The following is a 1,153,433-nucleotide window of genomic DNA, read 5'->3' as shown; positions in this document are numbered from 1 at the left end:
CAAAAAAAAAAAGATAAGAGTGTGCTCCATCCTAAGACAGCCCAAACCATTTTTAATGGCTTACAATTTATGCCATATATTGCTAAGTAATGTACAAATCAGACAGCATGTAGATAAGGTGGCTGTTAAAGAATGGCTGTTTGTCCCAAGGTGATTTTACCACAGCTGTCATTCACATTATTTCTGCAGTGCAGCAGGTGTTATGCACAGTAAGCTTGTGTCTTGTAACAGCTAACTTTGATTGTAAAAAAAAAAAGTGTTTCATTGTTTGTTTTTCTTTTCTGTTAGAAACACAGCTCTCTTCAGTAACTTAATCTGTGACTTAGTTTTTAGATTTGTTATGTTCATATCTCTACTAACCTTAACAATGAACTTTAGTAATAGGAACTCCACTGAACAGTAAGCTCAATGAAATAGGAAATCAGGCTTCATTAGTTCTAAGGTTCACAAAGCTATTCAATGTGTAGTGCCTCAGGTTAGATCAGAATTTCTCAGAGCTTTTCCTAAAATGGTAGCACAAACTGAAAGCCTCAGCAGAACTCTAATGGTGGAAGGGTAGTGTATAGTTAATGAATATAAAGATGTCATAATTATGAAATAATCAACAAAGTTTGGCAAAGCAGATTTTAATAACAAAAAGAAAATAGATAGAAAGCTTACCCATATCCTGAGCTCTCTGCAAAAGTCCAGAGGAGGAATCTCCAGAAGACATCCTTCCCCAGTGGCAGTCAGCTCTTAAATGGGTCTAGGAGAGGTGCAGCCAGGCTCCACCCCTTCCTGCAGCACAGGAGAATTGCCTTCACCTGTGCTCCCATGGCTGACTCATTGCTTGCCTCAGGTGATCAATCTGAGGTTCAGGCTGTGATTCAGCAGTTCCCATACAGGTGGTCATAGAGACATGTGATGTGTGAAATCCAAGGCATTCAGGGGAAGATTTGGGGAGCTTTTATTATATCATCACAACACTACTTAAGCCACTGGAAGGAACTGGAAGACTTCTCGATTTTCACAAAGTAAAGAACTGTCAGAAGAAGGCATCAACAACTCTTGTACTAGCTTACCATGTAATAAACATGATTATTTTTTTGGTTAGCTAGGAAGAAACTAAACTTCCAAATAAGTCCATACTTGTTGACAAAAACTAGTGCAACAGCTGTCAATCCAGTGGGACATAACAAACTTTCAAACTTCAGCGTGTCACTTCCAATGTTCCAGCTGAGAGCACATAGACAGCATTACTTTTAATTTTGTGTGCTTGATGGTGAGAAGAATATTCAGCATGCCTGCAGGGCTTGTATAACACTTACCAGAGCTTGCATAGCATCTATCAAGTGGCCACTAGCACTGCAGGATCAGAAAACATTTATTTGTCTCTCCAGTGGGGAGCTTCAATGCAAATTCCAAGTATCAGACCCATTAGATAAAGTGAACGGGTTGGTTAGAAAAGAGGCAGCTAACCATAACAATCCTGTAGGAAACCATTTCATGTGCTCAGAAAATGTTTCATTCTTTAACAACTACCTGGGAAAGGAGTTGATAGCAGGGTATGATCAGTGGATAGATCTTCCATTCACAGTCCAGGAATGAGATTGTTTAATTCATAGAGACAAAAAGGCTGCAAAGTGCTATGTGAACCCTCTAATTACAGAGAGATTTCTCTTGTATGGGAAGATATTACTTTTTGTATTTTAAAGATATATGCATCCAGCAATCTCACAGCTATTTGTCTCACTTTTCCCTTTTTCCCCTCCACTCTCCATCCCAGTCACTTCATTTTTGTTTTCATGGTCAGAAGCTATTCAAATATCTAAATCCATCAAAGACCATATGTTGCTCTTTCCTTTGACATATAGCCAATATCCTGATTATTTTGGACATAGTCATTCATACCATTATTGCTTCTGACAAAATAAATGATAATCACTGCTCATTTGCCTCCCACTACTGAAGCTGTGTAAATTGGATGATGGCACTGTTCAAGTGAAAAACAAATTTTGTCAGTTCCTGATTATTATCATTTACACAGTGACTTCTCATCAGAAAATGGTGTCCACATGTTGATGAAAAGTGAACCTAAACTTGGATTTTTTTAGTGTGTACGTATGAATGCTAATGTCATTGCCAAGGGCTATTGGGAAGGTATTAATTCTCCAACCATTATCTTTTAATACTTTTTATTTATAGCAAGCAAGCTTTGAATCAGATTCTATTCTCAGTGATAATTTGAAACGAGCTGTTTTGGCACACCTGAACTTTCAACAGTAATCAAACAGAAATTCACGCTTTAATTAAGCCTGCACTTCAAGACTGATTCATAAAAGGGTCTGGCTAGTGCAGTAACACTTAAGCTTCCTAGTAGGGTAGTCAGTCAGAGACCCAACTTCTTATCTGCACTGCAATAAATTGTTAAACTGGTAAATGTTTTAGACAAAATAACAGTTTTTTTTGTTTGTTTGTTTGTTTTTAAGGGGGAATCAGAATCTATTGAAGGATTTTCTATAACTCAGTGAGAGGTTCTTGAAAGATAGAAGGAACCAAGGTTCAAGTCTCCATTTTCAGTCAAGAAGAGGGACTTTTAATTGCCCTTTCCTATGTAATTTGAAATCCCTCCATAGCTTCTATAGAGTAACCTTTAATACAACAATCTGTTCAGTATAAGTAAAGAACATGCATCAGTCCCACACTTTGTCTTTATTAATCTTTTCCATCTGATCTCTACTCATAACTTCTTCTTTCAGTAAGCACCACATCTCCCTTCTTTCCTTCAAGCAAAACAGTAAGCATATAAATACTATTTTAAGAGTAGCTTTGTCTATACATTTTCCTGGTCCATTAACATTTTTTTGCCTTTCTTACAAAACAAACAAAACCCTTGTGAAATTGCTTATCTAATGTTTTCAAAACTAGATTTCCTAGGTTTCAAAACCCAGGACAATTTTGTTGGGGGGAAAAGATAGGGCAAGTGATACTTGCTTCCTCATGTTTCACTAATTCCTACAAATGTTGCAGATTTTTTCTCTGTGCTGTTTTATGCAGCGCTTAAAGCACTCACCTAAAATTATTTCAGAAATAATCATTCTTTGTGTGTAAAGTAATTGACATGCCAGTGTCATGATCAGTATCATGAGTCAGAGTTCTCTGTTACTACCAGAATAGTGGGAGCATGAAGGCATAAGGCAATTTGCCATTTATTAAAACTGGCAAACATTCTCATCCAAATTGATTTAAATGGGTTACACCAAGCCCCAAACCAACCATCTCTCCAGTATGTATCTCTTTTTGCAGAAGCCAACAACAGAATACTAAAAATTTTGCTAGGCACCATTTGAACTTCAGCTAGTCATGATTTCTCACACTTAATGAATGTTCCAGGTGGAGAAAATTCCAGAACACTGTTGAAGCTGATAAATCACATGTGCATTTTTGTGTTTAGAGCTAAAATTGAGCCACATCTGAAACAATATGCAGCAGCACTTTGCTGCTCAGCATTAGATGCAAAGATACAAATGAAACAAAATAATTAGGTAAAAATCAGGTAAAATTTGTTACATCAAATGAATTTATATGACTTTGAGCCTCTAATCAAAGGGGATAATAAACTTGCATTTTTCAAAACTGACAATGGCTTTAGAAGACACTTTGGGAGTAACTTAAAAGCAGTCAGAATCCTTCATGTATGTATTATCAAAGAGCTCTATTGCCTACATCATCATGTTTCTCTGCTATTTTCTGCAATTCTCAAGCCTGTCTTGATGTAAGGAGCACTCTAATAGTTCTGCATCACCACAATTACCCAAATCCCAAGCATGCATTGATGAAGGATGTTAATTCTGTTGTAGAGAGTAAATGCAGATAGTTGCAAATGGTAAATCACAGATTACTAAATAAGCAATGCTTGAATGGTCTTTCAAATGAAGACTTTCCCATACTACAAAAAATAATCTGTTTTTACCATTTTTATTGCTACATTAAACTAAAAAGCAATTAATGCAAAGCTACAATTTCAGGGAAAGAAAATTTACTCTTTTGGATTTAGCTAGATATAAACAATCAAAGCACTAGAGATCTTATCCATAGTTCTTGCGTTAAGCCACATAAAAATTGATGTCAAGTCTTACTTGTTTACTAATTTAAAAAAAATAAAATTATAAAGCTTACTTATCATCAAGAATTTTGCAGCACTTGCATTCTGTAAGGACTTGTCAATTTGTGATTAGTCTATAGATAAGTAAGACCTTTAATTGGACTTGCCATGATATACTATGCTGTGTAGATACGACCATAATTTTCATCAACATTGCTTTTTAAATCTACTTGATATTTTAAACCAGGATACTTGTCTGGCTGATCTTGGTTATAAGATGCAATCAAAAGATCTATGTTTTAAGTTTTAATACACTTTGAGACATTTTTCTTCTAAACTGTTCTCAATAAAATATTTGCAATGTATTTTCTGAGGTAAGTTCCTTTACTCTAATGATGTAGAAGGCACAGCACCACTGAACTTCACAGGCAGAAACTTCCAGCCAAGCCAACAATCTCAAACAATGCTCTCTGAATTTTGTATAGGAAAGGACATGAAGTTGCATTATGAGAGCTGTCCACCTCCTTTTTTAACTAAATAAAGGACAGGGAGAAAAGTGTACATTGAAGTTCTTGTCTTCTCTGTTTTTGCTAATGTTATGCATCAGTGAAGAGCTTTTAAAGAAGACAAAACATAAATGCAGAGCACATTACAGGTGAGGGACACCATTACAGTGAGTAGCAGCCACACTCACTAATGTTGTCATCCTGCCTTTAGAAATTGTTTTTTGTTCTTCAGAGCCCCAACAGACTTCAAGGAATCTTTGCCAAGCTACAAAAGCTTGACAATTAAAGTCTGTGTGGAAATATTATGAAGAAAGGGACAATTTTCGTAATGAGAGATAGATGTACTGTACCTAAAAGATTGCATTTTACTTCTTTGAGGGTAATTACAAAAGCTGTTGGGAAATTATCACACCCCTAGTCAAGCCAGCCAGGAAGATAGGATGCAGCTGAACAAATGTCAGTGTTCATTATGAAATGCAGTGGAAGATGAACTGGGGACGCTGGAAAAAGATGTAACTTTCTGTAATGTAATCTTTGTGATGTAACTGCTTGAAGGTGAATGGACAGGTTGGTGGAAATGTGTAGTCATCACAGGGGCTGGCTGCTGAAGAAACAGTCAAGTGGTAGTACAGGGGCTTGTCCTGAACTTGGTTGGTATTTGGCTTTATTGTCTCCTGTTATATACTTAGGCACAGCACTAAGGAGTAGCGTGGACACTTTACTTGCCAGCCATCCCTACTAATGTGAGTACCTCTTTATAAAACCAGTGAATATTAACCAGCCCCTGTGTGCTTTTTTGGGGATCAGTAAATCATGCACAGAATCAGTAGCACTTTTGCATAAGAAGCATGGTCTTGTAGAGCTAAAAATAGACAGACATCTACAGCTACTGAATCACCAATGTCTCAGATTGTACTATACCTTTCACCTGGAGATGTTAAAGTTCTGCATATACAATTAAATAAACTTTGCCATAGGTCAGCTTTAGAATGGTATTTATTTTTACTGGTGAAGGCAAAATGCTTAACCACCCTTGTTTGTTTGCCAGAGGTGTTGTAAATCCTCACTCCGAAGAGTAGTGGTCAACTCTATTTTATAATTTTGTCCCTAAACTCACAGTACTTGTGTCACCTCTATCTTCACCGTAGTAGTAAGCAGATCTTTCTATGAATGGCAGAGTGAAATAATTTCAGAATGATGCCTGTTTTTATTTTTCATGATATAGTGGTATTAAACCAGAGTTCTGACTTCTCTGCAGTTGTCTTTTTGTATTTTGAGACCACAATGTAACAGATCTCACTTCTAACAAGTTAAGGCATAAGTCCTTTTTTTCTCCTTTGCTTCTGGGAGGTGCTTACAATGTTTTGCTTATGCTTGTCTGTATTATGAGTTTTTTTTTTAAAGCCCTGGTATGGAACCTTGATTAATGTCTAGTGCTTGCAGCTTGCTGGAAAGGCGGAAAACATGAGTGAAGATTATTTCATGCTTGATACGAAGTCAAGCTTTTATGGCTTTCCAGCTAAAGGGAAAGAAGCTGCACATAAAAATTGCCAGAAGTTCACTTTGGTAGAAAAAAAAAAAAAATGTAGGGGATTTTTGTGTTGTTATTGTTGAAAAGTTGAGAGTCTCAGATTTTTCATAGAAATTGGGCAAATTCAATACTGATCTGTTGGTAGATTCAGTTCATGATATGCAGTGAAGAAAAAAATACTCTTGAAATCTCTTTTCCAACTGGAAGTGTTACCACTGAGCTGTGTTGAATCCTTAAAAATAAGTAATAATAATAAGAGAGCAAGTGCTTTGCGGTTTCAGGCTGAGCAGTTTTGGGAAGGGGAAGATGACCGGATGAGGACTTTGAGGTATTCTTTCTCAACAATCACACAAAGGTTGAAAACAAAAAGAGCAGAGAGGATTTTAAAATGAAAGGAGGGGAGGGCAGAAGGAGAGTGTCTGGGTCTGTTTTGGTAAATAGTTACACTCTAAAACAGAGACGGCAAAAAATGGAGAGGATGGCATTCATCTGCATGTCACTTTTCATTGGCAGTGTGATGCTAGTATGGTCCTGGCTTTAGCGTTGACATGGAGGGCTGGATATTCTCGCAACCTGGCTATGACAATTTAACTTACCAGCTGCTTTCCCTGGACTCTCTCCGTAGTCAGTAGAAAGAAAATACTTCTCTGGAGAGAAGTTAGAAAAGGAGCCAAATTTGGTTCTGCAGAATTGGTTTCTGGAGAAGTCCCACTTCTCTCCATTGACTGTAGAGGATATTTGAATTTGGTCTTAATGATAAGCGGGGTGAGTACTTCCTTTTCTTCCCCAGCTTCCTGCTTTGATTTAAAAGGCCCAGATCATACTGTGCTTCTTCTCAAAATGCACACAAGAGAATGCATTTTAGAGGCCAGACTTGAAATGCCTGAATGCTTAATTTAATGGATTTACAAGACATAGGATCAAAAATCTCTATTAACCAGCAAGTAATGAACCACAAAGAGTATTTAAACAGGCTACAAAGAGAAGTGCACAATTGCTCTTGAGGGTTGCTCTTCTATATGGGGTAGAAAGTGGGGAAAAATGACACATAACATTATAGACAAGTATTCAGTATATGACCTGAATTTTGGAAATAAAAATCCAACTTTATTTGGGTTTATATAGGTGACAAATTATTTGTAGAACACAACAAAATGGTGCTTCCAAGGAAATGATGCTTCAACAAAAATGATGCCTCTGTTAACCAGTATTTAGCCTCACATTTTTTGTCTTTTGCCCAGGGTATGCAGTTTTGTGGTATGAATAGGATTTTTCTCTGGGCTAGTGTCAGTCTGGACCTGGGAATTGGAGCATCAGCAGGGTTGGCTGCATTTAGTTCTCTGCTGGAACATCTTCTGATTTCTGTGATGCATGCCGAGACAGTGGCACAACGTGAATTGATGGGCAGTAATTAGTGGAGATTGAGAGATGTACCTCAAAAGTGCTTTCCTGATCCAAATCAAAACACTACAGCACACTGCCCCAAATACAGCTTAAAGGGACAGACATTTCTTATAAGGTCCCTGGATGCCCTTCACACTGCTGAATAGACCTGCTTGAATTTTTTTGTCCATTGAAAAGAAGTAATTTCCTTTAGAATTCTTCTTCCCTTTCTCTATAGGAAAAAAAAAACAACAAACAACTTGTCTGTAAACTCCTGTCGGAGCTCACCTTTGCCTGTTCTTAAGAACATTAGAGCCCAGCACTTCACCACCTTAGATCCCAATGCCTGGTTACTACAGCTCACCAGAGCTGAGACATGTTGCGCCTCTGATTTAGAGTAGTTTGTATTTTCATTGAGCAGGAACAAGGAAGTACCCAGAGCTGTAAGACATTTGGGTGACACACATTTGTCTTTCACAGGGCAAGGAAAGGAAGAAAAGTAACAACTATTTTAGTAAAGGATCAAGCTTTCTGTACTTTGACTCTTATCACTGGCATGTAGAGTTACTGTTTCGATAACGGTTGCTGAGCTTCTGTGAGTACTGAGGTATTTTGTGAACTCTGAAATAAAATCTCAATTAATGCATTAGTTATCTAGAAAAGATACCAATAGGCAGTGTTTACCTTTTTCTTTCCAGCGAATCGATTTTCAATTTTTGTTATTATTTATATACTTAATATATATATTTTTTTCCTTAAACTTCCATTTAGGTTTGTGCATAGCACAAAACAAACACTACCCTACACTCCAGACAGTATGCCATATCAAGATAAGTGGCATATGCACAAATTCTTTAAGAACTTGGCCACATTTTTGAGTGTGGGTAGTGTTAGATCTGCCAGCTCTGTCTGTGACACAACTGCAACAGCTTTCTCGTACTGTTTCCCTGACAGACTGTTTCTCTGTTAGCTTTGGGGGAATAATCACCAGCAAATTCCATTCTAGCATTTGCTCTTTTCCAGAGGTTCACAGGAGCTGGAGAGTTGCATGTGTTTGTACCCTTTAATGCGTAAGCAGGAACCATGTGCCAACCCTGAGGATTTGAAAGACAGTGAATACAGCTTGGTAGCAACTGGAGCAGGAACAACCTCGAGGTGAATGTGTACAAACTGGGAATTTCATTTAGAGAGATTGTGCTCAGGTATGATGTATTTGTTTCAGAACTTGGAAACTGTACAAATCAAAACTTGAATGGGAAAGGAAAAGACATTATTGGCCTCTCCTAAAATCCAGAGGTAGCAAGCCACTTACTGGAAGAGCAGACTCTCCCTTTACACTTTTTTTTAGCACACACTTGACATTTATTAATATTGCAGCAGAGAAAAATACAAATGTAATAATGAAATTTCAATAACAGGTCTATACACAGTTCATCAATTCTGTGTTTCTACACTTGTAGAATGCTACAGCTGAGGAAGATGTACTGAAAATATAAATATTTCTAATGGTTTACGTATTACTCTCGATTGCCTGGAAGAACAAGACAGCTACAAAATTCACTGATCCTGGTAATCCCTGATACTAAAACTACTGCAGAATACATGAAGAAACGTAGTTCACACAACAAGAAAAAATTGCCCAATGAATCTGAGTTTTGAAAACAGTGTGTAAACACTGAATTTTTAGCTCTTAATTATGCAAATAGGTTTTCATGTACCACAAAGACAGATCCATTAGAAGGAACTCATTTTCCTGTGTCTTTTGAACATCTAGTACATATGAACATATTTCTGTTGGTTGTCCAAAATACTCAGCTATCTTCTTCTTTTATCAATTCAGTTTCTGTAGCAATATATATCAAAATGCCATATGATGTATAGTCAACCACAAGACCCAAGGTAGCAGTTTTCGTATAATAGAGCTTCAAAAATGGATGTGAAGTGAGGCATTCAGGTGTAGGAAGAGGAACCTTAACACTTCATGAATCTGAGTCTGATAAATACAATGGTTCTTGATGTTTTGGGGGATAGCAATGTTGGCAGCTTGAGGTACTTTTTCTGGTCTTAAATTCTCTTGTTCCAAAATTCGGAATGCTGTGATGCTGTGAAAGTAGACCATCATCAAATTTCCTCTGGTCTAACAGCCCACTGATCTTCTTTTCTTATTTCACTTATTGTAACAACAATCAAGACGACAAGAGTAGGAATGAGAATCAGAACTGTACTGCTGAAGGCCTTTAATTTTGGCTAGAAAATTAGGAAAGTTGTATTGACTCAGGATGTGGGGAGAGGGCTGTGATGGCAATGTAGAGAGTGGACTTTTTTACGCTTCTACCCACATTTAATTTTAAATAAATTACATTTTAAAATATAACTGCAATAAATGCAACCATTTATATTTAGCAGTAATGACCTGTCTGATATTGGAGCCTCCATGGGGAAATCTACCCCCTGATTTTTCTTTAAGCTCTGTGCTATTTTGTGTCATCTCACAAAATCAGACCAAGCCAACTTTAGATCCAAGCACAGTGTGCTTGCTAGGCATGCTGTATGCATTCCCTCTTTACATGGATTCCCTTAGCTGCATGAAGCAAACCTTCCTACCTTCAGAATGAACCATATGTGAAACTTACTAAGCAAACCTTAAACAAGCATGTAGAAGAAAGGAATCTCATATGGGTTATGTGATCCAGTAGTAATATTTAAAATTTAGCAGTAGGTGCTCTTTTGTTAGATGGAATTTTGAAAAATGCTGTCTTTACAAACCAAACTTGAAAAATTCTGGAATCAGTGGAAATTGAATGCCATCTGAACAGAAGCAGTTCTTGCTCTGTATCTAAAGTTCAGTCATGTTCTCTAGGTGCTTGCCAAAATGCAGTATGCAGTAAATCAGAATATGGATTGATTGCCAAGCTGCGGTAACCACAAAAGCACAGTTCACTAAGAAAGTATTTTCCCTCTATTTTTTAATGATGAGTATGTGCTATAGCTTGCAAAGCTTCAAGCTTTTCCTTGAATACAGGCAGCTTCCTTGGCTTTGGGGGTTGCTATTTCCACCTTCAGTGCTGGAGCACTGCCTCACTACTGATTGCTGTTGGGGCTGCTGAAGAGACAACATAGTGTTGCTAAAAGTTTTTGTAGTGCCTCTGCCCTTGCTTTGGTCTTATCAAGGTGGAACACAGCTGCTGTAATGAACAGCAGAATCCACAAATTAAAAGACTGAGTCTGATTCCATGTTGCCAGTTCATGGAGCAACTTCAGTTTGGCAAGGACTTAACTGCATAGGACAACAGGGCAGGATCCTCTACTGGCAGGCCAGGTATATATGAAAAGGCTATGACGTTTGTCATGCTCAGTGGCAAGAAAGACTCTTTCCTGGACATAAAGTGTAACCACTGCCACAGGTAGGAATTTGGGCTTAGCTCTTTATTTCTTTCATAGAATAATAGAATCATTAAGGTTGGAAAAGACCACTAAGATCAAGTAGCCTTTAACCCATCAGCACCATGCCCACTGAACCACATCCCTCAGAGCCGCATCTACTATTTTCTTGAACAGCTCCAGGGATGGTGACTCCACCATTTCCCTGGACAGCTTGTTCCAATTCCTTACCACTTTCTGAGAATAAATTTTTCCTACTATCCAATCTATTTACATTATTTGTCATTGAAATATGGAAAATTAATGGAAGTTGAGAGTACTCCTTGAGAGTAGCCCTACTTAGAAGGACTTAGGGGACATGGTTGATGAAAAACTTAACATGAGCCAGCAGTGTGTGCTTGCAGCCTGGAAGGCCAATGATGTCCTGAGTTCCATAAGAAGGAGGGTGGCTAAAAGGGCATGGGAGGTGATTGTTCCCTTCTATTCTTTGTGAGGCCCCAGTTGGAGTATTGTGTTCAAGTCTGGGGCCCCCAACACAGGAAGAAACTTTTGGAGAGGGTCCAGAAGAGAGCCTTGAAGATGACCAGAGTGCTGGAGTACCTCTTCTATGAAGATAAGCTGAAGGAACTGGGCTTGTTCAACCTGGAAAAGGCTGTGGGAAGACATCACTGTGGCCTTCCAGTTTTTAAGGGAGTTTACAAACATGAGGGAAATCAACTTTTTACAAGGGTAGATACTGATAGGACAAGGGGAAATGGTTTTAAACTAAAGGAGGAGAGATTTAGATTAAATGTCAGGAGATAAATTAGATGATGGGGAAGTTTTTTACTGAGAGAGTGGTGAGATGATGGAACAGATTGCACAGAGATGCTGTGAATGCTCTATCCCTGGATGTGTTTAAGGCCAAGTTGGATAGGGCCCTGGGCAATCTGATCTAGTACTTGATCTAGCTATTGGCAACTGTATGGGGCTGCTGAATCACGGCCTGAACCTCTGATTGATCACCTGAGGCGAGCAGTGAGTCAGCCACAGGAGCACAGGTGAAGGCAATTCACCTGTGCTGCAGGAAGGGGTGGAGCCTGGCTCCACCTCTCCTAGACCCATTTAAGAGCTGACTGCCACGGGGGAAGAATCTCTCTGGAGATGCGCTCCATCAGTTCATCTCATGAGCCCAGGACAGGGTGAGTGACTTTCTCTTATTTCTCCAATATAAATTATATTAGCCAAGCTCCTGGATATATATCTGTATATCCATTGATTAAACAGCAACCCTGCCTGTGATGGGGGTTTGGAACTTGATGATCCTTGAGATCCACTAAAACCTAAGCCATCCCTTATTCTGTGAGAAACAGGGTGGGGAGACAAGAGTGGCTTAGGTTTTTTTGTTTTTTGAAGAGACATCTGGTTATATGTTTTAAGCTTTTGAAATTATTGGTGGGTTAAATTTGTAGTTCTTTTTCATTGATGACGTGAAAATTTTATGATTTAAAAAATAACACTTTAAATGTGATTTTAATTAGAATTATTAAAATAAAACTTCAAAGCTCTTGTTAAAGTGAATAATTCCTGCCTCAATTTTTACTAGCACTGATGCACTTTTACTAGTATTCACATAGCCACTGCGAAGGGACAGAAAAGGCAAGGAATTCACAGCTGGAGGGTATTTCTCTAAGTCTTTACTGTTAATGTCAAAAACAAACACACACACACACACACAAAAAAAAAATTCTTTAAGAACAGAAATAATATGACAAATACATCCCAAGTTCCCACTCTCCATTTTCCAGGTCACAAACTTTTGGTCTCTAACTTTTGTGTGTTGTTCTGGTAGCTGACATTTTCAGATGAGAAATACCAATACCATTTGTGAGGAAGAAGGGTAGTAGGGAATGGAGATGGGGAAGGCAAAAGTACTGCAGGCCCCAAGAAATATGGAAGGTGAGCAGTGGCAGAAGAAGAGCAAAGAATTGTGAAGTGATCAAATTATTTTGATCAAATTTGATCAAGTTAGTTTGTTTTCCAAACATTAATATTCATAGGATGCATGGCATGTGTGCATGTAAGTAGGATAAAATCATATAAAATAGTCTGCCACATCCCGAGGCTGTATTACTCATGCCTAAACATTTTCAGGGAAAGAACTTGTTCTTTAAAACACATGGTGATTAAGGACCTCTACTCTTGTTTGGCAGCATATTATATTGCTTAACCGTCATTATTTGTTTTCCTAATAGTTAGTATAAATCTCACTTGAGGCAGTTTAAATCCACCCTTTGTTCTATTCACTGTGGAAAAAGAGAAGCAAGCTATGCTTCTTCTCTTTGCAGCAGGCTGCTACACATTTGAAGTTTCAGTGCTAACACTTAACTGCTCCTTTCTCCAAAATTTATAACCCTTGCTTATTCAGATATATTTACTATCTGCTGTCATGCCCAACAGTGTCAATCTTAAATAATCTACTCAAAACTGCCCACAGAACTCCACTTGAGACCACTACAGCATCAGAATACTACGAAAACAGAATCAAAGAATCGTGGAATATCTTAAGTTGGAAGAGACCTTAAAGACCAGCTAGTTTCAAATCCACTGCAATTGGCAGGACGCCCAACCCAGGCTGTCCAGGGCTCCATCCAACCTAGCCTGCAGGGATGGGGCCCCCACAACTTCTCCGGGCAGCCTGTTCCAGTGTCTTAGCACCCTCTGAGTAAAGAATTCCTTCCTAACATCTAGCCTAAATTTCTCCTCTTTTAGTTTAAAGCCGTTCCCCTTTGTCCTATCACTACTTGACCATGTAAAAAGTTGGTTCTCCTCCTGCTTATAAGCTCCCTTCAAATACTGGAGAGCCTCAGTGGAGTTTCCCCAGAGCCTTATCTTCCCAAGGATGAACAAGCTCAACTCCTTCAAACTTTCTTCACAGGAGAAGTGCTTCAGCCCATAGATCATCTTTGTGGGCCTCCTCTGGACCTCCTCCGACAGCTCTGCATCCTTCCTGTGTTGGGAGCCTCAGGAACAGTTTTAAGGGAAGTGACATTTGTGTCTACAGCAAATATTGTTTTGTAGAGAGAGCTGACCTTGGTAGTTTATCTTGCTTTTGCAAGAGCTTGTTTTGAAAGCAGGTGTTTTACTTGGGTTTTGTATCACGCATTGGCCGCAGGGGTACAGTGTGCAAGTGGAAAAATCCCTGCAGACCCTGGGGAGAATAAAGCATGAAAGAAGCTGCGGTGAGGAAGAGAGGGAAAGTGCACTTTGAAGCAAGGGATGCCCTGCTGGCACTATCTATCGAATCCACTGCTGGCATGTTCGTTCTTTCCCCTTTTCAGCGGTTTGTTGTCTCTCAAGGATCAGTAAGTAATAGTGTGCTTGCTTTTGTAATTTTTGCTTGCTGCTTACTGGGATTATCTAAAATGAACGCCTGTGTGTGAGTGTGTATGCCAAATAAAACTCATAATCCTCTGTGCTGCTCTGAATGCAGTGTTTGCTTACCTGTGCTCCTGAGACATCCTGTCTCTCAGATCCAAACATACCCTGAAACATCTGGTGAGCATCAGGCCCAATAATGCTCTACCTGTAGTTGGTCTGTTCAATAACTGGACCAAGAAGTTATATCATTGTACTCTAGGAATCTCCTGGATTGGTTGCAGCTGACCATGCTGTTTTCCCAGCAGATATCTATGCTTGAAATCCCCCATCAGGCTGAGATCCTGTGAGCATGATGGCTCTTCTAGCTGAAGCAAGAAGGCTTTGTCAGCAGACTCCCCTTGATCAGGCTGCCTATAGCAGACACCAACTACTGGATGTCCTTTACTGGTCTGATTCCTAATTCTGACTCACAAACTTGGTTCAGGCAGAATTTTTCATCTACATTTTTTCCACACGCTTGTGTTTTTAAAACATGAAAATCCTAGCGCCAAGCACAGAAGCCTTGCAGAAATCAGTACTCAAGAAATTATACTTTTGTTTTGAGTTTGCATAGATTTATGTTATTGCACAAGTCATCAAATACTACTTTGAATAGAAATGTATAACTGTAGATTCTGAATTGTATTTTAAGTGAAATTTAGTTGAAGTCTGTATTTTGTTCTATTCTCCTTGTGAAGTTTTTTCATGCTAGTTCATTATCAGATTTGTTAAAACTTCAAATGGTGTTTAATGAACTATTCTAATTTTATCCTTTTTCATGAAGTGAGATATAGGACTGAATTCTTTCTATATTTCTGCAAGGCTATAGCAGAGATAAATTTATCCAATATGCATTCATAGTTCTCCTAAATACGTTGCATTAGCTATCCTGTGATATTGCATAGAAGAGCCAAAAATAACTTGTTTTTCCAATGTCCTCATCTACTTCCATGACAAATATAGTTGGTGAATGTAAATTAATGGCTATTACATTGTTTGCTCTGCATTTCACTTATTTTTCTAGTGAATGGCTGACCTGACTTTTTATTTTGCTATTGCATTATTAACACACCTGCTGAAGCCTGCTATATTACTACTCTAGGGAAAAACAGTTGATTAAATTTCTACTTATTAAAAATAGATCTTTAGATTTAGTATCATCTTCCATAAGGCTCTTTGAATATCTTATCAAAGCTTTCTAATGCAATAAAATTCTCGACCCTCCTTACTGCCCACCAAAAAACGTCTGCCAAAATAAACTAACTGGGGAGTGAACTCTGTCTTAGTAAGATATTTAATATGTAGAATGACAAACATTCCTGCAGCTACAGTCTTAACGATTACATTAATAACGACTTGTTTTCATGTACAAAAACAACACTTTGGAGGAGGATGAACACAGAGTGAACTATAAGTGTTAAATATAGTTCAGAAATTAGAGTGCAGTCTTAGAGAAACAGAGAAAACCACAGGTATAGTTATGGGCAGAAACAGTTTCTCTTCCCTTTAGGAAGGAATGGGAAAAGATAACCAATGGCTAAAATGCTGTGCTCACGTAAGTTTCGGAGTACAAACTTTTCACACGCATTCAACAAAGAGGCACTAAGTATACTGTTAACTTGCTAATAGATGCATTGCCAACAGGCTGGCAAGGGAAAGTGCTGTTAGCAGCAGCTGGTAGGTGATCTGTAACAGGGACAGGACTCCTCGCATCCTACTAGGGAAGAGATGGGGTGGGGTTGGGGGGGAAAAGAAGGAAGGGGGGGGGGGGGAAAGTCAAAGCCTTGACCATTTTTTTTTGTTTGCCTTGACAATAGCAGTTTTGCTTTATGAATGACATGGAAGGATCTGGTTAATGTGCCTTTTAGTTACCAGTTAAAAGAAAAAGAAACACATGTTAATGACATGAGAGTCCTGGAGAGATGTGGCAAATGAGAAGCAGTATTCATCAGGCACCCACAGTAGGAACAGCTGCTTGATATTGCCCATGAAAGGAAATAGAAAGAAGAGAAAATAAAACAATACAAAAGAAACAACCAGGCCTGAAGTAAGAGAAAGAAAAGAACAAGAGGAAAATTAAGTAGAAATTAGGAAAGCAAAGCCGAAGTCAGCTTTTATTGGCAGGTGTTACAATTACCATTGGAACCATTAACAAAACCCACAGCACTAACCATAAAACCCTTTGCCATTTGTCAGGTTCGTGAGGACATCTCTCTCCTCCTCTTCTCAGTGTTGCAGTACATACTGTAGTGTCGAGTTCCTGTCACAGTTCACATCCTACCATCCTAGGTGAATTAGGAGCCTTGCTTCTTGCCTCCACCCACACAGGAGGCAGGATGTACATCTTGTGTAAGAGTCTGGTTTTGAAATCCAAATTCAATTGCATGAACTTTATGTCCTTATGGCTTCAGGCAACTGCTCCTCCCAGCTAAACTAATTGTGTCACATAATTCATCTTAGAGTAACAGGCCCCCAAAACATCTTAGGTTCTTTAGAAAAAAAATGAGAAATAATAATAATTAAAAAAATGAAAAGCAAAACAAAACAAAAAACAAAAAAAAACACACAAAAAAAAACACAAAAAAACCCTGCTCCAAAACAAAAAAAAAAAACAAAGAGAAACATACAAAAAAAACCAGTCAAAATAAAAACCCAGACCTCACAATTTTTTCAGTGTCTGAAATATCCAACTTGCATTGCAGTATGTCCTCCAATGGCCACATCCTGTAGTGTTTACTTGTGCAATGTGCAGTTTGCATTTATTTCTGTTATTATTAATGATAGCGTAAGTCGAAATTCATTTTCTCAAAGTATGTAAAATTACATGGCTATAAGGACAAAGTAAATAAAGAGACATAGGAATGAGTCTGAAAGCTTGATTTCACAGTCAGGCTAGTTTAAAACTAGCCATGCTTTACTATCTTCAATTCATATTCATGCACAATTCCCTCTTCAAATAAAATCACCTCAGATACAAGCCTGTATCTTAAGCTGTAAATAGTTCAAGTTGGGACTGTGAGATTTATACAGTTCCAGAATAACCTATCTGCTGCTTTCATAAACTACCACAACAGAAATGAATCCTACAAGGAAAAAGAGCTAAACAGGAAAGAAGAATTGACTGCATATGGATGAGAGAGAAAAAATTTTTAAAAAGTAAGGAGCATAGGTATTGGGCAACTAACAAGAAGGCTGAAGATTCTTCAGGGATAGAATCTTACCATTTCCCTGTAATATCTGTGTAATGTGGAAGCTAGTGCAATATCTCTTAAGAGACTTGAGAGCTTTACAGTAGTGCAGATAAGAACAGCTTCTAGTTAGGGGCTTCAGGCATTTAGGACAATTTCTCTTCAGGGCAAATAGACCTCTGACAGTGGGTGTGATGTTAAATTTTCACAGCAAAATTACGAAAAATAGTTTTTTCAGATTAAGGGAAGGATTTATTAGATGTGTAAAATGGAATTGGACTGTAAAATACAGACCAGAGATATAGGAAAACAAAACAAAACATTTTGATTCTTCTTGAAAGTTAGCATACTGCATTATAAAATATTTGAACCATGACTAAAATAAGACGCAACAAATGCCTAGCAACAAGAAACTATAGGAAATGGAACAGTTACTTGCCACCATGAATGTTTTTCAAAAATTTGTTCCTCACTTGTCCAGAGCAGAGAACTCGTTTTATCAGGGCAGCAATGCTGAAAATCCACCTCTCTTTTGGAGTGTGAGTGGGGATTTCACCATATGTTGTCAATAGAATGTTTCTGAGGTTGTTGCCTGAGGGAAAAATAGCACTTTCAGAAGAGAAAATCTACAAAGAGGAAAAACCTAGCATTCACTTTTTGGATGATGAGGATGAATTAAAACACCCACTCAAATGCTGTAGTTTAAAGAAAGTTCATTGAATGAGCAATAATCATAAACAATGCAGTTGGAAGAGAATATGCTAGGTTATGAAAGAGGCTAACATATAGCAGAATCAGAAATAAACTCAGTCTGCTCTCCAGGGGACTAATGGCTACTGTTTTGCTTTGTTTCCATTCAGACATCTGTTAAATGGATATAATTATTCTTTTACACTTCACAGTAATGCTTTGTGACTTAATTACTGCTTATAAAGTGACCGCAGATTATAGGGTATTTTGTCCTAGAAAGGCACATCCTATAACTGATAATTTAACATACAGCTCTCTTCATCTCTGTTCTGTCCATGTCTTGCACTTCTACAAAACACTGTATTATTACCACCAGTATCTGAAAGCTGTAGCTCAAGTTTTTTCTTTCACCTACAGGTTAGATCTTCTACCTGGGGTATTGCATCCATGCACCATGGTAAGTCAACAAGAAGTGACACTCTTGCCTTTGGCAGGAGACTCAATTTGGAATTTCAAAAAGAGGGCAGACCTTGGTAAGCATCCATTTGTACTTCCTGACTTAGGGTAGGCAAATGCTGTATTTGTTCTTTCAAAAAAAAAAGAGAAATCAAAATATCCTCCCTATGCCACACTTGTACTATAACACAAAAAAGTTTGAGTGTGTGCATCTGCATTTTATATATGTATGCATGTAAACAGATAGATATATAAATGCAGAAAATTTTGACCGAGAATATAGTTAAGACAGTCATTATCATGACATTAGATATGGCAATTGAGCAATACCTCTTATAAGGTGTAACAATGCCAGACAGCAGATTCTGCTGCTAGACTCATATAGCAGTCTTCCACCCTAGAGCTTGGGCTAACTCCTTTACATCAGCTTCATTAAGATCATACAGAAGCCACCTTTACAGAGAAAAATAGAAATCACTAATGAGTTACACAGAAAAACTCTCATCCACCTAGCTAGGGAATGCATTAAGACCTCTTCCCTTCTCTGATACTCCAGGAACATAACAGAATTTGAAATTATGCTAAAGCCAAGTTCTATGCAGGATTCAGTACAGATTGTCTTGCAGTAGCTGAACTGTGTGACTTCTGGTAGCACTTTCTCAGGAGCTCTCCTTGACTAATGCAATGAAACAACTTAAAGGGTGTGATTTCCATGGGTGGAATTGGTTAAATATGTGCCCAACAACTTTCTTCATTTTACCTCAGGGGATAGCTTCCTTGGTCATCATAAAGCAGTTGAGTTGCATGTTTCTGAAACAGTAGTGCAGTGTAAGAACAATAATTACACATAAATGGATTTTTCATGTCTTTACCTTTACTGAGGTTCTAATTCTCAATGCCCCAGTTGGTACCTGTGGTTAAAGAGCCTAAATTCCACTTGCTAACAAACACAACGCTTAAGTTGTAAACTTTGTATGCCTAAGGAATTATAAGATGTTAAGAGTAATCAAGTGCTCAGGAATCTACTAATTTTAAACATACTGAGTTGTCGTGGTTTTATGATTTGTTACCGGTATTCCATGTCATATCATGATGCAGGTAGTTGGAGTTAATACTGCAGCTCTGGTCTCAGAAGAGAAGATTCTACTACAGGTCACAGAAGACTTCAATATTATGTTTTCATTTTCTGTTTTGAGGGAAAGATAGAAAACTGACTGGGAGTCATGAGACCAAGCTCTTTCTTTCTGCACATCTCCCTAGCCGTCTCACCTACAGCATTAGAGTAAGACCTTTGATATTGTACACACTCTCTCTCTCATTTATTTGATTTATTAGCTTCAGTTCCAATTATTGTATTATGTTGTGCTATCTCACATTCCACCACCATATTTAGTAAATTAGTTTTCTTCCCTAGCTTGTTGCTGCTGTTATTTTTTTTTTTCTGACTAGGCCTACTTCCCTACCTTTTCCTTCTCCCTGAGATGTGGGTCCTGGGCCTTTCTGCCCCATTAGTCACAAATGTAAGCCGAGCCATGCCAGAACTGTGATATGAGTAAAAACAAAATTCAAGTAAAAGCTACTTGATTAGCTCTCAATTAAAGTGATTTAAATGTCTAACACTGGACAATCAGATTGAGCCACAGCCTCAGGCACACTAAGAGGAGCAGTCAAAATAGCAGAAGTGCAACTGGACTGTAGCGAGGGCAAGAGCAAGTCAACCATGTACTCATGGTGCTTTGCTGGAGAAGAGGCTGTTGTGGTATTGCAGGTTGGGGCTGCATCCAATGAAACAGAACTGTAGTGCTCCATTCCACCATGGCTTAATCAAGAGACTTGAGTCTGTTAGTTCCAAATGAGGACAAAGTGTGAAGCCACTGCTGCAAAAGAAGCTGGTTGCTGTTTGGAAGTACATAAACAGTAGCATTACCAAGGAAGGAATCGAGGGAGTAATATGAGTGCTGTTTTATATCAGCACTGAGAGGCCAGATTTGCAGCTGTGCACACCGCTCTAGTGCTGTTGGTGCCTCTCTTCTGTTAGGCTGAGATTTATTCTATACATGACGTTGGTGCTGGTGGAAAAGTTCTAGCTGTTACCCAAAATATAAAATAAATCAGAAGGGCTTTAATGAGGGCAACTACAGTGATAAAAGCCTGAGGAAATATGTTTAATGCAAACAGTTAGGAAAACTGAGTGTGCAACAGGCCAATCTGATAGCCCACCCAGGATTAACTGTGGCAGCACATTATTTTCAGTCTTGAATATGAACACAAGAAAAGAAAAATCAAACTAGGTTTGAACACTGGAAGCAGTAACATCTGTTTTCTATGGATAAGTTCCTATGTGTATTCTTTGTCAGTACATAAGACACAATTACCTCAGTTTTCCTTACCCATCTCTTCTCAACACAAAATATACAGGGACTTAATATTTTTAAGGGGTCTACACATCTAAAAGAAAAAGAAAGAAAAAACTAAATGAAATCAGAAAATAGTATAAAAAATGTTACTGAAGAAATAAAAGTTAACAGAAAACCAGCCTACTGAACACAAGTTTAGCAATAGAAGTGTTTGACTAAATACCATGAAGCTTTCTTCAGAAGTTAAACACTCTTGTATTATCTATCTAAAATATATCAGGATAATAAATGGATGACAGATACGGACATCTCCTTATGTCATCCTTGTATTATAACAGGAGAAACATCCATAGAAAAAATTAAAATGGGTCTGTTAGCTCTCTTTGCTTCTATTTCTAGATCTCTTTGACACTTGACAAGAAAGTTACTGAGGAATGCAAACAGGCTGCCAACCTCAAGTTAAAAAACCCAGACTTTTCAACACATCTGACATTGAGTGGGAAGTTCAAAATATAAAAGCATGCTGCCTGAATTTTGAAAAAGATATTAGTGGTTGGCTTAAAACACAGAATCTTAATGATGCATAACAAGCCACAGAGCTACACAGAATCACAGAATGGCCCAGGTTGGACCTCCTCCAAGAGCTATGCATCTTTCCTGTTCTGGGAGCCTCAGGCCTCCAGATGAGTACTCCAGATGAGGCCTTAGAAGGACAGAGTAGAGAGGGACAATCACCTCCCTTGCCCTGATAGTGTTGCCTCTTTTGATGCAGCCTATGATACAGTTGGCCTTCTGGACTGCAAGTGCACACTGCTGGCTCATGTCCAGCTTTCATCCATCAGAACCCTAAAGTCCCTCTCTGCAAAGCTGCTCTGAAGGAGCTCTCAAAGACTATAAACATATATCTTGTATTGCCCTGACCAAAGTGCAACATCCTTCACTTGTCCCTGCTGAATCTGACTGGATTCTCATGCACCCACTTTTTGAGCCTCCCTGTGTCCCTCCAATTTATTTATTTATTTATTTATTTAAAACTGCTGAAAACTGCTGGGAAAAACTGAAAACTCGGAAAATAATTGCAAGATCATAACAATATTCTGATTAAGTTAAGTTTAATCATGGTCTTTCCTTTGTATTTGGGCAATTAGACATTTTCTTAAATTCAGAGAAAGTCTTTGGAGATTGCAGGAATATCAGAGAGAACAAGAAATGGCCAATAGTGATTTAGATTTAGAAGACAAAAATGCAGTGTTTAACAATGGAAATCACAATCCTTGTCAAAGCAATTACATTTTTTTCAAGTTGGACATAAGTTACTGTCTTCTTTTGACAGTAGTAATATTGGCAATAGCTGTGATATTCCAATGGTATAAAGAAGCAAAGATTGAAAGAAGAAGGCAGAGATTTAGAAAAATAATTGGAAGACAGACAGAATCGCAGGCGCAAAGTGCCTTTCTCTGGGTCTGAAGTGTAAGTAGCAAAGTTCAAAGTTAAATTCAAACTAAAAAAAGCTCCTTTAACTGGGCCATATCTTTCAGATTAGGGCACTGTGCCTATGGAGCAGAGAAATATAGACAAGCTTGTCTCTGTGGGGCAGAAGCAGAAAGATGGTCTTTCTGGAATACAGAAGAGGCCTCAGAAATAGGTAAAACTAAGAAGTGCCATAAAACTGGTATCACTAATATATCCATATTCTTAATGCCTAACAGATGATTCCGGAGTTTTTGATTTGTGCTCATCTTTAGAAGGTGTTTTGCATGACAAATTTTTGAACTCTTATTGTAGCAAACAATTAAAAGATTTGCAGTAAAAGAAATGCACTTTCAATCTAAGGAGAGGTTAATTTCTCCAGAAAAAGAAATAATTGTATTCAACTCTGTAATACTGTTTCCAGGTAATAAATTTTGTAGGCAAAGAAAGGACTTGCTGCAGTAAGGTGAATAACAGTGATACCAATGAAAATGCTAGCACTAGAGACTGGTCTTTGGTACCAAATTTAAGAAGTAGCTTTAGCTCCCACTAGAGAAGGTAAAGCAGCAACTTACACAAATAGCTGTACTGTTGAACATCAAGTAGCCAAGAAAAGAACCTAGGAATCAGTTCCATGTCATGCATCTGAATTGCTAGGCAGTGCTGCTTCCTTTTGTGCCAGTAACAGGTTAATCTCACTCAATTCAAATGTTCGCAAGCAAACTTTGAGTGGAAGCTTTTATAAGTAGTCCTTTTTATAAATTACCAATCCAGTTTTTCAAGAACCATCAGTCAGATTTTACCCTTTCTGTCCTCTTGAAATTATAGCTGTCAATGACCGTAAATTAGAACAATAGAAGAAACTGAAGTTATTAAGTAGATAATCTCTTTTCTTGTAATGCTAAATGTGAATCACTATTTGCACCGAGGACAGTCTACATATAACAGGTATCATGGAAACATACCAACAAAATTTAGATAAAATTACAGTGTTTGATTAAGTGTTCAAAGAGAAATGATTGAATATCTTCAAAGCTGGCACTGAGAGCTATGGGGTGATTTATCTGATAGATTTGAAACTTTTGATCAAATGAAGATTCAAAGGTTCACCAAACTCAGTTGTGTTTATGGAATTACTACACTAAAGGAAATATTGCTTTGGAGGTGGAGATCAATAGCAGTTTGTGAAAAGCCAAAGTTAGAACCATTTTAAGCTAAGACAAGCATTCAATATAGAGTTCATCATTATAGATTTTACGTTGTCTGGTATAAAAAGACAGACTGACGTTTGACCTTCACCAATTCCTGTGTGAGGGAGAGAAAATATATTTTCAGAAAAAAAGAAGAAAGAAAGGAAAAAAAGGATGACACAAAGCCCTAGAACTGGGGTGGGAAACTAGGCACATTAGTTAAAGGCAATTTATGGACATTTCCAAGCAGGCCTTGACAAGGCAGCACAAAGGCTAATGCTCACTTAGTAGTAATTTGCAAACATCTGACTGAACCAGCCTTTCTCCCAGCACCATGATCCTGTAGTCAGATAGCAAATATATGTTGCATATGTCGTGTACTAAGTAAATTACAAATCTATGTGTAGGTATAGATTTTTAATGAAATTACAGATTTAGGACTTCATCTGAGCAATGAAAAGGCTGACAAGGATTCTCAGCCACTGTCCATGGGATGAGACCTTAGCCTGAATTGTTCCCATCTCAGGGAAAATTTATTCATTAATCTCAGTGAGGAAAGGATTCCACCCACAGTGACTAGCTTTTAATGACAGGCTCAGTCATGTATGAAAAATTCTTCTTTAATATATCTTTAACTGTTCCCTTCTATGAAATGAGGCTGACACTGATTATTTTGCTCTCTTGTTTAATTTTAAACTATTAGCTTCTGGAAAAAGGACTGTAACTCCTACTAAAGAGAATAAGCCAGAGGACAGTTTTCAGAACACTGAAGTGATACAGGAATCTGAAGTTTAGTGGGCTTCAGTGAGATTTGAAAATAGAAATTAGCACTTTGAAAAAAAAATGTGTACAGTGTTTGATCCACTGAATTCTCATTCTTATAAAAAAAACCAAAAAACTGAAGTATAGTATTACAAAAAGTAGTAAATCAAGAACTAGGTAAGGAGCTGTCTGAAGCAAGCAGATAGGGAGACAAATGGCAGCACAGTCAGGGAAGGATGTTATGCAAATTTCTGAACCAGCATCAAATGTATCACCTGAAGTGCTTCCATCAGAGAATGAAGAATAACTACAGTCCACTGAGAGAGAGGGGAAGGGAGAGAGAGAGAGAGGGAAGGATGGAGGGAACCAGGTGGTTTTCAGAGTGGGTAAAAAGCTCGATCAGCAAGATGGCGGTGGTGATTCATGGAAGATGCAGCACTGTCTGCTTTATTTCCTTGTTAAGAAACCCCTTAAGAAGCCAGGCTGCAGAGGTTCCTTGGGCAGATGCTGAGCAGTGTCACTGGCTCCTGCTCCCTTCTTGTGACGGTTAATTAGAAGAATTGTAGTCCAGCCTGATTCTCGGGGGAAGGAGAACTATAGCCAGTGGGTTTGACTTGTAATATTCTGTCTGGTTTTCCTCCTTGTGATTTGACTTTAATTTATCCTGCTTCTTGAACAAGAGCACTTCTGTCTGATAGGTGAAACAGATTCTGCTCTCCTTGAAGGATTAATTCAACCTACAAACTTATCATCCTACCTGCAGGGTTATCTTTGTTTTCACTCTGAAGGGTGCAAAATTGGCTTTCCAACTCTGGCTGGCAGAGCAGTACAAAGAATTAATAGTGAATTGTATCTATTTGCTTGTATTGCTTTGGCTAGAGATTATAGCATCCATTGTTAGCTGCCATCCCAACATAGTGTGAGAAAGAACACCTCTTTGCAGTTCATCAGAAAATGTATGATCAAGAAACGAGTATTTTGTAAAGAAAGGCTGAAGCATAGCGTTTACAAATACAGTACAACACTGAGCACAGATAATCCAGCTTGAATGACTTCCCTTCTCAGTTAGGTTTTAATATTCTGGATTTTCAAATAAATAGCAACCCTCTTCTTGATTAACTTGGTTAACATTTCCAAAGCATTGCAAGATCTCTGGTAGTTAAATTTACTCACGAAAGGTAAGGAAGGAATTTTGTGCCCAATCCTGAGACCTCTCATCTCCACTCTAAAACAAATTGGCTGGTCTACAACTAATTAAACACAGAGGGGATTGAACACTGATGTCAAGATCTTCTAAATAACAACAGTCATAAGAAAGTTAATAATAACAATAACAATGTAAATTCATGGGACAAACTATCTTCATCACTTCTAATAATGTTTGAAATATTTTCTGAGGGCCACTATGAATCCTGGAGATTTTAAAGTATCTTATGCACTTGCCACAATTTCACCTCAAATACTGGAAGATAAGTAAAATGAGTCTGTGTCACAAAAGTTTGAACTCCTTGCTCTTTAGGAAGTTCTCTGCTCACAATTGACTTTAACAACTAGCAGGAACTACTTGGCTACAGACTTCCTTTGCCTTTTAAAATATCTCAATAGAAGGGAGAGGTGCATATAGCAGGAAGAAGAGGGGATGGACCTTGGATAGAAGAGTACGATGGCAGTTGATGACCAGTTTTTTCGCCCTTCTCTGGACTTGCTCCAGTTGCCTCAATGTCTTTCTTCTAGTGAGAGGTCCAAAACTGAACAAAATACTTAAGGTGCAGCCTCACCAGGACTGAGTACAAAGGGACAATCACTTCCTGCTCCTCCTGGCAACACTAGTTCTGATACAAGCCAGGATGTCATTGGCCTTCTTGGCCACCTGGGCACACTGCTGGCTCATGTTCAGCTGAGAGTTAACAAGTATCCCCAGGTCTATTTCCTCTACAGTTTTCCAGCCACTCTGTCTGCAGGATTGCTTGGGATTGCTGTGGCCGAAGTGCAAGACCTGGTACTTGGTCTTGCTGAACTTCATCCCATTGGCCTCAGCCCAGCTATCCAGCCTGTCCAGTTCGCTTTGTTGGGCCTTCCTGTTGCCAGGCAGTTTGACCCTTCTAGCCAACTTGGCATCATCTGCAAACTTACTGAAGATGCACTCAGTGCCCTCATCCAGGCCATCAATAAAGATATTGAACAAGACAGGCCCCAGTACTGACTCCTGGGAAACATCACTTGTGATTGGTTGCCAGTTGGATTTAACCCCATTCACCACCACTCTCTGCGCCCAGCCCTCCAGCCAGTTCTTTATTCAGCAGAGCGTGTATCTGTCCAAGTCATGGACTGCAAGCTCCCTCAGGATAATGCTGTGGATTAGGTAGAGTTCATCAACAGCCTTTCCCTCATCCACCAGCTGGGTCACTCGATTGTAGAAAGAGATCAGCTGGTCACCTGTCTTTTGTGAACCCATGCTGGCTAGGCCCGATCCTTCAGTTGTCCTGCACATGCAGTGTGATCTCCCTTACTTTCTGATACTTCTTAATTTCTCTACCTCCTCCTTGAGTTTCGCCACCATACTGAGCAGATCATCCACCTGCTCACACCTCGAACAGATGGAATCTCTGCTTCCCTTAACTGGCAGCAACAGGCTCGGGCGCTCGCTGCAGCCTGTTAAACTTAGACTTAAACCACCACTTTTTTAGCCAGGCACTCCATGTGAGTCTCTACATTCTTTCTTGCCAGAGCTTTCTGGCTAATGAAGACCATGGCTAGATTTGTTGCTTGGGAGGCAGCCTATAGATAAGCAAGTCTCCTGAGTGAACAGAGGTACTATGTCCTTCTTGCCCTCCCTGTTCACCTGGCCTGTGTGAACTGCTCGTTCAAACTGCCACGCCACACCCTTCTGTCGGGCTACGTCTTGTTTGCTTGTCCTATTTGCTCTGCCCCTGTGTCACTGCACTCCTTATTTTAAGATTTTATACACACAGGGTGATCCCTTTACTGATCCTGGCTCCACCCCCACAACATCAGAATGGTGCTGCCAAGCAGAGGACAATGGCACCCCTCAACCAGCAGAGGAAATTTCCTGCTTCGGCACAGAATACATCCTCCCCAAAGCCAATGCATATACTGATGGCACATACAAACGACACTACATCATGTCAGCGCCATAGTTGAGCCATCTTATTTGGTAATAAGACAAGACACAACAGAAAAATGCACCCTTCAGGAGTACCAATCAGTTACCCATTTTACTGGAAAAAATAAGAAAGTAACATCACATTCAGAAACAGAGACTTAATTTAAGTTACATAAATGTATGCATTATCAAAAGAGAAAATACTGTTAAAGAAGACAGCACTAAAATAAAAATGAGATTTTTCCGTGAATTTAACTCATACATTTCACAGATTCATTACAAAACATTCAAATTTTATGGGTCTAAGAGATAATAGTGGATGGACTTTTTGAAAAGCTCTTATTACTCCATCTCTGCAAGAAAATTCTTTCTATTCAGTCACTTTGGAACTGATGGAGCTAATTTGACTTTGTCCTAAAATCTTCTGGATGGTTTAACTCAATACACTTATTGTTTTGCTGCATATAAAATTCTCTGAAGATTTCTGACAATAAATACAGCCTAAGTATTTAGGATTACTAAACATTAACTACAGTTGGCCAAACTATTCTCCACACATACTGTGTAGTAGATATGGTAGAAGTTATACAGTTCTACATCTGGTTCCATAAGCTAAATATGCTGATTTGGGTTTGCACTTTACAGAAAGTTTGTAATATTTCTGGATTCCATGGCATATACATATGTATTTTGTATTTTAAATATATCCTAAATAATATACTGTAGCTCTACAAATTGAGGAATGCATCTATACTGAATAAGTTATTCCAGACTTGGAACCCTTTCATCAGGAAGTTTTTGAAGTAAACTGTCATCCTGTCATGTAATGAATGAAAAAATTCCTTGGCACTTAACACCATCCTGTTCATAGTATTTACAGTACAGAGCATTAGTTGCCAGAGCAAAGATTTACGTGGCGCATCATCTAAATAGCTAGATTAGATGCATCTGAAAACAACTTGCCATCCCATTCCTAGTTGTCATTACCATTTTGTTTATTACTCCATGACAGTGTTCACCAGCTCAGTCACTCATAGTACAATGTTCGCCTGCTTTGGGAAAAATCAGTGGCTGGGTAGAGGAGAGAGTCCCAAAACAGAACATACTTGATGGGCAGGCTGCAGCATGAGTGTGGAGCTATGTCTGCTAGCTGGCACAGGTTGCACTATGCAATGATATAGGCTGGGGGTACTGTTTGGGAGCAACCGTAGTAGTCAAGTGAGCTGCATGTCCTGGTGGGCAGCAGCAGCCTGGCTCTGCTCATAGTAATGTAGACAGAAGAAATGAATTTCTATCTTTACTCAGGACTTTTTAGAACACATCTCACCCAGTCTTGGACCTCCTGAGACAAGAAAGATGTTAGCGTACTGCAGAGTTTATGACAGGGCACCAGGGATGTCAAGGATAGAGCACTTGTCCTGTGAGGAGTAGCTGCAGGACCAGGGCTGATCTACCTTTAGTGGGAGCTGGCAGCAGTCATCCTGCCTGCGTGTTGTCAATACAAGATTTGTTTGACTAGATAGTGCCAAGCTCCTCAAAATGGTGCAGGGCAGGAGCACAAAGGTCAGCATATATATGAGAGATTCAGAGTAGATGTATGTTGTGGTTTTGTGATTTTTTGTTGTCAGTATTCCACATCAGAACATCCTGTGGACCAGTGGGAGCTAATGACTTTATGTTCTGGTTCCGCTTACTGTTTTTTATGGGTATTTTGAGTATCCTGATGGGTGGGGAGGTGGCAGCATCTCCGGAGGACCTGGGAGGAAGAGAAAAGGAGGTGAAGCTCCGGACAAGACCCAAGCATCTGCCTCTCTCCCTCTGGCCCTGGCTCAGCCACCTCATCTCGCCACGGAGAAAGCACGTGCTTTCCCTCACACTATCGTGGTTTGACTTGCACTTTGGGTACTCTTGTCTCTCTCATTTTTTTGATTTAGTTAAATTCAGTAAATTACCATTCCTCCGTAGATCGCTGCCATTGTGTTTTCTCTTGGTTAAAACTATTGGCTAGCTCTCTGCCCTTCACCCTCTCCCGGAGTGCACGCGGCCCGCGGCTGGCCAGCTCGTGGCAAACCGTTTGGATCCCTTCCTTTTTTTTTTCTTTTTTCTGGGGCCTGTGCCCCCTTGTCACGGACTTATATCTAAGGATAACCCCGTGACAATGTAACAGAAAGTTTTTTCCATTTGGGGGTAGCCAGGTAAGGCAGCAGGTTGCCTAGAGAGGCTGTGCAATCTCAATCCTTTGAGGTTTTCAAGACCAGCAGGAGAAAGTCCAGAACACCCTGATTTAATTATGTAGTTAACATCAATTTGAGCAGAAGGTTGGACTAGAGACTTTCTGAGATGCCTCCTAATCCAGATTCTCCTATAACCTAGTCAGTCAGCAGTGGCTGAGAACACTTATAACGTCTCACCAGCTAACAGAGGGCAGAGTGTTAAAGAAGCTTGAGATGAAAATATGACATTATTATGATGGTGTTTTATCTGTACAATATAGGACGTAAAATCCAGCGAAAACCAGACTTCAGTAGTTTTGATGTCCTCCCCAGACTGCATTTATTTTATATTCCCACAGACAAAGTTGTCTTAATCTATTTCAGACTTAGAAATAATGGGATGTGTTGATAGTAAAGCTTGTAACTTATGAAAAAAGTGCACTAACTCTCACTAGTGCACTAACTTTTATGTAAGAAGTGATGGAAAAAACAGCAATAATCTGATGTTATCTGATGAACTTTTTTTCTTAAATACTTCAAAGAGACTTGATTTGGAACAGTGCACAATCTGAAATGATGAGTTCCTTGACAGTCACCCATGGCATCAGATCCACTACTGAAAAGCTAATTATATGTGAGCTCTCTTTTGTGCAGGAAATATATATGTTATAATTGCTCACCCTAATGGCTGCTCAGAGTGCTGAATTATACACAACCTATTCAAGGCATGATATCCATTTGGCTCTTCCTTTGGCAAGCAGTATCTAACAAGCCTGCTACCAGGTACAGAAAAAGAACTGGTGATCAAGAAGTCTTGGACACATATCTCATTATTTATTAAGTTTAGGCTCTGATGATTCTCCAAAATACGTAGGAGAGGCAAAGTTAAGAATATGGTCAGCAGGGACAGTTCCTATACTCAGCATAGACGAAATCTGTGGCACTTTCTCCAATGAACAGAGAAAGTAACTTAGTCAACACCGACCTAGCAGAAAACTCAAGTTCATTTGCCTAGATAGGCTGATGTGGGCCATAGTTTACAGAAAAGTCAATAGGGCTGCTTTTCTTTGTTTCATCTGAAACACACCACACAGCAAACAGCACGCAATTCAGTTTAACTGCTTTAGCATGGCAAAGGGCTGAGTCAACTCCACTGGATAGCTTCATCACTGCTTCTGCCTAGGATATATCCTGACGAGGTGGTCTCTGCTCTCTGCAATTTAGCATTAGATAGATTCCCTCTTATGATAAAATATATTTATCTGCTACTGAATTTAACTGACCTATGACACCAATTCAAAAAACTTAGAGTCACTTCAAATGCAAACAAATAGTGAATAATGACTTTTTTATCTTTTTTTTCATATTGACAGGGCTTTTGCTAATGATTTTTTTATCTTTGTTTTCCCAAAACAGCACAGCATTTACTGAGCAATGAATTACTCATTCCATATTAAGAAAACAGTGCAAAATATGCTCAATTATTTCTTCATTCATAGATGATATTTAACCCTTTTCACACTGTAACAATCATTTTCAGACAATGGTATTTCCAGCCAGCCTGTCAGAGCACTCCTTAGTGGATTATCATAGAATCATGGAATCGTAGAATCATAGAATGGTTTGGATTGGAAGGGACCTTTGAGACTGTATAGTTCCATCCCCTGTGCTATAGGCAGGGATACTTCCCCCTAGACCAGGTTGCTCAAAGCCCCATCCAGCCTGGCCGTGAGTACTTCCAGGGAGGAGGCATTCACCACCTCACTGGGCAACCTGTTCCAGTGTTTTACCACTCTCACAGTAAAGAGTTTCTTCTTGATATCTAGTCTAAATCTACACTCTTCCCCTTGTCCTGTCACTGCCTGTCCTTATAATAAGTTCCTCCCCTTCTTTTCTGTAGGTCCCTTTCAGGTACTGGAAAGCTGCTAAATGGTCTTAGAGACTTCTCTTCTACAGGCTGTACAGCCCCAACTCTCTCAGCCTGCCCTCGTAGGGAAGGTTCTCCAGCTCTCTGATCATCTTTGTGGCCCTCCTCTAGACCAACAACTACATGTTATGCTTGTATTGGAGGCTCCAGAACTGGACGGAGTACTCCAGGTGGAGTCTCACAAGAGCAGAGTAGAGGGGCAGAACCACCTCCCTTGACCTGCTGGCCATGCTTCCCTTGATGCAACCCAGGATATGGTTGGCCTTCTGGGCTGCAAGCACATATTGATAGCTCATTTTGAGTCTTTCATAAACCAACACCCCCTAAATACTTCTGTTGAGGGCTGCTCTCAAGCCATTCTCTGCCCAGCATGTATTTGTACTTGGGATTGCCCTGACCCAGGTGCAGGACCTTGTACTTGGTCTTGCTGAACTTCATGATGTTGGCTTGGGCCCACCTCTCAAGCCTGTCCAGGTTCCTCTGGATGGCATCTCTTGCCTCTGATGTGTCAACTACATCACTCAGCTTGGTGTTCTCTGTAAACTTGCTGAGGGTGCACTGTCAAAGTTCTCTCATATATCTTGATGACCAAACAAGTACTATTGTAAATAGCATGGATGCACTCAGTTCTTCAAAGATAGCAGATTATCTGAATCTTATCTCCTATATTCTGGCTCATTTTTAGTAGCAGACCATACATGAATCTTAATTCCTTTAGGCTGTCTGTTAGTGTATAATTTAATAGCTTTTAAAGAGAAATCTAATATGAGTCCCAGCTCTATATACTTGTATATCCATACACAGCAAAGGTGTCTAATGTTTTGCCTTGCTTGGCCCACATTCATTGAAAAGGAATTGTCTTGAGTTGCATATAATATATATAATACAGTTCATGCATATAGGTAACAGAATTTTTATTTTTTTATTATTATTATTATTATTATTATTATTATTTAAATTAAAACCTAGAAAAAGAGAGCAATAAAAACATAAAATTGGATGGTGGGATATTTGACCTTGTTTGTATGAAATGTTCCAATGACTTTGACAGTGAGACTTTTCTAGAAAGGCTCTCTGTGTCCAGAATGCAACAGTCCCTTTGCCTCCACCTCCTCAGCCCTCCATTGTATACTTTCTTATCATCCAATACTCCATATGGTGGTCATTTCTATTTGTTTCTTCTTAAGAAAGACAATTGCCTCCATTTTTCAGATCAGTTAAAAAAAAAAAAAAAAAGAGAGAGAGAGGTGCTCTTGGGTTTGGCAGTGAAGTTTGTAAGTAAATTTAAAAGTTAATTGATCAGAGTTGATATGGATGAAGGAAGTAAGTTTGGTTACTTTTGGTACAAAACATTGTAAAAAAGGCAGGAACTAATTAAAATAAATTAAACTATTAGAGCAAAAAGTAGGAAACAAAACCTAAAGGGATACCTAAATTGTTTGTTAAAGAACTATTCAGAACTTGACTGTCCTCCCAGGTTCCTCCACCTACCACATGTCTTTTAAAAAGAAACCAAAGACAAACAACAGGTCCAAGCTTTTAAATGTTATTGTTTTGGTTTTTTAGGTTTTTTTTTTTTTTTTTTAGAAAAAAAAAAAGGAAGAAAAAAGTGTCTGACCAATGTCCAACTTTTTCCTGTTTCATAATAGATACATATAGAAAGATATCTTAGTTTCATCTGGAGCAGAATTACAATGTCTTCACAGTGTCTTATGTGATGCTATGTTTTGATTCTAGAAGAAAAACAATGTTGCTAACACACAATGCTTACAGTTGCCTACTAAGCAGTATTAGTATTAGTATTATTCATCAATGACCTTGATGAGGGGATAGTGGCCACCCTCAGCAAGTTTGCTGATGATACGAAGTTGGGAGGATTGGCTGACACGCCTGAAGGCTGTGCTGCCATTCAGCGAGACCTGGACAGGCTGGAGAGCTGGGCAGTAAGAAACCGGATGAGGTTCAACAAAAGCAAGTGTAGGGTCTTACACCTAGGGAGGAATAATTGCATGCGCCAATACAGGCTGGGGGATGAGCTGCTGGAGAGGAGCTCTGCAGAGAGGGACCTGGGCGTCCTGGTGGATGACAGGTTGGCCATGAGCCAGCAGTGTGCCCTCGTGGCCAAAAAGGCCAATGGCATTCTGGGGTGCATTAAAAAGAGCGTGTCCAGCAGGTCGAGAGAGGTGATCCTCCCCCTCTACTCTGCCCTGGTAAGGCCTCATCTGGAGTACTGTGTCCAGTTCTGGGCTCCCCAGTACAAAAAAGACAGGGATCTCTTGGAAAGAGTCCAGCAGAGGGCCACAAAGATGGGGAAGGGCCTGGAGCATCTCCCCTATGAAGGAAGGCTGAGTGAACTGGGTCTGTTTAGCCTTGAGAAAAGAAGACTGAGAGGGGACCTGATCCGGGTTTATAAATATCTGAGGTGTGGCGGCCATAGTGGTGAGGCCAGTCTCTTTTCAGTGGTACGTGGAGACAGGACGAGGGGAAACGGACATAAGCTGCAGCACAGGAAGTTTCGCACGAATGTGCGTAAGAACTTCTTGACGGTGAGGGTGACGGAGCACTGGAACAGGCTGCCCAGGGAGGTTGTGGAGTCTCCTTCTCTGGAGATATTCAAGTCTCGCCTGGACGCCTACCTGTGCGACCTGGTGTAGGGAACCTGCTTTGGCAGGGGGGTTGGTCTCGATGATCTCTAGAGGTCCCTTCCAACCCCTACAATTCTGTGATTCTGTGATTATATAGAGTCGAGACCATTCACAGCAAAGGGCTCAAGGGAGGGAACAGAATGAGGACAGCTGACATAAACTCATCAAAGGGATATTCCATACCTTATGACATCAAGTAGAAGGAGTTGTGAGTGGGAGAAGTTCATCTTTCACTCTTCCCCTGAACAAAGAGTTAACTTGGCATCAGTCAGAGGATGGTAAGCAATTCTTTGTGCATTGCTTGTTATATACATATATGTTTAAAAGCACACACACACACATATACATGCATCCTTTTCCTTTTATCTATCTTAGTAAATAGTTTTATCTCAACCCACAGGTTCTTCTTTGTTGTTTTTTTTTTTTTTCAGTTCTCACCCCCAGCCCTCTGGGAAGGGGGGGAGTAAGCAAACAACTGTGCTGAGCCACTTGCCGGACTAAACCACAACAAATGACTGCTGAAATACATAGGTTGCTCTGAAAGAAATGTCTCCTATTTACGTCCATGAAAAATATAATATAAAGAGCAAAAATAATGCTATTTTATAGCACAAATTGTCCACTACAAAACACTTTGTTTCAATGTTGTTGCCATCTTTGAATGGCTACAAGCTGTTCAGAAGGGATAAACAAGGAAGGAAGGGTGGTGGTGTAGCTCTTTATATTAAAGAGTGTTTTGATGTTGAAGAGCTTGGGGTTGGGAATGATAAAGTTGAGTGTCTATGGATAAGGATCAGAGGGAAGGCTTGTAGGGGCAACATCTTGGAGCCCATCTTGTTTAATATCTTTATTGATGACCTAGATGAAGGGCTTGAGTGTACCCCCATTAAGTTTGCAGATGACACCAAGCTGGGAGGGCCAATGCCATCCTGGCTTGCATTAGAAATAGTGTGGCCAGCAGGAGCAGGGAGGTAATTATCTCCCTGTTCTCAGTACTGATTAGGCCATACCTTGAATACTTTGTTCAGTTTTGGGCCCCTCACTACAAGAAAGACATTGAGGCCCTGGAATGTGTCCAGAGAAGGGCAATGAAACTGGTGAGGAGTCTGGAGCACAAGTCTTATGAGGAACAGCTGAGGGAGCTGGGATTGTTTAGTCTGGAGGAGGCTCAGGGGGGACCTCACTGCACTCTACAACTTCTGAAGGGAAGTTGTGATGAGGAGGGATTTGGCCTCTTCTCCCAGGCACCAAACAGGATCCAAGGAAATGGATGCAAGTTGTACTAGAGGAGATTTAAAGGAAAAACTTTTTCTCTCAGAGAGTGGTCAGGTGCTGGAATGGCTGCCCAGGGAGGTGGTGGAGTTGCTGTCCCTGACAATGTTCAAGAGCCATCTGGATGAGGAGTTACGAGATATGGTTTAGTGCTTGTGGTAGTAATGGTAATCGGAGGACAGCTGGACTGAATGATCTTGTAGGCCCTTTCCAACCTTGTGATTCTATGATTCTATGATTCTATGTATTTTTACCAGTGATGAATAAAAGCCTGCATGCTATACTCACAAAAATCTATATGGCACATCACTATCACCATCACTACTGCTGAAATGCAACACCCACCTGTTCTGCTCACGTCTACTGTTTCCATAACCATTCAGCAAGTGTCAATTAATGTCAATTGATTCATTTTTTTCTGCATGGAGGAATTCAATTCCACATCTTTGCTTCTTATGCACTTCCATGTCAGACACTGTTTCGTCAGACTGCTGCCATGAGTCCCATGGCAATTAGTTTAATGAACTATGAATGCTGTTGGGAAGGTTCAGCCTCTACTACCATACCACTAAGATCTGTCTCTAATGTTATAGGCCAACATAATAAGATAGGAGGATTATCTTCAGAACAGCCCTCATATATTTTTTAAATAATTTAAAAAATTATTCCCATTGATCTCTTATCCCAATGAATTACAAACACTGCATAATAATGTGTGTAAACACTTTTTTTTTAGTGTAACTTCCTTCATCATTAACTATGTATAACTTTAAAGAAGCGTTAAAAAAATCAATTATCCACAGGCCTGAGCTCTGTTTGCTCTTTATAAGAATGATCTATTGGACATCGGTATTAACTGTTTCATCCTTGCAGTCCAGTGACATCACTTCAAAAGAACTATAATGTATGGATTTTACATGTGGAATTTCTTTTGGGAGAGTTAATGAAAGTCTTGCAAGACTTCAAAAAAAGCAAAGGATACACACATTTCTTTCATTCTGACTTATTCAAGAGGATAGGAAGCATCCATTTCCAGTGGGTACCAGAGAACTTCTGCATGATGATTACTTTGTTCACAGTTAAAGAGAGCACATTAAATCATGCTTAGAAACCAGATTATAAAAGAGAAAATTGGTACACTTGAACTAATAATAGGGAACTGGTGACAAGGACAAAGATAGAAGATTTATAGCAATTTTGTTTCAAACCTTCAGATGACAGAGAGGTAACTTTATTTTAAAGTCACAGGACATGCACTAAAGGACTGGAAAACTGGAAACCTACAACCACTACTGAATAGAAAAAAGATGAAAAAGAAAGCCTACAAACAAATTATAGCCTGGTTAAGGGAGAAACAGGACAGGTGAAAAAATGTTTTGAAGGACATATTATGGAAGACCTTGATGTGAATAATTTGATTCTAAATACCCAATGTGTAGTCATAAGTCTTGCTTAGCCTAACGCACTTTCATTCTTCAGAGATATTGCTGCTGCAGCAGGAGGAAGGGACTGGCAGGATTTTATAGTCTTTTCAAAGATAAAATGACAATGAAGATAATTGAATAAAGCACAGAATTATGACATATAGATCAAAATAATAGTTTCAGGACCAAAAAATACCTCAAAAATAGGCAACAGTGTAGAGGCAATAAGTGGTGGGAAAGAAGAGAGTTTACTAGTGAGGTACCTCAGAGGTCAGATAGCTTTTAACTAAAGCATACAAAAAATTACGTTAGAGGAAATTTCATCTTTTCTGTCTCTGCTGCACAAAATATACAATGGAAAACGAAGAGGTATTGTTGAAAGTTGAAGGTTTGTCTGAGTTTATTAATGAAATAAAAACAGGAGAGACCACACAATCTTCATTATACATAGGTATGCAGGGATGCCGTATGTTTCCAGAAAACCAGGAACACGCATTAGCCGATAGCAGAGGCAGCGTGGTCAGTAAACAGTAGCAAATAAAGTCCTGTGCTGATATATTCAAGGTAATTTATTACAGCTCTGATACAAGAAAAATCTGCTGGTTTTCTCTTCAGTAGATAGACACGAGCAGCCATAATTTCAGGTCATAGCCATGGTCCTCAGAGCTTAGACTGAATTTGGAGGGAGAGAATAGACAGTGAGCTACAGATGGAATTCCCTGGGAAGTGAAGTGGTGTTTACATTAGGTATACCCACAGCAAAGATAGAATAAAGGCTGGATTACCCACTTCTCCCCAGCTTTATAATATCTTCAAAAGACTACTGATAGTTCTGCTCAGTAAACAAAACAAAACAAAGGAAAAACCTCTTTACTTTCCCGTTTAAGCAAATTCAGATGCAAAAATCTTAGAAAAACAAAAAAAGTCCAGTAACCTGTTGATGTAAAGTCAATATCAAACTTTCTCCATAGGCAGTATGGGACCCAAGATGTGGAGAGTGTGAGAAAGGAGACATTGCTGCACTTTAAAAGTTTATAATAGAAGCTTCAGGTGTGTCAAGCACTTCACATTATGTTGGTTTCCCCTCCCCTCCCCTCCCCTCCCCCTCCCCTCCCCTCCCCTCCTCCCTCTTTGTCTAAGTTCTACCTGAAATAGTTAGCTCTTCCTCTGCTGCTGACCACTGTTCATGAGTACCACACACTGAGATTTCACAGGCAGCTAACATTCTCCTCTGAAAGATTAAAGATTAAGTCACTCCTCTTTTAGTTTTGAAGCAACATTGGTTGCACATTCAGCTATAACTCAAATGTAGAACTGAATTAAGTAGCTTGCAGCCCAAAAAGCCACTCTCTTTTTCATTACACTAACTTGTTAGTTCAAAGAAGGAGCCTCAGGATTTCCTTAATCAGAGCACAGAAAAATCTGAAGTCCACTAAGCCCTTTTCCAAATGGAGAGCTCAGTGTCTCAGCAGCATGGATTTTGATGCTTATACAAGGGCAAGGCTCCTGATCTGCATCAGAATAAATGGAGGCAAGGAAAATGACTTTAGTGTATACATGAAACTGACAGCTGTGTAAGCAAATATTTTACTGCTGAAATTTGCTCTTCGATACTAAAATGGGTGCCTTGTGATTTGCACAAGTAGGGACAATTACAGAAGAGAGATGAAATACAGTGGTTCATTAGAGAAATATTTGTACCTTCTGTTTGCTCCCTCACCAGTGTAGGCCTCCAAAAGCCATCTGTTCTTCTAACTAGTGATACATATGAAGTATATTTACATTCCATTTCAGAATATCTCAGTGTATATATTAAAGCACGTATTCAACAAACAGACACAACCAGTTTTTGTGGAAGCTTGATCTTCATGAAACCAAGGAATTCCCTCTGTCTTTGGACTATTGTATGAAGTAGTTAAAAAGATATGTTATTATTCATTCAGTCTGTGTCAAAATTCAGTAAATTAATGTAACCTTCTTTGCTAATAGTGTTTTCTATTAAAACAAAGTTATAGGCAATTATTTCCCAATGTGACAGGTAAGATTTTATTTTACATATATATATGTATAATGTGTTTATATGTAGATATGGATGTATATAGCTTTGCTGAATAGCCACAAAATAACATTTCTGATTTTCAAGCATTATGGATTCAAACTAATCTTCAAACTGATCATAAAATGTTGTTATGTTGTTTTACATTCAGCATTTGTTCTAACCAATTTTTAGAAGAGGATTTAAAAATAATTATTACAATTAGGCAAATTTTGAAAGGAATTATATGTCAAAGTGACAAAAACAGCAGCAGTTTCATAGCACTGTGGGATTAAACAAGATAAATAAAAATATAATATTAACAATTCTGCTGTAACTTCTTATGTTAGAAACAGCTTAGTGGAGAGAAAACATATTTTACAAATTCTATTGATGGACATGATTTTTAGTATATACATGTATGAATCAAAGAATGGTAGGTGTGTTATATATTCACTGGATAAGTTAGGGTTGAGTTTGAATTGTAGAGATCTGTAATGGAAACATTAAAATTGATGTGAATGAAATCTGAATGGCAGTACATGTGTTTATAAGCTCTAGAAGAAATATGACAAGAGTTAAAAGAATAGCTTGTTTTTATGAAAATATAATTCCCAAGATACTGCTCTCAGGAAGAAGATAATTACCCCAATCTAGAGACTTCATGGTCTTCTTTTATAATTCTTCTTTTATAAGAACTCATTCTGAATTTCACTGCACAAATTTCTTAGTGTCTTTAGACTTAGTTTTAGCCAAAATCTCTATATATCATATAGGATAAAATGACTGGAATTAGTTATAAGAGTGAAATAATGAGGAGTTTTGGTTTGGAGCAGAGGTTTTTGTAAAGTGTTGGATCCTGTTGAAGAATGTGTTTTTATTCTGGAGGATGTATAGGTTTATTGGAATAGCAAGGAAATGTGTCAGTCTTCTGATTCTAATTCATATGGGAATATTCTGATTCCACCTCACAAACTCAGCATACAGTGGACTTATATTTGGACACACGGAAAGACCTTGCCAGCCTGGCTCTTCACTGGAACTTTAGTATATTTTATCCAGTATCATTTCTAAGCACTGAAAGATGAATGGCAATACAGGTGAGAAATAATCTGGATAGCAAAATATTCCTATAAGAATATCAAAGTTATTGAAGCAGGATTTAAAGACACTGCAAGCTGAAAAATTCCTATGTGTTAAATGGAAACAGGCAGAGAAAGTAGTCAATGTAAAACCACCATAATTCAAATGTAACTATGTAATAGTTTTATGATTTTTGGTATGGGTATTCCACATCATAACACCATGTACTGCACTGGGAGTTAAAAAGTTAGAGCTCCAGTTCCAGGTACCTGGTTCTCGGAAGAGAAGAACTACATACTATGTACCCCAGAGGACTTTGTGTTATCTGTGTTTCTGTTTTCCATTCAAAGGGAAAAGATAAAAATGGTCCACAAATCACTTTCCCTCCCCTTTTCAATTGTCTGACTCATATTTGCTCCCAGTTGTATCACATCAGCATTAGAGTAGGGCCTTCGGTTTTTGGACACTCTCATTTTATTTGATTTATTAGCTCCAATTCTAATTATATTATATTATAGTATATTATAGTATGTTATCTTGCATTCCGATATCTTATTTAGTAAATTAGTTTGTTTCTCCTCAGATTGTTGCTGCTGCTTTTGTTTCTTACGTCCATCTCTCTACCTTTTTTCCCCTTTTTGCCTTTTTCCCTTTCCTAGAGTGTGGGTCCATGGGTTTCCCCTCCCTGCTAGTCACGGAACTGGGCCGAACCAGCCTGTAAACTGTTAACAAAAGAGATCTCTGTTATTCTCAGAAGCAAGTTTGTTTCTATTTATTTACCCTTCACCATCCTTCTTTTTATTACTGTCTAAACTTATATTTATAAGATGCAACCAAATGAAGAACTTGTAGGAGTAGGAAGCATAGCTACAAAGCCTGTAAGTGCCAATTTTCACATATTTAAAAATGACTTCAGAAAAGATTGCACACTTCTCAATAGCAGTAAGTATCAGTCCATGCTATACTCTAAATAGCATAAATGACATTATATGCAATTAGGTCTGCCAGAAAATTATATGAAATTCCACTTTATTAGACTCTTTCATTTAGAAAGTGCAGAATCTTCACTCTAACTTGCAATGACCAATTCCTCACAGCATTAAGACTGTTTGCACGAGGAGCCTGTTAAAAACAGTCTTAGACCTAGCTAAGTTGATCAGTGTTGAAGAAAATACCCTTAAATGGTGATATTAAGATCTACCTGTGAACCTCCTTTACATAAACTGTCAGGCAGCCTCTTACGCAATCTCTAGATCCTTAATCTCAATCTAAACTTTAGGAACAGCAACTGAGTTATTTATAGGGCATCATATGTGTTGTAGATAGTATCAGGTTTCAATGGCCTGTGAGGACACATTACAGATCCTACTGCATGTATTACCAACATGCAGAATAGCTGCTTTACTCACACTGAATTAGGGTTTCTATTTGAATCTACTTCCAGGAATAGTCTGGCTACACACAGGCATTTTTGCCTTCTCCTCCTTTGAACTTTATAGATTAGTTTGTACAGGAACAGAAAAAGAGGCATCAGAAAATTCACATGAACTGTGTTCAAAGCTGTGAATAGAAGTGTCAGCACAGCCCAGCACTCTGTAAAGACGCTTGAACTAACTCTGAAGGACTGTCATGTCACTGGAGCTCTACTCTTACAGAGTAATACTTCCAACTTGCATTGCTTTCCAAGACTAGAAAGCTCTTTCAAAATATTCCAGGGTTGTCTTCAATCATTCTTATTTCATGCCTGTAGTACAGAAAACTAACTTAATTACTCTAGGCTTTAAAGTAAGATGCCACAACTAAATAAGGAATTAAAAAAAGGGTCAAAACTGCAAAATCTGAACATGACTAAAGCATACTGCAAGTATGTAAGTCACTCCAAAAGTAATGCCTTCAATTTATTTCCATAGAAATTAAACAGATACAAAGAGAATAATAGCATTATTTGATAGTGAAAATTCTCAGCTACAAAACACTTTTTCAACATAGTCACCATCATTAGCTATGCATTTTTGCCTGCAATGAACAAGAGCCTGCATATCATGCTTTTAAAAAATCTGCATCAGCAAAAGTGATCCACTGTTTCACAGCTACTTTGATGGTGTCATTTCTATGAAAATATTGCCCAGGCAATCCATCAATCATTGGCCTGAACAGATGAAAGACAGAAGGTGCCAAATCCAGATAATATGGTGTGTGTGGTAGGACAGTCCAGCTAAGACTGGCAATGTGCTCCATGGTCTTCAAACTGGTATGGGGCCTAGTGATATTGTGATGCAAGATGAAGGTTATCTTCTCTGGTCTGACTCTGGAAGTTCAAGCCTAAGGCTTAGTCAGCATTGCAATATCATTTTCAGAGTGGATGATTTGTCCGAGTTTCAGGAAATCCTGTAGGATCAACTCTTTCCTATCCTAAAAGACAGTGAACAACACTTTGTCTGCTGTGGGCTTCATCTTGAGATTTTTCTTCAATGAGGAAGTCATGTCACCAATCTGTGGACAGCCGTTTTGGCTCTGGGTCATAGTGGTGACACATATCTCATTACTGATAATGATGTGATTAACAAAACTGTCATCTTCAGCCTCGAATTGGTTTAATAGGTCCTGATATGTGTGTTCTTTCTGCTCCTGTGCAACCATTTGTGGGACTCATGTGGTGCAAACTTTGTGATATTGCAACATTGCTGCCATCATTTCCAATGCACTGAAGCCAATACTTGCTCTGAATATAGTTTCCTGGTCATAATTTGCTGATTCACATGGATAAACTGATTGAGATGCTTTTTGCAGTGTGGTATGACTTGTCTTTCATGTTGCTTATCTTTCATATCAATGTTCTCACTGCTGAAATGCACAATCCACTGCTTCATTGTGTGTATATGTTAGGTCTAAATGTTCAGTAGGCTTTGATGAATGTCAAATGGGTGCTTTTTTTCCCACATTTCACGTGCACTTCCACGTCAGATGTTATTTGTTGTTGTTGTGCCATCTGTTGCAAGACAACAAAATGTAACAGAATATTGTGAGGAAGATTCAATCCCTAACGCCATATCACCAACATCTGCTACAGACATTGCAGGTGAACATAATGAAATAGGAGGCATTATTTTTGGAACAGCCCTTGTAATCCAAAGAAAAAAAAAGCCAACATCAACAAACAATGCTGTCTATAACTATTTGGAATAGTATTAGGCTCTACCCCTTTATTTTTTGCTCTCTTATTGAAAGAATGAATCTGCTGCAAGAAAATATTTTGCACATACAAAAATAGACTTTCTAAAACACCAGAAATTGAGCTTTCTGTGTTTTATACTACAGGAGAGTCTGGCCAAGAAGGCCAACGGTATCTTGGGTTGAATTAAAATGAATGTGGCCAGAGGGTTAAGAGAGTCAATCCTCCTCCTTTACTCTGCCCTAGTGAGGCTTCACCTGGAGTATTGTGTCCAGTTCTGGGTTCTCTAGCACAAAAAGAAGACAGGGAAAGAGTCCAGCAGAGGGCCACAAAGATGATAAAGGGCCTGGAGTATTTCTTGTACAAGGAAAAGCTGAGTGACCTGGGCCTGTTCAGCTTTGAGAAAAGAAAGCTGAGAGGGGATCTAATCAATGTCTATAAATATCTAAGGTGGGAGGCAAAGGGATGAGGCCAGACTCTTTTCAGTGATGTGTGGTGACAAGACAAGAGGAAATGGCCACAAACTGAAGCACAGGAAGATGTATATAAGAACTTCTTCGTAATAAGGGTGACGTAGCACTGGAACAGGCTGCCCAGGGGGGTTGTGGTGTCTCCTTTTCTGGAGATATTCAAAACCTGACTGGATGTCAAGCTGTGCAACCTGGTCTGGGGAGCCTGCTTTGGCAGGGGGATTGAACTAGAGGTCCCTTCCAGCCCCTACAATTCTGTAATACTGTGATTAGTTCTGAGTTCCACCATTGTTTTTTATCCATTTCTGCATTGGACAAAGATAAATTATCTGATTAGCTTGATGATGATAGAGTTGCTTTATTGTTTATTTGTGATGCCTGCACTCAGATTTAAGTAGAGAATGGTTTTATTACTAAGCACTCTGTGTAATGTCTTTGAATAGTTAGGAAGATTACTGTAATCTAAAAGTTTTAAATAGCTGATCTAACTTTTATGAAGCATCCGCAATTTGTGGATACCAGAGGGCCCAGAAATGAAAAAAGTGACTTGGAATACAGTTGTTCTGATCAGCAAAAATGTGAAAAAAGTACTAATGAGAACTAATGTCTGGAACCTGTGGTAGGCCCCACACTCCATAGAACTTTAACTCATTTTAGAATTCTAGCAGATGTTAGAAGTTTTATAGAAATTTTATCAGAAATAAATCCTTCACATGGGAAGTTTGCAAGTTCTGCAAACTTCATGCTGAATTTATAAACTTTGCATAGACTCATGTAGAGTTTTCTGCACATAAGCAAGGGATCATAGGAGATTTGTGGCCAAACTGTGTTGATACTGAGAATAACTGACAACTCAGAAATCTTGCTCGTTGTCAAGATGAGACTGTACAGAAGTTTATAATGTACTACTGTTCTATAGTTAGAGAAAGTACATCCTTTTCAAAATCTGTGGTCAATTACCATATCACAAGAAAATGGGGGCCAATTTTTAATATGTACTTTACACTAGGTTAGAAAAGTTCAGTGAATAGTTATGGAAGTTACTAAGCTTGAGGCTGTAGGCTTGAAGAATTTTCAGACTGCCACAAATGTATAAATGAGTTTCCTGCAAGCTAGATTATTTTTCTAACAATCCTCACATGGAACTAGGTTAAGGTATTAATTTAAAAACAAGGAGGAAAAAAACATTTTTATAGAAAGAATTAAAAACACAGAGAAAACAAATATGGTGTTGGAGGTTAACCCTGGTAGATGGGTAATCACCACGTATAAACTTACTCATTACAGGTGAGGGATGGGAAAAAAAACAAGAGCTAAAGCAAAAAAAAATGAGAGTCAAAATAAAAAATAGCTAACTAAGTAAGAGAGAAATGAAAGAAAGATAATAAAATAGATGAAAACTCAATCACTTATCCCCTCTCACACTCAGACAGATTCAAAGATAGTATCCAAGTATTAGATGGCTAACAATGTATCTTCTTCATCTTGCTGTAGAGCACAATATTGTATGGTATTGAACATCTTTGGTTAGTTCAGGTCATCTGTTTGCTGTATTCTCTTCCTGCCTACTTCCAGACTATTCCCTGGAGGAGCAGAGCAAGATGAAAAGAAGGCCTTGATGCTATGCCAAATTGCTACACATTAATAGAAGCTACTGGATTTCATCAGAGTAGGCAAGGCTCCCTCTGTTAGGTAGAACAGCAATTCAGCATGATTACTTCTCCATTCAGGTGTAAAATCCCACAAGATGGCTAGGCATCCACTCAAATCCTTCCACATATGCAACAACCTCAGAGCATGTTTCATTATCACCTCACCAATAAGTCTTATGACTTCAGGAGCCTGTGCAACAAAGTTGTCCACATCAATTGCAGAGCTCTTCACAGAACAGCTCCCCTCGCACAACAAAGTTAATGTTAGGTCAAAGTATATAGCCAATGTTTGTATCAAAGTATTACTAGACAAAGAGAAGTAAGAGACTAAGCTGTGTAGCAAGAAAAACCCGTTATCTACACAATAGCTTGACAATTAGCAACTGCTATAGCCATAGCACACTCATTTAAAACTGCTGTTGTCTTGAGCCCCATAAGTTGGGGTTCAAAAAGAACTAATAGGTTAGCCTTAGCTGGCAAAAAAAAAAAAAAAAAAAAAAAAAAAAAAAAAAAAAAAAAAGGTCATAATTGTCAGATTTGTATGTGAAGTTAACTTTGATGGTAATCAACTCGGATGACTATGGATTTATAGATCACTGAATCTTTAGAGTGTTATGGTCCAAATTTACAAACTAGTGATTTTGCTAAATAGTCTAATGCACCTTTAAGAATGAATAGATATTTACAGGTTGCAAATTTATCATAATCCTAGGTTCATTTGTTTATTTTTAATTAAATATATATATTCCAGGTGCTTTTGTGGGTGTTGACACTGATGACATTGATGAACTATTCTTTAAGGAACTAAGAGAAATAGCTAGATCAACTGCCCTTGTCCTTATGGGGGACAGATGTTACAGAACTGTTAATCAGACATTAAGTGGAAACTCCAGAAAGCTGATACAAAGAGGTTCAGGAGATTCCTAAAATGCTTTGATGACAGCTTCCTGGTCTAGATTCTAAGGGAGCTGATGAAGAAAGGCGCCCTCCTAGATCTATTGCTTATGAACAGAGGAGGTCTCATGAGTGAAATGGCACTTGGTAGCTATCTTGGCCATGAGCAACCATGAATAGGTCAAATTTAAAATCTTTGCTGATAGAAAGGAAAACTGCCACCGATACCTCAACTCTGGAAATTGGGAGAGCAGATTTTAGACTGCTCAAGAAGGTTGTAAAGTCTCTTGGGAAACTGTTTTTGAAGGTATGGGGTCCATCAGTACTGATCATTTTTTAAGTACCACCTCATAAGAGCATAGGAACAGGTAATTCCAAAATGTTTGAACTCATGCTGGTGAGCAGAAGGCCACCTTGACTAGATAGGGATCTTCTATTACAGGTGAGGTGGAAAAAGAAAGTGTATAGCCACTGAAAGTGAGCGTAGGTAACATGGAAAGACTACGGGCATGCTCTTTGACTTTGTAGGGAGAAAATTCATGGTGATAAAAAGCTCAGTTGGAGTTGAAGCTTACCAATATTGTAGGGGACAATAAAAAACGTGTTTTTTAAAAATATGTTAACAACAGAAGAAGGACCAGATAGAATATTAGTTCATTACTTAATGATAATGGTTGTCTTACAAAGAGAGACTCAGACAAAGCATCTGTTTAATGCTTTCTTGGCCTCTGTCTTCTGTACTGTTGATGGGCTCTGGCACCCCAGGTGGACTGAGCTGTAGGTTTGTAACTGTGGTATTAATCAATTCCCAGCCAACCCAAACTTGTGCAGGATTTGCTTCTCCCAGACTACTTGGAGAGCTAGCCAATGCCATTGTGAGACATCTCTCAATTATTTTTCAGTGATCTTGGGAACCCAGAGAGGTTCCAGTCAACAGAAAGCTGACAAACATTGTTCCAATTTTTAAGAAGGGTAAGAAAGAAAACCCTGGTAATTACAGGGTTATTACCTGATAAGTTTCACTTTAGTGCACAGTAAATTTATAAAAAAAAAACAAACTATGCTAGGATTTACTGAAAAACACCTGAAGGAAAATGTGGTCTCATTAATCATAACCAACACGGGTTTATGAGGAGAAGATCTTGTTTAACTTTTTCCTTTTGTGGCAAGGTTACCCATCTATTTGACCAAGAAATACCAATTGATGTTACCTCTTGGAACTTTGGTAAAGATTTAATATTTTTCTCACAGTGCCCTTCTAGACAAAATGTCCAGCATACAGCTAGACAAAAACATAATGTGATGAGTGAGCAATTGATTGATGAATTGGGCCCAAAAGGTTACAGTAAGTGGTACTGAATCATTCTAATGCCAGTCACTAGTGGTGTTCCCCAGGACTCCATTCTAAGGCCAGTTCTCTTTAATGTTTTCATAAATGACTTGAATGTAGGTCTAGACAATGTTTTGAGTAAGTTTGCTGATGATACTAATTGGAAGGAGCTGTTGACTCTTGTCAATAGCAGAGAAATCTAAACAAATTAGAGAGCTGGGCAATCACCAACAGTCTGAAGTTTAATAAAAGCAAATGCTGGATTTTGCACCTGGGAAGAGGTAACCCTGGCTACACATACAGACTGGGGGATGAGACACTGGAGGGCAGCCCTGCTGAAAGAGATTTGGAGGTCTTGCTTGACAGCAAGTTGAATTTGAGTGAACAATTTGCTGAGGAAGCCAGGAAGGCCAACTGTATCCTGGGGTGCATCAGACAGCATTGATATTTGTTCAAGGGAAATGGTTGTCCAGCTCTGCATTGCACTGGTGCGGCCTAACTTTGAGTACTGTGTGCAGTTTTGAGTGCCACAGTACAAAAAGGGCATAAAACTAGTAAAGCATCCAAAGGAGGCCTACGGAGATAGTGTGGGGTGTAGAGGGGAAGACATATGATGAGTGACTGAACTCCCTTGGTTTATTCAGCCTAGAGAAGAGGAGGCTGAGGGGAGATCTCATCATGGACTGTGGCTTCCTCATGAGGGTGAGTGGAGGGATAGGTGCCGAGCTCCTGTTTCTGGAGAATGGTGATAGAACCTGAAGGAACAGCATGAAACTGCTACAGGAGAGGTTCAGACTGGATATTAGGAAAAGGTTCTTCTCTGAGAGGATAGTCAGGCACTGTCTCCTCTGGGAAGCAGTCATGGCACCAAGCTTGCCAAAGTTCAAGAAGCATCTGGAAAATGCTCTTGCACATGTGGTCTGATTTTTGGATGTTCTGTGTGGAGCCAGGAGTTACACTCAATGATTCTTACTGGATCCATTCCAAATGAGAATATTCTTTGATTCTATGAATTTCTTCTTTTATAAATACTAATCTAATATTCTGTTATTTTTCAACTGAGGCAGAAGGGCAGTTGTGATTTCCCACCTTATAAGGTGTCCAGATAATTTCTTTCTCTGTGCAGCCCCAAACTTGGCTAGTTTTTAGGGAATAATCTCACTTTAGGCTGCTGTTGACCATATTCTGAATTATCAGTATAACAATATTTCAGATGAATATCAACTGAGAACAATCATCTATATCTCATACAAGTAGTGGAGGGGAAGTTATCACTATGGGAAATTCTGGAACAGTCTGAAGAACAGAAGAAAAACTCCCTTTATTCAAGAACAGATGGACAAGGCAGATCAGGTATGTGTAAAACTAAGAAGCATTTTTCACTTATTTCCAAACTCAAGGTAGTAACAGTTTTCTCAACTTCAGATCTTGATCTTCCCACTTGTTAAATCTGTCTTTTGCCAATCAGCTATGTATCAAAAGCAGAAATACACGACTTCAATCGGCAACAGGGAACTGCTGATTGACAGTTAGTGCTGATCTACGTTGTTACTATTAAGACTGAAGATGTCTTAGCCACCTGAAGTAGATCATCACATACTTGTAGCATGCACTGAAGTTTGCTTTATTTGTTCTCTAAAGAGGCTGAAATTATTTCATTTACACAGTTAATTTAAAACTCATCCTCAGTTAGTTAAAAGCCTCATCCTGAGAAACTGCTGAGCAATTTCTGAAATAAAGTCGTTTTGATTACTTTTTATTCTTTTTGTCCATACAGCGACTTCTCCTAGATCAGAGATTTATATTTATTATATCATTACTTATTGTGATAATGAGAAATACAAAATGGTCATTGAACAAAATTAATTTCTTTTAGGAATATTTTTAAAAGTATATGGAAACTACTTCATGGTTTAGCTTTCAAATTATAAGCAGACTAAATTTAATCTATAAAGTCATTATTTACAGCAGTGACAGATTACAGTGAGAAGAACAAATTCTGCACAGATGAAATTAACCAACGTGCATAATAAATCAAACTGAATGCCGCCTTATTTTGTGTTCTTTTTGAATGTTGTGTTCTTTTTGAAGTTTCCACTATGGTTTATAGAATCCCTTTTGGATATAGGCTTAAAGGATTATTGGGCATTCTTACACAGATTATCTGAACTCCATAGACAGGTCCAAGACACAAAATTAATATCTGGAAGTGTATCTAATTTTGCCATATCTTAGAATATTGTTATCTGGGCTTTGTCCTCCCGGGTACACATTCCAAAGCTATAAGGAAGTGTTTGCCATTCCACTGGGAATCATAGAATAGTTTGAGTTTGAAAGGACCCTTAAAGGCCTTGTCCAGCCTGACGTTGAGTATCTCCAGGGATGTGGCGTCTGCCATATTTCTGGGCAGCCCTTCCAGTGCTTCACCAAGCACTGGAACAAGCTCCATGCCATTCCCTCAGCTTCTGTCACTATCACCATAGGAAGAAACCAGTGCCTTCCCTTCCAATCCCCTTCTGAAGAGGCTGTAGGCCACCATGACGCCTCTCCTCAATCTCCTCTTCTCTGGGCTGAGCAAATCAGGAGACCTCAGCCACTCCTCATACATCTTGCCCTCTAGATCTTGATTATCTAAAGGCCATGGGGACCCAAGTGATCTCTTTCTCATCAGTCAGAGGCGGGAGTGAGGGCAGAAGCTGATGCAGTTTAACATTTGGGTATGTGGCTAGTGTCATTGCCAGGGCTTTGGCTTCTACAGTCATGGAACTTATTTTGATAAAAATTGGGAGAGATGAGAGATGAGATCCTCCTGTTTGGGAAAAGAAGAATATTTTCTGTTATTTTAGCTGACTTAGTGGATCAAGCTTTAAACTAATGAACTTGGGTAGTTAGGTGCTGAGATGATGCTCATGGTCACACATGACAGGGTAGAAAAATGCACCACCAAAATAGTGAGGAATAGTCCCCTCAACCCTCTACTAGCATATGTAACATAAGTCACAAACAGGTGGCTGCTGTCCAGCTGAAAATCTATGATCTGATTTCTATCACTGAAACTTGGTGGGATGAATCACATGACTTATAGCACCACAATCTGTGGTTATACACTGCTCAGAAGGAACGGGCTGCAAAGGAAGTTTAGCGTGGTTTTACTCTACACAGAGATCAGCACTGATTACACAGAGCTGTCTCTGAAAGAGAACAGTGCAAAGGCTGAGAGTTTATGGGTGAAAGAGACTAACCAACACTTGCTACTTGGTCTAGGGGAGAATGTTGATGATGAGTTTTTTTTTCCCAACTTACTTCTGGAAGCATTATTCTTGCAGGCCATGGTACTGTTAGGAGACTTCAGCTACACTGATGTCTGCTGGAAAAGCAGTAATGTAAGCTGCAAGCAGTCTGGGAGACTCCTGGAGCATGATGAAGATAACTTCCTACTCCAGATGATAGAACGCCCAACTAGAGGAGATGCATTCCTGAACTTGTTTCTCAGCAATGCAGAGAAACTTACTGGAGAGGTAAGTAGTGGAGGAAGCCTGGGTTGCAGTGATCATACTCTATTAGAATTCATGATCTTGAGGGATTGTGGAGCAGACAAAATGCATAATCATGACCCTAAATCACTGGAAGGCAAACTTTCAACTTCTTAAGGGATTAGTTGTTAGGACCCCTGGGAAAATGCCCTCAGATATAAGGGAGTAGAAGAGAGCTGGGAGATATTGAAAGGTATTTTTCTCAGGTCTCAATCCCAACATGCAAGAAATTGGGCAAAGAAAGCAAGAGATAGGAATGGCTGAATAATTATCTCCTGTCCAAACAAAAACACATGCACACGCACGCAGACGGGGAAAGCAAGAACAGATATCCTTAGAAGATTATAAGGTTACAGCTCAGGAGTGTAGGGATTAAAAATAAAACAAAGCACAACTACAGCTAAACTTGGCTAGGGATGTGAAGAATAACAGGAAAGGTTTCTACAAGTTTGTAAGACAGCAAAGGACAACAAAAGCAACTGTATTCACCTAATGAGTGAGACAGGGGACCTGGCTACAACTATTAATAAGAAGGTGGAGGTACTCAGGCTTTTTGTCTTAGCGTTCACTGCCAATTACTCTTGCCACACCTCCTAACTCAAACAAGGCAGACACTGAGAGAATGAACTCCCACTCATCTTAGAAGACAGTCAAGTTCAAGTCCATCCAAGTAAACTGAACATCCACAGGAATAGGGTGGTCTTCAAGCACAAGCTGACGCTACAAGTACCATAAAAGACAGTCTATTGTCTTGTCAGAATTTGGGATGTTATTTCAATTAAATGGGAAAGAATTCATGATCCTTGAGGTCCCTTCCAATCCTGGCCATTCTGTGATTCTGTGATTTGGTTCCAAGTTAGGATGGTATCAGTGGGAACAATAGAGCAACTCACTGCAGCTGAGAGTTTGCCTGTACAAAGAATGCAACTCTGAGGAAGAACATTTGTTATGCTTGGCAAGATCCTACTATCAGGCATCCTGAATCATCTCTCTACTGTTTGACGTACTGCTTAATGTCAGAAAAGCTCATTACAACAAAGAATCATTCTGTCAAGGAAAGTTACAGTCATTACATATGCATCATAGTCTAGACATGGGAAGAAGAGAGATGGGCAAGGACAGATAAACACCAAGGCCATCAGAATTGCAGTTGTCTGTTTCATCTCAGGAGCACGGGTGAAGAATTACTGAAATCCCCAAAGACAATATAAGTAAAAAGGATATCCTCAATGCATTGAATAGAAACCATTACATGGGTTGATGCTACTACTCAGATCAATCTTTAAGCCTTCATTACTCTTCAACTTTATGGATGGAAAACTAGAAACATGAAAATTGGTAAATAAAGGAAGAATAAAGGAACTGGAGAAAGCAAAGTCTAAACCCCTAAGATTTCTTGGGCAGAGTGCTGAGATCCTACAGTGCATTGCCAAGTATTTGGCAGAGCTCAGAGAGCTCTGGACAGACTGGATGGAGATGAACTTGAGTTTCAAAAAAAGGCAAGTGTAGGGTCCTGCACTTAGGGAGGAATAACCATATGCAAATTAGGGGATGATCTGCTGGAAAGGAGCTCTGCAGAGGACTTATGGGTCTTGATGAACAGCAGGTTGGCCATGAACCAGCCCTTGTGGCCAAAAAGACCAGTGGTATCCTGGGCTGCATTAAAAAGAGCATAGGGGAAAAAAAGAGCAGGTCAAAGGAGCTTATCCTCTCCTTCTACTCTGTCCTGGTGAGACCACATCTGAAATACCATGTCCAATTCTGGGTTCCTCAATTTAAAAAAAAAAAAAAAAAAAAAAAAAAGACGACATGAATCTTCTAGAGACAGTCTGGTAAAGGGGCACAAAGATGAGTAGAGGCCCGGAGCACCTCCCTTACAAGGAAAGGCTGAGATACCTTGGACCTAGAAGAATGAGAGGGGATCACATCACTATTTACGAATATTTAAAGTACTGCAGTCAGATGGATGTGATGGGCTTTTTTCAGTGGTGTGCAATGACAGGACAAGGGGTGACAAGCACGAACTGCAATACAGGAAGTTCCATACAAACCTAAGGAAAAAAAATTCTTTACTGTGAGGGTGACAGAGCCCTGGAACAAGCTGCCTGAGGGCTTGTGGAGTCTCCTTCTCTGGAGATATTCAAGACCTGCCTGGAAACTTCCCTGTGCAACCTACCCTAGGGAGCCTACTTTGTCAGGGGTTTTGGACTTGATTATTCCTAAAGGTCCTTTCCAGTCCATACGATTCTGTGATTTTCCAGAGTCTGTCTTAAGAAGGTAGTGAAATAGGACATCTCACACACGTCTAGTGTCAGAAAAGCTCATGACAACAAAGCAACATTCATACAAGGCAAATTACAGTCATTACATATGCATCATAGTCTAGCATTTAATTAGAGCAGAGATCCTGTATGTTTGATGGGAGTTCATCAAATCTTTCACTTCATATTTATTTTGAAATAGTTTCCCCCTAGATGTGCCAGCAAAAAAAGTCACAGAAAGGACTCTGAATTGCTTTTATTATCAGTTACACAGCAGTGGTGAGTGCTCCACGCTACCGTATTAAGAGCAGGCTGCTGTGGCTGCTCAGTGTTGACATTAATTACATCAAGGGGACAAAAAGGTAGCATGGAGTTAACACCAGAAATTACCTGCATGAAGAAGCAGCTGAGGGAAAAGATGGTGTGGCAAGTGGAGGTGCAGCAACAACTGAACTCCCAGGGGACAGACATTGTTCCGGAAAGCCATCCCCCTTCTTGCCTTTCTCTGCACAGGAAGGAAATCCAGTGTAGAGATGCAGGGTCGCACACTGTCTTCCAGAAGAGCTTCCAAAGGCAGACATGACAAGCTAGCTGGCAATCAGCTGCAGAAAACCACAAAATTACACAGACTATAGCTTTTCAGATGTCATCTGTACAGTTTTAATTCTACACGAACTGGAGGCACACCTTCCCAAATACAAGCTTAGTCTCACTGTTTCTTCCCACATTTGAGTTAGAGAAGCTGGAGGAGGATAAAGATTTTTAAACCAACTTTGAATATCATCACTGTAGAGAAAATGCAAAGTCATGGCCTGAAATAGTGATTGAGTACCTGGAGGGAAGGCAGAGCCAACCCATTGGAGCTCAAGTGCATGCAATGCACCTGAGTGACCAGAAGGGGTGGAACCAGGATCTGCCCTTTCTCAGACCTTGCTTAAGGGTTAGGTATCTTACAAGAGCTCCTTGCCTCCCAGAATCCTTATGACAATAAGCAGTTTTTCTTCCTTTGCTTCTGCATTCCTAGGATTGTATCGCCCTGCTACTATGTCATCACATTATAGCATTACAGTCATGTTTTGTGTTTTCTGAAAGATTAACTCTGCTATTGCACTTTTGTTTATTGCAATTAAAGGACAATATTTAACTTAAAGAGTAACTTCAAGTCTCTGGTACTCTTTCAGTGCTCTCAGACTTTAAACTGCTATATGTAGAGTTTAGAGTTAAAGACTTAAAAGCAAAGCAACAACAAAAACCCTAACTTAAACCCCAAAACAATAAAGAACTTCCAGCTATTTTACTGTACAAATCCTAAGGATTAAGAAGTACCCATACTTACATACACTTACCAAGGGGTAGTGTATCTCCCTATCCAGAGCTCTGCAGTCTATTTCCCTGCAGAGCATCCTAGGAAGCATAAAGGCAAGACAGACATCTAAGTGCAAAACAATTTTTTTCTCCTTGAATGCCTGGCACAGCTCCACATCTTCCATCTTCAGTTTAGCTTATCTTTCATACAGAGAGGTCAATCTGAGGACCAAATGAGACAGCTAACAACTACTAATGGCCAGCTGACCATATCAGCAGTGTCAAGCCAAGATGACCTCCTATATTAAGCTCAGATCCAGGTGCAGTCCCAGCATTATAGTTCACATTTTGGTTATTCTAGAAGCCCAGGAGGATTTACCCCAATCAAGAGTTGCAAAGGTTACCTCAATACTTACATTTGGGATCATTAACTGGGCAGAGGATCAACGCAGATGAAGGGTGGATGAACCCAGAGCTATGGCTGATCACTACAGAAACAACACACCAACAAGGTCATAGTCCTACAGCCCATGAGCCAAAGCTCAATCAGCAGTCTCAGACAAAGTAAACAGATAAATCAGGACAGGGGCCATGGAGAGAGCCTAGTCCAATTAAGGAAAAAGAAGGGGCTAGAGACACAGCTGCAACACTGGTCCAGCATTCCTCAATACAAACAAAATTATCTGCATTGTAGGCTCATCCAGAGTATTCAGACAGGAAGCTAGAACAACAGACAAGTCCATACACAAGTGTTCTTGCAGTAAGGCCTGAATATGCAGATATAGAGACTGCAAGGCCAAAAAGAAGGTATAAGTAGAGGTCCCATGTGAAAAGTAGTAAGGAAAATTAAGGCTTTCTGTTGACCTCAGGGCCCAGATTTTCCAGGTCTTTTCATTCTGGTGAGCTTCATAGTAAAGACAAAATGGATTTGCAGAGAAATTGATGATTGAGAACCTGGTGGAGCAGTGTGAGTGGCCTAGGGAGCACAGGCAAATAGCAGCTGCTTCCTTAGAAGATGTGCTATGGCTAGTCCCTTCACCAGTTGTGTGAATTGAGCTCTTCTTTCAGTATATTACTATTGGCCTATCTGTATGGGAAATATTGAATCACAGCCTGAAACTCTGATTGATCACCTGAGGAAAGCAATGAGTCAGCTGCAAGAGCACAGGTGAAGGCAATTCACCTGTGTGACTGGAAGGGATGGAGCCTGGCTCCACCTCTCCTAGACCCATTTAAAGGTGACTGCCACTAGGGAAGGTTTTCTCTCTGGAGATTGTTCCTCTTGTAGTTTTTTTTCTGTGAGCCCAGGACATGGGTAAGATTTTCCATTCAGTTCTGATTAGCCCTTTCCATCATGATAATCTTTCTAGCTATATGCTCTCTAAAGGCTAGCCTAACTTCTCTGTATACTTGTCAATTATGCATCTGTATAATTGTTGATTATACACTAGGCAAGCCAGCAGGTTAAATATACTAAAATATATAATGCCTTTTCTCTGGAATTTCTATAAATGGGTCAGGGTGGATAACATTACCCCCCTAGACAAAATGATTCTGGGACGAATCCCGGGATTTCTGGGATCTCCCTATTATGAACTAGCAACCAATATTGAAAAATGGGGTCCCCTATGTGTTATGAGAAATATCTTCCCATATTATATGGCTGACTATTTTCAGTGGCTAAGAAAGATATATTAATTACAAAAGAACGGCAGTTAGCTGCCTCTACAGTGGCATGGCCACTGTTAAATGCTTTAAACCAGGCTGAAATAAGGGCCAATACTTTAGAAAATGAAGACCAGTTGTTGAAAGTCCACATTGAAAGGTTAAAACAAGAACTTGGTATATTGATAGGGAAAAAAAAAAACTTTGCATTTTCCAATAGGACAGGTTCATAATATTTCAATAGACAATGACCAGATTTCTGAATCAATGGAGCTGGTGGATCAGGCAAATAAAAATTCTAAATTAGATCTTGAGTCTCTGCTTGCAACAGATCCCCTAGAGGCTGCCTCCTGATCAGTGGCCCCCTGCCCAGACTCACTTGCATGTAACAGCCCGGCCATACACAGCAACAGAGTTAATGGACCTGGTACAATGGTTCCAGCAAAAGTGTAGAGAAAGAATACCAACTTAGCTACTGAGACTATGGGACTCAGGGGCAGAAATTGGCCATCATGACTGTGCACCCTGCCCTTAGGCAGTGATTATATGCAGGTGTCCAGTATGTTAATGAAAAATAAGATCTGCACATAGCCCATATAATTTTCCCATATGGCCAGTGTGCAAGTCGGATGGAACATGGAGAATGACAGAGGACTATAGAGAATTAAGTAAGGTCACGCTGCCTATTGCTGCGATACCCAACACTGCCTTCCTAATGGACATATTGAGTAGAGAGATAAAAACGTACCATTGTGTTCTAGACTTGGCAGATCTGTTCTTCAGTATCCCAATTGCTGAAGAGTTGCAAGATCAGTTTGCATTTACATGGGGAGGTAGGCAGTGAACCTTTCAGGTCCTGCCACAGGGGTATGTGCATTCACTGACATACTGTCATAATCTAGTGGTGCGTGACCTGGCTAATTGGAAGAAACCTGATAATGTCAACTTGTATCATTATATCGATGATCTCCTGTTGATATCCAACTCATTGGAGGTGGTAGGTCAAGCAGCAGCTTTGTTAACTACCTATCTGCAGGAAAGAGGATGAGCTATAAATCCTCGGAAGGTGCAAGGTCCAGGCCTGTGAGTAAAATTCCTGGGGATGGTTTGGTCAGGAAAGACCAAAGTACTACCCATTGCTGTCATAGATAAGGTTCAGGCATTCCCAGTCCCTACAACACCAAAGCAGCTGCAGCAGTTTTTAGGTATATTGGGATACTGCCACTCCTTCATGCCTCATTCAGTGCAGCTGCTGAGGCTGTTTGTACAGACTCATGAAAAAGGGTCAGCTATGGGACTGGGGGAAAATGGAACAAGACACTTTCCAACAGACGAAACAGACAGTCGAACAAGCCCAGACATTGGGTGTATTCGATCCTACCCTCCCAACTGAACTGGACATTTGTGTCACTCATGATGGCTTTGGCTGGGGCCTGTGGCAACACCAGAGTTCTGTTTGGATTCCCCTCATTGGATTCTGGTCTCGGGTCTGGCACAAAGCAGAAGAAATATATAGTATGATTGAAAAACAGTTATTGGCTGAATTACCACTGAATTACAGGTGGTAGAACCAAATGGCTGAAATCTTAGTTAAAACCACTCAGCTGATTAAGGGGTTAGTGAGAGATCTGACCCACCTTCCTAAGACAGGGGTGGCCCAGGCACAAACAGTGGCACGACGGGTTGCCTACCTCAGCCAAAAGAGTAGCCTGTCTTCATCACCTTAAAAGAAGAACTTCAGAAGATCCTAGGCTCAGTGATGTATCACTGTGATGCACCAAAAGGAATATTGGTCTCTTCACCAGAGAAGAGTCCTGTTCAGGAGGGAAAATATCCTATCCCTGAAGATGCCTGGTACACAGATGGGTCCAGCAAGGGCAACCCGAGCAAGTGGAGAGCAATAGCATGCATCTTTCCACTGAGACAGTCTGGTTTGACGAGGGGGATGGTCAGAGCAGCCTGAGCCGTGTGGATGTTCATAACCAAGGAACCTGGTGATGGTATTCTGACTATCTGTACAGATAGTTGGGCTGTGTACCAGGGGCTCACTCTTTGGATTGCACAGTGGGCTACCCAGGAATGCACTATCCATGCCCGGCTGATTTGGGGCAAAGACATGTGATTAGATGTATGGAATGCAGTCAGACACAGGACTGTATGTGTCTACCACATCTCCATCTCTGGTCACCAACCCCTACAGTCACCAGGAAATGATGAAGTTGATGCACTGGCACTAGTTTGATGGATTGAGAATTCACTGTCTGAGAACATCACCCTTTGGTTACACCAAAAATTACAGCATACATGACAAAAGACAATGTGGGCAGCTGCTAAAGCATGGGGGCTGCCCATACAGCTATCTGACATCACCCAGGCATGCCAGGATTGTGACACTTGCTCTAAGGTGAGACTGAGATCTTTGCCCAAAACAACAGCCCATTTTTGCTAGAGGACACAATTTTCTCCAGCAATGGCAGGTTGATTACATTGGACCCCTCCCTCAGTCTGAGGGGGCGAGATATGCCCTGACTTTTGTCAGTACTGCAAGTGGGCTACTGCAGGCCTATTCAGTACCGAAAGTAAACCAGGCATATACCATCAAGGCACTCACTGCCTATGGGACACCTCAAGTCATCAAGAGCAACCAAGGGACCCATTTTACTGGTGCAATGATACAACGCTGGGCAAAAGAAAATAACATCAAATGGCGATTCCACCTGCCATATAATCCAATGGGGGCAGGCCTCCTTGAATGTTATAATGGTATTCTTAAGGCTGCCCTCTAGTCAGACTCCCAGTCCCTGCAAGGGTGGACAAAGAGACTCATTGAAACCTTGCGGTACCCGAATGAAAGACCTCAAGACAGCAGACCCAATGCCCTGAAAATGCTACAGACAACATGTGCCTCCCTGCTTAGGATCCAAATTACGGGCACTGATAATCAGGTAAGACCCCAGATCGGTAATGAAAATAACCTTCTGCTCCCTGCCCCTGAGAATTTAGATCTGGGTACCCATAGAATAAAATGGCCTTGGAAGGGGCAGGTAGGACCCAAGTGGTGTGGCCTACTTGCACCTTGGAAAAGATTATTGGAGGTGGAAGGCTCAGTAATCCCTCCAGTAATAAGTACATGGCCTACTGATGTTGTGGTCAACCTCCAATCGTCATTGCTAAAGGGACCCTCATCATGTCCGTATGGCAGATCAGGACACCCCCTTTGGTGCCTGATATAGTTACGCAGCCGCAGACATCTGGCCAGAAAGTGTGGTACAGGTGGCCAGGACATGCCCCAGTACAAGTGGAAGTATTGACCCATGATAGTCAGGCAATCTTGTGAGACAGAACTGAACAGAAGATACCATAACCCAGGCAGGTCTTCTTAGACTTGTTGGAAATTTCCAAATAATTTTCTAGGATGGTTTCTCTGATAAAGCAGATTTTATTCGCGATTGCAATAGCAGGCCTCCTGCAAGCAGGAGCACACCAAGAAAACAGTGCTACATCTTTTATCCCTGATTGCCTGACACTTATCTCTTTCAGCCCTGGTTCCTCGTTGGCTGAGTACTGCAGATTCACACTCTTTTGTGATGCTCCACTAGTCATACAAATACCAAGTAAGCACAAATCTTTGCCACCCAGACACAAATATCTTAATTGATTAATTGCCTTCTAACAATTGCTTTCTTAACAAACATTTGGTCATAACTTTTCGATGTCTGTTTTACAGCAAAAACATAAACATAGCCTCTTAATCGTTTAATAATCCCCCCTAACACTTGTGCCCCTTTACACTGGGTCATTGTTCTGGTCATTTATCTGTCCTTGCATAGAGACAAGCTTGAAAGGAGGATAGAGGGGAGTATCTTGGAGCCTGCACATGACATCCTCACATTCCCACAGAGTGGGACAGCTCTGCTTTGTGTAAAGGTCCTGACTCCTTGAAGGTTTGTTAAATATATTTCACTTTTGCCGGTCGAATGAACAACCTTTCAGTATGTTTCCTAGTTCAGAACACTATACCCACATTGTTTAGAACATTTAAAATCAATTGCATCTTTGTGAGAAAGTATTTTTTAGGTAATTCGGAAACTATGTTTCTATGCTACTATGTCCTACCATATTCTACTAATATGTATATGGTTTTCTTACCTTCCACATCAGCTAATTCTAAAGATATGTTACAGCTTAATTCTTTAGATCAGTTGCCCTTTTCAATGATCAATGCAGAAACAACACTTTCACTTTCCACAAATTCCCCCCTCTTTTTCTTTTACAATGTTGATTTCTGCAATTCCTTTCTAAGGTACAATTGTAAAGACTACTTCTTCACTTTCTTCGTTCTCCCTTCCTTCTAATATCCTGAGAGACAATAGTGAGGAAGACAATCCAAATATATAGTTCTTAAGAAACATATCTTTAGTTTCAAACTGCAGTGCCTCATTTTTCCTTCCTAGATATGGTATCTCAATTAACATTTCACATGGAGAAACCCCCATGTCCTTTCTCAGTGCTGTATGGATTCGGAGAAATGCCAGAGGCAAACGTTTAGTCCAAGGTACAGACCAGTTTAGCCATGGTATTGAAGGGTGACCCATCTTTCAGTAATCTTTGTATCATGGGTTTAAGCCCAGTATGTCCCTCAAAAGGAATTGGATATTGTTTCTGTCTTATGGTCTCATATTTTTCCTGCAGCTTTATTTTTAAAGGGGTTATTTTCAACCCCCCCGTTCCTTTCCTTTGCCCAGACCATGGGATCTATATCTTTCTCATCTGTCTCAGTTAACACATTCATTGATACTGTAATTCCCTCCTGATAGGTTATTATTTGTATTCCCAATTTCATTATAAGATCTCTCTACAATAAATTAGTCCCTGCATCAGGTACATACAATAATTGTCCTGTTATTGTCTTACTCCCTAATCTCAATTCAGTGTTTTCAAAAAGTGGTACTGTCATCCCCTTTCCCTCTACCCCACTTGTATCCTGTTTCTGGTACTAGGATTATGTTTTATTATGTTCCCTTAGAACCAAATTCTATAAAATACTGAAGGGCACAACAATGTGTATGTCTGGGTATACACCCATCTGTCAGCTTGCTCTTTTCCCTTCTAAATCATTAATTAGATTCCTATTCTCTTTCGAATATCTCATAGGTTCTGTCTAAGATTCAGATATTTTAAGTTTACCGTCTGGAATTAAAGCCAGTTCACCTATTTCTTTCCCTTCTGCTGCCTGTTTTGCCCCTGATCCACCATCACATTCCCAGTTTCCTGTACAGTGTCACTGTTCTGATGTCCTTCACAATGTATAACAGCCATGCTGCTCTTTGGTAGATTTACATCATGCTGAATTTGTTTTTCTTGTGTGCAAGCAATCCTCGCTCTTTCCAGATGGTACCATGAGTGGGTACCACCCCAAAGCATGTTTAGCATCTGTCCATATATTTCAGGTTCTTGTCAAGGCAGTTATTTTAGCCTTCTGAGCGGAAGTCCCTACAGGTAATGGTTTTGTGTCATTTACCTTGTCAGTAGCGGTTACTGCATATCCTGCCTTACAGTTTCCTTGTCTCACAAAACTGCTTCCGACGATGAATCCAGGAATCCTCAGCATCATCAAACGGTTCCTCCTGTAGGTCTGACCAGCTGGCACAGACAGTCTCCATGCAGTCGCACACTGCTGGTTTGGAGGTAGCTCTCTGTTGGTGTTCTGAGTGTTCAGCAAATTGCTTCCTTCTCCTTGATCAGTTACGCTTTCTGTTGAGAAACTTGATAGCCATTTAAATCAAGAAATTCAACAAACTCACATCCGTTGTACACAGTCCTCTTTTGTTACTGAGGCATCCACATGCTGCAGTGAAGTTTCACCATGGGATAGAGGAACCCAAATCTCAGGCTCACAAGCTGACCTGTTCTCAAAAATCATTGGGCTATTCTCACAACCCTGGGTAACACTGTCCAGGTTAACTGAATTTTATTTTATTTATTTATTTGGTTTTTTTTTTTTTTTCTTCTCCCCATATTGGAGTTTTCTTCTGCAAAGGCAAATAATTTTAGACTTTCTTTGGCGAAACCAGGCAGAAAAAAAAAAAGTGTACTTCAAATCCAGGACGGCAAACCCCACTTACTTATTCCTTAACTTTTTTTTTAATAAAGTGCATGGATTTACACCATGGATTGCGTATCTTCAACATTTCTATTAATTGCCCTCAAACCTTGTACCAAACTATAGCTCTTGCCATCCAATTGTTCATTTGCAAGATTGAGGTGTTGTATTTCAATTTCTATGCAATTAATAACACAAAATCCAAAAAGTTATTTATTATTTCTTTTATTCTCCTACAATCTCGTATCCTCAAAGGGCATTGCTTTACCATGGCTGGGCTGACTCTCATCTATAACTTAACTTTTATTGGGTTGCATTTTTGGCTCTGCCAGGCATTCCTGATGCCTGCAATCCTGTGTATACCTGATTTACGATTTATGTAACTTCTGGGGGTACAATATTGCTTTTCCCAGTTTATGTTAAAGCCAGACTTATAATTTTCAGTCTAAAATTTTCTCTACTGAATTTAATCTCTACATTCAACTGTTCTAATACGTCATGCCCAAGTAATGGTTTTGGAGAACCTGGCATGTACAAGAATTTATATATTCCTACTTGTTCTCCTAGCCTGTATTTAATTGGTCACCAAAAAAGTAAACTTCTCTTGCCAGTAGCTCCTACAACTATAAAAAAATCATCTACGGGTAATAATTCTTGATGCAGCACAGATAAGAGGCACCCCGAATCATAAAATAATCCTCTTTACCCTGCTTCCCCAGCTGCTTTCAGTCCAGTGGGGGTGGAACTCTCCCTGAGCCCTTCCAGACTCCCCCTTACCTCTTCTTCTAGGTAAGGACATCCCTGTTACACCTTGCTCAACTTTGCCTTCCTCAGCCTGTGTTTTTCCCAAATCCTTTTCACTTTCCAGACTTTCGTCATTACTGAAATACAATTTTAGTAATTTCAGTTTCACCCCCTCCTCTCCCCAGCATTCCGGTGCTTACACTGGATATCGGTTTCCGGAGCTCTGCTGATGACGGCTATTGTCGCTTTCAACGTTCCGTCCCATCCCCATTCACAGCAATGCAGCCTTTGCAGTTACAGCGGGAGGCTCTGGCCCCCAGCTTTTCTCTCACTCCGAGTTGTTCTTACAAGGGGGGTGGTATGGGGATGTGTTCTCGTTCCCACCCAAACTCTAATATCCCAAACTCACTGTTTTCCTTAACCTTTTTGCCGTTGTTGTTTTTTTTTTCCCCCACAATTCCACCATTTGTACCCTCAATTACATTTCCATGTACCATTAACAAATGCACTTCCATACAGCATCAAGACAGTTTCTCCCACTGCCTTCAAAATCCACAAATAAAACAACACAGTTCTTCAACTTCCACAAACATCCAGCACTTGGTCTCATCATTAGGGTACTCAATTATAAAACTGGTCCATTACTCCATTTATGTTCCTGGTTTCTTATTCAGTATCCCCCTGGCTGACCAGCAATGTTTCTCCAGTGAGCCAAAATACAAACTAGGGTTCTATTTGGTATCACTTTAGACACTCTCTGTTCCATAACAGCCTCGTACACGACATAACGCTTTCACAACATAAACATTTAACAATCACAAAGACAGTGACAATAATCAGTACAATTTATCTTCAGGATCCTTCCTCTCTCTGCCTCCCTCCAGGGCCCAACCTTCCCTCTGTATTAATTTCCCACACTTGCACAGCTGACCACCTCCTTCTCCAATAAGCAACATATCAGTGATAAACATTATTTCCATCCATAAGTAGAAATTAGGCCCTAGAAATTGATCTAATTTTTCTGCTACACTTACAGAATCCTCAATTAAGGAACTCTTTTTGAAACTGCTAACTTTTTTTCTAGTAAAAACAGCAGGCATTAACATACCCTATTTCCCTTTGACCTAAGGAGACTGCCCTAAGAGGATAAAGTGAAGTATTGTAAGGTTAATGTTAGAGAAAGGAAAACCTCTCCAGGTCCCATTCACACTGCTCCAACTCCCTCAGCAGTCGAGAGCGCATCCTTTCTCCAGGACCTGCACAGGATCAGCAGCACGGGCAGCACAGAATGAATTGTTTCTGTGGTAAGCAAAGAGGAAATCTCATTTCGTATAAATATTGCAAAAAACTGTTAAAACCTCCATGAACATCTTTCATATATAAACTTTAACATGGAGTATGAGGTATAGAGTTTCTTTTCATATACAAGGTTTATAGCAGAGGTTCAAGTACATATTAATATAGAAGTTATAATGTACTCTGAATTAAACTGTCAGAATCTAGGGCTTCTCATATCACTTTTGAAGAGTGTCACAGAAAAAGAAGCATCTGTACTGGATTACCATGAAGGTTTCTACTACGTTGCAATAAATACGGCAATCTGTTTTATTTTTATATATTTTTTATGAAGAAGCAAAAGTGCATCTTCTACAGTTGCCTTTCAAAAATCACTTATCTATATGGAACACCTATAAATAATTGAAGCTAAACATTATTTATGGATACATTACTGTAACGATCAGAAAGGTCATCACAGTGAATGGAAAATACAGGAGTGCAGTAACAAAGGGACTAGCGAGAATGGAATGGTGTTACAAAACTCCTATACTTCATAGAAGGGTGTTCCATTCCTTGGATGATTTTTGTGGCCCTCCTCTGGACACATTCCAACATATCTATGTCTCTCTTGTACTGAGGATTCCACATCTGGACGCAGTACTGCAGGTGAGGCCTCACCAGTGCAGAGCAGGGGGGTAGGATCACCTCCCTTGACCTGATGATCACACTTCTTTTGATGCAGTCAAGTACACGATTGTATTTCTGGGCTGTGAGGACACATTGCTGGCTCACATTCAGCTTCCCATCTACCAATACCTCAGGTCCTTTTCAGCAGGGCTGCGCTCAATCCTTTCCTCCCACAGCTTGTATTGGCAGTGAGGGTTGTCTCAATCCTCACAAGATCTTGCATTTGTATTTGTTGAACCTCATGAGGTCTCCTGGCTCCACTGCTCAAGCCTGTCTAGGTCCCTCTGGATGGTGTCCTGTCCCTCTTGTGATCAACCACACCCCCCAGCTTGGTGTCATCAGCTACTCATACCACTGTCAATGTCACTGATGAAGATATTACAGTCTATTGGTCCCAGGAGCATTGATTTTTCTGAGCACGAAGCTGTTGCATGTACATTCCAGGAAAATAAGAGAAAAGGTTCACTGTCCTATTTAGCTTTGCTTCCTAAGTTTATTTTTCTTCCTCTAAGTTGATTATGTCAATTTTGCTCCTTTTGTATTTTCCTTATCCTAGAGCCTCTAATAAGAACTGCAATTTTGCAGAATTCGGAGTAATGTCTGCCCCTCACTGTGCAGCTATGAAAACCAGCTGTTATTTAACTGTAAAAACTTTGGAGTGCAGAAAACTGGAAATGTCAAAGCATGAACCTAAGAAATGGTTGTAGCTGCTTGCCTCTACTTGGGGCCTCATAGAGGCTGGTAAGACATTGAAGAGGCTAAGATCAGTTTAAGAAGTAATATGAGGAAGAGATCAGATTATAGCCTTCAAGTTAGATTTAGTCGGCACGGAACTTGTCAACATGCAATGCTTGATATCAGTGTCTTAGATTACATGTTGGCACAGAGAAGTGCAGACAGCCGCAGGACACACCAGCATTGCACCTGAAGAATAGTAGGGAAGAAATACAGGCACATTAGTGGAATATTCTGTCTGGGCAAATCTGGGCTGTCAAGAATTCTGGCCCTGATTTTTATTTGCATCAGATTTTTATTTGTAGTTAAGCTGCAGGATTAGTGTTGGGATTGACTAAGGGCTTGACTGTCTCTGAAACTCTCCTCTGATCTGATTAAATGATCTCTTCAGGTCAACATGACAGTGACAAAGGAGCAAAGAGGCTGTACTGCAGCTACATCTTGTGACAATTTTACATGGAGGAACTGAAGTCAGTCTGATTGCTGACAGTGCAGTCAGATCCCAGAGTAATAGAAACTCATTCTGTATTCTAGTATACCCAGCAGATGCAGGTAAGAAGACACTTAAAGGTTTTCATCAGTTCGTAAAAAGAAAAAGCCCAAGGGAAGAAGAAATAGTAGTGACTTCCAGTTACGCATCTATCCCAGAGCATCAGACTGCTTGGAGGCACCTTTTCAGGATGGCTTGAGGCATACCCTTGCAGAACTAATAAGACTAGAAAAGTAACAAAGGTTTTTTACAATAAATAATTCCGAGGTTCAGGGTGCCAGGAGCAATCTCGTCAGATCGAGGCCCACATTTTATTGCTAAAGTGGTCCAGCAAATTAGCACATTACTGGGAATTGATTGGCAATTGCACACGCCTTATAGGCCGCAGTCAAGTGGCCAGGTGGAAAAGATGAATCATCTGATCAAGATACAAATAATAAAACTCAGCCAAGAGGCTGGGATTCCATGGCTGCAGGTGCTGCCTCTGGCACTTCTAAGAATTCGGACTAAACCTAGTACCAAGGAAGGGTTAAGCCCATATGAGATTCTTTATGGGTGACCTTATACTGTACTAAAGGGAATTTCTATGCAGGTGGGGGATGAAGTGTTGAGTAAATATTTGATTAACCTAACAAAGCAATTAAGGAAAATTGAAAGAATGGTATTTGGTACCAGAGCACAAGCCCTGGACAGACCAGTGCATGATATATTGCATGGCGATTATGTCTATGTTAAATCCCTCTCAGATTCACCTTTGGAACCAAGGTGGGAAGGGCCCTATCAAGCACTTTTGACCACTCATACAGCAGCTAAGGTGGAAGGACTGATCCCGTGAATATAACATATCCGCCTGAAGAAGATCGCCCAACCACGGTGGACTGTTGAAGAGAAGGAACCTCTTAAGCTTAAACTTAAGAAGACAACATGAAGATATTATTTCTTGTAAATAGTGTTTGTATAGAACTTATTTTGGCTTGGTGGAATAATGCTTTTATACAAATGACAGGAAATCTCACTTGGGTCCTGAATATTTCAAATTGTTGGGTGTGTACAGCCTTCCAAGAGATGGAGGGATGGAACTTGAACTCTCTCAATATGGGATTCCATCTGCCAATTGGACACTATGGAATGGGGCAGGAGGTAGACATAGTGTCTAAGTGAAAATATGAGCATAGAAATAAAGGGACCTAAATTCAATTTACAACTTTGGGCAGATAGTAATATTTCATTACTTAGGAGAAATGGTACAGGTAGGCAAACAGATACAGGGGAATTTAATTTATCTCCTCATGATGGAGTACAGTTTTGTAATCTTGAGGGTCCAAGGAAGGGTGGAATAAATGACGCTTTAATATTGTGTTCTGTAAAGGAGAGTGCCCCTTGGGCCCAGGGTTGTAGTGGCTCTGTAGTGATGGACAGGCAAGGAAGACCCTACCAAAGAACTGGAAAGGACATTGTGTAGGGGGATATTTAGTGCCTCAGAATTCCTTTTTCAATGGGACAGTTCTTCCTTCCAGGTTACTGAGAACTCATTGGAAGAGGGTGAAACATGTAAGTAATTGCCTTATAGAAAAACTGACCGGCTTCCATAGCTTTGCTAGATGATTTATCCCGTTCCTGGGAGGAAGTGAATTAGAAAAAACAATAGTTAATATTTCAGCTACTTTGGAGATAATAGAAAATGCAACAGTGGACACAATAAGAGCATTATAAATAGAAGTTTCAACATTAAGTAAAGTAGTGCTGCAGAATAGGATTGCGCTAGATCTATGAACAGAAAAGAGGGGAGAGTTTGTGTAGTTACTACTAGCTGTTGTGCGTACATAGCTGAAACTCAAGGGATAGAAACCAATCTGTAAACTATAGGGGAACGCCCTGAGTATGCACAGCGCTGATTGAAAACATACCTGCTTTTATAACTACTTTGTGGTTATAGAGTCTGATTCTGCAAGTCATATCCCAAAGGACTGTTCTGTTTCCATTTTCCATTCAGAGGGAAAGATGAAACTGTTCACAGGTCATGAGACATCCCCCTTCTTTTTCACTTTCTGCTCATCTCTGCAGTGTGTGGTCCCTAGCCATCTCACCTTCAGCATTAGAGTAAGGTCTTTGGTTTTTGGACACTCTCTCTCTCATTTTATTTGATTTATTAGCTTCAATTCCAATTGTATTATATTGTTTTATCTTGTGTTCCACTATCATATTTAGTAAATTAGTTTTCCTCCTCAGATCATTGCCAATGTTTTGTTTTTAAGCCTATCTCCCTACTGTTTCCCCTTTTCCCCCTTCCCCCTTTCCTGGGATGTGGGTCCTCCCACCCCACTTGACCTAACCAGCTAATAGATCATTGACAGCATCTTCTGTGGGCTTTTATGTATCTTGGTGCTGCTCAGTATATGCAGCGTCTGATGCACGGACTCAGATGTGAATGATCCAAATAATTTATTACAAGTTCTCACATCACTTATATACCTTCACAAGTTTTCTTTTTCTAGCTTTCCCATCCATCCCTACAACTTTCCCATCCACCTTTACATGTCAACAGAGCGTTCTACAAAACACTCTTCAACCGTTCACACAGGCGCTTATCCAATCAGAGCCGTGAGACGTTCTTTCTTCTTCTAGAGGTGTCCTTGGTTCTCATGCTGTTTATCTTGCTCCACAGCTTCTGCTCCGAACAGTTTTTCTTGTATTCCCACAAGTATATAACTGCCAAAAATGACAAAGGGCTTTCCCAGTGACTTGTGCCATCCCACTCTGTTGCCTTGCAAAGGTTTTCAGAGTTGCCTATGGTCGCTTTGCTTAGAGATGTGTTCTCTTGGTGAGTCCATCCCCTCCTGCTGTGAGTCATCACGAAAGTTTTATTCAGAATATAAATGGTCTCTATGGGAGGACCTCTCTTTCACAGCAGCTACAAGCCTGAAAAAAGAGAATCCATCTGCAGCAGTTCTTTTCCCATAAGTAACGCAGAGTGAGTTGAGTTTTCCTGTATTAGAAATACTGGTTACCTTTTTCAAGGTGACTTTTTTGTATCACTATGCATTTAGTTCTGATAGATCCATCTATTAACTAAATAATATCAAAATATTCTTCAACTTCTTGGAGAATTTTCTGATTAATGATGATATAAAATAGTTACAATTCTATGAACTCACAATCCTTTTTGACAATTTATTCACACACTTTAGGTGAATACTGGATTTTATGTCTGGATCTATCTTAGATTGAGGAAGTGAGAATATAAGCAAGGCAAGTTCAGTGCAATATCATGATTGTTTTGGAAATATTTTATATTATGATGTGACTGAAAAAGGAACATCCTCAAGCAACTAATCGACCAATCCATTAAAAAAAAATCTCAATACAACTTTGCACTCCTGATTTGCCTTTTCATCATAATAAGATTTACCAAAACCAACAGTCCCATATTTTAAATGTATGACCATGATTTTCAAGTATCTCAAATTTTGGGTGCCTGTATCACAATTAGAACAATATAACACGACAAAAAAAAAAAAAAAAAAGGTTTTATGAAAACATAATTCTAGGTGGAAGCATGAGGATTTAAGTTCAGTTCCATGAGCCAAGATGATCAACTGCAGGATGTACTCAGTTAGGTGGAGAAGAGTGGATCACTAGACAAAAAGGCTTTGTGATCCCAAACATCCATGACTAGAATAATATTTGTGATGAATAAAATCAAGATTAAACCAATACATTTTGTATCTGAGCCTACAATACCCAAAGTTACGTCAGCTACCTAGTTAATATCTTGTGTTCTCTGGCTTTTCACAAAAACTTTGAATGATCCTGGCTTGATCCCATTTGAAAAATGAAATTAAAAAAAAAAAAAAATCTCTTGTAACTGTCAGAGAACAGAAAAAAAAGTTCACCTGCATATCTAGTTTTTTCTGGTTTTGGTGAAGTGAAACGGAAAGTACTTGAAGCCAAGGAAAAAAAAAAAAAAAAGAACAAACTCTCTTTAGATTTGGATTGGTATCCTAACAGAAAGAGCTCCTGCATTATCATTTAATTATTTTAACTTAGGTGAGAGCACTTTTTTTCTGTTTTCATTTAAATCTTGTTTGGAATTACAAATATAGGCATAAGTCGCAACAATCAGTTGATAAATACTGAGATATTTATTTGAAAGTCTGTATCTTCTCCCACTGATAGCAGCAATAAAGTTTTCAGCAGTGTAAGAGTCTAGAAAAATATTATGTGAAACTATGGCTAAATGCATCTATTTTTCAATCAAACTGTATGCCATATGCGGGCCATAAACTGCTACAGGTTCATATTTAACAGAGGAACTGTGCTAAATAAAACAAGAACACTCCAACTTTTTTTGTCCAGCAATACGAATCTTAGTGATTTGAAAACATAGCTGATTTTGCTTAATACAGAAATAAATCACTTACTTTGGTGTTTTCTGAATGTAGCTGGAGGCAAAAAGGGATCTTATAAAACCTGTTTGCTCTTGTACTGCTTCTGACAAAAGCTAAAACTCCAGCAAAAACGGAATTTTAAAAAGATACTTTTTTATTTTCCAGAGATCTATAAAGAAGAAATAGATATTGTGACTTCCAAAATTCCCAAATACATAGTACAGAAGGACACAAAGAAAACAAATTAATCAAAAAATGTTAAATTTTAGGTAGAATCTGTTAATATTTATTGACAAATTCTCGTTGCTGTTGCAGAGCATCTGGATGGACTTGGTGCTTGTGTCACTAAGATGTGTATTATTTTTTCCATATGTTTTCTGTCCGTGAATGACAAATGCCTTCTGGAAAAGATTTCTTAGTGTTTGTGCTTATTTCTGTTACTGCTTGTGTTTGGATAAAAGAAATAAAATACTCTCTGATTTTGTGTTAATTTTTATTGTTTCATTTGTCACAGACAGATTTACTATTAAAAATAAATTTAAAAAAAGTGTATTTGTTCCAAGACCAAGAAAAAGACTTCCAAAGTGTCTTAAAAAATTGCATTTTAAACATCATTTATCTAATTTTACTGAATAGGTCTTTTCAAAGCCTATGGTACAAAGAGACATTTTAATGCAAGTTTTAGAAAGCATAAAATTCTGGAGACTCAATTTTCTACATATTTACACATCTATCATGGCCATCACTATTTAGTTAAACTGACCTTCAAAGCAACAAATTCTAGTGCTGGCCAGTCTATTCTGAAACATCTCTGGCAAATTCTTGTTTTCTTACTGCTTTGATTTTTACACTTTTCACTAAAAACTGTTAAAAAAATCAAAGATATTCAAAACCTTGTTCTTTTTTAGAAACCAAAATGACCCTGCCCCTTCACAGTGCTCCTAAAATAGCCCCAAAATCTTACAAAACATGGAAAGCTCTTCAAACTTTATTGCCTAGTAATGGAGATTGCTGTTACCGCATCATGTTTCTTGCTTTTGGGAACATGAGGTTTAAAGGTTTATTATAATCTTTACACAGTTCTAGTATCAGTGTCATCATGGCTTGAGTGCCAGTGTTTCTGTGCAGTCTGGTATTTAAACAGACATTAAAATGTATGAAGAGCAGTGCAATAATTTGTTTTTTTTTTTTTTAATAGAATTATCCAAAACCACTTTCTCATCATCCATAGATGAAGATCCCAATAAGAGATGTAATTTCCTTGCAGAAGAATTCAAGAACCACTTAAACAAATTGCTGCTGTAATGTGGATGAAGAAGAGAAAAAAAAGATAACATTTATAGATGATGCTTTTTTTTGAGGCTATACTGGATTTTTGCAGGCAAAGAACATAGTTTAGTTCCAATCTTGGACTAGTCCTATTCCTAGACCAATGACTGGACTAAATTAGGGCATGTTGGGTAATTGTTACAGAAGAAAAATTGAGAAATAGAACGGTGATTGTAGGATGGGTTAGGAAGTAAAAGGAGATGATAGACTGGGTTGATAGATAAGGAAGTTTCAAACTAGAGGCAAGCTGTTAGGAGAATATCCTGAATTTTGGCTGTAGGACATGCTATATTCAATTCGATGATATTAATGTAAGAAAAAGACTTGTAACACTACTAACAAAACATGGAGCTAAGGCAGGCCTGGAAGACATCACCAGGAACAAGAGCTGGATTATCATGTACAGTTAATCAAATGATCTTAAGGAATGGATTGAGAAATGAGAGAAAATGTGGCAGTATTAACATTATATTGTAGTGGAAATTTACAGTTTATAATATAACAATTAAACATTTAAACATTTAAATATAAACAAATGTTAATTATAAACAATACTCATAATAATTTATATAACATTATATTATAATAGCAATTAACAAGTATTAAGCAGTAATACTACACAGTGCTACCAGAGAAAAACTTCTTATGTGACAGGATATGATAGGACAGCTGGAATTTATGCAGAAGAAAGAAAATGTCCTTGCAGCTAGTCCACTTGGAAGAACTGCAATCTAATTGGTCATTAGAAAGACAGCTAATATTTATCAGACAAAGTACGTCCAGAATAGAGACTGTTAATGCTTCTCCATAAAGCTCTACTAAGTGTTTATTTAGAACTTAACATACAATTCTAATTGCAAAATTTCAAGAGAGACAAATTCTGAAAGGAAGAGCTGCACAGCATGGCTAAGAGAATGGCTAAGGAAATGTAGTGTCTCTCCTGTAGAATGAAACAGACATGTCTGGCACTGAAATCTCACAGAATCTGTATTCAGAAAAAAATGGTTTAGGTAACTGCGTTTTGAAAGTTTTGGATGCTCACTGTTTTGGTGAGCATCATTGCCTTTTTTCTTCTGATGAAATCCTTTTATACTTCTTTAAAAAATTGCCAACCCATCTCTATGATTTTGTGTAGCACAAACCAAAACATTGTCTTTCCTAGCCATTACTTCAAGAACTATTTCAATAAGATTGATCTGTAAAGCCTTATTTATGTGTTCACATAAATTAGTGTTCACAGTGAAGAATCTCATAATATAGACTCCCAATGAGTATATTAGAAAAATACTGAGAAATATTTCATGTGCTCCTTAACAATGTTTTTCCTTCCTATTCAAATCCAAGCAATTATCACTTTCTTTTAAATTGCAGTCTAATACTGTTGTGACACAAATTCTCATTAATTGATTCTTTTTTACAGTAGAAATATCTTGAAGTCTTCATTCATTTAGTTCTTAAAGTTGAGAGAAGTAACATTTCTTTTAATGCTCATCAATGCTTTCTGATTCCTAACATTTCTGAGTTCTGTTCAGTGAAAACAGTTATTTTCTGTTGTTAGAATCCAACCACTCTGACACAATATAGTTAATAAAATTTAACTTCATTTTCTGTAATGTTTAATCAAAAATGCATCACAAAACCAAAGCCAAACGCTGTTTCAATTTCTCAATTTAAAAAAAGTTCTATGTCTAAAGGTGGAATCTATACTACTGGTGTTCGAATACAACAGTACTTTTTCAAATGAATACTTCCTTCATCTTCTGTTCTATTTTCTCACCTTCATTTCATTTCTTGTCTTTAATCTTGAAAAGAAATTATACAAAAAGAACAAAGAATTGTCTTCGTAATAAAATTTATTAATTATGGATTAACGGAAACGGAGGGAGAGTAGTATAAGCCATAAATTCCAGCTTTGCTTTGGAAAAAATCAATTAAATAAATACACCTGCTTCCAAAACAACTCAATACATCATATTACCTTCTGACAGCATGCAAAAAAATTTTCATCTCCCAGTCTCGAATTTCCTTAGTGAGTTAATGAAGAACACTGTTGAATGAGATCCTATTATACAAGCTAAAGACCTAAAATGATTGGTTTTTAAATGATTCACTATCTATCGTCTTACTGTTCAAAACTCAGCCTTAGAAAATCTCATTGTCACCATCCTTCAAAATAGAAAATTCTCAGTACTGACCTTACACTCGTACACAAAATGATTTAGAAACTAACTGGATGCTCAATTCTCCATTCCTTTTGCTTAATTTATCCCTCACAATGTATATTCCTAAAATGCGGGGGAAGATCAAATGACCTTTTTTGGACTTAGTTTTAGATCAGTGGGGTCTGTGACCAACAGAAGCCCCATTGCAGATTTACATGTAACATTTCTGCTTTGAGTATTTGATTTTGCTTCAGTTTTGTATGCTCATAAAGGTTTTAAGATTTACTTATCCAATGCACTAACATTTATTTTTCCCCCAATCAACACATATGGTTTGTTTGATGGTCTTCTTTAGCAGGTCCAGTCTGCATTTGAGGGTTTTTTTGTTTGTTTGTTTGTTTGTTTTTAATGCAGTTCACCTGAAAATAATACCTCCTATTTATTTCCATGGAAACAAAGAGCACAATAACAATGTTAGATAGTACAACTTCTAAGCTACAGAATGCTATATTGCAACATAGTCACCATCATTAGCTATGCATTTTTTGCCAGTGATGAACAAGATCCTGCATGCCGTGCTTGTAAAACTCATCACGGATATCCAGAATATGGAATCTCATTCACCTCTTTGTTGCCACTACTGAAACGCACCAACCACCACCTCACTGAGCTAACATAAACATTCAGTGAGCATTGATGAATATCAGTGAGTGCAAGTTTTTCTGCATTGAGGAATTCAATTCTACACCTTTGCTTCATATACACTTCCATGTCATATACTATTTTGTTAAATACCTATTTGTCAGACTGCCTTTTGTTGCCATCTGTCACATGGAAAAAAAAATTGAATGGAATATTTTTGGGAAGGTTCATTTTCTGCTGCCATGCCACCAACATCTTCCTCTGTGGGCCAAAGCAATAAAATAAGAGGCACTACTTTTGGAGCTTGTAGGAAAAAATTTCTGGGGCATCTAGTCTCTGTTATAATTTGACTTCTCATTACAAATTAGATTAGGCAATAGGAAGAAATTCTTTACTGTGAGGACGGTGAGACACTGGAAGAGGCTGCCCAGAGAGACTATCAATACCCCATCCCTGAGGTGTTCAGGGCCAGGCTGGATGGGGCTTTGAGCAAACTGGTCTAGTGAGTGGTGTCCCTGCCTATAGCCAGGGGGTTTGGAACTAGATGGTCTTAAAAGTCCCTCCCAACCCAAACCATTTTATGATTCTGTGGTTCTAGAAATCGAATAAGCACACTGTTCTAGCTTGTTTTACATAAATTTCAAATGTGAGGATGCACAAAAAAACTAATCTTTTTCCTTGTTTCATCAATCGAATACATTGCACTCAGAAGTTCAATTATTTCTTATAATGATACATGCTTTAGTTTTTCTTTTAGCAAAGAAAAAAGCCTGCTAACTGTCAGGAGAAAAAGAACAGACTCTGACACTTTATGGAAGTGATAACAGACAGTTTATTGGAAAAAATACAACTCTTATATAATTCATAACTCTTATATAATACAAAGTGTACTTCTGATTGGATGCAGGCATGAATCACACGTAATGCCTTCATAATCAACTGGTTAATATGTGAATGGCATGAAGCAATCACGTACCTAAGTTTCTTCTCTGATTCGCTGGCTTGTTACAACTTCTTGTCTCATCCTAAATTGTAACTTATTTCTCTTTTGCTAATGCAGATCTTTTTCTGCTTAAGCATCTCCCTTTTCTTGCTGACTTTGTCAAGGACTGTGACTGACCAGAGTCAGTTTCACATACATTATAGCACATAGGCCTTAGCCTAGGCTCACATAGTCATGTCCTCCACTAACCAAGTATGTCTCTATAACTAACTTCTCTGTTCCTCTTATCATTTCAAGATATCTGTTGTCTTCCTGGACAGCCCCTGTTAATCTGGCGACTTGACTGTTTTCCATGCCACTACATTTCCATTACTTTTCAGTTTGAATAGCACAATTTTTTATTTTGGAGTCAAAGAGAATGTAAGGTACAAAATTCCATAAATACGAGGTATACATACAACATAAATGTGAGACTGAATAATTTGTAATGCAAGTTTGCATGAGATCCCAGAGTACTGCTCTGAGGCACCCAAGACCACCATGGACCTGCTGGAGGGCCAAGGGGATAATTTGGCCAAGGACTGGATTACCTTTCTTATGAAGGCCTGAGGGAGCTGGCCTTATTCAGTCTGGAGAAAAAAAGGCTCCATGGAGACCTTACAGAAGAATTCCAGTACCTAAAGGGAATCTACAAGAAACCTGAAGAAATCTTAATCAGGAATGCAGTAATAGGATAAAGGTTAATGGCTTTAAATTAAGAGATAGTAGATTTAGATTAGTTATTAGAAACTCTTTATGATGAAGGTGATGAGACACTGGAACAGACTGCCTGAGGAAGTTGTGGATGCTTCATCCCTGGAACTAGATGATCTTTTGGTGCCTTCCAACCCAAATGATTTTACGATTCTATTATTACAGATGAATAAAAATATTGTGAGGAATTAAGCCACTTCTAGCAGCAATTCTAGTTTGGTTTCTGTATATGTTACTCAGTTTGAAATGGCCTATTGAAGAGTCAAGATAATAAAAGAAAGCAACAACAGAAACCACACAGTGGGTATTAAATTTATTGTAGCATTAATAAACTGCAATTTCATGAAATTTTAATAGGATTTTATCACAATTAGTCTGCCCTTTCAGCAATTTACTTTTAAACCAAGCAACTAAAATATTACACAGAAAAGATACCCTCTGAGAAAGAATGAGTTTTTGTTGCAATGAAAAAAATCAAGGTAATTTTGTTTAAAATCATTAAGTACTAGTCACCAAATTTTAAATATTTTTAAATTGAGACCTTCAGAAAGTTCACACCTTTATATATGTTTTCAGAGATCCACTGAATACTAGCTATGAGATGGCCTCCATTTATCAGCAGAGTTAAAATCAGCAACTAAAAGAAAAGGTTGGACTAATAGTGTTGGAACAAGCAAATCTAAAAGCCTAGTATATGTTTTCTGGAAGGCTGTTTCTAGAGGATTTTTCCCAGGGTCTCAATTTCTACTTCAATTTTTTTTTTGTTTTCAATCAACCTGCAGTCATAATTTGAAAAGATAGAAAATAATACAGGTCAGATTGTCAGCTGTATATTTCATTCATCTAAAACTTTGCATTCTGAACTGCTACACCCAGCAGGAGTCTCTGATTTGCAGTAAGTAAGTGGATTTTTTTTTCTCCTGAAAGTAATTTAGCTGAAAATTAATAGTCTTCATATTACCTCTTCCTTTCCTGCCTGAGATCTCCCTCCTCTCTGCACCTCCTATTCTCCTAAGTTTTTGAGTAGAACAGAATCTGGATCTTAGCCTGTGATCCAGATGTGAATGTTGTTTTGTTTTTTATCTTTCTGTTCAAGATGAATCAAGCTCCATTTAAATTGCTTACTGAAACAATCTAGGCCCATGAAGGTCACAGGCCGGAGTGCAGGATTAAATCCAAAGTAACATCTAGAGTTGGAGCACAGATACAAATTGTACAAATGTATTAAAATGCTTCAAACACACAACATGGAAATAACTCTGAGGAAGGTGATTAATGGTACTGACTCTCATTTGGCCTTACCTAACAATAGTATTTTCCCCAGTTGGGTACTGTTTACTTAACAGTTTTATTAGGTTTAAATCCCACATGCCAGCATCAGGCTTTAGGATGAAACTTCCACAAAATTTTGATTGTGTGATTTAGATTCATCTGTTTTTCTGAGATAAATCTGTTTGCTTTTAAATCAGTTGCTCCTAAAAATGCCCATTAAAATAATGATTAAGCTTTCTTTGTCATATACATATCTTTAAACGTTTATTTTTACTTCTACTCATCTACCAGAGAACTCCTCCAGGGATAGCTCTAAATTAATTAACTTGTTGATTCCTCCTGGGCTATACATACTTTTTTACTACTGAAAATTTTCAAAAGCATTGGACAAATTTTGTTTCACTTGGGTCACATTAAGACACAGTATTCTGTAATATGATTGTGGTAATTGAGGTGATGGAGATGATAGAGGTGTGAAGTATTAGAGTGAGTGGGGACCTAGCAGTCTAAGTTTTGAAAACATCATTCTTCCACTTTCTTCATCAAACATTGGCTACATTTTTCACATTCTGTATTCTGTCTATCTGACAGCTGTTCCAGTCCATGCTTTTAGACAGCAGGCCTAGGCTGTCACTTCTTATGGCAACAACAATAAACATAAGAAAGTACAATGACATTTTCATAAAAGTGTTACAAACCTTTCTTCCCTCTAGTTCTTCCAAATATCAGTCTGACCAAGGAGCTCATAGGAGGCATAGCTTCCACTCTAGGCTAACATATTTGTTTTTAAATAAACTGTTAGACATGTATAATGTTCACAAAATGGCAGAACAAATATTTTGTTTTTTTTTTTCCTGTAAAATGTTTCTATTTTAGAATGACATCAACCAACGTAAACGTATTCTAAACAGCATTTCCATTATTTTTATGATTGTTTTTTAATGGAGTTGAGGTGTTTTTCTATTCTATTTTAAATCACAACAGAAACACAAATTGTATTTTTTTTTTGCACAGATTTTGACCCTAGACGCATACAGTTTCGCACTGGAAGCTGCAACTGATATAGCACCTGCGTAACAAAAATTTATTTCAAACCTAATTTTTAATGTACCACAGGGCAAAAACAATAATCACACTGTAGTTGGGAACCATGGAGAGTTCACTAAGGAAGGAGCAACAAGTAAATCTTGAAGTATTACAGATAGTTTTAAAGTTTCAGAATCAGCCTGTATCTACTTCAGCATTAGCTACTTTTCTTAAATGGATAAGCAAAAAATATCCTTGAATTTCTAAAAAGTTGGATTTCTCTTGATGGAGAGCTTTGGGACAAAATTGGCACAAAACTCTGGGAGGCTTCTATTACTAAAGACAGAATGGCTGCTAAAACTTTTACCTGTTTGGCGCCAAATAATGGAAGGGCTTAAACAAATTTGACAAGGAAGAATCTCTACCGACTGTTCCCCAACCTCCCCCCAACCCTGCCACTGCCCCTCAGTGAGAAGCAGCGTCAGCCTGGATTCGATTCGTGGCTCTGACCCCACCCCTGGCTGGGGAAAGAAAAATCGCAACCACCCTGCTGTGCTCACGCCCTCCGCCCTGCCCACGTCGCTTACTCCTGAGACTGCCACCTGCATGTGATTTGGTTAAAGACAAGGACAGACCAGAACCAGAGGATCTTTTTGATCCTGGTCCAGTAGATCTGGAGGACGAAGAGAACCTTCTCTCTCTTGATGATAATTTGAAGGGAGCAGGAAGGAAACATTTTTCTACAGTGTACTACAGTGCTTTAGAGCAGTGCAGAAAAGAAGTAATATCACGGGGTGATGCTGTTATGTTGCAAGCCTTTCCTGTGATGTGTCATCCAAATCAGCCCCCCCAGTGGGAATCTCTGCATTATGAGGAAGTAAAGGAGCTAAGGAAGCCAGTGAGAGATTATGGAATTTAATTTACCTTTGCATATAATCTTCTGGTTGCAATTGGCGACAGTTTTGCTTGACCCCCATAATTGGAAAATTTTGTTACAAACAATCCTGTCTCCCATGCAATATACTGTATTTATGACTGAATACTGCAAACAGGCTACCATCCAGGCTATGAACAATTTGAATAACTTAAATCATATTGGCATGGAGGAACTCAAGGGGGAAGGGTTCTGGGCAACACCTCAGCCCAGGCACAGATGGATAGGCAATGCCTTGAACAAGTTAAGACTGGTGTTACATGCTAACAGTTGGATACCTGATACTAATTTGTCTAATGCCTTGTTTACATCAATTAAACAGAGGGCTGCCAAGCCTTACATTAAATTTCTTGACCATTTACAAAATATGTTAGAGAGACAAGTAGAAAATCAAGCCGCCCAGGATGCTTTGCTTCAGCAATTAGCGGTAGAAAATGCAAATACGAACTGTGGAAAGGTTTTACAATCCTTCTACAAGAATCTACAAGAACGCAGATTCTTCAATTACTGACATGATTAAAGCCTATCAAGATGTAGGCAAGGAAAGTCATAAAATGGCCTTGCTAGCAGACACACAGGCAGCCCAACTTGATACAGGGATAGCTCAAAGAATGAAGTGTTACAATTGCAGGCAACTCAATCATGTACAAACGGATTGTAAAAAGCCTAAGCAAACAAATAAAAATGTTTGTGCTATTCCAACTCGACCCTCTTCTCGGTACAGGAATGGGCTACACTGGGTGAGAGAATACCGATTTAAATTTCCTGTTGCTGCATGGCCCTGCAATCTGCCAGGAAACGGGAGGAAGAGTGCAAGACCGCACACCATGACAACCAATATGGTCCTGAACCAATCGCCACTGCCTGGCCAGCTCACTCAGACCAGGCACCGCTGGCAGTGCAGGAGTGGATTTGGCCACCGCCCCGTCAGTGACACTGACTGACAGCACCGTGAGTCTCATTCCAACAGGTGTAACAGGCCTCCTAGGGGACGGGCATAGCGCCCTCTCGTTAGGACGTTCTTCTATTACACAGATGGGACTTTTTGTTTTACCGGGAGTTATTGATGCTGACCACATTGGGGAAATTAAGACAATGGCATGCACGTCCTCCCTGCTTTATTCCTAAGGGCCAAACAATAGCACAATTAATCCCTTTTCATTCTATGGCTGAGTGTGGCATCAGGGACCAAAGTTGTGAATTTGGGAACACAAACAAACCTGCCGCACTATGGACTACACAAGTGTCGAAAGACAAACCATTATTACCATGCTTACTAAATGGCCAATGGTTATTAGGCCTAGTGGATACCAGAGCTGATGTTACCATTATTAAGACCAGTGAATGGCCCTCTGAATGGCCGCTAAAAGACCCTAATTCTGCTATTGTAGGAGTTGGGAGCTTGCAGCAGCCCAAGCAAAGTGCCTGAATTTTATCTTTTGAAGGGACTGATGGTTGCATTGCTCACGCTGCTTCTTACATCTTGCCAGTTCCCTATGCTTTGTGGCGTTGTGATCTTTTAAGTCAATGGGGCATGATTTTGCAGACAAATTTTCAATAAGAGACACTGATTGGCAGCAACCTACATCCCTAGCTTGGAAAACAGAACAGCATATTTGGGTAGATGAGTGGTCCTTAACAGAGGAACAGTTGCTGCATTTACAAGAGCTAGTTCGAGTACAGCTAGCTGCCTGTCACATAGTGCCTACTACCTGCCCTTGGAATACTTCAGTCTTCGTTATTCTCAAGAGGAGTGTAGGCTTTTACAGCATCTGCACACTGTCAATGCAGTAATTGAGCCCATGAAGGCATTGCAGCCTTGTCTTCCTCTGCCTTCAGTGTTACCTTCAAATTGGCCTATAGAAGTCATTGATTTAAAAGTCTGTCTTTTTACCATTTGACTTAATCCAAAAGACGCACCACGATTCACTTTCTCAGTGCCCTGCATCAACCAACAAAGCCCTGCTCAGCGGTATCATTGGACACCGTTATCACAAGGAATGCTTAATAGTCCAACAACATGTCAATTGACTGTAGCAAATGCTTTACAACTGGTACAAAAGGTAGAACTCATGTCCTTATTTATCATTACATGGACGATATATTAATAGCAGCAGAACAAGAAGAGGGTCTAAGGGACGCTTTACTGCTCATTTGGCAGGCAGTCCGATCTGTCAGTTTACAAATAGCTGAAGAAAAGGTGCAACTCAGTTCTCTTTGGAAATATTTAAGATGGAAAATTACATCTCACACCATTCAGCCACAAATCCTCAAAATAGTACCTCACGTACAGATGTTAAATGATCTGCAAAAATTATTTGGTTGTGACCTCTTTGGGGTATTACTAGTCAAGAGCCGCGCCCTCTGTTACGGCTACTCAAAGGAGACCCAGATCTAACCTCTAGAAGACAATTCACACCAGAAATGCTAAAATGCTTAGACTCTGTAATAACATCATTGCAACATCGATATAGCCATTGTGTTTCTTTATCACTTCCAGTATCTCTTATAATAATAACAAACTCCGATCAGCCATATGCCTTGTTATGTCAATGGGATACCTCAAGAAAAGATCCTCTCATTATCCTCAAATGCATATTCTTACCACATACATTTTCAAAAACAATTACATCACGAGTGGAGATGTTTGCAATGCTAATGCAGTGAGGTCGACATGGTCTACGAGCTCTTGACCCTGATTTCATTTTCATACCTGTTACTAAAAACGATTTATATTGGATGCTTGCGCAGTCACTCGCTTTACAAACTGCTATGGCAGACCATACCAGACAAATCTCCACCCATCCCCCCAAACATCATATTTTACATACATAATTTGAGTGATCTGTCCCTTATTACTAATATTTTACTTTCACATGTTCTAATACTTAATGCTGTTACCGTGTTTACAGATGGCTCTGGCAGGACACACCAAGCAGTGGTTCTCTGGCGTGTGACTGCTACATGATGGCAGTCAGACCTACATATTGTTGATGGATCACCTCAAATTGTAGAACTTGCTGCTCGAGCCTTTCAAATTTTTCTCAGAACAAAAGCTTGATATAATAACCGACTCTTTGTATGCTACAGGTATCATTCAGAAGATTGAAGAATCTTTTCTTAAGGAAGTTAACAACCGCCTTGTTTGCACAGCTCAAGTGAGTTTTGCATTATGTCTCTCACTGTTCTCTTCCTTATTTCATTATGCATATTCAATCACACACTGCATTGCCTCGTCCTTTAACTGAGAGCAACCGCAAGGATGATCAAGCCAGAGTCACCTTTCCTACCTCTCAGTTATTTCAGCAGAGCGTGACTTTCCCATCAGTTTTTCCATCAGAATAGGAGAGCCTTCCAACTGACAGTGGATCAAGCCCGTAACATTATTCTAACATGCCCAGCCTGCCAGGCAATTGCCCCTTTGCCTCAAACTGGGACAAATCCCCGTGGCACAGCACCTCTTCAATTATGGCAGACAGATGTTACTCATGTTCCTGAATTTGGCCGTCTAAAATATGTGCACATAACAATAAATACTCATTTTTCTTATATATTTGCCATAGCACATATAGGTGAACGCAATCGCGATGCCCGTAAACATGGCTTATGCTGCCATGGGGATTCCACATACTGTAAAAACAGATAATGTATCTGCTTATACTTCTAAAGCCACTCAAACTTTCCTCCAAAAATGGGGAGTTAGATATATTACAGGCATTCCTCATTCTCCCAGTGGACGAGCTATCATTGAGAGTACTCATCTAACATTGAAATCTATTCTTAATAAACAAAAAAGGAGGAATACGGGAGACACACCACAAGAAAGATTATGTAAAGCTTTGCTTGTGCTGAATTTTTTGAATCGCGATCATACAGATACAACTTGTGTGGACCATCATTTTGGGGCTTCCCCAATGCTCAAGGGATGGCCAAAGGTTAACATTCAGAATATGGCCACAAGGCATTGGGAAAGTCCCTTACCACTGATAATCTGGGGTCGTGTCGTGGATATGCTTGTGTTTCCAGAGGGACTGGCCCTATGTGGGTTCCAGCATGATATATTCGGCCTCATTTCAAGAGGGAAAATAGCATCCAACCCTTATAATGACTGGGATTGTGTTTTTTCTTACTTATTGGTATTGTTTTGTAATTTGTTGTATTGTAAATAACAACATTAGTAATGGTATGACAAAGTGGGTGACTTTCCTGAGTTACCAATGCAGTCTCAAGAATTAGAATTATTAGGCATTATCTAGGTTGCGGTGTGCTTCTTCTATTTCAGTTGTAGGTTCCACAACTAAATCATGAGGTTCCACAGAGCAAAGATGCAAGATCTTGCACCTGGGTTGAGGCAACACCTCACTACCAATGCAAGCTGTGGGAAGAAAGGAGTGAGCACAGACCTGGTGAAAAGGACCTAGTGATATCAGTGGATGGGAAGCTGGACATGAGCCAGCAATGTGTGCTCACAGCCCAGAAATACAACTGTATACTCAGTTGCATCAAAAGAAGCATGGCCAGCAGGTTGAGGGAGGTGATCCTGACTCTATTCTCTGCTCTGGTGAAGCCTCACCTGCAGTACTGCATCCAGATGTGGAGTCCTCTGTATGGGAGCGACATGGACCTGTTGGAATGTGTCCAGAGGAGGGCCACAAAAATTATCCAAAGGATGGAACACCTCTCCTATGAGGACAGGCTGAAAGAGCTGAGGCTATTCTTCTCAATCTTGAGAAGAGAAGGTCTTGAGGTGACACGATGGTGACCTTTTAATATTTAAAGGGGAGCTACAGTAAAGAAGGGGCAGACTCTTTATCAGGGTCCGTGGTGATAGAACAAGAGGAAATGGCTTCAAGCTTAAAGAGGGTAATTTTGTTTGAGATAAGGAAAAAGTCTTTCACACTGAGGGTGGTGATGCACTGGAACAGGTTGCCTGGAGATGCGGTGGGTGCCCTATCCCTGGAGACTTTCAAGCTGAAGCTGGATCAGATCCTGGCCAACCTGATCTAGCTGTGGATGTTTCTGACCATTGCAGGAGAGCTGGAGTAGATGATCTTTAAAAGTCCCTTCCAACCGTAAGGTTTCTAAGATTCTATGAATCTGGAAGTTGGCCTAAGTACTAGATTACTTTTTCTGGACTCCTGATGCATGGGGGGTAAAGGGAGTTCTGTTAAGTGCATTAGCAGCACTGATGTTTTTATCTTGTTTGCTCCATTGCTTTATCCTACTAATCTGAAGTGCTGAATGTCTGACCACTGTATAAACCAGATTTAGAATTTGTACATGTATCTTTCCCTTTTCTCCTCATTCCTCTCAGTGCTTTTCTCCTTAGTACCACCATGGGACAGTGTTAACAAACTGAGGCACGGGGTGTTACAAGAATCTGGAACTTTTTGGCTCAAAACTTTTGTCAGTTTCATCCATTTGATACATAACCTGGTTGGCAAGCTTTTGGGTTTAATGGTTACCATGATTTCAATGGTAAGAGAAACATATGCAGCTGGGCTACCAGGAGAAACACTTTTTGGCTGTTGCTTCTTTTAGGCACTCAAGTTGATTTACTGGGGTTGTCTTGCTGACACGGATCACGATACAGTCAATATGCATACATAGCAACCCACCATCTGACAATTGTATGATGAACTGCTGATTACCCAATGGGAGGGGCATGTACTACAGACATACTGCTGCACCTAACAAATAGAACATAAATACCCCTGACAACTAAAGGAAGCCCCAGTGAGCCAAACAGAAGTGCCCTTGACAACAAACTGCTGCTACTGGCAACAAAAATATTCTATGAAGAACATAAAAATCCAAGGAGACCCAAGGTAGAATGAGTGCCCCTCCTCTGAACTGCAGCTCTGCAGGTCAACAAGACATCACTGAATGACTTGTAGCCCCCTATGGACCAACAAGTTGTCACTGGATCCATGGTGGTAACTATCCCTGCTTTATAAACTGTTGTCTAGGATTTCTGTCTTTACTATCACTAACTTTACCATCTTCTCCTCATTCCTTAGCTGCTTAGAGTTTGTAATAAATCAGTTGGACAGCATTTGGCCTCATTTGCTGCCATAGTCTCACTTCAGGTATATATAAATTGAACTATGTTCTCCAATAATAGGAACACGACATCAAATAATAATGAAACTCTACATGACCCTCTGTAAATTGTACTTGCTCACCTGATGTCTGCAACAGTTCCAAAACATTAAAAACATTAGTATTACTAACAGCTATCTGAAATATTCAGTGTCATAGGCCACCAAAAAGGGATGAAACAATCAAGAAAAAAAAGGAAGAAATAAATAGAAATAAATTTCCTTCCCAGACTGCACAGATTGTCTCAGGTTTTTTTTTTTTTTTTTTTTTTTAATGCTACTTCTATAAAATGCATGATATTTTACTGACAAGCTACAGAAAACGTTTTATCCATAGCCTACTTACAAGCCTAATGTAACCCAAACGAAACAAAAGTAAACCAAAAAAGAATATCTGTCCTTACCAGCACCAGTTGTTGAAAATATCCAAATAATTTATCAGGACGGTATCTCTGATAAAGCAGATTTTATTCGCAATTGCGGGCCTCCTGCAGGCAGGAGAGTACACAGAAAACAGCATTACATCCTTTATGCCCTATTAGTAGATGCTTATCTCTTTTTCCCCTGGTTCCTCATTGGCTGAGTACTTCAGGTTCACAATCTTCCCAACGCTCAACTAAACATACGGATACCGGATAAATTGTTGCTTGCTAAGCATATATCACTACTTACTTAACTTCTCACACTTGCTCACTCAACACTCAGTCATTGTTTCTGGACATCTGCTCACCCTTGCATAGAGATCAGCTTGGAAGGAGGATAGGGGGGAGTATCTTGATGCCTGCCTGTTGCATCCCAACCTACCCACAGACCCAGGCAGTCTAGCCTTATAGGCCCTGCCTGCTTTGATGTTTAAGTCTGTTTTTCTTTTGCTGAGGGTCTCTTATCCAAACAGAATAGCCTTACAATATGCTTTCTATCCATAACGCTATACCTATACTATTTGGAAAATTTAAAAACCATTGCAGTTTTGCAAGCAAGAATTAATCACATAATTCAGCAACCATATTTCTAAAGTGTGTTAGTAACGTATATGGTATTTCTACTTTTTCACATCAGCCATTTCTAAGGACAAGTTACAAATACACTGCGCTCTACTTCTTCAGATCAATTCCCCCTTTTCAATATCTAATGCAGAAACACATTCCATTCCGACACAGTTCCAGTTGCTGAATGACTAAACATGAGGAATAGGCTCTCTAGAGAGAGCAAGTTAAATTAAGAAAGAGAAGCACAGGTCCTTCTTAGTAGGGGAGGAAAAGTTTACAGTAGTGTAGGAAGGTAATGTTAAATTTAGTTTCCAAAGAAAGAACATTTCCAGATGGTGAATGACTCTTAATTGTAGCGAGATGCCTTGAGGAAATAAAAATGTTTTGGTTAAAATTCTTTCCTGAAGAGAATTGTTTACCCTCAGCAATTAAAAATCAGATAGACAGTTATTCCTGTAATAACTTTGGATGATTTTATAACACATGCTGGTGGAGGGCTTCGATAAAAAGTATAAAGTATAGAGGTGTTCAGTAACTGTGTTGTGGCATCTCTGTTACTGTAACTTCAGAATAAGAGTTATAAGAGCCTTTCTATTTTAATTTTTAATTCTTGTAGCTAAATAAATTGCTTTGCAATTGCATGTGCTGAAAAACCAAAGGGAAGCTTTCTTCCTCAGAACACTATGGGACAAAATGTTTTGAGATTTAGATAAGAACTGGATAAAACCCACTCATTATCTGAATCAGAACACCACAAACTAGTCTCAGCAATCTCTTCTGTGGTTTAAATAGTCTGCCAGTGAAAAAAATGGATATAGCATAATGTAAGAATAGTAACCATTTTATTAAATTACTAGACACATATTTCTATCCAGTTTGTCCCACTCTGTAGCAGCAGATGCAAGAAGTGGCAGCGCTGCTGAAAACCATTTGCAGTAATTTGAAGATTAAATGTTTGTTAACTTATATTTTGATTCACATTGCAAAATAATTTGCTGGCTTATTTAAACTAAAAGAGTGAAGATACAGACTCTTAACTCATTCTCTGTGAGCCACTGTTTTGTATTGTTCGAGAAGTTACTTCCTTTGCTGTGAGGAATCACCTCACTGTGAGGGGCCAGCAAGCAGAGCATGAGCCTGCATAAGCTCTTTCATTTTCCTAGCATCTAACACATCTTCAAGCTGCCCTGTGACTTGCAGAGTCTGAGGCATGGACATATTTCCTACTCTGACTGCTCTTGAATGTTTGGAATAGGGAAGAACAAGAGCAGGGCAGGTGGGTAGATGCTGTGGGACAAAGAAAGTTATTATGAACAAAAGACCTAGCAAATGAGTAAACAAGCTCAACAGTTACTTGCCCCAGACATAAACACGAGGTGCCTGGCTCCTACATGTGACCAAGGAGTTGTGTGTCTATAGAAGGTTGTAAGCACGTACAATAAACATCTTCGTTCTGCACCAGCAAGGAAGCCCGTGCCTCTCTTGCCACAACTGTTACCCCAACAGGGACACAAAAAGCAGACTGGTCTGGAGAGGGCTGAAAGAAGCCCTATTGAGAGAGGGCTGAGAGAAGCCTTACCGAGAGGGTATTGAGAGAAACGCAAAACTTGGAGAAGCCATAGAGTGAGCATTGAGAGAAACGTGAGGCTTGACATAGAAGTGTGAATGGGGGGAGCTTTGCATTGCACAGCAAGAACTTCTGCAGGACAGAGGTGAGCAACGGGGAACAATGGCAACACTTATAACAAAGGTGCAGAAGGCGGTTTGCAAAATAACGAGAATGATTTTGCAAAAGCACCACACTAAAGAGGAAAGCTTCAATTTAAGCTCTAGTAATGTAGAAGTAGATGGGACTACAATCTAAGATGCGAAAACGTGGGCCAAAGCGGGAGCAAGGCTGTGGGATGCAGCTACGTGCTCTGATCCTGTGGCTAAAGACCTCTTGGTTTCTTGGAGACTGGTTTTTGAATCACTAAAAAGACATGTGGAATTCACTGTCCCAGTAGAGCCCACCACTCCTCCTGTGGTGGGGGCTGCTGTAAACCACTGTGATGATAAGGACAGTAGCCCTTTATACCCCAGACTAGTGACCTTGGGGACGGAACCTGACTTGAAACCGCTCAGTCCACATGAAGTTTGGCAAGTGATCTACAAAGAAAGGGAGCAGGAGCTCTGACATCTTTCAGACACTGCATTTGTCTCTTGCCTGCCCTATGATCTTTTGAACTGATGCTCGGCTCCCCCTATACCAGTAATCTGTTGAGCTCTGTTATGAAAAGTTACTCTTTGTCTTCGTTATTGCAAGACCTTGGCACAATTGACAAGTACTCAATATGGGCTTTTGGAGAGAATCAGTGCAGCAAAAAGCACTAGAGTAGAAGCTATGAGAGCTGCAGCAGAGCAGACCCTGAGCCTATGGCTTATTCACTCGGTGGTCATGGTCAGTGTGTGGGAGCAGGAGCTGTGAAAATCTGCTTCTGAGACTTCATGCTTTGTATGATCTCTCACTCATTCCAGCTGCTGGCGTTGTTGCAGTGTATTCTTCTGAATCTTTTAGCTGTTGTAGCAGTTGCTTTTCCTTACAAGAAAGGGAATCTCTCTTATAAACAGATTCCTTTTTCTTTCTGTTAAAAGAAAACATTATGGGGTACTTGGGGGAATCCAAAGACTCTCTTTTTTAGAAAAAGGACAAGAGATTGACTAAAAGCAAATATTCAAGGTGAATGCATTAGAAAACCCTATTTACTATAAAATGACGTGTGCTCATGTGCAGTAGACTGGCAATGCAGGAAGTTCTCTCATCTTTGGTTGTATAATCCAACTTGACTGGATGAATATCTTCTGGTGTAAATATACACATTACATTCTTAAACAACAGTATATCTTACCTGTACCTGCCTGGCTTTCATAATTCTGGTTCTGAATATGTAATTTCAGTGATTTAAAAAATAATAATAGATTTCCCTATTAAAAAAAGTGCAAATATGACCCCTCAGGAAAAAATAGCTAAAGCATGCTATGTTCTTAATTTTCTAAATCATTGGACAACAGAGGGCCCCCAAGTTTACAAGCACTTTGGTCATAATGCTTTAACTCCTGCCAAGGAAAGAGCACAGGTTATTGTAAAAAATATCCAAACTCTAACCAATGGGAAGGGGCCTATTTATTGATAAATGTGGAGTCGAGGCCATGCTTGTGTTTCAACAGAGACAGGTCCAAGTTGGGTATCAGCACAATGGGTAAGGCCATGTGTCTCATCATCTGCTGTAACGTGATCACCGTGCTTTCATGGATTCTCGCCTACAAGACAGGACACACTTTGCTTGTAAACTGTGTCACTAGGGAACCACAAGAATTGGAATTATTGGGATCGGTTAAAATGGACTATTGTTTGTAGTTTAACTATAGTGGAAAGAGTTCAGTTTATTAATTTTTGTTTAGCTGCTAATAGGAATGTTTCTGATCTGCGCCTTTTTATTAATAGAGAAGGGGGAGATGTGGGAGGGAGAAAGACGTTATGAACAAAAGACCTAGCAAATGAGTAAATAAGCTCAGCAACTACTTGTGCCAGATGTAAACACATACGAGGTGCCTGGCTCCTACTTGTGACCAAGGAGTTGTTGCATGGGTATAAAAGGTTGTAAGCATGTACAACAAACGTCTTAGTTCTGCATCAGCAAGGGAGCCTGTGCCTCTCTTGCCACAGATACCTGTACACTTGTCTTCTGCAACACCCAAAGTAAAGAGGCAGTAAACAAACAAAGAAAACAACCAACCCTAATAACACAACATCATGCTTGCTTTTTTTATGGGTGGCTTTAGATCTATTATTATTATTATTTAGGATGAGAAATAATCTCATCCTAAGAGAGAGGCCTTCCCTTGCTTGCAAGAAGTGATCAACCTTTCCCTAGCAGCTGCACCTCTCAAGCAAAGGAAAACTGCTGCCTTTACATATAGTGAGTTCCAGCTCCATCATCTTAAAAGTTCCTGAAACTGACATGCAACACTACTGTGTCACAGACAGCAGAAAACCAAGGTGGCTAAATTTTAGATCCAACTTCCTAGTAATGTGCAGTGTAAGGAAACAAAAACAAAAAACCTTCCAAAACCTAAAACCTATAAGTTCTTCATCAGACAGGATGCTCTGAAGAACATGAAGGGAATTTGTTACAAACAGATCCAATACCCTAGTAAATAAAGCCTGCCATTGCATAATTTTTCACTTGTTTCTTCTTCTTTTTTTTTCTTTCCTTGCACAGATATCAGAAAACATTTGATCTTTCTGATAAGCTTGGATTACTATGCCAGGCGAGTCATGTAGACTTGTCTCAGTCTTTCTTCTTTATTGGTATTCAGACTTGTTACTTTAGGCTAAAGCTTTGTAGGATGTTTTTGCATGGTCTATACTAATGGATCACCCAAGTCTGTGTATAGAACCTTTATTTAGGAAAAAAAAGTAGACTATAGTTACTTAAGAAATTAAAATGCACAGCCCTGACATCAACAGTTGTGGTGCAACAGCATGACACTAGCAAAATAGTAGAAGAGCACATTTTTCTTATAAAATTCTAAGCCAAATTGTGGTTTGCAGCAAGGTATCAAACTCCATTTTGTCTTTACAAGTCTAACTCTGAAACAGATATCAAATTAAGCTACCATTTGCATTTCCAGCAAGAAATAGATGTCTTTAAGCATCTACAGATTATGTTCCACAGCATTTATGTTCTCTTTGTTTCTTTCCTTTTCCTTCTCTAATCACATGATCCCAGACAACAGTGGATGCAACAGCTTTGGCTGTTTCTAAACTTGTAAGTTTCCAATCATAATGCATTCAGGATTGGATGGTGTATAATTAATGAATGCACTGATGCTATAATTATGAAATTGTGTAATCAATGAATATTAAGATGTTATAATTATGAAATAAACAAGAGAGTTAGGCAAAGCAGATTATAATAACAAAAAGAGAATAGATAGAAAGCTTACCCATATCCTGGGCTCACTTACAAAATTCCAGCAGAGTGGATCTCTAGAACAGATCCTTTCCCACTGGCAGTCAGCTCTTAAATGGGTCTAGGAGAGATGCAGCCAAGCTCCACCCCTTCCTGCAGCACAAGTGAATTGCCTTCACCTGTGCTCCCATGGCTGACTCATCACTTGCCTTGGGTGATCAATCAGAGCTTCAAGCCGTGGTTCAGCAGTTCCCATACAGATGGTCCATTGCACTTTTTATTCTTATTAATAAAAGTGATTGTTTTCTGAACAAATTTTGTCTGTCTGTAAAGGATAAAGCTCTGCTTTCCATTACTCTTATCTCTATGGACAAGTATGATTAGAAATCTCATGTTTCTTTGCCATGTCTGTGGAAATACAAATATTATTCATATGCAAGGGCATGGCAAAATCCTCTCTAGATATCAGAGCTTGCAGGTTTCTCTGTTCTCACTTCTGGCAGCAAGACTATCGTTGTACAACTGGGCAGACAGACAGGTATCTGCCTTGATTCTGTTCATGATCAGTTTCCAGAAACCAGGCCTCTGATGTTGGACTTCTGTAGGATGGGATTGCCTATGACTTCAGTGAACAAGCAAGTGTGGAAATGTAATCATTCTCCTGTTCAGATAACCTGACTTCAGCTGGTATGTAATAAGAGAAAGAAGAAGGTTTTTCCATATGGTGATCTTGAGCTCTGAGCTGCTGTGAGAGTGGGTGGAGCTAGCTGAGGACTAGCATGCTTGTCTGGCATCTTCACTGCATATCTAGTGTTACGAATTATAAGTACTCCTTGAGTCTGTGCAGACACTGGATTGCTACTTCTCCATCACTAGACCGAGGCCCAGCACCACCTACCAGTTTGCCCAGCAAATATGCTCCAACATGAACTTATATCTGTGCTCAGAGCAGCAGCATTTCAGTAGCTGGTGGAGACAAGTGTTTCATACTGACCACTGAGAGAGACTCTGCCAGGGCAAAGATGCAAGTTTAGGTGAATATAACCAAGGAATTCCACATTTGAAACAGATTTCTAAGTTCTTCCCTTTTCATTATAGACTTAACAAATGACTTGATCCCTACAGCAAGGAGACAATTCCAAGATCTGAAACAGAAAAATGAAGTGATAGATTTTCAGATCAGCTTTCTCATTTTCTCCCAGCCACTGCTGTGTTGTCTGTAGTTTCTGAATTTTGAATGTTTTTTCTTCCCAGAGATGTGCCCAAAAAGTAAAAGATAAATGCATATCACTTTTATGTTTATTTTTTGTGATTTTTTACCCAGACGAAATATCTCTTTGCTACCTAGCATTCTGTGTTTCTGAATATTAAAAGTTTTGCTCCAGCCTCTCAGCTTTGGCAGCTGAAAATAAAAACTCACAGGAAACTGATTGAACGGGCAGATGCAGTAACAAAAAATGCAACTTCCTCTCCTGCCAGTGTTTTATTTCTTCACAATTTTTGGATTCTTTTCAACTTCTCTGTGCAATATCCTTTACATATCTACATAATTACATGATTTCTTCCTGTAATTCCCAGGCTTCTAAGGATATTTATCTAATGTGGAACCCAACAGTACCAGCTCTGCTAGAGATGTATGGGAGCAAGTCCCTCATTGCTAAGTCCATTACTTTCAGATGAAGTTCCACTCTCAAATTATTCTTTGCTTCTGTCAAAGCTCCTTCAAGGGCACACACTGAACCAGACTAATTTTAAACTCTTTCCAGCTGTAATGCAGAAGGAAATTTCCCCAATTAAAAATAAGAACAACAACAAAACCCATTAAAATTACAAACATCATCACCACCACCAAAACTCTAGCTTGTCCCTCCTTAATTCGGAGTAACAGGGAAAATAAGGTATTTTAAATGTAAAGTGTTGCTGACCCCAAAGCTTTTCTGCAAACTACTCTCAGTCAGAAATGTCCATATCAATCAAGAAAAAGAAGAGGTCAAAATCAAGTGATCCTCTTCACTTTAGTCTATCAGTCGCCACTCTTGAAGCAGTAACAGTGTTGAATTAGTATTTCTGGAAAGTTTTCAGAATGTCTGAAAATAGTGTAGAAATTTCACTGTCAAATTCTTGTTCTCAAGCCTTGTTCATCAAGCCTCTGAAAACTACAGCTTCAACATTAATCTGTCAAGCTAAGGAAGGCTGAGTGCTACCAGAAGATTTATCTGCTGATAAACAAAGAAAGCCTTTGAACATCTGAGAGGTTAAACATGTGCTAACTGCCACGTAAAGAACTTTTGCCACTTAAAGAATTTTAGCCTCATACAAAGTAATATGCATGAAATGGTTGGAATATTATTCAAAGCCTGAAAGCAAGGTGGAAGATGACCCACAGGATCTGTCAGTTGTTGCGGATTGGGCTACAGTGTAGCAGGGACACTTGAGGTTTGTCTGTCAGGAAGAAACAAAATAGAAATAAATTACTAGCAGAAAAAGCCAAGAAAACAAGGAGAAAATTAAAAATGTACTGGTACCACGGTGCTGAGGAGACAGAAAAAAAGAGCCAGATTGGAACACTGGTACAGGAAATTACCTCTTATTTATTTTGTTTTTGTTTTGAGGAAAACAAAACATTGCACACTTTGTCCTCAAATCAGAGGAATTACATGCAGGAGATGGTTGACTGCATAATGAGTTTCTCTTTTTAACAGAAAAAATCAGCAAGACCCTGAATATTGAGTAATCATTCATGATAACATGTTTGGGATAAATTAATGAAGAAAATACTTATTGTGTTACATTGTGTTACGTTGTGTTTTCCATTTTTTCTTAAATTTGTAATTGTTTCCAGTGAAAACATTGATAATGAAATTAAGATTACCAGTAATATGCCTATTCTGTGGTGTTTACAAGCCCTTGAAGATATCCATGAGACTTCCAAAACATCTGTGATTGAGAGACGAAAATAAACAAGCAGCTTATGACCAGCTGCTGTCAAACAACTTTCCTTTTACATTTAAGTAATAGGTAACTTCTTAATTCATAAGCAGAGTGACAAAGCTAGCCTTGCCTGATATTTCCATTACATATATATGTATGTTTGCATTTTAATACAGCACTTCTTTTTTATGACATTTCAGAAATTTCTTAGGCCACTCTTGTCCTGCATATCAGAAACAACACATCAGAAAATATGTGAAGTTTACGTCACGTGGTTCAGAAAAGTTACCATCATTGCATCCTTGCAAAAGTAAAGACAACAAATGTTAATTATATTTATCTCTGGCTTTGACCTAGAAATTTCTCAGAACATTGCAGAGACTACAATTTGAAGGAGCATTTTGCCTTTCACTGAAATTCATTCACCTCCGTATCATCTCTATACATTGCAATACTCCCATTACAATTATTAATGGACCAGTAAAACATTCCTTGGTATATCTTGATAATGCAGAACATTTCTTCGTAAGTCAGTTCCCACTTGAGGGAAAAGATCAATCTTGCTATTTTTTTTAATATGTTTCAAGATTTTTAATTTTTGACACATTTCAGCATAACCTGAATATCTTAGGGAACATATCTTAGGGAGATATCTCAGCCTATGATATATGTTACTTTATTTCTTTCATTCTATAAAATACTCAGGTCACTAACAATGGTGCATCCCAATGAACACATAGCAAATGCTTTCTTATGAAGAATTTTTCTTAGAATACTTGGGAAATAACATTGAAATTACTCCATTATTTTGCTACAGAATCTCTTTAATCAGACCAAGAAACATTTAACATATTGAGTCAATGCTCTCAGAAAGGTATGAAGTCATGGTGATTTTGTCTTTTCGTATGATGTATGTATTTTAACTCTAAGGAGATGGACCATCTCCTAAGTCAAAGAGCTGATTTGTTTAATTTTCAGCACATTTTAACAGTGTCTGTTCAGACTTTCCTGTCATTTTCCCTGTCATTTTTTTCTCCTGCTGTAGTATTATAAAATAACTAGAGAGTAGCTCTTCGTACTGAGGTTGATTCTGCTGCCCTTGTACACTTTGAACAACACTTTTGATGGTGAGTGTATGGGGCTGCTGAATCACAGCCTGATTAATCACCTGAGGTGAGCAATGAGTCAGCCATGGGAGCACAGGTGAAGGCAATTCACTTGTGCTGCAGGGAGGGGTGGAGCCTGGCTGCACCTCTCCTAGACCCATTTAAGAGCTGACTGCCAGTGGGGAAGGATCTCTTCTAGAGATCTGCTCTACTGGAGTCTGTCACATGAGCCCAGGATAGGGTGAGTGTCCTTCTTTCCTACTCCAGTATAATAATTACATCAGCCAAACTTCTGGATATACTATATCATCTATATATTCAGTGATTGTACAGTGAGGAATTCACAGAACTCATTGAAGTCAAATGGCAATCAACTCTCTACTTCTAATAGTCATTTCCAAAACCTTCAATTGCTGAAAAACATAAAATCTTGCAACTTTCATAGGTATGTGAACCAGTGTTCTTGTGAGTGAAATTTTGTGTGACGCAGTATGGAAGTATAAACATGACCTATTAAGTTTAATATTTTTAAACAATGTACTGAACAAAAACTGAATGTACAAAGAAAATCTAGAATAAATCTCTTTACTTCCAACTTATGTCAATTCTTACGCGACTCACAGGTTTCCATGTTTCTTCATCTTTGTTTGGCACAAGTTGGATCTCCTTTACTGCCCTAGTGACTTTAATTTAGTCTTTTACCTACAGTATTTGTTGCTTGTCCCTTATTTCACTTCAATTGTCTTCTCATAGAATGTCAACTGATAATCAGCATAGCTCTCTTGATCACAAAATGTTTTTACTAGAATACTGATGTCTCTTAAGAAGCTATAGACCATATATACTTACATGTTTATCTGGGAAAGCAGTGCAGAATTCAGAGTTTGCTCATGATAATTTGGCTTGCTGAAGGTTCCCTGTAACCACTGTGAGTACAATACAGTATCTCTGATACTGTCTTTCTGTACAGGGAATCCAAAGAGTACTATACTCCAAATAAAAATGAGATATTAGCTGTGAATGAGGAGGGTGGGCTGCTTCTGAAGTAATCAGTATTGAATAATCAGTACTGAAATGCAGCTCCATCAGCACATCTATCACTACCAGTGATAAACTGGATGTTTAAAGGGAAGGTTCCCTCCACCCATCGTTGCTACTGATGCCACTTGGAGTAAGTCAATTGTGTTTATTATGCAATGAACTTGGATCTGGAACCTCAGCCATCCAGGAATATTAGAATCATGGACTGGACTGGCCTGAAAGTAAAAAAAAAGTTTGGAACATCACCAGAAGATGATGTATTGTGTGCTAAAGAGGCCCTACGTACAATGAACTACCAGAAAATGAAAAGAAATATGCCCTGTTCACAGATGGATCATGCTGCATTGTGGGGAAGCATTGTAGAAGGAAATCTGCTGTGGAGCCTAACATGACAAGTTGCAGAGGCCACTGAAGAAAAAGGAGAATCAAGCCAATTTGCCCAGGTAAACACTGTCCAGCTGGCCTTAGATGCTGCTGAAAGGGAGAGGTGGCCAATGCTTTATCATTACACTGACTCATGGATGGTGGCAAATGCCTTATGGGGGTGCTTACAGCATTGGGAACAAAACAACTGGAAGTGAAGGGGTAAACCTATTTAGGCTGCTGAACTGCGGAAAGACACTGCTGCCCAAATAAAGAAGATGGTTGTAAAGGTACATCATGTAGATGCTCATGTGCCCAAGAGTTGGGGTACTGAAGAACAACAACATAGCTGATAGATGGATTGGTCTGCCAAAATTAAAATGGCTCAAGTAGTTCTGGACTGGCAATACAAGTGTGAATTATTTCTAGCTTGGTGATCCCATGAGACTTCGGGCCATCAAGGAAGAGATGCAACATATAAGCGTTCTGGAGACTGAGTGGTGGACTTAATTATTGCATAGATTATTTATGAATCTATGTGAAACATGCACCACAATTAAACAAGCCAAGAGGATAAAACCTCTCTGGGGGGAAGCCAATGGCAAAAGTATAAATATGGGAAGGCACAGCAGTTTGATCATTTGACCTTGCCACGAATACGTGATGGTAAGAGTTATGTGCTTACCATGGTGGAGGCCACCACTGGGTGGCTTGAAACATATGCAGTACCCCATGCTACCACCCAAAATACCATGTTAGGCCTTTAGAATCAAGTCCTGTGGCAACATGGCACTCCAAAAAGAATTGAGTCAGAGAATGGCGCTCATTTCAAAAATTCTCTGAAGAACTCTAGGGCCAAAAATCATGGCATTGAGCAGATTTATCATGTCCCCTATCATGCATCAGCTTCTGGTAAATTGGAATTATACTGTGGGCTGTTAACAATTATGTTGAAGGCAATGGGTGGCAGAACGTTTAAGCACTGGGGGAAGCGTTTAGCTTCTTGGTTGGTCAGTACTCAAGGATGTATCGATCATGATCGTCCTGCCCAATCCAGCTCCCTACATACTGTACAGTAAGATAAGGTCCCTGAGGTTCATGTAAAGAGTATGCTGGGAAAAGCGGTTTGTGTTCTTCCAGCTTCTGAAAAGGGCAAGCCTCTCTGTGGAACTGTTTTTGCTCGAGGGCTTGGGTCCATTTGGTGGGTGATGCAAAAAAAAAAAAAAAAAAAAAAAAAAAAAATGGGGATGTTCAATGTGTACCACAAGGGAATTTGATGTTGGGGGAGTGCAGTCAGTAATTTCATGTATATATGCATGTGTGTGTTTAATGCATGTTAATTACTGTTTGTATATATGATGTATAAAGCATAATGTAGGATGTGGAATAAGGGGTGCAATTTCATAGTTTTGATTTTTTTTTTTTGTTATTGGTATCCCATACAATAAAATCATGTGGTGTACTGGGAGTTAGTGTTAATGCTCCAGTTCTGTGGATTGTCAATATTTCCAGGTACCTGGCTGTCAGAAGAGAAAAACATCAAATCCCAGAAGACTTTCACCGTTCTTTTTCCATTTTCCGTTTAGAGGGAAAGATAAAACTGCTGGCAAGTCAAGAGACTGCCCCCATCCTTATTGCTCATCTCTGCAGTGTATGCTCCCTAGCTGCCTCACCTTCAGCTTTAGGGTAAGGCCTTTGGCTTTGGACACTATCTCTCTCATTGTATTTGATATACTAGCTTCAATTCTGATTGTATTGTTTTATATTGTGTTATCTCACTTTATGCTATCATATTCGGTAAATTAGTTTTCTACCTCATTGCCACTGTTTTTGTTTTCAGGCCCATCTTCCTACCCTTTTCCTTCCTTTCCTTCCCCTTATCCCAAACCATGGGTCAGGGAGTCTTTCTGCCCCATTAGTCATGAAATTGGACCAAATAGGTCCAAAAATCATTGACACCTTCAACCCCCTACTGTACATCTGCCCACTTTCACTCAAATCTGTAACTTTGCTATAATTTCTTCTTCAGCTTTGTCGTGTATTCGCAGGATCTTGCTGTACTCTGCTAACATTTATTCTCTTTCCTGGTATTTACATAGCAACCTTAGTGTGTCAACTGAAAGCTATACTCTCAGTAGTATCCAACATCTGCAGTACTGAAATCAATAACATTGCTCATGGATTAAGACTGTACCCATTGTAAAGAAAGAGAATGTAATCTGGACCAGAACCAACTCTTGCTACTACCCAGATAGGCACCTAAAATGTCTCAATTTGCTCTGCATAATTTGTTTGCCTTATGTGAGACATACATTGATACATGACATCAATTGTTGATGGGATTAGTTGTTCCCTAGGTTAGGAGTAATACAGCAAATCACCACTTTTATTCTGCCTGCATCATTGTGCTGGTGCCTTACACAGATGAAGCACAGGTTTCCAAACGCTGCAAAGAACTAACTACATGGAAAGTGACATGCAGATCTGGCACTTACAGGCCTCGTGGTATCTTCATCAGAGAAAATTTACTTCAGTCAGACTAGACAGCTCATCTTGTCTGACACAATAGATCCACCACCATAGATTCTTTCCCTCTCTGTTTCCCACCCTGTTTTCTGTCCCCAATTCACACATGCTGGACCCCAGGACCTCTCCAGTCTTTGCGGTAACAGCGAGCCTGGCTGGCTCACTCATTTTTTACCCTGCTGGCTTGGATTTCTGCTATGCTAATGATTATGGCCTGAAGCTGCGCTTTCATTGGATGTTTGCCAGGGAAACTCTGCTGTCTTGGGCATTTCCTTCTGCTAGATTGTGTATGGGAACTGCTGAATCATGGCCTTGAACCTCTGATTGATCACCTGAGGCAAGCAATGAGTCAGCCCTGGAAGCATGTTTGAAAGCCCAGATATGGTAAAGTTTTCGGCAGGTATAAGAGATTTAATCTTACAGCAGGCCTTTTCTCTGGGACCTTAGTTTCCATATTAAACCCCTGGTGGCCTCGAGGCTGTGATTCAACAGGCTGCGCAATCAGTAGCTGATTTGGGAGAGACAGAAAGTCTGCAAACTAGGCACAATATTCGAGTAGTAGAAGAAGCAGAGGTGCTTCCAGTAGTTAAAACCAAGAGGCCACCTGTACAGAATCCTCAGTTGGGGCCTGTAAAGGTCTCACGAAAACAAATGTTATTTATTTGGGATGGGGTCCAATTTGTGATAATCGACCTCCAGCCCAGTCACATCTTCCTTCACATCTTCCTTCAGCTGTGGGACTGTGGAGACAGCTGAAGGATAATCAGAGATTACAAAATTACCCTCAGAAACCAAGGGTAAGAGTTACAGTAAGAGTACCAATGATGGCATGGAACCTAGAGTATTTCATTGTTCCCAATAGAAAAAAGAAGCTCCCTCAGGTGGCTCGGGCACCTGAAACAAAAGGCTTAACTTTGGCTCAGTTCATGTCGTGACAAGAGATGTTAGTCCCCGTAGGGCCTCCAGAAGGGACTGGAGGCCCTATGTAGAATTGACAATATTCTGGTCCCGGAAAAATGTCCAGGGAGTTATGGCACTTGTCGATACTGGAGCAGAAACATGAATTATCTACGGAGATCTGACCAAATTTGATGGAGACAGAGTGATGATTGGTGGTTTTGGGGGACAGACTAATCCTATTGCCAAACATGCTTGAAACTGGGGGATTGGGCATCTCCCACTCCAGGAGTATAAGGTGTCTATTGCCCCAGCCTAGGAATACATCCTGGGTATAGATATTCTATGGGGTCTGGCTCTCCAGACAACTGTGGGAGAGTTCAGACTCTGACAATGGTGTACTAGTGTCCAGGCGATTCAGGCAATATTAAGAGGCCATGTGAAACATGGGCCAATTTGCCTGCCAAAACAGTGCCGGCTTACCGATGTAAGACAGCATAGACTCCTGGGTGGGCAGGATGAAATATCAAGAATGGTGCAGGAATTAGAAAAAGTGGACATTATAAGACCTGCACACAGCCCATATAATTCCCCCATATGGCCAATGCGAAAGTTGGATGGCACATGGAGAATGATGGTAGATTACAGGGAGTTAAATAAGATCACGCCGCCTATTTATGTGGCTGTACCCAATATTGCCTCCCTAATGGACACACTGAGTAGGGAGATAAAAACCTATCATTGTGTCCTTGATTTAGCAAATGTGTTCTTCAGTATCCCAATTGCTGAGGAATTGCTGGATCAGTTTGTGTTTACGTGGGGAGGCAGGCAGTGGACCTTTCAGGTCCTGCCACAGGGGTATGTACATTCACCAATGTATTGTCACAATCTAGTGGCGCGCGACCTGGCTGATTGGAAGAAACCTGATGATGTTTTCTTGTATCATTATATTGATGATCTCCTGTTGACATCCGACTCAATGGAGGCGGTAGGTAAGGCAGGCTGCAGATTCATTAACCTCCTATTTACAACAGAGGGGATGGGCTATAAATCCCCAAAAGGTGCAAGGTCTGGGCCTGTCTGTAAAATTCCTGGGGGTGGTTTGGTCAGGAAAGACCAAAGTACTACCCAGTGTTGTCAAAGATAAGATTCAGGCGTTCCCAGACCCTACAACATCAAAGCAGCTGCAAGAATTTCTAGGTATATTGGGTTATTGGCGTTCCTTTATACCTCACCTAGTGCAGCTGCTAAGGCCACTGTACAGACTCTCAAAAAAAGGGCAGCTATGGGATTGGGGGAAAACAGAACAGGATGCTTTTCAACAGGTGAAACTGGCAGTTAAACAAGCCCAGGCATTGGGTATATTTGATCCTATCCTCCCAGCCGAGTTGGACATTCACGTTACTCAAGACGGCTTTGGTTGAGGCCTGTGGCAATGCCAGAGTTCTGTTCGGACCCCCATTGGTTTCTGGTCTCTGGTCTGGCATGGAGCAAAAGAAAGATACAGTATGATTGAAAAACAGTTATTGGCTTCCTATTTGGCATTACAGGCAGTAGAGGTGATAACTCAAACGGCTGAAGTTATAGTTAAGACCAGTCTGCCGATTCAGGGGTAGGTGAAAGATCTGACCCACCTTCCTAGAACAGGGGTGGCCCAGGCATAAACAGTGGCACGACGGGTTGCCTACCTCAGCCAAAGGAGTAGTCTGTCTTCATCCCCCTTGAAAGAAGAACTCCAGAAGAACCTAGGTCCAGTGATGTATCTCTGTGATGCACCAAAAGGAATATTGGTCTCTTCGCCAGAGAAGAGTCCTGTTCAGGAGGGAAAATATCCTATCCCTGAAGATGCCTGGTACACAGATGGGTCCAGCAAGGGCAACCCGAGCAAGTGGAGAGCGATAGCATGCATCTTTCCACTGATACAGTCTGGTTTGACGACGGGGATGGTCAGAGCAGCCAATGGGCAGAACTGAGAGCTGTGTGGATGTTCATAACCAAGGAACCTGGTGATGGTACCCTGACTATCTGTACGGATAGTTGGGCTGTGTACCAGGGGCTCACTCTTTGGATTGCACAGTGGGCCACCCAGGAATGGACTATCCACGCCTGACCAATCTGGAGCAAAGATGTGGTTAGATATATGGAATATGGTCAAACACAGGACTGTACGTGTCTACCATGTCTCTAGTCATCAGCCCTTACAGTCACCGGGCCAACACGCTGGCCCAAGTTCTATGGATTGAGAATTCACCATCCAGGAACATTGCCTGTTGGTTACATCAGAAGCTACAGCATACATGACAAAAGACAATGTGGGCAGCTGCTAAAGCTTGGGGACTGCCCATACAGCTACCTGACATTGTCCAGGCATGCCAGGATTGTGACGCTTGCTCTAAGATGAGACTGAGACTGTTGCCCGAAACAACAGCCCATCTTACTAGAGGACAAAATCCTCTCCAGCGATGACAGGTCAATTACATTGGGCCCCTTCCTCGGTTTAAGGAGCGAGATATGCCCTGACCTTGCACCTTCGGGGAGATTGTTGGAGGTGGGAGGCTCAGTAGTTCCTCCAGTAATAGGTACATGGTCTACTGATGTTGTGGTCAACACTCCAATCTTCATTGCTAAAGGGACCCCCATCATGTCCCTGTGGCAGTTCAGGCCACCCCCTTTGGTGCTTGATATTATTATGTAGTTGCAGACATCTGGCCAGAAAGTGTGGTACATGCGGCCAGGACATGCTCCAGTAGAAGCAGAAGTGTTGACCCAGGATAGAAATACCGCCTGTATCTTGCCCTGGAGAGCAGACCTTCCCCTTCTGGTACCTCTGAAACATCTGTATTTCTCCCTGTGAGTCTCTGAGCCTTCAGGATCACTGGAAGGAACAAAATGCCATCACAGCATTCCAGTGTTACTGTCAGATCACGTGCAACACCCAGTTTACGTGGGACTGATGGAACAGAGGACGGACCTGCACCTCTCAACCTCATGCCCCCTGTAACACCATCAAGCACTGACCCATAAAAGAATATGAACGTTCACCAATTATCACACATCTTGAATTGTACCAACATGCGTTGCGATGGAAATTGTATCAGCTTTGTAGTCTACTGGATCTCTGTATTAGGAAAAGCTCACCCTTTAGTCAACCTAATCATTGGTTCATGCTGTGAAGGGGTGAAGTGTATGGGAACTGCTGAATCATGGCCTGAAACTCTGATTGATCACCTGAGGTGAGAAATGAGTCAGCCACGGGAGCACAGGTAAAGGCAATTCACTTGTGCTGCAGGAAGGGGTGGAGCCTGGCTTTACCTCTCCTAGACCCATTTAAGAGCTGACTGCCAGTGGGGAAGGATCTTTTTCTAGTGATGCCTCCTTTGGAGTTTTACATCAAGCTGCAGATGTGGGTAAGTACTCTAACTATTTTCTTTTGGTATAATAACTTGCTTAGTTAAGCTTTCTAGTATATTTCATAATTATAACATCTGTATATTCATTGGCTATATATACAGTTAGTTATTGTACTCCTGTGTCATGCACAGTACTGCATGTTGCAGTACTGGTAGTACTCCTTATGGGGCATTACAAGGAAATGACTAAGTGTTAAAGGTAAAAAAAAAAAAAAAACCAACAAAAAACAAACAAAAAAAACCAAACCTCCCTTTTCATTTATTTTATTCAGATCACATCATGCTCTTACTTCTCACACAGGCAGTTCTTCAACCAACTCAACCATGAGAATAATTAGGGCACATATCTGAGATCAATAAGGAATCTGTTGACTCAGACAACTAGAGAACAACACAGAGTAGAGTCTAAATGAGTCAAATACTCAAACTGGAAGCAGTAAGACTTATTTACACTCACTGTGGAGGCAGTGATAAGCTCTTTGTCTTTACTTTCTTCAATGGACCGCATCTTTTTTCTCTTATGGATGAAAAGCATCAGTTAAGGAAAAAAACTGTGGTGATCCAAACTGAGTGCCTACATAAATATGTGTCTGTGTGATTGTCTGGCTTCAGGGAATGTCTAAGCCTGGCTTACTTGTGGGGGGGTTAGCAGAGGTACCACCAGTGTGTAATGTGAGCAAGTGGATGATCTACTCTATTTGGTGGAACAGCTAAAGGAGGAGGTAGAAAGATTTAGAAGCATCAGGGATTGTGAAAAGGAGATCAACTGGTGAAGCCAGTACCTGACATCTCTGCAAGAGAGGCACCAGGAGAACACTCTGCAAGTAGGGGTGGATCCCCTATCCTCTCTCAGCCAGTTAGAAGGAGGGTATCTGGGTGGCAAGGAGGAATAGAAACAGGTTTCTGCTTGGGGTCGTTGGTGATGCCTCTCCCATCTAAGCACATTTTTCCAGCAGCCCTTGCATGACAAGTATGGGGCCCTGGGACACAAATAATAATTTAGTGAGAACATCGAAGAAAGTCCATCCAGAAAGCAGTCTAGAGTGAGGCAATGAACATCATTCCTCGACAGCCTCTGCCAAGAACAAAAGGGTGATTGTCAAGAGTAAGAGTCACTGTAAGATTAAAATAGTTCATTAACTGATACAGAAAACTGAAGGAGAAAATTTTTGGCTTACAGCTTCATCAAAATATATTGTCGAGATATTTCCAATTAGATTGTTTACTGAATTTCGCTAATCTTAGAAGACAGATGACTGCTCCAGAGTTTACCTTACAGTTCAAAGTTTTCTTATAATATGACTTGGTTGAATTTCTCAATACTAATAAAAAGTGACTGAGGATGTGGGTTTTAGGAGTACTAACATGCTTCTTCCTCTTCTCTTTCCAGCAGACATTCTTTCCTAAACATAATGAAAACAAAATTGGCAGAATCACAGAATCACACAATGGCCCAGGTTGGAATGAACCTCAAGGATCATGAATCTCCAACCCCCTGCCACAGGCAGGGCCACCAACCTCCACATTTAATACTAGATCAGGGTGCCCAGGGCCCCATCCAATCTGGCACTGAACACTTCCAGGTGTTTCCCAGTAACTGTGGGACAAAGAAAGTCATTAAATTGCTAATGAGTAAGCAAGAACATTAGAAACTTGAGCTAGACATAAACACACACAAGGCATCTGGCTCCTACATGTGACCTGTTGTTGCTGCATGGGTATAAAAGCTCGTAAGCACCTACAATAAGCTTTCTTTGTTCTGTACTAGCAAAGGAGTCCAACCTCTTTTACTACACCTACAAGGGAGCAAGGAGCCTCTTGCCTCACATAATGTCCCCCCACTTGTGTAACAATATTTCCAGCATTATATATGTTTCTAATTTTTTGTTAATAACTATGTCCTTGAATACTAAGTATAGGAGTATTCTAAACTAATAGTTAAAAACTTGTACCTTCATATTCCTTATGAGTCATTCATCATAATTCAGTGTTACGGTTAATCAAAATCTATGCAAGGGCATAATTCACAGAATGCAAGTAGCCTTAAATAAAGGCTCTTTTTTTTGTTGTTTCTTTAAATTGAATAGAAAAAGTACAAAAATAATCACTTCAGTGAAGTTTAATTAAGGTTCACATGAAGCTAAGTGCGAATATAATCTCTGAGATTAAAATTTCTGCATCTCTGCACAGGATGGGTACCAAGTGCCTTGTTTAAAATACAGACTACTAAGTCTTCCATTAGGAATCAAATTTGGCATCCAATTTGAACTTCTGCAATTAACATTAACAAAATGGGTTTGCACCCTAGTTTTGTTGGTATAAGTGAAGTCAAATCTGAATCCTACCCTCCATATGTATCAAATGTTCTCTTTGGATGGGACCAAAGCTAGAAGTCTAATTGTCAGTGCAACTGGGATATTTAACTTTCTTGTAAATGAGAGAGGTTTCTGAAGAGGGTTAATATGTCTTGAATTCTGCTTCTGCAGTTATGTCAGAGGAGAATAAAATTATTTGTAATGGTGAAAATGAGGAGAAGGAAAGACAATGGCTTACCATTCTGACTTACCAGGGTCTGAGTGTAGTTTTTAAATCTTTAAGCACAGAATTAATTAGAGCCCACCTGTGCAGAAAACTACAGGGGGGAGACCATATCTTCAGTGGAGATGCTGGGAGTGGGCTGGGTGTGAGCCAGCCCTGGTGTTGGAGTCTATAGCAGTGTGACTGTGGTGCTATCACCAGAGCTGCTGGGACTGTCTGGTCCACAGCAAGGCCATGCCTCTGTGCAGATATTCCCTTTCTCCTCTTAGAAGGAAAGCTGCAACTTGATCTGGCAGGTTCACCAGCTCCTCCTGAACTGCTCTTTGCAGCTGGGACTGGGAATAAGGCCAGTCTGTAGCCCTTCTGACATCACACCAGTCAGAAAAAAAAAATCTTGTGCAGTGTTCAGGGGCCTAAAGACTATACGAAATCTCAACAAAGTAGATTAAAATCACCCCTCTGCAATAGAAATTGATTCTCCAGGAAAAACAGTGCACGAAGAAGACCTCCAAAAAATTATTCCCAAATTAAAACTGTAGTTAACAAAATTAATAATATGAATATGAAAAGATATTATTCTTCCAAACTCTCACCTTGTTTGTTCTTTTATAGTGTTTTAATTTTTCATAATAAAATGAAAAGAAAGATTATTGTTTTGTGAGTGTTAGGATCAGCAGTGACATTAGAACCAGTCATTACAAACTGTTTTTAGTTGTTGGCCATTAAACACAACATTGTTAGTTGTGTTTAAACATAAGAATTATCAGTCCTGTACTAAACAGAACAGTAAATAGTAGTCTTTTGAGATTTAGTACCTAATCACAGACTATTAAAGAAGGCGGTAGCTGTGTGAAAGAATCTTGTTCCAATTGCTTAGCAATCCATTACACAAATCCTCAAATAGAGATCTCATGCCCAACAAAATGAGGTTCTTGTTTCTGTGGAAGATGTATTTTTAATAGCAAAATTATTATTAATTTTAATAATTAGCCAGTTGACATGAAAGGCTTTACATGGAAACTACTCAGTGCTATGCGTGAAATCATTTCTAAATGGAGAGCTTTATTTACTGGAGTGTTCAGAGCAAAAAGCTAGAGACTTTGTATTTTTTATTGCAGTTTGCATATTTAATGAAATGGCTTGACTTTTTTTCTGTTGCTTATCTTCCCTTACATCAGAAAGACCTATATTTCTCTGAGACAATTTCATCTGCTGACATTGATGCATTTACACCACAGATGAATGAGGCTGTTTTTGTCTTGTCCTGGTAATGACAGCAGCTGCTAGGCTTGATTGTGAGCTCAAGAGTCCCATCATCTGTCACCGTCTTTATTTCCCCAACAAGATTTTTGTAAAAAGAATTGTGATGATGTAGACAGCAGACCTCAGCCTTCTGCTTGAATCCAGCACAAAGGTGCACAGCTTTGTATTTCATTTTCTTGCCACAGGTCCTACAGTTCAAGAGAAAAAAAAAAAACAAAAAAACAAAAACACACACACACACACAAAACAAAAAAAAAAACAAAAAAAACCATGCTCATTGTAAAGAAAGCAACTTCAAAAGAAATCTTTGATTTTGTTAGAGGGGGCAAAAGGTGATTACTTCAGAGTAAAAATGAACACAGACCCTGGGCGGGGTAAAGTATAGATTGAATAACACTGTTCATGTACATCTGTGTCTGTATATATGTCTATACACATCAATGAAATAAATTGCTCCAGTGTGCTTTTTTTTTTTTTTTAAACTCCTTTGCAATACTTCTTTTTCAGTTTTTCCCCTGCTTTCTTCCCGATAATTCCTTTTGTCCTGTGTTATCTAGCACTATAGGCTGTAGGCTAAGAAAAAAAGTCAAGAGGCAGCATATTAAACATGCTGTGCATTTGCAGTGACTACACTGGAAGCATGTAGAATAGTGAGGTAGGGAGGAACAGGAGAAATGCAATTTTGCATTACCACTTCTGTAGGTACATTGAGCACTCTCATTGCTCATTTTTATGTGCTATATCAGGATTCTAAACACATTCAGCATACTGCGAAGGATGACACACACAACTGATTTCAATAAGAACTTTTCCTTCATCTTTTTCTACGTAATAATAATTTTCTCTTGCTCAGGTATAAATCAACTGAAAATATATCTGAAGGAAAATATTCTAACCTAATTTATAGGAAAATTTTGGAGGCATATTATGGACAAAGAATTTTTTATGATAACCCGAATTTGGATCTTTAAATGCATTTGTTTCGTTGAAACAATGAATGAGATGTGAGTCAAATGCTTCAAATGCCATTGTTTTCCAATTGGACTATAAGTCTGCCACTTCTTACTGGGCGTTTACTTAGATATGATTAAACAACTTAGTTCTTGAAATATTTCAGTTACACTTTTTACCCCAAGATTTAAAAAGTCGTTGCTAACTGCTACAGTTGCACTGAAAGTAATGTCTCCAATTTATTTCCATGGAAACTACAACAGTTACAAAGAGCACAATAATATTATTTGACAGAGCAAATTCCCAACTACAAAACATTATTTTTCAGTATAGTCACCACCATTAGCTATGCATTTTTGCCAGTGATGAACAAGAGCATGCATGGTAGACTCATAAAAATCTGTACTCGTAGAGATGACCCACATTTTTACAGCTGCTATTACATTGTTTCTGAAACATACCACACACTATCACTGTGATAACATCCCCTGTTTTGACCTCTACAAATTTTCAGCAAGTTTCAATGAATGTCAATGGGCAATTTTTTCTGCGTGGAGGAATTCACTGACATTCTTTTGCTTCATATGCAACTTCCATGTCAGACACTATTTTGTCAGCCTGCCCCTCTTCTGCAATCTGTAACATGGCAGCGAAATATAATGCAATATTGTTGGGAAGGTTTAACCCCTACTGTCATACTACCAACATTCATGTCTGATGTCATGATTCAACATAATAAAATAGGAGAGATTACTTGCAGATTGAAGTATTCAACAAATTTTGGTCTCACTCTTCACTGGCAGCTACTCTACATATAAATGGATGGTTCTGTAGGTGAGTACTGGTGGAACAATTCCCTCCCACTGTAGGCAAAGATCAGGTTCATGATCACCTGATGAATGTGAACATCCATAATTATATGGGTCTTGATGACACACATCCCAGAATCCCAAGGGAATTGACTGATGTAGTCATTAAGCCACTTTAGGTTATATAAGTAATGGTAATCAGCTGAAGTATCTGGTGACTGGAAAAGGCAACACTGCACCCATTTTTAAGAAGGCTAGAAGGGCAGATTCAGGGAAGTACTTATCTGTCAGCCTCATCTCTCTGCCAAAGAAGGTAATGAAACAGATCCTCCTGGCAGCTATTCTAAGGCATTCACAAGAGAGAGAGGTGATGGGGGGCAACCAGCTCACCTTCACCAAGGGCAGATCCTGCTTGACCAACCCAGTGACCTTCTATGATGATGTAACTGGACAAGGCAAAAGTCACTGCTGTCATCTATGAACACTTGGCCTTGTGGCATCAGTCACTACCAATTATTATTATTATTGTTTTTTAATATCAGAATGCCCTACATGTTGCTGGATTGCAGGCATGAAATGATTTTCCCTTCTCAAAACAGGAAGAGGGTACTTGCAGCAAAGCTAATAAGGTTCATGCTCATTGGCTGGGATTTAAACAAGGTTTGAAGTGGGCAGGGGTTACTAGTGAGACTGCTCATGATAAGGTGTGGTGCAACGTAACTAGAGTGGAATAGCGAGGTACTAAGGGGTGCCCTCAACTTGCTATCCTGAGATGTGCTGACAATAGTGCAGCACACTTGGGATCTTACATCAATGAGCCAGAAACCACTGAGACAATAGGAGAAGGCAACAGGGAAACTCTAGTGAAATACTTCAAAGGAATTAAGGAGTTATCCTCTAAGAAGATAGTATAATTGTCTGTGCAACTTAAGTGCCTGTGCACCAACACACAGAGCCTTGGAAACAGTGTTGGAAGTCACTGTGCTAGCAGAAAACCATTACACAGTTGCCATCACTGAAACATGGTAAGATGATTACTAGAATTGGAGTGATACCTATAGACAGCTATGAGCTGTTCAGAAGGGATAGGCAAAGAAGGAGAAGAGGAGGTATTGCTCCCTACATCAAGAAAAGAAGAGAGTGTGATGAGCTGCCCTGAAGAATGGCCAAGAGCAAGTAGAAAGCTTATGGGTGAGAGTTAGAGACTGAGGCAACAAAGGGAGCATTCTGGTTAGTGTCTTTTACAGGCTGAATGATCAAGCAGAGCCTTCTGATAAAGCCTTCTTCTAGCTACAATAGGTGTTGTGATAATAGGCTCTCATCTCATTGAGGATTTCAACCACCCTGACAGCTACTGGAAAAGTTGCACAGTGAGCTGGAGGCAATTCAGGAGGCCCCTGGAATGCATCAAGGATAACTTCCTGAGTCAAATAATAGACAGTTCCAACAGGGAGTTGGAATTGTCATTCACCAATACAATTGAACTGATTGTTGAAATCAAGATCGGAGGCTTCCGTGGCTGTATTGACCATGCAATTTGTGTTCTATATCCACTGAAGGATATATAGGATAAACAAAAAGTAAAATTAGAATACTTTATTTTAGGAAAGCCAAGTTCCAGCTTTTCAGGGAGTTAGTCAACTAAAACACCGGGGAAATTGCCCTCAAGGACAAGGGAGTGGAGCAGAACAGCAGGTCCTTAAGAAAGCTTTTCATAGGGCACGAGAGCTCACTGTCCTCAGGTATAGCAAATCAGGAAAGGAAAGCAAGAGACCAGCATGGCTGAACAGAGACCTGCTGGTCAAACTGGAGAAGAGGAAAATGTTTAGGCAGTGGAGACAGGGGTAGCTACCCTGGAAAGAGTAGTGGGTATTTTGCTAGGCTATGTAGGGTTGGTGTCAGGATGACCTTGAGAAGGGGTGTAAAAAAGAACAAAAAAGGTTTCTACAGGTATGTAAGTCAGAAAAGGAAGTATCCCCCATAGCGAGCAATATAGACTGATAACAACAGACAAGGAAAAAGCAATATTTTTGCCACAGTCTTTACTGGCAACTACTCTGCACACTCCTTGAGTGGATCGCCAGTTCACAACCACCTGGGAAATTTCAACATCTGTACGTCTACAGATCAAATGAGATGCATGCCAGAGTCCTGAGGGAACCGGCAGATGTAGTTACCAAGTCACTCTTGATGATATTTGTAAAGTCATGGCAATCAGCTGAAGGTGCTGATGATTTTATAAAAGGCAACTTCACACCCATTTTTAAGAAGGATAGAAAGGATGACACAGGGAGTTACCTACGTGTCATCTCATCTCTGTGCCAGGAAAGATCATAGGACATATCTTCCTGGAATTTATGCTAAGGGACATAGAATAGAGGGAGGTAGTATGGCATAACCAGTATGGCTTCACGAAGGGCAGATCCTTCTTGACCAATCTAGCGGCCTTCTATGATGATGTAACTGCACAAATGGACAAGGGAAGAGCCACTGATGTCATCTATCTGGACTTCAGTAAGGCTTTTGACATGGTACCCCATAACATCCTTCTTTCTAAATTGGAAACATGGATTTGATGGGTGATCTCTTTGATGGATGAGGAGCTGGTTCCAAGATCATACTCAGAGGGTGGTGGTCAATGACTTGATGAGATGGTGGAGCTGAGTGACAAATGATGACCCTCAGAGGTCTGTACTGGGACTGCTCCTCATTAGTATCTTCATCAATGACATTAACAGTGCATCTGAGTAGACCCTCAGTAAGCTTGTGGATGACACCAAACTATGTGGTGTGGTTGACATGCCTGAGGGACAGGATGCCGTGCAGAGAGACCTAAACAGGCTTGAGCATTGAGCCTAGGAGACCCTCATGAGGTCCCACAAATCCAATTACAAGGACTTATACCCAGGCCAAGGCAACCCCCACTATCAAAACAAGGTGAGGAACAAAAGGATTGTGCACAACGCTGCTTAGAAGGACTTGGGGTACTGGTGGATGGCATGCTGGGCATGAGCCAGCAGTGTGCCCTCACAGCCCAGAAAGCCAATTCTATCCTAGGCTTCATAAAAAAAACAAAAACAAAACCAAAACCAAACCAAACCAAAACAAAAAACCATGGCCAGCATGTTGAGGGAGGTGACACTACTGTTCTACTCTGTTCTAGTGAGACCTCATCTAGAGTACCGCAGACTCTCTAACAGGAGAGACACGGACCTGTTAGAGTGCATCCAGAGGAGGGCCACACAAATGGCCCAAAGGATGGAATATCTTCTCAGAGAAGATAATCAGAGAGAGCTGAAATTGTTCAATTTGAAGAAAAGAAGTTTCCAGGAAGACATGATAGCAGCCTTGCAGCATCTAAGGAATCATGGAATAGTTAGGGTTGGAAAGTACCTTTAAGATCATCTAGTTCCAACATTCCTGCAGGGACACCTCTGTCTAGACCAGGTTGCTCGAAGTCCCATCCAGCCTGGCCTCAAATGCTTCCAAGGAGGGAGCATTCACAACCTCACTAGACAACGTATTCCAGTATCTCACCATCCTCACAGTAAATAATTTCTTCCTAATATCTAGTCTAAATCAACACTCTTCCAGCTTAAAACCATTCTCACTTGTCCTGTTGCTACTGACCCTTCTAAAAAGTAACAGCATCACAGAATGGCCAGGGTTGGAAGGGACCCCAAGGATCATGGATCTCCAACCCCTCTGCCACATGCAGGGTCACCAACCTCCACATTTAATACTAGATCAGGGTGCCCAAGGCCATCCAACTTGGCCTTGAACACCTCCAGGGATGGGGCATCCACAACCGCTCTGGGCAGCCTATTCCAGCACCTCACCACTCTCATAGTAAAGAACTTCCCCCTGACATCTAAACTAAATTTTTCCTCCTTCAACTTAAAACCATTTCCCTTTGTCCTGCTGCTATCTACCCTTTCAAAGAGTTGACTCCCCTCCTGTTTGTAGGCTCCCTTTAGGTTCTGGAAGTTCGTAATTAGCTTATCCCACAGCATTCTTTTCTCCAGGCTGAACAAGCCCTGCTCCCTCAGCTTGTTTTCTTGTAGGGCAGGTGCTCCTGCCCCCTGATCATCTTTGTGGCCCTCCTCAGGACTCTCCAACTTTTCTGTAGGCCCCTTTCAAGTACTGGAAGGCTGCTACAAAATCTCCTCGGAGCCTTCTCTTCTCCAGGCTGTAGAATCCCAGCTCTCTCAGCCAGTCCTTGTAGGGAGTGCTATAAGAAAGAAGGGGACAGTCTTTAGTAGGGTCTGTTGTAATGGTACAAGGGGAAATGGTTTCAAACATATAGAGGGGAGATACAGATTGGGTAAGAGAAAGAGGTTTTTTACTATCAGTGATGAGGCTCTGGAACAGGTTTCCCAAAGATGTGGTGGATGCTCTGTTCCCAGAGACATTTGAAGTGAGGATGGGCTAGGTTCTGAGCAACCTGATCTAGCTATAGATGTCCCTGTTCATCACAGCGGAGCTGGATGAAATCATCTTTAAGGGTCCCTTTAAACTCAAAGAATTCAATGGTTTTGAAAAATGTATTTTTCTGTTCATTATGATTTCTAATATTTACGTTACCTAAAATGATACAGTAATATTTGAATTGGTTCTGCTCATACACTTTAGAGTTAAAAAAGCTTTTCATATATATGAGGCAATGACACATGCTGCATACTTCATCCGTGGAGGCAGCTATTAAGGAGAACAGATTTGTAGGAAAGTAGGATCCAGGAAGAGGGGCAAATAAACTTTCAGAAAATGGCAGGCATCAAGAATGATACTCAGGAATAAGCAACAGGAGCTGCATGGCAGAGTAGATGCTTATCCTGGATCAGCAGGCACAGAAAGCCAGCACCATGCCTACTTTATAGTTCTTTAGAGAACTATAAAAAAAAGCCATGCTGTTTAGTCCTGTACTCTCCCCCAAAAAATGAATGCAATGTGCTTGTCTTACCAGCTGCTTATAAAATATTGCTCCTATAAAGTCATGATCAGATTTAACACATGAAAAATTTGAGTGCTCTTACTGCTTTAAAGTGAGACTGCAGATCTCATGTTCTGACTCTGATGACAGTGTAAAGCTGGTTAAAAAATAACAGCAATTCATCTTCTTTCTACCTCCTTTCTCCCTGAAAGAAGGACAAAACTCTTAACCCCACCATTTCATATTTTCTTCCTAATGTCTTTACGTGGTTTTCTTTTCAGAAAACTTTCTGCCCTCCTTGTATTTGTGCCACAGAAGAATTTCAACAACCCATTCTTTTTCGTGTCAGAGGTGAATGGATCTAGCCTGCAGGAACATATACCAGTACTTTGATGCTCTGAAGGTTAATGCAGAATTTTGATGGGTGAATCTTGTGTATAGCAATAAGGGAAAAGGGAAAGCAATCTCTGCTCTCGTGTCACAGGCGATGAAAGAGCCTCATCTGAAGGGAATAAAGTTATCTTCTGTTTTTAAAATACGTCTACATCACCCTAAACCAGCAATGATTACCCCTAGCCCTATGAGCATTCTATACAAGCTGCACTTGAAGGTTAAAGTCTACTCCTGTTTGCAGGAATGGGGACAATATATGTTGTTTTTTTGTTGTTGTTGTTTTTTGTTTGCTTTTTATAGCTCCTTTAAAAAGTAGGGATAGCATTTATATTTGGAACGTATTCCCTCCACCTCATTTTTACTGTGGTAAATTCTAACATTTTCAGGACAGCAAGGTCAAGCTTACCTCAGCCTCTCTTTGACAATCCTAAAACTTCCAGTGTTTTTTAATGTGGCATTATGAAGTTAAACTGACATAATTTCAACAAGGACATTTGGGTTTCAAATTTTAACAAGAGCCAATTTTCTGAACAGTAAAATGAAAAAGCTTGTTGAAGTTAAAAAGAACAACCCAGAGCATGCTACTCTATCAGCATTTGGCATTTTCACATCTCTCCTGAAATTATCTAGAGGAGATTGACAAATGAATACAGTTCTGCATGCATTTGATGCACTTCATCATTCATGGTAGGGTAGGAAAGATATAGCCCAGGACAATTTAAGGCAAATTAAAAAAAAAAAAAAAATCAAATGCTTGAGATTATCTGAGGATCTTCTTAGCCTAACTAATGGCTATTTAGATGACATACAGCAAGTGAGATAGAAAATTCTGACTTTAGTTAGAAGAGCCTTATTTCCTATGGTCTTTTTCTTCAAGCACTAACAGAACTGGAATTGCACCAACAGCAACAGCAATAAGTCTAAAGATAGGATGAGAAGTTTGCTGAATTTTTCACTATTAAATGGACATTGTTGTGTTCTCATTAAAATAACACCCAGAATCTAAATTAATTTTAGTATTCTCCCAGTTATCTAACACTACTTGTAACAGATAGTGAAAAAATTCTGAATAAGAAGTGGTCCTTGAATTCAACTCTTCAATTCAGAAAAGTAGTGAGTCAGCACCACAAGAAAAACATTGCTGAAAATGCCTTTAACATTTGATTAAAAAAATTAAGGAGAAAACTTTTCTTATTTTCTTTTAAGTATGTTCTCCCTGTCCAGCCAAAATTATAATAGCAGAATCACAGAATCACAGAATCATAGGGGTTGGAAGGGACCTCCAGAGATCATTGGAGATCAACCTGCCAAAGCAGGTTCCCTACACCAGGTCGCACAAGTAGTTGTCCAGGCGGGTCTTGAATATCTCCAGAGAAGGAGACTCCACAACCTCCCTGGGCAGCCTATATCTATTTTCTGTTGTTCACGGTGGGATTACTCCTTGAGAAATGTCCATGGATTAATGTAGCTCTAATGTGGCTCTCCTAAGGTCTATATAATTCTCGCCTTTGTTTTCTCTACATTTCAGTGAGCCAGGCAGCCAAATATCTTTAAAAGTATTCAATTATAAGCCTCCTAAAATAGTTACCATGGCATTTCTGAACAATGTCACGGTATGAGGAAAGACTAGCCCTTTGAGTAAAGTTTTTCCAGGGTACATCCCAGGATTCCCAGGATCCCCACATAATTGGATTGCTTCTATTTTTGAATAATGGGCCCCTTGAGGGATGGAGGAAATGTCCAGGAGTCCCCACCCTGCCTGGCTGAGTCTTAGCAAAAATGTACTCACTTCTTGACAACAACAGTTAGCTGCCTCCATGCTGGCCTGGCCACTGCTGATGGCCTTGAACCGGCTCTCACTGATCAAAATCAACTATTGTGTGATTGTGTTGAAGAACTGGAAAGGCAGGTCATAATTTTGACAGGGAAAAAACCTAATCCCATCATTCCCCTACAGAAGATCTGGAATATCTCTCCAGAAATTACTGGGGACCCTGTACAAGAGAATCCACATAAACTGCACTAAGAGTCAGATTTTGAGGCTCCACAAGAGCTAGAACTCTTTGCAATCTGACCAGTTGTAACTCAAAAAAAGAAAAGAATGCAGAATAGGCTAGCAGAGTTGCCCCCTGACCAGTGACCCCTTGCCCAGACCGCACTACATGTAACAGCTTGCCCATACATGGCAGATGAATTAATGGATCCAGTACAGCTGTTTAGACAAAAACCGAAAAAGAGTGTGCCAGCATGGCTGATCTGATTATATGGCATGGGGGCAGAAAGTGTTGTGGTGAATGGACTGGAAGTTTCAAAACTGGCATCCATTACCACTTACCTGCCCTCAGGCAAGAACCATACACAACAGTTCACCAAGATGAAAAAAATCATTCATTGATGAAATGGTTAATGGCTGCATGCCATATAACGTGGCCAAATAAGAGTGACATAGTGTTAAATACTGGCCTATGGTCCTCTATGGAGGACTTGCAAAACTACATTCGAGAATTAGGCATGAAAGAGGCAATCTATGAGGAGGATTTTGAGAGCCTGGGCTTGATGAAATTTTCAGCAGGAATGAGGGATCTCATCCTGCAGCAAGCTCCACCACATCATTGTGGTACTTTGGTATCCAAACTGAATCCCCTGGTGACCCCAGAGGCCATAATACAACAGGCCTCCCAATTGGTGGCAGATCAGGGGGTGCCTACAGGCCAGACACAATGTTTGAATGGTGGTGGAAAAGTCAGAGTTCCATCCACCACCATCACCTAGGAGACCTGCCCTAAGGTCATTCAATCTGGACCCATCAGCGTCCCAAGAAAACGAATGTTCAATGACCTGATTAGAGTGGGACTTCAATTTCAAAAGATCAGTGGACAGCCTAATCAGCTCTTATTACAACTATGAAAACCACTACCAGACAGGCAGAGATTCCTCCCCTAAAAGGGAAGGAGTTAGATTCGTAGACTGGATTCCACAAAACACATGGAATCTAGAAAACTTCATAGTCCCGTCAAAAAAACATAAACCTCCCCAGGTGGCCTGGGTAGCCAGTCAAGCCATAAGAGGAAAAGTACTTAGAGACTGCAGAGCTGATGGCGTGACAGAGAAGCAAAATTCCCCAAGACTAGGATCTCTATTGGGGACCAGAGACCCTACATTGAAATAATGATTCACTGGTCCCGAAAAAATGTGCAATGGGTTATGGCACTAATAGATATTGGGGCAGAAGCATCAATCATATATGGGGACCCAATCCAGTTTTCAGTCAAAAAGGCAATGATAAGTGGGTTCAGGGGGCAGATGATCCCCGTAACCCAAACGTGATTGAAACTGGGAGTTAGGTGTCTACCACCCTGAGAATACAAGGTGTCTATCGCCCCAGTTCCAGAGTACATATTGGGGATAGTCATCCTGTCGGGTCTGACTCTCCAAACCACTGTGGGAGAGTTCAGATTAAGGGAAAGATGTATCAGTAACCAGGTGGTACAGGCAATTATAAGGGGTCATGTGAAAATGGAGCCTTTTTTTTGCCACAACCACTCCAAATTGCAAATACAAAGCAGCATGAACTCCCGGGTGGGCAAGAGGAAATTACCAAGACTGTGCAGGGGCTGGAGAGAGTAGGGATCATTAGACCTGCACACAGCCCATACAACTCCCTCATATGGCCAGTCAGGAAGTCAGGTGGTACGTGGTGAATGACTGTAGACTACAGAGAACTAAATAAAGTCACACCGCCGATCTCTGTGGCTGTACCCAAAATCACCTCCCTCATGAATAAGTAGAGAAATAGAAACAGATCACTGCATTCTGGATCTGGCAAATGCACTTTTCAGCATTCCATTTACTAAGGAATCACAAGACTAGTTCACATTCACATGGGAGAACAGGCAGTGGACTTTTCAAGTCCTGCCTTGGGGCACATGCATTCGCCTACCTTTTGTCATAAGGTGGTGAGTGACTTGGCAAGTTGAAACAAACTTCAAAATGTACCACTACATCAAGGAACTTATATTAACTAAATGGAGGTATTAGAGAAGACAGTAACTTCACTAACTGCCTATTTATAGGAAAAACGGTGGGCTATAAACCCAAACAAAGTATAAAGACCAGGGCAATCTGTTATATTCCTGGGTCTTGTTTGCACAGGTAGGACTAAGGTATTACCCAGAGCAATCGTAGACAAGATTCAAGCATTCCTGGTTCCCATCAAACCAAAGCAGTTGCAGGAATTCTTGGGTATTTTAGGATACTGGCGATCCTGTATGCCCCACTTAGCACAGCTACTAAAACCTCTGTATCGATTAACAAAAAAAGGCTAAGTATGGGATTGGGATAGAACAGAATAAGAAGCCCTGCAGCAAGCAAAAATATCTGCTAAACAGGCTCAGGCACTGGGTATATTTGATTCAACCCTTCCATCTGAACTAGATGTGCGTTTAACTCAAGAAAGGTTTGGCTGGGGTGTGCGGGCAGCACCAGAGTTCCATTCAAATCCCAATTGGATTCTGGCCACAGGTTTGGCATGGGGCAGAAGAGAGATATAGCATGGTTGAAAAGCAGTTATGGGCTACCTATTCTGCACAGCAGGCGGTAGAACCAAAAACTCAGGCTGCAGAGGTTATTGTTAAAACAATTTTGCTAATCCAGGAGTGGGTAAAAGACCTAAGCCACATTCCTTAGTCCAGGATGGCCCAACCACAAACAGTAGCATGCTTGGTCACCTACCTTAGTCAGAGAAGCTGCCTGTCATCATCTCCACTGAAGGAAGAACTGTAAAAGATACTTGGGCCAGTAACATCACAGTGAGACACCTGAGGAAATACTGGTTACTTGCCCAGAGAAGAGTCCTGTACAGGAGTGGAAATACCCTATTCCAGAAGGTGCCTGGTACACAGATGGATCCAACAGAGGGAACCCAAGTAGGCGGCAAGCTGCTGCATACCATCCCTCAATTGAAACAATATGGTTCAAAGAGGGGAATGGATAAACGAGCCAGTGGGCTGAGCTACAAGCAGTATGGATGGTGATAACTCAAGAGCCTGGCAACAGCACGCTGAACATCTGCACAGATAGCTGGGCAGTCTACCAAGGGCTCAAGCTCTGGGTCACTCAGGATTGGATGATCCGTGCTTGACCTATCTGGGGCAAAGATATGTGGGTTGATATATGGAACATGGTTAGGCACAGGACTGTATGAACATACCAAGTTCCTGGACACTGACCTTTGCTGGGCAATGATGAAGCTGACACACTGGCTCAAGTTAGATGGCTGGAAAATACATCAGCAGAAGACATAGCCCACTGGATGCATCAGAAACTATGACAGGCAGGACATACGAGCAGTGGCCAAAGCATGTGGGCTGCCCATAGAGTATTGGATATTGTCCAAGAACATCAGGACTGTGACGCTTGCAAATGAGACCAAGACTTCTGCTGGAAACAATAGCCCATCTTGCTAGAGGGCACAACCCATTACAGTAATGGCAGATTGACTATATAGGTTTCCTTCCTTGATCCAAGGGCGCAAGATATGCCCTATCATATCTTGATACAATGAGTGGACTGATTCAAGCTGATCCTTGTACCAAAGAAAAACCAAACCTATGCCATTACAGCACTAACTAGGTTGATGGTGTCATACAGGACTCCTCAGGTCATCAAGAGTAACCAAGCTACACATTTGATGGATGCAACTGTGCAGAAGAGGGCCGAAGACCACAGCATCAAATGGTGGTATGGTGGTTTCACTTGCCCTATAATCCAATGGGAGAAGGCCTAATAGGTAAAACGGGATCCTGAAGGCCACTCTGAAAGCAGATTCATAATCCTTGTAGGTCTGGACTTGCAGGGGTGAAACCTGGCAGGATTTGAAGGAGAGACCAGGAGATGGCAGACCCAGTACTTCAAGAATGTTGCAGACCACTTGGGCCTCCTCACTTAGGATACAAATTACAGGCAATGACACCTCACTCAAGCCACAAGTTGGCACCATAAATCATCTTGTGCTTCCTTCCCCTGAGGACCTAGAGCCCAGAAAACACAAGGTAAAATGGCCTTGGAAGGTGCAAGTTGGTCCAAAATTGTGTGGTCTCCTTGCACCTTGGGGGAGATTGTTAGAGGCTCCAGTAATCAGTGCATTGCAAGCAGAAGTAGTAGTTGACACCTCTGTTTTCACTGCAACGGGGACATTAATCATATCCATGTGGCAAATTAGAACCCTTCTTTTGATAATTTACATGGTGATTCAGCCACAGATATCAGGCCAAAGGGTGTGGTATTGTAAACCAGGACGTGTTCCGATACAGGTAGAGGTGTTGACTCAAGACCAAAATACAGCCTCTATTCTATCATGGAGGGCAGAGCTACCCTCCTCCTCCTCGTAACTATTAAACATCTATTTTATACTCTTTGATGTTATAAGTTCAAAGGACAGCCAGCAGGAGCAGCATCACTCCAGCACACTCCAGTGGCCATGAGGTAACATCGTGACACCCTGTGGCACACTGCTGAACTTTTGGGAACTGGCAAGCATGAATCAGAACTGCTACTGGTCCTTGAAGATGATATGCCTCGAGAAAGAACATCAAGTACTGGCCCAACAGAACTGCAGAAAAGACTGCCAATAAATGCCTCTATTGTCTTAACATTCTACAATGCGGCAGGTATTGTACATGCGTGGCAATGTATTTTGAGTTCTGGAAAGCCAGCTGAGGCTTTGAAGAGTCCAAGATGGCAGAGTACTTTCAGCACTTTATTTAGGGTGAAACTCATGTTCCAGCCACTCCAAATGTAGTATATTTCTTTGTGCTTGACAGCATATTTGTTATATCAGAATAGTCCCCAGAGAAATGGTGATAATACAGACATCCATGAAGAGTAAAAACTGAAATCTACCCCATCTATTTTACAAATATGAATAGGCTTTTCTCTCTCATTCATACTGAATGCAGGATATTGGCTATTTACCAGCTCCATATGAAACTTAGCAAAATTATTAAGAAATTATCATTTATCTGCAGTGTACAAACGTTACAAGATGATAGCTTTTGACAGGCTGGCTAAACAATGACATTCTAGGTCTCCATATTCAATTCCTGGCATTATGTGTAATCACCTGCACCTGAAGGTTACCAGGCTATCAAGGCCCTCTTTGCATCAGTGAGAAAGCAACAGATACTTAGTTTTACTTCTTTGGTTACCCTGAGTGTTTTCAGAAAAAAAACATGAGGCATAAAACATACAGTGATTACCTTCAGCTGGGATTTAGACATATGCAAAAAATAAACATTATAGTCATATTGTTGAAGTGTAAAAATTCACAAAAAAATAATTTGAAAATGAGCCCTCATTACCATTCATAAGCAGGAGTTTATCATGTGTTCCATTGATAGTCTATCACCTCTTTTTTAACTGCATGTCCTAGCAAGTATCAGCACTTGCTATTTAGTAGCCCTTTATGTATTGCATTACTTTTACTGCTCAGACAAGACACATCTCTGATCAAAATTTGGTAATAAGTGATTTTTGCATAGCAGCAAGAGATAATTTATTGCTGACTTGAAAAAATATTTTCAGTGAGCTTGAATCATAAAAGAAAAAAAGGAACCATAGCTTTCCTGCCTTTTTGCAAAAAAATTTTGATAAGGACTTTTATTTGTTTAATGGTATTTATTCCACCGTGATCAATATTTTTTTCTTCTTTTGTTTGATTATGTTTAAAAACAGCTGAATTGGGAAAACATCTGTCTTCCATAAGTTGTGTAGAAATACTTAGTAGTATAAATATTTTAGCAGTTTTCTCAATCATGCTATGCACTATTCTGGGGGACACGGATGATTTCACAGCATGTAATAAAATATCTGTATTTTTTATTATCAGCAAGAGGGTCTAATCCACAGGTGTCCAACCTTTTGGCTTGCCACGGGCCACACTGAGTGAACAGGAATCATTTTTGGGCCACATACACAAAAAATCACTCTGAAAGCAATTCTTCCTATATTTTCATGGATCTACAACTAATACAAAGAGCACAGTAATACTATTTGATAGAGAAAATACTCAGCTACTCTCTTTTTCAACATATTAGCTACCATTAGTTATTCATTTTCACCACTGTTGAACAAGAGCCTGCATGCCACTCATTAAAATCTGCACCAGTGGATGTGTCCCACTGTGACTGTTGTCACTTCTGAATTTCACCACCCACCACCTCACTGTGCTCACATCTACTGAATGGTCTCCGTAAACTTTCACAAATTTCAATGAATGTCAACGGATGCCATTTTTTTTCTGCATGGAGGGATTCAATTACAAACCTTTGTTTCATCTGAGCTTCCCCATCAGACAACATTCTGTCAGACTGCCCCTCTTTTGCAGTCTGTAATATGGCAATAAAATGTAACAGAATATTGTCAGAAAGGTTCAACCTCTACTGCCATATTATCAACATCCACCTCTGACTTCATGAGCCACCATAATAAAATAAGAGGTGCTACCTTTGGAGCAGTTGTCATAAAATAAAAAATGTAGTTCATGTTAATAAATAGCAAAACTTATTTTAATCTTACTGTTTTCTATTAAAGCAAACAAACAGATAACAACAAAAACAAAGAATTTGTGGGATATTTGTCTTATTTTTGTGAAGCCAGTGTACCAGTCTGGTTCAGTTGCTGTAACTCTCAGTGAGTTCTCAAAGTATTCATCAGATATTTTTGATGAAATTTTACTCCTGTATTTCATCCTTGAAAATAATTGTTCACAAATGCCAAAAAGTGGTGACATAAATAAGAGTGATTGTGAAGGGAGGAATGTTTTTCACTGGTAAGATAGTGGTTATAAAAGTAAGGCAACATGGTCAGATTTTTGAGTTGAATTCTGATTCCAACTCTATACACTCCATTTGAAAATTCCCAGGTAATGTATCCATGTCTACTGAAGATGAAGTTACAAATATACTAAAAAAATGAGGATTTTTTTTAGGCAATCTTGATACTTGTTCTCAAATTCCTTTATCAAAATGGAAAGCATAGCTGAATATTTTTTACTGTTCAGAGTGGTTTAGATAATGTATCAAAATGCATACCCTTATTTGCAATATCTAGATCTGGAATAACACTGTCCTCCCTGTGCCCTGGTTTCAGCTCAGACAGTGCTAATAGAGCACTGACATTTGGCTGTTCTTGAGCGATGGGTGCATTCTCAGGGCAGGGTATAGATACTTGGTGGGGCAGAGCCACAGTGTCAGCAGGAGGCAGATGGTATGGGACAGGGGCAAGGCTACACTGCCAGTTGTGCTGGGCCACATGAGGCCCACAGCCCATGTGTTGCCATGACCTCTTAAATACATGGAAGAGTTCAGGTAGGAAAAGACCGTAGGAGTTGAACTTACTGAAGCTGCTACTTGAGTACAGCTTGTAACAGCTACAGTTGAATAAAACCAGGCTACTAAAGACTTAAAAAAGAATGCTGGCACCACTCATTTTTCCAAGTCCCTGACTAAATTTTGACCTGAATTCCTTTGTCACCTCAGATACCTAATTGGAACAAATTAGAACTTATACAAGCCTAATTTGTTCTCCATTTCTCTGCTGAAATACCGGTCCCTTTATGGAAATAGTCACTGTGGAAAGTAAGGATGGTAAAGAAATGTATTTCAAGCTCTGCTGCAACAATTTTTAGGCCAAGCTCCTCCTTCTCCCTGCACAGCATTCCTCTGGCTTAATATCATGGATGCTGTATGCTCTGGGAACTTCTCAAATGTTATGAGGTAAATTAATAAAGCGAGAGTACTTGCATTTCTCTATACCTTGGTATGGCTGATCAAGCCTCAGGTATCCAGCTCCAGCAATGAAAGAACTGTCAACATACCTTTTCTAAGCTTTCCTAGTGCCTAGTACCAATGAGACTAGACTAGAAAAAAACACTGTTTTCTGTTCCAAATTCATAAATCTGGCTTAAATTGGAAGGCTTATTCAGGGATTAATTCTACCTAAGTGCTTGCATAGGATCAAATACAGCAGTGGTCAAGATGAGGTGCTGGGCTTTATTTAAATGTAACAGTAAATAAATAAAAAGGCAAGACTTGTCATTCTGCAAAGATTGTTATCAGTAAATAGTATGAATCCTGGTGGCTCTACTGTAATGTGCAATGTGAAAAAACCCAATAATCAATGTCTGTGTACTGTCAGAGAGCTGTAGACTTTTCCGTCTCTAGGCTTTGCCAAATCTACATGTGAAATGCAGCCCTTTTGCTCAGCAGAAGTAGTCACACAAACTTTCCAAGCCTTCAAATCAATGCTGCCTTCACCTTAGTAGGTAAGAAGGTGAGTATGTCACCAACTGTGTCACTGATACCAGCAATTATTGTTTCTCATAAACAGCATCAGCCAGATGTGACCTATAAGACACTACTTGGGATTCAGATTCAAAAAGCTTTTGAGGTTCTTTTGATGCTTAAGACAGAAATTGAAGATATTAATTGCACTGCTTATAGCTTCAGCCTCTCCATCTGAATGAGATGCTTTGTGATTTCTATAAACCCCAGAAGTATGATGCTTGAAGATGAAATATATTTCCTGACAGATTGGCAAATAGGGCAGATTTTTTCCTTATTATATCTATTGGAATTGCAAACATTACCACTTAGAAGTGCCATAAAAACCTATATTTATACATAATGGTATTGTTTCCAGAAATGCTTTGAAAGACTTTCTCCATTTATATTTATCCTTCTTGTCTCACACAGGGAAGTTCTTTTTTGATTATATATAGTATAACCAGTGTCATTCTAGAAAACACTGAGAAAGATTGTATAATAAAAAAAGCTTCATTCTGCCATTGTACAATCTGGAGATAAAAGAAGTTTTACTATTACTGTGGAGACTGACAGGATAGTGATCAAAATTGCAGACAGATGATTTTTTCCCCCCAAAATGTGCTTGGAGATAATGACACTACTGTATTTTTGTTATACACAAATGAATTATGATAGAATCATATGCCATATGTTCATGCTAATTATATTAAATAAATCTGAGATAAAATCTAAATCATACTTTATTTGTTTTGCTTCTGAAAATCAGACCATTCCTATAGATGATTTATTAATTTGATTATAATTTCATTAACAGTTTATTTATTTTGAGACCATCTAAAGAACCTGAAGGTGCACAGGTCCATGGGGCCCCGATGACGTCGATCCATGAGTTCTGAAGGAAGTGGCAGATGAAAATGCCAAGCTGCTATCCATCATATTTTTGAAAGGTCATGGCAGTCTGGTGAAGTTCCCACCAACTGAAAAAGGGGAAACATAGCCTCATTTTCAAGAAGGGAAAAAAAAGAAGATTCAGAGAACTAGAGGCCAGTCAGTCTCACCTCTGTGCTTAGCAAGATCATGGAGCAGATCTTCCTGAAGGCTCTATTAAAGCACATGGAAAATAAAGACAAGGTGGCTGGTGGTAATCAACATAGCTTCACCAAGGGTAAGTCATGCCTGACAAACCTGGTGGCCTTTTATGGTGGAGTTACAGCATCAGTGGATAAAGGAAAAGTAAATGACATCATCTACCTGGACTTGTGCAAAGCACTTGACACTGTCCCACACAGCATCCTGGTCATCAAATTGGAAGAAAATAGATTGGATGGATGGACTGCTCGCTGAATAAGGAATTGGCTGGATGGTAGCACTCAGAAAGTTGCGGTCAATGGCTCAATTTACAAGTGGAGATTGGTGATGAGTGGCGGTCCTCAGGGATTGGTGTTGGGACTGGTGTTATTTAATATCTTTGTAGGCAACATGGACAGTGAGGCCAAGTGCAACCTCAACAAGTTTGCAGGTGACAATGAGCTGAGTTGTGCAGTTGACATGCTAGAGGGAAGGGATGCTATCCAGAGGGACCTGGATAGGCTTTAGAGGTGGGTCCATTCCAACCTCATGAAGTTCAATAAGGTCAACATATGAAGTCCTACACCTGTGTTGGAGCAATCTCAAGCACAGACACAGGTTGGGCGGAAAATGGTTTGAAAGCAACCCCTAGGAGAAGGATTTGAGGGAGCGATTGATGAAAGATTCAACAAGAGCTGGCAATGTGCAATTGCAGCCCAGAAGTCCAACCGTATCCTGGGCTGCATAAAGAAAAGTGTGACCAGCAGGTCAAAGGAGGAGATTCTGTCCCTCTACTCTGTGGACAGACCTCACCTGGAGTATTGCATCTAGTTCTGGAGCCCCCAGCACAAGAAGGACATGGAGTTGTTTGAGTAGGTCCAGAGGAGGGCCACAAAGATGATCAGAAGGCTGGAGCACCTCCTCTATTAGGACAGGCTAAGAGAGCTGGGACTCTTCAGCCTGGAGAAGGGAAGGCTCCGAGGAGATCTTATAGTGGCCTTCCAGTACTTGAAAGGGAACTACAGGAAAGCTGGGGAGGGCCTTTTTAGATGGGCAACAAGTAGCAACAGGACAAGTGAAATGGTTTTAAGCTGGAAGAGTCTAGATTTAGACTAGATTTTAGGAAGAAATTATTTACTGTGAGGGTGGTGAGATGCTGGAACAGATTGTCCAGTGAGGCCGTGAATGTCCTCTCCTTGGAAGCATTCAAGGTCAGGCTGAATGGGACTCTGAGCAACCTGGTCCAGACAGAGTTGTCCCTACATATAGCAGGCTTGTTGGAACTAGATGATACTAAAGGTCCCTTCCAACCCAAATTATTCTATGATTCTATGATTAAAGCCTCTGAATTTTAAACTGGAATTTGGAATCCTGCCATGAAATAATCTTAAACAAGATGGTATGCTATTTGTTGAATAAATGGAGTTTTAATGTCAGCAACATTCTTCTTGTGAACTATCTATGCTATTGTGTAACTTCAGTTGCTCTGAGCAGAAGTCAGTTCAACCTGAAATTCAAATGGGAGGAAGCAAGCATGAACCTTTGTAAAACAAAAGCAGAAAAGAGCATTCTTGTGCATCTCTTGATGATTTATCGTCAATTACCAGTGGTTTTATATAAATTAGTGTGTGAATCGTTGTGTCAGTACAAATATCACAAAGATGAAAGCCAGCAGTTCTCCCTCATGCTTTTTGTGAAATAATTTGTGACCCTGAATCTCTCTTCCCAGAGGTGTGATCTATTTCTCTTGTCGCTGCAAGGCAGATTGTCAGTGACATTTTTCTAGAGACAGAAGAGGTTCCATGCACAGTCAGTGTAAATGGCAGTGGAAAGGATCCCCCATGTAACAGTGTAAACTTGTCAGGAAGAAAAGAAGTGGATACAGGTAACTTAACACCTGAATTTTGAGCAATGACTTGCGTATCCAAAGTGTCTTTGTAGCCCTTTCTATGCAATTTCAAGGTGCTTAAGGATGCCCTTGGAACTGTCAATCTTCGTGTGAAATGACTACAGGCTATGAAGCCTCATTTCAGGGTTTTTTTACAGTGTTTTATTAATGCAGTGGGCTGAATTAAATTCCAGCATCAATAAACTAAATAGATAGAACAAAATGTGTGGTTTGTAATGTAAGGGAAAGCAAGTACTTCTGCGATTTATGAGATATAGCAGGTATATTTAAGCATTTTGATTTTAAACATTCAATCTTTCATTGGCTAGCTTGAAAAGAGGTTACAGAACTTATTATTTCTGTCAGTGATGGAAGAAAAGCACTTGGGTACAGACCTAATCCAGTGAATAGGAAGGACTGTATATTATGGATCAGAAGATAAGATTCTGTTTCTAGCTTTGCTATCTGCCTTTTATTTTTTCTGTCTTCACAGTGGAGATAATACTTAACTGCAGAAAGAAAATATTTTGTGATCTATAGCTGAAACCACGATGTAAGTCTAAGTATTATTTCAGTACCTTCTTTCTCCCCCCTCAAGAAAGTAAAACGTGAGTGTTATTGAAAGTAATAAGATAATTATTATACAGAGACTAAGTTTAGAAGTTGAAAGCATGTTATAGCTTATTATATGTAATCCTTCTCAAATACTATGCCAGTAAGCTTGGTTTGAAAACATAGTAGAAAATATTCTTAGCAGGATAAGGTAGCCATAAATAGAGTAGCACAACTGCAGTTTTCTTGCATGAGCAACATAGCAACATACATAGATGTCACAATGGATGTCATAGGTGTTTGGCTGCACAGCTTCACAGCATTCTTCACCCTCTGATTACAGTGCAACAACGGATGCAGTTACTCTCCAGACGAGACTGAGTGATGCAGTGCATTTACGGGGGAAGTGACAAAGTGCAGTATATAAGGATTTTGGATCCTCTTACTGTTATTAGGATGTCAACCTGTTAAGTTATTAGGATGTCAACCAGTTAAATAACACTTTTCTCAGGCTTTAAAACCATCCTCTAATTTTATTTATTTATTTATTTATTTATTTATTTATTTATTAAGATGCCTTATAATGCAATTAGAGAGCTCCTGGTGGCACTAATTGGATCGTAAAGTGCCTTCTTCCTGTTCCAGATGAGGAGAGAGGAAAAAAGGATCACTTCATGTCCTATTTGTGCCTGCTAAGATGTTTGTTAGACACTCTACAATTAAATCATAAGAACCAAGAGGAAAATTTAAATTATATACTGTAGAGCTTGAACCTTGGGTGCATATGGCAGAATCCACAAACTCAGATTACAGAAGCCTAATATTCAACTCTTGACACATTTTTATCTCCTGGAGTAGAAAAGGAAAAAGACCTTTGTTTTTTAGTACCCTGAGTTCTTTGTATTATCTCTCAAAATTGTGGACTAGATATACCCTAGGCTAAGTGCAATTTTTCACTGTACATGTAATGTTTTTTTGACACTGGCTCAGGGGGGAACCTAACACCAGGTATAAAAAGTAAAGGTCTTATAATTACTAACAACTCGTGGGCAATGATTTCTGAAATGGTGCAGCCCAGCAAACATAAAGAGGTAAGGACTGTGAAAGTTTTATTCCCTCTGGAAGCTGATATAAAGAAATGAGAAAATTATGGTTCTAAAAACAGAAATTGTATGACAACAGTTTAGGCTACAGTAACCCCTACGCAGTGTGAGGCAGAGTTGTTGTGCTGCACTCTCAAGTATTCTGCTTACTATGGAGTAAGTATTGGTCTCCTTCTCATGCGTTTACCAACATTAAATAAGTTGTCCACAGTCTGGTGAAGAGGTTTTTGATCATATTTCTGACTCCTGTATTAACTAGCATCAAATCTGATACAAATACACAGAAACGTTGCCTAGTCAAATAACATATACCAAAAAGTCCAAGTGTGTAGAGAGCAATGTATCATTTACTAACAAGTCAGTCTGTGAGAGGTTCAATAACTATAAATACATGAGTACTTTCTCCTACAACTAGAATTAAAGTGGAACTTCTTCATACCTTGGGCTATTTTGAAATTTCTCTGCATAGATTGTTCCTGATTAGAATATAGCTTTGACTTTAATTTGTAGAGACACTTAGGATTCATCTAAATGCCTTTATGAATTAGAGTCCTATTGAAATCCACCATATGTAGGCTTCTAAGTGTATATGTGAACCCAGATATTTGCTTTTTTTGAGTAAATCCTGGACTTCTCTGTAGAGACTTTCAACAGGTTTTTCTTCCTTGTACAATCATTTTGCCATGAAAATCTATATAAAATGAGAGAGTAGAGCCCACAGTGTTAAGAGGTAAGAATGATTCTGTGAGCTGCCTCACAGCTGTGAATCCTACTAAAATGCCAAAGAAAGTTGTAAGCATTTAGTCTGACAGTATTCTGGTACCTTTCTTTATCAAAATTTATATCAGCATAAGCTCACTGGAGCAATAAACCATTTCATAATTCTATACTGGAAGCACACTGTATCTGGTCTGAATTGAGACATAACGCTCCAAAGTGTTGCTATGAAATTTTATCATTGTAAGAATGCCAAAATTATTTAAGGAGAACACTTTGTAGCAGTTTTCAAAGCAATCAGAAGGAAAACATAAAATCCTGATCCATTTTCATACCTTTTTCCTATACTACTGTTTATACAATAAAGATCTTTCTTTAGCTTCCACATTCAAGAGATTGCAAATGACCTGTGAAATAAAATGGAACAGTATGAGGCACATGGCAATAGCCATTAAATTTCTCCAGTATGCTGTAATGATAAAAACAGTAAGTACTGGGGAAATACAATCATCAAGGTATTCAAATAATTTTAGAGCTCTGCTAGAAGTAATTATTGCTTAACAGGGTTTTTAAATTTTTAGAAAAGCATTTATGGAAAAAATCTTTGCCCACCCACTTTTTTCAGCTTGTCAGTCAAAATATATAAATGCTAGGACATTAATAAAGAAAATAGAATCTATTTTGGATCAGCTGTAGAAGAAAAATGAATATTACTAATTAAACATTATGGAGCTACTGACATTTTACAGAACCAACATTAGCTTGTGAAAAGGAAAGAGAAATAAGAAGCAAGTTGATAATGTTAGTGTCTCTAAATCTCTAAAATGCTATGTGACTGTATTAGGAATGTCATGGTTCAGCCTGGCTCAGCCTACTTCTGTGATGGAGGTGAAGGGATCCAAGCCCCAGGAAAGAGGGAAGGGGGGAATGGAAAAAGGTGGGGAGATGGGCCTAGATGGGGAATACAGCAGAAACGGGCTAATAGAAAAGGCTTAATTTACTAAATATAATAGTGGAGTGTAAGATAATACAATATAATACAATATGATTGGAATTGAAGCTAATAAATCAAATAAAATGAGAGAGTTTCCAAAACTGAAGTCCTTACTTTAATGCTGTAGGCAAGATGGCCAGGGAGAACAGAGAGCAAAGAGCAAAGAGGCAGTTTTGTGACTCCCAGTGACTTTTTCTTTCCATCTGAACAGAAAATATAAATGGTACAGTGAAGTCTTCTGGGAGTTGTAGTTCATTCTTCTCTTCTAAGACCAAGAGACAGGAAATATCTACAGTCCATGCAACTATAGCATTAGCTTTTTAACTCCCAGTACACTACATGATGTTATGATGTGGAATGCTGATAAAAAATCATACAATGATGACATTCCACCCCTTATTCCACATCACTACCTCATGCTTTATATATCATAGAACATTATGTACAAACAAACAATAATTAACATGCTTTACATGCCCACACATACACATGTTTGTACATGGAATTGACTGCACTCTCTCAACATCAAATTCCCTTGTGGTACTGAACATCACCATTTTTCTGCATTACCCACCAAATGGACCCAGGTCCCTGAGTAAAAACAGTTCCACTGAGAAGTTTGCCCTTGCCTGAAGCTGGGAAAACCTAAACCACTTTTCCCAGCATGCTCTTTACATGTACTAATGACCTTTTCTCCCTCTCTAGGGAGCTAAATAGGAGAGAAACATCTCAGTTGATAAATCCTCAGATACTGACCAACCACATCATCACTACATGATGTTATGATGTAGAATACCAATCAAAAGTCATAAAATCATGACGAAGAGGAAGATATGTACTAGAAAAAAGTATCTAAGACTACTGTAACCTTTGATGCTGTGTCAGACATGATGATACACGTTTTGGCCCTCACATTCCTTACTAATGATCATACTTACCAGAAATCGTTATTCCTCACTGGAAACCAGCATCCATATCAATGATCATTAACCAGTTCTGTATAGGCTGTTTTGCCTAGGTGGAGAAGGCTACAGCATGATTTGGAGAGATCAGAAGAATATATCTGTCAGGGGCAATGACACTGCACAACCTTTTGATTTATATCCCACTCATTCTTCCCTAGAGATATTTAGATAAACAAAGCCAACAAAAATTGATACAGAATAACCACTGCTTTACTGGCTTTACCTAAATAATTGCTGCTTTTAGCTGCTTCAGCAATAGTTTATAGATAAATATTTTCTTTGTGCTTTGTTGTTTTTTTTTTCTTCTTTTCTTAAAGAATAATAAACCTCTGAATTGTTTGTCCTTTCCTAGAGTTGGAAGGAGTCTCTCTGGTGGATAAAGGTATGCCTTGTCACTCTATAAATTTCAGATATTGTTTAGCTCAAGTATATTACTTTGATTTTGGATCACAGATAGTGGAGGCAAGAGACCAGTGATTGAAGGAGGTAGGTGAGATTAGAGAACAAAAATCAATAAAAGTATAAACAAAAAGAGGTTTTCAGACTTCAATCAGGTGATTTATTACACAACTTTGTATCTTTTTTGGAATTAAAGATGTTAATATAATTCTACTAATTACAACTAACTTGGGCGCACTTTGCTTTGTCTTCAGGAATATCTGGTGCAAGAAGTGTAGTATAAATGTGTAACATATGAGTTGAAATAATATTAGTGCGAAAGAAAAGAGAAAAATAGAGAATAGAGGAACTTGATTACAAGAGATGAATGCAGTATCACAAAACTGATTGCATATTCACAGAACAATTCCTTTCCGGCTGACTAGGGAGAGGTTTGAACTGTGGATAAAACTTGGAGAAAAAAACCACTATCAACCAAAACCAACCAGTAAACCAAACTAAAGAACCCACACCCACATTTTTCTGCTTGAAATCTTCTGCAGTCTGTTTGCAAAATTACATGAATGAAAGGCAGTAGAAGAGGCTACCCTTTGTCAAATCACTGTTTTCTATTTAGCTAGATATGGGAAAGTTTATAAGCAGGCCTGTGCTGCTACTGAGTCTTTGCATGAGAAAACCTTAAACAACACTGGCTGTGATGGTCTTTAGTACCTGCCTGGTTGATGTAATTTCTGACTCAGAATTGATATGAAGATGACAGTCTAGGCTGAATCCCTGTGTGCTGACTGCATGCTCTTTCTCATAGAGTTTTCTGCATGTTATCACGTGGAATGGGAATGGTTCCTTATGTTGCCTGGAAAACTCATAATTAGACACATATCTTTTTGTAGCTAAGATATGCCATGTTGCATCTTATCTCTGGATGAATTTCTTGTAGATTTACCCTACATCTAGCTGGATGCAAAACAGTTTGAATGATGTGAGGAATCTTCCTCATACATGATCTTTATTTTTGCTTATGATATTTTCTTGAGATGCCAGGTCCAGGTGATCCTTGTAAAATATTCTCATTCATTCACCTTGTCTTCTTTTTTGAGGTGTTTGAGGACCAGAGTAGAGGTTCCATGAGCATTTAGCAATATTATATTAGAGTGAGACTTATAATAATTGTCTTCTGAAAGTCTCAGAGGCTGAGTGTGTACCTGGATTGAGGCAATGTAAGCAGTCCAGTACTCTGAGATCTTTACACCCCCTACATTGTCCAGCATCCACTATTAAACTTTTTAGATCATCAAGAGCTGGGATTATAGCTTTCAAACTTCCTTGTTGCAAGTTCAAACAAAACTTATAAATCCTTTACATATAAAGGTAAAGCATATACTTTCAGTCAAGTTAATTGACTTTTTAGTTCAATGAAAACTCAGAAGATGTGTTAACCATACACAGTAAGTATGGTTCTGCAGATCTCAATGGAAAATGAATCTGTCCATCCAGGTAGAAAGGTACAAAGAATGAAAAGGGCCTCTCAGTTCAGCCATTATTAACTAGCATCTTCTCTCACCTTAGTAATCCAGAGCTTCAAGATTTCTTCATAGCTATGTCACTAAAAATCTGTGCAGCTTCTGACCTTCATGCCCTTTTACAACTCTAATAGAGAAACCTAAAAAAAGCAAAAAAGGTGATTTCATTCAGATTGGCTTTACAGATTACCTTTCGCTGAAGTTTGAATATGGATGATGCCTCAAGAAAAACATGTTAGTCACAGAAAAGCTTAACTTTCTTTTTGAAAGGAAAGTCATGTTAATGGGGTTTTTATGCAAAAAAGCAAACTTTGCCAATTAATATATAATTAATTATTTAATAGGATATATGGAAATTTTAGAAAGCAAAACAAAATAATGTCATTTAAGTTCAGGTTAATTCATTCCATTTTGTGTTTCAGTTACAATAGATAAGGAAAATAAGTGTCAGTATTCATTGGCAAAGTTCTTGCAAAGGCTATCAAGATTGCTTGGCTTTGAACAGACCATCCCCCAACAGCAGAATTTCATCAGCATAAAATTTGCACACCTGAGTGAAAAGTCAAGCATGTGGTATTACAGATCCAAGGTCCAGAACCAGAATGTGCTGGAAAAGGTTACAAAACAGATGATCTCGGTAGCCATCATAGACAAATTAAAGATCAACCATAGGATCAGGCCCAGTCAGCACAGGTTTATGAATGGTAGATTCTGTCCGAAAAACCTGATTTCGTTCTATGACAAGGTGACCTGCTTAGTGGATGAAAGTTGTGGCTGTTGATGTGGTTTACCTGGACTTCAGTAAAGCCTTTGACACTGTCCTCCACTGCATCCTCGTGGAGAAGCTGGCTGCCCATGATCTGGATGGGCGTATGCTCCGCTGGGTGAAACAGTGGCTAGATGGCCGGGCCCAAGAGTTGTGGTCAGTGGAGTTAGATCCAGTTGATGGCCAGTCACAAGCAGTGTCCCCCAGGGCTTGGTACTGGGGCCGCTTCTATTTAACATCTTTATTAACTATCTTGATGAGGGATTGAGTGCACCCTCATTAAGTTTGCAGACAACACCAAGCTGGGAGAGAGTGTTGATCTGCCTGAGGGGAGAAAGGCATTACAAAGGGACCTAGGTAGACTGGATCAATGGGCCAAGGTTAACTGCATGAGTTTCAATAGGGCCAAGTGTTGGGTCCTGCATTTTGGTCACAGCAACCCCAGGCAACCCTACAGGCTTGGGGAGGAGTGGCTGGAAAGCTGCCTGATGGAAAGGGACCTTGGTGTACTGATGGACAGTTGGCTGAACGTGAGCCAGCAGTGTGCCCAGGTGGCCAAGAAGGCCAATGGCATCCTGGCTTGTATCAGGAATGGTGTGGTGAGCAGGACTACTGTACTCAGCACTGGTGAGTCCTCACCTCAAGTACTGTGTTCAGTTTTGGGCACCTCAATACAGAAAGGACACTGAGGTGCTAGAGCAGGTCCAAAGAAGGGCCACAAGGCTTGTGAAAGGCTTGGAGAATATGTCCGACTGAAGGAACTGGGGCTGTTCAGTCTGGGGAAGAGGAGGCTGAGAGGAGACCTTATTGCTCTCTTCCAATAACTGAAAGGTGCTTACAGTGAGAACGGGGCTAGTCTCTTCTCACTGTTGATATGACAAGGGGAAATGGCCTCAGGGGTAATTTTAGGCTGGATATCAGGAAACACTTCCTTAAGGAAAAGGTTGTTAAGTACTACAATTGGCTCCCCAGGGAGGTGGTTGAGTCACCATCCCTGAATGTGTTTAAAAACTGTCTGGATGTGGTTCTCAGGGACGTGATTTATTGGATGATTGTTAGAGTTAGGGTTGTATGTTAGGTCGTGGTTGGACTTGATGACCTTCAAGGTCTTTTCCAACCTGAGCAGTTCTATGATTCTATGATTCTATGATAAAAAGATCTTTCTAATGGAACAAAAAATATTGACTCGCTTCTACACCAGATCCAGATGACATCAGCAAACATTTTCCATGCAAAGATATAGAGTACAAGCAGTCAACGATCAAACAAGACAAATAACAAACACCTTAAAAAAACAGTACTTTAGTTCTCCTATAAAGATCCTAAGGAATTGATTTAAAAGTGTTAGTATGCCATTTTTTTTTGTGCTTCCAGCTAATATGAAGGCATAAAGTGACACAAAAAACAACTCTAAAGACATTAAAAGTTGAAGCCAAATAGTCTTTCAGCTGAGTTATTCTTAAATTAAGATTTTTATTCTAGTTTTTCAGAGGCCGAGATATCCGAGAGCTTTTCTGAATCTATTCGACTTGACAACTCAATGTCATGGATTTCGGTATCTGGCAGAAGTAGTTCCCATCCTTCCAGACATTTTAAGATCTGTCACAGCCATGAGTCATCTTAAATCCTAAATCTGAAAGTCAGAATTGGTAAGTCTGTTGACAAGTGTTAAGATTATTTTCCAATTGTTGCCCAGTGTGAGCTACAATAGATCACCTTTTTCTCAAGTCTTCTCTAGTTACTCTCATGCTTTCCTGCATAGCGTCTTGAAATGATATTCTATTTCTTGGCTGAGATTTCCTTTTCCAAGGTCTTCGAGTTTTGAATATACATTGGCTTACTTTGTTTTCAAACCTGATATTGGATGTTTGAATAATGTACCATTATATGGCAGCTTAATCCGTCTGTTTGACTAGATGAGTCAAGGTTTAATAGATAAAAAGATGAAACAATGAGTATGATAAAAAAAGGAAAGTAATTTTACCTCCAGTATGACAAGGATGTAACAATTGTAGATAAAAACTTTTCTTTTTTGTTATAATGAAAAACTGATGAATAAAATAAATCTTACAAGCACAGAGAACAAACAAACACTAAGGATGACAAGAATTGAGGTAGTTTCTGGAGCTATATGGTAACAGATTAAAACTAAAATTAATAGTTACCAATCTATTCATTCTTCTAGTCCTCTCCCCTCAAAAATAGCCTCATGTTTTCACAGTTTTTTCTGCTTGATCTTTCACCTCTGATTGTCCTAGTATGTTGTCACAAAGCAACATACTCATCATTGTGAAGTAAGGGGAGAAAAGGTGCCTTTTCTGTAAAGTACCTTAACAAAATGAGATAGCTGCCAGTGACAAACAGACAGGGAAACTGTTCAACATGATGAGACTTTCAGTTCTGCTACTAGTTGAAGCTTTGCCTTTACATTTCCCATACCTATTCATGGAAGTGAGTGTTCAGTAAAGATACTAAATTCGTCACAGATAAAGAAAAATAAAAAGAAAGAAAGGAAAAAAGTCTGTGAAAAGGTGAGTAGCCAGCAGAGATCTATGAATAATTTAAAAGGCACCTTTCTCTTCTCATATGGGCAACTTCAAAGTGATCTTGCTTGGCAGATATATTTCAACTGTCAGAGCAAAATGGAGTGCATCAAAATCTTGCAGAAATTTGAAGTTTAATATTCCTCAAAGATGCTTCAACAGAAACTTTATTGCTATACAAAAGTGATTTAGAATAGACTGTGCATACATTTACTGATGGCAGTTATCTTGCAAGGAATGCGTAAGTAGTAGACTCTTCATTTAGGCAGAGAATCTTTAACATCAAATTACACATTTTCACTTAAAGTTTAGATAGTAGTTCAGCCACAGTTTGAGTTCACATAGTTGGAATTCAGGCAGTGACCCCAGAATGAATTCTATGAACTATGTTATGCAGGAAGCTGAGTGAGATGATCATAATGATCCCTATTAGGTTAAAAATAAAAATATTTTGCCAAGAGAGTCTGCCTTACTATCAAGAAGAGTAAACACTGTGACCTGAGCCAAATTAAAGCATTTGTTCTAATATTATGATCTTTTTCCTATTTAGTTGGAAAAAGAAAATACCCCAAATCCAAATCTTACAAAATAGTGCTGTTAAGCAAGGAAGTTAGTGATGCAGTTGTGATAAAGTAGTGGTAGCAGTATTCGGTGTGAACACCTGCTTTTCTGCAGAATCATTCATTATAAATTGCTTATTCTTCCTACGTGTTGTGAAAGGAAATTTTATCAACTTTGAAACTTCCTTTATGCAGATGAACCATAGCAAAGAGTAAGGTTATAACAGGTGCATGAACACCTGGATAACTTTTTTCTTTTTAGAATTATATTCTAAATGTGAGAGCTAATTGCTTATTACAGTATGAAGTAATGTAGCAAGTATTATAGAACCACAGTATGAGTTGAATTGGAAGGGAATTAAAGATCATCTATTCCAGTCTCTTCCTGGAAGGTACCCCTGCCCATAGAAGATTTAATGGATAATAATGAATAAACTAATTAAAATCGACATCTTGTAATTCTGCTATGCATTTCACCCTCCCTTTTATTTTTCATTTTGCAGCAGGAAGAAACTGTCGTAAGAAATTTTGATCTTAACAGATAGATGTATGTTTCTTGAAAACAGAAGAATCCAGAAAACAGACTAGATTAATATGAAGAGGTTAAAACATTCATAAAGAGAACTAAAATTATTTTTTACTTATTTTTAAAGCAAACGCCATTATTGAACTTCCAATTTTTCACATTAAAAATGAGAATAAAGTAAAAATCAATTATGCTTCAAAAAACTGATACATTGTGTAGACAAATACAGAATTAGAGAAATAAAACTGTCCAAGTTTTGGCTGGGATGCAATTAATTTTCTTCATACTAGCTGCTATGGTGCTCTGTTTTGGATTTTTATGAAATAGCAGCACACTGCTGTTTTAGATTTTGTTAGCAGTGCTTATAAAATTTATTCTGCTGCTCTGCCAGAGAAAGCTAGGGGTGTACAAGAAGCTGGAAAGGGACAGAAACAGAACAGCTGATCCAAGCTGACTAAAGGAATATTCCAGTCTATACAATATGATGTCATGCTGAACAATAAAATTGGGGTTAAGGAGGAAGGGGATAATTTGTCCTCCCAAGAAATAGCTACATGTGATGAGCCCTGCTTTCCTGGAAATCTACCAGCGAGAACTCATGAATGAATTCCTTGTTTTGCTTTGCTTCCATGTGCAGCTTCTGCTTTACCTATTAAAGTGCCTTTAACTCATCCTCAGACTTTCACTTTTCCGATTCCCAATCTCACACCATTAAGGCTGAGCAAACATTACAGAGCTTCCTGCCAGATATAAACCATAACATCAGTCAAAAATCATAATCAGAATAAACTTGCACAGAGAATTGGATTCTGCCAGGTTGTGCACACGTATAAAAATGCTTACACATTTTACACTTTTTCTTATATCATTTGGAATTGATAACTGTTGGTACTGTATCTTCACAAAGGTAATTTTCCTTAATATTTCTGCAAATTCTCAAGCATAATCAATAAACTCAGTTTTATGCCATTAATTATTTTAAAATGCTTGACACTATAAGAAAACTAAAAAGATATTTAGTATATTCACCATAAATATTCCATTTTAGGAGATGCAGCTCATTTTATATATTATCAAAGTATATTTTTGCTTAGTAATACACAGATATTATCTAAGAACTTCATAGAAACAATGTAGAGACAAGGTAGAGTTTTTAAAAATATTGGTAGTATTTTATTACATTTCAAGATAAATAAAATTAATAAAACTTGTGATTTCTTAATTCTGCATTTATTTATGCAGAATGTACCTGTGGCTTGGATGATTAGGCTCAGTAGTCATATAATGAAAGACAATAATACATCTTCTGAATTGTAATATTATGAAGAAAAGCAAATCTCATGTAAAAAAGCAAGCAACTCAAAATGAAAACACATGAAAACTATTATTTTTCCAAATAATTTAACAATGAAGTCAGAAATAATTTGATACTACTTTTGAATTAAACATTACTGCTGAAAGTACCTGCATACAATCGAAGTTATTTACTTATTTGCTAATTGCTCCACGTTTTCTAGAAATACTGGAAATCCCAGATTTTTTTTTGAAAGTAAATGTATGTATATGTAGATGTGTATGTAAATCTTGTACAATGCAGTAATAGAAAAAATGGAAAAGAAGCAGTATTTTTTCATTTCTTCCCCCTGCTCCAACATTCAATTTCTTTGATGTGGTCCTGATATGAACATCCAGACCAGTGGATCTTCTTTCAGTTTCCTTCTTTTTACTCCAGGTTAATATAATTACTGCACAAAATGGCTATTGCCTTATTCAACTGAAACCTAGGCTTTGCTTTCTGATACTGTCTTCAGAAGAACTGTCTTTAGTTGCAGATACAAATGTTTGTCTATGGTTATTAAAGCATTTAATTTCTGCTCACAAAGAAAATTATTCTGTTGATTTCTGTTGATTTAAGAAAAATCTTCAATTTCCAGAAGGAAAAAGAATAATATGCTATACAAATTTATGTAGTTGAAATATATGACATTCAGTAATTGTGTCAATGCTATTATGATATTATGAAAATTGTATTTTTTATGACTATGGCAACATATCTAAATTTGTTGGAAAAGAAAAACAGAACATTTAGTACCACACTGCAAGCCTATGGACAGTGCATCTGCAGATATTCTTACTGGATAGCTGGGAAATTACCAGACAGGCCAGGCATCTTGAATGAACCTACTTTCTATCTTTGTAGCATGTTTTCTTTGTAGGTTGTCTGAAAGGTCTTTCCTGCCTACTTCCCTCTCTCCTTTTAATTTCGAAGCTGCCTCCAACAGAGTGTTCTGACACATGCAGACAAATCATTTCTTAGCACTAGAGTGTTACCCTATATTTGTCAGTCTAATTCTGCGTTGTTTCAATGCTCTGTGCAAGTACAACACATAGTTTACATCGTTACTATAAGATAATTAGATATTGCCATTCCCACTCTTGCTTTGTAATGTCTTTAGTAAGTCATACTTGATAGTTAACTGTAATCTGGCAGTAGCCATCAGTTTCTCTTTTTTTATTTCTGGAAGGATCACTGAGAAAAGTGCAAAAATGTATATTTGTTGTTTTATGTATTTATCTAACTCAAATAACAGCATCAGTTACAACCAAGGTGACTGTTGAAGGGAATTACAGCACCATTGAAAGCACAGTTTCTGAAGTGATCATTTCCTGGAAGCCATTCATTGGAGACAAACAGCACAAAAGTCATTTGAGTATGGATAGCTTTTCAAGTAAGTGAATTTTAATTCTACAGATTTTAGGTACATTCTTTCCCCTAAGCTCTAGGTCACTCACATTTTGAACAAACAAATGTCTGTCAGATCTTTTTTTTTTAAATATTTAAGCTTGATTGGAGATACATTTCACATGCTCAACTCCAATTGGTCTGATCCATGGAATGGATCAGAATTATGCCTTAGTCTTGCTCTTTAGAGCACAGCAGAAAATTTATGCATTGAAAAGACTATTAAAACACAGTTGTGTAAACATGACATTGCCTAAGCATATTGAAATGCATCTTCCTGGAGAAACATTGTCTTTTAACTGTGCACTCTTTGCATAACCAAAACCTCTACTATACAATACAAACCTCTACTATACAACACTATACCAGACTATTTCAGGACTCAAAAGGCAGGTGCTAATTATCAAAATTCAAAGCCTTGGAAATTCCACTATTTTACTCCACAAGAACTGATTCTCGAGTTTGCATACCACTTTCTTCTTTTAGTTTTGTCGTTAAGAATTATGGAGGAGTATTGCATGGTATGTCAATTTGATGTGGTATGTCAACACGACAGGGTAAGGGACAGGCAAACAACTGCTTGCTTTGGATTGTTCTTCTGCCAGTATACTAGATTTTTCTGTGAGTGGGAAGGGCTTCTATTTTACTGTTTACAGGGCTCTCTCACCATCCTCAGGAGGATGCAGCCATAGTTGATACATCATTATTGATGGGTAAGTTAACTTGCCAGGATGGGAAAGGAAAAAAGGAGCTCTTTTTTTCCATGGGTGGGATGGGAAGAGGCAATGAAGTCTTGGAGAGTTTGTATAATGTATAGTTTACTTTTTTTTGGCCTGCAGCATCCTGTAGGAGTGCAAAAACATTCTTTCAAGGGAAATGGTAGCTCTTAGAACAAAAGATGTAGAGAATTATGACTTGATGAAAAATCATAATGTAATTTGAAACCATGTGATTTGCCTTTCTGTGTTTTCTGCAAACTACATTACTTAGTACATCACAGCAAAACTTAGAAAACTGTAAGTCATTCAGGACTTAAAGGAGTTATTTGTGTTTCTGATTTCTTTCTAAGCATTTCAGCAGAGCTACCTTAACACTTCTAATAGATGTGACAAATTTCTTTAGTTGATGCAGTGTATTTCCAAATGATATCATGGACAATAAGGTACATTGTAAAAGCTATTAATTCATTTCCTATTTCTTGACAATTTCTAGAGTGTTTTTCAACTTATTTTTTTTATATTGGCTATTTTCAGAAATACAGCAATATAGGCACTAGTTTTGCAGTTTTACTTCTCTTGAAACAGTAATGTCTATCTACTGACAGATCTGGTCAAGTAAAAGCTCTAGTAACGTAATTTAAAACATGGATAGTACTATGCTTGTTTTGCTTCTGTATTTTGGAACCTATTACTATTCAATTTAATACTCTAAACAAATTCATACTATATCCCATTATTCAGGAAAATAACCACCTGCCTCCCCCACCTGTTGATTTTAGTTTTAAATACTTCTATTAGAAAATCTTGAAACTCATCACAGTGACTGTGCTTTCAGCACACATTCTGACACTCAGAACAAAAATAAGGGAAAGCACTGTTTAAATTAGTAAATTATTTCCAAACAAACTCTAATTTCACTATCCACTTCTTTTTAGCTCCTATGTAGCTTTCCAACTTTTTTTGATGATGCTACAAATACTATGTGTGGGTTTTCAAAAGTGCCTCGGGGGTCTTTATTATCTCTACGTACTATTCTTCAACTATTCTGCCCAAGGTGGACAACTGAAATATCATACAAGTTAGATTGCATCATTCAAAACTGAGTCATAACTTGGAGAGATCCAGAGGCATCTTGTGACAAAACTACAAAATATTCAGAACTCAAAATGCAGTTTATAATATTATATCCAACACTAGACAGGAGAAATATGCTTCCTTATTTTCAGTGTTGTAGAAGCCATTAATGTATTCTCCACTGTAAGACAATATCTGACTCTTTTTTGTGACAGGACACACTCATTGAAACAAATATTTAAATGGTCTTGATACAAAAGGAGGCACAGCTGGGTTTTCCATACTGCAGGCTAAATCTCAGGAGGTGTGATGGAAATTTGTTTTGAACACGATACATGCCCTCACTTTGAGTATAGTTTGTACACTTCATTTGTAGACTTCTGCACAATTTTCATTACTCTGGTTCAAGAACTTTGAGGCTTCTCAGAAAACTATTGTCTCTCACTTCCCCAGTTAACAAAGGTAGTATTTTTACTTTGCAGGTAAGTTATGAGGATAAGGATACCTGCCATTACATGGAAAGACGTAAATAATGCCATGTTTCACAGTTTCCCAAACACTCAGTAGAAAGGAACTTTTCAGTTAAGTCTGATAGGAAATCAAGTTCTCTAGACTAAAAATTTGAGACTCCAGAGATCTAAAAACAAATGTATGCTCATTAATTATGTCATGACACAGTCTACTGCTCATATTGGAGGAGCAGACATTAAATGGAAAAACCTATTAGGCCTGCATTATTCTGTGAGGAAGGCCAGAAGGTTAGGGATCTCTACTTCAGGAGTAGTTTGATAACCAAGTACCCTCACAGGGGCACAAAGTCAGTTGAGAGTTTGTACCTCTAAGTAAGGAACACTGTAAAAAACAAAGGGCTATTACTCTACCTAAAGAAAGCAGATCACCCTGCATCTGTTTTATATTTAGCCTGTATTAAAGGTCTGGAAAACTTTTTTTTTTTTGCCTACTGCTTGGAGCAACTTAAGCAGAGAGTTGTTCCTCCTGATAAAACCAGGATATTCAGATCCATCCCTTCTCATTTGCAGAGGCAGGAGATTAAAGTCTGGCTCAGCAGACATTTTCCCACAGGTCTCCATCCCAGTCATGAACTTTCTCCATTGTTTAACTCTATCTGTGGCAGGAGAAGCCAGCCCTTGTTCCTTTCTCTTTCTGACACTATAGAAAGTCTTGAAATAACTTTGACAGTGATTATGGCAAATTGACAGCTATCTAGTCTCAGGGAAATTAGCATGACACGGGATGTATTTAACAACTATGGAGCCTACAGGTAACAATAGCTCTCTGGATGTTTTGTAGTTTCTCTAAAAATGAAAGCAAAGAAGCTGACAGGGATTGACACCAGTACATTGAAGCAATATTGGTTCTAGAAGCAGGATACTAAACATTGCCTGTCAAATCTTCTGCAAAATCAAAGAACAATTTGAATTCATAGAAAGTGTCATCTAAGGAGAATACATTTCCACGACTATTAGTGAAAAACATGAAGGGACAAAGGAAGAGTGTACTACTGAACTGCTTCCAATTTCTTAGAATGATCAAACCTGAAAAAGATTAAATAATTTCTATAGAGCCACTGATACAGTTGGAAAGATTAGTGCAGTGATACAAGAGCAAAACGGCAAAAGGACAAAGAAAGAAAGAATTCTTACCCACCTCCAAGGATCTAGATTTGCAGGGAAAGACTCCACAAGGGCAGGATCTCCAAACAGAAACCCTTCCACAGTGGCAGTCATCTCTTAAATAGGGTCTAGGAGAGGTGCAGCCAGGCTCCACCCCTTCTGATCACAGAGGTGAATTGCCTTCACCTTTCCTCCCAGAGCTGCCTGGGTCTTTTCCCCAGGTTCAGGCCATGACTCAACAGTTCCCATATAGCTGATACATCTTGGATTTTTTCCTTCTTGAAACGGGAGGTTATAGAGGACTATTAAGGTTACACTTTTCCAGTCAGTGGAAACTTCACCAGACGGTCATGACCTTTCAAATAGGATGGATAGTGGATGTGCCTGTTCCCTCAGATCCCATGGATGGATCACATTGGGTCCCGAGTACTTGTGCACCTTCATGTTCTTAGATGGTCTCAAACTTGATCCTCACTTACAGGGGACAGATCTTCCTACTCCCAATTCTTACGTTTTCTTTTTGCGGTGCAGCTAGAGCCTTTGCTGGTGAAGACTAAGGAAAAGAAATCATTGAGCACCTTAGCTTTCCACGCATCCCTTGTGACAAGGTCTCCAGTTTCCTCCCAGAGAAGGCCCACATCTGCCTTAGCCTTCCTTTTATCACTGATATAACTGTAGAAATTCTTCTTGTTCCCCTTTATGTCTCTGGCTAGATTTAATTCTATCTGGCTTAGGTTTCCTAACCTCATTCCTGGCTGCTTGGCCAACTTCTTTGTAGTCCTTTCAGATAATCCATTCCTGCTTCTGCTCCCTATGGATTTTCTTATTGTGCTTATTGATCCAGAGAGGCCTCCTTCCTCTTTCTTGGGATGCACTGCTTCAGGGCATGGAGGAGATGGTCTTTGAGTACTTACCATCTTTCTTGGCCCCCTCTTCCCTCCAGGGCTTTATCTTATATCAGCCTGCCAAGTACTTTCCTGAAGAGGTCAAAGTCTGCTCTCCTGAAGATCAGAGTAGCAAACTTGCTGTGCACCTTCTTTGACACTCTAAGGATTTTGAACTCCACCACTTCATGCCACTGCAGCCAAGGCTGCCCTTGAGCTTCATGTTACTTCCTAGCCCCTCCTTATTGATGAGGACAATGTTCAGCATAGCATCTTCTCTTGTGGATTCCTATACCACTTGGAAGAGGAAGTCATCATCAGTGTATTCCAGGAAACTCTTTGGTTGCTTGTGCCCAACACTGTTCTCCACCCAACAAATATCAGGGTGGTTGAAGTCCCTCATGAGGACCATAGTTTTTGAACACAAAGCTGCTTCTATCTGTTCAGAGTGGGCCTCATCTACTCAATCTTCTTGATCAGATGGCCTGTAGCAGACCCCCACTACGATGTCTCCTTCCCCACCTTCTCTTTAACTCTAACCCATAAGCTCTGTCAGCTCCTCATCCATCCCCAGGAGGAGTTGTAGGGATTCCATTTGGTCACTGATATAGAGGGCAATACCTTCTCCCTTTCAACCCTGCCTGTCTTTCCTAAAGAGTTTATAACCATCTATTCCTATGAGAGCCATCTCACTACGTCTCAGTGATGTCAATTACATCATAGCCCTGCCAGCACATGCATGCCTGTAACATTTCTTGCTTGTTCCCCCTGCTCCATAAGTACATAAATGTACAGGCATTTGAGTTGGGTTTCATTGAGGCTGATTTACCAATTGGAGTTCCATTATCCTGCACTTTAGGTGCTGTCTTACTGGTCTGTGATCCAGCTCCAGGCCCAGGGCATCCATTACCATCATCAGCCTCAAAGTGAGATGGATAAAGGATTACCTTCCCCAGTGACTCTAGTTTAAAGCTTTCCTGACTAAAATGGAAGACTTGTTGCCAAAGATGGTCTTCCCCTTCTCTGAAATAAGAACCCCATTCACTCCCAGAAGACCATATTTCTCAAAGCTGGTTCCATGGCATAAATAGCCAAAACCTGCTCATGACACCACATCCTTCAAAATTTATTGATTTTCTTAATTCTATCAGACCTTTCCCTCCCCATCCCTTTAATTGGGAGGATTGAGGAAAAGACTACTTGTCCTTCTAAGGCCTTCACTGCTCTACCCAGCTCCTTGTAGTTCCTCCTGGTATTCTTCAGGTTGCTCATAGCTGTGTCACTGATGCCTAAGTGAAAAAGCGCAGCAGGTAGTAATCAGACTGTCATGAGACAGTAGTGAGACTGTCATGATTTTATGATTTTTGCTGTTGGTATTCCACATCATAACATCATACAATGCGCTGGTAGTTAAAGAGTTAATGCTCCAGTTCTCTGGGTTGTCAATAGTTCCAGGTATACATCTCTCAGAAGAGAAGAAGAACTACATACCCCAGAGGATTGCTTATTATTCTGTTTCCATTTCCTGTTCAGAGGGAAAGATAAAACTGTTCACAGGTCATGAGACAGCCCTTTTCCCTTTGTGCCCGTCTGAGCCGTGCATGCTCCCTAGCTCATGTCTCACCTTCAGCATTAGAGTAAGGCCTTCATATTTTAGACACACTCTCATTTTATTTGTTTTATTAACTTCAATTTCAATGATACTGTATTATATAGAGTTATCTTGCATTCTGATATCTTATTTAGTAAATTAACTTTCCTCCTCAGATCATTGCCAGTGTTTTGGCTCCCTATAATTTTCCCTTCCCCCCTTCCCCAAAGCATGGGTCCATGGGTCCCTCCACCACGTTAATCATGGAACTAGACCAAATCAGCCCATGAAGCACTGACACACGATTTCTGGCAGCCTCACTGTCACATTCTTGATGTGAGCCCCTGGCAAGTAGCAGACCTCTGTAATTAATGTATCAGGATGACAAACAGGTGTCCCTGTACCCCTCAGAAGAGAATCACCCACCACTATCACCCATCATTTTTTCTTAGTTGCATTAGTTGTTAGTAAAAACTGGCAGAAGCAGCATATAGTGACTGGCCCAGGGGCTCCATGCATACTCGGTGTAGATTAACTCAGAAGGGAGCATTTCAAGGATCCCAAGGAGTATTGATGGGCTTTTGGAATAGCTGCTGTACATACAGACAACATTAAACAGCTGTCTGTTTTGCCTGACCTCTCAGAAGATCCGTCTGTTGTGGAGTTACTATAGGTAAAAGAGAAGCAGGTACCGATCACTACAAAAGTGGTGCACAGAGGGCAGTACCGCACCAACAGGGATTCCCTGCTTACCATTCATAAGTTAATTTGTCAATTAGAGAGTCAAGGAGTGATCAGCAAAACTCACTCATCTTTTAACAGCCCCATATGGACAGTGCGTAAAGCCAATGGAGAATGGAGGTTGACAGTATCACAGAATCACAGAATGGCCTGGGTTGGAAGAAACCTCAAGGATCATGAATCTCCAACTCCCCTGCCACATGCAGGACAACCAACCCGCACATTTAATACTAGATTAGGGTGTCCAGCGCTCCATCCAACCTGGCCTTGAACACCTCCAGGAATGGGGCATCCACAACCTCTCTGGGCAGCCTATTCCAGCACCTCACCACTCTCGTAGTAAAGAACTTCCCCCTGACATCCAATCTAAATCTTCCCTCCTTCAATTTAAAACCCCTTGTCCTGCTGTTATCTACCCTTTCAAAGAGTTGATTCCCCTCCTGTTTGTAGACTCCCTTTAGGTACTGGAAGGCTGCAATGAGGTCACCCTCATTCAGAGTTATGGGACTCTTTTCTCCAGACTGAACAAGCCCTGCTCCCTCAGCCTGTTTTTGTATGGGAGGTGCTCCAGTCTCCTGATCATCTTTGTGGCTCTCTTCTGGACCCTCTCCAATAGCTCTCTGTCTTTCTCGTACTGGGAGCTCCAGACTTGGACACAATACTTCAGACGGAGCCTCTTGAGAGTAGAGTAGAGAGGGACAATCACCTCCCTGTCCCTGCTGGCCACTCCTCTTCTGATGGAGCCCAGGATACATTTGCTTTCCCAGCTGCAAGAGTGCACTGTTGGCTCATGTTAAATTTTTCGTTCACCAGGACCCCGAGGTCCTTCTCCACAGGGCTCCTCTCAAGGACTGCTCCTTCCAGTCTGTATAGATGGCTGGGATTCCTCCGGCCCAAGTGCAAAACCTTGCACTTTGCTGCATTGAACCTCATTAGGTTCACCTGGGCCTGCCTTTCAAGTCTGTTGAGGTCCCTCTGAATGGCATCCCTTCCTTCCACTGTGTCAGCTGCACCACTCAGGTTGATGTCATCAGCAAACTTGCCTAGGGTGCACTCAATTTCATCATCAATGTCACTGATAAAGATGTTAAAGAGCACTGATCCCAAGACAGACCCCTGGGGGATACCACTTGTTACCAGCCTCCACCTGGACATAGAACCATTAATCACCACCCTTCATCTGCGGCCTTTCAACCAATTCCTTATCTATCGGGGGGTCCACTCACCAAATCCGATTTGGAGATAAGGATGTGGTGGGGAACCATGTCAAAGGCCTTGCTCAAGTCCAGGTAAATGACATTGGTCACCTTTTCCTTGTCCACCAATGCTGTCACTCCATCATAGAAGGCAGCAGATTGGTTAAGCATGACCTTCCCCTGGTGAAGCCATGCTGCTGTCTCGGATCACACACTCATTCCTCATCTGATGAAGCATGTCGTCCAGGAGGATCTGACACTGCTAATGCATTCTTTTCCGTTCCATTGGCCATAGAATGCAGGTCACAGTTTGCTTTCACCTGGACAGGTGTTCAATATACCTGGAACTGTTTGCCCCATGAGTGGAATCACAGCCCATGGGTTGATCCAAGCTGTGTTGGAACAGGGCGGTGCTCCTGACTACCTGCAGTATATTGATATTGTTTTGTGGAGTGATACAGCCGAGGAAGTTTTTGAGAAAGGGAAGTAAATAATCCAAATCTTCTGCAAGCCAGTTCCGCTATTAAGAAAAACAAAGTGAAAAGACCTGCCCAGGAAATTCAGTTCCTAGGAGTAAAATGGCAAGATGGGCATCATCGCATCCCAGCACATGTTATCGACAAAATCACTGCTATGTCTCCACCTCCAGCAAGAAGGAGACACAATCTTTTCTGGGTGTAGTGGGCATTTGGAGAATGCACATTCCAAACTATAGCCTCATTGTAAGCCACCTTTATCAGGTGACATAGAAGAAGAAAAATTTACATAGGGCCCTGAGCAGGCTTTTGAGGAAATTAAACAGGAGATAGCCCATACCATGGCCCTGGGGCCTGCAGAGACGGGACAGGATGTAAAGAGTATCCTCTATGCTGCTGCTGGAGAGAGAGGCCCCACTTGGAGTCATTGGCTAAGACACTCAGGAGAGACTCGAGTCCAACACCTTGGATTCTGGAGTTGAGCTTACAGGGAGTCTGAGGAGTACTATACTCCAAATGAAAAGGAGATATTAGCCATGTGTGAGAGGATTTGAGATGCTTCTGAAGTAATCGATACTGAAATACAACTCCTTCTAGCACCTTGACTGCCAGTGTTAAATTGGATATTTAAAGAAAGCATTCCCTCCACCCATGCTACTGATGGCACTTGGAGTAAGTGGATTGTGTTGCTTACGCAGTGAGCTCAGATGGGGAACCAGTCATCCAGGAATCACAGAGGTGATCATGAACTGGCCTGAAGGCAAAAAGTTCAGCACATCACCAGCGGAAGAGGTGTCATGTCCTAAAGAGGCCCCACCATACAATGAACTACGAGAAAATGAAAATAAATATACCCTGTTCACACATGGATCATGTCGCATTACGGGGAAGCATTGTAGATGGAAATCTGCTGTGTGGAACCCCACATGACAAGTTGCAGAGACTACTGAAGGAAAAGGAGAATCAAGCCAATTTGCAGAGGCTGTAAAACTGGCCTTAGATGCTGCTGAAGTGGAGAGCTGGCCAATGCTTCATCTTTATACAGACTCATGGATGGTGGCAAATGCCTTATGGGGGTGGTTACCGCACTGAGAAAAAAACAACTGGCAATGAAGGGGTAAACCTATTTGGGCTGCTGAACTGTGGAAAGACAGTTCTGCCCAAATAAAGAAGATGGTTGAAAAGGTGTGTCATGTAGATGCTTATGTGCTCAAGAGTTGGGCTGCTGAAGAAAAACAAAATAACCGACAAGCAGACTGGGCTGCCAAAATTAAAAGGTTCAAATCGATTTGGACTGGCAATACAAGTGTGAATTATTTCTAATTCAGTGTGCCCATGAGACCTCAGGCCATCAAGGAAGAGATGCAACATATAAGCGGGCTAAATACTGAGTGGTGGATTAAACTCTGGATGCTATTGCACAAGGTATTCATGACTGTGAAACATGCACCGCAATTAAACAAGCGAAGAGGATGAAATCTCTCTGGGCAGAAGGCTTACGGCAAAAGTAAAAATAAGGGGAGGCACAGCAGTTTGATCATGTGACCTTGCCACGAATACACAATGGAAAGCATTATGTCTTCAAAAAAGGTCGGAAAGGTGATTCTGGTAGCTACAGACCTGTCAGTCTCACCTCGGTACCTGGGAAGATTATGGAACGGATAATCTTGGGTGCCATCATGGACCAATTAAAGATCAACCATAGGATCAGGCCCAGTCAGCACAGGTTTATGAATGGTAGATTCTGTCCGAAAAACCTGATTTCGTTCTATGACAAGGTGACCTGCTTAGTGGATGAAAGTAAGGCTGTTGATATGGTTTACCTGGACTTCAGTAAAGCCTTTGACACTGTCCTCCACTGCATCCTCGTGGAGAAGCTGGCTGCCCATGATCTGGATGGGCGTATGCTCCGCTGGGTGAAACAGTGGCTAGATGGCCGGGCCCAAGAGTTGTGGTCAGTGGAGTTAGATCCAGTTGATGGCCAGTCACAAGCAGTGTCCCCCAGGGCTTGGTACTGGGGCCGCTTCTATTTAACATCTTTATTAACTATCTTGATGAGGGATTGAGTGCACCCTCATTAAGTTTGCAGACAACACCAAGCTGGGAGAGAGTGTTGATCTGCCTGAGGGGAGAAAGGCATTACAAAGGGACCTAGGTAGACTGGATCAATGGGCCAAGGTTAACTGCATGAATTTCAATAGGGCCAAGTGTTGGGTCCTGCATTTTGGTCACAGCAACCCCAGGCAACTCTACAGGCTTAGGGAGGAGTAGCTGGAAAGCTGCCTGATGGAAAGGGACCTTGGTGTACTGATGGACAGTTGGCTGAACGTGAGCCAGCAGTGTGCCCAGGTGGCCAAGAAGGCCAATGGCATCCTGGCTTGGATCAGGAATGGTGTGGTGAGCAGGACTAGGGAAGTCATCCTGTCCTTGTACTCAGCACTGGTGAGTCCTCACCTCAAGTACTGTGTTCAGTTTTGGGCACCTCAATACAGAAAGGACACTGAGGTGCTAGAGCAGGTCCAAAGAAGGGCCACAAGGCTTGTGAAAGGCTTGGAGAATATGTCCTATGAGGAGTGACTGAAGGAACTGGGGCTGTTCAGTCTGGGGAAGAGGAGGCTGAGAGGAGACCTTATTGCTCTCTTCCAATAACTGAAAGGTGCTTACAGTGAGAACGGGGCTAGTCTCTTCTCACTGTTGATATGACAAGGGGAAATGGCCTCAGGGGTAATTTTAGGCTGGATATCAGGAAACACTTCCTTAAGGAAAGGGTTGTTAAGTACTGCAATTGGCTCCCCAGGGAGGTGGTTGAGTCACCATCCCTGAATGTGTTTAAAAACTGTCTGGATGTGGTTCTCAGGGATGTGATTTATTGGATGATTGTTAGAGTTAGGGTTGTATGTTAGGTCGTGGTTGGACTTGATGACCTTCAAGGTCTTTTCCAACCTGAGCAGTTCTATGATTCTATGATTCTATGACTTTATGATTCTATGATTCTATGATTCTATGATTCTATGTGCTTACCACGGTGGAGGCCACCACTGGGTGGCTTGAAACATATGCATGGTACCCCATGCTACCACCCAAAATACCATATTAGGCCTTTAGAATCAAGTCCTGTGGCAACATGACACTCCAAAAAGAATTGAGTCAGAGAATGGCTCTCATTTCAAAAATTCTCTGAAGAACTCTAGGGCCAAAAATCATGGCATTGAGCAGATTTATCATGTCCCCTATCACGCATCAGCTTCTGGTAAATTGGAATTATACTTTGGGCTGTTAACAATTATGTTGAAGGCAATATGTGGCGGAACGTTTAAGCACTGGGGGAAGCGTTTAGCTTCTTGGTTGGTCAGTACTCAAGGATGTATCGATCATGATCGTCCTGCCCAATCCAGCTCCCTACATACTGTACAGTAAGATAAGGTCCCTGTGGTTCATGTAAAGAGTATGCTGGGAAAAGCGGTTTGTGTTCTTCCAGCTTCTGAAAAGGGCAAGCCTCTCTGTGGAACTGTTTTTGCTTGAGGGCTTGTGTCCATTTGGTGGGTGATGCAAAAAAAAATGGGGATGTTCAATGTGTACCACAAGGGAATTTGATGTTGGAGGAGTGCAGTCAGTAATTCCATGTATATATGCGTGTGTGTGTTTAATGCATGTTAACTACTGTTTGTTTGTTAAAGAGTTATTGTTCCAGTTCCATGGATTGTCGATAGTTCTGGATTTCCGGTTCTCAGAATAGAAAGAATGAACTACAGATCCCAGAAAACTTAATTGTTCCATTTCCATTTGCTGTTTAGATGGAAAGATAAAATTGTTTGGGAGTCATGATACTATCCCTTCTTTCTGCTCATTTCTGCTGCGTGTCCTCCCAAGCCATCTCACCTTCAGCACTGAAGTAAGGCCTTCTGTTTTTATTTGTTTTATTATCTTCAATTCCATTTATATTGTACTACATTGTTTTATCTTATACTCTGCTCTCATATTTAGTAAATTAACTTTCTCTCTTAGCTTGTTGCCGCTCTTTTGTTCTTAGACCCATCTTGGGGTGTGTGTCCATGAGTCCCCCCGCCCCATTTAGCTACAGAAACAGGCCGAACTGGGCCAAATCTGCTGACAACAATATATCAAAATGCATAAAATTATCTACCATCATTTGAGTCAGCACTGCACAGCACTGCCATCCCTGTGCCCTGGTTTCAGTCAATACAGAGTTAAAAACACACTGATGGTTTGGTTGTGTCTGAGTGATGGGTGCATTCCCAGGGCCGCTTCTGGAGAGCAGATGACATCTTTATAGTGCGGGACAGGGAGTGGATTGCATTGCGAGCCATGCCGGCATGATCATGGCCCAAAGGCTGCTGGTTGGGCTTGCCTGCCCTACAGGATCCTCAATCTGTGCATAATCAAATTGTCCTTCCTCTAAGCAAAGAATATGAAGTCATTATGATCAATCGCACTTATAAAAGTTCTAATTCTAATTCATCATTTAGTTTTTGCCAAATTTAAACTCTCCAATAGAAATAAATGTGCAATGACAACTGATCTTGACCTAATTTTGAATTGAAATTATGAGAGTGTATCATACATTCTCACAGGAAATTTAGAGGAAAAGCTTGGGAAGAAGATGAGTAGCATAGTTCCTGAATGAATGTGCTTTGCAAGTCTACCAAAAACCAGTGTTTTGTGTGACTTCAGAATGGAAACATCATTCCAGTTAAAAATTATGTACGTTAGATTTTGATTTATAATTAGATTTAGATTTATAATAAACCTTACTACAAACTTAGTTGAGTTTAAGTATGAATTTAATGATGAAATGACACAACTTTCTGCAACTGCAAATTCATCTTACAATTAGTTTTCTCTGCTTTTTGCAGTAGTTCAGGTTGTTTGGTTTCCTACTGATTAAATATAGTGTGAATGGAAATGGCTTATATAACATTTTAAAAGTTAATAATACATATTACAAACATTAAATCAAAGGCTTTTTAAATAAAAATGGAATAACAGTGGAAGCTTAAGTGCAGTTATTCACTGATCTGTTTTTCTTGTCGCTTTAATAAAATACTTGCTCATGTCAACTAGATCATCAGAATCACCTTCTAAGCAAATAAAAAAATTGTTACTGTAGTTACTAGTTACTATGAATATGGAGTGAAATCTTTGTTGGCTTCAGGAGAACAAAGTTTTAACTAGAGATTCCTATTAAGCTAAAAATGAAAAATTAAAAAACACTGCAATTCAGATTTCACAGAATGTCATATGATTTTCATTTTATGCCTATTATTGTCCTATTACAGTAATAGTACTTTTTTCATTTAAAGTAGTCTGGTGAACTGAAAATTTTCCATCCTTATGTTTTAATACAATTTTAATTGTTAGACTCCACAGAGCTAATCTAGATGTTGAAACACAAAGCACCTTGTCCTTTAATTTCAAATAAACTACTCTTTGAGTAAAGTTTTGCACCAGTATAGTTCATCAAGGAGACCCTAATAAATAAATTCCATCCTATAAATGCTGCATCCTGTACTGTACTGTTGGAAATCAAAAAGCTCTGTGACACATGCTGTTTATGAGATGACTAGCTGTCTAAGAGGAGCAATGTAAAAGTACTTGTAAATTGTGATCTACCCTTGAGAAAGCTGTTTCTTGTTTAAAGTGTTTGTTCACAAACATATTTTGCAGCAAAAGAGCTGCGTGAGTGTTTTTCCTTGCAATATTCTGGTTCCTACCTTGGGATAAACTGCTCAGCAGAACCATCTTATGGCCTCATAAAACAGAGCAGCAGTGCTATTATCGCTTAACTGCACTTGAATTCAGGCAGAACTGCTTTGTTCAAAAAGTAGTAAACACTTTGACTATGTTGTAAAGTCAAGTCATCTAAGCAAAAACATAAATAGTAGACACACAGAACACTTTCATGAAGTAGATTGAAGGATACAGTGACAAGAAAGGATGCAAGTAGAATGAACTGAGCTCAAGAAAGACATTTCTCAATGTTATTACTACAAATTATCCTTTTGTAGAGAGCGAGTACAAGGCCTCAGTGGCACTTTCACCTTATATGGCCCTATGTGAATTAAGCAGGATATATGAGCAGCAAATTTTAGCCTTGATAAAGAAGACTTTGATTAGTTTAATAACCAGCAGAAACACAGTATTTAGTCCTGTGTACATTTAGAACAAGTAGCTCCTTGAAAAATGAGTCTACACTTAATTATTTTCTTAACACAGTCTGTTTGCATTTCTTTCATTTCACTAGTTCTCAACTGGAGTTGAGTGCCAATTCTACCCAGGTCAGAACTTCCTTTGTTAAAAGCAACTTATCCTACACTACATACAGAAATACTGGAAATTTCTACCGCAAAAACACAATCTACTTTTCACATGAGGGAATTTGGTGCTGGGGGAGTGCAGTCAGTAAGAGCATGTGTATATATGCATATGGATATATATGTTAATTACTGTTAGTTTGTATATAAATACATGTTAAGCATGATGTAGAGATGTAGAATAAGCAGTGCAATGTCGTGGTTTTGTGATTTTTTGTTGCTGGTATTCCGCATCATAACATCATGTAAAGCAGTGGGAGTTAAAGAGTTAATGTTCTGGTTCTGTGGACTGCCTCTTTTGGACATTTTTCTTCTCAGAGGGGAGGGGAAGAACAGCATTCCCCTGAGGACTTTTCACCCAGAGGAAGAAAGGTGGAGCTCCTGAAAGACACCAGCCCCTCTCCCTCTGGCTCATTCATTCAGTTCACCGTGGAGAAAAGCATGTGGTTCCCCTGCAGTGTACAGAGTAAGGCCTCGGCTTTGGATACTCTCTCATTTTGTTTGATTTTGTTGGATTTAGCAATTTCGTTGGACTGGTGTAAATGGTTAACTCCTTTTCTTTTCTCTTCTCCCCTTTGTTTTTTTTTTTCCCTCTTAGGGCCTGTACCTCCTGTCACGGACACAGACCTAGAGATAACTCTGTGATGTCATCTCGTCCCACTCCACTGCAATGAACAGGGATATCTACAGCCAGATCATGTTGCTTAGAGTCCCATCCAGCCTCACCTTGAATGTCTACAGGGACAGAGCACCCACCACATCTCTGAGAAACCTGTTCCAGTGCCTCACCACTATTACTATAAAAAATATCTTCTTTTTTAATTCAGCTTAAATCTTCCCTTTTTTAGTTTGAAATCATTTCCTCTTGTCCTTTCAGAACAAACCCTACTAAGGATTCTGTTCCCTTTTTTCATATAGATCTTCTTCAGATACTGAAAGGCTGCTATCAGCTTTCCCTGAAGTCTTCTCCAGGCTGAACAGAACTAGCTCTTTCAGCCTGTCCTCATAGGAGAGGTATTCCATCCCTTCTATAATTTCTGTGGCCCTTTTCTGAATGCACTCCAACAAGTCTGTCTCTCCTGTACTGAGATCTCCACATCTGGATGCAGTACTCCAGGTGAGGTCTTACCAGTGCAGAATAGAGGGACAATGTCACCTCTCTTGATCTGCTGGCCATGCTTCTTTTAATACAGCCCAGGATAAAAATGGCTTTCCAGACTTTGAGGACACATTGCTTGCTCAAGTCCAGCTTGCCATCCACCATTACCCCCGAGTTTTTAAGTGAATTGGCAAGTGAATATGAATTCAGAAGAAGTACATACAGAGGGGTTAATACTCTTTGATGTTGTATCCACTGTAGATGCTGTTACCATATAGTTAAGATACTGAAAAAGAATATATGTTATATTTGCCTTCTGTCTCTCACTGTTTTTTATTTTTTATTATTATTTTTTTTACCTCATTCTAAGACACATTTGTGTGCATATTATTAAGTTATAAAGTTATATTCACTAAACACTTGCAACATGTTTCTTCAGTAGTGTACTTTAACCTCAATAAGAAGAACAATCATTATGCCTAGTATTGTTCAATACAGACATCCCTAGATCACTGCAAGTAGAGGACCTGATGCTTCTGAAATAGATCTCTTTTGCAGTAACTCATCCTTGTCTCCTTTCAGAGACAGAATCCTAGAATCCCAGAATAGCCTGGGTTGAAATGAATATCAAATGTCATCTAGTTTCAACCCCCTGGCTGTGGGCAAGGTCGCCAACAGCTAGACTAGGCTGCCCAGAGACACATCCAGCCTTGCATTTAATGCCTCCAGGGATGGGACATCCGTAGCCTCTCTGGGAAACTTGTTCCAGTGCATCACTACCTTCTGAGTGAAAAACTTCCCCCCTAATATCTAACCTAAATCTCCCCTGTCTTAGTTTAAAACCAATCTCCCTTGTCCTATCACTATCTATCCATGTAAGCAGTCATTCCCCCTCCTGTTTATACGCTTCCTTCAAGTACTGGAAGGCCTCAATGAGGTCTCCCTGGAGCCTTCTCTTCTCCAAGTTAAACAAGTCCAGTTCACAGAATCACAGAATCACAGAATCATAGAATCACAGAATCACAGAATGGCCTGGGTTGGAAGGGACTTCAAGGATCATGAATCTCCAACTCCCCTGCTACATGCAGGGTCACCAACCTCCATATCTAATACTAGACCAGGCTGCCCAGGGCCCCTTCCAACCTGGCCTTGAACACCTCCAGGAATGGGACATCCACACTTCTCTGGGCAGCCTGTTCCAGCACCTCACCACTCCCTCTGTGAAGAACTTCCCCCTGATATCCAACCTAAATCTTCTCTTCCTCAGCTTAAAACCATTTCCCCTTCTCCTACTGTTATCTACCCTTTCAAAGAGTTGATTCCCCTCCTGTTTGTAGGCTCCCTTTAGGTACTAGAAGTTTGTAATTAGCTCATCCCACAGCATTCTTTTCTCCAGACTGAACAAGCCCTGCTCCCTCAGCCTGTTTTTGTGTGGGAGGTGCTCCAGTCTCCTGATCATCTTTGTGGCTCTCTTCTGGACCCTCTCCAATAGCTCTCTGTCTTTCTCGTACTGGGAGCTCCAGACCTGAACACAGTACTCCAGATGGGGCCTCTTGAGAGCAGAGTAGAGTGGGACAATCACCTCCCTGTCCCTGCTGGCCACTCCTCTTCTGATGGAGCCCAGGATACCATTTGTTTTCTCATTGCTGGCTCATGTTAAGTTTTTTATTCACCAGAACCCTGAGGTCCCTCTCCACAGGGCTGCTCTCAAGGACTGCTCCTTCCAGTCTGTATAGATGGCTGGGATTCCTCCGGCCCAAGTGCAAAACCTTGCACTTTGCTGTGTTGAATCCATTAGGTTCACCTGGGCCTGCCTTTCAAGTCTGTTGAGGTCCCTCTGAATGGCATTCCTTCCTTTTGTTGCGTCAATCACACCAGCTTGATGTCATCAGCAAACTTGCAGAGGGTGCACTCGATTCCGTCACAGATGTCATTGATAAAGATGTTAAAGAGCACCGGTCTCAAGACAGACCCCTGGGGGACACCACTCATTACCAGCCTCCACCTGGACATAGAACCATTAATCACCACCCTTCATCTGTGGCCTTTCAACCAATTCCTTATGGATTGACTGGTCCACCCATCAAATCCACATCCCTCCAAGCAGGAGAGGGTGACGATTGCTGCCTTCTACTCTCTTCTCGTGAGGCCCCATCTGGAATACTGCTTCCAAGCCTGGGGCCTCCAGCACAAAATAGATGCAGAGCTTTTGGAACAGGCCACCAGGATGATCTAAGATGTTTTTTATTTTAATCTGTTCTGTTTGTTGTTTTGTGTTGTTTTTTTTTTTCTTGCTTTTTATTCCAAACTTTTAATAGGCCATCTATAAAGGTGTTTGTAACCTACCACTTTATCTGTTTCTCAGATCCATAGCAGCACACACTCTTCAGTGCATGCTTTATCACCACAGTTGCTCCCCTGTCATGTTCCAATAATTTTTATAACACCCTACATCATATTCTGCTTGATAGTTCATGCCTTTCCATTTTGTTTCTCAGTTTTTATCAGATAAACCTAGCCACTGCCTAGCCCTGCAACATTCACACTTCTTAAACAGTAATCACAAGAAGGAAACAAACAAACAAACAAACCAGAAAATAGGCAACTCATATGAAAAAAAAAGTAAGAAATAAGGCACTACTCTTTCAAACAAGGCCAAAATAAGATGGAAAACAATTTCAGTCCTCCATGATTTTCTGGTACTATAGACACTAACATCTCCAAACTGTAGGGAACTAACCTCTCTGAGGGATCACACAAAATAGGAGAGCTTGTTTGCAGAATTGCCAGACCACGAAGACCAAGACCAGACAGTAGTTCTCTGAATTAAGAAGAGGAATAAGCAGGGTCTTTTCCTTACAGGAGCTGATAATGCAGAACTTGGTCATGTTAGTTCCTGTACCTAAGTCTCATAACTCTACCTGCTTATTCTAGCAGCTCACAGTTCCATGTTCATTCACAAACTATGGTGTATGATAAAGAGAAGAGAAGCTCTGAATCTATAGAACAAAGTAAGACTCTAAGCCATACAACACTAGGAAAACAGATAGAAAATATACGCACAATTGTATATGACCATACTAGAGCAAAAAGATGTGAGGATTTAGGCTTATGAATAATAAATAGAGTTTAAAAGCTTACCTAGTATACTCTTCTCATATTGCTGGTTAACTTGTTTGTACTTATGCAGAACTATCCAAAGTAAAGAGATATTGTACTTTTCTAGAAAGAACCAGTTTTGTTGAAGTATGAATTGTATGTTTTAAGTAATATTTTATTAAAACTTTTCAGAGGAACATACATATCGCAATATGAAAATATATTTCCTTTGCATGAATAAGTTTAAAGTTTTATTAAAAATCATAGTATCTCATATAGTGAAATATTAATTTCATATCTTGTGACTGAGCTTATGAATATTCCCTAAAAAACAATACAATGCAAAATACAAAGAAAATACCACAGCTAAGTTTTAATAATGTAGAGACTTAAGATAGTGTCACAATTTTATGGTCTTTGTTATTGGTATTTCACATCATAACGTCATGTAGAACACTGGGAGTTAAAAAGTTAATGTTCCAGTTCTGTGGACTGCCGATTTTCTGGGTACCTCGTTCTCAGAAGAAGAGCTACATATTCCAGAAGTCTTTTTGTTTGTTGAAGGAAAGATAAAGCTGCTCATAAGTCACGAGACTACTCTCTTTTACTGCTTGTCTCAGCAATATATGCTCCCTAGCTGTCACACTTTTAGCTGTAAAGTAAGGTCTTTATTTTTTTCCCCTCTAATTTAATATTATTGCTTTTCCTCTTTGTTCTCTTCTCTCTCAACGTCCCTTACCCCCCTGCCTTTTCAGGCTGATGACCCTGTGGGCCTGCTGTCTCTCTGTCACAGACATAGATAGATATAGAGATAACTCCATGACAGATAGTAAAACCATTTTTTTTCTTTTACAAAAGGTAGCTTGAGGCAACTGTGATCACATGTCCCATGACTTATTTTACAAATCTTTTGGTCAATCCTTGATGAGTTTTCTTTCTTTTTCTACTGGATGAAATTTTTCACTGAATAAAGGACTGCTCAGAAGTCTTAAATCTTGATCTAGAAGTATAAACGATTTAGTCTTTCAGTTGTACATTTCTTTGGCTTTTTGTTTAATAGTTGTTGTGGTTTTGTGATTCTTTTTTTGTCAATATTCCACATCAGTCTTCCACATTAGAACATCATGTGGACCAGTGAGAATTAAAAGAGTTAACGTTCTGGTCGCGTTTATTGCCTTTTATGGGCACTTTGAGTATCCTGATGGGAAGGGAGGGGAGGGACAGCATCCCCGGAGAACCTGGGGTGAAGGGGAAGAGAGGTGGAGCTCGGAAGGACTCCAGCCTCTTCTTCTGTCCCCGTGCTCAGCCATCTCAGCTTGGCGCGGAGAAAGCATGTGCTTCCCTCGCACTATCGTGGTTTGACTCAGACTTTGGGTACTCTTGTCTCTCTCGTTTTGTTTGATTTAGTTAAATTCAGTAAATTACCGTTCCTCCTCAGATCATTGCCATTGTGTTTTTTCTTTCTTAAACTATCTGCTAGCTCTCTGCTCTTCCCCTCTCCTGAAGCAGGTGGCCCACAGCCGGCCGGGTCGTGTGGCAAACCGCTAGTACCCCTTTACTTACTTACTTATTTATTTATTTATTTATTTATTTATTTATTTATTTATTTTCTTTCTTTCTTTTTCCCGGGGCCTGTACCCCTCTGACATAGACTTGTATCTAGGGATAACTCTGTGATAATAGTTCTTCTAATGACACTACGCAGAATCCAAATGAAGTTCTCATAGAGGCCTTAGATATCTCATATATTTGCAATTCAGTTCTTTATGCCCACTGGAATATAGAATCTAGTTTTTGAACTATGCCAACTGCTCAAGTGATGGGAGTAGCTAACACAGAAAGGTAATCTTAAAATCCACTCAATTCAGACAAAAGAAGCAAGAAGCAAATGCATAGGTCTGCTGTTATGTAGAGCATGAGCACCTACGTTTGTGTACTTTGCCATGCATATACCTCACTTCCCCTTTCAGAAAGGGGGGAACCTTTCTTCAGACTACACATCTATATGCAAACATAAAAAAACTGAGCTTATCATTTTCTTTAAATTCAACCAGTGAAGACAGAAGAGTAGTAACGAAGAAAAGTATCTTACAGGGAGAAAGTAACTCACAGGTTATCAGGTTATAGAACACATCCAGCCCATAAATTTTCTTACGAATTTAACACAAAGTATTGCACCAAGGAAAAAAAGTCAATAGCAAATGGCTAGTTAGTGTATTTTCATTGCTGTAGCTGGCTATGGAGTGAATGCTGATGCTCATTGTTCCATGAATATATCTTCAGTAGTGCAATTCAAAGCTAGTGTCATTTCTCTTGTGAAGATACAGAACACCAAAAATCTGCATTTTTTGCAGTCATCAGCAAAGAAGCACAAGGTAATATCCAGGAATCAAAAACAGCAGACAAGAAATGATAGTTCATGTGATAAGGTGAAAGGAATTATGGAAATCTGAGATAATCCTGACTCCCTCTGCTAATTCCTCCAATCCAGATGATTTGATTTTCTTCCACTATATTTCCCATAGCACTCTGATCCTGTTACACACATGGATTATCAGTCATGCTGATGAGACACTTTCCCATGAAGTATGCTTTGTCAAAGAGCACTTTCTCATCATCGTGGAAAATTTTTTGGACTGTAGTAGGAGACAAGTAGCTGTGTGGATGCTGTCCTTGCTTATGGACCAGCAAAAGCCTGGTATGTTTTCCGTGTGGAACTGATAGTTCTCGCAAGACATTGAGATCTAAGGTAAGCAATAGATCACTAAACATTTCTGTTTGCACATTCTTTTTTTTTTTTTTTTCCAATAAATACCTGTGCAAAAAGCTTAGCAGGATCTATAGCTCTGTTGAGACCATTGGGATTTGTAGGAATCACTTTTTTTTTTTTAATCTACAACAACGAGTTTCTATTTGATTAGTTGATATCTTTATCAAAAAGAAAGTGTACCTACTTACCATTAAGTCCTTCAAGTCTCTACCTTCAAACATACTTTTCATTCCCATCTATTTCAAGGAGTAGGGGAAAACTGCTTTCCTGCTTTGTTCCCCATATCTACCTGTTTATAGCTTACTAATAGTGATAGATACTAAAACTGTCTCTGTGTGATATCTGAGAAGTGAAGAAAGAGGATGAATTTATCTTAAGGGAAGAAAAAAAAAAGACATCATACATGAAATAAGATATCAGGCTTGCTTCAAGTATTGTATTTTGAGACCATATCTTTCTAATGAAGGATCCTAGCAGAGACTGCAGGAATACAAGAAAGACTATTCAGAGTAGCAGCTGTTTCATCTGCAGGAGAGGGATTGGGTTCTTTTTCTGGGTCCACGGGCCTGGGATCTAATGGGTTGTCTGACCCGTCCTGATGCTTATTTAAGGTTGTACATAACAATGAAGGTGCCACAGATTCTGTTGAGCCTGCTGAACCCTTATGTTTCTTTAAAGTCTCAAAAACAGCTCTCCATGGCCCTAAAAGGCTTTGCGCTACAGTACCTGAGCAAGTATGGCATTGGTGGACAAAGGGAAGGTGACTGATGTCGTTTACATGGACTTGAGCAAGGCCTTTGACATGGTCCCCCACCACATCCTTACCTCCAAATTGGAGGGATGTGGATTTGGTGAGTAAACCACCTGATGGATAAGAAATTGGCTGAAAGGCTGCAAGCAGAGGATGTTTATCAATGGCTCTATGTCCAGGTGGAGGCCAATTATGAGCAGCGTCCCCCAGGGCTCTGTCTTTAACATCTTTATCAGTGACACGATGTCACACAGAATTGAGTGCACCCTAGGCAAGTTTGCTGATGACACCAAGCTGAGTGGTGCGGTTGACACGGTGGAAGGAAGGGATGCCACGCTAGACAGCAGCCCTATGGAGAAGAACCTGGGGGTCCTGATGGATGAAAAGCTTAGCATGAGCCAGCAGTATGCCCTTGCAGCTCAGAAAGCAAATGGTATCCTGGTTTCCATCCATTTTTTGTCCCTCCTTCATATCCTAAACACACAAGCTTCCTTTCCCTTTTTGAAGTGCTGAATTTAACTGTAGTACAAATGCAAATAATATGTAGAATGGTGACCATGAAGGTATTTTAAACAGATCAGTGTGAGTTGCAACTTGTATAATGGATAAGAAGATCTAGTACATACTCTGTATCTGTAATTGAAAATATAGCAAAGTCATATCAACAACTCTGACGGAATCACATTGATTGGCATGCAAATGTGGAACAAAAACAGCATTTGTGACAAGAATGGGAGAATACACATGCCACAGGAATATTCAGAGATAAATCCATTGTAAAAGTGAAGAAAAAAATTTGCTATGAAAAATGTATTGAATCAAATACAGACACCATACAGTGCAGAGGGTGTTTCCATGGAAGCAGTTTCCCACATGACAGTAACATCAATAACTGGTGTTACAGAAAGAAGTCACCATGTTAAGCCTAAATATCACAGTGGTTTGTAAAATGATGTGCATCAGAACTTAAGCTGACTGTATGTAGGAGGAATGCAGAAAATTCTGTGTTGAATAAATATTAATAAAAAGTGTGAATGCTTTGTCTTAGGCATGTTTTAGTAACTAGATTGAGAAGTGATTTTTAATCATCCTTGTTCCATTTCCACTGAATCTTCTAAGATATAATCTATTAAATAAAAAAATAAAATAAAATAAAATAAAAAAGCATTTTATGTCTAGAAGCAGCTTCTTAGAGGGATCTAAGATTAAAGTGGGTTCCACTATCAATCTTGGTACACACAGTGCATAAAATAACTAATTCAGGAAGAAAAATAAAAGAAAAAAAAAAACATTTAACCTGTAGTACATCAAATTATTCAGACTATGTACATATTAAGTGAAAGTCTAGAAATCATGACTTATGTGATTGATACTGCCTAGATCTAGATGTAAGAGTAATGAAAAACATTATTGAAAACATATGATGAGCCACCTGGTGAACTAGCAAGACAATTAGATGACATTTTAGTTTTCAACAGTCTTGACCGCAGGACAGTTATGTGAGAAAGGCTCTGTGCTATGCAGATCAAAGGAAGATATTCATGCAACCAAGGTGTTTCAAAGATTTTTAAATACCAGTCTCTCACATTCACAGAAATAAACCATAGGATGTGCACAACTGTTTGGGTGAGAATGTCATACATGTATGAAAGGTATTTCTGTCAGCTGTGACAAGCCTTCATTACCACAGAAAACAAAGAGTTCTACATGCTTCTTTTGCATTTTTTTTGTCTCTTTTTGTCCCTTTCTCTTTTATTTTTATTTATGCTAAAGAAAAAAAGACAGGATTAGCCTTAGGTGTATATAATGTTCTGGTTATGCAGACAAGGGTTGAGATAGGAAATTGACAATGAATAGCTGTGCAGTTGAAACTGTGTATAAAAACAAAAAAATTATCCTACTTTTGACTGACGCTCCCAACAAATTGACCTCTACAGTAAGAGTTATCACACTGTGAGTCTAGACAAATCCAGACATTCAGATTTGTGTTAAAAATTTAGTACTTCCTTCCCACCATATTGTTTTTTTGCAGGGATAATTTTAAGTTGCTGTAGTTGAAATTTACAGCACACATTGAGTAGACGCTCAACAGATTAGTAGTAAAGAATTTCAAGGCATTTTCTTACTTCCGTATAGAAAATGATTGTGTTGCTTTTTTTTTTTTTTTTTTTTTTTAAACTGATTGTGAAGATGAGATTTACATAATTTAAGGAGTCCAGATAGAATTAGAGAATCTTCAGGGTTGGAAAAGACCTCCAAGATCATCTAGTCTAACTGTGCACCTACCATCATATTGCCTTCTGAACCACGTTCCTTAGTATCACAGCTACATATTTCTTGAATGCTTCCAGGGATGATGACTCTACCTCCTTCCTTGACACCCTGTTCCAGTGTCTGACCACTCTTTTGGAGAAGTTTTTCCTAATATGCAGTCTGAACCTCTCCTGTCAATGTAGTCATTTCCTCTCATCCTATTGTTAGTCACCTGGGAGAAGAGGCCAGCACTCACCACAACCTCCTTTTGGATTGTTGTAGAGAGCTATAAGGACTCCCCTGAGCCTCATTTTCTCCAAATTAAAATAATAATAATAATAAAAAAAATAAATCTCTGTTTCCTCAGCAGCTCCTCATAAGAGGAGCTTTCCTGAACTGTTTACTGTTAGAATTCCCAACTTTGAAAAAGATTTTTGAACCAAACAGTCTTTCTACAAAGATGACAATGTTTTCTTGGTCAGAAAAAGGAACTCTGAAGAAAGCCATGTCTATGTAATGACCTACAAAAAAAAACTATCAGGTTACATTGACCAAAACACAGTTTGGAGACTAATGTCAATACTCCTAAAATAGGGCTTTGGAAGAATAATTTCAACAGTAAAACGAGGCAGCAATGTTGTACCAGCATAGACAGACCTTAACAGGACTTCTTGAATATTCAGATACTGCTATTAGCTAAGTTTTGTACGTATCACAGGAAGCTGAATCAGTAAAGTAGAGTCTAGTGTTGAAAAGTTTGTGCAAAGTTTTTTAATCACATAATAAATAATTAGGCTTGTATTTAGTGAGAAGTAAGGCTAATGTGGCTTCAGGGCTTCCTGTCTCCTATATAAAAATTGGAGATGATGTCCTTCTCCTTGTTAACACTCCTTAATATAAAGCATTGGCTCAAACATCCAGGAGTGCATCTAGATGCTGTTGCCCATTCAAAAAGCTTAGTGAAACTTACTGCACAAAATGCAGATAGGGCATCTGCTGCATACAGAACGTGTTGGACATAATACTCTACATTTGTATACGTATTTCCTTGTGCACCTATTTAATTATGCAAAATAAAACATGCACTGTATTCTTTTAGAGATTGTTATTTTCTTACTTTTACTTTTTTTACATTGTGCTTTTTTTTTTTTTTTTTTTTTTTTTTTTTTTTTTTTTGTAACACCAGATTAAAATTTATGTGAGTATTTACAGATCTTTACTATTTCTGAATCTGGTAGGATAGTTAAGATTGATGTTTGGCAAAAATACATGCTAGGTGCCTATAATTATCAGTCATTTATTAGTGAATTCCCATCATGCTTGACACTGCTGCACCCAGAACACTAAAGGCTTGTAAGATGCAGTTCATCACTTCACAGTTACAGATATTATTCCACTTTGCCATCATGACCAAATTGATTAAGTGCTTACACTAAAAAAAATACAAAATACTAAGTACCACACAGGTATATTACCCTAAATACAATTGGAAGTTCAAGGGTTAAATGTCAAACTGTTCAGTCCTTACCTATGTAGGATTCTGAGGAAAAGAATGACTCATATTCTAGTCTATGCTATATTGGAATAATAGTTTATAACTTACCCACAAACTTACCATTTATATTTAACCTTTTGAAGCAAAACAATATTCATTCTGATCAATAAAATATAAACTTCTAAGAGAACTAATTTTTTCAATTCTTTTGTCCGTTGGCTTCCAGAAATTTTCAAATACACAAATATCATCATAAATAAATAATAATACCAGAAGTATATTTATTGAGTGTATTTAGCTAACATTTTGACAGTTACCTGCTTTTTTTTTTTTTTTTTCCTTTTTCCCAGGATTATTTTTATGATTTTTAAGGACCAAATAACATCTATAACAATTAATTTTCCATAGATTATTTCTTCTTTTTTCATAATTTTGTGTTCCCTTACTTTCTGGTTCTGAACTTCACTTCTACAATGCAAAGGGATTCCAGCCACCACATGCATACAACCAAGACAGTTTAATGTGAATTACATACTCAGGCATACACAACCTGTAACCCGCATGCTGCATGTATCCCAACTCAACTTGCACTGCAGCTTGTACCCCCCACAGCCGTATCTATCATGGCAGCAGCTCTACCCTGATGAGTGTCCAGGCCTAGCCCAGAGTCATAGCAAGGTTTGCAGAGTAGCATTGAAAATAATACAGCACTATGCTTAATTTGCAAGGAAATTGTTTCAGTTTTCAAAAAATTTCAGTTTGAAACAGTATATGAGAAGTATGCTGCTAAGTTCAACACATATCAAGGAATGCCTTGTAAAGACAAAACAGCAGAACTGAGAAAAGGCTGTCACCTTAAGAAAATATTTTAAACAAAGTTGCATGGCAAAAGAATGTAATGACAGTGCTTTCTAATGGAATACAAGCACCATAGCAGGTAACCATACAAGACCATACAACCACATCTAGCAGGTAACCATACATAACCTACAAGAACCATAGCAGGTAATGAAGAAAAATTAGCTCACCCCTCCCAAAAACTAGTGACAACTCAAAAGAAGAGCAAACTCTACACAGAGAGATACTGCTCCCTCTGCTGCTAAAAAATAAAAGTGAGAAGGGACTTTACCTCTTCCAATCACTCATTGCTTGCATCTGAGCTCCCTGGGATAGCCTCACCCTTTCAACTGGTGTTCAACCATTGGTTCAGGCTGTGAAGGGATAGAGTGCAGCAGAGTTGCCAGGTCACAGCCTGAACCAAAGATTGAGCAGGTCAGGGATAAGCTCCTGCTGTTTTGGAAACACAAAGCACAACATACATCATGATGCAGGTACAGTACCTGTCATGACATAGACTGTCAAGACACTGAAGGCAATTGTTGACAGTCTTTTTATGGGACAGTACTTAATGTTCCTTCTAGAGGCTTATCTTCTTCAAGAACCTGTTCAGGTTTGTGTTCACTGGTTTCCAGAAGTTCAGCACTCCACCGCCTGGTGTCATGACATATCCTCATAGACACTGAAGCATGCTGAAGTAGTCCTGTGAACTTAACAGTCTCAAGCGGAGTAGTACAGATGTTTAAAAGGTACGAGGAGAGGTGGGTCTGCCCCTACTGGTAGGATACAGGCTGTGTTTCTGTCTTGAGTCAACACTTCCACTTGCACTGGGCCATATCCTGGCCTTTGGTACCACATCCTTTGGCCTGATATCTGGGTCTGGATCACTATATCAGGTACTACAGGGGAGGGGCTCTAATTTGCCATGTAGACATGTTTAATGTTAATTTTGTGATGAAAACTGGAGTGTCAGCCACTATCTTTACTGGCTATGTACTGATAGCCATAGGGTTTACCAATTCCCCAACCTCTAACGAATTCCCCCAAGTAGGGGGGTGCAAGTAGATGACACCATTTCAGTCCTACTTGCACCTTCCAAAGCCATTTTACCTTGTGTTTCCTAGGTTCTAGGTCCTTAGGGGAAAGGAGCACAAGATGATCCATGGTGCCAACTTGTGGCTTGAGTAAGGTGTCCTTGCCTATAATTTGTATCCTAAGTAGGGAGGCCCAAGTGGTCTGCAACATTCTTGAAGCACTGGGTCCATCTCTTGGTCTCTCCTTCAAGTCCTCCAAGGTTTCACCCCTGCAAGTCCAGATCTGCAAGGACTATGAATCTGCTTTCAGATTGGCCTTCAGGATCCCATTTTATCTATTAGGCCTGCTCCCATTGGATTATAGGGCAGGTGAAACCACCATTTGATGCTGTGGTCTTCGGACGTGGTATGTTTGTACAGTCCTGTGCCTAACTGTGTTCCAAATATGAACATACATATCTTTGTTCCAGATAGGTCCAATCCTGAGTGGCCCACTGAACTATCCAGAGCATGAGCCATTGGTGGACTGCCCAGCTTTCTGTGCAGATGTTCAATGTGGTCTTCCCTGGCTCTTGAGTTATCACCATCCACATGGCTTGTAGCTCAGCCCAATGGTTACTCCATCCATCCCCCTCTTCAAACCATATTATTTTGGTTGAAGGATGGTATGTGATGGCTCGTCACCTACTTGGGTTCCCTCTGCTGGATCCACCTGTGTACCAAGTGTCATTTGGAATAAGATATTTCTCCTCCTGTGTCCTGATGGGACTCTTCTCCGGGCGAGTGACCATCATTTCCTTGGGTGTCTCACTGTGATACATTACCAGACTGAGTATCTTCTGCAGTGAGGATGATGACAATCTTGGCTATTTCTCTTTTTTTCCCATCTGAGAGTCTACACTGTTTCATATTCGTGATCCAGCATGGTTGTGGCAAAAAAAGAAAAAGTTTTTGCACGGCTCCTTAAAATTGCCTGTACCATCTGGTTGGTAATACATCTTTCTCTTGAAAAAAAGTCTGAACTCTCCCAAATTTGTTTGTAGAGTCAGATACCACAGAATGTCTATCCTCAATATGTACTCTGGAAGTGGGGTGATAGACACCATGTACTCCTGGGATGGGAAACACCCAAACCCCAATTTCAACCACATTTGGTTTACTGGGATCATCTATCCCCTGAACCCACCTATCATTGCCCATTTTCAGTTGACATCAATACAATATTTGCAAATTTTCTTGTGGAATGTATGGAGTTGCAGTCAGACATTTAACTGAAAGAAAAATTTGGTCATATCTCTTTAACAGACTTTCATAAGCCCTATCTTTCCAGAGAAAAATATATTTCTGTGCACAGTTACACCATATTCATGTTGTAATTCATATCCCTTTCTGGTTGTAAGTACATTTGTGAAAAATTATTGTCAAGCGTGAAGCACAGGAAGAGTAATATTTCATCAAAAATCTCTGATGAACACCTTGAGAACTCACTAGGAATGGCAACCACTGCCATTGAACCAGCCTGATGCATCAGTTTCACAAAAGCAAGGCTTAACATCCCACTAGTTTGGGTTTTGTTGCTCCTTGTTTTTCATGTTTTTATAAAAATATGTAAAACATGCATTTTATTCTTTATATATATTAAATTTATTATAGATTTTATATGCAGCCCATGGCAATTTCTGTTACTCAATGCAGCCCTGCTAAGCCAAAATGTTGGATGACCATGTTCTAGATTAATAAAGGACAATGAGAAAACCCTGATCTTAGAATGATCAAATATTCTTGTAAACTCTCAAAACTGTACATACATTTTTTTTACATATACTGTAAAAAACAGTTTACAGTGTGTATCTAATTCTGGCCAAATGGAATAGAACCTCATATATACCATGTGGGAACCTATCTAAAACATGAAAAAAACTTCCCAAAGGATAAACTAGTGAAAAAAATATATATATCTTTTGCAAAGGGAAAAAAGCATGATGAAAAGTCTCTGTCCTACATACAGTAAATGTGCTGCCCACCTACGTCACAGTTTTTGCACATAAAGCAACCCCTAGCTTTAATTTTGAATCCTGTGTATTCTGAACTACAGTCAAAGTCTCAACCAGTTGCAGAGCAAATGAAGGCAATGACAGAGCCTTTATTTGAGAAATAGGTGCTATAGGAAAAGATATCCAAGAGGAATTAACTCACCCCTCCCAGTAACAGTTTGGAGAAAAGGACGAGCAGAGGAATATGACCCTCCCTCATTCCTACCGTCCGGCTGCAGCAGAGAAGGGTCGGGGGAGAGGGGGACCTGCACAGACTTAGATGGCATGGGAAGTATCATGGAGACAGAAGGGGTGGCTCTAAACCCCCGCTCCCTCCCCCCCCCAGCTGAGACCTTGGAATTCCAGTACAACAGTGGAATATGAAAACACTGGCAGCCTTCTTGAACAGAAAAATTACAAAGATTTCTTTATTTAATTTCAGTACAGGAACTGTTCTTATAGTCCAAAGGCATGATCCTTTGTCATTTGCTTGTGGCAGAACAGAACTCTTGGGAGAACCAACTCAACAGTGAGATGCAGATCAGATAAGGGAGAATCAATGACAAGCACCACTGGTCCTGTAAATTCCATTTTATTAAGAGAAAGGAAAATTGGCTGTGACAAAATAAAAACAACAAGATTTCCAAGGAAAAGAAAATTTGTAAAAATACAGATACAGATCTCTTTGATTGGAACTGGATGTCAACATACTGTAAACAATTACAAGACAAGTCATGCTGATTATCTCAAAATGTAAAGGGAGGTTGAATGATTATAGAATTATCCTCCATTGATCAGTTCTAACATAAAGTTAGAAGGGCTTTGAAAATATGGTGTGATTAAAGCCTACTTCCTGTCTCAGAATCCATACCAGTGCACCAGAAATTTCAGTACTATTCCAATAACTGTAGAATTGTAGAATGACTTCCTCTTACAGAACATAACTGTCTGTGCATAAATGATTCTGTGACCTGAGCCACTTCTTTTTAGCACTCCTCCATGGCTAGAACAGTGTTTGCTGTTTTTTATATAGTGTTGAATTAAATTGAAACTCTTAAGTTGCAACTCCATTTTTCTTGCTACTTTTTTTTGCAGATTGATGTTTCTGATCAGTAAGAGTTACTTGCATATTGTAATTAAGTCATTGGAACTTATCTCTTACATTTGAAACAGAAAAAAACGAAATGCTAAGAACCATATGCCTGAAACAAAGCTATTTCTACTCTTGGATTTTAAACACTTGTAATTTGCATGAGTCCATTTTGGAAGTCATATAGTGGTAAAAGGGGCTAATTTAGCACTGTGATCCTATCCAGGCACTTCCAGCTCAGATAATGAGACCTTCCTCCAGTTCTTCTATTTTTTTGATAAAATAAATACACACTTTGTTACATTGTTTGACATAGGAGCCTGGGAAGATATTGAAAAAGTTGAAGTGACTTTGGAGATTACATTTAAATTTTGAAAGTTCCTTTAACTTCTTTCCTGTTACATTTATCAATTTTTCAGAGATTGTGGGTAGTATTTGTGAAAATCATTCAAAATAAAATGAAGTCCGGAAATAAATTCAGAGGTATTATTTAGTGAAATGCAAGTTAACTTTAAATTAACATCTATATATCTTTCTACCTTTATCGTCATTCCACTGGTATTTGTTCATAATATAGTACCCTTGTCTCCCTAATACGGGAGGCAGAGAAGGTTCTTTTAATATATGTATACCTGATAGCGAAATTAAGGCATGATGGGTCAAATGTTAGCCCAACCAGATTACTACAAATCCTCGTTGCTTAAGGAGATGGGGAAGGGAAGGAGGGCGATAGAGACAGGAAATAAAACAAAGGAGTCTTTGTAGAAAGCAAGAGAGAGATGGTCACCACCATGTGTGGTTCGTAGTTCAGACACTGATCTTCAGTACTGATGGGTTGTCAAGGATTGTTGTTCGGTTGATGATGACAACAATGACAACAGTACCAACTTATAAATAAGTCTGAAGTGATCGAATCAGCTCTCTTTGGAGTGGCAGCTTCTGGCTTTGGGATCTTAGCAGAAACTCCTTTGTTCCCATCTTCCAAATAAAAGGGAGTTGGGAGGTGCTCACCTGCATCCTGTTTTTCACAGTATATGATGGTATGATTCCCCAATCTCCCACACAAAGTTGGAGTTATTTGCTCACAGGCCAGATCTTTTTCTAGTAAAAGCTCCTGAGCACTCTCTTTCAGAGGCAAACAGTTCCAAAGGAAATGCTTTCAAATGTCCACAAAGATATGTTGATTGTCTCACGGTGACGATCACCAGTCACCTCCTTGATAAGTCTTATCACAAAAAAAACACTCAGAAAGCAAGTTTTGAGCCAAGAAAAAAAAAAAAAAAAAGGGTTCAGACACTTGTATATTGCCATACTTAACGTGAATACTCCTACATAATTGCCAGTCACTGATAGCATTCCTGTTTTATGTACTAATTAGATAACAGAAAACTCTTACATAGAAATAATACTATTAAATTGCAAAGTCAGACACATAAATATTTGCAAATGCTAGATTTAATATTTCCCAATGAAGTGTTATTCTTGTGCTATTGAGGATCCATTATTGTATAGCCTTGAATTACATGATCACTTGCTATTTTTTGTCAAGTCTTCATCTTAGGTACAGAATGTAAGTCGCTTACTTAGTCAGCAACTTTTCAGTATTTTAATTTTTTCTGTTCTGTAAATGGTCCCATACCTTATTTACCGCATAGTATTCAAACTGTGCTTTGAAAACACAACAGTTAATTACTTTCCAGGCTTTTCCATAATATTCATCACTGTGTGAATGCTTCACAAACTCTCATCAATTCAGTATTACAACACTGTTTTGTTATAAAAGAATTATCTCATCTTTCCAAGTAAGAAATGGAGGCATGTAGAAACTGAGGTAAAAATAACACCAAAATTCTTATTTATAACCACTATTACCTATTATAACTGCAAAACAATTTAAAACAACGAAGCCTCTATTTTTCAATTGCCTGTGATTGTATTCTTTTACATTTTCAAAACATATTTTTGCTTGCTGCTGTATGTACAGTCTTTGTGCACCAGATGCAGAAATCTCAAAGACAAATTCCCCCCAAATTATGTATGCTTAGTGTCTACCTGAGAAGTGTTACTAGCTACTAGCTATCAGTTACACTGGATTTCTGAGTGAGACACAGAGAGGCGATTCTGTTTCTTAAGCAAAGTACCGATTCTAAGATTCTCCTTTATCTTAATCATGCTTCTTTTAGCCCATATCTTCCTAGTAATAAGTAATCTGCTTTTTTTGTTTTAACCCAACTCGGATCAATTATTAAATGTATGTTCACCCTGTTCAATGAATATTACCAGTGTCCTGTCTATATATAGATAAATAATAATTGATAACATAATTCTAGAATGTAACAGAAAATTCATGTAATAGGCCATTAATCAAGTTTGCAAGTAACTTCTTAGTTCTGAAACTTGCTAACATTTGAATGCTTGATTTGATAGTAATAAGAGTCTTACGGTAGATATTTTATATAACTTCTACATTTTCTAAAAACAAAAATTGAAATTAAGACTCTTTGACTGTCTTGCACTTTGATAGACTTAAACTTAGTCAGTAGTTTTCAACCATTAGAAACTATTATTTGTCCCTCTTTGTCTTGATCATCCATGCAAGTTTTGAGCAGGACTGAGTACAAGAACAGAAGAGTAGGATTTAGAAACAGTGATTTCCATTTGGGTCTGGAAAGTATTCTTACTTTCTAGGAGTTGGAATAGAGGCTTCTTGTTCCCTGTGCACTTGACCTTTTTGTTCTACTGTTTCTTTTGTTCTGTTCCTTTCCCTACCTTTGTATATATTACTTCCTTGATGATGCTCTTCACTTATTCTCACGCTGTGTACTCCACGTTACCAAGCAGTATTTCAAAAGCAGGCATAATCAGAATGTGCTTTACATCTAACATTTTCTGCATTCCCCAAATTGGCGGCCTATCAATTTTGTATTATCTTTTGTTAGTGAATCAAGTTTTTTTTAAGCGGGAACTATGTTCGTTTGTCTGAACATCAGTCACAGTATGATGATTAGAGGCACAACACATGTTATACCAAAGGACCTGAACAAGTCCCATCAGAGAGAGAAATCCAAATAGTTCAGGTGTAAAACACATTTGAGTTTCAGAACTGGCTTTGGAGCTAAATCTAAAAGACTACTAAGCTATAGGAAGCCTGAGATTTTGAGTCCCACACTTTCATTCCAATCCTGCTACAGGATGAAATCAGATTGATATCAACATTGTCAGTATCACACCATTTCTATTCACCAGCGTCAAATAAACTGTCTTACTCTCTTTGCTCTGCAGCTTTTGCTATTTTCCATCATAATTTCTGGCTCCTACTGCTCCATCAACTTTAACTCATATTCTTCTTTTCCAACTTCTCCTTCAGCTTCTGTCTGATCACAAGGTCCACTAAGACACTCAGATATTCACTGCTTTTCAATGTTTTACCAGTCCAGTTAGCTCTGGAACTCCCTCTTTTCCAGTCATTTTTACCTCAAACTACTTGTTTTTCTCATTTCTTCTTACTCCTATCATCTGCTCTCGGTCCAGGTAGTTTTGCAATTTGTAAGGTTGCATGCAGTGGTTGCAGTGAGAGCTAAAGATGATGACTTTGATACTCTTGGTTGTGACGTCTGCGTCATGGGCCACAGACAACTATTATTAAAATTACAGAGTAATTTCTTGCTATTCCAGCACAGAAAGAATTCAATGATAGCAGAATCTTGAAGAATATAGATACAGAGACCTTGATGCTTTCTAGAGAGCAGGTGCAAAATGATTTTTCAAAAACTCTTACCCTGAATAAATTTGGGCAAATTTTCTAAGTAAGAACGCATATTACTGAGCTAATACCATTCATTTACCTTCTTCAAAACATGGGAATGCTAGGACTTAACAAAGAAAAGATCATTTTTTACATAGATGAAGTAGGAAAATAGTGCTTAAAGCGAACCAAACCGTGAGTAGATGCTATCTATCCATCTCACTAAGAAATTTTTGGTTCAGAATAGTGTTCGGAAAAGCAAAAGATTGCAAATAATTGAATATAATTTTATAATATCTGTGGTAGTTTTTGTAGTAAAACAGAAGGTAGTGATTCTGGAAGTCTTAAAATTAATGCGAGACAGAAAATACAAAACTCAGTTACTTTCAATCTTGATTAAGATAATTCCAACAACAGTGATTTGCTGCAACCCCTTACCTAATTGCCAACAATAAACAATCTTGTTTTTAATGTTTCTGTGATACAGCCTGTAGTACCATGCTGCTGAATTTAATGAGACTCATTTCAAGGCTCATCTGCTAATACATAAAAATTAGCTAGCAGATGTGGAGAGTATCCAAGAATCATTGAATGTCTGGGATTGGAAAGAAAATCAAAGGTCACCAAGTTTCAACTCCCCTGTCATGGGCAAGGTTGTCAAGCACTAAATCAGACACTAGGTCAGGCTGCTCAGGGCCCCATACTGTCTGGCCTTGAGCACCATCAGGGACAGGACATCCACAACTTCTCTAGGCAGCCTGTTCCAGCACCTCACCACTCTCTCAATAAAATAGTTCCTTGACATCTAATCTAAATCTCCCCTCTTATAGTTTATAACAGTTCCCCATTCACTGTTTATCCATGTAAAATTTGAATTCCACTCCTGCTAATAAGCTCCGTTTAAGTATTGGAAGGCCACAATGAAGTCTCCCATCAGCCTTTTCTTCTCCAGGTTGAACAAGCCAAGCTCCCTCAGCCTTTCTTTGTAGGAGTGGTGCTCCATCCCTCTGATTGCCTTCATGGCCCTCCTCTGGACCCATTCCAAAAGCTCTACATCTTCTCTGAGTGGAAGGTCTCAGGCCTGGACACAGTACTCCAGATGGGAGCTCACAAGGACAAAATAGGGGGTAACAATCACCTCCCTTGCACTGCTGGCCACCTCTCTTTTGATGCAGCCCAGGATACTGTTGGCCTTGCAGGTTGTAAGTACGAATTGCTGGCTCACGTTAACTTTTCCATCCATCAGGATCCCTAAATCCTTCTCAGTAGGGCTGCTCTCAAGGAGTTCTTCTCCCAGTCTGTACATGTGTCTGGGACTGCAACAGCCCAAGTGCAACACTTTGCACTTGATCTTGCTGAACATCATTACTTTCTGGTGGGAACAATTTTCAAGCCTGTTCAAATCCTTCTGGATGGCGTCCCTTTCTTCTGTTATATCACCTGTACCACTTAACTTGATGTTGTCTGCAAACTTGCTGAGGGTGCACTTGATCCCATCATCTATGTCATTAATGAATTTGTTAAAGAGCACTACTCCCAAGAGATACTACTGGAAGACGCTACTCCTCACCAGCCTCCAGCTGGACGTAGAGCTGTTGACCACAACCCACAGGCTGTGACTTTTGTATCAATTCTTTATCCACCAAATAGTTCACCTTCTGAATCTGTAACTCTCCAATGTAGAGATAAGGATGTGAAATGAGACCATATCAACAGCCTTGCAGATGTTCAGATCAGACAACCCTTCACTGACAAGTTTGAACTCAATCGTTTTATCACTTCATACTGTGTATTGCTACATTGTTGAAAAAAGGGACTAATTACTAAGGAATGTAGCAAAATATTCCAGCACTTAAAGTATGAGACTGCACCAAGCACTAAAAACTGGGGTGTGTAATTCTCTGGTTCATCCAATTCACATCTGTAGGAGAGATTTTGGTTTTGCTAACTTGCATGAATAAGGGAAAATGTTACTCCATACACAATTTTATGTTATCATAGAATCACAGAATCACAAAGGTTGGAAAAGATCTACAAGACCATTTAGTCCAACCATCCACCTATCATCAATAGTTCTCACTAAAACACATCCCTCAACGCAACATTTAAATGTTCCTTGAACAACTTCAGGGTCAGTGACTCCACCACCTCCCTGGGAAACCCATTCCAGTGCCTGACCACTCTTTCAGATAAGTAGTATTTCCTAATGTCCAGCCTGAATCTCCCCTCGTGCAGCTTGAAGCCATTCCCTCTAGTCCTATCACCAGTTACACGAGAGAAGCAGTTGATCCACAGCTCACTACAACCTCCCTTCAGGTAGTTACAGAGAGCTATAAGATCTCCCCTGAGCCTCCTCTTCTCTAGACTGAACAATCCCAGCTCCTTCAGCTGCTTCTCATAAGGCCTGTGCTCCAGACCCCTCATCAGCTTTGTTGCCCTTCTCTGGACATGCTCCAGGGCCTTGATGTCTTTCTTGCAGTGAGGGACCCAAAACTGAACACAGTACTCAATTTACATTTATGATTTAAATGAATTTAAAAGCATTATGAAATCATTAATAGTATGCCAGTGGAATCTCATATACAGAGAGATTTATAATATATTTTATTTTAATGAAAGGAAGATATAAATCTAGATTCGTCTGCCTAGTTAACAATATCTGAATCTGGAAACAATATCTGAATCTGGGAACACTAAACACAGAGCCTAAATATCAATCTGTAGCTGTTGAAGTACATAGACAGTGCTATAACACAACTAGAAGACAATAAATGCCTCAATCATGTATTATGAAAGAAAGTCAGGGAAAGCTAATTCATTAAGGATATTTGAGCTTTAACTAAGCTATCAGCTAAAGACAAAATGGAAAGGGAGAACAAAATTAATACATTTTTGTTCTGTGCTGTAATGTCATCCTGCTGAGGAAAAATAAACTGCACAGCAAAGTAAGAACAAGATGTAAAAAAGGAAATGAAACCTGAAGAGATTGATAGTTGTCAGGTAATTTAGGAAAAAGCAGTTACTGAGTGTGAGAAAGTTAAATAAGCCTGTGCTCAGGAGAAATGAGAGAGCCAAGAGAACAGCTCAGCTTTTTGCCAAGACATGAACTTGTCAAAACATAGATTTATACTATGAATCATAGTCAAAGAATCATCCAGGTTGGAAAAGACCTTCAAGATAATCGAGTCCAACAATTAACCCAACCTGCCATGTCCCACAGCTAAACCATGTCCTTCGGTACCACATTCACACCTCTTAAATACCTCCAGGGATGGGGATTCCACCACTGCCCTGAGCGCTCCTTTATTTTATATCAAGCATACCTGTAAAGCTCCCTTTGCAAAGCCTTCCTACCTTCATACACATTAAGTCAGAGCTGAAATCAGAGCAGTACTGCAGAGGTATTGAAGCCAGGTCTGATGTCTCAGATGGACGAAGCTGTGAGCATAGAAGACTGCAAAGAAATACGCATTGGCAAGTGAAATAATGAAGCTAGAAATGGCTGATCTCCAACAAAGTGCTTGGGAAACAGGTATACTCTACACAGAGTGAGTGGAAATGTACATATTTTTTTGTGTTATTCTCCTGATCAAAATTATAGGTAGATCTGAAGAGGTCTGAGCCAGAAGAGTAGTGATGAATGGAGCTAAACACAGCTGATGACCTGTCATGAGGGGTCAATATTGGAGCCTGTCCTGCTTAATATCTTTATTGATGACTTAGATGAGGTTATTGAATGCACTCTTGGTAAGTTAGCAGATGACATCAAGTCGGGAGGAAGCATCAATCTTCGTGGAGGTAGGAATGCCCTTCAGAAGGATCTGGACAGGCTGGATCGCTGGGCTGAGGCCAATGAATGAAGTTCAGGATGAAGTTCGGGATGAAGTTCAGGAAGACCAAGTGCTGGGTCCTGCACTTCGGCCACAACAATCCCAGGCAATGCTATAGGCTTGAGGCAGAGTGTCTGGAAGACTATGAAGTGGAAAAGGACCTGGGGTTGTTCATTGACACTCAACTGAACATGAGCCACCAGTCTGCTTAGGTAATCAAGAAGGCCAATGACATTCTGGCTGTATCAGAAATAGTGTAGCCAGCAGGAAGAGAGAGGTGATTGTTCCCTTGTATTCAGCTTTGCTGAGGCTGCATCTTGATTTGTGTTCAGTTTTGAGCCTTTCATTACAAGAAAGACACTGAGATCCTGGAGTGTGTCCAGAGAAGGGGCAACAAAGCTGGTGAGGTGGCTGGAATACAAGTTTTATGAGGAGCAACTGAGAGAACTGTGGTAGGACTCGATGATCTTTAAGGTCTTTTCCAACCTATGGAATTCTATGATTCTATGAAGTGTGGAGAAGAGGAGGCTCAGGAGAAATCTCATTGCCTGTTACAACAACCTGAAAGGAGGTTTTGGTTAGGTGAAGGCTGGCCTCATACTTCAGGTAACTAGCTGTAGGACTAGAGGGAATGTCCTCAAGCAGTGCCAGGGGAGGTTCAACATGAATACTAGGAAACTCTTCTCTGAAAGGCACTGGAACGGGCTGTCCAGGAAGGTGGTTGAGTCACTGTCCCTGAAGGTGTTCAAAAAACATGTAGGTGTGGTACTAGGGAACATTGTTTAGTGGGCAATATTGGTGGTAGGTGGACAGTTGGATTAGATGATCTCTGTGGGGAAAAAATGTCATTTTTGCTAAACAATAAGATGTTGTGACTCCAAATAGGTCCAAAGAGATGCCATGGAGCTCTGATACAAGATAAATTCTTGTTTGCAGAGTAGAAGACCTGCATTTTTGAGTAACATCAGGAGATGTTCAGGAGATGTTCAAATGATAGCCAGAGGAGAAGGTTAACTATGAGATTATCCCAGCATATCATAATTGGTAAAAACTGAACAAGAATAGGAGAACAGAGAGTGGTTAACTGAGCAGTAAACAGAGGCAGGACATACACTAAGAGAATTAGAAGTGTTGGATAGGCTGTAAAGTGTAAACTCAATCAATGAGGAAATGAGCGAGAATTTGTGCCAGGAAGTAGGTAATATAAACAGCTGTTTCCCTCCAATTCAATGCGCCTGTTCTTCAGGTTGCCACTATTGTAAAAGTATGCAGTAAATTGCGATTCATGGTGAATTTCATCTGAGCTTGGACTATTGAACACAAGCATTTTTCACATCTTGGAGTTCTTTTCCAACCTTAATCATTCTATGATTCTATAAATACATGGACCCCAGTGAGATGCATACATGTGTGTTGAGGGAGCTGGCAGATGTGATAGTTGAACTACTCTGTCATCTTTGAAAAGTGATGGAGAAAAGGAAAGATCCTAGAAGACTGGAGGATAACCAGTGTCACCCCAGTTTTCAAAAAGGGCAAGAAGGACTATTCAGGAAACTTCAGGCCAGTCAGCCTTAGTTACATCCCTGGAAAGACACTGGAACAACTTGTTCTGGTTGCCATCTCCAAGCAGCTGGAAGAGAGGAAGATTATCAGGACTAGTCAACATGGATTCACCAAGAGGGAACCATGCTCGACCAAACTGGTAGCATTATATGATGCCATCACTGGCTGGGTAAATGAGAGGAGAACAGTGGATGCTGTGTATTTTGATTTCAGAAAGGCTTTTGACATTGTCTCCCACAGCATCCTTGCAATGAAGCTTAGAAAATGTGAAAAGTATCTAATAACTAGCCTATAAGTAGTGGTGTTTCCCAACAGTCAATACTGGGTGTGGTCTTGTTCAACATCTTCATCACAGTTTTGGATGATGGGATAGTGTCCACCTTCATGAAGTTTGCTGTTGATACTAAGCTGGAAGGCATGGCTAACACACCAGAAGGCTGTGCTGCCATTCAACAAGACCTGAGTTGGGTGAAGAGAAAGCTGATGATGTTCAGCAAGAGCAAGTGTAGTGTCTTGCACATGGAGAGGAATTACCACATACATCAGGTCAGATTAGGAGTTGACCTGTTGAAGATGAGATCTCTAGAGAAGGAACTAGGTTTCCTGGTGGACAACAGGACAAGCTGTGGGTCAAGATTTATTTTCATGTAATCCAGTTCTCAGTAAACATTATCAGAAATGAATAGGGTATAGTATATTTTGAGATAATCTAAAGTTTAGAACAAATATTTAAAATTGGCCCCATTAAAATTTATAATTATTTTTGAAAGCAATATATCAACAATGGTACTGGGAACAGAAATTTATCAGCTATTAATATGTATTTATTGAAAACACAAATATTACAAAATTAATGTATTTGTATGTACTATTGCTAGCTAGTAATAAATTGTATATACATGAGGCTAGAATTTAAAAACGCTCTCCAATTTGCCTTTTCCTACTCAAACAAATTACTTTTCTTTTGTCTACGACAATTAAAAATCATAGATAGAATGTCTGGGGTTGGAAGGGATCTCTAAAATCAGCTAGTTCCAACCCCCCTTGCTATAGGCAGGGACACCTCCTACCAGACCACCTACCAGATGTGGCTCAAAGCCCCATCCAGCCTCGACTTGAACACCTCCAGGGAAGGGATATCCACAACTTCTCTATGCAGCCTGTTCCACTGTCTCACCACCCTCACAGTAAACAACTTCTTCCTAATATCTAGTCTAATCTACCCTCTTCTAGTTTCAAGCCATTTCCCCTCAACCTGTCACTACATGCCCTTATAAAAATTCCCTCCCTAGCTTTCTCCCTTTCAGGTACAGGCTCTCTTCAGGTACTGAAAGGCTACTATAAGTGATCCCTGGAGCCTTCTTTTCTCCAAGCTGAAGAGCCGCAACTCTCACCCTGTCTCTGTTGGGAGTTGCTCTTGCCTTCTGATCATCTTTGTGGCCCTCCACTGGACTTGCTCCAACAGCTTGATCACCTTCTTGTGCTCGGGGCCACAGAACTGGACACAGTGCTCCAGGTAGGTTCTCACAAGAGCAGATTAGAGGGGCAAAATCACGTCCCTCAACCTGCTTATCAGGCTTCTAATGATGCAACCCAGAACACAGTTGGCCTTCTGGGCTACAAGTGCATATTTCTGGTTCATGTTGAATATTTCATCAACCAACGCCCTGAAATCCTCCTCAGGGGTCATTCTCAAACCATTCTCTGCCCTTTATTTGTGCTTGGGATTGTATTGACCCAGGTGCAGAACCTTTTGCTTGACCTTGTTGAACTTCATGTAGTTGATATGGGACTACCTCCCAAGCCTGTCCAGGTCACTCTGGATGGCATCTTTTCCCTCTAGCAATTGAATTGCACCACTCAGCTTTGGATCATCTGCAAATTTGCTGAGGGTGCACTCCATACCTCTGTTCATGTTGCCTACAAAGATGTTGAACAGCACCAGTCCCAGCACTGATCCCTGAGAAATGTGACTCATCGCTGGTCTCCACTTGGACTTTGAGCCATTCACTGCAACTCTCAGAGTGCAACCATCCAGCCAATTCCTTATCCAGTGAGTGGTCCACTTAGCAAATCCATTTTTCTCCAAGTTGGTGACCTGGATGTCATGTGGGATAGTGTCAAATGCTTTGCACAAGTATAGGTAGATGACATCAGTTGTAGTTACAGCATCAGTTATCCACTGACATTGTAACTCCATCATAAAAGGCCACCAAGTTAGGTATAATTTGCCTGTGGTGAGGCCATGTTTATTACCACCAATCACCTCATCGTTGTTTTCCATGTGCTTTAGTATGGCCTTCAGGAGGATCTGCTACATAATCTTACCAGGCACAGACATGAGACTGACTGGCCCGTTGTTTCCTGGATCTTCTTTTCTTCGCATCTTGAAAATGGGGGATATGTTTTCCCTTCTCTGGTCAGTGGCAACTTCACCAGACTGCCATAACCTTCCAAATATGATGGCTTGGCAACTTCATCCTCAAGTTCCCTCAGAACCAGTGGATGGATCTCATTGGGTCCCATGGACTTGTGCACCTTCATGTTCTTTAGATGGTGTCAAACCTGATCCTCACAGTCGACAGATATTCCTTCTCCTAGTTCTTAAATTTTCTTTCTGCAGGTTGGGCGGTGCAGCTAGAGCCCTTGTTGGTGAAGACTGAGGCAAAGAAGTCATTGAGCACCTTAGCTTTCCCTGTATCCCATGTGACCAGGTCTTCAGTTTCCTTCCAGACAAGGCCCACATCTGCCTTAGCCTTCCTTTTATCATTGATATAACTGTAGGAACTGTCTTGTTCCCCTTTATGTCTCTGGCTAGATTTAATTCTATCTGGCTTTTAGCTTTCTTAACTGATCAGTGGCTGTTTGGACAACTTCTTTGTAGTCTGAACAGGTAAACTGTTCCTGCTTACACTTCCTATAGGTTTTCTTTTTGTGCTGAATTAAGTCCAAGAGCACCTTACTGATCGAAGGAGACCTCCTGGCATTCTTGTCCACCTTCCTCTTTCTTGGGGTGGACTGGTTCCATGAGGAGATGGTCCTTGTGTACTTAGCAGCTTTCTTGGCCCCCTCTTCCCTCCAGGGCTTTATCCCATGTCAGCCTGTCAAGCAGCTTCCTTTAGAGATTCAAAGTCTCCTCTCCTGAAAATCAGAGGAGCAAATGTGTTGTGCACAGTGTTTGATGCTCTAAGGATTTTGAACTCCATCATTTAATGGTTACTGCAGCTGAGGCTGCCCTTGAGCTTCACGTTACTCACCAGCCCCTCCTTGTTAATGAGAACAAGGTCCAGCATAACACCTATTCCTATGGGTTCCTGTACCTCTTGTACCTTGAGATCAGTTGCTCCGGTTCTGGCCAGGCTGGCTCCAAAGCAGCTACTCCTGACAATTCTGTCTTTTTTTAGTAACTGTTTTAACTTAATTGCCTATCACTAGTTTTTCAAAGTCAAAATCCAGTTGGGTACTGATGAAATGAGAAAATTCTCTCTATTCAACTACTTTGAAAAATTGTCTCTATATCAAACTTTCAATAACTAATCTGATTAGTGGATTAATTCACTCTTGCACTTCCCATTTTTATGCTATATCTATATTATATGATTGATCCTGATTTCTTCTGAGATGAGATGCATGAGCGTTTGCCTACCTTCTAAGAATATATTATTGGCAGAGTTAAACTTACTAGTTAGTTTGATTTTTTTTTTTTTAAGGGAAAGAAATTTAACATATTTTCTGCTCTATGCAAGTGTACAGAGAACATAATAGTGGTCCTACAGATATAAATTATCTATTTTTCTAGTTTTTGATAAGATAGCCAGTAAGAGAGATTTCTTATAACAACACCCTTGTACTAGAAGACACTATTCTTATAAAATATTTATTAATTAATTGCAGAAGTTATAAATGGTTATACATGGTATTACAACTTGGAACAAGGTTTTCAGGTCCTAAGAATAAAACTAGATTCATACTAGATTCATCAGGTGTTTACCACAACTAATCAAAATGAAGAATAATATGAAGTATTCTCCAAAGATGTATGCATAATCTTTGGAAATTTTGTTCTCTATATAATGATTTTTTGTTTTGTTTTGTTTTGTTTTTTGTTGTTTTAATGATTATGGAGATTACAGTTAATGGCTAAGTGAGGAGATTTGTAGGTAAGAAACAAAATTAAGCTTAGTTATTGAACTAAGCTTAGTTACTGAAGTACTGAACTATTTGCTTCACTGAATACTAAATTCAAGGACTAGATAAGGTTTTCTGATGAACGAATAATACACATTTTACATTACAGAATGTCAGAATGGGAAATTATTTATTATAAATTGAACAGGTGATTAATTTGCTACTGAATCTTTTTCTCAGAAAACATATTTTCTTTTCACTTAGATGAAATCATTTCTTATACATTTGAGCAAGTAACGGATTCATATATTTTAAATCTGATAAAAATCCTGTAGTCAGGTAGGTCAATCTTTTGTACCACATAGGCCATAAAAAATACCCTCATAGGATATTCTTTTTGTCAGTGGGTATGTATCTTCAAGGGAAAAGTCTGATTTGTTTAGGAATGAAGAACCTATAAGGAAACATTAGCTGGTTTTGTCACTAATTAACTTCTAACAACTAATCAGATGCACCTTGACTCTAATTTGAATTTTTCCAGCATCTCTTTCAGCCCTTGAATCTCATTACAACTTTTCTCTTCCAGGCTTGAATGATTTTCTATTCCAAGGAAGAAACAAGTATCTCAGAATCACAGAATCACAGTATCAAAGGACCTCTGTAGATCATCTAGTCTAACTTCCCTTGATAAAGCAGGATCCCCAGAGTCTGTCACACAGGAAAGTGTTTGGGCGGGTTTTGAATATCTCCTGGGGAGACTCCACAACCTCACTGGTCTGCTTGTTCCAGTGCCCTATCATCCTCATAGTAAAGAAGTTTTTTCCTTGTGTCTGTATGGAACTTTCTGAGCATGCATTCTCTCTCTTTATCTGGGTTACTGATGAAGATGTTAAACAAGACCAGACCCAGTACAATCCAGTAAGTTATGATCAGGTCACCATTAACTTTTGCTATTAAGCTATATAAATTTTAGTCTTACAGCTCTAGCTGATCATGGTAAGTCATGGTTCTAATCCTTTGATTCTCAGTATCAAATGTAAGAGTAATATAAATTTCCAAATCCTCTATGAATCCTACATGAATTCTATATGAATCCATAGAAAACAAAGGACTAAACTAGCATATTCCACAACGCTGTTGTGGTAAGGGTGAATATTTAGCTATGCATATAGAGAGACTCCCAAGTCCCATTATTTTCCAAGATTACTTTCATGTTATCCATCTTTTGTAATGGATATGTTTCCTGAAAATATTCATTATATGTCAATCTAAATAGTCTATTTGCAGCAGCATTATATTTTGAATAGTGAAATTTGATTTGCCAATAATAAGTCAGTCTGATTGCTCACTTCTACAGTAATCAGGTAAATTTTAAATTTCTTTCCTTTCCTGGAATGAATTTGAGATTTGATTGTATATCAATAAAAGCCTTTGTTCACACAGAAATTGTGACATTCCTGTACTTAGAAACTGTGGCTAAACTGATGCCTAAATATATATCACATGACTCTACACCAGTGGCTGACTGAAGATTGCAGGTTAGGAATAGTTTTCTTTTTCAGTCACCTAGGAGAAATAACTTTCATCAAAGACTATTTTGCTTATTTAACTGATGAGTTGCATCACAGAATTCCTTATTTCTTATTTACCTGCATTCCCAATATTCAAAATTATTAATTGGTATTAACAAGAATATCTGTACTGCCAAAGTAATTCCTTTCAACTGGCGACCTGCCTATTTCTTATCAAAAATCATATTACATTACTGACTGTTGTAAACTGAATTTTACTCATCTGAATTAAAAAAATATTCTCAGATCAGTTTGATATTTTTAAGTTTTCACTGAATTGAAAGCATTATTTTTATTAAAAATCCCATTTGATGATTGCATTGTTAAAAGTCCATGCGACTAGGGAAAAGTAATAGACAATACCATTTGTGATATGAATTGACATACTTGAATAAAACAGGCATAAATTTTAGGATGTTTCTGAACCAGAGAGAGAATTTATTTATTTATTTTCCTTTTTCACTAGGTGAGAGCTCTCATGCTCCAAAAGATACACATTAGAGTTTCTGAGTTTTATGTATGAATCAAGTTAATAATTTTACAGTTTAGGTTCTTGCAGTTTAGGTTCTTTCTATAGGTCTCCTTTGAGACTCTGAATTAACAGGCTAAATAAAAGGTTTTCCTTAATGAAATATATTAATACCTTACAAGCAGGTATTTCAATTCTTTCACAGTTCCCTGAATGAATACATTCGGGTACACAGTCATTGTTCTTTTTTTTTTTCTGGATTATAGGAGAAAATGTACCACACAATGGGATGTGCTTGTGGAGAATACATGACTAGAATGAGTGGTAGTGAATGGAGCAAAATTCAGCTGGTGACTGGTCATGAGTGGTGCTCTCCAGGGATTGGTGCTGGGGCCTGTCCTCTTCAATATCTTTATTGATGACCGGAATGAGGGCATTGAGTGCACCCTCAATAGATTTGTGGATGACACCAAGTTAGCTGGAAGTGTTGATCTGCCTGGGGGTAGCAAGGCCGTACAGAGGGATCTGGATAGGCTGGATAGCTGGGCTGAAGCCAGTGGGATGAGGTTCAACAAGGCCAAATGCCAGAGTCACTGACCCTAGAGGTGCTCAAGGAACAATTGGATTTCGTGTTGAGGGATGTGGTTTAGTGAGTACTATTGGTGATAGGTGGACGGATGGACTGGATGATCTTGTAGGTCTTTTCCAACCTTGGTGATTCTGTGATTCTGTGATTCCTGCACTTTGGCCACAACAACCCCAGGCAATGCTACAGGCCTGGGGAGGAGTGGCTGGAAGACTGCGTAGAGAAAATGGATCTGGGGGTATTGATGCTTGCTTGGCTGAACATGAGCCAGCAGTGTGCCCAGGTGGTCAAGAAGGCCAATGGCATCCTGGCTTGTGTGTTGCCAGCAGGAACAGGCAAGTAATTGTCCCCTGTACTCAACTCTGGTGAGGCTGCACCTTGAATACTGTGTTCAGTTTTGGGCCCCTCACTGCAAGAAAGACATCAAGGCCCTGGAGCATGTCCAGAGAAGGGCAACAAAGCTGATGAGGGGTCTGGAGCACAGGCCTTATGAGAAGCAGCTGAAGGAGCTGGGATTGCTCAGTCTGGAGGAGCTCAGGGAAGACCTCATTGGTCTCTATAACTACCTGAAGGGAGGTTGTAGTGAGCTGGGGGTCGGACGCTTCTCTCGTGTAACTAGTGATAGAATGGAGCTAATGGCTTCAAGTTGCATCAGGGGAGATTTAGGACGTTAGGAAATACTACTTATCTGAAAGAGTGGTCAAGCACTGGAATGCCCTGCCCAGTGAGGTGCTGGAGTCGCTGACCCTGGAGGTGTTCAAGGAATGTTTGGATTTTGTGTTGAGGGACATGGTTTAGTGAGAACTATTGGTGATAGTTGGATGGTTGGACTGGGTGATCTTGTAGGTATTTTCCAACCTTGCTGTTTGTGTGATTCTGTGATTCTGTGAAAACAGAGGAGGAGCAGGATTTACTGATGTTAGATTTGAATTTGCAGCTCACCTTCTTTGTACTGGTTATTTGGTGTTTCCAGACCTGCTTAAATTTGAATGCAGTTATGTCTTTATTTTCCAGGTGGTTTCTTTATATTTATTTATTTATTTATTTATTTTTCCTGTGGCATGGTCATCTTTTCAGTGTAGTTTGTAGTTTGTTGTGTGACATTTAACTTTACTCTATTCTTAAATCCTCATCACTACATTATTGTTAATAGAATGCTAACTACAGTCTTTTTCACTGAAAGAAAAGCTCTGGATTTTAGTTCTCCTAAAAGAATCTCCATTTTCTCCTTTTTTTTTTTTTTTTTTTAAATGTGTATGATAGCCTATCCAGAAAGCTGCTAAATCTAAGAACCTGCTGCATAAAAATTCTGACTTCTATTTTATTTAAAGTCAGATGCTTGCAGTTGTGATTGAGAATAAAAAATTGAAATCTCTTTCAGAATAGACAATTTTAGGAAATAAAACAAAACACCCCCTCTCAGGTCATATCAAAAATCTGCAATTTAGTAAATTTTGATTTAGAACTTGTGTCCTAAATTCAAAGCTTTCAAAATTTTAATTTTTTACAGATCTTGTATACACATGAGAACATTCCAATTGTGTCAATCCAGCACTGTAAATTAAAAACTTACTTCTAATAACAGTCACCCAGATCTATGAGAGATGCTCTGAAAGTAATGCTGTCTATTTTATGTTGGCCTAAGATGTCAAAGATGGATGTTGGAATTTCAGCAGTAAAAGTTAAACCTTCCCACCAATATTCCATTACATTTTGATGTGCAATAGATGATAGCAGAGGAGCTACCTGTCAAAATGACATAGAAGTGCAGATGAAGAAAAGATGTGGAATGTAATTTGTCCATGCAGAAAAATTAGTACCCATTGATATTCATCGATGATTGCTGAAAATTTTGGAGACCAAATAACGGACATAAGAACAGTGAGATGGTGGGTGATATATTTCAGCAATGATACCATTTTAGCAGATGTGAACAGTGGATCACTGCCCCTGGTGCAAGACATGCACTCTAAAGATGGGCCTGGGTGGACCTGATGAGGTTCAACACAGCAAAGTGCAAGGTTTTGCACTTGGGCCGGAGGAATCCCAGCCATCTATACAGACTGGAAGGAGCAGTCCTTGAGAGCAGCCCTGTGGAGAAGGACCTCAGGGTTCTGGTGAATAAAAAACTTGACATGAGCCAACAGTGCACTCTTGCAGCTGGGAAAGCAAATGGTATCCTGGGCTCCATCAGAAGAGGGGTGGCCAGCAGGGACAGGGAGGTGATTGTCCCTCTCTACTCAACTCTCAAGAGGCTCCATCTGAAGTATTGTATCCAGGTCTGGAGCCCCCAGTACAAGAAAGACAGCTGTTGGAGAGGGTCCAGAGGAGGGCCACAAAGATGATCAGGAGACTGGAGCACCTCCTATACGAAAACAGGCTGAGGGAGCTGGGCTTGTTCAGTCTGGAGAAAAGAATGCTGTGGGATGACCTGATTGCAGCTTTTCAGTACCTAAAGGGAGCCTACAAACAGGAGGGGAATCAACTCTTTGAAAGGGTAATAACAGCAGGACAAGGGGTTTTAAATTGAAGGAGGGAAGATTTAGGTTGGATGTCAGGGGGAAGTTCTTTACTATGAACGTGGTGAGGTGCTGGAATAGGCTGCCCAGAGAGGTTGTGGATGCCCCATTCCTGGAGGTGTTCAAGGCCAGGTTGGATGGGGCGCTGGGCACCCTAATCTAGTATTAAATGTGCGGATTGGTTGTCCTGCATGTGGCAGGGGGGTTGGAGTTTCATGATCCTTGAGGTTTCTTCCAACCCAGGCCATTCTGTGATTCTGTGATTCTATGATACTGTCAACCTCCATTCTCCATTGGCTTTACGCACTGTCCATATGGGACTGTTAAAAGATGAGTGAGTTTTGCTGATCACTCCCTGACTCTCTAGTTGACAAATTAACTTATGAATGGTAAGCAAGGAATCCCTGTTGGTGCGGTACTGCCCTCTGTGCACCGCTTTTGTAGTGATCGGTACCTGCTTCTCTTTTACCTATAGTAACTCCACAACAGACGGATCTTCTGAGAGGTCAGGCAAAACAGACAGCTGTTTAATGTTGTCTGTATGTACAGCAGCTATTCCAAAAGCCCATCAATACTCCTTGGGATCCTTGAAATGCCCCCTTCTGAGTTAGTACGAAAAAATCATACTGAACAATAGATAACATGCTTATATTGTCGTTTGGGGAAACTGATAGATCCTATGCCTTTTCACACGTATTGTTTTCATTAATTCTTACAACTTTGGAAAAAAATATATAGAAGCCTTGTAATGACAATGTATTCTCACGGCAACTGGGCTTATTAGCATCTTAGTGGATAGTGGATATTCTTTTTCATGTTCTTTATTATTTTATTTGCCTGAAGTATGCCAGCCATTTGTATCTCAGAGGCCTTGCATTAACCTACAGCTACCATCTAAACTATCACAAACCATTGTACTAAATATTGATTTTTCAACAATATTAAGCTCAATGAGCAGATCAATGCAAAGTATAGATTATTTTTATTATAGTTAATTATGTCAAAATGTTATATCTAGCATTCACTATGCATTGCTGTAACTTTCTGAAGTATTATCTGTAACATTGTAGTTATTTATAGTGACTTTGGATTCTTATTACTTATAGTGAGTAAATATTATCATGAAAATTCCCAAATATCTCTTCTGCATTCATCTGTCGTGCTTTTACTTGCTATCAAAAAATCACATGGAATGTTTATAAAGGTTCTTGTGTGCTGAAGGCCTATAAAATTATTTCCTTCCCTGTAACACACATGCACACTGACAATTGATTCCTGTGAAAACTATTGGCAATAAAATAAGTATTTCACTGAAATAAAACCCAATGCATATTCAAGGTTTATAGACTCATTCTGTTAGATATAATTCCATATAAAAAATGAATTCACACTGTTAAATTTTCAGATGCAGTTAAAATATAACTAAATGTATGTGGAGATTTTAACTGGTAGCAGAATACAGGTATAAGCCCAAAAATTACTTAATAAGCAATTCCACATTATCTTCAAATCCCTTACAATCTTTCACTCTTGTTTTTTAAAAAACAAGTAGTACATTTTTCAGTCAAATTAACTTAATTGGTTAGATATTGTTAAACACATATTCAGTGCATTGAAGTATTACAGTCTGCAATAACTTAAAACAGAACACTATTTTAAATGAATATAAATGACATTATGGTAAGAAAAAAAATTTAGTCAAATTGTTGCTCCACCATCAGGGTTTAGGTAATAACACATGACTACTTATAATAATAATAATAATAAAAAATCTACAATCTGCACTACTTCTGGGCTATGAAGGCAATCTCTGTATCTAGTACAAGAATTTAGGATCAGTCTATTTTTATACCATGATTTATACTACTGTCATTCAAGTCCTGAACAAAATAAAACTTAACTTCTTACTTTGGCCTCTACCATCTGAAGAAATTATTTTGCTCTCAGTTCATACACACAAACAGAAATAGCTTATAGTGCATCTTAGACGTAATGGCAGCATAACACCAGCAAGGACTGAACTTGTGATACCTAACAAAATCATTCATTTAAATTAAAATATTTATCTCTTTTACCCACGGCTAGAGCGGACAATACCATATGAATTATACAGTTAGTATTAGTGCTGTAAAAATACTACACTGGAAATGATCCTTGTGTAGATATATTTCTATAGCACTTTGGTTTACAACCTCATTCATGTAAGACTACGACATTATGCTGCTGTTACAGAAAATAGATTCATTGTTCACAAAGAGCTACTGCTGAGGAATGTTAAAGTCACCTTTAAATCAGTACTATTAGCGAAATGTAAATTAAAATCTTGTGGCAAAAGTTATTCCAGGTAATCATAATAAAATAAATTAGTTATCAATCCCAAATAATGTGTTCTATTTTTTCACTAGTAAAACATTTTTCATTGCTTACACACTGAATAGAAATAAAATATCATCCTTTAAAAAAAAAACAACAATCTTTCAAATAATGACTTAGTTCAAGGAAAAGGAGAAGCAAAGAAAGCTGGACAGTGCTCTGAAAGGTGGACACTCAGAACTCCTCTGTGCCAGATGGATTGCACCCTGGAGTGCTAAGGGAGTTGCCGGATATGGTTGCCAAGCCACGCTCCATCATCCTGTGACAGTCCTGGCTAACTGGGAATGTCCAGGTGGTCTGGAGACTGGCAAATATGAGGACTATCTTCAAAAAGTGTTAGAAAGATGATTCTGGTAGCTACAGACCTATCGGTCTCCCCTTGGTGCCAGGGAAGGTAATGAAACGGATAATCTTGGGAGTTATCACGGATCAATTAAAGGTCAACCACATGATCAGGCCCAGACAGCATGGGTCTATGAATGGAAGATCCTGTCTGAAAAACCTGATTTCGTTCTATGACAAGGTGACCTGCTTAGTGGATGAAAGTAAGGCTGTCAGTGTGGACTTCAGTAAAGCCTTTGACACTGTCCCCCACAGCACCCTCGTGGAGAAGCTGGCTGCCCATGGTTTGGATGGGCATACGCTCTGCTGGATGAAACACTGGCTGGATAGCCAAACTCAAAGGGTTGTGGTCAGTGGAGTTAGATCCAGTTGATGGCCAGTCACAAGCAGTGTCCCCCAGGGCTTGGTACTGGGGCCGCTTCTATTTAACATCTTTATTAACTATCTTGATGAGGGATTGAGTGCACCCTCATTAAGTTTGCAGACAACACCAAGCTGGGAGAGAGTGTTGATCTGCCTGAGGGGAGAAAGGCATTACAAAGGGACCTAGGTAGACTGGATCGATGGGCCAAGGTTAACTGCATGAGTTTCAATAGGGCCAAGTGTTGGGTCCTGCATTTTGGTCACAGCAACCCCAGGCAACCCTACAGGCTTGGGGAGGAGTGGCTGGAAAGCTGCCTGATGGAAAGGGACCTTGGTGTACTGATGGACAGTTGGCTGAACGTGAGCCAGCAGTGTGCCCAGGTGGCCAAGAAGGCCAATGGCATCCTGGCTTGTATCAGGAATGGTGTGGTGAGCAGGACTAGGGAAGTCATCCTGTCCTTGTACTCAGCACTGCTGAGTCCTCACCTCAAGTACTGTGTTCAGTTTTGGGCACCTCAATACAGAAAGGACACTGAGGTGCTGGAGCAGGTCCAAAGAAGGGCCACAAGGCTTGTGAAAGGCTTGGAGAATATGTCCTATGAGGAGTGACTGAAGGAACTGGGGCTGTTCAGTCTGGGGAAGAGGAGGCTGAGAGGAGACCTTATTGCTCTCTTCAAATACCTGAAAGGTGATTGCAGCAAGAATGGGACTGGTCTCTTTTCACTGCTGACAAGTGACAGGATGAGGGGAAATGGCCTCAAGTTGTGCCAAGGTAAGCTTAGATTGGATATCAGGAAACACTTCTTTACAGAAAGGGTGGTTAAGCACTGGAAAGGTTCCCCAGGGAGGTGGTTGAGTCACCATCCTTGGATATGTTTAAAAACTGTTTGGTGGCACTCACGGACATGATTTAGTGGAAGGTTGGTAGAGTTAGGATTATAGGATAATAGGTTGCGTTTGGACTTGATGATCTTTAAGATATTTTCCAACCTGAGCAACTCTATGATTCTATGATTTACACTCCTTTTCAAAGCATAAATACAGTGAAAGCATGGAATTCTTACATGCTATGAAAGCTGCTTTCAGCTAATTTGCTCTGTGAAACAGTGTTATTGTACTCCTTCTATCTGTTGTAGTTTCCATGGAAGTAAATAGGAAGCATTACTTTTGAAGCAAAACCATGCACAAACTCCATTTTGTCTCTATCTAGGCCCTCTTTCATACACTAATTTTTCACAAGGCTTTGTAGTAATTCATAATGACCATCCTTACAGACTCTTGAAGCTACTTCAGCCTTTGACTTTTTAAAAAATTTTGCAGGAATACTGGGGAGAAGATCATTTCCCCTTGCTTATGCCAGGTATCCTAGCATATCATGTAGTATAATACACTTTGCTAGATCTGATTTGTTCACCTGTTTGTGAATATTGTGAATGGGAATATTTTAAATGAAAGAAAAGGAAAATCCTATGGAGGAAAGGACTAGTTGTCACAGCTCATTACTGCTTCTTGATAGAAAGAGCATTTGAAATCTATAAGTAAACCAGGAGACGATTAGACAAGCTGTCTGGAATTTGAGGACAATCAGTTACTGATAAACCATGATGATAGATAGCCAACAATGCTTTCAAAAAATCAGAGTGTGCTTTTAGAATTGTTTTCAGGCACGATATTTCTGAAGAGCTATTCTTATGTTTCTTATCTGTCACACTGGTACTTGTAAAATGCTATTGAGATTGTGGTTTGCAGCCTTTAACATATCAGCTAACAGTACATAATTTCGTACTATATAACTAATACGCATTTAATTTCTGGTTAATGCCTTTGAATTACAGTAATAGCACTGAGGACCATTACTGCTTATAGGCACAGAGGCCGGACACATGGACAGAATGAGAGAAATATAATAGATATATGGGCATACTTACCTACTGTCAAGTGCAGAGAAACTACATCAAACTTTACATGAGTATCAACCTAATTTTTTAGTCCATGTTATTGTAAATACTATAAAGTAGGTTATGTAGAAGATCTGTGCTTCAGCATTTTCACATTTCTCTAGGTGCATGGATAATTAGACTTCATACAGGTTGAACATTGGATGGTAGAATGATCTTGGTAGAACTTAAGTGGCCATTTGTCCCCTGAATAATCGAAGTAGGCTTTTAAAACAGTTAAGTGAAAGGTATGAACTCATATTTTTTACATCCACTAATACAACATAATAGACAACTTTTTTATTGTTTTGTTTTTAAATTTCTGTGTTACAAAATGTGCCTCAAAGTAGAATTAGTAAATCTTCAGTCAGGCTTGGAGAAATTTAATCATATATAATACACAATACATACAAGACAACACAACATCTTGTGAAGTGTTAAAACTGGATTTTGACTTCCATTCATTATACTACTGTTCAAAGAAACATTAAAAAACGATGAAAGAGTGACAGTAAATGTGAAAATGAAGGAATGATTTCAGGAATGTAAACAAGAATCTTTTCTAATCACAGCTAGATAATTCTGATGACTTCTTCATGCTCTCTTTCTTCATGTTACCTCAGTTCTGTTTAAGCTAGCTAAATACCATGTAATCATTGAATCTGAGCAAGCTCTACTAATTCAAGTGAAGAATTATACTATTGTATATTGTACTGTTGTACCTGTTACACTGAGTAATGCATTCTTACATTTCATTATATGGAAAGTTTCTGTGAAAAAGAAAACAAATTCAGCACTTTTATTAAATAGCTCAAATTCCCAGAGAAGACTCAGTATAAAAACATTTGCATATACATTTACCATCCCTTTAAACAGAGAAAATTAATATGAATATTAGGAAAATGATTTTCTCAACCTCCCTTTATTTCATCTTAAGAAAACTAACACTAACTCTTTCTGTTATCGTAACTCCAACTCACATATTTCACAGAATCACAGAATTGTAGGGTCTGGAAGGAATCTCTAGAGATCATCTAGTCCAACCTCCCTACCAAAGCAGGCTCCCTAGACCAGGTTGTACAAGTAGGCATCAAGGTGTGTCTTGAACATCTCCAGAGAAGGAGACTCCACAGCCCCTCTGGGCAGCCTGAGCTCCATTACCCTTACTGTGAAGAAGTTCTTATACATATTTGTGAGGAACATCCTGTGCTTCAGTTTGTGGCCATTTCCCCTTGTTTTATCACCAGGCACTGCTGAAAAGAGCTTAGACTTGTCCCTTTGCTTCCCTCACCTTAGACATTTATAGACATTGATCAGATCCCCTCTGAGTCTTTTTTTCTCAAGGCTGAAAAGCCCTAGGTTGCTCATAAGAAATGTGCTTCAGGCCCTTTATCATCTTTGTGGCGTTCCGCTGGACTCTTTCCAGAAGATCCCTGTCTTATTTATCTGTTTCACTTTATGTCTTTGCTAAAACAAACAACCTAATAATTATAATAACAATTACAACAACAGTAATAATAATAACAATAATAAATCAACATAGAAAATGTTGCACTTACCATATGTAAGGCCTGGATGCAGTTCTGCATATATTGGAAATCTCACTTGCATCTTGCCTTCACAAGATTTCCAGAATTTTAGAATAAGTATGGCAGCATAAACTCAGTTGAAGGATTCAGGAGGAATCTCTGATGCTACAGTAATATTCCCACAAGACAGTCAGGATATCATCATTATTTTGATGAATATTCATATTGAACTTCCAGCTCATAAAAGATGTAAACTTAGACAAAGTTCCAAAAATCTTTTTTTTCCCCTTTGTAATCATATATACTTGTTTATTTGCTAAAAATCTGACAGTGGATTTTTTTTTTTTTTTTCCAGTGAGTGACATAATAGTATTGTTTCTTCTTTGGCTTTGAACTACTATTCAGAATTGTAGTCAGTGTCAATAGCTCCTCTAACTTCAGGTCAGAGATTTCTTATTCTCTGGTCATCACTTACAGCTATCATTTGAAATTACTTCCCTGTCCTTCCTTGAGTCCTTTAAAAGCGCTTCAGGTAAATGCAGTAAAGGAAGACAGTGTTAGTACAGTTCAACTGTAAATAGTTTTTTATTCTTGTAATACACTTGGGATGAGAGAGGAGAAGATGGTAGTGACCCATGTAGCAATCACTAACTAGCATTAATTTACAGAAGAAAAATAATAATAATAAAAGAAAGAGAGAGATGAATATGGGAGTTTAACCAGAAAGGTATCTTATGCAGACCTTTGAAGTTAGACATGAATAAATAACAAGAAACCCAGTAACTTGAGAGTAGAAAGAGAGTAGCAGGGATGGTGGTGATACAACTGGATATTTTATATTGTGATGAAAGCTGAGCCTCGGGAAAATCTAATATAACTCTTTGTTTTATCCATGGGACTTCAGATTGATTTCAGTGATAACACAATGGATATAAAAGGCAGCAAGACTAAGATTCCATCAGGAACAATAAATCTTGTATGTACTGCTTTTCAAGTTCAACTTGAATTATCTTCAATTAGTAGAGTGTAAGGAGATGAGAGTCAGTTAATTCATTTTTATGTCATTAAATCTATTGTCCCGAAAAAACACCTGAAAATAGTGTGTAAGCAGCCTTACCTTCATTATGTCTTCAGATTATAGAGACCAGATTCAGTAACTAAGACAAGGAACATTTGTATGACCTCTAATGCTTCTGCTTAGGTCAGTGTAGGATAGATTTGTGCAGGCAGGTTCTGTCCTTCCATCTGCAATATAAAGGAGTTCATTCTTCTCTCAAACAAATTCCATTATATGTACGTTGATGAAGCAGGTAAAAAAAAAAAAATTGTCTATTTTTTCTTCCAGGTAGTGTATTAAAAGGTATTGCCTCTCCTCACAGATACTGAATCAATTACATGGATTTCTCTGGTTTTGCTGCTGAGAGATTACAGATCAGTAGCATTATGCTGTTCACTGATGCCAGAGTATCAAACCCTCGTTTCATCAGTTTTTTCTGACTATACAGCGTTAGTATACAGCTCCCAGAAAGCTGAAATAACTTTGACTGCTCAGTAAAGCAACACACATGCTTGTGTTTCCCAAGTCAAAGAAATAATGTGTGCACCTTAAAGCCAAACAGAAGCTTAGTTTTTCTTGGGACAAATCAAATTTCAGTTATTTTAGCACACTTAATAGAAATGTTTCATGTATATATATGTTTCATGCATATTTTCATGTTTCTGCAGAATAATTTGGCTATAATTGCTATGTCTGGAGTGTTTGCTGATTTTATCATGAAATATCTTGCATTTTACACAATGTTTTTACCTCTTACTCCTGTTAATATGCAACATCATCTAGTAACGTTTATGTAGATAAGTGATTTCATTATAGATTAAACAACCATTGGATAAAAAGATATCAGACATTCCCATTACTGTGTGATCAAAATACTTTGTGAATAACTGAAAATTCATGAAGGAAAAAAAATGGCTGGTGGCTGAAAAAGGTTAAAGATACGTGGTGCTATATATCCCCTAATGGCACTGCAAATTGAATACAAAGAAAGATACTGAGCAGGTCCCCACCTAGTATCTTCACAGTAAGCTACACAGTAAATAGCCAATCAACATCTTAATGCCACTGTTTGATAAGGATAATAACCTCCAAAACAACTTAATTGAAAATCTTTTAACTTTCACTAAGATAAACATTTTATTAAACTGTTTTGAGAGAAAATTTGTGTGCTCATCCACTAGGATGAGAAAAGTGGCTCTTTGCATAAGAGGCTTCTCAAATAAAGCTTATGTATCGTTCAATGAGTGCTTTGAAAATTTTGCACGTTCATTTTCATTACTAAAATCACATCAAAAATGCATAGATAATGGTAGTGACTATGTTATAGTATTTTGTAGCTGAGTTTTCTCTATCAAATAATGTTATCGTTGTATGGGAACTGTTGATCACAGCCTGAACCTCTGATTGACCACATGAGGCAAACAATGAATCAGCCATGGGAGCACAGATGAAGGCAATTCACCTGTGCTGCTGGAAGGGTGCCTGGCTCCACCTCTTCTAGGCCCATTTAAGAGCTGACTGCCAGTGGGGAAGGATCTCATTCTGGAGACTGTTTCTTGTGGTGTTTACTGTGAGCCTATGAAACTGGTGAGCATTTCCATTTATTTTGATTATCTTTCCATTGCAATAATCTTACTAAGCCTAATGATTGTACACGTGTTGATTGTACACGTGTTGATTGTACACGTGTTGATTGTACACGTGTTGATTGTACACGTGTTGATTGTACACGTGTTGATTGTACACGTGTTGATTGTACACGTGTTGATTGTACACGTGTTGTTGTACACGTGTTGATTGTACACGTGTTGATTGTACACGTGTTGATTGTACACGTGGTCATCTGCATGGAAATAAATAGGAGACCTTATGGGGTGACCAATGAATTTTTTTTTTTTAGTCTTATCTGTTGGCAGCAGTAGTTCCAAAACTTATGTGGTGTTATCTTTTAAAGTTTTCTTAAAGCATTCACTTAAGAAATGCTTAATGAGATTAAATTAGTGAGATTAAAATATGTAACAAGACAACCTCCCTTCTTCAAATAAATTAAAAATTTTCAGAATATGGCTGAATCTTCAGATTATCATCTCACAGTGGCCACTCAAATGTGTCACTCACCATACTTAATAGAACTTTGAGACAGCAGAAGGTGCAACATTCTAAGAACAATGCATACACTACTATTTATAAATAACCTTTTCTATTGTAGGTGCAAAGTACTGTTCTCAGACCTCTGGGGGGAAAAAAAATTAAACACCTTATCTGCTGACACATTTAAGATGAGGTATGTGTTCTTAAAAATGGGAAAATAAATCAGAAATTAAGTTCAGATACTAAAAAAGGCAGATGTAACCAGGCATGTCTATGCAAAACGGCTTGGGTCAAGTATTTTTGAACTGAGGCTCAGTCTCCCAAACTTTTGTTAGACAACAGAGACTTACTTTAGGGGTTTCCAAGCATAGCAAAAATTCAAGGAAGAGAGAAAGTAATAGCCATTCTGCAAAACTGTATCAAAATTTTAGGGAAAAATGAATGAACTTTTCCAATCTTTATATATACTCTGAAATTGTGTAGATGTTATTTTACTTTAGAGTAATGAAAAATGATATCGTTTCCTTTTGTTCTAACTTATGTCCATTGTGTAACAAAAATATCTTAATCTAGGAGACAAAAAGGGCATTTTCTTGAGCAGAGACAATGATATAACATTCGTTGGGGTGCTTTGTTACTTTTTTGAGTCAGACAGCAGACTGATTTAAAGACAATTTTAGGTAAATCAATTACTATGGAGTTAAGATATGACTTCCCCAGTTACTACTTATTTTTTAGACATTTTTCCATGCAAAACTGAAATAATTTGAGTACTTTTAGCTCAGTTCATTTGGAAGGCAAATACATTAAATTACATTAATCTCCTCATAAAACTGAATGTATATAGGTCCATGGAGTGAGATGATATCCATACTAGGGTTTTGAGAAAGATGGCTGATGTGGTTGCTGAGCTGGTCTCCATGATATCAGAAAAAATGTGGCTGCCTGGTGAAGTCCCTGGTGATTGGAAAAAGGGAAATATTATTCCCGTTTGTCATGGTTTCATGAATTTTTGTTATCAGTATTCTATATCATAACATCATGTAATGCATTGGGGATTTGACTGCTATGCTCAAGTTCCAGGTGCCTGTCCAGAGGAGAAGAGCTACGTTTCCCCAGGGAGCTTTGCGGTCAGCGAGGAGATATAACTCCCGGCAAGGTCACCTGATGTTCTCTTCTCTGCCTGCGCTTCTTCATTGGCTCAACTGGACTGCACTTCTCATCTCAGCGTTGTGGTGAGGCTGATCCACCTTCAATTTCACTCTCTCTCTCTCTCTCTCTCTCTCTCTCTCTCTCTCTCTCTCTCTCTCTCTCTCTCTCTCTCTCTCTCTCTCTCTCTCTCTCTCTCTCTCTCTCTCTCTCCTTATAAAATTCTGCTGATACCATATTTAGTAAATTAGTTTGTTTCACCTCAGATTGTTGCCGCTGTTTTCAATTATTTCAGGGTCCCCTATTTTCCTTTTCTGGGGGCATGGATCCGCGGATCCCTCCGCCCTTCTAGTCATGGAACTGGGCCGAGCCAGCCCGTAAACCGTTGACACCGTTCTTAAGAAAGGGAGAAAGGATGACCCAGGGAGCCACAGGCCAGTGAGCCTCACCTCTGTGCCTGGGAAGATCATGGAGCAGATCCTCTTAGAAGCTTTGCTAAGGCACATATGAGACAACGAGGTGATCTGAGACACAGCACAGCATCACCAAGAGCAGATCTTGCCTGACCAATCTGGTGGCCTTCTATGATGGAGTGATAGCATCAGTGGGTAGGGGAAGAGTGATGGATGTCATCTTCCTGGATTTCTGCAAAGCCTTTGACATGGTCCCTCACCATATCCTTCTCTCTAAATTGGAGAGGTATGGATTTGAAGGATGGACTGTTTGATGGATTAGGAATTGGTTGGCTGGTCACACCCAAAGGGTTCCGATCGATGATTCTTTGTCAGGGTGGAGGCTGGTCACAAGCAATGTACCTCGGGTTGGTTGTGGGACCAGTGGTCTTCAACATCTTTAACAATGACATTCTATGATTTTGTGCCCAAAGAAATTGTTTATTAAAACATGAAATGAGCAAAATTGGTATACATCAAATTGCTCATTGAATATTAGTAATCTTATATTCTCTTAAGGCAGATTGTTGAAAAGGAACTAGTCTTGGAAATACTTAACTATATGAAAGATTTTTTTTAATCAGAAGCTCTTCTTTATTTACAAAATTCTTAGAAATCCCAGAAAGAATTTTGACAAAGATTTTTTTTATGAAATCTTCCAACTGTGATGCTTTTACTAAATGTATTACAAAAATAAGAAAATGTTACTTGAGATTATACACCTCATTTTTTTTATTCAGGATTTACTGACTATATAAGTGAAACTTAACTACAACATATTCATTAAAATATGAATGTCAAAATATATTTCAGTGCCTTCAAATATTAAAAATATAATACTACTTCTGTGTTTTGGTGTGGTTTTTTTTTTTTTTTGAGTTTGCAATCTTTATGTAATTCAAAACTGAGCAGATCCTGGGTGGATTTGATTATATGTTTTAGCATATCAAGCATATCCTAGGTTAGAATGCCTATGTCAAGGTCAGGTGTTTTGGTGTTTTTTTTTTTTTTTGGCATTCTCCTTTTTCTTTATAGTTCTAGTTTAAAGATTAATAAAAGGAGGAAATATTATATAGAAAGCTAAATAGTTCAACAATGTTTGTTAAGAAAAAAATATTCTTCATTTAAGTAATCTATTTATAGAAATAAACTGAAACAAATTTTCTCCGGAGCTATTGTGAAGGGCTTTTTGAAGATGAGATGGGAAATGCAGAAGCTTCAAGGAGACTGAAAGAGATTGTTCTATGCCAAGTTATTTCTTGTGTTGGGTTAAGTTTATAAGGGGACAGAGTAAATAGCCATAAAAAACTGGTTAAACTTTTTAATGTTAATGTTAAGCTAGATATTACTGCACTTGATTCTGTTCTAATTTCATTTCACAAGAATGTATGGGAACTGCTGAATCATGGTCTGAACCTCTGATTGACCACCTGAGGTGAGCAATGAGTTAGCCTTGGGAGTGCAGGTGAAGACAATTCTCCTCCCCTACTGGAAGGGGTGGAGCCTGGCTCCACCTCTCCTTGACCCGATTTAAGAGCTGACTACCAGTGGGGAAGGTTCTCTTCTTGAGATTGCTCCTCTTGGAGTCTTCTCAGTAAGCCCAGGACAATGGTAAGCTTTCCATTCATTCTTCTTTAGTGTGATAACATTTTTAGCCTAAATCCTATATATTTCTTAATTATAACATCTGTATATTCATTGATTACATAAAGAAAAATAGTTTAATTCGTCTTCCAAAACTGTTAATGCAAGATAATATTGGAATATTCAGCCATCCTAGTTGGCTCACACAATTCCATAATTTTTAGATTGAATTTTAAACATTAGTTTTTATGCTTAGATATAAGTTAACTTTAATTTTTATTTGGTGATTCATTAGGGCTCCTAAACAATTGAGACCTGAAATCCAACCTTTAAAATAATCATTTTGGACAAGATAAAAAAAATGTCTCAGAAAAGTTCCTTCTATGTTCAGAATTACCTCTTTAGAAAGGTTAAGAGATACTATACTTTTCTAACTCATTCTACCCATTGAATAATATGAATATTGAGCTGGAGTCTAATCTGGCGGACAAATCATAGAATGGTTTGGGTTGGAAGGGATCTTTAAAATCAGCTAGTTCCAGCCCTCCTGCTATAGGCAGAGACACCTCCCACTAGACCACATGGCTCAAAGCCCCATCCAGTCTGGACTAGAATACCTCTAGGGAGGAGGCATCCACAACTTCTCTATGCAAACTGTTCCACTGTCTCACCACTCTCACTAATACCTGGTTAACCTCCTAACATCTAGTCTACCCTCTTCCAGTTTCAAGCCATTTCCTGTCAACCTGTCACTACATGCCCTTATAAAAATTCCCTCTCCAGCTTCTCCCCTTTCAGGTAAAGGCTCCGTTCAGGTACTGAAAGGCCACTATAAGTGTTCCCTGGAGCCTTCTTTTCTCCAAGCTGAAGAGCCCCAACTTTCTCAGCCTGTCTCAGCATCAATCCCTGAGGAATGGCACTCATCAGTGCAAGAATCATCATGTTTTAATTGTGGACTTCAAATGAACTCATTTTTCCAATATTTTAGTCTCGCATTTTTTCTTGTAGGATATTGATGGAAACAGTAGAAGCAGCATAGCCAAAGCCCCATCTGAAGTATAGGAAGGCAACATGAAGAAAATGAAAGCACACTGTAACCATAGTCAAAGTAGTTGTAAGGGAGAAGTCTCATGTATGGTCAACTTTGCAATGGTGAAGAAATCTCTGAATACTATTATCCCAACAAGGCAGTGGTATTTTTTCATTCTTTTCCTCCAGTTTTTCATTTTTTTTTCCTCTCCTTTTTCTTCCTCTTTCATTTTCTTTATCTTTTATTTGTAGTCTGTGTGTACTAAGTTAAAAAAGAGCAAAAAATTAAACAAAAGATCAAAAAGTATCAATGAAGACCAAGAACTAAGTTCTAGAGTCATTGATCAAATGACTGCAGAGAAATTAGTTCAATTTCCACTTACTAATTCAGAACCAGGAGCATAGCAATTACTTTTTGATTGTGTATATTTATTAGTTTGATCACCAAAACGGAAAATTAAGGAAATTTTGATTAGCTCATGAGCTTACTGTTTTTAACTTTGCATATAAACATACTTGTAAGATATGTCATCTGGGTAGCATAAGAAATTGATGAGCTTTGCATCCGTAGTGCATCCGTAGTAAATGTTTTTAAACATTAAGGTGATCAATTTTTTATACATGCTTGCTGCAAAAATGAACATTACTAATGTTCAAGCTTTTCAAGCTTTAGCAGAGCTTGTTTGCAATTACAGCTCAGAAAAAGACAACGCAACAATTGTGTGCAAGCCAATGGTCACAGGATATACTGAGCACATCATTGATTACAACTCTGGTTGCACACAGAATTAGTAAAACAAAACAAAAAAAAGCTCCATGTCCAAGTAGTGTTTGAAGAAACTTCTTAAACTCTGGCAAGGTTGGTGCCATTACCCCTGCCCTTGAGAGCCTGATCTAGTGCCAGTGATGCTATACAGTATTTCTTGCTAGATGCCCTAAGAGACTGAAAGTTCAATAACCTAGATTTTAATATAGTATTAAGCAGTTTGACAATCTTATAATTTGTACTTATTTCCAAAAATCATAGTTCTAATCAACCTATGTGCCCATTTGCTCCACAGACTCAACTTCTCAGATAGGTACCTTAGGCTTTAAGTGTATGCAGATGGAAAGTTCCTGTGCTAGCCTGAACAAAGTTAGTGTGCCTAATTTATTTTTCTTTAAACTTTTATTTATTCCAGTTCTATTCATGGCATCAGCATTTGTTTGTTGCATTTCACATCTACAGAAGGTTATGAATTTATGAATGTCAAGAATGTAGCAGCATTTTGGAGGTCAGTGCCTGACAGATTAGGTGGCTTTATTAGTGCTAATTACACACATAATCTGAGCACACCCTTAGAAACAGGAACAGTAGGATTCAGGGACATTGCCTATGCTCATTACAGACTTGCTGGTTACTATTAAGCCACTGCTAGAGGTGGATATTTGGGGTAGGAGAAATTTTTTGTACTTGTGCATTATTCCTACTCTATTACCAGCTATTTAGCTACAATAAGATATAAGGAAACATTCAAAGATAAGTGTTTGGAGACCACAGCTCTAAAGCAGGTTAGTCTGCCTCTGTATTCAAATTGAAAAACACAAAAAAATTAGAAGCTTCACATCACTGTTCAATTATTTCTGAATATCTGTTTCCTTACATTATCACATTACATACATACCTAATCGCTGTTTTTGGTCACATGATAGGTAAGATATGAGGGATGATTAATGTTTTTTTTTTTTAAAAAAAAAAAGGAAAATGAGTTATGAGAATTTTGTGAAAGAATATAGCAGATGGTGTGTGCTGGATGAGTTCATACAGGAAGAATCTTGAAGCATCTTTGAGGAAGAGGATGGCAAGATTGTGGTGTATATCAGGTGATTTTTTTTCTAATAAGATTACTGCCATCTATATCATGAAATGCCTGATTTAGTTCAATATCCATTTATAGCAAATGCTTTTATCTCTTCACAGAAGTTTTGTTATTGCCACAGCTAGTTCATGCAGATGATAAATGGGTGCACATACCTTGCCTTTCAAGCTTAATTAGTGAATTAGCATACCAATAACAAGAACAAAAATTGCATGCACCAATGAGACACACAAAAGCACGAAGAAAGTAAATTGTGAAAGGAAGCTGAATAATCTTCCTGCATGGTTAGCTTTTGACTATAATGACACAGGTTTGATAATTAGGACTGCATGCATGTCAGGCAGAGATTTCTCTCAGCATCTTTCTCCTCTTAGTGCTCTGGATAACTTGAAATGGGCCTGTGTATGCTTTTGAAAGAGATGCTAAAATATTGTATTCTGTAGTACCAATTACAAAGGAAAGACTATATTTCATGTATATTCTTTTCTCTACTTTTATTTCAATAAATCTCTAGACAAAGTGGTGATTTCCACAATCTGATAAAGTAGAAAAGACTCAAATGTATATCTGAACTCAGTTTTCATGTAAAGCGGCTGAAATACATATTACTTGCTTTTTTTGTATCCTTTCATCTATGTAACATGGGGTTTTACATATACTGTAGTGAATTCCAGCCTATTTAGAGAAATATATGCAAAAAGTGATCAAGTAGTTCACAGCACAACTGGCTTGACCAAAACAGTCCTCTTTTTAGCTCATTTTATCACACTCTTTTTACATTTTCTTGTTTTCACAGAATATCAAGGATTAGAAAGAACCTCAAAAGACCATCTATTTCAGCCCTCCACCCAGAGCAGGAACACTTGATTAGGTCACACATTCATTCCCATGTAATTTAATTCAGTTAAAACTGGATCCAAGTGAATTCTGCTTGCCATTTCAGGACAGAATCCCCAAGGTTGGAAAAGACCCACAGGATCACCCAGTCCAGTCATCCACCTATCACAAATAGTTCTCACTAAACCATGATCCTCAAAACAAAATCCAAAGGTGTTCCTTGAACACCTCCAGGGTCAGTGACTCCAGCACCTACCTGGGTAGCCCATTCCAGTGCCTGACTAGTCACATAAGAGAAGATGCTGACCCCCAGCTCACTACAGCCTCCCTTCAGGTAGTTACAGAGAGCAATAAGGTCTCCCCTGAGCCTCCTCCAGACTGAACAATCCCAGCTCCTTCAGCCGCTCCTCATAAGGCCTGTGCTCCAGACCCCTTAACAGCTTTGTTGCCCTTCTTAGAACCCACTCCAGGGCCTCAATGTCTTTCTTGCAGTGAGGGGCCCAAAAATGGACACAGTATTCAAGGTGTGGCCTCACCAGAGCTGAGTACAGGGGGACAATTACTTGCCTGTTCCTGTTGGCGACACCGTTTCTGATATAAGCCAGGATGCCTTTGGCCTTCTTAACCACCTGGGAACACTGCTGGCTCATGTTCAGCCGAGCATCCATCAAAACCCCCAGATCCATTTCCTCTACGCAGTCCTCCAGCCACTCCACCCGAAGCCTGCAGTGTTGCCTGGGATTGTTGTGGCCAAAGTGCAGGAACTGGCATTTGATCTTGTTGAACCTCATCCCATTGGCTTCAGCCCAGCTCTCCAGCCTGTCCAGATCCCTCTGTACGGCCTTGCTACCCCCAGGCAGATTGACACTTCCAGCCAACTTGGTGTCATCTGCAAACTTACTGAGGGTGCACTCAAAGCCCTCATCTAGGTCATCAATAAAGATATTGAAGAGGACAGACCACAGCACCAACACCTGGAGAACACCACTTGTGACCGGTTGCCAGCTGGATTTAACTCCATTTACCACCACTCTCTGAGCCCCGCCCTCCATCCAGTTGCTTTACCCAGCCTAGAGTGCACCAGTCCAAGCCACGGGCTGGCAGCTTCTGCAGGAGAATACTGTGGGAGACAGTGTCAAAGGTTTTGCTGAAGTCTAGGTAGACTACATCAACAGCCTTTCCCTCATCTACCAGACAGGTCACTAGATCATAGAATGAGATCAGGTTGGTCAAACCTGCTGTCTAGGCCTGATGCTCCGGTTGTCCTGCACATGCCATGTGATCTCCTTCAAAACAATCTGCTCCATAACCTTCCCTGGCACCGAGGTCAGGCTAACAGACCTTCTGATAATTTAGGTGTTGTTGGTCCCCTTCAGAACAAAGTCAAATGGATTTGTTTTACCTGTGGCTAAAATTAATTTTTACCATACTTATATATGTATGCTTTATTTTATAAACTGAGTAGTTCTACTGACCTGAATAAGCATTTCTGAGATAGTAAATTACTGAGATACAGAACTCCTTTACATTTATCACATTTTTCTTCTTTTATTGCATTAAAGTTTTTCTTAAATAATTCAAGTATTACAACTTCTTAGATTAAAGATAATTATGCTGATATCCACAGAAGGGGAGAACTCTGTGAGAATATAGTCCCAGTACAAATATAAACGGACAAGTATTTTGTCAGAGGAGCATACATACTACATCAGGTGACAGTATCAGGAAGCTACAATACTGACAGTCTCCTTCACTAAATCCATGTCTGAATGACATCATCATAATGTTTATTTTCCTTTTTCTTCCTTTTGTTTATTGAGCTTAATCATGTCAATACACAAGATACATCTTGTCCTTGTTGCAGAATCACCAAGTCTGGAAGAGTCTTCTAAGATCATCCAGTCCATCCATCCAACGTATCATCAATATTTCCCAACAAACGATGTCACTCAGTGCAACATCTAAACGTTTCTTGAACACCTCCAGAGTCCATGACATAACCACCTCCTTGGGCAGCCCATTCCAGAACCAGACCACTTTTTCAGAGAAGTATTTCCTAATGTCCAATCTGAATCCTCCCTGGTGCAACATCAGGCTATTTCCTCTAGTCCTATTGCTAGTTACATGGGAGAAGAGGCTGGCCCCCACCTCATCACAACCTCCCTCCAGGTAGCTGTTGAGAGCAATCTCTACCTAAATGTTTCATATCTGGGAGTCTTGACAGACAGCAAGTTGAACATGAGTCAACAGTGTGTCCAGGAAGCCAGGAAGGCCAACTGTATTCTCAGATGCAGCAAGTGCAGCACTGCTAGCTGGTCAATGGAAGTGATTGTGCCATTATACACTACACTGGTTCAGCTTTACCATGAGTACTGACACTGAGCTTATGGAGTTCAAGAAGTCTAAACAATGCTCTCAGATATGTGTATCTGATGTTTTTTGAACGGTCCTGTGTGGAGCCAGGAGTTGGACTCAGTGATCTATATGGATTCCTTACAACTTCTATGATATTTTCCTTAATTACCAATTACAATAATACATGAAAAAGGCAACTTTTGTTAAAAAAGAAATGTAAAATAAGATAAATCCATGTTTTCAACCCCTCTTTTCTCCCAAAGAGAAAAAGAATGTAATTTTGAAGTGATTCTAGAAAGTATAATTTTAAAAAGGTAACATAAATACTACAAAATGCCATTGGTAGTTTTTAGATGATGAGTTGTTCTGATGCTTATTTTCGAGCTTCTGAGTAAGCCAGTATGTCCAGTTAGGAAACTGAGTATGAAGACTACCACTAGTTTTCCGTAAATATACCAGTCCAAAAGTAATGTCTCCTATTTCTTTCCATGGAAAATACAACAAATATGAATAATACAATAACACTATTTAATAGAGCAAATTCTCAGCTACACGTCACTTTTCTTCAGCGTAGTCACCACTGCTGGCTGTGCATTTTCATCAGTGAAGAACAAGAGCCTTCATGCCCTACTGGAGGGGAGATGATTCACTGTTCACAGCTGTTACAATGGTATCATTGCTGAAATGCACCCCACACTTTACTCTGTTCATATCCTCAGCTTGGTCTCCATAAACATTCAGCAAGCATTGATGAATGTCAATAGGTGCCATTTTTTTCTGCATGGAAGAATTCAGTGACACACCTTTGCTTCATATACACTTGCATATCAAATGCCATTTTGTCAGACTGCCCCTTTGCTGTCCTCTGTTGCGTGGCAACAAAATGGAATATTGTTGAGAAGGTTCAACCTGTCCTGCCATACCACCATTTGCCTCTGATGTCATGGGCAATGTAATAAAATAGGAGGGATTGCTTTTAGAGTAGCATTCATATTTCATACCTTCTTCCAATTTTACTTTTCATTCCTCCTGCTATTCTTTCTGATAATCCCAATTCCCAGCTCTGTTTAGTTCTCATCCTGATTTCATTGGCAAATCCTTCAGATTTATCCTACTGAATTCAAAGCTATTTTCAGTCTCTTGCTACGCTCATAAAACATTCCCATTATGTGACCCCCATGTTACGGGACACAAAACGATGGAACATTTCACAAAGTCCTGCTCTGGGAGAATAACAACACCAGGTCATGTTGGGGTTCATCCACACAGAAAGCAGCTCTGCAGAAAAGGACCCGTGAGTTCCAGTAGAGACCAAATCAACCATGAGCAGGGAGCGTGCCCTTGCTACTAGGAAACACTTCTGTACTTTGTAGGTGACATAGCTCTGGCAGAGATGCCCAGAGAGGCTGCAGAATCTCTTCCTTGGAAATCTTACAGATGCCACCTGGACATGGTTCTGGGCACCCTGCTCTGTGTCTCCCTGCTTGAGCAAGGATTGGAGCATTTGGTCCCAGAGGACCCTGCCAACCCCAGCCATTACGTGATTCTGTGATAAATAACAGTAAAGTAATTTTTTAAAGTTATTTATGCATATTTCTTTTCAAGGGGTGGAGTGAATCATGACTGTTCCTTTTACTTTTTAACAACAATATTTTCACCTGTCTAGATTGATTTGGTTATAAATATTTTATCACAGTCTATCATAAAGAGAGGAGGAAACAGTAAAATAAAGAATCTACTACAGGTTAAGTTGGTACTTTACTGTGACTTTTTAGAGTGAACATCTGTATTTGTTTAAAATATCCTTATTGGATTCATGCTAAGGTCAGACAAGCTTTTATGCAGCAGAAGTATTGTTTTTCATTAACATAAAGCTGAAATCTACATTTCCACGAAGATATTATTTCATGCTCTATGGGAATGTTGAATCACAGCCTGAACCACTGATTGAGTACCTGGGGAAAGGACCCAGTCAGCCCTGGAAGCACAGACAAAGGCTACATGCCACTGTGATACATAATGATGAAAGTCATTATCTAATTCAATGGTGGCGTGTAGAATCACATGGCCCAATAAAAATGGTGCTCTGACTAATACTGATCTATGGACTTCAGTGGAGGAAATTTAAAATTATATTGGAGAATCAGGAATGAATGAGGCAATATATGACAATGTCTTTGAGAGTCCAGACTTGGCTAAATTTTTGGTAGGGATAGGGGACCTCATATTACAACAAGCTCCTCCCCACCAGTATGGGGCACTAGTGTCCATACTGAACCCCTTAGTCACCTGAGGCCATTATCCAAAAGGCTGCCCAGTTGGTGGCTGTGGTCTAGGGAAGACAGAGCACCTTCAGACCAGGTACAATATCCAAATGTTGAAAGGGGCAGAGGTCCTCCTTGTAACGAAAACCAGGAAACCCCTCCCACAGACTCCTCAAGTGGGACCTATACAGGTATCCCAAAAACAAATGAATCTATGTGAATTAGAACTTTGTATATCAATAATTGGGAAGCAAATTATACTTCTCTATTCTCCTGTTTGGTTTATCTTAATTTTCTTCTGCTATGTTGTCCTTTACTTGTAAACCTAGGCAAGTACTTTTTGTTCTGTAGAATTCAGCATATGCTGGCAGTTATTGAAAAAAAGAAGAAATTTTTGCAACAGCGGCATTTGCTCTCTGTGTTTGTATATGTGGTGAAAGCGAAGTTATTCTGATTTTGCCTCACCTGCTGTTTGTTTTGCGGATAAGTTCCATTTTAATCTAATAACAAAGTTATCTCTTTCAAAGTTCATTAGCAGTGATAAATGGTTGTCATATGTACTGCATTGTTTTTCTATCTTATTCCTTGATAAGTGTTTACTGTTTTGAAAAACATTTTGATAGAAGAATTCACTCCTGTGAAAACACTGTTGAAGTGCCTGCAAGACTAAAGAAAAAGTTTCCCAACATATGTTATGGAAGACTGCAGATGACCCTTTAATTCTTAGGATAAGCTATTTCATGGTCTTGAACTATCTCCCCAGGAAATATCTTGTCCTGTACAGATGAGCTTTATCCTCATCGTGGAAGGTTCTGCTGCAGAAAGTTTATGACTGCAAACTTTACCTTTGAACTTCAGGTCTTCTATTGCTGGGCTGCATCTATGTCATGAAGCACTTTAAGAACAAAGAATACAGGTTAAGTCCAGGTCATTTCAGCTATTTGATCACATTATTCTTACCTCAAAAATAAGAGAAATTTTAACATAGACTTTTCACTTTGATTTGACAACACCTGACAGAAATGCTTCAGTACTGTATGCTAACTTAAATTTGGGAAGGATAAAAAGTGGGAAATGATAAATATAAAAATCTTAACATCTCTGGTATAGCTGATACCTGAGAGTAGTCAAGAGTGTGCATGCAAATGATGTGTAATAGACATACATATAAATATACTATCATATGAAATCTTTTAAAATAACTGCCTTTTCTAGAATACACCCGTTTCTGTTACACTTTGCCAGTATTACAGATAAAGTAAGTATTTTACAGGTTTTTCATATCTGGACTGTCTGCTGAAGCAGTATATAGGGGAGATTTTTTTTTCAGAATAAGTATTCAGGATTAATTAATAAATCCTATTGCTATCTGTACTGCTTTCTTTAGTCTTTATTTTCTTCTCAGGTTCTTGCTGCAAGGTGGATAGATTTCTATATTCCAGCCTTGTAAGCTGCATGGGCAGATGTTTTTTTCCTCCCAAAGGAAGCTAGGGATCAAGTTAAGGAACTGAAAGGAAGCAACACCTTCACACTGACATTTTGATTTGTACTGGATCTTAAGATACTAATTTTCTTGATTACGTTATTATTACTGATCAGACAAAGAACAAATACTGCAGTGGAATTATTGCCTATCACCTCTGATAAATAGTTACTTTGAAAAAGGTTTGTCACTCTGAAGGAGAAAAAAAAAGGGATCAGTCTGTTGTTTTTGTGCTGCATTTGAACAGACTGTGGTTCTGTGATGAAGTCAATCCAGTTTTAGTTCTTTCTCCAGATTAAATCAGTTGAAATAAGGGATTTCAACAGCTGATCAGTGTAAAATAAGTGTTGGATCAATGGGACAAAAAGAAATAAACAGTGATGACTGACATACTTCAAATTCTTTATTTTTTGCAGAATCAGGTATTATCTAGTAGGATCATTTTAAATTGATTGTGGAAAAAAATGTTACCTATTCTCACACTATTAGCATGAAGCTGGCACAAAATATGCCAGAATGGGTTCCTTAGTAGGTACACTGGATAATTCAACAGAATTGCAATGACATATTTGTGTCTGAGCTAGACTAAACGTGCAGTCAATGATTCATAGTTCAAATACTAGTAAGCAGGTCCACAGCTTGTAAAGGATTATCCTAAGGACAAAAATATGGTCTAACTGCAGTAATCTCAGTATAATTATGTGACTGTTTCTCAAAGCCACTTTCAAAGAGTACTGTAAAAATAATTGTAGTGCTATTTCTCTTACCACTCCATTCATACTCCAACATAACTTTTGGGAATCTTAACCTTGAAGTTTAAGGAAGAGGGGAAAAAAAAAACAAATTTTTACAGCCATTTCCTTTCCATTCTCTGAGAAAAATAAAGTTACTATGACAGAGAACAGAGGGCAAAGTTTCTATTTTACCTCTAGGAACAACTATCAATTTCAGAACCTGAATTGCCATTCTCTTGCAGAGACAACAAACACCAAGAATTGTTGGATGAAAAGTAAGAAATAGAATAGTTTGAATAGGTAACAGGGAAAAAAAAATGCTAGAAAATTAGCAATAATATTCTCAATTGCAATAACTCATTGCAAGAGAACATCCAGGAGGTTGAAACCAGAAGGGCAGAGCAAACATACTTAAGCCAAAAACTGTTTAATCCTAAAACACAATATATTAAGAGTAAGTTAAATAACTATCACTTTCAAAGAAGTGCTGATTGGTGGCATTCTGTTGCTTCATCTTCAGTCTCTTAATTAGATAAAACTTTTGCATATATTTCACACATTCTGTAGTAAAGGCAAATGCATTCTGGAAGTAAAATCAAAGAGGGTGAAGGAGGAACTAAAAAGAATTTCTAAAAAAGAATGTACTTTCCAATGCAACTCAGCTGATAGACTTTAGGGCTGACATAGCAGATCTTTGTATTTTGCAAAGCATATTGTTTTTCTTCTTTACTGAACCTCAGAAGTGCTAAAGTAAATAAAAATTTCTAACATCTACACAATTGTACAATTAATGAATATACAAATAGTATAGTATAACCAGGAGCTTGGTTGATATAATTGTTATATTGGAGTAGGAAAAGAAAAACACTCACCCTATCCTGAGCTCACAAAATAGACTCCAGTGGAGCAGATCTCCAGAAGAGATCCTTCCCCACTGGCAGTCAGCTCTTAAATGGGTCTAGGAGAGGTGGAGCCAGGCTCCACCCCTTCCTGCAACACAGGTGAATTGCTTTTACCTGTGCTCCCATGGCTGACTCATTGCTCGCCTCAGGTGATTAATCAGAGGTTCAGGCCGTTCAGCAGCTCCATACAACAATATTTGCCTATGTAAAGATGTATTAAAAACAAGTCTTTTCAATCTTTTTTCTTGCATTTTTATTTTATACTCCTATAGCGTCAGTGGAAATTTATAGTTTGACTAACAAATCTTTCTTCCTTAGCCTGTGCATTTGTACTTAAAAAAGAACCATCTCCAAATAGAAGTAGAGAATTAAGAAGCAAATACTTCCAAAGCTCTTTGTCTTTTTTTTCTCCCAGTTCTTCTGTCTTAAAGAATTGAATGGTGTTAAGATGTTCAACACTTTGATAAAACTTAAATGGACCTCTAGTTCTATGTTCGTTATGAACTTAATATATTTCCACAAAGGATATTGTACTGGATTCTATCAGTAGAGATAGTTTGCCTGAGTGGGCTGTGTACGTAATGATCTTGGTTCTATCAGCAATAAATGGATGTCACCCCATAGTTAAATGTCAGCACACAGCCAGGTTATGTTTGTTTTCACTGTTCCATATGTCAATTTATCCCTCAGCCATATCCAGCATTTTTCACTGTGCTTCTTCCTGGAACTGCACTATTATTGGAGCAGTAGTTTGTCAGTAGAACCTTACGTCTCAGCTCCTTTCAGCTGTACAGCAAAATCCTCAGTGAACAGAAATTAGGCTCCTTTGACTGCTTATTGTCTAAAGACTGCGTTGTTGCTGCAGTTCTCCAGCCTGTGAACTTCACAGTACATTTCTAAGAGGAATATGAAAGGGAAAAAAATCTGACAGTATCTTTCTACTTAAAACTTTTAAAACATATATATTTAGTTCATTCCTTTCCAACAAGCTACAGTTTGTACCTTGTGTTCAAGAACTGTGCTGCATGGTTTTTCCAAGATTCTTTTCAGTCTTACATGGTGCCTATTTTTCTTCTTCCTTTCTGGTATTTTTAGAATCAGTTGCCGGAAGTGAAGGTAAGTTCTGACTGAAGCTACTACTGCAGAAAATCTTGGCCAAACTGTAAGATCTTCATGGTTGAAACATATCAGATATGTGTAGCCAAGGGACCCACACATGACTTACAGTATGGAGCACAATAATGGCTGGTTGTTTCTGCCCTGATATCTCACTGTGTGCCGTAAAAAAAACCTAATGCGCATATTTTCCAGTAGGAGCATACCTTGGTCAAACATCTGCTCTACATGCCACGAGACAATGTCTCATTATGAACAAAAACCTACCTATCTGAATATAGTTTCAATATGCTAAATAATTCATAGTAGTTATATCAAAAACACCACGTCAAAATTAATCTGTTTGCATGTCACTTCAGTGAAGCTTTCCATTTTCCAAGGTTTTGTTACAGAAAAGCAGATAATCTCTCAAGTTGACATACATAAGTAGTTAAAGACACGCTACTAACTCTTCAGAGGTCCTGGAAAACAAGTATCAAAGGCCCAGTCACTTCAGAAACCTGGTAGTTCAAATAAATGTCACCTTATGATTCAACCACATACCTCAAACATCCCTTAAAGAAAAACGTACAATCATAGAATCATAGAATCATAGAATGGCCTGTGTTGAAAAGAACCTCAAAGATTATCTACTTTCAACCCCACTGCTGTGGGTAGGGTTGCCAGCCACTAGACCAGGCTGCCCAGAGCCACATCCAGCCATGCCTTGAAGGACAAGGGGGAATGCTTCTAAACTGAGACAGAGGAGGTTTAGGTTAGATATTAGGAGGAAGTTCTTCACACAGATGGTGGTGACACACTGTAACAGGTTGCCTGGGGAGGTTGTGGATGTCCCATTCCTGAAGGCACTCAAGGCCAGGCTGGATATGGCTCTGGGCAGCCTGGTCTGGTGGTTGGTGACCCTGAACATAGCAGGGGGCTGTAACTCGATTATCATTGTGGTCCTTTTCAACCCAGCCCATTCTATGATTCTACGATTCCCCCTCCTGTTTATAAGCTTCCCTCAAGTACTGGAAGGCCACAATGAGGTCTCCTGCAGCCTTCTCTTCTCCAAGTTAAACAAGCCCAGTTCCCTCAACCTTTATTTGTAGGAGAGGAGCTCCAGCCTTCTGATCATCTTGGTGGCCCTCCTCTGGACCCGCTCCAAGAGCTCCGCGTCCTTCCTGGATGCATCCCCAGGCCTGGATGCATTATTCCAGATGGGGCCTCACAAGAGCTGAGTAGAGGGAGACAATTACCTCCCTCCCCCTTCTGCTGGGAGATGGAGAGCTTTTGCCCTCCCAGAAGGGTGTACTTAAAGAGCTACCAGCTCTGTTCTGTACCTATGCCCTTAAGGACCGTTTCCTAGGGAATCAAATCCAGCAGTTCTTTGAGCAGCTGGAATTCTGTTCTCCTGAGTTTCAGAGTCCTGACTTTGCTTTTTGCCAGACCTGTATTCCTCAAGATCACAAACACTACAGCCCAGGCTGCATCCAGTCTTAACCTCTCTAATGCTCTTTTCTGCATGATGAGCACCAAGTCTAGTAAGGCTTCACTTTAGGTCGGCCTGTCTAATACCTGCACAAGGAAGATATCCTCACTAGACTTCAGGAATATCCTGGATTGTCTGCCACTCTCTGTGCCACTATTCCAGCAGATATCCAGGTGGCTGAAATCTCCCATGAGGACAAGAGCCTTCAAGCATGACACTTCTTGCAACTGAAGCAAGAAGACTTCCTCGTCAGGCTCCCCTGGTCCGGTGGCTTGTAGTAGTCCCCAACCACTAGATATCCTTTACTGGACCAATCCCTGACTTTAACCTATAAGCTCTGAATCATGGCCATTATTCAGACACAGCTCTTCACAATCTATCTACTTCCTAACATAGAGGGTGACTCCACCTCCCCTTCTACCCTGTCTATCCCTTCTGAAGAACCTATACCCTCAATCATAGTACTCCAGTCATGAGAGTTGTCCCACCACATTTCTGTGATAACAACCAGATCAGAATTTTCCAAGCACATCATAGTTCCCGACTCCTCCTGCTTATTTCTCATGCTGCATGCAATAGTGTAAAGGCACTTCAGCTGGGCTTCCTGGCACACTACCTTTCTAGAGTAGCACGCCCTCAAACTTCCAAAAGAAATCTGAAGTTTTCCTCCACTGCTTCCTAGAGGGACATGAGAAGGTTTCAGACAGGGTGTTGGCAACATTAACTCCTTTGAAGAGGTCCCAGAAGATCCTACAGGACAGTTTGGAGATTTTTCCCCACCGTATGCTGGTGTGATGGCAACCCCAAGCCTTGCTCTATCCTAGCAAGCCTCATTGCATCCCCTTTCCCCTTCCTACCTAGTTTAAAGCCCTGCTAGCTCTTGGGCTAGGATCCATTTCCATCTAAGAGACAAGTGACAACCATCTGCAGCCATTAGATGAGGTACCGAGTAAATTGCCCCATGGTTGAAAAACCCAAGATCCACTGGCAGCACCAGCCTCTCAGCCACTTATTCATTACCTGGGTTTTTCTGTCTCACTCCATGTCCTTCGCCACCCCAAAAGGGATAGAATATCACTTGTGCTTCCAAGTGCACAAGTGCAACCAATCACTCTAAAACCCTGAAGTCTGTTTTGATCGTTCACAGGCCTCTCTGAGCTACTTCATTGCTGCCTGCCTGAACTATCAGTAATGGGTAGTAATCAGAGGGGTGAATCAGATCTGGGAGTCTTCTAGTTATGTCCTTGACACGGCCCTCAGGGAGGCAGCACATCTCCATACGAGTTGGATCTGGTCTGCATACTGGGGACCCTTTTCCCATGAGGAGGGAATCACCTACAACAATAACTCTTCTGTCTTCCTTAGTAGAGGCATTTTGGAGACACAGAGTTGACCACCTTGCCCTTGGCAATGTCTTAGGCAAACCTTCCCATGCCTCCTCACTCACCTCCCCTTCAATTTCCAGTTCCTCAAATCTATTACTTAAGGGCACCTGGGAAAATGAAGTTGGCAGGGAAGAGGTTAACCCATGATGCCAAGCTGGGTTTGTGTTCTAATTCTCCATGTCTCTAAAGTCCCTCCTCTCTGCCAGACAGTGGCAGGGCAGGGGGGTCCATCAGTTTCTGGTGGGTATCTCCTTAGCTCCTTTCTCTCTGGCATGCCAGAGAGTTACTCCACCAGCCAATCTCCTTTTCACACTCCCTGATGGTCCTTAACCTCTCCACCTCCTCCTTCAGCTCTGCCACCACATTGAGCAGATCTTCCACCTTCTCACACCTCATGCAGATGGAGTTCCTCCTCAGTATGCTGAGGAGCATGGCTCTCATCCAATCCTTACTTACATTTTCATGCTGCATCATTGGAGGAGATTGTAAATCCATCAGATCTTGCACTTTCTTTCCAGTCCTGATAAGGCTTTGGAGCATAGTAACATTTGAACTCTGCCCTTTTCTCTACATCTATAACTATCCATTAATCCAACAATCATTTCTCTTTGCAGGTAATAACACCCAAGTCATGACCAAAGCACTGTTCTCACCTTGTCAGGCAAACAGAATAATATTCAACTCATCTGATTTTGATATTTATAACGTAGAATCTTATCTCTCAGTTACCTTTGAGTTACTTCTCAGTGTGACTCATTTACTTTATTTTAGAAACCTACATTTGGATGAATCGCTCTGTAGGAGTGCTTTTCCCTTTCCATTTACTATAAAGGTAGCTTAACATGCCACATCCTTTGGTCAGCAAATCCGTAACGACTTTTCCCATGGCTGGTCAAGACTCCAGCAACATACCTGTTACAGCTGCACAGAGCATAAAACTATTTCCTTCAAGTCTGGGAGAAGTTTAGTTCCAAAGCATTTTATACATGGGCCTCATAGTCCATATCCTGAACATGTTAATCCTAATTGGCTGAATTAAAGATCAAATCATTAAACAACTTGGTGTTTAACAGAAAACAGACATAGTAGTGATCTACACTACTATCAGATTCCCTGCTGATAAACAGCAGGCATTTCAATATCATCTTTGCTTCAGTTATTCAGTGCTTTTTTTATAGCTACAATCTTTTATACCTTTTCTTAAAGTAAAGGCAGCACGTTTTCTTCTGTTTTTGGTCTTTAGATTTGCACTTAGGATTGTTTTACAAAAAGAATCTGTGCCTTTTGTGTAGTACCTTCAGCAGATTAATTATTATAAAGTAAATTGCAGTTGCAGCTGTTATCTATGTCATGTTTATAATTATGAAAAGTTTTATTTAGAAACAGTAACAGAGAGATATGAAGAGAAAATATCAGAATATGAGAATATAGCACACTGAAAGCAGTGAACTTTCTAAATTTTGGAAATAACATCCTCATCTTATCTTGATGAAAATTATTGGGGAAAAAAAGGATGGCTTTTCTTTGCAGTGGGAGGGAATTAGAGTATAGCTGAAAACAACTTTCTCAGATCATGTCTTTCAGCTTGTCTTGGGAATTTCAAGAATATCCTCACCTTCATATTTCCCTGAGAATAGGCGAATCTTTCCTCTGACTTATATACCATGTGAAAGTATTTTATATGAAATAAAGTTTCAAAACAAGTTTAAAGGGACTAAGTAAAATGTAAAGTCTGTTAAGAAAAGAGAATAAAATCATTCTAGATCTAAAAATAAATAAATAAAAGCCTTACAGGTACACAAAAGTTATAATTGAGGCATTGAATTTTAGCAAGGAAAATATCTGATTTAGGAACTGGCTTCCAAATTTAGACTTATAAACATTCTTATATCTGAAGTCTGTAATTCAAGACTGAATTCTGTAAGATACGTGATCATCAGACATGAGATCTCAGATTCAAATTATCAGATAACTAAATGAATGTTATTGTTTTTCTTATATAGAAGAATAGAGTAAATGGTCAAATGAGTCTTTATGACTTGAAAATCTTTAAATTTATAACTCTTGTTCACCTGGCAAAGCATAATGTACATCCTAAACATAACACCATTTCAACATCATGACTCTAAAACCAGCAGTTCAAATTAGGATCACTAATAAAACTGCTTATTTATTTACCTCCATTATTGAAATCAGGAAACATAGAAAAGAGTTCTGTAACTCTGTCATGCTTTTCTAAGCAAGATTTATTGCTCACATGGAGCAAAGGGTTTCTTTCAGATGTCTGACAGCAAGTACTTGTGAGCATTACACTCGGTTTCCAGCAATAGCAAAATGCTGCCAAATGACTATTTGTGTCTCTATTCTTCAGCTCATAAATAAAAGCAGTGGGAATCCTCAGTTCATCAGAAAATGAAAAATACTGAAAGAACAGCAAAATCCTACCACCTAATCTTCAGTCTACTCTGAACCAAGCTACAGCTTGTCTCACTCCAGTTTATAGAAGGGAAAGGAGGTTCTTTTAATATGTGTATACCCAATGGTGAAATTAAGACACAATGGCTGAAATGTTAGCCCAATCAGTTTCTTACATATCCTAGTCATTTAGAGAGATGGGAAAGGGAAGACGGGTAATAGAAAAGATAGGAATTAAAAGCAAAGATTCTTAGAAGGAAGCAAGAGAGAAATAGTCACAACTATGGGTCCAGTGTGGTTAATAGTTTAGTTGCTGATCTTCAGTAATGATGTGTTGGTGGGGGCTGTTGTTTGGTTGACAATCATGTCTCTTTCCAATGGCAAACTTAATAACTCAAAAGTGGTTGAGTCAGATCCTTTTGTATCTCAGCAGGAACTCCTTTTGTTCCCATCTTTTGGGACTTCTCAGCAGATAAGAGGGAGCATGGAGGTGCCAACTTGTATCTTGCCTTCACAGAATACAATGACATCATTCCTCAGTTCTCCTATAGCAAGCTGAAGTTATTTGTTCACAGGCCAGATCTTCCACCAGTAGAAAGTCCTGATGTACAGTCCTATCCTGGGTCAACACTTTGGTTTGCACCTTCCAAGGCCATTTTATCCTATGGGTACCCGGATCTAAATTCTCAGGAGCAGGGAGCAGAAGGTTATTTTCAGTGCCAATCTGGGGTCTTACTCGATTATCAGTGCCCATAATTTGGATCCTAAGCGGGGAGGCCCATGTTGTCAATAGCATTTTCAGGGCATGGGGTCTGCCATCTCGGGGTCTTTCATTTGGGTCCCGCAGAGTTTCACTGAGTCTCTTTGCCTACCCCTGCAGGGACTGGGAGTCTGTCTTCAGGTCAGCCTTAAGAATACCATTATAACTTTCAAGGAGGCCTGCCCCCGTTGGATTATATGGCAGGTGGAATTGCCATTCGGTGGTGTTTCTTTCTGTCCAGCGTTGTATCATTGCACCAGTAAAATGAGTCCCTTTTTCGCTCTCGATGACTTGAGGTGTCCCATAGGCAGACATCAGCTTGGGAAATGCCTTGATAGTATATGCCTGGTTTGCTTTTGGTACTGGATAGGCTTGCAGTAACCCACTTGCAGTATCGACACAGGTCAGGGCATATCTCGCCCCCTTCAGACCGAGGGAGGGCCCCAATGTAATCAACTTGCCATTGCTGGAGAGGATTGTGTCCTCTAGCAAGGTGGGCTGTTGTTACAGGCAACTATCTCAGCCTCATCTTAGAGCAAGTGTCACAGTCTTGGCATGCCTGGACGATGTCAAGTAGCTGTATGGGCAGTCCCCACACTTTAGCAGCTGCCCACATTGTCTTTTGCCCTGCATGCCACAGTTTCTGGTGTAACCAGTGGGCAATGTGCTCAGATGGTGAATTCTCAATCCATCAAACTCAGGCCAGTGTGTCGGCTTTGTCATTTCCTGGTGACTGCAAGGGCTGGTGACCAGAGACATGGTAGACACGTGCAGTCCTGTGTTTGACTGCACTCCATATGTCTAACCGCATGTCTCTGCCCTAGATTGGTCAGGTGTGAATAGGGTGGCACACATTCCTGGGTGGCTCACTGTGCAATCCAAAGAGCGAGTCCCTGGTACACAGCCCAACTATCTGTACAGATGTTCAGGATCCTGAAATCTTCTGGAGTTCTGCTTTCAGCAGTGATAAAGACAGACTACTCGTCTGGCTGAGATAAGTGACCCATCATGCCACTGTTTGTGCTTGGGCCACCCGGTCTTAGGAAGGTGGGTCAGATCTTTCACACATCCCTGAATTGGCAAAGTGGTCTTTTAATTTTTTTTAATTCTTTTTAATTTAATTTTTAATTCTTTTTAATTTTTCATTTCAGAATATTGTGTTATGAGAATGTAAGTGATAATATTTTTAACATAGTTTGTACTGTAATTCTCTCAGATTGTAAAAAATGTTTTGTTTTCCAGCAAATATAGAGATGTACATCAACAAGATAAAAAAATCTGAAAACAGCAGTTATTAGATGCTTTATTTGAAAGATAGTCTCACCTTGTAAATGTGCACAGACTTATTCTTTGTTGTACAGAAGTAAGAATTAGCTGAAAATTGACTAATTTGAGATCATGGTTCTCTCTTTTGTAAGAACTGAAAAAGCTAATTAAGATATCTACACATATATTTTCATTTCTGTGATATTTGTTTTAAATGAATTAATTCAAAAAATCGAATTTTTACTGATGTATTTCCTTAGACAACCTGGTATTACTGCGTTTCTAATTGGTAGTGTATAGAGACTAACACATTTGGAATTGATTATTTTGGAGGAAAGTATAGCAGATACTGGACTTTAAAGTGTCACTGAGATTATAGGAACATTTCACTACTTTACTCTTTTTTTTTTTTTTTTTAGCAAAACTGCTTTTGCTTCTGTTGAGCAAACAAAGGCGATGACAGAGCCTTTATTTGAGAAATCGGTGCTATAGGAAAAGGTATCAAAGAGAAATTAACTCACTCCTCCCAGTAACAATCTGGGGAAAGTGGCAAGCTGAGGAACACAGCCAGCATACATACTCAGCTGGAGGAGAAGGCGGGGAGGGAGGGGGACCGGCGCAGACTCAGCTTTCATGCATGCTCCCAGGAGCATTGCTGAGACAGAAAGGGTGCAAGGATGCTCCCCCACGCTCCAGGCAGTTACGTGCTCATGTAGTGGCTCAGACTGTGACCTTGGAATTTGCTATGGCTTCTCTCTTTTTGCGTATGCATTGTGTAAGTGTCTTACCTACCAGTTTAAGGTATAAGGCTAGCAATGAGAGAGGTGCTTTCAGCATCAATTGTCTGGCTGCTTTTCCAGGTTCCCGGTTTATTTTCTTAAAAGTAGTAGTGATTTTCTAACGTAATAGTTCTGTAGGTAGATGATCTGTGATCCTGTGCTAACCAGGAGGGCAAAGATGTGACACTGAATTCCTCCATGCAGAAAAAATGGCACTATTGACATTCATCAATGTTTGCTGAATGTTTATGGAGACCAAACAGTGGATGTGAGCACAGTGAGGCATTTCAGCAGTGGTAACAACAACAGTGAGTAACCTTCACTGGTACAAATTTTTATGAGTTCAACATGCAGGCTCTCATTCTTCACTGGTGAAAATGGACTGCTAATTGCAGTGGCTATGCTGAAGAAGAACGTTTTGTAGCTGAGAATGTTCTCTAACAAATACTGCTGTTGTGCTCTTTGTGTCTGTTTTAGTTTCTATGGAAATAGAAGGCATTACTTTTGGACTGACCTTTGTACTTAGCAATAATGTATTTTCTTACGTATAACTGTATGTTTTGTCTGGTGCCAAAGCTAGCTTACAGCTATAAATCTGAAAAAAAAAAAATTAAGACTATAAGTTTCTTTTACGTTTAGAAAATCTAATATTATAGTGCCATGTGTATCTATGGAATATGAATTCTGTGGGAACATATGAAAATTACTTGGGTATTTTCTTGAACTACATAGAAATAAACGTTTATTGATATTTCAATAAACAAGTAACTTCTGTTTTAAAATTCGACTGTTCTTAATAACTGTTGTGGTTTTCTTATTGTAGAGTATCAGTAATGTTGCTGAATCAGTATTATAAAATTTAAGGGCCCTGAGGAGATGTTCAAAACCTACAAGCACCTAAAGTCTAAATAAGGTTGAAAATTAGGACCCGCAAATATTTATGTCATTTCAAGATTCTCTTTTGAACAAGCCTTTTTACCTTCAGGAACATACTAAACTATTTATCTCTATGTTATACTGCAGAAATGGATTCTAATAATTAATTATTAAAAAACCTACTGTCTTCTGCATAAATACAGACATTAACATTAATGGAACAACAGAAAAATATAATTTATCTTCCCTTTGTATTTCCATCATTTTTAGTTCTAACTCAACTTCCTGCAGTTCCCCTCACAGTATATTTGCATGTTGGAAAGAGTAGAGATTCATTTATTTTAAGAAAAAGGAGAGCTCAAGATTTCTTGAGAAAACTTGGTTCCCTCTGAAATCAGGAGTCTACAGAAAGCAGGAGTTCAGAATTACTTTGTCTTGTAGTTCTAGTGAGGTGGGATTGTTGTAAGCCTAGAGGAGACATTTCCTACAGGCATGGCTTTTGTTCATAAGACAGCAGGACATCCTCACTTGTAGTAAAGGAAAGAACACGTTCAACAGCCATGAAGGGTAACAGGTTTTGGATCACAGCAACCGCTAATGAAATCTGATCTCAGATTGGGCTACTTCCATACAGACATTATTAGCATTGAGAAAGGAAAAACGATAACAACCATGTGTCTTGTAAGCAGGGTTACAAGTGAATTTAGGTAATCAGTGTGGTTCTCAGTAGGAGTTGTTTTTGACCCCTTGTTTTTGACTCAAAGCTTGCATTCCAAAGCATTTTTTGCCCTAGGACTCTGAATTATCTAGGAGATGAGAGGTGGGTGTTGCCATGTGGCAATCAGCATCACTGTGTGGACAATTTTACACTTGAAAGTATTTATTTGGAGCTGTTTGCCTCTGAAAGAGAGTGCTCAGGTGTATAGGAACTGTTGATCATGGCCTGAACCTCTGATTGACCACCTAAGGCAAGCAATGAGTCAACCACGGGAGCACAGGTGAAGACAATTTGCCTGCCCTACCAGGAAGGGGTGGAGCCTGCCTCCACCTCTCCTAGATCCCATTTAAGGGTGACTACCACTGAGGAAGAATCTCTTTCTGGAGATCGCTGTGAGCCTACAGCACTGGTGAGCATTTTCATTTATTTTGGTTATTGTTCCACTGTGGTAATCTTACCAAGCTTAACCTTTGTAATAACTATTGACTGTACAGTTGGCGAGCCAGGCAGGCTAACTAGGCTGAAATAGATATAGTATCTTTTCTTTGGAACACCTATAAATGGGTTGGGGAGAGAACATCACTCCCCCTAGATAAAATGATCCCTGGGCAGATCTCGGGGTTTCTGGGATCTCCTTATTATCAATTGGCAACTGTAATTGAAAAATGGGGTCCCCTGCGTGTTTTGGGGAATATTTCTCCATTCCGCATGGTGGAATATTTTCAAGGTTTAGATAAAGACATCCTAATTACAGAAGAACAGCAGTTAGTTGCTTCTACAGTGGCATGGCCGCTGTTAAATGCCTTAAACCAAGCTGAAATAAGAGCTGATGCTTTAGGAAGCAAAAAACAGTTATTAAAAGATCGCACTGAAAAGTTGGAACAGAAACTTAGTATATGAACGGGAGAAAGACCATCTTTGCATCTCCCAATAGGCCAGGTCCGTAATATTTCAATAGGTAATAACCACACCTTTGAAACAACGGACTTGGTTGAACAGGAAAATAAAAACTCTAAATCACATCTAGAGGTTCCACTAACAACGGATTCCATGAACTCTGTCCTATTATAACGCAAAGACAAAGAAAGTACATGATAGCCAGCAAGAGTGTCCCCTGAGCAATGGCCCCCTGCCCAAACATATTTACATATAACGGCTAGGCCGTACACACCAACAGAACTAAGGGATATGGTACAACGATTCTGGCAGAAGCTGAAAGAAAGTATACCAGCCGAGTTACTTAAATTATGGGATTCATGGGCAGAAGGCGTCATGGTTAATGGACCAGAAATATCAAAATTGGCCACTATGACAGTGTACCCGGCCCTTAGGCAAAGACTATATGCTGCCACTCAATATACCAATGAAACCATTTGGTAATAGACTGGTTAATGGCAGCATGCTGCATGGTTTGCCCAAACAAATCAGATATACCATTAATCACAGGATTGTGGTTCTCCACGGAAGACCTTCAAAATTATATTTGTGAGCTGGGCATAAGAGAAGTGATATATGGGGACTCATCTGAAAGCCCAGATATGGTAAGGTTTTTGGCAGGTATGTGAGATTTAATCTCATAGCAGCCCCCTTCCCATCTATACGGGACCTTAGTTTCTATACTAAGCCCCATGGGGGCCTTGGAGTCTGTGGTCCAACAGGCTGCCCAATTAGTGGCCGATTTGGGGGAAACAGAGCATCTGCGCACCAGGCGCAATATTCAAGTAGTAGAGGAAGCAGAGGTGCTTCCAGTAATTAAAACCAAGAAGCCACTGGTATGGAATCCTCAATCGGGGCCCATAAGGGTCTCACAAAAGCAAATGTTCAACAATCTTGTCCGGGCTGGTGTCCAATTCACAAAAATTGATTGTCAGCCCAATCACATCCTCCCTCAGCTGTGGAGAGAGCTGTGGAGACAGCTAAAGGATAATCAGAAATTCCAAAATTACCCTAAGAAACTGAGGGTAAGAGTTACAGAAAGACTACCAACGACAGTGTGGAACCTCGAGGATTTCATTATTCCTAATAGAAAAAAGAAGCCTCCTCAACTGTCTTGGGCCACAATGCTCGAGCCACGTGGAACAAAAGACTTGACTTTAGCTCAATTCATGGTGTGACAAGGGATGTTGGTCCCCTTGGGACCTCCAGAAGGGACTGTAGGCCTTATATGGAATTGACAATGTTCTGGTCCTGAAAAAACATTCAAAGAGTTACGGCACTCATCAATACAGGGGCAGAGGCATCAATAATTTATGGAGATCCAACCAGATTTAATGGTGATAGAGAGATGATTGGAGGTTTTAGGGGACAGACCATTCCAGTCACCCAGAACTGGTTGAAATTAGGGGTTGGGCGTCTCCCACCCTGGGAGTATAAGGTATCTATTGCCCCTGTCCAAGAATATATTCTGGGCATAGATATAGATCCTATGGAGTCTGGCTCTCCAGATGACTGTGGGAGAGTTCCGACTCTGACAAAGGTGTACTAGTGTCCGGGCAATTAAGGCAATATTAAGAGGCCATGTGAAGCGTGAACCTATTTGCCTGCCAAATCCCCGCCAGGTTACTAATGTAAGACGGTATAAACTCGCGGGTGGGCAAGATGAAATTATCAAGAACGGTGCAGGGATTAGAAAAAGTAGGCATTGTAAGACCTGCACCTTGCCCGTACAACTCCCTCATCTGGCCAGTGCAGAAGTCAAATGGAACATGGAGAATTACAATGGACTACAGAGAGCTAAACAATGCTGCCTATTCATGCAGCAGTACCCAATATAGCCTCCCTAATGGACATATTGAGATAAAAACATACCATTGTGTCCCAGATTTAGCAAATGCATTTTTCAGTATTCTAATTGCTGAAGAGTCACAAGATCAGTTTACATGGGGAGGCAGGCAGTGAACCTTTCAGATCCTGCCATAAGGGTACGTGCGTTCACCAACATACTGTCATAATCTCGTGGCGTGTGACCTGGCTAATTGGAAGAAACTTGATAATGTCAACATGTATCATTATACTGATGATCTCCCGTTCACATCCGACTCATTGGAGGCTGTAGGACAAGCAACAGGTTTGTTAACTACCTATCTGCAGGAAAGAGGAGGGGCTATAAATCCTTGAAAGGTGCAAGGTCTGGGACTGTCTGTAAAGTTCTTGGGGTTGTTTGGCTAGGAAAGACCAAAGTACTACCCAATGCTGTAATAGATAAGGTTCAGGCATTCCCAATCCCTACAACACCAAAGCAGCTGCAGGAGTTTCTAGGTACTGGAGTACTCGTGCTCCTTTACACCTCACCTAGCGCAGCTGCTAAGGCTTTTGTATAGACTCACAAAAAAAGGGGCAGCTATGGGACTGGGGGAGAATGGAACAGGGTGCTTTCCAACAGGCAAAACTGGGAGTCAAACAAGCCCAGGCATTGAAAATATTCGATCCTACCCTCCCTGCCAAATTGGACATTCATGTCACTCAGGATGGCTTTGGTTGGGGCCTTTGGCAACACCAGAGTTCTGTTCAGACTCCCATTGATTTTTGGTCTCAGTGTTAGAAATATATCGTATGATTGAAAAACAGTTATTGGCTGCCTACTCTGCATTATAGGCAGTAGAGATGATAATTCAAATGGTTGAAATCTTAGCGAAGACCACTCTGCCAATTCAGGGGTGGGTGAAAGATCTGACCCACCTTCCCAAGATGGGGTGGTCCAAGCACAAACAGTGGCATGATGGGTCGCTTATCTCAGCCACAGGAGTAGTCTGTCTTCATCACTGCTGAAAGTAGAACTCCAGAAGATTTTAGGCCCAGTGACATATCACAGTGATGCACCAAAAGGAACATTGGTATCTTCACCAGGGAAGAGTCCTGTTCAGGAGGAAAAATATCCTATCTCTGAAGATGCCTGGTACACAGATGGGTTCAGAAAGGGCAATCCAAGCAAGTGGAGAGCGATAGCATGCCATCCTTCCACCGATAAAACCTGGTTTGATGAGGGAGAGGGTCAGAGTAGCCAATGGGCAGAACTGTGACCCGTGTGGATGGTTATAACCAATGAACACAGTGATATCCTGAACATCTGCACAGATAGTTGGGCTGTGTACCAGGGACTCGCTCTTTGGATTGCACAGTGAGCCACCCAGGAATGTGTGCCACCCTATTCACACCTGACCAATCTAGGGCAGAGACATGCGGTTAGACATATGGAGTGCAGTCAAACACAGGACTGCACGTGTCTACCATGTCTCTGGTCACCAGCCCTTGCAGTCACCAGGAAATGACAAAGCCGACACACTGGCCTGAGTTTGATGGATTGAGAATTCACCATCTGAGCACATTGCCCACTGGTTACACCAGAAACTGTGGCATGCAGGGCAAAAGACAATGTGGGCAGCTGCTAAAGTGTGGGGACTGCCCATACAGCTACCTGACATCGTCCAGGCATGCCAAGACTGTGACACTTGCTCTAAGATGAGGCTGAGATAGTTGCCTGTAACAACAGCCCACCTTGCTAGAGGACACAATCCTCTCCAGCAATGGCAAGTTGATTACATTGGGGCCCTCCCTCGGTCTGAAGGGGGCGAGATATGCCCTGACCTGTGTCGATACTGCAAGTGGGTTACTGCAAGCCTATCCAGTACCAAAAGCAAACCAGGCATATACTATCAAGGCATTTCCCAAGCTGATGTCTGCCTATGGGACACCTCAAGTCATCGAGAGCGAAAAAGGGACTCATTTTACTGGTGCAATGATACAACGCTGGACAGAAAGAAACACCACCGAATGGCAATTCCACCTGCCATATAATCCAACGGGGGCAGGCCTCCTTGAAAGTTATAATGGTATTCTTAAGGCTGACCTGAAGACAGACTCCCAGTCTCTGCAGACTACAGGCAACATAGGCCTCCCCGCTTAGGATCCAAATTATGGGCACTGATAATCGAGTAAGACCCCAGATTGGCAATGAAAATAACCTTCTGTTCCCTGCTCCTGAGAATTTAGATCCAAGTATCCATAGGATAAAAATGCCTTCGAAGGTGCAGGTCGGACCGAAGTGGTGTGGCCTACTTGCACCTTGGGGGTGATTGTCGGAGGTGGGAGGCTTGATAGTCCCTCCGGTTATCGGTATGTGGCCTACTGATATTGTTCTCAACATTCCAATCTTTATTGCTAAAGGGACCCCCATCATGTCACTTTGGCAGATCAGGACAACTCTTTTGGTGCCATATATAGTTAAACAGCTGCAGATATCTGGCCAAAAGGTACAGACGACCAGGGCATACCCAGTACAAGCTGAAGTGTTGACCCGGGATTGAAATACGGCCTGTATCTTGCCCTGGAGGGCAGACCTTCCCCTCCTGACATCTTTGAAACATCTGTATTACTCCCTGTGAATCTTTGAGCCTCTAGGACCACCAGAAGGAACAAAATATCCTCCTGGCAGCATCCCAGTGTTGCTGCCAGATCATGTGTGACACCCAGTGATGACCTACGGTAGGACTGATGAAACATAGATGGACTTGCTCCTCATGATTACATGCCCCTTGTAACACCATCAAGTACTGGCCCGTGGAAGAACCTGAACTTTCACCAATCATCGTTCGCCTTAAATTGTGTCAACATACATCATGATGGGAAACTGTATGGGAGTTGCGATGTGTCAGGTCTCTGATAGGGAAAGCTCACCCTTTAGTTAACCCAATCATTGGTTCATGCCGTGAAGGGGTGGAGTGTACGGGAACTATTGATCACAGCCTGAACCTCTGATTGGCCACCTGAGGCAAGCAATGAGTCAGCCATGGGAACACAGATGAAGGCAATTCACCTGTGCTACTAGGAAGGAGGAGAGTCTGGCTCTCCCTCTCCTAGATCCCATTTAAGAGCTGACTACCAATGAGGAAGGATCTCTTTCTGGCGACTGTTTCTTATGGTGTTTACTGTGAGCCTATGATACTGGTGAGCATTTCCATTTATTTTGATTATCTTTCCATTGCGATAATCTTACGAAGCCTAACCTTTGTACACCTATTGATTATAGAGGCCCATAACCTGCATTATTACCGTAGTAGTATGAGTGTTACAGTTTTCTGAGAAAGTAATAAAAAGGAGTAAAGAAATTTATCTTGTTTTGAGAAACATTGATTTCTCCAAGCTTTTTGAAGAAACATTAGACTAGAGAAGCTGTGATTACGCTGTATAATCATTCTTAATGCTTCTTATCTGCAACATCAACATTTTTTTTTTTTTCCACCTATTTTTATAATGAATACATGTCAGAATACCGTACCCATGAGTAGATAACTTTTTTCTTGAAAGGGTAACTTTTGACATTCTTGACATCAATACCTGAAATGCAGTTTGTGAGTCTTGGAAAAGGGAGGCAGAGGAAAAAAGGCAATATTTAGTCTGGATTTGATTAACATTACTCTGTTGTTTTCAGGTTGTTGCATAACTTATCTTCTAGAATGACGTGCAGTGCAGATCATAAAAAGGCCTTGGCAGAAGTTTTTAGTTATTACAGACTGGGAGAATTTTGTCTGCCTTTAAAATAATGTTCAGATACGAGTGTGTTAGAGATTTTGGCCACGTGAACAGACATGACCATTGTGGTAGAAATGCTAAGTCAGGGCTTGAAACAGCAACTGAGCACCTGGTAGTAAGGCAGGGCCAAGTAAGGGGAGCTCAAGTGCATGCAGTGCACATGAATGACCAGTACGAGTAGAGCCAGGATCTACCCCTTCCCAGATCTCATTTAAGGGTTGGCAGTGGAGGTGAGGATATCTCATCTGGAGATTCCTGCATAGCTGAGGCTTTCCAAGGATAACTAGCTTTTTTTTCCTTATTTCTGTGCCCATTACTGTTCTGTTTAGCAAGTTCTCACTCACTGCAGCTGGGATCTTGCTGCTTTGCTATCACTGTCGTGCTTTTCATTGTGTTACAACCACTAATTAAAGTGGCTTGCTAAAACTTACAGGACAAGGACAATGTTTAAGTGAGCCAGGATATATTGTATTTAATCTTTTTCTTCTTTCTTCTTTATTCTGTAGAAGCTGATTCAGGAAAACTTAATCTGTAACATTCCAAGGGGAAATCTCTCTGAAGTTATGACTACAAGCAGGCCAACAAAAACTGAATCTAATGTAGAAGTTTAGGACCATATCAAAAGACAGTTAAGTTAGTGAACTGGACTACCTGCATGAGTGAGCTCACTGGAATTCAACAAAATCCTCAAAATCTCAATTTTAATTCCATACAAATTTTCATTTCTTGTTGCATTTTTCAAAATGTTTAATACTACGTATACTTTATACTATATATACTTATAATAGTTTAATCCATCTGTAAGAGATAAATTATGGTTAGAGTTCACAATATTTTTAGAAGATATGTGCAGGTTATTTGACAAATTCAAGGGGAACTTACAGCGCTTTACTTGTTAGTTGTTATTGGAACAGATGGATGTGTTTCGCCCATTCATCTTGCTCCATGTCCTTCTGAATTATTAGTAAATATATCAGACAAACAAGATGGTGAGACTAATTTTTTATTGTATTTAAAGATGATGTTTATGCAATATAGTATACTTTGCATCTATTATCTGAACATTTGTATTAATAATATCAGTATGGCTCATAATTTCAGGAAATTGATCAGTCTCATCCGTGAAAACAATTCTGTGAAAATTCATTTATCATAAATATTACATTTCGAAATAGTGTGCAGACAGTACAGTGGATATTATTTTTTATTAGTATTATAATACAGTTATGTAGTCAAAAAAGTTAGTTACAAAAAAGTAGGCAAAATATCAAGGAGAATTTTTTTTTCTTCTTAAATTATATTTGAGTGTCCGCTGAAGTGAAACGGGATTTCTTTCAACTTTTATTGTTTTTGGATTAAGGTTCTGCAAAAAGAAGCTTGTTAGCTAAGCAGAATGTGTGATGTGAATTCAAGTGTACATACTGATTCAGGTAGGTTCTATAAAACTATTACAGAATTGCTCTTAATAGAACAGAGTGAAAGTTATGATTCCGTTTTAACTTTGATTAAGGACGTGTGTACCTTGGAATTAGCTACTTATTGGTGTCTGCAAAGATGAAAACATCTCTGTATGTTTATAAAGAACAAACACTTCTTTTTTTTTTTTTTTTTTTTTTTTAGAAAGCGAAAGTGTATGACAACTAGAGAGATGAAGATATTAAAAAAACAAACATTTATCTCTGACTCTAATTATAGGTATATATCCCTAAATTTATACATCTTTAAGAACTGTGACCAATGTTTCAAGGAGCCTAAACTCTAGAAATATTTCAGTAAACTTCTGTTAGCTCAGTGTTTACTGATTCATGCTAAAATTAAATGCAAGAAATAAATATCTTTACTGGGTAACTTATTTGACTTGAGTTTAGTGTTATCATAAAATTATGGAATCTCTTGAGTTAGAAAGTCATCTAGTCCAACTCCCTTGAAATGAATATGAACAGGTTGCTCAGGTCCAGTCTGACCTTGAATGTCTCCAAGGATGGGTAATCCATCCACCACCTCTCTGGGTGATCTGTTTCAGTGCCTCACCACCTTCATAGTAAAAACTTCTTTATATCCGATGTGAATTTATCCTTTTATATTTTAAAACCATTTACAGTTGTCCTATCACAACAAACCTTGCTGAAGAGTCTGTCCTCTTCCTCCTTATTGCCCTCCTTTAGATACTGAAAGGCTACTATCACATCTCCCCAGAGCCTTCTCTTTTCCAGGCTGAACAGTCCCAGGTTTTTCAGCCTGTCCTCACAGGGGAGGTGTTCCATTTCTGCTCATGCTCTAACAGATCCATGCCTCTCCTGTACTTGAGAACTCCACATCAGGATGGAGTACTCCAGATGTGGTCTCACCAGTGCAGAGCAGAGGGGCAGGATCATCTATCTTGACCTGCTGACCACAATTCTTTTGGTGCAGTCCAGGACAGGAGTGGCTTTCTGTCCTGTGAGGGTACACTGCTGGTTCGTGTCCAGCTTGCTATCTACGGGTACTTTTATGCCCATTTTGGCAGGGCTGTGCTCTGTCCTTATGTCTTTCGACTTGTACTGATAGCAGGGTTGGTTGCCATTATCCATGTGCAATACTTTGCACTTAGATTTTTTTGAACCTCATGAGGTTCTCTTTGTCCCACTGCTAAAGGCTAAGTCTTTCTGCATGACATGACATCCCTCGGTCATGTTGATCTTATCACATAGCTTGTCGTCATACACAAACTTGATGAGAATGTACTTGATCCCAATGTCAGTGTCATTGCTGAAGATATTAAGGAGCATTGGTCCCTGAGGAACACCACTTGTTACCACCTCTATCCAGCCATTGAGCCACTGACTACCGCTCTCCAGGTATGACTCACAAACTTTGTTCGTTAGTCACCTTTCAAATCCACGCATTTTCTATTTGAAAAGAAGGATACTGTGGGGACTATGTCAAAGCCTTTACTGATCTTCAGATAGATGACATCAAGGATTTTCCTCATCCACTGGTATAGTTATGCCATCATGAAAGCCACTAATTATCTTTTCAAAATTAGTTCTTATTTGTAACATTGAACTATGCATTATAATTTGTATTTTCTTTACATAGCAGTATCTAATAGCTTTTACCTGAAATGAGCTTGTTTCTGAAGAAACAAAAATTTGATTCACTACTTTTGAACATTTTAAATTTTTTCTTTGTCAAATCCTAACCATTTTAAATGTGTGGGTTTTCTTCAGTTTTATTTATTTTGGGGTGTAATTTTATAAATTAACGCATATTTTGTAAAGCAAACAAGTGTCTGGCAGTTAGTATATAGCATGATAACAGAATTGCTCTTTGATTTGCATAGTAGTGTTCCTGTTACAAATTCTGCTTGCCAGTCTTGAGATTAAACTCTTTTATAGCTAATGAGTGTGTTAAGTTAAATTATGTGAATCTGCCTAAAGCACTTTCTTCTTGTATCAAGCAGTCTCGGAATTCTATAGTAATCCTTCCTTCTTAAAACTTTGGAATTGTTTTTTAGACACAGTCTTCGTTTCTGTATTTACTTGTTACAATATCAGTATGTTTTATGTACTTTGATATATTCAATGAAGTGTACTAGCACAGTAAAATATCGTGGCTCAGTATTAACTGATTCATAGCAAAGAAATATATTTCCAAGAATAAATAAGAATTTTTTTTTTCTTTTCATTCCATATTATTAATTTCTTCTTCTAAAATTCAAGATTTGAAATGTAACAGTCCACGACTTTTTTCAGGGAATAATTCTTCCAGAAATTTAGAAAACAAAAGTTTATGGAGCCAAAACAATACATCTGAGACAAGGACCACAGTACTCAAAAATCTTCTTTCTGGTCAGTTCAAAAATCAGTTCAACATAATCTTTCTTGTTCTTCTTTGTATTTAAGTTCTGAAATGCTTTGGCTTATGACATGGTTGTCCAGCTTCTTGGCTTGCCTGCGCCATATCTGCCCATGACAATTTCTGTCTGCTCATATAAAATATACGATAGTCTTAATGCATAGAAGTAACAAAATTTATCTTTGTGTTTTTATAAAAACATAAAGAACATGAAGCAACAAAATCATAAAACTAGTTTGACGTTGTTTTGGTGAAACTAATGCATCAAGCTGATTTGATGACAGTGGTTCCTAGTCAGTTCTCAAGGTGTTCATCAGATTTTTGATGAAGTATTACTTTTCCTGTGTTTCACCGTTGGTAATAATTACTCACAAATGTATGTACTGCCAAGAAGTGATGACATGAATAAGGTGCAACTGTGAAGAGAGGGATATTTTTCTCTGGTAAGATAGGGCTTATGAAAGAAGGTAAAGAGACATGACTAATTTTTTTTCGTTGAGTTGAATGTCTGATTACATCTCTATATATTCCATTTGAAAATTTGCAAGTAATGTATTTATGTTGATTGAAAATGGAGTCACAAGTATATAAAAAATTATGATTTTTTGGAAGTCTTGAATCCTATTTTCATATTTCTTTCTCAAAATGGAAAGAGCAGCTGCTTATTTTTCACTGTTCACAGAACTGTGTTTAGCCACTGTATCAAAATGCATGAAATTACTTGCCATAACTTGAGCTTGTTATTGTTTGAAATGCTACTATTGTCTGACACATAACACAAATAAGGTGATTTTTCATCTTGGGGATGCATGTCTCTCTCATTGAAATGAGCGGTCAAATCCAACGGAAATGCTAAATCTGTTAACCATTTTTAATCTTCTCATTCCGGCACCATTTTTTCCTTTGATTGTGCAAAGGATTTGATCTGACGTTGTAAAATCTTTTTAGTGTTATACCCCAACTTAGCCATCTTCCTTCTTCTGAAGGAAGTATAATCAGCATCCACACTTTTAAGGAGCTCCTAGAATTGGCAGTGATTCAATCCCTTGAACTTTATGAAATTCTTAGCTTTGAAGTTTTTCATTACATTATCCATTTTTAAAGCTTTTACACATAAATTTCTTGGCCTACATTGCAGCAGTGTTTCATCAAATGAGTTACCAGATGTAATTGCATCATCTTCTATTAATTTTCTACGTTTTTTTTTTTTTTTTTTTTACCAATTGTCACTGGAGCACTATCAGTAGATATACCAGATATATTGACAAAGGTTAAAGAAAATTGTTCTGATGTTTTTTGTGGTTCTTTTTTTTTTCTGCTTCACATAAATCAGGATAATTATTTGTTTTTCATTGTCACCAAAGGAGCCACTTCTTCAGTGGTATTATATTCATTATGAATGCCTCTAACAAAAATGATTAGTTGAGCCATGTATGTAACACGAGCATTTTCACTTACTGCCAAAACATAAAATTTGAAATTAGCAGTCTAACTCTCCAAATTTTTTTCAAAAGACTTTCATATTTCTTCAGTTTAGCTGGCTACAGTCTTGTGAGTCAAACTCACCATCAGAAAATGGTTTTGATTTTTTTTTTTTTGCAATCAGATTTGCTGCCACATTATCGAATTTTATTAAGGATTCCCTTTGAGTTTTAACTTGGTTCAAAATAATTTGTTAAGGGAATTGTAATAATTTGTAGGGAACCTGCTTTGGCAGGGGGGTTGGACTTGATGATCTCTGGAGGTCCCTTCCAACTCCTATGATTCTGTGATTCCATCCCAGGATCGTTCTTCTGTTGGGTCTTTAGGCCCTTTCCAAATTCATATCTTTTCAAATTGTAATATTTGAAAGCTGAACTATTTTCTTGCAAATTAAGCCGTGCTATTTGTCTGCACTGCGCTACACCCTCCCTGTGTCTCTTGGCCAGGCTGGGCTGCTCGAGGAGGCAGATGACGTAACAGGGTGAGGAAGTGTGAACTGAGCTGAACCACGTGTGTCCTGTGGATTTCAGGTAGGACATGCCTAAATCTTAGTAGAATTGGTTTTTAGCCTTACCAAGTAAAAAACAAAAGAAAAAAAAACAACTTATTATATTACATAGTTGTTATAAAAAGTTAAAAGCCTTGTGATATATAAATGCACAGCATACTGTGAACAGAAAAAAGAATGAGATACAGATAAGGGTATTAAAATAGCAGAAATAATGGAAGAAATCACCTCCTTTCCTATCTTCCTCTATAGAAAAATCAGACTGCTTTGAGGAAATTACAAAACAGATAATCTTGCTCTTTACAACTTTTAGTAACAAATAGTGCAATTTGCAGTTGCCTTTTCGTACTTCTCCAATTTACATGTGACCCTAGCAAACTGCTGACTGTCATGCCCTGTTTTGTATAATCAGAAAAATGTTACTATTACCAGGAAGCCATGTATTACCTTTCATTAACCCTTACATTTCCTAGATGATTGTGTTTTTTTTCTCCTTTTGTGACATCCATTCGTCGCACTCTCAGTTGTAGGACTGATAAGATTGAGATCTTACTTCTTTAGAAGTTTAAAGCAACTATTTCTTCTTCCTGGTGATTACAGTGATAGTGAATTTTTCAGCTAGAAGGTAAAACTCAAGGGCACTATAGAATAAATAGGGTGGATATACAAAGACATTTTTAAGTGACAACAATTTTCAGGAAGAGAGGGTAAAGTTAAGAAATGAAGGAAGTCAGTAATCTGAGCAAAAGTGAAAAAAAAATCAATGAAGCAGAAAAATGAATAGATAGGGCATGCACAAATCAATAGCAGGATTGTCATTTAACTCAAAAAGAGGCAAGTTTTGTTCCCTAAAGAAGGACAATTTTTGCAATGACCCTCATTGTCCACCTTCCATCATATCTCTTTGAAATTCTAGGCCCCTTTCTGGCAAATTTGATAGAGAGGAAAGAGTTTTTAAAATGTTATTTTTTATTTATTTATTTATTGAAGATGATAATGATCCAATTGTAGCAATAACACATTTCTGTTTGAAAAGTGAGTAATAGTGGTATTCCCCAAGATCTATTTTTCAGCGTTTTTCAGACTTCACTTACAGTGCTACCAGATCAGTGACAGGTGAACACAGCTCACAGATAGCTGATCTTTGTTAACGTTAAAGTGCACACAAGGCACGTGATTCTGAAATTCAAAGGAGATTTCAAATGGTTGTATTTCAATATGCTTAAATAATGTTCTACCTATTCTGCATTTAGAAAAATCTGAAATATATTTTTCAGTAATTATCTTTTTTTCCTTTAAGAAGACATTCCAATAATTCATGAACTTTACCTTAATTATCTCATGTTCATTTTTGTAGTTCCTCATTGCAGAAAACTGACATGGCCCAATTTAGCTAGCCATGATAACAGAGAGCAGACTCATTAGTGCTAATAGACACGACCACAAAGGGGTGCAGAGTTCAATTGACAGCTACATACTAGCACAATAATGGTTATCAGGAGACTGTAGGAAGAAAATAGTTATCTCAGAATTGTACAAGGTATCAGCACTTTTTCCTAACTTTCAAAGCCTCTGCCTACCTCTGTTTACATTGGCTGACCTCTGTGAATTTGACAACTACTGCCAACGCACACACCAAAAAATGGATAATCAGATGGCTGTACTAGGCTTGTGAGATTTCTAATAATGTCTCTTACCCATTCTCCAGGGAAACAAAAGACTTCCCTATGTGTTGGATCTGGTTTACATATCAGGCCCTCTTTTCACCTCAGAAGGTTGTCACCTAGAACAACAGCCCTTCTTTTTTGTCTTGGTGGAGGAGATCACAATATAGGAGACAGGTTGACTACCTAAGGTGACTCTCCAGCCTCTTTTTCTTCCTTTGATATCTGAGAAAAAATATGTAATTTATATTTGCATTAAAAGACAATCTTTCATTCTTTCAATAATCTGTAGTACTGGGACTTAGCATTACCTTTTGGGCTTTTGATGACCTATAGTATAAAGATATCTTTCCTTAAAGTATTTCTAATGTATAGTAAACTCAAAAATTTTCTTTTTAAATGTTTTAAAAGAGTTTGGTAACATTTAGTGTTTTTTGCTACTAAATCTAGTTCTTTTTCGAGCTTCCTCCAACATTACATAATTCTGTTTATAAGTTGTTCTGTTTAAGTGGAAAGAACTGCCTTGTGCATAAGACATCTGATTCACTAACCGATCTTGCATACATGCAACTTCTCCAAAGGTGATAAAGGATTATGTATTTTGTATGGATATTTTCTATGAAAATTCTTTTTTTGCCTTCAAATATACAAAATCTGAACATCCATGCTGCTTGTGACTTTATGCTCCTTCTTCTGAAAATTCTTGCTTTTCTCCAGAGAAGAAAATATATATTTGTGTGATCCATGTTTTATTATCTTTAGATAAAGTGATGACCATTAGTCTTCTCAGTAAGACTGACATTCACTACCTAATTTTTCCGAAAGAGTGCAATAGTTAATATTAGCGAGGCTGCAAATGATGGAAGCCACGCAGAACACAGTCACTACTTTAAAGGTATCATTTTAAATCCTTTCTATTGAAAGTGAAAATGCCTAGTCATTTTTGAAAGCTAGTTGAACTTATTTTGGTAGCATATGTTTAAAGCATTGATCTGAATGATCTTTTGTAAAATCTGGTGATATTCAGAAGGTGAGCTGAAAGTATCTGGAAGACAGCTTGAAGTCTATAGAATATTATTCTAGGTTACTGCTATAACTGCTATAACTAGGTTATTCTGCTATAACCTAGTTATAGCAGTTACCAATCCACGTTCACTTATGTTACTCATTCTTTTAACTGAAGTTTGGTTTTCATTATATTATTGAACTTAAGGGAAATGAAGTAAAATTGATTTTCAAATGGATTCTAAAATTTCATTTGTGTTTTTAATCCCTCTTTATAGGAAGACATCATGTCAAGTTATGGTCAAGTTACGCAGTTTTACACGGTAGATTGAGGCCATGACGTTGGCTTTCTAAACAAATACAGCAACAGCGGTAGTGAAAATCCATGATTTTATTTTTCTGCAGCTTGAATGGTCATTTTTTATTTTTATTTAATTATTATTACTATTTATTTTTATCATTTTTTTAAAGTTTTATTTAAATTTATGCAAGTTCAGAAAATAATCAACTGGTTTTCCTTGGACAAAACAAAACACCGTGAGGTTTCCATGAATGTGGCCATGGCCTCTTGTTTGTTTGTTACTAGTAGTAGCTTCTTCTCTACTAATCAGTTTGTAAATGAACTGTTGAAGAATGAGATTTTCTTAGTTGAGTGAACTATTGGAATATCAGTGAAAAGGAGTCTGTAGCAAATATTTTTCATGTTTGCATTAAAGGTCATAATAAGAACACAGATAAGTTACACAGAAGTAACTTGGAAGAGGACAGAAAAGCAGAACAGCCAAACTAAAACAACCAACTCAACTCTCACAACCCTCAACCCCACCTCCCCCCCCCAAAAAAAAAAACCCCGACAAACAAAAACTAAAACAACAACCAGACTGACAGACAGACACACACACACACACACACACACACACACACAAAAGGAAAAAAGAAACGAAGAACAAGAAAAAAAAAAACAATGGCAAATATGAAAAAGACAGAGATACAGAGATGATGGGGAAGAAAATTCCCCAGCAATACCTGTAGACAGTATCTTCTAGAACTAACAATGCAAAGGCAGATATACATATGCAATAATAACACCAAAAACAACTGCAAGATCATTAACCATCATTATTGTATTATAATTAATAAGATACTCTCTTCTATGAGGCAGTTCTTTTGTTTATTATATAAGCCTAGAATGCAATAATATAATACGTATCAACTAGTAACAATGTTACCCTATCTCCAGCTTTAAAATTAGACTCCTTATCTGGCTTGGACTAATGGGCTTACAGCAGATTAGAAAAAGACTTGTGTAAATATTAAGGACAAAGAACTTTCTAAAAAGTAAGCAGCTAATCGACAGTATTTAATCTATATGAAAAAAAACTGCTGTTTTGACTAATTATAGAAAAAGTTAAAAGGCCTGCTCCATACAGAATTCAGAGATTTACAGTGCAAGGTAGTAAGAATCCCAAATGAATTTTTGTCTTTTTCTTAGAGCTGAAGTTAGAAAAGCACTGGAATAGGCTCCTCAGGGAGGTAGTTGAGTCACCATCCCTGGATGTGTTTAAAATCTGTTTGGATGTGGTGCTCAGGGACATGATTTAGCAGAGGGTTGTTATAGTAAGAGTAGTATGGTTAGGTCATGGTTGGACTTGATGATTTTTAAGGTCTTTTCCAACCTGAGTGATTCTATGACTCTAAATGAGAAATTTACCTGCTGGAAATCACAAAACATACATAGAAATTGTCTGTAGCTCTGTTGAGGGTTGAAGCCTAGCAAGAAACCTTTTGAATGTCTTTGAACTATTTCTGAAAACTTTCTGAATTCTGCCTCTTCTCCATCCTTTCCATCGCTACAATCTATTAGCCAATTATAATTATCTCAAATTTCTTTTTGTACTGTTTTTAATTGCTACAGTTTTCCTAAGCACATTGTATATAACACCTAACTATATAATCCTGACTGTGAGGGGCTATTAGCCCTTTCCATTTTGATTGGAGAAGGTAAAGCCATGGATATATTTTATTTAATTTATGATTATCAGTTTATGATCAGATATGATACAAACTACAGAACAATTATAAAGCTTTGCTTTCTGTGCTTTGATTGTTTCGGCATTTGCCAAAACTCTCTGTCCTTATTACTCTAGTTGTTTAACTATAAAATATAAAAAGGATATGATACTGTAGGAGTAGAAATTATCACACAAACAAAAACAAGCACAAACTTCAAGTGTAATTTCTTGCTCAAACCAGAAAGGCCAACGAATTGGTAAAGAGCTTGACATTATCAACACTTTTAGAGAATGCAAGTAACAAAAAGTTTTTCTTGTTGTTTTTGTTTTGTTTTTAACAGAAGAACAAAAATAAAAACAAAAAGGGGAAGGTCATGCTTAACCGGTCTGGTGGCCTTCTACAATGGAGTGACTGCATCGGTGTACAACGGAAAGGCGACCAATGTCATTTACCTGGACTTGAGCAAGGCCTTTGACATGGTCCCCCACCACATCCTTATCTCCAATTTGGAGGGATGTGGATTTGATGGGCAGGCCACCTGACGGTTAAGGAATTGGTTGAAAGGCTGCAGACAAAGGGTGGTGATTAATGATTCTATGTCCAGGTGGAGGCTAGTAATAAATGATGTCTGCTGGGCGCCTGTCTTGGGGCCCAGTGCTCTTTAACATCTTTATAATGACATCAGTGATGGAATTGAGTGCACCCTCAGCAAGTTTGCTGTTGAAACCAAGCTGAGTGGTGCAGCTGACATGGTGGAAGGAAGGGATGCCATTCAGAGGGACCTCAACAGACTTGAAAGGTGGGCCCGAGTGAACCTAATGAGGTTCAACACAGCAAAGTGCAGAGTTTTGCTCTTGGGCCGGAGGAATCCCAGGCATTTATACAGACTGGAAGGAGCAGTCCTTGAGAGCAGATCTGCAGAGAAGGACCTGGGGGGTCCTGATGGATGAAAAACTTAACATGAGCCAGCAGTGTTCTCTTGCAGCTCGGAAAGCAAATGGTGTCCTGGGCTCCATCAGAAGAGGGATGGCCAGCAGGGATGTGGAAGTGATTGTACCTCTCTACTCTGCCCTCATGAGGCCCCATCTGGAGTACTGCATCCAGGTCTGGGGCCCATAATGCAAGAAAGACAGAGAGCCGTTGGAGAGGGTCCAGAGGAGGGCCTCAAAGTTATCAGAAGTCTGGAGTACCTCCCCTACAAAGATAGGCCTAAAAAGCTGGTCTTGTTCAGCCTAGAGAAGAAAAGGCTGCATTACAGCCTTTCAGTACCTAGAGAGAACCTATAAACAGGAGGGGAGTCAACTCTTTACAAGGGTAGATTATGTCAGGACAAGTGGAAGTGGTTTTAAGTTGAGGGAGGGAAGATTGAGGTTGGATGTCAAGGGGAAGAGAGAGAGTGGTGAGGGGCTGGAACAGCTACCCAGAGAGGTTGTGGATGCCCCATACCTGGAGGTGTCCAAGGCCAGATTGGATGAGGCCTTGGGCAGTCTGAACTAGATATGGAGGTTGTCAGCTCTGCCTGTGGCAGGGGGCTTGGAGATTCATGATCCCTTCCAACCCGAGCCATTCTGTGGTTCTGTGAAAAGCATGTGGGTTACTCTGTATAATTATAGATGTTCATTTGACCCCAAACCAACAAGAAAGGTTAAGTGTCTTGCAAAAGCAGAACTGTACACATTTACAGTATTGCTACCCTAATACTATGTCTTACATGCCACCTGGTGGACAATTTTTCTATTTTAGTATTATCTTATACTACTCCTGGGAAGTAATTGATATGATTGCTCAGACGTGGGAGAAACGTCTCTGATTTTCCTTTTTTGGACTATATACACGAGTTCTTTCTTGTTTTAATAGCCTTAGAGAAAAAAGGTGCTATAAAGGGTTGAGAGCATGTCAAACATTTTGATTCAATAGTGCCACAGTACCTTTGATGTAGTGATGAGTTTCCTACATAACTGTAGCTGTATATGTCCACTTAATAAGTGCCAATGTTTATCCTGTCAGAACAGCTCTCATTACTACCGTGTGCAGAAATAGCGACAAAGGGAGAATTTAATTTGAAAATCTGTACATTTCATTAGCTGCATATCTTTATTTTCAACAAAACTTCTTAATAAATAAAGATCTATTTTCTTATTTTATTTTATTTTTTTCTAAGAGTAAAACTAATAGTGAGTCACATGCTATGACTGTTGAGATCCAATGACAGCATTCTTATTGAAAGCCTGCCCCATCTCCAAGAACTAACCAAAGTGAGCAGTGCTTCTTGAAGGTGGGCACTATGCATTACACATAGGACTGGGTAAAAAAAGTCTGTTATCATTTTAATACTACTAAAGAAGAAAATGTTTTCCAGCAGTCTTGTGTTCAGAATACTGCGGGCTACAAAACAGTGGCAAGCAAAAGGAATGTATGTGTTTTTAAAATAATGCACAATAAAAATAACAGTAACATTTGAGTCTTCTCTTACTCGTATTACCAAAGAGAAAATTGACTGAGAGCAGTAGAATGTCACTAGGAATCAGCAAAATCAATATTTCACCAGAATTTACCAAAATCTGGTTTTGTATGTATTTTTATTCACTTTTTTTTTCCTGATTTTTGTCAATAAATACTTATGTAATTATGAATGGCTAGAGCAGAATTAAGTGTGTTATGGAAGTCATCATTTTTTAGATTTTAGTGATCCACTAAGTTGAACTTTGCTTTTGTCAAACAAAGCAAATTTCAAGATAATGGTCATAGCTTATTTTGATATAATAATTTAGGACCAAAAAAGGAAGTTTTTAATGTTCTCAGTCATTACGTACAGAGACTTGTTCACAGATAGTATGTCGTTGTCTGATGAGATCTGTTGTTAGGCTATGAAAATAGTTGCACTGAAAATGTTCACTGGTGTCTGAAGGATGCAGTCTTTCTAGCAATTTTTTTACTTCCACTTAGGGAATCAATAGGTTTTGATGAGTAGTAAATTAGGGGGAAATATGTATTTATTTAACACTGGAGAAAAGAAAAACTGTTGATAAGTTTCCAATTCCATTTTTAGAGCACACATAGGCTTTTAGGATAAATCCAGTCCAACTTCTCAGTTATCTCAGTTTCCTCTGTTTTTATCTTATGATGACTAAATCTTTAATCATGAGTTGCTGTTGGAATAGGACACTTAATCTATTACAACAATTTCAGTGGAGATGTTTTTTGTTTTGTTTTGGTTGGTTGGTGGGCTAATATCACATGAACAGGTGACAAGGAGTCCTAGAAGTGTTTTCTCCCTTGCTTCCAACACTATGTGTTAGTACATGGACTAACGAATCTCTCAGAAGAAGGAAAGTTAAATCTCTTGTGGAGTTTTTTTTTGTTTTGGGTTTTTTTTTTTTTCATCTAACACTTCAGAAAAACAAACTTCTGGTTCCCAGAAGTCTGATACAATTCTTCCTTTAAATAGTCACAGAAATGTAAATTGTATACCTTGACAAAGTTATCCAAAATGTTTATGAAAGCATGTGTGTTGGAATGTTGCTGAACAGGAAGCTTGCACAGTTCTCATGTGAAATACACCACTGAAACCTCATCCTTTTGAGCAAAATATTTTACACAAAAGGAAATGTTCCAGAAAGTGTCAGTTTCTGATTAAAATGATTAAAACATGTGACTAGTTAAACCAGCTTCTCTTAATTCCTAAAAGGATGAGAAGAGCTTTCTGTAAAAGGGTGCTTCTACCTTTCTGCAAGTGTTCAACCTGCTGTATCTCCTGAACTGAAACTCCTATTTACAGTGGCTGATATCACTGAGTAAAAAGAAAAAAAAAAAACACAAAAAAAACAAAACCCTTCCTATTTTTTCCATAATGTTTCTGGTGGGGGGCCTGTGACTATATCATTATAAATATGTGAGCAATTATTAAATAGAAAAATGAATTTTTTTTCTAGAAAATTTCTGTGTTTTTCTAGTGTTCCATATTTAGCCTTGTTTTTAATATGACTATAACTCAATCATAATTTCATGATAAGGGGCAATGTTGGTACATAGGCAAATAGACATAAGCCAACACCAAATACATTTTGTCTGGAAGTTTAAAAAGATTATTGACCAATAAAATATTCTTATTCTGGAATAGTCTTCAAGAAGAGGGAGAAGGAAGAGAAGGATAAAGGGAAAAGTATAAGAATTTAACAAATTTTATGGTGGAATTCTTGAAATCACGAAGGTTTGAATTTGACAGATCTGGAAATCTGTTCTGATTTTTTATTCCACTCAAGAAATATTTCTCCTACACACCATTTTTAGTATTTTTACATCATCAGTCAACCCATTTTTTTTCTGGCTGTTGTGTCTCAAGAAGTGTGCAAGGTTTTTTCAGTGCAAGTGAGAGACAGATCCATAGATTTCCTTTGTAGATTGATCTGTCCAACTCATCTGCCTGTTTGAGCACACTGTGCAATTATATTAAGAGTTTAGAGCTCAAAGACTGCTTGCTGACAGACTGGGATAACAAACTGACTGTTGGTGACTTTAGGCTCTGGATCAAATAAGTCAAGTTTAAAGTTCACTGTCTTGGGGAAAGGTCATCTCAAAATGTTATGATACATTTTACTCCCTCCACTGTGGCTCTAAATCCCTTTACTAGAAACCAGCATGTGAACTTGTCATCTCTTACCTTTCCAACGCTTGATTTCTGCCTGTGCTTAGAGAAATAAATATTTTTTTTGCCTCTGTCCAAATAATAATAAAAAAAAAAGTGACATCTTACCTGAAAGTTTTTTAAGATAAGGGGAACAGAAGATTCTTCTATTGTAGACTATGAATCAAAACCTCCAGTTTCAGTAAGCCAATTGTAGAGTCTTAGAATGGCTTAGGTTGAGAAGAACAAAAACGATTATGTATTCTAACCCCCTTGCCATGGGCAGTGTTGTCAACCTCTGGATCAGACTGCTCAGAACCTGTTCAACCTAGCCTCCATAGATGCGGCATCTACAACATCTCTATGCAACCTGTTCTAGCACCTTACTACCCTCTGAGTAAGAAATTTCTTCCTAGTACCTAATGTAAATTTCCCCTTTTTTCATTTAAAGCTGTTCCCTCTTGTCCTATTTCTATCAGATCATGTCAGTCAGTCCTCCTTCTGCTTGTAAGCTCCCTTCAAGCACTGGAATGTTGCAGTAAGGTCTCCCCAGAGCCTCCTCCAAGATAAACAAGCCTGACTTCTTCAACCTTTTTTCATAAGAGAGGTGCTCCTGTTCCCTGAACATCTTCATGGCTTTCCTTGAACCTGCTCCAACAGCTCTTCATCCTTCTTGTGCTGAGGGCCCCATGCTAAGACACAGTACTCTAGATGGGTCTTCTCAAGGGCAGAATAGAGAAAAACAATCATCTCTCTCTCCTTGCTGACTATCCCTCCTTTGAGGTAGACCAGGATTATGCTGGCTTTTCAGGCTGCAAGAGCATACTCAAGTCCAGATTTTCATCCTTTGGTATCCCCAAGTTCTTCTCCATAATGCTGTTGTCATGCACTCTTCTCCCAGTCTGTACTTAAACCAAATGCAACACTTTGCACTTGACTTTGTTAAACTTCATTAGATTCTTGTGTGACCACTTTTCAAGTATGTCCAGATCCCTCTGGATGGTGTCCCTCCCTTTTATTGTCAAATAAAACAGCTTAGTGTACTCAGTAAACTTGCTGAGTATTCAATCAATCTCATTATCTAAGTCACTGATAAAGATGTTGAATAGTACTATTACCAAGATGGATGCCAGGATAGAGTCCACCAACCATCACTGGCCTACACCTGGACCTAGAGCCACTGACACCAACCCTCTGGCTATGACCATCCAGCCAATTCTTTATCCACCTAACAGTCAGCCTTCAGATCCATATCTCTCCAATTTAGAGATAAGGATGTGGTGTGGGACCCTATTGAATGCCTTGCAGAAGTTCAGGTAGATGATATCAGTTGCCCTTCCTTTACCAGTGCCATCACTCCAACACAAAAGGCCAGACTGGTGAGCCACAGTCTGCCCTTAGTGACGCTGTCCTGGCTGTCTTGGGTCACCTCCACATCTCACATGTGCCTTAACATTGCTTCCAGGAGGACCCACTCTGTGACCTTCCTAAGCACAGACATGAGGCTTACTGGTTTGTAATTCCCTGAGTCTTCCTTTCTCCATTTCTTGAATATGAGAGCGATGTTTCACTTTTTCCAATCACTGAGGACTTCACCTGACAGCTACAACTTTTCAAATATGATGGAGAGTGTCTTGGCAACTGTATCAGCCAGTTCCTTCAGAAACCTGGGATGCCTGTCAACTAACTCCATAGACTATCGTAGAATCATAGAATGACCTGAGTTGAAAAGGACCTCAAGGATCATCTAGTTTCAATGCCCCTGTTGTGGCCAGGGTCACCAGCCACTAGACCAGGCTGCCCAGAGCCAAATCCAGCCTGGCCTTGAATACATCCAGGGATGGGACATCCACAACCTCCTTGGGCAACTTGTTCCAGTGGTTTCAAGGTGTGGGAATCAAATGTTGTTTCTGCATTAGAATTGGATAATATATATATTTTTATTTCATTATCTCCACTGTCATAGTTCTTTCTGGGAGTCTTTCTGCTTAACTTGGGGAAGATCTCTGATAGTTTACGTCACTTATCGTCTAGATAACCTTTCCCAGGGACGCACGCTCTGTATATAGGTGTATATAGGTGTATATATGTATATTTTGTCATACACACTGCAAGAATATCCTGCACCAGATCAAACCATAGAACAAGTCGTGGCATGCCCGAAGAAGCGCCTGAAGAGACATCGGAAGGCCTGGCATCATCCCCCGCCCCGGTGATCCTTGTTTAACGAAGACTTGGAAGCAAATCACCATATCAATACGACAAGAAGAGCACTGAGACATCTTGGAAACGACAGGATGGCGACTGACTGACACCAGATAACAAACAAATTAACAAGTAAATAACAAATGTAAATCCTCTGATAAGATTGTGAACCTGGAGTACCCAGCCAGTGGGGAAACAGGGGAGAGGGGGGAGGCAAGGGGGAGAAAACAGGGTATAAAGGCTGTCATGTTGTGTCCATAGGTGCGCTCCTGCTTGCGGGACGCCCGCCATTGCAATCGCGAATAAAATCTGCTATTATCAGAGATACCGTCCTGACAAAATTATTTGGATATTTCCAACAAAGGGAGTTGAATGTTTTTCTGTCTCCTGAGTTACACCTCCCCTATTCAGCAAAGGTTGCTGCCGCAATGGAGTCATCCAAGACTCAGAGGAATATTACTAATCAAATTCAGAGCTTTCTAACCCCAACTCGTGGGAATCAAATGTTGTTTCTGCATTAGAATTGGACAGTATTTTTTTATTTCATGGTCTCTGCTGTCATAGTTCTTTTTGGGAGTCTTTCTACTTTATTTGGGGGGGGTCTCTGATAGTTTGCATCATTTATCCTCTAGACGAACGAACCTGGGAATACATGCTCAGTATATAAGTATATATATTTTATCACGCACATTGCGAGAATATCTTGCACAAGATTGATCAAACCAGAGAACAAGTCATGGCATGCCCAAGGAAGTGCCTGAAGAGACCTCAGGAAGGCCTGTCATCCCCCCTTCCCCTCCCCGGTTCTCCCCGGACTTTGAAGAAAATCACCATATCAATACGACAAGAAGAGCACTGAGACATCTTGGAAACAACAGGATGGCTACTGACTGGCACCAGATAACACACCAATTAGCAAATGTAAACTTCGATAAGATTGTGAACCTGGAGTACCCAGCCAATGGGGAAACAGAGGAGGGGAATAGGGGAAACAAGGTACAAAAAGCTGTCAGTGTGTCCTTAAGGATATACTCCTGTTTGCGGGACGCCCGCCATCGCAAACGCGAATCAAATCTGCTTTCATCAGAGATACCGTCCTGACAAAATTATTTGGATATTTCCAACAATTTGGGGGCTTGTCGGGGATTATTATCGCCTCTTTGGGTGTCCCCCTACTGTCCTGGACAGGATAGGTGCACCTTGCCGGTTTCAGTTGGGTAGTGACTCCTTAGGACGGCCGATAAGAAACCAAGACTGTTAGATAAAGGACGGGCTCTGTGAAAGCCGAGGGGCAGGTAGACACGTGTATTGACCCCCTGCAGACCCGATAACTTTGTGCACGGACAGGTAAGGGAATTTAATTCTTGCCTTGGGGGTCGGCGGAGACTCGAGTGAGTCTCGGGAGGGAGCTGTTGATGTGCGGTACCCTGTGCACTTGACAAAGTGCCCACCTGAATCCGAGAATTAGAGTGAGGTACCCTTAGATAACTTTCCCCCCTTCAATTTTTAGAGCAACACAACTGGCAGTGACCTCTCCAGAGAAGGAGAGTGGATGCGCTGCTGATCCCATGCAGGGTCCTGGAGAGAGAATGCACTCTCGATTACTGAGGGAATTGGAGCAATGTGAATGGGACCTGGAGAGGTTTTCCTTTCTCTAACACTAACCTTACAATACTTCACTTTATCCACTTAGGGCAGTCTCCTTAGGTCAAAGGGAAATAGGGTATGCTAATGCCTGCTGTTTTTACTAGCAGAAAAGTTAGGAGTTTCAAGAAGGAAATAAATTCTTTAATTGAGGATCCTATAAGTGTAGGAGAACAATTAGATCAATTTCTAGGGCCTAATTTCTACTCATGAATGAAAATGATGTTTATCATTGATATGTTGTTTATTGGAGAAGAAGGAGGTGGGCAGGTATGCAAGTGTGGGAAAGGAATACAGAGGGAAGGTTGGGCCCTGGAGGGAGGCAGAGAGAGGAAGGATCCTGAAGATAAATTGTACTGATTATTGTCACTGTCTTTGTGATTGTTAAATGTTTATGTGAAAGTGTTACCTACAAGGCTGTTATGGAACAAGGGGTGTCAAAAGTGATACCGAGAAGATTCCCTGGGTTGTATTTTGGTTCACTGGAGAAACATTGCTGGTGAACCAGGGAGAATATTGAATAAAAAACCAGGAACATAAATGGAATAATGGGACCAGTTTTATAATTGAGTACTCTAATCAAGAGACCAAGTGCTGGGTGTTTGTGGAAGTTGAAGAACTGTACTGTTTGATTTGTGGATTTTGAAGGGAGTGGGAGAAACTGTCTTGGTCGTATATGGAAATGCAATTGAGCCATGAGCCAGCAGTGTGCCCTCGTGGCCAAAAAGGCCAATGGCATTCTGGGGTGCATTAAGAAGAGCGTGTCCAGCAGGTCGAGGGAGGTGATCCTCCCCCTCTACTCTGCCCTGGTAAGGCCTCATCTGGAGTACTGTGTCCAGTTCTGGGCTCCCCAGTACAAAAAAGACAGGGATCTCTTGGAAAGAGTCCAGCGGAGGGCCACAAAGATGGTGAAGGGCCTGGAGCATCTCCCCTATGAAGAAAGGCTGAGTGAACTGGGTCTATTTAGCCTTGAGAAAAGATGACTGAGAGGGGACCTGATCCAGGTTTATAAATATCTGAGGTGTGGCGGCCATAGCGGTGAGGCCAGACTTTTTCCAGCAGTGTGTGGAGACAGGACAAGGGGAAACGGCCAGAAACTGCAGCATAGGAAGTTTCGCACAAATGTGTGCAAGAACTTCTTTACGATGAGGGAGCACTGGAACAGGCTGCCCAGGGAGGTTGTGGAGTCTCCTTCTCTGGAGATATTCAAGACCCGTCTGGACACCTGCCTGTACGACCTGGTGTAGGGAACCTGCTTTGGCAGGGGGGTTGGGACGGGACATCGAAAGTGAGAATAGCTGTCATCTGCAGAGATCTAAGGAAACCCGATATCCCAGTGTTAAGCACTGGAAGCCTGGGGAGGGGGTGAAACTGAAATTTAACGTTAGTAATTTCTGCAATGATGAAAGTCTGGAGAGTGAAAAAGGTTTGGGAAAAAAACACAGGCTGAGGAAGGCAAAGTTGAGCAAGGTGTAACAAGTTTATTTTTTGGGGACCAATTAAAAACAGGCTAGGAGAACAAGTAGGAATACATACATTCTTGTACACACCAGGTTCTCCAAAACCATTACCTGGGCATGACGTATTAGAACAGTTGAATGTAGAGATTAAATTCAGTAAAGAATATTAGAGCTAAGTGTCAAGCAAGACCAATTGACTGAAAATTTTAAGTCTGGCTTTAACACGAACTGGGAAAAGCAATGTTGTACCCTCAGAAGTTACGTAAATCCTAAATCAGGTATACACAGGATTGCAGGCATTAGGAATACCTGGCAGAGCCAAAAACACAGCCCAATAGAAGTTAAGTTAAAGATGGGAGTCAGTCAGCCCAATCAGGGTAAAGCAATGCCCTTTGAGGATATGAGATTGTAGGAGGATAAAAAAAATAATAAATAACTTTTTGGATTTTGGATTATTAATTGGCTATGTGGGAATCAAATGTTGTTTCTGCATTAGAATTGGATAATATATATATTTTTATTTCATGATCTCCGCTGTCATAGTTCTTTTTGGGAGACTTTCTGCTTAACTTGGGGAAGATCTCTGATAGTTTACGTCACTTATCGTCTAGATAACCCTTCTCAGGGACGCACGCTCTGTTTATAGGTGTATATAGGTGTATATATGTATATTTTGTCATACACACTGCAAGAATATCCTGCACCAGATCAAACCAGAGAACAAGTGATGGCATGCCCGAGAAAGCGCCTGAAGAGACATCGGCATCATCCCCCGCCCCGGTGCTCCTTGTTTAACGAAGACTTGGAAGCAAATCACCATATCAATACGACAAGAAGAGCACTGAGACATCTTGGAAACAACAGGATGGCGACTGACTGACACCAGATAACAAAACAAATTAACAAGTAAATAACAAATGTAAATCCTCTGATAGGATTGTGAACCTGGAGTACCCAGCCATTGGGGAAACAAGGGGGAGAAAACAGGGTATAAAGGCTGTCATGTTGTGTCCATAGGTGCGCTCCTGCTTGCGGGACGCCCGCCATTGCAATCGCGAATGAAATCTGCTATTATCAGAGATGCCATCCTGACAAAATTATTTGGATATTCCCAACAGATAGAAATCCAAATATAACACCCCAATCTTGCCAGAGAAAAATTGGATGGCAAGAGCTATAGTTTGGTACAAGGCTTGAGGTCAATTAATAAAAACGTTGAAGATATACAACCCGTGGTGGTAAATCCATACACTTTATTAACCAAGTTAAGGAATGAGTAGGTGGGTGTTACCATTGTGGATTTGGACACCTTTTTCTGCCTGGTTTTGAAAAAAAAAAAAAAAAAAATCTAAAATTATTTGCCTTTGAATAGGAAAACCCTAATACAGGGAGAGGGAAAAATAAATAAATAAATAAAAAATCAGTTATCCCAGACAGTGTTACCCAGGGTTGTGAGAACAGCCCAATGATTTTTGAGAACTGGTCAGCTCAGGAGCCTGACCTGGATTTCTCCGTCCCACAGTGGAACTTTACTGCAGTATGTGGATGCCACAGTAACAAAGGAAGACTGTATACAATGGACTGTGAGTTTGTTGAATTTCTTGATTTAAATGGCTATCAAGTTTCTCAACAGAAAGCACAACTGATCAAAGAGAAGGAAGCAATTTGCTGAACACCCAGAACACCAATGCAGAGCTACCTCCAAGCCAGCAGTTTGCAACTGCATGGAGACTGTCTGTGCCAGTTGGTCAGACCTACAGGAGGAACTGTTGGACGATGCTGAGGATTCCTGGATTCATCAACGGAAGCAGTTTTGTGAGACAAGGAAACTGTAAGGCAGGATATGCAGTAACCGCTACTGACAAGGTAATTGAAGTAAAACCATTACCTGTGGGGACTTCCACTCAGAAGGCTGAAATAATTGCCTTCACAAGAACCTGAAATATATGGACAGATGCTAAATATGCTTTTGGGGCGGTACCCACTCATGGTACCATCTGGAAAGGGCGAAATTGCTTTCACACAAGAAAAACAAATTCAGTATGATGTAAATCTACCAAAGAACAGCATGGCTGTTATACATTGTAAAGGACATCAGAAGAGTGACACTGTACAGGAAACTGGAAATATGATGGTGGATCAGGTGGTAAAACAAGTAGCTGAAGTAAAAGGCATTGGTGAACTGGCTTTAATTCCAGAAGGTAAACCTAAATGTCTGAACCTTAGTCAGAACCTATAAGGTATTCTAGGGAGGATAGGAATCTAATTAATAATTCAGAATGGAAGAGAGCAAGCTGACAGATGGGTGCATATCCAGACATACACATTGTTGTGCACTTTAGTATTTTATGGAATTTTTTTCTAAGGGAACATAATAAAATATATGGGGGGTACAGACACCAGAAAGTAACTGTACAATCCCAGTACCAGGAACACAGTACAAGTGAGGCTTGTTGGGAAAGGGAACCTTACAGGGCAAAAATGGCAAATTGATTTTTTTCAGGACTGCCAGGAAAAAGGAGGGTTTTGGTTTGTGCTAGTTCTAATCAACACCCTTTCATGTTGGCCAGAAGCATTCCCTTGCAGGACCAATAAAGCCAAAGAAATAACCAAGGTATTGTTGCAGGAAATTATCCCAAGGTTTGGGTGTCCTGCAACAATACCTTTCAACCAGGGAACTCAGTTTATTGCAGAGACTGTCCAACAGGTCAGGAAACATTGGGAATAAATTGGCAATTGCACATACCACACAGACCACAGGGAAGTGGTCAGGTGGAAATGATAAATCAACTAATTAAATCACAGGCTGTAAAACTGGGCCCTGAACCTGGACTATCCTGGCCACAGTTGTGGCCTTTGGCTTTCCTTAGGACCAGAACAAAACCTAGAGCCAAAGAGGGGTTAAGTCCTTTCAAAATACTGTACAAAAGGCCTTATGTTGTACAAACAGGGATTTCTATCCAGGTCTGAGTATGCGATAAGTCTACAGGAATAGCTTTGGGAAATAGAGAAACTGGTTCTGGGAACTAGAACCCAAGGCCTTGACGGCTTAATACATGTATTATATACACACACACACATTATTTATATGTGTATATGTGTATATATATATACATACACACACACACACACATATATATATAATCTCCTGGTAAAATATTATATGTAATATACATATAATATATATATATATATATATATATATATATATATATACACACACACCAGAACTCTTTCAGATTCACCCCTTTAATCAAGGTGGGTAGGTCTGTTCCAGGTGCTGCTAACAACAGTAAAAATTAAAGAACAAGCATTGTGGATACATCACACTAGAGTTAAGAAGGTCCCTCAAACACAATGGGAATTGAAGCCAGCTGGACCCTTAAAATTGTGAATCCAAAGACAGCAATATGGGCTCTTGTAATTGTTAGAAATGTTAATTTGATAAGTGCAGAGTTTGATGTAAATGCTTATGTATCTCTTGTGAAAAACATCATTGCAAAGCATACTAATATCAGTAATTGTTTGGTATGTGGGCAAGCTAAGGATTTAAACTTTTCAGTTCTTATTGTCCGTGATGATTTTAAGGTGAGAAATCAAATTGTTGCAGGGTTTGAATCACTGTTCTGGTGAGTGATGATCAACAAGAATGTAGACTGGATTAACTACATTTGTTATAATCAATGAAGACTTACAAATTATACAACGAGTGCAATAAAGGGAATTGCAGAACAGTTAGATGCCACAAGTAGGATGATCTGGGAAAATAGGATCTCCTGAAATGTGATACAAGCTGAAAAAAAGTGGTGTATATATATAATACTGAGTACCCATTTTTGCACCTTCACCCCAATAACACAGCTCTGGATGACATAAGGCTTACCACTCTTGCCAATGAACTGACAGAAAAATCAGGAATAGATACTTCTATCACTGGATATTTCCGACAAACTCATACTTGGAGGTAAAATTGGCTAATTTGTTAATTATGATTAATATGTGTTATAGATAAGACAATAATAGGCAACAGCTATTATGAGGAGTGAAAGAGTAAAAGAAGGTGAAAAGAAAATACAGAAAACAGGGAAAAAGAGGCAGACAGATAAGCAGACACATCCAAGCAAAGAGGTTCACCACTCCTTGATCCCGAGATGTCTTGATGTCAGGTGATGATCTTTGGTAGTGGTGGGTCATCCAAGGCTGTGGTGGTCAGTTGATGACTTACACGACAGTACATACTCTTACTTGTAGTCCAGAGTGATCAAGCCTGCTTTTTCAGAGTGACAGCTTTTGGCTTTGTGAATCTCAGTAGGAACTCTTTATTCCTGTCTTCCAGGCCTTACAAATTTAAATTAGCAGAGATAAGAGGAAGTAGGGAGATGCCAGCTTTTATCTTGCCTTCACAGGATACAATGGTATCTTCTCCCAGTCTCCTGCATCAAACTGGAATGCTTGCTGCTAGGCCAAGTCTTCAGCCAGAAAAGAAGCCCTCCCATTTGAAGGCAAACAAATCCAAAGAAATGCTTTCAAATGTAAAACTGTCCATGAAGTGATGTTGATTGCCTTCATTTGAGACATTCCTTACCAGTCTCAGAGACATCTATGAACGAAAAAAAAAAACAGTTGTTCTGACTTGAAAGGATCAGTACAACAGAAATAGGATGACTTTAGGATATTGTTAAGAAAGCAAAATGCTACATATCTTGTTCTTCAACAGTCACTCAAAGATCCAGTATATCTTCTTTTATATTTTACTTTGAGATTGATGATCTCTAAAATAAATGGAGAAACTGGAAGATTCCATAGGGAAACATAAATGTGTAACCTGGCATATAGCTTAGTGTAGAATAAATTCCAGATTTCTGAAAGAAATTGTGGAGACAAAGGAATTTTCCTTTATTTCAATTTCAGAAGGAAAATAAAATTAAACTTTTCACACAAAGTTACAGCAGAGCCCTCAGAATCTCAACAAGATTTTTCTTAAAGACAGTTTTGTTTAATTAATTTGTTTAAATTAATTTGTTTAAAGCTAATTAGTTATTAAATTTTGATAATTTGCATGCTGTTAGTACAGTGAAAAATCTTCAATTGTAGTTAAATGCTTTCTTTTCCATGCAGCATTTGCATTAATTTGAAGGGAAGCACAATACTTCGATCGTTCTATATTGCAGTTACTGTGAGTAGACTCAAAAAGTAATCCCACATCTTTTATAAGAGGAAAAAAAAAAAGAGAGAGAAACGGAATAATAATAATAATAATAAAAAAATCAAACATAAGAAAGTAACAAATTGCCTCCTACTTTTATTTTGTTGTATGAGCTGCAAAACTGTATATTGCTTACATGTGCTGCTAAATGCAATCTTCTCCTTGATTCGATTCATGAACACATTATTTCTTTTTGTTATATTTTATTGTTCTAATTGTTGTGGTTTCTTGTTAACAGTAAAAGTTTCAGCTTGCTGTTAATTAGTGAACTTGAAATCCATACTATACTTGCAAGAAAAAGGAACTTTAAGTATCTTGTACAGCAGTTCCATAGTTCCCAATGTATTATTCTTCTGTCTGCAGTATGAGTGAACCAGCACTGCCTGCACGAATAGACATGGAATTGAAGCAGATGCAGTGGGGAACAGCAAAATCTCTATTCTGTGTCAGATTTCATCTCACTCACATTTATCTTTTCACAGCTGTGTTAGACACTTGAAGATCTTCTCATAGTTAATTGAGAGAAACACACCCTTTTGTGGTGCTTCACTTGTCTGATCATGGGTGAATGGATGAACTACATGAACTTAGTGACTTTTTCCAGTCTTAATGATTTTATTACTATTTTGGTGTAACATGCATCTTATCACAAGTGACATTGAAGTGCTGACCAGTGCTCTGTCAACTGTAAAGGGAGGATTGTGAGAAGTTCAAAGTTAGATGCCCATATTCAGATGGAGTCTTACCTGGTTTGTTAGGGAGAAAGATGCAATTGTTTTGTTTTACCAGACATTTACTTGCTGTAACCCATAGACTGCTGGCTGAGCAGCAAGGTTGATGTTACAACAATCAAAGTTTGAAATGAAGTCATTGTCAACTGAAGCTGAAGGCTAATGAATAAGAGAAGTTTTTTTTCTATGAGGAATACATTTTTTCAATCTGAGTTGTCAAACCAACCCTGTGATTATGTCTATAAAAGCCATAGGTGTTTATTCACCTGCATCATCTGACCTGCTATCATTTCAAATAACCAGTTTGCAAGGAGTGTGGCTGCCCTGGAGCTGACAACATCTTCTATATTCATGCATGCCATCCTTGCATGGGTAAATATTTATCCTGAAAATTTCTCTGCCAGCATGTGTACTGCCTACTTAAAAGTTACCATATGGATGGTAAGCACCTAGAAAGCAGGTTATGTTGTATGTTTTATTTACAGCCTCTCTAGAGGAGGCTTTTCCAGAACAGTATCACACAGCCTAGAACTCTTATATGGAGGTAGTCTTCCCTAGAGGTAGAAGTGATGAATAAAGAATGTTCTTTCAGTTTTTCGTTTGCATCTAATAATCTCCCACATTTTCAGGCATGTCTGTGGGTAGAACAATGAAGGCCTAGTTTATAATGAAGTTGGAAACAGAATAGGACTGAGTGCTTTTGTCACAGCAGTACTTATAATTAGATTCTTTCTTTCTGTTTCTCAAGGAGATGCATACTTTTCTTACATTCTTACTTTTACTTCTCAACATTTACCAGAGAGATTTAAGGTCTTTTAAGAGTGATAATAAAATAGCATGCTCTTTTTAATTTTGCATAGGCACAAGTGAATAGAGCCATATGGACTACAATATATTTCAAGGTTTTTCACCGAGGTGCTGAACATCTGACACCATTCAGAAGTGATAGGTGATGATATTAAATACCTCACTGCACTCAACAATGTTTTAAGAAGCTGAGAAAGTTTTATGAGATTACAATGCATCACTTTTGAATGATGTAAAAAAAGTGGACAGTCTGTAAATTATGAATATTTTTCATGCTAGTTTAATCTATTTCACCTATAGAACTATCATGTTTTATATGCTGCTATACTCTGCTAATATTTTCCTGAGAGATTATCAGACTGATTACAATGGTACTACTCTGCACATAGAGTAAGCCAGTCATCACTTTTATAGCATGTAACTACAACAGCATAGAATTTATATCAATACAACAACAAAATATATTGTGGGTTTTCAGAGCACCGTACCAGAAAGTTTTCACCCACTTCAGATCACCAAAAGCTTACTGTCTACTTTTCAGTTTTAATTAGTAGGAGCGTAAGTGGCTCTAATGAAAGTCTCCAACTGGTGAATGGAAACATTCTTAAAGGCATGTGATACAGTAACAATATTATTAGCCTCAGGCACTGCTCAGAAACTCCCCCAAAGCCCACTCAGTCATTTTGCCTTCATATCTATGGCAAGTAACTTCTGAAAGTTATCAGAAAGCTCATTTGAGACTTTTACTTTTAAAAATCTTACCAGGCTTCCAGTCTTTAAATAGTTGATATTCCTGAAGTTTGTTTATATTTGCCAGAACTCAGAATCTTAGCAGAAACAGGACAAAATAGGAAATACAAGAAATGAATAGAAAATTATCTGACAGGTTCAATGTGCAGACAAGAAAAAAGAAAAAAAACAGTATGTATTTCTCTTTTAAGTGTACATATTCAAGTAGTACACAGATATATAATCAATGAATATACAAGTGTTACAATAAAGAAATAAACAAGAGAGTTTGACTAAGCAGGTTATTACACCAAAAAGAATAGATAGAGAGCTTATCCTTGTTCTGGGCTTGCAGGAAAACTCCAAAAGGAGAGATCTCCAGAAAAGATCCTTCCTCACTGGTAGTCAGCTCTTAAATGGGGTCTAGAAGAGGTGCAGCCAGGCTCCACCCCTTCTGGCAACATAGCTGAATTACCTTCACCTGTGCTCCTGTGACTGACTCATTGCTCACCTCAGGTGATCAATCAGAGGTTCAGGCCGTGATTCAGTCGTTCCCATACAGAAGAAGACTCAGTCATGTCTGACATCTACAGTGATTTGTACTAGGTACATTGTAGATGTTTAATAAAAGGCAGTCCTGGAGTCATAACGTAAAATTATTGGATCTTCAGATCTAACTGTAACACAAAATACCTAACCACAATCAATTTTATGAAAGAATTTATAGCGTGGCACAAGAGAACTCCGGATGTTCCTAATATTATAAGACAGAGTAAATTGTAGTACACTGAAGTTCTTTTATTGTCATATGTCTATACACTGTATGCAATAGGAGATGAAGATAACTGTGGTTTATTAGTGTGGTAATTGGGATTGAATGATGCAGGCAGTATAACAGGGAAGCAAATATATATTTGCTCAGAATGCTTCAATGCTTCAGTAGCTGTAGTAAATTACCATGCTAACCTCATATGATCTGTTAAATATGTCTTGAGTAGATAATGAGGCTGTATCCTCAGTGCCACGATTTATTTAATGTAAAACTCTAGTTTACAGCTACTGGTTGGGAATTATTTCTATAATGTCTACCAAACAAGTTCCCAAGATATGGACCAGAGTTCACTGTCAGTTTAAAGACAACAAGCTTTCTGGAATATGCTGTTTTTTTCCCTTGAATCCTGCTCATAATTTGAATTAAAATATAGCTAAAAATGCATCAGTGCTTTCTTAATATTATTTTACCATGGAATTATTTACTGCATTCACTCAATTGTGCCTGTCTTGCAAAAGTCACCTGGCATCTCCTTATCCAGATACAAATGACAGTACAAGAAAATCTGATAGTCTTTTCTCCAGGATTTGCCTTGCAGCCTATATATTAATAAAAGAATAGGATTTCTCTTCCCACATACAGCAGGAAGAAGTGTTCCAGATGGATTTAAATTTCCCCTTTAAAGATTACTAGAAGTATTTCCAACATAACTGTAATAGTTTTTTTCTATTACTCTAATTCAATGCCTATATAATGTTTTGATTTTTTTTAATGTATTTTTCCCCTGCATCCATGAATTGCTTCCAAAACATGTACTAAACTGAGCAAAAGACTATTTCAGTGCATAACTTTAAATGTATATTTTAAATGTATATTTTAGATAAATTGCTCTAGTAAAGTTTGTTGGATGGTTTAATACTTCAACTCACTTCATGTTTAACATTGATCTTGGAAAATGATTAACATCTTCAGTGTTATTTTATACACTTAGGAAATGCATGCTCCCTATCTCTTTGTGGAGACAGGACTTCCTCAGATGTTACATAAATATAAGGGATAGAACCGCACTGTCATCTGATTCCATAACAAAACTCTCTTTGGTTTCAGTAGGACACTTTTTTTGTCCAGTGCATACAAGATCCAAATAGGTTGTAGAGATATCATTTAATGTATTTGTCAGTTAGCAGAAATCTAAATAATGTTTCAAATTATGAAGTCAAGTTGAAATATTATTGCTATTGATAGTAGCAGTATATAACATTACTAAAAAAGAAAGCAGCTAGATAATCCACAAAAGCAAGAAAGAAATTGATAAAAAGGAAACTTTTAATATAAATGAGTTATAACTCTGCTCTTTGTTCCAGAAAGAAAAAGAAATAGATTTTTCCAGCTGTCAGTTTTTCAATAACTTAATGTGTTATGAAAATTATCTAAATATACTTCAGTATAATATTTTCTGATGAATTTGCTGAAATGCTCCAAGAACCACTGCATTCAGATGGTTATTACTGACCCCATCCTGTACTTCTTACTCAAAGAAAATTGTATACTGCATGTGTTATGTATGTAACATACATGATCTGATTGAGCTTCCAGTTTGGCTGATTATATGAATTTTGCCAAATAATTTCCTGAAACAATCTGTTTGTAAAAAAATGTATGCCCATGGAAGAACAGAATAACAAAATAGTCTGCATGTTAGTCAGTTTCTAGAAAGTGATTCTCAAATATTCTTTCCATTTTTCATTAATAGACTTGTAAGATTGAAAGAATGCAAAATTATTTTCCAATATGAAAACCATCAAAAAATTTCGCAAGTAGTGCTTAAATATGAGGATGGAAACATTTGATGCAGTTTTCTAAGACAAACTCAGAAGAAAAATAATAAGAAAATTAGAGTGTAGATGAATACTGTAACTTGGAGGAGACGATGATTTTGTATTGTTCAGGTATATTTGTAAATAGATTTGTCTATTTCTTCAAAGACTCTTACACTGGAAATGACCTCAAAATAAGAGTGGTGATTAGTATAAAAGAGCTGAATTTCTGTTAGGTAACCACTACATCTTTTTACTTGTTTTGATCATAATGCAGAATATGAATGTAATCAGATGAGAAAGTTTAATTGGAAGAATCCTTGAAAGGTCATCTTATCCAACTGCCTGACCCTTTCAAGGCTAACCAAAAGTTAAAGAATGCTATTGAAGGCATTGTCTAAATGTCTCTTGAACACTGATAGGCGTGTGCCAACAACAACTTCTCCTCTGATAATCCTCAAAATAAATTGTTCTTGATATCCAGTCTTAACATCCCCTGGCGCAGCTTGTTGCCATTCCCACTCATCCTACCATCAGTTTCCCGGCAGACGAGATCATTGGCTTCCTCAACACTTCCTCTGTTCAGGAAGTTGTTGAGTCAGAATTTAGTTTAGTTGTTTGCTTGTTTATTTTTCTCTATTTTAACTTTTATAAAATGCAAATTCTGTTGTAGTATAGGACTGAGATATATTGAATGATTTTTTTTTCTGTTGCCGAACGTTTTCACTCTGCAGTATAGATTGATATTCATCAAGATATTCCAAAATATAGTTGTTGTCTTGAGCACATGTTTAGACTACAGAAAATGTGGAATGAATCTGAAAACTTTTGTGCAAGACATATTTTGTCATTTCCATTTCTTTAATTTGCTTCTTTGTTTTAATTCAACTACACCAACAAAACAATGATGGACAATCAAAAATGTTTGCATTGCAAATCATAATGCCGTATTTTTAGCTTCATGAACCTGGAAGAAGCGAAAGGCTCATTTCTGCTAATGCATGCTCATCTTCATTTGCAGATATATTAGGGAGGTTAGGAAAATTCTAAGCTTCTAGAAAACAAATACTGTTTTTAGGTCTTAGAAAATTCTCACAGTTGATTGCAGTATTCATGTGCCCTCCTTCTCCCTCAGAGGAATCCCACTATACAAATCCATGTTATTATTAATAAACTCATGTGGTCCCTTAGTGATAGAGCTGCCTATTTTATGGTTTTTAATTCAATAAATATTATAATTAAGTCTTGTTTGGTCATAATTTGAAAAACATTACATTTATCTTTCCTCTATGAAGACCTCATATCTGCCATCCTTGAGACTTGGACAGAAATTCCACTATGGATAATTTTTAGAGCTCTGACATTCAAGTGATCTTCAGCAACTAAAAATATAAAATGGCAAAAAAAAAAAAAAAAAAAAAAGCACATTAAAATGGTAATTTTTAGGAATAAATGGCTGTTCCAAAATGAATTCAAAAGTTTCAGATTCAGTTTAGCTTACTTTCTTCTGCAGTCCCAGCTGATCACTTTATTGAATGTCATTTGATCCCCCTGAGTCTGAAATTCTTAATTATATTTTCAAGCTTTCTGACATTGTGTTTTTCTTCTTGACATTCACATAGTATAAATTTGGCCTCTTAGCAGGATTAATTCCATTTAGCAGACAATTCCTGACAGCCCTAGTAAATTCAGAATGATCGATTCATTCATCAATATGTGTGTGTAATTTCCATTAAGCTTAATAAAATTTGAGTACAGATGGAGTAACTGTAATAACTTTTAAAACTTCAGTGCCTTCCTGTTTGCCAGGAAGTGTTCAACTGTAGACTGGGATGTCTCTTGTGTGTTTGATTTTTATGTGGGAGTGTTGATCTGAAAAAAAAGGAAAGATTAATTTTTTGCCGGAATAGCTATGCTGAAGTCCCTCCTTCAGCAGGTCTTTTGTGTCTGTACCAGTCTTTGAAGACACTTCTGTAACCTATGTTGTGCAGGGCGATGGAACATGTTCCTGTTCACAAAAATTGTAGGAATTTGCCTGTTGCAGAACAGTTCAGATGTGCTGAATCTTGCCTCTGCCCAGATCAACCTGGAGGGAAGGAGAGTCTCACAGCTTGCTTAGAAACATTCTCACATTTACTCTCTGCAAATGGAAGGTTAAGAGGAAGAGTAGAAGAGAGAAGTATCTAATATCTTCATATTTTGCCCTAACAGAATTTGATCATGTTTTCAGTTCAGAGGTTAATGTATTCAACTTGGATTTCTTGAATTAGGGAGGACTGAGGAGAAAAATATAAATAAAATGCATATATACATTGGATAACATATTTTATAGGACTAAAAAAATGCCTGAGGTATTTGTAATAATTTTTGTGTGACAGAGTCAAAGTTAATGATTTTGTAGACCCCAGTTCTGATTCTACTAAAAAAAATTACATGAAGCTTGTACAACCAATTTATGTTGTTACTGAATTTAAATATTTTATGCAGTTTTTAAGAACTGATCTTATTCTGAGGTGGAGAAAAATGCAGTAATCTGTGCCATTTCTTCTACCTCAAGCCACAAGGAATCTTTGTACCATTTTTCAATCTTTCACTTTTCAATCAATCTTTTTACCAATTCTGAGATACTCATCAATAGACCTGCTGAATCTTCCAGTTTTATGTTAATTCTCTTATTCTTTATAACATCTTTCAAAACTGTGTTCCTACTTAGGAACAATTTGAGAATGATTTTGAAACACCAAATTAACAAATGCAGAAGTGTAAGTGTGAACAATTCAAATCAATTTTTTGTCCAGTGGAAGACTTAATTGTATGGGTGATGAGCAAATATTAAAAAAATAAAGTAAAAAAAAAATTGTTTTTTGTTGTGCTTTATGAAAGCACCTTGAAAAAATAAATATAGTTTGCAAATTGATCAGATGCTTACTTGGTGAATTTCTTAATCATTTACTCAGGTGAATAATAAAGGCCAGTGAACACCAAAAGTATTGCAGAACCTCAGGATAAAAGTGATTTGATGTTTTTCATATCAAAGACAGAAGCTTTTCTTTTTTTCCATGAATATATTGTCTGTTTCTGATCATAAAATACCTCTATGCTTCTGAACAGAAAATATAGGTGTACAAATTTGGGAATTTGTAAGATACAAGGCAGGAGGATAATAGAAGAGAGGTAAAAAGTAGTTGTGAAAAGAGGTAAGTTTGAGCTAGTTCAATGGCATTAGTTAATATTTGATTCTTAGTTCCTCAAAAACTTGCCTATCCTAATGATTTCTGAACATCAAAAAGTGTCTGCATGTAAAGAATGGGAAAGAGAAGATGAAGATTGAGGATGACAGAGAAAAGAGATAAATCTCTATAAGAATATTTATTCTTTCAAAAACAGAACTAAAGATAAGGACACTTAGCATTCACTGTGAACTTTTTCTTCCATACTTGCTACAGACATGTTGTTATTACTGCTCTGAAAGTACAAAATATAAATGTGTTAAAACTCTATGTTGATGTGGATAATGGAAGGGAAGATCCAACGAGAAAATGTTGCAGCATTTGGACAGGATTACAGGGACAGTTTCCCCCAGGATAAAAACTATGTCCTATACCTTAAACCTCTAGGCTACAGCTCTCCTGACATATCAAGTATTATGTATAGATAATTATTCAAAGTAACCTAAAAGGTAGGCAGTGTACTCCCTCTGAAAGACTATGGGTTTGAGTGTCCTAATATCCTGAAGCACTTCTGAAGATCTCATCTTTTAAACAGTCTTAACCACCTCATCATACTCACTAAATAACTGCAGATACTTATTAATAGTGTGTGTATTATTAATTAAAATAATTTGTGTTTGCTTTGGGGCACCTGTAAAGAAACTGTGTCTCTCAGTTTCTCACCTTTCTCTATATAACACCAGATAAATATATGTTTTCATGTTTCTCATTGACTGATTGTAATAATCCATGAATAGCTCCCTACCCTCATTATTCTACTGTATCTGGTGATAACTACTAGGTCAGTCTGTTTAAAGACAGTGGCGGGATGGATGTGGAGGGATGGAAAAGAGAAGTCAGTTTAGTAAAACCCCTAAACCATCAGGCTAGAATATGGCCACATTGGCTCAGTTATGTCACGGTGAAAACCATGGTCATACTTTAATGTAGCATGCTTCCTAGCTCGTTCTCAGAATGAGAATAAATTATGGAATGAACACATTGTATCAGAGGCTCTGCACCCCAACTCTCTGCAGTCAGGATGGTGCTCAGCCTCCTAAACTAGGACTGCTCGGAGGACTTGCCTGCTCCCGCCTGGCTCGGATCGCTTAGGCTTGTGCTTAGGGAGCTGCGACCACCTCGGTGCGCGAGAGAGCGGCAGCGAGGAAGGTAGCCAGTAGCCGATCGCGGGGTTGTCACTGCGCCCCGGGGCCGAGACGGGGGCCGTCTCTTTCAGCACTGCGGACAGCGTCACCGGAGCGCCAGCGGTTCCTGGCTTCCTGCTCCAAAGCAACCGCGGAAGACAGGGAGGATCCTGGAGGCCGGAGGGGCGCAGAGGAAGAGGGAGGAGCAGAAGGAAGCAGAAAAAAAAGGGAGGGCAGCGCTAGGGAGAGGATTTTCCCTTCGGATCTGTTTTCGGGCTGGCGGGTGGAGGCTGCTGCGGCTGGCGGTCACGTTTCCTCCTGATAGAAGATGGTGAATACGTGAGGATAGAGGCTTTTGGCCTGCTTCGCTGCTGCGGGAGTGCCTTTCCTTCCTCTCTCTTCCTCTCCCTTTCCCTGTTCCTGCGTCTGTGTGTTTGGCTCCCCGGCTGCCTGTGCATGCACATCTTGTACATATATCTGAGCAGGGATCTTCTCTCGGCAGCACAGCTCTGCACAGGAAGAAGGGCTCAGCTGCAGCAGCAGCATCAACAGCAGCATCAGCACCAGCAGCGCCACCAGCTCCGTAATTCTCTCTCCTTTCCCTTCCTCTCCATCTCCCTTCCCCCCCCCCCCTTTCCCCCCCACCCCCCGCATCTTCCCGGAGCTATTCAGAAATTGCATTTTCTCTTCTACGATATTCGTGGCTTCCCTCTCCACCCCCCACCCCCTTCATCAGAGAAGGCACACATACACACACAAACACAGAGAAACAAGAGGAAGACAAGTACTGCGACCTTCTCCCTCTGCTGCAAACACTGAAAGCAAACAGAGACGGGATTTGGCTTCTACCCCAAGGTAAAGCCCTGCCTCTTTTACTTACTCGCCACCTCCTCTGAGAAAGAGAAGCAAAGAGAGGATCTAAAGTGGAGAAAAGCAGGTATTCTACGTCTGGCATTTGGAGCACAGGGAGCCAGGAAGTGAAAGATGGTTGTGGTTGCCCGCGCTGGCTGCAGGGCAGCTGTCTTCCTCTGGATTTTCAGCAGCTTCAGTTGCAGAGCCAGGACTTCTCTGCCTGCTCGTAAGTACTCTTCTCTAAGAAGCATTCAAAATTTCATCTCCTCAATAAGGCAGGGGGGAATTCTCACAGTTCTGGGAGGTTGTTTATTTTATCTCTGATTGTGAATCTTGTGTTTGATTTTCTGTGTATTTGCCTGTGTATGTGCAACACCATGGTTTGATACTGTTCTCAGTGGTCACATTAGACCTTCCTTTTAATGATTTTAATGGTAGCTTGTGTGGAATGTTGAAAGAGCTGCTCTGTGATACAGTCTTCATTCTGCAATGAAGTCAGAGGGGAAAAAGAATTGAATGTAATCTGTTCAAAGTTTGGGGCTGTTTTTGCTTGTTTGCTTTTGTTGTTGTTTGTTTTGTTTTGTTTGTTTATTTGTTTTCCCACCTTCTTCAGAAGGTATGTAATTTGCATTTGGAAGTAATTCATTTCCACAGTTTTGTGAGGGAAAAGAGGAGACGTGAGCAGTTTCCATAACTAGTGTTTTATTAAGGGCCAGTGAGAGAGGATTTATCTCATTTGAAGAGGAAAGAATGATGTTAAGTAGATGAGAAGGAGCTGAGCCTGGGCCACTTTTTTCGTGAATGCCGTTTTGCTTTCCATAATAATATGAGGAGAGATATTTTAGAGGAGAGAGAAACTGCCCTCCTAGGGAGGCAGAAGTAGAAGAAAAATGTTCTAATGTTTGCTGAAATGCTGAACTTTAGACTGGCAGGATGCAAAACATCTGAACAGGACCCAATTCTGCTATCGGTATGAAAAATATCAGTGGATTCTTTGATTTCAATGTGTATTAGATAAACCCTTTAACACTGCATTGATGTGTAGTTTCCAGCAAGATATTTGCAGGTAGATGTCAGTGTTTTTAGTTTATTTGTTTGTTTGTTTGTTTGTTTGTTTTTCTTCAAAACAGGTAAAACGTTCATCATTTGCCAAGTATTTTTGAGATACATACTGAAGTATTACATTTTTGTAGATTCATCAAAAACAGACAACACTCTTTACTTCCTTCACTGTTTATAGAGGAAAGAAATGTACTGAAATGTTACAGATGGATGTGTAGGGATTGTGTACGTGTGAATGTAGGCTGATTCTACTGTTCAATTAGGGAACTGCCTGAGAATGTAACGTATACTGCATAGGTATAAGGCATATACATCCCTTTGCAGGATCATTTAATTTATTTGTTTTCGAGGGGGGCGGATGGGAGAAATGTAATAATTAGTAGCACTGCTACTTTCTCAGTATGTTCTTATCTGTTATTGTCTGGTATATATTAAAAAAATAAAACACGGTTATTGCTCCAGAATTTCCTGTACTTAAGTAATTACTTACATTTTAACAGAAAATGTACAGCACTGCCTGCATTGTTTCTTGGTCTGAGATACTATGGGGATGTTCTTTTTTTTTTTTTTTTTCTTTTTTTTTTTTACCTTCACTTTGGGAAATATTTATTATCCCTAAGGTTTACTGCTTAGTCTTGATAGCTATCTAATTTTTCTTCTGTATATTATTTCTTCACAATGTGAAGAAGGTCTGCATAATGGGATTGCACACATACACACAAAAATATGATTTAACTTGTCAAAAATGGCCTGGTCACTGATTTTCTCCATACTGTTTTCCTATAACAGGATTTTGATATTACTTATTTTTGTGTCTATTTATATCATCCAGTAGCTAATTACTGTAGTTTAATTTGAAAATGACCTACAGGAGGTTATCTGATTATCCAACAAAAACATTAACATTTCAAAGAAAGTAGCTGAGAATTTAATATTAATAGCTACATTACTGAAACAAAAAAAAATCAATTAATAATATTTAATATATATATATATAATGCTAATTAAAATGTACATATATACATTTCCATGTTTAAGATATTTTTGGCAGATGTTCAGAGAGTCCTTCATATTAATTCATCTTCCAAAGCTCATACAATACCCTCCTTATGTAGTCTATAGCATTAATTTCTGACTCCTGAAAGAGAAATGGAACTAGATTTCTTTAATGGAAACACAAACATATCTTGAAGTAAATGTCAACCTCAACATTTCAGAAAAGAGAATGCAAATACTTGGAATTTTTTTTTTTTTTTTTAAAGATACAGCAATGCTAGGGTAGTGGTACTACAGTAGGAACTAATGTGCTATGTCACAGTGTTTTGGTGCACCACTTAACTGGTTATTCTGTTGCACACTTTGATACACAAACTGATTACTATACTGCATATTCTTCTGCTGTTTGTGACTTGCATGAAATTGATCATGAATTACTGCTTTCTTTTATTATTATTTTTTCCTTGCTTAAGCAATGCTCAAAGGTGTTTTTTTTTTTGTATTATATCTTCTGTTTGTTTGTTTATTCTTTTGTTTCCAGTTGATTTTGAACATCATATTGATAATTCTTCTGAAAGACTTAAAAATAGTGTATAATGTAACTGCCGTACAGCTTATTTCTTGTATTGCAATTTATTTTTTTGAGTTTGTAGTAATTTAGCAAAGGAAGTTCATTATTTACAGTGTATATGAGAACATATATAAGTTTCAAGGTATAAATGAAATACTAATCTCTAGATATGACTTATAGCTCGTGATTTTCTTACAGTCTATTTGTGCTGACAGAGAAAATGCTGGTTTTCAGAAAGAATAGAATTTGACATATGCATCTCAAATTTTTCTCGAATTTACAATGTCAGCAAGTCTATAACTGTTGTTAAAATGATGTCTCTGACTACTTTTCTCTCTTGGCTGAGAATGTGAAAATTTTGTAAGCTCTGCATATCATTTAGTTTTTTAAGACAAAGTGAATGTTGGAAGTCCATTTTTAAGTCCAATCGACATACATTACAATATCACACATACTTTATTTAAAGAATCTTACTTTAGATTTCATTGTTACGATTTTCATGCTTCAGCAATAATTTCTGCTTTTTTGTTCTTGCTTGTTTTTGGAATAAGCATAGAGGAATCTCATGACTTCTGAAACCAAGGATAATGAACAGCTCAACCAGGAGAGGTCATCACAAGATAAAAAGGAGTACTGAAAATAAATTTTGTAGACTTTTATATGGTTTAAACCAGAAAGGATAACAGTAAGGCAATGGGTAGACTGACTTCCACTTGTACCCTTCTATTCTTAAAGAACATGTCAAAGAGATTCAACACTGGATTCCCTCACTACCTATGAAAATATAAAAAAATATTTCTTTCACAGCTAAGTTTTTTGGTTGTTTCTTTTGTTTTGTTTTCCTTGTGTGTGTGTGTGTGTGTGTATGTGTGCGTGCGTCTGTTTATGTTCAATGTAGAACTAATCAACACAGAACAACTAAAACTTACGTACAGTTCTGATACTTCAGTGCATTTGCAGTAGGTCCCAAATCAGTATTGGAGTTCAACATCACCTAACAGTAATTGATGTAGAAATTGAATGATGGACAAGTATATTGAATCATTAAGATTCGTGGAAAAGCAAAAATATGCATATTTTAGCTTTGAATTCGTGTCACTCAGATTTTCCTTATTTAGTAATTGATTGGGTAATTAGGAGAAGTACTCATTGTGATGTGACGTCCCTTCTGGAAGACCAGTGTATAGCACTGGAACAGTGGTTTAGAAATCCTGAAATATTTAGAATTAGTTGCAGTTCATGATGTTCAAATGAATGGAGAAAGTGTGGGTAGGGGCCAAATATTTAGGTATAGTTTTTTTTTCTAGATAATTTTTAAGTCATTATGTGAAATAATGTGAAATCTAGTGAATTCCAGCTGAGTTTTTGTTATATCTGAATAAGACGTTTTACTTTAGGTCCTTTCCTGGGGATATTACATCAAGGATCCCACAGACTAGTTTCAAATGCACAAAAACATTTTTCTTTAGGTTAAAGGTTTAATCATCTTTTGTATCCCTGGGTCTTAAAATACAAATAAACTGAGCTTTCAACTGAGAGCTTAAGTTTATTCTAAGACCATACCGTTTCTTAACATTAATGATGTGCTCACTTTTAGAACATTTTAGTTACAAACTAGATTAAAATTTTCATGAGTTATTATTTCATAGTAGTGTTGATGTAATATATAATAAAGCAAACAATCAAAAGGGAAATGAGATTGTGTTTATTACTTATTAAGTGACGTGGAACTGAGTTACAGTGTTTAGGGTGACTTTTAAAATGAATATACTTTTACTAGAATTTTGTATGTAAATAAAATATTCATAAATATTCTGTTGTCATCTCCAAATCAGCGACAGCAGCTAGGACCAACACTGGGGTGAAAAGCCAAACTTTCAAAGAGTTCTCAGTTTACATCTGTGCAACACTGCACACAGCCTGATTGCACACATTCATCTATATACAGAAAGTCAGATTCAAAGTTTGATCCATCCTTTGAGCACTGAATCAATTATAAATGTCATTGAAGTAATGTATTAAAAGCTGTTCCTTGCTTGGGTTTTTTGGCTCTGCTTGTAGTCTTAATTTTTTTTTTTTTTTTTTTTTAACTCAGATGCATTAATATGGACCAGGATACAAAAAGTACTTTAGTAAGTGGTCTGGTCAGAAAGAAAGTTTGTAAGCGTAGTTAAAGACCAGGAACAGAAAACTTGTCTCTCTGAAAAATGGCTTTTTCTTATACAGGGAAATAAGAAATATTTTCTGATTCACCATCATATTTTTACAAAAGAAATTTTATCACATTTGAAAATTTTTACTTCATGCAGTTGTGATAATATATTCTTTACTTATTACACATTAATCAGATATTATAAGCTGTAGAACTACTTGGATAACTCACCTCACTATGGAGCTGTGATATGCCATAGATCTTCCTGTAAGAGTTCTTTAGTTATTGCAACTAGGATCTTTAAATGCTATAAAGCAGCAGATGTCATAGCCAATGTTGATTAATTATAACAATATTTAATGCCTTGTAAGAATCTTAACATAATTAAGAGCTATGCACAAACTATAGCTTTTTTCCTACTTTTTAATAAATATATATGCAGAAGTTGGTTCACCTCAGCAACTTGACCAACAGATAATGCAAAAGATAACTGGTTAAATCTTGAGGTATGTCACTGCCCATGCCTGTATTTCCTAAATGTTAAGCATGCTAAGTCTTATGAAAGTACACAGAGTTGCAAGTTTCTGCATGATTTCAGTCACTTCACATAGAGAATGATGGAGAAGAAACAACAGTCTCCTCCATCAGGTGAAACTCTCAGTAAATTTTTACTTTTGTAAATCTTCAAAATTTTAGAAAACTATAGCAATACTTGGAAAAAGGTAATTTGATCAGGACACGATTTCCAGAATTTATTCTTTCCATAATTTCATCTTTGGAACAAATAATGCAGTTTTTCATCTTCACTGTTTTCTCACTGAAGTAAACAGAAACTGTGCCACTGATTTTAAGAAATGAGTGGTTATGACTTCTGTCAATGAAAAGTTCACCATTCAGTCCATAATACATTAGAAATGTTTAAAAGATTTTTCTCTGAACCAGTATGGATTTTACTTTTATCACACTTACTTTGTTCAGCTACTTTTTGGCATTATGTCGGTAACTATTCTGAGGCCACCAGCTAATTACAGAACACGTTGATTCTCTAAACGTGATAGGAGTTGGAAATCCTAGTAATCAGTAAACGATACTTTTGAGTCATTTTCTCAAGATATGAATTTATCATAGATTGAAAGGTATTCTCAAGACCATGATTGATATTTAGAAAAATCTTGTGCACATTCATATTTTGACAGTTCTGCAATTTTACAGTTATCTTTACAAAGCTGAGGCCTTTTCAGCATGTTGCTGTTGTAGTAGCAAATAATCATATTTGTTCCATAAGCCCAAAGAATTGATAAGTCAGAGCAAAAAAGTATACTGACTTTGACTATTGTCTCCTTCTTCTCCAAAATTTGATTGATATTTGGGTTTACAATCCCCTATGAAGTTTGTTCATTCGGACATTTAACTTAGGTAATCATGCTAAGCTTGCTGAGGGACTGAAATACTTATTTAAATTTGATGTTAATATTCATCAGTATTTTGTGTTTGTGTGTGTGTTTAAAATAAATAAATAATAAAGTAAGATCCATTCAACATAGCTAGAATCTTCGTTACTTGCTTTGCATTTATATCACTAAAAGCTCAGGTTAGGTTAAAACTTAAAATAAATAAAAAAAAAAATAGCAGCTAAAATTACTTTCTAGATGCCATAGAGTGTCTATACATATTTAGCCAAATTATTTCCCATGCCACAAATAAATGTGGTATATTAGGATGAACATCTATTATTTGCTTATTTAGAATATTTGAACACTCATTTTAAAGGGGAAGTATTATTTTATTGTAGAAATATTATATCTGTCTAAATATAATATTAACATAACATTTTGTTTGATTTTGTAAAACTGCTATGTTACTGAATATTTTGTAATCTCTGCTCATGGATGTCAACTTGTATACATGTTACATTTTACCTGTCTATAAACATTTTTACTTCAAGTCTAAAGGTGTAGCAATGTCCTTTTTTTATCAATTAAATTATGATGAATCTTTGAATTGCCTTTGCTCAATAGTCTTATATACTTACACTGATATTTACCATGGTGACAATCAAACCCGGAATTTAGAGGGAAGAGATATAGCAGATGAGTAGCTGGACCTAAAATAAGTAGACTGTAAGGGTCCAAATACTAATTTACACCCCTCTAATCAAGGTTTCAAACACTAGACTCTGCCCTAATTGTCTCTGAGATATAATGAGGGCTTGTAAAAATTCTTTTCTTTTACCTGTATGCAGATAAAAGATCAAATATATTTAAAAAGATGAAGAAAAATGAAAATTAAGAAAAATCAATTATTAGAAAGCAGAATCAACAATTAATACTAATCATTTCTCTAAAAAATGACTGTTTTAAATCATGAAAAAGAGTAGTTGCATCTCAAACAGTGAAAGTAAAATAATTTCTTTACACTGATGGATAGAGTGAGAGGGAGTAGTCCTGCCAGACAACAGCAGTTACAGTGAATTAGAAGACAAATTTATTTCTTGAGAAATTGAGTCAGAAGCATATTCTGCAGGGTGCAGTCTCTGCTGGCTACATGCTTCCAGGGTTCAGAAAGGTGTACACTAATGCTTTCCTTCAGTTATACATCAAGAAATGTTATGCTACCCGACAATCTCAGTTGTATGATGAATGTCTTACCTGCTTCTTACTCAGTATGGCCAGGATGTTAGAAATGATAGGTGAGCTGCCTGTAAGCATGGGATGGTATCCAATTGAGTTTCAGTCTTCTTCTGAAAACAAATACCTCCACAAACTTTTGCTTGTGCTCTGTAATCTCTTTGCCATTGATCACATAACTCCTTTCTTATTTTGTTAATCATTTTATTCTCTGCCCTTGCTCTACCCTTCTCACCCGAAGAGAGTGACTCTATGTTCAGTAATATTTTTATTGATTCATCACCACATCAAGTAATTTGCTGAACTTGAAGCTAGGAGAGATTGTCTTCATTGATTCCTGATTAATTCATCCGTATTTGAAAGCTGGGTACACAAGTAATAATTCAATTGAAATTCCTTCACTGCTTAATTGCTCTGCCCTAAACCTAGCATGTTGAATCAGATAATCAGGCATTATGAGTGGCATTAAGATATCTTTTTTTTTTCTTCCCAAAAAACAGTTATTAGAATATCATTATAAGGAATACTTTTATTAATATTTATTCGTAATTATACAAACAAAAAGAATATACATCCTTTCAAACTTTCAGTCAGTGTTGTGTATTGTACATATGGGAAAGTCTGCTTCAAAAGAATGCCATGAGAGAATCATGATCCCAAACCTGCATACTCGTAGCTTAAAAGGACAATAAGAATAGCTGATCTCAGCTACAATTATGTGGGTTTTTTTGTTTCACCTGCTTTACATGTGAAACTTTTGCTCCATTTCATTCCAGCATTGAATCTCTCTGAAACTATTCTACCTTCATGATTATATTCATGACCTCACTGAAATATGTAACGTTTCCTTACACCAACTGACCTACATGCCAAAAGCTTGAGACACATGAAAACTTAAAGTCATCCTTAGCTTCAAAGAGTGTGTATTTTACTGCAGGTCAATAATAAAGATATTTAACAGTGAAGGGCTGAAAAATAGAATTCCAATGCTTCTCACTAGAAAACACTCATATCCTTTGCTGTAGTTTCTCTGAGATATTTTGCATGTCACATTCATAAGAATTAGCAATGTTTGTTAAAATTATGTACACTGCCATTCAAGCACCTTAAGAGTTAAAAATGCATACTCTTACAATACACGTGGGAATAGACACAGATGCTTATACATGTACATTTGATGTCTTCTAAATTTGTCATCAGAAAAAAAAAAAATCCCTTCAAAATATTAAAGTGATTCAAAAAGATCTTTTTTCTATAAATGTTGATTTCTACTAAACTATATTTATTTCCTTTGAATTCTTATTCAATGCCAGTTGATACAACCTATAATTACACAATTCATCTTCTTCATTATTGACAATACATGCTTTCTTTCAATCTTCTGAAACATCTTCACCTTTTCCAGGATGACTGAAAATCAGCAGTAGCAGTGCTCAGAAGCCTTCTCTGTTACAAGTTGTCCTGCTGGTTTAAAACTGTCTGTCCTTGTTAGCTGCTATTTAACATCTTCCTCAGTTGCTATTGGAATGGAAATCAATTTGTTGTCACTCTGTGATGTGGCTATGAAGTATTGTTTCTTTTCCTAACACTGTATGCTTTTGGTGTTTCCTACAACTAACAATTTAGCCACTTGAGTGTAGTCGTATTTTGGTAGGGATCCTTTTATTTCTTATTGCCTCTCTCACTTTTTATCATTTTTCTTTTTTTTTCTTTCAAAAAACTTGGTGGTTGTTTTCTTTTTTTGTTGTTGTTATTTTGTTTCTTTTCTCTATGATTATTGTTATGATTTCTGTTTATAGATAAATTAAGCCTGGTATCCTTTTGATTTTATTTGTCCTGTATTTCTTAGACTCTGATTTATAGAATCAAAACACAGAATGGTTGAGGTCAGAAATGAGCTCTGGAGGCCATTTGCTTCAACCTGTACTCAAGTAGGGCCACTTACAGCAGGTATCTCAGGTCCGTATCCAGAAAGCTTTTTAATTATCTCTGAACACAGAGACTTCACCACCTCCCTTGACAGCCTGTTCCAGTCACCTTCAGAATAAAAAAATGTTGCCTGACAGTCAGATAGCACCTCCTGTGTTTCATTTTGAGCCCATAGCCAGACAGGTTTCTGTGGGCCCATTTCTCTTGCCTGTTGAGTTCCTTCTGGATGGTGGCACAACCCCCTGAAATAACCCTCAACCACACCTGCTGTTTTGTGTCATCACCAAACTTGCTGAGAGTGCATTTTGCTCTATTATGCAGTCCATCAACAAAGATATCAAATAGGACTGGATCACACTCTTGGCCAGACTCTGTAGCCAGTTTTCAGTTCACTTGTTGGACTGACCATCCAGCCCATGGCTATTTATATGACAGACAATGAATGTTTACTGAAGTCTACATAGTCAATATGTTCTGTTCTTATCTACCAGGCCAGTCACTTCATCATTTAAGTTTGCCAAGTTGGTATGACGAGTCAGCCATGCTGACTACTTCTCATGACTTCCTTGTGCTCTGTACCTCGAAATGATTTACAACATTAGTTAGCATCTTTCCAGTGACTGAAGTGAGGCTGACCAGCCTGTAATTTCCTCAGTCTTCTTTCTTGCACTTCTCTGAAGATTGGAGTGGCTATTTCTTTTCCCCAGCCATCAGCCAGCTCCTCAAATCTCCAAGCATATATTTAACGATTTTCAAATTATTCTTAAAAAATCAGAAGTCTTAAATTCTGAAGAGGTCTAGCTAATACTCATTCTACTGGATTTATATCACTATCAAAGAAGAACCAAAATATATCATTAATATTTGAAACACATGCAGAAAATATATGTATTTGGAGAAAGATCTACAAGACTAACAAGAACCACACTCAAGGCCACAATCAGTAGGCCATATGTATTCAAATAAACATCTAAAAATGTGTTTAAATAAAACTGAATAATAAGTCCCTGAAGTCATCTAAATATTCCTGATTTTTTTATAATTATAGAGATTTTATTAAATTCTTTGTTGAAATGAGGCAACTATATACATAAACACATACTAGAATCAATATAATATAAGTGACTATTCAGATATTATAATTGAATAATAATATGAGTATAGAAGTGTCTGTTAGCTATATTGTTGATGATAATGACCCTATTTTATAATATAAATTTATCATTTGATTAAAATATATGTATATTATTATGTGATAAAATATTTTCAAATAATTGTTTGTGATAGAATAGGAATAGCTGCATCCAATTAAAAAAAATAAACTACTCTATTTGAAGTAAACTTTCTGAAATGAGATTTTTTTTTCCCATGTATATGCACATATAGACAATAACATTATCTGAGGGATCTGACATATTTTGTTGGTAGTATATAATGAAGTTGCCTTGAGGTTCCTTTTGAATAGAGGGCCGTATCTTAAAGGAATTCTGTCTAAGTTTAGCTAATTCTTGAGGCTGTCTGTGTGATTCCATCTGTGGCAGGGGAAATTGCTCAGGCAGGGACAAATTATTTAATAAGTTTCTTAAGATGTAATTAGGCAAAATGGAAATCAGAAAATGAATAAAAGCAATGTGACACATTTCTCACCTAGCAATGAATTTGGAATGTAGTTTGATATTTATTATATTTTTAAAGACTCTATGTTAACTGAATGAATAGAGTATATATTCTTTCCCTGTGTTACAAATGCAGATGTTCATGGGGGAATGCTGGTATCTTGCAAGTTCTTCCACTGAGTCTGGTCTCCTGGCTCATAATGCTACACTGCCAAACCTTCAGATCAAAGGTAATTCTGTCCATAGTGTACACTTGATAATGTTAAATTTAAGCACTTTTAAGAGTCAGTCTGGCATGTGGGAAACAAGGTCTTCTGTCTTGGAATCTACTTAGTATAAGACAAAGAAAATAAACCTAGAATATATTTTCTCTAAGCAAAACATATTTGGTGACTTTGGAGTTACAAAAAAGCTATGTGAAGATGCAGCATCCTGGCAATAGTTTTAGGAATGGTAGTGGTAAGATCTAAGGCAGTGTTCTTTCACAGTTGAAAGGCATAAGGTACCCTAAGCTCTTTCTAGACAATCTGAACTTTCAATATTTAACCATACCAATGCAATGAATGACATTGCTTGGGACTTTACAATAGGATATATTGCAAATATTTTGAAATATTTTAGTACCCCAAGTGTATCAGTCACCTTCTATTTTAGAATTGACTTTGATCACAATGTTACATTCTATTTATCTTGTGTAAATAAACAGATAACATAGTTTTGCTACTGACACTTAAGTTCTGTACATTTCATTCTGTTTATCTTCAGAAAACTTCGTTGTGCAGGCTGAGAGTTTCACATATATCTACCATATTTGACTGAAATTCAGATATGTAAATTATAGAAAATGATAAGAAGAGCATGAAGGCACTGGACTGTGGTCCCTTCATGAATAGAATTTTCATGAATAGACCTTTTCTTTTAGTAAATGGTAATCAAACTGGGATGGAAATGATGACAAGTTTTTGACATCAGTGCTAAGACTGTCATGAGTAGACTTGTATAGACAGTAAACTACAGTTCTTTTTAAAGTAGTATATTAAAAGCACAATGCATATTAGCAAAATATAAAGGCTTGCTTTTATTTCACAGTGGAATACATTGACAAAGCCTGCCACTGGCCACTTTAAAATACATCCAAACAAAACAGAGTCTTAAAATATATAACTCCTTTATTCTTCTCCTTTAAAAAACTGCATCAAAGGAAACTGATTCAGTAACTACCAACCAAATATTTGCTTTCTTGAGTGCCTCACGGAAACTGGCTTTCTTTTGCTGGCCTACTTTTTTGATCGAAAATATGATTACTTTTATCTAATAAAGTTAGAGGGTGTGGAAGGAAGATGTTAAATTATCAATTTAATCCGTGAATTCCATCATTTTCATTTTTAAGTGACACTGTTAAGCAGCAGATTTAATTAGGCAACCTGCTGCTCTCACTTCAGTAAAATAGAGAGTGGTTAACATGCCAAAAGTTGAGTATGAAGATCTTTTTTTATTATCACCCTTGGTAATTCACTCTATTGTTCTTTCTTTTGCATGTTTTCTTTTTTTCCCTCTATCTGAATTTGGACTTCAAGTGGGTCAGTGGCACTTGGAAAGGAAAATGACACCCTGTATTATTCTTACTGAAGAATGATCCCAGATATTTTTAAATACAATTTTATTCTGCAAAGAAATGTCTGTCTATTCCAGAAGCAGACCAGTGCTTATTCATTGTTGGTCAGAACAATGTTTTGGTATCACCTAGCTCCAGTCATATGAGCTATAGTTCATAGCTGTTCCACTCATAATCCACTTTGTATTGTAATGCAAAAGGGATTCAGGTTTTGCCGTCCTTATTCATATGTTATGTACTGTGACATTAGCTCCACTGCTCTCATGGGGTACTAGTCAGCAGAATTCATGATGGCAAGATCTACTAATACTTTCTACATACTGTCCTCAGCACTTATCTGAGAACATAGCCCACAACTCATTATCAATGATTAAAAAAAAAAAAAAACAAGAAAAAAATTGAAAAACAAAATCTTACATTTAGTTCTGTTGTATCAACCCGAATAAAAGTAAGAGTTCCTGTTTGCCTTAAATTATTTTTTATTGGAAAGGAGAAGAATCATAGAATCAAAATAGCTAGGGATGGCAGGGACCATAAAGATCGTCTAGTTTCAATTCCCATGCTGTGGATCAGGTTGCCAACCACTAGATCAGGCCCCTCAGAGCCCCATTCAGCTTGGCTTTGAATGCCTCCAGGAAAGACGCATCTGCAGTTTCTCTTGGTAACATCTTTCTGTGCCTCACCATAGAAAAGAATTTGTTCCTAACATCTAACCTAAATTTCTTTTTTCATTTTAATTTAAAGCCATTCGCCTTTGTCTTATTACTTATAAGACTGTTTACAAAGTCAGTCTCCCTCCTGCTTGTAAGCTTTCTTCAAGTACTGGAAGGCCTCAATTATGTCTGTTTGGAGCCACCTCTCTCCCAAGGTTAACAAGCCCAGTACCCTCAAACTTTCTTCATAGGAGAAGTGCTCTGGTCCTGTGATCATCTTCATGGCCCTTCTCTGAATGTGCTCCAACAACTCCATGTCATTCCTGTGCTGGGGCTCCAAGGCCTGGACACAGTATTCCAGATGAGGCCTCCTAAGGGCAATGTAGAGGGGGACAATCACCTCCTTCTCCCTACTGGTCAATTCTCTTTTGATGCAGCCCAGGATACCATTGGTCTTCCAGGCTGCAAGTGCAACACTATTGATTCATGCCCCGCTTTTCGCAAACCAGGACTTCGGAGTTCTTTTGCACAGGGCTGCTCTCAATGACTTCTTCTCCCAGTCTGTACACATACCTAGGATAAGTACAGAGAGATATAGGGAAATGCCAAGTGTGCAGTGTTGTGATAATCTGATGCAAGCTGGGCAGTTCTCCAAGCTAACAAGAACTCCAGGGAGACTTTTCCTCTCAGATTCCTGAATTATCTATTCCAAAGCAAGCTCTTGAAGTTAAATGGAGGCATGTGCTCCTGTAATTTAGGTAATACTTTTAAGATGCTACAGAGTTTTCCTATAGCCCATTATCAAGCCACAATCTTCAAAGGAGTGAATTGGAGCAGTATTTGTTGAGCACCTTGAATTTCACATTCACAAAAGTTTGGGTTGTGCAAAATAAATTAGCTACAGAATGAATGTTAAGATCATAGAAACAACTGAACAAAGTTGAAATTTGTTTCATTTACATATGACTTTGAATGGAAAAAGAAGTAGGAATATCTTTTTTTTTGTTTTCATAATGGAACTCTTGTATATTTTGCTAAACAAGAAAAAAAGGTCTTTGATTTAAAACATTTTATATTTATTTTATATTTATTTTATAGGATTTCTGAATAAATATTTGAAATCCAAAATGAAAAAAAAAAATTCCAACTCAATTTTGTCCTTATTTTGGATATGTTTTTCTGTTTTGTTTGTTGTTGTTGTTGTTGTTGTTTTAACTGGAATATATCTCTTTCTTCCTAAATAAATAAAACCAGAACTTCCAGAATCTCCATTCCTGTATTGTTCTGACAGCAATTTTGCCTTTTCCCTTTTATATTCCCTATTACACAAAGTTATTCTATTTTCAAAATCTTATATTCTTGGAGGTGAACTGAACAGTCTTTTTGCATGTTGCCCTCTCGTATCTGAAGAGTGAATTTTCCTGCTCTTCTCCAGCATGACAGATGTGGAGCTTTTCCTTCAGTTTTGCTTTCTTGCCTGTTTGTCAATGGGTCATTGAATAAACAGAAACTGAAACAACATCAAACAGATAAAAGAATCAAAGCTGTGCTCAGAAAAAATCAATTATCTATAGAATAAAAGTCTACTCACTGAAGCTGAGAAATAAGTAAAAATAAAATCTTATTTTCATTATATATCCTTTATATCCTTAAGAAAGCTTCTTTTTTGAACATTAAATTGCTCTTTTAATAATTTCTGAATTATAAAAGATTCCCCCCCCCAACGCTGCATCCTCTCCTCTGCTTACTGCAGAGGTTACTCTGGCTCCCTGCTGTCAATGTAAGTCAGTATAGACAGTATGGCAGATCACTCAGAGCAGTGCACAAGTTACACAGACTAAGAATTATCAAAATACCTGTGCTGGTGCTTATTTCTGCAAGAGATGAAGAAAATTTATGATTGGTACACAGATGCAATTAAGCGTGTTGACACACACAAAATTTTGGAGCCAGACAGAATATGGCAAAAGGTGTTTGGATAACATCTTTCATACTACAGAAAAGTAACAGAACCCTGATTTCCCTGAGTCCTCCATTTTTATTATTATCTTAATGATATCGTGGAGCTTACAGCCATTTCTCTTCGGCAACTTCCTGTTTCTACTGACTCCAAAACGTACCTGTTACTGCCGTGAAGAGTTCCAAGAAAGGTTTTTTATGGACTTACAGAAGATATTATTTGCTTATATCTGCATGAATCACATCTTTTTTGACCTTATGTCTTCTTTCAGTACAAAATTGATGAACTTTATTAATGTTGCTCTTCCATTGAATAAGCTGTTAGTTTTAAATGGGTACTGCTGATTAATAATATTGTATATGGTTCTTTCTAATTGAAATAGCACATGTTTTTCTTGTCATCAAATTTTAATTGATAAGTCTATCAATTATATAAGTAGGATACTAGTACAAAGAAATAGAGAAAAACTGATAAGAAATGAAACAGTTCAAGTGGTAGGAAGTGTTAAAGGTAGATATTAATTTTCTTCCTCTGATAATTAGGTGAAATTTGATTAATGTTTCTCTGAATGTAATAAATTAAGCATGCTAATTTTCCTTTTTATTTGAAGTTATTTTCTAGTGTTGTCATGGAGTTATCTCTAGATCTATCTGTGTATGTGACAGGGGAACAGCAAGGCCACAGGCCCACTGGCACAAAAAAAGGGGAAGGGGGTGGTGGTGTATGGGCCAGTTCAGCCTGGTTCTGTGAATAATGGGGCAGGAGGACCCATGGATCCATACCCCAGGAAAAGGGAATGGGAAAAAGGGGGAAGGGTAGGGAGATTGGAGATGGGCCTAAAAACACAACAGCAGCAAGGCTCTGAGGAGGAAAATTAATTTACTAAATATGACATCGGAATGCAAGATAACTGTCTCACTCCAATTTATAGGAGGGAGAGAAGCTTCTTTGATATATGCATACCCAATGCAAGATTAAGAAACAAAATTCAAATGTTGGTCTGACCAGTTTATTACAAATCTTAATCAGGGAGATGGGCAAGGGGAGGCTGGCGGCTATTAAGAATTAGGGTGATGGGAAAGGGAAAGATAGGAAATAAAAAGCAAGGAGTTGTTGTGGAGAGCAAGAGGGAGATAGTCGCCACCACAGGTCGAACGTGGTTCATCTTCAGTAATGATGGGTCATTGGGGGCTGTTGTTCAGTTCACGATGGTGACTACGGTTACACTTTCCAATGGCAGTACAAACGTAGTTATAAGTGGTTTAGTCAGCTCCTTTTGGAGTGACAGCTTCTGGCTTTTGGATCTCAGCAGGAAGTCCTTTTGTTCCCATCTTCTGGGCCTTGCCAGCAGATAAGAGGGAACATGGGGGCATCAACTTGTATCTTGCCTTCACAGAATACAATGGTATCATCCCCCAATCTCTCATAGCAAGCTGTAGTTATTTGGTCACAGGCCAGATCTTCCACCAGTAAATAGTCCTGAGAACTCTCTTCCAGGGGCAAACAGCTCCAAAGAAATGCTTTCAAATGTAAAATTGTTCACACAATGATGTTGATTGCCACATGGCAACGCCCACCTCTCATCCCCTAAATAAGTCAGAGTCTTAGTGCAAGAAATGGCTCAGAAAGCAAGCTTTGAGCCAAAAAACAAAGGATTCATACAATAACACCATATAATACAATATAGTTGGAATCGAGGCTAATAAATCAAATAAAAATAAGAGTGTCTGAAACCAAAGGCCTTACCCTAAACTGAAATGGCTGGGGAACACCGACACTGCTGGGCAGTGAGAAAGGACTTGCAAGTTTTATCTTTCCCTCTGAATGCAAAGTCCTTTGGGGTATATAGTTCTCCTCTTCTGAGAGAAAAAAAAATGGCACTCCATGGAACTGGAGCATTAACTCTTTAATTCCCAGTGCTCTATATGATGTTATGTTGTGGAATACTGATAACAAAAATCATAAAACCATGGCAAGTGTTTTTGTAAATTCCTAGAAATCATTAGTGCACTGTACTGTCAATTAAAGAATAAGCTTTTGTTGTAGCTTTGTTAACCTATTTGCTCCCCTCCCTTTTGTTTTCTCCTTTTCCTCTGTGCAAGTGCCGTCTGTTTCATATCAACCATTTATGTAGTTCTCACTGCCATGTAAACAGATAGGAATTGGAGGCTGACCTACTGGAAAGCAGCTCTGCAGGGAAGTACCTGGGAGTCCTGGTGGACAACAGGCTGACCACGAGCCAGCAGTGTACTCATGTGGACAAGAAGTTATCCTAGGCTGTATTACGGAGTGTACAACCAGCAAGACAAGGGAGATGATCCTCCCCCCCCACTTAACCCCGCTGAGGCCACATCTGGAGTACTATGTGCAGTTCTGGGCTCCCCAGTACAAAAAAATTATGAAGCTCCTAAGCAATCCCACTGGAAGGCTACAAAGATGATTAAGAGGCTGAAGCGTCTCTCCAGTGAGGAAAGACTGAGAGAGTTGGGCCAGTTTAGCCTGGAGATGAGAAGACTGAGAGGGGATCTAATTAATGTGTACAAATATAGTAAAAGAGGGTATCAACAGGGTGAGGGCAGGCTGTCTTGTGTGATGGTTGGCAAGAAGACAATAGGTAACAGCCTCAAACTGAAACACAGTAAGTTCTATCTGCATATGAGGAAAAACTTCACTGTGAGGATGGCTGAGGACTGGAGCAGAGTGCCCAGAGAGCCTGTGGTGTCTCCTTCAATGGAGATATTCAAAACCTGCCTGGATGCAATCCTGGGCAATGTGTTCTAGGTGATCCTGCTTGAAGATCAGACTAGGTGATCTCAAGTGATTCCTTCCAATCTAAACCATCCAATGATTCCGTGATTGTGAGAAAAGCTGTGAACTTTAAAATGTGACTAATAGATAGTATCCTGATTCTCCTCTTCCTTTTTCTTCTTTGCTCCCCATTCTACCACTAAATCATGGAACATTTTCCCCCTTCCTCTTTTAATCTGCTTGCTGTTAATGTTAACCCACCAACTAACTTCCTTTACTTCTGGTTCAAAAGGAAGGTTAGACAGCAGCTGAAAACATGTCCTTGAGTAGGATAGAGAATTATGGTTGTTTTCAAGGTTTAAGAAAGTAATATCTTTTCCAACTAGTTCTGGCCTGGTTACTTCTATTGCTTCAAACCTAAAAGGAAGATTAAGTTGGACTTTAGGGATGATGGTCATATTCAATTTTTAAACATAATTGTCATATCACTCAAGTCCCACAGAAATGGACTTTCCAGTCTTTACTCTTTTCTTTCTCTCTGCTTCTAAAGTGCGTTTACTTCAGAATTCTGTTAGTCATAGAGAATGATTATAACTTGAATTGAAAAATCACTCTTTTTTTTGTTGCAAAACATTTACCTTTCATGAAATACCAGCATTATTTCTATAGTAGACCATGATCGGTGCTGGGAGTTGATTTGATATTTCTTCCCAGTAGGGAAGGACATTCCTTCCGGTTTTTTATTAAATCTGGAATGTGGCAGCTCAAATGATGCAGTTTCCATCACATTGTGATGCCATGTGTGAATATCATGAGTATTTTCGTAAAGGACACAGAAATGAGGATGATCTCACAAAGCAAATTCTGCCGTAGTATCAGACATTCTTTCTGATGAAAACCCTGAAATATTATATTGGCCATTTATATGAATTGTATAAGTTACATTGATCTTGCAGACAAGAAATTATTTTTCAGAAAGTAAGTTAATTTGGCATTTCTTTAACTTTCTGTCTCTTGAACGTAAGTTGATATTAAAAGAACGAAAAATCTTTTATTCATTCATCCATCCACTTGTTCATTCAAGACTATATTTTGCTCTTAGAAAAGGCAGCAATTGTGTCTATCTTGAAGAATATTGTCAAATGAAAGACTGAAAACTTTATGCACAACAGTGATTAGAGAGCCCTTTTGCTAGATTTTTCAAGGGTGTAGATCTTAGATGTTAACTTAAAAATATAGTAGATGATTCACTATACTATCTACCTCATTATTTGTAATTCTGTCTTCTAAATCAAGATCTAACCTAAACTCTCTGTGAAGACAAAATTTCAAAATTTCAGACCAAGGGAGGGCCCCAGTGTAATCAACTTGCCATCGCTGGAGAGGATTGTGTCCTCTAGCAAGGTGGGCTGTTGTTACAGGCAACTATCTCAGCCTCATCTTAGAGCAAGTGTCACAGTCTTGGCATGCCTGGACGATGTCAGGTAGCTGTATGGGCAGTCCCCACACTTTAGCAGCTGCCCACATTGTCTTTTGCCCTGCATGCCACAGTTTCTGGTGTAACCAGCGGGCAATGTGCTCAGATGGTGAATTCTCAATCCATCAAACTCAGGCCAGTGTGTCGGCTTTGTCATTTCCTGGTGACTGCAAGGGCTGGTGACCAGAGACATGGTAGACACGTGCAGTCCTGTGTTTGACTGCACTCCATATGTCTAACCGCATGTCTCTGCCCTAGATTGGTCAGGTGTGAATAGTCCATTCCTGGGTGGCTCACTGTGCAATCCAAAGAGCGAGCCCCTGGTACACAACCCAACTATCTGTGTAGATGTTCAGGATGTCACTGTGTTCATTGATTATAACCATCCATACAGGTCACAGTTCTGCCCATTGGCTACTCTGACCCTCTCCCTCATCAAATCAGATTTTATCGGTGGAAGGATGGCATGCTATCGCTCTCCACTTGCTTGGATTGCCCTTTCTGAACCCATCTGTGTACCAGGCATCTTCAGGGATAGGATATTTTTCCTCCTGAACAGGACTCTTCCCTGGTGAAGAGACCAATGTTCCTTTTGGTGCATCACTGTGATATGTCACTGGGCCTAAAATCTTCTGGAGTTCTACTTTCAGCAGTGATGAAGACAGACTACTCCTGTGGCTGAGATAATGAGATAAGCGACCCATCATGCCACTGTTTGTGCTTGGGCCACCCCATCTTGGGAAGGTGGGTCAGATCTTTCACCCACCCCTGAATTGGCAGAGTGGTCTTCGCTAAGATTTCAACCATTTGAATTATCATCTCTACTGCCTATAATGCAGAGTAGGCAGCCAATAACTGTTTTTCAATCATACTATATATTTCTTCTGCTCCGTGCCAACACTAAGACCAGAATCCAATGGAGATCCAAACAGATATCTGGCGTTGTCACAGGCCCCAACCAAAGCCATCCTGAGTGACATGAATGTCCAATTTGGCAGGGAGGGTAGGATTGAATATATTCAATGCCTGGGCTTGTTTGACTGCCAGTTTCGCCTGTTGGAAAGCATCCTGTTCCATTCTCCCCCAGTTCCATAGCTGTCCCTTTTTTGTGAAGCTGTACAATGGCCTCAGCAGCTGCGCTAGGTGAGGTGTAAAGGAGCACGAGTACTCCAAAATACCTAGAAACTCCTGCAGCTGCTTTGGTGTTGTAGGGAATGCCTGAACCTTATCTATTACAGCATTGGGTAGTACTTTGGTCTTTCCTAACCAAACAACCCCAAGAACTTTACAGACAATCCCAGACCTTGCACCTTTTGAGGATTTATAGCCCCTCCTCTTTCCTGCAGATAGGTAGTTAGCAATCCTGCTGCTTGTCCTACTGCCTCCAATGAGTCAGATGTGAACGGGAGATCATCAGTATAATGATACATGTTGACATTATCAGGTTTCTTCCAATTAGCCAGGTCACACACCACGAGATTATGACAGTATGTTGGTGAACGCACATACCCCTGTGGCAAGACCTGGAAGGTCCACTGCCTGCCTCCCCACATAAACTCAAACTGATCTTGTGATTCCTCAGCAATTGGGATACTGAAGAACACATTTGCTAAATCTAGGACACAATGATAGGTTTTTATCTCCCTACTCAATGTGTTCATTAGGGAGGCAATATTGGGTACAGCCGCATGAATAGGCAGTGTGACCTTATTTAATTCTCTGTAATGCACTGTCATTCTCCATGTGCCATCCAACTTTCACACTGGCCATATGGGGGAGTTATATGGGCTGTGTGCAGGTCTTATAATGCTCACTTTTTCTAATTCCTGCACCATTCTCAATATTTCATCCTGCCCAACCAGGAGTCTATACTGTCTTACGTTAGTAATCCGGCGCAGTCTCGGCAGGCAAATAGGCCCATGTTTCACATGGCCTCCTAATATTGCCTGCATCACCTGGACACTAGTACACCTTTGTCAGAGTCTGAACTCTCCCATGGTTGTCTGGAGAGCCAGACCGCATAGAATATCTATGCCCAAGATGTATTCCTGGACTGGGGCAATAGACTCCTTATACTCCCGGAGTGGGAGATGCCCAAACCCCAGTTTCAACCATATTTGGGTGACAGGAAGAGTCTGCCCCAAAACCACCAAGTTTGGTTCAATCTCTGTAGATAATTTATGTTTCTGTTCCAGTATTGACAAGTGCCATAATTCTCAGAATTTTTTTTCGGGACCAATAAATAATTAATTCTACATAGGGTCTCCGGTCCCAACTGGAGGCCCTAGGGGACCAACATCCCTCGTCACACCATGAATTGTGCTAGGGCCAGTTCTTTCGCTTCTGGTGGCTCAGGCATCGTGGCCCGAGGCACCTGAGGTGGCTTTTTATTTTCCTATTAGGAACAATGAAATTTTCTAGGTTCATGTTTTTGTTGATATTCTCTCTATAACCTTTACCCTTGGTTTCTTAGGGTAGTTCTGAAATTTTTGATTGTCTTTTAGTTGTCTCCAAAGCTGGAGAAGGACATGGTTGGGCTAGCAGTCAATCTTAGCAAATTGGACCCCAAATTAAATCATTAAACATTTGTTTTCTGGAGACCCTTATGGGCCCTGTTTGAGGAGCTCGAGTAGCCGGTGTCTTGGTTTTAGTCACCGGCAGGACCTCAGCTTCTTCTAACGTCCGAATGTTGCGCCTAGTTTGCAGGTGTTCTGTTTCTCCTAGGTCGGCCACTAACTGGACAGTCTGCTGGGCTACTGCTTCTGAGGCCACCAGGGGATTTAATATAGAGACCAAAGTACCATACAAATGAGAGGGGGCTTGTTGTAGAATTAAGTCTCTCATCCCTGCTGAGAATTTGACCACACCAGGGCCATCAAAGGTGTCTTCATAAATTGCTTTCCTTATGCCTAGTTCACAGATATAATTTTGAAGGTCCTCCATGGAGGATCACATCCCTGTATGTAGAGGTACATCAGATTTATTCAGCCATACCATTAACCATTCTATTATGGAATGGTTTTCATTAAGATATTGATTACCCACATATAACCTCTGCCTGAGAGCAGGATGGACAGTCATGGTGGCCAACTTGGCTATTTCTGGGCCATTCACCAAAACACTTTCTGCCCCAGAATCCCGCAGTCTTAATAACCAGGCTGGCACACTTTCTCTAGGCTTCTGCCGAAATCGTTATAGTCAATCCATCAATTCTGCTGCCATGTATGGCTGGGCTGTTATATACCCATGCAAGTGGGTCTGGGCAGGGGGCCAATGATCAGGCAGCACCCCTGCTGGTCTACCCTGTACTTTTTTTGTTTTCGGAGTTATAACAGGATGGACCTCTAGTGGATCTGTCAAAATTGGAGATTTGAGATCTAATTCAGAATTTTTATTTTCCTGATCAGCTAAGCCTGTTGATTCAAGAGTCTGGTCATTGTCTACTGAAATATTACAAACTTGACCTATTGGAAGATGCAGAATTGGTTTCTTCCTTTTTAATATGCCAAGTTCTTGTTCTAGCCTTTTGATACAGTCTTTCAAAAGTTGGTTTTCATTTTCTAAAGTACGTTCCTCATTTCAGCATGATTTAAAGCATTTAATAGTGGCCGTGCTATTGTGGAGGCAGCTAATTCCCTTTCTTTCATGATCAGTATATCTTTGCTAAGTCCCTGAAAGTAATCTGCCATGCGATACGGGGAGATACTTCTTATAACCTATAGGGGACCCCATTTTTCAATGATACCTGTGAGTTCATAATAGGGAGATCCCACAAATCCCAGGATCTGCCCTGGAATTGTTTTATCTAAGGGGGTAGCATTCTCCCCCCGACCCATTTACAGGAATTCCATAGAAAGGACATGATGTAAATTTTAGTATATTTGGCCTGCCTGGCTCACCAAGTGTATAATCAATGAATGTACGGATGTCATAATTACAAAATAAACCATTGAGTTTGGCTAAGCAGACTATTATATCAAAAGTGGATAGATAGAGTGCTTATCCTTTTCCTGGACTCACTGCAAAACTCCAGAGGAGGAATCTCCAGAGAGATCCTTCCCCACTGGCAGTCAGCTCTTAAATGGGTCTAGGAGAGGTGCAGCCAGGCTCCACCCCTTCCTGCAGCACAAGTGAATTGCCTTCACCTGTGCTCCTGTGGCTGACTCATTGCTCGCCTCAGGTGATCAATCAGAGGTTCAGGCCATGATTCAGCAGTTCCCATACAATGAGAAGCAAAACTTTCATATGTGTATACAGATTTGATTAAAATATGTTAAAAAAAAAGGAGTAAAAAACTCTGAAAATAATTGGTTATTTGACTTTGTTTTGTGAAACTGATGCATGAGTCTCATTGAATGGATGTGGTTGCAATTCTTAGTGAGTTCTTAAAGGTATGATTATGAAGCAAGGCATACTTTTATCTGATAAGATAAATATTATAGAAGTCTAGTAAATAGCCATGATCAGAATTTTGAGTACCTGATTGTAGCTCTACATATTCTGTTTGAAAATTCACAGGTAATGTAATTTTGTTGACTGAAAACTTAGTTGCAAATATGCTGAAAAAAAACAATTTTTTGTTATTATTCTCAATTTCCTTTATCAAAGCAGAAAACTAGACTGCCTGTTTACAGGAATGTTCTTTGCCAGTGTATCAAAACACACAAAATTAAAATTAAAACACATAAAACAGGCCTCCTACAGCAGGCTGCACAGGTAGGTGTTCAGACGGGTCTTGAATATCTCCAGAGAAGTGAATCCGCACCTTCCCCGACCAGCCTGTTCCAGTGCTCTGTCACCCTTACCTTGGAGAATTTCCTTTGCATATTAATGTGGAACTCCCCATGCTCGTAAGTTAATGGCCATTCCCCCTTGTCCTGTCCCCACAGACTGCTGAAGAGGTTGCCCATCTCTCTTTGCCTTTCACATTTAAGATATTTATAAACATTAATAAGATCACCTCTGAGTCTTCTCTTCTCAAGGCTGAACAGGTCCAGGTCACTCAGCCTTTCCTCATAAAGAGGGACCTGGATAGACTGGATTGGTGGGCCAAGGTAAACTGCATGAGTTTCAATAGGGCCAAATGTCAGGTCCTGCATTTTGCTCACAACAACCCCAGGCAATCCTACAGACTTGGGGAGGAGTGGCTGGAAAGCTGCCTGACAGAAAGGGACCTTGGTGTACTGATGGACAGTTGGCTGAATATGAGCCAGCAGTGTGCCCAGGTGGCCAAGAAGGCCAGTGGCATTCTGGCTTGTATCAGGAATGGTGTGGTGAGCAGAACTAGAGAAGTCATCCTGCCCTTGTACTCAGCACTGATGAGGCCTCACCTCAAGTACTGTGTTCAGTTTTGGACACCTCAATACAGAAAGGACACTGAGGTGCTAGAGCAGGTCCAAAGAAGGGCCATAAGGCTTGTGAAGATCTTGGAGAATATTGGATCTTATTGGTCTTTGAAGGTCTTGGAAAATAACACTATTGATTAACGTCAAACTAACCTTAGTCCTAGCTAGCTTAAATAATTTCATTTCTTCAGATATAAAAATTATACTTTAAATCCATAGAGAGTTTCTAATAATACAAAATGTCAACGTTTTACCTGCTCAATATGGATTTCTAATAAAACACTGAAATGGGCAATTAAAAGAAATATGATTCAGACCTATATTTATTGCAATGAAATTTTAATTTGGTTTTGTAAAATTAATCTTTTCTTATGTACTCTTATGCATATAGTATTCATTTTCATATAGGGGCTCCCCTTAAAAAATAATTTAGGAAATTGATTCAGTACTTGTCAGAAGGCCAGCCTTTTCTAAGTCTGTATGATTCACAGGAGAGTTTATTCCTTTACACCACTGCCAGAATCAGTCTGATGGAATTGTCCGCTAAAGAACTTTCTGGGATGCTATTGCTGTGAAGTCAGTCCCTGAGTAGCCACCACCTGGAGCTATTACATCTCATGTTTAACAGCCTCAATGTAGTGGCGATTTAGTGACACGTTAGCAAACGTTTATGTGAACTTAATAGTTTATTTAATAGTCTTTTTATCTGTTTGCACACTGAGTTCCATAACTCAGACTGAAGTTAGGACGTTTTTCTAAATATTCAGTGGCGGGTTTTTTCATTATTATTTATTTATTTTTATTTATTATTTTCTTTCTAGGTTTATTCTTGTCTTAAATATTTTTTGTTCCAGTGATTTTTCTTTTCCCCTTGAAAATTCTCACAAAGGAATTCTGTGTGTCAATGGATGGAGAGTGTCTGAGCCATCACTTTTTGCAATCTTTAATTATGCTTCTTCTAATAATGTAATGTGAAGAGTCTTGCACATTTGTGTCTAATCTGTCCAGGAAGATGAAGAACTACATTCTTCATTACGAATTAAATAGATGGGCATAATTACCATTTAAGTATTTATGTCATGTTGTTGTTGATTATACTTTTCAAGACACTGGTTGTATCTTAAGGAACCTTTTATATCTCTATACATCTTCCTTTCAAGACTGTTCAGTGGTGCAATCTAGAAGAGCTGACTACAATGCAGATTTCAGCACAACATAGGGATATCTGAACTAGCTATAACTGAGAGAATTTAGATCCTGAAATATAGTAATTAAATACTCAATGTATTTACCTTTTTGATAATAAATGGGTCTATATCTTTATATCAGAAAGCAAAGTGAAGAATTAGTCTGCTCACTTTGGACACTGTCATGGTTTCATGGTTTTTCATCAGCATTCCACACCATAACATCAAACAGTGCTCTAGAGATTAAAGAATTAATGCATGAGTTCCAGTCTACTCCTCCAGAAGAGAAAAATGAACTAAAACTCCCAGAAGACTTCCTTTCTCCTTTTCCATTTTCCAATTGGATGGAGAGAGAAAATGAACTGGAAGTCAGGAGACTTCTCTTTTTTGCTCCTTGATTCCTTTGCTTAAAGCATTAAAGTAAGGACTTAGGTTTCAGAAACTCTCTCTCTTTTGCATTTTGTATGATTTATTATCTTCCATTTCTATCATATTGAATTGTATTGTATTATCTCACAGTCAGCTATTATATTTAGGAAGATGAGTTTTTGTCCCTTTGACTCATTGCTGTTGTTTCCCTTATCCAGGCCCATCTCCCTGCCTTTTCCCATCTTCTCCTCATCTTCCCTTTCCTGGAACATGGATATGTGTGTCCCTTCACTCCATTGTCACAGAAACCTAGCCAAACAATGACAGTTCTGGTGCATTGGATGGGAAATGAAGTTTTAAAACAAAACTCTCTGAACTCTAAAACTACAGAGGGCTTTGTTAGAGATCTTAGCTGTATCTTGCAGGCTTTGATTTCTGGGAGTCCTGCCAACTTTCTGGGTGCTGCACCAATTTTTTTTTTTCTCTTCTTTCTGTCATCATGCCAACTAGCAACTTCTTTAAAGGCAAAAATGGTGTATTCTGCATTTAGAAGATTTTCTAAGATTATCTATAAAGTTGTTTACCAGACAGTGTTCCTCAGAACTCACTTTGTTTTGTCGTTTTTGTTTTTTGTTTTTGTTGGTTTATTTGTTTTGTTTTTAAACCAGGAGACCATTGTGTGCTACATGACTGAAGGTATATTCGGACATTTATGGTCTCTAGGGAGTACTCTTAGGTGGTACTTGGTTGTTAATAATTCTACAGAATGTATGATGATACATGACACACTTCTTGGGTGTTCTGCAAGTTTGTGGCATGTTCAAACAGTGAGAGTTGCCATGGATGTTCTTCTTTGCATTGGTATTATGGTTTGTTTTTTTTTGTTTTTATGTTTTTTGTTTATTTATAGAATCTGGAGAAAGTCTTCCCCACTCCTAGAGCCAGAAAGTGCTGAGTAGCAAGGGGAATGGGGAGGCTTAGGAGGGGTCCTAGTGAATTGGATGCCCTTGATGTCATAGAGTTTTACTCCTGAATACCTGCAAATTCCTGAGAATCTAAGCAGTTATTTAAAATGGACATGTTGCAGCTCAGCTAGATCTCCTCAGCTAGAGGAGGCACAAATTATTTGGGGTCTGTCTTATTTCTGCTAAGCCCTGTATAATACTGTTTTGTAAAAGGAGAGAATTTTCGAAACTGAGTAAGACAGAATCACAGAATCACAGAATGACCTGAGTTGGAAGGGACCTCAAGGATAATTAATCTCCAACCCCACTGCCACATGCAGGGCCACCAATCTCCCCATTTAATACTAGACCAGGCAAGCCTCTGAGCCTGATATAGTCTTCAAAGCAAAAAAAAAATAGCCTCTGAATCAAGCTAGAGAGAAAGAGCTTCAAAACTGCACAAGCTGAGTAATCACAGAAGACATGAATATTAATATTAGTTGCCTCTGTGGAAGGAGAGAAATAGGAAGTTATCATCTCATTTAGAACAGAAAGAAGATGAGGAGGAAGAAGAGGAAGACCCTGAGAAGGGGCCCACAACAAGACCACTATCACCAAGAAAGACAACAGCAAAAATTAAAAGACAAGAAGAGGAGAGTGAGGAAGACACTGTCACCACTACTACTATTTGACCTCTGAAAATGGCTGAAATTCAAGGTCTGAGAAAAGATTTTCTACAGCATCTGAATGTGAGGCCATTGTCAGCTGGTTATGTTGACGTTGAGTTGGGTTGTCACAGAAATCAGGCCAAACTATGAAAGACATCCACATATGGGTGTCCAGTCTAAGATATCTTAAAAGAGATTGAGATAAAGAAAACACTGCCTTTTACATCTGGGCTACCCTTAGCGTACTTTGAGTTGGTCTTCAGAAATCAGTAGCCACCCTTGAAGACTTCAACTTCAGTATCTACCAAAGTTGTTCTTTCTTCTCTTCCTCTCAATTTTTATGAAGCTCAGTTTAATTTGAGAGTAAAATTGCTAGATTAGTGTAATTTGTTTTTTGCTTGCTGTATGAGACCATTTATTGTATAGGGGACTTTCTGATAACATTGACTTCAGTTTTGTCAGCAAAATTTTATAGTTTCGGAGAAACTATATTCCAAGTTAATAACTTGGAATCATTGATATCTACAGTAAGCGAGAAGAAAGAAAGATGGCAATTTATTTAATTTTCTTTGAAACTGAGGATGTTAAGATTCTGAAATGTAGCACTGAACGCTGAATAGTTGATGAGAATAATCATGAAGTTAACACTTAATATTTATTCATCTATGGAAGTAGGAATCCATTTCTTCTGCATATTTTTTCATATAATTCTTTACTTCTCCATATACTTTTTATTTACAGAAATTTAAACTTTTTACAGTGTTTGGATTAAAAAAAAGCATTCAATTCTATACATTATCTAAATACGACTTTTAAAAACTGATACTCTGAGGTTTCATTGAATTCATTTGAGTTGACGTGATCAAAAGGGCAACAAAAAACAAAGTCTTATAAACTATGATTTGAATTCTCACTGCTAAGATCATTCAAAATTATGCTGAGCTGCATCTTCTCATCATTTCTGTAGTGTATCATTTTCTGCTTTACACTTAAATAAATAATTTAAATTATTTTTTTCCTTAGGTTTGATTTGAACCTATTTAACAGAAATATTTTTTTCACAGAGAATTCACAAACTACCACTTGGATTCTTGGTTCAGATTCAATGTACAATTAATCTGTGTGGATGTAATCAATATATTTTATATAACTTCAATTACTCTTATTCTTCACCTGAATTTGAATTGCTGTTTTTTTTTTCCAGGTAGGAGAATCTAATGGTCTGTTAGGCTGCTTCTATGATATTTCTTTGCAATTCTATAAAAAACTTATGCTTTGTTAAGCAAATAGGAAAGTAAACATATGTGTGTGTTTCCTTTTTACCATTTGTTGACCCTTACATTTGTTCATGACGCTATACTCTTCAAGTCATCCTTGTACTCAAATTAAAGTGAAGATACTTTCGATGTTTCAAATGTCTTCTTCTGGACAGATACAATCTTTTCCTGAAATCTCAGCTAAACAAAAATAGTCAAACTTGCTCATAGACAAACTCATCTCATTAATCATCATATTACATTAAGTGCATACCGAAACATTCTAATAATGAAAAAAAATCTTCTCATATTATGAGATTGAAGCCCATTGTGGGTTTGCAGATATGGAAGTTCCCTTTAGTCTGCAAGGAGAGAAAGAGGAGAAATACCTGCATACACTGTTCCGTCAAGTTCTCTGACACAGAATAGCACAGAACATTCCAGTTTGTCTTGTCCCTTGTGTGTACAATTCACAGTCATGAGGATGAAAATTATATGAACATAGGACGCCTTAGATGTAAGATATGCTACCTTCCTGAGAGCAATGAAATTGTGTTTTTTTAAACTGAGAAATGTAACTGATAGCAAGAAATCAATAAAACATGCATGAAAAAATATATTGCCCAACTAATTTCAAAATTTGAAAGAAGAAATTGCATGCTAAAATTGTTGCGTGCATACAACCACAATCTCCAACACATGTTTATGGATACAGTATAGATACATTAACTAGATAATTTTTAGACCTATTAGGCCTATATATACTTATTTACATACTTATATAAATATTCAAGAATGCTTATATTTAATGAGGCTGTTTGCCTATATCAACTGAACTCAAGGACATGTAAATGCCTAATGAAAACTAAACATCTACATCCCTTCTCACATTATGAGATTGAAAGTCATTGTGGGTTTGCAGATGTGGAAGTTCCCTTTAGTCTGCAAGGAGAGGAAGAGGAGAAATACCTGCATACAGTGTTCTGTCAAGTTCTCCAGCCTGGTTTTTTCAGCTCTGCAGCACCATTAAAGTTGGACTCAGAGAACGCACTAGAACAAAGTCTATGATTCTCAATTGCTGTCGTTAAACAGTAGTAACATTTGCCATGAAATCCACGTTGTATCTTGTTTGTTTGTTTGTTTTTAATTAGTGCATAGTGTTACAACAGACTTAAGAGCATTACCCTGAAGAGGAGCAAAACAGTTTATTTTTTCCAGAACACTGGAGACAGTAGTATAGCATGGAATGAACTGGTAATGATCTACCTACCAGCATGATGGGGTTATATTCCATTAGAGAAGGAGAACTTACAAATACAAACCTATACATTGGTAATGCTAGATGCCATAAAGTTGGCTGACTCGTATATTAAATTGGGACATATAGATATGAGTGGGACAATAGATATGAGTAGCAATGGAGGGGAAGTCTTCAATGTAGAAATACAACATTCTTCATTGTGATTATCTAAACTTCAGTCAGAAGCTGTATATTAGAGATCATATTTAAAAGTAGAACTTTGGATAAACCTTAGTTTTAAAATGTTAAAAGAAGAGAGACAAAGTTTTTAAACTGCAATATTTTTCTCCTGCATTTTGCATTTGTGAATGATTTTCTTATGATTTTATTTCTAGATAAATACAAGTAATGAATTTCAAAGTATTTAGGTTATTCAAGATTCACTTCGGAAATGTGACTGACCTTATAGCTAAAAGAAGCTATAAGAAAGAAGCATCTTCTTTCCTAATTCAAATTAAAAGGATTAAAGTGTTCTCATCTTAGAACATTTTGGCGAGATTTAAGAGGTCAGTGTTTCTATTTTCTTAACATATATTCAAAGACAACTCCGGCAGACACTAGTGTCTTCTTAAATAGAGCTTTGCAGAGGACTACTTGGAGAAATTATGAAAGGAGATTTAAATGCTTTGAGGAAATAGTTAAAAAAAAAAAACAAAAACAAAACACTACTGTCTTCCAAATGCAAAGATCTTTGCAAAAATAAGCATTCTCATTAGTTATAAATAGATGTTATCACATTTTACCTAATATCTGAGCACAGGAAAATTTTTCTGTGCAGCCTGCAAGTTCCATTTGAACTGATTGCTAAACTGGAAAACACACACTGGTCCATCTTTCAGCCACACATTTGACACATTTTTTTGGTGGAAGGATATCTCTATTTTAACATCCTCATACTTGCCCTTTAAAGTAAAAACATACATATTTTTTCTTAATATTTATAACAGGAAGAATACGACATATTACACAGTTTAATGAATATATATTACTAGTTGGGTTGGAGCAAACTTGTGTTTGAGCACACTTGTTTTCCTTGACTTAAGTTATTTGTAATGAATATATTACATTGTATTACTTTGAAGTAGGTGTATCTCAGAGATCTACCTCAACAGTAAAGAAAAACACTATCAATTTGAGTAGATTCCTTTTTTACTATCATAATATAACGTAAAATTTTACTTAAATGTTAACTTCATATCATCAGCTGACTTGGATAGGTGACATTTGGCACTTGAAGTGTCTATGTCCCTCGTGTCCTTCTATTCGTGTCCTTCAGCCACATTGTCTGCTTCCCAAACTAGCCTCACTGTCACTTGAAGTTATGAAGTTTTTCCTATATATGTATTAACTTTCTTCATAATTAGGTTTGTCTTATTACCTATTACCTTGTCTTGTTTTAACTTACAGTCTCTTGTGTAAAAATTGTCACCTAAATATATAGCATGAGATATGTTCATGGTGAAAAAGTTGAGAGAGAATCATGCGATGGTTCAAATAGTAATGATAATTCCAGCATAACTGAGCAAAATTCCTTGAGAGATGCTGTTTTCTGAATATCTTAGGAGCTCAACCTGACTGGCTCACCCAGTCCCATCTTTCTGTTCTTTTATCATTGGGAGCTGGAGGTAAAGGCATTGGCTCATATGGATATGCTTCTGTGCTCCTGAAAGCCTCTCTCAAGAGACTCAAAAAAAAAAAAAAAAAAAAAAAAAAAAAAAAAAAAGTATTCTCTAAGCTCTCTCTTACTCCTGAAGAATTCAGTGTAAGCTAACTTAGGATCTTCTGCTCTCTCAACTCTCTTCTGCATCTTGAAAGAAACAGAGCACATGCTAGCTCTGTACATGGAAGTAGTTACAGTGAATGCAAACAGCCTTTTCAGCATAAGTAGCTGTTTTTAAAAATAACATAAAAATAGGGCTCTGTTAAAAAAAGTAAAAGCTTTCACAATTACTTGAAGTTACTGCAAAAGCTTCAGTGTGAGAATCAAAGTGAGATTAAACTTGGTAGAATGTACAGTCATTATAATCTAATCATATTCATTCCTACTGTAAACACTGTAAAGTATTTTCATTTTAAGAAGAAAATGAACAATTTACTATTTATATATTTTTACAGACATATTTTAAGAAAATGGCAATGACATAAATATCCCTGAAAATATTAGCTCTAAGTACAAAAATTCAACACATTTTTCTCTGTCAGTGAGTCAGGTTCCTTTGAGGAAAAACAACAATAACAACAGCAACAACAACAACAACAAAAACAACAACAACAACAACAAAACACTCACACACACACACACAAAAAAAAAAACAACAAACCCACAACCATCATTTTTAAGTATAATTATTTAGAGTTCTTGTGGAATATCATATTTTATAGCCTTTTATATAAGAACTACTCATACAAGATGCTATCGGTGAACAAAATAACAAAAATAACCACATATTTATATATGATGATCAACTTTACCTTTTAGTCAGTTTTCAGAACATAGAGGAATCTTAGCCAAAGAGAATTTCAATCAGATTATCAGTAAATAAATTAGCAGTACATCAACATTTTACATAACCTGCATCAAATGCACATACTTTTATCAGAAAGGAGTGCTTTGAGTAAACTGGTGCTTAGAGAGCTGAAGAAAATATACTGAGCCATTTATCATACCATAACACTTGATCTTCCATGTACAGTTCAAAATATTTTGAATATGTACATATATCAGCCTACTTTCATTTATGAAAATCTCAATCTTTCAGCATATAAAAACATTAAATGTAACCAATGAATTAGTTTTACAACTAGATAACTAAATATAGCTCGTATGTTAGATCAAGGAAAGATTTACTTACATAAATTGCATTTGGTAGTACCAATAGTAGAGTTGTGTTTTGCTTTTCCAAGGTTTTTCTGGCATCATTATTATTTATTCAGCTATAATTGGTAGGGGATCAACCTGATGTGGAATACAATGCCACTCATATTTACTATTTTTATCAAGCTAATCAGAGTACTTATTGAACAAGAATTTTTAAAAAAGAAAAGAAAAAAGAAAAAAGAGAAAGCAAGAAGAAGAGCAGTCCTTCAAATATCACAAAAACAAAACAAAACACAGCAGCAAGCCATTAAGCTTATTACCTCTAAATTACACATAGAAAATATTTTTACATTACTAAATATCAAACAATAGAGTATTAAGCACTGACAAAGACTAGACTCTGAGCTTTTATTTCTTAGAAATATACAATCGTAGATAATAAATTACACAAAAATGACCAGTCATTTTTGCAGATTAACATAATACTTTGAATGCTTCCTATGAAAGCAAAGCACAGAAAGATATATTATGAGGTTTACTTACACACAATTTAGTTGTACTTTATAGTGCATTCTACCATAAACATGCAGATTTATTGTATTCATAAAATGTAATATTTCTTCCAGTGTACTTTTGGATCAGTTCTCTTTAGAGTAGGACTTAAAATATGTTAATGTATAGCTAAAGTATATTTGAAAAACATATTTTAAAGCTTTTAAAATAGGGTTATCTTCACACTAAATAATTTTCACATTAAGTTAATGTTTTCTACAACTAAGATCTGTATCTTTACAATGTCATAAAGCTGTAAAATGAGCAACATAGGTTTTCTTATCACACAAACACTAAAGTAAAAATAAGTTTCAGTCAACCTACACGTTTCTTTTATTTATAGTAATATAAAATAAAATTGCTAATATTTTTCAAATAGTAGTAGAACAAAACACTATGTGTCTCTGTAGAAGCCTATGTGGAAAAAAATCTCAGGCACATTGTTAACTCTTGTGTTATTTGCCTTTAAGATAGATGAAGCTGGTGAACCTTATTAGAGAATTAAAGGGATAGGGTAGTTGTTTTTTACTGGTGGGGGAAGAGGGCAGGAAGTCATATAGTCAGAAAAGCTGGAGGAAGTATTCTGGGAATGTGGAAAGATGTTGACAAATGAAATAAAATTAAGCTGAAAGTAGGGGCATATCTGTGAGAACCTAGCAGGCAGAGAAGCAGTTGCTTATAGCATCTTTATTTGTTTGAAAATTACCAGATAATTACAATGCTGTCAGTATGTCTAAAATCCATTTCTTGTTTCTGATATGCTACCTATGGTTATAATATGTATTTTCTTCTTTGTGTAAATTGAGGAATGGTGGCCTTAAAAAGTTAGAATATTCTTAATCTCCCTGTTGCAGGTACCGATGCAGTTTTCTATGGAAGTATGGGTAGACTCATTTCTTAGAAATCATTTTACTTATCATTCATTCTAAACCTGCTGCTCAGCATATTGTCAAGGAGGCAAAATAATATTATTTGAAGATTTTCTGAAATATACGAGCTAACTGTACCACTGTGAAAATGCACTGGAGCAAATCAAGGTTAGACTGAATACAGCCAGACAGAAAAGTCTTGGTTTCATGTTCATGTATAGCTGTTGCTTTACATCCTATTATCAGCAAAGGTACTTGACATTCTTGTATCTTGACTTAAACTAGTTTGCAAGACTGTAAAACTAGTTATCTCACTGAAAATTAGGTGCTGTAATTGAATGGAATCTTTCTGTGGTGATACCTTGCAAAAATAAGACACAATTAGCAATGGCATGGGAATAATTTTGCTCAATATGCTGTTGATGAATGATGCAAGGATGATAAACATATACTAAATTCTCATTTTATATTCTGTTTACTTAGTAAGTTAATAAGTCAGATGTGCCAGCTAGACCACCGTATTCACCTTTGCAACTGTTGTGCTTTATCATAAATTCCATTTATGGCATTAATGCCATTATGCTCTATACTGTTTCATTTTTCATTGCCAGACTTTTAGCAGTGGTATCATCCAGAAAAAAGAGTCAATTAAATAATGAAGAAAACCTTGGAATTAGTAGTGGTAGAATGAATATAGAGTAAATAACTTACTGGTATTTCTACGATGTAGATACAATGACTTCTATGTTTTCAGTAATTTAATTATTCCCCTATGTATACTTTTTATATTTCTATTTTCTGGTGAAGTGGAAGTTGAATGGAAAAGGTGGATTGTGAGGAAAAAGTGTTTTGGATTTCAGTCTTGTCTTTAAGTAATATTCTCAGCTCTTCCTTTTGTCATCTTAATCTCAGATGCTAGAAAGGGGGAAAAAAAACAAAAAACTGTCTTCTTTTCATTTCCAGCTTATATTAGTATTTTCACTGACAATGCCAAATATTGTATATGAAGTTCTGTTGCTCATATTTAACTACAGGCTTTTGAATTAGACTATCTATAAATGGGGAATTAACTGTCAGGAACAGTAAATATTTTTCTAAGAGGGATAAAGAGGCTTTTGATGACAGATTTTTATAAGGTAAAGTTTTTGACTGTGAATAGCTCATTATAATCATACATGGTCCAAGATTTGTACTTTTTAGTCTTTTTTCTTTTTTTTCTCTTTCATTCCTACAAAAAAAAAAAAAAAAGAAAAAAGCTTATTTAATATGGATAGTAAGCATTCTATGTCATCAGTTACATAGAACTACAGAATCATAGAATGGCCTGGTTGAAAAGAACCACAGTGATCATCTAGTTTCAACCTCTTTGCTATGTGCAGGGTTGCTGACCACTAAACCAGGCTGCCCAGAGCCTCATCCAGCCTGGCCTTGAATGCTTCCAAGGATGGGGCATCCAAAACCTCCTTGGGCAACCTGTTCCAGTGTGTCACCATCCTCTGTGTGAAGAACTTCCTCCTAATATCTAACCTAAACCTCCCCTGTCTCAATTTAAGACCATTCCTCCTTGTCCTATCACTACCACCCTCATAAACAACTGTTCCTCCTCCTGTTTATACGCTCTCTTCAAGTACTGGAAGGCCACAAGGAGGTCTCCCCAGAGCCTTCTCTTCTCCAAACTAAACAATCCCAGTTTCCTCAATCTTTCCTCATCAGAGAGGTGCTCCAGCCCTCTGATCAAATAGCTGTTAATGATTCTTTATAAAGTATAGTAATAGACTAAGCATAACTGCTCTCAGGGACTTATGAGCTCTGTCACAATTATTAAAAAACTGCTGGTATGATAGGTCCTATTTGTGTAAAGCTTTTACTCAGAATTAATCTGATGAAATTGTTACCAACTTCACACTGCTCTTGAAAAGCACTTAAGCCTAATTTCAAGTGTGTAAATAGTCCTAATGGTGCTCAGTGAACTTAAGGGGACACAGGTAGACGTGCATCTGTGACTTTAGCTGGTAAAAGGCAAAACCATTCTTAGCTGCCCCAGAAGTAGTGAATCCTATAAGTGACTTGGTATGAATATTAAACGGATCTGGGGAGAGGCAGAAGTGAATGCAATTTTTTTGTGTGAGACCAGCATTTAGATATTTTTCTTTTATGCTGGTGACATATCATTTTCCATTAGGAGCTAAGTATTCTTGAGTCTGGTGGAACTTCTGAAAAAAGGGACAGGCTACTTGGAGAGACTACAAGGAAGTTGCTAAGGTATGCAGGGAGGAAGTTAGAAAGGCAACAGCCCAACTTGAACTCAGATTGGCCACTGCAGTAAAAGAGAACAAGGTATATACTTTACAAATATATTAACAGTAAGAGAAAAACCAAGGAGAATTTCCATCCTTTACTTGATGCAGCAGAGAATGTGACCACTGGAGATAAGGAGAAAGCTGAGGTCCTCAGTGTGTTCTTTACATCTGCCTTTAACAGTCAGATCAAGTATCTTAGGGGTGCTTTATGCCCTGATCTGAAAGTCTGGGATGGTATGCAGAATACACCCCTGGTGATTCAGGTGGAGACAGAAAGCTCCTCCTCTATTTGGACTGTCGTAAGTCCATGGGACCAGACAGTCTCCACCCTAGGATGTTGAGGGAGCTGAGAGGTGATAACCAGGAGTGCTGATAGATGGCAGAAAGTGCGTCCACTTTCTGCCATCTATCAGCACTCCTGGTTATCTGGAGAGGTCCTAGAGTATTGAAGGCTTGCCGATGTGACTCCTATCTACAAGAAGGGCTGTAAGGAGGATATGGGGAACTACAGGCCTGTCAGCCTGACCTCGGTACCAGGGAAAGTTGTGGAGCAAATAATCTTGCACATGGCATCCAAGGGATCAGGCCAGCATGGGTTCATGAAAGGCAAGTCATGTTTGACCAACCTCATTTCCTTCTATGACTGGGTAACAGACTGGTAGACAAAGAAAAGGCTGCTGATGTAGTCTACCTAGACTTCAGCAAAGCCTTTGACACTGTCTCCCACAGTAGTCTCCTGGGGAAACTGGCTGCCCGTGGCCTGGACAGGTATACCCTTCTTTGGGTAAGGAACTGGCTAGAGGGCCATACCCAACAGGTAGTTATTAATGGAGTTAAGCTCAGCTGGCAACCTGTTATGAGTGGTGTCCCTCAGCGGTCGGTACTGGGGCCCATCTTGTTTAATATCATTACTGATAACCTAGATGAGGGGATTGAGTGTACCCTCAGTAAGTTTGCAGATGACAGCAAGTTGGAGGTAGTGTTGATCTGCCTGTGGGTAGGGAGGCCCTTCAGAAGGATCTAGATAAGCTGGATCATTGGGCTGAGGTGAATGAGATGAGGTTCAACAAGGTGAAGTGCTGGGTCCTGCACTTTGGCCACAATAACTCCAAGCAGTGCTATAGGCTTGGGGGTGAGTGGCTAGATAATTGTGAAGAGGAAAGGGACCTGGGGGTGTTGGTTGATGCTCAGCTGAACATGAGCTGGCAGTGTGCCCAGGTGGCCAATCCTGGTCTGCATTAGAAATAGTGTGGCCAGCAGGAGCAGGGAGGTAATCATCCCCCTGTACTCAGCACTGTTGAAGCCACACCTTGATTACTGCGCCCAGTTTTGGGCCCCTCACTACAAGAAAGATGTTGAGGCCCTGGAACATGTCCAGAGAAGGGCAATGAAACTGGTGAGGGGTCTGGAGCACAAGAAGTGGCTGAGGGAGCTGGAATTACTTAGTCTGGCTCAAGGGAGATCTCACTGCACTGTACAGCTTCCTGAATGGAGGTTGTGATGAAGAGGGGTTTGGCCTCTTCTCCCAGGCAACAAACAGGACCTGAGGAAATGGCCACAAGTTGTATCAGTGGATATTTAGATTAGACATAAGGAAAAACTTTTTCTCTCAGAGAGTGATTAGATGCTGGAATGGCCTGCCGAGGGAGGTGGTGGAGTCACCATCCCTGGCAGAGTTCAAGAGGCATCTGGATGAGGTGCTACGAGATACAATTTAGTAGCTTGTGGTAGTAGTGGTGATGGCAGGATGGCTGGTCTAGATGATGTTATAGGTCCTTTCTAACCTTGTGATTCTGTGATTCTTTGATTCTTTTCTGTCCCTTCCGAACACTTCTTTCTTGAAGAAATTTCCTCAAAGATCTTATATGCATTAATTTTATTGCCCTCCTTTAATGGAGGGAATATTGGAGAAATGGGAAAGAAAAATAATAAAAGAAACCAAGGGAAAAGTAAAATTACAAAACTTGCAAGCTGATGTTTATGCAAGCATCCTATGTACTCTGTTCTACACCTCTCTGAAATATACTACTCTAGAAACCATTTGAATTCTTAGTATTATGACTTTCAAATGTTTGTGATAGCTTTATATAATGGAAATACAATTTCACAGAGGAACAGTAGGGATGTGAGACTGGGATAGGTCATTTTGAAAGATCTTCCAACATACTCAGTTTTGGAATTAGACATTTAAGCTACAAGTGCATAAAGAGCAGAGCAGTACTTGGTATTGTAATAGGCTGCTACTGCTTCTGAAGAAGCTCTTCCTGAGCTTATTCAGACTTAACTAACTCAAAAGATGTATCATGTTCAAAAGTTGCCATAATGTATTTGTTGAAAAAATTAATTAGGAAAGCACTGTTGATAACATCCTTTATTATACAAATAATTCTTGTGCTTTCCTTATTCAGAAACATTTGTGGGGTTGTTGTGATGTGACTTTACTTAATTTTTTATTACTTTAATGCATTTTTATATGATTTTTTTTTTTTTTTTTTGCATAACTCAGTTGGTATCTATATTTTATTTTATTCAAAGTATTTCTCTGAGCTGTTTAACTGCAGTATCAGGAAGAAGTAGACAATGGACGATATCTGTTAAGTCCAACCCACCAATCTCATGCAGTACTGCAGGGCTTATGCAGGCAGAGCTCATTCTACAGCCCACAGAGTCATGGCCCAGCTTGGCCACCTTCTCAGCATGGCAAGGCAAAGTTAGTGCTAATTGAATTATAGCAAATAATTTTATATGTTTTGGTACACTGGCTAAGCACAGTTCTGTAAAAAGTGTAAAGCAACCAGTCGTGCTCGATATAGGAAATTGAGAATAATTTTCAAGATTAACAAGAAGTTGAGGTTTTTTTTCAGCATATTTGCAATTCAATTTTCAGTCAACAAAAATACATTACCTGTGAATTTTCAAATGGAAAATCAGGTATTCAACTCAATTCTGATAATGGCTCTTCTATAAGAATTATCTTATCAGATAAAAGATCCCTTGCTTCATAATCATGCCTTATTTGTGATGTTTTTTTGACAGTAAGTACATCTATGAACAAATGTTTCCAAGGATGAGGCACAGGAAAAGTAATACTTCATCAAGAATATCCAGCACATTGAGAACTCATGAAGAATTGCAACCATTTCCACTGAATACCAATGCATTAGTTTTACAAAAGCAAGGTCAAATATCCCTCTAGTTTTGTTTGTTTGTTGTTCTCTTTTTTATATTTTAATAAAATGCATAACATAATATAATAATCTTATATACAAGAGTTTCATTCCTTATATACATTAACTATATAATACTTTTTATATGTGGCTCAAGACAATTCCTTTTCACTCATTGCAGCCCATGCAATCCATGAGATTACAGCCATGGACTAGATGCATTTGAATGTGTATCGAGAAAATATCCTGCTAAAGAGAAGTGGATACAGATTTTCATTTTTTCAGTAACATCATATAAGATTGTTACCTTTCTTGTTAAGATCTTGTTAAGATGGTTACCTTTCTTTCCTATAAGTTCCTTCAGTCTTTCCATCTTTTTGTTTGTGGTCCTTTAGGGCACATAGGATACAAAAGTTGAGCCATATGAAATATTTTACTGTTTTTCCTTAGCATGATTTTACTTTTCTGGATTGACAATCTCTTAGTCTTCTTAAAAGGAAAAAAATATATATCAAAACAAACAAACAACAACAACAAAAAACATGTTTGCATACCAAAAACATTGCTAATCTACTGCAGTAATAAAAAAAAATAAATAACATTGATAAATTTGACTAGCACACTATAGCACATTCTGAGATGTGTTATTGGAAGTATGTCTAGCTATGTTCTTTGGTTTTATAAAAGCAATTCAGCACTAATAGTTCACAATACGATGTTAAACCAGCTTAATAAATTATTCCAACACTTTCTTTTTGTGAATGAGCATGTCTCTATATAGTACCTAATGAACGTTGCTCTTAAAGAAGAAATGAAACAGTACCCTTAAACTTGCTAAACAGGAAGGTGCTACTGCACTGAGCACTGTGAATCATCAGTAAGGCCAGAAGTCTGAATTTAGATTGCCTTTCATCAGTAGGTAGAATATTGAAGTAAGTCCTACTCCTTACTTTAGAACTGAGTCACATTTTCTGGCATATTTTTACAAAATTTATTTTTGTTACTACAGTCCTTGAACTACTGTTCCAAATAAACCAACTATATCAATGCCAAATATTTCCTACTTATTTCAAAAATAGTTCTTCTTCTTTTTTTTTTTTTTTAATCTCATCCACCTTTTCTGCTCTGAATAGGCGTATGTCAAGACACTCCTACAGCCTAAAACATGAAGAATATTGTCTCTTCATATTTGAATAAAGAGCCACTTCACACAAGTACTTTCTACATGCCAGATGACAGCAGTTTTTTATAAATCTCCTCTTGACTTGGTCCCTTATTTATAAAAGAGAGATCATAATACTGTCCTTTGCCCAGAGTAGTTGAGAACATCCCATCCCTTTAAGTGTTCAAAGCTGGGATGGGGCTTTGAGTAACTTAACCTAGTGGAAGGTGTTCCTGTCCTTTGTCAGGAATTTGAACTACATAAATTTTAAGGTTCCTTCCAGCCCGGACCATTTTGTGGTTCTACCCACAGAACAATTATTTCCAAGTAGGGACTGCCCTCAAACTTAATCAAAATGTTTGGACTGCAACATATAATGAGCTGATTTCAATAGCAATACTCAAAGAGCATTATGTTTTTCTTCTTAATTCTTTCAGCTCAATGAGCTATAAGCATTCTGATGTCTGAAGGAATTTGGAACTCTCTGTCTTTCTGTTGAAAAAAAAAAAAAAAAAAAAAAAGAGCTATCCTTTGTTGTGTTGTGGTTTTAATATGCATCAGATAAAGAGTTAAGCTTCCAGACTGGAGGTATGATTCTTTGGGTTCATATTTAAGTTTGAATGTAAGCAGGGTACTTTTAAATTTTTCCTGTTTCTTTCCAATAATGGTATTTAATATAGATGTTAATACTGGATATGGAAAAGAACTGTTTTTTGAACATGAGCAAGATGTAGTTTGCTTAGATATAAGGAAAGTGTTTGACTCTGTCTCCCACAGTATTCTCCAGTAGACGCTAACAGCCTATGGCTTGGGAAGTGTACTCTTTGCTCAGTAAAAAGCTGCCTGAACTGCTGGGCCAAAGGAGTAGTGGTAAATGGAGTTAAATCCAGCTGATGACTGGTCATGAGTGGTGTTCCACTAGTGAACGTCAGGATTTGGTACTGGGACCAGTCCTGTTTAATATCCTTATCATGATCTGGATGCGGGAAGTGCACCCTCAGTAAGTTTGCAGATGACTCCAAGTTGATAGGCAGTGTTGATCTTCTAGGGAGCTGGAGGGCCCTACAGAGGTTTCTGGACAGCTTGGATCAATGGGCTTAGGCCAGTTATATGAGTGTTAACAAGTTCACAACCGCCTCGTAGAACACTACGAGCTTGGGAAAGAGTGGCTGGAAAGATGCACAGAGGAAAAGGATCTGAAGTTATTAGTTGACAGCCAGTTGAACATGAGAACATTGTGCTCAGGTGACCAAGGTCAATATCACCCTGGCTCGTATCAAAAGTAGTGTAGTTAGCAAGACTAGGGAGTTGATCATCCTTCTGTACTTGGCACTGGTGCACCTCGAGTACTATCCTCAGTTTTGAACCCCTCACGGCAAGAAAGACATTGAGGTCCTGGTAGATGTCCAAAGAAGGGCAATGAAGCTTGTGAAGAGTCTAGAGCACAAGTCTTAAGAGGAGTGGCTGGAGGAACTATGGTTGTTTATTCAGGAGAAGAGGAGGCTCAGGAAGACCTTATCACTGTCTACAACTATCTGAAAGGAATAATGTTTTCTAGCGATAGGTTGAGAGGTAATGGCTTTAATCTGTGCCAGGAGAGGTTCAGGTTGGATATTAAGAAAAATTTCTTCTCAGAAAGGATGCTAAACATGGAATCACCGACGTTGGAAAGGACCTCCAAGATCATCTAGTCCAACTGTCCACCTACCACCAGTAAACCTGGTGTCCCATAATACAACATTAAAATTTTCTTAAACTCCTCCAGGGACTGTGATTCAACCACCTTCATGAGTGGCCCATTCTAGTGCCTGACCAATCTTTTGGAGGAGGAATTTTTCCTAATACCCAACCTGAACCTCCCTTGGGAAGGTAATGCATCAGAACAGGCTGCCAAGCAAAGAAAGTGGTGGACTCACCTTCATCCTTGGAGGTTTTCATGAGAAGGGTAGATGTGGCATTTATGGACAGGGTCTAATGGTCATGGTGATGATGGGTCAATAGTTGGACTAGATGATCTTAGTGACCTTTTCCAACATTAAAGATTTTAGGATTCTATGAAGGGTTACACAGCACTTCTATTGTTTTTGTTTAACAGTTTCTAATTATTCCACAGAATGTTACTTGACATCTTTCACAGCAACTGATTTAAAGCTTGAGCCCATATTCAGACCTGTTTATTGACAATACGTAGTAACTCCCTCATTTAAATAGAACATTTTATTTTATTATGCTATTGTGATAAGCTGTAACTTACTGAGTGCTTACTTAATTGCTATTAATTGCCCATCTGTGTCAAGAAGTAGAGCAGAACATGGATCAAGAAGAGTTCAAATGTAAGTGTAGATTTTTCTTTACTTTTTTTTTTTTTTTAAAGGCAACTTGTAAACAACACGTCAATATTACCCACGATGAATGTAATTTACCTACAGTATCTCAATCACTTACCAACTCATTAAACTATACAACTGGAAACTTGTGTGGCTTGTAAGAACTAGAGCAACTTTTAGCACTAGATCGCAATTCCTTTGATTTACAAGTTCTTCTTTCCTAAATTATGTGGCACATAATCACAACTTAGTACAATTCTCTGATAGATGTCACTTAGGAAAATAAGTATTATTACTCATTTAGGAGGGGATTTTTGGGAAACTTGTTTTAGTACTTCTGTTTTTACATGATTCCTCATGAGGAGGGTGGAGGGGCATGAGCAGATCTGTCTGACGACAGTGACACAACCCAAGAGAATGGCATGGAGCTGTGTCAAGAGAGTGTCAGATTGGGAGTTAAGAGAAGATTTTTCACCACAGGATGGTGGGGCACTGGAATAAGCTTCCCAGGGTCATGGCACCAAAACTTCTGGAGTTCAAGAAGCATTTGGACAATGCTCTCAGGCATATGGTCTTGTGTAGAGCCAGGAGTTGGCCTTAATGATTCTTGTGAATCCCTCCCAACTCAGGGTATTCTATGATTCCATGATTTTCATTATTGAATAACATGAAGAATCCACATCTCCAGTCAATCTTCTCTTTTGAATAAGCCCTATAAAATTGGAATAGAATAAAAACTGTACTGTGCAGCCAGCTGCAGTAATGTTGGATACTTTTTTTTTAGTTTGTCTAAGGAAGCACTGTTTTTTGTTGATTGTCAAAGCAGATAAGTTCAAGATTCCTGCAGTTGCAGTTTTCCCAGAAAAGAATAAGGCTTCACTAAGCAAAAGCGCTTCCAGATACCCCCTTATGGAGGATGAAAGCTTAACCCACTGGCACGCTCATAGAAGGAGGAAAGCCATCTATGACATTACTGTAAATAGGAAAATGTTTTTGGATAACTTCTGGGTCCGAGAATCTAACCTACTTTTTTTTTTTTTTTTTTTAAACTTTGTTTCAACATTTAAATATGGCTTCTTCTGTGAGGTCTCTGAGAATGCACATTTAGCTTGCTCTTCATCCCAGCCCTTGAATAATGCTTGAACAATGCAATGACCGGTTTCATAGGATAGGGAGGGCAGAAAAGGAGAGAAAGAGGAAGGGAAGTAAGCCAAGCTGACTGCAAATGAATAACAACAATTAAACCGTTATATTTCTGGAGCCATCTGCTTAATTCTATGAGTGAGTTGGCTTCTAGTGATATTAAACTTTATTTTAACACCATACTCTACCTAATGCAGAGAAGTTTATTCTGTAAAAGGCCTTGTAAATATTTTCTTCTGCCTGATAAATGCTGGCAGTGTCATGTAGCATATCTCTGCTCACCAAGAGTTAAGTTGAAGGATTTACTATCTCATGAAATTATAATACACATTAGATTCCGTTCTATTAATGTTTCATTCTTTGCCAAAGAAGGGTGGTCTTACGTTTCTCACATTGAAAAATCTTTTGTTAATTTTAAGTTCCACTGATAAGATGAGCAGTCAGTATGAATATAAATGGTTTGTCAGAAAGCATGAATAGCCTTATTGGTTTGGGAATAATAAATCCTATGGGCTCTTATCTTGCTTTAATACAACACAACATATGTTAAATTCTTGCTATAGAAAAGTTCAATGACATGGAAAGAAAGCTTCAGATTTTTTCAGTGAAATCATTCTTGCAGATTTATTAACAGTTTACAATGACTTTCAGCTTGCAGAACAAATGTCTCCCTGCATGATGGTTCTTGTACCGTTTTGTACTGTGGTTCTCTGCGTAGAGGAAGAGGTGTGGCTCAAAGAACAGGTAATCATAAGTCTCCACCACCTTCTTTTAAAAAATGGGTCTGCTCCTAAAGCTAACAACACATGAAATGCATCCAATTCTGCATGGGTATGGGATGAATCATAGAATCATAGAAATGCTCAGGTTGAAAAACACCTCAAAGATCAAGTCCAAACACAACCTAACCATACTATCCTAACTCTAACAACCCTCCACTAAATCATGTCTCTGAGCACCACATCCAAACAATTTCTAAACACATTTAAGCATGGTGACTCAACCACATCCCTGGGGAACCTATTCCAGTGCTTAACCACCCTTTCTGTAAAGAAGTTCTTCCTGATATTGAACCTAATCCTCCTCTGGCACAACTTGAGGCCATTTCCACTCAACCAGTCACCAGCGAGAAGAGACCAGCCCCACTCTCTCTGCAATCACCTTTCAGGTATTTGAAGAGACCAACAAGGTTTCCTCTCAGCCTCCTCATCCCCAGACTGAACAGCTCCAGTTTCCTTCAGTCTCTCCTCATAGGACATATTCTCCAAGCCCTTCACAAGCCTTATGGCCCTTCTTTGGACCTGCTCTAGCACCTCAGTGTCCTTTCTGTATTGAGGTGCCCAAAACTGAACACAGTACTTGAGGTGAGGCCTCACCAGTGCAGAGTACAAGGGCAGGATGACTTCCCTAGTCCTGCTCACCACACCATTCCTGATACAAGCCAGGATGCCACTGGCCTTCTTGGCCACCTGGGCACACTGCTGGCTCATATTCAGCCAACTGTCCATCAGTACACCAAGGTCCCTTTCTGTCAGGCAGCTTTCCAGCCACTCCTCCCCAAGCCTGTAGGATTGCCTGGGATTGTTGTGAGCAAAATGCAGGACCCGACATTTGTCCCTATTGAAACTCATGCAGTTTACCTTGGCTTATCAATCCCAGTCTACCTAGGTCCCTTTGTAATATCTTTCTCCCCTCAGGCAGATCAGCACTCCCTACCAACTTGGTGCTGTCTGTGAATTTACTGAGGGTGCACTCAATCCCCTCATCAAGATAGTTAATAAAAATGTTAAATAGAACAGCCCCAGTACTGAGCCAATAAAAATGTTAAATAGAACAGCCCCAGTACTGAGCCAATAAAAATGTTAAATAGAACAGCCCCAGTACTGAGCCCTTGGGGACACCACTCATGACTGGCTACCAACTGGGTTTAACTCCATTGACTACAACTCTTTGGGCCCAGCTATCCAACCAGTGTTTCATGCAGCAGAATATGCACCCATCCAAACCACGGGCAGCCAGCTTCTCCACGAGGGTGCTGTGGGGGACAGTGTCAAAGACTTTACTGAAGTCCAGGTAGATCACATTGATAGCCTTACCTTCATCCACTAAGCGGGTCACCTTGTCATAGAATGAAATCAAGTTTGTCAAACGGGATCTACCATTCATTAACTGTGCTGACTGGGCCTGATCCCCTGATTGACCTTTAATTGATCCATAATGGCTCCCGAGATTATCTATTCCATCATCTTCACTGACATTGAGGTGAGACTGATTGGTGTGTAGCTACCTGGATTATCTTTCTGGCCCTTTTTGAAGATGGTCATCGTATTTGCCAGTCTTCAGTCGACCCAGACATTCCCAGTTACCCAGGACTGTAAAAGGATGATGGAGAGTTGCTTGGCAACTACATTCACCAACTCCCTCAGCACTCTAGGGTGCAATCCATCTGGCTCCATGAACATGTGAATGTCCAGCAGGGCAGAAAGGCTTACTTACATAATCCACCAAAAAAATATCAAGTAATGATTAAGAATATTTTAAGATCCTTTTGAAATTAAGCCCAATATATTGCTAGTAAAACATTATCAGTAGATTTTCTACAAAAATTTATTTGGTCTACAACATTTTACAATAATTTCCTTTCCTTTTTTTAAGATACATTAGTACATTTTTCACCCTGTAGGACTCTAAAAGCCATTCAAGCAGAGACCTCAGAAAAATTCTAGTGCATCAGTACTGTCTGTTTTAGGCCTTTTATGTAGAAATCAGTGGTCCTCCAATACTAGTTATACAAAGTTATTTTCAGCAAGAGAACTCTAATGATTCAAGAGATACAATCATCTAAAAATAAATCAGCCTTTTCCAAAGTGCCCACAGCAGCACATCGTAATCAAAGTTGATTGCATTCACACTCTACATGAAATAGATGTATGAAATGGATGTACATCAAATCATAGACACATCAAATCACAGTAAACATCTGGCAGATACCTATTTGACATTTCACAGTAGTATTATAAGTGTTTCTGAGGTATGAGATTCACTATACTAGGCTCTACCATTCTTTATTACAGAACCATCTCAGTTAGTGCACATGATCATGTTCATTGAATTCTTTTAACATAACAGAAATTTTTCAACCTTAGTTCATCATAGAATTTTTGCCCCAATCTACTTTATGTAGAATGTTTTCCTCTGTAGCAAGATATTAGTATAACTTATTATCTTTCAAATTTTCTGTAACTTCTTGACTGGAATGATCTATTTTCCTGTTGCTCAACTTCATAGACTGAGAAACAGCTTAAACTCAATTTTTTTTCTGTCTATACATATGCACAGAAGACCATAAGAAGAGACAAGGCAAACATAACATAATGACAAGAAATACTGTTGAACCCGTTAAGAAAAGAACAAACACCTGTCATGGCCCAGGTTCTCGCAATTTGAAAAAGAATCCCTGAGGGTCTCATTCTGTATGTACCAGTAACTGATTAGAGAGAATCTTGAACTTTTGTATACTCTGATATATTGATTTTGAATAATCACTATAATTCATACAACACATGCTCTTAAAATCCTCATAAACATGCCATTGGGTTAATAATAGAAAATCAGCTGCATGATTTTATAAAGTTGCATGTAGGATAGGATCAATATCAGTGGGAAAGCCTCACAGAATATCACTAGTGGTATTTCTTTCCTTAGCCAGCTAACATCCTAACTTGGTGAGTGTGGCTGAAGTTTGAGCGGTGCTGTTTCAGAGTACATTTGGATCTGAGAGACAGGATGTCTCAGGAGCAAGCAGCCTATGCACTCAGAGCAGCACAGAGGCTTACGAGTTTTAGCCAACACACACACACAGGCATCCATTTTAGATAATCCCATCAGTGGGAAGCAAAAACTCCCTAAGCTAGTATATTATTTGTTTTGACATCTGAGAGACCGCAAACCACCAGAAAGGAGAGAGAAGGAAAATGCTGGCAGTGAATGCAATAGGTAGTGCCAACAGTGCATTGCCTGCTACAAGGTGCACTCTTCCTCTCACACCCATCACAGACTTTCTCCTGTTATTATTCTTCTCAGGGTCTCCAGGGTTTTTCCATTTGCACACTGCATCCACATGGCCAGCGTGTCATACAGAGCCCGAGTGGAACATCTGCTTGCAAAACAAGTATTTGCAAAAACAAGATAAACTTCCAAGGTCAGCTCTCTCTAAGAAACAAAATATTTGTAACTATAGCCAAAAATATCCAGCCTGAATCTCCCCTGGAGCAACTTATTCCATTCCCTCTAGTCCTATCCCTAGTTACACAAGAGAAGAGGCCAGCCCCCAGCTCACTACAACCTCCCTTCAGATAGTTGTAGAGAGCAATGAAATCTTCCCTGAGCCTCCTCTTTTCCAGACTGAGTAATCCCATGTCCTTCAGCCACTCCTCATAAGACCTGTGCTCCAAACCCCTCACTAACTAGTTGCCCTTCTCTGGACATGCTCCAAGGCCTTGATGTCTTTCTTGTGGTGAGGGGCCCAAAGTTGAACACAGTACTCAAGGAGCAGCCTCACCAGTGCTGAATACAGATGGAAAATTTCTTCCTTACTTCTGCTGGCAATACTATCCCTGATACAAGCTAGGATGCCACTGGCCTTCTTGGCCACCTGGGCACACTGATGGCTCATATTCAGCTGAGCATTGACAAATACCCCAGATCCATTTCCTCTACGCAGTCTTCCAGCCACTCCTCCCCAAGTCTGTAGTGTTGCTTGGGGTTGTTGTGGCCAAGGTGCAGGACCCGGCACCTGGTCTTGCTGAACTCCATCCCATTGGATGCTATCCAGCTATCAGCCTGTCCAGATCTCTCTGTAGGGCCGTGCTACCTCCAGTCAGATTGACACTTCCAGCCAACTTGGTGTCAACTGCAAACTTACTGAGAGTGCTCTAAGTGCCCTCATCCAGGTCATCAATAAAGGAATTTAAGAGGACAGTCCCCAGCACTGGCCTTTGGGAACACTACTTGTGACCAGTCACCAGCTGGATTTAATTCCATTCACCAACACTCTCTGGTCCCGGCCCTCCAGCCAGCTTCTTAGCCAGCAAAGAGTATACCTGTCCAAGCCATGGGCTGCCAGCTATTCCAGTAGAATACTGTGGGAGACAATGTCAAAGACTTTGCTGAGGTCTAGATAGACCACATCAATAGCCTTTCCCTCATCCACTAGGCAGATCACTAGGTTTGCCCTTCCTGAACCCATGTTGGCTAGGCCTGATCCCCCAGTTGTCATACCAATGGTTTTGTCATACCATTACCAGTGCTGTTATTGTGATGCCATACAGTGGGTAATCCAGCCATTTTTCGCCACTCACTACGGCACGCATAAGTTATCTGCAGTACAACAAATTGAAAAACAATATCAGTAAGTAAGAAACACAATTTCAGTAATTATGAGGGCTGGATGTTTTTTTCTGCCTTGAGATGAGGCCAAATGTATTGGACTGGAACCTAGGGCCAGTCCCTGTGGAAACACAAGCATATCCATGACCCCAAATTATCAGTGACATGGGACCTTTCCAATGCCCTATGGCCACGTTCCAAATATTAGTCATTGGCTTTTCCTTGAGCATCCGGGAGGCCCCAAAATGACAGTCTACTCAAGTTGTATCTGTATGATCGTGATTCAAAAATTCAGCACAAGCAAAGCTTTACATAATCTTTCTTGTGGTGTGCCTCTAGTATTCCCCCTTTTTTATTTGTTAAGAATACATTTCAATGTTTGATGAGCACATTCAGTGATAGCTTGTTCAGTGGGAGAATGAGGAATGCTGTAGCGTGTCTAACCCTCTATTCTCAGAGGAAAATTTGAGTGGTCTTACAAATATATGCAGGTACATTATCTGTTTTTATAGTGTGTTGGATCCCTAAAGCAGCATAAGCAGATAATCAGTGTTTACAGGCATTGTGACTGCGTTCACCCATATATGCTGCGGCAAACATGTAAAAAGAATAAGTATCTATTGTTACATGCACATATTTTAAACAGCCAGATTCATGAACATGAGTGACATCTGTTTGCCAGTGTTAAAGAGGTGCTGTACCATGGGAATTTGTCCCTGTCTGAAACAAAGGGGCAATCATCTGATAGTCCCCAGACATGTTAGAATAATGTTATGGGCTTGATCCACTCTCATTTGGAATTGGTTTTGTAAGGCTCTTTTATTCTCATGGAAAAACTGATGGGAGAGTTGAGCTTGTTGAAATACTTGAGGCGTAGCAAAAGTGACTTGATCAGCCTTACGGTTGCCCTCAGTTAACAGACCAGGCAATGTAGTATGCGACTGAATATGCATAATAAAATAAGGAAGAGTATGGTGAGAGACATAATGCAAAACTCGCTTGAGCTATGCAAACAAAGCAGGGTTGTTAACTTCCTTAATCCTTCCTTCAATCTGCTGAATAATACCTGTAACATACAAAGAGTGATTTGTTATATTAAGCTTTTGTTCTGCAAAAATTTGAAAAGCTCAAGCTACTGCAGGAAGTTCTACAACTTGAGGTGACCTATCAGTAATATGCACATCTGACTGCCATCACATAGCAGCTGCACACCAGAGAACCACCATTTGATATGTCTTGCCAGAGCCACCTGTAAATACAATATCAGCATTAGGTATTGGAACATGTGAAAGTAAAACATCTATAGTACCGGAAGGCCTTTAGAAGGTCTCTTCAGAGTCTTCTGTTCTCTAAGCTGAAAAACCCGAGAGCTATCAGTCTGTCCTTGTAAAGGAGGTTCTCCAACCTTCCGATCATCTTTGTGGCCCTCTTCTGGACAAGCTCCAGCAACTCCATGTCCTTCTTGTGCTGGGGGGTCCAGATGCTGCTTTTATTTTTGCTTTTATTTCGCCTGTTTGTACTCAGAGATTGAAGAAAGCATGACATTTTTTCAGGGGAGGCTTTTTGAAGGTACACGATTTACAATTGGCCCTGTTTCATTGAGTTTCTGTCATCATTGTTAAACATGTGATCCTCTACATGTTGGAATGAAGAATGAAAAAAAAAAAAACAAAAAAAACAAAACAGAAAACAAATAGAGGGAAATAGACATATGGAGTTTACTTCTATTTACTTCTATTTTTAATATTGTTGTGTTGATAACATTTCTTAAGGACTACACAAATATTAAGCACATCTCTGGATGTTTCTGGATTAACATATTTAATATTAGACGTTGCTTGGGAATTTCTTTTCTGTTGAAAATTCCTCAAAGAATGTTCTTGAATAAACAAAATATATCAGGATTATAGAATATAATCTCTCAGTAAATTCTAGCATTGAAGTTAAATATTTATTCACTGAAATGTGAAAAATACCATTTGTTGAAAAATTTAATTTAACTTGATTTCCAGATGACTTTTTTTTTTTTTTTTTTTGGTCGCAGTAGAACAAAGTGAGTGTACTGTTGTAATAGTGTACTGTTGAAAAAATTTCAAACAAGCCAGCAATTTTGTCTGTGACTGGAAACATGATCAATTTTGCTTTTCATAGTTGAATATTATATATATATTTTTTAAAAAAGGAAAATTATACTTCCTGAAAAAAATTATTAATGCTTTCTTTCACTGAACCAAATAAAGTTCGAAAGTTCTATTGTGTTTAATGAGCAACAAAGAATCTAAGGGTTAACTATTACGATACAAGACTGGATTGAGAAACAAGATTTTAGAAATGAGTGATGTGAGATGAAAAGCTGTACCCAGACCCACACAAAATACATACTTGATCTTCTCTCATCCTGTGTGACAGCACTGACCAGTATCATAAACATCAAGTTATACAAAAGAAAGGAAGGCTCAACTTTCAGTCTGAAAAACACTTGTTTTTTTTGTTTGTGGGTATTATTATTTTTTAATTACTAATGTGGTTAAATACTTAAATGGTTTTCAGTTCTACAAGGAATAGAGTTATTTGACTTCGAGCATTTTTATTGGAAACAATCATGACACATATTTTTTCCATCAGAAATGACTTAGAAACTTGCAGCCCATCTTTGTGACACTACAGGGTGTTTGACCACAATGTTATAATGTATGAAGTAGTACTATGAAAGATTAATTATGACATTGTTCATCTTCTGTAAAAATATTACGTCTTATTGCATTAGTGACAGTTGTATTACAGAGCCTCAGTTATTGACATAATTTTATATTGTTCATGCATTTGGAATTTTTTAGGCTAAATTTGGGAGTGGCTTTTAGTCTCCAGCTTGATTCTGGTGCAATTGCCATAGGAAGTACAAAAACTTATACAAAAAAAGAGGGAGGCTGGTAGAGAGTAGCTGTGGCATAGAATCACAGCTGCTCTGTGATTTATGACAGCCTTGTAGCACAGTGATAGCTGAAGTAAATTGAAATTATTTAATATTGCCTACAGGAGAAACTTATAGCCGTATGGACCTCAGTATGGATTTCTTCAAACTTCTGGATGAGACAAACTAACTACAAGTTAGCTTAAGTTTTCTTTTCAGTATGTTACTGCATGCAATATGATCATCTGAGACTAAAGATTCTATTTTGTGGACAATGTGTCTGGCGTTGCTTTATGAAGAAAAGCCTTGATTTGCTGAAGCTGAGAATTACATGCTTAATTTTCTAACAAACCAGTTTGGAAGGAGGAATTGTAAAGAAGTTCAGTGTTTACTAGTTTTGTATGAATTCATCCATACTGCTTCATCAGTAAAATAATTTTATTTAGTGGTAAATCACATAAGCTGCAGAAACAAATTGATATTTTGGTAAGAAATCCCAAATAAAACGAAACAAACAAAAAGCCCCCAAAACAACAACAACAACCACCACCCTCTTAGAAACTAGCAATGTATCCTATATGTTTGTAATATTAATCCTTTTTTTTTAGTGAAAGAAAAATTACATTTTTTTTCCCCCTCCGTGTGCCTGGAACTCACTCTCTCTTCAAAATAATCAACCAGAAAAGGGAAACAACACATTTCAAGTGTGGTATTAAAGAATCCTCAACTGACAGCAAACAACTTCTTAAAAAGCTGCCTACAGTCTTCCTGGCATTATACAAATAAACAGTAATTAATAAGTCACAAATATTTTTTAATACTTTTTCTGAAATTGTGTTTAGTCTACACAAGTAGAAGTCCAAAATACTGCAAAAATACTACTAGTGACGAGATGAGCAAATTTGGCACAAGGACCCAGTGAAGAAATCACACCATTCAGCATTTGAATGTTAACCTAACCTAGTTACTCACACAGTTGTAAGATTTTTGTTCCTTGAAGATCAAGGCTAAATAATTTCCTGTTTTGAGGAAATAACTAACTTCCAGATAATGTCATATTCATTACTTACACTTCAGATACATTATTCAGAAGCTTCTTGCTAGAGCCTAAGTCAAATCTCTCAGGTCATTGGAAAGATGACCTCATTCTCTCTAATGGTAAACAGATTGTTTTGACCACTAATGAAATATATCTACTACACACACCTTCACTATATAAAGAAGTTAATGACAAACAGAACTTCTGATTATTTACATACTTGGATTGATAAATGCAGCATGTCATCTTTATGCCCTTTGGACATATTCTTTGGGTATGTTTCTCTCTACAAAAAATTTAGAGGTCTTAAGTTTTCTAAACTATCAATAACATTCGTTCATGTGCAAATTGGCACCAATACAGAGAAATAGCTAAAGAAATGTTAATTGGAAAGGAAAACCTCAGATCTCTTCTAGTAGTGGTGACAAGGGCATTCCTACCTCTGAAGGAATAACCTGTTAAATTTCCTGTTTGTGTTCTCAGTTAAAACTTCAACAAAGCAAAATTAATTTAGGGATCAACTGTCTGAAAAAAAAGAATAATGCTTTACATATTAGCAATGGGAAGCCTCTGCTGTTAACATCTTCCAAAGTAGTTGACAGGTACTATGGGACATTAAATATTTCCAATTCTAGTTATTGAATGAGGGAGCTGAGCAAAGAAGCTGGGCAGAAAGCATATTTTCGCCCCATGTCAAACAAATGAAGCTATACAAAGGTGTATGGAAGAAAGAGAGGTGTTATGGGATAATCAGCATGGCTTCACTGAGGGCAGGTCCTGTCTGACCAGTGTTTTTCACAATGACATAATTGCATCAGTGGACAAGGGAAATCACTGATATATCATCCATCTGAACTTCAATAAGGCCATGATCCCCCCCCGTAAGAAGGATGTAAATCCTTCTTACCAAATTGGAAAGATACAGATTTGATGGGTGGATGTTCAATGGACAAGGAACAAGCTGCGAGATCAAACTCAGGGAGTGATGGTCAATGTCTCAGTGTGCAGATGGAGATCAGTGACAAGCGATGTCCCTCAAGGATCAGTACTGGGACCTTTAATACTGGAATCTTTAATATATTCATAAATGACTTAACAGTGCACCCTCTGCAAGTTTGCAGATAACTCCAAGCTGCATGGTGCAGTTGACTCACCTGAGTTCTCAACATCTATGTCCAGACAAGGAATACTCAAAATAGGAGAGACTTAAACCTGATACAGTGCATCCAGAGGAAGGCCATAAAAATGATTGGTCCAATGGTTAGAACGCCTCCAACTATGAATACAGGCTGAAAGAGCTGGGGCTGTTCAGCCTGGAGAAGTCTCCAGGGAGACGTGAGCATAGCATTTCACTATATGAATAGGACTATAAGAAAGACAGAGACAGACTCTGTAGCAGGGTCTATTGTGATAAGACAAGCCGAAATGATTTTGAACTAAAAGAGGAGAGACTTAGATTAGATATAGGGAAGAAGTTTTGTTTTTTCCCACAGTAAAAGTGATGAGGCACTGGAACAGGTTACCCAGAGATGTGATGGAAACCGTGTCCTTGGGGACATTCAAGATCAAGCTGAATGAGGCTGTGAGCAACCTGATTTTGCTGTAAATGTCCCTGTTTGTTGCAAGGGAGTTGGACTAAATGACCTTTAAGGGTCTCTTTCAATTAAAAAATTCTATTATTCTATGAAGCTTAGCTTACTTAATACTTCAAAAGTTGCTGAGAATTTGAAACATTTTTATGAAATACTGAATGCCAATTTTGGAAAAAAAGAATTCTTGATTTTTAGATAGAGAACAGACATTATTTTTTTTTTTTACAGAATTTGAGTAGACTTCCATTCTTATATTTTCTGAGAAGTTATGGAATCATAAAATCATTTGTGTAGAAAGAGACTTCTAAGGGTCATCTAGTCCAGCTCCCCCACAACAAACTAGAATATCTATGCTCAGAGTAACCTGACCTTGAATGTTTCCAGGAATGGGAGACATACTACCATTAAACTGAATTTCTGACTTCTACAGCAGTCAACATTCTTACTCTAAAAAAAAAAAAAAAAAAAAAGAAAAAAAAGAAAAATGTTTTTCATGTTCTTTCCACATTTTACAGCAAGAAAACAAATGCTGTTTTTCAATATATCAGAAAAGCTGTACTTTGACCGTCTCTCATTTTCAAAAGTATTAAGAGAATATAGTATTTGTTAGTATTGCAAAATATTAAACTCTGAAGTAAACCAATATAAATGCACAGTTGAGGAAAAAATCACATAGCAAAACAGAAAATAGCTCAGTATATTGATCAGTTGAAAGCTGATTAGATTCACAGAATTTAGGATTTGTAAAGACAGAACATTCATCAGTGGCTGAAATAGTGAAATAAAATAAAGAAATGCATTTGAAATTTTGTAAAACTAAAAATACGAAGTGCACTGCTTTTATTTCCATATCATATATCATGGATAACCAAGAAAAATAAATTACTCCATTTAAAATTCCCTAGAAAGATTCTTTACATGGATGAACTTCTTTTTTTTAAAGAGAAAGAGTCCTGTGAAGAATATCATCTTTAGAAAACAAGAAAGGAAGAAACTGAGATAGATATCACAACCCTCAGTAAAATACAGACACATAGAAGAGCCTTAATTTGTATATAGATAAGGGACTGTTTGGTCTTCATTGTTTTTTAATGATGCAAACCAAAAGTAAAATGCAACTTATTTCTGTGTTAGATATGACAGTCTCAGTACAAGAATGAAACATAGCTAGTCATTAATACAGTGGAAAATCTTTTGATTTCAGCAGGTTCAGAATATTACTCAGGATGTATTTTCCCCAGCACGTGATAATTTTCAAGAAAGTAAAAGGCTTCCCTATAGAAAATAGTAATATTCAATTTTAGTATATTCTTTGAAACCACAGAACCAGGAGAACAATGTATTCACATGGGATGTTAACTAAGGTGTTATAAAAATACAAGAAAATGAGTTTCATTATGCTGTATTGAAGTGTCAAAGTGCTTCACAGGAAAAAATAGCAGAATTAGATACAGCAGTGGATAATAGCATATATGAGTAGCAATGTACTAAGGTGTTAAGAAAACTAAATTCAGTGATTCAAAAGGTTAAATTCAGTGTGTTAAAAGAACAACGCTAAAACTCAGTGGTTCAAACATTATTGCTCTCTTGGCTATATTATGAAAGATGAACAGAAAAATAGTAATCATAGATGAATTATAAACACTTTGAGTTGAGGTTTAGAAAAAAAAATTGGTCTAGAACTACCAGATTAGTAAGTAGAGGTATGACATTACAGCCATTTATAGAACGTCAGAATATACCATCACTGCATATAAAAAACTGAGCTGAAATTTTGATCATAAAATTGCAAAAAATATACAAAATTTAGGTTGGAAGGATCTCAGAATACTATCTCTTTCAAACTCCTGCTCATAGCAAAATCAGCTTCAAAGTTGTAGCGGATTGCTCAGTGTCCATCCAGTTGAATTTCCATAGAAAGAGAGAAAATAAAGACACAAATACCCTGTATTTCTGAGCAAACTATGCATTCTTTTAGCGAAACATCCTTTTTGCTACATCAAGGCAGAATTTCTCATACTGGAATGCATCACTATTGCCTCTTGTCCTCTGAGACTTTTATGTATGAACACGTACGTAAAAAAAAGTAGAAAAATATTTGATCAGCAGTGAAATCTGCTCTTACTTCCATCAAGACAACACAGATAATTCTCTGGGTTCTAGTCTCACCCAGAACATAATTCATTTTCTTCATAGTCTCTGATATGATTGGCTTTAGGAGAAAAACAGTGTTGATAGCATACTGATGTTTTATTTGTTGCTGAGCAGTGCTGTACAGAGCCATGGACATTTTAGTTTTTCATCTTCTCTGTGAGGGGGGCTGAGGGGCACAAGGAGCTGGGATGGGACAGAACTATGACAGCTGACCTAAACCAGCTAACAGGATATTTCAAACCATCATGCAAAAGCAGTAAAACTGGAGGAAGTTGGTCAGAGTGAGTGCCACTGACTGGGGGCTGAACAGGCATAGGCCTTAGGAAGGCAAAGCGACTGCTTTGCACATAATTTGTTTTGTAAATATTTATAGAAATATATAGATATAATTACTATTATTTCTATTTTCCTTTTCTGTCTTTGTAAAGTTTTAGTCTCAGCTCTACTCTATTTCTGACTCTGTTCTCAGTCCCACTGAGAAGGGGGGAGTGAACAAACTGCAGTGTGGTCCTTAGCTGCCCAGTGGGTTAAAACACAAAATGCAAGGAAAAAAAGGAAATGTATTGAAATGAGTACTTTTTTTTTGCATAAAATATCAACATGTCATACAAGTTATGAATTCTGAAGCCTTGTCTGCAGTGTAGTTAACCTCACAGGGACTCCAGAAGAGAGCCTTTTACCCATCAATGAACATTTCATTTAGTGCCATTTGTTTACAGGAGGAGAATTAAAAAAACAAAACAAAACTGCTTTTCAATTTCTATTTTAAACTAAAATGTTATCTGCAGTAAATAGTTCAGCCTGCTTGAGTGTTAGACTGTTACAATAAGAAAGATTAACACAGTAGAAGGGTGATACAGGAGTGTGTAACAGCAAAGGGACCAACACAGACAGGATGGCATTTCTGTAATAACTAGATTTTCGGGATGTGCTATAGGTTTGATTATCTGGTTGGCAATTTGCCTCTGCATGTGTGTCACAGATGAGGGCAATAGATTCCTTGATTATTTTCTAACCCAGTGTCTCTGTTGTTTTATACTACTCTCTTTATTGCTAATATGTCTTTTATTCTTACCAGCACTGTCACAGTAGAAGCTGTTTGCTACAAACTGACAAGAAGCACGACAGTTTATTTTATTGCCTCTTCATTATTTAGAATCCATTTATTTTTACTAAAAGGCATGATGAACTTCATCTTAGCGAGGGGAGACAATCAAAGAATTAAAAATACTTATTTGTGATGTGGTAATTCAGAGGCCTTGAGTTTAAACACTTGAGTGGAAAACTCTGTATGCAGTTCAGAAATACAAACTTTTAAGGTTTGAGTTACTGGGAACAACATGTAAAATAGAAGAGGATGAGGTGAACATTTTCAGATTGACTAAAATAAGTGCTTATACTTTATCAATCTTGGAAAACTCCTTTTTCTTTTAGTGAAAATAACAAGTTTATGTGCTATTTATCACCAGACTATGAGAGACTATTATTTCTACACAATCCTTAGCCTCTTTTATGTTTTATTGATAACATTCAGCGCAGATCAACTGGCTTTTATTTAATGCATTCTCTTTACAAAGAATGTGAAGGAAGTACACAGTATGAACTGAAAAACATTGTCATACATAGATGTATCCCATTAAAGAAAATAATAAATGTTGGGAACTCAGAAGATAGCCAGATATTTATCTTTCAAGCTTTGATTTAAGTATATTTTCAAGTAATCAAAAAACTAAATCAAATTGCAGAAGTCCCTGCAGAAATGCTATGAGATTTTTTATATAGTTATTTAAAAGAGCATTTTTCTTTTAACGTGACCATTAGTTCTGCCTAGATTTTCAGTATTCACCTATTGAAAGACATTTGTTTTCTCCTATTCTTGTAATTGAGAAGATACTTTAAAAAGTTGGGTTTATGCCTAATTCAACATTATTTAGCTCAGATGTTGATCTGGATATGTATACAAACTATATATAAATCAGCAACTATACAAATGTATAATCAACAAGTATTCAGAGAAGTTAGGCTGGTCTTTAGAGAGTGCATAGCTGGAAAGGTGTAATCAGAAATAAACAGAAAAACACACCTGTGTCTTGAGCTTACAGAAAAAAACTCCCAGAGGAGTAACCTCAAGAGAAAGATTCCTCTTTAGTGGCAGTCAGCCCTTAAATGGGGTCTAGGAGAGGTGGAGCCTGGCTCCACTCCTTCTGGTCACACAGGTTTGCCTTCACCTGTGCTCCTGCAGCTGACTCATTGCTTGCCTCAGGTGACCAATCAGAGGTTCAGGCCGTGATTCAATAGATCCCATACAGACCATCATGAAAATAAAGGTATTCTTTTAAGGAATGTAACATGAGGGCTTCATGAGATTTAGTTGTATTTTAATGGAATTTTCTTTGCTAAGATTTTAAGGAAATGACTGGATCTACTTCTGTTGAAAAATACTTTCAATGTTAATTTACATTAGAAATAGCAAGCAGTAAACAGAGTTAAAGTAATAAAAACACTGTCATTTTAACTGGCAGTTAATTTGAACATTCTCATGAAACTAGCATCTTGAAATAAGACTTATTGAGTTATTATCAGCTGGTAAGTACAGACATAAAATACTGATTTTCTCTTTAAAGGGTATCAGTCATTTTTATTGAATTTCAGACAACTATCTCTGCAGTAACAATTTAAAACTTGATGTGATTTCTTCTTTGAGATGCTTGTAGTAAGTAGAAGAAAAGATAGAGGATGAAGGGAAAGCCAGATGAGACCACTGGTACTGTTTATCAGGTACTTGTAATAAATAAATAAAAATCATATCAATTTATTTCCAGATCTAGAAGAAAATTACACCAGACTCCATAATTTAATCTTTGTCACGTTTGTTCTTGGAGCCATATTCTAAAGGGATGTGGGAGCACAACCAATTAGTGCCCAAATATTGACAACTGAATGAGTTCATCTGGCGTATAAAGCATAATCAATTTCAGAGGAATGAGCATGTATGTTTTTTTTCCTAATGTAAAACACATCTGATGTTCATGTACTGACTTGTTTTTCATACACAGAAACATAATAAGGAATACTATTAGAAGACTCACATTTTCTGTCTGTTGTGGAGTAGTGTGGAAAGTTGTGTATGAAATCTGATTAATTTTCTATGGTCTCATTTGGCTTATTTTTCATGTTTTCCATTTTTCTCCTTTGTTTATTGAATATAGTAGAAAAAGTAGAAAAATAATTTTATTTGCTTTTTTTTTTAAGGAAGGGAAATCAGGAAAAAATATTTTTAGGAATCTGTACTGCAAGTTCATTGTTAGACTTATCTTCATTCTTTGAAAAGAGTTGGTTATAAAATATGAGTTATTATAATAATAAAAATAATAAAACAACCCATCTAAAGTCTGTTGATGTTTGCTTTTTGGCACAGTTCAATTTAACTTCTCTTTTTCCCCATTGTTCTACTTATAATAATAGTGAATGCTGTCATTTTATTGTCTTTAGTCTATGTGAAGATGTTGGACAATCTACTTTCTTTAAATGAGTATGGTTCACATTTAACACACAGTCTATTTATTGTCCTAAACCATCTTGAATTGAGTAATTCAGCAGTACTATCTAAAGATAGCCTGTTTTTCTTTATTTACAAGTGATGCACTGTCAAATAGTGTTACTGTGCTCTTCATATCCATGATAGTTATTGAGTTACCAGAGAGCTAATTTAGTGATCAAGTAACTTCATGAAGAAAGTTAGAGAGAAATTACATTTTTATTACTGGAAAACATTTACTGTGTGTTGTACATGAGCACCTCTAGAATAAAAGTACTTCTTCCATAGAAACAACCTTTCAAAAAGAACTCCAGTGATGATGTTTTTTCTCCTTGTACACTCCAGTTCTACTTTTTCTTTTCATTTATGTTTCAATGATGTTGCACTTTTGCAAAAAAGTAAGATTCAAAAATCACAATTCTTCCTCCTAATAAAAGTGCACAACCTGGATTTGGATTTTCTTTTCACATGGATCTACAGTTTGAACTTTCAATCAATTCCTTCTTGCAGCCCAGAAGGCCAACTGTATCCTGGGTTGCATCAGGAGAAGTGTGATCAGCAGGTCGAGGGAGGTGATTCTGCTCCACTACTCTGCTCTTGTGAAACCTCACTTGGATTACTGCGTCCAGTTCTGGAGCCCCCAGCACAAGAGCCATGAAGATGATCAGAGTGCTAGAGCACCTTCTCTATGAGGACAGGCTGAGAGAGCTGGCCTTTCAGCCTGGAGAAGAGAAGGCTCCGAAGAGACCTTACAGTAGCCTTCCAGTACTGAAACTTCTTTCTGCAGGAAAGCGAGGGAAGGTCATTTTAGAAGGGCATATAACAACAGGATGAGGGAAGTGGCTTTAAACTGGAAGACAGTACATTTATTAGATACATTAGGAAGACATTCTTTACTGTGAGGGTGGTGAGAGACTGGAACAGATTTCCTAGCAAGGTTGTACATGCCCCCTCCCTGGAAGTTTTCAAAACTGGGTTGGATGGGACTTTGAGAAACCTGGTCTAGTGGGAAGTGCCCCTGTTCATAGCAGGGGGGTTAGAACTAGATGATATTAAATGTCTCCTCCAACCAAAACTATTCTATGATTTGTTTATCTGCTCAAAGAAGGATTTGTTCTTTAAAATGTATACTTAATTTTAATAACATTTCTTTTTAATCATAATTAGCTCAATAGACAGTAAAACTGACCCTGGTAATTGTTGCTTGCATCTTCTCCTTTCACAGTAAAATAAATGCACATGGCCCTGTGTTATCGTCCAGTTTTTCCAAAGCTGGAGGTCAGAAAAACAACTTTAGCATATGTAAACTTTTCCAGGAATGAGAGAATGCCATTCTCAGAGAATGACGAGGAAAAATGTTTTAGATCTTTTATCTCATGCAGGTATTATAGCCTTGCTAATTTCTCCTTTGTTTGATGGGAAAAGTGTGAGAGAAGAACAGGTGCAAATGCTCTCCAGTTAATTTTAATGTTCTTATCACAGTCTGCCTTTTATTGCATACTAACAGGAAGCCATATACAATATGTTTCATATATGTGCCATATATTATCTAAGCTAGGTCTCAGTTATCAGTGTGCAGGTGTAGTTGAAACTTGAATGGAAACGAGAGAGGAACTGAATGTAATACACGCACACACAAAACAAACAAACAAAACAAAAAAACAACACCACAACTTATTTAATTTTAGCTGTTTCTAGACTATTTTGTAATTGTTCCTTTATGCAGTAATTGCATAGGAGTAATGGCTCTGGACTGTAAGATTTTAATCACTTGACCAATATGGTCTTTCTGTTCACTGTCTCCACCTGTCTAATTAGCCTCATATTAAAAGAAATGCAAAAGCAATAGTGACAGTTTTCCTTGGAGAAAGGCTTTCTTTTTTTGCATTCTCCTATCCAGTTTAGTTTCTCCTTTTGTAAAAAGCAGTTTGCTTTCACTATTACGTGCGCTCACCTGAACCAAGGGCATAAGAACTCCCAGTCTTGATGATGGACTGCATCTGCAAAAAACTGCAAAAAAGAACCACGGGATTGTAGGTTTGGGATTCATTCTCCTTTGTCCAAAGACCTGTGCCTTTCTTAACTTACAAAATAAAACAATAACACAAAATACATATATAAGAGGTACAGACTCACACAACTCCAACTGCTGCAAATGCTGTGTATTACTCAACTTGAATTTGAATTCTTCTAAAATAACCCACACTACTGTATCCACAAGGTATGTCTTTGTCATATCAATTTTAATTTTACTAGTAAACTTATAACTGGTGGTGTTTGTTTTCTTTTTCTTTTCCATGAAAGTCAGGAAGAAGTGATAAAATTGTTAATGTTTCTAATATTATTGTTAGTCACGTGCACTTGAAGAAGAAAAAACCCACCTCTCTTGTCTTTAAGTCAGTAACAAGTTCAAGGTACAATTATACTAATTAATCTCTTAAAATTACTCCATGTTTAATGCAACTGTATAAGAGCTGGACCTTTCTAGTACTTCAGAGCTTTAGGATTTCAGAATTCAGGTGCAATTCCTTAGTTATGCTGGCTGATATCTTGATGCCTTCTTTAACTTTATTTCTCTCCATTTTGCTAACACAATAAACAACTGCCCTACTCCCTCTAAGAAAAAAAGAGAGTAGTCAAAATTATACATAATGTGTATATGTAAATTTAGGAGATTATTTTCTTTCATTGAAAGTCTGAAAAATACAATTACAAAGGAGACTATAAGGGATGACACTACAAATGAGACAACTGGAGCCCTCAAATAAATTATTCCTAAAAGAAGTGTGATGCTACAATTGGGAGATAAATGCATTTCTGAACACTTATTTTATATTTGCCCATTTAAACATAGACCTAGGTAACAGAGCAGTACATTTTACATCCACAGTAATTGCTTAGTTGTGAAAATACCAAAGCAGTGAAAATAAGAGTTCTTTGCAGAATGAAACAGTTTAACAGTCTGATTCTTTGCGGAGACAGTCTGTAGATAACATGTTCACTGACGATAGATTTATACTTGAAATCAACAAGTTTTCAAAGAGACTGTGTGGTACCATTACTAATTGGATTAATTACTGTCATCTTGGTTTTCTTTCATGTTTAATAGGCAGGACTACAAATAAGAAAAGTGATTTGACCAAACCTTAATTTCCAGAAACTATATGAAGTTAATGCAAGTTACTGATGTTACTCTCATATTACTCTTAACATCCTTTTGAGTGACGTTTATGATTAATTTGGACGTACGTATAATAAATAAAATACTGTGAAGAATTTATTTTTAAATTTAAACATTTTATGTTGTATACATTTCATATTAGACAGAACATAGTACTGCGCTACTCTTAACTGGGAGAAAGAATCCTGACGTTACTTCTGTTCTTCTTCTGTTCAGTTCTTATGTTTTTGTGTTTTTTTTTTTTTTTTTTTTTTCCTCCAGCTAATTATTCATGAGTTGGGATGCTGGATATTTTTGGATGCATAATTTTTTTTTCTTGCTTCCTTTATAAGCTTGTGTAATATATCTGAGTAGCTAGCAGAAACTGATGGTTTCTCAGTAGTATTGCAAACATTTATGTAAGAATTTATAACCTTGGAAAGCACTAACAGTCCCAAGGATTCTAAACAGGCTTCTGTTGTAGACAATACTGTAAAAGGTACTCATTCACTTCATTTTTCTAGATGAGAGTACTCCATTTGGTTTTACAGTATTTTTTGCTTTTACAGACTTTCAGTCAGATCATCTATTACCCGCACCTTCTCAGAAGCATTTCTACAAAGCAGTCTCATCACTCTTTTCTAGTGAGGATTTGTGCCTGGTATTCACTTGAGCATGTAGCTATGCAAAATACAATGTAAATGCCTTTTTTTTTTTTTTTTTTTTTTTTCCTATTTCCACCCATGCATATCTGCAGTTAAATAAGTATGCAGAAAGCATAATACCAATTATACCAAATATACCAAACTAGGTAGGAAGAAATGGTGAAAACATAGCATGTGTAAGCAGGACACAACCACTAAGTACACACAATGCTAAAACATTTTAATTTCATAATATTTAACAAGTTTGGTGTTAATTACTAATGCTTGTATCTATTGCCTATATTGAAAAGTAATTTGGAAGTTTGATTTAGAATAGTCATCTTCTGTACTGATTTAGGATGTTCATATTGTAGTTGATGAAAGGCAATATTCAGTTTCCAGATTGTGCTGTTGTTAGGAGATATTACTCATTTAATGCTTTCTTTACTAATAACACCTCTTAAGATCTAACAAATAAATTATTTGACTATCTCTAGCCATCCTTGGTTATTTAAATTAAGGATTCTATAATCTTCTCAGTGTTTGAAAGTAGACAAAACTACTCATATTAGCATCCCACTCTATGAAGGTTATTAGATTACTAAGATATTTTCTTGAATTGTTACAAATGTCTTAGGTATTCCTTCAAGACTTAAAAAATAAAAGGAAATATCTTCTGAATACTAGTAGGTTTTGTTTACAGTTTCTTGAGGAATTAACTATGGCTTTTATAAACAAACACAAAATCACAAAGACTCTCTTTTCTGTGATTTAAATCCCCTGAGTTATGTATATCAACTGCATTAGCATAGCTGAGTGTTTCACAGTATTGATTATTCTCATTTTCCCATGTCACAGTTTGGTTGATGTTATCACGAGCAATGAGGGGGCCCTCTGGCATCTTTTACCCTCTTTCTCCCTTTTCAAGGAGAAGATAAAAAATGGAGACAGCGCTATTAAAATAAGGAGAGAGAACTAGTTTGCTACAAATGGTAAAAGAACTTAAGGTAATGATACAAAATGGGAATTACGGGTAAAAAAAAAACAACAAACAAACGGGAGAGAAAGTATTTCTCCATTAACCATGCCTCTATCTATGCTGCCCAGGAATAGAGTTCTCACTCACCACTTGGAATTGGAAATCACATGAGAAGTACTGGAGACTTCTGAAAACTGTAGCCCATCTTTTCTCAGCATACCTTCCTCTTGGAGAGTCAGAACCCATGTGAGAATAGCTGAGACTGCTAAGAGCTAGGACCCAGAAAATGCAACTCCCTGGCACTGTGTGCCAGTACTAAACAGCTTTCCACATGATGGAATACTGATAAAACCAGAACATCTCAACACTTCTTTCCAGCAGAAAGAATTTTTGAGAAATGTTACATAGCAGTACCATGGAGAGACTATCAAGCTTGTTTATTTACTGGAAATACTAACCTCAGTCTGTAAAGAGAATGGGTGGATGTCCAGGCTAAGGAGATTTTATCACTCTTGTTTTTTTACAATATCTTAGAGTCTAAATCTTTCCAGAAGTCTTGTGTTAGATCACATAGCAATTTTCAGACAAATGAAGTTGATCAGACATATGGCATTCAGGGTACTCATTGTCTTCTATTTGATAGTTTGACTAAAATCTCTGTAAAATACATTGTCTGGTTGGCAGTTGTTGTCACTGGTAATTAACACAATAGGATCTTTACTGGAATTTGCAGTTATAATTAAAAGTAATAAAGCAACCTGGGGTCATCTAGATCTATCTGTGTCCATGACAGGAGGGCATCAAGCCCACAGGCCCACCAGCCCAAAAAGGGGAGGGGAGGGGAGAGAGCGTGTTTATGGGCTGGTTTGGCTTGGTTCTGTGATTAATGGGGTAGGGGACCCACAGATCCACACCCTGGGAAAGGAGAAAGGGAAAAGGAGATAAGCCTAAAAACCGAACAGCAGCAACGATCTGAGGAGGAAAGTTAATTGACTAAGTATGATATAGGAATGCAAGATAGCAGAATGTAATACAATATATAATTGGAATTGAGGCTAATAAATCAAATGAAATGAGAGTGTGTCCAAAACTGAAGGCATTACTCTGAACTGAAGGCAAAATGGCTGGGGAGCACATCCACTGTATGGGAACTGCTGAGTCATGGCCTGAACCTCTGATTGATCACCTGAGGCGAGCAATGAGTCAGCCACAGGAGCACAGGTGAAGGCAATTGCCTGAATTGCCTCTCCTAGACCCATTTAAGAGCTGGCTACCAGTGGGGAAGGATCTCTTCTGATCCACTCTGCTAGAGTTTTGCAAGTGAGCCTAGGATATGGGTAAGCTTTCTATTTATTCTCTTTTTGTTACTATAATCTGCTTTGCCTAACTCTCTTGTCTGTTTCTTTATTGTAACACCTGTTACAATATATATATTATATATAATATATATTCATTGATTATACACCCATACACTGCTAGGCAACAAGAAAGAGAGTCCTGTGACTTGCTAGCACCTTTATCTTCCCATTTGAATGCAATGTTCTCTAGGGTATGTAGTTCTCTTCTGAGAGCCAGGTATTCAGAAAATCTGTGATCTCTGGAAGTGGGGCATTAACTCTTCAATTTCCAGTGTTTTACATGGTGTTATGATGTGGAATACAAATAACAAAAATCATAAAACTATGACAGCAGCAAAAAAAAAAAAAATCAGAACTAGCATTTATGAGGTGTACATATTAAGCACGATCTTTGCAGTTCCTTTTTGAAAGTATTTATATAATACTATGAAATCCAAAAGTTGCATCTTGTAGTAAGTAATGAGATTATTTGGTAACTAACAGTTCTGAGCTCATGCTCTTCCATATTACACTACTGTCCTCAAGTGCATGAATGAAGCCATCATTTGCATGTTTCTCAGCTATAAATTTTTATATTTCTTTCAGGTGATACTGACGGGTAAGACTGCTCAATATGTGTTAGAGTGTGCATAAAATTGATGTGAAATGTAAATAACTCTAATAAGCAATTTATTAATGCTTTAAAAGATGGATTAAACAGTCTCCTATTATGTTTCCTATTATTTAATGAGTTCCAGTTAATTAAATAAATAAAAATTAGAAACTAGAAATGAGTTAACATTTCAAGTTAAAATGTGATTTTAGGTTATCCCAAATATCTATGTTTATATATGTATTCATACTATATTTAATATCACTTTCAAAAAAGCAGTGTAAAGAACATTCAAACAGCTGAAATTCTGTGGAGGTTTTACTAAAATCTTGACATTTCAAAGCTTTTTTGTGTCTTTAGACTGAAAATTTCTAAATCAAAGTATTATGAATGCTAAGTGTGATATAATGGCTAAGGTTAACAGCTGATGTATTGTGTCTGATTCTGTGAAATGCTGGTAAATAACTGTAGAAACTTTGTATTCAAATTTTATTCATTCTTTGAGGAATGTAAATGCTTTTGGACCTCATTCTGAAATGTCAGCAGTACTAAAAGGATGGTGTTCTTTGTGGCAGAGGCCAGCAGAGTCTCTAGAACTTAATTATGCTAGCTGATTTCTATCTGAAGTTTGAGTTTTCTGCTGGTCCTCTACTCTGGGTGAGTTTTATATGAAAACATACAAGCAGACAAACCATTGCATGATCACTGGAGTGATTTCCTACTACAGAGAAGAATGGGAATGAAGGGTGTTCATTTTTTCTTTAAAAAAAAAAAAAAAAAGAAATAGCAGCATTATCAGCATTAGCATTTCCAAAGCTTGTCTGTTACCTCTTTCAGAAACTGATAGAACTGTTTTATCCTGTTACAACTTTTAAAGAGAAGTCTGCATACTATTAGAAAGGGATTTCACAACAGCAAATGTTGCTTGTTATGACACTCCAGCTGGACGTAGAGCCATGAACCACAACCCTCTGGCTTTGTCATACCAATCAATTTCTTATCTTCTAAATATTCACCCTTGTAATCCATTTATCTTGAATTTAGAGATAAGGGGGACCATATGAAACGCCTTGCAGAAGTCCAGGTAGGTGACATCAGTTGTTTCCCCAGTTCAGTTCCCATCAATTGCCATTACAGAACAGAACAAGGAACAAAGACAGCATGAGATAAAAGTTGTACAGAAGTACTTCAGAAGGTTTTGAAGGAAAAAGATTTCTTATTGCTTCATTCAGTTTACATTGCCACTGGATTCTTCTACATCTTGCTCTCATTTTTCCTGTTTTTCATCCTCTGTAATCTCTGTGTATTAATATCTGAAAGAAGAAGATGGCCAAAAGAATGACTGGTATACCGCTCTGGCAGCATCTATAGTTTAAAGTACTTGGAGTGCAAAGAACCATTTCCCTGGAAATGTTTAGTGGAAACCAAGATTGAAGATTCAGATTGACTCTGTAGAGTGGATTGCACAGCTAATCTGAAGTTTGTTCTTCTCACAAATCTTTATTGGGATGTTATTTTTCTGGCTCATTGATTTTTATCATGTGGAGTACAGATGAGGTTTTTCTTCCTCACCTTTCTCATAAAAGTATAAGTAGGGCAGCTAAAATTTTAGTGAATGGAGATATAGATAGAATTCCTTCAGGGGTATCAATGATACCCAAGTGTATATCTCTACCTTCTTCTAACAGCAGAGTTAAAGTAAACTCGTATTTTGGAAAGCAGTGGGTCTGTATTACACAATGTTGATAACACTATCCTCTGTGAGAAGACTTGACCTTGTGGTTTATAATGGCAAAATAGGTCAGCACTAATCAGTCAGCATGTACAATATTGTGTATGAAAATAGAATATTTAAAATCAGCATTCAGCTGCTCAGCAACTTTCTTCCTATATTTTCCCTAACGTGAAATAAAATAAATTAATTTTCATACTGACATATAATGATAGTTACACAGAAGCTATTATTTGTTTTGATAATATTCTAGTATCTTATTAGACTAAATTTGTCTTCGCATAAGTATGTTAGCATAACTTTAATTATTTCTTTCTCTACTACTCAACAGGTAGCAAGTGGAAGATGCATTGCTAAATACTTATAGAAAATACATTTCATTTTTCTTGGAAAAAGCAGGGATAGTGTTCAGGCAGTTATATTTTTCCCTGTTCTTCATCAGTATTTTCTACCGTGAATTCTAATAAGGCTGTCATCACAGCAGTTAGCAGGATGGTTTCAGGACTCTCAACAATATAACTTTTATCATGCTAGATAATATTAATTCCCTGTGCACCAGAGAAAAAGATCATCTTTACTTAAGCAAGACTTTTGTGCATTAACATCTTTGTTCCCAGAGGGAAAGAAGGGTTGTGGAGCAAATCGCCTTGAGTGTGATCACATGGTATGTGATTGCACAACCAGGGGTCAGGCTTAGCTAGCACTAATCTGTGAAAGGCAAGTCCTGCTTGACCAACCCGACTAGGTGACCCACCTAATGAGTGAGGGAAAGACTATAGACTTTAGTAAAACCTTTGACTTTGCCTCCCACAGTAGAATGTATAAGCTGGCAGCCTATGGCTTGGGTGGGTATGCTCTTCACAGGGAAAAAAATACCTGGACAGCTGGGCCCAGAGAGCAGTGGTGAATCTACCTGGCAACTGGTCACAAGTAGTTCTCCTTAGGGGCAGTATTTGGGCCAGCCCTGTTTAATACTTTTATTGAAATACTTTTATTGATGATCTGTAAGAGTGGATTGAGTGCACTCCCAGTAAGATTGCAGTTGACACCAATTGTTGATCTGCCTGAGGTTGGAAGGCTGTACAGAAGCATCTGGACAGGCTGGATCAGTGGTTTGAGACCATCTACATGAGCTTTAAGAAGATTAAGTGATGGGTCCTAAACTTTGTCCAAAACAACCTGATATGTGGCTGCAGGCTTGGGGCAGAATGGCTGGAAAGTTGTGTGGGGAAAAAGAAGAATCTGGAGATGTTAGCTGACTGAGAGTTCTTCTCCTAGGTAATCAGTGATAGGATGAGATGGAATGGCTTTAAGTTGTGCCAGAGAAGGCTCAGGTTGGGTATTATAAAAAATGAAAGCATGGTTAAATATTGGAATATGCTGTCAAAGGAAGTAATGCAGTCACTGCCCCCAGAGGTGCTCAAGAAAAGAGATGTGGTACTAAAGGACATGGTTTAGTGGTTGTGGTGTTGATGGCTTGACGGTTGTACTAGATGGTCTTTTCCAAGCTTAATGATTTTATGATGCTGAGACTGATACTGCAAGATCTTTTATCATATTAAATCCAGATGGCCTTGTTGACAGTGTGTATGTATACAGTCATGTTATGTAAAGCATTCTCTTAGCATCATGTTTTCTTGACTGACTGCAAACATTTTAAATAAGAAAAGTTGTGGGTAAATCCAAAGGTATTTTATAAAGGAAGGTGTGAAATAGTCAAAACCTGATATATCTCAATGAATAGGGACACAATTCTACTAACTCAAAAATGTATGTACTATGATTATTTTTGCTATTAGTGCAATAAGCCATTAGCTTAGGATTTTTTTACATTTTTTCTTCATAGTCACTCTTCATTTAGATCCTCTAGAGAAGTCAAGTGATCAGTGAACCTTCTGCTTGTTCTTGGATGATATGAATTGATAGCAAATTCTTTCAAACTGTTTTCAAGCCATCTAAAAATATCCATTAAAAAAAAAAATGCAGCATGCCCTTCTAGTGCTTTTCTGTTTATTACTAATGGATGGCGTTCATTGTCTAATAAACAGTTCATAGTGTTTTGCATGTTCCCTTGACAGAACATATCTGATACAGGAATTTTTACAGAATCATATACTTACAAATAAAATTTTTGTAGCAGGGGCTGAATCTATAAAAATAAAAGTGATCAAGAATGAAATAGCAATGTTACTTGGCCACACTCCATCTCACTGAAACTGCCTAAGTCCAGAAAATAATCAGATGAATTTCTAACTTGCCAGCTGCAAAATTTATTTTTTTTTCCTTTGGGAGAATTTACTACCACATGGTCTATTCTGTAAAATCCAGAGGGAAATCTACACAGCATATGCCATTTAATATATGAGCATGCATACAATAAAATGAAATACAGTATGCCAAATTTAAAGCACTTAATGTGATTTAGTTGCATATGACTGAGACTTTTTATTAGCCTTGAAGTCTCAAATGATGTATCTGCAGAGTATGTATCTGCAGTTCAGTATGAATCAAGTGTTCTTGATTTTTGCTTCAAAAGGATCTTTCGATCCTGTTTTGTATTTGACAAACTGAGAGTGAAATATTAAAGTATTGGCTCTGTGTAGATATTTGCTAAAATTGCAAAAGGATGGTATCTGTTACAAATTAATTATCTCTGTTGTGGCAACATCCAATAGAAGGTGGGATAAGATGCTGGATAAACTAATGCTAAACTAACACTAATAATTATTTGACATCTTCATTTTAGGATGAGTTGGTTGGTAAGCTCGTGGTAGAAAAGTATGCACCTTTTCACAAATTTCTTGAGCTATCTCTGTAGATTTAATATGTAACTTATTTGTATGCACAGTGAAAGTGCCTGGAGTTGTGAAGTGTAACTAGATAACATACATTTTTTTTAACATACATTTAACTCTTAAGCAATAAAGAAACACTGCTCCAAATGTAATGCCTTCATTTTTGTTATGGTGGCCCACAAGTTCTGCTAGTGGTATGGCAATAGAGATGAATTTTCTTGCCAACTTTCCATTTAATTTTGTTATGTGACAGGTAGCAGTGGAGAGACAGTTTGACAAAATGGTGTCTGACACAGAAGTACATATGAAACAAAGATATGTAATTGAATTCCTTTGTGCAGAAAAAAATTGCACTTATTGACATTCTTGGACACTTGCTGAATGTTTACAGAGACCAAAGAGTGGAGGCTGTGAATTCCCTCTCCCTGGAAACATTCAAGGAAGGCTGGATGGGGCTTTGAGCAGCCTTGTCTAGATGGAGGTGTTCCTGGCTATAGCAGAGGGGTTGGAACTACATGGTCTTAAGGGTCCCTTCCAACCCAAACCATTCTATGATTCTGTGATTCTCAGTGTAGTGAGGCAGTAGGTGATGTATTTCAGCAGTGGCAAAAGCAATGTGAAAAACAAGCTGCGCTCTGAAAGGCCATGCAGACATTTATGAGCATAACATGCAGGCTCTCATTCACTGCTGGCAAAAATTCATAGATAATGGTGGTGGCTAAGTTTAAAAGCAATGTTTGTTAGCTGAGAACTTGGTCTATGGGATAGTGTTCTTCTGTTCTTTGTATCTGTTATAGTTTCCATGGAAGCAGATTGGATGAGTTACTTCCAGAGCAACCTGCATGATTAGCACTAGTTGTGGAAGTGGGAGCAAATATTTTTCCAGAGTCATAATAATGAGAATTATCTTGCCTAAGTCCTTCCTTATATTATCTTTGTAATAATTTACCTATATGGTAAATTTAAAACTTCACCTAAGAAAAGAAAGAAAAAGCGCCACAAACCACTCATATCTGTACATAATATATAAATATATAAATATAGTCCACCTAATATTTCATCTATTCACAGAGGTATACAATATTACTTACCAATTTGAACAGAAAAAACTACTATTCAACTTACTTACCATTACTCAGCATTATTTACCAAATAATGAAGAGAGTGTAAGCAGACTTTGATATTAATGGTCAGTATTTATGCTTTCATAAACACTGATGTCTACATTTCACATGTCTGTTGTGGTGTGGATAAGTCGTTTCCCAGTTTGTTAGCTAGAGGTGAATGTATATGTCCTTAGTTCTGAGTGAACCTGTTGTGATTAATGATGTAGTTGCATGTTTTTTGTGTGTTTTTCTTATCTCCTCCATGCATCTCCTCCTGCAAAATCTTCCAGAACTTTCTAAGCCTTTTCTGTACTTGAAATTCTTTTTTTTTTTTCTACGAGATTACAAGATAAACTTGTTGGGTTTGTTTGTTTTTCTTTTTTTTTTCTTCACAATATGATTATGGATAATCTTAGTTAAAAAAAAAAAACTACTAGCAAAGATTTCATTTGTGTGTTCTACAAATCAGTGGTTGGTGGTACAGGATAAAATCCTAGAGAATTTCAGGAAATGTTTTTTATAGTGAATGAAGTAAAGTTTGGTGTTGTTCTTTTAAATTCATAATAAAATAGCATCATTAAAGAAAAAAATAAAGCTATTTACAAAACCAAATCATTTTATAATCTACTGTATTATTAGTGGCTATACCAGCTACTTTTTATGTTGATTAAAAACAAATTTCAAAAGATAGGTGGAATTGGATAACCTTTTGTTTTAACAAACTCTTTTACCCATGAATCCCCCAGAATACAAAAGAATGATCTTTTAAATAGAAATCTGTATTTCTGGAAGGCAAACCAAAGGAAGAGATAGTAAGGAAGAATAATATCAATGATTTTACATAATGTGTATAATGTGAATAATATTTATTTCCTGAAGGACAATTTGGCAATGTGAATGCAGCTCAGGAAATAAAGGTAAAGAACATAAATATTAGCTATTAACTGAAACTGAAAAAAACTGAGAAGTTTTCTCATCACAAGTCTCTATTCCTAGTATATTAAATTACAAGAGATATTTAGTCTGGAGAGATGCTTAAACAGTGATGGCTCTTAAGTTATACGCCATTCTTTCCTTTCCCTCAAGGTACTTCCTTCACTTGCTGTTTAGATCATTGTAATTTTCTTTAGTAGACTTGCTTTGTCACATGAGGAGTTGAGCAATTCTCACTGATCACCTTGTGAGAGCTTTTATGAAGTGAATTTTTTTTAAAAAAATCCTTGAATGTTTGGACTTTTTTACTCCCAAAGAAAGCTGTCATGATGGAATATGATTGTGCATATATCTATATTTGTATATTCTGTGAATGAATTTGAGGGTTTTCTGTAAGTGTAACACGTGATTTCCCCCAAGAAGATATACATCTAAAAAGTGGTGATAAAGTGATCTTGTACAAGAGAGTTCAGCTAAAATGTAGGTACGACAAGCATCAGACTCTAGAGTAAGTGGAGTTTAAGGCAGGAATATAAACTGTGCTTAAGCAAGAAAAACCCTTACAGTGTATGAAAGGTTCGCAGTTTGTTGACAGTGAAGTACAAATGGGTTGGAGAAGGTGTCAATGCAGTACTATAGCCTTCCTCCTTTAAAAAGAAATGTGGAACTTGATGTGCTTTTTGTGCTTTTTTAATAAAATGGAGAAAAATTATAGAAATTGCATGAAGTTTTATTTCAGCTGGTTTTAAATCACAGTGCCATTGTAGTGTCCATTAAAGAAAAGTAGCGGGTCCAGACTGATTTGAGAACAGTATTGTGCTTTGCCTTCTCTTTTCAAGAAACATAGGAAGTGGATGTTAATACTATAACTAAACTTTTTTTTTTTAACAGTTTTGTTACAAATTCTTTCAAAAGCCCATGAAGATTAAGTAACAAATTTATAAGAAAAAAGCCTAAGTGTCTTGGAATTGTATATTTTTTTTAAATATAGGCAAACTTCAACATATTGCTTATTTAAGTAAGCAAATCTCTTTAGCACATGGGTTATGGCATATTTCTTGTAGTTCTTTTGTCTCCTTACCATGAAAAGCATGAATGGATCACACTGTTACTATAGCCAAAAAATATGAAATAAGACCTTATGAATCTGTCTCATTAATCTGAAACTTCTGCATATGCATTCACTTTGCTTGCAGAAATTTTTAATCAAAAATAAGAGACTGCTGATAACTTGTTTTTCATAAAAATAAAGATGTAATTCTAAATGAAATGTATTTCCTGTATTAGTGATAATGAACAGATTAACCACTTTGTATCTTTTTAAATGTAAACGTGATTGTGGCATAAAAATACATAAGAACGTCTGGAAATGCATGAACTTATACTAGTCTGCATGGTTGTAAGGAAGGCAACTATCAAGCAGGCTGAAGAAAACAAGGATCTTAGTGAAGAATGGATTCCCTTTATCTTTCGATATTTCTGAATTTAAGCATGCTGAATCATTTTTTGTGTAAACTACACTTGAAATAGCTAAAAAGAGAACCTATGTTGTTGTGAAAGAATATGAAAGAAACAGTTGATAAGTAGATATGGATGTATAAAGTTATGGAAGAGGAAAAAAGTGGTTTAGATCTGGCTAAGGGATTTCTGCTTCGTTCATGTTTATTGATTTATTTCTCTGACTTGGTTCTGCATTGGTATAACTCAGGGTTAATACAAAAAGAAGAGTAAAATGAAATTGTTATTTTAACTTGTATACACCAGTGTGGATACTTTCAAATTCAACAAAGCAGAATTTGACTGTAGACTCATGCTTGATAAGTGCATGAAATATGGAAATGAAATTCATATTAAATTAGAAGTGTATTCTTCAATACCACTGATGAAATTGAGAAAGTAACACAGAGCATATAAATCTATGTTGGAAGACATTCTTCCTGAGCCAGCAGTACAGTATCCAAAAGCAATAATCAGTAAGTTTTCTTACTGAATATAAGCTATGTTATTTAAAAATATTTTTTACAGTGTAAAAAAGATAAAATATTTAAAGTTCTGTGTCAAAAAAAAAAATTGTGCGGTACTTCAAAAACAGGCTAAACTCTGGGCTAATTTAACAAAACCATCTTGTTTTCCCACAGAAACTGTGGATAGTATCTTTTCCCAAAATATTATTTAAGTTTTTTTTTTAAATGAATTGAGCAAATAATTTTTAATTTTTCAGGTTTAAATGAAATATGTCCTTGAAGTTCTTGGTCTAATTATTTACACTTGAAATGGTTATTTTTTTTCCCTTCCATAAAGCTGAGTAAATAGAAAAATAAAAGGAACTATACATGTTGGTCAGGGTTCTTTTTATCTGCAAAGTTTTCTATGATCATTAAAACAAACAACAAACAAACAAAAAAACCATGTATCTATTATACAAATAGCAAAATAAAAGCAAAAGCAAAAACACTCATACTAAAGAGATTTCTTCAGTAATTAAGACCTTCTAGAAGCAAATTTAATAATATTTTTTGAAAAGAATGTTTTCTTTCCTCCAAGTCTGCCATTATCTTTTAACTGAAATTTGCTTATGCTACTAGTCTTTCTAAATTTTTTTTGTTTCAGTAAGACAAATAACGACAAAGATTGAATGACGTGAAGAAATTTTAGCTGAATATTTCAGGAATAGTATCTTTCTGAATTCTTGATTTCAATAGATTATTTTGGAAAAATAATAATAAGATAAAAAACTTACAGTGATAATGCAATATGATAAAAGAAAATTATCCCCATGCAAATGACAATATAGTTGTTCCAGATTAAAATTATGAAGATTATATCTCTGATTATATCTCTGGCTTCTTTAGAACACCACTTAGGAGACCCAATCTGCAGTATGAATGACCAAGAAAATGAAGTTTCAATGTTGTGTGGAATAAAGAAATAAATGACGGGGTTTTTTTGTTTGTTTGTTTTTGTGATTGTTTTCTGTAGCTTTTAACAACAGAAAAACATAGGTATTGCCAAAGTAAGTGCTTCTTTACAGAGAATTTACTCATTTTCCCTAGTTCTTTAAATAACATTACATACCATGTTTTGAAATTGGAGAATCACACTTAAGAGCCCTTTCTTGGTAGGAGCTTAATTAAGTTGGTGCAGTAATTGGAGAGTGCTCCTACAACATTGTACTTCAAAGGGGATTAACTTGTGGTTGCACTGTACTGTTTTATTACATATTTCTAGCTGCTAGACATTATTAAAAGATGCTGAAATCCAATTAAATCCAGCCTTTCACGAATTACCTAAGCACGCTGTTGTAACAGCTCCCACGAATATATGACTTAATTGCATATAGAAGAATATGAGGTATAGACAATATCTTCAATTATATTAATTTGTAATATATTAATTGAGCGAGCCGAACAGTGGATCACAACAGGCTGAAATTAGTCTGTGCTATTTGCGTTTCTTTGTGGGACATATTGAAGACTCAGAGTAAAATGACATAAAAATATGTATAAATAATAAAACAACCCCAAATTGACTTTTTTTTCTACATAGTTTTTAATGTACTCTTTGCTGGACAACGCTAACCAACAGTTAATCCTAAAAACGAAGTTCTTGTGTGTGTAGCTCTGATTGTCTGTTTTCTGTCAGCATCATGTCTTCCTCTTCAAGAGAAGGAGGAGCAGGGGAAACAAGGACTGATTGTTTCACGCATGCATAGTCATTTTGAATAGTTCAATAGATAAATTTTATCTGGAAATCTGAAACTTGAGTGAACATATAGGAAAATCAAAATCAGGTCTACCATCCCCATTAAAGAGAAAGGATAGAAACTAATGAAACTAATGTTGCGTGATCAACTAATTTATGTTATTTTATATTTAGTTCAGCTTTTCCATACCTTTGAAAGTAAGTGTCCTTAGCAAAACAAGACAGAAGAATACACTGCTGCCATGTCCTTAGCCTTAGATTTATGTTTATTTGGGATGTAAAAAAAATATGGATTTTAAAAGCTATGCTTGCCTGCTTTAGGAACACGCTCAAAACGCTGCTCCAGTTTGTATTAAGAGGCAAATGAGTCATCTACAGGAAATTCACACATGGAAAAGTTTTCTGCTGATGTTGCATTTTAAATATATATATATATTACTTCAAGGAAGAATGAAATTTTTCTCTCAATTTTTGTGATTGAAATTGTAAGTATGCAAAATAAATCTTTCATTTCTATCCTCCCTCTTTCTTTTCCTCTAAAGAACTCTGATACATGAGCATTTAAAAAAGATGTAAATTCATTTTCTGCTACAGGTTACCAGTGTAAGTCATTTTTGGAAAGATATGCAGAATAACATTTTATAAATATTGACTCAGACCGAAACCAAAATGTTGTGTTGAATTTCTTTGTTTGTCAAAACTCTTTGCTCAACTGGTTATGAGATTACTAGTAATTTTATCTGTCCAAATTTGTACAAATATCTGTCCTAAAGGGAAAATAAAAAACAAATGAAAACCTCTATCTGCTCTGAGCAAAAAAAGCTCATCGAAAATAGCTCAGTAAATCACAGGCCACTCCACAGAATAAAAGAACAAAATGCTAATAAAGATAGTACCTCAGGATTATTAACTAAAACTGATATAGTAATCCTCAACAACAAAATAATATAGCTTAAAATCTTTGCTACCTGAAATGCCTAGATCGTTCTTAACTGTTAGTGCATATAGAATTTCCTTTTCTGTAATCACAGTTTGTAGACAGAGATATTCTTTCTGATGAGAAATACAACATTGCATTCGTCTTCTAAATTAGATTGTCTCTTATTTTTATTGAGCTAACAATCCAACTGGATATGTTTTACTTAAGCTCTAGTGAAGTATCAGTAATTAAAATTGATGCAGTGATATATCCCTGTGGCCAGAGGCTGAAGAGCCTGACATCCCAGAATTTGGCTTGATAGTGATTATCCGATTATTATTTAAACACCTGGTGCTGAGAGTTCTACAGTTTTACCTACATTCACTGGCAAGATATTCTGGACAGCAATATTACTCCAGATTTAGTTCAACAGTAAATTATGTTCAGTTAAACAGTAGCTATTAGTACCTCACAAGTTTACCTAGTATTTGTGGGGAAAGTAAGCCATATCTGTACTTTTTTTGGTTTCTTTGGCTTTTGGCAAATTCATCTTCCTTCCAAGTTACTTATAAGAAATAAAAGATAAAAACAAACCTCTTCCCCAGATTACTTGGCTTTGACTTCTGGACCATTTCCTTATTAATAAGGAAATCTATTTTGTTCAGTGTGCAAGGCTGAAGCAACTAAACAACTAAGGAATCTGGGGAAGATGGGGAACTTAGTAATAATAAAGAGAGAAATCCCAGTGAATGGTTTACAAAACAGGGATAGTCATCACCAGGGATCCAGCAACATCTCATTGGTCCATAGGGAGGCAGCAATGAGTTAATCAGTGATGTCTTGTTGACCTGCATGGCTGTAGTTCAGTGGGGGGGGGGGGGGAGGGGAGGGGGAGGAGGAGAAGGAGAGGGGAGTGGTGCCTGTTCTTCCTCAGAACTCCTCAGATTTTTATTCTTTCCATAGTGTTCTCTTGGTTGACAGGGGCTGCAGCTGGTTATCAGGGGCATTAATGTATTGTTTGTCAGGGGCAATGGAAGTTGCCAAAGGTACTTCTGTTTTGTCCGTTAGGGGCAACAGCACATCCATAGCACATACCCCTTGAATTGGGTAATTAGCTATTGATCACATGGTTGTCACATGCTGAGCTGCTAAGTATGCACACTGACTGAACGGTGGTTCTCTCCTTCGAGACGACCCCCATAAGTCAGCTTGAATGCCCAAAAGAAGCAACAGCCAAAAAGGTTTTTCCTGGTCTTTCAGACATGTATGTTTCTCTTACTGTTGTGCTCATGGTAACCATTAACCACAAAAGATTGTTGAGCAGGTTATGTCTTGGATGGGTGCTGCTGAGCAAGTTTTAAGCCAAAAATTGTTCCAGCTTCTTACATACAGTACCAAGAACTGACATTCTACTCTTTCTTTCTTACATTAAGGATCAGGTTATAAAAAATCATACATATTTTGTCTGTGTTCCTTTCAACTTTTCATCACCAATGAATTATTCCTTTTCCATGAGATCTTGTATATGTTACCTTGATAGATCCCACCCTGATATGCAAAGAGTGTGAACAGAAAAAAAAAAAAGAGAGAAAAAAAAAAAAAAAAAAGTTGGGAAACTATTGAGAACCTTGATCTAATTTATCTAAGCAATCAATCAAAACAACACCCACCTCCAGAAACTATTGTAGGTCAAACCATTTTACCAAAGTAGAAAAAGAAAAAAATGCTGATTTTAGCTATGCTCTCTGCTTCCATACTATCTTTTGTGCATCACATATTGTGGCAGCATACGAATGCTCTCAGTACCTGTGTGCAGTTGCAGGGAAAGAGCCCAGGGTCTAGATGATGAGGTAGGAGAGTTGAGAACAAGGTCTGGAACAGCTTACTGATAGATGGACATTAACACATGCAGACATGCATCTATTGAAGGCACAATTAGGACATTTATAGAATATATACTTAGGTATGTACTTGCTACAATTTTCTGAGCCTTTGGGATTTAAAACAGTTAAAAACAGTTGCAGAAGCTGTTTGTAGGGCTGTTATCTATTGCTTCAGTTCAGGCAAAGCCATCTGATAACCACAGATATGCTCAGCCTACCACATTGTATTGAGTATAGCAAAAAATAGACTAGTAAGTGAAAGCATTCATAGGATTTCTAGTGGGAAAAGATGTCTTCAGTAACAAAGATAGGCCTCAAAATTAAAAAAAAAAAAAAAGAAAAAGTAGCTGTGAATTTTGAAAAAAATAGAGAGAAGTCCTTTGATTTCTAGTAGAGATATAGAATAAATATTACAAGCTGAAGAGGCTTATTCTTTGTTATACTGATCCTAATCCTTGCAAATTAAGAATGGAGTCAATGTGTTGACTGAGCAAGAGTGTTTATTTATTAAAGACAAGACATCAAGAGAGGAAGAAGAGAAGAAAAGGAGGGAGAGAGAAAAAAAAAAAAAGGAAGAGAGAGAAAAGTAAGTCACCACTGTGGTTCCTGTGATGTCCTAAGGATCCATCCTCCTTCTTCTTCTTCTAGGGTGGTTGAGGATGTGCTGGGGTATGTGCCACTGGCTGTGGGGTTGGAAATGCCTTTTATGCCATATGATGGCATCTTTCAATTGGACCGGGAGTTGTTGCCATGCACAGAGCATTCAGTATCATTACTGTCCATATGTCACAGTAGCTGCACTTCTCCCTTTGCATGGTGGTCATGGAGGGTTGGGAGAGCAGGAGGGAGACAAGACTACCTTAAGCAAGACAGCTAACTCTTGGCTTCTCCATTGGGTTTGGCACAACAAGTGTTTATACTGCAATTTTCAAGAGTATTATGGTACCGGGGTTTTTTTTGTTTGTTTGTTGTTGTTTTTTTTCCTGCAGCCTTCTCATTGGTAAGTTTTGTTTTGCTAGTAACAAGTGACCAACAAGTCCATCTCTTAACCGATCAGAAAGAGAGCAAGAATTCAAAGTGTTACAGTTCTATATAGTGCTGTCACACTCTGAGGCAGAAAGAAATGCCACTTTACTGCCATATTCCACCCTGTGTCTCAGACTTTGCTTGACTTTGTGCTCATTGTCAACACAGCCACTGGTGTCATCCACAGCAGTGATGTATACTGAGTATACAGAAGGAGCAAAGAAATAAGAGACACACTTCACTAGGCCAATGCCTAGTATTAGAAAGATAATCCACCCACTATTGTTGTATGGATTTGTATCAAACAGGCTCCCCACCCTGTCAATCTCAGCGACCAGAGGAAGCTGGGAAGCCAACTATCATCATCTTGTTTGAGTCCATTCATCAATGATTTAAGGTCCTCAATTCTCCGTTCTAGTAGCTGGAATTTTCCAGAGATTTTGAATCTCTGTTCCTCACATCCATGATTATGGCATAGCAGCAAATAATCAATTGTGGCGTGATTCTGCAATATGGCAGCATGGATTTGTTCTATTTTTTGGGTTGTAACTTGCAAAGTAGCGTTAACTGTTTTGGCAGGCACACAGGCCAAAGTATTTAGCTGGTTGTTGTTATGGACAGTTATTACAGGTACAACTATTAGTGAGGCTATGAATTGCATATTAGTGTTACTGAAGTTATGCTGTGATGCAGTGCAATTTACTACTTCAAAACATTCCTCCACTGAAGTAATGTTTGCCAATCTAGAAGTGAAAATTGCTGGGGTTATCTGTCTGTCTTTTTGTCTCTTTACAACTTCTCTCTCTCCCTCTTTTTTATTTTTCTTTTCTTTTTCTTTTTTTTTCTTTTTTTTTTTTTCAGTATTGTCACTCACATCAGATTCAGCTAACAGTTTAAGATAATTTGATATGCTTAAGTGATTAGGCGACCACATTATCCAAAGTAGAAATAATTATCTGTCAAAATGCAGTGTATCATTAACAATGATAAGTAACCACCTGTCCTTGCTGTGTATATCTGACTGGATGTGTATCACAGGAAGCATCACTATCAAGATGCTGATGGGAACTAGTTGAGGGCACAAGTACTGCCATGTGATTGCCCATGTTGTTTAATCACCAGCATAGTCATAGGCAGTTTGGGTTAAGGCTGTCTAGTATTCCCAACAAGCTGACTGACTGCCACCAAAGTATGAGGGTGGTGTATTTAGGATGTGTAGACACCAGCTGTGCTATGCAGTGGCTTCATTGTGAGAGTAGTCCCTGGCCAATTTTCTTTGACAGTGTATGCATGGTCCAAACTCATTGTTAAGAGAAGGAGGAATACCCCTCCTACGTACTAATGTTGATATTTTGAGTTGCCTTTCAGTGCAAAAAAAGTAAATATTGTAAGAGAAAAAACATAGGTCCAATGATAAGAATGATGACAGAGTGAACTTGCAGGTGATACTGACATCTGGAGAGACCTAATAGTGGGCTTTCAGTATCTAAAGGGAGGCTATAAGAAAGAAGGAGACAGACTCCTTAGCAGTGTGTTTTGTGATAGAATAAGGGGAAATGGTTTCAAACTGAAAGAGGGGAGATTTAGACTGAACATAAGGAAAAAAGGTTTTTGCGGTAACTTTGGCGAAACATTGGAGCAGGTTACCCAGAGATGTGGTTGATGCCTTGTCCCTGGAATCGTCTAAGTAGGCTGGACTGGGCTCTGAGCAAACTGATCTAGCTGCAGATGTCCCTGTTCATTGCGGAGAAGTTGGATTAGTTGATCTTTAAAGATCCCTTACAGCTCAAAAAATTCTATGATTCTATGATTCTATGGTTGTAAAAATACATCAGAGAATAGTTGAGCTCTCTTTTGAGGGAAAAAAGGAAAAAGAAAGAAAAAGCGCTATTTGAAACTAAAAGAGAGAATGGATCAAAAGCAATCACTGCAGTGAGACTGCTCAACAGCATGAAAAGTAATACTTTAGCCTAACAATGTTAGATTAAAGTACATTATTATTTTAAGAAACTCTTAAGTACAGATAAAATTGGAAGAACTTTGGGATCTGAATGGTCTAATAAGCCTATGGAGAATTTCATATTTCCTAGAGACTAATTCTTTTCCTTTGCATTGTGGGCATAGTGTATGTCCAGTCCAGTTAAAAAAGTTTAAAAACTAAAATTAATTAGTAGTATCTATAAGCTATTTAACTAAAAATTTTATAGAGTGAATAAAACAATAGAGATTCATGCTTATGAAAGATCCCAACTTACATACAACTTGGGCAGATAATGAGGTTTTAAAAATTTAAACCTAAGTAAAAGTTGTAGAATATACTTTGATATCTCATTTTTACATTTTTCTTAAGAAAATAAATTTTTCACTTATTGGTGCATCATATTAGATGTTACAAAGTAACACTATGATCTATCTGCCATCTTAAACAAGGAAGAATGAATTAAGATTCAGATGTTACTGAGTATGAATATGAAAGTGAATCCTCCTTTTTTATTGTGTTGTTCTAAGACATCAGAGGTGGATGTTGGTGGTATGAAAGTAGAGGCTGAACCATCCAGCCAATATTGAATTTAATTTTGATGCCATGTGACAGATAGCAGCAGAGGGGCAATTTGACAAAATGGCATCTCGCATAGAAGTGCATTACAAGCAAAGGTGTATAATTGAATTCCTCCATGCAGAAAAAAATTGCACCCACTGACATTTATTGACACTACTGAATGTTCATTGAGACTAAATAACAGATGTTAGCTCAGTGAGGCAGAAGGTGGTGAGTTTCAAGAGTGACAGCAGCAATAGTATGTCACCTCTGCTGGTGCAAATATTTACAAAGGAAGCATGCAGTCTTGTTCATCACTAGCAAAGATAATGGTGGTGACTATGTTGTAAAATAGTGTTCTGTAGATGAGACCTTGCTCTTTCAAATAGTGTTATTTCTCTTTGTGTATGTTGTATTTTCCATCTGAATAAATAGGAAATAATACTTTTGAAGCATCCTATATTATCATAGAATCATATAAGCATAGAGTAATGGAATGTCCTGAGTTGGAAGGGACCTTGAAGATGATATCATTCCAATCCACTTGCCATGGCAGAACCCCAAGTGAATACAGTACAGGTTACAACAGTACTACGCATGCCTATGTTCACTTGCCATACCAGACTAAACTTTGAGCATGAGGACCCTAGGATCTTCCTTGGAATAGAATAGAATCATAGAATTGCTCAGATTGGAAAAGACCTCAAGGATCATCAAGTCCAAACACAACCTAACCATACTATCCTAACTCTAACAACCCTCTGCTAAATCATGTCCCTGAGCACCACATCCAAATGATTTTTAAACACATTTGGGGATGTGGATTCAACCACATCCCTGGGGAGCCTATTCCAATGCTTAACAATCTTTTCTGTAAAGAAGATTTTCCTAACATCCAACCTAAGCTTACCGTGGCACGACTTGAGGCCATTTCCACTCAACCAGTCACCTGTCACCAGTGAGAAGAGACCGACTCCACTCTTGCTGCAATCACCTTTCAGGTATTTGAAGAGTCCAATAAGGTCTCCCCTGAGCCTCCTCTTCCCCACACTAAACAGCCCCTTCAGTCTCTCCTCATAGGGCATATTCTCCAAGCCCTTCACCAGCCCTATTGCCTTTCTTTGGACCTGCTCTAGCACCTCAGTGTCCTTTCTGTATTGAGGTGCCCAAAACTGAACACAGTACTTGAAGGTGAGGCCTCACCAGTGCAGAGTACAAGGGCAGGATGACTTCCCTAGTCCTGCTCACCACACCATTCCTGATACAAGCCAGGATGCCACTGGCCTTCTTGGCCACCTGGGCACACTGCTGGCTTATATTCAGCCAACTGTCCATCAGTACACCAAGGTCCCTTTCTGTTAGGCAGCTTTCCAGCCACTCCTCCCCAAGCCTGTAGGGTTGCCTGGGGTTGTTGTGAGCAAAATGCAGGACCTGGCATTTGTCCCTATTGAAACTCATACAGTTTACCTTGGCTTATCAATCCCAGTCTACTTAGGTCCCTCTGTAATATGTTTCTCCCCTCAGGCAGATCAGCACTCCCTACCAACTTGGTGCTGTCTGTGAATTTACTGAGGGTGCACTCAATCCCCTCATCAAGATAGTTAATAAAGATGTTAAATAGAAGCGGCCCCAGTACTGAGCCCTGACTGGCCACCAGCTGGATTTAAGTCCACTGACCACAACTCTTTGGGAGCAGTCATCCAACCAGCGTTTCACCCCATGGAGCATATACCCATCCAAACCGTGGGCTGCCAGCTTCTCCAGGAGGATGCTGTGGGCTTTACTGAAGTCCAGGTAGATCGCATTGACAGCCTTACCTTCATCGACTAAGCGGATCACCTTGTCATAGAATGAAATCAGGTTTGTCAAACGGGATCTACCATTCATTAACTGTGCTGACTGGGCCTGATCCCCTGGCTGACCTTAACTGGTCCTGATGCTCCCAAGTTTATCCATTCCATGACCTTCCCTGGCACTAAGGTGAGACCGATAGGTCTGGAGCTACCAGGATCATATTTCCAGCCCTTTTTGGAGATGGGAATCTCATTTGCCAGTCATCTTGATTCTTTGAATCTGCTTGCACTGAACTGAACACATCTGGCAGCTAGGAAATGAGCATTTTAGTGGGATTATTAGATCAAGTTTTGAATCTCAAACAGCTTCTAATTAATCAAGAGCGTGAACCTTTAACATGACAGTGTTCTCTATAAAGTGAGATCCTGGTATTTCTTCTTATTGTCTGGAGGGGAGCACAAATGATTTAGACCTCCTGGGAAGAAATCTCTGATTCACTGCAATGTATATTTGAATTGATGACTGCCATTCGTTTTCTGTGAAGATCTCAGTAGATGATATTGAAGATAGAAGAGTCTTTCCAAGGCAGATTGGAATATTCTATTAAAACTAGTAATTGTACTGAATGTTCTAAGTATGATTGCTTTGGAGAATTTTGATTGCTTCTTAAAAATTATAGAAAAAAGATAATTGTCCAGAAACTCTTTCATTATTTTTGTAAAATATGCTGTTTCTGTAGAATAGAACCTCCACCTGATTTCCCAGTTGTAACCTTAGGAACATTCAAACATGAAACACAGAACATTGAAAATCCATAGAACAGACATATTTTTCTAGGGACAAACTCTAAGTAATGACCTTGTTTTCAAATTTAATCATAAGAAGACACCATCTGATGTGAGAATGCTTCTCAGAATTCAAAGTTCCTATGCCAACTAAATTTTGCTGTAGTTTGGTTGAGTTATGATGATAAAAGTTTCAGGGTGATGCAACATTTTTTTTTTTTTTTTGTATTTCTGAGCTGTTAAGTAGTATTTAGGAGCAGATTCACAACAATGTAAAAAAAGCAAAGCCAAACAAAATTGGAGGCTTTTCAATGACCCTGTTAATTCAATGCTAGGAAAGGAGAACAGGTTGTAAGTTAGAACTGCTGTGTTAGGCCATGAGTCAAAAATGCAGATGCCTGAGCACAGTGAATCGCTAACTCACTTGCTGGAACTTGAATCATTCATGTTTCATCTTCCTAATGAATTCCTCTGTGCAAAAGAGACTGTGTCTCTAAAAGTGCAAATTAAAGTGCAGTGGCTTTAGGTGATTCTTGTGAAACAAGAGCATTTTTTGCAGGTACCTGGAGAAGTGCAAAAGACAGACTCTTTTTCCTCATGGAGAAAACCTAACCCTGTGAACAATAATGAAAGTTAATACTGAGCACCAGGTATGAAGCTTTAAAAATGAATGTTCTGGGCATTATGCAAAATAACAAACATGTCTGTAGGCATGAGGAAAGTTAATTTGCATATTCGGATGTTATAAGTAACCACAGCTGTTTGAGATATTTAATATATTACCAGCAGATAGCAGGTCTATATAAATTTGCTCTTTGTTCTCTGAAACAGCTGTCAGATTAATGCACTTATGGCCTTTCAATATTTGAAAGGAGAGTATAAAACAGGAGGGAGAATGAGTGTTTACGAGGATGGATAGTGATAGGGGGAATGGTTTTAAACTGAGACAGGGGAGGTTCAGGCTAGATATTAGGAGGTTTTTCATGCAAAGGGTGGTGAGGCACTGGAACAGTTTGCCCAGGCAAGTTGTGGATGCCCCATCCCTGGAGGCATTCAAGGCGAGGCTGGATGTGTCTCTGGGCAGCCTGGTCTAGTTGCTGGTGACCCTGCACATAGCAGGGAGGTTGAAACTAGATGATCATTGTGGTCCTTTTCAATCCAGGGCATTCTATAATTCTATGATTCTATGATTCCATGATTCTATTATTTTGGTGGGTGTTCATCCTAGGCTTAATCTCACAATAACTCAAGATGCAAATAGTTTGAAATACTAAAATGCTATAATTTTCTTTAAGTTATGATTTAGTGAAATACATATCTCTAAGAGATCTTCTAAGATATGGACAATAGCAGTTTTTACACAAGTCTGTGAGGAAATTTGTTTTTTCAGCCAAGTATAAATGAAAGAGGAATGTCACAGAAATGGTGTGAGTAGAGAATATAATTTACGACAGCATAAGAATTTAGTTCAAATATCTCTTCCTCTTTACATTCCCATCAATGTTAATTTACACGTTCGTTTTACAACCACGGTTTCTTCTTTCTTGTAAAAATTCATGTTTTCAACCATTGTTTCTTCTTTCTCACTAAAAATTCATGTTTTTGATAATTGCGGTCTTTCACAAAGTTGATATTTATTTTCTGACTTTGGGATTTTGTGCCTAACTCCTATTTTTGACCAATTCATGATAAGATACTGAATTTAGCTCAGAGATTTTAATGGAAATTATTTCTCTGCCCATATCCCTTGCTTAATCCCTCTTATCCCTTGATCTCCAAGAATGCTGAAAATGTGACTGTGCTTTTGTGAGAACATCCTTAGACTTAAGATTTAAAGATGGGGAAAAAAGTGCTTCCTTTGGGTAATCTTAATTACATTTGTAAAGTATGTAAAGTACATTAATTTAGATACAGGAAAGAAATTGAAAAACAATCAAGGGGGATGCAACAAATACATATAGAAACCTTAGAATGATGTCTGAGCTTTTTATCATTTTTACCAAATCTTTGTTTTCGAAGTAAGCAGAAGTGTGTGTAAATTGATCAAGGTCAATGAAAGTTAGAGTATGTCTAACTCTAACACTCTACTGACTTAATAAAACACTATAAAAACTAAATAAAAAAAAAACCCTATATTAAAAGAATTATTCATGAATTAAACATCATTGCAAGCAAATTATTTTAAATTCAAATATATAATATTTAATATTATTACTGAAACCAATGAAATCTGTAAAAGATGAAGCTAAGGTGAGGAATTAGTCTTTAACATACTCTGTATGCAGGTAGAGTAGAGCTTACAGAAATGTGACGCTACTATCTTCTAGGATAACAGAAAATTCCTAATGCAGCAGGAAGATGTCTCCAGACTGCAGATGCAGTTCTTTCTGTGAGGCTTCTGGCATACAGATATATTCCTTGCAGCAAGCCTGCAAACTCGTTTTGGAGTCTTCCATTCTTCTATTGAGTATCGCCATAGGGAGGATAGCTATAAGGATAACATTTTTCTTATAGGTAGAAATATTTAAAGAACAGTGGAGAAAATGTAATGAATGAGGCTGGGTAGGTGTGAGGTAGGTTCAAGCAGTAGGCACTTTACTGTTCAGAGGAATGGACTACTTGGATAGTTTGGGTCTTTATTAAAAATGAAAATAGGCAATAGGCATAGCGATTTTCCATATATACATAGTTTTTATTCATACATGCTTCTTAAGCAATTGGGGAAATCTTTGAGCCTCTTCTCTTTCCCCAGAATAAGAGAACTTATTTTGGGGAAATTGAGAAGTTCATTTTCTGCTCCAGAAATGAAATGCAATAGGTAGCATATTGATTTTATAAAGAGATTTCATATTTACAATTATTAAATTATTAAACATAATTGAAAATACACAAAAGAAGAAAGCCAATACCTGGACAAAGTTGTATTAATTTAACAGCAAAACTCAGAGTAGAAATCCTCTAGTTTCAGATTACATTGTATTCAAATAAACAAACTTTATGTAAAAATTCATGCTTCCACTCACACTGGATAATTACAGTTCCGAAGTAGAGTTAGAGTAACACAACAAATACACTTTTTAATACTTAATAAATCTGACACACAAATTATATTGAATTATATTGAGTCTACATAATGGAGCCACTTCTGATACCTAAGTGCAACTGTTCATTCTTAATCTTGTTTTTTGTTTGTTTTTTTTTTCCTTATTCTGCTTCTTTTGGATATGTTTCATCTAAGTTATGCAACATTAGTACTTACTCATAACTCCTGCAACTATTCTGTAACTCCTTCAACATATATTCTGTAAGACTAAAGAATCATGCATGGGAAGGAGTGAGAACAGAGCAATATTGTAATGGACAAAACGAAAACAAGAAAGCTAATCTGGCTAGAATACCTAAACAAAAATTCAGTTTCAAATTCCATATAGGATATGAAAGGAATAAAAAAATACGTCTTCTTTAGCTATCAGTTTCACAATTCTTGTAGTATAAAAATATTAATTTGCATAACCCTTTTGAAGTTCATACTAAATTATTTGCATAGTTTATGCACAAACAGTGTTGTAAGGTTTAATGGCATCCTTTTCTTCAGGCTAAAATAAATCCAAATTTTATTTTGTGCTACAAACCTGAGACCTGGGTAGTGTGCTTAAATAGCAATGCATTGCTCTATATCACCAACTGCAGAAGGATTTCTGGTGCAGACAAAACTCACAGGGAATATGACTTGTAGAAGATCCGGGTGGTTTGGGACAAGCAGCTGGAGATAAGATACTTGAGAAGGTAATAGGGCAACTGATTTCCCAAATTCGGTCTTAACAAAAATTGTTACATAAGCAGAATTACTTAAAACATGATGGCTGCTTAGTCTTGTCCTTATTAAAATGTGTGTCCTTAGATTCTTATGAAGTGTTGAACTGTCACAAAGATTTTATGATTTAAGAATGAGTGTATACCTTTCCAAATCAAGCTACTATTAATATAAACAGCCTTTAAAATTTAAATTTGGTACTTAAAAGTCTACTTCCAGCTGTTTTTTATGCTAGATGACAATAATACATGGCAATTATTTGTCTGTTTCCTGCTAAAAATAACATCAAGACTGCATACAATTATTTAATATCATTGTTATTTTAGTTCAGTTCATGCATATCCCAATACATTTTTGTAAAACTGGATTTTCATCTATACAGTATGAGAGTTATCCACATGTTAAGGCCAAGGCAAATATTCAAACTGAAATGTCAAGCATCAATTTTCAAAATGTGGTTTTAAATATGGAAACAAAACTGTGTTCATAATAAGAAGCAAATTACTATGAGCAGCGGTTGTAAGACAGCCTGTTGTCTGCAAAATGACTACTAGATCTATCAGATATTTTTGAAGTATTATTATTATCTATAAATTTCAGTATTGCTTACTTTTCAATCATATCAGTCATCTTCTTAGCAACTGGGGTTGTTTACCATGTTGGTATTTCTTTTCTAAGGGACTGTTGTGTAAATCTTGTTTTCCTAAGTATAACTACTACAGGGATTGAAATCATACTGCTTAAAGGTATTCCCCAGAGACTAGCTTACCTTCATATCTGAAGAATCAATGCATTTAGGCCAATCTGAAGACTTTCCGGGATGATCAATTTGCTTTCCTAGACTACCTGAAAAACAACACTTATGGAAGGAAGAATAACCTTACATAAGAACTTGCAAGCATAAAGTTGACATCAGATTAAATGATCAGTATATAATTTAGTAATGAATCCCTTTTATAATGATAGCCTCCTTTACATTAGCCTGCAAGCAACAAAAAAAAACAAGTGAGCCACTCACATGAGTGTAATGTCCTTTACAGAGAAGATTTTGAGCTCAGAAACTTGGGACGTTATACTTCAAGGTGCTTACAGTGAGAGCGGGGTAGGTCTCTTCTCACTGGTGACAGGAGACAAGACGAGGGGAAATGGCCTCAAGTTGCGCCAAGGTAAGTTTAGGTTGGACATTAGGAAACACTTCTTTACAGAAAGGGTGGTTAAACATTGGAATAGGCTCCCCAGGGAGGTGGTTGAATCACCATCCCTGGATGAGTTTGAGAGCCGTTTGGATGTGGTGCTCAGAGATATGATTTAGCAGAGGGTTGTTAGAGTTAGGGTACTATGGTTAGGCTGTGGTTGGACTTGATGATCCTTGAGGTCTTTTCCAACCTGTGTAATTCTATGATTCTATGATTCTTTGCTCAGAGATGCTTGAAAGTCCTTTGGTCAGCCAGCTCTGAGATGGAAAGATATAGAGGCTTCATTAGAGTTTATTTGATTCCTATTTTTATTTGTCCTACTGGAAAAGTGGACTAATTGAGATGGACTGGTTAAAAGCTTAGAAAGCATGTCATCTTTCTGCTCTTTCCTTGAGAGAAAAAACTATGTCACAATATTTCTCCTCTCTGTTTCTTGTGATGAGAGACCTATCAGATGGCTGAAGTTGCAAGTAGAAAAGGCAGGAGTGTGAGAATTTGCAAAGGGAAGGCTCTTCTTCCAAAGGCTTCTCACTGTTGCCTAGCTGAAAGGTCAGTCAAGTTTCCCAACTTTTTTCTTGATCTGCCTTCCTCAACAGATTAAGCATTTGGCTAAGCATCTTGACTCTACCAGTTTCTTTGATTTCCAGACCTCTTTACTTATTTGTCATGTGCTAACAACATGTTTAAATACACTAAGCTCACCAGTGGTGAACTTGAGGATCAGACAAGGTCTCTCTGGGTCTCTCTCTGGGATCAGTTAGCAGTCCATCCTGGTTTTTGGATTTGAAGACAAGTAAGTGTGTTTGGATGGAGGACTGTAAAGAAATCATGTTTATGGTTTAAGAAATAATTAGTCTGGTCTAGCATGTAAAAGTCTATCGGACCTGCTTCTAGAAGGAGCAGAATCTATGAAACAATAGACAACAGATTATTCTCAGAAGATAAATGCAGAATTTTAGAATAATAGAAAAATTAGGGTTGGTAGTGACCTTTGGAGGCCATGTAGTCCTACCTCCCACTTATCACAGGAATAAATTTGGAGTTAGAGTAGGTTGCTTGATTTGCTTGTCCCACTGAGGTTTGAAAATTGCCAAGGATGGAGTTTCTACAGCGTCTATAATAAAATTATTTCAGTGTTGCACATTTGTCATTATTACTATTTCTTCTTATTTCCAAGGAGAATTTTCCCTGCTGTATCATGTGACTGTTATTTCTAATCCTCATACGGTATACCACTGAGAAAAATCTGTCTCCTTCTTCTCTGTAGCCACTCTTTAGGTAGCTAAGGCCACACTTACATTTATTCCAGTCTTTTCTGTGCTGAAAGCAAGTCATTTTAAAGAACTTGAGGTATTAAGATTCTGGTATTCATAGCAGTTGGATTTTTAACTCTGGGGTAGCAGGAATACAGAATATACTGAATAGTTTGAATAAGGACATACAACATCAAGACTGCCACCAAATTCCCATGTTCAAGCTGCATTTAAAAATACTGAGTATATTTAAGTAAGATTCAGCAAGGAGCTTTTCAAGTGTTCCTCATCAAAGTCAAAATTCTATAGCACAGTTGAATGACAAAGGGTTTTTTTCTGTGATTTGAAAATCCTTTAGAATGCAGAGAGAAACCTTGAAATTGAGATCTGTTTTCTTGGCCATCACTGTCTTTTAGTTACTTAGCTTGTTCTTTTCCATTGACAGATATTTGTGTTACATAAAAATGCTTTGCATAAAAAAAAAATGCTCTGCATAAAAATGCTTTGGCTTGTGAAAAATATGTCAAATTGTTTAATGGAGTAAGAACCATTCTGTCATTTTATAAATGCCATCAATATGTCATACTCTTCCACTTACAAAGTGGATCACAACAAAGAACAAAATCTATTTAACTGCTAATGCTTAGAATAAATAATATTTCTTTCTTTTCCCTGATGTATTGTAAAGTTTAATGATAGCCCCTTGCAAGTTATGTTTTATGTAGAAAGTACAGTTCTTTTCTTTGTTGTGACACTAATGTATCAGTTCCTTTGATCACACAGTAGACTAGTAATCACTTGATTAGATCTCCCAAAAATACACAAGACCAAATTCAGGGGAGTCTTAATCAAAAATTTAATTGGCTGCAAGTTGCAGAGCTAATCAAGAGAGAGAGAGATTCCTGTGCACAAGAGATTTAAGTACAGAAAATATCAGGTTTTAATTCCAAAATTATCCTGACATTATTTCCTTTTCACTTTAAACTCATGACTTGTAATATTTAAGTTTTGCATCTAAATCTGGTTTTCAGTTATGTATAGTTCAGTCTACATACTAAAGAACTAAGACAGAGTTAGCTTTTAATTTTAGTTATATTGAAATGTAATGATCAGTTGCATGCAATGGGCAGAGAAAAATAGTGATTACAGTACTCCATATGTTATACTCCATTAATTTCTATACCTACATAAAAGTGAATGAATGCACTGCAGAGACCAGGCAGCCAAAGCACTGTATAAACAAATAAACATCTGAGGAGCAAAAACTAGACTCAAGGCTGAAAAAAATGTAAATTCTCACTCTGTGTCATGAAAGAAACCCACCTATTTTCTCATGCCACATGTTTGTTTGTTTGTTTGTTTGTTTGATGCCAGCATCTTGTACTAGATTATTTGTCAGTCTCACTCATGGAACTGTCCCATGTAACATACTGCTGCTACCTCCCTGCTGTCCTGCCAGGTCCTTAGAATTTTGAAAGAAGCAAACATATTTCTGGAAAGCACTGCAGTTCCAGCAACTGATTTGCATAATGGTGAAATTGCAATAAGCATCCCAATATTTATTCCGCATCTTAAAGAGTTCTGTATTTTTCCCACCCTTTATTAGCTTTTTTGCAAAATGAGAGAATAAGATCAATAAATATCCCTGTAAAGTAAATCTCCCTCATTATTCATTTCTCTCAGATCAACACTTCCAGTAGAAGAAGGTTGAATGAGTATATTTACTGAAGAAAAACACATGGCCATATGCTTTACTTTGACTAGAGGTGAATAACCTGACTTTCCTATTAAAAAAAAAAAAAAAAAAAAAAAAAAAAAGTGTATTAATTAACTTCCTTTAATAAACATTTGGAAAACAGTACTTGTGTCTCTGAGCTTTTTAATACCAGGAAAATGATATCTGGAGCAGTAACAGCAAATTATTTCAAAGGATGATCAAAATAACATGTTGACTACATAATTTCTTTAATATTGTCTATGAAGTTGTTCTTCAGTGGTTTACACTATGATGTCCTTAAACCAAATATTCTTAATATGGATGCTTGCAAAATGTAGCTAGGAAAGAGTTAACCACATAAAACACTACAACTATTAGAGAAGAAACAACAGTTAGTCGAGAAGAGAAAGAAGCAGTAAGAATTGTGATTGTCTTGATGTTTCGAGCAATTTACTGGTCTCACCACTGAAAGCATAACAAAAGTAGCAAATGCAGGAAACTTCTAGTAATTTGTTCTTTAAAAAAAAAGAGGACTAGGAAAGAATTAAAAACTCATCAATACAGTGTCAACAGCAAATCAGAATACATAACAGGAGTCTCAAATTGGCATAAAAATATGTCAAATAATCACGTAAGCTTAGTGACTGACAATTAAAAGTCATAGGACTTTGGATGAAGCTGCTTTCTCTGTGAAGAAAATAAAAAGAAAAACAGGAAATCCTGAATATATCTGTATAAACAGAAAGAACATTTCAGTACAGAATAGTTCACAGATAGCATCTTTTTTTTTTTTTTTTTTAATAAAACTAGTGCAATTCACTGTTGGATAATAAATTAAACTCTAGTTCTTTTTTAGAAAAAGAACTCAAACGAGTACTTCTATATTTCTACCTTAGGTGAAAACTGTAGTGTGAAAGTAATTCTATAGTTACTTTCTAAAAAAAAAAAAAGGATACTGCCAAGAGCTAGGTTTCTCAATTTCTTCTTTAGACATGCTTACTAAAAGATACCAGATCTGATAGTCTCCTTGCCTACAAATTTTTACATTATGTAGAAAATGTATGTATTTAGGCTATTAAGGCAAAATTCACCACTGTAGTTGCACGTTACCTAAGATACGTACACAAAGCGGTTAGAAAGTTTTCTTAGCAACTTACTTTCATCATAGAATCACAGAAATATAGAATGGTTTGGGTTGGAAGGGACCTTAAAGATCATTTACTCCTCTGCCATGGATATCTCAGTACATAAATCTGCCCAAAATCACATCCACCTTAACCTCTAATACTTCCTATAATTGGGCATCCACCACTTCTCCAGGCAACATATCCAAGTGTCTCACCACCTCTGAGTTAAGAATTTCTTCTTAATATCTAATCTAAATACATACTCTTTTAGTTTAAAACAATCACGCATTGTTCTATCCCTATACTCACTTGTTTAGGGTCCTTTTTTTTTTTTTTTTTTTTTTTTTTTTTTTTTTTTTTTGTAGGCCTCCTTTAGATACTGGAAGGCTGCTGTAATGCCTCTCCAGGACTTTTTCTTCTCTAGTTTAAACACCTCAAGCTCTGGAGAGGTATTCCAATCCTCTGATCATCCTCATGGCTCTCCTCTGGACCCAATCTAGGTGCTCCATGTCTTTCTTATGATGGGAGCCCTAGAGATGAATGAAATAATTTGGGCTCACAGGAGCAAAGGGGAGAATCACCTCCCTCAACCCGCTAGCTACACTTCTTTTGATGTATCTTAGCATACAAATAGCTTTCTGGACTGCAAGCTCACTTTATCATCTTATTTGTATATTCAGTTTTTCATTCATCACAAGTCCTTCTCTACACAGTTGCTCTTAATCAATTCATGACCAAGGGTGTACTTGGGGATTGATATTGGGGATTGCCTCAGCCCATGTACACAACTTTGCACCTGACCCTGTTGAACTACGTGATATTCACATGAGCCCTATAGTATCCCTTAGAATGCCACTCATCACTGATCTCCATTTAGACATCAAATCATTGACCACAATATTTCAAAGCCAATTTCTTATCTACCCTGTGGTCCATCTAACAAATACATGTCTCTCTTAGAGAGAACAATGTTGTGTGGGGCAGTATGAAATGCACAGCTTGAAGTAGATGATGTCTGTTATCCACCCAGTTATTTTAACCCTGTCATAAAAGGGCACCAAGTTTGTCAGGTATGATTTGTCTTTAATAAAGCTGTGTTGGCTGTCACACATCACCTCTGTTTTCAATGTATCTTAGTGCAATTTTGAGTTCTATGATCTTCTGGGCACAGATTCACTGGCCTGTAACTCCCGAGGTTGTCCCTGTTTCCCTTTTTAAAATGAGGGTAATGTTACCCCTTTTCCAGTCAATAATTATGTTTCATTACAAGGGACTTTGAAAATTATAAGCAATACAGATTCTATACACAATAGTGATTTTTTTTTTTTTTTTTAATCAAGGATGAGTAAAGAGTAATGAGAGTTACCAGCAATTTTGTTTTGGGGTTAAAGGATTATTCTGTTCAACTTTTATTGTTAATAAAATAGTTATTAACAATAACTATTGATAGTTATTTCTGATAGTTATGAGTTAATTGCAATTTTCAAGAGTATAATTTTTTATTACATATATCAATCAGCAGTGGTTACTTGATGTTGGGGTAAAGACTGCGAGAATTCTCAGTTTTGGTTTTGGTCACAGCTGGCATATTTACAATCCACTCTTAATGCAGTTTAGATGAGAATGTGTGCTATAGTAATCCAATCAGTTAAAACAAACAAGATTGTAAATATAATCTAGAATTGTAACTTTCCAAATGTCCTAGAGGAAGAACTACACCCTGAACTGCCTATGTTCCTTTATTACAATTCTGTATCTCTCCCTCACACAACCCTTTTTATTGTGAAGGAATGTGTGAAAAAAATAATGTCAAAACATAAATATATGATAGAATACAGTATCAAATACAGGTGAAATTAATTGCAAAGGAGTTCTTTACTCTTCCCTGTTTTGTATCAATGCTGCTTCTTTACTTTTTTGCATGTATCTTTACACTGTTGGCAAAAACAATCAGTCACTCAAAAAGGATGACCTCTCAGATACATTATATTCACACAAGATTTAGATGACTCGTTTCCTTTCCTCCACCTCAATCCTTCATTTCCATATTATAGAGTCAGGGAAAGCATAGAAATATCTTGCAATAGATTATAATTAGATCAAGGTATCACTTCCTGCGGTAGGGTTTATTCTTTGTATTGTCTGGATTTAATTTGACAAGCACTGATCTACAGACATTGCTAAAATGACTGATGTGGCCATTTCAAAGCAATTACAAATTCTGCTTCTCTTCATTTGTGTCAAAATGGTACTTTCAAAAAATTATGTTAAGTTCAAAATATTCACAGTTATTTATACATTCATATAGTTCTGAACATATGCAAATTTGAAAACAGAATAAAAGGCATGGGAACGCATTCCTATTCTTGATGAAATGCCTGTTAATCTCTTAAATGCTAGTATTCTCCTCTCTCAAGAGAGACTCCTAACAAACTGTGTCACCTACAGTCTTTCTTCTTTCTGGACTACGAGGCATTCCAGCTCTGCCATGCTATACTCTTTCCTCCCTTTTGGAAATACATGCACTGTTAGTTTTACTGCAAAGTAATTTATTCTGCCTAGAAAACCTCCAAGTTCTACTTGTGAAATAGCTTTGAAATATGTTCAATTTCAGAGTCTTACAGTTTATGAGTGCTTCCTGGCTGCAGTCTGATACATGCAATTTTATGGTAGCACTCATTTCTTCATCATGGATTCATTATATAATACGTGCACAACCTATTGTTAATGGCGTGGAAATATGTTTTTGCAACTTCCTCTTTTAAGTACATCTGCTTCTACATTATTTTTCCAAAAGCATCTGTTAGGCCTCCTGTAAGTCACTCTCTATTAAATCACACTTTAATTTAGACTACAAATTACACAGTGAATAGAAATAATTCATATTGCTCAGTTTTTCCTTATCCTTTTCCAACTTTTGGGTGAATAACTCATGGTTGTCCAGTTATATTACACAATTTAAATTGCAGCCAGGGAAAGACAATATGCAAATAGAGTAATTAAATTACACTGTAAGTAGACAACAAAGTATATTGAAATTTGATAAAAGATTGGCGAAGAATTGAAAGAAAGAGTATACTTCAACTGATTAAAAAATAGTCTCTTTCTCTTTCAGCTGTGATTTTCTAGCATGGTGGCAGGCAGAGAAGTAGACTCTGCAAATACTATACCTTCAATTTCATCCCATTAAATGAAGCTACATTCAAGGATCTTTCTTCAGAATATATTTCTCTTCATGCTGCATCTCACTTCTTGCAGAAAATTTTTTATCAAAAGCCTCCCAATCTCAAGATAATTCTATATTTTCCCCCCTAATTTTTATATCCTTATTCCTTCTCTAAGAGGAAGGCTGATCTTAATTTCAAGTTTATTTGTTGTATCATTTGGACATGTAAAAATCTCTTTCTTCAGCTGGATATTATTTCTCATATTTGAATGGTTGCGACCTTCTCATTTCACTAAAGGGTAATCCCTCTGATTGTTCACTGAACATTTGTGGGGTTGAATACATCTTATTCTGGATGATTGATATGGGACAAACAGCATGGCTTCAGCAAGGGCAAATCCTGCTGCACCAACCTGGTCGCCTGTTATGATGGTGTGCCACTGCACCAATGGACAAGGGAAGAGCTACTGATATTATTTATCTCGACTTCAGTAAGGCTTTGACCCCACTACATCCTTTCTCCAAATTGAAAAGATAAGGATTTGATGGGTGGACTGTTCAATGGATGAAGAACTGGCTGTAAAACTGAGTCCAGAGAGTGGTAGCTAATGGCTCAGTGCCTGAATGGGAATAATTGATGAGTTGTATTTCCCAGGGCTCAGTACTGGGGCCGATAGTCTTTACTATCTTCATAAGTGACATCAACAGTGGAATCAGGTGAACCTCAACAAATTTTCTGAAGACACCAGCTGTGGGATGTGTTCGACACACCAGAGGGACAGGATGCCATTCAGAGGGAAACAGACAGGTTTGAGCAGTGGGCCCGGTGAACATCATTAAATTCAAGAAATCCAAGTGCAAGGTCTTGCACCTTGGTTGAGGCAACCCCCATTACCAATACAAACTGGGGAATGAAAGGATTGAGTGCAGCCTTGCTGAAGAAGACCTGGGGGTACTGGTGGATGGGAAGCTGAAAATAAGCCAGCAATGTGCCCTTGCAGCTCAGAAAGCCAATCATACCCTGGGCTTCATATCAAAAGAAGTGTAGTCAATAGGTCGAGGGAGGTGATCCTGCCCCTCTATTCTGTGCTAGTGAGGCCTCCCCTGGAGTACTGTGTCCAGATGTGGAGTGTGTCCAGAGAAGGGCTGCAGAAATGGTTCATGGAATGGAAAACCTCTCCTATGAGAACAGGCTGAGAGAGCTGAAGCTCTTCAGCCTGGGGAAGAAAAGGATGTGTGGTGGCCTGATAGCGGCCTTTTGGTATCTAAAAGGGAGCTACAGGAAAGAAGGGGACAGACTCTGTAGGAGGGTCTGTGGTGGCAGAATAAGGGGAAATGGCTTCAAGCTCAAGGAGGATAGATTTTGGTTAGATATAAGGAGAAAATCTTTTACAGGGCAGTGAGGCACTGGAACAGGTTGCCCATTGCTGTGGTTGATGCCTCATCCCCTGAGACTTTCAAGGTGAGGCTGGATGAAACCTCAACCTGATCTAGTTGTGGTGTCCCTGTTCATTGCAGAGGAGTAGGACTAGTTGGTCCTCAGAGGTTCCTTCCAACACTAAGGATTCTATGATTATATGATTCTATGATCTAGTAAGTTGCATATCATTTTGCATATTAAAGTACTTTCTACATATAACCTCTAAATGGGAGGAACCTATTGGAAGCACTTGATCTCAATAGGAATGAAGGATTTGAAATGATGTATTCTATAAATTTGAAAAGTCAGGAGCTGAAGTACACCTCAGTTGTACTGCTTTGTCTGTATTTAGCACTGATTACAACTAAGAACTGTACATTTGAATGACAGAAATTCGGTTTAAAATTTGATGTAAATGAAAAAGAGTCAGGCAGGCTAACATCTATTTTAGTAAGTTGATCTTAAATCACAGTATCATGTTTTATATTTTTACTTCATCATTTATTGTTGAAGTAGTTTGTGTTTCCCTATGTCGTGCAGATCTCTTGTTAGAAATGAATTGAGGTAGTGGAATTTATGCTGTTTTGAAATTTTCAGTGTTACATGAAATTATGATATTATTATTCTTTAATTTAAAAGCTTATTGTCAAATTAAACTACAAGTTTGATACTATAGGAATATTAACTGTGTTTTGGAGGAACCCACAAAAAAATTCCAAGTAAATCTATCTATCTTTTATTATGTACTTTTTTTTTTAATACTGATAGATAATATTTTGTCAGTATTTTTTTAATTGAAATTATTTTTTTATTATAAGAGCATTACTTTAAGACTTTATCTGGTAAAAGTGTTTAAGAGTTAAAATTTAACCCAAAATGTATAGTAATAGGAGGACCTTCCGTGTATGAGAAATATCTTCAGTTTCAGTAAATCAGGAAAACTGCACTGACTCCGGCAAAATTAAGCAAATTCTCACTAGCAGCAGGTATGGCAGGTTATGCAAATTTTCTTCTAATTTCAGCCTCTTCTTTATTATTCCCCCCCAAGTGTTTCACTCTACCTCATCATCTATCCTCCAGTTTTTGTTCTCTTCCCTTTCTCCCTACCCAAATGCAAGTTATCATCTTCCCCAGTTCTGTCTCCTTTCTTCTACTTACCACCAAGCTAACTATATTCTCCTGTCTCTCCTGTGCACAGCTACATTTGTGAGGAGTCTCTATCACAACACCTCATTTTTTTTCCTTCAAATACCTTTCCTAAATTTGCTTTCTGCTATAGAACTTGTGTCGAAGCCATTCTGCACTACTATGCTAATGTATTTGTATTCAGTTTTACAGTGTTTGCTGTCTGTCTCTTGCTGAGTTCACAGTAAGGTCTTGAAATAGAAAACGTGTAACTATTTTTTGTTTTGAGTTTACAAAGCAAGTAGGATACTAGAGCTCTTACTTTCTAGGCCATACGTGCAATATAAATTAACTCATATTCTATTGGATGTGTTCAGTGTTTCCTTATATATTCTTCTCTACTTCTATAAGTAAATTCATAACTTGTACGTCAGAACTGTAGAAAATGTTCATATACTGATGTCTGAATTTTCCTCAAAACTAGTTTAAGAAGAGAAGAGGAAAGGAAAAGTAACTGAGATAGAAATTTGTACAGATATATTCCTAGTTTTGGAATTACATTATGCTTTACTTTTGTTCAGCACTTCTGCATTAATGCAGAAGGCCAGAGAGCATAATGCTTTTTTTGCATATTTTGTTTCTAATGTTAATAGCACAAATGTTTATTTCTATGTTGTAACTTGTTGCTTTTTTTTTCCCCCTATACACACGTCTGTATAGATTATATCTGAGACAAGTAACGCTGATTTCACTCAATATTATTTCTTTCTTCTTATGCTGCTGCATGTGTTTCTTTAACTTATTCATTTCAACCTTTTGTTCTGAAGACTCTGCTGATTTCAAAATATTCATGATTCAGTCTATGCTAGCTGCATCTTTGCATGGATAAATATGATTTGTTTGTTATTTTAAAATCCCTTAATAGAGAAATTGTTTGATTTTACCAAGGATTTCTCTAGCATCAGATTTTTTTTTTGGATTTTTTTTTTTTTAATTACAAAACATTTTATTCAGAAAATGATTGCAACTCTCAGTTATTTTAAGCTATTGGAAATTTAAATATCAGAAAAATATGATTATTGCGAGTCATTAACCTCTTCCTTCTAGTAAAATATCCATTCATATTGCTTTTCACTGAAAGAATACATAAGCAGAAAACTGAAAAGTTGATGAAAGTCTAGTTTCTTGTTGGTACAGCATAAATATTCTACAAAGCAAATAAAAAACCCACAGCTTTTCAATTTCTTCCTTTTGAAGTTTATATTTTTAAATTGTTTTTCTTAGAAATTTAAATTATTAATGTTTATCTAGATTTCTAAAGCTTTGTCAAAAGTCCTTGCAATATAATATAATTAAGTTTCAATTAATTAGGCAATTATAAAAGAATGAGATTTTTTTCCACGTAAACAATGCACTCAGATAAACTGGTTTGTGGGACTAATGTGATAAAAGGAAAGCTGCTGAAGGATTGTCATATTTATTATTCAAATTTAGAAAATCCTTTGAGTTTGGAACTTATTCTGTTTTCAGATATTTTTTAAACATGGAAAAATAGATAATATGTAAATTATTGCCCCTTTATTTTCTTCAAGTCAATTATTCACATAAAGTCATTGCTACAATGTATGTATAATTCAAGTTTCTTTGTGGAAAAAAAAAAAAAGTTCTTTATGTGTTTCAAATATTTTAATTAAACTAATGACACTGGTGTGTATGAAACAAGAAGTAAATACTTTCATTTGTTTTACCAGTGATTACCAGTGAATGATAATTTTCTACTTCCGGACAGTTTTAAAGGTTTCTAAAATTCTTTTAAAGATTTTAATATTTGGAATAGAACAATACTTTTCTAACATTTAAGTATGCACAGCAGCAAATGAATGAATTCTTTTTACTCTTTGTGATATCATATGTATTAGAGATTAATGTGTAACTAGAACATGCAACCTTAATTAAGTGACAGATTATATAGACTGGATGCTTTATCTTTTTTTGTTTTGTTTTGTTTTAAGAGATGTGTGTTTATATGGAAATATTTTAGTCATTGAACTATTTCATTCCAAGAATGGTATATTCTGGAAAGAAATAATGATAATTTGTATCAGTATTTGATAGAAGATATTATGGAACCATGTTTTGATAATGAAGCTTTAAATATTTTCCTGGTAGACATACAATTTTTAGAATTGCACAGATTCTTATTTTTGTACCATCTTACTGTTTAAACTTCTTTTGTGACATCAGTAGAATTACTGCTCATCGGGCTTCATGCAAAATGAAGATCACTTGTATTTGACCACATATTTGAACATTTTTGTAACACTTCACTTGTAGTTCTTTTTCTTGAAGAATCCAGCTGACATACCACTTCTAGATGAATCATTTTTCCTTAGAAAATACATTAATTCACAAAGCTTCTGAGCAAGACTTCTGTACATGTAAGTTCTTCTCATACTGAGGGTAAAGTGATATATTTTCTCTTACGGATGAAAATACAAAGGAAAATAAAGTATCTATGCAGGAATATTGATATTTTACTTCTGATTATTTAATCAACAAATTTGAATGCACTCTGCATTCTTCATGACAAAATATATTCTTTTGCTTACTCCAGATTATAAAAGTTTAATTTTCTAAATATTTTCATTGATTTAATTTTTATTTTCTTACTGGTAAATCGTTGAGCAGTGTGTATTCCATTCAATTTCATAGTTCAGTTTTGGATGGTCTGTGGCAAGATTTGTTTTGTCTTCTCAGCTGCAAAATTGATCTTGCAATCCAAAATGCTTCTTAATGGTTATCTAAAATGCAGCTTGTTTATTTTTATATTTTTAAATACTATTACAGTTGTATTGTAAGTTTTTCAAGGATAGGAAATACATTCTACTGAAAAAATTTGGACTTGATGAGTGATCTGATGTTTTATTTGCCTTGCTAAGAGTAATTATTTCCCTTTATATATATACATATTATTTTTTTTATGGGTTTATGAGACATATTTTTGATTTCCAAAGAGTTTGTGAAAGGAATTTTGTAACTCTACTTTGAGAAATTTTTTCTTTGGAAAGAAATGTCTAGCAGTATGCCATCTTGTCAACTGAATGAGCTTTGTTTCATTTATTCTGCAAAGCAAACAAACTTCAGACATCTTCAGTGTCAGCAAATTTATCTCTGCAATCCTTTATGTATTTTTTTTTAAATTAACAGCTGCTGATAAAACGTTTTCACAGAAAGTAAAAAAGGTCACTTGGAAACAAAGTAATCATTTCACATATAGTATAAATAGAAGTGAACAATGAAATAATTGCCCTGTAAATACTAATTACTTTGGAATATTTTTTGTTTATTTGTTTTGAAAACTGTTTAGATAGAGTTATTGAAGTAACTTTAAATATCTTACTGAAACTTTCAATTGATTTCTATAAATCAATTTTTTTTTAATAGTACTTAAAATATTTTGTCTCAGATAAAAGCTGAAAACTCCAGTGTGTCGAGGGTATTGCTTAAATGAGGCTTGCAACAGCCATTTTAATTTTATAAACCTTCCTTGTACTACTGTGAAGCGATTTAATATTTTGAATCCTTACAATTCTGTCTTCTTGCAAGCCAAGAAGTAAGAATTGGAATGTCTTAAAGTAGTTTAAAATCTCTTGCTCATGTTATTATGGAAATCTGTTTTTAGCAGTGACATATTTTGGAACAAGAAGAGAGGTAAAGAGGTAAAAATGTTTCATGATATTTTAACTTCATGTGATTTAATTTTTGAAAGGATTTAGATCAAAGGATTTAGTCAAGGGATTTAAATATTTACACTGGATGAGTAGGTATATTAGCAGCATACAATTTTATAAAACCAATTTGGACTGGTCTATATAATGTCTTCATTTATATCCAGTTGTAGACAGCAGCAAAATGACCTTTGTTCATTACCATAGAGCATTAGGATTAAAATCTATTTATTTAAAGTCTAATACCAGTAAGTTTATTCAAAAACTCATGTTTTTGTTTTTTTTTAATGTTAAAATTTGATTCATGAAACAAAATTTCTGGTATACTGCACCTGTTCTTTAACAGCATATACATCAGCAAAATATCTCTTTTACTATTGGCAAAATCTGGAAGGAAAAAAAAGAAGTATGAACTAAAACACTCCTGCTTACTATAAGAGTCATAACAGATGGACTGGAAACGTATCTGAAGTTCAGATGATAGGTGTCAATATTCCTGCAACTTGCTATTTTCCTTTTGCAATTCTGAATTTTCCTCAGGAAAACTGAATTTTGCAAATCAGCATGAGCCAAAGGAGGGCAACAGGTGTTATTTACATGCACTTATACATGGCCACTGACATTATTATCAGTAAATTGTAGAAATATGCTTTTGAAGGCTGGAATATTCAGTAGATAAACATTTGGATCATCACAGACAAAGGGCTATGGTCAATGGCTCTATGTCCAAGTAGAGGCTGGTCATGAGTGGCATCCCCACAGTCTATTTTGGAATTGCTGCACTTCCACATGTTTATCAACAACAGATAGTGGGACTGAGTGTACCCTCAGTAAGTTTACTGATGTCACTAAGCTGAGTGATGCAAATGACATAATAGAAGGAAGGGATGCCATCCAGGATAGGTTTAAAAAGTGGGCCCATAAGAATTTAATGTGGTTCAACAAGGCCAAATGTAAGGTGTTGCACTTGGGTTGGGGAAATCCGAGATGTGCGTAAAGACTGGGAAAAGAACTTATTGAGAGCAGCCCTGCAAGGAAGGACTTGATGGTTCCGGCAGACAAAATCTGGACATGAGCATGTGTGTGCTTACAGCCCAGAAGGCCAACTGTGTCTTGGGCTACATTAAAAAGATGGATGGCCAGTGAGGGAAATGATTGCCATCCTCTACTCTGCCCTAGTAAGATCTCATCTGGAGTACTGTGTCCATGCCTGGGGACCACAGCACAAGAAGGATGTGGAGCTGTTGAAGTGGGTTTAGAGGAGGACCATGAAGATAATCAGAGGGTTGGAGTATGTTTCCTTCGAGGAGAGGTTGAGGGAACTGGGCTTTAGCTTGAAGAGAAGACTTGAGGAGACCCCATTGTGACCTTCCACTACTTGAAGGGAACTTATAACCAGGAAGAAGAGTGACTCTTTACACTGTCTAGAAGCTACAGGACAAGGGAGAATGATTTTAATCTAAAAGAGGGGAAATTTAGATTGGATGTTAGAAAGAATTTTTTTACTCAGATAGTTGTTAGGCACTGGAACAGGTTCCCCAAACTTATGGATGCCCTATTCCTGGAGACATTGAAGACCAGTTCAGATGGTGCCCTGTGCAACCAGATGTATCGAGTAGCAAACCTGGCCTGGCAAGGGGGTTGGAACTAAATGGTCTTTAATGTCTCTTCCAACCTTGGCCATTCTATGATTACGGTTCTATGAATATGGCAGAAACGGCAGATGTTATTTTGTCCAGAAAGTAAAGTGTTGTCTGTTTTTTTTCTTAATGCTTGTGTTTCTGGGATGGAGGTGATCTGGAGTCAGGGGAGGTCTACCTCATTTACCAGGCTGCTGCCATCACAGAGCAAGGCTGTGGGTGCCAACAGCCAAGCTGCAGGTGACTTTCATGAGGCTTTTTGAGATATGCACAGTCATGTAGATACTTGGAAATGAGTCTGGAAGTAGCTCAGCCTGATGAACACTTGTTTAGGCTACAGGAGGAAAGTCCCACTTAGTTGCTACGTAAAACACTTAAGAGATTGAAACTTCTATTCTTATTTGTGTAAGATTTGTCTTTCAGTTGCACTGGGGAACTCATTGTGCAGGAAAGCCTACGAAGACACTTATCTGGGGCTCTGGACTATTCACAGTCATGTTTCAGCTGTGTTTAAGAGTCCGGCGTCCAGCAGCAGCATCCTCTCAGAGCTGATGCTATCTGCAAGGTCAGGAGCAACCCTTGCTCAACCTGAGCCAGTCGGCCTGCAAGGAGCAGCTCTGCAAAGTGTCATGGTCAGGAAATACCTTCTATTGTGGTAAAGATGTTAGCCTGGCTCCTGCTCCCTGCTGTGCTGAGACTGAGAAGAAAAACTCACCATTTAACAAGTGTTCACCTCCTTTCTTCATCAATACTGGAATATTAGCTCAGTAGCAACGACCACTACTCTCCTAACATAGGAGTTTTCTTCAAAGAATTGGAAGAGAAAGGCCTTTGTAAGCATTACATTTTTTTGGGGGGGGGTGGGGGTGAGGGTGGGGAAGCAGCTGAGGCCTGAGGCTTGTTGCAGGATGAGACACATGGAATTCATTCATGTGATGGAATTGATAGCAAATTGCATTTTGCACAAACTTTAGTTGTTTTCTAATAAAGATGCAGACAGTGGAGAGCACACACTGGAACAGATTTTCTGGCAGAAGCAGTATGGAAACACATACTGGAAAAGTTCGTTCCTGAAAGACTGCATCCCATGGAAAAGACCCACACTGGAACCACACTTCATGAAGGACAGTGTCCTTTGGGAGACACTCCACGAGGAAGGAGGGGAAAAGAGGGAGGAGAAAGGAGTTGACTGTGAATTGCAAAGACAATTACAGCACATCCCTTCACCAAACTAAGAGGTGTCTGGAGTAAAGCTGAGCCTGAGAAGAAGGGAGATGGTGTTTTCAGTTTTGTTTTTGTTTCTCACTGTCCTATCTGTTACTAATTTGCAACTAATTCATTTTCCATAGGGCAAGGCACTTTTGCCCATGAGCTTTTATCTTATTTACTCCCTTTGCTCTACTGGGGAGGGAGAATGAGACACTGGTTTAATAAGCACATGGCACTGAGAAAAGTTTAAACCAGTGTAATGGAATATGTAGATCAGGGTCAAAAACATGTTTTATTCTGATAAATTTTTCATTAGAATTTTAATCAAAGGTTAAAACAATGAAAATATGAAATGAATATATAAAAAAATTAATGAACGATCTCAACAACTTTCTGAAAAATAAATGGCTTGAAAACACTTACTGAAAATCATGAAGAGCAGTTTTCTTCCACTGAGGTTAGAACTGTTCTTTGTTAAGTGCTAAAGAAAAGCATTTTTTATGTAGATTCATCAACTTTTTTTTAATGTTGTTTTTATGATTGTAATTATCCTCACTTTCTCTGATCTTCCAGCTGAGAAAAAAATGAGCATATCTTCTTCTGAAGGAGTAGTTATGTTTACTGTAATCATTCTGTAAACAGTAGCAAGATCCCATTGGGATGTTGTGCCTAAGAGGTACAAAGTGATGTTGAACCTCATTGGCAATAATAACTAGGTTTGCCGCGGATAGCGTCCTAATCAGATTGTTCTCAAGCGGGGAAGCACGACAGTACTCAATATGAGTGATCAAGCTTGACTTTATTGTTGCACACACAGAGTTTATATATGATTCTAATACACATGTGTTCACCTACTATTGGAGCACAAGGTGGGCGTCTAGGTGGGCTGCCTAGCTTCAACCAATGCTCAGCCAGCATTCACACCTGCCACTGAGCTCATCTGCTCATCGGCCCCCCACATATCCACAGAGCACAGCTGCGGATGTGGGCCTGCTGTTTATGGCCTGCTGTTTACAGGCTGCCCAAGGATGTTGTGTCTCCTATCTTAACTCCTTTCTCATGAGAATGCACCCTGTGCTGCCGCACTAGTTATGCTCGTACACAGCCTCGTGTCCGCCCTGCTCTCACAGCCATTCCCCAACATAGGTTGACCAGTTTTCAACAACTAATCAAGAGAAACCTTAGTCTTTCTTTTATTCAAGATGTTGCTTAATGCAGTTTGGTATTTTTGTGAATGTGCTGTAGGATTCCTAGTAGGGACATGCAGAATATTCCTTTTTATTTATTTATTTTCCCTCCCTATGTTTAAGGATATAGCAAGACTATTAGTGGATTTCTAGAGGTTATAGCTTGAATTTTTGTTCATTTTCTTTGTGCACAGTCTTTTTACATACTACTTAGCCCACCAAATAAGAGAAGGACAGCAAGGATGTCTAGCAAGAGAGAATGAAGTGCAAAATGGAAAATAAACAGAGAATATTTTGATACCCAACCCACTGTACATGAAGTATATCTAGACTGATTACTTAAGTATTGCAAACAAAGGCAGGAAGCTTACATTAAAAGGAAGAAACAAACCCAACCATAATAAAATTTACAGTCGTAGAATCATGGAATCATTGAAGGGTTTGTGTTGGAATGGGCTTGTAAGATCATCTAGTTCCAACCCCCCTGCTATGGACAGGGACACTTCCCACTAGACCAGGGTGCTCAAAGCCCCATCCAGCCTGGTGTTGAATGCTTTCAGTGCTTCCAGGGAGGAGGCATCCACAACCTTGATGGGCAACCTGTTCCAATATCTCACCACCCCCACAGTAAAGAATTTCTTCCTAACATCCAGTCTAAACTCTTCCAGTTTAAAACCATTTCCCCTTCTCCTGTTACTACATGCCCAAGAAGTTCTTCTCCAGCTTCCCTGCAGACCCCCTTCAGGTGCTGGAAGGTCTTTAGAAAGTTTCCTTGGAGCCTTCTCTTCTCTAGGCTGAAAAGCCCAGCTTTCTCAACTTGTCTTCCTAGGGGAGGTGCTCCAGACCTCTGATCATCTTCATGGCCCTCCACTAGACATACTCGCTCCAAAAGCTTGAAGTTGTTTAAGCAGAAGAGCGTTGGTAGCCCCAGAACTGGACACAATACTCCAGGTGGAGTCTCACAAGGGCAGAAACATCTCTCTTGACATGCTGGTCACAATTCTCTTGATGCAATGGTTGACCTTCTGGGCTACAAGCACACATTGCCTGCTCCTGTTGAATCTTTCATCAGCTGATACTCCCAGATCCTTCTCCTCAGGACTGCTCTCAAGCCATTCTTTGCTCAGCCTGTATCTGTGCTTGGGATTGCACCAACATGGGTGCAGGACCTTGCACTTGGCCTTGCTGAAATTCATGAGGTTGGCATGGGCCCACTTCTCAACCCTGTCCAGGTCCCTCTGGACTGCATCCCTTCCCTCTAGCATGTCAACTGCACTGCACCACTCAGCTTAGTGTCATCTGCAAACTTGCTGAGTGTGCACTTGATCTTACTTTCCGTTACACATAAAGATCTTAAATAACACCAGTCCCAGGACCAATCCCTGAGGAATGCCATTCATAACAGATCTCCACTTGCACTCTGAATCATTAACCTCAACCCTCTGAGTGTGGCCATCCACCCAATTCCTGACAAGGATGTGATCCATCCATAAAATCTACTTTTCTCCGACTTGGTGAAAAGGATGTCATGCAGGATGGTGTCAAACACTTGGAACAAGTCCAGATAAATGACATCAGTTGCTCTTCCATTATCCACTGACGTCATAACTCCATTGTAAAAGGCCAGCAAGTTTGTCAGGTATGACTTGCCCTTGGTGAAACAATGTTGGTTGCCACTAGTCACCTTATTTTTTATTTTTTTTTTCCTTGTGCCTTAGTAGGACACGGGCTTTGGAGAATCTACTCCATAGTCTTACCAAGCATGGAGATGAGACATGCCTCCTCTATAGTAAGATCTAGGAGGAAACATCTATACTTGCAAAAACATTAGTAGCAAACTGACTTTATCTGGATATCAGAAACTCACGGGGCCACACTCTCATTCTAATTCCAGGCTGCACTCAGCCAGGAGCATCTCATCTCAGCCCCCTTCCACCTCACAGCTCTCTCTACCCCCGTATAGGATCACCAGCTGCTGCCACTTGGGCACCATGCAACATGCTTCTCATTTAATCATAAGGTAACTAAAACACAAAGAGTCCTTTAGCACCTTGTAGATTTTATCTGCAAATCAGCATCATTTTCTTTTTTAATTTAACTTTAGTAGGATTTTATCGTACACACTGGGAGAATAGATGCTGTAGCAATTGTGCTGATCTTCCCATCATACTGATCTGCACAATAGAAACGTGCTACAAGGGAAGGGAAGAAGTTTGCTCACCCATACTAGAAGATTCCAGGTTTGCAGAAAGAGATCCTTCCCCAGGGACAGTCAGCCCTTAACTGGGATCTAGGAGAGGTGGAGCCAGGCTCCACCCCTTCCAGTCACACAGGTGAATTGCCTTTACTTGCGCTCCCGCAGCTGACTCAGTGCTTGCCTCAGGTGATCAATCAGTGGTTCAGGCCATGATTCAGTACCTCCCATACAAAACTACTTGGTGTAATTTAATGTTAGACATTTTGCAGGTGAGAAAACCAAGATGTGGGATTACCTTGACTTTATCAAATAACTAAAGTTTTTGGTTTGTTGTTTCCTGCAGAAAACACAATGTCTCTTTCATTTGTACCTGTATAATCAATGAATATACAGATGTTATAACTATGAAATAAACAAGAGAGTTTGGCTAACCATGTTATTATACCAAAGAGAGAATACATAGAGTACTTACCCTTGTCCTGGGCTCACTGTAAAACTCCAAAGGAGGCATTCCCATAAAGAGATCCTTCCCCACTGGAAGTCAGCTCTTACATGGGTCTAGGAGAGGTAGAGCCAGGCTCCACCCCTTCCAGCAGCACAGGTGAATTGCCTTCACCTGTGCTCCCATGGCTGACTCATTGCTCGCCTCAGGTGATCAATCAAAGGTTCAGGTTGTGATTCAGCAGTTCCCATACAGTATCATATGTAATTCTCCATTATTTTTTAATTTCTTATACACCAGTAAGACTACCCTGTCTCAAAAATATGTTTAAAAACTATCAGCAATACTTGAAATTCAAAACATTCTGCAGTGTAGTACTCATCTCATTGTACTGTCAGATTCTTAGTGTGGAACAAATTGTGTGATGAGTTAGCAACATAAAAGATTAATGTTACTCATATAGTATATTGCAAGTCTTGGCTTGTATAAAATGGTTTTCCTAGGCTCAAAACAGGCCGTGACTCAGTAGTTCCCTTACAGATACCTCTGGGAAGACTTTCAGTGTTCTGAATATTCTTCTAAAGAACCTCCAGCACAGATCTGTGGGAGAGATACAGTATTTTCTTACTTTCCTGTTAAATTTGCTTTTTTTTTTTTTCCTCCTTTCTCATGCGTTTACTCCAAATAAAAAGATGAAAAGAATAATTAAAAAAAAAAAAAAAACCAACCCTGAGCTACAAAGTTGAAGGTCAGATTTTTATGAACATTCCCACAAGACCATGGCTTCTGAATTTATTTTTTTTAATCATACCTGTTTTATTCACATAGGAAGCACAATTCCTTCCCTTATCCTCAAGATGCTGCAGTGGCTGCTTTTCTCTGCCCATCCCAGCTTTAACTCCGTGGGCTTAGATCTCCCCAGTAATCAGCTGCAGCTAATTAGGTAAAAAGTGAGGAAAATGGGAGGTAGCGATTGGAAAAAGGTAGAATCTGATGAAAAAATTGGGATTTTGAAGTATGAGATAATGATCGAGTGTACTGGATGGGTTTCTAAATGTGGATGTTAGCATAACATGAGGCACAACCTTGCTAGTTATATGTATGCTTCAAGACTGAAGCATCTCAAGAAATTTCCCATGTAAAAATAACCTGGCAGTATATGTCAGAATATATAGTCAAGTTATACTCTTTCTGACAAAGGCACTCTTTTAGTACGGATACTCTTCCTTTAACAAACAGAAAGCATACTTGTAAAATTAACATTATCCAAATGAAGTGATTCAATATAAGACTAACTGGATACTGTTTCTTAGATACGATTGATAGGTTGTAGATACAGTAGTTAGTGTATTAAACATCGTGAACTTTAAAAGAGTATGTAGCTTTGGCTACAAACCTGAGTGTAAAATAACAATATCCAAGCAGACTGTAATTGCTAGTAGTTGCTCCCCCTAGTCCTCCAGCTCCCAGTATAGAGTCTCAATGAATATTTTAGAATAAGCATTCCATATTTGATTTAATATAAAAAGATCTAAAAATCATCTGCTTTTTCACTTGTCATTTCTCTAACATTCAAATTTAAGCGCAAATGGAAGCATAAACATACTTTTTTTGAGAGCTGCTTTTGCTGGTAAGGCACTTAACATGCAAATCTGTAGCATAAATTTGGCTCACAAATGACATTGCACAAAGATTTCTTTACATCTCCTTCTGTAACCAGACAGAAGGTGGAAAAGATTAGTTGTTTCCAAAATAACCATAATTCAAGAGGAAACTGGCTCAAGTTATTACAGCTTGATCACAGAAGCTTATAGCTGAAACTGGTGCATACCACTGTTAACTACCATGGGCATAATCTTTATTACTTTGAAGAAAGAAATGACAGAAGATGGGTGACAGCTAAATTTAATGGGGAGCAGAGAAAGTGAAAGGATGAATCTAGAGAAAATTATTGTAGGAGTTTATGAACTTGATTTGCCAAATTCTTTCACTTCCGATGAGTTTTTTTAGCACTTGCTTGCAGTGGATTTCCATTTTACACAGCACTGCTTTGATATGAGTATCTGTGTTAGCTACAAGGGTAGTGGCAAATGTAAGCCCACATTTGTCATCTGGATATATGTAATCTGCAGAGATCTCTGGAGGATTTCTTGCATACAGTGCCATTAGGGAGCCAGAGATTTTTATTATTTATACATGTTCTTTCCTGCATGATATCTGGTGATGAGGTGATAAGGTAGTAAGCAGTAGATTCCTGTTTTGAAAACATGAGCTTCTTATACTCTATTAACAACTGTCAGCACACAGTAGCAAAAAAGCAGGGAATTTAAAGTTCTTCTTGTTGTTCAATTTTCTAAATACTTTAATTTTGTTTCTTGTTTTTTTTTTATTATTATTATTATTTTTGCTTTGGAAAGAAATTTCAGTTAAACCTTCAAAGTAATATGGGAATGGCTAATATTAGGCTTACAATTTCAATATATTTTACATACAAATATTTCTTAAGCTTTGATTAGTGGATATCTTCTTTTGTAAAGCAGAACATCAGTAGGTAGCATTTTAATTGAATATTAAATAATATGAAATGCTTTTAAATAACACTGAATATTAAATAATATGTGATTTGGGAACATATCCTTGCATTACTCCTATACAGGATAGGTCTTATCTTTAGTTACAAAAATATAGCATGAAAGGCCCACAGATTCTGTCTAAACTAAAAGTTTTTATAGAGGTAATAAAGCCCTGTAAAAGAGAAGGCTTAGATTCAGTCAGTCTTCTTACTCACAAGGAACTTGCATTCTTGCTCTACTTCTAGCTGTTTCTGGCCTTTATTTTAGCTTTGTTTGTATTCTTCAGATCTAGAGTTTTGTGCAGGTTAGAGGATAACCTGCTGAAGAGGAACTCTGCAGAAAAGGACCTGGGTTTTTTGATGGCCAATATGCTGCTCATGAACCATCAGTGCATCCAAATCATGCCATCGTACAAAACACTAAAAACAAAACTATTTTGTCCCAGCTGAAACTGAGAAAGACATTATGGTTATTACCAATAAAATTAATAAACACACTGAATGGATACACGTAGAGAAAGTTATATTCATACACTCATACCTGCAATGAGGTTTTGAGTGCACAATAATAGCAATAAAACAAAGCTTTCAGCCTATTCTAGGTACTACTCCTACACACAATCTCATCAGAGAGAACAGTGCAATTAAACGTTCTGAAAAAAAGAGAACAATAACAAAAAAAAAAAGTAGAACAATCTTCTTATAAACCACAAATTAATAAATGAGTACATTTAGTGATATCTTGAACTTCTGTGCTTCTGTGTTTGCAGTTGTACACTTAACAAATTGACAATTAGCAGAGCGGCATGCTTAGGCTGGTATTTTACAGGTTGTATAACTAGAAAGATTATCATGGTGGAAAAAGATAATGAAAAATAAAGAGAGTACTCACCCATGTCCTAGGCTTGCAGAAAAAACTTCAGAGGGAACAATCTCCAGAAAGAATCCTTCCCCAAGGGCAGTCAGCCCTTAGATGGAGTCTAGGAGAGAGCCTCTTCCAATCACACAGGTGAATTGCCTTTACCTGTGCTCCCGCAACTGGCTCAGTTCTTGCCTCAGGTGATCAATCAGTGGTTCAGACCATGATTCAATACTTCCCATACAAAACTACTTGGTCTAATTTAATGTTAGACATTTTGCAAGTGAGAAAACCAAGATGTGGCACTACCTTGACTTTATCAAATAACTAAGGTTTTTGATTTGTTGTTTCCTACTTTAACAGAAAACCACAATGTCTCTCTCATTTGTATCTATGTACTTCTCCCTTTTTTTTTTTTTTCTTATACACCAGTAAGACTACCCTGTCTTTAAAAACTGTTAACAATACTTGAAACATGAAAGATTAATGTTACTCTTATATAGCATATTGCAAGTCTTGTCTTGTATAAAATGGTTTTCCTAGGTTCAAAACAGGCCGTGACTCAGTGGTTCCCTTACAGATACCTTACAGAGAAATCCTAGAAAATTGCTTACAAAGCAGAGATAGTCACCATCAAGGATCCAGCAACATCTTGTTGGTCAGTAGGGAGGCAGTAAGTTGGTCAGCAATGTCTCCTTGGCCTGCATGGCTGCAGTTTGACAGAGGGGATACCCATTCTTGCTCAGTTTTTATCCTCTTGATAGCATTCTTTTGGTTGCCAGGGGCAGAAGTTTGTTGTCAGGGGGACGTATTTTTTTTTTTTTGTCAGAGGTGATAGTAGTTGCAGGGGGAATGGTACTTGCCAAAGGTAGTTCTGTTCTGTCCATCAAGCACAACAGCATGTCTGTAATACATGCCTCTCCCACTGAGTAATTAGCAGTTGATCAGATGACTGTCACATGGTGCGCTGCTAGGCAAACTGGCTGCATGGTGGTCCTCTCCTTCAAGACAACCCTCATAAGACAGCTTAAATGCCCAAAAGATGCAGAAACCAAAAAGGTTTTATCCTGGTCTCCCAGCCATATATATTTTTCTTACCACTGTCCTCATGGTAACCATTAACCCCCAAAACTTGTTGAGCAGGATATATCTCATATGGATGCTGCTGAACAAACTTTGAACCAAAAATTTTTTCAGCTTCTTACACTGTATCCTGTTTTGGAAGCAGCACTAGCACTCTTTTGTAATTGATTTCATTTCTGCTGCTAGCTTTGGGGAGTACTTGGACTTACTCTGATAAACCGGTCCTTTTTCTGGGTGAACCTGGTGTAGAATACTCACAAATTCATGACTATGGTACTACATGTTGAAAAAGAAGAAAGCCAAATTAATGATTTAAGAAAGTAGAAGAACATTTGAAAACTCTTGCCTGGCACTAAGTTATCACACACACAGTTTCCCTACAGCAGTTTTATTCAGTGAGAAACTTATAAGCTTGAAAAAGTATTGTTCCTCTGTCTCTGTATGCTACAAGGAGGCTATAGTTGCTGTAAGAAAAACAACCAAACAAAAAAAACCCAACCCACACAAAATACCCACTCCAGACTCCAACATGTATGTGTTTTTAGTAGTAGAATAGAAGGCAAATGTTTTTTTTTTCAGGTTTTACCTTGTGGATGGAGGAAACATTTTGTAGGTGTTATCTGCCTTGGATTTTTTTATATAGCTAAGCAACTGGTTTAGATTTTAGAATTACACTAGCACTGGCAAATGTTCACCACTCCTATTCCTAGTGTGGCCTGTCTTTTAAAAAGCAAACTAATGAAATTATATGGACAAATTAGCAAGTACAAGTACAGATTACAAGTATCTGTTAAGATAGTATTGATAGACATAAACTGGTTTCTAAACTATGAATTATTAACCGCCTGTCACTGTTCTTCTTTAGCTGGCCTCTGAGAGCCAAAAGCAGAATGAAGAGGGATATGATAACACAGCTGCTATTTAGCACAATGAACTTCCAGGCTACAGAAAACTGAAGCATTTTATGGTGGCTTATCCACTGAATTTCATGGAAGTAGATGAAAATGTCATTATCATAGCCAAATGGGTTTAATGAAGGGAAAGCCTCATTTTGCTAATTCAGTTTCCTTTTATGACAAGGTTACCCATCTAGCCGACCAAGGGAAACCAGTACATGTAATCTTCTTGGATTTCAGCAGGGCTTTCAGTACTGTCACTAACAGTACTAGCATACTGCTAGAAAAGAATGTAGTATTATGGGTGAGAAGTTAGCTGACAGGTTATATTCAAAAGGTTATATTTAATGGATTTATATCAGGTCAGCAATTAGTCACTAGTGGGGTTCTGTAAGGCTCTCTTTTAGGGCAAGTTCTCTTTAATGTTTTCATTAATTGAGCTGTTGACTCTCTTGAGGGTAGAGAGGTCTCATAGAGAGATTTTGACAAATTGGAGATCTGGATAATCACCAACTGCATGACACTGAAAAAGACCAAATGTTGGATTCTGCATCTGGGGTGGGGAAGCCCTGGACGTATGTACACACTGAAAGACGAGAGGTTGGAGAGCAGCCTCAAGGAAAGAGCTGTGGGTGATGGCAAGTTAAATCACCAAGCATTTGACACTATCTCCCACAGCATCCTAGTTACACAACTTAGAAAGCATGAGATAAATGAGTGGATGGAGAGGTGGATTGAGAACTGGCTGATTGGCATAGTTCAGAGAGTTGTCATCAGTGGCAGAGCATCTGTTTTGGAGTCCTGTAACTAACAGGGTTTCCTAGGAATCAATGCTGGGTCCACTCATGATCAACATCTTCATCAGTGACCTGGAAGAAGGGATAGAGAAAGTTTGCTGATAATGCATAGTGCCTGGAGGAGTGACTGACAAACCAGAAGGTTGTGCTACCATTCAACAAGACAAGGGTAGGCTGTAGAGTTGTCAGGGAGGAACCTGATGAGGTTTAACAAGAGCAAGTTTAGAGTCTTGTACTGAGGAGGAATAACTACATGCATCAGTACAGGTTAGAGGATGACCTGATGGAGGGAAGCTCTGCAGAAAATGATCTGGGTTTTCTGGTGGACAATGGGTTGCTTGTGAGCCAGCAGTGCATCCTTGTGACTAAGAAGTCCAATGGTAGCCTGTGGAATATTAAGAAGAGAGTGACAAACTGGTTAAGGGAAGTGGTCCTCCCCTCCTAGTCTCCCATGGTTAGGCCACATTTAGAATGCAGCATCCAGTCCTGGGCTCCCCATTTCAAAAAAGACAGATGTCCTAGAAGGAGTCCAGTGCAAGACTATAAGGAGAGTAAAGCATCTGGACCACCTCCCATATGAGGAATGACTGAGTAACCTGGTTCTGTTCAGCCTGATGAAAAGAAGACTGAGGGGGGCTGTGATTAACACATTTATAAATATCTAAAGGGAAGTGGGAGGCAAATTGATGAGGCCAGGTGGCTTTTCTCAGTGATACACAGCAATAGGAGAAGGAGTAATGTCATAAAACTTCCATAAAAATAGTTCCATAAAAACACCCAATATAACTTATTTACGTTAAGGTTTGATGGAGCACCGGAACAGGTTACCCAGAGGTTGTGAAGTCTACTTCTGTGGAGATATTCAAGACCTGCCTACCTGTGCAACCTATTGTAGAGTACCTGCTTTAGCAGAGGATTGGACTCAATCGGAGGTCCTTTCCAACCCCTGCAATTCTGTGAATTCTGAGTCAGCAGTGTGTCCTGGCAGCCAAAAGATCCAGTCATACCCTAGAGTGTATCGTGTCCAGCAATGCTAGCTGGCCCAGGGAAGGAACTGTCCATCTCTATAATGAGTTAGCCTCACCTTGTGTATTACACGCAGTTTTTGGTGTCGCAATATAAGACTACATAAAACTGTTAGAAATACATCCAAAGAAGGGTTATGAAGATGGTGAAGGGTGCAGAGGACAAGATGTATGAGGAGCAGCTGAGGTCCTTTGATCTGTTCAGCCTACAGATGAGGAGACTGAGCGGAGCCCTCGGGGTGGCCTACAGCTTCCTAACAAGGGGAGGTAAAGGGGAGGTTGCTGACCTCTGCTGATAGTGCCAAGATGTGAGGGAACAGCAAGAAGCCTATCCTGATGAGGGAGTTTCATGTTGGGTATTGGGAGAAGGTTCTCTGCCAAGAGGGTGGTCATGCCATGGAACAGGCTCCCTGAGGCAGTAGTCACGTCCCCAAGCCTGCTGAAGCTCAAGGAGCATTTGGAAATGCTTTTAGACAGAGTTTGAATTTCGGATGGCTCTGTGTGGAGACAGAAGTTAGACTGATTGTTCTTTATAGGTCTCTTTCAGCTCAGATTATTTTATTATTCCATGACTATATCAGTTTGTGTTTAACCTCATCTATTTCAACAACACATTTCTTGGTCCATGTCGATATTAATTTCCACAGTACTACTGAAAGGACAGTTTGAAGACATTTAAAAATCATGTATGATATCTAGTTACAAATAGACTCTGTTGTATTCATTCTGTAAAACTTTTTCTGAGATTTTTCATATTTTCAGTTTTAGAAAAGAGTTTTCTTAGTACTGAGTGATTACATTTGCACTCTTAAAATATAAAACAAATCAGAAATTTAATTACAAATTCTATTCCCATCTATGTGATTTTTTGTATTATTACTTTCTATTAATGATTTCTGAGTATGTTATGTATTCTTATTGAATGTCTGAGATTATAGATTACCCTTCTTAAAGTATGCTGAGTTAATCATCACAAAAACATGCATTCAAAATTATTCATAAATCTTAAGAATGAATACATACTTTAGTTTTATCTTATGTATAAGATAAGAGATAAAATTTTCATCTGATAGTGACTGCAAAAAAAAATCTATTATTTGGTGAAAATAGAGGCAATTCTTTGCAGAATTTTTTTTATTATTTTTTTTCAACAAGTTTCAGGTGTTTGCTCATTCTGTATCTTTTACTACAGGCTTAAATCATTCTCTGTCATCACCACCATTTTTTTCCACGTGGAAAGGTATGCAAAGGATTATCAAAGCTATCTTGTTAATACTATGCTTTTAACTCAGTAGTTTACTATTTTAGTCTACCAGTATGCTTAAAAGCAATGCACTTCATAAATTAAAAAAAAAGAATAAAAAGTCTTTGGATAACAGTTTCAAGTAGAAGATGATTTCACAAATAGTTTTTTGTGTTTTCTTGCTTAAACTTGTGAAGTTGCTTGAACTTGTGAAGTGAATATGTACTTTTTACAGATACCACGATTTTTCTACTAAAGCAATTGATTTGCTAGGAGTAGATTGAAAAAAAAAAAAAAAAAGTAGCAGTATTGCTGTGCTCACCATGGTTCTGCTAAGGTTTTATATAGTTCTTGTAACAGCAGAGGGACCAGCACAATGGAAGAATATTACAAAAGAAAGAAGTGCTCACCCATCTCTGGTGATCTACACTTACAGTAGAAACTTCACAGAGGAGGGATGTCTGACAAGAGATCCTTCCACAATGGCAGTCAGCCAGCCCTTTAACGAGGTCTAAGAGAGGGGGAGCCAAGCTCCATCCCTTCTAGTCACACAGGTGAATTGCCTTTACCTGTGTTTCCAGAGCTAACCAGGTCTTGTTTTCAGGCACTCAATCAGTGCTTCAGGCCATGACTCAACAGTTCGCATACAGTTCTTTATGTAATGAATTTTACATTTTTATTTTGTGTAATTCTTTGATATATTGGACTTCAATAGCAGTAGATGAAGTACATTGCCAGGGAAAGTACTGTGTCTTGATGTATAGTTAGTCTGCATGCCATACACTCATTTCCAATGCCTCTCTCATTTCTTGTTTGCTGTAAGATTTTCTCCAAAGATACTATCACTTATGTAGCTCCGATGTTTAGTAACGTGTTAACATTTTTTATGTTCCTAAGAGCTCTTCAGATGAAATTTGCTGTAGATGTTCTGTAACAGCTCTTCCTTCATTCGTTTCAATTCCTTTCATGAATATAAGAAATGAATAAAATTGTATTCTGGTTCTGTTTTTAGCACAGTTGATTTGATTGTAATCTCTTCTTAATATTTCAAGTCTGAAATTGATTATATAGAATTAAGAAATTATGTATTGCTGAGAACCATGAAGCACATGAATGGAACCAAAAAATTACTTTAAGAGTAATGACATTTCACATAGATATTTGTCAGCTGACCTGCAGAAAAAAAAAGAAAAACAAACATAAATGTGGAAAAGGATGCAAGATTGGAGTGTGAGGATTTCTGTTTACTTTGAAGAAATCAAATATAAAATGAAATATGGAAATTATTTGAAATAAAATCGGTTGGGAATATCATTTATTTAATTACTATGTAATAGAATAGCAGTTCACTGAAAGCAAAGAGGACCAGAAGTTCTAAGTCAGTATGGCTTTTTGTCTTAACCTTTCTGCTCTCCATCTCAAATGCTAATACAAAGCGTCATCCAAAATTCTGAGCATGTAAAATAAGGTTCTTTTTTTCAATGACTTATCTGGACCTTTTTTTGTGGTTTCTTTAGCCAGGTTTATAGGCTAAGAATGAGCTCTCTGTTTTGTATTCTGTGTATTGCCTAATATTCAAGACATCAAGTGAATTGGAGAAAAAGAATAGGATGTGGTAAGAAATTTCTCTGCCATCCAGACCACATCTGAAAAGCAATTTTCAGACACTTTTCCTTATCTGGTGATGAAAAAAAAGAATTGCCAGACTTTATACCAACATTATTCCACAGAAGCAAGAAGAAAGTTACCTGTACACTGTTTATCTTGTTTTCTCAAATACTTTGCATTTGTTTATATCAGGAATTTGGGAAATGCCCAAGACAATGCTGCTCTCAATTGGTCAAGCTGAATTAGAATTGTATAATACTGTATTACACCAATGCTCAAAGATCTTGGAAATTATTTAATGTTTTTATCATCAAAATCAAAAGTAAAATGGTTTTTCTTTTCCTATGTGTAATTCTGTAGTGTGATGGAAAGCACAGCAATAAGAGTTGGGTGGCAAAGTCCTAAGCTGTAGCAAGATAAGATCAAGTGCAGCAACCACGGACATAGAAGCAAAGGAAAAAAGATGCTTACTCATGGAAGGCTTCACACAGACAGGGATCTCCAGTAAGACATCCTTGCTTCTTCATCCAACTGTTAAATGAGTTCTGGGAGGAGGTGGATCCACCCCTTCTGGTCAGTCAGGTGTACTGCATGCACTTGAACTCCTTCTGGGTTAACCCTGCCTTCCTACCAGGTGCTCAACTACTGTTTCAAGTCACAACTTAGCATTTCTTCTACGCTAACTTGTTTTATACCCAAGTTGCATGTATCCTTACTTTAATATAGAAGTAAACAGAAAGACAGAGTGATGTAAAACCAAGACTTTCAGATAACAAGATTTAACGTGAAGCACCTCTGTTTTTCGATTAGTGAGAAGAATTTCATAGAATCACAGAATCAGAACCATTTGAGATGGAAGGAACCATTAAAAGTTGTCTAGCTCAACTTCCCTGCTGTGAACAGGGACATCTACAGCAAAATCTGGTTGCTCAGAGCTGCATCTAGCCTGATCACAGATATCTCCAAGGATGAGGAATCCACTGCTGGGATTCAAGAAAGACTATTCAGAGCAGAAGCTGTGGAGCAAGACAGAAGGCATGAGAAAGGAACAGTGACAACAAAGGAAGGCTCTAGGAGAGACAAACAAAAGTCAAGTAAGCTGTGTGATGGCCCTGATTGGAGGAAGAGCGTGTGGCTAGGAATAGCTCATGATTCTGATTGGATAAGCACCTGCACGCACAGTTAAGGACCATTTGTGGAATGCTTTGTTCACCTGTAAAGGGAGATGGGAAAGTTACAAGACAAAATTTGTGAATGTATATAAGGGATGTTAGAACTTGCAATAAACAATTTGTTCACATCTGAGCCCATGCCTCAAATGCTGCAATCCACCAAATCTCTGGGCATCTTGCTCCAGTGCCTCACTACTCTTATTGTAAAAAATGTTTTTTTTAATCTAATTCAAATCTCCCCGCTTTTAGTTTGAAACCATTTCCCCTACGTTCTATCATATCAGATCCTGCTAAAGAGTCTGACACCTTTCTTGTTGCTCCCTTTAGGTAACATCAGGTCTCCCCAGAGCCTTCTCTTCTACAGGCTGAAGAGCCCCAGCTCTTCCTTGGATCATTTCTGTGATCCTCCTCTGGATGTAGTCTAACAGGTCTGTGTCTCTTCTGTACTGAGGATTCCACATCTGGATGCAGTACTCCAGGTGAGGTTTCACCAGAACAGAGTAGGGGGCAGCATCACCTTCCTCAACCTGTTGACTACACTTCCTTTGATGAAGCCCAGGGTTTTCTTTGAAAATATTTTCATTTACACAAAAAGTTTGATCTAAAAAAAAAAAAAAAAAAATGAAAGGATGTTTATTCCCCAGACATTGTTGGTGCATTTTATTAAATAATATAAATTCTTTTAATTATGTCAAGAAAATTTTGGGTGATGAATGAAGAAAGTATAAAGAACACTATATTCAAGAGAAGAATCCCATGTCTGTATCCTAAACTACACAGTTTGAATCAAGGAATCATTTATGGGATGAATTTGAAATAAAGTAAATAGTCAGAACTAAGAGAAAGCCAGGAATACTAAATATATGTGTGACAGAAGAACTTGAATTTTATCCCTGGAAACACTCAATCTTCTATTTTAATTAACCCAAATAATTTTTGGTATTCCACTTTAATCCCAGCTAGATCATGCTTATTGCTAGAACAGTAGCAGAGATTATATTTAATAAAAAGAAAACTGTTGAAGAATAATGTTTATTCCTGCACTGAAATAAAGAGGGATTGCTGTCAGTTAGCCTTTAGCTGAAGGTATCTTTGGTTAAGTTGCTATTTTGGTATCTTTGCTACTGGAAATACCAAATATACATAATACTTAAAAATAAATTTGTAGTATGTATTGACTGAATTGTGTGTATTGAGAATGTATTTTCTTCAGATAATATTTCTAAGTAATAGAAAATACAGCTTTCCTGATTTTTTTTTTTAATGCTCTTCTATCGTTTATTTGTACATGCATTAAGCCACTGTTCTGCATTTTGAAGCCTAAATTCCAACATGATAGCTTCCCAGGAGTAAAGGAATTCAGAGGGACTTATTCAGAAAGATGGAATTAAATGCAAGAGTATCAGAACTATTTAACTGCTTATTTCCTGCTTATATGTACTTCAAGCCTTTCTACTAATTGCTTATGTCTTGTAGAAGCTGTGAGAATGCAAAGAATGTCTTTCCTCTTTATCACTAAAAAAAAAATTGTATGATGATACATATTCATTTGTCAGTGAAACTATTAGGATTGGATGTCATCTGTATCCTAATCTCAGATGCTGAAGTTCAGAAAGCTATTTAAATATTTTACTGTTAAGTTAAATGTATCGTTGCAAGCAAAAAAATTGAAAGACCTTTCTATCCTATGACCAAACTCAGAAATTTTGAGTGGGGGAAAGACAAGATGTCAAGTGAGACTGAGATGGACACAGATTAAAAAAAAACTCTTACATCAGCACAGATTTAGAGACAAGATCAGTGTAATTGCTTGTAAGCACATAGCACTGTAGTGCAGACATGCAATGAAAGCATAACCTCTCAGCTGTGATTGTTCAGTGGATCTTTGGAGTTCACTTTCAAATAGATCTAACATTTCAAAACTGAGAAATACTGATAGAAGTAATCTACGTCACTGCTGAGTGGGAGAAAAAAAGATACAGTAATAGAGATTAATGTAATAATGCTGCTATTTAAATGTGATTATTGCATATATTTGTGTAAAATCTGTTTCCGTTTCAGTAGGAAAAATAAAATAGCTTTTTTTTTTTAAACAACATTTTTTACATTGATAGAGTGATATTCAGAGTATATGTGATAACAGAAGTTGCTTTTTTTTGCATTAGTAATAGTAACCCTGACAAGCACTTTAGAGTGCTCTGATATGGTTGCATCTGGCACGACACACATTATCTACCTATAGTTTTATCAGTGAATCTGACCCAAATAGTTCTGAAAACATTGGCAAGATTTGTCTGCAGAAGTTGCAAGGAAATTCAGGATATAAGCAGGGGAAGAGTGCAAAGGAGAGAATTTGTATGTCTTACTGATGAACGTTAAAACATATTTATACTGATTTAGGGGCAGGATTACAACTTGAAAATATTTTTAAATAACTTGAGTAACATTTATTTACTTATTTATATGTTCTAAACAGCAAAGATGAAAGAGACCAGAATGAGATATGTAAAATTCTCAAGTTCACAGTAGGATTCATTGAATCTTCTTGTGGTCCCACTCCCCATCTATATAATTCATCCATACTTAGAACAGTAGCATAAAGGAATCCCTTCATTGGTTTCTGTAGCTTCAGTGAACTTCCTTGCTCTGGTGCAGGCCTGCCTGAGTGTGAGCTATGTACTTCAGCGTTGCTTCCCAAGAGAAACTTCCTATGGCTAAACTTTGGGTACTGTAGTCTAATCAGTGCTGATAATATAGCAGACAGCCAACCATATCCCAGGCTTCATCAAAAGAAACATGCAAAAACAGCATGCAAGTTGAGGAAGGTGATCCTGCCCCTCTACGCTGTGCTGGTGAGACCTTACCTGGAGTACTGCATCCATATGTGGAGTTCTCAGTACAGAAGAGATATGGACCTGTTAGAATACATCCAGAGGAGGATCGCAGAAATTATCCAAAGAATGGAACACATCCTCTGTGAGGACAGGCTGAAAGAGTTGGGGCCCTTCAGACTGTAGAAGAGAAGGCTCTGGGGAAGACCTTCCAGTATCTAAAGGGGAGCAACAAGAAAGAAGGGGTCAAAGGGGTCAGACTCTTTAGCAGGATCTGTTATGATAGAACAAAGGGAAATGGTTTCAAACTAAAAGTGGAAGATTTGGTTAGATAAAAAAGATTTTTTTTTTTTATGATAAGTGCAATGAGGCAGTGTTACAATTTGCCCAGACATATAGTGGATGCCTCATTCTTGGAGACATTCAATGTCAGGCTGGATGAAGCTCTGAGCCCGATTTTGTGGTAGATGTCCCTGTTCAGAGCTTGTCTTGTTCAGTTGACATGACTAACAATGACAGGACAAACTCTTAGAAAGCGATAGAGCCTGCTCTTTGAGAGTGTCAGCTTCTGGCTTCAGGATTCTAACAGGAACTCCTTTGTTCCCATCTTCCATGCCTTGCCAATTTAAGACAGCAGATAAAGAGGGAAACAGGGAAATGCTAGCTTGTATCTTGTCTTCACAGGATATTCCCATAGATTGTAGTGTTAGGGGATAGTACTTGTCTGAGACTAGAAAGGAGTGTCTCAAATCAACATGAGGCAATCAACATCATTTTACAAACAGTTTTACATTTTAAAGCATCTCTTTGGAGTTGTTTGCCTTGGAACAGGAGTGCTCAGGAATGTTTGCTGGTTGAATACTCTGCCTGGGAGCAAATGAAACCATCTTGATATAGTAGAAAACTAGCCAAAATGTTTTGAAAATTTAATTAAGATGTGCCATTGAGGCACAATGCATGAGAGTAGAGTACCTTAATAAAAGTACATGTTTATAAAAAACTGAGGAAAGAAAAAAAATGGGCAACTATAAAAATTATCATTCCATAACTTCATGCAGCTGCATGTATCAATACATTCTTCTTGATAAGCAGGGGGTGCATGGGGATGGATAAGACATCTAACTCCTTTTCTTGTATAAATAAAGCTTGCATACTTTTTCCCTCTGTGAGATTACGGTATCAGACAGTTGCACTTAATTACAACACTTCGTAAAGGTTCAGGTTACACAAAACTGTGTGAAGATAAGAGATGCAACAGATAAAGCAACCCTTTTTCAAGATCTTTGAATTTGGGTCATTTTAAGGAGTACATTTGAGATTTTTTTTCCCCAATTAGTGTAGATCCTTCCATGCGTTAACTGGCTTGGGTTGGAAGGGACCTCAAGGTTCATCAAGCTCCAACCCCCTGCCACATGCAGGGCCGCCAACCTCCCCATTTAATACTAGACCAGGCTGACCAGGGCCCCATCCAATCTGGCCTTGGACACCTCTAGGGACAGGGCATCCACAGCCTCTCTGGGCAGCCTGTTCCAGAACCTCACCACTCTCATAGTAAAGAGCTTACCCTGACATCCAACCTCAATCTTCCCTCAGCTTAAAACCATTTCCCCTTGTCCTGCAGTTATCAACCCTTTCAAAGAGTTGATTCCCCTCCTGTTTGTAGGCTCCCTTTAGGTACTGGAAAGCTGCAATGAGGTCACCTTGCAGCCTTCTCTTCTCCAGGCTGAACAAGCCCAGCTCCCTCAGCCTGTCTTGGTAGGGGAGGTGCTCCAGTCCCCTGACCATCTTTGTGGCTCTCTTCTGGACCCTCTCCAGCTTCCTGTCTTTCTTGTACTGGAGGCTCCTGGACACAGTACTCTAGATGGGGCCTCACAAGAGCAGAGTAGAGAGGGACAATCACCTCCCTGTCCCTGCTGGCCACCTCCCTTCTGATGGAGCACAGGACACTATTTGCTTTCCCAGCTGCAAGAGCACACTGCTGGCTCATGTTAAGTTTTTCATCCATCAGGACCCCCAGGTCCTTTTCTGCAGGGCTCTTCAAGTATTGCTCCTCCCAGTCTGCATATGTATCCAGAATTTCTCTGGCCCAAGTGCAAAACTGTGCACTTTGCTGTGTTGAACCTCATTAGGTTCATGCAGGCTCACCTTTCAAGTCTGTTGATGTCCCTCTGAATGGCATCCCTTCCTTCCACCACGTCAACTGCACTACTCATGCTGTCATCAGTAAATTTGCTGGGGTGCACTCTATTCAATCATCTATCTCATTGATGCTCAGTTCCCAAGACAGTTGGAGTTGCTCTTGGAAAAAAAAATAAAAAATCAGAGATGACAATTAGAACAGAAAACAGAATATGAGTGTGGTGGAGGTGCAGTTGGGAAGAAATATTCATTCTTGTAAATGCTTAGAGTCCATTTAAAAACAATAAGCAAAATAAACAAAACCACTAGCAAGTATTTGCATATCTTTCAAGATTTTACATTTTTGTACAGTGGGAATATCAGAATAAAGTTAGCAAATTCAGTATATTTCAACTGGATGTAGAAGATAGGGTATCAGACTAAAATTACCTTTAGGCATGTGTTTTTTTGTTCTGTAAAAATAAGACAACTTGACACTTCTAATCTAGTAATTAGAATTTGTCAGTGCCTGCAAACTTGGAGGTTGTATGTTTAGAGACGCATATATTTTGAAAATAATTAATGAATAATAATGAATTGTTTCATTTTTATTTATCATAAGCCCTCAATTTCTCTTGAAAAAAAGATTGAAAAATATGGTATTGAAACTGAAATTCACTAGAAGGTTCTACATAGTCTGATAAATAACATGAACACTATGCCAGTTCACAGTCTTTATTGTGTTGGCTTAAAAACTTCTAAAATATTGTTATAACAGGGTTCACTGGAAAAATTAGAACTACAAAGTTGATTATCTGCAGCTTAAATAGTATGGCTACCTTCCAGAGTGGCCTGCTTTCTTCAGTCTGAAAAAAACTGTATGAAGAAAACTTCAACAGTTGCATCACAGCATGAATTGGATACTTACTGCAGGATGAGTGAGACACCGTAGTGACAGAAAGTGCCTAAAATAAAATTCAGTCTGCCAAACTAGGTCAGGGGTGATATAGTTACACATATAAATACCCATTAGTGACTGAAGGTGCTGCAAAAAACACTGCAGAATCAACTCCAGCAATAACATTTGCTGTCTATTGTGATTATATTCAGTTGTCAAGCCTTGTGCTTTAAGTTATCACAAAGAGCACATCTTGTTTAACATAATCCTTGGAAATAATTGTTGCTTGCTACTCTATAGTTTTTACCACCTTCTGAAAAAGATAAGAACTTCCCAAGAAGAGACTTCTTAATAAATTTGACAAAAAGAAAAGAAAGAAAAAATAGAGAAGCAGGCTTCAAAAATATGTTTGTGCTTGAATTTTAGCATAAAAAGAACACTACACATTTTCATACCCATGCGTAAAATCTGTCTGTTTTACTTCACATTACTTCTGTTAGTTCAGCTACAGACTCTAAAAAGTAGTTCTTCACAGGAAATGTTACTTGAAACAGATAGAAATGTGATTGCTTAAGTTACATCTGAAGTTATGTATTACAAAAGTTAACTATATAATTAGGCTTCATAGTAGAAATGAAATACAAAAATAAAGTCCAAGCTAAAGGAAGAAACTTTGATGTATACAATCAAAGAATATACAGATGTTATAATTAGGAAATAGAGTTTGGCTATGCAGGTTATTATAACAAAAAGAGAATAGATAGAGTACTTACCCTGAGCTCACTGTAAAACTCCAAAAGGAGACATCTCCAGAAAGAGATCCTTCCCTGCTGGCAGTCAGCTCTTAAATGGGGTCTAGGAGAGGTGGAGCCAGCCTCCACCCCTTCCAGCAGCACAGGTGAATTGCCTTCACCTATGCTCCCATGGCTGACTCATTGCTTGCCTCAGGTGATCAATCAGAGGTTCAGGCCGTGATTCAGCAGTTCCCATACAACATGCTGCTAGAAATTGTTATTTTGGATACAGTTAAAGAATTAAGAAATGAAAAATGAGGGAATACGAGATGCATTTTCAATACCTTTTAAGTCATAAATGCATATTTTTTTTTCAGTGTTTCATTGTGCCTTCCCTCTTAAATGCTGTATTTTCTATGTTTAATTCACTTTTATATATTTATAGTAATTGACTAAATAGGATCAAACTTTTTCAACATAAAAACAAAGGTCACAGCCAGAGGGTTGTGGTCAATGGCTCTATGTACAGGTAGAGGCCAGTAATGAGCCTCTACTGTGGATCTGCTGTCGGACTGGTACTCTTTAACATCTTTATCAATTACATAGATGATTGGATTGAGTGCTATGCAAGTTTGATGATGATACCAAGCCGAGTGGTACAGTTAATACAGCAGAAGGAAGGGATGCTGTTCAGAGGAACCTTGATAAACTCAAAATATGGGTTTTTGTGAACCCACGTTTGTTGAGGTTCAACAAGGCAAAGAGCAAGGTTTTGCAGTTGGGTCAAAGTAATCCCAGATATGTATACACAACTCTCTTTGAGAGTAGCTCTGTTGAGAAGGACTTAAAAATTCTGGCTGATGAAAAATGGAGCACGAGCCAGAACAACACGCTTGCAATTCAGAAGGCCAACGGTACCCAGCACTCCATCAGGAGAGGGGTTGCCAGTGGGGCAAAGGAGGTGATTATTCCCCTCTACTCTGCCCTCATGAGGCCCCAGTTGGAGTACTGCATCCAAGTTTGGGGCCCTCAACACAAGAAATACGTGGAACTTTTGGAGAGTGTCCAGAGAAGAGCCACAAAGATGATCCAATGGCTGAAGCACCTATCCTGTGAAGATATGCTGGAGGAACTAGGCTTGTATAGCCTGAAGAAGAGAAGGCTATGGGGAGACTTGATCTCCGAGGTTAGCTGCTTTGGAGCTGTCCCAGGCAGAACCACAGTGACTGATCACGAGGTACAGGGGGATTTCGGTCGGTTCCTTCATCCAGGGATCCCTGAGACAACAGAGCAGCACGGCAGCTCTCAGGAGAGCGGCTGACGAGAAGTGGGCGCTGCCAGGGCAACGGCTCTGCATCCACACCCTCTGCCTAGAAAAGGGATGGAGAGGAGGAGTCAGAGTGTGTGAATCACTGAGGTGAAACGGTAAGCCACCTATTTGCACGACTACACAGGGAGGCGGGTTGTTATCTCACTGTGTAGAGAGATTTTCAGGGCAAACCCGGAGTGTATCAGCGAGCAGGCAGGGAGGGTCACCTTGCCGTATAGTAGGGGAGTTAGCACTTAGCGCTTAACAGGTCACTTAACTGGTCGTTGCTCTCTGGAAACGCCGAGGTGCAACTATGGTCACCACATGTCGGCGAGCTGCTGCTAAAAGGGACGTGGTGACTCAGACGGAAAGCATGAATGTCCATGCTGCAGTTCAGGTCTCAGGCTGCAGAGAATGCCCGGCCCTGTCACTGGTACAGGAGGGCAGAGATACCACCTGTGTGCGGTGTGAGCAAGTGGATGATCTGCTCAGTCTGGCGGTAAAGCTAAAGGAGAAAGTAGAAAGGCTGAGGAGCATCTGGGATTTTGGGAAGGGGATTGATTGGTGGAGTCGCACTCTGCTATCCCTACAGGAAGGGTGTAGGGGAGATGCTCCTCAAGCACTGGGGGATCATCTGCCCTCTCACAGTCAGATAGGAGGCAGCGACCTCAAAGACTGCGAGGAATGGAAACAAGTCCCTGTTCGGAGCAACAAGCAGACTGCCCCTCAGCCTGTCCCACCTTCCCAGGTACCCATACATAACAAGTATGAGGCTCTGAAGCTGGACGGTCTGGAGGATGTGAATGTTGGTGAAAGTCCATCCATGCAGGAGAGGTTGCCCAAGACTAGTCAGTCTGCTCCCAATTTTGCTACAACATTAGGCAGGAAAAAAAGAAGGGCTGTAATCATAGGGGACTCCCTTCTGAGGGGATCTGAGGGCCTGATATGATGCTTGGATCCATCCCATAGAGAAGTGTGTTGCCTGCCTAATGCCTGGATGAGAGATGTTGCTAAGAACATCACTTGCCTGTTCTCCGATTATTATCCATTACTGGTTTTCCATACTGGAAATGAAGAGATAGGCAAAACAAGTTCTCGGGCAATCAAAAGGGACTTCTGGGCTCTGGGAAGACTTCTGAAGGGATTGGTAGTGCAAGTTGTGTTCTCCTCTGTCCTCTCAGTTGGTGACTGGGATACGCTCAAAAGGAGGAGTGTGGGCATGCTGAATGAATGGCTTTGCGGATGATGTCATATTCAGGGCTTTGGGTACTATAGCTTGGGACACAGTCTTGAGAAAAGGGGAATGCTGACAGCAGGTGGGAGCCAACTGACTAGAAGGGTCACAAATATTCTTGGGAACAAGCTGGCTGGGCTGGTTAGCTGGGCTTTAAATTAGATATGATGGGGAAATGGGGTGTATTGGGTGACATAGAAGCATGTGGGAATGCTGCCACCTTGGGAGGTGGTAAGGGAAAACCCCAGACTTGTCCTGAAAGTACTAGGGAGGGCTCCTTTGAAAAGGCAATGAGGCCAATAGCCAAGCTGAAGTGTCTCTATACCAATGCACACAGCATGGAAAATAAACAGGAGGAGCTAGAAACAGTGGCGCAATTGGGAAAGTATGATCTAATTGCTATCACGGAAACATGGTGGGATGAATCTCATGATTGGAATACCCTGAGGATTGCAGGCCTTTCAAAAGGGATAGACAGGGTAGGAGGGGTGGGGGAGTTGCCCTCTATGTTAGGAAGTGGATAGATTGCGAAAAGCTGTGTCTGAAGAACAGCCACAATTAGGTTGAGAGCTTGTGGGTAAAAATCAAGGATCGGTCCAGTAAAGGGCATCTAGTGGTTGGGGTCTGCTACAGGCCACCTGATCAGGAGGAGGCTGTTGATGAGTCCTTCTTACTTCAGCTGTAGGAGGTGTCACTCTTGCGGGCTCTTGTCCTGATGGGGGATTTCAACCACCCAGACATCTGCTGGGATAGCTGCATGCAGGTGGCAGACAATCCAGGAGATTCCTAGAGTGTGTTAAAGACAAATTCCTGGTCCGGGTAATAGATGGACCAACCCAAGGTGAAGCCTTACTGGACGTGGTGCTCACCAATGCAGAGAAGAGCATTAGAGAGGTGAAGATTGGAGTGAGCCTGGACTGTAGTGACCATCTGGTCACTACCATTTGTAGTGACCAGCAGGCCTGGCAAAAAGTAAAGCTAAGGCCCTGTGCTTTAGGAGAGCAAACTTCTGGCTGCTCAAGGAACTGCTGAGTGGGATCCCCTGGGAAACTGTCCTTAAGGGCACAGAACAAAGCTGGCAGCTTTTTAAGGACACCCTTCTGAGAGCATAATGGCACTCCATCCCCAAGCAGAAAAAGTCGAGCAGAGGAGGCAGGCGTCGGTTGTGACTGTGCAAGGACCTGCAGCTTAAATTGAGAGAAAAGAGGGAAATGTACACAAAGTGGAAGCAGGGTTGTGTATCCTGGGAGGAATACAGGGCTGTTGTCTGTGTGTATAGAGAGAGGATTAGGTAAGCCAAGGCACAGATGGGGCTGAACTTGGTGAGGGACGTAGAAGATAACAAGAAGGGGTTCTATAGGTACATAGGCAGGAAGAGACAGACCAAGGAGTGTGTTTCCCCTCTGATGAAAAATAACGGGTAATGGCTTCCTCAGACATAGAAGAAGCTGAGATACTCAAAGAGTGCTTTGCCTCAGTCTTCACTGGCGGTGAGGCTTCCTGTGGGCCATGAGCCTCTAGGTGAGGGGGTGGGGAGTGGTTTCTGTCCAACTGTAATGGTGCAACAAGTCCGAATCCTACTCATGAAAATAAACATCCTAGAGTTCTGAGAGAGATGGCTGATGTGGTTGCCGAGCTGCTTTTCATCATATTTGAAAAATCGTGGCTATCAGGTGAAGTCTCCAGTGAAAAAGGGAAACATTATTCCTGTTTTTAAGAAAGGGAGAAAGGAAGACCCAGGGAACTACAGACTGGTGAACCTCACCTCTGTGCCTGGGAAGATCATGGTGCAGATTCTCCTAGAAGCTATGTTAAGGTACATACAAGATAAAGAGGTGATTCGAGACAACCAGCAGGCTCCACCAAGGGCAGATCATGCCTGATCAGTCTGGTGGCCTTCTATGATGGAGTGATGGCATCAGTGGACAGGGGAAAGGTGATGGATGTCATCTACCAGAACCTCTGCAAGACCTTTGACATGGTCCATTACCACATCCTTCTCTTTAAATTGGAGAGGTATGGATCTGAAGGATGGACTGTTCAATGGATTAGGAATTGGTTGTCTGGATGCAGCCAAAGGCTTGTGATTAATAGTTCTGTGTCAGGGTGGAGTCTGGTCACAAGTGGTGTCCATCAGGAGTCGGTCTTGGGACCGGTGCTCTTCAACATCTTTATCAATGATATAGATGATCGCATCGATGGCACTCTCAGCAAGTTCACGGATGACACCAAGGTGAGCAGTGCAGTCGATACTTCCATTGGAAGGAAGGGAGGCCATCCAGAGGGAGCTGGACAGGCTGGAGAAGTGGGTCCATGAAAACCTAATGAGGTTCAATAAGGCCAAGTGCAGTGTGTTGCACTTGGGTTGGGAAATCCCAGGAAATTCCCAAGCTGGGTAAGATCTCTTTGAGAGCAGCTCTGTGGAGAACGACTTGGGGATCGTAGTGGACGAGAAGCGGGATGTGAGCCAGCAGTGTGCGCCTGCAGCGCAAAAGGCCAACTGTGTTTTGGGCTGCATTAAAAAGGGAGTGGCCAGCAGGGAAAGGGAGGTGATTGTCCCCCTCTACTCGGCTCTTGTGAGGCCCCATCTGGAGTACTGCATCCAGCCCTGGAGCCCCCAGTACAGGAAGGACGTGGAGATGGAAGTAGTTTGTCTCTGAAGGGTAAGAGGATCTTAGCTGAGGAACTGGTGGGACTCATTGAAAGGACTTTAAACTAGGTATGAAGGGGGAAGGGGACAGAATGAAGGCAGCTGGGGTTGAGCAGGTCGTTTGAGGGCTTGTACCAAACTTAGTGGGCGAAGATGGTGAAGTACAAAGGGATGGACTAGGGCAGAGGGATGCTGGGGATGATGCTGTTCTAGGGGATCCTACATCCTCTATAAAGGCAGTGAGATGGAATGCCCAGCTGAAGTGCCTTTATACCAATGCACACAGCCTGAAAAATAAGCAGGACAACTTAAAAACCGTGATATGCTTGGAAAGTTATGATCTTGTTGCTATCACAGAAACATGGTGGGATGACTCCCATAACTGGAATACCACCACTGAGGGCTATTGGCTCTTTAGAAGGGATAGGCAAGGTAGGAAGGCTGGGAGAGTTGCCCTCTATGTGAAAGAGTGGATAGATTGTGAGGAGCTCTCTCTGAGAAACAGTCAGGAACAGGTTGAGAGCCTGTGGATTAGAACTAGGAACGGGACTAATAAAGGCCAGCTGGTGATAGGCGTATACTAGAGGCCACCTGATCAAGGGGAGACTGTTGATGAGGCTTTCTTGCTTCAGATGAGGGAGACATCATGCTTATGGGCTCTCGTCCTGGTGGGGGACTTCAACCATCCAGATATCTCTTGGAAAGACCACACAGCAAGCTGCAAGAGGTCCAGGAGGCTCCTGGAATCCACTGATGATAACTTTCTGGTCCAGGTATTGGACAGACCTACCAGAGGTGAAGCGTTGCTGGACCTGCTGCTCACCAATGCGGAAGAGATCATTGAAGGTGCTAAGGTTGGAGGCAGCCTGGGCTGCAGTGACCACACCCTGGTCGAGTTTGTGATCTTGAGGAATGTGGGCCTGGCAAAGAGTGGTGTCAGGACCCCGAACTTTGGAATAGCGAATTTTAAGCTGTTCAATAGACTGTTGGCCAAGATCCCCTGGAATGCTGTATGGGAACTGCTGAATCACAGCCTGAACCTCTGACTGATCACCTGAGGCATATACCTCCTTTGGTAAATGTAAAAGGAGAACTGACTTCAACAGACGAAGAGAAGGCTTAGGTACTGAATGAGTTCTTTACCTTCTTCACCAGCAGCCAGCATTTCATTATTTCTCACATCACTGAGCCCTGCATCCCTAAACCTCTAGATGGGGACTGGGGCAGTAAATCCCCCCCCAATGTAAGGGCAGAGTAAGTCTGAGACCTCTTAATGAGAGTCTATGGGGCCAGATGGCGTGCACCCCAGGGTTCTGAAGGAGCTGGCTGAGATGGTTGTTGAGCTGCTCTCTTTCACATTTGGCAAGTCGTGGCTGTCAGGTGAGGTCCCGGATGACTGGAGGAAGGGTCTCGTCACTCCCATTTACAAGAAAGGGAGCAAGGAGGGCCCAGGAATTTTACAGGCTGCTGAGTCTCACCTCTGTGTCTGGGAAGATCATGGAACAGATCCTGCTGGACGACATGCTTGATCACATGAGGAATGAGCGTGTGATCTGAGACAGCCAGCATGGCTTCACCAGGGGAAGGTCATGCTTAACTAATCTGGTGGCCTTCTATGATGGAGTGATGGCATTTGTGGACAAGGGAAAGGCGACAGATGTCATTTACCTGGACTTGAGCAAGGCCTTTGACATGGTCCCCCACCACATCCTTATCTCCAAATTGGAGGGATGTGGATTTGATGGGTGGACCACTCAATGGATAAGAAACTGGTTGAAAGGCCGCAGACCTTCATCAATGTTTCTATGCGCAGGTGGAGGAGAGTAATGAGGGGTGTCCCCCAGGGGTCTGTCTTGGGACAGGTGCTCTTTAACATCCTCATTAATGACATTGATGACGGAATCGAGCGCACCCTCAGCAAGTTTGCTGATGACACCAAGCTGAGTGGTGCGGTTGACATGGTGGAAGGAAGGGATGCCATTCAGAGGGACCTTAACAGGCTGGAAAGGTGGGCCTGGGTGAACCTAATGGGGTTCAATACAGCAAAGTGCACAGTTTTGCACTTGGGCCAGAGAAATTCTGGATACATATGCAGACTGGGAGGAGCAATACTTGAGAAGAGCCCTGCAGAAAAGGACCTGGGGGTCCTGATGGATGAAAAACTTAACATGAGCCAGCAGTGTGCTCTTGCAGCTGGGAAAGCAAATAGTGTCCTGTGCTCCATCAGAAGAGAGGTGGCCAGCAGGGACAGGGAGGTGATTGTCCCTCTCTACTCTGCTCTTGTGAGGCCCCATCTAGAGTACTGTGTCCAGGTCTGGAGCCTCCAGTACAAGAAAGACAGGGAGCTGTTGGCTCTCCTCTGGACACTCTCCACAGAGATGATCAGGGGACTGGAGCACCTCCCCTACCAAGACAGGCTGAGGGAGCTGGGCTTGTTCAGCCTGGAGAAGAGAAGGCTGCAAGGTGACTTCATTGCAGCCTTCCAGTACCTAAAGGGAGCCTACAAACAGGAGGAGAATCAACTCTTTGAAAGGGTAGATAACAGTAGGTCAAGGGGAAATGGTTTTAAGCTGAAGGAGGGAAGATTGAGGTTGGATGTCAGGGGGAAGTTCTTTACAGAGGGAGTGTAAAGGTGCTGGAACTGGCTGCCCGGAGAGGTTGTGGATGTCCCGTTCCTGGAGGTGTCTAAGACCAGACTGGATGGGGCTCTGGTCAGCCTGGTCTAGTATTAAATGGGGAGGTTGGCGGCCCTGCATGTGGCAGGGGGTTGGAGCTTGATGAAGCTTGAGTTCCCTTCCAACCCTGGCCATTCTGTGATTCTCTGAGTTCTTGGAATGTGTCCAGAGGTGGGCCACTAAGATGATCAGAGGGCTGGAGCACCCTTCCTATGAACAAAGATTGAGGGAACTGGGCTTGTTTTGCTTGGAGAAGAGAAAAGAAACTCATTATGAAGAGAAGAGAGACCTCGTGGCCTTCCAGTACTCGAAGGGAACTTATAAACAGGAGGGGGAACAGCTGTTTACAAGGGTGGATAGTGATAGGACAAGGGGGAATGGTTTTAAACTGGGGCAGGGGAGGTTTAGATTAGACATGAGAAGGAAGTTTTTCACCCAGAGGGTAGTGAGGCACTAGAACAGGTTGCCCAAGGAGGTTGTGGATGCCCCATCCCTGGAAGCATTCAACACCAGGCTGGATGTCTCTCTGGGCAGCCTGATCTGGTGTTTGGTGACCCTGTACATAGCAGGGGCATTGAAACTAGATGATCATTGTGGTTCTTTTCAACCCAAGGCATTCTATGATTCTATGACTTCATTTCCGCCTTCCAATATTTAAAGAGATATATATGTATATGTATAAATGAGAGGGAAATCAACTTTTTACAAGAGTAGATAGTGATACTACAAGGGGGAATTGTTTCAATGATAGGAGGGGAGATATAGATTTGATGTCTGGGGAAAGTATTTTATTTGGAGAGTGGTAAGGTGCTGGAACAGGTTGCCCAGAGATGTTGTGGACATCTGATCTCTGGAGGTATTTAAGGCTAGGTTGGATGAGGCCCGATCTAGTTCTTGATCTCGCAGCTGGCAGCTCTGCCTGTGGCAGAAGAGTTGGAACTTGATGATTCTTCAGGTCCCTTCCAACCCAAGCTATTCTATGATTGTATGATTCTATGTTCCTAATTTTGATTTCCTATTAGAAGTCAGCTTTCCTACACATGAATATTATGTTGAATATAACATTCAATAGCAAAAGTTTCTTAAATTGCTATAACAATCTTTAAACTGTTGACTCCTGAAATTTAGGAAGGAAGGCTGCGTAGTATCCAACTTGTTTGTTCTTTACATTTCACCTTCAGTTAGCTGTCAAAGACTAGATATTTATTGGATCTTTGGTCCCACTGAGAACAGTTCTTCCAAATGAAAAGCCATCACTTCCAAATTGTATAGTAGAAATTAGATTTTATGTAACTGAATTTAGTAAAAATATGTTTGTGAGGTCTTCCAGAGAAATATGAGAGCCTAGGCTTCATAAAGTATTTTGAATACCTAACGTTGGTCTTTTGTTAATGTAGGCTAGGGAAAACTCAATTTCCCTTATTATGTGAACTGCAAATCCTACTTAGGAGAAACAAGCAAGTGCACTATTGATGTGCATAATCATGTTTAATATATTGCACATGGTGTCTGAGGTTCTTTAGGGTTATAATGAATCTTAAAATGAAATTATCCCCTGTAAAAGCTCTACTGCATTTCAGTTTAGATAGCCTACAGAACTTTAAGTTCTTTTCCCTGACCTTTTTTTTTCCTCTGAAGACTTCGCATACTGCTAGGTCTGTTTTATGTCTGAGTATTGAATTTAAATAAACTCTAAAGCTCTTGTGTTTAACGGGAACTTAATTTGTATAGTGGATAACTTGGCAACTTTCACTGAAGTGAAGCTATAACAAAATGACAGGAATCTTGGTGTGAATTTCACCGTGCTCTGAAGCCTCTGTGCCAGGGAATATCTGCAGTCAGAAACCATTGTGAATAAGGACTTACTGCTTTTTAGAGGGGCTTCAGTCAGTTCTGTTCTAGATTTTTCAAAAAATCAGAGAGAAGCATCAAGTCTACAGTGTTTGAGAGAAGGAATTTTGTCTTGAGACTATTACCATGCAATCACTGCCTTGAAATGAAAGGTAACATTTTAGAAATATTAAGCATCTAATCTTTGCAGGCACTGCCATATAACAGAATTAATCCAATAACATTGAGCTTCTTAACAAGAGAAGATGTAATAGATCTCTCTAGCTGAATTTTACATGTAATGATTTTACATGTAAATCCTTTCCTAAAGACAGATTTGCTTCTAGGAATACAGTGTGAAGTAATTAAGTTGCCTAAATCTGATGGTTATTCTACCTCATGTCTAAAAGCTTCAATGATGAAAGGGAAATTCATGATTGTTTTGCAGTTGAGTTTAAATAATTCATTTGCTAGCTTACTATTCAGAGCATACTGATAAAGAGAAGTGTCTGTAGGAGTGAAGATTTATCAGTTGATGATAGTAAATGTAGCTAGAAAACATCCATTATTGAGCTCATTTTTTATCATTCCATTTAGATGTTACTGTTGGTGTTGTAGATATTTTGTTACCATATATTTTTTCAAAATATACAGTGATTTCTTATTGCTTACTCTTTTACTGTGCAAACAAATTAAGACATATTTCCACAGGAAGTAGTGCAATACAGGATAAATATATTTAAATCAATATATGTACTCTTCTCTGCTTAATGATATCTTTACATTTTTGTCTTTCTCAATCAAGGTTTTCCTTTTTTTTTTTATATTAGGAGATCAAACGTCTCTCCAAAAAGAAGTATTTGAAGGACTAGCACTGTAGAGATGTATTAACTACTGTAGTCACTGATGTGCTAAACCACCAGCAAAAATAGGTGCTAGGATTATAGTTTCATAAGCATAAAATATGCTCAATGAAGTGTCATCACAGTTTCAATTTTAATACTAGCGTAAGAAATTTCCTCCTATTGATTACAGTTGTGGCACTTAAAAGCTGAATTATTTTAGTCTGAGTGTGGGTGAAAATGGTGATACAGTTTAATAGCTTCTTAGCCTTGAGGAAAATATACTGGGAGAGTGATAATGAAAATGTTATATCTGATTTATTTGAAAATGACACTGTGATTGGTTGTGGCACTGTGACTGGTTGCTTTACTAGATGAAGTGTTAAAGGTGGCAGATCTTTGTCTGTTATGTACAATTTATATTTTAGATACTGTTTACTATTACGTTAACAGAATGCTTTCACGTTGAGCAGATGAGTTTGGTAAGTTAGACAAAAATGAAGAATGGTTGGTTTTCTGCATCATGATATGTAGACTATCGTTATTTCAGATGATATTTCAAATGTTATTTCAGTTTGAACTAAACCATAGAGAAAGCCTTAAACTAGAATCTTGAAACTAGAAAGCTGCACGCCACTGAACATGTTCTTCAGCTTTTTATAGACTTGAATGCACAGCTGATAAATTAGGAGGTGCATGAATAGCTCGGAAATGCTTAAAGACTTAAAAATTAAATTCTTTTTCAAGCAAATTCATATCACATAGAGGGTTTTTTTTTTTTAACTCTCTGTTTTTCCATAATGTTAGTATGAGAAAAATAGTTTTTATAAAAATATTTTAAAATCTATTTTTTTTCTGGTAAAAAATGTTAGAACAGCACAAAGACACCTTATCAAAATGTTTGCATGTAGGTGAATTTGAGGATTGAAAACCTTTTAGATGTTGATGTCAGTCATCCTCAAAGGGAAATAAAACCAATTAAATTAAATGTATTTGGCTGTGCCAGTCACTCACCGGTTTTTATCTCACATAATATAAATATGTAATGTGAATAAATTATACAGCCTTTGCCATAAATGAAAGGCTGTATAATTGAATGAAACTTCTGAAATATATAGGAAATTTAACTGGGAAAGCAAATTAGGAAGGCTATCAAAAGGAACTGTTGAAATTTGCAGCCAGTGTTTGGGCATTTGGTTCTACATAACAGCACTATACTGAATGGAAAAGTGAAACAAGCTTTTATCCTGATTCTAATTGTCTGTGTTCAGAATCTGCTGACTCCAATCAATAAATCAGAGAAAGGGGCACAGCATGTATGGCTTACTCATTGGTCAGCACATGAAATTTACCTGAATAACAGAAACACATGGCAGAAACATACAACTGATGATGATGGTTTAGCAGTGATGTGCTTCCTGATCAAATGATACATTTTACTATCATGAGGATGCTGCAGTGTCACACTCAGCTAGTAGTCATTTCCATTCAGTATGCTTTATTGGTACAAGTCATAACTGATGTACAAATCTATGGTGCTGTCTCAGTCAATCTAACTAGAAAATGTAATTTATCTTAATGTATTTGCATAAGAATTGTTACCTCTAAAACATGGTTGTCTAACATCCTGGCTTTCCTGGGCCACACAGAGTGAGCAGGAATTGCCACTGTTATAGTTTTATGATTTCTGTTGTCAGTATTCCACACCATAACATCATGTAGTGCACTGGGAGTTAGAGTCAATGCTCCAGTTCCATGGATTGTCAATAGTTCCAAGGTACCTTCCACAGAAGAGAAGAAGAAATACTTCTCTCAAAAGACTTCACTGTTCCATTTTCTGTTCAGAGGAAGAGATAAAACTATTGGAAGTCATGAGATTGGCCTTCTTTTTTTTGTTGTTCATGTATGTGGTGTGCGCTCCCTAGCTGTTTTGTTTTCAGCATTAGAATAAGGCCTTCAGTTTTTGGACGCTCTCTCTCGTTTTATTTGATCAATTAGGTTAATTCCAATTATATTGTATTATATTGTGTTATTTCACATTCTACCTCATAATAAATAAGTTTTCTCTCTGTTTTCTCTGCTATTTTGTTTTCAGACCAATCTCACGGCATGGGTCCGTGGGTCCCCCTGCCCCATTTAATCACACAACCAGGCCAAACTGGGCCAGGACTGTGACTGGGCTGCAAATAAAACATAATAATAGACTTTATAAAAGTAACATGATTTATTTTCTATGTATTTCTATTAACCACAAAAAACATGGAGCAACAAAAACATAAAACTAATGGGATGTTTGACCTTGTTTTGGTGATACAAATGCAGGCCAGTTCAATGGCAGTGGGTGACATTCCTAGTGAGTTCTCAGGGCATTCATCAGAGATTTTTGATGAAATATTACTTTTCCTATGCTTCATTCTTGGCAACAATTGTTCACAAACGTAAGTACTGACAAAAAGTGATGACTGGGAAGGAAGATCTGGGGAACTAAAGACCTGTTATACTGACCTCAGTGCCAGGGAAGGTAATGGAGCAAATCATCTTGAGCATGTGGAGGACAACCAGGGGATCAGGTCTACTCAGCATGGGTTCATGAAAGGCAGGTCCTGCTTGACCAACCTCATCTCCTTATATGATCTACCAAGACTTCAGAAAAGCCTTCAATGCTGTGTCCCACAGTATTCTCCTGGAGAATCTGGCAGCCTGTGGCTTAGACAGATGCACTCTTTGCTGGATAAAGAATAGGCTGGATGGTTGGGCCTAGGGGGTGATGGAGTTAAATCCAGCTGGCAAACAGTTGAGGGTGATGTTCGTCAGGGATCAGTATTGGGACCTGTCCAGTTCCATATCTTTATTGATGACCTGAATGAGGGCACTTGGTGCACCCTCAGTAAGTTTGCAGTTGACACCAAGTGAAAGGAAGTGTCCATCTTCCTTGAGGAAGAAAGGCCTCGCAGAGAGATTTGAACTGGCTGGGTAGCTGGGCTGAAGCCAATGGGATGAAGTTCACAAAGATGAAGTACTATGTCCTGTACTTTGGCCACAACAACCCCAGGCAGTGCTACAGGCTTGGGGAGGAGTGGATGGACAATGGAGGAAATGGATCTGAGGTCATTGGTCGACACGTGGCTGAACATGAGCCAGCAATGTGCCCAGATGGCCAAGGTGGCCAATGGCATCCTGGCTTGTATGAGAAAATGTGTTACCAGCAGGAGCAGGGAAGTGATCATCATTCTGTACTCAGCCCAGCTGAGGCCGCACTTTGAGTACTGTGTTCAGTTTTGGGCCCTCACTATAAGAAATACATTGAGGCCCTGGAGTGCATTCAGAGAAGAGAAATGAAGCTAGTGAGGGGTCTGGAGCACAGGCCTTATGAAGCTGAGGGAGCTGGGATTGTTTAGTCTGGAGAAGATGGGGCCCAGGGATGACCTTATCACTCCCTACAACTACCTGAAGGGACCTTGAGGTGAGATGGGGGTTGGCCTCTTCTTCCATGTAACTAGCAATAGGACTAGAGGAAATGGCCTCAGATTGCACCAATGGAGATTCAGATTGGACGTTACGAAATACTCTTCTCTCAGATAGTGGTCAAATGCTGGACCAAACTGCCTAGGGGGTGGTGGAGTCACCATCCTTGGAGGTGTTCAAGAAATGTTTGAATGTTTTACTAAAGTATACGGTTTAGTGGGAAATACTGGTGATAGGTGAATACAATGAACTGGATGATCTTGTAGGTCTTTTCCAACAGTGGTTTTTCTGTGAATCTATGATCTATTTTCAAAGCTTTTGTACATAAATTTTCTTGATGTCTGATGCAGTTATATTTCACCAAATGTGAGTTACTAGTGGTAACTGCTGCTACTACTAACTTTATAAGTCCGCTTTTTTTTTTTTTTTTTAACCTTCCATCACTGGGACACCATCAGTAGCTATACAAGATATGTTGATAAAGTTTCAAGAAAATTGATTTAATGGTTTTTTCTTTTTTTTTTTTACTGCTTCATGTAAATCAAGAGATTTAATTGCTTCTGTTGATGTAGCTAAGGAAGCCATTTCTTCAATGACGTTATATTCATTGTGAATACCTGTAATGAAAATGGTATGTTGAGCCATATCTGTAGCATCGGTATTTTTATCTATTGTCAAAGCATAAAATTTGAAACTAGCAGATTTACTCTCCAATTTTTATTTATTTATTTATTTATTCAATAGATTTTCCTGTTTCTTCACTTAACTATAGTGTGGTGAGGCAAACTGATTTTAGTAAAATCTTTTTTTCTTTTTTTTTTTTTTAAATCAGGACCCATAATATCTGAATATCTGTCATGCTTTCCATACATAACGAGCTCACCATCAGGAAATGGTTTATCTATATATATTTGGAATTCAGATTTGGTACCATGTTACTAGCTTTCATAACAGTTCATTTGAGTTTTAATGTTATTAAAATATTTTATTGAAGAGATGGGCTTCTTTCAGTTCTGCTGTTTTGTCTTTATGAAGCATTTCTTGATACGCATCAGATTTTGCAGCATGCTTCTGCATATTATGTCTTTTCAAATTGTAATCTATGAAAACTGACACAATTTCCTTGCAAATTTAGCATAGTACTATATTATTTGTCAACAGTGCCTTGCACCCTTCCCATGATCTGGGGCCAGGCCAGGCTGCTCAATGAGGCAGAGCTGCTACTATGATGATGTAGCAGCAGGGGATGAAGCCCATGGTGAGAGCTGAGCTGGGCCACATATGGCCTATAGGTTGAACATGCCTGATCTAAAATGTACTAAGCCTGGGTTAGACTGAAAAACTTGATTTGTCTTTTGATTTTAGCTATATTTTAAGTTCCTAGTGCTGTAGAATTTTTTTATAACCTGTCTGAAGTCTTAAATTATGCTATTTTTTTCTATCTATCTGCAAAATAATAGTTATTCAGAAGTTCAAACTGTCCCATTAATATCAAGAAGCTCACTTTCAGTGTAGCATGGGCCAATGGGATAACAGTATAAATTTTTTTTCTAAGAGATTAGTTCAAATGTTTCATTGAGTATGTTAGCAATAAATGACTGTTGTCAGATGTTTGAAAAGAAATAAACAAAGATATTAAAATCAAGTAAATTGTCTAGATTTCTGAAGCAGTAACTCCTGAGAGTCTCTTTGATCATACTTACCTGAAATTAATTAAGGTAAATATTAGCTACTTATTTAGAGAACATACTTTTGTATTTATAAGTAAAACTAGTGATACAAAAGAAGTTAGTGAAGCATTTACTGAAAGGGGGAAAGAATACTTTGTAAATAATTTTTTAAACTCTTTTTCAAGATAAAGTGCATGCATATTTTCACTGAATTTGAAGTTATATTATATAACAGGTATGGGATAATACGTTTCTAAAATTAAACATGCATGGTTATGTGATTGTACTTTGTAAAAAGCCAAGTTAAAAACATATCTGTGTGCCAACCGAAAAATAATGACTAATCCCTATTCTAAGTATATGCTCTTTTTCTTGGTAAAATATTTTGCTGCAGAAAAATTGAATTAAATCAATGAAGAAGTGTTTTTACAGTATAGATGTTTTTAAGTTCTTTCATGCTTCATGCTAACCAGGACTTTTACTACCAACTATTCCTGACATCTTGGGCTGCATTTGTGTGGCACTGAACCTGTACCACTGAAACCAGCCTTTCCATGATGTAGTATTCAGTTTCTGTTTTTCTCATCACTTTCACTGTAAGGCAAATATGCATGCCACTGGTATAGATATTTCGGTATTATGATTTAAACATGGCTTTATTATTTTTTTTTTCTTAGCTCTATGGTTAGCTTGAAAACAGAGAAGGATTATTAGATAGGGTGTATTAATCATTAAACCGTCAGTTTGCAACATATTTAAAACTGTGAGATATTAGTTAAGAATTAAATACATTTCAAAATGTATTGTTTGAGGCCATGATATATAAAGAAGTAATTTATCATTTAATGAAGGTACTCTTTAGATACCACTATAGAGAATCATGTTAAAAACAGTTGTTTATAAGAACATATGGATATACCATTCAGGAAAAGTTTTATCTATTAAGTCATTGTGCTCAGTAATGAAAGTAATGAATATATTAATAAAATTTAAAAAGTAATAGAATTCCTTTGAAGACAATATGAAATACAATTACAGCTGTCAAGTTGCAGGATGAATAGAACTGATGACTTTGGAAATTCATCAGTAAACAATTTTTTTTTATGTTTAAAGGGTTATACTAATATCCGGATGAGTTTTTTTTGTTTGTTTGTTTTTGTTTTTTTTTACTTCCACAAATAAATAAAAATAACTTCAATGATATATTTTACATGTTTTAAAATGAAAATGTTAAGAATTAATTTGTTCAACAACATAAAAGAGTTTAATTTGACAGTATGTTTTCTTCAAGTTACAGTTATTGAGAAAGTTAAAAAAAATCTTTTGAAAGTAAATGAAAAAAGAATACAATACTTAGTAGGAGATTTTAATTTGGGATATTCCTTTCCTTCCATTGAATAGTGTTCCCTATGCTCCTTTTAGAGAATTTTCTGGTTCAAAAGATTCAGCCTGTTGAAATCATACAAGTAAAGTTGTAATGGATAACCAGCTCTATTTGTGATTGCCATTCATTATACTCTATTCAACTCTATTGGAATTAGTATATGAGAACTTCTACTGAAATGCTCAAGTTTGCTCATTTTTCCCCAAAGCTGTGGTTTTCACATTTGTGAGAGTTCCTGTTGGTATTATTTCAAGCTCAAGGAAGACACAGCAAGCAGACAGTGTTATCTACTACTTCTGTAATGCATACCTGTTTTTCTCTAATCAACTAAAGAGTCCTTATTTGTAGTGAGAAATGGGGAAAGTGAGAAAGTAAAAGAGTCTTTGGGTTTTTTTGACTTAATTATAGCTAGCTTCCTCGGTAGTGATTTGGGTTAGGAAATTCATTTTGACCAAGATTCCGCTTTGTTAATCTAGTTAATTCATACTTTCTTTAAAAAAAAAAATAAAAAAATTGCCACGTGAGATGTGCATTGTGTATTAATATGTCCTGTGTCATTCTTTTTTCTAGGAAAAATTCAGATATGCAAAATATTTCTAGCAGGATCATGTCAAAGAAAGCACTTCTTTATAAGCCTGATGTAAGGAACATGAAAGTATGCTGTTTTAAGCCATTCATTTTACCAAACACAGAAAACAGAAGAGCTCACATAATATATTTGTAAAGGGAAATACATGAGGGTTGTGAAAGTAATGCCTACTATTTCATTACGGTGACTGTCTCGCTCCAATTATAGGAGGGAGAGGAAGTTCTTTTTGATACATGTATACCCAACGGTGAGATCAAGACTCAAATGTCAAATGTTTGCCCGACCGGTTTATTACACATCCTAGTACTTTAGAGAGATAGGGAAGGGAAGATGGATGATAGAAAAAGATAGGAAATAAAAGCAAGGAGTCTTTGTAGAAAGCAAGAGAGATAGTCACCACCAAGGTTTTCAGTGTTGCTCCTACTTTTTCTGTTGATTTCAGGAACTTGTCCAATCACCCCAAGGGATTCTTTCCTAAGAGGTCTTTTTCTCTTAGGGAATTCCTCCATCAAATGTTTCTTTTCTTTGGGAGTTTTTCTCCAAAGTCCTTAGGGGGGACCTTTTCCCCCCACTTTTCAGTATCTTTCCTTTTTCTTCTTCTTTTCTCTGTTAGTGTGACATGACACACCTGGTCCAACAGATAAGCCAGTGGGGAGTGGTGCCTTGGTTGCCATGCACAAGCATTATTGCCTTTTGCAGTGGTCAGCTCCTTCAAGTCGCACCTCTTAAAAACGCTGCTTGTCACAGTTCTGCTTATCTTCACAATCATGAAAAGAAGTATTGTGGCATGGTGACAGTAACCACTTTTTCCCCTAGATAATTCGCAGTTATCAGTTAGAGTCTTATCACCAAAAAGGCCTTACAAAGCAAGCTTTGAGCCAGAAAAGAGGTGTTCACAAAACCATCTTTCTCAGTGACCATCGTCAGAGCCAGATGTTGTTGGTACGGCACTATATGTTGAATGTTCTCACCAATATTCCATTAAATTTTGTTGCCATGCAACAACATATGGCAGCAGAGGGCCATAGTCTGACAGAATGGCATCTGACAGGGAAGTGCAGATAATGCAAAGATGTGCAATTGAATTCCTCTATGCAAAAATAAATTGCACCCACTGACATCCATCAAAGCTTGCTGAATGTTTATGGAGATCAGTAAGTGTGTGTTAGCACAGCGAGGTGGTGGCTGATGTGCCTCAGCAATGATGATGGCAACAGTGGTCCTCTGTTGGTGCAGATTTTCACAAGCATGTCTTGAAGACTCTTGTTTATCTCTGGCAAAAAATACATTGTTAGTGTTGGTGACAATGTTGAAAAATAGTGCTTTCTATCTACACATATGACCTACAAATGGATCTGTTTCCTCATTGTTTTGAGAGTGGATTAGAAGTTTTAACTGAAACCTTCTGTTTTTCTGTTGTTTGTGAAATGTGAAGACATTGATTGTGTGACTGAATACTCTGTTAAAAATAAAATATAATAGAGTTAGTTAATATACCACTAAAGGGTGTCAGTGTTGTGAAAATGAGTACTAAATCAAAGAGAAAGCCACTAGTATAATGCTGTTGGCACTGAAACTTGACATTGCTTGCCCTTTCTGCAGCTGCATAGAGTCAGTGTCAATTACACATGCTCATTCACTCTCATTGTAGAGTGCTTACTCTCTTGAAAGCTCTCTTGAAAGGTGACATTAAGGATGGAGAGTAGGAAAAAAAGACAAGTGATTGTTTTGCTCTAAGCTAAGTTTAATGCTGAGAATGTATATTCAAAATGACAGTAGGGGAAAACATGTACTTGCAGTTCTAGCTGTAAGTTTCCTGACTGGTACATATCAGTGCTTAGTGCTGGTAGCTGTCATTGACTTCAAGTATCCTATTTATTGTGCTATCTGGAACTAATTAATTTGGATTTCAAGTTTTGACCTTAGTTCACCAGTCTTACTTCACTGATTTTCTTCTCCATAGCAGTAGATAATAGGTGGCCTACAGTTTCCTCACAAGGGAAGTGGAGAGGCAGGCTCTGTTCTCTCTCCAGTGACAGTGATAAGACCCAAAGGAATGGCATGGTGCTGTGTCAGGCAAGGGTCAAGTCAAGTGATAGGAATAGTTCTTTTCACCAGAGGGTGGTTGAGCTTCTCCCCAGTCCTGTGCAGAAACAGGAGTTGATCTCAATAACCCTTGTGGACCCCTTTCAACTTGGGATAGTCTATGATTCTGTGAAAGTGAAATGCCAAGTCCTGCATCTTTGGAGGAATAATCCCATGCACCTGTACATGCTAGAGGATGACCATCTGTAAGGAAGTTTGCAGGAGGCCCTGGGTGGACAAGCACCTGAGCAGCACTGTGCCCTTTTGTTACTACATGGGTGATAAAACTCTGGAAAGGATTTCCTAGGGTTGATACGGGATCTGCATCCTTGGACATCTTCAAGACCTGACTAAATTCTGTGGAACCTGCTCTACCTCATTCTGCTTTGGGCAGAAGCACTGGACCTTGACAGAGGAAAGGTATTCCATTATTCTTTGATTCAGTGAATATATATGATCTGGCACCTAAGAGCAAGTTCTGGGTAAAATTGAGCAAAAGGTGCTGGTTGAATCAGTAAAAATACTTGCTTTTTCCTCTATTGAAAAATGATGAATCAACACAGATGATTTTTAGAATTATATCAGAGGATATTTGGGAGGAAAAACAAAAATGTCCGCTGTTGAAAGCTCTTATTCCAACTAGATTAATGCCTGTACAAAACCAGGAGAATTTGTTTTACAGTTTAAAATACTCTGAACTGACTAGCATCTTCTAACTCCACTATTAAGAGTGCTCCAATTTTTACATGACAGGAAGTTGCTCTTCTAAATAAGATGGATTTTTTTAATTACAATTACTTTCAATTTTGAGTGGTATAATTTGTCAACATATGATCTCATATTTCATGATTTTGAAATCTGCCTAATTCTAATTTTTCCACTTTAAAGGAAAAAGGTCCAAGAAAATGTGTGTCCACAAAACAATGACGTGACAGATTTCAATATCTCTAAGCAATTAGTTAAGTTACGCTTGTCTCTCTCATTAAAAGCACTGTTAGACATACAGATGCAAAAGATGATTGTGGCAAGTGATCTTTCAGGTAATTCTTGATAATGATAAATATGGTTGTCATTTCAATTGACCACTGTTCATCGTTTCTTAAATATCCATCCATCTACGTGAGCTGACTAGACAATAAATTGTGTGGAAATCATTAGGATAATTTAAAGAAAAGAATTTCCACAGTTTAACTAGCTGCAGAATGTTTTCTTTGTTTCAATGTGGTGAGATCTTTTTCATTCTCTTCTGTGATTGATGAAAAAAAAAAAAAAAAACTATACTTCAGGCTTCCTTTTCTCCTTTGTTTCTTTGTGTATTTCTTCCTATTTCAGGCTTCTTTGGGAAAGAAAGTGTACAATCAATGTACTAAGCAGAAAACTGTAAATCTGTGTAAAGGCCTGTACACTGCCTGCAGTCTCTGTTCATGCTAGCCTTTCATTTTAGCGACAAAAGTGAACTGAAAGGTTGGTGGGACCACTAATCATAACATAAGACTGTATTATATACACCTTCCTTTCTGTAAATGTATACATTTTGCCAAGTAAAAGCCTGCAGTATTTGGGTTATTCGTCAGATTTTTTTTTTTTTTTTTTTGGTCATATTAGTTTTACCCTGAACTTAAGCCATAACTGGAAATGTTAATGTTGGAAAGGAAAAAAAAAAATCTGTGAATTATGGAATTTTTTTTTTTCCCAATAAATTATTTTGAAGAAATGTTGGATAGTCACTTGGCTTCTCTTCAGTGTTTCTATTATATCAGAAGAGTAAACAGATGCAAAGAACAGAGTGCAATGCTATGGTTTTTACTGAATGCCTTAGTAATACCACCAGTACTGGAGAGGTAGGATGGTAGTATGGCAAAATTCCAAGTCTGAGGGCAAATTCACTGAAAAGCATCCACTAAGTTTAATGTGTACATCGCTTATGTAGTGCTAATGGCATTACCATAATGGTGATTCATTTGCTGCCTGGTTGTGCAACTGAAGGAGAAGACAGAAACATTAAGAAGCATCTAAGAATGTGAAAGGGAGATCAGATGGTACAGTCATTCCTTGAAATAGAATTATAGAATCACCAAGTTTGGAAAAGACTTTCAAGATCATCCACTCCAATTGTCCACCTATCACAAAATTTCTCACTTAAAGCATGTCCCTCAGTACATCATCTAAACATTTCTTGGGTACCTCCAGGACAGTGATTCCACCACCTCCCTGGGCAGCCCATTCCAGCTCCTGACCACTCTTTGAGAGTGAAAGCTTTTCCTAACGTGCTACTTGAATCTCCCCTGGTGTAACCTGAAGTCATTCCTTCTAGTCCTATCACATCCCTGCAAGAGTCTTCTAGGGGACCCCCCTGTTCTCTTGCAGAGAAGCAGAAGGAGGACACCTGGGATACAAGGTAAAATGGAGATATATTCCTGTTCAAGGTAGCAGGAGACACCTATACTACTCACCTTCCCAGGTGCCCTTATACGTCCGGTATGAGGCTCTGGAACATGAAGGACCAGTACAAAAAGAAATTGAAGAAATCCCATCCAGAGGGCTGTCTAGGATGAGGCAGTCACACCCACATACCAAGGTAGCCTCTGTCAAGGAATATAGAAGGGTGATTGTCATATGAGTTTCTCTTCTGAGAGGAGCTAATGCCTAGATAAGCTGATTGGACCCTATACACAGGGAAGCGTACTATCTCACCAGAACCCATACCAGGGACATTACTAGAATGATTCCTAGTCTGATGTAGCCCTCTGATTATTGCCTGCTCCAAGTATTCCAGGTAGGCAGTAATGAGGTTGTGAGGAGAAGCCTGAGGGCTGACTTCAGGGCATTAGGGCAGTAAGTTTATTGAGTGGGAACTTAGATGATGTTTTCTCCCACCCGTTCAGAAGCAGGCAAAGATATCGAGAGAAGCAGGAAGACCCACCTGATCAAGATGTGGTTAAATGGTTGGTGCCATCAGAGGAATTTTTGTTTTTGATCACAGGAGAGTTTATTTGGCATCAGGTCACTTAAAAGCAGATGAGATTCACCTAAATCAAAGGAGGAAGAGGATTCCAGACCAGGAGTTATCTGGGCTCATTGACAGGGCTTTAAGCTACATTTTAAAAGGGAGTAGAGTGATAGTGAGATCTAAAATATCTATATCATCCCTGCACATGAGATAGTGTGGGATGGTGTAGATAATTTAGAGGGAAAAGATGCTAGAAGGGGCCCCTAATCTGCTGCACTCTTGAAATCTTATAGTGATGAAGGCATCAGGAAGATTAAAGGTAAATACTTCATAGGAATTAAGGAATTCTCTACCAATAATATAAGATCAACTGCCCAGCTGAAGTGCCTCTACACCAACACACTCAGTTCAGAAAATAAACATGAGGAGCTGGAAACCACCATGCTATTGGAAAACCATGATATAGTTAAAATAAAATAATTAAAATAATAATAGGAAAATAATGTGAAGAGCTGCCCCTGAAAAATGACAATGAGCAAGTTGAAAGCCTACAAGTTAGATTTAGAGACTGGGGCAATAAAGGGAGCCTTATGATTGGTGTCTACTACAGGCTGCATGATCAAGTGGAGCCAATTGGTGAAGCCTTGTTCCCTCACTTACAGGTGTAACAAATATAGATACTCATCCTGCTGGGGAGACTTCAACTACCCTGACATCTGCTGGAAAAATAGCATAGTGAGCTGTAGGCAAATCAGAAGGCTTGTGGAACTTGTCAGGAATAACTTCCTGAGTCAGGTAACAGCCCCACCAGAGAGATACAATACCAGACTCATCACCAGAACTAGTGAACTGATTGGTGACATCAATATTGGAGGCTACCTGGCCTGTAGTGACCATGCATAGCAATGGGACAGATCAGTACGATGGGAAAGGCATTACAATGAAGCTGTGATGACAAAAGGACTAGCACAATAGAGAGGTGCTATAAAGAAAGGGAAGATGATTGCTCACCCGAATCAGAAGATTCCAGGTTCACAGGGGAAAGCTTCAGAAAGGAACAACCTCCAGGAAGAGATCTTTTTTCAGTGGCAGTCAGCCCTTAAATGAGGTATATCAGAGGTGGAGCCAAGCTCCACCCCTTCCAGTCGCACAGGTGAATTTCTTTCCCCAGGTTCTCACTCAGTGGTTCAGGATGTGACTCAACAGTTCTCATACACCATGCTATGGTGAAGTTCATACTCCCATGGGATATCAGACAGGAAAAGAGTTAAATCAGGAGACTCTACTTCAGAAATCCAATTTCCAACTTTTCAGGGAGTTATTCAACAAAATCCCCAGAGAATCTGTCCTCAAGGACAACAGAGTGATGCAGAGCTGGCAGATCTTTTAAGGAATCTTTCTTTAGGTCATAAGGACACTCCATTCCCTGGTGTAGGAAGTCAGGAAAGGAAGGCGAGACACCAACATGACTGAACTGAAACCTGTTGGTAAAAGTGAAGAGCAAGAAAAAATGAACAGGCATTGGAAGCAGGAACAGGTAACCTGGGAGGATTATACATATATGCTTCTAGACTGTGTAGGGTTGGGGTCAGGAAGGCTAAGGCCCAGATGGAACTAGACTGGCAAGAGGTACAAAGAATTATAAGAAAGGCTTCTGTAGGTACATCAACTAGAAGAGGGAAGCCCAGGAGAGTGTATCCTCCCAGGTGAGTAATACAGTAACAACAGACCAGTTGATGGATGTGGTACTCAACAACTTTTTTGCCTCAGTCTTCATTAGTGACTGTTCTTCACCTAACCCTTTAGAGGAGGGATTGTAAAGTGGAAACTAGGGGAACAACATCCCTCTCAGTGTAAGCGGAGATCAGATTTGCAACCACGTGGGGGATTTAAACTTCTATTAGTCTATGGATTCCAATGAGATACACCCCAGAGTCCTCAGGAATGTAGTTGCCAAGGCATTCTTGATGTTTTCTGAAAAATCCAGGCAGTCATGTGAAATCCCTGGTGACTGGAGAAAAGGCAATATTGGACCCATTTCAAAGAAGTGTAAGAAGGATGACCAGGGAAAATCCCAGCCTGTCAGTTTCATCTCCGTGCTAGGGAAGATCATGGAGCAGATCATCCTGGAAGCTATGCTAAGTCATATGGAAGACAGGATGATATTGGATAAACATCATGACTTCACCAAGAACAGGTCCTGCCTGACCAACCTAATATCTTTTTATGATGGTGTAACTGTGTCAGCGGACAAAGGAAAGAGCCATTCACGTCATCTATCTGGACTTCAGTAAAGCATTTGGCACAGTTTCCAATAACTTACTTCTCTTCAATTGAAAACATATGGATTTGACAGGTGGACTATTCGATGAAGAAAGAACTGTTTGCAAAATTGTACCCGGAGAGTGGTGTACAATGGCTCAAAGTCCAGATAGAGATCAGTGACAAGTGGTGTCCCTCCTGTATCAGTACTTGGAACTGTGCTCTCAAATATTGTCATCAATGACATCAGTGTGGGATCAAGTGCACCTTCAGCAAGTTTGCATATGATACCAAGGTGTGTAATACAGTCAACACACCTGAGGGATAGGATGTCATCCAGCAGGTCCTAGAAAGGCTCAAGTAGGGGACCAAGGTGAATTTCATGAGGTTTAACAGATCCAATTGTAAGGTGTTACACCTCAATTACTGCAACACCCACTAACAATACAAGCCAGGGGATGAAAAGACAGAGCACAGTCTTGGGGGTACTGGTGGATAGGAAGCTGGACATTAGCCAGCAATGTACTCTCACAGCTCAGAAAGCCAACCATTTTCTGGGCTTCATCAAAAGAAGTGTAGTCAACAGGTTGAGGAAGGTGATCTAGTCCCTCTACTCTGTGCTGGTGAGACCTCACCTGTAGAATTGGGTCTAGAAACGGAGTCCTCAGTACAAGAGAGATGTGGACCTGTGAGAGTGCATCTGCAGGAGAATCACAGAAATGATCCAAGGAATGGAACATCTCCCCTATGAAAACAGGCTGAAAGATTCAGGACTCTGTGGGAATACAAAAACGACTATTCAGAGCAGCAGCTGTGGAGCAAGATAAACAGCATGAGAAAGCAATACTGGGAAACAGGACATCTTGAGAAGAGGAGAAAAGCAAGTCAAATAAGCTGCTTGATGGCCGCATGATGATTATTCTGATTGGAGAAAGAACGTGTCGCTAGGAATGACTCATGATTCTGATTGGACAAGTGCCTACATGCACAGTTAAGGAGTGTTTGTGCAATGTTTTGTTGACATGCAAAGGTGGGTGGGGAAGTTATAAGAGAAAACTTGTGAATGCATGTAAGCAGTGTTAGAGCCTGTCATAAATGATTTGGATCATTCACATCTGAGTCCCTGCCTCACTGTCACAGGGCTCCTCAGCCTAGAGGAGAGAAAGCTCCAGGGAGACTTTTCACAGTGTTTCACTGTCTAAAGGGGAGTTGTAGAAAAGAAGGGGACAGACACTTTAGCAGGGTGTGTTGTAATGGGACAAGAAGAAATGGTTTCTAATTAGAAGAGGGGAGATTTAGATTAGATATAAGGAAGAAGTTCTTTAGTATAAGGGTGATGAAACACTGGAACAGTTTGCCCAGAGATGTGGTGAATGATCCATTCTTGGAGACATTCAAGAGCAGCCTGGATGAGGATCTGAGCAACCTGATTTTGTTGTAGACATCCCCGATCACTGCAAGGGAGTTGAGCTAGATAACCCTGAATGACCCCTTCCAACTCAAATGGTTTTTTACACTATGATTCCATAATAATATCTTTCCTCTACCTTCCATCTTCTGGAAATAAGTTGCTAAAAAATAGTCTTTACTAAATATATCACTGGGCATCTTCTACACAGTGTGTCTACAACTTGTAGCATGATTTAATCTTTTTTGCATGACAATCAAGACTTCACTAATTCTTTTACCCTTCTGAATTCATCCATGTATAATACTAGGCTTTACTCACTTTTTTTTTTTCTTCAGTGAAACTGTTGTGTAGTGATGATCAAGGGATTGCAGCCCTCTGATTTCGAGCTGTATTAAAGACTCTTGCACAATACACTGTTGTTCATTTACTATCAGAATGTGTTTATACCTCTTTGAGTGCATTCTGAAATTTTTGACTTTCCTTGGTTTCATGCTTTGACACCAAATAAAACATATTTCTTCTGATGAAAATACCCTCAGGGTTCAGTAATTTTCTGGGTTTTATTCTTCCAGAACGTACTGTCTTCCTTTTTTTAAAAAATTTATTGTTGTCTTTACTGTTGATAGACGTTTTGCTTTATGATTTTTGAATAGCATATTTCATTTAACAAAGCATCCTAATTAGCATGTTCTCCATTTACGTGCTCCAGTAACCCTTTAATTTAGACTCCCTTCACAAACTGTTATTACAGATAGGCAGAACTGTCATAAATTAGAAATTTCAGAAATTCTGAAAGAGTACTTTCTCTTCAAATTTGAAAGGAGCCAGTATTCTAAATGTCTGTTGTAAGTTTATAAATTTTATTAAATCTCTTAGCTAGCAGTTGTAATTAAATAAAGTCCTTAGAGTTTAGAGAAAGAATAAATAACAAGTTGATGAAACTAATTTTTATAAAGTAAGCACTAGGATATTTGTCATTAACATATAGTCATGATCAGCTTAAGATCGCTTGGATGATCTTAAATAATTATTAAAGCAAAGATGGTGATTAAGCAAACTAGCTGATTAAATACAGAAGAGACAGAAAGCTGTATTTAGGGATAGAAAGGTATAGTTTGGAATTATAAATCCAGAGAAGATGTAGTAGGAAACTGTGCCTGGTTAGAGAAGATAAATAAAAGAGAGCTAGACTACTTCAATGAAAAACAGCTGGAGAAGAGCAGGCAGTTTGGGACTAAAGCTATTGACAAACATTTTGAGACTGAAGTTTAAGATCTTGGGCAGCTGGAAAAGTAGATAGCTGATGATGAGCAGACTGCTGAGGATGCTTGATGGTAGAATCAGAGAAGAATGATTTAGAAATAGGAAGAGCAGGGTGGAATTGTGGTGAGTACATAGAAAAGTTGTGTTCACTGTAGTTCACTTACTTTCTGGTCTATAAATGGAACAATAAATTTCAGACTTGGTATCCCTCTGCTGTCAGAACCGCATCACAGGCGTTCTTTGATTCTGCATTCCTTGTGCTATATTTTCAGCAGATACACTTGCTTTGAGGACGGAAAATTGTATAGCGGAGTTCTATAGATGCTTTTGGCCAATTTTTTATTTGTAAAAAGAAAAACATTCCCAATCACTGTGTATTTCAGTGACTGGCTGCATCACAGTACTTGATGTGCACTTGCAAATGTGTTTGCATGTTCTTTTTTTTGTGTGTGTTTTTTTGGTTTTTGTTTTGTTTTGTTTTGTTTTTGTTTTTTGAGATAAAGCTGTCATTTTGGCGAAAATTCCTACAGACTTAAAATGTGTGGTCATTTTTAAACAGTTATCTTTATTGTTAAAGATAGTTATTTTATTAATAATCATGTTATTGTTATTATAATCATGTTCTCAACTGTCCAAAGGAACTCTTCTACAAATTTGAACAAGTGTCATTCTATGAAAGATTAAGAGGGGGCTGATGTCATAGGATACATCGTCTTCTTTGAAAGTCATTAGGCAGTGAATGGGATGGTGGATTTTTACTAGATCTACTGCCCCAAGGATTCTGTTCTTGCCTTTATTTTTGTTTGTAATATCAGGAAGTTAACAGTACTTCTCAGAAGTGGTTGATACACATTTTTCTCATTTTTCAGAGTAACAACCTGGTATTTGTGTGGAAATATCTTGCAGAAAAACTTAACAGTAATTACATAAGCCAATGGGAATGCTAGTTTGAATGGATAAAGTACCCTACCATAATGACATTCTAAAAAGTCTTTTGTTAGAGTTGTCAAGCTTGGTCCAAATTTTTTTTTTTTTAGTTGCCTGTGTCTCAGTCAAATTTAAAAAAATGGGATGATATTGTATTTCATTTTACTGCCATTTTAAAGTTCTATGAAGCACCTCTTTGTTCCGATAAACGCTGTAGAAAACTAAAACCAAATGAACAAATGTAATAGGTTCACTATAGGTTTTAGCAGTTTGCAGCAAATATTGAATTTCCAATTATTAATAAAATTTCATTTATTACATGTACTGAATGGTCAAGGTTTTTAGGAAGGAAGAAAAAGGCAGTTATTTAGGAAAGGCATTATATTTATACACACGGGAAGTGACTGAGTAGAATACTTCTTACAACTTTGCATATAGAGTTATAAGATCATGTTCTTTTAGCTTTGTAAAGCTTCATCTGTGTTCATGAAGTTCTTATATGCATATTGGTAAACAGCTGTAAAATGAAGTAATGGTTTAGATGTGGATGAATCATGGCCAAGGTGAGGGAAGAATTATCATCATCTGTGATCTTTTCCTCTACTTTTTCACTCATCTGTCGTGATGAAATAATATATGAATATGAATATTACTAGCTTGAATGCCATCTAAAAAATTGAAAACCTTGCTGCTATATTAGAATCCTTTGGATTCCTTTTGGTTGGAAGGGACTGTTAAAGGTAATCTACTTCAACTCCCCTGCAATGAACAGGGACATTTACAGCAAGATCAGGTTGCCCAGAGCCTCATCCAGCATGGCCTTGAAAGTCTCCAAAGACTTGGGGTTATTTAGATCCACCACTTCTCTGTGCAACTTGTTCCAGTGCCTCACCACCCTCACTGTAAAAAACTTTCCTCATATCTATCTCCTAAAACCTCTTTAAGCTTGAAACTATTCCCCCTTGTCCTATCACAGCAGGCTTGCTACAGTCTGTCCCCTTCTTTCCTATAGTGAAATGCCACCATTCACTTTGGAACCTTCTCTTCTCCAGGATGAACAGCCCCAGCTCTTTCAGCCTGCTCTCGTAGGAGAGGTGTTCCATCACGTTGATCATTATTCTTCTAGTAAAACTTCAGGTACTGGCTCTTGTTATGTGGCACTCAGCTTATAGTCATACTATGAACTAAATCTCTCTGTATGATCATAGTGTCTATTCCTAATGCTATTCATTATTGCCTTCCTTAGAGATTTGCTTAAGTGGAGCAGAGGTCTTTAAAAGTGCTCCTGTCAAAAAGACAGAAATGATGGCACTAGATTTGTAACTGTTACACTGATTTTTTCAGTGAGACATGTTACATTAACCATTACTGTAACAGTGGTAAGAATTATCTTGCTGGACACTCAGATTGCTGTGATTGTCTGTCAGTGATATGTCTGGCATATCATTCTTACAAATCAGTTTCCTCCAACAGATTTATTTTTCCAGAAAGTATGTTCAATTATTTTTTTTTTAAGTAGTGAAGAACAAAAGGAAATTGAAATATTGAAGTGAGCAGTTGAAAAGAAGCTAATGAGAGTTCTTCTCTTAGTCATTAACTCTGGGTGCATAATGTCCCTCTTGTGGGTTTCACAGATCTTGTTTACATTAGAAGTTTATATTGGAGATGCAGCTAAATCATCAATAGAACAATACCATTTACATAACCAAAGCCAATGCTTTCTCTAGACAACTAATAATGCTCACAATAAACAGCACTGAAATTTAGTGTACATTCCATCTTATAAATTCTAATTCTCTTTTCTTTTTCATAAACATTCTTTAAAGCAAAATCTCTCAAGTTCATTTTTTTCTAAACATGTGATATATTTCTTAACTTGTTTTGTCTTTATTTCTTTCTCTTTTTTCCTGTGATTTCTTTCAATTTCTACATCTTGCTTTGGTCATTGATGCCTATCATCTTAAATTGAGTTGTGGCCAAACGGAAATTCTTGCTTTCCTTCCTTCCATTTTCTGGCACAGTTCTTTGCTGTTTTCTAACCCATGCCTTAAAAGTCTGCTTTTTACCCATTCTGTAAGAAGAACTGCATGATTCTTCAAATGAGAATTCCTTCTCTTCTCCAGGTTGAACAAGCCCAGTTCCTTCATAGGAGAGATGATCCAGCCTTCTGACCATCTTTGCAGCAATCCTTTGAACCAGTTCAAAAACATTCACGTCTTTCTTGTGCCTTGGCCACAAACTTGTATGCAGTACTCCAGATGGGGCCTCACATAGGGAGAGTAGAGGGGGCCAGTCACCTCCACACAGAATAAATGGTATCCACTGACTTTAGTTGACACTTGCTGAATGTTTGTGGAGACCAACTAGTAGATGTCAGCAAAGTGAAAGTTGGACTGTGACTGCAAGGGCAACATTTTCCTAGCAATGAGAAAATACACAACAGCTGTGAAACAGTGGGTCACCTCTTCTGGTGTACATTTTTACAAGTGTGGCATGTAGGCTTTTGTTCATTGCTGGTGAAAATGGCATTAATGCTCGTGACTACGTTGAAAAATAGTGTTATGCTGCTGAGAATTTTCTCTATCAAAAATTTTATTGTCTGTTCTTTGTATTTATTGTATTTTCGATAGAAATTAATGGGATGTATTACATTCAGAGCAACCTACATACACTACATACATTGTTATCATTACTTATTTTTTCATTTTCATTTTCTGTTCTAGTTAATAGTTTTTTGTATTTTTGTTTTTGTTTTATCTCAACCAATGTGATCTATTTTGTTCCTCCAACTGTGGGAGGAATGAGCAAATGGCTGTGTGATGCTCAGCTGCCTGTCAGGTTAATCCCTGACAACATTAATATTATTCTTTCTAATACTGGGGGAGAATCGAGTTGCTAAATAATTTGAAATAAAAAACTTCATGCATTTCTATCATATATGCTATAAAAACTGATGCTAAAAACAATTAAAAATTGAAAGAAAACATTTTCTTCTTGTGCAGAATAGTATTTGTTACCTGGTAAGTTTCCTATCTATCTGCAGAAAATAAATTTAGCTTGGATCACTTCAGTTTAATCTACCAGGAAAGCAGTTTCATCAGTGTTGGTAGAACTGTGGCTTCTAAGAGAACTTTAACTATGAAAATTGAAATAGGTTATAAAAATATGTTTTCTGATACTTGGTATTGGCATTTTTCATTAGCAAAATATTGAGCAACAAAGTAATATTTTTTTTTATATAGAATTTTTATGTAGAATCCCCAGTGCATCTTCTCAGAGGGTTGATCTCCCATGGTCCCAGCCAGGATGAACACACTAGAGCACATTATCCTCTGGAACGCCAATAGAATGCCAAAAAGAAGAATGCAAAAGTGAAGCTCACAGCTGAGTTTTACAAGTACTTGATCATGTGTGGTAAAAGCTGTACTACTGTTCTTAAGGTTACCATCCATCTCCTCTTTATCGTCCAGAAATAGTGGATGGGTAGAAGAGGAGAACAGTTCAGCCATCTATCCAGTACCTCCCAGTCAAAACAGTAGTTTCTTTTGCCTCACAGCAAATTAGGATCAAATAAATAGACAAAAAAAAGTAGTTTAATGGAACTGCCAAAAGGCTACTTTTATCAGATAACTACTGCACTTGTGCTCTTCGACTGACTGCAGATTGACTGACATAAAATGATGTACTGGAAGTCTGAGTGCTACATAGTACCAGAAACCCATTTCATTAGTCATTTACGCTGTAATGGCTTGGAGGATATGATTTACCAAATCTCTTAGTAGAATATCTAGAAGCAGAAAGCTGAGACTGCGTTGTCTGTGCCCAAATCTTAGATTTTATTTAGAAGACTAGAAGATAACTGGGAAGTAGGCAAATAGTTCTAGAAAATCAGGGTCTATACATTGTAAGTCAGCCTTATTTTGACCTTGCTTGTTTGAAGTACATGCAAGAATGGTCTGTCCCCGAGGTACCACTAATTACATAGAACATACACAGGTCCTAAAGAGAACCTGAAAATCCTGCAATGTGAAGAGATGAAAAAGCGTACAAGGCTTGGCTCTGAGTCATGTTTTCCTAGGCCACATATGGTCAAGAGCATGAAACATGAGGTGATTTATCTGTTCCCATTGTACGTAAGTCTAAAAATGCTATAGCAGAATTGAAAAGCGATTCAGAAATCCTGGACATTGATTTTTTTTTCTTTTGGTTTTTCAGCATGCTGGCAATCTCTTTGCTAACTATTTGATAGATTGGAACGTTTCATAGAAGGTTATTCTACCCCCCTCCAAGCCAATTCTTCTGTTCCTTGATTTGTGTCAGATTTACGTCTGTTTCTTTAGCAAGATAGTATAAAAATGTCTTTGGAGTCATTTAGAACATAACATCAACTTCAGAACACTGAGCAGAATGCAAAATGTATTATTTTGAATAAACAATCCAACAACCCTGTCTAGATTTTTAAATTCACCATATTCTTTTTTATTTCCTTCTGAGGATCTCTGACTTTGAATTGTTCTGTTCTTGGCCTAAGTATGTGCTTGCATATTAAGAGCTTTGATTGGGATAGATGAATAGCCCTATGTGTTTGCATTTTCCCTCCATTTTATTACATAGAGCAGAAGAAAAAAGTGCAAGGAGATTCTTAACTGAGTAATTTACCACATTTTTGCATCAAAATATAGCTCTTCTGAAATGCAACTCAAGCAAATAGCAGCAAATGTGAACAGAAAATCATGAGAACAAAAGGTGATTTCTTGCAGCTGCTTGGTAGTTAAGCTCAAATGACGAACAAACCTGAAGTGTACTCTAAAAAAGAACTGTAAAGAAAAGCCACATATTAATCATCTTTGTATAACAGTGCTAAGTAAGTTTGTTGTTTGACCACTGGAATCTGTTTTTTTCCTGTCAACATTGTAATACTAAGGATTACATAGTACTAAGAATCACAGGTGCATGAAACACCTAGTGACCTAAGAAAGTGCTTCTTCTTATTGAATTTCATACTCTTTTTACTCTTACAAATTTCTTCCTCAAATCATTATTGAACTTGCATATGAAATTAAGTCTATAATTGTTAGCTTCTTCTAAAAAAAGTTAAAATTTTGCTTATGGAGGAGTGTGATGATGGAGGAAAGTACTTCTAACATAGGTTAGAAAGACATTTCTTTTGGATATTTGTTTTCTCTGAGCGACTTCTAGTTGCATATAGCATGACTTTGAAGGAATACTTGGAAACCTGATTTCCAAGTATCTACGTGGAACAGAGAGTGACAGGTTTTCTTAAATCTACAAAATCATTTTATATAAGTGCTTTCATGGTGGGTCATTGTTTCCACATTGAGATGCAGATGCTCGTCTTTCATGTTTGAAAATGTTCATCTCATAAGAACAATGTTGAATCTAAAACTCATTTGGAGGGTTAGTTTTTTGCTAAGTGAAGCACCAACTACAAGTACTAGAGGATGATAAATCTACGAGATTCTGCCTGTTCCATAGAAATGTATGCAGATTTGAAATATATTTCACTTTTTATTTTTATTTTTAAGTTTATTTTAACTCCCACCCCCAAGGAAAAAAAACAAAACAAAACAAAACAAAAGAACAGCTAGGCTAGCTCCATTTCTTTGTTCAGGAAATGTGGATATACATTCCAATTCAAGGTAATTTATCAACTAGGTTTATAACAGATGATTCATATTCAGTTCCTCTTACTTCATACTGAAGTATTGGGTACTAAAAATGCATTTAGGCTACTGTTTTCTAAAATGAAAGCTGGTCTGTCAAATTATAAAATTGAATTATCTGTTTATATATCAATAAAAAAATATTTCTAGGGTCTTTTTTTGTGTGTGTGTGAGAGTGCTTTCTAATAATTAACTGTACAATAAAAATACAACTGAAGTTTTACATCTTTTTCGTATTTTCAGACCTCCTTTCAAACAAATCAACCAAGAATATAAATCAATCTTAAACTTCTGCAGTAAAGTAAACTGAATGCTGGTTTGGACACCTATCCTTCAGAACTTGTATCTAATAATTCTTTTTCTGAGTGGCAAAGTTTTGAGGGCATTTGTATTACACTTGCATTCTCACTACTTATATGAGAGTTATTTGAAAAAAACACAGATCTGCTGAAGTCTTCAGAATTTCTTTCTCACATATTCTTATTCAGTAGAGTTCTCTTCACTGCAAAATGTTTTATAACCCATGGTCTTCTCCCTGGTCTCGTTCTACTTTGTTTACAATACTACTCTATTTACTTACTTTTTCTGCATTAGCAAAAAGCTTTGTCCAACAGGAGTAGATTTGTATAGCAAAGCAGTAGAATCTCAGGCTACAGTATTTGGTTTTAATCTGGGAGTTGTACTTTGAGCTTGCTCTAGTCTAATCCTGATGAGCAATATCAGATACCGAATAGAATTCATTAGATGTATTCAGGGACTACATCTTCCAGTTTTGCTTAATTTACGAGGCATCACAGAAGCATTCCCTGAGAAGGTTCATGGAGTTACTCTGGTAACTCTCAGAAAGCTGTTGAAGAATACAGATATTTCTGTTTTAAAATTTTAACATACTTTTATAAAAATGCTTTGAAATTTATCAAGATTTAGAGTCAGTTTGACTCTGTGTTTAATGTGCTTTACTATTTTTATGTCACTTTTACTACCAGTTCATTGAGTTGGAATTAATAAAGATTGAGAATACATCTAAAGCATACTTTGTTGCAAACTGCTTAAATTACTGCTCAGTTAATTTCATGTCCTATCTACCCACTACAGGATTTAACTGCATCACCTATGTCGTATCCAGTGATTATAAAGTCTGCAGTAAATATACTTAATATTTCCTAGTTAATGCAAACCCATAATTTCTTTGTCCAACTGGTCAATTACTCCTTTACTACTACCATAGTTTCCTTCCTTTCTTCCTTCCTTCCATTCATCCATTTGTTTGTAGGAGGTGTTTCTATGGGATGTATTTTTTGCAAACGCTCAGATCTATTAATATCACATAAGTGATAATAAATCCAATATGTAGCACACACACATGGGCTTCTTTTCTAGCTTTTCCCTTCTGCTACCTTTACATAATTTTTTTGTTTGTTTGTTTGTTTTGTGCTAACTGCTGTTTTTAAGCTGATAATGGGAGTTGGAAATACCCAGTGATAACCTTAACTATATGTTTCATGCTCTTTTGCAGCTCTGTCAAATGCAAACTATGTTTTATCTGAGATAGGACTGTTAAATCAGATTGACACGAACAAAGCCAAGCTGAGAAATTTGCTCAGCTGAATTTCTTTGAATGTGTTAGAAAATTCAAGTGCAACTTGCATATCATGTAATTGTAACTAGATAGATCTCCATATTTCTCCAGGGGTGGAATGATGAGTTTATCAGGTCTTCCTTAGCAAGTTGGTAACCGTTTTTTATGGTTACTTTTGGTTAATATCAATTTACCTTACGTGATTTTCCTTACTGATTTCCCTCCATTAGTCTCCCCATTCTTCAGCAGAGTACACTAATAAGTTTACTTTGTAGCTACAACCAGTTTACCATGGACTTATTTTAAAAATTGTTATTATGTACATCCTTTTTGAAACAGCAGTAGTGAGATTTGATGATTAAGAAAATTAATTCTTCTCCCTGAAAAGATTTGGTACGTGCTCAAATCCTATACATAAATTGTGATTTGGAGCAGTAATGTTTCATATAATTATATGGCCTAGTAAACCAACAGAGATTGGGAATCAATCACTACTCAGAATACTGTAGATATATAAGGGACTCTCAAATAGCACTCCTACAACCTCTTACATATATTTGTCAGTTCACATCAAGAAATTAGTTGTGTTGCCCTCCTAGCCTCCTTAAGAAAGATTCCTTGAGAGTCTTACATTACTGTTCATTAGAAAATATCTTCTGGTTTTCAGCTTCAGTTTTCTTGTGCCCACCTCATAACCTTTGGTTCTTATTTATTTGTCCACTACTTTCCCTTCTTAAGGATTCTCTATGTACTTCTAAAGAACAACAGCACTTCTTTTGTGGGGAGGACAAAGTGAAGCAGTTTTGTTCCTTTTTTTTTTTTTAATGATATTGGAAGGTTCATTCTTTGCCCATCCTTGGAGATTGCCTTCACATTTATTTTGGAGTGAGTTTTGTTTTTCTTTTTTTTCATGTGGATAATTGGAATCAGATGATGTTTTGGATGAAGTCTCTCCCATGCAAGAGTTTTGCTCAAAATAGGCTTTAATGTCTGTCCATTTATATTAAAACTCTTCTCCTGCTGCATCTTAAAATTTTCCCTTCTCCATAGTTGCATCATGCCAGTAAATAATAGTCAACCTGAAATAATAAATACAGTCATTTTTATCATTTTTAGCTGATGTACTCTCATTATATATTACGGATTCATGTTAATAGTCCCTTGGCCTTGTTCTTTTATGCCTCATTTCATTTACCTCAGAGAAGGTAATTTTTCCTGGGTAATATTTGACGCATCTACAACACAGGCAACCCCCATCCCAACCTACCTTAGTTCCCCAGGTGCTTCTCTGTAATAGGTTTGAAGCCCGGAAACCAGAGGGAGAGGTGAGTGAGAATGAGATTGGAGGACTCCCTCCAAGTTTGTCTAAGGTGAGGTGGTCAGCTCCATGCTTGAAAACTGCCTCCTCCAGAAAACAAGAAGCTGATAGTCATAGGTGTCTCCCTTCTGAGATGAATAGAGGGCCCAATATGTGAGCCTGACCCTACAAGTAGGGAGGTGTGCTGCCTCCCCAGGGCCCAGGTCAGGGATATCTCTAAAAAACTCCCCAGCCTGATCCACCTCTCTGATTACTATCCTTTATTGATAGTTCAAGGTGGCAGTGATGAGGTCACTGACAGAAGCCTAAAGACTATAAAAAATGATTTTAAGGAACTGGGGAGGTTAGTTGATGAAGCAGACATACAAGTAGTATTTGCCTGTATTCCTACAGTGTCAGGGAAGGACACCGAAATGACCAGGAAAACTCATCTTATAAACACATGGCTGAGAGGCTGGTGCAAACACAAGAATTTGGTGTTCTTTGATCATGGGATGGTCTACTCAGCACCTGGTCTGAGGTCTGCCGATGGATATCACCTGTCTCAAAGAGGGAAATGGATCCTTGCCCAGGAGCTGGCAGGACTTGTAGAGAGAGCTTTAAACTAGATGTGAAGGGGGAAGGGGATAAAACCAGGTCCACTAGTGATGAGCCTGGAGGAGCGGTAATGGGATTAGGGGTGAGAGGAGGGGCTCAGCTGAAGTGCATCTACACCCATGCACACAGCATGGGCAACAAACAAGTAGAGTTGGAAGCCATTGTGCAGCAGGCCAACTATGACCTAGTTGCCATTACAGAAACATGGTGGGACTGCTTCCATGTCTAAAGTGCTGCAATGGATAGCTACAAACTATTCAGCAAGGATAGGCAAGGAAGGAGGGGTGGCGGCGTGTCTCTCTATGTTAGAGAGTGCTTTGATGTTACTGAGCTTGTGGATGGAGATGATAAGGTTGAATCCCTATGGGTAAATATCAGGGGAAGGGCTGACAAGGCAGACATCCTGGTAGGAATCTGTTATAGACTACCAAACCAGGATGAAGAGAGAGATGAGGTGTTCAATGAGCAGCTGGCAGAAACTGCGCGATCACCAGTCCTTGTCCTCATGGGGGACTTCTGCTTCCCCGACATATGCTGGGAATATAACATAGAGTACAAAAACCAGTCTAGGAGGTTTCTGGAGTGTATGGATGATAACTTCTTGATGCAGCTGGTGAGAGAGTCTACGAGAGGAGCTGCCCCACTTGACCTGCTGTTCACAAACAGAGAAGGTCTGGTGGGAGATGTGGAGGTCGGGGGCTCTCTTGGACAGAGTGACCATGAAATGGTAGAGTTCTTGATTCTCAGTGGAACAGGAGGGGAAACAGCAGAACTCCTACCTTGGACTTCCAGAAGGTGGACTTTGAATTGTTCAGGAGGCTAGTAGGGGGAGTCCCTGGGATTGAGTCTTAGAGAGTAAAGGGGTCCAAGATGGCTGGTCGCACCTAAAGAGGGAAGTCTTAAGGGAGCAGGAGCAGGCTGTTCCCCTGAGCCACAAAATGAGCTGGTGGGAAAGAAGACTGGTGTGGATGAATAGGGAGATATTCTTGAGGCTCCAGGAGTAAAAGAGAATCTATCTCCTGTGGAAGAAGGGACAGGCAACTCAGAAAGAATACAAAGAAGTTGTTAAGATGTGCAGAGAGAAACTCAGAAGGGGAAAAGCCCAGCTTGAACTCAACCTGGCCACTGGGGTAAAGAGGAACAAGAAAGTCTTCTACAAATACATCAACAGTAAGAGGAGGATCAAGGAGAATCTCCATTTTTTACTGGATGAGGTTGGGAATGTGACCACTGACGATAAGGAAAAGGCAGAGGTTCTGAATTTATGTCTGTCTTTGAAGGTCTGACCAGTTATCCTCAGGGTACTCCACTTTCTGACCTGGTAGTCTCGGCTGGGGAGCAGGCTAAACCCCTCCACGATTCAGGATGAAACAGTGAGGGACCTACTACTCCAACTGGACTGCCGCAAGTCCATGGGGCCAGATAAGATTCACCCAAGAGTGCTGAGGGAACTGGCGGAGGTGATAGCCGAACTGCTTTCCACCATCTATCAGCACTCCTTATTGACTGGTGAGCTTCCTGAAGTCTGGAGGCCTGCCAATGTGACTTCCATCTACAGGAAGTGTCATAAGGAGGATCTGGGGAACTACAGGCCTGTTAGGCTGACCTCTGTGCCAGGGAAGGTTATGGAGCAGATTGTTTTGAGGGAGATCACATGGCATGTGCAAGACAACTGGAGCATCAGGCCTAGCCAGCATGGGTTCACAGAGGGCATGTCCTGTTTGACCAACCTGATCTCCTATGATCTAGTGACCCGTCTGGTGGATGAGGGAAAGGCTGTAGTTGTAGTCTACCTAGACTTCAGCAAAACCTTTGACACGTCTCCCACAGTATTCTCCTGCAGAAGCTGCCAGCCCGTGGCTTGGACTGGTGCACTCTAGGCTGGGTAAAGCAACTGGATGGAAGGCTGGGTCCAGAGAGTGGTGGTGAATGGAGTTAAATTCAGCTGGCGACCGGTCACGAGTGGTGTTCCCCAGGTGTCGGTGCTGGGGCCTGTCCTCTTCAATATCTTTATTGATGACCTAGATGAGGGCTTTGAGTGCACCCTCAGTAAGTTTGCCGATGACACCAAGTTGGCTGGAAGTGTCAATCTGACTGGGGGTAGCAAGGCCGTACAGAGGGATCTGGACAGGCTGGAGAGCTGGGCTGAAGCCAATGGGATGAGGTTCAACAAGATCAAATGCCAGTTCCTGCACTTTGGCCACAACAATCCCAGGCAACACTGCAGGCTTGGGGTGAAGTGGCTGGAGGACTGCGTAGAGGAAATGGATCTGGGGGTATTGATGGATGCTCGGCTGAACATGAGCCAGCAGTGTTCCCAGGTGGCCAAGAAGGCCAAAGGCATCCTGGCTTATATCAGAAACAGTGTTGCCAACAGGAACAGGGAAGTGATTGTCTCCCTGTACTCAGCTCTAGTGAGGCCACACCTTGAATACTGTGTCCATTTTTGGGCCCCTCACTGCAAGAAAGACATTGAGGCCCTGGAGCGGGTTCAAAGAAGGGCAACAAAGCTGGTGAGGGGTCTGGAGCACAGGCCTTATGAGGAGTTGCTGAAGGAGCTGGGATTGTTCAGTATGGAAAAGAGGAGGCTCAGAGGAGACCTTATTGCTCTCTATAACTTCCTAGAGGGAGGTTGTAGTGGGCTGGAGGTCGGCCTTTTCTCTCATGTAGCTAGTGATAAGACTAGAGGGAATGGCTTCAAGTTGTGCCAGGGGAGATTCAGGCTGGACTTTAGGAAATAGTACTTCTCTGAAAGAGTGGTCAGGCACTAGAATCACCAATCTTGGTGATTCTATGAATATACTGTTCCTAATCTGCATTGGTACCTCCTGTCACAGAGTTATCCCTAGATCTAAGTCCACTGGGAGGGGGGGGGGGAGAAGAAAGAGAGGGCGGGGAGGAGAGGGGCACAAGTATGTGGAAAAGAAAAGAAAAAGGAAAAAAAAAGAGAGAGAGAGAGAGAGACAAAAGAGCGAAGGAAAAAAAGAAAGGAGTACTAGCAGTTTGCCGCAGGATCTGGCCAGCAGCAAGGCGTGCCGCAAGCCACACGCTCCGGGAGAGGGAGAAGGGCAGAGAGCTAGCAGATGGGTCCAACAGAGGAAAAAGAACGGCAACGATTTGAGGAGGAACGGTAATTTACTAAGTCCAACGTAATCAAACAAAATGAGAGAGATCAGAGCGCCCAAAGTGCGAGTCCCCACGACAGTGCAAGGGAAGCATGTACCCTTCTCTGCAGGGAGTTGAGCGGGCCCCAGAGGGAGAGCAGCTGGGGTCCTGTTCGGTGCTCCATCTATCTTTCTCTTCATGCAAGACCTCCTGGAATGCTGCCCCCCTCCCCCTCCCCCCCCTTCTAAATGCCCATAAAAGGCAGTAAACAGAGCTAGAACATGAATTCTTTAAATCTCACTGGTTCACATGATGTTCTGATGTGGAATACTGACAACAAAATATCACAAAACCACAACACTTCCCAGTGTCGTAACATCATCCATTTTGATCATAGCAAGTCTACTTTTTGTGTTGAAGTCATTTAACAGAACTGTTATTTAAGACTTAGCCATGAGGAGTTCTGCTTTCCTGAATGCTTTCCTGAAGTTTTCTTACATATCATCCTTTAGATACTTTCTTACGCATTTCTGTAAGCCTTCAGTGATATAATATATTTTAATTATCCATAATTTATTATACATTCAGTGCTAATTATTTAGAATCTATAATTAAATATCCAGATAGACACAAATAATCTGTGAGAGTAGGGGAGACTAGGAAATTGCCCCTCAAATGTAACCAGGCTTAGCAACAACAGAAATAAGGAGATTTTCCTTAGGAACAATAGTAGTGGCTGTCCTGAGTTTTTGCAACTTTAAAAGCACTGAAAAGTTGCTGGATTGTCACTAAACCCCAGGAAGAATGTAGCCTGTGTGTTGGAGGCACGTTGATTTCTCAACAAGTTTCTGTTTTCCTTAAGTTATGTGTACGAATAATCATTTTTCTACTTTTTGCTTTGAATATAATCTTCAATTTCAAAGCTATTTGGAATTTTGAGAATACTTACATAGATGACTCACTTCTAATTTATGGGCAGATGTAAGTGTCATCATTTCATTCTTTTTTCTACCATTCAGCAGTTTCTCATGTGAAAATGTGGGCAGCTTTATTGAAATCTAAGACAGATGTTGAGAAAATTATTATGGATAACAGATTAGCATGATACAAGTTTGATAAAATCATGCTTTATTTACTCAAAGTGCATATATGTATGTATCTTCACACTACCCATAGATCTGTTTTCTAGTGAGACCATGGGTCTGCAGTTAATCAAGGTCTTTCCCATATTCTGTAATACTGGCATTCTGTTTGCTATTCCCAGGTATATAATTTCAACTTGAATTATTAAAGTATTAAAAACCAATATCTGTTAGATTTGGAGTTTTGTATAACACATTTAAGTTTTCTTTGAGGTAAATTAATCTGTCTCATACCTTTTACCTACTCTCATTCAACACCTCTTTAATTTCTGCTCTCTCAATGTAATTTTCATCCCCATATTTTGTTGTCTTATGCACATGGCACAAAGACTTACTGTGTTACAAACACTATCAGTCTGTCTTTTCTAAGTAACCAAGTGCGTTTGCATTTCATTCATAAATTGCTAAGACTTAAACATCATCTAACTTTAATTCCACACTTCTTCATCTCTGAAATTGCACTAGAATTTGCAAGGGTATTTATTTAGAGACTAGTAAAGTATAGACGCAAAGATGGGAAAGTATTCCAAACTTGTAAGTCATCACAGATTTTAATGTGCATGTCATCTTAAAGATGAACATTATGCATCATGATAACCAATGTATCATGACTTCAGTAGAAGGTATAACATGTTAAACTACAGACTCCCCTCAGGCAAGAACATTTGAAATGCCACAGAAAGAATTGAAAAGGTTTTGACCCTTGTAATACAATTTTGCAATCACCTTTTATTTGCACATTCCTTAAAATTTTATGGTCCATATTGTTGAGCCTAGTGATGGAAGACCTTATTTTCCTGATTACCTGTTGCAGATCTGTGAGAAATAGCTCATGAATAACCAGAAAGAGAATTTTGATCTAGTTAATGCTGTACATGTATGTGGTTTGGGACTTTTACCACGTTCTTTTTAGTAGAGTCCAGTCTGAAACATTTAGAAGTATCTCTTGTTACTTGTCTCTAGACAATATTAGATCTGCGGTAGAGAAAATCTCATCACACTTTCATTTGTGGGGAGTAAGAATATGCAAGACACTTAACCTACATTGCTCTGAAAGTAAGGTAGCCTCCTTTTTTCCATGGAAACTACAAAAAATACAAACACAATTTAATAGAGCAAATTCTCAGCTACTCTATACTATTTTTCCACATAGTCACCACCATTAGCTATGCATTTTTACCATCACTGAACAAAAGACTGCATGTCACACTCAAATATATGCATGGTCATCTGGAACATGGCTTGTCTTCCATATCTCTGTCTCCACTGTTAAAATGCACCACTCACTACCTCACTGTGTTAACATCCACTGTTTGGTTTCCATACACATTCAGCAAAAGTATATAAATGTCAATAGGTGTAATTTTTTTCTTCATGGAAGAATTAAATTATACACCTTTGCTTCACACACACTTTCAAATCAGGCACCAATATGTCAGACTGCTTCTCTGTTGCCATTTGTCAAATGGCAACAAAATGTAGAAGAAAATTGTCAGAAAGGTTCAGCATCTATTATCATAACAATGTCTCTGACATTGTGGGCAACATAATAAAATGGCATTATTTTTGGAGTAGACCTCATATTAAAAAATGGACATTGTGAGAAGCTGCCATCCAGAGGGACCTTGATAAACTCAAAAGGTGGGTCTTTGTGAACTTACTGAGATTCAACAAAGCAAAGCCCAAGGAGTAATCCCAGATACAGACTGGGAGAAGAGATCCTTGAAAATAGCCCTGTTGAGAAGGACTTAGGAGTTCTAGCTGATGAAAAATGGAGCACGAGCCAGAACCACGCACTTGCAGCTCAGAAGGCCAGTGGTACCCAGCACTCCATCAGGAGAAGGGTTGCCAGTGGGGCAAAGGAGGTGATTATCCCTGTCTTCTCTGCCCTCATGAGGCCCCAGTTGGAGTACTGCATCCAAGTTTGGGGACCCCAACACAAGAAATACTTTCGGAGAGTGTCCAGAGAAGGGCCACAAAAATGATCCAATGGCTGAAGCACCTATCCTGTGAAGATACACTGGAGGAACTAGGCTTGTATAGCCTGAAGAAGAGGAGGCTATGGGGAGACTTCATTTCAGCCTTCCAATATTTAAAGGGAGTGTATAAATACGAGGGAAATCAACTTTTTACGAAAGTAGATTGTGATAGGACAAGAGAGAATCATTTTAATGAAAGGAGGGGAGACTTCGATTTGATGTCTGGGGAAGTATTTTACTTGGAGAGTGGTAAGGTGCTGGAACAGATTGCCTAGAGATGTTGTGGACATCTGATCCCTGGAGGTGTTTGAGACTAGGTTGGATGAGGCCCTGGGCGATCTGATCTAGTATTTGATCTTGCAGCTGGCAGCTTTGCCTGTGGCAGGAGAGTTGGAACTTGATGATCCTTCAGGTCCTTTCCAATCCAAACCATTCTATGATTCTGTAATTAAATATATCCAACACCTGAATTGAGATATTTCTTTTTTTCTGGTACTCCCTTGATAATGAAACATCATGTTAAATGAAGTATTCATTACGAAGGCTTAGGTTCTCTCATTATGGAGGGAAATAACTGAATACAAAGGACATTAGTGGTTTAGGAATAAGGGATATTTATAAGAGATATTTTCTTCCTCAGCATATAACCCTTCTACACAAATTATTCTTGAATTCTCTCCACTGTATTCTGAAAGTTGAGCCTGAGAATCTGAATGGTTTCCCGTTCCCAAATCACACTGTCAAAAAAGAGCAAAGTAATCAGTGCTTGTTGCATCTTTCTCTTTACACGTGTTAACTGATCATTTTTTAAATCAGAATTCTTCTGCTGGGGTTACTACTGACAGAGAGCAATAAGAAATATGAAAAACAGAAATAACTGTGCCACTGCTCTGGTTTGATACCCTGAATCAAACCTCATCGCTTCCTTTTGCTTTTTCTTTCTCACACAGGCTGCAAAATCCGATTAGAACAGATTTAGTGAGTGGCAGAAGAGGTTCATAATTCTCAGCTTCATTCCCTTTTGCAGCTTAAGCAACATTTGGAAGCATATAATGAATTTTAATCTTTTAGAAAATATGCTAATCTGAAGCTGACTTTTGGCTCACTATTGGTTTCCTGATGACTTTGATATAGCACGTGATTCATGGTGACTGAGCATGGATTGAGATGGCAGCTTACAACTTACACTCCAGGTGTCCTGGAGACAGGAATTTACAGTTCGCTGAAGTTCAGTACAATAAAATTTAACTAAGTAATTCATTAAGGTTTCCCCTTTTGCACGTGATTCCTCTTCATTAACCACTAGGCTTTTTGGAAAACAGGTGAATGTTCAGCAAGGTCTTAACCTCTCCAAGTATGCTTCTGTTATCCATTTATTTCCATCCCACATTCCTAATAAGTACTTTGATTTCACACTTCCAAACACTGCAAAGAAACTGTTAGCAATTTGATGCATAAACAATACTGGCATTTCAATGTACCAGCACTGTAACTTTAATTTCAGTCCCAGAGAGAATCAGTGTTAGAATGGTTGTTTAATTTTCATGAATAAATTAGTAAAAGCAAATTACGTTCACTATGTATTTCACATTGAATTTTTAAGTATTTAATAAGTATTTAGATGGGAGAAAGTTTAAGAGTATTAACTTTTCTGACTTAGGCTGCAAAAATGCTTTTGTCATTAACAGTGATTTAGGAAAATGTATGTATTTAAATTTTTATATTTGAGTCTTCAACTGTGTGTTCATTTGTTGCACAACACATATCAAGTCATATTCTGTTGTCAGAGACATGTAAGTCAACAATATTTTTGTTACAGATACTAAAATTACTTCAGTTTCTTTTTTCTTTCTTTTTTTTCTCAATGAGGTCAGAAATTTTGACACTGATTCAGTGATTGCAGATTTGAATAAAGTGCATAGCTTTCAGAATAAGTCTGGGAAGAAGTGATCAAAACCAGCAATTCTCTGAATGTTGTTAAGATGCATGATTGACATCCCTATAATTTTGTTTGCTCTCATCTACTTTCCCTTAGAAAATAGCTGTTTAAGATGAAATGACTGCTGTTCACAGTGTTCTTGGACTCAGTTTTCAATCATGAAATTTGAGGGGCTAGAAGACAAGAATCTAGACTGTTTAAGTCACTATACAAATTCATAATAATGAATATTGCTTGTGAATTCAAACTTCTGTTTTCATGGAAAAACCATTTTTGTTTCTTTCAATAAACTACATTTTTGAGAGATTTTTAATGAAGGAGCAGGACACTTCATAATTCTCTTTCTTTTACATTATTTTTTTTCTCTCTCATTTGCCATTCCTAATTTTCCTACTGAAAAAGGAAGAAAGAAGGAGAGGTAGGCACAAACTGTAAAAAAAAAAAAAAAAAAAAAAATTGTGGATGTTGGCTCTCACATAGCTTCATGCTTCTACAGTGAGTTTAACAATTCACTGCAAAATCTGAGACTGTAAGATACACAGAAAACATTCCTGAAGTGATGACTGATGGACTACATTCAAACCAAAGAACATCCGAGATGCATGTTAAGTTGTTTCATAGTTAACTAGTAGAATAGCCAGGCTATATAAAAATCACTATTTAACTTGCTGTACCTCAAAGGGGGAAAAGACTCATCTAAGTTCTTCAGTGGTTTGAGGAAATAGAGTGAAAGAGGAAAAGATTGCCTTTCATTAACTGAAGCTACTTGAACTAACCACTTCAGGTGAAGTTGAACTCTAAGGTGCAGTGTGTGATGCACGGACTCAGATGTGAATGAAACAAATCATTTATTACGAGTTCTCACATCACGTATATACCTTCACAAGTTTTCTTTTTCTAGCTTTCCCATCCACTCCTACAACTTTTCCATCCACCTTTACATGTCAACAGAGCATTCTAAAAACACTCTTCAACCATTCATGTGGGCACTTATCCAATCAGAGCCATGAGCTCTTACTTCTTCTAGAGGCGTCCTTGATTCTCATGCTGTTTATCTTGCTCCACAGCTGATGCTCTGTACATTCCTTCTTGTATTCCCACACCGAGGTATGCTCTGTTTTTAACCAGTGGCATTTCCACTCTGCAAGGAAGGAGACTCCCCATTTTCCGTGAGCAATCTTGTGACAAATGCAGACTACAAAGTATAGAGCCTCTTGCGACAGACACTCTGATTCAAACCTCATCACACCCTTTTGCTTTTTCTTTCTTATGTCTGTCTGCAGCATTGGAGTCATAAAAGCATATGGAAGAACATGTAAAGATCTAGTTGAAATTTTAAAATACGTTGTATGATAAATTTGGTTGGGCATGACATTCTTTAACCACCTTCCTCTCTCCAGTTCCTTTTCAGTTCTCTTTTTTCAGACCTCAGTGATGAAGACTTTCCTTAACCTTTTTTCCCAGACTAAGCAACCCCAAGTCCCTCAGTCATTTCTTACGATCTTTATTTTCTAATCTCTTCAATCAGCTTTGTTCTTCTTGTCTGCACATGCTTGAAAACCTCAATGTCCTTGCTGCAGCTAGGGGCCCCAAACTGGAAAGAGTATTCAAGATGCAATCTCACCAGCCTAATGGACAAGAGGATAATCACTTCCCTTGTACAGCTGGCCACATTATTTCTGATTCAGATCAAAGTACTTTTCTTCTTCTTGACCACCTGAGCACACTACTGGCTTATGTTCAGTTGGCAGTCAATGAGCACTCTCAGATCTTTTTCTGTTTCACATCTTGTTCTGTCTGACAACTTTCCAGATACTTTCCCTCAAGCCCGTATGGCTGCATGGGGTTGTTGTCAATAGTTGGACCCAGCATTTAGTCTTATTAGTATTGGACTCAGCCCACCAATGCAGCCTATCCAGATCCCTCTGCAGTACCCTTTTACCCTTAGGCAAATCAACAGTCCCACCTATCCTTGTGCCTGAAAACTTAAAGGGGGCACTTGATACCCTCATTCTCTGATAAAAGTGTTAAACAAAGCTGGCCTTAGTACTGAACCCTGGGGAATGCCAGTGGTAAACAGCCACCAGAAAGATTGAACTCTATTCACTGTGACACTTTGCTTGGCCACCCAGGCAATTCTTCACTGACTGAACTGTGCACTGAATTGTTTAAGCCACAAGCAGCCAGTTTCTCCAGGATGATGATGTGGGGAACAGTGTAAAATTCTTAACTAAAATCATGGTAGACAACATCCACTGCCTTTCCCTCATCTACTAAGCAAGTAGTCTTGTCAAAAAAGGAGGTCAGGTTAGCCTGACAGGGTCTGTCTTTCACATACTCAAATAAAGGTAGCAGTGTATGAAACTCTCAAGACGTTGGGTGAATACTAAGTGTATATTCAGCAGTTGGGTGAGTTCCCATCTAAGGAAAGTTTGTGAGGACCTTTAAAGTACCACTTGGTTTTCCATTTATTAAGCACTTAAGTGCTAACTTTCACTTTTTTCATTCAATTATAAACCCTTGGAGTATAATTTGTATGGTAATTTTTGTGAAAGAAGTATCCTGGGAGATAAATGAATATCATTTCACAAATGTGAAAGACTTATTCTACCCTCTTAATTTTTTAACAGACTTTTTTGTTTCTCTGTTTGTTTGTTTCTTTGTTTGTTTTATGACCACCGGTGTACAACTTTCATTCTGACTCCTAGAAAATAGACAATTATATTAATATGGAAGTGATTGCAGTAAAAAATATTAAAAATGAATAGTATCTAGAATATCTAGAAGGAAAAAAAAAACACCTCAGAATTAATATTTCTAGCAGACAACTGATTTTCTTTCAATCTTGAAGGATATTCATGAATTTTAAGGATCTGCCATGGACTACTGTATTCATAGAATCATAGAATGGTTTGAGTTTGGAAGGGACTTTTAAGATCATCTAGTTCCAAGCCAAGGCAGTGACATCTCCCACTGGACCACATAATCACAGAATCAGATAATTGCAGGGATTGGAAGGGACTCAAGAGATCATCAAGTCTAACCCCGCTGCTAAAGCAGGCAGGTGTCCAGATGCATCTTGAATATCACCATAGAAGGAGACTCCACAGTCACTCTGGACAAACTGTTCCAGTGCTCTGTTAATCTTGCTGTAAAGATTTTCCCACATGTTTATAAGGAACATCCTGTGCCATTAATTCTTGTCCTATTGCTACACATCACCAAGAAGAGCTGGACCTTGTCCATTTGCCTCCAACCTCCCTTTAGATATTTATAAACATTAATCAGAGCCCCCCTCTTGTCTTCTCTTCCCTAAGCTAAGCAGACCAAGGTTACTCAGCCTTTCTTTGTAAGGGAGATGCCTCAGGACTTTTATAATCATTTTGCCGGACTCCTTTAGGTGACCCTTGTCTTTTTTGCTCAAAGCCCCATCCAGCCTGGCCTTAAATGCTTCCAGGGAGGAGGCATCCCCAACCTCGCTGGACAACCTGTTCCAGTGTCTCACTAACCTCACAGTAAAAAATTTCTTCCTAATATCTAGTCTAAATCTGTACTCTTCCAGTTTAAAACCATTTCCCCTTGTCCTGTCACTCCATGTCCTTATAAAAAGTTCCTTCCTAGTTTTCCTGTAGGCCCTCTTCAGATACTGGAAGACCGCTATAAGGTCCCTCCAGAATCTTCTCTTCTTCAGGATGAAAAGCCCCAGCTCTCTCAGTCTGTCCTCCTAGGGGAGGTGCTCCAGCCCTCTAATCATCTTCATAGCCTGCCTCTGGACCTGCTCCAACAGCTCATTGCCCTACTTGTGTTGAGGCCCTTAGAACTAGACACAAATTGAGGCAATCTCCTGGTTTTCACGAGAGCAGAGTAGAGGAGCAGAATCACCTCCTGTATGGGGCTGCTGAATCACGGCCTGAACCTGTGATTGATCACCTGAGGCGAGCAATGAGTCAGCCACCTCTCCTAGACCCATGTAAGAGCTGACTGCCAGTGGGGAAGGATCTCTCTCTGGAGATCCACTCCATCAGGAGTTCATCTCGTGAGCCCAGGACAGGGTGAGTGACTTTCTCTTATTTTTCCAATATAAATTCTATTAGCTAAGCTCCTGGATATATATCTACACCATCTGTATATCCATTGATTAAACACCTCCCTTGACCTGCTGATCACACTTGTCTTGATGCAAGTCAGGATACACTTGGCCTTCTGGGCTGCAAGTGCACATTGCTGACTCATGCTGAGTCTTTCATCAAAGGACATCCAAAAATTCTTCTCCTCGGAGCCACTCTCAGCTATTCTCCAGCCAGCATGTATTTGTGCTTGGGATTGCCTCAACTCAGATGCAGGACCTTGAGCTTGGCCTTGTTGAACTTCTTGAGGTTTGCATAGGCCCACCTCTCAAGCCTGTACAGGTCCCACTGGATGGCATTCCATCCCTCTAGCATGTTAACTGCACCACTCAACTTGGCGTCATCTGCAAACTTACTGAGGGTGCACTGGATCCCACTGTCCATGTCACCTACAAAGATGACAAATAATACGTTCCAGCACTGATCCCTGAGGAATGCCACTCATCATTGGGCTCCACTTGGACATTGAGCCATTGACCTCAACTCTCTGACTGTGACCATCCATCTAATTGGTTGTCCAGTGAATTTTCCATCCATCAAATCTATCTTTCTCCATTTTCATGATCAGGATGTCATAGAACCATAGAATCATAGAATGGCTTGGGTTGGAAGGGACCCCAATGATCATCAAGCTCCAACCCCCCTGCATCAGGCAGGGCCACCAATTTCTAAATTTAATACTATACCAGGCTGCCCAGGGCCCCATCCAGCCTGGCCTTGAACACCTCCAGGGACGGGGCATCCAGCACCTCACCACAATCATAGTGAAGAACTTCCCCCAACATCGAACCTAAATCTTCCCTCCCTCAACTTCAAACCATTTTCCCTTGTCCTGCTGTTATTTACCCTTTCAGAGTTGACTCCCCTCCTGTTATAGGTCCCTCTAGGTACTTCAAGGTTGCGATGAGGTCACCCCACAGCCTTCTCTTCTCCAGGTGCACATGCTCATCTCCCTCATGTCATGTGGGACAGTATCAAATGCTTTGCACAGTTCCAGGTAGATGATGTCAGTTGCTCTTGATTTATCCACTGATGCTGTAATTCCATTGTATGGGAACTGCTAAGTTATGTCCTGAACCTCTGATTGATCACCTGAGGCGAGCAATGAGTCAGCCACAGGAGCACAGGTGAAGGCAATTCACCTGTGCTGCAGGAAGGGGTGGAGCCTGGCTCCACCTCTCCTAGACCCATTTAAGAGCTGGCTACCAGTAGGGAAGGGTCTCTTCTGGAGATCCACTCAGATGGAGTTTTGTAAGCAAGCCTAGGATATGGGTAAGCTTTCTATCTATTCTCTTCTTGTTATTGTGATCTGCTTTGCCTTACTCTCTTGTTTATTTCATAATTATAGCATCTCATTATTCATTGATTATACATTCTATTGTAAATATTTGTCTGGCACTACTTGCCCTTCATGAAGCTGAGTTGGTTACCATCTGTCACCTCATCTTTGTTTTCCAGGGGCCACAGTAGGCCCTTCAGGAGGATCTGCTCCATGATCTTGCCAGGTACAGAGATGAGGCTGACTGGACTATAGTTCCCTGGCTCTTTTTTTCCCTTCTTGAAAATGGAAGTTATGTTTTCCCCTTTTCCCATCAATGGAAACTTCACCAGTCTGCCATGACCTTTCATATATGACAGGTAGTGGCTTGGCCACATCATCCACCAGTTCCCTCAGAACATATGGATGGATCTCATCAGGTCCCATGGACTTGTGCACCTTCAGATTCTCTAGGTATTCTCAAACCTGATCTTCACTTATAGTGGGCAGTTCTTATCTTTGCTTTCTGCAACTTGGGTGGTGTGGCTAGAGCCCTTGCTAATGAAAACTGAAGCAAAGAATTCATTGAGTGCTTCAGTTTTCTCTATCTGATGATAGAGAGCATTGCTCCTTAGATCGTCATCATCTGGTAGTGAGCATATTCATCTCGCTTTCTTTTGTTCTTTGGCTGAACTGCCAGTGGTCAAGACCTAGCTTTAAATCTATTTACCACTAGATTATTTCTGCCTCAAGAAGATTAAGTTTCTTCTTGTTTATAACATTACATTTTCATTCATGAGCAAGTAACTGTGGCAGCAGACACATTTCCACTACAAATTTCATCTTCAGTCTTCACTAATTATATTACATATCCAATTAAGCTTTGTTTATCAATCTGTTTCAGTGTTGTTCTTAAGGGTGTTGATAAATGTATTTTATGATTAAGTGCTCAAATATTAGAATTTAATAGTTTGTAAATAGAGGGTTTTTAAATTAGAAATCTGCCTTCCTCTATTATTTTAGAAGCTAAAATCTAATTTACATTTTCATGTTAAGAAAAATTCATAAAATGGACTGCACTAAAGCATTGAAATACATCTTTAATTAAAGGAAGAAAGCTGGTAACCAAGGACAACTTAAAAACGTATAACCTAGTAGCAAAGATACTGTACAAGATCATATAGCTTCTTTATGATAGAGGACAAAATAGAATGATTAAAAAATTAAATGAAACTTAAAATAGTGAAGTTTCAATTTGCCATATCGTAGAGTCATAGAATCATAGAATGATAGAATGGCCCAAGTTGAAAGGGACCTTAAAGATCATCTAGTTCCAACTCTCTGGCCATGGACAGGGTTAGCACCCACTATATCAGGCTGCCCAGGGCCCCATCCTACTTGGCCTTGAATACCTCCAGGGATGTAGCATCCACAACTTCTCTGGGAAATCTGTTTTTGTGCCTTACCACTCCCTGGATAAAAAAAACTTCCTCCTAACATTTAACCTAAATCTCCTCTTCTTAAAAATCTCCTCTTTTTTAGTTTAAAGCTATTCTCTCTTGTCCTATCACTACTTGCTCATGTAAAAAATTGGTCTTCCTCCTCATTACAATCTCCCTTCAAGTACTGGAAGGCTGCAGTGAAGTATTCCTGGAGTCATCTTATGAATTGTCCCATGGCAGAAATATCCCCAGTAACATCCCAGAACTGAGTAATTTCCTGTTTCAGCTAAAAAAAAGAGAGTTCTAGACAGAATAGGGTAACAGGATTGACTTAGATGTGAGCAAAGCAGACAATTGCCTGCAATGGCATATTGATGAAATTGGCCCTTATGGAGATGCTCATGACAAGATTTTCACATCTGAACTCTGCTTTTCTCTGAAGAAACAACATAATGCAAATCTACACTTGTATTACTTGGCACAGAAGCTTTCTCCAGTTCATGAACCTGGGTGGATTCCCAGGGCTTATCTGAGCAGGATCTACATCCTTATCTATGCAAAAATTAACTAAATGTACAGAACCAGGTGGAGACACAGGTATTTTCTGTCAGTCTGCCTATAGAACCTGGATATCGTGTTTTCTGGTACACTCCTAAACGTAGGTCTAGACAATATCTGAAGCATCTTTTCCAAATTACTGATATCCTTGAAGGCAAACAAGCATTAGAAACAATCTCCTTGATTATCTGCCCAAGTAAGAGGTAGCCCTTACCCCTGACTGTGTATCTTGCTCTGGGTAGCCTGCTTTCACTTCTCCCACAGCTGTTGTGAGGAAGCTGAACAGCAACCTGTCATAGTAGGGAGAATGGGAGCACTAAAGACTTGTTCTTCAGTTCTGCCTTGCATTCCCTTCACCAGGACAGCAGTTCAACACTGCCTTATGATCAGGACTGTGATAAGGATATGAAGAGCACTCTGTAGTAAACCGTGTTTGTAGAGTCATAGGCAGTTATTTAGGCAATATTTATCTATTTGGGCCACTGGAGGCCCATTGTGCCATTCTGCACTCCATGGGGAGCAATGGGGCCCTCAGGCATTGTTTATTTAGGTGATACTTGTTTTTGTTAATCCAAGGTGCAGAGAGAGAGTGTGCTGAGGGAGCACACGGCCACCAGTTCAGTGAAATCTGAGGAACTTAGAAAGTTTGAACCAGACTGGAGATTAAACTCATGTATCCTAGGAATCTGGTACAGAAGAGACATAGAAGACATCTCAACAAGTGTGTATGGTTTAAGGTGGATTTTGCAAATTAACATACATCAGTCATTTTGGGGCTGTAAGCCATAAACTGACTCTTTAAATGGGTGAACTTTCTCTACTATGACTTAATAGCCAGGAATGCCATTGTATTTATTATTTTAGCATAGCCAGTGAATTGTGCAGTAAATACTTTGATGTTTGGCTCATAAATCTGTTGACACTGTTCGTCTTAATTTTCTTGACCATTAATGACTTTCCTGGTGTATCTCTACTTTTCATCAGCTTAGTTATGTTTAGCTTCCTATTGATACCCTGTGCAGAAAGGACTTGCAAGCACCAACGCTTTCAGAACAGTCACTTCTATGAAAGTGGTATTCATTCAGACATACTGCTTGTCCTCTTGCTTATGATGTGCAGACATACTGCAGATAACTCACTCAGCTCTTGCTAAGCACTTTGACTAAAAAAAACTTTCAATTTTGCCACTTAATATATTACACAATGTCTGCAACTAAATGTAGATAAAATTGCATCTCATTTTTAGCTGCATTTTGTTCTCAAAGAAATGAGAAACTATCTAAATGTAAACAGGAAAGTGGGATACAATCTCATATTCTACAGCTAAAGGGATGGAGAATAATGCATTAGCAATATCATTTGTGGCTTACTACCTGACTGCCTTTGATTCTAGTTCATGCTGAAATTCTAGCATGTCAGGTATAGCAGTCCTCAGTGGTGGTGTAACTTCACTCAGGCCACAGTAGTCCACTGTCAGCCTTCAAACTCATTTGGCTTTTTGCGCTGGTCATATGGGGCTGTTAAAGGGTGAGCAAATCTTACTATCACTTCTTGGCTCTACAGCTGATGGGTTAGCTTATGGATGGGGAGCAGAGAGTCTCGGTTAGTGTGACATTTTTGACTGTACTGTTGTGGTAGTGACTGGCACTTGTAACAGCCCTACAATGGAAGGCCAGCAAGGCAGACAGCTCCTTAATATTCCGTTCCTATAGCAGCTATTTCAAAAGTCCAACTATACCCCTTTGGGTCCTTGAAATACCCTGTCCTAGGGCAGACTACAGGGATACAGGGAGCACCAGAGCTGGTCACAATAGGACACTTTTGCCTCCAACACAATTAACTCTCAAAAACTCTGTCACTTCAGAAATATAGATGGGTCCTGTTTCTTATTAGCTCAGAATCACAGAATGGCCAGGGTTGGAAGGGAACTCAAGCTTCATGAAGCTCCAATCCCGCTGCGTCAGGCAGGACCACCAACCTCCCCATTTAGTACTACACCAGCCTGCCCAGGGCCCCATCCAACCTGGCCTCAAACACTTCCAGGCATGGGGCATCCATAACCTCTGTGGGCAGCCTGTTCCAGCACCTCATCACTCCCTGTGTAAAGAACCTCCCCCTGACATCCAACCTCAGTCTTCCCTCCCTCAACTTCAAACCACTTCCCCTTGTCCTGCTGTTATGTACCCTTTCCAAGAGTTGACTCTGCTCCTGTTTGTAGGCTCCCTTTAGGTACTGGAAGGCTGCAATGAGGTCACCCTGCAGCTGCCTTTTCTCCAGAAGGAACAAGCCCAGTTCCCTCAGCCTGTCTTGGTAGGGGAGGTGCTCCAGTCCCCTGATCATCTTTGTGACCTTCCTCTGGACCCTCTCCAACAGCTCTGTCTTTCTTGTAGTGGGGGTTCCAGGCCTGAACACAGTACTGCAGATGGGGCCTCACAAGCCACGACTTTTCAAATATGAAGGAGAGCAGCTCAGCAACCATCTCAGCCAGCTCCTTCAGAACCCTGGGATGCACACTGTCTGGTTCCACAGACTTGTACATATGCAGTCTCATGAAGCGATCTCAGACTCAGTGGCATTAGGGTGCACTGTGCACCATTGTCCCTCAGAGCCTCACATTTTTGTGTTCTCTTGTGCCAGACCATTGAATCCACCTAGTCCAATAAGCTCTGTTATCCCTTTCCCTGACTGGAGGCAGGAGTCCTCTAATTATCACATATATCATGTTCAGTAGCCATTGGAGTGCCCATTCTCATGAGAACCTCCTTTTTTGTTGACCTCCTTTGTAACTCTTTTACCTGAGCCAGTCGGACTGAGGTGGGTTTCCCATCCCATCTCCATATATCCTTGCTGAGATCACAGATAAAACCATAGAGTAGTACAAGGTATGAGTCCACCATTAACCCCTCTTGAGTAGGAGGGCATCTGCTCTTAATGGCTGAGGTATTGATTTGTATATGTGGAGAGTTAGTTAGATGAACTGATTTTTAAATCTTAGACATCCATGAACAAGCTTTCTGCAGCCAAGGTAATGACAATTAGGCAGGAAGAAAAAATTATCTTCATACTGAGAGCTTTAAGTTAGATATGAAGGGGGTAGCAGATAAAACCAGGCCCACTAGAGATGAGCCTAGGGCAATGATGAAGGGACTGGGGATGAGGCAAGAGATTCAGCTGAAGTGCATCTATACCAATGCATGCAGCATAGGCAACAAACAAGAGGAGCTGGAAGCCATTGTGCAGCAGGCCAACTATGACTTAGTTGCCATTACAGAAACACGGTGGGATTGCTCCCATGACTGGAGTGATGCAATGGATGTCTATATAGCTGTTCAGGAGGGACAGCCAAGGAAGAAGGGGTGGTGGTGTGACTCTCTATGTTATAGAGTGTTTTTATGTTGTTGAGCTTGGGGCTCGAAAAGATAAGATTGAATCTCTATGGGTAAGGATCAGAGGGAGAAACAACAAGGCGATCACCCTGGTGGGAGTCTCTTATAGACTACGTAACCAGGATGAAGAGACAGATGAGGTGTTCTATGAACAGCTGGCAAAAGTTGCTCCATTGCCCTTGTCCTCGTGGGGGACTTCAACTTCCCTGATATATGCTGGAAATGCAATACAGTGCAGAAGAAGCAGTCTAGGAGGTTTCTAGAGTGTATGGAAGATGCAGCTGGTGAGACAGCCTACCAGAGGAGGTTCCCCACTAGATCTGCTATTCACAAACAGTAAAGGACTGCTGGGAGATGTGAAGATCAGGAGCTGTCTTGGACAGAGTGACTATAAAATGGTAGAATTCTTGATTCTTGGTGAAGTCAGGAGGAGGTGCAGCAAAACTATTTCTTTGGACTTGTGAAGGGTGGACTTTGAGTTGTTCAGGATGCTGATATGGAGAGATCCTTGGGATTCAGTCCTGAAGGGTAAAGGGGTCTAGGAAGTGTGGTCACTCATCAAGAAAGAAGTCTTAATGGAGCAGGAGCAGGCTATTCCTCTGTGCTGCAAGAGGAGTTGGCAGGGAAGAAGACTGACATGGATGAACATGGAGCCTTTCCTAAGGCTCTGTGAGAAAATCTACCTCCTGTGGAAGAAGGAAAGGGAAACTCAAGGAGAGTACAAAGTAGTTGTTAGGATATGCAGATAGAAAATTAGAAAGGGAAAAGCCCAGCTTGAACTCAACCTGGCCACTGTAGTAAAAGAGAACAAAAACCTTTTTCCAAATGTATTAATAGCAAGAGGAGAGCTAAGGACAATCTCCACTTTCTATTACATGAGGTGGGGAGTGTGACAACTGAGGATAAGGAAAAAGCTGAGGTTCTCAAAGTCTTCTTTGTCTTTAAAAGTCAGACCAGTTATCACTGGAGCATTCTACATTCTGATGTAGAAGTTTTGGATGGAGAGCAGAATAAACTCCCATAGTTCAGGTGGAAGTAGTTAGAGACCTGCTACTCTACCTGGACTGCCACAGGTTCATGGGGCCAAATGAGATCCACCTACAGGTGCTGAGGGAGATGGTAGAGGTGATAGCCAAACCACTTTCTTTCATCTATCGGTATTCCTGGTCAACTGGAGAGGTCCTAGTGGCTTGGAGGCTTGCCAGTATGACTCCCATTTACAAGAAGTGTCGTAAGGAGGATCTGGGGAACTACAGGCCTGTCAGACTGACCTCAGTGCAAGGTAAGTCTGTAGAGCAGATCAACACAAGGAAGATCACATGGCATGTGTGGGACAACCAGGGGATCAGGACAAACCAGAGCATGAAGAGCAGGTCCTTCTTGACCAACCTGATCTCAATCTATGCTGGAAGCTTGTGGTTTAGACAGGTACACTCTTTGCTAGGTAAAGAATTGGCTGGATGGCTGGGCCCAGAGAGTTGTGGTGAATGGAGTCCAACTAATGACCAGTTAAAAGTGGTGTCCTTAGGGTCAGTACTGGGGCCTGTCCTGTTCCATATCTTTATTGATGACCTGGATGAGGGCACTTAGTGCACTCTCAGTAAGTTTGCAGTTGACACCAAGTGAAAGGAAGTGTCCATCTACTTGGCAGATGAAAGGCCTTGCAGAGAGATCTGAACTGGCTGGGTAGCTGGGCTGAGGCCAATGGGATGAAGTTCACAAAGATGAAGTACTGCATCCTGTACTTTGGCCACAACAACCCCAGGCAGTGCTACAGGCTTGGGGAGGAGTGGATGACTGTGTAGAGGAAATGGATCTGGGTTTTTGGTCGACACGTGGCTGAACATGAGCCAGCAGTGTGCCCAGGTGGGCAAGAAGGCCAATGGCATCCTGGCTTGTGTTGGAAATAGTGACTGTCAGCAGGAGCAGGGAAGTGATCATCACTCTGTACTCAGCCCTGATGAGCCTGTCCCTTGAGTACTGTGTTCAGTTTTTGGCCTCTCACTACAAGAAATACATGGAGGTCCTGAACCATGTTCAGAAAAGGACAATGAAGCTGGTGAGAGGTCTGGAGCACTAGAGCACGAGCTCTATGAGGAGCAGTCGAGGGTTCTGAGATTATTTAGTCTGAAGAAGATGGAGCTCAAAGGTGACCTTATCACTCTATAACTACCTGTTGTGGTGAGGTGGGGATCAGCCTCTTCTCCCATGTAACTAGCAATAGGATTAAAGGAAATTGCCTCAAGTTCTGCCAAGGAAGATTCAGGGTGAATGTTAAATAATTACTGTCTTAGAGAGTGGTCAGGTGCTGGAACGGGCTGCCAGGGAGGTGGTGGAGTCACCATCCCTGGAAACTGTAATTGTAACTGCAGTTAAATATCAGTATAAATTCTCAACAGAGTAATTACAAAGCTTAAGTAACACATGCAGAAAATAGATCCTACTGACGTGCGGAATCAAACTCTGTAACCACAAAGTAGTTATAAAGCAGGTATGGTTTATTTAGAGCTGTGCAGACACCAGGTGCAAGGGGGATAAATCCACCTAATTTGCACACCATCAGGAAAAATTGTGCTACAGGTATAGGCTGAACTAATTCATAACCAATAGTTTTCCAGGAATTCGGATACATATTCATTACACCCCTGAGAGTTCATTAGCATGCGGACCCTCCCCTCTTGCACATGCATAGTGGGTCGTGGGGTGAAGACTTGTCTTCCTCATGAAGGCTTCTTACCTTTCTTGCTGTAAACTTCTGACCTTTCAGGGGGGGCATCCTCCCAAACCAGTTTCTTCTTGCCCTATAGACATCTAATCACCTCCCTGTCAAATGTCCTCGGGCTGTTCTCAAACCCTTATCTTTATGGCCTTCATCCCCCTCACTATCCCAGTCACAGTGTCTGCCATCCCTTATTTTCTAACAAGCTCTACATTCTTGCTTCTATAAGCTATCTCTAACTATTCCCCTTCACCCCCCTTATTCTCTGTCACTGTGAAGCCTTCTTGCCTTTTTACTTTCTCTTATGGGGCCCTTCTCACCTTTCACTACTCCTTTTGGTTGTAATGGTTACAATAGCAATGTTTTGTACTCTGCCATCATTTAAAGCTGTTGGGCATCCAGCAACAATGAGGGATGGGCAAGAGATGGGCAGTAGCATACAAATGACTCTCTACAGTCTGACTCAGTATATTGTATTACTCAAATAGGTCCACAGTTACATTTGAAGCTTCTAGGAATGCATTAGAAAACAAAACCAATATATTCAGAATTCATATTCTAAATTAAAGAACCATAGCAAAAGAAGTAATGAGAAATACTTTTCTGGACAGAAGAGGAAAGTTTGTGGGTAGTGATTTCCAATGACAGTGTAATGCTTTGAATACCACCAAATTAATAATCAATTATACCAGTAATTTTCAATATCAGTAATTAATACCATCTTTGTAATTTTAACATTGCAACTTCACATTACAACAATGTAACTTTGATAATAAAAATAAGATTTATTTTTGAATCAGAACAATAAAAATAAATCTGAAATCACTTTGAAGGTGGAGCAGACCTAAGTAGGGAAATGGAGACAGATCAAAAAAGGCATATTTCTCACATCTGCACAACAGATTGGTGAGTAGCAGTCACGGTTGTGCAGTGCTCTGTCCATCAGACTATGCAAAATACTCTGAGTATTAATACTCTGTCAGTATATCTGACAATAAACAGTTTAATTTAAAATAGATATATATGCTCAATATGCTGCATAGCTGAAAAGTAGAATTGAAATTGTAACAGGACTGGATACATTTTTATGAGGCAATATTCTAGTTTACAGGTTTTGCAGCCACAGAGCTTCAGTGGTGTGACATTTATGCAAATCAAAAAGCAGATGGTTAAGTGAAATTTCTCCTTGATGATCACTTGCTATGTTAAAAGAAAAAAATTTTTACTTCTCCCATGGTTTATAATAAATGCCTTCCTCTTCACGTTCTCCCTCTCAATTTCCCATGTAATTATTTTGGTAGTAAAACAAAGCATCTTGGTTCTACAGTTTATTCCAGTACAAACTTGGCTTGTATTTCCATCTGTTGTTGACAAGTAGCAGCTTTGGATTGAAAGGTAAATTGATTATCCTCTAGGTCTCTTACTAGCCTCCACTGAATCCAGTTAAGTAGGACTTAACTGTCAACTGTAGGACTGTGCTTGATAGACTGTTTTGGTAAAGCTTCAAAAAAAATGTCTCAAAGGTATTTTGTGAAAGAAGTCCAAGTAGTTTTGTTTGCTTGCTTGTGATTTCTCCTTCGAAGAAAATGAAATGTAATTTCATGAGTGAAATTTCTCTGAAATGTGGCTAAAACAATGACAAGTACAGTTTAGTTCACAGTTGATGTATGTAGCTGGTAGTAAGATTTCTATATTTGTGGAAATAGAATTTGATACCTGAAATCAAAACTGAGTGGTTTTTTTTTGGCTAGTGTAAGATCATCAGAACTATAAGATAGTTATTGCAAATTCCTATGCAATCCAGTTAACTTCATAAATGACATGAGATAAAGTTACAGGCTCATTTGAAACTGATTTGTAGGTTGTAATGGGGAGGTTGATGGAGAATAGTATTCAGCATCTTTTCTTTCTTACTATTCTTGCCAGTGTTTTGTTAAAAAATAAATATCCTCCCCATGGAGGGAATGAATATACATCCTGTACACAGATCAAACTTTGTGTAGTAAGAACCTGTCATCTCTGCAAGTCAGTTTTCTAACAAGTAGTGTTTTAAATGAATAATTTTTAGTAATTGTACAATTGAACAATATAATGAACAATAAATTGAACAATACAAGTTCAAAAATTTCATTTTTCTGAAGTTTAAAATGACCTAACTAAATGAATACAGACTCTCTAGTATAAAAGATTTTAAGAAGGTTTGGTCACTTCTGAAATTAGGTTAGGTGTTGAGCCATCTTAGTTAAAAGTGTTTTAAATTAAAACTTTTGTAGCATTTATTCTGAAGACAAGAGTTTAGAATCAGGAAAAACTGGCTCTTAAAGGCTTACAGTTAATCCTCCATTTCTTCACCCTTCTGCCCAACAGTTGTTCCTTTGGATTACATTATTAAATAATAGACCAGCGCATTCTGTGATCTTATGCAGCAACGCTCCTACTTTCACTGTTTTACTATCTTTTCTTTTAGTTCTGTAGATGTTTTGAAGTTCTTTTTTTCAGGACGTCCTTGATCTCTGTTTTCAGTCAAAAATATTAATTACTGGACACTTTTCTTTTTTGTCTTTTTTTTTCCATAAATTCTTACAGCTTTAGCCATTTTTTTCTTAACTTCTAGGTGCAAAAAATGAAGCAAGTACTGTACCAAAAAATCAATAAAAAAAATCTCTTAATAGAAATATTTTTCGAGATATTTGGAAGCATTTCTTATATTGGAGAAATTAAGCATTTGTACTACTGGTGTTTTTATTTTAAAAAATGTATAATATTCTCATGTCTATATAAAGGTATGGCAAAAAAAATTATGGAATTATGATGGGAAAGACATTTTTCCATCAGATTAATACTGTATTTTTTCTTAAAAATTTGATTAAAATAAGAGAGGCTTTTTTAGCCCCATTCATTTGCAACACATTTAAGTTGATTATGTTAAAAATCTTACTTTTTTAGATGCATAAATGATTTACTTAAATTATTCTGCTGTTCAAAGACACTAAAATTTAAAGAGAATTTTCCACGCATACTAGGTATTCGTAGAATCATAGGATATTCTGAGAGGGCGTATGGGGCTGCTGAATCATGGCCTGAACCTCTGATTGATCACCTGAGGCGAGCAGTGAGTCAGCCACGGGAGCACAGGTAAAGGCAATTCACCTGTGCTGCAGGAAGGAGTGGAGCCTGACTGCACCTCTCGTAGACCCATTTAAGAGCCGACTGCCAGTGGGGAAGGATCTCTCTGGAGATCCGCTCCACCAGAGTCTATCACGTGAGCCCAGGGTATGGGTGAGCGTCCTTTTTTCCTACTCCAGTATAATAATTACATCAGCCAAATTCTTGGATATACTTTATCATCTGTATATTCATTGATTGTGCAGAGGGGAAGGAATCCACAGTAATCATCAAGTCCAACTGCAGGCTTGTCTCACTCCAGTTTTTTGGAGGGAGAGGGGATTCTTTGATATATGTATAACCAGTGTGAGATTAAGAAAAGATGGTTCAACTCTTGGTCCGACCAGTTTATTACAAATCTTAAACAGGGAGATGGGGAAGGGGAGGCTGGCAATAGAAAAGATAGGAAAGAAGCAAGAATTGCGTGAAGCGGGGATAGTCACCACCAGGATCCAGCAGCAGTCCCATTGCACGCTGTTCCGATGGTCCAAAGTAAAAGCACAGGAGGGAGAAGCAGCAGCATGGCCAGCCTTCAGCAGCAAGCAGGTACCAGGAAGAAGCACCAGGGTAAGTCCAGGAGGAAGCAGCCTGTCTCAGGTAGCAGATCCAGGAGACAGTCCGTCAGCATGCAGGCATCAGCTTGTGAGGCTTCTGATATCAGACACCTTCTTGTTCTTCAGCATGCAGGTCTCAGGTCATGAGGGATCTGTTGTCTGAAACCTCTTCCTCTTCATGAGGAATCTGTTGTCAGAAACCTATCCTCATGGCTTTGATCCCTCTTTTATCCTTTTTTCCTGCCTACTTGGCACACCTGGGTGCTTGGGTATCATGTGAGTACCCCCTGAGATGGCTATCTCCCTCAAAATGAGCCCACACAAAAGACTGCTCCCTGGCTATTAAGCTGTGGCTTATCTCTCTCTTGTGGCCCCTGGCCTTGTCCATCTGTATCCCTCAGACAAAGGATTTCACAACTCTTGCCCAAGACTTGTCCATCTATGTTCTCTAGACAGAGGATTTCTCAAGCCTTGGCCAGAACTTGCTTGGACTTGTTCCTCAGCAAGTTTTGAGGCAATGGCATAAAAGAATAATTTCTTATAGGGCTCTGCAAGACTATCTAAAACATAGGCAGTGTGTCTAATAACATTGTCCATATGCTTCTTGTTCTTCAGCAGTCTTGGAGAATTCTGAGGAAAACTCCCATCCTTTACTGGATGTGGAGGGGAATGTGACCACTGAGGATAAGGAGAAGACTGAAGTTCTCAATACTGTTTTTAATTATGTCTTTAAATTCAGATCAGTTATCCTCAGGGTACTCTACCCGCTGACATGCAAGTCTAAAATGTGGAGCAGAATAATGAATGATCTGACAAGTTCATCCAACACATGCCATCAAAATTCTGACACACACGACCTTGAGCTAACAGCAAAAATTCTATAACAGCACAATTCTGTAGCATAGCATGTTGTACTGAGTCTACATCTAGCAGCAGTCTGCTTAGAGCCAAGGAAGTAGTGTTCATTTGCTTGGCCAGCCAGCATCCAAGTTTATTAAGCATGATCAGTGTTTTAGCTGATGCAACACCTGGGGCTAAAAAGTATTATTATTATATTATTTCCCCAGGGTTCCAAAATTCTATGTTGTCCTTACACTGTGATTAAAAAGCATGTACGTTTCTTTTAAGGTGCTTTCAGTGGTGAGTGATCATGGAGATATTAGGTATTAGTAAAGTTAGTCTTCCCAAACTGCATGGACCTCCTTTGATGTGAGAGGGGGATAGTAGGCCATGCCCAGTCCCCACAGATGAGAAAATCTCCTGCTGGCAAGCTAAACAGACTGTTATTAGATCTTGAGATGTTAGGTGAAGTATAATTAATGCCTATAGAGGATGTTGATGCAACAGTTTGACAGTATGGACAGGATTGTATGATCTATCAGGCCTGATTCATGGTCAGTTGGAAGGCATGCTGTAGTGCCTTTGCATTTTGATGGTAAAAATCATGAGACAAATGTCTGTGGAAAAACTGATCAGGGACAACAATTGCTCCCGACAGTTTTTCCGCCTGAACATTACCCCTGGAAATAAGGCAGAGCAGTGACATGCAGCGCATAAAATCCCATTGCTTGAAATCAAATGGGACATAGATTGTCTCTGGATCCATGCCATCAATGCTAATAAATGCCCCCTTCCTCTGCAAATGACCTTTGCTACCATATCAACCCTGGTCTTAACAAATCTGTGAAGTAAAAATACCCATTCCAAAATTACCAAGGGATCAGAGTCCCCCTTGACCCATTGTGCTGACAGTCCATAGGATTGAAAAGGAGAGTCTGATAGAATGATCAGGTTTTCTTCAGTGTGCTGTTTGCTGGGTCATCTTTGAGATGGTAGTATTCAGAACTCTCGATGCTGCTGGTGTCAAGTTGATAAGTCTGAATCTCCTTCCAGTAATATGAAGAGGGGGTGGAGATCCTCTGTAGAAGTCCCCAGTAGGGGTTGCACCAAATTTATGGCACCTAACAACTTTTGCAGTTCATTTAAGGTGCTAACTTTGGTACCCAAAGTTAGAGTCTATGGATGGATTTGGGTCTGTGAAATCCGCCAGCCCAGATATAGCCAAGGTGGTGTCTTTTGGTCTTTGTCCTGTGTGATCTGCAATCCTGCCTGAGTTGCTGCTGTTATGACCACTGACACAACTTTAGTCATCGTCACCTCTCTTGGCATGATGACGAGGATATCATCCATGTAGTGGTATATGTAGACATCGGGAAACCTCCATCACTCTTTTCTCAATCTATTCATCACCCAGTCTATACTGATGTTTGGGATTGCCTCAATCCAGGTGCTGTCAAAGGAAGAATTATAAGGAAGTAAATGTCTCTGTGAGGAAATTATTCATCCAAATAAAACTCCTCTAGTACAACTTGAGATAATTGCCTCATGTCTTATCACTTGTTAAATGGAAAAAGTGACTGTCATCCCCACTGCAACCTCCTTTCAGGTACTCATGAAAAGCGATGAAGTTCTCTGCTCCTCTTCCCAACCTCATTTCCCTCAGTTGCTGCTTATAATCCATGTTTTTCAATCTCTTAATTGCTATTTTCTACATATGCTCAAGCAACTCAATATCCTTCTTGAAGAGAGGTGCCACAAAACTGGGCACAGTGCTCAAGATGTGGTCTTATCTGTGCTGAGCATTAGGTGACAGCCATTTCCTTAGTCCTGCTGTCCACACTATTTTTGATACAGGACAGGTTACCATTGGCATTCTTGGCCACAAGGACACGCTACTGGCTCATGTTCAGCTGGCTGTCACCAAGCACTCCCAGGTCTTCTTCAGAGCAGCAGTTTCCAAGCCTATACCACAGCATGGGGTAGTTATGACCCAAGTGCAGTAAGGCAGTATTTTTCCAAATTGACTAATTTTCTTCCCTTAGCAGTGTTCTGACTATCCATAAAAGAGAGTAAAATTGTTCCCAGTCATCCAATAAGCAAATATGGATGGACCTTTTTTTTTTTCCCATATATAGAAGGTGTATGATTTTTACTTTTTCTTTTTTATTAAGATTCATATAAGTTAAGAATCTGAGGACAGAAAAAAGGGCAGGGTATAGGACTGTTTCTTTCCCTGTTTAGTACAAATTGTTTTATCCTGTTAGTATTTGAGTGTATGTTCAGCAATTTGCTTGTAGAAATAGCATGTTAAAAGCATCATTAGCACTGTTGTCTTTTCAGCTATAAAACTGCAGTTCAGAAATTGTTGAAAGTTAGTTTCTCTATGAATTCATGTGAGTTGATCTGTAGATTCTATCAGAAGTTTCTTGTGAACAGTTTGCTTTTTGGCAATACATAATCTTTGTTGCTCATGAGATATTTATTTAGATATATATTTTTTTCTAATTTACTTTCTCCCATTAGATGTTGGCCAAACAATACATATTCTTTCATAGAGAGTTTATAAAAATGCATCTTTTTATTGAAGCTACATTATATGTTGTATTTATTCTAAGATGCTTGAACACCAACAGAAATAAGACAAATTGGCTTAACTATTTGTGAATAATGTATTTTATAAGCTCATATTTTGAATGATTACTGCAATAGCAGGCATTAACAGTTCATCAAAATACAAGTTTATCACAAATCACGCTGTTTTATTTTGTCATCATGTAAAGCACAGAAACCCCTTAGGATATCATTAAGTTTGTTTTTTTGGTCTGATTTTACATGAAATAAAGCTAAAATAGGAGAAAAGAAAGTTTCCATAAGTTTAGAAAGCGTCTTTTTTCTGACTTCTTCATCTTCTGTTTCAACCATATACTGATATTCCTGTTTTAGGTGGAGAATACAAGTACAAAGGTTTGTTTTTTTTTTTTTTATTAGTACTTACAAAGCTCAGTTTTTATCCCATTTTCAAAATGTCTCAGACATTTAGGAACTTACTGCTGCAGAACATCAATTTCTAAGCAGCATATTGAGTTTGAAAAGGGAACTTGGGATCTTCAGCCATATACACCGTAAAGAATAGTGTTAACAATTTCAGCATCAATTCCAAATGATCTGGTATGAGTTTGTTGCGAAGGGTAGTATTATCCAGAAATACTAGTTGAGGATGATGCCTAGCTCAGACAGTCTAGAAGTATCACCCTGGTCTCAGGACTGCTTCAGCTTCTGAGATTAACATGTTGATAGTCAATTCAGTTACCTGGGCGGTGGCATAAAATGCAACAGAAGCAAAACAACAAAGCATGCCTGAAATAGTTTTCTTTACTCTCTTGTTAATAGTCTCAGCAAGGCGTTTATATAAGAGCTGGACATTTACAATACAAGCGTCCAGTAAAACTAAAAGTGAAATACAAGAGGAAAACGGGAATACGTTTAAAACAAAACTTAGAAATGGGTAGAATGCAAATAAATGCTGATTAAAAAAAAACATAATCTGATATTATTTAAATGATAGCCAAGTAATTTATTACAGTTTCACTGCTAACTGGACAGGCTTGTGGACATGCTTGAATGATATATGAAATGAGTCTTCTCAATTTCATGTGAATTTGACAGCAAAAAGAATTACATACTCTGCTTTAAAAATCTGTTTTCATTTGAAGCTGTGAAAGAAAATAAGTCTTGTCAATATGTAATTGTGTCTTTGAAATTCTGTAGAATTTTAGAATCATAGAATCAATGGAGCTGGAAGGGACTCTTAAAGGTAATCAACTCCTCTGCAACAAACAGGGACATTTCCAGCTAGATCAGGTTGCTCAGAGTCTACTCCAGCCAGATCTTGAATGTCTCCAGGGACAGAGCATCCACCACATCTCTAGACAACCTGTTCCAGTGCCTCACCACCATAAAAAACTTCTTACTTATATCCTGTCTAAATCTCCTCTCTTTCTGTTTGAAACCATTTCCCTTTGTTCTATCACAACAGACCCTGCTAAAGAGTCTGTGCCCTTCTTTCTTATAGCCCACATTAAAATAGTGAGTGGCTGCTGTCAGGTCTTTCTGTAGCCTTCTCTTGTCCAGGCTGAAGATCCCCAGTTCTTTCAGCCTGTCCTCACAGGAGAAGTATTCCATTCCTCAGATCATTTCTGTGGCCCTCCTTTGGAGGTGCCCCAGTTTCTCAGACTGTGAAGTTGTCTTTACCAACAGTGACCAAAACAGAAAAAAAAGGAAAGCTTAGGTGAGAATTTATCTCTTGTGTTTCATCAGATAGCTCTAATTCTGGGACTGAGGTTTTTTTTCTGTCTTTGTTTTCAGAGTATGAATTAACTGAGCAGGTGCACTATGGTTACCAGCCTCTTCTTTTTAGAAATTATTACATGTATTATATTATTAGTGGGTAAAATAATCCAAGGCAGTTATAGTGACAGAGTACTTTTGATCTGTTTTTATATATTTTCTATGATATTGAGAGTGTCTAACAAAGTAAATATGTTTCGTTTCTGAAGATGATAAATTGTTATACGCTACTTCAAACAGTGGCACAAGCCTCTTCTTTTTGCTGTTCATAATTAAGTATAGCTTTTAAAAATAATAACTGACTTGTGAATAAAACTGTTCGAAACCTGTTCATCTTCAGATCTTTACTTCAAAAGAAAAAAAGAATTCCATTGCAGTCTTGTAAAATTCTTCACAAATAGAACAATATGGCTTAATTTTTAATGTAAATGTAAGTTGCGTGACAAATGTGGAAAAGTTTGAGAGAAAATGAACCCACTTGTGTTCCAGTTTGTCCTCAAACTGGGGTTGGGGCAGCTAAGCTTAGATTCTGAGCATTGCCCAGTTTGGCACTCTAAATCCAATCTAAATTATGTTCATAGAGTAGAACTACAGAATCATAAAATCATTAATGTTGGAAAAGACCACTAAGATCATCGAGTTGACCACCCTTAAGGAATTTGGCTGCACCCAATGAAGATTTTCAGGGCTGGATTAGCAAACTATGCAGTTTATTAAAAAAGCAGATTACTAATTCTCCTGGATTACTGACAATAAATACATTATCTGCAAAGCATACAAGTTTAACCAAGAACATGAATAATAAGGCCTACTACAAACACGATAAACCATGGAAAAACTCTATACAGATTTCAAGTTTCTTTGGGGAAACTCTCATTATAACTGAGTCTGCAAATCTTACCCAATATGCAAGAATGTGGATGATGAAGAGAAGCTCAGCCTGTCAACTGAGCCCAGAAGGAGCAGTATCCTCCCAACGTCTAAGTTGATCTGTTCTCCAAAATTCCTTCTCTCTTAGGCAATTTTTACGCTATTTTCTTATTTAGAGATGGAGCTTGAATGACAACAGTCAAAAATATTTTGTTTTGTGAAGTTTACTCAGACAACATGTTTTTTACAGAAAGGTGGAAAATTTTTGTCTTGGGGCTGGTTCAGGAAAACAAGATAGTTTGTCAATTCCAACAGTCCATCCCTGCAAGATGATCATGGGGTTTGGCCATGGGAACTCCATTCTGCTCACACTCCGTGTTGTTTTTTCAGCATACCAGTCAGCATACTAGGCTCCCCTGGTGTTTGTTAACAATCTAAGGTTTGCAGGTCTTATGCTGCCTCAAGAAATATCATGGAATTAACTATCCACTACATTCCACCCTGGAGGTTTACCTTCTCTCAAGAAGTGGACCTTTCAGAAAGTCGACTCCTGTAAATATTCCACAGTGCATCAAATTAATATGTAGCTTTGGGATTATATTATTTAGCTTCTGAATGTAAACAGCTTCTTTGAAAAAACTTGAATACAATGTTTGAAATTTGAAACTTGTATAAAAATATAAGGCAGGCAGGCTTATATTTATAAACCTGGAACTAATGAGAAATTATTTCTTGCTAATTGCTCATAAACATTCCAGTTGAAGTCTTTGGTAAAAGTAATTTAAAATTATAAAAGCAGAATGAGATGGACAATTTTTGAGGAAAATAAACTTTGAATTTGTAGAAATACAGGTTGTTTTGAATTTTGCTATCAACTCAGCTAAATTCAATGGTAAAGAATTAATTATGCTTGCAGTGGAATTTAGGAAAATAATCTTAAAAATAACTGTTCTGTGATAGCATCTTCACTGATGTTTGCAAATATCTGTGGGAGGTAGCAGAGTTAGAGTTATTGCTTTTCTTACTCTTCCTCAAAGATAGACCTATGAAGGAACAAGAGAAGATAAACCTTTGCAGGAGTTTGAGTGCTGGTTAGCTCTAGAGCAGGAAAGCATAAAATGAGAGAAAAAACTCACCTCTTATATTTTTATTGTTCTGTCCATTATAGGGATCTGCATCAGAAAATGTCTTTCCTATCCCCAAGTTACAGTATTGAGTGAATTGCTTTTACTTTTCCTCCGTGCAAAGCATAAAAGCTATAGAATATGCATAATAAAATACTTGCTCTTCAAAAATGTGCAGAAATGACATTTATAAATTTATACCTACTTAATATAATGAATTGTCACATAGATTGTCATGGCCAAAGTGTTTTTGGTTAAAGTATTCAATCTACTTTATATCAGACAAGGGCTTTTGTAGTACTAATAAGATTTAAGAGAATCTAAGCAAAAACGTTGCTAAGTAATAGAGGAAATCTTGCAAAAGGAAAAGAAAGAGCATTTATTCTGAAATTACATAAATATTTTAGTAACAGAATTGCCCATGCTTTGTGAAGCAAATTTAGGTAAGCTATTTGGTCCTAGTATGTCAGCAGATTTGAATATTTACTTGTAACCTTTTGGGGAAAAAAAAGAAAAAAAAAAAAAAAAAAAGGAAATTGTTCTGTGTCATGACAACCATAAAATAAGTCTCAAATGCATACATACTGCTGAGTGGTGGAATTGACATGCTGGAAGCAAGGGATGCCATCCAGAAGGGCCTGGACAGGCTTGAGAGGTGGGCCTATGCAAACCTCAAGAAGTTCAACAAGGCCAAGCTCAAGGTCCTGCATCTGGGTTGGGGCAATCCCAAGCACAAATATGTGCTGGCTGGAGAATAGCTGAGTGGCTCCGAGGAGAAGAATTTTTGGATGTCCATTGATGAAAGACTCAGCATGAGTCAGCAATGTGCACTTGCAGCCCAGAAGGCCAAGTGTATCCTGAATTGCATCAAGAGAATTGTGACCTGCAGGTGATTCTGCTCTCGTGAGACCCCACCTGAAGTAGTGTGTCCAATTCTGAGGACTTCAACATAAGTAGGACAATGAGCTGTTGGAGCAGGTCCAGAGGGGGGCCACAAAGATGACCAGAGGGCTAGAGCTCTTCATCCTGGAGAAGAGAAGGCTCTGGAGGGAACTTATAGCAGCCTTCCAGTACCTGAAGAGGGCCTACAGGAAAGCTGGGGAGGAACTTTTTATGAAGGCATGTAGCAACAATTCGAGGGGAAATGGTTTTAAACTGGAAGAGTATAAATTTAGACTAGATATTAGGAAGAAATTATTTACTGTGAGGGTGGTAAGACATTGGAACAGGTTGTCCAGTGAGTTTGTGGATGCCCCCTTCCTGGAAGCATTCAAGGCTGGTCTGGATGGGGCTTTGAGCAAGCTGGGCTAGAGAGAGGTATCCCTCTGGTAGGGGAACTGGGACTAGATGATCTGAAAGGTCCCTTCCAACCCAGGCCATTCTATGATTCTGTAAAAGAAAAATGCTTGAATAGATTTTCTAATCTTTTCCATTCAAAATAGTTCTATTTTTTCATAGGAAGATGGAAGGGAAACAATGTATCCTTTTATTTAGTTAATTAAATGCAGATTTCAATGAAGGAATTTCTCTTTGTTCGCTGGAGGAATCTGTTAAAATATTAAAATTTTTTTTTAAAAAAAACAAAAACAAACAAAAAAACAAACAAAGAACCCACATCAAAAGTTTAGAATAACAGAAGAAATGCTTCTATTCAAATAAAGGAAAGAAAATGAGGGCACTTAATTTATAATCCTTCTTCTCAGAACATATTCCTTATTTCCTAGTTCAGTATGGTTTAGTCCAGAAAAGACTTTGTTCACATTTTAATTCTAGCATTAAACTGTGCTTTCACATGTTAAAATTCATGTACTAGAATAATTCAGAACTGTTTTATTTTACAAGTTAAAATTACATATTTTACTGTTGTACACCTTTTTGTATTGAAAAAAGACATGAGGGGCAATTGAATTGTTTTTTTTTTTTTTTTACAGTAGATATATGTGTTCTGTGAGGTTTTCTTAATACTAATTTCTACAAATGTTATATCTGTATAGTTATTTATATTTATTTGGTGAGCAGGGAAAGGCGATGGATGTCATCTACCTGGACTTCTGCAAAGCCTTTGACATGGTCCCTTACCTCATTCTCCTTTCTAAATTGAAGAGGTATTGATTTGAAGGATGGACAGTTCAACAGATTAGGAATTGGCAGCCAAAGGATTGTGATCAATGGTTCTGTTACAGGCTGGAAGCCAGTCACAAGCGATGTCCATCAGGAGTTGGTCTTGGGACCGGTGCTCTTCAACATCTTTATCAATGACATAGACGATGGCATCGAGTGCACCCAAAGCAAGTTCACGGATGACACCAAGTTGAGCAGTGCAGTTGATACGTTGGAGGGAAGGGAAGCCATCCAGAGGGACCTGGACAGGCTGGAGAAGAGGGCCTATGAAAACCTAATGAGGTTCAATAAGGCCAAGTGCAGGGTGTCAGGACAATCCCAGGTACTTATACAAGCTAGGGGAAAAATCTCTTTGAGAGTAGCCCTACAGAGAAGGACTTGGAGATCCTGGTGGACAAGAAACTGGACATTAGGCAGCAGTGTGCGCTTGCAGCCAATTGTGTTTTGGGCTGTATTAAAAAGGGGGTGGTCACCAGGGAAGGGAGGTGATTGTCCCCCTCTACTCAGCTCTTGTGAGGTACCACATGCAGTGCTGCGTCCAGGCCTGGGGCCCCCAGCACATGAAAGATGCAGAACTCTTGGAGCAGGGCCAGAGGAAGGCCACTAAGATGATGAGAGGGCTGGAGCATTTCTTTGTTAGGAAAGGTTGAGGAAACTGGGCTTGTTTACCTTGGAGAAGAGAATGCTCTGGGGAGACCTCATTGCAGACTTCCAGTACTTGAAGGGAGCTTATAACCAAGATGGGAAATGGCTGAGAGTGGATAGAGATTTTACGAGGGTGGATAGAGATAGGACAAGGCAGAATGGTTTTAAACTAAGGCAGGGGAGGTTTAGGTTAGATATTAGGAGGAAGTTTTTCCACACAGGGGGTGGCGACACACTGGAACAGGCTGCCCAAGGAGGTTGTAGATGCCCCATCCCTGGAAGCATTCGAAGCCAGGCTGGATGTGTCTCTGAGCAGCCTGCACTGGTGGTTGGTGACCCTGCGTATAGCAGGAGGGTTGAAACTGAATGATCATTGTGGTCCTTTTCAGTCCAGGTCAATTTATTCTATGATTATTTTTTTTTTTTTATCTCTGATAAGGAAGATAATGAAATTTCTAAATACATTCTTTTGCCATGTAACCCCCTTTTTTTTTTTTTTTTTTTTTTTTTTTACCTAGGGACTGATACTGTCACTTTTGCCAAGGTTTGGATAACCTAACTTCTGTAGAGGCTGACTCTTGATAACACAGATAAAACTTCCAATAAGAACCTCATTGGATTCTAGTATTTCAAGATCTGTACCGAAATGTATTTGGAAGTGCAACAGAGCTTTCAGATTTTATAAGCTGGTTTTACAGGGCAATTTAAAACCAAAACAATAGATATTGCAATAATTATGCTCTTCAGAAGTTAAACCACACAGATTTTATTGTTTCCCCATAACAGTAACTCCCATTGCATGTATAAAACAATTTCATTTCTGATGATATAACAAGAAAGTGTGAGGCTGTTAGGCAAAAAGAAAAAGTACATTTGTGGCTGTGTGACTTTTTTCTTTTTTAACATATTTATATCACCATAACTCAAAAATAATGAAGTGTTTCAATTATGTTCATGTACACACTCCATCCCTTTTACTCAAGTAAATATTAACTACAGTATGAAGATCATGTTTAGCTAAAACATATGTAAGACAGAGTCATTGTTAAAACTAATGATGTAAACTTTTGGATTGTTCATAAATGAAGGTTTGATCAGTAATTCTCAGAAACTTGAGAAGAATCATACACAGAGCATGTTTAGGCCCATTTTAGAAAGTCTGTGTACATATATATGTGTTTGTATGTAATTTATAAATGAACAGAAGAACATACTCATTGGCAGCAATTCCAGGCATACCATTTCTTACTCCGGCAAATTATTGGAATTTTTGGAGCAGGTTAATTGCATACTTGTTACTATGATATTTCTTCATTTACTCTGAAGTTTTCTGAGAATAGTTCATGTTAATTTTGCAAACAAGATTTAAAAAAAAAAAACATACACAAACACTGTATATCTGAAGCCTAAACATAACTCTTGGGTGCTCTCTTTTGTATCATACAAAATTTTTGATGATCTTCATAAAAGCATAGTCTATGAAATGTTTGAAGTTCTTTTCTCACATATGTGAGTAGGATATAGGGATACATTCCTACAGGCTCTGCTGTTACAGTAGGGGACCTCTTTGACTTATCTGCTATAGTTTAAAGCTGACAAGGTTGCTACTTTCCTCAAAATCCTATGCCTAGATAAGGTCCAGTAACCTCAGCTCTGAAATCATAAGTGATGAGTACTTATTAAGGTACAAATCCAAAAGGATAGTGAGAAGACCACAGTACCACAGATATTTCTCTCTGAATTTTCTCTCCACTGCTGCTGGCGCTTTTCTCCTAACTTTTAAAGCTAATTAGCACAAGTCAGAATCTTAACCTCTGTTCATTCACTCATTTATAAAATAGAGAATATTACATGTACAATTTTATGTTGAACATGTTCATATCTAAGAAGTTTAAGAATGTAAAACACTTTGTAAATGCATAATATTGCATACCTTTCTGCTTAACTAGAACATTAGCACCAGATGCTACACGAGTTCATATAGAGCTCCTGAAGCAGTCCACTGCAGGCTGAAGGGTGTATCCTGAGAGTATCACTGAAATTGCAAAAAATCTTACCCTCACCCTGACTTCAACACACTCATCACTGAGTCTTGTGAGACAATATGTTAAAACTGTTTTTTCCTTCTTCCTGATTCATGTTGGGGCTGATTTTTTTTTTTTTTTTTTAAAGGAACTGAACATTAGCCTGAGGGAAGCTTGTATCATTTACATTGCATAGACCTTAGAAATATAAGCCATGATAAAAACAAAACATCCCAAACTGCGTCACCTTCCTTATCTGATCTTACCTACCCGCAACCAAATCAATCTTCTGCTTTAGTAGAAGTCTATCATTTGCTGGAGAGAGGGCACAGGAGCTCTCCAACCGTTTTGGGCACAGGAGCTCTCCAACCGTTTTGGGCACAGGAGCTCTCCAACCGTTTTGGGCACAGGAGCTCTCCAACCGTTTTGGGCACAGGAGCTCTCCAACCGTTTTGGGCACCTTAAGAAGTATCATAAAAATACATTTGCAGTATATCAGGGCAGGAAGTAATAGTAATCAGTCTAGTGTTTGATCTAATACAAAGGAGAAAGTTTTCTGAGTGATATATTAATACAACAAAATGGACAAGGCTTTTTCATTACTTCCATTCATAGACTGGCTTCTGGAGAGCACCATTAGGCCTCAAATATTATAAAGCAGTATAGTGCTTATACATTTCCATGACACATATACTTCTTTTAGGAAGGGTATTTAAGGTTAACAGTATATGATGCCATCTTAGAATCTCACATATTTCTATTAGTATTTAATCTAAAAGAAAAAAGTCAGGAAAGATTCTTATAGTTCCAAGATGATAGCATAAAGAGAAAAATGACTTTAGTACAGGGGTAAATAAGGCCCTTCCTTTTCTTTTTTCCCTTTCCCTTTCTTTTTCTTTCTCTAAATGAATACTGGAAACTTTTCATTGTTGGAAGCCACTGTACAATCAGAAAATTTACTGTGGTAAAAAAAAAAAGGACACTGAAAGACCATTCAGACATGTACCAGCACAACTGCCAATTTCATGCCTCTACACACCTGTGATACTGTCTATTAAGGTTCTTTCAAGTGGTTCATATTGTGAAAAAAAGAAAAGTTATATTTCTTGCAGTATTTCATCTAAATGTGGTATGTATTTCTAATTTTTTTGAAACAGCAATTGGAAATGAAAAAAAGATCGCACTGTCACTGACAACATCCCATTTTAAGTTACTATAAATAGTCAAACAATTCAGGAAGCTCTGCATAATTGATGTGCTTTGCCTGTGATATTTCTTAATGAGACACTCTCACACTGTTTACTGAAAATGTATAATGAATGGTAGTGATTATATTAAAAAAATAGTACTCCATAGCTAAGAAATTGCTCTACCAAATAGTTATTGTGCTTATTGTTGTAGTTTCCATGGAAATAAATTGAAGACATTACATTTGGAGAGACCTCTGTAATAACATCTCTCATCTTGCTCTTGAGATACTAGTTACAAAGGTTTTTTGGTGCATATCTTAGCTGGGTCTTATAGTTTTACACTTACTGCTGGTAGGTTTTCAGTGTAGACAAATTCAAGGTACCTGGAAGAAATGATCTACTAACCCTCATACTTATCCTCAGTTACTCTGTACAGGGAATATTGAGCACATTAGGTATATATAGATACACATATTTGTACAGTCAATAAATGTACAGATGCTATAGCTATGAGATGTCCCAGAGAGCTTGGCTATGCAGTTATTACACTAAAGCAGAAAAGATAGGATGCTTACCCATATCCTGGGCACATTTACAAAACTCCAGCAGAGCAGATCTCCAGAAAGAGATCCTTCCCCCTGGTAGTCAGCTCTTAAATAGGTCTAGGAGAGGTGGGGCCAGGCTCCACCCCTTCTGGCAGCACAGGTAATTTACCTTCACCTGTGCTCCTGTGGCTGAGTCATTGCTTGCCTCAGGTGATCAATCAGAGGTTCAGGCCATGATTCAGCAGTTCCCATACAGTATTTCATACACAAAAAGAAATCCCACAAATTATTATGAAGATAATACGGTGCATATATGCACCTTTACTATCTGCTTTCTGTACAAGACTCCACCAGTATGGCATAATTTGGCTATTCTAAAGAAAACTAACATTTCAGTATAAAGTATATATGACTGGATCTATTTTTTTATTATTACATATTTTTACCTTTTTTATTTGATAAATGTTTTGTGCAACACTTTTTCAATTATATAATATGATTATATCCTTAAATCAGGATCTAATTTCTTGAACAATTTATTTTTCCCATCATCTTCTTTTTCCATTATGGAGTGTCCAAATTCTAGTTTCTTTCCTTAGAAGGTTTTTTGTTTGTTTGTTTGTTTTTGGTAGATTGCCAGTCAGTGTGTGTCTCTGTCTGAAAAAAATAATTATTTCAACAAAAAAAATTAGATTTTACTGATTAGCAGATGTGGATAAATTTCTGTTGCTGAAGTTACACAGAAACATTGAATAGATTGATGACATTTTCTTTCACGTTAAAGACATCTTATTCTATTTTTTTTTTCTAATAAAAAAAAGGAAGAAAATTTTTTCAGCTCCTGTCTTCCAAGTAAATAAATGAATTCAAAAAAGAAAACTTTCTTTTCCCCCAAATATTATTGATTTTCTTCTGAAATAATATTTTTTACAATGTAATTATTAAAATTCTACTTTAGGTAGGCCTATTTACACTTCAAAGCAGGATTCTTTCCATGTAATATTAAGCAATATTTCCAGATAAAATGAAATAGATTTTTTAAATAAGCACAATCTTATCCTGCTGTTATTCCTGAAAATCATAGCAAAATTTATATTTTAAATTTCAGAAAATCATTGCATTTCAAAATTCTTGAGTCTTGAACTTGTATTAATTTTTAACCTATACCTCCAATGACATTACTGAGTATTTTTCTACCAATACTCTGAAACTACTCTTCCTTGGGCATAGCAGATACATGGGACTCCACAGTTATCACAGAATCACAGAATTGTAGTGGTTAGAATGGACCTCCAGAGATCATCAAGCCCAATCCCCAATCATTTCTCTAATGTTGTAAACCTTTCTATTAAAGATGCTGGTTTATTTTTTTGTTTGTTTGTTTGTTTGTTTGTTTCAGTATTGCAGTAGAATTTAAGTAGTGATAAGATGTGTTGAAAATAGGTGTCTGAAAATGTTACAGATAATATTTATTGTTTTGTTGTTGTTTTTTTTTTTTGCCATTTTTTTTTTCCTTTTGTTCAAGACATATATGTCCTATTTTTTGACCTTTTAACTATACATTATCATTCCTTCTGGCAAAGCTGTCTGGATGTGCCTTCCTTGAGATGCTGATGACACTGAATTCGTCCACTATGATACACAATATTTCTTTTACCCAGCAGCAAGCAGGACATCTGCCTGTGTAGCATCCTATACTAACTGTCCCTCAGAATGGAGCAGTGAATGGGTATCAAACTGAGATTTCGTATAAGTGAGGCCAGAGCTTTGAGAGACTGTCACTGCCTCATGCAAACACTTCATAATTGAATGTTCCACATCAGTTAACCCATTTGCAAAATCTTACTTTATGAAGTATATTAAGTTCCATGTGGAAGGTGAGGCAAACTTGCAAACGAAGCAAAACGGGCTGCTCCGTATATGACTTTGTTCAGAATATCTAGAGATTTTGTAAATGATTATACATACTACTTCAGAAAGGTCAGGAAGACTGAATTAAAAAAAATATTTTTCTGGAGGCAAAACATAGCAAGGTCAGTGAGTATGATGTGTCCAGAGTTCCATTGCACTAACGATTAGAACAAACTATACAGGAAATGTTCACTGAAGAGGAAAAAAGTGAAAGATCAAGTGAGCACTTGAGAATTATCTTCTATAGAATAAAGTAAATAGTGATCTCCAGGGTAAGAATTATACAAACATGATTTCAAATGTTTATAATGGAAGATTAAGGTAATTAGAAGTATCTGTGTTAGATATGATGTTTCCCACTTTGGTTAGATGTGATTATAGCCATGGATTGGTGTTACTATGCCTCAAATCAGAAAAAATGATGAGAACTAACTGCAAAAACAGGCACTGGCTATCTAGAAACTGTGGTTCTTTGTGGCAGCTATAGCTTATATAGGTTGACAAGACCAATGCCAAATCATAGAAGAGTGAGAGATGGGGTAAGCAGGATGTATGTCAGAACTCCACCACGTGACTTTCTTTGTCCTTTGGTTGTTGTATTGAGCCTGCAGAATCGGCCTGTATGAGAAGTCTGCGCAGAGGAAACTTCTTCATCTCCATTTCACTTTACAGTTCTCTTAAATTGTATGTGGTGTCTGGAACATAAAAGAAACAAGAGACGTATAAAGCCTTGGTAGATCATATATGAGAAAAAACATCATCTTAACCCACACTATTGAATCCTTATACTATAACACAATGATGTATTATAATTATCCTGTTAAGTGGCTTGGGCTGATTTACTTTCCAATGTGAGAGCTGGCAAATACTCATCTCCTCTTTGTGTAACCATGTAATCTTGTCTGTAAAATATGAAAAAAGTCATATAGTTTTGGATGAAATCTTTGGAGCATATAAATTACCTCATTCTAACAAAGTCAGTGGAAGTATTATTCAGGTACAAAGGTTTGAATAAATTGCCTAAGACAAACATCTATCCTTGCTGTACTTAATTTATGTATGTGACGTTTGTGCTACAGTGGGTACAGGGATCAATGCACATGTACGTGACTTAGCAATAACATGTAAGAAATGTGGTTTTACCTCTCTTTACGCCTTCAAAAACTTTGAAATTAATGCTGATTTCAGCATCACTACTCCATTTAAGGCCTCAAGTAATTAAATTTTAATCACTATTTGAAGAACTCCTTTTTCACCTTAAGAAACATTTTTATGAATGTGGAAATGTCCATGGTTTCTGCAGGCAATGAAAAGTCATTAGAACCAGGGAAGAGGGGAGATAGGAACTAGGGTAAAACTTTTGGCAGCTTTGAACAAACCTAATTTCCAGGAACTTAATTTATACAAGCTAATAGGAACTCCTACAGCAATTCTTTAAAATGAAAAACTTGTTAGCTAAAATTCCACAGCAAAGAAAACTGTTAATCAGCTTAGTATTGAATATAAGATCCCATTTAGTCCTGTGAATTCTTGTATTCCCACTTCGGATCCCAGTTCAGATTCGTACAATGCATATCCTTGTACTGCATCACTTATAGACTTCTGTCAAATACAGAATTATAACTGCTATGATTGAATGGTATAATTTAAGATTAAGCTCTAAATAATAACATATTTTGTTTTTCAATTAAAAGGATTCACATGACTTCACCTATATTGGTCATACTAACTAAGGATTTTTCTCTGGTGAATGCAAAATGTAAAACATTATATCCAAAGATAAGATCTGCAGAGTATAAGCACAAACATCTTCGGTTGCTCAGTAGGATACAGAATTTTCCCATTTAAAGTAAGAGAAAATTATATTAACATAAAACATCAATAAACATCTTGTTAACCTCAGGCACTCAAGGGAAAAATCATGAGAATAGGTAACACATGCAATGTGATTCAAAACCAAGCATAGCTCTAGTGTGTTGGATGAAGATTTGAAAAAAAGATGTGAGAAAAATCATCCTCTGTGACTAATGTCCTTTAATATTTTTTGTTATATATAGTCTATATTTTAATAAAAAGTAATTACATTCTCCAAAATAATATTCTCCAAAATAATAAATATTCAAACTCCAATATCCTGATATATTAAGTTATCAGAGTTCTTAGACATTAGACATGATGCCATGTACTTCAGACAGTTATTTTACGATGCTTTCTCATTGTATTGCATCATAATTCGTATCTAATTTTTTGCACATTCATGTAATTATTGTCATTGTAATTTTTAACAGAGTGATATTTTTCTCCAGGGAAAAGAAAGCCATCTTTTCAAATTCTAACAGTTTAGGATAGCATAATTTAAGATATAAAATCATTAAAACCATCTATTTTCATTAACATCGGTGAGCTTATTTAAAATTACAATTCTTAAATTGTGCTTATATAATTTAGTAGGATAAATAAGCTATCTTATTTCCTGTTAGGAAAGGGATCCTGTTTCCTATTAGGAAGATTGGAACATTTGTAGTCATTTATGTCTAAAGTGATATAATCTGCAGACATTGTAGAGATCTATATCAAATATTTTGAAGAGTAATCATTAGAACAATGAAAAAAAGGCCTGTAAACATCCTCATCTAACATGTAAGATTGGAATGATTAGCGTTGATAGAATAAATTTAACTTCAACAATACTAAGACTTTGAACTAGAAGATGTCTTTTTAAAGCTGTCCACATTTTCATGGTTAATCTTTTTCTAACTTGTAACCCTAGAATTCCTCTTTGTGAAATAAAGAATAATCATTCAGATCACCTTTATGAAGTATTTTCAAAGAAAATCCATAAAGAAAAGAACCTTATTGAGGACTAATGCTATTTAATAATTCTTAGCTTAAATTCTATTTTATATTAATGCTAATAGAACTAAACAAGAAGAGTCAGATAAAAGATCTTGTAGGGGAGAATTGTACAATTCAGGAAAAGACACTTGACTTGAAAATCCTCTTCGCTAACCTTCACTTGAATCTGTCTATCATCAGTTTCAACATTGAGACATTCTTTTCCTACAGTTTTGAATGAAGATTGAGAAACTATATCAATGAAGAGGGATTAGGGGTTGACTAGGATTCTTTTATATCTAACTGGTTATAATGCTAGACTATTTTTACTTTTTTTTTTTCTTTTTACCTGTTCAGTTTTTAATTTTTATATGAATGTTTTTCAATTTAATTATGTGTTGTTTTGTTTTATATAGAAATAAAATACAGCAAGAAAAGATGAACAATTCCTTAAAAAAAAAAAAATCAATGATTAAAATTGTTGGAATATTAAAACGATTTTTTAATGAAAAAAAAAATTCAAATATGAATTTCCCACATTAAAAAAAGTGTGACTTCTAAAATAACAATAATAATAATCTTATTTTATTTTAGTGAGTATTAAGTTTTCCAGAAAGAGTAGAGGGGTGGCAGTCTGAATTCACTTAAATTGTTTTCTGTTTCATTCAGCGAAGTAAGTATCAGATTAAGTCTCTTATTACATCAATGTCTTCTGGGCATAGTAGTCAGCCTTCAATTTTCTCCAATGGGCTGAACTCAATGGAGATTTCATCATGAATGAGTATTACATAAAAAGTAGTCCAGTTAGTAGTCTGACATGAAAAAGATCTGGGGATGTGGATCTTAAGAGATTTCTTTGCAAAGAGATGTTCTTATGTAGAAATAAATAAATATATATTTTTTTCAATAGGGACAATTTGATAACTTTTGTGAAGTAAAATAAAACATTTCAACTCGACAACTACCATTTCAGTTAACATGTTTTGATCAGTACTGTCAAGAATACTTTGTTTTGTAATTTTTTTAATTTTGCAAATTTTCATTCTGTCATTTTTAATTTTTGATACTTTCATTTCACTCCACTCTTACGTAGAAATAAGCAGATTGTGAAGTATCATTCCACCAAATGCTTTCAGTCAATTCTCAAATTCTTTTTACATTATCAACATTATAGCTTTGTCTGCCAGTTGTACAATTAATAGCATCTGTTAAAGTACAACAGAAAAGCCACCCTTACCAATTATTTCCATTAACAAATCTCTCTGGAAACATACATTCTTCAAGATCAATTTTTTTTCTTGATCTGTTGATTTTCAATGCTTTTCAACATAAAGTGGATAGTTGTGTGTTCCTGAATCTTGCTTTCTCAAGCTTCTCTTTGCTGCGCTTCTTGTCAAAGCAGTAGTTAAAAATATATTTAGAACTATTTAAGAGGCAATAGTAGAACAAAAAAAGATTTTATCATAAAACCATATTAGAATGATATTATTATAAGGCCTATTTGTTGCTTGTATGGATTCAGCCAAGAACTGCTTATTTTTTCTTAATGGAATTTATCTCTTCACTGAAACAATGAAAAAATCATATTTATCGAGGAAATTTTTCTAGACTCACTAAAGAAATTTGTATTATTCTCATTTGTTGGCAGCAACAATAATTAAAACAGAGTAAACAGCCTAGTTGTTTTAGGAAACATTTTTTGAGATCCTGATTTTTTAGGGTCTTACAGTATCATACACGTGATAATGTAGTTAATATGTTAGTACTTAGAATCCAGTATAAGTAGTCTTAAATACAGCACAATTTTTTTTTTTCCCAAAAAAGGTAACTGAGATGGAACCTATATTTCAGCTATATCCTACCAGATCCAAGTAGTGAACTCTGCCTGCAAGTGCCTTCATTTTAAATATTCAAAATACTGAGACACTACCAGTGTTTAAAAGCTTGAAAACAATTCTATCTTATGAACTGCAGTGATGCACTTGCATCTCGTGTATTACATATTAAGTGATGAGTGCCTTTTTCTCGGTCATAATGTGAGGAAAATATGGCAAAATTATTTTTCATTTTCTTCACAAGATAACTTTTTCATAGTGCAGTGGAATTGCCAGGTCATAGACTGAACCAGTGGTTGAGCACCAGATGAGAAGATGTGACTAATCCAGGGAGCTCAGGTGCAAGTTATACATCTAAGTGAGCAAAAGGGGTGGAGTTTGGATCCCCCCCTCCTCACCTTCATTTAAGGGTTAACAGCTAAGGTAGTAAAATTTCTCTGGATCGACATTGTAATCCTCTTGAGCTGTCACTGATTGTTGGAATATTCCCTTTGTTCATCTTGATTACCTGTTATTGCTTTGTAGTGCCTGTATCCCATTTGGAGGTACTGTCGTCACATTCTTTTACCATACACATATGCACAGTTATAGAACTTATCCTCACACTTCTATCCACAAATATTACCATCAACAGAGAATGCCTTGTCACAGTAACAAATACATTACAGATTCAAACTGCATACTGAAAAGCATGTGACTTGGGCAGGTGAAGAGTGGTGAATAATGGAAGAAAGTAAAACGTTATATCTTTGGCATAAGATGGGAGATATCACTCGAGGAAGGAATTCTTATTGATGTTTGTTTTGTTTTGTTTTGTTTTGTTTTTAACCTGCGAGTAAAAGTTGTAAGTAGTGTTCTCAGGTGCAAATGGTGTCATTTTAAAATGGCATACTCTATTTACTTTCACTTCCAGTTATCTGAAGCAGTTAATAATAAATACAAAATACTTTTATCTAAATGAATACAAAATCTCTAAGATTTTGTCTAAGATAAGACTAAGAAAATGCCACACAATTCCATAGAAAATTAAGAGTGGTATGCTTTCTTCCCAGTGTTTTTATGGCCAAGCCTATACTTGCTTCACCAATAGTATGGTAAACAAGAAAAATAAAAGCTTTTCTTCTTTCAAAGAGGGATGGAAATACAGTACTTGTAGAATTCTTCTATCTTAAAATCAGCATACAATCTGCTGTAATATACAGCATGAAAATGCATCAGGGAAAGGTCACATTGAGAATTAGGGAAAGGTTCTTCACCAAGAAGGTGATCAGGCACTGGAAAAAGCTCCTGAGGGCACCAGTCCTGCTGGAGTTCAAGAGAAGTTTGAACAATGCTTTCGTACATAGGATTTGATTTTTGGGTAGTCCTGTGAGGAGTCAGGAGTTGAACTCAGTGATCCTTGTGAGTCACTTCTGTGGATATTTTATGATTTTATGATTTGAATTTATATCATGACAGAATGCGTTACTAATAGACTCAGTCTTCACTGAATGAGAGTTATAAAAAAAGACTTATCTAAGACAGGGATTTTTTGTCAAAGAATGGTTAAATTTGTAGCTGTCTTTACATTTTACTTGTGGTATAATTTGATATTTAGTGGAGTAAGAAAAATAATGTATACTTCAACAACAATTAAAAAACAAACAAACAAAAAAACAAAAAAACAAAAACAAAAGCACCACCAATAAAAAGCAGAAAATCACAAGTCTTCATAAGAACTGGTTAGATCTGTTTAATTTTTCATTTGTGAAAAAGTAGTAATTTCTTTCATGGAATTCAATTTATCAAAACAAGTGATCTATCTTTGTTTAAAAATCCCTCAATGGTTAATACATAGTAAATAAATACAGATGGAAATTAAAACTAAGGGTGATTCAAAACATTCTTTACTCCTATGTATCTTCATGTAAATATAGAAATAGGAATTTTTTTTCTAATGAAGAAATTGGTAAAAATCTTTAAAGAACAGGTTTTCCTGATGATAACACCATTTTTTTTTTCCTGCCTGTTCTTACTGTTGGATTTAACAGACTCTATTATCTGTAATGAACCACATTTCAAGACCTAGTCTGTTTTGTCCCTACAATAACTGTCTTACCACCAAGACTGTAGCTAACCTTCCAGACATTTGAATGTTGATGTTTATTTTTGCCCACAAATTGTGTATGTTGAGGAAAGCTTGAACAGAGTCTCTTTTTATTGGTGTTTTGTAAACAAAACATTCTTAAAAAATTGATAAATATCTATATTTGGGAATGAGCTGTGGTACTACTACAAAACTGTGGTGATATATATTTCATAGGATTATTAATGTGATTCCTTTTCCCCTTTTCCTCTGTTCTCTTTCTTGCTTCTGGAACTCTGATGTTTTACCTTAGACAATGCTAAGGACTGTGCTCTGTTTCTTAAGTGATAATTAATTTTGCGTTTAAAGTTTAAAACACTTGTCCAAATAGTTTTCAGAATCTTATTTAATTTACATACATATGGCTATTGCTAAGATTGCAGTAGCACCACAGAATTTTCAGGTCTTTTGCTGCATTCTTCTTCCTTAATGTTTCAATATTTACACAAAACTAGTAGAGATTGTACTCATATATTTTGAAAATGAATTGAATTGAAATATCTGTTTGCCATGCAAACTATTAGAAAACTATTAGAAAACAAAAAAAGAAAAATTCTTCTGGAGAGTGATCCTGCCTCCTCTTTTATGGTTTTGAGTGAAATTTCATTGCATAGTTTCTCTTTGTCAGCTTGTGACCTGAATATATATCAGAAAATACATAAATTTGTTCATGAACATGCATTTCTTTTCTACTTAAACTATACTATGTGAAAGGTCAGATAAAAGTTACAGTATAATTTAAGAAGAATATGTGTTGAACTGTACACAGATCTAACAGACTGCTGAGAGAGAAGCCAGGGGATTTTGTCATGCTGTGACAAACAAGGCAGGTGGGTTATCAGTCAAATATTGGAAGTTTATAATTTGATTTGATAGATAGATAGATAGATAGATAGATAGATAGATAGATAGATAGATAGATAGAAGGCTATCAAATAATGTTCAAAAGAGGGTCAGAAAGCTATATTGTTTAAAATTCAGAATTGTACATAGTTTATCTTCTTTCTTTCTATTTATCTTGACTGTTCTGCCAGGAATACAATTGTCATCCTATAACACAGAAATAAGCAGAAAATGTGGTTTTTTTTTCACACTTACTTTCATTTTGGTTTATCATCTATTTTAGCTCTTTGTTAAATTACTACATGTAGCTGGCTTTTTCTGAGAAAAAATTTAAGAATATTAAATCCAAACCATAGTGTCAGAAAGCTCTAGATATTTACAGTTATAGATTTACAGACATTAGTACAATCTGTAACTTGTAACATGATTATATTCAGACTTCTTACAGATACAAGATGAATTTTTTTAAAGATATGTGTTTCGAGATTTGAGTATAAATAGAAAATAAACATATATATTAATGTATGTACAAATGTGCTAAAATACAGTGTACTAATAGTGCAGTTTTCAAGCCTTCTGGGTTAACTTCAGGATACTTTTTCTGTGTTTGCAGTTTCATAATATCAATCAGTAGGCTAAAGAGAGAGGATTTTCCTCTTATTTTCTTGGGACTTGCCTGGGAAAAAAACATGATGAACAAATCAAAATACACAGTGCTCTAAAAAATATTCACGATACATTGTACATGAGAAGTGCATGTAGGAAGAATGGATTTGTATTTGAACATGGACAAGTAAGCCACTTTTTTTCTGTGAAGCATTTCATTATATGTAAACAAATTAGGGTTTCCTTGCTTCTCTTTGTTTGGAATAATAAATATATTAGGCTCTGAGTTCCATTTAAGGAAAGTAATTTCTAGATGTAGTGATGTCTAAGAATATCCTACATCTAGATATAAATATAAACTAATATAGATATAAATATGGCACATAACTTCTATATTACTACTCCACATATAAATATTGCTGTGATGGAGAATCCAACATGTTTTTCCACTTTGTGATGGTTTGAATATAAGAATTCTACCGCATTTCCTCTTGAGAAAAATGATGACTAATAGAGGTGTGTTCTGCTGTTTTTTAAAAGGACAGGTTTTCAAAACCTTATTGCCTGATTTTTGTTTTACAGCTTTGTTTTTGTTACTGCTCAAAACTAACAGACTGGAAGAAGATAAAAAGAACTTGATTACTTTTGCATTTAAACTTTAGCTGGAATAAATACATTTGTAATTAGATACTTCAAGAAATTTATGTGCATTTTAAATACAAAACACTTATCATATAAGTGAATTTCTATTGGACATGCTGGCTGTCATCTCTTCACTTTTCATGTGCCTTAACACTGCTTCCATGAGTATATATTTCACAATCTAGGCAGAGATGTAAGTCTCACCAGCTTGTTGTTTCCCACATCTTCCTTTCTACCTTTCTTAAAAGTGGGAGTAATGTTTATCTTTTTCCAGTCACTGTGAACTTCACCTGACAGCCATGATTTTTCAAATATTCTTTCTGAAAGATCTTTGCTTTCAATGACTCCTGTCGTCAGAAATTCTTACTCCAGGAGCTACCTATTCATTATCATTTGGGGGCACATGCATGTCTGTATGTGGTGTCCAGACTTCACCAGTAACTATTTTGGAGTGGTCTTTATTTAGTGTAAGTACTTTAAAAAAAATTAAAATATTTGTTGGCATTAATAACAAGGCAGTGGATTCTGGAAAACAAAGGACTGCCTGTGCAAACTGGTATCCCATACAAAAATTTATTACAGTTAATTCCACTAACGTTGTGGAAGTATTTCTCTTGCCATGTGCTGAATTAACATCAGGACATATAGAAGACAAGATAGTAAAAATTGAATGGAAGAAAACCCAGTACGGTAAGATGCTTAGCTGTTTTGTTTTGTTTGGTTTGGTTTGTTTTTTGTTTGTTTGTTTGTTTTGTTGTTGTTTTTTTTTTTATAGGAAGTCTTCAGAATAAAAAGAAAGAATCATAGAATCATAGAATTGTTTGGGTTGGAAAGGACCTTTATGAGCATCTAGTTCAACTCCCGTGCTACAGGCAGGTATACCTCCCTCTAGACCAGGTTGTTCAAAGCCCCATCCAACCTGGCCTTGAATGCTTCCAGGGAGGGGGCACCCACAACTGGGCAAACTGTTCCAGTGTCTCACTACTCACAGTAAAGAATTTCTTCTTAATATCTAGTCTAAATCTACACTCCTCCAGTTTAAAACTGTTTCCCCTTGTCCTGTCACTACATATCCTTTCATGTAGGCCCTCTTCACGTACTGAAAGGCTGCTATATGGTCCCCCTGGAGCCTTCTCTTCTCCAGGCTGAAGAGTTCGAGCTCTCCCAGTCTGTCCTAGGGGAGGTGCTCCAACCCTTTGATCACTTTCATGGGCCTCTTCCAGACCTATTCCAACAACTCCATGTCCTTGTCTTGGACAGAAGTGGACACAATACTCCATGTGGAGTCTCATGAGAGCAGAGTAGAGGAGGATCACCTCCCTCAACCTGCTGGTGATGCTTCTTTTGATGCACCCCAGAACACAGTTGTCCTTCTGGGCTGCATGTGCACATTGCTGGCTCATGTTGAATCTTTCATCAACCAACAAGAAATTTAAAAAAGTTCCCATTGATTTTTATTCTGTTTTTGTTGTTGTGGTGGTTTTTTTGATTTATTGTTTTTTTTCTGCCCTTGTTTGCCTTGTTTCTCTTATTCCATATCATAGAATAAATCCATGTATTGCTGGCTTAGAAAATAAGCTTGTAACTTTGAGGTAGCTGATTTTCAGATTTTTGACCCTCTTTATAAAAGAAGTTTTTAAAGTCATAAACTGCTTTCATCCCTCTTTTATTCATAACCACAGCTGAGTTAAAAGACAGTGGCAAAACTCTGCCTAAAATTAATTTCCATGGGGGAAAAAAAAAAAAGACAATGAATGTATGTAATAGTGAAAGAAAAAACAAACAAGCAAAAAAATCATTGAGATGGTTTCTGCCATGTTTCTGTTATCTTTATTGTCAAGTAAGTATTTAAAATTTGACCCAGCTGAGATCTATGCATGCTTTTATTGTTATCCTACATTTACTTACTTGTATTATGTGTGTGGAATTGAAATTGATGAAAAAGAGAAAGCACATTTAAATGAAGAAAAGTACATAGTTAAAAAGTTATGTGCAAGTCGAAATAACAACTTTCCCAAAGTTCCTACTATAAATTTGTAAATAAAATTTGTGTCAAACAAACAAACAAACAAACAAAAGTTATATTAAATTCTGTGTCATGTGTGAAGGCCATTGTTCATCACTATTTTGTCCCTTGGAAAACTATTTCCTCCTCACCTCTTTCCTCTTGTTTTCTTTACCTTTTGTTTTCCTCTCTGTCAATCTCCTGAAGAAAAAAAAAGAAGTATCCTCCACCACAACCCTTAATAGCGCTGACCTGCTGGTAGCTTTTATCAATATATTCCTTGAGTTGTTCATAAAATCGAACTTGAGTTGCAATAGATATGATAAAGTGGCTTAAATTATTTTGAGACAATCAAAATATGTAAGTTTAAAGATGCTATCCTAAATTCCTTGTCTGTATTTTCTTATTACATAAGCTCAAGGAGTTTTCATTCACAATGCACAAATGCTGCTTCATTAGCGCTGAGAGAATTCAGTACTCGTGTGCTTCATCAGATAGACAACCTGGAAATGAGGTCTTCTCTTTTTTGGAAAAGAAACAAGGAGTTATAAAGATTGTATTTTAATTCAAAGGACTCACAGAGTGCTTTGATGATGTAGTATGTAATTGCTTAGTATTGCTATAGTAGATGTTCAAACATTTGGGGAAAGAAAGCAGTTCATTTTCTGTGGCCTATTTATTTGTAGCTGTCTTGAGATTGCTAGCAAAAGTAATAGTTTTGATTCTAAGGACAGCTGTACAGTAAGACTTGACCTGAAATCATCAGTTTTTCACACATAGTCACCGAACAGCTGATGAATATTAGTTCTGAATATATTTGACTTGGTGCTTGGCAGGGGATCAAAATGTGTATGTGGAATTATTGATGCTCTAAGTCATTCGGTTGTCAGGAAATGGATTTTGGGAGCTTTTGTAATTATTTGGAGAGGGAGAAAGAATAACAATCTGAGCAGTCAGAGGTTTCATCTGCTGCTGTTGTATGTATAGATGAGAAATCCTAGAAAAAGCTTTTTTAATCACATCCTGTAAGTTGAAATGTAGCACATTTTTACTACCTATTCTTATGGGAAAATATATGCAGTACTGTAGCACACCATCACAAAGTACCAGTCAGAAAAACCTGCAGAAAACTGTTGCCATGGTCTAGATTTCGAGAAAATTACCTAGCAAGACACTTCCATTTTCAAGACAAACCTGACCTACTGCTCATGAATTGTTTTGATTCTTCTTTTTCTTCTTTGTGTGCATCTCTACCTAGAGTTTACAAAGAAAATAAGACCTGCTGTGATGTGAGACCCAAAGGACTGATATGCTGCCTCAGTAATGTAATGAAATGTCAGGAAATCATTTATTGAGCTACTTGTGACTTTAGTGGCTGGTTATAATTTGCTTTGCTGTCTGACAGTGTGTGTTTGTAGATCAATTACCTCAAGTGGTCTTAGGAACCATAAGGTCATTTTTCATATTTGTCAGATACTTATCTGCAGAGATGCCAAGTTATAAGCTTTTTTTGCAGAACTTAATAGATATATCAGAAGGTAAAGAAAAGGACTATATGGTGATAGTATGTCTCCCCAAGATTTAGCTTTGCTAAAATATATTCACATAGATATATAAAATCATTAAATTGTAGAAAAGGGTTTTGTGGAGGGAAAAAAAAAAGCAAAAAACTAGCCTTTAGCTTCTTTCAGGTTGACCACTGGTTATTCTTGTGAATACTTTTATTCAAATATCAGTCTTTTAATTTTGATTGCATCCAAGAGGACAGAACAGTTTCAGAACTTAAGCATCTTTTATCTCAGTGTCCAGGAATTAACAGTTCTTCTGGGAGGAGTTTAGTCTTCAGTGCTGGAAACAGGACTTATGAACATCAGCATGGCTTGATTTCTTCTCAAGAATGTAATGGTACAACATGCTTTTACTATGAACTGAGTAGCTGGAAGGGAGAAAAAGCGTTGAAATCAGAAATGTTAAGCAGATGAAATTATTTTATACATAAGATAATAATTATTATTTATCACCTTTAGTAGAAAAAATTAAGGCACTTTGAAAACATTAATTGTGAATGAAATGTAAAGGGATAGTAAAATTATATATGGTTAAGTTATATATAGCAAGACAAAAATATAAAATAATTTCCACTTTATAGGACAATTTCTACTTAGAACTGCTGTAAAACCACCTCTAGTCAGTAGCAGTTTTGCACAGATATGCTTAGGAGTTGTTCCAAAAATAACATCACCACTGCTGAAGTGCACCACTCACCACCTCTATATGCTAAAATTCAGTCTCCATAAAAGTTCAGCAAGCATCCACAAATGACATTGGGTACATGTCACAAATGGAAACCTACTACACTATATTGCACTGGTAAGAGAGAAGCTAGAATGTATTTACTGACATAATATAGATATAATAGTGGTACGTGGAGACAGGACGAGGGGAAACGGACATAAGCTGCAGCATAGGAAGTTTCGCACGAATGTGCGTAAGAACTTCTTCACGGTGAGGTGATGGAGCACTGGAACAGGCTGCCCAGGGAGGTTGTGGAGTCTCCTTCTCTGGAGATATTCAAGTCTCGCCTGGACGCCTACCTGTGCGACCTGGTGTAGGGAACCTGCTTTGGCAGGGTGGTTGGTCTCAATGATCTCTAGAGTTCCCTTCCAACCCCTACAATTCTGTGATTCTGTGAATCTGTGATAATGTAGAGCTTTAATAGTGACTTAACAAGATTCAAGATGGCTTGATACACTTAGTTATCTAGTTTACTGCATAGACTGTAGGGTAAACACACTTATATGACACCGTCCTGTTGAGTCATGAGGTTCAGAGTGGAACCCCATTGCTTCTTTGATCACAGAGGTAAGGAGCATAGGTGCAGCTGGATCTACTCCTAATCACAGGTTTGTTAAATGTTTTGTGTGTAAGGGATTACACGTGAAAGGCTGGGAAGGCCCTTGCATTGAGTCATGAAGTTCAAAGTGGATCCCCTTGCTTTACCAGAAAGGTAAGGAGCAGAGATGCAGCTGAATCCACTCCTGGTCCCAGATTCAGTCAATGGTTTATATCTCAGAGATTATATGTGCACAATCAGATATAATCTTAGCAATGTAGCAATGTTAACAAAGATTACAATCAATCTAAGATATTATCTTAGTGAAGCTTACGAAGTTTACAAAAAATCTAAGATGTTAACAAATTCTAAAACTTATAATAAGACACTTGCCTGTATCAGCAAGGCATCTTGACATCAAGTTGTAAGGGATCTCTGTTCAAGTGTAGCCTCTAGAGGCATCCCTGTTCAAAGAGATGTTGTGCAGCCATCTCTCATGCAGGAAAGATTGAAGGGGCTCTTGGGCTTCTCACTTTTTATGGGGTAAGCTGTTTGACTCATAGTCATAAGTTTCTTTTTAAATGCATGCTCAGTTGAACTTCAGCTAATGAATTGGGTATCTGCTATCAGTTCTTTCAACCCTCAAGTCTGAGACAGATTTGTGATTCTTAATATGTTTGAATGTTATCACTACTGTTGCTCATAGTCCAGCTGTACAAGGCATTGTCTTCAAGGTCAGGTCAAAGAAAGGAGGTGGGGGAAGGAAGGTGGTGGGGAGCAGGGGGAGCGCATAGTTGCAGTGAAATGCTTTCCACGTGGAAGTAATCAATTACAATTTATAGGTGCTTTATATGCACTTCCATGTAAGACTGTATTTTGTCAGACTGCCACTTCCCTGCCATCTGTCACATGGCAACAGAATGTAATAGGAACTGGTGAGGTTGTTCAGCATTTACTGCAATACCATCAACATAAAGGGCATATCTGACCCGTATCTTAGCAAGTAGGACTGGCCAAGATGGATGGGCCCGGAGCTGCTGTTGAGAAGTCAGCACTCTTTGTGTTTTCAGGATTTTTATTCTATTTTGGACTGGCTCACAATTGACGTAATGGACCAAATAATCATTATTAGGGGGCAGCTTTCACTGTAGATAATCTGAAAGTGAATTAATTTGTGTACCATGCCACAATGTAAGTGGGACAGTTCTTGAAAAGTGACTGATCTGAACTGAAATTCAAATGTAGACCTTCCCTAAAAGAAGGACAACTGGAAATGCTGAAGGAAGAGGCATATGTGAAAGTTGCTTCTCTCCTTTATTATTGTGCACTGTGTCTGGTAACTGCATGCCAGTTTAAATCCTTCCTTTAAGGTAAATACAGGTTTCAGTTTTTCTTTCACTGCTGCAAGGAAATGAGTAGACAAGTGTCATTAATATGAGATACTGCCAAATAGATTTATTTACAAAATTGAAAAGCCTTTCCTTTTTGCTTTTTTTTTTAATTTTTTTTTAAACTTTCCCTTTTGAATCTGTTTTTTTTTTGTAGATTTGTTTCTTATGAGTTTTTTTTTTTAAATGTTGTTTGTACTTACACAAAATCTAGTGTCCTGATAGTTTACATGCTCATAAAAAATAGGTACAGTCATTCTCTGAACAGCATTTTTTCTAGAACATTCTCATTTCTCTTATTATGTAAAATGATGCTCTGAAGTTTTGATCAGGACAATTAGGTATATTTCTGGGAACAGAAATCCTAATCAAAGAGATAGCCTCATTTTGGAGATGAATCCAATCACAAATTTCAAAACGATTTGAAGGCTAAATCAGCTGATCAATTAATCAATTGTTAAATTCATAGATTATTTCTGAATTTAATCTCCTGAACTGAGAAAAAATCCTGCAATTTGCACAAGGCTTAGAAGATAGATTAAAACCTAGTAAGTATTAATAACTTCCTTAACATTGAAGTCTTCCCCAAAATTTCTTTCATGGCTAGAAATATCTTTGCTACTAAAGCAAGGAGATTTTGATTTATGACACCTGGAAGTTTTAGTTCAAATGTTTAATGCTTATTTCCCTTAATATCATCTGAAATTTGCTTCAGAGGCAATTTGTACCTAAAATATGATATAAAAAAGTTCCTCTTGAGAATGCAAACAAATGCACAAAAATGGTGGCTTTCCACAAGAAGACCATAGAATTTTAAAGTGGAGCATTATGCAGAAATTACACATTAAAGTTTCTTTTGGATCCTATGCAAAATGATCAGAAAGATGAGCAACCAGGACGTTAGAAAGAATGGCTTCTGTGAGGATAATGAAGCAACAACCAGAAAACCACATTTAATGTGGTTTAATAACCACATTAAGGGAATGTGGTTATTTTTGTTCATGGTTTTTTATTTTATTGTTATTGAATCCTTGCTTTCTTCAGTGTAGGTTGATAGTGCTTATATGTACTAAAAAGGCTCAGATTTCAAGAGAAACTAAAGGCCAAACAAACGAAACATTTTCTGGTGGAGACTTTTTTTTAGCATAATACAGAAAATATTGCTTGTAACTTCTGCTCATGCTGAGTATAAAGTCAGTATGGACTGGCTACTGCCAGGAAAGACTACATATTTTTACTATTGATTTATGAAGGAAGAAAGTTGAGGGCTATTTGTATTGTGCTATGAAGCTAATAAATAATGACTTGTTAGGACAGCATCCTGAAACTCACTGCTGAGCAATCTTTTGAAACAAGGGTCATATTGCTATTCTAAATGTAGTTTCTAACAACTGGGAAAAGTACTGTTATGATATGTATAAGAACAGTCCTAAACTCTGCCTTCTGGGATTTGTCCTCTGCTGAGGTGGGGAGGTGGAGAAGCGGGAAGCAAACAGCATTTCCTCTCTGTCATCTCTCTGCAGGAACACTTCACCATTTCTCCAGCAAAATGATGAGAAGCTCTATGAACAGGGTGCATATCCTTGCATGGGAGCCATCATGTGTGAGGATAGGATATCCTGCCATTTTCGTTGGCTAAGATCAGAGGGAGAGAGTACAAGATCATCTTCTCAATATTACTTTTGTAAAATTAACTAGAGATCACCTATCTCATTCTGCTTTGGAAAGTGAAGTTAGGAAAAAAAAAAAAAAAAAAAGCACATAAATGTGTTTAGCTCCCAGATGAAAATAAATAAATAAATATTTTAGTAATGTTTGTCTTTTTCATAATAGTTGTACTCATCCTTAATAAAACCATGATTCAATATTTTGTTAATCAGAATTTTATTTGAGAAAGATTTTAAAAACCTCCAAGGTAATAACATGGAACTATTCAACAGGCAGTACAAAAAATGTTCAAGTTGGAAGAAGTTTTGACTGTTTTAGAGCTATATATTATAACTCATTTTTGAATCATCAGAGAATTTGTCAAAACTGCCAGCCAATGTGGTCTTACAGAGTACTGCTCCATAGATTTATTAATTTCAGCAGTTACTATCTCTTTAAAATTCCTGAACTGTAAATACATTGGAACATTTGAGTGATGGAAAATAAATATAAAATCCTGATATTCCCAGGATGATTTCTATTAGTGAAGGTTTATTTCTTCACACTACTGTCAAATATACAATATCGCAATGTGATGGGACAGCACAGAGACCTGTAGGTAGAGGACAACACCATCTATGGATTTAACCAGTGTTTTATTTCATAGAATCATAGGAACTCTAAAGTTGAAAGGGACCTTTAAAGTTCATCTATTCCAAATCCCCTGCATTGAGAAGGGACATCCACAGCTAGATCAGGTTGCCTAGGACCTGATCCTGCCTCACTGTTTTTTTTTTGTATGTATCAAGGGGGTTGGAGATTCATGAAACTTGAGTTCCCTTCCAACCCTGGCCATTCTGTGATTTTGTAATTCTGTAATAGCGGAATGTGAGTGTCCTGCTGCAACTTATAGGAGGGAGAGGAGGTTCTTTTAATATATGTATACCTGACAGTGCGATTAAGACACAAGATGTCAAATTTTAGCCTGACCAGTTTATTACAGATCCTAATCATTTCAGGAGATGGAGGAAGGGGAGTCAGGCAATAGAAAAGAGATAGGAAATAAAAGGAAGCAGTCTTTGCAGAAAGCAAGAGAAAGATAGTCACTACCATGAGTTCTGCATAGTTTGTAGTTCAGGTCTTGATGTTCAGTAGTGATGCGCCGTCAGGGGTTGTTGTTCGATTTACAACAACTGTGACAACAACAGTACAAACTTATTTGTAAGTCCAAAGTGATTGAGTCAGCTCCCTTTGGAGTGTCAGCTTCTGGCTTCAGGATCTCAGCAGAAACTCTTTGTTCCCATCTTCCGCATCTTGTCAGCAGATAAGAGGGAACAGGGAGGTGCCCACCTGCATCCTATTTTTCACAGGATACAATGGTATCATACCCCAGTTCTCCCATACCAAGCTGGAGTTTTTGGCCACAGGCCAGATCTTCCACCAGTAAACACTCCTGACCACTCTCTTCTGAAGGCAAACAGCTCCAAAGAAATGCTTTCAAGTGTAAAATTGTCCACAAATTGATGTTGTTTGCCACAGGGCAGCACCAACCTCTCATCTCCTAGATAAGTCAGAGTCTAACCAAAATAAATGACTTGGAAAGAAAATTATCAGCAAAAAACAAAGAAAGGGTTTAGATAGCGAGATAACACAATATAATACAATGTAATTATAGTTATAAAAAATAAATCAAATAAATAATAGAAAGAGCACCCAAAACCAAAGGCCCTACTCTAATGCAAAAGCAAGACAACTAGGAAGCACATACAGCAGAGACGAGCAGAAGGAGAGCTAGTCTTGTGACTCCCAGTTTTATCTTTCCCTCTGAATGGAGAATGGAAATGGAAAAATAAAGTCTTCTGGGAGCTGTAATTCGTTCTTCTGAGAGAGGTACCCAGAACTACTGACCATCTATGAAACCGGAGCATTAACTCTTTAACTCATGCACTACATGGTGTTATGAGGTGGAATACTGATACAAAAATAATAAAATAACAACGATAAATTATAAAAAGAAAGGTATCAAATTGGCTCCACATAAGTGTATTTCATATTTCTTCCCTTTCAAACTATTATCTTTTAGCTGCACAATATCCTACATTACACTTCTGCTCTTATTCTTCTATGGAACTTTTTGTTAATTCCTGCCAGGTGAGGTTTTCTGTTTGTTTGATTGATTTTGTTTTGCATTTTTACTTTTTGGCCAATGCGTTTTTAGCTTGGCCTTTTGTAAAGAGTTTTGTGAACTGTCTGGAATCACCCACAGGATAATAAGTAGAGAACTTTCTATAATTTGTACTTCAATTCACAGTTTCCCTTGAGAATAGCACTGATAATGTTCAAACCATAACCAAAATCTATACCAGAAATCCAAGATAAAATTCAAAGCTCATAAGAGCCATCAGCTTTACTTTAAGCAGAAGAAGTAAGAATGCATTCAAGACATGATGTGCACTGGAAGAAATCTCACGAATCAGAAAGAAATTTTGCTCACATCTGCCTAAATAAATAGTTTTTATGACTCACATTCACAATCTGGTAGAAAAAGTCTTGACTTCTTTGTTTGTTTGGTTAGTTGCTTTGCTTAGTTTGTTTTAGAAATAAAAACTTGTCTGCCTTTTATGTAAGCATCATTATCTTTGAAGAGCTGAACAAGAAAAAGAACTTCTCCCCATTCACTCAGTCTGCAGTGTTTTGTTTTACGTATGTAAGGGACTTGGAAATCTGGTAGCAATGATACAGGATTGTGTATTATTGCACAAACATCTAGCTATTCTAAGCAGGACTTATTCTCAGTCTTGTTAATACCGGGAATAAATAATGTGCTAAACATTTATAGACAAGTGACCATTTTGACCACACCAGGGTAGACACTTGCAGTAGGCAGATGGCCTTACATACTTAGGTCACCCTTATTTACTTTGATGAATATGTATTATTGCACTGAATTGAGAGGATGCTGTAGTATCTGATAAATGCAGACAAAAATGTGCTGCTTTGTTGTTTCTTTTTTCTTCTTTTTATGCCACAAGAAGGGAAAGTAACACTCAAATTATTTGACATAGGAGACATCATATTGTTGTAGTCATTATTTTTCTGAAGCACATCGCATTGAACTGAGTCATTCTGGTAGTGATGTTTGCAACATAGAAATGTGATTGAATGGAGTACTTCTCCCATAGTTGTTATGCTTTTATATTTATGTTTAATTTATGTTTATTAATTAAAATGTATGTCATTAATTTTGGGTTTCTGTAGCTTTTTTTTTTTTTTTAGATTTTTTTTTTTTTATGTCATAGTTGTTGACAATTTCTTAAAGAAGTTGTAGAAAACATACTTGTTTATTTAAGCCATCCATTAGCATTTTTTTAAAGATGTTCCTACTCTAGTACCGGTTTGTCTGATATTTCCTGTACTAACAGAGTCTACATGTTGGCAGCAGGTAATGAAAATTCAATTCTGAATGTTCTAAGTACTATGTGTGTGAAAATATTAATTACTTTCACGGAATGAATTTTTATGCATGTCTTCCTGTATTTTAAGATCTCAAGAACTCTAGAAACATGGGAGACTCTTTGACAACCCCAAAGCTTGTTTTGAAGGCATAAAAATAGTTCCTCGTAATTCATCGGGATTGAAAATAAAATCACAGAATCACAAAACTATTTATGCTGGAAGGCACCAACTGAGATCATTTACTCCAGCCCTCCCTGCTCAATCAGGGTCATCTAAAGCACATTTTCCACAACCCTGTCTAGTCCAAGTTTGAGTATCTCCACAGACTGTGACACCACAATTTCTTTGGGCAGCCCATTCTCATGATTGACCACACTCACTGTAATTTTTATTTATTTTTATTTTTTATTTTTTTGTTCAGATGGTATTTCATGGGGACTTTTTTTTTGTGCATCCATTTCCTCATCTCCTGTCAGTGAGCACTACTGAGAAAAGTCTGTCTCCTTCTTCATAAGATCTGTCCCGCAAAGCCTTTCTCCAGGAAGAATCATCCCAGATCTCTCAGTATGCTTCATTTTATTAATTACCTCTTTAGCCCTGCTCAGTTCTCACCCCTGTAAGGCCATATTGCATACCAATAGAGCTGCACACAACATTCCAGTCATGGCTCACTGGTGCTGAGTAAAGAAAGATAGTCTCCTTTTAACTGCTGTCAATGTTTTTCTTCAACCCAGGATGCCATTTTCTGCTTTTGATGCAAGGATGCATTGCTGGCTCATGGTCAATTTGATGTCAACAAGGACCACAGGGCCTTCTGTGTAAAGCTGCTTTCTAAGAGCCAGTGTACAGGGGTGCTGGAGTTATTCCTCTCCATGCAGTAGGGCTTTGCATTTTCCCTTGTTTCAACATGAAGTTCCAGTCAGCCCATTTTTTCAGCCTGTCAAGATTTGTTTGTGTGTTAGCACATCTTTCAGGTATATCAACCATTCCTAGCAATTTTGCATTATCTGCAATCTTTATGTGTCTGCCTTTGTCTCATTGCCCAGGTCACTAATGGTGATGTTAAACTGCTACCTTCAGTACCGATTGCTTGGGCATATCACTAGTGACTGGCATCCAGAGGATTATATGCCTCTGATCACCACTCTGTAGGCCTATTAATTTGCCTTGTTTTCAAATCACTTTACTACTCCTTTATCAGGTCTGTGCTTTGTCAGCTTGTCTAAGAGGATGTAATGGGAGAGAGGGTAAAAGGCTTTACTTAAGTTGAGATAAACAAGATCCATTTCTCTCTCATCATCTGTCAAGCTAGTTACTACACTGAAGAAGGCCATGCAGTTAGTTAAGCGTGATTTCCCCTTTGTAAATCCATGCAAATTACACCCATCACTTGTTTTCCAGGAAGATTTTCTCCATCACCTTCCCATGGACTAAGGTGACATTGACCAGCCAATACTTTCCTGTATCTTCCTTCTTTCATTAACACATGCTTTTGTGCACGAGCCACAGCCAACGAAACAGAAGTGTCAGATGTTCTATATGTTGTCTCCAAAAAATAATTCCTAGAATTTAATACTGTTAACATCAACTTTTCTATTAAATGAAAATAAGTGTTTTTAGCAATTAGTGTTCTGCCATTCAGAGTATTATGCGTAAACTCTTCACTACACTCTGAAAAGTCTCAAAACAAAGTTAGTATATTTATATCATCATGCTCTTTCCCTTTATATTACAATGTTTTTAACCATTTGAACAGCTTCCCTAAGAGAGATTTGCCTGGGCACTTATTTTAGCGTTCTGTGTTGCAAAATGCTTTCAAGCTGCCCCAGGCAGCAGCAAATATTTCTGAAAGCCCTAAAGCAATGCAGTGCAGCAATTTTAACAATCCCTTCTAATTGAAATATGGTTAAGTGAGCTCCTGTGTCTTCTTAAATAACTATACCTCCTCTGTATCTGTGACCTAAATCTGTCACTATTTTAATAATGAACTCCATGTCAGTGGTTGCTCCTGGACAAAAAGTGCACATAAGGAAATTCCTGTATCCAAATTAACTTATTTTCATATTTTAATCATATATGCAGCTAACAAAACACATCTGTAAGCCTTGTGTTTTCTTAAATTGGAGGAGTTCTTTGAATTTTGGACTAACTCTGTGAAATTGAGACAAAAATCAGTCAGTTAATTTTATTTTTGATGATTTTACAAATTAATGACTAAGATATTATGTACATTTTAAATAAATGAATAGCCTTAATGTCTCATTATTAAGTTTCATTATACTTTATAGTATGCAATCTTCAGTACCTTCTCTGTGTTAGATTCTTTGATTTGTCACTTAGGAGTTGACCTGACCTTGATTTACCAGATTCCTGAACACCAAAAAATCTCCTTGGGTAATAAAAGAGAATCCTTACCTACACAGATGGAAAAACATGGTTTCAGAACCATGAAATTAATCTTCAAATATATATATATTTTTCCCCAAGAGCATTTAAACAGATATTTCAAAAAATATCTTTCCAATTTTGTAAATGAATGAACAAGTGAAAGAGACTTGCTTTTCAGTAAACATCAAAGGGCACCTACCACATGACTTTTTTGTCAATATGAGGTGAAACATAGACCACTATTTTTGACCATTCTATATTTCCATCATTAATTATAAATATAACTCATGCTATTATCTGCACAGCATGTTGCAAGTCAGCTACATTTTGGATTTGGTACTTACAATCTTGATAACATGTGCTGGGAATAGGCTGTCACATCACTCTTCACTAAAACGTGACACAAGATCTAGAATTTAACTTGGAGCATTTCTTTTTCTTTCTTTTCTTTTTTTTTTTTTTTTTTTTGAGAAAACAAAATGTTTCCTTGTCCTTTTTTTTTCTCATATCATCTTTTAAAATAAAATATATTTCAGACGTATTATACATACAGCTATCAATGGAATACAAAACACTAATAATCCTGATTGCATTTTGTGCTGTGTGGAAAAATTCCACAGAGCCTGCCATTCTATTGTTTTTCTGTTGAGATTGCTAAAGTATTTGAAAAGTTGACTGCATTCATCTGTGAAAAAAGAGAAATTCTCTTCCCTTTAGCCTTCTTGCAAAGGCAAAAGCATTAATAGCAGCAATGAATAATTAAATGAAGTACATAGCAAAATATTGCATTAAAAATTAAAACTTTTGCCGGCCTTTTACAAGGATTCATACTAAAGGAGTTAATTCAGAGAAGATGAGAGAAGATCTCTTTCTTCCTGTTTTTTAACTGTAAGATAATATTTATGTATTCCAAGAGGAACTTTAAAGAAAGATTTATTTTATACATTCCTTATTATGTGATGGGGAAAACTAAAATTGATACCTTTGTTTTAGAGCTTTTTTTTTTTTTTTCTCAATAAACTTGGGGAAAAAAGAGGTAAATTAAACTTAAATTCCTTCCTTTGTTTCTGAACATTGCAATGACTGTAATTTGTCACAGCAGAGGGGGGGTTTAATCTCTGATAAACTCTGAGGGAAATAGCCACTCTGAAAAAAAATCATGGAATCATAGAATCACAAGGTTGGAAAGGATTTACCAGATCATCTAGTCTAACCATCCTCTTGTCACTATTACTACCCACTAAGCTACTGAACCACATCTTGTAGCACCTCATCCAGACTTCCCTTGAACACCACCAGTGATGGAAAGAAATAAACTGGAGCAGGTATTTCTACTTCATGGTGATGTGTACAAATTCTCAACTTCTGATTTCCATATTCCCCTCATTTCATGTAGTCCTCAGTATAATTTAAACTGTTTTAGACTATGAACACCTAAAGGGGGAAGAGATGTAAACTTCTTAAATGAGTTCACAAAGCTAATGAGCAAAACTGGCTTTCATCATTGTTCCTGTTAGTACAGTGATTGCCAATAGACACACCTGGAGAGGACATATCTCTTGTGTTACCAGGAAAAAATAAGGGGGAATCTTAGGAGTGGAAAGGACGTGCTCTTGAATTTCTTTCTGGAGATAGAGCGTGGATTAAATCTGTTGTTGGTAGCCTGTGTTACAGGCAGAAGATATGAGAGCAGGGTTAACAATTATTTGGAGCTTGAAGCAAGGATGGCTGAAGATTACTAACTTTTTCCTGGCACTGAGCTGGGAGAGTATATTCTTGTGTATCCTGAGAAGGATCTCTGCATTCTTTCACTCTTAAAAGGGAAATTAACAGAAAATCTTGGTCAGTATTTTTTGAGGAAATTTTACTAATTTACTGTGAAGTAGAGAAATTATTAATGTACTTGTTACAACTCACTCTGGGGCATGAATTCAGACCAAAATCTAGTGTGAATCTTCAAATATGTCAGTCCCAAATCCATGCCTATTGAAGTGTACTATGTGTTTGAAATCCCTCAGTGTCTGCTCTTCCTGCATTCTAATGCAGAGAGAAGTTATTTGGGTAGTAGTGGTAACCTGAGGCTATCTATGCAAGGAGTAGGCTGCCTTCTCTCCCAAATACACAAAAAAGTAAAGATGTATTGCTTAAGTCCATTGGTTTTATAGCTGGTCTGGCAGCAACGAATTATTATAAAAAGATTATTAAGAAAAGGCTAGGAGAAATAAAGGAAGAGGAAATCATTTTGCTGAGTTAGCCAAGATTTGAGGAAAGTGGGAGAAGTAGTTCCAAACTTATACTTTATTAACCTCCAGGTTACTGATGATTTAATTTAGTGAGTACCCATCAATTACAACTAATGTGCAATAGTAATTACCCTCCTTCCGGCTTCCATCTCTGGGAGAATGTATGCAATGAAAAAAATTCTAGGCCAATATCTAATGCAGTTATTGATGGTCTTTATCACATTCAAGATCTATCTGCTTTACTGATTTCATAAAATCTTATGTTCATTACCATAATTACTGTAGCTAAATATGTTGCAAAGATAGAGAAGAAAGCAATTCTTGAAGTAGGGAAAAAGAAATCAGGTTTTCATTTTTGGCTTAGTATTAGCATTTTCTGTAATCCTGCTGTCATACTTTTATTGGCTCTTCTTTCTAGCTTTTGCTGATGTGGACCTAGCTCTGTGTCTTTTAAGTTTGCTCAAATTCATTTTCAATCTTCTTCCATCCAACTAAAAAAGAAAAAAAAAAAAAGCATTAAAATAAAAGTCTTCTAAACCCTTAAACAGCATTCTGGATCAGTCAAATTGTTTCCTGGGATAATATCAGGTTGGATAGACTGTCACTGTGATGTGCTTCACTCTGATGGCTAGCTAAGTTCCACCACTGTTCTCTCACCACATCTCAAAGGAACAGGAAAAGGAAACATGATAGAAGAGACATATTGACTGAGATATGGAACAGTTTAATTAAAGGAAAAAGAGGAGGGAGAATAAAAATAATAATAATTTTGAAAAGGGCAGAGAAGCAAAAGGCAAAAACAATTGTTGTCTACTTCCCATCAGTAATGTTTGGCCACACCTTTGAAAGAAGTGCCTCAACATGCATAGCAGTTACGTAGGTGGGCAGATATTTTCATAAGAGCTTCCCCTTCACTAGCTTTTATTGCTTAGTGTGATGCCATTCCATATAAAACATCACTGGGGTGGATTTAGGCCAGCTGACCTAGCTGTGCTCCCCCTCACTTATTGCCCAGTCTCAGCCACTGAAGGTGTTGCTCCTTTGCCAGCATTGCTCGGCAACAGCCAAACATCAGTGTGATATCAGTGCTACTGTGGCTGTAAGTGCAAAGCATAGCACTACACAGTCTGCTGTCGGGAGAGTAATCTGTGTTTCAGCCAGGCCCAGTACACAAATGAGAAGGCAGCAGAGAACCTGAAACTATAAACTTGTGACTTTATCATCTATTCTAGAGAGACATATCAAACTGGTTTTCAGTGGGAGCATCAGAGGGTCTAGAGAGCTTGTAACTTACATCTAGGAAAATTATTTCTGTTTAATGATCTCAGAGAGACTTCTGAAGGAGAAATGAGGTAAACCGAGTAGTGATGCCTATGAAAGCTATGACTGCATGCTGCACATGTATTGATCTTGGAAATGAGAAAGTCTCTCAGCTGTTAACAGTGGAAAATTCTGTATCAGCTTTCCAACAATAGAATTGTGTATCAGAATAAAGTAAACTAAACAGGATTGTGCTTTGGGTTTAGGCAGGTTTGTTTTGCTTTGTTTCAGGGGAACATATGAATATGAGCCAGTAGTGTGCCCAGGTGGCCGATAGCATCCTGGCTTGTATCAGGAATGATGTGGTGAACAGGACTAGGGAAGTAATCCTGCCCCTGTACTCCGCGCTTGTGACGCCCCACCCTGAGTACTGTGTTCAGTTTTGGGCACCTCAATTTAGAAAGGACACTGGGGTGCTGAAGCAGGTCCAAAGAAGGGCAACAAGGCTAATGGAGGGCTTGGAGAATTTGTTCCAGTATTTTTAATAGTAGAAAATAAAAACACCAAGAAACAGCATTCTCAGAGCATATATATAGTCTTCCTCAGAAAACAGTATTTTCATTCTCAGTTCCAGAGAAAATATTGAAGTGGAGGGGAAAAAATGGGAGGATGGAGAAGGAAGATGGGCATTTACCTTACTTTTCTGAGGAAAGCCTTTAAATTCTGATAGTATTTTTGAATCTTTTCCAGCCTCCAAGTAAAAGGAGAAATTACTGAGATTCTTTCATTGAGTTTGGTATTGTTTTTATGTAGAAACAAGAATGCTTCACAGTGGCGTTTATTTTGACAGAGTGAGTTATGAAGTGTTCTGAAGTGATTTTTCTCACTTTGTATGTCTGCTCCAGTCAATCAAAATCTTAATATTCTTAACTTGAATTAAAGACAAAATCTTCTTTTCTAATCTGAAGATTAGAATCTAATCTGAATCTTTTTATTTTTTTGTTTGTTTTTCACACAACTCTGTTCATGGCTTTAATAGAGCACAATGCAATGAGATGTATTTGTTTTGTTATTCCATATTTGGTCATCTTTTTGTTCTTTTCCTGATAAGAATTACATTATGACATATCAACTTAATAGTGTTTTGTTCACAAGCATAACACATATCAGTTATATATGACACAAAACTATCTTACAGCATTTTCCTTTCCTAGGCATGCTACTTCTCATTCATTTGATTGTATAGAAGTCTTAATGTTTCCCCTCTGGTGTAAACCAATTCTGTACTCATATCACAGTACTTTCTTTCAAATAAAACATTAATAAACATGAGGAACAATACTTCAAGCTTTCTGAACTTTTCACAGTTTACATAATGTCCATTATGTTGTTGTTGTTGTTTTCTCTTCTCCTTTAATTAAATAAAATAAAATAATGAGCTTATTACAATGTACTTCTCATAAACATTGATGCTGTCTGCTGTCCTGATTTAACATTTTCTCTTCTTTTTGTTTCCTTGTTTGCACTCTTCATCTTCAACCTTCAGCTTCTACATGGTCAGTTTTGTGCTAGACGTCCTCAACTAATAAAAAACTTATCCACAGATTTACAAATATTCTAAACAACATCTAAAGGCACAGTCATCAATCTAGCTTTAAAGAAAGAATATCATGAGAAAGCCTGTCTGAAAGAAAAGATAATAAGAGATTTTTTCTGTCAGAGTAGGAATGAATTATAAGGATAATTTTGATAGAAAGACCAGGAATGTAAATGTGTATTGTATTTGTCAGTATTTCTTGATAACAGCAAGGTCACTTGGAATATTTTACTAACAGCCTTTGTGTTCTTGTGAGCAGTATGCATGAGATCTTTCTGCCTGGTGATAGTAAATAGAATACAACATGGAGGGGTAGAAATACTCTGAATGTATTTTACAAAGTCCAATGTCTTCATTGCAATATGATTGCCATTAGAAACTGTAATTATGGTCTTCTATCATTCCTCAATTTTTCATCCTATATAAAAGAAGAATATATTTATAGATTTTCTCCCTTATCATTCAAGATTAATCAAATCTGGCACTGAAAAGTTCTTGATGTAATTATCTCATATTTCTTAAAACTTGATATTCTATATTCATTCAAAGAAATTTCTATCCTGATGTACAATGTACAATTCTGGATGTTATAGAGTACTAAATCACTGCCTAAAGAGAGGTGAACCCCAATGTTTATTTCCTGCAACTGTCTAAATGGAGTAGACTATTTTCCTTCTAATCTGTGAAATCAAGTTTTCATAGCACAAAAAGTGTTTGAAGCGATCTGTACACAATTCTCTCCAAACTTGAAGATACAGTAGGAGTACACACTGAGAGCTTGGTGCTCTAAAGTATTATTTATTTATTTATTTATTTATTTTTTACCTTCTGTTTCCATTACAGAAACATGGTGGGACTGCTTCCATGTCTAAAGTGCTGCAATAGACAGCTACAAACTAATCAGCAAGGATAGGCAAGGAAGGAGGGGTGGCGGTGTGTCTCTCTATGTTAGAGAGTGCTTTGATGTTACTGAGCTTGTGGATAGAGATGATAAGGTTGAATCCCTATGGGTAAATATCAGGGGAAGGGCTGACAAGGCAGACATCCTGGTAGGAATCTGTTATAGACCACCAAACCAGGATGAAGAGAGAGATGAGGTGTTCAATGAGCAGCTGGCAGAACCTGTGCGATCACCTGTCCTTGTCCTCATGGGGGACTTCTGCTTCCCCGACATATGCTGGGAATATACCATAGCGCAGAAGAAGCAGTCCAGGAGGTTTCTGGAGTGTATGGATGATAACTTCTTGATGCAGCTGGTGAGAGAGTCTACGAGAGGAGCTGCCCCACTTGACCTGCTGTTCACAAACAGAGAAGGTCTGGTGGGAGATGTGGAGGTCGGGGGCTCTCTTGGACAGAGTGACCATGAAATGGTAGAGTTCTTGATTCTCAGTGGAACAGGAGGGGAAACAGCAGAACTCCTACCTTGGACTTCCAGAAGGTGGACTTTGAATTGTTCAGGAGGCTAGTAGGGGGAGTCCCTGGGATTGAGTCTTAGAGAGTAAAGGGGTCCAAGATGGCTGGTCGCTCCTAAAGAGGGAAGTCTTAAGGGCGCAGGAGCAGGCTGTTCCCCTGAGCCACAAAATGAGCTGGTGGGAAAGAAGACTGGTGTGGATGAATAGGGAGATATTCTTGAGGCTCCAGGAGTAAAAGAGAATCTATCTCCTGTGGAAGAAGGGACAGGCAACTCAGAAAGAATACAAAGAAGTTGTTAAGATGTGCAGAGAGAAACTCAGAAAGGGAAAAGCCCAGCTTGAACTCAACCTGGCCACTGGGGTAAAGAGGAACAAGAAAGTCTTCTACAAATACATCAACAGTAAGAGGAGGATCAAGGAGAATCTCCATTTTCTACTGGATGAGGCTGGGAATGTGACCACTGAGGATAAGCAGAAGGCAGAGGTTCTGAATGCCTTCTTTATGTCTGTCTTTGAAGGTTAGACCAGTTATCCTCAGGGTACTTCACTTTCTGACCTGGTAGTCTCGGCTGGGGAGCAGGCTAAACTCCTCCACGATTCAGGATGAAACAGTGAGGGACCTACTACTCCAACTGGACTGCCACAAGTCCATGGGGCCAGATAAGATTCACCCAAGAGTGCTGAGGGAACTGGCGGAGGTGATAGCCGAACTGCTTTCCACCATCTATCAGCACTCCTTATTGACTGTTGAGCTTCCTGAAGTCTGGAGGCCTGCCAATGTGACTTCCATCTACAGGAAGTGTCATAAGGAGGATCTGGGGAACTACAGGCCTGTTAGGCTGACCTCGGTGCCAGGGAAGGTTATGGAGCAGATTGTTTTGAGGGAGATCACATGGCATGTGCAGGACAACTGGAGCATCACTTGATGAGGGGATAGTGGCCACCCTCAGCAAGTTTGCTGATGATACGAAGTTGGGAGGATTGGCTGACACGCCTGAAGGCTGTGCTGCCATTCAGCGAGACCTGGACAGGCTGGAGAGCTGGGCAGTAAGAAACCAGATGAGGTTCAACACAAGCAAGTGTAGGGTCTTACACCTAGGGAGGAATAATTGCATGCACCAATACAGGCTGGGGGATGAGCTGCTGGAGAGGAGCTCTGCAGAGAGGGACCTGGGCGTCCTGGTGGACGACAGGTTGGCCATGAGCCAGCAGTGTGCCCTCGTGGCCAAAAAGGCCAATGGCATTCTGGGGTGCATTAAGAAGAGCGTGTCCAGCAGGTCGAGGGAGGTGATCCTCCCCCTCTACTCTGCCCTGGTAAGGCCTCATCTGGAGTACTGTGTCCAGTTCTGGGCTCCCCAGTACAAAAAAGACAGGGATCTCTTGGAAAGAGTCCAGCGGAGGGCCACAAAGATGGTGAAGGGCCTGGAGCATCTCCCCTATGAAGAAAGGCTAAGTGAACTGGGTCTGTTTAGCCTTGAGAAAAGAAGACTGAGAGGGGACCTGATCCAGGTTTATAAATATCTGAGGTGTGGCGGCCATAGTGGTGAGGCCAGTCTCTTTTCAGTGGTACGTGGAGACAGGACGAGGGGAAACGGACATAAGTTGCAGCACAGGAAGTTTCGCACGAATGTGCGTAAGAACTTCTTCACGGTGAGGGTCTCGGAGCACTGGAACAGGCTGCCCAGGGAGGTTGTGGAGTCTCCTTCTCTGGAGATATTCAAGTCTCGCCTGGACGCCTACCTGTGCGACCTGGTGTAGGGAACCTGCTTTGGCAGGGGGGTTGGTCTCGATGATCTCTAGAGGTCCCTTCCAACCCCTACAATTCTGTGATTCTGTGATTCTGTGATCAGGCCTAGCCAGCATGGGTTCACAGAGGGCATGTCCTGTTTGACCAACCTGATCTCCTATGATCTAGTGACCCGTCTGGTGGATGAGGGAAAGACTGTTGATGTAGTCTACCTAGACTTCAGCAAAGCCTTTGACATTGTCTACCACAGTATTCTCCTGCAGAAGCTGTCAGCCCATGGCTTGGACTGGTGCACTCCATGCTGGGTAAAGGAACTGGCTGGAAGGCCAGGCACAGAGAGTAGTTGTGAATAGAGCTAAATTCAGCTGGCAACCGGTCATGAGTGGTGTTCCCCAGGGGTCAGTGCTTGCCTCTAAGAACGGCAAGGATGGATTGAAAACTTCTCTGATAACAACAGCTTTTTGGAAGAAAAGTGAGAAGACAAACAAAAAAATCAATTACAAATTACAGAAAGAATCAATGGAAGGGAGATCTTTCACTCTCCACAATCCATAGGAAAGAAAAGAGCATCACTTAACTAATTTTACAGGGATAAATGGTAATTAACTTAGTTACCTAATGTTCCCACCTAGTGTTAAGTTATGATGCCTCGCAAAATGAGTGTCAGCTTACCGTAAAGTGTTTTAATTTCTAAGAAAAGTAAAGAAATAATGCAAAATAGAGGACATCATTTTTTTGTTCACTTGAAGTGACAAAGATAGCATATAGACATGCTAGAGACTGTAATCCGTAAGAGTAAATAAAGCACCAATTGAAGACTTCAGAACAAAAAGAATCTTAAACACTTAACCAAGGAAAGTTGAATTGGATTAATTACTGAACTAATTTCAAATCCAAATGTCTTGCTTTTAAGGAAAAAAAATAGTTATCTGAAAAGTTCATTTGCATTCTTCATTTACAAAAGAATTTAAGCATGATGACCTAATAACATAATATTTTACCCATATTTGTTATGTGTTTGAATAAGAACTGTCTGTATGTGTTCTAGACTGATGACTGAGTAATATACTTGTCTGTAGTTAGCAGTAAATTCCTTGGGGTTGCATTTGAGGGATTTTAGTCTCTGAGAATATTTTCAAAGTCTTAAAATATACAAAAAAGCATTCTCTGTGATTGTTGCCAGAATGACAGTGATCTAGTCTTTGTAGCAGGAAATTGAAAAATATTGATTTGAATCTGAGCTTTAGAAAGCCAATCTATGCATGTTATTGATCTTAAATTCTCATTCATCCACCTGGAAAGATGGCACTGTTTTCTTGATTACAACTGAAGATTTCTTTCTCAGGGATAAATATTTCTTCTATTACAATGAATGTATTTACTATGTAATTAGCAGTTGAGAGTGCAGACAATCTGGGCTGTGGAGAGTCTAATAGCAATGGAAGAATATTAGTGCAGGCTGCTGTCATGTGGAGAACTGGAAATGCACCAGCATTACCTCTAAATGAGATTTCAGACACTGTTCTTCAACATTTGAAGTGTCAGAAAAAAATGTTCATTTTAACACTGCATTTGAAAGTATTATTCTCCATGTAGCAGTAACAAACATATCTTTTGAGAGAAAAAAATGCAATTTCTTTACCTGAATAAAAGAATACAGTTTGTGAGCACAATCTGATGAACAACTTAAAAGATATATCACCTTGCATGTGCAGTTTCACCCCTCATACATTTGCAGTGAACAACTGAATCAAGCTTATCTGCTTGAGAAATCTGTTATTTTTTTTACCTTTTTTGTTCAAATTTAGAACAGAGAAACTTGTGCACTTAAACTATCTGACTTGAACATGAGCCAAAGCATGCGAAGAACAATTTTTCAGAACTTCCTGAAATATGAAATGTAGAGTAAGAGAAAGCAAAAATTCAGTGTGATGTTTAATCAGTGGTAATGGACTGATGCAGCCAAACTAGAACTCATCTGGACTCCTCTTTCATGAAGATGAGAGTTAAAGCTGCAAGAGACTCATAAAACTGAAATCAGAAACCATTTCTACCTATAGGAACTTTGGAAACATGTTTACAATCCAGTAGAACTGAAAGGGTATGGGTTCCTGGAATTAAACGGTACAGAAGATGAGAAGAGAGAGCAATTTAGTAAATCAATTAATACTGTTTACAATTGGATACTGTTTCTCTGATAGCACAGTGGAATGTTGTACTATTTTTTAAATATAACTCAGTTAACTTCACTAAATAAAGCCTTTAATGTGTACGACTCCTTAGCTTCTAGAATAGAACTTCAATCAAGGGTTTCATGACAGTGATAGATGAATCAGTTTGGAGCATATAGGGTGCAGTATACATTTAACTTCAGGAAGTTCAACAAAGAAAAATTGTAAAGTCCTGCATATGAGGAGAAACAACTTCAGGCACTAGCATATGCTAGGGGCCACCCAGCATAGAGTTACATCAAGCAAGAGTCAGCAATGTGCCTTTGCTGCAAAAAAGGCTAATGGCAAGCTGGGCTGCATTAGGTAAAGTATCACTAGTAAGTCAAAGAAGATTATCTCCTACTCAGACTTGGTGAAGCTGCACCTGGAATTTCATGTCCAGTTTCAGGTACACTAGCAGAAAAGAAACTTGGACATACTGGAAAGAGTCCTACAAAGTGCCACCGAGATGATCAAGGTATTGGACTGCCTCTCCTACAAGGAAAGGCTGAGAGAACTGGGTCTGTTCAGATTTGAGAAGAGGAGGTTCAAGAAAGATCTATACCTGAAAGGAGAATCAAAAGAAGAAAGACAGGCTCTTTTCAGGGGTGCTCAGTGACAAAGAAGCACTAGGTGCAAACAAAGTAGGTACTGCCTGAAGATCAGGAAGCTTTTATTTGCTATGAGAGTGACTGATTATTCAGGTTATTCAGTGAGGTTGTGGAGTGTTCTCCCTTGGAGATATTCAAAGAACTGGACATCTGTCTTGCTCCAATTTATCAAATTTAATGCAAAAACAAAAAATAAAACAGGGCAACCAACACCTGGAGAGATAGAGATCAAAATAGGTGGTGAGGAAAAGAAAAAAGGGAAAAAAAGTGCGAGGGAAAAGGGGGGAGGGGAAGGGAGGAGGGAAAGGGGAAGTTAATTGTTACACAATCGCTACAAAAGATTTCTTGGGCCTGGTTACAATTGTTACCCTGATCTGTTGGACTTGTCCGTCAGTAGAAGTGGTTACAAAGTACAGTACATTGTATAAGCTGAGTAAAAGGTGGGATCGTACAAGGTACAAAGTAAGAGCTGCAACAGCACACAGTAAATATAATAGGATGAGTTTTACCCGTGGACAATTTGTTTAACAACTTTATCATTATCATTCAATTTTTAGACAACAATTAGAGTCATTCAATTTGCCAAAGACACCACCCGATGACTCTTCAGGAGTGGTGACATGGATGTTACATAATGAATAAAAGGTAGAAAGTGAAGAGACAACCATACATTTGACAATAACCATAAATTTAACAATAACCAATAATAATAAATAAATAGATAAAACAAATAGAGGCATTTGTGTTAGCTGCTTTCCTCACCCAGGAAGTCCCAGTGTTTGTGAAACAATGCTAAACCAGGATCCAGACGGGAATTCTTCAGTGGAGGTTGTGGTGCTTACGAGTAACCATATAATATTACACTTCAGTTAATTCACCAAAGCATATGTAGTCCAATTTGACAATATGTGGACTTGCCCTGTAATGTTTTCTAAGATGATTTAATGTCTTGAGAACTTTCCACTTGTGCATTTCCAAAGCAATTCAAATGCTGAGAGATATAAATACTAGTTTGACAAATTCGAGTATTGTTATAGTCTACAGAACTTCCACAGGATAGCGTGTGTAGGATATTCCACAGTATTAACCATAAGAGGGGTAATCCCAGAAATATGTACATCTCTTATTGAAACTTAGACACTTTCCAACAACCATGTTTTGATTGTTGTTGTTACAGTGTCACTGGTATGCTTACACGTTAGCAGTTCCTTAAAAGCCATTTGCAACAAAACTGAATTGCATTTCTCTCTTTCTAATTGTTCCTCAAGGTTCACTATTTGATTCTGCAGAGTTTTTACCAATTCTTATATTACTTTAACTGATTCCTGCAATGTGTGTATGGTTTGGGTTTCTGTCGAATGCTTTTCATCTCAGAACTCCACGGCAGCTTTTAAATAGCATCCCGGAGTACTGCACAAATAAACGATTTTCGTTTTACAGCTTGGGTATGAGCCTCATTTTGTAGGACACTAATATGTTCCGAAACGCTCTGCACATTATGCAAGTTTTGTCGTGCCCAATCCACCCCTGATAAAGAGGGCCGAGCACCATGCTTATCTAAAAGGTCAAATAATACACCTTCACTTTTCATAGTGACTATACTGTTACTAATTTCTCAATAGGCAGAAACATCTACACTGAAGGAGGAGGAGGTGCAGATATTCAAAAGCTCAAGTGACTCCTTATCTCCTCAGGCAAACAGAGACTTATCAAACGCAAATGCTCAAAGCGCTCTTCCCTTTCTCTGAGGGAGCACACAACAAGGTTCAAATTTCACACTTAAGCTACAAAATACTTAAATCACAAAATGCAGAATGGTCTTCCCGAGGAGGCACACATGTAGTCAGAATTAATTCATGCGTCCCTGAGAGGTATACACATAAACAGTAAAGTTTTAGAATATGGAATGGTCTTCCTGGAGAGGTGCTCATGTTCTCCAAAATATCACTCCTTGCAGCTCCAGGAAGTACACACAGAAAGGTTTCAGACTATATCTGGAAGGACAGCACTCTCACAGCAGGTATCCTGCTTCGACTATGCCATTAAATAAATGTCACGCTCCAATTTACAGGAGGGAGAGGAGGTTCTTTGATATCCTTATACCCAGCATGAGATTAAGAAACAACAGTTCAAACGTTGGTCCGACCAGCTTATTACAAATTCTAATCAGGGAGTTGGGAAAGGGAGGATGGACACTATTACAAATTAGGGTGATGAGGAAGGGAAGAAGGCTCTGCGATTTCAGCAGAAACTCCTTTGTTCCCACCTTCTGGGCCTTGCCAGCAGATAAGACGGAGCAGGGAGGCGCGAATTTGTATCTTGCCTTCACAGGATACAATAGTATCATCCCCCCAGTCTCCTGTAGCAAACAGGAGTTATTTGGTCACAGGTTAGATCCGCCAATAAACAGTCCTGAGCACTCTTTTCCAACGGCAAACAGCTCCAAAGAAATGCTTTCAAATGTAAAATTATCCACACAGTGATGCTGATTTCCACACAGCAAAACCCAACAATCATCTCCGAGACAAGTCAGTCCTATCACAAGAAATACCTCAGGAAGCAAGCTTCGAGCCAAAAACAAAGAAGTATTCATACAACCTCAAAGTCTTCTCTTCTCCAGGTTGAACAGCCTCAGCTCTCTAAGCCAGCCCTCATAGGAGAGGTGTTCCAATCCTTGGACTATTTTTGTGACCCTCCTCTGGACATATCAACGTCTCTCCTATAGTGTAATAAATACAAGCAATTTTTCTTTAGAAAATGAACTGAAAATTAAGGATGTTGGATGCTTCAGTTTATAAACCTGGTACTACTACTGAAGATAAATTAAAAGAATTATACAACTGGTTTCTTCAGAGAATTTTGAGAAACTAAGTTCTAGTGATATAGGGAAAAAAAAAAAGAGAGAGAGAAAAAAAAAAAGAAAACAACAACAACAACAACAGCAACAACAAACAAAACAAAACAGCAAACCTGCCATAAATAAGAATTAGGTTTTCCAGTGTCTAAAACTGGTATTGACAGGAATTGGACGCATCTGATATCTGTGGATAAAGAGAAGCACTATGTACTTCACTATTCACTATGTATGAATTGTTTGGAAAATTAAGTAATAGTTGTGACCTTTAAAAAATTTAAAAAGTCTTGTGACAGATCTCCAAATATGGAAACAGTCCTAGTGACTGCAGATAGCTGGCATAGAATCATAGAATCATAAAACGTCTATGGAAGGGACCCCAGGGATCATCAAGTTCCAACACCATGCCATAGGCATGGCCACCAACCACCAGATCTGGTACTAGACCAGGTTGCCCAGGGTCCCATCCAAACTGCTCTTGAATACATCCAGGGATGAAACATCCACAATCTCTCTGGGCAGCCTGTTCAAGCACCTCACTACCCCCTGACATCCAATCTAAATCTTTCCTCCTTGAACTTAAAACCATTCCCCTTTGTCCTATCACTGACCATCCTTGTAAAAAGTTGATTCCCTTCCTGTTCATAATCCCCTTTTAAATACTGGAAGACTGCAATGAGGTCTCCCAGCCTCCTCTTCTCCAGCTGAACAAGCCCAGCTCCCTCAGCCTGTCTTTGTAGAGGAGATGCTCCAACCCTCTGATCATCTTTGTGGCCCTCCTCTGGACCCTCTCCAACAGCTCCTGTGGAGTTCTTTCCTGTACTGGAGGCCCCAGACCTGGATGCATTACTACAAATGGGGCCTCAAAGGGCAGAGTAGAGAGGGACGATCACCTCCCTGTCCCTGCTGGCAATCCCTCTTCTGATGGAGAACAGGATACCATGGACCTCACAAGCTGCAAGAGTGCACTGCTGACTCATGTTCAGTTTTTCATCCACCAGAACACTGTATACATATTTGCGCTTTCTCCAACCCAAGTGCAAAAACTTGCACTCTGCTATGTTGAACCCCATTACTTTCACACACGCCAAACTTTCAAATTTTTCATGATCCTTCTCATTGGCATCCCTTCCACTTAAGGTGTCAACTGCACCACTCAGCTTGGTGTCATCCACAAACTTGCTGAGAGTGCACTTGAGGCTGTCATCAATGTCATTGATGAAGATAATAAAAAGCACCAGTACCAAAACAGTCCTTGGGAGACACCCCTCATCACTGGCCTCCACGTGGGCATTTTGCCATTCACCAATGGTCTACAACCATCCAACCAATTCCTTATCACCGAACAGTCCACCCTTCAAATCCACATTTCCCTATTTTAGAGATATGGATGTGGTTGAGGACCATGTCAAAGGCCTTGCTCAAGTCCGGGTAGCCTTCTCTTTGCCCTCCAGTGTCATCACTCCATCAGAGAAGACCACCAGATTGATCAGACATGATCTTCCCTTGGTAAAGCCATGCTAGCTGTCTCGGATCACCTGCTCATCAGTCATGTACCTTAACGTATCTTCTAGGAAGATCTGATCTACAATCTTCCCAGACACAGAGGTGAGGATCACCAGCATGTAGTTCACTGGATCCTCTGTCCTCCCTATCCTGTAAATGAGAGTGAGGTTTCCTTTTTTTCGGTCCCCGGGGACTTTGTTGAACAGTCACAATTTTTCACATATGTTGGAAAGTGGCGTAATGCAGCATCTGAGGCACGGACGCAGATTTGAATGATCCAAATCATTTATTGCAGGTTCTAAAATCCCTTATATATATTCACAAGTTTTCTCTCGTAACTTTCCCATCTCCCTTTACATGCCTTAACTGTGCATACAGGTGCTTATCCAATCAAAGAAGGGAGTTGTTCCTAGACACATGCACTTCTTCCTGTCAGGGTCATTATCATGCAGACAACACACATTTATCCTGGGAGCCTCTCAATAACAGGTATGGAATCATAGAATATTAAGAGTTGGAAGAGACCACGAAGGCCATTTAGTCCAACTCCTCTGCAATGCACAGGGACACCATAGGTAGATTAGGATGCCCAGGGCCTTATGCAGAGTTATCTTGAAAGTCCCCAAGGACAGTGCATCAACCACAACATTAGGTAACCTATTCCAGTGCCTCACTGTAAAAGATTTTTTCCTTATATCTACATGTATGTGAACCTGAATGTGGAAGGTCTATTTGTGGGTGATAATTGCCCACTCAGTCTAGAAAAACTAACAAAACCAAACCAGGAAAAGCCTTCCCTCAACATCAAGACTACATCAGTGAAGAAGAGACAGCTATTAGTTGTAGGTGATTCCTCCTTATAGGGAACGGAATGTCAAATATGAAAATAATTTCACTATATATGAAGACACAGAGATGTTGTGGTTGTTCCATTCTTAAAGTGTTCAAGGTCAAGATAGATGGAGCTTTGAACAAATTGGTCTACTGGAAGAAGTTTCTACCCACATTTTGGGGTGGTTAGACTAAATGATCATTAAAGTTCCCTTCTAACACAAACCATTCTACATTTACTACTACCTACTGTGTTTTGAATGATAGCACTGGCTGCACAATGTTTGACCTGAAAAAAAAAAAAAAAAAAAAAAGGAGCTGGAGATTTCGATTTCCATCAAGATAATTCACCACTAATCAATTTCATTCTGTGCCTGAATGTGATCCTGTATTGACTGAGACAGACATTTGCACTGAGATTTCAAGTTACATTTAAAGAATATAAGAGGCAGCCTAACTTATGCTCCCAATTAATAAAATATTTACTCAGAAAAGGAATCTTTTGCTAAGTGACTACGTAAGGAAAATGCTCTGAGATATTTCCTGCTTGTAGAAAATCCAGTTTGAGTACTGTCATCTTTCAGACTAACTTTATGAATGGATGTGTTGCACACTCAGAAATTCAGAAAAAGTTCTCTCCCTGCAGTTGTTTTGGATTTTCTGAAAGGCATGCAAAGAAGAGCATTAGTTCTGGCTGTGATACCAAGGCATCATAATTGACTTCAAGAAGAGGCTGTTCTCTTTAATCTAAAAAAACCTCTTATTATCTAAAAAAGTGCAATGAGAGCAGAATTGAGCCTTGTCGACATTACAGTTTTCAGTTATAAATTCATAGCAGTTAGCTCAGTATACTGTTTTTCAGTTCTGATCAGTTTTATGATAGTATGATATATTTGCACATACAAGAAAAATGATTTCCAAATGAGGGAAAATGGAAGACAGAAAAAAAAAAAAAAAAGTGTAAGAGGAAAAAAAAAAAGTGTAAACAGAAAATGAAAAAAAAAAAACCAAAACAGTAAATGAACAAATATGCTCAGAATACCACTAATATGAAGATAGCCTGATATATACTAAATTTTGTGATATCCGTCCATCATTTCCAAATTACAAACATTCGGTTTCATCACAGCTAGTACCCTTCCAAGCAGTGCAGAATAGACAAGCACTGAATAAGTGAGGAATAAGTGGAATAAGTTACCAATATGCAGTTCATTCTGGGCGTCCCTGGAAGTAGGTGTCTGCTGGTCTCACTTGTGCTAAAGAACCACAAAATAAAGCAGCGCAGTACAAAAACATACATACAAAAATTTACATACACTCTGGACTGGACCAGGCACCAGTAGGGGATACTTACAAGCAAGTTAAGATTATACAAGAGGGACAGGGTGCTAACAGGGGTCTTGAAGAGCCCGCTTGAGAGGTGCTGGCAACACTGCAGCACATATGAAAATCTACGATGACGAGGCAGCAACTGCTGGGGCAACAGCAGAAGGCCAACTCAAAGGAAATACTTAAAAGGAATTAAGGATTTCATCTTTTAAGGAAATGACAAGACTAGTTGCTCAGCTGAAGAGCCTCTACACCAATGCTCTCAGCTTGGGAAATACACAGGAGGAGCTGAAACCTCTTGCAGTGTAAAAACTAGACCAGGCTGCCCAGGGCCCCATCCAACCTGGCCTTGAACACAACGTCCAGGGATGGGGCATCCACAACCTCTCTGGGCAGCCTGTTCCAGCACCTCACCACTCCCTCTGTAAAGAACTTCCCCCTGACATCCAACCTCAATCTTCCCTGCCTCAACTTAAAACCATTTCCCCTTGTCCTGCTGTTATCTACCCTTTCCAAGAGCTGACTCCGCTCCTGCTTGTGGGCTCCCTTTAGGTACTGGAAGGCTGCAATGAGGTCGCCCTTCTTTTCTCCAGGCTGAACAGTTCCCTCAGCCTGTCTATGTAGGGGAGGTGCTCCAGTGCCCTGATCATCTCTGTGGCCCTCCCCTGGACCCTCTCCAACAGCTCTCCGTCTTCCTTGTACCGGGGGCTCCTGGCCTGGACACAGTACTCCAGATGGGGCCTCACAAGAGCAGAGTGGAGAGGGACAATCAATTCCCTGTCCCTGCTGGCCATCCCTCTTCTGATGGAGCCCAGGATACCATTTGCTTTCCGAGCTGCTAGAGCACACTGCTAGCTCATGTTAAGTTGGCCTGAGAGTGGTCTTTCTAATCTAAAGGGAAACTATATGAAAAAAAGGGGACAGACTCCTGAGCAGGGTCTGTGGCAATAGAACAAGGGGAAATATCTTCAAGCTCAAAGAAGGTTTATGTCTGAGTTAGATATAAGGAAAAAGTCCTTTACAGTGAGGATGGTGAGGTACTCCAACTGGTTGCCTAGAGATGAGGTGGAAGCCCTGCCCCTGGAGATCTTCAAGGTGAGGCTGGATCAGGACCTGGGCAGCCTGATCTAGCTGTGGATCTCCCTGTTTGTTGCAGGGGAGTTGAAGTAGGTGATCTTTGAAGGTTCTTTCCAACTCGAAGGATTTTATGATTCTAAATTAGGGAGATACTTCCCAGATATTTTAGCTTTCTCTAGAAGAACTGCTTTTCATAAAATTTAAGAAGTGCTCAAGTGGTGTACTAGCTCAGTTATTAAAACTGTGCTATGAGTAACTTAGGACTCATTCTCCTAAATCTTTACACAGAAAATTCTTGGTACTCTGACAGCGTTCAGTAACGTGAAGATGCACTGAAAGACTTTTCTCAATAGTCATATGAGACAGGCTTTGCATCACCTTATAGCCCCAGAGACAGATAGGCCCTGTCTTCTGCTGTGGGAACCCACGCACCGCATGTTTGGTGTGATAGCCTTCTGGGATGGAACTCTGAAATGTACCTTACTCCTCTCCTAATCAGATGACCTATAGTCCCACAGGTTGCAAAGCTTTGACAACCCTTGTTAGCTGCTGCAAGAAAAAAAAAAGCAGTTTCTTGTGTTAACTGAGGTTGATGGGGGTAGCCGTGCAACTTCTAACCTTTATCAGGGAAGTAAGGAGACAGAACCTGATTGCAGTCTGAAAATGTATTTAAAAAAAAAAAACAGCCCCGGGAGGATTCAAAACTGTGGAGGAGGGAGACCCATCAGCAACATAAAACTTTTCCCGGCAAGGAGACCGAGAAAAATTCCATCCTTGACCTTTCCGTTCTTTTTGATGAAGGTTGGCATTATTGAACTTAGGATCTAACTGGTCACTGTTAGTTTGAGCTTACATTAGGAAAGGGTGGTAAATAGAAAGAAACTATTACTACAAGTGTTCTGGGGGGGATGCTCACTTCCTTAGTTCTGCAGGATATACTATTTCTGGTACGAGCCAGGATGCCACTGATCTTTTTGGCAACCTGGGCACATTTCTGGCTTATGTTCAGACAGCTGTTGATTCAAATCTTCACATCATTTTCTGCTACACAGCTTTCCAGCCACTCTGACCCAAGCCAGTAATGTTGCATGGGGTTATTATGACCAAAGTGCATGACCCGACACTTGGTCTTCTTGAAGTTCATACAGTTAGCCTCATCCCAGCTACTCAGACCCCTCTGTAGGGCCTTCCAACCTCATAGATATTGACACTTCCTCCCACCTTGTTGTCATCTGCAGACTTACTGAAGGTGCATTGAATCTCCTTGTCCGCATCGTCAGCAGTGACCTCAAACATGAATGGCTCCAAAACTTATCCCTGGAGAAAACCTCTAGTCACCAGTTGGATTTGACTCTGTTTCCGTAGGAATTTGCATTTGCTCCCCTGCAAATTTCAGTGTAGAAATGCATACGCGCTGTTTTACATTTATAAAAAAATACATCACTGTTTTAGGATGTGCATACATTACTTCACTGTTTCTTCCTAATCATTTTCATTTTTATTGCTTGTATTTAACAGATAGTTTAAGCAAGAGCATTACAAAACATCAAATATTATTAATATTTTACTGTTCACTATTTTGATGAGCCGATGAATATTTAAATTGTAAAACATACGGCCAAAAAAGGTGGTCTGATATCAATATCTAACATTTCACCCACCATTTATTCCCAATGATTCTGTAGTGGAAACAACATATCTTTAAAGAATGCAGCCAGTTTTGATATTTGACTTTCTCAGAATTCGTTCAGTAGATCAGTACAGTAGCAAATCATAGCCATTACAGAAACACATGCTTTTTCTCACTGAAATTCATCTTTTTTTTTTTTTTTTTTTTTTTCAGTTTTAGTCAGTAGTTACGTCTTAAATCTCAATTTAAAATATACTATTCCTACACATCTGCCCGCTCAGATTACAGTATCAAGGGACTGTGGTAGCTTTTAACTTCAACCACTGAATGCTAATGCTGAACTGACTGTGGAACATGATGCAGGCTTTTTCCATAACCACTGCTTTTTGAATAATACTTCATCCTATAGGAACATCGTGGTAGAGGAAAAGGCATTGGGATGGTTTAATATATGCTGTATACCATGCTGCAGGTATCGTGTTTCATTTGGCTACAAATATCCTTCTCTTTTTTTTTTCTTCTTCTCCTTGAAGAACCATTATTTAGTATAATACATGTTATTTTCTTTCATTTGCAAGTTTTATCAGAAGTGATTTTAAAAATTGTCTGTTTTATGCATAGTTTTGTAAGATCACCAGAAAGATCCATTACAATGTCAGTGTAACCCATTACATTTCCAGTCTAACGGGAAATATACCTACTTCCCCCTCTTAATTCAGTGATTGTTGTCTTCTGAAAAGCTTACTTTATATCATTAATTATTCACACTTTAAAACACAGAATAAATATTTCATTAATGCCATATTAAGCTTTATATGTTGCTGCTGTATAGGCCTTAATATGCTTGCAATTTTTCCTTTCTTGTTAGACCACCTTTATCCTTTTGAAACAAATATCCATTCTTAGATTTTGATGTACTGATAATGACTGGCTAATGACAGTTGGGAAGGACACAGAAGGATCAGAAGTTGAGTAGAAATCAGCTTCATCATCCTATCAATGGAAAAATTAAATCTGACTGGGATATGTGCAGAGGAAAACATTTAATTCTTCAATAAGACTACTTTACTGTGTGCATCACTTGTCAAAAAAGAGCTGGAGAATCATGAGAATAATTTAGAATCGAGCACTCAGAATGATAAGAAATACAGAAAACTTTCTCTGTGCGGATTGATTTAATGAAAGAGACTTGTTTAAGTACATCTTCTCTTCAGAGCTCAAGATCATAGTATTTTTTCAAGTCTTAAGAGAACTGTGTAAGTAAGAAGAAAATGTTTTATCACTAGCTTCAACAGGAGTAAGAAAAAATCAACAACATCTGGAGAAAGATTTAAATATATGCAGTGATCCATTGGATGTATTCTTAGATTTTGATGTACTGATAATACTGTACTATGATGATGATAAATAATTCTATATAAAATGTGCTATTTGAATGAAGCAATGTTAGAGAAACTGTACAAAGAGCAAAACTATGTCTGACGCAATGAGACAGATCAACTGTATGTAGATGTGCGTGTTTTTTCCCCAAATGAATTGAACTTTTATTTCTAAGACAGGAAAGAGACCTATATTATCATTCAAATTTCCTACTCACAGAAAGAGCTCAAAAAGCCCCAATCAATATCATTCAATCAAACAAACAAAGAAAACTTTTTTTTCTTTCTATGTGTGAACAACCCTAATTCTTGAAGGAGACCACGAGCAGCTAGTACAAACTGGAGTACAGTGAAAACTACTTCTATCCACAGGGATTGATTATCCTGCAATAAAATGATTATTAAATTGCAATTAATAGCTCTTCTATGGCTTTCTACTCACTCTAGTTGCTTCTAATACGTAGATCTCAGCTTGAAACAAGGAGAAAATGGAAATATTTAGTGCCATATAGGATTCCAGAAGTTCAGTTCAACAGCTTAATATCTGGTTTCTGAAAAGTCCTTATTTAAAGAAGTGAAGTAGTTAAGAAGAAAAATGTACTCTCAGTATAATCCTAAGCTGTAGGTAAGAGTCTTAGAGAAGAATGGAAGTGATTTTTAAATTACTTGATATTCTGACTGATGATACACTAGAGATGTTAACAATTACTTTTCAGAAATTGTTAGCAGAGATCTTGAAAAAAGCCAAAATGATACTTATACATAGAAGAGGAAAAAAGGATAAAGAAGATAATGCTATCCTAGTTAATTTACCATCAATCCATAGAAAAATTCTGTGGCAAGTATTAAAATAATTTTAAAGCTCCCAGCAAGATTATGGCAACCAAACAATTTGTCAAGAAAAAACTATAAAAATAATATTGTTTCATTTATGATGGTATTTCTTTTGTCTTCCTGTAAATAAGTAGCAATATATTCTTTAAGTGAAGACTTTAGTACAGCTTTAAGGACCCATGAAGTATTCTTATAGGTAACCAAGGAAAACAGCTAGAAGAAAAGAAAGAAACATTAAAATACTTTAGAGTTGTGTAAATGCACCTCTCTATAAATGGTTATTATGGACAGATATCCTAAAATTGAGTTTAAGGATGTCCTGTGTGTTAAAGAATATACATCATTATGACTGTCAACAAGGACAACATAAGGAAAAATATTACTTTAAGATCCAAAAGTGACATAAAATTGGATTTTTCATATATGTTAGAGGAACAGAATTCACTGCCACTCAACTGCAAATACATCTAAGAAAAAACAAGCATGAGAATTCCACAGATAGGCAGTAACAATCGCATACAATAATACAAGATGGAGAATGACTGACTAATGACAGTTGGGCAGAAGACAGTTGAGTAGAAATCAGCTTCATCATCCTATCAGAGATTTTTTTGCTCCTAACAGCGTTTTTTAACACTGGCATTAATATCTTTATTTTCCTGATAGTTCTATTTTGAGCTGCTGTTCACTATTAGTATACCTTAACTGAGATTTCAGTTGAGTGGTAATTATTTGGACCTGTAGCTGGATCATTACTGGTTTTACCAGTCACACAGTGGATCCAGTGACAGCCAACAAGATGGCTCTCTATTGTAAGTGCAAGAACAAATTATATAATATGATCGGATATAATAGTCAGATCATAGTTACTTTGGGACACTTGCTCTGCAAGTTATAGTCATGCATTTTTGATGTGATTTTTCTAATAGATTAGTAGAAGATATACAAGAGAGTGCCATACTAAGTCCCCTATGAACCATAAGAACATACATATTATTTGTGTCCTTTCAGACCTTAGAAATCATGGTATCATAGAATCATTACGATTGGAAAAGACCTCTTAAGACTATCTAGACCTATCACCATCCCATCTCCACCAGATTCACTAAATCAAGTCTATAAGTGCTGCACCTACACGTTTCTTGAACATCTCCAAGAATGGTGACTCCATCAGCTCCTAGTCAGACTGTTCCAATGCTTAGCCACTCTTTCTGAGAATAAATTCCTTCTAATAACCTAACTGAACCAATACTGCTTCAACTTGAGGTTGTTACTTGTCATCCGAGTGCTAGTTACCTGGTATAAGAGGCTAACATCACCACAACTAATTTCAGGTAGCTGTACAGGGTGATAAGGTCTCCCCTGAGCCTCATCTTCTTCAGACTAGACAATCTCAATTCCCTCAGCCACTCCTCATAAGATTTGTGCTCCAGATACATCACCAGCTTCATTGCCCTTCTTTGGACACGTGCCAGAGCCCCAGTGTCTCTTGTAGTGAGGGGCCCAAAACTGAACACAGTACTTGAGATGTAGTCTCATCAATGCCAAGTACAGGCAGATGCTCACTTCCCTAGTCCTGTGGGGTACACTTCTGGTACAAGCCAGGATCTTTTGGCCAACTGGGCACACTTCTGGCTTATGTTAAGGCAGCTACTCATTAAAACCTCCAAATCATTTTCTGCTACACAGCTTTCCAGCCACTCTGACCTGAGGTGAAAACATTTAACGGGTGAATTGTTTCTTTTGTACATATTGGTGTACATTTTCTGAAGTTATTGCTTGTTCCATATAGCTAATAGACACTTTTATCCTTCAACACTTTCTTTCTTTTTTTTTTTTTTTTTTTGACAAAACAATTTGAAGAAAGGATGACTTCATAAAAAGAATATGTGAAAAGACTATTAAAACCACTTTTTCTGGATAAAAATAAAAAATAAACAAGCACTATTGAAATTATATATGACCAATTTCTATAGAGAATTTTTTGGCTTGATAACACATTTCATAGAAAGAAATGAAAAAATGTTCTTTAAGGTAAATTACTTGGAAAAGATGTTAACAAAAGAGGAATAATATTAAAATTAACCCTAAGAAAAGATAATTCAATCTATCAGGTTATATAAAGCCTCATTAGATGAAGGAGACATACAAATGCATATATAGTCCTTGCTTGCTGGTCCATGCTGACAGCTGGTAGTACAGAGATTATTAGGATTGCATTTGCACCTGTAACTTTGATTTATTGTACTTGTTTACCTTTTCTTGATGACAAATGAGTTTGAAGTAAAAACAAAATTGCAATTTTCATACCTGAAGCTTGTCTTTTCATTACTCTCTTTAGTAATATACTTGCATTAAAATAGAAGCTCAGAGCACTGTATATGAAAAGAAGATTTAAAAAAGAGTAAGTTTCTGACAAAGCATACAATAGAAAATGAGATAACAGAAGTTAGTGAAATATGGGTTATGTCATTGAGTGTTTCCTAATAACTTTTCTTTCCCAGATATAAATCCGTGTTTCCACACTGAAGAACTAATGTGACAGAAATTGCACAGAGAAAGTGTTTGAGAGGATATCATTCTTCATCCTGAACAGGATGTGTGTTTGGAACTTGGTTTCCCTTAAAAATAGCAGTATTCTGGGTTGGATGCCCAGTGCGGAAGGTCTGTTAGGTTGATGTTGCTCTTGACTGATTTGGGTCTCAATATTTGACTTAGAAATAAAGAAATATTTTCTTAGGAAAAGGTGATAGCCCAAATATAAAACACATTTTCAATTCTTAAGGAGATTTATCATTTAACAATTAAGACCAATTATGAGGGCATTATTATATGACATTGTTTGGTTTTGTGACACAGATTCTACTTATAAGTAACACTGGAAGAAAAAGTCTGGTGTCTTCTGCTTGGTTATCATTGTGTATTAAAGGGAATTCGTACTTTGCTATTTTCTCTACAAATCCTGTTCCTGGGACTGCTTTCTGGTCCTGTGGTGAGTGATTTTAAAGTACTCTTACAGTAACTCTGCCTGGTTTTCTTCTTTTCACTCTGAATACTGGGACAGCTTTACTTATCTGCCTGTGGTGTTAGATGAGACAACAATGCTGCACAGAAAGATCATGTTTAACAGATATCTAGTCATAGAATTTATGAAAAAAAAACTTGGAGACATGTTGAAAATATTGTTATAAATGTAATTTTATGGAGAATCTGTGTTCATATGTCTTCAATGAAATAGCAAGTGATTATTATCTTGAGAAATTATTCTCCTTTCTTTCTTTTTTCTTTTTGAAAAAATAGTCACAATTTTAAAGCTATTTTAGTGTTTAAGTATAGTGTCCATACTTTTCATTTCTGTTTGTGTGCTCTATTAATTATATACAATGTAGGGTTGTAAGTTTAGATTTTGTTTTGTTTTGATTTGTTTTGTTTACCTATAAGCTCACATTTAATTATGAGAAAAACTTCTTTGAAAGAAAAATTGAAATATGAACTGTTTGACAGATTTTTATTTCTATTTTTATTTTCATTTTCATTTTTATTTTTATTTTTACTTTTGCAAGCACAAATACTAGTTTAAGACACTGTAAATGCCTGAACCCGTAGGCGTGTGAGCATCTGATTAAAGCCTAGTATTCTCTAACATAAGAAAATAGACTTCCCTGGTCTTCGGGGATGTGGGGAAGAATTAAACTCAAATTAAACAAAGCATAAAACCAAAGTAAATGAAAATGGAAGGAGTAAACCTATATGGAAAGGTAATGTAATATATTTACTGGCAGGTGTAGTAATTAATTAGTATTCTAGAATTTGTGCTAAATTTCTATTAATAGACTTGCCTTTTTGACATTTCATTTACTCTGTAACTTTCTAATTAATGTGATATGATCCATCAGGCTTGTGATGGCCTTCTGTGTGTCAGACTACCCATGTAGTTTGGGTTGCAGGGTGAGCTGTTACTTCAAAAATAAGATAAAATTGGCAGAAATCTTCAGGTGCATTTAGTATTTCACATGATGACAACAGTAGCAACAAATGTATAGAATATTAAATACTGAGCAGCAGCTTTGGTAGGAAAAGCTGCTAATAACATGTAGTAACAGGGCAGAGTTAATTCCTTTAGTTAATATGAATGCATCACGTCATTAACACCTTTCTGCATTACAGTATTTAATTAAAGCTAACTGAAACTCTTCAAAGTAAACGCTATGCATGGTAAATGTGAAATCAGTAAAAAATCATCCAATGGGAGTTCAGCAGAATTGTTATGAGACTTAGGACAGTGTCATGTCATGCTCTAATATTGTGTTGGTATAATTCTACTGTGGGTAACCATTTTCAGAAAATAGTAATAGATTTGTACAGAAAACACAACTCCAAACTGCGCCTCACTGCCCTCACTGTAAAACCTCAAGTTTTTCCATATCCTGACCAGGTCTCCAGTTTGCTTCCAGACATGTCTTCCCTAGCCTTCCTTTTATCATTGATATCCCACAGAATTTTTTTCTTCTCTGCCTTTATGTCTCTGTTTAGATTTAATTCTATCCAGTTTTTAACTTTCCTAACCTGACCCCTGACTGCTTGTACAACTTCTTTGTATTCCTTCCAGACAGACCATTCCTGCTTCCACTCCCTGTAGACGTTCTTTTTGCACTTAACTAAGTCTGAGAGTTCCTTGTTGATCCACAGAGATCTCCCGGCATTCTTGCCTGCTTTCCTCTTTCTTGGGTTGTATTGCTTCTAGACTTGAATACGGACCATCGTTCTTGGGCTCCTCTTCCCTCTAGGACTTTATCTCATGCCACCTGCCACACAGATCCCTGAAGAGGTCCAAGTCTGCTCTGCTCCAAGGCCAGAGTAGCATGCTTGCCTGCACACGTTGACATCTAAGGATTTTGAAACTCCACCATTTTGTGGTTATTGTAGCCAAGGCTGCCCTTGAGCATCATAACATTCACCCTCCTTCTTGGGGAGGAGAAGCTCCAGCATAGTGCCTTTTTACATGGGTTCCAGTACCACCTGGAAGAGGAAATTATTATCAACACATTCCAGGAACCTCTTCAAATTTCTGGCGGCCTGCTGTGTTGTGCTTCCAATAGATACTAGGGTTGAAATCCCCTAAGTTCTGCTGGTGCAGATTTTTATGAGCTTAGCATGCAGGCTTTTGTTCACAGCTGATGGAAACGGTGGAGACTACGTTGAAAAGTAGCGCTTTGTAGCTGAACATTTTCTCATCAAACACTCTCACTGTTCTCTTTCTATCTCTTGTGAAAATAAACAGGAGGCATTACTTTCAGAGAGGCCTACATATATCCACTTGCCATTCTGAAGAGTTAGCCAACAGCACTTCTCTTCAGAAAATGGTTTTGAATGTTTAAGGCTGGAGACAAAGGGACTCCTTGACTGAAATTTTAAAAACAAAGTTTAACAGGGTCAAAAAAGTTAGGAATGAATACCTTTCCCCTTCAACTCTCTGGTTTTGCCTTGTCTTAATTTTGGTAATATTGTCCAGGCTACAAAAATGCATCAAAATTTTCTAGATTCTTTTTGTTGCAACTGTCTATTATTTTATTTTGTATACCTCTCTAAAAGTGCTGCTTTTTTTTTTTTTTTAATTTCAAAAGAAATTTTGTTAGCTAATTAATTCTCTAACTGCAGTCACCAAAATTAAAACTACCATACATTTTCAAAGTTGATTTTTGAAAATTATTTTGAGGAAAATTTTGGAATAAATATTGGGACCAGTGCTCTTTATATATTCATCAATGACACTCACACTGGGAACAAGTGTACTTTCAACAAGTTTGTGGATGACATCAAGCTGTATCGTATAGTTGACATGGCCAGTGGATGGGACGCTGTCCAGAGACACAGTCTTGAGCAGTGGGCCCTGGCAAACCTCATGAGGTTCCATAATTTCAGGTGCAAGATCTTGAACCTGATTTGTGCCAATCCCCTCTATCAATACAAGCTGTAGAATGTAAGGATAGAGCATAGCCCTGCCAAAAATGACTTGGAGGTTCTGGTGGATTGTAAACTAGACATGGGCCAGCAGTGTCCTTGCAGCCCAAAAAGCCAACCTTATTATGGGCTGCATCAAAAGAAGCATGGCCAGTAAGTCAAAGGAGGTGATCCTGTCCCTCTAATCTGTACTGGTAAGATCTCACCTGGAGAACAGTATCCAGATGTGGAGTTCTAAGTACAGGAGAGATGTCTACCTGTACGAGTGCATACAGAGGAGGGCCAAACGATCCAAGAATAGAACACCTCTTCAGTGAGAGAGTTGGGACTGTCCAGCCTGGAGAAGCTTTGGAGAGGTCTGATAGTGAGCTTTCAATATCTAAAGGGGATCTGTAAGAAAGAAGGGGACAGACTCTATACCTGTGGTCTGTGGTAGGACAAGGGGAAATGATTTCAAACTTAAAGAGAGAAGATTTAGACTAGACATAAGGAAGACAATTTTTACAAAAAGAGTGGTGAGGCACAGGAACAAGTTGCCTAGAGTTGTTGTGGATGCCCCACCCTTAGATACATTCAAGGTCAGGATGGTTGGGGTTCTGAGCAACCTGATGTAGCTGTTGATGTCCCTGTTCATTGCAAAGGAATTGGACTAAATGACCATGAAGGGTCCCTTTTAACTTAAATGATACTATGATTCTACGAAGAATTGTTTCAAGTCACCTTCCCATTTTATCCTTACCATCTATCAGACAGTAAATTGAACTGTAATTTAGAAAATTTTGATATTTAGAAAATTTTATCACTAGTTCTGTCAAAAGAACTGTGCAAAGCTCTAGCAGAAAATATTGGGGTCCTTTTGTACTCATACCTAAAAGTCTTCTGTTTCCATTGAATTTGAACTGGAGCAACTTTGACAATATTAAAAAAAAATCAAAATGTTAGTATCAGTAAATTGCCTTTTTTCATACTTAGTGGGAAATAAATGTATACACAAATATTTTTTCCTTCGGTGCTTAATTTGTTATTTGATAATTATAGATACTTATTGAATAGAAATCCTTTTTTTTTTTTCTTTAATTTTCTGTGCTCCTTGCTTAGAAGGTTGATTTCTGATACTGTTTAAAAGAGTTGTATTTACAATTCTATTTATTTTTATTTCGTATTCAAATGTTTTTCATCTTGTCTTATCCCTTGGTAAGATGGGATTCCTTTCTCTTCATTTCTTTTTTCGTAGTTTTAATAATATTCAAAGAAGAATTAAACTCTTGTGTGGCAAACAGGAGGCTTATTTATTAATTGTCTAGTCTCTGATTAGTTCTAGAATTTACAATTTGTAAATGTATTTTTCCCTCCCTCCCTCCCTCCTCTCTCCCTCCCTCCCTCCCTCCCTCCTTCCCTCCCTTTTCCCTTTTCCTTTTCCTCTCCTCCTTTCATTCATTCAAATGTAAGCAAAGATGTAGATTTTTTTAAAGGAAATGCAGTGCTGATGCTGTAATATGCTGGAATATCTCCTTTTCTGCATTTAGGATTCCTGTTCTGGTGTTTTTATTTTATGCATAGTTAAATTATCAGTAATTCATTATGAATACCAAAAGTAAGTTCAGGAGCTGCTCTACTCAGCTGTTGCTTTCGTTATAGAAACATGCTCTGTAACCGTGGTTCTAAACTTTTTGAGTTATATTTCTTCCTATAATCATGTTCATTTTATCAGATATGGTAAAGCTAAGAAACCAGTTTAGACCTATGCATTTAAATGAAATTGCCAGTAGGAAACAATGTCAGTAGGAAGTGTGACAAAACCTCCCTGGAAATGTGAATGAAACAGCAACTTATTTCACTACACCCCTAAGATCAATGCACTTATTACAGTGTTGGCTGTCCTCTTCTTCAAACTGATTCCTATTTTGTTTACTAATAGAGAACATCTACTAAAAGAGCAAGTGTTAAAAACTCATTCACTTCTTACTACTTCAATTTTATTTGTGAGTGGAATGATAGTAGCTTAAGTAAAATTATATGTCTATTTCAAACTATTCTTTATTTTATTACTTTATTTATTATTTTATTTTTCTTTCTTTTCCTGTGAAGCTGCTATTTAATAATTCATCATTTGTACAGATTTCAAATAGCAAAATTAGTCATAAGGCTGGAAAGTGGCATCCTCACCATCCTCATGACACGAGGAAGAAGCTACTTATTAGTAGACACCTGTTTCTCAGAGATGTTGTAGCTGCTGTAGATCAAGAGTGATGGATTCTTCACAGATTCTCAGGATGTCTGTCCTAGACAACCAGTGGATCACTGCATATATTTAAATCTTTCTCCAGATGTTGTTGATTTTTTCTTACTCCTGTTGAAGCTAGTGATAAAACATTTTCTTCTTACTTACACAGTTCTCTTAAGACTTGAAAAAATACTATGATCTTGAGCTCTGAAGAGAAGATGTACTTAAACAAGTCTCTTTCATTAAATCAATCCGCACAGAGAAAGTTTTCTGTATTTCTTATCATTCTGAGTGCTCGATTCTAAATTATTCTCATGATTCTCCAGCTCTTTTTTGACAAGTGATGCACACAGTAAAGTAGTCTTATTGAAGAATTAAATGTTTTCCTCTGCACATATCCCAGTCAGATTTAATTTTTCCATTGATAGGATGATGAAGCTGATTTCTACTCAACTTCTGATCCTTCTGTGTCCTTCCCAACTGTCATTAGCCAGTCATTATCAGTACATCAAAATCTAAGAATGGATATTTGTTTCAAAAGGATAAAGGTGGTCTAACAAGAAAGGAAAAATTGCAAGCATATTAAGGCCTATACAGCAGCAACATATAAAGCTTAATATGGCATTAATGAAATATTTATTCTGTGTTTTAAAGTGTGAATAATTAATGATATAAAGTAAGCTTTTCAGAAGACAACAATCACTGAATTAAGAGGGGGAAGTAGGTATATTTCCCGTTAGACTGGAAATGTAATGGGTTACACTGACATTGTAATGGATCTTTCTGGTGATCTTACAAAACTATGCATAAAACAGACAATTTTTAAAATCACTTCTGATAAAACTTGCAAATGAAAGAAAATAACATGTATTATACTAAATAATGGTTCTTCAAGGAGAAGAAGAAAAAAAAAAGAGAAGGATATTTGTAGCCAAATGAAACACGATACCTGCAGCATGGTATACAGCATATATTAAACCATCCCAATGCCTTTTCCTCTACCACGATGTTCCTATAGGATGAAGTATTATTCAAAAAGCAGTGGTTATGGAAAAAGCCTGCATCATGTTCCACAGTCAGTTCAGCATTAGCATTCAGTGGTTGAAGTTAAAAGCTACCACAGTCCCTTGATACTGTAATCTGAGCGGGCAGATGTGTAGGAATAGTATATTTTAAATTGAGATTTAAGACGTAACTACTGACTAAAACTGAAAAAAAAAAAAAAAAAAAAAAAGATGAATTTCAGTGAGAAAAAGCATGTGTTTCTGTAATGGCTATGATTTGCTACTGTACTGATCTACTGAACGAATTCTGAGAAAGTCAAATATCAAAACTGGCTGCATTCTTTAAAGATATGTTGTTTCCACTACAGAATCATTGGGAATAAATGGTGGGTGAAATGTTAGATATTGATATCAGACCACCTTTTTTGGCCGTATGTTTTACAATTTAAATATTCATCGGCTCATCAAAATAGTGAACAGTAAAATATTAATAATATTTGATGTTTTGTAATGCTCTTGCTTAAACTATCTGTTAAATACAAGCAATAAAAATGAAAATGATTAGGAAGAAACAGTGAAGTAATGTATGCACATCCTAAAACAGTGATGTATTTTTTTATAAATGTAAAACAGCGCGTATGCATTTCTACACTGAAATTTGCAGGGGAGCAAATGCAAATTCCTACGGAAACAGAGTCAAATCCAACTGGTGACTAGAGGTTTTCTCCAGGGATAAGTTTTGGAGCCATTCATGTTTGAGGTCACTGCTGACGATGCGGACAAGGAGATTCAATGCACCTTCAGTAAGTCTGCAGATGACAACAAGGTGGGAGGAAGTGTCAATATCTATGAGGTTGGAAGGCCCTACAGAGGGGTCTGAGTAGCTGGGATGAGGCTAACTGTATGAACTTCAAGAAGACCAAGTGTCGGGTCATGCACTTTGGTCATAATAACCCCATGCAACATTACTGGCTTGGGTCAGAGTGGCTGGAAAGCTGTGTAGCAGAAAATGATGTGAAGATTTGAATCAACAGCTGTCTGAACATAAGCCAGAAATGTGCCCAGGTTGCCAAAAAGATCAGTGGCATCCTGGCTCGTACCAGAAATAGTATATCCTGCAGAACTAAGGAAGTGAGCATCCCCCCCAGAACACTTGTAGTAATAGTTTCTTTCTATTTACCACCCTTTCCTAATGTAAGCTCAAACTAACAGTGACCAGTTAGATCCTAAGTTCAATAATGCCAACCTTCATCAAAAAGAACGGAAAGGTCAAGGATGGAATTTTTCTCGGTCTCCTTGCCGGGAAAAGTTTTATGTTGCTGATGGGTCTCCCTCCTCCACAGTTTTGAATCCTCCCGGGGCTGTTTTTTTTTTTTAAATACATTTTCAGACTGCAATCAGGTTCTGTCTCCTTACTTCCCTGATAAAGGTTAGAAGTTGCACGGCTACCCCCATCAACCTCAGTTAACACAAGAAACTGCTTTTTTTTTTCTTGCAGCAGCTAACAAGGGTTGTCAAAGCTTTGCAACCTGTGGGACTATAGGTCATCTGATTAGGAGAGGAGTAAGGTACATTTCAGAGTTCCATCCCAGAAGGCTATCACACCAAACATGCGGTGCGTGGGTTCCCACAGCAGAAGACAGGGCCTATCTGTCTCTGGGGCTATAAGGTGATGCAAAGCCTGTCTCATATGACTATTGAGAAAAGTCTTTCAGTGCATCTTCACGTTACTGAACGCTGTCAGAGTACCAAGAATTTTCTGTGTAAAGATTTAGGAGAATGAGTCCTAAGTTACTCATAGCACAGTTTTAATAACTGAGCTAGTACACCACTTGAGCACTTCTTAAATTTTATGAAAAGCAGTTCTTCTAGAGAAAGCTAAAATATCTGGGAAGTATCTCCCTAATTTAGAATCATAAAATCCTTCGAGTTGGAAAGAACCTTCAAAGATCACCTACTTCAACTCCCCTGCAACAAACAGGGAGATCCACAGCTAGATCAGGCTGCCCAGGTCCTGATCCAGCCTCACCTTGAAGATCTCCAGGGGCAGGGCTTCCACCTCATCTCTAGGCAACCAGTTGGAGTACCTCACCATCCTCACTGTAAAGGACTTTTTCCTTATATCTAACTCAGACATAAACCTTCTTTGAGCTTGAAGATATTTCCCCTTGTTCTATTGCCACAGACCCTGCTCAGGAGTCTGTCCCCTTTTTTTCATATAGTTTCCCTTTAGATTAGAAAGACCACTCTCAGGCCAACTTAACATGAGCTAGCAGTGTGCTCTAGCAGCTCGGAAAGCAAATGGTATCCTGGGCTCCATCAGAAGAGGGATGGCCAGCAGGGACAGGGAATTGATTGTCCCTCTCCACTCTGCTCTTGTGAGGCCCCATCTGGAGTACTGTGTCCAGGCCAGGAGCCCCCGGTACAAGGAAGACGGAGAGCTGTTGGAGAGGGTCCAGGGGAGGGCCACAGAGATGATCAGGGCACTGGAGCACCTCCCCTACATAGACAGGCTGAGGGAACTGTTCAGCCTGGAGAAAAGAAGGGCGACCTCATTGCAGCCTTCCAGTACCTAAAGGGAGCCCACAAGCAGGAGTGGAGTCAGCTCTTGGAAAGGGTAGATAACAGCAGGACAAGGGGAAATAGTTTTAAGTTGAGGCAGGGAAGATTGAGGTTGGATGTCAGGGGGAAGTTCTTTACAGAGGGAGTGGTGAGGTGCTGGAACAGGCTGCCCAGAGAGGTTGTGGATGCCCCATCCCTGGATGTTGTGTTCAAGGCCAGGTTGGATGGGGCCCTGGGCAGCCTGGTCTAGTTTTTACACTGCAGGAGGTTCCAGCTCCTCCTGTGTATTTCCCAAGCTGAGAGCATTGGTGTAGAGGCTCTTCAGCTGAGCAACTAGTCTTGTCATTTCCTTAAAAGATGAAATCCTTAATTCCTTTTAAGTATTTCCTTTGAGTTGGCCTTCTCCTGTTGCCCCAGCAGTTGCTGCCTCGTCATCGTAGATTTTCGTATGTGCTGCAGTGTTGCCAGCACCTCTCAAGCGGGTTCTTCAAGGCCCCTGTTAGCACCCTGTCCCTCTTGTATAGCTATGCCATCCCACACCTTAGCATGGGAAGACTCACTATCCCACCCACCTCTCTCCTTCAGACCTAGTTTAAAGCCCTCCCAGTGAGCCCAGCTAGCTTTCCACAAGAACCCTTCTCCCCCTTTGAGAAAGGTGAACCCCATCGGGTGTCCTCAAATGCGGTGTCACGTAGGCTCATTGGCTGTCAAAAAAAGCAAAGCCACAAAGCCAGGTATTTAACGTTAAGATCCTTTGGATTTCTTTCCACCATGTCTTTACCCCATGCAGGAGTCAGAGAAGAAAAGATGATCTGTGCTTTCAATTCCTTCAGCCGTTGTCCCAAGGCCCTGAAGTCTCTTTTGATAGCCCTTGACCCACACGTAGTTGCTTCATCTCTCCCTAAATGGAAAAGCAGTAAGGGGTTGTGGGCTGTTGGCCATACGAGGCTAGATAGTTTCCCGGTGATATCCCAGAACAGAGTCTATTAAAATATGAATAATTTAGAATAACTCCAATATTAAACATTGAGTAAATTCCTTGCTACTAAATACTGAATGCTTAGCTGGCATCTATGAAAGCCAAGCTGAGTTAAAATCTCCAAGAAAAGATGACTTTTATCTTTCCTTGGCTTGAACAGTTTCAGTAGAGTGTTTTACATGAACATGTGCATGCAATCAAGAGCAAAATGAGTGGAAACTATTTCTCCTTACAGCTCATGAGAAGGAATTGTAAGTGTATTACACCAATACACTATCAATGGCCCATATTTTTATGGATTTTTTATTTCTTATGTGTGGATGATAACACAAGAGGGAAAAGTTGGCAAACAAACTGTTTTATTTATTTGTTCTTCGGTAAAGCTTTTTTTTTTCCTCTTGCAGTCCTAATCTTGTGCCTCCTACCCGTCATGATACTCTTCCAATTCTTGCTGGTAGATTTCTAGTAAATAATACTTCATTCTTAATCGTAATTTTTCCATCTATTGGAGATGATAAAATCAAGGGATTCTGAAAAGCTGTACTTAGTTCTCTCTCAGCTGTTCAGAAAAATCATCACAGGAGAGACCAAACAGCAGTCTTATGAGCCTCCAAGATCATCCTAGGTCATCTTAGTTCAACTGAAGAAACTCAGAGCTTAATTTTATTGTCTCTTTGACGAACAAATATTAGTTTGGGAATCCTGAAGAAGAAATTTGTCATCTGCTTTATAATCTTAACTTGCTTGTAAGTATCCCCTACTGGTCTCTGGTCCAGTCCAGAGTGTATGTAAATTTTTGTATGTATGTTTTTGTACTGCGCTGCTTTATTTTGTGGTTCTTTAGCACAAGTGAGACCAGCAGACACCTACTTCCAGGGACGCCCAGAATGAACTGCATATTGGTAACTTATTCCACTTATTCCTCACTTATTCAATGCTTGTCTATTCTGCACTGCTTGGAAGGGTACTAGCTGTGATGAAACCGAATGTTTGTAATTTGGAAATGATGGACGGATATCACAAAATTTAGTATATATCAGGCTATCTTCATATTAGTGGTATTCTGAGCATATTTGTTCATTTACTGTTTTGGTTTTTTTTTCATTTTCTGTTTACACTTTTTTTTTTTTCCCTCTTACACTTCTTTTTTTTTTTTCTTTTCTGTCTTCCATTTTCCCTCATTTGGAAATCATTTTTCTTGTATGTGCAAATATATCATACTATCATAAAACTGATCAGAACTGAAAAACAGTATACTGAGCTAACTGCTATGAATTTATAACTGAAAACTGTAATGTCGACAAGGCTCAATTCTGCTCTCATTGCACTTTTTTAGATAATAAGAGGTTTTTTTAGATTAAAGAGAACAGCCTCTTCTTGAAGTCAATTATGATGCCTTGGTATCACAGCCAGAACTAATGCTCTTCTTTGCATGCCTTTCAGAAAATCCAAAACATCTGCAGGGAGAGAACTTTTTCTGAATTTCTGAATGTGCAACACATCCATTCATAAAGTTAGTCTGAAAGATGACAGTACTCAAACTGGATTTTCTACAAGCAGGAAATATCTCAGAGCATTTTCCTTACGTAGTCACTTAGCAAAAGATTCCTTTTCTGAGGTATCTGTTGAGAGTAAATATTTTATTAAATGGGAGCGTAAGTTAGGCTGCCTCTTATATTCTTTAAATGTAACTTGAAATCTCAGTGCAAATGTCTGTCTCAGTCAATACAGGATCACATTCAGGCACAGAATGAAATTGATTAGTGGTGAATTATCTTGATGGAAATCGAAATCTCCAGCTCCTTTTTTTTTTTTTTTTTTTTTTTTTTTCAGGTCAAACATTGTGCAGCCAGTGCTATCATCCAAAACACAGTAGGTAGTAGTAAATGTAGAATGGTTTGTGTTAGAAGGGAACTTTAATGATCATTTAGTCTAACCACCGCAAAATGTGGGTAGAAACTTCTTCCAGTAGACCAATTTGTTCAAAGCTCCATCTACCTTGACCTTGAACACTTTAAGAATGGAACAACCACAACATCTCTGCGCCTTCATATATAGTGAAATTATTTTGTGAATAATGGCTGCTGGCTGACCCTTTGCCCTAAAAAAAATTCTCACTGGCATCTGCAGGGAACAGTGAAGTCCTTTCATTGTACCAAATTTAGAGGAATTCCACCAGAAACTATTTCTTGCATTACAGTGAAGTAGTACAAATATGATTATTTTGATGACAGAAAATATTCTTGTTGATATTTTAAAATTTGTTTACCACCCTTCCCTCACAAATCCTTCAGAAAGTATTTCTACAGTTGTCTTAAATCTGAAATAAATTTTGAAGAGGGAACATGAACATTATAACTGTTATGTTTTTCTGCCATTCTTGTGATTCATGAATTGATGTATATTATATTCTTGGCATTCTTTCTGAGGTTGTGACTAGCTTCTAGTGTTTCATTTAACTATTGACAGCCTTCACAATGTACAAAATGGGACAATGGGCTGCAGGAGCTTGAACCAGTGACCTGCAAATGGTATTTCAGGCCTTTATATTGCTCAATAGTAACCCATTTCTTTCCAAATATTAAATGAATCCGAGGTGCTTTTTCACACTCAATGATTCAATTCTAATAAAAGGTACATTGTTTTGATTGTTCTGATCCTTCTTGTCATTTCTACTACAGTACAATAGGTTTCTCATCTAAATGATTTGAACAAATGCTTTTTATCATGACATCCTCTAAGTAAACCTAATGAGAGCCAGATACTAACAGAGGAATCATAGGAATTCCTAAAAGATGACCCAAAGAGCTCTCTCCCTGCCTCTTTATCAGGACTTTTGACTTGATGTTTTAACTGCAGTCTTGCATCATTGTGAATTTCAAGTCTCAGAAAGTTTTCCAATGATACCAAGTCATGTGATGCAATTGATATGCTTGAGGGAAAGAATGACATTCAGAGGGACCCAGACAGTTTCAAGTAGTGGGCCCAGGTGAACTTCGTGAGATTCAACAGAACCAATTACGAAGTCTTGCATTTTGGTTGCAGCAATCCCCCCTATCAGAACAAGCTGGGGGACAAGCTGAAAAGGACATGGAGGTACTGGTAGATGGCAAGATGAACATGAGCCAGTAATGTGCTTTTGCAGCCCAGAAAGCCAGCTGTATCCTGGCTGCATCTAAATAAGTGTGATTAGCAAATCAAGGGAGATGACCCTCTACTCTATGTTGGTGAGTCCTTACCTGGAGTACTGCATCCAGATGTGGATGGAGTCCTCAGTACAAGTGAGACATGGAATCTGGAGGAGGGCCACAAAAATGATCCAAGGTATGGAACACTTCCTCAGTGAAGATACACTGTGTGAGCTAGGTCTATTCATCCTGATGAAGAGATGGTTCTAGGGAAACTTCAAGTAGCCTTTCGGAATCTAAAGGGGAGCACAAAAAAGAAGGGGACAGGCTCTTTAGCAGTGTCTATTGTGTTAGGACAAGAGGAAATATCTTCAAATTAGAAGAAGGTTCTAGTTTAAGAGGAGATTTAGATGGAACGTAATCATAGAATGGTCTGGGTTGAAAAGAACCTCGAAGATCACCTAATTTCAACTCCTCTGCCATGGGCAGGGGTGCCAACCACTAGACCAGGCTGCCCAGAGCCACATCCATCCTGGCCTTGAATGCATCCAGGGATGGGACATCCTCCTTGAACAATCTCCTCCAAGGCATCACCACCCTCTGAGTAAAAAATCTCCTCCTTATATCTAACCTAAATCTCCCATCTCAATTTAAAACCATTTCCCATTCCACCTTGTCCTATCTCTATTCACCCTTGTAAACAGCTGTTCCCCTTCCTGTTTATATACTCCCTACTGTTTATAAACTCCTTTCAAGTACTGGATGGCCTCAATGAGGTCTTCCTCGAGCCTTCTCTTCTCCAAGTTAAATAAACCCAGTTCCCTTAACCTTTCTTCATAGGAGAGGTGCCCCAGCGTTCCGATCATCTTAGCATCCCCCACTACACACACGTTGAGAGCTAATGGGTGAAAATCAGAGATTGGTCCAGTAGAGGGTGTCTAGTAGTTGGGGTCTGCTACAAGCCACGTGATCAGGGAGAGCCTGTTGACAAGGCCTTCTTGCTTCAACTGCGGGAGGTGTTGTACTCGCAGACTCTTGTCCTAATGGGGGGTTTCAACCTCCCAAATATCTGCTGAGACAGTGGCATGGTAGGTAGCAGACAACCCAGGAGATTCCTTAAGACTGTTGAGGATAACTTTCTGGTCCAGGTATTAGACAGACTGACCTGAGGTGAAGCCTTTCTGGACCTGGTGCTCACCAGCATGGAGGAGAGCACTAGAAAGGTTAAGATTGGAGGCAGCCTGGGTTGCAGTGATCATGTCTTGGAGTTTGTGATCCTTCAGGAATGCAGGTCTGGAAAAAGAAAGGTCAGGTCTCTAAAATTCAGGTGAGCGAACTTCTGGTTGCTCAGGGATGGGATCTCTTGGGAAAGTGTATTTGAGGTCATAGGAACAGATCAGAGCTGGCAGCTCTTTTAAGGACATCTTTCTGTGAGCACAAGAGCTCTCCATCCTCCAGCAGAGGAGACTGAGCAGAGGAGGTGGGCAACTGGCATGCATAACCAAGGACCTGCCACATAAACTGAAGGAAAAGAGAGAAAACAGGAAGTGGAAGCAGGATTCTTTAGTCTGGGAAGAATATAAGGATGTTGTCCGGGTGTGTAGAAATAAAATCAGGAATGCCAAGGCACAGATAGAACTGAACTTGGCTAGTGATGTGAAAAATAACAAGGGGTTCTGCAGGTACATAAAAAGGAGGAGATAGATCAAGGAGAATGTTTCCCTGCTGACATACAGAAGAAGCTTTTTATAGTAAGGGTGGAGAGGCACTAGAACAGGTTGCACAGAGATGTGGTGGGTGGCCCTTCCCTGGAGACATTCAAGGTCAGGATGAATCTATGATTCTATAATTACATGACTCTCTAACAGACTAAGAAATTGACAAATCTAGATGTTATGTTACATAATTCCAAGCATTTCAAAAAGCTATCACATGGCAAATTCTTTTGCTATGATAAAATGAATGGTAATTTTAATCACTATTTTAAAACATGATTTTTATTTGAAATTATAAATTTTATATATGTAATGAAGAATTTGCAACTGGGGCAGTAAAACTTGACTACATTCTTTAGTTTTCAATAGAGCCATTTAGACATTTGCAGCAATGAAATGTCTGCTTATCTGAGATTTTATTTTGGGATATAATAGTGGGTTAATAGGTTCTTCTAGTTTGTTAACAATATAAAGTATCATATATATACTATTTAGATACTATCACCTTTTTATTGTTGAAATAAGATACTATTTATGTTCAGTAGTACATGATTTCTGATTCCTTGCCTTTGGGAAGTTCTGTTAGTCTTGAATGACTTTCTCATAATAGTTTCCAGATTTTATGTATTTCTTCCTAATGCAACATGATAAGAACTCTTAAGCAGAAAGCTTAATTGATTAATCTTCACTTATTTCTGAGAATGTGGGCCTAAATATAGAAACTACTCCTGTGAATTTTGACAGAAGGCATGTGTTCTGATTTTATCAGTATTCCATATCATGACAACGTGTGACCTCTGTTTAGTGCTGGAACATAGTACCAGGAAGCTGGTCAGTGCCTAAAAATCTTGGCTAGTTGAACTTCCTGGGTCCTAGCTACCTGCAATCTCAGCTGTTCTTTCATGAGTTCCAGCTCTCCAAGAGGAATATACGCTGAGAAAAGGCAGACTACATCTCCACTTTTATTTTGTATATGTACTTCCAGTGTATATCAACAACCAAACTGAAAGAAGATGATGGAAAAGCCTCATTAAACAAATAGATGTAGTTTCAGTAATTCTGAAATCTCCCTATTGAGCAAAAGCAGTAAATCAGTAAAATATCTTCTGTGGCCTTTTGTCTAAAAACAAGCATAGAATGTTTCCATTAGGATAATGGATGTTCAGTAAAAAAATATTCCATCATTCTTCATAAGGGAGTAAAGCTGACCATTCTGGTTTAATGAGATCACTTAGCCATATATTTTATTTTCTTCTAGTCTTGTTCATTCAATTATAAGTGAAAATTAATTATTTACACATCCTGGTAAACTACACTGAACATAACAGTTAACTTAGTCAGTGAAATTAAGAGTGACTTAATGAAATTCATACAGAGAATGACATGAACAAAAGTGAGAAGTTTTTCTTTTTTTCATGGAGATATTAATCAATACAAATTTATTGAGGAAAATCAGAGGGTCATGACACATCAGTTTCATTTTTTTCTTTTCCCCCATTGTGTTTACTTATAATTTGTTTTCACAACCTTCTGACTTCAATTTTCTGGAGAAAAAATCTTAATTAAACTTCCTTTATTAGATTTGTCTTCATTAATCATTTATAAATTTGTGAGTAGGTTGGAAAAAAATTCTAAAGGTGCCCTTTTACATGAAGTATCATCTTAGAAGTAGTGTAAGAAATTTTCCTCAATCTGTCTGGATGCCATTGATTCATTTGTAATTGAATTTTAAAAAAATTAAATAATTTTCACTTCAACCTTTCTGTGGAGCTTTATCCAGAGCAATTATGGTTTTGTACTAGTAAGCAATTAATTCATTTGTTAAAGGGCAGGACTTCAGGGTATTTCTCAGGTTATCTGAGGTCGGGTGAAAAAGTTTAAACTGTGCTAGAAATCTGAGACACTTATTGCATAGTATCATTCTTTCTGTGTTAATGGTGATTGACAATACAGTCTGTTTAATGTTCCCACCACACTATTGAATAAACATATTTGAATATACTTAACAGTACTTTGATGCAAGCAAATTATGGGTGACAATGCATGTATCTCAATGAGAACAATTTAAGTGGCTGCTTGAAATGTAGAATAAATAAATAAATATCCTAAACTCAGGATAGTATCCATTCTCACCTTCATACCTCTGGGTCATGTTCTGGGAGCAAATATCACTCTGAAGGTAGCATTAAAACTTGAGGCAGCAATTTAACTAAAGCAAATTCATTTTATGAATAAATTTAGTGTTCTGTAGATGCCCTTGAATAGACTTGAAAAGTCATTTAATGTTTTTACATTGCATTTAGTCAGCATTATTGGTGTAAACCTCAGAGAAGCAATGAAAGTCTGCTTGTTCATATCTGGCTGCTAGGTGCTTGTGGTTGGCTGGTGTTATGTGGTTGCTAGATGCTCACACTCTCTTACTGAAGTGGCATCCTCAACAGAGCATGTGCCATGTTAATGGCTCAGGATAAACTCTTTGCCTGCAAGGTCTTCCATCATATGATCATCTGCACTTATTAAGGCTGCCAAGTCCTATAGATGCAGACTTTTATCTTTACTACTGTCATCCATCACTTAAAACATTATAGGAACTCATAATGAGGAAAGGGTAGCAGATCTTACAACTCACTCAGAAATGTTTTTCCAGAGTAAGTAGCTCGTTTTGAAATGTTTACATATTTTGTTTTATACAGGAAAATACAAATACATGGATTTGCTTTTGGAGAACAAAAAATAACCCACAGTATTTTAGTCACAATGCATTTTATATATAATAGATTCTTGGTCTCTGGTGCATCTTCTGTGACATTCTTTGGTCAGAAAGGCATTGTTTCGCACAGTAGGAGAAGTACTTCAAGGAAAGAAATCCATCCAAGAAGTCAGAACTAAGATGAGGCTGTAGCACTCTCTGAAACCAGATATTGGGGCCTTCTATGATGAAGAATGTGTTTATTCTGACACTTTATTTATCACCATGACTTGCTCAGGTATTCTGTGGAATATCAATGGCTATTGTGACTTTTGGACTGTATGACTCCCTATTAAAAAAAGAAAAGAAAATTACAACCCCCCCAAAAACAAACACCCCTACAGAATGTTTATTTGCCATCTTTTTTTACTTAATACCCCTTCAAAAAAATTATATACATATATAAGACCTCTTTAACTTATTTTTCTCCCTTAAAAATTTAGACTGAGTACCAATAAGAAGCAAAACATGTTGTAAAATTCGGCCTCTAATTGAATTCCAAATTTCATTTAGCAACAGGTTAGACCTGAGATAATTCAGAAGAAAATAATATAATTCCTTCTTCTTAATACATTTTGAACTCATCAAATTTGGAATTGTTTTTCTGATCAAGTGCACAAGTACCAATCCTTAATTACACTTGATTGTTTAAAGCACTGCATGGTGTAGACTAATAAAAATGTACTGTTTTTCTAAAGAGTGTGAGGGTATAAAAGCAATGCTCATGTTAACATTATTGCATATGTGCATTCTTGCTGCATAGTCAACCATATCTTCATTATGTACTCGAAAATTATAACAAATTAACCAATTAATGTATTTTTCTAAGAAAATCAGACTACAAATTTTCCTTTAAAACCATTTTGCTCTACCAGATACTTAGGATAAAATATGAATGAATTATGCTCTATATTCCTGTTTCTTAAATATAATAAGATGTGATTTTGAAGAGCTTATCTAAGTGGCACCAATCTGGTGTACCAAGGAAAACTGAATTTATAACTAATTAATATTTCAAAGCATGTAAAATAGGTAAAGTAAAAATAGAATAATATATTAATTGTATTTTTAATAATAATTTCTAAGAAGATGATGACCCTAGCATCATAAGGATTAGGATTTGCACCACCTATAAACTGAGAAGTGAGTTAGCCTTTTATTTTTTATGTTTTATTTCTTTTCCTTCCACTGGCCAAAGGTAGTTATTCAATTGAGGTATTGACTGACTATGCAATTCCTTGATACTGTTTCTTGTGTTCACGATAAAGATTAGCTAAGGCTGTCACTACCTTTCCTTTCACTGATATTTCATTCTCTTTTAAGAACACAGAAGGATGTGCAACAATTCAAATCAGTATCTCACAATAATGAGAAACATATATATATATACACACATATATATAATATTATCTACTATCTATTATCTATTATCTATTATCTATTATATATATTATTATATATTATATATATTTTTTTTCCTCCAGATAATACTGTATAGTCTCAAGTATATGTAGAACTAAAAGCTAGACTTTGAATGCACCTAAACTAAATGTTGTGTCCTTCCTGCATTTCATAGAATTAGAAGTTAGCTGGCAATACAAAACATACATTCAGATTTTGACCGTTGGTTCTGAATTTAACTATCCTTGGTTAGAAAAAAATAAGTGACATGGATATTTAAAAATATTTACTATTTTCTTCTGATGGCTTTAAATCTTTCACTTTAATCTCACTTGTAGGTGAGATTACATTAGTTTAAATTAGAGTTTTAATTAGAAAACTGGAGGGAATACCGACAACAGAAATCACAAAACCACAACAGTGCTCCAGACCTCTGATTATCTTTGTGGCCCTCCTCTGGACCCTCACCAACAGCTCCACATCTTTCCTGTACTGGGGGCCCCAGACCTAGGCAGAATACTCCAGATGGGTCTCCTTGAGGGCGGAGTAGAGAGGGACAGCCACCTCCCTATCCCTGCTGGCTATCCCTTTTCTGATGGAGTCCAGGATATCATTGTCTTTCCAAGCTGCAAGAGCACACTGCTGGCTCAGGTTCATTTTTTCATCCACCAGAACCTCAAGGTCCTTCTCCACAGGGCTATTTTCAAGGAGTTCTTCTCCCAGTCTGTATGTGTATCTGGGATTACTTTGACTTGTACTTTGTTATGTTGAATCTCATTAGGTTCACATGGGCTCACTTTTTGACTTTGTTGAGGTCCAATTCTTCACTTCACTGAAGTCTGTTCATATTTTTAGCATCCTGATCAATAAATGGAACACCTCTAAAGTTGTTGATATATCTTATCAAAGTGGACTGTTTGAGAAAATGAAAAGGGCAACCTGTGGTTCATCTGAATGTTTTTGACATTAATATCTAGCAGTGGGTTAGAATGCCTAAGAACAATATGTTCATAAATGTTTACAAATGTATATTGCTCCCATTTCTTATCACAGGTACATTTTATTAATAGTTTGAAGATGCATCCAAAGATCTAGCGAAGAATAAGATGTATACAGTCTTTTTAAAAGCAAAAAAAATTTGGATTTGTGAATTAAATCCATGAAAAACACCAGATGGCAACATATAATTAATTAATAATTAGTTATTAATTATTAATTAGTTATTAATAATATATAATTATATAATATAATTGTTATATTATATACTATAATTATTATATAATTGGTTATATTTATTATTAATTAGTTATTAATTAATAATAATTAGTTATAATGTTCCTATAGGATGTTATCAAGACATAATTATGATGCCATATATGACTTTCTTAAAAAAAAAAATAATAATTCAAAAGCAAAGAACTAAGAAGTTGATTAACTTTATTACGAAAAGGTAAGTAAACACAACAGTATTGTGCTGAGCCCAAAATAGCTATACGCACTTGCTAGTGGAATGTGAAACAGGTGAGTCATTTTGAAGTAATGCTAAAAAATGTCCCAATCAAGAAATACACAAAGCCACAGCTTTCTGACTGAGAAAAGTCTCAACCATTTCTCCTTTACATAACACATTCAGTTACAAACACACACACACACAAATCTTAACTACTATTAGTAAAGACTACTCATTAATCACATGAAAATTTCTGTCAAGTGCAAGGGAAAATAGATGTTTAAAGGAACTTCTAATCCTTACTTGTAATGCATAAGGCTCCTGTTTTAAAATATGTATCCCTAACATGTTAATGTTAGGGAGCAAAGGAGATAATCAGATCTTCTGAGTTTAATTCCTGCTAATGTTAGTTACCCTAAACACGTTTGACTTCTCCATTTGGAATACAAATAGTGATCTGCCCATAACATGCTCAGGAAAAAGAATAGACTACCAAGCACTTGTGAAAAGCAGTTATAGGGTAGCACGTCTTCTCTGGAAACTGAATAAATGCATAGGAGAATTAGCATATCTCTAACAACAAACAAAAGAAATATTAATGCACTTAGAATCAGCAGTGTTTAATTCACTAGACTATGTCTCAAACAAGAGCAGGAATCACAGAATTTTAAGGGTTAGAAAAGACCTCTAGAGATCAGCTAGTCCAATCCCCTGGCTAAGGTATGTTCCTTAGAGTAGGCCTTGCAGAAATGCATTTGTAATATCTCTGGAGAAGGAAAGCCTACCACCACTCTGGGCAACTTGTTCCTATGTTCTTTCATCCTCAAAGCAAAGAATAGTTTTTCTCATGTTCAGATGAAGAAGCATCCTGTGTTCCAGTTTGGACTGGTTGCCCGTTGTTCTGGGCACCAGTGAAAAAAGCCTCGTCCCAATCTCTTGACACTTAATTACAATTAAATATTTGATAAGATCCCCTGTTGATCTTCTCTTTTCCAGGCTGAACAATCCCAAGTGCCAGGAATACATAAGCAGAAGTTGCTGGAACATTGTCCCAACTAGGATAAGGGAAAAGCCACTGATGTCATCTAACTAGACTTCAATGAGGCCTTTGACATAGTTCCCCATAACATTCTTCTCTCCAAATTGAAAAGATAAACATTTAATGGGTAGACTCTTTGACGGACAAGGAACTGGTTGCAGAGTTGTACTCAGAGAGTAGTGATCAATGGCTCAATGTGCAGAGGGAGATAATTGACAAATGGAGTTCCTCAGGGGTCAGTATTGAAATGTATGCTCTTTAACATCTTCATTAATTACATCAGCAGTGGGCTTGAATGCACCTTCAGCAAGTTTGTGTATGATACCAAGCTATGTGGTGCAGTCAACAAACCCAAGGGACAGGATGCTATTCAAAGAGATCTAGACAGACTTCAGCAGTGGATCCATGTGAATCTCATGAGGTTCAACAAATCCAAGCACAAAATGTTGCACCTGGGTCATGACAACCCCCACTATCAATACAAACTGGGGAATGAAAGGATAGAGAACAGTCCTGCAAAAAAATACTTAGGGATACTGGTGAATGGCAAGATGAACACAAGCCAGCAATGTGCCCTCGCAGCCCAGAAAGCCAATCGCATCCTGGGCTGCATCTTAAAAAACATGGTCAGCAGGTCAAGGGAGGTGATTCTGTCCCTCTACTCTGCCCTGGTGAGACCTCATCTGGGGTATTGTGTACTGATGTGGAGTTCTCAGTACAGAAGAGATGCGGACCTGTTAGAGCATGTCCAGAATAGGTCCACAAAAACAATACAAGGGATGGAAGACCTTCCCTGTGAGGACAGGCTGAGAGATCTGGGGCTGTCCAGCCTGAAGAAGAGAAGTCTCTGGGAGACCTGATAGCAACCTTTCAGTATCTAAAGGGGGATTCTAGAAAGAAGGGGACAGACTCTTTAACAGAGTCTGTGGTGATAGGAAAATAAGAAATGGTTTCAAACTAAGAGAGGAGGGATTTAGATTGGATAGTAAGGAAGTAGTTTTTTTACAATAAGGGCAGTGAGGCAATGGAGGAGGCTGCCCAGAGATGTGGTGGATGCCCTGTCCTTGGGTGGTATTTCAAACATTGTTAAAGTCAGGTATTTTTATTTGATTTTTTTAGTTTGTTAGTTGGTCTTCAAAGGTTGTCATAGGATTCAAATGTAACTCTGGATAATGATGAAGGAAAGTATCAGCTCTTTTTACCCCCATTGTTGGTGATTTCAATTAAACTAAGAGACAGCAGACGTCCACATTCAATACTTCTAAAGCACACATGCAATGAATGAAACACATTCATGGCTGTAACAATTATGATAACACTGACAACTGACAAATGCAATTATAGTTCCCACGGAGTTTCATTTTTATTTTTTGTCTATATCAAGCTTATTTATTCCATTGTTTTGAATCCAATGGGATAGATTAACGAATCAAAGAGACAAGGTAGACTGTACAGTGAATGATGATTTAAAAGCTATTACTATTTCCAAACAAATTTACTTATTTCCTTTTTTGTGGCTTCATGAACGGTAGTGACAATCACTATCAAAATGAAAAAGACTTTATTTATGGTTTCTGAGATCAGTAAAAGAAGTTCTGATAAGTTCTGAGAAGTTCTATTGTTTCGAGTTTTTTGTTGTTGTTGTTTTGGTTTTTTTTTTCCAGCTGCTGTGTTGTTTCTTAATACATCTAAAACTCAATTTTATTTTTCTTGCAGAAGTTAAGACTTCTTATATTTTTTTGTTTGTTTGTTTGTTTGTTTTAAGGGCTTAGAATAGTACTTTTATTTCACATGTTTTTCAGCTAATAGGACTAATGGTCTCCCTCTACAATCAAACTACATGAGTGTTAGACTTTTTCTGTATCCACAGCTTACTATTCCAAATGTTCTTTCGCAAAGTTAGAAGTGTCCTCTGTACCCCAACACTCTGATATGACATTATGGAGAGGAAAGTCATACAAACATATTTGATTTTAAGAATGTAATAAAACATTCTCTCAAAAAAAACCAATCTTGATGAATATGTAAGGAATGCAGGTTCAAGTGCTGCATGAGAAAAAGCTTTTGCAGTTGTGTTCACATCCATTCTGTGGTACTGTTACGGTGCATTAGATAAAGTCCTCTGTCTCTTTATTGAATTTCCACAAAGCAGGTAGACTCCTAACAAGCCCTACTTGACACTGATTATGCTTTTATTACATTATATTTTATGATGTACTAAAATTCTGTACTTTTGCTCTACATGTGTACATAATATATATATATGTTTCAGTATGTACACATACATATAAAGATTTCTTTCAGTCCTATTCTCCATTGTAATTCTATATTTTCATATTTCATTTTGACTTTTTTTAAAAATAGCTGGGGAGGAATAAGTGAAAAACAAGGAAAGTGAAAACGAAATGCTCAGCTGTAGAGTGTATATTTTTCATTAATATACCCTTCTGTTTTTAAATTGTAGAATCATAGAATGGCCTGGGTTGAAAAGGACCTTAAAGATCTTTAGATGCCACCCCTCGGCTATGGACAGTGTTTACCAAGACATCATAGTTAATGAAGAATGACTTCAAATCCTTGTCTAGATAGCACTAATAAAGAAGTGGCAGTGAGAGTAATTTGCTAGAAATATTTAAGTTGAATGCCTGTTTTTACGGATGTAAAAAATGTACAATACATAAACAGTTACATTATAAAAACTTTTGTGGTTGAGCAACTCTGTCTTTCTGTGATCATGATGTTTACTGCAAAATTTGTAATTATTGCTTCAATCTGCTCCTCACTTTTAATCTTAAATTCTAATCTCATACTACTTTGGCAGCCTGGCATCCAAGATGTAGGACTTTTCTCCAAGTCTTCCTCTGCTGCTAGAAGGTCATATGTGCCTCCAGAATCCAGCTTGGATCATGTGATCTGGCCACAAGACACTGTGGCCTCTTCCACCGCAGATTTGTGACAAATATGCTGTGTGGCAAGAGCCAAAGTAGGGAAGGAAGGAGGAGTGGAATTAGTACTTCTGTTTTGTAGTATAAAAAAATAATATTTTAAATAATGTATTATCCCTTGTCAAAATTTTATCATTTAATACCATGACAGTGAACTTTAAAGTCAAGAATTTTCCTCCAATTCAGTGTGAAGCAATTGCCCTTTATTCTTGCCTGTGCTTCTATACTGATGTGAGTTTTATTTTCTTCCATAACAATCTCAAAGAAATTTAAGAGGAAAACTTCTTTTCTTTTTTGTTAAATGTCAATAGAATGGTTCACAAACTAGTGTTTGTGTACATTTTTGTGCTTCATTTTCTATTGTGGCGTAACTAGTTTTATGTTTTTTTTACATGCAATTTAAATCTTGGGAGATCTATATTACAAATCACTTGATTCACTCACAATTACCTCAGTTTTCATTTAAAAGCTCCTCTTTTGAAGATAGCAATAACTCTGTTTCAATATGTGATCTGGTTTGCTGGTTCATAGTTTTATAATTGCACCAAAATCACATGCTGTTGAGTATTAATTATACTGCCTACCAGGAAAGAGTAATGTTTTCTAGATGCATAAGTTGAGGATGTTTCCATTTGCAGCAGAGCCTGTATTGCATTCTGCATATTTAAAAAGATTAGTGAAGATGACTGGCGCAAGCTATCTTTTCTCTTGTGTAATAGCTCGTATTAGAAATGTAAATGAGTAAATTAACCTTGGAATTTCACATCTGTTGAAGTAACTCGTGATTAAACTAGAATAAAGGGAAGTACTTAACTTATCTGACCTAAATATTTGAAAAATCAAAAGCCAATTCTATCCATTCTAATTTGCATAATTTCAAACAACACAGGAAGAGATTTGGTTTAATTTTTTTTTTAATAAGAAAAACAAACATTCCAATTTTGGGTTTTTACCATCTTAGATGCATTAATCTTAGATACATTAATCTTCCTTATACTAAGTAAAATATTAATGAAGTTCTAAAATGGGTTCTAGAGATTACATTAAGAAAAAGATTATTTTCCTTTTTTCAGTAAATCTGTAATATGCAATAATTCATAGTTATTTATTCATATGCCCTAATTTATTTTCTCTATTAAGGTAAGCAGTTATCAGCACTTCTATTTCAGAACTGAAAGTATCCTATCTACTTCTTACAAAGATTTTATGATAATTTTCTTTAGCACTGTGTTTGCATATCGTCAAAAACATTCTAGATATATAAAGGCAGGCATTATTATGTTTTCTTTTTGTTTGTTTGTTTGTTTGTTTATAGTAAATATCCTTACAGAGAGTGCTGGTCCATGGCAGGCATCACCATTAGATAATTTTGTTATAACTTTCTTGAAGTCTTTATTTTTAGTTCTTTGTTCTTGTGCTTTTTCTTAATTTCAGTTGGGATGAATTGTTTTCTTCAGAGTGTCTAGTATGATCATGTGTTTTGGCTCTATGAGAAAAACAAGGTTGATAATACACCAATACCTATAGTTACCTTCAAAGCTGTGTTGTATAGGTTCAAGGCCATTCGCAGCAATGGCCCAAGGAGTTGGGAAGAAATAGAATTAAGATAGCTGATTTAAACTGGCCAAAGGCATATTCCGTATCACATGGTATAAAGCAGAAGGGATTTAGAAAGGAGAGGGAATTCATCTTGCTCTCCTCTGCTGCTTGGAGGGCTAGCTGGGCATCAGCTGGGGGAGAAAGGATGTTGTGTGATAAGCAATTATTTCTGCATCATTTGTTACATACATTTTTACAAGTAGATAGATAGAGAGAGAGAGGGAGGGACAGAGGGAGGGATGGAGGGAGGGACAGAGGGAGGGAGAGAGAGATAACTACATAACTATTTCTTTTTTCCCTTTCTCTATTTTAGTAAATAGTTTTATCACAGGCCATGAGTTCTACTTTTTTTTAATTTATTTTATTCTCTCCTTCATCCCATTAGAAAGAGGTGGAGTGAGTGAACAACTATGTGGTGCTGAGCCGCTTGCCTGGTTAAACAAGTTTTTACTGAAATGATGGGATGTATCCACATGTATTCTGCACATACACAAGTGTCACAACTGTGTTACTACTCAAAATAAAAATGAAGGGTGCATTGCCCCTTAACGTGTATGAATATTTATTAGTATAAAAAAATAATTTTTCCTGTGTTTCAGAAAAGTGTGATGAACCCCTGGTCTCAGCATTACCCCACTCCTCCTTCAGCAGTTCATCATCAATGACAAGCAGCTATGTGCCTGGGTATGCCAAGTTAAACAAGAGAGGAGGTAAGGAGCACTCTCAACCTTATGTTCACATCCTTGAGAAAAAGAAATGCATGATTTTTTTTAATATGAAAATGCTTTTCTGTAAAGCATTAATGCTACTTTCAACAAAATTTTAGCTGTCTTGTTTTTGTAAACAGAATGAATTCCTTTTTCATTGCATGTTACAGTAATTACACCACAGAGAGAGAGAGGGAGAAAAAAACCTAAAAAACTTGTTGCTTGGGTCAAATTTATAAAGTTAATGAAGTCACATAATACAGTTGTATAATTGACTTCAGCTGAAAGGACAAACCAATGTTCATAAGGTAAAGAAATATTTACAAAGTCACGGTGTTTCACTCCAATTTATAGGAGTGAGTGAAGGTTCTTTGATATATGTATAGCTGATGTAAGATTAAGAAACAGTTCAAATGTTGGTCTGTCCAGGGGAGACTGGTGACTATTACGAGTTGAAGTGATGGCAAAGGGAAAGTGGGCAATAGGAAAGGTATGAAAGAAGCAAGAATTGCATAAAATGGGTATAGTCACCACCAAGATCCAGCAGTGTCCCGTTGCACACCATTCTGATGGTCTGAAGCAAAAGCTCAGGAGAGCAACGGCAGAGTGGCAAGCAGGTAGAGCACAGAGCAAGTCCAGGAAAAAGAGGCAGGTCTCAGGTAGCCGGCCCCTGGAGAGCACATCAGCATGCAGGCATCACCTTGTGAGGCTTCTGATGTCAGGCACCTAACACTCACGATTGTTGGTCCCTTTTTTATCCTTCTTCTGTTTTGTGGCATTCCTGGGCACTTGGGTCAGTCATGCACAGTACCCCTTAGATAATGCTATCTCCCTCGAGATAAGCCCACACAAAAGACTTCTTCCCGACCATTAAGCAGCAGTTTATCTGTCTCTCATAGCCCCTGTCCTGCAAATCTTCAGACAAAAGATTTTGCCAACTTTCACCAGGACTTGCCTGGACTCGTCCATCTGTGTCCCTCAGACAAAGGGCTTCTCAACCTTTGCCCAAGATGTGTCCATCAGTGGTCCTCAGCAAGCTTTGAGACAATGGTGCAAAAAATAATCTCTTACACACGGTCTTTGGAGCAGAACTACAAGAGTTTTTGCTCTTGTTTTGCATTTGCTTTGTTGATTTAACTTATTTCCCACATTTGCAATATCTTCTGATGTTCAGCTTTTTCCAGTACTACAGGATCTTCACGTTTTTTTGGCAGAGAGGCAAAAAGAGAATAAAAAGTTACTGTTACACACGCTTCCATATAGGTATTCCTTTCCCCGGTTGCTATTACAACAAGGTGACTTAAACAGAAGCCAAAGACAAACTTAGGGAAAATAGTTCCAATCCTGTTCCTTTGCTGAATTAATGCAAACCGTGTGGCCTGTCAGTAGTATCAGCAGTTTCTTCAGTCTTAGGTCTGCAGGCTAGTGCATGACACCTTATATTGCTTTGGGAATTTAGAAGTCATGAATGAAAATAGATTAACATTTTACGATGTCTCAAGAAAAGGGCAGGAGTTAGTTTATTTCAGAAGACTTTATTATGTATCTTTTAACAAATCTAATTCTTTCTCTTACAGTGTGTCTGAACCGAATTTTTGATAGCTATTGCATCATTTAATTTTTGTTTTCAATTGCTTACTGTTGAAGGAAGCCAGGGAGCAGTTTGCCTTAAAACAATGCTTTTCATTTATAGTTAATCCTGCTGTATCATGATCATAGATAAGCTCATCTGGTTTCTATTACTTCTTCTAAAATAGAAAAAAAAAATGGCTACTGGAAAAAAATATATATATGTAAAATGCCATTTGGGCAAGAGTATCATTGATTTTACAATTATTTCTCCTTTAGTTTACTAGACTTTTATTTTTATTTACTTTTCTTGCATCTCTTTCCTTAAATACTCACTGAATTAGACTGTTGCTATCCATCTTTTAATATGACAAAGTTTGGCATATATACTTCTAAAAACTGAAGTTTCTATATGAACATTTTACTTTCCTTATGCTAGTACCAGTGAAATTATTACAATACTCATTACTATGTTTAACAAGGGAACTGTACCTTCACTGTTTTTATATTTCTGCTTCTATAAATGATGGAAAATAGCTCAGATTTAATGTTGATTTTCTTACATCATGGAATTACAGATATTACTAATGAAACTACTAATATTTTTTTTCTCCCAAGAGTCATTATCAGCTAGTAAGTTCCCAAATTGAATATGCTATTTAAACCACACTATGCTCAAGTCATTAAAAAGGAAAAAGCTCTCCTCTCTTCGAGCCTCAAATTCTTATGCTGAGGAAATATACTTCTGAAAATTCTATTCTCCAATCCAATTTTAAATTTCTTTGCTATTTTCATGACATTTTACTCTAGACTGGAAAAATACTTTAGTAGAATAGATAGTATATTTTATTCTATTCATTGAGACACTGATTGACTGCACAGTCAGTCCATGTTATTAAGAAGGTTGTAGTTTCTGCCATAAATATTGCAAATGGAAAGATACACACCAAAGAGCTTAATATTTTCATTAGCCCTTAGGAGGTTTACGAAACAGAAGCATTCACAAAATTCCTCTTGCTGTTTGTTATCACTTTCTACGCAAATCCTGTAACTAGTGATCTAGGCAAACAGTACTAAAATTTCATGGAATAGTAAACATGGATCTGAAAACTTTAGGACATATGTTTAAGGTATTCTGTGTTTTGTTTTAGTATGTGAGGATGTTTCTCATATTTTCACAGCATTCTACAGTTTCCACTGTAAGTCTCCACTGATATAATAATTATTACACATACTTCATAAAGAGGAAGTCCAGAATTGACTAAGTATAACTTGCTTACAAAAGGTAACTGTTCACTTAACCTGTTTAGCTTCCTATCCTCTATGTTGCCCCTTGTTCCTGCTCTAATCCTTATTTCTCATTAGCGTAAGCAAAGAGAGCTTGATTTAATTAAATGAGCTTGATTTAAAATAAGTAAAACAGACAAAAGAACAGTTAGCTTTTATTAAAGAAATTGTCAATTTGATAAATAAATTTTCAGCAATTAATTGCAGGTTTATCAATTTCTTGCAAACTCATATTTAAAATGTATATAATTTTGAAGCCTTAGTCTCTACGTTAGTGAATCTTTGATTTATGTAATTAAATCAGAGTTACAGCTCTGATTTTATCTCCACAAGTCAGAAGCCTGAGATTACGGAGTAGGTGTGCAAACATATGACTTCCAACATCCCAACTGTTCCTTCCATGGGTGGCCTTGCTTATTCTACCTTCTGAATGCTCTGAATAATTGAATTGTAGTAGCTGTGAAAAATGCTATCATTTTATTATTGTGGAAAGAAATAAAAAACAAGAAGGTCAAAGAAACTGTAGACTCTTCTGCCTTCTTTTTGTAAGCAAAGGACACTGTCTTCTCTGCAATACAATTTCTTGTGAACATATCACACTGGAAATATTACAGGGTAGATTAATTCCTGCTATCCCTGCTATGTCTGCAGGAAAGGGAGAAGAAAACCTTTGAAATTTGAGATGTTGCAAAACATAGGAGAAAACTAGAAAGATGTGATGAATTTTATAGTGCAAGTAGGTTTAGGAAAGAAAGAGCACTGTGAGTTTTGACCTGTTAGAGGCTTATAAGCAAAAGCTTGGACTATTAGATAAAATTATATATATATATTTTATTTTGTACACACTTAATAGAATTATTTTTTCAGTAACTATTTCCTATATCTATGCAAACTAAACTTAAAATTCTCAGTGCATAAAAAGATGCAATGTAATATTTGGAGTAACTTGAAATATGTTACCTTTGCAAAATACATTTTCCTTTTCAAAATGACTAACAGAAATAATTTGAGTTTATATATGCCATTAAGTTACTGATTGCACTATAACACATGTTAATTGAAATCTAGTTAATAAATTAAAATAGGTTTTTGCGTTCCTTTCATTTTTGTCCTACCTATTCTGCAAAACTATTCTATTGCTACCACCTTCTCAACTAAAATGGAAACAAAGGAGAGTTTTCAATTAACTCATTCTAGAGCTTATGAAAAAGCTATCTAAAACTTGCATATGTGTAATGTCAAGGTTATAAGGTCTAACATCTTACGACCTGCCATCAGTAAAATCAGTGGACTGTATCACATCATAGGATTCTTAGCACAAATTTCATATAATGCATTATCAATCTTCCTTCTAATAATACCCAAACTATTGGACCTTAAAATTCTCACTGGTACAGGAATTAATGCTGCCATCTTCTACCTCATTTCATTTTAATTTAGGGAAGAATTTCTACATTATGGCAGTATAACATAGTATTATATAATATATTTGGAAGCTCTGGAACTGAGCAATCTCAGAACTTCAACAATAATCCCAGAAGACAGTGAAAATATGAAGGTCATAATGAATCTTGAAATGTATGGAAATAAGCTTTTGCACAGTGAAATACAGAAGAAATTTAGCTTCTTGGGTTCTCTTTCCAGTCCAGTATCAGTCAGAAATATGAAGCTGCCAACAAAATTGATAATATAATTTGGGGGAAACTTCTGTAAAACTGCTGATGTTCAAAAAGCAGGACTTTTATCACCACTATGTAACTCCTGTCAGTGCTTTCATCTTGCTTCTTAATCATGGCTCTGACCTTGACCTTTTATCCGAATTATTGATGTGTCTATATAACAAGCTTCAGGAATTTTAACTGTTGACATAGGTGTAAATGAGACAGTTATTTATTTTTCTTAGTGGAGTGTTAAATTTTGGTTTCTGTACAGAAAATGCAAGATGTTATCCATAAGAGCATATGATTCTTCTATTTCCCAAATCCTTCCTAGCAAGTCAATGAGATTAATTCCGCATCAGCTCTGACTATGAGCATTCTGCCTTTTTAAGGCAGAAATTCCCGAGTACCTGGCCTAGGCTCTTTCTAGAATAGATATTAAAACCTTCAAGACAGTATTGCTCACTGTCATAACATCACCCAGAGAAGGACAGTAGGGAGTTAGTGTGCATTAATTAGCACACTGTAAATCCTCACCTTAAATACTGCAACCTCCTTATATAGACAAGCTGTTACATCACATTATTTATTTAAAATTTGGTGTAGTGGTTTGTAAATGCACTGTCCAGGTTACTGAACAATGTCTTTCTATCTAGGTAAGCACTTAGGAGTAACAGATGGAGTAGCATAACATAATGGTAACAACCATGAGAAAAAAACAGTACTGTCATCCACCTAGCATTTGTTTGTCTATAATAAAGCTCTTGCTAAGAGTCTATAAGTAATTGAAAATTCTACTTTTAAATTTGAAAAAGATCTTTTCTATAAATGTATGTTTTAGATAAACATACATTATACAGGGCAACAATTTATTTGACACAAGTATTTCATGTGATTTCATGTACAAAAGTATTTCACGGCCAAATTAGTTGATCAGAATTCAAGGCAAGTTAACTGTAAGGACTTATCAAAAAACGTTAGCATTTTAAAAATTGTGGAAAACTAATTAATCGTGATTTTAAAAAGTCTTCTAGCAGTTCATATGGATCATTAAAAGCATCTGTACACCAGACATAGAATTCTTCATGTTGCACACGTAAATGGAAGCATTACTGTAACAATTTAGAAACACTACAAGTAACAGCTGTGTTCTATTTTTATTTAGTTTTAGGACACTGAGGAGGAAAAACTTTCACATTTATTAGTAAAATTGCCTTTTGATTAATTTTCTATTTTTTTTCTATAATTTCAATTTCTACCGCTGTTTTTGTTCCTTTTCTTATATATATCAATAATTCAGGCTCAGCTTGTTATTAGAGAGTTGTTTTGGAACTAGAAATATGTTTTAAGAACGGCGTTTGTTCCCTAATGACTATTGTTTAGTTATCAGACATTATTGTTGGATTCATATATTTTCCTGTATGTGTTCATCTACCTCATATCTAAACATATAACCTATTGTGCTTATTCCTCACTTTCAAATTAATAACTTCAACTTCAAAACATATATCCACCCTGTTTGCATTTGTAATGCAGCTCAGTGAAGCTCCATGATTGTCTCATCTTTGGAAGACAGTTTTGACTGCAACTCAGTTGACCTTAAAATCATACTTCAACAATTGGGTCCTAATTAAACATTATTCATAAATATTCACATTTTTTTAAAAGGTATTCTTATAAGTACAAATAAAAATGCTTGCTATAGCTCACTCTTTTGGAACTACAAGTCCTTTCTGCACCCTGAAGCAGTGTACAGAATGATAGGAAAAACATGCACTGCAAGAAGACACCAGAATGGACTCTGAATGGGAAGGAAAAATCATGTTCTGAAAATGAAGAAATAATAATAATAATAAAATTAATTAATGTAGATGAAGAACAGACAGGTTCACTGAAAAAGGAAGTTTTTAAAAGGAAAGCATCATCTTTTTCTTTAAAAATACAATCAAAGTAAACTCTGTGGAAAATTAAGCTCAAATAATTGGATAAAAATAAAGCAACATTGGCTTAAGTTAATTTGCCATAACCTGATGAAAACAGAAAGGATGGAAATTTTTTCCAATTTGTTAATTGAAGAGTTCAAAATACATTGTCAGTTTACTAGATACATGTCTAAATGGGGGGAAAGAGGAAAGAAAAAATAATAGTAATACTGTCTTCATCTTTGTGTGAAAATCTTATTTCCCAACAAGTATTTGAAGAGGCAGCATTTCTAAGGCAACCTGGAGCCATAAGCAAAATGAGAAGATGTCTAGGGCCACAGACAGCTAGAGTCAGCAAATCAGCCTGAGATATCTGAGCAGCTAGATTATTTCCAGCACAACTCAACTGAGTTCATTAGTAGCTTCTGAAGTGAATGAACAGCTGACTCCAGCAGAAAATCATCCACGTTGCTGGCAGCCTTGCAGACAGCCAGGCTGGATGGTTTTATTACAAATATACTTTTCCATATTTTCCAAGGACCATTACAGCAGTAACTGTTTATCCCAACAGAAACTAAGTCCACTACCAGATATCCTAAAAACCCAGAGTTGAACATTAAGTATTCTGAAGCAGCACTGGGATATTAATCTGTAAATAGCTAATAAATATTTTTGTGTTCTTATCAGCATCATTTCAAAAGGCAGACCTAATTAGCTCTCTAATTCAACTCAGAATGTGTAAATCCTTGTTTTCACTCAAGCAGGAGTGATTGGCCACAAACAATGGATGATTAAGAAGTTTGTACTTGACTTTTACAGACAGGAAAGTATAGGTCTTTCTTACTCCTTGCAATCACTTTCTTCCAGTTTCACATACATGAAAATCATACCCATACGATGTGATAGAAATTCTCATACTTTTTCTAAATGCTTGTATTTCTTCTATTGAGTACTTGTTTCAAAAGCATTAAAGTTTGCATTCACAGAAGTATCACCTGTACATGGAGATGATGTATATAGGTGGTAACACAAGAATAATATTCCACATGGCAAACTTTTACCTACATTAAGGAAGCTTTTTACAGAAAGAGGTCAGTCCTTGCAAATCAGGTACTAAAATAAAGTCAATCAATTTCAAGACCGAAGATATAACCTCTGCTGCCTAACTTCAGTGCTTAGGCACTGGAGTTTTATTCTGAGGCATCTACCATACTTCATAATTCGTTTTAGAGTTAACACAACTCTTTTTGGTGAGATACTTGGCTCTGGAGCAGAAGCATTCCATGCCAAAGCAGGGAACTGCCTCAGCTGGTTGAGCCACGGAGCCCACAGCCCTGCCACGGAGCAGCTGCTGGGCACCATAGACCTCTGCGTGGCAGCGGTGTTCTGAAGTGGTTGGGATGGAGCCGGGAGCAGCGGTGGGATCACCCCCTGCTTTCGGAAAACCAGCCACTAGGGAGCGCAGTGAACAAGACTATCAAATAGGGCATGGCAGAGCAGCTTGCCTAAGCAGTTCATGCAGCGCAAGTGAACACGGAAGGGCAAGGAAGGCATAGTATCTCTGTCTACTCAGGAGACTGGCTCACAGATAACAGACCCAGCCATGATCTCTGCTAGGCAGAAAGCTCTGGCAAAAAAGAATGCAGTGGCTCGGATGGAGTGTGTGCCTAAAAATTAGATGGTTCAGGTCTCTGGCTGCAGGGAGTTCCTGATCCTGTTGCCGGTGAAGGGCTGCAGGAATTCTACCTGAATGAGATGTGAGCAAGTGGATGATCTGTTCAGTATGGTGACAAAGCTCAGTGGGGAGGTGAAGAGATTAAGGAATATAAGAGGGTGAGAGCAGGAGATAGATTGGTGGAGTAACTCCCTGCCGAACTTGCAAGAAAGGAAAAAAAAAAGAAAAAAAAGGAAGAAAGTTTTGATGTTGTTGATCTTGGGGCTGGGAACGAAAAAGTTGAATCTTTACTCATAAGGGCAAGGATGAAGGGAAAGACTAACAAGGCAGACATCACATTGGGGTCTGTAATAGACAACCTAACTGGGATGAAGAGACAGATAAAGCATTTTACAAGCAGCTGGCGGATGTTCCATAATCCCTAGCTCTTGTTCTCATGGGGGATTTCAACTTCCCTGATATATGCTGGAAATACAATACAGTGCAGAAGTGGCAGTCTAAGACATTTCTAGAGTATGTGGAAGATGACTTCCTGATGAAGCTCATAAGAGAGCCTAGCCAGGCAGGTGAGATACCCCGCTAGATGTGCTGATCACAGAAAAGGGCTGACAGGAGATGTAGAGGTCAGGAGCTGTCTTAGGCATAGTAAACACAAAATGGCAGAGTTCTCAAATCTTGGTGAAGTCTAGAATTGGGGGGGTTGAGTCAAGGAAACTGCTACCTTGGACTTCTGGAGGGGGAATTTTGAACTGTTCAGGACACTGGTAGGGACAGTCACTTGAGATTCAGTCCTGGAGAATAAAGGGATCCAGGAAGGCTGGTCACTCATCAAGGAGGCAGTCTTACAGGCACAGGAGCAGACTGCCCCCTGAGCCATAACATGAGCTGGCCGGGAAGAAGACTGGTGTGCATGAAGATGAAGCATTCCCTGAGGCTCCAGCTGAAAAAGAGAATTTCTCTTGTGGAAGAAATGAAAGGCAACTCTGAATTGTTCAGGAGACTAGTACGGGGAGTCCCTGGGATTGAGTTTTAGAGAGTAAAGGGGTCCAAGATGGCTGGTCGCTCCCAAAGAAGGAAGTCTTAAAGGAGCAGGAACTGGCTGTCCCCCTGAGCCGCAAAATGAGCTGACGGGGAAGAAGACTGGTGAGGATGAAAAGGGAGTTCTTCTTGAGGCTCTGGGAGAAAAAGAGAATCTACCTCCTTGGAAGAAGGGATGGGCAACTCAGAAAGGATACAAAGAAGTTGTTAAGATGTGCAGAGAGAAACTCAGAAAGGGAAAAGCCCAGCTTGAATTCAACCTGACCACTGTAAAAGAGAACAAAAAACTTTTTTCCAAATAAATTAACAGTAAGAGGAGAGCCAAGGAGAATCTCTATCCTTTACTATATGCAACAAGGAACATGACCACTGAGGATAAGGAAAAGGCTGAGGTTCACAATGTCTTCTTTACATCTGTCTTTAAAAGTCAGACCAGTTATCTTCAGGACACTCTACTCCCTGACCTGGAAATCTCAGGAGGGGAGCAGAATAAACCTTCCATGATTCATGTGGAAACACTGACCTAGTATTCTACCTTGACTGGCACTAGTCCATGGGGCCAAATGGCATCCGCCCAATGGTGCTGAGGGAGTTGGTGGAGATGACAGCCAAGCTGCTTTCCATCATCTGTCAGCATTCCTGATCAACTGGAGAGGTCCCAGTAGGCTTGCCAACATTACTCCCATCTACAAGAAGGGCAGAAAGGAGGATCCAGAGAACTACAGGCCTGCCAGCCTGATGTTAGTATCAGGAAAGGTTATGGAGCAAATCATCTTAAGCATGATTATACAGTATGTGCAGGACAACCAGGAGATCAGGCTCAGCCAGCATAGATTCATGAAAGGCAGGTCCTACTTGACCAACCTGATCTCCTTCTATGATCAAGTGACCTGCTGGGTGAACAAGGGAAAAGCTGTTGATGCAGCCCACCTAGACCTTTGTAAAACCTTTATCACTGTCTCCCACACTTAGACAGGTACACACTTTGCTGGGTAAAGAACTAGATGGATGGTCATGCTCAGAGTGTGGTTATGAATGAAGTAAAATCCAGTTTGGTGACTGGTCACAAGTAATATTTCCCAGGGCACTGGAGCTTGCCCCATTCATTATCTTCATTTATGATTTGGATGATGGCATTGACTGCACCCTCAGCAAGTTTGCAGATGACACCAAATTGGGAGAAAGTGTTGATCTGCCAAGGAGTAAGAAGGCCAGATAGAGGGTGCTGGACTGGCTAGATCATGAGTAGAGGCTAGTGGGATGAAGTTTAAAAAGATCAAGTGCCAAGTCCTGCACTTTGGTTCACAACAACTCCAGGCAATGCTGTAGGCTTAGGGCAGAGTAGCTGGAAGACCATGAGAAAGAAGTGGGCCTGGGGCGGCTAGTCAGTGCTCAACTGAATGTGAGATTCTGGCTGTCATCTGTGATACAACTATAAGGAAATACCGGTGATGTAGTAATCATCTTGTATCTGGATTTCAAAGTGCTGTAAATGCTATTCAGTCGCAGTTGGTAGAACTTCACATTACAGCAGCTCCTTATCTGGCTATCAGTAAAGTTTTGGGTAAGAATCTGCTGACCGTGGCTTGATCACTCAGCAGAGGCACTGCAGAGGGAATGTCTACTATTTGTTATTCATTAGCTGTACCCTTGCTAGCAATTGCCAGGGATATGACCAGACTTGCTTGAAAAACCACAGGGCTGCAATGTATAAACATGCAATGAAAGATTTGTGTCCTCTTGATTGAAACGAGGTTATGAGTAAAGGGAGATCTTTATAATCTCTTCCTTGTCTCTTGAATGCCACTGTGGTTATTTTGTATGCCAGAGGTTTGTATGCCAGGCAGAAAACGACTGGCATGCCTCAACTTTCAGTCTGCAAAACAAGAAAACATCTCATGGAGAATAATCTGTTGATGTTTTGAATATAGATGATGCATACTGTGTATTTAAATCTCATCCAAGTTCTAAGACTCCATTAGGATGAAATTGTGAATGAGTTTCTTTTTGCGTATGTAATCAGAATTCAGAACAGATGGGAAAAGCACAGTTTAAAGTGATGTGTTCATTAAAATGAAGTTGCTCAGTGTTTGTTCCTGAAGAGCTCAAGATGAGACTCCCCAGGCTTATGATTTTTATGCTGTTTTGAGTTTGACAACTGTGAATAACAGCTATGAGATCTCATTCACTTTTCCACTGTTAGACATCAACACTGTTCCTTACCAACAGATTGATCGTTCATATATGATTTGTGCTCAGTTAAGCTATCCTAGGAAGCAGTGAGTATTAAGAAGCAGACACTACATCAAGGGATTTATTTTTATTGCATATACTGCAAGAAAGATCTGTTGAGATTTAAAAAATAATATAGTGATTATAACATTCTTTGAAAAAAAAAGATCCATGTGGACTGTATCCAGATAACTACTGTTGTCTCTTGGGTAATTTTTACTCTTAATTTTTGAGTTTTGAATTAAAATTAAACTATTTTGAGAAACATAATTAGGAATATTTTTCCCCTTGCTTATTTTTCAGTGGAGGGGAAGACTTAATACCAGTCTAAGAAAGTCTAGAAGTACTTGCTAAAGTGAATTAGGGCTTCTGCTGCCCACAAATTTTGTAAGTTGTATTTTATGTTTCATAAGTGATTTAGATTCTTACTTGAGAGTGAAAGCTTACTTGAGAACAATTCTTCATGCATCTCTGTAAAGTTTCTATTGAAACTCATGGGCAGTTATGCTAAAGTTTGGGTCTAATTTGCCATTTTATAGTAAATGTGGCCTTAGTTAGGATAAATTCTAATACTGAATTCTGGAGACGAAGAAATATTGTCAATTTTGTAGTTTTTCATATGTTTTTTTGTTTCTTTGCTTGTTTGTTTTTTACAGATTGGATATAAGTAAAGTAGAGGTTGATTATAATCATGTTGCTGTTTTCTCAATAATTATTGCCTTCTAAATATCAATATTGGCATTTTCCAGAGCATGGTGTATATTGTTTCCCTGTTATCAGGGTTGTTCATGTTGTTGTCTGTAATTCCATTGCTTGTCTCTTCTGGAAAGAACTTTTAAAACATTCTAAAAAAATCTCTACTTCGAAAGGAGAGATCGGATTACAAATCCAAACATATGAATATATGTTTGTATGTTCAGGTGGATGCTGGTAATGAGTGGCTTCCCTCAGGGGACTGTCTTGGGACTGGTGATTTTTAACATCTTTATCAATGGCATTGACAGTAGAATCAAGTGCACTCTTAGCAAGTTTGCTGATGACACCAAGCTGAGTGATGCAGTTGACACAGTGGAAGTAAGGGATGCCATTCAAAGGGACCTCAACAGACTTGAAAGGTGGGCCCGGATGAACCTAATGAGGTTCAACACAGCAAAGTGCAGAGTTTTGCACTTGGGCCAGAGGAATCCCAGGCATCCATACAGACTGGAAGGATCAGTCCTTGAGAGCAGCCCTACGGAGAAGGACCTGGGGGTCCTGATGGATGAAAAACTGAACATGAGCCAGCAGTCTGCTCTTGCAGCTCAAAAAGCAAATGGTATCCTGGGCTCCATCAGAAGAGGGGTGGCCAGCAGGGACAGGGAGATGATTGTCCCTACTCTGCTCTTGTGAGGCCCCATCTGGAGTACTGTGTCCAGGTCTGGAGCCCCCAGTACAAGAAGGACAGAGAGATGTTGGAGAGGGTCTAGAAGAGAGCCACAAAGATGATCAGGGCGCTAGAGCACCTCCCCTACATAGACAGGCTGAGGGAACTGGGCTTATTCAGCCAGGAGAAGAGAAGGTTGCGGCGTGACCTCACTGCAGCCTTCCAGTACCTAAAGGGAGCCTACAAACAGGAGGGGAATCAACTCTTTGAAAGAGTAGATAACAGCAGGACAAGGGGAAGTGGTTTTAAGTTGAGGCAGGGAAGATTGAGGTTGGATGTCAGGGGGAGGTTCTTTACTATGAGAGTGGTGAGGTGCTAGAACAGGCTGCCAGAGAGGTTATGGATGCCCTATCCCAGCAGGTGTTCAAGGCCAGATTGGATGGAGCCCTGGGCAGCCTGGTCTAGTATTAAATGTGGAGGTTTGTTGGCCCTACATGTGTCAAGGAGGTTGGAGATTCATGATCCTTGAGTTCCCTTCCAACCCTGGCCATTCTGTTATTCTGTGATAAGAAACTTAATGCATTTTATTTATGATAAAGAAATAAAAAATACTTATCCACGTTAATGTCAGAAACAGATTGTTTTAAGTGACAGTGGTTCCTATATAAGGATTTCTGTTGGTTTAGAGGGCTCTGCCTAATAGAGTTTAAAAGTGCAACCCTTGCAACTATGCAAGTCTTTTGCATTTGCAGTTATCAGTGTTACTAGACCTACTCAATATTGTACTTCTGTTTTCTATGTGTAAAGTTAAACATTTTATTGTCTGTATACACACATTCAGTATCTACAGTGACAAATAGTAAACAAAAAAGTGGAAACTGCCACTGATATCCTAAACAGTTGACTAACAGTATGGGTAGATTCATGCAATTTAGGTGTTTGTTATATTGTTTTCTAAGGAAGGTACCGTAGAAAATGTCTCTCTATATTTTCTCTAAAGTGCAGTAGATGAATGATCTCAGTATTTCAAAGTCTTCCTTTTTCTCTTGATTTATCTTTTATATAAAGGAATAGCAAGTAGTAAGGAAAGTAGCAAGGAAAATAGCAAAGTATCAGAAAGTATTGTTTTGACAATATTAGAGTGACCTAGAAGTGTTATTTGTCATTGAAAATTTAGTTTGTGTTTTTCCCATACAAGTAAGCAGATTCAAACTCTGAATGAATCAGGCTATTATTACGTAGTTATTAAAGAAGAGAGATTTTAAGTTTCCTTGCTGAAAGGCTGTTAGAAGTTTTCTAAAATTACACAAAGTTAACCTTTTAAGATCTAGGGTTGGTGGTAGTTATTATTCAATTTATAGCTTTTAATAGTTCATTTCCTAGTTATATTTCACATCCTTCTTTCATTTATATCATTGAGACCTTTGGTTTCAAAAGTGCAGGAAATTAGACTTACTGCAGTACTTGTGTTATATTATGATTCGAGTCAGGGGATGGTGAATAAATGTGACTAAAACAGGAATAAATTCTAGGACAAGTGACTCAGAGGAACAATCTAAAAGAATTCATTGAGCTTTCCAACCAATTACCTTGAGGAAAATCAGATCACTTCCTAACAACAGTAAGTGTTGTGGATGAAAGGTACTTTGGCACAGACATTATATTCTGGTCAACTAATTCAAGGCATGTTTAAGCAATGGCTACTAAAAAAGACAAGTGAAAAGAGATAGAAAGGAAAAAGAAGAGAATAAAAAAGAGATTTTTCACCACATCCTCAGATCCAGTGTTGTCTTTAGCTGGGATCTTGATCTATGTGTGGTAGGTCAACTAAAAATACCAAAACATGAGTGTCCAGCTCTATATAGTCCAGTTGGTGAGAGTCCAAGCTTGGGGTGGCAACACATTTCCATCTACACAGCTGAGGGTTCCAGAAGATTTGGGAGTTTTTGGTGAGGGTCTCTAGTGATCATGCATCTCCCCCCCCAGTAGGCTTCCATAAAATGAAGTGGGTAAACAAGCTTGCTGCCCCTCCTCTTCAGACCTTGTCTGCCTCTCCCACCTCTTTCAAACTCGAGTTGCTGAGTCAAGTTCTTCATTGGTGCTTAAACCATATTATACAAGTTCTTCTAATTTTGAATATGGTTTTGTGCATCTTCTGCATCACTGAATATCTTTTTCAGTAGTAAACTTGTTAGACGTTGTTTGATCTATCTGCAGTAGGAGCAGATCAAACAAATTTCTGTAGCTGTTTTGAAAATAAAAGTTTAAAAAAGTCTTTCACAGCCTTCTTTATCAACAGACATTCTCTGGCTGGCTTTTCTGTTTAACATTCTTAGGCTTTCTGTGCATGAATGTTGCTTGAATGCATGGATATCTGTGTACCACGTATGTTGAACATATAGTTCTCTGGTATCTGCTATCAAACAGTCATTTTTACAATCATTCTTGCATAAGTTGAAATTAGTTGTCTTTTTTTGTGCAGTAGAGTGCTATCCAGTATAAATGACAGTACCCAATGACTCTTAGTTAACTTCACTGAGTCAATTACTTATTGAATGAGTGTGATTAATCCCAGTAAATTCTGGAATAGTGTAAAAATAGGAAGCAGATATTGTCTGCATTTTTATTTGTTACAGCTCTACTACCAATACGTGCTCCTTGCCTGATTAATGAAAGTAAACTATATTGTATGTTTGTATGCATGTTTAATACATTTTAAATATTTTATAGTTGTTGTATATTTCCAATTATTCATAAGTCACATTGATTTCATAGTTTTTAGTGTATTTTGCATTAAAGGCAGTACATGAAGTAAAATGGAATATCATATCATTACAGATGTATTCAATGTCTTTTTTTTTCACCATATTAAAAAATAAAAACAATGCAATAATTCAGAATATAACCAGTGATAATTAAAAACAAAGAGTTTACATTAGGTTATTTTGCTCATTCCTAAAGATAATTTGTTATTCTATAAAAACAAATGTATTTCTAAAAAAATGTCATATTTGTTGTGAAAAACAGGTTTGAATTTCTAACTCAGTACTCCTTTTAAAAGGCAAAAATTTGTTAAATATTTTCTCATTATCTCCTCTATTCTGTGTCCAGTATCAGAGAGGTTTCTTTCATTCTAGCAAGGAAGATATTTTTATTCAAGACAATATTTAATTATTATGCTTAGCTGTAAGCACATGCACATTTCTGGGGATGTGAGCTTTTTAGAATGAATGCTTCTTAAGTGAAGACACAAAGTATTTCAAGTACTTTGATTTGTGGGGGAATTGTATCTAATCTAGGTTTCTTCCAAATTAATCTGAAAAACAAACAAAAAAAAACAACCTTTACCAATCCTTGTTTCAATACAGGTTACAAACAGATCACAAACCAAACGAACAAATAAGTCAGCTCCCTAATATTACACAGCTTGATGAATCAAACTGGAAGAGGAATTCCCAGATCATTCCCTTCACATGCTGATCCACTATAACTGAACGTGTTTCTCCTTCATACTTTTGACTATATATTTATTTACTTATTTGGAAAAGCTGAAAAGGAAACACAAAATTGAGATATAAAATTTGATCAGGCAACCAAAAGAATGATTGCTGTTCTCTGTAATATTGGCTGAAAGTCTTGTTTCACTTACTAGCAACTGTTAGAAGGTGACTGTCTCATACATTGTACAGTACTCGTGTTTACATCTGCTTTCACATCATAATGTTAAATATAGTGTCACATATCTTTAAATTTTGTTAAACATGATGTGAAGAAAATTTTCTGATTCTCCTAAAATGTAAGTGAAAAAAAGAGAAATTTAAGTGCCCAAATTTTCCCAAATGGATATTTTCTGAACCTAACTTTTCAATGGATTTCACTGGTAAATGCTTTCACAAACCTAGTTTTAAATTACAAGGCATGAACACTTGTCAGTTGCAAAATTTGACTCAACATTATGAATCCGCTAAAATAAAATTGTATTCCATTATAAATTTAATAATCTAATTATACCTAAGCTTTTTCCTTTTAAGAGGGTTAAGTTGAAAAGGGGGATGGTCAGTGTAGCCAGTGGGCAGAACTGTGAGCGATGTGAACGGTTATAACCAAGGAACCCTGTGGTGGTATCCTGAATATCTGCACAGATAGTTGGTGTACTAGGGGATCACTCTTTGGATTGAGCAGTGAGCCAGCCAGGAATGGACTATCCATGCAAAGGTGTGTGGTTAGACATACGGAATGCAGTTTGAACACAAGACTGTATGTATCTACTGTGTTTCTGGTCACCAACCCCTACAGTCACCGGGAAGTGATGAAGCCGATACTGGCTCGAGTTTGATGGATTGAGAATTCACCATCTGAGTACATTGCCTGCTGGTTACATGAGAAGCTGTAGCATGCTGGGCAAAAGACAATGTGGGCAGTTACTGAAGCATGGGGGCTGCCCATACAACTATCTGATATTACCCAGGCATGCCAAGACAGTGACTCTTGCTCTAAGATGAGACTGACATCATTGTCTGAAACAACAGCCCATCTTGCTAGAGGGCACAGTCATCTCCAGCAATGCCAAGTTGATTACAATGGGCCCCTTCCTGGGTGTGAGGCAGAAGATATGCCCTGATTTGTGTCGACATGGCAAGTGGGCTAATGCAGGCCTATCCAGTGCAGAGAGTGAACCAGGCCTGTACCATCAAGGCACTTACTAAGCTGGTGGCTGCCAACGGGACACCTCAAGTCATTGATAGCAACCAAGGGACTCCTTTTACTGGTACTGTAATACAATGCTGGGCAGAAGAAGACAACACTGAATGAGGATTCCACCTGCCATATAATCTGACAGGGGCAGTGTCTCACTCCAATTTATAGGAGGGAGAGGAAGTTCTTTTAATATTATATAACTAGTGTGAGATTAAGAAACAACGGTTCAAATGTTGGTCCCACCAGTTTATTATAAATCTTAACTAGGGAGATAGGGAAAAGGAGGACAGACACTGTTATGAATTAGGGTAATGGGGAAGGGAAGGAGGGCAATAGAAAAGATAGGAAAGAAGAAGCAAGGAGTCTTTGTAGGAAGCAAGAGGGAGATAGTCACCACCATGGATCCAGCATGGTTCATAATTCAGTCATTGATCTTCAGTAGTGGTGGATTGTCGGGTATTGTTGATCTGTTGATGACAACGACGACAACAGTGGCAACGATGACAGTGACCATGGCAATGATGGCCCCTTTTCAATGCTTTCAAGGTGGTCCAGTCAGCTGTCTTTGGAGTGACAGCTCAAATCCAAAGTGGTTGAGTCAGCTCTCCTTGGAGTGGCAGCTTCTGGCTCTGGGATCTCAGCAGAAACTCCTTTGTTCCCACCTTCCGGGCCTTACCAGCAGATAAGAGGGAGCAGGGATGCCCATCGGCATCCTGTTTTTCACAGGACACGATGGTATCATTCCCCAATTTTCCCATACCAAGCTGGAGCTATTTAGTCACAGGCTAGATTTTCCACCAGTAAATACTCCTGAGCACTCTCTTCTGGAGGCAAACAGCCCTGGAGGAAGGGGCTTTCAAATGTTCCCAAAGTGATGTCGATTGCCACACGGTAGCACCCATCACTTGCCTCCTCAACAAATCAATCATAGTCTTATCACAAGAAATACCTCAGGAAGCAAGCTTTGAGCCACAAAAACAAAGAAGGCCTTATTGAATGCTATAATGGTATACTTATAAAGGTATTCTTGAAGACAGCCTCTCAGTTGCTGCAGGGGTGGACAAAGACTCTATGAAACCCTGCAGGACATGAACAGGCCTAGAGACAGCAGACCCAGTGCCCTGATAATGCTACTGAAATGGGCCTCCCCACTAAGGATCCAAATTATGGGCACTGATAACTGGGTCAGACCCCAGATTGGCAATGAAACTAATGTTCTGCTCCCTGTCCCTGAGAATCTAGAACCAGGTACCCATAGAATAGAATGGCCTTGGAAGGTGCAGGTAGGACCGAAGTGGTGTGGCCTACTTGCAACTTGGGGGAGGTTATTGGAGTAGGAGGCTCAGTAGTCCCTCCAATAATCAGTACGTGGCCTACTGACCTTGTGGTCAACACTCCAGTCTTCATTGCTAAAGGGACCCTCATCATGACCCTACGGCAGATCAAGACCCTCTGCCTTCCCCCCTCCCCCCCCTTGGTGCCTAATGTCGGCTGGGTCATACCCCAGTGCAAGCTGCAGTGTTGATCCAGGATAGGAATACAGCCTGTATCTTGTGCTGGAGAGTGTTATCAGTGTTATCTCTTTAATGTGAAATGCTGTTTCAAGTGCTTATGAAATCCAGAGATTGTTACTGATTTGTGCCAACTGAACCTAACAAAGAATTTCATGGCAAATTAGTCAGCCTTTGAACAATTATAATGTGGCAAAAACTAATAAAGTGTAATTACAGCATAATGAAGATATTGAGTCTCTAGCAAGCAGCACATTAAATCATTATAACTACATCATAAAATGATTAAGTCAACAGCGTTAATGCATTTGAATTTATACTAAAGATGCATTTTTTTAAAAAAAAGCAATCATATTTCTTCTGTATGTTTATGCTTTTTTCTATTATACTTCTCACAGCTGGTCTGCCTTCCAGCAATCAACATCTTCGCAATGTGTTCCCTTTGAAGTAGGTGTCTGAGGTCTACGTCTCTCTTCTGTTTCAACCCAACAGGTGCAGGAGGCTGGTCTCCATCAGACAGTGATCATTATCAGTGGCTGCAGGTGGATTTTGGTAATAGGAAGCAGATCAGTGCTATCGCAACTCAAGGCAGGTATAGCAGTTCTGACTGGGTTACTCAGTATCGGATGCTCTGTAGTGATACAGGGAGAAACTGGAAGCCTTACCATCAGGATGGAAATATCTGGGTAAGTCACTGGTATGCAATGAAAGTGTATGCTGTAATCATGTTGACTGATTGCATTTTTAGGGTCTATAAGCTTCTATGATTCATTAGTGTTGTATTTGTGAGGACAGAACGGAATAGCTCAAAATCTGGTAATTCAAGTTGTAGCTGTTGCCAAGGGTCCTATCTAGGCCTCAGCAATATCTTATCTGGGATGATAGCAGCAATTAAAGATGCATAGCAACTTTGTTGTTGTTGCTATTCCATTATTTCAATTTACATAGGATAAAAGTGAGGCACAGAAATAGTTCTGAAAATTCTACTCTAATATTTTATTTTGAAAAGTGGCTTGTTCTTTTGTATATGTATGTTTTTAATGTATGTGGTATTTTCCATATTAAAGTTACAGGAATCTGTATGCTCTAATAATTTTAGAGAGAAGGAGAGAAGCATATAATTTGGTCCTGTGGTCCTTTTTTTTAATGTTTTCACAGATAAGCTGCTAATTTCCTTCTTTTTGAAAAGAGTTGCTTCTATTCTGCTGACAAAAATGACAGCAATTATTTGATATGTCCTCATAGTAGTTCATTTAGATGGATGGTCTTTTGAAAAAATATACTTTGACAACAACAGAATTCTTTCTGAAACCAAATTGAATTGATTAACTACTACGTTTCATTGGAGGAGTACTGTCAAATCAGACAAGCTTTAATTTTGTTATGTTTTAGATTTGTTTTTGTCAGATGTGTCTTTTATTATGGTGTATTAAAAATGAACATCAAAGATGCAGCATGAGATCAGTGGTTTGGTTTGTGTTACAGGAATTTTCTTAGTATGTGGAGTATATACAGGCAGACTTGTTTTTTATTAGAGCATTGAAACTTATTGAAAAACCCTTCTCTATCTGGTGTACTGGATTCTGAAAATGAAAAGCTGGGGATGGGTGGAAGCAGGAGTGAAGAGGAAAACATCAGGTATTGCTTTAGATTTTTTAGGAATGGGTTGTAAGGATCTCGTTCATCTTGTGAGGAAATAAATCTCATGCTTAAACTTTGAGTATAAAAGGTTTTGCTTTCAAGGGCTCTTATGTATATAAAAATACTTGTAGCCTTTGGTGTTTGTATTATCTTAGAGGTAGAAAAATCTTAATGAACTACTACTGAAATCATGAATTTCTCTTAAGGGAATGAGAAAGAAGACAATGAAGCTGAAGCTGTCTGAGAGATATATAAAGCGGGATAGTCAGGCTTAATAAAACAGGAATAAAACAGGAATAATCTGTTCTTAATACCTGGAAGGAAAAATCTTTCAGCAGTATGTGGTTTGGTGACTTTTGTCCCAGCTGTGACCGTTTACAAAACAGTATTTCTGAGGGCTTTATAGAAAGATTTATTCTTATATTGTATCTTAATACAGAAATACTGACAGCTTTTCTGTAAGGAAATCTTTCATTTATCTATTTATTAGCAATCAGAAATGTTTACTGAATTCAGGGAACGTTATTTGTGTTACAGAATATAATTATAACCTACAGCAGTATGTGATGAGTTGTGCAGAAATCTGCACTTTGTGTTTGTACTTGCTTCGCAAGCTGGTAGATGCAGTACAGCTGCTGTGAATGTCCTGCATCTTTAGAATAGTATAAAAATTGCAATCTATCCCAGATTATCCAAAAACAAACAAACAAAAAAAGACCAACAAACACACACACACACACACATCACTAGAGTATTGACTTTAACTTTCCTAAACAGAATTTTATTTTATGAAGTGATATTCTCACCTCTGTTTAATCTTGAATGTACTGTACTTATTAACTGTTAATAAGTTGCAAAGGCAGGAAAGGTGCCTGAGCATGAAGAAAGTTTTCTAGACAATTGTACTAACATTATGAGACAGACTTTCAGACTTGCCAGTGTGGAAATGAGATAGTGAAAAATTTTGCTTTTTTTTTTTTTTTTTTGCTGTTGTTTGTTTATTAGATTTCTTGTGCTGTTGTTATTTGTTATTTAGATTTCTCGTACAAAATGAATCTGTAAGTGCGAGGGGCAAGTCAGAGTCCATGAGACAAGCATAGCCAGCATAGGAAACTTAAATTCATATTCTTCCTGGCTATAGTGACTGCAGTAATCCTGAAAATAGAGAATACACTTAGAAATCCCATTGCACAGTACTTTGTCTTTCCCTTGGGATTTGTACGTTTCAATTCTTTATCTGTGAGAGAAAGGTATAGATCCTGCTATATAGTTCCTGTGTTCCATCAGTTTCATACCTGAGTATAGTTGTTGCCAGACAAAAGTAAATTTAAAGGAGAAACCACAGGAGAAAAAATGAAAACAGAAATGCAAATTTCAGCAATTCTTAATACTGAAGCAGGTATGATATTACATAACACAGTAAATAGTGAAAATATAAGAAATAAAAGAAAGGGTTCTTTATAGAAAGCAAGAGGTAGTCATTTCTGTGGATTCCAGTGGCATTCCATTGATATGAAGATATCCTCATGCCAGTGGGGAGGATTCTCTCTGTCTCTCTCAAGCCCTTTGTTCGAAGAGTCATTTATACTGTCCTTTTGCATTGTTGGCAATCTTGGATTCCTAGGTAACAGCACATGTTGGTATGTGCAGCATATGTTTTGCCTTTCAGCTGGTCAATTTCACAGAATCACAGAATGACCAGGGTTGGAAGGGAACTCAAGGATCATGAATCATCAACCCCCCTGCCACACGCAGGGCCGCCAACCTCCACATTTAATATCAGCCCAGGCTGACCAGGGCCCCATCCAATCTGGCCTTGAACACCTCCAGGGATGGACGAGTAATCCACAGCCTCTCTGGGCAGCTGTTCCAGCACCTCACAGAATCACAGAATTGTAAGGGTTGGAAGGGACCTCTAGAGATCATCGAGACCAACCCCCCTGCCAAAGCAGGTTCCCTACACCAGGTCGCACAGGTAGGCGTCCAGGCAAGACTTGAATATCTCCAGAGAAGGAGACTCCACAACCTCCCTGGGCAGCCTGTTCCAGTGCTCCGAGACCCTCACCGTGAAGAAGTTCTTACGCACATTCGTGCGAAACTTCCTATGCTGCAGCTGATGTCCGTTTCCCCTCGTCCTGTCTCCACGTACCACTGAAAAGAGACTGGCCTCACCGCTATGGCCGCCACACCTCAGATATTTATAAACCTGGATCAGGTCCCCTCTCAGTTGTCTTTTCTCAAGGCTAAACAGACCCAGTTCACTTAGCCTTTCTTCATAGGGGAGATGCTCCAGGCCCTTCACCATCTTTGTGGCCCTCCGCTGGACTCTTTCCAAGAGATCCCTGTCTTTTTTGTACTGGGGAGCCCAGAACTGGACACAGTACTCCAGATGAGGCCTTACCAGGGCAGAGTAGAGGGGGAGGATCACCTCCCTCGACCTGCTGGACACGCTCTTCTTAATGCACCCCAGAATGCCATTGGCCTTTGGCCACGAGGGCACACCGCTGGCTCATGGCCAACCTGTCGTCTACCAGGATGCCCAGGTCCCTCTGTGCAGAGCTCCTCTCCAGCAGCTCATCCCCCAGCCTGTATTGGTGCATGCAATTATTCCTCCCTAGGTGTAAGACCCTACACTTGCTTTTGTTGAACCTCATCCGGTTTCTTACTGCCCAGGTCTCGCTGAATGGCAGCACAGCCTTCAGGCGTGTCAGCCAATCCTCCCAACTTCGTATCATCAGCAAACTTGCTAAGGGTGGCCACTGTCCCCTCATCAAGGTCATTGATGAAGATTTTGAACAAGACCGGACACATCACAGACCCCTGAGGGACACCACTGGTTACAGGTCTCCAGCCAGACTCTGCACCACCAACGACGACCCTCTGCGCTCTGCCACTCAGCCAGTTCTCAACCCACCTCACTGTCCACTCGTCTATCCCATACTTCCTCAGCCTTGTTATAAGGATGTCGTAGGAGACAGTATCAAATGCCTTTCTAAAATCAAGGTACACTACATCTACTGCTCTTCCTCCATCCACCCAGCATGTGACAGCATCATAGAAGGCCACCAGGTTGGTCGAGCACGACCTCCCCTTGGTGAACCCATGCTGACTTCTCCTAATAACCTCCTTTTCTCCCAGTTGTCTGGAGATGGTATCCAGCACATGCTGTTCCATTACCTTTCCAGGATGGATGTGAGGCTGACAGGCCTATAATTACCCAGATTACTCACCACTCTCATAGTAAAGAACTTCCCCCTGGCAGCCAACCTCAATCTTCCCTCCCTCAGCTTCAAACCATTTCCCCTTGTTCTGTTGTTATCTACTCTTTCATAGAGTTAATTCCCCTCTTGTTTGTAAGCTCCCTTTAGGTACTGAAAGGCTGCAATGAGGTCACCCTGCAGCTGGCTTTTCTCCTGGCTGAACAAGCCCAGCTCCCTCAGCCTGTCTATGTAGGGGAGGTGCTCCAGCCCCCTGATCATCTTCGTGGCTCTCCTCTGGATCCTCGCTAACAGCTCTGTCTTTCTTGTACTGGGGGCTCCAACCTGGACACAGTACTCCTCTGAGATGTGCACCCAGAAGGTTGCTTGGTCACACCTTGAACCCTTCAGAACCGGTTTTTCTTTCTGGTCTTATCTTCATTACCCCTGGCAATCATGCATAGGCAGGACTGGCAAGACACGAAATGACTGTGGGCTTTCATGTAAGCCTTGAGATGAAGTGCCAAATGGCTCAGACAGTCCTTGAGATAAGGGATCCCACATAGTCTCTCATAGCAAGCTTTGAGAAGGAGTCCTAAACAGTACCTCTCGTGTGCCCTGGGAATACACAGAAGTTGTGTATAGTAACTAAAAGTGAAGGAGGAATGAATTCTAGTATATACCCGTTCTACTAGGATATACAAGAATTATTTGTTTTGCAAAAACTCTCACTGTTGTTTTTTTCCTCTAAATCTTTTTATTTTTTTATGGCTTTAAACAATATTTTTGAAATATGTTAGAAAAGTGTTTTTTTTTTTTTTTTTTTTTTTTTTTTTTCTTCCTCCAGTTTGATACTTGCTGCTTCTGTCCTCCTAAGTACACAGTAAGATCTTGAGTGGAAGTTTACATCACAGAAGCATTTGCTAGATGAGTGGCTTCTTCTCTTCTTTTTAAGTACTTATATTGAATTAAATCATATTAAGCCAATTTAAATTATATTTAAAATATATTTTCAACGTACAGTTATGGGAACAATTTAGGAATATGAAATGTGATTAGAATAGTATATGTATTGCTGTTTGTTGCTGGGTTGCTACTAGAATATCATATAATGTGCAGCCCTAGGCAGAGGAGCTTAATGGGAATGTTTTGACTAGTGTTTATTGCAAGGACCTGAGGTTGTTTGGAAATAATGTGAATTTATTGCTGTTCTGTATTTAAGGATGCCCTGATGTATTTTGTCTGGCAGGATTTTTATGTCTGGTATCTCTCTATCTCCATAGCAAAACCTGCAAAGTGACCAGAATTTTACTGGCTCTTAATTCTCTGGATATTTTATTACTAGAAAAACTTTTTCAAATTCAAACACCTCTTCCACATGGAAAAATCTTTTTTTTTTTTTTTTTTTTTTTTTCCCCCCTCACGAAATAACCTGTGTTTCATTAATTTAATCAGAAAATGGTTTATCTGGCTACGATGGCTCTGAATCCTTATCTACCACACCTTGACTTTATAAGGATTGCTCTATTCGCTTGCAACTGTATCAGTATATTATAGCTGTATTGAGTAAGGAGTTGTAATTCTCACTGAACTCAATAAGGCTTAACACTTGATGCATGCTGCTAACCTATACACTGAGTACCAATAACTGAAAGTATGTGGATGCAGGAAAATGTTTGTTTTGATTCAGTAGAGCTTAAATCTCTTCGAACTGGTGTAACACTCACTGTCATTCTATTAAAAAAAAAAAAAAAATTAAAGAGAAACCTTCTGAAATTCAGACTGACACTGACAAGTTTTTCAAAACCTTAAGGAAAAGGACTTGATTGATAAACATCTGTACTATTATAAAGAAGCTTATTTTCTAAGTTTTCTCTGTGTGGAATCTGTTAGGGGAAATTGTATAACTTCTTTTTTTGAATATATTTGAGCACATTTAGCGTTACCTATTTATGGTAACACTACAAATGTTACCATAATCAGAATCATAGAATCTTTGGAGTTGGGAAGGGGACATCCTCAGCTGGATCAGATTGCCCAGAGTCTGATCCAAATTCACCTTGAAAGTCTCCAGGGATGGAGCACCCACCACATCCCTGAGCAATTTGTTCCAGTGCTTCACCATCTTCACAGTAAAAGAAAACATAGATCTCTCCTCCTTTAAGCTTAAAATCATTTCCCCTTGTTCTGTTACCACAGATCTGCTTGTGAGTCTGTCCCCTTCTTTTCACTTCACTTCACTTTTGATACTGAAAGGCTGCTCTCAGGTAACCTTGGAGCCTTCTCTCCTCTAGACTGAAGAGTGCCTTCCATCTCATAGGAGAGGTGTTCCATCTCTTGGATCATTTTTCTTAGCCTCCGCTGGCTGTGCTCCAACAGGTATATATCTCTCCTGTACTGAAGACTACATATCTGGATGCTTTACTCCAGGTGAGGTCTCACCAGCACAGAGTAGAGAGGCAGGATCACCTCCCTCAATTTGCTAGCCATGCTGCTTTCGATGCAGCCTGGGATATGGTTGGCTTGCTGGGCTGTGAGTGCACATTGGTGGCTCACATCTGGCTTCCCATCCACCAGTACCCCCTGATCCTTTTTGGCAGGGTTTTGTTCAATCCTTTCAGTCCCCTAACTTGTGTTCATAGTGAGTGTTGCCTCAAACCAGATGCAAGATCTTGCATTTGGATTTGTTGAACCTCATGAGGGCTTCAACTGGGCCAACTACTCAAACCTGGGTGGTACTCCATCCCTCAGGTGTGTCAATTGCACTACACAGCTTGGTGCCATCAGCAAGCTTGCTGAGGGTTCACTCAACTCCACTGTCAATGTAATTGATGAAGATATTGAAGAGTATCAGTCCCAGTAATGACTCCTTGGGGACAATGCTCATCACTGATCTCCGTCCACACAGTGAACCACTAGCCACCAGTCTCTGGACTCAATCCTGCAGCCAGTTCTTTGTCCATCAAACAGTCCACCATCAAATCCATACATTTCCAATTTGGAGAAAAGGATGTTGTGGGGTAACATGTCAAAGGCCTTACTGAAATCCACGCAGGTGACATCAGTGGCTCTTCCCTTGTCCATTGACACAGTGACACCATCAGAGAAGGCCAGTAGGTTGGTCAAGCAGGATTTGCCCTTGGTGAAGCCATTGATTCTCCTATATCACCTCCCTGTCTTCCATGTGCTTTAGCATAGCTTCCAGGAGGATCTGCTTCGAGATCTTCTACAGCACAGAGGTGAGACTGGCAGGTGGGTAGTTCCCAGGGTCATCCTTTTTACTCTTCTTAAAAATGGGTGTAATGTTGCCTTTTTAACAGTCCCCAGGGACTTCACCTGATTTCCACGACTTTTCAAATATCGTCTGCTCCAGTATACCGGGCATTCAATTTCCTGTAGGGAGGAATTGCTTATAAGTAATACCCATCTCTTCTTCAGTTATACAGTCTTAATGTTGAGCGAAGTCTTTTACTCATTGGTTTTGTTAGTTTTTCTAGTCTGAGTCGGCTATTATCACCCTCAGGTGGGCCTTCCTTTCACATTCAGGGCTTCCTACCTGTGTTGCAGAGGCACCTGGGGGGCTGGAGCAGGCATGGAGGATTTGTGTTTGCAGTTTCAGGCATGGACTTGCTTCCTTCAACTTCTTTCCTTTGTGTTGTTTCTTCCAGCCTGACAAGTGTTTTCCTCAAACTGATGGGATACTGTTGTCTTTTTGTTGTTATTTGTTTGTTTTTTGTTTTTCCTTTGGAATAACCTGTCTGTGCATGGGTGAATTGTAGTTTTCCCCCTTCCTTTTTTTCCCCCATGATATTCTTAATCTATATATTTCACCCTGTAGCCTCCTAGCCAGAAGTCTGGACAGCTACATTATTGCCATCCATTTTTGTCATGCTTTCAACATCCTTGCTGACAGGGCAGATGCCCTAACTCCTTCGGATGGATACCATGACTAAATCTCTGTCCTTGGAGAGTAGTAATCCTGCACTTAGAGTGTGGCGACCCTGTGCTTTGTGTGTAATGATCACCTGATGAACTTATCTCTCTAGCACTCGCAGAACTTGCCTGCCCTGCATGATTTGCCTGCATAAACTGATGCTCCAAGCCTTCTTTTTCTGTCCTGTTCACTGTGCACTCTAGTGGCTGGTTTTTATACACTTGGGGGGTTTGGCTGCTCTTACGTCCACCCACACCATGTTGGTGCTGCTGTACCTCAGGATCTGTGCCCTCCCTTCCCAGTGGCTCTTTCTGTGGTGTTGTGCTGTGGTTTTTAATCTTTCTGCGAATTCTCCCTCAATGCAAACTTCTGGTATGCAGGTGACCCACACAAAGTCTTTTTTAAAATGGACTGGTTTTGCTGATCTTACTCTCGTCTTCACCAAGAATAAAAAGCTCTACTATCTCATTGTTACAGTGCCCAAACAGATCCTGACCACATCTCCCATCATTTCTTCTTTGTGAACAGCAGGTCTACTGAGGCATCTCCCTGGTAGGCTCTCCTACCAGCTATATCAGGAGGTTATCTTCCCCACATTCCAGAAACCCCCTAGACATCTTCCTCTGTCCTGTATTGAATTTCTAGCATATATCAGGGAAACTGAAGACCCCCATGAGCTGTTGATTGTGGAACTTCTGTCAATAGCTCAGAATGCCTTGCCCATCTCTTCATTCTGGTTAGGCAGTCTATAACAAACCCCCACCAAGATGTCAGCCTTGTTGGCCTTCCCCTCTAACAATCCTCATGGCCCTCCTTTGGATCTTCTCTAAAAGCTCTTTATGATTCTTGTGCTGGTGGCCCCTGGCTTGGATGCAGTACTCTAGATAACACCTCACAAGGTGGTGGAGGAAGTCACCTCCCTCACCCCGCTGCCCCAATTTTTCTGGATACAGCTCAGTATACAATTGGACTTTTGGGCTGCGCTGCTGGTGCATGTCCAGCTTTTTATCCACCAGAATCCCCAAGTCCTTTTCTACAGGACTGTTCTCAATGAGTTCTCCTCCCAGTCCACATACAGTCTGTATACATATCTGCAATTGCCCTAACCTGAGTGTAATACCTTGCACTCAGCCTTGTTAAAACTCATAAAGTTCATGTGGGCTCAGTTTTAAATCTTGTCCTGATCACTTTGGATAGCATTCATTCTTTCTACTGTGTCAGCTGCACCACTCAGCTTGTTGTCTGTCAACTTGTGGATGTAAGCTTGATCCCACTGTCTATGATAAAGTGTTCCCAAGACAGTCCTAGGGGACACCACTAGTCATCAGCTTCCATCTAAAGATAAAAAGCCATTGACTACAACCATCTATCTGTGACCATCCTACCTCTTCTTTATCTATCGAATAGTCCAACCTTCAAATCCATATTTCTCCAGTTTGGTTAAGAATGTGGTGAGGAACCATGTGAAAGGCCTTGCAGAAGTCCAAGTAGATTACATCAGCTAACCTTCCTTATTCCACTGATGCCATTACCACTGTTGAAAGCCACGAGATTGGTCAGGCACAATCTACCCTTGGTGAAGATATTCAAAGTGTCTCGACTCATCTCCTCAGATTGTATGTGCCTAACCATCTCTTGCAGGATGATATTCCAAGGCCTATGTGATATTCACCAGCTAGTAGTACCCTGGTTCCTTCTGTCTTCCTTTCTTTAAAAGTGAGAGTGATGTTTTTTGGTTTCCAGTCACTGAGGACTTGATCTGATATCAGTGACTTCTTGAATGTGGCTTGATAAACTACATCACCCACTTCCTTCAGGACCTTGAGATGCATGTCATTTGTCCCCACCCTGACTCATGAGGTAATCTCAGACTTATTTTGCTCTTACAGAGGGAGATTTTGCTTCCCCATTCCCTCCCTAGAGGTTTATGGACTTGAGAGATGTGGGAAGAGTTGCTGACAGTGAACACTGTGGTAGAGAACTTGTTGAGTAACTCAGCCTTCTCCAAGTTTTTGTAGCCATTTCTTTCTTTTCAGTTATTGGAGTGAGTACGCTCTCCCTGGCCTTCCACTTTTGATCAGTGTTCCTGTACTTTTTTTTTTTTTTAAATTTACATCTCTCATCGGGTTTAGTTCCATCTGTGCATTTAGCTTTTCTTATCTCTGTGCATTTGGACAGCATCTCTGTTCTTCTCAGGTTGCACATCCCTGTTTTCACTGCCTATATATGCCTCTCTTTTCCACCAATTTAATTAGTAGGCCCTTGATCAGCCATGCTGATTTCCTGCTTCCTCTGTAGTATTTCTTATACTCTCAGAAAGGTGTCCTCAAAGAGATACCAGGTCTGCTCACTCCTTTTTAGTCTCTTCAATTTGAGAGAGAGATGCTTTCAAGATTAACTTAAACAACATTTCAAATTACATATTCAGTTACATGACTGAACATCAAAGCTGAAGTTATGAACAAGAGTTAATCAGGCCAATTTAGGGCTTTAAATTTAAGTTAAAGGCTTTAAACATCTTGTATGATTTTTAACCCTCGAAAATTTACAAAGACAATACAGAACACTTAATTCATTGGAGTTCTATTTATTGTCTGTGTATGGGGACTGCTGAATCACAGCCTGAACTTCTAATTAATCACCTGAGGCGAGCAGTGAGTTGCCACGGGAGCATCTAAACAAGGATGGTGGTGTGACTCTCTAAGTTAATGTTTTGATGCTGCAGAGCTCAGGGTTGGAATGATAAGGTCAAGTGGATAAGGATCAGGTGAAAGACCAACAAGGCTGACATCTTGTTGGGAGTCTGTTATAGACTACCTAACCAGGATGAAGAGATGGACAAGGCATTCTATGAGCTACTAGCAGAAGTTCCACAGTCAACAGCTCACAGGGGTCCTCAGTTTCCCTGATATATGCTAGAAATACAATACAGCATTGAGGAGGCAATCTGGGGAGGAGGTTCTTGAATGTGGGGAAGATAACCTCCTGACATAGCTGGTAAGAGAGCCTACCAGGGAGATGCTGTTCACAAAGAAGGAATGGTGGGAGATGTGGTGGTCAGGATTTGTCTTTTGCTATGTGACCATGAGATAGTAGAGATTTTATTCTTGGTGAAGATGAGAGTAAGATTAGCAAAACTTTTACTTTGGAATTCCAGAGGGTGGACTCTGAACTATACAGGATGTTGATAGGGAGGTCCATCACAATTCAGTCTTGAAAGGCAAAGGGGTCTTGGAAAGCTGGATGTTTCTCATGAAGGAAGCCTTACAGGCACAGGAGCAGACTATCCTCTTGTCTTATAAGATGTGCTGGAAGGGAAGAAGACCACTGTGGATGAACAGGGAACTTTTTCTGAGATTCCAGGAGAAAAAAAGGGCGCATGCCTCATATGGAAGAAGGGACAAGCAACGCTGGAGGAGCACAAGGAAATTGATAGGATATGGAGGGAAAAAAATTAGAAAGGTAAAAGCTCAGCATGAGCTCAATCTGGCCACTGTAGCAAAAGACAACAAAAAATGTTTTTATAAATATATTAACAGTAAGAGGAAAACCAAGGAATATCTCCATCACTTACTGGAAGTAACAGGGAACATGATCACTGAAGGATAAGGAAAAGGATGAGATTCTCAATGCTTTCTTGTCTTCTGTCTATAATAGTCAGACCAGTCATCCTCAGGGTACTTAGCCTCCTGACCTAGGAGCCTGGGTTAAAGAGCAAAATAAGCCTCCCACAATTCAGGTGGAAAGAGACCTGCTGCTCCACCTGGGGACTGTCACTATTCCATGGGGGCAGATGGGATCCACCTGAGGGTGCCAAGGGAAATGGCAGTGGGGATTGCCAACCCACTTGCCACCATCTATGAGATGTTCTGGTGAAACAGAGAGGTGGGATTTGGTGATTTGGGAATTGTATATTTATTTAGTAGTCCAAACAGTTTTTTGATGGTCTACCTAATGTTTATTACGAATCAAGTAATTTTCTCAGACCTCTATTTGATTCTATCCTAGAGTTAATGTAATGATTTTTCTGAAAAATTGCCAAATATTTTTTACTTTCTTTTAGTTTGTCAAAATAGATTTCATAATTGCTATCACTTGTTTAAGTAGCACTAATCATCCATTTAATATTTTCCGTAATAATAAAGTAGATTTTTGCCTGCAGATGAGATTTTTACTTGAATGTTATTTTGTTTCATATTAGTCATCCTTTTTTTCAGTCATTCTTTTTCCTGAGACTGCACTGTCATCTAAGTAAATTGAGATTATGTAACTTGTAGATGCTAAAATCTATTTTCTGTAATTGGCTTTTTTCAAAATCATGCAGTAAAAAGGGACGGAAGGGGGTGGGTCACAAGTAATGATGGGGTTATTATACAATAATAATGTCTATGTTATGTAAACAGAAAGTGTACAATTGAAACAATAGTCCCTCTGAGTTTGCAGAATAATAGTTATGTCATTTGAGCTAAAGAAGTTCCTCTAACACTGCCTCCTACTGCTTGCAATGCATAGTACAGTAAAATGATTTACTTTCCAAAGTAATTTTGTTACCATTCACTAAATTTTGCATGCAATTAATTGCATAGCCAGTGAGTTCTCAGATCCTTTTCCTGGACTCCCTAACTTACTGTTCTTTCAGCTAAATGCTTGAATCAAGATCATGAAAAGGAGACAGCAACATTACCGATGAGTGATCAAATCCTTATTCCTTTCCAGAATCTAAATGACTGGGAGAGTTGGGAAAATAATAGAAGAAATCATGGTATCTGGAATATTACTGTGTTTGTGCAAGCTAGTCTTTAGTATTCTCCAGATACTATACAGAGAGGTACACACAAGGAGCGGAACTCTAATATACCTTTGCAATAGTGGAGTCCTTCACTAACGAAGTGGTTTTTTTTGTTGTTGTTGTTTGTTTTGTTTTTTTAAATGCTTGACACAATCTTTCCAAGGCTTATTTTCTTCCAGTACTAGAAGAATATGGTGCATTTATAAGTACATGTAGCAGCAGTAACTATGTTACATCTGCACAACAGCTCACACTGGGGAACCTCCTAACATTAGCGCTTCCAGTGAGCGAAGACTAAGTGAGTAAAAATAAGAAGTCTAGTGGAATGGGTACTGTTTTCTGATCTTTGCTTAAGTTAAGTAGAAGTCTGTTTTAAAGACAGCTTTCAAGAGAAGGGGAGCTTTTTAAAACTAGCTGGTGAAGGTTTTGACTATTTATGATTACCTGGTTACTCCTCTAATTTCATTTAACATTTTCTCTTTCTTATTTAACACTTCCCTATGGTCACAATGGGTGCCATTGTCTATGTCTTTATCAAAGATGTTGAAAAGCACTGGTAACAAGACCTACTCCTGAGGGAAACCTCTTGTGACCAGCCTCCACCCTGACACAGAACCATTGATCCCAATCTTTTGGCTGCATCCAGCCAGCCAATTCCTAATCCATCAAATAGTCCATCCTTCAAATCCACACCTCTCCAATTTACAGAGAAGGATGCGGTGAGGGACCACGTCAAAGGCTTTGCAGAAATCCAGGTAGATGACATCCACAGCCCTTTTGCCATCCACCAAAGCCATCACTCTGTCATAGAAAGCCAACAGATTGGTTGGGCAATGTGTGCCCTTGGTGAAGCCATACCTGCTGTTTTTGATCACCTCTTTATCATGTATGTGCCTTAATATGGTTCCCAGGAGGATCTGCTCCATGATCTTCCCAGGTACAGAGGCGAGGATCACCAGTGTGTAGTTCCCTGAGTCTTCCTTTCTCCTTTTCTTAAAAACAGGAGTAATATTTCCCTTTTTCCAGCCACTGGGGACTTCACCAGACAGATTTTTCAAATATGATGGAGAGTGGCTAGGCAGCCACATCAGCCATCCCTTTCAGAACCCTAGGATGTATATCACCAGGCCCCAGGGACTTATATATGTTCAGTTTCATGAGGAGGATTCAGACTTGTTCCACCATTACAGTGTGACAGAAACCACTCCCCACACCCTCACCTAGAGGCTCATGGTCCTGGCAGACATGGGAAGTGTGACCACCCATGAAGAATGAGGCAAAGCACTTAATGGGCACCTCAGCTGTTTCAATGTCTGAGGAAGCCAGCACCCCTTTACCTTTCATCAGAGGGCTAACGCTCTCCTTGGTTGTCTCCTCCTGCCTATGTACGTGTAGAACCCCTTCATTATCTTTCATGTCCCTTACCAAGTTCAACTCATTCTGCGTCTTGGCTTTCCTAATCCTGTCTCTACCCACATGGACAGCAGCCCTGTATTCCTCCCAGGCTACACAACCCTGCTTCCACTTTGTGTACATTTTCCTCCTTTCCCTCAGTTAAAGCTGCAGGTCCTTGTGTAGCCGCAATGGTCGCCAGCCTCCCTTGCTCGACTTCCTCTGCTGAATGATGGAGAGTCATTGCGCTCTAAGAAGGGTGTACTTAAAAAGCTGCCAGCTTTGTTCTGTGCCCATGTCCTTAAGGACAGTTTCCCAGGGGATTCCACTCAGCAGTTCCTTGAGCAGCTGGAAGTTTGCTCTCTGTCAACGGTTTACGGGCTTGTTCGGCCCAGTTCCGTGTCTAGTGGGGTGGAGGGATTTCGCAAAATCCGTGCCTGCAGAAAAAGGGAACAGGGGACCCCAAAATAATTAAAAACAGCAGCAATGATCTGAGGAGAAACAAACTTATTTACTAAATATCGTATCAGAATGCAAGATAACACACCATAATACAATATAATTAGAATTGAAGCTAATAAATCAAATATAATGAGAGACAATGTCTGAAAGGTGGATACGCCTCACCACAATGCTGAGGTGAGATGCGCAGTCCAGTTGAGCAGCAGGGAGACGGGAGGAGAGCAGACTAAAAAGAGCGCATCAGGTGACCTTGCCAGGAGTTATATCTCCTCCCTGTGATTGCGAAGTCCCCTGGGGAATGTAGTTCTTCTTCTCTTCCAGGCAGGTACCCAGAACTTGAGCAGTTAAAATCCCAGTGCCCCACATGATGTTATGATGTGGAATACCGAAAACCAAAAATCACAAAACATGACACTCTCCTAAAGCATAGGGTCTTAGCTCTGCTTTTTGCCAGGCCTGCATTCTTCAAGATCACTAACTCGACCAAGGCATGGTCACTACAGCCCAGGCTGCCTCCAATCTTAACCTCTCTAATGCTCTCCTATGTATTAGGGAACACCAGGTCCAGTACAAAACCTCCTATGTAACCAAGGTGAAATGTCATTAAACTTCAGTAAGTACTACACTTTTTTTCTGGCTGGAGTATAGTGTCATGAAAGATTCCTAGTAAATCTTTTGGAAAGTCTTAGTAAAAGGCTTCTTTTGTATGATAAATGTAGTAAATAGATTTAACCATAGTTAGTAAACCATAGTGAGAAAAATAAACGTGCAGTACTGAGGAGGTCTTTCAGTGTACATTTTTATGTCTCAGGCATACTAAGAAGACAATATAGAAGTGCCAGGAAGGGAGTAGTTAACAGGGCTTTACATTTGTGTTGAAAGTAAGTCAGTAGATGAAAATTTAAGATTACAGTGGTAGATTATGTTTGTTTGTTTCTCTTAGCCAGCAACAACAACAGAAGCCTTGTTCTTTGTTGACATTTGTATTGTAATCTATATTGATTCGTAGTTCAAATGGATTTTGAAGTTTTCCTTTTTGGATAGTCTTTCTTCAAAGGATTTTCACAAATAATATGTCATGTTTCGACCAAGTAAACAGTCTCTAATCATAAGATGTGCTGCTGTAGTGTATCGGTAGTGAGGTTTCGGTATGGTATCAGAAACTGAGAGTTTATTTAGAAGCTCTAAAGTCTGTAGAACAAAATTAAAGTTGAACATATTTGTTGTAAATTACATGGTAAAAGTTATTTTGCATTACATTAACGTGAAGCAGCTACAAATTTTGCAATATCTTGCCAAGTGCCAGCATATGTTTATGAATAATCTTGAAAGCACTCTATAGTATGAACCACATGACTACAACTTGAGCAGGATCAGAAAGCTGTATATTAAATTACTGTTCTAGCCTTCTATTCTTCTTAGTGGCCCTCTCCTGAACCTGTTCCAAGAGCTCTGCATCTTTCTTGAGCTATAGGCCCCAGGCGTGGACACAGTACTCCAGAAAGGGCCTCACAAGAGCTGAGTAGAGGGGGACAATCACCTCCCCCTCCTTGCTGGCCTCTGTTTTGTGTGTGTGTGGTTGTTTTTTTGTTTTGTTTTGTTTTGTTTTTTTTAATGCAGCCCAGGGTATAGTTGGCTTTCTGGGCTGCAAGTGCACACTGCTGCCTCATGTCCAGTTTCTCATCTATTGTTCCTCCCAACTCCTTCTCCGCAGGGCTGTGCTCTCAAATTGTTCTTCCCCAGTCTGTATAAATACCTGGTATTGCTCCAGCCCAAGTGCAACAACTTGCACTTGATCTTGTACCTCATTAGGTTCTCATGGGCCAAATTCTCCAGCCTGTCCAGGTGCCTCTGGATGGCTTCCCTTCCCTCCAATATATCAACTGCACCACTCTCCTTGGTATCATCTGCAAACTTGCTGAGAGTGAGCTCCATTCTATCATCTATGTCATTGATGAAGATTTTGAAGAGCACCCAAGACTGACCCCTGGGGGACACCACTTGTGATCAGCCTCCATCCAGACACAGAGCCATTGATCCCAACCCTTTCACTGTGAACAGCCAACCAGCTCTTAACCCATCCAACAGTCCATCCTTCAGATCCATACCTTTACAGTTTAGAAAGAGGGTGAGGGTCAAAGGCTTTTCAGAAATCCAGGTAGATGACATCCATCACCCTTTCCCTGTCCACCAAAAAATCACTCCATCATAGAAGGCCACCAGACTGGTCAGGCAAGATCTGCCCTTGGTGATGCTGTGCTGGCTGTCTCTGATCATCTTTTTATCTTGTAGGTGCTTTAGCATGGTTCCTAGGAGGATCTGCTCTATGATTTTCCTAGGTACAGAGGTGAGGATCACTAGTGTGTAGTTCCCTGGGTCACCCTCTCTCCCTTTCTTAAAAATGGGAGTAATGTTTCCCTTCCTTCAGTCACTGGGGATTTCATCCAACAGCCATGATTTTTCAAATATGATGGAGAGTGGCTCAGCAACCACCTCAGCCATGTCTCTTATAACCCTGAGATGCATATCATCCAGCCCCATGGAATTCTTTGCATTCAGTTTCATGAGTAGTTCTTGGACTTGTTCCATTGTTACAATGGGTCAGAATCCACTCCTTTCACCCACATGTAGATGTGCAGGGTCCTCACAGGCATGGGAAGCCTGACCACCCGTGAAGACTGAGGCAAAGCACTTACTGTGCACCTCAGCTTTTTCCTTGTCTGAGGAAGTCAGTTCTCCATCCACTCTTATCAGAGGGGAAACACTCTCTTTGGTCTATCTCCTCCTGCCTATGTACCTGTAGAACCCTTTCTTATTATTTTTTCACATCCCTGGTTAAGTTCAGCTCTATCTGTGCCTTGGCTCCCCCAGTCTTTTCTCTACACATGCAAACAACATCCTTATATTCTTCCCAGGGTACACAACCCTGCTTCCACTTTGTGTGCATTCCCTACTTTTCCCTCAGTTTAAACTGCAGGACCTTGCACTATCATGCTGGTCGCCTGCCTCCTCTGCTTGATTTCTTCTGCTGGAGGTCAGAGAGCTCTTGCACTTGCAGAAGGGTCTCCTAAAAAGAGAAAGAACAGTTCTGTTGTGTTCCTATGCCCTTAAGGACAGTTTCCCAGGAGATCCCATCCGGCAGTTTCCTGAGCAGCTGGAATTTTACTCACCTAAATTTCAGGGTCCTGACTCTACTTTTTGCCAGGCCTGCATTCTTCAAGATCACAAACTGTACCAGGGCACTACAGTCCAGGCTGCCTCCATTTTAACCTCTTTAATGCTCCTCTGTATTGGTGAGCACCAGTTCCAGTAAGGCTTCACCTTGGGTTGGTCCGTTTAATACCTGGACTTGGAAGTTATCCTCAACAGACTCCAGGAATCTCCTGGATTGTATGCCACCTGTCATGATGTTATCCTAGCAGATATCCAGATGGTTGAAATCCCCCATCAGGACAAGAGCCTGTGAGCGCAACACCTCCTGGAGTTGAAGCAAGAAAGCCTCATCAACAGGCTCCCCTGATCAGGTGGCCTGCAGCAGACACCAGCCACTAGATGCTTTTTACTGGAGTGATCCTTGATTTTAACCCATAAGCTTTCAAACTGATCTCATTCTCCCTGCCTGCCTAATTTAAAGCCCTTTTAATGAGCCATTCTAGCTCTTGGGCTAGGATCCATTTCCCTCTTAGAAACAAGTGACACCCATCAGCAGGCATTAGACCTGGTGCTGAGTAAATTTCCCCATGGTCAAAAAACCCAAAGTTCCTGTGACAGCACCACCTCCACTTATTCATAACTTTGGTTTTCCAAGCTCACTCTGCATCCCTCGCTGCCCCAGAAGGGATAGATGAAAATATTAGCTGTGGTCCTGCTCCCTCAACCAACAGCCCTAAAGCCCTGAAGTCTTTTTGGTAGTTTGCAAGCTTCTCTGAACTACTTCATCACTGCCTGCCTGAACTATCAGTAATGGGTAGTAATCAGAGGGGTGAACCAGATCTGGAATCTTTCTAATTATGTCCTTGACCTGGGCCCAGGAGGCAGCATACCTCCCTTTGAGTCAGATCTGGTCTGAATATGGGACCCCCCCATTCCCACAAGAAGGAAATTACCTACAACATTAACCCTTCTGTCTTTATTAGCAGAGGCAGTCTGGAGATGAGTCTTTGGAGTCTGGAGGTGAGGAGTCAACTGCCACGCCTTGGCAACATCTAAGGCAAACCTTCCCATGTCTCCTTACTCACCTTCACTTCAATTTCCAGTGCCTCAGATCTGTTACTTAGGGGTACCTGGGGAAGTAAGGTTGGCAAGGAAGGGATTTACCCACATGGTCAAGCTGGGACTATTTTCCAACTCCCCTCATCTCTCAAGTCCCCCCTCTCCGGCCAGCAGTGGGCCATGACGGGGCATGGGGTCCATCACTTTCTGGGGAGTATCTCCCTGGCTACTTTCTCTTTGGTATGCCAGGGAGTTACTCCATCAGTCAGTATCCCTCTCGCACTCCCTGATCATCCTTAACCTTTCCATATCTTTTTTGAGTTCTGCCACCTTTCTGAACCTTCCCTGGGCAGCTGTGGACTCAGGCACTTCCTGCAGTCGGAGACCTAACAGCCACACTCTTGGGCAGGGCCTCCAGCTGGGTCGTCACAGTCTTTATGGAGAGAGCTGCCTGGTGGAGACCATGGCAAAACTGTGGTCTTGGAGACTACGAATAGATAATGAGGAGGGGCAGTACTTCTACTGCACAAGTTACTATACTTGCTGCTGTAGTTTGCTGTGGGTGCTGTGCACGTACTGCATTCTCCTCAGTGCATTAGTGGTGCACTTCCAAAAGCTTTTTCTAAGGCAAGGGTATGGATACTGATCCATTGCCCTGGCAATACCCAAGCCATGTCAGCTGCTCTCTTGAGATCTGCCAGGCTACTCTTTTAGGTCAGGAGTAGGTTCTTGAGAAAGGAACTCACCAAAACTTTCCTGTACCTCACACTCAAGTCACTGCGATTCCAGCTGGGACAGCTCAAAAGAAGCTAACCTCAGTGATCAAGGTTACAATCATATAACATTTATAACATATGGAATCCAGGTAGTCATAAAAAGTCATATATTACCTGCTCCTTTACTTTTCAAAAGATGAAGAGACTTGGGGTTCTGGTGGACAAGAAGCTGGACATGAGCCAGTAGTGCTCTTGCAGCCCAGAAAGCCAACTATATCCTGGGCTCAATAAAAAAAAAATGGAGGCCAGCAAGAAAAGGGAGGTGATTGTCTCCCTCTACTTGGGTCTTGTGAGGCCCCATCTGGAGTACTGTGTCCAGGCCTGCAGCGCCCAGTACAGGAAGGATGTGAAGCTCTTAGAATGAGTCCAGAGGAGGGCCACTAAGATGATCAGAGGGCTGAAGCACCTCTCCTATAAAGAAAGGCTGAAGAAACTGGGCTTGTTTAGCTTGGAGAAGAGAAAGCTCTGGAGAGACCTCATTGAAGCCTTCCAGTACTTGAAGGGAGCATATAAACAGGTGGAGGTACAACTGTTTACATGGGTGTGTAGTGATAGGACAAGGGAGAATGGTTTTAAACTGAGACAGGGGAAGTTTAGGTTAGCCATTAGGAGGAATTTTTTCACTCAGATGGTGGTGACACACCGGAACAGATTGCCCAAGGAGGTTATGGATTCTTTATCCCTGGATGCATTCAAGGCCAGGCTGGACATGGCTCTGGGCAGCCTGATCTAGTGGTTGGCGACCCTGCACATAACAGGGGGGTTGAAACTAGATGATCTTTGAGGTCCTCTTTAACCCAGGGAAGTCTATGTTTCAATTGTTGAAGTTGTTTGTACATTATATTACTGTATGGTCAAGGTCACTCAGGTTCTACTAAATGAGCTACTCAGAAAGCAGAATGGTTTAAGCCAGACTGAAACCTTTACTATCTATGAATATTATGAGCCTGACTCTGGGAGTTAGAACAGCTTTCAGCTCTGATTCAAGAGGAGCAGAGATTTCTCTTCTTCTCAGATTCTGACTATCAAGTCTACTATTCTAAAGTGAGTCTGTTTTCAGTCACAATTCAGCATAATTATATAGGGTTTTAATAGAGTTTTAATGCTGAGACACATTCAAACGTTAGTTAAAATGAACTAGAGAGTTCTCATGCACTGTGTGCTTGCACAAAAAGAAATGCACAGGAGAAAGCTATGAGGTCCTTGACAAAGTGATGAACATTCTGTTTTCCAAGTATAACATCTATATTGTTGCCTTGTTAATTCTACTTAGACACAGGCTTGTTCTGTATAATGCTGTTCCCTTAAATGTCTATTGCAGTATACACATGTGTAAACACAAGTCCACAAGTAAATTTTATATTGAGATCTCCATCAAAAGAAAGTTGAGACTTCCTTGGTAGCCACTTAAATTATGGGCTTTTTGTATAATGCAAAACTGTACTCTTCTTAGTGTTGACTGCCTCTTACACAGTCTGAGGTGCTGATGGCTGTATGTGACAGCTTTCTGCTGAAGCACTTGCTTGTCCATCTCTAGGTACAAAGCAAAAGAACAGTACATTTGGGACACTGATTTCTCTCAATCATGGAACAACTAAGCAGATCTTCTTGAGATTAGTGAATTAAAATATGACTAATCCTGAATCCTAATCCGTGCTTGAGTGCAAAGGATAGGGAAGATAGAACTGATGTGATCATTTCATTTTTTACTTTATCGAGATAATTGTGACACACGGGTTTTTGTGCCTTATATTCCACATTTTCATCTAGGAGAGTACAAGTTGTGGTATTTAAAAGCCTGCCAGACTTTGGACACATCACTTTTTTTTAATTTATTTTTTGTCTTTTTGGCACTGTGCCAACTATGAAGCTGTTCTTTATTTTACAAGCACTATACAGAATTAAACGTCTTTATGTTCAGAATTTTATTTCTTAGAACATACTAGTTTTTATTAAGTCCTCCTCTCTCTGCCTTGGAGTTATATATGTATCTAACCAATTAAGGGTGCTGATGGAGACATCTATCTGGTACCTGTATGCCATGTGGTATGGTTTGAGTATTAACAGTTACATCGCAGGGGAAGTTCCTAATTTTATAAACAACAAAGTATTTTAACGGGCTTCTAGGTTCTCCACTCAGTTCTTTGTGTGTTTTTAGAATATCCTATCAATGACATTCTTGTTGACTGTGTTACCAATCTGCCTGAATGTACTCCTCTTCATTTACATTACCTGGAGGAAGCTTTCCAGAGAATATTGAGTAGCAGAGAGTGTGTAGGGGTTTAGGAGAAATCTTAGAGAGGTGGGGACCCCCCATTGTCATTGAATTTTCACTCTTGAACACCTGCAGAATCCTGAGAACCTAAGCAAGTATTTAAGTCAGTGATGTTACAGCTCTGGCAGATCTGAGGAGGTGTGAATTATTTGGGACTTGGCTTGTTCTTACCAAGACCTGTATAATATTATTTTGGAAAGAGTGTTTCTGAGCTGAGATCTAAAGTGAAAGGGGAAGTCTCTGAGTCAAATCATAGAGAAAGAGCATTAAAACTGCACAGCCTAATCAATCACAGAAGGCACCAGTGTAAATGTCAGTTGCCCCTGTGGAAGGACAGAAATGGGTGTTGTCACATCTAGAATGGAAAGCAGCAGCAGCAGGGGACAAAGTAGAGGAAAATCCATGTGAGGAATCCTCTACAAAAACACCACTATTGAAAAAGACAACAGGAAAAACTGAAAGAAGAGAAGAGCAAGAAAAAGTAGGTCACTGTTACCACTACTTGACAATCTCTGAAAATATCTGAAATCCAGGGTTCAAGAAAATTGTTTGCAAGGCTCTCAAGTGAGCCTTTGTCACCTAGTTGCTTTGTTGTGGGGACACTAGGGCCAATAGTTTGTTGCTAGGTAGTAACAAAGCTCACCAGCTGGAAAGCATTGCTAAAGATTCAGCCATTGACAGAGGAATTAGTAGATGTCTGAACAGAACTCCCACACCCTGAGAAAAAGTGTCATTAGCCGTAAAGGGAAAACATCTCTTCAAAACTATCTCAAACCTGAGATGAAGAAATAGACCACTAAGAAACAAGATATCCAGCACCTTAGGGAAATAGCCATGGTGGAAAAGTTGTATGACCCCATGTTTGTTCCTGAAAGTCCATGTCGAGAGCATGATCCTGAGAAAGTTAAGAGTATGTTGAGTATACAGCAGAAATCCACAAGAACAGCACCAGAAGTGTACAATGGTACACTAGCAGCAACATTTGGAAGGTATGAGAAGCAACAGAGAAGACCCCCCATATCTGAACTGACTATTCCACTTCAAAACTTTGAACAACTGTTAGCTCTGTTACATGTTTATATTTCAGCTATCCTGGAATTAACAGTCTAATGAAGGAGCTTATCAAACTGATTAAGCTCTCAGCTACTAAATGCAAAAATTCTCCTGCTGGAGCAAGGGGTTTATCCAAACTGCATTGGAATGGAGTGGTGCTCCCATCCACATTCAGTACATTGAATAACATTATTATGTGGAGTAATACAGTGAAGGAAGTTCTCAAGAAAGGAGAGAGAATAATCCAAATCCTTCTGTGAGCTAATTTTGCTATTAAGTGGATAAAAGTGCACAAGAATTTCAGTTCCTATGAATAAAGTGGAAAGATGGACATCGTCACATCCCAGTAGATATGATCAACAAAATTACTGCTATGCTTCTGCCCACCAGTAAAAGCAAAACTCAATCTTTTCTGGACATAATGGGTTTTTGAAGAATGCATATGCTGAATTGTAGTCTCATTGTAAGCACCCATAAACAGTTTATGTGGAAGAAGAATAATTTTACATGTGGTCCTGAGCAAAAGTAGGTTTTTGTGCAAATTAAACAGAATATGCTGTGGCCCTGAGGCCAGTATGGACGGAGCAGCATGCACGGAACATCTTCTATACTGCTGCTGGAGAGAGGTTCCACTTCAAGTCTGTGGCAAAGGACTTCATGAGAGACTTGAGGCTGATTCCTTGGATCCTGAAGTACAGTATACAAGGTGTCCAAAGAGTGCTACACTCCAACTGAAAAGGAGATATTAATGGTGTATGAGGGCATTTGGGCTGCTACCAAAGTAATAAGTACTGAAACACAGCTCCTTTTAGCACCTTGACTGCCGGTGCTAAACTGGATGTTTAAAAGGAGGGTTCCTTTATCCGATCATGCTACTGATGGTACTTGGATTGCACTGTTTACTCAGTGAGCTTGGATGGGGAATCTCAGTCACCCAGGAATCTCAGAAGTGCTCATGGACTGACATGAAGGTAAAAAGTTTGAAACATCACCAGGAGAAGAGGTATCATGTGCTAGAGAGTCCGCACTATACAGTGAATTACCAGAAAATGAATGTAAATATGCCTAGTTCACTAATGGATCCCAATGCTGGGGAAGCATTGCAGATGGAAATCTGCTGTGTGGAGCCCTGTACTACAAATTGCAGAGGCTACCAAAGGAAAAGGAGAACCAAGAAATTTGCAGAGGTAAAAGCTGTCCAGCTGGCCTTAGATGTTGCTGAACAGGAGAGGTGGCACATGCTTTGTCTTTAAACTGACTTATGGATGGTGACAAATGCCTTACAGGGGCGATTACAGCAGTGGGAATAAAATGAAGGGATAAACCTATTTGAGTTGCTGAACTGTGGAAAGACATTGCTGCCCGAATAAAGAACATCATCGTAAAGGTATGTCGTGTAGATGCTGATGTGCCCACGAGTCAGGCTGCTGAATAATAACAAAATAGCCAGCAGGTAGATTGAGCTGCCAAAACTGAAGTGGCTTTGAACTGGCAACAGAATGGTGAATTATTTCTATCTCAGTGGGCCCATGAGACCTCAGGTCACTTGGAAAGAGATACAACGTATAAGTGGGCTAGAGAGCAAGGGGTGGACTGAACTATGGACACTATTGCACAGATTACTCATGGCTGTGGAACATGTGCCATAATTAAACCTCTCTGGTGGGAGGGGCAATGGAAAAAGTATAAATATGGGGAGGCGTGGCAGGTTGATTATATCACCTTGGCACAAATCCGCAATGGTAAGAGTTATGGAGACAATCAATGGGTGGCTCAAAGCGTATCTTATACCTCATGCCACCACCTGAAACACCATATTAGGTCTTGAGAAACAAATCCTATGGCAATATGGCACTCCAGAAAGAATTGAGCCAGATAACAGGACTCATTTCAAAAATTCTCTGCTAGTAACTGGAGCCAAAGATCATGGCATTGAGTCACTTTATCATATGCCCTATCATACATTGGCTTCTGCTAAAATCAAATGATACAGTGGGCTGTTAAAAACTGTTGAAAGAAGTGGGTGGCAGAACGTTTAAGTATTGGCAGAAGCATTTGGCAGAAGCCACCTGGTTGGTCAACACTTCAGGATCTATTAATCCAGATGGTCCTGCCCAATCCATCTCCCTACATACTGTGGAGAGAGATAAGGTCCCTTACTACATGCAAAGAACATGCTGGGAAAAGCAGTTTCAGTCTTCTCAGCTTCAGGCAGGGGCAAATCTCTCTGTGGAACTGTTTTTGCTCAAGGACCTGGATCCACTTACTGGGTAATGCAGGAAGATGGGGATGTTCAGTGTGTACCACAAGTGAATTTGGGATGTTAGGGGAGTGCAGTAATTCTGTGCGTGTTTATATATGTTTACATATATATGAGTGCGTGTGTTTAATGCATGCTAATTATTGTTTGTATATATATATATAAAGCATAACATAGTGATACGGAATAAGGGATGTAACATCATGGCTTTGAGGTTTGTTATTAGTATTCCACATCATAATGCTGTAATGTGATGGAAAACAGCAATGACAGTAGGGTAGCTGAGTCTCAGGCTGCAACAAGAGAGGATAATCGCAAATGCAACTGCTAGGGATACAAAAACAAAGGAATGAAGCTGCTTACCTTCATAAGGACTCAGGAAGCCAGGGACTTCCAGTGAAATATCTTCGCCTCCACTGCCAACATTTATATGAGATCTGGGAAGGGGTGGATCCTGGCTCTACCCCTTCCAGTCACTCAAGTTCATTGCTTGTCACCTGAGCTCCCCTGGGTTGGCCCTGCCTTCTAGAAGGTGCTCAATCACTGTTTCAGGCTGTGACTTAGCATTTCTACTACATATATCAAAGCATTATGTAGCATACTGGGAGTTAATGCTGCAGTTCTGTGGACTGTTGATAGTCCCAGGCATGTGATTCTCAGAACAGAATAATGAACTACAGTTCCCAAAGACTTGTTATTCCATTTCCTATTCAGAGAGAAAGTTAAAACTGCGTGGTAGTCACAAGACTGTCTATTTGCTCCCTAGAGGATCAGAGTAAGAATTACAGTTTTCAGGAACTCTCTCTCATTTATTTGATTCATTAGCTTCAATCCCAATTAACTTGTATTTTGCTACTATGATTAGTAATTAAAGTTGTTTTTCTTCTCAGATCATTTCTACTTTTTAAAAACAAGCTGTTTTTAAAAAACAATGTATGTGGAATCTTAAGAAAATGTCCTTGCACACCTTGAGGCAAAAGATGAAAGTATTCTATTGTGACTACAGTACTTCTTGTGAGGCAAAATCACTGAGGAAGAATTTTTTTAATATGCAAAATTGGATGGTTATACTTTGACTCAAATTCCCTTAGTAAATTATGTTTTAAGAATTTTTGTATGCCAACCCCATCTTAGTCTATAATTTTACAGAACATTGTTTCAGCCTTACCAGTACTAATCCCGGCTTTAGGTCTATCCTTATCAACTCAGCTCTCTTTGATCTTCCAGACACTTCCCTGCAAAGACAAAGGGCACCACCACAGCTTCCGTTTTGGGTGAAATTCCTTTTTTTAGTGGCCTAGATTCTTGTAACAATAATACTGTGGCTCGGACAAATTTAGACTCTGGTATAAACACTTCTATCTTTCCATCTTCAAATTTTATTTCTGCCTCTAATTTTTACCAATTAAAGACTTTGATGCTTCTGGTAAACACAGTAACTGGTGTGTCACCCATTGTTTCTGAATTTTAAACTTCAAAATCTTAAAGAATGATCTAGCTTCTAACTTTCCTATCTAACCAGCAGTTCTCAAGTGTCGTAGTCGAATTCATGTTTCTTTGTTTTAAAGACTGAATAAGTAGCTCCTGCAGCAACCAAATGCTATTTTAGTTTCATCCTCCCCCAACTTGATTTTAATCAGAAGTTCTGCTAGGGAAAATACTTTAAGTTCCCTTCAGTCTGTAGCTTCCACAGGGTTCCTACATCTCTGTAGATACAGAAAATCTCACTTCCAGTGTCCCTGATCTTTGTAATTAGTATGGTGTTTTGTTTTGGTTTGTTTTTTTTTTTCTTAGCCAGGATCTCCAGCTCCAGCCACCCTTAGTGTTCTGGCTGTGGATTGAGCGGAGTGGGAGTGGGGGTAGGGGTGCACTGTACGGTGAAGGAAGACTGTCCCATGACACTGCCACCTGATCCTCCACTTGGGTCCTCATGGTCTTGTGAATTTATTTTTCTAAACAGCATCTGCGCAGTAATTTCTATAACTTTACAATCTGATTGTCAATGGTTTCTGGGCAGGTTTGGCCCAGTTCCAGGATGAAATGGGGCAGGGCAACCCACGGACCCATGCCCAGGGGAAAGGGAAAAGGGGAAAGGATAGGGAGATGGGCCTAAAAACAAAACAGTGGGAACAAGCTAAGGGAGAAAACTAACTTACAAAATATGATGTCAGAATGTGAGATAAAATGTAATACAATATAATTGGAACTGAAGGTAATAAATCAAGTAAAATGAGAGAGAGAGAGTGTGTCTAAAACCGAAGGTCTTACTCTAATGCTGAAGGTGAGATGTCTAGGGAGTACATACTGCAGAAACAAGCAATAAAAGAAGAAACTGTTTTGTGACTTGTGAGCAGTTTTATCTTTCCCTCTAAACAGAAAATGAAAATGGAGCAGTAAAAGTCTTCTGGAATATGTAGTTGTTTTTCTCTTCTGAGAACAAGATAGGCAGAAACATTGACAATTCATGGATCTAGAGCATTAACTCTTTAACTCCCTGTCTCTCCATGATGTTATGATGTGGAACACCAATAACAAAAAATCATAAACCCATGAATTGGATCTTGAGTTTTAATCATCATTTCCAAAGCATTAGCTACCTGTTCAAGGTCATTCCAATAGCAACCAGCAGCTGCTTTTCAACTGTTCAAATCTGCAGTTGAAAAAGGTATCTTAATTGCAACACAGTTTCTACAAATGATCATCATTTCCAGCTGCTTGCCTCAGCAGTACAACCCTATGCCTGCTGTGAGTCCTATCTGCCACTAGCACTGTTTATATATATATATACATGCTCAGACCAAAATGATTCCATGCTTCTGCCATTCGGGATGTTGACTCAGTATAAAGAACATTTCAGCATAAAACAGCTCAATACATTTGTTTTTCTTCTCCCATTATTTGATACCACCTACAGTTCAAGATCTTAGCTAATGATTGTATCTGGGTCCTAGCATCACATGCTCTCAGAAATTCTTTCTACTGCCCACCTCAATCATTCTTCTGCATAACCTCACTAGGAGATCCAGCTATCTCTTTCCAATGACTTAAAACACAGCCCAAAGGTAACTGTTTCTAAATTCCCTCACTCCTAGATGATCCAGTGCCCACTTCAATAATGCGTGGGTGAGTTCTTTGTTAAGTAACAACACAAACTAACAATTAACAATCAAATAAGTGCACCTGATGACAATTGCCATGGTTATGTGTCCTCTAACCCCTTTGCCAGGATCCTTAGTCCTACCCTGCACAACTTTCATCGTATCTGACAGGCAGGTAACAAAATACAGGTCCTCCCAAGAATACCTTGGTTCTGGCTGAGGTTCTGTGATCCCAGGAAGAGTTGAGGTTGTATGGGTTGCAAAGTGATACTGTAAGACAGTTGATCAGGAAACTCTCTAAGTCTCAAGTTGGAGTGTTAGAAAGCAGACGTTCGTTCTTTAATAGAAGTGTTGGATGCCTGGGGATAATCCTCCTATCATGCATAGCTTACACAAAAGACCTTCAGTTTATATGTAAATTATTTGTGTTACATATGCAGAAGTTTTCCAAGACATATGTTACAAATGCAAGTGTCATAGATGTATTCTGCATATTCACAGACTGATTCTAAGGACCTCCTATTTCCTCAATACAAAAACTCAACAGAACTTCCTTATCTCCTTGGTTCAGAGACACAGCTATTTCTTTAATCTAAACAAATAGCAGGGCAGGAGTATTCATCAACAAACACTAGCAAGCTTAATAATATTGTTAAAATTTGTATTAGCAGTAAACAGAAACTTCTCAAGAAGAAGATTAGGTTCCCTCTGTACAAATGAAGAACTAGCTGCTAGTCTCTTAAGTAACAGTACATTTTAAGAGAATCCGACCTTTTGATTTTGATGATAGAACTTTTTTTAAAAAAATTATAGAATGGATGTTAACTTTCATCTGCCTGTTGCTATTTTTTCTTTTATTTTTTTTTTTTATTTTAATTTTGTTTTGAAAAACTGAAATCAAATCTCAGTGAGTAGAAGATATGTATAAAGGAAGGGACATTACGCTATTTCTTCAGTTTACTTTGTTCAGCTGGAAAATTCCTAAGATTAAATAATAATAAAGAAGTAACTGTTAGTATTACTTTTTGTCTAATATTTGTGAAACTTAGTTCAAGCCTATTGTTCATTTCCACTGAATGCTAACTATCAAAAAGGCAGAATGATAACTTTCAGTGCTGTATAAAGTCACAGGAAAATTCTGGCATGTTTATTAAAAACAAGATTGCCATCAGCAATCCTGGATAGAGTATTAAAAAGAAAATAGTATGCAGAGATTTCTGTTAAAGTACAACTTATAGGATATTAGTCAACAGTATGATCTATCGTCTTAAAAAGAATTCTGAAATGTGTAGCTTTCTTAAAAGCAGATTATTTTCTCTTCTATTTTCCATAGAGAGAATCAGGTTGTCCTTTGGGGCTTCAAAATTTTGTTGTTAGAAGAAAGAAGGAATTAAAAATTGCAGTGAAAACTATTTCCTCCTCTCCCTCTTGGATACTGTCCATCTTGAATTGCTGAATATTTATCATTTCCTGTCCTAACTAACAGAGAAACATAGTTTCCCTCCACTTCCAGGTGATACATAGTGAAAACAAGATCATTAAATCTCCTCCTTACTGAGCTGGAAAGGCAGCATAAGAAAACAAAAATAAAATAAAAGTAGAAGTATCTACTGATATAAGAAAATACTGCAAGAATTTTCAGTAAAATATAAACATATTTTTCTCATTTTTTCCAAACTTGACACTGATTTTTCCAAGCATGGTTCACATAAAATTGGAACAACAATTCGGAATAAGCTTTGCTACGTAGCTACACCCATTTACAAATCAGTCACATACAGATGTAATTGCTGGTTGAATAAATTATCACATTTTTTTTCTTCATCTTATTTTAAGTCTAACACATAATTTCAACATTCATTTACTTCAGTATTCATTACCTAACACCCAAACCATTTTTTGTAATAAAATATTTAAAGTAATATCATATTTAAACTAGTAATACAGTATTTAAATTCAAAGAATTTCACTCTGAAACACTGTTTTATATTAATAAATATTATATAAAAATACTGCATCGTATGTAAAATACTAAATGGTGTATACTTAAACTGAATGGAAACAAAGTGGAATGAATAATATCAATATGGTTTGGATTCCTATTATCTCCATTTATTTTTATAATGAAGAAAAAGCATTAATGTATCTAGTATAGATAAACTTCAGGTACCTCTGCTTAAATATTCTGTCCACTCTAAATCCCCAAAGATAAAAGTCAGTGTTATCAGAGTTCAGAATACTTTCAAAATAGTTGTCTATCTGGGCAACTGGACAGATTTGATTTTTCATTCTTTTGGGCGACAAATGGAAAAATCACAAGGATTTAATTAATTTAATAAGAAATTTAACTCTGTAAAACATAATGGTTTATAAAGACACCCAAGGCACTCTGTGAATCAGTATATCATAAGTGGTTTATTTTTTTTACAAAGTACTATAGAGTTTTCTTTGAACAACATCATCAAGTCCACAATGAAATTTGTTATATAAGCAAACATTCAGCTGTTGGTTTCTTTACTAACAGTATGTAAGAAGAGATCCTTTATTACATTTTCTGTAGCATAGGAGTTGAAATTTTTTTATCATCTATAAGCAGTACTAATATACATCAAAAGGTATATTCTTACTGTTAGCCTCACTTTCAATGTATTCTTAAATGTTTTATGGAATTCATTTTTCATTTGTGAATTTAGTATCTTCTCTCCCCACGTTGTTTCAGTGTCTCCATGGAATTAAACTAGCTGTCCATATACTGCTGTTTCCTTTCACTTGCAGTTATTGAGTCATTAGGATAGAAAAGTTCATTTATGAATATGATTCCTATACTTTTAAGATCAGGTGATGTTCAGGTGATGTTTTAAGTGACGTCTAGGATTTTCAGTTGATCTTTAAAACAAACAAACAACAACAAAAGAAAAAGAAAAAGAAAAAGAAAAAAAAAAGATAGTGAACATTTTGTTGTCCTTGGCAATTAGTCTAAATTCTACTGTAAGGATTCTGGTTTTGTCTGTTTTGAAGTTGTGGTTCTGTCTATTTCTGAATCAAATCAGATCTGTAGACCACTGGAAGGAACCTTCAAATTCCCTGTGCTTCATTTTCTTCTAAGCAAAGAGGTGTATGTGGTGAGGGTTTAGGTTAGAATATTTTTATTTTTTTACTTCTCTATCACCCTTGTGAGTCCAAAAGCATTAACTTCTCAGACCATACAATCATTCTAAAACAAAATCTAACATTACAATGTTTGCAAATGGATTAATATTAAAAGTAGAAAAAGAGTATTCTGTTTATGTCTTTGGGATTAAAATAACATCTTTGGAAATATCTTTCTTCTGGGGAAAACATAGTGCTAACTTCACAGGTAGCAAATTTTCTAAAAGCGCTCGTGCTTCAGAGATGACTGTATTTATCTAAACTGCTAGTATTCTATTTTCAACATTCTGTTCACAAGATCTATATCTCACTCCTAGTGATCAACAAGAATTTGGCTACATTTGGAATCTGCTGCTCAGTTGCCATCAGTCTGCACTGTTGTTTGCAGATGTGTTGATTAAAGCCACTTTCAGCTTAGCTTACTTGTCATGGCAGTGAAATTTCTGTAAGAGTTTTGCTTTTTCTTGGACATAATGAAGACTTTTCTTCAGTGGTTATATCTTACACAGCTTATGAGTCTTAAAATCAGAACAAATTCATGTTTCCCTTTATTTATTATTCCATTTGAATTGTTTCTTTAACAAAAGCAACTGAATGTTAGTATGCGGCTGGTTATTCAGGGAGAATATTTGTATGATAACTGTAAAACAAATTAAGTTCTATGAGTTGAGGATTCACATATTCATTTCAAAGATTGGAAGACTCTCTTGGAAAACCCTCATTACTGGCCATGAGTACAAAAAAATTGCCTCATCTCCAGGCAAGAGAAGAGAACATGGAATTTGATAAATGTGGGCACATCTGAAACCTAAAAATACTGTGTGCGCTTGAATGTGTCTGAGCTGACTGTTCATTTTGGACATCAATTAGTCTTTCATCTCCTTTGCAGCAGGGTCTCTTCTGTCTAAGTCCTCATAGCAAAAAGTTACTTCCTTTGCGAGTCAAATGAACAGAAATGGAAGAAATAAAGCAAATTGTAAAACTTAATTTAAATGTCCAAACATTTTAATGTGACAGAACCTGACAAATGTGGACAAAATCAAAATTCCAGGGAATTCCCATTTTAATCCCAGATCCCTTAGAAGGAAAGCACATCCTTAGTAAATATCTGAGTTAAACAATAGATACAGCTGGAGAGAGAAGCACTCAGATTCCAAGACGCGTCTAAGAAAGGTGATAAGACACCTTTTTTAGACGCGTCTATTCTTATAAATATTATAAATATTCTTATAAGTATCCATTCTCTGATTTCTGAAGGAACATCTAGCTTTCCAAATATTGCTCTAAGAAAATCTTTGATTTATGTAATATGCTTGGGTTTTTTTAATCTTCTTTTTTTTTTTTTTTTTTTATGTGGAGGAGGATAGGGGTAGAAAAATGGCTGCAGAGAAATTTCTATGTATTTAATAGCCCCCAATAAAGTAAATAAATAGAATACATTATGTGAACTGTCATCATCTGAGAATGTGGATAAACCTGGTCCCACAAGCCTTATGTCCTTTCTTCATTCTGAATCCATTTTTAGCAAACTGAACATCTGCTTATTTTAACTAAACAATGTAGTAGATAAAGTGAATGAAAAATTATCTGCATGATGAGTGATGCATAGATTGTTCCCTCTTCTTTTTACCAAGAAGTTAATTATTTCTTTGGTGCAGTCGATTTAAAAGCTGTACTCTTTTTAAAGTTGTCTGCTGCAAAATACAAGTTTTCAACTTTGAGAATTTCAAGTTCTGTGGAAAAGATGAAGATACCAAGAAAATATGTATTTAAAAGAATCTGAATTTTTTTCCTTTCAGCATATGCTATTAAATGTACTTACCTTAGTTGGCCTTTGAAGAAAAGTAAATCAAAGCATCATAAATACACAGGAGTGAAAATGTTATCTTGCAACTTGAGAGCAGTTCTTCTGCTATATGAGTGTTCCAAAATCTTATTTTCAATTAAGATGTCATATATTAGAGTGTTGATTGAACTGCAACTCTGAGTATCTATTGAATGTTTTAAAATCTTTTTCACTTTTCACAGTTTGCAAGTGAACAAAATGCCATAGAAATATAAAGTCACTAATGTTCAAATTTGAAAATTATGATATATTTTTAATGCTGTACCCATATTCTTAGTTTATATACTCTATAACACAGCTCAGTTATTTTCATCATGGGTATATACAGTTTTATATATCTCCATAGTACTTTAAACTCCAGAGGGAAATTTCTCATCTTTTTTGCACCTTTTTTTCCCCCTTGTGTAAGGACTTATTTATTTATTTTTAATTTGATATATTCCATTTCCTACAAAATTATCTAAAAATAAAACAAAGTTGAAAAATGGAAGGCATTGATAATTATGAAGCACAATTGATACAGACTTCTATAAAGTATCAGACCAATAAGATAACAAACAATGATAATGGAAAGTTTAAAAGAGAGTAAGTTTGAAGGGAGAATATTGTACTCAAATTTGAGTACTATTCTCAAGAGTAGAAAGTACCAATGAAGAATTCCTGCTTTACTTATCCACTCAGTGTTTTTTTTCTGAGTTTTTAGGGACGTGAGAAGCTTACTGTTTTTTTTGTGAGGCACTGGAAGCCACTGAAATGTTTTTAATTTAGGGATCTTTAATTCTAAACATGGTAGAATATTTGCAAAAAAAAATGTTTTTGTCAACCTTCTGTCAACATAAAACAGATGTATTTGTGGCAGCTGTTTTTCCCTTTACAAACACGATACATAGATCATATTATCCATTTTCTATAGAAATTGTAAAATTCGTATATTCGTGAAAATATAATAGACAATCTGATTTTATAGAAATGGTGGTTATAACATGAGTCAATCCTTGCTTCTGCTAAGTCAAAGGTGAAAGATTTTGTTCTATTTAGCTCAAGATTACTTGTTCCAATATCACTATTTCTCAACAGTTGAGCCTATACTGTTTTTTTTCAGCGTTCTTTCAACTTTCACGCTGGAAAAAAAAGGCAACTTTTTTTTTTTCTTTTTCTTTTAGCCTTATGAAGATTCTATGGTATTTGCAATTCACTTTACAGCTTTGACTGTCACACTTAAAACCACACGCATTCTTCCACTGCACAAAATTCATTTTTTTCCCATCTTGTACTGCTTCAATGACTTCAGTCTTATTTTTTCTTGAAAAAATAAAAAAACTCTTCTGAAATATTACCTGAGCACATACATTCTCTTGTCACCTGATGTGGCAACTGAGCAGAGGAATACATACCCATAGTTCACTCCACCTCATTCCAACCTGTTTAAACAGAGAGTGATTTAGTGTTATTATACTGGTGTAAAATTGTATTTGATGCAGGTTCTATTAGCAAGCAGTAATTATTTCTTTTCTATACACAATCACTTCTTTTCTTTAGGAAGAACATTAAGCTATAAAATGAATGTTAAAAATTGTCTAATGGAAAAACTTTAAATAGTAACACTTTTGTAAAGCGGGAATCACGATTTCAATGAAAAATACTTGAATAAAATGAAAAATGGAATTGTAGAATATTCTGATTTGGAAAGCAGTCACAAGGTCATTGAGTCCAAATCATGGCTCTACAGAAATTTCAAACCATATTTCTGATAGCTCTCTAATAGTTTTATGTCCTCAGAGCAGAGTGGAGCAAACACTTCCAGGGGCTAGCTTGCAATGTTAGTCCTGCTGAGTCCTGATGCACCCTGTTCTTATTTTGCTAGGACACACCGCTGACCGATGGAGCTGCTCTCCAGCCTCTGTCCCAGGTTCTTTACATATAACCAGGGCTGCTCTGTCCCAGCTTCAGAATCCAGCACTTGCTGTTACTGAATTCATGCAGTTGATGATTGCCCAGACCTTTAATTTGCCAAGATCTCAAAAAAGTTTCTCTACCCTGTGGGAAATCAGCAGGTCTTTCCACTTGAGTATCAACTGCAAACCTACTGACCGTACCTTTAAGTTTTGAAAACATTACAGAGAACTGTTCTTAAAATGGAGACGTGTAACTCAATTAGTGACTGGCCACCAGCTCACACTCCTGCACTGACTTTGGTGTCTGCAGGTCTGTTTCTCTCACATTTTCTTACTCTACTCTTGCAGATGCAGTTGTGCAGCTCTTTTCCCTTTCTTAAACCTGATCTCTTAGAGGCAACAGTCGGCACTGATGATGGGCTCAGCTTTGGCCACAGATAGTTTTTGGAGCTTACTGGAATCAGCTCTGTTTCCTAACAGAGGCTTCCACAGAAGCTCTCTGCTCTCTAGGATATTGCTATTGGAACTGATTTCAGTTCTGTAATTTCTCAGAGAATAGAAATAATCATTTTTAAACAATTGTTTTTGGTACTAGATAGCTGAGATTGAATCATAGAATCATAAAATGGCTTGGGTTGGAAGGGACCCCAAGGATCATTAAGTTCCAACCCCCTGCCACAGGCAGGGCCACTAACCTAAAGAACTTGTGGGGAAGTCTCTGGATTCCCAGGACGCACTAGAGAAATAACAGCACACCAATGTGGTTAAAAGCTATTAGCCTGCTTTATTGTTAAGCACTACTCTACTTATACATGCTAACAGAGCATTCTGCAAAACACTCTTCAACTGTTCAACCGTTCATACAGGCGCTTAGACAATCAGAGCCGTGAGATGTTATTTTTTCTTCTAAAGGTGTCCTTAGTTCTCATGCTGCTTATCTTGCTCCGCAGCTTCTGCTCTGAACAGTTTTTTCTTGCTCCACAGCTGTTGCTCTGAGCAGTTTTTTCTTACGTTCCCACAAGAACTTGTACCAGACCTGGTTGCCCAGGGCCCTGAAGCTGAGAAAACCAACAAAGTAACTTGACAAAACAAGGAATTATCTCAAGCAGGTATTCCCTTTATTACAGTGCTTGGTTCATGGGCACCATTCCCTCCGAATATGCACACTGAGAGAAGAAGTGACTACATATTTAAAGGCATAGCATATATGTATTCATTGCATTTCAAGGACATGGGCAGAAATAACATCTCTGGTTGTTGTGGAATGAAAGATGAAGTCATTTGCAATGTAAATTTCCAACCTTTTAAGGGGGGTAGCCCAAACCAGTTCCCACTGATGTTACGTTGAGCTGAGGCATCTGTTTTGCCATCTTATCTTCTACAACACGATATCTATTCTACTTTCTCATCTTCACTTGACAGCAAGTCCACAGACTCCTCCACACTCTGTTCTTGAGCTTAGATTTACGCAAGCTTCCATCCTTCAGTTTATATCTGTTCAACTTACGTGAGAGGCAGTTCTTACAATATAGAACTGTTCTCATGATTCAGCCCTATCCAACCTGGTCTTGAACATCTCCAGGGTGTGTTCTATTGATATAGAACTCTGTCAAATTAGAAGCTATCTAAAATACAATTTGTATTTTCTTCATAGAATTAATGAATTTTTTACAACCAATGTCTATCCATCTTATTTTGAAAAAATATGATAAAATAGTATAAAAATCATAGCAATACCTCTTGTAGTTGGTCTTTGAAAAATGAAACTAATGACTTTCCAGTGCTAGGCACTTTACCTTGTACTACTAAATTCTGTCTTACAAATTAATGTGTATTTGATATTTTTTTTTTGTTTGCTTGTTTACTAGATTTTAAAATATCTGGGTATTTGTTACTTTGTAGTAAATATGATATAATTTGTGAGAAACATGCTCAAAATAAAAAATTTCTAATCAGGCAAAGATCTTCGTGAAGAGCAGTTTATTCATTATTGCATTAATGGGCGCACGCCCCCTACTGACAAGGGAGAAATTGTGCACCTAATCAGTGAAATCCATTCTGTTACATACTCTGGGTCCGACCCAGGCAGTATCTCTCCTGGCACTCATTGATTGAGTGTCTCAGGCTCACAATCTTCCCGACGCTGTTGCTACGATACATTTCCATAAAATGTTCGTTACCAACCTAATGTTTTTAGGTATGTTCTGTACTTTTTTATGATGATAGGAGGACAGTGTTTCCAAAAATTAGCACACTCATTCTGTCCTGTGCTGGGCAATCCCCTACCCTGCATAATTAATTCACCTAGTGCCTAGGTCATTCCTAGGTCAGAATGTTCCAGTCTCAATTTTACTTTATTCAGGAGCTTTCTTTGTGGAAAACAACTGATCCTACTGTGCATAGAGAAATACTGGAAATTTCCACTGCAAAAACACAATCTACCTCTCACAATTAATACTTATTAAAGGTTGTGATTGAACAATAAGGATTACGATAAAACTTATGGAAATATACTTTTCTTGGGATAATTATAAAGGGATACAGCCTGGTCATGTCTTGGCTGTTCCATGGTAAAATAAATATAAAGGTATACACAAGTGCAGCTTTCTCACCAAGTGACTTGCTCAGGGTTTTTTGTTGATTCTTATGCAGTATGAATCCTGAAGATTAGCAACAAGAGTTAAGACCTGCAGTTTTAATAAAGTTTCAAAATCCTGATATATAAAATTTTCCATAAATGTGCTGATTAATATGTTCAGAAAATTCTTTGCACACAAGCAAGTGAACATCACATAGAAGTACAAATAAACCCAAAAGATTTGGTCTGTAACAAAAACAAAAGTAAATGATATGCATTCTAATTCTATTCAGTTTTGGATTTACAACACAGTAAGATCCTGCCCTGTTCCCTTTGTCTAACAAATAGTTTTCTTACCTGGACAGAATGGTAATGAAATTTTATTAAAAATACAGTTATTTTGATATGACCTGCATATTTTAATATGTATGCATGTTAGAAATATTTCTAAGTATCATCCCAATATCTGTTGGAGGGACAACACATCAGTGCACCAGAAAGCAAAGATGTTCCTGGAATGTGTTGATAACTTCCTCTTTTAGGTAGTACAGGAATGCATGAAGAAAGATGCTATGCTGGAACTTGTCCTCATCAGTGACGAGAGGCTGGTGAATAACATGAAGCTCAGGGGCAGCCATGGCTGTAATGACCATGAATTGTTGGATTTCAAAATCCTCAGGGTTTCAAAGAGGGTGTGCAGCAAGCTTGCTCCCCTGGACTTCAAGAGAGAAGACTTTGAACTCTTCAGGGAACTGTTTGGCAGGGTTACATGGGAGAAAGCCACAGAGAGAAGAGGGGACCATGAAAGCTCATTGGTATTCAAAGATCATCTCATCCATGCCCAGAAGCAGTGCAGTGTGAGAAAGAGGAATGCAGGCAAGAATGCCAGGAGGCCTCTAAGGATCAACGGTGAGCTTCTGGACTTACTGAAGTACAAAAAGAAAGTTGATAGGAAGTGGAAGCAGGAACAGGTAACCTGGAAGGACAACAAAGTTGAGCAACCAGGAATCAGCCTAGGAAAGCTGAAAGTCAGATATAATTATATCTAGCCAGGGACATAAAGGGCAACAAGAAGAAATTCTACAGGTGTATCAGTGATTAAAAAGGAAGGATGTGGGCCCTTTCTGGAAGGAAACTGGAGACCTGGTCATGAGGGTATGGAGAAAGCTGAGGTGGTCAATGACTTCTTTGCCTCAATCTTCACTGGCAAAGGCTGTAGCCACACCACCAAAGTTGCAGATAGCAATGGCAAGAACTTAGAGAAGGAGTTCTACCTGCTGTAAGTGAAGATGAGATTTGAGATCATCTAAAGAACCTGAAGGTGCACAAGACCATGGGACCTGATGAGATCCATCTCTGGGTTCTGAGTGAACTGGCAAATCATAGAATCATAGAATCATAGAATGGCCTTGGTTGAAAAAGACTACAATGATCATCTAATTTCAACACCCTGCTATGTGCAGTGTCACCAGCCACTAGACCAGGTTGCCCAGAGCCACATCCAGCCTGGCTTTGAATGTCTCCAGAGATGGAGCATCCACAGGGGCAACCTGTTCCAGTGTGTCACCACCATCTGAGTGAAAAACTTCCTCCTAATCTCTTACCTAAACCTCCCTTGTCTCAGTCTAAGACCATTCTCACTTGTCCTATCACTATTCACTCTTGTAAACAGTGTTCCCTCTCTTGTTTATATGCTTTATTCAAGTATTGGAAGGCCTCAATGAGGTCTCCCCACTGCCTTCTCTTCTCTAAGCTAAACAATCCCAGTTCCCTCAACCTTTAAGATGTAGTTGCTAAGCTGATATCCATCATATTTGTGCAGTAATGGCAGTCTGGTGAAGTTCTCATCAACTGGAAAAGGAAAAACATAGCCTCCATTTTCAAGAAGGGAAAAAAAAGAAGATACAGGGAATTACAGGCCAGTTGGTGTCATGTCTGTACCTGGAAAGATCATGGAGCAGATCCTCATGCATACTTATTAAAAAATCAAAACAAACAAACAAACAAATATCATTAACTTCTTTGAGAGCTTCTTGACAAGAGAACAAGTCCAGCTTCAGAGTCTCAAGTGTTTTTTTTCCTGAGCTGTGCAATTTTGGAAGAGCATTTTAGCTAAGCTGCTGATATTTGAAACAATAAGGCAAAACAGAAAGGGCAGCTTAAAAAGTTTGCACTCAAAAGCAGCCACAAGTTGTGTTACTCTGCTGTTATGATGGATATCTGCTTGGCACTTAAGGCAGACAGCAAAGCAAAGCAGTGTGCATTCTACTTTTTTTGTGTGCCAGCACTCATTTTTGAAAGGAAGCTGCAATAGCAGAGAGTATTCACTCTATTACTGCTACAAATTAGATCTGACCAAACCAGCATGCTGTTTGGTCTCATCAGTGTTTCCTTCTAGATGCAGGCCTGTGGGAAATATTTTGCATCAGTAACTGTACTGCTGGTGACAGAGTGCAAATCTCATGTGTTCACACATAGGTTGACAGGGGTTCAAGCATGAAATTTCTTTTATATTCTTCTACAAAGAGAGTAATATTGAAACTCACTTTTAGATATCTCTAATTTTTAGAGATTTTCATGGATATAAACAAAAAATTAATTTGATTTATAATTCTGTAAACAAGTTTTTCATGCAATTAGTGAATCACATCCTCTATTTAACCTGAATAAATGACTAACAGAATTGAAATGACTAACAGAATAATAAAGTCTGAAGAGTCTGTCACAGATTAAGTGCTTATTTTTTTTTCATTTCCATTTTAGTAGGGCAAACAGTTTGAAAATTTTTGTGCAAACAAGTTACTTTTTCAAGTAACTTTTACAGACAGTAGTTTGTTATGGATGTGAAATGTCACTACTGGTTAAAAAGAAAATGAAGCCATCCCTATGTATTAGTACATGCTTTCCTCAGCTGTAGTCAGAAATTGTCATCTGATAGTTGTGTATATTAAGTATAATTAATTTATGTGCTTTGACCTTACTATATTCACTCATGCAACTTTAGAGGTGTAACTTGTTAAAGACAAATACACTGATAATCTTGCCTGTCTCTTTAGTGAACAATTGAATTATAGTGATGTTTATCATGTCTGAGTGCCTCACCAATACTGAGCACATTAGTATTTCTTTTAATCCAGAAATAATTTCTCAGCATTTATCATTTATAAGATGTATCATACTTTGCTGTATAAAGTTCTCATTCAACATTTTGAATGCAATTTCTTCAAATCTAATACTACTGAATCTAATAAAAGACAGTCATGAATCAGCTTCACAGTCTGACATTTCAAACTCCCTGGGTCAATCCATTGTGAAAATACTCTTTTTTTTTTTTTTTTTTTTTTTTTTTTTTTTTAACAGTCTTCTTTAGTAATATTTCCTCTCCTGATGGTTTAGTATCTTTTACCCAGAAATTGCTTGGATATAGCTTATCATAGCTTTCAGCGTTATTGTTCTATATCTGGTAATCAATCACAACTTTACTTTTTTTTTTTTTACACTGTAAAAACTATTTTGTGTTAGTTTTAGGGGCTTTCCAAATCTATTAAGTCATTTTCATTTTCATTCTCTTCAATTAGACTTGCAGGTACTAAAGAAATTCATAGAATCACTGAATGGTTTGGGTTGGAAGGGACCTTTAAGATCATCAAGTTCCAACCCCCCTGCTATAGGCAGGGACACTTCTGACTAGACCAGGTTGCTCAAAGCGCCATCCAGCCTGGCCTTAAATGCTTCCAGGGTGTGAGTATCTTCAGCATCTCAGGGCAGCATGTTCCAGAGTCCCACCACCCTCACAGTAAGGAATTTCTTCTAATATCTAGTCTAAATCTACCCTCTTCCAGTTTAAAACCATTTTCACTTGTCCTGTTGTTACATGCCCTTATAAAAAGTCCCTCCCCCTTCTGTAGGCCCCCTTCAGGTACTGGAAAACCCTAAAAGGTCTTGTCAGAACCTTCTCTTCTCCAGGCTGAAGAGCCCTAACTCCATCAGCCTGTCTCTGTAGGGGAGGTACTCCAGCCTTCTTATTATCTTTAAAGTGGCTCTCCTCTAGACTTGCTCCAGCAACTCTATATTCTTCTGGTGTTAGGGTCTTCAGGACTGGATACAGTACTCCAGGTGAGTAGAGCAGAGTAGACAGGCAGATTCACCTCCCTCGATCTGCTGCTCTGTCATCTTTGAAAGGTCTTGGAGAGTGGGGGAGGTGCTTGAAGATCGGAGGATAACCAGTGTCACTCCGGTCTTCAAGAAGGGCAAGAAGGAAGATCCAGGTAATTACAGGCCAGTCAACCTCATCTCTGTCCCTGGGAAGGTGATGGAATAGCTTGTGCTGGATGCCATCTCCAGACAACTGGAAGAAAAAGAGGTTATCAGGAGAAGTCAGCATGGGTTCACCAGGGGGAGGTCATGCTCTACCAACCTGGTAGTCTTCTACAATGTTGTCACATGCTGGGTGGATGGGGGGAGAGCAGTGGATGTAATGTACCTTGATTTCAGCAAAGTGTTTGATACTGTCTCCCATGACATCCTTATAACAAAGCTGAGGAAGTGTGGGATAGATGAGTGGACAGTGAGGTGGGTTGAGAACTGGCTGAGTGGCAGAGCGCAGAAGGTCGTCGTTGGTGGTGCAGAGTCTGGCTGGAGACCTGTAACCAGTGGTGTCCCCCAGGGGTCTGTGCTGGGTCCGGTCTTGTTCAACATCTTCATCAATGACCTTGATGAAGGGATAGTGGCCACCCTTAGCAAGCTTGCTGATGATACAAAGTTGGGAGGATTGGCTGGCACGCCTGAAGGCTGTGCTGCCATTCAGCGAGACCTGGACAGGCTGGAGACCTGGGCAGTAAGAAACCAGATGAGGTTCAACAAAAGCAAGTGTAGGGTCTTACACCTAGGGAGGAATAATTGCATGCACCAATACAGGCTGAGGGATGAGCTGCTGGAGAGGAGCTCTGCACAGAGGGACCTGGGTGTCCTGGTGGATGACAGGTTGGCCATGAGCCAGCAATGTGCCCTTGTAACCAAAAAGGCCAATGGCATTCTGGGGTGCATTAGAAAGAGCGTGGCCAGCAGGTCGAGGGAGGTGATCCTCCCCCTCTACTCTGCCCTGGTAAGGCCTCATCTGGAGTACTGTGTCCAGTTCTGGGCTTCCCAGTTCAAAAAAACAGGGATCTCTTGGAAAGAGTCCAGCGGAGGGCCACAAAGATGGTGAAGGGCCTGGAGCATCTCCCCTATGAAGAAAGGCTAAGTGAACTGGATCTGTTCAGCCTTGAGAAAAGAAGACCGAGAGGGGACCTGATCCAGGTCTATAAATATCTAAGGTGTGGGGGGCAGAGTGGCAAGGCCAGACTCTTTTCTGCAGTGTGTGGAGACAGGACAAGGGGAAATGGCCAGAAACTGCAGCATAGGAAGTTCCGTACAGATGTGCGCAAGAACTTCTTTATGGTCAGGGTAACAGAGCACTGGAACAGGCTGCCCAGGGAGGTTGTGGAGTCTCCTTCTCTGGAGATATTCAAGTCTTGCCTGGACACCTACCTGTGCGACCTGGTATAGGGAACCTGCTTTGGCAGGGGGGTTGGACTCGATGATCTCTGGAGGTCCCTTCCAACCCCTACGATTCTGTGATTCTGTGATTCTGTGACCGTCCCCCTCTTCAAACCAGATTGTTTCAGCCAAGGGATAATATGCTAGTGCCGTCCACTGGCTCAGGACGCCCCTCCTGGATTCATCCCTGTACCAGGCATCTTCAGGAATGGGACAGTTCCCCTCCTGAACAGGACTCTTCTCTGGTGGAGCAACAATGCTTATTCTGGTGCATCACTGTGATATGTCACTAGGACTAAGATCTTTTGAAGCTCTTCTTTCAGCAGTGATACTGACTGAGATGCCACTCTTTGGGCTTGGGCCACCCCTGTTGTGGGAAGGTGTGTCAGATCTTTCACCCACCTCTGAACTGACAGAGTGGTCTTAACTATGACATCAGCTCTTTGAGTTATTTTCTCTACCACCTGTATTGCAGAGTAGGCAGCCAATAACAGCTTTTCAATCATACTGTGTCTTTCTTCTGCTCCATGCCAGACCTGAGACTAGAACCCGATGGGGGTCTGAATGGAACTTTGGCATTGCCACAGGCCACAGCCAAAGCCATTCTGAGTGATAAGAATGTACAGTTTGGCTGGGAGGGTAGTGTCAAATATACCCAATGCCTGGATTTGTTTAACTGCCAGTTTTGCCAGTTGGAAAGCCTCGTGTCCTATTCTCCCCTACTCCCACAGTTGCCCCTTTTTCCATGAGTTTGTATAATGGGCTTAGCAACTGTGCTAAATGAGGTATGAAGGAACATAAAGGTACGAAAAACTCCTGCAGTTGCTTTGGTGCTGTAGGGACTTGGAATCCCTGAACCTTACGTATGATAGCATTGGGTAGTATTTTGGTCTTTCCTGACCAAACCACCCCCAGGAATTTCACAAACAGGCCTGGAACTGGCACATTATGAAGATTTATAGCCCATCCTCTTTCTTGCAGATTGATTAATCTGCCACCTGTCATACTTCCTCCAGTGAGTCAGATGCCAACAGGAGATCATCAGTATAATGATACTAGCTAACATTATTGGGTTTTTCACAATTTGCCAGGTCACACACCACTAGGTTATAGCCATGTGCTGGTGAATGTATGTACCCCTGTGGCAGGACCTGAAAGGAACTCTGCCTGCCTCCCCATGTAAACACAAACTGGTCATGCAATTCTTCAGCAAATGGAATACTGAAGAATGCATTTGCCAAGTCTATGTCACAGTGATAGTTTTTTATTTCCCTACTCAATGCGTCCTTCAAGGAAGCAATATTGGGTACAGCCGCTTGAACAGGTGGTGTGACCTTATTTAATTCTCTGTAATCTGTTGTCATTCTCTATGTTCCATCTGAATTTCGCACTGGCCATATGGGGGGAATTATATGGGCTATGTGCACATCTTATAATTCTAGCTTCTTCTAATTCCTACACGGTCCTTGATATCTCAGCTTGCCCGCTAGGGGGGTCTATACTGCCTTACATAAGTAATTCAACACAGCTTCGGCAGGTGAAAAGGCTCATGCTTCACATGGTCACTCAATATCACCCGCACTGCCTGGATACTAATACACTTCTGTTGACATCTGAACTCTCCTATGGTTGTCTGGGGAGCCAGACCCCATGAAGTGTCTATGCCCAAGATGTACTCTGAGACTGGGGCAATAGACACTTTATACTTCCTGGGTGGGAGATGCTCAAATCCCAGTTTCAACCACATTCAGGTGACAGGAATTGTCTGTCCCCCAAAAGTACTAACCATTACTCTTTCTCCCTCAAATTTAGTCTGATCACGATAGACAATTGAAATTTCTGCGCCTATGTCTACCAGAGCCATAACTTGTACATTTTTTCCAGGACCAAAAAATTGTTAGTTTGACATAGGGCCTCCACTCCAGTCTGGAGGCTCTAGGTACAGGGAAATTAACATCCCTGTCACACCATAAACTATCCTATGGCCAGGTCTTTTACCACAGCTGACTCAAGCATCATAGCTCAAGTCACCTGAGGAGGCTTTTTTCTCTTTTACTAGGGACTATAAAGTCCTCTAAGTTCCAAGTTCTTGTTGGTACTTGTTGAATTATTTATACTCCTGATTTTTTGGAAGTATTTTGAAATTACTCATCATCTTGCAGTTGTTTCCACAATTGAAATTAAATAAGATTAGTCTGCCGATCACTGCTGGCAAATGTCACCCCAGCCCATATGAGATCATCTGTTTCTGGGACACCCATATGGGGTCCATATGGGGTCCAATCCTGGTCTTAATAACTGAGAGAACCTCGGCTCCTTCTACCACCCAAACACTATGCCTTGTTCTTAGGAGCTTTGTTTCCCTCAAATCAGTGACCAACTGGGCAGTCTGTTGGACAATGGCCTCCGAGGTCACTAGGGGGTTCAGTATGGACACTAAGGTTCCATAAAGGTGGGAAGGAGTCTGTTGTAAAATCAGGTCTCATGCCTGCTGAAAATTTTGCCAAGTCCGGGCTATCAAACATTTCTTCATATATTGCTTCTCTCATGCCTAATTCATAAATATAGGTTTGAAGGTCCTCCATGGTACAATGAACAATGGCATGTCAGTCTTATTAGGCTAAGTCATGCAGCATGCTGCTATCAATCAATCTATTATTGTATAGTTTTCATCCTGGTGTTGAATAGCAGCGTATAATTTTTATCTAAGTGCAGTTTGTGAGGTAATTGACATCTTAAAGAAACTTAGAGATTTCTGGTCCATTAACCACAACACTTTCTGCCCCTGAGTCCCATGACCTTAAAAGCCAGGCTGGTATGCTTTCCCTAGCATACCTTCTCTTGAAATTGTTTTCTAAATTCACTAATTCAGTTGCTGTATACGGACGAGCTGTTACATGCAAATGAGTTTGGGTAGGGGGCACCTCTGCTGGTCTATCTTGTACTTTCTTTATTTTCTGAGTTACTATAGGGAGGATCTCAAAGGGATCCATCTTAGATGGAGCTTCAAGATGTGACCTGGGAGCTTTGTTTTCTGAATCATCCAGGTCCGTTATTTAGGAGTCTGGGTATCTTCTATGAGGACCTGTTTTATCAGGAAAGTTCAGCTTGATTTCTTTCCTATCAACATGTCAAGTTGTTGTTCTAATTTTTCGATATGATCTTGTAGTAGTAGATTTTCATTTTCTAAGGTATTGTTTGATATTTCAGCTTGATTTAAAACATTTAATAATGGCCATGCCACAGTAGATGCAGCTAACTGGCGAGATCAGATGAGATCGGGCGTTGCCGGGGTGGGATGGCCGTAAGCACTGATGTCATTTACTTGGACTTGAGCAAGGTCTTTGACATGGTCCCCCACCACATCCTTATCTCCAGATTGGAGGGATGTGGACCACTCGATGGATAAGGAATTGGTTGAAAGGCCGCAGGCAGAGGGTGGTCATCAATGGCTCTATGTGCAGGTGGAGGCCAGTAGCGAGCAGCGTCCCCCAGGGCTCTGTCTTGGGACCAGTGCTCTTTAACATCTTTATCAATGACATCGACGATGGAATCGAGTGCACCCTCAGCAAGTTTGCTGACGGCACCAAGCTGAGTGGCACGGTTGACACGGCTGAAAGAAGGGATGCCATTCAGAGGGACCTCTGGAAAGGTTGGAAAGGTGGGCCCGGTTGAATCTGATGAGGTTCAACACGGCAAAGTGCAGAGTTTTGCACTTGGGCCAGAGGAATCCCAGGCATCCATACAGACTGGAAGGAGCGGTCCTTGAGAGCAGTCCTGTGGAGAAGGATCTGGGAGTCTTAATAGATGAAAAACTTAACATGAGTCAGCAGTGTGCCCTTGCGGCTCAGAAGACAAATGGTATCCTGGGCTCCATCAGAAGAGGGGTGGCTAGCAGGGACAGGGATGCGATTGTCCCCCTCTACTCTGCTCTTGTGAGGCCCCATCTGCAGTACTGTATCCAAGTGTGGAGCCCGCAGTACAAGAAAGACAGAGAGCTGTTGGAGAGGGTCCAGAGGAGGCCACAGAGATGATCAGGAGACTGGAGCACCTCCCCTATGAAGGCAGGCTGAGGGAGCTGGGCTTGTTCAGCCTGGAGAAAAGAAGGCTGTGGGGTGACCTCTTGGTAGCATTCCAGTACATAAAGGGAGTCTACAAACAGGAGGGGAGTCAACTCTTTACATGGGTAGATAATGGCAGGACAAAGGGAAATGATTTTAAGTCGAGGGAAGGGAGATTGAGGTTGGATGTCAGGGGGAAATTCTTTACAGAGAGAGTGTAGAGGTGCTGGAACAAGCTGCCCAGAGAGGTTGTGGATGCCCTGTCCCTAGAGGTGTTCAAGGCCAGGTTGGATGGGGCCCTGCACAGCCTGGTCTAGTATTAAAAAGGGAGGTTGGTGGCCCTGCATGTGGCAGAGGATTGGAGATTCATGATCCTTGAGTTCCCTTCCAACCCCGGCCATTCTGTGATTCTGTGAACTGGCGCTCTTTTGTAATGAAGGTATCTTTATCTAATCCATGAAAATAACCCACCACGCAAGATGGGGAGGATGTATTTCCAGGAGGGGGAACAGCAGTTTATGAGGGTGGATAGTGAAAGGACAAAGGGGAATGGTTTTAAACTGGGGAGATTTAGATTAGATATTAGAAGAAAGTTTTTCCACGCAGAGGATTAGGTTGCCCAAGGAAGTTGTGGATGCCCCATCTCTGGATGCATTCAGTGCCAGGCTGGTTGTGGGTCTGGGCAGCCTAGTCTAGTGGTTGGTGACCCTGCCTGTGGCTGGGGAGTTGAAACTAGATGATCGTTGTGGGCCGTTTCAATCCAAGCCATTCTATGATTCTATGATAACTCACAGGGGACTCTATTTCTCTATTTTGTAGTAGGGTGATGCCAGAAATCCTGGAAAATGTCCAGGGATAGTCTTATCTAGGAGGGTAATGTAATCCTCCTTGACACATTTAAAGACATTCCAAAGAAAGGACATTTAAGTATTTTAGTTTAGCTGGCTGGCCAAGTGTTACTATCAAAAGATAAACACAGTAGAAAGGTGGTGCAGAAGTATAACAGCAAAGGGACTAGCACAAATAAGATCATATTTCAAAGGAAAAGTAAAGGTACTCATCTGTCTCCAAAGAGCTAGACTCACAGGAAAGACTCCACAAGGGAGGGATCTCCAACCAGAGATCCTTCCACAGCTGCAGACAGCCTATAAATTTCTCTGAGTTGTGGGGGAGTAATGATAAATACATACATCTAGTATACTTTAAATATTTTAAGACATACTACATGCAAGCAATTAAAATAGCTTTTAAACTTTAGTTTAGATGCTTTTGAAAAAAAAATATGGAAATAAATCTGTTCACTATCTATTATGAGAGCTTGCAGTGTTTTGCTTTTATGTTAAAGCAAAGGTGAAATTTTCTAGCTATCTGTGACAGAAGTAGTGTTTTCTAAGCATAGGAAGAAATTGCTGTCTCAGTAATATTTTTAATATGTTCTGTCATCACTTAAAAGAGATATCAATTATTTTTTATTCTTTATTTTTATTGAAATGGAAAAATGATGCTTCTTAATTCTGTATCTCTTTAATAAAAAATTAGGAATTTTACTTAACTATTTACCCTCCACAGAGGTTTAAACAATCCCTGCAGTTTCACCCATAGGATGATTTGGTACAAAGGTTGCAATGTGATATGAAACCTGTAATTATTGTTTTTCTCTGAGCTTACTATTACTGGATATGTGTAACATATATATATATATATTTTTTTTTTTCTCAAGAAAAGACAATGCAAATTTATATTTCTTATGTAGAAAGCGATTGAAATGTGTACTGTTCTTGCTCAAAGCCAGCAAGAAGATAAATTAAAAGATCATAAGGTATGTGTACTTAGAGTAAAGTTGTTGTCCTATGGACACACTTGCTTTATTTCCATTTGTAGGTTGGAGACCTGTGTGGCTCAAGGGATGCACTTATAAAAAAAAAGTCTCATGTGAGGTTCTAGATCGACTGTCATGTACACTAGACATGACTTGCAAACACACCATGAATTTTTACGTCATTTAGTGACAGAAGAGAATACGCAGATGAGAAGTTTTGTTTTTCTATATTCTTTCTTTTTCCCCACACGGACTATTTAACACAATGATTAAAGAGTATTTATTTACAAAATTGCTACATAAAGGAATTACCTAACTGGCAATTGCTTTCTCATCTTGTACTGCTTTTGAAGGCATCTTTGAAGGCATAGGCAAAATAGGTTCCTAAGCACTGTGTGTGCAAAGATGCTGTTACTAGTGATATTAAGAGATCTATTTGATATTCTAGTAACTCTTAAAGTCATGAAAAGGTATTATCTAGATACATCTAGAAATCAGAAAAGTGATTTAAAAATTCTTGAAGATTTCTTGGTTGATTGAAGACTTTTGGCCAATAATAAGATTGTCTCCAACTGCCTTCTAATAAATAACATTTTGCAACTTGGCCATGCTTTTAATTTTAAGGAAAGATCCTACCAAGTGCCATAACTGGTAGTTATGCAACTTCATGCACACTTCGGCAGTCTTACAGCTGGCACTCATGATGTAAACCCATATATGCAACACTAATTGGCCTAAGAAGAATTTCAAAATAGGAATAAATGACAAAGCTTATTGAAATGCATAACCTATAGTGCTCAGAAGCCTCTAAACTGGATTGCTACTGCATTGTTTAAAATTCAGAAAATTCACTTTTCTTGAAATAGAATATCTGTCTACAGGACTTGCATAGTCTCATTATTGTCTTGCTCTGTTTCATCACTCTTCAGAGATTTAGTTCATTGATTTGGCATCTTCAAGTAGGACAGGTGCAAAATCACTGAGAGCCAGAACTTGAATCATTTATTTGTGTAATTTGTTATGGTGCATACTCTGTATCCTGTTGCAATGGATGCTTATTTTGGTCAGCCTGCTTACTGTCACAGTAACGCTGCATCTGTAGAGGTCAGCCTACAGATCATCTGGAGATTAAAAATGAGATTTGCTATGATTATACTTGAGTGGAAGGCAACATCTGAAAGTGAAAAGTCTCCTTTATCTAAAATTTGGGTTATAGTTTTACTTTCTGTAGACCCATTTTCAGCAGACACATGGATTTAATGCGGCTAGAAGTCTTTGCTATCAGCACATTTGAAACTCTGAAAAGCTATTAATTGTTCCATGGTGAAGGATATTTTCTGATAAGATGTTTGTTTCCACACCACTACACCGAGTTCAAGACAAAAAACTTTGGTTCAGCTTGAATATAGCTTTGAGTCTGAGATTGAATATAGTGATAGTGCAGATAAATTAAATCTATTTATTTGTATGTTTCCATATCAATTGGGAAAACCCTCCTTTCTCTGTTATATAGCATGTTAATAATTTTTGTACCCTTCTGCTGGAATATGGCTTGTATCCCTTTAATCCATCACTTTACTTTCTTTCCTTAGCTCTTTAACTCCTGGCCTTCGCTGGACAGGAACCGCATAGCATTTGTAATATTAAACTTATCAACTGTATTTGTTCTTAATAGTTTTCCTCTGTGTTTTTAATTATATGCAAGCTTTTCAAAACAAGATTATGCAAAGTAACTGATGGAAAAAATAAAGATTAAGAAAGACCAATTTAGTAAAATCTTGGCACAACTGAAACAGCACATTAGCTTCAACAAGAGTATATAATCCTGCCTGGTGATTAGAAAAATCATCCCTGTAATAGCTATAAATGATGTTTACATGAAGAGATGACCTTAAATATGCATGACTTAAATTTCAGATGCACGCTCTTATGGCACTTAAAGTCGTGAACTCGCAATAGCAACTGTTGTTTCACATCTTTTGCGATTAGGTCTTGCAATGTGAAGTCCTGATGTTTATTTTTGTTATTTTGTCATACAGGACCGAAAGCTCTTATGTTTTAGAACATATTAAGTGCTACAGAATTTCTGAATACCTAATTCTTCTGCAAATTGCATTTCTTTTTTTTTTTTTTTTAATCATGCCTGAGTTGCTGAAACCTATACATGGATAATAATTACTTATCTGACATAGAAAAATTGCCAACAGGATGATTCATGGATCCTTAGAACATTAGGAGTGCACAGCACTCTCTCCTCTCCTCTTCTTTCCCCCTGCAAGGTTTCCTAATGAGTACCGGCTGAACAAAGCCACACTTGGGATGAATTAGTATGAGAAAATAAAGCACCTTCTGCAGAATGCATCATTTAAAATTTATTTAGAAAGCAAATCCAAGTATTTATTTTAAGTTAGGAAAGTGATCATAGTCATATAAAATGAGAAATATTCAGCACAATGATAACTTCTTATACAGAGTTAGTGACTTGCATGCTATAAAAAACCCCTATCAGAACTGAAGAGAACAGAAATTAGATAAATAAACTTGTTTGTACTTAAATGTGCAAAGAGAACTAGAAAACGCTGAATCTAATGGTAACTACTGAGTCATTAAAAATATAGTCAAGAGGTCATTTCCCAAGAAATCATTTTCTGCATTTTGCTTTTCCAATGGAACACAAAGCAACAAGGCATATACTTGATGGCTTTTTGGCATTGTGAACTAAGTTATTATCAAGATAGTAATTTCAGTTATACTAGAAAAACATGCTAATGTGTTTATTGGTTACTGAATTTAAAAACAAATATAAATTCAATGAAAGGCACATGGTCAGTATGATTGAATGTGATATTTCCCATGAAATTTTGAATTCTTCTAACAAGCCTCCACTGCTAATGATAAAGTTTCATATAAAATAAAATTATCATAGGCAATAGGAATCTTGGAAGCAAAGAGATGAAAATGAATTTTCAGATGATTTTGTTTAGTTTCATGAACATGAAAGCAGAAACACTGGAAAAAAAACATTAGTAAATTACAAACATGAATCTGAAGGTTTGTTTCATGACACATTAACCTTATTCCACTGTAGAAATAGGGGTGTGAGCATGTGTGATAAAATGTGGTTATCAGAGTCTTACAAGTGTAGAGGCCATTGCTAGTGACCACAGTTGAAATTAATTAATAAACAAATTGGAGAATTTTAAATTTGCAGCACAGAGGGAGGAAGGTAACGAAGGTAAACAAAATAAAAATTCAAATGAAACATAATGGAAACAAATCAAGCAACAAGAATAAAATCATATGGAGAATAAACCACCAATTATAAGAGAGACAAAAATTTTCTGAGACAAATTTTAAAATACTGGAGTTCTGGTAGAAATTATTCAGATATTGAAGTCTTAAATCTGTCTTGGTGAAGGAGTTTTGAGTGAACGGAAAATGTTCATTTGGAACTTCACATGAGACACTCTGACTTGTTTGAGAGCTTTTGCCTAGAATATTTTGACAATGATTAGTGATAAAATCTGTAATGGCTGTCATCTTTTAATATCCCATCAGATAATACATTCTTCCTTTGCATCTACATATGCTAATTAAAAAAATAGTTTTTATTATGGGAAACTTATCTGGGGACTTCATATCTATCCAACAATAGAATTTCACTGGAGTTCTCATAAAATACTTGTTTTCTTTAATGTTAGAAGAAAAAATATTGATTAATTGTACCTGTTGACATAAATATTTCCCTTGTTACCAAATTTTTTTTATTAGGTTAAATTTATTTTGGAAAAAAGAGAAGCTATCCGTCACCACTCACGGAAATCCTAAGTTCTTCAAAAATTTGCTTTTTGAAATATGGGAAGATGAACAAAGCAAAATCAGTGATCGCTGCATCCTTGACTTATGCACGGCTTTTATGGATACCTCTCTTTGTATGCATATAGCCAGATAACTTGGCTACAGACTTCATAACTGGACTGTAAGGTGACTACAAAGTTTGTTATATCACTGCACTCAAAGTAGCACAAAATCGAACTTTTGGCAGGTTACCAGTGGCCGTTCAGTTACCCGTCTTGGAACAATAAGGAGACAATATGTTTAACACCTTTATTAATGAACAAATGGATGACATGCACCCAGAAATTTATAGATGAGTTGTGGAGGAACATCTGGTGTTCTGAAGGGCAAGAGGGGCTGTTCAAAGCAGTTTTTCTAGGCTGAAGAAGTGGGCTGACAGAAAAACTGTAGTATTCTATAAAGGCATAAGTCTTGCCCATGGGATGGAATAAACCCATGCACCAGTACTAGCTGGAGACTGACTGGCTAGAGGCAACTTTGCAGAAAATGTATTAGATAACGACTTGAATGAGAGTTGGCAGTGTGCATCCAAAGTAGAGCAAACCATGTACTAGATTGTAGTAGCAAGAGTGCAGCCAGCAGGCTGCACAAGTGGGCCTGCACTTTGTTCAGTACTTACAACACTGTATGTAAAGTTCTGTATTCAGTTTTGGACTCCTCAGCACCAGAAATACAAAGTAGGTATGTCAAGATGATAATAGGAATGCCACACATATTGTGTGAGCAGAGGCTTAGATTTAGACAAGCAGAAACAAACAAACAAATAAATAAATAATGATAATAATAATAATTTCCTGTTTTCATGAGAAAAAAAAAGTATATAATATGAGCTTCTGGTATTTGAGACACTGCTATCCCAGGAAAGCCACTCACTTTCCAGGTGTCAAGTTCACACTGTCTTTCTCACTCTATGAAAAGAGAACATTTTTGGGAAACTATTTCTAATGTAGTTGAAAATGTTGAAAACTACTGTAGTACGTGTTTGAAAATCATAGAAACATAGAATTCTTAGAGTTGGAAAGACCATTAAGAGTCATCTTGGCCCTCTTCCTTGCAATGAATGGAGACATTCCCAGCTAGATCAGGTTGCTCAGAGCCTGGTCCTGCCTGGCTTTGAATATCTCCAGGGACAGGGCATCCACCACATCTCTGGGCAACCTGTTCCAGCACCTTACCACCCTCACTGTTAACAGGCTTTTTCTTTACATCCAACCTAAATCTACCCTCTTTTAGTTTGAAACCATTTCGTCTTGTCCTATCACCATAGACCCTGCTAAAGAATCTGTGCTCTCCTTTGTTTTGCAGCAAGAGCAGGTTTGGTCTCTTCTCACTGGTGACAGGTGACAGGGCAAGGGGAAATGACCTCAAGTTGTACCAGGGGAGGTTTAGGTTTGATATCAGGAAAAAACTTTTTTACAGGAAGTGTTGATAAGCACTGGAATAGGCTCCCCCAGGAGGTGGTTGAGTAACCATCGGTGAATGTGTTTACAAACCGTCTGGATGTGGTGATCGAGGACATGACTTAGAGGTGAGTTGTTAGAGTTAGGGTAGTATATTTAGGTTGTGGTTGGACTCGATGATCTTTGAAGTCTTTTCCAACCTGAACAATTCTGTGATTCTATGATTCTTATAGTTTCCCTTTAGAAACTGAAAGATTGCTACAAAGTCACCTCTATTTTCCAGGCTGAACAGCCCCAGCTGTTTATCTTTCTGTAACAGTGAACAAAGCTAAACCTAGTAGCTTGTTAGAAAGATGTTTCCTAGCTTCTTGAAGAATTCTGATATTATCCAAACCTGAAACTTACTGAATTTCTCTAAAGTATCATTATAGAATATTTTAAAATTTATATTTAGGTTAAAAAAAATCCAAACATATGGGTATTGAGACTTCTTAAATAAATGATCATATCTAACCCCGAGCTGTAGATAGCAACAAGATTTTGTCATTCCTTTGACAAAGTCAGACTCTTCTCTGAGATGGAATTCTTAACACCACTAATTGTATTTGAAGTTTATGTCAGAATTGCACCCCTGCTGCTGGTCAAAAACCTTGTTCTAACTTGTAAGTTAATACTATTCATAAATATTTCACAACTGTTTCATCTTTTATCACCATTACCATTTTTGTCTCATTAACATACTTCAGTCAATGCTTCCTACACAGTAGTTATAAGGTTTTGTTTTGTTTTGTTTTGTTTCTTTTTTTCTTTGTGTTATCTGTATCAAGTATGTTTCTTTGGTAAGATGGACTCTCTGTTTCCCTGTGCTTCTATATACAACTTTCATGTTTCAGGGCTAAAGAGAGGAATTGCCAATATTATGAGGAAGGAAGTTTTCCTGTGATTTATAGATGAACATTAGTTTTATTTCTGCTGGGAAAACAAACAATCAAACTAACAAACAAACAACTATAAACACATTTGATATATATCAAGTTCAGATATGTCAAGATCAATGTTCCTTTCCATTTGCAATATAAGAATGATTCAGTAAAATGAGTCTGTTCTGCACAGAACAGAACAAAAATAATTTAAATATGGCTATGATGTATTCAAAGAAAGATTCATCTATCGTGTCTCCCACATTGTTTGTAAGGAAATACATTAAAAAAATTAAAATGCAGGAAATAGGTATGTTGCTTCCAGACAATGCTCTTCTACTTTTGAATTAGTTTTGGCTCAAAAACTTCCTGAGTCATGTGGTTCTACTGCATATTTACTGAACCTTAATTGGCTCTTACATATTATTTCCCAACTTACATTCTTAACCTCACAAAAGCCTTCAGTATTGATAGTATTTTAGTAATAACCTTAACAGATTGTCGTCCCTTTTCCATGCATAATCTCTTTCTGTTTACTTTGAATCTATCATAATTTGAAGCATAATATATCTTTGCTGAGATTGTGAAAAGTTGATCTCTCCATACTCTCTCAATGTCACTTAGCATTTTGTAGACCAACATATCATATTCCTTTTAAGTACTCATATTTTTTATCATTCATATTTATCACAGAGTATTCAGTTGTTTTTCATACAGTCTTACTTCTTACCTTTAGTATTATCACTTTTAACTACAGGGGACAAGAACTTTGCATTATGTTCCAACTGTTGGTAAACCTTGGGTTTACAGTGCCATAAGTATATTTTCTTTTTAATTCTGAACTCCAGTACTAGCATTTAATTTACTTTTTAGTGGCTAGTGAGCACTGAGTTGACTGTTTCACAGAAATACCGATTACAGTCTTAAGGTTTATCTTCTGAATAATGATGGTTATCTCAGAACTCATCATTTTTATGTGGAATTAGGGTAGTCTTTTCCTCATGTGGTACTTTACAGTTATCCACACTCAATTTCAGTCATTCAGGTTCATAAGAGATATTCTGCTGCAGGTTTTCATAGTGCACTTTTACCCTTACCACTCACTCTAAATAATTTAGTACCATCAGCAGACTTTTTTTTATCTCTGCTTACCCTTTTTCCTAATTAGTTTATGCGTAGTTGAACACTACGGTTATCAGTACAATTGCTCTGGTGATCTCCACTGTTAGAACTGAACAAATTTTGCTTCTTCTCTTTTAACCAGTTATGTCAACATGTAACAACCTTCTTTCTTATGTTGTAACTGCTTAGTCACCTTACAAATTATTGATGAGGGATACCTTCAACAGTCCTTTGGAAATCTGTATTGATTATATTACTTCACAGAGAATATTCACTCTGCTTCTACCTGAAGCTTTATTTGCTGATTACCCTATTGTTCTAGAAAGTAAGTTGATAAGTGGTAGTATTTAAGGAGCATTTGCTCAAAAATTAGGAATGCTACATTACATATGCAGAACCTAAAATGTACCTAAAACTTTTCTGTGTTCACATAAAGTAAAATGAACCCTGCTGCTTAAAGACAAGATAACTGTTTAGGAAACTACTCGTGAATTCTTCTAAATAACAAAACACAGACACAACTACACACATACCTTAAGTTTTGGAAGTTTGTTTGAAACTCAAGCTTGTCTAGTAAAGAAAACTGTAAATATATACTATTTTCCTGCTATTCAAACTTAAATAATTTATTGACAGCACACACAAGGCATCACTGAAAGAAGCACTACTGAGTTATCCTATTGAGCAGGGAGCCTTGAAATTGTCTTTTGTTTCTGAAATCTGTAACCAACCTGTATTAAAATGGAAACTTAATCAGATCCAGCAACTACTCAGTGCATCCATATCCAATTTCTGATATTACTAGGACTCTGACAGCAGAAGTTGATAGAAATGTGGATGTATGTGCTGGTTTTCTATTATATATGATTTTTATTTTTTTTTTTTCATTTTTCTTTCCTTCCTCACTTTGTTGTTTTCCTTGTTCCTGGGACTTGGGAGCTCAATCATATCATTACAGAACTTAATCACAGAATCACAGAATAAAAGAACCGCCAGGGCTGGAAGGGACCTCAAGGATCATCAAGCTCCAACCCCCCTTCCACATGCAGGGCCATCAACCTCCATATCTAAAAATAGACCCTGGCCTTGAACACCTCTAGGGACAGGGCATCCACAACCTCTCTGGGCAGCTGTTCCAGCACCTCACCACTCTCTCTGTAAAGAACTTCCCCCTGACATCCAAACTAAATCTCCTCTCCCTCAAAACCACTTTCCTTTGTCCTGCCATTATCTACCCATGTAAAGAGTTGACTCCCCTATTGTTTGTAGACTCCCTTTAGGTACTGGAATGCTACCAAGAGGTCACCCCGCAGCCTTCTTTTCTCCAGACTGAACAAGTCCAGCTCCCTTAGCCTGTCTTTGTAGGGGAGGTGCTTCATCCCTCTGATCATCTCTGTGGCTCTCCTCTGGACCTTAACAATTCCCTTTCTTTCTTGTTCTGGGCGCCCCAGACCTGAATGCAATACTCCAGATAATGCTTAATGCTTGACTCTTTCTACAAATCTGCTCATTTATGATTAGCTGCTAAAATGTGTCAATGCATATAATGGTAAATATTCTTACATTCTAAGAAAACATGTCTATTTAAAATTCAGAGTTTAGATAGAAATATATTGTCTAACTTGTAGATGTCTGAACTGATGAACGTTCCTCTGATTAGTAATGCAGCATCTCATTTGAGCTTGAAGAGTTCTGGTCACTCACTCAGATATTTCAAGCATTCAGATACTTGATGTAGCTGTCAATAGGAATTGCAAAGTCAGAGCTCCACACAACAATTTTCCAGGATAGCCCTATGGAATTAATTCTGCTTTCAGTAATGTAGCTTTACAAGGGTGTGATTAGAATCAACTACTTACATATTCTTATCATTTATTGCATTAGTGTGTTAGCAAATATGCAAGTCAGCCTTCAGCTTTTCAATTTATAGATGATGTGCAATGAAAGCAGAGCTGATTTACTGATTAACCTGTTGAAGTAAAAGATACAACAAAATTGCTTCCTTTTACAAGCACTTCTCAGATGTGATCAACCAGCTCCTAAACACATGCAGTGACTTAAGATGTCTATGTATTCTAATGAGACACATGAGACAAAAAAAGGATTTTTTTTTTTTTTTAAGTAGAGACAAAGAAAATGAGCTACCATTGCAAAATAGACTTTCAATTTGTAAAATAAACATTCAAACAATTTATTTAATACTGGCTATTATATAACTACCTTACACTGAAATCTGACTTAGGTATATTTTGATTTAGAAGTCAATTTTAATGTATGAAAAGTTAGTATAAAAGCATTTTATTTAAAACATAGGTTTTTCTAGCAAAGATTAAATGAGGGACAATAAGAATATAATATGTGGTAGTTCTGGATTCCCTGAACACAGTACTCCAGTAGCAGTCATAACAATTTTTCTCTTTAACAATCTCATTCCTCGATATTTGCATTCATTTTTTCTTTTTTTTTTTTTCTTCCCTATTTTTCTGTTTATTGTTCATAGATCCAGGTTAACTCTTTAAAATAACGGCCTTTGTGCTAAATTTTGAAATTATTAGTGGAGTACTAAGTGTTTAGAGTTGTGTTATTTGACTTTGGTGATTGTTTGCTAATCTAGAACAAATGGGTGTAGTTTTTGGCATGTTTGTTCCCAAGCACTTGTATTCTGTCATCAAAATTACTAATTGTTATAAATGATGAAGTGGATATGAATTTACATACGCACCATCTACTCTGTATGGCCTTATGGCCCATTATACCTGAATTCAAATATAAAAAAAACCATTATCAGAACATTTGATTAGACTTTTATCCAAACTTCTCTGATCTAAGTATATATTGCTAGAAGATGAATAGATAGCATTAGGGTAGTATACATCTCATACTGAAGTATTTTGGGTACGTAGGACAAATTATGTTTCTGAATTTAGGCATCTTTCACCAGCATAATCAGGCATTTTGTCTATCCAGCAGTTGTTGTCTCATCTCATACCTCCTTCACATCGTGTCACATCTACAGAGCTATAGGGATGTCTTTGTTACTTAAGCATCTCTGGCACTAGTACCCTAATTCTGCTTTTCTAATTAAACATTGTTTTTACCTCAGCTCAGAAATGCATCTCATTTCTGAAATGAAATGCATGTCATTTGCATTTTAGTTGTATCTAACTAAAATTTGTATCATGTTGAATATGTGTTCAGAAACATATGTAATGAATTCAGACTTCTGTCTCCTTTTCTCTCTCTTGATCTACTATGTTTAGGATTGAACCTCTAATGGTAGATGCAATATGTCAACGGTTTACAGGCTAGTTCAGCCTGGCTCCATGACTAATGGTGCAGGGGGACCCACAGACCCACACCTCGGGAAAGGGAGAAGGGTGAAATGGGAAAGGGTAGAGAGATGGACATAAAAATGATACAGCAGCAATGATCTGAGGAGAAAAGTTAATTTACTAAATGAGATATGGAAATGCAAGATAACACGATATAATACAATATAATTAGAATTGAAGCTAAGAAATCAAATAAAATGAGAGAGAGAATGTCCAAAAAACAAAGGCCTTACTCTAACACTGAAGGTGAGATGGCTAGGGAGCACACACGCTGCAGAGATGAGCAGAAAGGAAAAAGGAGATGTCTCATGATTTGCAAATAGTTTTATCTTCCCTCTGAACAGAAAATGGAAACAAAAAGTCCTCTGGGATATATAATTATCTTCTGAGACAGCTATACCTAGAACTATCAACAATCCACAGAACTGGAGCATTAACTCTCTAACTCCCAGTGCACTACTTGACGTTATGATGTGGAATACCAATTACAAAAATCATGAAACTGTGATACAGTGGAAATGCCCCATCCCTTGCAGTGGTATGATGTGGCAGCCTGTACCAGAATGTAACTTTAATTTTGCAAGCTACAGCATCTGACTTAAAGGGAGAGATTTCTTCTGCCTCTGATTGCTCAGAACAAACCCGTCAGGGAGAGATACATTAATCTGTGATGCAGACCCAAACATGAAAAGTTAGCTAGCCTAGTTGCTGTCATTAAGGAAATAAATAGGACTGACTGTCCCATTGCATCCACAGGAGGGGACTTCAGTTCTTCTGTGAGATGCTCAGTAGTGCTCCTTCTCAATGTTTAGCACCATTTGCCTCTCCAGTGTGGCATAAAACACAAATCTTACCAGGACTACAGCAAGCTATTGGGATAAAGACTCTACTGGGATTCCTGTTCTGCCTATAGCCCTCCTGGATGCCACAGGAGAGGCTGTTGTCCTGTGTGTTGCCTCAAGTGTTCTAATTTCAGTAACAGCAGTAGTACTTGAGATAGACAAAATAAACCTCTTAAAAAGCCCAGAGAAGTCATCTGTTGCTTGAGATAGCTTGCAAAAGAAAATTCAGTAGTGTGTATAAACATGTTCTTTTTCACTCTCTACATTTCTTGGACATGGAGGTTGTTAATGATTTTGCATGCATCAATGCAAGTGCAATTCAACTTAGTTCTGACATACAGTCTAATTGGCTTTAAAATATCATTTTGTTTTTTGAATGCTAATTTTTAGGTTATGACTTTCTAATTGATTTTTTTCCATTGATTCGTTCCCTTAAATGAAACTCAGTTAACTTTCTAAGAGAATTTATGAAAAGAAGGAAGTGCTACTGCTACTTTCTTTCTACCTTTCTTTCTCTTTTCTCTAAAATGTGTTATTTATATTCTTAAGCAAGCTTCTGCAAAGATAAACAAAGCTAAACAACTGTGTTATATGTGTATGAGTATGAAATAGGTTCCCTGTAAAAAATGTATCTATTCAAAGATGGATTGAGCTCTTGTGGCACTCTTTCTAAAAACTACATATTCACCATGTCTTACGATATATTAACAAGACAGCTATTTAACATTTGTAACAAGTTATTCTAAGCAATCAGAATGAATTGCACACAGATTATCTATTTTACAAAAATAGAAATGATAATTTTTAAATGGAAGCATAAGTTATGGTGTTATCACACTATTTATGTCATTGTGAATTAAGTTACACCTGAGTTTATACGAAGTACAAAGACTGTGAGGAAGTTTTCTGTTATGGTACAATATACAGTCCCAGCTAGATAATAATAAGTAATGAGACTGATAATTGGAAACAAAAAAAGAATAGAAACCCACACTGTTATTTAAGTCTGATTTTTTACACAAGTGACAGAGGAAGAAGCTAATTAAAAAAATATGCCTGTAGATTTAAAACCAAAGCTATTCAGATTTTGCAAACCAGATCACATTGTCATTTTGCAAGCTGTTCCAGACAAACCACCAGTTCGGCTTAATTATCTGATTACTTTGATGTTCTGCAAGTGTATCTGTTTCATCATAATTTGCCAGGAACTTGCAAAGGAGATGACATGCATAACAATGAACTATTCCTTAATACAAACAAAGGCATAATGAGATCCAATGGCTAGAGGATCAAAACAGATACAGCTTAGGTGAAAATAAAGCCTATTTTAAAGAGTAAAAATTATTAACTATTGGAGGATCTTCTGTAGAGTGTTTGTAAATTCTGTCTTCCATTACTATAAGTTTTGAAGATAAGAGTAAATAAACTTCTAAATGTTTCACTATGACCCTGACTGAGAACTCATTAACTGAACTATTTCATAGGAGTCTATTCTGTGTCTACTAAACTTCTTAGTAGATGATCGTAATGCTCTCATTTGGACAATGAGTCTCTCTTTTAATATATTAATTATTTATATTTTAAGAGAGATGTAAAAACCGTGCATCTATTGTTTTTATTTTTAAAGGATCAGTACATAAAAAATTTGTACTGAGAACAGACTTCTGAGGGTATTATGGGTATTATCTCCTTTTTACAGACAGAATGAGTTTCACAGACATTGAGTTGTTAGATCTAAGTTCAAACAGTATGTGAGCAGCAAAATAAAACTTCCAACCACCATTCCCGGCTTCAGTGCTTGTACCATTGCATTGCATTTATTTACAAAGTTTTATCAAACCACTGTAAAGATGTTTCCTGCAGGTACTCTGAACATTTGTAAACGTGGTTTCAAAATACTCTCAAGAAATTAAGAAGGCAGGAAGACAGGGCGATCGTTGTTCCCTTGCCTTCCCACTCTTTTTTTTCTAATAATAATCACAAGATCTATTTTAGTTTTTCTTATACTAATTTTAAAGGAAGGGATATACTACACTGATGAATAGCAATGTATTAATAGTGAAGATCATATTGTTCCCTAAGAAAGCTAGTTATAATAAGAACAGCTGTTCTTACTGGAAAAGGGAAATATTCATATTGTATATATGGAAAAAAATACACAAGATTCACCATTTTTTACCAACCCTTTCCTGGGGAATTTGGGTCTTTGAATAGCAAGAAAACCACACTCCTCTGTGCTGTTATAAATCCTTTTAACTAGCAAGTAGGTGATGTAAAACAAACACTGGGACTCTAACTTAGTATATTAAAATTTCTGTTGTCTGCTTCTACATCGATAAGAAAACATGAGACCATTAATAGCAGAGGTGCACTCTGTTGGTATCTAAATTTTCTTTTATTCAGTGTCCATAAAGGCTATCATCTCAACTCATTGATACAACTAGCAGCTTGATACAAAGCAAAGCTAGACTCAAAATATCACCACTTCCTTTTTTAAAAATCCTGGCTGCCAAAATTAATAATAAGAAGAAAGGCATACCAAAATCAGACAAAATACCTCATGCTGTGTAAATTAACAAATGACTTGCAAATAACTAGTTACCAATTGACTAAATGTTAAATATTCTAAGATTTATAACACAGCGTAAAATTAAATTTAGGAAAATTCTGTTGCAAATAAATAAACTTGAATCTTTTAGGAATCTTTTAGGAATTGTTTTCCATCTATTGGTTAAAAAAAAAAAAAAAGAAAAAAAAAGCAGAGCTGGAGTGGGGAGAAGCTAGCAACAACGTAGTACAGTTATTTCTTAGATTTTAGGTGAGGGAATAATGTACACCCTATAAAAGCAAATATACTTTTGAGTGAGTGTACCAAGTTCAGGTGCTGAGGTAGCAGCACAGACTGCCACAGTGCCGTGAGAGGTGAGGCATAGCTGCTTTGTGCCAGACACAGCTGTTCCAGCTGGCTCCAAATACCCCACCACAGGGTGCAATCAGGCCACTCAACCATGGGCAAGTGCCTTGGGGTGAAGAGAGCTTGGAAATCCAAAATGCTGCCTGGCTTTAAGAGGAAGAGTGAGAAACAGTCCTGTGAGTAGTCCGGGGAGGAGGTGCATCCAGCAGAGCTCACTGTGCTGCTTCTGGAGAGCCTGTACTGAAGCAGGGAAAGGTGTGAGGAGGAAAGGTCAGCAGAGACAATCAGCTCTGAGGCAGTTGGAACGATCAGAAATGGAGGGGGGGGGTAGGCCTGAAAAGCAAGCTGTGATATAGGCTCTACTGCTTTTTGTGTTTGTTTCTCTCCATTTGATGCTATTCATTTGGAAACAAATTACTTTTCCCCAAGCTGAGTCTGCTTTGACCATCATCACAATCTATAAGTAATCTCCCTTTATGCTATCAGCTTTTCACTTAATTTGGAAATTTGGGAAAGTATGACCCACAATGTTATGACAGAATATATTCCCCATATAACCTGCAGTGCTTTAAATAAACTGGTCTAAAAATCCTGCACATTAAGTGAATGTTTAAGTTTACTTAAAACATTTTAGTTTTAGTTAAAACATTTTTAAAAAGATAATGTTGTTTTGTAATATCTTTTTTCCCTCAATTCTGTTTCTGTGCATCTAGGTAGCCAAGTCATCATTCTATGTATTTCCAAAACCTGAGAGAAAGTTCTATTTGGCTTTTATTGATTATTTGAAATCAACTTTTAGGGACTAGATCCATCATATAGACTATATTTTAAATATTGATTATTTTAACATTTGAAATACAAAGCAAGAAAATGTAAAGCTTGAGGAGGCAAAAGAGAGAGGTTCTGTGGCTAAGACAAGTTCAGAAGTGAGGATGTCTAGACTCCACACCCAGTGCTGAGGTTTTTTATTAACTAAATGGATTACACTGGCAAAACTTTGAATTCTGAAATTTTAAAGTGCCTAGTCTCACATCTTTTGAGTGTGTCTCCCTGCTTTAATCAGACTGTTTCCTCACCTGCAAGTGGTATTGCTGATTAGTTCTCTCAAATTTAACATGTACATGTAAGAGTTTTTTCTTCACTTGAAAAGAAAGTACGATTCTCAGAATGTGTGGCTTTACATTAAATCATTGGATGGCCTTGCTAAATCTGACTCTCAACCAGAAAAGGTAAGTCCAAGAGGGTGTACCTCCCTAAGGACTGATACAGACAAGATGGTAACAACAGATAAGGAGAAGGCTGAGGTATTCAACAAATTTTTACCACAGTCTTTTCTGATGAGTGCTCAGCACATAGCCCTCAAAATATTGGTTTGCAGTGAGGGGATTGGAAAACAAATGTCCTTCCCATGTAAACAAAGATCAGGTTCATGATCACCTGAGGAATTTGAACATCCACAAGACTATGAGTCCTGATGAGATGCATCCCAGAGTCCTGATAGAATTGGCTGATGTAGTTGCCAAGCCATACAAACATATTTGAAAAGCCATGACAGTCAACTGAATGCCCTGGTGAACGGGAAAGGTTTGGAAACCTTTCTGGAAAGGTTTCTAAAAATCTATATAAAATCATTTTGTGACTATTGCTTTTCTTCTTTATTTTATTTTATTTTATTTTATTTTATTTTTTTATGGTGCTGAGTAGTGATATTTTAGAGAAGGAAAAAAAATATATTATTAAGCAAGTCAGGAATTAGCAGGTAATGCTTAGCAAAAAAGAAGGAAAATTACTACTATTGCTACTTGACATTAATAAATGCCTAACTTTCCAGCTGTAGCTGCAGTACTCTCTGAACGTGTCACAAAGGAAGAGAACAAATATAACTATTGCAGACTATTTTAGAGTCACTGAAGTCAACAGTTCATAAGATTGACGAAGTTACGAATGATGGTTTTGATGTAGGAAATCTCTAGCCAATTTGCCTTTCTTTAGTCCTAGTTGTCCTAGGAAAAGTCCGTACTTCAAAAATAACTTCCTTAAGAACTTCTCAATAGAAGATCATGGGTTAGGAATCTTCTACTGTATCGTTCAGGATACGAGCAAAAATATCTAAACGTAGTATAGCAATGGGAAACATCAATGAAATGCATGTGGATCTTCTCTAGAACTCAGAGATTAAAAGAGCTCAGAAGGCAAAAGTAATATTAATACCCACAAGCAGGTGGAAAATTCATATCTCAGAAAGAGTGCCTTGAATATATTTATTTAGAATATTCCTTTCATATTCATCAAAAAGTACTACTGATTGATCCCCAGAGGCAGAATTACAATCTGTGACTGTCTTCAAACATGCCTATATGTCCTTCTACTTGAATGTGAAAGCTGTTCTCCTTCCTAGGGAAATGAAGACAGTTCTAAACACCAGGTCTTTTGAAATAGTAACAAAAAGCCACAAGAATATTTTATAAATGAGTGTCTAAAGGAATGTGGAAATTGTTACATTACATTATCTCTCTCTCACTGGATTTCTTTCTCTTGTCTTCTTATTCTTTTTGTTTGTTTGTTTTCTGCTAATATGAAAAATACAGATATTTTGGAAGGACAGCAGAGTACTTGTGTCTCTTTTAGTCCATCTTGACAGAGAAATTGCAACTCAACCTTCACACAGAATGTGTCTGATACCCATATTAGAAGTTTAGAATAAAATATTATCTATCACTGGAAGTCTTGGTAATATAACAAACTGTTAAGTAGCTTAAGAAAAAGAAAGAAAACAATATAATGAACGTAAGATAATGGAAGGCTTTTTTGTTTGTTTGTTTTAAAGTAAATAATCTGATTCCATGCTTCTGTTTCTTTTGAAGCTTTATTATTTCTGGAGTTTTTTCTTGCTTTGAAAGAGATACTATTCCTCTGTGACTTCCCTATAGTTCTATTCATGTTTATATGAAACAAAGTACTCCAAAATTGTCGAAGTCTTTTAGGTCAAATGCCCCGAATAGCATCTGAAATAGGAGGACTTCTGTATTAGAAAAATATCATTTAATAACCAGAAAAAAAGGGCAACAGAGAAGAATGTCAAGATTTTGATAGAGTGATTTAAATACATTTTTTCCTTACAAAGAAAATGATTTAATCATTTACTGTTATATCATTGAAGTGAAGTGAAAGATTTCTAAAGACTGTTAGATGTTCTGGAACTAGAATCAAAATGAGCTACATTCATTCCAGTAAAGATAATGTCTTCTTTGATACATATTGTGTGGATGTTTCAAAGCATTCCTCTTTTCCTGTTCATAATGAAGTTGTTGTTCATGAAGTGCCTTCCTTTCATAAGCAATTCACTCTGCTTCTTTTTGATGTTCCTGTTCAATAAGAACTTGCTCTCTTTCAAAATGCTCTTATTCCATCCTTTCCTTCTAGATTTTACCTTTCTATTTCTAGTTGTTCCCTTTCTCTTTGCAAGCATTCTTCTTGCTCATACATTATTTGTACACATTCTCTCTCATGACACTCCCTTTCAGCAATTTCTGTATTCTTTCAGAGTTCAAGAGCTCATTGTATTCTCTCCAGCAGAACCATGTGTTCTCTAAACCTCTTTTCCTTCATCTTTCCAGAAGACAAGATATCCTTTTTACTCATGTGTTCTCTAAATTACACTTTATCTTGAATAATACACTCTTTGTTCCTCTACATCTGTGGTTTATCTAACCTTCCCCTTCTAACTGTTCTAGTGTGGCCTTGATTTTCTTTTGTTTAATCTAAAACTACAACTCAATCTTTTACCACTTATGCTTTTCTTTTCTTCAGGGTTTCTTTTTCTGTTGATTCATGATTAGAGTCATTACCACTCTTCTCATCTTTACCCTCTGTTTTCTTGGGTGCTTAATTTTTTTTGTTTTGGTTTTTGTTTTTGTTGTTGTTGTTGTTGTTTTTCCAGATATCCTAGATTTCTTCTATTTTGCTTGATGAAGTTTTTCTGGCTTTACCACTTGGTGCAGTTTGTTTATCCCACATGCTTCTACCTGAACCAGATTTCTCATCATTTTTCATCAGCTTCTTTTTGGAGGGGTCACCTTTGACTTTCTGAAAAGAAATTTACACTGATTTGGCTTTTTTTTCATAAGAACTGGGTTAGCTGTGAGAATAATTTCACTTCATGTATTCATAGGTAAGGAACTGTAAATTAGTATGCAATATTGGTGATATTGCTGCTGAAATAATTCTTCAGCGTAGTTACCATACAGGAGTTTAAAATTGTGTCCCTTAAAGAGAGTGATTTGTATTTCTTGCTATTCTCCTGTGCAAAGAGATTATCCAAGTGAACATGAAAAGTGAAAAAGCTGCAGAAATGTTTTCAGCTCTTTGTTGAATATTGTATCCTCAAAAGAAACCAGACTGTCTTTCTCTAGTAGAAAACTAGTAGTACTGGCCCCTGAGGACACCAGTCATCACTATCTCCATCCAGACATTGAGCCATTGGCCATTACTCTTTGGACTCAATCCTGCAGCCAGTTCTTCGTCCATCAAACAGTCGGCCCATCAAATCCACATCTTTCCAATTTGGAGAGAAGAATGTTGTGAGGTACCATGTCAAAGGCCTTACTGAAGTCCAATGACTCTTCCCTTATCCACTGACGCAGTGACACCATCATAGAAGGCCAGTAGGTTGGTCACACAGGATTTGCCCTTGGTGAATCCATGCTGGTTCTCCCGTAACACCTCTCTGTCTTCCATGTGCCTTAGCATAACTTCTGAAAGGATCTGTTCCATGACCTTCCCTGGCACATGAGTGATACTGACAGGTTGTTTGTTCCTGGGGTCATCCTTTTTACTTTCTTAAAAATCGGTGTGATGTTGTCTTTTTCCCATTCACCAGGGCATTCAGTTGACTGTCACGGCTTTTCAAATATGTTTGAGAGTGTCTTGGCAACTACATCAGCCAATTCCATCAGGACTCTGGAATGCATCTCATCAGGACTCATAGTCTTGTGGATGTTCAAATTCCTCAGGTGATCATGAACCTGATCTTTGTTTACATGGGAAGGATGTTTGTTCTCCAATCCCCTCACTGTGAACCAATATTTTGAGGGCTATGTGCTGAGCACTCATCAGAAAAGGCTGTGGCAAAAAAGTTGTTAATTACCTGAGTAGCTGCTCTTGTCACTTCTTTAAAGGATAACTCCCTCATTCCTTTTAGGTATTTCTCCTGAATTTCCCCATTGCCTTCTTCTGGTGCTCCAGCAGTTTCTGCCTCATTATCATAGAATTTTGTATGTGCTGCAGTGTTGCCAGCACCTCTCAAGGCAGGAGGTCCTCCAAGGCCCCTGCCAGCACCCCTATCCCTCTAATATATTTATGCCTTTCACATCTTACCATGGGAAGGCTCACTATCCTCCTTGTTCTCCTTCACACATAGTTTAAAGCTAACCCAGTGAGCACAGCTAGCTTTCCCCAGAGCATTCTTCTTCCTCTTTGAGAAAGTTGAACCCCATCCAGTGCCCACAAACCCAGTATCATGTAGGTTAACTGGCTGTCAAAAACCCAAAGTTTTGACGACAGCACCAGCCACAAAGCCAGGTATTTAAAAATATGATCCTTTGGTTTGTTTATGTGTCCTTACCAAATGCAGGAGGCAGAGAAGAAAAGATGATCTGTGCATTCAAATCCTTTAGGCATTGTCCCAAGGCCCTGAAGTCTTCTCTGATGGCCCTTACGCACATGTAGCTGCCTCATTTCTCCCTATATTGAAAAGCAGAAAGTGATTGTGGTCTCTTGGCTGTCCCAGGCTAGGTAGTGTCCTGGTGACGTCCCTCACCTAAGCCCCAGGAAGAAAAGCAGATTTCTCTAAAAGGAGGGTCTGCTTGGCGTATTGGACCTTCAGTAGGGAGGAATCACTTACAATTGATATTCATGTCTTCTTCTTCAATTAAGCAGTCTTTGTGTTGGTGGAAGGTTTTTCCTTGATTGGTTTAGTTAGCATGTTTAGACTAAGCAGGCTGTTTCCACCCTCAGACAGGCCTTCCTCACCCAGGACCTCATACCTGTTGTACAAAGGGGAGGAATGTGTGGGGGGTGTCAACAACAATGTTAAACTCACTTGTTGGATACATATGTGAAACTCCTCGTGTGCCTTGCCCTCTGGACAGTTCACCATCTTCACAGCTCTCCTTAGGATAATCCCTAATGGTTTTATGTAATTCTTACATTTTCTCATCCAGAACACACAGAGCTCAATTTGAAGCTAGACCAGCACAGAGGTGAGTGGCACAATCCTTACCCTCATCTGATGCGCCCTAGATTAGAGTTGGCCCTTTTGGCTGCCATAGCACACTGTTGACTCAGATTCAGCTCACCATCAACCAGAACACACAGACTGCTTTCTGTGGGGCTGCTCTCCGACTTCTCATTCTCCAACCTGTGTATTTATCCAGGATAGCCCTAAGCCAGAAACCAGTATTTGTTAGGTTTCCTATGATTATGAATAACTACTTTGCAACTTACTGTAATCTCAATGTTAATTGTACTCTTAAATTATAATAGGAAAATTCCTTATTATTTTTTTATTTTATATTTATATTTATATTTTTATTTATATTTATATTTATATTTATATTTCATTTAAGATCTATTGTTTTATCAGTATGCAATATTCCAATTTCAAGCATTTAATACACACTAGCCATAATTTATTCTCCATTATTGTTTTCTTCAGTTTGACTTACAGCTCTATTTCTGAAACAAACTGTTTCACATATGGCGCATTTTTCATGTAAGGATTACTTCTTGCACTCAGATTGTCTAGATAGAATTGCAATAATCTGAAGTCTTTGGAAATTTCACATACAAATGAGAACCAGTTGTAACTGAGTATAGTTGATCCTAAAAACTTACCATCAGTATTTCCCCATCAGAAAGAAAGAATATGAAAAGAGCAAGGATTGCATTTTTGATTTATAGTTATAAATTGAAGATTTTCTATCAAATAAAATTCTTTACATTAATATATACCCAAATAAAATCTTAAACATGTCCTTTTTTTACTTCTTATGTCCCTACTGACCATTACATAATCTCAACAGTTTGGGAATCAGAGAATTAGATGAACTAAATTGAAGAGGTTTCATCTCACTGGAATTGCAGTGCTCAGTTTCCATTTAACTCACACTAGAGTGCTTGCTAGTAACAGCATCAAATTCTTGGGTTTCATGAGAGCAAACCAATAGAGTAGTGGAGTCAGCTGGAAGACACTAGACTTTGAGACCAGACTGGTGTGCAAAGAATAAATTCTGTTCTGAATAATTTTTAATGGCTACTTAAAAAGTATCTAAGTGAGTGAAAATAGCTAAGTATATCAGTCCAGAGAGGAAAGGAAACCATGGCTCTTACTGTGCTTGCTCTTTTCAAGGCAAGAGTTCTTGATACTGTTGAGCTCTGTAGCCCAGCAACCAGTGATAGGAGAGCTTCTGATGTGATGATTTCAGTGATTGCTAGTTTTCTTCCCATCTCTTTCCTTTGAGATCTAGCATTTTTTTGTGTATTAATGAGTAAAACCCCACAACTCATTGGGAGACAAGCAATTTTTATTCTCTTGTAACCATTTCAGGCTTTCTTTATTCTTATTTAATTTAATGTGGATGGGTCATTTAGTAACTCTGAGAACTAGGGTGATTTTATTCTTCCTTTTCTAATTCACAGTTACATTGCAATCTGAAAAAAAATATATGTTTTGCTGCATAACAAGTAAAGTGTTTTAGTATAGTTTGTGTCTCCCACTTTGCTTCACTGACTATAAAAGCTTAGATTTCTAATTTACCAATGTGAATACAGTAGTAAGTGCTTAAAAGGTATTTTTTTAAATAATTTTATTTTTGCAACCCTATAAAACGAATAGATTCTTACTCCCTATTTCTTATGTTTAACTGGGGCACTGAAAGATTGAGTGAAAACTACCTAATCATTTTCAGTACCCAAGATATAGGAACCTAAATTAAATGCCAATGAATATGTATTTGCAACTTATTTGTTGAACACCAAATGGGAGATGTGAAGCAGTTGCAAAGAGAATTCAGTAGTTGTGCTGTATGGCATATCCTATATGTTACCATTTGGCAGCATGCAGGGTTGGGTAATATACGTTTCAGATTGTCATGCAAATAAAAGAACTATTTTAATGTTATCAGTCTTACTCATTTTGAAGCTCCAATCTCTGGATCTGCCCTCTGAACTGAATTGTCTGAGTTAAAATTTGCTTAGTTAAAGAGCACATTAATGACTACTTCCAAATAATAAAAATGTTACTAATTATGCTATTGTTTTATCATGGCAGCAAAGAAGTAGCTTTATTCAAGGGCTGCAAAGGCTGAAAGGTTGTATTTTCACAAACTCAGTGCTAGTGTGAATAATGGTTCTTTAATCCTAAAAAAAAATACAAAAGACAAGGATAGTTTCTCATCAACAAATGCTTTCAAATCAATCTCATCCATTTTTATTATTGTATGTGTTTCAAAATGGAAAGCAAACAAACAAACAAAAAGCACCTCAAGGTATTGCAGCCTCAGTTGTTTAGGATACCAAGACAAATAATTATCATTTCAGTATTGTATGAATCTCTAGGGAATAAACAGTGTGTGTTTATGGAAGTAAATCAGTGCCATAATGTTATTTAGGAATTCATAAAGACTGCAGGAAACATTATTTCTAACCTTTCAATGTTGACTTCACAATCTAATGTTATTTTAATATACTTGGTGTATATTTTATGTTTTAAAAATCTGACATTTTTCCTAATTTGGTGTCATCTTGATAAAATCTGCATGATTCAGCACAGAGGTTGAAACCTATTCATTATTCAGTTCTGTAAAAGTATCTACTGTCTTTGTGAATAGTATAAAGTTTCTTATCTTTCACATTTGGTGTGCACAACAGAAAGGAACGGGATATTTGCTTGTGAGGTATTTTGCACATTTATGGGATATTTTGTTTAGTTTCATAATCTGGAGAAACATAAGTTCTTTGCTACCTTTTCTGAGTTGCCATCTTTAGGAAGCTGTGATACCCTCTGAAGTAAAACTTTAAAATATCCGTCTCTATGTCTCTTATGAGTATGAGGTTTAGGGATAGAGAGAGGTTTGTGGTGGAGCAAATTACCAGCTTATGCACATGTGCATTCTCAGATGTCCTACTTGAAATAGTTGTTTTGTAAATTTAACCAAGGATTAACTGACTGGAAGTAGTTAATTTCCCTAGCAAATGTACAAATAAAATGGTAATGTTCCTGTGCATAAAATGATATGAACAATAATTTTGTAGAAGGATGACAAAGGCAATTCATTCTTGGACTTGAAATGTATAAGGAGGGGGATTGGATGTTAACTTAATGCTTCATTACTGCAACTACATTAAACAAAGATAATTGACTGTGATATTCCTAGAGGAGAAAAAAAGAAAAAAAAAAGTGTTTTTTCAACTTACATTCAGTTAAATTTAAACTTTTTCTAGAAACAGTGGTCAAGTTTGTGTTGTTGCTTTTCTTTGTTTTGTGTCTTAAGAAAACCACAAACATCAATACACAAGGTTGAAACGCTGTTTGAACATGGAATCATGATATCAGCATATCATTTTGTACAGTTCTTCAAATTCTGCCTTTGAACTGAATTTGAAGTCAGCTGCAGAAGTCAGATTCATCTCTTAAAGTTATTGGGACTACTATTAAACTAATAAAAACTTGATCTCCTGCAAATGAGATCAAGTTCCTTTGAAGTGTAGTATAGGTTACACACATTATAAAGCATTAGCATATTATGTTCTAAAAGTAAAACATGTTACCATGGTGAAACATAGTTTCAATTTAAAATGTTTTAAGGTGAAAGTACAGCTTTTCAACGTTATTGTTTGAATGTAAGGGATGAAATGGATTAAATAGATCTAATTATGTACACATGGTTACAGTATATTTTAAGTAGATAAAAACAGATGTGGGGCCTGAAGAAAACCCCCAGGGAATCAACAGAGAATGTAAAGGAACAATGTGACCCAAGTTTCGGTTCTATTTCAAAATGCTTGGAAATATTTTAGTGTAGAGAAGAGCTGTATTTAGTCATATCAGAAATCTGCTAGTAGAATGTAGTAAGATGCATATTTCTTCCTAATAGTGAATTTTTCTTTTTTTGAAACTTTACAAAAACATGGAGTATTTATATCTCCTTTTACATCAAATGCAATTGAAATCGGCCCAGTAAGCTCCAAAGATTTGAGAAGACTGACATGCAGAAAGATACAAAGATATCCAATCATATTTTCCAGACAAAACTGCATAGGAGACTTGTTACTAATAAACCATTTTTAAGAAGAAAATAGAATAATTATTTGTTGATGGAACTTGAAATAGAAAATTGATATAAATGCAGTGATCATTATTTGCATATAGGATTTAAATGCTTTTGAGCTGATACAATGAGAGCAGAAGTGTCTCAGAAGATTTTCCTAACTTATTAAACTACTTTTCTTCTTTCTCTTTGGTGTAGTCAGTTCTGTGTTTAACTCACCTTGGAATCCTCAAAGAAGATATAATTGTGTTTTCCACAGACATTTTCTTCTATGGTCATTTCCATATTTCATAATAATGCACTTTTATTTTAATGTGTTTTTACATCCAAAAAATATTGCATGTAAAATAAATTCAAATAACAGGAGTCACTTATAGAGCTATAAAGCCATGGAACATAGAATCTTTGTAGTGTTTTGCTATTACAAAATACAGGTAGATGCCTAGATTATTTTTCATAAGATTAGACTCATAAACTATCCCCATCTTGTGCCTACAGCGTCAGTGGCAAAATGTAGCATTCAAGAAACATAAGTGTATAAGTAATGAAAAAAGCAGTCCTTCTTTGTTTAACTGGACAATAAGTGCCATGCTGCTATTCTCTGCATTGCACCAGGTTTAATTCACCGTAGAAAAAGCATACATCAAAGCAATTTTTACAATTGTGCATGAATAAACTGTTAATTGTACAGAGACTAATCTACCTGAATAAGTTAGTTTTGATTGAAGAGGATTTTTCTTCACTTAATAACATTAATTTTCACTTTTGAAATTTCTTATTTCAAAGATAAATTTGCAATTATGACAATTTCTTTTTAATTTTTTGTCGTAAAAGATGATCAAAGCCTCAAACTAAGGTTTTATGATGTATTTGTTTTATTCATAGACTGGTATTGCAAATCTGTACTTCTACAGAAAACCAAAGCTGTTTTTGTCAGCTTTACTTAATTAATATTCTTTAGCTGAATGTTAATGACATTCAGTTTTGAATGTATAATTTAGTTTTGCATTTGTTTTTGATGATTAGAATTTCATTATATTATAAATATAGATTTTAAAACTGAATTTGAATCTTAAGTTTCCTTAACTTTGCCTCCAAATTTAAAAACAACTTCAATTCTCACTTCATTTTTTGCTTTTTTTCTTAATGCAAATAAAATTCTAATGGATATATTTAAAGTATGTATATGTATAGTTGTGTAGCTGAAGAATATTAGTAAAAACAAAGTCACTTTCAAAGACCATTCAGCTTTAATTCCTGATGCTTTTGCTGAAGAAAGATCCTGTGCCACAGGCTTATCTATTTTTGTGGTGTAATTAGTTGGCCCATTAAAATACATATTATCTGTTCTATAAATCTGCTCTAGTAACTTCTGAAAAATATATGACGCTAATCATAATTGTACTCTTTAGAAAGCCAGTTACAAACCTCTTACTGAGTGCTTTTGAAAACTCCACTGAACATGTGTTCAAAACAAGTATTTAGAAAGGAATTGCAGGCATATTTTCCTTTCTTACCTTTCTTCATTCTTACTACGTACATTACTGTCCTGTGGAGTACTGTATTTGAGAGAAGTTACTGTGACTCACAAAATTCCTGAACTTTTTCTTCTGATATGAGATTAAAACATGAAAAGGCAGTTTACTGAAGTGATGAGGCAGTGGTACTTGTTTTACAGACAGGTGAGCTGTCTTGGTCTTATTCTCAGTTTGACTTAAAGAAAAACTACATTACCCTCAGAAAGAAACTTTCTGGCAATAATAATAATAGTTAATAAGATCAGTAAGCTGGCTTTCTTGTTTAATTTACACAAATATTTCCAGCTTTTCCTGAAAAGTAGTTTTGCATGAAGGGGGTGGAGGGAAGGAGGGGGAAAAGAGAGGTTCTTATTGTGTATTCCTGTGATTTTGTTTGTTTGTTTGTTTTACTTAGAAATCACTCTCTGTGTGAAATAAAAATAAAAAGTTCATATAATATAGGTCTGAATTGCAGTTTTAAATCTTGTTAACCTTTTTATTAACCTTGACAAATGTAGCTTTGCAAGTTTTGTTAACTCATTTTTTAATGAGATTCTGACTTTCTCAGTCACAAAAGGAGATTTCACAGTAATAATACGTAGTTCACAAGCTCCTAGAAATTGACTATTCAGCCTTGTAACAATAGAATTTGGTTTGATATTTGCATTATATATATGCAGAGCATATACTACTTCACAAAATGTATCTAAATGAAGGCTGAATTTAAAATATATTTCTCTGCTAGAGACAAAATTGAATGCTTTTTAATTATCTAGGAAGCTGATGATAAAGTACCCTATTCTCTGTTGACCACGTTTATGCATTCAGCAAATGTTACTGGATCACAGACCAATATGAATCTTCAAAGTATCAAACATCTACTGGTTCTAAGTCTTTCTGACATAGAATTGATAAAATTCAAGTTTAAGGATCAGCTTTCTTATTCATTACATAATGTCCTGCGAGTCCTTGAACAGGACTCAGAAAATAGGCAGTTATTCAATAGGCTGCTTAGTTCTTGTTCAGCCTGTGCTTTTTGTTGTTATTTGTCTGCTATTCAGCTCAGAATACAAAACTATTATATTTCTCATAAATGCTTATCACTCAAACATGGAAGTGCTTCACAGGCATTAACTGTTGTACCTAACAAGTTTGACTATGAAGCCACGAGTGTCTTCATCATTATTTAGCACTTTAATTGCAGCAGTACAAACAAACAACCTTATAAAAAACTATTACATGTATAAATGTTTTGAGCTCATCAAGGAAGGGATTCTGTGAGTCTTTATGTTTACCAACATTTAGATCTACTGTGCAGTATACAAGATAGATACTCATCTGAAATATCTATTGTTGTATCTGTATGCAAAGCATCAACCTAAATTTTTGGCTTTACAAATTTTTGATGACTATATTTTGCAGTAGATATATTTACTGCCTAGTTGTTTCTTTATTTCTTTTTATTTCCAGTACTTGAATTTATTATACGATTTTATATAGATTTATCTGTGTGGCAAAGATCACCTCTGCTGCTCCAAGATACTTGTTTTATTGGTAATTACTTATGAAGACTTAGGATGTTTCTCTGAAAATGCTGAAAGTAGCTAAATGGCAATCTTTAACTTCTACCATTAGAAAACAAATGGTTTGTTCGTGACATGAAAAGACAATAAAATCTGCTACATTACCTGGTAGATATAATTTAATTTTAAGTAGAATACTATGAAATCTTTTACCAAGAGGTACAAAAAAAAAGAAACACTGAATTTACTTCACTCATTTTAAAATTTTACTTGAGAGTATGTCACAGAGTTATCTAGATCAAGCTGTGCCTGTGACAGGGGGCAGCAAGCCCATAGGCCTCCTGGCCCAAAAACAGGAAGGAAAAGGGGGAAGGGAAGGGAGATGGGAGCTGGCCCAAAAACCAGAACAGCAGCAACAATCAAAGGAGGAAAACTTAGTTTTACTAAATATGATATCGGAATGCAAGATAACACAATATAATACAATATAATTGAAATTGAGGCTAATAAATCAGAGAGAGAGAGTGTGTCCGAAACTAAAAGGCCTGCTTTGAACTGAAGGCACATGGTTGGGGAGCACACCCACACACTGCCAGACATGAGCAAGAGAGAGCCAGAGAGCGAGATCCCACAACTTCCTCCCATGGCTTATCTTCCTCTCTGAACGTGAAGTCCGCTGGGATGCGTCGTTCTTCTTCTCTTCTGAGAACCAGGCATCCAGAAAGTTGTCAGTCCATGGAACTGGAGTATTGACTCTTTAATTATCTATGTTTTACATGATATTTGGTGTGGAATACCAATAACAAAATTATAAAACCATGACAGAGTACTGTGTTTTGTACTTTTTTGACTTCCAAAGTTTCAATAGCTAGAGCTGATTTTACTGAGGGAGGTAGCTATTGTTAGGAGAGAAACTTTGTGCTCATAAAAATTTAAGGAAGATCTTTGTATTCTTGGAAATTTGAGGAATTGGAGGGTCTGCTGTAGGAAATAGTGTATATCAGGTTTTCTGTTTACAAAACAGTGACTGGTGTTTGTAATCTGTTAGAGGATGGGTATCTTGCCACAGAACAACCCTTTTGGACATCTTTATAAATCTTTTAGTAACTGAGCAATGGATCAGCAATGCAAAATACTTTCTTACCTAGCAGCAACTCTTATCTGAATTCACTGTATCTATTGTGGAGAAAGATGATATGAGACTCCAGTGCTACAGTTTTTGTGTTGTGAGCACTATAAAACTTTTCAAAGCCACTGTTTATTTGCTTAGTATCAAAGAAAACATTTTAACCAAACTGAAGTGCTAACTAGTCACTCACAGGACTTCATTACCTAAAATGTTCCTTCATAATAGAATCTTTATGGTGTATGAGATAGAAATAATAAAATATTTTTCTTCTTCTTTCTCTTAGGCATTTCCTGGAAACACAAACTCTGATAGTGTGGTCCGACATGATTTGCAACACCCAGTTATTGCTCGCTATGTACGTATAGTTCCTTTAGATTGGAATGGAGAAGGCCAAATTGGGTTAAGAATTGAGGTCTACGGCTGCTCCTACTGTAAGTTTTTCCATTATATTCCTGTCTTTGAATTTCAGATTAAATCTGAATCTCAAGTACTTTTTGCTAAAATGGATGAAGATATTCCAGGATTATTAATTGCAATGCCTGGAGCTTAATTTAATGTTTACTATATCCTTTATTCTGAGTTGCTAGTTAGCTCTTCTATAGGAAATACAGCATTGGAATTAGTAACAGTACTTTGAAATCACTACTTTTGATTTTCAAGATTGTTTTTGCAGAAGACTTGAATAGACCAGTTGAGGAAAAGATAACATTCAGATACATTTCATGCTGGGTCTTGAGGGTAATAGCTGGGAAACAAGACATAATTCATTGCCTGATGATAAAGATAAAAATAAAACAAGTAAAAATTCATTTGAAGAAGCTCATCTTGTCTAAATATGACATGTTTTTCAGAGATTTTTCCTTTGGTATTTGAGTATAACTTTAAGATTTCTTCTTAAAAAAACAAACAAACAAACAAACAACAAAACAGATGAGCAATGGTGCAAATGGTTAAGAGCACAACAGATCATAAGTTTTAAGAAAAGCAAGTGTGGTTTCTAAATACCATTCCTTGAATATGATCCTGGGGTGCTTAAAGAAAGTGTACATGCCTGCAAACTATAAGTGTTTGATATCCTATTTCTATGCAAATTTAGTACAGTATCCTTGTAGGTGTTTTAGGAGAAAGAAATACTTGATATTAATCTTAAAAAAAAAAAAAAAAAAAAAAAGTGTTAGAATAAGTTAAGAAGCACATATCTTGAAGTCTCTTTCATTGACATCAAGTGATTTGAGGTCTATTGAAAAACTTCTCCATGCTAACTAGCAATTGTGTCAATTGACTAGCAAAAATATCTTGTGATTTTCATTGTTTTGATTTGGCTATGTGCTTTCATTAAACACTATTGGGAATCACATTCTGGTATTATTTTTCCTATTTCCATGTAATAAATGAAAGCCTCATTTTAAAATTTATATTAAATTAAATAATTTTTTAACAGTTGAAATAGCTGAAAAATCAAATCAAACTTGCTGTGGTGTTGGTAGGGCTGTACTGGGGGAATTCAGGGGTGTTGGATACGTTTGTAAGAAAACTCATTGTATTTGTTATCTGAGGAACTGTGGGTTATTCTGAAGTTGGTTCTTGTTCAAAAAGGTAGTGATCATCTGAAGCATTAGGTAGCACCGTGTTCAAGGCTCTTAATGAACCAACATTGCCATCACTCTACTAAATATTTTATATGCTGTTTTAAGTGTAGCCAACACTATAACATGGTTGATTTCACAGCATGATTAATGTTTACATTTAAGTATGTCTACTTTGAATACAAATACAGGTAATGGAGCCAGAAACCAATTTTTTATTTTTATTTTTTTTTTTAGTATAACACTTTTTTAACCCCCCCCCCAAAAAAAAAGAAAAGAAAATACTGATAAAATTTGTCTTCACAGACAATTGAAGTAGCAAAACCTAACCTTTTGTTTTCCTCGAAGAGAAGCATTGAACTGCTAGTATTATAAGTTATTTCAGTATTTTGTTAATAACATTAATAATAATATCTTACATTTATATGTCTATAGGGACTTTTTTTTTCTTTCCCATCCCAAACAAGCAAACAAACAAAAACAAACAAAAAACTCTCCTAAAATACTGTGTAGATTTTAGATGCAGGAATCAGTTAGGCTGTCCTTGAATCAGTATGCTGAAACCAGTAGATAGCAGTTGAGAAGAAAATACAGAAACTTCACTGTGTTAAAAGAGACAAAAAGCCTTGATATGATTTCTTGGAACAGCAGAATAATGTTTGAGAGTTCCAAACTTGTTTTCAAATGCATTATTTGGAGCAAGTTATGTAAAGCTACATTGTTCCATAGACATGTACTTTAGCAGGAGCAAAGTTTTTAGCATTATGATTAGTAATGTATATTGAAGCATTGTCATTAGCCAGTGAGATTTGCAGATTAATCCTGCTGTCAGGAAACTGACTGTATAGATAAGTAGAAATTTTTGAAGCCTGATTAAAATATAGGCATCTAATCCAAATTGTGAAAATTTTTGAAACATTACCTAAAGCAAAAGGTTACTTAATACCTTACAATCATATATTTTTCTTCAAGTTTGTAGGTTTATATTGAGTATAGTCTTTTATTTAGAGAATATTTGAGAACATATTTTCAGATGTAGAACTTGCACATTTTCTCATAGTAAAGGTTTAATTGGAAAGTCATACACTTAGTGCCTAAGAAAAATCTTTCACTGCACAATACAGCAATCTGGTTATTAGTCGCAGAGTATTAAGAACTCTCATTAAACCACATACTGAAATACATGGTCATTAATTGCCATATTGATTTGTTCTTATTTTTCTTGAGTATACTGATAAAATACACATTATTTTTTGTATGTCAGAAATGGAAACCATATTTTTGCTTACACAGCAAGGTAAAGTAAAAAAAAGGTTCAACTTTAAAAGAGAATTAGAGATGACATCTATTCCCTAGAGAAGTTTGTAAAATTACAAAATATTTCCTTTCAAGGTGCTCTTATTCATTTAATTATTTGCTTGCCTTCTTGCTTTGAGATTTTTCTGTTTGAAACTGCAGATGAGATCTGTGAAGTTACTTTCTAATAGATCTCTTGGAAGTCAAAAAAAAAAAAAAAAAGTGAAGTTAAAGGCTCCTTCTACAGTAGGATTGAAAATGTACTTTACATTTCTGTCTGTGAATAAGTGCTGATGTCAAATTTAGAAAAGATTTTAACTGCATAGGAAGAGAAGCAAACAAAATATATGATATTAAAAAAAAATACTATTGTCAATGGGAGTTGTAGCTTTCATTTTAAAATCATAGAATAACTTAAGTTGGAAGGGATTTTAAATATCATGTAGTTCTAATGCCCTGACATGGACATAGTTGGACTAGATCGGGTTGCCCAGGACCCCAACCAGCTTGGCACTGAATGCCTCTAGGGAAAGAGCATCCACATCTTCTCTGGGCAACCTTTGCCAGTCCTTCACCACAAAGAATAAAAATTTCCTCCTATCATCTAACCTAAATCTTCTTTTTTTTAGTTTAAAACCATTCCTGCCTGTGCTGTCACTATCAGACCATGTAAAAAGTTGGTTTTCTGCCTGTTCATAAGCTCATCTCAAGTATTGGAAGGTCACAATGAGGTCTCCCCAGAAAAACAATCCTCCTCTCCAATATAAACAAGCCCAACTTCCTGAACCTTTCCTCACAGGAGAGGTGCTCCAGCCCTATGATCATCTTGGTGGCTGTCCTCTGGACCGAATCCAACAGCTCCACATCTTTATTGTCTTCAGGGCCTAAGACCTGGGCACAGTGTTTCAGGTGTGAGTTCACCAAGACAGAACTGAGGGGGAAAATTGCCTCCTGTTACCCTGTTGGCTGCCCTTCTTTGGAGACAGTCCAGTATACTGTTGGCCTTCCAGACTGCAAGTGCACAATGCTGGCTCATATCCAGCTCTTCATCCATCAGGACCCCCAAGTTCTACTTGACAGAGCTGCTCTCACTGAGTACTTCTCCCAGTCTGCACATATATACTGGATTGCTCCAACCTAAGTGCCAACATCTTACATTTTGCTTTGATGTTCCAGGTCCCTTTGGCTGGTATTCCTTCCTTCTGTCACATCAACTGCATCACTCAGTTCGGTGTCAACTGCTAAGTTGCTGAGAGTGCACTCGATCCCACTAGGTTGTAGGTAAAAATATTAAAAAGTCCCAGGATGGAAAAATGTGATTAAGGACCATATGAAAGGCTTTGCAGAAGCCTAGGTAGAGGACATCGGTTGTTATTCCTTTGTCCACTGAAGCCATCACTCCAAAATAGGAAGCCACCAAATTGGTCTATGTTAAGAAAGAATGTGAACGTATGGAAATTAATGATCATGGTGATAGGGTTGAGAGCTTATGGGTCAGAATAAAAGTGAGGGCCAATAAGAAAGGTGTTATTGTGGAAGTTTGCAACAGGCCACCCAACAAGGATGAAGAGGTAGACAAGACACTTCATAGACAGTTGGATGAGGTCTCGAGGTCTCTCCCCTTGAAAGTCCCTCTTGCGGGGGACTTCAACTTCCCAGATATCTGCTGGATTTATAATACAGCAGACAGGGAACAGTCCCAAAGGTTTCTAGAGTGTGTGGGAGATAACTTCCTGACACAGGTGGTGAAGGAGCCAACAAGGGGAAGCAAAATCCTGGACCTGCTGTTAACAGAGGGGGATGTAAAGATTGAAGGCCGTCTGGTACATAGTGATCATAGTTTCATCAGCCTATGCTCACAAACAAACAAACAAACTTTCATGATCAAATCCTTGTTGAACAGTGGAGGCAAGTCAGCAAAACTGCCACCTTAGACTTCTGGAGGGCAGACTTTGGCCTTTTTCAAGCTGTGGTTGACACGGTCCCTTGGGAGGCAGTTCTGGAGGGCATGGGAGTCCAGGAAGGCTGGGAATATTTTAAGGAAGTAATTTTATAGGTGCAGGAGCTGACCATCCCCAAGTCATGGAGGATGAGCCAATGGGCAAGGAGGCTGAATGGAGATCTTTGGCTGGAACTCAAGAACGAAAGGAAAGTTCATGGTCTCTGGAAGAGTGGGCAAGCTACTTATGACGATTACGGATATGTTGTGAAGATGTGCAGAGAGAAAATTAGAAAAGCCAAAGCCCAGTTAGACCTGAACTTAGCCATTAAGGTAAAGGACAACAATAAATATTTCTATAAATACATCAACAGGAAGAGGAGGGCTAGGGAGAATCTCCTTCCGAGAGCAACATGGTGACCAAGGATCAGGATAAGGCTGAGATATTTAATGCTTTCTTTGCCTCAGTCTTTAATAGTAAGATCTGTTACTCCCTGGGAACACAGCCTCCTGCACTGGTAGATAGGGATGGGGAACAGAATAAGCCCTGCATAATCCATGATGAGATGGTTTTGGACCTGCTCCAGAAGCTGAACGCTCAAAAGTCCATGGGGTCAGATGGATTGCACACTACAGTGCTGAAGGAATTAGCGGATGTGGTTTCCAAGCCACTCTCCATCATCCTACAGCAGTCCTGGCTAACCGGGGATGTCCCGATGGACTGGAGATTGGCAAATGAGATGCCCATCTTCAAAAAGGATTGAAAGATGATCCTGGTAGCTCCAGGCCTATCAGTCTCACCTCAGTACCAGAGAAAATTATGGAACAGATAATCTTGGGAGCCATAATGGACCAATTAAAAGTCAAACAAGGGATCAGGCCTAATAAGCATGGGTTTATAAATGGTAGATCATGTTTGGCAAACCCGATCTCATTCTATGACAAGGTGAGCCACTTAGTGAATGAAGGTAAGGCTGTCGATGTGATACACCTGGACTTCAGTAAAGCCTTTGACACTGTCCCTCACAATATTCTCACGGACAAGCTAAGTGCCCACAGCTTGAACAGGCATACACTCTGTTGGGTGAAACACTGGCTGGATGGCCGGGCCCAAAGAACTGTGTCAGAGGATTTAAATCCAGTTGGCAGCCAGTCATGAGCAGTGTCCCCCAGGGCTCGGTACTGGGGCAGCTTCTACTTAACATCTTCATTAACTATCTTGATGAGGGAATTGAGTGCATCCTCAGTAAGTTTGCACACTACACCAAATTGAGAGGGAATGTTGATCTGCCAGAGGGGAAAAAGGCACTACAGAAGGTCCTGGATAGACTGGATCAATGGGCCAAGGTAAACCATGTGAGTTTCAATAGTGCCAAATGTCAGGTCCTGCATTTTGGTCACAACAACTCCAGGCAACCCTACGGACTTGGAAAGGAGTGGCTGGAAAGCTGCCTGACGGAAAGGGACCCTGGTGTATTGATGGACAGTTGGCTGAATATGAGCCAGCAGTGTGCCCTGGTGGCCAAGAAGGCCAGTGGCATCCTGGCTTGGATCAGGAATGCTGCGGTGAGCAGGACTAGGGAAGTAATTCTTGTAAGAATTCTTGTAAGGCACTGCTGAGGCCTCACCTCAAGTACTGTCAATTTTGGGCACCTCAGTACAGAAAGGACATGGAGGTGCTGGAGCAGGTCCAAAATAGGGCAACAAGCCTTGTGAAGGGCTTGGAAAATGTGCCTTCTGAGGAGCGACTGAAGGAATTGGGACTGTTTAGTATGGGGAAAAGGAGGCTGAGAAGAGACCTTATTGCCCTCTTCCAGTACCTGAAAGGTGCTTACAACGAGGGCACAGTTGGTTTCTTCTCACTGGTGACGGATGAAGGGAAATGGTCTCAAGTTGCACCAGGGTAAGTTTAGGCTGGATATCAGGAAAAACTTTACAGAAAGGTTTGTTAAGCACTGGAATAGACTCCCCAGGGATGGGGTTGAATCACCTTTCCTGAATGTGTGTAAAAACCACCTGGATGTGGTGCTTGGGGACATGATTTAGTGGAGGGTTGTTAGAATTAGGGTAAGTTTGATTAGGTTGTGGTTGGACTTGATGATCTTTGAGGTCTTTTCCAACCTGAACAGTTCTATGATTCTCTGGTCAGGCATAGTCTGTCCTTGATGAAACTGTGTCGGTATTCTTGAATCACACCCTTCCCTTTCTTGCACATGCCTTAGCATAGATTCATGGAGGTTCCGCTCCACAATCTTCCCAAGCACAGGTGTAAGACTCAGTGGCTTGTATCCTCCCAGATTTTCCCTTCTCCCTTTATTAAAAATGAGAGTGATATTCCTTTTTCCAGTTGCCAGGACCTTCACTTGACAGCCGTGAATATTCAGAAATGATTTAGAGTAACTTGGCAACCACATCAGTCAGTTACTTCAAGACTCTGGGATACATGTTGTCCAGCTCTAGAGACCTGTACATATTTAGTGTCATAAGGCAGTGTCAGACTTGCTCTTTTCTGAGAATAGGAGGCATTTTGCCCCCCATTCCCTATGTAGAGTTTCAGGTACATATAATGTATTTAATACACTCAAAAGAGGAGAAAGGATCTTTACATTTGCAGTGACATAATTTATCAAAAAGCAAGCCATAGGAAAGAAAGTAATGTTACAAAAGGCAAAGTATCCACTGAATTCATTAATGCAAAACTGATGGAGTACTTTTATTCAAGCACTTTTTGAGACAGAGAGTAAAGGGACATGATAGATACATGTCTTTCATCATGTCCCCATTTATAAATTTTTGAGACAACCAGCAAATTCAAGGCATCTGGAGGCTATGACAACTGCAATATATTGTATTTTATCACTGATTTTTGAAGTTCATAGTAAAATCCTGCAGAATCTTTGCCATACGAATAGTTCCTTCAATCACAATACTGCAGCAGATTAATGCATACCAAAACAAACAAACAAACAAAAAAACACAAAAAAAAACAGTAGCATTCCTATTGAACAGTCTTTGACAGCACTTTTAAAGATAATCTTATGAGGACTTCTGGGTGCTGAAATCTTATGGCATAAGTGGAATGGAGTCACTGATACCTTTGCTCATGGACTAGTTCTATCTAATGTTACTGTTATTCTGATGTATGACTGATATCTTTTTAAGGAAGGAGGGAAAAGAAGAAAAATAAATGTCAGACCTTAGCATTTTATGAAGAAATGAACATTTTCATGGAGATTATTTACTCCTCAGATAGTACAGTGAACAAAATCTTGGTCATGCAAATATTTACAAGAGAAAAAATTAGACTTGGAGATTCTGTTAAGGCTTAAGCCATAAGTATTTGAAAGGAAATTTACAATAACTGTTTTGAAAATATTGAAATGGTAAAAATTAGAGCTTGAACAGATTTTGACAAGTTAATCCTATTTGCCTGCAGTGACTTTAAGTGAAGCCATTGTTTCCCTTTACTATTAATTCCACATTCAGCTGTATTCATCATTAGGAAAATTTCTGTGATATTTGTAATTTCCTTTTCCATTGTCATGCTATTGCTACCAACTATTCATATCTTCATCATTCTCTCCTATGTTTGCCATATGTACTTCACAGGAACTCCATTCTCTCCAAAACTACATATTACATCTGAATATCACAAGAAATATTTAAAGTAGATAAGAAAGCCACTATTTCCCTTGTGTGGAACCTGATCAATTTTCGTTTGTCCAGTGCCACTAGATATATTGGACATTTTGTTTCATCAGTCTATGCTCACAAACAAACAAACAAACCTTCATGATCAAAGAATTGTTGAAGTGAATTGATGGCCACTGGAACTCCCTGTGCTGAATGAACTATATGTCCATATGTATGTAAATGTATGAATATATATTTATTCTTTTACACTTTTTTTTCACCTATGTGAATATTCACCTAAATTGTGAAGATACTTATGTGGTCTCATAATCCATGTAAACTGTTCTTTGCCTCCTCTCATAATATTTTATTACTCATAATAATAATGTTCACTAAATTGTCTTAGTGAAAAGATGGACTTTTATGATCATCGAAGTGATGGAACTGCATAAAAATATTAAATGATAGATAGGAAGAACCATTTTGAAACATATATTTTGTATAATCATGTTCTCATATTTGTAGCAATTGTATTAAGTCATTGTAATTAAAATTGCTTTTCATTTTGGAGAAAAAAAAATCACAGATTTAAAAAAATTGATTATCAGAAGTGACTGTAAACTTAATAGCTTTGCTTGTGACAGTGAATAGAAAACTTATCCGAATAGAAAAGTTATCTGAAGCATTCAACTCTCTTTTTGTCTGCTTCTCTTTAGATATTTTTATTCTGGATAGTTCTACAATTTCTGTGTATTTGATTTTTAGCCAACATAGTCACAGTTCAGCTTAGTACTCACTCTTTCTGATACTAAAGGTGCAGGTCTCAGTACTCAGTACTTGTGTTAAAACAATGGAGAGTGAGAGAAATTAACTTTGAAAACATTTAAAGATCTCTTTGAAAATACGCTCTGTTTGAAAGCTTGCTTCTTTTTTAATGTACTTTCTAGGGTGTTTTTGTTGTTGTTGTTGTTTTTGTTTTCTTGTTGTTGTTTGTTACTTGTTTTTACATAGAGGGGACTTCTTATCTTGAAGATCATAAGAATTGATGTCTTTCCTTATTTGCTCCATGATAGTCTTCAAACAGTGGAGTTTTGCAGATTTAGGATCAAAAATAACAAGTTTTTTTTTTTTTTTTTTTAAACAACCCAACAGTATGGGTTGTTTACCTTCTCCCCAGGAGGAGATGGTTGTGATTGTTTCTTTGTAAGCATTTGTTATTCTGGCATGAAAATAAGTGAGAACAGACTTCAGCTAATTTCTTATCTCCAGTGGTTAACAGTAATAGGTGTACGTCCATTTTGGTTCTAGCTGTATCCAGCACAGGGCAGCCCAGACACACACAGCAGCCCAGCAGGTCCTGCTATCATTTCAGCACCTAAGCATGGTACAATTTTTAAATTAAATATTAAAATTTAACATATATTTATTTTTCATTCTTTTAACTTTTATTTAGTCTGATACAAAGAATGTTTTATTTTTGTATCAACTTCTTGAAACCACAGCAAACTGAGCAGTCCATTATTTTTAAATGTCTAGTTATAGTGAAGTTACTGGTGGTATTCTCAGGCACCACAGCTTTTTGAACTGCAACAGCAATGTGTATTCCATACAGGTACATTTGTTATGTGTCAGTGGATGTATAATCAAAGTCAGATTTGAAAAAAAAGTTTATTTTATATGCATATATGTCCCATCAACATGTTCAGTTGAATACTCATTTTTCAAGTACACTTGAAGATTTTTTTAATCATTCAGCATTTCCTTTAGAAGAGTATGTATTGCCAGTTCATTTTTAAAAGATTTTTTATGTTTTTTTGATTGAATGTATAAACAAAACGTAAAGACAAAATGACAAAATCTTGCAGATTTTCTGTAAGGTCAGACTCTACTTTTGTTGAAAAGAGCAGAAAAGCAATTTCTAATATCCAGTACTTTCCCACACCTTCCTCAGAAAGGTGTTTCATAACTGTCTGCAATCAGTTTACATAAGAATGGAAATTATTCTTAAGATCCACAAACATCTAGAAAAGTAGAAAACTGAAGATCTAGTATCCTTTTTTTTTCCATAAAGGTAACATTAAAGTAAATACAATTGAAAATTTCAGTTTAATTACAACAGTCTCCCATATAATTTTTCATGCCTGAATGAATGATCATGATTGTTTTGCCCAGCATATTCTTTTCTTGCATTTCTTTGTGGCCATTGATTGATTTGTCTATGATGACTTACACATTTGAGAAATGGATGGCTTTTTCTCTAATGGGGGAAAATCTTGAGCAGATTTTGGACAATAGGCTTTGATTCTGAAGAGCCACACCTGTATTTATTTTCCTGCATATCAGGCATAAAACATGCACTAAGAATGCAGTATCTTCTGGGGTTGGTTAAATTTGTTCTGTAGTTGTAATGGAAATGCTAAATCATGGCTTGAATGCACCTGAGTGACCGGAACAGGTGGGCCAGGATCCCCACTCTTTCGTAGATTGTTTAAAAGTTGGCAGTGGAAGTAAGGGTATCTCATCTTGAGATCCCTGAATACTTGAAGACCTTACAGGCCTTCTGAAGGTAAGCTGCTTCTTCCCTTTACTTCTGTGCCAACTGTTGTTATGTCTAAATGGATCTTTGCTTGCTGCAGTCTGGGATCTTACTGTTCTTCTGTCATTGTTGTATTTTTTATCACATTGTATTGCCTCATCTTCAAATCACAGAATGGTCCGGGTTGGAAGGGACATCAAGGATCATGAATTTCCAATCCCCTGCCACATGCAGGGCCACCAACCTGCATATCTAATACTAGATCAGGCTGCCCAGGGCCCCATCCAACCTGGCCTTGAACACATCCATGGAGGGGGCATCCACACTTCTCTGGGCAGCTGTTCCAGCACCTCACCACTCCCTCTGTAAAGAACTTCCCCCTGACATCCAACCTCAATCTTCCCTCCCTCAACTTCAAACCATTTCCCTTTGACCTGCTGTTATCTACTCTTTCAAAGAGTTGACTCCCCTCCTGTTTGTAGACTCCCTTTAAGTACTGAAAAGCTGTAATAGGGTCACCCTGCAGCCTTCTTTTCTCCAGGCTGAACAAGCCCAGCTCCCTCAGCCTGTCCTCATAGGGGAGGTGCTCCAGCCTGCTGATGATCTCTGTGGTCCTCCTCTGGATCCTCTCCAACAGCTCTCCATCTTTCTTGTATTGGGGGCTCCAGACCTGGAGACAGTACTGCAGATGGGACTTCAGAAGAGCAGAGTAGACAGGGACAATCACCTCCCTGTCCCCTGTCTCTTCTGATGGAACCCAGGATATCATTTGCTTTCTGAGCTGCAAGAGCACACTGCTGGCTCATGTTCGGTTTTTCATCCATCAGGACCCCCAGGTCCTTCTCCGTAGGGCTGCTCTCAAGGACTGCTCCTTCCAGTCTGTATATGTACCTGGGATTCCTCTGGCCCAAGTTCAAAACAAATGATATTTTCCGTCTAAAATTAAGAACCATATTCTAAGGAAGGGAAAAAGAATCAGATCAACAGGATCCTTGGATCCCAGTTGAATCTAATATTTTTAGATTAAAAAAATAAATAAAATCTTGACTAAATAAAATCAGAAGGTTATAGTCCAATTAGAGGGATCCTCAGGTCTCCTAGAAGTAAAACCGTTAATTACTCAAAAAAATAAGGAAGTCTGAGATTGAAACAGCAGGACTGCCACCCAATGAATGACCCCCTGCTCATTCCATATTACATGTGATAACGCACCTGTACATTTCTGCCAAACTCGTGGATTTATAACAATGATTTAAACAGAAACCATTACAAAGCATACTGGCTTGGCTCTTAAGATTATGAGATGGGGAGTGAAAATGGTTTATTAATGGACTGGAGATCTCTAAACTTGCATCCATCACCACACGCTTGCATCCAGCCCTTCAGCAAAGATTATATGGGACTGTAATACATAATAAGGAAAATAATTCTTTAATTCAATGGATAGTGGCTGCATGTAGAATCATGCAGCCAAATAAAAGCAATGTCCCAATAAATACTGGACTGAGGACTTCAACCATGAACCAATCATCTCATGTTTTGTTGATCCCCATTGTGATGGGAATCTGCATGAGTATTGCAGTGCATTGGGTCACTGTAATGGAAAGGGCTACCTTTCATCTGCTCAATCATTGGTTTGTGCTGTGAAGGGGTGGAGTGTAGTGGAAATGCTAAGCCATAGCTTGAACCAGAAATTGAGCACCTGTAGGAGAGCAGGGCCAACCCAAGGGAGCTCAGGTGTAAGCAGGATCCAGGAGTCCTTCCCAGATTTCATTTAAGGGTTGAGAGTGGAGATCAGGATATCTTTTCTGGAGATCCCTGCCTACCTGAGGCCCTTATAGGCCTTCTGAAGGTAAGCAATATTTTTTCCCCTTATTTCTACATTCCATTAGTTTTTATCCAGTTCATCAGTTCTGGTAACTGTTGAATGTCTGCCGGAAAGTAACTAGTCAAACAATATTCTGGGTCTGTTTCATATACCAGTGAACTACCCTAAAAGAAAATAAATCTTTGTGTTGATTAAGCAACCCTCTAGATTCAGTGACTTTGACTATAATGGTGTCAAGCATCATGAAGGCTTTCTCAGACTGTATTATTTGCTCCTGTACCTTTAGTCTAATCATTTCTAAGGATGTCAAAATAAGTTATAAATTTGGATGTAGCTGTCTTATTAGAAGATGGCAAAACACTTTTCATGTCTTTATGCTGCAGAATTTCCTCTCCTGTTGTTCTGAGCTGCACAAAAAAACAATGGAATACTGAGTATTTTTTCTTGGTTATAGTTCAAGTTATTTTATTGCAATTACATTTTAGTATGTCTGAATTGGATTTTTAGATGAATTCATAGATTGCCCATTGAATACAGAAGGTTAACGGAGTTTGTACAAGTAGTGTTTGCACTTTTTGCAGATTGTGGTAAATGTAGAGGAAAACACTTTAAAAAACCAATGTTTTAATTTTTAGGCATGCCATTAAAAAGTGTAGATGATTAGAAATCTGAGTTTATAGTATCTGTGACTTCAGAAAAATTGATTTAGAAATGCTAAAGATTTTTTACGGGACATTTGGACTTTGTTTATCCTTTAGAAATTAATTTAGTTAATTAAATAAATAAGATTTAAATACGTTCCCTTAAATATGTTTTTCGCTCTTCCTATTTGTCAAATTGTATCATCATACTTTTATCTGTTGTAGTTTCCATTCAAATAGGAAAAATTCTAAGGAACAAAAGATTGTTTTTCAACATAGTCACCATGACTAGCTATGTATTTTTGGTAATGATTGAAAAAGAGCTTGTATGCTGTGCGTATTGAGAGAAAAAAAAAAAAAAATCAACAACAAAACAAACCTTGGAGCAGCAGACTTGACCCACTATTACTGTCACCACTGCTGAAGCACACCAATTAACACGCTATGTTATCGTTGACTGTTAGACCTCTGTAAATGTTCATCAAGTATTGAAGAATGTCAATGGATGCTGTTTTATTCCACATGGAGGAATTCAGTTATATCTTTGCCTCATGTGCACTTCCATGTCAGATATAATTTTCACAGACTGCCCCTATGCTGCAATCATGGCAACAAAATTTAGTGGAATATTGGTGGGAACGTTCAATCTCTACTGTCATACCACTGATGTCTACCTCTGATATCATGGGCCAACAAAATAAAAGAGAAGGCATTGCTTACAGAGCAGCCTTTGTATGAGAAATCCATAAATCTTACCTTTTCACATAAGTGCTTATGTAACTTCTAGATTAGAAAAATATTTTAATAAAGGAACCTCAAACTTTTAGAAAATGTATGTAATTAGCAAATTCTGAAAATAAATAATTTTTGTACATTATTGTTTTCACCATTTTTTTTCCAAACAGAACTTCATATTTTTGTATTGGTTGCTGGAAAAAGAATTATTGCTTTCTTCCTTGCATGATCACATCTCTATTTTTTCTTTTTCAGAAACTTGAGGTAGTGGATTTTTAATTCTTTCAATATAAACATGTCCTTACTTCCTTTTTTCCTTCATTTTCTCTCTTTTTGTTTTCTTTATTTCTCATGGTACGTAGTTGCCCTTTTGGTTCTAAGTATATTGAAAAACTTGAGAGAACAGCTTCATAAAGTTATAGCCATAAAAAAAAATTCTTTTTCACCTAGAAGAATGATTATTTGATTGAGTCACCATCCCTGGATGTGTTTAAAAACTGTTTGGATGTGGTGCTCAGATACATGATTTAGCAGAAGGTTGTTAGGGTAGTATGGTTTAGGTTGTTGGACTCGATCTTTAATGTCTTTTCCAAAGTGAGCAATTATTTGATTCTATTTGTTTAGCCACCACCGGCATTTATGTATCATGCTCTTACATAAGCTTAGTGATGCATGTATAAGTGTGTCTGTCCCCCCCCCAGTGTACACTTTACACCTGTGTACATTGTCTTCAGGTAGAGAGAAATAGATGTTTCTGTTTCCCATTCCTAAATTGCAAACAATCATGCAGACTGTTACTGAACTAAGGAAAACTGAGTTAGTTGTGTTGTTTTTGGTGACATCAGTGTTGCCATGGTATCAGAGGATCTCAGTGCACCCCTTTTGCCTGGGTATTTCTTGTATTCTTTTCTGTGCTTTGTAGAGATGCAGAAAATAGTACCATTAAACTGTCCACTGGACTAATGGGGAAGGTGGGACAGCTGTCTCTTCACTGCTGCTTCATAGCTTTTCTTCTTACTTTGACTCCTGTTTTCTGAGGAAAGCCTCTGGATGGACTACAACTTGCAAGCATTGGTTGTTGGTTCTTTAAGTTAGAATCAGTGAAGCTTACTTACATCTGGTTAATCTGGGGAGGATTGAGATCCTCTGTATCTCTGGTCAACTGTTCCATGTTTGAGCACCTTCACAGTGACAGTCTTTTCATTCTACTAAGTTTCACCCTGGGTAGGGACACATTTCACTAGATGAGGCTATTCTGAAATACCACTTAACTGGACCTTGTGCTCTTCCACTGATGCATCCACAGCTTCTCTGGGCAGCTTGTTACACTGCCTCACTAGCCTCATAGTGACAGATTTCTTCCTTAATTCTAATCTAAATATATCTTTGAATTTAAATTGTCCCCATTGTCCTGTCACTAGAGATAGTCAGAAAAAATCTTTCTCCATCTTTCGTAAGCCCACTGTATGTATCAAAAGGCTACTATAAATCATCCCCCAAAGCTTTCTCCAATCTCAAATCTCACAGCTTTTCTTCATAGGAGGGGAATTACATTCAGCCATATTGAGTCAAGGTTAGATATCATGGGGAAGACAGAGACCCCCATGCTTTCTGGGAACACATCCTCCTGGGGACAGTCTTTTTCCTTTCTCCCAGATGGAAGATGCCCATGCTGCAGCATGTGTCTGGTGCCTCTTGTGCCACTGAGCACCTCTGAGAAAAGCCAGGCTTCATGATCTTTCACAATCCCAGGAAGCATCTGTAGGTAACACTCACTCTCTTTTTTTTTAACGCTGATTGTAGCCAGTTTGTCAGCCTTTGCTGGGAATACTGGGTGCCCTGGACTCTCACCAGCCCTGACACCCTGGCTGATATCTTGCTCCATGTGGCAATGTCTTTTTCATACTGGGGAGACCAGGCAGGGACTTAAGAATCTACATGCAGATTCTTAAGTTCCAAAAGGGGGGGGGAAATAGAGAAATATGTGTTGTTCTAGTTATTTTTGTGAGTTTGTTTTCTTAAGTATTATTCATTTTTTATTTATTGAATCAATTATTCAACACACCTGATCTTCATCAGAACCAAAGTCTTCTGCTTCTGCACATGAGCAGCCACCTCTGTAACTTCTTCGACACATTCTCAGGGCCCCAGTCAGCTCAGGTCCTTCTGCTGGACTCCTTCTGTTTTTCTGGCACAGCAGCTCAGAGAATGCCAGTCTCTGCCTTCCTCTATTCCTCAGGACTTTAGGGAAGAAGAGATGACAGATCTTGGCAAGGGAAAAGGGTGGTGACAGGAAGGATGGTCTCATAGGAGCTTTGGTTGTCAGAAGAATTACTGGGAATGGCCATGTGAGCCTGCAAGGTGGTCCTGGAGTTGAGACTCTTCCAGCTAGTGGTAAACTTATGGGATGAATAGTTCAGTGCCAAGACTGAGGTGGCCATCCAGGGAGAGGTGGACAGGACCCTGCCTGGCCACCAGAGCACACTGCTAGTTTGAGTTGAAGGGAAAATACTTTGTCCAGTTAAAATCCCAGCAAATCCTGGAAAAGCATCCCTCTGGGATAATGTTGGAATATTTTTTTTGGAATGTTTTTTTCCTTTCCAGACATTTTCTGATAATTTGAAAATTTTACACCAATCTATATGAGAGAAGTCTATAATTATTAGACTTGCTTTTAGTTTGTACATTATACAGTTTTTAATTTTTTACTTGTAAATTCACTTTTTTCTCTTAAAAGCTCAAAACATACCCTGATTGTGTTTTACTAAAAAAAAAAAAAAAAAAAAAAAAAGCAAATAAAATAAATAACCAGGTAATTTCTTTAAAATAAGAAATCTGTTACTCAATTTTCAGGCACTTAAGCTGGCTTATATATAGTGTATCTTTCTATTTTCTCAAATTTTAATTGACAGTTGTGAGTCAAAGAATCAGTGGGATCACATATGAAGTATGCTTCTGCATAATCTTCACCCATTAGCACTAAAAATAATCCTTATACATACGTAGGAGTAATTTTCCTTGATTTTTAAGAGAATAATAGTAGTTCACAGCTTGAAGCAAGCACAATATTAAAAATCATAAAATAAAATTACAATAGTTTTTTTTTTTTTAACATTGTTTCCTAATATGTTGCCTAACTCACCAGAAGATATAAAAAATCTTCACATGGAAGGTACATTTATTCAGTATATTCTATTGTTGCTGTTTCAAAGTGTATCAGTTTGTTACTGTAAGCTTCCAGGTGTTACTTTTTTTTTTTTTTTTTTTTTCCCCTCAAGACTCAGCTTTTCGAACTCAAACATTAGTGAAAGGTGCAGTCAGGATTAGCAAGTTCTAAACTGCATTGACTCTCAAAAAGCACTGGAGTTTCTGTTCAGAAACTATCTGAAGAGACTGCTGATCAGTTCTTTATTAGAAAAATTTCTTTTTTTAGTGAACTTCTGTCATGAGAAATATAGACAAAAATAATAGCAATTTAATATTATATTACAAACTACCAAAATAGAAACATCAGAAGAAAGCTAGAAATTACTCCATCAAAAGTTACTATAGGAAGCAGATTAATTATCGGTTAATATAGATACTGCTGGTCCTATCACTTGATTTCTTGACTGAACAAGCCTACGCATGCACTGTGATGCTGAAAATGCTTATCACTATTTATAGACAAGCTTATTCCTAACAACGGGGGGGGGAAAGCATGGTATCTAGATAGGAAAATTCTTCTTATTGAAGTACTAAAGAGGAAAGGAAAGCAAGAAGAATTCTTAAAAAGAAAGATGAAAAAGAAAGAAATCAAAGGGGAGAAAAGCTTGAAAAGGGGGGAGGGAAGGAAGAATGAAATAAAGAGTGCTGAAAGTAGGGACTGTTCAATCCTCACTAAAATTGGCTGTAGTGAAGGGGCAACAGGATCCCTTCTCTGATAATGGGGGGGTTAGAATTATTATTATTTTTTTCCTAGAAGCTTGTATGGTGTAGCATTTGGGATTAAAGTGAGCATTGCTTACGTATAATCATGGACCGGCCTGAGTTGGAAAGGACCATAATGATCATCTAGTTTCAACCCCCCTGTCATGTGCAGGGTTGCCAACCACAAGACCAGTCTGCCCAGAGCCACATCCAGCCTGGCCCTGAATGCCTCCAGGCATGGGTCATCCTCAACCTCCTTGGGCAACCTGTTCCAGTGTGTCACCACCATTTGAGTGAAAAGCTTCCTCCTGATCTCTAACCTAAATCTCCCCTGTTTCAGTTTAAGACCATTCCTACTTGTTCTATCACTATACTCCCATGTAAACAGTCTTTCCCCTCCTGTTTATAAGCTCCCTTCAAGTATTTAAAGGCCACAATGAGGTCTTTCCAGAGCTTTCTCTTCTCCAAGATAAATGAGCCCAGTTCCTCCAGCCTTTCTTTATACGAGAGGTGCTCTGGCCCTCTGGTCATTTAGCAGCCCTCTCTGGACCCATTCCAAGAGCTCTGTGTCTTTCTTGTGCTGAGGGCCCCAGGCCTGGACGCAGTACTCCAGATGGGGCCTCACAAAAGCTGAGTAGAGGGGAACAATCACCTCCCTCTCCCTGCTAGACACTCCTCTTTTAATGCGGCCCAGAACACAGTTGGCCCTCCAAGCTGCAAGTGTACACCGATGGTTCATGTCTAACTTCTCATCTGCCAGGACCCCCAAGTCCTTCTCCGCAGGGCTGCTCTCAAGTTGGTCTTCCTCCAATCCTTATAAATGCTTGGAGTTCCCCAAGCCTAAGTGCAACCTCAGGTTCTCAGGGACTGACTTCTCCAGCCTGTTCTGGTCCCTCTGGATGGTTTCCCTTCCTCCAGTGTATCAATTGCACCACTCTGCTTGGTGTCATCTGCAAACTTGCTGAGGATGCATTTGATGCCATTGGCTAGGTCATTGACAAAGATGTTGAAGAGCCCTTGTCCCAAGACTGACCCTTGTGGAACAACACTTGTGACCAGCCTTCACCCTGACACAGAGCCACTGATCACGTCCAGCCAACCAGTTCTTAATCCATTGAAAAATTCCTTTTTTAAATCCATGCATCTCCAATTTTGAAAGAGGGATGTGGTGAGGGACCACGTCAAAGGCTTTGCAGAAGTCCAGGTAGATGACATCCCTTGTCCTTCCTCTGTCCAGTGATGCCGTCACTCCATCACAGAATGCAATCAGATTGGTCAGGCAAGATCTGCCCTTAGTGATGCTGTGCTGGCTGTCTCTGATAATCTTTTTATCTTGTAGGTGCCCTAACATGGTTCCTAGGAGGATCTGCTCTATGATTTTTTCCCAGGTACAGAGGTGAGGATCACTAGTGTGTAGTTCCCTGGGTCACCCTCTCTCCCTTTCTTAAAAATGAGAATAATGTTTTCCTTTTTCCAGTCACTGGGGATTTCACCTGACAGCTATGATTTTCAAATATGATGGAACACAGCTCAGCAACCACCTCAGCCATATCTCTCAGAACCCTAAGATGCATATCATCTGGCCCCATGGACTTATATACGTTCAGTTTCATGAGGAGATGTCAGATTTGTTCCATTGTTACAGTGGGTCAGAATCCACTCCTTTCACCCACATGTAGAGGTGCAGGGTCCTCACAGGCGTGGGAAGCCTGACCACCCGTGAAGACTGAGGCAAAGCACTTACTGTGCACCTCAGCTTTTTCCTTGTCTGAGGAAGTCAGTTCTCCATCCACTCTTATCAGAAGGGAAACATTCTCTTTGGTCTATCTCCTCCTGCCTATGTACCTGTAGAACCCCTTCTTATTATTTTTTCACATCCCTGGTTAAGTTCAGCTCTATCTGTGCCTTGGCTTTCCCGATCTTTTCTCTACACATGCAAAGAACATCCTTATATTCTTCCCAGGGTACACAACCCTGCTTCCACTTCGTGTACATTCCCCTCTTTTCCCTCGGTTTAAACTGCAGGTCCTTGCACAGTCATGCTGGTCACCTGCCTCCTCTGCTTGATTTCTTCTGCTGGAGGTCAGAGAGCTCTTGCACCCACAGAAGGGTGTCCTTAAAATGTTAAGTTGGAGATCGGTGACAAGAGGCGTCCCTCAGGGGTGAGTATTCAGACAGGTGCTGTTCAATAACTTTATCAGTGGTATTGACAGTGGGATCTGCTGTGTGATGAGGTTGACATTCTTGAGAGAGAGGATGCCGTCCAGAAGGACCTAGACAGGCTTGAAAACCTCAAAATCAAATACAAAGTCTTACTCCTGGGTCACAGCAACCTCCACTGTTAATACAGGGATGTGCAGTTGAAGTACAGCACTGTCGAAAAGGACTTGAGGGTACTGGTAGATTGCCAGCTGGACACGAGCCAGCAATGTGCTCTCACAGCCCCAAAAAAACAACTGTATTCTCATCTGCATCGAAAGAAGTGTGTCCATCATGCTCAGGGAGATGATCCCCTCTACTCTGTGCTGATGAGACTTCACCCAGAGTACTGTGTCCAGATGTGGAGTCATTAGTTCAGGAAAGACATGGACCTGTTGGAACACTTCCAGAGGAGGGCCAAGGGACTGAACACCTCCCTATGAAGACAGGCTGAGAGAGGTGTGGCTGGTCAGCTTGGTGTAGAAAAGCCTTCAGACAGCCTTTTGGATAAAGGGGGAATGTAAAGGAGAAGGGGATAGTTTTTAGCAATTTGTTGTGATAGAACAAGGGAAAATAGCTTCAAATTGAAAGATGAGAGATTTAGATTGGATATAAGAAATATATTTTTTATATTTAATATATTATTATTATTATTATTTTACTATGGGGGTAATGATGCACATGGAACATGTTGCCCAGAGATGTGGTGAATGCCTTATCTTGGGAGACATTCAAGGTCAAGCTAGATGAGGCTTTGATCAACCTGATCTAACTGTAGACGTTCCCGTTCATTGTAGAGGAGTTAGACTAGATGACTTTTAATGGTCCCTTCCAACTCAAATGATTCTACTGAAAAAAATACCCATTTTATTTTTAAAGTTAAGCTCATTATCTAGAACAGTTCTAGTATACTTTTTTTATCTCAAACTGCATGAATTTAAATGCTTCATAGAAGTGCATTAATGCTGATAGTAGTGGATACTGTGAGAATTACTGTACCTCTGATACGGACATGAATACTTCTGTCTCACAACCACAAAAATAAAACTACATGTGTTATGCTGTTTGGACGGAGATCTTGATCAATATTTATGTTCACTGTTTACCATCTCATCTGTAGTTTCCTTCCATTTTTTTCTTTTTCTTTTCTTTTTTTTTTTTTTTTTTCTCTTTTAATCTGTAATGAACGCTCACTGAAGCTGTAACTTGAAACAGGAATGATTTATCAGCGCTACTGTATAACATATTGTCATGCTTTAACTATGAAGCTAGAAGTGGTAATCATATAATTATTAGAATAGGATCTATCACTATGGTGTCTGACTTTGTTCCAGAGAAACAAAGCTGACTGTGCATTCATAGTACCCACCAGATATCTGTTTCTGAGAGTGATCAGCTCTTTCTCAAGAAAACCATATGACCAGTACGGTCCTGTAAGATTAGCATCACAAAGTGAATAAAACACAAAACTCTGGAATATTTTGCACTGAGTAGGTGTAAATATGATTAAAATAGTTGAACTTAAAAAACAACAACAACAAAAAAAACCACAACTGTTGTCAGTCTTATACATAATGGTGAAAGCCTTATACAAACTAACAATGAGGAATAAATATTTAATTCTTAGATTTCCATATATTTTATTCTCAAAATCATATGTAATATAAACCAAATCAGATTTGTCAGCAATTAAGATTCTATGAAAACAGAAGCAGAGAGCTTATAAAAAGAAACATTTAAAACCTTTTTAAAGCATTCTAAGGTTCTGCTTTTTTTCTCTTACTGTTGCATACAGTACATAAGGTACTAAGATCAGTTGTTTTTCTCTTCAGATGTAATGCAATTTGAAAACATCATGTTAAATGTAGAGTAAATTGTATCCTCTTTTCTATTTTCTTGCATCCATGTATCTAATCGTATTTCTTATTTTCTTTTGTATTTATATTCAGGAGCTATGAATTAGATGTTAATGGAGATACTTGCTCAGCCTTTCTTAGTAAGACAAAAATCCCATTTAATTCCCTTACATAAAGACAGACTAGAATTCTTTCACAGGAGACATTCTTGGCAGAAATTCTATTGTGTATTTGATAAACTGTGAAAGGCTTTGGCCCCCATGTATGTATCCAGCACAGTTTACCTTTTGTTGCCTAACCGCACCCTTCTGTGTTTTCTCTAATAGGAATCGCAAAATCGCAAAACATTTGAGGTTAGAAGGAACCACTGGAGGTAATCTGATTATGCAGAGCCATTGCAATATAATTGCAGATGACCACGTACAGGTGGTGGTTTTTTTAACAAAAAATATTTCTAAAGAGATATTCTGCAGTCTCTCTGGGCAACCTGTGCTAGTGCTTGATCACTTTTGCCATGAGAGCATTTCCAGAAATATAGAGGGAACCTTCTCTGTTTTAGTTTCTGCCCATTACTTCTTGTTGTGTCACTGGGCACCACTGAGTAGAGCCTGGCTCCATCATCTTCACATTCTCCCTTCAGGTATTTGCACACACTGGTAAGGTCACTCTGAGCAGTTCCAACTCTCTCAACCTTTCCTCAGAGGAAAGGTGCTCCAATCCCTTCATCATATTTGTGGCCTTTGGTCTCTCTCATGCTGGCAGATACCAGAACTGGACACAGCTGAGTGAAGAGTAAGGATTACCTCCCTCAACTTGTTGACAATATTTTGACTAATTCATACCAGGATATAAATCCTTCATAGAGGTCGTTCCAGGCTATGTTTGGATCTGAGAGCAGCACAAAGGGTTATGGGTTTTAGTCAACACATGCACGCTCATAAACACACAGGCATCCATTTCATATAATCTCCATAAGGGAAGCAGAAACTCACTAAGCTAGTGTATTCTTACTTATTGACATTTGAGAGATTGTAAAGAACTGAGAAAGAGAGAGAAGGAACATTCTCGCAGTGGATTTGATAGGTAGTACCAGCAAGGCATCCCCTGCTTCAAGGTGCACTCTTCCTCTCTCTCCCACCACAGCTTCTCTCCTGCTTTTACTCTCCCCAGGGTCTGCGCATTTCCACCTGCATGCCAAACCTGCATGGCCAATGCATCATACAGAGCCCAAGAGGAACACCTGCTTGCAAAACAAGTCTTTCCAAAAAAAAGATAAACTACCAAGATCTTCTCTCTCTGCAAAAGAAAATATTTGAGGCTACAGCCACAAATATCAGTTTCCTTAAAACTGTCAGAATATTTTGTTCCATCCTAGGATCATTTTTCAGTCAGAGACCTTTAGGTCCCCAACACAGTGGTTAAACAGCTTCACGGTGGTTTTTGTTTTGTTCGTTATGATGTTTGATTTTGTTTTTTGGAGGGATCTTTTTGCACCTCTATATTCTGGTTCTTGCAGAGAAATCTTGTACTTCATACTTGTTTTACAGGAATTATTCTGCTCTCCAGAATTTATTTTTGAATATGTCATTAAGAAAGTATTCCTATTCCATCTCTTTCCTTAAATGAAGTGTGGTTATTATTGGATACTTCTTTTACATTTTTAAAACATATGAAAAGTACTGATAATTTTCTAATGGGTCAACAAGATGCAGTTACAGTAGACTTGAATGCAACGGTCAGCTCAACTGAAACAAATACATAACACATTGTCAGTGTTATTTATCTAAAACTTCCATGACAAATTATGAAAAGATCATGCAAGTATCATATTGTATATATTTGTTCTTGATGAAAGGATGAACTGGGTTAGCTGTAGTTAAGATAATAGTACTTATGTGTGATGTTATTTTTCTACATACTGCAAAGTAGGGTTCATTCTTACAAGGTTATATTCAAGCTTATACGTGATAACATTTGGTAAAATATCATAGATACCCGTAGATTTCTAGCTATTATGGAAAGAGAAATTTTATCACAGAATGCTTTTCCAGTAGAGTATGTACCTCTACTACATTTACTAGATTGCCCAAGTCTACCTCAAACAAAATTCTGAGACAGTCAAAGTCTCATGGAAAATCCAGTGCTTCCAGGCTCCTTGTACTTATGATTATGAACAGCACTGCAAAGTGCAAAGCCAATGATAGCCTGGTTTTTGATCTTCACATTATCACAGAGTTTGGGCAAGCAGCTGCAGTGAAATGCATGCGCACACACGCACAAGGGTGAAACATTCCTAAAACCTTGAAATTTTCACAAAGTAGAAATTAAAATTTAAGTAACTTATAACAGTTTATCTATTGCATAGTGAAGTGCAGCATTTTGAAAAATACTTGCATTTACTTCCATGAAATGTCAAAGCAGAAGGGAATTTTGCCAGAAGGAACCCCTAGATCTAATTAAATCTTCTACATAGGAATATTACCACGATTTATAGAACAGCTTAGAAGAAGACTCAAAGACTAATTATATGTTTTCTTTCCCTATCCAAAAATAGTGAAAATTTAGTTTCAGTTTAGTAGGATAATTTCATTTTCAATATTTAAAAATGCAAAGTAAAATAGCTGATTCAATCTATTGTTTGAATGCTCTACAGCACAGATTCTGCTGTTTTACATTAATGGATGGTAATGCAATTCAATGTAATCACTACTGTTTCCAGAGAAACTTCATGCCAAGTGAATTTTGAATGATATGAATAGTTCAGATTAGTGGGATATTATTTCATATGACCACAAGTCTCTCAGCTGCCCTCTCCACTGGGAGGCAACTTAAAAGAAAAAAAAAAAAAAAAAGCCAACAGAATTAGAATTGTTAAATTCTGAAGAAGAAGAGTTTGTTTTGACCAACATCTTCCATGTTTCTCATGCATACTCATATAGTTGTGTGGCCCTTTAGAAGTGATCTTTGCAGGTCCTCACTGAAGTCATAAACCTTAAGGTGCAAAATGAACTTTGAAATACTTGCAAAATGCAAATGTAAAAAGAGAGAGCTTTGGTATTAAAACTGAGGAAGAAAATTTTTAAAAATGTTGCATGGTAGAGATGGAGAGAGAGAGAAGCTCACAAACAGGAATAAAATTTGTTTATTGGAAATGAACTTTACCCTTTTTGTGAAAACCCTGAAAAGCATGTGGCTACAGGCAGAAGAAGAAAGAGTAACAAATCTATACACATTACAAATAACAAATTCTAACAAGAAATATTTCTGAATCTCCTATTAATCCATATTTCTTTGTAATGGTTTCACCTAATTTTCTCTGCAGTAAAAAAATATCCAATTAGTTAGTAAAAAATAACCCTGTATTTAGCAGATGAACTAACAGTATTAAATCTAGCAGTCCACTCTGATCTTCCTAATTAGGCATCTCTCTCTGCATGAAGTTGAAAACACAAGTGACATAACATAATATAAAGGGTAAAGGGCCTCATTTCCTTCTGGTAGACAGTGAAGAAAATAAGAGAGAAAAAAGAAAAATCTACAACACCACTTACCCTCAGCTTACCCTCAGTGATCTGTAAATGCCTCATGAAGTGTACTAAAGATTGTAATATTTATTTTTTATTACATTTGATCAGCTCTAGTGTCATCCTGTTCAGTTTTCTTGTGAAAAATATCTTGGAGCAATGAAACTTCAAGACTAGGGATAAAAAGTTAACTTTGTGTTGTCTCAATTGGGATAAGGGCTATGCAGTTACTTAATTAGGTAATTCAGCAAAATGTTTCTGCTCATTCTCTTAGCTGAGAAGGGCTAGGAAGACCATTAAGTTTCTTTTAATTTCAAAGTACAAAACAGTTTTTCTTTCAAGTTGTGTATTCTATATTGTTTTATTCTTTCTTTTTTTCTGTTTTACTGCTTGAAGTGAAATGAAAAAGGCTTGAATTCTTATCTACAATAAGGACAGACACTAGCCAAGAAATTCCTTTGAGTTCACTGATATTTTTACCATTAGTACTTCAGGCAATGCAAAATTAGTATTACAATATTAAGTAAAAAATGAGATATACTTTCACATATCCCTTGAGCAAAAGCAGACTACAAACCAGGCCTGTACATCATGCTGTAAAATGTATGGCACATCTAAAAGAAGCAAAAAAGATATCTGTTTTCCTTTGCTGAGGTTAACATGAACTTTGAAAATGCCAACTTCAATTTAAAATATAATTTATTTTACAGCTCTTACTGTATTAGTCAAACATAAATCTGATACTGAACTGGTGTATATAAAGCCTGTAAAAGAAAGAATAGAAAATTCTGGATAACACTCTCATTTGCCAATGAGGTGGTATATTTTTTGTCTTCTGGTAAGTAGTTTAAATACTGGTATTGTTAAACAGTTTATTTCATTTGTTTAGAAGAAATGCAGAAAGTTTATGGAGAAGATGTGGAGTCTCCTCTGGAGATATTCAAAACCCACCTGGACACTTTCCTGCCCAACCCACTTTAAAGAACCTGCTTTAGCAGGGTAGTTGGAAAAGATGATCTCTAAAGGTCCCTTCCAATTCTTACAAATTTATGATTATTTTGGCGGTTCCCAATGACAGAGCTGCTCCTTAAAAGATTAATTTATTAGCAAGTTTATTAGTAAGATTAGACAGAGTAAAAATTGTTTTTGTTTTTTACTAAATGGTTCTTTGTACTATAAGAACACATATACTTGAAAGTTACTGCTATTACAGAACTATTCTAAAATTCAAAATGGTACTGATGTTACTGTAGAAGTAGCAGCTTTGGTGTTGGAAGAAAGCAGTCCAAAGGACTCAGAAACTTACCAGAAGTACCTACACTGATGAAAAGAAATAAGCGGTGGTTCTTGGTTTGTTCTTTTTTTATTGTTGTTTTCTTACACTTCTTCTTTAAAAATAAAAAGTTGGAACAATAGGTTAGTAGCAATGTGAGCTTATCATATTAAATTTTGAATATTAGAAAATAATTAGAAAGTTCAGGAAGTAAAACAAAAGCAGGGTTCTTTTGAAAAAAAAAAAAGAATTGAAGACAGTAGGTACTGAGAGTGTCAGATTTCATAACATTATAATATTCAGTGTCACAAAAGATATTGTTGGTTTGTTTGTTTTTGTTTTTTTTTCGTCAAGGTTTTAGCCCATTAGTGAATGGAGAAGTACTCAGTTGTTGCAACATAAAGTTAACAGGAGAGTTCTTACAGCCCTGTGTATTTCAGTACTGCATCTTTTTCTGCTTTTTGCAGTGAATAACAATTTGCTCTATATACCTCCTTGAAGTAGGCTTACTTCTCGTCCTAAAAGTAGTTTGGTATCTCTCAAGCTTTGCTGAATTAATTTCTTGTTCAGTTCCCAACAATGTGAAATCTCAAACTGAGCAAAACTTTAGTAGCAACAGCAGTAACTTGTAATATCTTTGATTATTTAGTACTGATATAGTCCTTTCTTTAAACAACCTGTATTTTTATCTGTGCAAAATTCTGCTTTCCTCCCTGTCATAAGCATCTTCCAAATTTTTCATCATATCTTGAAAAAAGAACATCCTTTTGTTCATGTTGCATTTATTCTTTCTTGCAAATAAACATGATAGAAAACTTTCCAGTGAATCTCTATTCTGTGAGGAAATAATGGCCTTTTGGTGCAGTGTTATGTCTGATTTCTTTGGGAATTTGTAACAGTTCATCAAAAAGAAGGGACAGACAAAAGCAATCAAAAGAATAATTTAAAATATGCATATATTTATTCTTTCCTCTCTGAGATAAGAAAAAGAAAAAGAAAATCATAATTCCTTCTTAAGCAACTTTGGGAGATGTAATTTAGGTGTTCTCTTTCCTTAGGCTCTGATTTCTAGTCAGACACATCTAAGGTACTGTGGTCAATCAATCCGTTATGCAGTGGCACAGATAAGCAAAGGAGCATAACAAGAAACATGATGTAGGCAAAGAATCCCACAAGAAGAAAATACGACATATGAACTGTATCTACCTTAAGGCACAGAAATGAAAATGTTCAATCAAATTTAACAATTACAAAATAGTGATTTTTTTTTTTTTTGCTTAAAGCATCAGCCTCCTATCAGCTTGAAATTTGAGTTTTAAAATGCTTTTGTTTTGGAAAAGGAGGAGTGTCAGTGCAGAATGTAAAAATAGAAAGTCTTGCAACTATGCAAGGTAAGCTGAGCAACTGTCAAAATACTTGTTATTTATATTGTTTTAGTCACAAATCCAAAATACAAGATCAGATGAGCTGTCATGAAGAAAATAACATGTTCAGAGTAGGATTTGGGGGGCAAAGTTTCATATTTAGTGTCTTATACATTTCATTACTAAAATTTTTAATTCCATTATCTTTTTTCCATTAAATAGTGATCAAGGAAGATTTCAAGTGTAGGATTTTGTAAAAAAGCAGTAGAGATAATCAAATGTGGGGAGGAGATTCGTATTTTGAAATATATATGAGGCCTTCATTGACTCCAGCTGATGTTTTTGTTACGAACTATAATGTGTTTGTTATGAAATATCTACTTGTACAGCAGTGCTTTATTATATTGAAATCTGTCAGCAGTTTTCAACTTGATGTTGAGATATGAAGGATATGTACTTAATTATATTTTCAAATAATGACATAAAATTTGGTTTGTTTTTCACATGTTTATTTATGAAGGACATTATGCTTAATGCTTTTGAAAATCAAATATATGTTTGTATAAATATCTACACGCTGACACTCACCACTATTTCAGAATTTAGAGTGAAAAATGCCATGTTATATATATTATATGTTAATATATATGTTAATTTTAAAAATCATTATTTTTGGCCTTAAAAGAATACTAATGTGTGGAATAGGATTAATGAATTTTCCTAACTAGATATTTGGAAGCCTAATTCTTCAATAGCATATGTCATTTTTAAATGATTAGACAAGTATTTGCTAAACCCTAAGGGAAATCCTTTTCCTTTATAAGCCAAATCCATTATATGTGTTTAAGCTGTGAATGGCTGTCATATTGCATCTGATTTTATTTCAGTGTAGCAAACTAAGCAAAAAATTTTTTGTTACATGGCTTACTTATTTGGTTTATTCTAACCAAATAAGTGGTGATAGAATAAATGGAAAAAAATATTCAAGCACTATAGCCATCCTACATAATTCCCACAGAAAAATTTCTCTGACAGTACAAAGGAAGAGTAGTTTAAAGAAGGGAAGGTAGATGTTCTTTACAAGAGACACAAGATAATTTAGTTTTCTACACGCTGAAATTTTTAAAAAATCTCTTCCTCTTTTTTTTTTCCACACATAGCATGAAAACTCAAAACATTGTTTTGAGTTTGAATAGCAGCATTTTTTGAGTTATGTCTTACATACATTTCTTAGATACTTCAATCTTGAATATTATTGCCCCTTTGCTTATTAAATATAATAGTTTATAACCTATGTAGTAGTGTAGTGAAAAGTTCACCCTTGTGTCAACACAAACATCTGGTGTTGTGAAACTAGCTAACACACAGAGCTGGTTGCATTGATTTTAAGAAGGAAACATACTCTTTAGTGGGTTTTTGGAAATAACTATTGATATGTGTATTTTTTATCATCTGAAAAAAAATCTTGAGTAATTTTATGACAGAGAAAGTATTCTGTTAGAACTTTTGCTTTTTTTTTTTTTTGTCAGTGTTTAATGAGATTAATACGAGTGAAAATCTCTAATCTAAAAGTAAAGATAAACACATGCCGTTTGCAGCCTCTAAGTTTGAAAAAAATAAAATCTAATGAATCTTGGAGTCCTTTATTTTCTTGGAGATACATTCTTACTATATTATGAATCTTCTATACATTTCTAACTGATAAAACTATCATTTCCTTCTGTAGCTTAATCTGATTTGTTTATGAGCAAAAGATAATATTTCTCCAACTTCTAAGTGAGCATATTCCTGTCAGTCAAGACATTTTCTATCAGAAACTGTTGCAACTTGACTCTCTGAATCTGCAATCAACAATCTTCTTGCTTCAGTCTTCACTGGTGACTGGTCTTCACAAAGCCCTTGAGTGAATGGTTGGGAAGATGGGGACTGGTGGACCACTGTTGCTCCTGCTGTAAACCACCTGAGGATCGTGAATATCCTTAAGTCTATGAGTCCCTGTGAGATGCATCCCAGGGAACTGGCTGATGTATTTGCTAAGCCACTCTCAGTGATATTTGAAAAGTCATGGCAGTCAGCTGACGTCCCCGGGAAATGGTAAAAAAGGGCAATATCACATCCATTTTTAAGAAGGGTAGAAAGGATGATCCAGGGACCTACCAAGGAAAAGTCCTGCCAGACCAAATTAATGGCTTCCTATGATGGTATAACTGCTGCATTGGAGAGGGAAAAAGCCTATAGGATATCACCTATCTGGACTTCAGTAAGGCCTTTGACCCACAACATCCTTCTCTCCAAATTAGAAACATATGGATTTGATGGGTGGACTGTTTGATGGACAAGAAACTGGTTGTGAGATTGTACTCAGGAAGTAGTAGCCAGTGACTCAGTGTCCAGGTGGAGATCAGTGACAAATGGTGTCCCTCGGGGGTGAGTACTGGAATCTTCATCAGTGGCATCAACAGTGTGATCCAGTGCACCTTCAGCAAGTTAGAGGATGACACCAAGCTTTGTGATGCACTCAACATGCCTGAGAAATGGGATGCCATCCAGAGAGACCTGAACAGACTTGAGCAGTGGACCAGGAGAGCCTAATAAGGTTCAACAAAGTGAGGTGCAAGGTCTTACACTTGGATCATGGCAACTGAATACAAGCTGGAGGATGAAAGATAGAGCACAACCCTGCTGAAAAGGACTTGTGGATACTGGTGGATGGCCAACTGGACATGAACCAGCAATGTGCCCTCACAGCCCAGAAAACCAATCATATTTAGGGCTACATCAAAACAAACATGGCCATCATGTAAAGGGAGAAAATCCTTCCCCTTAAATCTGCACTGGTGAGACTTCACCTGAAGTACTGCAATCAGATGTGGAGTCCTCCACATAGAAGAGAGAGGGACCTCTTGGATCATGTCCAGAGGAGGGCCACAAAAACGATTCAATGGATAGAACACCTGCCCTAGGAGGGCAGGCTGAGAGAGCTGGGGCTGTTCAGCCTGGAGAAGAGAAGGCTCTGGAGAAACCTGATAGTAGTCTTTCAGTATCTAGAGAGAAGCTAAAAGAAAAAACAGTCTCTTTATCAGTATCTGTTGTGATAGGACAAGAGAAAATTGTTTCAAAGTAAAAGAGGGGAGATTTAGCCTGGATATAAGATGAATTTTTTATGATAAGGTTAGTGAAGCACAGGAACAGTCCTGCCACATGCCTTGGACAGGTCATCCAGGCCCAGCTGTTATTTCCTTTGTCGGGAGAAAAGTTGGGGGGGGATAGAGGGAGGAGGAACAGAAAGCTTCTGTCACACAATAAACCCTTCAACCTGCAACAAGCCTCAGAGGTGTTTGATATAGAAAGAGTTCTTTCTTTTAATTCCTTAAACAAGAGGCTTCTGAGAATACTTCCTAATTTAAATTTGGCTTCAAAAATTAATCTTTGTAAGTAAAGTTGTGTTCCTGGTGGGACTTCAGATGATGTAGGACTGTTTTCTGCTCTTCAGAGTCTCTTAGAAGAGCATGTAACTTTTGAGACAGTCATTTCAAAAAATTTTGAGGAAAAAAATGTGATAATTTTTTATTCTAATGTCTAATTTCGGAGCTAAAAAACTTATATGAAATTAACCGTACTAGGCTAGAAAAAGTAAAACAGTGGAAGTGGATGAAGAACTGAAATCATAAGAATAAAATATTTCAATTTCTATAAGTATTGCTATCCTCACATTTTAAGTATGTATGTAAGTATTTTAAGTATGTTATGTATGTAGGTAATACATAACTACAACAGATAGAAAGAACATGACAGCACTGTTGCATAGAGCATTTTCATAGATACAAAAAGCTCTTTTCAACATAGTCATCACAATTAGCTGTAGCATTTTCACCAGCAATGAATGAGAACCTACATGCTGCACTTGTAAACTTGTCATGGCTGTCTGGAACATGGCTTGATTTTCATGCTGCTGTTGCCACTCCTACACAACCTCCACTTTTGTGCTAACATCCACTGTTTGGTCTCCACAAACATTTAGTAAGAACTGGTGAATGTCAATGGGTGCAGTTTTTTCTACATTGAGGAAATCAATTGTACACCATATCAGATGCCGTTCTGTTGGGTTGCGCCTCTGCTGCCATCTGCTGAGTGGCAACAAAATTGAACTGAATATTGATGGTGGGAAGATTTAGCTTCTACTGTCATACCACCAGCATCTGCTTCCGATTCTGTGGGCCTACATAATAAAATAGATGGCATTTCTTTCAGAGCTTCCCTCTTATGTTAATCCTTGTTTACTGGATATGAAGGTGTTCCTCATACTCTTCCTGAAAAGAAATTATTTTTTTCTGGCTTCCTTCAGCTTTTAGAGATGAAAAGCAATTGAGAACCAAGGAGAATGGGCTGATGGTACTGAATACTCATGAAGCCTGAAACAAATGTTATAGTTCATAGGCGAGGAAAAGCTAATCAGCGCAATTGAGATACCATGTAAACAATTATACTAAAGAAAGGCTTTCCAGAACTACTCTGGAAACTACAGAATTTGAAAGTCTTAAATTCTGCAACAGCAGCAAACCTTGAATTGTTATAGCTTGCTGTATGGGGCTGCTGAATCACGGCCTGAACCTTTGATTGATCACCTGAGGCAAGCAATGAGTCAGCCATGGGAGCACAGGTAAAGACAATTCACCTGTGCTGCAGGAAGGTGTGGAGCCTGGCTCCACCTCTCCTAGACCCATTTAAGAGCTGACTGCCAGTGTTTTATGAGATGATGCAACTCCTTTCTTTGCTGTTTTTTTCATAGAAGTAAGTTCAGAAATTTAATAAGAATTGAGATCTGTTTTGTCTATTTACTGTGTGAGAGTCAGTCTTGTCCTTTTTTATTGACCTGAAGCTCTTGCAATTTACTTTTTTAATAAATAGTAAAAACAAAGACTATCTGTTTTCAAGTAAACTCAGTTCCTTATTGTACCTGGATTCAGAGCATAATTATATACTTCCCATTGAGAGGCAAAATCAGATACATTCTTCACAATGAAGAATAAATCTATACACAGTTGCAGTCTTCTGGCCACTAGATGATAGATCAGGTTGGTCAAGCATGATCTGCCTTTCGTGAACCTGTGCTGGCTGAGCCTGATCCTCTGGTTATTCCACATATGCCATGTGATTTCCCTCACAGTGGTCTGCTCCATAAACTTTCCTGGTACCAAGGTAAGAATGAGAGGCTTGAAGTTCCCCGAATGCTCTTTACGACCCTTCTTGTAGATGGGAGTCATGCTGGCTAGCCTCCAATCCTCTGGAACCTGTCCAGTTGACCAGGACCACAGATAGATGGTGGAAAGCAGCTTGGCTATCACCTACACCAGCTCCCTCAGCACCTTTGAATGGATCCTATCTGACCTCAAGGACTAGTCATTGTGGAGCAGTAGGTCTCTGTTTCCACGTAAATCGTAGGGGGTTTATTCTGCTCCATCTCTGAGACTTCCAGGTCAGGGAGGGAGTACCCTGAGGATAACTGGTCTGACTTTTAAAGACAGATGTAAAGAAGGTATTGAGAACATCAGCCTTTCCTTATCCTCAGTTGTCACCTTTCCAGCTCATCCAATAAAGCATGGAGATTCTCCTTAGTCCTCTTCTGTTAATATATTTGTAAAAAGTTTTTTGTTTCCTTTTACCCCAAAGGCCAAGTTGAGTTCAAGCTGGGCTTTTGCCTTCTAATTTTCTCCCTGCATATCCTAACAGCTTCTTTGTATTCTCCTTATGTTGCCCATGCCCTTCTCAGGAATATAATTTTCATGATAACGTAACTTCAAAAAAATGAAAACTAAGCAGTTTGAATTGCATCCTGAAGATATTTTTAGCTATCTTTGAACTAAATGTTCAGCCTCAGGATTTAACAAACCTTCAGCACCACCTTCTTTTCTTTTTCTCTAATTTAGCCATTTGAATAAACTTACTTCAAAGAGAAGAAAGCATGCACCATGTATTAGTTTCTTAGGACAAAATACTCCTGTTTTTATAAAGTATTAATACAATAAACAGATAATCTCAAAGATTTTATGATTGGGAAAAAATGAAAAATTAACTGTTCAGGAAAATAAATTACTGGATTATGAAAAAAAACCACGATGCTGTGAAATTTTTTTTTTTTTTTTGCTAACTCCCTAACAAGTAGAGTTTTTCAGACCAAGTGCATCTCACATCATTCATCTCAAATGATTTTCTGGAGCCACTTCTAGAGACAAAGTTGAACAAAAGCTAGAAAAAATAAGGATCTTAATAGTATACCAGCATTATAGTAACAACAGTGAAATAAGAATCAATAGAAAAAAAAAATAAATAAGGAAAAGCCTGTTCTTTGAAATTCATAGAAACATTGGAATGTGCCAAGTGCTGTTGGTGCACCTCCAGTGGATATTGCACTCAGAACTTGGTACAGCATTCTCACCATCTTAGGGAATATCTCCTCACAGATTTATTTTGAGGGTTTCTGGCAGGTTTCTAAAATATATGAATAAAATTTGTGCCTTTACTACTTTGATACTGTAATATTGTGTATACATTTTATCTAGTAGAAGGAAATACAAACAAATAATTTTCAAACACCATGGCAAATGTAATTTTTTTCTTTTTCAAGCATTGACATCACTTCAAGTTGAATTCATTGAGATGTACAAGAAGATTCATACTCAATACAGTGGAAATAAATCAGGCAATGGGAAATTAAATTTCATTTTTCTTCATGCTGTTCCTCTCAAATGGGAAGAAGTATTCATTATAATATATGCAAAATGCATCTGTATTTGATGTGGTGTTTTCCTGTCCCATCCACCTTATGGCCTACGTGTTGCCTTTTGAAAAAAAATAATAAAGGAAATGTCAGTCAAACTGCAGCAGATTTCAAGCCAGTAAAGTGCCCATGTCCTTATAAATGAACTATCGTGCCTAAAGGCAACATTCAAACACATTACCTTTGGCTCTCTCCCTCGTTGTGAGAAAATTTTAAAAAGGACGTTTTCTTTGGTTGATGTGCTGAGATTCCTTAGTTTTTAATGGTGGAAGGAGATGTAGTAATGTATCTCCAACATGAGATCAGCTAACCTAGTGGTACTGAGATTCAAACTGCAAAGAGTCCAGTGGCAAATTTGATGTGTTGTCATGTTCACATTACCTGGATTTCCTGGAAAAAAATAGCTTAGAACTTTTTGAAGTAATTTCTGCATAGGCAATTAGTCATTAATCATTAATAATATCAAAATACGAGATTTTCTTGCTATGATTTTGAGCAGTACCCCTTGCTTGAGGAGGGAAAAACTTCATTTTGTTTGTCAAAATATCACAGAATCACAGAATCGTAGGAGTTGGTAGGGACATCTAGAGATCATTGAGTCCACCCCCCTGCCAAAGCAAGCTCCCTACAGCAGGCTGCACAGATAGGTGTCCAGGCAGATCTTGATTATCAGCAGAAAGAGAATTCAGAGCCCCTCTGGGCAACTTGTTCCAGTGCTCTGTCACCCTGACTGTGAAGAAGTTCTTTTGCATATTGGTTCGGAACCTCTTATGCTCAACTATATGGCCATTTCTCCTTGTCCTGTCCCCACGGACTGCTGAAAAGAGGTTGGCCATGTCCCTTTGACTCCCACACTTAAGGTATTTATAGCATTAATAAGATCCCCTCTCAGTTTTCTTTTCTCAAGGCTGAACAGACCCAGATGTCTTGCTCCAATTTATAGGAAGGAGATGAGGTTCTTTTAATATCTGTATACCCGGCATGAGATTAAGAAACAACAGTTCAAATGTTGGTCTGACCAGTTTATTACAAATCTTAATTAGGAAGAAGGAGAAGGGGAGGACGGACATCATTATGAATTAGGGTAATGGGGAAGGGAAGGAGGGCGATAGAAAAGATAGAAAGGAAGATGCAAGAAGTCTTTATAGAGGGAGATAGTCACCACCATGGATCCAGTGTGGTTCGTAGTTCAGTCATTGATCTTCAGTAGTGGTGGATTGTTGGGCATTGTTGTTCTGTTGACTACGACGGTGACCATGGCGATGATGGCCCCTTTTCAATGGTTCCAAAGTTGTCGAGTCAGCTCTCCTTGGAGTGGCAGCTTCTGGCTTTGGGATCTCAGCGGAAACTCCTTTGTTCCTATCTTCCTGGCCTTGACAGCCTATAAGAGAGAGCAGGGAGGTGCCAACTTGTATCTTTTCTTCACAGGATACAATGGGATCATCCCCCAGTTTCCCATAGCAAACGGGAGTGATTTGGTCACAGGCTAGATCTTCCACCAGTAAACAGTCCTGAGAACTATCTTCCAAAGGCAAACAGCTAAAACGGCAACACCCATCATTCATCTTCTAGACAAATCAGTCTTATTACAAGAAATACCTCAGGAAGCAAGCTTTGAGCTAAAAATCAAAGAAGGATTCTCACACCAGGTCACCTAGCCATTCCTCATAGGGGAGATGCTCCAGATCCCTTGTGGCCCTCTGCTTTAGTCTCTCAGGAGATCCCTGCATTTTTTGTACTGGGGAGCCCAGAACTGGATAGAGTACTCCAGGTGAGGCCTGGAGCAGAGTAGAGGGGGAAGATCACCTCCCTGGACCTTCTGGCCGTGTTCCTTTCAATGAACTAATTGGCCTTCTTGGCCGTCAGGGCAATATGTTGATAATACATTGTCTATGTGCTCAAATTTTCATAATGATATTTTGGTACCCATGATTAATAACAACAACAAAATACTCCATGTGTGTGGAATATGGCAGCCCAGCCAGAGGTCCTTTGATGCTTTTTTTTTTTTTTTTTTTTAAAGATAGATGCTTTTAAAGGATAGATTCATGGTTAATGAATGCTTTTTAGTCATACAGAATTAGTATATATGTTAGTGCCCATACAGCAGTATGTCAGATGAAATAGAGTTAATGTAAATGAAAAAAGTGAGAAAAATTTCACCTAAGATTAGTACAGAACCTTTATATTTTTAATCCCAGTGAAATGTTTCGTATGAAGTGTGCAGAGTTGATCATTTAGAGGCCATTAGAAATTTTGAAATAGGTGTGAATGGTAAATTTCCTATGAATATTGTTGGCTTGATTTCAGATATATTCACAAGCGTTTCTCTGGAAAGTACATTGCTATTCTGTCCAATGTAAATTCACTGCCACCTGCTCTTACCAGGAATTTTTTAGTAATTCAAGGCAGTACCTTTATCAAATTAGCTAAATTAGCTGTTATGAAATCACTGTTGAGATTTTGTGAATGAGCACTTCTATATTTTCAGGCGCTAACATAGGTAATAGACTAGTGGGGCAGGGGGACCTGCAGATCCAAACCCTGGGAAAAGAAAAAGGGGAAAAGGTAGGGAGGTGGGTCTAAAAACAAAACAGTGGCAATGATCTGAGGAGAAACAAACTAATTTACTAAACAAGATATCAGAATGCAAGCTAACACACTATAATACAATATAATACAATCTAATTAGAATTGAAGCTAATAAATTAAATGAGTTTTTAAAAAATGAAAGGTCTTACTCTAATTAAGCTGAGGTGTTATGGTTGGGAGCAGAGGTGAGCCAGAGAATCAAAAAGGGGAGGTCAAGAGATCTACGAATGATTTTTATCTTTCCCTCGGAGCAGAAATGGTAACAGAACAGTGAGCAGTTTTCTTCTCTTCTGGGACAGGTACCTAGAAGTACCTACTATCCATGGAATTGGAGCATTAACACTTTAACTCCCAGTGTACTACATGATGTTATGATGTGGAATAATGAGAACAAGAATCATAAAACCATGACATATATTTACATTTCTGTCACCAGAAAAAAGAGGAAATAGGGAAGTTTTGGAGTCTGAGTCTAATTCAAAGTTGTTTATAATTAAGTAAATGAATTATTTTGAAATACAAAAAGGAATCTCTTTTACACATTCCATACATCTACACATTCCCTGACTAAATCTTACCAAATTCTTCAAGTAGACACAAGCATAGGGCAAAAAATATCTGCACAAGGCTACCGGAGTCTAATACTCCAGGTAGTAAGACTTGTGCGTGATGACTTATTTTCCTTTGAAATTTGGAATTGGGGTCACTTTTGTCACCAGATTTCCTAACACATTCTTAAAGATTTTCTGATTTATTGTTCTTCAGAGGAAAACTTCTTAATTGTGGCATCTCAGAAACGTATTGGATTAATGGCTAATACATTTTCCTCTCGTGCACCAAATAAATATATAAATATATATGTATACACTTATATACTGTCTCTTTCCTATTAATGGTAGTTTGTTTAATGACTAAGGATGAAAAATATATTTACACTTCAATTATAGGAACAATATGTTTTACTGTGTAAGTACCATTTCTCGTCATGGTTATTATCGTGATATTAAATAGATGAGGGTCATTGTAGAAGGAACATAAGTCATTACCACATTTCTACACATAATGACTCTTAAACATAATTGCTATATTATCTTTCGGTGAATCATTATATTGAATTATTATATAAGCCAATGCACATGCTGGCAGCTTAGCTAGGAATAAAAGAAAGCTACTCAATCAAAGATTAGTTCTGTTTCTTTTTTAACTGACTAATTTTCAAAACATAATATTCAGGGGCAGGTTTTAGAAATACATGATACTTTTACTCGACTCTGTTAAAGTGTGTGATATGAATTTATGTAAATTGATAATGAAAAAAACATAACTGCATGACTGAGAGACTGATCCAGGTATGAAAAGGATACTTGTATTTCATGAGCTACATGTTGAGATCCCACAAACCTAGAAAAATCTAGTCAATGTCTTGATCAGCTGTGAGTCACTTGCTCACCATGCTTGACAGCCAAGGTAACTTATGCAGATGTTACAAAGAGATACCAGCTGATCTTAGGGGAAAGGTGATACGTTCTACATAGGGGATTTTACAAACAGCAGTAAATTAAGTTGTTCCCTTTGATCTCCTTACAGGATGTGAAGTCAATGCTGTGGGAGTCATGATAAGTTGAGGTGATCCATCTGTACATGTATATAGGCAATTGGAAAGAGCCTGAACCTTTTCAGTGATGTAACGTGTCTATTTTGGTGATACTAAGCTGCTATTACATAAATTGTGTTTAAAAAAAAAAAAAACAAATATGAAATAAACATGCTCTGTAGACTCCAGTAGAATGTAGAGTAACAATGTCATAGAGAGACACGAAGAAACTTGCACTATAGAATCTATCCCTTCAGTCTTCTTAATCTCTTTTACTTCCACAGGAAGAATTTTGTGGAGCCTGTGACTGTTTCAAGCAGAGAAAGAAAGTATTTCTTTCTCTTTATTATTATTTATTATTACCTTTTTCTGATCTAACTTGCCACTCCCAGGGCAGTCCATCCCAGTGCTCGACCAATCTTTCTGAAAAGAAGCTTTTCCTAACATCCAACCTGAACTTCCTCTGTCACAGCTTGTAGCCATTCCCTCTAGTCCTATTGCTAGTTACAGAGAAGAGGAGGCTGACACCCACCTTGCCACAACTTTCTTTCAGGAAGTTGTAGAGAGCAATAAGGTCTCCCCTGAGCCTCCTCTTCTGCAGACTAAACAATCCCAGCTCCCTCAGATGCTCCTCATAAGACTTGTGCTCTAGACCCTTCACCAGTTTAATTGCCGTTCTCTCAACACACTCCAGGGTTTCAATGTCTTTCTTCTAGAAAGGGGCCCAAAACTGAACACAATATTTGTGATGCAGCCTCACCATAACAGAGGGATGATCATTTCCCTACTCCTGCTGGCAGCACTACTTCTGGTACAAGCTAGTATGCCATTGGCCATCTTGGCTACCTGGGCATGCTGCTCATTCATGTTTAGCTAAGCACTGACCAGCACCCCTATTATAGTTTGCATGTAACTAAATAGAAGGCATTACTTTCAGAGTGACCTATGAATTAGTGATTGCTGCGTGGGTTTCCAAACTTTTGGCTTGCCTGGGCTGTACTGCGTGAGGAGAAGTTGTCTTGGGCTGCATATACATAGGTTACTGCAAGTAATGCCTCCATGGAAACTACAACAGATACAAAGAGCATAACAACACTATTTGATAGAGCAAATTCTCAGCTTCATAACACTATTTTTCAACAAAATCACCACCAATAGCTGTCACAATTGCTGAAATCTACCACTCACCAACTCACGTTCACATCCGCTATTTGGTGTTGAGTAATTGCCAGTGAATATCAATGAGTGCCAATTTCCCACCTGGAGGAATTGAGTTATCCAACTTTGCTTCTTATGCACTTCCATGTCAGAGGCTATTTTGTCAGACCACTATCCTGTTTCCATCTTTCACACACAAAATGTAATGGAATATGGTCAGGAAGTTTCAGTCTCTACTAGCACACTATCAACATCTGTCTCTGTTGCCATAGGCCAACATAATAAAGCAGGAGACATTATTTTTGGAGCATCTCTTGTAAAATATATAATATAGTTTATGTATATAAGTAACAAAACTTATTTTAATTTTTAATTTTTAAAAAGGGGGAAAAAAAACATAAAACTAGTAAGATGTTTGATTTCATTTTTGTGAAAACAATGCATCAGTCTGGTTTTATAGTAATGGTTGCAATTCCTAGTGAGTTCTCAAAGTGTTAGTGAGAGACTTTTGATGAAATTTTATTCATCCTGTGTTTCATGCTTCGTAACTGCTGTTCATAAATTTATGTACTGTCAGAGAGCAATGATATGCATAAGGTGGAGTGGTGAAGCAAGGAATCTCTTAGTCTCTGCTAAGAGAGGTTTTACAAAAGTCTAATGAAGAGACAGGACCAATGTTTTGAGTTAAATGTCTGATTGTAGCTTTACACGTTACATTTAAAAATTTGAAGGTAATTTATTTATGTGAACTGAAAATAGGGTTTTAAGTACACACACACACACACAAAAAGATTCTTTTCAGCAGTCTTGAAACATATTCTCAAATTCCTTTATCAAAACAGAAAGCATGGCTTCATGTTTTTCACTGTTTGCAGTACTGTTTTATCAAAATGCATAAAATTATTTGCCATAACCTGAGTTAGCTGTACACTGAGCTCTCCCCATGTCCTGGTTTCAGTCAACACGATGTTAGTAGCAGAATCCATGTGTGGTTGCTTCTAGGTAAGCACCTAGGGCCAGACCAGGCGAGTATGTTAGGAAGACTAATCACCATAGTGGTGAGGGGCAGAGGCTAGGCCTCTTAGGCTGCGCCGGGTTGCATGTGGCCCACGGTTCATGGGTTGGACATGCCTGGTCTAGCTGGAAAAATCCTGAAGGACAGAAACATAATGTGTTGGTCTGTATATACGAAAACTCACTTTGCTTAATGGTGAAAGGATGTATGGACATAACTGCAAGCCTTGGTCTCAACCTACTGTTGTTTAGTTAATGAATAGAAGATGGGTTGTGGATTTTGTGACTGAACAATGAAATAGATATCATTTATGAAATATTGGTTTTGTTTGTACATACTTTCAGTAGAAAATAAACATCGTGAAGATCGATGCAGTGCTTTTCTCTGACACTCAGATAACTCTTTTATCACTGTAAAAGTGTTTCTGGAAATTATAGAGTGTGAAAAGAAGCCTACATTGATGCTGTACATAAGCAGTCTCTTGATAGCAATTGAGGACTCAGAACCAGTAAAAATTGACTCAGCACATTATTTTGGTATTCCCTAAATTCCCAGACATTTAGGCATGGTTGTAGGCATTTCTTTAGGCACTTCAATGAAGCTGGATGAAAAAGAATATTTCAAGAATTACTTCTAAGTAAACATTTTTTAAAATGCATGTCTGACATATGTTGCCAAAAACAAAGGCAACTTTTTTAACATAATATCGGATAATGTTGACTACCTAAATTTGAACTGAAATATATACAGTTTATTAATCATTTATACTTATATTTAATATTAATCATGTACAAAATGCTTTAATGGAATTTTTTTAAGATTCTGCTGCACTAGCTGCGCAATGGAATGTTTTTGTTTGTGTGTTTTTGAGAAGGTCTGAAAGATTTAAGTTACTATACACCATGATAACAAAAACTAGTTAGGATTTTTAGGAAGTTACAGTTGGTCACACAAGAGATGTTCATAGAAGCAGGCAAAAATAAGAAAGATGTAATTGAAGAATTTATGATAAAATTTTATTTTTTATTTAACTCAGAACATGAAATGAATTATACTAATATGTTGTGCCAATAGAAGTGAACGCTTCTGTAGAATGTTAAGTGGGGAAGACTCTTTTATTTAAAAAGCTCAACATTTTAAAGAATTATTTTTAAAGAATTTAAATTACTATTTGTGAATAGTGAGGAGGAAATACTGATAGAAAAATAGCTAGGGCACTACTGACTGGTCACATGTTAAGTGGCTTATAAAAGGGTTTTATTAAAAAAATCTCTATGAATTTTTAGAGATCTATATGTTTGCAGTCTTTTACTGAACTATTTTTAAAAGAAAAGATTCAAAACTCAGTAGAAGTATGCCTGTTCACTGAAATGAAGTTCTGTGGCTATTACTTCCGGACCTTGCATCCAAAAAAGTTGTGAAAAATTATCTCATTCTTAAAAAATGAAAATAAGAGTATGTCAAATTTTATAGTATCATTATGCAACTTCTATATGAATATTGGATTAACTTTAAAAGATAATCATTGCATCCCTCAGTTTTCCTCCCTGATTTTGTATAAAACCAAACCTAGATAAAAGCTTGGTCCAAATAATAGAATTTTTCTTCTCAGGATCAGTTGAAGCCAAATTTTATCAAATATTTCTGTATACAGCTGAACAAGGCAAGGAAAAATATTTCAAAACTCCTAAATAATTTATTTAGTTTCATGTCTTAATGTTTACAGTCTTCACAGATGCATATATCTGATTTTAAGAAATATGAGTAATTAATGACAACTCAGAAGTTATGAAAATGCGTAGGAAAGCAACTACATTTAAGACAAGCAAAAAAATTCAGTACTGTTCCCCTGATGATGCTTTTTTACATCCTATGAATTAAAATTATGCCCTTCCTGGTTCCTAGTTTTTATAGGAATAACCCTTGGTCAATAGAAAATGTATTTGCAATGCATACTGCACTTGCACAAGTTTTTATTCTGTTCAGATACAATCCACATACAGCATATCTGTTTTTCCAGTAGCTACTGTTATATATAACCACTCACAAACAATGTTATCTTTTTTTTTTTTTTTTTCATTAGGGGCTGATGTTATCAATTTTGATGGCCATGTAGTGTTACCATACAGATTCAGGAACAAGAAAATGAAAACATTGAAAGATGTCATCTCTCTGAAATTTAAGACCTCTGAAAGTGAAGGTGTAATCTTCCACGGAGAAGGACAACAAGGAGACTATATCACCTTGGAACTCAAGAAAGCCAAACTTTTTCTAAATTTAAATTTAGGTAATTTTTTTTTTTTTCTGCTTTTGTGTTCTTTTTAATACTTGTTCTGCTCTTGACTGAAATAGAGATATCTTAGCTTTTGGTTAGTGATGGGAGTACATCCACGGCCAAGCGAGGACAGACCACTTAGTGGGAAAAAGAAGTCACCACTATAAGCATGACTGCAAGGGGAGGGTGGAGCCAGGACAGGTGGCCAGAATTAGACCAAGGGGTATTCTATACAATATGACATGCAGAAGATCATGAGTACTACCCTCTGCTGATCTTCCACAGATGTGGAGGAAGCTGCATCCCATAGTCAGTGGGGAATGAAGAAAGTCTTCAAGGCCTTGGGACAGTTGGTGAAAAGGTTCTGGGGAGCAAGTTATTTTCTCTTACCTCCCTTCATTTTCAGGTGACAACATAGAAGGATCCAGTTGATAATTGCCTGGCTACAAGACTGATGCCATAGGCATGGCTTTGGGTTCTTTGATAGTGGCTAGTTTTATAAGACACTGGACTTGACAGTAATATATGAAAAGGTTTATCTCACAGTGGCAAAAGGGTTCTGGGACAGGAATTAGCAGGGCTCATTCAAAGACCTGTAAACTAAGTTTGAAGGGGGGTGGGGATGTAGATTGACTTACACTTGTGGAGAAGTGCTCTGTTATTGATGAAGACCAGGACATGGGACAGACACCACTTGAGGGTTGCTGGGCATTGTTTGGTATGGGGTAAGAATTTGCATTGCTGGCAGGCCACAGGTCAGCAGGCAGTTGTATTTATTGCTGTGGATTGGTCAGTAGGTAGAGAGTAATAGCATTACAGCTGTATAAAGCATGCATATATATATTTATAATTGCATTTTTTCCCATTTTCCTCTTGTTTCTTAGCATATAGTTTTTATCTCAACCCGCAAGTCCTGTTTTTTTTTCCCAATTCTCTCCCTCATCACATCTGGGATGTAAAGGGGGAGTGTGGAGTGAGTGAATGGCTGTGTGATGTTTAGCTACGTGCCAAGTTAAATCACAACAATTCCCAAAAGAACTTATATCCTTCTTTTTCTTCAGATACAGCAGGCCAAAAAATTTAATTTTGTGAAAATATTCATCGTTCCCTTTATGTTGTTCTTTTTTACTTCCTGTCCTATGTCTTTCCACTTAGTTTGTGTGAGATAACATGAAAGTAAAATCAAAATAAAATCAACAATATATTATTATTAGAAACTTGTTGGAAAGGAAAGAAGATTGGTAGAACTATATTTGCCTCAGCTATAGTTTCATTTTCAGAAACTTGCAAAATTGTTTAGATTGGAAGGACTTCTGGAGGTCATCTTGTCCATCCCCCAGCTCAAGCAGGATCAGCTAGAGCAGGCTGCCCATGAGTACATCCAGAGCTTCAAGTATCCAGAGCTTCAAATATCTTCAAGAGTGGAAATCGTCATTACCTCATTTTTAAGAACATAATCAAGTGGCTGTGTGAAAGAAAGACATTGTCTTTAATGCTAGGGGAAGAAGGATCACTCTTAAAAATCTGCAGCAAAAAATGATTACTGTCTGGAAAGCTACAGGCCACATGATGTTTAGTAACCTTCCTATAAAGAAGGTAGGCAGGGAGAAAGTCCTGTTTTTTTTTAAGCTATTACTATGAAGCACTGGAGCCACTGAAGCTGGTGAAAATTCTCGGAAGGATCAATAACCTCCAGCAAAAAAGCAGTAAGATCATTTGTAGGAAAATACTGTATTAAGCCATGGCAGTGTGATTTGCCAGAATGTGTTATCAACTTACACATCTTTACTGATTTTCAGGCATGCTCCAGAAATGCACTATCTCCTCATGTATTTAAAACATAAAGAATGCAGTGAGTTATTGGGCAGCGCAGCAATTTTTTAAACTTCTCAGTGAATTTGTCATTTGCTGCTTCACTTGAGATATATACTATCTACCTTTTCTGGCTTAGTTATGTCAGCCAGACTGCAGTGAAATATGATCTCTGACAAGCACAGCTACACAGGCAAAAGTTTCCAGAAAGCACAGCAGTAAGCTGCAAAACTGTATTTACGTTAATTGCCTTCCAGAAAAATCATAGAATCACAGAATGGCCTGGGTTGGAAGGGAACTCAAGGATCATGAATCTCCAATCTCCTGCCACAAGGAGGGCCACCAACCTCCCCGTTTAATACTAGACCAGGCTGCCCAGGGCCCCATCCAACCTGGCCTTGAACACCTGCTGGGACGGGGAATCCACAACCTCTCTAGGCAGCCTGTTCTAGCACCTCACCACTCTCATAATAAAGAACTTCCCCCTGACATCCAACCTCAATCTTCCCTTCCTCAACTTCAAACCATTTCCCCTTGTCCTGCTGTTATCTACTCTTTCAAAGAGTTGATTCCCCTCCTGTTTATAGGCTCCCTTTAGGTACTGAAAAGGTGCAATGAGGTCACCCCACAGCCTTCTTTTCTCCAGGCTGAACAAGCCCAGCTGCCTCAGCCTGTCTTGGTAGGGGAGGCATTTCAGCCTGCTGATCATCTCTGTGGTCCTCCTCTGGATCCTCTCCAACAGCTCTCCGACTTTCTTGTACTGGGGGCTCCAGATCCGGACACAGTACTGCAGATGGGGCCTCACATGAGCAGAGTAGACAGGGACAATCACCTCCCTGTCCCCTGTCTCTTCTGATGGAACCCAGGATACCATTTGCTTTCTGAGCTGCAAGAGCACACTGCTAGCTCATGTTCGGTTTTTCATCCGTCACGACCCCCAGGTCCTTCTCTGCAAGGCTGCTCTCAAGGACTGCTCCTTCCAGTCTGTTTTAAATGCCTTGGATTCCTCCGGCCCAAGTGCAAAAAAGGGAAGGTTAACACAGGAAGACTAAGGTAAGTTTTATTAGCAGAAGACATTTTTTGCTGCTATTGGTTCATTCTGCACTGAGACTCTTACACAACACAGAAAAGCCTTAGTTGAATACAATTTTGCAACTGGAAGTAGCTATTGCTTCCCTGGTACACCTTCATACACCTACTATGACAAATATTTATAGACTTCATTAATGTGATTATTGATGTATTTGATCTAGGTATTTGTATTTTTATGGCATCATATCTCCATGTGGTAGATCTTATCTTCATAGTGAATTGAATTCCTCCAGTGTGAGACTGTGTGATTGTGTGACATGTTTCAGGTGAAGTATTAACAGAGTGAAAGGAAAATGTTTGCCTAACTAATATTAAATGAAAATTGCTTTTGTTTCTATTCTTATTTTAGGTAGCAACCAGCTTGGCTCTATTTATGGCCACACGTCCGTGATGACTGGCAGCCTCTTAGATGATCACCATTGGCACTCCATCGTCATAGAGCGCCACGGGAGAAACATCAATCTCACCCTGGATAGACACATTCAGCATTTCAGAACTAATGGAGAATTTGATTATCTGGACCTGGATTATGAGGTAGATAATGAAATCTACACATTATCATTCAAATTTACTTTATAAAGTCCAATAAGAAGAGAAACTTGATATAATTAAAATGTTTCATTTGTTTTTTTTTTAATGGTTTTTTAAATAACATTTTTTTTCCTTACATTTCTTTCAAATAATCTATTCCCTTAGGTATCAATTTAGTTGCCCTTCATCAGATCCTTTCTATCAGATCTTGTCAACAGTTCAGCTGTTGACAATAGGAAAAAGATAGAGAGATGTGCCTATAATAGAACAGCAGCAATGATCTGAGGAGAAACAAACTAATTTACTAAATAAGATACTGAAATGCAAGATAACACACTATAATACAATATACTACAATATATTAGAACTGAAGCTAATAAATCAAATATAATGAGTGTCTGAAACCTTAAGGCCCTACTCTAATGCTGAGGCAAGACATGCATTTGGGACAAACAGAAGGGAAGAGAACGGGATCCCATGACTTTGCCAGGGATTTTATCTCCTCTCTGAATGCAAAGTCATCTGGGGTATGTAGTTCTTCTTCTCTTCTGAGACAGATACCTGGAACTGGAGCATTAACTCTTTAACTCCAAGTGCAATACATGATGTTATGATGTGGAATACTGATAACCAAAAATCATAAAACCATGACAGATCTCATCTGTTATAAGGCTCATCTTAATCTTTTGTTTTAAAATGGGAGATTTATGTAATTCAGTAAGGTTAGGGTACACTATAGCTAAGCATCTGCTGTAAGCACAAAATGAATTAAAAAAAAAAAATCATACCATCTGCTATTACTTTCAGGTGCACATTTTGCACTTGAATCAGGCAGAATTCTTTTTTAGTAACAGCTAATGTAAATTTTTAGCAAAGGAAACAGATTAGAACTTTTTTACTTACCAATGACCTTGCTCTTCTTAGGCAAGTAAGTATTTTCTTATATTATCACAAATGCACCATCACTAACTTCTTTCTATAAAGAAACAGTAAATTCAAAAAAAAAACTTTTGTTTGATCAGTCAGTTAATGCCCACAAGTGTTGATGAGGAACGACGCTACACTACACTACACTTGCTCTTAGCCTGAAATGCTGTCATAAAAACCTGAAGGAAGAAACTGGAGAAAGGAATGTATACTCCTGATAGAAGAGGATCAGATTATGGAGTATTTGAGAAAACTGTACACTCGTAAGTCCACAGGCCATGATGTGACACACTCATTAATGCTATCATTGTGATATCCTTCTTGATAATCTTTGTTCAAGAAGTTCCTGAACATTGAAATAAAAGTTATTCCTGCCTTCAGGAAGGATGGGGTGGGGTCAGAAAATTACAGGCCAGTGGGTAGCACTTGATCCCTGGGAAGGTGAATCAACAGCTAATCCTGGAAACTGTTTCCAGTCACATGAAGGACAAGAAAATAAACAGTTGCTGTCAGCATGGTTTCACCCAGGCTTAACGAATGTGATGAGCTTCTATGATGAAATGGTGTGCCTAATGGATGAGAGGAGATCAAACCATATTGCCTGTGTGGACTTCAGTAAGGCTTTTGACTCCATCTCCCATAATATCCTCACAGAGAAGCTGTTGAAGTATTTGGACTGGATGAGCAGATTGTGAGGTGGTTTCAAAACTGGCTGAATGATCAGAAACAGAGGGCAGTGGGCAGCAAATTGTAATTGGGGACCACGAGTAATCAGAATACCTCAGGGATGGTTAACATCTTCATTCATTCACCTGGATGATGGGATAGAATATACCCTCAATAAATTCATGGATGATACATAACTACAGGGAACGACTGACTCAACAGTGCGTTGGGCCAATAATTGGACATAGAAGACCTGAACTGTGCTACCAGAAAGTCATATAAGTTGATTTTATTAAAGATTTTCAATTGATTGAACAACAGAAAATGTTAGACAGAGTGCAATAAGCCAATTTACATATATATATGTAGTATATGTAAATAATAAATGTATTACAAGCAATAAGAATGGAATCCAGGAGATACAGTTTTCTCTCTTCTTTGCCATTAGAGACCTCATTGACAGTTCCCAAAGGTACATTTCAATCTCCATCTACACAGATTTTCTCATATTTAATGAAAATTATTTTAATGTGTATGAAAACATGTTCTGTGGTTCATATAAAAGGCAGAGCCTTGACTTCTCCATCTTTAACTCTCAATTAACTCACTGACTTTGGATGTTAGACTACATTTAAAGACATTGCCCTTATGATAAATTAATCCATAAGTTGTAAATCTCAATAAATCAAAACAATTTTTCATACAAAACACTGTAATTCCAAACATCCCTGCTTTCCTCCTACCTTCACTCAGCTTGTAACTGAGCACAATATCAAGTGGTATGGGATAACTCTTTGGTCAAGGGGGGTCAGTTGTCCTGGTTGTGTCCCATCTGAATTTTTTATGCACTTCATTCTACTTGCTGGTAGGGGAACACGAGAAACTTAAAGATCTTTGATGCTGTGTAAGCACAGTTCAGCAAAAGCTAGAACACCAGTGCGTTACCAATGCTGTTTTGGTCAAAATCCCCAAAAGACCATTTGACAACAATAAAATACTACAATTCCATTCTCCAGTTGTGCTTTTTTTTTTTTTTTCTCAAAGTCAAATTAACACAGAACATCTGAGGATGTGCATGCAAAGTATTCTTATGTAGCTGGTGTGTACTATTTATAAAACCTTAGTTTTCAGTGGAGTAGTTGAAACAATATAATTCTTGTATGCAAAGCCAATGTCTCTTACTTTTAAAATAGAAAATAGGTTTTAGAAAATAGGTTTTTTTGAGCTGCATTTTCATGCTCTCAGTAACAACCAGTTGAGCTAACAGTGAATTATATTTGAAGGCTTGGCTCTACCAAATCTCAGCAGGAGACTGCAAGTAGAAATTTTTGTGAGCTTTCTTGGGCTAGGAATTCTAGTTTTAATCACTGTTTATGTCTCAATATATTTGATATAAATACTTAACATAGATTGCAAAGACAAATCTCATGAATCCTTTATTCTTCATATTTGGGCTGCAAAATATTTATGAAAGAAATTTATTCACTTCCAAATATTTCAGAAAGACACTGATAGTGTAGAGACGTGTGTAGTCCCTATAGAGTAACAGGAGGTAATGAGCAATTCTAGTTTGTAAAATATTTATTTTTTCTTAGTGTTTTATCACTACAGTCTCTGAGTAACCCAGGGTAATTAAATTGGTCATAAATAAATAAATATTTCTTTTTGTCCTACTAAATTAAGTGGTAATTTCTTATTGACCATAACTATGTGATAAAACCATGTTCTCAATACTGGAAAGTGAGCCTGTTTAACAGGAGATAGTTTTTTGAACTATGCGATTCTGTAAAATTCTGCTAGATAAAATAAATATGTAAGTGTTACAAGAAGCAAATACATTGTATAGAAGCCCACAATTACAACTGCTACGTTGTATTCTAAGCTCTGGCATATATTTAGACCTGAGTGGATGATTCAAATCAGGCTATCTATCTGACTGATCTCTGATCTACTTTTGTTGAAAAAAAGTACTCAAATGGACATTTATTTCAAGTTTGAAACGGGTACTGAACAGTAGTGATCAGAATATCAGTCCGTATGTAACTGTGATACATGTTTTCTCTTTATTTGGGAAAACCTAATAACAGATAGAATTTACCACTAAAAATATTTGCAGTCATGACTTCATCATAGACTTTTTCCTGCTTTTCCAGTACTTATTGATACCTTCTTTTTTCAGTAAGCAAAAATTCTCAGCCCTTGTCCTCCAGTAACTGTCTTTCATTTTCTGATACATTCAAAGATAACTTTTGGAGGCATGCCTTTTTCTGGGAAGCCAAGTTCTAACAGCAGAAAAAATTTCAAAGGCTGCATGGAGAGCATCAACTACAATGGCAATAATATCACTGACCTTGCTAGAAGGAAGAAATTGGAACCTTCTAATGTGGTAAGAACATAACTTTATCATCATCTAAACTTCTAAACTTCTGCTTCTCTTTCTAAGGAAAGTTTGTGAGTGTGTGTAACAGATGTTCTGAAATCATACAGTATACAAAAAAAGTTTGTCACATGCCTAAAGATTTCATTGTATATACTTTCATGATTTTTTGTTTGTTTGTTTTTGTTTGTTTGTTTGTTTTTAATATCTGGGAACCTGTTTCTGCTGGGATCTAAGTTTCAGCTTTCCAGAATTAGCCTTCAGCATCAGATGAATGTTTTTTAAAAGAAAACCAGTAAATCAATATATACATTTTTGCTTTCCTTTCATATTATAGTAACCCAGAACCAGGATAGACTATATTTATTGTTAAATCAATTGCACTGTGTCAAGGTTCTAAATCCTGATATCTTCCATCCCCACAGAGCAAGTTGCGTGGGTGTGCAAAATCATTTAAAGGGATGGCTCAGAGCCATTTTATGGGAGCTCTGTAAAGCATCAAGATACTAAGCTTTGAAACTGTTATTTAGTTTATTAACATTACAGAGATTATTAAAATTATATTCTATTTTTTTCTCTCCAAAGCATTCACAGTTACTTTCGTGTTTAAGCTTGTGTCTTTCTGTAAAAGTTGATTAGGTAATTACTATAATTTCTATATTTTTAAGGATCTAAGCATTCCTGAAATAGTTAGTGGATTGCATGAGCAATGTGGGTAGGAAATAAATGTATTATTATCCTGAATTTGAGATAGATTTGTTCAAGGCTTTCTTGTGTACAATACTGCAGCCTTCATAAAGCCCTCATTATGTATAGTTCCATTACTGCCTTTTTCTTTATGTATTTACATAATACATAGCAATAAGGAAGAATAAGATATAAGATAAACATATACAGTAGAAATAAAGTGCAATGACTCTTCTTGGATGGACGTGCAATTTAAGAGATTTCTGTAGGACAAATTCCAGCCTTTCAAAAGCATAGCACAGCTAACAGTTCTATGGAGTGCCTATAAAATCCTCTTTCTGGTTTATTTGGATGTGAATTTTCTGTTTGTTTTGTTTGTTAGTTGATTAAATTCTGTTGCTTGTAACATTAATGCAGAATCTACATGTGTAGGTTTGGTAGTGTTAGTGGTTCACCACAAAGCTGTGGCATGCTAGTTTAATCTGATGATTCACTTGATTTCCACTTCTGAGAATATAAAAACAGAAGTGACCTTTGCTCTCAGATGAATTATTTACATTTCTTGTGCTCTTCAAAAACAAAATTAGTTTCACTGATGAAATCAACACACATTTTTTATGTTTCTTACAAAAACTTTTATTCTTCTAGTTTTGAGCCTGATTTAGCATGAAAAATACTAAGTTGAAACTAGCATTTTTGTTAATCATGTTCATGTTATTGGCACTTAAGCAATCCAACCAGGATCAAAGCTCCATTGTAGGAACTGTGCAGATGCATAGCAGTAGACATACCCTGCTCTAAACAAAAAGCAAAAATAAGTAACGTAATGAAATGGAACACAAAGTAATTGGTAAAGTTATAAGAAGCATCATAGTGCGGGGGGGGGGAGGAGGGGGAGGAAGGAGGGGAACAAAAAAAAAACAGGTGGACAAAGAATAAAAAAAGAGGTTTGAGACAAAAAGAAAAGTGTTCTTACTGTCAGATTTCAGAAGTTGTACAATGAAAAGGAGTGAAAAAATTAAATTTATACAATGAGGATGTCCAGAAAATCTAAGAAGTTAATCTTGATTTTACACTGAACAAAAATAGAATTAATAAAAATCCTTAGGTCTCACAAACATAGATGTTATGATCATAAATGCACCATTAAGAGTCTTTCAACATCTTCTTAAGCAATTTATTCATTTTATCTTTAGAGGGTAACAATGTGGAACAAAAAGTTTTGCAGTCCTCTGTGATAGAAAAAGTGGCAGCATTCTCCTTTGAGGAGAATGAGTAAGATGGATGGCCTTAAACAGTTTTTGCTCTTATTAATGGAGCCTGATTTGTTTTCACAGAAATGAGGCAAATAATAAAGATACATAAAAAGGAGAGTAGGAGAGAGGAGGACAACAAGAAAAAAATTGGAGTGTCAAATTTTCTCCCAAATGGACTTGCAAGCAAGAGTTGGCAGTGATTTACTAGAGCATTAGTTTCTATCTTGTTTACAGCTTTATTCAGGTCTAAGACAGAAAAAAAGAACATGCACACGAGTCTTCCAATCCATATTATCTATGTTATTGAAAATAATACGGTTATGTATGGTAGTTTATGTTTGTTTCGTTTACATTTACAAGTACTAAAATCTAACAAGTTTCTCATAACTTGTAACAGAAGAATGCTAAGAAGAACCAAATTTGTTTCTCTCTCTCTTTATATAAATTAGGCTTATGCTTCTACCACTTCAGTGGCTACTCTTCCATGGATTACTGAGTACAATCATGTATAAATATAAGATAAACATTTTCTTTAAAGTATTTATGATATGTTACACTCAAATAAATATTTGAGAAAAATAAAGACATAACCTGGCAGCTATTAACCACAGTTTTATTGTGCTTACTTTATGATCCATCCTGATACAGCAATTGTTGTAGTTTTAGAAAATGCATTACCTCACTTTTACTGGATATATTTTCAGCCAGTATCTCAATTAAATGGGAAAAACCTGGCAGTATTACCACAAAGGATAACATCTGAAAGCGAAATTGATTTATAAAAGGTAAATTTGAAGGTAGTTTGCAAGATAAGGATCGTGATGCAAAGTTCTAACTGCCCAAATAGATATTTTCACAATTTCCCTTCCCATGTCTTACAAGTAATTCTTCTATATGACCAATAATTTCAGTATAAATGCACATATTTCAGTATAAATACATGCTAAATATTTTATTTGCATGTCTCACTGCCCACAGAGCTATTCAGTAAATTATTCTGAATCTATATAAAAGAATCTCTCACTCTTTGAAAAACAGGGATTCTTTTACAAGCTGCAGATTAGTTCTAACTTTTAGCTAGATCTAGTAACCAATCTGTATCCAATGGGCTTTGTTTAAAAGAGGGCTTCTCTGGTGAAGTACAGTCATATTGGGAACTGATAATTCAGTTCAGATTAATCTAAATGATTCAGCAGGGAAAATACAATTTTGGATAGCAGAGAAATTGGAATTATGTGTTACTTCCCCAAGAAAACTTTTATGCGGTTAGAGTGTTCATGGTAAATGAACTCACTGATTAAAAAAAAAATAAAAAAAAATTGAATGCATTTGGCACCTAAGGAAGTGCTTTATGTGCAAGTACTTTATGCGTCAGTATGCCTTGAGAGTGTCAACTGGATGTGAAAGACCTTCTTATGTGTAAATTGTTAGTACCTCTTATAAACAATGCTTTAAGAAAAACTTATAAATGTTTAAAAAAGTGCTTTCTGAGTGCTACTTAAATGACATCTGTGGCTGGTGTCTGTAACTGAATCATAAGGTGCCAGCTCTTACAAAATGCTGTTGCCCTCTGTGTCTATGCAGGACTTTCCCAACACAGAAATAGAATAAATTTTCTTACTCCTAAGGTGAATATTATACTGAGAATGTTAACAAACGATTACAAATGGCATTTCAGTTGATCTCTAGCGTTTTGATTTTTTTTTTCTTCTGTATATTAAATCTAGGATTGAATAAAAAAAATATGTATGGCACATTTGGAAATGCTCAGATTAACAGTATCCAAATAAATGTGTTAGCTATTTGGACTTACTGCTTAGTAAGCTGAAAAAAAATAAAAAAATAAAAAAAACTCTGGACTACTTTTAGAGTGAAAAAAAAAAAAAATTCAAGCAGATTGTCAGAGCTAAAGAGAGGTCCTTTGGTTTTACTGAAAAAGTGGTTGTCATTTCTTTAAATCATATTATAGATTAAATGGTCCAGTTGAAAACAAGTACTTCTAAAAAGATTTATTTAGGAGATCCTCACACGGATCTTACAAACTTACTGTGTGGCTTCAAAATGCTTTAACTTCCCTCAAGGTGAATTTTCAGGTGCATTTATGCAACATGAAGTAAAAAAAAAGAAATGTTACAAGAAGTCAGTAAGGTGGAGTTTAAAATATTTACATGCTAACAATGATATCTGACTATGTGACTCCTACTCGAATTCTAAACAGTATTCAGATGAATGTTATATCTAAACATCTAAGTACCTCTGACAATGTTGTTCAGTCCTTAATAATTTTTAATGTGGAAATATAAAGCAACAGAACTACTGCCCTGATCATTATCATTTCTATACTGTATCAGATAAAATCTTACCTTCTGAAATTAAATTGAAATTACCACAGAATATCGGTTTGCCACAGTACATCAGAAAACCCAACCACAAAACACAGTCCACTTTGCCACATAGCAGAGTGTTCTTCAATAGAAGAAGTCTTTGTATTCTATGCATTGATTAATTAAAAAGTCAGTTCTGGAGAGAGATTGCCTTAGGTAAATGCATTATGTTATAAAGTAATAAAGTAAGAGCTACACACTGATTAGTATTTCAAAGGAAAAAAAAATAATGTCTATAATATGGCTTGGTGTTGTCCTCTCTCATGAGAAAAGACATTAGAACCTGAGTGAATATTTCGTGTCTATAGCTCTGGTCTTATTACAGATATAATTTAAAGCTTTTAAATTCGAGATAGTTTACTAGATTTTTGTCAGTTTCCCTAGGAATGAAATTTTACAGTGTGCAAACTCCAAATTCTTTTACAAAGGAAATGACTGAATGATCACAATTATTAGATTTTGTTCATGGTCAGCTACTCCAAATCATTCAGCTTCATGAATTACTGCATTTGCTTTCTTAATATTATCCTGCAGAAAACGTAACAGAGAAGGTAGTTACTATATGTCTTTCTTTTACAACCTCACACATTGTATATGTACATAGACTTGTTTATTTAAAGATATTTTGGAAACTTGACTTAATTTTCATGAAAAGATGAGCTATTACCCTCTTACGGGTATCTTTACTGACAATGAATAGGTTCAAGTTTCTCTCTGATTCATTTCTTCCTCTTTGTAATGGGATTATTAATGTTTTCATGCAAGGTTTATTTTAGATGACAATTTAAAGGGCACGGTGTGCATCTTACTACACATATGTACGGTGCAAAATATAATTAAGCCATTCTTTGGCACAAGCCTCTAGAAAAAACAGAAATATCAACAAATACATCAAAATAATAAGTAATGATATTAATAATACTTTTTTACATGGAGCTTACACTGACTACAGCAAACTTTGAATCAAATGAAACCTAGAATACTTTTCTAGAGCTGTCTATGAATCTAGTGGAATCTTATGATTTTACTTATGTTTTTGTTTTTGTTTGTTTTTGTGTGTGTGTGTTTTACTCAGGGAAATTTAAGTTTTTCTTGTGTGGAGCCACATACAGTGCCTGTCTTTTTCAATGCCACCAGTTACCTTGAAGTTCCTGGACGTCCAAGCCAGGATGTGTTTTCACTCAGTTTCCTTTTCCGAACCTGGAACCCCAATGGACTTCTTGTCTTCAGCAACTTTGCAGATGGCCTGGGGAATGTTGAAATTGACATTAATGAAGGCAAGGTCAGCGTTCATATAAATGTTACCCAAGTAAAGAAGAATCAAATAGATATCTCATCAGGTAAGTGCTTTCAATTGATAACAATAATGTTGGTATTGTTTAAAAGCATAGTAGCATTCAAAACTGAAAAAACTCATTTTCAAATTTAAGAATAAAATTTGCAGCTGCATATTTATTCTTACTGAATCAAATCCTTTACTGTGTGTTTCATTGAGCAAGAGTTAGAAGAATAATAAAAATTATTAAAATAAAAAAAGGAAGAAACCACAATTATTTTTATTCTGAGCAAAACAAGAAGACTTTTCACTCCTTGCCTGCAAGGCCTCTTATTTTCTTTCTTCCATAACTCTTTCAGTCTTCTGTGCAAAAACATTTGGTTTCAACAGGAAAGAGTAATGTATACTCTTGCTGAGAATAGTAATAAAGAAAATCTACAAGCTGTTATAAACACAAGGCTAGTGTGGAAAAACTATGGCATTTTTCAAGCATACTGCATAACCATACTGGAGAAGTAAAAGCTTTCATTACTTATCTAAGGAGTGTTTGGGAGATGCTGTGTGAAAGAATTACTGAGCATTAGGTCTGCTTCTGGAAGGTAGGATGCATGTTCATTTCAGTTCATACACTCTTGACCCTAGGATTCATCAAGCAATTTTATGAATAAAGGGGGAATTGGCTGATATAGCTGCTGAATCACTCACTATTGTATTTGAAAAGTTATGACAGCCATGTTAAGTTTCCAGTAGCTGGAAAACATCACAGTGGAAAGGAAGATCTAGGTAACTGCACACCAATCAGTCTCACAGCTGTACCCAGGAAGATCATGGAACAAATCCTCCTTAGTTCTGTTAAGGCATATGGAAGATAAGGAACTGATTAGAGATGGCCAAAATGACTTAAGTCATGTTGCCTGACCAATTTGATGGCCTTCCATAACACTGATAGAATCAGTGAACAAGGGAAAAGTAACTGGTTTAATCTATATGGACTTCTGTAAGGCCTTTGACACAACCCCATATGAAAAGCATTGTCTCTAAATTGGAGAGTTGAGGATTTGAAGGGTGGACCATACAGTAGAAAGGAATTGGCTGGGTGGCCTCATCCTGAGAGTTGTGGTTAATGGCTCAGTATCCAAGTGGAAACCGATGAGTGCATGCACCTCAAGGGTCTAAATAGGGACTAGAGTTCTTCAATAGCCAGTGAGACTGAGTACACCCTCAGCAAGATTGGTTCTAAACTGACACAAGGAAGGAAAGGATGGCACCCAAAGAAACCCAGATAGGCTTGAGGAGTGAGCACACGTGAGCAACAAAACGAAGTAAAAAGCCCTGTACTTGGATTGATACAATCTCAAATATCTGCTCAGACTTGGTGATCAATGGACTTAGAGCAGCTTTGCAGAAGAAGACCATGTGGGTTCTGGTAGATAAAATATTGGACATGACCCGAGCACGTGTTCTTGCAGATCAGAAAGGTAATTTCATCCCAGCCTGAATCTGGCTATCAGGGTGAGGGACATATCTGCCCCTCTCTGCCTCATAAGGCCCCATCTAGAGTACTGCATCCAGGTCTGGGGCCCACAGCACAATCACAGAATCATAGAATCACAAGGTTGGAAATGACCTATAAGATCATCTAGTCCAACAGTCTTCTCACTACCACTGCTACCACAAGCGCTAAACCAGATCTCGCAGCTCCTCATCCAGACGCCTCTTGAACACATCCAGGGACGGCGACTCCACCACCTCCCTGTGCAGCCATTCCAGTGTCTGACCACTCTCTGAGATAAAAAGTTTTTCCTCGTGTCTAACCTAAACTTCCTCTGATACAACTTGCGGCCGTTTCCCTGGGTCCTGTTCATTGCCTGGGAGAAGAGGCCAAACCCCTCTTCTCCCCAACCTCCCTTCAGCAAGTTGCAGAGTGCAATGAGGTCTCCCCTGAGCCTCCTCTTCTGCAGACTAAACAATCCCAGCTCCCTCAGATGTTCCTCATAAGACTTGTGCTCCAGACCCCTCACTAGTTTCGTTGCCCTTCTCTGGACATGCTCCAGAGCCTCAATGTCTTTCCTGTAGTGAGGGGCCCAAAACTGAACACAATACTCGAGGTACAGCCTCACCAGTGCTGAGCACAGGGGGATGATGACCTCCCTGCTCCTGCTGGCCACACTATTTCTAATGCAAGCCAGGATGCCTTTGGCCCTCTTGGCCACCTGGGCACACTGTCAGCTCATGTTCAGCTGAGCATCAACCAGCTCCGCCAGGTCTCTTTCTTCTTCACAATCATCTAGCCACTCATCTCCAAGCTTATAACGCTGCTTGGGGTTATTGTAGCCAAAGTGCAGGACCCAACACTTGGCCTTGTTGAACCTCATCCCGTTCATCTCAGCCCAGTGATCCAGCTTATCTAGATCCCTCTGTAGGGCCTCCCTACCCTCAGGCAGATCCACACCACCTCCCAACTTGGTGTCATCTGCAAACTTACTGAGGGCGCACTCAATCCCCTCATCTAGGTCGTCAATAAAGATATTAAACAAGATGGGTCCCAGTACCAAACCCTGGGGGACACCACTCATAACGGGTCGCCAGCTGGACTTAACTCCATTAACCACTACCCATTGGGCACAGCCCTCTAGCCAGATCCTTATCCAAAGAAGTGTATACCTGTCCAGACCACGGGCAGCCAGTTTCCCCAGAAGAAGCCTGTGAGAGACCGTGTCAAAGGCTTTACTGAAGTCTAGGTAGACTACATCAACAGTCCTTCCCTCATCCACCAGACTGGCCACCCAGTCATAGAAGGAGATGAGGTTGGTCAGGCACGACCTGCCCTTCATGAACCTGTGCTGGCTGGGTCTGATCCCTTGGACACCACGCACGTGCCGTGCGATTTCACCCAAGAAGATTTGCTCCATTACTTTCCCCAGTATCGAGATCAGGCTAACAGGCCTATAATTCGCCAGATCCTCCTTGCAGCCCTTCTCAAAGATGGAAGTCACATCAGCAAGCCTCCAATCCTCCGGGACCTCTCCAGTTAACCAGGAGCGCTGATAGATGGCTGAGAGGGGCTTGGCAATCACCCCCACCAGCTCCCTCAGCACCCAAGGTTGTATCCAACTGGTCCCATGGACTTGTGACAGTCCAGATGGAGGAGAAGCTCTCTGACTGTCTGCACTTGAATCACCGGGGCTATATTCTGAGTAGGGTTCCAGACTTCCAGATCAGGGCATAAAATGCCCAGCGGATGACTGGACTGGCTATTAAAGGCAGTTGTAAAGAAGGCATTGAGAAGCTCAGCCTTCTCCTTGTCCTCAGTGGCCACATTCCCTGCTGCATCAATTATAGGATGAGAAATATCCTTGGTTCTTCTTTTGCCGTTGATATATTTATAAAAGAATTTTTTATTGTCTTTTACTGCAGTGGCCACTCTGAGTTCAAGTTGGGCTTTTGCCTTCCTAACTTCCTCCCTGCATACCTTAGCTACGCCCTTGTAATCCCCCCAAGTAGTCTGCCCCTTCTTCCAGAGGACATAGATTCTCTTTTTCTCCCTGAGTCTCAACAGTAGTTCCCAGCTCATCCACAGCAGCCGTCTTCCCCTACGGCTCGCCTTACGGCACTCAGGGACAGCCTGTTCTTGTGCCTTTAAGATTTCTGTCTTGAGGAGCATCCAGGCTACCTGGACCCCTTTACCCCTGAGAAGCAACTCCCAAGGGACCCATGCTACAAGCGCCCTGAACAGATCGAAGTTCAAGAAAGTAGTTTCACTGGATGGACAAGAAGGCATGGAGCTGTTAGAGCAGGTCCAGAGGAGGACCATTAGGCTGGTCAGAGATCTGGAGCATCTCTTCTACAAAGAAAAGTTGATAGAACTGGGCTTGTTTGATTTGGAGAAGAGAAGGCTCTGGAGAGACATTGAGGACTTCTGATATTTAAAGCGAATTTACAACAAGGATCAAAAGAGATTTTTACAAGGTCATGGACAAGGAGTAACATTTTTACATGCAAAGGGGATAAAATTAAATTTGATATAAGAAATAAATTATTTGTAAGGAATCTGGTGAGGTACTTTCAAATACTTTCAGGCATTCCTGGATCAGCTGTGATGATTTACTATTCTCTACATTGCGTAAATTAACACGTGTTGTTAGCAAATTCATGACCTAAGTATGAGGTAAGAAAATAAAGGTTGCTTGCAAATAGATCTTGACACATACATGAGTGCATGCGCGCACACATACATTACTTAAGTAGAGAGTATAGAATCTCAGTTATCTAGCAAAAAAAGGGCAACCTTTTTTTTTTTTTGCCTAAAGTTATGTGTTACTATTTGCTTAATTTTAATTCCACGGTGAAGATATTCCAATTTTCAATCAATAACATTGACTGGAATTAATTACAGTTGGTTTTTTTTTGTTTGTTTTTTCTTATATCCATTGTTCAATTTGGCATGTGAAAATATGCTTTAAACAAGTAATATCAACAGGAACTTAATTTGTTTAATTAGTGCACTTTAAATGAGAGAGTAATGTTTCATGTGGGAAGTAGACATTTTTGCCATTTTTTTCTTTTTAATCCATTAATGAAATAGAGCTGAGCGTGAAATGAAATGAATTGTTTTAAAGACAACTATTATTTATATTTTATTCACTTCTGTTTTGTAAAATGATTTTTTTTAAATGAAAAATATATCAAATATTCTTCATCATTAATTTTTTTTTTTTTTTTAAAGCAGAATACCCAATACTTTAGATTGCAGATTAGCGTTTCATTGCCTTATTTTTAAGAACACTCAAGAAAGATTTACATACTGTTTTACTTATGCTGTGGTCACTTGAACAAGAATTTTTTTAAGGTTCTAATACAGAGTAATTAGGAAAAGCAGGTATTTATCAGCTTCATGATTTCTTATTCAATTCTGTCTACTCCAAAATTCAGTTTACAGAGAGAAATGTCAACTCATGATATTTCTTCATAAGCTTCCTTGTACCTCTTCAGTCCAAGAAAGATTTCAGTGTTGACCAGCCAAATATTATGTGGGAGAAGAAATTCATCAATTTGTTACTAATAATGCCCATATCTTGATATGAAGCTGTTCTCAGATTTCATTGACTTTACATACTGGAAAGAAAACACACATAACAACTACTGCAAGACTAGCTGTAGTTACTTTAGACCATTCCCCACAGCAACAAAAATTTCTCAACATCTGTGAGGTAGAGGTAGCCTATCTATATTCTGAATTTGTTCTGAAGTAAGCTGAATTGCACGTTCTTCAGAATAAAGCTTTTCAGTCTATATAGCCAATTCCCATGAAGCCATTTGTTTTTATACCCATTATGCTTTTGTCTCCATGTAACCCAATATCACAATTGAGATAACTTGAAAAATTACCATTTTCACTGTTTTCATGTCTTATTCCATTTTCATCATATGGACCCTTATTTTTGCTTAGTCATTCTGTGTAAGTCTTGATCTCTTAATACTTTCTTGCTTCTTTGAGCCAGTGAATGACAAAATTAGTTATATGCGTGAATGTAAAATATGACATCTGCCAGAGAAGACTGTGGGATGAATGCCATCATTTTTAGGCTAATATTACAACAACATTCTTCTTCCCTTCTCATGAAAGGAACCACTAGACTTCAGTATACAAAACTGCAGGTTTTATGTGGAGTTCAAAGTGGTCCGACTCCGGTAAGAAGAGTTTTGACTGTAGCAGTCCTAGACATACAAGATGCACCCACTTTCTACTTAAAGCTGACAAAGGAGAATTTGCTGTAAAGTCTAGTGTGCAGCCTTCCACATAACTGCACGTGAAAAATAAAACTAATTTCACTCTTGCCTAATGAGAGGTATGTAGGATTAAGTTAACTAAAATCACAACCTAGTTGCAGTTGTGTCTTGCATATCATAGCCTTGCTGTACTTATGCCTACTACCTGTAATGACATATATTTGCTGGGGAAAAGCTTAAGCCTCTTAGTTCTTATTCACCATAATTTACCAACTTCCGTACATTAGCAGCTTTTAATGCTAATTAAATGCTAAAAAACTCTAAAACTTCAGCATTTGATTCCAAGACATGATCTAAATCTAGCCTTAGAAGTAATTAGGTGAATTGATTGGTAGGAATTACACGAAAGAACCATAAGCTAATGTGCAGGCAGCAAAGTTTATTACTGCACATTTCTGCACTAATGATACTACTGTGGAATGAGAGGTGTTTTTTTTCTTTTCTTTTTTTCTATTATTCATTCTCTTGAGATTCCTCCAAAATATTCAGTGAACTCTATTTTAACATGAATGGAGCTCAGATAAACAGAACAAGATAAACAAGATCTTGTCTTCCAATATATTAAATTCACTTGAATTCCTATCTTTCTAAGCTGGTAGGTGGGCCAACAAACTTCCTTACAGAACTATTTATAATAGTAGTTTGTGATGCCTAGGAGGGATTCTTATTGACTCAGCTTACCAGAATGTTTATACCTAATTCAGCACCTGTTATTTAAGGACAGTGTGCAGCAATGGAAGATGCAATAGTGCTTCTATCAGGATAGGAGCACACTTGTAAAGGTATTAGTTATGATTTTACTTAGAAAAAATTATACAGGAAAAAGCAGCTTACTTTTTCCAAGGGCTGGTAGAGTCTCAAGAAGGGTGAAATCTCCAAATAGAGATTTGACTCCCTCAGCTGCTAACCCTTAAATTAGGATGGTTGCTCAAATTCATTGCTGGCACCTGTGTTCCCTGGGTTAACCACAATTCCTCACCTGGTGTTCAACCACTAGTTCAGGCCCAGACCTAGCAATTCCCATATACTCCACCCCTTCATAGAATGACCCAATGATCAGGGTAAGCCCTTACTCTTTTGGCAATCCATAATATAATTAATAACATACGTCTCAATACACATACAATACCCCTAGCAAAGTTAGATGTCAAAGCACAAAAATTTGAGACTTGTTCTGTGAAGTGTGTACCTTGCTCACTCTCAGTGACCTAAGGAATCCCGTATGATGCCATCAGCCTAGTTAATGCTTTGACAGTATAGGCTTGATTTTGCCTTTGGTACAGGATAGGCTTGCATTAGTCCACTCACAATATCAAAACACATTAGGGCATATCTGGCCCTATCAAGGAAATCAAGAAAAGGGACCTACATAATCAACCTGCCACCGCTATAATGGGTTGTGTCCTCTAGTGAGATGGGCTGTCATTTCCAGAAGGGGCCTTAGTCTCATTTTCAAGCAAGTGTCACGTTCTTGACATGCTAGAACAATGTCTGGAAACTTTATGGGAGATCCCCATGCATTAACCTCTGCCCATGGTCTTTTGTCCTGCATGTCATGGTTTTCCATGTAGCTAGTAGGTAAAGTCTTTCACTGGTGCATTTTGCAGCTATTTTATTTGAACCGGTTTGTCGGCTTCATTATTGCCTAGTGATTGCAATGGTTGATGACTGGAGATGTAATATGCTTGTACTGTACTATGTCTAAACACATTCCATATATCAGCCCACATATCTCTGCCCCAGATATGTCAGGCATGCATTGTCCAGTCCTGGGTGGCCCAATGTACTATCCAAAGCATGAGCACTAGGTAGAATGCCCAACTATCTGTGCAGATATTCAGTGCACTGTCATATGGTTCTTGAGTTACAACCATGCACACAGCTTGTAGCTCAGCCCACTAACTACTTCATCCATCCTTCTCTTCAAATCATATAGTTTTCGTCAAGGGATGGCATGCAACAGCTAGACATTTACTTGGGTTCCCTTCACTGGATACATCAGGCATTTCTGGAATAAGATATTTCCCTTCTGGTACAGAATTCCTCTCCAGACAAGTTACTATTGTTTTCTCAGGTGTCTTGCTGTGATATGTTACCAGGACAAATACCCTTTGCAGTTCTTCTTTCAATGGGGACAGTGAGAGGCAGCTTCTTTGATTAAGATAGGCGACCCAGCATGGCACTGTTTGTGATTGGGTCATCCCCACCTTAGGAATGTGGGTTAGATCTTTTATCTACCCCTTGATCAGTAATGTAGTTTTATCAACAACCTCTGCAGTTTATGTAAGTTGTTCTACCACCTGCAGTGCAGAGTAGGTAGCCAATAGCTTCTTCTGGATCATACTATACCTTTCTTCTGCTCCATGCCGAACCTGTGACCAGAACCTGATTGGAATTCAAACGGAACTCTGGCACTGCCATAAAATCCCCAGCCAAACTCTTCCTGAGTTACATGTACATCTAGTTCAGCTGGAAAGGTTGGCTCAAATATGCTCAGAGCCTGGGCCTGTTTAACAGTTATTGTTTCCTGTTGAAAAGTCTCTTGTTCCATTCTACCCCAATTCCATGTTTGGTCTTTTTCTGTAAGTCAATATAAAGGTTTTACCAAATGCTCTAAGTGGAGTGTAAAGCCAAGATACACACACACACACACACACAAGAACCCCTGCAGTGTTCTCCATTTGTCTAGAGAGTCAATTCCCAAAGAATGTCTATCCCCAACATATATTCCAGAATCTTCATAAATTGCCTCTTTCATGCCCAGTTCCCTGATATAATTTTTAAAAATATTCTATGGATCATAGACCTATATTTATGGCTATGTCACTCTTGTTTGACCACATTATGCAGCACACAGCCATCAACCATTGGATTAATGAATGATTTTCCTCTCTGTATTCAACTGTAGCGTACAACCTCTGCCTAAGGTCTGGGTGGCTGGTGCCAGATGTAAGTTTCAAAGTTCTGGTCTGCAACACCCTATGTTTCATAACATAAGCAGCCGTGCCAGGACACCTTCCCTCAGCCTTCGCTTAAATCACTGCACAAGGTTCATGAGCTCAGTTGTTGTGTATGTGCCCAGGCAAAGTTTTATCAAATAGGGTAGTCTTTTCCTATCTGAGCCATCCCAGAAGATTCCCTAGAAATGCCATTTCATTTTTACTATTCTCTTTTTCAGGAGACTTGGAAGGAAATATCTTTAGAAAGTTGCTCCAGCCTGGCTAACCAATAACATGCAACAATGGAAAGAACAATACTGCCTTCTGTTGGGATAGGAGCACACCTATAAAGTTATTACAATTTTATTTAGAAAGCAATACAGGGGGAAAAAATAAAAACAAAACAAAACAAAATAAACCTTACTCTTCCCAAAGTCCAGCAGAGTCTCAAGAAAAGCACAGTTTACAAATAGAGTCACTATCCCCTTGGCTGCTAACCCTTACATGAGGGTGAGGAGGTACATTTCTTGCATCTGTGTTTCCTGGGTTATCACTTGGTGTTCAGTCACTGGCTTAGGGAGTGACCTAGCAGTTCCCACACAGACAGGAATGTAGCCATAGTTTTACATATTTTGGTGAAAATTTACAAAAATAAAAATGAAATAATGCATAGAAGATACATCTAAATAAGATACTTCACTTCTAGTACATGGACTTGCGTTTATTATCTATAGTGTCAGTAGGATGATTAATTTACAAGATAAAGCTTTAAGTTTTGAGGCAAGAAAATCAAATAATCAACAGACAGAATCAATTAATTGGCAGTTAAAAAAAATAGTGAGAGCTATTCTTTTACTAAATATATTTTTCACTAAATTTATTTTTCACTAAATATATTTATGGTTTATCTTTTATGCCAATTCTACTTCTTCTATTTTCTGTGGTGCATGAAGGGATATTGTACTCTAACATGGTCCAGTGGAAAGTATGAATGCAAAAAAAAATGTAGTTTACATGTAAATACAGTAACTTTGAGAGATTAACATAGCACGCGGTGAAAAAAATGTTTGCATAAATTGTTTACAATCCATGGGAATTCACTTTCCAAGTCTCTGTCTAATCTCCATGCTTCTGATTAAGGCATTTAAATTGATCTATATAATGATAAAATTGTTATATTCATATTTATTTTCTCTTATTGTGTTGAAAAGAATCTAGATGATTACAAATATTATAGAGCAGTATGTAAGATTTTTGCATTTCCAGGAAAAGGCAACAGACTTCGTTTTTACTTGGCAAACCAAAATCTCAAAATTTATTTGAGATGGCTGTAGCTTGTTTGACAGCAGCCAAATGGGTAGTCTTACACCTGTCTGGATATCAACTTGGTAAATAGCACAGATTTTCTGACTGTACAAGGCAGGGAGGGGTGGCTGATACAGTGCTGCCATTTCTTTCCAGCCTGGAGAGGCTTGAGAGCTGGGTGGAGAGGGACTTCTTGAGGTTCAACAAGGTCAAGGGTAGAGTCCTACACCTTAGCAGGAATAATGTTTTTCTTGAAGAACACAGGATGATATTCAAAATAGCGCTCCTGAGGGATAATCTAATGGCTTCCTGACATTCTTTGACAGCAAACCTTAAATTCCCATTTTAATACAGAAAAGTATTTCTACACCTCTGGAGAACAAACAAAGTTTTCAGGCTAGTGATTCTAAAATAATCTTTCAGTTTATCAAGTGTTTATCTTCTTACTGTTGGCTTTTTGCAGACAGTTCTGACCTTTCAAATTGAAATATTATTTCTTTAAATATAACAAGCTCTGTGAAAATCCCCTGGATTTTACCTCACAATAGAAATCATAAGTCACTGAAAGAGAATACATATCCTTTTGCTCATCACAACTTAGCAGAGAACTTTCCATTAGCCAAAACTTTCTGTCTTTAAATTAAATTAATCTTCTTGGAAATATTCCTCTTCCTACTCTCCTGTTCTGTATGTCAGCTGCTGCTCAAAGCTATCTAGTGTTCCTCCTGTTAACTGTACAGTTATTAAAACTTGGTATATGAGTACCTTTTCGTCATATTTATCCACAATAAATGAATGAGACTTCTCCCCATGGAATCCTTCTGTGAAGCTTTCCATCCCTCTGTCTTCCTGCTAAATCTCAAATAATCTGAACTGCAGTTCATTTAGATATTAGACATCAGGTTCAGATAACATCCTTGAGGTAATAAAATGTTATTGTCTGACAGATCTAAAGTGATATTTTTCCTGTAGAAAATTCCATGGGGCACTTACACTGAAACTGACAAGTGTTTTTCCTTTTCTTGCTGAATAAGGGTTTAAATAGGAGATGTGTATAGATAGAGCAAAATTTGGAAGGTAACATTTCCCATCAAGTCTTTTCAATATTACAGATACTAAACTGTACAATCAACATAAGTGAAAGCAGATATCCATGAGATGCTTGTCAGCATGATCAAGATGAGACACAAATTCTGTCTTCAAAAGGCAACATGGTGACTTAGAATATTTTGAACATTAAAATATATTTTCTTCTCATACGGTCAATTTTGTCTCTGTTTCTCCTTATGTATTTACTTTTGGCTAATGACTTAAAGCAGTGAAGGCGGCTACATGAATAGGTATTTAGATTTTTGAGTACTAGAGAACTTAGAAATAGATATGCTTGTATTCTGTTTCATGTGTTTTACTTGTAGTCTGTTTTTGCTTCTCAGAACAGTAGACTTTTAAGCCAGTCAAAGCAAGAAAAAGACTTTTAAGTCTTGCATATGCTGTTTAAGGTGACTGAATTTTTTCTATTACATTCCTTTTAGTTTAGGGAATGTCCACAGGTTTGAAAAAGTAGCTGCAACTACATAGTATTCATTGTTTCAGAAAGGAGATTTAACAGATGCAAAATCTTTGGCAAGAAAACAGCTGTTTTTAAGGATCAAAAAGAAAGAAAGAAAAAGTGCTGGGGACCTAGACTCCATTTAGGACATAATAGTTGTCTCTACACATGAAAATATTTTAAATTACTAGCTGAGAGATCAGGGGTCTTAACCATGATACGTACATTATTGTTGATTACATATGATGTGTCATATCATTAAAACAAAATAAAAACATTAATGGCACTGAAATTTCAAATTGGGTGCACATACCACTGTGCTTAAAACTGACAAGCTATTATCTACATTGATTAAAACTCCTAGTGCTAGTGTTTTACCTTCTCCAAAAGCAAGGAAAAAACAATTTGAATGTAGGCATTATCAGTATTTGTACTTGTAATAAAACCAGGAATATTCATAGAATCATAGAATCATATAATTTTTTTGAGTTGGAAGGGACTCTTACAGACCATTTAGTCCAGTTCCCCAGTAATGAGCAGGGACACCCACAGAGGTCAGAGACCTCAGAGACCTGTCCAGCCTGATCATGAACATCTCTCCACTGGCATAGTGTTTTCTTGCCCCAGGTCTATGCAAGACTACAAAGTGAGTCACCAGCTCTGGATTCCTACTTAGGAGGGATCTGCCATCAGGATAGACAGCCAAGTCCCCATGTAGCCCTCTCCTCTAGGCATCACCCCTGGGAAACATGCAGCCAAATATTCTTCAGAAAAGCATCTCAGAGAGGTTTCTGTGAGCGGATGGGGGACATTTGATGAAGCAAACGGATGATGGGTGAGCAATAATTCTCACTCAACAACCAGCCTGTGGGCTCTGTTCTTTTTCATTTCTATTCTTTCTGATGGAAATGTCCTTGAAACTTAGTTGAGTTTGCATGGAATTTTACACTTTTTGAATTTCTAATCTTATTCATCATTAATCCTTAAATATGTGTTCCACATTACCACTAACCAATAACAGAAAAATAATTTAAAATAATCATGTATCAAACTTTTTTTAAATTCTATTTGGAAGGTAGGAGACCCAATTACAGGCATGGAACTTTAATTTATGTGCTGAAAACCGAAACTCTATCTGCTTTTTCATTGCTCTTCAGCAACCTGAGCAAATAGATTACCTCCTGTTTCTGACAGTCCCTCTTGGTTTGACAGTTATTTTAGAGAGAGTCACTTTTGTATATAATGAAAGGAAAAGTTGCCAAGCATACGTACATATTTTATGCTTCTTAAAACTTAAAAGCGAGAGGAAAGATTCCATTTTTAGTCATGCCATTTTAAATTCAGAGTATTTGTACTGACCTCCAGGTTTACATCAATGACACAGAATGGGATCTAGCCCAAGGGCTGAATTATATTTCTTACACAGGAAAGGCAGCACTTATAATTGAGTGTATCAGTTACTGGTTTGAACTTTTTTTGTGTTACTACATTCATGTGAAAATATTATGTGCATTTTCGCATATTGGCATCTTCTTTGTATGCCAAAAGAATTTACAGCAATTTCTATCGAAGTGTTTCCTTGAAATTGCAACATCTATAATCTTCATTGTCTAAATGTGGAGCTTTTTTCATGTTAGTTCACATGAGCTACAAAAATATATAAAAAAGTAAAATATAAGAATTAATACAAAATTCTAGTTTTAAGTTGATAGCTCTGTGTTTACTATGTTTACATCTTCAAAAGATGGTGAGTCCCTTTAGGTGTTTTTGCAAATTGCTTCTTTTCATTTTTAAATGCTGCTGAAGTAGCAGCACACAATCACTGAAGTGAGACAGAGCAACCAAAGTTCTTTTGATCCTGTAAGCTGTCTTTGGACAGCACTGTCTTTGGAAAGCTTACTCATTAAATTTATGTATTTGAGTTCAGAAAAAAAAAAAATAAATAAACAACAACAGGAAAGAAACACCTTTAATTGCATTATGACTGGAATGGCATAAAACACTATGAAACAACAAATATGCACTATTTCTCTTTCTTAGTGTGGAGATAGAAAAGTACTGAACTTTTCCTGTACCTGGTGCAGTTCAAAAGGAACTACTAAATCCATCAATGGCCTAACTAGTCACAGCTCCCTTGCTCCTCCTATCTTCCTAGCTCCCTCTTGGGATACAGACATTTCTTTCTTCTCTCTCTTCAAAAACAACAGAGCATATTCTGAAGGCAATAATAAGGAACTGTGCATGTAACATAAGACAATACATCTAATCAAATTTGCAAGTAATGTTGCAAGGCTGCTCAGTTTCCAAAATTCTGAAAGCTAGAAAATTATGTTTTATTGAAAGACTTATTGAAGAAGCTTGAAAATAGTGTGTTAGTTTATTACTTCCTGACTTTATCCTTTGCTTTATAGAGACTTTTATTCTGCTCCGGTTTGTTAACTGAGTCATAGTCATCTATTAAACAATTACTTCAACTTCCTTGAATGTTTTCTCACTTGTATGGTATTAAATTCTGGTTGGAAAATTTTCAAAGAAAATAAGCTTTGTTTATGTACAGTTATTTGCCATGTACAAACAGCTGAAAAAAATAGCTATTTTAACATTTTAAAATATGCTTTATTTTTATTGATATGGTCTGAGGGTCAATAAAATATGCTTTACAATAAGTCATCAGAATAATTTCAACACCAACATTGAATATAAAATTACAAGAGGACAAAGGAGTAACAGAGATTAGCAAAAGACTAGTAATTTTTTGTCAGTTTTATTATTATTGTTATTATCTTCTACATGGTAAATTAAACGTATAACTCTGTAATTTGTTTCTTAAAGTAGATCCAGCTTTCAAAATGAAGACTATACACAAGGCAGATTATTTTTAAATTCCACTATATCAAGTAATTATAAAATTTCTAAACCCATGTTTCTGCAAAAATGAAGCCTAGATTAAAAAGCAAGCAAAGTAGGTTGTTTGTGGCTCACAGAGTAGTGTATACAGATACATCCTCATCTAGGAAATTGATTTTTATAAAAAGAATTTTTGTGTTTCACTGACTATAGACATATCAAAAAGCAACTTCAGAGTTATAAGTGTACACATCATCCACCGCTTAGAACAAATTATTTCTTTTAGTTAGCTACCGTCACTCAGGACTCTGACATTTTACTAAGGAGTTAAGTGTTGTGTCTTCAGTTAAGGAATTTATGTACCTGCCTGGCAACCATACCCACTCCAACTGACTAATTGCTGCTCAGCCCTTCAAATGAATTTGCAATTGGTTGGATAACAGACACTCCCCAACTCTCCCTGGATGTGCTTACTGCCCTCTCATTGACAAGACATCATTCATGGGATGAAGAAGGGAGTGGGGACCTTGCAGCTCCCTGTGCCCAAGAAGAACACATTTTCTTTAGCAAACACAAGGACAAGAGGAAGCCATGCCCAGGAAAGATTCTCTCGTCATCCCCACCATTTCTTCTCCTTCAAAACTGTAGTAACTCTCAGTTCAAAGGCCTCCATTCCCAAAAATGCAATGTTTTGGTAACCCTGAAACACTCTTAGAATCACCATGGACACCTGACGTCACCAGCCACCTCATAGCCTTCTGCCCTGATCTCTATAGATACAGAAACCCTGAAACCAGAACTCCAGCTGCTGAGAAACAGATGCCAGTGATGCATGAGACAGACAAGTAGTGATTCTCCTCAGTGGGCAGGACAGATTCCTATCCGTCCTCCTCTGGACCCTCTCCAACAGCTCTCTGTCTTTCTTGTACTGGGGGCTCCAGATCCAGACACAGTACTGCAGATTGGGAACTCACAAGAGCAGAGTAGAGAGAGACAATTACCTTCCTGTCCCTGCTGGCCACTCCTCTTCTGACAGACCACCCCCATTCTGATGGAAAATACAACAATACAATAATGTGTATTTTTCAAAATTTTATCCCACATTCATGCAGTAGATTTTATATTCTTGAGTGTGCCTGTGGGATTTTGTGCAAAAACTCCGTGTCCATTGAATTCCAAACTTGCAGTTTTGGATAGAAAAGTTATTTTCATTCTCTCCCTTTTATAACACATATAGTAGGCTGAAAATGCATTCTCTTTACATCTGATACTAATTTCCAGGTGTTATCTCTAAATACAGTACTTTATTAAAAATAACAAAGGAATAATACTGTAAAACAAACAAAAAAACAGAAGAAAACAGAAAAACTTTGCTAGTAATTTTCCATATATTTCTTTAATAAGAAAATAATAAGCATCCAAACATTGCATTTTAGGCCATGTGCGTATCAAGATAACTCATTTTCTCTCTCTCTTTTCCTGAAATCTTCTAAATATTGTAGCAACCTGTTCCCAAAAGAGGGATTTATATGTTATACAGATGCAGTGATACGTGAAACAGCCTCTAATTCAGCATCTGAAGATCAAAATTATTTTATCACTTAATGAGGCAGCGGCAGTGGATATATAACATCCAAAATCACCAGGAGTCTGAATATAAGCATGAAGAAATAACTGGACATTTTTGACTGCACTTTAAAAATTTGGTTTTTGATTATCCTGACTGATAAATGAACCACTGAAAATCAGTGTACATGATGTCTGTCTCAGACTAAATCTTAGTGAGAATCTTCAGAACACTTCAATATTCTTCAAATAAGAGTTTTTAGTTAGTATGTTAATATTTGGTTAGTATGCAAGGTTGTCATGATTTTACGAGTTTTGGTTATCGGTATTCTACATCATAACATCATGTAGTGAACTGGGAGTTAAAGAGTGAATGCTCCAGTTCCATGGATAGGTCCGGGTACCTGCTTCTCAGAAGAGAAGAATTACATACTACGTATCCCAGAGGACTTTGCGTTATTCTTATTTCAGTATTCTGTTCAGAGGGAAAAGATAAAAACCGACCACAAATCACTGGCCCTCTCCTTTTTTGATCGTCTGGCTCTTCTCTGTTGTGGATGCCATCTCATCTCAGAGGCTTAGAGTAAGGCCTTTCGCTTTCAGACACTCTCTCATTTTATTTGATCTATTATCTTCAATTCCAATTATATTGTATTACATTGTATTATAGTGTGTTATCTTGCATGCCAATATCTTATTTAGTAAATTAGTTTGTTTCTCCTCAGATCGTTGCCGCTGTTTTGTTTTTAGGCCCATGTCTCTACCCTTTTCTCCTTAAAAAAAAAAATAATAATAATTTGAATGTGAGATCTTATGCTAGCAAAAAGTGAATTTTTGTTTAATTGCCTAACATGACTTCTTTTTTTTATTTAGTTCAATTTCCTTGTAACAACTACCCTGAAATTATGAAGAATGACAGGAAAAAACCTTTAGTGGTCAAAGCCAGAGATATTAAAACAAACTGTAAACTGGACTAGGCAAGCTCCCCGGTGAGGCTTGAATGGGATAAATAAAGACGAGGGCTCTGGGGCTTCTTACTATGCTTAATTACTTCTTCAGAGATACATTTGAAAATTCCTAAAAACAACCAGATTGCCCTTTGTTACTATCATTCTGTTATTCCACATTCCTGTGAAATACAAAGAAAGTTTTAAATTAACTTAGGCAAATACAGATTTTGATTTTAAGACTCCTGTCATCTGCAGTGGCAATATATTTAGACATTTCAGCATATCTACTATGTTTGTCAGGTGACTCACATAGTAAGTTAGAATGCAGTTTGTCCTCGTAATTCATAAATTAAATGATTATTATACAGCCATTCAAATGATTTTATTGCGACGTACCAAATATTAAAGAAGCAGAAATAACATAATTCACCTAAGTTACTAGCAATAAATAAATTGAGTATTGTTGCAAATACAGTAACTAAGGTTCCAGAAATGAAATTGTGTATTAAAATTCTTATTTTCCTTTGATGTCTCTGGAAAATTCTGCTGAATGGGATTTGATAAGCATGTGTGAAAATTATGATCTCTAGTGTTCTATACTGGACAAGGCCACTATTTTGGGGGCATGTATGTAAAAAAAGAAAAAAAATAATATGTTGGTTGTATACATGTCTGTATGAAATAAAAAGTTCCTCAAACTGTGATTCAGGCATTGCTTCTGTCAGTTTCCTAAAATTCAAACATCTGAAGGCTTCAACTAGCAAATACATAAATGTAATGTGGAAGAAAACTGAAAGGAGAGAAGATTTTTTTCCTCACATTGCTAATATTCAATAGTCTTAGTTGCTTAATTTATTTTTTAATACATAATAGGTTTCTATATATAGCTGTATTTCTAAAATTACCACTTCAGGTAAGATCCAATCTCCCACAGGGATGTGTTGCACAAATAAGGATCTCTAATTTGTTTCTGAGAGATTAACTCTTTGTGTATATTAGGTTGTATAGTTGTGCCCAGTCATCTGGAATGTATGTAAATTGAACGAATACAGTAAATTAACAGTTGTACTAGCTAAGAGCAGAATTTCAAACTCAGGGGTAAAGAAAAGCCCATGGAGATCACAAAGCACATGTGCATGTCTTTTGCACTTAATCCAATTTACAGGTTCCAATACCTGAAACTAAAATTTTATTGTCAGCCTATTGGAATGGAATATATGCTATAATATTCTAAGGTAACCATACTGGTGAAGCATTTATCTGACATGACCAGTAGGACTGCCAGAAAGGAAAAAAGCCAAATAGACATACTGAGATCTCTGTGTTAATAGCAGTAACTGAAGGTAAAAAAAATCCTACTCCAGCACTGTAGAACAGGTTAGTGGTTGCACTGGATTGTAATGTAGATTACATGATGAATGAAGATGTTCTCTGCAGGCTTCCTCAAAATAAATTGTAGCTTTTGGGAATGGGATTTGCCAAGGATCAGAGCCAATGACACGAGCAAAAGATTGGCAATGTCTAGGGAGATTCTCATCTTTGGGTTTATTTCTGTACATCTCCATAGAGATACAGACAGATACAGATACAGTAGGAAATGTTTTGTCTACTATTGGCAATGCTGAAAATCATAGAATGACTTGGATTGAAAGGGACCTCAAGGATCATCAAACTCCAACTCCCATGCCACAGGCAGGCCCTCCAGCCTTCAAATATAATACTGCATCAGGCTGCCCAGGGCCCCATCCTATCTGGCCATGAACACCTCCAGGGACGGGACATCCACAATATCTCTGGGCAGCCTGTTCCATCGTCTCACCATTCTCTAGGTAAAACTTCCCCTCTCCAACAGCTCCCTGTCTTTCTTATACTGGGGGCTTCAGACCTAGACACAGTACTCCAGATGGGGCTTCACATGAGCAGAGTAGACAGGGACAATCACCTCCCTGTCCCTACTGGCCACCCCTTTTTCTGATGAAGCCCAGGATACCATTTGCTTTCCAAGCTGCAAGAGTGCACTGCTGGCTCATGTTAAGTTTTTCATCCATCAGGATCCCTGGGTCCTTCTCTGCAGGGCTGCTCTCAAAGACTGCCTGGGATTCCTCCAGCCCAAGTGCAAAACCTTGCATTTTGCTTTGTTAGGCCTCATTTGATTTACCCAGGCCCACCTTTTGAATCTGTCGAGGTCCCTCTGAATGGCATCCCTTCCTTCCACTTTGTCAACAGAACGACTCAGCTTGGTGTGATCTGTAAACTTGCTGAGGGTGCGCTCAATTCCATCGTTGATAAAGGTGTTAAACAGCACCAGTCCCAAGATTGATTGATAGTTGTAGAAGTAGCTAATATGCACTTACTAAGGCAGGGGCAGGGAGAAGGGTATCTTTTTTCTCCAAAGGAGATGAATTGTGTTGTCATCAATGGGGATTATGTACTAGCATGTCCAAGAGCACAGATTCTTTTCTGAGAAAATAGACTTATGTGGTTGATGATTTCCCATGTCTGTAAGAAAGTAGCATCAGAGATCACTGCCAAATCTAATTAGCATGGCTAGTCCTCAGAAGCATTTTTACTTTCGTTCAGTGACAGGGATAAAGGCTGATTTTGTTCATTGTTTTATTTTGAAATCAAGTGAGTTTCAGCACTGAGTGGAAACACTGTTTTTTCAGTTTTTAAGCAATTAGTTTATGAAATGCTAGGGTCAGGTCACAATCTTGTACATCCCAAAACATACTGTTCTGTTTGATTCCATACAAGAAATACCTTCTGTAGAAGATAATGGGATACTAATCTATAGAGCTGACTGCCAGTCATTCAGTTTGATTGCTGTACTGCAATTGAATCTATGTAATCCAATTTTACAATTGCATTGTGATGCTGAAGTCTGTCTTCTAGATTTCAGTATTCTTCTGCTAGAAAAATCATTACAATTTAAAATGTTAGTGAAAGCATGTATGACATATGCTCAGTCATATATACTCCTTTTAAGGGAAGTTTGCAGATAATTTTCTGTACTTAATAATGATTTTCAAAAGCAGAAGAATAGACAACTGTCATTTTGCCGTGTTGAAATTTCTAATGGAAAACGTGCTTCTCTGAATTAAAAGTGAATCATAAAAAGTTTTAAAGAAAAACAAACACTTTTTGCACATGATAGAACTTGCCTCTTAATATTGCCTGCACCGCCCAGACACTGATACATCTCTGTCAAAGTTTGAACTCTCCTACGGTTGTCTGGAGAGCCAGACCTCATAGAACATCTATGCCCAAGATGTATTCCTCGACTGAGGCAATAGATACCTTATACTCCCGGGGTGGGAGACGCCCAACCCCCAACTTTAACCATGTTTGGGTGACAGGAATAGTTTGTCCCCCAAAACCACCAATCATCACTCTGTTTCCATGAAATTTGTTTGGATCTCTGTAAATGATTGATGTTTCTGCTCCAGTGTCCACTGATGCCATAACTCTCTGAATATTTTTTCGGGACCAATAAATCATTAATTCTACATAGGGCCTCCGGTCCTATCTGGAGGCCCTAGGGGGACTAACATCCCTCATAATGCCATGAATTGTGCTAGGGCCAATTCTTTTGCTTCTGGTGGCTCAGGCATCGTGGCCCGAGGCACCTGTGGCAGCTTTTTTTTTTTTTTTTCCTATTAGAAACAATGAAATTTTCTAGGTTCCATGTTGTTGTTGGTATTCTCTCTATAAGCCTTACCCTTGGTTTCTTAGGGTAGTTCTGAAATTTTTGATTGTCCTTTAGTTGTCTCCAAAGCTGGAGAAGGACATGGTTGGGCTGGCAGTCAATCTTAGCAAATTGGACCCCAGCTCAAATTAAATCATTAAACATTTGTTTTCGGGAGACCCTTATGAGTCCCAATTAAGGAGCTCGAGTAGCCGGCATCTTGGTTTTAGTCACCAGCAGGATCTCAGCTTCTTCTAACGTCTGAATGTTGCACCTGGTCCACAGCATTCTGTTTTTCCTAGATCATCCACTAACTGGGCAGCCTGCTGGACTACAGCTTCTGAGGGATTTAATATAGATACCAAAGTACCATACAAATGAGAGGGAGCTTGCTGTAGAATTCTGTCTCTCATCCCTGCTGAGAATTTGACCAAATCAGGGCCATCAAATGTGTCTTCATAAATTGCTTCCCTTATGCCTAGTTCACAGATATAATTTTGAAAGTCCTCCATGGACCCTGTATGTAGAGGTATATCAGATTTATTCGGCCATACCATACAGCAGGCCGTCATTAACCATTCTATTATGGAATGGTTTTCATTAAGATATTGATTACCCGCATATAACCTCTGCCTGAGAGCAGGATGAACAGTCATGGTGGCCAACTTGGCTATTTCCAGGCCATTCACCAAAACACTTTCTGCCCAGAATCCCACAGTCTGAATAACCATGCTAGCACACTTCCTCTAGGCTTCTGCCAAAATCGTTGTTCTAAATCCATCAATTCCATTGCTGCGTATGGCTGTGCTATTACATGCAAGGGAGTCTGGGTGGGGGGACCCCCTGCCGGTTTGTCCTGTACTTTTTTTCCTTTTGAGTCATAACAGGACAGACCTCTAGCGGATTTGTCGAAATTGGAGATTCAAGATTTAATTTAGATTTTTGTTTTCCTGATCAACAAAGTCTGTTGATTCAGGAGTCTGATCATTGTCTATTGAAATGTTATGAACCTGACCTATTGAAAGATACAGAACGGGTTTCTTCCCTGTTATAATGCCAAGTTCTTGCTCTAACTTCTTGATACAGTCTTTCGAAAGTTGGTTTTCATTCTCTAAAGTGTTATTCCTCATTTCAGCATGATTTAAAGCATTTAACTGTGGCTATGCCACTGCCATTGTCTTTCTTTTGTGATTAGTATATCTTTGCTAAGTCCTTGAGAGTAGCCTGGGATGCAATATGGGTAGATATTTCCCATAACACGTAGAGGACCCCATTTTTCAATGATAACCGCTAGTTCATAAAAGGGAAATCCCATAAATCCTGGGATCTGCCCTGAAATCATTTTATCTAGGGGGGTAATGGTCTCCCCCCGTCCCATTTATAGAAATTCCACAGAAGGGATATGATTTCAGTATATCTGGCCTGCCTGGCTCACCAAGTGTATAATCAACGAATATACAGGTGCTATAATTAAGAAATAAACAAGAGAGCTTGGCTAAGCAGGTTATTACACCAAAAAGAATATATAGAGAGCTTACTCTTGTCCTAGGCTCACTAGAAAACTCCAAAAGGAGGAATCTCCAGACAGAGATCCTTCCCCCCAGTAGTCAGCTCATAAATGGGGCCTAGGAGAGGTGGAGCCCTTCCAGCAGCACAGGTGAATTGCCTTCACCTGTGTTCCAGTGGCTGACTCATTGCTCGCCTCAGGTGATCAATCAGAGGTTCAGGTCGTGATTCAGCAGTTCCCATACAGTGACAAAGTGGCTAATAAATTTGTAGTAAGGTAAACAGGTATGTTTTTGAGTGTGCAATATCTTCTATAATCATTTATTTAAGCAAGAAAGCAATGTTCAGGTTTTCAGAAGATCAGAACATGAATGTGTTTATCATCACTTTTTTATTAATTAGTATCAATGTTATCATTGTGTACTTTATAAGGAAATTCGAGGGAATTTTTAAAAACACAACATGATTGATTTGACATTCAAATTCCTTTTATATGGTAGTTATATTAAAAATTAAGCTCATTTTAGCCTATGTGCTGGTGTTTGTTTTTTTTTCCTTATTTGTCACTACAATGAACGACAACCATAAAACTTAAGTTACAGGAATTTCTTGCCATGCTGGCATATCAAGGGTGATAGCAAAGTAAACAGCCGTATTAGTTTTTGTGTTATGCACATATGCTTTATGTAAGGACTCAGATGTGAAAAGTCTGTTTTGTTTTGGGAAGTGGGTTGTTTACGTGCAAATTCTCAAATAGCTAAATGAATCCACTGATGTTCTGAATGAGAATATGCTTTTTAGTATGACTTGGTCCCAACAGGTATGATAGGTCCCAAGGTCTCCAAGCGAAAAGTGTTGGTTTTCAGTAGCAGTCATATATTCCTGTTACAATGAAAAAGTTGTGCTCAGCCAACCTTAACTGGCAGTGTCATGAGAATTTTAGCAGCAGTGAACTCAATGATTTATTACAATTCTGCTTATCAACTATGTAGATCAGTGATTTATTTTCATATGTTGCTAGTGACAGCCTATACTATGCATCACAATGTTGTTAACTTCAGTAAACATACAAAGAAAATATGTTCTCATCATTTATTGACAGTGGATCTTATAATTACTAACTATGCATATGGCTATTTAATAGAATGCAACAGTCTGCATGCAGTGAAGAATAATTATAGAAGTACAATTCAAATTCCTATCAAGGAAAGATCTTAATGAGAAGTGAGATGAAATTTTCTGACACTAAGAAATCTAAACTTGCATTAACATTTTTTCATAAAAGCTACAGAAAGAAAATGAAAAAAATACCTAGATCTATAGAGTTTCAATCTTTCTGTTGTGTTCTGGACACACCTGGTATTTGTCTTCAATGCCATAGGTATCCATCCTGTATATATGTATATAGAAAGACATACTCAAATACATACTCTACACTTTTCTGGAGTGTAAAAGATGATGCTAGTATGTTGCTTTATTTTGTTTATTTTTTACATCGATTATGTTGAAATAATCATTAGAAATTAATGATTAAGGGATAATATTTTAAATGAGTATTGTAATCTGCAGAAGCGATAAAATCATAGAAGCGCAGAATCATAGAATCCTTAGAGTTGGAAGGGACCTTTAAAGGCCACCTAGTCCAAATCCCCTGCAATGAACAAGGACATCCACAGCCCAGGGCCTGATCCAGCCTTGTCTTCAAAGGCTTGCTTCAAAGTCTCCTGGGACAGGGCAGCCACCAAATCACTAGAAAACCTGTTCTAGTACCTCACTACCTACACTGTAAAAAATGTTTTCCTTATACTTAACCTAAATCTGCCCTCTTTAAGCTTGAAATAATTTCCCCTTGTTCTAACACCACAGACCCTGGTAAAGAATTTTTCCCATTCTTTCCTGTAGCTCTCCCCTAGATACTGAAGGCCACTATCAGGTAACTTTGCAGCCTTCTCTTCTCTGGGTTGAAGAGCTCCAGCTCTCTCAGCCTGTCCTCATAGGAGAGGTGTTCCATCCATTGAATCATTTTTGTAGCATTCTTTATGTTCTCCAGCAGGCCTATGTCTCTCCTGTACAGAGGGCTCTGCATCTGAACACAGTACTCCAGGTGAGGCCTCACCAGCACAGAGTAGAGGGGGAGGATCACCTCCCTCTACCTGTTTGTTATGCTTCTTTTGATGCCGCCCAGGATACACTTCGACTTCTGGGCTATTATTTTCTAGCTCATTTCCAGCTTCCCATCCACCTGCACTCCTTGATCTTTTTTTCAGCAAGGACAGTTCTTTGTCCATTGAACAGTCCACCCATCAAAACCATATCTTTCCAATTTGGAAAGAAGGATGTAGTGTGTTACAATGTCTAAGGCCTTACTGAAATCCACATAGATGATATCAGTGGCTCTTCCTTTGTCCATTGATGAAGTGACACTGTCATAAAAGGCCACTAGGTTGGTCAAGCAGGATTTGCCCTTCGTGAAGCCATGCTGTCTTTCTCATATCGCTTCCCTGCCTTTCACAGGCATAACTTCCAGGAGGATCTAATCCATGACTTCTCCTGGCAGAGAGGGGAGACTGACAGGTCAGTAATTCACAGGGTCATCCTTTTTACCTTTCTTAAAAAGTGGATGTGATGTTGTCATTTTCCAGTCACTGGAGACATCACCTGATTGCCACCACTTTCAAGTATCATTGAGAGTGGTGGTGACTACATCAGCTAATTCCTTATGACTCTGGGGTGCACCTCATCAGGATTCATAGATTTGTGGATGTTCAGATTCTTCAGGTGGTCAAGAACATGACGTTTGCTTACAGTGGGAGGGTTTCCCCAAAACCCTCCTACCAAACCAAATATTTGAGAGCTGTGTGATGAGCAGTTATCAGAGAAGACAGGTCAAAAAGTTGTTAAGTAGCTCAGCCTTCTACTTCTGTTGTTACCAGCCTGACTGTGTCACTCACTAGTGAGGGTACTTCCTCCTGGACTTTTCTGGTTGAGGTACCTGTAGAAGCCTTCCTAGTTCTTGGCAACCTAAGCTAAGTTCTCTTTCAGGTTGGCATGAACTAATGCTTGAGCACCTGGTAGGAAGGGAGAGCCAGCACTAGGGAACTCAAGTGCATGCAATACACCTGAGTGACCAGAAGAGGTGGAGCCAGGATCCACCCCTTCCGAGACATTATTTAAGGGTTGGCAGTGGATGCAAGGGTATCTCTCTGGAGATCTCTGCTTACCTTATGGCTTCTGAAGGAAAACAGCTTCTTCTTTTGGCACTATTATGCCTGAGTGTATTTTCACTTGCTGCAGCCTAGGATCTTGCTGTCCTGCTGTCATTGTTGTACTTTCCACTGTGTCACAATCATATTACAGATGGCAAAAGTCTGTTTTCTTCTTTTCTTCAGTAATTAGAATATTTTTCTCAAGAAAAGAGAGCTAATTTCTCTTCTTGTCTACATCTCACAGTTCCTAATAGAGCAAGCTGTATTCTCTGATAAAAATTAGTTAGGAAGTGAAACATACAGCAGAAAGCAATTACTTAGCCTGATGATTTCTGAGAGGCAGTATGGTTTCTTAGTCTATAAGTGTACTTCTAGTCTATGTTCTACTGTTTTTTAAAATGTCATACAAGAGCAACAGGGTTACGATTAAGCTAACATTTTTAGTGTTCTTAGAGCTGTCTAAGGTATACAGTCCAAAATGCAAATGAGGATAGCCAGAAGTATACTAGGTTTTATGTATTTTGTTAACAATCTCAAAAAAAAAAAAAAAAAAATCACAAGATGAAGAGGAATGTTAAAAGTTACTTTTTGGAGAGAGATGCTTGCCATGTTAATACATCACACAGCACTGAAAATTCAGTGCAGAAAGAGAAAACTAGTGATGTTTCAGTGTTTCAAGAGGAGATGTATTCAGAAGAACCCTTTAGAAGTGTGACATAATTTCTCTAGCTATCATTTGTCATGGTGCAAAAGCTTATCTCTTGATACAGAAGGAATGACAGTAAAAGATATGTTGATATTTTTGCATCACATTCTATAGGGTTATGTCTGTAATATCCTCCTTTCCAGGAAAGGCTTTAAATGTACCTCTCTATGGACTCATGAATGAAGAGACTCAGCTACTACTTTTATCCTTTCATAGAAAATTTTTATTTTGCCCAGAAGTCTGTGATCATTGCCATTCATTTTAGGGTAATAATGAATTCTTCGGAAAAACAAACAAACAAACAAAAAAAACTGAAATGATTTTTTTTAATTATAGATCATCTCAAGCTGTTAAACTGGGATTTTTAACTATAGTCTGGTATGCTTCAGCTATAGTAGCATATATTTTAAAGAAATTGTTCCTCTCTGAGTTTATATGTAAAATGTAACTTTGTGAGTTGGAATTCAGTGTTTTTCTTATTGGTTTGTAAAATACTGTGAAAAAGGAGCTCATAGACAAAAGAAATCTTACTTGAAATTCATTTATTCTTACACTAGATAGGCCAAGCCATGACAAAAATATTCCTTACTGATGCAATTTTGAAATGTATCTGCCATTTATATTTGCACTAAGGTATCATTCAAGAGTATTCCAATATATAAAACTCTGTTATATGAGAACTTGATCTTGTATCTTAAACATGTAGAAACATTTGGAAAAATTGTTCATTAAATGTCTAGGCTTATCTGTTTGCCATGAAATTTATTCCTTTTTCATAAGAGATATCATTTGAATATTCTGAAATTTTGTTTTTTATTGCTGATGATATTATATGTTCTGTTTAATTTTAGACACAGTGTATTGCATCACACTGAAGCTTATTTTGGCAAAGTACATTTGGTAAGGTGATAGCACCTTTTTCTAGGTGAAGATCTGTTACTTCAAAAAAAGGTGCTATAATCTGGAATTTTCCTTTACGAGAATGTTTTCCACTTACTTGTTGATACCATGCAAGCTACCTCCAAAAAAATGACCAGAAGACTCTTTTCTCTTTTGCTATTCATAAATGCTAATTAAACATACTAAGCAAGATTGCTTTCTACTAGTTCCTAGAGACAACTGAAACAGTACTTCAGTTCTTCTGTTTGTTTGTTTGCTTTTTTTTTTTTTTTTTGTTATAGTTTGTTCTTGTTGTTTGAAAAAAGAAAGAGAATGAATGGATCCCTGTACTTCATTTCTGGTACACACACACATACACACATACACACACTGTCAGTATAGGGAGCATAGTGATCTGCTAAGGCTCAGGATTTTGGTAGACATTTGCTGGATTTACAGTAGATCTGTGATGATGTCTTCATTTTTCCCTGACTAAACTCACATCTCAGTTACAAGATTATTTGCATATTGACCTTCCACAAAAGTTTTCCTCACTTCTCTTTTTTTCTTTCCTTTTTCTTGCAAATACGTAGTTTTAGATAAAGGCAATTATCATAAGCATAATATAGCTGCAGCGGTTGCTAGCATGTGTGGATCTGTTTACTATAATTAAATTTATTAATTAATGTATTTTCCTTTGAGCTTGGTCACATAAGTGATTAATATATATTTCTCAGTAGAGAAATGCAGAAAATGGCTTTTTGGGTGGGTATGGTAAGAGATAATGTATATTTAAAAACATTTATACTTGACAGAATGGTCAGTTCAGTAGTTTCAAGATTTGCATTTATCATGATAATGTTATTTTTATTTTAATAGCCACTTCAATAATGCTGCCTGGTTTTCACACTGAAATTATTTCATTTCTGAAATAGACTTAATTAGACTTTGCATAAAGAAATTGAAAGAAGCACACTAGCCACTTATAAATAATAAATGTAAAATGTTTCTATGTTTTCTGTTCTCTCTAGGCTCTGGTCTCAATGATGGGCAGTGGCATGAAGTTCGATTTCTAGCAAAAGAAAATTTTGCAATTCTCACCATTGATGGAGATGAAGCTTCAGCTGTTCGAACGAACAGCCCTCTACAAGTTAAAACTGGAGAGAAATATTTATTTGGAGGTAAAAAAAAAAAATCATAATAAACATCTGCTTAAAATGCTGTTCTCTTGATCTGTGTGAGATGGAGTTCAGACTGTAGTTCAGACGCTTAATATTTGGATCTTCTGAAAGATCCAAAGTGCTGTTTGCCAAAAATGTGCAGTAGAATTTTACTTCAAAGAATCTACTTACACCTTGTTCTTGGAAAAAAAAAAAAAAAAGAAAAAGAAAGAAAAATATTGTACAAAGGATGATCCAACTTTGAATCTTTGAATCTCTGTATCTTCCCAGAATATTTCATCCTCTGAATGGGAACCTTCCCAATATTAGCAGCCTAATTAAGTGGCACTAAGAGAAAGAAGATTCTTTCTTTTCAGTTTTGGAAACCTGAAGACAGAAAATATCACTGATTTTAACTTTTTGTTGTTTTGGTTTTGGTTATTGTTGTTTTTTAAGAGCAGTAATTATTATGAGTAATTGAGAGCTTTCATAAATTAAAACCATATGTTGTGCAGTATTTCGGGTCACTATAAGTCCATTTACCACAAATACTGCTGATTATGGTCAGAATATTTTTCAAAGTGAGATAGTTAGGAACTTCAAACTTTTGCAAAACCTGTCATCAAATTAAGTGTTTTTATTAGTCTCATTAGGAGTAAGTTGAGATAGATAATATGTCAACTGTTTGTTTGTTTTAATTGCAAAATCAGCATTTCTATAAATCTTTGAAAACAATTCACTTCTGATCTAAATTTTCCTATTTTATTCTTGTGTGCAAATATCATGTTCTTCAAGCTTTCCTTTTCAGTAACCTCAAATTAAGTATTTTTAGTTATATTTTGGTTTCCTGCTATTAAAATATCTAATACAAAGTATACACAGTGTTGTTGTGTTGGCTGAACATTAGTTTAGAATCTTAGCACTGCAGTGCAATACAGTTACAAGTGTATGACAGAGAATTTAAAGAGAAAAGTAATTACAATGAAATGAGTATTACCTTAAAGTGGTAAGGCAGACACTACATGTACTTCTTTCTGTGAAAAGAACCATGGCTTTCTCTACAAGAGAAATACCGCGGATATAAACATGAATTTTGCAGACAATAATTGTTTTTATAAAACATTTTCGTACCTTCTTGTCAAAACTTTTCACTGGCAATATTCCATAATATTAGTTTTATAATAAAACAGACCATTTATCAGAATTTGTAATGGATTAAAGATTGAATTGGCAGGGAGAACATCACCATGTTAAATGTAATGAATAAATATTCCAAATAAATCACAGATATTAAATTAACTTTCACACAGATATATTCACAGTGATGTCTAAGAAAGTCATCAATTTTACTCATAGGATTTTAATTATGATTGTGTCCTTAATAACAATAAAAGTAAATACAGGGAATGCAGAAACCCAGGGTGGCTGTATATTTCTTTTTGCATTAGAAATTTTGGCACAAGTAGGAACATGTCTGTGAGAGTTTTCCCTCTCTCTTTGTCCTTGCAAATGGAAAGACTGATGGAGCTGAACATATTGTGGACACAGGAGTTAACCACAAGAATAAGTAGTTCACACACCGAAAATAGTCAACCTTCCTGTCTAATAGCAACCAACCTTTGGTTATCATTTTCATTGGGCTTTTTGGAGAAACCACACCTGACTGACTCTCTGTGCAATCACAGCTTTAATCAGAACTTGTTCCTCAATCTGTTCTGGTTTTTCCTCAGTTTGTTTTTATTTCAACAGAGACACTTGTTGTAAAAGTCCTACTTTGGTAGTCAACAGTATGTACTATAATTAATGTTTGGGGGGAAAAAAAAAAATAGAAATCAGAATCTTGTGATTTCTGACCACAAAACTAATTCTGGAACTTTTCTAGTTTTAAGGCAGACTAATAAATTATACGAGGGTTTCTTCATTTTCTATTAGAATCATTTTCTGTACTTATACAGTTCTTTTTCACCTCCTTTGTGCCTTTTCTGTAGTCTTCCACACTATTGAGAATCTACCAAGCGATAGACAGCAAGACTAGAACTCATAGACAGCCTGTTTTTATTCAAACTAGGGGAAGATATGCTGAAGACCATATATTTCTCTAGATTTAATTTGTTAATAGCTTACTACCTTTCTGTATAAATTTCTCCTTGCTGTTTTTGTTTACATTCTCTTTCTTGACTTGGATTTGGATTTTTGGAAAGAAGTGAGCTACCTTTCCCTACTAACCTCCAGAGAATGATGCTTCTTTGTTGTTTCCAATTGTATTCATAAAACAAAAAGGATGAGCAGAGAAAGTGAAACACAGAGTGAAAATGAATTGATTAACCTAATTTACATTGCTGGAGATAAGGGCTAGAGATAAGGGTTGTGAGACATCTTAAGCTTGCACCCAACCAAGTAGCCTGGTGCCAAGAGGAAATACCTGATTAGTGACATAAATCAAAATTATGTCTATTTTATAGCATTTAACCTTCATTGTGATTCTTTTCCCTCACCTTTTTACTGTCTTAAAGATGATTTTTTTTGTATGAGTGGTAAAACTTCAGTGAGAACAAAGTTATGAAGTGAGCATCTACCAATCCATTATGCTGCTTTTTCTGACAAGCAAAGATGAATGGACTATGTAGTAAGTTTCCTATGAGATGCCAGTCTGTGGCATGTAGTAAATCTTTTCTGTACAGCTGTACAAAATGTATTCTGTATAGGCTCTTTTTCCTGGAGTGGAGTTATTTTTTTCTGAAATTTGGGTTGGTCTAAAATCTTACTGAGGAGCAGGAAGGAAGAGGGAGAAGAGGGAAGTAAAATACAAGAGGAAAACTCACCTTCTTCTGTTTCATGTATGTAGGGCTCTCCTATGTGCATATCTAGCTTTCTTTAAAAAAAAGTTATCTACAACCAGAGTATGTGAGTGTGTGTTTAATTTTGTCATGGAGAGGGGGGAAAAAAAAAGAGTACTAGCCATTTTGTGGCCTGGCCAGCCCTGGTCCTCTGACTAATGAAGCAAAGCACTTGCGGGCCATGCACTCTGGGAGAGGGGGGAGGGTAGGGAGATAGCAGATGGGTCTGAAAAACAAACAAACGAACAAACAAAAACAACAATGGTAATGATCTGAGGAGGAACAGTAATTTACCAAATCCAACAAAATGAGAGAGTGCATGATTAATAAGTATACAGATGTTAGGCTAGTAAGATTATCACGTTGGAAAAGATAATCAGAAATAAATAGAAAGTGCTCACTGATGTTGTAGGCTCACAAGAAACTTCACGAGGAGCAATCTCCAGAGAGAGATCCTTCCTCAGTGGCAGTCAGCCCTTAGATGAGGTCTAAGAGAGGTGGAGCCAGGCTCCACCCCTTCCACTCACACAGGCAAATTGCCTTCACCTGTGTTCCCACGGCTGACTCAGTACTCGCCTCAGGAGATTAATCAGAGGGTCAGGCTGTGATTCAACAGTTCCAATACAGAGAGAAAAGTTTCTAACGCTAAGATCTTGCTCTAGACTTGAGGGGAACCATGTGCTTTCTCCATGGCAAACTGAGAGAGTCAGTGAGAGGCGGAGCAGCTGGTGTTCTGCCAGGAGCTCCACCTTTCTTCCTCTGCATGTGAAGTCCCCTGGGAATGTCACTCCTCCCCTACCCTCTGAGAACCCAAAATGCCCAGAAAAGACAGTCCATGGAACCAGGACATTAACTCTTTATCTCCCACTGTTTTACATGATGTTATGATGTGGAAAACTGACAACAAGCATCACAAAACCACAACAAATTTTTATCAAGTTGTCCATTTTTTATCATTACGAGCACCCATCAATAATAGCTGTTATAGTTATGGTCAAACTACCTAGATAGTGTACTTGGGATTCCAGAAGCACTTGTACTATCTCTATAAAAAGTATTCAGACAACAAGGATTGGAATGGGCTGTATTTTTTAACAACCCTCTTGCTTTGGATTGTTAAATCCAGTATACTTGTGAGTCAGTTAATCAGCAAAGAACATAAATATGCAGAATTTATAAACCTGAGAGAACAAGCAAGTGATTTTGTTTACTAGTTCTTTCTCTTTTCTATTTGAATCTTCGTCTTCACTGTTCAGTTTAAGTAAATAAATAAATTAAAAAATAAGCACGTTAGTGTAGACATCTAAGCTTCTCTCTGCTACTTGTTATGATACTGTTCTTTATCATCTCATCTGCTTTCTCCCCCAGTCAACACTAAAACACAAGATCATACTCCTTTTGTGCGTATGATAACACTGAAGAGAGGCTAATCAACATTGCCAATTAATTCTTAGTTTCCTGTCTTACATCATTCATAGTTTTGTTTCTTTCATTGAGATCATTTTAATGCTATACAAATGAGAACAAATAAAATACTGCTTACATTCAGAGATTAAGTACTGTCAATAACTTTGTCGGTGATGTTCTAATATGTCAGTCCATCAACATATTGCTTACAACAATGCAAGTAGAAATGCTGGAAGTAAATCAATCTCCCAAAGAAAGATAGGTGCATGCAAGAAACTGATGCTTCATGAAAACAAATTAAAAAAAAATCAAATGTATGATAATATGAGTTTAGGAATGGATATATGGAAGCACAAGTCCTGCTAGAATAACTTCAGCTTTTGAGCCATTAGAGATGTGAAATGTCTGCCCACTTAAAAATGAATGAATGCAATTTTCAGATGTTCTCTCCTTATTTTATATTCTCTTTCTAAGCTAAAGTGGAAGTTTCTCAGAAAAATAAAATGAAGGAACTGCATTCTTTTTGCTATGTTTTACTCTTCCCCTCTGTCCTGATTTCAGCTGAGACAGTTTTAACAGCACACAGGTATTTTGGTTATTGCTGACTGATAGGAGTGTACCCAGTGCAGGGCTAGGAAGAGCCGCTGCCTTTATGGTGCAGCAGCAGGGGACAGGGCAGAGCCAGGAGAGTAGGTCTGAATTAGGTAAGCAGTTATCCCATACCATGTGACATAATGAGAAGGCCTCAAACTGACTGGCAAATGCTCAAGGATTCCTGGGAGTCAGTCAATGAGACCCTGTGTTGGTAGTGAAGCATTGGTCAGCAGACAGTTGTGTCATTAGCAAGGCATTAACTGGTGGGTGGTGAGTAATTGCATTGTGGAGATAAGTATTTTTATCATCAATCATGGAATTAGAAATCACAAACATGTCTGTCCAAGTTGAATTTTGATGTGAACAGTATGTGCATATTCTTTCCCAGTGTTTCAAAATAATCACGCTCCTAAATAATAGTGAATATTAGTAACATAATGTATTGTCATGGAGTTAACTAGATCAATTTACGCCCGTGACAGGGGGCAGTAGGCCCTTGCCCTCCCCTCATCACCCCACAAAATGGGAAGGAAGGGAGGAAAACAAAAACAGTGGCAACAATCTATGGAGGAAAACTTATTTTACTAACTACGATATCGGAATGCAAGATAACACAATATAATACAATCTGATTGAAATTGAAACTAATAAATCAAATAAAATAGGAGAGAGAGAGTTCCCGAGACTGATTCAAACCTGAAAAGCTTGGAACGGCCAGGAAAGCACCCTCCAACACCCACTGCCAGGCAGTAAGAGACCGCTCCACTTGGAAGGGCCAGGTCCCATGATTTCTGTAATGTATAGGGATAGGTGCCTGGAATTGGAGCATTAACACTTTAACTCCCAGTACTGTACATGATGTTTTGATGCAAAATACTGAGAACCAAAAACAAAAAAACATAAAACCATGACTTGTATGTATGATTTAATTTGTTTTCTAGGATATCGGGGTTCTGTCTCCAGATGTATAAAATGGGTTTATTGTCCATAGCCACAGTTCAGCATATCCAAGATACCTATACACACAAACAAAAAACAAACAAAATATCTACATTCCTAGTATCATCAATAGGGCATATATTTTTCAAAGCCTTTTCATGTTTTGGAAAGTGACATACTGATCTTGTTATTGGATTTTCCGTATATAAAATTATCTGATTTTCCTCTTTAAAATGATAGAACCTATATCAGATTCTCCTTTTCCTTCCTCTAAACTGGAACCAAATTTTCAATTGCATTTCAGATTCTAAGGGCATAAAAAAAAAAATAATAATAATTAAAAAAAACCTGCTATTGTTATAAATAACACTAAGCAAAAAGTTGCCTACCTTCCTACACAGGCCCCTTCCAACTCGAGATATTCTACAATTCATAGATTCTGGTATCAGACAATTGACTTGTGTCTTTCAGAAAATTTACCTTTCTATACAATTGTGAGCATGAATATCTTTAGAAATTTGCTTTAATGTGTCATAAAATCATAATAGGAGGAAAATATTAGGATATGTTCCAGAACTTGCTAATATGATATTTGTGAAAATGGGAGATACACAGAGCAAAAATATAATAATTCGGGTATATGGGGCTGCTGAATCAAGGCCTGAACCTTTGATCACCTGAGGCAAGCAATGAGTGAGCCACGGGAGCACAGGTGAAGGCAAATCACCTGTGCTGCAGGAAGGGGTGGAGCCTGGCTCCACCTCTCCTAGACCCATTTAAGAGCTGACTGCCAGTGGGGAAGGATCTCTCTCTGGAGATCTGCTCCATCAGGAGTTCATCTCGCGAGCCCAGGACAGGGTGAGTGACTTTCTCTTATTTCTCCAATATAAATTATATTAGCCAAGCTCCTGGATATATATCTATACCATCTGTATATCCATTGATTAAACAAGGGGGAATGGCTGTTTACAAGGGTGGATAGTGATAGGACAAGGGGGAATGGTTTTAAACTAAGACGGGGAGGTTTGGGTTAGATAGTAGGAGGACGTTTTTCATCCAGAGGGTGGTGAGGCACTGGAACAGGTTGCCCAAGGATGTTGTGGATGCCCCATCCCTGGAGGCATTCAAGGCTAGGCTGAATGTGTCCTGGTCTAGTGGTTGGTGACCCTGCACATAGTTGGGGGGGCGGGGAGGTTTGAAAGTATATGGTCATTGTGGTCATTTTCAACCCAGGCCATTCTATGATTCTATGACCATACCCTTTTGATCTGCCTCATAGGGCCCTGACTGGAGTATTGCATCCAGATCTGAGCTACCCATCTCAAGAAAGATCTGGAGCTGTTCAAGCAGGTCCAGAGGAGGGCCACAAAGATTATCGCGGGGCTGAAACACTTCTGCAAAGAAAGGCTGAGGAAAATCAAGGCTCTTTAGTCTAGAGAAGAATCCAGGAAGACATTTTATGCATTCCAATTCTTTATGGGAGCCAACAGAAAAGAAGGGGAGGGACTTTCTAACAGCATGTACTGACATGTTAAGAGTTACAGTTAAGTTGCATTCTTTAACTATTTAGATTTAGATTAATTGTGTGGAATAAATTCTTCACAGTGAGTGTGATAAGACATGGGACTGGATTTCGCCGAGAATGTTGCCCCTCTGGACTTTTTCAAGGCGAGGTTGGATGGGGTTTGGGGAATCTTGACTCAGTAGGAAGCGAGGCTTCAATGAGAGGGAGAAGATGGACTAGCTAATCTATGATGTTTGAGTTATTAAGTCCTACCTAAGGTACTATCATTCTGAATATTCACTGGATGGCAACAATACGTATTTTTTTAATTATTTTTATTCCAATCCATAGGAATTTATTTGGAATTGGATAGTTACAATATTATTATACAGTATTACAATATATACTATTATATAGTATTACAAATACTAAATGTGTAGCCATATTTACTAATGAAGGGAAGAAATAGGATGTTTTTGAGGAGTGAAAATCATGTTCAAGTTTGAAGTGTAAACCAGAGAGAAGTGCAACTTGATCTGTTGCTATGGCAATAAGACAGTGTTAGGCTCTCTGAGTACAACACCTGCAATCATGAGCAGTGATCTTCCAGACTTTCTGCTTCTAGTCCAAGACCTGCATGCTTATCTTTTGATCTTATCTAACAATTCAAAGCAAGACTAGTCCCTGTGGCTAGTAATGTACAATATCTGAAAATCCTTCAGTAAAAAAACATTATATTTAGCAGTATGAACATACCATATAGTGCTATAGAATGTTATTGTGTGTTTTAGTGTGTTTGTATATGAAGGAAAGACCTTGCTTTAAACTCAAATGAATGTGGCACTAAGAATATTTCCTTGTGGATCTGTTTTTCCAAGAGAGCTAAAAATTTGTGAACTTGAAAATGCTTACTTTGCTTCTTGCATTTATTTAGTTTTCATTATTCATACTTTTGGTTTTTGCTTGCCCTTTTAACCTTTTCTTATTCTAACAGATTAGCTTTAATTTTTGAAATCTAGTTATTCAGAAATAGAAAATATCACTGTGTTATGTCAAGGTATCATTTGGTAAGTGAAGTTTGTGTCAATACCTACATTGTACTGCATAAAAATAGTGATTCATGTGCCTGCTTTTATGATGTTACACTAACCACTGGGATAGGCCTGCAGTACCACACATTCATGAATGCATACACGGATGCAGATTGAAAATGCATTCAACAAAACTAGACTAATTTTATAGATGTTACAGTTTTTTTTCCCGAGTGCTTCAGCATCTTGATAGTGATATAAAGAAGCAAACTCCATAAGTAGGGTTAGCTAACAGTGGAAACAATTCCTGAGTGACACATAGGTATGTGAAATCTGAAGCTTTCTGTTGCTTTGTTCCATGCTTGAACCACTAACAATAAAGTACGTAGAGCCAGGTTATACCCTATATCTTTATAGTTTTCTAATGAGGCCTACCAGAGTTGCATTCAGACATCATCGGTAACACCTATCCCCCCCAAATGATCTGGATTACATCTTTTAAATGTACTGCATAAAATTAATATTCTGATATTTGAAATGACCTTATGTTTAACCTGGCAGGCAGCTTAACACCACATACTTGTTTGCTCTCTCCCCATCAGTGGGTTGGGGAACAGAACTGAAAAGTGTGGGAACTCATTGGTTGAGGTAAGGACAGTTCATAAGAACTAGGAAAAAAAAAACCACAGATGATCAAACAAAAAGCAAACAAACAAGAATAATTAAAAAACAAAACAATAAAAAAAAAACAACAATGATGCACAGTGCAATTGCTCACCACCAGCCCCAAGAAGAAGCAGTCCCCCTTCCTTGGCCAACTCCCCCATTTTATAGTTCTGCGTGACGTCATATGTTTATGAGACATCCCTTTGGTCATTTTATATCAGTTAGCCTGGTAAGAAAGCTAGGTGAGAAAGCATAATAGTCCACTGAACCTTTGAATACTTCCTGAATAACTTCTCTCATCCTTTCTTCTGTGCTGCTTTAAAAATAATAATAATTTTTTACTTTAACATTATTTTTGTTGTTGTTGTTTGATTTTTGTCTCTCTCTCTTCACTTCCCTACAAATACTTCTCAGTCCAGGCTGATTTTTTTTTTATTCCTCTTGAAAATGTGCTGTATATCAACTTATGAAAAAGCCCGATAAGGCTATGACAGAGGTAGAGTGGTCTGCTGTAGCAATGCTTATGCTAACTTCACATGGTAAATCTTCTGGAAAATTGTATTGAAAAACACAGGTACTGTTTAGAAACATAATGGATTTGTTCATCCCCCCAGTCCATCATTACTGCATCTCAAAAAATAAACCATCACTGAATCATAAAAGGCTAATTACACCATTTAATGGCTCTATTACACCTACAGTACAGGCTAATTCTCCAATAGATTCAAAACAGTTCTGACTAGCTCAAAAATTATTTTTGTTCTACAGCATTGTTCTACAGAAGTCATTTAACATTAAGGCAGGTGTAACTGAACAACTAGAATAAGATGACCTAAGAACAACGCTTTTCGTGCCTAGAACGATCTACTGTTGAAAGTTAGTCTTAACAATTTCAGATTATTTAATCTTAATTTCCTTTGGTTTTCTTTGAGTAAAAGATAGCCTGTTTTTCGGTCTCATATTTATCTTTCAGTGATCTGCTGAAAAGGGATGAAGATAACAGAAGGCTGAATGGATGACACATTTCAAAGCTGAAACTAAAAACTCCATCACACCGATAGTTTTGGGTTGACTGTAGTGCCATTGAACGAGGAATTGAGCACGCTGTACAGTGCTTATACTTTATATATATTTATAATTTATCAATGCAGAACATTTCTGCTCTTTAGTTTTGATTACTTTTCACTTCATTTTAGGAATATTCCTTAGGTCACATTTTCTATAAAATAAACTAACCAATAGATCTCTATTGAAATGAAGATGTCCCTTCTATAAATGGCCTGTAAGTCAACTGCTGAAAATTTCCTATTTAGAATCTTGTTAGAACAATATTAAAATGTCAGCTGAACAGTGCAGTTTCAGTCTTTCTGAGAGAATCCCTTTAGACACCTATTTTCATGCCTTTATTTTATTGCAGAGGAGAGATGAACTGTGGGCTTTCTATTTCCAAGACTGACTACAATACTCTGTTGTAGATCTAATTGAATATGTGTACCTGCAGCTTTCTTCTTCAAGTGAAAGGCTACACTTTGCTCTTCCAGTAAAAATGAAAGACTATAGAGAAGAACCAGTCAAGATATATGATTTTTTCCTGTACTTACTAATGCCATACCTATATTCCCATCCCTGCAGAGATGTGACTTTTCTTCATAAATCAAAGTCATAAGGAACTGCCTCCATTCTCAGAGATCTCTCACATTTCTTCCTATCAGTAGTTTTTTTCTTTGTCTGCATTCATGAGGAAATCATGATCTGTGAAAGTTATTTTGTGAGTCGACCGCAGAGAAATTAAAATCAAGCAATAATCTTGATATCATTCTTTAAAGAAATCTCAAACGTTTGGTGAGGATAGTCTTTTGCCATTCCTTTCTATCTTGTCTTTTCCCAGACAACTTCTTTTACACTCTTTTTTACACTTTCAAAGCTCATACAATCCTTAGAAGTTATACACTTAACACTTCATAAATTACTCTAGAGATGCTATAACAGCATTATTCTCCAGTAGTAAACATGAGATATGTAAGTATAGGTCCATTGAAATCCCTAGATCATTAAATTCAGATGTTTAATTAGGCACACAATTAACTATGCTTACATGGCCTAATAGTCATGTCTTCAGTAGATTAGGAATAGCTACATGATGGGAAATACACGTGAGACAAAGAACCATGTAAGTAAGAGATTGCCTCGGGAAGATGAATTGGCAATCATTTAAGCTTTCTGAAGATGTTAAATAAATGTAACAATTTCAACCTTAGAAGGCTACTTACTCAGTTATCCTTTGAGTTGAAATGCATTAAACTATTTATTTCTTGCTGAATCAGTGTGTGAGACAACTGGTCTATGGCCCTGAGTAAACTCAAATGGGGGAAATTTTTCTGGCTCTGAAAAAAAAGGTGACATAATAAAAGATGTTATAGCAGTGATGTTTAATCTTATGGTACTAAATAGTTCAGTGATTATGGATGAGAGTTGAACTTTTAAACAAAAGAGACAAGCTCTGGCATACTATCCAACAAATTAAAAATGAGGAGAGTGAGGATCCTGAAGAAACTAGTTTAAAGTGATCATCTTCTGGTAAACTTTAAAACTTATATTTTTCTTTTTTTTTTTTTATTGAATGGGTTCTGCAGTTTCTTTGGATGACTTCATACCAATGGGGTAGTCTCAGACAATAGAACTTTTTTACAGTAGTGGACCTCAGATACACCTTTGAGAATCTGGGGCTATAAAAGGAGGTGAGAAATGTTAGCCATCTAATTTACACCAAATAAGTGTAAGAGACTCAAGAGGCTTAGAACATTTTTATTAATAAAAGAAACAATTCCTAGAAGTACTAATTCCTTGATTTGGATTTGATTTAAATATTCATTTGTTATTATGTTTAATTTTTTTTTTAACTTCTGTGTCAGGGACACAGTCAGACCCCTGACTGAAGATGATCCTGGGATGGAACGAAGTATTCTGACAGTTTTAAGGGAGCTGATATTTGTGGCTGTAGCTGCAAATATCTTGTTTTGTAGAGAGAACTGACCTGGGTAGTTTATCATGTTTTTGCAAATACTTGTTTTGCAAGCAGGTGTTCCTCCTGGGCTCTGTATCAAGCACTGGCCACATGGGTACATGGTTTAAGTGGAAAAAAACCTTGCTGACCCTGGGAAGAATAAAAGCAGGAGAGAGGCTGTGGCAGGAGAGAGAGGAAAAGTGCATCTTAAAGCAGGGGATACCCTCCTGGCACTACCTATCAAATTCACTGCCTACATGTTCCTTCTCTCTCCTTTTTGGCAGTCTGCAGTCTCCCAAGGGTCAGTAAGTAACAGTGCACTGGCTTAGGGAGTTTCTGCTTCCTGCTTATGGGGATTATTTCAAAAAAGGATGTCTGTGTGTGTATGAGTGTGTGTATGTTGACTAAAACTCACAAATGTCTGTGTTGCTCTGAGTGTCTAGATTGCTTGTCTCTGCTCCTGAGACATCCTGTCTCTCAGATCTAAACGTACCCTGAAACAGCTTCTCATTTCTAAACAAAAGATTTTGTGTTCTGAAACTAGAACATTTCAACATCTTAGAATTGTCGTTCTTTGAGAAAGCAGAAGATGATATAACTCCTGTAAACAGTCAGATTGTTTGAGCCAGGGTTGTGTGTGAGAAAGATTCTCCTCTGGAAGAGACATGTCAGTTTGTTCTAGCTTATTTGCTTTGTTTGAAGTCATTGCAAAAGTGTTGTCAGTATAGGTGCGTATCATATCTCTCTTGACTTATCAAAGTTTTTAGAAATACAAAACACCATTTTTAGACATAGTTATTAAAGGTTTTGTTAAGGTATTATTGCATATCTGTCTTTCACTTAGAGCTCAGCTGGGATGTTGGTCTAATATTTCCACACTCCTTGAATATTAATCATTATTTTGAATAGAACTAAGACTTGTGGAAAATAATCTCAACTAGTCATCTCTTGTGAGGAAAAGTGTAGACGTCAAATGATAGCATCTAAACCCTTTACAAATGGGTTACTAATTGATTTCTGCAAATAAACATATTTATGAGCACAATGATATTTGAAAAGTTATTACAGCCTTCTTTCACAGTCTGTTCTGAATAAGTACAGCTACCAAGAATCCATGAATTGTTTCTTGGATCCCAGCTATTATAATAGAGAACATTTGGCTTCACTATTTGAGCTTGTGTCAGCTGCACAAATGTATGTAGGTGGTTTAATATTCTCAACTCCCTGTTCGTTATTTACCTTAACTACAAGCAGGTTTGTGCAAGAACCACTCAAAGATCTGAGTGTATATCCCTTATAACAGAAATTTAACAGTGCAACTGTAGCACAATGAAAAGTGCAACAATGACAGCAACCTTCAGAAATGTAACAATTTCTTCCTGATTTAAAGAAAATGTTCATTTTGTTGTCACTATCCTCCTTCTCATCAACTTCTGAGATCTTTGGGAAAGATCATGTGGAAATCTTGTTCCTTTCGGCAAGTGATGGGGATGGACTATCTTTACTTTCACCAGTCTGTATGCTTGTGTTTGGGACTACCCACCTTCTGTTTCAGGCAGCACTTGCCTACAGTTACTGAGGTTTAACTGTCACTCTATTCAACATCATCTTCCTCTGAATTGTCATTTCAAATCCCAAACAAACATTTTGGCAAGAGTATAACTGTAACCTCTGCTCCTTGAGAGGTGTAGTAAACATGGTGGAACCTTGTTACACTGTATTTATCAAACCTGCATAGCAGGAATTCAAATGCGCAGAAATTGTCTCAAAGAATTTATGTTTAACTTCTCTGAAATCCTAGTTTCTTTATAATTTGCTCCATATGGTAGTAAGTGTCCATATGTTAAAAGAAAGCAGTAGTAGATAACTAAATTCATCAGGATGTGATCACAGTGGGAGCCTTGTCTCCCACTATGCTCTATGTGGGTAGCTGGTCATTATTAAATGAACACTGAACTATTTTTAACTCTGTGGATATTAGAAGGCTAGTATTTCTGAGACCAGGTGTCCCAGCTGATTGTTTTTAAGATCTTAATAAACAGATATTTTTCATTTGTTAGCTATGTTGTAATATCCTTACCAAGCCATTTTCTGCCTCTGACATCCTCAGTGATGTGAATTATGCTTAAATTAGTTTAAAATATAGTTTGAAACAAAATGGCCTTTAACAGAATATGTTAGTCTGAGTTCTTTAAATGATATTTAAAGTATTTTTATTCCATGTAAATTCAGTGTTGGTAAAGTCTAATTTATTCCTGTTAGTAGCATTATTTACTATTAAACAGAATATTCCCTATGTCTGGTTTATTCTGAAGGACACAGTACTTGTTAAAATGCATGCCATGACTGGTTGTTATAGATTCTACCAACATTTCTTGCATGGGAATGAACATTAGTACATCTGCTTTGCACAGCTATTAGATGGGAGAGAGACAGGAGTAGTACTCTGCCATTGTCAATAATGAGATTGCAAATTCATTTTCAGTATTGTCACATGCTGGGTAAAAAAGTCATTCAAGAGCTAACAATTGAGAGTTTCAGGAGGATATTTAAAGACTGATGAATTTAACGAGTAAAATCTGATGTATCATGAACGATTCATAAAAAAAAAAAAAACATCTGAACTGACTTGCCATTTGACCATATTTTCTTGGGATTACAATTGACATGACTAATTAGGAAAGGAAAAGGCAACAAACTAACACTGTATAAAGATGTAGCATGCCAATATCTTGAAAACAGAAGCTCACAAATGTGATCAAAGTCATGAGACACTTTCGATACAAAGAGAAATAAAAATGGACTAAAAATGGAAAACATAGCTGATATAAATCTGATTAAAATCAGAAAGGTCATAGAGGATTAAGAGAAGTCAGTTGGTTTTGATTTCTTTTTGTGCAAGAAATTGGAAACAAAAAAAAAAATCAAATAAGTTTTCACTTCAAGACATGGGAAATAATGTGATCATTGCGTGTTGCGATGTCAACATATGGCATTCTATAAGATGCCATGGATGATAAAATGTGACTAAGAACACTTATTTTTAGTTAATATTGATAAGATTTAAAAATGTTTTTTTGGCCATTTTTTGTAAGATTCCAGAGAGCAATTATTACTTTCTCCTAAGGGATGAGTCAAATATATAAGCTCTTTCATGTCTCATTTCTGGTTCAAGGAAAATTACATTTTCAGAACTTTTGTATGACTGAAAAAAAAAAGTCTGATAAAAATGAACATATCCCTCTGGTTTACAATTTTTTGTATATAGCTAACACTGTCGCTGTTGTGAACATTTTCAAAGATATTAAATATTTCATAACGTAGATTGCTTCCATAGATCTTACTTATGAATACACATGAATCAAATAAAAGACTCTAGTGAAGGTTATGGTGCCTATAGACAAAATTTTACACTGCATTGTGTATTGGCAGCCCAACATTTCTGTAGTTTCTGAAAAAAATATATATTATCTATATGCCTGCATAATTCTCCCGAACAACTGACCTTTACATAACTTCAACAAAGTTTGAAGATTACTGGTAACAGCGGGCATAAAGTTTTGGTATTTATGTAATCAAATGCAATTACATAATATCCTGCACAAAGACTTTGACAGTCTTTCTATATATTTGTCTCACTCCAATTTATAGGAGGGATAGGAGGTTCTTTTAATATATGTATACCCAATGCAGAGATTAAGGTACAACAGGTCAAATGTTAGCCCGACCAGTTTATTACAAATCCTAATTGCTTAGTGATATGGGGAAGGGAAGATGGACAATAGAAAAAAGATAGGAAATAAAAAGCAAGGAGTGTTTGTAGAAAGCAAGAGAGCTTGTCACCACCGTGGTCCAGCATGGTTCATAGTAGGTCCATTGATCTCAGGAACTCATTCAATCACCATGGGGGATGGGAGAAAGCCAGGAAGCTCTGCAGTAAGCAGGTCCTGGGGGGGTTTCTTCCGAAGAAGTTTTTCCCCTTGGGGAATTCTTCTGTCAAAAGTTCCTCTGGAAGTTCTTCTCCCCCAGGGGTTTTGTTTCTTTAGGAGTTCTTCTCCAAAGTCCTTAGTTTAGTGAGGGCCTTTTATCCTCTGTTTCTCATGGTTGTTGTTTTTTTTTTTTCTTCTTTTCTCTACGTAAGTGTGACATACCTGTCCCAACAGATAAGCCAGCAGAAAGTGGTGCCTTCGTTGCCATGCACAAGCATTAGTGCCTTTTGCAGTGGTCAGCTCCTTCAAAGCGTGCTCCTGAAAAAGACTGTTTGTCCTGCTTCTGCTTATCTTTATAAGATGTATAAGATTAACAGATGTACTGTTGCATGGTGACACCCATCGCTCATTCCACTAGATAATTTGCAGTTGTCACTTAGAGTCTTATAGTCTTATAACCAAAACACCTCAGGAAGCAAGCTTTGATTAAAAAAAAAAACAAAAAAAAACAGCAACAACAACAAAAAAACAGCTTTGTCTTTCACAATCTTGTATACAAAAAACACAAAAACACAAACTGTTTGCTTTTAATCTTGCTATCTTACCTTCAGCTCATAGTGTTTGCCTTAACATCTGAATATCAGCTCTACATCCTTTATTTTAGAACAACTACTGAAGAGTCATAACAGAACAGTAAGAAGCCTGTTTTCATGTTATCCAGCAAGGCATTAACTGTAAGTGGCATAGAGTGTGGGTTATAACCTGATTTCTCAGTGTTCTCTCTGTTTCCATCTGATACAACAGGGTTTACATGATTTATAATTAAAACAATTAAATATATTTTTGTTAGCATAGTTCTTGGTCTTTAAAGGTTTAGGTTTCCAGCACATCTTTTACTGAGCATAAACAGATTTAATATTGAAATTCAAAACACGTAGAATGTATTGTTGCAGTGTTCAAGGCAGGGATTCAGATGTGAACGATCCATATCATTCATTACAGGTTCCCCTTACATCCGTTATATACATTCACAAGTTTTCTCCCACCCACCTTTACATGTCAACAAAATATTCCACAAACGCTCCTTAACCATGCATGAAAGCGCTTATTCAATCAGAGTCATGAGTAGTTTCTAGTCACGCAGTCTTCCTCCAGTCAGGGTCGTTATCACGCAGCTTACTTGACTTCTTTTTTTTTTTTTGTTCCTTTTGGAGACTTCCTTGGTTCCTTTCTCATTCCGTTCATCTTGCTCTGCAGCTTCCTCTCTGAATATTCTTTCTTGAACCCCAGCATCTTGTTTTAAAGTTTTGCTGCAGATGTTAGCACAGTTCTAGTTGGAACCCTTGTTAGCAGAGCAAATTATTTCTTTATTGTGATTTCTGTTAGGCTCATGAGTGAGTATAAATTGCTTAAACCACAAAGCATAGTGAAAAAATGCCCCTAAAATGTAGTATTTTGGAACCAGGTTTCTTCTGCCTGGTTAAAGCATTTATAATGGAAATATAGTTACAAGTAAAATACTGCAAATGGATTAAAAAATAGCAGTCTTTTGAAGCTTTCATCACTTTCTGACTCTTAGTATGTAATCCATACTTGTTTCTGTTTGATTAAATGACATAAATTCCCAAAACAATCTGCAAGAAATTTTGGTTTAGTATTAACAAATTCCACCCTGTTTGCAACAACTATGAGCAAGACATAGAATGTTCTAAAATCAACCTGATCCACTTCTGATCAAAGTCAGCCAAACCTTTGCTGTGGTTTAGGCAAATCTTTGTCAGTAAGATCATTTAAAGACTTTCACACAAAAATATTCACAGAATATTCACAGAAAAATATCTCCAAATTTTTAACTTAATTTACTTGAAAATGACATAATTTCTGTCACTGCAGAACTGTTTTAGAAACAGAATTATTTCTAAAGCTAGAAATATTCTTCTGCAGATTTTCATTTTTTGAAGGTATGGAACTTGTGCGAAAAATATTATGGATTTCATTTAAGAGCATTCAGAACAATCTCAACTTCTGGACTTTTATTATATTCAGAAATGGTAGGGAAGCATATTCTTATAAAAGATAAGGTAGTTCAGACTGTTGTATAAGCAGTCAGTTGAAGCAGTGATTCCAGTATCTTGTTAAGCACAAAACCACTGGATATATTTTAGTTTTCTTTCTCTGCAGCTGCTCTTCATAACATCAAGGTCAAATTTATCAGTTGTAATGATTTCTGCAAATTGTCTTCCCTTTAAACTCTATCAAAAAGAGGTTTAAGGGAATTTCTCTACATCTCAAGGTCACAAAAAACACTTAGTATTTAGGTGGCACAGTGCTACTAAGCAATCCAAGCCAGTTTTAAAGTTTTCCATTCTCAGACTGACTTGAAAAATGTTCCTCAAGATCAAGTGCCTATGAAGAGATGCATTTAATATAACTACTAAACCTACATGCTTCTTATAGATAGGAGTCAGTCACTGTGAATGGTGTGCTTGTCTGATCTTTTACTTGCTATCAGTGTAAACAGAAACCCTTACCTATGGAAACATCACATATTTGTTACTGATAACTGCAAATTCTCAAACTATTTAGCATCTGTTCTGTTACATACGTTTCTGTAAGGGCTCAGTCCCATCTCCAGTCTGCCCCACATTTTAGTAAAAAATACACAATCCAATGTATTAAAAATAAGGAAATGAAATATTGCTATTTCTCCCCCCTTAAAAAAAAAAAAAAAAAAAAAAAGGACAACAATAAAAAGACTGATTTATAGTAATGAGTAAAGGGTTACATTTAAAAGCTCAGTACTTCAGTCTTTTTTATGTACTCGTAAGAAATCAAAAGGAAATCAAAAAGAGCAAAGAAGCAAGAACAAACCGAAGATAATAGACAAAGAAGAAATAGCTGGGCAAAAATATAAACTGCAAAGTATCTAAATACATGGATCAGAAAAATGTATGGATTTTATGACCCAAATTCCCACATAGGAAAAAACATACGGTTTGTTGCAATAGATCAATGGAAGCTCATATTTTAGGAGCTTGCTAACTACTAACTGCATTGTTTACTGGTCTGGCAACAGTATTATCTCTGAGAAGATGTTCTTAAGTAGTTATAGAAGACTAATTTTTTTTTTTTTTTCTCTCCATATGAAAAAAATTATCAGTGAAATCTTTATTTCAAGCAAGCTGACAAAACTGTCAGAACATAACTGACTGGCAATTCAGTGGTAATGGTTCTGCACTAATGGAGGTAGATTCACTTCCATCAGCTCTTCCTCCAACTGTGGATTCATCTCCATGGACTCTTTGTTGCTCTCAGGTGAACCCACTTCAATTGACTTGATGATGTGGAGCCTCTGTATCACCTTCCACTTCTTGGTTGGAGGGTAATTCACCCTGCCTCCTTGGAAAATTCACTTCTTGCCTGTCTTACAGGAGGGTAAATTGGCACTGCCTCTTCTGCTCAGTGGTTGAAGTTCTGTCCAGAGTGCCCCCATATACATAGGTCTCAGATAGAAATAGTGATATAACTGGTGACATCACAAGGCCATAGCAATGCAATTCTAATCTCATAGTGATCAGAACATGGCAGTGTTGGGAGTTGGGGCCTGTCAGTGGATATTTGCCCCAGTTTTGAAGGAGGTGGAAGGGCAAGTGAAGGGCCTCTTTCTTGGGGATGACTCCATTGTGACATTTTGCTTGCTAAAGAGAATGGCTTCCTGTTGGGCACAGGATCCTCCAGGATCTTCAGTCCCTTCTTCATCCCATGTACGGGTTCACTTCAGTGGAAACTCCATGAGACAAGAGGTCAAGGGATCTCTGCTATCTAACTACCATCTGTCCAGCTGCCTGCAGAGGGAACCACTTTTATACAGAGACACTACTGTCACTGGTACAGAACTAATTGCAAAGCCACGTGAAGGACTGAACCACAGTTAATCAGTTGGATGGGGTACAGTTGCCAGGCAGGTCTACAAATTCCATAATTAAAGACATGGAGATTAATCCTTGGTAAAAAGTCAGAGCTCTGGGAGATCACAGCCAGCTTTGTTCTGCTACCAGATGTCATGTACTCAAACAGGTGAATATCATGCCTGATCATGGTGCTATCAGGTACTTAGCAGGATGTGATAAGGTTTACAGGATATCTCTAGCAGTGTGGGATGTTCTGTATTAGCAAGTCCACTTCCAGACAGGTTTTGGTGTTTAATGTCTCTGCAGATCTCTAAATTGGTATTACTGTACCGATAATTTCTATCTTAGCCCAGATAAGAAACCAAGAGTGTTTGGGAAAAATAATGCACATCAAAGAATGGCTTCTGTCACAAGACTTAGCTTGGTCATGACACACTGTGTGCTTTCACTTTAAAATTGTTTCCAGCCCCAGTGATGGGGAATCTACCACTGCAGTGAATAGGCCTTTCCAGTGCTTGAGCACACTCTGTGAAAAAATTCATAGAATGATAGAATCGTTTGAGTTGGAAGGGACATTTAAAGCTCATCTAGTCCAACTCCCCTGCAATAAACAGGGATATCTACAGCTAGATCTGTTTGCTCAGAGCCTGGTCCAGCCTGATCTTGAATGTCTCCAGGAATGGGGCATCCACCACATCTCTGGGAAAACTGTTTCAGAGCTTCACCACTGTTACTGTAAAAATTCGTTTTCCTTATAATCCAGTCTAAATTTTCCCTCTTCTAGTTTGAAACAATTTCCCCTTGTCCTATCAGAATAGACCCTGCTAAAGAGAATGTCCCCTTTTTCTTATAGCTGTCCTTTAAATACTGAAGGGCCACTATTGGGCCTCCCCAGAATGTTCTCTCCTCTAGGCCAAACAGTCACAAGATCTCTCAGCATGTCCTTATAGGTGTACAGTTGGAAGAGTAGTGTGGTTCAGATGGTACTTGACAGATGTTATAGCTGGAAAGATTATTGTGATGAAAAAGAAACTATCAAAGAACATAAACTCAACCGTATCCTAGGCTCGTGGTGGAAAACTCCAAAAAGGAGGGATCTCCAGAAAGAGATCCTTCCAGTGGTAGTCAGCCATTAAATGGAGTCTTCCGGTCACACAGTTGAATTGCCTTCACAGCTGACCCAGACCTTGCCTCAGGTGACCAATCAGTGGTTCAGGCCATGACTGAAGAGTTCCCATACGCTCCATCCCTTTACGACATGAACCAATGATCGAGTTAGCTAGAGGGTGAGCCTTCCTCACTCACTGTCATTGTTCCATTGACAAATTTGCTCTAAAACAACATTTTTAGTAAAAGCCTGAGTACAACTGTATAACAAAAATTGATTTCAAAGGGAGAGAAGGGAGAGCACCACGTACTTTATAACTGCATTAAAATTACATTGAACTGGGACAGAATTCATATCCCAGATTAGAACTCTTTAGGAAAGACTTTCACCAAAAGTCAGCAGTTTATTTCTCCCCACAAAGATGTTCAGATTTTTGAAGGACAAATATTTTGTAATGTATGATGTCAACTACAGCACAGATTTCTTTGGATTACCATCCAAAGTAGGTGGGATTTGCACAAGTATTCCTTTTTCTACTTCTTGCCAAGGCAGAAAATGACATTAATCAACTTTCCTAAACTTACTCTGCTCCATTATTTTGAGTTGGAGGGCTCATGGGAAAATAAGCTTAGAACTCAACGGAAGGGAAGAAAAGTTCAGTTATCAGTAAGGAGGAAATAAAAAGGAAAGAGGGAATAAATATTAAAACAAGATAAAGTGAGGATAAAGGAATCATACGAAGTACAGAGATCCTGACCGGTAGTACTTATGCAATTCAAGGCTTAAATACTTTAGAGCATTGAGCTAAAGGAATTACTTAAATACAATACTGAAGTAAGTAAATAAGAGTCATGAGTTAGCGTGGATAGTTAGAGACAACTGCAATTAAACTAGTTGAATTTGGTGTGTCAACATATAATGTTTAAAAATCTCAGCTATGTTTGTGACTATCTGACTCTACAGATTTCACACATAAAATTAATAAGGTTGTATCAGACAGGCCAAAGTACATGCCATGTACATGGAGTGCTTCAAGTGTGATTAACTTTTGTGAATTAATATGTGCTAACATTGATCTACAACTAGGTTCACCAGAATTTAACAATCATGTGATGGTTTTGCCATTCCATTCCTGTCAAACCTTGTTATTAGACTTGTTTTCCCCTTCTGCTTCTGTCCCTCTTGCCGTTTCAGCTATACTGAGAGAGAGAATTCCATCAAGCTCTGTTCTACTAGCTTCAGCCAACTCTTTCCTTTAGCAGTTAGGCTGTCGGGCTCCTCTTTGTCCTTAGTGTTAGCATGCAGAATCTTGGACTGCAAATAATAATATTACTTAAGTGATCTTGAGTAATTATACACCATGACTAGGCTGATACCCACTGAACCTCAGTTTGAATTTTTCTCATTGATATTTGGATATCATGGTTAGAAAGCTCTTAGCAATGCTCCAACAGATAGAACATTCTTGCAGTGGAAGCGCATGACTTGGAAGTCTTGGGGAGGGAGTAAATTAAACCACATGAAACCATGTGGTGAGCTATGGCTGAAGGATTAAAACATCCAAAATGTCACTGAGCAAATGTTACAGTTATTGCTAAACACCCAGCACCCTTTCTGAAAAGGAAGGAAGGAAAGGCAGAGACTCTACAAGAGCAGGAATTTGTTTTATGTTTTATCTCATTCATGGGCAGTCCTTCTGTATGGGAGAGTCTGTCTTTAAACATAGGAGCCATAGGATTTTCTAAGGTGAAGAATTGTCAAAGGATGAATGAAATCAACTACAGCAACAATCTCATAGGGTACTAATTCACATTTAAGCACTTCAAAAGTCCGAGTCTTAAGTCTTGACTAAACAACTACCTGTTCGTTCATTAAGTAGGTATAAACAAACAAGAAGCTCTAAGTCAGCGATTCTGAATTCACTCTTTCTAGAAATTACTTTGTACATTTGTATATACCATACCATTATTTATTTATTGTATGGAATAGTTTAATGGACAGAGTACTTTGTTTTAAATGTTATGTATTTTTTAGGCTAATAATGTGTGCGTAATGCTGTTGCACTTTCTTAGATTGCACAACACATCTATTAATGTACTTAGAGATGATATAGAATCAAAGACAACAAAAGTGATACTGCTATATTAAATTTGATGCGGATATCACTTTAAAATTAAGTTCATTACAGGTAATTGAATGATCCATTTGCAGGCCTCCAGCCACAGACTTAGAGGTGACAGGTCATTTAGAAAGCAATTTACTGAGAGTCTTACTCTCCCTCCTTTTTAACCATGGGAATTACAAGTTCATTGTATTGACCCTAATAGGTTTGCTTTCAAAATGTTTTACTCTGAAGATTTAAAGATGTGCTCTAACATATGTCAGCCTGCAGCTAACCTAAGCAAGTGAACTAAAAGAAGATGTAACATATTTATCTGTGCAGGTATTTTGTATGTTTGTCCTGGGCCTGCAGATCTTGATACAAGGAATAACATTCAATGCATACTATAAAGGGATGTACATGATGTTCTTCACTATAGGCGCTTCACTGTTCCACAGGATCTCTCAGAAATTTTTATCTCAATTAAAGAAGCATTAACAGCAGGCATTCCACTCCAGCTTGCAAATGGCTCTGCATGTTCTAGCTGAAAAAGTGTGTGCATGTGACAGAAGCTTGTTTTCTTCACGCAACAACCCCAGCAGATCTGAAGGCTGTCTCACACAGACTTAGCAGAGCGTTCTTCTCTGCTTTGCTAGGCCCCTAAAGCAGAATTATTAGGCAAGTCACAACAGCTTTAGCACTGAGCTGAGGGAAGGCTCAGTCAGCTCTGTCCAGTCTGATGGAATGGAATAACAGCCATTATCTTTAATCTATTACTGTTTTTTAAACTGCTTATCACAGTGTTGTATCCACTTGCAACAAAGCCCCTGAAGCAGCTGGGTACCTTACATCTATTCCATCCCATTGATCCTCAGCATGGCTCTCCTTCATTGTGATGCTATTCCTGACCACTTCACTTCCTTGCTGGTCTCAAGACTTCTTCCTTCACTTGGATGGTTTAAAGCAGTGGCTAAGAGAAGTGAAAGCAGCTGGACCCACTCTTCATCATCTTGGCAGTCATCCCCACATGGGACTTGGCTAGACTTAATCCAGCCAAGACAGAAATGATCTACAAGCAGGATCTTGACCTGCTTTCATTCACCTTATGATTGCCACAGCACTATGTTCATTTTTATCTCTCTGCATGCTCAGATGACTGCAGAGATATGTTTTATCTCTACAGTTTTTGAACACCACTTCATTTCTGGGAGAAGAATGAGAACTGAATAGACCATCATGAGAAACTACAGCAGCTTGCTTTTTCTCATTCTCGATGCAGTGACACATGTCCAGAGCCAGAGAAGCAGCAAAGTATTCATCACATTTCATCACTCCAAACCATCTTTTGTTCTCCCATCCAGTTCAAATGCATTATTTGCACAGTAGTGGTAAAATGGATAGACTTTTTTTGAAAAGTGTAGTCCATGTATTATGTGACCTGAGAACAAAGATGAGCTATATTTGCATTTCCTCTTACCTGGTACAGTCCACCAGACAATGTGATCTATACGAGACTTGCAGAAGAAGATGAGTTTAAAAATAGCAAAGATAGCAAAGATACAATAATTGTACACTCAACCTTTATTTTTATAAATGAAACAATGAAGACAAAAGTAAAGATCATTTTCTTAGGAAAACGGTTAAGAAGTCAGTGATTGTCTTTTGAAATGCACAGAAGACTTATCATTCCTACTCTAGTTTGTCTTCCTGTGCCCCATCAAGTGGGGAGACTTTAAAGTTGTGATTATTTTCAGGACAGTTCATGCAGTTACTAGACATGGATCCAAATGTCTTGGCAAGCCTAATCCTTAGTGCTAGTATTACCTAATACAGAACTATGACTTCAATTAAACAGGTGAAACTCTTGGAACTTACAATTTAGTCATGTGTTCCTTCAAATACTTCCTTGTTCACTGTTTTTGAGCATTTCCATAGCTTTACAAATTTGCAATGCAATGAAAATAAAAATACGTTTTAACTCCAGCCATTCATAACTCCAGAAGGATGTGTTGCTATTCTGCAACACCTGAATGGACTAGAGGGTTGAGCAGAGAGGAGCCTGGTAAGGTACAAAAAGATCAAGTGTACTTTAGTGTCTGGGGAGAAATCACTGCATGCATCAATGCAAGTTAGGACAGATCTGTCCAACCCACTGCCCACAGGTGGCTTAGCGCTGCCTGACATGCATTCACCATTGTGATGGGAGCTCTTCCTTGGCTACTGGCCCAGTTTGGCCACAGGTGCACATCCATCACTTAGCAACAACCATACATCAGTATGCTATTAACACTGTGCGAACTGAAATCAGGACATGGGGAGGGCTTAGAGCATCACTAACTCAAATTATGGCAAATAATTTGATATATTTTGGTATTTTGGCTAAACATAACATTGTAAACAGTGAAAAACAAGTAGCCATGCTTTCTGTTTTGATAAGGGAGTTTGAGACTAGGTTTCAAGCTTGCTGGGGAAAAAAAAAAAAGTTAATTTTCTGCTATACCTATGATTCTGTCTTCAGTTCATATTTAAAAAATTGCAGTTAATTTATGTAATGTAAATAGTGTCTAGTATTCAACTCAACGATTTGATCACGTTTCTTCACCAGACTCTCATAAGAACTCACTTACCAGAGGAAAAACATCCCTTTCTTCACAATCCCACCTTATTCACGTCACTGCTCTCTGGCAGTATATATATATGCAAACTACTTTCAAGGATGAAGCACAGGAAGAATAAATTTTCATCTCTGAACACCTCAAAGAACACACAAAGAATTGCAACCACTTTGATCAAATCAGGCTGACATACCGTTCTCACTAAACTGAGGTCAAATAACCTATCAATTTTTGTTGCCCTCTTTTCTGTTTTAATGAAATTTATTAAAAATTAAGTTCTTTTACTTACGTATGTAAACTTTTATATAGTTTACAAGAGTTGCTTCAAAAGTAATGCCTCCTACTTTATTACGGTAGGCCATGACATCAGGTGTTGATAGTGTAATAGTGGAGGCTGAACCTCCCTGACAACATTCCATTACATTGTGTTGCCATGTGACAGAGGGCAACAGAGGGGCTGTGTCTCGCTCCGATTTATAGGAGGGAGATGAGGTTCTTTTATTATTATATACCCAGCGTGAGATTAAGAAACAACGGTTCAAATGTTGGTCCGACCAGTTTATTATAATCCTAATCAGGGAGACGGGGAAGGGAAGGAGGGCGATAGAAAAGAGAGGAAAGAAAGCAAGAATTGCGTAAAGCGGGGATAGTCACCACCAGGATCCAGCAGCGATCCCGTTGCACGACGTTTCGATGGTCCGAGGTAGAAGCAGCAGGGGGGGAGAGAGAGGCAGCGTGGCCGGCCTTGGGCAGCAAGCAGGTGGCAGAAGGAAGTCGCGGAGCCGATCCACGAGGAAGCAGCAGGACTCAGGTAGCAGGCCCAGGGGAGTCCGCCAGCACGCAGGAATTCCGTGGTGAGGGATCTGATGGCAGACACCTTTTTCATGGTTTTCGGTTCCTCCTTTTATCCTCCTTTTTCTCCTGCCTACGTGACATCCCTGGGCGCTTGAGCAAGAGTCATGTGCTATCCCCCGAGATGGCCATCATCCTGAGATAAGTCCACACAAAAGACCGCTTCACAGCTATTTAGCTGCAGTTTATCTTCCTCTCCTTGCCCCTGGCCTTGTCCATCAAAGTTCTCCAGACAAAGGATTTCACAACCTTTGCCCAGGACTTGCCTGGACTTGTTCATCTATGTCCTTCAGACAAAGGATTTCACCACCTTTGCCCAGGACTTGTCTGGACTTGTGTAAGTCCATCTGTGTCCCCAGCAAGCTTTGAGACACTGATGTTAGCAGAATAATATCTTACAGGCTGTCAGACAAAATGGCATCTAACACAAAGAAGTGTATATGAGGCAAAGGTGGTTAATTGAATTCCTCCGTTGAGGAAAAACTCATTGGTATTCATTCATTGCTGAACTTTTGTTTTGTTTTGTTTGTTTGTTTGGAGACCAAACAGTAGATGTGAACACAGCGAGGTGATGGGTGGTATACTTCTACAGTGGTGATAGTGGGTCACCTGCACTGCTGCAGATTTTTGTAAGTATAGCATGCAGGCTCTTGTTCATTGCTGGTGAAAATGAATAGCTAATGGTGGTTATAAGGCATAAAATAGAGGCATGTAGCTGCGTCTGACCAGCTTTTAGACAACCTAAAAAAGGCTTTAGTTATAATCTGATAATCTGATAATCTGATAAACTTCAGTTGAAGTAAGTGTGAAAGTGTTAGGTGAATGTAGGTGGGTAGGTGCATTTAGCTTGCCTTTTACTATTGTTTCCTGTTTCATAACATATGAAACACCAGTTGCATCTTCAAAATAAGATCATCAATATACAAAGGATTTGTGGTGTGTTTGTTTTTTTTTTTGGTGGGTAAAAAAGAAAATCATCTTCTAATGATGTATAGAAACTTAAGGATCACTTGGCTCTTCAATGGTGTTACACTGCTGCTTTCTAGAGGAATAATTTTTCCTTCTGTTCATTCTGGATAGCAAAGACCTAGGGTGTATAATTAAAACACCATGCAGATAAAAATCACTGTCAGATCTGAGATTAGATACATGCCAGATAGTACCTAACAAATTATCATGTTGAGCAATTAAAAAATTGAACCTTCCTTTAAAAAATCTAATACAAAATACTATTCTTAGGCCAGATCTCAGAAACAGCTGGTGCATTAGATGCTTATTCTATTTTGACTATATTCATTATTATATCGTTGAGTACAATTCTTACTTACACTTCTGTTCTTATAGTTTTCTTGCTATAATCTTTCTTAGGCATTAGAAGAGAAGCATAATAAATCTTGACACTGGCAAATAAATACTTTTTTCTCTTTTTAGGTATCTTATTAAATATATTATGATTTTGATTGTATTTAATATATTAAAATTGCATAAAAAATTGCATGAGTCCAACAGCATGAAAAAGTAGAATAATTGTTCTAATGGAAAATAGCATGAATGAAAATGGTAGATTTTAAAATTTTTGGATGTTTGAACTTAGACTTGTAGCTGTTTTTGAGTTTGATATGACAGAGTGACATCCTGGAAAAAAATTTCCTCGCACTCTGGCTAAAGTTAAGATTCAATCCATATCTGACCTTTGCAGGATAATCCATCTTTTTGTGGGCTTGAAATATGGAAAAAAAACTGGTAAGTTTCAGATTTAGTAGAGGAAAAAAGGCAGAAGGATGTCAAAATTTCAAGATAAGGCAGTTTAAGGTATATTGAGCAGTTTGAATTGTCGAAATTGCACTGTATTACTAGTTCAAAAATGTACATTTTTCTTGTCTGCAAGAAAGTCCTTCCCAGTGACAGCATTGCTAGCAAGTTTTTTTTATAGAATTTCATTTAAAATTTGACTCAGTGTAGGAAGAATCAGCAAGCGAATCATCCCTCTGTAATGGAAGGCTCGAAGGGAAAACCATTACTGAGCATTGGAATAACAATTACAATCTATGGGATCTCATATATTTAAACACAGTCTTGCCCTTACTGACTTGTAGTGGAGTTATCTAAAGTGTCTAAATCTGTCCAGGCTCCACCGAAATTAATAGGTATACTTAATAGATTGAAAACATATCTATTATATAAACAGTTAATCTTGTTGCTTACGTAAGTTAGTATGCCACTGTTAACTTACAAATTAAGCTAAAGGTAAAAATAGAAATCCAATGAGGTGTTTTCTTTTTATGACACCATACTTATTAACCGCATTTTGTGAAAGCTATGGCAGCAATATTAAAGAATAGAAAAAAATAATTATTAAGGAAGGCTGTTTGTCAGAGCAAAGGAAGTGTATGGTTGAAAATAACCATGTGTTTCCTTATCCCATGGATAGGGAAATGTTTTCTAAAGTTATATCCTTGCAGTATTTCTAAAATGGTCTCATTTTTATTAGCTATATGTTATGTTAATAGAATACTAAAATGCCTTGATTCACAATCAGCCTCGCCATTTATGTAAGGAGTTATACTGCTGCTTAAAATAACGCTTTTCCAGTTCCTTACAACTGCAAACAACAATGGGAGATGGGAAAATAAAGAGATATGAGTAAATAAATTATACTCTTCATCCATTGGTACTGTATGAGAACTGTTGAATCACAGCCTGAACCTCTGATTGATCACCTGAGGCAAGCAACTAGTCAGCTGTAGGAGCACAAGTGAAGGCAGTTCAGCTGTGTGACTGGAAGGGGTGGAGCTTGGCTCCACCTCTCCTAGACGCCATTTAAGGGCTGACTGCCTCTGAGGGAGGATCTCTGTCTGGAGATCATGTCTCTTGGAGTTTTTCTGCAAGGCTGGGACATGGGTAAGCTTCTCCATTCATTTCTGATTATCCCTTTCCAATGTGATAATCTTTCCAGCTATATGCTCTCTAAAGACCAGCTTAAATTCTCTGTGTGTTTGCTGATTATACTCTGTATACTCGTTGATTATACAAGAATATATAGCAGAATTCAGAATCCTGAATTGATCAGTCTTCAGGTAGAAGCAGTAGCGCTTTTAGCTTCTCTGGCCTATAACAATCAGTCATATAGATAAACTGGCAAACTTATTTGGTTAATATGTATCTTAATCCTATTTTGGTGTAGACTTCAGCTGTGATTTTCTTATTTTAATAATATCTGCCACATTACGCAGCATCTGTTCTCACCTTGCAGTTGCTTCTTTCTGCCCTCCATTCATTGCTCTCTCTCTGAAGTCAGTCCAATGTTTTGTGTGGCACTCTGTAAAATGTATTCAGGAGCAGAATTTAGAATTATGTTCATTCCTTCCACTATCTGTTATTGACCTGTTTTCACAAACAGCAGTTTCCATGCTATTGAAGAGAGTGGTAAAGCACTGGATTGAATATGAAAGTGAAAGGATGAATAGTAGCTATACAATTTGTCTTAGCAATCCAAATAAATTTCTGTGAACTGTTCCCCTTGTCAGGAGCTGCATGGCTTGTTATCACCATAACAAAAGTCTGCAAAATCATTACGTATTTTTCAGACTTTTTACCATCTTTTTGAATAAATATGTGATAGCTCATAGTTTTCCTTTTTTTGGCTTGCCTGATCCACATTGAGTGAACAGGAATTGACATAGATCATATAAAATATATAATAAAAATGCTAATTATATATATTTATGTATTTTTATTAAAACCTAAAAAACAAAGAGCAAAAAAACCATAACATTAGTGTGATGTTTGACCTTGTTTTTCTGAAACAAATGCATTGGGCTGCTTTGGCAGTGGTTGCCATTCCTAGTGAATATTCAAGATGTTAGTCAGATACTTTTTGTGAAATATTACTTTTTCTGTGCTTCGTCCTTGACAATAATTGTTCATAAATGCATAAATCGCCAAAAAGCAATGACCTAAGGTGTGACTCATAAGTAAGGGATATTTTTCTCTGGTAAGGTAGGGCTTACAGAAATCTGGTAAAAACACATGACCAAATTTCTCTTTCAGTTGCATAGAGTTGCAGTCAGACACTTATTCCATTTGAAAATTTGCAAGTAATGCGTTTGTGATAATTGAAAATGGATTTGCAAATATTAAAAAAAAAAAAAGACACTTTGGGAAATCTTGAAACTTGTTCTCAAGTTTCTTTATGGGAATGCAGAGCACATCTGCACATTTTCTCCACTGTTCATGGACTGTATTTAAAAATACATAAAAATGCATGATATCATAATTTGATCTTGCCATAATTTGAGTTTTATTTCAAATTTTTTATTGTCTGAAACATAGCACAGCACAGTTTGGGTTATTTTCGCCTTGAAGTTGCATGTTTAAATGAGCTAACAAATCAACCAAAAATACTAAATCTGCGAACCATTTTTGTGTTTTGGCACAAATTCTCCTTTTGATTCCATAAAGGATTTTATTTTGCTTTTACCCTGACTTAGCCACCTTACTTCAGAAAAGCAAATGATGACATCATCCCAGGCATCCATACAGACTGGAAGGAATGGTCCTTGAGAGTAACCCTGCAAAAAAGGACCTGGGGGTCCTGATGGATGGAAGGCTTAACATGAGCCAGCAGTGTGCTCTTGCAGCTCGAAAAGCAAATGGTATCCTGGGCTCCATCAGAAGAGGGTTGGCCAGCAGGGACAGGAAGGTGATTGTCCCTCTACTCTGCTCTTGTGAGACCCCATCTGGAGTACTGTGTCCAGATCTAGAGCCCCCCCATTACAAGAAAAACAGAAAGCAGATGGAGAGGATCCAGAGGAGAGCCACAAAGATGATCAGGGGACTGGAGCACCTCCCCTACCAAGACAGGCTGAGGGAGCTGGGCTTGTTCAGCCTGGAGAAAAGAAGGCTGCGGGGTAACCTCATTGCAGCTTTTCAGTACCAAAAGGGAGCCTATGAACAGGAGGGGAATCAACTCTTTGAAAGAGTAGGTAACAGCAGGACAAGGGGAAATGGTTTGAAGTTGAGGGAGGGAAGATTGAGGTTGGATGTCAGGGGGAAGCTCTTTACAGAGAGAGTGGAGAGGTCCAGAACAAGCTGCCCAGAGAACTTGTGGATGCTCCATCCCTGGAGGTGTTCAAGGCCAGGTTGGATGGGGCCCTGGGCAGCCTGGTCTAGTGTTAAATGTGGAGGTTGGTGGCCCTGCATGTGGCAGGGGATTGGAGATTCATGAACCTTGAGTTCCCTTCCAACCCTGGCCATTCTGTGATTCTATGACCCCATAATCAACATCTCTAATTTTAATGAACTCCTAGAATTGGTGATGATTCATATCTTTCTACTTCATGAAATTCAAAGATTTGATGACAATTTGCATGACATATCTATTTTTGTCTTTCGTGTGTAAGTTTTCTTGATATCAGATGCAATGATATTTCATCAAGCATAAGTTACTGGTGTTAATTACATCATCTTTTATTGATTTTAAGTCCCTCTTCTTTTCCAGTCATCACTGGGGCATAATCAGTAGCTATACCAGATAGAAAGGCACAGGTTAAATTGCTTTAATATAGTTTTTACTGCTTCATACAAATTTAGTTGTACCTTTCATGGCACCAAAGAAGCCATTTCCTCGGTGTCACTGTCTTTGTTATCAGTACCTCTAATGAAAATTGCAAGATGAGCTATATCTGCAGCATCAGTATTTTCATATATTGTCAGAGCATATAATTTCAAATTATCGGTTTTACTCTCCAAATCTACTGAAAAAATTGTTTTGTGTTTCTTTATCGGAACACATTTTATCTGTCGTGCTTTCCATACACTGCTTAACAAACTCACGGTGAGGAAATGGTTTTGATTTTTTTTTTCTTTTTGCAGTCAGATTTGCTATCACGTAACTTGTTTTTAAAATGGAGTCTGTTTGATTTTTTAACTTTCTAAAAATATTCTGTTGCGAAGACTGACTTTCAGTTCTGCTATTTTGTCTTTATGAAGAATTTCTAGTATGCTTTGAATTTGGCAGCACGTTTCTGCATATAGTGTCTTTTTGAACTGTAATCTTTGAAAACTAACATAATTTGCTTGCAAACTAACGACTGTGCAATATTACTTGTCTTCAGTGCACTGCGCCCTCCCAGTGTCCAGGGCCAGGCCGTATTGCTTGGCAGGGCAGAGCTGCCAGTGTGATGACACAGCAGTAGAGGGCATGGGCTGTAGTTCAAGCCGAGCCGAGTTGCATGAAGCCCATGGGCCTTGGATTGAACATGCCTGTCAGATAGCCCATCTCTCTTCTTTCCTATTCTTTATGTAAATATTCTGTTTAGATGAATATGTTGAGGCCATCTATTGTCAAAAAAAATTGTGAGTAGTGGATAAGGCACTGCACTGTCTTTTCCTGGCTATTTTTTTTCAGGTAAATTGATACATTCTACTATAAAGGATATTCAGCTAAGCAATGATATACATACATTCTCCATTCATTTCCTTATTCTTTCACCTGAATCAAGAATCTAATTCATTCTCATCTTTCTTAAGCATCTTTCATGAAGATTGGTATATAAATGAAAATGTTCAGAGCAAAAATGAGAATCCTACACATCGTTCTCAGATTTTTTTTCAGAAGTAGGCATGGAATTTAGGGCTAGTTGTAGAAAGTTGTAGAAAGTTTTGAGCACAGGTATTGTACAGGAAGACTTCTGCGGAAATCTGAACTGGGATGTTGTTTCATGAAATACATGACAAAAATATACTGAGAAATTGCAATGTGATCCTTAAAATATGCTAAAAAGATTAATCTTTTCTCAATTTCCTTAAACTGATTTTAAAAATGAGAATTAATGAGAAACAATGATATGGGGATGGGAGAGAAGAAAAGTAACAAAAGACTTCTACTCAATATTTAAAAAAAAAAAAACCCAAAAACTAATGGAAGAATCAGCAGCTATACTGTATAAATTCTTGCAGGTAGTTCCAGTGACTTAACAGCATAGCAATGAAATCTAATAACTGTACCCCATTTTGCCTTTTTCCTCTTGTCTAGCAAACATTTCTTTTCCAGTTGAAAAAAAATCTGCCTTGATTATCAGTATGTGAAATTAATGCTATTCCTTCTACTGCATTCCAGGGTTTCCTCTACAGATGAATGACTCAGATCACTCTCTATTTCACCATTCGTTTCAAGGATGCATGCAGTTTATTCATGTGGATGATCAGCTGGTGGATTTGCAAGCAGTAGAGCAAGGCCAGCTGGGAAGCTTTGCCAATGTCAGCATTGACATGTGTGCCATTATTGACAGGTAAGTCACAGAATCACTAATATTCTAATACTGATACAGATACTACATATTCTGAAACTATACAGTGATAAAGAAAGATGTTTAGATGATAAAGATGATGGCTTTAGGTTTCTAGCCAGCATGGGTTCATGAAGGGCAGGTCCTGGTAGTATTGATTGATGCTAGGCTGAAGCCAGCAGTGCGCCCAGGTGGCCTAGAAGGCCACATTCTGGCTTGTATCAGAAACAGTGTTGCCAGCAGGAACAGGGAAGTGATTGTTCCCCTGTACTCAGCTCTGGTGAGGCCACACCTCAAGTACTGTGTCCAGTTTTGGGCCCCTCACTGCAAGAAAGACACTGAAGCCCTGGAGCGGGTTCAAAGAAGGGCAACAAAGCTGTGAGGGGTCTGGAGCACAGGCCTTATGAGGAGTGGCTGAAGGAGCTGGGATTGTTCAGTCTGGAGAAGAGGAGGCTCGTGAAGACCTTATGCTCTCTATAACCTCCCTTCAGGTAGTTGTAGTGAGCTGGGGGTTGGCCTGCAACTAGTGATAGGACTAGAGAGAATGGCTTCAAGCTGTGCTGGGGAGATTTAGGCTGGATGTTAGGAAATACTACTTATCTGAAAGAGTGGTCAGGCACTGGAATGCCCTGCCCAGGGAGGTGCTGGAGTCACTGACCCTGGAGGTGTTCAAGAAGCATTTGGATTCTGTGTTGAGGGACATGGTTTAGTGAGAACTATTGGTGATAGGTGGATGGTTGGACTGGATGATCTTGTAGGTCTTTTCCAATCTTGGTGTTTCTGTGATTCTGTGGATTTTGCGGTTCTTGGGGGGAAATTGCATATCCAGTTTCTACTTTCTCGGGCAGAGGGAGTGAAAAGTAAGACAAATTCAGTTCACATGTCAATAATATGACTGTCTTGAATAGAGAAAACTATTCAGAAAACCACACATTTTATAAGTTTCTTGAATACATTTTATAGTGATCATTTTGCAGCCAGAAGTTGTTTCCTGGCTTCATTGCCTTCTGGTATTAATGAATTCCTTGGAGAACTAAAATAAGTGTGCAGACTTGCTTTTATTACCTAGAAACTTGTGCATGAACTTGATTAAAATAATGCCTAGTTATTCTGGTTTGTTTGTGTTTTCCTGTTTTATTTTCCACCAAATTGATAAGAGTAATTGAGAAGTAACTCAGTAATTCCAAAATCTTAATACAGTAGCAGGCTTTTGCTTTGAGATTTACTTATTAAACTTGTGTTGGCTTCTGTTTCTTCTAATTTACAAGCTCTTGTTCTTTAGCAAATCTAAAACTATTAATTGAAATGTATTAGGACAGACAGGGAAGGAGTAAGTGACTTAGCTCGGCTTCTCGTGATAATTACCGAAGTTTTAAATAATTGCAAGTCTGCTGGAAAGTTGAACATGGATTTTTTTTTTATAATTTTCTTTTGAAAAAAGCAAGGATCACAGGACTGAAGGATTCTAGAATAATTTGGTTTACAAAAAGTATCAGGAGTTCATGTGGTCCAACTTTTGCTCAAAGAGAGGCCAATTTCAAAACTGCAACGTGTTGCTCAGGGTATTTCCAGTCAGATTGTAAGTATCTCCAGTGATGGGAATTCCACAAATCATCTGACTCTGGATATCCTCAGCAAATGCCATAACCATGAATATTCCTCCTTTTCTTGAGGTTTTAATTTCCAAGTATGATGTCATATGAGATAGAATAACCCTTTGGTCAGTCCTCTCCCTGTATTTTGCCCATCCCCAATTTATACTGGAAGACAGGGTTCTGCAAAGGAGAACCTCATTTCTGTGCAAGCTCTATTCAACAATGGCCAAAATAGTGGTGTATTCCAAAGTGCTTTAGCCACAACATCAACTGTACCGGCTGCCGTTGAAGGACTTTAACTGCATAATTTCATCCCAGTCAGAATGGGCATAGCAGTTTAAGGCTGAAGAGTGTGCTTTGTGGAGTGACAGTGACTTGGTTTTGGTATGTCAAGGACTCTTTGGATTGTTGCTTCTCATGGACATGTTGAGAGTTGAAAACCATAGGGAAAAGGGGAAATAGATGAAGGGCTGAAGTGAAAGAGAAGAATATGTTGTCTCCTACCATACTAATGTTAGAAAGTCCTCCTGTTTTTAGTATTTGATAATTTTAATCTTGTTTTGAATCTTTGATATATTTTTTTTGGAAATAGACTTGGAAGAAATTATGTGAAGGTACATCTAATTTAGTCTCTGCTTTTTCCCCAACTGAATAAACTTAAGCTCAAGGAGTAGTTTGTATTGGTCCTACTTAGTCTAATAGACACTGGCATTAACTCCATCGTCAAATTGAAGCTAGTCAGAATTAGCCTTTTCAATGTACTACAGTATTACTAAACATACCTGACATAGTGGTTTTCTTACAATCAGAAATGCGTTGTAATTTTGAAAAATAGAAGCTCCCTATATGTCAAGCACTTTACTTTCAAAGTGAAGTTCATGTACATATTTCCTTATACAATACATGCTGTATTTAAGTAGTTCGTATATTGTAATACAATGATACATGCTAAATATATGAGGAATACATTGTGATACATAGAACTATTAATGTATTTTACATATTTAACATGCATTTTATAATTTTACATAACAAAAATAGACAATGTGTTTACAATAGTATAATAAGCAATATTTTTCAGATATTTATGTGTATTTTCTTTATATATGAAGTACTCCATGTTTCTTCTGCCACCAACTTTGCTGTCCCCTTTTATTGTTTACATACGTTTTTATATATAAATACAACCACTATAAAAATTTATCTGTTTATATGACTAAAATTCAAAGCATGTCTTTTATGCTTTCTATACTCTAGCAGATTGTGTGGCAAGCAGAGTAACAATTCTGTGATCACTGGAAATCAGAAGAGTGTGCATATAAACTTACAGTCCTTTTTTTGTAAGAACTGAGATGCCACCTAGTTTGTTGCTTTCCCATTATCAATTTTATTTCTTTGTAGCTTGCACTTCAAGAGCAACTCTTACTGAGAAGTAGTAGTGTCAAGCTCTAAAATATAACTGGATTTTATAGTCTGCTTATTTCAAGTAAGATTTTTACATTGACTTTTTTAACAGTGTCCCATTATGTTATAACTGTATTTATTGTATATTTAGTTAAGTGCCATGTGTCAAGTGCCATGTATATATCTTAACTTCAGTACCTTTGAGTGAGGAGGATATTTATGCCTGTGATTCTGGGATCCTCCTGCTTTTTGGGAAAAAGATCAATTGTTTCACTCTGTATCAGGAAGAATTCATTCTTCATCAATATGGAAATGGCTTTCATAGCCACACGTCTATGAAGACACCCACTGGGCAGAAAGATAAGCTGTCACACTACATTATTCTTGTTGCAGAACTCCCGCATTTGCTTGGAGGGGGAAAAAAAAAAAAAAATGAAATTAGGAATGATGGAATTTTTCATGATTAACCAGAATGGATAGGGGACAATTTTATCTAATATATGATGAAAGGTACTCAGCGTGGTGAGTTCTTGTGCTGCATCAGTCTGGAGGTAATTGATCCTGAAGACGCAAGTTCTGCCGGCTGAATGCCCACTCAATATGGAAAAAGATTTCTGCATTTCAATTTTCTTTTTTTTTTAAGATGCAGGAAGAATGGTTACATTAGTGTTACATTTATACTTGGGAAACAGAGATGCTGATCAAAGGGTTGTTTTCTGTTTGTTTTTTTTATTATTTTTAGTCCTGTCCTCTCCTCTCAGATGCTTTGCTATAACATCTAGACTTACAGATTGAGATCTTACTAACAGGGAACATTGATGCTAAAGGGCATTCTCTTTTTACCACTGGCCAAACAGTATAAGTGCTAAATGTATATATATAGTTAAAATGCTACTGAAAAGGAAAAAAGAAGTCCCTCCGTTTGTACCTTGACTTTAATTGTATTAGCATTGGAAGTTGTATTGTTGTCACAGTGATCAGCATGCTGTACTGCTTATGACAGAACAGGTCCTTGTACATCTCCTTTACATTAACAAACTGAGTTGTTACAGTCCAGATGGTACAGTTGTACTTAAGAGTTTTAACAGAGGGCATTGAAAGAGAATTGCTCATAATCAACTTATCAGAGCTTCAGAGAATAAAGTCACCTGACGTGGTTATGGCCAAAATAGTGTTCTCAGGATCACGAGGAGACACTAAAGTGATTTCAAAATAGTGTCCAGTCTGTTACAGTTGCATATATCTTATATAACTTACTGTTGGAGTACAATGCATGGCTCATTCTGTATCACAATGAAATGAATTAGATGCTAATTTTCTGATTTCATGTTAAAGTTAATGCAAGTAGCCAGACGTGGCAGTGCATTTATGGGTAGTGATTATTGCTTCCCTCTGTATGACAAAATGTCAGTGTTCTTCTCTAATCCTGTACAGATATATTGTCTATATCATGTGATTGCCAATCAAAATCTGAAATAATTCCTTAAATTAACCAAGTACTTCAAGCATGCTGATGTATAAAAACAGCCACAGTGTAACTGGAGACAAAACAGGGAGGTTTTTTGAAATTAAAAATCATTTCAGCCTTAAAATTCTTCACGTTTAGCTATTTACTTAAAGTTCAAGTTTCTGATCTTCCTCTCTGTTCACAAACTCTGCCAGTTCAGAGGTGAAGCAGTCAGTAAGGAAGAAAAAATTTTCCTACAGTAATCTGGATGAGAACCAGATGATGTACGAATATTCAGACTTGCAACTGAACCTGCTTTACAGTTGATCTGTTCCCAAGACAGTTCCACAAAAGTAAAGTGAAATAGGACAAGAGAAGTGTTGAATCCATATCATGGTTTCAGCCTGCCTTCCAATCAGAAGGGATGTGCCTATGCACTTCTCACAAATCTTCTCCATCTCCCTTCTCTTTGGAACTGTGTGTACCTCTGTATGTGGAAATTCTTTCTGAAATGGAAACGATGTGAAAATAGGACCACTTTAAATGCATTTAATTCATGATCCATTTCCAGAAAAGTTACTCTACAGACATAGGTGATGGCTCAAGTAACAGTGATGATGCTTTTAATATCTATGTACCACAGTATGACAACTGTCATATTCAACACAGTTCAGTATGCAGCTGGAAGGTTACTCTCTCTACAGAAATGGCCAAAAAGAAGATATTTTAATTGCATTCCCTCTTGACATTTTATCTTAGTTTTCTTCAATATTTTTTTTAACTGTGGAAAAAATATCCATTCTAACACATCAAAAATGAGAAATGCCAGTGAAATGAATGAACTGAGGTTTTCCTGTATGCTCACAAACTTTCTTCCTTTCCTGAAGTTGGAAAAAAATTGGATGTGTAGGTAGTTAGCCTGCGCTCCATTTAACTGATAATTTTTAGCTTGCAAAATTGGATGAAGACTGAGGTAAATGAGAATTAAAATTCATTATCTTATAGAGATAAAATGCAGATATACATTGCTTGATTTAAGATGCTTATGCAGCACATTGACATCCTCAAGAGATTGACTGTGCCTTCTAGTTGTCCTTAATTAGAAGGAGTTTTGAAGTTAGTGAAATATATGCAGATTTATTAAATAATATTTTGGGCCTATAGGCCAGTCAAGTGAATTGCTATGAGCTAGTTTTAGCACTTCAAATAAATTTTACTTAGCGATTACATATGTTTTGGAGATCATAATAGTCTTTATGGTAAACTTTTCTCAGAAAGGTATTTTTCATTTGTTTTGTTTTTAATCTAAGATAATACTATTCCCTTGTTATAAGGCACATGTAAGGGTATTACTTATGCAGAAAGTATAGGAATGATTTTTACTAAGTGCTTATTTCATTACTTGACCTAATTAGTAAAGTTATGAAATGTCTTGTAGTGTAATTTTTTATTTTTTTTCCAGAGATTTAAGATTCATCACTATTTATCTGAAGATAGGTCAGTGGAATACATTGAAGTAGTACTGATTAAACGTTAAAAGGTGCTAACATAGAATTTGAAACAGAAAAAACAGAATTGAGTTACTGTCACTAGCTCTAAAAAGTCAGACTGGTAGCCATTATGGATTACTTGTTTGGCTGAACATTGAGTGTACATTAACTCTGTGGAATAAGCTGTGAAAAGAGGAATGATTTCAGAATGTTTCCTCACTCAATTTGATTTTTCCCACTTTCTTCTGAGCTTGCCGAGCAAGCTTTATTGATAGTTATTTCAACAAGGACAGCTCCACATCCATTTTTAACAGTTGCCTGTTGAGAGTGTAGAGATGAAACTGGCACTTGCCAGTGCTTGAAAGAGGAGTGAAGATAAAAAATGAATGTTTAGGTAGTGTAGTCACACAGGCTGTATTGAGAACAACTTCCACTTTCATAAAAATTTCTAAGATTTTTTTTATAGTTCATGAGAAGTAATCCACAATCTTTTCATTTAGATTTTTCTTAAAAAATATGGTAAGAGATAAAACAGATTGAACAACACATTCTAGAATAGCTGAGGACACCGTGGAAGTAGAAGATGCGCGTAAAGATGGAAGCTGGGGACCTGGAAAGGATATACTCAGGAGTAGAGAGTAGATAGGGATTAAAAGCAAACGAAGAAATAAAGTATGTTCAGAAAGGCAACATGAAGTGGATAGATGTGCACTACTATAGAATAGAAAGGAGAGAGAAATAAGCTCTTTTCTCTAGTTCTTAGTGAGGGCTACAATCACTTTAGAACATGAGATGTTTCCCTATTTGGAACAGTATGATTAATGGCCCTGCCTGTTAAATAGCTTAATAATGTAATTAGTTGCTCTTAAATTAGAATAGTTTGAAATGCAAATGGTTTGAACACTTTTATATGCAAGTCCTTTTTAATGTGTTGTTTTTTTCTTGTTCACTTACATTTCACAAGCTACTGTAGTCAATAGCATTCAGATCAGAACTTTTCAATCAACTCTGGGGCTTATACTTGTAGTCTGATGTCTAATTAATTAGAAATTCCCAAAATCCTCAGTTTTTCTTTGTCTTATATTTAATTCTTGATTAAAATCTCTAGGGAGAGAGGAAAACAAACACTATAAATCCCTATTTATATTATGAAAAGAGTGCCATTGAAATTGTTATCAGGAGCAGGTAGATTATTTGTTCATGATAAATGCTTGTTCTTGCTAAAACAAAAATCACAGAATCACAGAATTGTAGGGGTTGGAAGGGACCTCTAGAGATCATCGAGACCAACCCCCCTGCCAAAGCAGGTTCCCTACACCAGGTCGCACAGGTAGGCGTCCAGGCGAGACTTGAATATCTCCAGAGAAGGAGACTCCACAACCTCCCTGGGCAGCCTGTTCCAGTGCTCCGTCACCTCACCGTGAAGAAGTTCTTACGCACATTCGTGCAAAACTTCCTGTGCTGCAGCTGATGTCCGTTTCCCCTCGTCCTGTCTCCACGTACCACTGAAAAGAGACTGGCCTCACCGCTATGGCCGCCACACCTCAGATATTTATAAACCTGGATCAGGTCCCCTCTCAGTCTTCTTTTCTCAAGGCTAAACAGACCCAGTTCACTTAGCCTTTCTTCATAGGGGAGATGCTCCAGGCCCTTCACCATCTTTGTGGCCCTCCGCTGGACTCTTTCCAAGAGATCCCTGTCTTTTTTTGTACTGGGGAGCCCAGAACTGGACACAGTACTCCAGATGAGGCCTTACCAGGGCAGAGTAGAGGGGGAGGATCACCTCCCTCGACCTGCTGGCCACGCTCTTTCTAATGCACCCCAGAATGCCATTGGCCTTTTTGGCCACGAGGGCACACTGCTGGCTCATGGCCAACCTGTCGTCCACCAGGACGCCCAGGTCCCTCTCTGCAGAGCTCCTCTCCAGCAGCTCATCCCCCAACCCGTACCGGTGCATGCAATTATTCCTCCCCAGATGCAAGACCCTACACTTGCTTTCGTTAAACCTCATCTGGTTTCTTACTGCCTAGCTCTCCAGCCTGTCCAGGTCTCGCTGAATAGCAGCACAGCCTTCAGGCGTGTCAGCCAATCCTCCCAACTTTGTATCAGCAAACTTGCTGAGGGTGGCCACTATCCCCTCATCAAGGTCATTGATGAAGATGTTGAACGAGACAGGACCCAGCACAGACCCCTGGGGGGCACCGCTGGTTACGGGTCTCCAACCGGACTCTGCACTGCCAACGACAATCCTCTGTGCTCTGCCAGTCAGCCAGTTCTCAACCCACCTCACTGTCCACTCATCCATCCCACACTTCCTCAGCTTTGTTATAAGGATGTCGTGGGAGACAATATCAAATGCCTTGCTGTAATCAAGGTAGTGTCTCACTCCAATTTATAGGAGGGAGAGGAGGTCCTTTTAATATCTGTATACCCGGAGTGAGGTTAAGAAACAACGGTTCAAATGTTGGTCCGACCAGTTTATTATGGATCTTAATCAGGGAGATAAAGGGAGGACGGACACTATTATGAATTAGGGTGATAGGGAAGGGAAGGAGGGTGACAGAAAAGATAGGAAAGAAAAAGCAAGGAGTCTTATGGGAAGCAAGAGGGAGATAGTCACCACCGTGGATCCAGTGTGGTTCGTAGTTCAGTCATTGATCTTCAGTAGTGGTGGGCTGTTGGGCACTGTTGTTCTATTGACAACAACAATGGCAACAGTGACCATGGTGATGATGGCCCCTTTTCAGTGCTTTCAAATTGGTTGAGTCAGCTGTCTTTGGAGTGGCAGCTCAAATCCAAAGTGGTTGAGTCAGCTCTCCTTGGAGTGGCAGCTTCTGGCTTTGGGTTCTCAGTGAAAACTCCTTTGTTTTTATCTCCCTGGCCTTGCCAGCAGATAAGAGGGAGCAGTGAGGCACCAACTTGTATCTTGCCTTCACAGGTTACAGTGACGTCATCCCCCAGTTTCCCATAGCAAGCTGGAGTTATTCAATCACAGGCTAGATCTTCTGCCAGTAAACTGTCCTGAGCATTATCTTCCAAAGGTAAACAGCTAAAATTGTCCATACACTGATGTTGATTGTCACACGGCAACACCCATCATTCATCTTCTAGACAAGTCAGTCTTATCACAAGAAATACCTCAGGAAGCAAGCTTTGAGCCAAAACAAAAACAAAGAAGGATTCTCACAGGTAAACTACCTCCACTCTTCTCCCCCCATCCACCCAGCTTGTGACAACATTGTAGACGGCTACCAGGTTGGTCAAGCATGACCTCCCCCTGGTGAACCCATACTGACTTCTCCTGATAACCTCCTTTTCTTCCAGTTGTCTGGAGATGGCATCCAGCACAAGCTGTTCCATCACCTTTCCAGGGACAAAGGTGAGGCTGACTGGCCTGTAATTACCTGGATCTTCCTTCTTGCCCTTTTTGAAGACCGGAGTGACGCTGGCTATCCTCCAGTCTTCAGGGACCTTCCCCAGTCTCCAAGATCTCTCAAAGATGACAGAGAGCAGTTCAGCAATCACCTCTGCCAGCTCCCTCAGCACCCATGGATGCATCCCATTGGGTCCCAAGGATTTATGAACATTGGTGTGGTGTTGCCTAGGTGCTCTTGGACCGCCTCTTCCCTGACTAAAGGGAAGTCTTCCATTCCCCAGACCCTCTCACTATCCTCCAGGGTCTGGGATTCCTGAGGGAGAGCTTGTTCACTGAAGACAGAAGCAAAGAAGGCATTCAGTATCTCTGCCTTCTCAGCATCGCCGGTTACCAGAACACCCCCCTCACTTAGTAGGGGAGCGACATCCTCCCTTCTCTTCCTTTTACTATTAACATATTTTAAAAAGCCTTCTTTATTATCGTTTATCACCTTTGCCTGATTCAATTCCAGGCGGGCTTTTGCTTCCTCGTCACGTCTTTGCAGGCCCTGACAACATATTCTTCCCAAGTGGTCAGACCCTTTTTCCACATTTCATGGACCTTCTTCCCTTTGTGTTTGTGCATGAGCTCCTTGCTCATCCACACAGGTCTCCTGCTGCCCTTTCCTGATTTCTTGCTCACAGGGACGCACCGGTCCTGAGCTTGGAAGAAGGGCTGCTTAAATGCTGACCAGCTCTCACAGGCCCCTCACCTTCTAACACCCCAGCCCACGGGATAGCTCCAAGTAGGTCCCGGAAGAGATCAAAGGTGGTTCTCCTAAAGTCCAAGGTAGCAATCCTACTTATTGCTTTGCTTCTTCCACTCAAGATCTTGAACTCCACCATCTTGTGGTCACTACAACCCAAGCTGCCCCCGACCTCTACTTCCTTGACAAGCCCTTCCTTATTAGTGAGAATAAGGTCTAGCAACACCCCTCCCCTCGTCGGTTCCTCCACCACCTGCACCGGAAGTTGTCTTCAACACATTGCAGGAACCGTCTGGACCAAGCGTGCCTGGCCGTGTTGTTTATCCAGCAAATATCTGGATAATTGAAGTCCCCCATAAGCACCAGCACCTGGGATCGTGACGCTGCTTCCAGTTGCTTATGGAAGGCCTCGTCAGCCTCCTCCTCCTGATCAGGGGGCCTGTAGTACACACCCACAACAGCGTCAGCCATACCAGCCCACCCCTTGATTCTCACCCAGAAGCTCTCCACTGCTACACCACTCTCCCCCAGATGGAATTCAATAATGCCTCTGTTTAATTATGTTGGCCCATAATATCAGAGACAGGTGTTGTTGGCAGTAAATGTTGAACCTTCCTACCAATATCTTGTTACACTTTGTTGCCATGTAACAGACAGCTGCAAAGGAAATCTGACAAAATAGTACAAGCCAAGGCCTAGACATGAATAATGTTGTATGCCAAGATTTGAAAGCACTTAGAGCTGCCTGCATGGGCACTTAAATCAAAAATTTAAACTGAACTGACATGGTATAACAAAATTAGATATTTTCTCTAATTCTCTATTTTAGATCATTGTTAAAAGACTGAGTCAAACAAGTTGGTAGAAATATCTATTTGAACGATTTATCTGTATTTTTTTATGGATGTATATAGTAGTCATTTCTAAGATAGCATAGTGAAATGACATCCAGAAAGATTGATTTGACAATGATAAACTATATCTTACTGTTCTATGACTGTATTACTGAAAGATTTTGGTTTCCAGAATTTAATTTATGAAATATCTCCCACTGAATTTTGTGGAAAACTTTTATCTAGAGAGATTTTTCACTTCCATGCTGAAATACTATGAAAACTTTTCTTTAATCATTTTCAGAAGTTAATGAACCAGCAAATAAGTTTTAAATAAACAGATCAAATCATAAGTATTAATCTAATAATTTAAAATGGTTGTTAGGAAAGATCTTCATTGTTCTCTAGGTCATGATGCTAGGTAAATTCTAATTTTCACTCAGTCTCATAGTTTTCAAGGGTTTCTAATTTTTCACTTAAAATATTTACTTTCTGTATGGAAGTATTATTGGTACATCCTTCTGGATTTTTAATGAATGCTGAGTACTTTTCTGACCAAAAGCTGTCTCAACATTTTACAGTTGATTGTGCACATGGACAAGACAGTTTTTTTCATATGGTATATCCATTAACTTCCTCTTTTGTGAACCAAGGCTGCAAATCCACTGTTAGTTGTACAGAGGGTAGCTGTTATTTTCACTTTCCTTTTCACTTTTCTAATAAAGGCAAAATACCAAAATGCAGTAGTTTCTAGGGAAAAAAAAAAAAAAGAAATCCAACTACTAAAATACAGTTTCTTTCTATTGGTACAAGAAATATCTGCTCTTTTTCTCTCCTATAACAGAACCTAATAATCTGCCTTTTCAATTTTTGCGCTTTTTAATTGTACAGTAAACCTCAGTTCTGCCGTTTCCTTTGCAGTTCCCTCACTAAAGTCCAGCAATGGACTAACTCAGTTCCATTACACAAACTGACATCAAAATCATTAACTCAGTAAATAAGCTTCTTTCCTAAAGTTAATTCTAGAGTGTACCGATGTTTCTATCTCTTACCCTCTCTTCATTTATTTACCTTTTAAAATTATAGTTCATACTAATACTAATCTCCTGTATGATACTGTACCCTTTATATTAAACTTACTCATCTGAAGCATTGCTGAATGGATAATCAGTAGTTGTTTCTGATCTTTTATTACTTTATGATTGATTCAAGACTTACGAAAACAGTAACAAATCTTCAAGAATAATTATTATCTCCCGATGGCTTCTTGCTTTTGCTCAAGATTAGTAGTCACATGGAAATGTAACTAGTCCAATGTTTGGTCAATTAATGACCAAATAAATAAAAATAAAGACACATTTAATGTGTGTTTAGTATTGACAGTATTAATTTGGACTTGCCACCCTAACTTTTCATGCTTTGTATTAAATTTGTGCATTTCAGCCTATTCCAAGCAATTAATGCTTCACTAGCCATATGACAGTTATTCAGAAGAAAGCAGAAAAAGAATTATGACCTTTATTATTATTCTCTTTCATCAAAGTAGCAACCTTGTGTATCTTATTTATGCAGTCTTATTTTAGCTGTTCTGAAAGCCTTTATTTTATATTTATCTCCTAGAAATGCCTTTGTATCTGTTATTGACTGTTTCTTCTTACGTAATTTGTAGCATATATTCTTCATCTTGTGACTTAATGCTTTTCTCTCTGCTACTGTTATTTGACTGTGTAAATATTGTTTATCCCAGTAGTACATTTCATAATTCAGTTTGTATAAAGTTTGCTCTTCAAAGTAGTTGCATTGTAGCATCTCATAAAAGCATACAGCAGTTGTCTTAGAGCAGTGCACTTAATATTTTGAAATGAGTGAAGTTCCTAATTTGATACAAGTATATAGTGCTACTCTTTGATATTAGAAATGCATAAGAACACACAGAAGTTTCTCTTTCAAAAATATTCTTTCTTTTTTTAATGCTACCAGTAAACACTACAGATTTATACCTTTGTGTTCATTTATTTTATTCCACCAAAGTAGAAGCAGTAAAGGAGAACACAATTACTAATCCATACAATGTGAAATACTTCAAAAAGAATCTGTATATCTGTTGAAGTAATTATTTTCCTAAAATATGAGAGAAAGTTAAGGAAATGAGAGAAAGAAAGAATGAAAGAAAGAAGAAAAGAAAGGAAAATAGTAAGCAAATTAATACATTGTATGGTGGGGCTTCTTCAGCACGTGATACCTCTCCACCTGGTGATGTTCCAAACTTTTTGCCTTCAGGCCAGTTCAGTGGTCACTTCTAAGATTCCTGGACAATTGACGTTCCCCATCTGAGCTCAATGCATAATCAGTACAATCCACTTACTCCAAGCGGTATCATTAGCATGATGGGTGGAAGGAACCTTTCCCTTAAACATCCAGTTCAGCACTGGTAGTTGAGGTGCTAGAAGGAGCTGTGCTTCAGTGCCAGTTACCTCAGAAGCAGCCTGAACCCCCTCATATGCAGCTAAGATCTCTTTTTCAGTTGGAATGTAGCAGTCTTTGGACCCCTGTGTACTTGAATCCAGAATTTCAGGGGTCAACCTCAGGTCTCTCCTGAGGCTCTTTGCCGCAGACTCTAATTGGGACCTTTCTCTCCAGCAGCAGTGCAGAGGATGTTTTGTACATCCTGTCCCATCTGTACTGGACCCAGGGCCACAGCATGGGCTATCTCCTGTTTAATTTGCTCAAAAGCCTGCTGCTGCTCAGTACCCCACATAAAATTATACTTCTGCATCACCTGATAAAGGGGGCTTACAATGAAGCTATAGTTTGGAACATGCATTCTCCAAAAGCCCACTCCACCCAGAAGAGATTCTGTCTCTTTCTTGCTAGTGGGTGGAGACATAGCAGTAATTTTGTTCATCACATCTGTTGGGATGCAATGATGCCCAACTTGCCGCTTTATACCTAGGAACTGAATTTCTCATGCAGGGTCCTTTCACTTTGTTTTGCTTAAAAGAAAAACCATCTTGCAGAAGAATTTTGATTATTTGCTCTCTTTTCGTGAGAACTTCCTCTGCTGTATTGTCCACACAACAATATCATCAACGTACTGCTGGTGCTCGGGAACACCATGCTGTTCCAGTGCAGTTTGGATCAACCCATGGCAAATGGTCAGGCTGTGTTTCCACCCCTGGGGCAAATGGTTCCAGGTATATTGAATGCCTCTCCAGGTAAAAGCAAACTGTAGCCTGTGTTCTGTGGCCAAAGGAATGGAAAAGAATGTGTTAGCAATGTCAGTGGTGGCATACCGCTTGGCTGCTTTTGACTTTAGTTTGTATTGGAGTTCTAACATGTCTGGCACAGCAGCACTCAGTGGGGATGTGACTTCATTCAGGCCACAGTTGTCTACTGGAATCCTCCGTTCTCTACTGGCTTTATGCACTGGCCATATGGGACTATTAAAAGGTGAGTTTTGCTGGCCACTCTCTGGCTCTCTAGTTGATGAATCAGTTTATGAATGGGGAGCAGGGAATCCCTTTTGGTGCAGTACTGCTGTCTGTGCACCATTTTTGTTAGCAATCAGTCCCTGTTGCTCTTTTACCTGTAGTAACCTCACAACAGACAGATTTTCTGACAGGGCAGGCAAAACAGACAGCTGCTTAATGTTGTCTGTGTCTATCATCAATATCCTTTGGGATCCTTGAAATTCCTCATTCTGAGGTAATCGATACCAAGTATACATGGAGCCCTGGGGACAGTCACTATAGGATACTTCTGCCAGTCTTTACCAGTGAGACCTATTTCTGCCTCCAATACAGACAATTCCTGAGAGTATCACAGGTTGCCCCTGTGAAAGGCCAGAAATGGCCTTCTTGTGTCTAGAATGGAAAGAAGAATCAGCAGCGGAGGAGGTAGAGGGAGAACCAGGCAAAGGGCCCTTCCCAAAACCACCATCACTGAAGAAGGCAACAGAAAAAAACTAAGACACATAGAGAGGAGAGTGAGGAGGAGGAAGTCACTGTAACCACTACTTATCTACTCTGAAAATGACTGAAACCAAGGCTCAAGAAAGAAGTTTACACAGTGCACGAACAAGACTATAGTCTCCTGGTTGCTTTGCTGTTGGGACAATGGGGCCAGCAGCATGTTTCTAAATGGTAATGAAGCTCTTCAACTAGGAGGTATTGCCAGAGACTCAGCTATTGACAGAGGGATTAGCAGATATTTGGACAGAGTCACCACCCTCTGGGAATGAGTGTTACTAGACATGAAGGAAAGATGTCACTTCAAAGATGATCTGGAGCCTGAGGTGAAAAAGTGGGCTACTGCCGAAAAAGGTATCCAGCATTTGAGAAAGACAGCTGTGGTGGAAATGTTTTATGAGCCCATGTTTGTTCCTAACAATCCACATCAAGACCCCTCTGCATGCAAAGTCCTCTGGGGTATGTAGTTCTCTTCTGAGAACCAGGTATCCAGAAAGAGTTCAGTTCATGGAACTGGAGTATTAACTCTTTAATTCCCTGAGCTTTACATGATGTTATGATGTGGAATACTGACAGCAAAAATCATAAAACCATGACATCATAGTACAAAACAATGAAATTGACTGATATTTACTAGCTGGGGCATTATTCTCCTCTTTCATAAAGTCACATAAAACGCTGTATACCTCACCATTTGCCCTCATTCTTCTTAAGGAAAACTGAAAGATCAACAGACAGACCCAGAGGGATTTTTGAAGAGTGAGCAATAAGAATTATAAGTACTAAGAAAGTTTGGATAACAATTTTAACTGTATTATTCATGGAGTTTCTCTGTACTAATTTGACTTACTAGAATATTAAATATTAACTAAACTGACAAGAAGTTCTTATCTTCACTTGTAGAATATGTTCTTTACTTGTTTATGAAAATATTTTTAATGTAGCAGACAGAACTCAGTACTCTTTTTTTTTTCCTCCCTACACTCTTTGGTTTATATGCTTAGGGCTCATGTTCCTGTTCTTACATGTAATTTTCATTTTGGAGCTTTATTTTTAACTGGTTGTCTAGATTTCAGCATTGAGAGATGCCACATTACTGTCCTTGTAACTAAAGGTTGTATTCAAAGAGCTTGTATTTAAGAATATTAAATTGTAAATTTTTCAGGTAAGCTAATTTTACGAAGAAATTTGAGTGATGTTTTATAGCATCCCTTCCCAGCAGTTAAAACATTAAAGTAGTCTTAAAAGTTTACCAATAGCACTTTGTCTGGATAGCTGATCCTGCAAGGAACTTTGTACATTTTGACTCTGAGTGGTTGCTCTTGCATCACTTGATTTCAGACTGACACAAACCCATTTCTTACTCCATGACTCTTTTAATCACTTGCTAGTTTATTTATTTGCTTTGTTAAAAACCTGAGTTACAATAACCGAACAGAAAGTTTGTCTTTCCTAACAGAACAGCACCATAGATTAGAGTTTCTTAAAGATGGTCAACCCCAGAATATTGAAGAAACTCTATCCAGGTCTCACTCTCTCATATAAATATCTAAGTGGTAAGCTCATCTCTCCCACTTCTCATGTTGCTCATCATTTCTCTTCAACCTCTCTTCACTTGTACACATCTACTGTCTACCACTTTTCTTCTTTATCCTTTTGATAAGATTTCTATCAAGCTGCCTCTGGTTTCTGCATCCATCTCAATTCCTCTTTTCAAATACTGGTATAATACTGGCTTTTTTTTTTTTTTTTCCAAACCTCCACTGCAGTCTTAATATTTTTTTGACAGTTTATGAAACTTCTCAGCTGATTCTTTTAATGTTCTTGGATGCAATTTACTAAATCATAAAAAGTCTGAAAGATCAATATAATAATTGTTACTTCATATTATTAAAGCTGTTAAGCAATAGAAAATACATTTTTATTGTTGTAACACAAGTTATTTTCTTGTAGGAAAATACTGAAGAAATTGGCAATTCAATAATTCATTTTTTTCTGTATTATAACTTAATTTCATCTTTTTGAACTACTGTTAGATGCTCAAATATTATTAAGATTTCATTTACCTCAGTACATCTTTGCTAACCTTAAGGATAGATGGTTTTTGTGGTGGTTTTGGTTTTGTTTTTGTTTTTTTTTGGTGTGGGCGTGTGTATGTGTGTGTGTTTTGTTTTTGTTTTTCTAATAATTACTGATGCAATCATTACACTGCTTATGCTTAGCAGCCCACTTTTCTGCATTCCTTGGGAGGTAACTACTACAATCTCTTGTACTTAGGAAAAAGATATCAGTTTCAGCCACGGGATGCATTTATTTTTCAAACTGATGTATTTTGTAGAATTGCCTCAAGCAACCTATTTCTGCTAAAGAGTAATTTTATAGAATTCATGGGAATAGTAAGACTATTTTACCAGTGGAAAAATGAGACCCCCCAGCTCAAGTCTCAGAAATTGAAATACCTCAAAATGACAGATTTATTTCTATATACATATTAGAGGTTTTTCCAGCTCTATATTGTACTACTTTCCTTCATAACTTCAAACAGTAGTTAAGAAAGATGCCTGTTGGGTATTTTTAAACTATTTACGGGTAGATAATAATTTTTTAATACCCACAGAACTGGAAACAGTGGGGAAAAAAAGAAAAAAAAAAAGAAAAAAAAAAGAACAATGGGGTTTTTCTGTATGAGTTACATCGCTAGATGATCATGTATACTTGACATTCCTTAGCAAGTAATTTGTTGCAATACCAGTAACATTTTTATGCAATAAATGAAGAACAGAGGAATAACTGGTTGCTAAATAGGCTCCTCTAAACTAAAATGAAAAATGAAAGTAAGTTTGAGATATGCTTAATATGTCTTTGACAAATCCTCTGAGCTGGGGATTTTATCATTATCTTCATGTTGCACATTTCCTCTCTTAAGGTGTAGATGTATTTTTTTTTTAGTTCCATGTGAACTGAATCCTGTTATTTGAAGGCAAAATTGGATCTGTAGCATATGTTGTATTTAGGTAATTGCAATAATCTCATCTCTTAAAATCATTCAAAATTTATCCATCTGAATAAAACATCCTTTAGAGGTTAGTTAATAGAAACTACAGTTGTCAGCAAAGTTCTGAGGTGGGTTTTTTTTTTTTCATTCTAGTTGAGACCATTTTTTTTTCCATCTATTTGCAGTGATCTTCAGTGGTATGATTTCCAACATGGATACATTTATCAAAAGCTGGCAGTTCTCTGACTGCATGCTTTCTATACACAAGTAGTTAGAAGAGATAATCCAATTTAGCAGATAGTGATAATATAGTGATACCACTGTAGTGGATTCCCGGTTATTGGTGCCATATATTGGTTAGGAAATTGTGGCATAATATTCCAGTTGTGGTTCCAGCCAATCCTTAGAACTCATGATAGTTCTGCGGGATCTAATCCTCCTTTGGATTGCTCACTCTCTTGTTATCACTTCTCCCTTTGCCCCCAGATACTTTCTCCTTTTCTACAGATAACTTAACCCTGTCTGACTGTGACGCTTCCCAGCAAAATACCGGAGCAGAGCAAAGCACACAGTAACACAGTCAGGTTCAGGAGTAAATTGGTGAAGTCTAATGAATAACTCCTTTCAGCTGGCTGAACTCCTGTGCAGCCCAAGATGTTACAAGCACTTTGCACAGACTGTAGTTAAAGTATTCAGTTAAGACTCCCTTGTCTTGTCATCCAGTTTCCATTAGCTAGTGGGTCAACCACCAAGCCATCCTGTAAGCAGAGCTCTTGGCAGAAGTGGTCTGCTTTTTCTTTGTGAGATGAAGAGTTTTATGGATCTTTCTTTAAAGGCAATACCCTCATCTCCAATTTGCATTTATCTCTGTGTAGCAAAGTCCCACAGGGTAAGGTCATAATCTCCAGAGCAGGGTTACAATGAGGTAAAAGACATGTCTGAAATCCTACAGATCTCAGAAGTTTTAGTAGTGTTTCGATTGGACACTTGCTGGTATAGAATCATAGAATCAGAACTGTTACAGAATCATAGAATCAGAACTGTTTGTGACGTAAGGGACATTTGAAGGTCATCTAGTCCAACTCCTCTGCAATAAGCAGGGATATCTACAGCTAGATCAATTTACTTAGAGCCTGTTCCAGCCTGATCTTGAATGTCTCCAGGAACGGAGTGTCCATCACATCTCTGGGTAAACTGTTTCAGAGATTCACCAACTTCACTGTAATTTTTTTTTATTTTTTTATTTTTTTTATTTTTTTTTTTTTACTTTATAATTCAGTCTAAATTTCCCGTTTTTTAGTTTGAAACAATTTCCTCTTGTCCTATCACAACAGACCCTGCTAAGAGTCTGTTCTCTTTTTTCTTATAGCCCTTCTTTAAATACTGAATGGCCACAATTGGATTCCCCCTAGAACCTTCTCCAGGCTGAACAGCCCCAGTTCCCTTAACTGTTCCATCCCTTGGATCTTTGGGGACCTTCTCTGGGCAAGCTTTAATGGGTCCTTGTCTCTCTGAATGAAATACTCTAGGTGAGGTCTCACCAGTGCAGAGAAGAGGAGCAGAATAACTTCTCTTCAATTGCTGGATACACTTCTTTTGATGCAGCTCCAGATATGTTTAGCTTTCTGGTCTGTGAGGACACACTGCTGGCTCACGTCCAGATCATCATCCACCAGTACCCCTAGGTCTTCTTCTGCAGGGCTCTGCTCCATCCTTTCATTTCTCAGGTTGTGTTGACAGTGAAGGTTGCCAAGACCCAAATACAAGACCTTACACTTGGCTTTGTGGAACCTCTCTGAGGGCCCATTGCTAAAGTCTGTCTAGTTCTCTCTGAGCCCATCCCTCAGGTGTGTCAACACTATCACAGAGTTGTAGGGGTTGGAAGGGACCTCCAGAGATCATCGAGACCAACCCCTCTGCCAAAGCAGGTTCCCTACACCAGGTACCAAATATCTTGGTGTCAAACTTGCTGAGAGTGTACTCAATTCAACTGTCACTATCATTGATGAAGATATTAGAGTGTTCTTCAGATGCCTGAGGAATACCACTCTTCACTGATCTCCATCCGGACTGTCAATTGAGTCACTGATCATTAGTCTCTGGGTACAATCTCACAATCCACTGAACAGTTCATCCATCATATCCCTACGCTTCCGATCTGGAGGGAAGAATGTTGTGGAGGACCACGTGAAAGGCGTTATTAAAATCCAGATAAATGAGATCAGTGGCTCTTCCCTTGTCCATTGATGCAGTTACGCCATCATGGAGGGCTACGAAGTTTGGCTAGGACTTGTCAGGCTCCATTCCTTCCAGTCACTCGGGTGAATTGCCTTTACCTGTGCTCCCAGGGCTGAGAGTTCTTTCCCCAGGTGATCAATCAGTGCTTCAGACCATGACTCAACAGTTCCCATACAGCTGGTTTCTCCCTGGGTCATACTTTCTACCCTTAAATGACAGAGAACACTGAAATTGAACTGTAATCATTTACAGAAGCTGCCTTACTTACTGTGGGTCATATCTCTTCCAAAAAGAGGAAATACAGCCATACTAACATTGTAACATTTTTCAGTTTCAGACTGTTAATATAAGAAAATGTCCCACATACACAAGTAAAATTTTCTGTTACAAGACTAACACATATTCAAATTCTGACTTGTTTTAGAAACTTCTTATAAATTTATATACTTAATGAAACTAATCTTAATCAACTAAACAGTAAGCAAAGCCTACTTTGATATTTGTTTAGATGAAAATTCTATTGGTGTTCAATCTTATTTATCTGTTGTTATAAACGCCTGTGGCGGTTGACCTTGCCTGGCTTTGAGGCACCCACCAAGCCACTCTCACTCCTTTGCTTTGGCAAGATCTTGTGCAAGGACTGAGTCTTGTTTGAAGGATCCCGTTCTAGTGGACATAAATTGATTTGAAGGGAAATTGTTTGTGATGAAGGGAACTAGGCCAGAATGCTGGCTGACATTTTTTAAAGATAAGCCAATATACACTTATAAAGTAGACTTCAATTTTTACCATGCTTTTACAACTCAGGTCTTTTTTTTTTTTCCAACTGATTTCTAGGAAAAAAAAACACCAACATTGTTGATACACACACCTTCTCAGATCCTCAAGTTGACTTTTAGTTTGTCTGAAATTCTTGGGTTCAACTAGGATCCAAAGATCCTGCTGAGCTATGTCTTTTTCCCCTTCTAGTGATACGGTTCTTAATTTCAAAGGGGAAATTTCATTTAAAGGTGGGGCAGCTTGCCCCATAAAAGATCTAATTTTATTTTTCAGCTGTCTAATACAAGCTTTTAAAAGCTCATTTTCATCTTTTAAGTCTTCTTCCAAGGAATGATATGCATTTACAGCAAGAAGCAGCAGCCATGCCACAGCAGATGCTACTACTACTCCTTCCTCAGTTGCCAAAAGATTTTGTCCTAATTTATTCAGGTAATTTTTGATGGGGATTTAATAATGGGACCATTGTTCCCTATAGGTCCCCTTTCTTCAATAATCCGAACAGCATTTAACTATGGAAAACGTAAGAACCCCAGGGTCTCCTTCTGGGAATTCCTCTTCTGATGTATTCAGGGTCATAGCAACCAGCCAACACAATTTTTTTTTTTTTTTTTTTTTAAAGTAATCCATCATAATTAAGTAGCTGCCTGGGTCACCAAATGTAGCAATTGGGCAGATCAATATGATGGGAGGATTAGCATGATAGAAAGGTGCTATAAGGGAAGGGAAAAGGATTGCTTACTGATATCAGAAGATTCCAGGTTCACAGAGGAAAGCTCTACCAGGGAGGGATCTCCACAAAGAGATCCTTCTGTAGTGGCAGTTGGCCCTTAAATGGGGTCAGAGAGGTGGAGCAAGGTTCCACCACTTTCGATTGCACAGGTGAATTGCATTCACCTTGCTTTCAGGGCTGACCCAGTCCTTTTCCCAGGTGATCAATCAGTGTTTGAGGCTGCGTCTCAACAGTTCCCATACAAGTAGTGTGAAGGCATGTTAAGTCTTATGGTGCTAATGCTAAGGATGTAGCCTGAGAATTAATGCTCTGTTGAACACAGAAGAAATGTTTGTGGATCAAGGATAAGGCATACCTTATGAATTTATAAATTTGACCAGTGAAATAAATTAGGTTTTGTCATTTATTTGAATTTGCCCAACAGAAATAAGCCAGTACAGTTCTGAAGGAACTCACGTTAAGCCCACAGTCATTTTGTAAAACTTTGTTAAAACAGGATTTCTTTGGTAGGTACCCCCAGTAAGTTTTTGTTCTTCCTGTTTTTGAAGAACAAAACCTATATACAGATCTTGCAAACAAAGCTAAAAAGGACAATAAGAAAAGCTTTTCTTCCTACAGAGATAATAGGCAATAGCAAAAGGAAAAATATCATGTTTGGAAAAAAAAATCCTTTTTCTTAATCAGTGTATCAATTATGTATTTTGACATTTCATGGTAACATTTTTATTTGCTCTCCAATGTTCCAATGTGGAGTATAGAAATCGAGGCCACACTAATTGCATACCAAGGCATGCTAAAGCTATTCATTTTTAAGTGTGAGATTATGAAACAAATTATAATGAAAATGACATCAGATGTATGAATTGCCTTCACCTGTGCTCCCATGGCTGACTCATTGCTTGCCTCAGGTGATCAATCAAAGGTTGAGGCCGTGATTCAGCAGCCCCATACAATTTTGTAATACTATCTTCCAGCCTATCCTTATTCTTCTGGAATACTAAGCGGTAAGGCAGTTGCAAGAGCTTTGTAACAACCTGTTTGGCAGTACACTGCTATTTATTCCTTTTACATCTTATTCCTTGTGTGCTGGTTTCTGGATTTTTACAAATTTTTATAATTTCATTTTTATATATGAAATCTAACACTTGAAAAATCAAAGTTTATAATAAACCGAATTACTGATTATTGTGCTGAAATTGGACTGCTTGAAAAATAGAATAAAGACCTATTAAATTCAAATAATAGTCAATAATCAATTTTTCTATAGGGCAATCACAAGGGTATTTATGTAGAATAATAGGTTCCCAGCAATGCTCTATTTTTTATAAAAATTAAGCATACCAGGATCATGTTATTATAATTTTATAGTCAAATGCATATTATTAAAACTGTTTTATTCTCATTGTTAAATAGTCCTTAAAAACAGTTTTGCAGTTCATATGAATGTTTTGTGGATTTTTTTGAAAGCACTCTCCATCTTCAAAAGCCTGAAATTGTCATCATTCTTGCAGGGAAAAAAAAATTGTATACGTTTATGCACAATCTCACACACACATACATATATTTGCACCTATTTACTGCTTCAATGGTTAGCCTTCTGGCATCAAAACAGCTCATTGCACAAGTTCTAGGTAATGAATTAGTTATTACTCTATCTGTTTTCAGTGAACTTAAAATTGATTAAATAATAGGTTGTGAGTTAAGCATTGTATTTCTATATTTATTACAGGGCTGTGACCGTACTAGCGCACAGCACCTGATTTGTTGGAGTGTACTTCCTTTGTTGTCTTAAACATGTCTTAAACATCGAAAACATTCATTATACTGTAATTTATAAAAATGTTATAGAGCTTCTATAAAAGAATAAAATACAGGTATGCACTAAGGACACACAGAAAGGACAGGGGAATAAGTCAGTTGAAACCATGCTTAATATTTTCTATACAAAATTCTAGCTAGGCATGCTGCTGCTTAGAGATGGGAGAATCATCACAGTAAAAGAAAAAGAAAAAAAACAAAACAGGTTGCCAACCAATATAAATATGTTCAATGATGATTTAGTGGAAAATAGTGAAGTGTAAAAAGGTCATTCATTTCTTTGTTACTGTTCATTAATGCTCTTGATCCAGTTGACTGCAATAAAGAGAGTGAGGAAATTCCACTGTGATAACCCTCAGCAAATACAAACTAAAATCTTTCTTATCCCAAAATCTCACAAACTAACAGTATGGGAGATTTGCATAGATAAAAGGAAGAGGATTTTAAATGAATATGCATTTTACATTGCTACTAATGAACAATATGCACACATCATTAAGATTTGCGATCATTTGGTTCAGCTCAGGGAGAACACTGTAAAATAAATTAACCATTATTAAATACTATCTCATTGAATTGTGGGTGGTCTGAGTAAAATTCCAGTTTCTGATTCAGGAAACTTGATCTATATGTCCTTGGAATGAAGAGTCTAAACCATTTAAACCTATTTAAAAACATTTATCCTCATCCTATTGTTACACGCCGCTATACAAAGTCCCTCCTCAGCTTTCTTATCAGCAGCCTTCAGGTACCAAACACTGCTGTAAGGTCTCAGAGCTTTTTCTTCTTCAGGCTGAAGAGCTCCATCTCTCTCAGCATGCCCTTTTGTAGGGAATATACATTAGCCTTCTGATTGTCTCTGTGGTCCTTCTCTGGGCCAGCTCCAACTTGCATTGAGTGCTCTAGAACTGGATGCAGTATTCCAGGTTGTCTCATGAGAGCAGAGTAGAGGGGCAGAATGATCTCCCTCAACCTGCTGGTCACACTTGATGCAACCCATGATACGGTTGGCCCTCTGGGTTGCAAGTGCACATTGATGGCTCATGTTGACTCTTTTGTCAGTCAACACTCCCAAATTCTTCTCCTCTGGGCTGCTCTCAAGCCATTCTCTGCCCAGCCTTTATCTGTGCTTCAGATTGTCCTGACCCAGGTGCAGGACCTTGCACTTCTGGCCTTCATGAGGTTGGCATGGGCTCTCCTCTCAAGCCTGTCCAGGTCCCTCTGGATAGCATCCCTTCCCTCTAGCATTTCAGCAGTGCCACTCTGCTTGGTGTTGTCTGCAAACTTTTTGAGGGTGCACTCGATCCCACTGTCCATGTCCAAATGGATAGGATAAAGGAGAATGAATCCCTGCCATGAATCCCTGTGAAGAAAATACAGTTGTACCATTAATACTGAAGACTATATCACATTGGTTTAGTAATGCAGCATTAGCATGTTCCTTACTAACCAGCAGGCAATCTTCCTCACTTTATCCCATTTCTGGCAATAGAATGTTTAATAGAAAATCATTGGCATTCTTTTCTTAACTTTCGGTTACTCGATGAAACATGACACTACCAGTACAGCTGAAGGAAATGCACCTTGTGATGTTCTTTTTGTTTTGACAGCTAAGCATCAGAAATGCTTAGCTTAGAACCTTAGTTCATGATGAGCAATTGCATTCCACCTTTATTTCCCTCTTTTTTTTTTTTTTTTTTTTTTTTTTTTTTTTTTTTGTGCAGGGGCTGCAGATTAATCATCAGTTGTACACTTGTGTGTTTGGATACAATTCTGTTGTTATGCATAAAATATCAAGGATTAATTATCAGGCAAGGACGTGATATAATGTTTGTGCAGCTTCTAGTTCAGCCATGTGTATATCTTGATCCTCATTTAGTTGTTTTTCTCTCTTTGTATCTTATTCTGACAGATGTGTGCCCAATCACTGTGAACATGATGGTAAATGCACCCAGACGTGGGACAGCTTCAAGTGTACTTGTGATGGAACTGGGTACAGCGGGACGACTTGTCATAACTGTAAGCCATCCTGCCATTTCAAAACTGTAACTGAGCACAAAAGGCACTGATGTCTTTTAGTTGTGATTAAAAACTCAGTCTTCCTCTCTGCTTGCTAAAGATCCTGTAACCTGATTTGTTTTGTTTTGTTTCCTAAGGAAAAGTTCAATTCAACATGTTTCACCTTGTGTCCCTAGGGGCTGCATTTATATAGCACTATTCTGTACCATGCATGGGACAAAAGCAGCACAGCTGTCTTAGCTGAGTATCCCGAAAGAAAATACAGTGATTATTGCCTCGGCTATTGCAGGGAACTGCTGACCACTGCGAGAGACAGTTTCCAGTTGTTAATCACGAGTCACATTTAAGTACTGGTTTTCAGCTGTTCTAGAATCATGCTATCCACTCTGTTGTGATGTTTTGCAAGTAAGAATATTTATTATGAGCTCTACTTGTGTTACATGATATAAAAGCACAGAAAGAAAAGAAAAGCCTGCAGTTGCTCTTGATACAGGTTTTGAAGCATATGCAGATTCACTTATATGTGTCTTCTGTTCCTTCATTATATACTAAAAACAGAATATTCATCTGCCAAGTAAAGTGTTATAAAATGTCTAGAAGATGCAAGAAATATATCCAGTCCTTACTTTTTCTCTTTTCTTTCTTTAGCAAGTTGCCTCTTAATGTTCAAGAAACCATAAAGATGCCTCTGAACAGTTGAAAATTTGAATTTCTACTTTATCATGTAGATAAAGATAAAAATAAATATAATCTTCTTTAGCTACAACAGTGTAACATGTTAGAAAGGTAGAACAAGATTATTTCTTCTTAATAAAAAAAAAAGTAATGAGAATAATGATGATAATTCACAGGTGTCTGAGTTTCAACAAAAAATCTATCATGGGAGTTTAATGTATTTTATATAAAACTATGAATACATATATATTAAGTGTCACAGTCCTTCATGATCTGGCAACTGAACTAGTGAAATTGGAAGAGTTAAATGGCAAATAAATGTCTATTAAAGGGAAATACTTAAAATACTAGTGTTTGAGGACAAATTTCATGGGCAACACTTTTCCTACCAAGAGTAAACATGCATAGTGATGTTTACTCTTGGGAAAGAATTTAGAATGAGGTAGTATTTTGATTAAACAAATCAAAAACTGCGTATGTTTCTTTCTGGAAGTATTATATTTATAGAGTTTTTACTTTTCTAGTGTGGACATCTGGAAAAATGTGCTTCCTAAGGCTGATAGGTCGTTAAGGTGTTTAACTGGAGAAATAGGGACGGAAGCTTATTTAATTAATTATATTTTATCTAGCAAGTGTCTGAAAACAAGTGTAATCTGTTAGAGGAAAATGTGTCATGCTGAATCTAACAGCCGGTCAGAGGCAAGATTCCTGCAGCTGCATGCATTCCCAGTAGGGACATGCATACACAGCACAGGTACACCACATATACGTGTATGTCACAAGCTGCACAACTCACAGAGCACTCATTTTTGTACGGCAGCTGTAGCTGTGTAGGATGGAGATTCACTAGGGGAAATATGTGAGGAAGATTGGAACAACTTAAACACACATGGTGGATTTCTCCACTGATTGGGTTTAGGCAGTCTACTCTGTATCTGGCCTTAGATCCTTGTCTTCCCGGTTGCTGGTGCCTGGACCTTGGACAGCCTTGCAGGCTATCATTTGTGCTCTCCTTCCTGCTAATGACTTGTTTTGCTCCTTTTTGGGAGGGTAGATGACTTCTTAACATGTAACCTAACAGGTCTAACTTCCCTTCTTGAATCACAAAGGAAAGAATGAATGGATAATGTAACTTCTTAAATCACCGTCATTAAAAAGGAAAGAACTAAAGGAGCTTAAGAGGATTTTCACCTGCATTTTATGGATAAGCTGTAATGAAGCAAGTAAAGGGCACTGTTGGACTGCTATACCAGAAGGGGAATTTGAAGTCTTTTGTCCTGTATTTAGTTATGGGACGGATAAAGCATATAGGATTACATTATCATTGTCATTCAGAGATGCATTTTTCAACATTTACTCTTTAATTCAGTTGAAGTTTTTAACTTCGATAGATAAGTTTTTGTTTTGTTGATATTCCAAGAACCTCATTTTAGTTTTTAAATTGTATTGCTATAGTTTCAGAAGTCTTCTTTCCTATAAAAACGGAGTGAGCAGTAAGTTTTTCAGTGGAGTATGTGAAGTCTCGTGACTTTCTGGAGTTCCAATTCAAAGGCATCAGAACCAGTGAAAAACAAAAAATATAATGTGTAAAGATAGACTTACAGAACCTTCACTCTGTCCTTACAGAGCAAGCAATAGTTATCAATAAATAAAAGAGCATATTCCATCTGTGTTCTAAGTAGAACAGAACTGCAAATAATTAGGGGATTAGTTGAAGTTTGCTAAAGGTTGTAGTTAGCTTATCCTGAGATTTGGGGCCTCATCTCTGCTACAGTAATACTGACTCAATATCCTTTTCTACTTGCTCACTGCGTATCTGTACTTGAATTTGTATGGTATTACCTTTCATTTTCTTATGAGATTTCTGATGTTTGTGATAATACAATCAAGAAGGATAGAAGAGATGCTGGAGGGGAAAGGAAGTTGGAATGACAACTGTTGTAGAGTATAAAAATAACTGAAAGTAGTTTTGAACAGGGTTATGAGTTGTGTGAAAAAGCTATAAAATTTAGCAGATGTCATGACTCTATGGATAGGAAACTGTTCAAGTAGATGTAGCACTACCAGTGTCAGTTCAGTACTATTTTACTTAAAGCCATTTGTTTAATAGCATAATCTTATATTTATACTCGGCAGAAAAATATTTCTTTTCTCAGTGATTCCAGTGTTTGTGCTGTGTATATAACAGGGTATCCCTCAAAGATGTTGGATTCAACATTATATTAGTGAATATCTTAATTCTGTACCTCATGATTTTCTAGAACTTGAGTTTCGCTGAACTTAAAGGAACAGTGTGATTCTGTGGTATTGAAGGCTTTTGTCAGTGAATTGATTTTGCTTTGGTCAGGGAATTTAACATTATCCTGAGTTTTTGACCTGAAACAAGGCAAGCCTTGACTGAATTTCAGATTAGTTTTTTAGGTTTCTTTGAAGTTGAAATTCAAAAACAAACTCAAGGCACAACCTCCCTGAAGTGAAACAGAAAAATGTTTGCTTCAAAACCTTGTGAATCAATTTTTTTTTTCATGCATATTTACATAATATACATAGGCTGATCCAGAAGTAACACCTCTTATTTATTTCCTTGGAAAATGCAAAAGATACACTGAGTGTAATAATACTATTTGGTAGAGGAAATTCTCAGCTACAGAACACTTTTTTGAAATAGACTCCACCATTAGCTGTGCATTTTTTCAGTGATGAAGAAGAGCCTTCATGTTACAAAGTCTCTTCATTTTTCAAAGACGTGCTAAGATCTCAAGCTCTGTGTCCACCCTCTCATTATTTGTCAGAGGCTGAAGCTACCATTCGCAGTAATTTCTAATCCATAAGAATTTGGTATTTTTACAGTTACTTCTGGGTCTCAAAGTTCAAGGTATATCTCTCATTGCATAGTAAACACCTGGAAATCTGCCAGATTGCTCTGGCTAACACACAGTGCCCAAGGGAACACTGTGGCCTGGCAAATATCAGGCTATAACATCATCTTTATCATTAGTCAAGACTGAAAGTTAAATTAATACATTTATTTAACAATCATGACTTACAGAAATGAAACTGTTACAAAATTATTTTTAAAATTAATTAAGGTTATGATTAAGAGTAGGCATAATCTGTTTAAGCTTTATTGTATCAATTACATTTTTATATCTGCCTAACCTTTACAGTCTACCCAAGGGTGCCCTAACATGAAGAGTTTTTAGACAAACATGTCTCTGGTATATATTGGAAAATGTTTCCTGGAGCCATTAAGAACTGCAGCTCATTTTCCTCATTATTTCTCCCCATCTTGATGATGTTCTTCAGATAAGACTGCACTGCTGCATCTTGTGCAAGCAATACATCTGGGTTTAGGCTGTAAGATTCTTCCTGTTATTTACAACTTCCTTAAAACAAAACAACATAAATTTTACAATTTTTATGCAGGTTTAGGTAGTAATTATTCAAGCATCTTAAATTTTTAATATATACCTTAATGCATACTTTCTTTTGCATCTACATGTGAAAGAAACACAATAAAAGACTTACTGATGGTTTACAATGACTATTACGAATCTACACACCACCCCCTGTGCTAACTTTCTCAGGTTCTAGACAAACATTTAATAATAACAATTATATTGGTGGTCTTCTAATTATTTCCAAGAGTAAAAAGTCCAATTTGCTGTTAAGATTAATCTTAATTATATTTTTATGTACTCAAAAAGGACAAGCTGTGTGTGTTTAAAATTCAGCCTTCTGTCTTGCTCCAATTTATAGGAGGGAGAGGAGGTTCTTTTAATATATGTATATCTGACGGCAAGATTAAGACACAATGGATCAAATGCTAGCCCAACCAGTTTATTACAAATACTAGTCATTTTGGGAGATGGGAAAGGGAAGACGGGAGATAGAAAAGATAGGAAATGAAAGCAAGGAGTCATTGTAGGAAGCAAGAGGGAGATAGTTACCATCAGTCACCAACATTCAGTTGTTCAGGGTTCAGTTGTTGAACTTCAGTAGTGGTTGTTGTCATGCATTGTTGTTTGCTGATGATGACAGTGATTGTGACTAACTTTCCCATGGCAGTGCAAAAAAGTCCAAAGTGTTTGAGTCAGCTCTCTTTGGAGTGACAGCTCAAATCCAAAGTTGTTGAGTCAGTTTTCTTTGAAGTGGCTTTGGGATCTCAGCAGAAACTCCTTTATTCCCATCTTCTGAGCCTTGCCAGCAGATAAGAGGGAGTAGGGAGGTGTCCACCTGCATACTGTTTTTCATAGGACACAATGGCATCATTCCCCAGTTTTCCCATACCAAGCTGGAGTTATTTGGTCATAGGCCAGATTTTCCACCAGAAAATTCTTGAGTACTCTCTTCCGGAGGCAAACAGTTCCAAAGAAAAATGCTTTCATATGTAAAATTGTCCACACAGTGATGCTGACTGCCGCATGACAACACCCACCTCTCATCTCCTAGATAAGTCAGAGTCTTATCACAAGAAATGCCTCAGAAAGCAAAATTTGAGCCAAAAACAAAGAAAGGTTCAGACACCTTCAAATAAACATTGTCTTTATTTTTACCAATGTACTACCTCCTTTCCTTCTAAAATATTGGAAAGGAAGTGGTTTGCTTATATATCTTTAATTATTCAACAGGAGAGAATAAATTCCATTTTACATTCAGTTATTTGTTAGCTCTATAAAAGCAACAGGAGAAATACAAACTTAGAATCATAGAATAATCAAGGTTGGAAAGGACCACTAGTCCAATTGTCAGTCTATCAACATTTTACTCACTAAACCTTGTCTCTCAGTTTCACATTTATCCTTTTCTTGAAAACCACCAGAGACAGTGTACATCACCTCCCTGGGCAGCCTTTTCCAATAACTTGCCACTCTTTCAGAGAATGACATTTTTCCTAATATCCAACTTGAATCTCCTCTAGTACAACTTGAGGCCATTCCCTCTTGTCCTATTGCTAGTTACCTTGGAAAAGAGTCTGGCCCCTGCTCACAACAATCTCTTTCAGGTATTTGTGGAGAGTAATAAAGTCACTTCTGAGCCTACTCATCTCCAGAATAAACAATCCCAGTTCCCTTAGCTGCTCTTCATAAGATCTCTTCCAGATACTTCACTAGGTTTGTCCTTCTTTGTACAGACTCCAGGGCCTTAATAACTTTCTTGTAGTAAGGAGCCCAAAAGTGAACACAGTGCTCGAGGTGTGGCCTCACATGGACTGAGTACAGAGGGACAATCACCCTCTAGTCCTGCTGATTACACTGTTTCTGATACAAGCCAGGATGCCACTGGCCTTCTTGGCCACCTGAGCACCCTTCTGGCTCATGTTCAGCCAGCTGTCAACTAATACTCCCAGGTCCTTTTCCTCTACACAGTCATCCAGCCACTCTGCCCTAAGTAGCAATACATGAGGTTGTTGTGACAGAAGCGCAGGACCCAGCACTTACTCTTGTTAAAACATACAATTGATCTCAGCCCAGCAATTCAGCCTATCCTGAATCCCCTGTAGGGCCCCCCTACCCTCAGCTAGATAAACACTTCCTCCCAATATGGTGTCTTTCCAGCTTACTGAGAGTTCACTCAATCTCTTCACCCAAATCATCAATAAAGATCTTAAAAAGAGCTGGTCCCAGTACTGATCCCTGAGGGGTACCACTAGCAACTGGTTGCCAGCTGGATTTAACTCTGTTCACTGCTACTCTCTGGGCCCAGTCATCCCAGACTACATCCACAGCCTTAAATACTTAGTCTTGTCTGCATTTAGAAATTGCATCACAATATACAGCTGAACATCTGAAACATTTGATTTCCTACATTCAGAGTCTAGATGAGAAAAGATAGTGTTCCAGTATTTGTCTTGTCAATGCTGTAGTTTCATAGCAAAAGAATAATAACATGATTTATCAAAATATGCTTTCAACTTTGTTTAAAATTTTACAAATTTACAAATATCTGGTCATCAGAAACAAGTTAGGAATGGCTTTCCACTTCACTAGTGGAAAAGACTAGGGGAGTTCTGAAAACAGCATAGTTACTTTTTTATTTTATAACTTAAACATTTATTAAAAAAATCTCGAAAAGGCAATGGCTTACACATTCACAGACATATTAATGCATTATGAGATCAATACAATTCCTAATAATTTACTGGCTCTGGAAACATTTTTACTTATAGTTTAATAGAAAGAAGGGGGGAATCTGAAGAAACAATTGAAAACAAACTCAAAAATGCAACTGCTGCAAATGATAATAATGCTGCAGACTATTTTATTTGTTTACCTTGGTCTGAGTGAAATAGATGAGACTGTCCACTAATGGTAGTGTTACTTACATTCTCATGTGTCAGGTTGTGTAACGATGAACACATAGGTGCTCTAATTATCAAAAGAGAACGTACAGGCAAGTAGAGTGCCTCCGGGAAGCAGTAGAATAACCCACTAATCCAAGTGTAAATGTCATTTTTGACAAAACTAAGAAAAAGTGTAAAGCTGCTAACATCTTCCAAGATGAAAGTAGTTTGCATTTTTCCCTAGTAAGATTTTCCAAAAAATCTATCAGAATTGACTAGCAGAACCTCTGCTTAAGAAAACTTAAAGACACTGGAGTATTTTCCTCAGTTTATTACACTTTAATATTTAACTGTCATCTGAATGTTGAATTATAATTTGATAGTCGATAACATCTATCAGCAGTATACTAGAGCTTTCTCATCTGTGCTCAGAAAGAGACTTTGGTTTGATGTCAGTAAGAATTTCATGTTAATAGAAACCAGTTATGTATTTCAAGGATAATATGTAGCCTTCAGCATTAAAACCAGAATTGAGTTCCCAGGGCCTGTACTGTGAAATCTAACTGTACGTTGATATAGCTCTGCCTTAAGAAAGAAGAATCAAACAAAAATATGTCCAAGAGGCCAAAATTGAAATTATCTATTTTTCATGGGCCTAGTAGATTAAAATGGTGTTCCTACCCTGATCCTTAAAAACTCCCACAACAACTGGGAGAATAACTCTTTTTTTTTTCTTGTTTCCTTTCCTTTTTTATTTTTTTGAACTATCTTCCTGAAAAAGATACTGAAGTGAAGATTGAACAGTACATCAAAAATAGTTAAGTTTCTCAGGAAAGTCATTAGGGACATTCTGACAAACTGAAAACAGAAAGTTGCATTATCTATTTTCATCCAAGATATTCTGAGGCTCTTTGCTAGCGTGTTGAAGAGAGATTGACTGAAGAAAGGAGCTAATGTCTCTTACTTTCCTCATGTTTGTTTTTATCCAGTCTCTCAAAGAGTCTTCCACTGATTAATTTTCTTTCACATCCTTTGCTCACAAGTAGCATACTTCAGGTATGCCTTATCATGCGTGTGTTCTTTACTAGAACTTGCATTTAGTCTTCTCCTATGAGATTAAGGAATCAAGCACAATTTCTAATTTATTTTTTTTCCAAATGCAGTGGTAACAAAAAAATATCACTTTCAGTCTGGATTTTTAATAAGCCTATGAGTGACTCTCTGGTAAACATCTTTGATGTCTGGGATTTAAAGAAGTAGTTATGTACAGAGGAAGCCATGTATCCTGAAAGTAGCTTGATGTCCTTGCTGAGTCCACTTCCTACCCCATCTGCTCATAGGCCTGGGTGGTCAAATTGTGGCTGGTGCTAGAATCCACCAGCCTGCCCTGAGCTCTCCTGGGTTCCGTTTGTGCCCAGCCCTCCTGCTGTGCTTAGGGTTCTTGGGCCTTACCCACTTCCTCATATGAACAAATTGCCCTTGGACTACCAACACTGTCCTTAAAATCCTGGGGATAGTGCCCTTCAGTGAGGGTACAACCTGCCCAGGGCTAGCCAGTGGCCTGGCCCCTTAAAACAACAACCCCATTTGTGCTGCTTTCTAAAAAGCCATAATATTTGTGCAAGTGTCCAAAGAATGTGAAGAATTTTCCAGAAGAAAAAAGAGGTGGATTTTTCTCTCTTTTTTTTCTGTTTGTTTTGTTTTGTTGGTTTTGTTGTTGTTTGTTTCATTTTTGTTTTGTTTTGTTGTGGCTTTTTTTTTTTAGTTTTAGCTTAGCATTCTGCACAGATTCCAGTTAAGTGGAAGAAGCAAGGTAGTACATATACAGCTTTTAAAAAGTGCACAGAGATGCACAGTGTTTCTGCATACTTTACTGTTATGCTGTACCAGACAAGCATTATGTTCTTCTAAAAATGTGAAGATAAATGGTGTTGTTTCCTACTTGGTTTTTGTATGCATCTATACCACTTGCCACTTTTAATTCTTAGTAAGAAACAAGCACTGGATCTCTTTTACACATCTTTTTCTGAACAGTTTAGATCTATTGATCTAACTATCACGTGAGACCACAGAATAGATTTCCAGACATCATTACAGAACACAAGATCTTGTCACTAAGTTCTAGGAGGATTCTATTGCCATTGGTAGGGTGAGCAACACTTCAGTTTCATCTCATTATTGGTCTGAAGACACACTGTTCAAGAATGGATGAGCCTCCATAAGAATGCAATTTCCAACTTCTTCTCTAGAGTTTATTTAAAACCAACCATTTTAACAGTTGACTTCACATGTGAGAAGAAGTTTATAATCTGTTTAAAGTGAAGACTGAAATTCTTCATGTGTTTTGCACAGCTTGCTGAAGAGTCAGTTTGAGGTGGGAAATAGCTTTTGTTCTCTACCAGATGAAACCAGTGTTGGAACAAATAATCTGGTGAAAAATGAAACACCTGCCCACCACAAAACCTCACATTCAGCTCTATTTCTGTTATTTCCTGAGAACTCTTCTTAATACCTGTGTTGTTTTTACTGCAGCCAGTAAAACAAGACTCAGTCTCATCATTACTGAGCCTTGTTAGTTTTATAAAGTATAGCAGATTTTTATTAAAAACAACAAAATCAATCTTGAATCAGCAAATTAAAGTCTTTTGCTTCCCTCTTTTTTTAGTTTTCTGTTCTTGTTACTTAGATAATTGTAAGATTACGAGTGAGCCTGATTAATCTACAATTCAAGTTCAAACTCTTTAGGATGTCCATGTATGAAAAAGGCTCCATCTGGGACTGACGGGGGTTGCAGGTATTGTACCTTAGAGATTTCTAACCAGATGAGTATATGTCTGTGACTTGTGCATCTCTGTTAAAGATTTTTACTGCTCTTTCTACAGATTGTTTTCATCATTCCATGTTCAAATAGTTCCTTAGAAGTTTTTAAAAATTCCTTGTGTATTTTTGTTGTTACATCCAAGTTTTGATTTACAGTGTAAAATCTATGCTAAAATATTTTGGAAAGGTCTGTGATTTGTGTTGTATCAGGCTATTGGAGATATTATGGGGACATTTAATGTGATTAATTAATGGCGGTGATTTAAAACACATAGAAGGAAAAGAAATTGTCTTGTATTGTAGGGTTATGTTACCAGTAGTAATAGAATAATGACACTTCTGATGTTTGAAATTTAATTCTCAACTGTTAATAAGCAGGGAAAAAAAGACGCAAGATATTTTTCAAATAGGTTATAAATTGGTTTTAATTACAACCTTGATAATTTGAATTAATGATATGCACTTTATATCTGAATGGAGTTAGAATTGTGTTCCCAGTTTATTCAATCTGTAAGACCAATATAAATTATACTTTTAACATTTAAATATTATGTTGCCTTTGTTTGTGTGAGGTTTTATGGAATCCCTCCTGCATAATCCTTCTGAGTTGTACTGATTTCAGCCAAAGCAGTGTTACTAGCACACCGGTGTTTTGGTTGTTGCTGAGTGATGGGAGCACACCTGGGACTGGGAGTTGAAGAGCCACTAACATGATGACAGAGCAGCAGGGAATGAAGTAGAGACAGAACAGCAAGCCTGATTTGGGCAAGGGATTATTCCATAATACATGATATAACAAGGAAGGTCATAAGGTTGTGGGGAGTTAGCTGCTAACTCTGAATACTGCTAGCTATTTTCTTCTACTTTATGTACCAGGAATATTTTTCCCAGTATTAGCTGCTACATCACCTTCCCAAGGATCAAGACTGACTGGCTTGTGGTTCTCTGATTCCTCCTTCTTAACCTTCTTGAAGATGAGAGTGATGTTTGCTTTTCCCCAGTCTTTGAACACTTCCCTCACTTGCCACAATTCAGTAAAGATTGTTCAGAGTAGCCTTACAATCACATCTGCCAGATCCCTTAACACTTATGATTGCATTCCATCAGGGTCCATGGAGTTAGGAATGTCCAGCTTGCTCAAGTAGTTCCTGCCTGATCCTTTTCCATCAAAGATACATCAGCCTTTCTCCAGCCATTCAGCCTTGGATCTGGAATTCCTGAAGATCCACCTTGGAAGTGAAGACTAAAACATAGAAGTCATTCAGTTCCTCACATTTTCACTGTCTCAGGAAACTAAGTCTCCCATTTCCTTCAGGAGAGGGACCACATTTTCCCTAGTCTTTCTTTTTGTCACTGAGGTAATTGTAGATTTTCTTGTTCCCTTCAATGTCCATGGACAGATTCATTTCTATCTGGGCTTTTGTTTTCCTAACTTGGTCCCAGGTTTCTTGGACAATTTCTGTATGTCCTATATGTCCTCACTTCCACCTTCAGTATGTTTTCTTTTTGTGTTTTGTTCTGTCCAGGAGCTTTTTGTTCATCCATATATGCCTCCTGGTGCTTTTACATGACCTCCTCTTGGTTGGATTAATTGCTCCTGAGATTAGAGGAGGTAATCCTTGAATACCAACAAACTTCCTTGAACCCTTCTTCCCCCCAGGGCTACTGTAAGAAGCAGATCACTTATGAAGCCAAAGTGCTCTCCTGAAGTCCAGGGTGGTAAACTTGCTGTGCACTCACCTCATTGCCCTAAAGATCTTGAATTCCACTGTTTCGTAATAACTGCAGACAAGACTTTATAGGTGAGAACAAAGTGTAGAACAGAACTTCTCCTTCTTGGCTTCTCTGTTACTTGAAGAAGAAAGTTGTCATCATCAATACATTCCATGAATCTCCTAGATAGCTTATATGCTTCTGTGTTTGGAGATATGTTTGGAGCAACCCATATATTTATGAAGTAAATTTGTTGTGTTCCTCTTTCTCATTTTTGTGTTTATGCTTCTAGCCCCTTTAAAGGGATTTAAGAGCTGAAACCCACTTGAGTGATATGAATTCCAGCACCCTGTAGACTATTTAGTTTTCAGTATCTTCCTAGGAAGTTGAAAGTGATGGGGAAGAGAGGTATAGCTGGGCTTCATGGATCTGATGCACTTCTACTTTTGTCAGTTTTATGATCTTTTAATTTTATTGATTCTGATGAACGTACACCTATTTTGTGCTCCCGTAAGGCTGAATAGATGCATTCCTTCATTAGCAACAACTTAGAGGAGTTTATCCCCTGCAGCAACCATATTCACTGACAGGAAAAAAAAAAAAAAAAAAAAAAAGACACCATATAGTAACATGTTCATTTTGCCATACTGTCAAGATAGGTCTCACATTTATTAGTTTTACACATATAAAAGCAGGCTATTTCATAGCCCTAAAAAGAAAATTACCTTTATACAGTGATGAAGAAACTTTATTTCATTGAAGTTCTACTGGAACTCTATGGTAAAAGCATGTACTTAGAGTTATAGCAACCTGGAGTTGCTAAGTCCTTTTTATCTTTCAGTTACTCTTCTTTTTAGAGCAGTGCTATCAGCTGTGTGTATTTTGACTGATCTTTGTATCAGTCAAAAAGTAAAACTGTATTAAGAACATCTGTTTCCCTCCATGAGGAAAAACAACAACAACAACCTAAGGGCAGTTGTCTTTTTCCGTCTTTTGGGTGACAATCTGGAGCTGGAAAGAATATTCTGTAAACCATGTTTCTGAACCATGTATTTTTCTACAACTGTTAAAATTCTAAAACTAGGTAAGAAATACCTCCCCTTAGCTGTTCAGTTATGCAGTTCTTCTGAAGTGAAATAGAAGTCTTGAGGAAAATCATCAGTGAATGTGCTGTAGAATTCTACGTGGTTGGAAAGTGTCTAACTTTTGTATTACTCCTAACTTGTTCTCCCTTACTCTGCTTCCCTTGTCTAATTTTTGTAAGAGAGACTTCTCCCATCAAGTCATGCTCAAGCCCACTGTCATGGCTTATTATTTAGTAAATGGTGAACTTGAAAATACATTAGTAGTTATTTTATCAGATGTTTAGATTACTAGATTTTCTGCCAATGCTACTACTGTTAAAGAAGTTTTGTGTTTTAGTATATAAATGACATTTTTTCTTTTTTCTTCTTTTGGTACTTCTTCATACTTTGTTTTAGAACTCAGCATCTTTCAAATTTTAGCATGATGTGGATTTGGTCATCTCAGTTTGATCTGTATTATTCAGGTGAATAAACATTTAAAAGACTATACCATATTTTTGCTGCTCTTTCTGTTTTTTCATTCTTCGTACTTTTCCCATGATCATTAAAGCTCAGATCACTATTCTGTTCTGCTCTGTCTGCTCAGTCTCTTACTGCTTAAAGTTTTTGATATGATGTGAGAGAATGTCAAGATGAGTGAGAAAGTAATTTGTTTAGGTTTTTCTCCTCCTATTCTTTCCAGGAAGAATATAACTAATTTATTTATTTATTTATTTATTTTCTTTTAATACCTGAATGCATTGTGCTAGAAATTGTGTATCTGGCCATCAAGGCAGCTGTAGTGAGTTTTACCTTTAGCTTGAAATATTTTGATGTTTTGATGTATTCTGAATCTCCTTAAAAGTGTATTGTGGTTTTTGACCAACTACCAAGAAAGCAAATGCACTATTTTCTGCATGTTAATTTTACTGGCTTGAAGAACAGAAAACATGAGTTTCCCTCATGTGTTTCAGTTTTTCATTTCTTTTTTTTCCTATCTTTCAAAACAAATTGTGATTGTAAGACCTGTCCCTCTCCTTGTTCTTTTCTCTCTAGCCATTTTTTCTCACTTACATCTATACTCTATAGAATCATAGAATTACTCAGGTTGGAAAAGACATTAAAGATCATCAAGTCCAACCGCAACCTAACCATTCTACCATAACAACCCACCACTAAATCATGTCCCTGAGCACCACATCCAAATGGTTTTTAAACACATCCAGGGATGGTGACTCAACCACCCCCCTGGGGAGCCTATTCCAGTGTTTAACAATCCTTTCTGTAAAGAAGTTTTTCCTGATATCCAACCTAAGCCTTCCCTTGTGCAACTTGAGGACATTTCTCTTCATCCTGTCACCAGCGAGATGATCCCTGCTCTCACTGCAATCACATTTCAGATATTTGAAGAGTGCAATAAGATCTCCCCTCATTGAAGTCTTGCATTTTGCTGACTTGTCCTTTACTAGATCTATTGATTGTTTTTGCTTATAGTAACCTTTACCAATTTTCTTATTTAAGTATTTGTTTGTTGGTTGTTTTTTGTTTGTTTGTTTGTTTTTTAATTATTATTATTCTGTCAAGGTCTTTTCCTTGCTATATTCTACTTGCATTTTCTTATGGGACTTAATGAACTTGAAGAACTTGAATGACTTCTAAATCTATGACTTGTCAAATGTTTGTCTTTTCAACTACTATAGGTATTCTTTGGTTTGATAGATCTTCTATTTTTACCTGTTATATATTTCTTTGATCTTCCCCCCCCCCCCCCCAGCATTTTGAAAGCTCATTTGAAGGAAACATTGAATCACAATGTGTTCCTGTGGCACCTTTCGTTCTGCATCATCTTCTCCTTTGGCATCTTTTTATCGTGTCTTACTCCATTCCCCTGCAAAGCTGCCTAGTCTACCTGAGTTTTCCAATTATTTGCTGTGACACTACTGGCTACAATTAGCCATCTGAATCAACATGAAGGTCTCTTACTTTGATCAAGTGTCTCCATATACCATCTGTTAAAATTTGTTATGCAGTGTCACAATTATTAAAAATGTTGCTATTTTGTGGTTACACTTAGGTAATATGTAGAGAGCTAGAGATACATTTATGGTGGGAGAAAAAATGGAAACGGGAAATGACTTGGAATAGTTCATAATTTAACGAGTGTCTACTTCTACAAAATTGACTTTAGCCCCTGTAATGAACAAGTAACATCTTACAGATTTTTATTTTTTTTTAGCAATAACAAAGATTTTCTTCATTCATATATAATGACCCTTTGCATTCAAGTCACATTAAAATTTGAGGATTTTTTTTCAGCTCTGCTTTCCCTCCTGCATCTGAGACCAACGAAACATCTCATCCTTATGGACATCTGAAATAAAATCAGTCTTAGTAGCAGATCAGTTGTAAGAATTGCTAAAAAAATTTGATGAAATTTTAAAGTGAATATAAAATCAGGTTAAGCAAACATTTCCTTTATTTTAAGAGCTAATTGATTGATTTCAAACAAACAAGTAAAAAAGTTGTTCAACCTTAGACATGGTAGAAGAATTACAAATAAACAAAGAAATATATAAAAAGTAATGTTGCATAAAAAAATTGTATAACATAATATATATAACATTTTCTCTGCATAAAATGATTTGTGTTCAATTATAATTCACATCAAAATAATCCTAAATTCCAAAGAAAATGTGGGCAGTATTAAAAAAAACTATCAACAGTACTCATTATAACATTATGTCTGAGCTGTTCATATAGCAGAATCTGACAAGAAGATTTATGACTTGAATTAAAAAGCAGTATACAGAGTTCAAGGTAAAACAAGTACAAAAGAAACCTGAAACCTCAGTTAAATTTCTTCAGTAAATACTGAGGCATTTTAGACATTCCTCAGAGTATACATATGTAGATATATACTAACATAGTTCCAGAACTATACAGGGGCAGGTATTACTTGTAGTGACAAAGTTCACAATGTCAAGACTTGAATTTATTCTGAATTGCAATTAAACCTGAAAAAATCTAAAATTCACTTCAAGAAAAAATAAAACAAAACTCATAAATCTCTAGAAACAGAACTAAATGGAAAAGTTACTTTTGAAAATGCTTGGTTTTCCCTTTTCTCCAAATTATTGGAGATCTCTTCCCATTCTCACATTCTCTTCACATTCTCATGTGCAAATAAAATAAAATAAAATAAAGTAAAATAAAGTAAAATAAAATAAAATTGTATGCATCAGGATTTTTAACCACTTCTATATTTTTCAGAAAGATACTTTGTTTTCTGTGCAAGTCAATGATATTTTATCGACAAAGGCATGGTTCTTGAAATACAAATAAAGACAATTTATTGTCTTTGTGGATTTTTTTTTTCCCTCCAGGATATGAAGATCCTTATTGCTGTATTTTATTTTATTCCAGCTATTTATGAGCTCTCTTGTGAAGCATACAAACACTTGGGCAAAACTTCAAATTACTACTGGATAGATCCAGATGGAAGTGGAGCACTGGGACCTTTGAAAGTTTACTGCAACATGACAGGTAACTGTGCTGTATTTGTTAATCCATGTTTGTTTGTTTGTTTGTTAGCATCGAGAGAAATAGGATTTTTCATAATTCTTGTTACTAGGCAAAAGAAAAATAATTGCTAAGAAATTTTTGTGGGAGAGATTAGGGTCATCAAAAATGTAGATGTCATGTATTGTAGTCTAATAAAGGCAGTAACTTCCTCATTTCATAAGCTTTTTGAACCAAAGCTATCAATTTTAATATCTTCAGTGCTGCATCATTTAAAATATGCATAGATATATGTAACCATATACCAATACTACTATGTTTTTGTAAACTGTATGCTTTTGTAGTTTTTTTACATTTTATTTTAGCAAAGTTTTTGATACTGTTTCTCACAGTACCCTACTGGATAAAAATGTCCAGGATATGGCTAGATAAATACAGAATATGGTGGGTGAACTATTGGCTGACAGGTCAGGCTATAAAGGTAGTACAGTTAATGGAGTTCCACCAGGATGGCGACCAGACATTAGTGGATTTCCACAGGGCTTCATTTTAGGACCAGCCTTTTTAATGTTTTCTGTAATGACTTGGATAGAGGACTTGAAGGCACACTTAGTAAATTTATGGATGACACTGAATTGAGAGGAGCTGCTGGTTCCCACAAGGCTAGAAAGGCTTTGCAGAGATATCTTGACAAATTGGAGAGCCGAACAATTCCAAAATATATGAAGTTTGAAAAGAACAAGTGCAGAATTCTGCACAAGGTATGAGGGAACTCTGAGTATATGTACAGGTGGAGGGATGAGCTCCATGGAAACTATATGAGGTCCAGGTTGATGGAAGTTGAAGATGAATCAGCAGTGGATCATGGCAGCCAAAAGGGCCAATCATACTTCAGGTTGCATCAGGCCCAGCACGTCCAGCCAACTGAGGGAATGGATTTTTCCACTATGTTCTGCATTGGTGCAGTCTTACCTCAAGCACTGCATGCAGATTTGGGCAACTCGATATACATACATAAAACTGTTAGAGAACACTTAAAGGAGAACTGTGAAGACGGTGAAAGATATAGAACACAACGTAAATATCTTGGTTTGTTCGTTCTAGAGAAGAGGGGACTGATAGCCTCATGGCAGCCCACAGCTCTCTCATGAAGGAAGCAGAGGAGCAGGAACTGAGCTCTTCTCTCTGGTGGCAGCAACAGGACCTGAGAGAATGACACAGAGCTGCATCAAAAGAGGGTCAGACTGGGTGTTAAGAAAAGGTTCCCCACCAGGAGTATAGTCCAGCATTAGAACAGGCTGCTTGGGGCAGCAATCATTGCACCAAACCTGCTGGAGTTCAAGAGGAATTTGGATAATGCTATGAGAGTTTTATCTTGTGTGGTCCTGTGTGCAATCCTGAGCAAGGATTTGGACTCAATAATGCTTGTAGATCTGTTCTAGCTTGGTATATTATATGATTCTATGATGCTGTGTTTGCTGAGAACTAGTTCAGTAATGTCTGTGGTTTATCCAAAGGTAACTTTCTCAGAATATCATATTACTTTTTTTTTCTGTCAAGGTATTAATGACTTTCCCACACCTACAGGAGAAACAAAATATGAGTTTTCTTGTATGTCTCTTTTTCATGTATTTAACTTGTGTTAGAATGATTTATTTTGCGTCATTTCTGAGACTATAGTATAAAACTTTATCAAATCATTTAAGTTTTTGTTTTGTTGTGTGGGTCTTGGATTTCATTTTGTTTGTCTGTTTTGTTTTTTTTTTTTGTTGGTTTGGTGTGTGTTTTTGTTTTGTTTTTGTTTGGTTGGTTGGTTGGTGTTGTTTTTTCTGCTTTTTAATACTGATTTTGTGTGGATAATTTCTCATTTGGGCATTCTTATTTGAGCTACCCTGTCTCAGTCATCTGTGCTGACATGCTGAGGCAGAAAGTTGTGATAATGAAAAATGAAAATGGGGTAATTTTTTTTGCTCTGGGAGTATATTATTTATTTGTTCTGCTAATACATGGCAATCATCTCAGCACTTCCACTGATTTCAAATTTAGGGCTGCTGATAAAACAGATCTGTCCCCTGAACTTTCCCAGCACAATAAGCTTGAATTTTAATCTATTTGCATTGGAAATCCGTCATACCTGTGAGTCTTGGACTTCAACATCAGCAGCTTGAATATGAAGGTGCTATTAGTACATATAGTAAACTTTGGCTTTCTAGGGGTCACACCTCATATGTATCTCTTTTCAGAAACCTGTATTACTTTGGGCTTGTGGGTGTTTTATTCTTAATCCAGTTTGACCAGGGGAGAGAGATTGTCACTGGCAGGGAGAGGTACTTGAAGAGGGATGCAAGGCACGTACAAAAGACTCCAGAGCAAGTGCCTGTTGGAGACAGATATTACCATTGTTTCATATTACCATTAATTCATATGTTTGAATAATAGATGTGTATGTAAGAAAGGAATCTGATCTAAGCTCTGAGACTGCCATAAATTGTTCTGTGTCTGGAGAAATAGGTCAGACAATTTGTACTGAGACGGATATGTAAAGGCTTTCAGATAAGTAGATCCTGACCCACTTAGAGCTTTTAAAATTATAACTAGCACTTCGAACTGCATTCGTAACTAATCAGACAGGCACTGGAAGGAACAACACCAAAAACTGCTGATATATTATAGTGATTTCTACCATGGAGAATAAATTCTGTGTTCAGCACCAGCTGTGGCTTTTGAGTACTCTTCAAGAGTAATTTTTTAAAGTGAAAATATACTGTGGTTGTGGCATCAGGCACAAAAAGAAAGTGTACATATCCAGTACTGTGTTGTTGCTTATATATTTTAAATGTAAGCACACAGTAGAATGTACAAATAGCTTCTGCAAAACTGAGGGGAAAAAGAAAATAGAAACAAATAAGAAATTAAAAGTAATCATTTCATTTTCCTAAAGTTTCTCATGTAGAATCAGAGAATCATAGAATTGCTCAGGTTGCAAAAGACATTAAAGATCATCAAGTTCAACCGCAACCTAACCTAACAACCTTCCCCTAAATCATGTCCCTGAGCACCACATCCAAATGGTTTTTAAACACATCCAGGGGTGGTGACTCAACCACCTCCCAGGGGAGCCTGTTCCAGTGTTTAACAATCCTTTCTGTAAAGAAGTTTTTCCTGATATCCAAACTAAACTTACTCTTTTTTTTTCTCTTGGCCTCAGGAGGAAGAATAGGCTTCTGTATATTTAATCTGATTTTGTGCCTGTCCTGCAAGAATTTTTAGAAAGAAGATTAAGAAAAAGAGGAACAGTGCACAGGAACCATAGATGCCTAGTTAACATATGCTAATGGCTCTATGGAATGTCAGTGGAAGAAGCTGACCAGCATTTCTGTCGTTCTGCGAGCCTTTATTACTGTGGCTATGGAAATCATGGTCTTGGTGTCATTTCTTCTACTTCATAATTTAAACCAATGATGCATGGCAGAAGAGAAGGATTTCATAGTAAATTTTACTAGAACATGCATCAGTTATTTATTTATACTGGTCTTGAAGATATTATGCCTCTGTGGTATGGCTTTAATCTCACTTCATTATCCAAATAGCTGCAAGCATAATGACTCCAGTTGAGTGGTACTTGCCCTATCTCCTTTCTAATACAGACATTTTCCCTATAGTTGTATATCTTCAAATACTTCAGCACAAGAAAGGATATGAAGCTGTCGGAGCAGATACAGAGGAGAACCACAGAAATAATCAGAGGGATGGAGCATGTCTCCTATGAAAAAAGCTGAAAGATAGGGCAGTTTAACTTGGAGAAGATAAGTTTCCAGGGAGAACTTCATGTAACTTCTAAGAAAGACAGAGAGAGACTATTTTCAAGGGCTTATAGTGATAGGACAATCATTGCAAATGATTCACTAGGTTCCGGTGGACATTTCCGATATAAAGAAATATTTTCATTTATTTTCCCTTAAGATTTTGTCCTTAAACAACACTTCAAATAGTGTCTTTTCAGTGTGACATATTCAGAGCTGGTTGTCTTTAACTACTTGTACATACTTTTCTGATAGACAGTGGGACTAGGAAGTAAACAACTTACCTTCTGCTAGTATTTCTTTTGTCATTTTGTTCAATACTGAAATCAGTGCAACTAAAGTAACACAGAGATGATTAGTTTAAATGAAACAATTCTAAAAATCCTAACCAGCGTTAGGGTGCAGTTCTGCACACTGATTTATAATTCTCTAAATTAGTTTACCTCGCAGGGCAGGTTAAATATGCTTTCACTATTGCTGTTAAAATTTTTGCAATTCTTTCTTCTTTTTGTTTTCTCTGGTAGATGCTTTTTAAGAATAAATGATTTCAATGGAATGATCATTTTTCATTTTTATAAAACAACTTTAACTCCTTTTAACTCTATAGCTGAAATAGTTTCAAACTACTACATGTATTTTGAAAGTTATATATATATGTGTGTGTGTCTATGTGTAAATATATATTAAACATACATATGTAGAAATATCTAATAAAAATATAGGGAGGAGGGAGAAAAAGATACTATGAGCTCTAATTTTTTTTCCACATCATCCGTGTAATTCAGATCTTCTGTCTACAACAGTGTTGCAAAGAATGTTTAATTTAATGACACAGCTAATGACTGTTGTGATACCAAACCACACAATTCAACAGAAATTGAAACACCAAGTATGTTCCTATCAAAGAATAAAATTGGAGATTTAACTTTTTTATGGGTTGTCTTGTACAGTTTTCGTGTGATTTGTGGTGTAGCATATTGTACAGCACATTGCAGTATTCTAATTGAAGTGACAAATGAAAGGATGATGTTAAAAATCATGATGTCTAGTAAAGAGACAGTTTTCTCCAGGCTGACAAGTGGGAAGAAAAGACACTCATGAATACTGAATACAGTCGTCAAGTGGTAGTTACTAATCCAAAAGGGCCTGCAGGCATCAATTCTTAATGAATATGATGCACCCATAAGAAGAGAAGATGGAAATCATTTTTATTGCATCTTCAAATGATTTCACCTTGAGAGAAATGGTTGTGTTTCATAGTCCAGTCTCAAGCAGAATTCCCTATGAATCACAGTTTCTCAAGCTTTTTCAAGAGCAGGCTATCTTAAGGACAAGGTGCACAAGACCAGAGAGACAGAACACTTTATATTTCCTACATCCTGGCATGAATTCCCCCCCCCTTTCCTCACTGGTTGAGTACTCCAAGGTTCACAGTCTACCCAACACTTCTAATTCCCTTAGCAGATGTTCCACCCCTGTTTACTGCATGGTTAACCTCATCCTATTCTCCAATTCTTGCTAGTCTTTACCTACTATGGTATGCTGGGATAACTTTTCATAGTCAACCTTTCCCTCTATTTATCATTCAAACCACAAAACTGGTTTGTACCAGTACATGACCTAATGTTACTCAAAAAAGCAGTTCTTCTATTTGCAAGTAGGAATTCATCTTGTGTCTGAGTTCCATGACACTTGTTATGACTCCAAAGAGGTCCAAACATCTTACTGTTACGCAAAAATAACATTTCTTTCCCCACAACCTTGCCTTTGTCAAAAATATTGTTTTACATTTATAAGTAGTTTCTGACTACTCATCTTTTTGTTCAGTCTGAATACTAAATGTGCACCACTGGTGTGATTACAGGTGTGAGAATTACCAGCAATTTAGTACTGTTCATCGTCATAGATCACTTATCCTAACTCCTCTTCCTTGCAAGTTCCTGCAAAATACACGTATCAGAGAAGAAGAGACTTAGATATAACTATAGTCAACCAGAAACATTTTGGGTAAGAAGTAACCAAAACTGTGTTAGTGATCAAAACAGTCATATAGAAGTAATGCAGTCAGCTTGAGGATTGAATCTTCTAGATTGATACTTTTTTTCTGTGGCTGACATAGAAAGGACCACATATACTGGAGTGAGCTTGCAGTCTTGACTTCTGGTTATAATATGCTCCTATATTCTCAAGACTACTTTCCCTGACGTGTCAATACAGAACCAGCTTAGGGCTGAATACTGTGAAAGTCATCATACTCAATATTAATCAATCTTCCATTATTGAAATGCAACTATTAAAAAAGCCTCTGATCTGTTTCAGCAGAGAGAGGGAAAAGTTTCTGAGAAAAAAAACAAAACATAACTACTTTGAGCTATTGAGAAAAAAAAATATAAAACAATATCTTAAGAATAAATGTAAAACTTCAATGGGGATAACAGCAACTGAAAATTAAAGTAAAGAGGAAAACTTGTTTACACTTGTGAAATATATTTGTTATCTTTCCTGAAGTTAATTTTCCAGATTTATTTCCATTTAATTTTCATTATCAAATCTTGCGAGTTAGTCACACGACACAGTGTTCTCTTGCCAGGAAGATTTCTTTATTGACATAATGATCATGATGTATGTCTCCCTCTCTCTCTACTTTCTAAAGCAAGCCTTTTATATTCTAACACGCATTTCCACTAACAATCCATTGGATAGAAAGCAACCAAATTCCATAACAAGTCCTCACAATCAGCTGAGAGTTTATCTTATGGTGAAGTACAAAACACCCGTTTATTCAGAACCTCTGTCTCCTTTCCAGAGCTTCATTACAAACAAGTTGAGACTTGACAAGGCCGAGCTGACCTCTCCATCTCTCCCACATACAAATATTATTTGATTTTCTAAACAGAAACACTATTCTTGCTTGAGCACCAAACAAGCTAATGAAGAAAGTTCAATAGGAGGAAACTGATTGTTTAGAATATGGTCAGTGATGTAAAATTGTGTTAAACGCTATCATCAGCATAACAAATATTTTAAATATTAATTGGGAAAAAATCCTTGGACTAATATTTGATTAGATCATTTAAATAACCAGCATTTAGAGTAAAAATCTATCTCACTTTTTATTATTGAAGTGCTATTATTGAGTGGGCAGGACTGTGAATAGCTCATTGCAATGGAATGGTCTTCTCAGCAGAATAAATTATATCAGTTTCATTTCATTTTGAGTGGTCATTTCCTTTTTCTAATGTATTATGTATTATTATATGTTAACTAGAATAAACCTGGTATAATAGAATCAGAGATCATAATAATCATAAAATGGCTTAGATTGGAAGAGAACTTAAAGATCATCTAGTTCTAAACCCTCTGCCATGGACAGAGTTCCCAGCCACTAGATGAATCTATCCTGAACCCCAACCCACTTAACCTTGAATACCTCCAGGTTATGGTTTACATCCACTCTGCATGGTACTCTGGACAGCCTGTTTCAGTGCCTCACCACCCTCTGAATAAAGAATTTCTCCCTAATATCTAACATAAACTTCCTCTCTTTTAGTTTTAAACCATTCTCCCTTATCCTATCCCTATCAAAGCACATAAAGAGTCAGTTCCCCTTCTGTTTATGATCTCTCTCCAGGTACTGCAAGGCTTCAACAAGGTCTCCTCAGAGCACTCTCTTCCCAAAGCTAAACAAGCCCAGCTCTCTTAACCTATCCTCATGAGAGGGATACTCCAGCCCTTTGTCGATCTCCATCAGGACTCATTCCAACAGCTTCACATCCTTCCTGTGCTGGAGCCCAAGGCCTCTGCATAATACTTCAGAAAGGGCTTTACAAGGACAGAGTAGAGTGGGCAATCTCTAAAAATCTAAAAATAAAAATAAAAAAAATTGTTTTCTTGATGTTATTCTGATATCAACTATCACTATCCAGCCTATATTTATAAACTACATCATAAATCAAAAGCTTCTTAGATATTATGAGCTATTGATACGAGATAGTCCATAAGAATGAACCATACTTAACAGAGATTTCTACTACATACTTTTTGGTTCAACTGCTATATTTTTTCTCAAAGTTCTGTAGTTACATATGAGTTTCAAATTTAATGCCAAGCCCAGCTCTTGACTATCTAGGCTACTTACTGGAATATGCAACTTTGAGCAGTCTCAAGGAAACACTGCACAATGGGCTAAGTGTAGAAATGCTTTGCCTCTAAAAAGCAGTCACTGTCTCATGCAGTATAACTTGCTTTTCTTTAAATTGCTCTTATGTCCTTAATGCTATTGCATTTTTGTAATTTAAAACAAACTTGTGTTTCTTTTAAAAATTATCTTTTAACTTCATCTGTTTGTTATGGCTATGATAATGACATGTTATGGGAGTATTATAATCATCCTCAAATTATTAATAACTATTCTCAATATTCGTGTATTTTAATATAATTTTTCAATTTGATCGATAAAGCTCATAAACACAGAATATTTTACAGGTGATGTTACTTAAAAGTAATATAATACTTAAGTGACTTCTGCTCTTCATAAGTGCTTTTGGCAGTAAAGAAGTCATATACACAGCTTTTCAGTCTCTTACACAGTAATTTTTAAATAAAAATTGTCTCAATACCTGGAGCTAGAAGTAATCATACACTATGCTTTCTTAAAATAATTGCCAGTGTATAAGGGGAATACTTATACCAGTGTTCTGGTGACTGTAATTGTCAGGAATATATATGAGGATATATATATATATACATGCCAGGAATAAATAGAGTTAACTAGGATTGAGTTTTCATCTTCAAGTATCTTAACTGAGATTTCTATGTAGTACTGTCAGAAAATGCAAGGTTGCTTTGATTTTAGATTTACTTTTGTCTACAATGTTCTGTTCTCAGGTTCATGGTAGTAATTCTACACTTATGAGAAAAGTATTTAAGACAGTATGAATCATCAACATTGCCATTTCTGTAACAGAAGTTGCCTGCAGTTCTCAAGCAGATTAGTGCTTGAAACTTACTGAAGAACAGTGTCAACTAAGAAGCAGTTTCTGAAAAACTGGAACCATGAAAGAAAATGGTATAATTATTCTCAAACTTTAAATATTATACTGGTCTTCTTGGGAAATGTTATCAAATTGAAAAATAAGTCTAAAAGGGAAAAAAGTAGTTTGCAATCAACAGAAGTTTGAGATTCCTGCCTGGTAGCTTTATCTTTTAGTTACTTCCATGCATCTTAAGGCCAGCCCCAATGGTGTTTGGGATAATGAATGGTATCAGTGTGACATGCAGTAATCTGCTATTGGCAGGGACTGGGGAGAAAGATTTATAGCTGTTTCCATTTTACACTGACAATATTTTTTACAAGCACAGAAAAGAACCCATCATTTCAGTATCTGTTTCTCTACCCTCCATCCATTAGTTTCAAGCACTAATCTGCTTGAGAACTGCAGGCAACTTCTTACAGAAATGGCAATGTTGATGATTCATACTGTCTTAAATAGCACCTCCTTTCTGTACTCCAGAGTTTTCCTCTATGCGTGACTTGTAAGACTTCTGATTTGGGCACAGATCTTTCAGTTTCCAAATTTTTGACAAGCCAACTTGCTGAACAACAAGGAATTGTCATAATTTAATGTTACTTGTATTCTATGATTCTGTGACTCTGTAGTGAATCTGACAACAGATTTCATTTTTGCCAGTGGGACTGGCCATTACACATTTAAGCCAGTAAATTTTTCATTGCTAATATCACAGGTTCTTAAGTCATCTGAGCCAGTTACTCAAAGAATTAGGTGCATGTGAAATTGGAGCTAGATTTTCCTCTGAAGAAGAAATAGTCACCATACTTCCTATCATTTCCTAGATAATAGGGCATAATGATAAGATAATAATAACTCTCCAAATATAGGAAGGAGAGGAGATTCTTTAACATGTATACCTGACAGCAAGATGCAGACTGTAATGTTTGCCTGGCCAGTTTATTACAAATATTAGTTACTTAGGGAGATGGGAGGGGAAGACAGGTGATAGAAAAGAGATAGGAAATAACAACAAGGAGTCTCTGTAGAAAGCAAGAGAGATGGTCACCACCATGGTTCCAGCATTCCTTCTAGTATCAGACGATGATCTTCAGTAATGACATGTCATTTGTGGTTATGTTGTTCAGTGGACAACTAACAAGAGTACAAATTCTTACTTATAGTCCAAAAAGGTCAAATAATCTTTTCTGGAGCGACAGCTTCTGGCTCAGGGATTGCAGCAGGAACTCCTTTGCTCCTATCTTCCAGGCCTTGCATATTTAAGTCAGCAGATAAGAGGAAGAATGGTGATAATAGAATCACAAGGTTGAAAAGGACCTACAGGATCATCTAGTCCAACTGTCCTCCCATTACCATTGCTATCTCAAGCTACTAAACCATATTTATAGCTCCAGACACCTCTTGAACAAGATACAGTGGTATCATCCCCTAATTTCCCATATCAACCTAGAGTTATTCACTCACAGGCCTAGTCTTCAGCCAATTAACACTTATGAATACTTCAAACATCTGTGAAGATATACTATCAAGTGCAGAATTTCAAATGCAGAATTCACTGCTTGAAACAATGTCTTAGCATTTCCGCTAACACTGCACCCATTCACGGTGCGAACCAATGATTGAGCAGGTTAAAGATAAGCCCTTTCTATTGTGGTGATCCAGTATACTGCAACACTTGTACAGTTTGCCCATTGCAATGTAGACTGACTCTGCTCTGAGCAGGGCCTAAGACTTGAACCCACCTGGAATTCGAACGAAATAATGGCTTTGCCATTGGCACCAACTGAACCCATCTCGAGTCACATGAACATCTAGTTTGGCTGGAAAGGTGGGATCAAATATACCCAGTATCTGGATAATAGCTAGTTTTGCTTTCTGGAATGCCTCTGTTCTGTTCTTCCCCAGTCCCATTCTTTGCCCTTTTTTTTTTTTGTAAGTTGGCATAAAGCCCTCAGCAGCTGCACTGTGGGGTATAAAGGAACACCAGTATCCCAGTATACCCAATAGTTCTTGCAGCTGCCTTAGCACTGTAGGGACTGGGAATGCCTGAACCTTGTCTGTTATTGCACTGGGTAGTATTTTAGTCTTTCCCAACCAAAATATACCCTGCTAGTAACTTCACCAACAAGCCTGGTCCTTTCGCGTTCTGTGAGTTAATAACCCACCCTTTCTCTTGTAGATATGTAGTCAATCCAGTGAGTCAGATGTCAGTGTGAGATCACTGATATAGTGGTTTGACGTTATCAGGTTATTACAGTCTCCTAGGTCACATGCCTCTAGGTTATGACAATATGTAGATGAGTGCACATACCCTTGCAGCAGGACCTGATTGGTCCACTGCCTGAATCCCCACGTAAATGCAAAACTGATCTTGCAATTCTTCGTGGATGGGAACACTGAAGAATGCATTTTCCAAATCTAGGACACAATGGTAGGTTTCTATCATCCTACTTAATGTGTCCATCAGGGAGGCAATATTAGGTATGGTTGCGTAAGCAGGAGGCATGACCTCATTCAATTCACTGTAATCCACTGCCATTCTCCATGTGGCATCTGACTTCCATACTGGCCATATGTGGGCCATACTCTTGGGGTGGGAGACACCCAACCCCCAAGTTCAACCATATCTGGATTATGGGGATGGTCTGCTCTCTGAACACACCAGTCGTCACCCTATCTCCATGGAATTTAGTTGGATCACCATAGATAATCAAAGTCTCTATGCCAGTACTACAAATGCTGTCACTCACTGTGTTCTTCCAGTACCAAAAAATAGTCAGTTCTACCTAGGGCCTCCAGTCCCACCTGGAGCCCCTAAGTGCAGGGGTCTTGCATCACCTGTCATGTAAGTAACTACACAGTTACCAATTCTTTTTCATTGGGTGGCTTGGCCATATTGGCCTAGGTGACTTGAGGAGATTTTTTCCTTTTGTTAGGAATTCTTAAGTCTTCCAAGTTCCACATTCTTGCTGGTACTTGTTGAATAATTCTTACCTCTGCCATTTTGGGAGGCGTTTTGAAATTTTTTGTTTTCCTCCAGCTGCCTACATAGCTGGAGGAGGACATGAATGGGCAAATTTTTGCAAATTGAACCCCAGGCTGCATTAAGTCATTAAATATGACTTTGAATATCCATACGGGTCCCAATTGAGAAGTCTGTTGTGGAAATCTCCTAGTTTTATTAATAGGGAGAACTTCTGACCCTTCCAATGTCCAGATATTGTGCCTGGTGTGTAGGCACTCCATTTCTTCTAGATCAGCCATCAACTTGTTGGACAACGGCCATGGCCACTGAGACTACCAAAGGGTTCAGTAATGACACTAGTGTGCCATACGGGTGGAGAGGTAGCTGTTTTAAGATGAGGACTCTCATCCCTACTGAGTATTTAACCAGGTCTGGACTCCCAAATCGTCATCATAACTCACCTCCTTCATTCCCAGTTCTCTGATATAGTTATGAAGTTCCTCCACCAAATTCCATAGTCCAAAATTTATTGGGACATTACTTTTATTTGGCCATGTGATTCTACACGTAGCCATTATCCATTGAATCACTGACTTTTATCTCCCTGAGCCACCTGCCTGCCCTTTGGGTTTTCTGTGGCTCATCCAAGACCCTAAAAAAGACACAAACTACTGCCAGGTTTCCTAGCTCAGAGCTGCCATTGTGCACTATGATGAGATCAGAAAGTCTGCAAGCAAAGCAAGCCCTGCAAAGTGCTACTGCTGGCAGCAGTGCTCAGCTGCTTTCTTCCCTGCCATTGTTTTGCTCTGTGCATTTCATTTTCATTCAAGTTGTGGATGCCCCACCCCTGGAGGCATTCAAGGCCAGGCTGGAATGTGGCAGTGGGCAGCCTGGCCTAGTGGTTGGTGACCCTGCACATAGCAGGGTGCTTGGAACTACATGATCATTACAGTCCTTTTCAACCCAGGCCATTCTGTGACTCTATGAGTCAGAGAATGATTTTCATCATTATGCCTTACGGTAACATATAGTCTTTGTCTGAGGGCTGGATGTGCAGTGATGGATACAAGTTTAGAAATCTGCAGTCCGTTAATAACCATACTCTCAACCTTCATGTCCCATGATCTTAAGAGCCAAGCTGGTATGCTCTCTTGTGGTTTGGGTATATCAGTGTAATAAATCAATAAGTTCAGCTGCATTTCGTCAACTGTAATGTGAGTGTGGGCAGGGGGCCATTCTTTGAGTCACAACTCCACCAGTCTATCTTGGACTTGCTCAGTATTTGAGAAGTTATTGGTCTTATTTGTAGAGGATATGAAGTTTCCACATCCTCTAGTTGGACTTCAGTCTTCTTAATTCTCCTTTTATTTTTTTGATTCAACCAGGATCCAAGGATTCCACTGATCTAAGTCTTCTTCATCTTCTAATGAAACGGTTCTTAATTTTAGAAGGGAAATGCCATGTGAAGATGAAGCAATTTGCCCCATCATTAAATGTAATTTTATTTTTCAGCTGTCTGATATGAGCTTTTAAGAGCTAATTTCATCTTTCAGTTCTTCCTCCGAGGAATGAAATGCATTTTTAGTTAGTAGTAGCAGCCAAGCTACAGCAGAGGCCACTGCTACTCTTTCTTCTATTGTCAGGAAATCTGGTTCTAATCTATTCGAAAATTCTGCCATCTTGGAAGGGGATTTAATAATGAAACCACTGCTTTTATGGGTCATATTCCTCAATAATCAATTAAGCACTCAGCCATGGGAAATCCAGAGTTTCTCCCTCTTTTGGAGTAGTTCTGATGACCAGTAAATGCTTTGTCCTTTTAAGATAATCTACTTTAAGTGCATACACTGCTGTCATGCCCATTGAGCAGCAAGATTCCAAGCTGTAGCAAGGTAAGATTCATTTTAACACTGCAACAACTGTGGACACATATCAGGGAAAGAAGCTGCTTGCTTTCAGAAGGCCTCAGGTAAACAGGGATTTCCAGCAAGATACTCTTGCCTCAACTGCCAACCCTTAAATGGTAGTTAACCTGCATGAGCATGCTGTGCTTTGGCTGTTGTATAGTCAACGATATAAAGATGTTATAATTATGAAATAAAGAGGAGTTTGGCAAAGCAGATTATAATAACAAAAAGAGAATAGATAGAAAACTTACCCACATCCTGGTCTCTCTGCAGAACTCCAGAAGAGGGATCTCCAGAAGAGATCCTTTCCCACTGGTAGTCAGCTCTTAAATGGGTCTAGGAGAGGTGGAGCCAGGCTCCACCCCTTCCGGCAGCACAGGTGACTTGTCTTCACCTGTGCTCCCGTGGCTGACTCATTGCTCACCTCAGGTGATTAATTAGAGGTTCAGGCTGTGATTCAGCAGTTCCCATACAGCTGTGTAGTGCAAAGTTTTTTTTTTCCTGCATTTCTTCTTTCCATGAGGCATTCAGCCCTTTCTGAATAAAGGCAATCTAAATCCATCCATGAATATGTTTCCATCTTTCTTCATGCAGGGATCTATAGTAAAGTCCAGAATTCTCTCACTATGAGAGGATGTATCAGGGCTGCATTGTCTTGAATCTGGTATCTGAATGAAGCTCCCTTCAGAGACATGAGACCCAATGCAGCTCCTGTTGCTAATACCATTCTAATGGCTAGTTCTGGCTCAGAAATCCAAGGAGGGTCTCTAAATGTCTGCCTTTTAGCATGTTAGAACTCTTATATGTCTAAAGGATAATCGGGTTGAGAACAGCTCTGCAGACAAAGAGCAAAGGTACTGGTGGATGAAAATTTCAACACGAGCTGACCAAGGGAACTTGCAGCCCGGAAAGCCAATAGTATCATGGGCTGCATCAAAAGAGGAGTGCCCAACAGGGTGAGCTAAGTGATTATCCTTGCAATAATCAGGCCTCACTTGCAAAACTTCATCCAGATCTGGGGCCCCCAGCACAATAAAGATGTGCAGCTCTTGAAACAGATTTAGAGGAAGGCCACAAAAATGATCTGAGCAAGCACCTCTTCTACCAAGAAAGGCTGAGTGGGCTGGCATTGTTTGCCTAGAGAAGAGAAGGCTTCTGGGATACTGCACTGCAGCATTCCAGTAATTAAAGAGGGCTTTTAAGAAAGACGGAGAATTTTTAAAGGGCCTATTGTGATAGGACAAAAGGCAATAGTTTAAGATGAAAGATGGTAGATTAGATTAGATAAAAGGAAGAAATTCTTCATGATGTGTGTGGCAAGACACTGGAACAGGTTGCACAAGAGAATTTGTGGATTGCCCATTCCTAGAAGCATTCAAGGTGATGCTGAATGGGGTTTTGGACAACCTGCTCTCATGAGAGATGTACCTACCCACAGCATGGTGACTAGATGATCTGTAAAGTTCCATCCCAACACCAACAATTCTATTATTCTATGATTGTATATTGTTTATCAAATCCACAATGGGCAAAAAACTAAAATGGGCAATAAAAGTTTCAAGCTTTCATTGTTTCAGGTGTATGATCTCACTTGATGACTGATGTGTACAATGTCCTTTTTCCCTGTCCACTCAAAATTCCCTCACAGAGCATATTAATATTTTATTAAAGGCCAAGACTAATTTTAATTCAGCTACATTTTACTAATTCTTGTCTGTTCTTTTTCCATTCTAAATTTCAGAGGATAAAGTATGGACAACTGTGTATCATGATCTACAAATGCAGACTTCTGTTGGAGGCAACAGTCTAGAAAAAGTATCCGTACTGCAGCTAAATTACAGTGCAACGATGGACCAGATTTCTGCCATTACCAGTAGTGCCGAGTACTGTGAGCAGTTTATCTCATATTCTTGCAAGATGTCCCGGCTGCTGAATACACCAGGTAGGCTGAGAATGGGTTATCAGTTAAATGAAGTCTTAAACACCTTTATCTGAACAAAAAATCAAGTTCTGCATTTAGACCTGTCCATTCAGTGAAAATACTTCTTTGTTCTCCTTTACTAAGCAAAGAGCTAAATGACTGAAAATCCACATGGAATTGTCTTCTTTAGGAAAGTCTTCCTTTGTACTTGCTACTAAAATGAATTTGGTTGCATTACAGATCTGTGTGTGTGTTTTTCAGTCAGATTTGTCACTCCTTAAACAGGTTTTGGTAACCAGGGTAGCTATGGAAGTTTAATCATTAAAGGCACTGAAAAAATTATTTGAATTTTATCCCAGTAATTTGCTGGACAGTCTTCATATGCTACAGTTGCCTTAGGCATTGTCTGAATAACTGTTGGAATTTTCCACTAATATATCTGTAACAGTTTCTTAAACCAAGGTTATACGGGGGTGATCCGATGTCTTACACAAGGTAGAAGTACTGGCATGGTCAGTAATGTGGTTGTATGAGAAATGCTATATGCTATTAACTACAAGTAAATTAAATGTAAGTTCCTCATTTTAGTCTGTAGCTTTACTGATAGAGATCTTGCAGTAACGTCTGTGCCTACTTACAAAATCCTACCTGTAACTGCTAGAGACAAAAATGCTAGTTGCAGAATCAAGAAGAGCATATAAAGAAGGAATTAACTTTAACCTAGTACTCTATCTATGTTCTAATTATGTATGATAGCATTTGACGTTAAATAATTCTGTAATAGAACTTAATGAAGACTGCCTTATATGTGGAAATATGATGCATTTCTGTGACTGTGAAATGAATTCATTTTGATAGAAAGAGTTAAATGCATTTCAGATTAAACTAACGGCTGGGTGCTTACAGTGTTGTACTTCACTTCATGACGCTTCCCCCCACGAATTTATTTTGGTATGTTTTCTAATGGTGGTACAGATTAGGATTCATTTGGCACGCATGTGCATGTTATCACTATTTCCTAAGCGTTTTGTTAGTTAATAGATAACTGTAATGCTTGCTACTCTCTGCTTCTTCCCTTCTGTTTCTGAACTAGAAATACTTCTGCTAGTTTGTTGCTATTATTTTCCTTAATTTAGCATAGTGAAAAGTTTCTGCAAAGTAAGAAATATTTTTTTCTTTCTTGACCTTTAATTTAAAAGGGATTCTGAATTTTGTTTATAACTAGAGGTAACACGATTAGATTCTGCTGATGGATATAAGCCCACTGTTTGCACATGCTTCAGAATTGTAATATATGCATATATATCTGGGTAAGCCCTTTGAAATTGAATGTACTTAGGGACTTGAGCTGGATATAATGCACACAGAGTTTACACAGAGTACAGTGTTATATTCTACTTACATGAATGTGTAGGACTATTATTTCAGTACTAAATTGTACTTGTTAGCATATGTTTATATTACAGTAAAATAAATATATATTGTAATTGCATGTGTTTGCTTCTGCTTCCAGATTTGAAGTAATTAAGAAACACACATTCCTTTTAGGAACTGAAAAGAAGAAAAAAAAAATAGGGATTTTTCAATCCTAAATATTCACACTTTTAACCTCAGAAACGTTTCAGGTGTAATTTGCAGATGTCTCTTTCACCATGTTTTTACCTTTTTGCATGTAAAGAGTAATTATTTTATACAATCTTTCTAAGCTACTTCTCTGACTGAAAACTGAGCTTCTGGAGATATTCTTCAAAGTGTTTCTTTTTTAACCTGTGAGTGGGAGAAAGCAGCAAAAAATGAAAGTAATTTTAACCTAGATAGTAACAAGGAATCACATTACAGTGTTTGCATAACAACTGTAATTGTACACATCGCACAGCAGTGGTTTGCGTGTTAGCAGAGGAGAACAATTCATTTTCTTTCTTACCTATGCAGTCTTGACCACTGTCTATGATGTCTAGGGTAAGGGAGAAAAAAACTTCACAAGTTTCTCTGCTTCTTCTCTCTGTCTTTCTTTATATATATGTATATATATATATGTGTGTGTATATATATATATATATTTTTTTTTCCTGGAGTATTACCTTATTTTGCTAGAGGTATTACAGCACTCTGTTCATCTCTGAACACAATTCCAAGTACTTATGTAGCTCCTTCCACCACAGATCTTTCTATAAATCATTCCAGTATCATACCCACAGAAATAAATGAAAATAAAAAGAAATGTCATATTCCTCAGAAAGTGGAAAGTCCTGATTGTGTTGAAGCCAGTGATAAAACCTCTGCAAACTTCATGGGATCAGGACACCCTTTGTGGCCTCGATCAAAAATCTTTTTTTAGTTCAGAACTCTTCCTATATATCTTTCATACATTTCAATAGCCAATTAGAATAGACTTGTCTTTTTGTTTTAAATTTCTTCAAGGAGAACAGAGAAAATTGAGGATACAGAACAGCAGCTCAGTATTTTCATGTTTTGCCACCTGGGAAATACTTGACTTCACAAGTTGATTCCTTCTCAGGAAGAAACTGCCCAGTTAACGTAATTCAAACACAGTCAAGATTTAAGTAGTTTACTGATCTATTAATGACAAGTAATTAAGTAGCCATTATTGAACTGTATCTTTTCCTGCCATACTTGCGTGTTTTCTTACAAGGTTGCTGAGGTATATACATGCAGTGTCTGATGCATGGACTCAGATGTGAATGATCCAATTGTTTATTACAACCCCAGGTTATCAGTGGTAAGGGACCTTCCCAATGTCCTGTGGCCATATTCTGAACATTGACCATTGGCAGTTCCTTGAGCACCGGGAAGGCCCCGAAGTGACGATCCACACGAGTTGTATCTGTATGATCACAGTTCAAAAAATTCAGCACAAGCAAAGCCTTACATGATCTTCCTTGAGGTGTGTCTCCCGTATTCCCCCTTTTTTGTTTATTAAGAATGGATTTCAATGTTAGACGAGTACGCTCAATGATAGCTTGTCCAGCGGGAGAATAAGGAATGCCTGTAATATGTCCAACCCCCCATTCTTGGAGGAAAGTTCGAGTGGCCTTAGAAGTATGACCAGGTCTGTTTTTGTAGTATGTGGGATCCCCATAGCAACGTAAATAGATAACGAGTGTTTACAGGCGTTGTGACTACGTTCACCTGTATGTGCTGTGGCAAATTTGTAGGAAGAATGAGTATGTATTGTTACATGTACAAATCTTAGATGCCCAAATTCGGGAACATGAGTGACATCTGTCAGCCTCAGTTCAAGAGGTGCTGTGCCACGGGCATTTGTCCCAGTTTGAGGCAAAGGGGCAATTGCTTTTGTAAGGCTCTCCTATTCTGATGAAAAAATTGATGAGAGAATCGTGCTTGCTGAAATAATTGAGGGGTAGCAAAGGCTTGATCAGCCTTACGGTTGCCCTCAGTTAAAGAATCAGGCAACATAGTGTGTGATCAAATATGCATAATGAAATAAGGAAGAGTACATTGAGAGACATAATTTAAAACTTGCTTGAGCTGTGCAAACAAAGCAGGGTTGTTAACTTCCTTGAGAAAAGATCTTTGATCCTCTGAATGATGCCTCTTTGTAACATACAAAGAATCAGTTATTATATTAAGCTTTTGTTCTGAAAAAATGTGAAAAGCCCGAGCTACCACAGCAAGTTCTACAATTTGAGGTGATCCATCAAAAACGTGTACATCTGACTGCCATCAAATAGCAGTCACACGCCTGAGAACCACTGCTTGGTGTGTCTTGCTGGAGCCATCTGTAAATACAGTAACAGCATTAGGTATTGCAACATGTGAAAGTAAAATAGTAGTAGTAAGGGACAGATCACTCAAATTATGCAGTAACTGATGCTTGGGGGGATGGATGGAGATTTGTCCAGTATAGTCTGCCATAGCAGTTTGTAAAGCGAGCGACTGTGCAAGCATCCAATCTACATCTTTTTTAGTAGTAGGTATTTAATGCAATCAGGGTCAAGAGCTCATAAAATTTGCAGACAATGTCGACCTCGCTGTATTAGCATTGCAAACATTTCCACTCGTTATGTAACCATTTTTGAAAATGTATGCGGTAAGAATATCCATTCGAGGATAATAAGAGGATCTTCTCTTGAGGTACCCCATTGACACAACAAACTGTACGTCTGATATGAATTCGATATTATTATAAGAGATACAGGAAGTGATAAAGAAACACGGTGGCTATATCGACGTTGCAATGATGTTATTACAGAGCTCAAGCATTGTAGCGCTTCTGGTGTGACTTGTCTTTTAGAGGTTAGATCTGGGTCTCCTTTGAATAGCTGGAAGGGAGGGTGCAGCTCTTGAGTAGTAATACCCAAAAGTGGTCGCAACCAATTGATGGTTCCTAATAATTTTTGCAGATCACTTAATGTCTGTACGTGAGGTACTATTTTGTGGATTTGCGGTTGAATGGTGTGAGATGTGATTTTCTATCCTAAATATTTCCATGGAGAACTAAGCTGTACCTTTTCTTCTGCTATTTGTAATCAGAACCGCAAGACGTTCATTCTTCTTCTAGAGGTGTCCTTGGTTCTCATGCTGTTTATCTTGCTCCACAGCTGCTGCTCTGAACAGTTTTTCTTGTATTCCCACATATACAATTACACTAAAATAAGTTTTGCTGCTAATTGTAGCATTACAATTTTTAATTAAATAGTTTGGGTTTTTTTGTTTGGTTGGTTTTCATGCAGTAGAAACAGCAGCAAAAAGGCTGCATTTGAGGAAAGCCTTCACATGAATTAATATGCATGTTTTGTTGGAGAGGGGTGTTGGTTGCAGGCACAGAGGTCAAAGAATTCTCATTACCAGGTGTTTGAGAGTAATGTGTGGAAAGCAGTCTGTGTAAACTAAAAATTTGATTCTTTTATTGTTCGTTCTTCTATTTGATTTTGAGTCTCCATTGTCATAAGCAAAATGACACACAGATGCTACAGAAAAAATCATTAACTGTTGTAGGGATTAGGAGTGATTTTAGAATCCATTGCCTTTCCATTTTGGCTGAGGCAAGTCACTATCAAAATATTCCATGTAAATTAAATCACAAGAGACTTCTGAATACTTACTTGAAAGTGGGAATCTCATAAGACTATAAGATAATTTAGATTGAAAGGGACTGCAAGGAGCCATGAAGTGAAATTTTCTGCAGGTTGAACAAAAATTGTCTAGCAGTGAGAAAAGACAACCGGAAAATTCAGTTTTTCTTCCTTAACTTTTTGTTTGGTTGGTTTGTTATGGCTTCATTTGGATCTTGCAGACTGTTTTACGTTATGTTCACACCTAGGGACATTAAAAAAAAGATCATCAGAAGAAAACAAAATTGGTAAAGATAGCTTGTTAACTTCCTTAAGAAAGCACAGAAGCAGAACATCTGCTGAAAATACACTGTTATCATCACAGTAAACAAAAAATATAGTCATATTGTAAAATTTTGTAGAAGCTATTTTCTCACAAGAGACCTACAGTGGATGCAGTTGTCTCACACTCTTTGTGTCAGTTAAGTTAGTATTATAATGAGGAGATCTGTCTTTAGTTACTGACTGATAGAGGTTTTTTCTATAAATAACACTTCTTTCCTGTTCATGGTGTTGGAATAGGCTGCCCAGAGAAGTTGTGGATGCCCTGTCTCTGGAAGTGTTCAAAACCAGGCTAGATGGGTCCTAGGGCAACCTGATTTAGTGCCCGATCTAGGAGCTAGCAACTCTGCCCATAGTAGTGGAGTTGGAACTAGATGATCTTTGAGGTCACTTCCAATCCAAGCCATTCTACGATTCAATTATTCTAATATATTCTAATATAATATCAGTGTTAACTTATGAATAAAATGATCAAAGAATCATAGCATCATAGAATCGTTAAGGTTGGAAAAGACCTCTAGTATCACCTACACCAAGCATCAACCTGTCACCACCATGACCATTAAATCATGTCATTCAGTGAGACATCCACCCTTTTCGTGAAAACCTCCAAGAGTGATGACTCTACCACCAGCCTGGGCAGCCTGTTCCAATATCACACTACTCTTTCTGAAAATAAGTTTTTCCTAACACTGAACGTAAACCACCCCTGGAACAACTAAAAGCCATTATCTCTTACACTACTGCTAGTTGCCTTGGAGAGAGGCCACCTCTCCCTCCCCCCCCCCCCCCCCCCCCCCCCACTGCAATCTTCTTTCAGGTAATTGTGGAGATCAGTAAGGTCTCCCCTGAGCCTCCTCTTCTCCAGGCTAAACAAGTTCTCTCAGCCACTCCTCATGAGACTTATGCTTTAGACCCTTCACCAGCTTCATTGCCCTTCTTCAGACTCTCTCCATGGCCTCAATGTGTTAATGTACTGAGGGGCCCAAAACTGAGCACAGTACTTGAAACACATCCTCACCTGTGCTGAGTAGAGAGGGATGATCACCTTCCTAATCCTGCTGATAACACTATTTCTGATACAACCCAGGATGCTATTGGTCTTGTTGGTCACCTGGGTACCCTGCTGGCTAATGTTCAGTTGATTGTCAACCAACATCCCTAGATCCTTTTCCTACATGCAGCTTGCCAGACACAGCTCCAGGCCTGCAGTGAAGCATGTTGTGACAAAAATGCAGGCCTTGACACTTGATCTTGTCAAAGCACGTACAACTGGCCCCAGCCTATCAATCCAGCCAATTCAGAAGCCCTCTGTAGGGCCTTCCAACCTTTGGACAGAGCAATACTTTCTCTCATCTTGGTGTCCTCTGCAACATTACTGATGTTATGCTCAACCCTCTTGTCCAAATCATCAATAAAAGTATTGAACAGGGCAGACCCAGTACTGACCCATGAGGATCGTATCCAGTGACCAGCCAGCTAGATTTAATTCCATTCACTCTGGTCCCATCCACCTGCCTTGTTTTTTTACCCAGCAAAGAGTAGACCTGTCCAAGCCACAGGCAGCCAGCTTCTCAAGGAAATTACTCTGGGAAAGACTTTACTGAAGTCTAGATGGATTACATCTACAGCCTTTCTCTCACCCACTAAGCAAATCACCTGGTCACAGAAGGAGATTGGGTTCATGAAGCAGGACTTGCATTTCATGAACCTATGCCAGCTAGGCCTGATCTCCTGACTGTCCCACACACACTGCATGATTGCAGTCAAGACAATTTGTTCATTGGCCATCTCTGATACTGAGGGCAGGCTGACGGTCCTGTAGTTCCTCAGATGCTCCTTACAGCACTTCTTGTAAATGAGCATCATATTAGTAAGCCTCCAGTCATCTGGGACCTCTCCAGTTGACCAGGACTGCGATAAATAATGAAAGCAGCTTAGCAATCAGTTCTGGCAGCACTCTCAGTACTCTCAGGTGGATCCCATCCACCCCATGGACTTGTGACTGTTCAGGTGGAGTAGCAGGTTGCCAACTGCTCCCTTTTGATTTGTGGGTAGTTCTTCTCCTCATCCTTCTCTTCCAGCTCAGGGGTCTGAGTACCCTGAGGATAACGGGTCTTATTATTAATGACAAAAGTATAGTCTGCGTTGAGAACATCATTTTCCTCATCCTCAGTGATAACCTTCCCTGCCTGATCCAATGTATTACCTGCTGGTAATATATTTATAAATGCTCTTTTTGATCTTTAACAGTGGTGGTCAGATTTAGTTCTTGTTTGGCTTCCCTATTTTTCCCTTCATTCCTAGTTACATCCTTGTACTCTTCCCAAGTTGTCTGACCCTTCTCCCATAGACTGTAAACTTTTTTTCCTGGACTCTCAGCAAAAACTCCCTGTTCAGCCAGGTTAATCTTCTTTCAAGCTGGCTCATTCTAAGGCATAGGCAGAAAGCCTGTTCCTGTGCCTTCAAGATTTCATTCTTGAGCAATGTCCAGCCTTCTGAGACCCCTCTGTCCTTCAAGACTGACTCCCAAGAGACTTTCCCAAGCAACATTCTAAGCCTGCTCTCTAGAAGTCCAAGATAGCAGTTTTGCTGACCACATTCTTGACTTCACCAAGAACAGAAAAATCAACCATTTGGTGGTTGTTACACCCGTTACAGCTTCTGACCACCACATCTCCCACCAGTCCTTTTCTGTTTGTAAACAGAAGGTCTTATAGGGTATTTCCCCAGTAGGCTCTTCTACCAGCTATGTCAGGAACTTATCTTCCACACATTCCAGTGTACTCTTAGACTCCTAGACTGCTTACTCTCTACTGTATTGTATTTCCAGCAGACATCTGTAAATTGAAAGTCCCCCATGAGAACAAGGGCTAGTGATTATGTGACTTCTTCCAGCTGTTTATAGAGTGGTTTGTCTGTCTCTTCATTCTAGTTGCACAGTCTAAGAGTCCCACAAGGATGTAAGCCTCACTGGCCTTCCCCATGATCTTTATCTATGACTCATAATTATCATTCACAGAATCACAACATCGTAGGGGTTGGAAGGGACCTCTAGAGATCATCGAGTCCAGCCCCCCTGCCAAAGCAGGTTCCCTACACCAAGTGGCACAAGTAGGTGTCCAGGCGGGTCTTGAGTATCTCCAGAGAAGGAGACTCCACAACCTCCTTGGGCAGCCTGTTCCAGTGCTCTGTCAATTTACCTGTTCCTTGAATCCCAGGGCCTAGTACCTGTTGTGCAAGGGCATTTGGGGAGGTGAGATAAGCCAGAACTGGGGTCGCCTGTCATCCCAAGCAGGAACCTGTTTCCATTCGTCCTTGTCTTCCAGGTCTCCTCTTCTGCCTGGCTGTGAGAGGGCAGAGGATCCACCATCACTTACTGAGTGTGCCCCTCACTCCTTTTTTGCAGGGTTGCCAGGGAGAGGCTCTACAAGTTGATTTCCTTTTCACACTCTCTGATACTTTTTAATCTTTTTACGTCCTCCTTTAGCTGTTACAAAAGACAGAGCAGATTGTCCATCTGCTCACATCACATGCTACTCCCCAGTACTTGTGCCAAGCTCACGCATTCCCTGCAGCCAGAGACTTTGACAGCCACATGTTTGTATGGGTGCTTGGTCTGGATCACCACAGTATTTTTGGCAATGTCTTTCAGCCAGCTAGAGACCATGGATCTGTGTTTGTATTCTACTGTCTATACAACACAGAATTAAACAAAAACAACATTTTCTAATGCTACTTTTATTTATCTAGTGCTTTTCTTGTTTACTGTTTCTCTGTGTTTTTGGTATTGTAGTATGCAGTAAGCCAAAGTAAATGCAATTTCAAGTTTAGAAGTTGTTAAAATTTCCAGTCTTACATGAGATATAAACTCACTCATCAGTGTGAAATTAAGAATTTGCAGTTCATATTGGCTTGGGAGTAGCAATCCATAACTAAGTCCTTTGACAGCTATCTATCACTGACAAACTGTCAATGTGACGTTATCTAAACACTTATAAGTGCTATCACATCTGATTTGATGTAATACAATAAACACATATGGCTGTGGTGTTCACTTTTTTGAATATAAAACAGACAAATGAAAAGCATCAGTCAGTGCGACTTAGCATCTTCAAGCAACTAGATCTGCTACCAAAAAAAAAGTGCCCAGTCTGATTTTAAAGATGCATATTAATCTCCTGTTAACCAGATACAAAAAAATAATACCTCAGTTAGTTTCAGGATATATCGATTATCTGTCTTAACTTTTCAATCTACATAAGCATTTGCAATCTCTTGAGTTTTCCTTGAGAAAACAGAGTACTGAAGGGAAGATTTAGATGAATACATATTCAAAGACCTTCAGCACTTAAGAACAATTAAATCTTAGTTGGAGTTTAGACCTTATGGTTTCTTTAAAAATTAATTACTGTATCATTCTAATTGCAGTTAATGTAGTAAGAGCATATATTTTTAACCTGTTAAACTGCTGTAACTCAGTAATAAAAACTGTACTAATAGCCTAAACACATCTCCACCAGAGTGGACTAAAAATTCCAGAATTTTGGTGTCATCAAAAATGATTATAAAAGGCAAGAAAATGCTAGTACTAATTAGATACTAAAAGCAAAATTAACGTTGTCATGTCAGTATGAACTAAATATATCTTTCCTGTGATACTAGAAGAAACTCCAAGCCCTTAGCTTTAGAAAGGAGAAAAAGTAGAATTGAACACCCCTGGATTTCAGTATCCAAGCAAGAAATACTGGAATAGATCTGGGATATTTCTCTTTTTAAAAAAAATTCTTTCCCACAGAATTTCAAGGGTTGTTTTTTTTTTTTTTTTAATTCACTGATTTGTGAAGTCTCTTGATTATAGGCAGATCGAAATATCATCTTTTGCAATGGTAACAGCTCAAAGCATCTCTAAATTCCACTCATTCACATGAACTCAACTTTCTGTACCTTTTTATATTTTCCTATCACTGATACTTATGTAGTCTATCTGAGTCTCTTCATCTAACAGACGGGTAGTTATGAATAGTTAATTACGAAAGCCATATGATTTTCTCCATATGCATATACAACCAAGAGACAAGGATGGTACTGTAACATATGTGAATGGCATAACACTATTATACAAGAAAGGGATCATGGGAAGTTACCAATTTGTGGCTAATCTATTTACCAAGTTCTAAACAAAGGTGAAACATCTATTTGAGGAGGTAAGTATGTCAGAAGAATGGTGATACAAGAAAATCATTGAACTAGGTAAGAACAAATACTTAGCTATACCAATCCCAAAAAGTTGAATAGAAAATTCAGGGAAGTTTAGGATAATTTAGACGGAGTATTGCATTTAGCCTGTGGAATAACAAGAGTACTGAAGCCCTTTCTATCAAATAAATGAATGGACAGTAACTTTTCTGTATGCTCCAAAGCTTCACTAGTACTGGCCAAACAGAAGACCCCACAGCATGTACAGAGAAACAGTCAATGCAATGGCAAACACACAGCTGAGGCAAAATCTGTGTCTAATCCTCAGCTGTTTCACCCTGAAGTTTGACCAGAGTGCAGTACTATTGTCCTCTTGACAGTTTACCTTCTTTCCTTTTCCTGAGGCTGGGAACAAGATGGGGGACAAAGCACTGTGAATGATCACATCATTTATCTGAACCTAGAAATCTGAAATTGTTCCAGACTTTGTGGGCTCATTCTCGGACAGAGACTGACTTAAGAAAATCAGTTACCAATTTATTTGTGCAACCTTACCTTCAAAATATTTTCTTTCTTTTCACGCTGAATTCTTAGGGTTATCTAATACAGAAATCTTAGTTCCATTGTTAGTTTTGACCAGATATTTACTGACTACGTTCTTGGGTAAATTTGGATACTAATTCATAAAATTTTGTTCACTAATTTAAAATCAAAATATAGCAGGAAATTAGGCTGATTCTCATTATTAACTTTCTGAGTCATAGGGGAATTAATTTTTTTTGTTTGTCACCAATGACAATTCAGTTTTAAACTACATTCAAATAAAAGATAGTATACTTAAAAAAAAATACACACCAGTATTACTGACTATTTATAAATATAAATCAAGTGGGAAATAAAAGAATTAATAAAAGAAGTTCTTATGATGTAGCACATGTATATTTGGGTTAGTTACCATGTCTGGCTCAGATGAAAATTTTGCTTTTGCACCATGATTTAGATTTTACATAAAAATACTCACAAATGAAAAAGAAATATACTTAAATGAACATGTATTACCCTGAAACTTTTACAACAGAATTCACTTACTTTCATTTCAAAAATACAGTTTTACAAAAAACTAACAGAATAATTATACTAGGAAACTCAAATGATAACTAATCTTTTTGAGGAAATGCAATAACATTTAAAGAAGCTTTTATTGGGGGAATGAAATAATTCCTGGAAATATTTGAACAAATTTTAATATAGATGATATATTAAAAAAGAAGAAATATTCTGATCTGTCTGAAATTTCTCATGAGAGCAGAAGACATTATAAAAGTACTATAGAAATGTATGAGAATGAAAAAATATGATAAGGTTAAATTAGGTGTTATAAAAAGAACATCTCTCAATGAAACAACAGAGAAAATATTTCCCTTAAATGCTAAAATAACCTATTTATCAAAATACATACATCCTAGTAAAACTCAATAGTCAGAAAAAAATTTTTTTTTGGTATCAATAATCCAGTGATTATAATCATTATTTATATTTCATAGCAGTTTCTTGTATGTTAAGATTTTGGTTATAGATTAATAATGTGGTGAGACAATGAAATAAGTAAAGCTAAAGATAATTAGTGTTTTGATTTATACAAGAGAAGTATGGTGAAGTTCCTGTATGGAGTTTTTAATGAAATTATTGTATACTCTGGCCTAATGTGTCTTATTACTATAACTCCACACATGCCCATGTGTATGTTTATATGTCTCTTTGAAAATCACCAGCAATACCATTTTTCTTACATTTTTTCAGAGTTTTGACACACTGTTTTTAAATATACAAGGAACAGAATATAATCTTACATGTTCCAGAATGATAGTAATCCCAGTAATTACCATTTTGTATTTTAAATTCCCCTTCCAGTAGATTATTTATGAAACAGAAAGAGAGAACTTTGTTAGCTCAATTTTGAATTTATTTCAAAAAAAAGTTATTTCATATTATTTACAGTTTCAACCCTCTCATAGAGACCTAAGCAATCTATTGCTTATTATACTTTGATAAATTTTTAATACCAGATATAAACTACCAAGATGTCTTGTGACTAGCAGACATGCTACTCCTTTAGTTTGAGGGATCATCAGTGGTTTACTACAGGCTTCTTCACAGTGAAATATATTCTTACATCAATTCAGCCTATCCAGACCTCTCTGTCGGGTCTTCCTACCCTCAGGCAGATCAACATTTCATCCTGACTTTGTGTCATCTGCAACATTACTGATGGTGCACTCACTCCTCTTGTGCAGATCATCAGTACAGATATTAAACAGGGCTTGCCCTAATACTGACCCATAAGGAACACCACTAATGACCAGTCATCAACTGGATTCAACTCCATTCTCCACCACTCACTGGGTCCAGCCATCCAGCCAGGTTTTGACCCAGAAGAAAATAAACCTGCCCAAGACGTAAGCTGCTGTCTTTTCTTGGAGAATACTGTGGGAGACAGTGTCAAAGGCTTTACTAAAGTCCAGGTAAACAACACCCACAATCTTTCCTTCATCCAGTGCAAGAACTAAATTAAGAATTCTTATAACAAAGAATTAGTTCATTTTAAGTAATGTGAAAATGGAAGATCAGCTATAAGTATTAGCATAGCAAGGCTGACGTAACTTCCTTATTCAGCTAAATCAGGAAACATTTGGCAGAAGATGGAATCTGAAAATTAGAAGTGTGAAATAATAAGCCACATTGTACTTCTCGATGTGGTATAGATTTCCAAATCAAGAGGAACCAAAGGACCCAAACATTCGTTTCCAGGTTTCTTCACAGACTATGATAAAAATTTAAAAAATCAAATCTTGTGAGAGTTAACACAAGAATATAAACTGAGAACCCAGACAAATAAGTTAATTAAGTTGCATAAATTTTAAAGGGTGATGATATTCTAAGACCAAGATGTAATGGGATAATTGATACAATATGTAAGTCATATGTAAGTCATGATCCTGTTTTATCTGACAGCTGGACAATTCACCCAGAATTATGCTGTGAGAAGTGATATTAAAAGCCTTGCTGAAATTCAGAAAAATTACATCCAATGCCCTCCATTCATCTATCAACTTTATGACCTTATTGTAGCAGATTAAATTAATTAAAACTTTCTGCTTTTTATCATATCAGACCTAATGTAGTAGGTAGGAGGTTCAGTGCATTTTCCTATCCAGCAGGACTTTATTCTATTTACTGTCACAAGCTGTTGAGGATTACAAAAGCTGTGATATATTCAATATGCACTTATCACAAATTATAGGAAAAAAAAACATCAAGGGCAATTAAAGCCCTATCTACATTAGCTGAAACCTCCATCTAACTCATTTATTTTCTCTAAGATAATTTGTTTAAAAAACAAGCGGTGGAGATTTTTGCAATGATTGATGGTAAATTCTAATTTATCTATACAGCAGCACTTTTTTTTCTTTCATTCCATTTTCTCTTCTTGACCTGAGTTCTTCTGAGTATGAGAGCAATGGCTATGATTTTAAACTGAGTTTTAAACTGAGTTTTAAGTAAAGATTTTAAAACTGAGATACTTCTGGCCAAAGTGGATACTCAGACTTTGGTAAAAAAGAGTAGAACATCCATTCTGTCAACGTTAAAACTCACCACTAATTTCCCATATAAGTTGATTTCTGACTGTTGTTCATATTGACTATGGAACTGTAGTAGCCAACCATTGGCACTGACCACAGAAGGAAAAGGAAAACTAATACGTTTTTCCTTGGTTGCTTTCCTTTCCTTCATAAATAAAATACCTCCAGGAATTAGTATTTTTACAAAACTGCTTAAATATGCTAGGGATTATTAATAATGAAATTAAATGATTTAATATCCATTACAGAAAATCAGCATGAATATTTAACAACCATATTTGTGATATAGGATTTGCAGGTGCAATTTTATTAACTGATGAATTCAATCATAACCTGGACATTTAGGTAATTTAAATAATAAGATAATTGAGTAATTGCTTTTTCGAGTAAATTAATATTGACAAGAAATTCTTGTGGAGAATAAAATGTAGCTCAGAAACTTTTGATGTTCTCGCAAGTGACAGCTCTCTAAAACATCATGTATTTTGCTTTTGATAATTTATGTTTTCACATAAATGCAATCCTACTTGTATTGAAGAAGAGAGAAAGAGAGAAAAAGAGGTGCTGGGACTGGAACTCAACAGTCCAACAGCTTGATTTCCAATCCAAATCCATAGAATGGCTTGGATTGGAAGGGACCTCAAAGATATCTAGTTCCACCCCCCTTGCCACTGTGGCTGACTCACTAGATAAAGTTGCCCTGGGCCCCATCTGTCCTGGCCTTGAATACCTCCTGACATCTTATTTTATATCTCCCCTCCTTTATTTTAAATACATTCTGTCTTGTCCCTCACAATGTACACATGCAAAATTTTTATTTATCTACTTTTTATAATCTCTTTAAATATTATATGGCTATAACGAGGTCTTTCTGGAGCCTTCCCTTCTCCAAACTTAAAGAGCCAAGCTCCCTCAGTCTTTGAGGGAGAGGTCAGCTCTTTGATAGTCTTCATTGTCCTCTTCTGGACCCTTTCCAAAAGCTCCACATCTCTCCTACGCTGGGGACTCCAGACCAAGACACCAAATTTCAGATGGGGCCTCTTGAAGGCCGAGTAGAGAGGAACAATCCCATTGGATACCAGCACCTTTCTTTTGATTCAGCCCAGGGTACTGCTGACCTTCCAGGCTGCAAATGCACACTGTTGGCTCATGTTGTTTTCCATCTACCAGGACTCCTAAGTCCTTCTCAGCAGAGCTGCTCTCAAGGAGTTCTTATCCACTTCTTTTCCAATTCTACTGCTTCTTAAAATAGGTTCTGTTTGAGAGGTTTAGAGGGATTTTTTGGTGACTATCTCATTATGTTATTCAAAAGGCTTGGCTTTTTCTGTTCTTGGGTTTTTTTGTTTGTTTGCTTGTTTTGTTGTTGTTTTCTTTGTTTGCTTTTTAGGATGTTGTTTTCTATTACTAGAGAAAATAGTTCTTTACCCTTTTTGTTTACAGTTCTCCTGCCACTTTATTGAAGGTTGCCATAGTTCACTAATGTCTGAAAGACTTACATTCATTTCTTTATTTTTTTTCTTTTTTTTTGCACTTACCAACTCAGTGCAACACTCTAATAGTACAACAATGATTTCTTTCGAATCTTGAAAAAAAAAAAAGATATATTAAGTAGAGAGAGGGTTTGACTTTGTTCTTGCAAGCAACATCAGTTTTGGGTTGACTTAAAATGCCTAGCTCAATCTGCGCGACTGCCTTCATTTTTATTCCTAGTACGAGAAAGATGTGTGATCATGAAAAAAATTCTTGGTGAAGAAAGTTTTCGTACATTTCAGTTTAGAAGTGTTGTTTTCTTTGTTTTTGAATGTCCAGTACATCTGCATTTGTAGAAAGAGGGACTGGCAAATCATCTCTCACAGCTCATCCTTCTTGATAATAGGAAATAAAAAAACATAGAAACTGTTAAATATATGAAACAAATCTTAAGAAATGCAATTTCTTCTATTCTCAAATTTTTCGGTGAAGTACATAAAAGTTATATTAATACTGTTACCAAGTTCTGCATTTGCCAATAAAAATGTTATTTAATTGATTATTGTATTCTACTGGGTATAATTTGATAATTTGAGTTTCCCTGAATAATTCCCTTCCCATTTGTGAATCTTTAGTTCTCAAGAAGTTTTGCATGGAAGAAAAAATGATAGATGACAGGTGACAGCTGGACTGTTGAGGCTTCTGGAAATAGTGTGAGATTTGTTCTGTATGTGTAAAACACTGCCCAGGAATTGTTACATAGAAATTTTCACTGACACTACTAGTTAAACACAACAGGAATATTTTTCTGTATTCACAGTCCATCACAAAATCAGTTTTGATTCAAAACTGATTACTCCCTCAAATATTAAATAGGAGAAGTCTTACATCATGTCTTATTTATTGTTTGGATGTGATTTCACAAGGGCCTGATTTTTTTTTTTCTTTGCATGGGCAACTTTTAATTGAGTGTATTCAGACACTCACATATTGTTAATATTGTAATTTTGTATTAATTGTATTAATTGTAATATTGTATAAATTGCAAATCTGAAGAAACCTCAGACCATCGTGAGACAAAGTGCATTGGCATGTGTTTCACAATATGTTTACAAGACATGTCTCACACAAAAAGCAATCTGAGTTAGTAGGAGTTGGAAGAGTCCAGTGAAATGCCACTGAATTCTCCTCTCATCATGAAGCTCACGTTCCTGTCTACCTGAGCAAAGACTATCAATCAAAACTCCATGAAAGCTAAAGGACACAAGACAGTCAGTAGTTCTAGGAAGGACTGCCTCCCTTACATAGGTCTTATAGCAGTTTATGGATCAGATTATGGATCTGAGTAGAATGAGTCAGTAGAATGCCTAGTTTTCCTAAGTGACAGCATTTACTGAATGATCCTTAGTTAACTGGCAGAACAAAAAGGCCGGGGTCTTTGTAGATAAAAACAAAATCACTAGCATATCTCTCCCAAAACTATGCTATGTGAATTGGAGGGACATAAAATCTCCTTTATAATATTTGTGCACTGTCACTACTCTGAAAAGAAATAAAAGCAAGGTGCAGAACTCAGGTTTTAATAAGAAGGTAAGGGTTTCTTGACTCTATATCAGCTACTGATCCAGATTAAGCATTTTAAGGTCATTATTGTACAAAAGGCTAATGCCTTAGATAGGAAAGTGCAAACAGAGCATGAAAAGTTATTGAGAGCCACAGGTTCTGGGGCCTTATTTTTCACTCCCTCCCACTGCAGTAGAGGAGAATTGTCTATTTCATTGTTAGCGTCTTTTTTTTTTGTTTCTTTCTGTGTTGTTTGTTTCCGTTTTTATATTCTTACTGGAAACAGGAGTTTGTATGTCCAGATAGGAGATGTCCTGAAGGGCAACTGAAATCACTTAGAAACTTAGATCACTTAGAAATGTTTTTACTAAAATAAAACATTAATGTATGGATGAAAGCAAAACCTATTTTCTATAAAATTTCCATTAAAAAGTAAGTAACTAATTTTAAGTCTTAGGAGTTCCAAAAAAAAAAAAAAAAAAAAAAGATTAAACATCTGACCTGTAAGTGGGTTCTGCATACCAAATCTTGACTTCTCTATGTAAACAAAAATAGATATGAATAGGGATGGGAAGGATGGGCTGAAATTTTTTAAATAATATTTTACTGTTATTTACAGTAAATCCAGTATCGTTCTGCCTGATCTTTCCTATACTTGCTTCTATTCCATTTGAGATGACTCAGTGTGCTCTGACATACGAAAAACCGCAAAAAGCACCAGAAAGTTTGCTGTCTGTCTCCCAAGTGAGGTCTCTAAGGCATATCTCTAGTGTGGGAGATGGTGCCCAGCCATCTCAACAACAGAGAAATGTCAAGAAGCTTGAGAACTGCAAAAAAGCCTGTTGACGTGGTTTGTGATTATACTAAACTTATATTAAGTTTATCTCTAGCCATACTGAAGTTCACATATGGAACACAGATAACTTGCAGCTATTATCTATGTAAAATAAAAGCTGGTAAATGAAACGTGCCCAAAAGGTGTATCATGGCAACGAGGGTGGCAAAGTGCTTTGGAAAGTGGGAGCAACCAGGTTGAAAATTTTGTAATGGCTTCCTTACCTAGAATGAGAGTCTGTATGGCAAAAATAGGCAATGACTGTGCCTTCTAATGGGATACAGGCAACATGAAGCAATAGCAGGTAACAAAGCAGGAAAATTTGCTCACCCCTTCTGATTACCAGTAACAGCTAGAGAAAAGTATAATCTCTACCCAAAAAAGACACTGATTTCCTGGCTGCTAACTCTTAAATGAGGGGGAGGAGGATGGGAACCTGGATCTTTCTGGTCACTCATGTGCACTGCTTGCACCTGAGACCACTGGGTTAGCCACACCTTCTCACCTGTTGCTCAACCATTGATTCAGGCTGTGACCTGGCAATTCCACTGCACTCTACCCCTTCACAGCATGAACCAATGATTCGTGAATAAGCTCCTGATTTTGGTAACACAAAGTACAATGTACACTGTGATGCAAGTACAACACCTGTCACAATGTAAGACGTTAAGGCACTGAAGGTGATTGTTGACTGTCATTTTGTGGTTCTGTTGGGCCAGTATTTGATGTTCCTTCTTGAGGCATACCTTCTTCGAGGACCAGTGGCATTTCAGGTTCATGCTCACCAGTTCCCAAAAGTTCAACAGTCCACCACCCAGTGTCACAATGTTTCCTCATGGACACTGGAGAGTGCTGGAGTGGTGTTGCTCCTACTGGTGATCCTGTGAACTTAACAACTTCAAGAAGAGTAGTACAGATATTTAATTAGTACAAGAAGAGGGAGGTTTGACCTCCACTGTAATATACAGGCTATGTTTCTGTGTTGAGCCAGCAGCTCCACTTGCACTGGGCATGTCCCGGCCTTTGGTATCTCACTTTGTGGCCTGATTTCTGTGGCTGGATCACTGCATCAGGTCCCAAAGGGTGGGTTCTAATTTGTCAATGGACATGATTAATGTCCTTTTTGCAATGAAGATTGTGGTGTCAACTATTATCTCTGATGGCCATGTACTGGCTTACCTGAGGGTTTACTAATTCCCCCAACTTGTAACAATCTCTTCCAAGGTGAAAGTAGACCACACCATTTTAGTCTTACTTGCACCTTCCAAGCCATTTTACCTTGTGTTTTCCTGGCTCTATATCCTCAGGGGCAGTGAGCAGAAAATGATTCATGGTGCCAATTTGTGGCTTGAGCAAGTTGTATTTGCCTGTAATTTGCATCCTAAGTGAGGAGGTCCAAATTGTCTGCAACATTCTTAAAACACTGGGTCAGCCATCCCTTGGTCTCCTATTCAAGTCCCACAGGGTTTCATAGAATCTCTTGGTTCACTTCTGTAAAGACTAAATCTCCCTTCAAAGTGGCCTTCAGGATCCCAATATATATTTCTGTTAGGCCTGCTCCGATTGGATTATATGGCAGATGAAATCACCATTCAATGTTGTTGTCTTTTGCCCACTTCTGCACAGTTGCATCCATGAAATGAGTACCTTGGTCACTCTTGATGACCTGAGAAGTCCTATATGACACCATCAGCCTAGTCAGTGCTTTAAAGGTATAGGCTTGGTTTGTCTTCGGTACAGAATAAGCTTGAATCAGTTCACTCGCTGTATCAACGTATGCGAGGTCATATCTAAACTCCTCAGATAGAGGAAGAACATCAGGCAGAGGAATGGCATTGATCTGCCATTGATGTAATGGGTTGTGTCCTCTAGTGAGATGGGCTGTTATTTCTGGTAGAGCTCTTGGTCTCATTCACAAGCAACCATTTCATTCCTGACTTGCTTGGACAGCACCTGGTAAATGTATGTGCAGCCCCCATGCTTTGGCTGCTGCCCACATGCTCTTCTGTCCTGCATGTTGTAGTTTCTGATGCAGCCAGTGGGTGAAGTCTTCTGCTGATGTATTTTCCAGCCATCTAACTTGAGCAAGTATGTCAGCTTCATCATTGTCCATCAACAGCAAGAGGTGATGTCTGGTGACAAAGTATGCTCACACAGTCCTGTGTATGAGGTTAAGCAACCACGTTCCAAATATCAACCCACGTATCTTTGCCCCAAATAGGTTTGGCATGGAATGTCCAATCCTGAGTGGCCCACTGTGCTATCCAGAGCGTGAGCCTTCAATAGACTGCCCAACTCTCTATGCAAATGTTCAATGAGCTGTTGCCTAACCCCTGAGTTATAACCATCTATGTGGCTTGTAGCTCAGCCTACTGGCCATTTCACCTATCCCTTTATTCAAACCATATCATTTCGGTCAAGGGATGGTACGTGACAGCTCACCGCCTACTTGGGTTCCCTCTGCTGGATCTATCTGTGTACCAGAAGTCTTCTGGAGTAGGATATTTCTCCTGTGTGAAACTCTTCTCCCAGTGAGTGACCATCATTTCCTTTGGTGTCTCGCTGTGATACATTACTGGGCCGAGATTCTTCTACAGTTCTTTCTTTAATAGAGACAATGACAGGTGGCCTGTCTGACTAAGGAAGGTGACCCAGCACGCCACTGTTTGTGATTGGGCCAAACTGTCTTAGGAATATGAGTTAGATCTTTTACCCACACCTGGATTGGCAAAGTCGTTCTGTAAATAACCTCTGCAGCCTGAGTTACTGGTTCTACCACCTGCAGTGCAGAATAGGTAGTGAATAACTGCTTCCCAACCTTGCTATATCTTTCTTCTGCTCCATACCAAACCTGAGACCGGAAAATGACAGTAGATGGTTTGTTCTAGTTTGCCAAGTCACTCACCAGCAGATTACGACAAGATTAATGTCTTAAGTGTAGGGAACAAAGGGACATGGCCAACCTTTTTTCAGTAGTCTGTGGGGACAGGACAAGGGGAAACGTCCATAAACTTGAACATAGAAAGTTCCGCACCAATATGAAAAATATTCTTCTTCACAGTAAGGGTGACAGAGCACTGAAACAGGCTGCTCAGGGAGGTTGTGGATCCTCCTTCTCTGGAGATATGCAAGACCCACCTAGATGCCTACTATGCAGTCTGCTGTAGGGAACTTGCTTTGGAAGGGGGGTTGGACTCAGTGATCTCTCGATGTCCCACCTCAAGTACTGTGTTCAGTTTTGGGTACCTAAATACGGAAACTACATTGAGGTGCTAGAGGAGGTCCAAAGAAGGGCAGCAAGGCTTTTCTAGGGCTAGAATACGTCCTACAAAGAGCCACTGAAGGAACTGGGGCTTTTTGGTCTGGGGAAGAGGAGGCTGAGAGGAAATCTTATTGCTCTCTTCAGATACCTGAAATGTGATTGCAGTGAGAGCGGGGTTGGTCTCTTCTCACTGGTGATAGGTGACAGGATGAGGGGAAATGTTCTCAAGTTGTACCAGAGTAAGTTTAGGTTGGATATCAGGAAAAACTCCTTTACAGAAAGGATTGTTAAGCACTGGAATAGGCTCCCCTGGGAGGTGGTTGAGTCACCACCCCTGGATGTGTTTAAAAACCATTTGGATGTGGTGCTCAGGGACATGATTTAGGGGAGGGTTCTTAGAGTTAAGGTAGTATGGTTGGGTTGATGTTGGTCTTAATGATCACTGAGGTATTTTCCAACCTGAAAAATTCTATGATACTGTGTTTCTATAATTCCTTTCTAACCCCTACAATTCTGTAATTCTGTGATTTCTTTCAATCTAGAACGGTACTAAATGTCTTGAATTATAAAAGTAAGCCTAGTAGACTACGGATTTAATGGCTGGCTGAAGTAGTTCCATTATTTCGTTCCAACATCCATTATGATGAAGTATTCATTTTAAAAAATTGAGAAAATTTGATTTTATTAGCATGTTTCTTGAAAGGCTATTGGAGGCACAATGATGTATTTTGTCATCTCAACATTAACAGTATGTATTTTGTCAAGTTTATTTTCTATCATTATTAGTTTTATTTCAGAAATAGGGTTTTATGTGTATATCCTAATGTCTTGAGATACAGGACTCTAAGCATATTCTTCCACACAAAGATGAAGTATTCCTTACCAAAATGCCCCTCCTTTAGGTATCACATCTTATATAAATGTGCGTTCCCAATAATGAAAAAAAAAAAAGAAAAATTACAGCAATATGAATCAGATAGATTCTAGAACTATGCATAAAATACATTTTAAGAAAGATAGCACTTGGATTATGAAGAATCAATAGAAGAAGAGAAACAGGAAATCAAGTTTTGAAAATGAAGAGGAAGAAGTAGAGATGTAAATGTTAAGGTAGTAAGCAGTCACAACTGTTGTGAAAATAGTTTAAATCAATTAATGTATAATGTAAGATAATGAGAATAAATTATAAGCATGTAGAAAGCTAAGAAAAAGAGGGCAGTAAAATATGAAAATATGTATATGTATGAGAGAGCGAAATAGAGATTATATTTCATTAGGCAGAAGTGTTAGGAAAAGTTGCTTAATTTTCTTCTACTTGGTCTACTTTTTCCTATTTTGAAATCGGTCAAAATCAGAGAGTTTCAATCACTCCACTACTGTGTTGATTATTTCTATGATTTTTTGCTGGGCTGACTCTCTTTTGGTTTGTTCTTTCCAGGCATAGTTACCTGATAGCTTCCCTTGTAAGTTGAATGACCCATCCAGCAGACAAGATGAACGCACAGATTTAACAGTCTTGAAGACTTTTTCCAGGCCACACACACACCAATAGAAAGTGTAGCGTAAAGTTTTTGCATGTTTTGCAGACTTTCAGCTTCATAAACACTGTGATACTGTTTACAGTATTATAGTGTTTTTACTCAATCACTATGTAGATAGGTTATCTACAAGCTAGTATGGTGTGGATAAGTATTATTTCATCATTAAAATGATATAAATGATTTATCTTTCAGTGTAATTCAGACATTAATTTTTATGTACCTATCTTTTGTAACTGAAACTTAGATGTAATTTAGATTGCAGGACCTATAACTAGGTTGGGAATCCAACTAAAGACTGTACCTAACTTTTTCTCTGTGAATGTTACAGTTTGTACACTGTTCAAATTTTTTAAACTTGAGCTCTGGTGCACAATTTTTTAATGAGGTCCTTATACCTGGGTTAAGTAGTTGGGAACCACAGTAAATAAAAAATTTACGCTTTGAAATATCTTATCAGAATATATCATTTTCAGCAATATATTTCAAGTCATAGACGTACAGAATTTCGCGTAAGAAGTTCTGTGCTTCTTCCATGCCTGACAATCAGACAGATAAATATTAAAAATCTAAAATATGAAGGCTGTTTCATTTTATGTTGCAAAATAAAGAGATGTAGTTTGTAGATGGCATCACAATCATGGCATCATATATTCATAGAACTTCTTAGGTTGGAAGATACCTTAAAGATCATCAAGCTCCAATCCCCCTGTGAAAAGCGTTGCCAAACAACCTGGCTTTGAATGCCTCCAGGGATGGAGCATCCACAACCTCTCTGAGCAGCCTGTCCCAGTACCTCACCACCCTCTGAGTAAAGAATTTTTCCTAATATCTAACCTGAATTTTCCCCCTCTTAGTTAAAAGATATTCCCCTTGTGAAATACATGGGACAGCCACATTTTTTTTCAATAGATAGCATATGCAACATCACCAAACCCAATTCTTGAAGGAAAACTGTGCATCATTCAAGTCAGAGCCTAGAATATGTCATTTACTTAAGTCTGCCATCATATATGACCAGTGGCATAACTAATAAAAGACATCTCTTTTCTGTTGCAGAGATGGCTTCAGGAAGTGCTGTTACTGGCTATGCAGTTTTCTGTGAGATCCAAGCAATCAGGAAAACCAGAAGGGATTATTTAATTATCTATTGCCTCTCTACTGACAGAACATTTATTTAAGATAAGCTGGGAGAAAGTAAAGAAAAAGGGGAAAAGGCAGAGTATAAAGCATCAAATCTATGAGAACTATTCTCTTTCAGCATCTGTTGACTATCGTATGAATGCAACTAACAGCACATATATACAGACATAACTATTGTTTCCTGAAAGTGTGCGTGTAATAAAGAATTGTCTAAGTGATTCTGTTTAAGTCTGTCTTGTAAGAAGTGCTAACCTTTTGGTGAATCTATGAACACATTACTTTTGTCAGGAGCTTTGTAGGGATTGAAAACAGCATGGTTAGCATTTCTAAAACAAACCATTTTAGCAAAAGTGGAAGATTGAATTATCTTAAAGATCACTTAAAGTAAAAGATCACTTACAGTGATATTACTATTTTTTTAAATTTTTTTTTTTTTTCATGATTGTTGAATAAATTATCATTTTAGTGGGCTTTACTATGGCTCCTAGTCTGCAGCCCCTGATCAGCAGACTACATAGACAAAGTTTCTCTTCTCATGGAAGAGTCAATAAAACAGTATTTTTCTTCTCCTCTTGGAGAAAAAAACAATCTTCAAATACTTGTGTTTGTAAGATAGCGTGCTGTACACATTTAAGGACAATAGAAAGAAAAAAGTAATTTATTTGTAATAGTTTCAAGAAGCTCCTGAGTGGAGACATTCTAGCCTAACTACTAACTTTTGTGACAGGTGGGAATGTTTTTCCTCATTTAACACCACTGATAATTGAACAAGAAGTAGAAAATCAGCCCCTTCTTTTATGGTATATTCATTCTTTTTACTGAATGAGGAATTTCCATTTATTTGATTTTACACTATATTGGTTTTAACTAAGTCAGCGTTGATAGCACACCAATGTTGTGGTTGTTACTGAGTGATGGGAGTGCAGGCAGGGCAGGGCCACAGTGAGGATCTGTTGCCATTATAGCATGGCAACAGGGGATGTGGCAGAGCCAGGACATCTGGTCTGGATTAATAAAGACTTATTTCATACCATGTGACGTCATGCAGAAAGCGATAAAGTTGCGAGGAGTTGGCTAGGCATGAGCTGCTACTTGGAGATGCTACTGGATGTCAGTCAGAGTGAGTCGTTGCATTGATATCAGAGTATCAGTGAGAGGCCAGTTGTATTGTGAGCTAGGTGTCATTCAGCAGGTGGGAAGAAGTTGCATTGTAGATATATGTATATATTCTCACAATTCTGTTTCTGCTTTCCTTTTATATTTCAGTAAATAGTTTCACTGTCAACTCACAAGCTCTCTGTCATTTCCAATTCTCTCTCATCCACCTTGGAGGATGAGAGTGCACATACCCAGCAGGTAGCTCAGCACCACATATCCGCTCACTCTCTCATCCACCTTGGAGGATGAGAGTGAGTGGATATGTGGTGCTGAGCTACCTGCTGGGTCAAACCACAACCCACCCTCTGCAAAATAATTTGCAGGTGGATTGCAATTCCAGTGTGCAGAATTTCATGTATGACTGTAGTTTCTTGCTATTATGCAGATAGAATATGGGACAAATCAACCAGCAGCTTTGTGCCAGTCTGATCATAGAATCAGTGAGGTTGTGAAAGACTATTAAGATCACCTAGTCCAGTGGTCCACCTACCACCAATGTTGCCTACAAAAACATTGTCCCTAATTACTACATCTACCCTTTCTTTAAGAACCTCCAGGGACAGTGACTCCAGTACTTACCCAGGGAGCCTGTTCCAATGCCTAACTACTCTTTCTGAGAAATTCTTCCTAATATCCAACCTGAACCATACCTGGCACAATTTAAAACCTCTTTTCCTGTTGCTAGTTATCTGGGAAAAGAGAATACCCATCTTGTCTAGCTATACCCTCCTTTCAGATAGTAGAGAGCAATAATGTTTCCTTTGAGCCCCATCTCCAGACCAAACAATCCTATCTCCCTCAGATGCTCCTCATAAGACTTGTGCTCCAGGCCTTTCACCAGCTTTGTTGCCCCTTCTCTGAACATGATTCAGGGTCTCAATGTCTGTCTTATAGTGACGGGTCCAAAACTAAACACAGTAATCAAGTTGTGACTTCCTTAGTGCTAAGCGCAGGACAGCCAGCTCCCTGGTCTTGCTGGATACCCTATTTTTGATACAAGCCAGGATACCATTAGTCTTTTTGGCCACCTATGCATATTGCTGGCTCACATTCAGATGAGCATCAACCAGTTCCCCCAGAACCCTTTCCTCCAATGTGTTTTCAAGTCTCTCTGCCCCAAGTCTATATTGTTGTATGGTATTGTTGTACCAAAGTGCAGGACATGACTCTTGGTCTTGTTGAACTTTATCCCATTGGCCTCAGCCCATCAACCCAGCCTTTCAAGGTTCCTCTGTAGGGCCTTTTTCCTACCCTGATGCAGACTGACCCGTCCTCCCCAGCTTGGTGTCATCTGCAAACTTAGTGAGGTTGCACTCAATTCTCTCATCCAAATTATCAATACAGATATTAAACAGGATGGTTCCCAGTATGGACCAATAAGGAACACCACTTGTGACTGGTTGCCAGCTGGATTTAACTTCATTTACCACCATTTTCTGAGACCAGTAATCCAGCCAGTTTTTTACCCAGCAATTAGCATGCCTGTTGAAGCAATGAGTTGCCAGCTTCTCCAGGATAATTTTGTGGGAGATGATGCCAATGTCTAGGTGGACCATATCAACAATCTTTCCCTCATCTCTTTCTATGACTAAGTGACCTGTCTGATGGATGAAGTTGGTCATGCAGAACCTGCATTTCATGAACTCATGTTGGCTGGCCCAATACCCTGATTGTCTGGCACATGTCATTTGATCACATTTGAGATGATCTGTTCCATAACCTTTCTTGGCACCAAGTCAGGCAGATAGGCCTGTAGTTCTCCAGATCCTCCTTGTGATACTTATTACAGACAGGCATCACATTAGCAAGTTTCCAGTCATCTGGCACCTCTCTAATTGACCAGGACTACAGGTAGATGGTGGAAAGCAGCTTTATAGTCATTTCCACCAGCTCCCCCAGCACCCTCAGGTGCATCCCTTCTGTCCATTCACCATAGACTTTTGACAGTCCAGGTGCACTAGTAGGCCTCTAGCTGTTTCCACCTGAGTCATGGAAGGTTTATTCTGCTCCCCATTCTAGGCTTCCAGGTCAGGAGGCCAGGTACCCCAAGGATAATTGGTCTGACTACTAAAGACAGACATAAAGAAGGCATTGAGAAAGCTGTGTGCATTAGTGTAGAAGCATTTCAACCAAGATATTGGCATCACCCTGGCATTGTTAGCCCAGTCTCATCTCAAGCAAGGCTCATTTTATCCCCATTCCCCTTCATACCTTGGTTAAAACTCTCCCAAAATGTCCTGCTAACTCCTGGGCAAGAATCCATTTCTCTTTTTGAGACAGATGGAACTTATCTACAACCATAAGGACAGATGCTAAGTAAATTGCCCCACAAAAAAAAAAAAAAAAAATCCTGCAGTGGTACTAGCCCCTCAGTCATGTATTTCTCAGATGCGTTTTTCTGTTTTTCTCGGTATCCCTCTCTGCCACTGAAGGGATAGAGGAGAATACTAGAATACTGCCTGTACTACCACCATCAACTACCTATCCCAAACCCCCTGAACTCCCTTCTGATGGCCATCTAGTTTTTCTCAGTAACTACGCCACTGCCAGCTTGAAGTATAACTGAAGGACAATATACAGTCTCTACCCCTTATCCATGGTGTTTGTGTGTCTAGGTATCTCAGTTGGTTATTTGAATCTAGCTTTCATCCAGGTCCATTGATTAGACCTATGTCTTATGCATCCTATTGTTACTTTCAACAAACTATTCCACAAGCAATAGTTTTGAAACGTAACTTTGTTTTTCTAGTCATTTTCAATAGTTTTTAAGGCACAAGGTGACAAAAAGCATTTGCATGTTCAATTAAAAGAGTACTGCCTACTTGATGTTGTAGTAGGCAGTACTGACCTGTTAACATAGATGGAGCCATGACTTTTCTGTGCAGGTCTTCTGGATGTGCACTACAGGTTAATCACACTTAGGAGCGAGTAACTGTGATAATAAGATCCTAAGAATGACCAGTTTCTAGATCTCATTTTATTAAAAACTTACATGTTATTACCAACAATATAAAACCTACTAAGTCTATTTTCCATGTTTTCAGAGACTGACTTTCTGTGTCAAGGCTTTCCAGGGGTTTATATGCCATTTATTCAAAGTAATAGTTTCTTACAGCTCATAGGTGTCATACAGGTATTTTGAATTTATAGGGTCAAGTGACACCACATCCATTACAGACCATTTTATTAGTAACATTAAGACTGAAGTCTGTTTTACACGTTACAGTAAAACCATATTTTATCTAATTTTAGGGAATAAAATTGATGCTAATTAAGTTCCTTTTAACTCTGAATCTTTAAACATTAAAAGAAATCTGAAAAACTCACAATAGATAGAAAAAGCTTAAATATGCAGTGGCTTTATGATCAAATCATATTTTCATAGTTTTGTCTTGGATGTGGTTTTCAGCAATTCAGATGTCTGTCATTTCATATGAGAAGGACTGATTTATTATAATAACATACGTAGGGCACTCCAGAAGTAATGCCTTATGTTCATGGAAACTACAACAGATGCAAAGAGCTCAATAACACTATTTGATAAATCAAATTCTCAGCTACAAAACACTATTTTTCAACAGTCACGACCATTAGCTCTGTGTTTTCCCCAGCAGTGAACAAGAGCCTACATATTATGCTCATAAAAATTTGCACCAGCAGAGCTGAACCACTGTTTCACAGTGTTTCATCACTCACCCCACATTGTGACAGTATTCACTGTGCGATTTCCATAAATGTACAGCAAGCATCCATGAGTGTCAGTGGGTGCCATTTTATTTGGATGAAGGAATTCAATTACACTTCTTTGCTTCACACGTACTTCCATGTCAGACTCCATTTTGTCACACTGCCCCTCTGCTGTGATCTGTTGCATGGAAACAATATCGTAACAGAATATTTGTGGCAAGGTTCAGCCTCTACCACCATATCACCAGCATCTGCTTCTGATATCTTAGGCCAACAGAATAAAAAAAGTAAAAAAAAAAAAAAAAAAAAAGAGGTATTGCTTTTGGAGCAGTCGTAATATTTTTAAAGATAGATAAAGGAGAAGAAACACTGGATTGTTTAGCTTCTCATGAAGCTAACAATTAAACACAGTTAAGGTTTGATAAGTAGGAAAGTGTCAATTTTAGAAAAATTTAGTTCTCAGCTTGACAACCTGAGCTGGTACCCAAAACTGAAGAGACTTGTCAGCAGAAAGAGATTGAGTGAATTAGCCTCAGTTGCTATGTTACAAACACATTTATTCCTATTAACATCACTTAGTTTTACATTGATCAGGCAGTCCTGAAATTCCATTCACAGGCTTTTTGTTTGTTTTTCAATTAAACAAATAGTTTCACTGCTCTCAGATATCCGAGACAAATTATTTATGTCTCCAAAATTTTTTTTTCTTACTTTTGAAGGGCAGGGTACCACTGTTTAAAAGGGCTGCTTCAAAGAAAAATAGGGTCATTATAGTCATAGCTAAGATTATTAGGATTTTCGTATCCTGAATCAGCGTGCAAATCTAATATTCCAAATAGTTGGGCAGTAATTCTTAAGTGCCCACTTGATTATTCCACTTCTTAAAAAAAAATCCTATAATACAATCAGCATGTCTAAATCTGTATTTGAGAGCTTACCATTAGACTCTTCCTCTACAGGGAAAATCGTTAGTGGTGTTTTTAATACCACATATATTTTTTGGATGAACATTGGTGAACCTAGCCAAATGTCCAAGAGCAGAAGTGTTACTGTATTACATTATCCATTTAAGATGTAAGTATGAAAGTTAGTGCATCTAGTGCTCATCTTGGTCAAGTTTCTCTGGTTAGGTAAGTTGCAAAAATATTCACTATTTCATCAATGAATGAAAATTTGCACTATTCTTTGGTAATTCTTGTATAACAAAAAAAAAAAAAGCTACAACTTTATAAAAGGAAACAAAGGAAAAAATACTATATCAAATTTGCTCTGTGAAACCTGTGAACAGTGATGGAATTTTACTATTCACTTGATCCTTCAAAATCCTCTTTGTATATACAAATGTGATTTTATTTAATTTTCCTAAAGAGCATAAGGAACCTGATAGCAGGTGAGAGCTGCTGAATGGAAGATTTTGTCCATCTCCTTTCCTAAATCCACAATCTCCTTTCAGAATCATTTTGACCCACAGAGATGGCAGTGATTAATTCCCCTTAGCAGCTTTCTCTGTAGTAGAACTGTTGCAGAGTTTGCGTGAGCTGGCATAAAATAGAGCTGAACTGAACTTAGCAATTGCTGGTAACTGTTTCACTAAAATACAATGTACATTTATAACTTCACTTCTTAACATTTTCCTCTCTGGAATCTTCTGGGAAATTGACTAAACGTAGACTATAAAAGTGCATATAAATTGAAGAGACTGGCAGGTTTACTTTGAAGCCACATCGGCATAATATTTTTTCTTGAAAACATTTAACTATGGATCAAGACTATGCAATAATTTGCAAGGACATTTGGATTATAGTTATAGCTAAGTACATAAACATAGATTTATCCCCAAAAGCAGAAGCAAGAGTGCTGGCTATTAGCACAATAATCACATTAGTGATTGCACTTTTAGTCTAAACAACAAGTAATTAGCCAACGATTTTAGACAATAATGAGAGCTAGTAATCATTTTTTTTTTTTTATCAGCAAGATTAGACTGGACTCATTTTAAAACAACATATTAATACAAATAGCTTAATGAATATGTAAAAGATAAAAGTTATGCACAAAACAAGATGTATTCTTTGGCCAATGATAATTATTGTATCTTGCCTGTTATGCATGAAATTATATAGAGTAATTATTTCCTCACTTCTTGTGCATGCATAAGCAGACAGTATTCTGCTAGCATCTCCAAAAAGCTCAGTTTTGTATGTAGGTTGAAGTAAGATTCTGCTTGTTTTTGATTAAGCTCAAGATTTTTTTTATCTGGCTTTGATACACAATCTTTGAGAGGATACGTCTAAACAATAATAATAAATCATAAAAAAACATTTTCAGAAGAGTGTAAGAGCAAAGTAGGTATCTTCTGCCTAGAATTACATTAAACATGATGGAAGAAGATGAATTTATGTAGATATTACAGATATCCTGACTTCATAGTGCCTAGAGGTAATCTTTAAGCATGCTTTTTTGTTTTTGTTGTTGTTTTTGTTTGTTTTCTTTTGTTTTCTTCTTTTTTCATTGGAATAGTTCTCTTCCTTGAAACTCAAGATGAAATGTGATCAAAACTGGTTGTAATGGCTCTGTAATATTCACTAGCATTCACATTTTTTTTTCAGCAGAATCATAAGTGGGACTGAGTGTTACTGAAATGACTGGGCTCAGTACACAGAAATACAAGCACACACAGAGATCAGAATGTGTGAAGGAGTTAAAATATTTACGTATTACTTATATTAATCAATAATCTTTCATCTCAAAGGATCTCCAATTATTTGTAGTTATTCAGATATATGGAATCACTGTAGTGGTGAGAAACACGAAAACTTAGCCGATCAAAACTGTGCACCCAGAAGTTAGCAGAGAGAAATGCACTTGTGAGTAAAACATTCTTTCAAGAGTATAATTCTCTAAGCAGATTAGGATTGCTAGTATTGACTCCGTGCAGAAACTGATATTCTCCTGATAGGAGCCACTAATCACAACTGGAGTAAAATCATTCAATGTACATTAGAAGCGGTGCCTCTCTGACTGAAATTATCAGTTCTATTTTTATGTTGTTCAGAACAATATTTCCAGTAAGTGCTTTCTAAAAATACACTGTTTATATGCTGTGTATAAGGAACAGTACCTTGAACAAAGAAGCTGGACCAAAATCTTCCTGTTTCTCTAATCTTATCTACCTTGGAACTCTATTGAACTTGGATCCAGTGGCAAAATTCTTGCATTCTTAATTGGTGATCTGGGTTGCAACATCTCCAGCTTGTACAAATGAGATCAGGAAAAATCTGTTCAGCCCTTCGAAAAGATGCCATGAGTAATGATTAGCTTTCTTAACAGATATGGGGGAAAAGGTTTTGAACAAAAACATAAAGCAATACTCCAAGCTTCTATCTGTATATTCTAAGCAGAACTTCCAGTTTGGGCAAGTTTCTTCAAACAGGCATAAATTCAGAATCCATCTGTCTCTTCCCTCATATTTACTCCTCAAATCACAATCTGTTGAGATTGTTCTGAAGTTTCATTACAACTATATTGTTCTCCTGTGATGTGATCAATTCTAGGGACAACCAGTTTTACCAGATATTTGGAAGAAAGACCAGAATACTGATTCAAAAAGATCTATTGCTCTATAGCAACACTCTAGAAAATTACAGATGTTCAGTGCAAACTGGAAGAAGCCTGCAGAGTGTAGGTCCTGTAACACACCAGGGAGACATCAAACTGTATAGTTTTGTTCTGTGCTGATACGTTACTGTAATGCTTTATCTTACGTGGTCTTGGATAAAGCCTATTTTAAGTAGTTATAGCCACAGTATATTTGAAAGTATAGACTTATCAGAGTTCTGACTGACTCAATTTTAATTTTACTTTTATACCTTTGTCTGTGTGCAAAGGCTTGTGGGAGTTTAGCACTGCTTAATATAAGATCTGCAATTTCTTCTTAGTTTCATTTGCCATTTTTCTGTTCTCCTATCTTATTATTTATAAGAGAGAAGTCTGTAGGCAGCTTTTAAGCCCAGAGCTAAAGTGAAATGTGGGGAACAGAACTTTCTTAGAGTACTTCAATTAGGCAATGAAACAAGGTTCCACTTGTTCAAAGGATGTGCTCAGGAAAAGTTAGGTAGAATATTGACTACTAAATACATTCCTGCATCAGCTCCAGGTCGTAGATAAGTGATTTTGAATATGCTCGTAGTAGACTGGGAGCAGTACTTACTGACAGCAGAAGAAATTACGTACAGTCTTTTGTTCCTTACCAAGGATAAATGTAGCAACATAGAAACTTGTACTATGATGAATGTGAGATAAAATTATTTTCATGCAGGGAATCCTTTAAGCCTTTGAGAAAAAAATAAACGCTAAAAGGTCAGCTGTTCAGTTTCATGATTGTTACTGTCAATTTTTTTTAACTTTTATTTTTACAGGCTCACTAGAAGATTCTGTGTAAAATTTGAATGGGAAAGTGCATATTCCAGTGCTGGTCATGGCCTACTACATATTTCAGTTTGTATTATCTCATTTCTTAGTAAATAATTTGGGAGCTATGCAATCTGCACATTGAGTGCTTGTGATTGCATATTTTGCAGTCCCTTAAACTTCAGCAGATAATGTGAGGCTTACCATTCTTCAGTTGATATCATCTACCTGCATAAGCACGTTGCATAGATGAAAGTATTTTTGAACAGTTTAATATAATGGACTAGTTACATACTGTATAATCAATGAATATACAAGTGCTATAATTAAGAAATATATGAGAGGGGTTAGCTAAGTAAATTATCAAACCAAAAAGGATAGATAAAGGTCTTACCCTTGCCCTAGGCTTGCCAGAAAACTCAAAAAGAAGAGATCTCCAGAAGAAATCCTTCCCCCCTGGCAGTCAGCTCTTAAATGGGTCTAGGAGAGGTGCAGCCTGGCTCCACCCCTTCCAGCAGCACAGGTGAACTGCCTTCACTTGTACTCCCAGGGCTGACTCATTGCTCACCTCAGGTGATCAATCAGAGATTCAAGCCATGATTCAGCAGTTCTCATGCACATACTAAGTTTAAGAAGTGAGTCAGGTTTGAATTGAGGATGAAATCTTTCTAATAGTCACAATGAAGATGTTAAAAGCAAAATAGGGGATTGTTATCTATAAGAGTCTTTGTTTAATTTTAAGATTTGTATCCTGCTCCCCTCTCCCTAATCTTTTAATTAAGTAATTGTATTTAAAAAAAAAAAAAAAATGACATGGTTAAATTACTAATGTCTTTCTTTTGTACCCTATTTGGTCTTTTGTCCTATGTTCTTCTCTGATAATAAGACTTGTAAGTGAAGAACACTGGGAGAAGGCAATTTTCCTTATTGCTATTACACAAAATATAGGCCGTGTGGGCAAAGTTATCTGAAAGATACTTGGATCTTTACATTTCCTCTGACCTTTTCTACACTTCCCTGGGTACATATGCTTATACTGGAATGTGAGGGAGTAGTTTTCAGGCATGCTGTGGGTGAACTTTAAGAAGAGAGAACAGTTCTTTATCACAGTCATAAAAGAAAAAAATGAAGTCTTTGACAAGGTACAGCAGTCCTCATATTCTAACTGTTTTTTGCTGAGATCACTGGATATATCAAATCCCTTATACTGAATATTTAGGCCTGTATTGCTTTTGCTTCCTGTTGGAATTTTGAGAAATAGAGTTCAAGACAAATATTTTCAGAAGGTGTGGACTCTGTAAAAGATGGAAAAAAATCAGATAATGTGGATTCCATCTGCACCTTGTGCTGCATCAAAATAGTCATGACCAGCAGGGAGAGGGAGGTGATTCTCCCCTTTGCTCTGCTCTAGTGAGGTCCTATCATGAGTATGGCACCTGGTCCTGAGTCCCCTAGCACAGGAAAGATGCTGAGCTGTTTTATTGGGTCAGAAGAGGGCCATAAAGATGATCAGAGGGCTGGAGAACCTCTCCTTTGAGGATTGAGGGAGTGGAGCTTATTTACCTTGGAAACTAAGGGGAGACTTCAGTGCATCCTTCTGATACTTAAAGGGACTTTACAAATAGGAGCAAGACTGTCTTCTTACATGATTTAATAGTGATGGGATGAGGGGGAATGATTTTAAACTAAGAGAGAGGAGATGTAGGTTAGATTTCAGTGGGTGAAGAGGCACTGAAACAGGCTGTCCAGAGTAGTTGTGGATTCCCAATCTGCTTCTTTCAAAGGCTGTACTCTAAATGATATTCTAAATCGTGTGTGAAATCAGTAGAAAATAGTCCGTTATAGTTATTATATGCGAAGTTTGAAGGGCTCAATGTACAGTATTTAGCCAGGGATAAGAATAACTTCAGAGGATTTCATGTATTTCTCTCAAATGATTCTGAATTATTTTTTTCTAGAAGTGAAGATATAAATCATCTTTATTTTCAGTGAGGCTTCAAGTGTTGCTCACATCAAGATGATCATTATATTATGCAGAACACTTGCAAAGTGACTTGGAAAACATCTCTTTATGGCATAGTTATATGAAAGATACCTCTGGACGTATACACGCACATATATATACAGACTTCATACAAAATATATCCGTAGCCTGATCATAGTTTATGACTGAAAACCCAGAGTTGCTCTGGTTAACTTGAACAATTGTTTCTCTTATTCCAGACAGTTTGTAATACTATCCTTTATGTTGGTGGAAGTCCTGGAAATATGTCTGCAAATCTTGTTTATTTTTTTTCTTCCTTTTCTCAATACAATAGGGCATGAGAGAGTATGAAGGGCATGAAATCATAAGAATGGAGCTGTGAGTCAAATCAAGTAGCCAAATTTTCATTCTCTGTCTAGCAAAAGTAGTATCTGCCTGTATGAGAAGATTAAAGTGTAGCAAATATTTTGTTATTCCCAGCTTTCCTGAGTCTGTGACTCAAGGGTTTATTGAACTGGAGAAGATATCTTTACACTACTAAAGTTTTAAGGAGTCATTTCTTCCCTTATTTTTTTTTTTCAAATGTATCATCATAGTATCATCACACACACACAAAAAATGTATGTGCTACATTTAAAAGATATATTCTTTTGTTTCCTGACTCTCACCTGATAATTTCATTTGTTGACCCAGCATGTTATTTATTAGAAACAGATCCGTATTAATATCTCCCATGGCATTTAAGATAATCTAACTTTCTATCTGTATTTATATCATTTCTGCTGTGGGGAAATGCAGCTTCAACAACATTATGTATTCAGTTTCTTCTTCAACAGGTACCATTACATTCCCTGGATCTTCCTTCAACTTTGCTCAATGCCTTTTCTAACATATCTGTAACATTTGAGAGTTGATTTGAGTACTATCAGTGCAGATAATGTTAAAAAATGTAAGTTCATTTATATAATAGTAGAATGATATCTTCCATTTTGACCTTCACTTATTTATCAATATTTCCTAGTACTCAAAATTCTTTACTGATTTTTTTCTAGTTTTTCTAGGACTAATACAATACCAGTATCTCTTATCTGAGCATTTAAACTCATTCAGAGCATGTTATTGCACATTAAGATTCTTTTCCCCATAAACATTGCTTTACATTTATCAACATTTAATTTTATTCTGTTTCTCAACTGCTCAGTTTCATAAGATACCTTTACAGTGTTCCTGAATCATTTTTAATTTTTACTAACCCGAACAAATATGTCAGAGTATGGAACTTTCACCTTGCTCAGGGGAACGGATGATTATTGCGTAATTCCTCTGAAAAACTGTGAGCTAATTGACTCTGTTCCTAGTGGCTGCCTTCTGTTTAATTTCAGTGTACCTACAGAATCCTTTTTCCAATGCACTCTTTTGGGTGATGTTTCCAGTATGATAGGAATATTGTTAAGGGCAGGTACTATGGAAAGCCAATGGATTAGGCCCCAAAAAACGCCACTGGAAAATTGTATACAACTTCTTATTTCAGTTTTACCATGGCTGATCACCAGCTAATTTTCCAGTGGTTTCTGCCTTAATGTCAGTTATATTCAAACTGCTGACAAAAAGTACATTTTCCTTTCCATTTCTAAATAGTGGTGTGCTTGAGATGCAGTTCATTTGGAAGAATAGCTTAACTTTAGTTCAAAACCTGTCACTTTTTCTAGCCCATAAACTTTATCTTCTTACTCTCAAAAACTTTTATTACTCCCATTTCCCCCATCAGTGCAAATTCCACTACTTATTCCTTCTTTCTGTAGTAATGATTGCAGGAATCCTAACTGGCATCCGCATGCCTCCATGTTGCCCGTGGTTATTAGTGCCAATATTGTTAATTACCAACCTGGCTGGATATGCTTATTTACAGGTAGAGGTCTACTCTCAGCTTCTTGTAAGGACTATTTCTTAAAAATCCTGCTGGCTTCCTTTTATCTTTTTATGATTTTATTTATTATTATTTTCTGTCCTGTGGCACAAGTGGATTTGGTAATTAAGTACTTCCATTCCTAGTGTCATCCATTATGTGTGAATAACAGGATTACAGGCTAGATTTTCAGCTAAAAAGTGAAACAAGAACTATATTTTTCTTTCCCATTCTTCCCTGGAGACCTAGCTCCTGGAGCTCATTGCTTGGATAATGGTGTATTTGATATGAAAAGTTTTCTATTCCATGGACTGAAGGCCTGATGCCACTTGTATTGCTTTCGGTGACAATAAATAAGTGAGATGAGAACTATGCCTCAAGTGTGTAGGAGATGGAGAACTTGAGAGTAGTGGGACTTCAGAAAGAAAGAGCCATTACCAGGAAAAGGTAGTCGGGAGTTTTAAATACAAGAATTCACATGCAATTTAAAACTATTGGAAATCTCCCAAAATAGCTTCCACCTTTTTCAGGGATTAAAAAAAAAAAAAAAAATTACTAATTTTTTATGACATCCTGCAACAGTAGATAAATGTGATCAGAAAACAGTAAAAGACTAAACACTGCCTTTGAATAAAGGGTGTAGCTTTCAAATATGCAGATCCAATGGATGAATAAGATATTTTTTGTCTCCCTATTAAATAAGGAAGCATTTGGTTGTTTTATACTGAATCTTACCTACATAAAACAGCATACCCTTCTGTTCAGTGGCTATTCTTCCCAGAAATATTTTGCTTTTGGTATCTCAGTTCCCCGGTCATAAGAAATTTTCCCCACATCTCCACCCACAGTGTTTGCTGTGGAATTTTCACAGGTCATGGTTTGCAAAGATTGATCCATTTTAAGGTGACAAAGTCATATAAAACTTCCCTACTTATATTCACAAATGCTTCGTCTTGAACTATCATAAGATAGGCAGTTGTATTTTCTTTTGTCATGGTTTTGTAATTTTTCGCTATCAATATTCCACAGCATAACATCATGTAAAGCACAGGTAATTAAAGAGTTAATACTCCAGTTCCACGGACTGAAAACTTTTTGGATACCTGGCTCTTAGAAGAGAAGAAGAACTACATATCCCAGGGGATCTCACGGTCAGAGAGGAAGATAAGTCACGGGAGGAAGGAAGTCACGAGATCTTGTTCTCTTTCGCTTGCTGCCTGGTAGAGACTGTGTGTGTGCTTCCAAGCTTTGCGCCATCAGTTCAAAGTAGGCTTTTCAATTTCAGAAAGATCTCTTGTTTGATCAGCCTCAATTTCAATTAGATTGTATTATATTGTGTTATCTTGTATTCCAGTATCATAGTAAAATAAGTTTATCATTTTATCTCCTTAGATCGTTGCTGCTGTTTTTTGTTTTTTTTTTTTTTGTTTTGTTTTTGTTTTTGTTTGTTTTGAGCCCATCTCCCTACCCTTCCCTTTTTCCCTTTCCATCTTCTGGGGCCAGGGGTCCATGAGCCTACTGTCCCCCTGTCACGGGCATAGATTGATCTAGATAACTCCATGACACCTTTCTTCTTGGACAGAAAGACCACTAGTTCAGTATTTTGAACTCAATCCACGGACAGAAAATAGAGGTGCAACCCCACTGAGATCTCTTTGACTGTTGAGGAGAAAGGAGCAGACCAAGTTGTTGTGTGCCTTTCTATACAGCCTGCATTTCTTGCAGGTCAGTAACTAAAGGATGAGAGTAAAGAGCCTTGTGAACCACTGCATGATCTCTCTGAGACTCTCTGCTTGGAATTCTCTCAGATGTGTGTTACTGGTCTACAGTAAGAGCTCTCCCCATGAACAACCTGCTCCTCAGAAAAGCAAAAGCCCTGTAAAAAATATATACCTTGAGAGTTTACACCCATTGCATGCAACAATCTGCTGTTAGGGAGAGCATTGGTTGTGGGGTGGGGCACAAGACTTATGCATTTTCAGAATGAAAATATACTAAGTGTTCTGTAGCTATAATTTGTCCTGCAATTTGACTAAATGTAAAAATGGACCATGCTGAAGTATAGTTGACACCGTGTGTATGGTGGGAAAACTTCACATATTAGCAATGAAAAATGCAGTGCAATTGTCATGGCTCATGCTGTGATATAGGTCTGCATCCTGCTTTTTAGGTGACCATAATTAAAATGACAGTTCTTACAACAGAAATTATATTTGAAGATCAGAAATTACAAAGAACTATTTCTGCCGTTCTCTGGGAAGGATAAACTAGCATTTGTTTAATAGGATTTCCTTATTATCTCTTTGAAGATTCAAGAATGGATCAGAGTAATTACTTCTTCACAGCAGCTAGAGCAGCAGAAACCACCTTCCTCTGAAGTGAGAGCAGCGCAGCATCAAGCAACAAAATGGAAAAATGGTGCACCCACCCCACTGTTGAACCCTGATACTGCTCCAACAAACCATAACCTGAAGGAAGCTGGGTGGCTACAGACCCCAGTATTTTTGAGTCACCCATGTGTTGGCACAAAATATCCACAAGGTTGCCAGAAAATGATCTTGATGTACGTCCATTTTGCTCTCTGTAAATGCAAGGTTAAATGTGACAGTTAGCAGAAAGCACTTTTATTTTTCCATTCTTCTGCTCTTATGTCAGTTTGAGTAGTGTCTGAGTTTTCATAGCTACTATTTGTGTAATCATGCAGATGTCTTACAATATCTTCATACTTCCAGTACAGAAAAATGAATAGGCAAGTATTCTCATTCCTGTAACATGTAGATTTATTGAACATGTCAATTTATTGAACGCTTATTTATCTCATACAATTGTTGTTTCTCCTTACTGTGTGAAATCTCATCCCCACTGCAGTTGGCTAATTAACCTGTCCTGTGCCAACTGGTGGAGGACTGCATGGGTGGGAAGTTCAGCTCCCAGCAAGCATTGATGTCTGTTCTTCCCCATGGCTTTCCAGGCTACCAGTGAAAGCTACAATGCATCTTACCTTCCTGTAGCTGAATACAGTATGCCTGGAGAGTCTGTCAGTTTGATTCTTATGGAAATACAGTGCTGAAAGAGAATTAGGGAGACTTAATTCATGCTCCTGAGAGGTGAGAATTGCCCCATAAGTGAAAGTAAAAAGGCAAGAAGGTCTCACAGTGACTGAGATTAAGGGGAGTGAAGGGGGTTAGAGATAGTTTATAGAAGCAAGAATGTAAAACTTGTTAGAAAATAAGGGATGGAAGACACTGTGACTGGGATAGTGAGGGGGATGAAGGCCATAAAGATAAGGGTTTGAGAACAGCCCAAGGACATTTGGCAGGGAGGTGATTAGATGTCCGCAGGGCTAGAAAAAACCAGTCTGGGGAGATGCCCCCCCTTTAGGTCAGAAGTTTACAATGAGAAAAGTCAGAAGCCTTTATGAGGAAGACACCAAGTCTTCATCCCATGACCCACTATGCATGCGCAAGAGGGGAGGGTCTGCATGCTAATGAACTCTCGGGGGTGTAATGAATGTGTATCCAAATTCCAGGAAAGCTGTTGATTGTGTATTAGTTTGGCCTATAGCTGTAGCACGATTTTTCCAGACACTGTGCAAGCTTGGAGGAATTATCCCCCTTGCACCAGGGCTTTTGCGCAGTTGCCAATAAAACATATCTTCTCTATATCCTTACAGGCTATAGGGTTTGATTTCCGCACGTCACCCCCCATCACAGCAGGCCAATTGTGCCTGACTGAAATTTACCCTTCAGCTTCTTTTAAATAAAAATGTCTACTAACCATCATGACTTCTGCAATCAAGATATTCCAGCACTATACACCATCTTTAGTGGTAGATTTTATCCTAATCTGAACCTTCCTTCTTGAAATTTGAGTCCCAGGCAAGAGTTCTTCTCTCTTTCCAGTAGCTTCTTAAATGCTTCTTAAGATAAATAATCCCAGTTCTTTCAAACTTTTTTTTTATAACTAATACATTCTAGATTTCTCATCTTTATCACTGACTTGCACTTCACTTGCTCTAAGACCCATTTTGAAATGCAGAGCCCCAAATTGAGCACAGGACTTCACAGGACCCTGTGTGTAGTAGCATGTCTGAAGATTTTGACAAGAAGAAAACGCTGTTTGTTTGTGACTGCAAACTTTAACATGGATGCTAGCACCTGAATAGTTTCACTCATGAAGTGGTTACAGGGGATGTAGGCAGTTAACTCTTTTTCCTTTACACTTTGCATAGTCTTTCTAGCACAGAGAAAGCCACAGCTCATTGTTACCTGTGTGCAGTGGCTATGTAAAATAAACTTCAAAATTTTTTAAATTTTAGAATGAGAAAAGCTACAAACTGACCTATTTCTCCAGGGCAAAGAAAGAATTTCATTTAAATGTTCATTTAAATTGAACAATAATTCTTCAGATGTTTATTTCCTCAAATCCTGATGATTAAAAATATTAACAAAAAATACTTAAAAATCACTTCTGAATACTTACAATTAACATTGACATCAAGTCAATGTTAATCCTCTTTTTTCTAAAATGTATTCAAATCCCATTGCATCAGATTCTTTATTTCTTGTTTGAAACTAATGAATCATTTGAGTCCTTATTATCAAGCAATCAGAACAGATTATTTTTCCGTGAGATTTTAGTATTATGCCTTTTTACCTATCATGGTAGAGTTATTGTAAAAACAATTTCACAAATGTCATGTTTTCTTTGAAAGCTATTGTTAGTAATAAATAGATAACAGCGCTTCCTGTGTTCTATCACCCTTTCTCTCTCACAGGCTTGCTTTATGAAGCACTTCTATACAATCATTTGCAAGAAAAAAATTCCTAATACATCAAAATTACTCATCAAAATTACAAAAGCTCTTTGTGAAATGTGTCAGTCTAAGTTTAAAACTTATTTAAGGTTTCATTTCTGCTACTATGCCTGAAACAATTTTGCTAGTCAATCACATATAAAAGAAAAAAAATCTTGTTGACTCATGGTGAAAGAAGTTTTAGTCGAAAATACTGCAACTGCTTGAGACAAAACTTAATTCTTTCTTAACAATTCTAACTAACTATACGTGAGAAAAATATTATTGTGACTGATAAATTGTCTCTTTGTAAGATGTTATGAACCTCTTGTGTGAGTGTTGTGTGACTGTTCACACTGATTCCACCTGTCAGGCCCAGAATCTGAAATGATGATGATTTTCAGTAACACTGTTTGTTGGAGCAGTGTTTGCACCCTAATTTCACCCACAAACAGCATAGTTTAGAAATTAAAGAGTAAAAATCATCAATCTGATCGTCAGACATATAGCTAAATTAGATAATGAAGTTCACAGTAGTAGTAATATAATCTGAAATACTACATAGTCCATTTATAACTCCATTGCCACCAGACAGGTTTATCCAGTTATTCCTTGTGTTTATTTTTGCCCTGTTAGACAAGCTTATCTTCTACAGTTTTTCTATAAATGCATAATAACGTGCTTTGAGATCTGTAAGTCCTGAGTTATATAAATGCATTTACTGATAGCAAACTTTTTTATATGGCAGGCATTTTTATTAGACTGTGTTATCCACAGTCTTTGGTTTTCATTATTACTGTCTTTGGTTTTCATTATTACTGAATTGTAATGTTACATGTCTGGCTTTGAATCTAATAGAACCTTAAAAGGATCTCAACTTTTCTGCAATGTTGCTTCGCATGATAATAGTAGATAACAGCACTTTTTATATTACGTGAATTAATACATTCTGGATCCAACAGGAAGTGGGTGAAAAATATAATACATTCTGTTCCTAGCTTACAGATTAGGGGAGAGAAGAAAAAAAAAAAGAGGAGATTGGGTTTAATTTGCAAAGTATTAAAATCTCAACCCTCAAATATTCTGGGGCTGTGTGTAAGGAATATGAGGATTTGTAATTTTTTTTTTATTAAACCTGGTCAGCAGCTTTTGAACTTTTGCACTTCTAAATTCCCAACAGTAGAAAATCTATTTTCAAAGTAAAAAAAAATACACTTTTGGCAAGAATGTGATTATCTGCAATGAAGGAAATTTATGAAGTAATTAATTCATTTTAATGATAATAATAATTACTGTGGAGCCCACTAACATGGGCAAAGGCCAAAAGGCAACACTGTAGAATGTTCAAGTAATTTATACAGTACACTGAATCATAAATATTTAAATATCATGTTCACACATCTTATTTTTCCATTTTCTTATTTTCAATTTTTTTCTTCCTTATACTGTTTTTAGTTCACTTCAGAATAAAGAAATTGCTTAGATTATTAGAAATACCCAAGAAGTCCAGTTAGAAAGATGCATGACGTTTCCATTTTATTTATTTATTTATTTATTTATTTTTGCATTTATAGCAGATGTACATCTTTTCTTTTTGTTCTTAAAAGAAGGGTAAAAGAGTAAGTAGTTGAAAACAGACAGATTTATACTAATGTTTGCTGTATTTAATTAATGGCATATGTCTTCAGAATTTTTTTTTCTTTTCTTAGTAGATTTTTTTTTCTCTAGTGTTCTCTGACACTCAGGAAGATACTTTATGAAGTATTCCTGATAACTTCAGCCTTTAAATTTTTTTGGGAACTGTCATCTTACTATCATAGTCTTGTCATCAGTTTCCAAATCCCACCAGTCATTATTTGAGATTACATTGCCAGAACACACACACTAGTTGCTTTTTCTTCCAAGAATATAGAGGGGGAAATACATTCTTTGAGTCTTCTTTTATCAAAATCTCAATTCCTTTACTAAATAATCTGATTATAGGTAAACACTCCTGGTGTCCATAATGGCAGGCTGTAAAATGTAACTATATAATATATACAGAATTTCACAAAGAAAATAAGCTGCAGTGTCAGCTTGGAAAGTTATAATTATGTGGAAAGAAAACCACTTGATATAACTCACTTTGTATTCAGACAGTTCAAAGGATATCTTATTATTAAGCTAGTCATAACATCAATTAATTGAGTAATCAATTTTTATTCTATTTATCTAATACAGTAATATTTTTTTATTAGTTGTATGTAGTAAAAAATTGTATAGGGCTCTTTTTTTTACTAAATGCGGTAATTCTCTAGCTTGTTTGACATCAGTTTTAATTAGGTTTGGAAAATACTCATTAACTTCATCTGGAAAACAAATACAGAAATGTATATTTTTGCGTGCTAGCTGAGTTGAGAATCTAAAATTACAGCATCGAATGATCCCTGGAAGACCAAACTGGAGAGCTTTAACTGTTGCTGAAATATTTTGCAGTGGTTTTATTAGCATGAATTGTGATGGTTGTAAGGAATTAGTATGAAATTGGTAGACTGGAACACCAAGCTAAAAGGTAAAGCAAACCTAAGGTTATTAATAAGTGTAATATTGAACAATTGTAAATATTCAGCCAATAATGAATAAGCTTTACCAGTGGTATTTATCAAGCTGTCCTATCCATAATTTGTATGTAATCTCAGTCGAAATAGAGAAAATAATGTTTAATTCTTGTAGACATAGCATCACAAATTTTGAGGACTGGCAAATGAATTTTTTAACAGGTCATAAGTAGCACAGATTAAAAAAAAAAAAAAAGTCTTACTCTTCTAATGATTTGATTTAAAGTGTTAAATGATGGTACTAGATAATCTTTAAAGTACAGTGCAATATTGCATGGTAATAAAAAAAAAAAAAATTAAAAAAATTTTAAAGGAAGATATGAGGAGTTGCATATTGGTGGCTCAACTCTTTCAGAACAGAACATGACACATTCCTAACAGGAGAATGCCAGTTTTTTAAATACTCAGCAGCACCTTTGACTAGTCTGTGGGACCTCATTCATTCACTAGAAATGTTGATTCTGTTTTATCATCTTTTAAAAACTGCCACAAAGATCAATAATGTGACTCAAATGTGACTGTAGCTCACTGCATTTTAAGATACATTTTTTTGCTATTTTTGTCCTTACATTATTGTAATTGCTCCATGATTCCTATAAACCATATGTTACTCTGAAAATGGTAGCATGTGAGGTTTGAAAATTAATAGTGTGCAGTTTTGTAACAATTAGCCATTTTCTTTTAATGCCATTAGATACTGACAACATCTCTCTTGAAGCTGAGAAATATTATCATAATGTATCTATAGAGACTTAGCCATGAGTTATCTTACACAGTAATTTGTAGTCTCATGAGAGGAGTAAGAGGCAAAACATCGAAGGTGCACACTGAATTCCACCTATGTATTTATGTTAATATATTAATAATGTATTAACCAGGTGCAGATTAAAACAGCAGACTAAGAACATAAGCAGAAAAGGGCAAGCTGATAAAGAGTAAAAATTTCTCAAGTCTTGATCAAGTTACTAATTTGGCTGTAGTTTCCTCTGGATGTGAATACATGGCAAAGGATAACTGCTCAGCATCTCTTTTAAACACAATCCCTTTTTCCAGTCCTGCACGGGTATTTATGCAATACATAAAAAAATCTGGGATGTTTTGACGTTTTTATTTTTTCTACAGGCTTCATATTGTTACAAAATAACACTATTTTATGTGTGCAAAAAGAGAGTTTAAAAATTCCTGCTTTGGCTCTTCTTCATGCCCCTTTCAGGATCACTACATTTACAGAAGCCAAGCTTGCATTTGTGGGAACAGTATCAAATGAGGGACAGTGTGATCCCATTGTCTTTCCAAGCCATATTTGAATTTGCCACAACATAACCATAGGTGTTTAGGCCTGTTAAAGCTTAGCATATAATGAAAACCTTAGAATTTTCCTAGTACATTACAGCAGAAAGTAATATTTGATTCTAAATTGATTTCCACGAGTCTGCCTGGATAAAAATGTACAGGAGGAAGAATAACCAAATATTCTTTTATCTTCCCTTTCTACCTGGACAAAAAATGGACCCTCTTGTTAAACTGAAATAACCAAATAACCTCTGGGCTTTGTATGAGATTGCAGAAGAAAAGCTTATCAGAAAACAATGCATAGGGAAAAGGTTGGAATCCTACTGCTTTTTAACCCCAGGACACGCCACTGTGAAATGTGAGAGGAAAACAAAATAACACCAGAAAAAGTTATTCGGAAGCTAGATGTTGTAGAGGTCGGATTTTGGCATCATCTAATTTCAGATTTAAAAGACTTCATGTTAAAATAGCTTAATAGTTTATTTACAGGATCTGAAATATAATGTCAAGAAGGAGGTGGAGACTCTGTCCTTGCTTTTGCTCTATCTCCTTGGTCACTTAAAATATGCCTTCATTTCTGAGGAGTTAGTAAACCTCTACAGCTAACAAGAAATCGGTTAGCTGCCCACGAATTAGTTCCTTATTAACAGCTCTCTTTAGTGTGAGGCAGTAAGTCTGCCTTCCTGGACCAATGTAAAATAATGTACTACCATATCATCTAGTGCAACATAGAAACTCCATATCACAAAATAAAATCTTAACAATTCCCAGTAGCATCTTCATTACCACAGGATATTGGAAGCTAGGCTTCTTTGTCAGTTATACCTGTAGCAGTATAAAAGTTACTATGAGTCATTTTTAATTCTTCATTATTTCTTGCCTATTATTGGTTGAAATTCTACTGATTCTTGACAAAATTTGAGGTGATTATATTTGCTGTACCTGCACAGAAGATTTAGTGATTTGAGTCTTTGTCAACAGCGTGCATACTAAACATCTTTTTTTATTATTATTATTTAAATAAACTGTTATTGAAAAACTCTAATCATTCATATCTCAAATACATTATTTGATAGTAAAGCAGTGAAAATATTGTAGACGCTACCTTTGAGTAACAAAGAAAATATTTTGAATAAAGGGCTAATTTGTTATATTGTTAAAAATCATAAAAGTAGTTCAGCATGAACAATGGAAAAGATATGGGTACCTCAACGGGAAAGATATGGGGTACCTCAACCGTAACCCAAGGAGCCTGCTGTTTGGTTCAAGGAGCCACATCCTTTAAACCATCCTAGAAACTGAACCAGTTGACGCTGGAGTACTTCTTCAAACTACACTGGGGTCACCTTATAATGAGTGAACTGGTGCCAAAAATAAATAAATGCATTGCACAAGTTTGTAAAGACTTATCTACCATTTTGGACCAGTATTTTGTCTATATTTGCAGCTTTTTGTCCAAAAGAGTAGGAATTCATAATGAACAATTAGGGTATGATGGTGAAATTCCCTCTTCTGCCTCAATCTCTCTGGTTGCTCCTAAAGAAAGAAGTCTTAAAGGCACAGGAGCAGGCTGTTCCCCTGAGCCACAAAATGACCCGGGATGGAAGAAGACTGGCGTGGATGAATAGGGAGCTATTCCTGAGGCTCCAGGAGTAAAAGAGAATCTATCTCCTGTGGAAGAAGGGACAGGCAACTCAGAAAGAGTACAGAGAAGTTATTAAGATGAGTAGAGAGAAAATCAGAAAGGCAAAAGCCCAGCTTGAACTCAACTTGGCTGCTGGGATAAAAAGGATAAGAAACTCTTTTACAAATACATCAACAATAAGAGGAGGACCAAGGAGAATCTCCATTCTTTACTGGATGAGGCTGGGAATGTGACCACTGAGGATAAGGAAAAGGCTGAGGTTCTGAATGCCTTCTTTGCGCCTGTCTTTAAAGGTCAGACCAGTTATCCTCAGGGTACTCCGCTTTCTGACCTTGTAGTCTCAGCTGGGGTGTGGACAGAAACCCCTACAATTCAGGAGGACGCAGTCAGAGACCTACTACTCCAACTGGACTGCCACAGGTCCATGGGGCCGGATGGGATTCACCTGAGAGTGCTGAGGGAACTGGCGGAGGTGACAGCTGAGCCACTCGCCATTATCGATCAGTGTTCTTTGTTGACTGGTGAAGTCCCAGAAGACTGGAGGCTTGTCAGTGTGACTCCCATCTATAAGAAGGATTGTAAGGAGGATCTGGGGAACTACAGGCCTCTTAGCCTGACCTCAGTGCCAGGAAGGTTATGGAGCGGATTGTCTTGAGAGAGATCACATGGTATGTATGCCTAGCCAGCATGGGTTCATGAAGAGCAGGTCCTGCTTGACCAACCTGATCTCCTTCTATGATCTAGTGATCCGTCTGGTAGACGAGGAAAAGACTGCTGATGTAATCTACCTAGACTTCAACAAAGCCTTTGACACTGTCTCCCACAGTGTTCTCCTGCAGAAGCTGGCAGCCCATGGCTTGGACAGGTAAACTCTTGGCTGGATAAGGAACTGTCTGGAAGGCGGGGCCCAGAGAGTGGTGGTGAATGGAGCTAAATCCAGCTGGCAACTGGTTACGAGTGGTGACCAGGGGTCGGTGCTGGGGCCTGTCCTCTTCAATGTCTTTATTGATGACCTGGATGAGGGCATTGAATGCACCCTCAGTAAGTTTGCAGATGACACCAAGTTGGCTGGAAGTGTCAATCTGCCTGGGGGCAGTGAAGCCCTACAGAGGGATCTGGACAGGCTGGAAAGCTGGGCTGAAACCAATGGGATGAGTTTCAACAAGGCCACATGCAGGGTCCTGTACTTTGATCACAACAATCCCAGGCAACGCTATAGGCTTGGGATGGAGTGGCTGGAAGACTGGATGGAGGAAATGGACCTGGGGGTATTGATTGATGCTTGGCTGAACATGAGCCAGCAGTGTGCCTGAGTGGCCAAGGCCAATGGCATCCTGGTTTGCATCAGAAACAGTGTTGCCAACAGGAACAGGGAAGTGATTGTCCCCCTGTACTCAGCTCTGGTGAGGCCACACCTCAAGTCTCAAGTACTGTGTCCAGTTTTGGGCCCCTCGCTGGAAGAAAGATATTAAGGCCCTGGAGTGGGTTCAAAGAAGGGCAAACAAAGGGGTTTGGAGCACAGGCCTTATGAGGAGTGGCTGAAGGAGCTGGGATTGTTCAGTTTGGAGAAGAAGAGTCAGAGGAGACCTTATTGCTCTCTGTAACTACCTGAAGAGAGGTTGTAGTGAGCTAGGGGTTGGCCTCTTCTTTCGTGTAACTAGTGATAGAACTGGCTTCAAGCTGTGCCTGGGGAGATTTAGGCTGGACGTTAGGAAATACTACTTTTCTGAAAGAGTGGTCTGGCACTGGAATGGGCTGCCCAGGGAGGTGGTGGAGTCACCGGCCCTGGAGGTGTTTGAGGAACATTTGGATTTTGTGCGGAGGAACAAGGTTCAGTGAGAACTATTGGTGACAGGTGGATGGTTGGACTGGATGATCTTGCAGGTCTTTTCCAACCTTGGTGATTCTGTGATTCTGTGATCTAATGCAATGTCCACAAAAGTAATTGCAGTGCATCCAGAATATGGTTTGACTAGGACTGGTAGCAAGGTATAAAGCTCATGCTAGTCCTTATCAGTAATAAGTGGAAACTCCATTCAGAGTGGTTTAGGGACAAAGCATGTGCCAAAACACATATTTGAGAACCATCTAGATCAAGATCCTAAACACCACTTTTTCTTTTAAGTAGGGTTTAAGTGATGGAATCGTTTGCATTCTTCCAATGCACGTAACTAGTGTAGGAAAATGCATTCTCCACCACACATAAATACTAACTGCAAACTAGTATTTTCCTTCATTAATATAAATTGCAGAATTGAGAATATTAGACTTGGTTAGATTTTTGTTTTTAACACTGCTAGGTGACATTTTTTACGGCTAGAACCTATGATCCATTTCTGCGATTGCTTCGTTATTTCTTCATCTGCAGCTTTTCATTTTTCAGCTTGTAATCTAAGACCATTTATTTCTGTCTTTGACTTTATCTTGGGTTTTGTTTTATTGGTTTGTTTCAATTCTTAATATAACTATTAATTTTAGTTCAAGGCAATGTGAATTTTATTCTTTTTTTTTCCCTAGGTCCCTGTGTAATCTCTAGTTGGCATGATCACTGATTATTTGGAGAACTTTTTAGTATCCTAAGGGTATAGGAAACTGCATGCTGCTGTGATTCTAAACCCATATGGTACGAAAACTAAATTGTAGATTTGTTCTGTTAGGATTTAAACACTCTCATCTCCATTATACACGATTAATGTGAAAGTATTCACAAGAAAGACTTTAGGGATGAAGTAATCTTAAACTCTTTAAACATCTTTACAAATGTAATATTTAAATTTGGTAATTAAACAATAAGAGAAGAATGTGGTGTAGGAACTTCTGAATAAAAGAAAAATATGAGTGATTTATCTTTGGTGAAGTAAAATACAATGTTTTAGACATACCAATGACACAGACAGAAAATTGTATTTGTTTGCAGTTCAGGAATTACAAAATATTATGGATAAACAGCAAACAATGCACAAGGAAAAGTTTGCTGCAAAAAGTATTACAAATTACAACTGTAAGGTCAATTCTGCTGTTATCATAGGATTGCAGAATATTTTAAATTGGTCATCTGGTCTGTTTTGATAAGTAATGAATTGTAGCTTATTGTGATACAATACTGGATATCTGTTGTTCTGTCTGCTGTCAGAGCATTTTACTGAGGACTCTGTGTCTTGGACTGTCTTGTCCTTACAGAAAATAAACAGATCTTGTAAGAAAGAAAAAAGGAATTTTATGAAGTAAACCAATGAAACTAATTAAATCCACAAACTGGCTCATCATAGAACAAGAAATACAGGAAGGATCATTTCAGTCACTCCTGCCCAGACAAATTCCCTGCTTTGTACAGACACTGGGTCTGACTCAAAGCTCATCAAAACCAGTGAGAACTCTTCTGTAGACTCTAACTTCCTGCCAAACATTTGTTAATCAGAGCTCACAGCACAGCTGTGGACTTTAGGGTTACTGTAATTTCCATGGAGTGAAGCGAGACTCTGCACTATAAATGCTATACTCTGAAGCACCAGAAATAGTGTATATATAAATATGTATGTAAGTTTGTTTATTGTACCGTTTCTAGAAGGAAGAGTTTTTTAAACAGGTTTAATACTTACATGAACTAGACATCAGAAATGTACAATTTCCACTTACTATTTAACAAATACTAATGGAAATGAGTTTTCTTCTGAAAAAAGAATAACTAGACTCTTAGAAATTTTATGATAGATTTAATGGGAGAGAGAAAGAGAGTGGAAGGCGTTTTTTTATTTGGTTAGTTTGTTAGTTTTTTCTTTTTTTTTTTTTCAGGAAACCCATTACAAAATTCTTTCTCATCAATGTTGGCCAGGAATAGCTATACCCAATGAAAGAGGATGCTGTCTCAAATGAGCGGTGACAGATATGAGCCTCAAAAATTGCTCACATGACTCCAGTTTGCTCAGATATTTTGCAAGAAATTAAAGATTTTCTTTTGTTTTGGTCAGCTTTTCAACTAAGTTACCAAGGGATGAAAAGGAAAGGGCTTAGAACACAACATAGGTGCTCTTATTCCCTAATTTAGATTAAGATGGGAAAGAGCTTTTATGTTAAAGACTGACTTTTTGTGAATGAGAAGAGCTTTGCACCTTTCGTGGCACAACATTAAGCAGTACAAAGACCATAGGGGTCTTTATAAATGCAGTTCTATGACAGCAGACTGTGCTTTGTCAAAGGTCACCCATTCATCCATCATCAGCAAATAATGGATAAACAGCTAATTAGTGATACCAGGTGCCATAAGACAGGGAAAGAAAAACTCTTTTCAAAAAAGAAAATACTGATTCATCATACTCAATGATAAGTAATGATCCAATTTCTCACTAATTAAAGTTCATTTTTTGATAAAAATTGTATCAAAATTAAATTCTATATTGAAAGATCAAAGAAAAGAATAAACACATTGTCTGCTTTCTAAAACTATCTAAGAAATAGCTGCTTCACAACCATTCAAAAAATTAGCTCATAAAACCAAAATATAAAGATTTAATACTGTAGTGCATATTTACTATTTGGTATCTCATATGGTATAATAACTTGGATTGGAAGGGACCTCAAATATCATCTGCCTGCCATGGGCAACATTGCTAATCTATAGATCAGGCACTAGATCAGGTTGCCCATGGTCCCAAAAAAGCCACCTTTGAACACCTTCAAGGACAGGACATCTACAACCTGGGCAGCCTGTTCCAGCACCTCAACACCCTTCTTTGTAAAAAACTTCCCTCAGCTTGTTTTCATGAGAGGTGCTGCAGCTCTCTAATCATCATTGTGGTCCTCCTCCAGATCCTCTTCAAAGCTCCATATCTCTCCTGTGTTTGGGGCCTCAGTCCTGAATGCAGTACTCCAGATGGGAATTCACGTGGGCAGAGTAGAGAGAGACAATCACCTCCTTCGCTTTGTTGGCCACATCTCTTTTCATGCATGCTAGTATACAGCTGATCTTCCAGGCTGCAAGTGCACACTGCTGACTCATGTTAAGTTCTTCGTCTACCAGGACCACTCAGTCCTTCTAGGCAAGACTGCTCTCAAGGAGTTCTTCTCCCAGTCTGTACATGTATCTGGGATTGCCCAGACCCAAGTACAACTCCATCATAGAAGACGACCAGATTTCTCAGGCACAGTCTGTACTTAATGAAGCCTTGCTTGCTTTCTTGCAGCATCTGCTAAAACCTCATGTGCCCTAACATGTTTTCTAGGAGGATCTGAGTAAACCTTAGTGTATTTTTAGAAAAGTGTTTGTCTAAATCTTCTTCTCATTCTTTTCACTGTATTGTCATTCAAGTTACAATAAATATCTGGTGTTTTTCTGGAACTATAGACATGAGCTTAACATATTTTTTGTGTTTGATTATGAAGCATTCTAGTTTACCATAATCAGTGCTGCCCTCTGTTTTTAATCAAGGAATATAGTTTTGGAAACTTAGCAAAGAATAGATCTGTAGCTGTTTCACAGTTGTGAACATCAGATCTGTGCAGTACTGTAAGAGCCAAACATGGTAAAATCACTGAATCTCTTTAGGTTTTTTGGAGAAATTAAGTGTTTCATGCACTTGCGCTTGCTCAAGTCAACTTTAGGAGAACAGACATCAAATAATACCTGAGCTAGCACAAAGTTGGTGCTGCATTGATGGACAACATCATACATACATAAAATCTATCCTTACAAAGTCAATTCATCATAGTCTTTCAACAAATTTGAACTGCCAGAGTGAGTTCACACCAATGCATCACCTTTTCCATCATTTGTCTGCAGTGTTTCTGATTTGATAGTTAAAGTACTACTGTATCATAGATCTGAGCAACTTTTAATGGATTATTTTATTAGTCTTGTGGCTAGATGTTGCGGGTCGCATTTTATCCTTGACAGGGAGCTAGGCCTTCTCTATCCTTTCCCCACAGGAAGCCAGTGGTGAAGTGAGAAAAAGGAGTTATTTGACTGAGATAAAGAAAAGCTATTTTATTAAAAAATGATGAAGGAATGTTATAAGGAATCAAGAGTAATAAATCAAACAAATTGGAAAGACAGATATCTCCTCATCAAGCTTGGGAAGGAGAAAAGGAAGGAAGTCCTAAATCCACTATGTCTCTTCCTTCCCAAAAACCATGTGGGAAGGACTGGAACATGCTAGGAATTGTAGTTCCCAGTAGTGCTGGGAAATGTTTCTTAGCAGCTGTCCCAATTCTGTCAGTTCATTGCATGATGTCATGATATGGAATAACTATAGAAAACCATGACACTAGATTTTGGTACTGGGCTGCAAAAAGTGCCTCTATGAGAATAGCTGAAAAACTGCTCTTTGTAGGGGAGGTGCTCCAGCCCTCTGATCATCTTTCTGGCTCTCCTCTGGATCCTCTCCAACAGCTCCCTGTCTTTCTTGTACTGGGGGCTCCAGACCTGGACACAGTACTGCAGATGGGGCCTCACAAGAGCAAAGTAGAGAGAGACGATCACCTCCCTGTCCCTGCTGGGACCATTTGGTTTCTGAGCTGCAAGAGCACGCTGCTGGCTCATGTTAAGTTTTTCATCCATCAGGATCCCCAGGTCCTTCTCTGTAGGGCTGCTCTCAAGGACTGCTCTTTCCAGTCTGTATATATGCCCAGGATTCCTCTGGCCCAAGTGCAAAACCTTGCACTTTGCTGTGCTAAACCTCAATAGATTCACCCAGGCCTACCTTTCAAGCCTGTTGAGGTCCCTCTGAATGGCATCCCTTACTTCCACCATGTAAACTGCACCACTCAGCTTGGTGTCATCAGCAAACTTGCTGAGGCTGCACTCAATTCTGTCATCAATGTCATTGATAAAGATGTTAAAGAGCACCGGTCCCAAGACAGAGCCATGGGGGAAGCTGCTCGTTTCCAGCCTCCACCTGGACATAGAAACATTGATGACCACCCTTTGTCTGCAGCCTTTCAACCAATTCCTTATCCATCGAGTGGTCCACACATCAAATCCACATCCCTCCAATTTGGAGATAAGGATGTGGTGGGGGACCATGTCAAAGACCTTGCTCAAGTCCAGATAAATGACATCAGCTGCCTTTTCTTTGTCCACCAATGCCATCACTCCATCATAGAAGGCCAGCAGATTGGTCAAGCATGACCTTCCCCTGGTGAAGCCTTGCTGGCTGTCTCGGATCACATGCTCATTCCTCAAGTGATCAAGTATGTCATCCAGGAGGATCTGTTCCATGATCTTCCCAGGTACAGAGGTCTATTTTCTTCTCCTGTCTTATAGAGGAAAGAATAATGTGGTGGAGTTCAGACAGCCATCAGTGGTGAAACCAGCATAACTGCATACAAAATTAATGACTTTAGCTCCCAGCTCATTCACAATTACTGTTTCCTCATGCCTTATCATAGAACAGCTCACTGATCAGAGTATATTCTGCTTCAGATGCAGCTCCAAATATATGAAGTAGAGTATATGATTCAAAGCTGGAGATTATTTCTTAACTGAAACATTCTGAATTGTATTACAAACTGCTCTTTAGTACCTCATTCAGTCCTTGAATGTGTTTCTCCTTCTGAAATAAATACATCCAGTCCAAAAACAGATTTCCCTGGTAATAGTTTGTTCACATAACAGTTTGTTCTGTTGGTCCATCAGTTAAGCAGACTCACAGCTACTGGTTTTATTAGGTCAAACTGTATAATACTTCTACTCTTCCAAAGACTGGCAGAGTTTAGGACATGAAGAAGAGACAGCATCTGGGGCATGACTATTGCTGATAAGACACAAATAACCACAGTGAGATTTTTATTTTTTTTCAATGTACATTTGTTATAGAAAATGTAGTCAATTTTAAAAGTTGCTCATTAACAGAAACGCTAGCTTGCAGATCTTGCTGGACCTCACTCGCTAAGTACAGAACTAAGGATTTTGTTCTGGCCATCAGTATCTTTTTCCAGTTTCTCTGGAAAGAGATCAGTATCTAAAAGCTAGCAGTGAATTGTGTAGTGTATGGGGCTGCTGAATCACGGCCTGAACCTCTGATTAATCACCTGATTAATGGCATGGTAATGAGTCAGCCATGGGAGCACAGGTGAAGGCAGTTCACCTGTGCTGCAGGAAGGGGTGGAGCCTGGCTCTACGTCTCCTAGACCCATTTAAGAGCTGACTGCCAGTGGGGAAGGATCTCTTCTGGAGATCTGCTCCACTGGAGTCTATTTTGTGAGCCCAGGATAGGGTGAGTGTCTTTCTTTTCTTACTCCAATATAATAATTACATTAGCTAAGCTCCTGAATATACCATACCATCTGTATATTCATTGATTGTACACTATACCATCTGTATATCCATTGATTATACATGTAATCAGTCCAAAAATATTAAAACTGTCAAATTGCATTACTGCTTGTTATGAAATCAGGTATTTTATAGCCTCGTTGGAGCAAACAACAGTTCTTTGGAAACAACTGCGCCTAATTCAAAGATCACCATATGTGACTTAGAAGAGGAACATCAAGGTTTTGTATTATTTAGCACAAATTAAGTATGTCAAACTGTATTTCAATTAATATCAAGGCAAAATAGTTTAAGTGTGGAGTAAATGTCTTTATTTGTATTGCATTAAAATCTGAAAAAGCACCATTGCTGTGTATCCTGGAAAGGCTTTTAAAAATAATCTGTATAGCTCCTCTCAGACTTTCAGTGCAGACAGAACACTAAAAAGATCGGTGCTCTTCAGGATCTGTTATCAGAGCTAATACTATTTAATATACAAGGGCTGCATGTTAAGTAATGTCTCCTATTTTATTATATTATCCTACAGCACAGAGGTGGGTGTTTGTGATGTGGCAGTAGAGGCTGAATCTTCTTGCCAGAATCTCAACAGATTTTGTTGCTGTGCAACAGATGGCAGCAGAAGGGCAGTCTGACAAAATGGCTTCTGACATGGAAGTGCATGTGAAGAAAAAATGGGTAATTGAATTCCTCCAAGAAGACAAAATTGCACCCACTGACATTCATTGATGCTTGCTGAACGTTTATGGAGACCAAACAGTGGATGTGCGCACAGTGAAGCTATGGCTGGTATATTTCAGCAGTGGTGACAGCAACAATGGGTTGCTTTGCTGGTGCAGATTTTTGTGTGTGAAGCACTCGGCTCTTGTTCATCGCTGGTGAAAATGTGTAGTTAATGGTGGCAACTATGCTGAAAAATAGTTTTAAAGTAGAGAATTTGTTCTGTCAAATGGTGATATTGTGCTCTTCGTCTTTGTTGTAGTTTCCATGGAAATAAACAGTACATTACAGTGCAATGTACATGTTAAAGACTGTGGTTTACAGTGGGCACTCAGCTATTTCACAGATAGTACCAGAATAGCCATTATGCTGAAGACTGGTTATCACTCAGAGGAAGCTTTACATGTTGAAGCTTAACAATTAGATTTGGAACTATTAAACATGAGAAAGATACTTAAAAGCTGGAGCAAGTCCAGTGGGAAAGTTTTGTATGCTGGAGTGGATAATGTCAAAGTAGAGCAGAAAAAGCTGAATATGTTCAGACTGAAGAAGAGACAGCTAGAGGGAATATCTAATTGTTGTCTTCTATTTCATAAGCTGTGGTTTTAGAGAGTGAAGAAATTAACTTATCAGTGAATGTCTAGGGCACAATGAGCATAAATTACAACAAATAATTATAATAAATTACAGCAGAGGAAATTCCAGCTTGTCAAAAGTAAAAAAGAAAATCTTCACTGAGCAAATGTAACCATTGTAAAAAGTTGCTCAGAAAGGTTGTGGAATCTGTCTGTGGAGATTTTCAAGCTGTTGAGTATTCTGATCTTAATTTGATGTTAGTACTGTTTGGAGAAGCTGTTTGGAATGATCTCCAAACATCCCTTTGATTCTAAATCACTCTGTATTTTTATGGGACTAATGGAGGAAGCAAATTCTCACTAGGAATTGATGGACAGATGCAACCAGAGCATGCTAAGGAGAGAGCTTGACAATGGCACATGTTGCTGGAGAGTTTATTTTATGACTGGTCAGTGGATATAATAGCAGTTAAGCATGAGAAGAGATCTATAAATTCAGAACTCATTTAATGACACAAAAAGTGACAGCCCTAAAATACACTTCTAAAAGCAAACAGGAATCTAATGTTGTTTGCAGAGAAATAATGGAGTATTCATCTTATAAATTACATAGCAAGTACAAGTGGAAAATCAGTCACGTTATGCACTAAAGCTTCCAAGTAGTGTTTGAGAGTACTTTGCAAATAAAAGATAGTGGCTAGACTATAAAGCCAGAAGGGATTTTTACAGTCATTTAATCTGGCCTCTTGTATGAAACAAGTCTATCACTTTCTATTTACGTAGATCACGTGTATTAGATAAGATCTCATTTTTAACTATATAAATGTGTAGTGGTAAAAAAAACCAAGATAATTCTAGTTAAGTTGATAATTCTAGTTCTACAGCGAGAAATTTCATAATAGGTATTGAAATTTCTGTTTTTCCACTAGATATTTAGAGTGTAAACAAGTTTGCTTTTTACCATTTTTATCCCAGGGCTTTCAGCTCTTTTAACAATTGTCAGAACTGACAGTGCCCTGGGTCTTATGGAGTCTGGACACTATGGAATAGCCCTCAGATTGTATTAACTACAATGCAGCAGGACTGCATGTTTGCAAAATTCTTGTGATGCACAAGTTGAGGAAAGTTCTATAAGATAAACTAGGGATTCAGGCCTGCTTATTCAAAAAAACTGCTTTTTCAACCATCATCGAAATGAGATTCAGATCCCTCTGTTTGTCAACTTTCATTTTGGCAAGAGTCTATGGACGTGCTGTTTCAATGACAGTCACATAACAGACCATATAAATAAAAAATACATTATACAATGCCTTTTCTATGTTTGTTGTCTGTTTTGTTGAGAGTGTATACAAAAATACTTTGAAATGCCATTTGTTGATAGTTGTTTTCTTTAAACATGCTTAGGAGGCAACAGTTTTCCTTATGTGAACTGACCACATTTGTCATAGAAGATAAAGAAAAGATGTAGGGGACAATATAAAAATGACATATATACAGGAGTACGCTAGAATTATGGCTTTATTGGATAAAGTTATTGCCTGCACCTGATTCTGAACACTTGAAATACTTCTCTCAAAGCACATTACTTTCATATATTGTTATCAGGGGTTCCTTCAAATTATTTTCATTAATATTAATATTAGTCCTTTTAAATAGAGAATCAAAACTTTAGCATTTCCATGATAGTGTAGAAACTAACTTCAAAGATGAGAAGAAAAAAAATCAAACAAAATGAAAACAATAGCAACAACAAAAACAGGAGCTTTGAATATCATTAATGCTGTGATTGGGTCTTAGATCAATGAAAGCAATTCTGTGTATTGATTTTGGCATCAAGGAGCTGCAGGTGTGGCCCCTGTGAGCAGAGCCTGGAAGCTGTCCCATGTCAGACCAGAGCCAGCTCCAGCTGTTTTAAAAGGGACCTATTGTTGGCCAGAGCTGAGCCATGAGCAGTAATGGTTGTGCCTCCGTGAGAGCAGGAAGGAAAAGTTGCACAGCAGTGGCTGGCAGAGAAGAATAATAAATGTGAGAGAAATAGTCCTGTAGTCACCAAGGTCAGTACAGAAAGATAACAGAAGGTGTTCCAGATACAGAGTAGAAGTTCCTACAGGCTGTGGAGGGGCCCATGGTGGAGCTGGCAGTCCACCTGCAGTGCATGGACACTATACAGAGCAGATCTCCATGTGCAGCCCATGGAGGTGCCCAGAGTGCAGCTGGTAGATGTGGCCTAAAATAGGTTGCAGCCCATGGAGTGTCCTTGCAGATGCAGGACCCAGGCTGGAGCCTGTGGAAAGGAGCCTGTGGTGGAGTAGATGGCCTGGGAGAGCTGCTGTCCATGGCGACCATCACTGGAGATGTCTACTCTTGAAGGATGGCCCCTTGGAGAGCTGCCGCCTGTGGAAAGGGTCAGTTTAGGAAGGACAGCATGCCATGGGAGGGACCCCATGCTGGAGTAGGGTCAGAGAATAACCATGAAGGAGTGGCAGAGATTAAGTGCTAGGGACTGATCTGAGACTCCATTCCCCTGTACCACTCAGGGAAATATAGAAAAAGTTGGTTCTTTCTGTTCTAGTCTGCTATCAACAGGCAATAAATAGCATTAATCTCCATTTATAGAATCTGTTTAACCAATTATGGTAACTGTTCCCTGTTCTTATCTCAACCCATGATCTTCTTTTTTTTATTCAAATTTATTCCCTGTCATTTTGAGAAGGGAGATCAGCATGTTGGAGCTTGTCTACCCATAGAATCATAGAATGGCTTGGGTTGTAAGGGACCTCAAGGACCATCAAGTTTCAACCCCCCTGCTCCAGGCAGAGTTGCCACCAACTAGATCTGGTACTAGATTAGATTTCTCAGGGCCCCCTCCAATGTGTCCTTGAACACCTCCAAGGATGGGGCATACACAACCTCTGTGGGTAACTTGTTCCAGCACCTCACCACTGTCTCAGTAAAAAACTTCCCCTTGACATCTAATCTAAATCTCCCTTCCTTTAGTTTAACACAATTTCCCCTTATCCTATCTCTATCTACCCATGTCAAAAGTTGGTTTCCCTCATGTTCATCAACTCCCTTTAAATACTGGAAGGTCGTAATGAGGTCTTCCTGCTGCCTTCTGTTTTTCAAGTGAACAAGTCCAGTTCCTTCAGCCTGTCTTCACAGGACAGGTGCTCCAGCCCTTGGATAATCCTTGTGGCCCTCCTCTGGACCCTCTCCAAAAGCTCCAAATCTTTTCTGACTTCTGGATTCCAGACACATTACTCCAGCTTGGGCCTCATAAGGGTGGAATAGATGGGGACAATCACCTCCTTCTCCCTGCTGGCTACCCCTCTTCTGATGCAGCCCAAGATACCATTGGCCTTCCAGACTGCAAGCGCACACTGCTGGCTCATGTTAAGATTTTCATCAACCAGAACCTCTAAGTTCTTTTCGGGACTCTTAAGGAGTTCTTCTTCCATTTTGTATACATATCTGGGATTACTTCAATCTAAGTGAAAAACCCTTTGCTTTGCTTTGTTAAACTTTATTAGATTCACAAGGGCTCACCTTTTGAGCTTATCAAGGTTCCTCTGAATGTCATCCCTTCCTTCTGCTGTATCAACCACACCTCTCAGCTTGGTGTCATCAACAAACTTTCTGAAGGTGTACACAATACCATCGTCTGTGTCATTGATAAAGATACTAAAGAATACCAGATCTAAGACAGAACCATAGGGGACACCACTCATCTCTGGCTTCCATTTGGACATAGAGCCTTAGGCCACAATCCTCTGGCTGCAACCTTGAAACCAATTCCTTATCCACCCAATAGTTTACTCTTCAAATCCATATCTCTCCAATTTAGAGATAGGATGTGGTGTGGGACTGCTTCAAAGGTCTTGCAGAAATCCAGGTAGATCACATCAGTCACCTTCCCTTTGACCAATGCTGTCACTCCACTATATAAGGCCATCAGATTGGTCAGAGACAAATTTCCCTTGATGAATCACACTGACCATCTCAGATTACCCACTTATCTCTCAAGTGCCTTAAAGTTTTCCAGGAGGATCTCCAGGAGGATCTGTTCCATGATCTTCCCAGGCACAGAGGTGAGGCTCACCAGCCTGTAGTTCCTCAGGTCCTTCTTTGTCCCTTTCTTGTAACTGGGAGTAATGTTTCCCTTTTTTCTGTCCCCGGGGACCTTGCCTGACAGACACAACTTTTCAAATATAATGAAGAGCAACTTGGCAACCACGTCAGACAGCTCCCTTAGGGCCCTGGAATGCATCTGGCCCCATGGACTTGTATACATTCAATCTCATGAGTTGGTCTTGGACTTGCTCCACTTTTACAGTGGGGAGAAGTTTGCTCCCCCAGTTCTCACCTAGAGGTTCAGGTTCAGGGATGTGAGAATCCTGGCTTCCAGTGAAGACTGAAGGAAAGAACTTACTGAGTAACTCAACCTTTTCTACATCTGTTGTAACCAGTTCTCTTTTCTCATTTAACAGGGGAGATAAGCACTCTTTGGCCTGTCTCTTCTGATCCTTGTAGGTGACATGTCCTTGCTTTCACTGCCTGTACTTGTCCTTCTTTTCCTTCAATTTTCCTGCAGAACCTTGAAAAGCCATTCTAGTTTCATGCCTCCCCTTCTTGTTTTCTTATTCTGAGGGAATATCTCTAAGAATACCTATCTCTAAGCTGCCACATTCTATCATTAGCTGTTGGAAAGATATTTACATAATTTGTATTAAACAATCTTTTGAAGGACAGGACTGCATATTTTTGTATATGATAGATCATATTGCAACTTGAAAATGCTGTTGCATCGTTTACACACCATGTTCTTTTAGGTCACAACAATTAGTTCCATGATAGTCACCTCACAGAAACCAAAATGACCAATTTAAATCCCAGATTCTATTACCATAGCCTTAGCATTAGTGGTAGACTGAATGGTCATACAGTGCAGCATATTAACAACAAATAAAAACCTTCAGCATCCATGATTTTTTCTCATTACTTTATTTTCAAAGGTAGTATTTTATATGATAATTAACAATCAAAATCATTTAACAAAGCACATGTTTTAGAGAGTTCTAGAGTTCTTTTCATTTGTTCTTGTTTGCTTAACGTATCTGATCATATTTGTTTACTCTCTCCGTCTCTGGAATTTTCTTTAAAGGTTTGTCTGAATCTCTCTCCATGTATGTCTGACATAAGTAAATTTATGGTCTAGATGATCAAATTTAATTATAAGGTTCTATTTTACAATTATGGATGTCAATTTTATGAGATGTATAAGAGATGCACAGACAGAAAATTATCTAAAAATAGAATTTATTTTGTAGAATTTCTATAAAATTTATTAATAAGTGAATTTCATGCTAATGGCTTCATTTTATTTAATGAGTAAATAGCTTGCATAGCAGTACAGATGGGGGGAAAAAAACATTGTAAAGAGAAATGATTATAGGCTCCATCATATTTTCTAAATGTCAGAAAGCACCAAGTTAACTGTATTGCAATTGATTGAGTTACTCTCTTGAGTTTGAAGTTAAGCTCATGTATTCTCATATGGTGAACTGGAGACATAAAAAGTGCCTTCTAAATAAGGATGGGATTTATTTACTTTTTTAAATTACATTTAAGAGTCTTCATTTGTTCAAAAACATTAGAAATCAACTTAGAGATGTATATAAAGATATGAAGTTACAGACTCAATGCCAAGAAATACTGAAGGTCAGATTACCATTGCTCTAGTATTGAATCAAAACTTTTACATGGATTCTTTAAAAATGGCTAAGATGCTTAGGGATTTTCTGGTTTCCTGTGAGCCAGATGGAGGAACCATGATGAGCGTGCTTGCTTTCAAGTGAAAGTAGATTAATTTCCAAATAAAAGCTGTTTTCTGCATGTGTAAAAAGAATGTATGTTTCAATCAAGCATTTTGCATAAATACTGGATAATCCATCTGATAGCTAAATATATGAATTTGAGATTAATTGAAAATAATTATGGAACCTACCTACATATTTCGATTATATAAACTGAGAAAAAAGAACATACAATATAGAATCACTCAGGGTGGAAAAGACCTTAAACATCATCGTGTCCAACCATGAACTAACCGTACTACTCTAACTAACAACCCTCTGCTAAATCATGTCTCTGAGCACCACAAAAATATTTAATTCTTCTCAGTAATTATAAATCATGTGAATACAGAAAAGAAAATGTGCTTTGTTTACCTGGCAAAGTCCTTTGAACTGTTCAGTGGTAACTGAGTGCATTTGTTTGCCCAAAATGCAAGGTGGCAGTCCAGTTATGTGCTGTGAATGTCTGCATATTAAATATCTGAGCCCAGTTAATACATAATGGAGATCTATTTCTGTGATGTACCATAACCTTTCATTTTCATTCCTTTCAGAAGGGAATCCATATACGTGGTGGGTTGGAAAAGCCAATGAGAAGCATTACTACTGGGGTGGATCAGGACCAGGTATTCAGAAATGTGCCTGTGGAATTGAACGCAACTGTACTGATCCCAAGTACTACTGCAACTGTGATGCTGACTATAAACAATGGTGAGGATGACCAGAATCTCCTAACTTTTGTAACTACTGTAATTATTCTGAATGTCTTTTGTTAAAATATTTCCTTCCCTAATATAGAAGGAAGGAAATATAGTATGTTTCTGAATTCTCTTGTTCGAAGTATCTGCTTATGTGTTCATTTTCATTTTACTCACACTACTTGTGACTGTCAAATGTAACGAATGTGTTTAGGTTTTCAAGTACATTTAACTATAGAGAAGGTAGCTAAACTTGAAAAGTCAAGTCCTAATAGGAAGGACTATCATTGTCATTGCCGTGCAACTTTGTTTACATGATGTTCAGTTGTATTACGATATAGTATTTAATTTTGTCTCTGCAACTTCATTTTTTCTAGCATTTCTCATTAATGGAGTACTAATGCTGTATTGCTTGCATTATGTGAGAGATACGAGTTCAAGTCACTCACCCAGTGACTCTAACTCTCATTATCCAATTTTCATCAAAAAAAAAAAAAACAGAACAAGGCTTTATATTTCAGAAGAAGCTACTGCACTCTGCGCGAGATAACTAAATATTTTTTCATCTGATGATTGAGATTACGTATTTATAATATAGGTGGTATTTTTTAAACGGTATGCAATGTTCAGTGACTGACTAGACTCATGCTTCTACGAGCACTTTTCTCATTAAAAGCAGCTTAAAATCATAGAATAATAGAATAATAGAATGGCTTGGATTGGAAAGAACTTTAAAGATCATTCATTCAATTCCAAACCCCCTGTCATGGGTAGGGGCACCTTCTAAAAGACCAGGTCTCTCAAAGCCTCATCCAGCCTGGCCTTCAACACTCCCAGGGATGGATCATGCACAATTTCTCTGGCCAAAATTTCTAGGATCTAACCACCTTCATAGTAAAAAAATTCCTCCTTATCATAGAATCGTAGAATCATTAAGGTTAAAAAAGACCAGAAAAATCACTTAGTCCAACTGTCACCCCACTATGTCCATTAAACTATGACCCTAAGTGCCACACATATCCTTTACTTGCAAACCTCTAGGGACAGGGATTCCATCACCTCACTAGGCAACTTATTCTAATGACTCACCACTCTTTCTGAGAAGAAAGTTCTCCAGTTGTCTAACCTGAACTTTACCTGGCACAACTTAAGGCCATTATTACTAGTTAACTGGGAAAAGAGGGCAACGCCCTCCTCACTCCATCCTCCTTTCAGATGATTGTAGAGAGTGATGAGGTCTTCCCTGAGCCTCATCTTCTCCAGTCTAAACAATCCAAGTTCCCTTAGCTGTTCCTCGTAAGATTTGTGTTCCCTACTTATCATCAGGTTTGTTGCCTTTCTTTGGGCATGCTCAAGGGCATCAATGTCTTGTAGTGATGGGCCCAAAACTGAACACAATACTGAAGGTAGAGCCTAATTCTATCTAATCTAACTCTGCCTTGTGATGGGGAGACCTCCATCAGTACTCCAGGTGTAATCTCATGAATGCAAAGTAGAGAAGGAGGATCATCTCTCTTGATCTGCCAGGCATGCTTGTTTTTATGGAGCCCAGGGTATTTAACTTTTTTGTTCAATGGTACATTTTCAGCTCATGTCCAGTTCTTAATCTGTTTCTGCAGGGCTACTCTCAATCCATTCATTACCTAATTTTTATGGATGTTGCCCTGACCCAAGTATATGACCTTGTGTTTGTCCTGTTGAAATTCATGAGATACACACGAGCCCAACTTTCAAGCTTGTCAGGATGCCTCTAGAGAGCATCCCTTCTTTCCAGAGTGTGGGCATCCAACTTTTTGGCTTGCCTGAGCTATGTTAAGTGGAGAAGAATTGTCTTAGGTTAATGTTTTGGTTGTTACTGAGTGATGAGTGCACGCCAGGGGCCAGGATGGGGAACAGCCATCACAGTAGTGCAGCAGCAGGGGTCAAGGTGCATTAGTATCTGTACAGGGCTGCGTACTGTGGATTGGATATGCCTGTCCTAGAGTATCAACTGTACCACTCAGCTTGGAGTCCTCCACAAATGTACTTGAGGGTGCACTCACTGTCGATGTTAATAAAGATACTAAACAGTACTCGTACCTGCACAGACCCCTTAAGTACCCCCGTCATCAGTGGCCTTCACTTGGACATTGAGCCACTGTACTGTGACATTTTAAACCCTTATCCACTGATTAGTCCATCCATCATATTCATGTCTTTTCAATTTAGACACAAAGATTTTCTGTGGAGCCTTATCAAAAACTTTGCACAAGTCCATGTAAATTATATCAGTTGTTCTTCCCTTGTCCATATGTGCTATCTCTATATAAAGGAAGGCCAACAAGTCAGCCAGGCTTGATTTGCCCTTTATCAAGCCACATTAACTGCCTCCAATCACCTCTGTCTTCCATATGTCTTAACATGATTGCCACGCTCTTACTTGGTGCAGAGATATGACTGAATGGTGTGTATTTCCACAGGTTCTCCTTGTTACCTTTTTAGAAATGAACAATGTGTTTCCCCTTTTCCAGTAACTGGGGACTTATGTTGACTGCCACAACTTTTCAAAATCCAGAAAATACAACAAGGAAATTTTGTCATTACAGAATAAGTTGAAGTATACTTTTAATATGAGACAGTCCAGATATTGAAGCATGAGAATAAATTACTTCTGCTGAAAGAGTATTGTATTCATCCTGTATGAATGATGATGCAGAAAAGAAAAAATAGTGATAGACACAGAGGACAAATGAAAAACCTTTAAGCAATCTGCAATACTTGTTTTGTCTAAACTTAAACTTCATCTAAACTTAGTGCCTGGTTTATTTTTTTCATCTGATGTGTGATATTTTTTATAAGTCCAGGATTGGTTATGTCCATTTTGAACTCAATTATGATACAGTATTTTTCAGGTTGCTAACTTATAACTTAGTCTTGCTATATCTGGATTCTGGACAATATTTATTAATATTTTTAAAAGTCACAATCAACTTTTCACTCTCTCTCTCTGAATTAAGAAAAGAGAGAATTCTGGAAGTGGTATTGGTATTTAGAGTATGCCTTATATGTTGATTGGCCCTTGATAATAGGGAATAAATAGGTAAGTAGGACTGATAGTAGATACTGTCAAGGAACTCAAGTTTTTGCATATTTGTAATCTGCATCTAAAACATTAGGTGACACTCATATTGTTTCATTGTTAATATTAAGTAATTTTTCCATGGTAAAGTTTTATGGATAGAGGGCCAGGAGGGAAACTACAGATGGGAAGAGCTTTACCCGGAACAATCCCACTGATGTGAGCTTTATCCACTATTTGTGCCCAGTATGAGATTAATCCAGAGAAAAGTGAATCAAATAAAATTTAAAACAGTAGTTTTACTTACCTACAAAGAATATTTATTTAAGAGTGTGGCCACCATTCAAGTGAGAGAATAAATACTTCTGAGGTTGCTGTTACTAGCAACAAGAAATTCCATGTTTATTTGTCAAACCAAATCTTTACGCATGACTATTTGTGGAGTTTCATAAAAAAATGAGCAACAATGTAGAGGTAGATAAACTGTATTAACTGAACAGTAAATGTAAAAATCTACAAAGCATTTTGGTACCTACTCCCTTGATCCTAAAGACAGTTGTAATACCCAGATTTTCCAAGGTTTCCATTCTACAGGTTAATTTTTCTTATGTAGCCCTGACCTGAGAAGACAATGTGATCTTATGGGTGTATTTACAGGGAAAATGTTTTCAATTAGAACTTTGTCATGAGGATACAGTTTAGATTTCTCACTAGGGCATGTGAGAAACACATGCTCAAGGTCAAAAATTTCTGATCAGGCAAAGATCTCTGTGAAGAGCAGTTTAATTATTATTGTAATAATGGGCGCACACCCCCTACTGACAAGGGAGAAATTGCTCAACTAGTCAGTGAAATCCATTCTGTTACATACCCGGGTCCAACGCAGGTAAAGCCTCTTCTGGCACTTATTGGCTGAGAGTCTCAGGCTCACAATCTTCTGAATCTGTTGCTACGTTACACTTCCATACAATGTCTGTTACCAACCCATTGTCTTTGCGTATGTTCTGTACTTTTTATGGCGATAGGAAGACAATATTTTCAACAGTTAGCACACTATTTCTGTCCTGTATCAGACTCTTCCCTACTCCTACCCCTACCATACCTAATGCCTGTGCCAATTCTACCTAGGTCAGAACACCCCAGTCTCAACTTTACTCTGTTCAGCAGCTTTCTTTGTGAAAGGAAACTTATCCTACAATACATACAGAAATACTGTAAATTTCCACTGAAAAAATACAATCTACATCTCACAGGCACAGACTTCTTTGCTGACTATTGATGTGCATGATAATGTTTCAAGAAATATTTAGTGGCTCTAAAAGATGATTGAAGGTAATTAATGGAGGTAATGATCATAGAATGGCCTGGGTTGAAAAGGACCACAATGCTCATGTAGTTTCAACCCCCCTGCTATGTGCAGGGTCCCAACCACCAGACCAGGCTGCCACATCCAGCCTGGTCTTGAATGCCTCCAGGGATGGGGCCTCCACTACCTCTTTGGGTAATCTGTTCCAGTGCGTCACCACCCTCTGGGTGAAAAACTTCCTCCTAAAATCCAACCTAAACCTCCCCTGACCCAGTTAAGACCATTCCCCCATGTCCTATCACTATCCACCCTCATAAACAGCCGTTCCCCCTCCTGTTTACATTTTCCTTTCAAGTACTGGAAGGACGCAATGAGGTCTCCCTGGAACCTTCTCTTCTCCAAGCTAAACAATCCCAGTTCCCTCATCCTTTCCTCACAGGAGAGGTGCTCCAGCCCTCTGATCATCTCAGTGCCCTCCTCTGGACCCGCTCCAAGAGCTTCACACCCTTCCTGTGCTGGGGGCCCCAGGCCTGGACGCAGCACTGCAGATGGGGCCTCACAAGAGCTGAGTAGAGGGGGACAATCACCTCCCTCTTCTTGCTGGCCACCCCTTTTTTAGTGCAGCCCAGAACACAGTTGGCCTTTCGGGCTACAAGCACACACTGCTGGCTCATGTTCAGCTTCTTGTATATCATGACCCCCAAGTCTTTCTCTGCAGGGCTGCTCTCCAGGAGATATTCCCACAGTTTGTATAAATACCTGGGATTGCCCCAACCCAAGTGCAGCACCCTGCACTTGGCCTTATTGAACCTCATTAGATTTTCATTGGCTCACTTCTTCAGCCTGTCCAGGTCCCTCTGGATGGCATCCCTTCCTTCCAATGTATCGACTATACTGCTCAGCTCAGTGTCATCAATTAACTTGCTAAGGGTGCACTCAGTGCCATTGTCTATGTCTTTGATGAAGATGTTGAAGAGCACCGGTCCCAAGACCAACCCCTGATGGACACCACTTGTGACCAGTCAGTGACACAGGTGACACAGAACCACTGATCACAACCCTTTGGCTGCCAGCCAATTCCTAATCCATCAAACATTTCATCCTTTAAATCCATACCTCCCTAATTTAGAGAGAGGGATGTGGTGAGGGACCATGTCAAAGTCCTTGCAGAAGTCCAGGTAGATGACGTCCATCACCCTTCCCCTGTCCACTGAAGCTGTCACTCCATCACAGAAGGCCACCAGATTGGTCAGACACAATCTGCCCTTAGTGAAGCCATGTTGTCTGACTTGAATCAAATCTTTATCTCATATGTGCCTTAACAAAGCTTCTAGGAGGATCTGCTTCATGGTCTGTCCAGGCACAGAGGTAAGGCTCACTGATCTGTAGTTCCCTGGGTCTTCCTTTTTTCCTTTCTTAAAAATAGGAGTAACATTTCCCTTTTTCCAGTCATCAGGGACTTCACCAGATAGCCATGATTTTTCAAATATGATGGAGAGTGGCTTGTCAACCACATCAGCCATCTCTTTCAGAACCTTGGGATGAATATCATCTAGCCCCATGGACTTATACACGTTCAATTTCATGAAGAAGTCTCAGACTTGTTCCACTGTTACAGTGGGACAGAAGCCACTCCCCACTTCCTCACCTAGAGGCTCACAATCCTGGCAGACACAGGAAGCCTGACCACCCATGAAGACTGAGGCAAAGAACTCATTGAGTACCTCAGCTTTTTCTTTCTTTTGAAAAATCATTTTATTCTTCCTTTGCTCATGTTGCCCATTTGAAACTTAGCTCTGCAAAAGACTTGGTAAATAAATGTAAAAAAACAAGTGTATTATGCAGTTTGCCATAAAATTATTACTATATGCATACTATATTACTATATCTAAAAGACTAATGTCACTTGCTGTATGATAACCGTTGAGTCATGGCTAGGATCACTGAATGAGCGTCTGAGAAAAGAACCTAGTCAGCCCTGAGGGCACAGGTGAAGGCAATTCACCTGTGTGACTGGAACAGACTTTTGTCTTTCCTGTAAGCCTAGGTATTTGAAGACGGGTGAGCACCTTTACTTTTCCCTTGAAATACAATCCTATCCATGCTAGTCCCCTTGCTGTTACATTCCTGTATCGTCTTTCCACCACATTAATCTTTTCGGTTGTAACATTTGGCAAGCCAGCCAAACTGAAATACTTAAATGTCCTTTCTTTAGAGTGTCTTTAAATGGGAGAACATTGCCCTCCTAGGTAAGACTATCCCTGGACATATCCCAGGATTTATGGGATCACCCTACGAACCTGCAATTATAATTGAGAATTGGTGCCCCCTGCAGGTTACTGGAAATGTTTTCTCTGCATCCCACATGGAGGATTATTTTCATATCTTAATTACCAAAGAGCACCAGCTAGCTGCATCTACCATGGTATGGCCATTATTAAATGCTTTAAATCAAGCAGAAATATGAAACAATACCTTAGAAAATGAAAATCAACTACTACAAGATTATATTGAAAACCTAGAACAACAACTTGACATGTTAACAGGAAAGAAATCAAGCTGAACTTTCCCGATAAAACAGGTCTGCAACATTACATTAGAAGATACCCAGCCTCCTAAATAATGGACCTGGATGATTCAGAAAACAAAGCTTCCAGATTGGATATTGAAGTTCCATCTGAGATGGATCCCTTTGAGATCCAACCTATAATAACTCAGAAAACAACGAAAGTACAAGATAGACCAGAAGCAGTACTCCCTGACCAAACTCATTTGCATGTAACATCTCGTTCCTATACAGCAACTGAATTAATGGACTTAGTTCAACGATTTCAACAGAAACCTAGGGAAAGCATACTAGCCTGGCTTTTAAGGTCATGGGACTCAGGGCAGAAAATGTTGTGGTTAATGGGCCAGAAATTTCTTAGTTGGCATCCATTACCTCACATCCTGCCCTAGACAAAGATTAATATATGCCATTCAACACCAGGATGAAAACCATTCATTAATAGATTGGTTGATAGCAGTATGCTGCATGACTTGGCCTAATAAGACTGACGTACTATTGCACACAGGTTTATTGTCCTCCATGGAGGACTTTCAAACCAATATTCATGAATTAGGCATGAGAGAAGCAATATATGAAGAAATGTTTGATAGCCCGGACTTGGCAAAATTTTCAGCAGGCATGAGACCTGATTTTACAACAGACTCCTTCCCACCTTTATGGAACCTTAGTGTCCATACTGAACCCCCTAGTGACCTCGGAGGCCATCGTCCAACAGACTGCCCAGTTGGTAGCTGATATGGGGGAAACAGAGCACCTAAGAACAAGGCGTAATATTTGGGTGGTAGAAGGAGCTGAGATTCTCCCAGTTATTAAGACCAGAAAGGCTGTCCCATGGGCACTCTGATCAGGACCCATACGGGTGTCCCAGAAAGAAGTGTTTAATGATCTCATACAGGCTGGCGTGGCCTTTGCCAAGATCAATCGCCAGCCTAATCATATTTCACTTCATTTGTGGAAACAACTATGAGATGATCAGAAATTTCAAAATGTTCCCAAAAAAACAGGAGTATGAATAATTCAGCAAGTGCCAACAAGAACTTGGAACTTAGAGGATGTTATAGACCCTAACAGAAGTAAAAAACTTCCTCAGGTGACTTGAGCTACAATGCCTGAGCCACCTGAGGATAAAGACCTGTCCATAGGACAGTTAATGGCATGACAGGGGATGTTCGTTCCCCTATAAGTAGGGCCTCCAGATAGGACTGGAGGCCTTATGTTGAACTAACAATTTTTTGGACCCAGATAAATGTACAAGTTATGGCGTTGGTGGTCACAGGCACGGAAACTTCAATTGTCAACAGTGATCCAACTAAATTTCAAGGAGAAAGAGTAATGATTAGTGCTTTTGGGGGACAGACCATTCCTGTTTGAAACTGGGGGTTGGGCGTCTCCCACTCCAGGAGTATAAAATGTCTATTGCCCCAGTCCCAGAGCACATCTTGGCATAGACATTTTATTTCCAGGCAACCGTAGGAGAGTTCAGACTCTGGTAGAAGTGTATTAGTGTCCAGGCCATTAGTGACCCAGGCAATATTGAGCGGCCATGCAAAGCGTGAGCCTATTAGCCTGCCAGAACTGTGCCGGATTACTAATTTGAGACAGTATAGACTCCTGGGGGTGTAAAATAAAATATTAAGGATGGTGCAGGAATTAGAAAAAATTGGGATTACAAGACCTGCACATAGCCCATATAATTCCCCCATACAGCCAGTGCGAGAATCAGATGGCACTTGGAGAATGACAGTAGATTATAGAGAATTAATTATGGACACGCTGTCTGTTCAGGCAGCCGTACCAAATATTGCCTCCTTAATGAACATACTGAGTAGGGAAATGAAAACCTATCACACTGTGTCCTAGACCTGGCAAATGCATTCTTCAGTATTCCAATTGCTGAAGAATGTCAAGACAGCTTGCAATTAAATGGAGAGACAGGCAGTGGACCTTTCAGTTCCTGCCACAAAGGTATGTACTTTGGCCAGCATATTGTCATAACCTAGTGATGCATGACCTAGCAAATTGGGAAAAATCTAATAATGTTAGCTTGTATCATTATATTGATCTCCTATTGACATCTGACTCACTGGAGGCAGCAGGACAGGTGGCAGATTCAATGACTACCTATCTGCAAGAAAGAGGATAGGCTATAAATCCTCAGAAGGTGCAAGGTCCAGGCCTGTCCACGATATTCCTGGGGTTAGTTTGGTCAGAAAAGACTAAAATACTACCCAGTGCTATCATAGATAAGGTTCAGGAATTCCCAGTCCCTACAACACCAAAGCAGCTGCAGGAAACCTTAGGTATATTGGGATATTGGCATTCTTTTATATCTCGTTTAGTGCAGCTGCTGAGACCATTATATAAACTCACGAAAAAGGTGCAACTATGGGACTGGGGAAGAATAGAGCATGAGGCTCTATTCCAGGCTAAATTGGCTGTTAAACAAACAGGCATTGGATATATTTGACCCAACTCTCCCAGTCAAAGTGGACGTTCATGTCACTCAAGATGGCTTTGGCTGGGGCCTGTGGCAACACCAAAATCCCATCGGGTTCAGGTCTGGCATGAAGCAGAAGAAAGATATAGTATGACTGAAAAAGTTATTGGCTGCCTACTCTTCATTACAGGTGGTAGTGCCAATAACCCAAATAGCTGAGATGATAGTTAAGACCACCCTACTGACTAAGGGTGGATGAAAAATCTGACCCACCTTCCTGAGATGGGGTCGTGCACACACAGATAGTGGCACAAAGGGTCGCCTGTCTCAGCCAGAAGAGTATTCTGTCTTCATCACCACTGAAAGAAGAGCTTCAAGAGATCTTAGGCCCAGTGATGTATCACAGTGATGTGCCGAAAGAAACATTGGTCACTCCATCAGAAAAGAGTCCCATTAAGGAAGGGAAATATCCCATTCCTGAAGATGCCTGGTAGACGAATGGATCCAGCAAGGGCAACCCAAGCAAATGGAGAGCAGTAGCATACCATCCCTCCACTGAAACAATTTGGTTTGAAGAATGGGATAGTCAGAGTGGCCAATGGGCAAGCCATGTGGATGGTTGTAACCAAAGAACCTGGTGATGGTATCCTGAATATCTGCACAGATAGTCGGGCTGTGTAGTGGAGACTCACTCTTCAGATTGTGCAGTGGGTCACCCAGGGATGGCTATCCATGCCTGACCCATCTGGGGCAGAGATATGTGGTTAGACATATGGAATGTGGTTAAACACAGGAGTGTACGTGTCTACCACATTTCTGGTCACCAACCCCTACAGTTGTCAGGAAATGACGAAGCCAACACACTGGCCCAAATTTGATGGTTTTAAAATACACCATCTGAGAACATCTCACATTGGTTACATCAGAAGCTGCAGGACAAAAGATAACATGGGCAGCTGCTGTTAAAGCATGGGGGCTGCCCATACAACTATCTGACATTAGGCATGCTGAGATTGTGACACTTGCTCCAAGATAAGACCGAAATCATTGCCTGAAACAACAGCCCATCTTGCTAGAGGACACAATCCTCTCCAGCGATGGCAGGTTGATTACATCGGGCCCCTCCCCTGGTCTGAGGGGGCGAGATATACCCTGACCTGCGTCGACACTGCAAGTGGGCTACTGCAGGCCTATCCAGCGCCAAGAGCAAAACAGGCATATACCATCAATGCACTTACCAAGTTGATGGCTGCCTATGGGACACCTCAAGTCACTGAGACCAAGGGACTCATTTTACTTATGCCATTATTCAACGCTGGACAGATGAAAACAACGTTGAACGGAGATTCCACTGGATTCGTATAATCCAGCAGAGACAGACCTTACTGAATGCTATAATGGTATTCTTAAGGCTGCCCCGAAGACAGACTCTCAGTCTATGCAGGAGTGGACAAAGAGACTGTAGGAAAGTATGGTAATAACAGTACCAGAAATCTTAAAAACTTTGAAGACTCAAGAATTAAATTCATGTTTCTATTTGGCACAACACACTTCAAATAATGCTCTTAAAACCGCGATTGTCTCCTGGTGCCATTTTATTTAATAAGTAACCCAGAATGAGAAAATTTTTATCGCTGTCATGAAAAGCAGAGAAATTATTTATTCCTTTGTAAACAGAGAGGCTGAGGGGGAGGAAAGAAAAAGCTAGCAAAATAAATATGTAATAGTGTAAATCCTCTGAATCAAGACAACTGATTGTGGGAAAACACAAACAGGCAGCTCAAATCTCATTTAATTTATTTTATTAATATGACTTTTTAAACTATTAAATTATTGTATGTAATGATTGTGAAGCAGATCAGACCAAAAGGAAATCTTCAGCTTCTGTCCTGAACCCTGGAGGACATCTAAATGGAGTTCAGAACAGTGATAAATACTGGAATTGATTAATTTGGGCAAAGAAGTGAGAGATCATTAAAGAGACTGAGCTGAAGAACAGAAATTTAAGTTTATTAGATGCTAAAGACAGATTGATTTGGAGAATTGACAATTGTTAGGTTTTGCACTATCCCCATTCATAGGTGCCTACTTTCACTGGAACACAGAGTAATTCAGTAGCATCTAGGACCCCTAATCCAATCTTGCTATTCAGTGCCTAACTGCCTAACTACACTGGTTGGGTTGAGGTCTGTATCTACTTGAGTTCTGAAAACCCCCAAGAAAGGAAATTCCAGAATCTCTTTGGACAACCTGTACTAGTATTTGACCATCCTTATATGTAATCACAATTTCCCAGCTCCAACTTGAGACAGTTACCTCTTTGTAAGTATACTTATATGCATACATGTATATACCTGTGTAGATCTATCTTGTTCTAATTTAGAGCTTCTCTAAATACAACAGAGTCCTTCTCAAATACTGGAAATTTTGGTTTAAATCAGCTGTGACCGACTTAGTCAGCTGTTAGATTATTTCCTGTTAGATTATTTCTAATGGCCTTCCTTTGCCAACTGGAGACATTACTTCTTCATAGAGGGCCATCAAATTGTTCAGGAATGATCTGCTTTTGGTGAAGGTGTTCTGGCTGTCTCAGATCACCTTTTCATCTTGCATGTGCCTTAACATCTATTCCAGGATGACCCATTCCACGATCTTCCCAAAAACGTGTGAGGCTCACTGGCCTGCAGTTCCCTGAGTATTCTTTTCTTCCTTTCTTAAAAATGGAGTGATGTTTCCCTTCTTTCAGTCACCAGAGACTTCACTGGACAACTATGGCTTTTTGAATATGATGGAGAGTGGCTTGGTGACTACATCAAACATTTTCTTCAGGATCCTGTGATGCTTGTTCCCTGGTTCCATAGACTTCTGCACATTCAGTCTCATTAGGTGGTCATGGACTTGCTCTTCTCTTAAGGTGGGAGAGATTTTGTTTCCCTTAGCTCTGCCTAGATGTTCAGGGTCATGAGTGGTATGGGAAGCCTGACTGCTGTGAAGACTGAGGCAGAGAGCTCACTGAGTATTCAGAATATCTGTTGAAGCCACTTTTCTAATTTATCAGAGAGGATAATACTCTTTTGTCTTCTCACCAGTGTACTTACAGAATTCCTTCCTGTTATTTTTCATATCCCTGGCCAAGTTTACTTCCATCTGAACCTTGGCTTTCCTGATCCCATATCTGCTTTTCTGGATTGCATTTTTGTATTGTTGCCAGGCTTAAACCCACTTCTACTGCTGGTGCTTTTCCTTCTTTTCCCTCAGTTTGATCATCAGATCCTTGCTCAGCCATGCTTGTTTTCTTTTTATGGCATAAACTCAATGAAAACTGAAGGCTTTCTGTGTAAACAAATGAGAAATTATTTTGAAATTACATCCAATTTTCTTTCTTTGTAGGAAACTACAGCAAAAAAAAAATTCTCATTTTAATCACTTGAAAGATGTTTTTCAAAATACTCATCAGTTCACCAATAGATGCTCACTCCTCTTGTTAATCTGGAATGAATGTATGCTCAGAATTCAAGAACTATTCAACTGTTATTTCTTTTAACAATTAAAAAAAATTTTTTTTTTTTTACAGATTTCTCAAGGAAGGATTAATGAGGTGGTCATTCAGCTTCATTGTTCCACAAATCATCTGAATTTTAATATTTGCCTGTACATAAATCTTTCCCAAAAACTTTCTAGTGACATACTTGTGGATTTTATAGAATCTATCTCCTCATGATTCATATATTATGTTTTCACTTCTGATATATGAATGCTTGCAAATCACTTACAGCCATGTAGAAATTCTTTTATCAGTATAATATATTGTACTGATAAAGCTGAAGAATGTGTCTGCAAAAATTACTTCTGTTGCATTTATTGACCTCACTATTATTTTTATTATTATTTGCAAGCTTTTCTTTTTTTTTTTTTTTTTTTTTGTAGGACTTTGAAAGATATTGGAGAACAGTTAATCCATATATTTTCATTTCTGAAGTTCCCTTCCTTAGTAATATACAGGCGTAGTTTCCTCGCTTAATCTATCTATGTTTATTTTGTGTTCATAAGATGTTTCTTCAAACCATGTAATACGTTACTCAGAAAGAATTGGAGTAATTTCAACTGGTATTATTATTGCATACATATAGGGCTGTTTTTGCTTGTTTGTTTATTTGTTTTTTTTTGTTGGTTTTTTTTTTGTAATTTGACAAAGAAGAAAAAAAAAGATGCTAATATATAACAGAACACTATTAACATACTTAAGTAGTGCACTGAAGCATAAGACAGTGACACTCAAATCGAGCTACAGCCATGTTTGTAATACTTAATTAGTATGAGAACAGTTTAATATAGATAGGGAAAAGAACTACTTTCCTACAAAGCTGATAATAAATTTCTAGAACATACTACCACAGAACGTAGTGCAAGTACAGTCAGAAATGTATTTAGCAGATTCATAAGCAACAGGGAAATAAAGAGATACTGTAAGCACCATGTACAATGTAACATTTTTTATTTTTAATACAATTATGGTAACTGTTCAGGATGAAGAAGGTCAGCAGATAACAGGAAGGACCAGGCTTACTGTTTTTCCTGAGCAGTGTCTTATTGCCTCTGTCTATAGCAGCATGATGGAGCAGGTTGATCCCACAGTGCACTTCTACACATAAATTTTTTTGATCCCACAGTACACTTCTTCACATATGTTCTTCAGAAAGCTTTTGGAAAGCCTTATTGCTCAACCATAGTCCTTGTCAGCACAGCCTAACTAACTTCTTCTCAGGGCAAAACTAATATTTGCACAGCATTACGTGCACTAGATGAGGCTGGCAATAGCTTATTTGTGTCTGAGTTCTCTTCAGTATTCCAAGTGCTAAACAGCTGTAGTAGATTGTTCCCTAAAAATATATTGTGGTAAACATAAACAAAGAAGAAATGTTTACTCTCACACACTTGTGAGCACAAAAAGGAATGTCCTGTGAATCAAATATTTAAGCATGAAAATCAGGGTTTCCAGCTAGTATGAAAGTTCTGAAACAACTTTTAAGGGAAAATTTTGGAGTAGAGCAGCCAAATTCTTCCTATTTGGGATATGATCAGATTCTGAAGATTAAGTAGTGTGGTTGGTTGCAATAGCAGAAAGCTGTCCTCAGTGACTGCAGCCTCTGCAGTGTTACTTGCATAGCCTTGGCTTACAGGCAGAAGTGATAAATTTCTAAGTATCTCTTACACCTTTGAGATCTCTCATAGATTTTATTTTAAGACAATAATTGTTTGTAGTAAACTACATCTGAGCCATCGGGAAGAAAAAAAATACATCAACATCTGGCGCGTTGATGTATTTATTGCATTAAAGTGTAGCACAGCTTTGTCAAAGCTCTGAATGCAGCAGGTTCAAATACTATCGGCCTTAGGCCTTTGCACTCAAGCTATTACATTTTACTTATTGTCTTCACCTAATGCTGATAAAAATGCTGCTGAATCTCTGCTTGAAAAATTAGAGAAGCATAGCCTTGTTGCTTCAGGGTTGGCTTCCTCATGGCGTATATCCAGGACTGCTTGCAGTCCCTAAAAGCACTGCTTTTATAAGTAAAGAGAGAATTAGAACTTCTCAGATATTTAATCATCAGCCTCCTTTGGCCATGATCATGTTGTCATGGGTTGTTAGAAACTCATGATGTCTTAAGATTTTTTTTGAAGAGGAGAAATCCTTACAAACTTAAAAAAATTCAAGCATTTTATTACCAAGTTCTTGAATTGCATACTGTATGTCTCACCAAATAATCATTTTCTAATCAACAATAAAGCATATGGTCCTCATAACAATGTTTATAATAACTCAAATGAACTTGGATTCTATTAAAAATGTTGGTGTTACAAGATAGAAAAATTCAAGAGGTATTCAAAGGGGGAAATTTATTTTCTAATACACTTTAAAAAAATTTTCTGCCTAAAGGCCAGGGGAGGGATAGGCGATCTGCAAAATGAGATCTAATCTAAAACCCAGGAAAAATGTGCGAATTAAACCTATCTTTGCATTGTTAATGCAAACTGGTTGGTTTGGGGGGAAGGGGAGTAGGGGAGGGAAGAGTGGGGAGAAAATGTTCCTCAAAGTTACTTAAGTGACTAGTGCTAAATGCAAATCTGATTGTCAGTGTAGGTACATAAAGTTAGTGTGGATCATTTAACCCATTATATCTTTTCTGTTTTCTTTATATGAATTACTTGTGCTTGATGTACGACCAATATTATGTCTTCACTATAATTTAGTTTTAGTAAATAGTGTTAAAAGATGGACTTGTTTATGCTTGCAATTTGGGTCCTAGGAGGAGAGAGTCTTTGATCATATTATTTAGATTTTCAGGAGAGAAGCTCTCTCTCTCTCTCTCTCTCTCTCTCTCAAAAAAAAAAAAAAAAAAAAAAAAAAAAGAAATCTGAATAACTTCCTTATTTTTGCTCTGCAGTTTCCATGGAAACAACCCCTTGTAAAACTTTGTTTTGCCTATACCTTACAGCTGCATCTTCCAGCTGCTTTTTCTTACTCAAAAAAAAAAAGATCTCTTTTTAATCATCTGTGTTTTTTACACAGAGGCTGGTGACACATTGGAACAGGTTGCCCAAGGAGGTTGTGGATGCCCCATCCCTGGAGGCATTCAAGGCTTGGATGGATGTGGCTCTGGGCACCCTGGTCTAGTAGCTGGAGACCCTGCCCATGGCAGGGGGGTTGAAAAAAGATGATGGTGTGGTCCTTTTCAATGCAGGCCATTCTATGCTTCTATGAATGATGGAATGAGTGGGCAGCATCCTGCTGGCAACAACATTGTAGCCGCTATGGAATAGTGTGTCACTTCCTCCAGTGCAGACTTTTACAACTGCAACATGCAGGCTCTCATTCGTCACTGGCAAAAGTGCATACCTAATGGTGCTGTTAAAAAGTAGTGTTTTGTAGCCAAGAACTTAGAATCACCAAGGTTGGAAAAGACCTCTAAGATCATCTAGTCCAACCATCCCCCATGACCAGTATTTCCCACCAAACTATGTCCCTCAATACAACATCTAAATGTTTCTTGAATACCTTTAGGGTATTCAACCATCTCCCTGGGCAGTCTGTTCCAGCACCTGACTACTCTTGGAGAAGAAGTATTTCCTAATGTCCAACCTGAATGTCCCCTGGTGCAACTTGAGGCCATTCCCTCTAGTGCTATTGCTAGTTACATGGGAGAGAGGCCAGACCCCAACTCACCACAACCTCCTTTCAGGTTGCTGTAGTCAGGTACTTGCTCTGTCAAATAGTTCTATTGTTCTCGTTGTAGCTGTTGAGGATTCCATGGAGATAAATAGGAGGCATTACTTTCAGAGCACCCTAGGTATGTTATAGAATTTCAGGAATTATGGTATGGGTGCTTGTGAGAGTTGGACAACCATGCACCTTTCAACTGGGAATTCTAGGGAGATTGTATTCTTCAAATTATTAGTAATAAGTATAATTAAGCAATTTGTTCAACTTTCCACCCATTCCCCATTCAAAAAGTGGTTTTTTTTTTCATATTCAAACAGTTCCAGTTCTTCAGATCATCTAAACCTTTCATTGTAACTGAGTACATTTGTACCTGTAGGTACGGTAGGTACAGGTAGGTCCTGAATAGGACTACACTGATACCTGGAATGTCTAGCAAAACAGGAGAAAGTTAATGACATTGTTATCAGAAGTCTGTACAAAATTACTATATAAGTAAACTAATCTAATATAGAATATTACTGTTACTCTATTACTTTAGATGTCGGGGTTTCTTTTTGCTGAAACATAAGTTTCCTTTTTACATAGTACATAATGCTTATAAAAAGTACAAAGGTGTTCATAGTAAAAAAAAATGATAAATCTTACACTAATACTTGCTGCCCTCATTCAAAGGCATTCTGAAGGACTTTGCAGACTGTTTTATAAAGGAACAGAAATTAGAAATAGAAGATTATGCTGAGACTTCATAAATAACTCCTAGTAATAATTAAAGGATTTGATCAGATTCAGTCATCTTCCACTTGACAGTTAATAAGAATATTCATATAATATGAAACACTCTGATTTCAATTTTTACTCTTTTAAGGGGATTTTCTTCAGTGAGGAAAAACTTCTGTGACTCTTTCACCCTCTTAATGTGCAAGATCTTTAGATACTGGCCGAATTATTAACATTTTTTGGAATTGAGTGTTCCAGATGTGATTATTTCTAAATATATAATAAGAAGTCTATCATATAGTCAGTCTTTAGTTTATAACTCTTATGTCTTTGTCAGCACTGATTTCTCTGTCCTTAGGATCTGCAAGTACCTCAGAAAAGCATAGAAGAGCCATTCTAGTACAAGTACTATTTCTCATAGTACTTGTCTTTTTAGTACACAGATGCTGCAAAAGAAATCATCCTCGCCCCTTTGCTTATTTTTTAAGAGCAATCAAACTGCACAGGATCTGTTGGAGAAGAGACACGTCACTTCTCCCAACCTTTAGCCTTGTGCCACTCAATAATGGTTCTTTTGCATGGGAGACTACATTTTCTACAATGATGAGACAATTAACAAATTGTCAGACAATATTCCTGAAAACAGCTGTAATATTTATCTTCACTTTCATGATAGCACCTGACCACATCATTAAATACATACATAAAATAATAAAATGAATAAAAACATGACCAGTAGAGGATGACTCTTTATTTCCTTCAAAATAGAAAAACTCTAATGGTGACAATTAAATGACTACCTTTTGACATCCTTTTTTGCAGCAGAGATACTAGATCTATCTGTGAGAGAGGAAAGAAAGAAGAGGAATGCCAATAGTTTTCTTTTTACCACTCTTTGAAGAATTGTTTGTTTCATACGATTGCATTCATTTTTAGGCATTCTCTAAAAGTTCTACGAATATCCTCCATTAGGAAAGAGTGGGTTCTATGTCTCTCTGCCGTTAGCAGAGATAGAAGATTAGGACAGCATACTTTGTTATTCTCTTTTCTTTCGTATAAGGGAAACTATTTTAATCTCCCTCTTTTTACATCTCTGGTCTCCAAATTAATGATAAAGAAACCTTTGTAAAGAGTATTGAAACCTAGACAGAAAAAAAACAAAAAACAAAAAACAAAAAAACAGTAAGCTGCAGTCTGTCATAATCTACACAAGAAGCTGTGAGGGTTATTCCATTCTGTTTTCCTTCCTTTTTATCAGATGTTGGTTCCTTGCCAACCTGTCTTCATAACACTTAGTATTTGTGTTCAACCACAGCCAGTTAATGATCTCCCCAGTACAAAGGGCCCAGGAAGAAAGGCAAATGACTTGAAGAGGAAGAACATATATTTAAAGAAAGCAGACAACCAAGTGTACAAAAAGTTCTAGTAATTAAGTCTAATTATACTCTTCATCATAGAGATGTCCGTTCTAATGATTTCTTACCCAAAAATGTGATAATTATTTCCTCATTTTTTTAAATTGTATTTTGTTTTTAAAACATGAGAGAATCATACTTTCCATCTATTCAGAAGGACATAGTGAAGATGGTGACTGGACACTACTCGAAAATACTGAGCATTACTGCAGATCATGAAATGCCTGCTCTACTTCCCAGTTACAAACAAGTCAGATCATGAACTTATTTAACTTAGAGATAAGAAAGACTTTCAGGTTCCTGTTCCACTGTTTCGTTCACTTTAGTATCTTTTCCAGATTCTGAATTCATCCTTCATCCTATGTTATTGTTGTGTAAAGAAACGTCACATCAAAAAGTTAGTTACTTCATCTACTCAATAACATGGCAAGGTATAGCTAGAAACAAAGTAGGAAAAAGATATCAGAATAGATGGATTTGTTAGGTTCCTCCTACTTTATTTTGTGTAGTCTTGTTAAGAAGAAAAAGCACTGCACTTACTATGTGTATGCTTTTGTTTTTCAATGTGTTCATACAAGAACAAAGAGAACTGAGAGATGAAGTATCTTATTAAATTTGGTTTGTTTCATTTTATATTTGGAAGAAATAGTCCTTAAATACCAGCAGAATTCATCTCCTGAAATGGTAAATGATGAGTGTTATATGAATGCATACTTATTTGGTCTGTATGTAAAAGACAGAGTTATTCACGGCAATTGGAATGAGGAATTTCTGCACATGACTGAGTTGAATTTTAGGTATCTTACTAACTGAAATAGTACTTGTGTAGTGGCTGCATACCCATAATTTTTAGATTTATATTTTTGGACTTACGCCTTTAGTGTTAGAAATAACAGAACTAACATGCCTTTTCAGATAATTAGACTTTAACAGCTCCCTTTTAATTTACTGTTAAAAATAATCAGTGTAAAAGAAACACTGTTTCTTTAGCATGTGGGGGCCATATCATTATGATGGCAACTGGCAACATCCAAGGAAGTCTTACTTTCATTCCTACTCACAAGACATCAGCAAAGAAATCAACAGTAAATTGTTAAACAGTGTTGGTCAGGCCAGAAAGCAGAAAAACCCAAAGAATTTCTGCTAAGTCCAGGAATCGTTATATTAAAAACAAAACAAAACAAAACAAAAAACACTATTCTCATTGTATTCCTGCTATTCATCCATCAATTTTTTAGCAAATTTATGCTTTTCTTTGTATTTTCATCAAACTGATGACATTCTAGTCTAATTTTTCAGAATAAAATTGTACTGATGTAGTTATTTCATTAGTTCATTGGATGATAATAACGATGAAGCAAATAATGTACTTCACCATTGCTTTTTTGTGATTCAGGAGAAAAGACTCTGGAATGCTGTCATACAAAGAGCACCTACCAGTGAGTCAAGTAGTGGTTGGAGACATTGACCGACCTGGGTCTGAAGCAAAGATATCTGTGGGTCCTGTGCGTTGTCAAGGAGATCGTAAGTTGTCTATTTTCCTTCTGCTTAATGCTGCGTAGAAAAAAAACAACATTACTAAATCATGCATGAGGAATCAACTAAATTATATTCAGGCAAGTGGCTGCCTAGTCAAAGCATGAAAGGATGATGTGATTTGAGAAACTGTTTATGAAACAGCATGTTTATCTTTGCATTTAAAATGTGGGTATTTGTCTTTATGGTAGTTGTGGCAACTTTGATTATTCAGGTAAGTTTATGTAGGCACATTGATACAGACTGCACAAGAATGTCTCTAAAAATCCAGTGCTGAAAAACCCTATACCATGGGTATCCAACTTCTTGCCTTGCGTGGGCCTCATTTCATGAATAGAAATTTTCTTGGTGCACATATACATAGGTCCAAAAGTAATGCCTCCTATTTATTTCCATGGAAACAACAACAGATAGAGCACATCACTATTTCATAAAATAAATTTTCAGCTACAAAACACTATTTTTTCAACATAGTCACCACCATTAGCTATGTATTTTCACCAGCAATGATCAAGAGCCTGCATGCTTCAGTCAGAACAATCTGACCAACTGTTTCTACTGCTGAAACACATCATCCACAACCTCACTGTACTCACATTCACTATTTGGTCTCAATAGCAATTATGAAAAAGTTGATAAATACCAATGGGTGCAATTTTTTCCACATGGAGGAATTTAGTGACTCACCTTTGCATCATACACACTTAGTTGACAGACATCATTTTGTCAGACTGCCCCTCTGCTGCCATCAGCCACACACCAACAAAATGTAATGGAATTTTAGTGGGAAGGTCTAGTCCCGCCATAACACCAACATCTGTTATTATGTTCAAGATAATGAAACAGGAGGCATTATTTTTGGAGCATCCTTCGCAAAATATACAATTGCATAGTGCTGATTAATGAAAGATTCAATATGAGCCAGCAGTGTGTTTGCAAGCCCAGGAGGCCAACCATATTCTGGGTTGCATCAAGGGAAGTGTGATGAGCAGGTTGAGGAAGGCAATTGTGCCCCTCTACTCTGCATTAGTGAGACCCCAGCTGGAGTATTGTGTGCAGTTCTGGAGCCCCCAACACCAGAAGAACATGGGGTTGTTGGAGCATGTCCAAAGCAGGGTCACAGAGACAAACAGAGGGATAGAGCACCTCCCCTACAAAGACAGGCTGAGAGAGCTGGGGCTTTTCAGCCTGAAGAAAAGAAGGCTCAGAGGAGAGCATATAGCAGCCTTCCAGTAACCTGAAAGGGGCCTACAGGAAAGCTGGGAAGGGATTTTTTATAAAGGCAGGTCGAGGGGATATGGTTTTAAACTTGAAGAGGGTAGATTTAGACTAGATGTCGGGAAGAAATTCTTTACTGTGAGAGTGGTGAAATAATTGAACATATTTCCCAGGGAGGCTATGGAAGCCCCCTCCCTGGAGGCACTCAAGTCCCAGCTGGGTGGGGCTTTGAGCAACTGGTCTAGTGGGAGATGTCCCTGCCCATGGCAGGAGTTTAGAACTATATGAACTTATAGGTCCCTTCCAATTCAAACCATTTTTTTTCTTTTCCTATTATTCATTTTTCTCAGCAAAATAATGGATTATGAAAATCCAGTAAAGAGACACGATGAGACTTTTTAGTTGAATCTGATTGCTACTCTATATATTCCATTTGAAATTTTGTACATCATGTATTTATATCAACTGAAAAGGATCTTATAAATGTGAATTGATGTGTTTTTTTTTCTTTTTTGCGATCTTGCAACCCCAAAGTGTGGGGTGTGGTTGACACACCCAAGAAACAGGATGTCATCCAGGGAGACCTAGACAGGCTTGAGCAGTGGGCCCAGGAGAGCCCAGTGAGGTTCAGCAAATCCAAGTGGAATGTCTTGCACCTGAGTTAAGGCAACCTCCACTATCAATACAAGCTGGGAGACAAAAGGATTGATCACAGCCCTGTCAAAATGGACGTGGGGGTACTGGTGGATGGTAAGGTGGACATGGCCAGCAGTGCACCTTCACAGTTTAGAAAGCCAGCCATATTCTGGGCAGCATTCAAAGGAGCATGGCCAGCAGGGTGAGGGAAGTAATCCTTAAGATATTTGTAAACATCAATAAGATCCCTACAGAGACAGGCTGTGGGAGCTGGGCTTGTTCAGCCTGGAGAATAGAAGGCTGCACATTGAAGCCTTCCAGTATTTAAAAGGGGATTATAAACAGAGGGGGAACTTTTCACTCTTGTAGATAGCAGCAGAACAAGGGGGAATGGTTTTAAGCTGAGGGAGGGGAGGTTTAAGTTATGTGTCAGGGGGATGTTTTTCACAGAAAGTGGTGAGGTGCTGGAACAGGCTGCCTAGAGAGGTTGTGGATACCCCATCCCTGGATATTCAACATCAGGTGGGATGGAGCCCTGGGCAACCTGGTCTAGTACCAGATCTGAAGGTTGGTGGCCCTGTCTGTGGCAGGGGAGTTGGAACTTGATGATCCTTAGGGTTCCTTCCAACCCAAGCCATTCTATGATTCTACGATCCTGTCGGTGTACTCTGTGCTTGTGAGACATCAACTGAGGTACTGTGTTCAGATGTGGAGTCCTCAGTGCAGGAAAAACATTGACCTGTGGAAGCACGTTCAGAGGAGGGCCACAAAAATGATCTGAGGAATGGAATACCTCCCCTTTGAGGACAGGCTGAAAGAGCTGGAGCCTGAGAAGAGAAAGCTGCAAGGAGACCTGAGAGTAGCCTTTCAGTATCTAAAGAGGGGTTATAAGAAAGAAGGGGACAGACTATCTAGCAGAGTCTGTGTTAATAGGACAAGGGGAAATGGTTTCAAACTTAAAGAGGAAAAAATTAGGTTGAGTATAAGGAAAAAGCCGGTGTAAAAACTGGGTGGGTGGTGAGTGTGGTGAGGAACTGGAACACGTTGCCCACAGATGCTGTAGAAGTCCCATTCTTGGAAACAGTCAAGGCCAGGCTGGACCAGACTCTGAGTACCTGATTGAGCTGTGGATATCCCTGTTAATTGCAGGGGAACTGGACTAGATAACCTTTAAAAGTCCCTTCCAAATCTAAGCTTTCTATGATTCTATTTTCAAATTTATCAAAATGGAAAGCACAGCTGCATATTGTTCAGAGCTCCATATTTAGTTAATGTATCAAAACGCATACAATTATTTGCCTTCATTTGAGTCAGCTCTGCACAGCACTGCCTTCCCCATGCCCTGGTTTCAGTCAGCACAATGTTAATAGCGCACTGACAGTTTGGCTGTTGCTGAGCAATCGGTGTGTGCCTGGGGCTGCTCCGTGGGGAAAAGCCACCTTTAAATTGCAGAGAGGAGGTGGGCTGCATTGCAAGAAATCATGTGGCCCACAGGCCGTGCATGCTTTTTCTAAGCCATTGCTCACTGATGCGGCTGAGTGCACTTAGCTTTTTTTTTTTTTTTTTTTGGTTGTTTGTAGTCTTTCTGGGGGTAATTAATCAATCAAATGGCTAATGAGCAGGAAAATGAGGTGTCTGCAAACTTTCATATTGCCTATAATGGTGCTTGTTATTTATATTTTACTAATTACAGGTCATTATGTGTTTGTTTCTCAGCTGTTTGACATTTTCATATTAAGCTCTTGCAACTAATGATTAATAATGAATACTACTTTTCTTGATCCTTTGTTACTTTTGTTCCTTATATCCTGAACCAGTATGATGCTATTACTCATACTAGCAGTCCCTGAAGTCTGAGTCGTTTCTAAATATTAGTACAAATGAAACCTCATTTGAGCAGACAGTAGGTTTTATTATTTAGGGAACTGAATGGGTATACTCCTAATATCCTGATTAATGGATTTTTTTGCAGCAACTTTACAGGTGTAATTTGTGGAGATATAATTTGGCCTATGAATTAATTTGAATTTAATTCCCTGACCAAGTATGACTGTCAGGAAGTTGGTATAAGCTTTTTCACAGCCAATAACGCAAACTCCAATCCCTTGCCAGCTCCCATTTCACATTCTCTGCATTTATGCTGCATTCTCCTTAATGTTCTTTCTTGACCCTCTTCAGCACCTGCCATATCCAAGGCCTCTACTCTCTCACTATATATTGCTGCAAAAAGTGTTCTTTGCCCTGGGGAAAATTTCAAAATCTGCCGTTGCTGTTCAAGGAAGAGAAATAAAAATTGTTCAATTTATGGAAAAGATTTCTAGAAAACTGAATTAATCCATATTTTAATGCATTATATGCATCAAAACCAACATTATAAATACAAAAGGTCTTGACATTTTTGTCAACACAAGAAGTTCTGTTGCATATATTTTGTATGTAGTTATCATTGTACAATTTTTTATGAAGGTAGAAAACACGATCCAGCTAGTGGTATGAAAATTAGGTAAGAAATACAAGGTGTTAAAAGTAAAAATGCCCTACAAGTTAAGCAAAAATTTATTTGGAAAGATTTCTGTGCAGGGCCTGACAGTACTGCACATACACATGTCATGTTTCTGTAATAGTTGTCCACTGCACATGATAGAACATTCCATAGCCTAGTGATATTGCTTTGCTGCACGTAAGAGACTATTCTCACATCAAAATTACAATATCATTTGCTATGTATTTCATAGCTACTTCTTTATTAGGTGTAGAAACACTGTCACTTAAGCCCAGTTGCAACTGTAAGGGTACAGTAGAGCTGATGGCCTTTGCTATCTGTTAGTGCAGACAGCTGAGAGTTTGCTATTGCAGTAAAACATGTAATAAAGAAAGAAAAATTCTGTATTGTATCATTCAGTTTCCTTCCTTCTAACTGACCTTTCATCAGCAATGTATTCCGTAAAGTACTTCTTTTCTATTGCATCTACAAGTTGGTGATACAAAATTCTTGTGAACATGAAAAATAAATTTACTCTTTCTTGTGTATGCAAGCCCATTTTCATTACATTCCAAACTGATTATATGTTTCCCAGAAAAAAAGTGGTAAACTAACCTTAAAAATGCATTCCTGTTAGTGTCAGCTGAAACAAAAATGATGAAAAACTTCAATAATAAAAAATACTGAAAAAAATGATTAGTAAACTTCTTAGTCCATGCTTTATTTGGGTACTCAGAGATAGCTCTCTGACATAGAATACTTTGAAAGCTAACACTAAACAGAAATATACATTCATAGCAGAAGGAGTCTATTTTACAAGCATGACTTAATGAGTTGTTTTCTCTTCTGCTTTACAGTTCTGTTCTTTCAGCATCTTGAACTATTTTTTTAATGGTACCCTGAGTTTCAAGAAAACTTGAAAGTTTCAAGAAAATAACACTGCCATATAGTTAGCTTGCAGATCTTGGTAACACAATAAAGCTGTGTACAAAGAAAGTTCTCTAATTGTACATCTAGGGAATGTGTTGACAGTCAGAAGAAAAGTGAAGTAATTTTTACAAAAATAAGATAAGCTGGGGAGTACACCAGCAATAAATAAATAGATAAAAATTATAATAGGTAAAAAAGCTAATTAAAATTTCAGTAGAAGATGATTAGTTCTACCTCTACAATATTCCAATATTGTAGTGACTTGCATTGCTGATTTCTAGAAGTAAAAATACTATCAAATGAAAATTAAGGTCAGTGATAAAAAAAAAAAAAAAGAAAGAAAGAAAAAAAAGAAAAAATAAGTTCTAGTCTGGGTGCTTGCAGATGATGTCTTAGACATAATTAAGTATGAAAATATTTTGTTTCTTAATTTTTGAATTAATAGTTAAACTGAAAGCATAATGGGATTAAATAGCTGAAGTACCCATGTAAGGTATTAGTTACTTCTTTGTTATTTGAGTTAGAAAACTAATCAAAATATCTGTGTTTTCCCAAGTTTTGCTTTTATTGCTGAGTTTGTGTGTATACATTTATTTTTATTAACCTTTATGAATTCCCAATCGGTTGGAAATCTTGCTGGTATGTTAAGGACTATTTCCTCCAAATAGATCTTGAACTCCACCATTCTATGGTCACTGCAGCCAAGGCTGCCCTTGAGCTTCATGTTACTTACCAGCCCCTCCTCATTGGTAAGGACAAGGTCCATGTTCATGCACTCATTACAAGCTCTCAACATTCAACCAGAAAACATTGTTTTCTGAGGTTTATCACTTGGCTATAAGACTCTTTCAGTTACAAATTTGCATACAGGTGTATTTATGGAATAAATACTTGTAATATGACCCAACTTTAACATAAATCACATTGACTCATAAGTCATATGTTATCTAATGTATCCCTTTTACTATCAGGTTTTGTTCTGTTTGCTTTCAGAAAGCAAACCATACTTACGAGCTCTACACATCTTACAGAGCAGGAAGGAATACACATCACAGAAAATTTAACCATCATCCTAGAGGAACATGACTTTTTATAGTTTGCCTGAAGCTGCAGGATCTACAAGTATCTTGTACTTGTATCTACAAGTAATGCAAGATAATAAACAAAAAAGTAAAAATATAATTATCATTCAATTTGGGTATGCAGGGAAAACCACTACTGAGTACAGTCAGTATTCCTCACGTCCCTACATCAGTAATGGGTGTGAAGAGAGAAAAAGAAAACTATATATGTGAGACTGATCTTGTTAGGAAAAAAAAAAAAAAAAAAAAAAAGGCAAAAAAAAAAAAAAGGAGAAATTTTCAATAGCAAGCATTGACTTTTGATGTAGTTTAACCCCTTCTTTTTAAACCTATTCAAGACTTACCAAGATCTGCTAGAGTCTGAGAATGTGATTAAGAAGAGCAAGACTTATGTGACTGTGGCCAATACCTGGTTGTGTGTGAAAATATTAGAGATTATATAATCACTAAGTATTTTCATTATGAGTACAATTTACAATGCTGTCCTTAAGGAGAAGAAAGAGTTATGCTCCATGCATTTATTATGAGATATATGTCTGATCCTCATAGTCTTTACTGTATATTTTCCTGTCAGTTATTTTTTTCTGCAATATTTATTGTCTTCTTGAATTAAAAGTACATCTGTTTTACATGAATATTGAATTTAGGTACAAGGAAACAATTTCACAATTTACATTTCCACTCTTCCTAGATTCATTAGGAAGTTTAAATCAGAAAGTGTCAGAGATATTTTATATGCATTAAATTAGGATTTCTCCCATGCTTTCAGTACTAGCTAAATATGTTATGTTGATATAAACTACAGAAGGAAATTTGTTTGAATTTCAAAACTATAATGAATTATATCCTTGTTTTGTGTTTGCTGAAGTAAGAAAAATACATGGTACTCATCACCCATATTCAATTCTGCAACTGATCATAAAAGAAAAAAAGTGGTGAAAATCCATGGAGGAGTTCTGAGCTTAATATTTCAGAGATAGAAAATTCAAATGTAAGAGTTAGTTTTATTCAAATTCATATCATCATTATGATTATATTGCAGGCTTATTTTGTCTTCTTTAAAACAAAAAAGATTGAAGTATTTTATGTAAAGTATTGTTTCTAAATTCCTAGGGAATTTTAGCAAAGGCAAATCAGTCTGATAGATGATATGAGAACACATCCATCCCTGTATGCATTTAATGCCAAGCTGGATGTGGCTCTGGGCAGCCTGGTCTAGTGGTTGGCAACCCTGCACATAGCAGGGGGTTGAAACTAGATGATGACTGTGGTCCTTTTCAACCCAGGTCATTTTATGATATAAAATAGTTGTTCATATTGAACTCAAATCATCTTAGAGTTCTGCTTTAATTATTATTTATAAAATTTTATCATCTATGTTACTAGAATGCATATGTCTTGCAACTTACCAGTGGCAAAATTTTAAGAGCAATTGTGCAGGATACAAAATCTAAGAATAAAGTGATGAAACAATTCCCACAGTATGGAGAGAGATGCTGAGAAGAAGGTGTCAGTAAAGCAATAAGTAACTAAGAACTGAAGACTAAACTGCAGAATCATAAATTGTTGGAATCCTAATCACATGCATACATAAATTTACAGTCATCTTTAAATTTCACGCCATAAATCTGAAACTTCTCCTCACTTTAGTATTTTCAGCATACCTATTCCTGCAGCACTGATATTTTAAAAGCATAAAGAGGCAAAAAATCACTGAAGGTGAAGTAAAGAGAGACCTTTTTTGTTGTTGTTGTTGATATATGTAAGTTGTGAAAAGAGAAAAGTATATCAGGTTAAAAGGATCTGCTCTAACTTCATAACACCTAGCACAAAACAAAACACAAAGTAACTCAGTAACTCTGTGAAGTGTCCAGCCACCAAATGGAGAAACTAATAGAGAAGATGCTGAGGACCTTCAATGTTAAGTGAGCTTGCACCAATTATCTCTTTACTGGTGAACCTTGTTAGGTATAGTTATGTTTTAATACAAAACTTTAAAATAGCTCAACTGTAGGGATTGTTTCAGACTGTTTTTGTTCTAAGCACTCCTGTCATCAACTCATGAGCCCAGGAGAACCTCATGGGGTTCAACAAATTGAAGTGTGATGTCTTGCACCTCACTACCAATACAAGCTGGTGGATGAAAGGATTGAGAACACACAGTATGTGGGGTATATATCACATCCCCAGGATTTTCTAAATTATGCAGTCCTGATTTTTCTCTGTGTAAGTATGTCATTCTACAGTTTTATGTAGATTTGTAAGGTGGTCCTGAAGGATCAACTGTAGTACTTATCACAGAATTAAAAGTTGTGCATTTGGGGAAAGTTCTTAGAAGTCTGAATAGCTTTTGCTCTATTCATTTTTTCTCTGACCTTTGTCTTTTGTGGTCAAACTTACAAAAGTGGGGAAAATATTGGGGAAAACTGTATGAGAAATATGAAGAAATATAAAAACTCTCTCCCTTTACCACTGCTGAGGCCAAGAAGAACTTCCACTATTAAAGTCTTGTGTTCCAACATGCTCACTTCCGAACTAAAGTAGCAACCTGTAAAGTGTCATAAATTGGAGCAAGTTTCAGAGTAACCTTGCAGTTTCTCTTCATGCTTCTTCTCTGCACTAAAAGTGCATCTTTTGTGAGGTATGCTATGAGGCAAAAAAAAAAAAAAAAAAGGTAGAAATTGGAAAACACTTATTATTTCAGTCAAGGTTTTAACTTCTATCAGTTCAGATGGGCTGAAAAAAAAAAAAAAAGATAAGTGAAAAATCCTGTAATTTGTTATCACCATTTTTTCCTCATTAAATTAATACGGAGTAGTTCTATCCATTTACTCTTAGGAGCTTACAGCAATCTTACTTGAAAAGTCTTAGAATTACAGTCATTTAACTTCTCTGTTTGAAAAGCATGAGGTTGTTTCTGCAAAGAGCAGATGCAAATAGCAGGGCCGAAAAGGGTTAATGGTTTCTTTTTGTGTCAAATCTGTAGACTGCTGTATGCTGCACCAGCCATGCAAAATGCAGCCTCTGGAAATGGAAGTTGTAGTTGTAGGCTAGTTCTTACAAAGAGTACTTAGAAGTGACACACAGCATTGTCTCTCTTTTTAAAATATGCAGTAAATATATGCTGAAATGTTCGTATTAATGCTAATTTAAGTCTTCTACAATTCCAGTAATGGTTTAAAAACATCTTTTGTCACACAGATCACAGAAGTAAGAGTGGCTGAAGAGAGAAGGGGCCTCTGGGCCCATTTGTTCCAGCACTGCTCATTGCAGGGATATACATGGCAGGATACACAGGCCCATGTCCAGGTGGCTTCTGATCTCCAGGGAGGAGACTCCACAGCCTCTCTGGGCAATCTATTCCAGTGTTTTGTCACCCACACAGTGCAGAAGTGCTTTCTGATGTTCAGAGGAAACCTTTTCCTTATTGTACCCATTGCCTCTTGTCCTGCCACTAAGAATTATTGAAAAGAGCCTGGCTCTGTCTTCTTTGTACCCTCCCTTCAGGTATTCCTGTACGTTTATGAGATCTCGTCCTGAGCCTTTTCTCCATGTTAAACCATCCCTTCTCTCTTAATCTCTTTTCCTAGAACAGACATTCAAGCCTTTTAATCATCTTTACTGGACCCTTTCCAGCATGTTTCTCTTACGCTGGGGAGCCTAGACATGGACACAGCACTTTAGGTGAGAACTCACCAGTGCTGAGTAGAATAGAATAGAATAGCCCCTCCAGACCTGCTGGTGATACATTGCCTAGCACAGCCCAGGATGCTGCTAACCTTCTTAGCCCTAAGGTCACACTGCTAACTCATGTTCAAGTTGGTGTCCACCAGGACCCCTTTCTGCTAACTGTTTTCCAGCTGAGTGAACATCAGCGTGGTGGTGCCTGGATATTTGATTCAAAACAAAAGAATACAGTTGCAGTAAGAACTACTGCCAGCTGTAACATCTGATGAGTTTGTCATTCGAAGTACTTTGCAGTTTAAGTACGAAAAATATTATATATCTGGGAAACAATGTAACTTTCATTAAGAAGTCAACCTTCATTGAATGTTGACCATGCTTGGTTTTTTTGTTTGTTTGTTTTTTGTTGTTTTTTGTTTTTGTTTTTTCCATCTGCAGCACAACAAACTAAAGTGTTTGTCTCAGGCTCAGTTTCATTCCTGTCAAAGCAGAGCACAGCAAGACTATTCATCTTCCAAAATATTGACATCTCCATACTTTTGAAATAGTGAAGGGAGAAAGGACAATTTGCAAGCATGAAGAATACTAAACCCTAGAGGAAATATACATTCTTTTAAATTCTTATATATTTTACAGGATTTTACAGAATTTGTCTTCTCTAACTTTTTCATTCCTTTTACCTCTTTAACCTTTTTCTTCTGTATTCTGAATTAATTTTCCCGACCATCTGTTTTGCCCACTATATGTATATACACACACACACACATTTCTGAAAGGACTCTTTAGAGACACAAATGACCCAAATCTATGTAGAAAAAGTGTAGCTATAATAAAGATCTTAGATACTGATCCTATCAATTCTAACAATGTTTTCTTTTCTTCAACATAGTTTATTTTTTACCTAAGAGTAAATTGAATAGCTCCTCACTTCCAGAAAGAAATGGATACTAATCCTGCCATAGCAGAATGCACTGAAAGCTTGATATGTTTAAAAAATACTATTTCTGTTGCTGTACTAAAACTTGTTCTGCCTTGCCTATAAGGAAAAGAGTCACCTTCATTACTCACATGAAGTTTAGAGGAGAGACAAAACAGTCACCACATTTTTTCATCAGCTTTCAATTCATCCAGCAGCAGAGATGTATTATCTGGACATGGTTCTGTGCTCTGCTGTACACAGAGCTTTTCCTAGTGTGGCAATAAAGAAGATGAGAAGGGAGACTAGACTAGGGAGGAAGAGCTAACCATACGTTAAAGAATATTAAAGAAGGCATTATTACCCAAATGCCTTATGATCACCAGCGGCATCAACCATCTCACTAGGAAGCCTTTCCAGTGTTTGACTATCCTTACAGTACAGAAACATTTCTCAATACCCAGTGTAAAACTCCCCTCTTGCAGTTTTGTGTTATTCCCACATGTTCATTCCCTTGTTTTCTTGTGTTTTGGAATTACTTTCTCCAATGTTTCTTGGTATATTTTAAATAAAAATTTATACTAGAACTTGCTAGACTTCTAATTTCAAGAGGAAATAGAAATCATTCAGTACCGTGCTGTTTTTCTCTTTTGTTGAAATGGATAAACACATGAAAACAAATTCACTGGCAGACTTTTCAGATTAGAACAATTAAAACGTCAATTTTTATTTGGAAAAAAAAAAATGTTAAAAGAATACTGTTTCTAGAGTTAAGATTTTTCTAAGGTACTATATGAATTTAATTATACATTGTGCAAAGTGTAGATTAATACATATTTTATTTTATTTTTTCCATATACAGTATCTCTCTATATGTAGGAAAAGACAGAACTGTCAACATAAATATGAGTTATAAAATAGAAATGTAAAGCATCTTAACAATAATGCACTGCAATGTATTTGTAGACTGCTAGCAATAATAGCAGCAGTTTTGCATTTTCAAGCTGTAGTTTTGATTCTAAATTGCTCCAGAGATATTTTTTTTTTAATTCAAACAAAAATTATTCTTTCTACTAACTTCTACTGCTGTAGCATTCAAAGTTCAACACATGAAGAACTTGAGTAACATGAAATTGGTAAGGAAATTTCGGAAGTTTCAATAACCAAAGCTATAATTTATGAAAACAATTCTTATTGAAAATTTATTTTGACTTTTAATGATCCTTAGTGAAGGTAGCTGCAGTAAAAATACACCCTGAAAACAAAGTCAGTACACACTTCTTGCCAAAGGACGCTGCAAATGCTAGGTATTCACAAAGGTATCATCAAACTGATGAAGATTATCCTCACAGTTAATAAATATACTTCTGCTGCTTCTGAATAACAAAATAGATATATTTGAGTCTTTAGAAAATATTTACAGGGAGTTTTATAATCTGCTTGTCCTGGGCTTGTACTCATTCATATATTTCCACCATTGTCCTGAGCAGAAGGATGCAAAGTTGGATAGACTTCTAGTATGACAAAAGAAGTTAAGAAAAGCTTCATAACTCCTCAGTTCAAGAAAGACAAGATAGAGTCTAGCAGCAGGCCAAAAATACAATTTGGGGCCTATACTATGGGGACCTCCTTCAGGAGGAAAGGCTGAGAAATACACGACTCCTCACATTGAAGAAGAAAAGACTAAAGAAATGATATGCGTTAATGTTAGTCATGGAAGCCATGTCACAGCAAATGCTGCTATTACTCCTTTCTCTGTTGTTAGGAAAATTTGCTTTAGTTTCTTCAATAATTCTTCCACCTTAGAAGAGGATTTAAGAATAGGACCATTGTCCCTTATGGGTCATTAATCTTCAGTAACCCACTCAGCACTCAGTCATGAGGAACACAGGAATGCTATGTTTTCCCCTAGGAGTTCACCTTTTGGGGTAAGCACCTATTCTTAACCTATTCTTAAGCACCCTATTTCTTAATTTGGTTTAAAAGATTTATATTTTTTGGCACCCTACAGTAATGTGCCATTATTTGTAATCAGATAATACATTGCATTTAACTATTCACTTTGAATGGATAGAAATTAATAACATTAAACCTTGCTCTTCACAGGGCACATCTTAGAATCAGAGAAAAAAAATCTTTGCTGGCATGAAGAAAAAAATACTCCTAAATGCTTATAGATGAGAGATATTAAATGATAACCAAGTATAGAAGGACGTTTGTTTTACAGGTTTAGTCTGCTTAAAAAAAAAAACAAAAAACTGCTAGTCATAGTTCCTTGCGTTACATTTCATTAAAAAGTTTATTATTTTATCATATATTACTTTGAAAGGTCTTGGCAGCAATGTTAGAGCATAAGAAATGTGAACTTAGTGAATTCTACAGCCTGTATGAGTTTATCCTATGTAGAAAAAGTAGCTGCTGCAATAATTGCAGTCTATCTTCATGACATTCAGCTGCATGTTAGATAAGTATCTCAGAATTTTGTGCAATATTATAGTTCCACAACAGCAAATAAAAATGTGCTTCATTGCACTTTCAGTATTCAGGATTTAGATTCCATTTGGGATAGACATGAGCTTTAGGAAAGGTTTGGACAGGACAAACATCTGATGTTGCATAATATAGTACATCCAGTTGTTTAATGCAAGTGTGCTCTGTACATTTGTTTCAATACACACAGCATAAACACTTTTAATGTGGCATTCAAATTAACTTATTACAATATTGCAAATAAAAATAGCATGAGATTGAGTCTCTTTAATTGTACGTTTCTTTCTCTGAGTTCTGGTTTTTGACTATGCATCTATTTACAAAAATTTTCCAATGCAATCATTAAATATAGGACCATTTTATTTCTATTCTTTTCTTCTCCTTTTCTTGGTTGCTGGTTTTGGTTTTCTTGTTTTGTGTGTGTGTTTGGGTCTTTTTTTTTTTTTTTTTTTTTTTTAAAGTAGTTAAATTTCCTACATAACTCTGCCTTCGGGAGCTGACTCTTTTACAAAGGAATTTCAAGAGTAGTAAGGTCTGAAGAGTGGAAACAGCCAAATTTTATTCTATTTGCACGAGGAACTTAAACTGATAGAGAAAATTAGTCAAGGTCTCATTCAAATGAGGTAGAAATAGACACATTTGTCCAAAGTTCTCTTCTCCAGGTACTGTCTAGCAGGACTAAGTGCACTTTGTTTTAGACAACAAAGGGTTCCCACCTCAACTGAAAAGACTCCCTGTTACCATTTTATACCAACAGAAGGGCAAGAGATTGACAGCTGCCAACAGTAATGATCTGAGGGGAAAACTTAATTTACTAAATAGGATATTGTAATGCAAGATAGAACAATATAATTGGAGTTGAATCTAGTATCTCAAAATGAGAGAGAGTGTATCCAAAACCGAAGACCTTACTCTAATGCTGAAGCAGAGACAGCTAGGAATCACACAACCACAGTGATGAACAGTAAAAAAAGACGGGATCTCATGACTTGTTTTATCTTTCACTCTAAATGGCAAATGGACATGCAACAGTGAAAGTCTTCTGAGAATCAGGTACCTGGAAATATCAACAATCCACAGAACTGGAGCATTAACTCTTAAACTCCCTGTGCACTGCACAATGTCATGATGTGAAATAACAAAACCATAAAATCATGACCACAGCAAAAGACATACATATTTTAATTCAATCTCTTACTTAGCACTGTATGGTAACTGTTGAGTCATGGCTTTGACCACTGATTGAGCACCTGGCGAAAGGATTTGGTCAGCCCTGGGAGCACAGGTGAAGGCAATTCAGTTATGTGACCAGAAGGGGTGGAACCTAGCTCCACCTCTCTTAGACATCATTTAAGGGCGGATTGCTACTGTGCAAGGATCTCTGGCTGGAGATCCCTCCCTTGTGGATTTTCTATTGCAAGCCTGGCTCTTCAGAGACGGGTGAATGCTTTTCCTTTTTCTTTTGTTACATCTTCTATCATGCTAGTCCCTTTGTCATTACATCTTTTATAATTATCACCATTTACCACTACCACCATTCCATCACATTGATTGTTACAAGCACATGCATTGCTTTTCTTATTGTTGATCTCAACACAGGTTCATTAATACGTTTGTCCTGGTATCCCTTGGAGATATGTCATAGTCTACCCTTGTCATGCTGATGCACGGTCTCCTCACTCCAGAACAGCAGTTGTCAATTTGATGTGTCTCACACTTGCATTGCCTTCTTTCCCTTTCATACTTGTCTAAGCAGTAACACCAAGCTCCTTGCAGCAGAGTCAAAAAGAAAGAAATTGAAAATAAGATTTTGAGAGTTTAGAACCATAAGGCTTGCCTTGTGTTATTCAGAGGGCGTGATAAACCTTTCTCATTGTGTGCAATCAAAATAGATTTTAGCTGTTTTCTTGGAGAATTAACAGCGGTTTCAAAACCAAGTGCAAAGTATGATCAGAACAATTAACGTGGCCAGACCCTGGGTTCCAATTATGTTAGGTAATGTGAGAGAAGTAAACACAAGACTGCTGTCTTTGCATGTCACAAGACCCATTTTTCTGGAATTCAGGTGTGTTACTGAAGCAAGAAAAAAAAAAAAAAGCGCTGAAAGCAGCACTTAGTGTTTCTTGCCATATCTTTCTCTAAGAGAATTTCTAGATAAATACAAATCTGGTTTGAAAGTTGATTATATAGGGATGTCATCTTACAGTCATGAGATTCTTTCACAGGGCCACCTGCTAATACAATTATCAGTATGCTATCTGTTCTGTTTTCTGTGGGATTGGTCCAAGAGAATCTACACTCCAGGAAGTAGTTGGGCTGAGCTTTTCCTTGACTCATCATCAATCATGGACAAGCTGCTAATTAATTTTCATTATAGTGTCCATCTGTGTATCCCTTTCTGCAGGGATAAAGAGATACTCTGTAATTACATATTGGTCATACAGAATCACAGAATGGTCTGGGTTGGAAGGGACCTCAAAAATCATGAATCTCCAGCTCCCCATCACACAGGAAGGACCACCAACTTCTACATGTAATACTAGACCAGCTGCCCAAGGCCCCATCCACCTTGGCCTTGAACACCTCAGGGATGTGGGGGACAAACAGCTCAGGCTCTGAGTGCATGCATGGTCCTGTAAGCACTCTGGAAGGACCACTGAGGTGAGCAGAGAGAAAGGATGGATCTAGGCCCCCCCTGCTCTGGGCACCCACTAGTTCAGGCTGGCAATGCCAATGCAACACAGGTGAAACTTTGTTTCTAGCCTGGCATGGGCTTTATGACTGTCTATAGAATTTGAGCTAGATGATAGACTACGTTGCCTGTTTTTTCCTGGTCAGTGTATGTAGGAAGAAACATTAAAGATTTTGTCTTTTTCACTACACAGAATAAGATGCCTAATTTTGAAAGTCAGTTTCAAGAATGAAAGAATACTTCAAAGAAAACTGTGGAGAAAAAAGAGCAGAAGTATAGTTACAGCATAAAATAAATACTTAATGAATCCACACATGAATATTGTATGAAAAAGTTTTGAAAATTAAAAGACCAGAACAAGACCTAGGATTTCCATGTTATTTTGTCTCCTCATGCATATTTTTCACTAAATACCCTGGGCAACTGAAGGCCTTGAACCATATATAGTCATTATCTAGAGTCTGCGTTGTAATTTAAGTGACAACATGTTCAGCATATACAGCATTGCCTCTCTCAGAGGATTTGTAACATATGTTTTCTCTTGGGTTTAAAACTCTTGTAGGATAATAAAAAGCCAACCTTCATCTAACTAAATCATACTTAATCTGGAGGAATCACACAGTGTATTTCAGTAGTGCCACTCAAGCTAACTTTATTAGAGGAAGGTTAAAATCAGGCCCTTAGGAATAAAGGCTTCAAAAAGCTAAGACACTGAGATAAAATTTCATTTGGAAGGATCTTCAAAAAGAATGCCCTAAATGTCTGTATTTATAATATAGCATTTAGGGGCTTTTGGATTCTGTAACAGTGAGCTAGAGTTATTGCAAAAGAAGGTTATGCAATATTACTTGGAAAATTACTGTTGTAAGGTTAGTACGACAGGCAGACACAGGTCAAGAGTTGCAATATAGACATGATTTAAAGTTATTTGGTAGCAGCAGTTGTTGATGTTGCAGAAGCTCTCAAAGATTTCAGCAGGGATTGCAACCATACAATGAAAAAATGATATGAATTTATTAGAACCCAAAGGCACAAACAAAATGTATTTAAACTGTGGTGATGGTGAATTGTCACTGCTTGAACTGAGTGCTGTTGATAACTATTGTATCAGTCCTGCCATCAAATTTGCCCTGAAAAATTCATACGGTAGTATTCTTCAATCTGAGTATTCGCTTGTGCTAGTAAGACTTCTAAGAACAGTCTTTAGATATTTGTCTCTTCTACCAATACCACTTACTATTACAATATCAGCTTAAAAATAAAATCTCTTTTTCACTGTTCAACATTTATTTATTCTTTGATTTCATTCATCATGAATAAGAGGCATAGAAAACAGGCTTTCTGATTAAGAGTTCTACTTTCTGATTTCAAGTGCTTCTACAGCACTTTTTTTAATCTATATTTACTATGATTGCAATGTAACGAAAACACCTTATGCTCTTAATGCTTTTATATAGTTTGAAAAGAAAAGCAATAACCAGTTTCTTTTTTTTAATTTAATTTAATTCATGTTTCAACTCTCCACTTCTTTTTGCAGTTTCTTAGACAGGACTATTGAGGATGACCATTGCTTTACTCTGTTTTAATTACTAACATTTCCATTAAAAACTGCTTGGATGAAAAGCTGAGAATTCAAAATGCAGGGCTAATATGTCAGCATAGCTTTACTTTGTGGTTTCTGCTTCTATGTGGAGAGTATGGCAAAAGAAATAATTCCATTAATTTTTCTCTAGCTACTATTAATTATGCCAGTTGGAAGGAAGATACTGCCAGAAAGATTGGTGGTAAGGTTCTACTCTCAGCTTTGTCACAGACTTAGATTATGTCAAAGCAAATAATTCTAATTTTCTGTGACAGTTCCCTCATATGTGCAACACGGAATCCTGATGACAGCATCTTATCAACTTAGATGGAAATCATTGGACTTACAATCTCTGTTAAGACTCTGTATGGTGGCTCTCAGGAAGTGCAGTGAGAAAGAAAGAAAAATCTGTGAATGGAGGAACTAAGCAGACTGTTTCCTAGTTACTGAAATAGAGGAAGAGGAAAAAAATCCCAGGAGCCCTACTACCTTATGAACACCTCTTGCAAAGAACATGACTTGCTCCAACCTGACAAGAACTCTTCCAGAGTGGTTAATTTGGTAATACTGTGGTTACTTTAAACCCCTTCAAATAGACAGAATGGCTTTGAGGAGGTACTTCAGGCCCTTGAAACTTAAGAAATACTGAATACAATACATTCTTAATAGCAATACTTTTGATCCTATATTAATTTATTCTTTGACTTGAAATATCATATCCCATAGTTCTGCATCACACTTGAACAAAGATGTTGGGCACCACTGTCATGTAAACATGAATATGACCCAGAAAAAATAGTCAGTTCCATGTCTGAGAGGGGTAAACACTGGGAGGAGTAAACGCCTGCAGTGTACTAAATATAATTTAAAGCAAGAAGTTATCTTAGTTTTGGTGCAGATGGATTATATAATCAGGCTTGAAAGGCCTCGTTATAGTACAGCTTTACCTTTTCCTATTCAAAACTGTTTAAGTTGGTGGTTTCTTCAACAATGCTTCTTGGAAACAATGAAAAAAACCATGATCTATGGATACTATAGATGGTGTATTATCTGTGCATTTTAATAAGTCTCCAAACAGTTCAGCACCCTTGTGATACTGAAAACATCTATTTATATTTCATACTTCATAGTTTTAGCTTCTTGAAAAGTGGCATGCTCCATCATTTTGACACAATGAAACAGAGCCCAGTGGAATGATGAGTGTTAGATGCTGAGACTGAAGTTTCTGCAAAAGCATCATCTATCCATCTATTTAAAACTAAATGCATAGAGACAGTTTGCTAATTACCTAAATTAAATGGATTATCTGAATACTTCTAATTTATTATGATCAAACAGAAAATCATTTTATCATCTAATATGATCTCGTCTGTTCAGAGTTCCCCAGGAATTATTCAAGCTGAACTGAATTAACAACTTTGAATTACCAACACTTCCATTAAACTCTCTGAGAAACTTGCTGTGCAAGACCATGCTATCTGCACCACATTACATAAGTATTGCTGAACCAGATGCAATGTCACATTTATTTATAACTGCCATTAAAAGAATGACAGTAAAATTACTAGGTGTCACAGTGGAGAAATGAAGTCAGTGTAGGTTTGCATATATACATATGATTGTATATTTATAAGCTTTTATACGTATTTCTGTGAGCCACTGGCTATTGGAAATTGTATGTCTATTCACTAATCTCCCAGGTAATAGTCACAGTAGTGACACTACCAGAGCTCAAGCTATTTCTGACACCTGTCCCAACAAGGATACAATAGAGAAAAGTGCATGGTATTGCTTTAGCTAGTCCAGCTCCTTTCTCCAGAGGCAGCTGGCATTGTTCTGAGGTGTCAGAAGCTGACTACTTCTTCAGCTATGTCCCATATAATTTAGAGAGGAAGGGAAATCCTTGTATAAATACTTTCTTCCTTTTTGTCTTCACCATAATTAGAAATGCTATATATTCATCCTGAATATATTCATTCTGACTACTTGCCCTGCACTGTTCCTCATATTCTCCATCCTCATGCAAATGGATATTGCAAAAATATAAACTAGTCTTATTAGGGGCAAAAAGATAATGCAGTCACGTTTTATCATGCATATATTATTAGAATAATAGTCTTTTGCAATTGCAAGGCATTCTGTTTGTGTGCTGGGTATATTCATGGAGACATGATGAATAACAAATTGTCTCAGCTAAAGAAAATAGGCTGCTACCATATTAAATATGACAATAAAGAAGTAATTAAATACCTTTAACTGACTCCCTTTTAACTACCCCTCAATCAAATTTCTTTTCCCCCACTATTCATTTTTACCCTTAACATAAATGTATGAATCTTGTGAATGCTCACATTTGATTTGCTCATTTTCATTAACTGGCTGACTAGGGACAATCCCTGTTGAAAGTGTGAGACTGTATTCTTTGACTCTGTGAAAAGGCTAGACAAGTAGACTGCAAGTGTAATGCTGAGAGGAGAAGGAAATGGAGAAATGAAAATAGACTTAGAATTCAATATAGTCTGGAAAACTGCATTAAGAAAATAGGTGGTCAGGGGAAAATCAACAATGTGAGCTGGAAATGGCTCAGTATAGTGTGGTGAAAACAGTTATTAAGCTGTTGTATTTAAAAAAAAAAAAAAAAAAAATCCTCACTGTATCTTTGAAGTCCTCACCTAAGCTATTCCTTCTTCCTTTCTCCTTCCTTCCAGATCAGAAACTAGTTCCCTCATCTTCCCAACACATACATCAGAGACAAGAGGAAGGAGCATTTCCTACAAATCCAATACTCATTGTCCTACTATCAATTCCCTGGCCAGACTCCCAGAAGAGGCTAATAACTGCAGGCAGCTAATGTGAACAAGAGGTTTCTTCTTTTCAGAAACAAAGATCAAGTATTGGAAATGAGAGTTTGAAAGTGATGCCTAAGTGACTGGAAATCATTCAAGGGAAGACATGATATGAAGGTGGTGAGGCAGGCAAGCCAAGAAAGGTTTTGATGAAAAGTAACAAGCTAAGGGAAAAAAAATCTAGTTTGCTACATATTATAACTAAATGTGAGATAATACGAATATAATACAGTATGATTGGGATTAAAGATAATAATAAAATGAAGGAGAGTTTCTGAAACTGAAGTCCTTACTCTAATTCTGTAGGCAAAATGGACCAAGGGGAGAGAGTCACGTGACTCACAGTCAGTATTATTTTCCCCTCCAAATGAAAGATGGAAACGGAGAAATGAGGTCTTCTGTGAGTTGTAGTTCATTCTTCTCTTCTGAGTTCAGGGGCTGGAAATAGCAACAATCCATGGAACTGCAACATTGACTCTTCAACTTCCAGTGCTCTGTATGATATTATGATGTAGAATACTAATGAAAAACTGTTAAACCATGACACCAGTTTTACTTTTTGTCTGTCCTATATCCCTTGGGAGTGTGAACTCCACCATGGTCACTCCATGGTCACTACATCTCAGACAGCTTCCAGTCCTGATGTCACTAATCAGTTAATTTGCACTGGTGAGCAACCAGTCCCATATCACCTTCCCTTCAGTGAGGTTGTTTATCAGTTGGCTAGAAAAGTTATCCTCTATGCACTCCAGGAGCCCCCTGTATTTCCTACACACAACCAGTAGGTGTTATGGTGGTTCAAGTCCCCCTGCAGGGCAAGAACCTGTAATTGTGATGCCTCCTTTAGCAGGAGGAAGAAGACTTCATCAACAGGCTCAACACCTTAATTCCTTTGAAGTATTTACTTTGAGTCTCCCTGTTGCCCTAATTGTCATAGGATTTCAAGTGTGCAGCAGATTGAGGGCACCTGCTGGCACCCCATCCCTCTAACCTAGCTGTGCAGTCTCACTTCTTACCATGGGCAAGCCTCCCACTTCAAACCTAGCTTAAAGCCCTGCCAATGATCTCTGATAGCTTTTCCACAGGGACCCTCTTCGCTCTTTGAAATCCATCTGGTGCCTGGAAGCCTGGTACCATATAGGCCACTCAACTGTCTAGAAAGAAAAAAAAAAAGTTTTGGCGATGGAACCAGCCATGATGCCAGATATTTATCAATAGAATCATTCTATTTCTTTCAATGTACTAATCTAATACAGGGAGCAGGGAAGAAGAGATGATCTGTGCCCTCAAATCTTTTGGCTGATGTCCCATGAACCTGAAGCCCATTAAAATGGTTTTTGAAATGCGTGTAGCTGCTTCACCACCCCCTACATAGAAAAACTGTACCAGGGTAAGCAGTTTCCCTTGTGATATCTGTTACTTGAGCCCCAGGGAGATAGCAGTCTTCTCTAAGAAAAGGGTCTGCTCAGCATATTGGGTGTTCAGTTCCACGCAAGGAATAGCCACCTACAACCGATACCAATCTCTTCTTCTTTAAGGGTGTAGATTTGATAATGGTGGAAGACGTCGTATCTAGGTTTTGTTGATTTCTCTAGTGTAAGTGGTTATTATCACCTAGAGATATGCACTCCACATCCAGAGATTTGCACCTGTTGTACAGAGATACCTAGAGGTGTGGAGTGGACAAGGAAGGATTTCACTTGCAGTCCTGGCCATGGACTTACTTCCATTCATTCCTTTCCTTTGAGTTCTTGCCTTCAACCTGGCAGTGAGGGGAGACAGGCTGCCTTGGATCTGTGCTTTCTTCTGTGGTAGAACCTACCTCTGTGAGGACAGAATGTAGTTCCTTTGCTCCATCCTTTTGGTGTCTGTGACACTTTTTAAGATACGTATTTCAACTTGTAGCCTCATCACTAGCCCAGGCAGATCATCCAATAGCTCACACTTCATGCAGCTGTTCTCACCACTGACATAGGATGCCTGTGAAAGGCTCAGGCACGCTGTGCAGGCAGTGGTCTGGGTGTCTGCATGTTTGCCTCAAGGATCAGTCTGGGTTTCATCATCCTTCCCCATGGGGGCAGACGCTCTGGCTCTCTGTTGGGTTGTTACCATGACTAGGGTCTCTGTTCTCAGAGAGTGCAAATCCTATAATGAGAGGATTATGACTCTGTGCTTAGAGGGCAATAATCACCTATTGAATTTACCTCTCTAGCCAACAGAGTGATAGCTCTCCCTGCTCGCCCTGCCTGCATGAACTGCTGAGCAAACTGATGCACCATGCCTTGGATGCTGGTGGTTGTTCATAGATGCTGCCTTTGTAAATGTCGGGAGATTCCGTTGTTCCTCCTAGCTATGCCCACATTGCATTGCAGATCCATGCTTCTGAGTTTGCAGTTCTAGCTGCAGCATTCTGCTCTGATGCTGGTCCCCTCGATTCTTCACTGAGGTGGAGGTTACAGTGGATTACAGTGAGTTCACGGTTTTAGACACAGAAGGAACTTATAGAAGAATCTCATCTCAACATTAGCCAGACTTCAGCAACAGGGATAGTGAGACAGATATACATTCTGACATGCCCTGTAGGCCTTAGCTCTGCCTTGGTACACATATACAGGAGCTATCAGACTGTTCTATATTCCCTTGTGCTGTGAATGCCCTCACTGTACTTCCAAGGTGATGTAAGGTGAGGAAGAAATTTCCATTCAGGGACTTATCACAATATCGGGCCTGGACACAGTTGAATACATCAGAAAAATTGCTCTGAATCTAGCAAGACAGGCTCCACTTGTTTGTTCAATATGTACAATGCTGAATACTTCTAACACGAGAAAAAATATGGATGTGTAAAAGAGCTCTTCCCTTTCTGAGTCTTACTAAAGAGTTTTATGGTGAAGAAATAAAAGAATATTATTCCAAAAGTCCTCAAGTTTTTAAACTATCTCAGCTTATGCCCAGAAAGGGAAAAACTTCTGTAAGGATAGCTACTTCAGCATCTATCCCTGTAGCACCTACAGGCAAAGGTGACAGGCCTGTGTTTTTACAACTGTTATACCACAGGACAAGATGCTACCCTTAAAGAATCTTGGGATGGCCAGAGTTGGAAGGGACATCGAGGATCATGAATCTCCAAATCTCTGCCACAGGCATGGCCACCAATCTCCCCATTTAATACTAGACCAGGATACTCGGGGCCCCATCCAACCTGGCCTTGAACACCTCTAAGGATGGGGCATCCACAGCCTCTCTGGGCAGCTGTTCCAGCACCTCACCAATATGGCTTGTATTTTCCCAACTGCGTATCTGCCAGCATAGAGAAATCTGATTCCTGTTTTCTCATCTTCAGGATAAGGATATTTCACTGTCTCATTTTCTAATGGGTAAAAGGGACTTTTGTTTATGAAAATATTTTGTCAGACTTTCAGCTAGCTGAGGTTTAGTAGGGTTGGGCTGATTTATTTTGGCACTTAGCAACTCCATCATGCATGAAAAGGATGTAGAAATGGCTAATTTATGAGCCAGTCCCCTCAAAGTCTGTTGAGTATGTATTTATTTCAGGAGATATTAATGCAGTTCTTAAAGGCATCCAAGAGCATCAGTAGAAGTTGCACAGATTGCCTTTCTTCATGTCCTCTAGCTTCTTTGAAATCAAAGGAGTCTTGCCCAACACAATTAAAAAAACACTGCAGATTGGTTATTTCCAAAAATTGATGCTTTTCTCCTGACAGTGGTTGCTATACAGTATTTTTGCCTCCAGTAGAATGTTGAATAAGAAATATTTAGAAATGAACACCACTGAAGAAATATGAAAGTTAACCTCCTGCTCTGGGAATGAAGCAGGCTTTCAAGGAATATTGCCTGCAACTCTAGCCACCCTCGAGAAGAACTCTTTTCTCTCTAGCTTTTGCACAATACTATATGATCATTTTGTTCTTATTTATGAAATAAATTGTAATTTATGAAAATTATGAAATAATTTTATAGTGGAAGTAGAAACTCTCAATATTTACTGGGGTTTGTTTACTGTTTATTGCATTAATACTGTTTATAGTATTAATACTGTTTATTGCAGGGAAAAGAAAACAACAAAACTTGTCTTTATTGCAGAGAAATTACAATGTGTTTTGAGACACAGTGATTGAAAGCCACATGGAAAGAAGAGTGAAGGAAAATGTTGAAGGAAAATGGGAAAGACTGAGTCCCAGCATTGACATAATGCACCTTGGAAGAGGATGAGATGTAGGCAGCCAAGACACATGATTGGCTGAGCATGAAGTGTCATGAGAGGAAACCAGAGCAGCTATGGCCCTGGACATTTACTTATTCAGTGCAGACTGTCAGATAATATGCCACACCAATTAGCCACCAATATTTCGTGAGTGATGAGTATGCAGGCACAGAAGATATCTCAGCAGGTTTTGAAGTTGTTGCGTCCAATTCCTCACACCCCCAGACCGGTACACTTTAGGAATGCCTTGTCTTTAAAGACTGTCAGGCAGCTGCTGCAAACTTGTCTGGAAACTGTGGGGAGGACAGGCTTTTGTTTCTAAAGCACAGAGAAGAGAAACTGATAAGCAATTCCCCATATGGCCATGAGGGCTCTGAGGGATGTGAATGCACTGCAAAGGGACATAAAGTCACATAGCCACATAGTCTCTCCATAGAGGGAGAGACTTCAGAGAAGGCAGCAAGGCCAATGTCAAACCTCCTCGGGATTTTGCCCAGCAGTTCCTTGATGCTCTTCCTGTACAAGACAAACAGGAGGGCTGCAAACCGATTGGGCCATCTACAATCCCAAGGATTGGGGTCATAGGGTGCCTGAACACATTCTCTGGGGATGACATACACTGGCTGGAGATCCGATGTAATGGGGAAATACACTGTGCATTCTTTTTCAACACGAGCAGGCAAGGAAAAAGAAACTGATCTAAAAAGATCTAAAAAGCTAAACTGTTCTTTGACTGCTCTTTAGAAGTAAAGGCAAAACTCCCTCCTGATTAGCCTTGGTCTAAAAGTGTTACTCTGCTGTCACCTGGTGGACAACTTTTAAAGACAAGGAATAAATCAGGTTTCTGGGTGGTGTCAGAATGAAGAAATGTGAATGCTACAAGGTGTTGAAGTTCAGCAATCATATGAGAAAATAATTCAACATTCCAATATTTCTGGGGTTACGTATTTCTCCTATAAGACTTCTGAAAATTTGATGGATTAGTATCACCATCAATTTCAGCAGTTGCTGAATAGAGAATTAAATTGCAACAATATTGGTGTATTGTATTCATTCTTCTTCCTTCCCAAATATTATACAGTAGACACAGGATTTACGCTTGAACCTGCTACAGTGTTGGGTGAACTCTAGGAGGAGTGAATAGCAGCCATAAAAGAGAAAGCATTGCTATTCCTGCTCACACTCCATTTGATGTTAATGAGATTGTTGCAACTCTGAATGTGCTGTAATCCAGCAGGGACATGAGAAATAATAGCAAGGCTGTTAAGAAACGCACAAACAAACAAGAGAACTCACCTCCCCTGTGATTTCAGCCTTCAAAATTCTGGCGTGATGATCATAGATATGAGCATAAACTCAGCAATTTAGATAACATGGAGAGTAACACCTTAATCTGAAGTTGCATCTGGAGCCTGGCTTGGTCAGACAGAAAATTGAAGATTGCAGGCTAGCAACAGAAACACTGCAGAAAATGTAACAACTGGATGAATACCACCACAAAGCATTGGTTTGTACAGTATGTACATCTAATTCCTGTTTTGTAGCCTCCAACAAGTTGGAGGATTTGACCACTCTTGAAGCAAGAAGTGTATATTATTAAGGCTGAAAATAAGATTGACCAAGAGGGCACAGCTCCTATGAGGAAAAAATAAAAATAAAAAAAATAAAAAAAACAGGAATTCCAGTTTTCACTTCAACAATTGTACAGGAAAAGTTATTAGCACATTCTCTGATATGTGCATACCAAATAATCTGATGCAGTATTAAATGAACATTACAAGACATGGAGCAGAATCATGCAATGAAGGATGTTTTCTGAGAGAAAGCTTCATTATGGGATAGACCTTAAAACAGGAAAGGCAGCAGAAAAAGCATAAAGACTCGTAGTCGTCAGTTTTTTTTCGCAACAAGCATTTGTTGATGTGAATTATTCTCATTCCAAAAACTTGTGATTTCTGCCTAGATTTTTGTTTGTCCACGTGTTTTTATGATTCTGGGCTAAATACTGACCTTAAAAGCTGAGTAACTGACAGATAGTGTTTGAAGCTCAAATGGACAGTGTCAATTAAGGAAGATACCAGATTCTCTTCTTCCGCCTTTTTGCGGGAGGAACAACTTACATCCTACTTCTACATTTTATTAGTAGTGTTTACCTTCAGACAGTTCAAGCCTCTTGTGGAGTGTTTCTGTTCATTAAGATAAAATCCAGGATTTGGAGAGCGCACCTCCAGCATACATGTTCACATGCCAAGATTATTAGAAGGACAAGAACTTCTCTTGTATGCCAGTTTTCTTCTCTTCCTTTCTAAGGGGCTGATAGCAACACTCAGTTGTAAGATTTGCTGGCAGAAAGCCCAGGAAATTTGTTCAAAGCCTGGATTCTTTTTGTGCAGAAACCTCTGATTCGGCCACATTCAAACAGAAGTAATGTCAGATCATGTCAGTATCTCGAGTTTTCTATGCTTGGTTATTGCCCTCCAAAGCTAGATGCAATTCCTCATGTTGCTATTTCAATCACTTCAACATCTGTTCCCACAAGATTGAAACTCATGGAATCAGGAGGAAGGTTTTATCTTTTCCTCTGAGAGCCTGATTGGCTAAAGCTGCTCAGCAGAAATACTTGCAAGAGTTAAACAAAAAATTGGAAATTAGGCTTTGTTTCCAGGTGCAATAGCCACATATGCCACATTATTATAAAACGTAAGAAGGCATTCTACATACATTTAAAAACACCTTCAAAACTTCATGTGCATATAGTTTTGTGTGTGTGTGTGTGGTTGTTTGGTTTTTTTTTCTGAATTTTTAATTACAATCATGTGTCTCTTCAGCTATAGCAATGTTAGAGAAAATTCCTTGTAATGTTAAAAGATTGAATAAGATGAAGAGATTTTAAAGCAGTGACATATTCAAGTTCTATCAGAACTAAAAGATTTTAAGGTCAGTATACCATTTCCTCATTTATATCTGCAGTAGTGGAATACATCCTACGCATTCTGAAGAGTAGTTTTTCTTATACATTTAAATACATACCAAAACATCCCATTCTGTCCTATGCTAAGCTTCAGCAAACTATTATCCTATTGTTAATTTTCCTATATTATTCTATTTCAGTGTTAGCAGACCTAAGTTAGGAACAAGGTTAATCTACTTATCAGATCGCTGCAGTCTGCAGATAAATAATCTGATTTATTTTTAAGCCAAATTTTATAGTTGTGTGAGTGGGACAAGGTATGGAGCAGGGGAAAAGAAAAATTTCCTCTGACATTAATTTTGAAATCTAAAAAATTGGTCACAAAAGGAGAAAATGGAAAGCTGGAAGCTTACAAAAAATGGAAGCTAGAATTTGTCTTACTACGTTCCTTTCATTAGGGCAAAAAATAAATGATCCTGTAAATAAACATATTTTAACTGTAAGATGGCATTTGCTCCTTCAATTAGTCGAACATCTGATTTAGATGTTGCTGGATGTAAAGGAAGAGGAGAGCAGAAAAGGATAGGATAGGTTAGGATAGGAAATAGAATAATTTGATAATGTTCTTGCCTGAAAGAAGAGGCTACTAATATTGTTTCATAGTCAGTGAAAACTTAAGTCATGGCTGTCCAACCTTTTGCCTTTCCTGGGCCACACTGAGTGAAGAGGAATTGTCTTGAATTCCACATATGTAGATTGCACCAAAAATAGTGTCTCCTATTTATTTCCATGGAAACTACAACATAGACAAAGAAAATAATAAATGCTACTTTTGTTGAAAATCAGTTGATATAGCCTAACTGGTTAATTCAGAAAAAAAATATATATCTACTGTACGAAGCCTTTTTGGTCCCCTTTTATTTGCTCATACATGCATGTTACACACACACACACACAAAATGTCTGTTGCAACGTTCTTCCTGGAATTGACTGAAGTAAAATGGAAAGCTGCTTCTTTTTTCAAAGCCACCCATTCTGCCCTCTTAAGGGAGGCAGAATTAAATTAAGGAAATGGGATGGAAATGTGAAGAGTCCGCAAGTATTTAAACCTACAGCCTTCTTCTAATAATTCAGATCTTCAATTTAAATTTGAATAGAGATTTATAAATTATACAAATTATAAAATGTCTGACACGGATGAGGGCCAGTGGTGTTATACAAACACAGTCTGTCTGTCACAGTTGAAAAAGGAGCTTCAGAAGATCCTAAGCCCAGTGACATATCACAGTGATGTGCCAGAAGAGACAATGGTTGCTCTACTGGAGAACAGTCCTTTTCAGGAAGGGAAATATCCCATTCCTGAAGATGCCTGGTATATGGATGGGTCCAGCAAGGATAACTTGAGCAAGTGGAGAGCAATGGCATACCATCTCTCTACTGAAACAATCTGGTTTGGAGAGGAGGATGGCCAGAGTAACCAATAGGCAGAGCTGTGAGCCGTGTTGGTAGATATAACCAAGGAAGTCAGTGACAGCATACTGAACATCTGCAAAGATAGTTAGGCTGTGTGCTGGGGGCTAGCTCTTTGGATTGTCCAGTGGGCCAACCAGGAATGTACTATTCATGCCTGACCAATCTGGAGCAGAGATATGTGGTTAGACATACGGAATGTGGTTAAACACAGGATCGTACATGTCTATCACATTTCTGTCCACCAGAAGCTGACACTCTGGTCTGAGTTTGATGGATTAGAGGATTCACTAACCAAGAGCATCGCCCATTGGTTACATCAGAAGCTGTAGCATGCTGGACAGAGGACAATGTGGGCAGCTGCTAAAGCATGGGGGCTGCCCATACAACCATCTGACATTGCCCAGGCATGCTGAGACTACAGAGTTTGCTTCAAGGCTGAGACCGTTGCCTGAAACAACAGCCCATGTTGCTAGAGGACACAGTCCTCTTCAGTGATGGCAAGTCAATTAAATTGGGCCCTTCCTTCGGTTTGAGGGATAAGATATGCCCTGACCTGCATTGACTCAGCAAGTGGGCTAATGCAAACCTATCCATTGCCAAGAGCTAATGAGGCACATACCATCGAGGCACATACCATCAAGGCACTCACCAAGTTGATGGCTGCCTGTGGGACTCCTCAAGAGTGACCAAGGGATTCATTTTACTGGTGCAGTGGTACAGCACTGGGCATTGGAAAAGAACATTGGGTGGTGATTCCACCTGTCATATAATCCAACAGGGGCAGGCCTTATTGAGTGTTATAATGAAATTCTTATAGCTGCTCTGAAAACAGACTCTCAGGCCCTGCAGGGGTAGACAAAGAGACTGTAAGAAACCCTGCAGGACCTGAATGGTAGACTTAGAGATGGCAGACCCACTGCCCTGAAGATACTATGGACAACATAGGCCTGCCCTTTCAGGATCCAAGTTGCAGGCACTGACAGGTAAAACCCCAAATAACTTTCTGCTCCCTGCCCCTGTGAACATAAAACCAAGTACCCATAGAAGAGAATGGCCTTGGAAGGTGCAAGTAGGACAGAAGTGGTGTGGCCTACTTGCACCTTGGGAAAGATTATTAGAGATGGGAGGCTCAGTAGTCCCTCTGGTAATTGGTACAATGCCTACTGACATTGTGGTTAAAGCTCTGGTCTTCATTGCTAAGGGGACATTAATCATGTCCCTGTGGCAAGTCAGGACCCTCCCTTTGGTCATCGATATAGTTATGCCGTCCCAGATATTGGGCCAAAAGGTATGGTACAGAAGGTTGGGACATGTTCCAGCACAAACCCAAGTGTTGAGCCAGGGCAGAAACACGGCCTGTATCTTGCTGTGGAGAGCAGACCTACTCTTCCTTGTACCTCTGAAACATCTATACTACTACCCGTTAGTCTCTTTGAGCCTACAGGATCACTGGGAGGGAAACATGACATCAATACACTCCAGTGTCATAGTGCAATCAGTGTTACATCTGGTGATGGACTATATGGGACCTAGGGAACACTAGCTGAACCTTCACTGGTCTGAGCAACAACGTGCCTTCAGAAAAACCAACAAGTTCTGGTCCACAAAGGAATACGAACCAATCATCAACTGTCTCATACTTTCACAATCCACATTGCAGTGGGCAATTGTGTAAATGTCACGGTGTACTGGTTCACGATAATGGAAGAGGCTTACCTTTAACCTGCTGAATCATTGGTTTACCCTGTGAATTGGTTGAGTGTATTGGAAAACTACGTAATGACTTGAAACAGTGATTGAGTACCTGTTAGGCAGGCAGGGCCAACCCATGGGAGCTCAGGTTCATGAGGTGTACTTGAGTGGCCAGAAGGGGTGGAGCCAGGATCCACTCTTCCCAGGCCTTATTTAGGGGTTGGCAACAGAGATGAGGGTATCTCCCTTGGAAGTCCTTGTCTACCTGAGGACCTTACAGGCCTTCTGAAGATAAGCAGATTCTTTTTCTTATTTTTATACCCACTGCTATTGTGCTTGGGCTCATCCTCACTTGCTGCAGCCTGGGATCTTGGTGCTCTGCTATCATTGTGCTTTCCATTGTGTTATACCCATATATTATGATTTATTTATATTTTTTTTTTTTGTATTTATGATGTGATGCTATTTTGCATAAATATTGACAGTCTTGCTAGTAAAGTACTAGTACTTGCTAGCTGAGTACTGTTATAGTGCTTGGATATCATTAATGACAATCTTTTTCCAGGGGAAACATTTTAGAGGACTCTTAGGGGCTTGTGTTAATTGTGCTATATTGTGTAGCTTCATATACAGGTGTCTGAAGTTGAGTCAGCCACCAAGTCAGCATTTTGCCCTTATGATGTATCACTTGTAAATTCAGTGTTACTACTACATGTTTAGAGTGATAACTGTACTCTGTTGAGGGCTTCTCTTAACAGCACATTAATGTTCTACTCAAAATCATAAATCAAGAATTCAGGAATACAAGTATCAGAAACTAGACATGATGCAACCAGAAAAGTGGAAAGAAAGTAATAGAAGGAAGAGGTGTTTGTTCTCTTAGTATAGACACTACTGCAGCAAATATTAATGTTAAAATTTTCAAATTTCCAGACATCACTCAAATGTTTCTTTCTTGTCTGTCTGATCCCTGCAGGGAACTACTGGAATGCAGCTTCCTTCATCACATCATCATCCTACCTTCACTTCTCCACCTTCCAAGGGGAAACCAGTGCGGATATCTCTTTCTATTTCAAAACATCAGCCTCAGATGGAGTATTTCTTGAGAATCTGGGAAATACTGACTTCATCAAACTAGAGCTGAAATGTAAGTATTTGCTTTTTCCCTAACTTTGCTTGGAACCTGAAACAGGTTTATATCAGATAACTGATTTTAAGAGATCATTTATCATTTATCATTTAGCAAAACATGTAAGTTCAGTTAAGTCAGGAAATGAACCTCCAAATCAAACTATTTGACTTGTTTTCAGGTTGCCAGGAGGAACAGCTGAAGTCTATTTGGTTTATTTATAAAGGAAAGAAATAGACAGAACTGGTAACACAGTTATAAAAAGGATTTAATATTTTTCGTATGTCCGATGTATTACTTAAAGTATGTGTTTAGCCGTACTCTACTTAGTGAAACTGAAGTTGTTGAATTAGGTGGAAAAAAATGTTTTATTTCTCCTTTCTTCTCCTTCAATCCTTTTTAGCTTGTCATAAACTGGAGTAGTGGCAGGCCTGCAGTGCTACACACTTGTTATTACAGATTCTAGAGATGTGTTACAGTACTGTGAGTGTAACAGGTTCTTTGTCCGTACTCTAGTATAGAGAAGAGTATCTCTGCTTCTGTTTGCTGTGGAAGCTGATGTCAGAGCTCAAGAACTCAGCTCTAAATGTACATGTGCAAATTCAATGGCAAAAGTTGCTAATGCTGAACGAGAGAAGTTCAGTGTACTGTCTGTTTTTATACAGATTCAATGAGATTTACATGCATGAATCTAATTTAAAAAGCAAGAGCTCTTTTTGACAATCCCTGAAGTTTAACCACACAAACAGCAGCTTTCGAATTTAGAAACAGCAAGAATGTTCCTTTAGAACATACTGAACCTTCTCCTCTGGTAAGAGTGAAGTGCCAGATTCCAAGCAAGTGACAGCTTCTTCCTATCATTCTATGAGGAACTTAGTTGATGTTACTAATTCCAGTTTTCTGAAATCTGCAGCTAAAGTTCCTAATGAGTCACAGGAAACATCTTTCTTTGTATTAACAAGGAATGTGGCCCTTAAATAATAAAGTAGCAGATATTTCTAATTTAAATTATGAATTTAAGTAGTACTTAGAGTTGGTTCAGGTGAGCATCTCCAGAGCTTCTTGTTCTTCTAACACATGACCTTTGTACCTAGCCTCTGAGATTGTCAGAGCAGATCTGCTGTTCACTTAGCTTAAAGGTGGCAATAGCAGTTAATAAAGGTGACCTGAAACCAGCCACAAATCTTTTGAACTCGACACAGATTAAATAATAGTAACATTGAAGTTGTTTGCTGAATAGATGTACCCAATCAAGAAAGCATATGGCAGGGTGCCTAAATACTGCTAAACAAGAGTTTTATTTTAAGCCTATGCTTGAAACCTGCTAACTTTGCTGTGGCTTGGTATTTGCCTCTATTCAACTCTAACCTCCAGTCCCTGAATCTAAGCCATAGATTACAAATATTTTATGGCAGAAATATCATCTGTAGAAATAGTCTGTAAGGCCAAATGTATTGCTGTTTAAGGGTTAAAAACAAACAAACAAACAAACAAAAAACTCTTAAACAAAACTATCCTGAAAGCATTTGCTGAAATGTACAGAGCAGACCACTTGAACATAATCGCATTCGCCCTAGCTTTTCTTTCCTGGAAACTCGGTTTTGAAATTTTCAGAGTCCTGGAGAATACTCCTTTCGACAATTTGAAGTTTATACCAGTCACAGCTCAAAAAGAGTTAAATACTGTGGGTTTAGCAACAAAGACAGAGTCATTCTCTTTTCTAAATTATGCGTTTATATAATTAATAGCGTTTTTATCTAGTTTTCATTACGGTTTGTTTCATTCTAATCTGTGCTTAGGTTTTGTTGTAATTCACTGAATTGAAAAGCAGAGTTTCAGGTTTTCAAATGTTCCTTGCATGGCTTACACGCCATCAACTTCTTTAAGAGTTTCCTTCACCTTTATTGAACTCCGAGAAAATTGATATGTGAATTTGTTTCTTAATAGGAACACAAAATGAAGTCAGTAAGATAATTAGAGTTACCTTTAAACCCTAGAGAATCTGCCCTTGGCAAAGTACTTTCTAGTTAATCCATCAAGCTCTCTAGCAGAACTGTTATTTTGCACTAAAGCTTTTCATGTAATAGTATTTGAGATATATTTGCTGCAAGGTGCTGCACTTCAAACAGTGGGTATACTTTCTTTTTTTTTGCCTTGTACAGGTACAATTCTCATTGAAGAATTACTTGCTTAAAAAAAATTGAATTTTTTACATTTTCCATTTGGAATTGTAGAAAGTAGAAATCAGTGTCTCCTTCCACCAAAAAGTGCAAGTTCTCTCTTCTTCGTCCCCTACATGTTAAATGTCTGTATATACTTACAGTATGTGAAACATAGGTTCAGTTGCACAAAGCAGGAGCTGTGAGGTTCTGATTTTTGTAATCACTTTGTTGCACTTGCTAAATATATTAGGGAAACAAATCATTTGGTTTGTTGATTTTTAGATTCCTGTCTTTGGAAAGGAGTTTGGTATTTTGTACTGTATTCAGAGCACAAGAGTTGCCACTAGTAATGCACATGAAATTGTTTTATTGATATGCTGTCTTAAGGTATAATAACTACGCAGCTTATTTTCTAACTCTCAAGATTTATAAGAAAAAGAGGTGCATTCTTGTAGTATGTAGAGTATCTTCATGTGTCTTCAGTGAAGCTTCATATTGTAATCTTTGAGAATGGGGAGAAAGGAAGAGAAGAATGTGTTTATATAATCTAAGAAACTGATTTTTTTAAACAGTTGGCAAGGACGACTGTCATGAAAAATGCAGTGATAAAATGCTACTATGAATGTGACTAAAATTTTTGGCTCTTTCTATTATCAAGCCGCTTCTCTGACAGCTTCTTATCTATTACCACTCAAGGAACAGTAGGTAGAGGTGTAGATCTATCTTAAGCCTCAGTTTTTACATAAACCAGTAAATCTACGGACAGTCATTACTTTGACAGCTGGCTTGTCAGCTGACAACTCTCTTACAGACGAAGTAGCTGGAGACTGTAAATTTTTCTGTAAATAAGTGCTTCTAGAAATCATACCTCATTGGTCACATTTTCTAGATTTGTTTTTACATTAAAAATGTTGTTAGGGAGGGAAAGTAGATTATTTTTTTTTCCTTCTCTTTTACAGCTTTCCTACACAATTTTTGGAAGTTTTAACTTAAAATACACTTCTCCTGTAAGAACTCTTCTGAGACCACTTTTTTGCTTTATACTAGTCTCGCTGCTGTGGTCATTTTCTTTCCTTATCCTGGCTTGCACAGAAATAGCATTGCCAATAGGAAGAGAGAAGTGGCCATCCCTCTGCACCCAACCCTGGTGAGGTCACACATCAAGTACTGTATCTAGTTTGGGACCCAAGAAAGACATTGAGGCTCGAGTCTGTATTCAGAGAAGGATAACAAAGCTGGTGAAGGGTCTGGAGCACAGGCCTTACAAGGAGTAGCTGAGGGACCTCAGATTGTTTATTCTGAAGAAGAGGACGCCCAGAGGTGTCTTTATTGCTCTCTACAACTATCTGAAGAGAGGGGTCAGCCTCTTCTCCCATGTAGTTAGTGAAAGGACTGGAGGGAATGGCCTGAAGTTGAGCCAGGGGAGATTCAGGCTGGATGTTTGGAAATACTGCTTCTCCAAGAGAGTGGTCAGGCACTGAAATGGGCTGCCCAGTGATGTGGTGGAGTCACTGTCCCTGCAAATGTTTGAGAAATATTTAGATGTTGTACTGAGGAACTTGGTTTAGTGGGAAATACTGAGGATATGTGGATGGTTGGACTGAATGATCTTATATGTCTGTCAATGGTTTCAGGGCTGGTTCAGCCTGGTTGCATGACTAAGGCAGGGGAACCCACAGACCCACACCCTGGGAGAGGAGGATGGAGGAAAAGGGGAAAAGGGAGAGAGGTGGTTCTAAAAACGTAACAGTAGCAATGAGCTATGGGAGAAAACTGACTTACTAAATATGATATAGGAATAAGATAAGATGAGGCAATATACTACAGTATAATTGGAATTGAGACTAATAAATCAAAATGAGTAAGAGAGTGTTCAAAACCAAAGGCCTTACTCTAATGGTGAAAGTGAGATGGCTGGAGAGCACACAGGGCAAAATCGAGTAGTAAAAGGGCAGTCTCATGACTTGCAAGCAGATTTATCTTTCCTTCTAAACAGAAAAGAGAACAGTGAAAATCTTCTGGGATATGCAGTTCTCTTCTGAGAGCCAGGAATCCAGAAAAACTGACAAACCACGAAAATGGAGCATTAACTCTTTAAATCCAACCACACTACATAACGTTATGATGTGGAATAGTGATAACAATCACAAAATGATTTCACTATACTCCTTATTCCACATCACTACATCATGCTTAATATACATACAAACAGTAATTTACATCATTAAACACACACAAATATGGAATTATTGACAGCACTCCCCCAGCATTTAAGCAGACTTCCTTGTGGTACGGACTGAACATCCCCATCTTTCTCTATTATCTGCCAAGTAGACAGAGGTCCCTGAGTAAAAACAATTCCACAGAGAGTTTTGCCCTTTCTAGAAGTTGGAAAGACTCAAGCTTGTTTCCTCAATGTGCTTTTTACATGTACTACAGGGATCTTGTCTCCCTTTGCAATGTGTGGAGAGCTGGATTAGGCAGGACCATCTCAACTGATAGATCCTCAGGTATTGACCAAACAGATGCCTTTTGCGGAATGCTTCTCCCAATTCTTAAATTTTCTGCCATCCATTGCTTTCAACATAGTTTTTAACAACCCATTGTATTGTTCATGTTTACCAGAAGCTGGCACACAATAAAGAATATGATAAATCCACTCGATGCCATGATCTTTGCCCCCAGTATTTACAAGGGAATTTTTGAAATGAGACCCATTCTCTGACTCAGTTCTTTCTGGAGTGCCATGTTTCCATTGGACTTGTTTCTCGAGACCTAATATGGTGTTTTGGGTAGTAGCATGGGGCACAAGATATGTTTCAAGCCACCCAGTGGTTGCTTCTACCGTGGTAAGCACATAACACCATCGCAAGATCGTGACAAGATGATGTAATCAACCTGCCATGCCTCCCCATATTTATACTTTTGCCACTGACCTTCCTCCCCAGACAGGTTTCATTCTCTTGGCTTGTTTAATTGCAGCACATGTTTCACAATAGCATGTGCAATAGCATCCATAGTTAAGTCCACCCCTTGGTCTCCAACCCATTTATATGTTGCATCTCTTCCTTGATGGCCAGAGGTCTCATGGGCCTACTGAGCTGGAAATAATTCACCCTTGTTTTGCCAGTCCAGGTCCATTTGAGCCACTTCAGTTTTGGTAGCTTGATCTATCTGTTGGTTATTTTGTTGTTCCTCATTAGCCCGATTCTTCGGCACATGAGCGTCTACATGGCACACCTTTACAACCACATTCTTTATTTGGGCAGCAGTGTCTTTCCACACTTCAGCAGCCCAAATAGGTTTACCCCTCTGTTGCCAGTTGTTTTGTTTCCACTGCTGTAACCACCCACATAAGGCATTTGCCACTATTAATGAGTCAGTATAAAGAAAAATCATTGGCCACTTCTCCCATTCAGCAACATCTAAGGCTACTTAAACAGCTTCACCTCAGCAAATTGGCTTGACTTTTCCTTCAGTGGCCTCTGCAACTTGTAATGTAGGGCTTCCCATAGCAGCTTTCCATCTGCAATGTTTCCCCTCTGTATGACATGCCCTGGACATGGATCATATTTCTTTCAGTTTTCTGGTAATTCGTTGTATGGTGGGCATCTTCAGCATGCAGTATCTCTTCTGCTGGTGATGTTCCAAACTTCTTACCTTCAAGCCAGTCCATGATTGCTTCTAAGATTTCTGGGTGACTGAGATTCCCCATTCAAGCTTTCTGAATAATCAACGAAATCTGCTTACTCCAAGTGGCATCGTTAGCATGGTGGGTGGAGGGAACTTTTCCTTTAAATATCCAGTTGAGTTTCAGCAGTCAAGATGCTACAAGGAGCTCCGTTTCAGTACCAGTTACTTTGGAATCAGCTCGAACCCTCTTACATGTGGCTAATATCTCCTTCTCAATTGAAGTGTAGTACTCTTTGGGCCCCTTTATGCTTGAATTCTAGGGGTCGGGTCTTGAGTCTCTCCTGAGGCTCTTTGCCACAAGCTCCAAGTGGGATCTTTCTCTCCAGCAGCAGCGTAGAAGATGTTCTTCACATCCTATCCCATCCATACTGGTTCCAGGGCCATGACACGGGGTATCTCCTGTTTAATTTGCTCAAAAGCCTCCTGCTGCTCAGGATCCCACTTAAAATTATACTTCTTCTACATCACCTGATAAAGGGAACTAAAGTGAGGCTATTTAGAGCTTGCATTCTCCAGAAGCCCACTCTGCACAGAAATGATTGTGCCTCTTTCTTATTACTAGGTGGAGATATGGATATAATTTTGTTGATCATGTCTATTGGGATGTGATGACATCCTTCTTGCTGCTTTATACTAAGGAACTGAATTTCCTGTGAAGATCCTTTCACTTTGTTTCACTTAATAGTGGATCCAGCTCACAGAAGGATCTGGATTATCCTGTCTCCTTTTGTGAAAACTTCCCTTGCTGTATTGCCCCACGCAAAAATGTCATCAATCTACAGTGTGTGCAATGGGTTGCTATTCCAAGGTCCTATCTATATCGTCGGGATCCTTAAAATATCCCCTTCTAAGGTAATCGATACCAAATATACATGGAGTCCCTGAGCCTGTCCTGATAGGATGTTTTTGCCAGCCTTTACCAGTGAGGCTTATTTCAGCCTCCAATATAGACAACTCTTGGGAACCCTCAGTCACTCCAGAAATATAAATTGATTCTCTCTCTTTGTCACTCGAGGGTATGAGAGTGCACTGCACACCAGTGCCTAACATGTCTGCGGTTTTGATGTGCCAGTCCACTGAGTTTACACTGTCTAATATACTCTATTATCCCTTTCCCATCACAGTGGCTGGGGGCAGGGCCTCTCTAATTGTTACCTCTATCATTCTCCTCCTGTGAGTAATGATCAGGACCCTTACATGGTTTTTGCCATGTACCACAGCAACGGGAGCAATCACTTTCTTGGGAAGTGTGCCTTGGTGGTTGATCTTTTTGTAATTCTCTTATTTGTGCAGATAGTGCAGGAGTGGGGTTTTTTATGCCATTTCTTCATATCTTCTCAATGCTCACATAGGTAACATCACAAGGCAATACATAACATAGCATTATTATTGTCACTTGCTCAAGCAGGAAGATATCTGCTTTTAATAGCTGGGATATTAGAAGATACAGGTAGGGAAGAAATCAATTTGATCAGCCCCTTCAGTAGATTGTGTTGATAATCCTGATCCTTATCAGGTGTCTCTGATGCCTCCATGGTTACATCGGCTTCATCACAGTGAAGCAAGGTAGACAATTCCTCCTTCTTGTTTACTCTCAGTTCTATCCAGTCTTTCAGTTATTTTTGAAATGTCACAAGTTTGTGAGGGTCTAAATGTCACTAAAGGTCATGAAGTCTAATAATCAATTCAAATAAAAGGGGTTGTCTTGTCTCTCTGCTCTATGTTCCTTCTAGTGTACCAGCATACTTTTCTGGTGCAGTTCTTGTGAATTTCCACCACATAGTTGCTGTACACCGACTCTCTCAGGATCATGCTCTTGGTTTGGGTTATCAAGAATGAATGTGGGGTCATGTAACATTTCCGCCATGGCTCATTCTCTCAAATAATGGATGTGTTTTTCCGTAGCAGTCCATTTCTTTATCTCAGGTATCAGATTGTCTTTGAAGGGGTATTTTTCCTTTACAGCTAGCAGCACCTGCTTCCAGAAAGTGAAGGCCTTATCCTGACATCGGTTAAAACTTTTGTCAGTGGCTTAGCAATGCTTCCTACTTGATGAGCTTCTCTACTATCTAACAACACACTCTTGGCCCTCTTGGCCCAACACTCAAGTAGGCAGGTAATAGTGGGTTTATTTGGGTGCTGAGACAGATCTTTTCTCAAACCTTGAATTTCAGTCATTTTCAGAGGTCAAGTAGTGATAGTGATGCTATTATTCTCACCTTCTTCTAGTTTTTGCTGTTGCCTTCCTTGGTGTCAGTGATAGCGGCTTTGTTGAGGGCTGCTCCTCTGAATCTTCTTCCTCTCCTTCTTCCTCTTTCTCTATACAGAAAACAGAAACAGAACGGTGAAAGCCTTCTGGGATACGTAGTTCTTCTCTTCTGAGAACCTGGTACCTGGAAAAATCAACAGTCCACAAAACTAATTAACTAATTAAGCATTAACTCTTTAACTCCCAGTCCACTGGAATGCCAATAACAAAAAATCATGAAATCATGACAAGGTCTTTTCCAAACTTGGATTTTATGATTCTATGAAATCCCCTGCAATGAACAGGGACATCCATAGCTCAAACAGGTTGCCAAGAGCATGATCCAGCCTCACCTTGAGAGTCTTCAGGTATACCTTCCAGATGGCTCTACTCCACGATCTTTCCCAGCCCAAAGGTGAGACTGATAGGTCAGTAGTTTCTGGGTTCATCCTTTTCACCCTTTTTAAAAATGAGTGTGTTGTTGCCTGTTTTTCCAGTCATCAGGGACTTCACCTGATTGCTTTGGCTTTTCAAATATTGGAAGTGGCTTGGCAACTATATACGCTAATTCCCTCTGGGAATCTGGGATGCATCTCACAGGGATGCATAGACTTGTGGGCGTTCAGGTTCCTCAGGTGGTCATGAACCTGATCTTTGCTTACAGTGGGAGGAACATTGTTTCACCTATCCTCTTCTACTGATCCAAACATTTGAAACTGCATGTTAAGCAGTTATCAGAGAAGACGGAGGCAAAAAGTTGTTGAATATCTCAGACTTCTTTTTGTTGTTACCAGCTTGTCTTTGTCACTCACTAGTGAGACACACCCTCCTGGACTTTCCTCTTCTGGTTGAGGTACCTGTAGAAGCCTTTCTTGTTCTTGGCAGCCCATGCCAAGTTTGGTTCAAGTTGGATGTTGGCTTTCGTGTCCCCATCCCTACATAGCCTAGATTCCTTATATTCTTCCCACAGTACATGTCCCTGTTTCTACTGCTTGTGCATCTTCTTATTACTCTTCAGTCTGACCAGCATGTCCTGATTCAGCTACACACGTCTTTTACCTTCCTTTCCTTCCTTGCTACACCTGGGGATGGAGAGCTCTTGCACACTGAAGAAAGCTTCCTTAAAGATCTGCCAGCTCTGCTCTGCACCCTTGCCTATGAGGACAGATTCCCAGGGTATTTTGTTGACTAACTCCCTGAAGAGCTGAAATTAAGCTTTCCTGAAATTTAATATCCTAATTTTATTCCTTGCCTGTCTCATATCCCTCTGGAGCATGAACTCAACCATAGCATGGTCACTACAGCCCAGATAGTCTCCACTCCTGATGTCACCAATCAGTTCATTTGTATTGTTGAGCATTAGGTCCAGTATTGCATCACCCTTGTGGGGCTGTCTATTACTTGACTCAGGAAGTTATCCTTATTGCATTCCAGTAGCCTCCTGGATTGTCTACAGCTCACCTCGCTTATTTTCCAACAGATGTCTGGGTGGTTGAAGTCCCCCAGCAGGACAAACACTTGCAATTGTGACACCTCCTGGAGCTGGAGGTGGAAGGTCTCATCAGAAGCCTCCACTTGATCAAGTGGCCTGTAAGTAGATGCCGATCCACAAGGCTTCCTTTGCTGCCTTGTCTCTAACTTAGTCACCCATAAGCACTTTAATAGCTAATATTTATACTTGAAAAGTCCCACGTTGCTTCTTGTGTTTGGTTGCTTCTAGGCTACTTAACTGAGACATACGTAACTTCTCCAAAATCAGCCAAGGAACAGTGATGACCATGAACCATGACTCCCATTGCTTTTTGCCTCCTCCTTAACAGCATTCGTTCCCCCAGACCAAATGCTCTAGCAGATGATCAGTTCATATATTTTCTTACAGATTTTAATAATTTTATCACTCTTTTCTTCAGGGGTATCCAGAAATGGAATTCGATGAAATCAATGAGTTTTCTACACTGTTCTCTTTAAATTATGATATGTTAATGTAAATGCAGCTTACATCTTTCACTGCTTTATCTTTGTAGCTGAGCAGGGAGACCGTTGTGACCTTCACTGTTGTGTTTTTGTTGTTGTTGTTGTTGTTTTTCAATTCAGTTGTTATTTTGCTCTCCTAGCAGAAGGTCACTTTTTTGGAAGAACAATCCCCTGGGAAAGCACTTGCATGAGCCATATGTCAAAGACTGCATAGGAAACTAAGGAATGTGACTGTCCCAGGGGCCAGTACAAACAAAATAGAAGAGCATTAAAATTCTTCAGGGACATCTTTGACCCAAATGTTTTTTCAAACTCTTATCCTATTCTGGGAAGATATGAAAGTTGGAAGCAAAACAAAACAAAACAAAACAAAACAAAAAAAAAACCACCATATCTGAAAAACTGGAAATATAAATCTTCTCCAGGGAAGATTTATTTTCAGCAGTGGTATGTGTACAGAAAAGCCTGATATTCAAACATGGCAATTGATGGCCCATGTGAGAAGACCTGTTATCTCTTTATTCTTGTGCCTAATTAGCAAATGGCATAGGTGCTGAGGCTTCTGTATGGGATCAAGTCAAAAGCAGCAAAAAAAATCTGAATGAGAACTTGTTAACACTGATCAATAGATAATTTTAAGCATAGGGATGTGGAAAAAGACAATCAGTAGCTCTGCTGTAATTAGCTTAGTCTCTGATAGAGTATGGGTTGTTGAGTGCAGGTTGGTATTCCCCAGTGACAACATGTCCAGCACTGCACAGAGCTGTATAGCATCCCTGAAGCATTACCTCTCTCCTTTCAAGGGTGTTGGGGTGCTTTTCTCATTGCCACAAATGCCATTTTGGAAGAAATTTTATGGCACATTTTATCAGGTACAAATAGTGTAAAATTCAAGGTGGGAAATGGTTGGCTGTAGAAAAACAGTTGTCCTCAACTTCAATTTGTATTGCACTAAAAGCACATAACAAATCATTCCTAATCCAACCATTCATCCAAGGAAATTTTCTTCATGTCCAGTCAGCTTTGTGTTAAATGCTAAAACTGCATGTGCTCTTAGTTTCTTCTTTTATGCTCATCTTTTTCAGGCAGAATACAAATATTTACTGAACAAAAATACTGAGTATCTTACGCATGTAACAGCAACATTCTTTCTATGTCCTTCAATTTATATCCTCACTGTCACAGGTAACCACCATACATGACCTGTGTTTATCTTCTCAAATATGTCAAACTCTATTGAAAACAGAATTGATTTTTGCCTGCTGGACAACCATTTTTGCCTTTTACAAGATAAAAGAGGTGATTCAAGACAGCCAGCATGGCTTCACCAAGGGCAGATTGTGCCTGACCAATCTTGTGGCCTTATGTGATGGATGATGGTTTCAGTGGATGGCAGAAGGGTGGTGGATGTCATCTACCTGGAATTCTGCAAGGCCTTTGACATGGTCCCTCACCAGACCCCTCTCTCTAAATTAGAGGTGTGGATTTGAAGGATGAAACATTCGATGGATTAGGAATTGGCTGGCTGGATGCAGCCAAAGTGTTGCGATCGATGGTTCTCTGTCACAAGAGAGAGAGGGTGGTCACAAGTAGTGTCCCTCAGAGGTCAGTCCTGGGACCCATGCTCTTCAACATCTTCATCAATGACACAGACAGTGGCATCGAGTGTACCCTCAGCAAGTTTGCAGATGACACCGAGCTGAGTGGTGCGGTTGATACATTGGAAGGAAGGGATGCCATCCAGAGGGAGCTGGACAGGCTGGAGAAGTGGGCCCATGTGAACCTAATGAGTTTCAATAAGGCCAAGTGCAGGGTGCTGCACTTGGGTTGAGGCAATTCCAGGTATTTATACAAACTGAGGAAAGATCTCCTCGAGAGCAGCCCTGCGGAGAAGGACTTGGGGGTCCTGGTGGATGAGAAGCTGGACACGAGCCAGCAGCGTGCGCCTGCAGCCCGGAAGGCCAACTGTGTTCTGGGCTGCATTAAAAAAGGGGTGGCCAGCAAGGAGAAGGAGGTGATTGTCTCCCTCTACTCGGCTCTTGTGAGGCCCCATCTGCAGTGCTGCGTCCAGGCCTGGGGCTCCCAGCACAGGAAGGATGTGAAGGATCATTCCTCCCCAGATGCAGGACTTTACACTTGAACTGTGTGAGTTTCTTGTCAGTCCATTTCTCCTGTCTGCTAAAGTCCCTCTGGGACTGCCGCGGATAGCGCCCTATTCAGATTGTTCTCAAGTGGGGAAGCACGACAGTACTCAATATGAGAGATCAAGCTTCACTTTATTGTTGCACACACAGAGTTTATATATGATTCCAATACACATATGTTCACTTACTGTTGGTGCACAAGGTGGGCGGCTAGGTGGGCTGCCTAGCTTCAACCAATGCTCAGCCAGCATTCACACCTGCCACTGAGCTCATCCGCTTATCAGCCTCCCACATATCCACAGAGCACAGCTGCGGATGTAGGCCTGCTGTTCACATGCTGCCCCAAGGATGTTGTGTCTCCCATCTTAACTCCTAATGTTTTCTCATGAGTATGCACTCTGTGCTGCCGCACCAGCTATGCTCATACACAGTCTCATGTCCGCCCTGCTCCTGCAGCCATTCCCCAACATGGGACTCCTTCCAGTTTTGTGTCATCTGTAAACTTACTAAGGATGCATTCTGACCCATCATCCAGATCATTAATGATGTTGAACAGGACAGGATCCAGTATTGACTCTGGGGGTTTACTGTTAGTTACTGGCCTTCAACAAGCTCTCATACCACCTATGTTATAGACCCTATTATTCAGGTAGTTTTCAATCCACTGATCATTTCTTGCCTTGCATGTGACTGGAAATTATTTCTAGGATTAGTTTTTTCATCACTTCCCCAGGAATCAAGTTAAGTCTGAGAAGCCTGTAGTTTCTTGGGCCCTCCTTCTTGCCTTTTTTGAAGACAGGACTGATATTTTCTTTCTTCTTGTCCTCAGTCACCTCTGTCAATTGCCAGGATAATTCAAAGATTGGAGAGATTGGCTTCACAATCATACTAACCAGCATCCTCAGTACTCATTTGTGTATGTCATCAGGAGTCACAGACATGCAAATGTACTCTTTGATTTAGTATTCTCCAACTCAAACTTTTTTTACCAAGGGTACTTCTTCCTTCCTCCATGCTTTCCCCTAGTAAGTCCTGTCTTCCTAGTAGGGACTGAGGTAAAGAAGACATTTAGTATCTCATCCTTTTCCATGTTCTGTGTCACCAGTGTTGGCCCACGTTTTCATGGTCTTCTTTTTACCACCTATCTACTTATACAAGCTCACTTTGTTGCTTTCCACACCAGATTAAATTGCAGTTAGACTTTGGCTTTCCAGTACTAACTCTACATGCTCAGATTATGACTCTCTATTCCTCTCAAGTTACTATCTCTACCTTCAGTGTACTTCATTCCTGTGTTTGGGTTTGGCTGGGATCTTGTTCATCCATTCAGAAATCCTGGCATCACTGTCTGACTTCCTGCTTCTTGGAATGGACAGCTGTAGATGTTTAGGAGGTGATCCTTAAATATCAACCAGTGTTCTTGAGCCTCTCTTCCTTCCAGAACTTTTCCCCATTGTCAAGCAGATCTTTGGAGATGCCAAATTTTAATCCCCCAAAATCAGGAATTCTGTTCTAAATTTTTACCCTCCTCCCTACTCTCAGGTTTGAACAATCTCATAGTCACAGCAGCCAAGCTGTCTTCAAGCTTAACAAGCTCTTCTTTTTTTGTGAATACAAGGTCCAGCAGAGCACCTTAACTCACCAGTGTTCTACCTAGGGAGGAATAATTGCATGCACCAATACAGGCTGGGGGATGAGCTGCTGGAGAGGAGCTCTGCAGAGAGGGACCTGGGCGTCCTGGTGGACGACAGGTTGGCCATGAGCCAGCAGTGTGCCCTCGTGGCCAAAAAGGCCAATGGCATTTTGGGGTGCATTAAGAAGAGCGTGTCCAGCAGGTCGAGGGAGGTGATCCTCCCCCTCTACTCTGCCCTGGTAAGGCCTCGTCTGGAGTACTGTGTCCAGTTTGGGCTCCCCAGTACAAAAAAGACAGGGATCTCTTGGAAAGAGTCCAGCGGAGGGCCACAAAGATGGTGAAGGGCCTGGAGCATCTCCCCTATGAAGAAAGGCTAAGTGAACTGGGTCTGTTTAGCCTTGAGAAATGAGGACTGAGAGGGGACCTGATCCAGGTTTATAAATATCTGAGGTGTGGCGGCCATAGTGGTGAGGCCAGTCTCTTTTCAGTGGTACGTGGAGACAGGACGAGGGGAAACGGCCATCAGCTGCAGCACAGGAAGTTTCGCACGAATGTGCGTAAGAACTTCTTCACGGTGAGGGTGACGGAGCACTGGAACAGGCTGCCCAGGGAGGTTGTGGAGTCTCCTCTGGAGATATTCAAGTCTCGCCTGGACGCCTACCTGTGCGACCTGGTGTAGGGAACCTGCTTTGGCAGGGGGGTTGGTCTCGATGATCTCTAGAGGTCCCTTCCAACCCCTACAATTCTGTGATTCTGTGATTCTGTAAATCATGAAGCAGCCATCTATGCTCTACAGAAACCTCTTGGATTTCTTTTGTTCTGCTAGGCTGTCCTTTCAGCAGATGTCGGTGTGGTTAAAGTATTCCACTGAGTACCAGTGCCTTTAAATGTGAGGCTGTTTCTAGTTCTCTGCGGAATGCCTCATCCTTGTGGCCTACAGCAGATGCTCGCTTCAGTGTCATCCATACTGGTTTGCCCTTTAATCCTAATCCTCGTGTCATTCCATTCATTGAAACAAACTGAATTGCTCCCTGAGGCTTTATAACCTGAATTGAATTGCACTTCTGATCTAAATTCATGTAGATGCTTCAGGGAGTCTTTATTCTGAGTATTTAAATAGGGTCATGGCACATAGATAGCTCTGAAAATAATAATTCTTATTTTTTTAACCAAAAACTACAACAGATAGAAAGAACACAATAACAGTATTTGATAGAGCAAATTCTCAGCTACAGAACTTTAGTTTTCAACACAATCACAACCACAGGCTATGCATTTTCACCAGCAATGATTAAGAGCCTTCATGCTGCACTCTTAAAAATCTTTACCAGTGGAGGAGACATGCTGTTGTCACTGCTGAGATGCACCACTCACTGCCTCAGTGTGCTAACATGCACTGTTTGGTCTCCATAAACATTCAGCAAGTGTCCATGAATGTCAATTGGTGCAATCTTTTTTAAGTAAGGGGGGATTCAATTGCACACTTCTGCTGTCACAACACCAATATCTGCCTCTGTTGTCATGAAACAATTGACTAGGAGGCATTACTTTCAGAGCAGCCCTCATACATTTTAAACTGTTTTTTTTTTTTTTTTTCTTTAATTTGAATTATATATATAAAGAATTGGAAACTGTTTGGTTATGCTATTAAAATCTAATTTTTTTTTTTTTTTTCACCAAAGGAATGCAGTTTAGAAGTAGAAAAAGATTTTACATGACTAAATGATAAGACATAATGTAAGGGGGGGTGTTTCTAATAATAATAGAATTGTATCCATAATACTTCTAATTTTACTATTTATATAGTATACAATTTGTGTAGCGTATATTTATGTTTATACTTACTATTTATGCATAGAACTAATTAAATTTATGTCAGTAGATTGGCTTAAGCATTTGCATGAATCTTATAATGTGGTGCATGATAAATGTTATAAAAGTTTTGGTCAGATATTTACCTAAGACTTTGTTGCATTTCATTATGCTTTAAATACTATTTAAAAATAGAAATTTACATCATGAAGGTTAATTGTTAATTTACCCTTTGTTCATTCTTTGTTTCTTTACGTTGCCTTGTTGTAGTACTTCTCTTTTTTTTATTTTTTTATTTTTTTCAGCCAGGAACGTCTCACACATTTACTTACATTTAAAAGAAAATAAAAACTTTGATATAAAATTTTATTAAGAAACTAATAAGTCTTTACTTTGTTTATAAAATAGATCTTAAGTCAAAGTAGTGCATTTTGTCTCTACTTGTGCACTGCAGAGAGATCTCAATTAATATGAATTCGTAATTAAAAATGTTTTTTACAGGAATAAATCAGTCATCCTTTTGTTTTCTGCCATTACTGCAGAAAAAAAGAAATGGGTCTCCTTTTGGGATTATATTTCATTAGATTCGAGCATACAGTGAAAGTCAAGTAGTTAAGAGAAGATGTCTAAAATAGCTAGGCCTCTCATTCACATACCATTCAAAAAATGAACGCATACAGCATGGTTGTGCCCTTTTTCCTTCACCAGTGTGCTATAGGTGTTGTCTGCATCTAATTACCACGAAGTCAGAACATATGTTTTTACCTCCAACACGTTAATTAAGTCTAGAAGTACCACTCCACCACAGATCTATTTTTAATTTTCTGAGATATATTTTCCCAGCAACAATGACAAAAACATTATCTCCATTGGGGAGGTGAGAGGTGGGAGTAGTGTCTACCCAGAAGTTTGTCGAAAATAACAGTAAATGATTACAAGTATAGTTTTCAGAGAAGGCAATCTTTGTTTTAAATTTCTGATAAAAGGGACCCACTGTTATCAAGGTTTATCTACCCTGCCCCATAATCCAACCTCTTCATACATGAAGTAACTACATTATTAATATACTTGAGTTGCACTTTTTGGATTGTGATAACACAGTGCAGCAGGGTACTTACCCTGTTTGTGACCCCTGAACAGGGACAGAGAAACAAATAGCAACAATGAAAAATTGCTTATAAACTAGCCCTTACAAATGGTGAAAACTACATGGTCAAGTAGAAAAATCAATCAGTTTTTATCACCATGAGCACCTGGTAAAAGTTTTCTTGCAATACAGCATTCATAAGCCTTAACTATAGTCTTCAGCATAGCTTTCACCTAGTCCGAAAACTATGGAACAAGAAAAACACCAAAAGAGAAAGAAAACACACAAGCAAGGTGTTTTTTAGTCAAAATCACACCATAAAAGAGTGATGTACCTGCACTAGATTATAACAATTATAGGTTTAATGCACCATTTACATGATTTTGTAATTCTTAAATTTCTCTGATATTTTACCATCAGTCAGTTTCTGGTAAAGCACTGCAGTTCAAATGTACAGTGAAATACATTATTAGACACTACAGATGGGAAAGCACAATTCTCCTTTCCTTTTCTACTTAGTGCACTGACCAAAGTTTTCTTTGTGTGAACCATCATTCATAAAAGAGACCAGAAGATATTGCTGCCATATATTTTTAGCTTCAGTACCTTTCAGGAGATAACTTGACAGCACCTTCAACTGAGACACCTTTCCTTTCTTCTATGCAGTGAAAGAGTGTAGTTAGTGGAAGAGGGATGGTTAGATGGGAGGTAACATTCACTATCTGAAATTATACTGTCTTAGAAGTAAAACAAGTAGGTATTTTTTCAAGTCTTGTTCCCAGACTGCTGATGTGTGATCTTAAACAAGTTCTTTCACATACCTTTGATTTGGTTCCCTGCTTAAACAGGACAGATAATGTCACTTTTCATTCTTGATGTCCACAGGTGAAAGTTGCTACATAAACAGAAATATAAAGATATGAGAGTTGATTTCAAGCATTTATCTACTAAACAGCTGCAATGCAGATAGCATAACTGAAATACTAAATAATAATCATCTTCTGAGATCATGGATTGGAGTACTGCATCCAGGCATTGAGCCCCAACTATGAGAAGGATGCAGAGCTCTTGGTATGAGTCCAGAGTAGGATAACTAAGATGGTCAGAGGACTGGAGCACCTTTTCTATAAAGAAAAGCTGAAGGAACTGGACTTGTTTAGCTTGGAGAAGAGAAGGCTTCAGGGAGACCTCATTGTGGCCTTCCAGTACTTGAAGGGAGTATATAAACAGGAGGGGAAACGGCTGTTTGTGAGGGTGGATGGTGACAGGACAAGGGGGAATGGTTTTAAACTGAGACAGGGGAGGTTTAGGTTGGATACTAGGAGGAAGTTTTTCACTCAGAGGGTGGTGAGGCACTGGAACAGGTTGCCCAAGGAGGTTGTGGATGCCCCATCCCTGGAGGCATTCAAGGTCAGGCTGGATGTGGCACGGGGCACACTGATCCAATGGTTGGTGATCCTGATCATAGCAGGGGGGTTGAAACTAGACATCTTGTCAACCCAGGCCATTCTATGATTCTATGATCATGTTAACCCTTTGCATGAATTTTCATTACAAAATCGGTATTTTAATTTAAATGGAATGTTTTGTCCCCCAAAGCAATCTAATATGTAGGAATTGTGTAGGAAGACAAATATTTTTATTTGATTAGTTGGTTACTTATTAGTTTTATTTTAAAATGATCTAAAAATAACTGACTCCTAGACATTACAAAAGTCAAATCCTTCCTTATCATGGTTCTCATAGAGATGCTTACTCATGATGAGAAGAGCACTGAATTCAGTTCTGTTTTCTCTTCATTTTGAGCTCCAGACTAGCTATTCTTTCTCAAAATACTGCTAATTGTGCATGTAAGTGGTTGTCTGCCAGTACAAAGTAGAATTATTGTCTTTCCACAAGGTCAGAGAAGCCAGGAATATTTATCTTTTTTTACCATATTGTAAGCACAGGCAGGGCCACCAGTCTCCCCATTTAATACTAGACCAGGCTGCCCAGGGCCCCATCCAATCTGGCCTTGAACACCTCCAGGGATGGTGCATCCACAACCTCTTTGGGCAGCTGTTCCAGCACCTCTTCACTCTCTCCGTAAAGAACTTCCCCCTGACATCCACTTCATCCTGACATCCACATTTCCAGCAGTTAAGTATTCCCCCTCTTCAATCAGACAGCAGGTCGGGCTACCCTGGGGAAAAATCAGGAAAGGACTGTAAATCTACTGTTCTCTATTCCACTGTTCTGCTCCAAAGTAAATTCTCAGCTGTAACTGAGAATTGCTGTAAGGGATGTGCCTCTTCCTAAATTTAACTTCCTCACATTCTGAGGGCAGCCTATAGTAGTGAATAGCCTGCTTTAATATTGGTATTTTTGAAACACTGCAGTATGTGTGCATTTAAGGGAAATGACTATACACTGTATCACAGCCTTAAATACTGAAGTACTCTGAGGAGAAAAATAAGTTTTGCTCACTCAGCTCCATCCAAAAGAGAAATAAAGAAGAAAAGAAGTATGCCTGCAAATATATTGGGTTATATAAATAAGCATGCATATTGGTGCAAGTGGCATGTACACAACAAAAAGTAGCTTGGTTGTGCAGACCAACAGACTAGCAGAATAATGACATTAATTTATTTATTTGGGTTTTGTTTTGTTGGGGTTTTTTTTGGTTGTTGTTGTTTTTGTTTTTTTATATAACATCTGTAACACCTTTGACTCCCTTAATCGGACCCTAGAGAATTAATCATGCAATAAAGAAAAACTGAAATCATATAACCTCAGGATTTACTTTTTGGAACTGAAGCTTACAGGGACACAGCAGTTATGTATACTTTTTAGCTGCCAGAAAAGAAGATCACGAGTGCAAAATCTGTATCTGATAGACACTCTAGTCATCTGAAGAGAGAGGGAAACCATTCTGGTGCCATGCTCCAGAAATATACCTTCACTGTGAGTGATACACTGCTGCTTATTGCTGTGCATTTTATCTTCTTGTGGGATCACTATAGCCTTATCTCATGTGAGCCTCACTAAACAACCTCATAGCCATACTCTAATTCTACCTAGAGAAGTAAGCATTAGATGGTTAATCAAGGGGAATAAAGAAAATAAACTGATTTCATAAGCAAACAACTGGTGTTACAACCTGTCAACCTTCTATTACACTAAATTTGATGAAAAAAAAATTCCAGAAGACTTCAACTATATCCCCATAGAGAGCTCGATCACCTTTACATTAAAGAAGTGTTACGTGATGTTCAGACAGTGCCTGCTATGTAACAGTTTGTGCTTATTGCACAACTGAAAAGAGCCTTGCTTTGTCCTCTTTGCACCTTCGTTTCAGGTGTTTACAGATACTGATGAGATCCCTCTGAGCTTCTCTTCACAGAATAGGTTCTCCCGTCCTTTGTTCATCCATCTTTGTTGCCTTGCATTGAACTCTCTCTGGTACATCCATGTCTATCTGGTACTGGGAGATCAGTATTGGACACAGGACTCCAGATGTGGCTTCGCTAGGACTGAGTATAGAGGAAAAGTACAACTTCTCTCCATGCCGATAGTACTTTGCCTAATGTAGCCCAGGATACCATTCACCTTCTTCTGGTGCAAGGCTCACTGCTGGCTTGTATTCAAATTGGTGTCCACCAGGGTGCTGAGGTACATGAACAGCTGTTTTCCAGTAGCACAACCTCCAGCAAGTTCTGGTGGCATCCTCAGATGCAAGACTTTGCTCTTCCGTATGTTGAACTGCAAAAGGCTCCTAATCAGTCTGTTTCACCAGCGTGCTGAGATTCCTCTGTATGGCTGCACAAACTTCCAGTATGTCAGCCATTCCTCCTAGTTTTAAATCATCAGCAAATCATCTGACAGTGCACCCTGCCCCATCATCCCAGGGCAGAATGCTGGATTAGATACTGGGTAAGTTTGAAACCAGTGCTGACTCCAGGGGTAGCCCTAGAGTCTAGTTTCTGTGTTTATTTACCAGTTAACCTGGGCTAGTTACTGGGTACATTGTCACTGTATTTCCTACCTTCCAACTTCCATCTTCCTTCACTACACTGGCAGTATAAGATCCAAGATCGTGTAATGCTGCATGATCTTTTTTGTCTGCCTTCTTAACCCACAAATACAGAATGTGTCTCATCTGTACAGTGAATCCCCATGTTAGAGAAAAAAAGTTACTCCTACATAGTAAGAACAATGGGAAGGGCATTGTGTTTGCCAAAGTTGCACTTCTACATTATGAACGGATGGCTGGCTATGACCTAAGACCTTTGAAAATGGAATTGATGAAAGAAACGTGTTCAGATTTAATTACATTTAATTGCACTAGGCACAGAAATTGTAAAACTAAGTGTAGCCACAAGCCCACAAACCTCAATTTACTGAGGGGGTATATGTGCCAGAAGCACATAAAAAAATTCACCCTTGTTCAGTTTTATGGAATTTCCATCTCAAAACTTCGTATTGACCAAATACACTAAAACAAAAAAAGATTAAAAATCTATTTTCTTTTTTAATTCCTTAATTAAGCAGTTTCAGTTGTTTTTTCAAAGTTTGATACACATTCACATTTTTTATAAGAATCACCTTGAGTCTTATGGTATTTAGTAAGACAGAAAATAAAATGGTCATAATGAAAGCTCACTTCCTGAGCTACAAAGTGACTGACCTTTGTAGAAATCTCAGGTATCTGTACTGCTCATTGTGTACATGTTTCTGAAAAATCCAGCTGATCACTGTGAGCAGATGATCAGCTTGCATGTTAAATGATTTTTAATCATTCCCTTCAATGATTTGTCAGAATAATACTATTTTTGTGTCAAATAAGGATATATTTGAGTCCAAAATGCCACATTATCAAAGGCTGTATGTATAGATATAAGGAGACTGAAAAGAAAACTATACTTTTAGAGAGAAAAAAAACCTGAACAGTTGCTATTTTCCACATAAATAAATAATATACTGAACTTCTGAATAAATCTGATGTTATACTGGGTCTGGGTGGGATAAAGCTAGGGTGCAGAGAGAAGAAGGTGATAGGGTTGCAAAGGTGGTTCTTGTTTGGGAAGAAGCTAGACATTGTTCTGCTAGTGGGAGGTAGTGAGACATATTTTTTTTGTTTTGCTTGTTAATCTACTTTTTTCCTAACCTTTCTATCTTAACTATTAAATTTTCTTTATCTTAGCACATTATTTTTCTCACTTTTGCTCTTCCTGCTCTCTGGAGAGAGCTGCTGGAGTGAGAGGGTGCACAGGTGAGCTGTTCAACTGCTGAGCTGCTTACCAAAGTCAACCCACCACAGATGTTCATCCTCTTCTAATAAGATGCCAGAACAAATCATTTTATCTAGACACTACCTTGGTTGAAGAATATTATTACACTGTAGACTGAAATTTTCATTCAAATAGAAGCTGAGAATTAAGAATCAGAAGTACCAACTGAACTTGCATGTAAGTTGCTGCCATGCAGCCTGTGATTATCTGGATTGATCTTTTCATTGATGTCCTTCATGGTTTTGTTTTTTTTTTAATCTAGCAAATAATTTCCTCTCCTTTGGTTTTCAAGACTTGTGTGTTCATGTTGCCCAGGGATGGATCAGTACAACCCATAGATTCTGTGCTGCCCTTGCACATCTCTAACTTTCAGCAAGTCAGTGGGTACCTGAGCTGAAAACAAAACTTTGATGAGAAGATTGTTCTGGGATGCTCCTCCTTCTCCCAAAAAATAAGATTCATTATAAGAATACAATATGAATTTTTATGTCTAGTGCACTTTTACATTAGAGCAAATGATTCTCTTCACTAATCATAAATTTCATTATAAAATAAGTCTTCAGACAGTGACACAGTCAATATAAAGATATGCATATAGCTGGACTGTACAGGCATAAAGACTTCTACATGAAATATCTTTGCACTTCACTTTCTCTTTTTAAAGAAAAATAATTTCCCTTATTAAAAAAAAAATAAAAAATAAAAAAAAAAGCACTTCCTTCCAGAAGATCAAAAGCTTGCAAATCAAGAAGTATTCTTGCAGAAGTTTCCAAAATCCAGGGTGGTTTTACACTCAGGGAACCCATAAAAATATCAACAATGCTGTCTGTTGCCTCAGAATAAGAGGAATATGCTACAAAGACATTCTCATTTTACAGCACTGTAGAAAGATAGCGTTTTGCAAGTAAAACAAGCCTGACAGTGAAGAGATCTGAGGTATTTCTTCAAAGCAAAATGTAAGGGACAAATACACACATCTCCTTGAAAACAAACATGGATGTAACATACAGCAGAAGTACTAAAGAGATTTTACTCTACTGCTTACTTAGCCTGAATTTATTGTCAGAATCCCTGAAATTATAAGGTGTGATAACACTAAAATGAATCATCTTTATTTCTTTAATGGCAAGCTTTGACCAGAGATTTTTCAGAAAAATAAAATGGCATTATAGCTTTGAATGTTTTAGAAAAACAGATCAAATGGAAGTCTTGGATGTCTTTATTTTTGCTCCTTTGCGAATGCTGTCAATAATAACCCATTCTGTGATACCTCTTTCATCTAGTGTTTTGCCACGGTAAAATAATTTTAAAAATACATTTAGTATAAACTAAATCTCAATAGGAAATTTAAATTTATATTTCTTCAGTCAAAATCATCTACGTACATTCCCTGTACAACCACCAGTATCAATTATATTGATCGATCATGATGGATATGACCTGATGGAATGTCTAGTAGAGCTTATTGAACATTTGTAGAATATCTAAACATTCTTTGAATTTTTTACTATAAATAGAATGCTATAGTGTTTGCTAAGAATCTGTTCCTTTTTCAGTCATAAAATTTCACATCACTTATTTACTTATTTCATATATGCATTAGTTTGTTGTAGAAATTAACTGCCTCCCAGAGGAAGAAGAAAAAAAAAATAAAAAATAAAAATAAAAAATAAAAACCTCTGAACATTAAAAAAAAAAAGAATTTATTTCAAGATCTGTTGATGTTTTAAAAGTTTATAAGCATATTCTGCTGATATTACTGAAAATATAAGTGGAAACAAAAATTCTTCTTTCAGGATATATTTCACTCTGAGTTAATTTTAACTGATTTAATTTCTGTCACATGCTGTAGAACGTTTTCAGAATGGCTTCTTGGAAAGCCATTTGTCTAATTTCCTCTCATGTTAGAAGGAGCTAAATGTGCTTATAAATTCTGAAGGGTGCCTGAGCAGTATGTATTTCTACTTAAAATAAATATTTTCTGTTTAAGAACTGTAGATGTATACGCTTACAGCATAATATGGGTTTGATTTTGCTCAATGTTTCAGCTGCTACAGAGGTTTCCTTTTCATTTGATGTTGGAAACGGACCTGTGGAAATAACTGTCCGGTCTCCCAATCAGCTGAATGATGACCAGTGGCATCGGGTCAGTGCGGAGAGGAACGTCAAACAGGCCAGCCTGCAGGTAGATCAGTTGCCTCCAGAAGTCCGGAAAGCACCAACGGAAGGACACACACGACTGGAATTGTACAGCCAGCTCTATGTAGGTAAGGTGCAGAGAAGATAACCAGGCTTTCAGGTACTGGATGAACTCTGCCTCATGTCTAGCAAGCATCAGTTAGTTTAACACAGGAAGATGCCTTCCCAAATATTTGAGAAAAAAATAATAAAAAAGGAGAAATGACAAGCACCTGTGAAACTGCAGAGATAAGAGGATTAGCTAAGAGAAAATATTCTGTACTGGCAACATGTCATTTTTTGGCAGTAGTGCCAAACTCCTGTTTTGGCCAGTTTCTCTCTCACATGTACTTATTTACAATTGAATTTAAAATTTCTGCATAGATCATGCCAGGACTGTGTGAGCCTGCTGTGTCCATCCTAGTCACACAGGTTTGGTCACTGTCCATGCTTTTGCTCTTACTGCAGTAATTTCTCTTTAGTCATATGGGCAGTCTTCCCATTTGCTGTAGAATAGAATTGCATGGTGTCACAAAAATTCATTCATCAGAACCAGATGAATATGGCTGCTTTCTGGAGACGCTGGTTTCCAGTACATTTTTAGCATGTTATTCCAGCAGTACTTGTATTTCTCTGACTGTTAGACCTAGGAATCCAAAAGCCAGACATGGCAAGTGCCACTAGTTGGAATCAAAAGTACATGAAAAAGTGAGCAAAGAAGCAGCACCTTCCTACCTCTTTATATATCTGTTAAGTGAGGAAAGGAAGGAAGAAGAAAAAACAGATGTTACCTTTTTCCATGTTAGTCCAGATACAACAGCAGAAATTAATCAAAATGTTGTTTAAAGCTTTTCCCTCCTTGGTAAGCAGCACATGTTGCTGTAAACCACTTCAAAAGTGTCACCAGAGATACAACTATTGTTTACACAATGAGTTTCTCCTTTACTGCTGACCGTGATCCCAATAAAAGCCTGTTTCCAAGTACATTGAAATTTTTTTAGAAGACAAAGCCTTAGACTTTTGAAAGAAATACCAAGACTTTTTATGAAAACAGAAAGAGCTGGAAATATTCATGCCTGAGTTCTTGGGGAATTGCTAATAACTGTTGATTTTTATAAATTGTTTTGAATTAACACTTATACCATCCATCTTTTGAAATACTTGGTACTTGTACTGCCAAAAGCTGAATGTCCAAACTTGCAGCTGACTTTCTTTCTTTCTGAATCAGATATATTTCCTATAACTTACTAAAGAATAGTGTCTCTGATTTAAATTCTAGCCGAGTCTGACAGAATTGATGTGAGTTCAAGTGTCCTCAGTGAACACTCTGAGTATCACAGCCTTCAGAGTGACACGGAATAAGAATTATTTCAGTACTCCATTTTCTGTGATAAATATTCTTTGGGACAACGAGGGAACCTGAAGCATGACTTAAAATCCTAGGGGCTAGGATATCCATCAGGATGGGAAAGATGTGAGAATTACAAGCATTAGAATTCTTTTGTCACCATGGTGTATATTATTTTGCATAAAGTGGAACCACACCAGACTGGCCTCTACCCTGTGCACTTCAGAAGAGACCAGAATCGACTGTCTCCTCTTAATCCAAATTACCCAGTTTTTGAAGCAGCCTCTTTGATTTCTGTGGCTGATTTGAAGCAGCAGATGGTCTGTTTTTAGTCCTCTGCCCTACCCAGGTACTCTGTGCTCTGTAGAGATGAGTGTTCAGATCTCTTCAGGCATATGTGGGGACTCCTCAGCATCTGTGGCACTGCAGTAATCAAAGGGATGAGTGCACTGTATGACAACTCCTCACTGTTTTTTGCTTGCAATTTCAGGATTTGGGGGTTTTTTTGTTGATGTTGTTTGTTTGTTTTTAATCCAGCCTAAGACTTTCTGAGATAAAATCATGTTTTTCAGCAAGTATTTACCAGGAAAAAAAAAGTCCTTAGTGACGTTCCAATCTAGATTTTCAAATACAGCTCTTCAGTGCTGTGTCCTTCTCCCTATATTTAGGCAATTTAGCATTATGACTGATGTTGCTTGGAAATGAGCATCTGTATTTCCTATTCCCTCTTTCTCCATTTCAGTTTTAAAATATATTAAACATGTTTCAAATATGTAACATATTATGATATTATAGTTAGCATATATCAGCAATAATTATATACCAAACAAAGTTACATCTTAGCAATGTAGCCAAGCCCATTTCTCCCATGGACATCTCTAAAAATCTTAAAGCCTGATAAGTGTAAAGCAAAGGCACTTATTCTTTAGGTATATTTTTGGCACAGTCTGAAAACTGAGGTTTCACTGATTTCAATTTCACTAGGACGTGGTAATGCCTCACTTTTATAAATAAGTTACTTAATTTATTTATCTGTTGTCACGAGCCTACCAGGATATTTCCTATAAAACTCTTCACTGTTGTCTTTTTAATATTTCTGCTCAGGTGCCGCAGGCGGCCAGCAGGGCTTCCTAGGTTGCATTCGCTCATTGAGGATGAATGGGATAACACTGGACTTGGAAGAGAGAGCAAAAGTCACTCTAGGGGTGAAGCCTGGCTGCTCTGGCCACTGCACAAGCTATGGAATGTACTGTGCCAATGGAGGAAAGTGTGTTGAGAAATACAATGGCTACTCCTGTGACTGCTCCAAAACAGCATATGATGGACCATTTTGCATTAAAGGTAAATGAAATATGCAGAAGGCAGAGTGTGTGTGAATAATTAAATCAATTTTTGAGATTTTATTAATTTAAAAACTAAATCCTGTTTAATACTTCTTACTAGCAAGTCAAATTATTCATCCATGATTTAAATTTGATATTTTGTAAAAACAGCAATGCTGCTACTCATAGCAGGTCATAGAATCATAGAATGGTTTGGGTTGGAAGGGACCTTTAAGATTGACTACTTCCAAGCCCCCTGCTATGTCTAGTGGGACACCTCCCACTAGACCAGGTTGCTCAAAGCCCCACCCAGCTTGGCCTTGAATGCTTCCAAGGAGGGGGCATCCGCATCATCTCTGGACAAACTGTTACAGTGTCTCACCACTCTCATAGTAAAGAATTTCCATCTAATATCTAGTCTAAATCTACCCTATTCTAGTTTAAAACCACTTCCCCTCGTCCTGTCACTACCTGGCCCTATAAAAAGTCCCTTCCCAGCTTTCCTGTAGGCCCCTTTCAGGTACTGGAAGGCTGCTATAAGGTCTCCTCAGAGCCTTTTCTTCTCCATTCTGAACAAACCCAGCTCTCTCAGCCTGTCCTTGTAGGGGAGGTGCTCTAACCCTCTGATCATCTTCATGACCCCTCTCTGGAATCACTCCAAGAGCTCAAAGTCCTTCTTGCATCGGGGGGCCCAGAACTGGATACAGTATTCCAGGTGGGGCTTCATGGGAGCAGAGTAGAGGGGCAGAATCATCTCTTGACCAAGCTGGTCATGCTCCTTTTGATGCAATCCAGAATACGGTTGTCTTTCTGGGCTGCAAGTATACATTGCTGGTGCATGTTGAATCTTTCATCAACACTCACCACCCAGCCCATATTTGTGCTTGGGATTACCCCAGCACAGGTGCAGGACTTTGCACTTGGCCTTGTTGATCTTCATGACGTTTGCATGGACCCAACTCTCAAGTCTGACCAGATCCCTCTGGATGGCATCCCTTCCCTTTAGTGTGTCGACGGCACCACTCAGCTTGGTGTCATCGCCAAACTTGCTGAGGGTGCACTCAATCTTACTGTCCATGTTGCCTACAAAGATGTCAAATATCACCGGTCCCACCACCGGTCCCACTTGTCACCAGACTCAACTTGAACATTGAGCCATTGACCACAACTCATTGAGTGCAACCATTCAGCCAATTCCTTATCCAGAAAGTGGTCCATCCATCAAATATACTATTATCCAATTCAGCAACCAGGATGTCATGTGGAACAGGGTCGAACACTTTGTACAAGTCCAAGTAGAAGACATCATAAGCGTTATAAGCATGTTATAAGCACTGACAAGATTCCCTCCTCAGCCTCAGCCTCAGCTTCAGCCTCACTCTCAGGTCTCTCAGCCTTTCCTTGTAATTATCTTTGTGCCCCATTCCTGGATATGATCAAGGCCAGATTGAACGGGGCCCTGGACAACCTGATTGAGTGCCTGATTTAGTGGTTGACAGTCCTGCCTAGTGTATGGAGGTTGGAACTAGATGATCTTTAAGGTCATTTCTGACTCAAGCCTTTCCATGATCAACGTATGATGATTCTATTATTATTAAACTGAAGAGCCCAGAACTGGCACAGTACTCCAGATGAGATCTCACCAGGACAGAGGAGGAGGAAAACCACCCTCTGGCCACCCTCCTTTTAATGCACCCAGGGTAGCATTGGCCTTGTTAGCCACAAGGGAATATTGCTGGCTCTTCGTTTTCAAGTCTAGATTGTTCAGCAACTTTTACAAAGTGTTCAACTGTTTTTCTTGATTTAAAAGTCTTAATGCCAGTTAAATTTACAATGTAAAATTTAATGGTCTGGAAATGACTTGTTTTTAATATCTCATTATCAACACTATTTGTTACAGAGATTTTATAATTATTTTGATCACACAATGGTCCCAAACCAATCTATTTGTGCTTAATTTATGCTTTAACTCTTATCCTAATACTTCATGGTTGGGTTTACAGAGCAGCCCCATGAAGTCATTCGCAGTAAATAGTGCCTGGGGATATTCTGGATGAGTACATTGGTTTTCAGCACTCAAAGAATGGAAATGGACAATCTGAATTGTTTTATGAAGTCTTACGGATATAAAGAGATGTTTTTAGCACCTCTACAGTAGTGCAGCAGAATTACTAGGTACTTGGTACCTACATAAAATTTATTGCCGATAAAGAAAACATTGACAGTGAAAGGGAAAATGGCAAAAATTACAAATCTTTCAAAAAATTTGATCTCTATTTCCAGTTTCTTGCTCCAGGACACAGAGTTTGCAATATGTTCCAAATTTCATTAGCATGGTGAAGAGAAAAAATTAATGACACTAAAGAGAAAAAAAATGCCTAAAATATCACTGTCTGTGCTGCAGGCCTCTGGCTGGACTGGGAGACTGATATGAAGAACTTAACCGTGTAATATTACTACTGTTGATACGACAGTGCTTACAAATCAGCCAAACCAGAGTTTGTCTGTACTAAACACTAAATTATTCCTCCAGTTATGTTTTTTTTATTCTGTTAGATTCACATACAGGAAGAATACAACATTAACTTAGAGTTGTTTTTGGCAGGAGTTTGGCATTTTTCTATCCATTTTAAAAATATAGGTAAACATAAATAAAAGCCACTCTGAAAAGTTATGACAAAACAAAAAAGTATTAAAATTAAATTCACTAAAAATGACATGGCAACAATTCTTTTTTTGAGTCAATAAAATTGAAGTGTAAAAGACTACTCTGGTTCTAACCTGAACATTTTTTTTCTATGTTTTCTATATGCAAACATATACGCTAAATATACATTACCATTCTTCTACAGCACATGACAAACCTCTTATTAAATTAATTGAGATCATTGTATTCACATTCCCAGGCATTACTTTATATGGTTTTAGTTGCGATGGACACACTTTATTATTTGTCTTTGAAGTAAAGCCATACAGTGAAGCCTGATGAAATTCCTGTATGCAGGAACAGTGAAAGCCATTACTTAGGTCAGCAGTCACATGCTTTGCTTGTGATTATGCACTAGAAATACACTATATTTATGGGGATTTATAAAATAATGCTAGGGACTCATTAGAATCTGGTTATCTGAAGAACACCCCTTAGTTTCTGATGAAGTGCTTTAATGCATGAGCATCTTCAGCAAAGGACAAAGCTCCATTATGACAGAAGGAAATGAAGATAGTAATATATGGACATAAAAGAAGGTAGCTGAAGCATGTCTCTTTAATGGACTTTCATAATCCCCATCTTAGCTGAGAAAAATAATATTCACTTCACAATCACAACTTATTTAAGCGTCAGGGAGTTATCTCTAGATCTATCTGTGTCTGTGACAGGGACAGCAGGCCCACAGGCCCGCCAGCCCAAAAAGGGGAGGACAGGGGAGAGGGGGTGTTGGTGGTTTACAGGCCAGTTCAGCCCAGTACTGTGACTAATCGGGCTGGGGACCCCTGGGAAAGGGGAAAGGGAAATCGGAAAGGGAAAGGGGAAAGGGTGGGGAAATGGGAGACGGGCCTAAAAATACAACAGTGGAAACAATCTGAGGAGGAAAGTTAATTTACTAAATGTGATATCGGAATGCAAGATAACACGCTATAATACAAGATATAATTGGAATTGAGGCTAATAAACTAAATAAAATGAGAAAGAGTGTCCAAAACCTTTGGAGGTGAAACAGCTGGGAAGCACACCCACGCAGTGCCAGGCAGCAAGAGAGTCCTGTGACTTGCAGGTCTTTTCTTCTCTGAGCGTGAAGTCCCTGGGATATGTTCTTCTCTTCTGAGGACTACGTATCCAGAAAGTTGTCAGCCCACAGAACTGGAGTATTAACTCTTTAATTCCCCGAGCTTTACATGGTGTTCTGATGTGCAATATCAATAGCAAAAATCATAAAACCATGGCATTTCATCCCTTACTCCACATCAGTATACCATGTTTAATATATATATATATATACAAAGAAACAATAATTGAAATGCAATAAACACATATATCTATATACATATACATATATGGAATTACTGACTGCACTCCCCCAACATCAAATTCCCTTGTGGTACACAATGAACATCCCCATCTTTCTGCATCACCCACCAAGTGGACCCAGGTCCCTGAGCAAAAACAATTCCACGGAGAGGTTTGCCCTTTCCAGAAGCTGGAAGGACCTGAACTGCTTTTCCCAGCATGCACTTTACATGTACTACAGGGACCTTATCTCCCTTTACAATATGTAGGGAGATGGACTGGGTAAGATCTCACTTGACTGATCCTCTGGTGTTGACCAACCAGGTGGCTTCTGCCAAATGGTTCTCCCAATTCTTAAATTTTCTGGCACCCATTGCTTTCAACATAGTTTTTGACAACTCATTGTATTGTTCATGTTTACCAGAAGCTGGCACACAATAAAGAATATGATAAATCCACTCGATGCCATGATCTTTGCCCCTAGTATTTACAAGGGAATTTTTGAAATGAGACCCATTCTCTGACTCAGTTCTTTCTGGAGTGCCATGTTTCCATTGAACTTGTTTCTCGAGACCTAATATGGTGGTTGGGGCAGTAGCATGGGGCACAAGATATGTTTCAAGCCACCCAGTGGTTGCCTCCACCATGGTAAGCACATAACACTTACGATCAAGGTGACATAGTCAATCAACCTGCCATGCCTCCCCATATTTATACTTTTGCTATCAACCTTTCCTCCCAGACAGGTTTCATTCTCTTGGCTTGTTTAATTGTGGTGCATGTGTCAGAGAAATGAATGGTGCAATAGCATCCATAGTTAAGTCCACCCCTTGGTCTGTAGCCCACTTATATGTTGCATCTCTTCCTTGATGGCCAAAGGTCTCATGGGTCCACTGAACTAAAAATAACTCACCGTTGTTTTGCCAGTCCAGGTCTATTTGAGCCACCTCAATTTTGGCAGCTTGATCTATCTGTTGGTTATTTTGTTGTTCCTCATTAGCCCGATTTTCGGGCACATGAGCATCTACATGGTGCACCTTTGCAACCACACTCTTTATTCGGGCAGCAGTGTCTTTCCACAGTTCAACAGCCTAAATAGTTTTACCCCTCTGTTGCCAGTTGTTTTGTTTCCACTGCTGTAACCAACCACATAAGGCATTTGACACCATTAACGAGTCAGTATAAAGAAAAATCATTGGCCATTTCTCCCATTCAGTAACATCTAAGGCCAGCTGGACAGCTTTTACCTCTGCAAATTGGCTTGATTGTCCTTTTCCATCAGTGGCCTCTGCAACTTGTCATGTAGGGCTCCCCACAGCAGCTTTCCATCTGCGATTCTTCTACACAATACGACATGATCCATTTGTGAACAGGGCAAATTTCATTCTCTGGTAACCACAGGTGTTCAAGAGTGAAATCCCATGGCACTTGGGGTCCCCAAGCTTCTAATATTTTTCCTAAACATTTCCATATTCCCTGCAACCATTCTCTGGTTTTGGGGAAGGCTTCTTCCAGATAATGTAAATGAAGAGAAATACATCCAGGGGAATTGATAACATTAAGGCAGAATTCCAAAAATGCATAAGGCACTGAGAAGAGAACCTGGATACTGGTATAAACATAGAATTGTTTGTAAAATTAGTTGCTCCCTCTGGGATATAACTGTCAATGTTCAAATCATACATTGTATATAAGTACCAGGCACATGTCTCCATCAGTGCCCTTACTTGGTTATGTACATATACAGCTCCAAAACAGAACATGATGAACTTAATAAGAAACCAATACATCCCAAAAAACATAATGGCCTTTAACCCTTTATACAGCACTCCTAAAATAAAGAACAGATCTATGGCTGGCAGTTGCTAGAGGAGAAAAAAAAAAAAAAAAAAAACTCACAACAGTGTCCAGAGTATGGCAGACTGCCCAGACTAAAATCTAATCTGTGAAGGTCAAAGCTAGTTACAGCACTCTACAAATCTATGACTTTAAGAAATCCTTTTTTTTTTTTTTTTTCCTGCTAATGTTAAAAGGTTCAGTTTTGGCTCAGATTGCCTGCATTCTCCACCAATAACTGTCATGGAGTTATCTCAAGATCTATCTGTGTCCATGACAAGGGGGAAAAAAAATCATAAAACCATGACATCATGTCATCACTTCTTGCAGTATGCACATTTTGAACAATTATTGTCAAGAATGAAGTACAGGAAGAGTAAAATTTCATCAAAAATCTCTGATAAACACCTTGAGACCTCACAATAATTGCAACTGCCATCAAACCAGATTGGAGTGTAAGTTTCACAAAAACAAGGTCAAATATCCCACTAGTTTTATGTTCTTGTTCCTCTCTCTCTTTTATTTTTCAATGTTTTAAGAAAAATATTTAAAATGTTGTGTTATTAATATACTAATGATATTGTATATTTTGTGAGGGATGCTCCAAAAGTAATGCCTCCTGTTTTACGTTGACCCATAATATCAGAGGTGGATATTGGTGCTACGGCAATAGAAGTTAAGCCTTCCTACCAATATTCCATTACATTTTGTTGCTGTGTGGCTGATGGCAGCAGAGGGGCAGTCTGACAAAATGATGCTTGACATGGAAGTGTGTATGAAGCAAAGGTGTGTAAGTGAATTCCTCCAGGTGGAAAAAATTGCACCCATTGACATTTATCAACATTTTCTTAATTGTCATTGAGATTAAATAGTGAATGTGAGTACAGTAAGGTGGTGGGTGGTGTGTTTCAGCAGTGGTGAGAGTTGGTCAGATTGTTATGAGTGCAGCATGCAGACTCTTGATCATTTCTGGTGAAAATACATAGCTAATGGTGGTGAATTATGTTGAAAAAATATTGTTTTGTAGCTAAGAATTTGCTCTATCAAACAGCGATATTGTGCTCTTTGTATCAGTTGTTGTTTCCATGGAAATAAATAGGAGGATTACTTTTGGAATGACCTACATATATGTAGCCCAAGAAAATTTCTATTCACGAAATGCAGCCCAGACAAGCCAAAAGGTTGGACATCCATGGCTTACAGCTTTCTTTGCAGTAATGAACAATTAAATTTCATTAACAACAGTTACAGCTGTGAAATGTGTTGCACAGCTTCCAGTTCGGCCCCATGTCAGCACTGAGGTCAGGACTGAAAGTCCCAGTAGTCCCAATGCACAATACCTTGGACAACCACGCCACTAGGCAATCCCTAAAATCACATCTAAAATAAAAAGCATGACAAGCAGCAGAAGGGTCAGAGGAAGAAAAAAGCTGTACATAATGTCACATCAGTCTGCTGTGTGTTACTGGAGGCTCTGCAGGGACTGCCAGCGGTCGCTGTCAGGTAGCAGAACTTCCCAGCATACCATGCCCTGTGTAAACCATAAGCAGGTGTTGAAGAAGAATAAACTAGATGCTGTGAGGATATATTTTCAAGCCAGTCTATAAATGCTTAGTGCTACTAAGCATTGTGTACTAAGTAGTGTATACTACTTTAAGTACAACCACACATTTTCAACCCCACAATGAACTGCAGAAGCATCACAATTTCAGGTTAGGATCCTTCATGTTTAATCCAGGACTACTTAAACTGAGCCCGACTGTAAAATATAGCTGTTAAACTGAATTGCATGTCTTATGACTATTTCAAGATTTCTGCCATCAAATGATAGTTTTAAATCTATCAGAATGATCAGATTACTTATAGTACCTTGGGATCACAACTTGACTCCGTATTTTATGTGGCCACACAGTGAGATAGACTATGATATTTTGAGGTTTGGAGAACTTTTATGTGGGAACAGATAACCATAAAGCTTTTCTAGAACCAGATTTAGCAAAGTTCTAGAAAGGATCATCAACAAAACCTACAGTAGTTTCACCCATCTTCTTATCTGTTCTGTGCTCAGATACTCGGAATAAAGACAGCAGACTTATTCCTCAGTCAGTCTATATCACAACATAGTTTGTAAAATGTATGTATGTAAATGTATGTATGTTCGTATGTTTTGAGATAACGCTTTTGCTTTGAATTGTGTGAAGGATATGATGACTCCAAGTACTAAAAGGGGATAAAAGAATATTTCCTTTTAAATAAAGATAGTGTATTGATTTTCCACAAGTTAGATGAGTAGGTACCAACCTGTGGCAACTTTTGATATATCAGAAGATATTAAGTGATGAAGGATTTTTTTTAATGAGTGCTGACGTTTTTGAGCATTGCTTCCAACTATTCTTCAATTACAGTACTTATTTGCTATATTCATAGTATTTATTCATCTTTCTTTAATCTCTTGTGAATGTTCACAAAGGTGTCTCCTTAAGTAAGATCACACATAGTTTGTATTTTCCTTTAATGCTATTGTTCCAGGTAGCAAAGCCTACCCAGTATTACAATATCAGCGAATGAATGATTGCCATAGGAAACTAGTCCAGCTATTCCCAATAGACCAAGAAGACTGTACTCTACAAATTATAGGCAACTGTGCAGTGATTCCCATAGGGGCTTGTCAAAATCAGCCTTCACTATGAGAATGTCAACCTTGAATTATGTTTTCAGTGTTAAAAGATAGGCAGAATTCATCATAATGAAAAATAATAATGTTTTTTCTAGTTAAAGTATTAACCCTTGTAAACGTAGTTTTATTTTCTCTCCAGAGTATTTAAAAATGAGATTTTTTCTCAGATTGCTTTGAAAACTTTGTGGAGCAGCACCTCCTGGGAGCTATATGTCAGGTGACCTATGCCTTGTTTGCCATCAAAAGTCAAGCCCCCCAGTTAATTTTTTTCCCATAAGGCATCCTGATTAGGCAACTCTCATGAAGGACTGTGGTTGAAGAAGATTATATTACACTGTTTTGTCTAATGACATTTCAAATATTTCATGTTCAGAAGTCATCTTCATTCCTTTGTGAGGTTATTCCAGATCCACTGGAATTTGCTGGTCAGAACTTCTGCATTTCGTTTTCATTGACAGTGTTTGTTAATGGTGCCTCCTAAATCTCTCGTCCTTGTATCTCCTTCTGTGGAACATTATCTACTGCAAGACCTCTATGAGATTAAATCTCAAGTGCAGTTCTTCTGATCTGTGGTATTGGTATGGAATGTAGGTATATATATTCTTTGTGACCTGAAGGAAATCTTTCCTTAACTGTGTGAATCCAGGCATCCAGGTTTCATAGCAAAGTATAATCTCCATTATCCTTTTCATTATCATTGGAAAACAGTGAGGCTTTTAACTTAAATACTGGGAAAGCTTTTAAATAATGCAGCAGTAGTAACATATGCATATTAGTACTGCTCAGGTCAACAGTAATATGTTTCATACAAGAAGTGTCAGCACATTCAATTTGACTTTCCCTTTGTGGTTCTTTTTTGTTGTTGTTGTTTTCTTTTTTTTCTTTTTTTCTTTTTTTCTTATTTTCAAGATGTTGGAGCATTTTTTGAAGAAGGAATGTGGCTTCGTTACAACTTCCATTCCCCAGGGACTAGCATGAAGGATTTAGTTAGCCGAACACTGTTGAGTTCTACAGATCCTGAGATTACAGCGACCAGCCATAACTTGAATAAAGAAGAACTCAGCTTCAGCTTCAGTACCACCAAGTCCCCTTGTGTCCTTTTGTATATCAGTTCCTATACCCAGGACTTCATGGCAGTGCTCGTCAAGCCATCCGGTAAGTATCTGCTTTGGACTCTTTCCACTGAAGGAACATCATGATAATAACATCAGTTTGACATTCAGCTGAACTCTGAACTGATGAGAAATTATTTTCACCCTTGTCATTTAAAAGTAAAATACACAAGACCTGAATAGTGATTCTGCTTTACTAGATTTTGTCTGATATAAATGTCTTCAATTTTGAGGGGTTTCACTAGCCGAAGCTTCCAACACTTCTTCTCAAAGCAAACAGACAAAAACAACAAACCATTTCTTAAAAAAATTGTTGTAACAGCTAGATCCATGCCATAAAATAGCATTATGAAGCTGATAATTAGGCAACCACATGTAGGCACTGAAATAAATGGTTCTTAATCAATGGCAACATCCCCTGTAGTAAATGGTAAGCGTTGTTACCATATGATGGTTAATCAGGAAACTCTAAGACTCAAGTTGGAGTGTTAGATATTTAGTAGCAGCTTTGGATTCATGGGGGTAATCCTTCTATCATGCATACCTTATACAAAAGATCTTCAGTATATATACATAACTTGTGTTACATATGTAGAAGTTTTCCAAGAGTTGTATTACGTATGCAGAAGTTACTCAGAGTTATATTACATATGCAGGTTTCCCAGAAGTATGTTACATATTCGGTGACCAATTCCAAGCAGGATCTCCTATTTCCTTAGTAAAAAGATTCAGCAGAGCTTCCTTATCTCCTTGGTTCAGAGACACAGCTCTTTCTGCTACCTAAATGAACTGCAGGGCAGGGGTGTCCATCAACAAACACTAGCAAGCTTAATAATATCGTTACAACTTGTATCAGTGTAATGCACTATTTTTTGAGAATCCAACTATGAATGTGGATGTCACATAAAATACATTATAAAAAAATTTTATGATTATTGGACGTTGGAGATAGATCATTTTCTGGAGAAATATAAAAAGATAATATATCTCAATTCCGAATGATGCTTTTCTTACCCCTGAAAATTATGTAGTTTTAAAGGTCTTGAGCTACTTTCCGGGCCCAGAACATTTCAGGTTTCTATCAATAATGAGGTCTACATTTCCATTTTCAAAAATCCTTCCTTTTAACAGAATGTTAAAATCTGCTATGAAGAATAGACACTTGTTTAGAAAATTAAAAAAAAAAAAAAAAAAAAACTGGCAGCATATCAGTTTAGTACTTTTGATTACTCTTTTCTAAAAATATAACCTGAAGTTTTCATTCTACCACATGCTATTAAATTTCAGTAAAATCCAGATGGTCATATGTCAACCACAGTAAAACATGAGAGCAAGGAAATCCCCTGTGTTGATTGTATGCCAGTGCAAATCTTTATCCAAGGCACATCATTTTATTCTTTAAAAAAAAAACTTTATATACTTTATATGACTTCAAATAATTTTACTACAGCAGGGATAATAATCTCAATAACAACGTGCTACTTGCTGTGCTCAAATTTGAAATAATTATCTGCATTGTTCAAGGCATAGCTCTGATTTGTTCAGTTTGCAATCCAGAGAATGTACAAACACTGGTTTTGTGATGCTGATCATTGTCATGCTTCTGGGTTGTAAACTGAAAGCTGTTTTCCGTCCAATAGCTGAACAATCTAAAATACTGGCCCTTTTTAGAATTCTCCTGCAGCAGATAGCAGCTATGAGAGCAATTTAAATGTTAAGTGGTAAATAGTTGTATGAGGAAATAAAGAGGGGGAAAACAGCTGGTGAATAAGTATCAACATACCTGAGGGTACTTTTCACATTGCTTTCATTAGGGAATCTGCAAATTCGGTACAGCCTAGGAGGTACCAAGGAGCCATATAACATTGATGTTGACCACAGAAACATGGCAAACGGACAGCCCCATACTGTTAACATCACACGGAATGAACGGGACATCATACTACAGGTAAGCAGACAATAAACATGTTTTGGTTCCATCTAGTTTATTGCTTGTAACTTGTAGCATTCCCCTGAAGATACCAGTGCAATTTGGGAAATAAAAATACAGTAGAAGGTCTTCCGCTTGGAAATCTCAGTCTTAGGACTTAACAAAAGCTATTCTCTCTATTGCATTGAGTCATATTTGTTCAAATCCTTGCTCTAGTGGGATAATACATATATCATTGTAGATGCTCAAGGACATCAGAAACATCTGAGTGAGAAATAGCCAGAGACTTAGGATAAACCTGCGCTAATCTGGAACAGTAGCTGAAAACCACGAGGGATAACCTACAGCATCTTAAATGGCAGTAGATGCTGGCATACAAATAAATATCATGCCTTAAGACCTGCGTTTGCAAATAAGAGTGTCTTAAAATTTAAATTTACCCTGCTGTTCAGTGAAATAGAAGGAAAGATGAGCAGATTATTTAGTGTTTATGTGGCAGGAGTCTAAGACAGGAGATTATTATTGATGGCACATGTACTTCTGGCCTACTTAGTTTTCAGTACCACACCGACAGGAACTTTTTGTATCTTAGTTCACAAATCTTAGAGATAATATCATAGTATTTAAATAACTGAGGAGAGCTCTGCAAGAAGAAATCAGTATTTCTAGACAGCCTTTTCTGTGTAGTCATTACAGAACTCTGTTTTCATTCCCTGGCTGTCCCATCTACAAGCATGGAGACTGCAGCAGGGTATGAGAACAGCTTTATTGGCAGGAGAGTCAGATAGATTGGATGGATTAATATGGATTTGATAGTTCATAAGAATGAAATGAAAAAACAATAACAAATGAAATATAAATAGAGGAAGTCTCCTTGGGAACCAAGCCAAAAGTGTAGCTGTCACAGTATAATCTACCTACAGATTAAAATAGACCCCTGAAAGTAATTTTTTCCAGACACTAAAATGAAACCTTTTCAATGGATTACAATGTCATTTGACTGAGGCTGTCAACTAAAATTAACACTAATAAAATGACATATGTACTGAAAAATATATTGGTGATATTTATAACAGCTTTTCAGATTTTAGGAGGCCAGGGGCTGCACTTTTATATATGCATCTTTCTCGTGTGCTGAAGCATTTCGATTTTATTCTTCTCTCTCTCTCTCTCACTGCTAAATGGAAGATAAAGAGCAAAAATGATGGTTGGACCAGATGATCTTAGAGGTCTTTTTCAACTTTAATGGTTTTATGATTTGCTGAAGAAATCAGATGAAATCAGATGAAATCAGTCAGAAAATACATACTCAGTTAAATATACCAGTCTTGCATCCCACCTACATTTAAATTCTAATGATTTTTCTTCTCAGTTTATTATGAGGCAGTTGTCACCTAAAGGTTTCAAGAGCAAGAAATGTTTTATTTAGTGTTTCCCCGCTGAGGTAAACATCTCTCAATCAGTCTGCTTAGAACACAGTTTTTTTATATAATTGGGAAAAAGATCCATTTGAATCTAATTAAACGGGACTCCATTTGGTGCACATACAAGAACAGGGAAAGTAGGGAACCCATATAAAAAAATATCCAGAAATAACACCCTTGTAGTATCCTGAAAAAGCTTTCTATCCAATTCTGTTTGTTTTTTGTAAGAGGTTGATTTTGTTACTTATCTGGTTACATAAATGAGATAGGAGCAAAGATGGATCTGTTAACCAGACTGTTCACTTGAAAATGAGTACCTCTTTCAAATATAAAATATGTATGGTACCAGTATAATTTTTCCCAGGGTCCAGAGGACAGATCATGAAGTATGGCTTTTCTCTTGCAGATCTAAGCAAAGAACATTTAAGTAGACTTCTATTTCCTGCTAAATTCTTCTCCAAACTGAAGAGCAGCTGATTTGCTTATTTTTAAAGAAGACGGCTTGCTTGCCTGGTGCTGTTACTCAACACTTCCACATTGTATAAAAATGTCACAAGAATGATTTATTTCACATCAAATCTTCAAACCAAGAGCACTCAGTATTTCTGAAGTTGCAATAGCAAGTTCATGCTTAAAATTTGTCTTTCTAACTTGCTATAATAACCTCGTAGTGACAGAGAGATTTAAAAAATCTGCAGTAAGGCAATAAATTGCTACCACATGAACTGTGTGAACCAGAGCTTTTTCACGATTCTCACTGTAAGAAACTTGTTATTAAACAATACAAGACTTCATCCTGGAAGCCAGGAGATATTATTATTATTATTATTATTTAAAGTCAGATTTACTCTCTGGTCAGTTGGACTTTGAGTTTGTCATCTGAAATCTGGGAAGAAAACTCTCTAACTCCAATCTGATGTTAGAATGTGGCATTCCTTTATTTCTCACTACACATACCAAGCGACTCAATAAATCAAGTGTGTGTGTGCTCCTACAGTTCAGGTTCTACATTTAAACAGTTAAGACATACATATGCAATACACTGGTATACATATTCTTTTTTTTTTTTCAAAGAACTCATGAATATTCGGTAGTGTCCCTCTGAGCATGTGAGGCTGCATCTAAGGTGGTTATACAACCACCCACTTCCTCCTTTTTATTTCTCCTTCAGCTTCATCACAGTGACTTATGGCCAACCTTTAGCTGTTTTTTTACGATTTGTCAAATGTCCATTTCTTGTTATGCAACTTTCTTTCTTGGTGCACTGTAACTCAAAACAATTTATGTGGAACTCAAGAAAAAGTCCTTGCACCTGGTGGATGCAAGGATAAAGGTCTCATTGCAAGTTCAGTGCTTATGTAAAGCAGGATAATTGAGAAAAACAAGTCCATTCACATAACAAGTTAAACTGGAAAGTTTTAGAACTAGCATACATTGATTCTTTTTACTAAATAAATGTATTGCTCCTTAGGCAGTACATTGATCCCTATTGCTAAGCCAACTTATATCAAGTTGAGCTTCAAAATAAATGCATTCACAATATCATATATCCATAACATAAGCACAAGAACAAATATTTGTATTGTGAATTATTTTCATTATAATTATATCCCTATTTCTAGTATGCCAAGAGAGTCAATATGAAAGGTGGCAGCAAACACCTCTCAAATGGGTTTTCCATTTCAGTTTTCTAATTCAATGACTGCAGACAAATCAATATTTAGTTATACATTAAATAACAAGCTCTTATTTGTGATGCCAGTGGTTTCTCAAGGATAAGATTAAATATACATGGTTCATTTAGGTATCGGGAAAGAAAAATGACATAGATTCCAAGAAGAATATCTACATATTCTCTGTTGTTGAAATGAATGGCATAAAACTGAGATTGGCTAATAATTCCTCTCTCTCACCTCAACTATAATACCAAATACTTGTAACCACAAAACCTCATTAATTTACCTGTGAACAAGAAAACACCCAGACTGACAGATGTAGAATGCATTATCCCAGTAAATGACATTTCAAGAGCTGAGCTTTAGTTTTTGGAAGGCAAGCTTTATTTCGTTTGTCTTCATTAGAAGGCTTCGTGGTTCAGCAGGGATCTCCTGCGTCATGCCTCCCCTAGTCATCAGGGGTCGCTACTGCAATGGAATCATCCAAGACTCAGAGGAATAACATAAATCAATTTATTGAGAGCTTTCTAGCAACAACTAGTACTCTAATTGGAGGTAAAATTGGCTAATTTGCTATTAACTATTAATAAGCACTGCAGGTAAGAGTATTTTGGCACAAGAGTTATATATATGCTAAAAGTTCTAAGACAATACCTAAGCAATGGATACTACAAAGAGTGAATTAATAGAAGAAGATAAGAAAAAAGATAGAAAACGGGGAGAGACAGACTGACAGGCAGATATGCAAACACAAACACAGTGAAGTGTTTCACCTCTCCTCAATCCAGTGATATCTTACTGTCAGAGGGTACTTTGGTAGTGACAGGTCATCCAAAGGTGTGATGGTCAGTTGATGACAATGACAAATGTACACGTTCTCTTACTTACAGTTCAGAGTGGTCAAGACTGCTCCTTGGAGTCAGAGCTTCCGGCTTCAAGGATCTTCTGTTTCCATCTTACAGGCCTTACAAATTTAAATCAGCAGAGAAGGAAGTAGGAAGACACCAGCTTGTACCTTGCCTTCACAGGATACAGTGGTATCATCTCCCAGCTTTCCTGTACGAAGCTGAAAATATTTGTTCCCAGACCAAGTCTTCAGCAAGAAAACATTCCTGAGTCTTCCCATTCAAGAGCAAACAGGTTTTGGCTCTGTCCAAAGAAATACTTTTAAATGTAAAACAGTCCACCAAGTGTTGCTGATTGTCTCACGTTAATTTGAGACAATGCATTCCTTACCAGTCTCAGACAATAAGTTCTGATCCAAAGCTCACTGCCTACAAAAGAACTTCCATTGACTTCAGTAGGTTTCAAAGCCTGCTTACTGTTCCCTTGAACAAAAGCCATATCGGTATGTTATAAAACAAACTAACAAACACAAAAAAGTATGATGTGCTTTACTTTTTAATGGAGTAAAGTTGATGCTCAACGCAGTTAGATTGAGCCTCTCTATTTCCATACTAAGATACTCTTACACGTTTTAAACAGATCTCCAACTCTTCTTGTATTCTTTAAAGCTATTTCTTGTTATGAGTCATATCTCCTAATGTCCTCTTTGTTCCAGAAAAATATTAGACCTGAGCAATTTTCACAAGATCAACTTTCCCAAGCCCAGCCATATATTTCCAGACTAGCAGCAGCCTGCACACATGTGCTCGGAAGATCTTGTCCAAGGACACCTGACAGTTCCCACTTTCATGCTAGAACAATCTGGAGAACTGTAGTAGAGAGAATTTACACAACAATAAAAGATTATCAAAATACAACATGATTTAATGGGGAAATATAGGCTAGATGATCTTGGAGGTTTTTTCTAACCTTGGTGATTCTATGATTCTAATACTAGTTGTTGACCATGCAAAGTGAACATAATCCAGAGGCTTCATGGAAATCCTGGCCTGATCTCCAGTGTTCATAAGATTCAGAATAATCCTAAAAATGTATTCTGGTCTCATGCTACTCATGACATTCAGAATAGCCTTGAAAATATGTTTGTACGGATCTCCATTTTCCCAGTTTCACCAGAGGCAGTAGAAATATCTGGATTCAATGAAAAATGATTACTGAAAGATTTGCCCGTGATCCAGCTAAAACCCAGAACCAGCAGAATTTTTGCAAGTCTGTACTCTTATTTCCATTTTGACCTCTTCTACTTTGCACTACAGAAGTAGAGATAACATTACAAACACTGAAACACTTAAAAATAAATTAAATATAGTTAATTCAAAACTATCCTGAAGTATAAAATAAATGGTAAGCATAATAGCAATAACATAAACAGGTAAAGTAGAAGGACACAGTCTGCATATAGTCTTGAGCTTAAATGCAATGAATATCCATGTAATTAAAGATTAAGTTTTGATCTCACTAAAATGAACAGAAATTTCTCACAGACTTAGATGAAATTATGATTTCACCTACTATCACTATTGTAGTGTAGAATCATACCTAAAAATCTTGTTTCATGTGTTTTGAAGCTTGAAAAGAATGTGACTCTGTGTGATATCTTGCTTTAACACAAGCCATAAAATTTCAACAAATGATATTCTGTATCTAACACAAAAAGTAATGATAATAGTGTAACACATTTTCTAGAAAAATGCTTTAAAGACTTTATATAATAGAAAATTTACCTTATCCTTTGGCCATATCATCCAATGGTTAAGTGTAAATCCAGTAAAGTATTTGCAACTAATTTATATTTTATTTCAGCAGACATCAGTATTTAGCTTAGGGATCTTTAAATCTATGCCTGATAGATGATAAGAGTTGTTTGGTGTCAGATGTCATTCTGATTCACATATTCTTAGGGATGCTAGTTAAAACATCTTTTCATCTTGTCTGTAAGAAGCTAAATAAATTGAACTATTTTTTCTTATCATAAGAAGTCTAATATTTTTGAGCTATAAAATTAATTTTTAACTCTTCTCTGAAAATTGTCCCATTCTGTCTCATTTTGAAAATGTTTGCCTTAGGACTAGATGTGGTAATGGTAGTTATCAAAACATCTTTTTTTATCAATTTCCTTCATTGTCTAAGCAAACGTATGGCTACAACATACTTTGGGGCAATGCTATGATTCATTTAATGACTGATTTACCTAGCACTCAACAAGCTTCAGTGAGATGGGGCATAATTTGAAATAAACCAGCCAGATAGTATACACAAATTAAGTAGCAGCAGAACTGAACATGTTTGAAATACCCAGGACTTAAACCACAGGAAACATGCAAACCATAGCTAATATCTGACTGTAATCTTATTTTCTAATAATCGGAAAAAGGGGCAGTGTATACGGAAAAAGAAAAAATCAATTTTTCCTTTAATAGCAGAGACTTTCCTTCTAACATGAATTATTTAAAATCCCTACAGATACTTTATAAAGTATTGCCATGCTGCAATATATTATTCAAAAGAAGAGCAACAGAAAGGCAAACTCACACCATTTTCTAGAGCAAATCTATGAAATACATCTGCTTGTGTAATGCATTAGCAATCAGTTTAGCCATAGCAACTAAGCTCTTGTACTCAATCAGAAGTCACAAGAAAATTTTTAGCTCAGAGCTGAAAAAATATGACCATATAATATAAAAAGCTATTGATATGAGAGATTTTGAAAATAAATCAGAGCTTATATTGATCAAGTAAATAATTCCTTTAACCCTAAATGATCTTTCTAAATATAAAGAATAGAAACTCTGATTTTCCTGAGCCAAGTGATAAAGAGCCCCACCAGAAGGGAAGGCAAGGGGAAAGGAAGGCAAGAGGCTGGCAAGGCTGGATCGAGACTTGCTGTGCAAGTGAAGAGCAAGAAGAAAATGTACAGGTAGTGAAAGTGGGGGCAGATAGCCTGGGAAGATTATAGGAATGCTGCTAGGGATGTGGATCAGGATGCTGTGAAGGGACAAGGCCCAACTGGAACTGGATTTGGCAAGGGGTGCAAAGAAGAAAAATAAAGGCTTTCACAGGTACATCAACCAGAAAATATCCACATAAATCATGGGCAAGATAATAAAAACAGACAGGGAGAAGGCTGAAGTACTCAGCAATTTCTTGCCCCAGTCTTCGCTAACGACTGCTCTTCACACAGCCTTCCAGTGAATGGTTCAGAAGGTGGGGACTGGGGGAGCAATGCCCCTCCCTCTGTAAGCATAGATCAGACTCGTGACCGTCTGAGAAACCTGAACATCCATAAGTTTGTGGGTCCTGATAAGATACATCCTAGAGTTCTGAGGGAATTGGCTAACACACCAAGATGCTCTCAATGACATTTTAGAAGTCATGGCAGTCAGGTGAATTTCCTGGTGACTGGAAAAAAAGGCAATATCATGCCCATTTTTAAGAAGAGTAGAAAAGATGATCCAGGGAACTACCAACTTTTTAGCCTCACCTCAGTGACAGGAAAGATCAGGGAGCAGATCCTCTTGGAAGATATACTAAGACATATGAAAGCTAAGGATGTGATGTGGGATAACTAGCATGGCTTCCCCAAGGACAAGTTCTGCCTGAACTACCTTGTGGTGTACTACTCACAGTGGCATAACTGCATCAATGGACAAAGGAACCACTGATGTCATCTATCCGGACTTCAGTAAGGCCCTTTGACATGGTCCCCCACAACATCCTTCTCTCCAAATTTTAACAGTATGGATTTGACAAGTGGACTGCTCAGTGGACAAGGAACTGGTTGCAAGTTCGTACTCAGAGATAGGTCATCAATGGCTCAATGTCCAGACAGAGATCAGTGACAAATGGGTCCCTCATTGATCAGTGCTCTGATTGGTGCTTTTTCATATATTCACCAATGACATCACTAGTGGGATAGTGGTACCCTCGGCAACTTAGCAGATGACACCAAGCTGTACAGTGCATTCAACACACCTGAGGGACAGAGTGCCATCCAGGGAGACCTACATAGACTCCAGCACTGGGTGCAAGAGAACTATGAGGTTCCACAAAGCCAAGTGCAAGGTCTTGCACCTGGGTTGAGGCAACACCCAGTATCAATACAAGCTGGGAGATGAAAGGATAGAGCACAACTGTGCCAAAGGGGACTTGAGGGTACTGGTGGATGGTAAGCTGGACATGAGCCAGCAATGTTCCCTTGCAGCCTAGAAAGCCAACTGTATTCTAGGCTGCATCAAAAGAAGCACGGCCAGCAGGTTGTGGGAGGTAATCCTGCCTCTCTTCTCTGTGCTGATGAGGCCTCCCCCAGGGTACTGTGACCAGTCCTCAGCACAGGAGAAACCTGTTGGAGCACGTCCAGAGGAAGGCCGCAAAAATGATCCAAACATTGGAACACCTGCCCTATGAGAACAGGCTGAAAGAGCTGGGGCCATTCAGCCTGGAGAAGACAAGGCTCTTGGGGGACCCAATGGGAGACTTTCAATATCTGAAGGAGGTCTATAAGAAAGAAGTGGACAGACTCTAGCAGGATCTGTTATGATAGGACAAGGGAAAGTGGTTTCAAATTAGAATAGGGGAGATTTAGATTCATTATAAGGAAGAAGTTCTACAATAAGAGTGGTGAGACACTGGAACAGGTTGCTCAGAGATGTGGTATATGCCCCATCCCTGGAGACATTCAAGATCAGGCTGGATGGAATTCTGAGCAACTTGATCTAGCTGTAAATATTTCTGTTAATTGGAGGAGTGTTGGACTAGATGACCTTTAAGGGTCCTTTCCAACTCAAATGATTCTCTGATTCTATTATGTATTTCCAATGGTGAATGTGTGTATATTCTCCTTACCCTGTACAATTGCTGTTTTTGCATCAATTTTTATTCATGTTAAAGAAACAAGAAGAAAATAATCTTTATTTATTTCATTCTAACATTAAACCTAAAAACATCAAAACTCAACGTGAAATAGGTTCTTTTCATTATATGGCAGCACATGTTGGGCAAATTAATGACCTGTGAAAGTCATAGAATCATAGAATCATAGAATTACAAGGTTGGAAACGACCTGTAAGATCATGTAGTCCAACTGTCTTCTCACTACCACTGCTACCACAAACACTCAACCATATCTCACAGCTCCTCATCCAGACTCCTCTTGAACACTGCCAGGGACAGCGACTCCACCACCTCCCTTGGCAGCCATTCCAGTGCCTGACCACTCTCTGAGAGAAAACGTTCTTCCTCATGTCTAAGCTAAACCTCCTCTGGTACAACTTGCGGCCATTTCCCTGGGTCCTGTTGGTTGCCTAGGAGAAAAGGCCAAACCCCTCTTCTCCCCAACCTCCCTTCAGCAAGTTGCAGAGTGCAGTGAGGTCTCCCCTGAGCCTCCTCTTCTCCAGACTGAACAATCCCAGCTCCCTCAGGCGCTCCTCATAAGAGATATGCTCCAGACCCCTCACAAGTCATCTTTAGGTAGACCTCTAATTTTAATAATGTGAAATTATATTGATTCCATTAACATTTGATACAACTCATCTACTAAAAAAAAAAAAAAAAGCAATAAAAGGTCTGCAGATATCTGAAAGAAGCATCAAAATTTCAAATGAAAGTGGCCAGAGTAAATAGTGTCCCTTTCCCCAGCCTCTGATGCACCTCAATTTCCATTTAAAATCTATCAAAATGTTTAATGTTTAGATTTTGATTGTTTATGTTTGCTTTTTACATTGAGGCAAATTACACTTGAGTGTACTTGAGTATTTAGGCAGATATACATATTTTCTTTAGTGCATCTATTTTTTTTTCCTGTACCTGTATTCCTTATTAAACACATTTCTTATTTAAATTCCTGGGAAAAAAAAAAAATTACAAGAGACTTCAGTTGACTTATACATTTAAAAACCTGCAATAGGTAAGTCAGTGCATTAAACAGGCAAAACAGATTTGAAGTGGCTTGAGTGGCATCTAAAACACTATTACCTATGCCTCTACAGAAACTCTGAGAAGCTCAAAACTCAGTGCAAACCTTAAGTTTGCCTTGCACTGTGCCAGTGAGGTATACGTCTTCTTGTGTTCCAAATGAGCAGTGTGGCTGAAGGTCTAAGCCAGTAAAAAATGCTGAGTTTATGGTCCTAACTTCTTATCTGCTTTACTATTTATTTACAGCCTCTGGCTTATCAGAGTTCTCGCTCTGTCTGATTTGATCTGCAATAACCTCTGCCAAGGACCCTCTCTGGCAGAAAAAGATCAGTGAAACACCATTGCCACACTAAGGAAGGAGCATGCAGTGAGAATGACTTTGATCATTCTAAGGAATTGCCATAACTACCAACCAAATTTACTCATTTCTAATTGTATTAAAAAAGGAGAAAGCATTAAAGGCACCCTACTCCTGCTTTGTCCTATATTACTGTCATGCTCAGGAGGAGCTGTATTTATACACCTACATGCTGTATTTTTTCAGCTTGTGCTCTCATGCTTAGTCTATTCTAAATTTGTAAGTATTTTTTTGAGTAGAAACCATCTTATTGTTCTGCAGTGTTACAGCATTTAGCACAAAAGGCCATTGTCCAAGACTGGATAAGGTTTTTAATACAACTGATACATCACTGCTGTAATAAAAAGATAAATATTATGTAGATTGCTTCAAAAGTAATGCCTCATTAATTTCCATGGAAACAAGAGCATACAGAGAGCTCACTAACACTACTTGATAGAGCACAGAACGTTATTTTTCAACATAGTCACCACCAATAGCTATGCATTTTCATCAGTGATGAACAAGAGCCTGCATGTCACACTTGTAAAAACCTGCAACAGAAGAGGTGACTCACTGTTTCTGTCGCTACTGCTGAAATGCACCACCCACCAACTCACTGTGCTAACATTCACTGTTGGATCTCCACAAACACTCAGCAAGAGCCCATGAATGTCAATGTATGCCATTTTTTCCACATGGAGGAATTTTATTATGCACCTTTTCTTCGTACACACGTCCGTGTCAGACTCAATTTTATCCAACTGCCCTTCTGTTATCATCTGTTGCATGGCAACAAAATCTAATGGAATATTGACAGAAGGTTCAACCTCTACTGCCATACCACCAACATCCACCTCTGACATTGTTGGCCAACATAATAAAATAGGAGACATTGCTTCCAAAGCAATCCACATGCATTGCTAATGAGGATAACACATCCCCTTCATTATTCTGCTCTTAGTAAACACAACAGTAAAGATCTTCAGATGTTGCAAGGGTAAGCCTTACAGCATTACTATTGCATATCATTTTGAAAATCTTTCTTATAAAATGACTTCAGCATAAAGAAAAACTTTAGCTTAATAGTGTATACAAACAGAATGTTTTGACAACAACACAGATGTAGATACACCTGCACTGAATAAAATGTGTTTGTATACATACTGTATACATTTTTATATAATTACATATGATTTTTCTGAGAATTCTAAGACATGGTATACAGTGTATTTGCCCTTAGATTGATATGCCTGTTAATCTAAGCACTACTGTCAAGATTAGTAGCATTATCCAAGTGAACACTAATTTAAAAGAAATAGCATTTTATTGAACTTCTGCTTAAATCCTAGCAATTTCACATAAAGACAGTGTGGTTGGTGTGATTTGACTTGAGAACTGAAGCTGCAGGTTCCTCAGAAATTGCCCTGTACTTTCATCTGTGTGGTGTTCAAAGCCACACTTTGTGTTTATATTAAGATCAAAAGAAGTTAACGATTTCTTTAAAGAAAAATAACTGCAAAGAAAAATCCTACATGTAACTTAATAATTTTAATATAAATTCATGACATTAAACTTTATGTGTGCAGAGGTCCTATTTAATTCTCATTAAATAATTTAAAATCTTTTTTCAAATATCATTTGATACCAGTAATTCCTTTTTTACTCTGTCTTATATTAAAATGACAGACCAGTATTTCATATTGAGATTGCAGATAGCTCAGTTCCAGTTGCTTAATTGAGCACCCCACTGGATGGCAGTAAAACACAACTTTGGAAAGAATTCAGTGTGGTTCTTTAACTTACTGACCTCAAAAAATCCTCTTTTAAATCCTCTTTTAAATTCTTACAAATAATAATAATAATAAAAGCTAAAAAATAATAATAATGCTAGTTTAGAACCAAGACAAGCAATTAAAGCAAGATGATTGAAACCTCACCATTCACTCAGTGCTGTGATCTGGTGCACTGTTTCATGCCTGGTCCCTGGAGAGAAGGGTGCATCCTACATCCCATAAAGTTGGATGTGGAAAGAAATGCAGGCTTCTCACTTACTATAGGAGAAGCTAGAGCTGTCAGTGGAGCAAGATCTAGATCTACTGCTAATCACAAATACTTGCCCTCTCCTGATGACAAGGACAGGAAATAAGTATCAACAACTTTAAAGTATTTATTTATGGGTATTTACTTTAACCCATAACCAAAACAACCCAAAACTTAACAAATAGAGTTGTTAAATCCTTAAAACATTTAAAACTGAACCCATTCTGAAATGGCTGCTGTAGTCTATCACTTCAAGCTTTGCCAAAGAAATCTCAGTGGAGGACTTTAGTGCATAGGCATGCACGTGGATATTCCTGTGCTGGGGTGTTGTGCTCATGCAGATATAGATTTCTCACTAAATTGGAGAAACAGAAGAGAGAGGAGAGAGGGCAGCACAGCCCTAGAACCCTGTTTTTTCCTCCTCCACCACACTCTGACACCATCCCTGTTTCCAAAGTCGCAGAACTGGTGACCATATGCATAGGCAGCTCTGAAAGTAATGCCTCCTATTTGTTCCCATGGAAACCTAATGCCTCCTCTTTATTTCCATGGAAACTAGAACATACAGAGAGCTCAATAACACTATTTGATAGAGCACATTCTCATATATAAAATGCAGTTTTTCAACGTAGTCACCACCAATAGCTATGCATTTTCATCAGCGACGAACTGCATGTCACACTTATAAAAACCCGCAACAAAAGAGGAGACTCACTGTTTCTATCACTACTGCTGAAATGCACCACCCACCCACTGTGCTAACATTCACTGTTGGATCTCCACAAACACTCAGCAAGAGCCCATGAATGTCAGTGGGTGCCATTTTTTCCACAAGGAGGAGTTCAGTTACACACACTGCTTCATATACACTTTCTTGTCAGATGCCATTTTGTCCAACTTCTGCTAGCTATTACATGACAACAAAACTTAATGGAAAATTGATAAGAAGATTCAACTTCCACTGGCAAACCATCAACATCCAGCTCTCACATTGTGGGCCAACATAATATAATGGAAGGCATTACATTCAGACCAACTCTCTTATAATGTCATTATTTTGCTATCAGTCATAGCATAATGGTATATTTTTACTTGTTTAAAATACAAATAAAAAGCTAGAGAATTGTGTCTGGTAGGACAAAGTAAGGGTTACAATACTCTTTTACTCCTGAAGAATTTTTGACATTACCTCAGAAGAGCTTCTTAGCAAACATAGTATGTTTTATTACCTAAAATAACTAAGATTTAGGTTTTGTGCTAGGTAATCTGAACCCAAATTATAGATGATTGTAAAGTTAGACCTCAAAGCTGTTTTTGTATTGCATGGATAGAAGGAAGCCTGATATTCTTCCAGCGACCAGTATTGCAAAGAAATAAGCTGTAATTTCACATATCTAACACACCAATTTTATTTTAATTCCAGAATTCCCACATCCTTAACACTGTATTTATGCATGTAAAAGCTCACAGTGATTTTTCGTTTAAATTAACTTTTCATTTGAAGGTAAATCTTGTGGACACAATGAGCATTCTTAGTCAGGGATGACTGCTTTATTACTTATCCCTATAGTTTTTAAATGGAAATCTGGACCATTGCTATGATTGTAGGACACCACAATGCACTGACAGATGAACTGACAGATTGATAATAGTTATTAAGACTTACTAGTGTCTAATTAAACCCACCAGTCAGTTTCCATGTCATGATAAAAATAAATACTTAACACTTCCTGATTGACTTTGGAAATGTTGTCAATGTTGACAAGTACCAGAGTACCTGGTAATATGCAGTTTATTTTGTCATGCACATGAAAGGAGAATCTAGAAGACAAATTCTGTGCATTAAAATGTATGAGAAAGAGTACTATTGCAGGTAAAGAAGTTACATGCAGTTAAAATCTTGGCATTTGAGAGACTGGAGGATCAAGCTTTGTACGTCCTTTCATCCTTCTTTCCCTAATATGACTCTCCAAACTCTATACCATACAGTTTAATAACCCTTCTGTTAAGTACCATAGCAGCTCTGAGAACTGAGTTGTTATTATTCGTATTCTGAAATAAGAATGTTTCCCACCTAAGTAAGGCCAAAGAAAAAAATAATAATAATAAAAACTAATGTTCTGCTTGTACTATAAGCAGTTAAAGAAAAAAAAAAAAAAAAGTAAAAACTCATCACATAAATTATAAATTACAAGCATCAAAACTCTACTGGGCTGTACTGAACTAGCTTAATAGTACTATTATTAGCTTAGGCCATTTGTTATTTTTCCTCTCTCCACATTTTTCTTTTACATAAAAAAACTCAATAAACAGGAAAAACTGTTACAGGATAAAATGATTGCTGTGCCATACCAGAATAAATTATTTAGCTACAATGATTACTTTAGAACGTATTTCTTAGATTTCTCTAGGTATCATCCCAATTAAGTTGAACAGCATTTTCAAAAAGAAAATAACAAACATGAAGTACAAAAATGTATGTCTTATTAATTTATGAATTTTCAGAGAGAGAAGGCGAATGGACAACGCCTGCATTAGTCTCAAATTCCCAGCTATTCGCATTTGGGCAAAGCATGTAAATCTAGATTTAGCAGTACACAGGTCCCAAATTAAAATTATGCATTTACTTACCCTGCTGTTTTGTTGTTGATTTTGATGTTATTTCTGTTGTTTTAAATAATTATATGGAAATATGCAAGCAAAAGCTGAAATGATTCTACAACAACCAGAATGCATACATATCCAATGTTGTACTTTCCAGGCTTTCTGTATCTTACAGATGGCAGATATGGAAGGAGGAGTATTGACTGGTATTTCTCCTTTATCAGAACGAAGCAGAGCATATCAGCATATATCATATATATTGTGTTGGCATAAAATTTGAAATGCAGGTCTCATTTGCCATCACTGTGAACAGGAGGATCCGTTTGAAATATTCATCACTTCATTTCTCTTTTCACAGATTGACCACTATCCTCCAGCAACTTATAGCCTGCCAGCAGCATCTGACATTCAGTTCAATTCCCCAAAGGCACTCTTCCTAGGAAAAGTCATAGGTAAGGTTTCATTTTATAATTGGTTAATTCATTAGGTATTTTCAGAGAACGGTAAAAATTATAAGCACCTGGACAATGATATGTGTAACTTCTGCAGCAGGACACTCTCTGGACGTGTAACTGAGGTAACCCTCTGTACATTTTCCTCCCCTTTATGAAACTCACCACCATTCCTCAGTGCAGCATCTTTCGGACCAGCTCCCCAGATGAACTTGAGAGGCAATGCAGATCCATCTCAAACTGCGCTCATCTTCTTTTTAGGCCATCCTAGTTTCTCCACTACTGACCTTTTAAATAAATTTCCAGGATTACTCACTTCAGGATTCAATGATTCCCCCAACATTCAGAGCAATCAAGGTACATTTTTCCAGAGAGAGAGGTTATTGATATTATTTCCTCTAAGTGCTTTGTAGGGTAATGTGGTTGTTTGAACTAAGTGAAGTGCTTAATTCAGAAAATTGCAGACTTTTAAGTTGTGTAAGACAGCAATCTGTTAACCCCATGCACTATTTTTTGATGTGGAAAAACAACTGACCTTGTAGCTAATGTGACTTTTCAAAGATAACTTTTCCATTTGTTCTGCTTTTAAAATTTAATGTGTTACGTTCCTGTGAAATAGAAAATCAAAGGTCTTTAAAATGGTTGTATAGCAAGAGAGCTGTGGAGTATTTTCTGATGCTCTCAAAAGAGGTCAGATCTGTAGAAAATAGAAAAAAACTATGTGGTATGATTTTGTTGAGTAACTGGAAATTATCTGCATTTTCATCTCTGGATCAGGGAAGTCAGACCAGAGCTGTCTTCATTTTCAGCCAGGCTGCTCTTCCATTAATTCAAGCAAGTAGATGAAGGACTTCAGGTGAAGCATTCAGCAACTGGAATAACACTGGCTGGCAAAAAAAAAAAAAAAAAAAAAGATGACACTTTTCTTACAGATAATTATTAGCAAAGATATCAAGATAAAAATCTGTTAATTTGCTTAATGTAACAGTTGTGACCATCTCATATAATGGAATCATTGTCAGAGAGGTTCTGTTTGCTTTAAGATGCTCTTTGGAAAGATGTGTGTCTAAGAAACTACCACAGTATGGCAGTACTGCCTCCACAATTCAGTCTTCTAAATAACCTTAACAATGGTGAATTATTGTTTGAATCCAGCTAAAACTGGCTCTTTCCCTACTATCCTAATGAGTCAGTGTTTTAGAAGAAGCAAGACGCATGGAGACAGGCAAACAAGAGGGAAAATACTTTGTGAAAAATTTACATTGAAAGAGTGAAGGGAAAGAAAAGGACAACTCCTAAAACACAGTAGAAAACAACATACTGCGTACTGTGAAGTGAAAAGAAAGAATGGAAGAAACACAAAACAAAAGAGAAAGGAAGAAACACTGTGTGTGCTAAACTTAAAATATGCTGACTGCAGAGTGAGTAGACAGAACTCCACAAGGAAAATAACCTTTTTTGCTTTTGAATTGATGAATCAGTAACACAATCAGGCAACAACAAAGATGCAACTGTGACACAGATTGCAGGTCTTTTTAATTGCTATTCTTTTTAAGCTGAATTTTTAACCCATTCACAGCACAACGTAGCACCTCCAAGCTGCTTCCAACATCACTCCATGTCCAAGTGCTGATGTCTTTGTTACATTTAAGTATTCTGACTGGAAATTTTCTCTAGACATCCTTGGAGAATAAAAGGGCTGCAGGAGTTGGGTGGCCCAGATGAGACATGGCTCAATCTTTCTTATTTAGGCTACTTGTTTTGGTTACTGAAAGGCCTGATAACCATCTCATAAATGCAAACAAAATGAATTATTGATTCAGTTCTGTTTCTACAGACGTAGACCCAAGACAACTCACGTTATTTGCTCATTTGCAAAAAGTATATTATATGGTTGAAAATAGAGTTTCAAGAGTCCTATGACTGTTTCAGCTGGATCCTACCAAAGATGAAGTATGGTAACAAAAGAACACCCGTATTCACCCTGCTAATATCCAGAGCCTGATTGTAGGATTCACAGGGCTTTTTCAGAATAGAGAAATAAGGAAAAATAATAGTTAAGGCAAGTAAATATAATTATAAAGGAAGCTTTAAATACCTTGAAACTCACAATTTATTTTCCTCTCTTTATAAATATAGTACATTGAAATTCAAAATTGAAAGCAAGTTCCAAATCTAACATTTGAAGAAGCAACCACTGTCCTGATAGTATCTGTCCTATAAATGCATAGAATCATAGAATGGCTTGGAATGGAATACATATGGTGCAGCTGAAGGTTGTCATTAGAAACATTGCCACAGCCTTCAGCTCCTCTGCTAACTACGGGTCAGGAACAGGCAAAGATTTTGCAATATCCTAATGGAGTAATTTATAAGTAGATTATATTCCTGTTTTCCTCTGCTTCTTTATGATCTTAAGCTTCACAAAACTGCATCTCTATTTCATGTTTTCATCCACTTCCGTTGTTATGAGTTGTATTATTTGTTATATATTGTGTATCCTACTATTCCCAGGATTTATTCCTTCATTTTTTAAATGCTTATTTTTTCAAATTTGGGGATATGAGGAATTAAGATTCTTCTGGTTAATCTTCTCTTCTTAATTCATTGTATTCTGCAGAATAGGATATCTTATTAAGTAAGAGCAAGTCCGTAGTGAAGAAACAAACCACCAACAAAAAATATATTCCTTTCAACATAGAATATTCATATTTATCTTCAGAAACGTGAATTTTCTGGTGTAAAATTGTCGTGCAACTGACCACCACTATTCATCAGCTTCACTATGCAAATTTCAGAGTAATGTTGAATGAGGGAAGAGCACAGTTAACACTATTAATACTGTTTCAGCAGTTTGAAGTGCAAAGAAGATGCAGCATCTTTAAAGCTTCTAATCGTCGCATCATAGTGGCTAGATGTATTCCAGTGGCACAGAGCACCAATGGAATTTCTGGATACATACACCAAGTTACAATTTGTGCCCATCTGCAACTACACTCTCTAAATGTGCAATATGGCAGTAGCTTCGTATTTCACTGCTAGCTTGGCACTGATTGCATTCAATTTCTGTTACTCCCATAGTATGCAATTCTTCTTTGGTAGCAAGGCCCTACTTTTAGAAACATGAATTTTGGAATAATATTATTAAGGAACTGATCTTCTGTCTTATTTCCATTTTTTGTTAGGGTTATTTGCATAGGAGCAGCAGCTTCTGCTGCAGCCTCGTTTGCTGTGATAGCTCATGTGCTGCTAATCAGTAATGATCACTTGTATTATAATACCTATGACAGTGTAACAGCATTCTGAGTTAGGAGTTACAACATTATGGCTGATACAAAAATCATCATGAAATATTTCTGTGCCTCATAACTGTTTATAATATTTTCTGTAAATCAGGGGAGTCAGGCTAGGAACAAAAATAAATGATTGAATTGCAGTAGTAATCAAAGAGTATTTCTTCTTCTAGAAATTGAAGTATTTTCTGCTTTCCTGAAATAATTTTCAGAAAATGCAGTTGTTCACTAACTTTAAAAACGGTGATAGAAAACGTGCCCAGTCTTCTGGAAACTGTAAAGGTTTTCAGTATGTCTAGCATTCTTACACGGGCAAAATGGATTTCTGATTTGAGGTACGAAATAAAGATGAAGTAGATAAATGATCAACAATCTTGTTTTATGTGAATGTGTAGTAAAAGCACTAGAGAAATGCGAGATTTTGTAAATTAAATAGAAGGGAATTGTTAATGTTTCAAGGAAGGTGATTAATCTGCTATTTAAACATAGTTAGGCTCTGATGGCTGACAAAGGCATGGTAAGAGGGAGAAGCTAGCTATCAGGATGACCAGCAGTAAAGAGAGAAAAAGTTAACAATATGGCATCACGCACTGCGTGTCACAGTTTAGAACTGAACCCATATTCCTCTTTGTGCTGCAACTTGAGACTCAGTACTGAGTCAGCACAGAGGAGAGGTTCATTTTTCCTTCTAAGCACTGTGGTTTTCGATGCAATGCTTAGGTTTGTCTTCACATCCTTTTTCGAAGACCTACAGCAATTCCTGTTACATGAACTTTATATAAGGAGAACTGATGTCATAGATAGCCTGTACTGTATTATATAAATGAAGGAGGAGTACTGTTACAATTGGAAAGATTAATGCAGCAGAAGGGCGATACAGGAGCATAACAGCTAAGGGACCAGTGTGGATAGGATGGTATTTCAAAGGAAAACTAAAAGTGCTGACCTGTTTCTAAAGATCTAGGCTCACAGTAAAGACTCCACAAGGGAGGAATCTCCAACCAGAGATCCTTCCACAGTGGCAGTCAGCCCTTAAAGGGGGTCTAAGAGAGGTGCAGCCAGGCCCTCCCTTCGATCACACAGCTGAATTGCCTTCACCTGTGCTCCCAGGGTTGACCCGGTTCTTTTCCCCAGGTGATCAGTGGGGTTTAGTAGTTTAGGCTGTGACTCAACAGTTCCCATGCAAGTACTTCTTCAAGTTTTAATATGCATTACTAAAGAATTAACTACACAATTCAACATAATTTTGTAAAAGTACCATTCTGCTGAACAGAAATAGTTTGAGGGTTTCTTAACAGCACATTTTATTGACCTCAGAAACACTGATATCAGACTGGATTTGTTGTTGAGAATAGGGAAGCAAAGGTAATATGTACCTTGTTTGCGATCCATATCCACCAACCACTCCAAACCAAATGATGCCATTTCAGAAACATGTTCACTTGGAAACAATTAACATAGTATGTCTTCTATAGTATGCACAGATTATCATTTCAGAACTTCAACTAGCACTGTAGACTCCATTAAATGCCTCAGGCTCACCCTATTGTTTCTCAGGTACTTCCAGAAGGAATAGTAGAAAGAGAAAAAACTTTAGAGTCTGTAGTCCTGCTTCAAAGAGCAGCTGGCAATGCTCTTCAGTAGAAGAGAAATTCTGGAAATCAACTCAGGACCGTCTTTTCTCTGAGTAGGGATTGCTCAAAAAGAAGAGGTAGAAGGCCTACTTACAGATGTGCTATTTCCTTGGTGTTTTGCACTGTTTAGACATTTGCACTATGTCTATTGAAGAACATTTACCATCTCCAAAAAGAGCGTTTCAATAGCCTTGGAAAAAATATCTGTACAAGACCTGAACATTGTCATCATGGAGAGTTTGAGTATGCTGCTTGATGTTTTCATAGTCTGATATGAAGTTAATATCAAACAAAGGAATAATTTACCCCAATCCCAGTTTAGAATTAGGTCTCTGATGCTGCAAGGTGCTGTGCTCAGCACTTAGAATATAATTCAGAAATGTAAGTAGATTATGAATGTAATATAAAATCATGAAGGTATTCTTTTACTATACATCTTTGACACGTATCTGTTTCTACCTCATGATCATAATGAGGTTACCAGTCATTATATGTACCAACAATGTGGCAGCAAGGGCTCCACAGCTTGAGTTGGCTCTGTGGTTCTCCTTTATTTTGACAGATAATCTGAGTGCAAGGTAGTTTATTGTACTTTCATAGATAATGAGCAGAAAACAGCTAGCGTGCAGTAAATTCATCCACTAACCTACTTCAAAGTAACCCTACCTGCGACTTTATTTCTCATCGTCAGCATTAATGTTCAGCACTGTAAACTCAGAGAGAGTAAATATGAATATTTTCATATTAGGAAACTTTCTGATACAGTAGCAGCTGAATATTAAAGATATGCTTTCCCCTACATGAATCACGCAGTAATTATCACACAAAGGTACAATATCTGGACACCTTCCCTTCTTGTCTACCAAGTGCTTCCACACCAACCCTGCATTAGCCTGGTTAAAACTCCTCTGGGATTTAATATTGCCTACCACTCTGGCCTCACATCCATCTGTCTGTCCATACTGTACTCTTTGAAGTGTTTCTGATAGCGACAGAAATGTTCCACAGCTCTTCTAGTTAAAAAAGAACCTAAATAAAATTTACGTATTTTTTTCTTTCAGACCCTGATTTTTGATTTAACTGATTTTGCCGAGAAATTAGATCTGTAAGTTCTACACAGAAAGGAACACCCCACACCTACAAGCCTCTCATCAAGAGAGGAGGCCATAAAAGCCCTTAGAAATGCCAGTGCATCTCAATAATAGCTGTGGAAGAAATCAGGGCAGCTTCAGTGGATTTTACCTGTTGTTTAAGAACTGAAATGAAGTGGAGTAAAACCAAGAGTTTTTTGTTGGTGTAGTTCACTTCTGTTTACTTGTGCTGCAACTTCTCTCAATTTTTCAGTATCTTGTAATATTCAGCTGCTGCTGCTTCTCCAGATGGCTGCTCCAAAGAAGTAGACAGGCAGACCACAAAAAAGCTGGACTCAATTGGGTGCTACAGTAATTGCTGTGGTCATGAGTATAGCCAGCTCTGCTCTTCAAAAAGTAAAGTAAAGCTTAGTGCATCACCTCAAGTTATCTCCTCCCACTAATTCCTCAGGTCATTTCATCTCTCAGCCTGTCCTGTACTTTGTATCTGGTAGCTGCCCTCACACTTCCTTATTGCAGTATTCTCTGTAGAAAGACTTCATTGGCCTTCTGTGGAGATCCCACAGTTCCAAAGGTTCATCTGCCTTTTTTATTTCATACCATTCTAGCATTCATACCAGTGTGTGATTAGATGTCAGAGTCTCACTGCTCTTATAATTTGCTTTTTTTTTTTTTTCTTTAAGCTTTAAGATGTCTCCGAAAATTGTTCTTTATATGTCACTGCAAAAATTTGTAGACAATACTCCCATTGCTCTTCCATTCTATGCAAAGTGTGTATATGTTGGTCCTGAAAAAAATAAAATAGACGAGGAAACTGTAAATATACAGTTTACTCCATTTTGAAGAGGCATAAGTCTTATCTGACAGTCAAAACCATGTAATAACAACATTGAAAAGTAATTCAATTTAAAAAAAAATAATAATAAACTTCAGTAATTAAAATGATCTTTTCCTAACTTCTGCATTTCATTTTGGTGACATGTCTTTGCCATCGAAGTTTTCCTTATTATAGGAAGAGAGAAATCTTTTCACCTTTACTGGGTTGTATATAGTTCTATTCTATTTCAAATACAGCTGTTCCAAAAGGTCAGAGAGGGAAAATGAACAATCAGATCTCCTAGGACATCAATGAAATCTGCTGCTGGTCCTACGAAATTACAATAGCATAGACAGTGAAAACAGAGATGTGAGAGCACGTTGGTTTGTGTATCATAAGACAGAGTGTTAGGCAGACTGGAAATAGACTGAAATAGAAATAGAGAGTATACCTGAAGTGGAAAGAAACCACATTACAATTTTTGTCCAAAAGTATTTTGAGGAGAAAATAAAAATCAAAATAGATCTCTCCTAAGTTAATAGGAAGACAGAATTGGCCAAAATAAAAAGAAATAATAAAAATGAAAAATAAAAAATAAAAAATACAAATAAAAACCAAAAAAAAAAGGAGAGGAGAGGAGAGGAGAGGAGAGGAGAGGAGAGGAGAGGAGAGGAGAGGAGAGGAGAGGAGAGGAGAGGAGAGGAGAGGAGAGGAGAGGAGAGGAGAGGAGAGAGGAGAGGAGAGAAAAAATCATCACCATGTCAAGGCATAATTCTTTAGACTTTACATCATTTCATCTAACATGGCCAATCTCTGCCTCTGTTTTCTGTATCAGAAAAATTCCCTCTCTTCAAGATTTAGTAAAATAAAGTAAACATATTCTGAAACAGTATTAAGTAATGGATAAATGTGAAGAGACAATCTTCTTATAGGTACTTTTTATTGAAGTAGCAATTCATGGCTAAATTATTCATTGTGAATAATCTGCTCAAATCCCATCATCACAAATAAAATGGAAAGAAATACATTATTGGAAATAATTTCACATTTTCCCATTAAGACCTTTGACTGTAGGTTATTTTATATTTCTTGTAAAAGAGATGCTCTTATTAGTTGAATTACAGACCACCAGCCTAATTATGGCTTTTAGATATTACCATCCATAAAATTTTCAAGCTACACACTTGCTATTCACATAGATACTTTCTGATAGGTGCAGTAACATATTCTTCATCTGCATATTTCAGGGAACAGCTAAAACACGGTTAAATGCCACCGAGAAGTAATTAATTCAAAAGACTGCTTGTTCCATTTTGAATGGCTTTTGTCATGTCTGTGCTGTAGATAACAACATGCATCACGGTTACAAAAGTGATCTAGCTTAAAACTTGCCAGAGCACGATAGTCCTGGCAATACTCAGCATGGATTGATTGACCTTTTTTATTTGCCTGGTGTAGTGGAATTCCAAGGTCACAGCCTGAACCAATACGTGACTGCCTGGAGCAGGGGGGGCTAGAGCCACCCTTTTTGTCTCAGTGATGCTTCAGGGAGCGCGTGTGCAATCTGAGTCTGCGCGGGTCTCCCTTCTCCGCCGCCTTCTCCTCCAGCAGCATGGGTATGCAGGCTGCATTCCTCAGCTCGCCCCTTTCTCCAAACTGTTACTGGGAGGGGTGAGTTAATTTCTCTTTGATATCTTTTCCTATAGCACCTATTAGTCAAATAAAGGCTCTGTCATCAGCTTTGTTTGCTCTACATCTGGTATTAAGATATGCCTAAGAGGAAAATACTGGGAATCAGTCAACCCAAAACCATCACTGAGGTTTGCTGTATCTCAGCTACTGGTAATATATTCGTAGAAGGCCATACCATTGACCATGACAGTTAGTGATCCTCAGGTTTAGATGCCATTATAAAATTCTATTTAATTTGCAGTACAGTGGCTAGTTCATAAACACCTCATTTAAATATGATAGGAATAAATTAACATTTTCTTTTTAGAAAGGGCTACTTTCTCTCCCGTAAATGTACACCACTTTACAGAAAGATCTCCTTTATGACTACATGAACTTAGAAATCTCTCTCAGTGATTTTCAGCTACCAAAATGTCAGGCTGTAGCACTCCACTAAAAGAAAGCAGTGTGAAAATACACAGTTATGTCCAGGAATAGCAAATGTTCATCATGAGTAGTGTTAAAAAAAAAATGAATCACAGAATCACCAAGGCTGGCAAAGACCTCTAAGGTCATCCAGCCCAACCATGCACTTATCCCTGTACCTAGTTTAAAGCCCTCTCAACGAGCCCTGCCAGCTTGGGTTAGGATCTATTTCCCCCTTTCAGACAGGTGAGACCCATCAGCAGCCATCAGGCCAAGCACTGAGTAAACCGCCCCATGGTCAAAATAATTCTTGCAGTTGTGCCAGCCTCTCAGCCATGTATTTATGAGATGGATTTTCCTGCTACTCTCAGTATCCTTCCCTGCCGCTGAAGGGATAGAGGAAAATATGACCTATACACTCACTCTGTCCTCTAATTGCCCAGTCCCCTGAAGTCCTTTTTGATAATCCTCAGGCATCTCTTATCAACTTCATCACTGCCAACCTGAACTATCAATAAAGGATAATAATCAGAGGGCCGAATCAGACTAGGAAATTTCCTAGAAATATTCCTAACCTGGGTCTCCTGGCCCCATGGAGGCATCACACATCCCTGCAGGTAGGGTCGGGCCAACTAATAAAACCTCTCAGAAGGGAGTCACCTAGGGGTCGACTGCCTCACTGTAGACATTCTCATGGGTGGACTCCTACTGCATCCTCATTCACCTCTCCCTCAAGTGCTTCAGACCTATCTTCTGAGCAGTCTTCTCATTGAAGCTGCACTGGGGCTTTGTGCATATGAAATGGAATCATTTTAAACAATCGAGAATGACCCCTCAAAAAACTCTTTCAGTACTATTTTTAAAAGATTTCTTGAGCTGTAGATGATGAGGCACCTCCAAAACACTGATGTCGTAAGGCGTTTTCAGGCACAATGCCGCTACAGGGTAATAGTGTCATCAAGCTGTCATATTGTTATCCTTTAGCCAAATTTGAGGTTTGCAAATTTTTTAGTTTAGCACCTCGAAAACATGTACTTTTTTCACTCAGTAAGTACTTGCAAACATAAAATCATTAACAGATGACACATCCTTTGGCTAGTGGCAATCTCTGTTTGGTTTCATGCTTGCTTCTATAATCTTGTGGGATTTTTTTGCAGGACGATCAATAACGTAACAAATAAGGATGGGAATAGTCTGCTATGTATGCCCTGATTAGACTAGGAATTACAGAATCTATTTCCATTTTACATAGGCAACATAAGAGTCAGAGATTATAAAAGACAATGAAAAGTTAATGGACTCTCTGGTAATTTATCTCTTTTATTATGAGAAGAGAATACAGAGCTCGCAGGAAAGAGCAGCACCCAATCAGAAGACCAAAAATTCTATTAGCAGCTGGAGCTGATCTGTGTCTAGAAGTGCAGAAGCTGAGTGATTGCAAAAGCTGTGCAAGAAGCACAGGGACAGGAACTTCAAATACCGCTTCTCAAACAGTTTTACTTTCTCTTAAGCAAATCCAAATTTTACTTGTATTTTACCTCTTAGAAAAACTACTTCAACAGTCAAGCACCCTCCTTTTCCATTCCCCAGTGTAACAAAAATGGAAATAAAGTCAAAAAATTTAATAAGTCATAACACGTATCGGAACAGTAGAGCAGAATAAAGAACTGACAATGTTCTAAAAAGATTGTAATTAATTATTTTAAGATTAAATTATTGTCTAATCTTCTCTTAATCATTTCTCCCATGAAATCTTTTGAAAAAGGTGCTTGAGAGTACATAAATGGCAAGATAAATAAAATTTGCCTCACTTTGTTCTTATTGAAATGTGCACCCTGTTCTCCCAGTTATGAACTAAACAATGAAGAAAACTCAAACCTAGTTGTTAATAATGAAAGTAATATACAGGTACTGTTATGTAAATATACTTCAGTGTCTGTACTGTTATATATGTAACAGCACTAGAAGTCTGAGTATTTTTTAAGACGGCTTTTTTTTTTTTTTTTTTTTCATTAGAAAAATACACTTTTCTCAGTGGTATAACTTTTTTCTGAACCAAGAACATCTTTTCTGCTTGTTCATAGAGATGTTCCTTTTCCTCCTTCCTGATTCAGTGTAGCCCAAATACCCATATGTGATTCATCTTTGTGGAATATAGAAAACCAGATAACTGTATTTTGCTGAAAGTTTCTGAGTCATCTTTGATATTACTCACTCAAACCATTTGCATTATTTTTTTCTGCTCTTGCACTATAAATATGGACAAACAGGACACTAATAAAAATGTAGTAAGGTCTGTGATTTATCATGCTTAAAAATAATTTAAATTACATTTGCAAACTGTTCTATTTTGAGTGACTTCTGCAGTAGACACACTACTCACCATCACACTTGATTTCTGAACACTACACTTTAGGGAGGTTAATAATGCCAATAATACCCTTTTCACAGCACTCAGGAAGATAATCTTCACTACTCTCAAGTACAACTGTAGCCACTGAGGTCTTTTGTGGCCTTTAAGGAGTTCCATGCTGATGTATTAGAAAAGAGGATAAGAGAAAATGAACGGTGTTCTTTGGTACTTGCCTCTTGTTTCAGATAATAAAGTCTTAGATCTCTGGAATGTAATTAAAGAATTGCAAGGCATGTTTGAACTTTTTTTTTTTCCTGGAAGTGTCTGGAAAGCAATACAAGGAAAAAGCATATGAAGGTAGACAGTTGAGTATGAGTTCGGATAATCTTAAGATTATCCAATTTAATTTGAAAGTTTAAAAGATGAGCTGAGGACATTCTAGCCACTAGTTAGAGGATTTAAAACTAATCCTCTTGCAGTCATCCATACTGCCCTAGAATTCATGATAAGATATGTTCAATTTACGTTAATATTCACCCACATCCCATTGGAGTAATACATTAAGAAACTGACAGTTGAAAGGTTTGTTCCTTGAATAACAGCTTTAATAAATTATATGTAGGTAGTTAATTTAATTCTCTATCAGTTGTTTCACTCCCCTAGCATGGACATATTATTTCTCAGAAGTGCTTCTAATGCTCATTAACTTGCAGAAATAACATAATTGCTAAAATAACAAATAGGTTAAATTTAAGTGCAATTTTTCTTATGCTGTTTTCATATTAAAAGATTCTACTAAGACTTAAATGCAATAATTTATAAAGGAGTTAAGTAGAAAGTTTTGTACACATTGAACAAGAAAACTAAAAAGTATTCGTCAGCAACTTTGCTGCTGACACCAAGCTGAGTGGTGTGGTTGACAGAATGGAAGGAAGGGATGCCACTCAGAGGGACCTCAACAAAGGTGGGCCTGGGTGAATCTAATGAGGTTCAACACAGCGAAGTGCAAGGTTTTGCATTTCGGCCAGAGGAATCCCAGGCTTATATACAGACTGGGAGGGGCAATCCTTGCCCTGCGAAGAAGGGACTTGAGTGGATGAAAATCTTAACATGAGCTAGCAGTGTGCTCTTACAGCTCACCATAGGCAAATGGTATCAAAACAGGGGTGCCCAGCAGGGACAGAGAGGTGATTGTCCCTCTCTACTCAGCCCTTGTGAGGCCCCATTTGGAGTACTGTGTCCAGGTCTGGAGCCCCCAGTACAAGAAAGACAGAGAGATACTGGAGGGAATCCAGAAGAGAGCCACAAAGATGATCAGGGGGCTGGAGCACCTCCCCTACAAAGACAGGCTGAGGGAGCTGGGCTTGTTCAGACTGAAGAAAAGAAGGCTGTGGGGTGACCTCATTGCAGCCTTTCAGTACCTAAAGGGAGCCTACAGACAGGAGGGAAATCAACTCTTTGAAAGGGTAGATAATGGTAGAACAAGGGGAAATGACTTTCAGTTAGGGAGGGAGGATATCAGAGGGAAGTTCTTTACCAAGAGAGTGGTGAGGTGCTGGAACAGGCTGCCCAGAGAGGTTCTGGATGCCCCGTGGGGCAGCCAGGGCAGCCTGGTCTAGTACTAGATCTGGAGGTTGGTGGCCCTGCCTGTGGCAAGGAAGGATTGGAGCTTGATGACCTTGAGGTCCCTTCCAACACAAACCATTCTATGATTCTATGATTCTACGATTCTATGACTAGAAAATGTTTACATATAGCAGTCAACAGCTTCAGAATGGTTGGGATTTGGCAAAAAATCTGAATAAACCATTTTGAGAATTTTATTCTATTCACTGTATTTTGATGAGTGATTCAAATAATAAAGACTATACTGTGTGACATATATTTTGATTTTAATATGGATAAAGTAAGTTTCTTGGTTTTAATCATGAAAGAATCTAGAAGGGGAAAATACTCCACATTATATCACTGTATTTGGAAAATACTTATTCCACTCATAGGAAATATCAAGTGCCAGTGATGCTGAATTGTTAAGTTTTGTAGGGTTATGTTTCCTACCAGAAACTTCAGTATCATCTGCACCTAAATATTCAACTGGATGAAGCAGGCTACCTTTTAAAGCCATGAGATTCATGACAGCAATCAAATCTCCCAAAACAAATCAAGTACTAGAGAGTGAAGATACTTCCAGAGATGGGAAAGCTGATGGAAGCTATAGGAGCCCACTCTGCCTTACTGGCCATGCTGAAAGATGGCCCACAGATGCAGGGCTACCTACTGTGGGGAGAGGTGACATGGTACAAGCAGCAAACATTTTGTCCATCGGGTATGCTTGGATGAGACAGCAGAAAAGAAGGATGGAAAAGCAGCTCAGCATCTGTGCTGAGTTGTATGGATACATCTGGGTAGTAATCTGGCAGTATCTTCATATCATGGCTTCCATATCACTGACATTCTGTGCTCCTCTAGAGACCAATTTCTATGTGGCCTACAGTCAGTTTTTTGTGATTTAAATGACTTACCTGCTTTCCTCTCTGGATCATTTTTTATAAAACATTTGTTTCCTGATTGTTACATTTCTGCTCTTGGCTGCATTTCTAAGTAGAAAATTGAAGGCAGACATTTTTTTTTTCTACTTATTTAAGAGGACAACTCATTAATAATTTCTCTTTTTTTCTTGTTGCAGTATTATTACTTTGCCATAATACTGTCTTAGTCTATATATTCTATATAGTCTATATACTGGAGGTGATTCTTGAATATCAACCAGATTTGTTTGGCCTCTATTCCCTCCAGTGCTTTGTTCCCTGATACTCTACCTAGCAGATCACTGAAAAGGCTAAATATTTGAAGATATCAAATACCTTCAAAATAGTTCTCAAATTATTTCCTACATACATTCAACTGGAAGAGAGATTAGATCCTTGCAACTCAGTAACTGGTAGCCAGTCCACTTGGAGGATGAATCTTAATATTTATAGAATTTTCAGTTTTTACTAAGACAATAAGCTCTCCTCTGTCAAGGCTGCTTTTCAGCTTCACCACATGACACACCAGATACTGGACACATTACTGGGCAGCCTCTTCAGTCCCCGCATCACCCTGCACAGACAGTCAAGAGCATTTCCACTAACAACAAGGAACCAAAATGGTTGTTTCACAGTGCACATGGACCTGCAGAGTTTCTGCATCAAAATGAAAAAGAGTATTTTTAAGTGATGTTTTAGCTTTTTTTTTCAGCTGAAGCAAATGGCATTTTGCACTGGCAGGTGCTCTTTGAAGAAGAATACTAGTCAGCAGTTCTGATAAATGCCTGCAAGCCTGTAGAAGCCTGCAGATTTTTCCCCATTAATGCATAGAGTATTTTTTAATTGCTTAAGGCTGTTATCCTAACGTTGTCACAGTGGTCCCCATAGAAATGAATGTCTGCCTTGCCAAGCTTGCCAAGACCTTACTACTGAGAAATGCACTGAAACCAGTGCATTACTTTTATAACTGCTGGAATCAGGATGATATGCTGGACCTTGTACTCGTACAGCAAAATAAATATATTACAGTTGCACTGCATTTCCGCTTTACTCTTAGGGGAATAAGTAGAGAGAGGAGGTCATGGAAGGAGAGGGGGAATTAAAACCTTGAGAGATAAACCTTGAGAGAGAGTTTGTATTTAAATCAGGATATGTACTCCTTGTTTTCCCTATCAGAAATTAGTGGCAGTGATTCAGATTCAGATTCACACCTTTTCCAGCACTACTGCTTACACAGCTGTTTCTTGTGTTGGGTTTGTGCCTGTTTGAAGGTGTGCATAGAACACGCCAAGTCCATTTCTACTTCTTCTGTGATGACTTTTTCCATTCCTTACTTACTTATGACTGTTAGGTTGTTTTTGGTTTTTAAGAAATTTACCGTTTACATAATTCTCATACTAAAGCATTCACTCAAAAGACAAATTAAACATGAGCCAGATTATAATATAGCAGAGACATATTCAAAGCCTTGTGCATACAAGTTCTTCCACATTTTTCTCCCAGTCCCCAACCTGTCACCTTTGAGATTCCCCACAGCTCCTGGTATCTTTACCTCAACTCCCATTCCTACCTAATTACAACAGTTTTTGTGCTGGCACATTTCCATCCTCTTGCATTGCCAATACAGTACTTCAGTATCATAAATAAAGTTATTAGCACATTGTTATCCCCTTTGTATGTAAGGGAAAGTCGTTTTATGGGTTTATGTGGTTATTTTTTTTTTTCAGTACTATCTTTCCAATGGCATTCAGGGCTTGAGCAGCTGACAGAAAGTTTCCTGCTCTTACCTCCGACCTCACTGTTTTGCTTTTTAACTGTTTAGCAAACATGTCAGCCAGACTTCTAAGGCAGATGTACCAAGTTGTCATAAATTTTCTATCTATTGAGAAAAATGAACTACTACAACTTGAAATTCTACAGTCTAACTCCAGTTTAACAATTATTCTCTAGACTGGTGCCTGAATCAGACTTCTGTTAGCAATGAACTGGAGATAGGGAAGAAAGTAAGAAAATATTTTAATTATTTTTAGCTTTCAGGTGGACTCATACACAAAAATCCTAAGTATAATAATTATTTTTAATGCCTACTGGGGAACTAAGCATCACTTTGTACTGACAGTGAATTGGAAGATGTTGTGGATATATTAGCAGGTGCATGGATAAATGTTACACTCAGTAAACTCATTATATCCAGAATATTTCAGCATCACTATGCAGCCATCAATGTGTCAGACAGTTTTCCTTGCGCAGTTCAATGCTGTCATATGTGTGAGTGTGGCAAAGCTGGAACTACCAGCACACTGTATTTAAAGTACTTATTTTTATTAGTATAGAGAAGTATAGATAGAAAGAGCAAACATTCTATTCTTTGAGGTTAAAGAATATTTAATGGCTTATTCTGTCCTCAAATTACATTAAAATGTTCTGATCAGTAGCTAATAGTTTGTGTACTGTGGAATGATGGAAACAAGTAGCATTCCAGAAGTCTTAATAATTCAGTAAATTTCAGCATGGAGGTCATGTTGAAAAAAAACTAAGATTTCCTAGCTTAGAAATCTTCACATACACATACACGTGATGTACCTGAGCTAATTATATAAAGCAAGTTTTCCAGATTTCTGTGAAGAACTCTTCCAGTGTTAAACAACTGTCTTCTCCCCACCTCAGTCAACAAATTAACACACCACCACCTAGAAGCCTGAGCCAATCATGTTTTCTCAAAGAAAAGCTTTTGTTCTAAGTGCCTGAGCAACATGACATGAAAATATTTAAAAATAGTTGTTTTAATTCCATAAAAGCCAAGGCAAAATAAAAAATCAGCATCAACAGAATAAAAGATTTAAGTCATGGTAATACTTACAAGAGAACAAGAAAGAATAAAACAGCTGAAAAAAGTGGTGGTCAATAAGGTGGGCAGCAAACACTGAATGGGAAACTTTAATAGGCGGGGGTAATCTGTATTTCATAAACAGCATCACTTACTTGAACAGAGATCTCTTGAGATATATTGATTTTTACATAGATATTTTTATGGTTTTTTTGGTTTTTTGGTTTTTTATGGTTTTTTTTTTTTTTTTTTTTTTGTAGAAATGTCAAAGAAAATATTCCAAGCAGATTGCTGAAGGAAACTGATTTCTTCCTAGATTGTGTGCATGCACTGGCATACTAAAGACTGGAGCTTTTTTATCTATTTAAATAGCATTTCCCTTCTTACAGTGAAATCTCATCTGAATATTCTTCCTTTCTGATGATACTACAGTTCATGCATTTCTATATGTATTAATGAAATATCTAATTTTCTCTGTGAGTCTCTGGTTTAGATCTGATGTTTTTCGGCTTATTCATTATTATCCTTTTGATTGGAGATAATAAATTCATTCCTCGAAGAACAGAATCATGTCTAACATATTCATTTTTAAAAAAGAAAATCTTATTTTAATTATCTTACCTTCTTGCTTTTGGTATCTTGTCATATTAATTTTTTATCTCTTTTTATCCTTGGTACATCATTTTAGAAATTGAAAAGGCATTCAGACAAGAAAAAGTAAAATCTCAAATCAGCGACAAATAAATCTCTTTATCACAAGGAACTGTATTTCTCATCAAGAGACTTTAAGCACTATGAATAAAGTGCCTAATTATTTTTAGATTATGTTCAGTCTTTACACTGCAATATACCCTCAAGTGATGTTTCCGTTCAACGAATCGTATCCAGACAGTTAGGAAGTGATTGGGAAAACACTTGTACTTCCAAAGCTGTCATTTTATTACCTCTCTCTCGTTTCTACTGCTGGAAAAGTTTTATATTTTCCTCATCTTCTACATGACATTTTTTCTGAACTATCTATAGTGAAAACTTCTTGTATTTGCTGCAGAACACCAATCACAGGCCTGATTTTGAGCCCTGGTAAATGCCACTGTTGTATTATTCTCTGAGATGCTATCACTGCTATTTTCTGGTCATTCACAGCTTAATCCACATCTGACATAGAGATTGTTTTTCACTTTTATGCCCTCTAAAATTTCTCTCACTTTTCTACTTCCCTGTTATACTATCGAGGTATGTCTTATACAACAATCTCATTGAAGTCTCACTGAGCTCAGAGATTTATTTTGCAGAGGCAAAACATAGAACCACAGAACCATAAGATCGTTTGAGTTGGAAGGGACCCTAAAAGGTCATCTAGTCCAACTCCCTAGAAATGAACAGAAACATGTACAGTTTGATTTGGTGCTCAGAACTCCATCCACCCTGACCTTGGAATGCCCAGCATTCCAGAGGAGATATCTAGTAGGAAAAATAAAAAAAATAATAATGATAATATAGGAGTAGGACAATCAGCCTTCTCATCAGACTATTTGCGAGCTTTTCAAAGCTTGTTGAATTAGCCACATGACCAGTTAGCCTTTTATCCTGGTAACCTTGTTACAGAGGCAGCACGTGTTAAATAAGGTGGAGACAGACGGTGCTGGCAGTATTTCAAGAGGGTTTTGCAGTGTATTTATTGTGTCATTTGGAATGATGTAGTAAACTGGTCTGCTACTTTGGGATTTGTGAAATGGCTTAAAATAGCATAATGCCATCTGTTGTTGCAAGACTGCAAAACCTGATAGCATTCTGAAGCATTTCAGAAGGCCCTTCTGAAATGAGCTGTAGAAGCACCACGTCTCCTTGTGAGTATCCTGACACCCCAAGTGTGTTTTACACTGTCAGCATTCATCAAAGTAGGATATGAAATAGGTATTTTTAATGAGTTCTTCCATTTTATTTGTTTTACTTCCTTTCAACAATCCTTATAAAGAAGAACCCTGGAATCCAGGTTTTCTGATTCAAGACAGGGAAGGCATAAAGCAAACTGTCTTACTTCCAGATATCTCTCCATTTATGAGCTATACATACACATCACAGATAGTCTTCTACTGTCTTCTTTTTCTTCCTTTTTTATTTATTTATTTATTTATTTATTTATTTATTTAATCTTTACTTACATAGTACTCTGGGGAATGTCAGGCTTACAATAGGTCTTGGTTGCAGGAGCAACATTTAGCTACTATTTCTGCTCAGAAAATAACAGTCTGAAGAGTACAAAATGAATGAAAGGCAGACTGAGGAATACAGACAAGTTGAACATAGCTTCTGGCTATAATCACAATTATTTCTTAACTAAATATTTTTTATTTTTTCAATTGCATTGGAACTGTTCTCTTGAAGTTACAGTGTGAGGTGAGGGCCTTAGGAACTAATCACATGTAGTCATTGTCCATCAGTGTTCAGACTGACGAAAGGTTCAGCATTCTGGTCCGAAAGACCCTTCTCACAGTAACTATAGCAGTCTACTGAGAGAGAATTCATGCTGCAGTGAAAAAAAGGAATTGAATTTACTCTCTTAGCTATTAAAAAAAATTGTCCTGCAGAATTAAGTTTAGGGGGGATCTTCTACTTTAATCAGCCCTTTCTAGCTTTTTCTTTCTTTTTTCTTTTCCCACATAGATAGTTAAGACTGATTCCACTGAAGTGAATAAAAAAAAATATTACGAAAAGTTCACTCCCAGGGTTTGGTTATGATTTTCTGCTTATTGCTCCATTTTATGTGGTCCTGTTAAATCATGCTTCAGTACACGCATGATGGTTTTGTGAAGCTGTCTAGCTAGGTACCTTTTTGCATCCTCTGAGACCTATATTTAAGGTAATGGCTCCTCAAATTCAAGAGGACAGAATTATTTTTGGGAGAAGGCACAAGAGCTTATTCATTTTATTGAATGCTCCTGTCATTATTAAGTGAGAAGTACCTTTCCACTATCTGATGTTTTGTTTGAGGTCCAGAGGCATGCTCAGCCTTTCCATCAAGTACTCAGTGGAAAACAGTACAGCTTTGCTTTCAATGTTACTTTTGGCATTTCTTGCATGCTACCGGAACATCAAGACCTGTCTCTAGCTAGCTCATTACAGCAACCCCTATTGCTCCCTTGGTTGGAACTGAAGAAAACATACACAGGTTTTCTACTTGTTGTGGTTTTGTGATTTTTATTGTTGGTATTCATCATCATAACATCATGTAAAGCAGTGGGAGTTAAAGAGTTAACGTTCTGGTTCTGTGGATTGCCTTTTTGGGCATTTTGGTTCTTGGAGGGGAGGGAAGGAGCTGCATTCCCCAGAGAACTTGCTGCCCAGAGGAAGAAAGGTGGAGGTCCTGGCAGGACTCCAGCCCCTCTCCTTCTCACTTGCTCTTTCCCATTCCGTGGCAGAGTAGCACGTGGTCCCCTGCAGTCTACAGAGTAAGACCTCAGTTTTGGATATTCTCTCTCTCTCATTCTGTTTGGTTTGTTGGCCTCAATTCTAATTGTATTGTATTGTATTATCTTGCATTCTGAGATCATCCTTAGTGAATTAATGTTCATCCTCAGATCATTGCCACTGCTCTGTTTTTTTTTTTTAGACCCATCTACTATCTCCCTGCCCTTCCCCCTCCCTTCTTGGAAAAGAACTATTGAAACAAAAACATCCACCTCCCTTACCACACTAGTCTGAATAACCAGTTTCTCCAGTATGTGGTTTGCTCCTGCAACCAAGACCTATTGTAAGCCTGACATTCCCCAGAGTACTATGTAAGTAAAGATTAAATAAATAAATAAATAAATAAATACATCTTTTTTGATGTATTAATAATGGAATTCTAAGTTATTTCCTCCACTGCTTGGAAAAATAGTATTGGAGTAATTATTAAAATTTGTTTTTTTAATATATATATATATATTTATTTTTATTATTATTATTATTATTTTTTTTAACCCACAGAATCTTCCAGTCTTCTCTTGTGCTTAAAGGTATATCAAACACTGTAGAGACAGTAATCTTTTCAATTTATATCCAATTTTTAAAGAACACTAAGGAAACGATTCAAATGAAGTTACACATTTTAGATTTTGCTTGGAGTTTTCCTTTAAGAGAAACATTCACATTTCATATGTCTTGAGGCTGCGGAGCCCTGTTATTTGAGATACTTATTCTGAAATATCCACTTCCATCCATGGATTTCTTCCTGCCTCTCCTCCCTCTGCAGTTCAATATTTGCCTTGGACAGTTAGGCTTTTTAAAGCACAGACATCACGCACTGAATGTAATCAGGTTATGATTGTTGGTCCCTAAGCAACCATCATCTTCCAGTCCATCATTATCCATCATAATGGAATCCAAACTAATTACCTTATGTCACAGTCAGTAAAATATTTAGGAGAGAAAAAAGAAAAGTATTTTTCAAAAATCTAATGATGCTTTACTACTGGCTGTATGAGAACATGGAATAAGCATGCCAATTGAAATCTACAGGAAGTAAGAATAAGAGTTTTTTTCAACACAATGGAAGATATAGCTGCCGTCCTCTTTTCATAGATGTTATTAGCACACACGTTGGGAAATTCACATTTAAGATCATGTTGTTTTGTGTTGTTCTCAAACGTAGGCTCACCAATGATGTATTTTCAAACAGCGTTCCTTTCCTACTTTCCTACTTTATATTTCAAGCTGTTCTCAGCACCGTGCACCCCAGAAATTAATATTCCTGTTAAGCAAATTGTCTCCCAAGAGTGCAATTATAAGTGAGAATTTTCCATTCCCTTTACATCTCAGATTCAGAGTTTACAAATATAGGCATTTAAAAATTGATAATGGCAGTGTCTTTTTCTACCAAATTATTATTTTGTAATTCCAAGAGGTGGAATAAATACCCTGCTTAGAGCTCTATTCCTTTGCAGCTGAGCTCCTTCCAGACCGTGGGCTAACTCATTTAAATTTATTCTGAGTATCTCTAAATTGCAGACTGCCATGCCGACACAACAGACATTTCAGCTTTCTGTTAATTTCTTGGTGACTTCAATACCTACAGCTGAACTGCTGCTTGAACACATTGCCTATTGTCTCTGCTAGAATTATTTAAAATAACCACTCATTAGATTCCTTATTTCCTGTTTTCTGTTGTTCATTTGTTTTAAGTGTTAATATGAGCAGTGCCACGCATTGCTTGCAGACATTGAGGAAACTCACTTTGAGTCTAAGGATACATGATTACTTTTTTTGTCAAATACTCAATAAGACCAGGACTTAGTGTGCCTGTGCAGAATAGTTATCAATTTTATTACGTTAAATCTCACTTCCTTCAGAACAATCAAATAGACCTCAGTCAAATTATGAAGCAATAATGTAAAGAAATCGTTGCTCTACAAATACAGGGAGAAGGAACTACTGCTTTTCTTCTGGAATTCATCTAAAATATTCTGTCTAAACAGTCACAGAGAAGGTAATAGTGGCTATTCCTACAGCAGTAATAGCTGGCTGATTCAGCAGGGACTATAGGAAATTTTTGCTGTTCTATGCAATATAGAACTCTACAGGATGCAGATGGGAAACTGAGACTGTGCAAAGAAGTGCCCTAAGTATTATACCGCATTAGGTGGATGGAAGTGTTACATAAGGTCCTGCTGATCTCTTACTTGACCTCTCGAAACGCAGCTGGTAGGCCTTCCAATCTGAAAGTCTAGTCACATGTTACCTCCACCTTAGTTCCTCCAACATCAATTATTCCCATTACAGTAATTAGACCCCAGCATGTTTCTGGTAAAGTGCTAAATTTGTTAGCATTACTTGTTCACGTCTGGCCCCTTCTTGCTGGAGAACAGTCCAGACAGGCCCATAAAATTCTCTGTCCCCTGGCCAGTAAACTCTTTTGGCTGTAGCAGTATTTTTGGTGTGTGAAAGCGCTGGCAGCCTCTTTCTTTCCCCCAGAGCTGCACAGCACAAGCAGCAATGAAATGGGGGCTGATGTCAATAGTCAAGGCAAGTCACCCCATGGAATGCAGCCTGCTCTTCTGGCTTATGCCAGTCCCCAAATTCTGTCTGTCTGCCCTCTGCCCGATCAACCTCCTGTCCAGCACAGCAAACCCTTTCCCATTTGTCAGCACAGCTGACAGAAGTGAAATCAAGGTGAGGAAGGCAGCAGTGCAGTCAGAGGGGCAAGAGAAACAAGATAGTTTTCAGTCTGAGGTGGAAGAAGAAGAGGGGACCTCACAGTCTCTGTGCAAACAGATGAGTTCTGTGTTGGTAACGGGCGGCTATAATCCTTCCTTTGGGTCCTTTACCATTTTCTAGTGCTCTGAAGCTTGTGGATTTCCATTCTGTCATCCTCAAATGGAGGATGTGAAGTTTTCTCAGTAATTTTCACTTTTTAAAGCCATTCTATTCAGGTTCTTAATTGGCTTTCCTCATCGTTTTGTTAATGAAGTATTTGAACTATGCCTTTCAAAACCTATCAAACACCAGAACGATCTCTAGCACTGAAAAGGTCACTTTATCCCTGAGAACAGCTGCTCACCAGTTCCAGCCCTGGATGTTGAGAGGCGTGTCCTACAAAGATAATTTATAAGCTTTAATGTTCTTTTAGTGCTAAAATGGTTCTGCTGACAGAAATACAAATGCTGCAGCTGAGCTGGGCCCACGTCTCTGGGAGCTCTGAGCTGCCTGACGAACTACTCAGAAAGGCTGGTGGTTTCTACGTATGAGTCCCGCAGCTCCCGAGCCACTCTCATGCCTTCTGAACAGCAGGCATTCCGAGGCCCCAGCAGCCAGTCGCCCATCCCAGAGCATCGACACGGGAGCCGCAGCCCGCCAAGCCACGGCCGGCACGCCAGCCTCCAACAGCGTCCCCGGCCTCCGCCCGGCTCTTTCGGCGAATCCAGTCCGCGTATTCCCTCCTCCCCCCCTTGCGCTCCGCTCCGCATTTTCTGCCCCTCCCTCCACCTGCCGCCCGGCGCCGCGCGGTGCCGCACGGCTGTGTGTAAAACACGGGCCGGCTCAGGGCGCGGAGGCACGGCGCGACGCGGCACGGCACGGCACGGCGGGGCTGCTGCAGGTAACCCACACGGGGCAGCGCTGGGTACGGCCGGGTTCCCGTGTGATGAACTGGCGCCAGGCCTCTGCCTGGAGGCTCAGGAGGGCAGAGGCCAGGTATCCGCTCAATGCTCAATGCGAGATACGCGACCGTGCGTCTGCCGCCCGAACAAAGCTGCGGTGCGTGCATCCAAATTCCAGCTTGAGGTTATTTTTCTTTATTTTTCCTCCTTTAAGTGCTTAATCGCTGCATGGGGTTCAATTTCGATGGGGGTAAGGGGAAAGAGAGGCATTTCAAGGGGAAGGACAGATCTGATGGAGATCACCTTTGGAGGCTGATGCTTCGACCCACCTGTAAGTTGTTTATGGTTTTGGTTTTTTTACCAAGCTGGTTATAAAAGAGGCAAGTTAATAAGCAGTCTGTTGGACACGTCTGTTTCCTGATGCAACTGATGTGAAGCTGAATGTTTGGAGCCTAATTGAATATAAGACTTAAGAAAGAAGCAAATTGTTCTATCTGTTGTCGGCATAGCATCTTGAATTAACTTAATGCATTGTTTTAATATATCTCTGTAGCAAAGTAAGCATTATGAGAGGCTACAATCCTAATCTTATTTATTATTATTATCTTTAATACAGTTTAATCAAAGGTTTCACTTTTCCTCAAAAGAAATCCTTTAGGTTTGAGATTAAAAAATACCCAAAGATCAGTTTCAGTGTTTGGGTGGGAGCACTTGCAGCAGCTTGTTAGCAAAGCCATCGTACTGCAAATAACATTGTGCCGACACAGTTCCTGATTACACGCTTGTCTGGATGTAATAATAATAATAAAGTATGCTGACTGAGGCATAGATTGCCTTAGGCCAGCTGGAAGTGTGGTGTTTACTCCATCTTATGATGTACAAAGGTGGTCACAAAGTTAATGCTTGCGTGTTATCTGCGCCTGTTCTTCCATCATCCTACCACGCAGTCTGTTTTGTCAAAATGTCTATGCCACCTATTGTCATTAACTCCCAACTGAGGCTGCTGATGGGTATATACCATAGAAAGTCCAAAATATGCATACTGAGGGTGCCTAATGTAATATTCTTCATATATAAGGGTCTGGTTAAACCATACATGTTATATCTGAGATTGTCAGGACTGGAACAGGAAGTGTACTTCCTTACTTTCATGGAGAGGAATTTGTTGGCTGGCAATTTTCCACCAACAGTATCAAAGCACATCTATTTCTCCCATCCCTGATGTATTTTGTAGAACTGGGGAAAACACAAGCATGGTGCAAGACTTTTGACATTTCATTCTCTATGGACTCGTGGGTCCCACTGCCCAGAGTAAGGGAGGATCTTCTGCCCAGCTCTGACACTGTAACTGGAATCTCTGAAGCTGAAATCTCACCTGACCTTCTCAGCTACCAAACGCAGTGGTGACCTTGAGGGGTGGAGGTCTGCTGTGCTTTCTGCGATGCAAGAAGTTGTGATGTCCAATAAACTGAGTCGAAGCCTTATAACGAACTGAAAGAGGTCATTTGTCACAGAGTGAATATTGCAACAGTGGAACTAAATGCCATGAGAAGTCACAGAGACCAAAACGTTAATGGCTTCCGAAAACACTGGATGCATTCATGGAAGACAATTTTGCCAGTATCTGAAAATAAAATGCCAGGTGCAGCCTTCATCTCAGCACTGTTTGAGGCGTACGTTTATGGCAATCCAGAAGGTTGTGCTGGGTGGATCATCATACATCTTCCATCTTGTTGTATGACTTCTGGATCATCTGATGTCAGTGACCTTTTATTGCAAGAAAGACAAAGAACTAGGTATCTCACTGATCTGATTTAACGTGGCTGTGACATCTTTGTGATAATTTGACATTGCACACTGAATAGCAACTATAGCAATAGCAGTAGTTTTCAGAAGTGAATTTATTGCATAAAAGTGTGCTTCAGCAGAGGAAATACAAAACATTTCATGTGTGGATAAATGTAACAAAGAAAAGAAGCAAAAGCTTTTCTTAGATTAACCTCATCACTCACTTTGAGATATAATTGAGGCTGTTCAAATATGACTTACTCAGCTTCAAATTCTGTGGCGTACAGTTCTAGAAAAAATGCATATAAGAAATTCTTCAAAAAAAAAAAATCACGTTCATTTTTTCCTACACTGTCTTAAAGTGTGTTTCCAATTGTTAAAATAAATGGTGCTTTTCAGTACTACATATAGATTTTTACTGTCTATACAAAAGAAGGATGTTTTGATCCAAGAAAAAAAATAGATTCAAAATGAGAAAGTAAAACAAACAGAATCAAACTGTGGGAAGAAAAAATACCTGCTAAGGTACAGTATTCATGTCCTTGATGGCATCTTGCTTTTCATTTTCTTGCCAGTCCATGCTTTGATTACTAAAACAAATTTCCACAACTGAGAAAAATCATTGCTTGTCCATGATGTACCAGTGTGGTTAAGCCCTTAAAAATATGTCATTGCTGAAAAAACTTTATTTATATGCTACATTGCATTGAAATCCAACATTTTAGGTGCAATAGCCACAGATCTCTATTAAATAAATAAGAAAAAAGTGTGGGACAGATGAAGAGGTTTTCACTTGGCAATACTAGAGTCCACTACTAATGTAGTTTATGTGGTTTCTTGATTGCAGAGCTTTATATTTTTTTGATGTTTTGCTTTTGTTTTACTTATTTATTTTTTTTTAATCTTAAAGAAAACAGCAAGTTAATATAAGGCATACATGGTAAAGGAATATAAATAATCTTATTTAAAAGTCCTGTTTGAGTTTTAGATTCATATCATGAATCTTCTTTAGATTCATACCATGAACGGTTGGTTATTCTTGCTTTTTCTCCATCTACAAAGAGAATAATAAGATAAAAAAGGGAGGCAGAGGTGAGAGGAGAAATTTCAGTCTGCCTACACTTTGATGACACTGCAGTTTTATAAAGATATTTGAAGCTGGTTATACAGAAGATTAAGTGTAGTCTGAGGACATTTATGAAAGTCATAAAAGGGTACCACTGAAACTGCATAATAACAATCAGACTGAAATTATAATATTTTATTATAATTTTTACAAACGCACAATATAACAAATGCTCTGGAGTTTGGCCAAAATGTAGATGGCACATTACGTAAGTGCACATTACTTCTGACTCCACACTGCAAGAATCTAATTTGATTATTTGTTCATTTTCTGGCTTGAAAAGAATTTGCTGAGTTATAATACATCTTGCCTCCGTAAGACACAAAAGCACACTTAGAGAAATTATGTGAATGAAACTTCATCTTTCTTTTGCATCCTAATGCCACCTCATTATATTTATGTTACATTCTTCTCTAATGTTATGAAAGACACTGTCTATATAATTTATTTTGAGCTTTAATTGGAATGAATTTGTAAATCTGCTGAAATACTTTGTCCCAGTGAGTTTTGAGGATCATTTTTTTCTCAAATCAAGCATACTTTTGATATTGATATAAAAAATGATGAAGATTACTCACTTTTTCAGGGATTTTTTTTGTTTTGGTTTTATTGCTTTTATTAAGAAGCTTAAGCTATGTAATCACTGGTTCCCTATCATCCACTTCCACATGCTATTTAGAGCCTGTCTGCTGAGAAATGTAGAACACCTAGTCTGTTCTTCTCTGCTGCTTTCCATCCATGATCCCTGCATCACATGGAGAGCACAGAGGATGAGGTAGGAAAAAAAAAAAAAAAAAAAAAAAAAAAATCATTGATCTTGAAGCTAACCGTGAGATACTTCTTAAGCAGTTCTACCTTGGGAGAACTGCTGATTTCTGCATCTTGGGTTAAATGTATTCTGAGCACTTCACTTGTCAGTCAAATGATTTCCATTATCCCTCAGCAGGGTTTGCAGTTGAAATGCATGGTACAACCTGACTGAACAATGTTTGTGTTTCATTCTGTCATTTCAGGCTATAGTCTAGATAGTATGTGTCCAACCTTTTGGCTTGCCTGGACCACATTTTAATGAATAGAAATTGTCTTGGGCCACATATATGTAATGCATCCTATTTATTTCCATGGAAACAACAACAGATACAAAGAGCACAATATCACTATTTGATAGAGCAAATTCTTAGCTACAAAACACTATTTTTTGACATAGTCATCACCATTAGCTATGCATTTTCACCAGCAGTGAGCAGAAGCCTGCATGCCGCACTCTTAAAAATCTGACCCACTGTCTCCACTGCTGAAGACCACCCAGCAGTTTACTGTGCTCACAGTTACTATTTGGTCTCAATAACAAATAAGAAAGCATTGGTGAATGTCAATGGACGCAATTTTTTCCACACGGAGGAATACAATGACACACAAGGTCAGATTTTTTAGTTGAGTGCAACTCTATATTTGAAATTTTTTAGGTCGTGTATTTCTATCAACTGAAAATGATCTCATGTGTGTAAATTGATGGGGTATTTATTTATTTATTTATTTATTTATTCAATCCGAGGTGTGGAGTGTGGTTGACACACCCAAGCGATGGGATGCTAGACAGGCTTGATCAAAGAGCCCAGGAGAATCTCATGGGATTCAACAAATCAAAGTGCAAGGTCTTGTACCTGGATTGAGACAACCCTCACTACCAGTACCAGCTGGGGGATGAAATGGATGAGAACAACCCTGCCAAAAAGGACTTGGGGGTACTGGTGGATGGGAAGCTGGACATGAGCCAGCAAAGTGCCCTCATGGCCCAGAAAGTCAACCGTATCCTGAGCTTCATCAAAAGAAGCAAGGCCAGCAGGTCAAGGGAGGTGATCCTGCTCCTCTATTCTGTGATGGTGAGGCCTCATTTGGAGCACTGTGTCCGGATGAGGAGTCCTCATTTCAGGAGAGACAATAGACCTATAGGAGTGCATCCAGAGGAGGGCCACAAAAATGATCCGAGGGATGGGACACGTTCCCTGCGAGGACAGGCTGAGAGAGCTGGGGCTGTTCAGCTTGGAGAAGAGAAAGCTCCAGGGGAACCTGTGAGTGGCCTTTCTGTATTTAGAGGGGACATACTCTCTAGCAGAGTCTGTGGTGATAGGACTAGGCAGAAAGATTTCGGACTTAAAGGGGAAAGATTTAGGTTGGGTATAAGGAAAAAGTCTCTTACAGTGTGGATGGTGAGGCACTAGAACAGGTTGCCCAGAGAGGAAGCCCTGTCCCTGGAGACTTTCAAGGCCAGGCTGGACCAGGCTCTGAGCACCTGATCGAGCTGTGGATGTCCCTGTTAATTGCAACAGAGTTGGACTCGATGACCTTTAAATTATCCCTTTGAACTCTTAGGATTCTTTGATTCTATGACTCTGCTTTCAAATTCCTTTATCGAAACAGAAAGCATTGCTGTGTATTCTTCACTGTTCAGAGCCCTGTGTTTAGCCAGTATATCAAAATGCATAAATTATTAGTCATCACTTGAGTCAGCACTGCACAGAATTGCCCTTCCCATGCCCTGGTTTCTGTCAGCATGATGCTAATAGTGCACTGGCAGTTTGGCTGTTGCTGAGCAATCGGCGCGTGGCCATGGCTGCTCCACGGGGAAGAGCTGCCTTTAAATCACGGAGAGGGGGTGGGATGCATTGCGAGCTTGGACCTGTTTGGTCAAGGTGAATGCCTACTGCTTTTAGCTGTCCATACAAACAAAATTCCTGCTTTAAACAACAGTCTAAGCTTCTTGTCTCCCATACCAGGGGAAAATAATTAGATATCCAAATGAGAAATAAAATGTTGCACAAATGCATGCAATGACTATATGTGGCATTGGTTGTGAAATGTAATGTATGGAGATGTTCCTTTTCCCCCGGAACCTTTTGGGCTTTGATCTCACCGATACAGAGAGCCCTCTTGCCTCCCATTGGGGTTCTGATCCCAGCTGAGCACCTCTCAGATCTCTCTATAGAGTAAACATTTGACAGTGTCATTCTTCAGCTTCACAGTGGTTTCTAGAAATGTGAAATATCTTCTCTTTTGCCCCGATTTTCTGTTGTTCCATTGCCCTTGGGAGGGTTTTATGTTTCAATAATAGAAATGTACAGTACAAACTGTACCTCTGCCAGAGTCATTTCGAAAGTCATGAGAAGTTTGTGGGAAGTTTAAAAAAAAAATTATTTTCACATTTAAAAGTGTTGCCTGTACCTTTTTTACTTAGATTTCAAAGTGTCTTAAGGGACCCATACTGCATCCCAATTAGAGGGTTGGGGACATACTCTATGCCCTTCTAAGAGAGAGGAGGAGAATCTGAGGTGGGTTTCTGAAGTGGCTGAGTTAAGGTTACACAGTAAGTCAGCAGCAGTTCTTCCTTTGAAAGTGATGATCTGGGCTGGCCTTAATTTTGTGGGATTTTTGACAATGCAAAGACCTTGCATTCTGACACTTGCAGCATCAGTTAATTCTTTATTTTTATTTATTTATTTATTTCACTAAAAGGCAGTGAACATAACAGTTGTTGGCTCCACAGGCAATTATGAAATGGAAAACTGCAGGAAATCAAAGTACACAATCTTGAAACATTCAGTAACTAATATAGGTACAGAACAGCAGGGAAAAACACAACTTGTTCTCAAAACCTCTTAGTGGCAATGCAAAACCATCCTTCTGTCAAATAATGTCTTGGTTTTATTAGGAGTATTTGGGGTTTTTTGTTTGTTTGTTTGTTTTTGGTTTTGTTTTGTTTTTTAATTGAAGAACTGCAGACCAGTGTTAGTCTTAATTATTTCTGTAATAATTAAACTTTGGTTAGCATATATTTCAAATTAGTGATTTACAATCTTCACTGTGCAGTGACCTTAAAGGCATGGCTCTGTTTTGGAACTGCTCCAGAGTTATCCAGCAGCACAGCTTCCCATCCTGCTTTCCCCTGTTGGATGCTGTGTGGTTTTTTGCTTGGTTCAATCATTTTAAGTGCATGCTCAAAGCATCGGGAACATTTTTGAAGGAAATGGCTTTAGTTTCACCACTAACAGTGGAGCTGCTATTGCAACTGTAGCTCACTCTGAGCTGTTACAGTCTTCAAAAGTAATTTTTCTCTTGCATGAGCCATGGATAAGATCATTTGTTAAGTGTCAAGGCAGCTAATGAATACACTAAACTTTTTGCACAAAGCTGTTGGCTGGGACAGTTGGCAGAGTCCTTCGTACACTGCAAGTAATGTCTTCGTATTTCAAACAGTGATCAGTGAGTTTCTCGGTCTAGACACAAATTGCCTGAAGAAAATTGCTCTTTACAATCTAAGAAGGATAGGCATCCAGGTACCCACTAAAAAAAGCATGTTTGCTTTGTGGGATTTGGAATCTGCGTAGGAGTAGGTGGGAGTGATTTGCATTCAGGTCCTATGAAGCTCAGGTCCCTGCTTTCAGGGTTGGTCACCCTCTTGCTGCTCACAGCACCCCTGTAACAAGTCCTCCGTAATGAAGTACCTTCTCTTGCATGCAGAGAGAAATGTGCACTCTTTTGAATAACGGCCAAAAATAATGTTCCTAGTGTTTTGTACTTGATTTACATCAACTACTAACTTTTTAACAATAAACTGAAATTACAAAGGAAGTTTGAGGATAAGTCTTTACAGCAGTTCAGTTTGGTGCCTATCCTGTAATTTTACATCAGCTGCAGCTCCATTAAGCATCAACCTGGGAGTGTAGCTTCTTTTCTTCACAGTGTGGATGTTTAGCATATCTGATACCATGCTTAGCATCTACACCTGTAGCGTCAGTATTTCTTTATACATACTGCTGATCTTAAGACAGAAGATATAAACAGCCAGTAGGCAAATAGGTGCTTGGGCTTCACAGTGAAGCATGTTCATTAGAAGAGTTAAGTGAAGTGTCAGAATGTAGTTATCCTTTATCTGGCATTATCTGCCTTGGTGGGTGCATTGTAGTTGCACTTCTTTCTCCCTGTTGCTTCGGTATTGTGGATATATGACAGCCCAGACTGATTGTGTATTGTATGGGGTTCAAGCTGATTTATTTAATCTCTCTATGCTTTTTAAACCACGTGAGTCCTCAAGTATCAGCCTGTGCTAGGGTTCGATGGTGCACTGAGTAGCTGGAGTTAGGCATTAAATCCTCAAATAAGAGAAAATATTTTATTAATCTCAGTACTGTGACTACATTCAGCTTCCTTTCAGTGGAGTTTAAACTGCGTTCTATCATCTGTGGGAATGTGTACTGTGATGCAGTAACACAGAGGTGCTTAAGATGCCAATAGGCTGCTCTTTGAGCAGTGGGTAATATAACAATGTTATATTATATAAAATGTTCTGTATATAATGTATGTAAATGCATATAAAATGTTCTGACTGCAGGGAACAAGAGAACTCGAGGTTCTTTACTGTAGCTAAGATTGACCACAAATGAATTGTTACACTGTTGTGTTTCTCAGCATGAATGTGCACATATCAATAAGTCATTATCCTAAATCTGAGTGGCTCTATTTTTCACCATTCTCAACTCAAAACTCATATCCTGTCTTGATTAAAATGTGTAAGAAATAGTCTCTAGTAAATTATACTGATGAGTTGTGCTACTGAGATTCTTTTGTTTAAAAGGCGTCTTTTGTCATGGTCAAAATCACTTGAGTATACATATTATGCTTTTCTTCTCCCCGTCCCACTATGTGTTTGGCTTTTTTGTTTGGTTGGTTATTTGGTTTTTTTTTTTGTTGTTGTTGTTGTTGTTTGTTTGTTTGTTTGTTTTTTTGCCAGAGCTTTCCCAGTTTCAAAGAAGAGCTGGTTGGCTGTAGTAGTGTTTACTGACAGCCTGGCCATGCCCGAAGCATCCTTTGTTAGGCCTTCTTTCTACTGTAGAAGGCACCACTATTGAACCCCAAGGGAATTCATAGCAGAATATTAGGTACATTAGGTATCCACAAAGTATACTTCCACTTCTGTTACATTACCTTCCTAATGTAACATAATTCATGATGAATGGATGTCTGGATCCTCTTTGTATGTATTGAATACTGTGCAAGATGTAGAATTTTTTATTACTTTGTATCAATTAGCATTTCAGAGTCCTAGAAAATAATAATAATAATAATGATAATGCACTGATCAGCTAATATAAAAAAATTCTGCACGTACATTTAGTAAAAACATTTGTTTTTAGCTTTTTGGGAGGGGGGGGATTTGTGTACCTTTTTTTCCTCTGTGGAAGATATTTTTGTTTTCTTCTAGATTCATAGATATAATTAATAGTAATTATATTTCAATTTGTGGGTACTCATTAATGGTGCCTTGTGTCACCAACATGCTCAGAAATAGGTCTTTTTTACAACTTTTCATCTAGATGGGTAAGATCTTCTTCAGTAGTAGCACATAATTTTCAGCAGATAAATAATATTATATTTTCATCATCACCTTGCCCAGTGGTATTTGCAAGGCTTTCAACTTGCCAAGTGAGATTGGACAGTAGTATTCTATTCTCTAAAGCCATAATTCCCAGTGCAAAGAAAGCTTGAAATCCATCCTATCCTTATTTTAGTGGATGGTCCTTGCCATTTTTCAGAATCCTCTGATCATTTTATTTGTCCCCAAAATGTCGTAGAGAGAGGGTTTCTTCTCCTAAGTGGGCAGAGTTAAATCTCCAGTAGTAAACTGGTGGTTAGGTGAATTTGTATATCCAGTGAATGGGAAAGCAAAGGATTTACATGAGATTGATCCTCCAAGATTTCCTCCCATATAATCAAGCTTTCTACAGCTACAAACAGCAGCCATTTCCTGCCATGTACCAATCGGGTTTCTAATCCATTCCTATCTGAAACTGGTATAATTATATTCTACCTTAGCATTTTATTTATCGGCTACTGTTCCTTTCTTTGTATGAGTGGAAGTTTCCTTACAATGAGGATCAATGCTATTTGTGTCTTGAGTTTTTTTTCTTTCCATTCAAAACACCATGAGACTTCCCTCTATGATGCCATTTATTCAGTTTTGTCTTGCCTTTATGCTAATGTCTATTAATTCACTAGAGCTTTTTAGCGTTAAAATTTCCCATTGGAGGAGATCTTCACCTGACTTCGGTATCAGTAGTCAGGTGGTAATGCTAGTGAGATTTTGTAATTTCCCAAATCCTTGCATTAATTTTAGAAGTAAATTATTTTCTAACTCCACGACTCCTGGAGTGCAAAGTAGTATAATTCGAATTTTGGCCCTCATATTGCTATCAACAAAAAAGCAAAATTATACTTAACACAAAAACCAGCAGTCCTTGTGGAAACAAATTCCTGTCAAAGTCCATATTACTTATCCACTCACTTTACCCAATCAATGAAAGTCCTGGTATACAAAAATTGGATGGGTTCATTCATGTCTGTGTCCATATCTGTAGACTCCAAGCAGCATACTCCTTCAGTAACACTCAGTGGCCTCTATGTTCCCTCTTTTGCCATCCTCTTCAGCTTCCCTAGAGGCTAGGGGCTCAGGATCACCACTTGGCCAATTTCAAGTGAATGTTAATAGTAGACCTCCATTCTCTTCCGCCTTTGAGGTCCAGCTGTCTGGGCCTGTGCAGGTTTAGCACAAGTACGGTGGATCCATCCATGTTCCACGGTTTTCACTGCAGTCTCTGTAGTAAGCAGCACAAGAAATGGTCTGCTCCACATGGGAGTGAATTGTGATTCTTTCCAGTCTTTCACCAGGATCCAGACTCCAGGTTGGATATTATACACTGCAAAGTCCAAGAATAAAGCTTGTGCTAGTTGAGCCTCTGGTGAGATTTCTTCACAGAGTCCTCAGCTCCTCCATTGCCATCTTTCTTGCTCTGATTATCAGAGCAAGTCTCGTGTGAGACTGAGACACAAGCTCGGTCAAATGTCATCCAAGCAGTTTATTATTAATTAAAGTGATGGGGAAGGGAAAGGCTGGTGATTATTACAAATTAGGGTAATGGGGAAGGGAAGGCAGGCCATAGGAAAGATAGGAAAAGATCAAGAATTATGTAGAGTGGGGATAGTCACCACCAAGGATCCAGCAGGATCCTACTGTGCTCTGTTCCAATGGTCCAAGGCCAGTGCAGGAGTAAGTGTTTAGGGGGAGGTTGCAGCAGAATAGCCAGCCTTAGGCAGCAAGCAGGTAAATGGAGGGCAACTGACAAGTCCAGGAGAAACAGGCAGGTCTCAGGTAGCTGGCCCAGGAAAATCAGGCAGCAAGCAAGTATCACGCCACAAGGATCCGATATTGGACACACCATTCCTTGGTTGTAGGTGCCTTTTTTTATCTTCTCAATCTGCCAGTGCAGCATTCCTGGGCACTAGAGTCACTGGCAGCATCTGTGGGCATGCAAATCCTCTGGATGGTTATCTCCCTCAAGATGTGCCCACAAAAGGCTGCTCATCAGCCATTTAGCAGCTGAATATCTCTTATTCTCTCTTTGCCCCTGTCCTGCAAGTTTTCAGACAAAAGATTTCTTGGACTTGTCCAAGACTTGCCTGGACTTCTCCATCTGTTGAAGTTGTCCAACAGTAAGCTTTGAGACAAAGGTGCAGAAATAGTCTCTTACACCTTCCTTTTTCTTTCTTCATGGACTTCCCAGTCTATCATCCCATCTGTCTCTGGGATGGTCCCGAGAACCCAGTAAATTCCCCAGTGCTGATGAACTCCAGAGTGAGCTGATTAGAAGAAATCGGTGAGGGTGCCTGTCAGCTCACTCAGATGTCCACCTACATCCGAGGGTGGACAGATCCCAGATGAGCCCCCAGGTTGTTAGGAAAATTTCCACTCAATCATCTTTATCCTTGAAAGAGACAGAGGGGAGCTTTATTTATTCAAATAAAGGGAGACTCCTCCGGGGTATACCTCTGAGGGATCTCTCAAAGTATTAGGGGACACATCTCCTCTTTTATCCTTGTACCCTAATGCTAGTGAGCCCTTCCCCTTTTCCCCATTGGCTGAGGTACTCAGTATTCATATTCTTCTTGATTCATCTATCAGCCACCAGTAGCTACCCCCTTAATTCCCTTTGTTTATTCATACTTTGTAATCTGGGTTCAGAGTTTGTTGCTTTGCCCGACTAGAACTGTATTTGTATCCTCTAAAGGTTCTTTGTTCTACACAGCAAACAAGTTTTACATGCAGGTGCTAAGCTAACATCTCCTGCCATGTACCTTCAAGATGAGATTGCTTAACCAGATCCTTGTGAACTGAAACTCTTCTTCTCAGCTTTTCCTTATCTTGTTTTGCAGCAACCCCTATCCCTCCTTTGTTCTTCCCAAATTTTATTTTGCAAAGACATTTTATCCTTGTTTTTTTCTTCATCAGGTAATTGAGATTAAGTACTCTGACTGAATTATAGTACACAAGATGTAGCAGTATCTGTGATGTTTTTTAGTATACTCTGCAGTAGTTATGTACATTTTTAAATGGTACTTAATCTGGGTAAGCAGTTGTGCAGTTATTATGTGAATGTTCAGTCTTAAGCATTTACATGCTAATGCGCCTCTATTAGAATGGGTTTGCCTAAATGGTCTCTGTTGTGTAATCATGGCCTTTGTCTCATGTCTGCATGTTACGTTGTCAAGGAAGCAAATGGTTAAAACCAGGTAAAATTATTAAAAGCCAATTAATGGTATTTTTGGAAGTCTTTCATTACAGAAATACTTGTGGGCAGGGTGCCGACAGTATTAAATCTGACAATAATATTACTAATATGGCTAATTGCTAATAATACTATATGCTATAATATCAATTTTTACAACATTTCACCAGCTTAGAACAATGGAAGGTAGTTGCACTATCCATTTCCTTTCAATAATGTGATTGTCATCTTCTTTTTTATTTTCTCTCTCCTTTCTTACAGGGAGAGAATTGAATTTTAGTCATAACAACAAAGGTATATTTCATTATATAATGGGTACACTCTCCACAGGTTAGGCTTACAGCAGGCTAAAGTACTCAGGGAGGTGAAGCCAAGAAAACCAACATAGTAACTAGACATGCCAATGAGTTATGTCAAGCAGGTATTCCCTTTATTACAGCAATGGGTGAATGGGGGATTGCTCCACCGAGGGAAGCAGCGTATTTAAAGCGTATACATGTTCCTTACATACCAAGGACACAGGCAGAAATTCCAAAAAATAATTAGCACACTGTCCCACCCTTTCAGGCATGTGTTCTAAGAGTGTGGTGGGGGTCTCTGATGGCTGTGGGATGAAGGCTAGTAATTAAGCATTCTCGCTGTGAATTTCCAGCCCTTTAAGAGGGGGATAGCACAAACTGGCTCTCACTGGTGTTCTCTTTTGCTGTCTTATCTTCAACAACAGAACATCTATTCTACTTTCTTATCTTGACAAGTTTCACGGCCTCCACATTTTGTTCTTGAGCTTACGTTTATGGAAGCCTCCAGCCCTTCAGCTTGTATCCTCTCAAGCTATCCAAAAGGCTTTTCTCACAATATGGAAAAGCTGTTCTCATGATTCAAAAAGTATAATGGCCTTCTCCTCCAGAATCTAGAAAGAAAACTCTAACTCCAATGTGGTGTTAGAAAGTGGCATTCCTTTATTCCTCATGATATGCATCAAGTGACTTGACAAGCAAGTACATTCTTTGAGAGTTCAGGTTCTACATTTAAACAGTTAAGACATACATATGCAGTACTTTGGAATACATATTTATTCTTTTTTCAAGGATTCATAACTTTCAGCCGCTTTTCCCCAATTTGGATAATTTCCATTGCTTATTAGGCCCTAGTAAGCAGCTTTTAAAACAATATATGTGGAATCCAAGGAAGATGTCCTTGCACCTACTGAGTGCAAAAGGTAAAAGTATTCTATTATGAGTCCTGTGCTTCTTGTGAGGCAAAATCATTGAGGCAAAGAATGAAAGTATTCTATTATGTCCCCAGTGCAAAATTATTGAGGAAAACAAAATTATTCACTGAAGTGGAGAAAATCCACCAAAGTAACTTGACACACCAGTGAGTTATATCAAGCAGGTCTTCCCTTTCTTACAGCTCTGGGTGCATGGGGGATCACTCCACCAAACATTCACACCAAAGGAAGCAGTAGTTGCAGATATAAAGGCTTAGGTCAAGCATATTCATTACATTCTGAAAGAGTCCTAGAATTAGCAGATTGTTCCACCCCTTCTTCAGGCATGCGTAGTACATCTCTGTGGTCCTGTCAGTGGTCTTTGGAGCCTCTCCTGGTGACTGGAGATGAAGGTCTCGATGTCTTCCTCACACTCAACTCTTAAACTTGTTACAGCTGAGGGCTCAGAACAGGTTCTTGTCTAGTGTCAAACTTTTCAGTTCTGCATCTTTGCTTGCATAACAGGATGAGTTGCTTAGCCACAAAGTTTGTTCTTACAGTGTATATAGCGATCCCACTTCATCACCCAGTAAAGTTGAAATGGAAAGTTTTAGAACTACTACTCATTACTTTTGCTAAACTAATTGCTTAAACTAATGTACTAATCCCTATTGCTAAACAAACCGACCTGAATCAGCCTAACGTTAGAGTATCAGTGTGCAGAACCCCAAGGGATGTGCACAGAGGAATACGTTCACAGAGAACTCAATCCATCTTGCTATAGCACTGATGTGTGAGTTGATTGTAAGTTACCTGATACGACTTGCACAACTATCATTTGTCTTAAACAAAAATGCAGGTCATTAGTACGGTGTCGTTAGGTGCTTTTTGTTTTTTTTCTTCTTTAATCTTTTAGCATCTAGTGTCCATCGTTTATTATTCACAAAGTATAGAGAAGAATGGTTCTGAAGCCACTAAATTAGATCAGTTGTATGTATGGATTTTTGCTCTTGTCATTCAAGATTGTACGTGGGAGGCTATTAGCAAATGCTAGACAAAGTTCCACTGACTCTATAAAAATATGAATAAAAGATAATCAGTAAACAGCTACTGAGAGGTTACCATGTTTAACAAGAAATGTGATCTTTTAACTGTTATATTGTAAACTTTATTCAACGTTACAGCCATTCACTGAAAATATCATAAATATTATTCTGAAGTAGGAGATGGTAAATATTGTCATCAGGTATGAGTCTTTTTTTATAGATGTGGTATAGAGGTAGCGTTCAGGTGCATGAATTCTGATTTTTGTACAGCTTTTCTCCTAAATATGGAAAATTTTCTTAATGCCACATTTTTGAAGGAGATGTTAATTGTTTAATCAGGTTACTTTCTTAAAGGATGGTTGGATATAAGACTGACGTGACATACAATTATGCTAATGAATTTAAGCTAGTTTCTAGCTAAGTCTGAGCGTGTTTCCGCTTTCTCACATGTGACAGCCAGTGCTCACTGACAATCTGTGAAACATGGCTGTAATATTGATACAAGCTGGATAAGCACTAGCAGAGAGGGGGATGTTCTCAAGTGAGAAGGGAAAAGGAAAATGGAAGAGATAGAACACATCACTTCTTGTAGTAAGGATCACATAAGGAGCTAATGCGTTTACTAATTATCAGATTTTGTGACTCAATTTTTTGTCACTTCTTTTACTAATCTTAGGTGTGGCATTAAATGTTTCATGTTTGTCATTCTAAGTTACTAAGACAGAAAAGGTACAATTTAAGTTTGTGTGAAAATCAGTAAGTTGCTTTAAATGTGCATAAGATTTGTCCAGTTTCCACCAGCTGTCCAATAATTCATGTCTAATGTGTAAGCCACCCCAAAAAATCCAGCTTGAAAATATTCTGGTTTATAGCTTTGGAACTCCTTGTACATATCTATGATGCAAAACCCTTAGTACTTGTAGAAATAGCACTGTTACGTATTGCATGGTAGTTTTTAGCACGCATAGTCAGCAGACCTTGTTGCCTGTAGGTTATAATTGGGCCTACTTTGGTTAGAGCTGAACACAAACTAATCCAAAAGGTTTGAAATGCATTTTCTACTACCTTTGTGTGGCTTTTGTTTTGTTTTGTTTTATGTTTAGTAGCACAAAAACCTAGATGTGCTTTATTTCCTAGCTCTTCCCCTGGCTTTTATACTAAAAAAAATCTTTTGCACTTTTTCCTCACTTCTCTCTCAGTAGAACCATCCATCTCAGGTCTTTTTTTTCTTGTTTTTTTTTTTTATGACACAATCATGCAATTATATGTTGTTTTGTTTTGTTTTCTAGTAACATCACTCTTTAAACCCGTAGCATTACTCCTATCTGAAGAGGTGGCCTTTGAGCAACCTTGGGCTGCTTCATGTTTTCTGTCCTGGTGTACCATGCTATGTTGCTTAGCTTGTCATCTGAAATCTGATCTCTGAGATGAAATGGGACGGAAAAGGAGTGAATTGCAATGGAGTGTGAATGCTAATGGCACAAGTGTGTGCAATGGTTCTGTTGACAGGGTCCTCACCAACCAACCAACTGGGGGGCAAGGCTGGGGTGAATGAAGAACCTTTGAGGAGACATTCCAGCCACAGTTATCCCTGTAACTTCTCTTTCATCACCTCTTAGAGGAGAGGGTTTTTTCCTGCTCTTTTGTTTGTTGATGACTCCTTCTCCTCAGCCTTTCATTTTAATGGTAGCATACCAAAACCGTGTCTCAACAAGGTTTGAAGATTTCTTGCTTTATTCTGTAACAAAATGGAAAGAAATCTGACAGGGTCTGAAACATTCTTAGTCTCCTGAAACAGAGACTTTGGAACTGAGCTAACTGAGCTCTGGGAACTGAGAACTAAGACTGTGTTTTCCAAAGCAGTGAATTGTTTTGCTGTATCTTTTCATTTCTTGATTTCCTATAGAAATTGGGAAGATCGACCAAGATATATATAAATACAACACACCGGGATTCACTGGTTGCCTATCAAGAGTACAGTTCAACCAGATTGCTCCCCTCAAAGCAGCCTTGAGATCTACCAATACCTCCTCTCACGTCCACATTCAAGGAGAACTGGTGGAATCCAACTGTGGAGCATCACCACTGACAATCCCACCAATGTCTGCTGCAACTGACCCATGGCACTTAGATTCAGGTAAACTGGGCTTCATTCCATGTTAAGTCAGCTGAGCAGTTGAGAGAATAAATATATCTTTTTCTTTTTCTTTTACCTTTTCTTTTTCTTTTTCTTTTTGTTGTTGCTTATGTTTTGTTGGCTTTTGTTTTACATTTGTGAAGGAACATAATGCTGCTGTGGTAGTACTTTGTAGCATTGGATATGTAGTAAGCAAGACATCAGTAGTATGTGTAGGTAAAGCATGAAATTGCTAGTAAGTATATTGTAGTCAGCTTCATACAAAAAAATGTAATTTTAGACATAAATGTATTTATAAAGTGCTAATTTGTATTCTGAAATGTTTGCTTTTCTTAGGCCATGTTTAATGGGAAATCCTATCAGTCACTACTGTGCTCCTCTTACCAAAAGTTCTAGAAAGCCAAAACAATTTTCTGATCTCAGCAATCTTATTCTGCTTTGTGCTTGACAGTCTTTGGAAGTATATACTGTGCCTGACTTAAGAGGATTGGATTTTTTCTTCTTGCTGCCCAGGTGTTAGATATATAGTTTAGAGAAAAAAAAAAAAAAAAGAAAAAAAAAATAGAAAAAAAAGAAAAAAAAAGTCAGCTCCTTTTAAATCTGCATTCATGTTTACATTGACATGCGTCATATTTTGGCCTCATTCTGATTTCATTTTTTTCTAGTTTCACTGATTTCATTTATTAACATAAATTAGAAACTGCCCTGGCAGGTTGATGGCTTCACAGTGCTATAAAATTAAAATGTGAGAGTAAAAATGGGGACTATAATGGTTTTGACACCAAGTAGTCCTATTATGTTTGAGAATGCATTTGTCTCTCTGTCAGTTTTGGTATGCAAGAGAAGCGTGTGCCAAGGTCATACCTTTGTTATTGTTTTTCAAAATCTCAAACAATTACTTGCAGGCCTTCCTTTCAGCTCTTCTTCAGTAGAAAGGTAGGCAGAGGTTAGTAAGAAGCAGAAGAGCTTCTTCTGGAGCTGAAGCTCCAAAATACAGATAGTTCTTGATGTAAAACTTCTCATTCCCTTCATGCCATCAAGCCTTTTTTTACCAAGGTTTTACGGCATCTCTTCACTATTCATGACATGTAATCTCCTATCACAGAATCTCAGAATCACAGAATGGCCCGGGTTGGAAGGGACCTCAAGGACCATGGATCTCCAACCTCCTGCCACACACACAGGGTGACCAACCTCCCCATTTAATACTAGACCAGGCTGCCCAGGGCCCCATCCAACGTGGCTTTGAATACCTCCAGGGATGGGGCATCCATAACCTCTCTGGGCAGCTGTTCCAGCACCTCACCACTCATTGTGAAGAACTTTCCTCTGACATCCAAACATCCAGACCCCATCTTTGCAGCCCTCATTTGGGCACTAATAGCTTTGTGTCCTTTTTATACTGTGACACTCAAGCTGAGGCTGCACCAGTGCAGTACAGAGCATGGCAAATCACTTCTTTTGACTGTCTAGCAGTGTTGCACTTGATGCACCCCAGTTGGCATTCCCGGCTGTCTGGGCACACTGCTCAACTTGCAGTCAACCAAGACCCTCAAATCCCTCTCGGCAGGTCACCGCACCACTCTCTCTGTAAAGAACTTCCCCCTGAATTTTCCCTCCCTCAACCTAAAACCATTGTCCCTTGTCCTGCAGTTATCTACCCTTTCAAAGAGTTGATTCCCCTCCTGTTTGTAGGCTCCTTTTAGGTCCTGGAAGGCTGCAATGAGGTCACCCTGCAGCCTCCTTTTCTCCAGGCTGAACAAGCCCAGCTGCCTCAGCCTGTCTATGTAAGGGAGGTGCTCTGGCCCTTGATCATCTCTGTGGCTCTCCTCTGGACTCTCTCTGTCTTTCTTGTACTGGGGGCTCCAGACCTGGACACAGTACTCCAGACGAGGCTTCTCAAGAGCAGAGTAGAGGGGGACAATCACCTTCCTGTCCCTGCTGGCCACACCTCTTCTGATGGAGCCCAGGATACCATTTACTTTCCAAACTGATGGCTCATGTTAAGATGTTCATCCATCAAGACCCCCAAGTCCTTCTCTGCAGGGCTGCTCTCAAGGACTGCTCCTTCCAGTCTTTATGGATGCCTGGGATTCCTCCAGCCCAAGTGCACAACCTCGCAATTTACTGTGTTGAACCTCATTAGGTTCACCCGGGCCCACCTTTCAAGTCTGTTGAGGTCCCTCTGAATGGCATCCCTTCCTCCCACCGTGTCAGCCACACCACTCAGCTTGGTGTTCGTCAGCAAACTTGCTGAGGGTTGTCTCGCTCCGATTTAATAGGAGGGAGATGAGGTTCTTTTAAAATTATATACCTGCTGTGAGGTTAAGAAACAACGTTTCAAATGTTGGTCCGACAAGTTTATTACAAATCTTAATTAGGGAGATGGGGAAAGGAGGACAGACATTATTATGAATTAGGGTAATGGGGAAGGGAAGGAGGGCAATAGAAAAGATAGAAAAGAAGAAGCAAGGAGTCTTTGTAGGAAGCAGGAGGGAGATCGTCAGCACCATGGATCCCGTGTGGCTCATAGCTCAGTCATTGATCTTCAGTAGTGGTGGATCATCGGGCAGTGTTGTTCGGTTGAGGACAATGACAAAGACGGCAAAGACCATGGCGATGATGGCCCCTTTTCAATGCTTTCAAAGTCATCTTTGGAGTGACAACTTCTGGCTCTGGGATCTCAGCAGAAACTCCTTTGTTCCCACCTTCAGGGCCTTGCCAGCAGATAAGAGGGAGCAGGGATGCCCATCTGCATCCTGTTTTTCACAGGACATGATGGTATCATTCCCCAGTTTTCCCATACCAAGCTGGAGCTATGTAGTCACAGGCCAGATCTTCCACCAGTAAACTGTCCTAAGCACTCTCTTCTGAAGGCAAACAGCTAAAATTGTTCACACAGTGAAGTTGACTGCCACACAGCAATACCCACCCATCACTCATTTTCTTGACAAGTCAGTCTTATCACAGGAAATACCTCAGGAAGCAAGCTTTGAGCCGAAAAAAAAAAAAAAAAAGGATTCTCACAAGGGTGCACTCAATTCCGTCATCGATGTCATTGATAAAGATGTTAAAGAGCACCGGTCCCAAGACAAACCCCTGGGGGATGCTGCTCATTACCAGCCTCCACCTAAACATAGAGCCATTGATGACCAACCTCTGTCTGCAGCCTTTCAACCAATTTCTTATCCATCGAGTGGTCCACCCATGAAATCCACATCCCTAGACTTTTTTGGTCTTTAGAACAAATCTCTCTCTGCTCTCGGAGAGCTTTGTTTGAAAACCTATCAGTACTGCAGGTTGCTGAGAACGAGACCCTGATGTCCAAGCGGACTGCTAATATTCTGAGATCCCTTCTTCCAGTCATCCAGGACCTCACCTGACAGCCACAACTTTTCAAATATGATGCAGAGCGGCTCAGCAACCACCTCAGCCAGCTCCTTCAGAATCCTGGGATGCACGCCATCCAACCCCATAGACTTGTACACATTCAGTCTCATCAGGCAGTCTCAGACTTGCTCTGCCCTTTCAGTGAGGGGGGGGATTTACCGCCCCGATCCCCACCTAGAGATTTAGGGATGCGGGGCTCAGGGACATGAGAAATACTGGAATCCTGGCTGCCAGTGAAGACTGAGGCAAAGAACTCATTCAGTACCTTAGCCTTCTCTTAGTCCATTGAAGCCAGTTCTCCTTTTACATCTACCAAAGGAGCTACACTTGCTTTGGCCTGTCTCTTCTGGCTAATGTACCTGTAGAAAGTCTTCCTATTATTTTTCACATCCCTCGCCAAGTTCAGTTCTGCCTGCTCCTTGGCTTTTCTGATCCCACATCTGCAAGTCCAGATGGCATCCTTGTATTCTTCCCAAGTAACATGCTCCTGTTTCCAGAGCTTGTACTCATCTTTCTTTGCCCTCAGCGTGCCCAGCAGGTCCTTGCTGAGCCGTGCCGTTCTCCTACCTCTAATTGATTTATTTCATCAGAAACCTTAGTAGTCCGTTTTTTTTTCTCTGAAATTATGAAATCAGTTTGTATGTGAAGGTTATGTTCTAAGCTCCTTTTTCCATAGAAGCACATTTCCTGACAGATTTCTTCTCACTGACTCATGTCTCTAAAAAGTGTGCCAGAAAATTACTAGTGCAGTAGATCTTGTGAGTTAATGTGTATTGTATGTTAATTTTTTTATTTTTTTTTTTATCTTTTTCCAATAGATAATTTGACTGCAAGGTGACAAAAGACTGGCTGAATTTATGCAACATAGTTGAATGTTTCCTGATAGCTCGTTGGTGTTAAAAGAGGAGGTTCTATTTGTCCTTGCCCTGTGCTACTCTGCTTGGTCTTCAGTTGATTCAGTCTTGCATAGGAAAGCTTTACTGAATCAATTCTACTTTGACCAGACAGATTAAAAAATTATAAATTTAATCTTGATTAGTTGCAGTACTCAGTCATGAATTTGCTCTCTAGACAAATAGGCTATTCAGCCTCTAAATTAGTTGTCTTGCATTTTCTGTTAACCTTGGATTAACATATCTTTAATTTCTAACATTAGTTCCTCTAAAAAAAAATTTTCACTGCAAAAATATCATTTCCATCCCTCCCCATCCACTGCTGGCTTTTTGCCATGCTGTCAGAACATTATCTTGTTCAGCTTGGTAATACTTCTTTTCCTGTTGCTATGGTGATCCTTTCTTTGTGGTGATGAAGCGCAGGAATTCAACAAGTCATTTGTTTCTAGAATGTGACTGTGGTGGCTTAAAAAAAAAAAGAAAAGACACTAATCAAAACTAAGCAGATAATCAATATTGTTCCCTTCCTGTGTTTTCCTCTCATCTCAGTTATATCAGTTCTTGTGAGACAATCCGATTTGTCTTGCTTACTTGAAGAGTAGAAGGGAAGAGAAAAGATGACCAGGTTATTTTAAAATAGCATGTCCACCTTTGCTTATTGTATAAAGCCAGTGAATTACCTGCCTGGCATACATATGAAAACAAAAGCTAGTATGGAGCTGCAAGATGCATTCATTCTAAGTGTGTAAATGCAGTGCAGTATTTAATATGGGATTTAGTTAAACCCGTGCTAGCTTCATCATCACATTGAGAATTAAATAGTGTGCATTAAATCTGCAGTGTTTTTTTTTTTTTGAGTGTATGATTCGATTTTTTTTCTGACTTAATGGATTTCTTCTCTATTCTTGTTGAAGGTGAAAGGCCTTGTGTTTTAAGAATAAACAGCTTGCTTTGAAATGTATATTGATCATGTCTGGCAAACCCATTGCATGAAGATATGCACCACTGTCATCAAGATTAAAATGTCTGTACGATTTACTCTATTTTTGTTGGTGATGGTGTCAGGAACAGAGTGTCAAAGGGCTGAATGTAGGTCATATGATCCATGCTCACCTAATTGGCTAACTGGTTATCTTTGCTAAGGAAATGATAACAGGCAATTTCTGGGCTACATGTTACAAGTGACAGCACTGAAGGCCACCTTCCTGATTCAGATTCTCGTTAGTTAGGTTCCCATGCTGTACCACTAGGTACCACATCCCAGAGGATTGAGCAGCAGTTTTTGAGGAGAAGCTGTGTTAGAAGTGCACTGGCATGGATGTGGCTGCCAGAATGGGAAACTCTTGCTTTTGTCAATGAGTTCACAGTGGGAAGAAAGAATCAAAAGCATTACTTGCTAGAACAACCATCATAGGTTATGGACATATGAACAAAAGGATCTTTTCCTGACTGTGGACACTGAAAGAGTGTTGATAGCACATCCTGAGCTTAATGTCCTGTATGCATCTGTGAATTCACCGAAAGAATGAAAAACAATGGTAATGTGTGAATTGGCACTCACTCAGTGTAAGACTGCACTGACTGGGGACAAAAATCATCCACTTACTTCACACAGTTATATATAGCTTTCTCTGATTATTAAAAATACATAATTTCACTGTGAAATTTGTGACATTCTGTCCAATGTATCAGACAGCTGTCAAGCTGCCAAACTGGCATTCATTGAGAGACCAGCATTGTAGCTATTTCATGGTAGTGATTTGAGCATTAGTACTGCTACCTAACATCAAGATAAGAAGGTGGCAATATTAAAAAGATCCTCTGCAAAGGCTGAGTGTTTTCCACAAGCAGTAATTCTAACTTGGAACATAGGAATGGCATGAATGAGTAAAAAATTGGAGTAAGAAGTATATGGATGCCCAAGTACTTCATGTAACTGCCTTCTTTTTCCTTTCCCTAGGCTGAAAAGAACTTCACTTCCTGAGTTACACTTAAATTTAGATTGAAACTGTCTACTCTGACCTGTCCCTTATGCCCTGTCCAATCCTTTTTTTTTTTTCTCAGAAGTGGAGATCTTTTTTTTCAAAAGTGCAGAAGCTGATCTTGTTGCTTGTACTATGTCTGAGAACTCTTCTCTTCCAAGAACTTCAACATCTCTTTTTTTTCCCTCTTTTTTTTCCCCAGCTGTTACAAATTTACAGACACAGGGAACTGAGTGAGAGAATAAAAATACGTAGAAAAAATTCTCTTCCTCTCCTCCGTACCTCTACCACTGAAAACAGTACCAATCTTTTTTGTCACAGAGAAACATGTAACAAATTTTTAATGCCACAATATGTAGTATCTGAGTTAGCGAATGCTAACATCAAAGTTTTATATATATATAATACACCAAGTTTAGTGTGAAGTGCTACATGTATTTTTTATACGTGCTGCAGAAGAACAAATCTGTTACTTTCTCCTTACGTAAAGGCAAATCTTTCTTTTCTTAAGGTTTGCTCTTTGACTTTCTTGCTCATTTGGCTGGATCTTTAGTTTTGTATTTTGTTTCACTCAAATATTCCTTGTGGGTCTGTTATCAGCAATTATCTGAATACAGCAAGGCTTTGGTCAGCACTTAACTTGCTGTGAGAGCACCAAAGCATTTCATGTTTTATGTTAATTATAAATGGAAGTATTTGTTTGACTTCCTTAACAGGTGAAATGTAAGCCCTGCTCATAAAATTTTCATGAAAGTGATAACTTAAGTCAGCAGTTCTTATCTGGAGACCCAGTGTTGAACAAGTGTTACTACTGGGAATTAGACAGATGAATTTAGATCTTTGATGAATGAATGTGTTCTTACATGCTGCAAATCAACTGAAAATTTGGAATGGAAAGTGATCGAAATAATGCATCTGAAGCAGGATTTGTTCTTAACTATCTGCTCTAATATTTTAAAATAAGGAAAAAAAATTTTTTGTATACAGATATTGGTTCATAAATGCAGAAAGTGTTTTGATCACGCCTTCCAACTACTTTGTACAAGTATTTGTTTGTGGGCAAAAGAAAGTGTAACTGTTATTACTGGGAAACGAACATTGAAAGAGGAAAATGAGGAAATTCTCTAAGCCATCCCATTGAAGGGAATGTGTTCCCTGTTTGATATTTCATCCAGGTTTGATCTGAAGGAGTGTAAGCTGCAAGGCCGAGTCTTTTTATAAGGTACAAGCTTTTCTGTCCCTTTGTCAGGAAGAGTACTTTTTAAGAGCAAAACAAAGAACATTGTATTGCCTTCTCAGAACAAGACACTCGTAAAACTCCCATTTCCTCCTCTGCTTAGGGATATGGACAGCAAAATTTGTCTGCAGTGTAAAATGAAAGGGTTGATGAAGCTCCCAGTGGAGAAACAATGATTTCGACTGATTGGGTAGCTGATTCTGAAATCTAATGTTGGGAATTTACTTTGTACCAGTTTGCTGACCAGAGAGTGTTTGCTGAACTTTCCCCATATGGTGTAATCATTCATTCGTAGCATTCCTATTTTTCATTTCAAATTTCATGCATTTTTTATATAATCTTCCAGCTATTCTTTCCTCTGTAATCTTCAATTACTTTTCCACAGAGTCACAGATGTTTTTGTACAGAAGTACTCAAAGGATAATATTTCTATTAAACCATCATTTCAGAGCATTTTTTAATTTATAGTCATTTGACATTGGCATAATGACATGAATTGAGAGATTTCACAAAAAAAAGAAGTTAAATTAGATATTTTAGTAGAAATTAGTAGTTATATTTTCCATAATCTCTATACATAGCTTTCTGTCAAAGCCCTGCATGGCAGGGGGATTAGACAAGGTGACTTCCAGAGGTCCCTTCCAACCTCAGCCATATTGTGCTTCTGTAATTCATCAGAACTGATCAGTGTAAAAGCACTTGAGATTCAATATCTCCTATAAAAATTAAACCTTTCAAAATGTTTTTGAGCTAATAGAATGTATCTAACATAATTTAGTTTAAATAATTAATCCAAATAGCATTACCATGTTCAAGGACTTTATTATCACCCTCTACAACTACTTGAAGAGAGGCTGTGATGAGGTGGGGATCAACTTCTCCCATGTAATTAGCCATAGATCTAGAGGGAAAGGCCTGAAGTTGCACCAGGAGAGATTCAGGTTGGACATTAAGAAATACTTCTCTAAGAGAGTGATCAGGCACTGGAACAGGCTGCCCAGGGAGGTGGTGGAATCACCATCTCTGGAGGTATTAAGAAACATTTGGGTGTTGTACTGAGGGACATGGTTTAGAGGGAAATATTGGGGGGTAGGTGAACGGTTGGACTGGATGGTCTTTGAGGTCTTTTTCCAAACTGTCCATATCTCTCTGTAGGGCCTTCCTGCCCCCAGGCAGATGAACAATTCCTGCCAACTTGGTGTCATCTGCAAACTTACTGAGGGTGCACTCAATGCCCTCATCCAGGTCATCAGTAAAGATATTGAACAGGACAGGCCCCAATACCAACACCTGGGGAGCGGCCAGTGACCAGTCACCATCTGGATTTAACTGCATTCACAACTACTCTCTGATCCTGGCTCTCCAGCCAGTTCTGTACCCAGTGAAGAGTATAACCATCCAAGCTGTAGACTTGCTAACTTCTCAAGGAGAATCTTGTGGGAGACAATCAAAGTCAAAGACTTTGCTGAAGACTAAGATGGATGATGTCAACAGACTTTCCCTCCAGGCAGGTCACTTAATCATAGAAGGAGACCAGGTGTGTCAATCAGGACCTGCCTTTCATGAACCTATGTTGGGTGGGCCTGATCCCCTGGCTGTCCAGAACATGATGATTTCTCTGCCCACACCCACTTTCTGGACCACTTTTCTACTCTGACAGTCATTTTACATTTCAATTTTGTGAATTTGCAAGAGGCTTTTATGTGGAAAGCGTCATGAAAAAACCTACCTCTGAAAATGATAGATGCAAAATCACACCTACCGTAGTGAAGCAAAATTATTCACTCAGCAGGAAGCAGTAGGACTTGTGACTGACTGCAGTGTTGCCATGATGGATAGGAACCTTCTTTTGAGTTAGAGAGCTATTTGGCAAACTGTACTTTTCTAAATGGAGACATTTAGATTTCAGATTTTACCTGAGGGTCTAAGAGTGTAAGTTTAAAATTCAGATTTATTTTCCTACTGTTAGTCCTTCCTTTTCATTGCTGTAAGGATAGTAGTATGGATACTGTTCCAAGATGTCTCTGTGGGAAATTAGTATGGAGTTGTGAATTTATTTATCTGACATTCAGAACAGCTTTTGTTTTAGTGAGGCACAGAAATGCGTTTTTTAGAAGATAGAGTGCGAACAAATGTTAGAGACAAGTGTCACTGGCAAAAACTACTGGCCAGACTCCCTTCATTGAGTCCTGAGAAATGTTCTCTTGTTTGTTCCACAGACAGCCATACACAGCTGGCTGAACTCTCCCCGAGAGTATACACGCAAACCTCTTTTCAGGCCACATGGCAAGCTGAAGCAATTAATTCCATTGTACAGCTTCTTCACAATACAAAAGGAACTTTATTGTGGTTTTTACTTCATGCTAACAGAAAGCCAGTTGAATTCCCTTTGACAGTTTTTTGGTATAGTGAATACATCATTGGCCTGTAAAATCAAATTATTAAAATATCACCTAATCCATCAGAGAAGAAAAATACAGCTGGGATTTAAGTACTGACATAATCAGGAATTAGAGTCCTTGATTATTTGAACTGTTTCCAGTTAAATGAAAATGTCAGTCTTACCTCTGTGCCAGGGAGGATCATGGAACAGATCCTTCTGGAAGCTATGCTACAGCATATGGAAGGCAGGGAGGTGATACAGGAGAACCAGCAGGGATTCACCAAGGGCAAATCCTGCTTGACCAACCTAGAGGCCCTCTGTGATGGTGTCACTGCATCAACGGATAAGGGTAGAGCCATTGATGTCATCTGTCTGGACTTCAGTTAGGTCTTTGACGTGGCATCCCACAGCATCCTTCTCTTCAAATTGGAAAGATACGGATTTGATGGGTGTTCTGTTTGATGGATGAAGAACCGGCTGCAGGATCGGGTCCAAAGAGTGGTAGTCAGTGGCTCAATGTCTGGATGGAGGTCGGTGATGAGTGGTGTCCCCCAGGGGTCAGTGCCGGGGCCATTATTCTTTAATATCTTCATCAGTGACATCAACAGTGGGGTCGATGCAAGTTTGCTGATGACACCAAGCTGTGGAGTGTGGTCAACACACTGGAGGGATGAGATCATCCAGAGAGACCTAGACATGCTTGAGCAGTGGGCCCAGGTTCACTTAATGAGTTTCAACAAATCCAAGTGCAAGGCCTTGCAGCTGGGTCAAGTCAATTCTCATTACCAATATAAACTAAGGGATGAAGGGATTGTGCCCAGCGCTACTGAAAAAGACCTGAGGGTACTGGTGGATGGGAAGCTTGACATGAGACAGTAATGTGCCCTCAAAGCTCAGAAAGCCAACCGTATCCTGGGCTGCATCAAAAGAGACATGGCCAACAGGTCAAGAGAGATGATCCTGTCCCTCTGCTCTGCACTGGTGGGACCTCACCTGGGGTACTACATCCAGATGTGGAGTCCTCAATACCAGAAAGACATGGACCTGTTGGTGCACATCCAGAGAAGGGCCACGAAAATGATCCCAGGGATGGAAAACCTCTCCTATGAGGACAGGCTGAGAGATCTGGGGCTGTTCAGCTTGGAAAAGAGAAGGCTCTGGGGTGGCCTGATAGTGGCCTTTCAGTATCTAAGGGGAGCTACAGGAAAGAAGGGGACAGTTTAGCAGGGTCTGTGGTGATAAAACAAGGGAAAATGGCTTCAAGATTAAAGAGGGTGGATTTAGGTTAGATATAAGGAAAAAGTCTTCTACAGTGAGGGTGGTGAGGCAATAGAACAGGTTGCCCGGTGATGTGGTTGATGCCCTGTTCCTGGAGATTTTCGAGGCGAGGCTGGATAATGCCCTGGATAACCTGATCTAGCTATGGACATCCCTGTTCCTTGCAGGGGAGTTAGACTAAATGGCCTTCAGAGGTCCCTTCCAACTCCAAGGATTCTCTGACACTATGAAAGGCTTTTAAAAACATTTTCCCTATCCCAAAATCAATACCACTAACAAAACAGCAAATTATTGCAGCCCCTCACCTAGCTCCCTAGTGTTGTACAGTTACTGCAGCATCTAGTTGCTGTGTCTGACTATGAAGAAAAATTTTGATGACAGGTTGAATTGATTAAATTGTTTTGTGGTTTAACCTGACAAGCAGCTAAAGAACTCACAGTCTGTCACTCCCCTGCCTCCCAGTAAGATAGGGGGAGAATTGGAAAAATAAAGTAGATTGAATCACAGAATCACAGAATTGTAGGGGTTGGAAGAGACCTCTAGAGATCATCGAGACCAACCCCCTGCCAAAGCAGGTTCCCTACACCAGTTCGCACAGGTAGGCGTCCAGGCGAGACTTGAATATCTCCAGAGAAGGAGACTCCACAACCTCTCTGGGCAGCCTGTTCCAGTGCTCCGTCACCTCACCGTGAAGAAGTTCTTACGCACATTCGTACAAAACTTCCTATGCTGCAGCTGATGTCCGTTTCCCCTCGTCCTGTCTCCACGTACCACTGAAAAGAGACTGGCCTCACCACTATGGCCGCCACACCTCAGATATTTATAAACCTGGATCAGGTCCCCTCTCAGTTGTCTTTTCTCAAGGCTAAACAGACCCAGTTCACTTAGCCTTTCTTCATAGGGGAGATGCTCCAAGCCTTTCACCAGAGATTAAAACTCTTTACTAAGACAGAAGAGGAAAAGAGAAATAACAGTGACGATAATTTTATATATGTATAATTACTGTCTATATATATATACACACAAAATAAGCAGTGCACTGAACAATTACTCACCATTGGCTGATCGATGTCCATCCAATCCTTGAGTGGTGGCAGATTCCCCCGGCCAATTCCCCTCAGTTTTATAGCTTTTTTCACATGATGTCATATAGTACGGGATATCCCTTTGGCCAGTTTAGGTCAGCTGGTTCTGTTCCCTCCCAGCTCCTTATGTCCCCACAGTCCCCTCACTGGCAGTGAAAGAAGTGGAACAAGAAGTGGAAAAACTGAAACCACCTCTGTACAGCACTGCTTAGCAACAGAGTTTTTCTCCTACAGCCAAAACATAGCATCATAACAAACACAGTGAAGAAAATCAACTGTCTCAGCTGAACTAGAACAGATTGCTTTTTAAAACTCTCTATAATGTTTTCTCAAGGTTAAAACCAAGCGTGTGTTCACATGCTTTTGAAAGAAAGGTGTATTTATGTTTTTGGTTTTGTGCTAATGAAACTTACTATATTTAGGTTAGTAGAGTAATGAAATTACCTACTGTATTAACAGCAATGTTTATTGAAGGTACCTCCTTTGTGTTATTTTTGTTTCTGTTGAGAAGGAAGCAAAAAGTCGTAAGGGATCAGATAATAGTGAAATATATTTTTCTTTCATATTTATTTAGATAAATACCATCTGTTTACTTTTTCTTTAAATTGTATCTAATTTATGTCAGATGTATTTTTGAACTAGTTTGGTAAGTTTTGCTTATATTATAACATGAATCTTTAATTCTCTATTTACAGCCAGCGCTGATTTCCCGTACAATGGTCAAGCCATAGGAGATGGAGTTAACAGAAACTCTGCTATTATTGGAGGTAGGAAAATTTCTATTTCCCTAAGAAATTCTGCAGCACAACTGTGAGGCTTAGTTGCAGTTGGTGACATATTCAATCTATTTGCTAAGAAATGACTTTGGGAAAATTATACCAAAGAAATAGTTTGTATAATTCTGTTCAGGTAATTTGTTCTAGTGAAATGGCTTGTTTTCACTTAGTTTATTCCCTTATATTCAGTTTTAACCACATCAAAATATTCATATTTTTAATCTACATACCAAGCATGCTTGTGAGGATCTATTCTTGAATACTTACTTGTGGTAGTAGAGTCATTCATTTACATTAAATGGCAAGGACACTTTTCCTGCTACATCAGATTCAACATGAATCTATGGCAAAAACCATTACTTGCACTCTTGACAGAAATAACTCACAATCTTGCTTTGTTTTTTAAGGGCCAGGTTCTGCTACAACTTATATGCCTGGGAGTGCCATTCTGTGTGATAGGTTCTCAGGTGATGGGAAGTAATGCCAGAACTTGGATCTTAAATTAGCATTAAATTGAAGACTTTCAGCCAAGCTGACTCCAGCTTGGATCCTGAATAAATTTATACGTACCTACAATTTGCTCTACCCCATCCCTCTGTACTGAAGTGTTACACCAGAACTTTCTGGAGACAACTTTGGTAGTGTAACAAATTCTGAAGGCATATAAAAATGTTTTAAAGATCATCCTAATATATTTTAGTCAGTTCTAAACGCATATAAAATGACATATTGGTGGTGAGAGATATTTTGTCTTGTGAAGCAACACTATAGTAATATGTGTAGTCAAATGGAATTTCTTGTTTCTTTTCCGTGTCCTCGACAAAGGACTGTGATTCCATAACCAGGTTTAGGTCCGTTGCTTTAGTTTTGATTTGTTACATTATTTTTCACTTTTTTTTAATTTTATTATTACTATTCATGACTTTTAATTTGTTACTTTTACTTTGTACCCAACTATACAGGGAGGATAGTATTGCATTCCTCAGAAAATTTAGGCCATGCCTGAACAATCTGGCTGCCTAACACATTTAACATAAGTGACATAAAATAATTCTGTCTGATTATGAGATTTTTTTTAAAATGACAAATGATAATACTCTAATGTCCTCTATCTCTGAATAGCTGCCCAGCCAACAACATATCCCCATTTCATCCCCTCATTTTAGGAACACAGCATCCTCTGCCTAAAGGTCAATGAAGCTCCCCTCTGTAACTAGGTATTAATGTAGAATGTAAACTATGGGATGAAAGTCACTAGCAGATTCCCCTCATTTCTTATAAGATAAATTTTAGAGAAGTGGAAGCCAAGCAACTGTGGTGACATTCAGCTGCCCATGTAGCTGTGAAACTCTTTCTTTGTATCAGAATCTGTTCTTCTCCTTAGTGGCATCTTTTCTTTCCTCTTCTGCTCAGGCGTCATCGCTGTGGTGATCTTCACCATCCTCTGCACTTTGGTGTTCCTGATCCGCTACATGTTTCGCCACAAGGGAACCTACCATACCAATGAGGCCAAAGGAGCAGAGTCAGCTGAAAGTGCCGATGCTGCCATCATGAACAATGACCCCAACTTTACAGAGACCATTGACGAGAGCAAGAAGGAATGGCTTATCTAAGCCCATAGAGAGGGAGCTTGGGATGGGATACAAGCTGGGCCAGGTTGGGACTGGAATGACTCTTGCAGTGGGGAGAGAACATTCTGCATTGGAAACTTGAGCACACATATGGTGAAAAGATCAGCACAACTAGAGGAGCAAGTGACAGGAAAAATCACTGAGACTGGAGGAGAAAAATATCACAAGCATTTAAGAAAAATACTTTTAAACATTTACTTACAGTGAATCAGTGAATTGCCCTTCTGTATTCCAACAACTGTAACAAAGAACAGTTTTGCAGCTTCAGCACTGGTTAAAATTTTCAGTAATAACTATCTTTTTGTGTGTATTTAGAGGTATTCTAAAGAACAAGAAATGGGGCCTTTTTTTCTTTTTTTCTTTTTTTTTTTTTTACTTTTTTTGGAAAGCTGTTTAAAATGGAGGTGGTTCTGTCCTGAGAACAAGTGACAGAACTTTGTTTGATGTGTTTCTTCTTATCCAGCCACTTCCCCACAGGCTGCTATCAGCTCTGCACCTTCACTGTATCATGCTTCATCTTGGTGGTGTTTAAACAGGTGTTCAAAGCTGGGAAGCAGAACTGAGGAGTAAGGAAGGATACTTAATGCAACTAAACCTTGCCAGTTTTTCAAAATATTATCAGCTCTTGTCAATCCTGGCAGGATTCATCTTTTTTTGTCACACATACTTCATTGATTCTGTACAGTTCTCATCAGCAATGTAAAAATGTTATTATGACTTCTACTACTACTACTACTTCTACCAGAGAGGATGATCATAAAGCACGGCAATCTTATTTTTTATTGTTTTTGTGAACTCTGAGAGCGGATGGTGCTGTGCAACAGTAGACCTGTTCTTGTGTCTTTGGCTAGGGATCTGGTGACCCAAGGCACATGCCAGTCTAAATTCAGCTCTGCCTGTGATGTGCTGGTGTGTATATCCTGGACTTATGCATAAGCATTGTAGTAGGAAATTATAGCCAAACTTCATTTGCTTCTATTTTTATAGGCTTTTTTTTAGGCTGTCACAGAAATATTAACTAGTACAGTTCTAGTCAGTGCATTTAAACTCATGGACTTCACATGATACTTTTTACAGCTTTGACATAACAATTCATACTTCGAATCCTCTTTTTTTTTTTTTTTCTTAATTGCCTTCTGAAGAAAGCCTCTGCTGACAGCATTTGCACAGGCAGAAAAATGAAGCAACAAAGGTGTGAAAGCTCTGCCTCAAAAGTAGTGAAAAACACACGGTGCTAGAAAAGACATATTTTTCAATATGCAGATTTACCTGAACTATTACTTATCTAAAGCATTTTTAAGAATGTCAAGGAGAGTGCCAAGTGCATCATTTTACCCCATGTCCCCTCTTAGACCAGGGAAGTTGCAGATCCCACCTGAGAAGCAGGACAGTAGTTGTGGAAAGCAAGGGGGCTGAAGACTTTGCATCCTCTGATGGCAACAAAGAAGCTGTAGCTTGCCCTGTGCAGGTATGCATGGTCCTCCAGATCTGATTTCAGAAATTTAGGGCCTTAGTGAGCAGTTTTTTACTGGAACAAGGGAGTGAATGTATTGCAAAACATTTCCTGAGTGCTAAAAGAACAGATGCAACACCAAGAATTTCGTTTTAAATGTATTTATGCTTGTGACAGTCTCAGATTTGCTTTATCTTTTAATATTGATGGGTTTAGTATGCGAAGATTTAATCCATTTTTCTTTGTAAGAAGGATTTATTTTTCAAATCCAAATCTGAAATCTACTACACTGATCAGTGCTGGCACCACTAATTTCCTTATCTTTTTGATTGTATTTTTATTATAATAGGTAATGATTTAAAATTTAATTTAAAAAAATCACAGAGAGGGAGGAAAATATTTGAGTCTTACCTGACAAGAAGTTTGTAAGCACAATTTGAGAGCTAGATAGGGATAGATAGTTTGATTTAAGAATGGTAGTATAAAGTCATCTGGTAGATTCATTGAACATGTATCAGACCAAATCAAATCCATTGATTTCTTCCTGCTCATGGATTTGGAATTAGCATACAAAAAGGTTCAAGTGAGATTTACTGTTTCTCAGGTAATTTTATGCGACAGAGGTATTCAGGTAAACATGAAAGCTACCTCTGTCATTCTTGTGCTCTACAGTCTTTTGCCTTGCCTCCAGTATCAGCATCTCCCTCTCTTGTGCTTAAATAGATGAGTCCCTGATCATATTTACTTGTGGGCATAAGATTTATCTCTAACCCTTTGGAGAATATCAGCCTGGGATGACTCCAGCCTGCACCACTGACTATTCAGCAAAATACTTTGGTTGTTCCATGTTGCAATTTCTGATGAATTTCTGTAATTGAAGTGGTGTTCACTTTTCTATACAATATTCTGTATTTTATTTTAATTGTACTTTAGTCCACTCTGAAAAACATCCTTGCCTACGACTTCAAGTTATCAAGAGCAGTGAATACAGCATCATTTGCATAGACTTGAATTTAGTTTGCAGAAAAAATTACTAATCTGAACTTAATGTCTGTGACGGGGATCAGACTCATGTATACTGAGAACCTGGAATCCTCTGATGCTAGAGGACAAAGTAGCCAAATGCCTTAGCATGGTACTAGAAGGGAAAGATGGCTTGGTCTATGTGCCTAACCGAGTCCTTGGCCAAGCTAGAAACACTTGTTAAATTATGGTAATGGGGTCTGTGGCATCTATTCACTGACTTTCCAAAAGATTTCCAGTTTAGCTCTCACAACCCTGCAAGCAAGAATTTCTGGAAAACAACCTTTGACTATTGCACATGCAATACTTGTAAATGCATGTCTTAAATTTTGAAAGACAGGATTTACATTTCCTAAATTAAGTTGAATGCATCTTCATCTCTCCACTGGACACCAACTTCACTTCTCATAAGTGAAGTTCATTAATGCTGTATTAAAATGTTGATGGTCTATTTTCCAGATACAATTGCTTTCATAACTTTAGAAGCTTTCTGAATTAATCCTGCCTCTTATAGTGGATCTTAGTGACAATATTTTAGACTATCAGCCGTGTAGATTGTGTTCATCACATGTAGTCATGTGTTTCATGACTAGGTGAATTCCTTTCTGTCTGTCTTGCATTTAATTTCTGAAAATTTAATAAGCTTAATATAGGCACTGGCCTACTTTCTGAGCAGGCTCAGAAGCGTAGCTTGCATATTTTTGCTAACACCATACTATTTTGAGAATTCTTTCCCCTGTCAGCCTATTTATTGGAAGTTGCAACAATATCCATAGTTTATTTTACCCATTTTAATTTGTGCCAGTGTTGTTTGACAGATGCTATCCAAATGCTTGTAGTGGGAAAATTTGATGGAGAGTAGAATGGAGCCTGCTTTTATAAGAACCTGTGCTTTCCCCTAGAGGACACTAAACTAAGCAGTCTTGTATCACCTGCTTTTAGCTGCTTCATCTATTTGAACTCATTAGGAAAATATTACTTCTTGCACTGATTGAGCCACCAAAGTGTCCCAGCTGTGTTACTGAAAGGATTGTACTGATTCCCTTGAAATCAACGGCAAAACTGCCAACAGCTGTGCAGAGTGCAAGACTGGGCTGAAGACCAGAATCCTCTGTGTTAGCAGCTTTTGAGTGCTCGTTCACAACACACTGATCACAGGGAAATGAGCTGTGGAGCTCCAAAGAGCCAAAATGGTAAAACGCAGATCAAGTCAGCTTAGAGGGGAAATCCAGAGTCTTATCTGTTTGTTTTGAATCAAGTCTTTCACATATTGCTTATTCCATGTTTACTAATTGGAGATTCAAGTGTGTTACATAAGAATATGCATCTTTAATTGGTACTGGAACAATTCTACATTGTATTTTTCTTGTCTTAAACCTTACCTTTACCTTTTATATTTCCTGTAGCAATTAAAACTTCAAACATGATAGTATTTTAGTATCGTGCTCTAGCTAGCATGATGTATGTCAAAGGATGGTTACCATAAATATTTTACTAAGATTGCCAGAGTGGTGGTGTATATGTACAAGTTTATTGTAGTGATAAGAATTTGTTTAAAATAGCCTAGTAAATAATTATGTTTTAATTGAAACTATGTCTTTTAATGGCAGATGCATCTAATTTCCAGGGTATCTGTTGAAATGGGAAGCTATCTCATTTTGATAAGCAATAGCTTTTAACATGGTTTCTTCCTTGAAAACCATGTCACCTAGCAAACATAGTAACTCTGAAAGGTTATCATCTTTGAACAGCAGAACCTGTATTTTGTTGATCAGATTTTATTGCCAATCCTAGAGAAATTAAACAAATCTAAAAGCAACAGCATGTAAATTAGAATGAAAGAACAACATGTATGTACGCCTCATATCTTAATATCTTCTGTGAATGTCTTTCCTTTTAACTGAAGTTCTACTAGAAATCAGATTGCTAAATAAAAAAAAAAAAAAGAAAGAAAGAAAAAAAAAGAATGAAAGCAATTCTAAGTAGTTTTAATTAACCTAAAAGCTTTTTCATTTTTACCATTGTCTGTAATTTTTTCCTTCTCTAGTACAAGGAAATCAGTTTGAAAAAGGATACAAGTTGAAGAGGCCTCTTAAAAAAAAAACTCAAAATACATGGAAAAAAAAGATAATAAAAAAGGACTTTGCAGCACAGTTATCTATAAAGAGAGAGGGTACTGAAGCCAGGGATGAATTATTAAAATGTGTGCACATATTCCTTGCGTATCAGGCTGCTGTGACTGTGTTACACATGAGAACCCTGAACACGGTAAATCTGTATCTGTTGAAGTGAGCTGAGTCTGAACACAGAGTTTTGATGGAATCAAAATGACTGAGTTTTTTCTCTTTCTGATTCCTTTGATAGCAGCAAGCAGTCTAGTCCCACTTCTGCTACTGTTTGTTATTGCAAATTCAGTGGCATTGCCAGCTTCACAAGAGCTACGTACTAAAAATGACTGGGAGTGGTTTGCTTCCCTGTCCTACCATAACTGCCCTTTCCTTTATGAATGTGAGCCTTTTATTGAAATCATCAAGAAAAATGTGCTAGTTCAACAGACTTGCATGGTTTTTTTAATAAACTACCTTATCAGACTTTAATTTTTTTTTTATGTGAAGCATTTTATAAAAGTGCTACATTTAGTGCATTTGGATAAGAATATTCTAGGCAAAGAAACAGAGGGTGCAACAGCCTCCAGAATCAAGGAGGCTGGGACTGCAGTGTGAATTGCCTTAACCCCACTGCATGGCCCTGCTTTGTTGAATGTATAATTGTGGCAAGGTCCAGTAATGCCTTCTGACCTTGTTTCGACTGGTCATTTGTACTGCTGTTGAAACCTCTAGAAGGGGATAAAGGAGCCTTTGTCATTTGTATAGGAAAGTCCTAGAGGAAAAAGAAGGGAGCAAAGTTTTAAGCTTAAAGCTATACCAATACTTGTGCGCTGTGACACTGTGCAAATTTGTTTCTTCTTGCTGTCACCATGTAAGCTTCAGTGAGGCCAAAACCATATGGGCCTGAAAAAAAAGAATATTTTGGATGTGAGGTCCACAGCTCTGGAGTAATCATTGCCCATAGGGCATCAACATATGATGAATTTAAAAAGCTACATACCGAATTTATTCAAATCCCTAAGCCTGCAGTATTAGCAGAATCCTTCAATCTTGAAACTAAATGCAGTTTTGGAGACAAACTTGGACTTTACACTACGGTATTTCACATGCTACTTCAAGTGACAGCTGACTTGGACCTAGTTACCAAAAAGCAATTAGCAATCTCTAATATTTGTAAATTAAATTCTGATTTTCACATAGAAGCAAAATTCCTGAAGCACTGTGCTCAAAATCCTGATTAGGGCTACTAGTTAATAACCAGGAAGAGAAGTAGCAGATATAAGTTTGTTTGTTTGTTTGTTTGTTTTTTAATTACTTTATGTTACAAAGAAAATTATTTCAGTAGATTCCTGCACAGTTAATTGTTTCTTTTGAATACTTTTCCATTTTTCAACCATCATCTAGGAAAAGTTAAGTAATTTTTACATGTGGTATAATAAAGCACAACCAGAACTGCCACTGTGAAAAAGAAGTTCGGAATAAGATACTCTGCAAATATTCTTAAATCAAGTAACAAAGTTTCGTTCTTTCTGTGACGCAGCAGCATTTAACAATGTTACGTATGCTTCCACTGCTTCCACTGTTTTCTTGGGTTGTTTTTTGTTTGTGTGTGTGTTTTCTGGAAGAAATACCTGGATATGAAACCCTTGAGTCAGCAAAAAAGCTGACTTTAGGTAAAACAAGTCAGGCTGAAGCAGGCTATATAGAGAAAATTCCCAGCAAAACAGCCCTCTCAAATTTAGTCTTGGCTTAGGCTAGCAACTAGTCGAGTTGTGCACTTTTTTTTCAAGCCACGTCCATGTATGTAAGATAAATAAAGTTCCTTTAGTAAAGAAAAGGTAGTCAAACCCTTTATGCTAATGTTCTTTACCTAAACTGTACATCTTACAGTTAATGTATTACTGGAACAAACTGACCTTGGCACAGCCATTCACAAGCTGGCCCTAAACCCGTTACTGTTTTGTCTTAAAGGTCTGTTTTAGTTACATATTTAAAAATACATTTATGGTATGGATTTTATGGGGAGGACTGAACACTGTGTCATCACGTAGCTGTAGATTATTTTTGTTAGAGTATAAGGGACATCTGCAGAGCTTATTGTATAACTTGCACTAACACCATCTTTAGTCCTGAAACTGCATGAACTGCTAAAGGGCCGTGGAACAAAGAGAAATCCCCTTTGATGCACATCCTGAAACACAAGTGTGATGCTTTTGTTGCTGATAGTATGTAGGAACAAGATCTCAGTATGCATCCAGCACTCCGTGTTTACTAAGTTCTTATCCACCACTGCAAGGGTAGCACGGAAAGAGTTTGGCTAACAGTTCTGGATTGTTTCCATCTCTTCCTCTCCTTCAGAAATGCTTCTTCTCACTGATAAATTCACCACCTTTCCCTGTCAGAATTTGTAGTTCCTTCGCAGCAACACTCGCCTCCCAAAATATGACTGTTCTATTGGGAAAGTTGTATGACACTGAATTCCTGTCTTGTGCTATATTTGCAGCTGGTTTTATCTGCTTACAGTACTTAGTGATTGAAAGTAGCATTTTTTGCCAGCTGCAGTGTTATTTTATAACTTTTTTGTATGCGTTCCAGAATGATGGCACTGTCTGGCAAAGAGTGTCTGAAAACATCGGACCTGCACCTCATTCCATTGAGAATACCCTTTCTGTTGTTTTTCATATTTTTTCCCAAGACATATAAATGCTAAAATAAATGTGTAGCAAAATACATTTTAAGGTAAATACGAAAATGCTTATAGAGTCACAAGATGTCAGAATGAACTCTCAGCTTTCTCTTTCCCTGCTGCTTTTGTTATGTCTTGTACCTATACAAAGCCACTGTATCCTCCAAAGGAGTATACACAGTAGCATTAAGAAACCATTGCTTCTGGTGCTTTCAGTTACTTGGGGTTCTAAAAGTCCATCTCAAAAGGGGCAATAAACTAGCATCCTTAAAAATGTTTACTATTAGCACAGGTAAGAAAATTGTCAACACCTGTTATTAAAGAATCTTATTTACATTGGACCAGGATATCATAGGAGGAAAAAAAAAAAAATCACCTGCTTCATGCGTTTGGAGTTTCTGAGATACTGTACTTAAATCCACTGTAACTTCTACATTGTGTCAAATCTGCTGAAACCCCATCCAATTAAGATATGGGATCAAAGTAATTTTTGAATGAAGATTATGCTATCCCTTGATTCCCATTAAGTTACTGAAGCACAGAGAACTGGCTTTCCACAAATCCACTTCACACAGTTCATCCCTCTCCTGCTCTGTTAAGGAGTATCCTTCATTCTGCTCTACTCTTCAGTGGATCAAGACCCATCTGCAGGCAGTGCAGGTATGATACAAAATATCTTCAGTCCTAGTGACCTGCTCTTTGCATTGAGCAGCCAAAGCCCATGCAGTTCCTCCGATGGTTTGGCATGATATTCCTGAAAGGCTTCAGCTCCTTGACAGATTAGTCAGATGGGGTTCTTCTACCCCATTTGACTAATGAGCAGAAGCCTGCTGGCACTTATCTGTATTGATCTACCTGTGGAATTTAGCCCTAACAGTGCTTAATTTCATGGGGATTAAACAGATTCTCACCTCACCACTACAAAGTGGTTGGGATGTGCTCAGTGTGAAGCTTCTTACTGATATATATATAAATAAAGATATAGAAATAAATAGATATTTTTATGGAGATGTTTTATAAGTGGCCTTTACTTTGTGCATGGTAATTATTGCCAAATTCTTGTTATTTAGGAGCTGCAAAACGGCTGGTGGGTGAGGATTTGGTTTTAATTTTTATTACTCAGCTATAATTTGCATGGTTTGATTTGTTTTTTTGTCTCTGTGTCTTTTTTATTTTCCTTGTTGGTTTTCTGGCAGGGACACACTGGGCTCAAGCAGGAAATTTTCTATAAGTCTTTGAGAGACAGATTGAAACCATCATTGCCATGTAACATGACAGAAGCACCTGCTTTGCACAGCCCATGTCATTTATCAGTCTGAGGACCTTAGCAAAATGTCTTTAAGCAATCTATTCAGCTTTTCACACTTTGTTGAGGTACTGCTATTTCTCTAGCTTTGCTCAACAAGATAGTAAGCTACTAATCACTGGCCTACAGATACAGCCTCTCAGGCAGGAAAGGGGCCCAGCAAGGACAAGGACATGAATAAGGATTCTGAATTACATTCATAAACAAAACAGTAGCAAAACATTGCCAAAATTGCTACTGAGGCAGGCTACCTTACTTCCTCTTTTCTCTTACTCTTTTTTTTTTTTAATATCCTCAGCATGCCATGTTTACAAGCTTGATCTCAGTAACCTGAGCTCCTGTTTAGAGATAGAAATGTGGTTGTGCTTTCCTATCTCACCCCTACTGCTGTAAAGCAGTCTGTAGCCAGGACGGGACCAGGTCATCAGCTTTCAGGAAAGCTAAGCCAGCCTCCCACACATTCCTTCCAAATCAGCAGGCTGAGAGTTGGTCCTAAGTTTGTGTGCTTACAAAGCTGGCCCAGGTTTCTGGTGGGTGAACAAAGATGGTGTCCGTCTACAGTTATTCTAGTCAACGGCTTTTTTTCTTGAGCACAACTTTTCCATGGGAAGAGAAAGCATAATCAGGATATGACACTTACCCTATTTAAACGAAAACATATATATTAAAATAAATCCTAATCTGAAAGTATACTGTATCTGGGATTCCTCTGTTATAGACATTTAGTCTACAGATTTATGGCTACATTTGCTATGTTATGCTTGAATAAACATATAATTCATTGAAATACACAAGATTTACAAAAATAATATGATCTCTTTACAGAGAATAAACTGTTTGTAAATTTATCAAGAGTATAATCTGTTAGGCCTTATTTGAAGTATGTACTGTGGTTTGGTAAAAGTACAAAATTAAAAGAGCCTTGCCGGATGAGGACTGCTTTTTTGAGTGTGTGCATGTATAGATGCTTTTGAATATTTAAATCTTGATTTATTTATTTTATTTTAATTTTTTGAAAAAAAGTTTCACTGTGCAGAGTGCTCTTCAGATTTCTGTGGTCCAGAGATGGGACTGGTCTGTCTGTTTTTATTAATCACCTGGATGATCTCCCAGGTGTTGAACATTTGCAGACCACCAGGGGATCAGCCATGCCCTGACCAAGCAAAAGACAAATCCCCCAACTCCAGATCCAATCCTTGTGGAAGATATTTTTCTTTATGAAAAATTAGAGTCCCCTTAAGCAGTAGGTTTGTGGTGCTGGAAACTGAAGGGGTGCTGAGTGGGGAGATGAGGGAGAAACCACGTCGGAAGAGGCCTAGGGTGAGGCAGTTATCCCCATACCTTGAGACAGACTGCCTCTGCCAGGAAATACAGTAGGATAATTGTGGTAGGTGATTCCCTTCTCATTGGAAGGGAGGGCCCCATACACAGACCCAACCCGACTCATAAGGAGGAGTGCTTCCTCCCAGGGGCCTGGGACAAGGACATCAGAAAATAACTCCTGGGTCTGGTTTGCTCCTCTGATTACTACCCATTTTTGGTAGTTGTCATGGTTTTATGGGTTTTGTTATTGGTACTCCACATCATAACATCATGTAGTGCACAAGGAGTTAAAGATTTAATGCTCCTGTTCCATGGATTTTGGATAGTTCCAGCTAACTGTGTCAGAAGAGAAGAACTACATCTCCCTGAGGACTGTTCGCACTTCTGTCACCGTTCTCACTCAGAGGGAAGATAAAAAGACTTTGTAGATCACTTGGCTTCCCTTTTTTGATCTTCTGACAAATCTCTGCTCCCAGCCTTATCTCCTCAGCTTACTTAGTAAGGACTTAGGTATTTGGACACTCTCATTTTATTTAATAGTTCCACTTCTAATTATAATGTTTTATATCGTATTATAGTGTGTTTTCTTGCATTCCAATATCTTTAGTTTGTTCTCATGAGATCACAGCTGCTGTTTTTTCTTCAGGCCCATCTCCCTACCCTTTCCCCTTTTCCTCTTCCTGGGCATGGGTCCACAGGTCCCTTTGCCCCACTAGTCATGGAACCAGGTGGACCAGCCCAGAAAGCACTGAAATTCTTGGAGGAGAATGCAGGAATTGGCCACTTTTTTGGTCTTTAGAACAAATCTCTCTCTGCACTCGGAGAGCTTTGTTTGAAAACCTATCAGTACTGCAGGTTGCTGAGAACAAGACCTTGATGTCCAAGTGGACTGCTAATATTCTGAGATCCCTTCCTCCAGTCATCCGGGACCTCACCTGACAGCCACAACTTTTCAAATATGATGCAGAGCGGCTCGGCAACCACCTCAACCAGCTCCTTCAGAACCCTGGGATGCACGCCATCCAGCCCCATAGACTTGTACACATTCAGTCTCATCAGGCAGTCTCAGACTTGCTCTGCCCTTTCAGTGAGGGAGGGATTTACTGCCCTGATCCCCACCTAGAGATTTAGGGATGCAGGGCTCAGGGACATGAGAAATACTGGAATCCTGGCTGCCAGTGAAGACTGAGGCAAAGAACTCATTCAGTACCTCAGCCTTCTCTTAGTCCGTTGAAGCCAGTTTTCTTTTTACATCTACCAAAAGAGCTACACTTGCTTTGGCCTGTCTCTTCTGGCTAATGTACCTGTAGAAAGTCTTCCTATTATTTTTCACATCCCTCGCCAAGTTCAGTTCTGCCTGCTCCTTGGCTTTTCTGATCCCACATCTGCAAGTCCAGATGGCATCCTTGTATTCTTCCCAAGTGACACGTCCTTGTTTCCAGAGCTTGTACTTATCTTTCTTTGCCCTCAGCGCCCAGCAGGTGCTGGCCGAGCCATGCCGGTTTCCTACCTGCTCTGTCCGCTTTCTAATTTAGAGGGATGGAGTGCTCTTGTGCTCTCAGAAAGAGTCAGGACTACGTGCTTCAGGAGAGCAAAATTCCAGCTGCTCAAGGAACTGTTGATGGGATCTCCTAGGAAATTGTCCTTAAGTTCTTAGGAACAGAACAGAACTGGCAGCTCTATAAGAACACCCTTCTGCAAGTGCAGTAGCTATCCATCTCCCAGCAGAAGTAGTTGAGCTGTGGAGGCAGGCAACCAACATCGCTGTGCAGCTTAAACTGAGGGAAAATGTACAGGAAGTGGAAGCAGGGTTGTGTAGCCTGAGAAGATAGTGACATTGTCCGCACATTTAGAAGTAAGATCAGGAAAGCCAAGACACAGATGCAGCCGAACTTGGCAAGGGATGTGAAAGATAACAAGTAGGGGTTGTACAAGTTCATAGGCAGGAGGAGACAGATCAAGAGGACTGTTCCCCCTCTGATGAAAGGCAGTAGAGAGCTGGCTTCCTTAGACACAGAAAAAGCTGAGTACTTAGTGAGTGCTTTGCCTCAATCTTCACGGATGGTCAGGCTTCCCACATCTGCCAGGACCCTGAACCTCTAGGTGAGGGTTTGGGGAGTGGATTGTACCCCACTGTAACAGTGGAACAATTCTGAGACCTCTTCATGCAATTGAATGTATATAAGTCCATAGGGCTGGATGTCCATATCCATATCCATCCTAGGGCTCTGAAAGAGATGGCTGATGTGGTTGCTGAACTGCTTTCCATCATATCTGAAAAATCATGACTGTCTGGTTAAGTCCCAAGTGATTGGAAAAAGGGAAACATTACTCCCATTTTTAAGAAAGGGAGAAAGGATGACCCAGGAAACTAGGGCTAGTAGGCATCACTTCCATGCCTGGGAAGATCATGGAACACACCTCCAAGAAGCTGTATTAAGGCACATACAAGACAAAGAGGGGATCTGAGACAGCCAGCATGAATTCAACAAGGGCAGATCTTGCCTGACCAATCTGGTGGCCTTCTATGATGGAGTGAAGTCATGAAAGGACAAGTGAAGTGTGATGAATGTCATCTACCTGACTTCTGCAAAGCCTTTGGCATGGTCCCTCATCACACCCTTCTCTCAAAATTGGAGAGCTATGGATTTGGAAGACGGTCAGTTCAATGGATTAAGAACTGTTTCTTGGGCTGCAGTCAAAATGTTGCGATAAATGGTTCTGTGTCATCTTGGAGACCGGTCACAAGTGGTGTCCCTCAGGGGCCGGTCTTGGGACCGGTGCTCTTCAACATCTTCATCAACAACGCAGATGATGGCATATAGCACAGCCTCAGTAAATTTGCTGTCAACACTAAGCCGAGCAGTGTAGTCAATACATTGGAGGGAGAGGAGGCCATACATAGGGACCAGGACATGCTGTGGGCCCACGTGAACCTAATGAGGTTCAACAAGGCTATGTGCAAGGTGTTGCAGTTGGGCCGGGGCAATCCCAGGTACTTACACAAACTGGAGGAAGAACTCCCTGAGAGCAACCCTGTGGAAAAGGACTTGAGGATCCTGGCAGATGAGAAGCTGGACATGAGCCAGCAGTGGTCAACCCGGAAGTCCATCGATATCCTGGGCTGCATTAAAAGGACAAAAATTTACTGTTCTGCATTAAAACAGGAGTGACCAGCAGGAAGAGGGAGGTGATTGAGCTCTTGTGGGACCCCATCTGCAGTACTGCATCCAGGCCTGGTTCCCCCAGGACAAGAAAGACATGGAGCTCTTGGATCGCGTCCAGAGACCTGACAGACTGAGGCCTGGGATATTTCTAGGGAACTTGTTTGTCTGATTCACCTTCTGGTTATGATCTTTAATTGATTGTTTTTGCCAGCAGTGATGAAGCTGCTGCAAGTAGCCTGAGGATCATCAGAAAGGACCTCAGGGAACTGTGGCATTTTGTGGACAGGACAGAATGGGTGTACAGGTTGTGTTTTCCTCTACTCCTTCACTGGATGCTGACAGGAGCAGGAATGACAGTCTCATAAATACACAGCTGACAGGCTGATGCAATTCCAGAAATTTTGTGGTTTTTTGGACAATAGGGAATTTATTCTGTGCCTGGTCTGATGTCTACTGATCGATCTCATCTTTGTCAAAGGAGGAAACAGATTCTAGCCCAGCTGCTGGCAGGGCTTGTTGAGAGGGCTTTAAACTAGTTCTGAAGGGGGAAAGGGACAAAACCATGCTCACTATAGACAAGGATAATGATTACCATGGGAGGTTGTACTTGATCAATCTGATGTCCTTCTGTGATGGATTGACGATACTGGTGGACAAAGGAAAGATGACCAATGTCATCTACCTAGACTTTTTGCAAGGCTTTTTGCCAATGGTTTACAGGTTTGTTCAGCCTGGTTCCACAACTAGCGAGTTGGGAAACATGGGACCCCAAAAATTTAAAAACTGCAGCAATGTCCTTAGAAGAAACAATTTAATTTTCAAAATATGGTATTGGAATGCAAAGTAACACACTATAATACAATATAATTAGAATTGAAGCTAATAAATCAAATAAAATGAGAGTGTTCAAAAGGTGGAAAGGCCTCACCATGACACTGAGGCAAGGCACACAGCTGGGTCAAGCAGCAGGGAGGAGAGCCAAAGGAAAAGGGAAGGTCTTGTGACCTTGCCAGGGGGCTATATCTCCTCTCTGAATGCAAAGTCCTCTGGTACTACTACATGCACTACATGATGTTATGACATGAAATACCGAAAACCAAAAATCATAAAACTATGATACCTTTGACATGGTACCCTCCACCACATCCTTCTCTCTAAACTGGGGGCATACATATTAGAGGGGGAGACTATTTGATGGCTAAGGGTTTGCAGGGTCTGTCTTGGGACCAGTGTTCTTCAACATCTTCATCAATGACATCAATGATTGGCTCATGTCAACCTTATCCAGTTTGCCAATGGCACCATCCTACATTGATGTGGTTAACACATTAAAAGGAAGTATAGCCCTCCAGAAAGCCCTCTCTGCTCTGCCCTATAGAGGCCTCATCTAGAGTACTGCATCCAGGTCTGGGGCTGCCAGTACATCAAAAATGTGGAGCTCTTGGAGAGGATTTAGAGGAGGGCCACAAAGATGATCAGAAGGCTGGAGCACCTGCTCTAGAAAGACAGGCTGAAGCAGCTGGGCCTGTTCAGCATGGAGAAGAGGAGGTTGTGAGGAGATCTCATGCAGCCTTCCAGTATTTAAAAGGGGTAATAAAACTGACAGTAATCAACTTTTTCCTTGGGTAGATAATGATAGGACAAAGGGGAATTGTTTTAAACCCAAGGAGGTGAGGTTTAGATTGGATATCTGGGGGACATTCATCACAGAGAGATAGAAGCAATGATGGAACAGACTGTCCAGAAGGATTTTGGATGCCCCATCCCTGGAGGTGTTCAATACCAGGTTGGAAAAGGCCTGGGTAATCTGTTCTAGTACCAGATCTGGTGGCTGGTGGCCCTGCCCGTGGCATGGGTGTTGGAACTAGGGGATCCTTGGGGTCCCTTCCAATCCAAGCGATCTATGATTCTATGAGTGAGGGTGAGACAGGGGGCCAAGCTGAACAATGCACACAGCATGGGCGACAAAAAGGAGGAACTGGAAGCCACTATGTGGCAGGAAAAGTATAACTTAGTTGCCATTAGAGGAACATGGTATCACTCCCATGAGGGCAGTGCTGCAGTGGATGGCTATAAGCTCTTCTGATGAGATAGAAAAGGAAGAAGAGGTGGTGGTGTGCTTCTTTATTTTAGTGAGTACGTTGATGCTGTTGGGCTTGATGCTGGGAATGATAAGGAATCTCTATTGGTAAGTATCAGGGGAAGGGCTGACAAAGCAGACATCCTGGTGGGCGTCTGTTATAGACCACCCAATCAGGATGAAGAGACAGATGAGATGTTCTATGAACAGCTGGCAGAAGTTGCAAATTTGCCAGCCCTTCTTCTCATCGGGGACTTCAACTTCCCTGGTGTATGCTGGAAATACAGTACAGAAGGAGCAGTCTAGGAGGTTTCAAGTTAAATGGAAATTGATTTACTGAGGTAGCTGGAAAGAAAGCCTACCAGGGGAGGTTCACCACTAGACCCGCTGTTCAAAAATAGATAAGGAGTGGTGGGAGACATGGAGGTCAGGAGCTGACCTGGACAGAGTGACCACAAAACGATAGCATTCTCGATTCTTGGTGAAGTCAGAAGGGGAGCAGCAAAACTGCTACCTCGGACTAATGGAGGGCAGACTTCGAAATGCTCAGGATACTGGTAGGGAGAGTCCCTTGGGATTCTGTCCTGAAGGATAAAGGAGCCCAGGAATGATGTTCGCTCCACTAGAAGGAAATCTTAAGGGTAGAGGAGCAGACTATCTCCCTGTGTCACAAGATGAGCTGGCGAGAAAGAGAGCTAGAATAAACAGGGAGCTTTTCCTGATGCTCCAGGAGAGGCTCCTTCTCCTGTAAAAAAAACAGATGGGCAACTTGTGGAAAGTAGAAATACGTTCTTAGGGTGTATAGGGAGAAAAGTAGAAAGGCAAAAGCTCTGCTTGAACTCAACTTGGCTGTTCAGGAGAATCTGCATCCTCTACTGGATGCAGTGGGGAACGTGACCATTGAGGTTAAGGAAAAGACTGAGGTTCTCAGTGCCTTCTTTATATGCGTCTTTAAAAATCAGACCAGTTATTCTTGGGGTACTCTACCCTCTGACCTGGAGGACTCCAATGGGGAGCAGAATAAACCTCCAATTCAGCTAGAGATCTACAAGTCACTGGGACAAGAAGTGATCCACCAAAGAGTGCTGAGGAAGCAGGCAGACGTAAAAGCCAAGAAGCTTTCCATCATCTCTCAGAGTTCCTGATCAAATGGAGAGATCTCAGGGAACTGGAGGTTTGCTAATGTGACTTCCATCTACAAGAAGGATCATAAGGAGGATCCGGGCTACTACAGGCCTGTCAGCCTGGTTTTGGTGTCATGTGAAATTACGTAGCAGATCATCTTGAGGGAGATCACACAGCATGTGCTGGACAACCTGGGGACAATGTCTAGCCAGCACAGTTTTACAAATGGCCGGTCCAGCTTCATCAATGTAATCTCCTTCTATGTTCAAGTGACCATGCTGCCGGATGAGGGAAACACTATTGATGTCATTCTACTTAGTCTTCAGAAAAGTCTTTGATGCTGTCTCCCACAAGATTCTTGTTAAGAAGATGATATCTTGGACAGGTACACTCTTCACTGGGTCCTGGAAGAGCCAGGACCAGAGAGTAGTTGTGAATACAATTAAATCCAGGTGGTGACTGGTCACAAGTGATGCTCCCCAGAGATCAATATTGGATCCAGTCCTGATCAGTATCTTAATTGATGACCTGGGTGAGATCATTGTTCATTGAAGTTCATCTGCCTGGGGGTAGGACGGCCTTACAGAGAGATATGGACCAGCTGGATAGTTCAGCTGAGGCCAAGGGATGAAGCTCAACAAGATGAAAGGGTCCTGCACTGTCCACAACATCTCTAGGCAGTGCTACAGGCTTGGGACAGAGCAAAAGTTTTTAGAGGAAATGGACCTGGGAGTATTGATTGGTATTTGACTGGACAGGAGCCAGCAGCCCCAAGAGGGCCGATAGAATCCTGGCTTATGGCAGAAATAGCATTGCATGTAGAAATGATTATATCTTTGTACTCAATCTTGGTAAGGCTAAACATCGAGTACGGACTTCAGTTTTGGTCCTCACAATACAAGAAAGACATTGACACCCTGGAAAATGTTCTGAGGAGGGCAATAAAGCTAGTGAGGACTCTGGATAACAGGCCCTATGAGAAGCAGCTGAATGAGCATGGATTCTTTTGGTCTGGAGAAGAAGAGGATCAGGGGGGATCTTATCATTCTCTACAACTATATGAAGGGAGGAGGTGGTAGGCATGTTGTGGCCTTTTTTTCCCTTGTAACCAGCAATAGGCCTAGAAGGAATGGCCTCAAATTGAGTCAGGGGAGTTTCACGTAGGATGTCAGGAAATATTTCTCCAAGTGAGTGGTTAGGTGCTGGAATGGGCTGCCCAGGGAGGTAGTGTAGTCATCCCAGGTTTTAAAGAAACATTCTGATTTTGTACTGAGGGATATGGTTTAGTTGGAAATATTAGGGATAGGTGAGTGATTGAACGGATGATATTATGAGTCTTTTCTAATCTTGGTGATTCTATGATTCTAAGTGCCAAGTATATATAGGTAAGCACTATGTTTTTTCCAAGCAGTGAACTGCACTAAGCCTCAGTGTAATTTAACTGGTTCAGAATTATGGTATAGGGAGATGATTAACACATCTATTCCTCAACACATATATCCTTGTCAATGGGATCTATCTTTCTCTGCAGGAGAGTCACAGCTTTCCATGGTTGCTTTCACCTATGCAAAAACTTAATTTTACTTCCCATGTTCTGACAACCCTAAGTAAGGAATTAGGAGAAATCTGACATGAGATCTATCAAAATAGAGCTACTACTGATTATCTGTTACTAACGCACAATCTTTGGCACCAGAAATTTGAAGATGTCGTTTTCATATTACTGATAGTTCCTAGTTAGTAGAAGAGAAGATTGAGAATTTAGAATATTTAATGAAAAATCTTAAACAAGATGTCAGTGAATGGCTCACTTGCCTTCTACAGTCATTGGGACTAGACAGATAAGGATTGGAGCCATTTTATTGATAGGGATTTGCTTTTTGATGATACATAGGGGCCAAGTAAAATGTGTGATGAGTAGTGCACTCTATTCCCTTGCAGGAATAACTAGGGAAGGAAGATAGTGGTGCCAAAGCACTCATCTGCCACCAGAACTACACAGGAAGAAATAATACAGGCTATGTTAAAAAAATGTTGCAAGGATAATCAGATGATAAGAAGAGAAAAGAGAGAGCTGAGACTTAAAAAAGGCTTGCAAACACGATGGACGTGCAAAATTGTTTGTGCAGAAGATTTTTCACAAGATGCTCATGCTCTCAACCTTCTGCAGAAGCATGCAAATTCCTTTCCACTCAGTGTATGTACACCATCACTAAATGATATTTTAGTTACAAATGTCCGTAGACAACTTGAACTTATGATCTTTGGACTTACTACACAGGCATAAAGGCTAATTAAAATTAACTTCTCCTCCCTGGGCAGCATAAAGTTGGAGTTAATTACACATACAGTGCATTATATGAAGGGGTGTCACATGCCAGGGGAAATGTGTATTATGTCGACTCTGTGTACTGCAGCCAAAGAGGAAAGAAGGCGGGACAATGTGGTCAGGAAATAAAGATAAAAGAGAGCTATAACCCCTCATATTTTTAAAGATCATACCAGGAAATGTCCTCAGTAGACTGACACTTTATTTGAATAAAGAAAGCAAAAGACTCCTCTCTGTCTCTTTTTGGGATAAAGATAATTGAGCAAGCCTACTCGAGCAAAATTTCTTCCCAAAAAATGATGCTTACAAGGTAAGTAGATAGCTCTATATATTTGTGATAGTCCTTGGAATAGTTCCTAAGCAGCCAAACATTTGCAGTTTAAGGATTTTCACGTTCTGGATTGCTTGCTTATACTTAGTCACCTTTTCCCTATCTATTTGTTGTGTGCTTGTACAGAGCACGTAATATCTCCTTACCGCTCTGGTCCTACAAAACAGTGAGTTGGTGTGCTATTCAATTTATAAAACAAAACACTAGCAAATGAGCAAGGAGAGTTTTTTGTTTGTTTTAAATCTCTACTTGCTACAGAAACAATCTCATCATGTCATGAAGCATAGATCCAGAAGAAAATTTTCAGATATATTTTGCACTCCATCCCAGTCTCAATCAAATCGTTGCATTTGCCTATAGAGATGAGTGCATTTTATAACGATACACTGATGACAGGATCTGTAGCACTGGTGTCCAGAAACATCTGCAGTCCTGTGAAAATGTATTTCTGGACAGTGTTCCCTGTCACTGTTTAACAAGATAGGCAGCTTGATTCTATGCTGTGCGTGTGCATAGGAATAACATTTAGTCTGTGACTTCCTCATCTACTATGTCCGTGGATAGTCATGTTTCTCTTAATACAGGCAGACACTGCTTCCTGCAGCTGGCTGCTGATATTTCCATGATTAAAGGAGCAAGCACAGCAGCTGGAGAATCACAGAATCACAGAATCACAGAATGGTCAGGGTTGCAAGGGACCTCAAGGAACGTGAATCTCCAACCTCTTTGCCACAGGCAGGGCCACCAACCTATTAACCACTTAATCCACAGCCACAGATTTGGTGTGCAGTGCTGTTTGCTGCCCGGGGTGGGGCTGCAGGTGTTCAGTGTGAGAGCAGAGGGGAGATGCAGCATGGAGAGGACTATGATGCTGCCTGGACAGAAACAAAAGGGGATGACAGAAAGAAAAACACCAAGAGAGGCTTGGCCAGGCTTGTTGTATCCCAAAAGGGTATGGAAAGTATTTGAACAGAGAACTAGGATGAAAGAAAGGAGCTGGTGTGGGAGGGCAATGCAGGCACAGGAAATCGGCTTTATTTCTTCTCTAAATCACCCATAAAACCTGGGAGGATGATTTTTTTACTTTCCTTTGTTTTCAGAAGTTTCCTAGCATTAGTTTGGTTTAAAATGAATTCTAGCTGTGAAACTGAAAGCACCTTTGGAATATTCAGGTCAATTAAGAATTAAAGGCAAGAGTACCCCCCAGTCCTGGCTGGCTATTTGTGCAGATTCCATACAAACTACTGTTATGGTTTATTCTATCGGGCAGCTATGCACTGCACAGTTGTTTGCCCACAACACCTTACCAGTGTAAGGGAGAGAATCAGGAAAAAATTAAGTAGAACTTGTGGATTGAGAGAAAAGGATAGGGAAAAGGAGAAAAATGACAGTAATGATAACAAGACAAGATATATTTTAAAATTTTGCATTATCATATGATATGGGATATGATATCTTTTTGGCCTTATATTAGCTGTCCTGATTCTATCCTCTCCCAGATCTTTGTGACCCCTGAGCCCCCCTTGCTAGCAGGAAAACTAGAATTCAACTAGAAGTTGAATCATACTTGGCATTGTGCAGCCACTCCTCAGCAAGAATTAAAAGATTGATGTTATATCAACATAAATTTTCTCCCACTGTGAATACATAACAGCATACGAGACACCACGGAGGAAAAAAACTGTCCTCGCTGAAACCGGGACAAACAGAAAGACCTCATGACATTTCCAGATTCCTTTACCTCAAATTATCTCTGTGATTTTTCAAAAAGTATTCCTTCAGGTCTTTCACAGGTAGGGTTTTACCTCATCTTGCTGATTAGGCTCATAGGAATTTGATTTTGTTACTTAGAGCGTTGGATAATTTTAGGCTAAAAATACCTCAATACAACTACTTTCATAAAATCTGAATTGAAAATAAATTTACAAAACTTCATCAGAACTGAAGATGCTAATCACAATTATCTTTTGCACACTGGATTTGATCCGGAATAAAGACTTCAAGTTCTTTTCTCTAAAACTCTCCACATAAGACAATGAGGAAGAAAGAAGGGGATCCTACTGCATAAAACATTTGCTAGCTTCTCTTTTCAATTGTTTTACCTCTTTGTAAATCACGTGATAAATCAAAAGCCACAGATTCAAACTACCAACAGCGACACAAAGAATAGGCTTTTCTTATAAATAATTGCTGTAAATCATGTTCTTAGAATATTTCCTGCTGTACAACAAAGCACCTGATTTTGAACATCTATGATTATAAGCCCTGGTAGAGGTATAAATGAGAAGCAGAATTAGTTATTCCATTTCCACACAATGGCATTTCTGAGATCATCTTGCATGTACTGAATATTAATTGCAAATGACTGATGCATCTATTAAAGCACATAGGCATCTCTTCCTCCCCAAGCACAGGCATAGTGTGGCTGGCATCTCAATATCACTGTGACAATCTGCTTGCAGAAAGGATTTGCTGTAATACTGGATGTGTCAGAACATGCCACTGACAAATAGGTTTCCTTAACATCATGATAGCGTTTGATCACTGTTTGAATAAGCAGCATCACAACAGAGATAAGCATCACAACTTCAGGCACAGAAAGTACAAGGAAGACAGAGAGCTGTTGGAGAGAGTTCAGAGGACAGCCACAGAGATGATCAAGGGCCAGAGCACCTCCCCTACATAGACAGGCTGCAGCAGCTGGGCTTGTTCAGCCTGGAGAAAAGAAGGCTGCAGGGTGACCTGATTGCAGCCTTTCAGTACCTAAAGGGAGCCTACAGACAGGAGGGGAATCAACTCTTTGAAAGGGTAGATAACTGCAGGACAAGGAGAAATGGTTTTAGGTTGAGGGAGGGAAGATTGAGGTTGGATGTCAGGGGGAAGTTCTTTACAGAGAGAGTGGTGAGGTGCTGGAATAGGCTGACAAGAGAGTTTGTGGATGCCCAGTACATGGAGGTATTCAAGGCCAGGTTGGATGGGGCCCTGGGCAGCCTGGCCTAGTACCAGATCTGCAGGTTGGTGACCCTGCATGTGGCAGGGGGTTGGAGATTCATGATCCTTGAGGTCCCTTCCATTCTGTCTGTGCAACTAGAGAGGAAGAGGATATTCAAATCACTAACTTCATTAGAATCACACAATCAGAGAACAGTAGGGGTTGGAAAAGACCTCTAGAATTGAAGTGCCCCATCATACTGACAGGAAATAAGTTCTTCATTGCATTAGCATGGAGATTCCTGTCTCCAGTGTCTGCCCATTTCCCCTTGTTCTACAGTTGCTCACCACCAAAAAAAGTCTCAGCTACTTGACTCCCACACTTCTATAAACAGTTATGTGATTCCCTCTCAGCTCTCTTCTCCAGACTGAAGAGTTCTGGGTCTCTCAGCCTTTCCTCATAAGGGAGATGCTTCAGGCACTTAATAATCTTTGTTACCCTCCACAGGACTCATTCTAGGAGATTCCTTGTGTTTTTTGAACCGGGGAGCCCAGAACTGGAGTCAGTATTCCACATGTGGACTCAGCAGGGCAGAGTAGTAGGGGAAGATCACCTCCCTCAACCTGCTGGCCAAGTTCTTTTTAATGCATTTTGGGACAGCCTTCCAGTCCACAAAGGCACACTGCTGGTCCACGGACAACTTGTTGCCAACCAGAACAGTCAGGTCCTTCTCTGCAAAGCTTTTCTCCAGCAGGTCTGTGGATTGATACATGCGGTTACTCCTCCTCCCCTGGTGCAAGACTCTTCCCTTGCTCTTGTTGAACCTCATCAAGTTCCTCTCTGCCCAACTCACCAGGTCTTGGTGAATGGCAGCACAGCCTTCAAGGGTGTCAGCCACTCCTCCCAACTTTGTATCATCAGTGAACTTGCTGAGGATGGACTCTATCCATTCGTACAGGTTGTTAATGAAGATGTCAAACCATACCTGACCTAGCACTCACTGCTGGGGAACACTGCTATTTACAAGCCTCCAGCTAGATTCCGTGCCAATGAATCAGCCACTCTCTGAGCTCTGCTAGTCAGCCGGTTCTCAATCCACCTCATTGTCTACTCATCTATCCTAAACTTTCTAAGTTTCATAATAGGACGTTGTGGGAAATAGTGTCAAACACCTTGCTGAAGACAAGTATAGTGCAAAGTGATGTTTGTTCTGAGTTTGTGCTTATTCTTGTAAACATCACCCTCCTTAAAGGTTGATAAAAGAAAATAAACTACCCCGGGCATATATTACTGGGAACATGTTGTAGAGAATCTGTGATAAAGGCTAGTTTTTTGGCTGGGATGGTTTTCATCTGCCTAGGTCATGTAGTAGTCCTGAAAGAGGATAAGATGGAGAAAGCAGACATCTTTTTACACATGGAGTAAAAAAAATGGATAGGAAAACTGGAAATGGCACAGAGAAAGCATGAAGCCCTGGAAATTCTGGATTAAAATGTGTGCTCTGTCTTTGTTTTGAGCTGTTTGAGTTGCTTGAGCCGGTCCATAGGAGGGAAGGAAAATGTTCAGAGGGCTGGAGCACCTCACCTATGAGGACAGGCTGAGCAAGCTGGGACTCCTCAGCTTAGAGAGTAGAGGACTCTGAAAAGGCCTCAAAGCAGCCTTCCTGTGCCTGAAGGGGGACCTTAAGGAAAGCTGAAGATGGACTTTTTATAAGGGCATGTAATGTGAGGACAAGAGGAAATGGTTTTGAACTGGAAGAGGGCAGATTAAGGTATTAGGAAGTAATTCTTTACTGTGATGGTGATGAGAAACTGGAATAGGTTGCCAGAGATGATGTGGATGCCCTCTCCATGGAAACATTCAGGGCCAGGCTGGACGGGGCTTTGAGCAACCTGTTCTAGTTCAGAGCTGTCCCTGCCTATAGCAGGGGAATTGGAACTAGATGATATTAAATGTCCCTTACAACAGTCTAAATACAAATAAATGGAATTTTCTTTTTTAAATTTTTAGTTAAAAGACAAAAATTTGTGTGTAAGCCTATATTTTTTTTATTAACGTAGCATTATTTAGAGCAAGTTAATCTAAAGAGTGCCATCTGCTGCTTATAAAAATAGTTACATTTCAGCAAAGATGGATGTGGATGTGGTTTTCTGCATGAAGTTGTCTTTGTGGTATGAGGATGTTAGATAGACCGTTTAAAGTCCTTCTTAGAACTAACCCAAATCTGTAAGTCTGGCTGCAGGGAACAGTAGTCCCAGAATCACTCCAGCTCTTCTCTTAGGAAAGTAGTAAAAGACTGTGGTTTGTTTGTTTTTTTACTGTTTGTTTTTGTATTTTTTCCTCTTAAAGTTAATACTGATTTGCTTATTGCACTGCAGGCTTTATCTGTCAATACGACACCATGCACCAGCTTGCATGTGTGAACGAAGACTTCAACATTGCTGTTTGTCATGCTGCTCGGATAGCAGTGTGTAGTCAAGCACAAAGACCATAAAATGCCTCCATACCCTATCGTTCTTCTTTTGTCACTCCGGACTCTGAAACTTATCACAGAATCGTGATATTCCTTAATAAATATTCTTTGTAAAGAAATACTGGTGTTTCTACCTACAGCATTTCGGCAAAGCTGATGTTGCTTATCTGAGAATTACAAATTGAAACATATGAAGGCATTTCTTATAATATCAGTTTGTGTGTTAAGACACTGTAGTCTGAGTGGCTTTCTGTGGAATTTTTTACAGAATAGTTAAGCTGGGCAGCAACTGACATTTCAATTGGATCTAGGACACCTCAAATGAGTGTTAGGCATCCCTTATTGCACCAGTGAGCAAATAAATGGGCGATACCTCTACATCCACAAGCATTTCCATTTTGAGTGTGTCATGGAAAACTCTTGGAGGAAAAATGTAACAGAAATCCACAGTAATTAGCACAGGAATACAGAACCTAACCAAATTCAGTGATACAACGAGATAAGCACAGGAAGAAAGTGCACCAAGGCTCAAACAGTGGCATAAACTGAAGATGTTCTCACAGCTTCTCCTGCTAAATGCAACTCTTCATCACTTTGCATCAAAAAAGCATGACCAAGGGAGGTGAGTCTGCCCCTCTACTCTGCTCCCATGGGACCTCACCTGGAGTACTGCATCCTGTGGCCCACAACTCAAGAAGAAAATGAAGCTGTTGGAGTAAGTCGAGTGCCGCGAAGATGATCAGATGGCTGGAGCACTCCCAAGTGAGGATAGGCTGATAGAGCTGGGGGCTCTTCAGCTTAGAAAGAATTCTCTGAGGAGACCTCAAAGCAGCCTTCCAGTACCTGAAGGGGGGCCTAAAGGAAAGCTGGAGATGGAGTTTTTATAAGGGCATGTAGTGTCAGGACAAGAGGAAATGGTTTGAACTGGAAGAGCTCAGATTTAGACTATATATTAAGAAGAAACTGTGAGGGTGGTGAGCACATTGCCCAGAGATGGTGTGGATACCCCCTCCCTGGCATTCAGGGCCAGGCTGGATGGGGCTTTGAGCAGCCTGTTCTATTCAGAGGTTTCCCTGCAAATACCAGGAGGGTTGGAAGTAGGCAATCTTAAAGGTCCCTTCCAACCTAACCCATTCAATGATTCGGTGATTTCAGGAACAGTAAAAAACTGTGTTTGGTCAGGAACTGGGTGGCACTGTGCATGCACACACACACACAGGCACACAAAGACAGTAGTTGTCCATTTCTCTGTGATTACAGGTCTTCCTTTCCTTCCTCAGAAAGTTGCTTTAGGAGGTCTCCCAGATTCAGAAAAATCCAGTTGGCTTGAAGTTACAAGAGCTTTAGCACGTGTTGACATTTTAACAACAAACTTGGCATTTGTATATGCATAAGCATGTGGATGCAAATGAGGGCAGGTTATTATGTTTTGATTTTGTTTTCTGCTTACCCCCACAGCATTTGCAGTTTCAGAAGGAGAGAAAAGTTCCCCCAGGATTCCACCAGGATGACTCATTCTAGCAGCTACTCCCTGCAGTACAAAGAATTACCTTATAGCTTTCAGTACATTGACTTGTTGGTGTGAAAGGAAGATGCAGTCTACGTGGTGAATACACAAATGCTGTACTTTATGGGAGCTGACTTCAGCAGGAAGAAGAACAGCGTGGATGTTGAAAGAATCTCTGTGTCCTTCAGATAAATCTCTTCTGAGGAGTTCTCTTGGCATTCCGTATGCATTATTCATTGCAGAGCAGAGAGGGTCATGTCCACTAGCACTTACAGATGGAATTTCCACTGTATCATCTCCCAGTCCCAAGTGCACATAGCATCTAAGTTACAGAAAAAAGGCTGTAGTGGTGGGGTAGAGGGGAGGAGTACCTCATGGGGAAAGCAAACACTTCTGTGAAACATCTGTAATTGGGAAATAAACACTCACCTTTGTGAGAAATGCTTAGCTCCAGTCATTTCCAATCAGGCAAAGGTCTCAGTGAAGCAGGAAATTTGTTGTTAATGCAGTAGCCTTTTATGGCAAGAGAGACATCGTGCGTGCAGGTGAAACACTTCTCATTATATACCCCTTTCTCCCATCTCAGGTTTTTATTTTCCTTTTTCCTCTTGGCTAAGTACTCAGGTTTATAATCTACACAACGCAATTGCTAATCCATTTTTACATATGAAGCCAGCCACCAACCTATTGCTTTTAGGATTGTTTTGTACATTTCTATGATACAGGAGGGCAATATTTCTTGAAGCTGTTATACCTGTTTTATCCCATGCCAGGCTTTCCTTACCCTGCTTTGTATTCTTCCTTCCCTTACTACTTACAAAAGCCTTGTTTAAGAAAAAACCCATATCAGAAAATATCCAAAGGATAGTAAGCCCCAATTCCTGTTTCACGATACCTATTATGCTGTACTAGCAAGCAGAAATTTAATTATGTGCTTACATTTATTCAGATTTCTTTACAAAAGCTCACATTGTTCATGTTCCATCATGGTGGCTCTTGCTGAAGCCTTCTGGATAAATTTCTTACCCTGCTCAGGGTATCCTAGCCTCTGCTCTGTTTTCCTGCTCAGCATCTTTCATGAATCAGCCATTTTGTAAGAAAGTTATAAGTCCAGTAAGGACCTATACCTCGGTATTGGAAGTTTCTGCTGCAAACACGCAATCTAACTCTCACACCTTCTATTCTGCACACATATGCTGATCAAGCTTCTGTATTGTTATCACAAAATGCAACTTTTATTGCTGTTTAGAGCACTAAAGCTTTAATTGCCCAACTTGGCTACGAAAGACACTCTTCCTATTGGATCAGATTTCATTAGACCGGTCAGCCTGAGCAAATCAAAGGTATAGCTGACTCTTCACTTTCCTAAAGAGCTGTGTGGAATAATGTACAGATTAGGTGTCTTCAGACATGCTTTGCTCTTCTGAAAATAATGCCTCTGAACTTAAACCATTATATGCTGTCTTACAAACAAAACATACATCATCACAATCACCAGAGGAACATAAGGTTTTCCCTAACCCAGCTGAGAGCCAGCTGTTGCAAGGCAACTAGGGCATCAGGGCTGGATCTCCTCCTGCATGGTCAAAGCTTCTCTGCTGGTCTTCTTGACTGTTCACTGGACTGAAGTATTCTGAATGTGTGAATTCTTTAGTGAAAACACTAAAAAGTACAGCCTTTTGACAAAGTTCAGAACCATATAGAAATCCAATTCTTTATCCACTGCATTTCCCTTCTTCTTACTATCTCAATTTGTGTCTCTGCAAATGAAATGTTTTTCTTAGTAAGTGACACTAGAAGCAAATAAAGTTCCCAGTCCTAGCCCTTAGCTCAGTGAATGCTTTTGCACTATGCCACAACAAAAAACTACATTGTGCTCCAAATTAGCAAGGAGTGGAAGTATTAGTACTAAGAGAAGGCCTGGATAAAAGAATGATTGAGGGAATGAGAGGTATTAACTCTCATTTGTGTTGGCAAACAAACAGTAAGTTGTCACCAAAGATAGGGGATCCCAAGTGCACTTAGAGAGTCAAACAAGAAAGATCTTGAAGGATGCAAATTAGAAGATGCGTATAATTTTAAGGAAAGGCTGGTTGACTTCCTCTTATGGTATTCTTCATTCTTAACAACACTGAAAGAAATGAAGAAAGAGAATATTACTCTTCTTCTGTTTGTCATTTGTATTTAAAAACATTGCACAACCACTTTTTTCATAAAATCAAAAAGCCCTTTTGAGTTCTAAAATACTTCTGTTAAACATTTTACTCACAAAAGAATCATTGTTAACCTCTTTCCTTGTGTAAATATCAACCTGTATCCAATATATCTTCTTTTCAATTGCTATTTTAGCTTTTTCTCAAACAACATGGAGTTACATTAAATGTTATGGAAATGAGTTCTGACGCTATAGAAAGGTTAATGAAAAGTCAAAACTGTCATCCAAAATTAGGAAATCACTCTATAACTCCAGTGAGGTGTTAGGAAACAGGCATTCTTTATTCACGACACTGGTGCCAGGCATCCTGAACCAAGCCAAGCATGCCTGACCAGGAATTGCATCATCTGCATAGCTAAGCACTTCTCTATCCAGTTCCTCCTTCCCTGTCTAGTTTCATTCTTCTGCAGTTAATTTATTACCAGTGGTCTAGCACTTCATCATCATTCTGGAAAGACAGCAACTATATTTCTAAGGCAAATATTAGTTAGGTTACAAAAAACCAAAATATTAGTTTCTTTCCAAACACACTAACCTATCATAACTGCCCAAGGTCATTGCTATAAATCAGTGCAAGACAAATATCAAGACTCAAGCCTTTTGGGGGGGACAACAGGGAAGAAATTTTTGCTAGAAAGTAAGCAGGAGCAAACAGAGATGGAAGGGTTACAAATTCTGTCAGCAGTTCGGTGCAAAATTTTCTCTCTCACACACATACATTTTTGACGAAGGTTTCAGAAACCATTAATATATTAAATTTTTTTCTTTTCTTGTCAGCTGTTTTTTTGCTACTTCCAGCCCTCCTCTTCCTCCTTCTACACATATTGTTCCTGTTTTGCTTTCTATCCACAGGACTTTATGCAGTACTGTAGGCTAACTGACCAAGCTGTGGCCTATGCCCATGTAGCAGTCTCTTGGTAGCTCTCCTTTCCTGGTCACACAGCCTATGTTCTTGTTCAGCCATGAAAGTTCTGACAGCTGTATACTGCTGCCTAGCATACCAGGCCCCTCTGTTCTGTCGAGTTTTGGGTTTTTAAGTTTGACCTTCGGGATTTTATTGTGCAGAGTTTACACAGAGAGCACAAAATATGCATCATTGGGACTGCACTGATGAATGGATTAATAGTAGATGTGTATCTCATGAGCAGAATGGTACTGAAGGCAGGGGCTTGGTTAGGTACTTTTTGAGGTACCTATATGAACAGTCCCAAGGCCACAATCCCACAACCAGTTTTGTTCTGAGAGAGACATCAGTAATTTCATGAGTAAGATATACCTTTGTCACCCTAAATCAGGGAAGAAAACTCTCAAACCCCAGTGTGGTGACAGAAAGCAACATTTCTTTATTCCTCACAGTACATACTGCATGACTTGACAAGCAAGTTCACCCTCTCAGAGTTCAGGTTCCATATTTGAACACTTAATTCGTACATACATATTACATTAGCATACATGTTCATTCTTTTACAAGGAGTCATTGATGTTTGCTAATGTCCCTTTGGGCATGCTCAGTGGTATCTGGGGTAGTAGAGTGCCCACTTACTTCTTTCCTATTTTCCACCATAACTGAGACCTTCTAACTAACTTTCAGACACTTTTCCATAATTTGGAAAATTTCCATTTCTTATTAGGCCATAGTGAGAAACTTTAAAAAAATAAATACATGGAATCAGAGGATGTCCTTGCATATTTGATGCAAAAGATAAAAGTATTCTATTATGTCCCCAGTACAAAATTATTGAGGAAAAGAACAATATTCACCCACTAAAATTGTAAGGGAAAATTTTGGAACTATCTCTCATGCATTTATTTTGTTAATCTAATGTATTGGTTCTTAAATTAATACCAACCTGTATCTCCTTTTACTGTGGTATCAGATAAAATGGTATTAAAATAAATTCCAGATATCACAGTGCCTATTGTCTCTACATCAGGAAAAAATACAAAGATCAGTTTGCTCCTTAACCACTTCCCTGACAACCTTACTTCCCCATGTGCTGCTGAGTAGTAGGTTTGAGGAAATGGAAATTAGGGGGTTAGTGAGCAGGCATGGGAAGGTTTGTCAATGAGATTGCCAACGGTGAGGGAGTCGACATTGCATCTCTGAACTGCCTTTGCTAAGAAAAACACAAGGCTTATTGTTGTAGGTGACACTGGGCTCGACTGGGGCCCGTGTCAAGGACATAATTAGAAAACTCCCAGATCTGCTTTGCCTCTCTGATTTCTACCCATTACTGATTGTTCAGGCAGTCAGCAAACTATCAAAAAAGACATTAGAGCAGGTGGAGCTTTATACTAGATCCAATGCAGGAAGAATGAAGTGTGCAACAAGACAGAGAAAGTCTTGGGGTTGCTGTCACACCAGGAGATTTCAGGGAAAAACTTCTGAACTATCCCACAGGATCTTGCAGGGAACCCTCATAGGAGGTAAAATTGCCAAGTCCCCATCTGAAACATCCTTGTTTCCCTCTAGGAAGTAGTGGGGGAAAACTTCAGATTTCTTCTGGGAGTTTGAGGGAGGGCCCCTCTAGAAAGGTGTATGTGTCAGAATGCCCAGCCGAAGTGCATTTACACAACGCACACAGCATGGGGAATAAGCAGAAGTAGTTGGAAACTGTGATGTGCTTGGAAAATTGTGATCTGGTTGCTATCATTTGGTGGGATGACGCCCGTAACTGAAATACCACTATAGAGGGATATCACATTTTTAAAAGGGATAGGCTAGGTAGTAAGGGTGGGGGAGCTGTCCTCTATGTTAAAGACTTGATGCACTGTGAGAAACTCCCTCTGAGAAATGGTGAGGAGCAGGTTGAGAGCTTGTGCATTCAAATTAAAGATAGGACTAATAAAGAGCACCTGGTGGTAGGAGTAGACTACAGGCTACCTGATCAAGGGGAACCTGCTGATGAGACCCTCTTCCTTGACATATTGGATATGTTGCACTCACAGGCTGTTGTCTTGACGGGAGATTTCAACCATCTGGATATCTGTTGGGTAAGCCACACAGTGAACTGCGAGAGATCCAGGAATCTCCTGGAGTGCATGGATGGTATCTTTCAAGTGTTGGATAGACCAAACAGATGTAACGCGCTGCTGGATCTTGTGCTCACCAGTGCAGAAGAGATAATTAAAGGCATTAAGATTGAGGCAGCTTAGGCTGCAGTGACCATGCCCTGGTTGAGTTTGTGATCTTGAGGATTGTGGGCCTTTCAAAGAGCGCAGTCAGAACTCTGAACTTTGTGAGAGTGAACTTCAGGCTGTTTACAGAATTACTGGATGAGATCTTCTGGGAAACTGTACTTAGAGAAAAAGGAGTGGAAGTACACTTGCTACTCTTTAAGGATGCCTTTCTGAGAGCAAAAGAGCTCTCTGCCCCTTGGAATAAGAAAGTGAGAATGGGAGGTCCACTTTCGTAGTTGATGCATTACATAAACCATGGGTTTTATATAGGAAAATATATAAATATTTATATCTCATATAAACAGGTCTGTACTGGCTGTGGAAACAAGGGCATGTCACCTGAGAAGAATACAGGGATACTGTCTGGACTTGCAGACAGGGAATTAGGAAAGCCAAAGGACAGATGGAACTCAACGTGGTGAGGGATGTTTAAAAACAACAAATAGGGATTCTGTAGGTACAGTGGCCAGAAGAGGAAGGGCTAAGAGAGCATAATTTTTTTAGTAAATGAGAAAGGAGAACTGGCTATGATAGATATGAAGAAGGTTGAAGTGCTAAATGAGTTTTTTGCCTCATACCACTGAAGCCTTTATCCCTTGGCCTCTAGGTGTGAACGGGGGAAGTAAATTCCTCCCTGCACTCTAAAGGTAGAGCAGGTCTGTGATCACCTCATGAGGCTGAATGTATACAAGTCTATTGGACCGGATGACATGCATCCCAGTGTCCTGAAGGAGCTGGCTGACTTGCCCCATCTGGAGTACTGTGTCCAGGTCTGGAGCCTCCAGTACAAGAAAGACAGAGAGCTGTTGGAGAGGGTCCAGAGGAGAGCCACGAAGATGATCAGGGGACTGGAGCACCTCCCCTACAACAGGTTGAGGCAGCTGGGCTTCTTCAGTCTGGAGAAGAGGAGGCTGTGGGATGATCTAATTGCAGCCTTCCAGTATTTAAAAGGAGAGGAATCAACTTTTTTCTTTGGTAGATAACAGCAGGACAAGGAGGAATGGTTTTAAGCTCAAGGAGGGGAGGTTTAGATTGAGTGTCTGGGGAATGTTCTTCACAGAGAGAGAGGTTAGTTGCTGGAGCAGACTGCCCAGAGAGATTTTGGATGCCAGATCCCTGGACGTGTTCAAGACCAGGTTGGATGGTTCCCTGGACAGCCTGGTCTAGTGCCAGATCTGGAAGTTGGTAGCCCTGTCTGTGGCAGGGGCGTTACAACTTGATGACCCTTGAAGGTCCCTTCCAATCCAAGCCATTCTATGATTCTACAAATGAATATTTGGTTACTAGTAGTGTCGGAAATATCCGAATAATTTTGCCAGGACGGTATCTCTGATAAAAGCAGATTTTATTCGTGATTGCAATGGCGGGCGTCCCGCAAGCAGGAGCGCACCTATGGACACAGCATGACAACTTTTATACCCTTTTTCTCTCCCTTACCTCCCCCCCCTCCCCCGTTTCCCCACTTGCTGGGTACTCCAGGTTCACAATCTTATCAGAGGATTTAATTGGATCGTTATCTGGTGTCTCAGTGCTCTTCTTGTCCTATTGATAAGGTGATTTGCTTGGAATTCCTGTTAAACAAAGAGTACGGAGGGGAGGGGAGATGTCCGATCTTCTCCAGGCATTCCCCGTATCATGTAGTGAATTGTCCTTTTAAATTGGCAGAATACTGTTGCAATGTGTGACATATATTCTCAATGTTGGCTATACATATATACATACATATTACTTTAACTTATAGAACTCTAATAAAGTAGTAAGGCCCCTGAAATGAACTATAAAACAAAAACCCCAAACGGTAAAGACCATGAAGTTAACAAAATTCTTATTTTGTTCTGATGCAGAAACAACATTCAGTTCTCACAGTAGTAAGGTTGACCAAAGCAACCATAATAAGCAAAAACCACAGAAGGATACTTGTGAGACTGACCAGAGTATTTAAGTCAGTTATGTGGAAATGCCTTATAGCTCCTCAATTCCTTACCTAATGGGGCTTCTCAGTAGACCGGTTAAACTGATTGAAATGTCTGTTTTATGTAAGCTGAGCAATGGGAACTAATTATTGTATTGCTGAAAATTCAATTTAAAGCGTGGGTTTATCTTTTGCTTGACAGTGTAAAAGGAACTTTTTCAGTATCACTTCTGCTCCTCGTGTGTTCAAATGCATCAACTGACTGTAGTGGTAAAGCAGAGCTAAACTGTAACTTTCTCCTACATCTCCTCAGTACAATTGCGAGCAATTTCCCAAGTATGGAGTGTGTGCAAACCTAACAAAAGGAGCAAAGGTGTCTGGGTGTGGTGATACAGGAGATACAGGACCAATATAATAGTTTTGCGAAAGGAATCAATGTGTGAGGAGGAAGCAAGTGGTCTAAGACCACTAGACCACACATACCCAGAAGGACGTTTGTATGTATTAATGAAAGAATGAATATGTATGCCAAAGTATTGCATATGTAGGTCTTAACTGCTTCAATGTACAACCTGAACTCTGTAGGAATCAAATGTTGCTTCTGCATTAGAATTGGATAATATATATATTTTTATTCCATGATCTCCGCTGTCATAGTTCTTTTTGGGAGTCTTTCTGCTTAACTTGGAGAAGATCTCTGATAGTTTACGTCACTTATCGTTTAGATAACCCTTCCCAGGGACGCACGCTCTGTATATAGGTGTATATAGGTATATAGATGTATATTTTGTCATACACATTGCAAGAATATCCTGCACCAGATCAAACCAGAGAACAAGTCATGGCATGCCCGAGGAAGCTCCTGAAGAGACATCGGCATCATCCCCCGCCCCGGTGCTCCTTGTTTAACGAAGACTTGGAAGCAAATCACCATATCACTACGACAAGAAGAGCACTGAGACATCTTGGAAACAACAGGATGGCGACTGACTGACACCAGATAACAAACAAACTAACAAGTAAATAACAAATGTAAATCCTCTGATAAGATTGTGAACCTGGAGTACCCAGCCAGTGGGGAAACAGGGGAGGGGGGGGAGGCAAGGGGGAGAAAACAGGGTATAAAGGCTGTCATGTTGTGTCCATAGGTGCGCTCCTGCTTGCGGGACGCCCGCCATTGTAATCGCGAATAAAATCTGCTTTTATCAGAGATACCGTCCTGACAAAATTATTTGGATATTTCCAACAACTCTGATAGTGACTGCTTGATTTGTCTAGTGGCCTAGTACATATAGTGAGGAATAAAGGAATGCTGCTTTCTAACACAGCACTGGGGTTAGAGAGTTTTCTTCCCAGATTTTGGATATGGTAGCTGAGGGCTTATTTTGATCCACAGCAGCAGTCTTGATTAAGTATATGGTGAAAGGTAAATATGCACCTGACCCCACAACAGCATTTTAATAATTTAATAACTATGATAATTTCGTAATTCTGGATTGTATCAAAGTCATCCAGATTCTTACATGTTGTGTTATAGACAGCATCACTGCTGGGACCTGGGATTCAGGGGATCACACATACAAGTGTGAGAGATTAAAGATTAATCCCATTGCCTGCTGCTATATGGATATTCTGCAATACCAAAATTCCAAGGTCTGTAATTTATTTCAAATCATGCAAGTTTAGACAGGTGTATGTTTCTGCAAAACTCTGTGAGGAGGTGTTGTTGTCTTTAACTAAATATTTTGCTGTGAAAAGTGGATTTAATTGATAAGTGAATTATTGAGCAGTTATAATGGGTGAATAACCTTTTTGTGAATTTACCACACAACAGAGTCTGTGGCTCTAGTTAAAGTCAATTATTTCCCCTGCTGCTTTTATCTAATAGCTTTTAAAGATGCCAAACTTCTCTTGCATTCAAATGGCTTTCTGTCTGCCCGGAAAGCGTTAAGAGAATTTGCAGGATAAAGGATAAGAGCTAGCTGGGGTTGTCATCTGCATTAAAATCAGGTAGCACAAACTCCAGATGAGCAGCTAGTAAGCTGAAAAAAAAAAAAAATCAGTTTTAGCTCTCAGATATGTACATGTTCATCCTTGAATACTTTTAACTGGCTTTGGAATATTGGGGTTTTGTTTGTTTTTCTTCCAATTATACCACTGACATAGACATATGAGATAAACATTTAAGCATAATTAGTAGTAATTTTTTTATTACTGAGCGAATTGGAAACATAATTTTCCCTGCTATTATTGTTACAAAGGCACGGCAAAAAATCCTGCTTAATGCACCAAAAATTCTGAACAGTTGTTATGTAAATATACAAGTATTTCTAGAAAACCACTGGCTTCAAGAGAAGCCATATGTCCACAGGGTAACCCAAGATCAATTATGCCATTAAAATGGCTTACTTGTATACATGTTTATCTCAATAATTTCTAAATGCTCATCTATACTTAGAAATGTTCAGAAATACATGCAATCTATTCTTTCATTTTGGTTCCTGCAAAACAGCCCTTCTGTTACACTCAGAAAAGAAGTGCCAAAGTGTTCTGCCCAAACCAACCTCAGAGAAATGACAGAACGGCAGTCACTGCTACCACAGAGAAATGCAGCGGGACCCACCACTTAAGACATGTCCCCTTAGTTCTTTACCGTTGGAATGACTTGCAAATGGAAAATAAAAAAGAAAAAATTTTGAAGAATAGATCTAAAGCACGAGATAAACTTGCTTTCTTGCTTTGTGCCTTTCAAGAAATTGAAAGGGTATTGTATCCTGATTATATCAGCTGGCTGGAAGTGCTTTCTCTTTTGTCAGTTCTGAAAAGATAACCTGCATGTAAATTCTTCCTTTTAGGCTAAGAAGATGGGCCTGGGTAGAAAGAATAGTGTTGCTGTTACTGTTAAACAATTCAATGACATTTCAGAAAGGTTTGTGAACAGCGTGCATCCTCCCTTCAACTTTCATTTAAACTTCACATGCAGTGCATGAGAGACCCCCCTGGACAAATACTTTGGGATTTAACCCACAGTTTAATGGGTATTCTAGTATGTGGTAGGCTTAGTAAGTCACATTAGCCCACAGCTGATGACAAAGAGCTCCTGATAGTATTTTTGCAATATTTTTACAGAAGGCTTGCTGGTTTAAACATGAGTTATTCCTGGCACTTGCACAGCTTCGAGCTAATATGCAGCATGTCTAAACTCAATCAGTGCCTAAACTGCAAGTCGTGAATTTCTCTCATCAGCTTGCATTCTGCTCTTAATTTGTACAACCACTTGTACAGATAACAGCAAGGAGGTGTTTAGCAGTGTGGCTGGGCTTAACTCCCACTGGAAGTCAAAGGGTTGTGCCTGCTGCTGGCAGGACTAGGTATGTTGGGCTTCCCTAGACAAATCAATCCCCAACAGCACTGTGAAACAGAGAGCCAGTGCGTATTATATATATCTGCCTAGTTAATGCACGGATATGCAGTACATGAAAGATCCTAGAGCTCTCCAAGAAAAAGTCAACAGTGGTTTGTAATGTGATCAGAGCAAAGTATTTCTTCCTACATCTTTTCTGTAAAATGACTTCATTCTGTTTGCTAAAACTAAAGCGATCTCTTTCTGTAAATGCTTTTGTATGTGTACATACTATGTGCTTGCATATGTTTCTGTGCAAATGCAAATATAAAAATAAATATGTACAAAATATGGACACAGAGTGGACAATTTCATCCAGTAAGTAGCTGATCTTCCAGCCAGAAGTACTACGCAGTCGTTATCAGCAACGAAATAATCAGCACTTTGTGGCACTCAGTGATTCTGAGATTGTAACGGTCATGCTGCAGAACTACAAAGCCAGCTTTTACTCCGACAGAAATTACAACCTAGGGAAGTCTTACCCACTTCCAGAGATCGCACAGAGACTTTACTTATTTATTTATTTTACACAGTTGAGTTTTACTTTTAAACTTGTCAGAAGCAAGTACTTTGCCTCAGCCTTATTGCTGCATTTCGATTTTTCAGCTGCCACTTACCTCATTTGCCTTTTTACAGCCAGACATGTCTGAAACATCCCTTGCTGAGTAATAGTCGAGAGAAGGAAACTCGGTTCTATCATTTGTTGCTCCGTATGACACTATAAACTGCATATTAAACATAATGTGGGAAGCTAAAGGGACAGGAGCGAGTCAGCCGAGGTACGTATTCTGTCTTGAGATTTTGTCGGCGCTAAAAAAAAAAACGTTTTACCTCCCTTAAGGCTCCAAACGCCCTCCCGCTGGTCCTCCGGCGGCCGCATTGCCAGATGCCGCCACCAGGGGGCAGCCTCGGGCGGCTGCTTCGTTTCGAAGGCTCCTGTTTGCGGAGCAGGATTAGTGAGTAGGACCGCTTGCCGACTGCCGCAAAACCGATCGATCGGTCACAGGACGTTGTTGCTCCTTTTATTCCAGAAGACGAAGTTTAATGATACGCTTCCGGGATAACACCTTGAAATTAACAAGCCCACATTTCTTTTAGCATCTTCTTGTGTACTTTGCATATTAAGGACAGGATTTACCAAGCTTGTATAATAGAGTGGATGAATAAGATACATAATTTGCTAGACAAACATATTGCAAATCATTTGGTAAAAATTTATTTCTCAGTGGAAAGCTTGAGGACTGCAAATATTTTTTTTCCTTCTTTCTGAATTTTTTTAGTAGCATGAAAAGACATGGTTACACCCCAAAATTTCTCTGTAATAGCAATAGAATTGACTTGCTTCTTGGTGAGATAACGTGGTTTAATTTAACTCTTAAAAAAAAAATCCATGACAATGGTAGCTGATATTATTTTTTTTTTAACATCTCATTTCATTTTTTAAGTATTCATTTACTTTCAATCTAGTAACATTTTAATAATCAGTTTTCAAAAAAGAAAGAAAGGAAGAAAGGAAGGAAGGAAGGAAGGAAGGAAGGAAGGAAGGAAGGAAGGAAGGAAGGAAGGAAGGAAGGAAGGAAGGAAGGAAGGAAGGAAGGAAGGAAGGAAGAAAGAAAGAAAGAAAGAAGGAAAGAAGGAAAAGAATAGCTTACTACCTCCCTAATCTTTTCCCCTTGAAGACCTTCCTATATCTAATAAAATAGATGTAAATCGTAGAATCACAGAATGGCCTGGGTTGAAAAGGACCACAGTGCTCATCCAGTTCCAACCCCCTGCTGTGTGCAGGTCACCAACCAGCAGCCCAGGCTGCCCAGAGCCACATCCAGCCTGGCCTTGAATGCCTGCAGGGATGGGGCATCCACAGCCTCCTTGGGCAACCTGTTCCAGTGCCTCACCACCCTCTGGCTGAAAAACTTCCTCCTCATATCCAACCTAAATTTCCCCTGTCTCAGTTTAAAACCATTCCCCCTTGTCCTATCACCATCCACCCTCACAAACAGCCGTTCCCCCTCCTGTTTATCCGCTCCCTTCAAGTACTGGAAGGCCACCATGAGGTCTCCCTGCAGCCTTCTCTTCTCCAGGCTAAACAAGCCCAGTTCCCTCAACCTTTCCTCTAGGAGAGCTGCTCCAGCCCTCTGATCATCATAGTGCCCTCCTCTGGACCTACTCCAAGAACTCCATGTCCTTCCTGTGCTGGGGGGGCCCAAATACCATACAATAAATACTATATTGCTGCCTGTAACTGATTGCCACTCACTGCAAATGTCAGTGCAATCTCTTCTGCTCAGCCAGATTTGAACAGATTTGCATTTCTAAAATCAGGCACATAGTGGGGCTGCAGGAACTGCGAGTGTCTCAGGTACTGCTTTTGGACCTACAAGTTTGGAGACAGAGTGACTTAAAGTTTGAAGTTTGCTTCACACTGTAAATAGTTGTCCATCAACTTCTCCCTAGCAATGGGTACCTAACTGCTGTGGGCTGCAGGTGTGTTTAGACTGAAGGGAGCTGAAACAACTGAACAGAATTTGTACTTTATGTTTTCATCAATGCAAACTGTTTTCACAGCTCATGCGTCAGAAATGGACAAAGTCAAAAGTAGCACAGTAAAGGAGGAATGCTAGTCAGCGAATCTGAAAGCAGTCCCCTATATCTGTCTGCTCCACATGCAATGGCTTGCTTCTTCTGCCAAAGAAAAAAATGCTTCCACCCAGCCAGTGGTACATTCCTTTGTATTCCATACAGTATTGAAGTTACTATTGAAAGGTTTTTTTTTAATACAACGTAGCTAACAAAAATCTTGTCTGCAAACCTTTCAAAACATGGGCTTGTTGATATGCTAACATCTATGAGGAAACAGTCAAGAATGGATCAGTCTGGGCTGTGCCTCCAGGAAGCCATAATTCACTGCAGCTGCAGCCTGCTTAGTACACCATAGTAGGTCTCTGTGGGGACAAAAGTACTAGCCAAAAATTGCATGAAACACATATACATAACACATCTTAAGTACCTTGGTAATGGTGTTTTCTGCCAGAAAAAAAAAGCAAAAAAAAACCCCAAAAAACAAAAAACCAGGCACCCACTGCAGGTGTTGTGCTGTATTTGCCCTCAGAGCAAAGGTGAGAAGAACTGCCCTTGCCTCTTACCTGATGCTTCTGGACAGCCTTCATACTGGCCTGCTGAGTCCTGCTGTGGTGACGCCTCTGTTCCTGCAGCTGAGACATCACAGGAGGAAAAGTCCTCAGCACCCTACTCTGCTTTCACGCCTGTGCCTCGTCACTAGGATTCCTACACCTGAACTGCCTAAGGAATTTCCCCACTGCGAAAGAACAAATGGGTCCAGCAACTTGAGTTACAGCCTAAGCCTATCATCCTGCTCTTTTGGGCCACAGTTCTTCCATTCGTAGACACTATCATTTCACTACATATCTGATATCTGGGAAGGGATTTGAAGGAGTTATTGGTCCAGGTAGGCAATGTAATTGTGGTCATTACATATGCATAGCTCTCAGATGATACAGAATTGAACTGAAAACAGGTCCAGCCACATCATCAGCCTTTGCCGTACTGCTTTAGAGTCTGCAATGATATTTCTGAATGCTGAAACAGAACTTAGAACAGAGACACCATGTGAAAGTATGAGCATACTGTATTCAGAATTATTTGCCATGCAATTAAAAACCCACATAGAATCACAGAATGGCCTGGGTTGAAAAGGAGCACAAAGCTCATCCAGTTCCAACCCCCTGCTGTGTGCAGGTCACCAACCAGCAGCCCAGGCTGCCCAGAGCCACATCCAGCCTGGCCTTGAATGCCTGCAGGGATGGGGCATCCACAGCCTCCTTGGGCAACCTGTTCCAGTGCCTCACCACCCTCTGGCTGAAAAACTTCCTCCTCATATCCAACCTAAACCTCCCCGTCTCAGTTTAAAACCATTCCCCTTGTCCTCCCATCCACCCCTATAAACAGCCATTTCCCCTCCTGTTTATACACTCTCTTCAAATATTGGAAGGCCACAAAGAGGTCTCCCTGGAACCTGGAGTACATACTGTACCGTAATTGAAGGTTGGGAAATCCCAGATCTGAATGACTGCTCTCCCAGGTTTTCCATGTAATTTGTAGCTCACTCTTTCAGATTAAGATTTGAAAACCAATACCTAACTTAAGCTATTCTAAATAAAGTCCTTCTGTTTTCCAGAAGCTGCTTAGTCTGTTGGCTGTATTTGTGTTGTGGAGGGCCGTGGGTCCTCAGTATCCTGGAAGATCAGCCAACTTTTCTCTTTCCTTCAGCTACTAAATGAGAAACAGCAGAGTACTATCAGTGATTCAGCTTTGTAACACTTGTTATCCGTTTGTTTGGGTGTAATTTTCTGTACGAGAAAGCAGCCTTACTTAAGCCTATAACGTCTAAGTGAATATCAAGAACAGGAATAGAGTTTTCTTGTAAAAACCATAACTGCAAAAATGCAGGTACAGATATTAAACTGATTCACCAAATGCACCAATAAGTACCTCCATTACACTTTGTGTAACGCTTATCTTCCATGTGAGGCTCTCCAAGATCAAAGAATTTCTGATAAATGGAAAATATACCCCAACCTTCTTCACATCAGTGATATTTTCTTTTTTGTGTGTGTTCCAATGATTGTTTTTCAGTCTTTGATGTTAAGCTGAACATTTTCTGTCATGTTTTGTGTGGTGTCACTCATGATTCTCAAAAGTAAAGCTCATGGGATAAACTAGACAGAAAATAGAAGAAAGGAAATTTCAGAAAAAAACAGTTAACAAAAATGCACAGGGAAAGAGAAATACAAGTGAGTAAATTTGGAAAAAAACAAAAAAGAAAAAACATGAGAAATGAAGTATCTAAGAAGAAAAGTTCAGGAATGAGAAGTGTCTAGAAAAATCAATAAGAAAAATCCAGCAAGAAGTTTTTTTGTAAGGTTGTTTTTTGTTCTTTTTTAAGTAGGAAATGTTATTCACCCTTTAAAAAAATTTAGGATTAAAAACTTTTGAGGGGGCGGGGGCTGTAGGGGAACACACAAACAGATGACATGAAAAATGGTTTAATAAATGAATTAGGTTTAATAAATTAATTAAATTTAATAAATTGATTAGAATGAATTTGAATTAAATGAAAGGAATTAGAATTCATCTGTTTCAACTTGCAAACAGAAATCTGTACACTACTTAGAATAGCATGTATAAACCTAACTTCTATTAAAAGCAAGAAAAATATTTAGAAAATCTCACTGCATATATATCTTCAACTTCAGACATAAAAAAATATAGGCAGCTGAAGTCTTTCAGGGCACCTATTTCCACTTCCAAAATATAATAATTCCCTACAACATAGATGTGTTGTGAAGAGAACTGATTACAATTCTACAAGACTGAATTGTTCTTAGTTTCTTGTGAGAGTCCTGTAAAATAACATACCCAGCTAGAAGTAAGTAGCCATTTTTTTCTTGTTGCTAGTCTATTTTGAAGCATTGCTTGCTTCATTCTGAGTAGATGATTGCTTTCTGTAGAAAACATTTTTGTAAATACTTTTGGTACTTTGTTCTTTATAGAAAATGAGGCCAGGCATGCTACAGACACTGCATTCCATTTCTGCGTTTGATTTCTTCATATAACCTACACAGGGGTTAAAGTCTTCTCAGTTGCTTGTGAACTGCTTTAAAAATTTGCTTCATAAGGTTTGCATTTTCCATTATCTCATACTTTTATGAGCACACACATACACTTTTATAAAGTGGCAGAAGAATGATCTTAACTTACAAACACTCTATGCTTCTATTCAAAGTATCAAATTTTAACACCTGGAGATGTAACTACTTGGCACTTAGATAAAGCACTTTCACTGATGAACACCAAGGGCACCCATGGAAACTTACATTTGCTCAGCACCACTAGAGTTCAGTCCACCTATAGACCAGCTGCACAGCTACGAAGCAATAAGCCCAACTCAGTTTTGGAAAGCTGTGGTATGCAGTTTCCAGTTTAAAAGCAGGACATTTCAAAAACCTACAGGTAAACTAAAGCAGAAGCTATGCTTGTTAGGATCCTGTTACTGAAAGATTTATTAAGAAAACCTTTCTTTCCCTCTCCCCAACAACTTCCTTATCTCTGGAAGCAGAGAAGCAATTTGTTCTAGGTGCCACTGAACACCAATGGAATGACTTCAGTGCATTAGCAAACACTTCAACGACAAGAAAAAATTCCACCTTGTGAGAACAACAGGGAAGGCAGCAGCCTCAGCACTCCCCCACACCAAGTGGACATACACACCGATGCTCATGTGGGTGATGCCACCTAGTGCAGTCAGAGTTTAGCACAGCTATTTTGATCCTTTGATGGCTGGGTATCAGCAAGAATTTTATGAGACTTACCAGTAGTACCTGCTGTTTTCAAGGGCAGAAATGTCATAGATGACAAATAAAACCAAAAACTATCCCATGTCTTCAAAGGAGATCACACAAGCCTTCTTACCTGTCAGGCCAGCTTCCCTATATAAAGCAGTTGGGCACTAGCATATTATCCAGTTTATTTGCATGGTTTGTGAAAATGACATTCCCAGCTCAGAGGAAACACAAAAGCAGGCATTAAGGACACCTTACAATTAAATACTCGAAGTCTTAACAAGAAGAAATGATGTTAAGATGGAAAAGTTGCAGTAATCATAGAATTGAAGGAGTTGGGAGGGAGATCATAGAGCACAACCTCCTTGCTAAAGCAGGTTCCCTACAATAGGGCACACAGGTGGCTGTCCAGGTGGCTCGTGACAATCACCAGAGTAGGAGACCATAACCTGTCTGGGCATCTGTTCCGGTGGTCCATCGCTCTATCAGGAAATAAGTTCTTCATTGCATTAGCATGGAGATTCCTGTCTTCCAGTGTCTGCCCATTTCCCCTTGTTCTACAGTTGCTCACCACCAAAAAAAGTCTCATCTACTTGACTCCCACACTTTTATAAACAGTTATGTGATTCCCTCTCAGCTCTCTTCTCCAGACTGAAGAGTTCTGGGTCTCTCAGCCTTTCCTCACAAGGGAGATGCTTCAGGCCCTTAATAATCTTTGTTACCCTCCACAGGACTCATTCTAGGAGATTCCTTGTGTTTTTTGAACCGGGGAGCCCAGAACTGGAGTCAATGTTCCAGATGTGGACTCAGCAGGGCAGAGTAGCAGGGAAAGATCACCTCCCTCAGCCTGCTGGCCACGTTCTTTTTAATGCATTTTGGGACAGCCTTCCAGTCCACAAAGGCACACTGCTGGCCCACGGACAACTTGTTGCCAATCAGAACAGTCAGGTCCTTCTCTGCAAAGCTTTTCTCCAGCAGGTCTGTGGATTGATACATGCGGTTACTCCTCCTCCCCTGGTGCAAGACTCTTCCCTTGCTCTTGTTGAGAACGGTATCCACCATTCTCCCCCATCTACTCAGCCAATGATGACATCACAGAAAGCTACAGGTTGGTCAAGCATGACTTCCCCTTGTTGTATCCACGTTGACTGCTACCAATAACATTCTTCTCTTCCAGTTGCTTGGAGAGGGAGTTTTCTTCCATTCCTCAGGTGATCTTCCAATATTAAGTGGCATATTCAGAGTGTTTTAAATAAAATATTAAATTTTTCACGTTTATGATAAGATGCAGTAGTATTTGGCATCTTGAGCAAGTATGATTGTACTAGACACTCGGCTAGAGTATATGGAGGGCTTGTTTAGATTGTCTGAAGTGATGCATTAGCTACCGTCAGGAACTTACCAGCTATATTTATAGTAAATATTGGATATAATCAAAGCTGCTCACCTGGAAAACTACATTGCATTTAGCATTTTATTCACTTGTGTTCTAATGTGTTGCAAACCTTCCAGTTCAGTCAATTCATTACACACAGGCATTCACCTGCTTTATTTCAAATGCTTTCTTGAATGTAGAAAGGTCTAGAAAAGCCTAAGCAGGTTCAAAACAGTGTCTAGGCCATCTTAGTCAAAATGAGTCCCAGTTTTATTTCATCTTACACAACATGGAAACAAGGAATAATCAACATCATAGTTAGTGCCAATACGTAGATAAGAAACGTTTTCAGCCTACAACTTCACAGGTTGTGAATTATCCATTCACAGTAAAGCTGAACAGTGCAACTGCATTATCTGCCAACCCCAATGTCACCAGAATTATTTTCAAATGTTTTTATATGCTGTTCTTCAGGGATTAGTTGCCTTGGGAATGACTTGTATTATTCAACGTTATTTTCCTCCCTGGCAAAGCACTGTCTTCAAAGATAGCCTTAAATGGTGCAGAAGCGGGGCAAGTTTTTGATACTCTGATTTAACAAAATTGCCATGATCCTAAACAAAAGTAATCCTTTCCAAACTTGAGTCAAAGGATCAAAGTTCACTCTATTTTATTTTACCAGATGTAAAAATAAACCTAGCAGGAATTGAGAATTCATCTGCATGGAGCCGAGGGGCACACATAGTACAGCACTTCACTTTTGATATGACACCTGGACTTGAATACATGTTAGCTCCAGACATTTATCTTTCCATGTCATGTAACTGCAGTTCATATAGATGGACGTATAAATGCTAAGTACGTACACACCGTGCCCAGAAATACTTGTGGTATTTGAAATGTGGAAATCAGAATAAGATAAACACATTCTCAGTTTCTGCAGGTACTTTTGTTTACTTGTAAAAGGGGGCAGTTGTAGTTTGGTAATGTCTGTAAGTATATGGTGTTCCAAACGGTCCCAGGTTTTAGTCTGTGACAAATTTCAAGGAGTGGAAGCATTGTTTCCTGTAATTATCATCCAGAGTAGTTACAATGGTTTTTTTTTTTTTTTTTTTTTTTTCCACATACTAATATTGTCATTATTCATTTTATTCATTCTTTTATTTAGGGAAGAGACAAAATATCCATCAAACTAGGTGAATTTTCAAAAATATGTGGGAGACCTGCCACATATTACTGAACAATAAAAGCAACTTGTAATTGCAAACAACTAAAAGCATAAGTCACAAGTGACACAAAGTTCTTGGTTTATTTTAGCATCAGTAATTTTAATTCCTTCATAATTTACTTGCAAATTAGCTTTCTTTTCAAGAAAAAGAAAAGTACATCTTTCACTGCTATCTGGGTTTGAAAAAAGCTTGTACTTGACTGTGAAAAAAACACACCAGAATTAGAGTAAAAATGATTGCTTGCTCAACTGAGTGTAAGTCAGTTCTTCATGATGGTGTGAAGGTGGTTGTGATTAATCAACAAAATGTGTCTTCTGCCTGTAAAAATTCATTAGGTTTTCTCAGTCTTCTGAAATAGAAACATTAAAGCATTCTGGCAACTACTTCATTATGCAAATTACTGAAACTTATCTGATCTAGACAGAAATCACACAAAATACATACTTGGATATTTGCTAACTCTTCTTCATAGTAACTCAGGGTCTTAATTGTGCTAGACCTTAAGAATCTAGAGACCAAGCATCATATTTTTAACTACTGGGTTCCAGCTGTAATACTTTTAAACACTTCCTGGTTTCTGTTGATGCCAAAGAACCACTTCTGTTACAATATTGTTTATACTCTGTTCTGCTCACAAAGAGACAAAATTGCTTCTGAGAGGTTCTTACTTACACCAGAACTTACAGGTAGGCCAATAGTCATACACAGAAAGAAGAGATGAACGCACCCAGCTGGTGAAGGAGATTTCTGGCCATGCAGAACTTCTCAGGAGGCAGCCTATGTCCCCTCTCCAGATGCTCAATCCCCAGTTCAAGTGGTGACCTCACAGTTCCCCTACATACACCAATTCAGATCATCCACTGTTCAGACCATCACTCAAGTACTGATTTCCCAGGTTCCTGAATGGTTAAAGAATTAACAGAAGCTGTCATCACTGACCTAAAAATGTTTGCCAACCTCTGGAGAAAAAAAAACCCACAAACCTAAGATGCCAAAAGGATTGATGTTCTTACCAATGTATGTCTGATATTGTGATGCTCTTTTCTGATAGTCCCTCTAGTAGCCACCAGTGCTCTAGCAAACCTATTCCCATTTCTGCCTACAGACTGCAGATATAGTGATCAGCTATCTACCTGCAACTCCCAGGTGGAGAGATAGCAGGATGATCAGATTTAGAATCAAACATACATCTGTCTTCAGCAGCAAGAATTAAAAATCCTCTGGCAGGCTACTTACTGTTGTGGTCAGGACATTCATTACAATGCTGAAATTCAATCTGCTGCAGACTTCCAATACAATAGCTCAGGTGAAAAGCACTTGGTAGAGAAGAGCAAAATCAGAAGTTTGGAGGACAAGTACAATCCTGTGCTAATCTTGGTGACACAGACAGCAAGAGGGCTCGCCAATGTTAACACTGGCCTGCAGCTGTGAATGAAAGAGCAGCAGATTAACTAAATTACCTTATTGGCGCAGCTGTTCTTAAGACTGCTTTCTTATTCAATATGTGGATATGGCACTACCTACCTTCCACATGCAGAGGTTTGTCTTTGTGAAAAACAACGTGACCTCTGCAGAATCAAAAGGCAAATGGTGACAACACAGGAAGAGGTAGAATCTTCCAAGTACCTCTGAATTTGGAAGGACAGATGGCTTCTTATTTCAATTAGCTTATACAAACATTCATGATAGATAGTGGCACTAATTTATGAGCAATGATGATAATCCTGAAACTCAAACTTTCCAGTTGTATGGGAACTGTTGAGTCACAGCCTGAATTGAGCACCTGGGGAAAGGACTGGGTCAGCCCCGGGAGCACAGGGGAAGGCAATTCAGTTGTGTGACAGGAAGGGGTGGAACCTGGCTGCACCTCTCTTAGACCCCACTTAAGGGCTGATTGCCACTGGGGGATGATCTCTTTTAAGATATCTCTCCTTGGTGAAGTTTTTCTCAGTGAATGTGAAATCTTCTGGTATAGGTAAGCAATCCCTTTCCTTTATAGCATTTCTCTGTTGTGCTGATCCTTCTGTCATTACACCTCTGGTGAAATGCCTTTTCCCATCATACTGGTTTGTCCAATTGCTACACCGCTCAGCAGATAAGCTGCAAAATCTATCACTTCTTCCCAGTATATTTAAACACTGCAGTCAACCATTCATCCCTTCCCTGAACGTTTTGTTTGATATTTACTGTACCTTGGTTCACAACCCCTCAAGAAGTAACAATAAGGGCAAAAATATACACATAGGCTCTTACTGGTTCAAGAGAGGGAGGTTCTCAGAACTAGGAACTAACTACATTCAGCTTAAAAGGAGGAATGAAGTCTTAGAACGGGAACAATCACTTACAAACAAGTCAAATGCTCTTGACTGAAACATTCAGAAAAACAGATCTGCCAGAAAAAGAGATATTCAGTACAGCCAAACAATCTTCAGAAGCATTTGTTCAGCAATATAGCCTAACAGGAATAGCTAAGCATTGTTAGAAGTAATTGTATTGTTCCTTAAATCTAAGATCTGAAGGAGTCTAACAATTAGCAGATTTGATGCCACACACAAAGACCAGCAGACCACCACAGAAAGGCATTTAAGCTCAATTTTGCCTTGTTCTGAGGCTCTCTATCTGACATTAGGCACATGTTCTCTTTGCAAGAAGCAAAATCGCTTCTCAGGAAGCAGCCTAGTTCAAAAGATGCCTCTTTTCAGTGTCTGGCCTTTAAGAGTACAGGTGGTTCTACCCTGGGTCTACCCTGTCTGGTCATGGGGAGAGCAGAGGCGCAAACATTTGCTTGTGCTCCTTAGCCCACCCACACTTCTACCAAGTGCTCAACCCCCAGCTCAAGCAGCGCCCTATGGCATGGAGATTGGAAGAGCTAGAGGAGGATATTTTGTGTTTCAGTAGAGATACTATGTATGAGTAGATATGGTTACAGTCAGTGTGCATTTCTTACAAAAGCCTTGATAACACTTTTTCTTGCAGCACTCATAACAATCCTTGCTTTCTCTGGCAAACGTAATACATTTCTGAAAAATGATAGCTGTAGCTTAGTCATTTTCAATTATTAGACGTGAACCTACAGGCAGGAAGTCCCACCTCCCAGCTGCAGGGTGTAATAGCAAGAGAATCTCTCCTACTCTTTTTCACTGCTACCAAGTGCAGTATATGGTAAGAAAGGCTCATGCTAGCATAACCAAAGCCTAATGCTAGTTTAGAAGAGCATTCTTCTTGTAAATAAGGCAAATTTATAGATCTCTGCAATGCTCTGACTGAAAAGAAAACAAAACTTAGTTTGTAGTATTCATAGACAAACTATTTCCTTTCAGGTCAAATAATATGCCTTATGTCAAACAGTGTGAAGACCTAGGAGGGGAAGGGGTATAATAAAAGGGAAGAAAAGGAGGATATAGTTGTTTTGGCCAGGAAAAGAAAACCTTGAAAATGTACTAAAATGTCTATTGTGATCTGCAATAATTTATAAAATAAATTATCCACATCAGCTTTCTCCTGGAAAAGAAAATGACTGTTAAGTATCTCATAAAAAGAGGTTATTCAAAACATTTTTCCTTTAAATTGTTAATGTTAGATTTGAATACAAAGCTCTCATAGTATTGAGAGGTAATAAGACCTCTGAGAAAGCAGTCTGTTTAGATAAGTGGTGAAACTTTGTGTCTTTACCTTGGGAATAGAGAATACTTTCCATGGATTTTTAGGAGCATATTTTAAGCCACTTCCTGGAGGTAAAAACATATAATCATCAGAATATAGTTCACAAGAATGCATGAGATACACAGAGAAACTCTTCTTGTACAAACTCTTGACGCACAAGACTACCGAACGCTGCTCTGAACAGACTCCAGATATCTGGAAATTGTAACTCCTGTCAGGGCTTGAGGATGCACAAAGGAGTACCAAGTATTCTGGTTATGAAGAAAGATGGAAAAAACATGCATTAAGCGTCCTTATCCACTAGGAACATGACAAGTATCCAGACAACTCTGCAACTTTACCAGGTTGCAAGATAAATTCCAAAAATGTCTCTATGATTTGTAGCAAGAAAAATTGTTACTCAGGCAAGTGCCGAACTCATATCAAACTCCTTAGAAGTTTGATCAAATGATCCAATATCATTTAGCTATATTCCATTTCTGAGTAGCCCTGGCTTCATCTGTTCTCAAGGAATGACCGTGAGGAAGTGTGCTGCACTCACAGGACTGGTTGGAATGGAGTGCTGAGCAGACTTCCAGACATAAATATATCCTTCCTGGTGATAAGATCAGATGGATAACTCAGAACTTTCCATGTTGCTTTTCACAGTGTGGGGAGGGGAAGGAGAACAAAAAAAAAAAAAAAACAACTTGCTTTTGGACTATGAGAATCTCTTACCTTTAGGTCTGAATATTTGAGTCACACCACTGACAGTGTCACAGTCAGATGTGATTAACCTCCACCCTGCGACTCAGGGAATGCCTTTCTTTAGAGAAAGAAAATATAACATGCTTCTCTCAAATCTGATTTAAAAGTATAGGCTTGAAAGCAGTTACTAGCTGGCCTACCTCCACAGCACGGAATGTGGTAACTTTATCAGACTATATGTATGTAGCACAGTATTGAAGAAAACCAAACCACCACCTCCCACTAACGATTAGGAAATTGATCAAACTTTTTTTTGCATGTGTGCTGCGAGATTTATCAGGCTACTGATACATGGTTGTAGTCTTTTTCCTTCTTTATACTCTAATTACGTCACAAACTCACAGGCACGGCAGTGTTTGTGCCACCAGCTTAGTGCTAAATCTACTCCTGAGTGATTTTTTACTTTTTTTTTTTTTTTTCAGCAAAACCTCTTCTCTCCCTTCACTTACCTTGCATATCCTCACAATAACTTATTTTTGCATCTCTATTGCTCCAATCAAATCTCTCAGTGCTCACGGCATCTGAAGGTTTTCCTGGCAGAAAGTAAATTGCAGGATCTCTTCATCGCTTTCACTGACACGTTGTATGCTTCAAAATTGGAAGCAGTGCACTAACCAAGATGAAAATAATAGTAATTGACGCTTGCACACCTTTAAGAAAAGTCAGATGTGCATATATAAATTCATTAAACGCATTGAGGACTGAAGACTTTTAGTAGTTTGTAATGTATATAAAAAATCACCGATAATTCATCAAATAAAGGTACTGGTTAGTGACAAGCTTTGACTACTCTTAAGATGTCTTTGAGGGAGACTTTCAAACTTGTGTCTCATTTTGTGAGCATGCTGAGTATGGCCAAAGAAATTAAAAATACTAAGTACCTTCTCTCTGGTTAAAAAGAGTGAATATGTTTGGGAATCTCTGTAGCATAACTTTACATTCATTGTTATGACAGAAGCAGGTTCAGCAGTAGCCTCTCTGCTATTAGCTACTCTTTCATCATATAGTCCTGTGAACTGTAGTACAGTCTCAGTGTGTAGTAGAACACTGCAACAAATGAGAAATTTGTGGAAATTAAAAGCAGATCCCTCTCAGCAGTTTCGTAAACTCATCCTGGAGTTGATTTCTCCCGAGAAGTTTGTCCTTGATAGTTTGGCTGCTGCTTCTTCTGAAGGAAATGTCTCCCCTTTCATGTCATGTGCATAAATTCCACTGGGCAATTTAAAATACAGTAAACATTCTGCTGGGGGGGAAGGGAGCGATATTTACTTTAGTATTCATTTATTTTTTCTTTCTGTGACCAATTACCCTGAAACTGGATTTTTTTTTCAGTATGTGTATGAATGAATCATGTTACACATGATGTCTCCATCTTACAGCGTGGATTTTTTTTTATTTTTTATTTTTTTGGCCTATCTCTTCAGAGTGCCAAACAAACTACCAGCATCACAATTAAAAGCAGAGGACTGTGTCTTGCCTCCTTAACAACAAATCAACACAAACATCAACAAGCATAATTCTCAGATCTCAAGCAAAAATCCCAATCTAGTGCAGGACCTGCTTTCCTCCCATACTTTTTGCCCACTTCTTTTCCACTTGCCTTGTTGATCTGTGGCCCTACTCTTCGCTGGGTAAAAAACTGATTGGATGGCTGGGCCCACAGAGTGGTGATGAATGGAGTTAATCCCAGCTGGTGACCAATCATGAGCGATGTTCCTCAGGGGTCAGTATTGGGGCCAGCCCTATTTACTATCTTCACTGATGATCTGCACAAAGGGAATGAGAGCATCTCAGTAAGTATGCAGATGACATCAAGTTGGGAGGAGCATTGATGTGCTTGAGGGTAGGAAGGCCCTACAGAGGGATCTGGATAGGCTGGATCAATGAACTGAGGCCAATTGAGTCAGCTTTAACATACCAAGTGCTGAGTCCTGCATTTTGGTTACAACAACCCCATGCATCCCTACAGGTTTGGGGCAGAGTGGCAGGCTGGAAAGCTGAACAGAGGGAAAGGATCTGGAGGTGTTAGTTGACAGCCAGCTAAATATGAGTCAGCAGTGTGCCAGGTAGGTCAACGGCATCTTGGCTTGTAACAGAAATAGTGTAGTCACAGGATTAGAGACTATATCCCTCTGTACTCAGCACTGGTGAGGATGCAACTCAAGCACTATGTTCAGATTTGAGCCCCTTGCTGTAAGAGAGACATCGAGTCTCAAGAAGAGTGACAAAGCTGGTGAAGGGTCTGGAACACAAGTCTTGCGAGGAGCAGCTGAGGGAACAGGGATTGTTTAGACTGAAAAACATGTCCTTATCTTTTATCGGTCTATTGGATTTGGTTCCATCTCCCCCAGACTATTTTGTTTGCTCTCAACCTTTCTCATCTTTACCATATTGTGCAGAGCTGGCCACAGTGATGCAACACAGGATGACTATGCACTGACTCTACTCTAGTGCAGTCCATACTGCCAAACCAGAAATTTAGTCATGCTTAAGAATGATATTTGCAAAGTATGTTTGCATGGACAAAATTAATATAAGCACTGTTATGCCATCTGACTGATGTGTCCATGCTCTACATTACGCCAGTTTCTCAGACAGTGCTTCTCAAGTTCAACCAGAGCTGTTTCATTAGAAGAGCTATATCAATGGTTTTGCTTGTGTCCACTTCAGCAGGCTGTGCTGAAGGCATTATTAGAGGGAAATATATATGCAAGCACTTAAGTGACTAAGGGCTTTGAGTTCAAGTTTTAAGAAGGCTGGTTTTTGAAAATTGTGTAAAGCTGATGGAATCAGCATGCAAGTGAAACATTTTGGAGAGCGAAGAAATCTTTTGTTTCTCTTTGTTGCTTCCCCATTTCTCTCTTCATAAGAAGCATTACGTTTTCTGGGCAGAATTCTTCATATAAAGAACAAAAGTTTTTTATGACTCTCTGCAAATTGCTTTAAGTATCTTCAGGTATAATTCACAGCAGGATTTGACTTCATCTTGGCAGGGAAAGTCTGCATAGTTTGGGAGGATACAGTACAGAGAGCCTTGACTAAGCAAAATACAGAGGATCCATTAATCCCACTCTCCTCCTTTGCAGCACAGTTCCATGAATATTTATTCCTGAGGACTGCAGAATTGTAAGGCGGGACAGAGTCCAAAACATTACTTTTCCAAAATTTAATTTTTAACTGTTAATTACTTGGCTTAATTTTGGTATGATTTTGCATAATCCATTCCATGCTGTTAAAAATTAACTGCCCCTCTTGCAATCTACGTGACAATGATGCAAAAGCTAGGAGTTTGTATTTTATCACCTTGCATTAAAATTACATACATTTGTTCATAGACCACATACACAATTATTTAGTTCAGAATTTCTACCTTACACTCCCCACAATGCTGTTCTCTGAGTTTTTTGTTTGTTTGTTTTGTTTGTAATTCACAATTACATTAAGATTTCTAGTTATATTTAGGTCATTATGACAATCTGTCATTTCTCAATTCAGCGTTTACTTGAAGCTAATGACGCTGCCATTCGGATGAGAGCCATTTAGTTTAGTAGTGCCAGGCAGGGATCTTTAGCATTCACTGGAACTTTGAGACTGGACAGCGTGTAATTCAGCGGCTTGGGACAAGCTAAGAATCCGTGCCTAATAAATACAAAAGCATCCGCGATTTCATCATGGACGGATATAAATCTCAGCGTTTTAGATCGGAGGTGAGTACACCCGATGGCTCTGGAAGCGGGCTAACTCTGGGAGGCCGGCAGGGTGACCCTCAGGGGCGGCAGGACGCGCACGCAGATGAGGCCCAGCGCCAGCGTCCCGCTGCACCACCTCCGCCATTTCCGGCTGCGCACACCTGCCCTTGTCATTTCCGCCGGGGCAGCCGGAGAAGGGAAGCTGGCGGATAGGAGCGCAGCCGAAGGGCAAACCCTTCCCCGCCGCGGCTGCCGGTTATTTTTAGTTCCGGCCGCGAGGCTCGCGCTACGCCGATCTCTTCCGGTGGCTCAGGCGGGGAGAGGTTCTGCCGCGCCGTCTTTGCCAGCCTCTCGCCCACCTTCAGGGCCCACCCACGGCTCGGATCCCCTCCGTGCCGCGGGCCGGGCCGGGCCGAGCCGAGCCGGGGGGCGGCGCCTTCGCGCTCTCTGAGGCGGCGGCGGATCTGGGCTCGGCGGAGGCGGAAGGGGCGGGCGGACGCGGCCTGACTCTGCGGGACGTGCGGTACTGGTGAGTGCGGGAGGCCGCGGTGCCGTGTCGCAGCTGAGCCGGGTCGGGCGGGGAGGCCCGGGCGGGCTGAGGCGACGAGGGCTTAACGGAGCGCGGCGAGGAGGGGAGCGGCTGAGCCTGGCCGACCCGCCCGCCTTTCTTCTCCCGGGCGTACGCCGCATTCCGGAGGCGGCGGGAGCCGTTGTGTGACGGGATCGGAGCTCCGGCCTCTCGCTGCGCACTCGAATTACGTCGCCCCGCCGGGCCGCGGGGGCCCGCGCTGCCGGCAGCTCTGCGCTCGCAGATCCTCCTGTTGTGCTTGCTCCCGTCCCGAGGTCGGCCCGGCCTCCCTCCCTCCCGCCGCCCAGCCCTTCCCGGCACGTGGCCTGGACCTGGTCGTTGCTCCAGCCTCACGTCTCTCTCAGATTCTGGCCCTTCTTCCCGGAGCCCCGCACCTCCTCTGCTCTCCCATCGGCCTTAGGACTGCACGCCCAGGCCGTGGTCGTCCTAGGCCTCCTCTGTTCTATCCGGAGGCTCCTGGAGCTTTTCCCATAGTCTGTCTCGTCGCCAGTGTTAGTTTTTTGCCTCTCTTCGCTTCTCCTTTGCCTTTCACCCTGTTGTCTCCATCGCAAAGCTCTAGTGGCTCTCAGGTCTGTCTGGGACCTGTGTGGTTGTAGCTAAATTTCTCTGTGTCCTCCAACCCCTTACCGTTGTCTCCATAAACTATTTATTTCTGTTCTTCTCATCTTCCCCAGCTTTCTCTCTATCAAAAAGTGTGCTTTTCCCTTGTAGCTCCCTTCTGCCGTGTTCCCGGGGAGAGCTTCCCCCCCAGGTAACCTCTTACCTGATCGTTTGTGCATGTATTTATTGCCTCCATTCAGGTGGCTAGTCCTGCATTTTTTTGTCATTGTAGCTAATCACCTCCTTTGTCTCCTAGTAACTTTATCTGCCACTGAAAGCAGTGTCCTTACTGGGATTCTTTTCCAATCCTTCTTATTTTCTTTTCAAGCTATATTTCGTCATTCTCTTATGACCTTTCCTGTTTCAGCTTTTGTCGTCCCAGTAGCTATTTCCTTTACCCTGTTGGGTTTTTTGTTGTTGTGGGTTTTTTTGTTGTTTTGTTTTTGTTTTTTGCCCTTCTGATCTTACTTTCTTGTCTTAAAAATTTTCTTTATCTCACCTCTTTTCCCTTGACATATTCCTTTCCTCTGTAGGTTCACTTGCTGTCTCCTGCCGTTTGTGTTTAAGCTCTCCAGCTGTGCCTATGACAAGAAAGGAATGTGAACTTAGTTTATCTTTAAGCATTAGGAGATTACAGATTGTTTGCTTGTTTCACCTTATTTTGTTTTCATTTGTTACTGACTTCCTTAATAACCTTTTGTCAATAAATGCCTTCATATATGATCACTTTAATATATGCTTAACCCGATACCAGTCTAGAAAAAGAAATTCCAGCTCAAACCATCCTCTTAGTCCTGCCAAAAAGTTTTTGTGGGGAGCAGGAATACCTAGTGGCTGTGTGACTTAAATTATGGTGATATATATGCTCATAATACTCTATTGTTGTAATACTTTAAGTTGGTACTTAGAAGATACAGAGTGTGTTTAGGATGAATGAGCTTTGAGGAAGTAGCAAGAAACTTCTTTGGTGCATGGTTTTTTAGTCCAGATATGCTTGTAGTGAGCTGCTGCAGTACTGTCATTTGATGCTTAGGAGTGTGTTGCGCTGGCACTTGATGACTGCTGTAGTCTTTTCCCTCTGCTTTGTGATTTCTCTTGTTTCTCAGGAGTTGCTGCGAAATTTCTTATGTCTGTCTGACTTTGGTTCTTAAGATTATGAGGTGTAACTGATCTTACTGTTGTGATGTATTTGAGTATGGTTTAAACACTAAACACTGCTGTCCTGTGGCAGTGTGGGGAATACGTTGAACCTGGAGAGTAATTTCTGCACTGAACTTTAGAATCCAAGTTTGGTGTCTAATTTTAACAACTTGATCTTGTTTTCTCAACTGAGTGACAACAACTCAGAGCAACTGAACTGAGCTTCCAAGCTGAATTATTCCTCTAGAGGAAGTTTTTTCATTTGTCTGTTCTGTATTGAGAATAGTTTACAGTTTGGGCACCTGAATTAGGCATACACGTTTCACTGCTGGAATGACAAAATGATTGTGCTGGCTTAACTAAATTATCCTCCTTTCACTATAGTCCTTTTTCCACTGAGTGAGAAAATTTCATTGCATATCTATAAAGGATTGAAATTAATTTAAGCTGTGTTGATACATACCCTCATCTGGATACTGATCTGAGGTGGCTTTTTTGAATTTGACTTATTCCCCTTCGTGGTGTAATGTAGGCTATTCTAGCTGTACTGTTAGGGAGATAATATTGGGTACTTTGAAAAAGTTATCTCAGGTATTCAGTTTAAAGTGTTTTTTACAATTTGTACGTTAAGATCTCTGAGTACTGTTAACTTTCTCAAGTAGTGTGTAGTTCTACATAGTTCTACATAGTTATACTTATTTCAGTAGGGCCCAATTTAATGATGAGTCGCATACTGGGAACCAGTAGTTGTGTAGATTGGTTATACCTGAAGTCTTCTCTGGCATTTAAACTTACTATTTTTAAAAAATTTTCTTAGTGGATGAAGTCTTTTCAAAGATGTCTCACTTAGACTTGTTTTAACATCAAAAATATGCATTACTGATGTGAAGATTTGGAACTGTCAGTATGGTATGAGTACTGATGCACGTTGTGCTATATTGTGCTTTTTAACCAGTGTTTTCCAATTTGCTGAGGGCAGGAGTGGGTTAGATAAGGTTAGATAAGGTAGCTGGGTGGTGGTTCTGCCTTTGTACTCACTGTGTAGCCTTAATTTGGTTTGTCTGAGGAAGCAAGCAAGTTACACCCTGTATAGGGTGTAAACTTAAAATCTTTATTATTGCTACTGACACCGTTGTGTCACCCTTACTTGTTAAAGTGGGACTTTCCTTAAGGAAAAAGACAAATATAAGAAAATTCAGTGCTTGGAAAGTTACAGAGAATCACTGAGCTTGTATATTGTTTTTTTTGTTCGTTTGTTTTTGTTTTTTAAAATAAGTTTTTGTTGTGAGAAATGGAGGTTTTTCAATGGAAGAACTACCACAGATTGACTACTGATTGCTTTACAGCACAGCTGGGACCTCTTACAGACATAATTAAGTAATTAAGTAGCAAAGTTGTCCAGTGCTGATACTCACTTATGTAGTGCTGTAAGTTAGAACCTTACTTTAGTGTAACTGCAGAATTGGAACGTAGTTAGATTTCAGAACTTTCTGCATTAGGAGTAGTTAGCTATATGAGATTCACCCTGCTTTTCTCTGTGATTTAAGCTTAATTTCATATGTAAGTTCTTCATTTCATCCAGCGTCACAGCATTGTAGACTTTGGAATTTTGTCTAAAAATAAAAAATCTGAAAAGTTTATCTAAAGTTTGGAGGACTTAATTGGGGAGGACAGAGGTGGAGGGGTGAAGGATTATACTAAGCCATTTTTATTGGGTGCTTTTCTTTGTCTTGCTTTTCATGATAGTAATACCATGAGCAAATGTTATGGGTAGTCAAGGAAGAAACTTCACTATACAATTTAAAACATTTATTGAAAAACTTGCATTTTCTTAAGAAAGCAGTCTGTTCTTTTACTGTCTACATTTATTATCAAAATTTTGCTATCTCTGAAAACATGCCTTTGTGGGTGTGCTAGTAGGAGAAGTGAAATGCAAAGACAAATATGCTTAAGTAAATTGATTAAAATTGATTTCATTAGGTGCAGGCTTAGCTTTAAGACTTAACGGTGTGGGATAATAAAGGTTTAGGTGTGGCTGTTAGAGATGTGCATCGGTTTTAACTTTTGCTTCACTTCAGATGTTATGATGTTTCACTTTTGTAACAGTCTTGCCTCTTGCAGCTATTGGAGATTAAAAGTGATTAAAAACAAGCTGAAATTTAGCTGAATTTACACGAATCTCTTTTTGTGCAGTATAAATTCTTTGCTGTAAGATTGTGCTTTCAGAGTTTAGATATCTTAGTTGAGCCAGAAAAAAATCATGTGTGAATCCTTATTTAGACTTTAATGAGGCTGTTTTCTTGCAGAAGTACCAAGATGGAAGATGCTGTGAAATTAGTATACTGCTGCGAGGAGATTCTAGTCAGGACTGACTGACACTTGTAAACATTAGTACTACTTAGGGATAAGAATCACCAGTCTCCAAGAGCAATGTAGAAACTTTCAGTGCAAACATTTTTACAAGTGAAAATTGCTTTTTATGTTTAACAGGTCAGTATGAATTTGTATGTGTTGGTGCACTGAATGGTACTATGATGCAGAGTGATTTGTGCTGACACTTAGAGAATTGTCTTCAATGTTCAAACACAGCCAGCAGGAGCAGGGAGGTGATCATCTTCCTGTGTGCAGCTCTGGTGAGGTCACATCTTGTGTACTGTGTTCATTTTTGGGCCCCTCGCTACAAGAAAGACATTGAGGCCCTGGAGTATGCTCAGAGAAGGGCAGCAAAGCTGGTGAAGGGTCTGGAACATAAGCCTTACGAGAGAGGAGCTGAAGGAACTGGGATTGTTTAGTCTGGAGAAAAAGAGAATGAGGGGAGATCTTAGTTGTAGAGAGTACTACCTGAAAGGAGGTTGTAGTGAAATGAGGGTCAGCATCTTCTCCCGCCTAACTGGCAACAGTACAACATGTAATGACTAAGTTGTGCCAGGGGAGGTTCAGATTGGGTATTAGGAAAAACATCATCTCTAACGGTCTGGTCAGGCACTGGAATGGGCTATCCAGGAAAGAGTTTGGGTGCCTGACTCTCTGGAGCTCTTCAGAACACGTGTGGATGTGGTTCTAAGGAACGTGGTACTAAGGAACACAGCTTATTGGGCAACGTTGCTGGTAGGTGGACAGTTGGACTAGATGGTCTTAGAGGTCTTTTCCAGCCTTAATGATTCTGTGTTACTGTGACTGAAGTGAACTGTAAAACCAGACCAAAATTTTCTTGGTGTAGATCTGTAGGATCAGTGTTCTACTAAATTGGTAAACGGGTAAACTGGTAAGGGCTTTTAAAAGTTTTTTTCTGTGTAAGAATCGATCTTACAGGATAAGTAGGGTCTCTAAGCCAGCTCAGGATATTTCAGTTTCCAGAGCGTTCTGTGTTTATTCTTGCTAAATCAAATGCAGTATGATTCCCTGCTTTTACTACTGCTGAACTTGCTTTTTAAGGAAAGCAAGGTACATTGTTCTGCCTTCTGTTTGGCATATCATGTATCTGCCATTGTGCTTTCACAACTGGCTCTCCCTCATTTTCATCAGCTCCACCTTCCTTGCTAATTCAGTAAATGCACCTTGGTCCATGTTGTCCACCCAGGCATGTGTTTTTTTTTTTTTTTTTTAATTCAGATTGTATCCATTTGTATTTTAAGTCACAGAGCAGGAGTACAGATAAACTGTTTCTGAGGATCATCTTTTTTGTCAAAGCCTTTCTTACTCCTCTTCAACGTGCTCATATCTTGACTTGATTCTCTGCACTCAGTATTGTTTTTCTTCATGTCAGCTGCCTTCATTTTTCCATGATGCAAGAGCTGAAAACAATCAGTATTTTAAGAAACTATAAGGCTTATCACTGCAAACTCAGTTTAAAACAAATGAAAAAACAATGATAAAACACCCTGCATCTTGTTTGCAACACAAAAAGATGTGAGACTTCAAATTAGAGAAGACATGTTCACTTAAGGATACTTGTGTTAGGGATGTGGTCTCTTATTTACAAAGTTAACGTCAATACAGTAAGACTACTATGAAACTTTTCTTAGTAGATCATTAGTATTTACAAAAGTTTATTTCAGCTTCCAGTGGAGAAGACTGTCTAGATGTACCACGAAAATTTACCTTGTCTAGACTTAGCTTTTGTTTATGAGAAGCACTTTTCATTTTGCATTAGCTGTTGCATTGCATACTGAGATTCTTGTCATTAGCTGCAGGAACTGTTTGCTCAAGAAAGATACAGGTAAAGCTGAAAACAAGAAGCGTGGAACAGCGTTGAGAATCAGTAAAAGAATAAGCAGAGAGAAGTAAAAAAGCAGCACACTGAAACTTTCTTTATGCTCTCAGGTACTGTCATCTTTTGGAAAAATCCTTGAAATTAGGCATGCAAGTTAAAACAATGTCAGTTAAAAGGCTTTTAGTGAACACAGTTATGCATAACTTAAGAACATGTGAAGACTGCAATTTCCCGTTACTTCCTTGTTTTGCTTAAATATTTAAATTCATCTGTATTTTTATATCTCTCTATCTGTGAGGAATAACTTTTGTTTTTCCAGTTGGCAACTTAGTCATTGGTACATAAATGAAGGTAGAAGTGTGCTCCTTGTAGAGCTTTAGATACTGTCTGTCGGTGTAGTAACTCACAGAAAGAAGGTGGAAGAAGACAACTGAAGTTTTAAAGCTCATTAAGGTAAACTAGTAACTGTTCAAACTGTACACCACATGAGCATAGCTTGGTATTGAAGTACTGTCAAATTAAGCATACTCACTTGTGCTCTCTTTTTTTTTTAATGAGATGGACTGAATTTAACTCCTGAAAAAAAAGATGAACTAAAGATTTCCACACTACGTGTAGCTCATTAGTATGTAATAATAATACAGAAAAACTAAATGTTGTAACTTGCATAATTTCTTAAATATCTTTGCTAGAGTTGAAAAGGGGAAAAAAAATATTTCTCTTCTAGTATTGATATAATTTGTTGCGAATTTTGGAATAACCTTTTTTATAAAACAGTAGTTGTAGATTGATTTTGTTGGAACATGGTGGAAATAAATGTCTACTGTAGGCAGATTCTCTAGGTTTTGATTAGTTACCTGTTTGTACTGTGTGAAGTATGTGCTTGCTTGTTTGCTTCTAGTCTTGCTGTAAGGATTAGGTCATCTTACATGAGTAAACTGGCTATACAGTTTAGTGACCTAAAATACTTCTGGACAGAAACCTCAGTGCTATAAAATGTTGTGTAATGGACCATATCTCAACTAAGCTATGTTATGGTGGAGTTTTGAGTTCATAATGATAACCTCACTTAAACTTAGGTGATAATAATTAATTTGGAGGCACATGATTATAGAAAATGTCTTAGAAGTCATAAATGATTAGTGCAAGTGATTACAGGGGCAAAATAGAATTATTTCTCCTGCCTCTTTCTACCCCTTCAGAAATAAATGTGCTAGAGTGGAGGCTGTATCCTTTAGGATTTGTGAGATTTGAGAAGCTAAACAAAAAATCTTGCAAAAAAAAATATTCCTAGAAGCAGTTTATGTAAATTTTAAAGATATAGAAGTAAAAAGTGAAAGATAATTTTTAAGTTGTCCTCCTTCCTGCCCAAGCTAATACTTGTAACTGTTCAATGTTGTAAATTGCATCTTATGGATTAGCTGGCAGTGGAAGAAGGTATGTTGTTCTTGGCTCTCTTTTTTTCATTGACATGCCTTTTCTAAAGGTGTGTTTCTGCATGACTTGAGGAGTCTTAGACTGGTTTATATCTATAGAACTGCCTGTATTTGGTAAGTGGGGATATACGAAGGGTAAGTAGACTTATTGGTTATGAGACTGGGAACCAAACTGCTGATAGCCTCTTTGAGAGTTGCTGTTTGCTGCGTACAAGAGCATCTGTTGAAATTCTTGATCAGACTTGCTGAAATACAGGAGAGTGGGAGGAAATAAGATCAAGAACAATAACAACAATAGAAAAAAATCTCCCGCATCTAAACCCAACAAAAACAAAACACACTGGGATCTTGATCAGTTGGAAAAAGCCTGCAAGTTCTTAGTGGGTTAAGAAGCTAGCAGCTTCAAATTCAATCTGTAATTATTTATACAGTTACAGAAGTAAACTGTCTTTAAAACTATAGTCTAGAAATAAATGGTTATGAGAGAACAGTGCATGGGCTGTATAACTGTGAAGGCAGAAGTTGTGTTGGGACATCAAAATAAAGTAGTAATTCCAACACATGATTTGAGACGCTGTAAATCAGGCAGATTTCAGTGTGCTTTTTATATGATTCCTGAAAATTAACTTTTTATAGAACCTATCCAGAGTGCACATTATTTTTCTCATAAAGGATAGCTAAAAGAAATTTAGCTTGTTATTAAAAGGTCAGTAAAACTCAAGATGCTGTTTTCAAGTGAGATCTGATGCTTTGCATATGAGCTGTGTTCCACTCTGAGTAATGGAAAGGAGAGGGAGTAACACATCACTCTGTTCTGAAGTTTTGGGAGAAGTGCAAGAACTGCCGTGAAAGTAATGCCTCCTGTTTTATTATGTTGGCCCACAACATCTAGCAGCTTATTTTGGTGGTATGGCAGTAGAGGATGAAACTTCCTGACAACGTTCCGTTGTATTTTGGCAGCGGCAGGGCAGTGTGACAGAATGGCATCATTGAGAGGGTTGTTGTAATGGTTGTAGCACCTTCTCTTAGTGAACTAAGGGATTGGTCTTCTGTTGTGAACTTTTATACATTGACTAAGTATTTTGTAGGAGTTGGGACAAATACAGATGTATTATTTATTTTCACTAAACTATGTTCGAATTCTAGGCTGTTTACTTTTTACAGATAAGTAAATGGTCAGTTACTTTTTACAGGTACTGATAGAATAGTATATAGGTTCATAACTGTCATTTTTTGCTTATGTGGAGAGTTCAAGTAGTACCAGAATTTAAAAGTTGATTATCTTGGATTCTAGAGATGAAATTAATTTGCTTGCTTCCTCTTACAGCGCAGTAGGATTGTAGGACTACTGGGGCTGTAGTCCAAGCTTGTGGGTGTGCAACGTGCACTTCAAACTGTGGCCTCAAAAAGAGCTGAATAGCTGCTCTTGTACCTTTGAACTTCCTGGCTTTCGTCGCAAAGCTGTGAAAATCCTTCATTATTAGTTCTCTAGCACACTTGTTTAGGGCATTAAATATGTATATATGAGATAAGGTATGATTTGCTTTACAGTTTAGCATGGTGCATTGTTCCAGTGTGTCTTTGGTAGTTAGTTTGCCATAACTGTAGAAACATAAAGCAGCAAAGTTAAGTGTTATGTACGTTTTATAGGTTATATATTGCTTTTGTTCCTGTTTTCCCCCCTTCCCCCCCAATCTTCCAAGTAACTGTTGCTTGTGCAAAAGAAAAATTAGCTTTAGAATCAGATTGAAATGAGACATACTTGTTGCACAGATTGACGTAATGGAAATACTTCTAAATGTTGTTTGTTTGTTTGCTTTTACTTTGAAATTTGAGGTTTGAATGCTTAGAGATGACAGATAGTAAAGGCCTATGAGGTTTGTTAGTTTCTGCCTTACTGTGGAAAGGCTGGATTCATTGATTGAAAAACCTAAATGTTGTCATCCCTTTCCAGCCCTTCCCCACCTGTAATTTGCAAGGAGGTCATACAGGGAGGGTATAATGTAATATTGACCCTTGAAAACAGTGTGAAATCTCAAGTGGAGTGTGCAGTAGTCTAGAAGTGGCTGTGACAAAGAACAGATGTAAAATTTTAGACCCTGGAAGAACATCTTTGTATTCTACTGCAAAGAGATGAAAACAAATAATAAGGTATACCAAGGCCTGATAAACCTTATCTTTGAAGTTACGAAACATTGCGTGTGATCCTTGGCAGGTGCAGGCTCCATTATCATAAGGCACTTTCTTTCTCTATAGAAGCATAACAAATTGTAATAATGTTTCACAGCGAATGGTCTGTAATGCCAGTTGATCCTTATTTATTACAACTTGGTTACTTGTTAATTTTTTTTTTTTTTTACCACGTTAACTGCTTTGACACATCGGGGAATCTCCTAATTCTGCACTGCTAATTCTAATTGCGATACTGGAGGACTTCTATAAAAGCAAGTCTTTATTTTATGTACTCAGTTAGTTTTCTTCCTACTATTGAGTGCATGTTCTCTTGCTCATGCAAGCACATCAGGAAAGTGATGTTCATTTGCTTAACATAGAAATTCACGTAGGCATGCATTTGCCAGATAAAAATTCTTCCTAAAATACCTTGGATTTTAAGATTACTTGTGATAGAACCTCAAATCTGGAAAGGTTTAGTGATAAAAGAGGAAAAATAACGATATTTAATATCTTCTGGTTGTCTTAGATAACCATCGTGATGTTTGTTAAAACCATAAGCTATAGCTAAACATTGAGCTGATGTGAAGCACTAGGGTTTCCTTGTTGTATAGAAAGGAAACACTTCTTAGTAGGATGCTATCTGCTACTTGGAACAGTTGCTTCGTTTTCTTATTAGCATTAGGTTTTTCTTGTCAGCAACGCCGATAGAGGTACGTTCAGACTTTGGACAGATCTGGACACTAATAGTCATGTTTTATTCTTTGTTTCTTCTATTTCAGATCTCATAATGGATTTCTTATCTGTGTGAATTATACCATTAATTTTCTCCTTTCCTCTAGTGGAATGTTTTATAATACATACTTTTTTCTTTTTTTCTCATGCAGATTATCTTCCTGGGAAACATTGCTGCTTGCATATAAAGAATCTCTTGCTGAGTTACTGCAACTGAGTGTAGAATGTTACTTTACTTGTGATTCTGATGGAGGAATAACTAGATCTCAGGCTGCTGCACTGGAAGACCTTACAGGAAATAAAAAATGTCATCTAATAGGAGTCAGAACCCACATGGACTTAAACAAATTGGTCTTGACCAGATATGGGACGACCTAAGAGCTGGAATTCAACAGGTTTACACCAGACAAAGCATGGCAAAATCCAGATATATGGAACTCTACACGTATCCTACTGTCTAAGCCAATTAATACTTTCATTGTTAGTATAAGATAGTGTTTTTTTTAATATATTTAAACTCAAAATTGCTTTGTATTTGACTTAGTCACTTCTAAGAATATATTTTTATTTTGAAGATTAGCCTTTTCTGTTTAATTTGTCTGGCAAATAAGCGGAAACAATCTGTTGTCTGGAAAACTGTAATGATGCATACGTCTGAGTTTCAGATCTGATTATGATCATCTTTGACAGAAAGATATTTAAAGTGATTCTATTAATAGGTCTAATTTTGAGTCATCAATACAGTGAAAGAAACAGAAAAAAATTGCTCCCTTTTTATGTTAGTTTTTGTCATTATGGTGTGGGTCTTATTTGCAGTCATGTCCAGGTACCTTGAAAATTTTTCCTTTCTTAACCTCAGAATAGTACTTTATTCTGAGTTGATTTGATAACTTTCCAGCTAGCGTGAGGATGTGCACAATGGATTTATCTTGAATTTCTGGCTTGAATCGAAGAACTGTTGAAATTTTCCATCATCTCCCATGTTGGGAATTGTTGCTATATGCTTAGTGTTTGCTATAGTGTATATAGCTTAGTGTTTGCTAAGCTACTGTTTGGAAGATTTCAAGCAACTTGTTTCTGTCAGGTAATGTGTAAAGTGTCAGTGTAATGTGCAAAATCATTAATTTTAAGGAGAATTGTGCCTCTTTTTGTATTACAGCTTCAGTGTTTAACTTCCAAACTTTGCTTGGAAACTGAATAAACCTACTTTTTTGACCTATTCAGGAAGAAGTATATAAATGGATTTGTTGAGGAACCACAGTAAGATAAAACTTCTCACCAGACCTGTTTTGCATCTGTTGATCAATGTTTGCTTTACAAACCTATTATATAGCAGAGTAAGTGCTCCTTAAAAAGACTGTAGTATAGCCAAGCATGTAGACAGCTATGATTAAAGAAACAATAATTGTATAGAGAGGAATATATTTCCTCTCTTCCTTCAAGCAACTCTGATACTTTTCTTATTTTTTGAGTTTTTTTTTGTATAGATTATTATTCTGATACATAAAACCACGTTTTCTGATACATATTTGGAATTGCACATCAAGTTTTAGTCACTATTAATTTATTTGGAAAGACAAGCTTTGAGGCTATAAGGTAATTGGATCTGTGATTCTTTGAGCTTTGTAAGAAGACAGAAGTTGGTCTTCTGTGCATGTGACTACACGATCAGAATGGTTACAAAATCTTATCTGTACCTGCTGACTGTGCTCCTAAGGAAGAAAAAAAACCTTGAACAGTCTGAGCATCTAGATTACTTCTTGAGTAGAGATGGGAAGATGGTATATCATTTGGTTTAGATCAGAACTTTTCTAAGACTTCAGGTGACTGATTCTTTGTGCTGCTAGTAGTGGTAGTATATAGTAGTGGTGGTAGTAGTTCTTGACCAAGTGAAAGAAATCTACAGAGGTCTGAAAAGTTTCATACATACTGGAATGTTGGAATGCCTCCTATTTTATTATAGTGGCCCACAGTATCAGTGGCATGTCCTAGTATGGCAGTAGAGGTTGAAACTTCCTGATGATATTCCATTGTATTTTGTTGCTATGTGGCAAATGGCAGTTGGAGGAGCAATTTGACAGGATGGCATCTGACTGGAAAGTGTGTACGAAGCAAAGGTGTCATAGAATTCTTCCCCATAGGAAAACTGGCATCCATTGACATTGGTGGACTCTTGCTGAACAGTAATGGAGTCTGTGCAGTGGATGTGCAGTGAGTTGGTGGGTGGTACATTTCAGCAGTGGTGACAGTGGGAATTTTTAGGAGCCTGCCATGCAGACTGCTGTTCATAGCTGGTGAAAGTGCATAGTTAACGGTGATGATTATGTTGAAAAGTAGTGTTTTGTAGCTGAAATGCGCTCTATCAAATAGCGTTATTATGCTCTTGTAGTTTCCATGGAAGCAAATGAGGCATTACTTTCGGACTGACCTACATACTTACTATACTGTTATTCTTACTACGTTTGCCGTTTTCTTCTCTACCTGATATTCCCAAATGTTCATGGGATGAAAAAGGGGTATGTTGCACATTAACTTCTCATTTCCTTCTTGCTGCTGCTTCAAGAGAAGCAGCAAGAGAGGCTGGGCCTGAAAAGTTTAAAGTTTTGCTTCTTTTGTAAGTGAATTTGTTTAGTGCGTAATTCTGGTGGTTGACTTCTATTTGTGGATTAATTTAGTGATGTGGTACTTCAGAATATTTGGCTCTGCTTAGGCTGAGCTTTAAAACAGCTGTGATGGTAAGAATGGAGTTTATATTCTGTATCAAGTGCATATGTCCAAAATGGTGCTTTAAAGGTTCCTGCCCTTTTAAATGCCATGTATGAAATGTTTGTTCAGTGACTCTGGTAGATTGGTACACTTATTTTTAGGAGACTCTAACTATGAAAAAGCTTGGATTGAAAAGCAAAGCAGATTTGTTTCAGCTGCAGCTGTAATGTCTGAAGATCAATTCTGTTCTGTTTTTAAAAAAAATGCCAGATCATGCAACACCAACTTTGGAAATTTTGTGAAGTGGACAGTGTGGTCGTTTCTTCATCCTTTTTTTGTCTGCTTGTGTTGTGTTTTCTTTTATTTATTTGTTTTATTTTTATTTATTTATTTATTTGGACAAGATATTGCTTCTGAAATAATGTGTTTGATCTCTTTAATTCACAACGGGAATAACCACGTAAGCACAACTGCCCTTACGTCTGTCAGGTATTTAAATTTTGGGCCAGAATTGAAATGAGATGTGCAAGTTTTGTAGTGCTTTTTTTTTTTTTTTTTTTTTTCAAATGCATCTTAGAAGGAGTTGAGTAGCTCAGACTGTTAGGATGCAGGTCCAATTTCTTGTCTATTCTCTTTATTTAGAGAATCTCCTGTGTGAAACACTGAATTCAATCTCTGAGTATGGGTCAGAGCTTGTATTTAAGATGGTATTTTTCTCTTTTTTTTTTTCTAGTGGAAGTAATACAGGGATTATTCCAAAGGCTTTCTAGATTTGAGAATTCTGGAGAGATGAACTAAGAAATCTTGTTTCTAATGGTAGTTCAAAAGATCCTCATCCCTAATCTTACTAATCTAGATTAATTTGTGCTTTTGATTTCAAGGTGATTTTTTTTGTCAGATCAGACTATTACCAAATGTTTCTTAGTACTGCACATATTCATGTGGTTCTCTTTTGCTATGCCAGAGCACCTCAGCAGTCCTATCTGTTCACCATTGCTTACAAACTTCGGATGAATTGTACTGTAATTACATTCTTGTGCATGTTCTTTATTTCCTGTTGAGAATGTACAGTTTCCATTTAGAAAGAAAATTCCTTTAAAATGCTGCTTGCTCTTGAAGATGACGGTGTTCCCCCTGGCCCTCCCCCATTGAAATGAAGTGCTTTATTGGGGTGCTTTTCTGTCTCTTGCCCAGATAATTAGACTATTTCTAGTACTGAACAGCCCAGTAACTCCTGCAGCAATAATGTCTTAGGCTGTGTTATAAGCAAGAGTAGAATTACCTGGCAAGCATCAACTTCATCCAGGAAAGGTAAATAGTAAAGAAGATTAACTATATTTCTAGAATTGCAGCATAGGTTATTGATTATTCATTGCATTAAATGTAAGTAATTGTAAGTATATAAAATATAAGTAAGCATATCAAAAAAGGTTATTGTGATATGTCTTTTGAGGTAGTTATTTCATCTCAGATGTTAGCAAAAAGAAAAACCTTAAATAATGGTATATTGTATTAACATTTTAAAAATGCCAGATGACTTAGGATAACCTCCCCGTTCATAAAATAGAATACCTAAATACATTCAACGTGTTCTTACCCGTGGATAGTCAGTACCAGTTAAACATTCTGCCCAAGCAGCATCATGTTATTCCCTTGGCGACTATTTGCCAAGGTCTCTGTAATTGCTTCCATTGGAATCCTTGTCCTAGGGGCTTTCACTAGAAATCCTGTCTTTAGTAAGGTTTTTAATAAGCAGAAGTACTGATCACATGGATCTGATATTACTAGGCAGTACAGTATGTTTTTTTTTCCTCTGAACAGGCTGTTACTCTTTCTGCATAGAAGAAGATACCAGCTTGCTAGGGCATGCAGTTCTTAAATCTCAGAAAGTGTTCCTTTTGAGATTCCTTCATTTAAAGCCATTCTTTCATTTTAATATTAAATGATTGGAGGTTACTCTGGATATATCAAAGCAACCTCAGCTGTCTACTATTAATCCTATTTAAATTCAATACAGTGTTTATGTTAGCATTTCTACCGGTTAATCTTGTGTGGAATGTGAAGATAGAAGTAATGGTATATATTTATGCTTTTTGAAGGACCTACTACTACTTGTGCAGAAATGTAGATATAATCACATGATCTTTGGTATTCTTGTGAAAACTGCTGCTTTGGGTTGAAAGAAGTGCAGAATATGTTTATACTGGTGTGATCAGTTCCTTTAATTTTCTTCTCTATGCTGATTGCTTCCTATTCTACTTGCTTCTATAGTAACCAAAAATATTCTGTAGAAAACAGACTTCTGTCAATTCAGGAAATTTAAGCTTAAAAACAGCCTCAGTTATGTTCTTGCATGTTCAAGTAAACACTGTAGACTTTATATATGTATTTGTTTGAAAATGCCTTTTTTTCCTTGCACTTAAGTATTTCTCTGCTGTTCTCTTGAGCTCATACCATGCAGAGGGAAACAAAATGTTACCTGCTAGTCTTCAAATAGGTTTTGCTGGAAGTATCTCAGGCATACATTAACGTATCAGAGTCTTATGCCTGAATTCTCATAGTAAATGCATGACTGATTCTGTAGCAGGTCCTTTCATTTTCTGCCTCGGTCCTTCCCTGACTAAAATGGGAATGGCTTAACAAAGCAGTAGTGTGTCGTACAAAGACTGAAATGTATGATTCTTTTTCTTCCTCCTTTTGGTTTGCTTAAACTCTGTAGGGTATCTGTAAATTTGTGTAACTGAATGAACTTAAGACATGTAGAAAGAGACTCTTGCTGACAGCTCCCTGAAAAGAATTAACTCTTCTGGTTTTGTGTTTATTTTTGTGAGTTTTTTCTTTGGTTATTTTGTGGTACCTTGTTTTGTTTTTCCATTGCAACTCCACAGAAGGTTGAAGTTCAAGTTGAAAGCACTTATTTTGGAAAGCAATGTGATCTTGGCAACCCCATGATTTCAGAAATTTACAGAATTTTTTTAATCTGATTAATAAGCAGTTTAAGTCATGTAGATGTGTCTACTTCTCTTAGAAACTTTAGATATACATGAGGTTGTGTTATAAAGTTGGATGCATCTGTGTTGAAATTACTTTAATCTTTCTGAAGAAAATATGTGAAATACTTCCCTATTTAAAAAGTAACTTGTATTGCTTCTGTTGGAGGTTTACGAGTATAGGAAACAATATTTTGGTCAAAGGTTTCAATAAGTTCCTATATTTACATTATTCTTGCATAGCTTTGGAATAATTAACAAATATTCAATTTTTGACGAGTGTAGCCAAATCTGAATCTATTCTACCCTGACGTACCCTTGAAATGACAGAGTACTCAGCACATAGCTAACTGCTGCTGTTGATTATAATCAAAATAGCAAACTTATGCTTAAAATTGATTTTTATATGAAAGAGATTAGAAGCAGCAATAGAAACTGATTAGGAAGTTGTTTGGCTTTGTTGTTGTTGCATACTTCCTCCTTTTTGAAAGCCTTATTGTAATTTTTGTCTGCTGTATAGCTTTGTACTGTACTATTTCTACTTTCTCTTCAGTTCCTTTTATTTTTTATTTATCTGTTCCTCAAGAAGACTTATCGCGGCTATGCTAATTTTTCACAGCAATATGGAAAAGCTGTGGGGACCCAGCTGCCCCACTTAAAGGGGAATCCATTTTAAGGCAAATGGAGCTTCTGAGTTTACTTAAAATTAGGAACTCGTGGAACTGAGTTATCTGTACCATCTGTACAAAGTCCAGGTGTTTTCCTGTTGTGTTTTTACAGAACTGGTACTTGTCTCCTATAATTTCTCCTTGCACCTGCTTCTTCAGGAAAAAATTCCTGCGTGGAGTGTTTTAGCATTTTTCTGGGGCAGAAGTTAGTTTAGAGGTGGCCATGGCACTCTCAAGCTTCTGTTTTGGTGGTGTGTTTGCAGTGCTGCTGAGTGCGTTTCACTTTCCATGCTGACGAAAGTTTAGAACTGTTCAGCAAGTGATGTGGGGAAAGGAAAATGGCTAATGTAATCGCAGTCACTTCGCCAGCCCAAAGTGATGGTGGTGTGTGTGAACTCCTGTACTACTGAAAAAGCAGGTAGCAAAGATGAGGTGAAGCTCTCGGTGCATTGTTATGTCAAGATGTTTTCCTTCAATGGAACGATGATGTACAGGGCCATAAATTCATTATGGAATAGTGTTGTGGGAAACACTGTTCTTTTGACCTGCTCTTTTTAAAGTAAGGATTGCCAAAAGCAGTGTATGTTGTACTGAGGGTGGTAAAACTAGTTTTTGTCTCTGGGTGCTTCTTGTGTCACATTTTAAAGAGCTTTAGGGAAAAATAAAGTTCTGAAAGATTTTTCATCTTAATTCACACGGTGCTGTATAAATTAAGCTTCATTTTGATCTTCCCACCTCAAATTTTAATTTAGATAAGTAGATCTAATCTTTCACCATAAGAGTGAGGTGGAAGTTAGAGATTAATCTGTTCATCCTGTAGGTGCTTTGCTTGTTTGCCAGTGTAAGCTTGAAGTTAGCAGCCAGAAGCCTGAGGAGGAGTGCAATTTCACTATAGTGCAGGCCACTGGTAAATTAACTTCTCTCCTTGTTACAATGTGAGAATCACTACGTGAAAATATCCACAGAAATATTTCCTAACAGGTACTTTGCTGCAAGCAGAAGGTCAGAAGGACCCATGTCTGTGACCTTTCGACTATGTCACTCAGTTCAACATCTGCATTTTCTTAAAAACCTCCAGGGATGGTGACTCCACCACCTCTCTGGGCAGTGTGTTCCAATACTCCACCGCTCCTTCTGAGAAGAAATTTTTCCAAATATCATACCTGAACCTCCCCTGGCACAACTTGAGGCCATTTCCTCTTTTCTGAGGTAACTAGTGACAGGACAAGAGGCTGACCCCGTTTGCTAAAACGTCCTTTCTGGTAGTTGTAGGGAGTGATAAGGTTTCTCCTGAGCTCCTTTGCACAGGATAGAGCAAGCACAAGGCAGTGCACATACTCAGCTCAGTGAACACATAGCAGCCCTATGCTAAAGCTCTGCCAAAAGGCAGGGGTGGACATCTCTGAGAGTCTTTCTGTCAGTCGTTAGGTTTAGCTGGTAAGAATGTAAATCTGGGGTAAGAAAGTGTGAGAGAGCAGTCTTTTATGTGTAATATTCAGAGTTCTGCATTTTATACAAGCAATCCAACATAACGTGCAGAACAACTAAAGTAGAGCACTTGGAAAGTGTTATTTTGGACACTTTGATTAGCAAGACTCAAGCTGGAATAGTGAATAAAGATGGCCTCTACTGATACTTTCTTTTTTCCTGCAGTTCTGGGATTGCTTTGGATGGAAATGGATAAAAGACTAAGTCTATCTCAGTGTTTACAAGAAGTTTTGATTGTAAACAGCAAAGTGTATAGAGTTGGAAAAAGGTTTTGTGTCTTCAGTTCTTGTATTTTTTTTGTTTGTTTTTCTGAAGGCTGTTGGGATTATTGTTAGAGAAGAGCAGAAAGTATTTTAATCAGGCAGTATTTACCAAACCTGTAAGAATTACCCACTGTCATTTTATTCTTAGGCTTGCTCAAAGCCGCTTGGTTTAGGAGATCTAGGGGAAGGAGGAGGCAAGATTCCCAGCTGGGTGTTTATGAATCAAAGCCCTAAAGCCCTAAATTCCTTGTGTCACTGTAAAGGGTCTTCCCATATACAATTCAGAGCACCTTACGTATTTTGAAGTTAAGCAGTGAGATAAGCCCTGCTTTTCTTCTTTGTGAGAAGAGTGAGTTTTATATCCAGAGAAAAAATTGTACTGTATAACATTACTCTCTTCAGTGGGGAATTCTGAAACAGAAGCGTAGATGGTAAAAGTAGTGGCAGTGCCAGGGAAGTTGAACAAACAAGTAGCTAGGAGCTGAAATAAATCACTTGTTTAGAAAGTTTAGCAGACTTTTCCTTTCAAGTTTGTCAAAAAAGACTACAAACCTCTTTCCCTAGAATGCAGAGTGCACTTGTAAGTGGAAAACTCAGTTTAAAATTCTCTTTTCTATTTTTTTAAAGGAAATTGCATAGAAGTGGATGTTTACTGAGATTTTTCTGCTTAAGTTTTACTATTTAAAAATTAGAAACAAGTCTGTTGCTTACAATGACTGTAATGCATCTTATATTGTAGGTTTCTCGTTTTCTTGTTTGTTTTTTTTTAACGGTGCGGATGTCTTCCATTTTACTGTGCTAGTCTTTCAGAAGGGAAAGATCAAATCTCAGCAATACTATACTATAGTACTATACTAATTTCCTAATGTGTGACATACTACAGGCAAAGCCTGTCTAGTGGTTAAAGCCTGGCTTGTTAGTTAAAACAGAAGTTAAAACTGTAGACCTTCTAGATTACTTACTACAGTGTTATTCTGACAAGGGATGTCACAGAGACAGCTGCCCTCAGACTTCAACAGAAGTGTAACTGCTTAGCAGCTTTGTTATTGTTGGCTAATAATTTATTGAGTGAGTCATCAGAGTAACTTCTTGTGGCATCCAAGTCCGTATCCAGTTGAATTTCAGTGTTAGTCTCCTTTTTTTGTGGAGTGCAGCTTCTTCCACTTTGCTTACTTGCATGAAGTGTTTCAAACAATGTGATTTCCACTTACTACTTTGGAATAATGTTAACAAACTGTACTGCTTTGTTTTCCTGGTGGTCTTGTTAAGTAGAGCATTATGCAAATTCAGTGTTTTATTCAGTATTTGCTATGAACTCTGCAGTGTTCTGCACATTCTGCTACAGGTAATTCTGCTTAAAATTATTTTTTTCTAGCTTTGTTTTTGTTTTCCATTGGTTAATGTGTCTTGTAATGTATTATGGTTAGGTCATTTATGACCATATGAAAACAGCTTCTTGAAATTAACTTTTTTTAAATTGTATTCTTAATAGCTTATACTCACACAGATATTCCTTAACTTCCTTGTTAGTCATGTTTATAACTACTGTACTAGTGTACACCAGTCTAATCAAGCACGAGGAGCTGGAGTACCTCCTTCTAAATCAAAAAAAGGTCAAACACCTGGAGGTGCTCAGTTTGTGGGTTTGGAATTGTACAAACGGCTAAAAGAATTCCTGAAGAACTACTTGACGAATCTCCTCAAGGTAAGATAGTGGATTGGTATTTGTAGTAAGATGGGCCGAGTTGAGGAGAAAACTCATACCTGCAAAATTAGAACTGTATGCAGTCATCACAGGTAAATTGAATTAACTTAAATTTGTTTTATCTCTGTTATTCTGTTAACCATTAGAAGGTATTGTAGGATCTACCTTGGCATGAGCTTTTTTTTCCTAATCCTGCAAAGGAGTTGTGTATGTGTGTTGTTGAAGTAAAATCTAATGCCAACTGAAGCTGTCTTGTAACTTGAACAACTATAGCCAGACTTTCTAATCAGTTAACTAGCACGTTAGTAATCCTGAGGGGATGGTTGCCTGTAATGTTGAAAATGTCTGATGTTAGACACTAATTTGCGAACTACTAATAAGGCTGCTTTTACAAAGCAGAGAGCAATTTCTAGTTATTTTTGAGGTGTTCAATATTAAGGTTTTAACTTCTAGGATTTTAATTTTGAGCAACAATAAAAGAATTATTGGAGTCAGCTGTGTAAATCAATTATAAGACAGAAAGTTGGCTCCCAGTTTTATCCGGGATGCATTCCTGTTCTATTGCCATGATCATTCAAACTGTTTCCATTTATTACCTGACAAATTTCTATAGAAGACCTTATACATCTACACTCATTTGTTTCAGCCACCCAAGTAGAAGCAGTAGGAATGGGTGAAGAGGTTATTTTTTTGAATATTTTGTCTTGGTACATTTTACAGATCACGCTCATCAGTCTAGCTGTCTGTTTCCAGTACAGATCTGTCTTGCTCTCTTGTAGGAAGTAGAGTCTCCTGCAGTTTTGCCTTTGCTTTTCTTTTGTGGGTGATTTTCTGTGTGTTATTTTTATTTATCTATTTTTTCTTTGTTTAGGAAGACCCATTTTTGTTTTGTGTTTCATTATTGCAAGAATATATTCATTAACCCTTATTGTTCCTTATAAATTATTGCTTAATGTAGATATATTGTACACCTGTACATGTCTTTAGCACTTTAAGATTACCCTGCACTACTGGCGAACTTTTTTTTTTTAGGATGGTGAGGATTTGATGGATGAAAGTGTGTTGAAATTCTACACTCAACAGTGGGAAGATTATAGGTTTTCAAGCAAAGTACTCAATGGGATATGTGCCTACCTCAATCGACACTGGGTTCGTCGTGAGTGTGATGAAGGTCGTAAAGGAATATATGAAATTTATTCGGTAGGTCACTTTTGGAAGTGAGTGATTTGCTCCTTCTGTCTGCTGGCATTTGTTATATTTGTATTACCATTGCTCCTGGAAATTTAGTGTTTGTAGGAAGTTCACAGAAGTTTTAAAGTGGGCATCATTATACAGTTTGCTGAAAGAAGTTTGACTCCTTTCAGTGTCCTCTTAGAACACCCTTCCCTTCTCCCCCACCAACTCAGAATATTTGTAAATGTTTCATGAGATGTTCAATCCCCTTTGTACCCACAGAGACTACCAATATTAGATTGTCACAAGCTGACTTGAATACTTGCTGTATGTACTGTTAAATGAGTGCATCTGTGTGGACTCATTTTTCCACTTACAATTCAGTCAAGTGCTTCAAATAGAGAACAAGGAACGATCTGCAGTTCTTTTCTGTTTGCTTCAGCACACACTTCAGATCTCTAGCATCCAAGCTGCTAGGACACAAGCCCAGTGTTGACTGCAGTAACAGGCTGGAAAATTGATTTGATATTGATAATTTTTTTTTTCCCCAAATGTAAATTAATTTAATTAAAAAAAGAAAAAAAAAAAAGAAAAAAAAAAAAAGGAAAACATAAAGGATAAGGATTGTCCTTGCTGGTGATGCGCTAGGAAAGAGATGTTATTTTATTGCTTCACTAAAATAATTTGGTGTTGGATAGAATATCAGTTTTTATCCTTATTTAACCGCCTGTCAGTTGTTCTTCCTTTCACTAGTCCCATGCTAAGGGATTGTGCCAGCGTGAATATTCTCAATAGAAAAAGCTGTCTATTGTCAAAGTGGCAAAGTTCATTATTTTTCAGAGTTGGTGGGAGATCACTCTCAGTCAGAAAAAGGAACCCCATAGGAGGAATTAGTAACAAAATAGATGGTGATTTTGTAGTAAATCTGTTTTATTGAATGATAAATAAGTGCACCACAACTTAATCATAAAAATTTGGAGTGTTTTGCATACTGTATCAGCTTTCCTTAGAAGTTACTGTGTGTATATGTGCATGCATGTGTGTATAAGTACTTTTTTATTCCATTTTTCATCTCCCTTCCCTTACTTTCAGCTTGCCTTGGTGACCTGGAGAGACTGCTTATTCAGGCCATTAAATAAGCAGGTACATATAGATTATATAATTGTAGCATTATTTTAGAGGATTAATTTTATAACTGTTCCAGGGAGAATTTGGGGTGCAGAAAAAGCCCTAAAAAATATAGGTATAGGTATAAAAATAGATATTTTTGGTGCTTTTTTGTGATGTTAAAAATTTAATTGTTTTGAAGGAATTAACTTTGTCTTGAACTTTTTTTTTTCCTAATGGTTGTACTTTCATATTGAACCCATTGTGTTCTCTCTTTGCTTAGAGGACACTGGGCATTCTGCAGATATATTCATTGTGTGAATGACAGTTAGGCATGTAATTTCCCTTTTGTATTGTTATTTTTTAACCAATATAAACTTCTAAAGCATTTATGAAGCCTGAAATTCCAGTACTTAAATGTTTCCAGGACACACAGGAGTACATGCTGACAGTGATGTATTAAAATTGGAAAATGTCAAGATTCAGTGAAAAAAAAAAACAAAAAAACAGATAAGTGACAGGCCTGGATTTTTTTATTTCTTTTTGTATTACTGTAAACCTTTTAATTTATACTGATGCCTGGAAAATTCAGGTCAACCAAATATATTGAATTAGTTTATCAGATCAATACAAAACAACAAGTTACATCACAATGAAATATTGTATTTATTTATATTTCACTTCTATTTACCAATACTTCATGATTAAAAGACAGTATTTTAAGTACAAATTAGATTTCAGTTGAAGAAAAGTAGTTACACCACTTCACTCATCAGCGTGGTCAGTAGCTTTCTTTGCATAAAGGTGTTGAAGTTCTGCTCTTGCAAAGGTTTTTTTTTTTTTTTTTTTTCAGGTATAAAACATTCAGAAGTTTCATTTGGGTACTTAAAGCTTTTTTAAGAATGGAAAAACTGAAATAAAGGGAGCATATTCATGCTCTTTTTTGGCTCATGACTAATTGTAGTATAGTCACATCGTAGAGCTTAGAGCTGTAGCATATTGGCAGTAATGTTTGTAGAAATTTTATGTTCAGGTGTCTTTAAATTTTGTTCTTAAAGGGCTTAATTTGTCTTGAATATAGGAATGCATTCCTGATTAAATCTTGTTCATGACCTGTCAGAGTTTTCTCTGTTGTTGACTTGCTTTTATTCTCTGTTCCCTAAGGTAACGAATGCTGTATTGAAGTTGATTGAAAAGGAAAGAAATGGTGAAACTATCAATACAAGGCTGATCAGTGGAGTTGTACAATCTTATGGTAAATGAGACTCCTTTAAAGTTTTATTATTTTCTTTTTTTGAAAAGTTAGAATAATAACCTTATCAGAACTCAGAAGTAGGCTGTCACGTCCTTGGATGTCCAGTAGATGCTTTTGATATAACTATGTTTGTTTTACTATCAGTTTCTTTTTATGTATGTAGAGATGCTGGACACACAATTACAGTTAATAATAAAGTATTTGTCAAGATTGAAAAGAGAATTGATAGACAAGAGCACTGATTGCTTATTAATCAGTTTTGTAGGAGAAAAAACTAGAAAGGTAAAAATATGATAGTTGATGGAGTGTTCATTTTTTTTCCATTTACATAAAGTTGAGAGTTTTGCCTTGCAGATTAATTATCAGTTTAATTACTAAAAATATATTTGCTCATAGCCTGTAACTCTAAGAGGGGAAATATGGAAGGGTAGTTTTAACCAGGTTTTGTGAATGTGAAGTTTATCATTTCCTATAATCTGTTGTCTCAGGAAGTACAGTTTATATGAGTAACAACTTACACTGCTGATGTTGTCACAGTTGATTACCTTCATTTAAGTTAGAGGGGGGGTGACCTGTTTACTTCATGGAATCATAGAATGGTTTGGGTTGGAAGGAACATTTAATATCACCTATTTCCAACCCTCCTGATACAGGCAGGGACACCTCCCACTAGACCAGGTTGCCCAAAGCCCCGTCCAGCCTGGCCTTGAATGCTTCCAGGAAGGGGGCATCCACATCATCCCTGGGCAACCTGTTGCAGAGTCTCACCACCCACACAGTAAAGAATTTCTTCCTAATATCTAGTCTAAATTTGCCCTCTTCCAGTTTAAAGCCATTTCACCTTGTTCTGTTGCTACATGCCCTTATAAAAAGTCTGTCTCCGACTTTGCTGTAAACCCCCTTCAGGTACTGGAAGGTATTTGCAAGAGACTACTTCATAAAAGATAGTCTTATCACTGTTTGCTCACTTTTGTAGTGGAACTGGGGCTGAATGAAGATGATGCATTTGCGAAAGGACCTACACTAACTGTCTATAAAGAATCCTTTGAATCTCAGTTTCTTGCTGACACAGAGAGATTTTATACACGAGAAAGTACTGAATTCTTACAACAGAACCCAGTCACAGAGTACATGAAGAAGGTAGGTTATTTTCTGTGCAGAGGTAAAATAATAAAAATTCTTGACTTTTATTATCGGTTTCTTAAAACGACAGTTATTTTATAGAGGCAAAATCAATCAGCTCTTTGTTCCGTGAGGTGATTTGCATCTGTGTTTTCCTTTTAACCTGTTCTGAAGTTTGTCTCCTGAGTGAGTTTCAGTAAGCACAATGAATGTTTGAAAATTTCTTAGTGGGCAAACCAGAAGAGGGTGTTAGACACACATTTTTGTTATGCTTCAGAATTTGACATCAGACTAACCATTTGCTTCAGACCTGCAAACTTGCTGTTCTTGTGCGAGGAACTTGTGTGCTAGCACATTATTGAAATCTCTTCCTGAGTAAGCTGACCTCCACACAGGAATTAGATCATTGATTACATTCTTTCTTTTAGAATATTTTCAGGTACTGAACCTTACGTATTAATTCTAATCATCAGAGGCAGGATTTAAATTGTTAATGTCTCTGGTTTGGGGGATCCCAGACAAGGTGATTAAAAGTAAGCTGGATAAACAGTACTATTTCTTGCCTGGTTATTGGCTGAATTTAAAATAAATAGATTGTGTTCCATATTAGACAAATGTTATATGTATATAAAGGCTGCTCTGAAAGTAATGCCTCTTATTTTATGTTGGCCTGTGATATCAGAGGCAGATGTTGATGCAGATTGACCCTTCCTGCCAGTATTCCATTACATTTTGTTGCCTGGCTGTAGTGGGGCAGTCAGACAAAATGGCATCTGACATGGAAGTGTGTGAAATTGAATTCCTCCATGTGGAAAAAAATGTGCCCATTAACATTCATTGATGCTTGCAGAATGTTTTTGGAGCCCAAAGAGTGAATGTCAGTACAGTGAGGTGGTGGGTGGTGCGTTTTAGTAGAGGCAGCAGTGACAGTGGGTCTCTTCCTCTTGTTCACCACAGGTGAAAAGGCATAACTAATGGTGGTGACTGTGTTGAAAAAGTGCTTTGTTGCTGAGAAAATGCTCTGTCAGGTAGTGTTGTTATGCTTCACATAGCTGTTCTAGTTTCCATGGAAATAAATAGGAGGCATTGCTTTCAGAGCAATCTACGCAGGTGTCTTTTTTTTTCTTAGTACATCTCCTCAGTTAATGATTTACAGAAGGAAAATAAAAAAGAGTTTTTGAGGAAAAGTACTAGAAATACTGCTGTAAAATGAATCCAGTTTTAAGTGCATTAGTTTCTGAATAGTTATTCAGAATCAGTTTTTCCCTGGCATATCTATATTTACATTCTTGTTAAATTCATTTGCGTTTTCCCCTTCACTTTCTTTACTTCCATCCTCTACTATCTATCTTACGTAGTTGCATGTATAGATAGAACAAGGGAATTTCAGCTATTCATAATGCAAATGAATGGCTCATGCAGGATTCCTCAGCACAGTAAAAAGCTGTCTGAAGGTCGTTGCTATTTCAAGAGCTAGGGATTAGTGACAAGCAGAATGAATTTAATAGTAACTGAACCTTAAAAACTTCCAAAAACACAGAGGAGCAATTTGCTTTGCTCGAAGCTCAGAATGTATAGAAAGCTGTTAGAAGACAGGGAAAGCCTTCAGCAAAGAAGTGTGTAGTCTCTGACTATATAGAATGTATGTCTGTATGTGTGCATATACAGCCAGTGTGTGTGTGTGTGTGTAAAACTATATATGTAGCTGTTTTTGCTGTCTTAGCATCTCCTTCTAACTGATCTGGGATTTAAAAATGGGATTTAATTAATTAAACTGAACAAGGTACGTATTAGACTTTACAGTAAATGCGATCAGAGCTTTTTACATCTTCCTAAATGATACAATCTAAGGGATGTGACCTTAGGGAAAGGGGAATTATTGAGGCTAAAAGTCTTGACTGATTTTTCTGGTCTGTGTTCTCTACTGGAGAGGTTAAGAGAGTTTATGCAAGTTATCAGAACTATTAACTTAAAATTCAGATGGGCTTATCCCTCAGCTTTATTTTACACCAGGAATTCTTAACATGTTTTTTACTTTCCCAAAAGTGTCCTATAATTTTGTATTCTCTTTTTGTTGTTGTTGTTGTTTGGGCATTTTAATAATGCATGCTATCAGTATACCTTACTTTCTCACTGAAAGTCTATGTATTGAATTCTAACTGGAGATAGCATCGTGTTGAAATTATTGATTTAAATAATATGATATTGTTGTATAACAATTATTACATAAACAATTCCAGTTTTACATTTTAGAATAAAGTAATTCCCCAAGTGGTTTTAGAATTTTGGTTCGCCAGGAAGATAAGCTAAATTAAAGATAGGTAGAATTTAAGTGATTCTGGGTTATTGGGAAGCTTTCCTGTGTGAGAATGTATATGAGAACTTTCAATTAAGTTTGTAATGGTTATACTGTTAAACTGCAGTTTTGTGCAAGCACAGAACTTGTTCATGTTTGTTTTAAACAAGTGCTAGCTCTGTAGTGGAGAGCTTTCTGATGCCGAAACTGCAAGCATACTATGCAGCCAGCTTTCTCTTTTTGGCAACAGATCTTCATTTGAAAACTTGTTGTCCAGAAGGACAAGGAAAAACAACTTTTCTCCAGTTCTTTGCCTGTTTCAGCAGTATAAAACGTTAATCATCAGCATTGACATTGATTCCATATGTGTATGGCAGAAGTCACATCATGAATCCCAGAGAAATGACTGTTAAGGTGGACCATAAGAATTAGTTGAGATGTTCGGTTTTTGTTTGTTTTTTAGATGAGTTTACTTAATATACAGGTTTTCTGCTACTAGATTTTTCATACAGGTTTCATGTTTATCTTTCTCTCCTGTAGGCTGAGGCTCGCCTTCTTGAGGAGCAACGTAGGGTTCAAGTGTATCTCCATGAGAGCACACAAGATGAATTAGCACGAAAGTGTGAGCAAGTACTTATTGAAAAACACCTGGAGATATTTCATACAGAGTTTCAGAATTTATTGGATGCTGATAAAAATGAAGGTACGCCAATCCAGACATTGCTTTTAGGCTTAAAGTTCCTCTCTGTGAATATCACAAATCCTATTGATGGCTAAATGTGATTTTTTTTTTTTTTTTGGCAGATTAAGAAGTGTATCTGCCAAACGTGTTATCAGTGTCCCAGTTTGCCTTGCATTTCTTATCATTTCCACCATTGCTGCCACAAGTTGAAGTACTTGTTGCCTTTTCTATATTTACATATCTCTTAAAAGCTGTCCTGTTCACGTTAAATTTTATAGGATGGTGGTCAGCTGGAGAATCTTGTATTTCTGGCACAGCCAGCAGTAACACTAATTAAAGTCTTAATTCATGATATTAATTCAAAACTTCATAAAAATAAGAGGATTTTAATTCTATTTTTAAATAATACGTGTATGAAAACTAGAATAATCAGAAGTAGCCATATTTCTGTAAATGAAATATTTTTTTTCTTTTTTGGCATGTAGGAATGTAAAGGTAAAACGTTTTAATATTTAACAGATTTTTTCTATTGAATTTGTCTTAGCTTTCAAGGTCAGTGGAAAGACTTAGTATACTAAATAATTTGTTTGAACTTTTCTTACTTTTTACCATAGAAATTGAATGTATATTTTCACTGGTATTGATTGTTTAACTCATATTGGCAATTTTTAAATGACAAATTGGAGTCATAGGTAATACAGATAAGATACCGGCTTCCCTTATTTTTCAGACCTGGGACGTATGTATAACCTTGTATCTCGAATCCAGGATGGCCTTGGAGAGCTGAAAAAGCTGTTGGAAACTCACATTCATAATCAGGGTCTAGCTGCAATTGAGAAATGTGGCGAAGCAGCTCTAAATGCAAGTATTCCCATAAAGATATGTCTGTACATGATTGCTTCAAGTTTATATCAATAACCCTCTTCAAATTCAGATTTCCAATCCTTGTGTTTTCCTTTTTGGTCATTCAATTTGTGAGGACTAGACAATTCTCACACATTCGTAGTAGGCTCAAAACAACAGCCATATCGTTGTTGTTTTCTTATTTCTGAGGTTTCTTTTCCTTACGAGTTTTGGCTATCTGTCAGGACTTCATGCTCCTCATACAGCTGGCTGTGCAAGTATGACGTCCTACACTACAATTATGATTTGAAGTCCATGGTATAAGAAGCATTTTGTATTTTATTTCATTTCTATCTTATCTCAGTATTGTGGTTTGAATGAGACTGTTTGAAGAAGTTCTGTTTTTAGTATTTTGATGAATTGCCTTATTCTTTTTGCATTCTATTTGCAAAAACATTATGAATGGTAAGGGGAAGAAGGAGGGTTTGGGGTTGAATCTCAGCAGAATTAAAAAGTTGTTTAAAACTATTGTTAACCTTTTTGAATGTAGACAGTGTGACACTTCTTATAGAAAATAAGCAATAGAAATAGAATAAGACAAAGCAAGATGAAGATGAAAATTTACCAAAGGTTTATATTCAATTTAAAGCAGGGTGAAATTTTGCTTCTGACAGATTTCATTTCAATCTGTAATTGGTGTCAGATACTGCTGAAATAGCTGTAGTAATAGTGCTTAGATTAGAATGGTGCTACTAAACATTGAAACAATAGCCTGTAATGGCTTGTTGACAGCAGTAAAAAATAATGCTTTCAGATGAACATGTTTTACATGTCTGAAGTTCATCTGTTAACTTCTGTAACTGTAAGTATGTAGCCTTTTAACAATATTGAGGTTTTCTGAATCATAAAGTAATTTCTGGAATATTCTGTTTCGTTCAAAGATGTCACCTTAAATTTAGAAATCAACCATGTTCCATAGTTATGCATCCATCCATGGGTTATCATTCTCAAGTTTCTTTATACCTGGACCTTGAAGTTCATAGAAAAGTGAAAGCTCCTTTTTATTGGAATTAGCTCATCTTTGAGAGAAAGGAAACCTGAGATCTATATTTATTCCTTCAACTCCATCCACTTAAACTCTTTCTGATCACAATGCTTTCTTGTTTGTTAATTATGTTCTTTATCTCTCCCTTGTTCCTTTTCTCTTTTTTTGTGTGTTATTCTTGTATATTTTCACAACTCTATCTCTGACTGATTTTCCTGGAGAAGCATCTTGCCACTTCTTCCAGTATCCTATACTCTGCTGTGTCTCTTTTTTCATCACTGCTTTGTAAGTCCTCTACCACGTGTAGATAAGATTGATTTTAACTTCAGTTTCTGCACTGTGTCCAAACAGACAGTCAGCTGAGCAAACGTCTCTCAGCTTTTCTGTAGTAAGTGGAGATGAAACAGCCATACCAGCTCAACTCATGTGACCTGTTTTAGATTTTTACTGCAGAATGAGTTGTGTTCTAAACTCAATTATCTATATTGATTAGACCACTCTTCAGTCAGATGAATACTGCTTCTAGTGCCTTAGGTTATCTTTTCTGGTGTCATAATCAGGAGACTGCTCTTCAAATGTACTCTAGTTCTCTTCAATTTCTTGCCCACAAGTTATTCAGTAATCTCAGTTCTCTATCTCAAGTAAAACCTTAGCTTTGCAGTCTGCATAATCTGTATCTGAACTTAGTGGCAACAGAAAATGTTCTTCAGGATCCTGATAAAACCTTGCCCATCTTCTGCCATTTGTTCATAGCCTCTGGAATTCTTATGGTAGAGATTTAACAGGAGCACTTAATGCACATTCATTTTGTTCATGGACCTGCTGTCCATGAGTTTATCTATTTTTGGTCCTGGTTATATTACGTGTTTCCAGAGGTCTACTGAGGCAGCAGATTACAGAAGTTCACTACTTTACATGTATTAATATATATATTATCTGTTTTAAACCTGTCTGCTATTACTTTCATCGAGTGCCTTTTAGTTTTAAAATGTGTTTTGCAAACTCTCGTCTTTTCACTCATCCTCCTGATATTTTAACTTTGATCGTACCTGTTTTGAAAGTTCATATCTACTAAGATCTCTAGCCTTTTTAGACTCGTGTAAAGTAGCTGCTGTTTGGTGTTCTAGTTGCCTTTCACGGTTTCTACTGACCACTACATCTTCATGCAGATACAGAGGTTAATAATTGCACGCAGGACTTGCACTATGGGTGCCATAAGTTTCATGCTTACTAATTGGCTACCATTATGTGTTGTGTTGGTAATTTTTAAGTCAGTGATGGTTGAGATCTCAGTACTGAATTGTATGTATTGGCAATACATTGTTACATTCTTGGCACAGAGATGTTTTTCAGTCATTTCTTATAACAGTTGCCAATTTATAATTGCCTGGATCTCTCAGGTCTGATCGGAATAAAGCTCATATTTTTGGCCACGTCTGACTGAATAAGTGATTTTGGTTTTATTATTAGTTGCTGTTATGAAAACTTCCAGTAATGTCGGTCCAACAGGAGAGTGTAGACTAGTCTGGATAGATACTAGTACCAACAGTATGTAATGCTTACTCATACTTAGTCAGATATGGATTCATAGAATCTTCTGAATTGGAGGGTACCCTTAAAGCTCATCTAGTCCAAATCCCCTGCAATGAACAGAGAGATCTACAGCTAGATCAGATTTCTCAGAGTCTCATCTAGCCTTAAATGTCCTCAAGTTCAGGGCTTCCAGAGCTTCTGTGGGGAAGCCTGTTCCAGTGCTTCACCACTCTTACTGTAAAAATGTTTTTCCTTATATCCAATCTAAATCTCATCTGTTCTAGTCTGAAACCATTTCCCCTTATCTTATGACTGCAGACCTTGCTAAAGAATCTGTCCCCTTCCTTCTTATAGCCCATCTATAGATACTGAAAGGCTGCTGTCTGTTCTCCCCAGAGCCTTCTGTTCTCCAGGCTGAACAGTTCCAACTCTCTCAGCCTGTCCTCATAGGGGAGGTATTCCATCCTTTGGCTCATATTTATGGCCCTCCTGGACACAGTTTGTTTGCTGAGGGTGCACTCAGTCCCACTGTCAGTGTCACTGAGGAAGATATTAAAGAGCAGCAATCGCAGTACTGACCCCTGAGGGACATTTGTCACTGATCTCCAGAGATAAAGGCATTGACCACTGCTGTCTGGGTGTGGTCTTGCACCTAGTTCCTCATCCATCTAACAGTCTACCCATCAAATTCCATATCATTCCAATCTGTCAAGAAGGATGTTATGGGGAGACCATGTCAAAGATATTATTAATGATATTAGTAAACTGCTAACACACTGTACATTTTCACCGTGAAAGTTTTGCCAGGGAATAACTCTATTTTGGAGGAAGGAGAAAGTAATCTCTTTTTATTACAGGATCCAAAAATGTATGTACAGACAGTGCTGGATGTCCATAAGAAATACAATGCTTTAGTCATGTCAGCATTCAACAATGATGCCGGTTTTGTGGCTGCACTAGACAAAGTAAGTATATGTGTTGAAGCACGGTAACCATTTTCTATCCTTAGAGTTTCGCTTCCCAAAAATTTCACTGTCTTTTGTGATTTATAGGCTTGTGGTCGATTTATAAATAATAATGCAGTGACAAAAATGGCTCAATCATCCAGTAAATCCCCAGAGCTGCTGGCACGATACTGCGATTCTTTACTGAAGAAAAGGTAAGACATATTGTTCCAGATTGGCTTTTGTTTTAAAAGGGTTTAGAAGTTTTATTCTGTGCCTTTGAAAGCATTTCAAGAAAACTTAATTATACCAAATTCTGATTTTAAAAATGAAAAATAAAAATCAGTGGGGAATATCCTACAGATAATTTCACTTCTTAAAGAAGTGGGGAGGGGGAATAGCAGAAGTAGTAGTACTTTTTCTTGTAGTAATATAAGCTCAATTTTTTTTTTTTTTAAGTTCTAGGGGTTTTTTGTTCTAGATGTTATTTTCTTTTTCTGAAATTTGAGTTATAGTATATGTGTGTGTCATGAGGAAAAGATGCACATTCTCCTTTTCCATTAAAGCTTTTGCTTTCCTCCTGTCATTTTCTTTGTATATCCTTCCATCTGGGCAGAAATTGAAGACAAAAACTTTCCTGATTTATCATCGATTCATAATTTAATTATCGTCTGGCTTCAAATGATTAAGCAGCTTATAAAGTGAGTTGATGTCAGTCCAGTTCATGCTGGATTTACGTCAGTTTTGTCACTGACGTGTTTGCTAGCTCTTTTTGGTAGGGAGGTTGGGAAATAAAACCAGGAAAAGTTACTCTTTTTTCCCCTTCCTATCTCCTATCTCTTTTTTCCTCCTGAAAAGGATTGATTTTTCCCTTCTATGGTGTACAGATGTACCTGATATATAAGGTATACCTGATGTGTAAGCATGATGCGGAGGAAAACAGTGTGATGCCAAATTAGCTGTCACCCAGTCAAGACACATCTCTCTGAGCAGTTCTCTCAGTATTACCTTTGATAAGAAGTGAAGGTAGCATCTAGCAGCAGATAAGAAAGCAGAAAGAAAAAGATATCTAAGACCAGAAATCCTGAGAAGTATCAGACTACCAGGAAGTCCCAAGCAGTTCACGGTACAAGAGTTCTACCTACTGTTTCAGAATCACATACTTTATATGCTTGTGTATGTGTGTTGTGTGAAATAAAGACAAAAATACTCAGTACACTGCGCCGTTTTCGCTTAAGAGTCTTTGGTCTCCAAATTATTCAATTTGTATTTATTTGTGAAATAAATTTCCTTATACTTCTTCAAGTTGGTTTCATATAGCAATTTGGAGAATCATAGAAAAAAAACATGCACTTCTTTCATTGCAGCTCAAAGAATCCAGAAGAAGCAGAATTGGAAGATACACTTAATCAAGTGGTAAGATATCTGTAAATATCTGTTCTTTTCAGTTTAAGTTCTGACAAGTCAGTAATATTTGTCAGTTATAAGTCAGATGAGATCAAACCTTTTCCTCCGTATGCTTGATTTCAGTAGCTTTTCAGTAATAATCCTCATATCTGTGAGACTAGTTGTATTTATTTTAATACAAATTACTTAGTGTATTTAAAGTGATAGGGGCAATTTCTGCTAACTTCAGGTTTTTTATATGTATATGTCTATACATAGTTTCTGCAATATGTTCTTATTATATAATGCTTGTGGCTATGTAGATTTTGAATAAATTAGACTGTTGATTTGGAATAGACAGTTAATGCATTTTAAACTGTATCAATTTTTTTTAAGAAGTCACACAAAAAAAGCCTCAAACTGCGTCCAGATTTGACCTGCTAATATAGCAGATATTCTTACACTTTTTTCACTACAAATACTTACTTTTTTTCTTACAACTTACCTTTTATTTTTCCAGATGGTTGTCTTCAAATACATTGAAGATAAAGATGTGTTTCAAAAATTCTATGCTAAAATGCTTGCAAAAAGACTTGTACATCAGAACAGTGCTAGTGATGATGCTGAGGCAAGCATGATCTCTAAACTTAAAGTGAGTATTCCGTGATTGTTCCATGATTTACCATATTGCAGGTCTTCGTGGAATGCACTGATGTATGTACTTTCATGCTTTTTCTCATATGTCATGTATAACCAAATAAGTAGACAGTCTAGTTCACTTCCACTTCTGATTCTTTTATTTTTTTATTTAAACTCCCACGAACTTGGAGCGCAGACCTGTCACATTGGGATTAAATATATTCTTATCCAAATGAACAATTTGTTTCCAAAAACAAAATTTTTTTGTCAAACAAAATAAGATGTAATGATCTTTTAGTAGTCTGTTTCATTATGTGTTTTTCCCATTTTTAAAACAGTTTTCAGCTTCTGATGAAGAGCATGTTTGGTTGGGATTTGAATAAGAGAAACGCTGAGCTTTGTATGTTTTTGTTTAAGAAAATGGTCTCCTTACAGAATTCTTTGTTCTCATTCTTTGTTGTCAAAATGCATCTTGCTGACATGTTCTTATTTTTATTTTTTTTTTTAATCCAGCAAGCTTGTGGTTTTGAATATACGTCCAAGTTGCAGCGGATGTTCCAAGATATTGGTGTAAGCAAGGACTTGAATGAGCAATTTAAAAAGCACCTGACCAATTCAGAACCACTGGATTGTAAGATATATGTTTGCTTATATTACTTCTGAGTACTTTTATTTTGTCTTATTTCTACACATAAAAGCTAATTATGTGAGGGTAATATTTAATTGGCACATCATAATCCCCAAAGTTTAGAGTTATTATTTTGACCAAGATAGATTTTATGCTAGACTTTTTAGGTCCGTATTTTATTGTCTGGTAACACTTCATAGCTTTTGCAGCTCATGGTTAGGTACATAATAAAATCAAGTTGAATACTGTTTCTTTTTTTAATGATTTTGCTTTTGAGCACAACATAGCTTAAGCTATCTTCAATAAAAGCATTAAAAAAAAAAAGGATGCTGTGTTTTAGGTTGTTAGAAAGCTTTATTGCTTTGTTTTGGAAGAAAGTCTGTTAATTGAAGTATATTGAAACAAACCCTTTCAAAAGCCAATAGCAATTTGTTGGATTACATAACAGTATTTTCAGGCTTAAATTTTTATTTAGTTTTCTTGTATTACACCTGCTAACATATCCAAAGTTTAATTGTGTGATTTTTTTATTTTTTTATTTTTTTTGCTCCTGCCAACTATATTGTGATGTATTTTCAATACATGTAAATTTGTATGTTAGGTGAGCAGTCTGTTGTTGGGATAGAAACAGGCTAAAAATTTCTACAAAGGAGAAAATTGAATGACTGTCATTGAAAACCTAAACTTATTCAACTTTCTCCATCATCTTGTATGAATTCATTTGTTCTATGGTCTGAATAAAGAAAAAAAGATACATTGTTGAATGGTTTTTCACTGTGGTAGTTTGAGCAAGATAGAACCATTTCCTGTCCTTGTGTTAGAACTCAAATTTGAGCAGCAAGTGGAAGCAAGGACGATAATGCAGTTTGTCCTGCTAATGTGCATTCTTCTCCCTTCCAGTGGATTTCAGCATACAGGTGCTGAGTTCTGGATCATGGCCATTTCAGCAGTCTTGCACATTTGCTCTGCCCTCTGAGGTAAGGTTCTGAACTTTGTTCAACTGAGCAATGGAATTAATAAACAAGAAAGGAAGTTACCAGGCTAATTGTATCCATCTGTTTTTTTTGTGTGGCTTTTTTTTTTTTTTTTTGGTGCATCCGAGAGGATTAGAAGGTTCTTTTTTGTTTAGAAGCTTTGTATGCATATTTTGTATTTGTCTTTTGGCTGAAGGATGTTTGGAACAAGATAAATGAGTAAAGGTAGTGGGAGGAATTTGTGTGAAAGATCTAGCTTCCTTCTCCTGTAGAAAGGTGGTGATTGATGATATTTCAAAGCATTATATAGTAATTGAAAAATTTGTTAGCATATTTTAGTATACTTCTATGTAAGAAACTTCCTTGGTAGTTAGTTCTGCTCTGTCCAACAAACTGTTTGGATACTGTAAGCATTAGTTTTCTATTGAGCACATATTCAAAATAGATAAGGCATGAATGTTTAATACATGAATTTAACTGCTACTAGTGGAGTATCATGGTAGTTAAATCGCCTCATCTTGCCTCTCATTCCATAAAGGAAAGAATGAAATTCAGTTTCTTATTTGGATTTTTATTGTTAGTGATGCTTTTAAAAAGGGAAGTTACCGTCCAGTCTGAAGAATGTGAGTATTTTTAATTTTGAACAATATGGCAGTATAGAGTGATCAGATTTAATTCCTGTGTGTTGTTCTACAGCATGTTCTAGTAGTGGGTGGAGGAAAATAACATTCTTGGTTTTCTTGTTCTTTTTTATACAGTTAGAACGGAGCTATCAGAGATTTACTGCATTTTATGCCAGTCGTCATAGTGGAAGAAAATTAACGTGGTTGTATCAGCTTTCCAAAGGGGAACTGGTTACCAACTGTTTCAAAAATAGATACACACTACAGGTAAGAATAGGGTTATGTCAGTAGAAACACTTGGTGATGTTTGCAATCTTAGAGCTGATTGCAGTGATTGCTTAGGAGACTTGCACTCACACTCTGCTCCGCTGTGTTCATGCGGTTAGATGAGCTGCTCAGTCTCTTTAATCCTTATTTGGAGATAACTGGTTTTCTTCATAGTAAGGGATCATTGCGTAGATAAATGTTAAAAACAGTGAAGTATGTAGTTAGTTAAGTAGCAGAGTTCATGTAGAATACCTGTACCCCCAGACAAATGAATTGTAGTTGATGATACGGTGAGTTGAGCAGTCTTGTATTTGTACATCAAAATATTCATTTTCCTAATTGTTGCATTAGTGTGTGTGTATGTATACACGTTTAACTACTAAGCATTCATTTGCTTTACTCACGTGAATAATGCTACTGGCTTTTAAAAAAAAAAGTTCTTGGTGTTACGATAAATAGAACCTTTGTTATGTCTCTGATGTATTTACTATGATATTACTTCAGATCTGTTTAAAATAAATTTGACTTAGAAATCTTACGTATTACTTTTGGCTTAAATGATTTTCGAGCTGCGTTGTGTGAGGCAAGTGCAACCTCTTTGTGAAAGACATCTTGTATGTCTTGCTTTTCTGTGTGCGTTCTCTCAAAAAGTAGGAGAGCTCACAACAGTGAGAAGAAACAAGATAATCTTAGTCTCTGAACTTTTATAATCAACGTGTTAACTCGGTGACAGGTTTGATAAGCTACTGATAGCTGCTCGCTTATAAATTTGGCTTTGTTATTCTGCTAGATTTAGTAGGGTTGTGAAGATTAATTCAGTAGTCTGGGTAGGTATTTAATGAATATTAAATGAGTAAGAGCCAGGGAGTGGTAGAGGAAAAGATATTATGAAGTGTCTGCAGCTAGTTAAATGCTCAGAATATTAGTTTTTATGTTTAGATGACACTGGAAGATGGAGTTCTGGTTATATAAATAGTATCTGTATTGTGTGTGTAATGATCAGCACTAGTTGGCTATTTTCCTTTGTCCAGTTATTTCAGTGTGTGCTTTTACACTGGTGAATTTCAAACTGCTCAAGTTCAGTAAGTATGTGTGTATTTTCTCATATTCTGATTTTTGTATCTGGTAGGCATCCACATTCCAGATGGCAATTTTACTGCAGTACAACACAGAAGATGCCTACACCGTGCAGCAGTTGACAGACAGTACTCAAATAAAAATGGTAGTGCCTTTGCACATTTAACTGCACTTTTGGTCATCAGGGCTCTTCCTGCTATTGTAAGAAATTGTGTTTAGATATGCTTGGAGCCAGAATTGGTTTCTGTCCTAAAGGTGCAGATGTGCTTCCCTGGTTTACTTTCGTGTGATTGCTAACTGCTTAGTCTTTTGATAAATCTTAGTCTGCCTTGTCACCAGAATGAATTGTGTAGCTTCATGCTGACCCCTGGTGTTAAATAAGATGGCAATATAGGAGGAACAGCGTTTTTTCTAAATGATTGTGTTTTGCATTTCTGTTTTCTGCATTTCAAGGGTTATGGACGTGATCATACCAAAATCTGTATGTCATAAGTTCACTGTCTCCTGTAGAAAGGGTTCACCTCTTCTTCTTCCCAAGTAGCTTTTCTGACCCAACGTTTATTTGGCATTTGTGTCTTTTCTTAGTAGTACTGAATCAAGTCTGCCGGGACTCCTGGAAAGCTTGGCAATCCCTAGTCAGGTGGATTCTTAATTTTTAATTTTAGAAATGCAAATCTAGTAAGTCACTGCAGTTAGTTTATAGCGAATACAGAAGTCTTCCACAGGATTGCCATTTATTACAGATGCCTTTTTGCAGATTTCTGTAGATAGATGCAAACATATATACCTATATATAGAATAAGTGTTTGGTGCAGATTGTAGTTGGAGCAGAATAAAACTCCATACAGATGAAATCTAGCAACATGAAACCCAGAAGACTTGGACTTTGCTAAAATGGCAACTTTGCAGGTTTGCACAGAACATTGACTGGCGTAGCCATCTGGGTGACTGTGAAACTAGTGAAAGTAAGCAGAACTAACCTCCTATTGTACTGAAGACAAAAATATATTAATCAGAAAACAAGATGCTTACTTCTTGAAGCTTAAGTTTGGCATGGTACTTACATTTACATGGCTTGGAGAAAAATGATTTCTTAAACTTAAATCTGCTTGCAAATCACTCTTATAACACAACTGGGAGGATCTGTTGTTTGGAATTAGTCTTTATAAAGAATTTAATGGTAGTTGCCAGTTGAAGGGTACTATGTCCTAACACCCAAAAAGGCTCACTACATTTTATTCCTGTGAAGTACGTCTTTTTTATTGCTTTCCAGGCTCATTTTATGGTGTTCTGCACTCAGTAGTTCTTAGTGTAAATCTGTGTATTCTTATTAAAGGATTTTAATTTATGGAAAGGAAAGGAGATGACTGGCTGGCTGTGCTGATGTTTTCTGTAATTTTGTAGGATATCTTGGCACAAGTTCTACAGATACTGTTGAAATCAAAATTACTTGTAAGTACCTCTTGCTTTTTTTTATGATTTGCTTAACAGTCGGCAAAATGTACTGATTAACTATGTTTGTTTATTTTGTTCCAGGTTTTGGAAGATGAAAATGCAAATGTTGATGAGGTGGAGCTAAAACCAGATACCTTAATAAAGCTGTATCTTGGTTATAAAAAGTAAGGGAAAAACTTGAGATACATACTTTTGGATAGTATGGGTAGCACCTTGTTTGTTTTTGGAATTTTAGTAGAATTTGATATTCCTGAAATGAAAGCTCCTGAGATCAAGTACCAATTCAGATATGGATCCCCATATCAGCTTCAGAGGAGACAGATGGCTAATAAGGAAATAGAGAAGATTTGAGCTATCTGACGTTGATTTTGTCACAAGGGCTGTCATGACCTTAATGTTTTCACACCTTCATTTTGTTCCTTGAATCTTATGTATTTTTTGCATAATTTATAAGGTGTATGACTTAAATGCAGTCAGCAAAATACTTCATATTCTGTGATCATCAAAGGCCAAACACTTAAATATTCATCCAGTAGAGATAACTTAAGAACATCAGCAGGCTCATTTTAGAGCTTCAGAGTGTAAAGTGCTGTGATAACTTAAACATGATTCTCAGTAGTTTTTCTTGCCTAATCAGTGTTGTTTTTAATGTTCATGTATTTTAAGCTGCTCTCACCACTCTGGTGACTTTTTTTACCATACTAACCAGAGCATAGACATGCATTCAGTGAGGAGTTCAGTTCTTCAGGAGGATGAAATCTCAAGTAAAAGAAACATTTTAAACCTGTCCTTGTTGCATCCTTCATCTGCTTCTACCCTTTTGACCAGTAAGGTTTGAGCGTATACACTGGTCAGTTACAACAATGTAATAATGGAAGTGCTCAAGTATTGCTGCATTGTGTGTATTGGAGGCTTCAGTTATGACTCACAAGATAATGCTAAATAAGTAATGGGTTTTCTCCCCACTGCAGTGCTTCCAAAAGTATGGCTGACTGGCCACACTCCTGAGTGCCTTGGTGCTGTGGCTTATTCCCCACTTCTAATGTGGGATGGTATGTGGTACATACAGTAATGGCACAGCTCTGGGCACTGTAGAGTGTGTGAAAGGCATAATTCAGTTTTATAATAAATGATTTTCTTCATGTCACAATTAATTATTTTCTCTGCTGTCATAATTCAAATGTAAATTAAAATGGTGATTTTATTTCTACTGACCTTTTTTGTGTTCACTGATTAGAAGCTTCTTACTAAACATAGAAATCATTCAAACCAGTGTAACTGTGCAGTTCTGATTTGACCTAACAGATGAGTGCATTGTATTCAGTAAGTCATGGAATACATGGACAACAACCAAATAGATATTTGGGGTTTCTGGTTTTTTTTTTTTGGTTTGTTTGTTTGTTCTTTTATTTAATTTGAATAATATTGTCTAAAACTTTTGGGAGTGTCAAAGTCCACTTTTCTTGTAAAATTCTGATAGTGTGGTGTGTAAGTTGTTTTGGTGAGATCTTTGTGGGTTTCTTTTATTTTGAAAATAGGCTGATTTATTTGATTAACTTCTAATTTTCTTTGCAGCAAAAAGCTAAGGGTGAACATCAATGTGCCAATGAAAACCGAACAGAAACAGGAGCAAGAAACTACACACAAAAATATAGAGGAAGATAGGAAACTACTGATTCAGGTGACTTACATTGCAGGATTCTGCTGCACAGCGCACACAAAATTTCAACTTTATAATCCTCTAATGAAGCAGACTGCAGAGAACTAAAAGCAGTGTAGCATTCCAGTGTAATAGGCTGAAGCTAAAAATATGTTACAGCTTTAAAGTTCCTTCCAGTCTGTAATAGAAAGTGTAGAAAGACATACTGTGATACTGTTCTCCACATTGTTTTAACATGTTGGTATTTGGGTTCCATGGATGCATTTGCTCATGAGATTTCTAACTGAAAATTGGAAATACTGGGTTAGATGAACTTGAAGGTATTTTTTGTCACTTCATTTAGAAGTACTTAAGAAGTAGAGGGGGTACAGAAAGCAAATTGAGTAGGGTAGTTCAGTTGGAGAGGGCATTCAGAAACAAGTTCTAGCTGCCTTTCCTCTTTAGGGCTAACCAAAAGTTAATGCACATCAATGTGGATGTTGTCCAATTGCCCCGAGATTAGAAATGTACTACTAAAAGAATGTCACAATAAGGTTAAATATATAAGTAATATTTCATGTTATACAATTTTTTTTTGTTTGTGGTACTTACTGATCTTAAGTAACATAGTTCTTAAAATTCCTGTGTGAGAAAGACTTGATGACTGTATTCTATGTAAAATCTGAGTTCTCAAAATCAGAGTGAATAGTTGGCACTCTGCAGGTGTATGGGAATTGCTAAGTCAAGGCCTGAACCAATGGTTGAGCCCCAAGTGAAGGAACACAGCCAGTCCTGGGAGCACAGGCAAAAGCAATTCAGGTTCTTCCCCACCCTAAGCCTCCTTTAAGGGCTGGCTGCTACAAGGGACTGTTGGCTACCAGGAGATCCCTCCTTTTGGAGGATTTGGTGAGCCCCAATCCTTGGGGTGGGTAAGCAAATCTTTAACTGGATTGTCACCCTTTTTTGGGTAGGTTAGAGCTGGTTATCTGCTGTTGCCTTTTCCTAGAGTAGATAAGTTTATCCCCGCCTCCTGCTGAAGTTGTGTTTATAATGCTGCTGTGGTGGTAGATGTGATCCACTGAAGAAATAAAATAGCTTTATGCGGGACAAGCTCCCAAGTATCTCTTTCTGACTTTGCTGTGCAGGCTGCTATTGTAAGAATCATGAAAATGAGGAAGGTTCTAAAACACCAGCAACTACTTGGAGAAGTGTTAACACAGCTGTCCTCAAGGTTCAAGCCACGCGTTCCAGTAATTAAGGTATGTGAGAATTATTGCTCTACCCTTGTGTTCTTTGTGGTGAGGAGTATTAAATATGTCTTTCTGAATTAGAAAAGGAAATTAAAAAAAAAAAAAAAAAAAAACATCTTCAAAGGCATGGCATGGTGGTTGGCTTGGCACTTCATGTGGGAGGGTGCTGTCACTGTGGTTTCCAGCAGTGGCTGTGATCTGCTTGTGCAGAGTTCCACCATGGCATCCACCCAGAAGAAAGCCATGTCCTCTGTGTCTCCACTCAAGCCACAGGGAGCAATGTGGCCACTCAGACAGAGCTCCTAAGGGAACACGTGGCCATCCAGGTCTCAGGCACAGGGTGTGCTGAAATCTTCAGCCAGTGGCTGTTGGTAGCAGTGAGTACACCTGTGGAAAAAGTACCTAGGTTAAAGAGATGCTTAGCCTGTTGGTAGAGCTTTAGGAGGATATGGGCTTCATGAGGTGCTGGGTGCAATGAAGCACGTCTGAAATACATCTACACAAATGGGATGCAGCATGAGCAACAAGCAGAAAAGGCTGGAAGTCTTGGCTCTGCCCCAGAGCTGCAACATCATTGGCATAAGTGAAATCTGGTGGGAAGAGTCTAGTGACTGATAGTCTCTACTTTTCAGAGGAGACAGTCAGGGCGAGTGAGGTGATGAGGTGGTGCTTTTTGTAATGATGTGGATGGACTGTACAGATCTGTCATTTGGAAATGATGTGGTTGAGAGCCTATGGGTCAGGATTACAGGATAAGCAAATAAAGGAGATGTTATTGTGGGATTTTGCTGTAGACCACCCAGCCAGTATGACAACACCAATGAATTATTCTTTACGAGACTAAGAGAAACCTCTAGATCAACTGTCCTCATCCCTTATGGGGGACTTCAGTTTCTTAGGCATTAACTGAGAACACCACACAGCTGATACAAGTAGGTCCAGGAGGTTCCTAAAACACTTTGATAATGATTACCTGATATGGGAGCTGATGAATAAAGGTGCTCTCCTAGATCAGTTGTTTGTGAGCAGAGATCTCATGAGTCAAGTGGTGTTTGGTGGCCATCTTCATCATAGTGACCGTGAAGCAGTTGAATTTTAATTCCTTGGTGACTGGAGGAAAACTGCCACCAAAACTTCAACCCTGGCTATGGGGAGAGCAGATTTCAGCCAGCTCAGGTAAATAGTAAAGTCCCCTGGGAAACTGCTTTTAAAGGCATTTGGGTTTATTAGTGCTGGTCATTTTCAGCTTGGCTGAACAGGGTTGTTCTTCTAGAGATCCTTAGGCAGGAAAAGGAAGTGTATGATCAATAAAAGCAAGGTGAGATAACATGGGAATATTACAGGGACACTGCATGCCTTCATAGAGAGAAAATTCTTGTGGCTGAGTCTTGGTTACAAGTTGAGGCTGGCCAATACTAACTAAATACGTCACCAGCAAAAGGAGAGAATTGTTGAGAATGATCATCATGCAAATGGGGCATAGTTTAATGCAGTCTTGGCCTTTGTCTTTAGCACTAATGATGAGCTCTGGCACTCCAGGTGCCCCAGTTGGGCTGGAGGTCTGTGACTGTGGGAACGATCAGAGTTTGCTGGAAGTTGAACTTGTGTGAGGTTTTCTGCTCCACATGGATGCATATACCCTTACTGGACCTGATGGAATTCATCCCAGGGTACTCAGAGTGCTGGCTGATACCATCATGAGACCTGTCTCAATTATTTTCCAACAGTCTTAGGAATCTGGAGAGGTCTCAGTTGACTACGAGCTGGCAAACATTCCAGTTTTCAGGAATGGCAAGAAAGAAGATTCTGGCAATTGTAGGTCTGACAGTCTCACTTCAGTGGCTGGTAAAATTATGGAGGAAATGATGCTGGTCATTAATGAAAAACACATGAAGAATAATGTTATCATTGGTCACAGCCAACATAAGTTCATGAGGGAAAGGTCCTGTTTAACTAACTTAATTTCCTTTTATGACAAGGTCACCCATCTGGTGGACAGAGAGAAGCCGGTTCATGTTATCTTTTTAGATTTTAGTAAAATTTTTGATACTGTTTCTCAACAGTGTCCTTGTACAAAATGTCCAGCATACAGCTAGACAAAAACAACATGATGTGTGAACAATTGGTTGACAGCAATTGGGCCCAAAGGGGGTTACTTCTGTGACAAACAATCACAAGTGGAGTTCCCCAGTGCTCCATTTTAGGGCCAGTTCTCTTTAATGTTTTCATAAATGACTTGGATGGTAGGACAAGAAGATGTTTTGAGCAAGCTTGGTGATGGTACTAAACTGGGAGAAGCTGTTTCCTCTGTTGAGGAGAAACTGTTCCTGTTGTTGCAGAGAAAATTAGATAGCTGGGTAACCACCTACTGCCTGAAGTCTAGTAAGAGCAAGTACTGGATTCTGCACCTAGGAAGGGACAACTCTGGCTGCTCATACAGATATGGGGATGAGATGCTGGAGGGCAGCCCTGCTGAGAGGGGGATTTGAGGGTCTTGGTTGACTGCAAGTTGAGCAGTGTGCCCAGGCAGCCAGGAAGGCCAACTGGGGTGCATCAAGTGCAACACTGCTAGCCAGTCAAAGGAAGTGATTTGCCATGTTCTGTTCTGCACTGGTGCAGCCTCAGCTTGAGTATTGGGTGCAGCTTTGGGTGTTACAATACAAAAAGGACACAAAGCTATTAGTGCCCAAACAAGGGCTGCAAAGATGGGGATCTGGAAGGTTGGATGTCAGGGGGAAGTTCTTTACTATGAGAGTGAGGTGAGGTGCTGGAACAGCTGCCCAGAGAAGCTATGGATGCCCCGTCCATCACTGGAGGTGTTCAAGGCCAGGTTGGATGGGGCCCTGGGCAGCCTGGGCTGGTATGAAATGTGGAGGTTGGGTTCCTGCTGTGGCAGGGGGGTTGGAGATTGAGATCCCTTCCAACCCGGGCCATTCTGTGAGGGGCTGAACGTTTGTTAAGCATGGATAAGAAGAGACTGAGGGAAGACCTCATCATGACCTACAGCTTCCTCACAAAGGGAAGCAGCGGAAAAGGCGCTAATATATAAAAATAATAGCTTCTCTGGGGACCAGCAATAGAACCTGAGGGGAACAGCAGGGAAGCTGTGATGGGAAATTCAGGTTGGGTATCAGGTGAAGTTTCTTCACCAAACAGGTGGTTGAGCACTGGAACAGCCTCACCAGGGAAGTGGTTGCAGCACTGAGCTTTGCAGAGTTCAAGAAGTGTCTGGACGGTGCTCTCAGATGTATGGTCTGATTTTTTTTTTTTTTGGGTTGTCATGTGTGGAGCCAGGAGTTGGACATGATGATCCTTAAGGGTCTCTTCCAACATGGGATGTTCTATGATTCTAAAAATATGAAATGGGTAGAAGCAGATTTTCAAAGTTGTAACTAAGCAGTAAATATTTTAAGCAGAAAAATGCAGATTTCTTTTATGATTTCTCAAACTGTTGTAGTTTTGTATCAGCACCAGCATGCAGTAGCCCCTGCTCCATGCTTACCCACTTGCTCTCACAGTTGTGCATGTTCCACCTCTTTGCAGGCCTGGTTATATATTAGTTTCCTAATCTCCTCAAGAATAAAAATGTTGGGAGGAGATTATGGTTTAATTATCGTTTCATGATTGTTTGGTTTAGCATTGTGAAGGATGTTTTTTTCCATCCTAGAAGGACAGGTGGAGCAGGAACAGACAGTGGAGAGCCATTACCAAACCAGGCACCAATGCTAAAAGAGATGCGTACAGACAAGTTATTCTAGGCAACTAGTTACTACAGTAGCAATCTTTAGTTAACACTCAGCAAATAAAAAGTTAAACAGATGCAATCTTACTACCAAGTTGCTCAGCAGCGAGTAGAATAGTGAATTAATCTCCAAGTCAATACCATGGAATGGCATCAAGTAAGCATAATTCAGTTTAGTGGATAAGCATAATTCAGTTAGTGGAGAGTCTTCTTTTTGGCTGTGGTCAGAAACAGGAGAGTGAATTGCCTTTGTCTGTGCTTGTAGCCTACTGCCATCCTCTACTTGGCATACGTTTCAGTGCCCAGAATTGTTCAAAGCTTGTAGCAACCAGAAGCATTCTGCCAGTGTCTCTCCACTTACCTTTGTTTCTCCCCCTAGAAATGCATTGATATCTTGATTGAGAAGGAGTACTTGGAACGTGTCGATGGTGAGAAGGACACCTACAGTTACTTGGCTTAATGTTTTTATTAGCAATTTTCTGACTGTGTGACACTCGGCAAATAGGTATGTGATGGAAAGAATGAAAGCAAAGGAACTTCATAGCAGCCACCCTGCTGCCATTTGGACCTCCCTTTTTAATAACTGAGACCAGGACTCCCCATCAGCCAGTCTCAGATTTACATCAGAACTGCTCAGGATTGATACATTTCAAGTATGTAAATATGGACACCAATGCCATTTAACCTAATTTAAGAACAGAGAGGAATCAGACCCTTCTCATTTAAGGGTTGCATGCTACTGCATTTAAATCAATACATTGGCTATATGATAAACAGCTGCCGTCACTGGCAGCACTTACAAATGTTGGCAGCACTTTGAGAGCAAGTCTGAATGGACCCATGTGTAATCTGCTATGGAAAAACCATTTGTATAGTGTGTTTCATTTTTTAATGTGTGATAAATAAAAAAAAAAGTTAAAAGATTTCTGTACAAGTTGCATTTGGTTTTATTAAGTTTCATGATTTCTAAATGTAAATAAAAGGTATAATAATGGTTATGAAAGCTACAGAAATTTGTTTTGGTTTTCCTCCTTTCCTGGTGATTTAAAGTATACTGTTCTCTGAAGAAATTAACTTTTATCTGTAATCAAACATAAATGTTATTTCTTTTTAAGAGGAAACATGTTTTGAAAAAGAAGAAAATTGTGCTCCTTTTGCAAGAGAGAGCAGAACAGAAGATAGGTGAAATATATGCAGGTCATCTGAAATTTGACTTTTTTTCTTTTTTTTAATACATCATATCACTCTTCCTACAGTCTCCCAGTCTTCTGGAAAAGCCCAGGGCCCAGACATGTATATGTGTTGCAGGATAAAGAAGTGGATGGAGGGCTGGGAGCAAAGAGTTTTGGTGAATGGAGTTAATTCCATCTGGAACCTGGTCATGAGTGGTGCTCCTCAGGTGTTAGGTCCTGTTTAGTATCTTTATTGGTGATCTGGATGAGGGAATTCATACACCCTCTGTAAGAACAAGAAGTTGGGGTTAAGTGGTCCTCTGCTTTTGGATAGGAAAACCCTACAGAGGGATCTGGATTGATGAGCTGAGGCCAAGGTGATGAAGTTCAGCAAGATGGCATGCTGCATCCTGTTCTTAAGTCATGGCAACCCCAGGCAGTGCCTGCAGGCATTGCCTATAGGCAGAATGGCAGGAAGGTAAGGGAAATGACGTGGGGGTGTTGGTCAATGCTCGGTTGAATGCGAGCAAGTATTGTGTCCAGAGGGGTGAGCAGGCCAGTAGCATCCTGACTTCTATCAGAAATAGTGCAGCCAGCAGGACCAGGCAGGTGAGCATCTTGCTGTACTCAGCACTCATGATGCGTCCAGTTTTGGGCCCCTCAGTACAAGAAGGACAACAAAGTTGGTGAAGGCACTGAAACATGAGTCTTAAGGAGAGCAGCTGAGGGAAGTGGGATCATTTAGTTTCTTCTGAGGAGGGACTTCAGAATTGTTGCTCTCTACAACTCCCTGAAAGGTGTGTGTGTGGTGAGGTGGGGGTTGGCCTCTTCTCTTGCTTAACTAGTGATAGGACTAGAGAGAAGGGCCTTAAGGGTCAGGTTGGATATTAGGAAAAACTTCTCTAAAGGAGTGGTCAGGCACTGGAATGGGCTGCCCAGTGAGGTAGTTGAGTTACGGTCCCTGGGGTTGTTTGAAGAATGTGTAGGTGTGGTACTTAGGGACGTGGTTTAGTGGGCAATATTGGCAGTAGGTGGACAGTTGAACTGAGTAATATTGGGGATCTTTTCCAGCCTTTATGATTCTATGATTCCCTAACTACTGCCTTGAATAAGGTTAAGGCACTGAGCAGAAAACTCCGTGTTCCTAAAGACTAACCCTTACTAAATACTACTCGTGATGAGAATAAAATAAGAGTGTTGCTATATACGTGTGCGACCAAGTTTTATTCCATCTTATCATATGCATGTGAGAGAAACCGGTTTCTACATGTTACAAAAAGTTACCCTTCCAGTTCTGTCTTATCTTTTTTGTCCTTGATGGTGAAAGGACTTACTTCTGCTTCTGCATCCAAACCATTTTTTCACCTTTAGAC

General features: G+C 38.4%; 3 protein-coding genes, 2 long non-coding RNA genes and 1 pseudogene across 7 annotated transcripts; 4 read left to right on the top strand and 2 right to left on the bottom strand.

Annotated features, from left to right (window-relative positions):
* The first annotated feature begins 101,329 nt into the window (after positions 1-101,329).
* On the top strand, positions 101,330-117,259 carry LOC146544566 (uncharacterized; annotated as a pseudogene).
* A 12,653-nt stretch (positions 117,260-129,912) lies between these two features.
* Positions 129,913-134,703, top strand: LOC146544565 (uncharacterized). The gene is made up of 4 exons (XR_014882210.1): positions 129,913-130,012; positions 130,104-130,180; positions 133,053-133,082; positions 134,666-134,703. It is a non-coding gene; the product is annotated as an uncharacterized LOC146544565 (long non-coding RNA).
* A 133,776-nt stretch (positions 134,704-268,479) lies between these two features.
* Positions 268,480-1,060,394, top strand: CNTNAP2 (contactin associated protein 2). Its single transcript, XM_010708239.3, has 24 exons — positions 268,480-268,866; positions 552,273-552,383; positions 571,826-572,019; positions 650,478-650,625; positions 693,734-693,937; positions 697,179-697,363; positions 701,196-701,339; positions 706,733-706,997; positions 734,893-735,042; positions 768,640-768,811; positions 794,140-794,246; positions 810,225-810,344; positions 825,767-825,967; positions 889,418-889,574; positions 909,682-909,809; positions 941,657-941,827; positions 965,881-966,099; positions 968,463-968,699; positions 978,109-978,354; positions 980,126-980,259; positions 995,500-995,593; positions 1,036,003-1,036,233; positions 1,049,177-1,049,248; positions 1,050,671-1,060,394. The coding sequence occupies exons 1-24, from the start codon at positions 268,773-268,775 to the stop codon at positions 1,050,868-1,050,870; spliced, it is 3,984 nt and encodes a 1,327-aa protein (XP_010706541.1). The 5' UTR covers positions 268,480-268,772; the 3' UTR covers positions 1,050,871-1,060,394.
* On the bottom strand, positions 686,309-738,341 carry LOC146544564 (uncharacterized). Of its 2 annotated transcripts, XR_014882221.1 has the most exons (4): positions 738,260-738,341; positions 736,019-736,079; positions 706,799-706,903; positions 686,309-686,672 (listed from the first exon to the last, which is right to left on the bottom strand). It is a non-coding gene; the product is annotated as an uncharacterized LOC146544564 (long non-coding RNA). The 2 variants fall into 2 exon arrangements; XR_014882222.1 differs by lacking the exon at positions 736,019-736,079 and having other exon boundaries at positions 738,260-738,339.
* Positions 1,060,395-1,083,456: 23,062 nt separating the features above from the next.
* On the bottom strand, positions 1,083,457-1,101,270 carry LOC146544563 (uncharacterized). Its single transcript, XM_085219898.1, has 4 exons — positions 1,101,264-1,101,270; positions 1,088,273-1,088,460; positions 1,088,059-1,088,166; positions 1,083,457-1,086,080 (listed from the first exon to the last, which is right to left on the bottom strand). Exons 1-4 carry the CDS (start codon positions 1,101,268-1,101,270, stop codon positions 1,086,045-1,086,047), a joined length of 339 nt encoding a protein of 112 aa, XP_085076024.1. The 3' UTR covers positions 1,083,457-1,086,044.
* Positions 1,101,271-1,104,661: 3,391 nt separating this feature from the next.
* On the top strand, positions 1,104,662-1,151,811 carry CUL1 (cullin 1). Of its 2 annotated transcripts, none has more exons than XM_085220015.1 (22): positions 1,104,662-1,105,032; positions 1,115,541-1,115,833; positions 1,125,034-1,125,208; positions 1,126,241-1,126,408; positions 1,127,474-1,127,524; positions 1,128,653-1,128,743; positions 1,129,720-1,129,883; positions 1,132,702-1,132,864; positions 1,133,574-1,133,704; positions 1,137,122-1,137,229; positions 1,137,317-1,137,423; positions 1,138,576-1,138,624; positions 1,139,115-1,139,246; positions 1,139,747-1,139,864; positions 1,140,762-1,140,838; positions 1,141,594-1,141,725; positions 1,142,855-1,142,947; positions 1,144,207-1,144,254; positions 1,144,339-1,144,421; positions 1,145,833-1,145,938; positions 1,147,042-1,147,155; positions 1,151,268-1,151,811. In XM_085220015.1, the coding sequence occupies exons 2-22, from the start codon at positions 1,115,694-1,115,696 to the stop codon at positions 1,151,346-1,151,348; spliced, it is 2,331 nt and encodes a 776-aa protein (XP_085076141.1). In that variant the 5' UTR covers positions 1,104,662-1,105,032; positions 1,115,541-1,115,693; the 3' UTR covers positions 1,151,349-1,151,811. The 2 variants fall into 2 exon arrangements, with proteins under 2 accessions (XP_085076141.1, XP_085076142.1); XM_085220016.1 differs by lacking the exon at positions 1,104,662-1,105,032 and adding an exon at positions 1,111,001-1,111,155.
* Positions 1,151,812-1,153,433: the final 1,622 nt, after the last annotated feature.

Source organism: Meleagris gallopavo, chromosome 3 (genome assembly GCF_905368555.1).
Source record: "Meleagris gallopavo chromosome 3, MGAL_WU_HG_1.1, whole genome shotgun sequence".
Taxonomy (NCBI): Eukaryota; Metazoa; Chordata; class Aves; order Galliformes; family Phasianidae; genus Meleagris; species Meleagris gallopavo.
Note: the sequence above shows the minus strand (reverse complement) of the source record. Positions and strands in the feature narration are given on the sequence as shown.

Coding starts and splice junctions, on each gene's coding strand:
- CNTNAP2 (XM_010708239.3), top strand. CDS start 268,773: ATGGTTGTGGTTGCCCGCGCTGGCTGCAGGGCAGCTGTCTTCCTCTGG. Junction 572,020..650,477: donor ATCAGGATGGAAATATCTGG/GTAAGTCACTGG, acceptor TCTTTCTCTTAG/GCATTTCCTGGAAACACAAA. Junction 941,828..965,880: donor CATCAAACTAGAGCTGAAAT/GTAAGTATTTGC, acceptor TCAATGTTTCAG/CTGCTACAGAGGTTTCCTTT.
- LOC146544563 (XM_085219898.1), bottom strand. Junction 1,088,167..1,088,272: donor CGTTTGGAGCCTTAAGGGAG/GTAAAACGTTTT, acceptor TTTAATATGCAG/TTTATAGTGTCATACGGAGC. Junction 1,086,081..1,088,058: donor GCTGTAAAAAGGCAAATGAG/GTAAGTGGCAGC, acceptor TTTTTTTTTCAG/CTTACTAGCTGCTCATCTGG.
- CUL1 (XM_085220015.1), top strand. CDS start 1,115,694: ATGTCATCTAATAGGAGTCAGAACCCACATGGACTTAAACAAATTGGT. Junction 1,126,409..1,127,473: donor GAATATATGAAATTTATTCG/GTAGGTCACTTT, acceptor CCTTACTTTCAG/CTTGCCTTGGTGACCTGGAG. Junction 1,140,839..1,141,593: donor CATTTGCTCTGCCCTCTGAG/GTAAGGTTCTGA, acceptor TTTTTTATACAG/TTAGAACGGAGCTATCAGAG.